The sequence below is a fragment of the Manis pentadactyla genome, chromosome 6, assembly GCF_030020395.1.
Source record: "Manis pentadactyla isolate mManPen7 chromosome 6, mManPen7.hap1, whole genome shotgun sequence".
In the NCBI taxonomy this organism is placed as follows: domain Eukaryota; kingdom Metazoa; phylum Chordata; class Mammalia; order Pholidota; family Manidae; genus Manis; species Manis pentadactyla.
The window spans coordinates 24,715,096-25,868,528 of NC_080024.1; the positions used below are offsets into that span (position 1 = coordinate 24,715,096).

The window sequence follows — 1,153,433 nt, forward strand, 5'->3', positions numbered from 1 at the left end:
AGTATATTTTACATAATTCTCCCCCATAATTATTCATTCTCTTTTATTTATATCTTTTTTATCTTTGTAATCCCTACCAAATCTGTTTGGAAAGATTGGTGATATAAACTATAATAACCATATTGATGGACTTCATGGTTTCATCTTTCTGGATATAAACTTTATTTACTATCCATGAAAATCAACTTCCTGGATCAAATAGAAAAGATGATAAAATGGTTCATAAGGTTTCTGGACATCAAACATTTTCTACCAAACAATATTTCAATGAGTAATATGTAACTAAATCAGGAACAGATTTAATTTCCCTTGAAATTCACATGTCTTTTAGGCAAAGAGTTTAACACATATGATTTGCTGAGTTTGCTAAACCCAGATAAAAAGAAGTAGCTAAAGTTTTCTAAACAATCATTCTAATTTTTTTTCCTGTTCCCACTGAAAGAAAAAAAGATTGAAATTGAAAAGTATCATTATAATATAATAGAAAATATGAAGACCACCATAAGAGTAAAAATGATCAAATGGACTGTCTTATTTTGGATTTCTTTATGTCAGAGACCAAACTGACATCTGAAAGTCCCTTCATAATAACCTACAAGCAACCAGAACTGAAATTAAAACCTCATGCCACTCTTACCTTGACTGTGACACCATCACGTTTTCATGCAGGTTACTGTTCTCTTGAACTATACTAAGCCTGAATACAAACAAAAAATCTGTGCCTTGTTTCCAGACTTGTAATACAAACTTGCTTCCAGAATCTTGGCTAGGCTTAGAGATCAATCTCTTGATGAATTTCTGTACTTTATCAGAGAGATTGTAAAGATGAAGGAGTAATTATGCACAATAGAGACATTTTTCCCAAATGGCAACTTTTTGGTTTTTAAAGGGAGAGAAATTAAATATTCATATTACATAGGTTTTCTCTTCATAAAAAATCTCTTGGAATCAGGAAAAGTTGTCCTGGGTAATGGATTTGTTTTCCAATTTAATGACACTGTAAAACCTGTAAAAAGTTTTTTTTCTCCTTGCCATGATCTGTTGGACACATTTGCAGACTACCTTTACCACCTGTGCCAGAAGGACTCTCTATGACATGGGTTTCTATATATGAGTCTTAGAGGTTCAACTTGTGTACACTTATTCTTTTGAACACTCTTCAGTGACATTCTTTAGCTACTTCTCATATGCTAAATTAACCTTTTTTTTCCTTGGCCTCCAGTCAAATGGCTGCTTCCAACTTTCTTGTGTCATGTCCTACCAACTAACAGTTCACCTTTGACCACCAACACTATCTGGATTGCCTGCACTCTTACTCTCTGGAATTATTTGAATATTTATTGCATTTTGCACATATTCTACATAAATGAGTTCAAAACTGAAAACTGAAAGTGTTTAGGATATTGATAAGCATAGATTTCATAATTTAAAACAAATCAACACAGATGGAAACTTTTAATTACACCAAAGAAACAAAATCAGCCTCAATTCCATTCTCAGGTGTTGGTTAACTAGATAATCATTTATGAAGTAAAAAAACAAACTTAAAGAACATGTGTGAAATACTGGAAATGTATAATGTAATACTGTCACTAAAAGGCAAGGAGGATCCCCCTTATTATGTAAACCTTTGGGTCCATACTTGTAACACAACTTTTGTACACTATAACAACCTTATCACTCTTGATTCACCTATTTTATTTTTATTTTCCCTGTACCTAGTTTTCTTTTCTCCTTTAATGCCTATTGAGTGTACTTTATTTGCTTTGATAAGCATCCTCCTTTTTTTTTTTTTGGAATAAGGTAAAATATACAATAGTAAATTAAATATTTATTAAATAACAAGGGCTCACTTACCCTTTCACAAAGCTCTGAGGAAAATTATTTGCATTTGTTTTGCTCTTTGGGCAGACTGTTGTGATAGATTATAGGCTCAAAAGCCAGGAAAGTCTAGATAGATTATACGCAAGCCACTTAATCTTGCTGAATTTGTGTTTCCTTTTCAATAAAAACAGGAATAAAACCACCTTCCCAAGAACGGTGAGAATTAAACAGTCTTGTGCATTAGGTGAACTTGCCTGCATTTAGCACATAAAGTAGTTACTTTTTAAGTGTAAGCTACTATTCTGATGACCATGCGTGGCTTACTGCTCTGTTACAAGTTTTGCTTCATCCATATATATATATATATATATATATATATATATATATATATATATATGAAACAATAGAAAGTTGTATATCACAGCAACCATCTCTGATTTCTGTGGTTAATGTCTCTTTAAATATTTGTGTTGAATTCTCTCTAAAATGTCCCTTTGGAATTTAATGTAAGTAAAGGTTATTAGGGAGTGAACTCTTTTGGCTTTTACCCTAATTACTTAGCCACATTTAGGGAGTCACCTGGTTGTCTACCATCCTGAAGATGCATGTTACTATACTGACAGGGATAAAATAATTTTGGAAGGAAAATAAAAGAATTGGCCTCTTCACAAATACCTAGAAATCCATTGAAATGGCCTACCTGGAGACAGGAAAACTGGAGCCGCTGTGTGATGACTCCCTGCGGCACAGCAGCAGAGCAGGGCTGAGCTTGCAAAAGAGTGGCAGGCAGCAGTCTGAGAATGTCATTGCAATGACCCAGGCCTTTGAAGTGGAGGACAGCAGAAGTGGGATTAGCATGTTTCAAAAAGTAGGATAAAAGCTCTCCTCCTCCAAGGAAAAAGCCCCAATTTACTTAATTACTGACACTTATGAAGTCACTTGGAAGCTCTAATTATGGAGAGCAAATGCCTTGGTGGTTTTCTTTGTATAGTGCTATTTTGGAACAGGACAGCCATTAAAAAATTTGTAACTGTTGATGGTCTTGTCAGGAAGATCCTTCAAATCCAATGCATATTCCGTCAGGTAGGGGACAAAGTCAACGAAAGAAAGGATCGTTTTTCAGAACTTCCAGTCTCCTTGTCCATTTAACTGTATCACTCATGTTTCATGTAATGCGGTGGAGAGAACTGTGTTTAGTAGAACTTTTCTGGGCAAGAGTGTTGTATATGCTTTTAAGAAATGCTTTCATATGCTGACTGAAAATAATGGGAATATTTTTATTGCACGAAAGTGGCTGGAAAATTCACCATGAATGATGCAGGGAAGCAGCGGGGGCGAATACTCAACCAAGAGGCTGAATAAAGCTGGTTCCTGCTTGTACCCCATCAAGGCCAGCCCGCTCAAAAGCACAGTTATTTTTGGAGTAAATTCCTTGTTATCCTGCCTCTGTCACATACAAAGACTATGATGGCTGAGCAGCTGTCTTTGCACTGCATCATGTCATCTCTCTGCAAAAATAATTACTACATCAAATACTGAAAGAACTTTTCTAAGTGATTTTCTCACCTCCCAAAAAGTCATTTTCCTCGTCATTGAATTAGACCAGACAGTTAATTTTAAAATCTATTATTTGCGCATCACTTATGCAACAATCCCCTCAATCACTTCCTTGTCAATTTGCACCTGTTCAGCTTGCTCGCCTTTATTCAAGTTATTTATGGGGGGTGGAGGGTAATTCCTTTTTATATTAAGAATTAATCTTAGGATCACTTGGATATGGCTTACACAAAAGTACAAATGCCTATCAAATTTCCTTTCCGAGAGAAAAAACAATACATACAACATTCCTGTAGGAATGACACCAAGATTTTTCTAAAATCCTTTTAATATTTGACCTCAAGCTAAATATTAAGAATGAGCTTCATTAAGTAGAGTATCTTTAATGTTTTATTTGTGTAACCTGAGTTACTCCAGGCTTCCCACCAGATTGTGGGAACAGATGGGCAGATGATAATATCCAAAAGCTAGATTTCACTAATGTTTCTGCCCCCACGACCACTGCCTCATTAAGGCAAGAGCTCCAGACTCTTAGGGAATCCTTCCCTCGCTCTGCCCCCAGCAAGTGCTTCTGGGAGTCCACAGGGCTATTTCACAGATGTGCAAGCACGTCCTTCCTGAGCATCCAGCACATACCATCAGATACCTTACCTTGGGGGCACCTGCTGGATACTACCAAACCTGCAGTGTACTTGCCATTCTCTACAGGGACTCATTGGGCACCAGTACATCTGTTGGACACCCATAATTTCCCACTGTGCCTCTACTGCACTTGGCCATGTCTGCTGAGCACCACTATCTCCTGTCCCTATTGAGTTTTCTAAGTCTCTTAAGTTGTCAAAGCAAAAGTTCTGTGTTTAAAAGTAAGAGATAATACCACTCTCCCTTACAGTAAATTCTCTTAGAGGGTCCCTACACAGTGATATAGATATGGCAATTATTTTACAGCTTAAGTGAAATTATTTTTTATTAACGTATGATTTTGTATCTTCCCCAAACAAGGCATGCATGGGGAACTACCTAAAAGTGTGTGGAGAGTGGAGAAGGACCTGTTAGTCAATGCACTGCTGGCCAAGCCACTGGTGAGGAACCACATCTCCCAGGAGGAGGAGGAGCCTTTTTCTTCCCACAAAGGCTATACATCATCTTGCTGAGCCCCTGGTCCTTGTGCTCCCGGGCCTGCATCTTTCCAAAGGAGGTCCCTTCTTCTAATTTGCAGAACAGTGCTAAAAGGGCTGGCAGCACCCTAGGGCTCATACATCCATTCAGTGGTGCTGGCTAACCAAGTGACAGGCACCATGCAGTACTCAGAACTGCCCTTCCCTCCATGCTCCTGGAACAAATTACCAAGGCTTTCTTACTTAATCAAATGCACTGTGCACAAACCCATTTTTCCTCAAGGAGTCATCACAGAAGGCTGCTGGGTCCTCCTGCAAAGAAGCTTCTGGCAAGCCCTCTTACCTATTTTACCAGATATGATCAGACACAGATTAGCATCCCTTAGAAGAAAATGAGAATCCTACTATCATTGAATAGTCCTGTACAGTGTCTAAATGCTTGATGTAATTTTTCCTGAAATCATTTCTGAAATAATATTTTATATTTTGAATAAAACCTTGTTTCATAAATTGAATTGAGTCGATGATAAACAATGTCAAATATTAACTACACTTTCAGGGTCCACGTTTACCTTGGGTTACATTCTCCTGCCCTTAAGACATGCCTGTCCTCAACACAGTGGTGGAAGCAAGCACGGAGATACAGCCTATTCCTCCATAGGTCTTTAAGCAACATTTGCTGACTTGAGAAGCACTTTGATTTAGAGAGAAATGCACCAAATTCAACATCAGAAGACTTGGGTTCTAATTGTAGCTTTGCCACTGGTTCTGGCCATGGCCAATTTTCTAAGTCACAAAATAATAGCAAAACTAATTCTGCTTATTTCACTTGGTTCTGAATATCAAATGAAAATGTTTGAGAAACTACAAAAGGGCTGAATAAATGTAAATCGTTTTTATCATCTACTCTCTATAAGGACCTAGAAAACATTTTATAATGAGCCTTCATATAATGATGCTTACTCAAATGGGATATTTAAATCAAATCAAATCAAAACATGTATATATAGGTATATATATCATATAGCTAGATCTCCTATTACTGTAGCATGTTTTCAAGGAGCACTTTTACTACAATTAAAATTTGAAGTATATTTATTCCTTTCATTTAAAAATTATTACACTTGTTAATGTCAGCAATGTGCCTTACTATGAACAATTCATCTTCCAACCTCATGATACATATGAAAAGAGCACTGGGGGCGAGTGTGGAGCCCTGGATCCATTTCTAACCAGCAGTATGGATTTGAGCAGGGACTTGAGTGTGAGGATTTAAATAAACCAAATCAATCAAACACTGGAACAGAGACCTGCCAACTGATAGAGCACCACATTATCTTAAAAAACCCTGGGTTCTTTCCTAGGAGATATATTTCCTGCTGAAGATATATTTCCTGTTTCTTCTCTAGGTGATTAGTGAAACTAAAAGACAGAAATTATTCTGTAATTCTATATATTCTAATACTCTGTAATCATTCTGTAAGAGAGACATTCTGGGAGTTCGAAAAGGGTTGAGCACAGGTAGGCTGCTCTAAGAAACAAGAAATAAGATGACTGAAGGCAAGTGTGCATTAGCAAGGGGAATAGGAAGGCTCATTATGGAAAAACTAAGGCAGAGAGGGCCACAGAAGAACCAGTCAGGGTAAGTGAGAGAGTCCCCTATTTACTTCCAATCTCATTTTTAAATCTTTATCTTATTTATTTACTTATGTATGAAAGTAACTCCTTTTGTTTTTGCATGTAAATCTTCTTGTGTTTCTTATATATAAGCTCTGAACTTCAAAAGAGTCAAGGCAAAAATGGAAACAGTAGACTACACACTATCATGATCTACTAAAATAATTCTTCTGCATAGACCCATATAGTTATGGAACCCATTTCCAAGAAAAAATACATCAAGAATGTAGTAAAAAAAAGTAAGCTAGATAAAGATGGTCTCATTAACCAAATGTGTGTAAAGTTAAAAGTAATATCCTGGCCTGTTAAATGTCAGAAACTCAGTTGGAATACCCATCAGTTGTTTGTATTAAACAAAGCCATAAAAATAGGATAACATCTTTAAATGTTACTTTTAAATTTCATACCAATCTTCCCCTACAACTCACTTTCATTTCTAAATATACATCAATTGATTTCTGTGATAGTTTAGTTTGTTTTTAGTGTGTGTGTTTCTTGGTAGATCATTTTTTAACTTTTTTTTTTTGTAAATTCACATGAAGCTGCAAATAAATATGCAGGGAAGTACAATGAACTCGTCATTATTCCTTTTCCAGTATTGACATCTTGTATAGCTAGTGTGCAGTGACAAAACTAGGAAGCTGACAGAGCTTATTCAAATGTCACCAGCATGCACTTACTTTTGTGTGTGTGTGTGTGTGTGTGTGTGTGTGTGTGCAAGGTTCAATGAAATTTTTATCATACGTGCAGCTTCATGTAACTACCACCACAATCAAAATACAAAATTATTTCATTATCATGAGGTTCCTTCTTGCTACTCCTTTATAACCACACTCACCTTTTCCTACAAACCTCTAATCCTTAACCTGTTCTCCACTTCTACAATTATGTTCTTTCAAGAATATCATAGTAAGGGAATCATAAAGGATTGGCTTTTCTCACTCAGAATAATTCCCTTGAGGTCCATCCAAGTTGTTTATATCAAATTGAGTTTAAAACCCAAATGAAGTCATCATTCTTCAGATGTCCCAATGAAAATCAATCCATGTAATTATAAATGTTCATCCTCATTTGGTAGGAAAAAAACAAAACAAAACCTGATTTACTTTTAGGTGAGGCAACTATTTATCAAAAGCAATCCTACTATTCCTGTCTTATCTTAAGTAATACTGCTCCTTATCTGTTCAGATAATTATGCTCAGAACATCTGATGAGCTACAATAAATCTTGTTCTTACATCATCAGCCTTCTAGAATTAATTGGTTCAATATGTCTTACATTTCATTAGAGCATTTAACTGACTTTCTATTACCAAAAATCTATGCTTTGAAAGGAAAACACAGACTATTTCACAAACATTTCATCTCCAGTTAAGCTAGTAATGATGGACAGCAATATTATTAAAACAGACAGTTTGTGGTAGAAGGGGCAATTGTTAATCTCTTAAAGGGAAATGCACTGAACAGTTGAAAGTAAGTTTTTCCTCAGTCTAAATTCCCTTCCTCTTCTTAGTCTAACCAAAAGTTGACCTTCCCCTCAAACTTCTGTTTTCCCTGCAAATGGCACCTGATTTGTTTCCACAGCTGTGAAGATGAGATGAATCATTGCCAGAATATTATTTTTTTCCTCCACCCTAGAACACTGCAGCTTTGAAGTTCTGCCATCAGCCATGTCAGCTGTGTCTCTCCTTGCTGTATTCATCTACAGATCCCTACGTCACTACTCTCACAAGTATTGAGGATTCAGATACCCATGCAAATGGTCCTTCCAATATTCCTACTTCACTGTGCCATGGCCCTTTCCACTCCAGGGAGCTTGTCCTCTGACCCGCCTCGGACACCCACTCCCTTGGTCATGCCTCTAGACATTGCCATCACCAATAACTGCACACCCTCCAAAACTGAATTCAGTTCCTATCACCTCCTAACTTCCAGTCTCTCTGGTAGCTCGGCCCCAACAACTCCACACACCACTGCACTATTTCCATTTGATTCTCCATTGTCCCCCAGTGTCCTTTCATAGCCTCCCTCACACCTCACCTAGTTGAGCTTTCACAGCCCACAATTACAGTCACACACCCACACACCTCTTCAGTTCCCTTGCCTCTTCTGTTGTCCATTGTATTCACCTGGCCAAACCTCAACCTTGGTAAAATCCATGATTCAGCCTACCTTGTGACACAGTTGTCAGTGGCTGGAAAGCAGCATGCGGGGCTAGTCTCAACTTAAATTCATGAGCTTACATGCCCTTAGTCCAGTAAAACTATTACATTTCCCTCAGACTTTTTTTTCTCACCCTTCTGGAAGATGACTTTACACTTGCACTGTCCTCTCGCATCTCCAACACTTCCTGTTTCATCTCACTCTCCAAGGGGACTCTTGCTTCCTGTTTCACTGTGAGAATGCAAGAAAGCAAAGGAGAGCCTGTAAGCTCTCCCCACCCCTCTACCAGCATACGTGCATCTGTGCCCACATACTGTGACTTCTCTCCAGTCACTATGGAAAAGCTGGCTGTGGTCACCTATTCACTTGTGCATGGATTCCAGCTCTCTTGCCTCTTAGAGTACATAGCTTCTACAATTCCTCCACCCCAGCATTATTAACTTCCCCTCTCTGTGTGATTATTTCCATCAAAATACACACAAAATCCTACTGACCTATCTCCTCCTGCTCCTCCCCAGTTCTCTGCTGCTCTTTACAGAGAAATTATTTGAAAGCATTGTCATGCTCTCTGTCCTCTATTCTTCCCGTCTAATTCTTCCTCTCAAACCTGCTGGGCTTTCACTCCCACCCTTCCACCAAAACTGCTCTGAGCAAAGCAACGATTTACCTTCACTTCATAATTAATTCTCAGTCCTCAGCTTAATTGACCCATCAGTTCCATTTGACAAAATTGATCACTCCGACTTCCTTGAAACACTTCTCTCAGTACTCTATACTCTCCTAGTTTTTCTGTTTCCTGGAAGTTTGCTTGTTTTCTTAAAACCACAGTCATGCTTTTCTCTTCACTCTCTTCCTAGGACATCCTATCCAGTCTCATAATTTAAATTTCATTTATGCTAATAGCTCCCAAATTAATTCTCTCCCAGTTCTCTCCCCTGAATTCCAAGCTCATATATCTAAGTTCTTGGTCACCTTCTTCATTTGGATGTCTCAGAGTTATTTCAAATATAACATATCCAAAAATGATATTCTCCCCCTCCAATGCCTCTTCCTCACACAGTATCCCCCATCTCAGTGAAAAGCCTTGGACTCATCCTTGATCTGTCACTTTCTCTCACTCCCCACATCCAATCTATTAACAAATCTTGTCAGCTCTCTTCAGAATAGACTCAAATTCTGACCTCTCCTCACTCCATGGCTACTGCTACCCTGGATTTCAAGATGAGCATGACTCCACTGGATGACAGCCATAGCCTCTGAATTCATCTACCGACTCCCATCCTTGTTCATCTTACAATCTGTTCTCCACAATGCAACGGCAATTATCGTTTCTAAACATAAGTGAAGTGATCTCACTCCCTGCTTTAAACCCTTAACCTCTTGCTAGCTCACATGGAGTAAAAGCCAATGACGGTACAATGTCCTGTAAAGTCTTACCTTCTCTGGCTTCCCCTACATTTCTCACTTTGTCTTCCTTAATCAGTCTTCCTCTCTCACATTCTCTTCTTGCTATTCCATATTTCTCTTGTCCAAATCACTCCACAATATAATCAGGTCTCTGTTTCTGTCTCGCCTTCTTGACTAAACTTCTTGACTATGTTTCTCTTCTTTGTAGCCTGACACGTGGCACATAGAAGACACTCAAAAGTTTGCAGACCTTGAACTGAAAATTCAAGACTGGAGAAGATACTTGAAGGAGCATGGTCCTGAAGGAAGTAGGTAAGCTTTTAAGGTGGAAGAGGAGCCTTGAGAATAAAAAGGATACCTCTATCTTTGAGACGAAAGGAAAAAAATGGATCTGTGAAGTAGAGGCACACTGGGGAGACGTGAGGCTAAAAGCTGAGGAAATCCCATCAGGGGAACTGGAACTGGTTAAGCAGAAGTTTCAGGTAATTGAAAGATGTGGGAAGAAAAACTGTGGACAATAAAACATTTCCAAAAGAGCTAGAGAAAATGGGACAGGAAATTAGTAAAAAGACTGTCCAGGGCCAAGCTAGCAGTGCTAATCTCATAATACTTAGCTCTGTTGTCTCCATCCTGGGTGCAAATTAGAATCCCCTGGGCAACTTTCTTTTTTAAAAAATAATTTATATTCTTCCTTACAGAGATTCTCATTTAAGAGATTTGGAATGAGACTGTAACTCCGGAGGGGCTGGGGATCTTTATCCCAGCCCAGGGCAAATTACCTTTGAAAAGGAAATCAGTCAAAGGGAGTAATAAACTGAGAAACCCATTTATTGCTTACAGCGTCATCCACTTCTGCTTGCCCACGTCTCTCGCCACCCGGCTGCAAAAAAGGGACCCCACCAAACCTCTGTGGTCCAGATATACCTCACTCTCCTACCCTTGTAATCACCTGTTGATATGGAGATAATACTTCTCTCCACCCTTTGGTAACACCTTTGATATGGAAATGAACTAAGGCCAGGGGAGATTCTGGAAATATTGCAATTTTACCCAGAGACCATGGTTTGGGACATTTTTTAAATCCTCAAGTATTGCTAATGTACAGCTAGAGGTGAGAACCTCTGGCTTGGTAAAACTTTGGTATTTAAATGGAAACTATTCAGTATCAATTATTGGCACTGTCTGGATCTCAAAGACAAAAGAAAATGACAGTGAACAGGTAATATCATGTCTATAAAGACACTGAACGGGATAATTCTAAGTTCTACAGTTCACTCTCTCATCTCTGCTTTAACTGCTATGGATGAAATGATCAGTTACAGTGCTGGTTTTTCTCTACAGGCTCACAGACTTCTCTGAAGGCAAGTTATCCTTAATGATATAGCCCTTCCTCCCTCCACCCACCCACCTCTCTCAAGTTACAGGTTGGAGCCCCTCTGCTGATCAGAATGCAGTTTGTTATTTTATGCAAACTAAAATGCAAAACTTCATATATTTCTATTGAGTACCATATAGGTCAGATCCAGCAAAGGAAAGATTTCGGTTTATTGATATTTTTACTACCATCACTGACACAAATAGGATCACTTCACATAGTCCTGCTCCATAAAGCGCTAATCGTATCATCAATGAATGGAAATGAGCCTGTATTTTCTTGACAAACTGATTAGAGGAGATTGAACGCACAATGTTATCTGTGACAAAGAAAGGGAAACACTCTAAATGGAACACCAGTCTCTAGCTTTGACATATGGTAGTAGATAATGTCCACTATAAATAGAAACTTGCAACATGTTTCTGAAATTTTTTGTTGTCTGTTTCAATTACAAACTAAACAAGCAACAAAAAATATTCTGACACAATCCAATGGTTAGTATTCTTTCAAAACTAATTAAATGCAAGTTGCTTTCATCAAAATCTAGTGGGAAGAAAAACAGCTAACATTTTAAACTTCCTATATTATGTGTCAGACACTGAGCTAAATGTATCATTTCATTTAATCCTTTCAATATCACCAGGAAAGAACAGCTATTATTACTCCTATATTTACAGAAGAGGAAATTAAGTTTCAGAAAGAAAAGCTTGCACATAATCACAGAGCCTGTAAATAGTAAAATCAATGTGGAACCCATATCTTTCAGCAAGCCCAAGTACAAAAAACCATTGTTATACTGCACAGCAAAAATTAAAGCTAAATGCAATTACGTGCAAGGCTCTTGATTATTCTTGAGTGTGGCTTTTTCTCTGGACAGTCTTCACTCTTTTTGTGTCCCTACAAACTTCTTGAAATAAAAACTTGCTTGGCTCAGAAACATTCTCAGATATTCTTTTGCCCAGAGCAAAAGAATGTTGATATATGGGGTTTTGCTATCATTGGCTTTCTTTCTTTCTTTTTTTTTCTGGAAAGTGTGCGTTTCAGCTCATTTGCTTAACAAGCTATTGAGACAAAAGGTTGGAGAAATAGTCAGTACAAGTATATTGAAGGACAAAAGCTACATAAAACTACATGAAGCGCGGCTAGTATTTAGATTTATGTTACTCTATTGCCATCTTCTGGTCTTATACTGAGATGAATTTTTTAAATGTTAATCTGGTGCAGACGGGTGAGAAGAATTTTCATAGCATTATGTATCATAGAATGTGAATTCTGGAGGTTGCAATAAAAAGCATAGCTTCAGATTAAGCTCTTGGTTTTATATATTAGTTTACTTATTTGTTAGTGCTTTTATTAATTAAATATATTAATGAATCTGGGCCTCAGCTGATTGCCTGTGAAAGGACAGCAAAAATGCGGTTCATTCCATCAGGGAAAGCCAGAGCCTTAAGGATGGTGAAAGACTTATTCAGTCACCTAGATGTTCCAGAAACGTATGGCAGCTAGGGTAACATCATGCAGTTTTATATATATTCTTTAATGTTATATGAAGCACTTAATTAGCACTCTTTTAATAGTCACATAAAGCAATACAAGAAAAAAAAAATCTAGCGCTCACTACACCCTTCACCCTTCCACTCCACCATTCTTCCCTTTGAACTCAATGCCCAGCATTATTGAAACATTGTAGGCAGCTGCATACAAGCTGAAGAACAGTGTCCCCTTATCATATTTAAAACACTACAGTATGATGTGATCCAATAGCCTCATATGTAGCTACAGGACAACAAAACCAATCTGAAACCAAATGGAATTATCCTAAACTCTTAATGCCTTAGAGTTGACATATCTATACTATACAAGAGGAACAAATTAGTAACTTGCCAACTGAAGCTAGCTAGCTACAGTCCCTCTTTGTTACATCTGCATAGCGGATTTCTTCTTCATTACTTACAAAAACTCAAATATTAGGGTATTTCATATAAAAAGTTCCAATTGTTGGCTATGCTTGCAAAAGAGGAAGATCTGTAATTGGGTGAGCATCCTGCATAACAATGGGCCAGCCCTGAGCAGAGGTTATCCCTTTGGATGGAGCCTGGGTCCCCAGTTGCCTTAGTCCCTTCCACATCTCCTCATGAGATCCATTTTATATGAAAAAGTATTCTTTTTCAGTATGATATTAAAACATTAAAATACATATAATACATCTAATTCTACTTCACGCATTTTAGCTCTAACAAAAAATATTTATTTTTTATATTTTTACATTATATATATATTATTTATACATTATTATAGTATATATTATGTACAACATGTATCTAATATATATATTATGTGTATATTATTTATACATTGTTCTATACCAATGAATATTTAGGATACTCCCAATTTTTCTACTATTATAGGGAATTCTGCAATAATCATTCTGGTGAATGTCTCCTTATGGGCCATGTGGTTTTTCTCTACGGTAGAGGATCTTATGACAATGAGTCAAGGAAACCTTACTTAAGGGAGTTAGGAAGCCCTGAAGAGGGAGCTCTCACCCTCGGACCATTCATTGCATCCTGAACAACCAGCAGAAGGAGGGAAGATCATTCTTATCTTGACAAGGGAGATTTTCATGTAGGAATTTAATCTCTTCCTTTTAAGAAAAAGAGTAACCACCACTTGCAGCGGATGAGAAATTTCCACAGTCTCAGACTCTTGTACTTTGCTGATTAACATTTGTTCAGAACAACCCACCCCAATTTCTCCTTAAACCTAATAAATAAAAGCTCATTGAACTTGCCTATGGCTGACAGAGTTTGCCCATCCTGAGCTGAAATCCCTCCATTATTCCTGAATAAATTCATTTTGCTAATAAAATAACCAGTTATTTTATTCTTTTTATTTTATTTATTTTTTTTTTAAATAATTATTTTTTATTGAAGGGTAGTTGATGCACAGTATTACATTACATTAGTTTCAACACAGTGATAAAACATTTATATACATAATTCTAGGTTCCAGCTATCACCCGACCAAGCTGTTACAATATCTTGACTATATTCCTTATGCTATACATTACATCCCGGTTACTTATTTATTTTACCATTGGAAGTCTGTCCTTTTTTATTTATTTATTTTTTATTTATTTATTTATTTTTTTTTTTTTTGTGAGGGCATCTCTCATATTTATTGATCAAATGGTTGTTAACGACAATAAAATTCTGTATAGGGGAGTCAATGCTCAATGCACAATCATTAATCCACCCCAAGCCTAATTTTTGTCAGTCTCCAATCTTCTGAGGCATAACAAACAAGTTTTTACATGTAGAACAAATTCTTACATAATGAATAAGTTACATAGTGAACAGTACAAGGGCAGTCATCACAGAAACTTTCGGTTTTGCTCATGCATTATGAACTCTAAACAGTCAGTTCAAATATGAATACTCATTTGGTTTTTATACTTGATTTATATGTGGATACCACATTTCTCTCTTTATTATTATTATTTTTAATAAAATGCTGAAGTGGTAGGTAGATACAAGATAAAGGTAGAAAACATAGTTTAGTGTTGTAAGAGAGCACATGTAGATGATCAGGTGTGTGCCTGTAGACTATGTGTTAATCCAAGCTAGACCAGGGCAATAAAACATCCACGTATGCAGAAGATTTCTCTCAGAACAGGGGGGTGAGGTTCTAAGCCTCACCTCTGTTGATCCCCAATTTCTCAACTGATGGCCCCCCTGCGACTGTGCCTGTCTTAGGTTGTTCCTCCCTTGAGGAATCTTACCCGTCTCTGGCTAACCAGTCATCTTCCGGGGCCATACAGGGAAATGTAAAGTTGGTAAGTGAGAGAGAAGCCTTATTGTTTGAAAAAGTTAGCTTTTTACTTCTTTGCATATTTATGCCCTGTGGCTTCTATGCCCAGCATTTGTCTTGAGGTATCTTTACCACTTGGAAGAATTATGATACTCGGTAAATTTGATATGAGGCACGAATTCTATTTAAGGGTTGTAATTAGGAAGGAAGAAGAAAAGCTATAGAAGTAGCAGGGGGAAGAAAACATGGGAAGATTGATTATTTCTTTGATATATCTTCTTGTAGAGTAACTTCAGCATGTATAGGTTTTAAGCTACTACTTAAATTGCACACACACATTAACATAATAGGAGTATAGTTACATAACCAAAGCATATCTGTAATTACCAGCCATCTCCAGTGAAACCAAGAAAACCAGTTAGGCACCTTAGGCATTTGTGAAAACTTATCTATGATATGGTGGATATTGTCCAACTGAACTTGAACAGTCTGAGAGAAATCAGACAAATTAAAACAACCCATTCCTGGGGACTGTTCACATGCCATATGTTCTTTTAACAGTAAATAGTTTGTAGTTGTAAGACTTTGGAGTGCTACAATTTGCACTTCTCCAAATTCTTGGTTGAGTTCCAACAGTATAGATCCAGTCCAATTTTGTTGTTTTACTGTATGCACAGGCCAGCTTAGATATCTCCTTCCTCATTCCCATGGCAAGTCCAGGAACTGGTGGGATGAGTGCATCTACAGCTGTAGCAGTGCGTGGATCTTTGTTGGGGTTTTTTGATGATCATCTTCTGGCACGAGTCTTCCAGAGAGTGCAGATGTTGGAAGTTCTTTTTCATATCGTATCTTAGTTCATTTTCGGGGTAGCCCAATTAGGCTTTGTTCCTCTGTATAAACACAAACAGACCCTTTGCCTACACTTTTATATGCCCTTTATACCCTTGTGTAGAACTCGTTGGAGGTTACCACACAGGAACTGCCCTTTTTTTTTTTTTTTGCTATCACTAATCTACACTTATATGATGAATATTATGTTTACTAGGCTCTCCCCTATACCAGGTCTCCCCTATAAACCCCTTTACAGTCACTGTCCATCAGCATAGCAAAATGTTGTAGAATCACTACTTGCCTTCTCTGTGTTGTACAGCCCTCCCTTTTCTCCTACCCCCCCATGCATGCTAATCTTAATACCCCCCTACTTCTCCCCCCCTTATCCCTCCCTACCCACCCATCCTCCCCAGTCCCTTTCCCTTTGGTACCTGTTAGTCCATTCTTGAGTTCTGTGATTCTGCTGCTGTTTTGTTCCTTCAGTTTTTCCTTTGTTCTTATATTCCACAGATAAGTGAAATCATTTGGTATTTCTCTTTCTCCGCTTGGCTTGTTTCACTGAGCATAATACCCTCCAGCTCCATCCATGTTGCTGCAAATGATTGGATTTGCCCTTTTCTTATGGCTGAGTAGTATTCCATTGTGTATATGTACCACATCTTCTTTATCCATTCATCTATTGATGGACATTTAGGTTGCTTCCAATTCTTGGCTATTGTAAATAGTGCTGCAATAAACATAGGGGTGCATCTGTCTTTCTCAAACTTGATTGCTGCGTTCTTAGGGTAAATTCCTAGGAGTGGAATTCCTGGGTCAAATGGTAAGTCTGTTTTGAGCATTTTGAGGAACCTCCATACTGCTTTCCACAATGGTTGAACTAACTTACATTCCCACCAGCAGTGTAGGAGGGTTCCCCTTTCTCCACAGCCTCGCCAACATTTGTTGTTGTTTGTCTTTTGGATGGCAGCCATCCTTACTGGTGTGAGGTGATACCTCATTGTAGTTTTAATTTGCATTTCTCTGATAATTAGCGATGTGGAGCATCTTTTCATGTGTCTGTTGGCCATCTGTATTTCTTTTTTGGAGAACTGTCTGTTCAGTTCCTCTGCCCATTTTTTAATTGGGTTATTTGTTTTTTGTTTGTTGAGGCGTGAGAGCTCCTTATATATTCTGGATGTCAAGCCTTTATCGGATGTGTCATTTTCAAATATATTCTCCCATACTGTAGGGATCCTTCTTGTTCTATTGATGGTGTCTTTTGCTGTACAGAAGCTTTTCAGCTTAATATAGTCCCACTTACTCATTTTTGCTGTTGTTTTCCTTGCCCGGGGAGATATGTTCAAGAAGAGGTCACTCATGTTTATGTCTAAGAGGTTTTTGCCTATGTTTTCTTCCAAGAGTTTAATGGTTTCATGGTTTACATTCAGGTCTCTGATCCATTTTGAGTTTACTTTTCTATATGGGGTTAGACAATGGTCCAGTTTCTTTCATTCTCCTACATGTAGCTGTCCAGTTTTGCCAGCACCACCTGTTGAAGAGACTGTCATTTTGCCATTGTATGTCCATGGCTCCTTTATCAAATATTAATTCACCATATATGTCTGGGTTAATGTCTGGATTCTCTAGTCTGTTCCATTGGTCTGTGGCTCTGCTCTTGTGCCAGTACCAAGTTGTCTTGATTACTATGGCTTTATAGTAGAGTTTGAAGTTGGGGAGTGAGATCCCCCCTACTTTATTCTTCTTTCTCAGGATTGCTTTGGCTATTCGGGGTCTTTGGTGTTTCCATATGAATTTTTGAATTATTTGTTCCAGTTCATTGAAGAATGTTGCTGGTAGTTTCATAGGGATTGCATCAAATCTGTATATTGCTTTGGGCAGGATGGCGATTTTGACGATATTAATTCTTCCTAGCCACGAGCATGGGATGCGTTTCCATCTGTTAGTGTCCCCTTTAATTTCTCTTAAGAGTGACTTGTAGTTTTCAGAGTATAAGTCTTTCACTTCTTTGGTTAGGTTTATTCCTAGGTATTTTATTTTTTTTGGTGCAATTGTGAATGGAGTTGTTTTCCTGATTTCTCTCTCTGTTGGTTCATTGTTAGTATATAGGAAAGCCACAGATTTCTGTGTGTTGATTTTGTATCCTGCAACTTTGCTGTATTCCGATATCAGTTCTAGTAGTTTTGGGTTGGAGTCTTTAGGGTTTTTTATGTACAGTATCATGTCATCTGCAAATAGTGACAGTTTAACTTCTTCTTTACCAATCTGGATTCCTTGTATTTCTTTATTTTGTCTGATTGCCGTGGCTAGGACCTCCAGTACTATGTTAAATAACAGTGGAGAGAGTGGGCATCCCTGTCTAGTTCCCGATCTCAGCGGAAATGCTTTCAGCTTCTCGCTGTTCAATATAATGTTGGCTGTGGGTTTATCATAGATGGCCTTTATTATGTTGAGGTACTTGCCCTCTATTCCCATTTTGCTGAGAGTTTTTAACATGAATGGATGTTGAACTTTGTCAAATCCTTTTTCAGCATCTATGGAGATGATCATGTGGTTTTTGTCTTTCTTTTTGTTAATGTGGTGGATGATGTTGATGGACTTTCGAATGTTGTAACATCCTTGCATCCCTGGGATGAATCCCACTTGGTCATGGTGTATGATCCTTTTGATGTATTTTTGAATTCGGTTTGCTAATATTTTGTTGAGTATTTTTGCATGTACGTTCATCAGGGATATTGGTCTGTAGTTTTCTTTTTTGGTGGGGTCTTTGCCTGGTTTTGGTATTAGGGTGATGTTAGCTTCATAGAATGAGTTTGGGAGTATCGCCTCCTCCTCTATTTTTTGGAAAACTTTAAGGAGAATGGTTATTATGTCTTCCCTGTATGTCTGATAAAATTCCGAGGTAAATCAATCTGGCCCGGGGGTTTTGTTCTTTGGTAGTTTTTTGATTACCGCTTCAATTTCGTTGCTGGTAATTGGTCTGTTTAGATTTTCTGTTTCTTCCTGGGTCAATCTTGGAAGGTTGTATTTTTCTAGGAAGTTGTCCATTTCTCCTAGGTTTCCCAGCTTGTTAGCATATAGGTTTTCATAGTAGTCTCCAATAATTCTTTGCATTTCCGTGGGGTCCGTCGTGATTTTTCCTTTCTCGTTTCTGATACTGTTGATTTGTGTTGACTCTCTTTTCTTCTTAATAAGTCTGACTAGAGGCTTATCTATTTTGTTTATTTTCTCGAAGAACCAGCTCTTGGTTTCATTGATTTTTGCTATTGTTTTATTCTTCTCAATTTTATTTATTTCTTCTCTGATCTTTATTATGTCCCTCCTTCTGCTGACCTTAGGCCTCATCTGTTCTTCTTTTTCCAATTTCGATAATTGTGACATTAGACCATTCATTTGGGATTGCTCTTCCTTTTTTAAATATGCTTGGATTGCTATATACTTTCCTCTTAAGACTGCTTTTGCTGTGTCCCACAGAAGTTGGGGCTTAGTGTTGTTGTTGTCATTTGTTTCCATATATTGCTGGATCTCCATTTTGATTTGGTCATTGATCCATTGATTATTTAGGAGCGTGTTGTTAAGCTTCCATGTGTTTGTGAGCCTCTTTGCTTTCTTTGTACAGTTTATTTCTAGTTTTATGCCTTTGTGGTCTGAAAAGTTTGTTGGTAGGATTTCAATCTTTTGGAATTTTCTGAGGCTCTTTTTGTGGCCTAGTATGTGGTCTATTCTGGAGAATGTTCCATGTGCACTTGAGAAGAATGTATATCCTGTTGCTTTTGGATGTAGAGTTCTGTAGATGTCTATTAGGTCCATCTGTTCTAGTGTGTTGTTCAGTGCCTCTGTGTCCTTACTTATTTTCTGCCCAGTGGATCTATCCTTTGGGGTGAGTGGTGTGTTGAAGTCTCCTAAAATGAATGCATTGCAGTCTATATCCCCCTTTAGTTCTGTTAGTATTTGTTTCACATATGCTGGTGCTCCTGTGTTGGGTGCATATATATTTAGAATGGTTATATCCTCTTGTTTGACTGAGCCCTTTATCATTATGTAGTGTCCTTCTATATCTCTTGTTACGTTCTTTGTTTTGAAGTCTATTTTGTCTGATATTAGTACTGCAACCCCTGCTTTCTTCTCACTGTTGTTTGCTTGAAATATGTTTTTCCATCCCTTGACTTTTAGTCTGTACATGTCTTTGGGTTTGAGGTGAGTTTCTTGTAAGCAGCATATAGATGGGTCTTGCTTTTTTATCCATTGTATTTCTCTGTGTCTTTTGATTGGTGCATTCAGTCCATTAACATTTAGGGTGACTATTGAAAGATATGTACTTATTGCCATTGCAGGCTTTAAATTCGTGGTTACCAAAGGTTCAAGGTTAGCCTCTTTAGTATCTTACTGCCTAACTTAGCTCGCTTATTGAGCTGTTATATACACTGTCTGGAGATTCTTTTCTTCTCTCCCTTCTTGTTCCTCCTCCTCGATTCTTCATATGTTGGGTGTTTTGTGCTGTGCTCTTTCTAGGAGTGCTCCCATCTAGAGCAGTCCCTGTAAGATGTTCTGTAGAGGTGGTTTGTGGAAAGCAAATTCCCTCAGCTTTTGTTTGTCTGGGAATTGTTTAATCCCACCATCATATTTGAATGATAGTCGTGCTGGATACAGTATCCTTGGTTCAAGGCCCTTCTGTTTCATTGTATTAAATATATCATGCCATTCTCTTCTGGCCTGTAGGGTTTCTGTTGAGAAATCTGACGTTAGCCTGATGGGTTTCCCTTTATAGGTGACCTTTTTCTCTCTAGATGCCTTTAGCACTCTTTCCTTGTCCTTGATCTTTGCCATTTTAATTATTATGTGTCTTGGTGTTGTCCTTCTTGTATCCTTTCTGTTGGGGGTTCTGTGTATTTCCATGGTCTGTTCGATTACTTCCTCCCCCAGTGTGGGGAAGTTTTCAGCAATTATCTCTTCTAAGATACTTTCCATCTCTTTTCCTCTCTCTTCTTCTTCTGGGACCCCTATAATACGGATATTGTTCCTTTTGGATTGGTCACACAGTTCTCTTAATATTGTTTCATTCTTGGAGATCCTTTTGTCTCTCTCTATGTCAGCTTCTATGCGTTCCTTTTTTTCTGATTTCAATTCCATCAATGGCCTCTTGCATTCTATCCATTCTGCTTATAAACCCTTCCAGAGTTTGTTTCATTTCTGCGATCTCCTTTCTGGCATCTGTGATCTCCTTCCGGACTTCATCCCATTTCTCTTGCGTATTTCTCTGCATCTCTGTCAGCAAGTTTATGATTCTTATTTTGAATTCTTTTTCAGGGAGACTGGTTAGGTCTGTCTCCTTCTCTGGTGTTGTCTCTGTGATCTTTGTCTGCCTGTAGCTTTGCCTTTTCATGGTGATAGGAATAGTCTGCAGAACTGGGACGAGTGACGGCTGGAAGGACTTCCTTTCTTGTTGGTTTGTGGCCCTCCTCTCATGGGAGAACAGCGACCTCTAGTGGCTTGTGCTGCGCAGCTGCACGCAGACAGGGTTTCTGCTTCCTGCCCGGCTGCTATGGAGTTAATCTCCGCTGTTGCTGTGGGCGTGGCCTGGCTCGGGCAGCTGCTCCAAAATGGTGGAGTCGCGTTGGAGCAGGAGCTGCTGGGAGGCTATTTATCTCCGTAAGGGGCCTCCCTGCTCCCTGCAGCCCAGGGGTTAGGGTGCCCAGAGATCCCCGGATTCCCTACCTCTGGATTACGTGACCCGCCCTGCCCCTTTAAGTCTTCCAAAAAGCACCCGCCAAAACAAAACAACGACCACAAAAAAAAAAGAAAAGAAAAGAATTTTTTAATTAAAAAAAAAAAGTTTTTAATTAAAAAAAAAAAAGGTGGTCGTTCATTTTTCTTTATTCTCCGGTGCCAGCGTCAGGCCTCTGCTCACCGGTCTTTCTGCCCTGTTTCCCTAGTATTGGGGTCCCTATCCCTTTAAGACTTCCAAAAAGCGCTCGCCAAAACAAAACAGCAAAAAAGCAAAAAAAAAAAAAAAGTGGTCGCGCGCTTTTCTTATGTCCTCTGGCGCCCAGCCTCCAGTGCCTGCTCACTGTTCTTGCTGCCCTGTTTTCCCAGTATCGAGGGCTCTGCACTCTGGCCCGGATGGCTGGGGCTGGGTGTTCGGCAGTCCTGGGCTCCGTCTCCCTCCCGCTCTGCCTGCTCTTCTCCCGCCGGGAGCTGGGGGGAGGGGCGCTCGGCTCCCGCGGGGCCGGGGCTTGTATCTTGCCCCCTTCGCGAGGCGCTGGGTTCTCTCAGGTGCGGATGTGTTCTGGATATTGTCCTGTGTCCTCTGGTCTTTATTCTAGGAAGGGTTGTCTTTGTTATATTATCATAGATATATGTTGTTTTGGGAGGAGATTTCCGCTGCTCTACTCACGCCACCATCTTCCGCCCCTCTCCCCCAGTTATTTTATTTTTAAATTTACAATCTCATACTCTAGAGTGCATAAGAATCATGGAGAGGCATGGTTAAAACACTATTGATGGGCCACACACACAGAGGTTTTTTTAAATTCAGGTCAGGGTTGGGGATCTAAGTTTGTGTTTCTAACAAGTTCCCAGATGACTCAGAGATACTGCTTGTGTGGGGCACACACTGAGAACCACTTCTTTAGGATCTACACTGAGGAGTGGAACCACTGGCTCACCTTCAAGATAAATGCACCTTGAATTGATTAAGTATTGCCACCTTGTGCTTACAAACACAGTATTACAACTGATAATCCCACTATCAGTTTTTGTAAATTCTCTTTGTTCAAATTGGTATTTTCATACTTAACAATGTTTGCCAATTTATAGGTTTTGAAATGGTATCACACTACAATTTTAATTGTAGTTTTCTGATTACTGATGAGCTTGATCATCTTTTCATGTATTTACTGGTAGTTTGCTTTTATCCCTAAAATGAAATGCCTATTCATACCCATTGCATATTTTGGGGAGGGTTGCTTGACATTTTCTTAGTGATATGTGGAAGTATTTTTATATTCTGGATTACAATCCAATGTTTTAGTACATAAAATATTTCAATTTTAACTTATCAGATTTATCAATCCTTTCCTTTAAAGGTTTTTAAATATGTTCGACAATCTTCTTGGAAACTGTTATCTAGGATTAGGCATAGGAATAGGAATTGGGGTCAAAGAGTTGGAATGTAAAAAGCCATTACCTGTGTGTTTCCAGCTGTGCTTGCTCATGGGAGACAGGCAGGTTTCTGATAACCTCGCAACCAGCTAAAACCAGAAAATACCAAATTGGCATGTGAGCCTCACTTTTAACAAACTTGTAACTCATTATGAGCTCATTATAATGATAAAAATCCTGCCCAGAGGGGAAGAATGTACCTTGCTAGGCATATTTTGAGTCAAGTGGAAAAAAGCCAGAGAAACTGTTCATGCTCCAGCCATTCCTAAAATTCCCACCTGTTTTCCTGGATGATGAATGAGCCTTACAGCTTGCATCCCACAACCTGATGGCCTTAAAACAAGAATCTTGCCCTGCCTTCAGAGAGACACTGCTTTGGGAAACATCCTCAGGGCTTTCCTTGCTAAGGAGCTCTAAGTAATAAAGCCAAACCATGCTTAGTGTGACTATGTCTGGCTAAAGCTCACCAAGAGGGGGACCCATTATGTCTGGTAGCAAGACCACAAAGATGCCTCTTTTCTGCTGTTTATAACTTTCCTTTACACCTGAAACTGATTTGGGGATATGGCATGAGCCAACGATTTGTTTTATTTTTCCATATAGATAGGGAATTGTCCCAGCACCATTTATGGAACAATTCCCTCATTTCACACTACTTTGTAATGCCATCTCTGTCATATATTAAGTTTCCATAAATGGGAATATATGTTTGGGGGTTCTCTAAATTTTTCTGTTGGTCTATTTATCTATCTCCTCATTAATAATTCCTTTTCTTAATGAATATGACCTTAAAAGCCTCCTCCCATCTTGTTCTTCTTCAGAACTGTCATGGTTCTTGATCCTTCACCATTTCATACATATTACAGGATTTTGCTTTGATGGGAATTTTATTAAATTTATAAAATAATTTCTGAAGACTCTTCTTTACCAGTGGTAATCTTGGGAATGGACTGTCAATTAAATTCACAAGAAATATTTGACTTCATCCAACAGCAAGTTTATTTAACTTGAAGAAAGCATCTGCAACAGTCAACAATATGGTATGCATGATAGCAACATAGAGAAAGTCTAGTGACTCCCAGGCCTGGCTTCCTAATTTCCAAAATTTACCCTATTGGATACCTGTGGGTCATGAAGGAGGAAACTGAGTACTCAAGAACAGCTCAGCTCAGTGAAGCCATTAGTGCTGTAGGCCCCTCAGCTCCTACACCATCTAGTCATCAAGTCTCTCAGGGCTCCATGACTAGTGCCCATTCGTCAGGGCGGCTGCATTTCATCAACACAGATTACTCATCAGCTGCTGGTTACTTAATATACAATCTTGACAAATGAAGACCGGGTACTGAGTCCGGTACATGGCCATCTCTGCCACATTTATATTTTCTAATGGTTGCTGATGGACAGGAAAGCAACTGAGTTTTTAATAGTGATTTCATATGCAGTAAACTTCGTGAGATATTCTTTCTAATAATTTGACCCAGTATTCTTTTGGATTTTTCCACATAGGCATTCTTTACCTGCTAATAATAACAAATTTTGTACTTTTTATTCAATCATTATAACTTTTATTTCTTTGCCCAGTTTTACCACTCTAATAACTAGAATTTAATTTTAGGTAGAAGTGATATGAGAAAGGAAATTCTTGTGAGATTTGACATTTATTGTAATATTGGTGTAGACTGTATCATATATAGACTTTATTGGGTTTAAGATGTTCCCTTTTACTTCTAGGTTACAAAAGTTTATATCATAATTAGGCTTGGATTTTGTCAAATCATCATTTTATTCTTAATAACAATTTTCTATTAATCTACTTTGTTTCACCTTGATACAGCTATCTACTGCTTTACTCTTACCTAATATATTTTATTATCTTTTTACTTCCAAACTTTCTTGGTTCTTATGTTTTAAACATATCTCTCTTAAACAGATTATAGCTGAATTTGGGTTTTGTTTTGTTCTGTTCTTTAAAAGTTTATTGTTCTAATGATTTGAATCCAACCAGATAATCTATGTATTTCAACTGGAAAGCTTAACTTATTTACATTCCATAGGATATCTTTCATTCATGTCTTTTTTCCATCTGCTCAAAACATTTCTCTACTATTTTTTCAAACCACTTGTTCATATTAGGAAAAGCATGCATCTCTGTATACTATATTTTTTACCATGCTATCTTCCTAAATTGTTGTATTATATAAAATAGTTTTTTTAGTTGATATCTTGGGTTTTTAGTTGATATATTAGTATATCTGCGATAGTATTTTCAAAAAAATTTTCTCTTCCTTTTCAATTTTTATGTATATATTTATTTTTCTCTCAACTCCAGAAAAATGCTAAATAACAGTGGTGATAATGGGCAACTTTGTCTTATTAAGTTTTTGCCATTCAAACCTAAACCTAAGTAAGGTCAGGTCAATAGTTATGAATCGTCAGGAGAGTATTTTTCCTTTACCCAGAGCCAGGTTGAGACAAATAATCTTCCTTATCACCTACATGTTTGCACTTGGTGGCAGACTTTTTTCATTTTCTTTCTTTTTTAATTAAGCTATAACTGCCATAGTTTCAGGTGAACCACAGAACAATGTGATATATGTATATATTGGAAAATGATTACCATAGTATGTATAGTTAACATCCATCAACCACACATAATTAGAATTTTTTTTTCTTGCAATAAGAAGTTTTAAGATCTACGGAATCTATTTGGTAGATTTTAAGATCGACCAAAGTCTAGCAACCACAGACCTTTCTTTGCCTTTTCACTTGCATATGTCCTCTTAAGGGGTCCAGTTTACTGCAGGATCTCAGTGTCCCACCTTTTGGATAATCACTAAAACCAAGCCCTTAATAACCAAGATCAGAGAAGCTCCCTTCCTGCCTCCAATAGCAACTAATTGTCCAACACCCACTTACTGTGCCTTTAGTTTTCCTGTTTGACAGCTGAGCTTTCCCAGACTGTCCTGTAAACTCTTGCAGATGGCTTCCTGATTTTTATGCAGCCATATTATATTATATTGTATGACTAAACATAATTTAGCCAATTGTGCCATACATTTGTAAAACTTATATTTTCTTCTATTATAAACTATGTTGCAAAGAATAATTTTTGTATAGACCACTTCCCAGGTATGCAAATATAGCTACAGGATAAATTCCTCAAAATTGTATTACTGGATCAAAAGATACAGGTGCTTGAAACTTTGACAGTGATTGCTAAATTGTCTTCCTTAGAGGTTGTAACAATTTGCAGTTCCCACCAACGATGCATAATCTGCTTAGCAGTCCTACTGCTTCCTTAACAAAAGTCCATGGTGGAAAACTGGATGGGTATGATTAGCTCTGTGTTTGGATTCCTGCAGATTCCATACCACTTTATGTACAACAGTTAAAAGTTGCGCAGGTTTCTCCTTATGCTAGTAGATTTCCTCTGCCCACCTGTCTCCCAAGGAACTGTCCCTAAGGGTGGCAATGGCTATAGGACTCTCTGATGTGCCACCCAGACCCTTTATCAGGTTCATCCCTCTCTAAAGTTGTTTACTCTTCTCTGTGTCCACAGTTCTCCAAAAATTCTATGATGAAATGATACAGGTAGCTCAGTATCTGACATGTAATAGAAAAATAAAAAATGTTAGCTGTTTTTCTTCCCACTAAATATAGCAAAGGCTGTATCTTTTACATTTCAGGTTAAGCTGCCCATTAAGAAATACATTTTTGCAGGCAACTTCTTAGACTCATCACAACTGAACCCACTAAATATTCTATGCATTTTTTTCACTTTGAGGTTCCTAACAGATTGCAAATGCTTTATGAAGATGTCATATTTATGTTAAAGTCTTTAAAGCATCCCCATCTCTTAATTTATGAAATGAATTTGTGAGTAGTTGTTCTCTCTGTTGCTTCTGTATGATTTTCATGAGGTGAAAGGGAAAGAAGCTGACTTACATAGTCTAATACACACCAAATGTTTCACTATAGTTCCTAAGGATGTTTGTTATACTTCATGTAGTATTTCTACATGCTTTATAATGGAAAGAATAATGGTTGCTGTGTACTGGCCAGAGGCCCCCTTCAGGATGGAGGTGCTCATCCCTCAGCTTCTCCACCAACGTAAACCATCATTCCATTCCCCTGCTTAATGCCACTCCCTTCCCACCACCATGGCCTCCTTTTGACGCTAAAATGATATCCCTAATCTTTATCCTGGGCTCCAGTACCCTGCATGACCTGACCTAGACTGCTGACCTCTTCCCACATCTCACACCACTCCTCCCACTCACTTGCTCCATTACATTCCAAACATGCTTAACCAGTAGTTTTCAGTCTTTGCCTGGTACCTACCCTTCACTCTATCTGGAAGAGTATGTAGTGAAAAGATAAGCCATAAAACAAAAAAGCTATCTGCCACTCCATTTTGATGTCTCATGTATCTTATTAATTTAACCAAAAAATAGTACTTACATTAAAAACCCAGTCCTCAACACTAATGGGGTAGATATAAGAGAAAAATGGTGAGGAGGTAATGAAGACAATACTGTATCACAGAATCCTAATGAGCATGTATTTAGCGTTGGCTGGGTGTGGGTAAAATTGCAATATTTCCAGAATCTCTCCCCTGGCCTTAGTGCATCTTCATTTCAATAGGTGTTTCCAAGGGGTGGAGAGAAGTAGTCCATCTCCATATCACAGGTAATTACAAGGGGGAGTGAGGGCATATCTGGACCAGAGAGGTTGGGTGGGTCCCCTTTATTCAGCCAGGTCATGAGAGACACAGGCGAGCAGAAGTGGACGACTGCTTGTAGACAATAAATGGGTTTCTCCCACTTTATTTCTCCCTTTGACTGATTTTGGTTTCAAATGTAATTTGTCCTGGACTGGGAGACAGATTTTTCCCCTTTGGAGTTACACTGGGCAAGATGAGGAAGAACAGAATAAGCCCACATCCCTCCAGCCTCCTATTTGCCCCCCTCGTGAGAGACTTAAGAGTAGTGAACAAGGAATTTCTCTCTATACCAAAGTTTTAGCCAGTACCTAAGTGTGCTCTCTCATTTACTAAGTCAGATGTTTTAGAGCTGTCATATTTAATGTCATTTTCCTGCTAATATCAAGTATTAGACCATTGGTATAATTGCAATGGTTCTAGATGGAGCAGGAAAACTAAATTAGGCATGAATGGGTTTTTTCACAAGCATCCACCCTCCCTAGAAAGGTGTTTCAGGGAGTTGAATTACTTAACCCTAATTACTGCATCTTTATAAGTCAGACAGCTTTCAAAACAGGAATTCTCTATCCTCTTATACAGGAGGAGAATTTGCATTATTTATTTTCTACAGCTCTAATTGATGCTTTACTCTTGAATGAAAGTCAAAAGAAATAAGAGCACACACCCTTAGCCTGGCCAGCTCATTATTTGAGTTCCAACTAACCATAAATGAAGCAAGTACCACTGGGATTCCAACAGAATTCTATATTTTCTGTATATATATAGGGTTCTCCAGAGAAACAGAAACAATAGGAGTTAAATATATATGCAGAGATGTATTATGAGGAATTGGCTCATGTGATTATGGAATATAAAGAAAAAATGGGACATAAAGAAAAGTTAGTATGTACTCACTAAATATTCATCATTCATTCACTCATGTAGTAAGTATTCATTGAACACTTACCATATGCAACACACATGTGTCAGTAAATATGAAAAGACAATGTTGCCCTGTACCCAAAGATATGTACTACAGGGTATGATACAGAGGGAAAAAGACCTGGGATCATGGATGCCAACAATCTACTGTGCCCATCAACACCCCATGGGCAGAGTGAGAGGGGGATGGTTGTCCAACTGTTAATGGAAAAAGTGGTGAATAGAGTATGGTTAGCGAAGTCAACAGATGGCCACATCAGACAAACTACAGTAGAAAGTAGAGTGTTTGAAAATAGATTCAGGATTAGTTTTCCTAGGGCTGCTGTAAAAAAATCACTACAAACTGGATACTTATAACAAAAACTTCTCTCTCACAGTTTTGAAGACCAGAAGTCTAAAGTCAAGGAGTCAACAGGAAAATCCTCCCCGCAAAGGCTCTGGGGTGCATTCATTCTTTGCCTTTTTCAGTTTCTGGTGGTGCCAAGCATTCCTTGTCTTCAGGGTTCAGAACTTCAATTTCTGCTTCTGTCTTCACATGGCCTTGTCCTCTGCATATCTTCTCCTTTACTTACATCACACTTTAAAAAGAAACAATTTTCTAGGGCTGTTTTAGCTTCACAACAAAGTTGAGAGGAAGGTACAGAAATGTTCCAGATACCCTCTACTCCCATATATGTATACCTTCCCCACTGTCAACATCCCATACCAAAGTGGAACACTTGAGAAACCTGGACTGACACATTATAATTGCCCAAAGTCCATAGTTTACATTAGGATTCACTCTTGGTATTATACATTCTGTGGATTTGGACAAATGCATAATGACATGTATTCATCATCATAGTACCACACAGTATTTTCACACCCTAAACTTCCTCCATGCTCCATTTATTCATCCCTCCCCAATTTCCCCAATCCCTGGCAACCATGGATCTTTTTATGTCTCCATCTTGTCATTTCCAGAATGTGATACAGTCGGAATTTTACAGTATGTAGTCTTTTGCAAATTGGTTTCTTTCACTTAGTAACATGCATTTAAGGATCTTCCATTTCTTTTCATTGTTTGATAGTTCATTTCTTTTTATCACTAAATAATATTCTATTGTCTGGATATACCACCATTTATGTATCTATTCACCTGCTGAAGGACATCTTGGTTGCTTGGAAATCGTGAATAACATTCATGTGCAGTTTTCGTGTGGATGTAAGTTTTCAGGCTTTCAACTCCTTTGAGTAAATACCAAGGAGTGTGATTGCTGGATCATATAGTAAGAGTATTTTTAGTTTTGTAAGAAACTGTCAAACTGTCTTCCAGTGTGACTCGACCATTTTGCATTCCAAACAGCAATGAGTGAGTGTTCCTATTGCTCCATATCCTCATCATCATTTGGTGATGTCAGTGTTCTGGATTTTGGTCATTCTAGTTTGTGTATAGTAGTATCTCATTGTTGTTTTAATATAGGCACTTTTCATTGGATTTAGGTTCCACCTAGTTAATCCAGAATGATGTCATCTTGAGAACCTTAACTTAATTCTATCTGCAAAGACACTTTTCCCAAATACATTCACATTCACAGGTATCAGGGGTGAGGACTTGTACATACTTTTTGGGGGCTACAATTCAACTCAGTACTAAGGTTGTTATAAAGGGTCAGAAGAAATAAATTACAAAGTAATACAGAGTTTTGACAATGGGAACACAAAGAGATGGCTGAAATATATTAGAAGTAGAATCACTAGAATTTGGTGACTACATGTAGAAATGAGAGAAATTGGCCCAAAGATCCAAGCCTAGGAGTTCAGAGAACAGGAAAAGGGGAGTAAAGGAAATGGTAAGTTTATTTTTTGTAATTGTTATTTATTTGTTTATTGAAGTATAATTGATAAACAATATGATATTGGTTTCAGGTGTAGAGCATAGTGATTCAACGATTCTATATATTATTAAATGATCAGAATAAATGTAGTTACCCCCTGTGACCATACAAATATATTATAATATTATTGATTATATTGCATATGTTTTACTTTTATCTCTATGATTTATTTTATCATTAGAAGTTTGTGCCTCCTTATTCCCTCCACCTATTTCACCCACTCACCCCATCTCCCCTGTCCAACCACCAGTCTTTCTCTGTGTTTATGGGTCTATAGGAAATGGGAAGTTTGGTTTGAACATGATGCATGGATTGCTGAAGAACAATAAAAGAGAGTTGAAGTGAAAGGGAGATAAATTGAAATTTTTCATCTAGCTGACTCTGAAGTATAAAAACTTCGCTTTGAACCCAGAATGTTCAGAAGTTGCATTTTGAATTTCATCTTAGGCCTATACAGCCAACTGTTTATCATACTCATCACTTTTATCCCAAAGATATGGAATAAAACTTCTTCTTGGAAAGTGAGTTTCTAGAAAAATCATTAGTATTTTGCTTGATTAACAGGCACACTTATGATCCACCAGCATCATAATTATCTTGAAGAGCTCAACATCATACAATGGTGTCAGGATATCAATAAGAGAATAATCAATTCAATTTTGGATTCATGTCATGTTAATTTTGTTTAAGTCTGATTCCTTTTAAATGAGAAACCACAGTATAGAATCTATTGTGAATCTGTTAACCAGGAATTTTTTAACCAAAACATCTCTACCCCACAAACATCAAGATAAGTGCTGATCTGATATCATCTTTCTGAAAACAGATGCTTTTAGTTACAGATAGCCTTCCTCATTCTACAGTTAGGACTGTGCAGTTTCTTACAGCACAGATTTTCTTTCATCTCTTCACAGCTTCAATTACAGCCTATTTTTTCTAGTTCTACCCTATGGAAAAAATTTTAATATTTTCAGAATATCTCTCCTGGCTTTAGTGCAACTGCATATCAATAGGCATTCAGTGGTGGAGAGAAGTAAGGCTTTAGTGCATTTGACTAACCTCAGGGGTGAAGAGAAGTTCATCTCCATATCAGTGGGTAATTACCTGGGCAACAGAGGGCTTATCTGTACCTGAGAGGTGAGGGGAGGGGCTGGTTGTGCTTCTGCTGGAGCAGGAAAGAGAAACGGCCCTGGACTGTAGTTTGTAAGCAATAAATGAATTTTAAACTTTATTTCTCCCTTTGATTGATTTCAGTTTTAGAGGTATTTTGTCCTGGGATTTCCTCTCCCTGGACTCATATCTGGTGGTAGTTGGCAGGATTCCTCTGAACCTGAAATCTGTCATAATGGGTGCGACCTGTGGGAGCGCCACCCCTAGAAATGATGGAGAGAAGTGGTGCTCATGCCGAGGGAAGTGTGCCTACACCCGTGTGGTTGTGGAGGCATCACAACCACTACTGGCTGCTCTGACCCCACCCAGCGGCCTAAGCCGAAGACTGCTGCTGCTGCCGCTGCTGTTGCTCCTGTTGCTCCTGCTGCCGGCTAGAGCCTGGTCACAACAATGGAAAGGAGCAGAGGTCTGGTTCACCTTGACAGAATAGCAACTGGCTGCTGTGTACCTCACCTTGCTGGCAACAGAGCCCATCACCAGAACAGCTCGGACCAACGTAATAACCACCTATCCTATCACAGGGTGGGTGTGAGACTGGACCCAAAGGCCATGGAATGGCATGGCACAGACACCTACCATATATCATGTGACTGGCCATTTGCTTTTGCATCCCCAGAGAATGATGAAGCAGACACATTGGCCCAGGTGTGCTGGCTAGAAGGAAAACCTCTCTCTGATGTGGCTACATCAGTGTTTGTCACACGTGGGGCAAAAGACAATGTGGGCTATAGTCCATCGGTGGCATTTGCCATTGACCTCTGAAGAAGTCAGCAGAGCCCAAAAGGAGTGCCTTGTGTGCTCTAAGAGGGACTTACACCAAGTCCCACAGCAACATGGGTCAATAGTAAAGGGGCCAATACCCCTTGTCAGGTGGCAAAGAAGACTATACTTGGCCTCAACCTGTATCAGGAGGGTATCAGTATGCCATGACTCATGTGGACACAACTACTGGACTGTTGGTTGCTTTTCCTGTATGTTGTACAGACCAGCAAACTACCAAGAGAGGCCTAGAGCATCTCTTTGCAGCCTAGGACCGACCACTGGTGATTGAGAGTGATCAAGAAACCCACTTTACTGGACATGTGTTGCAAAGATGGGTGTAGCAATTAAAAATAAAGTGGAAATTAGATACTGTTAAATGGATGTGGCCCTGGACATTTTGACATATGGACTGGTGATGGCTGGCTCTTCTGGCACCTTGGGGAAAAGGCCTGGAAGCTGGCCTCCTGTGTGCTCCTGGAATAACAGCAGAGTGGTTCCCAAAGATCATGTTTATTTTTTTCTACAGTCCTTGTGGCCTGGATGCACCCCACTGGCTGCAGTTGCCGCGTGATGGCTGAAATGGATGAGCTTTGGACTTAATCTGCATAGGACTCTGAACCTAGCTAAATTTTCTGGCTTGAGAATTATCATGATTTTATTGCTGTTGTCAAGAAAAAATGCTTAACAAGAGGCTTGACTTTGTCTAATGTTTGGTAAAAGTTTTGTGAGTAATCTAGAATGGTTGTTAGGAATGAGTAAACAAGTGTAGCAAGTAATAATAATAGTGTGTTAGTATATTAAACATATTTTGTGCTTAGTGAGAGACTGTGCTATAAAGTACATTTACTTAATCTGCATAGGCTGAATCCTCTGGCTTGAGGATTATCATGATTTTGTTACTGTTGCTATTGTATGTCATTAGTTTGGTCAGAAGAGGGGAAATAAGTAGATTGCAAGAAGAGATTTCTTGAGGGGTGGCCTGTGGGTAAAATTGTAATATTTCCAGAATATCTCGCCTGACTTTAGTGCAACTGCATATCAATAGGCATTCAGGGGTGGAAAGAAGTATGGCTTTAGTGCATTTGCAATCCTCAGGAGTGGAGAGAAATTAATCTCCATATCAGTGAGTAATTACCTGGGCAACAGAGGGCTTATCTGTACCTGAGAGGTGAGGGGAGGGGCTAGTTTTACTTCTACTGGAGCAGGAGGGAGAGATGGCCCCAGACTGCAGTTTGTAGGCAATAACTGGATTTTAAACTTTATTTCTCCCTTTGACTGATTTTGGTTTTAGAGGTATTTTGCCCCAGGATTTCCTCTCCCCAGAATTATATACCCTCAAAGCAGTAGAATCAACTTCCTTTTAGAGAATTTACCAATACAAGTATGAGGTTATTTTATTGAGAGAGATTAGAAGGAAGAGCATGGGCTTATCATTACAGGATGCAGAATCAAACAGGCTGGGCCTCTTGCTAGCTATGTGACTTTGGGGGAATCTGTCTTTCTGTGCCTCAGTTTCTTGAAGTGCTTCTGCTTCCTGTGTCTCACAGATGTGGCTATCATACCCAGATGCCTTCCCAATTAGCACAGTGAACATCAGAAATATATTTTCATTGGGAAATTAATGAATTGTTCATCATCATAATTATTAATTAAATATATCACTGGTATAATTAGTGGTGTTCAGGATATATGATTAGCTGAAATACTTCGGAAATGCTTCCCACACTTAGCACCTCAAGCTTCATCCTCGAATGGTCCTGTGTCCATCCATTGGATTTCTGATGCCAGCTATTAGGTTAATAGACTATACCTTTGAAATATTTTTTAGTTAGATTCAAGTGGTCTTTTATGTAAAGGTCATGAGAGCACTTAAGAGGACAAAGAACATTTGTATCTTCTAGTATGAACTGTTTTGTGCTGCTTGCAAATTCATGCTTAATAAATGTCTATTTAAATGGTAGAATTTGGTCTGAGTCTTGCTTTTATGTCTGAGACCTGTCACCAAAGTGTGGGGAAATAGAAAACCTTTCCCATGTTGAACTTTGTTTACAGTTACTGTTACCTGATAAAAAGAGTTGTAAAGGTTGTCTGTGGCCAAATAGGTTAGTTTGTTGACAGCAGTAGTTACCATGAGTGAAATACTTGTTGAAACAAAGTACTAGCAATTAGTTTCTAGTTTGATAAATCCTAATATAAGAGGTCATGTTTAGTAGTCCCAAATAATACTGCTTTTTTATGGAAAGCTTATATTTGCTATATATTTTTAAGAGACTTTACCTACTAGCATTATTAATCCATTATTTGTGATCAAAGCTCAGTACAACAAGTAACAAATTATTTTAGCTTTTAAGAGCTAAGTAAAAAAGGAGGATTGCTAAATGCACTGACTACATTTTTATTTAGATTCTAGGTTCTGGGATCATAAGAATGGGGCATAAACTTAATGAAATAGTGAATTCTTGACCACTATTCCCAGGGACAAGGAAAATGGTAGCAAGAAGAAAATTAAAAGGTAGTAAAAAAAATTTTTTTAAACACTTATTTTTCAATTATTAAAATCTAGAAATGTTTTTAGCATAGCTTGAATTTTGCAGAAGTGCACTGGGAGAAAGATGATATCTAAAGAAACTTGTAAGTCTGGGGAAAGGAAATCCGGGGCAAAATACCTCTAAAAACCAAAATCAAAGGGAGAAATAAAGTTTAAAATCCGTTTATTGCTTACAAAACTGCAGTCCAGCCCATCTCTCTCTCCTGCTCAAGCAACCACAACACCAGCCCTCCCCCTCACCTCTCAGGTACAGATAAGCCCTCTGTTGCCCAGGTAATTACCCATTGATATGGAGATGAACTTCTCTCCACCTGTGAGGAAAGATGCAAATGCACTACTTCTTTCCACCTCTGAACAGCTGTTGATATGCAGATGTACCAAAGCCAGGCAGAGATATTCTGGAAATGTTACAATTTTATCCACAATCCACCCCTCCAGAAATCTTGCCTTATAATTTACTTGATCCCCTTCTTCTGACCAATCTAGTAACATGCAATAGCAACAGCAATAAAATATTGATAATCCTCAAGCCAGAGGATTCAGCCTATGCAGATTAAGCAAATACACTGTACAGCACAATCTCTCACTAAGCACAAAATACGTTTCTACACTTGTTTACTCATTCCTAACAATCATGCTAGATTGCTCACAAAACTTTTACCAAACATTAGACAAAGTCAAGCCTCTCTTTAAACATTATTTTCTTGACAACAGCAACACAATCATAATTCTCAAGCCAGAGGATTCAGCTAGGTTCAAAGTCCCATGCAGATTAAGTCCAAAGCTCGTCCATTCCAGCCATCACGCGGAAGCTGCAGCCAGGAGGTGCATCCAGGACACAAAGACAGTAGAAGCAAATAACTGTGATTGTCGGGGGTCAATTTACTCTTATTACAGGAATACACAGAAGGCCAGCTTCCAGGCCTTTTCCCCAAGGTGCCAGAAGAGCCAGCAATCGCCCGTCCATGTGCCGAAATGTCCAGGGCCACATCCATTTTACTCCTAATTGCTGCACCCATCCTTGAAACACATGTCCAATAAAGTGGGTACTTTGATCACTCTCAGTCATGGGTGACTGGCCGTAGGTTGCAAAGACATGTTCTAAGCCCTTCTTGGTGGTTTGCTGATCTGCACAACGTGCATGGCACTCCTTCCGGGCTCAGCTTACTTCTTCAAAGGTAAAAGGCAAGCCAAACCGATGGGCCCATATTGTCTTTTTAGGTGTCTGTGCCACACCACTCTGAGGCCTTTGGGTCCAGTCTTGCACCCACCCCATGATGGGATAGGAGGTTATTACCTTGGTCAGGGCTGTTCTGGCAATGGGCTCTGTAGCCAGAAAGGCATGGTACACAGCAGCCAGTTGCTTCAAGGTGACCCAGACCTCTGCTCCTTTCCATGGTTGTGGCCAGGCTCCAGCCGGCAGCAAGAGCAGCAGCAGTGGCAGAAGCAGTAGCCTTAGGCTCGGGCCACGGGCCAGGATCAGCGTGGCCAGCAGCAGTGGTGGCACCTATATGACCACACAAGTATAGACACATGTCCCTCGGCACGAGCGCCACTTCTCTCCATCATTTCTAGGGGCAGCCCTCCCAAAGGTCATACCCATTATGACAGGTTTCGGGTTCACAGGAAACCTGCCGACTACGCCAATTGTAAGTCTGGGGAAAGGAAATCCCAGGACAAAATACCTCTAAAAACCAAAATCAGTCAAAGGGAGAAATAAAGTTTAAAACCCGTTTATTGCTTACAAAACTGCAGTCCGGCCCATCTCTCCTGCTCAAGCAGCCACAACACCAGCCCTCCCCCTCACCTCTCAGGTACAGATAAGCCCTCTGTTGCCCAGGTAATTACCCATTGATATGTAGATGAACTTCTCTCCACCCCTGAGGAAAGATGCAAATGCACTACTTCTTTCCACTTCTGAACACCTGTTGATATGCAGATGTACCAAAGCCAGGCAGAGGTATTCTGGAAATGTCACAGTTTTACCCACAAAAGTCTATATAGTTTTGGAGCAGATCAAGGTATATATACCTTGGAGTAAATATTGAATTAATTGAGTGAAACTGTACATGTAATTACCTTCAAATTTAGGGTTTGTTTTATAGATCACAAGTACACTTTGTTAAATATACCAGAAGGTAAATACCTTTAAACTGAAAAACTAGGACCTTGCTTATCAATGCCTTGACTGTCAAAATCTCAGAAGGTAGCATTTTGCTAGAATTTTCATTAGCTACAAATGTTACATACTATAACATAGACAACCTGTATTTCATCCAAAAGTAACTAGGTGAAAATTCACAATGCAAATGTTATATAGTGCCTCTCTCTCCCTGGGGAATAAAAGAAAATCACTATCACCTTCACAGTAACCAAAGAAAATCCCTGAGACTTCTCACTGCTGTTTTCTCTCTTCTAGCTAGGCCTGTTAGCCAGGGCATATTCACCCTCAGTCTGTAGACTCCACCCAACCTGTGACTGGGACAATACCTGCCTGCAGCCTTCAGGCAACTAACCTGGAATTCAGGAAGCTGGCACAACCTTGCTGTTGTCAAGGGGATTGTGCCTCTACTGGGTCCTATAAACTCCTTGAGCACAGGTAATGAAATTTGCCCTAGGCCAGAATTTACCATTTGCATCATAGCAGCAAGCTCCCAGGAGATGTTCTTTATCCACCCTTCTTTCTGTGCCACAAAGTCCTTTGCATTTTATTTCTTTCTTATTTCAATCCTAAAATCCCTGGAGCCAGGAAGGAAGTCCCTGGAACCAGGAAAGTATGGACTTGGACTTTTCAGGCAAGGGTGAGCTGTTTTTGCATCAGTTTTCCCCAGAGTATGTTTTCCTCATCCATTCAACATTTTCAAGTCCAGCCCCAACCCAGACCATATATTCTGAAAATTCTATTTTGTAAAAGAGGCAATTGCATGTTAGTAGGCTTTAGCTTCTCAAAATGTGAGAAAGTTAAGAAGAAAATGTTTTAAGGAGAGTAGTGTTTACTATGAGCCAGGTAATTCACAAACATTTCATTTAGCTTCACAACAATCTTCTGCAATATCCCCATTTCACAGTTAAGAAATCTGAGGTCTGAGAAAAGCAACTCACCCAACTAACTACAAATCATATTTGGTAGAGTAGCTAGAGCCCATTATCTCCTCCATAGTATCTCTTCAGCATGTCTGTCTCTCTCTTCTCACCTCCCTCCCACTGTCTTTCCGTCCTTGCACCTCCATCTCCTTTTCAAGATCAAAGTTCAAAGTAATTCAAATGATGGACAATTAGCTCATGAGCAGACACAGGATTTACCTGCATTGCTCTATTAGCACCTGCTTTATATTTACTTGTTCATTGTCTGCTTCCACAGACAAGCTCCCTAAGGTTAAGAAATATGTTATGTTCATTTTTGTTTATAGGAGATAGAAGAGTGTCTGGCATGTGGGTAAGTATAAGGCTCCCAATAAATATTTGATGAATGAGTGAATGGACAAACAGATGAATGGAACACAAAGTCAAGAAATAGATTTTTTAAAAATAAGGAAATGAAAATAATAGAAGTGGCATTTTAAGTCAGTAGAAAAGATGAAGTATTCAGTAATTGGTGCTGGGGAAAATGGTTAGTCATCTGGGGAAAAATGTATCATTATGTAACTTAGGCAGGGGTTGGGGGTAATGTGTTTCCAGCCCGGGGCAAATATGTCGGCCTCCTCCCTGTCTCTGACCCGCAGAGTAAAGAGGCAATGCGATGAGATATCGAAGTCCTGAACGGACCAGCCAGGGCACTCAAGGCGTAACAGCTCAAGAGCAATGCTAAGAAGGCACTCCTCATATTTACTGAGTAAATGAACATCTGAAGAACTCTGAGTAGGGGGTTTAGCACATGATCATCATCTATCTTTGAGTCCCACCCAAGGGCGGGACACTCCTTAAGGATACCGAAACCATGTGAGGGTGGCCACCAGCTGTAGGAACTTTTTATGGCTTTAATCACTCTGTCCTTGAACAAACATCAGAGATCGTAGGAGAGACAATCAAGTCACATATCTTCATACATTTGATTTCTATATTATTTGATTTATATATTAAGCCCATTAATCCCACACAAATAAACCTTTGAAGCCGAAATCAGTCAAAGGAAAAATAAAGTGGGAGAAACCCGTGTATTGCTTATAAGAAGTCATCTACTCCCATTTGCCTGTGTCTCTCCCCATTGTGTCTGGGAAGAAGCCAAAAAAATCTCTTGGGTCCAGTGTCTGCTTGCCTCTTCTCCCAATCCCTTGTAAGCACCTATTGATAAGGAGATGGACTAAGGCCAGGTGAGAGATTCTGGAAATATTGTAGTTTTACCCACACATTATGTCAAAATAAGTTTCAGAGATATCAAAGTTTCATATACATAAAAAGAATCTATAAAAATTCAAATGCAAACCATGGGAGAAATTTTCTGTGGTCATAGAATGGGGAATTCCTATCTCTTCCCACAAATGACAGAAGTCCTTTGCCTATTAATAAAATGGTGTTAGTTGGAAATGTGTATATGTTTATGCATATATATGTGTACCTACAGTAAGGGTGGGGACTGGAGGTCAGCGAAAGTTAAAAACTTAAGGAGAAAAAGATAATTTCTTCAACAGGAGAACAGATGCCTCTTCCTCTAGATTGAAGGGAAGAATAGATGGGTGTGAAGATAAATGTGAGAGGGGACATGGAAAGTTGGAGTTCCCAGCAGGCAGAACTAAATGCAGGGTGGCTAATTGTTTTTAATTAATAAATCATGATCTTGAATTAAAAGTGTAATTCTTGAATTAAAATCAGTCCATAAGTTGATACTCACCTATATTAGCTTATAATTTAGATTAAATATTTTCCCTTTGATTGAAATGCCCATCATCCAAGAAGTGTACCCTACAAAAGCAATTGTCCCAGTTTCAGGTGGGGCTTTAACAGATACATTCTCACTCTTGACATCCAAATTTCTATGGAAATTATGTCAAACTCATCACCTCAAATAAAGGTATAAAAATTGTTAAACTGAGAACAGGTCCAGTTACTATAGCAAAAGATACTCTTGGAGAAATCCTACCATAAAGGTTTATTTTATCCTGAATAAAATAAACTCTACAGAGGAATAATTCCATATTCTACAAGCAAAATGGCTTAGCCATCATCCTGACATTGTCCAATATCCATATAACAGCATTAAACACACTTAGATATCTTTAGTCTAAGACTATAATACACTAAAGCTTAACATATTGCTTTGCAACAGAGCATATATATATTTGAGTTCTATATAAAATACAGAGAAGTCCTAGAATATAAGGCTTATCATTCTTTCTACATTTGACAGATGATTTATTGCTCACAAATGTGTGTGACTGATATTTTTATTATGGGTGTGGTCCAAAGGGAAGCAATTTAGAAGCAGGTCAGAGTTCAAAGTTTGAGGAATAAACAAATGTATTCTTACTCCTTGCAACTAGCTTTTCTGTAAGAGTTATGTTGTTTTTTATGTTCTGTAAAATTATTATGCTGCTAAAAATAGTTTTTTTTTAAGGAAAATGTTCCAACTTAAAACTACTTTTGAAACTATTGTCCTCCAGGTTCAGTTTTCCTAATGTGCCATCAAGATATTCTTCAAGTCTAAAGTAAAATAATAAAATAATAGTCCCTAATCACTCAACTTCTATACATTTATAAATAAGCAAACACCTAGTAATCACAGTTAAAGATACTGGCATTTTCCTCAGTCCAGGAAAGGACCTTGTGCGGACCATGCCATTTAATAACAGGTATCAGATCAGAGTAGAAGCATTTGCTATCTTCAAACACTCCCCTCTAATTAAAAAGTATGGCATACACAGACAACAATTCTTCAACATAAAAGATAGTGTATCTTTGTATAATATCAAATAAGACTATAAAAGTATGGGTAAAATTGCAGTGCTTCCAGAATCCTCTCACCTGGCCTTAGTCCATCTCCAAATCAATAGGTGTTTCCGAGGAGTGGAGAGAAGTGGTCCATCTCCGTATCAATAGGTGATTACATGGTAGGTGGAGAGTGAGCCCCATCAGCCCCACCTGGAGAGGTGAAGAAGTTTGGTGGGGATTTTTGCAGCCCAGTAGGGAGAGACATGGGGGAGCAGGAATAGACGACTGCTTGTAAGCCATAAACAGGTTTCTCTCAGTTTATTTCCCCCTTTGATTGATTTCAGCTTCAAAGGGTTGTTTGCCCCAGGCTAGGAACATATTTTCCCATGGGGGTTCACAAAGAGTCAGTGAGGAAGAGCTGAACTTGGCTAAGAGCCGTTTTTTCTTTAACATACTCCAAAGGGTTAAGGATTTTTATATTTCAGGTAGAGAGGGAATATTTCTTCTTCTCTGAACTTGGAGTTTAAAAAATAAGGTGTTTTTAGGAGTTGCTCTGCCTTTTTGCACCCAAAAATATGGGTGTTTCTCAATAATGATAGTAATAGGTAGCACTTACTGAGTACTTATTACAATCTTGTCATTCTTCTATTTGATCCCCATTTTCTGAAAAATCCTCCCAACAATCACATATTAAAAATACTGTCATTCTTCATTTGTAGGTGAGTAAATGGAGCTTCAGAGAATTTATGCCATACTTACTAAATATGTGCCTCCCAGTTGATGGCCTATTCTTTATCAGCCTAGTAAAAGGGGCTAAAATAAATTTCATGCAAGCCAGAATAGTTTCCCTGATGTCTGGCAGATTCCAGATTACCCTGCCTTTGCCACACTTCCCCTTGCTTGTTTTTATTATGGAGTAATTTCTTACCACTTGCCTGAACTTTCCTGTTGTCTGACCTGTGACACCATTGACACTACCATATTCATTGCCATACCTAAATGGATTTCAAAGCTTCCAAATAATTAGAAAACTCCTCTAGCTCTTCATTGTCTGGAATCTTTTGTTCTCCTTTGATGAAAGAATTCCCTCTTCCCCCAGAGGTGAAGAAAATTTAAAGTCTAACATTCTCAGTGCTTGCTTGTTCCAGACCTGAACATTTAGCCAGAATTATTACTCAGTTTTAGAATCTGGGCAAATGAAACTCTTTTGCACTTCAGCTTATATGGTTATTAGCTTTAAAACTTCCTAGTGTTGATTATAAACTCTCTGGGATGAAGCAAAAGAAAGGACAGCATTTTCTTTATGGTGCTAGTAAGGGGGCTTTGCCATCCTCTCTTGTGCTTTCTCTAAAATGGGTCCTTCCAAGCTATTGAAAGAAATGAACAGAGAATGAACTTAAAGCCAACACTGGTAACTTTTGCTCCCTCTAGGGTATGGCCACAACACAGGGATTATCCAAAATGTCCAATAAGATACTGGTCTAAATACTGGCAGCTAGAAGGAGCAGTTGCTGCTAATCCTTTCCCAATGAATGACAGCTAACAAAATCAAAAGGAAGGATCAGGTTCTGTGGTTCTATTCGTTTCCTTGGCAACTTGGGAAGACCATGGCCTTTCCTGAGAATTAAGGTAAGGAAAAACTGTAATGATGTTACTCTGTACTTGTCTCCTATTGCTGTCAGACTGGATGCTTAACATACTTGACCTCAATTTAGTCTCCAACAATCCTATGAGGTAGAGACTATTAATATCTCCATTTTATAAATACATGAAGAGATCAAGTAACTCAGAGAGAGGTTTCCAACCTTTCTCTTTTTCTATGGAATTTTATAGCCTGTGTTTTTCCAGTATCTCATAAAAATAAAATGTGGAAAAAGAAGCAAATCAAACAGTCCACTGATAGTGTCAGCTACCTACTCTAGGCTGTTACTGTACTCCACACTTGTCACACTCTAATTAATAAACATCTGTACAGCAAAAGACACCATCACCAAAACAAAAAGGCAACCCACAGTACAGGAGAATATATTCATAAATGATATATCTGATAAGGGGTTAACATCCAAAATATGTAAAGAACTCATACAACTCAACACCAAAAAAAACAACCTAATTTAAAAATTGGTGGAGGACCTGAACAGACATTTCTTCACAGAAGAAATACAAGATGGCCAACAGGCACACATGAAAAGATATTCCACATCGATAATCATTAGGGAAGTGCAAATCAAAACCAATCAACATGGCCACTATTCAAAAGACAAGAAACTACAAGCGTTGGTGAGGATGTGGAGGAAAGGGAGGCTTCCCACACTGGAAATATAGTTGGTGCAGCTGCTATGAAAAACAGTATGGAGCTACCTCAAAAAACTAAAAATAGAAATACCATATAATCCAGTAATTCCACTTCTGGAATTTACCCAAAGAAAACAAAATATCTGATTTGAATATATATATGCACCCCTACGTTTATTGTCACATTATTTACAATAACCAAGATATGGAAGCAACTGAAGTGTCCATCAACAGATAAATGGATAAAGAAGTGGTAAATATACACGATGGAATATTACTAAGTCATAAAAAAAGAAAGAAATCCTGACATTTGCAACAACATGGATGGACCTAGAAGGTATTATGCCAAGTGAAATAATCCAGGCAGAGAAAGACAAATACCATATGATTTCACTTACTTGTGGAATCTAAAAATAAAACAAAACAAAATGAAATGAACAAAATAGCAGTAGACTCATAGGCACTGAGCAGTGACTGGTGGTTACTGTGGAGGAGGGGTTGAGGTGGGTGAGTGGGGAGAGGGAGGGAGTTAAAGTAACACCAAAATTCTTAATCATAATATAAGCTAGTCACAGGGATGGTAGTACAGCATGGAGAATATAGTCAATGATTCTGTAACATCTTCCTATATTGACAGGTATTAACTGCACTAGTTGGGGGAGTGAGGATTTAACAATAGGGTAACTCTTGAACCACTGTGTTGTATACTTGAAACTAATATATGATTGTCTACCTACTGTACTTCACTACAAGAAAAGAAAAACAGCATTCCTCTACCAGAAGAAAGAAAAGAAAAGAAAAGAAAGAAAGCAAAAAGAAAAATTCCAGACTGATTGGGAAGGCTAAAACTGTTATTAGGTTAAGCATCAAGCCCAAGTTTGGTGAGCTAGCCCAGCACTCTGCTCTTGGGCCCTTGGCTTTTCTTTTCAAAAAGGCCATCTTCAAGATCCACAGCTATCTCACCCAGACACCTCTAAAAAGAGACTGTGTTCACCAAGTTTGCCTATCAGGAATTCACTGACCTTCTACTAAACACTGTCAGTGAAAAATTCATTAAAATCACCTTGAAAATAAAGACAGAGTTTTATTAAAGCCAAAATTTTGGACCTAGAATGGGAAAGAGGTACTTCCTGCAGGCATACAGACAAAAAGGGAACAGGCAAGAGAGACAGAACTTCAGTGGGGTCTATTTCATTTACATAAGATATATTATGTAAAGAAAAAAGTTGGCACTAAAGGAAGTTAGGGGAAAAGGAAAGCATGTGGCTTTATCCTTTTCACAGGAAGATGGATGCAAATATTTTGCCTTTAACTTAATAAACAGATGGCTTTCTTTTTTTTTTTTAATTTTTGTGGGTAGCCATTTCAGCCTCCTAGAGTTAAGGAAACCTTCAATACTTAGGCCTTACAAATCTTTTTCGTGGTCCCTAGCGCAGTGGTCAGGTTTCCCTTATCTCATAAGATGTACAGCAGGGTCTCCATGCAGAGGACCTACACTCCAGCTGTGCCACCATACAGTGTTTTTGTACAAGAAAAATAAAAGTGAATTAATTAATATTATTAGAAAAAAATCACCTATGAGACATGTTAACTATACATTATCTTGGACCTCATCTTCAGATATTCTGAATTCAAGGGGTGCTGCTGCTCTAGGACTAGTATTTTTTTTTTTTTTTTTATTGAAGGGTAGTTGACACACAGTATTACATTACATTAGTTTCAGGTGTACAACACAGTGATCCAACATTTATATACATGATAATTCTAGGTACCAGCTATCACCATACCAAGTTGTTACAATATTTTGACTATATTCCTTATGCTATACATTACATCCCGGTTACTTATTTATTTTACAATTGGAAGTGTGCTTATATATATATATATATATTTTTTTGTGAGGGCATCTCTCATATTTATTGATCGAATAGTTGTTAACAACAATAAATTTCTGTATAGGGGAGTCAATGCTCAATGCACAATCATTAATCCACTGCAAGCCTAATTTTCGTCAGTCTCCAATCTTCTGATGCATAACGAACAAGTTCTTACATGGAGTACAAATTCTTACATAGTGAATAAGTTACATGGTGAACAGTGCAAGGGCAGTCATCACAGAAACTTTCAGTTTTGGTCATGCATTATGAACTATAAACAGTCCGTTCAAATACGAATACTCATTTGATTTTTATATTTGCTTTATATGTGGATACCACATTTCTCTCTTTATTATTATTATTTTTAATAAAATGCTGAAGTGGTAGGTAGATACAAGATAAAGGTAGAAAACAGAGTTTAGTGTTGTAAGAGAGCAAATGTAGATGATCAGGTGTGTGCCTGTAGACTATGTGTTAATCCGAGCTAGACGAGGCAATAAACATCCATGTATGCAGAAGATTTCTCTCAGAACATGAGGGGGGAGGTTCTAAGCCTCACCTCTGCTGCTCCCCATTTTCTCACCAGATGGCCCCCTGCAACTGTGCCTGTCTTAGGTTGTTCCTCCCTTGAGGAATCTTACCCGTCTCTGGCTAACCAGTCATCTTCCGGGGCCATACAGGGAAATGTAAAGTTGGTAAGTGAGAGAGAAGCCTTATTGTTTGAAAAGGTTAGCTTTTTACTTCTTTGCATATTTATGCCCTGTGGCTTCTATGCCCAGCATTTGTCTTGAGGTGTCTTTACCACTTGGAAGAATTATGATACTCGGTAAATTCGACATGTGGCACGAGTTCTATTTAAAGGTTGTGATTAGGTAGGAAGAAGAAAAGCTATAGAAGTAGCAGGCAGAAGAAAACCTGGGAAGATTGATTATTTCTTTGACATATCTTCTTGTAGAGTAACTTCAGCATGGATAGGTTTTAAACTACTAATTAAATTGCGCACACACATTAACATAATAGGAATATAGTTACCTAACCAAAGCATACCTGTAATTACCAGCCATCTCGAGTGAAACCAAGAAAACCAGTTAGGCACCTTAGGCATTTGTGAAAACTTATCTATGATATGGTGGTTATTGTCCGACTGAACTTGAACAGTCTGAGAGAATTCAGATAAATTAGAACAACCCATTCCTGGGGACTGTTCACATCCCATATGTTCTTTTAACAGTAAATAGTCTGTGGTTGTAAGATTTTGGAGTGCTACAATTTGCACTTCTCCTAATTCTTGGTTGAGTTCCAACAGTATAGATCCAGTCCAATTTGTTGTTTTACTGTATGCACAGGCCAGCTTAGATATCTCCTTCATCATTCCCATGGCAAGTCCAGGAACTGGTGGGATGAGTGCATCTACACCTGTGGCAGTGCGTGGATCTTTGTTGGGTTTTTTTTTTTTTTTTCTGATCATCTTCTGTCATGAGTCTTCCCGAGAGTGCTGATGTTGGAAGTTCTTTTTCATATCGTATCTTAGTTCATTTTCGGGGTAGCCAAATTAGGCTTTGATCCTCTGTATAAACACAAACAGACCCTTTGCCTACACTTTTATATGCCCTTTATACTCTTGTGTAGAACTCATTGGAGGTCACCACACAGGAACTGCCCCTTTTTTTTTTTTGTATCACTAATCTACACTTACATGATGAATACTTTGTTTACTAGGCTCTCCCCTATACCAGGTCTTCCCTATATACTCCTTTACAGTCACTGTCCATCAGCGTAGCAAACTGTTGTAGAATCACTACTTGTCTTCTCTGTGTTGTACAGCCCTCCCCTTTCTCCCACCCCGCTATGGATGCTAATCTTAATACCCCTCTTTTTCTCCCCCCCCTTATCCCTCCCTACCCACCCATCCTCCCCAGTCCCTTTCCCTTTGGTACCTGTTAGTCCATTCTTGAGTTCTGTGATTCTGTTGCTGTTTTGTTCCTTCAGTTTTTCCTTTGTTCTTATATTCCACAGATGAGTGAAATCATTTGGTATTTAGGACTAGTATTTTATTATCCTCATTTTTCAGAAGCTCAGCAAGACCATGCAGAGAAGGGTCTCTTATTCTCCCATCCTGGAAGGTTACTTGAGTTTGGTCCCATGAAGCCATAAATACCCATGGCACAGACTCCTAGTGGTTGACCTGAAAGATTTAGAAGTCTGGAATTCTAGCCTGCCAACATGGAGCCCTGTCTTTGCCTCATCAAGTAATTATAAACATGTTTCTTTCTGTTTGCAATGCAACTTTCTTTTTTTAAAAAACTTCTTTATATTCTGCATATAGAGTTAGTTGTTAACTCGATTTCTAACACAGTATCTCTTTTTCAATTGTACCATTTCAGGCCTTAATTCACTATCTTTGACTATTTGGATGGCCAAATGTTCTGTTTTACCTCCTTATTAATCCATTCATAAAACTCTCTCGAGTCAAAAACCTTCATTTCCTATCACCAGAGAACCAAATCCATAAATGTCAGTAGTTCAGACTTCATTCAATTGAACTGGATATTTTCAGTATTTGAAGACTTGAGGGAAAAAAACAAATACTTTTGGAGGACTAAAGTTTTTTATTTGCATACTGAATATATTTTAATTTTTTCCCAGGGAGTGGCCACTAATTTTTGCAGGCAAAAAGTGATTACGGCACAATTTTTTGAAAATAGTGTTTGCATAGTCTCTGTGAAGTAAATAAATTTCAGATGTTGCAGGGCATACCCCTTCCGGGAAGAGTTTTGCTATTAGACTCTTACATTGATAAGACTCTAGAGAGCAGAAGTGAGCCACATTCAACCCGCCCGGAATCTGCGCTGGGGAAGGGCGCGCGGGGTACTTGACCGCGGCGGCTACAGAACGGCCTCCGGAGGGACGCGCAGTGGGCCGGTCTGTGGAGAGTCGCCCCGCCCTGCGCCTTGCCCCGGAGTCTCCGGAAAGTCGCGTCTGTGGTCCCTGCAGCCTTTCACTGTCGCGGGCATGACTGCACGCCTCCTGCGCGCCTCCCTGCGCTGGTGGGGCGGCCGGTGCGTGCCCCGTCCGCCGACGGCCGCGAGGTGAGTGCCTGCGGGGCCCCAGCTCTCCAGGCCGCGAGGCAGCAGGGCCCGGGCAGCGACCACTGCGCTCCCGGGGGCCTGGAACCCCGCGGCTCGCGCGCGCGAGGGACTGGCCGCCGCAGCTCGGGGTCTGGGCGGGAGACTGGGGTCGAAGGGCTGGGTCCAGCCAACATCTGCGGGGCGAGGGCCGGTGCCCGCTCCCTGCTAAGGAGCCAAAAATGGTTTCACCAAATGCTCGTCCTCTGGCCCCAGCCCGGTCCCCGGGAACTTCCGCCTGGGGTGGCTCCGTAAGCGGGGCTCCCACACCTCGCAGATCCTGAGACCGCGCTGGAGACGCTGACCTGGAGGAGTGCCCCAGAAAAGAGAGCCGGGGGCAGGAAAGACCTGGTCACAGTCCCTCCGCCGCCCCCGGACAAGAAAATTAACTTGATCATTTACAAGTCCCTTAATTAAATGCAGAGAGGTTAATGGAGAGGGTTTATAAGTGGCCCAGTGACTGTTAAGGTAGCTTTTATGAGATCAAGTTTCCGGTATCCTCCGACTTGTAAAATGTTCCTTGTGTTGTGGGGCAAGCCAGTATTGGAGATCTCCCCGCTGGTTAGGTGAGGCCTCAACCCCAGGAAAGGTTCTTACCTCTGCCTGAGAACGAATTCACGAGCAGGTCCAGCAGGTGCCAGTAAAGAGTAGTTTAACAACGCAAAAGTACGGTCAGGGACGGAGTGTGGGCATGCCGCAGAGATGAGCAGCTTCATCTCTGGAGGATTCAGGGCTGGGTGGTCCTATAACTGGAGTTTAAGCACTGAGGGGAAGGTTCGTCAGGCTAGGTAGTTTTTCTGGGAATACGGAGAATGGCCTGCCGTGGAGCTGTGTGGTGCCAAGGGGTATGATTTTTAGTGTGCTAATGAGCTTATGATGTATTTGGAGGTGAAGTCAGAGTCAACTTCTCTTCCATGTTGGAACCAGCCCGTTTGGGCAGGTTTGTTATCTATACCCTCACTCCCCACATCCGCAGCAGTTTACATAGGATATAATCAAGCAGCTAACGGAACACTGACGGAAGGCCCCAATCCCCTCCCTGCTCACGTCTGACTTACCTACCTACTATAACAATTCGATAAACAAACTGGGAGCATCCAGGGTTACTATTTAATGAGGATGACAGGACTAATAAATTTGCACATTACTCTAAGATGCAATGGCAGTGGGGAAACAAAATACCTGCTCTTCCTGGAGAGAGTTGGGGAGAATTTATGGAAGAGGTGGCTTTAGGATACACTTACTTTTCTAAGCTCTTTCCCAAGACAGTGATCCTCAACATTTTGGCAAGGAAAATTCACTTACGCTCTTAAAATTAGAGGACCTTCAAGTATATTTTGTTTATATGGGTTTTATCTATATCTATCAGTAGACATGTACAAAACAAATTTTACAAATACTTAGATAATTTAGAAGTAACAGTAGTCATTAAGTGAAGTGAAAAAAGTCGGAAAGACATACTGCCTGATCTCACATAGGCAATCTTTTTTTTTTTTTTTTTTAATAATTATTTTTTATTGAAGGGTAGTTGATGCACAGTATTACATTACATTAGTTTCAAGTGTACAACACAGTGGTAGAACATTTATATACATAATTCTAGGTTCCAGCTATCACCCTACCAAGCTGTTACAATATCTTGACTATATTCCTTATGCTATACATTACATCCCGGTTACTTATTTATTTTACCATTGGAAGTCTGTCCTTTTTTTTTCTTTTTTTTTTTTTTTTTTGTGAGGGCATCTCTCATATTTATTGATCAAATGGTTGTTAACGACAATAAAATTCTGTATAGGGGAGTCAATGCTCAATGCACAATCATTAATCCACCCCAAGCCTAATTTTCGTCAGTCTCCAATCTTCTGAGGCATAACAAACAAGTTCTTACATGTAGAACAAATTCTTACATAATGAATAAGTTACATAGTGAACAGTACAAGGGTAGTCATCACAGAAACTTTCGGTTTTGCTCATGCATTATGAACTCTAAACAGTCAGTTCAAATATGAATACTCATTTGGTTTTTATACTTGATTTATATGTGGATACCACATTTCTCTCTTTATTATTATAATTTTTAATAAAATGCTGAAGTGGTAGGTAGATACAAGATAAAGGTAGAAAACATAGTTTAGTGTTGTAAGAGAGCAAATGTAGATGATCAGGTGTGTGCCTGTAGACTATGTGTTAATCCAAGCTAGACCAGGGCAATAAAACATCCACGTATGCAGAAGATTTCTCTCAGAATAGGGGGGGTGAGGTTCTAAGCCTCACCTCTCACATAGGCAATCTTAAAAAATAAAAAACTCAGATACAGTGAACAGATTGGTGGTTGTGGGGAGAGTGGCAAAGTGGGTGAAAGGTCAAAATGTACAAACTACTTCCAGCTATAAAATAAGTCATGGATTGTAATGTGTAACATGGTGACTATAGTTAATTATGCTGTATTGTGTTTTAAAAGTTGCTAAAAGAATAGATAAAGTTCTCATAACAAAAAAATATTGCAACTCTGTGTGGTTATGGATGTTAACTAGACAATGTGCTGATCATTTCACAATACAAATACTGAATCGTTCCATTGTACACACACTCTAATCCCTGCTCTAATTTTTTTTTCTGTAGTACTTACCACCTTTTAATATACTACATAATTTCCTTTTTTAACATTTATTATTATTCAGTCTCCTCTTCTAGAAGGTAAGCCTGAAGACAGATCTTTGTTTTGCCCACTGTTATATCCTAAGTTACCTGAGCAGTGCATGGTACTAAGAGGCACTCAGAAAGTATTTGTTGAATAATGAATAAGGCCTTAAAAATGATGATTGGGAGATAGAGTAGCAACCAGAAAATGTTTATGAAGACAAAAGGCAGTCCAAGTATAAAAATTATAGTATTACACGTTTACAACTAATTGTTACCACTTAAAAACACCTCAGATAGTATAGCAAATAAAACTTAACTAAAAGTTGCATATAAAAGATAAACCTAGAGCAAAATGCTTCAAAATTAATATTAAGGTTATTACTCAGTTCAGGTCGCAATAACAAATACCGTAGACTGAATGGCTTAAACAACAGAAATTTATTTCTCATAATTCCAGAGGCTGGAAATCCCAGAACAAGGTGCTGGCTGACTTGGTTCCTAGGGAGAGGCCCGTGCCTGGCTTGCTGTTAGGTGCCCTTTCTCTGGGTGTTCATATGGCCTTCCCTTGTTGTGTGTGTGCAGGGAAAGAGAGAGATACCACTTTTCTCTTCTTAAAAAGCCACCAGCCTTCTAGGGCTAGGACTCCACCCATATTTAACTGTAATTACCTCCTCAAAGGCATATCACCAAGTACAATCAAAGCTTCAACTTACAAATTCAGCGGGTGGTGGGGAGACACACAGGTCAAGCCATAGCATTCAACAAATGTACACAGAGTAGAACAAAATAATCCATTTCAGGGGAACGATTGAGACAACCGAATTGTCATAAACTACACTGAGTCTTTTCTGAACAAAGACAGAAATTTAAAGAAAAAGGAAAAAAAAAGGAGAAGGAGAAAATGAAAAAAGCAGGGCCCCACTAAGGAAGAGAAACTCAGAACAGACTATATCATGCAAAACACAAAAGTATACTTTGCCAATATTAGAATATACAATGAAAAAGTTTTTAGATGTGAGCTTGAAAATGTACAAAGGGGTATACAGATTTTCAGAATCTTTTCAGGAGCACACAGGGAGAAGAAAATGAAGACCTTTGAATTTAGGACCCTCAGAGGAGTCTAATTTTAAGCTTAGTGTGGGGTCGGGGACACAAATGGGTCAGTTTCTGAAGACGTTGAATAATTCCATACTAATCCTGAGAGAGATTGGTGAGCATTTTGATTTTTATTTACACCCAGACTGGCTCTGTGATGTTGCAGTAGCATCCCCACCATTCATATCCTTATACATATGCTATTTGAAATTGTATGATTCTAAAACAGTTTGTGGTGGGTGGGTGGGTTGCCTTATATTAAACATTGTACTGACATGAAAACTTATCAGTATTATTCTTTTGCACTATTTGAATTTTATGTAATTTAATCCACCTCATGTGAACAACACTAATTCACCTCAATGCAGCCTTGCACTTCTAGGCATGATGTCCTCCTTATGGGTTTGAAAGTGAAAAGTGTGTTGAGAAAGAGTATGTCTTACCACGAGGTAGAGCCCATCAAAAGTGATGATTCTGAAATTTGAACAGGTTTGTCAAATATCAGACTCCTTCTACTTTAAAGTGTCTCTGGGGGGAAAAAATCAGCATTTTTCCATGTTGTTCAATAGAATTAACATTCCAGGTTGTTCTGTGACATTAATTTGGATATGAAGAGTAACACATGTAATTTTCTTAAAATATATATATATTTTTAAGATGTTCTCATTCCGGAGGGGAGGAACGTCTAGAAACTCCATCTGCTAAAAAATTAACAGACGTAGGAATTAGAAGAATCTTTTCTTCAGAGCATGACATTTTCCGGGAAAGTGTAAGGAAGTTTTTTCAAGAAGAAGTGATTCCTCATCACACAGAGTAAGTGGCACATTTCCTTTTAAAGTGGTGTTTCCTAGACCATTTCCTAGAAGGCTGTGTGATGTCTACAGAAAGATACTGTGTTCAGTGCTTCTGTTAATATTTTTACTGCTCTTCACTATGATGCTGTAAGATCATGGGATTCTTAAGTTAGTTCAAAGCTATTTAAATACATTTTTAAATACACAATTAAAATTTTTTTGAAAATTTACAATTAATCTAAGAAAGAACAGTATTTTTGAAAACTGGTAAGTGGCGACAAAATATCAGTCAATTCTATATTCTTTCTTTTTCAGCTTCATAAATGAATTAAAATACATAAAAGCTGAAAAAGCCAGCAAAATGCAAATCTTGGTAGACAGTTGGCTCCCTCAGAGTACTTTTACTACTGTATGTTGATGAAAAACGTCAGTAAATCTTGAAATTGAGCCAGAATTTGAACCTAGACTTGGGAAGATAGAACTGCTCCAGGTGAGGTAGGAGATAGGTTCCAAAGGGCCCAAGTCATACAGAGGTTTTTATATCCTCCAGGAGACAGGCAAGAGGGACAGAACATCAGAGGGGTCCCTGTCATTTACATAAGACCTATTTATGTAAAGAAAACAGTTGGGGACAATACAAATCCTGGCAGACATCTGATGCAGGAAGGAGAAGGAAATTAAGGGGAAAGGAAAGCATTTTGCTTATCCTTTAATAAGAATGTGGGTGCAAATGGTTTAGCTTTCAACTCAGTTAACAGATGGTTTTTAATTTTTCATGGATGGCCAATTTGAGACTCCCAGAGTTAAGGAAACCTTCAATACTTAGGCCTTAAAAAAATTTTTGGTGGTCCCCAATAAGTGGTAAGCTTTTATTTATTTCACGTGGATGAGATATTTATTGATTAAATCATTTATTGCTGATTACCTACTTCATTGACCAAAAACCTTTTTCTATTAAAATAGGATTTTACTGTTTCCAAAATTCACTCAATGCCAGTTCTTTATTATAATTAGAATGGCTCTTAAAAATATTTAAAAATAGCTTCCATTAAGTTTTTATTAATACTTTCTTGGTAAGAATGACCAAAATTAGTTAAACTCTGATGCCACGATTAGACTTTGGTGAGAAGCAATTAGCTTCTGAAAGACAAAGGAAGCATAATATACTTCATTCTAGGAGAATCTTTTTTATTTTTTACTAATTGTGAATTTTGTTCCATAAAAATTGATGAAGACTTGAAGTAAAAATGATAGAAGTTGAAAAATTTGGTGTAAATAATAAAAATTTTCCAAAGCTACTTTAGGCAATAACTACATCAAAACACATGATTATCAAACTCTTTCTTTTAAAATTTCTTGGGGTACCTGTGTTTACCTATAGTCCTTGTCTTTAAATACTCCATATCTTATTAACTATAGCTACCATTTAGAAAAATAAGATAAAACAAAACCAAAAGTTCTCAGATTCTTTATCTCCAATGAACCATCTCTTTTCTCAGATGCCATTTTCATTTTTAAAGAAGAAAAGCATATGTTGAACAATCTTATTCAAATATTTCATCTTTTCAGTCCATTTGACAGATCTTTGCTGCAATATGCTTCTGCTTTTCTGTTGTTTCTACTTAAAGTAATAAGGTTGCTTGTTCTCATTACCTTTTCTATATGCTTTTCCTATGAATTCGGCACTTGAAGGAAATAGACAAAGGACAGTTGCCTTTACAGGACAGGTTGGGCAAATTGCCATGACTATTTGGCACAACTAAACTTGCATCCTGAGAATACCAGCCGAGAGAAACTATACCCATGAATTCAATGGATGTAATTTGCAGGTCTAATAATATCAAAGGTGACAGTGGCAAATAGGAAGCAAGGAAGAGAATAAGGAGGGAGATGTGATAAAACAGAGGCAAATAGAAGCATATAGCAGTGTCAACAACAATTACCTTAAATTAGGGACCATTCCTGCACAAAATCATTCATAATTTCAGACTGTGGTCATTTTAATAATATGAAAACATTTTTTCTGATTTTAAAATGTTTTCAGATGGGAGAAAGCTGGAGAAGTGAGTAGGGAGCTTTGGGAAAAAGCTGGAAAACAAGGACTGCTTGGTGTCAATATCGCGGAACACCATGGTGGCATTGGTGGGGACTTGTACTCTGCAGCTATCGTTTGGGAGGAGCAGTGAGTATGGAGACATTTGAAGTTGAGTCTTGTTTTGTAAACATGCTACTTAGTTTCTGAGATGAGGATAAAAAATGTTTCCAATCTTATAAGATTGAAAATTCAGTGTAAAATTTCAAAGATTACACCACTCATATACTCTTGTACATTTTTTAAAAGTGGGAAGATAGGAAACTCCCCTTTTAAATTGTTAAAATAGTTGCTGTTGAAATTAAAGAGATAGTTTCATTTGTAAGTGCCCCATCTGTCTGTCTTCCCTCTTTTAAAAAGATATTTGAAAGAAAACAGAAGAGTAGGAGAAAATTTCTATCAAATATACTTACATTTTAATACATAAGAACAAAAAAAGATCTCAGTTTATAAATGGGCAAAAGATTTGAACCAACAGTTCATCAAAAAAGAAATAAAAATAGATTCTTACTACCAATCAAATGCAAATTAAATTAATTTGAAGGTATTGTTTTGAATATCTATAAAAGTTGGTAAAAATGAAAAATCATAATATACTGTGCTGACAAGGTTGTAGTGTAAGTAATAGTCATACTACTAGTGGCATTATAAATTGGAACAATAAATGCTTTGGGGATTAAAAATATGTATACATAAAAAACAGGAAAATATTTCTGTTTTTTGATCTAGGATGCCACTTTGGGGAATTTATCTTGAGGAAATAATTGAATAGAAAAAAATAGCAGCTATGTACAGAAATCATTGTCATGTAAGATCATAATGCCCCAAATTGGGAGCAATCTAAATGTCTGCCAGTGGGAGCATGAATATGGAAAGTATAATAGATAAACAATTGGAATATTTTGTAGGCATTTAAGATTATTATTATTGCAACAACTATGTAAAAAAGCAGGATTTTTTTCAGTCACATAATTTAAAAAGAAAATAGCTAAGTAGAAAATTCACACCATGATTTCAGGTATATATGAGAATATATCCTTATGACCAAAGTAGTTTGCCAAAATGAAAATAGTTGCTGTGCTAGGTTAATACAATTGCAGGTAATAAGTGTTTTTGCATGTTTAATATTCTAACTATTTAATAAGTGTTCATGGAACTCTGTTAGAATATTGTTATTATAGTAGAGGCAGAAATGAAAAGATGAGTAAAAACAAAAAAGAGAAAATCTTTAGGAACTTCATAGGTTTGTGGGGAGACCGGCTATTACCACACAAAGTGTTAAGACCTTTCATATTTTTGTTGTAGCTTTTTAATTAAAAATCAAAGAAGTTAAAAACAGAACAAAATAACTATTTTGTGCTTTATATTTTCTTCTTTTTCTAAGAGCATATTCGAATTGTACAGGTCCAGGTTTTAGTCTTCATTCAGATATTGTCATGCCCTATATTGCAAACTACGGCTCAGAAGAACAGATTAAGCACTTCATCCCCCAGATGACTGCAGGGAAATGTATTGGTGCCATAGCAATGACAGAGCCTGGGGCTGGAAGGTAAATCAATCTTCAGTTAGTTTTGAATTCTTGGAAGCAATGGCCTAACAACAAATATTTTCTTGGTACTTGCTTTATACAAAACTGAGCAATATACTAGGAAGAATGCAGAGATGAACATAGCATAATTCACAGTCTCAAGTAACTTCGAACTCCAGTAGGAAGATGAAGCTTTATCATATACAAATAACAATAAAATGGTTATAATATATGCTGTGTTTGCGATACTAACATAGTGGAATGCAAATAAAATGGTAGGATATGAGTTGAATTTGGGGGATGATGAATTTTTAATGTGGTGGGACATTCACATGGAAATGTTCAACAGGCAATTAAAAATAATGGACTTGAAACTCTGGGAGAGAGGCTGGGGTGACAATAGATTTTAAGAACCACTAACATATAAGCAAGAATTAGAGCAATAGGAATTATGAATAAGGCCATTTGAAGATTATTTATTAAGTGCCTTCAGTGTGCCAGGTGTACACTGGTGAACAAAAGAGATGTGATCTCTGTACTTATTGAGGAGAATGACAAGAAACATGTAAGCAAATAGATTTGTAATTATAAATTACAGTATGTATTATGAAGGAAACATGTGCTATGCTAAAGGCTAATGGTGTGTGTGTTTAGTGGGGAAGGGAAAAACGAAATTATATATGAGTGCTCATGAAGGCCTATAAAAAGCGGCTAATTTAAACTCAGATCTGACAAATGAGAAGGAACTGGTTATGCAAGAACAGGGGGAAGAGCTTCCACAGGGTGAGACTGGATCCTCAAGGGGTAAAGGGAAAGGATGAAAAGGAGGCCAAGGAGGAAACCTGGAGTGAGATGTTTCATTTGCAACTGTACAAAAGATAGAGCAGTAGACACAGAGGACTGAGTATGAAAGAAATCTAGATAAGTGCTCTTTCATGAGTGTGAGGGGAAGTGATTTGAAAAGGCAATAGGATAGGAGTGAGGATTTAGTGATATCAAGGCCACGAAGGTGTTACGAATTGAGAAAAGGTCATGGCAGGCCTCTGGTGGCCTTTTTATTTTTTTAATAATTTTTTTCATTAAGATATAATTGATATACACTCTTATGAAGGTTTCACATGAAAAACAATGTGGTTACTACAGTCACCCATATTATCGAGTCCCCCCCATACCCCATTGCAGTTACTGTCCATCAGTGTAGTAAGATGCCACAGAGTCACTACTTCCTTCTCCATGCTACACTGTCCTCCCCATGATCCCCCCACACCATGTGTACTGATCTTAATACTTCTCAACTCCCTCTCCACCTCGCTGGTGGTCTTTTGACTGTGACTTCAGTAAAGAGTAGGGGCAGAAGTTACTTCACAAGGGAGTAAGACAGGTGTTGAGAAAATTGAGGCAGAGAAGATAGACTAAACATTTTTCAGAGTTGTGTGGTGAAAGGAAGTGTAGAGTGGACAGCTGTTTGAAAGGCTAGCACAGTAAGGGAAATAGTTTATGTTGAAGGGAGTAGCAACTTATAGGCCAGTGAGACACAGGCAATGCAGAGGAAGAACTTATGATGTGGCAGGAACAGAAATTGAAAATCCATGACTTGTTTCTGCAAAGATCAGGACCTAATGGCTTAAATTTTCTTTTCTGACAGTGCTATTTATTTTGAAGTGTCTTAATATTCCATAATGCCACTTGGCAATAGGCTTAAATTTTATTTATCTTTCCCAAATATAAGTCTATAATTATAGGCCAATACTGATACTTAATTTTGCCAAAGGTAAAAGGTTTTGTTCTTTTGCCTAAAAATGTGATTTAAAAGGAGCAGAAATTCAATTTTCCTCCTTCTAAGATAATTCGCTAAGATAACTGGCTGACTGACCAGTATTCTGTTTGCATCACAATTAACCTTGAATCAGTATGTTTCTGCCCCAGTCCACTGCATATTAGCTCTCACCTCAAGGCAACAAAATTAATTTTGTTGGATTTATCCCCAGCAAAAAGCCTTACTTGATTTTTGTTTATTTAAATTTTCTGTCATCATCTGTGGATAGGTATGTATAATTAAGAAGAAAATATGAGAATGAGAATAAAGAAAAGAAAAAGATTGTTTGGAAGCTTGGCAAGAGTAATGGAAGGATAGCAAGTCAGTTAGATATTTAGAGAGACAAGCAAAGCGGCCAAGTGAGTGAGAGAATGCAAGAATGGAGAAAAACTGCAGGTGAAGAGTCTTCCAGTGTTGAGGTCTTATGGTGAGAAATACAGGAAAAGTGTGTGGGAAGGAAAGAATAAAGAAGGTCGGACATGGTTCATTTCATCTTACTTCGGAGATGGGTTGGCCACTGTTTCTTGCTTTGACTTGGCCTTCACAGAAAAAAAGTCGAATTTGGTGGAAAAGATACAGGTCTTCACTGACCCTTTCCCTTTCCACATACATAGGAGATTCTGTTATATGTAATTATATATGTATGGTACCTTAGCATTTTATATGCCTTCATGTTGATTTTCTTAGGTGGCTATCATAATAACCTATATAACATATAGAGATGTTGTGATCCCTATGGAAGGAGAATATAAAAAATGAAAAATGAAGTAGTGTAACCAATCTCATAGAGAAAATTGATGACTGCATTGGATCCAGGGTGTTCTGACACCACTGTGTGATTGTGGGCAAAATCTCTGGGCTTCCGTGTCCGTATAAGTGAAATGGAGAAAATGATACTTAATTGGATTGTTATGAGGATCTGAATTCTTGGCCATACAAAGTGGTATATTTCAGAACCATTTTTAATATTTCCAAATAATTATTACCAAATAATATTTAATACCATTCAAAAGTTTTTCTAAAAATCCACAGACTGACTGGAGGCAGGATCAAGGTGGCATGTAGAAAGAGCCTGAGCCCACCTTTTCCCACCTACACACTGAATCTACCTACACACAGGCAATTCATTATGGGAAAGAACTGAGGCCTGAGTGAAACTGCACAATGAAGGATAAAAAGACCACATAAAAAATGGCAGGAGAGATGGAGACATGGTAATAGAACGAGCCTTCTCCCTACAATAGGGATGGATATCACTGACCTCCTGGAGCACAGACTCACCTACCCTGGGGTACAGAAAAAAGCTACAAATTGGGGGGTTTAAAGCAAACCACTACTATAATTGAAGGAAGCTGATTATCAGGACTCAGGCACTCACCCGGCAGGGCAACTGCTGGAATTCTCTCTGGGACTGGAGGTGCTGGTGGGCACCATTGTTTGCATTTCCTCCAGCACTGCTCATGCAGACAGGAGCAGGATGAGTGTCACTGTTTACATTCTTCCCATGTGTTGTTAGGGCAGATGGAAAGAGGGTGAGCTACATCATTTACATTCCCCATGCCATTGATAGTGCAGACAGAAGCAAGGGCAGTGTGAACACACAAGCTCCAGATGTGGTAGAGGCAGCCACTTGGCCCCCACTCGCACCAAACACACCTGTCAGAGATCCACCAGCCCCACCGGTGTGGTATTAGCATGACAGTCAAGTAGATTTACTCTTCCCATGCCTCTTCCATCCCTGACCACCCCATTTCTATGCCTCCCCCACAGTGGCAATGTGGGTGACACCTGGAATGCACCCATCCACACCCAGCCACCCAATAGTGTGGCCCTGGCTGGTTCCCACCTAAGAGACTCCCTGACTGTTCTTCTGCCACTAGTTGCCCCACAAGAGAGGTCCCAGCCTCTTGCCCACCCAGGGGCTCTAACTGTGACCCTTCAACACTTGTTGTGCCACCAGCATGGCCCTGGCTGGCAACCACACAGAAGAACCCCAGCCCATGCACCAGGATACCCCATCCATGCCACGTAGCCTCCAGCTAGCCAAAGCCTCCAGGCATATGCAGTCTGCCAAGGAGATGTTTCTACACAAGGCCACACCTTCACAACTGGGAGAGGTAGCCTTTATGTCTAACATATAGAAACAAAGTCAAGCAAAATGAGAAGACACAGCAATATGCTTGAAACAAAAGAATATGACAAAAGGAAAAAAAGAACTAAATGAAACAGTTAAGCAATCTTCTTGACAAAGAGTTTAATGGTTATAGAGATGCTCACCAGACTTGTGAGAAGAGTGGATACACTCAGTGAGACTCTCTACAAATAGACAGAAATACAAAGCAGGGAGAGATGAAAAATACAACAAATTAAATGGAAAATACATTAGAAGGAATCAACAGCAGATTAGAGGATGCAGAAGAACAGAATAGCGATTTGGAAGACAGAGTAATGGAAAGCACTCAAGCTGAACAGCAAGAAGAAAAAAGAATAAGAAATGAGGATAGGCTTCTAGTTTCCAGACAGCCTACTCTCCTGCCTTGAGTGTGTACTTTGTTATTTAACCCAATAAATTCATCACTGCTTTTTCCTGCTGAAGATAAAATAAAATAAGGGTAGGTTAATTGATCTCTGGGACAATATCAGATGTCCAGACATTTGCATTATGAGTTTCAGAAGAAGAGAGAAAGGATAGAAAACTTATTTGAAGAGATAATAGCTGAAAACTTCCCTACCTTAAGGAAGGAAAGAGACATCCAGGTCCAGGAAGCAGAGAACTCTGAACAAGATAAGCCCAAGGAGGTCCACACCAAGACATACCATAATTAAACTGTCAGAGATCAAATACAAAGAGAATCTTAAAGGCAGCAAGAGAAAAACAATGATTTACCTACAAAGGAAACCCCATAAGGTTATCAGCTGATTTTTCAGCAGAAACTCTAAGCCATAAGGGAGTGTCAGCCTTTATTAAGACACTCCTTTTAGCCTTTTAGTCAGCCTTATTAAGAAAAAAAGTGCTGAGAGAGAAAAACCTTCAACCAAGAATACTCTACACATCAAGGTTATCATTCAGGATGGAAGAGGAGATAGAGTTTCACAGATAAACATAAGTGAAAACAGTTCAACCACCACTAAACCACCAAACCAGTCTTAAAAGAAATGTTAAAGAAACTTATTTAAGAGAAAAATAAAGGCCATAATTAGAAACAAGAAAATTATGAAAACAACATGGGTAAAAGTAAGCAGATAGCAAAGGTAGACCAAGCACTTAAAAGCTAGAATGAAGGTTAAAAGACAAAAGTAGTAAGACCAACTACTTCTATTAATTAGTTAAGTTAATCACTAAAAAAAAGGTGTTAAAGAAGACATCATGCACGAGATGTGGAAGAGGGGGCTTAAAAATGTGCTGTTAGAATGCATTTGAAATTAAACAACCATCAACTTAACAAAGACTGCAATACATGTAAGACTATAAACCACATGGTAACCACAAATGAAAACCCTATAATAGACACAAAAAATAAAGAGAAAAGAATCCAGCCATAACACCAAATAAAATCATCATGGACAAGAGAAAAGAGCAAGAGAAAAAGAAACAACTAGAGAAGAACAACAAAAACAACCAGAAATGTTCAACAAAATGGCAATAAGTAATAGCTATCAGTAATTACTTTAAATGTAAATAAAACTAATATACCAATCAAAAGATATAGGTAATTGAATGGATAAAAAGCAAGACCCATCTATATGCTGCCTATAAGAGACTCACTTCAGACCTAAAGACATACACAAACTGAAACTGAAAGAATAGAAAAAGATATTTCATTCAAATAGAAATGAAAAAAGCTGGATTAATAGTACTTATATCAGACAAAAAAGACTTTAAAACAAAAACTTTAACAAAGAATGACACTATATAATGCTTAAGGAATCAATTCAGCAAGAAGATATAACAATTATAAATATCTAAGAACCCAACAGAGGAGAACCTAAACTCATAGAGCAAACATAAATAAAAGGGAGAAATTGACAGTAATACAATAGTAGTAGGGGACTTTAATGCCTCACCTACATTAATGGATAGATCATCTAGACAGAAAATCAATAGGGAAACAGTGTCTTTGAATGACACATTAGACCAAATGAGCCTTAATAGATAAATAAGAACATTATATTCCAAAACAGCAGAATACTCCTTTTCAAGTGCACATAGAACATTTCTCCAGGATAGATCCTGTGTTAGGCCACAAAACAAGTGTTAATAAATTTAGGAAAATTGATGTCATGAAAGGATCTTTTCCAACCACAACACTATGAAACTGAAAATCAACTACAGGAAAAAAACTGGGAAGAAAGAAACGCATGGAGGCTAAACAGCATGCTACTAAACAATGAATGGGGCAAGAAAGAGGAAATTAAAAAATACTTGGAGAGTAATGAAATTAGAAATACAACAATGCAAAATCTTTGGGATACAACAAAAGCAGTGCCAAGGGAAGTTTGTAGCATTACAGGCCTACCTCAAGAAACAAGAAAAAATTCAAACAATCTAACTCTACACCTAAAGGAACTAGAAAAGAACAAAAAGGAAGGAAACGATAAAGATAAGAGCAGAAATAAATGATATAGAGACTAAAGTAATAATACAAAAGATCAACAAAGCTAAGAGATGGTTCTTTGAAAGAAATAAAATCAATAAACTTTTAGCCAGCCTTAAGAAAAAAAATGGGGGCTCAAAGAAATAAAATCAGAAGTGAAAGAGAGAAATTATAGCTGACACCACAGAGATACAAAGGATTATCAGAGAATACTACAAAAATTATATGCCAGCAAACTGGACAACATAGAAGAAATGGGTAAATTCCTGGAAACATGAAATCTCCCAAGACTGAACCAGGAAGAGATAGAAAATATGAACAGACTGATTACCAGTAATAAAATTGAAGCAGTAGTCAAAAAATTCTCAATAAAAATAATTCTAGGATGAGATAACTTCACAGCTGAGTTCTACCAAACATTTAAAGAAGAGTTAATACTATCCTTCTTGAAGTATTCCAAAAAATAGAAGAGGAGGGAATACTTCCAAACTTTTTCTATGAGTCCAGTATTACTCTAATAGCAAAACGAAAGACACTACAAAAATAAATCATAGACCAATATCTCTGATGAACACAGATGCTCAGCAAAATCTTCAACAAAATATTAGCAAACTGAAATTAAAAAATACATCAAAAGTCTCATTTATCACAGTGAAATGGGATTTATTCTAGAGATGCAAGCATAGTACAATATCCACAAATCAATCAATGTGATATTCCACATTAACTAAAGGAAGGATGGAACCATATGGTCATCTAAATAGATGCTGAAAAAGTATTTGACAAAATTCAGCATCAGTTCATGAGGAATACTCTCAACAAAGTGGGTATAGAGGGAACAAACCTCACATAATAAAGACCGCATACAAACCCACAGCAAACATCATATGCAATTCAAAATACTAAGCCTTTCCTCTAAGATAAGGAACAAGACCAGAGTGCACACACCACTTTTATTCAACACAGTCCTACAAGTCCTGGCCACAGCAATCAGATGAGAAAAAAGAAATAAAAAGCATCTAAATTAGTAAGGAACAAGTAAAATTGTCACTGTTTGCAAGTGACATGATAATATTTATAGAAGACTATAAAGGCCCCACCAAAAGACCACTAGAATGAATAAATGAATTCAGTAAAGTTACAGGAATACAAAATTACTGTACTGAAATCTATTATATTTCTATGTACAGATAATTAACTAACAGAAAGAGAATTTAAGAAAAAAAAAATCCCATTTACAATTGCATTAAAAAGAATAAAATACTTAGGAATAAATTTAACCAAGGAGGTAAAAGACCTGTACTTGAAAACATTGGGTCAGTGGTAAGATGTTGATGAAAGAAATTGAAGAGGACACAAATAAATGAAAAAATGGAAAGCTATTCCATGCTCATGGATAGGAAGAATATTGTCAAAATGGCCATGCTGTCCAAAGCAATTGACAGATTAAATGCAATCCCTATCAAAATATCAATGGCATTTTTCACTGAACTAGAACAAATAATACTAAAGTTTGTATGGAACTACAAAAAAACCTGAAATATATGACAAAGGAGGCAAGCCTGTACCATGGGAAAACTACAGTCTCTTCAATAAATGGTCTTGGGAAAACTGAACAGCTACATACAAAAGAATGAAAGTGCACCTTGTCTTACACCTAAACTAAAATAAACTCAAAATGGAATAAAGGAATAAATTTAAGACTTTATGAAACCATAAAACTTCTAGAAGAAAACATAGGCACTAAATTCTTTTTTTTTTTTTTAGATAATTATTTTTTATTGAAGGGTAATTGACACACAGTATTACATTAGTTTCAGGTGTACAACACAGTGATTCAACATTTATATACATGATAATTCTAGGTACCAGCTATCACCATACCAAGTTGTTACAATATTTTGACTATATTCCTTATGCTATACATTACATCCTGGTTACTTACTTATTTTACAATTGGAAGTGTGTACTTTTTTTTTTTTTTTGTGAGGGCATCTCTCATATTTATTGATCAAATGGTTAACAACAATAAAATTCTGTATAGGGGAGTCAATGCTCAATGCACAATCATTAATCCACCCCAAGCCTAATTTTCGTCACTCTCCAATCTTCTGAAGCGAAACGAACAAGTTCTTACATGGAGAACAAATTCTTACATAGTGAATAAGTTACATGGTGAACAGTACAAGGGCAGTCATCACAGAAACTTTTGGTTTTGCTCATGCATTATGAACTATAAACAGTCAGCTCAAATATGAATACTCATTTGATTTTTATACTTGCTTTATATGTGGATACCACATTTCTCTCTTTATTATTATTATTTTTAATAAAATGCTGAAGTGGTAGGTAGATACCAGATAAAGGTAGAAAACATAGTTTAGTGTTGTAAGAGAGCAAATGTAGATGATCAGGTGTGTGCCTGTAGACTATGTGTTAATCCAAGCTAGACGAGGGCAATAAACATCCATGTATGCAGAAGATTTCTCTCAGAACGGGGGGGGGTGAGGTTCTAAGCCTCACCTCTGTTGATCCCCAATTTCTCACCTGATGACCCCCCTGCGACTGTGCCTGTCATAGGTTGTTCCTCCCTTGAGGAATCTTACCCGTCTCTGGCTAACCAGTCATCTTCCGGGGCCATACAGGGAAATGTAAAGTTGGTAAGTGAGAGAGAAGCCTTATTGTTTGAAAAGGTTAGCTTTTTACTTCTTTGCATATTTATGCCCTGTGGCTTCTATGCCCAGCATTTGTCTTGAGGTGTCTTTACCACTTGGAAGAATTATGATACTCGGTAAATTCGACATGTGGCACGAGTTCTATTTAAAGGTTGTGATTAGGTAGGAAGAAGAAAAGCTATAGAAGTAGCAGGCAGAAGAAAACCTGGGAAGATTGATTATTTCTTTGACATATCTTCTTGTAGAGTAACTTCAGCATGGATAGGTTTTAAACTACTAATTAAATTGCGCACACACATTAACATAATAGGAATATAGTTACCTAACCAAAGCATACCTGTAATTACCAGCCATCTCGAGTGAAACCAAGAAAACCAGTTAGGCACCTTAGGCATTTGTGAAAACTTATCTATGATATGGTGGTTATTGTCCGACTGAACTTGAACAGTCTGAGAGAATTCAGATAAATTAGAACAACCCATTCCTGGGGACTGTTCACATCCCATATGTTCTTTTAACAGTAAATAGTCTGTGGTTGTAAGATTTTGGAGTGCTACAATTTGCACTTCTCCTAATTCTTGGTTGAGTTCCAACAGTATAGATCCAGTCCAATTTGTTGTTTTACTGTATGCACAAGTCAGCTTAGATATCTCCTTCATCATTCCCATGGCAAGTCCAGGAACTGGTGGGATGAGTGCATCTACACCTGTGGCAGTGCGTGGATCTTTGTTGGGTTTTTTTTTTTTTTTGCTGATCATCTTCTGTCATGAGTCTTCCCGAGAGTGCTGATGTTGGAAGTTCTTTTTCATATCGTATCTTAGTTCATTTTCAGGGTAGCCAAATTAGGCTTTGATCCTCTGTATAAACACAAACAGACCCTTTGCCTACACTTTTATATGCCCTTTAAACTCTTGTGTAGAACTCATTAGAGGTCACCAAACAGGAACTGCTTTTTTTTTTTTAATCATTAATCTACACTTACATGGCGAATACTTTGTTTACTAGGCTCTCCCCTATACCAGGTCCCCCCTATATACTCCTTTACAGTCACTGTCCATCAGCGTAGCAAACTGTTGTAGAATCACTACTTGTCTTCTCTGTGTTGTACAGCCCTCCCCTTTCTCTCACCCCCCCATCTATGCTAATCTTAATACCCCCTTTCTTCTCCCCCCCTTATCCCTCCCTACCCACCCATCCTCCCCAGTCCCTTTCCCTTTGGTACCTGTTAGTCCATTCTTGAGTTCTGTGATTCTGCTGCTGTTTTGTTCCTTCAGTTTTTCCTTTGTACTTATATTCCACAGATGAGTGAAATCATTTGGTATTTCTCTTTCTCCGCTTGGCTTGTTTCACTGAGCATAATACCCTCCAGCTCCATCCATGTTGCTGCAAATGGTAGGATTTGCCCTTTTCTTATGGCTGAGTAGTATTCCACTGTGTATATGTACCACATCTTCTTTATCCATTCATCTATCAATGGACATTTAGGTTGCTTCCAATTCTTGGCTATTGTAAATAGTGCTGCGATAAACATAGGGTTGCATTGGTCTTTCTCATACTTGATTGCTGCATTCTTAGGGTAAATTCCTAGGAGTGCAATTCCTGGGTCAAATGGTAAGTCTGTTTTGAGCATTTAGATGTACCTCCATACTGCTTTCCACAATGGTTGAACTAATTTACATTCCCACCAGCAGTGTAGGAGGGTTCCCCTTTCTCCACAGCCTCACCAACATTTGTTGTTGTTTGTCTTTTGGATGGCAGCCATCCTTACTGGTGTGAGGTGGTACCTCATTGTAGTTTTAATTTGCATTTCTCTGATAATTAGCAATGTGGAGCATCTTTTCATGTCTCTGTTGGCCATCTGTATTTCTTTTTTGGAGAACTGTCTGTTCAGTTCCTCTGCCCATTTTTTAATTGGGTTATTTGTTTTTTGTTTGTTGAGGCATGTGAGCTCTTTATATATTCTGGACGTCAAGCCTTTATCAGATATGTCATTTTCAAATATATTCTCCCATACTGTAGGGTTCCTTTTTGTTCTATTGATGGTGTCTTTTGCTGTACAGAAGCTTTTTAGCTTAATATAGTCCCACTTGTTCATTTTTGCTGTTGTTTTCCTTGCCTGGGGAGATATGTTCAAGAAGAGGTCACTCATGTTTATGTCTAAGAGGTTTTTGCCTATGTTTTCTTCCAAGAGTTTAATGGTTTCATGACTTACATTCAGGTCTTTGATCCATTTTGAGTTTACTTTTGTATATGGGGTTAGACAATGGTCCAGTTTCATTCTCCTACATGTAGCTGTCCAGTTTTGCCAGCTCCATCTGTTGAAGAGACTGTCATTTCGCCATTGTATGTCCATGGCTCCTTTATCAAATATTAATTGACCATATATGTCTGGATTAATGTCTGGATTCTCTAGTCTGTTCCATTGGTCTGTGGCTCTGTTCTTGTGCCAGTAACAAATTGTCTTGATTACTATGGCTTTATAGTAGAGCTTAAAGTTATGGAGTGAGATCCCCCCTACTTTATTCTTCTTTCTCAAGATTGCTTTGGCTATTCAGGGTCTTTGGTGTTTCCATATGAATTTTTGAATTATTTGTTCCAGTTCGTTGAAGAATGTTGCTGGTAGTTTCATAGGGATTGCATCAAATCTGTATATTGCTTTGGGCAGGATGGCGATTTTGACGATATTAATTCTTCCTAGCCACGAGCATGGGATGAGTTTCCATCTGTTAGTGTCCCCTTTAATTTCTCTTAAGAGTGACTTGTAGTTTTCAGAGTATAAGTCTTTCACTTCTTTGGTTAGGTTTATTCCTAGGTATTTTATTTTTTTTGATGCAATTGTGAATGGAGTTGTTTTCCTGATTTCTCTTTCTGTTGGTTCATTGTTAGTGTATAGGAAAGCCACAGATTTCTGTGTGTTGATTTGTATCCTGCAACTTTGCTGTATTCCGATATCAGTTCTAGTAGTTTTGGGGTGGAGTCTTTAGGGTTTTTTTATGTACAGTATCATGTCATCTGCAAATAGTGACAGTTTAACTTCTTCTTTACCAATCTGGATTCCTTGTATTTTTTTGTTTTGTCTGATTGCCGTGGCTAGGACCTCCAGTACTATGTTAAATAACAGTGGGGAGAGTGGGCATCCCTGTCTAGTTCCCGATCTCAGAGGAAATGCTTTCAGCTTCTCGCTGTTCAATATAATGTTGGCTGTGGGTTTATCATAGATGGCCTTTATTATGTTGAGGTACTTGCCCTCTATTCCCATTTTGCTGAGAGTTTTTATCATGAATGGATGTTGAACTTTGTCAAATGCTTTTTCAGCATCTATGGAGATGATCATGTGGTTTTTGTCTTTCTTTTTGTTGATGTGGTGGATGATGTTGTTGGACTTTCGAATGTTGTACCATCCTTGCATCCCTGGGATGAATCCCACTTGGTCATGGTGTATGATCCTTTTGATGTATTCTTGAATTCTGTTTGCTAATATTTTGTTGAGTATTTTTGCATGTACGTTCATCAGGGATATTGGTCTGTAGTTTTCTTTTTTGGTGGGGTCTTTGCCTGGTTTTGGTATTAGGGTGATGTTACCTTCATAGAATGAGTTTGGGAGTATCCCCTCCTCCTCTATTTTTTGGAAAACTTTAAGGAGAATGGGTATTATGTCTTTCCTGTATGTCTGATAAAATTCCAAGGTAAATCCATCTTGCCCGGGGGTTTTGTTCTTTGGTAGTTTTTTGATTACCGCTTCAATTTTGTTGCTGGTAATTGGTCTGTTTAGATTTTCTGTTTCTTTCTGGGTCAGTCTTGGAAGGTTGTATTTTTCTAGGAAGTTGTCCATTTCTCCTAGGTTTCCCAGCTTGTTAGCATATAGGTTTTCATAGTATTCTCTAATAATTCTTTGTATTTCTGTGGGGTCCATCGTGATTTTTCCTTTCTCGTTTGTGATACTGTTGATTTGTGTTGACTCTCTTTTCCTCTTAATAAGTCTGGCTAGAGGCTTATCTATTTTGTTTATTTTCTCGAAGAACCAGCTCTTGGTTTCATTGATTTTTGCTATTGTTTTATTCTTCTCAATTTTATTTGTTTCTTCTCTGATCTTTATTATGTGCCTCCTTCTGCTGACATTAGGCTTCATCTGTTCTTCTTTTTCCAATTTCAATAATTGTAACATTAGACCATTCATTTGGGATTGTTCTTCCTTTTTTAAATATGCTTGGATTGCTATATACTTTCCTCTTAAGACTGCTTTTGCTGTGTCCCACAGAAGTTGGGGCTTAGTGTTGTTGTTGTCATTTGTTTCCATATATTGCTGGATCTCCATTTTGATTTGGTCATTGATCCATTGATTATTTAGGAGCGTGTTGTTAAGCCTCCATGTGTTTATGAGCCTTTTTGCTTTCTTTGTACAGTTTATTTCTAGTTTTATGCCTTTGTGGTCTGAAAAGTTGGTTGGTAGGATTTCAATCTTTTGGAATTTACTGAGGCTCTTTTTGTGGCCTAGTATGTGGTCTGTTCTGGAGAATGTTCCATGTGCACTTGAGAAGAATGTGTATCCTGTTGCTTTTGGATGTAGAGTTCTGTAGATGTCTATTAGGTCCATCTGCTCTACTGTGTTGTTCAGTGCTTCCGTGTCCTTACTTATTTTCTGCCCGGTGGATCTATCCTTTGGGGTGAGTGGTGTGTTGAAGTCTCCTAGAATGAATGCATTCCAGTCTATTTCCCCCTTTAGTTCTGTTAGTATTTGTTTCGCATAAGCTGGTGCTCCTGTGTTGGGTGCATATATATTTAGAATGGTTATATCCTCTTGTTGGACTGAGCCCTTTATCATTATGTAGTGTCCTTCTTTATCTCTTGTTACTTTCTTTGTTTTGAAGTCTATTTTGTCTGATATTAGTACTGCAATCCCTGCTTTCTTCTTGCTGTTGTTTGCCTGTTTTTCCATCCCTTGACTTTTAGTCTGTACATGTCTTTGGGTTTGAGGTGAGTTTCTTGTAAGCAGCGTATAGATGGGTCTTGCTTTTTTATCCATTGTATTTCTCTGTGTCTTTTGATTGGTGCATTCAGTCCATTAACATTTAGGGTGACTATTGAAAGATATGTACTTATTGCCATTGCAGGCTTTAAATTCGTGGTTACCAAAGGTTCAAGGTTAGCCTCTTTAGTATCTTACTGCCTAACTTAGCTCACTTATTGAGCTGTTATATTCACTGTCTGGAGATTCTTTTCTTCTCTCCCTTCTTATTCCTCCTTCTCGATTCTTCATATGTTGGGTGTTTTGTGCTGTGCTCTTTCTAGGAGTGCTCCCATCTAGAGCAGTCCCTGTAAGATGCCCTGTAGAGGTGGTTTGTGGGAAGCAAATTCCCTCAACTTTTGTTTGTCTAGGAATTGTTTAATCCCACCATCATATTTAAATGATAGTCATGCTGGATACAGTATCCTTGGTTCAAGGCCCTTCTGTTTCATTGCATTTAATATATCGTGCCATTCTCTTCTGGCCTGTAGGGTTTCTGTTGAGAAGTCTGACGTTAGCCTGATGCGTTTTCCTTTATAGGTGACCTTTTTCTCTCTAGCTGCCTTTAAAACTCTTTCCTTGTCCTTGTTCTTTGCCATTTTAATTATTATGTGTCTTGGTGTTGTCCTCCTTGGATCTTTTCTGTTGGGGCTTCTGTGTATTTCCATGGTCTGTTTGATTATTTCCTCCACCAGTTTGGGGAAGTTTTCAGCAAGTATTTCTTCCAAGATACTTTCCATCCCTTTTCCTCTCTTCTTCTTCTTCTGGTACCCCTATAATATGGATATTGTTCCTTTTGGATTGGTCACATAGTTCTCTTAATATTGTTTCATTTCTGGAGATTCTTTTGTCTCTCTCTATGTCAGCTTCTGTGCGTTCCTGTTCTCTGGTTTCAATTCCATCAATGGCCTCTTGCATCCTATCCATTCTGCTATAAACCCTTCCAGAGTTTGTTTCATTTCTGTAATCTCCTTTCTGGCATCTGTGATCTCCCTCCAGACTTCATCCCATATCTCTTGTGTATTTCTCTGCATCTCTGTCAGCATGTTTATGATTTTTATTTTGAATTCTTTGTCAGGAAGACTGGTTAGGTCTGTCTCCTTCTCTGGTGTTGTCTCTGTGATCTTTGTCGGCCTGTAGTTTTGCCTTTTCATGGTGATAGGAATAGTTTGCAGAGCTGGGATGAGTGATGGCTGGAAGAACTTCCCTTCTTGTTGCATTGTGGCCCTCCTCTCCTGGGAGAACAGCGACCTCTAGTGGCTTGTGCTGAGTAGCTGCACGCAGACAGGGCTTCTGCTTCCTGCCCGGCTGCTATGGAGTTTATCTCCGCTGTTGCTGTGGGCGTGGCCTGGCTTGTGCAGCTGTTCCAAAATGATGGAGTCTCGTTGGAGGGGGAGCTGCCGGGAGGCTATTTATCTCCGTAAAGGGTCTCTGTGCTCCCTGCAGCCCAGGGGATTAGGGTGCCCAGAGATCCCCAGATTCCCTAACTCTGGACTAAGTGTCCCGCTGTGCCCCTTTAAGACTTCCAAAAAGCACCCGCCAAAACAAAACAGCGACCACAAAAAAAGAAAAATTTTTTTTAATTAAATAAATAAATAAATAATGGCCGCTCGTTTTTCTTTATTCTCCGGCGCCAGCCTCAGGCATCTGCTCACTGGTCTTGCTGCCCTGTTTCCCTAGTAATTGGGGTCCCTATCCCTTTAAGACTTCCAAAAAGCACTCGTCAAAAGAAAACAGAAAAAAATAAAAATAAAAAATGGCCGCTCGCTTTTCTTATGTCCTCCCATGCCAGGCCTCCGGTACCCGCTCACTGTTCTTGCTGCCCTGTTTCCCTAGTATCCAGGGCCCCCCGCGCACGCACTGTGTCTGCACTCTGGCCCGGATGGCTGGGGCTGGGTGTTCGGCAGTCCTGGGCTCAATCTCCCTCCCGCTCTGCCTGCTCTTCTCCCGCCGGGAGCTGGGGGGAGGGGCGCTCGGGTCCCGCGGGGCTGGGGCTTGTATTTTACCCCCTTCGCGAGGCACTGGGTTCTCTCAGGTGCGGATGTGGTCTGGATATTGTCCTGTGTCCTCTGGTCTTTATTCTAGGAAGGGTTGTCTTTGTTATATTTTCATAGATATATGTGGTTTTGGGAGGAGATTTCCACTGCTCTACTCATGCCACCATCTTGGCTCCACCTGGCAGTAATTCTTAAACATTGCACTAGTAGTTTTTTTCTGGATATGTCTCCCCAGATAAGGGAAATAAAAACAAAGATACACAAGTGGGATTTCACCAAACTAAAATTCTTCTTCCAGTAAAGGAAACCATCAACAAAATGAAAAGATAGTCTACTGAATGGGAAAGATTATTTGCAAATGATATATCTGATGAGGGGAAAATATCCAAACTATATTGATACAACACCAAAAACATGGATAGTCTATTAAAAAATAGGCAGAGGACCTGAATGGTCACTTTTCCAAAGAAAATGTACAGATGGCTAACAGACGCCTAGAAAGATGTTCAATGTCACTGACCAGCAGGAAATGCAAATCAAAACCACAGTGAGGTATCACCTCATGCCAATCGGAATGGCTTATATCAACAAGACAAGCAATAACAAGTGTTGGAGAGGATGTGGAGTAAAAGGAACCCTAATACACTATTGGTGGGATTGCAAATTGGTGAGGCCATTATGTATAGCAGTATGGAAGTTTCTCAGAAATCTAAAAATAGAAATAGCATATGACCCAGCAATTCCACTTCTGGGAATTTACTCAAAACAAAATCACTTGTGTTAAAAATTATTTGCACTCCTTTGTTTATCATAGTATTATTTACAATAGCCAAATAAGGAACAGCCTAAATGTCCACTGACAGATGAAAACATAAACAAGGTGTGGTTCCTATATATAATAGAGTATTACACAGCCATGGAAAATGGAAAATGAAATCTTGCCATTTGTGACAACGTGGATGGGCCTAGAGGGTATTACCCTAAGTGAAATAAGACAGAGAAAGACAAATACCATATGATTTCACTTACACATGCATTCTAAAAATAACCAAAAACAAACTGCTGAAATAGATGCAAACATAGGGAACAAACTGAGGGTTGACATAGGGAACAGGAGTAGGGGTAAGGGTAAGATAGGTGAGGGGGGAAAACTTAGAATGTTTAATATCTTGATCTTGGTGACAGTTACATGGTGTGTACACATGTCAAAATTCTTCAAACTGTGCACTGATATGTGCATTTTATTGTATGTATTTCACATTAAAATAAAAATGTTCATACTGAAAAAAACCCACAGTTATGTCATTACCTTCATTACCTTTGATAAGTCCCTATAGAGAAGAATTAGTAAACCATGTATAGATTTTAATAATACTTCATACCATTTTTTGATGAAAATTACAAGGTTAGAATACAACCGCCTACAGCTTTAAAATGTTTCCTATAAGTGTCCATTCTTTTGATGAAAACCAGGCTATAAGTTGATTTATGCATTTTTGTTATTCAACCTCTTTCAAATAGGTGATTCTGTTCTAATGTCAATTAGAACAACCCAGACCACCAGCAGAGTCAATTATTTACTAGGAGGTGTCAGGATTCAGCATATAATCCTACTGACAGTCATAATTTATTATAATATTAAAGTATTTGTATTTAAGAATGCAAAACAAAATTGGCAAAGGAAAAATCTCATGGATTGAAATCCATAGAAAATGAGCAGCTTATAAAAGTCCTCTCCTAAAGGAGTCTTGCAAGACTTGCTTAATTCCTTTAGCAACAGGTCGTGACAACACTGTGAAATGTTATCTACCAGAGTTCATTAGAGACTCAGTGTCCAGAGTTTTATTGGGGACTGGTCACAGAGGATATCCTTTGTTAAGCAGGTACCAAAAGTTCCCAGAAGGGAAGCAGGTATTCATCATGAACTATATTGTTTATACAAACAGTTTAGGCAGAGTAAGCCACTCATCAGTTCTGGAAATGGTGGGAACCCCACTGAAATCCAAATTTACAAATGTCAGCCAAGAGCTGGACTTTTATTTGTGGGAGTTTTTGATTACTGATTCATTGTTACTAGTAATCAGTCTGTTCTTATTTTCTATTTCTTCCTGTATCAGTCTTGAAAGATTGCATGTTTCTAGGAATTTATCCATTTTTTCTAGGTTGTCCAGTTTGTTGTCATAAAAATTTTTGTAGTAATCTCTTATAATCCTTTGTATTTCTGTGGTATCAGTTGTAACTTCTTGTCTTTCATTTCTGATTTTATTTCTTTGAGTCCTCTTTCTTTTTCTCTTGAGTCTGACTAAAGGTTTATCAATTTTGTTTTTCCTTTCAAAGACCCAACTCTAGTTTCATTGATCTTTTCTATTGTTTTCTTAGTCTCTATTTCAGTTATTTCTGCTCTGATTTTTATTGGCTTTCATTACCATGAGGTTCATATATAGGAGCAGGAGATAAAATTATTTTTTGAATCATTTTTCTCCTTTGCATGGAATGCTGTCTTTATTTTTAATATTTTAACTGTATTGTTTATAGTATATTTCAAAGAATATTGTTTTAGAGCAGGCTTGTAGAGGAAATGGCATTTAAGACAGACTTTTAAATAGCTAAGTTTTGATCAATGTAGACAGGGGAAGATATCAAGTTAAATGGAGGTATGCAAGTATATATGATCCCAGGGATATAGTGGGCCTTGAAATATCATCTGAGTCTTAATTTAGGGGTCTTGAATGCTAGTTGAGCCTTGTTATGCTGTATTATCTCTAGCTAGTTTATATGATTTTAATCATATATCCACTTGTAGAAGTGGTTTAGAATAGAATGTATCAGGCATGGCATGATTTTTTCAGTGCATTTGTGTGACCATTCCTAGTATCAGTTAAAGATCAATTTTTATAATAACCAGTTTGAATTATCACATTATATGCATAGTTATATGACATTTTCAAATTCAACTTTTACCAGTTAATGAATTTTTCATCCTTTCAATTATAGTGATTTGCAAGGAGTAAGAACACATGCCAAAAAAGATGGAAGTGACTGGATTCTCAATGGAAGCAAGGTGTGTAAAGAACGGCTTCCATAGCCCTTCTCTCCAGAGTTGCGCCAGGACATTATAACAATGTCTCAAAGACTACTTATTATTGATTCTATCAGATCTATGGACTCACATGAATTGAATTTACTTAAGTTGTTCTGTTTTATAGACAGAATTTTGCAACATTTTTATTACATGAGCTCTGTTCCTCTTCTATGTGCCATTTTGTATGCCCTCACTAGTATGGCAAATGTTGTTTTAGCTTCCAAACAGCCCTTATCAAACCAGAAAAGGGGACATTAAGGCTCAAATTGCCCAAATTTGGGACAAAAAATAGTTAATAGTTAATTAACTTAATGTTGATGATAAATTAGGGATAAGACTTCTCGTAAATGTTAAGTTTCAGAAGCTCTCAGGAAAGAAGGATATCTTTTATAGAAATTGAGAACACTTTAATCCTTCTGAGAATCACATCAACCCACTGATAGAATTGGAAAGCCCCTCCAATAAAGTTTACAGATGAGCTCGAGTAAATATATCCTTTAGAATCTAATATCACTGATGACAGATTTTTGTTTACCTCTGTTTACCTTCATTTCCCTTTGTTTAGTTTTAACTGGTATGTACTCTGTAAAACTTTGTTGTTGACTGAGTGTTAAGGAAAGATATTCACTTTCTACTCTAAGGAAATCTTTTTTTTGAAATATGTTTCAAAGCCTATTGGAGGACTAACTTTTCTTTCTTTTTCTTTAAAAATTTAAAAACATTTTATGATTTGTTTTGAATTTGAAAATCACTAACTTCAATGTTGTGACACTTTCAAATTGTTACAAAATTTTCTAAATACTCTCAGTTTCTGTACTTACATTATCCAGGACTGATACTAGTCTGAAGAACACATTTTGAGAGACACAGTTCTAAAGATCATGATCTAATTTTTCATAGTTATCATACATAAAACAGTATCTATGATAACAAATACGTTTGGAAAATGTGCACAACTTCTCATGCTGCTATGCTGCTATGCATTGTGAACCTTTCAAGTTGGATATTGTATGTCTTACATCCTAGGAATTCTCTTTTTATCGGCCTTGTTCAAACGTACTTTAAGAAATATTAGTCTAAATTTTTTCATCCTAAGATTATAATAAATAAGTACTAATTCCAATATATAATTAATTAACTCTCTGTACCCAGGGGGATTGTTTTGACACACAAGTGGGAACCACATTCTTCTGTGACTCCAGCTTTCTAAGCAGGCCCAATATGCTCAGTTAGAGTCTTCTGTGGGAACTACCCAGGGCAGTACCACTGACTCTGTTTTCAGCAGTCTTTAGGAATAACACAAATTTTAAGGAAGCCAAGGTAAAGGAATAAATGTAGTACATCCATAAGATGACCTAATTTGCACCCATGAAAGTGTCGACACAAAGTTTTTAACAGTATAGGAAAATAATTATGTTAAGTGAAAAGATCATATTAACATTTAAGTGGAGAATGCACACAGAATGTAAATGTAGAATAATTTAAGTACAATAGAAGAAAAGACTGGAAAGGAAATTCATAATGATATCTGTATGCTAGACTCATGGAGAATTTTTTTGCCCTTTTGCTTTTTTAACAATATGCTGTCTATACAACATTTACAATGAGCTTGGGTTATAAGCATTCAGTGACAAAAAAAAAAAAAATTATAATGGCCCCCAGTAGGAATAATTCCAGACCTATTTAAAGTTTTGAGTGCCATTATTCGGAAAGAAATTGAGAAAGTCTTCTTACAAAGAGAATTCTCTTATAACTTTATTAGAAAAGGGGATCAATCATGGTGGACATATATTTTGTCAGGCTATTGCAGAAATGGTTTAGAATCTATTAACTTTCTTCTGTAATTATGTCTAAGAACTGGGAACTGCATTTGATTGAGAGCAGGTGTTAAAATGAACAATTCTTGCCCTTTCCTTTCCATTCCATTGCCTGTTCATTATCTATGTCTGAGACCATGGATTTACAGCATATAGGTTATAATTCCTGGATGCTGTGTGACTCAGAAAACCCCACCATTTCAGCAATTCAGCTGTGATAACTACACAAATGGTCATTATTATCTCCGAAAGGTAGGAAATTGGGAAACCTCAGAGGTTTTTGAGCAAGACAGTATTATAAAGGAGCAGTACTGTAGACAAAATATTTTTGCCATGCTGTATAGAAATATTTTTGAGGAATATGTTTTTCTCATTTATTCAACAAACATTCTTGAAGGCCTCCTATAGGCCAAACACTATTGTGAGCACTAAGAATAGACATATGAAAAGAAAATAGTCCTTACCCTCAAGGAGCTCCTAGTACAGAGAGATGTTGAAGGTCTTTTATTATTGTCACTTAACAACAAGCCACCATCACCACCTTTATCTGTTGTCATTTGACACTAATATCATTTACCATTATTTGTGTGTATCATCACTGTGGATTTAGAGCATAAATCTTATAAAGGGCATTGATGTTAAGTGATGAGAATAAACAACACCATTTTACGCTCCTGCTTTGAAGGGATAGAGATAAAAATAGGTCATTTGAATATAGTTAGATAAATGTTAAGATAATGGTAAATTCAAGGTGTTATGGGAGTACTTAACCCAGGCTGGGCAATTTAGGAAGACCCTCTGGAAGAGGTGATGTCTGAACTTAGTCCAAGATGAGTAGGATTTTTTCTAGCAGAACTGAGAAAGGGCCTCCCACGAGAGGAAACAAGATTCCCAAAGACCCATAGTAAGTAAGACCTTGGAATGTGGAGGATAGCAAGTAACTCAGGAGGGCTGACCAGGGGACAGGGTGTGAGGGAAAGTGGGACAAGAGGTATAGCAGGACTGGCAAGCTAGTACCAGTTTGTGATGAGTTTTACATGCCTTGCTAAGGGTTTAGAATTTATCTTGAAGCCCACTAGTAAGTTTTCAAAGATTTTTAAATGTGAAAGTGATATAATTTTTAAATACGTTTCACATTTTAGAAAAATCTGTTGACATCATGATAGATAATAAAGCTACACAGAAATCAGTTGTCAGAACTTATGCAGGAAATGATGAGGGCCTGAAATAAGGTCAAGCAATAGAAGTGAAAGAAAGCAAATAGATATAAAAAGTGTTGAAATGGATTTGAGAGAACTAGATGTCAAATTGAATATGAAGCAGGATGATAACATGATTTACTGGCACCATTCATTGGAATAGTGAAAATAGATTGATAGTCAGGATTAGATAGGAGTAGGGGTAGAAGGAATATGTTCTGCCTGATTCATCAGGTGAATGATCCAGAAGCGGGTAGTTATACAGGTCTAGAACCTAAGAAAAAATTTGGCTTAGATAAAGGTTTGGAGTCATCAGCATATAGATGGCAATGACAGCCATGGAAGTGGTTGTGGTAACCTGGAAAAGATGCAGAATGAGAAGATAAGTATTAATATTTGCTCTGGTGTATTTGTTTTCTGAATAAATATCATCTGATAACCTAATATCTCTTACTTACTTTGTTATTTTATCCCTCAGTTTAAAAAATTCTATCCCTTATTATTTTTTCATTGTTTTACTTTATCCTTTATGTAGGTCATCTAAAAAAAAAGTAGACCATCCATCATGAAAATGAAAACTATGCCTTATCAAAACTGGTCTGAGAGTACAAACATTTTAATTGTATAGAGCCTTTTTGAACAGATTCTTTTTTCTCACCAGCAGCTTCTTTCTAAAATACAGTTTATCATTTTTATAGACAATTTTATTTTAATTTGAAAATAGCATAAAATCTGTTACTTATTATTTACAATATTAATAGTGGAAAGAAAATGCATAGGCTTCATTTTGGAGCATTGAGTTATTTTCTTCCTGCTCTTTAACAACTTCATGTCTGAATAATCAACAGCGCAAATACTTGGATAGAATACAGAGAGAGGTATAAAGCATGTCTTGTCTTGTTTAGTCTTCTTGAATGTACTTTCCCTCAGTCATGACTTGCACATGGATCTGAATTATTGTGGGGAGCATCACAATATACTTTGGGTTTTGCAGGTATTCATCACTAATGGGTGGTTAAGTGACGTTGTGATTGTGGTGACAGTCACAAATCGTGAAGCTCGCTCTCCTGCCCATGGAATTAGCCTTTTTCTGGTGGAAAATGGAATGAAAGGATTTATCAAGGGACAAAAGTTACAGAAAATGGGATTAAAAGCCCAAGTAAGTCATAATATAAATCGTACTCAAGTAATAGTTGAATTTACTTAATTATTAGTAAGTTATTAATTATAAGTAATCAAGTTTACTCAATTATGCCTTATGTATAGAACTGCATATAGCCAATGATACCTTTTTATGCGGAATTCCTAAAATATGCTTTTCAGAAATGGTAATGGGAATATGTTCCAGCATTTATGCAGCTGTGTCTCTGATGGTCAGCAGTGGAAGTGAGGAGATTTTGAATAACTGCTTCAGAAGTGGCACAATTAACTGCAAGATAATAAGCCCTTTGTTTATGAAATTGAAGAAAATTATGAAATAAGAATAGAAAATACTTTTCTATTATTTGGTTATTGGTAATTTCTCTCATTACCAAAAACAAAACATGTTTTACTTAATATGTATTAGAAATCCTTAGTTTTCAGAACCCGCAGAACTGGGGCTAGAATGACAGTGTATTACAGTGAAAAAGCTACTGGTTTTAGAAGGAGATGGACCTGGGTTTGAATCCCTGGTTTACCACTTCGTAGTTGTATTAATTAACCACTGCAACTTGGCTTCCAATTTGTTTTGTATTGTTTTTCTCAAAAGGAAATAGCAATCATCTCAGAGAGTTATTGGGAGATTTAAATGAGATAATTCTCTACTTAATTGTATGCTGTCTTAGGATACTGCAGAGTTATTCTTTGAAGATGTGCGGTTGCCAGCTAGTGCCCTACTCGGAGAAGAGAATAAAGGCTTCTATTACCTCATGCAAGAGCTTCCACAGGTCAGAAGTATTAAAGATTACATCTTATGATTAGATGATTAGATGCTGGACTGGACTATAATAATATAGAACTACATAAAACATACAAAACATGATACGGCCAATTATTTGACTATAACTTAAAGTTGTAAAAAAAATGAATTTTGTAGGCTAGATAAGTAGATGAATGGACTCAGGGATATCCAACCCGAACATATAAGTGAATAGGGAAAATAGGTGTTTCACTTCTGATTCTTGGAATGATTTAAGTGTCTTAACTACAAGTCAAGAATTCTTAGCTTTTTATAAGGAGAGAGGCATATGGCAGGTTTTTGTGTGTCTCTTTCTTAATAATACCTGGGAATCAAAGAGGAAAATCACTGAATTTAGACTGAAAAGTAAGCCACATAGGGTCAACCCTCATATCTGTGTTTTGTGAGTACGGTTGTTCAGTGATCATTGAGTCTCACGTGCCAGCATGAGAGGGTGCATTTGCCTAGTGACTGACACAGCATGAGTTAAACACAGAGCTAGGGACAAGGGCTAGGAAGACTGGCATGGAAAGAGAATACAAAAATCACTAGCCCTAGTAGGCAAAATTTAACCTTATGTGCTTTCAGATGTTGATTTCCACAGATAGGATGTTGATTCCATATAATAGGATGCATAGCGCTTGGAGATCAATAAATAAAAATCAACAACTTCAGAATTTCTTTTCTCCTTCAGGAGTAAAGAGAAGAGGGGATTAAAAAAAATACATATCTATCTATCTTTATGTATATATAGTAAAGACAGTCATGAAAATAAAGGATTTATTTTAGAAGGATTTATTTTAGAGAGTGTTATAGATATGTCAAAATATTCTTACAAATCTTTATGGGAGCCTTATAAATTAATCTTTAGAAGTTTTATGAAGATTATTTATGGGATTTATTATTATTGAAATCATGTGAAAATCATTTATAATTATAATAATAATCAAGACCTAATTTTGGGTTATAGGAAAGACTATTGATTTCTGAGTTGGCAATTTCAGCCAGTGAATTCATGTTTGAAGAAACCAGGAACTATGTTAAACAAAGAAAAGCTTTTGGGAAAACAGTTGCCAATATACAGGTAAGTTTGTCACAGTTTAGTATTGCATGATATTGATTTAACTCATCTGAAATGGGTCTGGGATAAACATAAATAATGGAATAATCTCCATTTAAGTGGTGTTAGAATCTATGGAAATGAATGAGATCACTGAGGGAGAGAGAGTAAGGAATAAGATAAAATAAGAAGAGGTCCTAGAACAGAATCCTGAGAAAACAAGATTTAAAGATACAATTGGAAAGGAAGAGCCTACAAAGACAATTGAGAATGAACACGTAGAAAGAAGGAAGGAAATCAGGCAAGTATTGTCACAGAAACCTAGAGAGAAAGAGAGAAGAGAATTTCAAGTAGGAGGGAGTGGGGCCAAATGCTGCTTCCTGGGGAGATAAAATGAAGGTCAAAGAGTGCCCTTGGACATGATGACACAGAGGTCATGTCAGAGGAGCTATTAATAGACTTGTGTGGCAGTGGTTCCAGACCAGAGTGAGTAGAGGAGCAAATGAAAATGAGACAGTAAATACTGAAGGTGTGCAACTCTTTCCTGGGTTTGGCTGTGAATGGTAGCTGACAGAAAAGATGGTAACTGGGAGGCAAGAAGAGGTGGGTGGGGGTGGAGTGGGGAGAAATAATGTGGGGGTCAAATGAGATATTTGGAGGTTATTAATATTGTTATTATTATTATTAGGATGAGAATGCTAGAGCATATTTTAACACCTAGAGAAAGGAATTAGTAAAGAGAGAAAGACTGTTGATATGTAGAAGATAATCAACTGCATATGATCTTTGATTAAGTGTGAGAGGTGGGTGCCAAAGCACGTGAAAGATGGGCTTTCCAAGCCCTATGGCAGAGGTGCTTCCTCCGTTGTAGCTGGAAGAAAAGAGGAAGGGATGGGTATAGGTTCAGTCAGATACTGTGCTATGTTGGTAGAAAATTGTAAAAGCTCTTTTCTGAAGACTTCATTTCCTTAAATAACAATGAGGAAAGTCATTTCTTGAAAAGAGGGGAGTGAAGGGGGTATGGCAACATCTGAGGAGAGTGATGATGGATTGAAATATGCTTTCAGAGTGAGAGGATGAACCAACTGGAGAAACATAACCTGCTAATAGTGTGAGGGTCCAATTTAGTGATCATAAATTTATAGTAGTACCTTCTGCTTTTTTGTGTATCAGCATTATTAAATGGGTTTAGCTGCCAGGTTCAAGCACAGACAGTGGATGATTGCATTTAATTAAGGTTGGGTTTTACCTGGAATTTAAGGTATTGTAAAAGAACTCAGCATATGGTGGCCACAATTGCTAACCATGCCAATCAAATTTTAGACACTAGTTTTGTAAATGAAGGAACAGTGTATAAACAATGCAGTCATCAAATTAGTGAAACATTTTACCAGCAGAAAACCTAGAGTTGGAAATCTACTTCCAAAGTTTTAAGTAGAATGACTTGGCTGAAAGGTTTTTTGAAGAAAAAGGAAGAGATTGACAGGAGGGGGAAAAAGATGGCAGCATTAGAAGTGAGGCAGAAACCTCCTCCCAAAACCACATATAACATAAAAATACACCAATTACAACTAACCCTGAAAGAGTAGACCCGAAGACTGCAACAGACTGCCTACATCTGGGGAAAAGAGAAGACCTCACAGAAAAGGGTAAAGTAGCAAAGCCATGATCCAGTGGGACCCAAGCCCTCTCTCCACTCCAGCTCACAGACAGGAGGAAGAGAAATGGAGATGGGAGAGAGTAGAAGCTCAGGACTGCTAAACACCCACCCTTAGAGATGCTCTGGGAACATGAACCCACATTACATGGTGCTTTGGAGATTAGATGGGTTGGAAAGCAAAGACAGGCAGAATACTTAGAGAGACTGAGGTTCTAGCTGCTTGTAGAGAATAGGTACCCACAACCGGCTGCTCCAGGACAAAAAAAAGGCGGGCACTTTGAAAGACTTCCCAACAATGAGAGTGGTCTTAAAGGGGGAAAGATTACATAGAGCTTGCTGCTCAGGAGAAAGGACAGGTGGACTAAATTGTCCTAGCACACTCATCCCAACAGGTTGAAAACTTTCAGGAGCTTCGGGTGATCCATTCCCCTGGCTGACAATGCAGCTCCAAGGCCCTCCACTGTGATACACAGCCTGCCGATCCTTCCTCCTGGCTGGCACCTGTCTGCACACCTGCTGCCCCTACCATTGCACGGGCCAGCTGGAAGGCAGCGCCACCTGTGGCAACTATAACAATGTAGCATAGAGGCTTCTCCCTGCATGCTCAGCTCACTTTCCCTGACAGTGGAGGCAGGCACTGCATCCAGGAAGCAGGAAAGAACTTTTTACTCCAGGCAGGTACTGGTGCTGCATGCTTGCAACCCCACCATTGCCCCAGGGGCTGGGCATCTTTAGGTCGTGTTTGAAATAGCATATTAAGCAAGTTAAGTTAGTCTGTTAGATAGTAAAGAAACTACCCTTGAACCTTTGGTAACCATGAATCAAAAGCCTGAAATGGCAATAAGTACATATCTATTGATAATCACCCTAAGTGTAAATGGACTGACTGCACCAATCAAAAGACACAGAGTTACAGACTGGATAAAAAGCAAGACCCATCTATATGCTGCCTACAAGAGATTCACTTCAAACCCAAAGACACACACAGACTAAAAGTGAAGGGATGGAAAAAGATATTTCATGCAAAGAATAGGGAGAAAAAAGCAGGAGTTGCAGTACTTGTATCAGACAAAATAGACTTCAAAACAGAGAAAGTAACAAGAGACAAAAAAGGACATTATATAATGATAAAAGGGTCAATCCAACCAGAGGATATAACCATTATAAATATCTATGCTCCCAACACAGGATCATCTACATATGTGAAACAAATACTAACAGAATTAAAGGGGAAAACTGAATGCAATGCATTCATTTTAGGAGACTTTAATACACCACTCACTCCAAAGGACAGATCAACCAGACAGAAAATAAGTAAGGAGACAGAGGCATTGAACAACACAGAACACCCAGCCCAACAGACATCTACAGAACACTCCACCCAAAAGCAGCAGAGTGCACATTCTTTTCAAGTGCTCATGGAACATTTTCCAGAAGAGATCACATACTTGGCCACAAAAAGAGCCTCAGTAAGTTAAGAAGGATTGAAATTGTGCCAACCAGCTTCTCAGACCACAAAGGTATGAAACTAGAAATAAATTATGCAAAGAAAACAAAAAAGCCCACAAACTTATGGGTACTTAACAACTTGCTCCTAAATAATCAATGGATCAATGACCAAATAAAAACAGAGATGAAGCAATATATGGAGACAAATGAAAACATCAACTCAACATCCCCAAACCTGTGGGATGCAGTAAAGGCCATTCTGAGAGGAAAGTATGTTGTAATACAGGCTTACCTCAAGAAAGAACAATCCCAAATGAACAGTCTAAACTCACAATTAATGAAACTAGAAGAAGAAGAACAAATGAGGCCCAAAGTCAGCAGAAGGAGGGACATAATAAAGATCAGAGGAAAAGTAAATAAAATTGGGAATAATAAAACAATACAAAGAATCAATGAAATCAGGAGCTGGTTCTTTCAGAAAAATAAACAAAATATATAAATTCGTAGCCAGACTTATAAGAAAAAAAGAGTGTATACACATAAGCAGAATCCGATACAAGGATGGAAAAATCACTATGGACACCACAGAAATACAAAGAATTGTTAGAGAATGCTATGAAAAATTATATGCTAACAAATTGGATAAGCTAGAAGAAATAGACAACTTTCTAGAAAAATACAACCTTCCAAGACTGACCTAGGAAGAAATAGAAAATCTGAACAGACCAATTACCAGCAATGAAATTGAATTGATAATAAAAAATCTACCTAAGAGCAAATCCCCTGGACTAGATGGCTTCACCACTGAATTTTATCCAACATATAGAGAAGATCTAATAACCATCCTCTTAAAGTTTTCCAAAAAGTAGAAGAGGGAATACTTCCAAACTCACCCTATGAGGCCAGCATCACTCTAATACTAAAACCAGGCAAAAATACCACAAAAAATATTACAGACCAATATCCCAGATGAACATAGATGCAAAAGTGCTCAACAAAATATTAGCAAACCGAATTCAAAAGTACATCAAAAAGATCATCATGATCAAGTGGGATTTATTCTAGGGATGCAAGGTTGGTACAATATTTGAAAATCTATCAACATTGTATAGCACATCAACAGAAAGGACAAAAATCATATGATCATCTCCATAAATTCTGAAAAAGCATTTGACAAAATTCAATATCTATTCTTGAAAAACTTTCAACAAAATGGGTATAGGGGGCAACATAATAAAGGTCATATACGACAAACTCACAGACAACATCATGCTTAACAGTGAAAAGCTGAAAGCTGTTCCTCTAAGGTCAGGAACAAGACAAAGATGCCCACTCTCCCCACTTTTATTCAACATAGTACTGGAGTTCCTAGCCATGGCAATCAGACTACACAAACAAACAAAAAGGTATCCAGATTGTTAAGGAAGAAGTTAAACTGTCACTGTTTGCAGATGACATGATATTATACATTAAAAACCCTAAGGACTCCCCCCCACAAAACTACTAGAACTAATAACTGAATTCAGTAAAGTTGCAGCTACAAAATTAATACACAGAAATCAGTTGCATTCCTATAGACTAACAGTGAACTAGCAGAAAGATAAATCAGGAAAACAATTCCATTTACAATTACATCAAAAAGAATAAAATACCTAGGTATAAACCTAACCAAGGAAGTGAAAGACCTATACCCTGAAAACTACAAGATAGTTATGAGAGAAATCAAAGAAGACACCAATAAGTGGAAGTACATCCCGTGCTCATGTACAGGAACAATTAATATTGTCATAACAGCCATCCTTCCTAAAGCAATCTACAGATTCAATGCAATCCCTATCAAAACATCAATGGCATTCTTCAACGAACTAGAACAAATGTTCTAAAATTCATATGGAACCACAAAAGACTGAACAGCCAAAGCAATCCTGAGAAGGAAGAATAAAGCTGGGAGATTATGCTCCCCAACTTCAAGCTCTACTACAAAACCACAGTAATCAAAACAAATTGGTACTGGCACAAGAATAGACCCATAGATCAATGGAACAGAATCAAAAGCCCAGATATAAACCCGCATATATGTGGCCAATTAACACACAATAAAGGAGCCATGGATACACAATGGGAAAATGACAGCCTCTTCAACAACTGATGTCAGCAAAACTGGACAGCTATATGTAAGAGAATAAAAATGGATTACTGACTAACTCCATACACAAAAGTAATTGCAAAATGAATCAAAGACCTGAATGTAAGTCATGAAACCATAAAACTCTTAGAAGAAAACATAAGCAAAAAAATCTCTTGAATATAGACATGAGCAACTTTTTCCTGAACGCATTGCCTGAAGCAAGGGAAACAAAAACAAAAATGAATGAGTGGGACTACATCAAACTAAAAAGCTTCTTTCTGTACTATCTAACAGCAGAACAAAAAGCATCCTACAATATGGGAGAATATATTTGTAAACAACATATCCAATAAGGGGTTAACATCCAAAATATATAGAGCTCACATGCCTCAACACCTAAAAAGCAAATAACCCAATTAAGAAATGGATGGAGGGTCTGAACAGACACTTCTCCAAGGAAGAATTTCAGATGGCCAACAGGCACAAATGATGCTTCACATTGCTAATTATCAGGGAAATGCAAATTAAAACCACAATGAGGTATCACCTTACACCAGTTAGGATGGCTAACATCCAAAGGACGAGGAACAGCACATGCTGGCGAGGATGTGGAGAAAGGGGAACCCTCCTACACTGTTGGTGGGAATGTAAATTAGTTCAGCCATTTTGGAAAGCAATATGGAGTTTCCTCAAAAAACTAGAAATAGAAAGACCATTTGACCCAGGAATTCCACTCCTAGGAATTTACCTTAAGAATGCAGAAGCCCAGTTACAAAAAGACATATGCATTCCTATGTTTATTGCAGCACTATTTACAATAGCCAAGAAATGGAAGCAAGGTAAGTGTCCATCAGGAGATGAATGGATAAAGAAGATGTGATACATATAAACAATGGAATATTATTCAGCCATAAGAAGAAAACAAATCCTACCATTTGCAACAGCATGGATGAAGCTAGAGGGTATTATGCTCAGTGAAATAAGCCAGGTGGAGGAAGACAAGTACCAAATGATTCCCCTCATTTGTGGATTATAACAATGAAGCAAAACTGAAGGAACAAAACAGCGGGAGACTCACAGACTCCAAGAAGGGACTAGCAGTTACCAAAGGGAAGGGGTTAAGAAGGGTGGGTGGGAAGGGAGTGAGAAGGGGATTAAGGGGCATTATGATTAGTACACATAATGTAGGTGGGTCACGGGGAAGGCAATATAGCACAGAGAAGACAAATAATGACACTATAGCATCTTACTACACTGATGCACAGTGACTGCAATGGGTTGTGGGGGATGGTGGAGATTTGATAATATGGGTTAATATTATAACCACGATGTTGCCCATGTGAAACCTTCATAAGATTGTATATCAATGATACCTTAATAAAAAATAATAAAGAAAAGAGAAAGGGGGAGATGAAACCCTGGTAGCTTTTCAGGCCAGCATTACAAGAATTAAGGTCAGGTGTGGTTTAAATCTTACTACAGTTACTTGAATCTGAGGCCTAGGCAAGTCGAATTCTCCCTCTCAGAAATGTTTTTTTATTTGTAAGATGTGAATAATATCCATAGCTACCTCATAGAGTTACTGTGATGAGTAGATGAGATAATATATACAAAGTGCTTAGAATATTGCCTGGCAAAGTAAACACTCATTAAAATTAGCTGTTGTTGATGGACACTGACTGTAAAGGGGTTTATAGGGGAGACCTGGTATAGGGGAGAGCCTAGTAAACATAATATTCGTCATGTAAGTGTAGATTAGTGATAGCAAAAAAAAAAAAAAAAAAAAAAAAGGGCAGTTCCTGTGTGGTAACCTCCAACGAGTTCTACACAAGGGTATAAAGGGCATATAAAAGTGTAGGCAAAGGGTCTGTTTGTGTTTATACAGAGGATCAAAGCCTAATTGGGCTACCCCGAAAATGAACTAAGATATGATATGAAAAAGAACTTCCAACATCTGCACCCTCTGGAAGACTCATGCCAGAAGATGATCATCAAAAAACCCCAACAAAGATCCACGCACTGCTACAGCTGTAGATGCACTCATCCCACCAGTTCCTGGACCTGCCATGGGAATGAGGAAGGAGATATCTAAGCTGGCCTGTGCATACAGTAAAACAACAAAATTGGACTGGATCTATACTGTTTGAACTCAACCAAGAATTTGGAGAAGTGCAAATTGTAGCGCTCCAAAGTCTTACAACTACAAACTGTTTATTGTTAAAAGAACATATGGCATGTGAACAGTCCCCAGGAATGGGTTGTTTTAACTTGTCTGATTTCTCTCAGACTGTTCAAGTTCATTTGGACAATATCCACCATATCATAGATAAGTTTTCACAAATGCCTAAGGTGCCTAACTGGTTTTCTTGGTTTCACTGCAGATGGCTGGTAATTACAGATATGCTTTGGTTATGTAACTATACTCCTATTATGTTAATGTGTGTGTGCAATTTAAGTAGTAGCTTAAAACATATACATGCTGAAGTTACTCTACAAGAAGATATATCAAAGAAATAATCAATCTTCCCATGTTTTCTTCCGCCTGCTACTTCTATAGCTTTTCTTCTTCCTTCCTAATTACAACCCTTAAATAGAATTCGTGCCTCATATCAAATTTACCGAGTATCATAATTCTTCCAAGTGGTAAAGATACCTCAAGACAAATGCTGGGCATAGAAGCCACAGGGCATAAATATGCAAAGAAGTAAAAAGCTAACTTTTTCAAACAATAAGGCTTCTCTCTCACTTACCAACTTCACATTTCCCTGTATGGCCCCGGAAGATGACTGGTTAGCCAGAGACGGGTAAGATTCCTCAAGGGAGGAACAACCTAAGACAGGCACAGTCGCAGGGGGGCCATCAGGTGAGAAATTGGGGATCAACAGAGGTGAGGCTTAGAACCTCACCCCCCCGTTCTGAGAGAAATCTTCTGCATACGTGGATGTTTTATTGCCCTTGTCTAGCTTGGATTAACACATAGTCTACAGGCACACACCTGATCATCTACATGTGCTCTCTTACAACACTAAACTATGTTTTCTACCTTTATCTTGTATCTACCTACCACTTCAGCATTTTATTAAAAATAATAATAATAAAGAGAGAAATGTGGTATCCACATATAAATCAAGTATAAAAACCAAATGAGTATTCATATTTGAACTGACTGTTTATAGTTCATAATGTATGAGCAAAACCGAAAGTTTCTGTGATGACTGCCCTTGTACTGTTCACTATGTAACTTATTCATTATGTAAGAATTTGTTCTACATGTAAAAACTTGTTTGTTATGCCTCAGAAGATTGGCGACTGACAAAAATTAGGCTTGGGGTGGAATAATGATTGTGCATTGAGCATTGACTCCCCTATACAGAATTTTATTGTCGTTAACAACCATTTGATCAATAAATAAGAGAGATGCCCTCACAAAAAAAAAAAAAAAAAAAAAAAAAAAGGACAGACTTCCAATGGTAAAATAAATTAGTAACCGGGATGTAATGTATAGCATAAGGAATATAGTCAAGATATTGTAACAGCCTGGTAGGGTGATAGCTGGAACCTAGAATTATGTATATAAATGTTCTACCACTGTGTTGTACACTTGAAACTCATGTAATGTAATACTGTGTGTCAACTACCCTTCAATAAAAAATAATTATTAAAAAAAAAAAAAAAAATTAGCTGTTGTTATTATTTTTCCCTTGTGTAATCTCTTCCTCCATTTCATTCCTATAAAGGGAGTCTTTTGTCAACCTCCTGCTCCTGCTCTGGACCTATTTCATGTTGTTTTGGGAACTATTTGCTACCTGTATGTTCTATATGTTCATCAGGTTATCTTTTTCCATTCTGAAAAAAACTTACATCCTGACTTTCTTATTGATGTAATAGATTTAAAATTATTGTCCTAAATGTATAAAAATGAGACACACACTTAATCAAGAAAATATTTTTAAAAACAGTATGACTTGGCTTGCCTGAATTGTGATTTCCTTAAGAATAAGGATGCTGTACTTTATATTCCTTTTCATTTATGTATCACTGTTTATAAATATTGGTGATTCTCAATGACTGACCTTTTCCCTTCAGGCATTTAGAAATGTCAGGGAGGAGGAGGATGCACAACATTGGGGGTGTTTTGATATTTAGTGCCCTGGAGGCCAGTGTTGTTAATGTCCTGTAATTCAGAGATACTTTGTGTAGCAACCAATTGTCTCACTCAAAATGCCAGTAGTCTCCCACTGAGAAGTAAACATACATTATTTATATTCCCTTTTGTTTCACTGAGTAAATGTGTATAAATTGCCTTCTGAAGGTAGCAGTGCTCAAATATAATTCGAAAGGTATGACTCTGGAAATATACACTATAGGATCCTAACAGTATGACGTGGTATCACTCTGACTTTCCCAACTGTACCCAAAGTGGATTTAGTATTGTTTTCTTTTGAAACACAACCACCACCACTTTCATATCAAAAATGCTTATTTGAAGAACACTCTTGCCTTTAGTCCTATTCTGGATACTATAAAAAGTGAAACAAGTAGACATATTTCCATCCACTTGAAAATCTACATTTCTTGTATTTATGGAATTCCTATTAAATTACAACAAAGATGACTACAATATTACTTAACAGTTACACAGGTAATCCAATCTGTATAGCTCAGAATGTTAAATGTGATTTGACATTTAACCATGAAGGAAGTAGAAAACTGGTATAATGTATTTTCATAGGAGGAAAATATTATTTTTAAATATTTACTTATTTACAAGTAAATGTGTATACATATTTTTTATAACAAAATGATACTTTTAATCCTTTTCAAAGTAAGTGCTGTTGTATTGTTGCCTTCTTTCAAAGGTAGTTTACTAACATTTCACTAGGTGGCAGTAGCATTCTGCTTCAACAGTGTGTTACTGCTATGGGTAGTCAGGGCCTCTCATTTTATTTCGCTGCTTCTCAGATATTGTGTTTTTTTACAACTTGAAGGCTTGTGGCCACCCTGTATAGAGGAAGTCTATGGGTGCCATTTTTCGTACAGCATTTGCTCACTTTGTGTCTCTCTGTCAGTCACATTCTGGTTAATTCCCACAATATTTCAAACTTTTCCATTATTATATTTGTTACAGTGGTCTGTGATCAGTGATTATAACTCTCTGAAAGCTCAAGTTATTATAGCATTTTTTTCAATACAGTATTTTAAAATTAAGGTGTATATGCTTTTTTTAGACATAATGCTATTGCACACTTTAGTGGAAATATTCTTTTATATGCACTGCAAAGCCAAAACATGTTGACTCACTTTATTGCAATATTTACTTTATCCCAGTGGTCTGGAACCTGACTTGCAATATCTCTGAGTTATGCCTGTATTGTTTTCTAAGTAAATGTATATGCTCGAGATTTCTGAGATGTTTTTCTTATCTTCCTGTTTTACCTAAATAAGTTTCCTTGACTATATTTTCATGTTCAGTCTAATAATATATTCAGAGAAGATGAATGACCATACATGCCTATACCTTCTGTTCCAGAGCTGGGTGCACTATGGTTCTAGTTATGAAATAGATAACCTTTAAATGTCATATTATACTTGGCCAAATGTCATTTTATGACTATATAATATTCAGTTTCCTTTTTCTTTGTTATCTGGATTTTGTACATTTTGGCTCTTTCTATTTGGATGCATTTTACAAAATTTGTCTTCTTTTTAGGATGGAGACCTACATACTTGAGCAGCAATAGTTATAGCATTCTCATTTATTTTTATTTATACTCTCCATGTTTGATGTCAAATCTCATGACCTTCCATGGAATAGACTACAAAACAGTGAAATTCAGATATAAATAATAATGACTATCATTTATTGGATTGGGCCTATGTGCCAGACACTGCTAAATGGATTGTCTCATTTTTTTCTTTACAACATCTGTATATAACAAGTATTATATCTATCCTCATTTTACAGGTAAAGAGACTGAAGCCAAGAGAGACTAAGTGACTTTTCCAAGTTTACACAGATAACTCCAGGACCAACGCTGTTGACTTATACACTATTTTTACCACAGAAATTTAAAGTAGATAGACCTTCTTCCTTTCTTCACTTCCTTTACTCATGGGCAGTGAAGTGGAAAGTCAATGTTGTTTTCTAATGCAAGCTTTAGTTATATCCTGTGTGGTATTCTAGGACACAAACTAATAAGAAAAGGAATAGGAGAGGAAAACAAAAACCCTTCTTCTTTATATTTCTCCAAAAGTAAAATATCCAGCTCTTAAGACCTCACATGTGAGATTAACCATAAAATTGGGCAGCAAACCTAAGATGTTTTATTTTATATATGAGTCATAATATGTTAGAGTATAACTGATGGTATTGTTCAATGGGCTGGATCACCACTCTGAGGTGCCTGCCAATTCCATAATTCTATGATTCTAGGAATTTTGTCATTTGGAACTCTGAAAGAAACTCTGGCTGATCCATTTAGTAACTTTAGGGGAATTTTTTTAAATGCTTGTGTTGTCTCTTAACAACTTTAATGAATGTTGAAAATACTGCAAACATGTTGATCGTTCACAAAAACATGCTGTTAATAATGTATGGTATAATTATTAGCTATCGTTCATTAGAGAACAATTTCTGAAAGTATGACGCAGTGTCTGCTGTGAAGAGGAAACACCAAATCTGTTTAGTAACAACCAGCTTAATGCCAAGAATATGTAAATATTTAATCTCTTGTCCCCAGAGAGTAAGTTACGTACTCTTGGAGGCATTAATTCCTTCAGACTCATGGACCTCACTGAATCCACTGAGGCAAGACTTCAAAATGAGCCCATCCAGATCTGAAATTTAACTTCAGCTTTGGGAAGCTCCCATCATTCCCATAGAAACAGCTCTCGACAAATCAAGAGTGAATTGATCTTGATTCTTTCATATTGCCAATAGAGCGTAAATTCTCAAATGTGTCATCACAGGAGGGAAGTGAGCGTGGGGAGAAGTATCTTGAGACTTGTCAGATTCCCCCTTATTTTACAAATGAAGTTTCATATATAATGTCATTGAACTAAACCAGGAATAGGCTTAGATCTCAGTTTCAGGGATTTTCATGAAATGTATACTCACGTTTTCAATGTACAGTAGAGTATTAACCCAGTTTTTTCATTTCGTGTTTCATCTTTAAGTTTTCTATGAGTAAACTTGGATGTGTGTGTGGGAGTGGGAAACGTGGTGCTGATTGACAGAGCAGAAATTTGGCCTAATATAAATGATTGGAAAGAAGATAGAAAAAGTAAGGGAAAGAATGAGTACAGAAAAAAATTAGATATAACCCAGTCTGTTCTGAATTAAAGGCCAGGATACAAAAGTGGGAAAAGTGTGGCACCATCCTTCCCCTGCTTGGTTTTGGAATCAGCGGATGCCAGTCAGTCACAATGTCTGTTTCTAGAACAGGATGGGATAGAGCCAAAGGAAAGGCAACCAGCTTGGTTTTTCATCAGCACAGTAGTTATGTCGATACACCTATGAGGAATCTGGCCCTCAGCTCCTGCTCCACATGATGCACCCTGGTCTTGCCTGCAGTTGGGTCTTACTATACTCCTTTTCTGCTCTTTTCCAGAAATGTAAAGTACCCAGCCCATCCCCACCACAATGATCCTGAAAGGTTGGGTTCTGTGGTTTGAGAATTGCCCTAATTCAGTAAAGGCAGGGCCAACATCCTCTCAGAATCTGAGCCCTAAAACATTCCTTGGAGAACTCAATCATGGCTTTGGACGTGGAGTATATTTAATTTCTAGTTTGATTTTCACTTTGCCACCTTTGTCACTAACTTCCACGCCTTTTGTTAACCACAGTGAATGTCTCACTTGTAAATTCCACAGCGAAATGATCAAACTATTTTCTGTCTCAATTTCCACAAGGAAGATGGAGCTAGCGAACCATAGCTCAGCCTTGAACCTAAGAGGTCAACCAGAATGGGGTGTATTTTTGGAGGTTTACCCAATGTGGAAAGCCAGTTTTTCAAATCCAAGCCAGTTTTCTGAAGGAGGTTGAAGAGTTGGTGCCAAAGAGACCAGATGTAAATTTAAAGTTCTAGGTGTGAGTGCCAATAGTCAGAAATGCAAGAAAATGTGTTTGAAGGGAGCGTAATTGAGAGCAATTGAGGGTGGTCTAGATAGAAGGATTTCCGAGAAAACTGTTGGTTGACTATGGCTAACAGGAAGGAGGTATATGGGTATGTTAACACTGACAATTCCAGAAGGTTCAGTTCAAGTAAGAGACTATTTATAAGCTATTGAGAGTGATAAAAGGGCAGGTGGTGAGAGGTGGGAGAGTTTGGGGGTGCTGGACTTTGATCTCTTGGGGGCTCTGATTCTGGTACTCCTCTACAGCATTCTACAGATCTAGAGTAAATACTTCGCAATATAAAATGATGTCTAATAAACATTTTTTATGTTGTCTCTCCAGCTTGTTACTTTATTACTTTACATCAAGACAAAGAAGCAGAATAGAGAAATGTGTATATACTTAGTTTATTAATTGAAAAAATTCTTCATGGATTTAAATTCTTGAGGAAAATGTGTATTCAGCAGTTGTACCTGAAGGACTATACCACAAGATGGTGCTAACCCATTAAAGTTATGCTCTTATAAGAAGTTTCCCTAAATGGCCTAAATTTCTGAATCTCAAACATGAGATGTTATTTATTTTTGCATCTCTTTTAGTACAGTTTTCCTTAGCAATGAGATATAATGGGTTTTAAATTTAAGCTGTTTAGTTAATGTATGCCTCTTTGGGGGAGAAAAAGAAAACCCAGTAATTCAACTTCGTATTTCTCTGATGCAATTTTTGATATGCTAGGTGATCCAAAATATGCTCTTCTACCATGCTCTTTTTTTTCTTTCATTTCTGTTCAACGCAAGACGGTGCAGCATAAGCTAGCAGAATTAAAAACACACATTTGTGTAACCAGAGCTTTTGTGGACAGCTGTCTCCAGCTGCATCAAGCAAAACGTCTGGACTCTGCCACTGCTTCCATGGCAAAATACTGGTATGTATGCTACAGTAATTAAAATGTGGTATTTCCACAGATTGTTATAGAATTGTTCCAACTTTACACTCAGCCTCAAGGGCCTTAAAGGAAGTGTAAATTTAAAGGCTGTGTAAATGAAAACCAGCAGTGAGAACCAACTTTTTAAAAAATGCTGAAAGGTCCCACTAAGCCTATTTATAATGTGCTAAAAATTACTCAAAGTTGGTATTTAACTTCTGGCTTGCCATTGAAAATAAAATATTAAGAGACTGAAGTAAGGTGGCTAATTAGTTCATTCAAGTCATAGTTTGATTTCAAATGATCTGTTGAGTGGCAGGATAGCGAGACCAAAAAAGGGCAATGAAACTTAGTGTGCTGAGATAGAGTCCCAATTCTTTCATTAAATTTAATTATCTCTGGGCAACATTTATATCTGTAAAATCATAGATTAGACAGGACTTTTCTTTTTAAAGTGTTTTCCAGATTTAGAAAAACTTCTGAGGAATTTACTGTCCAAAGTTGCACATACTCTATTAAGTGAAAGGAAAAATGTACCATTAAGTTCAGAAAGACTTTGATTTATATTAAAGATGATTAGCTATGATATTAAAGATGAGTTCATTGAAAAAGATCCCTATAAGGTTTTTGTATATTTTAAGATGCAAGAACATAGTTTAAATCAAGACTCTGGAAGTGAGTTTGACTTCCTCTGTTTTAGAAACAAACATCCTCACATCTCATTAGCCCAAAAATAACCTAGAAAAAAGTCCTGTCATTATTCATTAACTTGTGTCCAGTTCAGTCAGAAGTAGAAATATGCAGAATAGTGCTTTATGTAATGATTCCAAAATATTAAAATTGCCAGGTTGAAACTGATGTGAAATTACCAGAAACTTGTGCTTTTGGGGGAGACATTTTGCATTTCCATTTATAGCAAGTTCTTTGACTAGGTGGAAAAGTATAAAAAATTTTTTAGATAAGATGTTTTTGGAAAAAAGATATGTGGATAGCTATTGACCTCACTGTTCTTTGAAAACACTAGGTTTATAGACATACTGGTATTTCACATTGAAGCAGAGGAAGCAACTAGTTATAGCCCAGTAAATATTTCACTAAAATACTTGCCAAATACAAAAATTTATAGAATCCCAAATATTGTTGCCCCCTTGTGTCTTGGCTGTTAATCATTATATTGTTATTGTGCTTCTTAGGAATATCCTCACCTGTCCTATGGTTTGAGTTAAAAATTATTTTAAGTAGGAAAATGTGTCTATGCTTACCTTTGCTTTATGTTTCGCACTATTGAAGAACATTGAAAAGAATTTTCAACTAATATATTTTTATGTTAAGATGAATAAAATCCCTCCCACTTATCCTATGAATTTTAATGATAGTTAAAATTGTGATGAGATCAGAAAATAATATTTCTCAGGTATTGATATAAACATGCTTCAGGAATAATAATTCCCAAATAAGTTTTAATGTGTTTCCTATAAGATGGCATGTACTTCAATAGTAGTCTACCCTTTTAGGTTTCTACTTTTACTTTCAGTTTATTTCTGAAAACCATAAAATTTTATTTCACAGTTACTGAAACTCAGACTTGCAACCTTCAGGTAGAGTGACATCTTTGGAGGAAAAAAGGCATTTTACAAAGCAAAAGGAAGTAGGTGACTGGATAATTACACAGTTAATGTAGATCATATAAAGAATCTAAGTAAATTAAACCGAATTCAAGTTTTTACTATATCACATTCAAGGCATAAAGTAGCCAAAATCTATGTTCCATATTTTGTTTCTAGCCTTAACAAAAACCCAGCCAGAAATATAATTGATGAAGAAAGTTTTCACTGTGTGAAAATTTTCCTGAGATTTGTTTCATATGTGTTTTATATCAGTCTTCTCTGACTGGGTAATATTCCTGATTTTAATTGGTTGATAAATGTGGCATTTAAACAATCATAAATAATTTGTTTACTAATTGTGAAGCACCTCATGAAAATCCATTTCAAGTGTTCCTCTTCTGTGTTTTATTTCGGTTTTCTAGGGCATCTGAGTTACAAAACAGTGTAGCTTATGATTGTGTACAGCTCCATGGAGGTTGGGGATACATGTGGGAGTACCCAATTGCAAAGTAAGTATGGCTGTTGTGTTACACTCTTCTGGATGATGTGAAGAAAAAGGAAAATTTCTTTACTGTGCTTTGTATACTGAGTGTAGAGGGAAAGGAGGTGAAAAATCTTGGCATTTTTCAACTGACTACACAGTGTGTTCAAGCAGATGTGAACGGCTTTATGTTATCAGCTTACCACTGGGATTTTGTTATTCTTAAACACAGGAAGGAGACCAGTATACTAAAAATTGATGCTTGGCTTTATTTGAATCAGTATACATACAGAAGGAATAATACCAGTTTCTTTTTCTTTTTTTTAAATAGTATTCTATTTCACTGGTTAACCATAATTACTCAGGTTATTTCTGTTTTTTTACTGTGACAGTGCTACTACAACGAACACCTCTATACATTGATCTTAGGTACATGTATTTTCAGTTACAACAGAACAGAGTGTCGGAACTATTGCTAGTTTAAAAGTATGCATAGTTTAAATTTCAATTTATTTCTAGATTATTCCCTCCAGTTTATAGCAATTTATACTCAAATGAACAAAGTCTGGGTATGACTTATCCTCCTAAGCTATGAACCTTAATACCTTTTAAACTTTGTGCTAATCTACCGGGTTAAAAATAAGTTATCATTCTTATTTTAATTTGCATTGACTATTAATTATCTTATTGTGGTAAGATCATTTAGCATGAGAGCTACCCTCTTCACAAAATTTAATTGTACTATACAGTATTATTAATTATAGGTCCAATGTTGTACTGTAGATCTCTCATTTATTCATGTTGCTTAATCGAAACTTTATGCCCATTGATTAGTGACTTGCCCTTCCCATACCCCCTTCCCCCTTTAGCTCTTGGCAACCACCATTCCTTTTTAAGCCTATGAATTTGACTATTTTAGATATCCAGTATAGGTGGAACCATGTAATATTTGTGTTTCTGTGGCTAGTTTATTTCACATAGCAGAATGTCCTCAAGGTTTATCCAGGATGTCACATACTGTAGAATTTTTTAAGGTTGAGTAGTATCCCATGGTATGTATATACTACATTTTCTTTATTAATTTGTCTGTGAACATATAGATTGTTTCCACATCGTGGCTAATATGAATAATGTTGCAATGAACATGTAAATGCTAATATTGCTTGGAGATCCTGTTTTCAATACTTTTAAATACATACCTAGATGTGGGATTTCTACACCATATGGTATTTCTATTTAATTTTTGAGGAAATACCATACTGGTTTTCATAGTGACTACACTGTTTTGCATCCCTTCTAACAAGGTGCAAGCATACCAATTTCTCCATATCCTTTCTAGCACTTGTTTTTTTAAAATTTTTTTATTAATAGCCATCCTGACAGGTGTGAGGTGATACTTCATTGTGATTTTGATTCTCATTTCTCTGATGATTGGTGATGTTGATGAGCATTTTTTCATATACCTGTTAGTCATTTACATGTATTCTTTGAAAATACCACTTTTTTAAAACTAAAAAAGAAGAAAAAAAGCACTAAGAAAAATTGACCTGCATATGAAAAGGATCTAAATTGTCATATCTTAAATATTTGATGATTTTGCTCTAAAAAAATGAACATAATTATTTTTTTCCAAATAGAATTTTTATTTCCTTCAAATTAAAAGGAATTAAGTATCCTTTTAAAATTCTATTACATATAAGTATTTTCCAGTTTGCTGACAGGCAGCATCCTCTTCCATATTTCTTCCTCTGTCCCAATAATTTCTTCTTCCTCTCTTCCTATAGTCTTACCTCTATAATCTCCCCATGGCATTTCTCCTCATCACTCTAGAAAATATGTTTTTCCCCTTATTTGGCAATATGAGTTTATAAAATTTGCCCACAGAAGTTTTGCTATGTAGAGAGAAATCCAATTTAGTTCTTAATCTGAGAATGGAGAATGCCGTGAGCTTCTAAAACATTTCCTAATTTTAATCTATATACAGAGTTTCTTAAGGGGAAACTTATCATATGAGTATTCAAAGTGTAACTCTAGGGGTAAAATCCCAGGGCAAAATACCTTTGAAACTGAAATCAGTCAAAGGGAGAACTCCCCAAGGTGGAAGAAACCCATTTATTGTCTATAAGCAGTCATCCACTTCGGCTCTCCCATGTCTCTTGTGACCCTGATGCAGAAGACGGGAACCCACTTAACCTCTCCAGTCCAGATATGCCCTTCCTGGCCCTTGTAATTACCTACTGATATGGAGATGGACTACTTCTCTCCACCCATTGGAAACACCTATTTATATGGAGATGCACAAAAGCCAGGTGAGAGATTCTGGAAATACTGCAATTTTACCCACAGCCCACCTCTCCAGAAATCTCGTCTTACAATCCTACTCATTCCCCCACTTCCACAGTGGCCCCTGTGTGAGAAAACGGGAACATTATAACCAGATTAATAACATACAGTAGCAGTAGCATTAAAATTATGATAATCCTCAAGCCAGAGGATTCAGCTGGGTTCAAAGTCCTATGCAGATTAAATCCATAGCTCACTCGTCCCACAGGCAGGCAGTAGCTGAACAGTTAGGGAGTTCAGAGCAATCATCACATGGCAGCTGCAGCCATGCGGCACATCTAGACCACAAAGACTGTAGAAGAAAATAACCTTAAGGGCAATAAGATACATGTTTTAATGACACCAGCATAGGCAAATCTTGTCCATCAGGTAGGAAACATGCAAGAGAGTGGTCCTGTGATAGGACAGTGGCAGGAATGGGATCTTGTTCTGGTCTAGTATACCAGACTTTGACCCCCTCCCTGTGGGAGTTACAGATGGGTCAATATATAGGGCTATGGGAGGTACATGCACTGACCATAAAGATAAAGCAAAACTCCGTAAGATGCTCTTACCTCCCAGATATTTTGGATACACTACCATGATCTTTAGGGACCACTTTGCTGTTACTCCAGGAATACACAGGGGGCCAACTTCCAGGCCTTGTCCCCAAGGTGCCAGAAGGGCCAGCCATTGCAGATCTGTGTGTTGAAATGTCCAGGGCCATATCCACTCAACAGTCTCCAGGGTTTAATGCCTTAGGGGCTGGCAACAGAATGTTGCTCTACTGGCCCATATCTGGGCTTCAATAACTCCTCTTTGGTTTGCACATATAGTTGTATAGGAGAAGCAGCAGTGTGTGTTAGCATATCCACAGGGCACAAGGCTCCTTTTTGGGGCTTCTCATTCAAACACCATAGCACTGTCCATAAACAAGCTGACCAGCCCCATAGACTATTGGTGTCCTACTTCAGGCCAGATTTCAACAAACCATTGTACTTCTATCATGCATGCCCTGGTAGGGTTATATGGTAGATGAAACTAACACTTTATTCCTAGTTGCTGCATACATTCTTGTAATGCATGTCCAGTAAAGTGAGTGCCTTGATCTCTCTCAGTGACCTGCAGCCTGCCATAGGCTGCAGAGAGATGCTCTAGGCCCCTCTTGGTGATTTGTTGATCTGCATGACATGCAGGAAAAGCATCCAATAGTCCACTAGCTGTGTCCACAGAAGTCATGGCATACTGATATCCGCAGAGACCAATATAGTCTATCTGCCATCTGACAAGGGGTATCGGCCCCTTTAGTATTCTCCCATGTTGCTGCAGGACTCAGTGTAAGTTCCTCTTAGAGTATACAAGGCACTTCTGCCAGGCTCTGCTGATTTCTTCAAAGGTCAATGGCAAGCCCCACCAATGGGCTACAGCCCACATGTCTTTTGCCCCACATGCAAAAAATGCTTTTGTAACCACTGGGCTGCATCAGAGGCAGGCTTTCCTTCTATCCAATACACCGGGGCCAGTGTGTTTGCTTCATCATTTCCTGGAGATACCAAAGGTAAATGGCTAGTCACATGATATGCAGTAAGAGTCCTTAGTCTGACCAGAGGCCCATAGGTCTTGCCACAGCTCTTGCCCCTATAGGGGCTGGAAACCAACCATCCAGTTGGCATGGTACCATGTTGATAGCCACAGGGTCAAGCCCTGATAGATGGCCCAGCTATCAGTGCAGACAACTATAGGGGAGGGCTCCTGGGTGATCACAAGCCATACTGCCCACAACTCAGCCCATTGGCTGCTGTTCCCCTCTCCATCCTCCATCCATATTGTCTCAGTCTTAGGATGGAAAGCCACAGCCCTCCACTTTGGGGGCTGCCCATGACTGGAGCTGTCTGTATACCAAGCATCTTCAGGTATAGGGGCTTTTCCCTCCTGATAAGGACACTTAGCTACCAATAGCTCAAAAGCAAGTTCTTCCTGCTTTCCACTGGTATACATCACTGGCCCCAATAAGTGTTGGAGTTCTCCATTTAAGGGGCTAGTAGAGAGGGCACTATGCTGCTGTAAATATGCACCCTATTTGGCCAGTGTAGGTTGGCATCTGTGCCATGCCACTCAGTGGCTTTGGGTCCAGTCTTGCACCCACCCCGCGATGGCATAGGTGGTTATTACCTTGGTCTGAACTGTTCTGGTGATGGGCTTCATAGCCAGCAAGGTGTGGTACGCAGCAGCCAGTTGCTTCTCTATCAAGGTGTACCAGACCTCTGCTCCTTTCCATAGTTGTGACCGGAATCCAATAGGTTGGCATGTCCAGTCAAGCCGCTGCCAAAGGCTCCATCCATAACCATCTTGGGTTACATGAATATCTAGCTCACAGGACCTTGATGAGTCCATTACACTCAAGGCCTGTACAGCCTTGACTATGCGCTTAGCGGCAGTAAAAGCAACTGCACATGTTTCATCCCAGTCCCATCTGATGCCTTTTCCTACCAACAGGTATAAGGGCTTCAGAGTTTGTGCCAAGTGCAGGATAAACACTCTCCAAAAGCCCAAAAGGCCCGAAGTCTCTTGTAAGACTTCCACAGTGGTAGGGGTAGGGAAAACCTGGACATTGTCTATGACTGCTTCAGGAATCACTTTAGTTTTACCTGACCAGACAACCCCCAAGAACTTTACAAACAAACCAGGTCCCTGAACCTTGGTGCTGTTCACAGCCCATCCTTTCTCCTGTAGATGTTGCAGCAGTCTAGGTGCTGCCTCTTCTAAATCTGCAAGAGAATCAGATGTGAACATATCATCAATGTAGTGATGCAGCCACACTGTTTGCAGTTTCTTCCATGTGGCCAAGTCCTGGGCTACAAGTCTGAGACAAATGGTGGGCCTGTGGAGGTATCCCTGTGGAAGGACAGTGAATGTCCACTGCCGGCCTTCCCAGGTGAAGGCAAACTGTTCCTGACTTTCCTCTGCTATGTCAATGAGAAGAAAGCATTAGCAAGGTTCACAAGTTGATACGTACCTAGCTCATGCCTGAGTGTTTCCATAAGGGCTACTATAGAGGGGACAGGAGCATGCAAAGGGGGTGTGACTTTATTCAATTCCCTGTAGTCGATGGTCATATGTGAGGAGCAGTCTGACATTTTCACTGGCCACACTGGGGAATTAAAAGGGAGATAAAAATATCTCTATGAGTGGGCTTTATGATGCCCATCTTCTCCAACTCCTGTAGTTTCTCCAATTTCCTTATGCCCCCTGGGCAATTTATACTGCTTAGTATTTGCCATTCTCTGAGGTACAGGCAGAGCTATAGGTGGGTGCTGAGCATGTCCCCTCAGAACTAACTTTACCACATGTACCCTCAGTCGAAACTCACCTGCAGTGGTCTGTAACCACAGGCCCTGCAGGATATCTACCCCCCAAATATATTCAGGGATAGGAGAAAGTACACAGTATGCTGTTTTGAGCGTAAGTGCCCTGTTCCCAATGGGATTTGGGCTTTCTCTACTCCAATTGCCTTACCCAATAGCCATCTATCACAGCAGGGGTCCTGGGAAAACCCTCAGGGTTGCCATAAATCAGAGAATATTCAGCTCCTGTGTCCACCAGCAGCAGGACATGTTGTACATTCATGGGGGACCATGAATTGCTAATTCTACATGTGACTTCCTGTTCCCACCATGTCCCCCAAGGCGGGGGCCTCGATTCCACCCTCAGTCAAACCATGATACCCAATTGTGTTCTTGTGGGGGTGAGGGCCCAGGCAGAGCCTGAGTACTGTACCCCAGGAAGTCTTGCAAGGACACAAGCCGGATATGGGGCTTTACCTCTGGCTTCCATGTCCTGGACTTCAGTGGCTGGAACTGCTTCTCTGGCTTTAATTGGTGCCACAGTTCTAACAAGGTCCTCTTGGGCTGCCCATCAAGTTTTTCTTTCACTACCCTGGCCTTTATCAAATCAACCCAACATCTGGGTCCTTGAGATCTTCACGGGGCCCTTTGCACCTCTCCTTTCAGTCATAGCCTGTGCTTCCTTCTGTGCTCTTATTGTTTCAATCTCCCCCAGATCTGCTAAAGTATGAGTAGCCTCACTTATGGGTTGCCCTATGTGGGGGGCAAGAATAGTCACTAGGGATCCACACAGAGATGGGGGGAGCTGTATGCAGCACCAGATTTCAGTGAACAACTCCTCCTCAGGGCCCTTAGGGTCCATATTATAGATGATATTTTTCATGCCCAATTCCCACAACACCTGCTGGTGCTCTGCATATGTGTTCCAGCTAGTGGGTAAGTATGGTAAATCACCCTGATTAGGCCAAACTGCCCTGATGGCTGCCGTCAGCCAATCCAGAAGTGCCTAATTCCCTGAGGTGTGACTGGCACTTTGCAACTGCTGCTGGAGGGAAGGGGGTGAGTCATCAGGGAGGCCAGTCCACACATTTCAGAACCTGACATAACAATGTTTTCCACCCCCATATCCTAGAGACACAAAAGCCATGTAGGCAGATATTCTGATGGCTTCTGCTGATACCAGACACTCATGTCCACCAGCTCATCCTGGGTATAGGGGCTGAGCATGGAGTGCTCCACAACCTGGGGAGGGAGTGGCTCCTCCCTCTGAGGCGCCCATGGTTGTTGCATTTTTATTTTCTTAATTACAACTGGGTGGACCTTTAATACAGGAGAAGCTAGTGCCTCGGGCAGTGGCCTCCATGGGCTGAGGGCCCCACCCCCTCATCCTCTCCAATCATCTCTTCTACCATCTCTGGGGCTGAAGGTGCTGCTCTTTCCTCCCCCTTCCCCATGGCCTCCTGCAACACGGATTCTCCTGATACCTCCTCCATCACTGCTGCTAATGTATCGTCCAGGAGCACAACCTGTCTTCTCAGTAACCATCTCTCTTTCTTAAGGGCATCCCATAGGTCATCGCCCAGCTCCTCCAAGCAATGCTGAAGTGTGTCTCTCTCCTGCCAAAGTCTCTCTCTCTCTCCTCAATAACCCTCTCTCTCTTCTTGATAACACCCCCTAGAGGGCCCCACACCTCTAGGAGGTGTTGTATCCTATTTTGAGGAAAAGAGATCCCACAATCCCACCTGCTACACAGCCATTCAGGGTCTCTAAGCAGTCTTCTGTCTCACAGAGGGCTAATTCCACAGCTTCCTGTGTCTCCACCCTTCCCAAATTCTGGGGAAGGCCCCACTCCTCAAGGAGGTGCTTTACTCTATGCTAATTCCCCACTGGGGGCCCCTAAATTGGAAATTCCACAGATAGGGGGCTTACAGGTGAAGCTGAACCCTCTGCCACTGCCACCACTGGGGCTTCCCCACCATGCACAGGGGGTGTTCTAGGCATCTCCCCACCATTTCTTGGGCATCCTGCTCAAGGGTTGCACAGATTTTGGGTTCAGAGGTTGTGCTGACTACCGCCAGATGTAACTCTGGGGGGTAAATCCCAGGGCAAAATACCTTTGATACTGAAATCAGTTGAAGGGAGAAACAGAGTGGGAGAAACCTTTTTATTTCTTACAAGCAGTCATCCACTTCTGCTCTCAAGACCTAGCTGCAGAAAAAGGGACCCTACCCAACTTCTCAGTCTAGAGAGGGCCTGGCTGGCCCCTGTAATTACCTACTAATATGTAGATGGCTACCTCTCTCCACCCTTTGGAAACACCTATTGATATGCAGATGCATGAAGGCCAGGCAAGAGATTCTGGAAATACTGCAATTTTACCCCCACAAAGTGACTTTCAAATTTATCATTTTGGCAAGCATAATTGAGTACACTTGATATACTTTAAGCTTTTAATGAGGAAAATAAACATTTTATTAAAGTTACAGTATCATTAAGCAACTCAGAAAGCTTTAATCACAGGGTGTATATACCCTTTTATAAAAACTCGGCAACGACTAGGGCTTTTACCTTTGGTGTGGGCATGTAAGGATGAAGTAACTAAATGTTTTTTATATATATTTTTTATCAATACTTGTTCTTAGATTTTGGTATATTCTTTCAGAATTATTTCAAAAAAGACTTAATCAAAAGCAGATTTTTTTTTATCTTTGTGTAGTCATTGAAACCAGAAGTAAACACTGAGTTATGTTAGCACATATTAAATCATCACTGGAATTTGTTCTGTGCATTTTCGTGTTTTATTCATATATTAATCCACTTATTCACAATATTCCCAATGTTAATAAAGTAAAATAATAATGGATGCTTATATTTTTCTACTTAACTGTGCTGCTACTACTGCTGCAGGGATTGTAGACATGTAGTGGCTCAGTGTTTGTCTACTTCAGTTTGGGTTCTAAGAAAGGCATATTAGGTAAGAGGGAGTCAGCCATCTACATGGCCAAGAATATAGAGTGTAGCATAAGTCTTGGTCTCAGTTTTCTCAGAGGCCATTCCATTAGGTCAGTAGCAAGCAAAACTTGTAGCTTGATGATTTATTTGAAATCCATGGTTTCAATTTGGGAGACTTATATTTCCTTTCAGAAATAATAATTCCCTTCTTGGACAGTTTGCTAGTTCAAAGAGTGTATGAACTTTTTAAACTAGACTTCTATTTCACTCCCCAAAGACACAGGGAAGGAAATTTTTTTAAGATAAAAAGAGAAAGAGTAGTAGATAATCATGAAAATGCTAATTGGACACATTAGGCAGTATGTGGATGCCATGTATAGACTTTGATTTGATAGAAAAAATCATTCTAGTTCTTATTTCCTCAGATTAGCTGTGTTATTTGTGTGTGTGTGTGTGTGTGTGTGTGTGTGTGTGTGTGTTGCATAGTCTTGTTGTGTTGTCTAGTGTGTTGCATAGGTTTCACAGATAAAAGAGGTGCTTTTTTTGTTTTGTTTCATTTTGTTTGTTTGCTTGTTTTTAAATAATTGGTCTTAAGCATGTGAGTTTATTTCAGTACTACTCTTTAGTCTTAGGGCCTGTTTGTGAAGTGAGACTTAAGCATTGCCATTTAAGACTTCTCTGCTGTGCTAGGAAGAGTAGCTTGAGATACAGAGCTTCGTCAGTGTGTGGTTAAACATTCCTTCTGCTGCCCTTCTCTGTTAATTTTAGTTGATGACTAAATTTAATTAGTAACTTATAAAAGGTCTACTGACCTCTGTCATTACCTACTCCATTGGAACTTCTTTAATGTGAAAAAAAAAAAAGCCCAACCCAGTCCAAAAATGTCTAAAAGTATTGAGATTGCTGAAGTAGGCTGAAATGCCCAGTAGGTCTTCTAAATGCAAGTGCTGGATTTTGTGGGCAAAAATGGAATCTGTTCAAAAGAAAAAAACATTTGAAAACACAGATTTCTCTGGATTTCAAGCTTTATCAGCAAGTAGGTATTCAGACTCTAAAATCCCTTTGTAATACAGCAAATCAAATCAGTAAATATTTACTGAGTGTTTACTGTTTGCAAAGTACTATGATGAATATTGATAAGGGGAAGTCCAGAATTTGTCATGTTCCTAGAGAGCTGGGACGTTTAATTTGTCGCAAATATTAAATAACATTGTAAAAACCCAGATCTTATGTTTGAAAAAAATGTACCTTTGAATGTATCTACTAGGAAAGTCCAAAGCTCAAAACTGGTCATACATGTCTGGGCCAATGAAAATAAAAAAGATACTTGCCAAAGTAGCAGGATACCTACCTTCTCATTCCAATCAGCTAATTATCTCTTATGTGACCTTTAAATAATAACCATTAATTAGTAAATCTATTAACTTCTCTGCACCTCCGTTCCTTTACCTGCAAAATAATAATACTGAGATGAGAGGATAAAATGAGACAAGAAAAAGTAAAAACAATATACAGTATCATGGTTGCTGTCATTGCTACCAAAAGTGGATTCCCAACAACATTTTTTTGTGGCACAGACTCAGCTACTAAGTATTTTAACTTAATGTATTACTGGAGTTTCTATTAACCATTTCTAAAATAGAAGTTACTTATTAACTTGATGGTAAGTAATATTTTCTAAAGCATCAATTTTATACCCTGATGGCAGCAGTGGTGGTGAGAAATCTAAAGGGATGCTAGAAAATATGTACTTTTTTTTCTTTTTGTGTTCTATGAAGCCGGTAGATTTCAACTTTTTTGGGAAACATTAAAGATAACAAGGTACTAAGACATTCCATTTGTTTCTGAATCTGTAACAGCCTTTTAAAGAATGCTGTTATATGTGCTGAATTTTATAAAATTAATTAAACATAAGTGTTATTTTGAAATTATAATCTCTTCAAGCAAACTAAAACAAAGCTATATAATTGATCAATATCTCAATAGAATTTTTACAATTATATCAATCTAGGATGAATGCCATACTGAAAAAAAGTAATTTATGAAAAACTTTTATTGTTCAGATTTCATTAAATGGATACTTTAAAGCAACTAATAGTTACCTGGTAAGACAAAATCTGTAATTTCTAATATCTTTTGTTTATTCATTCAATCATCTTCTGATTTATCAGAGCTTATGTCGATGCCCGAGTTCAGCCAATCTATGGTGGTACCAATGAAATAATGAAGGAGCTGATTGCAAGAGAGATCGTCCATGACAAGTAGACATCTGCCCACATGCTGGAATCCTATTACAGCTAATCTGTTTTATCTATTCAAGATAAAGTGCAACCTGGAAAGGGAGGAAACAATAAACTGTTTTTAATGCTCTCTCTATAGAGAAAGAAATCAAGTGCATATGTAAGATTAACACAGTGGTAGGAGAAATCTTTGAGTCCAGAGATACTAAAATTTCCCAATATAAGGTTTTACTTTTAATTTTTTATATAGCTAAAAGGCAAAAATTTTCTGATTTTAGAAGTTTTATGTTCACTTATCCTTCAAATTCTAAAAAGGCATTTTAAGTCTTTACAATTGAGACAGAAATTAATTTTGTTATAGTTTAGAAACATTAATAATACTTAATAGCCCATTGACTTTGAAAGGAAAAAATAATTTAGAATGCAAAATAATTTCAGCGATTTTGCTTCAGATTCCCCAGAACACCAGTTTCTACCACCATATCCTAAGACTCTGTTTTTAAGCAGTAGAACCCTTCCTTGGTACAAAAGCTTATGTAAGAGTCCCTGTGAAGTGCCAGTGAATGAATAGCTACTATATTTGAAGAGGGAAGCCTTCCTACCTTGCTGCCTTGGATCCACCAAGATTGAGCTAAGCATTTGCCTAACCCCAACTAGAGAATGAAGTTGGTTTTCTTTTCTACTGACACCTGGACTTTCAACAGATTTCCATCCCAGTTTAATTTATAGGAGGACACAGAACATCCATCCTTTAATTTTAAGATATTAGTGTCTTTTATAGGTCTCAAAACAGTGACTTCTATTTTGAAACAGTATACTTTTACAATTAATTTAACAAATACTTTGTGTTTTTCCTAAGTCAGGCTGTTAAAAAATATGGCAAATGAAACTGGCAAGATCCCTGTTAATAAGTGATTAAACAAATAAGTTATAATAAAGTAAGAAGTAAATAAACAAGATAATTTCAAATCATGCTAAGTGCAATGAAAGAAATAAAGTAGGCATTTAAAATAGGAGTGAGGAAATCAAAATTGATTTGAGACTTAAAGTAATTATTATTTTAAAAAATTAATTTGTAAACTGCTAGCATCCTTTCAGTACTTGTTTTTCTTGGCATTCTGGTAAGACAATGAATAAAGTAATTTTTAAATGGAAACAAATAATGAATTTTTTTGTTCAACTTAGAAAACCTATACATTTTATTTGGTGGTGTTGGTATTAAACATTGCTTTTTAATGCAACCATTACAACTGGATAGAATAGAGGGAAGAGAAAAAACTTTGACACTATTCTTTCCTAGAATTGTACAACTTTGGTTTGCTGTTAGGTAGAAGTGTGTTTGATTTCCAGCTAGAGTTCTTACTCCTATGCATTAAATGCCATGGAAAATGAGTTAAAATACGTTTTTGTTAGATACGGTATTTATAGCTGTCACCTCCCTTCTACTATTAGGAAACAGTATAGGATTAAACAGACCAACCCTCCCCTTACCCTTTTCTCAGTCATAAAAGAAACTAGATTTTAGAAATACAACATCTGTAGGAAAAGCCTACTATGTAGAGATGGACAGACCTCAATTGGAATGATGTCTACCATTTAGGAACCATTGGACCTTAGGCAAGTTACTTTACTTTTGAGGATTCTTTCAGGTGAAAATGGCAAAAGAAACTAAATTCTACCATCCTAAGCAAAAACTGGTGTGCTAGCTTAAAAAGGATTGTGGAATAGCTCATACATTCTAAAGAAATGTAGCAAGTAGGGTCTCAAGGGCCTGATTCTGGGGTTAGAAATGCTAACACTTACACGATATCCACTTACTTTAACTTGTCTTCACAAATCGGCCTAAATGACACTGCAGAGAAATTTCATTACAGGGCCTGTAAAAATGACCTTGGGCTGCCCTTCAGCACAATGTCATTATAAGGTAGGGGAAAGGTGCACTATGACTGACAGTTCCATCAGGAACACACGGACTGGGGAATGAAGTTCCTGAAGCAGAGTAGTAGTAACCAAAGAAAAGGCATAGAAAAGTCTCCTTGAAAGACCTAAATTATACTCTGGCACACACACAAAAGCTGTTATAGGCCACTAGAGCTAGGAATAGGTTCTAGCAGTTGTAACACACCAGAAAGTGAAAGGATTTCTAAAGTGGGATATTTTCTTGGAATGCTTTCTATCTTGTCTAAGCCAGTTGTTTTCTTTGTCTTGCCAACTTCAGTCTTGTTTTGTAACCCCAAAAGAAGCATGTGTTGTATCATCGCCTTAAAGCTGAAAGCAAAAAAAGGGAATTCAGAATGTGTTTCTTAATCTTTCATTTGCTTTTCGTTTCTTAGTAGATAATCTTTGTTTTGCTGTGTGGCTTTGATTGTTGTTCCCTAGGGAGGGAATTTGTCATCTGTAGCTCATGCAATGCTAAGTGCTCAAGAAACAAATAATAATAATGCTCAAAAGACAGACTGGATGGACCAGCACAGCAAGAAAGTCACACTGTGTAAATAGTTAATGAGAATCAAAAAACCTGAGTAATTTTGTTTTTTGTCTGTAATTTTTAGAATTGTAATTGTTTTAAAATAGCTTTTGCCCTTTATTTCTTTGATGGTGTCCTTAAAGATGAGAATATGTAAAATAAGCTGTTTTGATTTGCTATTTTAAAGCCTAACTGCAAATCTTATACTAATCTAGTAATTGTAGGTTATTGCTTAAGGTGTAAGATTTCTAGAAGACTTTTTTTTCATGTCAGTATTATTTTTGGCACCCACAGCCTTTATTTATTTGGAGTCATTGGAAAGATTTGACATTGAGATAGAAAGCATCTATGGGTCCTGTCATGTCTACTGCTTTATAATAATGTTAAAAAGAAGTTCTTTCTATTTCTGAAGTCTCATTTTCCATTTTCAAGAAAAAATAGAAAACTTCAAACATACTAAAAAATAGCGAAGATAGTGTAATGAATCTCTGGCTTCAATATTTACCAATGTATCTCCCTCACTTTTTTCTCAATTATTTTAAATAAAATCCCAGACTTAATGCTATTACATGCACACACAATTTTTTTTACATAGCTATGAGGTCATTATCATATTTAAGAACTTAAATTTAACATATAGTTCCAAACTAATATTAAATTTTTCTTGGTTTTATCAAGAGTGCCTTTTGTAATTGGTTTGTTCAAATCAGGATCCAAACAAGGTCCACAAGTTACATTTTTTTAATATTATCTCCAAAGTCCTTTATTTTATGAAGTCCTCTCTTTATTCCTTCTTTCTTTTTAAGTTTTATTTAAAAAATTATTATACATTAAATTTGCCTATTTTTTTATATATACATACATATAGCAAAATTGCCTTTTTTAGTTCTCTGAATTTTAGCATGTATATATAGATTCATGCAACCACACCACAATCAAGATATAGAACAATTTCATTACTCCAAAAAGATACCTCATGCCCTTTATAGTCTCATCTTCTCTGCACCCCTTAACCTTGGCACACACTGATCTGTTCTCAGTTATTATGGTTTTGCCATTTTTAGACTATTATATAAATTGAATCATATAGTGTATAACCTTTGAAAATGGCTTGTTTCTCTTAGCAAAATGCATTTAAGATTCATTTCACTGTGTGTGAATTAATAGCTTGTTTCTTTTTTTAGTGCCAAATAGCATTTCACTGTGTAGATATACCACAGTTTGTTGATTCATTCACCTGCTTGAGTACATTTTGGTGGCTGAGATTAAATAGCCAGGAGAGGAACTGTTGGGTCATAAAGGTAAATGAATGTTTAACTTTATAATTGCCAGGCTGTTTTACCAGAATGCCTGTACCATTTTGCCTTCCTACCAGCAATGTAAGAGTTCAAATTGCTCTGCATCTTCTCTAGCACTTGTATATTTTATATTAGCCATTCTTACAGGTACGTGATGGTATCTCATTATGGTTTTAATTTGCATTTCCCTTATGTCTAATGCTATTGAACAGCTTTTCATGTAATTATTTGCTTTCTGTGTATCTCCTCTGGTGAATTGTCTGTTCAGATCTTTTAGCCATTCTTATTTGGGTTACTTTTCTTAAAAAGAGTTTGAGCTTTGAGAGTTCTTTGTATATTACAGAACTGTTGAGCACAAGGCGAGGCCAGGCTGACAGATTCAGCTGCTAAAGAAACAGTGAGCCCTTTTCAGACTCAGTTTGTTGCTTACAGAGAGAGTAAAAACAAGAGTAGCCAAAGGTGTCAACTCTCTGTGGCCTTTGCACAGGATGACACTGAAATAAAAGTGGCCAGATGGTTGCAACAAGAATGATGAGACACTTGCTGAGGATTCCATTCCATGATACTGCTAATCAGTTTTACAGTTTAGGTGTGCCTTAAAGATGATAAGGCAGGAAAGCATTATACCCCATCAGAATCCCAAAACAATGAGAAACTGTCTCATGACAGCCTCCTGGGTAGAGAGGGAAGTGAGTGAGAAATGGCCTTGTAGGAGCACCTCATAAGTCTCCCATGCTTTCATGTTCAGGAAGGTTCACAAGGCACTGTCAAGATTCAGCTGCCATTCAAGCCTGGCCTACGTGGCCTATGGTCGGTCATTGGGCTGTTCCCCTACAGAAACAAGTCCCTTGTTGGATATGTGATTTGTAAATATTTTCTCCCTATCAGTATCTACTTCTTTCATTCTCTTAACAGTGGGTTTCATGGAGCAAAAGTTTTTAATTTTCATGAATTCCAGTTTATCAATTTTTTCTTTTATGGGTCATACATTTGGTATTATATCTAAGGACTCTTTGCTCAAACTTGAGTCAAGGTTTCCTTCTATGTTTTAAGTGTTTTATATTTTACATTGTGCATTTAGATCTATGTTCCATTTAGTAGTTTTTCATAAGGTGTAAGATTTATGCTGAGGCACTTTTTTTTTTTTTTTGCTTATAAATATCTAATTTTTCCAATACTACTTGCTGGACAGAATTTCATTTTCATTGAATTGTCTTTGTACTTGTTAAAAATCATATTTGACCATGTTTGTACAGGTCTGTATCTGGACTCTGTTCTTTTTCATTGTTCTATGTATCTTTTCCCTTTGTGTACAGTAATATTATAGCAAGTCTTAAAGTTTGATAATGGTATTCCTCAAACCTTTTTTTTCAAAGTTGTTTTGGCTATTCTCACTCTCTCTCTTTCCATACAATTTTTAACTCAACTTGTCTGTATCTACAAAAAAATCCTTTCAGGGTTTTGACTGAAATGGTGGTAAGTCTATAAATCACCTTTGCAGGGGAAAGGGGGGCGGAAGATGGCGGCGTGAGTAGAGCAGCGGAAATCTCCTCCCAAAACAGCATATATCTATGAAAATATAACAAAGACAACCCTTCCTAGAATAAAGACCAGAGGACACAGGACAATATCCAGACCACATCCACACCTGAGAGAACCCAGCGCCTCGCGAAGGGGGTAAGATACAAGCCCCGGCCCCGCGGGAGCCGAGCGCCCCTCCCCCCAGCTCCCGGCGGGAGAAGAGCAGGCAGAGCGGGAGGGAGACGGAGCCCAGGGCTGCCGAACACCCAGCCCCAGCCATCCGGGCCAGAGTGCAGGGCCCTCGATACTGGGAAAACAGGGCAGCAAGAACAGTGAGCAGGCACTGGAGGCTGGGCGACAGAGGACATAAGAAAAGCGCGCGACCATTTTTTTTTTTTTTTTGCTTTTTTGCTGCTTTGTTTTGGCGAGCGCTTTTTGGAAGTCTTAAAGGGACAGGGACCCCAATATTAGGGAAACAGGGCAGAAAGACCAGTGAGCAGAGGCCTGAGGCTGGCACCGGAGAATAAAGAAAAACGAACGACCACCTTCTTTTTTTTTTAAATTAAAAATTTTTTTTTTTAATTAAAAAAATTTTTTTTCTTGTTTTTTTTTTGTGGTCGTTGTTTTGTTTTGGCGGGTGCTTTTTGGAAGTCTTAAAGGGGCAGGGCGGGTCACTTAATCCAGAGGTAGGGAATCCGGGATCTCTGGGCACCCTAACCCCTGGGCTGCAGGGAGCAGGGAGGCCCCTTACGGAGATAAATAGCCTCCCAGCAGCTCCTGCTCCAACGCGACTCCACCATTTTGGAGTAGCTGCCCGAGCCAGGCCACGCCCACAGCAACAGCGGAGATTAACTCCATAGCAGCCGGGCAGGAAACAGAAACCCTGTCTGCGCGCAGCTGCGCAGCACAAGCCACTAGAGGCCGCTGTTCTCCTAGGAGAGGAGGGCCACAAACCAACAAGAAAGGAAGTCCTTCCAGCCGTCACTCGTCCCAGTTCTGCAGACTATTCCTATCACCATGAAAAGGCAAAGCTACAGGCAGACAAAGATCACAGAGACAACACCAGAGAAGGAGACAGACCTAACCAGTCTTCCTGACAAAGAATTCAAAATAAGAATCATAAACATGCTGACAGAGATGCAGAGAAATACGCAAGAGAAATGGGATGAAGTCCGGAAGGAGATCACAGATGCCAGAAAGGAGATCGCAGAAATGAAACAAACTCTGGAAGGGTGTATAAGCAGAATGGATAGAATGCAAGAGGCCATTGATGGAATTGAAATCAGAGAACAGGAACGCATAGAAGCTGACATAGAGAGAGACAAAAGGATCTCCAGGAATGAAACAATATTAAGAGAACTGTGTGACCAATCTAAAAGGAGCAATATCCGTATTATAGGGGTCCCAGAAGAAGAAGAGAGAGGCAAAGAGATGGAAAGTATCTTAGAAGAAATAATTGCTGAAAACTTCCCCACACTGGGGGAGGAAGTAATCAAACAGACCACGGAAATACACAGAACCCCCAACAGAAAGGATCCAAGAAGGGCAACACCAAGACACATAATAATTAAAATGGCAAAGATCAAGGACAAGGAAAGAGTGTTAAAGGCAGCTAGAGAGAAAAAGGTCACCTATAAAGGGAAACCCATCAGGCTAACGTCAGATTTCTCAACAGAAACCCTACAGGCCAGAAGAGAATGGCATGATATATTTAATACAATGAAACAGAAGGGCCTTGAACCAAGGATACTGTATCCAGCACGACTATCATTCAAATATGACGGTGGGATTAAACAATTCCCAGACAAACAAAAGCTGAGGGAATTTGCTTTCCACAAACCACCTCTACAGAACATCTTACAGGGACTGCTCTAGATGGGAGCACTCCTAGAAAGAGCACAGCACAAAACACCCAACATATGAAGAATCGAGGAGGAGGAACAAGAAGGGAGAGAAGAAAAGAATCTCCAGACAGTGTATATAACAGCTCAATAAGCGAGCTAAGTTAGGCAGTAAGATACTAAAGAGGCTAACCTTGAACCTTTGGTAACCACGAATTTAAAGCCTGCAATGGCAATAAGTACATATCATTCAATAGTCACCCTAAATGTTAATGGGTTGAATGCACCAATCAAAAGACACAGAGTAACAGAATGGATAAAAAAGCAAGACCCATCTATATGCTGCTTACAAGAAACTCACCTCAAACCCAAAGACATGTACAGACTAAAAGTCAAGGGATGGAAAAACATATTTCAAGCAAACAACAGTGAGAAGAAAGCAGGGGTTGCAGTACTAATATCAGACAAAATAGACTTCAAAACAAAGAAAGTAACAAGAGATAAAGAAGGACACTACATAATGATAAAGGGCTCAGTCAAACAAGAGGATATAACCATTCTAAATATATATGCACCCAACACAGGAGCACCAGCATATGTGAAACAAATACTAACAGAACTAAAGGGGGATATAGACTGCAATGCATTCATTCTAGGAGACTTCAACACACCACTCACCCCAAAGGATAGATCCACTGGGCAGAAAATAAGTAAGGACACGGAAGCACTGAACAACACAGTAGAGCAGATGGACCTAATAGACATCTATAGAACTCTACATCCAAAAGCAGCGGGATATACATTCTTCTCAAGTGCACATGGAACATTCTCCAGAATAGACCACATACTAGGCCACAAAAAGAGCCTCAGAAAATTCCAAAAGATTGAAATCCTACCAACCAACTTTTCAGACCACAAAGGCATAAAACTAGAAATAAACTGTACAAAGAAAGCAAAGAGGCTCACGAACACATGGAGGCTTAACAACACGCTCCTAAATAATCAATGGATCAATGACCAAATCAAAATGGAGATCCAGCAATATATGGAAACAAATGACAACAACAACACTAAGCCCCAACTTCTGTGGGACACAGCAAAAGCAGTCTTAAGAGGAAAGTATATAGCAATCCAAGCATATTTAAAAAAGGAAGAGCAATCCCAAATGAATGGTCTAATGTCACAATTATCGAAATTGGAAAAAGAAGAACAGATGAGGCCGAAGGTCAGCAGAAGGAGGGACATAATAAAGATCAGAGAAGAAATAAATAAAATTGAGAAGAATAAAACAATAGCAAAAATCAATGAAACCAAGAGCTGGTTCTTCGAGAAAATAAACAAAATAGATAAGCCTCTAGCCAGACTTATTAAGAAGAAAAGAGAGTCAACACAAATCAACAGTATCAGAAACGAGAAAGGAAAAATCACGACGGACCCCACGGAAATGCAAAGAATTATTGGAGACTACTATGAAAACCTATATGCTAACAAGCTGGGAAACCTAGGAGAAATGGACAACTTCCTAGAAAAATATAACCTTCCAAGATTGACCCAGGAAGAAACAGAAAATCTAAACAGACCAATTACCAGCAACGAAATTGAAGAGGTAATCAAAAAACTACCAAAGAACAAAACCCCCGGGCCAGATGGATTTACCTCGGAATTTTATCAGACATACAGGGAAGACATAATACCCATTCTCCTTAAAGTTTTCCAAAAAATAGAGGAGGAGGGGATACTCCCAAACTCATTCTATGAAGCTAACATCACCCTAATACCAAAACCAGGCAAAGACCCCACCAAAAAAGAAAACTACAGACCAATATCCCTGATGAACGTAGATGCAAAAATACTCAACAAAATATTAGCAAACCGAATTCAAAAATACATCAAAAGGATCATACACCATGACCAAGTGGGATTCATTCCAGGGATGCAAGGATGGTACAACATTCGAAAGTCCATCAACATCATCCACCACATCAACAAAAAGAAAGACAAAAACCACATGATCATCTCCATAGATGCTGAAAAAGCATTTGACAAAGTTCAACATCCATGCATGTTAAAAACTCTCAGCAAAATGGGAATAGAGGGCAAGTACCTCAACATAATAAAGGCCATCTATGATAAACCCACAGCCAACATTATATTGAACAGCGAGAAGCTGAAAGCATTTCCTCTGAGATCGGGAACTAGACAGGGATGCCCACTCTCTCCACTGTTATTTAACATAGTACTGGAGGTCCTAGCCACGGCAATCAGACAAAATAAAGAAATACAAGGAATCCAGATTGGTAAAGAAGAAGTTAAACTGTCACTATTTGCAGATGACATGATACTGTACATAAAAAACCCTAAAGACTCCACCCCAAAACTACTAGAACTGATATCGGAATACAGCAAAGTTGCAGGATACAAAATCAACACACAGAAATCTGTGGCTTTCCTATATACTAACAATGAACCAACAGAGAGAGAAATTAGGAAAACAACTCCATTCACAATTGCATCAAAAAAAATAAAATACCTAGGAATAAACCTAACCAAAGAAGTGAAAGACTTATACTCTGAAAACTACAAGTCACTCTTAAGAGAAATTAAAGGGGACACTAACAGATGGAAACTCATCCCATGCTCGTGGCTAGGAAGAATTAATATCGTTAAAATGGCCATCCTGCCCAAAGCAATATACAGATTTGATGCAATCCCTATGAGACTACCAGCAACATTCTTCAATGAACTGGAACAAATAATTCAAAAATTCATATGGAAACACCAAAGACCCCGAATAGCCAAAGCAATCCTGAGAAAGAAGAATAAAGTAGGGGGGATCTCACTCCCCAACTTCAAGCTCTACTATAAAGCCATAGTAATCAAGACAATTTGGTACTGGCACAAGAGCAGAGCCACAGACCAATGGAACAGACTAGAGAATCCAGACATTAACCCAGACATATATGGTCAATTAATATTTGATAAAGGAGCCATGGACATACAATGGCGAAATGACAGTCTCTTCAACAGGTGGTGCTGGCAAAACTGGACAGCTACATGTAGGAGAATGAAACTGGACCATTGTCTAACCCCATATACAAAAGTAAACTCAAAATGGATCAAAGACCTGAATGTAAGCCATGAAACCATTAAACTCTTGGAAGAAAACATAGGCGAAAACCTCTTAGACATAAACATGAGTGACCTCTTCTTGAACATATCTCCCCGGGCAAGGAAAACAACAGCAAAAATGAGTAAGTGGGACTATATTAAGCTGAAAAGCTTCTGTACAGCAAAAGACACCATCAATAGAACAAGAAGGATCCCTACAGTATGGGAGAATATATTTGAAAATGACACATCCGATAAAGGCTTGACGTCCAGAATATATAAGGAACTCTCACGCCTCAACAAACAAAAAACAAATAACCCAATTAAAAAATGGGCAGAGGAACTGAAGAGACAGTTCTCCAAAAAAGAAATACAGATGGCCAACAGACACATGAAAAGATGCTCCACATCGCTAATTATCAGAGAAATGCAAATTAAAACTACAATGAGGTATCACCTCACACCAGTAAGGATGGCTGCCATCCAAAAGACAAACAACAACAAATGTTGGCGAGGCTGTGGAGAAAGGGGAACCCTCCTACACTGCTGGTGGGAATGTAAGTTAGTTCAACCATTGTGGAAAGCAGTATGGAGGTACATCAAAATGCTCAAAACAGACTTACCATTTGACCCAGGAATTGCACTCCTAGGAATTTACCCTAAGAACGCAGCAATCAAGTTTGAGAAAGACAGATGCACCCCTATGTTTATTGCAGCACTATTTACAATAGCCAAGAATTGGAAGCAACCTAAATGTCCATCAATAGATGAATGGATAAAGAAGATGTGGTACATATACACAATGGAATACTACTCAGCTATAAGAAAAGGGCAAATCCAATCATTTGCAGCAACATGGATGGAGCTGGAGGGTATTATGTTCAGTGAAACAAGCCAAGCGGAGAAAGAGAAATACCAAATGATTTCACTTATCTGTGGAATATAAGAACAAAGGAAAAACTGAAGGAACAAAACAGCAGCAGAATCACAGAACTCAAGAATGGACTAACAGGTACCAAAGGGAAAGGGACTGGGGAGGATGGGTGGGTAGGGAGGGATAAGGGGGGGAGAAGTAGGGGGGTATTAAGATTAACATGCATGGGGGGGTAGGATAAAAGGGAGGGCTGTACAACACAGAGAAGGCAAGTAGTGATTCTACAACATTTTGCTATGCTGATAGACAGTGACTGTAAAGGGGTTTATAGGGGAGACCTGGTATAGGGGAGAGCCTAGTAAACATAATATTCGTCATGTAAGTGTAGATTAGTGATAGCAAAAAAAAAAAAAAAAAAAAAAAAAAAACGGCAGTTCCTGTGTGGTAACCTCCAACGAGTTCTACACAAGGGTATAAAGGGCATATAAAAGTGTAGGCAAAGGGTCTGTTTGTGTTTATACAGAGGATCAAAGCCTAATTGGGCTACCCCGAAAATGAACTAAGATACGATATGAAAAAGAACTTCCAACATCTGCACCCTCTGGAAGACTCATGCCAGAAGATGATCATCAAAAAACCCCAACAAAGATCCACGCACTGCTACAGCTGTAGATGCACTCATCCCACCAGTTCCTGGACCTGCCATGGGAATGAGGAAGGAGATATCTAAGCTGGCCTGTGCATACAGTAAAACAACAAAATTGGACTGGATCTATACTGTTGGAACTCAACCAAGAATTTGGAGAAGTGCAAATTGTAGCGCTCCAAAGTCTTACAACTACAAACTATTTATTGTTAAAAGAACATATGGCATGTGAACAGTCCCCAGGAATGGGTTGTTTTAATTTGTCTGATTTCTCTCAGACTGTTCAAGTTCATTTGGACAATATCCACCATATCATAGATAAGTTTTCACAAATGCCTAAGGTGCCTAACTGGTTTTCTTGGTTTCACTGCAGATGGCTGGTAATTACAGATATGCTTTGGTTATGTAACTATACTCCTATTATGTTAATGTGTGTGTGCAATTTAAGTAGTAGCTTAAAACCTATACATGCTGAAGTTACTCTACAAGAAGATATATCAAAGAAATAATCAATCTTCCCATGTTTTCTTCCGCCTGCTACTTCTATAGCTTTTCTTCTTCCTTCCTAATTACAACCCTTAAATAGAATTCGTGCCTCATATCAAATTTACCAAGTATCATAATTCTTCCAAGTGGTAAAGATACCTCAAGACAAATGCTGGGCATGGAAGCTACAGGGCATAAATATGCAAAGAAATAAAAAGCTAACCATTTCTAACAATAAGGCTTCTCTCTCACCAACTTTACATTTCCCTGTATGGCCCCGGAAGATGACTGGTTAGCCAGAGACGGGTAAGATTCCTCAAGGGAGGAACAACCTAAGACAGGCACAGTCGCAGGGGGGCCATCAGGTGAGAAATTGGGGATCAACAGAGGTGAGGCTTAGAACCTCACCCCCCCGTTCTGAGAGAAATCTTCTGCATACGTGGATGTTTTATTGCCCTGGTCTAGCTTGGATTAACACATAGTCTACAGGCACACACCTGATCATCTACATGTGCTCTCTTACAACACTAAACTATGTTTTCTACCTTTATCTTGTATCTACCTACCACTTCAGCATTTTATTAAAAATAATAATAATAAAGAGAGAAATGTGGTATCCACATATAAATCAAGTATAAAAACCAAATGAGTATTCATATTTGAACTGACTGTTTATAGTTCATAATGCATGAGCAAAACCGAAAGTTTCTGTGATGACTGCCCTTGTACTGTTCACTATGTAACTTATTCATTATGTAAGAATTTGTTCTACATGTAAAAACTTGTTTGTTATGCCTCAGAAGATTGGAGACTGACAAAAATTAGGCTTGGGGTGGATTAATGATTGTGCATTGAGCATTGACTCCCCTATACAGAATCTTATTGTCGTTAACAACCATTTGATCAATAAATATGAGAGATGCCCTCACAAAAAAAAAAAAAAAAAAAGGACAGACTTCCAATGGTAAAATAAATTAGTAACCGGGATGTAAGGTATAGCATAAGGAATATAGTCAAGATATTGTAACAGCCTGGTAGGGTGATAGCTGGAACCTAGAATTATGTATATAAATGTTCTACCACTGTGTTGTACACTTGAAACTCATGTAATGTAATACTGTGTGTCAACTACCCTTCAATAAAAAATAATTATTATTAAAAAAAAAAAAAAAAAAAATCACCTTTGCAGGGAATTGACATTTTTAGTATGTTGAAGCTTCCAATCCATGAATGGGAATGTCTCAATCTATTTAGATCTTCTTTGATTTTTTTCTTCAGCATTTTATAGTTTTCAACATAAAGATCCTATATGTGTTTTGTTATGTTTACAATTAAGTATTTCATTTTGGGGGGCAGCTACTGTAAGTTGTATTGATGTTTGATTTTGGTTTCCCATTGTTTATTGCCAGTATACTTGGTGATTGATTGTTGATTCTATATCCTGTGGTCTGTTAAACTCACTCATAAATTCAAGGAGTGCTTTTATAACTTCCTTGGGATTTTCTACAGAGACAATAATATCATCAATGAATAGGGACAGTTTTAGTATTTCTTCATAACCAGTATGCCTTTCATTTCTTTATCTTCCTTCTCTCATTCCATCCTTTTTCTTCCTTCTTCCCTCTCTTTCTTCCTTCCTTCCTCTTTCTTTCATTTCTTTCTCTTTCTATCTTTCATTTCTCTTTCTCTCATTGTACTTACTAGGACTTCCACTACAGTGTTGAATAGGAATTGTGAGAATGGACATCCTTGTTTGTTTCTGATCTTAGGGAGAAAGTATTCAGGCTTTCACATTAGGTATGATTTATTCTTAAAGTATATTTTTAGTAGATGCCCTTGATCAGACTGATGGGGTCCCATTCTATTCCTAATCTGATGAGAGTTTTTATCATTAATGGATATTGAATTGTGTCAAATGCTTTTCTACATCAATTGATATGATCATGTGGTTTTTCTTCTTTGAGATTATTAATATAGTAAATTATATTGATTGCATTTTGAATATTGAACCAACCTTGCATTCTTGGGATACACCCTACTTGGTCTTTGTGTGTTATAATTTTTACATATTGCTTGGCTCTGTTTGATACAGTTTATTGGGAATTTTTGTGTCTATCTTCATAAGGATTATTTGGTTTTCTTTTCTTGCACTATCTTTCCCGGTTTTGTTATCATAGTAATGCTGACCGCATAAAATGAGTTGGGGTTTATTTCTCCCTTTTCCCTCCAAGCCATTAATTTTTGGGAAAAACCTAATCATTCATTTTGTAGAATGACCATCATTATTCATTTGCCTGATTGATCTCTCATGGTGATTCTAATTTATTCCTCTACTATCTATGTTTCCTGTAAACTAATAGGCTTGATTAGATTCAAGTTCAATATTTTTGCCCAGAAATCTTAATAATAAGTGGTGCTGTGAATGTTCTATTGCATCACACCATCAGACACATAATATCTAGTTGTCTAACTTTTAGAGAAACTGAGATTATTCAGTGTATTCAGGTAGTATTAGTCTAATGCATCCATAAAAATTCCTGTCAACATCTTACATAAGTTTTAGCATGCATTGATATTATTTAGAAGGTCTTTATTTCATTAACAGTAGTAAAATATGATTTTTCTAACTTTTTAACTCCTTTTGCATTTATTAACTTTCATAAGAAGAACTTTCATTACATTTTTGTTAGTCTGTGTGTCTTTGGGTCCTCTAGGAATCAGAAACAGACACAGAAGTGCAAGTTTTACTGAGAGGTAACATCTGTGAAAGATGAAGAGGGAAGGTAATCATATTGTGCAAAGAGAAAAGAGCCTTAGACTATGATGCAGATCTGGCAATGTGTTGCCCAATCCAGTGAGGAGCTCTGAAATAAAGACTTCCCCTTAGAGGAGTCCCACAGGCCAGCTCCTGGTTCTTCTTGCAATGCTGTTGTTGTCCAGAGACTGCCTGGCAAGACTGCCAGCTCAAAAGCTAATGTGTATCCTAAACATGCTAATGCTAACAGCTGGAGGCTCAGGTAACTATATTCCTTACAATGAAGTGGCAAGTTCTTTCTTGAGAGGAGATTTGGGAGTTTCACCTTCATTGCTGCCACATCATGAAACAGAATTTGTAAATAAAAGACAGAATAAATTCTTGATTTTTTTTCCTTTGTATCAACTTTTACAGTAATGAGTGGGTGCTCTAAGAACCTCCAGTGGTAATGAGTTTTTAAGTATACATAAGAACTCATGGATTTGGAAAATGTGTATGTCTTTTAATTAACCGCAATCATTATTCTTTCTGACATACAAATAGTTTCATATTAGGCCAGTAAGAGTACCTTCAATTTTGTTTTATATTTTTTTCCTTTTCATCTTGGAAAATGTCAAACAAATACAAAAGTACAGAGAATAATATAATGAGCCACCATGTATACATTATGCAATTTTGACAATGATCAACTCATGACTAATTTTTAGTCATCTATATACCTTTGTACCTCCTACTCTCGTGGATTATTTTAAAACAAATACCAGACATCATGTAATCCTGAATCGTTTTGACATGAATTGTTATTTATGATTTGCCCTCGGCACAATAAAATTTCCCATGTAACTATTATGTACAATTCCTGCCCTAGAGCTGAAATGAATCATTTTCCAAAGATTCCTAGTTTATTTTAGGGGGGCGGTTCTAGTTTAAAGCTGCTACTAAATTTATTTATGTTTTATTTATTTACATTCTGTTTCATAAAATCCCTCTTGAAGTTATTTTGATTACTGAAAGTACTTTTTATTCAGTCTTCCTTAAATCTAAATTCACTAGAAGTTTATCTTAACATATCCCAAGAGAAGTTATGTTCCATTTTAGAGTAGAAAATTATAAAATTTTATTAAATAGAATGTTTTCTGCTGTAAGAACAGAAAAGCCAAATCAAATTTGGCTTAAGAAATGAAGAAAGGGCCCACAAAACTGGAAATCTCAGAGACAGAGCAGACTCAAAAATGATTAACTGAACAGCTTAGCTCTGTCACTGAGGACCCACCTTACCAGTTTCCTTCCATCTCTGTTATTTATAGCATAGGCCCAATTTTAAAACTGGCTTCTGCAGCGGTCATGAGATGGGTCTTGTTCATGTCTACAGTGAAAGAATGCACTTCTGCCCAGCATTTTGTGCATAAAATCTGAAATTCACTTTCAGTGAGGATAGTTTTAGTCATATGCCCATCTCAACCAATGATTGTGCCAAGGGAAATAGGATATGCCAAGCATGTGAGCTGGGTAGAAGACTGGATAGCAGCATGAAAGTCAGAAAAATGTTAGGAAAGGGAAATTTTGGAATAGAAACTAAATAGGCAACTAACAAATACTATAACAACTACAAACTAGATCCTGATTGTTAGGATCTGTGCCAGAAGATTGTCACATGTCTAATGAGACATAGTCTCATCTGTTGGTGCCGTTTAAAAATTTTTGATACGGTTTTTGTAGTGGTTTTCATATTCCTATATACACAGGTGTCCTTTCTGGGCATATGAGAAGTTTGCATTTCCCGGTTCCTTTGTAATTGGACAAGCTGTGTGACTAGTACTTGCTAATGGATTGTGGATGTAAGTGATGTATATATCTTACCCTGTGGCAGCATTTATGTTACTAGGAGGTAACATAAAAGCAAAGCATGGAATACAGATCCAACATGGGGAAGACAAATGCTCTGGAAAGTTACCAGTATCTGCAACAGATTTGGTATGAGACAGAAATAAACTTTTTTGTGTTACGTCACTGTGATTTGGTGGTTGGTTGGTACTGCATCATAACCTGACCCAATGACTGATACAACTTTCATATGTTCTTGCACATGATATGTAATTGAGGAAATAGACCTGGTGTTACTATATATATATATATATATATATATATATATATATATAGAGAGAGAGAGAGAGAGAGAGAGAGAGAGAGAGAGAGAGAGAGTTTCATATATATATATAAATGGTTTCATTTCCTTATGCAGCAATCTTAAAGGATGCCACTATTATCTACGGAATAAACATTGCATTCCTTACTTAAACTTACATCAAAGTCTTAACATATTTTGGTCCTAACCTACTTTTGCAGACTTGTGCACCATTATTCTTTTTAATTGCATCTGTATTCATCATTCTTAATACCCTGGGCACAGACACAGAGCTGGAAAAAGGAAAGATCTCTTGTAGCTGTCTTTTGTTTGATGGCACCCCTCCCCACTGCAAACCAGCTTGCTATATTTAGCTGACTGTGGTTTTACACATTTTGCTTGGAAATTGGTGGAGACCATTGCCTAACCAACATCTATTCTTCCTAAATAATAATTCCTATGTTATTGGAGGGGAAAATGTTCACCTTTAGCTGTATTTCTTAATTTTCTCATGTCATATATTCATATGATTTATATATATCCATTTCTTAGTGTTATATCCATATGATCAAGTAGAATTGCTGAGAGAGACTTCAGGAGAGGCACCTTAAGGGCCGTGTTTGCCTTCCATCCTTTTCTTCTTGCTGTCTGGAAAGGAGTGGAGTTCCAGTAGCCAACTGGGACCATGATGTTACTTTGAAAATGGAAGCCAGGGCTGAGAATGGCAGAGAAGAATAAATAGAAAGGAGTTTGGGCCGTTGGTGACCTTGTGGAGCTATTATATCAACTCTGGGCTGTCTACCTCTAAAACTTAATTTTTTTAAACTACATTTCATTGAATCTTAAGGTACACAATTGTATATTACTAAGAAAAAGCCCAGTACCAATTGAAGTGATACACGTAGTCTTACTGCATCAACACAGAAATTTTAAATTGTGAAAAAAATGGGCCTTAGAATGAAAAAATATGTTACAAGAGATAACCCTTATGTTCTTAAGCCATCATTATTTTGGGCTTTTGGATACATTTCACATAGACTGCATGATAACTGAGAAAACTAGTTTTAAATTTTCCTGCCTAAGTTTTGGACTTAAAACTCCTTACTAAGTCAACCTTCATAAGAAAGCTTTAAAAATATACTTTATTGAAGTGTAATTCTCATAATCAACATACACCTGTTTTAAGTATAAACTTTTTGATGAGTTTTGACATGCAGGCACCATTTAACTTCCACCATGATGAAGAGACAGGGTATCCCATCACCCCTTATACACATCCCAGTCAGTTTGTTCCCCCACCCAAGGCTGAAGCCACTGATGATCTACTTTCAGTCATTATAGTTTAAATTTACCTTTCCTAGAGCTTTATATAAATGAACTCATCCAATATTTACTCTGTTTTGTGTCCATCTTCTTTAAGCATACTGTTTGAGACTTATCTATGTCATTGTATCAGTAGTTTGTTTCCTTTTATTGTTGAGTAGCATTCCATTACATGAACATATCACAACTTATCTTTTCACCAGGTGAAAACAACAACATCTTAGGGTTGTTTCCAGTTTGGGGCTATTGTGAATAAAGGTTTTATGGATATTTGTATACACATGGAGTCATTTTTTGTTTCCCTACAGCCATGAGCCATTTCTGACCACCTATATCCTGCCCTGGTTTTAAGAATCCTATAGCTCTTGCTACCTACTCTTGTCCTTTGCTTATCTTTTGACCCCAACTATTAGAGCTAAGTCTGTCCTAAATAGGAATTATCAACTTTAGCCATTCTGCTTCTCTTAATCCACTTTCTAAACATGATCATAAAAAGAAAGAATTAAATATACTAGAATATAAGGATGCAGCTGCCCTAGGCATGGAAATATAAAATAAGTACTATAGGCTTCCAAACTAGCTTTCTATGAGAGGTGGTGGGAAAAGAACTGTAGCTTTAGAGGTAGGCAAAACTCAAGTGAGTTTTCATTTTTTTCCCCACTTGGAAAGTGAATATAACATTCTCTTTGCAGAATGTGAGACTTGAAATTATGCATTCATTCAGCAAATGTGTGTTGAAAACCTACATTTGCCAGGCCCTGTGTTATGCTCTGAGGATACAGCAATGAACAAAACAACAAAAATGCCTGACCTCATGGAGCTTACATCTATCTGGGGGGACAAAGCAACAAAAACAAAATAATCAACATTTGTGTTATGTTACATGGTAATAAGTGCCATGCAGAAAAACAGGGCAGGAAAGAATAGAAATAGCCATGATTGTAACCCCTCCTTGGCTGTGAGCTGCTTGAGAATAGGGTATGATCTTCATCCTGTATCACTAGCATTTTATCACAATGTCAACTGTATATTAAGTATTGCACACATGTTTCTTGAATGAAAGGAGTGACTGATAAAAACTGTCAAGGAGAGAAGTTTATCTCATGAAATCATTGTAATACTGCTTACCTGAACACTTTTATGTGCTGCCAAACAGGTAATAATTATATCAGCAAGAATGGTGCCCTTCCCTTCTCCTTGTTCTTGCAGGTTCTGTAAGCCTCCTACCCACTATTATATTTTTTCTTGGAAATCAGAATGCTTTTAATGTACCTTCTGAATAATAATATATCCTTGATTAAAAAAAAAATTAACTAGGTACATTTTTTTCAGGCTTTTGCAGAACGAGTAACAAAACAATTTGACAAACAGTTCAATATGTCAGTTTTTCTTACAGAGCTTTGGTATTCTACAGTGTCTGGAAAACTGGCATGTTACAAACATTAATATTGTGTTTTAGAATAATATTCAGTATTAAGGAACAATGTGCTTAATAGGTGCTTAAATGGGGTAAAAACACCACCAAAACAGTAGTATGCAATGTCATCTCATACATATAACATACAGCAAGTCTCAAGATACCCTCAAGTGATTTAACGGCACTACGATTCCTTCATGTTAAAATCTGAATTCCTGTTATTCAAGATTTACTTAATCTAGTTGACAATGTACTTTTCCAGCCTAATAATATGATACACATAATCTTTACTCAAACTCAAATATACTATCTTCTGAACTGTTGATGTCTTCCATCTCTGTCTAAAGTCTTTCAAAATACCCAATTCAAACAAAAAAAACTTCCTTTGAACTATCTCCTTATATGCTTATTTGGTTTCTCAGACTGTTAGATAATTAAAAAAAAATTTAATGCGTAATTCATTTTTGTGTTTCTGTTCTGAGCGAGTAGGACAGCCTTTGAATATGGTAAATATCTTTAAAAAATTCGTTGATTTAATTGTTTTCACATCATTTGCTTAAATTTTTAACAACGAAGGTAAAGCAATTGCCTGAAACTCTTCCTTTACCCTCCATTGTTTTTTAAAAAGTATTCTCTTCTATAAATGTGCCTGGTCATAAAAATTATTGCCATAATGTCACAATCCACTGGAAAAAGCAGGAACCAGCTGGTTATTTTCAAATTCCAGTAATGCGTGTCATGTCTTATGATTTAACTCCAATTGCTTGGATTCCGCGTCACCCCTCTCCCACCATGAGCTTATCCAATTACTAAGGTTGAAATGATGACAATTTTCTTTCTGTGTCTAAAATTCTAGTGCGCTTCATCTCTTAAATCATTCTGTGTGTAAATTAGGTGCTTAGGAAAGCCTGTAATCCATCATCTAAGGAACTATATTTAGCGCTCAATTTATTTGGGAAAAAAAATGCGTGGCTGGGGAAATACGCGGGAGTAGGTTAGTGACGAGTGGAACGCTGGGCCAGGTGCAAGACTTCCAGAGATGTTTTTATGGGTCTCTGACCAACTGTCTCCACGTAAAACTCCGTTAATTTGACTGCGCCACTGCATAACAGAGTAGTTAACTCCAACGCCACTCAAATCAGCTTTGTACCGATTTAAAAATACTTGAGTTGGTAGCTCCTGATTTTTATCAAAAACCGACCCAGCTGGATCCAAGGCAGACTTGTCACCCTATTTCAGGGCCCCTCAGGGGTTGGACAAAATTGACTTTGGAATTAAGCGCACAAATGAAGGCAAATGTAGAGAGACCTACAGCTTGGCAACTCTAACAAAGCTTTGCTAAAATTTGCCCCTCCAGCGTGAGGCTGCAGTGTTTGGCCGCCAGGAGCCAGCGCGGCCCTGGCGCGGGCGGCAGGGCGTAAAGCACCCCTGTCACGGTGGTACAGAAATAGCACAGCAGGAGTGGGAAGTCGCCCGGCCGTATTTTTGTAATGTGTGTTTGTTTGTGTGTGTGTTTCCCGGCTGGCAGGCATTAGACGGAAGGAGCAAGCAGGAGGCGCGGAACCGCCCCAAGCAGCCGCCACGACTCTGCCGCGGGGTTCGGGCGTAGCTCTCCGGCCGCTTCCAGAACGCTCGGAGCCGCTTCTCCAGGCCCCGCCCACGCCGGGGTTTCCCCGCCACCCGCGCTTATTTGCATGGCGCGTCCCCTCCCCTGCTGCCATTGGCTGGCGCTGCGCCCCGCCCTCGGCCCCTCCACCTCAGGGTACGGTCCCGAGCTGCCCGGAGCTGCGGGCAGCAGGCGGACTGTTAAACCGCGGCCGCGGCAGCCGGGGCGGGAGTGGAGCGCGCTCTGAGACGAGTCACCAGCGCCCCGGGTTGGGGGAGGCGGGCGGGCAGCTAAAGATCACCTCAGCAGCCCCCACCACGGCCGGACCGAAGGTGCGGCGGCGGAGGGGAGCCAGGGCGCCCCAGCAGGCGAGTGGCCGGCGTCTCAGCGGCGGGCTGAGCGGGGTGGGTCTCCTTTGCCGGGGACGGAGGCAGCGCGGGGAGGGGAGAGCAGAGAAGACTGCCGGGCGGACTTGCGGACCAGGCGGCCGACTGGCAGCCCCTTTGCCCCCCAAGTCCTCTGGGCTTTTGGACTGGTACCACAGGATCGCGCTCTAGGGAAGGGGTCGGACCGCAGCCAAATCTAAACGGCTAAACCCAACAGCCTTGGCCGAAGCTGAGGAAGCGAAGAGAAGGGGTGGAGGGAGGGGTGAGGGCGGCTCTTGGCGCGGTCACGTGGGTACAGGGGCGGGGTTTGGCCTGTCTCCCTTTTGTTGTGGCTGGCGCGTGCGCAGAAGGCTGAACACGTGGCTCCTTAGGCTCGCCCCTTCCTCTTGTGGCCGCACCTTCCCGGGTGCGGTTGTGGCGAAGGCTTGTTTCGGGTGGCGTTGTGAGGCAGAGACGTCCCTGCTAGACGTGACTTTGGTTTTATTTATTTCATACTTTATTTTAGGCAAAGGTTCATTTGGCCTTTGGAATTAGGATGGAGGGGAATCTAGGGAATTATTCAGGAATTCCCTTAAGTTTGTGTCGCTTCTCGGTGTGCTGAAGGGGACCGACGTTACTGGAAAATTTGAGGATATGTGGTGTTTGGTAGCAAGAAATAAAAGACCATGCTCTGGTCGTTAAGTAAACCACTGGAAAGTTAGCTTTACAACCAGGAGGGAAGGCACGGGATGGACCTTCTAGCAATGTTTTTTACTTGGAGAGAAGTGTTTGTGCGTTCCCGGCCCGCTCTGCCCGGAGCTGATCACTTCCCTCGGGCGGCCGTTCGGGGTTGGGGTTGTGAGGGGCTGATGTTTTCTTTTTTAACTGGGGGAAGCACATTCCTTACTGACTCCCCCAAACTTAAGTCGGCAGGCGGGATTTAAGAGGATAGATTTCTTCGTCTTTTCCTTAAAGAGTTTGCTTAGCTTAATGCTGAGTTTCGGTCTGTAGGAATGTTTTTTAAATACTGACAGGATGGGGCAGGTTTGTGAGTCGCAAAATCCAAGTGAGGTATTTACCAGTATTGCAGGAAAAGCCGGCAGTGACTGGGAAAAAGTGGCTCTATAAATAATTCGATAATGAAGAAAAGCCTGGTTTCTGGAATGTAGATTGCTTGAAACGGAGGCTTAGCAGTGAGCGGTCTCTGCTGTTTCCAATTCGTACTAGCCGCTTCCTTGGGCAAGTCACAACCTCTCTGATGTCAGTCTGCTTCCTTTTGTAAATAGTTTCATGATATTGTCCCTTCCTGAAGAGATTGTTAGGAGAATCAAATGCTTTGTGTTAGTAAAGTTATTTATAATCTTTACCAACACTACAAATAGAGAAATTGCCAAGTAGTAACGGTTTTATAACAGCTTATTTTGTAAGGTAACACACTTGGAAGAATATGAACAATGAATGAATCATTAAATAGGATATATGTGAATATCTTCAGAATCTGTTCTATTTGAGTCTCCCGCAGTTTCCGCCTATTTAGTGTATCAGGGTTGCTACCATTTCCTCATAGTTTTAGTTTAGATTATCATTAGTTCTTTTTCCAAGCCCTTCTGGAGTAGTTTTTCACATGAAAATTTTTCCAAATGCAGGCCAGTTGTATCATACTGATTTTTTACTTTTTGTGTGTGTGTGATACGTACCTTTTCAAATAATTGCTTCTTTTGTTAACTAGTCTTATAATTTGGAAAATAAAGACAAATGCACATAAGAATACAAAGAACTTGTATTTCTCTCTAAATATCTTCCTGTTCATATTTGTATATTTTTCCTAAAACTGGGATCATCTGCTATTTTCATTTAACTTTTTACCTCAGAAACATTCCTATGTCATTGAATAGTCTTTGAAAAAATTAATGGCTGCTTAACATTGCATCATGCAGCTCATACTGACAATTTTCCCTATTGGCAGATGTTTGAGATGTTTTTAATGTTTTCATACTGTACATTTCACTAAAAGAATAGTTTTACAAAACGGGGGAAAAAATTTTCGCCTCTTAGGTTTGTAAAAGAGGAATTACTAGGTTTGGGATTCTGGGGTTTGTGTGTGTGCGTGCATGTTTTTCTTAAGGCTTTTATCACCAAATTACCTTCCAGAATTTTGTATTGATTTATGTGAATATAGTATATGAGTGTGCCTCACATTACATCTTTCTTCATCATCTGATATTAGCATTAAAATGAAAAAACTTGCTTTAATTTGCATTTAAAGTATTTTTCACTCATGTCTGTGATATATCTATTTTATTTTCCTATAGAGGAATACATTTCATATTTGACATCCTGCAAATCACTTAGTGGGTCTTTAGTAAATACTTGCCAGTTGGCTATTAATGTTTACTTTTTTGACCTTTAAAAGATCAGGAAATTGTGTTCAGCTTTTTTCTGTTACTCAGTTTACCCAATACATTGTTGGCAACATACAATTATTGTTTGATTAATTACTTTGAGTACTTCCACATTTAGGTGGGGGCTCACTGATCTTATCACAGTTGTCTTCTGAAAGGTCCAGGGACTTCCCATTGTCCCAACTGCTGCATTATCCAATAGCTCCATCCAGTTTTGATGCTATTTATCATGAAAACTGAAAACTTAGATACTCCCTTTGTACGTTTCTCTGTCTTGTGTGGAATTCACTTACAAATTTCGCTTTGATCATTCTAGTTTCACTTGTAGCCTTTTTCTGTGTTAAGGGAAAAAAAACTACTGTCTTAAGTTCCTTTGTTTTAGCATTCAGTTTGTTTTTGTTAGGCCACCTGTTATTGCTATGACATCCTTTACTGCGTTTAACCTACTGCATAAACCTTGTATGTCATATATGTAGTTTTTATTTTCATAACTTTATTCAGTTGTTTCTCTCTCTCCTGTCCTTTTACATTCAGACATGTTATTAGATAGTTAAAGGAGGCAGAAAGTTTTAGGTTTACAATTGTGGTTAGGATTGTTTACCAGTTAGATTTGTCAAGTTGTAAAGTGGGAGGAATGGAGCCGCTTGCAAAAGAAGTGACAGCTAATAGCGAATTAGCAGTCAAAATGTACTGACTTTAAAGTGTATCATGTCTTGGTGTGGGGGATCACGGGGAGAACAGTGTATCACAGAGAAGGGACATAGTGGATCTCTGGCAACTTGCTGCACTGATGGACAGTGACTGCATTGGGGTATGGGTGAGGACTTGATAATATGGGTAAATGTAGTAACCACATTGTTTTTTCATGTGAAACCTTCATAAGAGTGTATATCAGTCATACCTTAATAAAAAGTAAAATAAAATAAAGTGTATCATGTCTTATACCTCTGTCCTTAAAGTCCTTACTCCATTATAGAGGAGTATAATGGAATAGTGTAAATAATGATGGCCCTGTGTCATCAGTACAATCTTTGCATTCTTTTCAGTTTGTTTGATTTGAAAAGGCAAGGAAGGTGTATAATTCCCAAAAGATTTCTGTTTTTTTCCTTTAAATGTCCTGAAGAGAGATTTCACTAAACTGTGCTCGTTTGTCCATGTAGGTTAAACATCCAATAAATGTTAACAAAAATGGTAATATTTTATTTGGCTATTGATAGTCTTATGATGAAAATCTGAAGACAGTTCAGAATAAAAGTTTTTTAATACTTGATAATATTTTAGGCTTTTAGATAACACTTTTTGTTTATATATGGATGTGACAATTCTCTATTGCAGAATTGGGAGAAAATGCATTCTTTTATAATATCAAGGCTTTGTTAGTATTTTTTATGAACTTTTCATGTATTGTTTGTTACCAGTCCTATAAGACCAGGAATTCTCAAGCATGTTTTATAAAGTAATGAAAAATTTCTTTATTTGTTAGTAGATCCTTAATCAGTGTTTAACTACAGGATTTAAATTAGAGCCAAAATGTATAGACTAAGCAAATTTAATAGTACATTTCGAAATGTAAATATCTTGATCCAAGTTGAGGTACACACTCCTCATTTATATTCCTATGAGTCATGCACTTATCACTGAATAGTAATAATTCTGCTTGAAGTATGATCTGTTTGATGTGTTATGTGGCCACCCAAGTGACTTTATCTTTAATTAAATTCCTTTACTCTTCAAAGAGAATTCCTTTTTTAGGCATAGTTTTCAGAGTGAAACAAGTTCTTGCTGTAAACATTATTGAATACCAAGTACTGGGCTAACTGTGCCCTGGTCATGCCAATTACTGCAATGTTCTCTGCTGTAAAATGAGAATGCTGGAATGTGGCATAAAGAAGTCTTGAAAACGTGACATACTTGTCTTCCATACTTTTCCGTAATTCCTATTCTTTTTGAGAGAGAAAATTATACCAACGTAAACTTTCTGTCATTACTTTTATTGTCTTATTGGATTAGAAATTGTGAGTCCTCTTATATTTCAGTAATGTTTGAAAGAGCTTCTCATATTTTGCTAAATTTGTTTTTTTTTCCCTTACTCTTTCTCTGACTGTTAGAATCAGCTATCTGAAGCACATTTAAGTTTTAACTATGGAAATAATTTGTCTTCAGGGTTCTCCCCTCTCAAAATTCTGTTGGTAGTCTTTTTCTTTTAAGTATGAATCTGCCTTCTTTTTGATAATTTTATTCTGTTTTTTTGTTACTACATTTAAGAGAATTGGTATTATCCAGATTGCTGTTGAAAGAGTATGTTTAATGTTCAGGGGTAGATTTGGGTAGGATATTTTCCATGGCCTATATGGAATATTACATACATGCTAGAATGTAAGTTATAGTCAAAATCTGGGGCAGTTTTTTAGGGGATGGAAATTCAGATTTGGTCTTCAATTTTTAATGTTCATGCTCAGGAGGAAGGGTGGTTCTTATCTAGATTGTCTAAATTATCAGTTTAAACTCTGAAGATAGACTAGATTAGCAAAGTTTTTATTTTCTTTAGAATGTATGCCAAAAATTTGCTGTGTGTGACTTATATATTAATTTGTAAAGATCTGATTACAAAGTATCAGGATCAAGGGTCAACTCAGTGATTACTGACATTGTACTGTCTAGGTACATGCAGCTTTTGTGGGATGACATGGTGTTATTTACTATATCTCATGAGTCCAAGCAATCAGATTGCATTTAATTAATGCTAAATTCATAAGTATATATGATTTGCAAAACTTAAAAATAAAGATTAAGTCACTAATGGAAATACTTTGTAGACAATAACTTTTTATTTGTAGTAATATAGTATCAGAACAACTGCTTTCTTCCTGAATTCATCACAACTGTTCTTTGGAGTAAATTGTATACCAAAAATTAGAATTTATGGTATAGAGTTAACTTCACAATTCCCCCCATTTTATTTTCTGAATTAATTTTATTTTATTTATAATAAGGAAACAATATAACCAAAAAAAAATGTTTTGATTCTTTGTCATTTTAAAATGTTTATTTACAGGCATATACTTTCGCTTGTCTTACTGAAATTCTCTCTCTGGTTGGTGTTATTTATTAGACTGCTAAGAAAAATGAATATATTATTGAGATCTGGGCTGTCTGCTGTAGGGTTATTTACTTGGTGGTTTATTTGTTAACAGTTTTATAACAGATTGGTTTTTATTTTATTTTATTGCCACCCGCAAAATTCTGGGCTGCAGATGTGTTAAGGAATTATTATTATTTCTTTAAGTTAAACTGGAATGTAAGTTGAAATCTCTGTTGTAAAAACGTGAAAGTGAAATTCATGCCCAGGAAATACAGTGGATTTTTGGATTATCTAGAACAGTTGCCTCTTGACAGATAATCAGATTAATTATCTAGTTTTCTTTGTAAGGGTCTGGTATGGTTTCTTAACTTGTAGTTTTGCTTTTTACGTCCTGTGAGTTTATTATTTAGTTTCTGCATATGTGGCCAAAAGTTTAGTTTCTTCTCAGTTTTATCACTTCCAGGTTCTTTGAAGGTTTATTACCATTAGACTAGGGTCTTTTATAGAAGGAATTTAATTGTGCCGAGTCTTCTGTATATTGAAATTATCAAAGATGATGGTGGTTCCTGTAATAGAGTACACTATTTTGGTAGCTGGAAAGAAATTTCTTAGATTTAGCTAAGATCTAAATACTTCCCCCCCACACACACAATTATGTGCATAATTAGAAACTGAATAATTAGAAGCTGAATGTTCTAGATGCTTCTTAGAAAACTCTTTGAGGATTTGCCTTTTCCATATTCTTTCTGTGTAATCTAAAAATAATAATATGTTTAGCTAAGAACTTCACAGACTGAAATATTTTAATTAATGGTGATTCCTTTTTACTTAGGGTGATCATATACTTTGTATGGTCCAGTACAATAGTGCTTAACCACGTTACTATTGAGCACCTGAAACATGGCTAGTACAAACTGAGTTTATACTAAGTGCAAAATAAACACTGGATTTTGAGACCTAGCACACACACATAAGAATGTAAAACAACTCATCAAGATATTTTTATATTGATCACATGTTGAAGTAATAATATTTTGTATATAATGGGTTCAATGAAATTAAAATAATTTTCATGTTTCTTTTTTCTTTTCAAAATATGTCCAATAGCAAATTAAAAATTATATGTGCACTCATATCATATTTCTATTGGACAGCAATATTCTATACTTCTTTTTCCTAGCCTTAAGACTCTTCACTTCTTATGAACCTCCTTCCTTAAAATTAAAAAATATTTTTATTATTTTGAATGCAATTTATTGAAGAAATGTTTGTTAAAGGCCTGCTCTTTGCCAAACAATATGCTAGGATATACAGCAGTGAATGAAAACATTTAAATCCTGCCTTATATAGCTTTCATCCTAGTGGGAAAAATATGTGGTAAATAATTTTTTAGTAAAAGTTCTTAAATGAACTATCATTTGTTGCAAGTATGCTATTGTATATAATTTCACATATTATAATTTTAATACAGTGCTTCATATATCTAGTGATATATGCTATTTAATTTACATTTGGCATTTATCTTGCTTAGTGTTCTTTGAAATTCCTGAATCTGTGGTTTGATGGCCAACATTAATTTGGAGAAATTCTTAGTTATTATTGCCTCAAATATTTGTGTTCTTTTCTCTCTTCACTTTCTGGTATTCCTACTACATGTATGTTAATACCTTTTAAAGTTGTCCACTGTACTTGGATATTTTGTTCCATTTTTTTTTCAGTCTCTTTTCTCTTTGCTTTTCACTTTTGGAAGTTTCTATTGATATATCCTCCAGCTCAGAGATTCTTCTTCCAGCCATGTCCAGTCTACAGATGAGCCCATCAAAAGCTTTCTCATTTCTGTTACAGTGTTACTGATCTCTAACATTTCTTTTTGATTTTTTCTTAGAATTTTCATCTCTCTGTTTATTATGCATTTATTCTTACATGTCTGCTTTTTCCATTAGAGCCCTTAGCAAATTAATCATCATTTGTTGTTTAAGTTCTTTTAAATTCATGGTTTGATAATTCCAGCATTCCTGAAATATCTGAGTCTGGTTCTGATGCTTGTTCTGTCTCTTCAAACTGTGTTTTTCTCTTTCAGTGTGCCTTGTAATTTGTTGTTGAATGAGAGGACATAATATACTGGATAAAAGGAACTCTGGCAAATAGGCCTTGAGTAAAATGTGGGGAATGGGGAAGTATTCTATAGTCTGATGATTAGGTCTGACTTTTAGGGATTCTATGGGCTGTGAACTTCACAAATGCTTCTCAGTTTTTCCTCCTTTTAGGTGGGACAGATTGCTAGAGGGGGCTGGAGTTGGGTATTTTTCCTTACCCTTACTAGTCGAAAGCTAGTACAGGCTGAAATTAGGTATTTGTTTTACTTTTAATGAAGAGAAAGCAGTACTTTTCCATGGATTTCTTAGTAATATGTTATCTGCCACTTGTTTATCCTCATCCCACTTGACTTCACTGTAGTATTTGATAGTGTTGCCCATGTTGTCTTTAAAACTTTCTAACACTTTTATATCTGAATTCCATACACTCTGGAAGTTCCTTTCACCTCACTAACTGAACATTTAAAGTCTCCTTTCAGGGCTCTTTTTTGTAGGTCCTGTTCCTTTGCTCAGATAAATGTGAATGAACCCTAGGGCTTGATCCTGGGTACCTTTCTCTTCTTTAACCCTAGATAAGCTCCTCCAGTCTTTTGGCTTTAAATACTATTTATATGCCAGTAACTCCCTAAAATAATATCTGTAACTATGACTTCTTGCTTAAACTCTAGACTTGTTTATCCAGCTGCCTGCTCTTGGTTGGCTAATAGGCACTTCAAACTTAACATGCTCCAAACAGAACTTTAACATGTTTTCCTTCAGCCTCTGCCTTTCCAAGCCTACTCTATTTCAGAAAACAGCAACACTGATCACTTAGTGCTTAAGTTAAAAACCTAGGAGTCTTACTTGATTGCTTTCTTTACCTTAAGCCCCATAAAATTTTGGTCATCGAAAGTTTTGTCAGCTCTACCTTGAAGCATAACCTAGATTCATCCATTTTCATTACTACTACCTTGGTAGTCTAAGCCACCAAGTGCTGCCTCTCATTTAGGTTACTTCAGCAGCTTTCTAATTGGTCTCCCTGCTTGTTTCTCTTCTTGTAAGTGATTTCCATTCTTTATTCAAAACAAATCTTATCTCTACAGAACAGCCAGAGTAATTTTTAAAAATAAAAATCTAAATTCAAGGCCAAAAAAGGTCATGTTACTCCCTCATACAAATTCTCTTCATTGGCTTTCCTTTGACACATAAAATGTCCATGGTTTGGACCCTATTTACCTCTCTGATCTTGCCTCCTGTATCTGTCTCTCTCTGGCTCATTATCTTCTAGACATTTTTGTCATTTTTTATTCCACAAACACCAAATTTATTCCTGCTTTAAAGCTTTCTATTGCTTTTTTTCCTTGGCTGTCTCTTAACCCAGATCTTGGTTGGTTGATTAATGTCATTTTAGGTCTCCAGGCAGAAATCACCAACACAAAGACCTTCATCTACAAATCTAAGATTAAACTCCTACTCCAGTGTAGTCGTGCTTGATAACTGTTTAATTTCCATGTGGAACCCTTATTTACTTGATACTCTGTTTGTGTATTTGTTCTTTATCTACCAGTTGCTAGAATTCAAGTTCTTTAAGAGTAGAAATCTTACTTTTTCAAGTTCACTGCCACCTTTCTAGTACCTACTATAGTGTCTGTTACACATTGCTCAATAAATATATTAACTGAATTGTTGAATATTTGGTTTTAGGTCAAATATATATTAAATGGAGGTTAAAATCTAGCTTCTACAAAAAATAGACAAACTATATTCTGATTCAAATTGGCTGTTTCTTCATTTTCTGCTTTAAAAAGTCAGCTGTTTTTTCCTGTACTTTTTGGAAATTTTTATTTATTTATTTATTTTTATAAGATGAAAGAAGTTTTCAGCTGCTATTCACAAGCACTTCTCTATTAGTAACATTGTGGAATGGATACTCTTTATACCCAAATGAAAACCAGATGATTTTTCTTATATTTAGATATTCTCACTCTCTTGTTTTTTAAATTGGTTTCTGAAATACTCGAGACACCTTTAAGTGCTATAAAGTAATTGTGATCATATGGAATACAGGTTATGGAACTAATAGAAATATCTTGAGGTAAATTTGCATAATTATTTGTTATTTTATGTCCTCAAATCAGTATTCCTTATGCATTTTGTCTCTAACCAGTAGTCCATTAGGCATAAAAATGAAATAATATGTGATCGAAAATAATTACAATTTGGAACTGTGTAATGGTTGAAAGCATTATTCAGAGTTCACTTGACTGGTAAACTCAGTGATTTTTTTTTAGGAGTATGCACATCTGATTTCTACTAATTCCTGAACTTTTATCTTCCACATATATATGTCACAGTCTCTCAAATTACTATGTTTTGAATAATTAAAAAATTTTTTATTTAGTACTTACTTTAATTTTGAAGAAATCCAGTTTATCACATTTTTTCTTTTTTAAATAAAGATTTTGGTGTCATATCTAAAAAAATCTTTATGACTAATCCAATATCAAAGATTTTTTTCATTCTTTTTTTTCCTAGAAGTTTTATGGTTTAAGTTTTTAGGTTTATGATCATTCTGATGGATGTAACCATTTTTATATGAAGTATGATGGAGTATGGGTTATGATGGCTCAGTTTATTGCACATTGATTCATATTGATGCATGTTGATTGTCCCAGAACAATTTGTCAAGAAAAAAACAAGTTTTTCTACATTCAGTTACCATTACATCTTTGTCAAAAATCAAGTGACCATATGTTTGTTGGTATATTTTGGAGTTCTGTATTCCTTCCATTGGTCTGTGTGTCCACATTCTTTTGCCAATGCCACACTTACTTTGACTACTGTAAGTAGATAGGTAATCTGAATCCTTCAGCTTTATTCTTTTTCATGTTTTGACTATTCTAGTTCTGTTCACTTTCCATATAAATTTTGGAATCAGCTTGTTGATATCAGCAAAAAATTCTGATAGTGATTGAGATAATGTTGAGTCTATAGATGAATTTAAGAAGAATTAACATGGTAATCTTACTGAGTAATCTAATTGTTACAGTGTATCACTCCAATATTTAGGTCTTCCTTGTTTTTTCTTTATTGTGTGTTTTTTAAAATATATAGATCCTGCACATATTTTGTTAGATTCATACCTAGGTATGTTATTTTTTTTTGGAGCTATTGGAATCAATATTGTTTTTAAAACTTTTATTTCCAGTTCATTTATCTTGTCTTTTCATTTCCTACATCTGTGACCTTAGTAAGCTCATTATATCTAGTAGCTTTTTAATAAACCCCTTAGTATTTTCTGTTTAGAAAGCCATTTCATCTGTGAATAGACACAGTTTTGCTTTTTTACTTTTCAATCTGTATGCTTTCTATTTCATTTTTCTTTTCCTGTTCCACTGGCTAGGACTTCTAGTATGATGGTGAATAGGAGTGGTGAGAACAGACACCTTGCCTTATTCCCAATTTTAGGGCAAAAATATTCAACCTTTCACCATTAATTATGAAGTGATTTTTAGGCTTCCATAAAGATACTTTTTATCGGGTTAAGCAATTTCCCTCATTTTCCTAATCTGCTGAGTTTTATTTTCTTTCCTAATCATGAATGGATATTGAAATTTGTCAAATGCTTTTTCTTTAGATCATATTTTTCTTTATTAAGACTGTATTTTTTGATATGATGAATTTCAGTGATTGACTTTTTAATGTTGAACTGGTCTTATATTTATGGAATAAGCCATGTTTGGGTTGTGACCTATTAATTGTTTTTATATATTGCTATGGGTTTATTTTAGAAATAACTGAAACAGGTGTTGTTACTATTCATTACTGTGTAAAACCTGGGCCACCTTTAAAAGTCATGACCCATTTGTTTGTTTGTTTATTAATTCAGTCAACAAGTATCTGTCAGTTACTATTGTACCAGGCATTGTTTTAAGTGCTGGGGATTAGAATATTTAACAAAGTAGAGTTCTGCCTTTAAACTATATTCTTCTCAAGAATGTTAGGTAGTGATTACTGCTATGAGGAACAAAGCAGCATAAGGAATGGAGAGTCATTGAGGGGCTAAAGGTATTTTAAATATATTGGTCAAGTCAGGACTCTTTGATGAGCAGAAGCATGAGGTGAAGGAGCCAGCCATCTTATCTGTGGAAAATTGTTCCAGGCTGATAGAACTGTAAGCACAAATTCCCTGAAGGGACTTGCTTGGGATGTTTCAAGAATAGTAAGGGGCCAGTGTTTCTAGACTGTAGTACTTCATGGAGAGAATTGTAGAAGTAGTCAGGGACCTGATAATTTAGAACTTTGTCAGCCACAGTAAGGATGACTGGATTTTATTCTAAGTATAACAATAACCACTTAACTTATTTGCCAGATATTTATTGAGCATCTGCTCTATGTCTGATACTTCTGCATGTTGACAATATTGCAGTTAACAAAATGGTCGCCTGTGCATACAGTAAAACAACAAATTTGACTGGATCTATACTGTTGGAACTCAACCAAGAATTTGGAGAAGTGCAAACTGTAGCGCTCCAAAGTCTTACAACTACAGACTATTTACTGTTAAAAGAACATATGGCATGTGAACAGTCCCCAGGAATGGGTTGTTCTAATTTATCTGAATTCTCTCAGACTGTTCAAGTTCAGTTGGACAATATCCACCATATCATAGATAAGTTTTCACAAATGCCTAAGGTGCCTAACTGGTTTTCTTGGTTTCACTGGAGATGGCTGGTAATTACAGATATGCTTTGGTTATGTAACTATACTCCTATTATGTTAATGTGTGTGCGCAATTTAAGTAGTAGCTTAAAACCTATATATGCTGAAGTTACTCTACAAGAAGATATGTCAAAGAAATAATCAATCTTCCCATGTTTTCTGCCGCCTGCTACTTCTATAGCTTTTCTTCTTCCTTCCTAATTACAACCCTTAAATAGAATTCGTGCCTCATATCAAATTTACCGAGTATCATAATTCTTCCAAGTGGTAAAGATACCTCAAGACAAATGCTGGGCATAGAAGCCACAGGGCATAAATATGCAAAGAAGTAAAAAGCTAACCTTTTCAAACAATAAGGCTTCCCTCTCACTTACCAACTTCACATTTCCCTGTATGGCCCGGAAGATGACTGGTTAGCCAGAGACGGGTAAGATTCCTCAAGGGAGGAACAACCTAAGACAGGCACAGTCGCAGGGGGGCCATCAGGTGAGAAATTGGGGATCAACAGAGGTGAGGCTTAGAACCTCACCCCCCCTGTTCTGAGAGAAATCTTCTGCATACGTGGATGTTTTATTGCCCTGGTCTAGCTTGGATTAACACATAGTCTGCAGGTACACACCTGATCATCTACATTTGCTCTCTTACAACACTAAACTATGTTTTCTACCTTTATCTTGTATCTACCTACCACTTCAGCATTTTATTAAAAATTATAATAATAAAGAGAGAAATGTGGTATCCACATATAAATCAAGTATAAAAACCAAATGAGTATTCATATTTGAACTGACTGTTTATAGTTCATAATGCATGAGCAAAACCGAAAGTTTCTGTGATGACTGCCCTTGTACTGTTCACTATGTAACTTATTCATTATGTAAGAATTTGTTCTACATGTAAGAACTTGTTTGTTATGCCTCAGAAGATTGGAGACTGACGAAAATTAGGCTTGGGGTGGATTAATGATTGTGCATTGAGCATTGACTCCCCTATACAGAATTTTATTGTCATTAACAACCATTTGATCAATAAATAAGAGATATGCCCTCACAAAAAAAAAAAAAAAGGTCAAAAATCCAAGACTTCATAGATCTAGAAATATTAGTGATAAGTATAGTTTATGTAATACGGGGGTAGTCAGAAGTGGTAGAGTTTGGAATAATCAGTTAGGAAACATTGTTATACACAATGATGATATATTTAAATAATTTAGAAAATTGGCATAAATGCACTTACATTTTATGCTAAAACTATATGAAAATTCAGTCCTTATTTATTTATAGGAAACATCTATTTTCATGATTTCTTTTGGTTGCAAAGTACAGAGACTTTCAGGCTAGGATTTTTTATAAGGATACACTTGGGAATAGAATATAGAGGAACTTTATGGTAAAGTCCTAGAGTAGGAACTGTGATGTGGCTGGGCCTTCCAGAGACTAGAACCCAAAAGTCCTCATATCCAAGTATATTAGCTATCTATTGCTATGTAACAAATTACTCCAAAATTTAGTGGCTTAAGGCATGTTTATTTCACAATTTCCAAGGGTCAGGAATCTAGGCATGGCTTAACTGGATGCCTCTGGCTCAAGGTTTCTCACAAGGCTGTACTCAAGGTGCTGACTGGGACTGCAGTCATCTGAAGGCTTGACTGGAGAAGACTGCTTCTCAAATCATTCACATGCCTGTTGGCTTTAGGTCATTGCTGTCTGTTGGCTGGAGACCTTAGTTCATTGTCATGTGGATCTTTCCATCTCACAACATGGCTGCTGGCATCCCACAGTTCAGGAGTGAGAGAGGGTGACAAGATGGAAGCTTTATAATCTAATCCCAGTCTCTTTATAATCTAATCCCAGGAGTGATACTCCATCACATTTGCTGCATTCTGTTCGTTAGAAGCAACTCGCTAAATCCAGTCCACATTCAAGAGGAGAGGATGTGAATGCCAGGAGATGGGGACTTTAAGATCATTTTCAAAGCTGTCTGTCATATCAAATAAGCCCAAGAGATCTCAACAGTTTTTTTTTTTTTTGTGTGTGTGTGTGTGTGTGTGTGTGTGTGTGTGTTTTATTCTAGTTCTCTACCATAAATGTGCCTTAGCGAGCTCTTAATCTCTACATTTCTTACCATTTTTTGTTACCAACTCTAGTTCTTAGCTATTGATCTGTATATCTTTTTTCTACCTCTCTTTAGTTTTCCCTTATATTTAGTTATTTAGGGCCTGTAATGAACTCTACTGCCTCATGACATTTTCTGCCCTGCTGATAGCCAGTTTACTTACATTCTTAGCACCCTTTATATATTTGAGTGTTTGAGAGGGTTCAGAAGGTGAGTAGGCAGGGAATAGAACATATCTTTGGGGTATGACTATATCATCAGCAAGAACTGTGATTAACGCAGTTTTCCTTAGTGAACAGTGTAGTTATCTAGATACTATTTTAGGTATTTTTTTATATATTTAAAAGATAAAGGTCATTGAGTTTGTTAAAGTGACACATTGAATATTGAAAAAAAATTACTAATACTAGCTTGTTTTATAATTATTTCTCTATTCTCATAAAAATTGAGTGTAAAATATATATTTTAAAAATCTAGTAATCATTTTTTATTTCCTTTTTTTGGGGACTTAGGATAAATGGGAATCTTATATATAGGATTTATTATTTTTTAGATATATAAGAATAAAAATTTTGAGACATACTGAATTTGGAGAGAAAATTGTACAGAACTCTACTTTTTTTGAGACATTATACAGTTAAGTATAAAAAAGGCAAACATCTGTATTTTCATTACAAAGAATGAAATGCAACATTAATTTTGCATTTACTTTTTTTCCCTGAGGTAACAAAATTTTGTAGTTAAAACTCAACTCCTCTTAAACCACCACTCTTAGTTCTGTTTCCCATGAAACAGAACTTACCTGATGCAACTACTCTTAGAAGTTTGGTGGGTATTCTTTGGCTCATTTTTTATTCTTACAAACACGTAAACACACAGATATATGTACATATACATGAATTGTTTTGTGCTTGTATTTTATTTATGTAGTTCCATACTATATATATGCTGTACTTTTTTTCCTTTTTAACTTTATACTGTTTTTGAGGTTTGTTCATATTAAAACCTAGAGGTCCAGGCCATTCTTTTATAACTACTATATCATGTTTCACCATGTTTATTATGTAGTCTGCTACTGTTAAACATTTAGGGTGCTTTGAAATAATGTATTGCTGTTATACTGCTTTCTTGTGCACCTGGACAAACACATTTTCCACATTATTGTCAAAGTACTGAATCAATTTATTATCCAAATACATGTAAGAAATCTTATTTATCCGTACTCCCATGGTAAGTGACATTTTCAGACTAAAACATTCTTTTCAGATTGGTCATTGGAAAACTAGTCTCTTGCTTTATTAATCTACATTTCCTTCATTACTAGTGAGACCTAGTATATGTGTAATGACCACTTGTATATCATCATGTGTGAAGTGCATGACTGCTGTATACTTTGCCCAGTTCTAGGAGTTCTTTATATATTCTGAATACTAATCCTTTGTTATATATGTTGCAGATTCCTTCTCCTAGTCAGTCTTTCACTTGCCTTTAACCCTGTGTATGTTTTTTTTTTTAACTGCATAAAAAGTTTTACTCCTTTTTTTCCTTTTGATCATTCATGTTAGTCTTTGCAAAGAATCAGCTTTTGGTATTGCGTTTTTAAATAGAAATGAACGATGTAGAGTTAAGGTTAGCACCTGGGGACATATAATATGGGAGGGTGGCCATTTAAATGACTCTTTACTGTCATGTGCTTTGAAACAAAAACTACGAGTGTCATAGTTGCAAAGTATCTTCAAAAACTTATAATAGTCAATGATATAAAAATTTTTCACTAACTATTCAGTCTTCATAATTTTTAATGGTACTGGCTTAACATTTGCCATGAATCAGAATATATGGTTTTATTTTGGTAAAATACAATGAAATGTGTTTAATTATGGGATTAATTATTAGTGGTTATCTGTCACAGTCCCCACTATTTTTCAGGTAAGAATAGCAACTTTTATAATGATAACTGATGACTGTGCGCTTATGAAAAGGGAAAAATCATTGCAGATACTTTTTCAGGAAAACATTTTGCACATTGCAGTTTAGGGGAGTTTGTGCTATTACATTATTTTGAACAGCTATGAAATTATATACTTTTTGTTTATATTTCAGTTCACTTACATCTTCTAGCATTATTTAGCATATTTTAGTTTTCGTTGTTAATACTGTTCAGATTGTGAAGTTTAACTTGAGAAGCGGCATCTTTGAGCAATTTATTATTTTTTATAAAGAAAAGTAATTCTTAAAGTATGGGATTGACATGTTTGCAAGTATGAGTACCAAATCCCAGGCTGAAATTTTTCTTTTGACTCTTCACTAAACATTGTAAAAAAAATGGGATCTTGATGTTAGATCCACAATAATTTGTATAACACTTATTTGGTTAGGTAATGTGCAACTTTAATTGGAATTTTGTGTATTAGGTCCATATAATGAAGAATAGACCCTGTTGAATTCCTTATGAGCTAAGAGCAGAGTTTGAAAATAAGAGTTTGGTTCCATTCATGTGTTAATCAGAAATATTAAAAATTTTGCCCTTGGAAAATGTATAAGCAAAAACTTCTTTCTAGATATTTGATCATTTGTTTTTATATTACTTTAGGTTTCCAGTAATTATCTGCAGGATTCGCCATGACCCCAGCTCTGAGGGAGGCAGCAGCAGCAGCAAAGGGTATCTGCTTTTCATCTTTACCAAGTACCATGGAGTCTGACAAGATGTTATGCATGGGAAGTCCAAGAGCTGTAGATGATGAAAAGCTACAGGGAGATACTTTCTGTCAGATACTGGGATTTCCAACTCCCGAACCTACACTTAACACTAATTTTGTGAATTTAAAACATTTTGGCTCCCCTCAGTCTTCAAAACATTATCAGACACTTCTTCTAATGAGTTCTAATTCTACATTAAGTAAATACAATGAGAATTATAAACAAAAGAAATTTGGGGAACCCAATTGCAATAAACTGAAAAATGTATTGTGTAATGGCAGCAACATTCAGCTCAGTAAAATCTGTCATTCTCATTCTGAAGAGTTCATCAAAAAGGAAGATACTGCAAGCCAGTGCATGACAGATGTACAAATTATTTTGGATTCGAATAAAACCAAAGACACTAATGTAGATAAAATACAACTGCAAAGCTGTAAATGCCAAACAAATGCACTTTGGAATAAACTTACTGATGCTGAGATTAAAAAGGGTGTATTGCACTGTGCTCAAAAGAATATTGGGCCTGGCCACTTAAATGTGCCTATTTGTTTCTCAGCTGCTGAAAAAGAGGAGGAAGTGAATGCTCGTTTACTTCATTGTGTAAGCAAACAGAAAATCTTACTTAGCCAGGCTAGAAGAACTCAGAAACATTTGCAAATGCTCCTGGCAAAGCATGTTGTTAAGCACTATGGTCAGCAAATGAAATTTTCTATGAAACATCAACTCCCCAAAATGAAGACCTTCCATGAACCTACTACGATTTTGGATAACAGTTTACCTAAGTGCACTGAAATTAAGCCAGATGTCAACATGTTGACTGCAGAGAATAGACTGTGGGATGATACAAAAAATGGCTTTGCACGGCGTACAGCTGCAGAAATTCAAAGATTTGCACTGTCTGCTACAGGGCTATTGTCTCATGTTGAAGAGGGTCTGGATTCTGATGCAACTGATAGCAGCTCTGATGATGATTTGGATGAATATACCATTAGGAAAAATGTGGCAGTGTAAGTGCAAAATTATTATTAGACCTTTTACTGTTCTATATATAGCACCAATTTTTAATATAGCACCTTGATTTCAAGATAAGTTAAAAGGAAATACATTTTTCTAAAATCTTAACACCATACTCTTAAGTTATAAAACCTTTGTGAATTACTCAACTGCTCTGTCTAGAATAAATCCTAGATTTTTTAAATGATTATTTTATCTAATAAAAACTAATTAGCTATAAGTAAGCATTTTTCCTATTGAATAGAGTAGGCTATGAAAAGGGCTTAAAATTTTACTTAAGTGATCTAGCCAATATGTACAGCTAAATTTAAAAAATTCAGCCTGCAACATAGGGAGCCCTCATTGCCTTCAGGAGTTATCAGTTGAGAGTATGTATATATAAGTTGACCTGCTTCTCTTTTTTTTTTACTATTCATATACTCATATCACAGCTTTCAACTGTTGTCTTTACCAGCTTAGTCAATTTCTACTAGATTAACATAACCAAACAAAATTATAATGTCAGCTATTAGATACCTATTGAATGCTTATTATATGCTGGACCTTAGAGATTCATTTGTGGACAGAATACTCATAGCCTTTACGCTCTTGGGATTCTACTTCAAAGAGCTATATCTGTATATTTTAAAAACAAACCAGAACAAAGCAAAAACACAGAGGAAAAATAATTTTATTACACTATGTTAACACTCCAGAACAGCTCTGATAGAAGTTTCTGAGATGATAGAAATGTTCTGTTTCTGTGTTAGCTACTAAGCTTTAGCTTTGTGTGGCTATTGAACACTTGAAATGTAGCTAGTACAGCTGAGGAACTGAATTTTTAATTTTATTTAATTGAATGCATTTTAATTAAATATCCAGATAGAACATAGGTTTTAATCAAGCTTTCAGGGTATCTGCTAATGTCCCTAAATTGATGTGAAATGCTGGTGGATATGTGGCATTTGGGGAGGAAGAAGTCCATGATTTCTATCAAATTCTCAAAGATTAATGAGAATCATAATGGAATTAAAAACTGAACACATTATTCTTTACTAATAGGTTAGCATATTAGCATATTGCTCATAAAAGCAAAATGAGCATTCTAGTCTTTTGCTGTTCTATTATCTATTTGAAATGTGTTTGAATGTGGGAACTAGTAGTTATTGAGCACATATTTTTCTGACTGGCATTGTGCTCGTCACTTTACATACTATGTATTATTTAATCATTTCACCAACCATGGGAGGTTATTGTTATTTTTATTTCACTTAAGAAGAAACAGGCTCAGCATGGTTAAGTAACTTGCCCATAGTCAAAAAGCTAAGTAAGTAGTGGGACAAGCAGTCTTGCCCATGTATGTGAGGGTTTAAACCCACGCTCTTTCTATTGGACCATGCAAGTTTGTCAGCGTGATATCATTGATGCTTATAGCTACAAGATTATTAAGCAGACATTCAGAATGAAGTCCAGACATTTCCAATTTTCATATTTATAATGCTTTTGAAGTAATTCAACGTAATAAAATTTAACAGGTTAATTCAGTAAATTATTTACTTTTTTGTTGTTGAGAAGAACTGACAGGTAGGTTTTTCTAAGCTAGAAATAAGAAAATCATGTCTTCTTAGATTATTTTGATTTTCATTTAGTATTCTTTTTCATTGATCTACTGCACTTTCTCTGCCATACAGTTTATCATTAAATCATATTTTTTCCTATATGATTTGCTAATATCTAATAGTTTTAATAACCAAATACCTAATAAGGGTGGAAACCACATTGTAAACTTAAAAAAAATTGCATATATCAAGCATATATATGCTAATTTGTCAAAACATTTTGTTTGTATTTACTCCTTGAGTTTAATGAAAGAATACTAAGCTCTGACATTTATATAAAATATATACAAATGGGGAAATTCAAACTTGAAAGAAATTTTTATGCCAAGCATAAGTAATACTCATCTCATGGATATTACTTTGCCAGTTTATTGAGAAAAATTGAAGTGAAATAGCATGGAAAAAAATTGGGTTCAGGCTTTGAAAGTTTATTTCTCATTCTTTTTCCTATAATCATCTGAAAGGGCTTCAGAGACACACACTACACATACATTTCAGGAAAATGATGAATCTAAAAAGTTTAATATTAATTCTTTAAGATCATTTCTAGCCTCTTGCTTTATTGACTATTAAGTATTATGCCTTAGTTATTAAAGTTCATATCTATATTCCTAGAGGTTAAATAACTGTTCTAAGGTTAAACTTGTCTGATTCAAATCAATACCACTTAATTTATATAACTGAATTTTTATTTCACTGAATATTTGATAGTTTTGGCTTTTTGTTTGGTTTTTGCTATTTGACCTCTATTTGACATTTCTTGACTTTATATACCTCCCCAAAACTCACATTTATCATCATAATTTTTTTTTCCTTTTTAGTTTGTTTTTCTTTACATTTCTGGACTCTCATTTTTCAAATGTAGTTAAGTATTTTTAATGAATAAAGTTCAGAATTGAACCGTAAGCATAAAATAGGTTAAATATGCATTTTGTGGATCTAAATTTTTTAGCATTAACAATTAAATTTTCATTACTGAATGTGAATAGACTTCTCATCTTAAATCATGAGGTGTATAGTGTGTTACTAAAGTTGACTTCAGCTAAATTTTAAGCAGCTTTAAAGGGAATGCTACTTTTTCTGTTATTGTATTCCCTCTACCTAGCACTGTCTATTTTAAGTGGTTTCTTGGTATTTATTGAGTGAATGAATTTTACTGTATATGTGTGTTTGTGAAGTTATAAAAATTGGGGCTGGCAATCTGTGAAATTTCTTTCTCTACATGTTTATCTTTTCTTCTTCCATCCTGTAGTTTATCTTTACTTGATTTCACCCTCCTTTCTTCCTTTGTTTCTAGTAAACTGGCCACAAGATGTATCTTATAAATCTTAGACCAAAATGAGTGTGTATTCAGCATATGAATGAAACATGCCAATATATGGATACTTAAAAGTAGTTATTTTATAATATTTAACATTTGCAACTTTTTTAAGTTAATAAACTATATTATATTTATCTTAAAATACTTAACATTATGTTATTATAAATGCCCTTTTTTTTTAAGTTGGTAGCCCTGATAAGAAAAATAAATTCGTTTGCTCTGATCAGGTAATTTAGCTGTGAAAATGTCAGTGTTTTAGGAAATTGGAAAGCACTCACATTAACCATCACCATTACCACTGTTATTTTAAATATAGATTTCACTTTCCCCTTTTCTTTTCTCTACAAAAATGTAGGCAGTATATTAATTCATAATGACATTACTGATATACTTAAAAAATAACTGGGTTAAGAGATGGTGTCATTAAAAGTTTTTTTAATGTCAGTTTTCTTAGGAAAGGATAATAGGAGTATTTTATGTTTTTGTAGGTTTGAGATATTGTACTATAATATGAATGGAAACTACCCCCTACTCCACCCCTCAGCCTCTGCAAGGTTTTCTGTTTCTTTGATGAAGGAACGTAGGTTCTGGGCATACTTGTTATGATTTTGGCTAATTCTGTGACACTGAACAAAGGTTATGGTTATTCTTCACCATCTGTATCAGATTCTTCTCCTTGGATCTATCTTATCCTGCAGATAGATGAAGTAAATGTAAACTATACAAATAAAGCAGTTATTTGACAGTAAGTGAGTGTCCTTGCAAGCAAATTACTACTGTGGAAGACTAGATTAATACTCCATGGGTGACTTGGAGAGCCAGCATGAATAAATGAGTTAACTCATTTGAAAGGTGAGGAAGTTGAGTATTTGTACATCAAATCCCATCAGTTTCTTCGTTGTGCTAATTCCCTAGCACTTCTGTTCTGCCCCTTGGGTTACAAAGCAGGTTCAAGCAACAAAAGCCTTCAGTCAGAGAAACAGATGCTGGCAGTTGGAAGTCAAGTCTGTGTGTGCTAAGCTGGTAAATGGGAGGAATGTGGGTGGGTCACTGACAGACTGCTACAATTATGTTACCTCTCATCTGTAAGGCCTTAGAATTCTAGCATTTTTTTTTCTTTTATTTTCTTCTGAGAAATAATGATCAGTTACTTTATTACACAGTCCATATGGGGTAAACTCAGATGTTGACAAAGACATGTTGCCCTCCAAGGTTGTAAAAAGGGGGAAATAACAGTTTCTTGTCTTAGTTGATGAAACCTGCCGGTATCTTCCAGTTCACCCAACCGTGTTGGGTATTGGGAGAGAAATCCCTTTGTTTCCCTAGATTAGTCCTCATATATTCAAATTTTCTTTAAGTTTTTTACTTCAGTATGTAAATTGGCGGTCTTGGTAAGGAAATCTTTTTAAACAAATACAGACATCCACCTAGAAAGGAGGCAGAATTGTTGATGTTTAGCTACATGTTGTCAGGTGAACCTTTACAGATTGAAAGACAGAACAGAACGAAGTAACTCTTGCAGATCCACAGAAATGAATACTCATAGTTGTCTTTGTGCTTTCCAATTTTGCCAGTAGAAAGAAAAGAAGTTGGGTGATGAATATCCTTTTGAGGAATGGATAAATAGGAGTATAAACTCAATATGAACATTCACAGAGTAGAGACAAGTAATATTTCATTAATAAGGTACAAATAAGAGTACTTTTACATTTGTATAATGTGAATTTGGCATTGTTTTTGCATTTATTACCTTTTAAATTCTCTACACTTTGGAAATAGGTAGAAGTTTGATTTTGTTTTATTTTACTTATATGGGAACAAAGAAAATACTGAATGAAACACAATCCTAGAGAAATTGCAATACTTGAGTGAGAGTTTGTCATAAGGGAAGAACATAAATTCAAAAGTGTAATTGCAAAATGGATTAATAGTTACAAAAGGATAAACATATATATTGTGGCATATGGACATAGTTGAAGGAAGTAATATTTAAAATAAGCCCTTTGTTTTGTATTTTTTTAAACTAATAAACTTATTTTAGAGCAGTTTTAGGTTCATAGCAAAATTGAGCAGAAAATAGAGTTCCCAAAGACCCCTTGTCTCCCCATACTCACAGCCTCCCCACCTATCAACATATCCCCTACCACAGAGGTACTATTACTAAAATCAGTGAACTTTTATAAAACATGTTGTTATCCAAAGTCCACAGTTTGCATTAGAGTTCACTGTTAGAATCATACATTCTATGAGTTTGGATAAATGTATAATGACATGTATCTATCATTGTAGTATTATACAGAATAGCTTCACTAAATAATAATTTCACTCTGCTACTAAGTTCTCCCCTACAACTCAACTGGCAACCACTGATTTTTTACTGTCTCCATAGTTTTGCCTTTTCCATAATTTCATATAGTTGGAATTATACAGTATGTAGATTTTTCAGATTGGTTCCTTTCACTTAGTAATATGTATTTAACTTTCTTCCGTACTGTTTCTTGGCTTGATAGCTCAATTCTTTGTTGTACTGAATAATACTCCATTGTCTGGATGTAGACTAATTTATTTATTCATTCACCTGTTGAAATGTGTCTTGGTTGCTTCCAGATTTTAAAAATTATGAATAAGACACTGTAAACATCCATATGCAGGTTTTCATGTAGACATACATTTTCAGTTCATTTAGGTAAACACCAAGAAGTGCATTTGCTGGATCATGTGATAAGAGTATATGTTTAGTTTTGTAAGAAACTCCCATACTTCTTCCAAAGTAGCTATATTATTTTGTACCCCAACTAACAGTGAATGAGAATTCCTATTGTTCCAAATCCTTGCCAGTTTGAGGTTATCAGAGCTTTGTATTTGGCTAGTCTAGGAGGTATGTAGTGGTATCTTACTGTTTTACTTTGCAATTCCCTGAAGACAAATGATGTTGAACATCTTTTCATATGTTTACTTACCATATATCTGTCTTTGATGAAGTGGTCAAGCCTTTTGACTATTTTTTAATTGGGTTATTCATTTCTTACTGTTGAGTTTTAAGAGTTCTTTGTGTATTTTGGATAACAGTCCTTTATCAGATAAGCTTTCATAAATATTTTCTCCCAGCCTGTGGCTGTGGCTTGTCTTCTCATTCTTTTGACAGTGAATTTTTAGAAGAGAAGTTTTAACTTTATTGAAGTCTAGCTTTTCAATTGTTTCTTTCATGATTCATACCTTTGGTGTTGTACTTGAAGTGTCATCACCATATGCAAGGTGATGTAGATTTTCCCCTGTGTTATCTTCTAGGAGTTTTGTAGTTTTGTTTAACTTTTAGGTCTGTGATCCATTCTGAAGTAATTCTTGCAGAAAGTGTAAGGTTGATGTTTAGATTCATTGTTTTGCAGTGAACCTTTTTTTCCAACAACATTCATTAAAGAGACAGTCACTTTCCCCTTTGTATCACCTTTGCTTCTTTATCAAATATTAGATGACAATATTTATGTGAGTTTATTTTTTGGTTCTTTATTCTGTTCATTTTATCTGTGCTTTTGCCAATACTGTGTTGTCCTGATTACTGTTGCTTTATACTAAGTCCTGAATATGGATAGTCCTCTGACTGTTTTTTTTCTTCAATATTGTGTTCCGTATGGGTTTTTGGCCTCTATACAAACTCTAGACTTAGTTTCTTGATTTCAACAAAGTAACTTACTGGGGATTTGATTGGTTTGGGGAAAAACTGACATACTGACAGTATTGAGTCTTCTATCCATGGAATATCTACTTTATTTCTTTGATATCTCTTATCAGAGTTTTATAATTTTCCTCATACAGATTTTGCACATATTTTTGTAAGACTTATACCTAAATATTTTATTTTGGGGGATACTGATATAAATGGTTATTAGCCTAAAAGCTAAAACTCTAAAACTTATTGATTTTTAAACATGAATAAATCTTTATGACTTTGTTAGGGAAAAATTTCCTGACATGAAAATACCTTTCCACAAATGGAAAGTTTGATAAACTGGGAATCATCAAAATTAGAATCTTTTGTTGTTCAAAGGCCCCTTAGGAAAATGAAAAATAAGCTATTGGGAGTTATATGTGTTCCCAACATGAATAGTCTGACACAGATCTTGTATCAATAAGAAGATAACCCATTAAATAGAAGCCAAAGATTTGAACACTTTATCAAACAATCCATTTGGAAGCATAGTAAGCATACAAAAACATGCTCTACATCAGAGATTAGAAAACTGTGATCCATGGACTAAATCCAGCCCATTACTCGTTTTTGTAAACAAAGTTTTGTTGGAACACAGTCACACCCATGCATTTATGGGTGCTATCATGCTCTAATGTCAGAATTGAGCAGTTACTAAAGTGGCCCACAAAGCCTAAAATATTTACTATCTCCCTCTTACAGAAGAAGTTTGCCACCCTGGTCTAAAGGAATCAAATTACAGAGAAGGTCTTCCTAGTTGAACAAATATCAGTAGAGAAGTTTGGCCTAATTTAATATATTTTTCCTAGGACAAGCCTTATTTTTGGGAGGATTGTCATTTTAAAAATTGGATCTTTTGATTTTTTTTGTCATAGTTAATAAATTGTTATTAGTAAGCTAACAATATTTAATTAAGGCAAAATTAATTTATACAAGTCCCTCTTTAAGTCTTGGTTACTTAAGATGTCATATTAGAAAGCTCTTCTTATTCTGAGCAATTGCACTTCAAAGTCAAAACAGGGATGTAGGTTCACGATTTTGACAAGAAATTAGTACCAAGAGAAATCGTACTCAGAATCACTTGGTTTAAACACCTTGTACTTAACTTCCTTCAGCAAGGTAAGTGCTGACTGCAAACAAGCAAGGATGGGGATTATAGACATGCTGCCGTTCTGGAAACTTGACTGACTAGTCTCACTGTCCAGGTGATCTCCACTAACAGATATCCTTGCCCTGATTTTCACAGGAAGTAGAAGCCCTACCTTATGGTCAGCATGTGGTTGTCTGTGATAAGTTGATAACTCTCCAAGGAGATGCAGGAAGTCAATGTCCTTAGTGGCTAGACAGGGCAGGCTTCCATGCTCATTGGGGAGTGTTTATCTGGTCAGTCTGGGTATGCCTTACATTCTCACTGGTCTGTTGTTCCAACAGCTATGTTCTGATGGGTTACACTCTAAGGTATATAAACCATTATATCAACGGTTATTTAAGTTGTTTACATAAAACATATTTTGACTTTGGGGGACAACAGGTGTTAATCTCAGAGTGAGATAGCAATAGGCTTATCTGTAACTTTTCTACAACCTTAATATTTTATAGAAAAGCATGTTTTCAAACAAGGGAGCATTTTTGGTGGAAAAACTTGTTTGCCACTTTAAAGCATAGCAAACAGATTTTATTTGCTACTATTAAAATGTAGGATAAGATATCCTTTACAGAAAATTCCTTTCACATGTTACAAAGCCCAGCATTATTTACTTTACTTGAATTTGGTATTACTATTTTTCCAAGTTAGTATAATTCAATGTAGTGTTAGTATAATTTAATATAGTATATGCATATAAAAATGATTTTTGTTTTTTGTTGCTAAACTTAATTTTAGCATCAGAATATTTTTGCTAGAAGTAGAAAACAAACTCCATAAAATTTTTCTCTTTTCTCTGTGTTTGACCATTAGTCATCACTTGGATAACCAAGCAAATTGCATGTTGTAGAAAAATTTTCCACCTGAAACAAAAATTTTTTTTTTTTTTTAATGCATAGTTATGGCTAATTTTATTTTATTTATTTATTTATTTTTTGTAGATAATTATTTTTTATTGAAAGGTAGTTGACACACAGTATTACATTACATTAGTTTCAGGTGTACAACATAGTGATTCAACATTTATATACATGATAATTCTAGGTACCAGCTATCACCATACCAAGTTGTTACAATATTTTGACTATATTCCTTATGCTATACATTACATCCCGGTTACTTATTTATTTTACAATTGGAAGTGTGTACTTTTGTTTTGTTTTGTTTTGTTTGTGAGGGCATCTCTCATATTTATTGATCAAATGGTTGTTAACAACAATAAAATTCTGTATAGGGGAGTCAATGCTCAATGCACAATCATTAATCCACCCCAAGCCTAATTTTCATCAGTCTCCAATCTTCTGAGCTGAAACAAAATTTAATGAAAGAAATGTTCAAGATCATCTTTGATTTCTCCTTACTTATGCCCACACCATACTTTTGCAAGCCCTATCAACTATAAAATGAACCCCTGAATTCATCTTTTATCTTCATTTCTTCTTTATCTCCTCCCCCCTTTCTACTTCAGGTTGTTTTCATCTTTTATTCAGTGTTTTAAGTCAGAATAGGCTCTAGTAACAACTCTCCTAACCTCAGCAGTTTATTGAGTTTAACATAGCAAAGGTTTATTGTGGCTTACATAAAGTTCAGTGTGCTAAGGGCTGTGATCCTCTTAAGAGTCATACTATCTGCACTAGTGACTTTTAAATGTTGTCATGTAGACTGGAAATGACTCAATTTTGCTCGCAGCCCATTAGTCAGAACTAGTCACATAGCTACAGTCTAAGTTCAATAAAGGCTGGGAAATGTAGGATAGCACATGAATTATTTGGAGATCACACTTTAACTGTACTACACCTAGATTTATTATAGTTGCATCCTAATTGGTTTCCTTATTATTTCTTCTCATGTCCCACTACAGTGCTTTCTCTAACTAGTAGCCAGAGTGCCTGAAAAAAATATTTTTGTCACTACTTGCTAATAATTTCCTTTTTTGTATAAAATCCAATACTTTGCCCTCACTTTACAACTATTGTATTGTATGGCCTTTGCCTTCCTCTCTAATTTCATGATTGACAGTTAGCATTATTAAATATTATCTATAAATAGTGTACTTTGAATAGGCATTCTTTGTCCATTTTACTTTGTCCATAGTTATGAAAATACAATTTTAAAAGGTGTCAAGTTTACAAAGTCACAAAATAATCATAAGCTGAATAAATAATAATGTCAAGAGAAGTCTTAATTTATAAGATCTCCTCAATGACATCATATGCAATTAGAATCTTTAAAAAAGTAGCTTTTTGGGAACGTCAATATAATGTAATATCTTTTTATAACGATAAATTCTATATAGTAAAGTTACGATACTGTTTCTCTAACAACAAATGATCTCTTAGAATAAATGTTTTCTCTTTCTAAAGTTTAATGATAGGTAATCATGGTAAATATGTAAAAATTAATAAACTATTTTTTAGGGCAGTCTTAGAGTCACAGCAAAATTGAGCTGAAAATACCAAGTTCCCATATACTCCTGTTCCTACACTTAGGTGTATACCTTATACTGCCTCAGAGTGGTACATTTGTAATAATCTATGAACCTACATTGACACATCATTGTCACTTAAAGTCCATAGTTTACATTAGGTTCTGTAATGTATTCCATTACATCCTATGGGTTTTGACAATGCAGTTTTTAGGCAAGTTTTTCATAAAGCTTGTGGTTTGCCTTAAGTAGTTATCACAATTCATTTCTACCTTCAACTTCTGTCATAATTTTCCTTGGTAATCTGAAGTTCCTACCTAATAATGTCAAACACAAACACACAATCCCAAATAATTATTTTAGAAGTTGGAGTGGGTTGGAATATTTTCATAAAGTAAGTAATTTGTAATCTCACAAACTGGATTAGAGCAATGTCCTTGCCAAGAGAGAGCGGAGCTAGGGTTCAACCCTTATATTTAAATATGCATGAAAGAAGACTTTATGTAAATTCTTTGTCATCTCTGGACTGTGAATCCTGGAAGTTAGGTTTTTAAAAAGTTGTCTGTCTTAAACATCTCAAGACCTATATGTCTGATATGTTTATTTGAAATGTAGCAGGACATTTATAGTTTTTATAACCTTTGACAGTTCTTTAAATTGATTTTAAATATTTAATTAGCCAATAGTGATTCCTATTTTATCAAATGAAAATTACATATAGTAAATTTGAGCACTCTATGGTTTGTTACATAGATTTAGATCTAGCACAGTTCAAATAAATGACTTGTCATTTGACATCTTTATGCTTGACATCTGCTTACATACAAACGCCTCATGTAACAGTTTTCACATGATGTTATTATCATTCTTGTTTCCTTTGTTGGCCAACTCTTGTTTCAGTCCTTGAGCATTAACAAAGTATTAAGTAACAAAGGACATTATCCTACTACTGGACAAATGTGTAACATTGAATAAAAACAGGTGTTTGTGGGATAGAAAGATAAAGAAATTAAATCTTTTTCTCTGGTCAGAATTTGATATGCCATTCTTCTTTCATGTAATTAGATGTTTTGTAAAGGAATTTGGGATTGTAGGATAGGAGTCAAGGAAGTTATTAAGCAGCCTGAAAACTTAATTGTCTTTGTGCTTTGACTAACTGTTTGTCTTGTTCACAGTAACTGTGGTACTGAATGGAAGTGGCTTGTAGACAGAGCAAGAGTTGGCAGCCGATGGACGTGGCTTCAAGCCCAGATTTCAGAGCTAGAATACAAAATCCAACAACTAACGGATATTCACAGGCAGATTCGTGCCTCTAAGGTATTGTCTGTGAGCTTCTATTTTTTTTTTTAATTATAATATTTTAGTTTCTCCTCGTCTTTCCGTTCAAAATAATTGTTGCAAAGCTTTATGGAAATGTAGTTAATGTTAAGATGTTTGATATATAATTGCTATAAACTGAAGTTATCTTTGTAATGCCTTTGTATTTATCACCAATATTTTGTTCAATACTTGAGTAGTTCAGAACTTCTTTATTAGATCCCAGTTAATAGAAACGATACCTATTTTTTTTTATAAACCTCTACTTTGTTGGCATTTATTTTAACGTGAGAAAGTCTAGGTGTATCTTATTTGAATCTCCTTAGAGATTTTTGTTTTGCCTCAGGAAAAATTATAAACAAACAGTTCTAGAAAGCAGTATAATAACACCTGTGTACCCTTTTCCCAATTATTAGATATTAAGTTTTTACTAGTTTGGGCTTAGCTTTTAATAATAAAACATTGCCTGTACAGTTGAAGTAGTATATAGTCCTTCTCAGTCCCATTCTCTTTCCCCATGCTGCTGTAACCACTATTCTGATTCCAACAATTTTTGATATTTATTATAATATTTTTACATGTTTTTATAGTATTAACACATAAGTTTCTGTCTGTACCTACAAATAATAATTTGCCATTCTCTTAAAGAATATATAAATGATACACATAATACAAACTCTTTTGTTACTTGCTTGTTTTTGCTCAGTAAAATTTTATAGGTTTTTATACTTCCAGCATCTTATTTAATTATCTCTTCTTTTGTTTTGCATTGATAGACATGTACATTGTTTCCAATTTTTATGCCAGTAAAACAATGCTGTAATGACTTCCATGTGGTATGTGTTTTTATGTGTGAAACTGTGTAAAGCTTCGCTTGAATAGATGCTTAAAAAAGTAGAAATGCTAGATCTTGGGCATGGCCATCTTCAACTTTCCTGTACTCACTGATGTGTTTGAATGATCACTTATCTCACTGGCAGTGCAAGAAAACTCCTGTTTCCCCACATCCTTGTCAACATTTTATATTTTTTTGCCTCTTAATTTTTCCAGTGTACTGGCTGTGAAATATTATTCTATTACTATTTTAATTTAAATATTCCTGAGTATAGTGAGATTGGACCTCAGTGTAATTGCTTTTGGCTAAGGATTATCTTTTTACTGTTTTTTTTTTTGAGGTGGTGGTAGTGATAGTCATGGTTGTATGTGAATTCTTTTTAAATTTTGGGTACTATTCTTGGTCAGTTAGAAATATTATAAATCTCTCAGGCTGTAGCTTGTCTTTTAATTTTTTTTAGTGTATCTATTTTTAAACAGAGTTTTTTAACTTGTGTAATTATGTGAATTAATGCTATGTGAATTAATGCTTTCCTTTATGGGTTTGTGGCTTTGTGTCTTGTTTAAGAAATGTTATCCCTGATACTTATTTCTGTATTTGTTGTGAGGATAAGACCTTACTTTCTCTTTTCCACATGTCTAGTCAGCCCAGTATCTTTTTTTAAAATTATTTTTAATTATTTTATTTTGGTATCATTAATCTACAATTACATGGGCAACATTATGGTTACGAGACTCCCCCTATCATCAAGTCCCTACCACTTACACCATTCAGTATCTTTTTATAAATTATAGTAGTTCATCCCATCTTTTGGTTTAAAATATCACTTTTGTCATAAAATATCACTTTTGTCATATTTATTGAGTGTCCATATATGTATAAATCTGTTCCTGGACTTACTAATCTATATATCTGTCTTAATTATACAGCTTTATAATAAGTTTACTTTTAATACAAAAGTCAGCCCCTATATTGTTATTCAAATTTTTTTCAAATATTTTGTCTGGTTTTTTAGTCATAAAATTCATCCCCATCTTTGTGAATTTTTCAGTTTCTCCTGGTAATTCTGTTAGTTTTTGCCTCTTAAATTTTGAAGTAATACTGTTTGATAGATACCAATTTTTTATTCTTCCAGGTGTTTCTTTTATAAGCTCATATAGCTAGACTTCAAAAATCCACGGTTCCATTTTTATTTTTTATTTGCCCTTTTTCTTCATTCTTTGTATTTGTATTTTGCTTTTTACCTATCTTTTGTTGGATTGGTAGAATTTGCTTCATTGCTGTCTTTTCCCTATGCTGGTTTGGAAGCTATATATTATAGTTTTATTCTTTTATCATTATTCCTAATTTTTAATGTATTTCCTTACCTATAAATAATTCTAACAAGGGCTAAAAGTTCTCAATACTGTTATACTTTTTTACTTAAAATATGGATCTTAATTCTATTTAACTACTTATTGAATATCTACTTGAATCAGTTTTTTTACACTCAATAATTACATTTTTAACAGATTTCATTAAAAATGTGTTTATTATTTTTTTGTGTTGTAACTATAAATTTAGGTTACGAGTTAAGCCGTTGTGAGAAAGAAACTCCCAGATACAGTAGCTTTGTAAAGGTACATAATGCTTGGAAGGATAGGGGGTAAGTACAGGCTGGTGGAGCAACTTGGTTATACAGGGTCATTCAGGGATTCAACGTCCTTCTACCTTGCTCTCCGCTGCCCTCTAGGGTGTATTGACTGCACTGTTGAACCAAATTGTAGTCATCTTCTGTTACAGCCCTCAGGAAGGGGGAAGTACAGCATAGTTTGTCATTATGTTGGAGGTGACTTGAAAGTTGCACTACTTTGTCTCACACTTCACTGTCCCAGATTTAGCCACATGGTTGTAACTAGATATGTAGGAGTGAAAGCTGAATAATACAGTCTTTCACTTAGAAGTTACATGCCTAGCTAAAGCTCCAATAAGCGGGTGGGTCTTTTAGAAAGAAGGGGAAATAGGTACTGGGAAGAGTTTGCAGTTTCTGCTACATTACCTTTCTTTCTTGGTTTACTTATTCCTAAAGTACATTATTTAGCAGTTTTTTATATTGAACTCTTAACATTTAAGCTCTTGGTATGTCTGAAAATACCTTTATTTTACCCTCACTCTTCAGTGATGTTTTATGTTGATATAAAATTCTAATTTCATAGTTATTATTTTCCCTTAGCCCTTTAAAGATTCTGTTCCATTGTTTTTTTGAATATCATCAGTATCAGATGAGCAGTATACTAGTAAATTGTTTTTCCTATGTAAGTACTCTGTCTTTTCTGTCTGGTAATTTAAACATTTTCTTCTTTATTTGATGTTCTGCATTTCTTTTACTAATAGGCATCTAATTATGGGTTTATCTTTTTTCTTCTCAAGAGTACAATTTTTAACTATAAAATCCACTGAATGACAACTGTATTGTGTCAGCATTACCATGACTGCCCTTTTTTTTTTTTTTTCTGAGAGGGCATCTCTCATATTTATTAATCATATGGTTATTAACAACAATAAAATTCTGTATAGGGGACTCAATGCACGATCATTAATCAACCCCAAGCCTAATTCTCAACAGTCTCCAATCTTCTGAAGCATAACGAACAAGTTTTTACATGGTGAACAAGTTCTTACATAGTGAATAAGTTCTTACATGGTGAACAGTGCAAGGGCAGTCATCACAGAAACTGTCGGTTTTGATCACGCATCATAAACTATAAACAATCAGGTCAATTATGATTATTCGTTTGATTTTTATACTTGATTTATATGTGAATCCCACATTTCTCCCTTATTATTATTATTATTATTATTATTATTATTTTTAAATAAAATGCTGAAGTGGTAGTAGATGCAAGATAAAGGTAGAAAACATAGTTTAGTGCTGTAAGAGGGCAAATGTAGATGATCAGGTGTGTGCCTATAGACTAAGTATTAATCCAAGCTAGACAAGGGCAACAAAACATCCACGGATGCAGAAGATTTCTCTCAGAACAGGGGGTGTGAGGTTCTAAGCCTCACCTCTGTTGATCCCCAATTTCTCACCTGATGGCCCCCCTGCAACTGTGCCTGTCTTAGGTTGTTCCTCCCTTGAGGAATCTTACCCATCCCGTGACTGCCCTTTTAGTTATTGACCTTCTGTTTCCAGGAAAAGAGAAAAGTGCTTTTAAGCAAATTTGATGAAAAATAAACTTTCTTACACATGGATTTACATGTTCTATCAGATTTCTGTTAGATGTCCTGAGAGATTTGAAAATATGAGATACTGGAGAAGGCAGGTTTATTAGAAGATGAATATTTGGAGTTATTTCAGTAGAAATGGTAGTTAAAGCTACGCTATTATAGCCATTTTAAATACAGTTCATTTATGTCTCTCTCCTTTCTCATTTTCTGTCTTCCCTCCTTTCCTTTCACATATAGTTATTAGGTGCCTAATACGTGCTTAAGGTATATAGTGGTGAACAAGCCTACAGACTTCTTGTATTTTTAGGGCTTACAATCTAATGGGGATAAAAATTAAGCAAATGGTTGCATAAATAAATGCTACTTTAATTCTAACCAGGGAATTTTTTTATTAAGGTATCATTGATCTTATGAAGGTTTCCCATGAGCAACGGTGTGGTTACAGAATTCACCCATATTATCAAGTCCTCCCTCACACCCCATTGTAGTCACTGTCCATCAGCCTAGTAAGATGCTATAGACTCACTACTTGTCTTCTCTGTGCTATACTGCCTTCCCCGTGACCCACCTACATTAAGTGTGCTAATCATAATGCTCATTACTCCCCACCCATCCTCCCCAATCCCTTCCCATTGGTAACTGCAAGTCCCTTCTTGGAGTCTGTAAGTCTGCTGCTGTTTTGTTCCTTCAGTTTTGCTTTGTTGTTATACTCCACAAATGAGTGAAATCATTTTAATCAGGGAAAATTTAACATGGGATTTCCCTAGCTTAAATACATATTGTTATCCAAATCTTACCAGCTGTTTTCTTGGAACTTGAAGTATATTTTCTCACAGAAGCAATAATATAAAGAATTCTCAGGCAATCCCATGAAGTCCTGTTTAACCTAAATATTATTAAATATCTTTCTGTAACTTTGTGGAAAATGATATTCTACATGGTGAAACTGTGGATGTAATGGAGATAATATTATACTGTTGATGGTGATTGGTCTGAAAAGAAAAAGCTGAGAAAGGAAGGTATCAGAGTCCTTGAGCCATATGGGTAGCCCAACCCCTCTGGGGTCTGCACATCAAAAAAGATTGATAAGTTTAAGGCTCTGTCATGAGTTTATATGCTGGTAGAGGAGATAGACCATGTAAGTAATTAATTGCTATAAAATGTAATATGCACAGTGATAAATGTTTTTAATAACATATAGAAGGCATAGGGAGAATACTTATTTTAGGGGTTAGCATGTCATTCAATAAAGAGGTGATGCCTCAGTAAAACTTTGGAGGATAAATAATGGTTTGCTTGATGAACCAGTGGAACTGGAAAAGGGCATTCCTTAAAGGTTTGAAGGCATGAAACAACATGATCTGTTTTACGAATGACAAGTAGTGTGGTATTCAAAGGAGCAGAAACTGAATTGTGCAGGGATGGGAGAAGAAACCAGGAAATGATGAATATTGTTTGATGCCTTGTAGAATTTGGTGGTGATGTCTCTAGGAAGGTGAATGGAAGGGCAGACATAAAAGCCTAGGCTTACCTGTTCTGTCAGTAGGATTTGAGGGATCTGTGTGCAAGAATACTTTCCTGATGCAAGTAATTACTGTAATTATGTTTTTTCATTTTCAACTGTCTTCACTGTGGCCTTCAGTTGTAGTAGTTTCCAAATCCTTTCAAGATGTATATATTATGCAATTATGTATATTCTTTGCAGGGGGTAGTGTGGTAAGAGTGGTAGGAAGGGGAGAAGTTTTACAGTGACAAGTGACTATGAAACCATGAAGATTATATCTGTGCACTCGTTTTTCCCCTTTCTCTCCTGTCTTCCCTGTCTTCTTTCCCTCTGAGGGACCTAAAGGAAGAGAACAGTTGGATTGAAGAAACTGGGGGATGTGGGAGAAAGTTTAGCAAGTTAAGGAATAAATGTGTGTGTGTGTGAATAGTAGTCAGCAAGTACAAAAGCAGCCAGAGCCATACTCACTCTTCCATTTACTTAGATTTCAGAAAATACTCCATCAAAGTTGAAAACTTCTCTCTTCATTATTAACTCATCTACTCTGTAAGCAACAAGATTGTTGCCCTACAGAGTACTTTTCCTCAGTCATTGCTGGCTAGCAGCAACAAGGTTGGGGCTTTGTAGAGTGCTCTGAAAGGAGTTAGTATAAAGTTAGATTGTTGTTTGGATGTTTGTAAGTTTGGTATTTTAATTTATGAAATTGTAAGTGCTCTAGAATAAAACTCAAGTGGATGTGCTAGTGACCAAAATATTTGATAGTTATACTGGGAAATATCCTAAATTTCAGTCTGATATATTCATATTGTTCATATGTTCTGTGTGTAAGGCTTTAACTTTATTCAAAATATGTCATGTTTTTAACACTAATACCTAAAACCAGTAAGACGAAAAATAACTTCATGTATATAATTTATGACAATATTTTACAAGCCTAACTCATGAGACATACATGTTACCTTAATTACATGTGTTCTAAGTCAGCCAAATTTTCGCAGAGTTAAAATTGTACTTTCTTATTTCCAAGGTACAAGAAGAAGTATGGTTTCAAGCGCATTGTAACATTATAGGTCATTTAGCAGTCAGTTTATTTTCATTTCAACTCTTTGCTGTTTGCCTAGGGGATAGTGATCCTAGAAGAATGTCAACTCCCAAAAGACATTTTGAAAAAACAAATACAATTTTCAAACCAAGCAGTTTCATTAAACACTACAAGGAATCCCCAGATTCCTCAAGAAAGTCAAGATCCTTTACCAGAACAAGATTATGAAATGTCACCAAGTAGCCCTACACTACTTCTTCGCAACATAGAAAAACAGGTAATGTTAAGTAAGAATAAGGTGTGAGTGGTATGAAATGACTTTCAATTAGTTTTATTAACTATATAAATAAATGTGTTTGCTTGGGGTATTGGGTATTACAGTTGGCCATTTGACATCAAGTACAAGTAAATACTTAGCATATCACTAGTCTATTATAATGTTGATATAATTAAGACGATATATATATAATATGTAAAGTATTAGTACATAGCCACAGCGTAATAACCCATTTATACTAGTGTTGAAAATCAGTACCCTTTCAGTTTGACATTAGTTGTTTCACTCTGTGGAATAATGTATTTGCTTGGTCAGTCAGATCATCAGTCAGATCTACTTTCTTTACCTGTAAGGTCACTATTTATCCTTTGGAAATATGTTTCTTGTATTTTTTTCTTTCTCCTTGTTAGCATCAATTTGTTGGACCAGAGTTAACATCAGAATTAACTAATTTGCAAGGCCCAGTGCAAAATGAAATTATATAGCTCTTTGTTAAAAACATTTTTTGAGAGTTTTAAGTCAGTGACAGCAGAGCATTAACCAAGCATGGGTCCCTTCTGAGCTCAGCCTTGTGCAACTGACTGCACAGATTTTGGCCCTGGGTATTATGTTCATTTTAGGTCCCATTCTGACAGGAGTGACTGAAGCTTTGGTAAAGACAGGAACCAGGAGTTGTGAGAATAATAGTAATTACTCTCGGCATAGTGAAAATAGAGGGAAAGGTTGCAGAAGGGGCAGCAGCATAGGTAATTAGTGAATTGCTCTTGAATCATATGCACTAATAATATTTTCATAGGCCAGTTTTTAAAGAAAATAAGGTATTTTCAAATATTTGTTGAAGAAGACAGTCTGGGGGTGAGTTAAGTGGCAAGGGTGGCAGGCCTGATGTCACGTCCATTTTTATTGAGACAGTCTATTGGTATAGACAACCTATTGGTATATAATGGTTCACTGACCATAATGGAACTTGAATACAGATCAGGTAGTCTTTTGACTTAATTAAATTAATTGTGTTAGAGGAATGTTTTGCTAACCAAAAAATTTATTTTTGATAAAATTTATAAAGTATCTCAAAAGTAATTAAAGAATTGGCAGTTAAAATATAAAGGCATTATTGAGTTGTAGATGGGTAGCAATTTAAAAAAATAACTGATTAATGGTATTAATGCGTATTTGCATTGTTAGGTAATATGTTTTATTCATAAATTGAAAGACGATTTTGTTTTAGAATTTTAGGTAATTTAAAATAAAGTACACTGGTATATTTTTATTGGAAACCTTGTTATCAATAGCCAATAAGTGTTTCGACTTAAAGTTGATTAGTTTTTGTTTTCAGAATTCAAATTATACCTCTCCTAATTTTACTTTTATTCTTATTTTTACTGTAAATTTCCTATTCCAAATTATGGACTCAGGAATATGAGATTTTATTGTTCTGAAGTGGAGTAGTTGTTAGAGTAAAACTAGGGGTCCGTTGTAATGTTGTCCTTCTGGGCCAATTATTCAAACATACCCAAAATATTCAAACATACCTGACTAGCAACCACCAGGGGCTTTGAAAATTTGAGATGATATTTTTGGAGGTGAAACAATTAGAAGAATGTATCAGTGTTTCAGACTGAAAAATATGAGGTAATTTATAAATTTCTTTGTGTGCAAAATGATAAGTATTCATTTAGTAATGAATACTTGCTAAAAGGATGAAAAAATCTATTTGTATTGGTGATTTTGAAAATTAGCTTTAAATATTAGTAATAATTTTTTTAAAGTTGTTAACTATATTTTTCAAGAAAAATGTTGAAAACGTTTAAGTGTCTTTCTCATGAAAAACTTTGAAAAATTCAAATCGTTCATTTAGTTCTATATTTTTAGTTTCATTTCTAACAGCATGTTTTTAGTTTCATACAAATAGTTTCTAAATAATTATTTCTTATATCCCTCTATTTTATAATAGAGTATCTTCCAGTAAATAAAAATGATAAAATAAGTCAATGTTTTAAAAAATTTAGTCGCACCATATTAAGTGAGAAAAACAGGTTTTAGAAAATGGATGTGGTATGAATAAGAGAGTATGTGTGTGTGTATACACATGCTCATGCATGTTATATATACTCATGCTCCATATACTAAAAAAAGTCTAGAGGGATAAATATATACCAAGATATTAGCAATTGTTTTCTCTGTGAATATGATTATATTTTCTCTTTTTTACTTTAAAGAAAAGATTTCCTTTTCTTAAACCTCTCTATTCTTTTTTTTTTTCTACAAGTAACGTGGATTACATGTGTAATAAAAGTAATTGTCATTCTTTTGTAGACATTAACTGTTTCCATTGATGTGACCTGTTTATTATCATTATTGTAGGTGATTGTTTTGAGTATACACAAATTATTAAACATTACATATATATCACATTTAAGTTTAGGATCAAGGTCAATGAAAATTTTGGGTACCTAAAAAAGCTGATATTTTTTGAATGAAGAAAAACATTGAGAGACACTGTGGCACTGGATTCAAGCCTGAATTTGAATCTTAGCTCCATTTCTTACCAACGTTGTAATCCTTGATGAAGTCCCTAGCTGTAATTGGTTTTAATAATAGTAATTTGAGTAATTCTAATATTATCTACTTTGCAGTTTAGTTTTCAAAATTACAAATATGCTATATTTTGTTCCTAGTATAGTGCCTGGCACATAGTAGGCACTTAATAAATTTATAGCTATGATTTTGTTATTACTAATTTGTTTGCCTCAAAGAAATATATAGATGTTATTAGCTGAGTTCAAATATTTTAGAGGATAGGATGAGTAGATAAAGGAATTACAACAAAAAAGGAATGTAGAAAAGCAGGAGTAATTTAAAAGGTAAATTTACTTTTTATAAATGCAAAGATCAGTAGTAGTGTAAATCATCTTTGTACATTAAAATATTTAATGAAATATAAGTACTTAATTTTTTCATGAAGTTAAGCTTTTAATAGGCACTAAAGGCCTGAGATTTAACTCACATTTCTTCCTTAGCAGTAGTAAAAGATTGACTGTTTTTTTGCAGAGTGCAGAGTTGACTGAGATCATCAACAGTTTGGTTGTACCTCTCACCTTGTCCCCAGCTTCATCACCCATCTCCTTCAAATCCTGTAGCCATAAATGTTTGGCTAATGGCATTTGCAGGAGGTAAGTATCAGGGAGATAGCTTTGCTTCTAAATTTGGCTTTATTTTTATTTTGTTTTGATCTTTTAAGTATTGTAGCTGCTTTTTTTCTCATTACTTAAGCACTATTAGAGTACAATTAATAGGCCACGGATACATCTTTAGATAACTCCAAACTTTCATGATTAAGGTAACTAGAAACCTGAGAATGAGGGAGAAAGCTTTCTGGGAAGTCTTATAATGTCTCTAAAAAAGAAAAACAGTTATACCGTTTGTTACAGAAATACTACCATAGTTAATAGACCTTCCATTTTGTATGTTTTATAGTCTTCAGCTCCATACTACCCTTATAAGTCATTTTAATAAAAACATAGATATAGTTTGGGCAGAGAAGATTGGTGGTTAGCATCCATAGAATTCAGCATACATTTTACTCAGTCATTTTGTATCTCAAATCTCTAAGAAAAAAAATTTTTTTTTTAATGTAAATACTATAATAGCTCCTACAATCATTAGCAACTTATTATGTAATATCAGCAAAAAATATGTATATATTATGAATCCTAATTCATTTTTGGGAAACAACATTTGTTCTCTTTTGTTTTGCTTACTTTTCTCTTTGAATCTTCTCTTTCAAAATGCAATTAGAATTAAGATGCTAATAGAATATCATTTTGTTTATGCATCTCATTTTTTTTCAAGTAAAATTGTAATGTGGACATCTTTAAGCTATCATAGAGGGCTAAGTATAATTTATTATTGGGAAATATTTATTTTAATAATTATATGATTTGTTATTAAGATTTTATAAATAGAGCATGAAAGGAAAAGAAAATTTATACCATGGTGAAAATTATGCTAAATAGCCGTCCCATTCTTAATGAGATTAGTGGATATAAACCAAGCCTTAAAATGCTATTATTTGATTTTTATTTCTAGTTTGTTATTTTTGAAAATCTGATTTTTAATACTTTTACAGTTTTATTTGTGTTGGGTAATTTATCCATTATTCTGTTTGCTACAGAAACAATTCTATTGGTTTTGTTGACTTTATATTCATTCTTCATATCATTGATGATTCACTTTGAAAGAAAAGATTCTTACGTGTTCTGTAGGACAACCATGCCTTCATTTATGAGAGCATATCCTAATTAAGAAAGTCATAATTATAAGCTGAGCTATTAAACCAATTAAATTTGTGTGTGAACATTATGATTTGTGGCTAATCCCATTTTAGGTAACATTTTGTTTATGTAACCAGGTATTTATACCATTACACATATTCTTAAGTGTGTGTGTGTTTGTGTATGTACTTTTATCTTATGTACTTGCCTATATTTTTGGTCACTCATTTACACAGTACTTATTACATAACTATTTGCTGTGTGACATGGTGTAGTCAAAGGCCTAGGGATAAAAAGATGAAGACAGACGTCTCCACTTTTACATAACTCACAGTTTATTAAGTGAAGCATGTAAATATTTAAAATATGATATAATAATAATGGAATTGTGTGTGGTTGTGTGAATGTTTGGTTTTAATAGCTGTCAGAATTGAAAAAGATACCACATAAATGAAAGAAATGTAACATTGGCTGTTTAGCAAATCATGATTCTTTTTCAGTCCTGTCGATTAGCTAGTTGAAATCAGTAATTGCTGTTTGTCCTGATGTCAAGTAGTTGTTCCTACAAACCAACCGGAAGGTTTATTTTTGAAAGTTTATAACAAGTTCAAAACCTATAAAAATTCTTTGTTTAATAGATTTTAAAGAGGATAAAATTTGTTCTCTTTTTGAAGTGTGCTGATATAAAAGTATTTTATTTTATTATACTAATTTATTTCATGAACTTATTTTTGACATTTTTCAAAATTCTTTCTATATAACAAGTTTATTTCATAAAGCAGTTATTTTCACATCTGTTGTCAAAATATTATATTTCTCTTGAAGGGAAGACTGTAATTGTTTTCTAACATTTCCTACTAAATATAGCTACCTTTCATCAAAGAGAAGGTAAGCAAATTTAGAATATTAGAGCTTTTGTTTAAAGTGTATCATTTATCTTTTTTAAATGTCTTATTACCAGATAAGCAGCAAACTGCTGTGTGAAACCATAGATTTAGGGATACTCCTAGTACCATAAAGTTTACATAAAAATTCTATTTATGATAATATATAATATAATATACAAATATATTTAGCCAGGAACATAAAAATTGGAATGTATTGCAGATAACTGAGTAAAAACTGAAGGAAAAGTAGAAAATTTTAAGAATTTGTGGTCATTAAGTCAGATGCCAAAGAGAGATACTAAGAAATATTTCTTGGTTTTATCAGTTATATAAATTGAGACCTTAGAAAGAGCAATGAAGTGGCATGACAGAGAGATAAGAGTGAGTTAATAAGACAATTGGTGATGAAGTAGAGAAGAGTCAAGATTACACTTTCAAAACTGCTTACTGTAAAGACTGTAATAAAGTGGATGTACAGAGTCAGGGAAAGTATTTTTTTTTTAAATGGAAGAAATGTAAGCATCTTAATTAAAATAAAAGGAAGGGAAAGAGCTAGAGATGAGAAAGGTAGAAATACATATCAAAGTTATGGCAGAACTTTATGATAGTAAAAAATACATTTGTTCTTTGAGAGTGGTATGAAAGAGAGTAAGATGGATACAGATGCAGTTGTTTATAAAGTGACTGAATCAAGTTAAAAGGGGAAAGGGAGCTGAAGGAGTCAGGTGTAAAGGTTTAAACAGACATTGACAAGGGAAACATTGTACCTTCCCTTTGTTTCCCTCCCCTTTTTGTAGCATTAGCGGCCCACCCCTGGAAAATGTTGTTACGTGGTTTCTAGTTGTTTTTCTAATTCCTTAACTATATTTAAAAAGTACTAAATTGATATTTGTAAAATTAGTTAACTAGGATTTAATCTAAAACTAGTCTCTAATTTAACTTTTTATGAAACGTGTAGTAGTGAAATTCTATAAATTTAACAGATTATTTTATGTTACTCAAATTTGTAAATACTACCATAGATTTTGAAAATTAATTGGAGACCCAATTTTATATTCTATATACTTAATATATTATATATAATAATAAGTATACATAAATATAAGAGTATTATTTTATATTATAGTAATACATGAAAAAGTTTTGCTTTGAAGATATGTGTTGAAGTAATAATAATAAGCCTTTTGACCTTGGAGAAAAATGTCAAATGAGGCTTGGTTTTATTTTTTGTATCTTGCTGTTTTTTCAATATTACTATTATTTTTTCCTTCACATATAATTGTATGTAAAGAAAATATCTCTCAGACTCAAAGGTTTTCAAAAGTAAAGGGCTTAGTCTATTTAATGTTATTCAAACTTGACATTTATCAGAAAATACTTTCTGAAGAGGTCCCTGTTAAGCATATAAATATGATTTATTTTATGTATTATGAAGGTAAGAGAACTTATCATTTGAATAAGAATTTTTAAAATGTACATGATATTTACCATTTTAACCATTTTTAAGTGTGGCATTAAGTACATTCACATTGTTATGCATCAGTCACAATCGTCCATCTCCAAAGCTTTTTCATCTTCCTAAACTGAAGCTTCATATTGATTAAATAGTAACTTTTCATTCTTCTGACTTCCCAGTCCTGGCAACCACCATTCTACTGTGTGTCTTAAGAATTTGACTACTCTTTGTATCTCATGTAAGTGAAATCATACAATATTTGTCCTTTTGTTACTGGCTTATTTCACTTAGCATAATGTCATCAAGGTTCACCCATATTTTAGCATCTGTCAACATTCCCTTCCTTTTCAAGGTTGAATGATATTCTGTTTTATGTATAGACCACATTTTAAAAAATACTGTAATATAGTTGAAATACAATATTATATTTGTTTCAGATGTACAACAAAGTGATTTGACAATTATATACATTAGTATATGCTCACCTCTATAAGTATAGTTTGGTAACTAACACTGTCAACTAAACCACATTTTGTCCATTGATCCTTGTATGAACATTTGGGTTGCTTCCACCTTTTGGCTATTGTGAATAATGTTGATATGGACATAGATGTACAAATACCTATTTTTAGTCCCTGCTTTTAATTTTTTAGATATATACCTACAAGTAGAATTGCTGGGTTGAATAAGAGTGAATTCAGAAATTAGTGAGTGCTGTTAATGATATTCCCAAACCAAAAGCTAAGAAAACCTGAGAACCCAGAAAAGTGAAGCACAGCAGTTTACTTTTGTCTGAGGCCAAATTCTCACAAAATTAAGTTAAGTTTTTGATAGCTTTGTGGGGAAAGAAAGAAAAAAGTCAAAACCAAGTCCAGAAAACTCAAGTGAAGTTTTAATAGCTTATGAGGTGATGAAAGGTAAATCAAAGCCCATGGTCTTACCTATGGTATGGAAGTCAAATCAAATCTTCCCCATATTTAGCTGGGACCACCCTTCTCCAAGGGCTACACCCTCACAGTAAATGTAGATCACAAGAAAAAAAGTTTCCCCTTTCCCACCCTTAGGACACCATGGGGAGAACTGACTTGGTGCCAAGTAGAGAAGATAAAAGAAAAAAAGCAAACCTATCTTTGCGATAGTCTGACCCTGGTGGGGACTTCCACATGGATTTTCATTCCAAATTTGCCTCATGAGTCATCCAAAGAATCCCTATTTAAAATGGTTCTGGAATGGTAATACTACAAGATAGATGGCAGAGGCAAATGCAGATGATTTCTGGAGGAAGGCACCTTCTTTTCAGCTCCAGGAAATCCTCCAGAATTATTTTTCAAGGGTAATGATTAGAGCACAGTCAAATATAGTAAAACATGTGAGAAGACAGAGCAATGAGAGTAAAAATAAGGAGAAAATAAGAGCAAAAGCAGATCATAAAGTTTTCAGATGTTAAAGTTATCAAACATTATTTTTTAAAGTGCTTATTCTGACTTCAGAAATAAAAGACAGACTTGAAAAATATCTATAGAGTAGAAACTATAAAAGTGATATATATATATTTGAAAAAGGTCCAAATAAAACTATGAAAAATACTGAAAAACTGAGTTTTCAGCAATGTGAACACAATTGAAGGGAGAATGTGTAACATGGAAGACAGATTAGAAGAAAAGTTTCAGAATGTAAGAAAAAAAGAGACAAAACTGTGGATGATACAGAAAAGTCAATTAAAAATGTGGTTAACGTATTGAACAGGTCTAATACAAAAGTTCATTGAAGACCTGGAAAATGAAATAGGGAATTGAGCAGAAGCAGTATTTGAAGAGGTATTGGCTAAAAAAATATTATCTGATCTGTTGAAAGGCACCCAATTCAGGAAACCAAACACAGAGCCCTGAGCAGGAGAAATAAAAAGAAATCTACCCTAGAAATACAGAGGAAATGTGAAAAAAGCAAAGATGAATGGAACATCTAAAGGCACAGTAGGTGTGGGGGGACGAGGAAGATATTTACCTTAACTGAAGCCAGTTTCAAGACAGCTGACTTCTCAAGGGTACTAATAGGAACCAGTGTACAGTGGAATGATATCTAAAGGTATTGAAAGAAATAACTTGTCTACCTAGAAATTGTATATACAAAGAAAACATTTTTCAAGTCTGAGTGGGAAACACAAGGTTTTCAGACAAATCAAAACTGAAGAGTTTGTCACTGGTGGACTTAATTAATGCTAACCATAAAGTGCATTCTTCAGGCAGTAGAGTGGTGATCTAGACGGATCATTTGAAATGCAAGAAGGAAAAAAGAACAAATAAAATGGTAAATAACTGTAGGTATATGTAAACAAACAGTAGTAAAATATGTCTAGTGGGGTTAAAAAAAACGTCTGGCAACAGTAGCATATAGGTCAGGAGGAAGGTCAGTGGATTTACATTGTCCTCAGTCTTTGAATAATTTAGGAGGCCAATAAAAGTGCTGATTTAACTTGCAGTCTTTCTGTGTTAAATATGAAGAGGAGGTCCACATAGGGGAGGGCCCTTCTTAGGGGCTGATAATGTTCCATTTCTTGACCTGAGTGGTGGCTATGGGATAGTGGAGTAGTAGGTGAGGCATTGCTTCATATTTATAAGTTAAATACAAGATAAATATTTTATGTACTTATCTACCACAATAAAAAGAAATTGGTTACAAATTATGTATTTTAAAAAGGATAAATAGAAATACAGTGGCCATTATAGTTTTCAAAAAGTATTTAAATGACATTATTCATCCTAAACCTGTGAGCAAAATCTGACTAGTTGAATTGTTAAAATTTACATTGTTAAAATTATAACCATAGAATATCAAAATTTTAAGACAGTAGAAATGTGATACTGATTTGTTGAAATGGAAACAATAAGAAATCTCATTTCAATATGTTACCTTAATATTTGGTGATAGAGACTGATGCAGCTATTGATTTTATGATCCTTACCCTTTCTTTATCTGTCAAATATGTCTTAATCTAGGATGTCTGTTCAGTCTTTTCCAATGAAAACTTCGTACATGCTTGTGGAAAGCAAATGAAGAATGGCTAAAGAAAAGAACCAGTTGCTGTATTGTATTTTTAATTGTCCCCTATCACCTGAAAAGCAGTCTTATATTCAGTTGTGAATAAGTATATACCCAGCTGACATGTGTAAATTAATATGAATATCAGACCTAATAATAGCAGAATAGTAATAGTAAGTTGCAGAATCTGTTAGTAGGTAGATGCAAATTGTGTATTTAAAAGTAACAAGAAATATGGTCATTTACTATGATAAATAATACATATTTGCCTTATATGTTCTTAAAAGTCATTATGGTGTCTAAATATTCATATTCTGTCTGTTCCAGACATTTTATAAATTCTAACCAAACATTTGACAGTTCTAACCCAGTCTTTACAATCATATTATCTTAAAAGATACATGTTTGATCTATTAAAATGTAGTATGCCACTCAACAGATCATTAAGAGTTCAATGCATGTCTTGCAGTAAACATACTAGATATTGGGAGACAGTACATGGTTGTGTGAGAAGTAAATGAAATAGTATGTAAAAATTCTTATAACAATGCCTGGCACATAATAAACAGCTTAATAATATTTATTAGTCATTGATATTTTTATACAAGTACATGAAGTATATTACAATTGTAGATATGGTCTACTATTTCTTTTATATCCTGGATAGTATAGTAGTCAAATGATTTAGGACTGTTCTTACTCTTTTAAAAAAGTGCTTTTAAGTGGCCTGAGTTTTGATCAGGATTTCAGGGCCTTATGTAGGGCCTTATAGGCCAGCAATTACTGAAACATTCATCATACAGGCACTAGAAGTCACAGAGGTACCATCTATTTTTCCATCATACCTCTTGGAAAGATACAAAGTTGCTTTTCTGCCTTTGGTCTACCTAGGTTGTATGGGACCCTGTAATTAAATCAAGCACTTTAAAATTTAGAGTAAACATACTGTTGGGTTTTTTTTTTTTTATTACATAAAACATACTTCCCCAAAAGACCATCCTGAGATATTTAACTGCCTGCCCTAAAAAAAAAGTTTTAATTTTTGTTTATTTAATCAATTATAGTGCTTTTTAAAAATAATTTACTGGTTTTAGGTTAACTTTTGGTTATTGGAGTACATACACTTTTTCATATTCTTTTTGTTTTAGATATTTTGTGACTTTGGGCAAGTCATTAATCTTTTTTACATCTCACTTCTTTATCTTTCAATTTACTGGGACACATATTTTCTCAAGTAGTTTCTAGTGCTATATTCTTCAATTAAATGTTTATTTTTTAAGAATTCCATTTTTTTCAAACAAGTGAACAAAAAAACATTAAAGATTCAATATAGCCTAAAATGTGTATATATATATATATATATATATATATATATATATATATATATATATATACATTTTTTTTTTTTTTGTAGATAATTATTTTTTTAACACGGTATTACATTACATTAGTTTCAGGTGTACAACATAGTAATTCAACATTTATATACATGACAATTCTAGGTACCAGCTATCACCATACCAAGCTGTTACAATATCTTGACTATATTCATTACATCCCGGTTACTTATTATTTTACCATTGGAAGTGTATACTTTTTTTTTTTTTTGTGAGGGCATCTCTCATATTTATTGATCAAATGGTTGTTAACAACAATAAAATTCTGTATAGGGGAGTCAATACTCAATGCACAATCATTAATCCACCCCAAGCCTAATTTTTGTCAGTCTCCAATCTTCTGAGGCATAACAAACAAGTTCTTACATGGTGAACAGTACAAGGGCAGCCATCACAGAAACCTTCGGTTTTGCTCATGCATTATGAACTATAAACAGTCAGTTCAAATATGAATAGTCATTTGATTTTTATACTTGATTTATATGTGGATACCACATTTCTCTCTTTATTATTATTATTTTTAATAAAATGCTGAAGTGGTAGGTAGATACTGTATATATATTTTTGTAACATCATTATTACGGTTTGCTTTGATTGGATAATTTGTTAGATTAAATCAAGAGATATAGTGATTAGAGAGAATTGCTTTTACTTAACATGTTTTAGTAACTTTAAAGCATAATCTCAAAGTTACTATGGAAAAAGGTAACCAAGAGAGTGGGAGGAATGAGGACTCTATTCAAAGTGACAAAATTTAAATAAACTATTCGAGACATATTTAAGTAAAATTTATTACACATTGCCTTTCTTGGATGATACTGAACTTAATTCAGTTTTTCTTTGATTATTCAGGCTCATCACTATGACTACATCCTCAGGACTTGTTAAGATTAATAGCTGTATATCTGTAAAATAATTAACTTAATGGTCAAGAAATACCAACACAGTGACCTCAGTGTACCAAGCGTTGGATTGGACACTGGGTATATAGTGTTGAACAAAACAGATGTGGTCTCTACCCTGATGGTATAGAATCTAGTTGGGGAAAATACCATCAACCAAATAATCACACAAATAAATGTATAATTTTAAACCCTGATCAAGTGCTTATGAAGAAAACCCATTACTGAGAATATCACTTTGGAACCAGACAGATCTGAAATCAGTACCAATACTCCTCTTAGCATTGTAAATCTTGGGCAACTTACTAAAACAGTCTGCTTCCTAAGTTATTGTGAGGATCAGATGAGATAATGAATGATACTATTTGGTAGATTTCTTTTTCAGTTGTTTATTATCTGCCTTCCTGGATGAGAATAGAAAGCTCCATGAAAACAGGGATTTTTAAAAAAAAATCTGTCTTATTAACTGCTGTTTTCCTAGCATTTACATCAGTGAGAGTCACATCATGGGCACAAAAAGAGTATTTGTTGAATGAATGAAATGTGCTTCAGGATTGTTTGCAGTAATCATTACTTCATGAAAAATATTTTGTATTTTATTTTTCTCCTATAGTCAAATTGATAATTTTTAGTTGTTACTCTCATGACTCTCTCTTATAGTTCTGCTTCCTCTCACCAAATTAACTCTAGACTAGAAAATCAGATAACCAAAGTAGAAGTGTCTTTACTTTAGTAAAAATATTTTCTAGTGAAAGAGGTTTCTCTAAACAGTAACAGAAATGCATGGATTTACTGAGATCTCTTTTTTGATGATTTAAAAGGCTTTTGTGATTTCATCTGTGTTCTGTACACTTTTGGGACTGCCAGATAAGTAATTCTTAAATGAAGTGTTGTAATTCTTCTAGTAAAGCATACTCATTCTAGCTTTATATCACATTATATCATAAATTTTGTATATAATTAGTTTAGAAGAATTTTAAAATTTGAATTTTAAAGTTCGGATACCCATTCTGTATATTAATTTTTAATGGACCACATAGAATTTATTATTTGATGTAATTTTTATAAAGTATTTAAGGTCATTTTTATAATAGCCTAATGATAAGTTCTCACAAAATGTTAAAGTAGATTCACCTGGTTAGTTATTTTCCAAATCACCTGTTTGCCAACTTGTTATTCATTGATTCCTAGGCCCCATCTCTTATTAAATGACAGTATCTCCCAGAAGTCAAAGAATTGGTTTGTTTTTTTTTTTAGCTTTATTAATCTTGGCAGCAGGGTCTAAGATGAGTCACCAGGAACAGAACTAAAAAGATTGAACCTTCAAACAAACGAAGCATGACGTTTTATCATCATAGAGATAGTTACTGGTTTTTAGATATACTCTAAAATGAAGATAAAATATTATAAATGGATCCTTGTTTACCCCTTGGGGTATTATCTCTGTGAAAGTGAAATTCTTGAAATAATGTCTAGATTTTTTATTGCTGTTGTTTGTTTGTTTTTTTAATGAGTCCCAGAATATTACATGAAATTAAATTCCAATCAGTCTTGCCATGCTATTTATTTTGACTAATGGTAATTATCTCATGAAGTGCAGCCATTCTTTCTGATTGGCTATCATAATTGAAAAACTGCAGTTAAACTGGGAAACTAATCACATAAAAAGTAATGCTTTTGCCCTAGTAATATTTTTATATATAGTCACTTCTCAGTTATGAGATAACATAATTAGCAGCATATTCCAGGTTGAATTTTTAAACATAATATTGGGGTCCTATGAATGAAATTAATTATTGTATTATCTAGATGTATAATATTAATAGGGAAATAAAACTTCCCCTGCTGTATTTTTAAAGTAATGTGAGTAGGAATTATTTTCTTTTGTAAAAACCTTACTTTTCCTTGTTACCTCTTTTAACATAAGTCTAGAATCTAATGTTATAGTGAATGTTTAATAAATTGTGATACAATCACTGGGTATCATATAACTACTAAAAAATAAAGTGTATAGAAAATATGTAATCATATGCCTATTTTGGAATGTTAAGAGGAAAAATTACAATACCAAAATAATTATACAGTATGATTTCATAGAAAAGATGTGAAGTCTATAAATCAAAATTTTAATGAAAGCTATATTTGTGTTTAGATGGTGGGATTTCAAAAAAGTATTTTAGCTTTCTTTTTTAAACTGTTTCAATTATCAAATTTCTCTTTAAAATGAAAAGTAGTAATTAGTAAAATAGAAAGTCTGAATTTCAAATTTGATTTCATATTTCAGAAAAACAGCTCAGAGATTACATTGGAGAATCTGAACTGTCTCTCCCAAATTATAGTTTAGCTAGAGATGTTTGACAACTTTATTTCCCAATTCTCAGAAAACTGTGACTATCATACTGGCTTTCTTTTTAGTCTCTTTGCCTTTATTTTTTAAAAAGTCGCACTGAAGCTGAGGAGGTAAGAATAGCAGAGAGCACTGCAGTAGTCAGTCTGTTTTCTCTTTACCTCTTAGTATGGAAAACTTTGTCATAGAAAGCATAGTAAAGTGAATCCATATATTCCCAGCTTTAATAGTTTTCAAAACTTTGTAACTCATTTTAGCTGTTCTCCTTCCTGCCACTTTTTTCGTTCGGATTTTTTAAAAGGAAATTATACTAATTGTTGTTTTAACTGTAAAAACGTCTGCATATTTCTTTGATAAGCTGTTTTTTAAACATGTCCACCATGTTATTATCTGTTTATTATTATTATAATACTAGCCATAATTTGTTTCTATCATGAAATTCTCTCTCCATATTCAGGTTTCCCAGTTGTCTCAAAATTAATTTTTTTATGATTAATTTGTTAGAATCAGAATCCAAACAAAATCCATATTATGCCTCTTAAGTCTCATATTCTCAAATAGCCATTTAAAAATGTATTAGAAGTCCCTAATACAAAAAAAGGACTAATTTTTAGATGATGTTTCATTTCTTCTTATAAAAATAGTACAAGCTCAAAAAAAATAGTACAAGCTCTTTGTAGGAAAATTAGAAAATTCACAAAATACTAAAAGAAAGTGGAAATCACATTGCTCAGAGATAGTTACTTATCATTTTTATACATTATTTTCATAGTTGAGATTTTTTGGAAGCAACTTTATATCTTACTGCAATAATGTTGTATCTGAAGGTTTTTATACTTAAACTATCTTTTCTATTTTAATGGCTGCATTAAGATGTACCTTAATTTTTTTAGAATAGGTGTGTACCTTAATTTTTTTTAGAGAGATCACATCTAATAAACGATGCTGTTTTACATTGTGCTTCAACAAATTTTCTTGTTGTTAGAGTTGAAGTGACTTGTATTTTTGAGTAAGGGTGTAACACCCAGAGTAGGAGAAATGGCCTGGTCAAGGCATTGTTTTCTCTTTACCATGTAATGCCTGGACCTTGATGCATTGGCCACTTGAGAGAGGTGTTTACTTTTGCCATTTGGAGATAAGTAATACCCCTAATGGGCCACTTTAGTAAGTTTATGTAAATCCTATTTTATATAATTTATTTTACATTGGTTATTGTCATCTTAAATGTCATCGAGTGATCTGAGTATGTGGTGTGTTCATTTCTGCACACAATACCAAGGGAAAAGAAGATAGTAAATTCAACTGTTATTAGGATTTGGGGCATCAGGGAAAGTTTGGAAAAGGTTGCTACTTATCTTAGCTGCTATAGGTCAAATTCATTAAAAACTCCAGCTGGTGAAAAGGAGAGGCTTGAAATAGATACAGAAATCATGCAAAAATAGCAATTCTTAGGTACGTATTTTTATGGGTGTATTCATTTCCTAGGGCTGTCATAACAAATCACTACAACTGGGTGGCTTAAAAATAACACAGATTTATTCCTTCATAGTTCTGAAAGGTAAAAGTTCAAAATCAAGGTGTCAGGCAGGCCATGTTCTTGCTGAAGGGTCTAGGGAACCCTTGCCTTTGCCTAGCTTCCAGTTGCTGGCAGTCCTTGGAGTTCTTTGGCTTACAGATATCTCTCCTATCTCTGCCTGTCTAAACATGGCCTTCTTTCCTAGTTGGGTCTCTTCTGTCTCTGTGTCTCTTATAAGGACATCAGTGATGAGATGGTCTAGTATGATTTCATTTTATCTAATTACATCGGCAGAGACTATTCCAAATAAGGTCACATTGTGAGGTTCCTTGTGGATGTAAATTTTGTGAGGACACTATTCAACCCAGTATAGTGAGTGCGGATATTTGTGTATATGACAGAGTGTATGGGAAACTACGGAGGCTATCTCAGTCTCTTTAAGAATGTACATTTTAACTCTTATTGTTGATTTTAACTTTTTGTTAAGTGTGTTTAGTATGAAAATGGGTAAGTTGTAGGAGAAATACTGATTTTTAAAATTCAGTATTGAATAATTATTCTCTGCTATTCCTTGAGAATAAAAAATAAAAATAACCTCCTGAAGTGTTATTTACACTTTTATGGTTCTAGCATTCTAAATTTGTACAAGGCCCAAAAGTTTTTTATTTACAAAAGTATTTGAGCAGAGCATTGTAATGTTTATTCCAGTCCTAAGAACACAGTTTGGATCAAGCAAGAGGTTACTTAATACTTGAATAATTTGCTATGAAAAATCCTAGACTGTCTTTCACTGGATTTATATAGCAAATAAGATTGAAATTCAACTATTCTTCCACATCCATCTACCATTATCTCAACTATCAAGATGGCACCAAGAAGTTAGCTAATTTATGCCCTCATATGCCCATATCTATAGATTGTTCTATTTATTAATTATAGAAGTATATAATGTTTGCAGAAATTTATTTTGGTAGTGATTTATAGTAAAATATCAGGTAAAACATTAGTTGACTCTGGGCCTTTGATTTCTATAATAACCTAGAATATGAAATACATTATTTAAAAAATTCAATTGAAGTTTTTCATTCATACTCTGTAAAAGCAAATTGAATGCATATTATCATCCATACTATCTTAGCTGCTAAGATTTTCTAGAGTAATAATAGAAAATTAGTAATTTCAGAAAGCCACTAAACTATTAGATAAACCCTGCTAATAAAATGTGATCTCAAGACTTTCTGATTATTTTCTTAGATAAATCAGTATTTTGCACTTTTTAGATTAGAAATTTTTTTAGAGTTGAATCAAATCAAAACATCTTGTAGCTCTTTATCTGCTTATTATTTTTATAAATTTATGGTAGCATACTTGATCATAAGATAAAATAAGATAAGTCATATCTTACTTTAAAAACTAACTTTTGTAAACCAAATACAGATTTAGAATGGAACTCAAGGAAGTATAAATATGTAATCTTTCTAAAAGCTCTCTGTTTAGAGCTTCTTTTTGGCCTTTAGGCTAAAATATTCAATGTTTACTCATTCACTAAACTAATCATTTAGATGTAGTATGTGTTATATGTGCACTATACAAAGCACAGAACTGGAATGATAAACCTGATAATATATATGTATATATTTCTCCTTTCAACTTATTGAGCATCTGCTGTATGCAGGGTACAATAGGAGAAACTTCTGATACAAGGGTAAACAAAATGGACAGTCTTTGCTGTCTAAACTCTTACAGTTTAGAAAGGGAGACAAACATTAAATCAGATAACCAGACAAATAAATGTAAAATTATCACCATGAAAAATGCTGTGAAGAAAAGATGAACAGTGCTATTAGAGCTCATAAGAGGATTTGACCTCGTTTTTGTAGAGACTACAAAGGGACTCAGAGACTTCCCTTAGGAATTGACTTCTGAACTGAGAATCAAATGATTATTGGAAATTACATAGGTGAAGGAGGATGTGAGAATATTCCAGTAAGCAGAAATAACATAATAGGTCATGTACCATAGAAAGTTTAAGTTAAATGAAATAAAAAGAGGCAGTGTGGCTGGAACACAAGGAACAAGAGGGAGTGTGATGCAAGATGAGGTAGGAGAGCACTGGCCAGGGCCAGACCAGTCATGGCCTTTTACATTAAGAATTTAAGTCTTTTTCTGAAGAGCAGTGGGAAGGATTTGAGAAATGTTAAGCAGTGTGGGGATGGCAGGAAAGGGTATGACAAGATCACATTTTCTCAAAGGGTTAATGTTAGAAGGGACTGGAGGGGAAAAAGTGTGAATGAGGGGTGATCAGTTAGTTACTGGGCTATTGGAGTAATCCTGGCATGAAATAGCTTGGATTAGGTGAGAAGCAGTGGGAGTAGAGAAAGGTGTTAGGCCTAAAAACCCACCCTCACTGTTCTCCCTCCTCAGTTATTTAACTCATTTTGAAAACAAACTATGCTGTCTGTAACACAAAGGATCTAGGCTATCCTTCGGGGGATGTTTTATTGTCTCTGAGCAAAAGCGTCCAGTTTGGAATCTAAAAAAGTATAATTTGTTGCCTCACCCGGTACTGTTCCACTTGTAAGCTTGCTGTTTCAGAAGTCCAGTGATAATTACACATTGATATTTATTGATAATTGTCTTGATAATTATAATACAATACTCGACAGTGGCCCATTGATCCTCAGTTTCTGGGGCTATTCTTTTGGGGGATGTTTTACCTGCAAAATCAGTGGGAACATAAAGCCTTGTCTCTTATCGAAATGTTTTTTCCATCTTGGGTATTCTCATTCTTCTCTTCCTTCTCCTCCTCCTATTATTATGGTCTCTTTGTTTTAAGAATGTCATGTGATGATGATGCCTTATACTGGCTTATCAATGATATCTTTGTCTTAAGTTCCTGTTTTACTTAATACTTAATTACATAGGTATTCTATTATTATCTCCTGAAGAAAAAGCCTTAGTTACATGAACAGGGTCGTATTGTCTTCGAAAGAATTTCCTCATAATTTCCCTCCTGTTCTGCTTTTCACTGAGGTTTGTCGATTGATCCACTCTTAGGTGTAAAACACTGCAAAATGTGAATTTCAGTGATTTGCAATACCTTTACAACAACCTCATCAAGTATTTACAGAAGTGGTTTATGTACCAGATTAGCTTTGGTGAAAGTAATATCGTTACACATTAATTAGTAGTGAAATAAGTAGATTTCACATCTTTCAATTTCAGTAAATTCCCCCATTTATTTGGGAAGGATAAGTTTTGATGACACTTTATAAGGATTTTTATTAGAAGTCATCTAAGGATATATTTATTGTCTACAGCTGAGAACTAAAGAAAAAGAATAAAACTAAACTTTTTTCCTATGAAAATGTGTCAGTCACTCTAGAAACTTGAAAATACAGCATTCAGTGAAAAAATGACAAACTTTAAACCAACCTCTGAGCCTTTAATCAATTCAAAAGCCTTGTGCTGTTATTTAGTAAGAAAACGGTGGCTCACTTTCTTGAGAGCTAAACCTCCTGTGAGGAGGGCTCATTAACAATTAGAGTTTAAATAGAGGGAAGAGTTAGTTGACTGCTTCAGGCTTCTAGAATAAAAGCCCTTCATTTTCTCTAGACATTACCCAAGCAGTATCTCTTTTAAGGAGATAATATAGTCCGCTTAAAGATGTTACTGACTTTTTGGATGAAGCACATCTTTTGTCCTGGATCTACTCTTACCTTCCTGGAGTCTAGCTCTCCTGACTTGATCACTTCTAATACCAACTACCTTCTGAAGCCTGTCTTCTTCCTGATCTTGACTCACTTCTGTCCCAGCTACCTGACCTGAACAGTGCCTAACTCGATATTGGCTATCATTTGTTTTCTTCTAACTCTTGACATTGTAGTCCACCTCCATGGCTGGTTTCTCAAGAGCAGACTGTTACTTAGTACTGATACACTTAAAGTTTTTCACAGTAATATATATGATATGTCATGAAAAGTAACATCAGGATATGCGACTAGACCTGTTAATTTGAGAGTAGCATTATATCTTAAATGTTACTCAGATAGAAGATCTTTAGAATTTTAATTAATTGGGGCTGAACACATTCTTGACTAAAGTTGTCTGAAGAGTAAAGTTAATATGTAAAAAATGAAATACTTATTATCAGCTCTTCTCCTTATATTGGTCTGGCCAGTAAGACATACTCACTTATGTATTTTTTGAATGTATGGTAGTCACCAAATTCCGTATTTAATTATTCTCTTTGGTTTCACCAGCATAAGCCATTCAGGTCCCTTTATTTCTGGTTTCTTACTGCTGTGTAAAGCCTTTTTGAATTACTTGCTTTAGCTAAGTAATATTTACTAATAGAATATTTTAAAGCAGACATAAATATAATTCAAAACTAATGATATTGCTATAGAAAAACTGTATCTTACATTTACTATTAAACACCAATGCTACTTGAACCAAACAGCACATTTGGAATGTATACCGGCAATATTACATGTAGCAGATTCACTTGTTGATGTTAGAATAGTAAATTGACTAGCTTCTGCCTGTATAAGGTGGAAATGGGTACATGATAGTGCCTAAAAAGCTTAATTTTATAATTTACTGGTGTAAAATGAAGTTTATGTGGCAATGAACATTAACTGCCCCAGATGTTCTAGTGTATTAAAATATTTAAATATAATGTTTAAAAGTTAATGTGAAGAATAATTATAAAATTAATATGCTTATTTTAATGTGTAGTTTGTGTGATCTGTTTCATTATTTAGTTGTGGCTTCTGTATCATCACAAATGTAAAAACAATTTCCTAAAATATGGTAGGATTGCATCTTTGTTTTAGAATTCATCAAAAAGGTGTATTGTGCCTATTTAAGAGCAACTAATGATGCAATGAGATGTTAGCCCTTTCTGAACCTATAATCCTATGATGTTACCCATATGCAAAAAGAATTTGATGTAAATAGAACACTTGTAAATATGCACAAGTTAGTAATTTACAATGAGCATTTACATTGCACTAGTGAATTCATGTGAACACTTTTTAATGTATGGAATATTTGTTTTGCAGGAGAAAATAGAAGTAGACATTTTCACATCTTGAGTATATAATTCTCCATTACTATCAATTCTTTCACCATTTATTAACCACAAAATTGACTAAAATTTATACTCTGCTGTCAAAATAGATCAAGGCAATTTACATTTAGTTTTCTTTGTCTTTTTTGTTTGTTTGTTTGTTTGTTTTATTCCCTCCACTCCCCAATTATTTCATGGCATTTCAGTGCTTCAGAGAATTTAGATGAGCTCTCTTCTTCCAGTAGCTGGTTACTTAACCAGAAGCACAATAAGAAAAGGAGAAAAGACAGGACAAGATTGAAAACTCCATCTTTGACTATCATGAGTACAGCAGCTCGAACAAGGCCACTTCAGAGTTTCCACAAACGAAAACTCTACAGATTGAGCCCTACTTTTTATTGGACTCCACAGGTAAGGTTGCTTTTGGAAAAACATGAACAAAGATTTTACCATCAGTATATTTCATGTACGAGAGGATATGGATTATGCACAGTTATAGAATAATTACATCTAGAAAGCTTTAAATAGTCATTAAGTGATATAATAGGTATTGACAATATATTAAGTGGGATTTAATAATTTTTTTGACATAGTGTATTCTGAAACTTCTCACATCTCCGTTTTTAATAATTCCACTGTTAGGCTTAATTTAAAAGTAAATTATCAAGGCGATTTTAAGATTTCACTGGTAAGGGTAATAAGGAAAACAGAAGTGTACAATGTACTTGTCTTTCACTTAGTAAAGAAAAAAGGAGAGAAAATCTGCACAGCTGCAAGTTATTTTAGAGAAAATGACATTGCTCTCCTTTTTAGGTTTGATAGAGCACTCCTTTTTCTTTTCCTAGGATGTAAGCACAGCAATTTTACATGTCCATGCCTACACTTTTACAAATAAAATACACTTCATTAAAAGCATTTGTTTTGAAAGGTGTGTTTTTCATTTTTTAACAAAATGTTAGGTAAACATTTTTCAGTGCATACCTAAACAAACTGTGATGATGGGCAGAATAAGTTATCTCTAGTTTTTGTTGTATGATACAATTTTTATCAGACTTTTCCTATTATATTTTTGAATAATATGTTAAAGAAATTCCCTTTGATGCTATCATTAAATATTGTTTCTGATTATTACCGCATTAACTGTTTTAATTGTATCTGTATAAAAATCAAGATGCTTTGTTTCATTGGGAACCAATTTTAAGTTTGCTTTGATAGGATCTAGTTATAAAGAGGAATGTGGATTATGACAAATTACCTTTTATTAGTAGATTGATTTTTATCATTCAGTAGTTTAGTTTAGATATTAGTATGCCCTCTTGGCTTGAAAATATTTTTTAAAAATTAAGTTTGTTTCAGAATTTTAAGAAATTTTAGATAATTAGCCTAATGGAAAAATATTTTACTTAAAGTTTTTATATATGAAATCATATTTAATGATTTTTATCTAAATTTGTCACAAGCAAATTGATTTTTTAATTTCATAGTTATAAATAGAACTATCTCAAATATTTTATATACAAATATGCCATGGTATTCTGACTGGAAATGATCTGTTTGAATAATTTAAGAAATTTGTTAGATGTTACTGATACAGGGAGAAACAAGTGTGAGATTATTGTTACTGGTAGACCATGTAATTTATCATGTCCCAGTTAACAGTGGTAAGCATTTTAAGTACATTATTTAATCCTCAAACATTCTAACTGTGAGCTATTAATCCCCCCTTTAGATGCAGAAATTCAGATTTAAGGAAATTAATTTGTTCAACATCACATAGCTAGTAAGCCATAAGTCTGATTCCAGAGCCCATGTTCTTACCCATAACAATTGGTAACAAAAGTAAATCAAATCTTTTGTGTGCTTGAAATCAATAAAGACAGTACATTTGGGGACTGGGAAAGGGGCTTTGATGGGCTTTGAAAGATAAAGAGAATTTTGAAAGAGTATGGGGAAGATAAACCATTTAAAGTGAATAGTTGGAACAGGGATGAAAAAAATTATGGAGAATAGCAAATTCCCCTTATCTAATCCGCAAATTTCCAGGATAATTGCTACTTACCTTTTTTGACTCAGTAAATGTTGTTTTTCTCAGGAAGCCTTCATTGACATCCCCACTATGAGATATATATTGATACAATACCCTGTGTTATAATAACAATCCATTATTTTGTAATAATCATTTATTTTTCTGTCTTCTCATTACAAGTTTATAGAAAACAGGGTCTGTTTATTTTTGAACCTACAAGGTTTTGAACAGTAATTGTATAATAGTATATGTTCGATAAATAATTGTTTAATGTGTGACAGAATTAATGTAATGGAACAAAAGAAGATACTTAAAAGGCAGTGGAGAATAAGAACCTATGACTGTGTGTATGTGTGTGTTTCCTCAGTTTGCCTTGTGAAATGGTCTAGAATAGTAATGTCCAATAGAACTTTCTATAATGATGGAAATGTTCTATAAATGTTTGTGCTGGCCAATATGGTAGCTACTAAATATATGTGCCCTTGAGCACATGAAATATGGCTAGTGTAACTGAGGGACTGAATTTTTAATTTTATTTTGATTAGTTTTGATTCAAATAGCCATGTGTGACTAATGGCTACCAAACAGGATATGAGAAGTCTAGACTCAGACTTACCCTGATAGCAGTGTATACACCTGATACTCATTCTTGTTTTCTAATGTCATTCTCTGCTGAAAGGAGCCAGGGATCTTTGGAGAAATGGTTAATCTCTGGGACTGGGGAATAGAGGTATAAGATGAGCCTGGAACATTTTAATGTTAGCAGATGCCAAAGGAAGTATTTTTAAAAAAATGATGGGGGCATGTCAGAAAACCCAGGAGTGAGTTTGAAGAGGCTCTCACTGGCCAAATCTGGGGCTTTTTGAGCATCAGAATAAATAAAGATAGTAATGAGCCATTGAAAAAGTCGGAAGCCATGAGTCTGCACTGTTGACAGAATGATGGAGAGAGAGACAGATAAAAAAGGGAAAGGGAGGGCTTTTCCATATGGTAGAATGCTGAATAATAAATGTGGTATAAGCATTATAATTAGAGAATCATTGCAATAATCATAGTAAGGATTTATTAGGCAAGAATCATCAATGGTGAAATATTTGAGGTGAGGTTACGATCGAGAAGTTTGATGAGGAGTTGCATATTTGTATGGTTTTAACTGTAGGGTGGAGAACTAGACCTTGTCTGAGTGATCAAAACTAACAATGCCTATGAGAAGGATATAATATCACTTGTAGTACTCTGGCCAGGAATGCATAACCTGAATTTAATTATAAGGAAACATTCAGACAAACCCAAAGTCAGAAATATATTATGAAAACACAACAACTGGCCAATACAGTGTATTCTTTAAATGTCAATGTAGTGGAAACCAGGAAAGGCTACGGTAACTATTTTAGATTTAAAGAGAGACTAAAAAGATAAATGACAATTAATATATGATTCAGACCAGAGGAAAAAAATTGTTGGGACAGTTGAGGAAACTGGGCTATTTATGGTAGATTATATAAAAATATTTCATCAATATTGAATTTCCTGAATGTGGTAACTTTTGCAGTTATGTGAGAAAATATCCCTTATTCCAGGAAATACACATATATAAATGGCGTAATGTGACATATTAAGGAGTAAACATGCTGAGGCATGCATTTTATACAATAAATTAACTCCTATGTATCCAGAATAGTATGTAACATCCTTGGCAGCATTGAGAAATAATTATTTAAATCATTTTCTTTAGCACTTAATTCTCTAATAGAATACTCATTGAGAAAAGCTTATATAAGGCAATGGGAGAGGTGGGAGTCTACCTGCTACTAGTTAGTATATAGTAGGTAGTAGGCTGGGTATCACTTGCATTGCAACAACTACATGTATAAATTACTGGAAACAACTTCATACTATTAAAGACGTTAGCAGGACTTACTGTTTCAGCTCCAACATGTAAAGAGCTTGAAAGTTGTACTCCTGTCCTTACACGAAAAAGGAGAACAAAGTGAAAATCAATGCCTTTTTGTGGACTCATCAAAGAATTGAGATTGCAGGGCAATTGCCATCCTGATATATGGAGAAACAGGCAAATCCAGAGAGTCACAGCCAAGCAGCTATAAACTAAGTAGTAGGAATACTTAAATGGTAAATTTGATGAATTGCTTGGGGATGAATGTAGACTAGCTTAAAAGTGAAAATTTCTGGGAACTACAGCCTTAGGTAGGCCACACACATTCCTGGAATTTATTTCCAGGCACCCCACTAGGTTCTTGCAATGAAGAACCAAGAGAGATCCCTAGTGACTGTGGTATGGAAGGGGAGGGGTAACCTTTATGAAATAAACCCAGAACATTTTCTTTGATAAGATTTTTCATGGGTAAAGATTTTACCAGAGCCTCATTTGACCTGGGATAGAAACATTTCTTCCACTCCTGCCTGCTATAGTCTTTCTGTCTCACCTGAGATGGATTTGGGATAGAAAATGAGGAACACTCATTTTCTGTTAATGTTAGGTATTAAAATCACAGACCAGGGACACAGACCCACTAAAAGACTGAGTATTAATCATAAGATTATAGTAGATTATGCTACTATAGTAAATATGCTTCCTCTCCCTGACACTTTCCTACCACACCAACAGGACAGTAGTACAGTAACAGTGGGTTATAGCTACAAAGTATAGACTTTTCTGAGAAGGAGTACTTAAGGAATTCAGAAGTTAACAGGGGAGACAAAAACAAGGACACTAGAGGAATTTGAGGCCTTTGGCACTTACAACTATAGCAGACACAGCCTCTTAATCAGATTAATGTAACACCTCACAATAAAGGCCTTTTTACATCCAGTCCTGTTACCTGGTCCATCATGTACAGCTTTCAACAAAAAACTAGAAGGTTTGCTAGGAAGAACACACTCTGAAGAGTCAGGGGAACCATCAGAACGAAGTTCAAATATGACAGATGTTGTATTCTCTTAAGTACCTATGATTAATATGTTAAAATCTTTAATGGGTAAAGTAGAAGACATGCAAGAACAGATGGTAAATGTAAACCAAGAGATGGAAATTCTTAAGAAGAATCAGAATTAAATGCAAGAAATTAAAACTGTAACCTAAGTGAAACATGCCTTTCGTGGACTCATTATTAGATTGGACATGGCTGAGGAAAAAATCAGCAAGATTGGATAGGTCAATAGAAACTTCACAAACTGAAATGCACAGCAAAAAGATAATGAACAAAACAGAACAGCACATCCAAGAACTTTGGGGAAATTTCAAATGTTGTTTCAGATGTGTAATTGGAATACCAAGAGGAGGAAAAGAAGAGAATGGAGGAGAAAAAATATTTGAAATAACAATACATGAGAATTTTCCAAAGTTAATGACAAGCACCAAACCTCATATCCAGGAAACTCAAGCAGGCGAACATCAAGCAGGATAAATACCAAAAAATAAGTACTTTGGCATAATATTTTCACACTGCAGAAGACCAAACAGAAAATCTTGCAAAAAGGCAGAGAGAAAAACATCTTACCTATAGAAGAACAACAGTGAGAATTATAGCTGACTACTCAGTAGAAACCATGCAAACAGAGTGGAATGAAATATACAAAGTGCTGAAAGAAAAAACAACTGTAGTGGGCACAATTGCATTCCGCTCACAAAATATGTGCCTTAACTCCTGGTACCTATGAATGTGATGTTATGAGTTTAATTGTGTTTTTTTTTTTAATTTTTTATTAAGGTATTATTGATATACACTCTTACGAAGGTTTCACATGAAAAAACAATGTGGTTATTACATTTTTTTTTTTGAGAGGGCATCTCTCATATTTATTGATCAAATGGTTGTTAACAACAATAAAATTCTGTATAGGGGACTCAATGCACAATCATTAATCAACCCCAAGCCTAATTCTCAACAGTCTCCAATCTTCTGAAGCATAATGAACAAGTTCTTACATGGTGAACATGTTTCTTACATAGTGAATAAATTCTTACATGGTGAACAGTGCAAGGGCAGTCACAGAAACTTTCAGTTTTGATCACACATCATGAACTATAAACATTGAATTGTGTTTTTAAGAACTCATATTGAAAGCCTAACTGCTAATACCTCAAAATTTGGGCTTATTTGGAAATAGGCTTGTTGCAGATGTAACTAGTTACGATGAAGTGATTAGAATGGGTCCTAATCCAGTATGACTGGTGTCCTTATAAAAAGAGAAACTTAAACATACACATAGGGTGAATTACTATGTGAAGATGAAGGCTGAGATCAGTTAGGATTGGCAGCAAAAAAACAAACTGAGAAAGAGACAGAGAACAGATTCTTCCTCTCAGTCCTCAAAAGAAACTGATTCTGCTGACACTTTAATCTGACTTCTAACCTCCAGACGTATGAAATAGTAAATTTCTGTTATTTAATCCCCCGCAATTGTGGTACTTTGTTATCGTAGACCTAGCAAACTATTACGATAACCTTATTTGGAAATACGGTCATTGTAGATATAATTAAGTTAAGGATCTTGAGATAAGATCATTTTGAATTTAGGATAGTCCCTAAGTCCAGTGACTGATATCCTTATAAGAGAAAGGAGAGGGAGATTTGAGACAGAGAGAACAAGGCTATGTGATGACAGAAGCAGAGATTGAAGTTATGCTACCACAAACCAAGGAGCACCACAAGGTAACAGAGGCTGAAAGAGGCAAGGACTGATTTCCCCTGAGAGCCCTCAAAGAGAGCACGACCCTACTGACACTTGTTTTAGACTTCTGGCCTCCAGAACTGAGAGAAAATAAATTTCTGTGGTTTCAATACACCCAATTTATGGCAATTTTTTATGGCATCCCTGGGAAAGTAATATAGACTTTTATACCAGGAAGGAGAGTACTACTTTAACAAATATCTAAAATTGTGGAAGTTATTTTGAAATTTGGTTATTGGTAGAGGCTGGAAGAGTTTTGAGGTATCTAATAAAAAAACCTAGATTCCAGTGAGAGGTCAGAAGGAAGTGAGGAGGGTGGACGACAAAGGTGCTGTCATGTTGGAGGATGCATATATTGGCATGAACTGAATGTTACAAGAAATAAGAACATTCAAGGAGCTTCTGATGAAATTTGAGAAGGGAATGTTGCTAGAAAATAGAAAAATGTGGTGCTTGTTATGAAGTGGTAGAAAACTTGGATGAATTATATCCTACTGTTGTGTGGAAAGTAGAACTTGTAAGCTTTGAGCCTTGAATATTTAGCTGAGGAAATTATCAAGCAAAGTGTAGAATATGCAGTCTGGTTGTTCCTTCCTGTTTATAGTAAAACATAGAAGAAGGAACAGATAAATCAAGGAAGGAATTGTTAGGCAAAAAGAAAGAACTTTTTTATTTGGGAAATTCTCATCCTGTTGCAAAAAATGATAGAGCATGCTCTGGAGAGAATTCAGAGCTGGACAAACTTTTGCTAGAGAGGTTACTCAGAGATCCAATCTACTACCTTAGCAGAAGTCAGGTTAGAGACTATTCAGAAAAGATTTGAGAAGAGCTCTTTTGTCTAATGACATGGATCCTCTTGACATACAGGAGAGACCCATGAGCTTCTGAGAATATTGTATCAACAGAAACACTACCAGCTTAGATTGAAAGGGGCAGAAACTGGACAAAATGTAAGAAAGTTGTTGGCCCCCTAAAATTTTACAGGGGAAATTGGCTGGTAGAGCTACTCAGCTATAAACATGTACTACTCTTCAAGAAAAAGGAAAATGAATCATAGACCTAAAAGTGAAAGGAATATAGTAAATACAATAAAGCTAGAAGATAACATAGAATATTTTCATGTCTTTGGAGTCGCCAACTCCCTCATCAGGACACAAACTGCATTAATCATAAAAGAACAAATTCATTTATACTTCATTAAAATTGTGATCCTATTTACAGTAAAGACAGCATTAAGAAAGTCAATATATATACTGATTAACAGATTTTGTATCCTGAACATATACATATATACATTACTCATCAAGAAAATGCTGTTAAAACTACAATGAGATATCACTACATATGTCTATCCTTAAAATCCAGCAATTTCACTCCAGGAGAAATGAATACATTTGTACAAAATGGACTTGTGTAAGAACAGTCATAACAGCTTTACTCATAAAAGTCCCAAGCAGAAAGCATCTAAATATCCATCAGCAAGAGACTTGTTGGTATATACATACTGCATTAAAAGGACTGGCTACTGAGAGAAAAACATAGATGTATTTCCCGGACATTATGTTAAGTGAAAGAAAAGAATGCATACTCTGTGATAAATATAAACAAAACTTATTGGTGGTGATAGAAATTAGAATTGTGATTACTTCAGTATGTGGGGTGGGGCTGACCAGGACAGGGTGTAACCAAGGTTTCTGGGTTGTTGGGACTACTTCATACCTTGCTCATGGCGGTGGTTACATTTTTACATAATGTAAAAGTTAATCATGTTTATTTTCACCATAGACGTGTGCATATATCCCATACTATGCATTCAGCATTAGCTCATCCTTCTTATTTTGGTCATCTATTTTTACAGAATAAACCACCCCAAAATTTAGTGGTTTAAAGCAATTTGTTGTTATCTATCATTATTCTGTGAATTGCCTGAACAGTTCTTCAGTCTTGCCTAAGGTCTCTCATACAGCTTCAGTAAAATGGTGAGTGGGGTTGCAGTCATCAGGACTCTTTAACTGTGCTGGAATACCTGGCCTGGACTTCTGACTTCGTTTAGTCTCCGGGCCTTCCTGTGCAGTGTGTCCACATGGTTTCTTTAGCACTGTAGTTTTACATGGTGACCCATGCTCTCAAAAATGTAAATATGAAAGCTGCCAATTCTTCTCAAACCTTAAGCCTAAAACGGGACTAAGTACCACAGTTCATCCTCTGGTTCCCACTTAATTGACATCTCTCATATGTAAAAACCACTTAACTGCTTCCACAGAAGACCCCTGATGCTTCATGCCATTACCTCATTAGACTCAGGTTTAATGTCTTACATTTTATCATCTCAATCACACCCAGGTACCTAAACTGAGACTTTTTAAATGTGGCTTTTTAGATGTGGACCTTTGGGTGTAGTTCCTCAAGTATGGTTACTCTGGATCGAAATACTTGTGAACTAATGTTACTGGTTATTTGCTCTACACATACCAAAATATAACAGTGAGACAGGAGTAATCAGAATAGATTCTCTGCTCAGGTAGGGGGAATTAGGAGGAATATAGCAGTTCTAAAATATACAGTTATACATAGGTTGTATGTTTGTTGGTGTGGACTTGTTCCTGTGTAGCTGTTAGCTTTGCCCTGTAGGATGTTGGCTGCATTTTCTAAGTCACCTTTCTTTTCCACAAGAAAGAGCCCCTTTTTGCATATGTGTTAGATTTCTCAGCCTATTTGCTGACTGAAGCAGGCTGAGAATCATTGAAGCACACCTTTAAGGTTCTTACATTCTGTAAAACCCTCTCATCTTGATAGCAGAATATATGATCATGCCTCAAACCTTCCTAAGGTCTTAACAAAGAATATTTCAGTCTCATTTCTGACACTGAGGCCACGGCTTTACTGGCAGTTCTCTGAATTTGATCTTTGCACTGATGTAATTTCCTACTGTGTGAACCTTTTGCTGTCAGGAGTGGCAGGAAGCAAGACACAGTCTTATTTTTTATCCCTGTAAATCTTGGCTCTGTATTTCCACTAAATTCTGCTTATAAACTTCACAGCAACTTTTTAAGCTTATCCTACTCTATCCGTAACCTACCATAGGCAGTTAAATGAAACCAACTGCACTTTGAACATCCTGCTTATTAGAAACCACCTTACCCAGATCCACAAATTCATTATGTACCCTTTTTATCCACCACATTTCTACAGGCAACTGTTACACAACTTGTTCTGCCAGAGCAAGATGAAGAAAATAAGGATGTAAGGATTAGAATAATTACCTAGAATCATTTGCAGAGGTTGTGATCCCCTTTTTACTGGAAAATTAGTAAAAAGCATAAATTAGTATACACTTTTACTTGATTTTGCCCTTTGTACAATACTAATCTCTACTGAGAATGTCAAGTAATAATAGCTAATATATATTAAGCAGCTGTCGTGTGCAAGGTACTGTTTTAACTTTCTTTACATGTATTTCTTGTATATGGGGAAACTGAGGGACAAAGTGGAAAGGAAAGATGTACATATTTGGCATTATTTAAATAAATATAAGAATAGGTTTGTAGTTTTTAGGTATTAATTCTGAGTCTTAACACTATTTCTTTCATGAGCTTGAGTGAAACATCAGATTTGAATCTTTTGTGAGTTTTTTCAGACTGTTTCTTCCTATGAAAATCTCAGCCCATAGCAGCAGTTGTTAAAACTCCATGTTGTTGCTAAAGCTATTTTCATTTTTTTGGCTTTCTTAATCTTCTAGCTGAATCACAACTCTTGCTGTCTAGGTCTACTTACTTATTCATTATTAAGACACTTAGTTTATTCTTGGAGAATCTATGCCTTTTTATGCTTGGTGTATAATATTGCTTGATCTACCTAAAATATTTCCTGAGTCTACTTTTAGAGTCAGGAAAATGCATTGGCAAGTATAGATAAGACATGAGTATGTTCTCCAGAGTAATATTCTAGTATTAATCTTAAAGTGTAAATGTGACTGTAAGATTTCCTTCAGGTACAGTTTCATTTACAATTAAGAATTTCAGAAAAAATTTTTATTCATCCAAAATATGCTTTCTCAGCCCCTTCCTGATGAGAGTATCAATCACCATGTAACCTTAGGTCTTACCTTGTTGGTGTCTCGGCCTTAGATAGTGGGAGCCACATTGACTAACTCATGGCAAGGGGAGTCCTCTAATCCACAGGTACAAGAGGACAGAGGCTTCTGGCATCCATGGTTAGAATTCTGGGGATGAGTTTCTATAGGAACAGGTTGTGTGCAACTGGGCATACAAGTAGTTTTTATAGGATGCTAATCATAGCAATACTTCTGTTTTAAGTTAGAATAGAGATTTTATTGTAAGGTTGTAGTTAAGAAAAATAAATGAGCCAGAATGTGCTAAGAAATTAATTCAGTCACTTAGATCAGAGGTTATTTGATATAAAATTAATAAAAGTGATGGTTTGACTGGGAGTACAGAAAGGAGGTGAGAAAAAGCCTGGAGTTGTATTTGATCATGTTCCCAACCACCTTCCTGTATTTTGTGATTATTTCTTTCCTATACTTGCAGCCCCTGAGTATAAATTGTAAATCGCTGTACTATAAGTATCAAGACATGACCTGGGCAAAAATTGTAAATATATGAAACCTTATTTGTAGGACCCCCAGCTTGTCTCTCATTGTCACTCTTCCCGCATCTTGGCTGCCATCTCCTCTAGTATCTAGTCCTCTGATGTAAGCTTCCTGCTTATTCACAGTATTCCTTAAGTTCCCTAACTGTTTTTTCCCCTCTCCTTGCTTTTATGCAAACATAACATATTGTCTCTAGGTGGCCCTGACAATCTCTGGTAAACTATTTGCCAATGATACTGTCACTCTGAAGAATGCCATTTCATTTTGAAAAGTCCTACAGAGGAAGTGAATTAAGTATAAAATAGCTCCATTAGGGCTACAGAATACTGGGTAGGAAACCACTTTGAGCAATATAATTTTTTTTGTTATTCACAAATTTTCACATGTAATCTAAGAGCCACTTCAGAAATATTTATAACAGCTATAGTAGACCTAACATATTTATGAGGTAAAATGTATAATTAATAAATATTATAACCCTTATGAAATAAGGAAGAGCTGTTCCTATTTTAAATTCTGTTCTGTGTTCTTTTATATATCTCCCAAGGCAAATCTGCAAGAGTAGTGTTTCTGGGCATTCGATAGTCAATCTCATCATTGCTGTTTCATAGATTACCATATCATAAGGTTGGTGGTTTAATAAAATAATCCAATTATATGTTAAGGTATATATAATAAAAATTCTATTTTAAAATTGTCATTTACTTTTGAAAATTGAAATGATACGGTTTGTAAACTTTATGTGTATGCAGGTTACTTATGTGAGCAAATAAAAACTTTAAAGAAAAATAAAGACATGGTCTTCAAGGAATATAAATTCCTGTTGGGGAAACAAGGCACAAATGTGCAAATTAAAATGCCACACAAGAGGTAAATATAGGCAACCTGGATAATATTTTCTTTTATATTGAAGGAAGGTAGAAGTAAAATTTGAATTGAGGTAACAAATAATGACTCTGAAATAGAAAATAGGTAAATACCATGATGTAGGAGGATCTAATTAAATGAAGAACAGGAGATGACTTAAGGGCCTGAATTCTTACTCTTCTGGGAAGCCAACTCTTCATCTTTTATGCCATGCTGTCTTCATTTCCACCTGTGGGAGTATCTGCTCTATACAGAATTATCTTGGTTGAGAATTTCCTCATTTACTTCAACAATTCTGTACTTCAGGGACTTTTATGGGTTGACTTGAAGAAATAAACTTACAGCATGTGTAACATTATTTCTTTTAGAAAATATGATTTATGTAATTGTAGATAAATTTGGAAGATAATCAAATTGTAAAGAGCCCAAAAATTATTTCTTATGGAGAAGCAGCATGTCTTAGTGGTTTCATGCTTGGGTTCTAGAAGATATTATTTGGGTTGAAATATTAGTTCTGCTTAATAATAGTGTTTAGTATTGTGCAAATCACCCACTGACTTGTTTTCTCCACCTATAAAAGTAGGGCTACCTTCGCATGGCTTAATACAGCTAGAGGGTCAGTTGAGCTGGAAGAAGTTAGCCTCACCTACTTACCCAGCATGTAGTGCTAACTACTGGTCAAGACTTAATTCTCCTTGTGGCCTCTCATCCTGCAATAGCTGCTAGAACGGCTTCCTTACCTGGCACTGTAGGACAGACCTCTTGAGGCCTAGGCCCTGGGTTTCAGTAACATTTCTACTGCATTGTACAGGTCAAAGCAAGTCACATGGCTGGCCCAGATTAAAGGGAATGGAGAAGTAGGCTCCACCTCTAAGAGAGAGTTGCAGCAAATGGGGCATACATACATACAGAGATGGGAGGAAACTGTTACCAGTAAGCACTTGAGGTCTACTTTTGGTAAGGGTGTGGTAACCCCTCAATTAAGACAGCTGAATCAGTGAAAAAGAGAAAACAATGGGGTTACCTTACAAAGTTGTACTGGTATTAAATAACACATTTAAAATGTACTTAGCCCAATGCCTAGCATATAAATCCTCATTAAATGTGGATTTGATATGATTAGAGAAAAGCTTTAAAGAGGAGGGGAGGAAGAGTTACCAATAATTTTGGTGTTGCTGAATCCACCTTGTAAAATGCCCAAGTTCCATGGTAACACATGAGGGATTAAGTAGCAGTAGAACATGAGCCAAATCTGGTTCTCAGCATCATGTGATTCATAATTCTGTAAGCGTTACTGTGGAGTGAAACATACCTTTCAAAACACACAAAAACAAACCTGAAGTCATTTCCTTTAAACTTGCATAATCTTAGGTTATGTGTGTTTTCTTTATAGCCCATTCTCCTTATGTGGTATATTATTTCAAGCCACTGAGGAAAGAATGGCAAATATTCCCTGTCTCTCTTGCCTACTGCAGTTGATTGGTCGTGGCTATTGGTTGTCTGGCTCTGAGAAAGATTTTGACATCTGGGCGTAAATGCATTGACTGATTATCAGTGTTTGCCACAGCTAAGAGAAAGACTGGTAGCAGAAATTGTATATTTTTTTCCATTCCTGTACTAAGGTATGTTCTTTTGTCAGTATTAATCTGTTAAATGACTAACTTTCTTACCATATTTCTAGAATGTAATATATAACTACATAAATGAATGCAGCTCTTTATTGTTTGTAGATCACTTGCATGTATGGTTAAGGATTTGCATAGCAAATGGAAACAATATATCTTTATAGTTTCTTAAAAATCTTAGGGAAACAAGCCAGTACTATTTTGCAAAGTGCTTAATAATGTTTATCCAAAAACATCTTTTGATGAAATGTTAAATCTTGGAGTAGCTTTGTTTACATTCATAATGTTTTTGGCAAAGAACCTCAAAGTGTAAGTTACCTGATTTTTTTTTTAACCATTTAAAATATTTCTAAAGAATGAAACATTTTTTTCATTATTTAAAGAATTTTTTTCTTTTTGGCCCACAACACACATTCTTAGCATTTCTGTATGCTTTATTCTATTTTTGCCTCTCTAGAAGAGCTTTGTATATGTAACCTGTCCCGCAGATTCCTTTGAAATTAAAAATACATTTTCCTTTTCATGGCCACAATGGAGTCCTTACAAAGGTCAAAATATTTAAATTACCTAATAAATATAAGATACCTAGTTTCAGTAATGTAATGTAAATTAGAAATGTGACTTTTAACAATATCTTCAGAACAAAAAGATGTATGTCTTGTAGTAGTATCCTGCTGTTTCAGTGGAAGACTTTACCTGACGTTTAGTTACTCTGCTGCAACTCTGTGGCTGTGGTGCTCCTGTACTCTGCCACTTAGATCAGTGCTGTTGTCCATAAGCCTTATATAGTAATTTTCCATCTTTATTGCTCAGACACTGTGGTGCTTACTGGATTCTGTTTATATTTCCCAGCTCATTGCCTGTGCAATATCAACTTTCCCTTTCTTTATTAAAAATAGAAGACTGAATTATACAGAGTCATAGTGTGTCCTGCTAAAAATACACGTTTCTAAAAATAACAGTGGAAAAAAAAAAGAGTAACTTTATGTTCTTCAATTTGAAAATGTATATGAGATGAACAAAGTCCTTAAAAATATGTAGCATATCAAAGTTGAATAAGAATTAGTAAAGCTGAATAGTTTATAACCATTAAAGAAATTGAATCCATAATTAAAATTCTTCTCACAAGAAAATTTGAGATTCAGATGACTTCACTGAACATCAAATGCTACTGAATAATCAAGCAAAATATAATTCCAACTTTATGCAAACTTGAAGAAATTCATTCTAGCATACTCTATATAAGCAACTAGCAAGGACATTTTTAAAAAGGAAAAATTTTAGGTTGATCTTCATTCTGAACAGAGATGCATAAATTCTAAGAAAAAAAATCTAAACAGAGTAATATATAAAAAGAAAATGACATCTTGATAAAAGTTGGCATATAAAGAATACATGATTCATTTAACATTAGAAAATAAATTAATTTACTACTTAGCAAAAGTGTTTACTTATAGAAACCATTTGATTAAATAGTACAGAAAACGATTTGATGATAATGTCTCCATTAAAAACTGGAATAGAATGCAACTTAATCTGATGTTTAAAAGGGCATCTACAAAAGTATGTTAAATGTCATACTTAATGGTGAACACTGAAGGCTTTTCCTTTGCAGTTGGGAATGACACATGATGCCCACTATTGTAGACATGTTTTCCATCTTTTACTGAAAGGATCATGCAGCACAGTTGGACAAACAATAAAAGATAAAAAATTTAGAATGGAGGAATCAAATTGGTCATCTGTAGACTGTTTTTGTAAAAAATCCAAAAGGATAAACAGATGAATTATTTGAATTCATAATCAGTTTATAAAATTAATTTCCAGCATCAAGTACTTTGTAATACTAGCCAGAGATGTATAAATCCATTACAGGAAAATTTATAAAAGTTAATTGAGAGATATTAAAGAACATCTAGATAAGTGACAAAATATGTTCATAAATAGTAATACTGCAGTATTGTGAAGAAGTCTGTTCTTTGCACATTGACTCATAGCTTTAATACAATGCCTCCTTCTAATCAAAATCTCAAAAGGTAGCTTTTTAAATGTGTTTTTGTACTTTTTTTTGTTTGTTTTGTAGGTTGTCATTTAATACATATAAAATGTTTTGTAACAACCACCTCTTTCTGGTTCCAAAACATTTCATCACTCCAAAGTAAAACTCTTGACACAGTAAGCAGTTTCTCCCCATTGCCGCATATCCACAGGCCCTGGCAACCACCAGTCTCTCTTACGGATTTATGCCCTTCGTCTACTTCATCCATTCCCCCACACCCCTCCCATCTGACAATCAACAGGTTTTCTGTATTAATGAGTAAATTTCTGTTTTGTTTGTTTTATTTTTTTAGACTCTACATATAAGTGAAATCATATGGTAATTGTCTTTTCCTGTCTGACTTATTTCACTTAGCATAATATCTTTTAGGTCTATCCATGTTGTTAACAGTGGCAAGATTTAATTCCTTTTTATGGCTGAGTAATATTCCATTGTGTGCAAGTGTGTGTGTGTGTGTGTGTGTGTGTATATCACATCTTCTTTATCAGCCTTTTGGTAGACACTAAGGTTGCTTCCATATCTTGGATATTGTTTTAAATAGTGCTGCAATGAACATAATATGGGTGCATATATCTCTTCAAATTACTGTTTTCATTTTCTATGGATAAATCCCTGGAAGAAGAATTGTTTGCTATTATGCCATTTCTATTTTTAACTTTTTGAGGAATTTCCATGTTCTTCCATAGCTGTGCAAAGTTGACAAGGGTTCCCTTTTTTCTGCATTTTTGTCAACACTTGTTTTTTCTTGTCTTTTTGACAATAGCCATTCTAACAGGTGAGAAGTGATATTTCATTGTGGTTTTGATTTCCATTTCCCTGATGATAGTGATGTTGAGCATCTTTTCATGTGTCTGTTGGCCATCTGTATATCTTCTTTGCATAAATGTCTGTTCATATCCTCTTGCCTATGACTTACATTCAGGTCTTTGATCAATTTTGAGTTTGCATTTGTATATGGAGTTAGACAATAATCCAATTTCATTTTCTTACATGTAGCTGTCCAGTTTTGCCAACACTAGTTGTTGAAGAGGCTGTCATTTCCCCATTGTATATCCATGGCTCCTTTATCATATATTAATTGGCCACATGTGTGTGGGTTTATATCTGGGCTCTTGATTCTGTTCCATTGATCCAAGGATCTGTTCTTGTGCCAGTACCAAATTGTTTTGATTACTGTGGCTTTTTAGTACACCTTGAAGATGGGGAGCATAATCCCCCCAGCTTTATTCTTCCCTCTCAGGATTGCTTTGGTTATTTGGGGTCTTCTCTGGTTCCATATGAATTTTAGAATTATTTGTTCTAGTTCATTGAAGACTGCATTTGGTATTTTGACAGGGATTGCATTGAATCTGTAGATTGCTTTAGGCAAGATGGCCATTTTGACAATACTAATTCTTCCTATCCATGAGCCTGGGATGTATTTCCATTTATTGGTGTCTTCTTTAATTTCTCTCATGACTGTCTTGTTGTTTTCAGAGTGTAGGTTTTTCACCTCCTTGGTTAGGTTTATTCCTAGGTATTTTAATCTTTTAGATACAATTGTAAATTGAATTGTTTTCCTGATTTCTCTTTCTGCTAGTTCACTGTTAGTCTGTAGGAATGCAACACATTTCTGTGTATTAATTTTGTATCCTGCAACTTTGTTGAATTCAGTTACTAGTTCTAGTAGTTTTGGGGTGGATTCTTTAGGGTATTTTATGTACAATATCATGTCATCTGCAAACAGTGACAGTTTAACTTCTCCTTTATCAGTCTGGGTGCCTTTTATTTCTTTCTGTTGTCTGATTGCCATGGCGAGGACCTCCAGTACTATGTTGAATAAAAGTGGAGAGAGTGGGCATCCTTGTCTTGTTCCCGATCTTAGAGGAGTGGTGTATTGAAGTCTCCTAAAATAAATGTGTTGTATTCTATTTCCACCTTCAATTTTGTTAGTATTTGTTTCACATATTTAGGTGATCCTATGTTGGGTGCATAGATATTTATAATGGTATATCCTTTTGTTGGACTGACCCCTTTATCATTATATATTGTCCTTCTTTGTCTCTTGTTACTTTCTTTTGTTTTGAAGTCTATTTTGTCTGATACAAGTACTGCATCTTCTGCTTTTTTCTCCCTATTAGTTGCATGAAATTTCTTTTTCCATCCCTTCACTTGTAGTCTGTTTATGTCTTGTGGTTTGAAGTGAGTCTCTTGCAAGCAGCGTATAGATGGTTTTTGTTTTTTTATCCATTCTGTAACTTTATGTCTTTTGATTGGTGCATTCAATCCATTTACATTTAGGGTGATTATTGATAGATATGTACTTATTGCCACTGCAGGCTTTAGATTCATGGTACCAAAGGTTCAAGGGCAGCTTCTTTACTGTCTGACAGTCTAACTTAACTCGCTTTTTATGCTGTTTCAAACATAATCTAAAGGATTTTTTTTCTCCCTTGTTTTTCTTCCCTCTCCACTCTGTATTTTACGTGTCATATTCTGTACTCTGTGTATCCCTTGACTGACTTTGTGTGTAGTTGTTTTAATTTTGCCTTTGCTTAGTAATTAATTGGTCTACTTCCTTTTCTGTGGTTTTATTTTCTCTGGTGACAGCTATTTAGCCTTAGGAGACTTACATCTATAGCAGTTCCTGTAAAATACTGTAGAGATGGTTTGTGGGAGGTAAATTCCCTCAACTTCTGTTTATCTGGAAATTGTTTAATCCCTGCTTCAAATTTAAATGATAGTTTTGCCTGGTAGAGTATTCTTGTTTGGAGTCTCTTCTGTTTCATTCATAAATATATCATGCCACTCTCTTTTGGCCTGTAAGGCTTCTGCCAAGAAGTATGATGATAACCTAATGGGTTTTCCTTTTTTTCTGGCTCTGTCTCCTTGTCTTTGATCTTTGCCATTTTCATTATTATATGTCTTTGTGTTGTCTTCCTTGGGTACTTTGTGTTGGGAGACATGTGCACTTCCGTAGCCTGAGAGACTATTTCCTTCCCCAGATTGGGGAAGTTTCCAGCAATTATTTTCTCAAAGAGACTATCCCTTTTTCTCTCTTTTCTTCTGGTACCCCTATAATGCGAATATTGTTCTGTTTGGATTGGTCACAGAGTTCTCTTATTACTCTTTTATTCGTCGAGATCCTTTTTTCTCTCTGTGCCTCAGCTTCTTTTTATTCCTGTTCTCTAATTTCTATTTCATTTACCTTCTCTTCTACCTCATCTAATCTGCTTTTAAATCCCTCTGTAGTATGTTTCATTTCAGATACTGTATTTTTCAAAGTTTCTGTCTCTCTCTTGAAGTCCTCCCTGAGATTGTAAATATTTGTATGTAGCTCTGTGAGCATTTTTATGATTTTTTATTTTGAAATCTTGATGAAGAAGATTGGTGATTTCAGTTTCACTTAGCCCTTTTTATAGTGTTTGAGGGATTTTAGTTTGTACAAGATTCTTTTGCCATTTCATATTTCTAATGATTACTATGGAATAATAACTTTGTGTAGTCAGTGTTGTCTAGTGCCCGAAAGCTCTAATCTCCAGAGCTGCCCAGCATCTGGAGTTACAGCAGTGTTCGCAGGTGAGCAGTGCCAGTGCCTGCCAGGAGGAAAGAGCTTTTTCCTGCTTCCTGGCTCCAGTGCCTGCCTCCACTGTCAGGGCCAGTGAGCTAAGCACACAGGGAGGAGCCTCTGCATTACACTATTGTAGCTGCCATAGGTTGGGCCATCCTCTGGACTGCCTAGTGTGATGGCGGGGGCAGCAGGTGTGTGGACTGGTGCTGGCTGGGAGGAAGGAGTGGCAGGCTGCGCATCACAGTGGGGGGGGCCTCAGAGCTGCATTGCCAGCCAGGGGGATGGAGCACCTGAAGCTCCTGAAAGTTTCCAACCTGCTGGTCTGAGTGTGCAAGGACAATTTTGTGTACCTGTCCTTTCTCCCAAGCAGCAAGCTTTGTGTAATCTTTGCCTCTTTAGCAGCCCTCTTGCTGTTGGGAAGTCTTTCAAAGTGCCCACCTTTCTTTTGTCCCAGAGTGGCTCTTTGTGGGTATGTGTTCTCCACAAGCAGCTGGAATATCTCAGTCTCTCGAAGTAGTCTGCATGTCTTTGCTTTCCAACTCCACTGATCTCCAGAGTACCATGTAATGTGGGTTTGTGCTCCTGGAGCAGATCTTCAGGGGTGGGTGTTTAGTAGTTCTGGGCTTCTACTCCCTCCCTGCTCCATTTCTCTTCCACTAGTGTGCTGGGGAGAGGAGAGGGCTTGGGTCCCACTGTATCTCGGCTTTGCTACTTAACCCTTTTCCATGCAGTCTTGTTTTCCCTAGAGGTTGGCTGTCTGTTGTAGTCTTCTTTCTGGTCACTTTTTCAGGATTAGTTGTTGTTTGCTGTATTTTTATTTTTGTGTTACATGTGGTTTGGGGGGGTTTCTGCCTCACTTCTCACACTGCCATCTTTTTCTGCCGCAGTCCAAATCCTGTCTCTATGAGTTCTTTATATATTTTGGATATCAAGCCCTTATTGGATAAATAATTTGCACATACCTTCTTTCATTCAGTAGGTTGGCTTTTTGTTTTATTGATGGCTTCTTTTGTTATGCAAATGTTTTTAAGTCTAATGCAGTCCCAATTGTTTATTGTTTTGTTGCCCTTGAAGGAGACAGATCCAAAAAGCATTGCTAAGACTGATGTACTAGAATTTATGACTGTTCTCTTTTAGGAGTTTTATGATTTCAGGTATTACATTTAGGTCTGCAGTCAGTTTTGAGTTTATTTTTGTATGTGTTGTAAGAAAATTGTCCAGTTTCATTATTTTGCTTATAGCTGTCAAGTTTTCCCAGCAGCATTTATTGAAGAGACTGTCTTTTCCCCATTGTAGTTTCTTGCCTACTTTTTCATAGATTAATTGAACATATAAGTGTGAATTTACTTCTGGGCTCTGTATTTTCTTCCATTGATCTATGTGTCTGTTTTTGTGCCAGTACCATATTGTTTTGCTTACTATCACTTTGTAGTATAGTTTTATATCTGGGTGTGTGATACCTCCAGTTTTGTTCTTTCTCAAGATTGCTTTGGCTTGGGATCTTTGTGGTTCTGCACAAATTTTAGGATTATTTTTTTCTTGTTCTCTGAAAAATGCTGTTTGTATTTTAAATAGGGATTGAATTGAATCTGTAGATTGTTTTGTGTCATATATATAGGAATTTTAATAAGATTAATTCCTCCAATTCATGAGTGCTGTATGTCTTGCCATTTATATCCTTTAATTTCTTTATTTCAATGTTTTACAGTTTTTAGAGAACACATTAAATATTTCCTTGCTTAAATTTATTACTAGGTATTTTTCTCTTTATGATGCAATTGGAATTGGAATTGGTTTCTTAATTTCTCTTTCTGCTACTTCATTATTAGTGTATAAAATACAACATTTCTGTATAATAATTTTGTATCCTGCAACTAAGTTCATTCTTATTTTTTGGGGGGGGTAGTCTTTAGGTGTTCTAAATGCAGTATCACATTCTGTTCAAATAATGACAATTGTCTTTTTTTCTAATTTGGATGCCTTTTATTTCTTTTTTTTTTTTTGTCTTATTACTGTGGCTAGAATTTCCAGGACTATGTTGAATAAAAGTGGGAAAGTAGGCATCCCTGGCTTGTTCCCGATCTTAGGGGAAGGCTTTCAGCTTTTCACCATTAAATATCATGGCTGGATGATTTTATCATGAATGGATGTTAAATTTTGTAAAATGCTTTTTCTGTAAGATTTTTATCCTTCATTTTGTTAATGTAGTGTATTGCATTGATTCGTTTGCAGATGAACCATCCTTGGATCCCTGGAATAAACCCACTTGATCATTGTATATGGTCCTTTTAATGTATTGTTGAATTCAGTTAGCTAATATTTTGTTGAAGATTTTTACATGTATTTTCCTCAGGGATATTGGCCTGTAATTTTCTTTTTTTTTTTAGTGTATTTGCCTGGTTTTGGTATCAGAGCAGTGATGGCCTTGTAGAATGAATTGGGAGCATTTCTTCCTCTTCAGTTTTTTAGAATGGCTTGAGAAGGATTGATATTAATTCTTCAAATGTTTATTAAAGTTCACCTGTGAAGCCATCTGGTTTTGGACTTTTGTTTGTTAGTTAGTTTTTCGATTACTGATTCAATGTGATTACTAGTAATAATTCTGTTCAGATTTTCTGTTTCTTTCTGATCCATCTTGGAAGATTATTATGTTTCTAGGGATTTATTCATTCCTATTAAGTTGTCTAATTTGTTGGCATAGAATTTTTCATAGTAGTTTGTTTTAATCTTTTAAAGTATTTCTTTGGTATCAGTTGTAAATTCTCTTTTCAGATTTTACTTAAGTACTCTTTTTTCTCGGTCAGTCTGGCTAACGATTGATCAATTTTGTACATCTTTTCAAAGAATCAGCTCTTAGTTGCATTGATCTTTTCTGTATTATTTTGTCTATTTCATTTATCTTCTCTCTGATATTTATTGCTAAGTTCCTTGTGCTAAGTTTGGGCTTTGTTTTTCTCCTTCTAATTCCTCTAGGTATAAGGTTAGTTTATTTGAGATTTTTCCTATTTCTTGAGATAGCTCTGTATCATTATAAGTTTCCCTCTTAGAACTGCTGTTTTTGTGTTGCATAGATTTTGAAACATTGTGTTTCCATTTTCATTTGTTTCAGTGTGTCTTTTTGTATCCTCTAATTTCTTTATTGATCAGTTGGCTGTTTAGTAGAATGTTGTTTAGCCTCCATGTGTTTGCTTTTTCCAGTTTTTTTTCCCCTTGTAATTGATTTCTAGTTTCTTACCATTGTGGTTGGAAAAGATCTTGATATGGTTTTATTCATATTTTGAGACTTATTGTGTGACCTAATATATGATTTATTCTGTAGAACATTCCATGTGTACTTGAAAAGAATATGTATTTTTCTGATTTTGGATGGAATGTTTTGTATTATATCTTTTAAGTCCCTCTAGTGTAATGTGTCATTTAAAGCCACTCTTTCATTATTGATTTTCTGTCTATTTTGTCTATTGATTTCTATCAATAGATAGATGATCTATCTATTGATGTAAGTGGTGTGCTAAAGACCCCTACTAATATTGATTGTATCACTCTCAATTTCTCCTTTTATGTATGTTAATATTTGCTTTGTATATTTAGATCCTCCTATGTTGGGTGCATTAATAATTGTTCTATCCTCTTTTTGTATTGATCTCTTTATCATCATGTACTGCATTTCTTTGTCTCTTGTTTCATTTTTTTGTCTTGAAGTCTATTTTGTCTGATGTATTGGCACCCCAGCTTTTTTTCTGCTTTCATTTGCATGAAATATATTTTCCATCCCTTCACTTTCTAGGTGTGTCTTTCCATCTGAAATCCATCTGTTGGAGGGAGCATATAAATGGGTCTTGTTTTTTTATGCCTTTAGCCTCCCTGTGTCTTTTGATTGGAGCATTATTTAATTTACATTTAAAGTAATTATTGATAGTTACATACTTATTGCCATTTTGGTAATTATCTGGTTATTTTTGTAGTTCTCTGTTCCTTTCTTCTCTCTTGCTTGCATCACTTGTGATTTGATGACTTTCTTTAGTGTTAATCTTAGATTCCTTTCTCTTTATTTTTTTGTGTATCTATTGTTTGTTTTGGGTTTGTGGTTACCATGAGTTTTCATATATATAGCACTATATAGTAAGTAGCCTATGTTAGGTTGATAGTTATTTAAGTTTCAACATATTCCTTTTTCCACATTTTATGTATGTGATGTGTATCCCTTGACTAATTTTTATGTACATAATTGATTTTAGAACTTCTATGTTTTGAACTTCATACTATCTTTATAAGTCATTGGCCTGTTACTTTATGGTATATTTATTTCCATAAATTAATGGAAAAAAAATCCAGTAAAATTTCTTATCTTCCCTAATCTTACTTCTATTTATGGCCTTTTCTTTTCCACTTAAAGAAGTCCCTTTAACATTTCTTGCAAGGACAGTTTAGTCGTGATGAACTCTTGTAACTTTTTTTTGGGAAATCTCTTTATCTCTCTTTCAATTCTGAAGGATAACTTTTTTGGATAGAGTATTTTTGGTTGTAGATCTTTTTCTTTAAGCACTCTAAATACATCATTCCTCTCCCTTCTGGCCTGCAAAGTTTGTGCTACAAAAATTATCTAATAGTCTTGTGGGATTTCCCTTATATGTAATGTCTGCTTTTGCTGCTTTTAAGATTTTCTTTTTATTTTTAAACTTTGACATTTTATTTATGTATCTTGGTGTGACCCTCCTTGGGCTCATCTTGCTTGGAGCCCTCTTTGATTCCTAGATCTAGATGTTTGTTTCCTTCCCCAGTTTAGGGAAGTTCTCATCTATTATTTCTTCAGATAGGTTTTCTGCCACTTTCTCTCTTCTCCTTCTGGGACTCCTATTATGTGACTTGTTCCACTTGAAGTTGTCACAGAGATCTCTTATCATCTTCTCATTTCTTTAAATTATTTTTTCTTTCTCCTGGTTACCTTCATCGCTTTCGATTACCTAGTCTTCTACATCAGTGATCTATTCTCCTGCATACTCTAATCTGCTCTTGATTTCCTCTAGTTTTCATTCCAGTTGTGTTTTTCAGCTCTGATTTTTTTTTTCTTATATTTCCTCTCTCTTTGTTGAAGTCTTCCCTGAGTTTATCCACTCTCCTCTCCAGTCTGATGAGTATCTTCATGACCATTACTTTGAACTCTTCATCAGTTAGATTATTTACCTGTTAGGTTTGGCATTTTTTCTGGCAGTCTCTTGTTCTTTCATTTGAAACATATTCCTCTGCCTTCTCATTTTGTCTGGCTCTCTGTGTATTAAGTAGGTCAGCTATGTCTCTTAGTTTTGAAAGAAGTGGCCATATATAGGAAGCATCCAGAAGCACAATATGTGCCTTGGTCACCAAAACCAGGAGCTACAGAATCATCCCCTGTGTGGGCTGCATGTACTTTCCTGTTGTAGTTGAATCAAGACTGTTGCAACCAGGCTGATGGGCAAGGCCAGCCTTTTGCTCAGTTCTTAGCAATGGCTGACAGGATTACCGTGATTGCACTAGTTTGCAAGGCTCACTCTAGTTGTGCCCGGCTGAAATGCTCAGACACAGCCTTTGCCAGTGCACTGCTGGGTGGGACCAGCCCTCAGCCTGGCTGTCAAAAATGGTCAGTAGGACTACTGCCAGCATGCTAGTGGGTGGGCTAATTTCTTCTCTCTCCAAGGCAGTAATCAGTTTGGAAGGACAGCTGCCAGGCTGTGCATGTTGGGCAGGGCAAGTCTAGAGGGGAACTGGCATGGGCTGGCATGGTAGATGGAGAGCGTCAGAACTGGCTCCTTAAAGTGTCTGGCCAGCTAGGCTGAAGGAAGGAAAGAAAAATGTCCACCAGTGCCTCCTACCCCAAGAAACCTCCTGCCAATTCCTGACCTGGCAAGAGTCTCATAGTTAATAAATCTCCTTCATGTATATCCCAGGTGCTTTTCAACTGCTTTTCAAACTGCTGTTTTTGTATTGGTTCTCAGACTGATCAACACAGCATGCTGGCTCTCCAGCAGCAGAGACTTGGCCTCTCACAGTGCTCTGACTCTCCAGGTGTTAAGCCACACTGATCTTCAAAGCTGGGTATTATGGGATCTCATCTTCCAAGTACAGATCCCGAGGGTCATGTGTGGGGCTTGATCCCTTCCTTCTTTCTTACGGGTTTGGGTCTGGAAAGGGTTTAGATGGTTCTGCTCCTTGTACCATTCTCGATATGGCCTTCTCTTTGTTGTTTGCTGTGGTAGGTCTGTTGTTTGCAGAGTGAGTTTCAGAGTTTTCAGGGTGTTTGCAGAGTGAGTTGTATTACATCTAGTTGTTGCCTCCGTGTGTATGTGGGAGGTTATTATACTGACTCCTATTCTGCCACCTTCCCTGGATGGAAAGGAGGAGTCTATTTTAGATAGGGTAGTCTCAAAAGTGCTTTCTTAAGTAATTGACATTTGAAAAGCAACTTGATTGAAGTGCGGGAGGAAGCAAACTATACAAAGATCTAGAGGTGAAACATTGTATACATGTCATTAAACATAGCTGGAAAAGTTAAACTTGAGTAAGAGGCCTAAAGCAGAGCTAACCTTGATAGAAATAGATAATTCAAAGAACAGAAAATAGCTTATAGAATAGTATTTTTTGATAAAGAAGCAATCATAGAAGAAAAAGTGCCTTTAGAAATTAAAAGTAAAATTGCTGGAATTAAAATTTCAGTATAAGAATTGGAATATGAAGTCAAAGAAATCTTCTAGAACACAGAAGAAGGTTATACATGAACATTTCCCACAGTTAAAAAAAGATACTGTGTTTTCAATTTGAGATACTGTTTAGCATTATGAATTGAATAGCCCAAACCTACACACATTCATAGGAAATTTCTAAATATCTAGAACAGAAGATCATAAAGCTTTTGAAGGAAAAACAAAAGCAACATATGATCTATAATGGATAAGAATAGTACTGCCCCTGAATTTTCTCATTGGTGACTTAAGATGCAAGAAGCCAGTGGAACAATGCCTCCAGAGTTCTGTAGGAAGATTATTTTGAATTTAGGAATGAGATAAAAATATTATTTTCAAATGAAATAATTACATAGAAAATACAACAGAATGAACAGATTATTAGAACAAATACCATTTCTCCACATAAGTAATAACCAATTAAAAATACAATGAAAAAGACTACTATAGAAACAGGTTTAAAGCTCTTACTACAGGATATTAAAAAAACCTTAATAAGTGGAAGACTTTAAAACCTCTTGAACTAAAGGTAATTATAATCAAAATTTATGTGGATCTTTGGAAACATAATGACTTATTAAAAAATGTATACCCCAAAATAGCTAAGTATAAATAGAAGGGCAGGAGGATAATTTATAGTAATGCCGTATATGGTCTGGCACAAGTAACAACTAAAGTATCTAGAATAAGATCTCTAGGATAATACCATTTATGTAAACTTAAATATTAAAATTACAATCTGTTTTATAGTAATGCATACAAAACAAAAAAAGATCCAGATCAAATACATTAAGATGGGGTCAAAGGAAATAGTAGTGTTGAATGAGGATTTAAAGGGAATACAAAATAGAATAGTATTACATTGTGTGATCATATCACAAATTTTTATCTACTCATCAGCTCTTAGAAATTTGGGTTGCTCCTGTTTTGGCACTATTATGACTAAATCTCCTATAAATATACAACTTTGTTGTATGTTTTTTGAATGGAATAATCATTGTTTTTGAATGGAATAATTTTACTTTACCACTAGCAATATGAGAGTTCCAGTTGTTTCCTATCCTTGCTGTAACACAGTATTAATAGTCCTTCTAATTTTAGCTATTCTGGGTGTGTGTTGCTAAATGGTGCTCACTTGGGGTTAATTGCCACCCTCTTTTTTTCTAACTTGCTAAGGTAGAAACTTAAAAATTTTACTTTCAACCTTTCTTTACTAATATAATTATATAAAGCTGTAATTTTCCTTTTGAATAGTACTTTAATATCCCACAAATTCTGATGCATTGTTTTCAATTCAAAATACTTCATTTCTCATACAGTTTCTTCTTTAATCCTGGATTATTTAGAATTCTATTTAATTTCCAGATATTTGAGGATTTCCAAATATGTTATTGATTCCTAATTTAATTCCACTGTAAATACAAAACATACTTTGCATGATTTCAGGCCTTTTAAATAATAAATTTGTTTTATGGCTCATCAGTATATAGTTTATAGTATTACATGAAGACTTAAAGAGTGTATGTTCTACTTTTTTTTATGGAGTTTTCTATAAATGTTTATTAGGTTCATTTAGTTATAATACTGGTTAAGACTTTTACATACTTACTTTCTACTTGTTTTCAGATCTCCAACTGTAAGTGTGGTGGATTTGTCTATTTCTCTTTTTAGTTATTTCAGTTTTGCTTCACATATTTGTAGTTTGGTACCTGCATAGATCTTTTAATTTTCTTTTTATGTCTTTGTGATTTGAACACTTCATCATTATGTTTGTTCCAGTCCATGAAATCTTTTACTGATAGTAATATAAGTACTCCATATTTGTTTTTTATTTCTCCCATGTATTGTTTAACCTTTTTTTCCTGCTGTTTTTCTTTCTCTGAAATTATTCTTACACTGGCCTTTGTTGTTTCACTCTGTGCATGTATTGGTTATTATTTGACAAAAGATTGAAAAGCACTGTATGTAATTTCTGGAGTCTTTTCTCTGTGTAGCTTTCTCCTTTATGGCACTCTCTTCTACAAACTATCAGATACTTTTTTCTCCCCAAACTTTAATGTCTGTCTCCTCCAGTCAACTAGAAGCTGTCATGCACTCCTTGGACCGCTCTCTTTATGCTAATTCTGGGGAACATACATTCATGCAAAAACCTGGTAGATTTATAGGATCTTATTTGTTTTTCTTTTCTCAGGGATAATAGTCATAATGCCTGTTATCCAAGTTCTGAAAAGGTTTTTTGATATAAATCCCACAGCTATACTTTTTCATGGACAGAAATGGAAATGCTTTTTCTACTTTAGAAACTGGTTTTTAATAGCACATTCCACTTGCTATTGCTTAATCTCTTTGATCCATGACATGTTTGTAAGTGTCTGTATGTACTTACCTCTTGTATGTTGGGTTCCCTGAGGAGTAGTACAGTGTTTCTACTTTCTTATTTTTTCTTTTTATTCTTTACCCTATTAAAGTAATTGTGCAACAAAAGCATTTTATTGAAGTAATATTTTGAAATTCAGGGTGACCTTTCAGTTGCTAGATCAAATGCTGAACTTCTGATTCCAAAAATGTGGTAGAATAGTTATTTTAGGGAAGCCTCCAGATACAAAATACAAGAATGTGAAATGGGCATTTTTAGAGTGCATGGCTAATCTGGCTAGAAAAATGGAAATCCTGTGAATTAAAAAGAAAGGAAAGGGAAATGTAGAGAGAAAAAAACAAATTTTTGTTTAATAATCTTGAGAAAAGCTGGAGGCAAAGCCTAGAATCTGGGAGATGTGAGGAATTATGTTAGAGATGCTACATAAAGCCAAAAGCCCTTAAAGGCTACTCACTTTATGAATGGGTGAAGTAGAACACAAACCTGCCTCACAGAGATGCAAAGAACCTGCCTTTCTCTGCCTTGGGCTATTACTAGAAATGGAAAATAGAGTCTGTCCATAGAATTTGTAATGATAAGTTAGGCTTTTTACATCTTTAAAGTCTGAAGTCATGCTGCCCAAGTGTTTTATTTAAAAAGACAAGAATTATATTTTAAAATAGGTTAGCTAGTGTTCTAGATGACTGGGAGAAAAAAAATATGTATTTCTGGGAGGATGAGCTCTTAATAGAAACTTGCAAGGAATTCCATGAATAAAATCCCAACAAATGTGAATTCTCAATAAGAAAAAAATAGAAAAAAAAGCACAAGACAAACATAAGGAGACTGAGGGAAACAAACCAAAACTATAACAATAAACATACATATTCCTACAAAAATAACTTCAACTTTCACAATTATCATATAGAGAATGTAAAGGTGAGTAAGTCTAATATGTTTTAGGAAAATAAATCAGAAAATTAGTAATATGAAGTAGGTAGATACAACCAAAGAGAAAATTGTGAGTTGGAAAATAGATCTGAATGAAATGACACAAAATGAAATACGTAGAGAAAACAGAATTGGAAAATATGACATTAGTAAATATATAGAGGTTAGAGGTGAAAATCTAACATAACATCTTCAGAGATGGAAACCTAGAACAGGCTTCTGCAACCACTTTTACCCTTGATCTTTGTCAGGTATTTTCCAATTTGGTGCTAGTAGGTGATATCTATGGGGGATGGTTGTTGGTGTTTTGGGAGACCTGAAGCACATGGCCAGTTGTCACTTAAGAACTTTTTAACTATGTTCTTATAACATTTGCCAAGTGCTGGGACTGCATAGAGCAAGAGGCTTTAAAACATAAATCACTAAAGGCTTTAAAAGCAGGGGTGACTTTGTTGAGTATAATCTTAAGATTTTTTTATCTTAAAATCTGGATGATCAGGATAATTTCTGCAAAATACACCACTTAGTCGAAAACCTTCAAGGACCAGGAGCAAATCACGTATATGAACATATTAATGCTACAACCCAGATTTAACTAGGCACACTCTCAGATTAAAGGGGAGGAATCTGCACTGTATGTACTTAGCAGTGGAGAGAGATAACCCTCTCTAGAGAAAAATTACATCATTTGGAGCCTTTATGATTAAAAAAAAATACCATCTGGCATTCAGTCAATGACTATTAGGTATCCCAAAAGACAGGGCCACAAGACCAACCTTCAAGAAGAAAGACAATAGTGACAGACCATCAAGTGATTCTGATACCGGATTTAGCTGCCAAGAACTTTAACATGGCTGTTATTATATGTTTAAAAATAAAAGAACAAGTAGAAAAGATGGATTATTTCACTGGATAATTGGGATCTCCTTCTAAAAAGAGAATCATATGAACATTCTCAAACTGAAAATACAATGTTTGAAATTAATACCCTACCAAATGAGTTTGCCAACAAATGAGATGAAACAAAGGATTAATTAAGTAAAAGACTTATTATAAAATACTCAAATGGAAGCACAGAGATAAAACAATGAAAAAGTCCAGAAAACACAATTAGAGAAATGTGTGGCTCAGTAAAAACAAAAAACAAAAAAAACCCATATGTTATTGAGTTTAGAAGAAAGAGGAGAGAAGATAAGGCATAAATAACTTTTGAACACATAATAATGAGTATTTCCCAAACTGGACAAGGGCATCAACCCATATATTCAAGAAGTTCTGTGAACCTCAAAAAGGCAAGTCTGCTCTTAAGTGAAAACACAGAGAAAATATTAAAAGCAGCCAAGGTTAAAAAGACACATGACCATCAAATAAGGGCAACAATAAGACTTAACTACTCAACAAAAATAATGGAAGCCAGGTGAAAATGAAGGTATCCGTACAATGCTGAAAGAAAAAAAAAAAGCCAACCTATAATTTTACATTCACAAAAATGACATACAAAGGTTTTGGATAATTAAAAACAGAGAATTTGTTGACAGCAAATCTGGGCTATAATAATAGCAAAGAGAGAAGGAATATGATCCCAGGTGGAAACCAAATTGTAGGAAGGAGCTAAAAACAGGAAGGATAAATATTTGGGTTATATAAATTTTGACAGTAGAAATAGTAATATATTGTAGTGTTTTAAATATATGTAGAATTAAAATGCCTGACAACAGTACACAGAGGAGATTACACTAAATTAAAGTATAATGTCCCATTGTTTTCAGGAAAGTGGTAACAGGAATAATTTGTTAGACTCTAAAAACCAATAAATTAAGGGTGCATATTGTAGTCTCTAGGGAAAACACTGAAAGAATGTATAAGTTTAAGATAAAGGAAAAATATAAAATATTTGATTAATCCTAAAGAAAGCAAGAATAGGAAACAATGAATATAAAGCAAACATACATATACAATACATTTCTGTATACAGCATAGAAAATAAACAAATCCAAATGCTGGTTCTTTGGAAAGAAATTGATAAACTTCAGCATGATTTCTGAAGAAGTCAGAGTTGGTTTGACATTTAAAAATCCTTTAATGTAATTTACCACATTATTAGATTAAAGAAGTAAAGCCAGCATGTAATCATTTCAGTAGGTTCACAAGAAGAATATTATAATAATTTTTAAAACTACTTTTGGCAAAGTAGGAATAAATCCTGACAATATACAAAAAAGAAATCTTACAATCAATCTTAATTCACATCCTTCTTAATTTAGAGAATTTAAAAGCATATCCTTTAAAATCAGGAAAACAGTATGGTCATTTCTATTCATTATTGAACTGGTGAGTCTTTTTAGTGTGGTTATAACCCCCTAAATCATAATAAAGGTTTTAGAATTGAATGAAATTAAAATGTCATTATTTGTAGATATGTTTGGATAATGGAAAACCAAAAGAAACTACAAATATATTATTACAATAAGAAAGTTTAGCAAAGTTGAAAGATGTTTAATATGTACAACTCATTTGTATGTTTAAATTCATTCATTTGTATGTTTAAATTCCTTTTACAGTTGAAAGAATAAATATTAAATAGGAGTACATCTGATAAAATACGTGAAGACTGTAGAAAAGAAAAGTAAATACCCAATCATAGAAGTAAAAAGTTGGTTAACTTAAACAGTAAACAGAACAATGCAAATTCCAACCATGAGATACTGTTTGGGTGCTGAGACTGGCAAAAATAGAAAGTCTGACTATATCCATCCATGGTCGCATAGATCTGAAGCATGAGAACTAAGATCTGCTCTGTTGGAATGTAAATTAGTTAAACTAATTGTAATACAACATATCATCTAGTAAAGTTGAATATGTGCATTCAGTGCGTTTGTATAACCTTGCAATTCAATGTCCAGTAGTGTACTCTAGAGAAATCCTAAAACCCATGCACCAGGAGGCAAATATAATGATACACTAGCAGTTTTCATAATAGTAAAAAACTATAAATAATCTAGATATTTACAAACAGGAGAATGATGAATTGCATGCACATATTCTGAGTAATAAAGCAGGAAAATAAACTTAACATTACTGTCTACACACATTTTGAAGCATAAAGATTTAAGTAATAAATTATACAGGACTACATATACTTATGTGGAAAAATGATAAAGAAAATCAAGGAAATGATAAATTCAGGATAGCAGTTACCCCTGGAAGAATGAGACAAACGTGATTAAGGAGGTACCTTGTGTTCATTAAGGTAGAGGTGTAGCTGCATTTGACAGAAGCCCCAAATAGTGACATAAACAAGAACTAAGTTTATTTCTTTTTCTTATAACACATTGGAAATATCCTAGGCATCACAAATGTGCTGTACATGGTTATCTAGGAGCAAGGTTACTCCTGGCTTTTGGTTTTTTTGAGCATTATCCTCATTCACATGGTTATGGTGACTCACTGCCATAGCTGTTTCAAGTAGCAAGGTGGAATAATCGAATACATGACCTTTTTAAGGTCACTTCCTGGAGGCTGCAAACATAACATGACTTCTCTTCATGGTCTCCTGGCTGGAATTCAGTAATTTTTGGATGCAAGGAAGCATGAGAAATGCCCACCTGAAATTCAGGAATTCTAGAAGGGAAAAGGAAAGAACAGATACTGGGAGGAAAGCAGTAATCTCTGGCACAGGTTCATGCCGGTAGGGTAGGAGGAGAAGGCATCAAAAGGATTGGTATTGTTCTTTTGGGTGGTGAGTATAGATAGGTGTGGGTATTTTATGTCTCCCTATAAATTATGTATTCTTTTGTATGTATGAAATGTTTCATTATGAAAGTTGAAAGTTAAATTTAGTGGATACTTCTCATACTTTTTTTTTTTTTTTTTTTTTTTTTATTGAAGGGTAGTTGACAACAGCATTGCATTACATTAGTTTCAGGTGTACAACACAGTGATTCAACATTTATATACATGATAATTCTAGGTACCAGGTATCACCATACCAAGTTGTTACAATATTTTGACTATATTCCTTATGCTATACATTACATCCCGGTTACTTATTTATTTTACAATTGGAAGTGTGTTTATATATATATATATATATTTTTTTTTTTTTTTGTGAGGGCATCTCTCGTATTTATTGATCAAATAGTTGTTAACCACAATAAATTTCTGTATAGGGGGGTCAATACTCAATGCACAATCATTAATCCACCCCAAGCCTAATTTTCGTCAGTCTCCAATCTTCTGATGCATAACGAACAAATTCTTACATGGAGTACAAATTCTTACATAGTGAATAAGTTACATGGTGAACAGTGCAAGGGCAGTCATCACAGAAGCTTTCGGTTTTGTTCATGCATTATGAACTATACACAGTCAGTTCAAATATGAATATTCATTTGATTTTTAAACTTGATTTATATGTGGATACCACATTTCTCTATTATTATTATTTTTAATAAAATGCTGAAGTGATAGGTAGATACAAGATAAAGGTAGAAAACAGAGTTTAGTGTTGTAAGAGAGCAAATGTAGATGATCAGGTGTGTGCCTGTAGACTATGTGTTAATCCGAGCTAGATGAGGGCAATAAACATCCATGTATGCCAAAGATTTCTCTCAGAACATGAGGGGGGAGGTTCTAAGCCTCACCTCTGCTGCTCCCCATTTTCTCACCAGATGGCCCCCTGCGACTGTGCCTGTCTTAGGTTGTTCCTCCCTTGAGGAATCTTACCCGTCTCTGGCTAACCAGTCATCTTCCGGGGCCATACAGGGAAATGTTAAGTTGGTAAGTGAGAGAGAAGCCTTATTGTTTGAAAAGGTTAGCTTTTTACTTCTTTGCATATTTATGCCCTGTGGCTTCTATGCCCAGCGCTTCTCATACTTTTTTTGCTGGAATCCCGTGCATTATATAGTATTGTTGATCATGCCCTCTAGACATTTGAATTTGTATTGTCAAGAATCTCCTGGTTTTTCTCTTATGTCTCCATCCATTCCTGGGCTTCATTTTCTCTACAGGGGAAAAAAAAAAATCCCTTTTCCTAGATGGCCCTCACTTGTCTCCATAATTACTTAGGATAGTTTCACATTGGCAAATGGGCTTCCTGGATTTGGAAAAATTGTATGAGAAAACTAATTATATGGTAAATATTCAGATTTCATCACTTTTTATTCATATTGCTTAGCCATATATGGGACACCAGAAGTTAGAATATTTTTTCTTTGTAATTTTCCATAAATGTTCCTTAAAGCTTTCTGAACTACATCATAAAAGAATAATTAATTCTAGAGTGACTCAGAAGTACTAGTATGTCTTTTAAAGGTAAGCAGCATCAACTGTTCCCATAAATATATACATATACAGCATCATTAGAATAAATCTTGGAAATGAGTCACATTCTTATAATCATGTATCCATATTACATCTTTTTATTAAACCTCATCAATTTACTTGGCCACCCAAAATAATGACTACATTTCCTAGCCTTCCCTGCACCTAGATACAACTATCTGAACTAAGTCTTGGCCAATGGAATGGAAGCAGAAAGTCATATACTACAAATTACATCATTACAAATTTAGCATATATTAACAGGGACTGTTTTTTTCCTGAATGAAAAAAATCTCAAGCATGTAGGCATTTCAAAAGTTTTATTCACATAATTTTTTTAAAGCAATTAAGGTAAAATTAATCCGGAGTCACATTTCAACCATATGTCAATGACTGTGCCAGGTTCTGGGAAAGCAGGAATGAAAAATTAGTGTGCCAACTTTCAAGGAGCCACTACTACAGAGGAAATCTAGTTGAATGCTGTGCCAGACATAGATACACTCAAGGTACTCTGGAAAAAGGGAAAATGCTGAAGTTAGCCCTGAAACTCAAACTTAAGAAAGTTGGCAAACCTAATTTACATTTATAAAATGAAAATATTTAAAAATAGCATGTAAAGATCTTAGTTGTTATCTACATTCTAAATATCAGTTACTTTAAAACCAAAATGAGCCATTAATGTTATTGTAGGAGGTTGAGGTAAGAGTGAAGGAAGGAGTACAAGTGAACTCTATTAATGTTTAAAATGTTTTCTGTATTTTATAGATTTTCTATTGAATGTATACTTTTATAACCACAAAAATAATTTTAAAATCCAGCATCTAAACAGAATATATATTTCTCAATGTAGTTACAAAACATAATTTAGCAACATGGTTTTAAGATTCCTGGATCAAATCAAACTTTATCTTAAGAAACTCAAACTCATGTAACATATTGTATGTTTCATACATATTTTTAATGTTTTACTTTCAATTAAACTTTACTTATTATAAACATGTAAAATACTCATGTACTTCACTGTTATTCCAGTGTAGATTTTATCTGGCTTTGGGATTTAAAGCAGAGACTTCAGTTTTAGGCATTGGTTGTGACAGGTTGCAATCAGGAAAATAGTATATACAATTCTTAATCTTAACATAGTAGCTGCTCACTATCACTTACAGTTCTTACTAATCTCGAATGTAACCATTTTCTTTTGACCCAAAGTTCCTCAAACTCATTTCTCTTTGTTGTAATTTGATAGGATGGGAGAAAGACCTGTTTTCATAAACATTACTGTTTATTTTGAAAAACTGAAAAGGGGTTAGTCAAATCATAACATTCATGGCCTTCAATCACTTTCTCATTTTAAAGCTCTTTCTCCAAGATGACTTATGAAACCAGGAGTCCTTTCTGGTGTCATTCAGATGTACTATAGCTGTTACAGTCTCTCTGATTCCGTTTTCCAGCAAAAGTGAAGTCTTTAATTTTTTTTTCTCTTGCAGACTTTACCTTCAAAAGAAATGTTTTTAAATACTACAGAAATGCCTTGCCTACAGTCAGCTTCAGTTTGGAGTGGCTGTGAACACAATTCAAAGTCTCAAATGTTAAGAGAACATGTATCAGAGTTAGATTCTTCTTTCCATTCTGTTCTATCATTGCCATCAGGTAAGCCTCCCTATAAAAATTTTTTAAGTAACTGAATATTTCTGTAGTGAAATCTAATCCTATAAATACAGAGAATCTAATCTATTTTATCAATTATTTTGTCACTGGATATCAGAACTCAAGTTTTCATAGAGGAATTAATCCTGTCATGTATTGATGTTCTATCTTTCCGAATTGGTTCTTTAATTCCTTGGAAAACATTTTTATTTACTTTGGGAAACAGCTAACTTTTTTTTTTTTTTTTTTTGTAGATAATTATTTTTTTATTGAAGGGTAGTTGACACACAGTATTACATTACATTAGTTTCAGGTGTACAACATAGTGATTCAATATTTATATACATGATAATTCTAGGTACCAGCTATCACCATACCAAGTTGTTACAATATTTTGACTATATTCCTTATGCTATACATTACATCCCGGTTACTTATTTATTTTACAATTGGAAGTGTGTACTTTTTTTTTTGTTTGTTTGTGAGGGCACCTCTCATATTTATTGATCAAATGGTTGTTAACAACAATAAAATTCTGTATAGGGGAGTCAATGCTCAATGCACAATCATTAATCCACCCCAAGCCTAATTTTCATCAGTCTCCAATCTTCTGAGGCATAACAAACAAGTTCTTACATGGAGAACAAATTCTTACATAGTGAATAAGTTACATAGTGAACAGTACAAGGGCAGTCATCACAGAAACTTTCGGTTTTGCTCATGCATTATGAACTATAAACAGTTCAAATATGAATAGTCATTTGATTTTTATACTTGATTTATATGTGGATACCACATTTCTCTCTTTATTATTATTATTTTTAATAAAATGCTGAAGTGGTAGGTAGATACCAGATAAAGGTAGAAAACATAGTTCAGTGTTGTAAGAGAGCAAATGTAGATGATCAGGTGTGTGCCTGTAGACTATGTGTTAATCCAAGCTAGACAAGGGCAATAAAACATCCATGTATGCAGAAGATTTCTCTCAGAACGGAGGGGAGGAGGTTCTAAGCCTCACCTCTGTTGATCCCCAATTTCTCACCTGATGGCCCCCCTGCGACTTTGCCTGTCTTAGGTTGTTCCTCCCTTGAGGAATCTTACCCGTCTCTGGCTAACCGGTCATCTTCCGGGGCCATACAGGGAAATGTAAAGTTGGTAAGTGAGAGAGAAGCCTTATTGTTTGAAATGGTTAGCTTTTTACTTCTTTGCATATTTATGCCCTTTAGAAACAGCTAACTTTTTATCTCCCTTTTCAGGTTCAATTTTTAGCATTTTATTGACAGCATGGTTATGCTATTTAAATGTTTGTTTTTCAGTGATTCAGTATTCTTTTTCTAATGTTTTCCCTGCCATATAATATTCCTCCATTTAAAATGGTGTTGCATTTTTCTGAAAGAAAATTGTCCATCTTTAGGTATAGCCACCCTTTGAACCTTAAGTGATCTATAATCCACAACTGAGTAAATGAAGCATACATATATAGCCCACATCCCTAAAGTAGCTTTAAGTTTCCAGTTCTTGATTTCTGTTAGAACCTTTCTACTCTTACCTATATTGTAACTGAATAATTATTTATGGTAAAAAACAGAGGAAAAAAAAAAAGAAAGAAACATTCTTCACACTGGAAATCTCAGGTTCTTCTCTTTTTGGGAAGGTCTCAGATGGGCTTTTGTTTCCTTTTCAGCTTTTGGTTCACATCATCCAGAAGCATTAGTTTTTGTACCTATTCCTGCCCTGAATCTTATTTTGTTTTTGCCAGTATTAGAGTGGGTTTTTAGCTATACCATGTTTTGAAGTAAGTTCCTGACAGGAACTATTTTATTCCATCTTTGCAGAAGCCTTAATAATAGAAGGAAACAATAATACACACAGTAATGCCACTAAAAATTTGTCTTAGCACACACTGGGCCCTATAAACACATGATATTTTCTTGTTTAATTCTTGGAATAACCCCATGAGAATAGATACTGCTATCCTCTTTATCTTACATATGAGAAAATTGAAGCTTAGAGATGTTAAATTACTCATCCAAGATTATATAGCTAATAAATGATGGAGGATTTCACATGAGGTAGTCATTCTCCAAAGCCACACTCCTAACCTTTATTCTTACTGCCTGTTTTCTTATTAGTAAATTTGTGTCTCTGAGAGCTGATACAAATATTTCATTTTAATCCTCTTATGTCCTCACTAGTAAGTTAAGATTTAGCTGCCTCACTTACTAATTAAGTTTTTCCACTTCTTCTTGCATTAATTTAATAAAAATCTGAATCCCTACTGTACACTTTGGTCTAAGTAGATGCAAGGAGTAGAAATACAAATAAATCCCTCAAGTTACTTGCATTTAGCTTAAAACAGCTGAAACATAAACTACTAAGTGTAATAAAGTGTTAGGAAATATTTTAATAAAAGACCACAGGTCATGGTGTGGGTGCTAAGAAAGGTATATGGGCTAAGAAAGGACCTTCCATACTTACATCATGTTTTCTCACAAACAGGCAGTATAGGTGACACTCTTTTTATAAAAGCAAGGCATATTTCCTTGGAGAAACTTAATGTTTTGATAATTGGAAAATGTCAGAATCCTGAAACATGTAAGCAGTGTATTTATATTCTCATTTTCATTTTGTAATATTTTTCACATGATTATAGTGCTAGGATTGAAATCCATCTACTTCTGTCCTTGGGACAATGACGATATTCATGAACCCATTTTTTTCCCCCCACACTTGAGTATGAACCTGCCATTAAAATACATCTTCTTTGTGTAAAATCCAGACCCTTCCAGAGTCTACCTTGTTTTCTTAAAAATAAGTTCTTTCAGTAGCTAACCTTTCAATATACCAACTGCTTTATAAAATATTTCTTAGGAAAAAGTTTAGGTGACTCTATTAATAGCTGCTTTTTAAGATGATTTTGTTTTTGCATTCTTGATAGAAGAAAAAGCCCTTTAATAAATGTGACACACATCTACCATTACTTATCTCCTCTTTTGGTTATGAGAGTATAGTATATGAACATAATGGATTGAACATCTAAGTCTATTTAAAGGAGAGCTAGTTTGAGAATAGTTTTAATCTTTGTTAAAGTGGATTCATTTTGTGACTTATAATATATTAGCATTTTTTTGTTTATTTAGTACATATAATCAGAAATTTCTCAACTATTACTACTGATGTGCTTGGAAAGAGTATTTTGCCAGTTTTGATAGTTGTGACTTTGCAAGCTTTTGCTTATTATTCTAAGCTTATTTATGAAAAAGCAGTCTTGATATTAGCATTTGTAGAGTGGTGTTCATTGAAAATAATTTTATTCTTCCAGATATGCCTCTTCATTTTCACTTGGAAACATTGTTAAAAACAAGTGAAATAAAAGGAGATCTTACTGAAAATAAATGTGTAGGAGACTGTATCATATCTCGACCACCTGGTATGTCATTTACAAATCTCATACTCGTATGTTTTACATCTTTCATATACTTATTTTTGCCTTCCAAGGAAATAAAATTTAACAAGGGAATAAATGTAAATCTGTACTTTTTAGTGTTTACTTTTCACAAATCACACACACACACACAGAAAATACACAGGTGAAACCCTAATAAGAAATGTATGATATTTATTGAATGAAAATGATGAAATAGTATTGATAAATAAAAAAAGTATTTAAGTAAATGTGGATAAACAGCATTCCTGGATGGTAAGATTAATAAGGATATCAATTTTTCCTCTTGGTTTATATGTTTAATGCAATGTAACTTAAAGTTGTAATAGAATTTGGTTAACTTGACAAAATAATTGTAAAGCCTATTGGGAAGAATAAACAGGAAAATATAAAAAGAATTGCTGGATAAAATATGAGAGAACCTAGCCCACATCATAGGGAAACACGACAAAAACCTGTAATAGCATAGATTCCATTTTGCTTAAATTTGGGAAAGTAAATCCATGAAGCATACTACAAAGCTTATACTTCACTATGTAAAGGAAGAATTTTAAATCAACAAGAAAGTGGATAACTATTCAGTGAACAGTATTGTTAGTCTTTTTGGGGAAACTTGCTTACATACTCATTTCATACCATGTATCAGAATAAATTCTAGTTGGCTCCAAAAATTGTACATAAAACACTAAAATTACAAAATAAAACTTGAAGAATTATAATAAAATGTTTTAGTACTATAATAAAATGTTGGGACATCATCTCTGCTTGGAAGCAATCAAAAGAAGAAAGAAAAATATCAATATATTTTGACTATTTGCAAAGCTAAAATCTCCACGCCAGAGAAAACTCATATAAATTAAGATAAATTATTCCCAGATATAAATATAAAATAATCATTTATCTCAAAAATTCAAGAATCAACTGAATGGCTGTTTAGAGTCCTGAAAGGTAGAAGATTTTAAAATAAATTTATAAAGCAGGTATATTTATAAATTTATAAAAATTCCAGTAACAGTATGTAAAGGAATAAATTATCCTAGACGTTGCCAATGAAAATATAAAATATCTAGGACTAAATTTAACAAAGATCTATAAGAAGAAAACTTCAAAAATCTACTGAGGAATATAAAATAGGTTCCTATATGGGAAGAAGTACCCCTTTCCTGTCAGGAGACAGGTATTGTAACTTAAAATATGATTCCCCAGATTTGTTTATAATGTAATTCTCATCAAAATCATAGAGGTATTCTTTTGGAACAAAATTATGAATTTATCTTAGAGAAAAATGTTGAATAGACATTTTTTTTTAGAGATCAAAATTAAAAGGCATATGTCAGAGATACTCCAGGTTCATTTCCAGACGGTAGCAATAAAGGGAATATTGCAATAAACTGAGTCAAATTATTTTTTTGTTTTCTCAATGAATATAAAAGTTATCTTTCCACTATACTGCAGTCTGTTAAGAGTGCAGTAACACTACAACAATGTACATGCCTTAGTTAAAAAATACTTCATTGCTAAAAAATGCTAACTACCACCTGAGCTTTCAGCAAGTCATTCATAATAACCTTTTGCTGGTGGAGGGTCTTGCCTGGATATTGACAGCTGCTGGCTGCTCAGGGTGGTGGCTGCTGAAGGTTGGGGTGGCTGTGGCAATGTCCTAAAATAAGACAACAATGACATTTGCCATGTCAATTGACTCTTCTTTCATGAACAGTTTCTTGGTACCGTGCAATGCTGTTTGATAGCATTTTGCTCACAGTAGAACTGATTTCAAAATTGGAGTCCGTCTTCTCAAACCCTGCTGCTTCTTCATTAGTTAAGTTTACATTGTGCTCTAAATCCTAAATTGTCCTTTCCACAGTCTTCACATCATCTTCACCCGCAGTAGATTCCATCTCAGGAAACCACTTTCTTTGCTCATCCGTAAGAGGCAACTCCTCATGCATTAAAGTTTTACCGTGAGATTATAGCAATTCAGTCACATCTACAGGCTCCACTTCTAATTCTAGTTCTCTTGCTCTTCCCACCACATCTGCAGTTACTTCCTCCACTGAAGTCTTGAATCCCTCAGTCATCCACAAGGGTTGGAATCAGCTCCTTCCAAACTCCTGTGAATGATGGTATTTTGACCTCTTCCCTGAAGCACAAGTGCTCTTAATGGCATCTAGAATGACGATTCCTTTCCAGAAGGTTTTTCTTTGCCCAGCTCCGTCAGAGGACTCACATGCGTAGCCTTACAAAATGTGTTTCTCACATAATAGGACCTGAAGTCAGAATTACTCCTCGGTCCATGGGCTGCAGAATGAATGTTGTGTTTGCAGGCATGAAAACAGCATTAGTCTTGTTGCGCCTCTCCGTCAGAGCTCCTGAGGGACCAGGCGTGTTCTCCATCGCAGAGCATTTGGAAAGGAATCCTTTTTTTCTGAGCAGTAGGTCTCGACAGTGGGCTTAAAATACTCAGTAAATCATGCTGTAAACAGATGTACTGTCATCCAGGCTTTGCTGTTCCCTTAGAGAGCACAGGCCGAGTAGACTTAGCATGATTCTTAAGGGCCCAAGGATTTTCAGAACGGTAAATGAACACTGGTTTCACTTAATGTCACTGGCTGCATTAGCCGAGTCAGCCTGCACTTTAAAGCTTTGAAGCCAGGCATTGTTTCTCCCTTCCTAGATATGAAAATCCTAGATAGCATCTTTCAGTCGAAGGCTGCTTTGTCTACACTGAAATTCTGTTGTTTAGTGCAGCTGCCTTCATTAATGATCTTAGCTGGGTCTTCCGGGTAACTTGCTGCAGCTTCTCCATCCGCACTTGCTGCTTCACTTTGTACTCTTATTTATGGAGGTGGCTTCTTTCCTTAAACCTCATGAACCAACCTCTGCCAGCTTCCAACTTTTCTGCAGCTTCCTTACCTCTCTGAGCCTTCATGGAATTGAAGAGAGTTAGGGCCTTGCTCTGGCTTAGGTTGTGGCTTAAGGGAATGTTGTGTCTGGTTTGGTCTTCTGTCCAAAGCACTAGAACCTCCTCCATAGCAGCAATGAAGCTGTTTTGTTTTCTCACATGTGGGTTCACCGGAGTGGCCCTTTTAATTCTGTCAAGAACTTCTCCTTTGCATTCACAGCTTGGCTAACTGTTTGATGCCAGATCTCAGCTTTCAACATGCCTTCCTCACTGAGCTTAATCATTTCTAGCTTTTGATTTAAAATGAGAGATCTGGGACTCTTCCTTCCTTGAACACTTAGAAGCCATTTTAGGATTATTAATTGGCCTAATTTCAGTATTATTGTATCTCAGGGAACAGGGAGGTCCAAAGAGAGGGAGGTTGGGGGATGGCTGGGGAATGGCCAGTGGATGGCAGTTAGAACACACACATTCACAGATTACGTTCTCCATTTAAGAGTGTGGTAGTGGCACACCCAAATAATTACAGTAGTAACATGAAAGATCACTTTTCACACATCACCATGACAGATATAATAATGAAAACATTTGAAATATTATGAAAATTACCAAAATGCGACACACAGAAATATAAGGTGAACAGCTGTTTGCAAAGTGTTGCTGATAGACCTTTGTTCATTGCAGGGTTGCCACAAATCTTCAATTTGTAACAATTGCAATGCCTGCAAAGTGCAGTAAAGCAAAGCACAATAAAATGAAGTATGCCTGTATAAAGCTATAATCATTAAAATACTGTGCTGTTGATGGAAGCCAGATCAAGGGAACTAAATAAAAGCCTAGACACACCTGTAGCCATTAGGTGATGGAAGTGGTATTCCCTACCAGTGTGGAAACGATGGCTTAGTCATTAAATAATAATAACCAGTTCTTATGAAGGATTCTTTGTGTTGATACTGATTGAAGGACTTATTTGTTAATTTCTTTATTCTGCATAACCCTTTAAGGTAGGTATTAACTGTTTTCCTCCTTGACTAGCCTTCTCCAAATCACAGTTGACTAGTAATGTCAGGATTCAAATCCAAGAAGTCTTGGCTCATAGTCCATGCTTTAAACAACTAAGTTTTTCTGTAACTGGTGACCGTAAACAATGACTTTTCAGAAAAAAAGAAAATGAGACTACCTTATAGAACACATTAAAACAAATTTAAGGTGGATGAACACTAAAATGCATTTCAGATGAAGTTAACTGTTTAAAATGATGTCTTAAAAGAATTATAAGAAAAACTAGGTATATTCAATGATAATAATGAAATACTTATGTTCCAGACACTGTGCTAAAATACTGTTTTTTTCTATTCCTATAACAAGTTTAAACATTACAATCATCAATTCTGGCAAGACTGTGCAGTAAAAACAGGACTCTCAAATATTTCAGGCAGCATTAAGAATTGATAAAACCTTGTTAGAAGTACTGTGAAATGCATTACAAGGCCTTTTAAACATTTAAAAAATAAGCTTATTAAGGAAAAGAAAATACTTGTGTACTTGCTCACAACAAATGTTTATTAAACGGTCAACTCTGTATTCTGACCCAGTAAATCCAAGCTCCTAGTCTAATCCTAAATATAAAACCACCTTTTTTCACAAATATATTCATGTTAAATTAGAAACAAGTCAAAAAGCATAATGGAGATATATGGTCATCTAAAACAGTGGAATTCAACAGCTTTTAAAAATACTGTAAAATGTTAATGTAAGGGCAGAAACATTTATCAAAGGATGTTAAATGATATAAAAGGACAGAAAGTTTTGCTTCTATGTATGGCACAGTTATAACCGTGTAAAATGTGTATTCTTATATCAATTGCCAAGTGTGGGCCTTTTTGAGATCATTATTTGAGTAACTTAGCTACACATGTGTGCATGCACACACAAACACAATTGTTGAGGCAATCAGAAATTTTAACATGTCTTTTAATGAATTATTAACTACATGTTTACAACTCTTTAACATCAATGAATTATTAACTACATGTAATTTGTTACATGTAATTGTACAATGACAATGATTACATGTAATAATGCATGTGATTACAAACACATGCACACACACTGTTAGAAATTAAAGCTGACATACAGATAACAAGATACATCTAGGATTTTCTTTTAATATACTTCAGCCAAAAAAGTTGGAGAGCAAGATGAAACACGATTGGTTACCAGTCTATACCTGCTGCTGCTGAATGATAGATATATGGGAGCTCATTATTCTATTCTTCATTTGTGTTTGTTGAAATTTTTTCACTGTAGAAAGTTAAAAAAAAATTGAAAGCACTATAGACAAGAACAATTATCTATGCTTAGGGAAAAAAAGACTAAAGAAATACAGGAAAATACAGGTTACATCCAGGTATTATTTTCATGATAAAATTCTACTTTGTGGAATTTTTCCAGTGACTAAGTCTTTTTAAATGTATGCATAAAGATGCTTACTTTAAGAGTGGCCATAATACAAATAATATAACAGCAACTAGTTAAAACAGCTAGTGAATATTTTGGTAGCATTGTCTCTAAAAAGAGCAATGTTAGGCAAACCACCTGAAAAAGTAACAAAAGTAATTAGATAAAAAGTACAATTATACATATATTTAAATAAGCTACTGCATTTTGAAATATGAACTATTTGCATATGACTAAGAGTATGCAAAAATGAATCATATGCTGTTATGTGTAATGAGGTGATTATATGTCTTCTAATACTGCTCTATTTATCGGACTTAAAAAATAGGGCAGTGTAAATGTATTAGGCACAGAACTAATACGAGGGTACCAATAATGTAATGACATGTTAATAATAGGAAATTAAGAACTAGGAATGGAAGACATGAGTTGAATGCTTCAGTAATATTACAGAAATTAATGACATAATGTTTTGTATCCCATCTCTCCCCTATTTTCTCATTCCCTACCACTCCCAACCCAAATAACTAGGCATTAATAAGGTTTCATCTTATGTAAGCATCTGTCTTAAATAGTTGGTCATTAATTTTTCTTGAACTGTTGGCAATTTCTGTAGAATTAAGTAAAACTAGAGTTCATCATTTACTGTGCATCTTCTCTGTGCCAGGCAGACTTAAGTGCTGAAGAATCAGAGGTAAAGCACAGGAAAATTTTTTAAAATATTGAGAAGCAGATACACAGATGAATACTAAATGGTACAGGGGATGCAGATATGGTAAACATTTTAAAAAGAAGAGGGGAAGGCAGAGGACAGGTAAAGAGTCATGTGGAAAGGGCTAGAAGAGAATTCCAGAAAGATGCCAACTATAGCTTTAAACTGGAACTTAACTGGGATTTAATGTAATTGGAATTTAAAGGAAGGGTGAAATGTTCCAAATCAGTTTCTAAAACTTTAATGTGCATCTGTTTAGATGACCTGGAATATTGTTAGTATGCAGAATCTGATTCAGTAAGTCTGGAATGGGGTTTGGGATTCTGTATTTCTAACAAGATCCCAGGTAATTCAAATGCTGTTGGGCCTTATTAAGTAACGTTTTAACATGGTAACAAAACACTTAACCTGTCATGGAGCCATGAAAAACTGTGATGTTTTCAAGTACATACAAATAGCCTGGTACTCTTGTAGGTAAATTGTGTGAAGGTAAGCAGATGGATGTTTGTGTGCTTTGACACAGAGCTTGGGTTTATCCTGTACTGTCCATTAGAGTTGGCAATTATAACAGCACGAACTTCAAGTAACAACAAAGTAGGGAAAAGACAAATTGTAACAGGTTGAAGAGTGAATAGATGATTCACTCTTGAGGAATCTATTCCTGAGGAAATTATCAGGAACCACCAAAGTCAATTTACTCATTAAAAAAACATTCAGTCATCAAAGAAAAGGCAGTGACAGTTTCAGATATAATAAAAGTTTAGAGATAACAAAACTGAATGCAGAATAATCAGGATTTTCTCTAAAGATTATAGAAATAGTGAAATTTGAGTAGCTAATGGTATTTCTTGATTTTCATCAGGTGGTTATGTAATGCCCTTGTTTTTGAAAAATCCATGTTGACCTATTTTTCATGTATCTGCAACTTAGTTTCATTGAAGTTCAGAAAGATAAAGCAAATGTAATAAAATGTTAACATTTGGCAAGTCTGAGTAAAGGGTATATGGGACTTCTCTGTACTATTGCAACTTTTCTGTAAGTCTGAAATGTCAAAATAAAATTTATTAGACAAATGAGAGAGGAACAATAGCACAACCGACATAAGCAAGCCAAAAAACCTGGGAATTGGCCTTCTTCACCTGTATCTAAACCTTCCTCATATCTAAACCTATTGTAGGTGTTAACCTTGTGTTTCAAATCTGCTCTTCTATCTACATTTTACCATTTTCACAGTCCAACCTAATGAACCCTGATCTGTATTGCTGAAATAGTCTCATCAAAATTCCCCTGCAGTCCCCATATTGAGTGGTCTTTCCAAAATGCAAATTTGTCACACCTGCTTTCCACCCCCATTCCTTTAAAATATTTGACAGATGAAATATTCTTAATAGAGGACCCTTAAATTCATAACTATTTAGGATGGTACCTGTTTAGTTTTCACCATGCTTCCTTACTCTACACCATCTATGCACCAAATTTGTCCTGCTCCCTGCTACCTTGGGCCTTTGTACATTCCATTCTCCCATCCTTCTCCTGGCCACCAGCTATTTCTGTTCATAGTTGAAATCTATCACTTTACCTGGGGAAGCCAGTCCTAGAAATCTCTATTATGTACTCTTAGTAACGTCTATAAATAGTATTTATTTTCTATATCACATTGGTTGCAGTTTTTGAGAAAATGCCTGTAAACTACACCAGGAGCAGGAACCATGCCTGTTTTTACTCATCATTGTTTCCAGGGCAAAACATAGTGCCTGGCATGTAATTGGCTTTCTAAAAAGTTACTGTATAAATATATGTGAAGGATGGGAAGGCAAGGGATAGAGATACTGGGCTCACCTGTCTTTTAAAAGGAATCTAGGATTGGGAGAGCAAGAACTGAAAGCTTGAGAGGGTCATTATAAATATGGCAGGTGAAGAGAATGTGTGGAGTTAAACTCAACTGATAGATTTTCCTACTGTTTCAAGAATCCATTGTGACCTTACAAGATACTACAGCATGAGAAAAAGGCAAGGGTAAACACTTCAGAGTAAAATTCAGTAAACTGTCACCATACTTAAGGTTTCTTCAAAATGTTTGATGTGTTTTAGAAGGCAAGGAGAGTGGTGAATCTGCTCTTAGGAGTGAATTGTCTGAAATTTGCTTTAAAGTACTCCACAAACGTTTCCATTAAAATAGTGGGCAGTATTGGAACACCTACATGTGCCTTGCACATATACATTTTAAAACCTAATACAATTCTAGTTACCCCTTTTTAGAAATGAGTTTATTAGAATTATGCCTGTCAGCTTATTTGTTCAATTTAACATCTCTGAATTCAAGCATCTGGGTGTAAGTTGGGGGGCCATCTTAGAATTCTACCATTTTCCCCGAGTGCTTTAAAGCCAGTGTTGTTTTCCTGTATCTAGTTTTGCATTGTCAATTTCTCATCTTCAATCTCTTCATCCCTTCTTGCCTTTTAGAATATCTTGTGATGTGCTGTAAGATTATGATTTTCCTTCCATTTGCTTTGCCATGCAAATGAGTTCTTGAAATCTTAGGGTTAGTATCAACTGTAGAAAAAATTTTAGCTATCATTTCTTCAATTATTGCCTCCCATTCGTTATTTACCCAATTTTGGTTTGTCCTGTTTTTCCTATTTTCCATCACTCTGTTCGAGTTGTGCAATTTCTTTTCCAACCCAGTGATGTTGATTTTCAGCTGTGTGTCCGCTCTGTCAACCCAGTTACTGATGATTGTTTTTAAATTTGAATTATATTTTCCATTTATGATGTCTCTCTAGAGAGGCCTTTTTTCTGTTGTTTCTGGCAATATTAGTTGTTTTAAAGATCTGCTAATTTGTGTTCTGTGAATCCATGTTTTTTTTTTAAGTTGATTCTTCCATTTGTTATTTGTACCACTTGTTTGTGGTGTTGATACATTTTTGGAGTCTTAAAAAATTAATATTCACTCTTCCAACTGTTTTGCCCCTGCTTTTTATGGGCTCCCTTTTATGGAAGGGATAGAGATTATTTTCAGAGGCAGTTAGGGATGGGCAGGACATGTTTTAAAGTGGGGCACTTGAGCCCACCCATCCATTTCTCTGCTCAAGACTCTCAGATTTTGTCATCTACTAAACAGATCACCAATCAAGGACCCCAGTTGAGGTGTTGGCCTGTGTAGTTATCCTATCAGGTGTTCCAGATAATTGTCCTGGTCCGTTTCCCTTCCTTCCAGCTCTTAGAGCATCTTTGATGAGGATCACATTTTTGTGGCAGTACTTTTCATGTGCTTTTGCACTGAGTTTGCTTTTCAAATTTCCATGTGGTATTAGTCTTCCAGAGATCCCTCAAAATTCTGCTCTACTTACATTTTCCCTTTTGCTTGTTAATGTGGATGCGCAGATATGTGAATGTGTCTATGTCTAAAAAACCGCATCTATCATTTTTAGAGTGCTTTGCCTTCTTTACATTAGTAGTGGTAACTGTCAGTAGGCCATGCTCCTTTTTTTCATTGTCAGTGAGAATCTGGCATTTCAGCCTACTGATCTATTTCTCTATTCCTTTCCACATCTCCAAACCCTTGAAAACAGAAGCCGATTTGGTTATTAATCCAGTAGTGGACACTGTGGTTCAGAGAGGCAACAATAATCATGATGAAACTAAAATATTTATTGTATACTTATCATTCAGATATCCTTCTAATTATTATAAGAATTTATTCAGTTATAATCCCATGAAAGCTATTATCTCTGTAAATAGATAAGGCAACTGAGTCAGAGACATAGTTTTTAAAAATGCATTGCTTTAAAAAAGTGAAAAAATAGTATTACACTGTCAGAGGTTGATGAAATCTGGTTCTTGCTCCCCAGTCTATTCTGATTCTGTAGATTCTTACTTGCTCCTGAGTTATTTCTTGATTTAAGGGTGAGCAGGAACTAACTTAAGGATTTCAGATAATACTCAGCCAATATTTACAGATCTGAGGCAGTATTCTGTATGAAACTTTGTAATTTAGAAGACTTTGAGAACCTAGCACCTTTCCTATTCATCCCCTTCGAATAACGGAGCAAATATAGGAAACCGGGCACTCCGTGAAGATGTTTATAAGGAATCTTATTCTGGGTATTTTCAGTTTAGGAGTATTCTGTATTGGTATGTTAAGTATTCATCTCATTATATGTATCTTTGTAATTACATGTAATTAATATTCTGCTGTAAGTAGATAGACTAATGTGTTCATTATTTGTGTTAAGGAGCTAAATAAAACTTTGTATTTCCTTTCCATTTGTTGCAGTATGTAGTAATACTCTAAATCAATGGAGAAATGGATATTCTTCTGCTTGCAAGCCTCAAATAAGGTCAGACTCTTCTGCACAGCTGTTACAGGGAAGAAAGAAAAGACACTTGAGTGAAACAGCATTAAGTAAGTTAAAGTGAGGATATGAGGACTAATTCTAAAAACTGAAAATAAAAAATGTGATCAGCAAAAAACCCCTGACTCATGGTGGTTTATAATCAAAAAGTCACTAATTACACAAAACATCCATGGTCGTATGAACATTAAAGAGTCTATTAATGTAGTCAATTAAGAGTCATTTCTGGACTAGAAACCCATTCACTTTATGGCAAGTAAGAATTTCCTTCCTATGTTCCCTGACTAGAGTTATCTTCTACTAACTGACCTCCTGGACAGGACTTAGTCTCAAAGGTTATGTTCTGGGCTCAAAATATGTCAATACAAGGTTCCCTTATAGAAATGTGTTACCATTTCTGGTACACACTGTGGAAGTATTGATTCACTGAAAACTTCGTCAGAATGTTGAGAAACTGGACAAGACTCACCTACAGTGTAAATCAACCAACTAGTACAATTCCCTTTAGGAACTTACAGCTCAAGTTCATCAGTAGAGGTATCTTTGAATCTAAAACTCTTCTAGTAATACAAAGTGGGCTTTGTTGTGGTAATTTGAGATGAGATAGTTACCGCAAATGATAAAAAAGAAAAGCTAACTGTAAATAATATATTTTGAATAGCAAACCAATGATAGACTTTTTGGTACTGTTCATTGTTCCAGTGGACGTAACACTATAAATTGTCCCAGTGGTTCCAACACCACATACATTCAAGAATTCCCAAGATGCAGTATGTAAACACAATTAGAGACTACACCTAAGATGTACTGTAGAGACAACACCTCAGATATACTGAACTGTTTATACATGATGGCTTTAACACATTTATCACTACTGTCTAGAAATCCTGCCATAACAGACCAAGTCACTATCTTATCAGCTACTGTGGTACAAAATTAACACCCTCCCATATGCATAGATTTCATTATGTTTGTTAATGCCTCAATGTTGAGATAATGAAGAGTCACCTAGCTTTTAAAGAACTTTCATATATGTACAGTTCTTCCCTGACTTATATTGGGTTACATAATGGTAAGTAGAAAATATCCTAAGTTGAAAATGCATCTAATGTACCTAACCTACCAAACATCACAGCTTAGCCTATCAAATATACACCACTTACTAGTTTACAGTAGGGCAGAAGTGTCTAATATAATGCCTGTTTTAATAATGAAGTACTAAATACCTCAGATAATTTACTGACTACTGTACTGAAAGTGAAAAACAGAATGGCTGATTGGGTATAGAAAGGTTAAGTTTATTGGTTGTTTACCCTCATGATAACTGGCTGACTGCCACTGTCCAACAAGCATCACATGCAAGGATTGTACCACATATTATTGCTAGCCTGGTAAAGTTCAACAACTGAAGTATGGTTTCAACTGTGTATCACTTTTGGACAATTTGTAAAGTCGAACCATTGTAAGTTGGGGACCATCTATGTACTGAAATATAAGAAAACTTTCAATAAGATGCATTATGAAATACACATTACCTAAGATGTAAAATGCTGTACTACAAAGTAACTAGACCACACTCTAAAGTGTAGGACACCTGATCTAGTCTAGTCTCTCTTAACAAGTGTCATGAAAATGAACTCTTCTAGATTGTAAGAAACCTAGGAGACAGTAAATAATTTCAATATGTGGATCCTGACTGAAGCTATAAATTTTAACTAGAATATAAACATGCACTGGATTTCGTATTTTACATTATACAGGAGAATTCCCAGAAAGTAGAACAGAAAGTCAAAGATATGGAAAAAAAAAAGAGTAGAGAAAGAAAATTAAGAGAGTAAGTCTTGAAGGTTCAACTTCTGAATAGGAGTTACAGAAAACCTGAACAGAGCGAAGGGAAGGGATGAGATTTTGAAAGAAATGTTATGAAATGTTTTGGATAAAAACTGTCTAAACTCTAGAAAATGAAAATAATTGTGGGAGGACTGTGGTAAGATTTTTCTTTCATTTCCTTTCTTTTCTTGATGCAAGAATTTTAAAAAATAGTAAAATCAGACATAAGGAATCACGTTACCTAAAAAAATAATTCAAAAACCCACCAGTCACATTTAATGTATGATATTCTCAATGGTTCTTTCCACGGCAGGAGAAAGAACTAGATTTGAGGAATTTGCTTTTCAACGCACAGAACCAGGATCCCACAGCAGTTTTACTGCTATTACTGTCAACGTGTTATCAGGAACCCAGAGTTCATCATCACAAGTAGGTCTTTTGTAAAGTGAACTCTAAAATGACTTTATATAGACTTTTAAAACGAGCTTAATTGGAAGGAAAAAAACCTCATAATTTTGTTAATCTATAACAGCTTTACTTACTAGCACATATTAGCATATTTAGAACTATCAGGAAGCAATGAATTTGATTTTCATTAGGGAGTCAATTGTTCATTAACCCTTGGTTATGGCTTTCATTTGTGTTCTTAACTCTGTTTTGTTGTTACCTGGTCAGAGTAAGAGATCAGAAGGTGAGAGAATTTAGGGAAAAAAGTGTGAAGCTCAGGGACCAGGTACACCTAAATGAAGAGTATAATGATCTAAATGGCTCACCAAATACATCCATGGCCTTTCCTAGTGAAAGTTTGTTAAAATATCATTTCATTAACATTCAGGGTACTCTGTGGTAATTTTTTTCTAATAAGAGTTTTGCATATTAAGGTATTTTTTTTTTGTCTTAAAAATACTGCATACCTGCTAAAAGGGATTATACTGGTTTACAAAGGATAGAAAATATGACTAAAATGTTAAAACATACCTAACAATGTATCTATAAAACTCACATATCAGATAAACTCATATAATTGAACTGCAATTATTACTTGATAAAACTCATGAGTATGACAGGTAACTAGACACTACTGTGTAATCCTATTTTGTAGAATACTGCACGACGGAGACTGCGAAGTGAGAGCTCTTATGACATAGATAATATTGTGATTCCCATGTCATTAGTAGCCCCAACTAAGTTAGAGAAACTCCAATATAAGGAAATACTGACTCCAAGGTATGTATATTTTCTTTTCTTGAATAAAATTTTCAGAGCAAAGTTAGAATTTTTATTAATGAAAGATGTTCTCCTCTCCCTTCCATTTGTATAGCCATGGAGGGAAAATGGTAACAGAAACCTTTACATTATCACGATGAAAAAAGCACCATGTAGTACCCCAATTTACTTCAGTTTTTATTAATTGGGATTTTAAAACTTACTTACTTTAGCATTCCTAGAGTCTCCTTCATTGAATATTTAGTTACCTACTATGTATATATGGCACGAAAAGGTACTTTAGAGATGGCAAATAATCATAGTAACAAATAATCCATGTTCTTTAAAATGGAAGTTTGTAAAAGTTGCCAAGAGTTCAAAGAAAGCAGCTCCCTTTGCATAGGGTATTCACACTGTAAGACAGACACCTGTGACAAAAAAAAAAAAAAGATTCTGACATACTGCCAAGCCAGCAATAAACTCGTTAACTCGAAAGATGAGTGGGAAAGTCTGAGAAGACATGGAGGGGAAGGTAGAATGTATTCACACAGGGAGACCACAATAAAGGCACACGGTGAGTGTGCAAGGCTAAGCCAGAGCCTGAGGTTAGAAAAGTTAGAAGAGGCTAGAAACAGACATGAGCTGGGTGAAAACTACAGTATTCCTTCCCATCTTTATTCTAGTTAATTTCTATTAACCATTATTACTTTGGGGTATTAAGAGTATTTTTAATACTCTAGGAAGTATTATAAGGCTTCCTACAGAAAATCTGTTGATATATTTCTACATAAGGAGTATTTGTGGTTATGATGCAACAATGGTTTTCAATTTACAGTGGTAGGCCGGTGCTGACTGGTCAAGCCACTGGCTTGATAGGAATTCTGAGATCTAGTTATAACCTCAGAAGGGCCATGATGAGATTCTTCACACAAACAAACTGGCAAATGCTATAAAATTAGGACTTTAATTTATTTTTGCTGAGCCAGTTTATCAGCAACCACTGACTTAATTCAAAGTTTAGGACATTCTTAGGTATAATAGACAGCCATGTAGAAGAGACTATTTAAAGCCTCATCTTCTCCTTGTCCTTTTCTCATAATACAAATATTTTTCTTTAAAAAATATATTAAATACAACCATTTGAACTATGGAAGTCCCAAGGAAAGACTGCACTACTGCATTAGCTATGCTTAGAGAGTAAAATTGCTGCATGTTGGTAAAAGTCGAAATTTTTATCTTCCACAGCTGGAGGATGGTGGTTCTTCAGCCTCTGCATGAATGTAATGTAGGTGAAGAAGAGGTAAGCGGCATTTCACCAATAATTGTACTTTATATATTATGAAGCCTGCTTAATTTGATATTTGAGGAACTAAAGGGAAAAATGTAAGTCCTTTAATATACACTGATTTTTTAAATAATGAATAGTTCTTCAATAAAGATATTAGAAAAATGTTCTTGTGCAAAGACAGTGTATAAAGAAAACCAATAAAATATACTACTATACTTTTTGCTTACATGAGTTATTAAAACACTGAACTTATGTGAATACATATATCCATTTCCAGTATTTCTCTGCATGAGGAGATTGAATCTTACTACAAATGGCATGTTCAAAGTCTTGGGAAAAAACTGCTTTTGAATTGGGGAAATTTTAATGTAGTACATTCATCATGTAATACATGTAGTGAGTTAAAGGACAATTCTCAATCAAATATTAATGTTTCTACAGTGAAATATTTACAGGAAATGGAATAGCCTCCTATCAGATCAGGCTAAGTCACCAAATCATGAAAACTGGTTTTTTTTTTCAGATTTTTGGAATTGCAGGAAAAGGACTGTGGACCTGTGTGGGTAAAAATTACACTAAGACAGGAACAATTACAGGAAAAAATACTGTATAACCAAACTAATTCCAAAGTGACAGTCTGTAGAAGCAGTATTATATATAAGATATTTCTCTCACAATTTCTTAACACCCACTGATTACATTTTCAACTACTAAAATTACTTCCTAATGCCCTTCCCTCTTTTAATGCATTCTTCCTAGCCAGAGACCCCAAATTCTTAAGACACAATAACCAGAGTCTTAGAACTCCAGATATATCATTTGTTAAAGTAACTCATTTATCTCAGTTTTACTTTTCTTTGATATTACCACATTCCTTAAATAGTATACTCCATAATAGGCAATCAAGGCAAACTTTTCACTGAATAAAAGCTTTAAGAATGTTTTATGTAAATAAAAGCACAGTGAACCTATTTGTAGTCTTAAAAACATAACCCTATGGAAAACAATTCCATTCAGAATTGCATCAAAACCAATAAAATAACTAGGAATAAACCTAATGAAGGACGTGAAAGAACTATACTCCAAAAACTACAAGATACTCATGAGAGAAATGAAAGAAGATACCAATAAATGGAAACACATGCCATGCTCATGGATAGGAAGAATTAATACTGTCAAAATGGCCATCCTGCCTAAAGCAATCTACAGATTCAATGCAATCCCTATCAAAATACCAACAGCATTCTTCAACGAACTAGAGAAAATAGTTCTAAAATTCATATGGAACCACAGAAGACCCCAAAGAGCCAAAGCAATCCTGAGAAGGAAGAATAAAGCTGGGAGATTATGCTCCCCATCTTCAAGGTGTACTAAAAAGCCACAGTAATCAAAACAATTTGGTACTGGCACAAGAACAGACGCATAGACTAATGGAACAGACTACAGAGCCCTGATATAAACCCAAGCATATATGGTCAATTAATAGATGATAAAGGAGCCATGGATATACAATGCGGAAATGACAGCCTCTTCAACAATTGGTGTCGGCAAAACTGGACAGCTACATGCAAGAGAATGAAACTGGATTACTGACTAACTCCATACATGAAAGTAATCTCAAAATGAATCAAAGACCTGAATGTAAGTCATGAAACCATAAAACTCTTAGAAAACATAAGCAAAAATCTCTTGAATATAAACATGAGCAACTTTTTCCTGAACACATTGCCTGAAGCAAGGGAAACAAAAGCAAAAATGAATAAGCAGGACTACGTCAAACTAAAAAGCTTCTCTACAGCAGAGGACACACTATCAGCAGAACAAAAAGCATCCTACAATATGGGAGAATATATTTGCAAACAACATATCCAATAAGGGGTTAACATCCAAAATATATAGAGCTCACATGCCTCAACACCTAAAAAGCAAATAACCCAATTAAAAAATGGGTGGAGGATCTGAACAGACACTTCTCCAAGGAAGAATTTCAGATGGCCAACAGGCACATGAAATGATGCTTCACATTGCTAATTATTAGGGAAATGCAAATTAAACCACAATGAGGTATCACCTTACACCAGTTAGGATGGCTACCATCCAAAGGACAAGGAACAGCACATGCTGGTGAGCATGTGGAGGAAGGGGAACCCTCCTACACTGTTGGTGGGAATGTAAATTAGTTCAGCCATTTTGGAAAGCAATATGGAGTTTCCTCAAAAAACTAGAAATAGAAATACCATTTGACCCAGGAATTCCACTCCTAGGAATTTACCCAAAGGAAACAAGATCCCTGATTCAAAAAGACATATAAACCCCTATGTTTATTGCAGCACTATTTACAATAGCCAGGACATTGAAACAACCTAAGTGTCCATCAGTAGATGAATGCACAAAGAAGATGTGGTACATATACACAATGGAATATTATTCAGCCATAAGAAGAAAACAAATCCTACCATTTGTAACAACATGAATGGAGCTAAAGGGTATTATGCTCAGTGAAATAAGCCAGACGAAGAAAGACAAGTACCAAATGATTTCCCTTATCTGTGGAGTATAACAATGAAGCAAAACTGGATAGGAATAAAAGAGCGACAGACTCACAGACTCCAAGAAGGGACTAGTGGTTACCAAAGGGAAGGTGGGCGGGTGGGGAGGGAGGGAGAAGGGAACTGAGGGGTATCATAATTGGCACACATGGTGTGAGGGGGATCACGGGGAAGACAGTAGCACAGAGAAGACAAATAGTGACTCTGTGGCATCTTACTATATACTGTTGGGCAGTGACTGCAATGCGGTATGGGGAAGGACTCGATAATATGGGTGAATGTAACCACTTGTTTTTTATGTGAAACCCTCCTAAGAGTGTATATCAATAATACCTTAATTAAAAAAAAAACATGACCCTATAGTAGAAAGTTTTTAACTCTATTTTGGAATTTGAAGCTCATCTCATTAATAGTTGTTCTTTCTATTAAGACTGTATTTCATACTCTTACTCCTATTGGTCTCTTGAGGAATTGACACCTGTTCTCATAGTTCAGAGTGTTTCTGACAAAACTTTTTATTTCTAATTCCAGATAGAAGATCTTTCTGATGAAATCTTCTCCCTAAGACACAAAAAATATGAAGAGAGAGAGCAAGCCGGATGGTCACTATGGGAGCAAAGCAAGTGGCACCGAAGAAACAGCAGGCAGGTGTTACAAACTTAAAATCCCAAACCATGAAATCCATGTAGAATCAAAAAAATACAGCACAAATAATAAGACCATGAAAAACATACCTTAGTAACATCAGCTATTTGTACACTACAAGTGAAATGCTCCATACACTGATCTTACATTCAAAATGTATGTTGGCTAATTACATAATGATGAAACAAGTTTCTCTATTTTACTCCACTGTATTACTCATGTTCATGGTCAGGCTTAGACCAATAGAGTTAACAGCATATAATGTGACAATTCTCCCTAGATAAAGTAGGTCATTTCAATGTATCATAATAGTGGACATAACTCTAGGGATTAGAATCTGAGTAATTTTAACATAACCACTTCAAAAACACATTTTTCTTAAAAACAAATTCTCAAGAAACCTGTCCAGTCTAAAAAGCAAATAATCTAAAATACTTAGAATATGACTTTGAGGGAAGGAGGATTAAATCCTAAAAAAACATAATTAGTAATATATTTGAGAAAAATCCATAGCATTTTGTAATGTAGCCAAAACTCATAAAGATCATGTTGAAGTCTCTGTTACTTTAGTGTGGGGGCTTCTCTCATTTAATTAGTATTGTTAAAACACACTTCAAGATACCCAGATTTTTTGTAGATCCTTATTCCAAGAGTTATCCTAACATATATATATTCAATTCTCATCTTTCTCCAAGTTCAGAGAGAGAATTTTCCGTAAGTACAGAGGCATATGTGAATTGAGTCCTTCATGGATGACACTGCAATAATCACAGGACACTCTCGGGACTCAGAAAAGACTGAAAGGGACAATTAACTATCCTCTCTTGTTTTCCAGGGAAAGAAACCTAAAACCTGCTATTATAAATTTGACAATTCATAAAATACTAGTTAAGTCTTTGAGCATGAGGAAGATCAGCAGATGAATCTTTAAAAAATCTCTTGGACAGAACTGTTTAAAGGAAACCTTCTAAGTTAAATTAGTGACATTTTGGGTTGTTCAAAAAGCATCAAGACTTAAGGAAATAACAAATGTTTTCTTGATTTTCTTGCTAGAGCTTACAGTAAAAATGGTGAAGGACAGGATTTGCTTTTGAAAGAATACCTTAGTGACTCCGGTGGTGGTCAGCACTGTGCTGCTCAAAGCTCTAAGGAGCTTCCTTCAGCCAGCCAGGATCTGAGTGCACATGGCTCACCTTCATTGAATCAAAGTCAAGAAATCAAGGTAAGTATAATATACATGACTAAAGATCCTTTTAACCTGTTGCAAATTAAGGGTTTATCATTTTTTAACCAATTCAGTTTGACTATCCAGTATACAATGCTGGGTGTGAATCAGAGGATCTGTATCCCAACATTCTGTCGGGAACAGTAAATACTTTCTTTTTATGTAACATGTCAGTACCTAATTCTACCTACTCACTGATCTGTTAGGAAATAGGGATTCTGTAAAGGTTTCATTACATATCAAACTGATTAAAGAGAATAGCGTCTGGCATGCTAGCTGCTACCTCTCTTCTTCCTCCTCAAGATTTTTACTGGTCTCCCCATGGATCCATTTCTAACTTCAGGGGAGTGTTTTCTATTTTCTAACACTGCATGTATGATGTTCTTGCACTTTTCTCCATATCTAAAATGGAGAAGAATGGTGGACCTATAGAAACAGACCAAGTAGTAAAAAGCTCAGGAAACAAAGTCAGTAGGTGACTGTATAATAATGGTGGGATGAAAATGGAAATCTGTAAGATCATCAACACACTTTTAAAGCAGCTTTCCCCAAGTGCTCCTGGACTGAAAATGAAGACCAGTGCCCTAGGACTGCACTTCCTCTTCATGGGAGTGGCAAAGTGATATTCCCAAAGGTCCCTAAACAATACTTAGTACTTTTCATTTGAATCACTAGACATTTAGGTCCAAATGAAAATTTGTACATTTATGTGCTAAAGAATAACTATCACAAAATTGACATTTAAAGATAACTTGATAGATGAATGTAAACAAATTAGTTGGGACTTAACTGAAAATGTTTTCTCTCTCAGTCTTTGTGGTGGGAACGACGGGCTTTTCCATTGAAGGATGAAGACACAGAAGCCTTACTATGTCAAGAAAAAAATGATCATATTGAAAGTTCAAGGCCAGCTTTCCATGGTGAAGTCTTCTGTACCAGTGCACCAGGGAATGGCCACCATCCAAAAAAGCAGGCAGAAGGAATGGAAGAGTACAGAACCTTTGGTCTAGGACTTACCCATGTTTAAAAAAACAGGTGACAGGGAACAGGTTAAGAAAACTATATAACTGAATAGAAAACAGGAGAAATAGGTAAAGCCCTGTTCTCCATCTCCACCTCCTCCACTCAGAATTCCAGAGTAATAAGCAAGAGCATATACTAGAATTAATCTTTAATGCTGCTTTTGAACCAGACAAGGTATGTCTTCTTTTCCTTTTTGAACCATAGGAGTTACTAGCTTTTCACCTACAGGCAACTGCTAGTTATTTGTGTTTATGATGCAAATCACAAACACCCAAAAATTAACTGCTGCAACTTGATGTCAAATCACATTACTGGTAATTTTTAGAAGACTTTTACCCCCCTTTCTCCTACCAAACACACAAACACACACATACACACACACTACCTGTGCACCAAAGGTCAGTTCTTTTTTCTATGTATTTCTATGGCAATTCATTTAAATTGCCTGAGAAATATATTAGAATAAACAAATGTGTGTATAGAGTACGCATACATATGTACACACACACATTTTAAAAACCATTGGCAGTGACCACTCCACTTGAAAATGCAGGTAGGAACCACCCCATGGACTCTAAGCTGCACTATAAATAAAGAAACACAGGTTTCCAAGGATAATGTACATCTAAAAGTCCTGCAAATGGAGAGGGAATTTTTTTCTTCAACATGTTTAACCAATAGAAATTACATATGGAAATATCCTTACCAGATAACACAATACTCCTTTATCTTAAATCACTGATACCTGTTGGACTAAACACAGGTTATTTTCTGTTCACTTCTAACAGAACAAAACAAGCAAAGTAGAGTTAAATACTGGTCAATTTTAAAACTATCACATCTTTTAAAGCTTACCTATTTTATGTATCTCATGAAGACACCAACTTAAAATGAGCAACAAACAGGAATAGTCCTGTCAGTATAAATCTAGTTCATTTGATCATTCCTTACCGTAGCTTACACTATACAAAGAAGCATCTATTACTTTTTCTAGAATGAGAATTAAAATTTTTCAAAAGCTCATACTTTAATATTGGATACTGGAGTGTACATTAAGGAAAATTCCTTTTGAGGCGATTACCTCATTTTTTCTATGTAAAAGTTGAGGTCAATTGATATGAAATCACTTTTTCTCATGTAGAAAAGGTTATTCAAGATGTAGTACCCTTAGAACTGACAATCCTGGCCATCTGGCCTAGTCTAGGGGCTTGGACACTAAGTTTCTGTCAGGGATTGGAAATTAGTCCCTTTAATATTCAATTTCAATACTGACAAATGTTTTATTGTAGTTTAACTGTACATTTATTTTTTAAAAAAGGCCAGACAAACCCAAGTTGTCCAGGCAAGCCAACTCAATCTTTCTGTCATGTCTGATATATAATCTTCTATATAAGTTTTTTAATTAAAGTTATTTCTGTATACCTTGTGTTGTTGATTTGATTCACCACCATGCATGGCACAAACCTTTTTGCAAACTAAAAACAAACATTAAGAAATTTTTGTGTCATAAAAAAACCCAAGCAAGCTCTACTCTGTACAAGTGTTAACATTTTTTTTTTAAACCTTAGTTCTCAAAACTCATAGTTAAGTGACATTAGTCCTATTATTTCTTGCCATTGAACACATAGCAAGAGTATTATACGTATTTGTTGAAATGTAAATCTGATTAACACTGTACCTTGTCATCTCTTAGCCTATCTGGTCTTTCTTGGATTAGTAATTACATATCCTTGGGGTCAGAATCCATAGTTCCAGAATATCCTCAGCCATCTGGTTCTGCTACAAGGTACAATTAGACTGGAAATAAAATAATGTTAAGTAAAAGGGGCTTCCTTTGCCTAATCCACTGTGGAAGAGCTCCATCTGTAAGAAGAGCACAGACCAGAAACTCTCTGCCCTTCTGGTTCCTTCCAATGGTTCCAGCCTGTTGCTTAGCTATTAGTATCTTCATTTTTTATATGGGGACAAAAATAGCTCCCCTACCACTCACTGGAGTGATTTATAGATTTAATGAGATTATACAAAATATAATCTACAAAACAAACTCATATAATGGTAGCTATTTTGTAATGAATATCCTCAGTTCTACTACCCTACAATTATTGGAATAGTAATGGAAACCTGACATACATAAAGTATCTCTTGAATCTTCAACACAATCTTTCATGGCCATTATAATTACATTCAATGTATAAATCCAGTTAATAGCTTAGAGAGGTTGGTTGATCTGATCTGGTAAGTCAAACAGTTGGAAAGAGGAAGAGTCACGATTCAGTTCAGTACTACTACTACCTACACAGAGGCTTTCCCCTCCTCTGCTCCCAGCTGGCACGTTCTTTCACAGCCTCAGAAATGGTGGGTGTGATTAAGACGCAGGGGAATCACCTACCCCTCTAACAAAGCTAAGAAAACACCTTGAATAAAATCTACACTTGCATTTTAAGAGACCACCTGAAAATACCTGGGCTTCATATACAGTTTATATAGATTTTTGTTATTGATTATAAGGTACAAAGTAAGAAACAGATGTTTTAGAAGCAAGAATATGGTATCCCATCCAAGCCAGATTCAAACTCAGAATTTTCTTTTATAAGTTCCATTCTAGTCATATTATCACACATATACGCAACTCAAGTATGACATGTAACAGGAAAATCCCAAGGGTTTTCTCTTTCAGAAAACAGCCAAAGCACAACAGAAAATTCCTTTTAGAAATGCAGAAACATTTTTTTCATAGTAGCTAATATGCTTTTCTTAAGCATTAAGACGTATTTCTGTTTATAACCTTAATACAGCCATATTTTTACTCTTTATAAAAATCAAGTCTCCCAGTAACAACGGTATTTACCACACAAATCTTTACATCCCTTAACTATAAGTATGTAGTTAGTTGTACACACCAATTTCTAACGTCTTGGAACGTTCTGCACAATAGATTTTTAGTCACAGAATGAAAAACTGCTCAGAAAAGCAGCACTGCCTCAACTGTGGTATGATTTGGTAGTCAATATTCTTGTTTTCCAGTGAAAGGACATTTCTTGAGCAGAAACACTGGACTCCTTGTGGTTTCATCGATCAAGAGAACGTTTCTGAGCAGCTTCTGAGCAAACGTTTCTTAGCAGGTTGATCACAGATCTGGGGTCTTCGCTCCTCATGATGGCACTGCCAGACACAATCATGTTGGCTCCTGCCTGGAAGAAGGGGACACTTAGGTCACGCCATGAAGAAGATGCAGAACAGCCTAAGAGAATTCTGGACGCCAGTTTCTACCCTTGGAACTGTGAGCACTTTTAACTGTACAAAAACTACTTTTACAGGGATAGACTTAAGAAATCTAGTTCAGTGAAGAAAGACCTTAAGGTGCTTGACATGAAATTTTTAAATGTGTCTTACTTTTTCATAACCACCTATAAAAAAGCTACACTGCATCTTTGCTAATATTTACTTAAGGTTTAAAAACCTTTAATCTTCAATTCTATTAAGGTTTTTCAATATATACCAATGCACTCACAGCTATTAAAAAACAAATTATCTCTTATTCTTTGAATTTATGTATATGAATTAGTAGATAGCCTGAGAGGACAATTATTGCTAGAATGTGAAACTATCCATAACATATGGCAACATTAAATAATTTCTCATATTGATGCGAGAAGGAATAGAATGTCTATTTATGCTTCACTGCATTCCAGAATGGGTCTGAAGTGGCTTAAACAAGACTGAAGATGTTTTTAAATGTGGAAGCAAAGAAATCAAAGAGAAAAACAAATAAGATGAGTCTGTATTTAGTTCTGAGCATCCAAGAATTCCACTAGAGCAGGGAAACCAATCTATTAGGAGACTCACTGCCAGGAGAAAGCGGGATCTATTGGGAGAACTACTGAAGCTAGGAAAATTTCTTCACCAAGACAGTCGTTCTAAGATACAGCACACTGCATCTCTAATAACATTCCTCATAAAAACAGGAAAAAGAGTATTTTTATAGGGTTACAAGTTAACATGTCTCCAAATGTAAGCAGGAATAAAGTAATGGCAAACCACGGTTCAGGAAAAAGAATTCCACAAGGGAGTCAAAGGACATATGCTCACTACTCATTTGCTCAGCTTTTCTTCCATAAATATCTCATAGCCTACGCTGTTGTTAAGTATCAAGCAGAAAAGTGTGCCATTTACACAAAACAGTGGAAGTGCAGATTAGACCATGTCGCTTAATAAAAGCTGGCCACAGAAACTTTAGTCACTGGCAGTGGGAAGGGCTGGCATCCTCTCAAGAAACTCAGGATCTGAACTCAGCTTGGCCAGCCACTTGGCACCCACCTCTACATAGAGGGCCAGAGGCACTCAGAGAAAAGATCTAGATTTTTATCATGGATGTCTCTAGTCAGTTCTCTCAAGGGACAGATTGTAACAAATACATCTAAGTTCTACAGAATAACAATTTCTTCCCTCTACAAGCAGGTATGTTTTCTTTCTCTATTTTGGGGAAAAAAAGGTCACTCCAAAGCCCTGGAACTTAATGATCCTCCAAAGGCTGTGATTCAGCACACTCTTTTTCAAAACAGAACTTTCTTCAGCATTACTGAGATAATTGGGACCTACAAGCTAATAATTATATGACTTCAGAATCTTCACTTATTGCTCTTTACTTTCCTACTTCTACATTTGAACAAAAAATAATTTTCCAAGAAAAAAAGGCAATTAAGGAAATGTCGGCAAAATCTCTTTGGACCACAAAACAATGTCCTGGACATTACATCTGATAGGAAATTGGTCTAGGCCACAGCCGAGGAGCAGTCTCACCTCTGCACATTTATGGATAGTGTCAGGGCCTACTCCACCATCGACCTCTATGTCCAAAGACGGGAACTGGGTCCTCAACCAGTGAACCTAGATATACATATATGAGGAAATAAGTGACTCCTGAAGTGGCTGTGTGGTGGTGGGGAGGGGGGAAACAACCAAATAAACAGAAAAACCAATAGCCAGTATCAGCCACTAAAATAGGACTCCAGATGTCTCACCAATACAAATTATATAATAATTGGCATAACATTTATACCAATATAAATTATGACTGGAGAAAACTTCCTTTTTAAAATACTGAAACAAGTTTTAAAAAAGCAAGCTTTCCTCTGTTTGGCAAATAGCTTTACAGAATTTATACTTTATGGAAACCTTTATTTTCAATGAAGACGTCCAAGAATCTAAAGGTTACAGAGATAACGATTTTGAAAGAAAATTTCAAGATCAAGATGTTACATCTGTTCTGATGTTCAAATCTAAGTCCCTTACAGCATTTATCATGCTGTCTTAAACTGATCTGAGGCATTGCCATTGACACTGCCTTCAGAACAGGACATGTCTAAATATACAAATGGCTCAATACATGCTTACTGAATGAACCCATACAAAGAAAGCTCACCCCAAAATCAAACATTTCTTTTACCTTTGGCATCATATCTTCCATGAATTTCTGCCCTCCAAACCCAGGTTCCACTGTCATAACCAAGGCCATATCTATCTGATTGGCCCATGGTGCCAAATACTCAACTGTAGTTCCCGGTTTGATGGCAAGGCCAACCTGTAACAAACAAATTTGCTGTATCACATTTAACAATTATATCCATACTACATTATTTATTGCGGTGTATCAGGCTCAGTAGAAACATCTATTCTTAAAGAATAGATACATATGTAAATGGAATGCATAAATTGTTCAGACTATAATTAAAAAAAAAAAAAAGCAACAAGGCTATCAAATACAATGTTTCTAAAAGGCAGTAATTTCCAGAAAATGTTATGGAATATATAAATCTTGTCTGACAAAAAGTTATACTTAAATTCTGGCTTTCAGCTGAAGAGCAGCTGCCTAAGTCCGGTCTTCTCTTCCTATCTTCCACCAAATCTCCTGAACTCTGAGAGTGAATAGTGTAAAACATACTGTCACTGCTGACCTCTCACCTTCATCCCATTCTCCCGAATGTCCTTAATCAAAGCCCCTGGGTTCTCGGTAGCCTCGAGATGGAAGGTGTATTGATTGGCTCCTGCTACAGCCATTGGCTTTACCCACTGCTCTGGCCTGGACACCATCATGTGCATGTCTAGAAAGAAAAGACACATCTCCTAAATGTTACTGAAAAGAAAAACCTGGCTCATATTATTGAAGCAAGCCTGTATTTTTTTGCTACTTCGGATATACACTCTTCTGACATCAAAATAATTATTAAATAGTTATTCTGTATAGTCAGGCTCCTTTGAACCACAAGAAAAGGATTTGGTTAAACTCATTTACAAACAAAACATTTTTCCACAAAAAGCATACAGTGCTGTATGTGAAAAGTGAGTAGAAATTAGGAAATCGAGGTTCCAGGCTTAGGAAATGCCACTTGATAAAACTTTAAAAAGTCCTATCACCTGTGTGGACTTGCTTCATAATTTATAAAATAAGAAACCTAAATAAGTGATTCTCTCCATCAATACTTTGTTGAACAATTTTACTGTATCATTAACTATTCTAGCCCCTAGAGATACAGCAAAAATCAGAGACAGAAATCTCTGCTGTCATGGGGATGACAGTTTTTGTGGGGGAGACAAACCATAAAGAAAATGAGTACACTAGTGTGGCTGGCACTGAGGTGGGCAGTAGGGAGTGTAGATAGGATCAGAGGGGCACAGGGTGAGGAGAGACAGTTCAGAGCTCCGCAGGGCATTGGGTTTAATCCAAATGAGCTGGGGACAACACTGCAGGACTTGGAGTGGAGAAGTGGTTTAATTCACAAGGCCACGGGCAGAAACCCAGGTGAGAACTGACGATGGCAGCAACTGAAGCTGGAGAGAAATGGGGGGATTCTGAGTACGTTCTGAAGGCAGAGCCTGGGGGGCAGATGTGCAGGGTGAGTGGAGAGTCAGGATGGTGCAAGGCTTCACGTCTGAGTAACGAGAACAGAACTGCTGTTAACTGAGAGGCAGGGAACTGCAGGAGGAGGAATGCATTCAGGCGAAGGACACGTTAACTGGATGGAGCCTGATATCCACCCTAATTCTAAAGCTTGAAATCACATAAATGTATTTGGGGAAATGCGCATGGCCTTCTTTAAGACCCTGACTTAAAATATTAACAGTATTTAATGGGAAGGAGACGGCAGTTTAAAAGAGGCAAAATCAAGAAATAACACTGAAGAAGGTAACAGTAAATATTCCTGAGCTAGAAAGAAGGTAATGACAAGTTTCAAGGTTTTTATTTTTGCTAGAGGAAGCACATTTCTGATGCAGCTGAGCTATAGACCAAAGAAGTCTAGTATTCCTGAACTCAACTAACATTATAAAATGCAGTAAAACTTTGAAAAATGGCAGGAGAGTATATTGCTTGACAAATGAAGCCAAGACTAAGGTTTATACTTCCAAACTAACAAAAATAACAAAAATAGAACCTATCTTAATAGGTAAAACATCATTTTTAAGAGAGACTCCATTTGGTGTTTCTTATTTCTTTGTATTATAAACAAGGAAAATTCAGTCTGGCTTAAAATATCTAGCTTACTCATTCCTTAAATTACCAGACTGCTATGTCATTCAATCTCTAGCACACAGCAACCACAAGCAACCCGCACTGGAGAATCTCCTTTGTCCGAGGTCAGTGGCTCATGAATCTGCCTGCAGTTAACACACCAACACGATAAGCAGTTCGTACACGTTACGTCATTAGGCTCCCTTTACACTTAAAATTGTTGAATAGCCCCAAAAATCATTTTTGATGCGGGTTACATTTATCAATGTTTAATGCATTAGATCATTAAAACTAAGGAAATTTTAAATGTCTACTTATTGATTCATTAAAAAAAATAAATCTGTTACATGTTAATGTAGGAGTGGCATTATTTTACATTTTGCAAATCACTAATGCCTGGTTTAACAGAAGATCTCTGTATTCTCACATCTGCTCTACATTCAATTCATTGCAATGTTTTATGTGAAAAGGAGAGGTGCACAGAAAATACACGAATACATTAAAAACCTTTCCAGACAAGTGGACATTATTCTATTTCTACACCAAAACTAGACATATGGCACTTTTATAAAAGTTAGCTGTATTGTGGTATTATATAGGTTAGTTGCAATGTTTATCTGCAACCCTACGAGTGAGCTTCTTGAACTTTGTTACACAAAAACCCATTGGTCTACCTTCACACACTCTGAATGCATCTTTAAGTACTGGTTCACTGAATTACTCAGATCTTCTAAACAGTGACACATTTCTTTATGTACAATAAAAAATTACATTTATTAATATCACTACAGACCTTATCAGAAAAGCTGTAATTACTAGGAAGCTGTCATGTCACAGCCACAGTTTTCCAAAATCCTAATTTTCACTTTGCAAGCTCTAACTTTATCAGTGGCAATAAAAACTACTAATATTTTAGTTAAAATAAGTATTTTCCTTTAAGCAACAGGCTAATTACTTTTAAAGAAAATGTCAGTAAATCCCCAAGTCTGACAGCCACAGTTCATCTGCCAGTTTTTCATTCAAATGAAAATGGTGTTCTTGTAGACACAGTCAGTCCAGTCTACAACTCAAACAACGGCCCAAGTGGTTTTCATGGAGAAAACCATCACCCTCCAGTACATGGCCAAAGCGCTTTGCATGTATTTTTCCACTTGGTCACACAAAACATTAAAAAGACATGCACTCAGGATCAGAATTACTGTAATTAATAACTTGCACAGCTTCATCAAGCTTACTATGAAAGCATGGTGATGAAGAATATAATGACTACTTGTATTTCTCAGCACTGCTGCCTGACTCAGGCCAAGGCACAGGCAGACTAACTCACCACTGCTTTTGCATCATCAATACAAATAATGGCAAATATTGTTTTATGAAAATAGTTTGATCGCATGGACCACATGAAAGGATTCATGTGGGTCCTCACACCATACCTGAAGACCACTGATTGAGGTGGGTCATTTCTACTCAATACTGAGAATAACAGTTAAGAAAACTTCAGCTGTTATACATACACCTTGTGATTTAGTTCCTAGAATATATTCCAGTATTAATTATCCAACAACCAAGATCCAAGAATTAAACAAAAAAAGTTAATATAAAAAACAAAAGGTAAAAAATTCCAAACATCAAAGCAAATGGAGTCCATTCATTTAGACCCACTTCTAAATAGATAGACTAATTAGCAAGTTTATCAGCAAACAACAAACTACAAACAGGAAGAAAAAGACTGTGCATGGCAAGAGGAGAAGCAATGACAGCAGGAGAAATGAAGAGCAATGGGGTGTGACAACAGGAGTCCAAATAAAAGGGAGGAAAAGGGGGGAAAAATCCACACAAAGCCAAAATTAGATTCTGTAGCCACCATACAGTGGCGACAAACAATGCTATTTATTTCATCCACCTCTGAGTCTTAGGAACAAATTTATCTTGCAGAATTCATTTTCCAACATGTTAAAAAAATTTTTAGATAATCAGAGGATTATATTCCATATTTGGACATTTCAAAATGGTGAACATGTTGGTGAACACTGTTTCCCTCATGCCACATCAGACAGTGCTATGCATTTTGCCTGGTGTACTCAGTGGATAGATCCTATGGAGAGGCTCTGTCCAACAGAACTTTCTATGATGATGGCAACGGGGCATGGCCAATACAGCAGTCCACAACCACATGTGGCTACTGAACACTCACAACATGGTTAATGCCACCGAGAAACTTAATTTTTAATTTTATTTAATCTTAACTAATTTAAATGTAAAAAGTCACATGTGGCTAGTGGCTACCATGTTGAACAGCACAGCTAGAGTCCTTTATAAAACTGGTCAACAGTATGCCAACGAAAGATATTTAAGTTTACTGCAATTCCAGAGTTACATAAAAACATATTTATAAAAACTCATTAAATTTCTTCTGTTTGAGAGATTTGGTAGGTGAGGCATCACTAACGTGGTTTAGAAGTGCCCCACCACCACCACGGCTGAGAAGTAACTTTCAGGTCACCATGTGGTCTTAAACATCTTAATTCACAATTTCCTATGACACTGTAATGGAGCATATACAGAACCCACTCGTAAAAAGCTCCAATACTCATGAAATAACTGGCTTTCCTTCTAGATCATATATCAATTAATCCATAAACTCATTTAATAATTTATATTAAACCCTGATCTTGTGTCTATTTGTCTCTAGAAACTATAGTAAACAAAGTGGATGAAATCCTACTCTCTAGGAGTTTACAGTCTGATAGAAGTAACCTCAGACTAAAGGAAGTTTGAAGAAAGAAAATTCAGAAGGTGAAATGATAACCAGAAAAAAGTTGACTTAGGAGAGGAGAAAAGGCCTCTGAGGAAATGACAAATGACTCAGGGCCAAAAGATGAGGCAGAGTTACCCACGTGAAAAGCTTTCTAGGCAAGGAGATCAGCCCAAGTGGCCGAGAGGCAGGGAAGAGTGGGGCTTCTTTTCAGGCAGCCCAGGACGCCCAGCACAGAGAGGGACAAAGGGGTCAAGAGGAAATCGGAGGTTGAAAACTCAACCACCTACTTTTCCTTTACTTGAGCAGTATGTCCAGCTTCGGCTGGCACGGCACCACTTACCAAAGAAGGGGTCCTGGCCTAGCTGCTTTCGAAGGCTCTCTACCACAGGGTGACCAAAGGTGATGTTGGGGACAAAATGCCTACAAGACAAACAAAATCTTACTCTGAAAATGTTTTCAACTCAGTTTCTGTTATTTTCCTCAATATGTATTTGACTGGGGGTAGGGGGATTGTCTGCGACTGCCGTATTTTTCAACTTAGTATCTAACATCATCAGTTATTAGCCAAAGATATCTGGATAATTTCAGTTTTCAGAGCAGTATCTCGTTATTTCTGTAAATCATAATAACGTCACATGATTCATCTCTATAATCCATAATACCTGACAAGAAATGGAAAGATGACAAAATCAAAACCCCAGAAGTTATATGACTTGCCCAAGTCATACACTAGTTAGAAGTTTTGGATTCTGATATGGGTCTCTCAAATCCTGCCTGTGGCTACTTCTACTTCACAAGACACTAAATGGCAGTTTATTTAAACTTTCTTCAAGATCGTCAATAAAAAAACTTGCTGTGTATATTAATAACCACCATTCACTCAAAGTTTACAACATGCCAGGAATATCATCTTCACAACAGCCTTAAAAAGTGTATTATCATCCCCATTTGAAGAACAAAGGATAAATAACTTCCTTTAGTCACCTAGTTAGTAATTTGTGGGGACAGCAGGATGCAAATTAACTCCTCCTGAGAGCTGACCCAAAGTGCTTCATCATTATCCTACTCTAGTTAGTCTTTTCATTTCATCACTAACTCATTTCAATACGTAACAAAACCTCCTAAATTCAGTCACTTGCTGGGTGCTTCAGAGCACTGTATTTTATAAACATGTGAGAGTTCCTTCTTATCCCAGAAGAGCTAACAATCTCGTTGCCAATCTCAGTCTAATTCTGACTCAACAGGAAGTCATGAGCCTACTGCTATTTCCCAACTCCCTCCACATCCAGATGATCCAGGGGACTGGTTCTCACCAATGGAGTGAGTTTAAGGGATGTGTGTCACTGCAGAGCCCATGAGGTTAAGTAGTATTCCTTTTCTGCTCTCACTTTACCCTTCTACCAATAAAGAAGTTCTTAAATCCTACTGGAGAATGGCAGAGCCACAGGAAGATTACGTCCCTGGATTTCTGCATGGATGGACATAAATATTGAACTGCTATGTGAATTAGAAATAAACTTTATAATGTTAAGCCACTGAAATCTGGGCTTTATTGTTAAAGTAGTAGGTATTACCCTATCCGAGTGCTCCAAAGAAAGCTTAACAGTAACAAGTTGGCAACATGGGATAAAACAGTTCCAGGGTCAATAGCACAGCTTTAAAAGCAGGGAAGACCATGAGATTTGCGGAATTTGTAAAGATGGAAAAGAAATGAGGCTAAGGAAGAAAATGAAGCATAGGCAGAAACAAGCAAGTTTATCTCCAAAGAAGAGGGAAGACGGAGTTGACCAGTTTAGCTAGTATGAAAAACGCAGGAGGCAGAACGTGTCACATTAAGGTTATCAAATCCTGGGGTTAGCATCTGGACTTGATCCTGTTGTAAATATGAAGCTAAAGCAAGAAACATAACATAAGATGCAAATAATAAAGTTAAAGGTCCATTAGGCATAAATTGGAAGAAGGGAGGTAAGAGCTATTGGCAAATGGTAAGGAACATAAGAACGGAAACAGGGACAGGTAAAAAATGACCAGATATTAACTGATTCAATGTGGGGAGTTGGAGAAGGAGACTAATTGGTGGTTAATCAATCTTAAGCTTAGAATGAGCATTAATAAAAAATTGAAACTTATATGGGCCAGGCACCACGTGAAACACTTTCCCTATATTAACTCATTAAAACCTCACAACTCCTCTGTGAGGCAGGTACTCCTATCACCTGTATTTTACAGATGAGGATGCGGCCCAAGGTCACATACCCACTCAGTCCCCGTACACAGGTGTTAGATGCAGGCAATCTGGTTCCAAAGTCCAGGATCTTAACTACTAGCTCACCTGCCCTTCCAATGACAATTAACAACAGCCCCGGGGAGGAGGAGAGACTTGTTAGGTCAGGTTTCAGGTCAAGGTGGACAAGTATAGATAGTTTCACTCACAAACATTTTGGTCCTTGGAAGTTAGGTTTCTAACATTTAGCAAATCAGTCTACCATTAGCTGAAAAGCAGTGACTGCCAGGGTTACGGATAAGCAGCTTATCAGGTTTATTTAGAACTTGGAAGCGAGGATCAGATAATCAGATAAGTGAGGATCACCTACTAAGGCCTATTAATTACACAACTGCAATTGAGAGATCTGGATTTCATCCACAGTTCTTTTAATTTGCTGCCTAGCCTTGGAAGAACTTTCGTTGTCTTGCCCTTAGGTTTCATTTATCATGAAAATAAACATAATAACCACATCTTGAGAAAATAAAAGAATAAAACAAATACATTTTACTTCAAACAGAAGTATCATATAAACTCCTGACCCTCAAAACATAACAGGTGCCCCTCCTTTTATTTCACTTCACTTTACTGCACTTCCCAGATACTTCACAGTTTATAAACTGAAGGTTGGTGGCAACTTTTTTCAAACCACTGCCACCAGTTTTTTTTAGATAATTTTACAGTTCATGACTCTGTATCACATTTTGGAAATTCTCAAATACTTCAGATGTTTCTATTATTATTATGTTTCTCACGGTGGTCTGTGACCACTGAATGTTGATGTTACTATTATAAACATTTAAAGGTGCCACAGACCCTGAAAACGGAAGACAATGACTTAATCAGTAAATATGTGTTCTGACTACTCCACCAACAGGCATCCCCAACCTCCCTCCTCCTCGGGACTCCCTTGTCCCAGAGATACAATATTGCAATTCAGCCAATTAATAACCCTAAAATGGCTTCTAAGTGTTCAAGGAAGGAAGAGTCCCAGATCTCTCATTTTAAATCAAAAGCTAGAAATGATTAAGCTCAGTGAGGAAGGCATGTTGAAAGCTGAGACAGGCCAAAGCTTCGCCTCTGGCATCAAACAGTTAGCCAAGCTGTGAATGCAAAGGAGAAGTTCTTGACAGAATTAAAAGGGCCACTCCGGTGAACCCACATGTGAGAAAACAAAACAGCTTCATTGCTGCTATGGAGGAGGTTCTAGTGCTTTGGACAGAAGACCAAACCAGACACAACATTCCCTTAAGCCACAACCTAAGCCAGAGCAAGGCCCTAACTCTCTTCAATTCCATGAAGGCTCAGAGAGGTAAGGAAGCTGCAGAAAAGTTGGAAGCTGGCAGAGGTTGGTTCATGAGGTTTAAGGAAAGAAGCCACCTCCATAAATAAGAGTACAAAGTGAAGCAGCAAGTGCGGATGGAGAAGCTGCAGCAAGTTACCCGGAAGACCCAGCTAAGATCATTAATGAAGGCAGCTGCACTAAACAACAGAATTTCAGTGTAGACAAAGCAGCCTTCGACTGAAAGATGCTATCTAGGATTTTCATATCTAGGAAGGGAGAAACAATGCCTGGCTTCAAAGCTTTAAAGTGCAGGCTGACTCGGCTAATGCAGCCAGTGACATTAAGTGAAACCAGTGTTCATTTACCGTTCTGAAAATCCTTGGGCCCTTAAGAATCATGCTAAGTCTACTCGGCCTGTGCTCTCTAAGGGAACAGCAAAGCCTGGATGACAGTACATCTGTTTACAGCATGATTTACTGAGTATTTTAAGCCCACTGTCGAGACCTACTGCTCAGAAAAAAAGGATTCCTTTCCAAATGCTCTGCGATGGAGAACACGCCTGGTCCCTCAGGAGCTCTGACGGAGAGGCGCAACAAGACTAATGCTGTTTTCATGCCTGCAAACACAACATTCATTCTGCAGCCCATGGACCGAGGAGTAATTCTGACTTCAGGTCCTATTATGTGAGAAACACATTTTGTAAGGCTACGCATGTGAGTCCTCTGACGGAGCTGGGCAAAGAAAAACCTTCTGGAAAGGAATCGTCATTCTAGATGCCATTAAGAGCACTTGTGCTTCAGGGAAGAGGTCAAAATACCATCATTCACAGGAGTTTGGAAGGAGCTGATTCCAACCCTTGTGGATGACTGAGGGATTCAAGACTTCAGTGGAGGAAGTAACTGCAGATGTGGTGGGAAGAGCAAGAGAACTAGAATTAGAAGTGGAGCCTGTAGATGTGACTGAATTGCTATAATCTCACGGTAAAACTTTAATGCATGAGGAGTTGCCTCTTACGGATGAGCAAAGAAAGTGGTTTCCTGAGATGGAATCTACTGCGGGTGAAGATGATGTGAAGACTGTGGAAAGGACAATTTAGGATTTAGAGCACAATGTAAACTTAACTAATGAAGAAGCAGCAGGGTTTGAGAAGACGGACTCCAATTTTGAAATCAGTTCTACTGTGAGCAAAATGCTATCAAACAGCATTGCACGGTACCAAGAAACTGTTCATGAAAGAAGAGTCAATTGACATGGCAAATGTCATTGTTGTCTTATTTTAGGACATTGCCACAGCCACCCCAACCTTCAGCAGCACCACCCTGAGCAGCCAGCAGCTGTCAATATCCAGGCAAGACCCTCCACCAGCAAAAGGTTATTATGAATGACTTGCTGAAAGCTCAGGTGGTAGTTAGCATTTTTTAGCAATGAAGTATTTTTTAATTAAGGTATGTACATTTTTTTTGGACATGATGCTACTGCACACTTAATAGACTACAGTATAGTGTAAACATAACTTTTATATTCTCTGGGAAACCAAAAATTCATTTGACTCCTTTCCCGCAGTGGTCTGGATCCACACCTGCAGTAATTCTCAGGCACGTCTGTACGATCACTGTCCTACTGAAGAGCAATTCCATGCACTAGGTAGACCAAGTATCCTGCACGAACAAAACACATCAATATCCTCAGAAGAAACCAAAGACTCTGGTGAAGCAACAGCAAAGAGAGGCAACACATCCAAGCATGGGGTCAGGGTGTCCCATGTCTGCCTGACAGCGGTGCCCAGGGGAGCTCTTGCCACAAAACCGTTTCTCCGAGCCTGTTGATGCCAACGGGGGCCCGGGAATCTGAATTCTTAACAGGTGTCCACAGAGTTCTCATCAGTTCAGCTTGGAAAACACTAATTCATTCACTCTAATGAGGAGAAATTTCATCAAGGAAGACTGCTCCATTATTATAATGCTTTTTTTTCTTTGAAGGTACTTTTCTGAACGTCTGCAAAAAACAAAATGCAATAAAAGAACAAGGATCCCTTTTTCCAGAGGACTAACTGAGATTAAACTATAATTGTTAATAATACAGAGATATAATTATTTCATCATGTTCCATCATGAACCCTGAGCTTTGTTTAAGTGTTAAACAATCTAATTTGGACATATCCCAACCTTCAATTTTCCCAACAAAGCAAAGATGCAAAAGGAGAATTAAGGCTGATATAAAAATGTAGCTACGATGTAACCACAGAACAATTCCTGTGAATCAAGAACTACAAACTCATATGCCTACAGGGGGTGGCAGTTAACAGGGAGGAGCAAAACCGGGCGGGTCAGGAGAACCGGGGCTGTTATTCAGCTGCATCCAATTGTGGCCTCGGGAGACTGGGGGCCCAGAAATGGCAAATCTCTAGACGTTTTCAAAAGCTAGAAACCTAATACTACTGTCAAGTTTCCCAATTTTAAATCCTAATTTTAATTCAGAAATTGCTTATTTGCTCTGTTCCCACAGTCAGGACCAACACATCAGATAAGTGTCCTGTCACAATGCATGTAGATGCTTTCCAATTTTCTCTTCCAGAGATTCCACTTATCCTTTATTTCAAACAGCCAACAACACTGGTGCCCCAGCTCCATAATATTGACAAACTTCACGCATGACTTTCAAGATGAACACATTCCGTGTTAACAGGGAGGGACACTGAGGACCTCAGTGGGAGACGGAGGTTGCAAGCAGATCCAAACTGAGAGTAACGTTGGAAGCGATTTTTGAAAGGAGCCAGGAAAAAGGAAAGGGCAGACTCAGCACCTGGAGGGAAGCTAAGGTGCAGCTGGCGCCCTTGGGAAAGGGAGACCACCACCCCGCTCTCACAGCCCCGGCCTGGGACCCGCCGTGGCTCAGCCGGGCTCACCTCTCCTGGTGAGACAGCCACAAAGGGAGGGGCTGAACCTCTCTAAACCGTTTTCCTCCTTTGTAAAAGAGGAATACAAATAGCTCTTAGCTCAGAAACTTCTAAAAGTTTAAAAGAGAAAGGGTTTTAAAATGGTACATAGACAATTTAGTTTTTTCAAACGAAGATGTTTCTTGACAAAGGGAGAAAGGCATCAATAAAAAAATTAGTATTTTTACTTTAATAAGCTCAGGGTCTGCCACAGGGCTGGGAGAGTGCAAAAGTGATTCCTTACAGATCCCTCCACTATGATACAGCCATTCACTCATTCAACCAATTACAACTAAGCCTGTCATGATGATTCACCAGCAGAGAAAACAGAGGTGACCTAAAGGGACAGACCCTGCTTTCAGGGGGACTACAGTGTAGCAGGAAAAATATGAAATAAATACAAAAATAAGTGTCTCAACTATTAGCTACTCTTTGAGGACAGAGAATGTCTAATCACTGTTAGCCCAGTAACCGCAGAAGACACTTAATTTCTGAGACAACACAAGCTGTTGTATGCTTCTAATCCTGGCTCCCCAGCAACTTCTCCTAGCCACGAGACCACAGGCAGGTGACCTACCACTTTGTGTTCGATTCTTCACCGTCACTGCCGGTGCTAGTAAAAGCAACAACCTCATAAGGCTGATGAGTTAATTCACAAAAAGCATCAGAAAAGTTAAATGCTCATACATATTGCTATCATTAATATTCCCGACTGGTTAACTAAAACAAATTATTTTCTCCATTCATTCAATTACTCAAACATGGCACAAGACTTCCTTGAAACCAAACTGCTTCCTGCATCAAACAGACTACATCATATACATGTAGCCTGCTCTAGCCTGAGACACCTAGGTACCTCAAACACAAACACAGAGCTACCCTTCTCTGAGGCACACACTCCACTTGGTAATACTACCTGTGAAAGTTCAGGGCTTTCAAGCAAATGTGTCATTTAAAGTATTTAAGTAGAATTAGATGTGACAGCAAGCTTTTGTGAGAATATATACTAATCTTCTTACACACTTAGCCTTAACTTCTTAGGACCCTAAGTAAAGATTTTGCCAGTATCAATTGGGTATACTGGTAAATGAGTGGAATGCAAAAGAGAGACAGAACAAAGACAAAACTCCTATAACAGGAGTTACTAATCATCTCTTGTAAATAACACAAATTTGCAAGCCAGCATGAGAGAACATGGAAACTTTACCTATATAATACAATATAAATTTTTCTATCCAGACCCCAAGTAATGGCTGTTATGATTTTATAGCCAGTTATCAGCCAGGCTCAGAGAACTCTTGGCAAGACCCAGAAGATCCAAACTGCAACTCTGTCACAATGTTGTGTAATCTTGAGAGAGTATTAACTGTTTATTCTACACTTGTTTCCTCATTTTATAGCCAACTTAATTAACTATTATAATCTGACTCCAAACGATATTATGTGCTATAACTACAGTGCTTAAAAATTACTTACAAAAAACACCTCTCTGAAGAGCATGGTGCCTGAAGAGGAAATACATTAAGAAAAGCAAAATTCGAACAATGATACAACAGCTAATGATTACAGAGAATCTATACATGCCAAGCACTGTATACTTCACGTGTACTAGTTCATTTTATCTTTCAAAGATGCCTAGGCAGTAATTATTACTCCTATTTTTCACATAATGAAACTGAAGCTCAATGAGATTAAGTGGCTTGTCCCACAGACAACAAGTGGCAAAACTCGGGCACTCTCACTCGGGAGGCCAAGCTCTTCATTGTTACACAAGTCTGTCTCCCCAGCTTGGCCACTTACTAGCTATATGAGCTTGGGCAAGTCATGCCTATCCCCTTGGGCCTCAGTTTCTCTAACTGAAAAAGACGAGTCCTTGAGGTTGAAGGTTGCTTCCGGGTCCTACGTGCTAAAAGACCACACGTTTCGTGGGGGGGAGGGGAGGAGGTTGAGGTTGGGACGCGGTCACAGGCCGGGATGCCGCCTCTGGTCCACTCCAGGCAGGCCCCCGCAGCTCCCACCTGAGTCCCCTTCTCAGTACCGCGCTCAGAGTGAGGCGCTCCGCGGTACAGGGACGCCGTGCACCCAACAGGCAATAAGGTGCACCGAACCCGTCCTGCGTGGCAGCCCTGACCCGAGCCCCTCAGAGTTACCCGTCCATTACATCCAGGTGCAGATAATCGGCCCCAGAGTCCAGCATCCGGAGGCACTCAGCTCCCAAATTGGCCAGGTCGCTGTTGAGAATGGACGGGCCAATCTTGCAGCCGGACGCCATAGTGCTGGCTCCCAAGAGCAAGTTACCCCACGAGTGCCCCGCAAAGACTGAGCACTCGACTGGATTGGCGGCGCTGGTTTGGCCCCGCCCCTTCCCCCCCGCACAGTTTCCCGATTCCGCCGGAATCAGTCGCCCTAGAGGGAGGAAGTCCCGCCTCCCCCTCCAGGGCGGAGCAGCCCCCGGACGGCTTAGGGGCGGGGCCTCGCATAGAAGCCCTCTCCTAACTTTCCTAGACATTCGTACCTGAACAGGCGTTCTGGGTCTCCCGTCCTCGAGGAGCTAGCAAGGAGTTTGTTAGTTTTTTTTTTCGGTTTACGTCCCCAGCATTTCCCTTTCCTCGGCTTTTGCCCTCACTTTTTGTTTCTGCATCGTGTGCATGTGCGCTCCTTTCCTTTCCTCTCCACGTCTTGTGCTTGCCCTTAAAAATTTAAAAATGCTTCTTTCTTGTTTCTCTTTCCTTGATCTCCTAAGGGCTGCAAGAGTCAGATTTAGGGCGGTATCCTGGCTCTGCCCGGTACTAGCTAGGGGACCTGCCAAGCTACTCCTCCCTGACAATGTTTTCTCCTCTGTTAAGGCAATGACCGGCATTTAGGGTTGTGAGGATTAACAGCTTATCCAGGCAATGTACCCAGCACGGGATGCCTGGGGTTCAGTACAAAGAGCTGTAAGTTGTTTCTATGACTCTGATTCTGGTCCTCATCCCTCTTACCATCCCTTCTGCTTTTCCTTCTCGGGAATGCACACTGTTAAATTGTAAAACATTCATTTATTGTGCCGACACAGTCCAGAAGCGCGAGTGTCTGTTCCTTTCCCAAATGTGTCTAGGATCGTTGGGTCAGGAAGAGATGAAGTAAAGCCATAAGGAAGAAAAAGTACTTAGCAACAGTGCACTTCAGAGGCGAAGGGTAGGGCACTTTGTACTGTATATAAAACACAGAACTAGTGGTAACTTGGACCACATGGTGATTCTGGCCACATTCAGAGGACAACCAGGTTTTTAACATCCCTCCTGGGAAATCTTCCAGTCATTCCAGCAGGTCAAAACCTGGGCAGAGAAGTCAGTGGGAGTACCGGCCTCCCGGTAAGGCCAGGCTTTATCTTGAACGTTAGGGGTGTACAGTATGAGTAGAATGGAGCTCAGCAGTGTGGAGGGAGGAATTGAAAGCGGCTAGTTGGAGGGTGACCTCAGGTTTAACTTTGGGGGTTTAAAAGAGACATCAAGGCACTCCCCAGAGATCCAAAATGAACACTTTCCTGAATGGGTTAACATATTTCCTATATTGAGGAATCAGAAATGAAACAATCAGGGATCTTATTTTTAGATTTATTTTATTACATGTGCATATTCAAACACAGATGTCTTAATATCTTTCATAAACGTTCAGTATTTATTCATATGCATTTTTTTCATGCTCTTTGGTCATTCGGTATTCATAACAGACTTCATAGTCATCTGAGGGAAGTAGGCTGTGTAATGAATCTTGTGTTTTTATCTATAAAATGGCTAATAAAGGATTTTTATCCTGCAGTCACAGTGACTATTGAAAATTATGGAGGTACATTGATCTGTAATTCTAAATGATCCTAAAATAATATAAGTAAATTTGTCTTAAGCTTTTCCAAGTACATTCTGCCCTTAACTTGGTTTTATTCTCCTGAGTGTCAAGCCAGACTTTGTTACTGAAATGCTGCAGTTGAGACCCACTCAAGTAAATGAGGAAGCGGGACCTTATATTCACTGCCAAGACAGGGCCATAGAATTGGAAGTGTGAGGTCACAGGGTAACATCATGACTCTGTGACAGCAGCAAATTCCAGAGACTATTAAAGTATCCTGTATATCTTGAGGAAGGGTATTTAATTTGTGTTTTGGACTATAATTCTATTTATAACTCTTTCTTCCCTGTTGGCCTCTATACATACCCTATTTTCATCTTAGATAACTGTTGGAGCCAGACAGCAGAGCGGAGAATGTTCTTCATTGACTAAAGGTTAAGATGCTAAAGGAGGGAGGTGGTCACCTGTCTAAGGTACTCTTTGGGGCTTGAAATAGCAAACCAGGTACCCCTAGCCCATGCAACAGACACTAACCAGACTCCCAAACACCACAGATTTCTTTCCCCCAGCACTGCCATGCCCATTGATGCCTTTTGACACTATAGCTCTCAGAGCCTTGTCTCAGTGCATTCAGTAACTTGATTTCCTAATCAAATAACTTATCTAATAGAATTACAGAAAGCAGCAAACACTGAAAAGAAAGTAAAATGTTTTGCTGTAGAAAGTGCTGTATCCAGCATTTGAACTGCCCTAACTGAATCTGAGTAGTATAAATCTACTCCCACTACCATGGATGATATTTGTTTATTCCAAGGTCTCTTAAAAGTTAATTTCAGAAGAAGCAACTTCTTGGCTGAATCCAATTTTTTATACATGAGAAGTAGATGTCTGTTTCAATTTTCCTTTGAACAAGATAAGTATCACTAAGCACTATAGCTTAAGAAATGATCTAGTATTATCAATACTATATCATATGTAATGATTTTTGGTCTACTCAATATTTTGTACATCGTGTTGTGTTACAAAAAAATTGTTAATTATCTTGAACTTTTTTCTAATCTTCACCTTCCAATCTTTCAAACTCCAGGTAACAGTATTCCTGAGAATACATCTTGTGACAATCTTATGCACATACATAGAGATATTTTATCGATTATACATAAACATTGAACACATTACATTCAAGGGCACCTTAAATGAAACAGATGCACACATCAGCAAAATCTCAGTAGTCCCAGTATGAAACATTCCCACTCTGTAAGGCTGTGTTTCTCAGAGTGGAGGCTTTTTTGCAAGGTACAACAATACTTAGCTTATTGAAAAAGTTTCCAACAGATTTCCATGACACTAGAGTGAAGGAGTCAGGCTAAAAGGCAGACAGGCCAGCATAATCATGTTCAAAACAACCCAATACCTTTAAAATATATATATAGGTATTTAGGATTCTTATAGGATATATAACCATCTTCTTTGATCCCTTTACTTTTTAAATATTTGATACAATTATACATAGAGAATTTGAATCAACAATCAAGAAACTAGAACAAAGTGCACACATATAGAGAGACTCATATAGCTCAGACATGTAGTCACCAAACATAAGGCCTCTAACACTAATTGAGCAGCATAATTTTTAACAAGCAAAATACATCAGCTTAGAAAGAATCATAAAACCACTTATATGTATATTTCAGCATTAAGTGTAAATGTTCTGAAAATATTGTAAAACATAAAAGAGGCCATTTACCACCTCTATATTCTGAAGTTTTAGGTTTGAAAATTTTAGATTTGTCCATTAACTCACAGATATCTTTCATTCTCTTAGTAAATGGGACCAAAACCCCAAATTATATTGGGAAGCATAAATCACAATATAAATAATGCCTATTTAATAAGCAATTCTAACAGAAAAATAACTTTCCTTTGTGATTTGAATGGGTTTAGTAGGTCTCCTCTCTCTATATATACATATACTTATCATAGCCAACCTAGTCCAAGTTTAAGCATACAAGATATGATTTTAAATTCATTACAATATGATCAAAATCTGGAGGACTAGAAAACACACACACACACACACACACACACACACACACACACACACACCACCATACCAATTTAGGTATGTATATGAGTTTCTATATGCTTAGTAGTTAGGTAATAGTTTTATAATGTAAACTGTTAAGATTTTGAAATTCAATTTTGAAATATATGATGCCAAGCCCAATATAGGATCAATCACCCACCAGATATGGCCTTACAAGCCTTCTAAATTTTGTACTTTTCTTGATCCTCAAATTAAAGTACACAAGCTGACTATATCTATGAAGAGGTTGCTCACTTTACCTTTTTTTCCTCATAAACTCAGATGTCTAAAGGATCATAAGAATATGTTAACACTGAGAAAAAGTTATTTCATTGAACCAATTCTAACAACCATAACCTTAATATCTGAAAATATGCCCTTAAGGGCAGGCACAGGATACTGTAAAGAAAAATAATAACATTTTCCAATATCTCCTAATCTTGGCAGTTGAACTAGTCAGGGCTAGTATTAGGAATAACATCTCTTTCTAGCTATCATATTTACATTTAGTTCTTATAATATAGGCTATTTAGGTTCTCCTTAATTCAGAATTATATCTGATAATTTTTAGAATATTTTCTATCTACTGTGATTAATTATGAAATGGAATGATCTTATGGCATTAGCATTTTGATTTACAACCTGCAGTGAAAATGATGGTTGAAAAATAAATATTGAAAAGTCCACAGCTCTAAAAATAGTTTTATTTTTCTTCTTCTAAAAGTATATAGTTGATCAAAATGGCTGCAGGTTTATATTCTGTCTAGCCTCCTCAAACTAAAATTTCCTCATTTTAATGTAAATGGTTACTTGTACAGCCACCTGATTTAGTTATTTTTAAAACTATAAAAATAAACATTTGCATGAGATGTATGATGTGAGTAACCTCAAAAAATTGCATTCGCTAATTGGAACATATTATTTGTTAATATTCCTAGGAAGCAGCTCTGTAATAGTATACATTTTTAACTGCTCAAGGCTTCTTGAATCATAAACATTGTGCAGTAAAATGGCTCTTTCCCTGTATTTCTCCCTGGTCTTTATGGTCTTCACCCAACCACATCATGTTAGCCATTGATTTTTAAAAGATGTTTATGAACAGTATGTGCATCAGCAGCAAAATCTACTGAGATTTGTGTCACCTGTTGGACATTAAAGTGCTGTTTTTTTTTCTTTTCCAAGCAAAAGTATTCAAAGTGATCCCTTCTACATGCTGTCTACACTGGCAAATGTTGCAAGATACAGAATTAAACATGAGACTCATCTAGGTCTACATCAGTCTCCCCCAGCTCAGTGGGAATGAAAGCGAACTGGCTGGACAGCAGGGGGTTCTCCATGCCGTTTTCTTCGCTGATGTGAAGGACAGTGTCTCCATGCTGTAGGAGAATGGACGTCTCGAGGCCTGTGAAGTCATCAGTGTCTGAGAGCTGAGCAGAGAGAGGGCTGTGTGCTGCAGCACCTTGTACTTCTGCGTCCTCCTTCTTTTCTCCTTCTTCGCTGGGGAGAATCTCACTCTATGAGAAAAAGGATCATACATCACGGAAAGGCAGGATAGGCACCAGGGAAGAGCACCAAAACTGTTGTTGTCTAGCCGAAACTGAACAAGGAATCACAGCTTATTCCCAGTTCTAGCCTTTGGTATGTGTGAGAGCTTATACAGGCCCTTCCAACTTTTTAAGCCTTTGTTTTCTAACCTGTAGAATGAGCAGAATTTGTTGCCTTATAGACCGTGCAAATAAAATGGATAAACGGTGTTACAATGCTTTTTAACCATTAAAGGTTTTACAAACACATGTAGTCATATTGCCCCTTAGCTTTCTTTAATTACCACACAAGAAGAATGCAGGCCATGGGAATTCATTTATAAAAATCAAAAGAAGAAATATCAAAATAAGAAAAATATCAAAACAGTGAGGTAAAAGATCAGAACAGAAGGTTCCTCTTATGGCATATAGAGAGCTTAATCTGTTTGATATCTTGAACTGGGTGATGGTTACATGAGCATAGTTTTGATTAGTCAGGACTAATCAACCTGCACACTATAATCTGTGCATTTTACTGTACATACCTCAATAAAAATAAAGATTTCATCTGAACTTTAGTTTTTTTAATTGAACTATCTTTCAACTATGTATTACATATATATACCGGTTTTCAACGGTTATTTTAGCTGTGAAATATTTTCTCTAAGTTTTTTCATAAAGAATACCAAGACTTCTCATTCCTTCTTAAGAATCTACTGATGTATTCCTGGCATATACTTTATATAAATTTTCTTGTTCATGATGACAGGACCATTGTCTGGCTGGCTAACAAAATGTTATAGACATAGACTCAAATTATGTGCAATAAATTTGCATATCCAAGTGGTTCCCAGACCTAAGTATGCTGGGAGCAAGCCTGGCCTGTTTCTCTAGCACCCTCACCTGCTTGGGAGACAGGCTGTGAAGATCGGCAACAATAATTGCAGGGGAAGACGTAAGGACTGGTTTGTCCATTCCTTCTGGTCTCCTAGATGGGGCTGGACTGCAGCCCTGTGGCTGGCCTGGGGCAGGAAGTGTTTCTGTTGGGGCAGCTGCTGGCTCTGGCTGAGCTTCAATGAATGTCACAGATCGTTTCTGATCCGCTGTTGGTCAAAAGTAAAGCAGTAAAAGGGTGAAAATATGTTGTCAGTGCCTAATAGGTAGCTTTAACCAGTGTCTCCTGGCTTTTCTGAATAAAGACACTACTGGTTTATTAATAATTGAGAGCATATTTGACTATTACATGCATGTTTCAATTTCACCTTCTTATAAAGAGTAGGACTTGGGTATAAAAATCATTTTACATAACTGACTTTAAACCAAAATTTGCATAAAGGATTTGGTGAAGTTGGTCATCACTCATAACAACTGCCAACAGGACTTAAAAGTCCCTATTATCACATTTCTTTGTATTCACTAAGACATAACAGTCCCAGTTCCTGGCTTGGGTAAAGAACATAAACTTCAACAGTCAAGTCTCAGCATTTGTGGTTTACTTTGGACTCTTCTATTTCCCTAGGTTCATGGGGGTAGGGATGGGGGTTGGCAGAGGTGAGAATTTTAAAAAGGCACTAAAGGTTTTCCGGGACACTGCCTCCATTTCCCTAGTGCCTTCCCAAAGGTGTGCTTATCTGCATGAGCTCAGTCTCTGCAGGCCTTCCCAGCTGAGTTGCATGACACCGTGTCAATGGTACCGTCAGAAGGGACACCAGAGGCCTCACCAGATGGTTTCATTTTGGGTTGAATGCTTCTGCGAGTAGTTGACAGCCGAGCCCCATGGCGGTTTTTGGGTTCAGTCTGAGTCTTCTGGCGTGATAACAGAGGCCGTCTTAGCTAAAGAGAACAGGCAGAATAAAGCTGGCAGTATGGGTCCAGCTCCCTGGGGGGAAACACAGGGCTCAGAGGATTCTGACTATGCTTTATTCCTTTCTTTGCGGGTTTTATGGTTTATCCCTTATATTTGTCGCTGATAAAATAGACTTCTTTCTGCAGTATTTAACTACAATTATTTGATGCTGGCATCCCCTTTAACCAATTCTATCTCCCAATTATTACTCCTTTATTTATCCTAAGAACATTAATTAACATAATTTAAAATAACCAGTGTAAGAATTTCAGTGAGCTTTAGGATACAAAACTAATAATTATTGCTTACCAATCAGGCTTTGTTCATCTAAAAATTGTAATTCAACATATGCTAACTCTCAAGAGGAGGTTGAGGAAAAAGCCTCAGATGCTGGGAAAGTGTCCGGTTGTCCAAATCTATGCTGGGAAGTTCCCATCAAATAACAGTGCAAAGGCGCATTTATTTGGAGCTTATTGTAAAGGAGTCTCACCTAAGAATTTTGTAAAGGTGATCTTTACTTTCAGTTTTGAATCATTAATCTTGAAATGAGGAAGAAAGGACAATCGTGTCTATTCCTCTACACAGAGAAAGAGACCTTAAATCAACTTTATAACAAATACTCCTTGGTCAGTAAGTTTGGCTGTAAAAGAAAGTTCCTGGATAGGGAACAGATAGCAATATAGACCCCCTTATTTTACTAAGTATTCCGCTTTGCCAATAAGAAGATTCAGAGCTAAAAGAGAAGCCAAACACTCTCAGTATATCCAAGCGCTTCCCACATTTTAAAGTTGCTGCGTTCTGCTTATTTTGGGTGGGGAGAAGGCAAACTATAATCTGAATATACATGGGCATTAAAGATTGAGCAGAGGTTCCATGTCCTAGGATGACTCTCCCGACCCTGCCAGGTCTGCTTACCTGCCTCAGCCCCCTCTTCCTCCCCAGTGGCTGTTGAATGAGGAGGTTTTGCTGGCCGGGTTCACTTAGCACACTCGCCACCCTGTCAAGCATCAACAGTATTAGTGCACCCTGGAGAGAAGACAGAAGACCAGCCTCTGGTGGGTGTGAGCCCAAATCACTTACATGAAACAGTCACTTCAAAGATACCATTATCTTTGAAGGAAGGTTGGGAAAGAATCCCTGGGATGGGAGTTTTCAAGGGCTTGGGAGGGAGGGCGAAGTGTTGTAGCCCCAAGCTGCCAAAATTGAGATTCTGTTTTCAATCACTGATGCCTTTTCTGTCAGTCAGCCGAACATTGGTTTGATCATACCCTTGGTTTGGAAGCCACCGAAAGGTTGAAGATGTCATATTCTAATCTCAATTTTTTTTTTTTTTTCTGTGGGGAAGGGAAAAGGTGGTGACAAACAGACACAAACAACTCTATCACATGGATGGGAACACCTTTTTAAAATTTTCAGTTTGAATGAGAATATGGTGGATGAATATCAAACACAGCAGACACAGAATCCATTTGGGTGAAGGGGCACATTCAACACATGTTTGCAGCCTGAAGTCTCTGTGACTACTGAGTGAATAAATAGTCACATGGGTAGACAAATACATATTTTTTAATGATGGTTTTATATTTAAAAGGCTGTCAAAGTAATTAAACTATCCACAGAACTTTGAAGCTTAATTAGTATTGAATACCTGCACTCAAACATATAATTTATATCGTTCAATTTATAAAAACAACAACCTGCTCCCCCCAAATTTACTGTGTATGTGTGTACTTTATATGCAAAGATGATTGCTGGCAGCGGCCAGCAGTGTTGGGTGATGCTGAAAATACTGTCATGTGCCCATGATTCTTTTTCATTCTGCATGCATGTAGAATAGGTATTCCTAATGGGAGTGGAGTGAAAAAAAGCAATGTATTTTGCCCCAGAGATACTGTGGATGATGCCAATGTGATTACTCGGTTAATGGGTAATTAATTTCTGCTTTGCCTTTGCAAAAGGAGAGTCATCTACAAAGAGTTTTTAGAGTAAAATATTCCACAGAGGAATCTAGAGTCAGCAATTGTCCAGGAAAAAGAAATACTATATTCATTCATTTCCATTAAAAAAAAAATGAGCTTCTAAATATCTAGCTGCAGTTGTAAGGAGAGAAACTGGCGGCAAGATAGACAATTAGATGTCTCCCCTGTTGTGTTAACAACTGGTTAGGCATCACATGGTTAACATAGTCACATCTGTCTTTTTTTTTTTTTAAAGTCTTACTCATATTTCCACTAGAAGAAAATCAATGATTCCCAAATAGGGTTTATCAAAGTTTTCATGAAATAAGGATGTAATTATATCATAAATATACCATTTAGGATAAGCAATACAAAATTCCATGAAGAGTCCCCAAAACAAATGGTCTTTAAACTTTCTTATTCTCCTGAATTTCAAGTTTGAAAGATCAATATACAATATTTTATACATATGTGACCTTGTACCATATATGACCTTCCTAAGAAGATGGAAAATTACCCCAAAGAAACCATGCAATAAATTCTGATCAGCAATTGAGACTATGTTGTTGGCACATTTGAAGTGACATCTCCTTACTAATTATACATTTTAACATGTATCTTAAATTGAAAAGACTATTTGTTCAATTACCATATTCACAAAAACAGCAGCAAATTCTCCCAAATATCAAGCAAAGCTTTCATTGGAATGGATTATTCATTGACATCTAAATGTTCCCTCAGTTCCCTTGGCCATAAAGGGACATTAATACTTACCACCTACCTCCCATTAAGGTAGAGAAAAGAAGTTAGTTTATGTAAAATGGTCTGAACATGAAAAGGGATGTAGATGGCATGCTTCCTTGTTTTATACTTGATATTTGTAATGAGTTTATTGCTTCTAGAACACTAAGAGGAAGTGGGTAATAAAATATCTTGAAAACAATTGGGCAGAGAAAATGACATTGAGGCAGTCCACTTGTCTCATTTTTATTTAGTAATCTGAGACTGTGAGGAAAAACATGGTGCAAGAAAAGAAAAGAAATACACATTACTCAGGGAGGGTTAAATGTCAGAGCATAATGGTAATTTCACAATGATTAGTCCAAGGGAGGATCATAAGCAGCAAAATTTTCTCTATGGATAGAGAGGCTTATATCTAAGAGATGGATCATGTTTATAACTTTAGTAATTAGCTGTTCTATGTAAATGATATGGCATTTTATCAATGGGATGCACACATCAAACATGAAATTATAGAACATATCCTTGGAAGTATATCCCAGCTAAGAAATTATATTCTCCCTAAAAATGTGATGCTAACATGCTTATATTTGGATCATCACAGGGTGGATTAACTGTGCACATTTAGGATACATTAATAATAAACAGCTAGAGAAGGTAATAATGGAAGTAAGCTATGCAAGACACCTTTCTTTTTCATAAGTCTACTTTAAACTGGAGTTGCATAGAAAAAATAGTTTCAGTTTAGCTTCTCTCCATGTCGTGCAATATTTTAGCCATCCATAGGATTTGTGAGGTGTGACCTTAACAATGCAATACTAAAACCAACTAGGAGGAGATCAAGGTATTTGTTCGAGGGACCTTTCTATAGAAAACTGGTTTCCTGAAATTTTTAATCTTGGGAATGAGAAATGCCTGATTTCCACTGTTTTGCCAAATAATAGGGTAAAACAATAAGGATAAAAGCTAAAAGCTTTCTAAATTGGAGCTAAAACGATTCTTTGCATTTCTGAGTCATCAAAAACCATCAATATGGCAGACCATATAATGATCTAGATTTTAGAGAAGTCAATGCACTTAGGACCTGACAGAACTGTTGTAACTCAACAGTCCACAGCAAAACAAAAACACCTTACTCTAAAGGCAAGGAAGTGATTTATAGGGAAGTTAGGGAAATTCAAGCAATTGTTAGGTGGACAATTCTGGCACAAATTCCCTCTTTCCTCCTGTTTCAACAGTACAGCCTGGAACTGCATATGTGTCTCCTAATGGAATGTCTAGCTACTGGTATTTCTTCAAGTACAGGTGGACAAGAGTACATTCGGTAATACAAGAAAAATTCATATCATTCATCTCAAATTATTTTTTAAAAGTGTATGAATTGAAAAAGAATATATTTCATAAATACAATATTGAAGTAGAAGCACTAGGTGAGACTAGCACATGGTAAATGAATTAGTATTTTCATTGCTCTTATCTATGCTTTTAATTTCTATTTTAATATAGTTAGAGAAATTGAAAGGGTGGAACATGAGACACAAAACATAGCCATTTACCCTCTGATTGCCTTGTGATGGGAGTGCATGAAGCCAGCACCAAAGGAGCCACAAAGCATTTGTAGAGAACAGGAAGACAAAATATTACTTTTCCCTTTCCCAGTAAAAGACCATTGTTTAAAATTTACTAAGCCTCCACATCCAAGAAAATGTATTTTAAATGCCACAGAATTTAGAGATTAGAGGCTGGAATCAGAGCAAAGAGGGGGAGTAATCTGGATTTTAGATATCCTGTAAGAACTGACGGAGCACTGGCAAAGTACATATCTGTGTATCATAACACACATTTCCTTTGCCTTTAATTCTCAGCTACATGAAAAGGTTAAAATTTTTTTTTTCTAAGTGCTTGGACTGTCCTTGCCAAGTTTTCATACTTTGAAAATGTGGATGATCATGCTATGGCTCTACTAACCAGGTTGTTTTTATTTTGTCAAACCCAAATTATATAGTCCTGTTCAAACTTGAGTCACATTCTAAATTTTCCCTGTGATTGAGATTACTCTTATGGACTTAAATAGCATTGTAATCTCTCTCTTTTCTAAAAATTAGAGTTGATCGTCAATTCCTGCCTTTCATAATATTCTAAACATGTCCAAACAAAATCTAATCCTTGAATATAAACATCCAGGCTAAAGTGCTTGAATAGCCTTCTGCATGTCTAATTCTTCTGCCGAGAAACTGTGGTTCCTGGTGTTATGTATTTCAGGGCAGGCTTAGGCGGGAAACATCTGCAATGAGTTTCTATGCCTCTAAGAGTAACTAACGCTCAGCAGGAGAGAATCTCCCATGGGATATTTCAATTTATTAATTTCTAGAAAAAACTTTACTCCACAGCATAGTGCTTCTAACAGGCTGTTTCTTATGATGAACCTTTAAAAGAAACCAGTTAGCCCAGGTTAAAAAGTTCCTGGAAGAAATTTTCAAAAGGTCTGCAAAATTTTTATTGGTTTCCAACTATTCCTCAGGCTATCTTAGTTATCCTGGTCTCTTCCTGATTAAGCCCTCAGACCAACTTGTCTCTTTTGCCTAAAACAAGTGCCCTTTCAAAAGCAAACCCCCCAAAAGTTTACCAAAATGTAGGGGGGTTGGGAGGAGGAGCAGACAGGATTTAGTACATTACCTCAGGCAAGCTTCTTGGTATTCTTTAAGCTTTGGAGCCAGATTTTCCTTAGGACTACTTTGGGTATATTTTAGGTCCGAGTGCTCAGTGTGTGTTAAATGAAATTAACATGGTCAATGCCTTACTGCTTCTTTAGGATTTTAAGAGTTTGCAGCACAAAGAAGTTTCATGCCAAAAATAAGAAAGCCTGGCAAACAAATACAAAAAGTACATATCCTATTTTATAAACCCACCTCTTGGTAAATGTCAAAAGTTCCTCTCCTCCAAAGAGAACTTGGTGACATGATGGAGTTCAAGAGATACAATTTGCAGTGTATGGCAAAGGTGGATGTGCTATTGGCTGTGAATGCCTCTGCATTAATAGAATTATTTAGAATCCAAAGTGAATGTCTCATCTTCTGGTTTCCTAATGGCCACCACAGAATCTGGGTGCCTGACACCCAGAAACAAAACATATCAGTTACAGGAACAATAGGTCAAGAACAGTTGGTCTAAAACAGTCATCATGTCCTAACATGATTGACTAACTCAACTGTATTTAAAACCTACAGCTTTGGCTCTGAATCAGTCTTATGTGGCAAGAACTTTGGGTGTATTCTCATTGACACTGGACCCATGGCACACTGGATTGGTTTAGGTGACTCCAAACCAGTCATCTGAATCCTGAGCCTGCCAGAGAGGTTCAAATCTTTGCGAGAGTTGAGGAAAATCAACTCAAACTCCAGCCTTCTCTCACCAACTCCAGGCTAGTATTTACTCAGCAAGAGTAGAATTTAGCCCAGTTAAAAAAGGCCAAGGACAAAGTCGGCCAAATGGAAGTCTGATTTAATACTCTGTACTCTCAGTAGGCCACTGAAGTGGTCTAATCAAGGTTGTGTCTCACAGGTGCTATTAAGCATCATGCAAATGCATTCTTTGAAAGCAGTGGTCAGGGTGCTAAACTTGGTTCAATTCTCATCTAACACTGTGAACGATGAAGGGACACCATCTTTAGGACTGCTTTGTTCTTCCTCATCCCCAAAGCTCTTGATAACAGAATTAAGTCTGTACTCTGCAGCACTTCCACATTTACCACCAAGAGACTGATCTATCAAGGCAAGGGCTGGCAAACACAAATGAATGTCATGAATTATGGGTCCAGTAAAAAAAAGATACACCTAATGGCAGACTCAATTTCCCATTTTCAATTGCAGAAGAAAATGTGAAATCTGGACAAGATGCAAAGAAAAGAAGAAGAAACAAAGGACAACTTTTCACAGGAACAGCCTCTCAACATTTCCTCATCTTTGTGAGAAAGCAATAAACATGGTATATATTGTACCTACTATATAATGCAAGCCTGGAAGGGAATGTTTCCTCTTGAGATGGAACAAAGGCACTCTTAGAATGAACAAGAAGCATTATCCCTAATGAGGATTAGTTGAGAGGTGTGATCAACAGCACGAGATTTGGAATGTTCGATGTGGTGTATCTGAGTGTTAAAGGTGCAGTCCCCCTTTCTGACACTTTAAACCAATAGCCAAGACATCATATTGTTTGCATCATAAGACTTCCTTATCAAGAAATGTTTGTTTCTGGTATTTCATGGCAAGTTTTGGAGTTATTTTTGTGCCGGGACAGACATTCTTTATTTAAGTGCTATTTGAACAAGTTCCTATAATAGCCTGCCACATAGCATGCATCAACAAGAGGGAATTAAATAAACTGTATCAATATTGCTACTCTTATTATAGCATCATTGTTTTCTTACTATCCATGATGTTAGCTAAAAGGCATGTCTTGATGTAAAAAGGAGCTTTCTGTTAACAGGGAGTTGTATTGAAAGGCTTCTAAAAAACAATTCTTAAGGACTACCATCGAACAAAGGAATGATAGAAGCAATATATTTAACGTTTGGCATATCAAACTTTTTATTTTAGATGTTCATGGGACAATCCCTAAAAGAACTCTAAAGATTCTTTTTCTTTCTTGGTAAGCCTTTTAGGCCATTTGTAATTAGGCTCTGAAACTAAAAACGAAGGAGGCTACACCTTTGACTTCCAGGCTCGTGTGTTCATGAGCAACAAAGGGCCAGGGATGGAAATAGATATCAGGATAGGGAGAGAGGAGACAGAGAGACAGAGGAGACAGGGAACAGCTCGTTTCCCAGCACAGACACCAATAGACAGGTAGCATTGACACTGTACCTAGAGAGGCTGCCCTCGGCGGCCAGGCCCTGGGAGTCATCGAGGACATTAGGTTCACTGCAGGAGGGGTAGGGAGATGAAGCATTTAGGGAAAGAAAATGCAAACAAATAAAAGAAAAAGAAAAAAAGGCATGCAATTTTCTGCTTCCGAGAACCAAAAATAAACAAATAAATTCAACAGAACAAGAAGGAAAAGGAGACAGGTACCCATTTCACCTTGTGTTGGGTTTGTCAAGACATAGGACTCCAGGCAGTGGGGGACGAGGGGCTTTGGACGGAAACTGCTCTCAGAGGAGTGATCTAGTTATTGATCAAGAGTTGGGACTTAAATGAGCTCCAAATGGACATGCGAGCTCTGAAATGCAGTGCAGAATGAATTCATAGAAGATGAAACTATCATTCCTTTCGTAACCATTTGGCTGGGTGGTTATTATTTTTAACCTGTCTTATTATGTACATGAGTCTTCATTGACCGGGACCTTGCTTCTTTCCTGTGCATGGTGACGTTATCACACAGAAACCACTTACCACAAACTGCCACAAACAAACTCTTGGAACTGATGCCATTAAGAAAAGCAAAGAAAGCCCCCAATTTCTCCTGCTAGTTTTGCAGTGAAAATGCAAGTAAACAAATGGAAGGAAGATAACCCTGGAAAGTTCTCATGGAACGCACATTTATCTTCTTACGCCATGCTCTAGTGACTGAGCTGTGCCAGAAGAAGAAACCTGTCACACTGCTGAGAGAATAATTAAGTAGTTTATTGATTTATTTGGATGCTGCTGACTTGGGGGTTTGCAAGCAGAAACTGTCATACTTTCTCTTTCCTTCAGTGCCTAGCTTTGAGCTAGGCACCCACAAGGCACTCAATAAATAATTGTTAATTGGGTGGAATCAAACCATTTAGAAAACTGGAGTGTCTGCCCCCAAAGAATCATTTACCTAATTATACACTGTGAAAACAGCCTCTGTTTCCAGGAAGAAGCTCCCTTTCCCTAACTCAGGGAGACATTTTTACCTTACTAGCCCTCCAAAATACAACTCAATCCCAAAGGGTTCAACAATATTTTTCTGGATTTCTAGTACATTCATAATAGGATAAATTTTCTCCCCGGAAACAAGTTAACCGCTTAATGAGTATGTACAAAGGGGACTGCTGACCTGGTTATTTTAGGTAAATAACAAAAAAATCTATTTTAAATTCCTACTATTCCACAATTTAAATTAAACTTTGAAATTAACTGCTAGATAGTTTTCTCTCATTCTTGTTAGAACCTTGCACATTGCTGGCAATTAAAAATAACTTGATAGTTACCAATATTAACTGCTTGTATGACTTTATGTATATATTTTTGGACATTATCTAGTTTGGCTCTGATGTTATTCACACATTTTGTTTATAAGACTTCCTTTTTAAAGGAAAATTACAAAATGGTAAATAAAACAATTTCTTGCAATAGTGTCCCTCATATATTATTGATTTTTGTAGTAATCAATAATACAGAAAATATTGCTTCCTTTTCAGGTATGCAATTGACTTATTAATCATCTTTATCATTTTCCCTATTTTTAAATATTCTCCAAAGTTAGGCTTTATTTGACAAATTTTATTTCCTCTGTACAGTTTATAAACTATTTGCTGGAGGACTGGGTACAGGGTAATTATTTCTGCATATAAACTGATTTTCTCTAAACATTAGAAAGTGCCCTGATTTTTAGCATTTTCCATATACAAATTACACCATATTGGATCTTTAGGTATTAAGAGTAAACAACAAACTAGCTCAAAACACATATGGTTAATTCTTTGACAGAATTCAGTTCCTGAAGTGAAAATATCAATGACTCTGAAACAGATGTTTTGATTCTTACATCAGATCATTTTCTACATTATACTCTTATACATATGTAGCTTGGAAATTTTTAATGTATATTCTTAGAGGGCAGAGAACACATAAAGAAAATGTCTTAAGGGGCTTAGTCATGGAATAATAGAGCTGAACATAGAAAAACTACCTTAAAGATCATTTTAGCCAACCTCCTCATCTCACAGAGGGGTAAACTGTGGGCCCTTGTTATCTGCCCAAGGTCACATATAGTGGCACAGGTTCTCTTCTGCTTGGTAAAGCATCAGTACCTCTTCCTTCAGCTAAATGCTAATGACATATCACACATCTAAACTTTACTAAATTTATCAAGCTAGTCCTACCACTTGCCAGGTCCTCATTATTAACTTAGCTGATGATATATCTGAAATATAAGAATGTCATTGGACAACCAGAAAGAAGACCATGGATCTATTCCTGAAGAATTTGGATCAGAAATTAGGATCCCTTCTGTGCAGCCCTAGTTGAAAAGTCTTTTGTTGAATGTTCTACTTAAAAACATGATTGTTTCCTTCTCTTTTGGCCTTTTTAGAATAACAGCAATACATTTTGAGAATTTCTATCTTTGCCTGTAGATACAGAGTATAGGATATCCTATATGGCTATCCTATATGTAGAGTATAGGATATATGGCTCTTTACCTTTGGCTGGGTAACATGCCCACCTCAGCCTGAGGTGCAGACATGCTAGAGACGTGGCTGGAGAACCGCCTCCTTCCAATGGCACTCAGGAGGTAAGCTTCTTGTTCACTTACCACACTGGGCATGCTTACTGAGTCATCTGAAGGGGAAAAGGAATGGAGTGTTATAAAACTATGACATCAAACAGAAGACCGAGACCAAATTTGCATTTGGATTCTACTCTAGGCTTGAATAGAATGTTAGGTCAGTCTCTGAAGCTGAATTATCATTCATCCCTTAGTCCAGACTAAAAAGTAAGACCCCAGACCAGGGCTTGGTTTTTAATCTGTACAAAGAGACAAATGATAACTCTTCATGTCCACACATCTCCCACCCTTGAACAGCCTTCATGAAATAAACGTAAATTTCTTATCCATTTTTACAAGCAGATTATTTGTGAAAGTCAAAGGAAATATGAAAATTAAAGATTTCAGAAAAGCTAAGGCTATAAATTTCTAAACATTCCAGGAATAATTCAGTAAGGGACTTGGTAACTGAACGATCAAGTACATTTCTTTGGCATTCAAACTATATCCAGTGTATTTAATGATTTGGGGACTGCTGAGGGAAGGGCTACTTCAGATAGTTTTAGGAAAAATATTTAAAAACCTATAAAGTTTAGAAATAAAGGCTTATTTTCATCTAAGTTCAGAATTTTAAACATGAACTCATTTTCTCATTAGAAGCAGGAATCAATGTATTCAAATACATAAAAAAGGTAACTTTAGCACAGTATTTGTGACAAGGTGATTTCATTCCAAGTGAGCTAATGTTGTTTGTTGCTGAACAGTAAACATATTTTGATTAACATAAGGTTTTGGTGAACTTATGCTACTATGTAAGGCCATCTGACATTTATTTAAAACACCCTAAGCAGTCATATTTCTAATGAAACTTCTTCCAAACCAAGAGGTATATATGGAAAGTGCTAGACATTTTAATTTGTTACATAATGGCTGTGACTTGAAGTTGGTTCTTATCATAGAATTGTATTTCCTTTTTCGATGCCTTCTCAGAGATGGGAATAAGCAACTGTGCCTTAAAAACACGGAAGGGCAGACAGAGCTATTCCTGCAAAGGCCTTTCCCAGATCTCCTTGATTTTTTTTTTTCCTCCTTATTCAAACTCATCTATCACTTAACACTTAGTTCCTCAGTGTTTGTTTGGTGATTCATCATGTACTGCCTTGAACTCACCCTTTTGTGAAGTGTTCTTTATCGAAAATGTCGGTCATCTCCTCTGTAAGACTATATCTAAGATTTTAGAAGGCAGAGAATACATCTTTCTCATACTTCCTCGTTCCTCATTTTGTACCGGCTAGGTCTTAATACAGTTTGATAATTAAATGGGAAAAGAGTTTAATTCAAAGCAGATATCCATCGGGCTTTCATACACTGCCCCCATATAAATACACACCCACTTCACAAGCACAGCCTTGTTTCTATTGGGATGGTTATGATGTCTGTGAGCAGAGATATTAGAAAAAATTGCACATTCATCAGTGTATGACTATTGGCTCTTGATCAGTGATATCTCTGTTTATATCTTCTCTACTTTCTTCCCTAGCTTCTTCCTACTGACAGGTTATCCACTTATTCATAAGGTTACCTGTGAAATATATTTAGCCTACTAAAAATAGGTGTTGCAATTTCCCATAATTTAAAACATTTGCTGGGAGAGACTACTTCAGGCATTTAAGAAAAATAGATAATACTTTAAGTCCTGAACTCTTTTGAGGACTTAATGAATATTCAAACTGCTGATCCCTATCTCATTTTGTTTTCTTGGTCAAGATTTTTCAAGATTTCTTTAATTACAGTTTTAGCAGTACTTCCATGTGTAATGACAAGGGTGATTTAGATACAAATATGTAACTGTGAAACTAATCTGGGAATATTACTGATTGATGTTTTGACAAAGCATTTATTTCTTTCCCTTTCCTACACATCCAAATGTAGTAGGGTATTAAAATACTTTCATTCATCTTATAGTTAATTAAAATTCTAGCCTCAATTCCCATTTCCTCTAATTTAGTTTAGGGTGGGGCTGTTATTCGGTCCGGAGGGACTCTGAGTGAAGGCGTCCTAAGTGTCCAGTACACTTTGCTATCAAGGTTATATCACAGTATCTTTAAAACACAACTGGAAAATAATCAATGCAATAGAAGAAACCATTAAATGACAGCAGTATTTAATGGAAACTTCTACTTCATAAAATCTACTCCTACTAATGAAGGGTGTTCTTGCCTGGATTTTCCCTCATTTCATGAGTGAACCAAATCTTAAGCATATGCATGAGAAGGTTCTGGGCTGCCATAGTCACTGGGGACACTCAATTCAAATTAGGATTTTATTCCTTCAGGACAGCTTGTTGGTTCACGTTCCAGGTAACATAGCCAGCTGGTCTTCTCTGCATCCTGTGTGTGTGCATTGCTCACTTTTCCTTCCCCAGGGGAGCCCCGTAGGTGCTGATTAGTCCCTAGGCAAGATGGCCTGGGGGAAGGGGAATAAATGTTTCCCTTAGTAACTTGAGCACAATTTAAGTGAGATTTAGGGAAAAGGTTGAATAGATAAGCTCAAAGAAAATTAGGGGTCACCAAAGATTACTTGTCTCCTGAATTCCTTCCAGATGACCAGGGATATCAAGGAATTTATAGAATTGCCAACAGTAGGAATCATGGAATCAGTCACAGATCCTTTATAAATCCTATTTTTGTACAAATGAACTGAAAATGTTCAGAAAGGCAGAAACCTTCCTAAGCCCTCACTCCATGGCCACATTGTGTCACACATGCCTGCATCCCTGCCTGATGCTGTGGGATGACCTACTTTCCTCATCCTCCTCATCAGTCCGACTCAGGGTGTCCTGTGAAGCCTGCTGGGAGGGCTCACTGTCCTGCTCCCAGACGGTGCCGGTGCCCGTGTTGGAGCGGGACATGGTGGCCAGGCTCAGGCGGTAAGCAGACGTGGACGTGCCCACAGTACTGATGGACGTCTTCCCTTGGTAGGCTAGTGGGGCAGAGAGACCAAAGGAAATCCGTGCTGAGGATCTTGCAAGAAAACAAATGTGTGCCGCACACTCCCCCCAACCCCGCGTATGTTATAGTTAAATAGTGTGTCCCAGATAAATGTGCTTTCAGACAAAGTAGCCAATGGAAGTGAGAACATTTCAGAAAAAGGAAGAAGAATTAGCCACAGATATAACTGAATAGTTTCCTTGTGGGAGCACAGCATGAAATGCTTTGACATTGCCTCTTTTCTCACTGCTTTTTTATTTCATTTGCCAGGGCTGGTAGAATGCAAATCAACTTTGACATGAGTTACAGCTTCCAACTTGATAGACTTTACTGAGAAATATACCTTGCCTGACACAGGCATACAGAAGCAGTAAGAACATTGTCTGATAGGAACCTCAAGATCAAAATCAGAATACATATCATCAAAACTGTATGCTCATTCTCCTTTTCCGAGAATTCCAACTTATAAAATACTACCTTGGTTCTCTGTCAGATCATTTTATTATAAAGCAGAATATTTGAAGGTCACTGTGTAGAGTTCACCGAGATTATACTTGTCAAAATTTTTTGTCTTTTAGCACATTGCAAGTAAAAATAAATACTTAAGAAAGAAAAAAGCCACACACCTAATATTCTACTTATGGGTACTGACTGCCCTCTATTGGCAGATAAAGATTTCTTTACCTTCCTCTGTAACCTGTGGTTACTCTAAGTACAAAAAGTAAGCCATGCATTCCTAAAGAACATACTGAATAATGTTTAAAAAGTACCCCCTAACCTGCCAACTCTAATTCAACCCTCCCAGCCCCCATTTCTGAAAAGCTAAAGGCTCTGTAAGCAATCATACAGACCTGGTTGGAAGCCCCCTCACTTTTGTCACTGTCATGTAAGTTATTTATCCTCTACTGAGTCTCAGTTTCCTCATTTCTAAAGTGGACTCTCAGTTATACACCTTGTAGGTGTTTGTGTGGATTAAACAAACAAACAAAAATCTAAGAAACAATCTACCATATGATAGAAGCTCCATGAATGTGAGCTCCCCCTTCAGGCAAGAATTTAAATATATATGTTTTTCCAGTTACATATTCAAGAAACAGCCAAACCACTGGAATGGAAATTGAAAAAAAAAATGTTTAGGAAAGGAATAAAATTAAACTCCTATGAGACCCCCTTGACTTTTGTTTTTGGCAATGGTCACATGGTCAAGTCTACAGTATTCTAAAATGACTGACCCCATACATGGTTCTGAAAAGAGCTGTGACCAGGACAAAGGCATTCTTTGTGGGCTGTGAGTTCCATTAGCCAAACACATTCAAACTACCCCATGCATACTCACCTGACCCACTGTGAACTGCCTCTTTTAGAATTTTTAGTTCACTGTTGAACTCAGCAATAAGGGAGCTCTTACACAGAGGGCGTGGAATAAAGCGCCGCTCCAGCTGGTCTGCAATGTGTTGCCGGGCGGAAAGCTCCTCGTGATTCTCTGCTGGTTGGGCCAGCAGCTGAAAGAGAGGCACAGACTCTCAGGTCCTCACTTTTCGAACCTGTAAAATGGGCTAGTTATTATACCTATTTCATAACTGACTGTGAAGATTAAATTAGATAATGAAGGTAATTAAATATTGAAAATAAATAAAGTGTGGTGTTCTTAGAAAGATGCTTTATTTGGGAAGCGCTTAATCAACATATTGTTTTGAATAGTGATTCATGCCCAGGAAATCGGGGCATGAAAAGAATAAAAAGGTAGATGAGTACTAGGGATCTCAGTGGAAGAACATGCTTTAATTGTCCCATTTTTCTCATGTTTATTTAAAATCAATCTCCATCATTCCATTGAAGAAAGGAGAACATTCTGTAGATCATTCCACTGGGTCAGTCTTATTTTTGGGGGGGTGGGTGAGTGTGGAGAGGGCAAAGTTTTATAGACTCTAATAAAGCTGTTACTGTGAAAGTAATTCTAATGTGACATTTTATCCTCTGAGAAACATTTTTAAATTGTTTTCTCATCAGGCACAGTACTAACAGGTCCTATAAATTAGCTTTAGCACATCCCATGGGCACGGCTGTTGTGATCCTGCCTTAATTTGGCGAGCAGCACACTCATGGGGCTTGTCACCTCTGGGAGGAGGCGCACACACCACACCTTGCACTGGATGAAAGGGCGCAAGAGCACGAAGATGGGTATCCGGGTCCTCACGATGAAGTCCAGGAAGTCCCACAGGGCCAGGCCTCCCACCTTCCGCAGGGCCATCTCCTTCACCTGGAGGCTCAGCCAGTACCACTGGCTGCCCAGCTGCCTCTCAAAGCAGACGAGGATCACCTTCAGCGCTTCGCACCAGGAGAAAAGAAAAGTGAGTCTGCAGACTTGTGCTCCAGAGGATCACTGCCCACAGTCACAGCCCTTAAGGCACCAAAAAACCTTCTAAATCTTCTAACCTCTCTCCATGTTTCCAAAAACTTACATGTACTCCTAAGCGAGAATATTCAGACATCGTGACAAAAAAATGTGTGAGGTAAGCATGTTTTGATTCCAGTTAGGACTTTTCTTAAGTGCATTTAACTACTATTTTGGAAAATACAGAGCAAAGCGATTCATAGAATTGAAAGGGAAATGTGTTATAAACATGAAGTTTGGCAAATATTTTGCTTTCCAAAAGTTTTGTCATGGTGGCTTTATGGTAACACTACTGTATGACTCATGTCCTAGGTAAAACATGGGCGTTTTAAAAAGTATTTTTGTTTTTTCTTTTAAGCATAGAAATAATATAGTCTTTTTACTAAAAGTAAAACTAAACCATGCAGAAGTGCACAAAGTTTAAAAAGTAAACTTCCCAGCTCTTTTTCTGACCCCACCCTCAACTGCTCCCCAGAGATACCAGGAAATTTGTTTGAGTATATCCTTCTAGATAAAAATGCTCCACCCTCCCTCTCTCCCTCCCACCTTCAAATTGCACATCATGCTATTACTAAACTCTGCTGGATTTCTTTTACAATATCTCTTTCCTCCCAGATTCTGGCAGCCCTGTCACAATCTACATTTATTTATTTTGCAGGACGCTGATTTCCTAAACAGTGCATCAGGAAAACCCAGAATATTGTAAATATGTCAAAGATTGTGGTGGGGGCTCCCATGGACACCCATGCTGTCCCTACAGGGTCCGCAGTGCGGCAGTCTGGGAACCTGGGAATTCTTGAGCAGTAGTAGAGCCCATCTCAGCAACCAAATAACATACATAAACCCTACTCAGTAAAGCCCTCCTGAGTCACAGGCACCTTTGCCATCCCTTTGGGCCATTTGCAGGGGAAAACTCTCACGTAGGGGAGAGATGCTGTGGGATTCTTCTTTACCCACCTCTCTCCTCAAAATCTCACTTTTTGCAGCAATCACTCATCGCAATTCCTTTTCCTCAACTAAGCAAACAAATGAACAAGAAGCACCACTCCCTTTTCCCTACGTTGTCCTGGTGACATTACTACTCTAATGTGTCTGTTGGCCTCTGGGTTTCTGCCATTCTGCTTTGCACCCTCTCCTCCATCAGTCTAGCACACAAGCGGCATAGCAAAGGGCTCAAGAGCAGGGCCTCTGGTGCCAGATGGCTTGGCTTTGAAATTTGGCTCTGCCACTTATCTACTGTGTGATTTTAGGTTAAGTTAGTCAACCTTTCTGGGCCTTAGCCACTTCACTTCTAAAATGAGAACATTCACTTCTTAGAGTTGTTGTGAGGATTCAATGTGATGATGATGTTGTAAACTATAGAAAACACTGCTTAGTGTGCAGTAAGTGTTCAAAGTAAATATAGGAATAAATTTATAGCAGTGGTCCAGTAGCCTGGCCAAATAACCAAAGGATCTGCCTTCATTAAAAAGGCAGGAAGTGGAGAGAACTGGCAACAGCTACTTGTCAAGTGTTTTCTCTTACCCTTGTCTCACATGTTAAACTGTCTTTCTCCATCATCCTCTGTATAATCCCAAGACTCATGCAGGGTTTTCTCCCAGAATCTAGGTTTAATTGGCGCCCTATGTTTTTTGCCTCTGGCAGCCAAGCCCATGTGCATAAGTCCTGTGCACGTGTATACTTGTTCCATCTTTTCCTTGTTCATTCTTACTGTCCATCATATCATTTTCAAATGCATCCCTTTGTAACGCAGTCCAAACACCTCACACACTCCAAACTCCAAGGACCAGTTTCTCCCAGTATGTACATGGTCATCTTATCCTCTCCACCAAGATCTGCTTTGATGAATTGAAAAATGTCAGGCAAGATACTCTCAACTTCCTTCCTTTGAGGTTTTCTGGAGCCAGTGCTCCTTATTCTCAGTGCTATGGCAAGAGTGGTCCTTTCCCTCTAGCGTAGTTCATGCACGGCCAAGGAGTGGCTTTCCAGTGTTCCATGGCTCAGGGATAAGCTAAAGGCTGGGAAAGGGAAATGGGAAGGTAGGAGTGGAAAGGGTAAGGGAATCGGCAAGCCTATGGGAGGAGAACAACAGCTGGCCTCACTAGAGAGAAGATCTGCACAGAGATTTCAAGGTGATACTGTGAGGGAAGCAAAATGACTAGTATGGCGTATGATGTACTACAAGGCCACCATGTCTACTGCACGGGATGTGGACTGCCCAACTCCAGGGGCTCCATTCACATAGACGACAGACCAGTGAGCCCCATGAGCTGTGCAGTGTCCTTGTACACTAGACTGAACCTAGATCTGATAAAAGCCACCAATGAAAACCTCGTTAACTGAATCAGCAAGGAGGCATTCTTAGTGCAGATGCCTTCCTTACATGTCCAGACACACTTATAAAAACAACCATGTAAATTAGGTACCGTGGATATGAAAGTACTTTGTTTTTTGGCAGATGTTTGACGGAGGGAAACCAGACTCTTTTGCTTTTACTTGTCTTCTGAAACAGAAGTCTTCTGAATACTTTTGAGTCAAGGTGGAACATAACTAAGTACACATGTATATACAATATATTTGCATAGAGAGAGAGTGAGAAGAGGAAGCACCCACCTAAGTATGCTGCTTGGCTGGTGGACTCCGCCAGCCCTTCCCTGCGCAAGTCTTTCCCTGCATCCCCGGGGGTGGAGCAGTGGGCGGGGGAGCTCTCCAACATGAAGTTCTTGCTCCGGGACGTGCTGATGATCCGTGGAGGCAGGAGTACGTTAATGACCGTCTGCAGGAGCAGCTGCACCTCTGGCTGCTCCAGCCATGGGCTATCTGAAGGGCAGAGTTTGGAAGACGGAATTGGACAGAAAAGCAAGTCACGAGACAGACTTCCCAAATAAGACACAGAAAAATGCATCTGTCTTTCCAGTTTCAAACTAGAACACCCTACAAATTTGGGTGTCACTCCACCAAGTACAGCTTCTCCTATGCACCAAAAGAGAGTTCCTGGTATGGAGTGTTTTTTCCATTGTCAGCACCCAAGGGTTTGTGTTCTTAGCAAATTCCCTGCTTACCATTTCAATCTCCTTCCTTTTCAGCTCAAATACCCATAATGTACTATCTTTACATTTGAGATGAGCTTTTCCTAAAACAAAAATCCCCCAAGGAGGAAGAGTAATGAAAATACATTGGAATTTAATGCCAGGGGCAGGATTTATGCTAAACCTAATGGCAATAGGTTATAAAGTTCACTCAACTCACACCATACAGTACTTCAATTAATACCATTTTCTTAATTGAAATAATGTTCTCCCGACTTTTGCTGTACTGAAATGATTTTGCATAAGGTGTATCTTCTAAGATGTAGAACAGAGAAACTCTTGACCCAGGATAGCTAAAGTGAAAAGAAAGAAAAACTCTATTTCCTAAGGTAGCCCTGCTTAAATTATTCAGATTGCCTTCACTGATGGCCTTCATAGGAAAAGGAAAAGAAATAACAATGTGATATTTAAGAAAACACAACAACAATGATAATGTCCTTTAGTTAAATTAATCAGACCTTTGCTTCCAGATCCTACTGTGAGCACAAATGGGATGAGCAGATTTAAAAGCATCCCCTCCCTTCGCTCTTGATTGGTGAATGGGGAGATCACATGGCTTAAAGGAAAATCTTCTTTTAAAGCCTGTGCAGCAATAATAGAAAAAAAGATTAATTGACCCCCACACCCGTTCAGTATGTCTGTTTTTACACAGCATGACGGAGATGGTGAGCCCCTGCTGGCTGCTCCTGCAAACTATGAGTTCATGGGTTGTCTGTGCAAGCATACAAGATTCACTTAAAACTGATACTTTACCATTTGCTTGACATAATTGAGAGCCAAATACCTAAAAAACAGTAACATCTTGAATATTAAATGAAATATTATAATACTTATGGCCTAGTACAAAAACAATGGCATTTCCCCATTCATGTTCTCCATGTGTCCACCAACAAATATTTTAGAGACAAAAGAAAGGGAAGAAAATGAGAACTTGCTACTAGCTCCATTGGGGGTATTTAAAGTTCTCTGACCCCTACTTGAGGCTTTCTCCAAGCCAGAAAGCAATAGGCAATATAGAAAGAAAGAAATGATCTCTCTATGCAGGTTATTTAAATGTATCACTTTAGAGATGTCATTGTTTCCCTTTGCATGGTAGCCACAGACCTTGCTTAATTTCTTTTTTATTATTTACCCAATTTCTAAATGATAGACCATCAAGCATGGTTGTCAGACAGTGGATGGGTCAGTTATACATTCATACCAGTTGTATATTTTCCATTGGTCATAGAGCCAATGACCCACTCTCTAAAATTAGCTGACTGACAGAAATAGGCAAGGGAATTGGTATTCCACACTTTTTGGCTTGGGAAGGATTGGTTTAAGAAATAAAAGAACTGGGAGAATAAAAGAAAAAGTACCCAAATATTCAATCCACAATCATTAAAGAAATGGAGATATTCAAAGCTTAGTAATGGTGTATGAAAGAATGTTACATTGCAATTCTTTCAGCAAATATTTAAAACCAGACTTTGAATATTACTGCCTCTTTTAATTAACAATTGTGAGCTGACTATCTGTGAACCACTCTTTTCCTAAGGTATTTGCACATATTTTAAATGACTCAAGTGGTTTCTCAGGTCGTGGCAGGACTAAATGACTCTGCTATTTTTGAGATCTCGAGAAGAATTACAGAAGCACAACTTAGGGCCAAGCTCAGGGCTGAAGGTCCAAACCTGTAAACATTTGGAGATGTTTACATTTTTGTTTCACAGATTTTGCCCAGCCTTTGCAGAGAAAAAAAAGAGAGCACCGTGATCTGGTGCCTCGGCCATCAACTTAATGAGCGTGACAAACAGGTAAGGCAGTCACACCTGTATCTGCAATGCTACAAGCCGGACAACAGCTGTGCTGAAGGGCAGAGGTGGTGAGAGATAAGGGCTGAGATGAAGAAGGGGTAATCCATCAGCAACACTGGAAGGTCCTACCACTCCCATCACCTGAAATACAAACAGAGCACGTGACCAGCCTTGACTACTGCAAGTTCATGCAACCATAGTAAGGGAGTCTCATTTAATAATCATAGTATAATCATCATCATTTGAAAGTTGGGCATGTTACTTTCAGTCTGTTCTTGTTGCTGCCTTCTTAAGGCATGTAATGTCTGGAGTCAGATCGAACGGTACAGTGGATGCAGCCAAGGTTTTGTAGAATGTTTTCTTTTTTTATAGTTAACTATGTAAATAATGAAGGATGAAGCAAAGAACTATTCTAATCAGGAGGACATACTTACTTAGGGATTCAAAGGAATGCAGTCTACATTCTTTGATGGAGCAAATATTGACAGCGATGATGGTGGTAACAGCTCTATTTGCACTAGGCATTCCAGCTACAGATTTATTGCTCAACTAGTTAAGCAGCAGATCCTATTCAATGAAATGCTCTAACATGGTTTCCACATTGTACAAAACCTTGTCAGGACCAGACTCTAGATATTACATAAGTGCCGAAAAAAAATTTTTTTTTTCTTCATAGAAACCTTAGACTGGCCAATTCATGGTGTCATTTTGCACTAAAAAAGAAAAAAAAATCTCTCTGTGTTTTTAAACTTTCCCACCCCAGACTACCTCCACTTCTCGCCAATTGTTCAGCCCCCGCCACCCCACTCTCCAACTGGCAGCCCTCAGCTCTCAGCGCAGCTTGAAGAGGTGAATTGTCAAAGTGGTGTGTGGGAAGCAGCGCACCAAATCCCCTCTGTGTAGGGATGGGCCCCTGTATCTCCCCACGCACCACCTTGAAATGTACCTCACTATTTTCGGTGTCACCTGAGCCATCTGATTTCACTTAGTAGGGGCACAAAGTGGTTGACCTGTAAATCTTCAATTCAGAGAAGTCAATAGCAGAGTTAAATTTTGTAAAGTTTCATAAGATTGCCACTTGGCTACTCACCAGATTGACACAGACATTGATCAGTGACCTAAGGTGAGGCAGGAAGGATATGATTGGCTGCCTCTGAAGTGTCAAACAAACCCCTTCAATCAAATTGCTGGCAGGCTCCCACTCAACCTGTCGCCTGGAATACAATACAGGAGCCATTAGCAGCTTGGCTCCCTCCTGGAGACAGTCTGAACAAGCGAATGAGACAGTGATTCTGACTGCCAGCTAAGACAGGACGGGTGTCTGAGACAACAGAGTGCTTCACACGGGATGACGTTTACCCATGTTGTTCCAAAAGTACAGAGCACAGTGGGAAGGGAAGAAGATACTGAAAACGTAGCAAAGGCACTCCTGCCCCACTCGACTAATGAGACAAAATCTATTGAAGAAAAAAACAGAGATGATGAATGGGTTGCATTTTAAATGCCCAGATCTCAGCTTTGAGAGAGGGTGTGAGACTACCATTCTAGTGAACCCACCATAGGCATCATTACTCGCAACAGAATTAATCTGACCACAGGCTGCATTTCTGAAATCTATTTATCAGACTACAGTTGTTCTCATTAGCTTTCACACCAGACTGCAATTAGATTTATATGGTTTAACTCCTGCCGAAAAGATGGCATTAGAAGAAAATAGCCTATTTAAAAAGTGTTCTTTCTAGGCTTCCTAAGAAATGATACTTTTTGGCTAATTTCTATGGTAGTATAAATAGTGGCAACATAACTCAATTAGATGACCATGAGATTTTATGTAACGAAAATCAATATGGTCTGTAACTGTCTCAGGACTGAAAGAGTCATCTCTGTGGCCCCCAAATAAGCAGGTTGTACTTTACTGTTATCAACATTTCTAAATATTATTCTGGAAACAATTTCTAACCTTATATTCCTAAGCATATGCCAAAATTAAATATCTGCCATGACAAAATGCAAGTGTTCATAAATGAGGGTATGTTCACATCCTTGATGCTTTGGTCACCTACAAGTCAGGTTCAGTCACATTTCTCTTACTGAACCGAGATCACCTGATAAAATTACATCTGAGGCAACCCTAAATTCACAGTATGCACCCTAGGAAAACTGCCTACAATTGACCAAGTCTATACATGAATCCAGAAATCTACTTTGAAGAAGCATGATGTTCTTTATAATGGACTTAGTTTATATAACAATTGAATCAGCCTATGGAGATGTTGAACATCTTTAGATACAAAGTTTTTAAGAAAAACAATTTATTTTGATACACACTTGTAGGACTTCCAAGACTTTGGCCATTTGACAATAGGCACAAACGTTCCATTGGAACCACTAAAGAAAAAAAGGAGAGCTTAAGGACAGACATGTCCATGCCACTGAAATAAATGTGTAGGCATTTGTCACCATGGTATAAAAGAATATAGGAAGAAACTATTAATTATTAGGATGAAATCTTTCAATCTCTTTTTTTTATAAATTCAAAACTCCTGATGGCTGCATAAATGAAGAACACAGGCTTAAAACCTAGAAAAGTTCTGACAAATTGAATACTAAGTGCTACAAATTCTTGGGCAAGAATTGCATTGATTTTGAGTTTAGTGTAAAAGGACAGAAAATGCTCTCACTAACCCAAACTTGAAATTTCTGAGAGAGTGGATTTATCAGCATTTAATCAATTGAACTATCTGCTCACTACAGCTGTAGGTTTCCAAGCTGGACTCAGATCTCCAGGTAGGCTGGCTCAGAGGCATCCTCACAAAGGAGGGCTATCAGTGGGTATTTCAGGCCGGTGAACAGAGATCAAGTGGTAATAAAGTTCACTTAGTACTACCCTGAATTAGGTGAAAAGTTGAAAATTAGGTCTTTGTTATCAATCTTGAGATCTTTTCAGCTGTTACTTGGTTGATGATTGGAAAGCCTGCATTTCTCTATACTGGGACCTAAATACTACGTTAAAAACAGTATTTTTTGAACATCAAATTACATTTTCTTCTCTCCTTAGTTGTTTTATTTATCAGGCATACTCTGCCTTAGTTCAAAAAGAACTGAAGGATACTCACTGAATTTCTTATGTGTATCAGATAAGGAACACAATAGCTAAGAAATGAATAGATTTTTTTCAAATGACATAATTTCAAAGACCATGTTATTTCCTCAAAATGTAGACCCTGCTACTTATGCATTCATATACCCAGGTAACTAGGCACATACACCAACAGAAAATTTTCATATCATCCATTCAACTTCAGATTGATCCACCATCTTCAAAAATGACAAACCCAAACTTTAAGACTTGCAATGTCAACAGTTGACTAGAGGCCTCCTCACCTCAAAGTTGGCATCTTATGAATTTTGTTGAACATCCTATCCAATCTCTTTAAAATGAGGATAAGAGCCGGCCTCACTGCCTCGGCTGTCCAGTCGGTAATAGGCAGCATCTCCATAATGTAGCGCCGAAGCCCACGGCTCTCCATTGTCTGGGTGTCGTATGGCGCCAGCTTCAGAAGGGAGTGTGCAATTTCTGCCAACCTAAAGTTTTTTTTAAAGAATAAGTTTAGAATGCCCCAGTGGGAATTTTCCCACATAGCTTCATGCTGATCACGTTCTCTCCAGCATACCTGAACAAAGAATAATGTTTCCACACCCTCTACCCCTTAGTTCTGCTTGCAGGAACCAATACATTGATAGATGCACAAGCATATTAACAGAGACTCATAAACTGTCCCAGGCAGTAAATATGAATGGCATCTGATGAGGAAACTAAAACCCAGAGAGATTAAGACATACCTAGAGAATGTCACTTTGAGTGTACACACACACACACACACACACACACACACACTTCAAATATACATATACACACATATATGTGCATAAAAGAGAAGCTGAACTTTGATGTACAATAAAATCATGAATATCATGTGAACAAGTAAGCTTCATAGCTCCCTCACTACCATTGTCAAGGTCAATGGAACCTTAGTAAAAGTGGTATTGGATGTTATTGTAGCCCAAGAAGTTCAGCTAATTTCCATTTCTTTCCTTCAACTCCTCCTCTTTGCCTCATACACAGATCCTCCTGCTCTGCTGATACTCTTTGTATAATTGACTCAGTTGGCCTGTCTGGATGGCTTTGGTTTGGGGTGCCTCTACTTCTCAGGTTTCCTAACTCAGTTCCACACAGAGACTGCCAGAGGGAAAGTGCTTCCTCCAAGTGTTGTTCAGGTTCTTAGTCACGAGGCACAGACCCCTGCACTATGTCCAAGTACAGGGTTTTCTCAGGGGAAATTGACCAACATTTGACTGGGCCAATGGTGTTTCTGGCAACTAACTATATTTAGTTGGTTAACTAAATAATCTTCAAAACTAGACATGGATTACCAGTTTCCAAATAATGTGAGTATAAGGACATACATAGTCTTAAAAAGCCAATTGAATTTAATTTTTCCAGGAAGAAGAAGGCATTTAAAATTTTACAATGCTTCACTATCAGATACACTGAGTAGGTGCAGAACATGTAGAAGATATTGAGAGGCCATGTATACCCATTCATGGTATTATCTTAAATCTATGTTGTATGATTAAAGCTTCATTTTTTCCAAAAAACATCTATATTGAAAAAATATACCCACAACTCCTATCATGGTGGCTGACACGTCCACATCCCTTAAGGTCCTGGAAATTCCTTTGAAAACAAATTTCTTCAAGAAGGGTAAGTAAGCCACTATCATCTATTACTTGAATCTTTGGCTTGACTCAGTGGGTGTCTAGCCATCCATCCAAAATATCCTTTGGAAGTAGAATGTAGGACAGCGAGATGCTGATGGAAAAAGAGAACAGAAGATCTAATGTTCCTAGGAGAGCACATGTGAATGGTGTCATTAGGAGGTGTTTGTACACTGAGAGTTTTCAGGACTGTTACTAAAGGAGAAGAGGAGATTTCAGATTAAGGGACATGAGAAATAAGCTTTTCTAACTTTTTTTGAAGTAAATTTGCCTTGGAAAAGTCCCCAAAATAACTCTCCCAGAGTCACAGAATCTCAGAGTCAAGAGACCTTGCTAGTCTTGTACGCAACGAGGTGCCACATGTTGTATGGCTGACTGGCTCCTCTTAAAAAAAACACAGCTTAAAGTAGAAATAAAAAATGTCATTTCCCAGACCCCACCCAAGGTCTAGTGAATAAGAATCTCCAAGGTTGGGCCCAGAAATAAATAAAAAATATTTATTTTTAACTTTTATTTTGGAAATTTTGGAACATATACAAAGGTAGGGAGGCAAGTATATAATGAGTCCCTCATGTACCCATCATTCAGATTCAACAATGACCAACTCAGGGCTACTCTCGTTTCATTTATACCCACAATCACCCTCCTTCCCCCAACCCTGGACTATTTTGAAGTAAATCCCAAGCATTGTATCATTTTATCCATACATAGTCCAGCAGATGTCTCTAAAGGACTCAAAAAAATCAACCACAATTATGATAGCTAACACATTAAAAAGAACTTCTTTAAAAAAAACCCCAAATATCCAGTTTTCAAAATTCCCATATTATCCTTTAATTCTTAAATAAACATTAAAAAAAATAAATCAGGATAAAACAAGGCCCTTAATTCCAGTTGGCTGCTGTGTCTCTTAAGTCTCTTTAAATTTGTAGGTTCCCCTCTTCTCTTTTTCTTTGGCTTCTTCTAATTTTTATATTGAAGACATTAGCTGTTCCTCTTGCAGGATTTTCCACACTATGGATTTTGCTAAATGACTCTCCATGGTGCCATTTAATCTATTTCACTGCCCCCATACTGAATTCAATTGGTAGTTGGAACTAGGGGCTACATCAGATAAGGTTTGCTTTTCTGGCAAATTTACTGCACAGATGATGTTGTACTTTCATCAAAAAGCACATGATCTCTCATTGTCACTCTTTTTATGATGTTACCTGTCTCTAGTAATCATTGCACAGATCCAAGAACTCGTTAGGAGTAGTGCAATGGGAATAGTGTATCAGTCTTTTTCGTATGTATTAACTATAGCATTTTAATAAGGAGAGAGTTCTTTTTGATCACTCTGAGATAGGACAAATGCCAAGAGGGTCTATATAAGAGATTCCCCAGGTGATTTTGACAGGCATTTTGATTTAGGAATCACAGCCAAGTCATTGCCTCTCTAACACTTGAATTGCTCTGCAAATGCTCCATTTGACTTGTGCCATGGATGAAAAATTCACAACCACATCATCAGACAGTTCATTCCATCTCTGGAGGTCCATACTGTGAAAAGCTGTCTTCATATTAGGTCCCCAAATTCCCTCAGTTTCTTCCTACTAGGCTTAAATAATCTGGAAGCATGAATTCAATTCATCTTGTCCATGACTGCCTTTCATTATCAAGAAATAGTTATTGTCTCTCCACCCCACTTTTCTCTCCAGACTGAACATTCCCATTATCCTTTTGGAAGTTGTATATGAATGTGAGGGTTTTAAAGAAATAATTTTAAACAGCCTGTGGATTTTTGTTTCTCTCATTCTCACAAATGTGCCATGCAGAAATAATTGCTTTTCAGGTTATTTATGTGCCAGGTAAGAGTATGTCTGTATGCATGCATTTCTTTCCCCTTATTATTTTATAGATAATATTGAGAAATGCTTGAAAACTGACCTATTTTAAGCTTGAAAACATTTATTTGTTTTTGAAATTTTGGGTCATTTTATGGATTACTACCTGTATTTCTCTTCTCATTCATATTACGAAATGAATTTGCTTTGAGCATGAAACAAAAATTTCCTTTAATAGAGTCTTTGCTGTACCATCGCATGAAATAATCTCTCACTAGAAATCCCTCCTATGGTCCTCGCCCAGTGAGAACACAAGAGATGTTCACATTGAGAGGGAGAGGAAGAAAGGAGGGAGAACTGGAGAGAGGTGGGAGGGGAAGGATGGGGAGCAGGAAGAGTGAGAGGCAAAGATAATCTGCCCATTTTACTGTTCTGCTACGCTGCTGCTTTGGCAGCTCTGGGTTGGGCAAATGAGGCAATGAATTCTCTTAGGGCAGAGACCCTATCTAATCAAGAATATTTTCCCTGAGGGCCCTGCAGTCAACCATAGATTTTGCAAATGCAGGAGTACAGGTTGCCTCAAGCTACTTTGTGGCTCTTTGGCTCCAATCAAATACTTCTTGCAAATACCTCATCTATCTTAATAATATCCCATTCCTGTTTTTCCAGTCCTCTCTCCAAGAGTGATATAATCCATTTTTAGGATGTCAAATGCCACCAAATGCCTACAGTTCCAAAATTTACTTATTTATCTCTGACATATACACATATCCAAACGTGTACTTTATTTATAGGAGAAAACGGCAATTCTACCCTTTGATTGGTACAGGGCCAAAGCATATGTATCTTCCTTTACTCAGCAACATATAATATCTTTGGCTAGACATCCTGGAAGGTCCATTTTTATCAAAAGCTTATTGTAGAAATTGCACTAATAGAGGTCATTTAGTCTAACTGTTCCCTTGGCAGGAAAAATTTTGCCTATCCTCCAGTAAATCCAGACCGTGAAATAACTGTGTCCTTGAATGACATTTTTCTGGCTCCAGACAGCGAGTTCTTGCTGACCCGCATTGACACTGTTGCACCATGTTTCAGTACTGTCACTGGCAGTTTACCTACTACGGGGCTGTTGAGGATATTGCTCATCACATCACTCTTTCCTTTGAACAAACACCAACCAGGAGACATTTCCTGTTCTTCATATTTCAACAAGTAATGTTCCTCCAAACATAGTACCTCACCGACAGTATGATTCTGTGTTGATCATTTCCCTCTCATGGCTTTAATAACTCAGAAGGTCAAAGTCAAATTTCCGGCTTATGCAAAGCATGTAAGTTTTTTCTGCTAATGTGATCATGAACATAATGATTTCCTTGCTAACTTTTCACATTGTTCTGACTCTTTCATTTGTACGTACTATCCCTTTGTATCACAATTTTCTAACTTGCCTCAAATACTTTGTAAAACGATAAATACATAAATATACATGTGATACATGGTACTTGCAACACTGTATTATAGTTATTTTCTTATCCGTGTCTCTTGTATTGGACAGTGGTCGTCTTGAGGGCCAGGACTTTGTTTTACATCTCCAGTGTCTAGCATACTATTTGGGTCATCTCATTAGCATTAGCACCCACTGAACTATGGATTCAGTGCTGAGCTGAGCACTGAGCTAAACTGCTTACACTATAGTTCATTTAACCTTTACTAGGGTTTGGCCTCTAGATGGCGCTCTAGGCCTCCCTGACTCCTGCTCTCCCCTCCCTCCAAATGCCCTAAGAAGTGTAGATACAGAGGGTCAAGTTACAGGACAGTTACTAATCCATGCTCATGTTCCTTCTCTCTGTCTCTCTCTCAGCCATGTTTTAGGAATTTCCTCATTTCTCCTACAGAACGGCTGTCAACAGTAGCGATTCTCTGACTCCAGGAATACGACGTTGCTCTGCGCACAGAATTACAGTAGTTAGCCCTGACCAGTGAGAAAGGAGGGGAGGGCGACTGGAGCGCTGGGTTGCTATGACAGCAGCGTCTTAACACTTCAAACCTTCTTCCCCCTTCCCAGCGCAGGTGCTGAAATTGTCAGAGTGAAATAAGCTCCTCTTCCCCGGTACAACACAGCGGGGACCGGGGATGGGGAAGTGTTAAGCTTTGAGTCCCGGGGGCGTGCCAAGGCCTCAAAGAACGTGAAATCAGTCTGGAGGGGTATTGCGTGGGCGATCCTCCCCAACCCGGCCACAGCGGGGCCACTGCAGAACAAGCTGCGAGGCTGCCCCCCGGCCGGGCGCAGTTCCAGGAGGGGCTCCCCCTGCTCCCAGCCGCCAGGGCGAGGCTCCGAGGATGCCGAACGGTTTCCCGTCTGAAGAGAAACACCAGGTAAGGCAGGAACTCCAGATGGCCTGCTCCTCCACACAGGGATGCACGCTCCTGCAGGTAGCACCCCTTCCTGCCCACCGCTCGGTGAGTAGACCCTTCATAAAACTCACTGACTCGCCAAGCTGCACTCAGAGTCCTTCTTTGGTCCGCAGGTTCCCTGACAAATGGGGTTTCTTTTACATCCCTTGTAAAATTCATTTAACAAGGAGAATGAGCCTGCATTCTCTACACATTTCTGGCCTCTCATTTTCCCTCACTTAGTACTTTCTAAATTTTTCAAGGGATCATTTTAAGGGAAAAAAACCCTCAATCATAGGAAACTGGCATATTTTGCCCAGTTGCAATGTTATTTATGAATGGCTAAAATCTAATTCTACCTTTAGCTTGCTTTATAGAGATGCTAAATTTCCCAAGTGAATATTTTGTCACACATGGAGTTTTCCTTTCAAGGGATTTTTACAAACTGTTAAAAATTTGAATAGATGTTAAAATAAAAGGATATCCATCATATAGAATTAAATGAAAAGGGGGGAAGCAAAAAAATTTTTTTTCAATAGAAGATTCTTCTCAAATGATGTTCCTTGTAAGAATCTGAAAGTACAGACAAAGCCTTGATGAGTTTAGTAAAAAGTGCAATGACATCTCCATAGGAAGAAGGAAATATGAGTGCACAGAGATGCAACTAGAGCCTCTCCCTGGCCACTTGGAGCAAAAACTTAAATATGATGATTGGCCTCACCTAGTTCAGAATTTTTACCAGGATGCTTTTGAAAAGTTGGAAGGCTAGCATGCACAATTTGTGCCAAGGGGATCTTCGGCCCAAGCAAAGTGTGGCTTGACCTTAGACCTGCTCACTTCTCCATGGGGCTCATTACTAAGTCATCAGGTCATGTAGAGGAAGAGTAAGTCTTGGAGCAGAAAGTCATAGTGCATTTTCTTGTAAAATAACAGGAAACACTGGATTCTGGTGAAAACTTATAATCTAGGAGGTAAGTAGTACTTGGAAGAAGGCTACTTTTCTAAGAATTTAGGTGATGAAATTTCCCTTGCACTCTATTTTATTGTGAGCAAATACATGGACTTTGATTTTCTGTCTTTAAGAACTTCAAGAACATTCACCCTGAGACTCTTTTGGATGGCCTTAACACACATTTTCCCCAGAGGGCCCTGTGTGATACGCATCCAAGCCACAGGAAACAATTCATTCCCAGCGTCCCAAGCTCTCTTCCTCCCGCCAGCGCCCCCAGACACACGGTCTGCACTCAGGGCAGGAAAAGGGAACAGTACCTCATGTGGGACTTCACATCCAGCAACTCCAGGGCAGTGACCCTCGGCTCCCCAGCCAGATTTTGCAAGATCTTTAGCCTTGGCCCGCAATGCTTGTAGAACTCGGTGCAAATATTCAGCAGGGACTCGCGGGGTCTTCTGAACTCCTCCCGAGCAATCCTCTCATCCAGTTCCTCTCTGGGAAGGCCTTGGCCCTCCTCCAGCAAGTGAAGGTTTTCCCTGAGGAATTAAAAAGGTTAACTGGGGGTCTGAAAAGGCATGTGGGTGGCAACTGGGAGAAGAGAGTATCTCAATGAAGAAAAATACAAGATTCCTCCTACTCTATTAATGAATCAGTAGGGCAGGGCGCAAGAGACCCTCCTCTGAAGGATAAAGACAGTTTACCATCCTAGAAGAGATTGCCATTCCCCAACTGTAGTGGCTTCACTGCCACTTGTTGAGGGTTTACCCAGAAGTAGTATACCCTAAGTTAATTAAAGGAAATCTATCAGAACCATAACCCAGCTCAAAAGGCAATTGTCACAAGATGTCAGAATTAGTACAAAATTAGGGCTGGTCTTTCTGTACCTGATAAAGTGCAGTTTGGCGCCTTGTTCCTGGTATCTGGAAATCAGAAAAACAGTCTGCATAATGATCAGAGCAAGAACAGGGGTCCTCACAGGGTTCTTATGACAAGCCCTTTAAAGCTGCATGTTTTGATAAGCTCACAAATACACACATACCAATCCTAAAATATAATATCTTTATTTTTTATTTGACTACCACACATGCTGCAATTATAGCTGCTATGAAAGCTGCTCCATTGCCTTATAATTTATGGAAAGACAGTGTAAAAGCACAAAGTCATGGAATGTAGCCAAATGAGGGGAATTTTTAAAAACTTTCAATGGGAAGTGAATCTGAGTTATAGTTTAAATACCATGTGGTCTGTTTTAGGTGATCAGAGGAAGAAATATCGCTGACTCCCTTTCAGTCCTGGAGACTTATTGCTTTATAACTGATGGAAAACAGGACTTTAGGAGCTCTTTTTTTCTCATTTTTTCGTAATAGAAGAAATTGAGGAATGAGTTAACCATCACATCAGGTCATTTATAGTTGGGCTTGGAATTTTTATTTTTAATATGAACACACACACTGAGTAGGGAATTAATTTTGCATAAATGATGATAAAACTTAAAACTGTGCTTCAGAGTGTGGAAAAGAGTACGAAGTTTCTGATTTTGGGTTTGTCCTCTCTTGAATCTTCCTTAATGGAAGAAGATGCTAATTAAACTTTTACGTGTGTGTGTTAGAATATTTTTAGGTTAACATAGAATGAAGCAGGTCAAGTGTTAACTAGTATAGCTTGTGTCTGAGTTATACCAAAATAGAAAAGCAGACTAAGTCGATGATGTAAAAGCATCATTTAAGGACCTAAGTCAAAATTCGGATGAAATATCTATGGAAAATCAGTCCAGATGCAAGAAAGTTGACTGTGTAACTGCCCTGAGAATGAGAAACCACCTCCTGATTATTATTGTTTCACTTGCCTTTTTCTTGGAGGCAAGTTGAACAACTTTGGAATAGTTCAGAGACCACCCAGGAGGCAGAGACCATCTTGCATGTTCATGCAAACAAACCAACACAAATACCAATTTATGAAGGCAGCTTGGGTTTCTCTTGGACAATTTTAAAAGAAGCTTTGTAACTTTAAGCTCTCACCTTGTCTTTTCCTTTGAGACTTTTGTACCCAATACTGACCATTTGCAGGGACCTTTCATTCCCAACAGTTGAGATTGAGGCCATATGAAACTGAGACCAGAGAAGAATAAGGCCAGTGAATTACCTGGTGTTCACCCCAGAAGACATGGTATGATTGGCTGTGGTGGTCCCTTTATGACCTTGGTCACACCTGCTCATCTGTGGGGCTGTCATGGGCCTGTAACGAGGACAGTACCGCCACATCAAAATGACAACAACTGAAGTGGGAACATTTATAAAATTCTCCAGTTTTGAAGGTCACAGAAGTTTTGAGTTAGTTTTAAAAAGAAAAAGGACCTGGTTTTGAGCTTTTTCTGCACATTATTTTGCCATCTCTGTTCCAAGAGGCACTTTAAAGGGAGCATTGACTCCCATGGGTCTATATATACACCATGATTTCTTCCATTTCTTGATTTTGAGTAATAAACTATGACACTTCAAACCAGACACTTATGAATCAGACTTCTAAACCTGTACTGATTATGTGAGAGTTAAGAGCTCATTTTTCAACTCGACAGGTACCAGGAAATTAATCATTCTAGACAGTAAGTAAAAAGGAAAGATGTACATACTATTTTGGCCACCTGCCCCATAACAACCACTCTTTTTTTTTCTGAGAAACTATCAAAGAAGGAAAGAATCTTCCCAGTCAAAATTTTACCTACGACTGCTCAGGGAAGTGAGTAAATTAGTATCTACTGTAATTTGGTAATTTCAGTGCTTAGAAATAGATTCAAACCATCTCCTTTTACATCTACAGTGTTCACTATAAGTATTCAGCAAATGCTGCCTCTGTATCAGCGTCTAGACATGGAAGGCACGATACAGCTTTTGAAAGTAATTGCTTGTATGAACTCTGTAAGGCTTGCTTCTGTGATGCTCATTTTCTGTATGGGTGTGGCTGGAATGAGTAAATTTTACTCATCACACCACCCCTTCTGTTCCCTTCCCTTGCTGTGGTAGGCACAATAAAAAGGTGGCCCCAAGACCTGAGACCCGTGGACTCACCCCAGTGATTATGTTACCTTATATGAATACAAAAGGGAGATTATCTGGGTAGGTCTGATGTCATCGCACCAGCCTGTAGAAAGCAGAGTACTCTCTCAGTAGGGGCAAAGATAGTCTGTGCTGACATGGATTTAGGTGCCATCGTCAGCGGGGAGAGAGAGGGCGGGTGAGAAGGAATGCAGATGCCTTCCACAGGCACAGAGGGGTCCCTGGCTGACCGAAAGGAGAGGAACTTCAGACCTGAGGCTGCACGCTCCTGGATTCTGCCAAAAATCTGAATGAGTTTGGAAGTGGATACTTCCCCAGCACTTCTGGGAAGAGCCCAGACTGACTATCATCTTGATTTTGGCCTTGTGAGACCCTGAGCGGAAAAACCAGCTGAGCCTGCCCAGAATTCTGACCTATAGTAATAGGAGGTGATGAATGTGTTTTGTTTTTAGCCTTTAAGATGTGGTGAAAAACTAATACCAATAATACTTGTAATATACTTATTTATGTGTTATTACCTATATAACTTACATTCTTTTTCATGAGTAAAGTTTAGGGGTGTGAAGTGAAGTTGGATACTTATCTTTTTGTTAAAACAGCAAAGCCAAATTTATTGTGAATGATCACAAGCTACCAAGGAGGCTAGTCTTCCATTCCACCAAAAGAATATTAAAATGCCCTAGAATATTTAAAGCTACAGAATTTTCAGTGTGAGAGCTCCACCCACAACCCTTCATGGGTTGTTGGGTTAGTGACTTTTGGACAAGTTAATTGACTTGTCCTTATAAAAGAGTAGAAAGCACCATTACGTGATATGAGGAGAAATAACTAAAGTGGTCCTTGGGGGAAATGGACTGTTTTTCTTTTCTGTACTTGTAAGAAGGGGCTAGTGATGGAACCACATGGGTGCAGAAGAGTATAAGTCTGATATTTCTCCTTAGGTTTTTCTTCCTCCTAGGACTTGCATGAAACCGTCATGAAAGCATTAGGACGATTTCCCGTTTGGAAGAGGCAATTTGTCACAGCTCCCTGTCCCACCACTTCTCATTTCCTCAGTTTAGGTGCCGATGAGTACATCAGTAGCGGGTCTGCCAAGCGCTTTGGGCCATGTTCTGTTGCCTAGGCTGGCAATGCAGCTCATGATTAGAAATTAAATGTATACTGACCTAATGAGTAACACCCTCACTCTGTCTCTCATTTGCTGGTGCACACTGAAAAAGTCTTCTCTGGGCTGGGATTTTGACTAGCCCGCTCATGAACAGAGCATGATGGGGCTGGGGAAGTTAGTGCCTTTTGATGGGCACCAAAAATCATAAAATGTTAGGCTAAGGATGTGGCCAAATGGGATGGAGGAGCAAAGATACCAACTGAGAGAGAAGACTTCCCCACCTGCACTCTGGGAAGAATATCTCCTTCCGGCTAATTCTGGATGGGAAGGAAGAAGGAAAGCTAGTCACCTGCGTGCTGTCCGGCGTCCCCCTGCCCCACTCCTCTCACTCTAGCTGTGGACCCCTGGCCACATGCCAGGGCCTTCAATGCCTTCGGCTTATACACCCAAGGATCTGGGGACAGGACTAGCTTCTTGGAACTGAACACTGATGTCAATTTACCTTTCCATTCCCAAATCTCTCAGCCCTCTTGGCACGACTGAGTCTTATCCCACAGAGAATCTATAAATTCTGGCATTGGAATAAATTCTGTAGTATATGTTTGTTATGTAGTTTCTGAAATTCAGTGAAAAACAACTCTTCACAAACACAAAATAATAACAGAAATAATAAAATAATAACAGTTGGAATTGTAGACATTTCATGTCTCATAAAATAATATGAACCAATAAAAATGTGGATTACATATTCATATTTGCTAATTGGGCCCTTTTACAGAAAATTTGCTCACCCCTGGGCTAACACTGCCACAGAAGCTCAGCAAGCTACCGGCAAATGTGTGCCTAGAAATTAGGTAGAATTATTACTATTATTATCATTCAGAGTACTCAGCACTATTTACCCAAACGACTTGCAGTTTTAAGCCATACAAGGCTGAGTTTGGGCAGGTATCCATTAATAAAGACTGGGTTTTAGAGATTGTTAGCTGCCATATTTTTTTCCTCATCTTTCAGGATGATATAGACACTTAGGGCTGTGGCTCTTCCCGCCAGTGGGATTACCTGGTGAGGACCTCCACGCTGTATAACAGGGCCTGTAGGGACGTTGCAAGAGCAGCTGTGGCAGCGATCTCCTCACGGGCAGCAGGCACTGTCTCCACTTGGGACGTCTGCCTCTTTAGCTTTTGGAGGTAACATGGGACTAAAGCTTCCAGGACCATCAGCATCTGAAGACTTTAATCAAAAGAAAGGCAACAGAGTCATTTTTACTTTCTTCTTTTGTTGGTTATGCCCTATTTGGAGCAGGGAGAAGTGAAAAGCCTCTAGAGATATAATGAATTCTGAGCCTCCTTCCCACGCAAGTCAAGAGTAATTAAAGCTGCTGGAAATAGTGACCAACATTCGTTAATTAATTAATTGAGCACCTGATAGAAGGTGATGAAATCCTGCCTTTAGGAAGCATATGGTCTAGTTGGAATTAGCATACGTACAATTGGTTGAAAGAATAATGATAATAGATGGAGCCCTAACAAGTTCATCTAACGAAATAAGCACCACAGTCATCAATGAAGCTTCTACTCAGGCATTTGCTGAGAATGATTTTCCCGCTGAAACAGATTTCAGATAAGGTAAAAGCCCTTCCCTCAGAGGCTGGCTTCTGCAAGGTGAAGCTATTTTACAAGAGTCTGTGGAAAAAGCCATGTGATGCACGTCTGGAAAAAAAATGCCTGCTAATTGGATGAATAATAAAATATTTCAACTGTAGTTTGCTAATAAGAGATACATGTTAAATACAAGTATCTAAAAATGGTGAGGATAAAAGTGAGAGCAAACACCAAGAGAATGCTGGTGTAAATAAGATCAGACAAAACCAACTTCAAGGCAAACATCTTTTTTTAAAGCTGTTAAAGATGGAAAGCTCATAATTAGAAAAGACAGTTGGTAGCCTACCTGATATCAGACTTATCAGAAAGCTGAAGTAATTAAGACAGTATAGTATCAGTGCAAGGATACACAGACATGTGGAATGGAATAGGGAGTCTGAAACAGATCCACAGATACTTGATGTATAGCAAAGATGACACTGCAATGCAATGAGGGAAAGGCTAGTTTTTTCCATAAATGGTGCTTGGTCTACTAGATAATTTGTATGGAAAAAAGAAATCTTGACCCTTACTTGACACACCAAAAATTAATTCCAGATGGATTATTAAGCTAAATGTGAAAGTAAAAAGAATAAAGCATCCAGCAGATAATATAAGGGGATACATTCTTAACCTTGGGTTAACCAAGATTTCTTAAGAAGACCCAGAAAGCACTAAACAATAAGGAGTCGAGTGACACACTGGACTACATTAAAATGAAGAACTTTCTTCATCAAAAGATAATATTAGGTCAGTAAAATTATAATTCATAGCATCAGAGATGTTATTTGAAATACATATAAAACAGTGGTGTGCTGGAATGGCATATAATGGGTCAAGAAAGCCGACTGTGAGCATCTTTCCAACTTCATGTCCAGTGATGTTACGCTGATATCGCAATTGCTACATACTGGCAACTTGGTAATGCTACACATCAAGGACTCTTATCTAGAGAGCTGGTTGTTAAATGTTTGCCAGCACACCACTCCACATAAGTTAAAAAGTACTTACTTCAGACACTTTGAGCAAATTCTACATATCAAACCAAAAAATACTGCTGACCTCATTTAAAAATGGGTAGAAGACTTCAAAAACCAATTTGCTAAAGTAAAAAAAAAAAGTAAAAACATCAAATTCCACTAAACATCTGGAAAACTTCCAAACCTTTTAATTTGCAAGAAGGAAATGGAAATTAAAACTACAATGAAATATATCACTGCAAAACAACATAGCTAAAATTAACAAAAAAATTGACAGCAAGTATTGATGAGGCAGTAGTGTACTGGACACATACATATGCTTGGGGAGTGAAAATTAACTTAACCACTTTAGAAAACTTTTTGGTAGTATCTACTAAAGCAAAACATAGAGATACTCTACAACCTAACATAGCATTCCACCCACAGAAATGCATACATGTATGCACACAAAGACGTATAAAAACACACATTGCAGCTTTATTTGTATAAGTTTCAAACTGGATATAACACAAATGTCTATCAACAAGAGAATAAATAAATTGCATCATAAACATAATATAGAATATTTCAGATTAATGAAGAACAAATTGCTGTTATGCACAGTTATATGGAAGAATCTCATGAAATAATATTGAATATATGGAAGTCAGACATTAAAACTGTGTACTATATTATTTCATTTAAATAGAGTTCAGAGGCAGGCCAAGCTGATTTGTCATGTTGGAAATCAGGAAAACGGTTCCTCTATCGGATTGCTTATTTTTGTGGTAGTTACATAGATGTGTTAACTTCATGAATATTCATGAACCTATAAAATTATAATTTTTAAAAACTTTTTTGTTTGAGTGTTATACTTAAATAAAATACATTTATTTTAAAAATGTAAGCAAAATAGGGGCTTGGAGTTACAAATGTTGAGATCTTGTAAGAATTGTAAGTCTTGTTAGAACATCTCCTTGAGAGCTCTCCCAGGGAGCAGTTACCTAGGAGACTCTGCTGACCCCACCTAGGAATTAAGAACCCCTCTGGCTTGAACAGAGCAGAAGAGGGTACTGGGGAGGACAGGTGTTTTTTTTTTAATTTAACATAACAGTACATTTTGGTCTTTAACTCACAATGATAAGATAATTTGATTGTGAACTTTAATTCCTTTTTTTGTTTGTTTTCTGATATATTTTTTATTGAAGTATAGTTGATATACAATGTTATATTGGTTTCAAGTATACAATCTAGTGATTCAACAGTTATATACATTATTAAATGTGTAGTTACTGTCTGTCACCATAGAAAAATGTTATAGAACCACTGACTATATACTTTATGATTTCACTTATTTATGGAATCTAAAATAGAACAAAACAAAATGAAAAAAACAGCAATAGACTCATAGACACTGAAAAGTAACTGGTGGTTACCATGGGGGAGGGCTTGGGTTGGTGGGTGAAACAGGTGAAGAGAATAAAGAGGCACTAGAACTCTAGTTCCTTTTGATTTTAATGTGTTTTGATTTTAACTGGAAGGAGGATTTCTTGTCTCACCAGGAATCTGAAAATGGGAGGGTTTTTAAGCCAAACTTGGGGGTTCTCTATGTCACTGATATTTTAATATTAGAGGATATGTATTATTTCAGTGTCTTAATGCTGTCACTTAATCTCACTGCAAAGATTCTGCAACATCCTATTAACAATGTAGCTAGACACACTTGAAATAGAAAATAGAACAGAGAATATTTTTACACTCAGGATTGAGTGGGCTTGGAGTTTCCGTCTGTTCTCCAGCCTTTTATGGAGTTGGGATACTGTAGGAGGAGCCCAAGGAAAGTGGGGGCCTGACCTTCATGAGAGGCTGCAGAGTCACAGCCACCCGCCTGGTTGACCACAGGCAGAACGTTTAATCCCCATTGTTTAAGGCAAAAATAAAAAATAAAAAAAGAGCTGGGAATGTTAGAGGGGAACATTTCTTCCACTTTCCTCATGTAGAAAGGGTACAAGTAATATGAGTCCTGACCCTCTTTGCCTTGTCACTCATTCTGTTCTGGGGGAGAGGGAAAGACTAACGTGAGGGGCAAATTGATAAAGGTACCCTGGACAAAATCAGCTCAGCTCTTTCCTTCATCCTGGAAGAGCTGGCCAACAGTGGAGGACTTCTCTCCTATACACTGTGAGTTTCAGGGCAGTCCTGTTTCAAGCTTGATCCTCCTCCTTAGTCTTTACCAGGAATAGAGGTGACATGTCACTCTCCCTTCTGCCTCACTCCTTGTCTTCCTTCATTGTTTAGAACATGGGCAAGAAAGAGGGGACCCTTCACTGAATCCACTCAGAGATCTCAACTCTTAGAACTAACAGTGTTTCAGGAGTTAAGGGAGAAAGAATAAATACAGTCCTCGAGATGGCTATGATATTCAGCTCAGAGGATGAGAGGAGGGATTTATACCAGAGGTTGTGGTGAGAATAAGCTATATATGTTTTCTTATAAACATAGTGGTGAAAGCAGGATGGGGTGAGGCAATGTAACACTTAGCATCACATTAAGATAATTGAGCAACACATTTCATAACGAAAACTAAAAACATTAAATTGCTATAGGACCAGAGGTAGCAGAGGTTATGTGTAGAGGAGGACTGGAAAATATACTGTGGAGGCGGGGCAGAGGTGGCCCTGCACATGAGCACGGTGTTCTGACCCTACCATTTCTTTGTTCTCTACTTCCCAGTGGCATAGGGAGATAATACATAAAATGCAACTGATCAAAGACTATTAAATAATGGTATCCAATATAAGATCAATCTTGAATAATAAAGCAGCCTGGGAATATCTGACAGGTTCATCAGTTACTTATTTTTTCAGATTACTTAAAGAATACAAATTCTTAGTATTTCATCCAATTCAGAATAACTATTCTGAAAGAATTTTCAGCATAAAATAAAACTGACAATGGTTAAAACACCACTCAGTAAAATTTTTTTATTGATAAATAAATGGAACTAATGGAGGAACTACATCTTGTGCACAACACTGAACTTGGACTTGGGAAAACCAGCAGGAATGATGATCAAAACCCAAAACACAAACATCTTAAAATGTCAGACTCTGATTGTCAAAGATGGATACAGACCAAAATTGGGAGTCCTCTCACAAAAAACTAATCAATGAATTTAATCTCCATTATAAATTTTACATGGAAAGAAAATAATTTCAATGAAAGCAACTTTGACAAAATAAAAATGAAAAGTGAACAGTTGAAAGTGGCTTTTTTGCAATATAATATCACTGAATGAGGAATTAAACTTGCATAAGGAAATTAGCTTTAAAAAATAATTCCTCAAGATGGCGGCGTGAGTAGAGCAGTGGAAATCTCCCAAAACCACATATATTTTTGAAAATACAACAAAGACAATTCTTCCTAAAAGGGAGACCAGAAGACACAGGACAACATCCAGACCACATCCACACCTGCGAGAACCCAGCACCTCGTGAAGGGGGTAAGATACAAGCCCCGGCCCAGCGGGACCTGAGCGCCCCACACCCCAGCTCCGGGTGGGAGGAGACGAGTCAGAGCGGGGAGGGAGAGGGAGCCCAGGACTGCTAAATAGCCAGCCCTAGCCATCCGGACCAGAGCACAGACACAATGCATGCGTGGGGTCCTGGATACTAGGGAAACAGGACAGTAAGACCTGTGAGCGGGTCCCTGCAGCCGGTGCCCTGGGGACAAAGAAAAGCAAGTGCTTTTTGGAAGTCTTAAAGGGACAAGGACTGCACAGCTGGATGGAAACATCCTGGGACACTTAATCCAGCAGCAGGGAACCCAGGGCACCCTAAACCCCTGGATATCAGGGCAGCTCAGAGGCCCCTCACAGAGATAAACAGCCTCCCGGCCATTCCCCCTCCAATGCGGCTCCACCATATCAGAGCAGCCGCCCGAGGCAGGCCATGCCCAGAGCAACAGCGGAGATAAACTGCATAGCGGCCGGGCAAGAATCAGAAGCCCTGTCTGCGCGCAGATGCCCAACACAAGCCACTAGAAGTCGCTGTTCTCCCAGGAGAGGAAGGCCACAAACCAACAAGAAGGGAAGTTCTTCCAGCCATCACTCATGTCACCTCTGCAAACTATCTCTATCGCCATGAAAAGGCAAAATTTGAGGCAGACAAAGATTACAGAGACAACACCTGAGAAGGAGACAGTCCTAACCAGTCTTCCTGAAAAAGAATTCAAAATAAAAATCATAAACATGCTAACGGAGATGCAGAGAAATATACAAGAGCTAAGGGATGAAGTCCGGAGGGACATTACAGATGTCCGGAGGGAGATTACAGACGTCTGGAAGGAGATTATGAAAGTGAAACAAACTCTGGAAGGATTTGTAAGAAGAACGGATAAGATGCAAGAAGCCACTGATGGAATAGAAACCAGAGAACAGGAATGCATAGAAGCTGACACAGAGAGAGATAAAAGGATCTCCAGGAATGAAACAATATTAAGAGAACTGTGTGACCAATCCAAAAGGAACAATATCTGTATTATAGGGGTACCAGAAGAAGAAGAGAGAGAAAAAGGGACAGAAAGTGTCTTTGAATAAATAATTGCTGAAAACTTCCCCAAACTGGGGGAGGAAATAATCGAACAGACCACGGAAATACACAGAACTCCCAACAGAAAGGACACAAGGAGGACAACACCAAGACACATAATAATTAAAATGGCAAAGATCAAGGACAAGGACACAGTTTTAAAGGCAGCTAGAGAGAAAAAGGTCACCTATAGAGGAAAACCCATCAGGCTAATATCAGACTTCTCGACAGAAACCCTAAAGGCCAGAAGAGAATGGCATGATATATTTAATGCAATGAAACAGAAGGACCTTGAACCAAGGATACTGTATCCAGGACGATTATCATTTAAATATGAAGGAGCGATTAAACAATTTCCAGACAAGCAAAAGTTGAGAGAATTTGCCTCCCATAAACCACCTCTACAGGGTATTCTAGAGGGACTATTCTAGATGGGAGAACTCCTAAGACTAAACAGATGTCACCAGAGAAAATAAAATCACAGCAAAGAAAGCAGACCAACCAAATACTAACTAAAGGAAAAAATAAAATCAACTACCCACTAAAAGCAGTTAAAGGAAACACGAAAGAGCACAGAATAAAACAACCAACATATAAAGAATGGATGAGGAGGAATAAGAAGGGAGAGAAGAAAAGAATCTCCAGACAGTGTATATAACAGCTCAATAAGTGAGCTAAGTTAGGCAGTAAGATACTAAAGAAGCTAACCTTGAACCTTTGGTAACCACGAATCTAAAGCCTGCAATGGCAATAAGTACATATCTTTCAATAGTCACCCTAAATGTTAATGGACTGAATGCACCAATCAAAAGACACAGAGTAATAGAATGGATAAAAAAGCAAGACCCATCTATATGCTGCTTACAAGAAACTCACCTCAAACCCAAAGACATGCACAGACTAAAAGTCAAGGGATGGAAAAACATATTTCAGGCAAATAACAGAGAGAAGAAAGCAGGGGTTGCAGTACTAGTATCAGACAAAATAGACTTCAAAACAATGAAAGTAACAAGAGATAAAGAAGGACATTACATTATGTAAAGGGCTCAGTCTAACAAGAGGATATAACCATTCTAAATATGTATGCACCCAACACAGGAGCACCAGCATATGTGAAACAAATACTAACAGAACTAAAGGGGGAAATAGAATGCAATGCATTCATTTTAGGAGACTTCAACATGCCACTCACCCCAAAGGACAGATCCATTGTAAGGACACGGAGGCACTGAACAACACACTAGAACAGATGGACCTAATAGACAACTATAGAACTCTACATCCAAAAGCAACAGGATATACATTCTTCTCAAGTGCACATGGAACATTCTCCAGAATAGACCACATACTAGGACACAAAAAGAGCCTCAGTAAATTCCAAAAGATTGAAATTCTACCAACCAACTTTTCAGACCACAAAGGTATAAAACTAGAAATAAATTCTACAAAGAAAACAAAAAGGCTCACAAACACATGGAGGCTTAACAACATGCTCCTAAATAATCAATGGATCAACGAACGAATTAAAATAGAGATCAAGGAATGTATGGAAACAAATGACAACAACAGCACAAAGCCCCAACTTCTGTGGGATGCAGGGAAAGCAGTCTTAAGAGGAAAGTATATAGCAATCCAGGCACACTTAAAGAAGGAAGAACAATCCCAAATGAATAGTCTAAAGTCACAATTATTGAAATTGGAAAAAGAAGAACAAATGAGGCCCAAAGTCGCCAGAAGGAGGGAAGTAATAAAGATCAGATAAGAAATAAATAAAATTGAGAAGAATAAAGGAATAGAAAAAATCAATGAAACCAAGAGCTGGTTCTTCGAGAAAATAAGCAAAATAGATAAGCCTCTAGCCAGACTTATTAAGAGAAAAAGAGAATCTATACACATAAACAGAATCAGAAATGAGAAAGGAAAAATGACAGACCCCACAGAAATACAAAGAATAATTAGAGAATACTCTGAAAAATTATATGCTAACAAGCTGGAAAACCTAGAAGAAATGGATGACTTCCTAGAAAAATACAACCTTCCAAGACTGACCAAGGAAGAAACTCAAAAGTTAAACAAACCAATTACGAGCAAAGAAATTGAAACGGTAATCAAAAAACTACCCAAGAACGAAACCCCTGGGCTGGACGGATTTACCTAAGAATTTTATCAGACACACAGAGAAGACATAATACCCATTCTCCTTAAAGTTTTCAAAAAAATAGAAGAGGGAATACTCCCAAACTCATTCTATGAAGCCAACATCACCCTAATACCAAAACCAGGCAAAGACCTCACCAAAAAAGAAAACTACAGACCAATATCCCTGACGAATGTAGATGCAAAAATACTCAATAAAGTATTATCAAACTGAATTCAAAAATATATCAAAAGGATCATACACCATGACCAAGTGGGATTCATCCCAGGGATGCAAGGATGGTACAATATTCGAAAATCCATCAACATCATCCACCACATCAACAAAAAGAAGGACAAAAACCACATGATCATCTCCATAGATGCTGAAAAAGTATTTGACAAAATTCAACATCCATTCATGATAAAAACTCTCAGCAAAATGGGTATAGAGGGCAAGTACCTCAACATAATAAAGTCCATATATAATAAACCCACAGCCAACATCATACTGAACAGTGAGAAGCTGAAAGCTTTTCCTCTGTGATTGAGAACAAGACAGGGATGCCCACTCTCCCCACTGTTATTTAACATAGTACTGGAGGTCCTCGCCATGGCAATTAGACAAAACAAATAAATACAAGGAATACAGATTGGTAAAGAAGAAGTTAAACTGTCACTATTTGCAGATGACATGATATTGTACATAAAAAACCCTAAAGACTCCACTCCAAAACTACTAGAACTGATATTGGAATACAGCAAAGTTGCAGGATACAAAATTAACACACAGAAATCTGTGGCTTTCCTATACACTAACAATAAGCCAATAGAAAGAGAAATCAGGAAAATAACTCCACTCACAATTGCATCAAAAAGAATAAAATACCTAGGAATAAACCTAACCAAATAAGTGAAAGACCTATACCCTGAAAACTACAAGACACTCTTACGAGAAATTAAAGGGGACACTAACAAACGGAAACTCATCCCATGCTTTTAGCTAGGAAGAATTAATATCGTCAAAATGGCCATCCTGCCCGAAGCAATATACAGATTTGATGCAATTGCTATCAAATTACCAGCAACATTCTTCAATGAACTGGAACAAATAGTTCAAAAATTCATATGGAAACACCAAAGACCCCGAATAGCCAAAGCAATCCTGGGAAAGAAGAATAAAGTGTGGGGGATCTCACTCCCCAACTTCAAGCTCTACTACAAAGCCATAGTAATCCAGACAATTTGGTACTGGCACAAGAACAGAGCCACAGACCAGTGGAACAGATTAGAGACTCCAGACATTAACCCAAACATATATGGTCAATTAATAGATGATAAAGGAGCCATGGACATACAATGGGGAAATGACAGTCTCTTCAACAGATGGTGCTGGCAAAACTGGACAGCTACATGTAAGAGAATGAAACTGGACCATTGTCTAACCCCATACACAAAAGTAAATTCAAAATGGATCAAAGACCTGAATGTAAGTCATGAAATCATAAAAGTCTTAGAAAAAAACAGGCAAAAATCTCTTAGACATAAACATGAGTGACCTCTTCTTGAACATATCTCCCCGGGCAAGGAAAACAACAGCAAAAATGAACAAGTGGGACTATGCTAAGCTGAAAAGCATCTGTACAGCAAGACACCATCAATAGAACAAAAAGGTACCCTACAGTATGGGAGAATATATTTGGAAATGACAGATCCGATAAAGGCTTGACATCCAAAATATATAAAGAGCTCACCTACCTCAACAAAGAAAAAACAAATAATCCAATTAAAAAATGGGCAGAGGAACTGAACAGACAGTTCTCCAAAAAAGAAATTCAGATGGCCAACAGACACATGAAAAGATGCTCCACATCGCTAGTTGTCAGAGAAATGCAAATTAAAACCACAATGAGATATCACCTCACACCAGTAAGAATGGCCACCATCCAAAAGACAAACAACAACAAATGTTGGCGAGGTTGTGGAGAAAGGGGAACCCTCTTACACTGCTGGTGGGAATGTAAATTAGTTCAACCATTGTGGAAAGCAGTATGGAGGTTCCTCAAAATAGACTTACCATTTGACCCAGGAATTCCACTCCTAGGAATTTAACCTAAGAATGCAGCACCCCAGTTTGAAAAAGACAGATGCACCCCTATGTTTATCACAGCACTATTTACAATAGCAAAGAAATGGAAGCAACCTAAGTGTCCATCAGTAGATGACTGGATAAAGAAGATGTGGTACATGTACACAATGGAATATTATTCAGCCATAAGAAGAAAACAAATCCTACCATTTGCAACAACATGGATGGATCTAGAGGGTATTATGCTCAGTGAAATAAGCCAAGCAGAGAAAGACAAATATCAGATGATTTCACTCATCTGTGGAGTACAAAAACAAAGGAAAAACTGAAGGAACAAAACAGCAGCAGAATCAGAGAACCCAAGAATGGACTAACAGGTACCAAAGGGAAAGGGACTGGGGAGGATGGGTGGGTAGAGAGGGATAGTGGGGGGAAGAAGAAAGGGGGTATTATGATTAGGATGCATAATGTGGGGGGTGGGAGAAAGGGGAGGGCTGTGCAACACAGAGAAGACAAGTAGTGATTCTACAACATTTTGCTATGCTGATGGACAGTGACTGTAATGGGGTTTGTGGGGGGGACTTCGTGTAGAGGAGAGCCTAGTAAACATAATATTCTTCATGTAATTGTAGATTCATGATAACAAAAAAAAAAGAGAAAGAAAAGGGGGATTACTCCCTGATAGGATAAAACTAACTGCAAATCAACAATTAATGCATGCTTTACATATCCTTAATTTTGATCTTTTAAAGGGTGTCAGATGATCAGCTATGGAAGTACATTTTTCTGATAATATTCCTTTCCCTTAAAAAAAAAAAAGGCAGTTCCTGTGTGGTGATCTCTAATAGGTTCTTCACAATGGTATAAAGGTCATATCAAAGTGTGGGCAAAGGGTTTGTTTGTGTTTATACAGAGGATCAAAGCCTAATTTGGCTACCCAGAAAATGAATTAAGATATGATATGAAGAACTTCCAACATCAACATCCTCTGGAAGAGTCATTCCAGAAGGTGATCATCAAAAACTTCAACAAAGATCCTGGCGCTGTTGCAGTTGTAGCTGCATTCATTCCACTGGTTCCTGGACTTGCCATTGGAATGAAGAAGGAGATATCTAAGCTGGCCTGTGCATACAGTAAAACAACAAAGTTGACTGGATCTATACTGTCAGAACTCAACCAAGAATTAGGAGAAGTGCAAGTTGCAGTGCTCCAAAATCGTGCGACTATAGACTATCTACTGTTAAAAGAACACATGGGATGTGAACAGTTCCCAGGAATGTGTTGTTTTAATATGTCTGATTTTTCTCAAACTATTCAAATTCAGTTAGACAATATCCATCATATTATTGATAAGTTTTCACAAATGCCTAGGGTACCTAACTGGTTTTCTTGGTTTCACTGGATATGGCTGGTAATTGTAGGTCTGCTTTTGTTATGTAGCTGTATACCTATTATGTTAATGTGTGTATGCAATTTAATTAGTAGTTTAAAACCTATACATGCTGAAGTTACTCTATAAGAAGATATGTCAAAGAAATAATCAATTTTCCCATGTTTTCTTCCGTCTGCTACTTCTATAGCTCTTCTTCTTCCTTCCTAATTACAACCCTTTAGTAGAATTCGTGCCTCATATTGAAAATTACCAAGTATCATAATTCTTCCAAGTGGTAAAGATACCTCAAGACAAATGCTGGGCATAGAAGCCACAGGGCATAAATCTGCAAAGAAGTAAAAAGCTAACCTTTTCAAAGAATATTGCTTCTCTCTCACTTACCAACTTTACATTTCCCTGTATGGCCCTGGAAGATGACTGGTTAGCCAGAGACGGGTAAGATTCCTCAAGGGAGGAACAACCTAAGACAGGCATAGTCGCAGGGGGGCCATCAGGTGAGAAATTGGGGATGAACAGAGGTGAGGCTTAGAACCTCACCCCCCCTGTTTTGAGAGAAATCTGCATCCATGGATGTTTTGTTGCCCTTGTCTAGTTTGGATTAACGCTTAGTCTATAGGCACACTTGATCATCTACATTTGCCCTCTTACAGCACTAAATTATGTTCTACCTTTACCTTGCATCTACCTACCACTTCAGCATTTTATTTAAAAAAAAAAATAATAATAATAAGGGAGAAATGTGGGATTCACATATAAATCAAGTATAAAAATCAAACGAATAATCATATCTGATTTGATTGTTTACAGTTCATGATGTGTGATCAAAGCCAAAAGTTTCTGTGATATGACTACCTTTGCACTGTTCACCGTGTAAGAACTTATTCACTATGTAAGAACTTGTTCACCATGTAAGAACTTGTTCGTTATGCTTCAGAAGATTGGAGACTGTTGAGAATTAGGCTTGGGGTTGATTAATGATTGTGCATTGAGTCCCCTATACAGAATTTTATTGTTGTTAACAACCATTTGATCAATAAATATGAGAGATGCCCTCTCAAAATAAATAAATAAATAAATAAAAACTGCAAAAAAAAAATTTCTCATTGAACATTTATCACTATAGGTATAATTATGATTAACATGTTTGTATTTATATCCTTGGGATCAAAATATCTACAGGGTTAAAATAGTATATCTGCAATAGTTGGGTCAACATTTCTCTACACTAATTGAAAATCGAAGGAGAAATCTGAAAGTATGAGAAAAATGATAAGATTGTGATGAAATGGAAAGAATTAAGAATGCAAAGTGATGTGTAAATCTATAAGCTCTAGCCAATTTTTATGTCCCAAGTAGGTTACTATATTTTACTTTCAGATCAATTATATTTTTCAACCCAGTGTTCCATGGATCACCTGATCTATAGAAGTTTCAGGACAGGCTTGACTATTAGGGTGGAACTCGACTATTAGGGAATCAGGATAGGCTTGACTGGTATGAGCAGACAATTACTAGTTCTTTGGCCCCTTTACCTGGAAAACCATGGGTCATATTCCCGTTACCTGCGAACCTGAGTCAGAGTTACAATTCACCCCAAGAACATGAGACCATCAATGGTCTGAGGAGGTAGGACCAATGGGGGCGGCTCAGGGTTAGACCAGAGCCAGAATCCTGGAATTGGGAAGATACTCAGACAAGATTTATAGTTTTGTTCTCTGTATGACAGGAGTTTACAGTCTCAATTCTTGAAATTCTTTGAATCAGAAAGATGGCAACCTACCTAGATCTGGCAGTCTTAACAGAGGAGCAACACCCTGAATAATTTATCTGCCCGTCCTCTCAAAAGTAAGAGAAAGTAGAGGCAAAAGTTGTGAGACATTTATGGCTAATCCTCATTTATTTTTCGAACTATTTTCTGACCACAAAGGACTATCTAGGAAGGAATTATGAATGAGAAAAATAGCAGGAAAATTGAAACAGTTGGTGGCTATTTGATTCATTCATCCTATGAATGGTTATTGTTATATCTTCCATGGAATATAGCACTGTGATGGACACTGGAAGACATATACAGATACACCAAGAATATGATAGTATATGATCTGCTGCTTTGTTTATGGGTTAGGTATTACAAGAAATAATAAAAGTGGATTGACAAATCAAGAGGGAGAGATTGCTTACTGTTGGCATAATTGGAGACTGGGGAAAGCCAAAGGATTGGTTAAGCACAGCATTTTAGAACATTTTAAAGGAAAGCAACTCTGTTATTCTTAAGGATGTGTACTACATAAAAGGGAACTATCTGTGAATTATTGTCTCTGCCTTTAGAAGACATATTTTAACATAGATGAGACTGATTTTCACGTTGCGTATCAGTATCTATCTCAGACCAGTGCCAACATCCTGGAATTGGGATGATATTCTCCAGGGAGTCCTTTGGACTTCTTGCACTTGGCAAAATGACAGGCAATATTTATATTGTTGCTCTTTGTGTGGCAGGACTTCTTTTTGATTTTTGAAATAAGTTTTCTTAAATAGTTTAAGAGTCTGATCTGAACTTTTTACTTACTATTAATTTATATTACACGTGAGGACAATATATTCTAAACAACACTAAACATCTTAGATACTGAACAAACCCCAAATTAGATGTCAAACTAATGAAGATTTACTATATTTCCAGAATCTCTTCTGCTATGACAAATTTGCTACATTTAGTTTTTGAAAACGTACTTGCCAGAATGTCACAGGCTAATATTATAAAATGTAACCTTTGTATTCATTCAGTGTTATTTTCTTTGCCATACTCACTTTTCACAAGGCACAGACTAAAGAGTTGCAGTTACCTTCTAAATGATTCAGGAGCGTAGGCCACCACAGTAACACAGAGCTTAATGGCTTCACTTATAGAGAATGTCAGGTCTTCATTTCCATAGCAGAAATCTGAAGGCACAGAAGGTCAAAGTACAGAGTAGATTTTTCCAGGGATAAAAAACTTACACTCCTAACATTTTCTTTCCATTTATATTTTGTAGCCATTTCTTCATCAGGTTTTATTCCTCAACTGTGAACACTATTCATTTCTTCATCTAAAGGCACTGAAAACTCTTATTTTCTACTTTTGGATAATTGGATGAAAAATAAAAGTGATTTTTGGGTGGCATTTAAAAAATAGTAGGTCTACTAGAAGACATCAAAGGGCATTTAGATGTCTAAGATAAGACATGAGACTTTGGGTATCTTTGATTTACCCCTGGTTCTACATATTCCATGAAAACAAAAGACCATTTTGGAGGGTTATTTACAGAGAATTGCCCAGGAAAACCCAATTTTCTGAAAACTACCTTTAGAAGACATATTTTGGAGCAGTGGTCTCCAAACCATGATTTTAATAGTTTCCATGGTAGAGCATTCCTTACTCTTTAGGATTTACAAGAAATTTAAGAAAAACAGGAGATAGGAAGATGTACTCATTTGATTTATACCACTGTTTCATTTATTTTTGCTGTTTTGATGTAGTTCAACATGTTCAATATACTTATTTTTTAAAAAACAATTATGAAGAGAAAAAGAATATCACAGTAAGTTTTGCTTTTACCTAATGACTTAAGAGGCTTCTCAGCTTTGACCAGCTCTAAGATATCTAATATGTCAGTGGTCTCTTCCTCCAGGGATTGCAGTAAATCAAATAGGCACTGAGCTGATACACCTTTGCTAGGCCCATTATTAGCAGCATCCTGTATAAAGAAAGGCAACTTTAGTTTATTGATTCCAATGGTTTGATCAGGAACTCAAATTTCACAAACGCTACTGCTGATAACAATTACAACATCGATCTGGTATTCAGCTCACATAATTCTGCATCCAGCAATGCCTGTGGTCTGATTCTGGAGCCAAACACCTGACTTTTAAGGAAACTATTAAAGGCTAACCTGGTACAAAGAGACATTTGTGGACATTCTTAAAAATACAGCCAATATGTGAACTGCGAGCACAGTTCATGCCACTGGCTTCTGTCGTCTGCCATGGTAGGACTCCGCATTCCCAAAGGAAATTTCCATAATGGATTAGTTGAATATGCCAAATATGTGTGGAGGAACAGATGCTTCTTTTAACAACTCTGGGAATTTTACAGGTCCAATTTGATGATATAGCTCCAAAATGGAGATACTTATCACCTCAAATCTATTTAAAATGGCTTTGATTTATTCATTAACACAACCAATCCTTACGAAATTCCTACTATGTGCCAGGCACCATTCTGTGCACGGAGGTTATAGCAAAACAAAAAAATATACAAACAAAACAATAACTAAAACAAAGAAAAAACAAACCAACAAAGACCTTGCTTTAATTCTATTGTGAGCATGAGATATGTATTAGTTAAATAAATGCATGTATGACATGTGATAGGGAGTTAGTGCGCTGAAGAAAAAGATAAAGTAGGGTACATGCTAGAGAGTGACAGCAAGGAATGAGAATCAGGAACTCTTCTTTTTATCATTTTCTATTTTCCATCCTCTCATTGAGTATAAAAAACCAGAGTTGGTCTATTTAGATGCTAGGGGCTGAGATGATAGCTGAAGAGAAATATTGAAGGGAAATGAGTTAATGATAATCTACCCCCTTGGTTGAAGAAAGAGAACTGAGAGACTGAATAACAAACAGACAATGGCCGAGCCATACACAAAATAGAACTCGGTCTACAACCTGTAGGAAGTTGCTGGGAGAACAACCCACTGTCTACAGTGACCAGCCCAGGAAGCTAGCTTGCTGTATGTCAGTCTTGAAGCAAGTCAGACTACTAGCTCTAGTGGAAACTGAACAATAACTCCCTTAGCAACTGACCCCCAAATGGCTGGGGCTTGATCAGTAACTGACGGCTTCCCTAATCCTTATTCCATTTCCAATTGAGGACCAATCAGAGAAAGCCAAATAGACACCCCTAACCAATTGCATGGGATGCCCCATTTCCAGTTAGCCTGCTTCCAGTTGCCCATGTCAACAGCCCCAACTGGCACACCTGAAGCCTTCCCTTTCCTTTACTATAAACTTTTCTCATTCTTCCACCTACTGTCAAGCCTTCATCAAACCACACGTGAGAGGAGCTAACTCCCTTGCTATAGCAAGCTCTGAATAAAGAACCTTTGCTTTTCTCATTTTGTTGGTCTTCATTTATTTCCACAGAGCTTACTCACAGGGAACTCCAGGAGAGGGGCCACACTAGCAAAGAGCTGGAGCACGAAGGGCTTCCGGTGTAGAATGTAGAACTGGTGGCAGGCAAATTCGATGGCTCGACGCAACTGTGGATTGCTTTCATAATCAGAGTACACCTATGGACAATGCCACATAATCAGAAGATGGCTTAACAGCATACCAAAGTTGTGTTTGCTTTTAAAACTCATAGCCGTGGGAAGCCTGGAGGAAAATGGCTGATTTCATAAACTGGTGGAGGAAAGTATTAAAAATGGTAAAATTTTTCTTGAGGGAAATTTGATGATATACATAAAAGTACTAAAAATATAAGTATGGTTTATCCCAGGAAGTTTACAACTAGGAATCTATCTCAAGAAAAGAACTGGGCAAATGTACCACACTGTATATACAAGAAGGCCTGCTGTACATGCAAGAAGTTTGCTTATAACAGTGGGAAATTTGAAACAAATTATTTATAATTTGGGGTTGGTTAAGTGAATTAGAGTACATGTATATAATAAAACACTATGAAGTTACTTATAGAGATGCTATAGTGCTAAAGGTAGCTATATGAAAAAACACTCATGATATTCTTAGTATTACATGAAAAACAGGTAGCAAACTTGAATATATGGTATGATCCAACTTTCGTTAAAAAAAAAAGAGCTCCAGGATTTTTAAGAAGTATAAACAATGGTTATCTAGGCGAGATGATCATAGATGGTCTTTATTTTCTTTTTAAAACTTTAATTTTCTGAATTTTATATTGAACATTTATTGTTTTGGTAATGAGTAAAAACTAACAAAAATAGAGAAAACTCCAACTATTTAAAAATAGGACACAGAGCCCTGATGATATTAAAGGTAAATTTCTTTTTTAAAACTAGCCATTGTAGGTTGAGCAAACTCCACTTTGAATAAGCATGTATTACTTTCATAATTTTTATTAAAACTCTCATAAAAATAGAGAACTAGAATAAGCCCCCAGGCCCTGGCTGAACTTTGTGCTCCCAAACAGAACTAGGGGCACATTAGACACGAGTAAATGGAAAATGTTCCTGCTAAATTCACCTCCTCCGATTTCATAACACCGAAGTTAATGGCAAACAAAATCTCTAGTCAGATAAAGATCAGACAGTATCTCTGAAGAAACGTCATCTGAACCCTTGCCATGTATTTGTAATAAAGAGAGCAATGGTTCTCAAACTTTCTAGGGATTCAGAACCACCTGGAGGTCTTGTAAAAACACCAAGTACTGGGCCTTGACTGCAGTTTCTGACCGTGTAGGTGTGGATGGGGCCCAGGAATGGGCATCCTAAAAAATTCCCAAGTGATATGCTGCTGATCCAGGGAACACATTTTGAGAACCACTAACCTAGAAGAAATGGGAAAGCATATCCCAGGTCTGGGAGATCTCAGGATAGAATGAAATATTATGACCTTTTGGAAGTTTCTAGGGAGATTTCATTTGGTGCCTTCTGCTGTCACCAAAGCAGATAATTCCATCATTACAAAGCTCCAGTAGAGACTGTTGAGAGTTAGGCTTGGGGTTGATTAAGGATTATGCATTGAGTCCCCTATACAGAATTTTATTGTTGTAAACAACCATTTGATCAATAAATATGAGAGGTGCCCTCTCAAAAATAAAAAATAAAAAAGCTCCAGTAGAGAGCTTGTTGACCTGTTCAACAGGCAGTTAATTTTCTGGTTAGGGGAGTGGAGCGCGGGCACCTGCAGCATGGTGGGTAGAATCCACTGGTAGCCGCTGAGGGAGAAAAGGTGGTTGAAGTGCACCGCGCTGTTGATGACTGTGGCGGCGTACTGCCTGAGCAGGGCACTGTCTTCTGGGTGGAGGATCAGAGCCCCATTAAAAACGTTGAGGAAAAGCATGATCTCATCTCCCCAGGGAAACTCGCTTGGCATGCCCAGGAACATCTCCTCCAGAAGCTGGATCCACAGGCTTTTCTGAAGAGTGTCAAGGCCAAACAGCTCCTTGCCAGCTGAGAACATGAAACAGCAGAGAGAGAATTAGCCCCATGCCAAGCCAGTCAGCATGGGAGGGCGATTAAACCCGAGGGCACTGCTGTTTTTCATTTATTTGTTCCAACTCGAGGATGTGAAGATCTACCGCCAAAACGCTTTGCAGCATAATATTGCTGGCATTGGCATAACGCTTCCTAGTCCTCAGAGGACTTTCATCCTCACCTCTTTGATTCAACTCTGTGGGCAAGACAGGGCAGGCATTTGCAGTAGCTGCTGACAAGCAGTGACTTTGAGAAAAACAAGTTATTTCAGAAAGACAATGGCAGGGCTGGGACTAGTTCTTGGTCTTTTAACTCCTGGTCAAACTAGAGGTCCTTCTACTATCATTCTGGAGCTTCTGGGTGTAGATGTTGAGCACATGGAAGCTAATTTAAGCAAACTGTCCCAAATTAATAATTTAACAGAGAGAGGGGTCAAAGTGGGTCTCTTTATGCCTCTCTGTGTGTGTCTCTCTCTCAATTCAGGAATAATTTAGATAAAGTAAAACACACAGATCTTAAATGAAGAGTTCAAAGAGTTTTGACAAAAATACACACTCTTGTAACCAACACTTCAACCACATATAGATCATTTTCATTACCTTAGAAAGTCCCCTCATTCCAGGAAATCCATTCCCCAACCCAGAGCAACCACCATCCTGTTTTCTGTCACCTTAGATTAGTTTGGCCTCTTCTTGAATTTTGTGTAAATACCTGTTCTTCACTCAGTCAATATTCCCTAACAACACCGTGTTACTTCCTTCAACTGCTTTTGATGAACTTGGAGCAGCGATTCTCAAAGTTTGGTCCCTGGAACAGTAGCATCAACGTCACCTGGGAACTTGTCAAAATGCGAGTTCCCAGGCCCCCTTCCCGAGCTCCTGAACCGGAAACTCCGGGGAAGAGGGTGGGGCCTGGCAATCTGCATTTTATCAAATCCTCCCAGTGATTCTGATGCCCGCTCAAGGTTGAGAACCGCTGGCTTAGAGAACTGTGTGCCTCTTAAGATGCGCTCCAGCTGGGGACAGAACAAGCCCATTAGAAGAAGCCCAAAAGAGGAAATGTTTTGATACCTTGAGGGTCACTGAAGAGTGAAAACTCAGCATCAATGGCACTTCGAGGGAACGAGGGCAGTCGGAGGAGGTCCTCTTGGAGCATGGAGACGTGGGACTGCTTGTGGGCCGTGGGGATCTTCTGGGTGAGGGAGATGAGAAACAAAACCCGCCCCACTTCCTCCAGCTTCCGAGTGAACACCTGGCAACAAATGAAAGCAGGAGCCGGTGAAAAGTGGAAAGAGCAGCTCTGAAATGCAAAAGCGAAGAAACTGAAAATCTTTCATGGCAATCTGGGCTGATAAAAAATTAAGTGGGGGAGGAGGAGGAAATATTTTTTTCTTTACCACATGCAAAGAGGAAACAATACTTAATTGACTCACTTCCTGCATCTTTCTGCTTTACAGAAGGAAGTGTTCTTTGTGGAGTTTGCAGGCTGGAGGAGCACAAGGCAAGCATTGTCAAGAATAATTCAATATTAAACAGAGCCCATTTGTCTGGACGTCATAATATGGAAAGACCTTTGCCAACAGGAGCCAGTCAGGAGTTCAAATCGCTTCGGCCATTTCCACCGAGGCCTTGAGCTGTTTCCTGTCAGTTCTGGGTTTGCCTATCAAAAAAGGCTGAAATGGGATCCAGGCAAAACCTATCTTGGGACGAGAGCTGATGGGACCTAGACTGGTGCCCCTTTAACCTCGAGTTTAGATAGCATGCACACGACCTCTTGGCCGCTTCTATTAGTTCTTTTTCTTTTGGTGATCGGGGGCTGGGGATGTGATCAGGAAGTTGCTGAGGAAATTTCAGAGCCAGAACCATGGGCGTGCATGTTATTATCTCCCTCAGAAACGTAGGAGGAAATCTTAAGATTCCAACTTGGAGGGTTCAAAGAGCAAGAGCCCCGTTTTTTGCTATTCTTTTAAAACGTGTTCTTAAATATGATTAAACAGAACATACTAGTGAAGTGCTATTATTGATTATGGCTTTAATTCTTTCACTGCCAGAATCAGAGGCTAATGTGGGGAGAATTGTTTTAGAAATTATTTATACTTCAGATCTTACAATTTTCCCCACCACACACTTTGTAACACATTCATTATTTTCTTTCTTTTAGGTGCAATTTAGGTAGTTAATGCTAACTATATTTTAAATTACTTACCTGGTTGAATTCTATGCCATTCTCATTTATCTCATAGAGCTATTTTTAAATAGTTTGATGAAATAGGTACAAAATGAAACACTGAATTGATAAGATTTCCTGAAATTCCTGTTTAGATGTGAATGGCCCCCACCAATAAGATGGCGAAATTCCTGCTTCTCTTCCAGGTCCTCAGTTCCCGCCGGCGCCACCTGAAGCCCAATCACCCCTCGCCCCCCTAATCCCAGCACCTAGCCAATAGCCACCAGCCCCGTAGAAGTAACACCACAATCACCCCATGCCCCTTCCTATATAACCCAGCACCTTTCCCTAATAAAGCGGAATTCTCCGGTGAATTGCTGCTGTGTGTCGCTCCTTTCCTTTCATTGGCGCCGAAACCTGGGAGACGGGACACCCCAACTGGGCCCCGTCTTCCCCTGACACCAGCAGCAGCTTGCCCTCGTCCTCTTTTTCTGGCGCTGGCTCCTCACACTCACCACTCCTCTCTGGCCTTTGGGTAAGTTTTCCCCTGGAGCGGGCCACTCTTCCCCGAGCTATTGCAGCGCCATTGACCATGATCGTCCGGCAAGGCCCTGATGCTCGGGGACGAGGAGGGAACTCTCCCCGCCTTAGGCCTTCACGGCTGCGGCGGACCCTCAGGCCCCTCCTCCAACAGCCATAAAAGAGGTGACTCCTTTGCGGATGAGAACGCTCCCTTCCCCCCTCCCCTTCCGTTCCTTCCACTGAAAATTCCTTCCGCCAAAAATTCCTAGTACTAGGTACCTTGTGACTCCGGCACTCTGCCTTCTTAGAGCAGTCTGGGTGACGACCCACACTTCCTAAGAAACCGACTCGTATACGAGTTTCTGCAGACCACCAAGGGTCATCGGGGACGCCCTTTGTCTCCTTGCCGTCTGCTCCCAGTCCGAGGATCTCCTTTGTCTTCCCCTGTTTGTCTCCTTCTCTGTCCTTTAGCCATGGGAGCCTCCTCATCCCTCCCTGAAAGTTCACCTCTTGAATGCCTGCTCAAGTATCTAGCCACCCTCTCCCTGACGCCTGATATAAAACCAAAACTTCTCTGTAAATACTGCTCCCAAGATTGGCCGACATGCCCCCTAGACAATAACAACCAATGGCCCGCAGGGGGAGCTCTTGATCCTAACATCACTCGCGATCTCTTTAACTACTGCCAGCGCCTGAAAAACTGGAAGGAGATTCCCTATACCGAAGCTTTCTGCCTCCTCCCCCGCCTCCCCCCAAGTTCTCCTAGCCTGCAGGCCGTCTCCCCCGCAGAAGCCTCCCGCTCACTCCCCTCCCCCTCCTCTCCTACAACAGCCCCTCCCCCTTCCTCCACCACCATCTCCTCCCCCACCTCAACCCCCTTGCAGTTCAAGCCTGAGCCTTTCAGCCCCCCTCTAACTAAGTCCCATGAGCCTCCTCCGTCTTTGCCCCCATCACCTGTTTCTCCCCCACAGACTGAGCCAGAACCCTTCAGTCCCCCACCGCCGTGGGTCTCTGCTCTCGAGATATCTTCGCCTGCTGCTTAATAGCAGGTCTGAAAAACGCAGCTCGTAAAGTAGTCAATTTTCAAAAGCTCCAAGACATAATTCAAAGGAGTGAGGAGACTCCCTCCGAGTTCTTAGACAGACTCACTCAAACCCTGTTACAGTTACCAGCCTGGACCCAGAAACGCCTGACGGGAGACATGTCCTTATGACATACTTCCTGGCTCAAAGCTACCCCGACATTAAAGCTAAACTCAAAAAGTTAGAACAGGGCCTCACTACCCCACAGACTGAGATCCTAACAGTGGCCTTTAAAGTCTTCCATAACCGGGAGAAGGAGAAAGAACGCCGTAAACAAAAGGCTAATCAGGCCAATTTCCAAATGTTGGCCCAGCTGATAAAACCACAACCTGGGCGCCCTTCTACAAACAAGCGCCACCCAGGAGCTTTTTTCAAGTGCGGAAAAGAGGGACATTGGTCAAGGGCGTGCCCCTCCCCCAGATCTCCTACTACCCCATGCCCCAGATGCCACAAAAAGAGCCACTGGGGGTCTGATTGCCCAGCCACCCGAAGGGGAGGCTGGACGAACAACCCCCATCCTAAGCCCGCCGTAGTGGGGCTGGCAGAAGAAGATTGACGGGGCCCGGGGGCTTCTCGCCCGACCATTTCCATCACCAACCAGGAGCCCAGGGTTACTTTAATAGTAGACGGTCGCCCCATCTCCTTCCTCCTAGACACAGGAGCCACCTTCTCAGTCTTGCGGGAATACCGGGGCCCTACCACGCCTGCCATTACTCCTATAGTCGGGGTAGGAGGTAAACAGATTTTCCCATTAAAACCCCCCCTTTTATGCACAATCCAAGACAATCCCATACCTTTCTCCCACTCCTTCCTGGTTATGCCCCAGTGTCCCATCCCTTTACTAGGACGGGACATCCTTTCTCTCCTCCATGTTTCCATAACTATATCCACTCCCACAGCCCCCAGTACTCCCTTTCTGATGGCCCTCATAGCCGATGACCCCCCTCTACCCAATGAAAGCTCCAGTTCCACCCTCATACACCCTGTAAATCCCAAAGTTTGGGACATTACAAGCCCCTCCGTGGCTCTGTCCTCCTGCCTCTATCAAATTATGTGACCCCTCTCAGTGTACCTGTCAGGCCCAATACCCCCTAACCACTTCAGCCCTCATAGGCCTCCAACCCATCATTCAAGATCTTTTAAACAAAAATTACCTCAGACCCACTTACTCCCCGTTTAATACCCCCATATTAGCTGTTAAAAAAAACCAACAGATCTTTCCGCCTTGTCCAAGACCTTTGCCTCATCAACATGGCCATCGTCCCTATCCATCCCTTAGTTCCAAATCCATACACCCTTTTATTGCAGATGCCTGCCTCAGCCTCCCACTTCTCAGTCCTAGATCTCAAGGACGCATTTTTTTCTATCCCTCTGGACCCCTCCTCCCAAGACTTTTTCGCCTTCATCTGGACGGACCCATACACAAGACATTCTGAACAACTCACTTGGACAGTTTTGCCACAAGGCTTCCGAGATAGTCCTCATATTTTTGGACAGGTCCTAGCTCAAGACCTCAAACAGTTTCATCATGATCACTCCGAGTCCACCTTATTACAATACGTGGATGATCTTCTACTCTGCAGTCCCTCGTGGGAACAGTCTCAACTTGACACTGCCTCCCTACTTAACCTTCTAGCTTCCAGAGGTTACCGGGTATCCCCTGTCAAAGCTCAAATCTCTTCCCCTTCTGTCACTTACCTCGGATTTCTTCTATCTCAACAAAGAAAGTCCATTACCTTAAACAGAAAACGGCTCCTCTCTGACCTGCCCGTTCCCAAAACCAAGACAGAAATCCTTTCCTTTCTAGGCCTGGTTGGGTATTTTACAGCGTGGATCCCTAACTTCTCCCTGTTGGCAAGAACCCTATACGACCTCAGCAAGGGCCCCCCTGAAGAACCATTATCGTCCTCACCCCGACACTCCTTCATTAAGCTCTGTCGAGCCCTTGTGGAAGCCCCAGTTCTCCATCTTCCTGATTTGTCGAAGCCCTTCTCATTACACATTCATGAGAAGTCCAGTCAAGCTCTAGGAGTCCTAGGCCAATATTATGGCCCATCCTTTGCCCCAGTAGCTTATCTTTCCAAGCAATTAGACCCCACAGTTCGGGGATGGGCCCCCTGCCTACGGGCATTAGCCGCTGGACAGCTCTTGCAGAAGGAAGTTCATAAACTGACATTTGGGGCGCCCCTTACCATTCTGTCCCCACATCACCTAAAAGACCTCTTAACCTACAAAAGTTTACAGACTCTCCCTCCCTCCAGACTCCTGACTTTACTGTCCTCTTTCCTCCAAAATCCAGATATTTCTTTCCTCCCCTGCCCACCCCTGAATCCGGCCACTCTTCTTCCTCTACCCTACTCTCCTCATACTCCCTCGCATGATTGCCTGGAAGCCCTTCACAACTTCCTTCCGTGCCACTCCACGATCTCCGAAGGAGCCCTCTCACACTCCAACCTAATCTGGTTTACTGATGGTTCCTCCTTTAAACATGAGGGCACCCATTATGCAGGATACGCAGTAGTCTCCCTCGAATACGAAGTAGTCTCCCTCGAGGCACGAGCCCTACCTCCCTGGTACAACCAATTAACAGGCCGAACTCATTGCAGCCACCAGAGCTTGCACTCTAGCCCGGGACAAGTCTCTCACATTGTACACTGACTCCAAATACGTATTCCACATTCTCTTGTCTCACGCGGCAGTATGGAAAGAACAAGGCCTCCTCACCTCAAAAGGAAATTCCATCACTAATTCAGCCTTAATTACTAAACTTCTAGAGACTTCACAACTCCCACACCGACTGGGCATAGTCCACTGCAAATCACATCAAAAGGACGACTCCCCCATTACAAGAGGTTGAAACCAAACACCCAGGACCCACCTTCTCTGGACACTCAAGACCCATCGGTCACAATCCAGAGTCCTTCAGATACAGCCCAAGACGCTGTCTACTCTACCACGCCTCATCCCTCTGATCCCTTGAAACTCCGCATCTCCCGTTCACCCCCTTTGCCATCCATACCCGAATCATGACTTTTTCCTCCTTTACTGCTCTCTCGCTTTTTTCCCTCATTCCTATTGTCTTCCCGCCACCCCAGCCTCCTTTGTATGGCGATTCAAAGTCAGACAGACTTACACACAGCATCAAACAAAAGTTACTACCCTCATTGCCACATCAGACTGCCCTCTGAAAGGCTGCTCCGAGCCTTTATACCTCCACTTTCCTCCTACGACCGAAGTGTTCACTAGCAGCCTCCTTTATTCTCCCTACCTCTGCTTCCTCTATGACCAAAAACAAGCCTGTTGCAGGCGATGGCCAGACACCTACGGAGATGTCCCTACAGGTCTTGCACCATTCACTACATGGGTAACTCCCGGTACCCACAGTATTACTCCTCCAACCCATTCTCTTCAATACTAACAAACCCCTTCCTTACCTGGCTGTGGCCCATTGCAGGCCCTATAATAATCATTCTCCTCGCCTGTCTCTTCTTGCCTTATAAAGTTTATCAAATCCCAAGTTGGTAAAATCTCTAATCAAACTTTCAACCAGCTTTTACTCAGGAACTACCAGCTTTTAGCCACAGAAGATCCCTAACCCTCATGTAACCTCCTCACCACATGCTGAGATGGACCCCTCGCTCTGCTGGAAACTGTTCCTGGAAACAACAGCCGCAGACGCCTGGCTTCTGGCACCCGTATCCTCTTGGCACCATTAGAATCAACAAGTCCTTGACCTATGGTTACAGGGAACCTTCATTGATTTCCAACCTGAAGAAGTCCACATCTACTCGTCCTTACTGTGGGGAGTCCTATCAACACTTTCCTCCCAGTCCTCAAGCCCTCACTCCCTTCTCCGCCCCCCATTCAGCAGGAAGCAGTCAGAGAGAAAGCAACGTCCACAACCCCATAGAGGAGAAAGGGGGGAATGAAGGGCCCCCACCCATAAGATGGCGAAATTCCTGCTTCTCTTCCAGGTCCTCAGTTCCTGCTGGTGCCACCTGAACCCCAATCACCCCTCGCCCCCCCTAATCCCAGCACCTAGCCAATAGCCACCAGCCCTGTAGAAGTGACACCACAATCACCCCATGCCCCTTCCTATATAACCCAGCACCTTTCCCTAATAAAGTGGAATTCTCCGGTGAATTGCTGCTGTGTGTCGCTCCCTTCCTTTCAAGATGTTTTATTGAAAATAGATGCATGTAACCCAGAGACCATGATATAATTGTATCATTATTAGCATTGTATACTGTAGCTATATTTTCTACGCAAAAAAAATTTATGAATTTCCTTAAGCTCAAACTCTGTTTTGTGGTCAGAGAGTGCACATTATTCTGCTCTTCAATCTTCAATCTAATTAAAACCACTTGAATATGTCTTTTCTTGTTTTAAGAGAAGTTAACAGCATGGCTAAGGTCAGATCACTGGTCAGTGGCAAAGTTGGGAGTGAGTCCAATCCTTCTGGGTCTTAGTTGAGTGTCCTTGTCAGGCACAGTACTTGGCTCTATTTGTTTTTTCCAGCTAGTGTCAATCTCTGGAATGACCTTGAAATAGCTATAGTATGTGTACTTGCAATTGTGTTTTACAAAAATGTGAAATGCAAATCCATACTTAGCCACTAGTAGGTAAATAAACCAGATTTTTATTGTTTGTATTCAATGATTCATCATAGCATCACTCCAAATAAGTGTTCCTTAATACCTTTACATTATGATCCAATCTGTAAAATTTACCACCCTGTTCTGGGGAACTATCTATTGACCAAGGGCCCAGCCATCCACTCTCTCTAGAGAGGATCATAACAGAGTCACAGAACCTCAGGGTTGACAACACATTTGCAGATCAGCTAACCCACTGAAGTGACAAAACCACAGAATAAAACAGAGGGGGTCAGGCACCTGTTTCTGAATGAGCTCCTGTCCTTTCTCTGGATGCATATGTACAAGGTTCAGCTGTGGAGATACCGACCTCCGGAAAGGATAAATATCCCGAACGTAGGTCTGTGGTGGGATTAAAGAGATAAAAGCATTCAAGTGATTAAACTTTAGCTCCCATTTCCTCTTTACCCAAAGGCCAGACAAACAAAAGGTATGTATTTCATGCTCTCCATGCTCCCAATTCTGTGAAATCCCAGGGAAAGTAAACCCCTTCCTCAGAAAAGCCTTCAGATCACCCAGGCTGAGTACTGTCTCTGAACACTAGGGCGCTATGCCAGGAACAAAGGAGCCAAAGGCAATTACTCAACGACACCCTGGTCAAGGAAGATCTCCGTAAAGTGATGTTGGTGACCTTCTTGAGTTGCCCTTTTGCTTATTAGATCAGGTCACTAAGGACACACATAATACAAAGGGGAACAAGAACGACATTAAAATCCCAAATGGACACATGGAGCTGTCATGTTGGCAATTTATTTTTTCATCCGGATGTAGTAATGAGTAACTAAGTACTTTACTTGGTTTATCTGCTAATTATTAAAACAGCTCTATAGTAGATACTGTTATAATCACTTTTGTTTTACAAACAAGGAGACTGAAGGGGATAAAGGTAAAATGGCTAGTCCACAACCACATAGACAGTAAGGTGGTGTGACTCAAGTGGCCAAACTCTGAACACCGATGCTTCCCTGAGTGACAGCTACCCTCAGAAAAGGCATGAAGAGCTTTTAACACAACTCAACATAAGTGTCATTACTGCACCATCTCACCTTATTATAGTGGATAAGATTCCATCGTTTATCCATGAGAAAATAATGTGTTGACTGGGATTCTGGGATATTAAAAAACTCCAGACACTCCTAGAATAAGAACAACTAATTAAAATAAATGTTTATTGAGAACATATGTGTCAGATAATAAGCTGAAAGATACAAATACCACAGACCAAGTTAACTCCTTATAAGGAATATATATCATATACTTTATATATATATATATATATATATGTGTGTGTTTCTACATATATGGCTTCACATTGGATTTGAATACACAGTTATCCAAAGAATGATCTAATAAAGACTTGTTATATAATATAAATCATTTGCACTCAAAGTACTAAAAGATGAATGATTATAACTCAGATGGAGTGATGAACTGTGGGACCATATGTTGGTCTCAATATTGGGAAGAAAGTATGTTTAGGAACAACCTTAAGAGTAATACAAACTACAAGGCATACAGCAATCATACTATATTCTGAGTCCAATGCTTTCCATATAGACAAGTTGTGTAGCCTGCACTAGAATTCCAGTACTGTTTGAAGAGAAACCAAGACTTGAGAGATCCAACTCTTTGATTAGGTCACACTCGTGGTGGTATAGCCAGGTTTGGACTCATTCCATCTGCCTTCATGCTCTCTAACCATTCACTGTGAGTAGGAAAATGGAGCAGCTGTTGAAGTTTGATCACTTAGAAATTCTCTGGCGGTGTCTGGGTGAGGCCTGGAGGCTTAGCAATACTTTCTACTGAAGTAAAATAAACAAGTTTGGCAGAACTGAATTTTTCAGAGGCCTTTTCTACTTATGTCTGGGCCTGGAGCTGTGTTCCAAGGAATCAGATTACCAAAGGTTTGGACTCCAGATAAATGGGGATCACTGTACTAGTTGCATTTCTTTGGGGGGGAGTACTTTCTATAGCAATTCAAAATATTTTCTTGACTCACCTGATTTACTCTAAGGTATGTATTTTCTGCTTCTTCAATAATTTCTGTCAGTGGAAGTCAAGACTGTATCTCATGCAACTAGATATCACAAAAAGAGTCTGTGGCAAGGATCATGAGCTGAAAGAGTGGGGCCCAGGGCTCTCAGTGTGCAAACCTGAGGGCACCTCCAGAACTACAAGGGATGCCAGGAGTCTCCCAAACAAGAATTCACAGCATTCAGAGGGAGTTTGGAGGGCACACCAGAGTACTGAGCTGTTGCTGTAGCTGAGAGAGAACCTGAGTGATTTTTGCCTGCTTCAGTGCAGAGCTAAAATGTCAGCAAATGTGGGGAAAGTTATACAAAGAAATAGAGGAAGTACACTGCAGTGGTGTGGATTCTAAATGAAGCAAAAAGATGCACATACTCATTTTAAGATAGAAAAATGCCATTTAACTCTAAATCAGATGAACTGTCCATAGACACTATGCATTAAAATAATCATTTCTGTCAAAAGTCATACCTACTTTCAACAGAGCTTCAAACTGAGTGTCTTCATGGACTGGTAACTGGGTTGGGATATCACACTCATTCTGTCCATGAACTACCAAGGTTTTAGTACCTACAGAAGGTAGAAATCATAATTGACCTCTATAGGACAGTTTGTATTTAAAGCACAAAATATTAAAATATTATCAATAAGCTGAGGTTTTTATTGTTATGATTATTACTATCAGGGTACGTGCTGAATGAGTTGTGTATTGTACTAACTACACTTTTATTTATAGTTAAATATGTACTTCAAATATATTTACTTATTATTAAGTAATGATAGATATAATTTATGAAGTTCCTGATACTTTTACATGCATTTTATGTGCATAATCATATTTAAATCTCACTGCAACCCTATGATATGGGTATTATTTTCATCTTATAAATGAGGAAACAGAGGGAACTTATTCTTAAGTAAGTACTTATAAGTTAGTCAAAGACACATATTTATTTAGTGGAAGAGTCAGAATTCAAAACTTAAACACTGCAACCAGTAATACATTCCTGTATTTTAAATAATATGATCAGGCAGTAATGGTTGCGAAAATATAAACCGATATTAGCAAAACCAGAACAAGTACCTGAAATGTACTTTGAATTTACACTTTCTGTATTCTACTTGGCTAGTGAGACAGTATGTATTCTCTTACTTCATTAACTGCAAATCTTTGTGAACATTATAATATACCTTGACTTTTAATGAGTTGTTTTTAAGCATATGAATGACACTTTGGGTTTCTTTATTTCACAAATCTGATCACTTTGTTGGATAATCTATAGAATATATAAGTGCATAACTACCATTTATCGAACACTTAACATGAGTCAGGAATGATAGCAAGTATTTTACATACCTAAACTCATTCATTCCTCATGATCATACAGTATGAACTTCATCCTCACTTTATACATGTAAATGTGTAAAATGATGTATTTCTGTCATAGTGAATATTAATTATACAAATAAGAGGCAGTGTCATTTTAATGCAGGTTTTAACTACCTCTTTGCTGCAAGAACCTGTGTTTTTATCGCTATATAATTTTGTCTTCTCTTTACTTCGGTACATGTATCATCTCATGTTGTTATAGTCCCTGTACAAGGATAAAGGCTTGACAAAATTCTTTTTATCTCAAAGAAAAACAAGCTATCCAAATGAAAGGAGCTGTATCTAGAGTTTACATCATGCCTCATGTTCTTTTGTAATTCTTCTTCCTGCTTTTCCCTTTTCCAGTTTTTCATAATGCCGCCTCTCACTCAGTTTACAAAGGACTGGGGTCTATGCCATGCAAACAATAGTATTCTCCTTGCAGTGCCCAAAATTCATTCAATAAGGCTCTCAGTTCAGCTGGCATCTGTGATAGACTTAAACAAGTCTTCAACCTTGGCAGCTCCTCAAGGACTGATTCACGCAGATCTCAGTTCTGATGTCTTCCCTTTCATCTGGCAACTGCAGACTTTCAAAGGGTCTGTTATAATTTCTTCAGATGGTATTAAACAAAAATTCTTTGAAGGCCTCAACACCAGGGGCAGAACTCTAAAAATTTTCTCATGAGTAAAAGAGATGTTTGGTCTCTATAAGGGTTATTTATACTCTTAAAAAAAAGTTAGGTCATCCAGAAGGCGTAGGGGGTTACCTGGCATCGAAGCAGTCACCAGCAGCTTGGCCTCACACTGCTCCTTCTTCATGGTCTGCTTCAGATCTTTGAAGAACAGGCCTTCCACATAACCCACCACCTCCCACAGGAAAGTCAGCGTGGCTGAGATGGCATCCATCCCCCACTCACAGGGGGTCCGGACAAAGTACATGATGAGTCCCACCTAAAAGTCAGAACAGGAAGGGTTCACAAAGCCACAATCATCCTGAGCTCACATCTTCGTTTCCTTGGCTTTTCTTTTTATTAAATATTCTTTTGTGCCATCGTACTCTGCATTCAACTGTTTCTCTCACACTTCCAATGGAAGTGAGCATCAGAGGGTATAACTGGAAAACTGACCAGAGCAGGTTGCTATATATTTTTATGTATCACTAAAATGATACATAGAAAGAGATGAGAAAAACAGATCATTTTTTTCCAGGTTTCAAGTCAACTGGTAGCTTAGGTATTTGGGTCAACCCAAAATTAATGCCTATATGATGTTTGCTTAAACACTATTTGCAGCTTGGATTATGTGTAACAGTCTGAACATAAGAACACTCTGCTTGTCTTGGTCAGTGAACTGAAAAGTTTTGTGTTCTCTAAAATAATTTTGAAAAATTATGTGCCCTTTTGTACATTTTTAAGTTGATATTTAAAAACTGTCTCATATTTTTTGTTAATACTAGAATATACTCAACATTTTACACATTGAAATAAGAGGATGGACTGTAATTGGAAAGTGTATTTCATCAAATTTGATGAAGCTCTAAGTACCTTAGTCAAAAATGCTCAACAAGGAGGGAGGCTCAAGATGGCGGTGTGAGTACAGCAGTGGAAATCTCCTCCCCAAACCATATATATCTTTGAAAATGTAACAAATACAACTATGCCTATCAGAGGGACCAGAGGATACAATACAACAGCCAGGCTACATCTACATCTGCAAGTTCTCAGCATCTCACAAAAAGGGTAAGATATAAAGCTGTGACCCAGCGGGACCCGAGTGCCCCACCTCACACCCCAGCTCACCAGCAGGAGGAAAGGAGTCAGAGTGGAGAGGGAGGGGAAGCATAGGGCTGCTAAATAACCAGCCCTAGTAATCTGCACCAGGAGCTCAGACACACATTGCATGGTGTGCTGGATATTAGAGAAACAGAAAAATAAAATTTGTGAGTGGGTTCCCACAGCCGGCTCCCCTGGGACAAAAGCAAAGCAGGTGCTGTTTGAAAGTCTTAAAGGGACAGGGAGGGTATTCATAACTGGATGGAATCGTTCTGGTACACTAAGGCTGGGAATCTTAAGGAACTTTAGGCTCCCAAACCCCCTGAGTGGCAACACAGCTTTGAAGCCCCTCACGGTAATAAGCAGCCTGCCATTCATTCCTACTGGCTGGCAATGCCCCACCACAGCAGTGGAGCAGGTGGAGAGCAGCCCTGCCCACAGCAACTGCCAAGACTCTCCTCCTGGTGTGCAGCTGCGTGGCACAAACAGAGGAGGCCGGGACAAGGCACTCGCAGGAGAACACACGCAGTACACCTGCCACTCCCCGCAGGGCTCTGGGCTACCCTGAGGGCTGCCCCGCCCATGGCAGCTCAGGGCATTAACCCAGAGGCTACTCCCGGTGTGCGGGTAACCAACACAGGCAGTGGAGAAGGGCGAGGCTACCAGCAAGCAGGAAGGGACTTTGTTCTCCAAGCTGATACAATTGCCATCTGGCTGTGACTACCTCTTTTGCCATGAAAAGGCAGAAGAATCTGGTCCAGTCAAGAATCACCCAGACAACCCCAGAGAGAGGGCTTGCGGAGATAGACACAACCAATCTTCCTGAAAAAGAATTCAAAATAAAGGTCATAACCATGCTGATGGGCCTGCAGAGAAATATACAAGAGTTAAGGAATGAAGTCAGGAGGGAGATTACAGAAATGAAACAATCTCTGGAAGGACTTAAAAGCAGACTGGATGAGGTACAGGAGACTGTTAATGGAATAGAAATCAGAGAACAGGAATACAGAGAAGCTGAGGCAGAGAGAGATAAAAGGATTTCCAGGAATGAAAGAATATTAAGAGAACAGTGAGACCAATCCAAACAGAACAATATCCACATTATAGGGGTACCAGAAGAAGAAGAGAGAGAAAAAGGGATAGAAAGTGTCTTTGAAGAAATAATTGCTGAAAAATTCCCCAAACTGGGGAAGGAAATAGTCACTCAGACCACAGAAGTACACAGAACTCCCAACAGAAGGGACCCAAGGAGGACAACACCAAGACACATAATAATTAAAATGGCAAAGATCAAGGACAAGGACAGAGTATTAAAGGCAGCCAGAGAGAGAAAAAAGGTCACCTACAAAACAAAACCCATCAGGCTATCATCAGACTTCTCAACAGAAACCTTACAAGCCAGAAGAGAATGGCATGATATATTCAATGCAATGAAACAGAAGGGCCTTGAACCAAGAATACTGTATCCAGCACGATTATCATTTAAATATGAAGGAGGGATTAAACAATTCCCAGACAAGCAAAAGTTGACGGAATTTGCCTCCCACAAACCACCTCTACAGGATATTTAAAAGGGAATGCTCTAGATGGAAGCACTCCTAAGGCTAAATAGATGTCACCAGAAAAATAAAATCACAGCAAAGAAAGAAGACCAACCAAATACTAACTAAAGGCAAAAAATAAAATCAACTATTCACAAAAGCAGTCAAAGGAAACACAAAAGAGTACAGAATAAAACACCTAACATATAAAGAATGGAGGAGGAAGAATAAGAAGGGAAATAAAGAATCATCACACTGTGTTTATAATAGCTTAATAAGAGAGTTAAGTTAGATGGTTAGATAGGAAAGAAGCTACCCTTGAACCTTTGGTAACCACGAATCTAAAGCCTGCAATGGCAAAAAGTACATATCTTTCGATAATCACCCTAAATGTAAATGGACTGAAAGCAACGATCAAAAGACACAGAGTAATAGAATGCATAAAAAAGTAAGACCCATCTATATGCTGCTTACAAGAGACTCACCTCAAACCCAAAGACATACACAGACTAAAAGTGAAGGGAAGGAAAAAGATATTTCATGCAAACAATAGGGAGAAAAAAGCAGGTGTTGCAGTACTTGTATCAGACAAAATAGACTTCAAAACAAAGAAAGTAACAAGAGATAAAGAAGGACATTACATAATGATAAAGGGCTCAGTCCAACAAGAGGATATAACCATTATAAATATATATGCACCCACACACAGGAGCACCAGCATATGTGAAACAAATACTAACAGAACTAAAGGGGGAAATAGAATGCAATGCATTAATTTTAGGAGACTTCAACATGCCACTCACTCCAAAGGATAGATCCACTGGACAGAAAATAAGTAAGGACACGGAGGCACTGAACAACACACTAGAATAGATGGAGCTAATATAACATCTATAGAACTCTACATCCCAAAGCAACAGGATACACATTCTTCTCAAGTGCACATGGAACATTCTCCAGAATAGACCACATACTAGCTTACAAAAAGAGCCTCAGTAAATTCAAAAAGATTGAAATTCTGCCAACCAACTTCTCAGACCACAGAGGTATAAAACTCAAAATAAATTGTACAAAGAAAACAAAAAGGCTCACAAACACATGGAGGCTTAACAACATGCTCCTAAATAATCGATGGATCAATGACCAAATTAAAACAGAGATCAAGCAATATATGTAGACAAATGACAAGAACAGCAGAAAGCCCCAACTTTTGTGGGACGCAGTGAAAGCAGTTCTAAGAGGAAGGTACATAGCAATCCAGGCCTATTTAAAGAAGGAAGAACAATCCCAAATGAATAGTCTAAAGTCACAATTATTGAAATTGGAAAAAGAAGAACAAATGAGGCCCAAAGTCGCCAGAAGGAGGGAAGTAATAAAGATCAGATAAGAAATAAATAAAATTGAGAAGAATAAAGGAATAGAAAAAATCAGTGAAACCAAGAGCTGGTTCTTCGAGAAAATAAGCAAAATAGATAAGCCTCTAGCCAGACTTATTAAGAGAAAAAGAGAATCTATACACATAAACAGAATCAGAAATGAGAAAGGAAAAATGACAGACCCCACAGAAATACAAAGAATAATTAGAGAATACTCTGAAAAATTATATGCTAACAAGCTGGAAAACCTAGAAGAATGGACAACTTCCTTGAAATATACAACCTTCCAAGACTGACCAAGGAAGAAACATAAAATCTAAACAGACCAATCACCAGCAAAAAATTGAATTGGTAATCAAAAAACTACCCAAGAACAAAACTTCTGGGCCAGACGGATTTACTGCTGAATTTTCTCAGACATATAGAGAACACATAATACCCATTCTTCTTAAAGTTTTCCAAAAAATAGAAGAGAAGGGAATACTTACAAACTCATTCTATGAAGCCAGCATCACTTTAATACCAAAACCAGGCAAAAACCCCACCAAAAAAGAAAACTACAGACCAATATCCCTGATGAACATAGATGCAAAAGTACTCAACAAAATATTATCAAACCAAATTCAAAAATACATCAAGAGGATCATACACCATGATCAAGTGGGATTCATCTCAGGGATGCAAGGATGGTACAACATTAGAAAGTCCATCAACATCATCCACCACATCAACAAAAAGATGGACAAAAACAACATGATCATCTCCATAGGTGCTGAAAAAGTAATCAACAAAATTCAACTTCCATTCATGATAAAATCTCTCAACAAAATGGGTATAGAGGGCAAGTACCTCAACATAATAAGGGCCATATATGACAAACCCACAGCCAACATCATACTTAACAGCGAGAAGCTGAAAGCTTTTCCTCTGAGATCAGGAACAAGACAGGGATGCCCACTATCCCCACTGTTATTCAACGTGGTACTGGAGGTCCTAGCCATGGCAATCAGACAAAACAAAGAAATACAAGGCATCCAGATTGGTAAAGAAGAAGTTAAACTGTGACTATTTGCAGATGACATGATATTGTACATAAAAAAACCCTAAAGACTCCACTCCAAAACTACTAGAACTAATATCTGAATTCAGCAAAGTTGCAGGATACAAAATTAATACACAGAAATCTGTTGTTTTCCTATTCACTAATGATAAACTAGCAAAAGAGAAATCAGGAAAACAATATCATTCACAATTGCATCAAAAAGAATAAAATACCTAGAAATAAACCTAACCAAGGAAGTGAAAGACCTATACCCTGAAAACTACTAGACACTCTTAGGAGAAATCAAACAGGACACTAACAAATGGAAACTCATCTATGCTCTTGGCTAGGAAGAATTAATATTGTAAAAATGGCCATCCTGCCTAAAGCAATCAACAGATTCAATGCAATCCCTATCAAAATACCAACAGCATTCTTCAACGAACTGAAACAAATAGTTCAAAAATTCATGTGGAACCACAGAAGACCCCGAATAGCCAAAGCAATCCTGAGAAGGAAGAATAAAGAGGAGGGGATCTCGCTTCCCAACTTCAAGCTCTACTACAAAGCCACAGTAATCAAGATAATTTGGTACTGGCACAAGAACAGACCCACAGACCAGTGGAACAGAATAGAAAGTCCAGATATTAACCCAAATATATATGGTCAATTAATATACAATAAAGGAGCCATGGACATAAAATTGGGAAATGACAGCCTTCAACAACTGGTGTTAGCAAAATTGGACAGCTACATGTAAAGAATGAAACTGAATAATTGTCTAACCCTATTCACAAAATTAAATTTGAAATGGATCAAAGATCTGAATGTAAGTCATGAAACCATAAAACTCTTCCAAAAAAACATAGGCAAAAATCTCTTGGACATAAACATGAGTAACTTCTTCATGAACATATCTCCCCAGGCAAGGGAAACAAAAGCAAAAATGAACAAGTGGGACTATATCAGGCTGAAAAGGACACCATCAATAGAACAAAAAGGCAACCTACAGTATGGGAGAATATATTCATAAATGACATAGCTGATAAAGGCTTGACATCCAAAATATATAAAGAGCTAACACACCTCAACAAACAAAAAGCAAATAATCCTATTAAAAATGGGCACAGGATCTGAACAGACACTTCTGCAAAGAAGAAATTCAGATGACCAACAGACACATGAAAAGATGCTCCACATCACTAATCGTCTGAGAAATGCAAATTAAAACTACAAGGAGATATCACCTCACACCAGTAAGGACAGCCACCATCCAAAAGACAAACAACAACAAATGTTGGCGAGGATGTGGAGAAAGGGGAACCCTCCTACACTGCTGGTGGGAATGTAAATTAGTTCAACCATTGTGAAAAGCAGTATGAAGGTTCCTCAAAAAACTCAAAATAGAAATACCATTTGACCCAGGAATTCCATTCCTAGGAATTTACCCTAAGAATGCAGCCGCCCAGTTTGAAAAAGACATATGCACCCCTATGTTTATCGTAGCACTTTTCACAATAGCCAGGAAATGGAAGCAACCTAAGTGTCCATCAGTAGATGAACGGATAAAGAAGAGGTGGTACATATACATAATGGAATATTCTTCAGCCATAAGAAGAAAACAAATCTTACCATTTGCAACAACATGGATGGAGCTAGAGGGTGTTATGCTCAGTGAAATAAGCCAGGCGGAGAAGGACAAGTATTAAATGATTTCGTTCATCTCTGGAGTATAAGAACAAAGAAAAAACTGAAGGAACAAAACATCAGCAGACTCACAGAACCCAAGAATGGACTAACAGTTACCAAAGGGAAAGGGACTGGGGAGGATGGGTGGGAAGGGAGGGATAAGGGGAAAAATGGGCATTACGATTAGCACACATAATGTAGTGGGAGGGGCACAGGGAAGTCAGTATAGCACAGAGAAAACAAGTAGTGATTCTATAGCATCTTACTACGCTGATGGACAGTGACTGTAATGGGATATGTGGGGGGGACTTGATGATGGGGAGAGTCTAGTAAACAATGTTTCTCATGTAATTGTAGATTAATGATACCAAAAGAAAAAAAAAAAGAAAAGGAAATGCACAACAAAATCAGAAAGAAATAATATAAAAGTCTCCCCCCCACCATGACTTTTATCCATTGTTTCTTTAAAATTTTATCCTAGAAAACTTTCTAGTTACATTGAAAGAATCAGTGTCACTAACCTAATCTGCTCTGGTGGTTCTGAAGGCTTAACCCCGGATGAGGGCCAGACTTAATCCTGTTAGAAATCCATAAAGGAGGAAAAGTTGGGAAGTCCTATGGGTCTCAGGTGCCTTGATCAATCATAAATGAGGCTTCCTTAAGACTCAGACAGTACTTGTGATTCTGTCTTGCATGCCTATTAATGCAGCCTGCTGATGTCTGGAATGGTTGGGATGGGCCTTTCTCATGTACAGTAGGAGAAGGGTGATTGAGATGGCAGGCATGCTCAAGAAGTGTTAGTGCATATCTGTAAGTTGAGGATTTGGAGATTTATTCCCTTAAAAATATCTGGGTACCAAACCCTTTCAAATGGCTCACATACCCCACAGATGTGCTCATATCCCAGGTTGAAGATCACTGGGTCAAATTATGCAGTGGGTTTAAACATCTCTAACAAAGTGTGGAAGAGACAGGTCAGTGTCTTCAATATCCCCACCAGACACATCCGTAATAGTTAGGAAAAAAGAGAGGTATATTTAGAGTTATGGCTTAAAAATGACTCTGCTCTACACTGTTTTGCCATTCTGAGTAGAAGACCCTTTCCCTAGTCCACCCAAAGCATCCATGCGCTTGGGATTGGGGGGAAGATAAATGTCTAGATAGAAAAGCACAAACTAGAATTTATATTCATGCAAAACAAGATTATACATCAAGGCCAAAGTGCTGCCAGCCCTTTTCTCTATTAGCTCATTAATTACCAGGTTTGGAGGACTTATGTATACCATTAAGGCTTATTTGGAATTGACAGAAGACAGAATGGCAGAAGGGAAATGAAATATCCATCTTCTTGTCCCAGGGCTAAAGAACAAAGGAGAGTAATGGTCCCAGTAAGCATTTCCCCTACCCAGTGACCTGGGGGAGGGCAGGCATGCTTTGCCACCAGTCTCTGTTCGGGTGTCTGACAGGAGTTTACCTCAAAGCTTTTCGATACCACCTGGATGCAACGTAAACTTGGCAGGGCACATACGTAAACTGAGAGAGGCCCTGATATTTGGCTCTGATAATCTACCTTTGTTTTTTTGTGTGGTGTAGACAGGACCAAGAAATAGAAAGTTTGGCTGAGAACTCTCTGGATAGAATTGCCAGAGGCTTGCTGTCCCTGAGCAGGATGCTCTGGCCGGTTGAAGCCATATGGGACTCACAACCAGAACTCAGAGAAGTCTACAGCACCAGTACAAACTGGAGTTCAATCTCTCAGCAAACCCCACAGAGAGAAGACAGGCCCTTAATTACAGCACCCATTGACTTTCTCTTCTGCCAGTTGGGTATCCAGCAACCAGCCAGAAAAAGAGCATTCATTTTGTTTTACAGAGGGAGGGGCCCTCTGTAAATGTTTGACAAGGGGTAGAATGTTGAACAAAGGCCTTTTTTCTCCCTGACTCCACAGAGTGTTGATAGATAAAAGTGGTTGGAAGGAAGGAGAATTCCTGGAGACTAAGTATTTTAGTCAAGAGAGACTTAACACTATCCAAAGTTACTATTTATATATTTTCATCAGTCTGCACTTAAAACTGGATTGGACACTTATTTACATTTTTTCCCTTGCCAACCAGCAGGTGGGCACTCAAAAGGAAAAACCAGATCAGTCATAGACAAGAGAAAGGAATTACAAATTTCTTCTGCACACTAGAGTTGTAGTCTGAGTTAAATTTATCATTTTGCTGCAGATGCATATGGATAGGTCTTCTATTTCCCCACCTGCTAGAAGATTGATGAAAGTACGGGAGAAAGGAGAAGTTCTCCCCACAGAGAGATTCACTTGGCCATCTGTCTGCCTGGATGAAGGTGCAATTTCAAAGAACAGGCATCATGCCAATGGTCCCAAAACTACATATTCATTTGGGGTGTAAGGAGGAGAATATGAAAAAACAAGCAAATTCTGGAGGGTTCAGGAAGGAGCTGTCAGAACGGTTTAAAGCATAGTTGCCATGGAAAAAAGCACTTACAAATACTTTTCATCTAGGGTAACATTTGTCTGTGTGTGTGTGTGTGTGCATTTTATTTTATTATTATTATTTTTTTTTATATAGAACGCTTCACAAATTTGCATGTCATCCTTGCACAGAGGCCATGCTAATCTCCTCTGTATCATTCCAATTTTAGTATATGTGCTGCCGAAGTGAGCACGTGTGTGTATGTATTTTAAACTGAGATAGGAAAAGGTGAAAAATGACTAGAAGTGATAAATATGCTTTCTCAATAGAAAGCCAGAACTAAGAATGAACACAAGGAAGTTGTACAATGCTAAAAGGAAGACAGGAAATTGCACTTCTGAGCACCCACCATATGCTAAGGATTGTGCCAGGTGGGTATTCTCCATACAAACAGTGGTGAATTTAGCTGATGACAATTCACCTTCAGTCACATAACTGATGAAGACTTAATGGAAAAAAAATCTCCTAAGACCTTTTTTTTTAATGTTCCTCCTTCCCACTTGGAAATGAACACTTAACCTACTGAAGCCTGAAACTCACCAAGTAGTTGAATAGGATGTGAGATGTCTGAGCGGGAAAGTCTCCAATATTCAGGAGAAGTTTGCGCAGCATGTACATTAACTCATCCTAAAGGAAGAACAGAATTTCTATGTCTCATTCAGCTGTCATACTGTAGGAAATAAAATTAACTTCTTGAAAAGCAAGTGGGGTGGAAATTTTCTTACTTTTGCCCACATATTGATTTCCATTACGTTCAGTGTTTTAATATAGTATATGTGATACTCGTTAAATAGTATTTAAGCTACCGTAACACCTTCTTCTAGAAACTAACCTATGAAACCACTGAGCAGTAGTCAGTCAAAATTTTTTAAAAACAAAAGGTTAGACTGTGTCTATAGGTCACTGGCAAATCACCGGAAATCTGCATATTTAGTCAGCTATGCTATGGTTGCCAAGTGTGATGGAAATGTGAGGCAAACTGTCTTGAGAAGCCATTAAACAAACCACGCTGACTGAACTTCATAATTCTACTTCCTAGGTTTCAAGTCAAAGATATAAAGCTACCTCCAAGAGGATAAATGGAGATGTCTGTAATTAGCCTTACCTTCCAGAAAATAAACCTAATCTTCCAGTAAACAGGACCATAACACAGAAATGAACAAATAATTTTTAATCCTAAATGTATTTTGCTATTACTCAGAAAATTACTTTTATTTGGCATTATTTTCTTACAGGTTGGCCTGGTAAGTTAGCATCTTTGATTAATGGAAAGTTTTAACATATTCTAATAATTCTACTTGCATCACAGACTACAGAGCAATCAGAATTCAACAAATGTGCCTAATGCTAGAAACTTTATACTGAATTTACTCCTTATTTAAAAGACTGAGAATCTTTTGGGATCTAGAGTCATCATTAGCAGTGTACCATCCACATATGGAGGCACCAGCTAATGGAGACATTTGAAAGAAAACAGCAAAGTTTAATATTGTGCATCATGATCATTATCTAAAGTACTCATTGGCTAAGTGTCGGAGGACATTGATATTGTGAGCATGGCACAATATGAAGTCCACTGCTCACTTTTAACAGTGGTCACACACACAGACACACAGCTGCATTATAAGGAAAGAGGAATTTACTTGTCTATTGCTGATGGTCAGTTTTTCCAGAAAATGTCGAAGAACTGTTGATGGATCTTCAATTAGACAATTCCATAAGACTTGCTGGGCCACAGCGCTCACTTTAGAGGAGAAAGGAAATTGAACATTTCTCTTAAGATGGAGATAGACCTATTAGATAAAGTATTTAAACAATTTACTAAGTTTTAATTTAGTTCTTTTGTGCCTTAACAAGATTCTGTGATCTCTTTTTCTATTGAAAGGTGGCTATTTGTTCTCTTTGTTGTTGTGTCTGAACATTTTCACCGTAAAGAAAAGGTAACAAAAAAGTATAAGATGGTCTTTAGGTATTAGTGTTGCTTATGTAAAGAACACATTTGTGATGTGCAATGGAATCTAATTCAGCCTAAAAAAACAGATATCCTGCCACTTGCAACAATGTAGATGGGCTTTGAGGATATTATGTTATGTGAAAAAAGTCACACAGAGAAATATAATACTGTATGATGTCACTTATATGTGGAATCTAAAAAAAAAAAAAGAAACTCATAGAGTACAGACTGGTAGTTGCTAGAGGCAGGGGGTAGGGAGTGGAGGAAATAAGTGAGGTGGTCAAAATGCACATACTTCCAGTTATATGATAAATAAATCCTGGGAATTTAATGTACAGCATGGTTACAATGCTGTATTGTATATCTGAAAGTTGCTAAGAAAGTAGATCTTAAAAGTTCCCATCCTAAGAAAAAAATGAATAACTATGTGTGGTGATGAATGTTAACTAAATTTATTGTGATAATCATCTTGCAATATATACATATATATCAAACAATTATATTGTAGACCTAAAACTAATACAATGTTATATTCAGCTATACCTCATTTTTTTTAAAGTATATAATTGTGAATCTTTGTTTTGGAAATCATCCTAATATTAGCATTGGCAAATATTAGAGTCATATTTCACTGTTGTATAGAGAAATCCCTAAACTAATTATTTGGTCTTTAGAAACTATGTTTTGCTTTAGAATGCATATGAATTAGAGATGATCATTTACTCTTCACACAAATGCCTTAAATAGAATCTCCTTCAGCAAGATAAAATAGTTGAGCCAGTAGTAATTAGGCTCCCATTTCTGATAAGGTTGGCTTAGGAATAAATTATTCCCAATGTGAAACAAAGTACTACTTATTTGGGAAAGGTGGTCAGGCTAAGACTGTCTGTAAATGTCCAATCTAAGAAAGCAGGTGGGTAAAAGTGAGCGGTGGGTAAGCACTGGGTGATCCGCAGTCTACATGGTTTAATTAGCTTACTTTTCCAAGCTCAGAATATAGAATTTAGCATGAATTTATTATTCAGCGTGTATTTTAGATTATGCGAATTGTTTGCTTCAGAAACTAACTATCCAATTAAAATTAAGAGCTATATAAATAAATATTAAAAGATACAAATGTAAGCTTTAGCTTTCATGTGTCTTCATAGATAATTAAAATAGGTATGGGTTTTTCTTAGGTTGAAATTGGCTGCAAAATTGCCATTATAATGCTTTTATTCTAATTGAATAAGGCAATTTAATGCTTAAAACTATGAAAAGTACAGGAAAATACAGAAAAATGAGACTGGTGAGTGTAACAATCATAGGAACAACTGCAACCATTTTGGAGTGTGTCCTTTTATATATATGAAATATATATTTGCACATATTTTTAAACAATACCCTGTAGAAAGTATTCTTTAGTACTCAGTTTTTTACTTACCAATATATTGAACACTTTTTATATTAATATTTTTCTAGAATGTTATGTCTAATGTGCATAAGATGCTGTTACATGGAGGTACCACAATGAACTAACTGCCTGTTGTTGGACATTCAAACTCTTTTCAAGTATTTGTTATTACTTTAAATAATGTACAATGTACAGCATCTGTATAAACCTTTACACAGCCCTCCTAATTGCCTCAGGAAACTACTAGAAGTCAAAATCTATGTCAAAGGTTTTCACATTTTTAAGGTTTTTGACACATATCATGAAATTTTGTTCCAGAATGCTTGTATTGGATTCTACATTCCCGTTAGCAAGATGCTGAAAAGAAGAGGATCCTCTTTTCCCTGAATCTTTACCAACTATGGATATTTTCATTTAAAATGCTCTTTGCAATTTTTTAGCTGAAATGTAAGATTTCATTGTTGTTTTAAGCAACAATGCTGTTTATAGATGTTATTGGATTAATTGTGTTTATATCCTTTACCTGTTTTTCTAATTGGGGTTTCAGAAAATCATTATTGACTCACAAGCTTTTTTTAAAATAACATTAAGAATGTTATATTAATATAACCACATATGTAACACCTCTTTACCCCTGGCTTTTCATTTCACTTGACAATTATTTTCTTTGGGTAGTACCTCTGGGAAGGCACTCAAGTGGGAGAGGTGGCATTGGTGGTGCCCAGTCAATAGCTAAGATTTCTAAGGCGGCCAAAATTACTATTTGATTTCCATGTGGACACATAAGTGTTGTTCTGCCCTCTGGTCATAAACAATTCTCCTGGGCCAAATAACTTATTTTGCATGCAATTTCTGGGTTGTAAAGCTGGTGGGAGGAGGAGATGGGGAAAGCAATAGTGTTAGCACAGTGTACTACAAATCTGTAATTATAATATATGCATAAAACCACTCAACACATGATCAGGAGTTCATATCATCAAGAGCACGCTATTGTCCTCTATCAGATGGACAGTTTAAGTATTTTGTTGGAGTTACTGATGGTTTTACTAGTCAAAACTGTACCTGCTACTCCATCTTCCCGCACCTCACCATCTTCCATGAGATGAACAATGGGGAGCACGGCTGCACAGATGCATGCTGGGAACACTGCCTGTGGGGGCTGAGGCACATGGTGGTTTGGTGTGTGTTCGGTGGTGTGCTCCTCATCTGAAGGGGGAGACAGAATTGGCATAAATGGGGTGCTTTTCTCAGAATTGTAATTCTAATGTAACAACAGTTCTCAGCTCAAGGTCTACTTAACATTTTTTGTGCACAACTATTTAGTTGTCCCAGCATAATTTGTTGAAAAAATTATTCTTTGCCCATTGAATATTCCTAGCACCCTTTCCAAACATGAAACCAACATAAATCCAATGTTTTACTTCTGGCAGTTCAGTTCTAGTCCCTTGATCTTTATGTCAATCCTTATGTTAACATCAATCTTGATTACTGCAGTTTTGTACTTAAGTTCTGAAACTGGCAAGTGTGAGTCCTCCAACTTTGTTCTTCATTTCCAAGATTACTTTGGCTGTTTGAGGGTGTAGAGCAGTCAGAACCCTCCTACCTTTTGGCAGGAATATAAAATGATACAGTCACTTTTGAAAATAGCCTGTTTTCCCCACAAAGCTTGTTCATAACTGCAAATGGCAGCATAATTCATAATAGCCAAAAAAAATGGAAACCACCAAACATCCTCTACCTGATGAACTGACAAATAAAATGAGGTATATCCCTATAATGGAACATTACCTGGTAATAAGAAGGAATGAAGAATTTATATATGACACACACAAATGAACCTTGAAAATACTAGGTTAAATGAAAGAATCCAGTAATAAAAGGCCACATATTGTATGATTCCATTTATGTGAAATGTGTAGAATAGGCAATTCCATAGAAATAAGGAATAGATTATTACTTGTCAGGAGTTGAGGGAAGTGGTAGATAAGAGCTAATTAGATAGTGGTGATGATTGTGTATTCTATGAATACACTAATAACCACGGCACTGAGTACTTCAAAAGGCTGAATTTTATGTATGTGAATTATATCTTAATAAAAGTGTTATTTAAAAAAATACAGATGTGCCTTGAGTCCCATCCCATAAATTGTGATTAATTACTATCAGTCATTTTTGAAGTTTCCCAGGGTTGTGCAGCCAAGGGTTGAGAACCACTGGTTTCTGCACCACTTTTTGACAACCTTATAAATCAGTGATGAAATTTGTATATTCATGAAGCAGTGAGTCCCAGACAGTTATTCATTATTAGAGAAACGTATTTCTTAAATTCTTGGAACTGAAGAATATTACTTTTCCACCTTGGGATCAGATTTACTGCAGGAGTAGCATGAACTTTGGTCTTTTGATGCTTTCCCAGCATAATTTGTTAAATCACAGTGACTGCCCCCCCACCCTTATTTGTGAGAGATACATTAAAGATTTGTGAATGGATGCTTGAAACTGTATGTATTTTCCTATACATATACTCTATTTTTCCTATACATACCTACCTATGACAAAGTTTAATTTATAAAGGTACTTTAAGAAATTAACATTAATAATAAAAAAGAATAATTATAATATACTGTAATAAAAGTTATGTGAATTGGTCTCTCTCTCAAAATAACTATTATATACTGTACTCAGCCTCTCATCATGATGATGTGAGATGACAGATGTCTATGTGATGAGATGCAGTGAGGTGAGTGATGTACGCATTGTGACATAGTGCTACTAACATGGACTTGATGATATATCAGAACGAGGATCATCTGCTTCAGGACTGCATGTAACTGAAACTGAAAAAATCTTGGAGAGCAAAATCATGGATAAGAAGGGACTACTGTATCCCAGAACAGCATCCTAAAGCATTCTATGGGGTCTTGGTGAGATACTAGAATCCCCTGAATAGATTTAAAAATGCTGATGTGTGGGTCTCACCTTAGAGATTCCAATTTGATCTTGGGTGTGTCTGGGGCATTTTTGTAAAGCTCCCCAGCTGATTGTAATGTATACCCAGGGATGAAAACTGTTAACTGCCTAGAATAATGCCTACCAAACCCTCAGCACAGGATTCCATGTGATGTAATTAAAATAGAGCCAAGTATGAAAGGACAATTGATGGGTAAAGTCAGTTATAATACTTTTTAGAGTATCATTCAACCTAATACTTTTTATAACTTCAAGATGTGAAACAAGTTATTTAATGAAGATAGTATAGTGAAGTGAGATAATAATATTCACTGGAAAATGTTTCCAAACATACATCAGGAGGAACAGAGAGCATATTTGCAAGAGGACACACCTTCGGCACTGACGGCTGAACGCACCGACCAGACTGACCCTCGGCGGAAGGAGTAGTTCCTGTGGGAAGTGCTGGAGGTACAGGATGGACTGACAGACAGTCGACGGGATGCCAGATTGGTGACTTCTTCTACTGGCAAAGAAAATGGGGAATGTGAACTTTGATTTTATAACAAACAGGTTATCATCATTGCAACTATAGCTGTCCTTACATCACAACTGTACAGTGCTCTCAGAGCACAGGCTTAAGTAATTTAGAGAGTACTAAGGAAGGGAAATAAAAAACAATTTATAGGAAGACAGAAAATTCCTCCCAAAGATTCCACCAAAGCAGGGTAGAGAATCATTGAATTTAGAATGGCTTGTAAATCATTTTCTGATACCAACCAGGCCTGCGCTTGTAAAGGTTGAAAGTAGTTGATGGACTAACCCCTTATTTAATGAGGAAAGATTGACTCCTTTACTTGAACACATACCCCGGATTCAGCTGTTCCCTGAATCACAGTCACTGCTTGGGCCATCACATTGGTTTATTCAGTGTGGCTAACATCCCCTTCTGTAAACAGGTAAACTCTAAATGTTTAGAAAATGACACCTTTTCCTTTGGACAGTGTCAGGAGGTGAGACAGAGCTAGAGGGAGCATATCATCTCATGTCACATAAAATTGTCAATGTTTCTTTCCAAGCAAGTCTTTCCCTTTCCCGTCACTCCGTCCCCTAAGCAGTTCCACGCATAGAGGGCACCTTCTTCCTCTGGCTCCGAGTTGGGTGTGCATGTGGGCTCGTAGCAGGCCTCCTGGGTGATGGGGATGGCGGTGATGAGGCTGGCTTCTCGACCAAGACGTTTCTTCTCTTCCTCCTGTTGCAAGTTCTTTAAGATGTGCTCTGCTCTTTGATGGGAGCGGGACACAGCCCGGGCTGAAAAAGATTTCTATGAAGAGATGGAGGTGAGTTTATTTAGCAGCAGCTCTTCTGCATGGTCACAAGTGCTAAGACTGTTCCAGTGAATTACACAAATGTATGGGTTTTTTCCAACCAAGTTTCCAGGTTGTGTATATCTAAGCTATTCTTTTTCACTCAATCAGAATAATTCTTCAGGAATTTCTGGAAAAAATCTTATTTTTACCCTTAGGATTTGATATGATACCAATGATACACCCTTTCAACATTAAAATCAAATAAAAAATGTTACTACTTGATTTCTTTCTAAAAATTTTTGAACTGGTTTTAAACGAATGACATTTACTTCATAAAATTAATAAAAGAAAGTCAGAATGATGGAAAGAAGACAAAAGAGATCTATTTCTCAGATAAAGCAATTTGTTATGTGATTTATTTCATTTTTGTATCTTAGGTATTTAGCACACTATAAAAACTTAATTTTTGTACATAAATACAGTAGCACTTAACAGTATTTGTAGAAACAAAGTTACTGAATGGAAATTATGAGAGCTTGATAGTGTTACTAAGGCTGAACATAAAATCTGACCCTGTTTTCCAGCTGGAAAGACATAATGGATATAGAAAAATAAAGGAGAGATTATTCACCCTGCGAAATGGTTATTCTATTTGTGCCTTAATCATGATGCTTATGCTGAGACAAATTCTAAGAGCTTTGGGGACAAAGTCATTGGTCTCAGAGCAGGGAAGTCATCACTGAAGTTCTTCACCACCAGTTTGAAGTGTTGTCTACATACAATAGCAATTCTACATCTCTTTCTTGGCCAGTGGCCACATAGGGTTTAGAGACAGATAAGAGGTGTTGGTCGTTCTTCTGAAGGACTGAAATAAATCATAGAAGCTGCCTTTTTGCCTGACCTTAACATAAGATCAAACACAACATTAAGGCTTTCCTATGATGGTGACACAATAGCAATGAAGGGCATTTGGAAATTCATTTTCAGAGCCAGCAATTAGGTTGGTTTAATATAATAAGGTAAGGTAAAAATTGTGGATGGAGAGAAAGAAAACTGGATATAGAATCAGACTTGGCTTCAAATTCACTGTGAAGCTGGGAGAGAGAACATGTTTGGCTCAAATGAATCCATCACCTGTGTGGGAGAAAAACTAAAGATCCTGAAGCCAGTGGTTCAGCTGCCAGAATTACTGTGTATTTGGAGAAAGAACAAGTTGTGCCTTTCTGTTCGGCATGGAACTGTCAGATATGATGGTACTGTATGCAGAAGAGTTGAAATATTTTGATGGGTACAGAATTCAAACAGTTTTTCAAAGAAAATTATACATGCCTAGAAAATGTATGTATGATATGCAAAAATGTTCAACCTGATTTCATATATTCAACTAACTTTTTAATGAAGTGTGAATAAAAAAGCCAATTAACTTTGTTTTTTGCCATTCAGTGGCATTAAAAAAACTATACAAGTTAATGTGAATAAAGAAGACACTTTCCTCTTCTATTATATGAAGGCAAAATTGTATACCATAACTGGGGATACTTTGTGATACATATCAAAAATCATTACTATTGGTATACCAATTGCCCTAAATCCCATGGGAACTTGGGCAAGGAAATAATCATGGATTTGTGTAAAGAAATGTGTTCTTTTTCTGTTTTTTTTTTTTTTTTTGCTTTGTCTTCTAAATTTTCTACGTTAGTCTTGCAATTTAGAAAAATGTTATTCAGTAGGTAAACTTTTGAAGGCATATTTTGAAGACTCATTTTATAAAAGCACATATTTTTGGCTCTTGTCTATTTATGAACTATGTTATGTAGAGCAGTGATATACAGAGTAGCATATCATCCGGGGTTCTCCGAGGGTATTGTGATGACGGACTAATGGTCAAAGAGAAGAACAGACAAAGGTCCAAACAAGGAAACAATAGCTGCCGACTCAGTTCTTTTCTTTTGTCCAGGCTCAATCTCATTAGCTTTCTGGCTGCTTATGTATTTTAGGTTAAATGAACCACTTGTTTTTTAATATATAGAGGCAAAAGTGCTACCTTTGTTCAAGAAATCAATGCTTAATGTTTTTAGTAGTTTTATAAGATGAACACTCCTTTGATTATAAAACAAAGCTGTTTTGGCTTGGAGGTCTAAAAATGCTTACTACCAGATGTTAGTTGTTTCCATTCTATTCACCAGAACAACAGTCTTTTTTGGCTGATTCTATGTTGTTACTAAATTCTTGCAACAAGAATGAACAAATTTCCTTATACATTCATTGTTCCTCTTTCTTACATGTACAGAGTCGAGCAAGAAGATATGGGAAAGGAAGTGCCTGTTACTCACAGACTGGTCTTCATTAATGGGGTCCTGGACACTCCCGCTGCACTGAGGGACCCACGGGGGGTCAAACATCGGGATGGATGGCATTCCAAGCACTGGCGAGGGCAGGGTGAAATTTATACTGGGAGGTGGAATCTGTGAGTTGATACCAGAAAAAGGAGATGAGGAAGATGGAAACTAAGCTATAATGAGTCTAAATATAATTATGACATAATGTTACAGAGCACAGGACAAACCTCTCTGGGCCTCAGTTTATTCATTAATACAATGAAGGACTTCATCTATATGATCTCTATTTGTGTTAAACTGCTCACCCTCCATCTGTATACATGTAGAGAAATGTCTGAAAGACTATAACCCAAACTTATGTGCTTCCCTCTAGGGATGGTACTGAGATGGTAGTGAGATCTTGAGGTCATAGGAACTTGATTTTCTTACTCCACCCTCCTGCATGTTTCCTTTTCTTTTGAAAAGAATTCCTTCATGTATCAGTTAGGTTTTCTTATATAATCAGAGAGAAATAAACAAGCATCTCTTTGGCCAAACACTGTCAATTTGAGGTTGAAGGATTTAAATAAGCCTTGGTCGTGTTTGCTAATCTAATTCCCATGTGGGAAACATCCCTCACCTTAAAAATCTGCTGTGCTCCCTCCTCCATCCTGGGCCAGACCTGATAGCGAAACCTCCAGAGCGTGTGGAACTTGAGGACGGCGTTCAGCCTCTGCACCGTCTCTGGGTGGTGGAACTCGGACATCAGCATGTCGGACACGGCCTCGGGGACTTTCACCGCACACAGTAGGAACATGGCAGCTAGCGACAGTCAACAATCCATCAGCTACTCATCTTTCAACTTTTCTTGATTCTGGGGATGGGAATGGGGGAAATTGTCCCTAGCTCCTGAAAATGACACCTGAGCTGATTGTGCCAAGCCACCAGCATTGGAAAAAGCAAACCTTGTTTCAGCTACTAGAAACCAAACATCACCCTCTGTGCCACCCACAGTCTTCCGATATCCTGTGCGAGGACAGCAACAGCATGACGTTTCAGCAGAATTACTCACTCAAAGCAAAGTATTCTTTGGCTCACAGTGAAGAATGAATTCCAAGGAAGCAAATGCAAAAAGGAAATACATACAGAAATATCCTTTTTTGGAAATGGCTAGAGTCATCTCATAGTAACCCTGAGACAGTACATAGAAATGTCCAGTAAAAAACTGCCTCAGTTACATTAGTTATATTAAAAATAAAATCCACATGTACACTCCATTAGAAACTTCTACTATTCTGAGAGATAAAAGAGATTGAGAGGCCAAAAGAGATTTCATGAATCATAATACCACTGTTGTTGTCTTTTAGTTTTAGAAAAAGCCAAATATCAATAAGAGAAAGGTCAGGGGCCATAATAAATTACAAAGTTAATGAAGAGCAAGACAAAAAGATACACTGCATAGCATAGATGGGTGATCCAGGTTCAATCATAAAAACATAATTTAAAATTTCTCTTGTACATTTTCCCAGGTTCTTAAAACGTGCTCAGGCTATTGCGGTAGAACAGCTGGGGTTGAGTCCCAGCTCTGAAACCTCTCTGCTATGTGATCTCGGGCAAGACTCTTCACTTCCTTTTGCCTCTATTTCTTTACTGGTAAAATGTCAATGATGCCGGTGATGATGACAGTGACACCTGCCTCCACATTTGTTATTTGAATAAAATAATGTATAAGAGTGTGTTTAGTAACATGAAAAGTACTACACACTTCTGAAGCATATTTTATTCTTAGAGGCAATATGGTGTATGGGAAGGGCATCTATATATACAGTCAGAAGATCTGGGTTTGGTTTCATGGCTCTGCTAATTTTGAGGTGTGGGCACTTGGATAAGTCCTTCCAGCCCTATGATTTGCAGACTGCTCATCTATAAAATGGTTGTTATAAGGATCAAGTCAGATAATGCGTGCGTTGGGAAAAGCCAAATGTCAGTAAGAGAAATGTCAGTGTAACTATACTGTTATAGTTCAAGAACTATGTTGGTGATTGTGATCATTAGCTTTTGATAATTCTTTTCTTCATCCTACCAGCTCCTTAAATCTCCACTCTTCCTCTTTTCTTTACTTTTTTCAAAAGTTACGCTACTCCCAATTTTAACTCCATTCCATTCTTTACTGCAGTTGGAGTTCTACCTCAATCTCTGAACTGGAAGTTTTCTTGTAATGTTCCCTAGTCAGTAGAGCCAGTGGCTGTCGAATAGCATTTGTTTCCTTTCAGTTTTTAGCATCTTCACAACAATCTCCTTGAAGAGCTTTTCCCTTTTGTTTCCATGACTTGAGATTATTTAACTACTACTTTTCTAATAATTTTCCAGGGCATTTCACTGGCCAAGCTCTTCTTCCCGCCCTCTGAAGGTAAAGACGGCCAATGGCTTAGGCTTATCTGGCTACTCTTTCTTTGCTGATTCTCACCCAGAAATTCCATCTACTTTCACTGCTTCAGCTGCCACATATATCATGTTGTCCCCCAAATGTATCTCTAGTTTTAGTCTTTCTCATTAGTTTTAGTGTCACACAACCAACTACATGTCTCCTCATCGGGTAAAAATTGCGGTTTCTGAAATCAAACTATTCCACTCATTGACGCCACATTAAACTTGGTTTAATTTGGCATATACACTCTGTATACAATATTACTCTTTGGCTCAGAGCCCATGAGTGGTTTTCCACAGTTCAGTAGGAAGTCCATACTCCTAAGCCTATTGTATCACTTGTAAATAGACTCCTAAGGTCTAGTACAGTCTGAGTTCCACATACTATCTAATATTATGGACTGGTGACCCCTCTACAGAAGCCACCCCAGCGATAGCTCCTCCTCAGGTTTTTCAAATGAGCCAGTGCATTTCTACACCCCACGTGGCTTCACATACACTGTTTCTCTTCCTTCTAGCTTTTCTTAAAGCCCAGCCCACCCGTTCATATCTTCCATGGAAGTTTCCATGCCTGTCCTATATTTGGGGAACATGTCTTTCTCTGAAGACTTGCAGCTATCTCTGAGAAATATCTGGTGGAGAAGCAAAAATCTGAGCTTTAATGTGAACAAAGATATTTTATAAAGACATTGATTGCAGAATAGCATTAAGTGAGCAACAGGCTGGATTCAATCCTTTCTTTCTCCATGACAGCTATTGCCTTTTTGTTTGTCTCATTTTGGGTACTGAAAACTTGGTTTGGCAACTACCAAAGGTTGGGGGACCCCGAAATATGGCTGGGCAGAAATGTGGGCTGCACTCCATTTGTGGCTAGGGTCCTACTGTTGCCAGTTCTCAAGAGAATTGTCTCTTCTTAGGGGGTTATCTTTGTTGGAAGCGTCTCTGGGTCTTGGGAGGATATTATCTTTTGCATCTTCTTTGGGGGACCCTCTTGTATTCATGGGATTGTTTTATATTGACAGGAATATTACTGTTTGTCCCAGCTGAAACCTGACAAGGTATTTGAAGGGATTTTTTTCTTTTCTTTTAAGTAGCTCTATGGTCAGAAGTTGGCCAAATTTGAAGCTTTTATTCAGAATCTTTTTGGCCTTCTCTTTAAGCTGAAATGAAACCATGGAACAAGGGGGAAAGAAAAACATTCTGAAGCCATTGTGGAATTGCTAAAACAGTCTAAAGAAACACAGCTCTAAGTCTAGAACACAGGGATCTTTGGTTTCCATCTTAGTTGAAGATCTTTTCCCTGATATAAAGAAGTAAATTGAAAATAATGTAGTTGGATGGCTTAGTCAGCGTCTTGATATTCAGGTTGCAGCCCAATTTTTTGAGAAACTAAAAATAACTGTACTTGTCTAACAAATTAAGCCCTTATAAGAACAGAAAGGTGGTTCTAAAAACAAATCAAAGTCCACTTATCATTTTGATCAATCCCCAAACTTCCCCTATTCATCTCAAAAGGCTTGCATACATTGTAAAATATCTGGATTTAGGAAACAAAGTTCCTTTTTGGAGAAACTTATACTCTTTTTTGTGCCTTTGAGATGTAAATGTTCTATGTGGTCTTCTCTAGGAACCCAGAGTCATCTCTTGAAATGCAACTCCAGGGAGGTATTTCTCATCAGAAAAAAAAAAAAAAGGAATGAGCTATTTGGGAAATTAAGTTAATGAAAAATCTTAAAAGTCTTTTCCACAAATATTAGTAAAATCTTTAGCCTCTGGCTGGGTAAGCTGAACTTTAACTGCCAGAAAAACTATTTAGATCTGTTAATAAAGTAGTCAGTTGCACATTATTGCACCTGTCTCATGGTTAAAATTTTAAGATGAAAGCTATAGGATCTCTACATCTTTCTGTATGTTTATGTATGAATGTTATAGATGTGTGATATTTTTCTACCTCTGGGTGTTATCACCTGTAAATAGCTCTATTTAATTGGCTTAAAGACAAATAAGCATTTATATAAATCAGATATATTCTCAGAAACATAGAAACTAACCCAAGTGTTTTCCAAGTTCATGTGATCTAGGATAATTTTCAGTAAATAAAAGCTAGCTTAGGTTTATTTGGTTAATCAAAACAGACATGTTTTTAGAGTTATCAGCATTAAATATATTACTTTTTAATTATACTTAGGTTTACTGAAAGTCAAATAAGCTCATGCTATCTCTGTTATAGAATTGGTTAGGAAGAAAGACAACTTAAGATAATGGTTAGTTGTTTAATGTCTCATGAAATGTTCATGAGTAATCTAAACATAATTGTTTAGAGTAAATAAATATATGTAAATAAGATGAAAGTTTACAAGTATGTTTTTCAATAATAATTATGCTTTATGGTATGTTTACTTAAATAGTTTCCAAAATCTTTTTGGAAACTTAAAACCTTAAATTTATACTGAGATAAATTAAATGATGGATATTCATTGAATATCTAGATCATTTCCAAATATGATAAAATATTGAAACCTTAATTACTGAATATAGGTTGATTCATTTCTGGCTTCCTTTTACATAGAAACTAAAGATATCTGGGTCTTTTAGTAAACATGTTTTTGTGCCACATTGAAAAATTTACTATGAGGAAGGATGTACTTCCAGAAATTATAAAATGCGTTTATAAATTTGTCAATGCACAAAATGATAGTATAATAAATAGTCCACAGTTGCTTACTTCATAGTTTTCACTAATAAGGGATATTAAGGGTTAAGAATCTTAATCAATATATATAATTAAAGCTACTTAGAAATAATACGGGTGAAAGTTAGGTAAGGGAAATAGAATGACTGGTTGTTCCAGAATGAGAAAGAGAAAAAAAATACAGGAAAAATCTGAATGGACATAAAAAGTTGTGGAACGTTTATGGAAAATGAATCTTAGAAAAGAAATTTTATGTGTGTTTAAGCTGACTGAAGTTGGAATGGATGTATTTAAGTTTTTAACGAATGAATTTTAATGTTGGACACTGTTACAAGGTTAGAATTTGGTTTTCTCTCTGTTAAAAGGAAAAAGTTTTTTTGGACTGTTGGTTTGCTCTCAATAAAAGATTGTGAAAGGTGTTTTTTAACCTTTTGGTTAATCTACCTGGAAAGCAAAGATTTTGTGTCTTATGAAAATAATTTACTGTGCTTTATATTGCCTTTATCAGGTCTTTGATTACTTAAGAAAATCCAGTTTTCTTAATATTACAAAAGCTAAATTTTGTTTACAACTATCTAACCTTCTGTATTTGCCTTTAGTATCTTCTGATGTCACTTTGTTAAATATGTAACTATTATTTCAAAATGATGTGAGATCCTATTTAATGAAATGTTCAAACCTTTCGACATTTTGACAACTTACCAAAATCAAGTTCTAAATGAACCCTTTTGACTTCAAAGAAACTTTGAGATTTCTGAAATGGCCCTTAGAGAGTATCAAAGAATTTGCTTCTCACCTTGAAAAAGAGAGATGTTAAACTAATTAGGTTTATTTGGTATGTTAAATTATGTGGGAAGCATTGTTAAAAAAGTATGCAAAAAATCTAATGTTGTAAGAAACTAATGTTGACTTTATGGGGCCAATAAAAGCCCCTTGGAAAAACTAATCTGGTACTGTGTTTACAGGGTTCTCTATAGCCTTACCAGTTGAGTGTGGAAGGTTACTTCACACCAGGCCCAGGAACCTCAAGATATCTTGGGGACCTCAAGAGAGGAACTCACCCAAATCTATGAGTATTCAGGAAAAGTCTGATGGTGAGTTCTTGGCTTGGTTTCTCAACTTAGAGAAACTTTTAAAGTCCAGTCTAAGATTCCTTATGAAAGTTCTAGTAACCACATTTTAAAAGAGCCTATAAGAAATTCTCTCGGGAGCCAACATGGCGGCATGAGTAGGACAGTGGGAATCGCCTCCCAAAAACATATATATTTTTGAAAATACAACAAATACAACTAATCCTAAAAGAGAGACCAGAAGACACAGGACAACAGCCAGACTACAACTACACCAGCGAGAACCCAGCGACTGGTGAAAGGGGTAAGATACAAGCCCTGGCACGGAGGGACCCGAGCGCCCCTCCCCCCAGCTTCTGGCGGGAGAAGAGTAGGCAGAGCGGGAGGGAGAGGGAGCCCAGGACTGCTGAACACCCAGCCCCAGCCACCCGCACCAGAGCACAGGCACAGTGAGTGCGCGGGGGGCCCTGGATACTAGGGAAACAAGGCAGCAAGACCTCTGAGCGGGTGCCAAAGCTGATGCCCCTGTGACAAAGAAAAGCGGGGGCTTTTTGAAAGTCTTAAAGGGACAGGGACTTAACAGCTAGACGGAAACAACACAGGTCACAGTCCAGCAGCTGGAAATTACAGGGAAAACCAGGTGTACTAACCCCACTGGGCAACAGCTCTAAGAACCCTCATGGAGGTAAACAGCCAAACAGCGCCACCCCACCCCCACCCCCCCACCCCCGGTCCATTACCCCTCTGGGCGCTGCAAAAGCAGAGAAGCAGCCTAATGCAGACCACGCCCACAGAAAGGGAAATTCCTCCCTTCCGGCCAGGCAAGACACAAAGACCCAGTCTACACGCAATTACCCAACACAGGCCACTAGGGGTCGCAGTTGTCCCAGTAAAGAAAGGCCAGTAGCAAGTGAAAAGTTTGGCCCTCCCAGCTGACAGTCAATAGCACCTGTCAACATGAAAAGGCAAAAAAATATGATCCAGACAAGACTAACCCAGACAGCTTCGGCATCTGCTACATCTTCCCCTGAGAAGGAACCTGGGGAGATAGATTTAGCCAGTCTTCCTGAAAAAGAATTCAAAACAAAAGTTATAACCATGCTGATGGACTTGCAGAGAAATATGCAAGAACTAAGGAAGGAGAATACAGAAATAAAACAAGCTCTGGAAGGACTTCAAAACAGAATGGACGAGATGCAAGAGACCATTAATGGACTAGAAAACAGAGAACAGGAATGCAGAGAAGCTGATGCAGAGAGATAAAAGGATCTCCAGGAATGAAAGAATTTTAAGACAGCTGAGTGACCAATCAAAAAGGAATAATATACGCATTATAGGAACACCAGAAGGAGAAGAGACAGAAAAAGGGATAGAAAGTGTCTTTGAAGAAATAATTGCTGAAAACTTCCCCAAACTAGGGGAAGAAATGGCCTCTCAGACCACAGAGGTACACAGAACTCCCATGACAAGGGATCCAAGGAGGGCAACACCAAGACACATAATAATTAAAATGGCAAAGATCAAAGACAAGGACAAAGTATTAAAGGCAGCCAGAGAGAAAAAAAAGGTTACCTACAAAGGAAAACCCATCAGGCTATCATCAGACTTCTCAACAGAAACCCTACAGGCCAGAAGAGAATGGCATGATATACTCAATGCAATGAAACAGAAGGGCCTCGAACCAAGACTACTGTATCCAGCACGAATATCATTCAAATATGAAGGAGAGATTAAACAATTCCCAGACAAGCAAAAGTTGAGGGAATTTGCCTCCCACAAACCACCTCTACAGGGCATCCTACAGGGACTGCTCTAGATGGGAGCACTCCTAAAAAGAGCACAGAACAAAACACCCAACATATGAAGAAGGGAGGAGGAGGAATAAGAAGGGAGAGAAATAAAGAATCATCAGACCATGTTTATAATAGCTCAACAAGCGATTAAGTTAGACAGTAAGATAGTAAAGAAGCTAACCCTAAACCTTTGGTAACCACAAACTTAAAGCCTGCAATGGCAATAAATTCATACCTTTCAATAATCACCCTAAATGTAAATGGACTGAATGCACCAATCAAAAGACACAGAGTAATAGAATGGATAAAAAAGCAAGATCCATCCATATGCTGCTTACAAGAGACTCACCTCAAACCCAAAGACATGCACAGACTTAAAGTCAAGGGATGGAAAAAGATATTTCATGCAAACAACAGAGAGAAGAAAGCAGGTGTTGCAATTCTGGTATCAGACAAAACAGACTTCAAAATAAAGAAAGTAACAAAAGACAAAGAAGGACATTACATAATGATAAAGGGCTCAGTCCAACAAGAGGATATAACCATTATAAATATATATGCACCCAATACAGGAACACCAACATACCTGAAACAAATATTAACAGAACTAAAGGAGGAAATAGAATGCAATGCATTCATTCTAGGAGACTTCAAAACACCACTCACTCCAAAGGACAGATCCACCAGACAGAAAATAAGTAAGGACACAGAGGCACTGAACAACACACTAGAACAGATGGACCGAATAGACATCTACAGAACTCTACATCCAAAAGCAACAGGATACACATTCTTCTCAAGTGCACATGGAACATTCTCCAGAATAGACCACATACTAGGCCACAAAAAAAACCTAAGTAAATTCCAAAAGATTGAAATCCTACCAACCAACTTTTCAGACCACAAAGGCATAAAATTAGAAATAAACTGTACAAAGAAAGCAAAAAGGCTCACAAATACATGGAGGCTAAACAACACTCTCCTAAATAATCAATGGATAAATGACCAAACCAAAATGGAGATCCAGCAATATATGGAAACAAATGACAACAACAACACTAAGCCCCAACTTCTGTGGGACACAGCAAAAGCAGTCTTAAGAGGAAAGTATATAGCAATCCAAGCACATTTTAAAAAGGAAGAACAAGCCCAAATGAATGGTCTAATGTCACAATTACCGAAATTGGAAAAAGAAGAACAAATGAGGCCTAAAGTTAGCAGAAGGAGGGACATAATAAAGATCAGAGAAGAAATAAATAAAATTGAGAAGAATAAAACAATAGCAAAAATCAATGAAACCAAGAGCTGGTTCTTCAAGGAAATAAACAAAATAGATAAGCCTCTAGTCAGACTTATTAAGAGGAAAAGAGAGTCAACACAAATCAACAGTATCAGAAATGAGAAAGGAAAAATCACGACGGACCCCACAGAAATTCAAAGAATTATTAGAGACTACTATGAAAACCTATATGCTAACAAGCTGGGAAACCTAGGAGAAATGGACAACTTCCTAGAAAAATACAACCTTCCCAGTCTGACCCAGAAAGAAACAGAAAATCTAAACAGACCAATTACCAGCAACGAAATTGAAGCGGTAATCAAAAAACTACCAAAGAACAAAACCCCCGGGACAGATGAATTCACCTCGGAATTTTATTAGACATACAGGGAAGACATAATACCCATTCTCCTTAAAGTTTTCCAAAAAATAGAGGAGGAGGGGATACTCCCAAACTCATCTATGAAGCTAACATCACCCTAATACCAAAACCAGGCAAAGACCCCACCAAAAAATAAAACTACAGACCAATATCCCTGATGAATGTAGATGCAAAAATACTCAACAAAATATTAGCAAAACGAATTCAAAAATACATCAAAAGGATCATACAACATGACCAAGTGGGATTCATCCCAGGGATGCAAGGATGGCACAACATTCAAAAGTCCATCAACATCATCCACCACATCAACAAAAAGAAAGACAAAAACCACATGATCATCTCCATAGATGCTGAAAAAGCATTTGACAAAGTTCAACATACATTCATGATAAAAACTCTCAGCAAAATGGGAATAGAGGGCAAGTACCTCAACATAATAAAGGCCATCTATGATAAACCCACAGCCAACATTATATTGAACAGCGAGAAGCTGAAAGCATTTCCGCTGAGATCGAGAACTAAGACAGGGATGCCCACTCTCCCCACTGTTATTTAACATAGTACTGGAGGTCCTAGCCACGGCAATCAGACAAAACAAAAAAATACAAGGAATCCAGATTGGTAAAGAAGAAGTTAAACTGTCACTATTTGCAGATGACATGATACTGTACATAAAAAACCCTAAAGACTCCACCCCAAAATTACTAGAACTGATATCGGAATGCAGCAAAGTTGCAGGATACAATATCAACACACAGAAATCTGTGGCTTTCCTATACACTAACAATGAACCAACAGAAAGAGAAATCAGGAAAACAACTCCATTCACAATTGCATCAAAAAAAATAAAATACCTAGGAATAAACCTAACCAAAGAAGTGAAAGACTTATACTCTGAAATCTACAAGTCACTCTTAAGAGAAATTAAAGGGGACACTAACAGATGGAAACGCATCCCATGCTCGTGGCTAGGAAGAATTAATATCGTCAAAATGGCCATCCTGCCCAAAGCAATATACAGATTTGATGCAATCCCTATGAAACTACCAGCAACATTCTTCAATGAACTGGAACAAATAGTTCAAAAATTCATATGGAAACACCAAAGACCCCGAATAGCCAAAGCAATCCTGAGAAAGAAGAATAAAGTAGGGGGGATCTCACTCCCCAACTTCAAGCTCTATTATAAAGACATAGTAAACAAGACAATTTGGTACTGGCACAAGAACAGAGCCACAGACCAATGGAACAGACTAGACAATCCAGACATTAACCCAGACATATATGGTCAATTAATATTTGATAAAGGAGCCATGGACATACAATGGTGAAATGACAGTCTCTTCAACAGATGATGCTGGCAAAACTGGACAGCTACATGTAGGAGAATGAAACTGGACCATTGTCTAACCCCATATACAAAAGTGAACTCAAAATGGATCAAAGAGCTGAATGTAAGTCACGAAACCATTAAACTCTTGGAAAAAAACATAGGCAAAAACCTCTTAGACATAAACATGAGTGACCTCTTCTTGAACATATCTCCCCGGGCAAGGAAAACAACAGCAAAAATGAACAAGTGGGACTATATTAAGCTGAAAAGCTTCTGTACAGCAAAAGACACCATCAACAGAACAAAAAGGAACCCTTACAGTATGGGAGAATATATTTGAAAATGACACATCCGATAAAGGCTTGACGTCCAGAATATATAAAGAGCTCACACGCCTCAACAAACAAAAAACAAATAACCCAATTAAAAAATGGGCAGAGGAACTGAACAGACAGTTCTCCAAAAAAGAAATACAGATGGCCAACAGACACATGAAAAGATGCTCCACATCGCTAATTATCAGAGAAATGCAAATTAAAACTACAATGAGGTATCACCTCACACCAGTAAGGATGGCTGCCATCCAAAAAACAAACAACAACAAATGTTGGCGAGGCTGTGGATAAAGGGGAACCCTCCTACACTGCTGGTGGGAATGTAAATTAGTTCAACCATTGTGGAAAGCAGTATGGAGGTACATCAAAATGCTCAAAACAGACTTACCATTTGACCCAGGAATTGCACTCCTAGGAATTTACCCTAAGAATGCAGCAATCAAGTATGAGAAAGACCAATGCACCCCTATGTTTATCGCAGCACTATTTACAATAGCCAAGAATTGGAAGCAACCCAAATGTCCATCGATAGATGAATGGATAAAGAAGATGTGGTACATATACACAATGGAATACTACTCAGCCATAAGAAAAGGGCAAATCCTGCCATTTGCAGCAACATGGATGGAGCTGGAGGGTATTATGCTCAGTGAAACAAGCCAAGCGGAGAAAGAGAAATACCAAATGATTTCACTCATCTGTGGAGTATAAGAACAAAGGAAAAACTGAAGGAACAAGACAGCAGCAGAATCACAGAACTCAAGAATGGACTAACAGGTACCAAAGGGAAAGGGACTGGGGAAGATGGGTGGGTAGGGAGGGATAAGGGGGGGAAGGCGGGTATTAAGATTAGCATCCATAGGGGGGTGGGAAAAAGGGCAGGGCTGTACAACACAGAGAAGACAAGTAGTGATTCAACAACATTTTGCTACGCTGATGGACAGTGACTGTAAAGGGGTATATAGGGGGGACCTGGTATAGTGGTGAGCCTAGTAAACAAAGTATTCGTCATGTAATTATAGATTAATGATAAAAAAAAAAAAAAGCAGTTCCTGTGTGGTGACCTCCAATGAGTTCTACACAATGATATAAAGGGCATATAAAAGTGTAGGCAAAGGGTCTGTTTGTGTTTATACAGAGGATCAAAGCCTAATTTGGCTACCCCGAAAATGAACTAAGATACGATATGATAAAGAACTTTCAACATCAGCACTCTCTGGAAGACTCATGCCAGAAGATGATCATCAAAAAAACCTAACAAAGATCCATGCACTGCTACAGGTGTAGATGCACTCATCCCACCAATTTCTGGACTTGCCATGGGAATGAAGAAGGACATATCTAAGCTGGCCTGTGCATACAGTAAAACAACAAATTTGACTGGATCTCGACTGTTGGAACTCAACCAAGAATTAGGAGAAGTGCAAATTGTAGCGCTCCAAAATCTTACAACTACAGACTATTTACTGTTAAAAGAACATATGGGATGTGAACAGTCCCCAGGAATGGGTTGTTTTAATTTATCTGAATTCTCTCAGACTGCTCAAGTTCAGTTGGACAATATCCACCATATCATAGATAAGTTTTCACAAATGCCTAAGGTGCCTAACTGGTTTTCTTGGTTTCACTGGAGATGGCTGGTAATTACAGGTATGCTTTGGTTACGTTACTGTACTCCTATTATGTTAATGTGTGTGCACAATTTAATTAGTAGTTTTAAACCTATACATGCTGAAGTTACTTTACAAGAAGATATGTCAAAGAAATAATCAATCTTCCCAGGTTTTCTTCCGCCTGCTACTTCTATAGCTTTTCTTCTTCCTACCTAATTACAACCCTTAAATAGAATTCGTGCCTCATATCGAATTTATCGAGTATCATAATTCTTCCAAGTGGTAAAGACACCTCAAGACAAATGCTGGGCATAGAAGCCACAGGGCATAAATATGCAAAGAAGTAAAAAGCTAACCTTTTCAAACAATAAGGCTTCTCTCTCACTTACCAACTTAACATTTCCCTGTATGGCCCCGGAAGATGACTGGTTAGCCAGAGACGGGTAAGATTCCTCAAGGGAGGAACAACCTAAGACAGGCACAGTCGCAGGGGGGCCATCAGGTGAGAAAATGGGGATCAGCAGAGGTGAGGCTTAGAACCTCCCCCCTCATGTTCTGAGAGAAATCTTCTGCATACATGGATGTTTATTGCCCTTGTCTAGCTCGGATTAACACATAGTCTACAGGCACACACCTGATCATCTACATTTGCTCTCTTACAACACTAAACTATGTTTTCTACCTTTATCTTGTATCTACCTACCACTTCAGCATTTTATTAAAAATAATAATAATAATAAAGAGAGAAATGTGGTATCCACATATAAATCAAGTATAAAAATCAAATGAGTATTCATATTTGAACTGACTGTTTATAGTTCATAATGCATGAGCAAAACCAAAAGCTTCTGTGATGACTGCCCCTGTAATGTTCACCATGTAACTTATTCATTATGTAAGAATTTGTTCTCCATGTAAGAACTTGTTCGTTATGCTTCAGAAGATTGGAGACTGACAAAAATTAGGCTTGGGGTGGATTAATGATTGTGCATTGAGCATTGACCCCCCTATATAGAATCTCATTGTTGTTAGCAACCATTTGATCAATAAATGAGAGATGCCCTCACAAAACAAACAAACAAACAAAAACAAAAGCAAAACAAAACAAAACAAAAAATATATATATATATATACACACTTCCAATTGTAAAATAAATAAGTAACCGGGATGTAATGTATAGCATAAGGAATATAGTCAAAATATTGTAACAACTTGGTATGGTGATAGCTGGTACCTAGAATTATCATGTATATAAATGTTGAATCACTGAGTTGTACACCTGAAACTAATGTAATACTGTGTGTCAACTACCCTTCAATAAAAAATAATTATCCAGAAAAAAAAAAAAGATTGTGCTCCTTGTTTTGTCCACTCATCAATAAAGTAACAATAAAACAAACAAAAAAAAAGAAATTCTCTCCTTCTATAGTCACTATTCTTTTCTACTCTTCTACCTTTCTGGGACAAGTATTCGTTTTAAAAATAAATAAATAAAAAGAGCCTATATTGTCAATCACTATCCTTGCTGCACTTATGTAAATAATCAGGTCAAGTTTAATGAAACTAGATTTATTTTGCAAACAAATGAGTCTTACTGTGATTCTGTTTGATAGAAAGGAGAGTGAGTGTAGAGGAAAAAACTCTGTTTCACTAAGAAATTATAACACACCTTATGAACATCAGATTCTAGTCCTGTTCATTGTCTTTGAGGTTTTGCTGTATATCTGTATGCTGAACTGGATCCTTCATTCTTCTAGTTACCTCAAATATCTGGCTACAACTCTCCAAACTAGTATTTCCAAATTTTCCCCCACCCTTCTGATTTGTTATACCTAAGAGCAAAGGGCCCTTAAACCTCCTTGGAAAGGAACATACCAGGTCCTCCTCACTACCAAGACAGCAGACAAACTTCAGTACTCGAATTTTGGGTCCACATCTCTCAATTAAAAATGGCTCCACTAAACTCTTGGAACTGCACACCTGTTAGAGGTCTAAAATTAAAATTGACTTAAGAGGTTCCTTCCCAGAAGCAGATGGCATCTTGAGATAGACATCTCTCCTCAAGATCATGGATCATGATCTTCATCTCCAATATGAAACCTTTATTCCTTTTGCATTGTCACAATTTGTTTTTTCTCTCTGTTAATGCATGGGAAGATAATGCTCCTTATCTCTGGCAACTAGTACTGATTCTACTGTTTAGGCCATTGCTGTACAATAGCAGATGTTCTTGCTAAGATGCTTTCAGGTCATAGAATGACATTTGGATTACTTATTGGCTGAACTAGGAGTCTGTGCCATACTAAATCTCCCCTGCTGCACCTGCATCAACATCTCTAGTATTATAGCAAAGAAAAGAACTTAACAAACAAGCCACTTGGCTGAAACAGGTATATTCTCTGATTTATTTGATACCAACTGGTTTGGTACATGGGGGCCCTGGAGAAGGAGTATACTTTAGACTCTTGGTACTATCTTCCTAATAGTTATCACTGAAGTCTCCTTGGTGTGCTATGTTCTCTCAAAGGTCTTAAATGCATGTTCACAGCTCAGCAATACATCAGAAGGTCTCACTGGGCTTGGAGAAGCAGAAACAAGGTGAACAGCAGAAACAATCCTCCCATAGATCTGAACATTATAACCTGTGAATTTCATAATGACATAAGAGCAACTTAACTCTGATGGTAACTGAGAGTGGTGCTAATATCAAAGTTTTGATCAGTCTCTCATGTATGGGAGAATGACCAAAAGGGAGCAATTGTTAAATTAGTTGAACAAGGAAACTATTAAACTGATGTGGCTCTAATGCCACAGCAGTCCACATAAGCAAACCAAAATCAAAGCCTGTAAATGCTTCAAGGTTATGAACACTGAGGACTAGCAGTCACAAAGAGCCAACTAGGATTGAAGCTCCAGCCAATCAATCATTGCTTTGCTTTGCTTCTACCTTTTCTCTGTAAAAGTCTCTCCCTGAGCTCCTGTTGGCAGAGCGAACCACTTCTGGTTAACTGCCGCCTGATTCAAATAGTTTTTTGCTCAAATAAACTCTTAAAATTAAAAAAAAAGAGCTCTCCTATATACAAATGAAAAATGGTAAGTGCAAAAGTCTTTATGGCATGTCCTATTTGTATGAAAAAGGAAACATGTAATATACACATACATACTTAGGTACATATATGTGCATAGTGTACCTAGGATTCCTGAGAAACTGAAATTGTTGCCTTTGGGGAAAGAGACTGGGAGTCACTGGAAAAAGGGTGATACTTTTAAGTTCATACACTTTTGCATTGTTTTGAATTTTGCCATATGCATTTTTGTGATTAAAATATCGATATAAAATTAAAGGAATATGTACAAAAAGTTGGAAAAAGCTGAAGAGCCCCTATTTTGCATCTACCATTTACAGTTATGGGGCTTTGGATATGTCACTTAAATTTCAACAAACTTGTTTTGCTGTTGTGATTTGCACATAGAACATTCCTCACATAGGATCTAATAAAGTTAATGGTAGGAGGTCATGGTAAATCTGGGTAATCACAACACACAAAGAATTTTATGTTTTGTGAAATACTGTGAAAATGTAGGCTGTGGGGAAAATCATTCTTGACAATTCGGCAATTGGGAAAGACATACTGCTGTTGTGTAAACTACATGGTGAAATGAAAGGGTGCACACAGAATTTAGGTCTGCCTCCCTATAATGCATAACTCTGTCTAGAGTTCTAGCAATTGCTGTCAATCTGACCTGTAAGTGAAAAGGGAGTGAATGTACCTCTCTCTTGTTTAAACACTGGGAAGAGTGGCAGCAGGACCAGGGTCCCAGGTGGTCTTTCTTTACCTGCCGCCCCTGCCATGTGCTCATCCATGCTGAGCAGGAGTTCCCAGGCAGCTGGCTGGATGTCTCCGTACATCTCCTCTGTCAGAACTGGGGCCGCCTTGATTAGTAGAGATAAGGGAGCAGGCGACAGGCTCATCACCTGGAAAAAGATGGAAGTCAGGTCTTAAAATCTTTAAAAACACGGACTGCTGTATTCCTCTTGAACCTTAAGTGCAAAGTCCCCTTTCTCTGCTTTCCTTAAATGACCTTAAAATACTTTCTAAAGAGGGGCATATTTATTGGCACGGTGTATAATAAGCTTTATGCATTATTAGTTGGGGTATAATTTAAAAAATCATGCTAATTTTATAAAGCTTTCACCACAAAAACTATTTCACAGCCACCTAAGGAATAAACTCTAAAATAAGTACAGTTCTATGAGAAAAGAAAGACTCCAGCCCATATATCTTTGTGCTAAAAGTCTTGATAGACTTTCAAAGCAGCCTATTTTCCTTCCTTTAGGAGCTGATTTCCACTGGAAACTTTGAGCAGCCTCTAATTACGGAGGAGTTCCTTTCAGAAAGTTAGTTTTCTAAGCCAGTGAATCTAGATGCCATTTTCCCTTTGAAACATTATACATTATGTATATTGCTCCAGATTAGCCTACAAAATCCTATTTAATTCATTATTTCAGATAATTTAGGTGATAAAGATAGGTTTTGGGCAAGTCTAGGTCTTTAACTATCATTTCAAATACTTTCCAGAAAAAACAGGAAAAGCTTTTTATCACCGTGGGGAAATGTATATAGAGCTTAAATTGTAAGAACAATATAACAATGTGTCAAGCAAGCACTGAGTAAGTAGGTAAGCATACTCTCTCCTTTAATCCACGTAATAATCCTTTGAAATGGGTATAATGTTATAATTCCCATTTTAGAGATGAGGCAAATGAAGACAGAGAAATTAAGTAACTTGTTCAAGGTCCCAGGGCCAGAGTGGCAGATGTGGGACTTGAACCCAGACCATCTCATTCTAAGACCTGTGCATGTCACCTCCACACACTGGTGGGATATTTGCTTCACTGGAAGGGGGCAAGTAAGAAGAGTCAGGGTTCCAGCCAAGCTCCCCAAGCCTTGTCTCTAGGGAAGTTGGCTGTCTAGCAAGAAGCAATTTTTTCTCTTGCACACTGGTGGTACCACCAACAGTTAAAGGGACTTTGTGACAACCGTGTGCCAATTGGCATCACATGTCTCAAATACAGGGACATCTGGAGCCCTCTCCCAATGATTGCTTCGTGACTGTTTCTGATCCAGGTGCCAATACCTGCAGTCTGATGTATTTCAGCATTCCAGAGTCCTTTTTGCCTTCCAGGTTGGCATCTGAAACTCTCTTCTTCAGGGAAGGCGTCCTCAGGCACGACTTGTCTGAGCACTGGAAGGAACGTGGGGCATGTGATGAGGGGTCTTGTGCTCTCTCAAAACCTTCAGGGCTGCTTCCCCCTAAATTCTCCAAACAACCCTCTTCTAATGGGAGGGATGATTTAAGACCCTTTGGTGGGGCCACACTTTTTGAAAGTAATAGAAGTAGTTAACTTTGTAATGAAAAGGGAGCTTAGAGATAGTTGGCAACAAACTGCTCTTTCACCACCGAGGAAGCTGGGATCCAAGGAGGTGGAGCGAGTTGACCAAGTGGCAAAGCTGATTATTAGCAGAGTAAGGAAAGGACGAGGATCTCTGGACTTCGATTTCGGGGCTAATTATATTTCACCATGCTGTTAAAAATAAATTCTTTTAAAATATTAAGGCAATTAAAATATACTCTTCAGAATAATCCTTTTACAGGGTTAAATGTTTTAAGTCAACCATTTGGTCACAGAAGAAAGAAAATACCTCATAAAGGAGTGTTAGGAAGGAAAAGATAAAAGACCCTTCAAGGGAGTTTGAGAGTTCATAGCATCCATCATCTAGGCCTGAGTTGTATAGGTAAAACAGTTTATTAAAAAAAAGAGAAACTCATTAAAAAAATAAAAGCAAAGTAGAAAATGTACTCATCTATCAGAGGCAACAGCTCCTCTTTCAAACTGTTCCCTCAACCAGGGTCCAGAAGAGGCCTGACTCATCTGCATAAGCGGAGAGGACAGTTTCTTCCCCTGCCACCCCAAATGCCACGGAATGGAGTGGACGGAGCAGCTGGGAGCCTGACAGGCCCTAATGGCAACAGGCCTTTGTTTATTTATCCTGAGTCCCGATTCCCCCTGTTTTTGCACTCCAGGCTGTACAGAGAGGGAATCTATCCCTCTGCGCAGAAAAAATGCTCATTTGTGTTTCCAGCGCCATGTCAGTGAAACACTTTCTCTCTCAATGCCAAGGGGAAAAACTGAACTCCTTAAGAATTGTTGAACAGACTGTCTCAGTGTTAGAGATGGAGATATTTGAAAGAAAAAGCAAATCTAAAAGTACAGGCGTGTTCCAAGAAAGCCTTTCAAAGCTCTGACAAAAAAGACTCAAGACAATGCATCTGTTATGGGCCTGGTATGGAATGAACTTTTTAAATCAGTCTACTTGGAAACAAATGAATCAGAGCTTTTGCTGTGTTTTCTAAAGATAAAAACGTGGAGGCCCATGCTTGGGAACACATATCATTTGGGGAGATAAATCCTGCACTGCTTTTCTCTCCCCATGAATGTAAAAGCCAATATACAACATAAATATCATGCCCATTTTCTATAATTTGAAAATGTTCTAAAAATCACATATGGCAATCATTTTCCATATAAACGTAGGGGTGTAACTGACTTCCTTTTAAAAAGGTTATTTTCAGAGTGGCATCTCTTTTTTATTTTATTTATAAAATAATACATACAAATTACAGAAGATCTGTAAAACAGAACAACTATGAAGAAGGAAACAAAAAATCCCTATAATCTTGAATCCAGTGATGGACATTATTTGGTTCCTTTCAACCTTTCCCCCCCATGCATCCAACTATGAGGATGTTATATATGTGGCACAATTTAAAAAAATTCATTTCATGATGATCTTATGACTATTTCCCCAGGTCATTACAAGTATTTTAAAATGTGATTTTCAATTTTGCAATATTTTACCCCTTATCATTTGGCTGGACATTGTGCCTTTTTCAGGGTTTCTTTTGAACAATGCTTCTTGATTAAATTGTAGATTTTTTTAACCAGGCAGATATAGGAAAATACCCAGCTTGGAAGGAAAAGGATGAACACTTATGTTTGCCTCTGACACTCTGGGAAATGTAGGTTCTGCTAATCCTGTCTACTTGGATGGAAGGTGTAAGTTAAGCTTCTCAGATATCAAATACTTAATATTCTGGCATGCTTCCTTAAAAAGCATGTTCTGGTGGCTTCATCATAATTAGGATGCTTATTTTTGTAGAAAGGAAGAGAACTGGAAAAGCTTTCACCCTAGGGTGATGTGCTAGTCACTCTTCTTGAGTAATTTGTTCAGGCTTGAAAGACAAATAATAGAGATGGGTGTATGTGTGACAGACACGTGGGTACACAGTGTGAACATCCTAAAGTCTCTCTACCCATGTGACCCCTAACTCAGGCTAGCAAGGCTATCAGTTGCTTTTTTGCTTTGGTAACTTGATGTAAAACTGGGCTATTGGAGATCTAGGAACTGGATGGAGTGAGAGGCTAGTTCTGAAGGCATCTATTGGTTATTAGTGGTTCTTGGAAGAGTAATAAACTCCACTGGACTGTGAGCTGCATATGATGGTTAGAATTACACACCAAGCTGGGACTTGTAAAGAAACCCAAGACAAGGACCTAAGACTAAAGGACAGGATGTATGACTAATAGAGGGCATAATTCTCAGTTAGTAAGTTAGCTATACAGCCCTAAGAGCTGTCAGGGGCATGCTGCCATGCCATGGCACAGAGCTTGGATTACTGTCATTTTCTTCTTTGTATATATATCTTGGACATATCCATCATATTTGACTCTATGACTTCTTTCCTCACCTTACTATGCAAAGCCAACCCTCTGAAGGGTGAGAGATTTATCTCTTGCAGTGTTTGGATAAAAAAGAAGAGGAGTTGGGCCCACCAAATTCTTGACCTAGTAAGTTAAGGGACACATAATCTGCTTCATTTGGCGACGGTTGCTAGGGCTGAGAAATAATGAAGCAACCTGGGATTTTAGGTCTAAGTAGAAGATTGATACAGTAGGAGTTCAGCAGGGGACAGAGATGACCGAGCAGATGGAGGAGATGCAGAAATCAGCAGAGGTGAGAGACACTGTCCATCCCAAGATGCACAGCAGCTTTGGTTCTCATTCCTTTGAGGCTTGGCTATGTTTCCTGTTCTGTTCTTGGCTTCATGACATTCTGCAATATACTTTGAAGAAATGTTCATTATTTGAATAAGTTTCAAAGGATCTCTGTTCCTTGCAACAGAAGATTATTGACTAGAGAGGCTTAATAATTAAATAAGAACTTTATTCATTTAATAATTCAAGAATGTTTATAAAGAATATGTCAGGAACTGGGCTTACTTCTAGGGATACACTGAGGACAAAACACCCATGATTCTTGCCCTCATGGAGAGTGAATCTTACTAGAGAGTGTTGGTTATAACAAGCAACCAACAAATGAAAAGTCAAGGTAAGGAGAATAGGAGGTAAATGCCATGCATGGTGATATAAATGGATATAATGAGGTATTGAAAAAATGGGGAAATTGGAGTCAGCCTACTGGACTTTCTGGGAAAATTATCTCCTTACATTCTGGAAGAAAGATGCCAGTAGAAATGCAGTATTTCCCTGCAACTGAAGGTAAGCTAGGCCCTTTGTGCCTCATACATCTTTGACACATGAATTATGTATGTTATGGTTGAGAGTCATTCAAATCCATGAAATCAAGACTGAGGGCCTAGTCGTGGCCTCAAAATAGTGTCTTCCACAGCTTTAGAAAAAATTTTAGTCCTGTAGGAAATCATCTGGCCTCTTGCCATTTGCACTGGCTTCACAGTATGTATTAACACTGTCCTCTTCATTTTTTGAGCACCTATCACCTATCAACCCCTTCTTCTTTTTGTTTGAAAAGAAAAAAAATATTTAATCTACTCCTTTTTCATAGCAAACACTAATTGCACTTGAACATTTACTCTATTTAGAACATAGCAATGGACAAGATACAGATATATAGGAAAAATCAAAAAATTCTTTGGTGTAGGTTATGATAGTTTATAAAAGCCATTCGTTTGGAAGTGCAGAAAATAGACCAACAGAATGTACAGTGAGTCTCTGAGCACTGAAATGTAGATTAACAGCTTGATCAGGGTTAGATGGGTTACAAAATGTACTAGCTGCCACAAATACATCCTGCCATTAAAAACCAATTAAAAAAGAAACTAATGAAATACCATTAGCTCATAACATTCAATTTTAATCAGACTTAGTGCTTTTATTCTTGATTTATTGCCTACTCTGTTTTCGCTTTGGCTCTGGAGATGTGGGCATTGTTCATTTCTGTGACAGATTCAGAACAGGCAAATGGAAACATGAGAGAACAAAAAGGAGCTTTCACAGGAGGTTGGCATTTTGGAAAAAAAAGGTTTGTCACAGGAGACTCAATACATCTTTTCAGATCTCCATTTTCAGCATGACTAATTTACATGTGTTAAAATTAGGGGACACTAACTCTCGCTTTACTTTCCCTTTCTGTAATGTAAACAACACATAGCTTGATAAGCCTTTTCTGCTGCTTCAGGCTGGTGTCTGGTTCGGGCCAGGGGTGGAGTGTCCTCAAGGAACACCCTAGAACTCTAGAGCCCACTCACCCTTTCAATATTTATTGCTGCTCTGCTATAAGTGAGGTCCTCTGTTAGATATCACACAGGACAGAAAATGTATGTCTGCCTCAGTTTTCAAGAAGTTAATAAATGGCAGAGGAGGAATGGGAAGGCCCTCGGTGGTGGCCTGTGCAGCCTTGTCATGTAGTGCAGTCCTCTGTGCTCCAGCCATGGTCCTTTGCGTACTCATCTCTTCTCTCCGGTTGGAAAATTCTGCATTCAGTTTACATCTATGCATCATCCTTCAGTCAACTGATTGGAGAGGCTGTCTTATTTCCCCCCACAAGTTCAAAGTTCTTCAGAAGCTATCTCAGCACAATGTGTTTCTCTTTGATTTTGCTTATCGCTGGGGCAATGACATCATTTTAGGACATCTATACTCATATGAGGGTAGGGAACCTATGTCTTTTGCCCATTATTATACCCAGCACATAGTATACACTCAGTGTGGTCCATAGCTTCTTTAAAAATTTGCTGAAGAGATGAATGGATGGGTGGATGAATTAACACATGAGTAACTGAGTGAAGAATGAGGAAAGCACAAATAAAACACCATTGTAATTTCAAGGAAGGAGGGAAGGAAAATAACATTAATCATGCACCTGCAGCATGCCCTAGGGAAATCAGAAAAGGCTTCAAGGAGGAGGCAGCATTTGAATTGGATCTTGAAGGATGTTTGGTTTTGGCCACATATGGATTACACGTGAAGGTACAGTTGGAGCAAAGGTATAGCAGTAAGAAACCTCAGAATGTTAACTTAGGCTGGTGTATTCTTGCAACCTCCAACATAATATGGTTTTCTCCTAATTCTCAGGGAGTTTTTATATGGAGAACGTACCTAAACAAAAATAGGTTCTCTTTGAATGTGTCATTTATGTTTGAGATAAATATGTATATAGACATATATATACATGCATACACACACAAATATATATGTATACTTTTTCTTTTTATATCATTATTTAGTTCATGTAGTTTGTTACCCATATTGATCAGCCCCCCTTGATTTCCCCTCAGACTTTGAATACCATAAGATGCAGTAACATCTAGTTTAAAAAGTTTTGACTTGATATTCCATATACATAAATTAAAGTCTAGCTGAACATATTATGGAAGTGAACTGTGGTCAATCCTATCTTTCTAAGCCTCAATTTTTTCATCTGTAAAATGAGGAGAATAGTATCTCCTGCACAAAGTTGGTAAAGAATCAAAAAGCACTTTGTCAATGATATATACCTGCCTTATACTCCCACACATATGTTTCAAAATATACTAAAATACCATATCCCAGAAGGCAAATTAGCATACTTATGAGATGCATGAGCTACATATTTTTTCTCTTTAGGATCTCTTGTATTATCCAAAATTTATTCAATGACTATATTGCTTTCATATTTTAAAAAGTTGTAATTAAAAACAAAATCCCTTTAAGAATGCTAAAGCATTACAAATTGCTACACAACTTAACTGTGAATTTTTTGTTATTGCTCATATTTTCTAGTTGTTTGAGCTGTATTTTATTGCACCCCCGTCCCCTACCCCACAAAACCTGGCTTGCAAACTCCTTCATAGAAAGATCCTCTATTGCTACTTATTTTTTATTTCTCCCAGAATAGCTGGCCTCACAGTGGGCCAACAGCAGGTGCACAGTGAATATTCATCTAAATGAATAGGTATTATATAAAAAATCTCTTTGCAAAACCACTCATGAGAAGCAGCTGCAGGGACGGCCAACGGCACTCAGCTGGGCATCTTGTCCATCACGCCTGTTCAAAGGGCAGGCGATGGCTCCTGGCTCCAGGCTTCCCTGGCAGGAGTGTGGCAGCCTTTCTTACTGTCTTCATCTTCTACCAGTTCAGTTGCTCAGTGCAGTTGTCAGGAAAGTGCAGCTGAATGCTTAGGAAAGGTAATCATTTCTTGGAGGAGTTTCTTTTAGTCTGATTTGACCTAGGTTCCTCTGTTACTTACCTGTGAACAGTTGGGCCATTCATTTCTTTTTCCTTAATACATCACTGTGTCAGTTTCCTATTACTGCTGTGGCAAGTTGCCACAACCTTCCCGGTATAAAACAACACCAATATATTATCTTAGGGCTTGGGAGGCCAGAAGTATAAAGTGGAACAGCAGGGCTGTAGGCTCTGGAGAATTATCCTTTTCCTCGTCTGTTCCGGCTTCTGGAGGCTGTCAGCCTTCCTCGGCTCACAGCCCTGCATCGCTCCAACCTCTGCTACTGCTGTCACAGTTCCTTCTCGGCCTCTGCCTCTCCTGCCTCCTTTCTGCATTGACAAAGACCCTCACGACTACACTGGGCCCACTTGGATAATCCAGGATACTCTCCCCATTATAAGAGTCTTAATTTATTCACACAGGCAAAATCCCTAACATATTCACAGGTCCCGGGGATTAGAATGCAGACATCATGTGGGGTGGCATTACTTTGCCTACCACAATGCCCTATGCATCACTACCACACTCTTGGGTTCATATTTATGTGTAGAAATAAGACACAACCTGGGAAAAGATCCCATATTGTCTCATGGACATGAAGACAAATCATATGTCTTTCTTGCTCACATTTTCCACCTTCACTTAAAATCACATTGTTCTGTAGCCCAGTTTACACAACTGCAGTGGATTGAAATGTGTATTTCCAGAGAAGATGGCTAGGACACCCACTTCCCTATCTGTGGGGTATTACTGGGTGACTTCTCACTCACCTCCTTCTGTTTCTTGCCCCGGAGAACCACGTTGCTCATGTTGCTGCCCTCCCGGAGGGAGTCCACGTTATCTCCGTAGAGCAGCTTGATGGCCCTGACGAGCCGGGCACAGGAACGGCTGTGGTGTAGGTAGCAGTGCGGGTGGCAGTAGTCAACGTGGGTGCAGATGAAGCTCTGCTGATTGCACAGCAAGATCATGACCTGGGACACAAACATCACTGAGACTCAACCAGGTAACCAGGCTACACACACACTGTGAATAATTATTTGGATGGAAAATGGAAAGTGAGACTGTCAGCTTTCCACGATGGGTCTTGAAAACACAGGGATTCAGCAATTCCCCTAAAAGAACCATGGGTTTTAAGGCTCTGTATACTTGGCTTCTTTTGCTCCCTCCAGTCACACTTGATAGAAATATCTTTTTGAAACAATAAAAGGTTAAGTCATCTTCAAAAACTAAAAACAAGTATTGTGGAGTGAGTATATGATTTCCAAGTATTTTCAAGTGAAGATTCTGAACTTTAAACATTATTTTTTCAGCTCTTGTTTGTGGAAGGAGCCAGTTAGGACAGTATAAAGTGAAGGGAAGTTCTGTCCCAAAGGATCTGGCTGGACTTTGACAGCTGTGGGATGCCGTTAACTCCAGCCCACCTATGTGGAACTTGAAAACATTTCTGCATCTTTCACCTGACCTATAACTTTCAACTGGGCCTTAGACCCCACTGTAGAGTTTCACTTCCCCTCTCTACATAGCAAATTTTTTTCTCTGGCTTTTGGGCTATTCGTGTTCTTCACTTGTGGCTTGATCTGGCTCAAATCCTCACATCCCCTAAACTTCCCAAGTAGGATTCCAGAAAAGAATTCAGTTGATTTAAAGTATATGGTTATTTTAAGATAAGAAATGAAGGTCCTTGAGTTTGTAACTTCTTATGTCTCCTTCCTAAAAAGTCAGTACCATTCCATAAGGTTAGTCAAATATACACAGAGTCATCTTCTGAATGCTTCCACCCTTCAAAAACCTAGTTCCCACCCCACACCCAAGCTATGAGAGACTGTGTATCATATTGTATGGCATACGAAGTCAGTCTACATGGACAAGGCCAGTCAAACCTGCTAGACAGGACTGCCACTCGCTTCCTTGAGAGGGAGAGGCCTTGCTTACTCTGAGACAAAGGTAAACAATGGTCATACTTAAGTCCACACCCTGTCGGACTCAGCTAACAATACCTCATACTCTTCAACAATTAAAAAAAAAGAAGTTGGTGTTCTCCAAGCAGAATATTCATCTCTCTCTCTCTCAAGGCTCACTGAGTATTCCTGACATTCCTGTTTATTCTGGCACGTGGCAGGGTACACATAAGAACTGTAGGATTCCCTTGTTATTTTCAAATCCAGCTGCTCAAAGGCAACACCAAGAAAGCTCAACATCAACAAACACCCAAATAATGATGAACGATGTACTGGATTTAGGTTCAGGAGATTCTGATTAAGTGCATCTGGGGTGGAGGTGCAGCTAACCTAGAAATCTGTAATTTAAAAATTCCTGCCAGGGATATCCCTTTGGTAGATATAAATCTAAGATGGTACCCAATGATCCCTCCTTCTAGTATTTATGCCTTGGTGAAACGTGCACCTGTTGAATATGGGATGGCCTGTGGACTTGCTTCCAAACAACAGAATGCAGCAAAGGTGATAGATGTCACTTCCATGATTAGATTCATAATATAAGGACTTTTCTCTTATTAGCAAACTCTTTCCCTTACTGGCTTTGGTGAAGCAACAAGTTGTCATGGTGGAAAGACCCACATGGCAAGGAAATGCGGGTGGCCTCTGGCCAGCAGCCAGCTAGCAACTGAGGCCCCCAACCCCATAGTCGCTGAGATTTAAAATCCTTCCAACAATCACATAGGCTTGGAAACAAATCCTTTTCCAGTCAAACCTTCAGAAACGACCTTAGCCCCAGGGCCAACTGTACTGCAGCCTTGGGAGAGCCTCTGAGGCAGAGGACCCAGCTAGGCTGTACCAGGATTCCTGACCCTCAGAAATTGTGAGATAATAAATGTGTGTAGTTTTAACACACACATATATATCAATATATATTTTGAATATACATATTTGAGTCATGAGATAGCATTCAACACAGTGTGGCAGTTAGGACATGAAGGGGGAGATGTGGAGAGAAAGGGCATTCACTGAGAGCACAACGGGAGCACGCGCCACGTTTCCCATTAAGGCCTCTGCTACTTCTTAGATAGGCATCACCAAGGAGCCATGCAGAACTGTAGGCATCTCATGGGTGCTGGAAGATAAAACTTGGAGTTCTGAGTCACCAAATTAGGAAGGGATTGAGTGGACAACGTGTAGAGAAAGGAGGTTCATAGGAATCACACTGACATGGGGTGACTGTTTCCCTTATGGACTTTTGCTGAGTGAGTAGCTTAGAAGCCAAGAAACTGCTGACCAGCAAGGGGAGATCCTGGCAATTTCACTGTGATGGAGAAACAGAATTGGTTTTTCTGACCCATCAAGACTCAGGGGCCCTAAGACATACCTCGGACTCTCACTGGGAACCCTGGAAGCTTAGATATCATCTGAAGCCTTTATAATCCTATAATTTTTTTTAATCAGTAAACTTTGTTTTAGAGAAGTTTAAGGTTCACAGCAAAATTGAGCAGGAAGTACAGAGAGTTCCCATACACCTCCTGTCCCCATATACATAGTCTCCTTCATTATCAACAGCCCCCAACAGAGCAGTACATTTGCTACAGCTGGTGAGCCTGCACTGACACATCATTAATACTTGAGTCCACAGTTAACATTAGGGTCACTCTTGGTGTAGTACGTCCTGTGGGTTTTCACAGATGTATAATGACATGAATCCATCATTGTGCATCTATAATTTTTCATCCACCATGTCCGGTAGTCAATGAAATGAGCAGGCATATTAAGAAACAGGACCAAGAGAAGACAGTAGATTCATGTATTGCAGTTAACAGCCATGGTTATCTATGCCTGATTATGAACCAAATGAAAATTAAGAAATATTTTAACTGAATGGTAATGAACATATATCAAACCTTGTGTGATATAATTAAAGCTATTCCTAGAGAACACTAATAGCTTTAAATGAACTTATAAAGTGGTTGGAAATCAATTATCTAAGTATCTATGCTAAGAAATTACAGAAAGAAAACAAACTAAACTCAAAGAAAGTATAAAGAAGTAATAAAGGTAGTAGCAGAAATTAATGAAACAAAAAAACCAAACATTCCCAAAATGACAAAACCAAAAGCTGGTTCATTGACTAATAATAAAACTGATAAACTTAAGCAAGACTGATCAAAAAAGATAAAGAAAAGACATAACCTACCAATATTGAAATGATAAAGGCACATCACTGTTGGTCCCACAGAACTTAAAAAGGTCTTGAGAATATATAAATATCTTTTTGCTAATAAATATGAATATTTGGATTAAATTAACAATTCATAGGGGGAAAAAATCAATTTACCCAAATTGCTCCCAGAAGTAGAAAAATCTGAATGTTCTTAATCATATTACATAAATGCAGTCTATAATTGAAAAGCTTCCTACAAAGAAACTTTTAAATCTAGAAGTTTTCACCAGTGATTTCTCCGAGCTCTTTAAAGAAGAAATAATGCTGGTCTGAAACAAACACTTCCAGAGTGTGTGTGTGAACATTACACAGAAAACTAAAAAGCATTATTGAAGGAAACTTAAAAGGAAAGGTCCTAAATAAATAGTGGGACATAAATTAATGGAGGGATAGACCATATTATACATTAGAAGACTCAATATAATAAAGATTTTGATACCTAAATTTTAAATGATCTTTTTATTCAAGGTAAGGTTGCTTTGGAAGGTTTCTTCTGGAAATTAGCAAGGTGATTCTACATGGAAATGAATGTACCCAAGAATAGACCAGACCATCCTAAAGAACAGCATTGGAGGATTTAGACTTATGATAAAAGAAGCCAGACACAACAGAGTATATAGCATATGATGCCAATTATATGCATCTCAAAAATGATAAAACTAATCTATTGTGTTAGACGTTAGAATCATGGTTACCGTCAGAAGTGGGGAGTAACTGGTGGAAGGCCTGTGGAAGGCTTCTAAGGTGTTGATCATGTTCTTCTCAACTGGATCGTGGTTACACAGATGTGTTCACTTTGAAAATTTACTGGGCTGTTCACACATTTTCAGTACATAGATTGGACTTCACTAAAAAGTTTAAGAACAGCTGCCTCAGAAGTTCTCAAAATTAGCCAGTTCTGGGGACCATTCCCAGCCAATTCTGAGGATCAGCAGGTTCTGAACACACAGTACTGAAAATCTTGAGGGGCATCATGACCCAGTCCACTCTTATCTGACCTACCAGGAGATCAGATTACAACCAGAGGAGATGGTGCAGTCCATATGTAAGAGCAGTAACAGGCTGGCAGTACCCTGCTAATTACAGGATCTGATGTTGTGCTTCCTTACCTTTCTCCTCCGTTCTTTATGCCCAGATCAAACCTGAACTCTAACTTCTGCCTGAAATTTCACTGGGATCGCCTCCTGCCTGCGCCCTCTGGAGAACCCTCTGAGGTATGATCTTCACCATCTGAGCATCTCCATGTCCTGGTTTACAATGTGATCTAATGAAGACCCAAGACTGATACCACGACCTTGCTCTCAGCTTTTGTGGTGACTGTATAAGATTGATTGCAACATCTTACCTGTATCACCCAGGCTAACCTGGCTATGAGCCTAGCCTGGCCCATTAGCATTTTTTCCTGACTTATGTTGGTCCACAAGCCAGCCATAACAAAGAATCCCTGGTCTCAGTTAAGCTTAAAATGAATACAGTCTGATAGAACAGCAATACTAGTGGCATTCAGAGGTTCAACTGAAATGCAAGCCTATGGGTTTTCTTGGAAGCTCAGCTGGATTGATGGTTTTAGTATAATCTTCTGTCCTCCTTCCAGACTTCCCCCAATGCCAAAAGGAGTTGATCTCAGGGCTCTATGTGAAAAATGTACTTACATGAAGCCACGACATGTTCCTGTGGTAATTCTCCTCTGTGCCGGCAGTACTCATTCCCTCCGGCTCAATGCTGGGCTCGCTGGTACTCCAAGGACTCCCTTCTTCAAAAGAAAAAGACGGAGAAAGCTTGTATTGCTTGGTCTCCCTGCACAGCATGTTGGTATGGCATAGTTGTCCATGCTTTTGAATCCTAGGGCAGACTACCATGGCCCGGTGGGTTAGAGGGCATAGCATTGACTTTAGTGGAGAATATTAATAGGAGCTGTTCCCTTCACCACCAGCTAAATGGGCAATTTCAAAGACACTCATGATCTCTGTGACAGTAGCTTCCATTTTGAGACATGGGAGCAGAGAAAAACAAAGAGTCACATCCTTGAATTGCTGAGATGAGCGAGATATTGGTTGAGGTGCCTAAATCCATTCCAGACTGCCCAGACCTTGCAGGTGCAGTGAAGAAGGGCCACCAGCCAACCCGCAATGGCCGCATGGCTAGTGCTACTGCTGTGGACACCACCCGGCTTTGCTATCAGACCTAATTCAAAGAGGCACGGGCGCCTAGGAAAGTCTCAGGGAATTTGTAAGCAATTGTGTTCAATAGTGGACAGTCCTTTCATCTAAAACTCCTCTCTGGGAAAGTATGAAGGAAACATCTCTCAGGAATTTGCTACTTATGCTACACAAGAAAGCTTTGCCCTCAAATCTAAATGCTTTTCTGAGTCTTGTTTATGACAAACACAAGCCTCTAGCCTGGCTATTTGACTCAACTGGTCTGGCCAAATAGATCAACTCAAATAACAGAAATGAATTTTCCCCCAAACTAACTTGAGGACGTTGTTTCAGCATCAGACCTGTAACACAAGAAGTCACAGGGGTTTTTCTATCGGCTCCTTAAAAAATAAGCCGATTCTTAAGAAACACTTCAATTAGCTATATCAAAGGTAAGGGTGGGCAGATGTACAACTATTTCCTATGTTAAACTCTTTTTTGATTAGATATACTCTGTTTCTACTTTAGTAGACTTGATCAATAATTTATCCACATTTTCTGACTGATTTCTCAACTTATTTAGAATGAAGAGCTTTCTATTTTGCTCCTCAAACAGGGAGTGAATGGCAAAGAAAGCATGCTTCAACTTTGGCCTGCTAGTTAAATTCTAGGCAGCTGGTGAGTCCTATCCACGTATCTGCTTATTCTTTTTCTTGTCTGTTAAAATGACCGTCAGGGCTCACAGGATTCACACACTGTGGGATTCAGAATCTCTGGACCCTACAGTGACAATCTGCAACTCTAATACTTTGATTGTACATACAGCTCATTCTTAGGTGTTTAACACACCTTTTTATCATCCCCTGATTTAACTGTAAAGCCTCCTTTCAGAGAAGGCAAGGAGTAAATAGAGTTATTCCCATTTGATAGAATTATTCCCATTAGATAGTTGGAGAGAACAAATGCCTGAGACATTAACTGACTTGCTGAAGGTCACTGTCAGGTGCAGACAATCTTTCCTCCCTGATACTTTGGTTGTTTTTACCGTGAAATAGAGACTTTAAAATATAGAGCTTTAGCTAGGTGCCCCAAGGGAATTTCCACATTTTTGCCTTAAAGGTCCTGATCAGAAGAATGGATGCACAAATACCTGGATTTCAAAAGGCTGTCCTTGTCATTAAAGCGTTTCCTTCCCTAGTGTATATACTGTCCTTGCTGCTCAAGCTGTGGTCCTTGAGCCAGCAGCACCAGCTTCACCAAGAAGCTTGTTAAAAGTGTAGAATCTCAGGCTCCCATCCCAGACCTATGGAGCCAGAATCTTCATTTTAACGGGACTCCCAGGTGACCCGTGTGCACATGAGGGTTTGAGCAACCCTACTTTAGAGGGTGGTATGGTTATCAGACTGACAGAGTGGTCTAACCTCTGGCTCTGCTCTCCTTCTCTTGATCTGTAAGAAAACGGACTTCAGCTGTTTCAGGATTTGGGCCCTGCCTTCCTACCCCCCACGTCCCTGCACACCCCGCTCCTCTATGTTACCTAGGTCAGTGACAGTGTCCCTGCTCTGGGACAGCTGCAGCTCCTCAGCCTCAGACTCTGAGTCCTGCCGTGATAACTTGCTGCTCTTTAAGCTGCCGACCCGGCGAATGCTGGACAAGGAACCCCCCTTCTTCACCTGGAAACTGCGGGTTCCTTTAATCTGGAGCAGGCGGGAGCCTCCTATCCTGATCTTCCTGCTGGGAACTGTATTAAAAGAATAAAATAGGGCTTTTTCCCCCTTAGTTTTCCACGGTCAGTGTTAGATCAAGCTCTCCCCAGTGTGTCCCTGAACAGCCTTCTCTCTGCTGAGTGGGATGAGCAGCGTGTCTGGATAAGGAGCTTGTCCCAAGCCCCCAGGCAGGAGGCTGTGTTAGGCAGGCAGGAGGCTGGGTCCACCAGGAAGGGCTGGTGCAGCTTCTTTCTTGGACACATAGCTCATCGGTGCTGGGAACAGCCTGCTCTCTCTCCGGCCCAGGGTTCACAAGCATGAGTGTGCCTTGAAGCAGCCTTATCTAGGACTGTTAGTACATTTGTATAACATTATTGCTTGATTCAATAGAACCACAAAACCATTTGTGCTTGTTTTTCTTTTGAACAGGGACTTGCAGGGTTATGTAAACCCCTTCATGTCAACCTCTTCATTTTGGAATACCTCATTAAGGAATAAAAACAAAAGGTGCTTCTCTCTCCAACAGTCAGCAGTGGGTTCCGCTCAGCTTCTCAGCAAAGGCACTAAAGGATCTGTTTTCACTGGGGTGCTTTGGGTGAACATGAGTGTGAAATGGTTCCATTTTTCAATCCTAGTGATTTCATAGCATCCTCTTTTCAGGCAAAAGGCTGGGTGAGATGTGAGTCCAAATGTTGCAAAAACCCTGAGCCAACCTTACAGTCTATATGTACCAAGAAGAACATGCATTATTCATCTTTAGTGTTCTGGAAGAAACAGTCAGCAGTGAGGAAAATAAGAGCTCAAAAGAAACACGTTTAAACTTGAAACCTACTTTTTTTTAAAAGCATCCTCAATTCCCAGAGTCATATACACACCTCTTTCCTTTGAGTTTTGGTGTTACCATCTATTGACTTCATAAGGGTGGGATAAAAAAGTTTTCAGAGCTTAAAGTCATTATCAGGAAGATGCCATTCTTAAGACATGAACAGGATTTCTTACTAATTACTTAAGGCAGAGCCTATTGATATTTTTTTAAGAGTCTCAACCAGGAAGATTGCATTTTAGTCTCGGGTTTCTCACTCACAGGAGAGTTAGTATGTGACTGTGGCAGAACACTTAATTAAATATATACTTTTAATGCTATATAAAGCAGTCCAGAAGAATTCCTGATGAATAATGTGAAATGTTTAATCTCTGATTTATTCTTGTGATGGGAAAGACTAAAATGATCACGCAGCTGCTAAAAGCCTCATGAAGCTCCCTGAATACATCTGGATGGAAATTCTTGCAGCACAATTGTATAAACTCCACAAGGATTATAGACCTTAATGCTCTATTTTAATTATAGCATAAAATTCATCCACTGTGTTTTTCAACATTATTTTTAGGCTTAATTGAGACTTTATGATCTACCTGAAATACATTTGAAACAGAAAATAATGATCGTTTTTAATGACTACTAATACAATGTCATGTCAAAGCAGATGGGGGAGAACAGAAAAAAACTTAGAAAGATAATTTTTTTACTTTTACTGAGGATTCTTAATGCCCAATTAAAAATCAGCATTCTAGCATTCTAGAATTGTAGCATTCTAGCATCTTTGCCTGACTTCATGACACCTTTCAGCCTACAAATGCGGCAAAATAAACCCAAATTAATATGGCCGAAAGAAATTTAATTTTGAGAACCTCTTTGATTACCAAAGATAACTGGAGATATCCTAGAGCACTGACACATTAGTGTTCAGAATTACAGTATTGGTTATTTACAAAGCACAGCGGTCAGGATTCAGATGTGGTGTGGCACATGAAAAACATCAGCTGAGCTTGTACAGCACTGAATTTTAGCCTGTATCTCCATGACAATGAGAACTAGCATGAAAGTGAAACAAATTCATCTAAATTGGATAAAACACCTTTTTTCCCCCATTTCCCTTGACCCACATTATATCCATTAGCAAGTCCTGCTGGCTCCACTTGTCAAAACTTCATAGCATTTTGGAAGTCCCATTACCTACTCCCTGGACTACCTATGTGCTTCCCCTTAGCCCTGCTCCCACAGCCTGACTCTTTTTTAAATACATAAACCATAAACACAAATATCACTTTTCTGGTCAAAACGTGCCAACAACTCTTGGACACACTTAAGGAGAATTGGACGCCCAACCTTATCTCCAGATCCTATTTATGTGCCCCTTGCCTCCCTCTCTGACCCCATCTCCTACCGCTCTCCTACCAGCTCTTTATGTTGCCACCATGTTGGTCTTTTTGCCCTTCTTCAAATGCCGCAAGTTCATTCCTGCAGCAGAGCCTTGTTTTCACTGCTGGCCCTGTTTGAAAGACTCCTCTTTTGGCCTTTGAATGACTGGCATGTTCACATTACACAGGTCTCTGCTCAATGTCACTTGCGGGGTCTTAATTACGTGAGTTCCCACTCCAGTTCACTACCAATTTTTTGCCCCTAATTTGTTTTTCTTCATACTACTTATTGCTAATATTTAATATTCCTGAAAGTCTTATATTTAATATTATCCCTTATTAGCTAACATTGATTAAAATGTATGTAAGGAATTTTTTCTGTTCATTGTTATATTCTGGGAACCTGTAGTAGTGCCTGGTATATAGTAGGTGCTCAACAGATGATTGTTGAGTGATCAGACATGTCTTGGTATCTGTAGTTTGGAATCCCAGCCTTAGTTTTTATTTGGAATATGGGTAAAATGAGAGCCTGCTTGGGAATTTTAGGCAGACAGTTTTAGGGTAGAGGATTATTTCAAGTTCGTTTCCTTGGTAGAATCTGAATTGTCCTCAGGTTGTTTATTTCAAGAACTGACATTTTTAGCTTTTATAAAAACAGATGGTATGAGATTTTAAATAAAACGTTAATAATCTAAGTCAGCAGGGCCCTTGTGGTCTTGATTTTCACATCGGCTTTAGCAGCCGGTGTCAACTTGTCAAAAGGATTAAGGAATATTTAGGGAAACTTCAGGAAGATTTTTGCCAACTAGTAAAGGGCATTTATGAATATGTTCTTATTTTATTTATAGTCTCAGTTTTCTTTTCTTTATTTATTAAACAAGTTTCATATATTAGCATAGTCATTCTGTGAGAAGGATAAACACTAAGCATTTGTGTGTTTGAACATAGGCAATTTACATAAGTAACAATCATGAAATTATGTGTTCTTAAAAATTAATCTGATTTTTCTAATGGTGTAGAATTTAATCTGCTCAAGTTTAACCATATTAGTATTGGGAATTTTTATTTCAGCTACTTTAAATAATAATCAGCATAGTAACTCTGAATGGGCAAAAAAATTCTCCTTGGAATAGGTTTAAAAGATAGATGTTTTTCATATGTAGTTATCCTTGTCTGAAGTAGTAATATTTAAAAAAAATATTGACTTGATACTTCTTCCTATTCAGAAATTGCTAAGACTTGGTTGGCAAATATTTGGTTCATCAGAAATTCAATACAGTGATTGATTTGCCTTTTCAAAATGTCATAACAACAATCTGACTTTGAAATATTAAAAAAATTTCAATGTATATCCATTCCTTACAAGATTTAAAATATTTTATGTTTTCTCTATTTGGGCTATTCCTTCCAAGAATCGTTCATTCCTTAAGTTATCCAATATTTACAGAGCCATTGTCTATAGTACACTAGAAAATTCATAATGCATAAAATTATCTTTAATTCTTATTACAAATGTACTGATGTTCTTCTAGCTGAAATTCATTGGCAAAAAATTGAAGGGCAATGGAACCTAAGAAATAGCAAAAATTAGAGAAGTTAACAGTTTAAAGAAGCCCTTAGAGAGTACTTAAAACTCTGCAATCTTTACTTAAGCTCATATTTGGGATTTTCTGCATGGGTTCTAATCTATATGGTCATGATATGAAAAAACAACAATGATGACAATTTAATTTATTATATACCTACTATGTACCAGGTATTGTTTATGCATTACTTGAATCATCTCATTCAACATCACAATGTGGTAGGTGGCATTAACCTAATTAACCTAATTTTACAGGTTTAGGTTTGTGACTTAAAGTAACTTGGACAAGGTCACAAACTAGTTACTGTATTTCACCATTTTGAGATGCATATTTTTTTCACCTTTTAACATACCTGAAATTGAGATTTGTCTCACAATTGATGACATCTTAAGATCAGTAGTGCAGGGTAGAAGTTGTGACACATTGTTACTGCTCATGTCCATGTGAACATCTGAAGTACCAGCAACAAAAGTAACTGAAAAGGTCTTTTAACTCCGAGGAGCCCAGAGGTAGTTGGGTGGAGGAGTGGGTGAGGTGGTAAGTCACATGTGTTTAGCAATGTTCCTGAAGGTAGCCTAGCTTCATACAACTGCATGTTGGCTTAAGTAACTAGCACCAACAGCTTTGCTTTTTTATAGATTCATTTAAGAAACGTTGTAATTACTAATGTTCTGAAGATCCAGAGGACATTATCATGTAGAAAAACATGGACATTGACAATTCTGAGTTGAAAATGTTTAAGAAATCTGAACTCTGAATTGCAGATAGTTTAGAAAAACTTTAACCAGTTTTATTTATACTTCCCTTTTTTCTGGCTGCACAGGAATGATATGTATTGATAAAAATCTACATCTAATGAAGTCTGAAAGTCCTCTTTCAGTAAGAACAAAATACAAACAGAGTGATAAGAAGGTATTACAGAAGAGCTGAACTGGGAGTATTTTTCCTCTTTTATTGCTACATAAAATAATGGTCCATCTAATGACTCATGGCATCTTAGACTCAATAGGACATGGAGAGTCCTTGAGCTGGAATTAGAGCGTGAGCATCTCTGACTGCAGCGTCTAACCCATAAACAGTGTGGTTTTCTACCTCGTGGACATAGTGCTGTACCGAGCCATCGATTTTGAACTTCTCTGGGGGCACAGTTCTGTAATTTAGATCCCAGACCAAATATCCTATGAGGAACCCTAAAACATGAAAAAAATTGTTGCTTTTCCATACCTTTCTTCTCCTCAACACCTGCATCTGATTTGAGGGTATGGCTACTACTGTGGAGGGAATCTTTTGAGTCTTCATTTTCATCTAGGACCCCAGCAAAGCTGATTTTCCTCTCATATCTGTGCCGGTCCAGCTCAGGATCCAGACGAAGTCTGCAGCTCTCCAAGTCCTGAAATGTGAGTGAGGAGCATGTGAATGCTGGCATCTCCCCAGCACTGCTTGGTCTCATGGCAAACCTGCCTCCATGTGTGAATATCACACAACTACATTTAAATAGCTGGATTCCCCTTTACCTAATGCCAATTTCACATTGCGACCGTGACAATGTTTCTTGAATTACAAAAAAAAAACAAAAAACACCTTCCCTAATTCATGGTTTTCCCCTTTCCTCACTGCTTCATTTTTCAAAAGCATGGACCTCTGTTCAAATCCAGAATTAGCTTCCTCACCTTCTCTTCATCCACAGTTAACTGCATCTTTGGGATTTATTGTTTATTAAATAATCATGCACTGAGTGTATCAAGTATAAGTGTGTTAGGTACTGGGGAGTAAATAAGAAATGGTTCTTGCTCTAAGGGAACACAGGATCTTGAGTCCAACTGGGAGCAAACAAGTGATAAGTTCTAAGACTGTGAGACAGAGATGAGAGCTTGGAAATCTGACTTGGAGATAATGGGACTCCCAAAGGTGTCCTTGCCCTAATTCCTGGAACCTGTGAATATGTTGCTTTACATTGCAACAGGGACACTGTACATGTGGATTTAGGTTAAAGATCTTGAGATGGGAGGTTATCCTGAAGGAGGCCCAACTAATCACATGAATCCTTCAAAGTAGAGAACTTTTCCAGGCTGTGGTCAGAGGAAAATACAATTATGGAAAATGAGATAGATGTTACGTTACTGGCTTGAAGATGGAGGAAGGGACCATGAGCCAACAAACATGGGGGCCTCCAGAAGACAGAAAGGGACAAAGTCATAGAGTCTCCCCTGGAGCCCCACAAAGGACAGTGGCCTTGCCAACACCATGCCTTCCACCTGGTGAGACCCGTGTCATATTTCTGATCTCCAGAACCATATACATTTGTGCCGTTTTAAACAATTACATTTCTGGTAGTTTGTTATAGCAGAAATAGGAACTAAATACAGCGGTGATGTATTGTCTTCAGCTGGGAGTACTGTCTTGAGTATTAAACTTAGGTTGGCAAACAAATGGAGAAAGACAGTGCAGGCTTTGGAAATCTCGTATGTGAGGGCAAAGGCTCAAAATAGGATCACACCCTGGAGGAATGTCTCACTCCCTCCTAGGAGGACCTCAGTGTAAGAGGAGTCCCATTGCTACCTGCTTATGAACGGAATGAGCCCACACCCTAAGGTAAGCTTTGGGGAGCAAAAGTATTTAGTAGAAGTTTGGATTGTAAGGCCCCAAATGGAAACTTTGACCTGTTCTGCGAATGGAGACTTCCTTCACGTTGAAGATCTTATTTAATTATTAATCTACAAAACTCCTTTGGATGACCTGATAAATGAAAGATATATAAAATGCTAGCTTTATTTTTTTATGCAGCATTTTTTCAAGTTATGACATAAAGCCCTTAGAGTCAAATAGATGTAAAAAACAAAAAATACTTTAAAAAAACCAGTTTGCACCATGATTAAAACTGTATGATTAAAATTGTTATTAATAAATGAAATTTTAGATTCTACATATTACTTCTTCCTTTCCCTTTGGCTTAAGAACAGAAGTTATACTTTGGTTTTCCAGAAAATTATATCTCATGCAGGAAAATAGAAGAACTACATGGGATTTATTTAGCGTTGTCAAAACATATTCTAGGAATCTAATTGCTTCCCTGAAATTAATTCCTTTTAGGAAAAAAAGAACCCAATCTACTTTCCATTTTGTTAGGCAAATTTAATCAGATAAATTTCTTAGTTGGGACAAAAAGTAATAATATAACAATTCTTATTCTCAAAAGTAGCTATTGCTTCCAATTTTTCCTTTTACCTTCTTGTCAAAATATCACCTATCTTTCAAAGCTACATTCAAATTAACCTCTTCCAGGAAGGTTCTTCAAATTTTTCCAGCCCCTTCTTTGGCCAACTATGACCCTCAGCTTTTTTTTTCAGGGCTCCTCTTATATTTTGCTTCCAGAAATAAATTTTTATGTGCTGGTTCTCCTGTCAAAATATAATTATCTCTGTATCACCCCTGATCCTGCAACCATCACACCACCTTGTTCATAGTCTTACCCTCCATACTCATTAGTCTTGATATATGTGAATTGTCTTTTGCTTCTGATTTTTTAACTGTAGGAACATTTGGAATCCAGCAGTATATTCTTTCTAAGCTAATTTGTTAAATCCTATTGGCACATTTGGGATAGTCTCTAGCACAATCAAACAGAAAAGTATTCAATATGTTTGCCTAACGAATGAATGTACACATACAGAGATACAGAGACTTCCTTACTACCTTTTTCTTTATTATTATGGACTCATCTATGGTTGGATGGGAACTACAGTTGACTCTTGAACAACTTGGGAATTAAGGGTGCCAACCCCCACATAGTAAAAAGTCTGCATATAATTTCTGACTCCCCAAGAACTTAACTAATAACAACCTACTGTTGACTGAAAGCCTTACCAGTAACATAAACAGTTGATTAACACATTTTATGTTTTATGTACAATGTACTGTATTACAATAAAGTCAGCTAGAAAAAAGAAAAATTCTTTTCAAATTGTCTCAGATCATCAATTTTCCAATGTATTTACTGAAAAAAAAATGTGTATAAGTGGACCTGAGCAGTTTAAACCTGTGTTGTTTAAGGGTCAAATGTATTTTTTTTAATTCCATGTTGCTTGGCCCTTGGTTATTGGTTTCACTAATTCATTTGAGAAATATGTGAATGGACCAGCAGCTTTACAAATAAAATTCTCCTTTTAAAAATATTTGTTGTTCTCAAGTACGAAAATTAATTTTAGAGAAAAATTTTATTATGTTCTCTTAGATTATAAATCTTATAAAAATGCTATTTTCTTTTTTAAACACAGTATTATATAGTTTATGACAACAGTAAATAAAATTGCTATCAGAAGTCCTATTTTGAAAAAAAACAAAACAAAACAGAGCATTAAGTTGCATCTCAGAATCTACCTGGGGAAAAACTGTTAAGTTGGTAAGACTATATTTGTATTAACTTGTAAAACCCTTTGATAATCATATTTCCTGTTCTTTTGCTTCCATTCCCCACCAATCCAGTGAGCTCCCTCTGGGATTTCTTGACCCTGGGAAATAACTGGTTAAACAAATTAACTTTCATTTTAATTATTGTACTTTAGGTTCTTTTGCTTTCTCTCCCATATTCTGGATATAACTAGGGCTTTTTCAAACAAATATTTCACAAGAAAATCTCATCCATTTTTGAAAAGTCATTTCTATCAGAAACACTTTTCTTGGGAGAAACGTTATGTTTCTGATCTATTCCTTCTCTTTTCTTCAGGTTGTTTTTCTCTTTTCTCAAGCCTCAGATTCTAGACTACATATAGCTTCTAAAGTGACTACTTTACTATCTCATACTTTTATTATTCTGTAGTTGTACTATTATTAAAAATGTTATTGACCTAATAAAACATTCCAAAGATCTATAAATACCCTTGCAGAAAGCATTTTGTTAAAGCTTTAGATATTTCATTTGATATTTATGCTTAGCCTGTTAGATTGACTGTTCAGTACAGTTTATAGAGATTTAGACATGAGAAGTTCCTTCCTTATTATTTTACAAAGATCACATCCTAACACATACATAAACCTACACTTGACAGTAAAAATCCTAATAGAAAAGCTCTGAGATCTTGTTAAAGCTGATATAGCTGTGAAAGCTTTCCTCTGACTGAGGGACTGCAGGTTCTCTTTTAGCTTAATTTCTTGGCATTCCTACTAGTCTTATGGTTTATTATACAGTATTCTTTTAAAAGATTTGATCAATTTTTTAATAAATGAAATTTGTTACAATAAAGAACAAAGAGTTGAAAGGGAGACAATAATAACTGAGTCAAAATAAAGGACTCTTTTTTTTAATCACAATGAATCAAAATGTGACTAATAAAAATCTGAAGATTTGAAAGTACATGTACCAGTGTACTTTTATGAAGGCTTCAGTATAAAGACTTCAGGATCACACTGACATTTTATCACACTTGACTTTAAGCTAAATACATGTATTCTGTGGTGGCCTTTGTTTGATTTTATAGAGTAGTGTCAATATAATAGTGAGGGTGACAATTAATGAAATTAAAGGCTCAGGTTAATATGAAATTAAACAAGGGCAGTGGGAGGACCTTCCCTCCCCAATATCCAAATAATGCAGTTGCACAGTTTAAATATGGGTACGTCCCTCTTGAAATCACATATTCTACCCATGAATTTTTGCAACTTGAAAATACCCATTTTATGTTTTACAGCATGAAAAAGTGGGTTTTCCAGACACTGGAAAACAGGGATACCAGAGCACTTATTCCTTTGTCCCCCTCAGGGAATAGGGCCTGGGTTATGCTGAGTTTGGTTAAAAAAGCAGGAGAGCTGGTGGATTGTGAAATTTATTGAAATGGAAGCATATGGATTGTTAGTGTCAGAGCTTTTCTGGCACAGTAGTGTAAGTCTTATATAAAGGAAAAAAAAATTGTGTGTTTCCTTAGCTCTGGCTGGACGATGCCTGTGATGAAAGACCCACTGGAAACCTGTTTCCTGTTACAGAATTAAAGGCCATGGAAAATCAGCTCTGAAGTGTGGCCTTGTCCCACACACTCAGTGAAAACTCCTCTCTTAAATCAGGCTTTGATGATATAGGAATGTGTGTGTGTGTGTGTGTGTGTGTGTGTGTGTGTGTGTGTGTGTGGTCTTTTTCTGCCTAACCATAATCCATAAAATGTACTACAGGAGTAAAAATATATGTTTCGGGATGTTTACATGCTGAACACTTGAACAAATCTTTTTGCCCATCCCTTAAAATGAGAAAACTCAAGCACATTTCTATATGGATTTATGAGCAGTTAGTATGAAAAAAATTCTGTCAGTGAATTCTGAAAAATGCTGGCCATAACACTCACAGTTTGCACAGAAAAGGAACCTAAAGGTTCTCAGACATTCATAACATAACTGACAGTGACCAGTCACTCATTTTATCCAGTGATGCTATCTTGACGATTTCAAGGTCTATTTCAGAGTTCTTTTTTTTTTTCTTTTAATAGAGAAAAGAGATTTTCTTTTTGTAAATGAAAATCTGTTGAGTTTTAAAATTATATATTTGGCCCTTTGGGCATTTGAGGAAATTATGAATACTCAAAGCCTACCTACATGTCTGGCTTCTCCGAGTAGCCTGATCATTAACACACATTTTACTCACCATCAGAGGCTCAGTGCGTGGCCTGGGCAGGCAAGAAAAGGTCTCCCGCAAGAAGGTGGTAATCTCGAGGAGAAGCTGGCATGCTGCCATCTTCAAGGCAAAGGGACAGCCACATTTAGAGGGGTTCACAGTACCTATGGAATGAAGGTTCTTTTTTAAACAAACAAACCAATAAAAAAAGGAGAAAGGCACAGTTTGATGAACACAGCTATACATGTGTAAAATCAAATTGCATATGAGAATATTACCTATACATGTCCAAAATGAAATTGCATATGAGAGTGTTAGCTACACATGTTCAATTTACCTATTCCCTTCACCATTATCTATGCATTACCATATAGCCCTCTCTCTTCCTCCATTTTTCAATTCTATAATTAGTGCCTTAGTATTAAAATGTCAGGCAATAAGAGCTAAATTATTCTCCTTAAGGCATCACAGAGTAGCAAAATACAGCTCTACTAAACTAAAAAAGGCTTTTTAATGAAAACAGAAATGGAAAGCAGTCTCACAAGATTTTCACATTATTATTCAATCAGATTTAGACTTGTACAAGATGGTGAGCTAGATTTGAACTACAAAAATCCTGTCAGCTCATTTTATGAGAGATGTCTCCCTGGATGTTCTGAGGGGAGTAAAGTTATTTCAGCTCTAGTCCAGATGTGTTTCTGCAGGATAGACAAGATATACTTTATCACCTTTATCATACAGTTTATATAAGTCAGCCTATCATATTAAAGCATAGCTACACTAGAAATATGCAATTGTTCCTTGCTCTGAAGAATACCAGTCTTTAAATGAGTAAAACATTTCATCCATTATAGATCAAGTAATGGATATTACTCCAAAGGCAGATAATGGCCAAGATGACAACATAAAGACTTAAAATTCTCAGGTTTAGTTCTCAGATACATCTCATTACTAATCACACAAAAAAATACTGATAATTTATCAGTGTTTAGAAAAGAAGACCAAAGCAATATAGAGTTCTGCCTCTCATAAAAGAAAGAAAACAGTTATGTATTTTAAATGAATCAAGCAATCACAATACCATTACAAATCAATATTCTTAAAAATATCTTTAAAAGATTTCCTGTGTGTTAGGCTTTCTTAATTGAATTAAATCTTTATGTCATGATTTGTATTGACAGTAGGTGTTCTTTCTGAAAATATCTGGCTATCATTTCTTTATGAAAACCATTATTTTTTCTCCAGAAGTGATATGTGCTTGTGGACACTGCCTCTTATTAAGAATGCAAGAGACAAACTCTTCTTGAATTTGCAGATTGATACTTACTGGCATCATAATTATCTTTTATTTATTTATATATTCATATATTTACAGTGATTCAATAGTTTACACACATTATTAAATCCTTACTCCAACTATTGCAGTTACTGTCAACATAGAAAGACTTTACAGAACCATTGACTATATTCTCCATGCTGCATTTCCATCCCCAGGACCAACTTTTGACTCTGATTTTGTGCTTCTTATCCCCCTCACCCTCCCTAGCTACCCATGCAACCCCCATCCATGGTAACCACCAGTTACTCTCAGTGTCTACGAGTCTACTGCTATTTTTTCATTCTGTTTTGCTTTGCTTTTAGAATCTGCATGCAAATGAAATCATATGGTATTTTTCTTTCTCTCCCTGGCTTATTTCCCTTAGCATAACACCCTTTAGGTCCATCCATGTAGTCGCAAATGGCAAGATTTCTTTCTTTTTTGTGGCTGAATAATATTCCACTTTATATATGTATCATTTCTTCTTTATTCATTCATCTATCAGTGGACTCTGGCTGCTTCCATAGCTTGATTAATGTATATAATGTGCATATATAGGGGTGCATATATATTTTTGAATCAGAGATTTTGTTTTCTTCCAGTAAATTCCTATAAGTGGAGTTATTAGGTTGTATGGTATTTCTATTTTAAGTTTTTAGGGAACCTCCATACTGCTTTCCACAGTGTCTGTACCAATTTACATTCCTTCCAACAATGTAGGAGGGTTCCCTTTTCTCCATATCCTCACCAACACTTGTTATTTCTTGTCTTTTAGATAGTGGCCGTTCTAACTGGTGTGAGGTAATCTCTCATTGTGGTTTTGATTTTCATTTCCCTGATGATTAGCGATGTGGGGCATCTTTTCATGGGCCTGTTGTCCATCTGCATTTCTTCTTTGGAGAAATGTTTGCTCAGGTTCTCTGCCCATTTTTTAATTGGGTTGCTTTTTTCACATTGAGTCATATGAGTTCTTCATACATTTTGGATGTTAACCTCTTATTGGATAAATCATTTATGAATATATTCTTCCATACTGTGGGTTGCCTTTTTGTTTTGTTGATGGTGTCCTTTGCTGTACAGAGGCTTTTTAGGTTGATGTAGTCCCATTTTTGGTTTTGTTTCCCTTGCCATGGAGATGTGTCCAGAAAAAAATTGTTCATGCTTATGTTCAAAAAATTTTGCCTACGTTTTCTTCTAAGAGTTTATGGTTTAATGTCTTATGTTTAGGTCTCTAATTCATTTTGAGTTTACTTTTTTGTATGGAATTAGATAGTAATCCAGTTTCATTCTCATGCCCATAGCTTTCCAGTTATCCCAACATCAGTTATTAAAGAGATTGTTTTTTCCCCATTGTACATTCATGACTCCTTTATCATATATTAATTGGCCATATACGCTAGGTTTATATCTGGGCTCTCTACTCTGTTCCATTGATCAATGGGTCTGTTCTTCCTGTACCATACTGTTTTGATTACTATGACTTTGTAGTATAGCCTGAAGTCAGGGAGTGTAATATCCCCAGCTTTTTTCTTTCTCAGAATTCCTTAGGCTATTTGGGGTCTTTTGTGGTTCCATATATAAATTTTAGGATTATTTACTCTAGTTCATTGAAAAATGCCATTATTATTTTGATAGGGATTGTATTGAATCTGTAAATTGCTTTGGGCAGGATGGTCATTTTGACAATATTAATTTTTCCTACCCATGAGCATGGGGTAGATTTCCATTTATTTGTGTCTTCTTTAATTTCTTTCATCAGCATCTTATAGTTTTCAGGGTACAGGTCTTTCATGTCCTTTGTTAGGTTTATTCCTAGGTATTTTATTCTTTTCGATGCAGTTGTAATTGGAACTGTTTTCCTGATTTCTTTTTCTCCTAGTTTGTTGTTAATATATAGGAATGCAACAGATTTCTTTGCATTAATTTTATATACTGCAACTATGCTGAATCCAGTTATTAGTTCTAACAGTTTTTTTGTGGAGCCTTCAGGGTTTCCTATATATAGTATCATGTCATCTGCAAACAGTGACAGTTTTTCTTTTCTTCCTTACCAATTTGGATGCCTTTTATCTCTTTATCTTGTCTGATTGCCATGGCTAGACTTCCAGTACAATGTTAAATAAAAGTGGTGAGAATGGGCATCCTTGTCTTGCTCCTGATCTTAGAGGAAACATAATTGCATTTTAAATGCAAGATGAGTTATGTATTGTCTTGAAAGTAGAACTAAACCTGACATTCCAATTTTATATTCAATGGAAGCTACATGACTCTAGAAATTGCCTGGATGTTACAGTTTTAAAAAAATAACTGAAAATTGAATAGTCCAGGCTCTCCTGTAACTATCACCTGAAATAATCTGTTGAAATGAACAAGGATTGAGTTCTACATGATCTTATCAGAAAACTGACATACCACGTATAACACTGGTAAATGATACTTATGTGGTCTCATGGAGATTAGAGTTCATTTGGCCAATGAGGATATAACCATCTAATGTTGCTTTAGCTCCTCTTTGTTCTGAAGGACCCCTAGGAGATCCAAGACAGTTTGGAGATGTCTCTGGCAGCCTTTCAGTAGATTTTGTGATTGCTGGATAATCCACAAGTCCCCCTATGTATCAGACCCAATTCCATGAGTTATTCTAGGATAGTCTAGACTCCTGTGAATTTAAGAGTTAGGGCCAACTTTCACTGGTAGGCTGAACAACTGATGTCAGAATTTGGTGAATTGTCAATAGCTATAATTTGATTTGATGAGGTCTGAGAAATGGCAAAAATGATTTTAAAAATGCCAAAAATATCCTTGGTATGAAAACTGATAGACACTACCCTTTCTTTGGTTAATATTTATTTCTGTCTAACATTATACTCTAGCCATCCTTTTACATTGCATGACTACAAAAAGTAGGTTTGTCATCACTGAACTAATGACAAAATCCTTAACATTTAATCAGGGAGTCTGACTTCCAAACCACAAGTCAAGAGGAAGAGGCCTCACTGTCTTCATGAGGTAATGATACCAACTGTATAACTGTCTTAGAATTTTAGCAGGATGGCACAGAACACAAGTATGCACAAAATGGTGTTGGAGAGGGATGTATAGGAATTTCTTTGTCTCTACTCTTTTCTGATGGGACTCAGCTCTAATTTTAATAAGTAGAGTACAGCAGACATTCACAGTTCTAGCAACCTGCATCTTCTAATATTTCAAATTCACATTAAATACTATAATTACACTGATTAAATATTTCAATAGCTCAATGGTTAGGAAGGCATTTTATGCTCAATTCTCTTTGGTCTCACTTTTCTTCTTTTAATATCCAAGAGCAGTAGCAAAGTACAAAGCCTGGCCAAATCTCTTCTGGTACTGTGTTTTCCACAACTACATTTTCTCAGAGAGGCCTAATGTTAATCTTGGTTTAACAGCAAGAATCAGACACCACAAAGCAATGATGTTCCGTATTGTCTGCAACTCTTTGCCTGTATCTACAGTTTTCCCTTTCTGGTTCTTGTCTTCTTTTTGTGTGGCTTATGCACATGCTTTACATCCATGCATAGCAAATAGGGGAAAAGGCACAGTAGGGAGACATGGGTAGGTGGTAAGAATATGAAAGAGAAAAGAGAAATATTAAGTGCTCCTAAAGCAGAGATTCTTACAAGCAAGGGTTCTTGTAGTAAAGGGAGTCTCCTTACTGTCATCTAAAAAGTCTTCCTCCTCATCCTCCTTTCTTAGTCTCCTCTTCGTCTCTTCATCATAAATGAGGCCCAGCAGGTTGGCCGGGCTCTCACTTTCCCCGTGGCACAGCTCATTCAATCGGACGCCGATTGCCTACCATGGGGAGAAAAAGAGTGAAACAGCACAAAGTATGTCAAACTGTAAAATAGGCACTCAATTACAGAGGTCATAGCAACTAATTAATGGGAATTATTTCCAGCATAAGCCTCCTCTGTATGACATGCTGTTGTTATCACCACATTTCCCAAAGTGGAGACCCAAAGATGGAAGGCACTGGTCGATCCACTAAATGATTCAAGGTCATCTAGTCTAAAAAATTGTAGTAACTGGAATGATACTTTTGTATTCCCCTAAAAAAAGTTTTTAGAAATGTATTTTCATTTCCTAAAAGGCCATTTATTTTATAGGTCTCATGTAAGGGAGTATGCAGTTGTTTTTAATGGAAGATTTTATTACAGTAAAAATTAAGTCACAGTTTCCCAGAGTGCCTCTGACTATGTTATTTTATGAAAATGTCACCGTCATGCTAATGAGTTTGGAGGTTAGCATGACTTCTTGTACTGCAGTTTAATTTATATCTGCCATTATGTATGCAACTAATAGCTTTTTTATATACTTTGTTCCCTTTTCCACGATGCTCTATTCATTAGTAAGAAATACTAACTATTCGTTTGGTAGAGTACCCGACATCAACATTAGAAATATGACTTGATAGCTCAGTGCATGGACAATATTGGCTTTTCAATCATTGCTGTCTGTTCTTCTGAATCATCATGTACTATTGTCTGACTTGCCAAAAGGAATTTTCCACAGGAAGAGACAAAATACACTGTATCTAATTCCTTTTATATCCTGATTTTACACCACATGCAACAAAAGAAGAGACATGTTGAGGAAGGAGAGTCAAAACTAAAATGACCACTAAACTTAGGGATTGACATTTTGGTTATTCTGTGCAAGAACAAAATTCCAGCTAGTTTTCTGCTTTCTTCCTGTATCACCCTTCCCAAATATTTTTAAAAGTTACTATATTCTGCTCATGCAAGAAATTAGAATCACTCCTGGAAACTGACACAGGTATATCCCAAATTCTTTAAATTCAAAAACACAAGTTGTTTGAATGTCTTGGCTATCTGGAGATACTGTGGTCTCCTTAACTCTGGAATTACATTATGAGCAGCAAAAACCATCAATGAGAAAGAAAGCAGTGTAAAAAGATACCACAGGATCCTAAAATTTTAGTCACAAACTTGAAAAGCTTTAAGCAAACAAAACATAAAAACAAGAACCACTGCTTCAACACAAGGCATTGTCCTGACCCTACTATTTTGGAGATCCTCTCTAAAGAAGGAGACATGCAATTATCAGTCTGGAGTGCAGCCAAAAAACTTGAGTGAAATTCAAAGGGGAAAAAAATTCTACATTGATAACCCAGAATGTTGAACCTAAGCAGTTTAAGTGAAATCCACAGTTCATAAAGTTTAAAGGACTGCTCAGTAAATGAATTTGGGGTAATGCTAAATGTCTAAATGTCTAAATAACAATTTAGAGCTCTATGCTCCTTCCAAGGCTAGAAAATGCCTTGGGGACCTGTTCATTTCTTTTTTCATTCATCAAATATTTAGTAAGTGAGACAATTTGTTAGGTATTAAATAAAACATAAAGAAGTTGGATAAATTGTTATGGGACATCTTTGTACTTTGTTTAATCTTGTCTTTGTTTAATGTACCCCCTAGATTATAAAGCTTCATACAGAAGGATCAGTGTTTGACAGTTAAGAAAGAGAGGTTGAAAGACTGGCTCAAGGTTGCTCAGCAAGCTGTGAAGTGGGATTCAAACACAGAGTCTGTCTTTTGCTCTTTCCCTTCAAGGAGCTTATAGCCTATTGGGGAGGTAATTTGATACCAAAATAACACATTAAGTTGTGAAAAAGACTGAGGGCACTTTATTAGTTCAGAATATAAAGAGATTAGATTCAGTTCAGAGAATCATAGAAAGTCTCTTCGTAGGTTGCTGTAGATTTTGAAGAATTAGCATTTTGGCTAATGGGGGAGGAAAACAGTAGGTATTTCAGATGGAGAGTTCCAAAAGATGTATATTCAGGGAAACGGACTGCTGTATTCAGAGACTGGCAAGTAAAGCCCTTGGTTAAAATGTAATTCTGTAAGAGGAAATAATGTGCAGGAAGGCTGGAACGGTAGATTGGGACTAGATCCAACATTCTTGAAGCTGAATTCTCTTGCATTCTGAGGATGTATGAAAGGTTATGTTTGAGAAGGGAAGAACCTTTTCACTTATGTGAGGGACACTGCTAACGGCCTAGAAATGCAGAAACAAATCATGTATCCTGCTTTCAAAAATCAATGTAACAACTTATGATTGAACACCTCTTAAATGCAAAGGGTTGAGACAAACGTTCTTCAGCTACACTAGTTCATTTGACTTCATCACCCATAATTTCAGTGTAGTTTGAACAAAGGTTGTAGAGAGAGCAGCGACACTAGACTAAGCAATTTCAGTTTGATCCCAAGGGAAGAGGGGGGCCACTGAAGCATTATGAGTAGTTAAGCACAGTTTAACTTGCATTTTGGCCTAATCACTCTGACAGCAGTTTGGAGAATGAATTGGAGGGAGCAAATCTGGAGGCTGGAAGGTTTAAGTATGAATGTTCTCCTTTTCGATGGACTTTAGGGAGATCATGTGGGATGGGTCAGATGGGGGAGAAGGAAACTAAACAGAAAAATACTTTAGGCATTCAGATGAGCAGTCATGAAGATCTGACCTAAAAGGGCATCAGTGACATAGAAGAGGTGGAATCAACAAGGGAAGGAGGTTCAGAATATGTTAAAAGGCTGTCATCTTAGATGATGATGGTACCATTAAGAAGAAGAAAATGGTCAAGCAGTGTTGCAAATGTGGGTGTGCTAATATCAGGAGAAAGGTTTCATTTTCGTCAGACTGAGTTTCAAGATATGAAGCGAAAGCCTCCAAAGCGACATTGGTGATGCCAGCAGGAACCTGAAGGGTGGGTATTGTGTCACTGGGTTAACGAAACCCTGGGGGAACTTATGCAGGAAGGAATTCTAAGAGATCCTGTAATGTCTCCATTTACAGGGTGGAAGGAGGCAGGGGGACCAGGGAAGGAGACGCAGGAGATAATAATATCTGACTTCATAGATTTATGGAGAGAATTAAAGGAATTAAGTTTATTTTCCCCTACAATGTTTTCTTCTGTGCCTGGTACATAACAGATACCCAATAAATTGTATCTCAAACAAACAAACAAAAACTCCATAAAGACCAAACTTCACTCAAGCACCCAGATTTCTATAGAAGAAAATCAAAAGCTCACGTCTCCCCATTGGTAGAAGAGCTTGGCAGCATTCCACTGCAGCTTCTGGTTCCGCTTGTTGCCCACGATGGGAGAGCGCCCCCTGGAAAGGCCTTTCTTGGTGATGTTCACGTGATGCCCTTTCATCCACTCTGGCCAGTTGCCGCGGTTGCAGCGGTGGACGAAACGGGCACATTCCAGGAACAGCGCAGCTCTGGCGACCACAGGCGCTTCCTGAGGGGGGTTGTTAGGAAAGAACGATGCGGGACTAATCGTCAGGGAGCGGACCTAAAGGGAATGACTATGTACTCTTAGTTTATTTCAGTCTCCATAGTTGTTACATGGTTTTAGCCTTATTTCCCAGGGTAGTATTAGCATGGTTAACACAAGAGTGGGAAATTTGGAAAATGAATCCATGAAGGCAAATTTGGAAACTGAAGAATTAGACATTTTAAATAGGTTTCTGTGTTTTGTTTTCTCCTCTTGAAGAATCTCAAGTAATCTCATGACTCCGTCTTTGCATATTTAAGAGGCAGCTGGGATTTGAGTGTGAGAGTGAAATAACTTTAATAACAAGCTTTTAATAGGAAGCTTTTTTTAAACTTAAATTTTTAACATGAAGCAAATATTCAATTTCTAGAACTAGTCTTATGTTAACCAACAGTGTCAAGAGAGATTTTGTTCCAACAATAATTTGTCATCTATGACCATCCACATGCTCCAGGCAACTCCACCCGCTCTTGGCAAGTAAGAAAAGGAAGTGCTTCCTAGGTTTTGTTGAGTTAGTCATTTTCCCCCCAACTTTGCCATGAATAACAGATCAAATTCTGCTTAAATAGGCATGGTTTCAATTGAAAATGTTGGACAAAGAGGAAACTATTTAATTGATAAATGAAAAGCAGAGCATTTCTTCAGGAAAATAAAAATATGGTTCCACCTTGTCATGTCAATATGTGCTTGAAAAAACAAAAGAAGCAATTTTAGTTGATACCCAGAAACTAGTAATAATCAGGTACCTACTGAACTCTTTATAAGCTAAAAAAACAATAATAAGGGAAGGAGCGTAGGTGTCCCACAGAAGGTCATTAGATCACAAAAAATACATACATCAATAATTAATGTGTATTTTGACTTGTGCTGGTTTTTAAAAAAAATACATCACAATAGTTTAGCCATCATCTCAGTTACCTAACAGCCATAGGTTGCTTAGTATGTACAAGTATTAAAATTGAAACAGTTTTCTTCATTTTAAGCAACAGAATTCTTAACAATGCATTGATCCATAATGTTAGAATAGGGGCTAATAGAGAATGTAAATTATGTGCCAATTATTCTTTATGAATTTTAATTCTTAATTATAATAACTACGTTCTGATCTAGAAATAATATCTTCATTTTAGTATTTTTTTTTAATGAAGTATAATTTTTTCACTATCATATAGCTGGGAAGGGGTGGACAAAGGATTCAATTCCAGGTCTCTGATGCCCAGATCTATGCTAGTTCTTCTTCATATCTAGTTGGCCTTAATTTATATTCTTAAAAATCTTGGTAAAAATTTTTCTAGAATGCATATAAAAAGTCATTATTTAAAAATGGGACATTAATGTCATATAATGCTATTTTCTAAAACACAAACATATGATTACATCATTTTTCCACTTAAAGTCTATTACAGGCTCTGTCTACCTAATCATAAAATGAATAAAGATATCCAACCTTTGTTATTTGACTCATTTCCATTTCTTTCCCCATCTCAAGTGCTCTATGGCCCAGTTATGTCAATCTGGTTGCACTCACCCAAATGTAACATCTCATACCTCTACATATGTTGTTTCCAGGGCTTGCAGAGCCTTTAAACCCCTTTCCATCTGGCAAATTCTCACTTTTAAGATTCAGTTTTGTTACCTCCCATAAGAGGCCTTCCTCAATGCCTCCCCTCTTCAAGCAGAGTTGCTTACTTCATACTTTTGAGGATTACAGTACCTCAAACACACTGGATGATTCAAGTAAGTTAGTCCAACAACTATTTTCTTACTGTCTACAACTTAAAGGGAGCCATAAAGAATGCCAGTAAGAAATACATTTATGTAAGGACTTAATTTTACAAAGCATGTAATATATTGCCACTACATACAAAGTTAACCCATGGGAAAAGGCAGAACAATATGAACCCTAATGATGAGAACCTATCATTAATAAAAGATGGACATTAATGAGAATCTCTCATCAACTGTGTTGGTGCTAAGATGTGGTAGCAGAGCACAGGGATAGAAAGATAAGATCGAAAAGGGTCAAGTGACTTTGTGCATCAAACCTATGAATGTTGTGGTGCCATAACATACAGACTATCTAATTATTTTCTTGTATTAAATATTTATCTCACTAAATTCCTCAGATATACTAATCCATGTCTGGAAAAGGCTGGAACATGTCTCTAAAAACGAATGTGAGACTGGAGGGCAAGATGAATGATGCAAATTTATTTATAGCCCATCACATTTTGACACCTTCCCAATATAAAGCAATGGGATTCATTGCTTAATCACAGGAAGACAGAAACAATACTGCTGGAATAACATTATGATATGAATCTTAGCTCATTCAGGATTAACAAGGGTGAACCTTAACCTAACTCAAATGTATGGGTCAGAAGATCTTTTTATTGCCTTTAACCATTAGATGGCACTGACAGGATTAACAAAAGACACATGAAAAATCCAAATTGTGCTATGTGAAGTTTCTTATGGAGACTGGCTTGCTTTATGTATACAAAAATGATTTTATTTTCTTACAAAGCTCAAGGCATTTTGAATGAAGAGCAATTTCAATTTTCTCCTCCCCAAAACTTAAAATAAAACCCAGATATTATCAGTTCTTAGCCCAAATCTACAATTTGGAAATGGAATTGAGATCAATATGAAAATAATTTCTATTAGCTCTACAGCACAGCATTAAGGGGAGGGTTGGTTATTATCTGATGAATTTGATCCACATAAATTTCAAATTCCGGTAACTTCTGGAAATGTCACTGTCTGCATTAAGGGGTGATGTCATGGAGTAACTCAAGTATTGGCTTTTTATTATACTCCTCATGCACTTGGTGGATAAAAGCAGGGGTGGTAGTCCTATATTCAAGATGGCACTGAGTAATATCAATTCTGGGGGTATTATAGTGTGTATGATACTATACAGACAACTGGAGCTGTTGAGGACTCCACAACGCAAAGGATGCCACTGTGTACCTTGGTAGAAAACACTTAGCAGTAGTACTGACTTCACAGTGTGTGTGAAAGAGCATTTAGGGCATTCTACAGTGAGTGTGGCTATGGGGAGTTAATTTCTTTATAGGTTCCTTCCAACATAGTTTAGAAAATATTGATTTTATGGGCTTGGTTGTGGAATACCTTGGACAAAGTATTCTTCCTGGACAAAAAGGAAAGTCAGTTTTCCCTCTTTTGATGGAGCTTACCTCTTACAGCTCAGTGTAATCTGAAGAAGCAGCAAGAAATGGAGGCATGACAGAATGGGTAGGGATGGATTCACATCACAGAGAAAAACAGCACAAATGGAGAAAAATGAATCAGAAGAAAGCTGCATGGATGAAAAGAACCAGAGAGTATCAGAGGCATAGTTACAGCTGAACATCTAAACAAAATGTGATACCATTGGCATACCACAGAGAATTTTGCCTGTGGCCCTGAAAGAAAAGGAGGCATATTTAAATTTATTTCTTATTAACATGTCTGTCAGATCACTGTTTTATTTCCATAAGGCTACAGAGTTTTAATTCCATTATGTCATAACCTCATAGTTTCCGGACAAGCAAGAATCAATTTTAATGGGGGAAGATGAAATATTAGGTTGAACCACATGGGATTTCTAAGTTTGAAGGTTAAAAACAGTCAAATAGTAAATAAACAATTTCATGTGGCTTGATCTTACATAAGGTGTTCTCTTCACTGGCTACAAAGTTGTCCAGTTTAAATTGTGAAATGTCATGAGAATGTCCTTATGCAGCATGGATTTCTCTGATATTCTATAACCAGAGAACTTCAAGTGTCAGGTTACTTTATTTTGACTTCCTTTGTCTCTTTTTCCTGCATTTTATAAGATCACTGTGTATACTGGATGTTTCCTTTATAAAAGTGAAGCAGAGAATTGGACTACTAATTCAAATGGCTGTGCTGTATTTTGCCTGGGGACCTAGAAAATATTGTTACCAAGACATGATGGTTAATTGAAGGTTATAATTGCAATACATTCCTCTCCCCAAAGGACTATAGCTAAACTTATTATGTGAGAAGAAACCCTGACTGATCTTGAAAAACTCATATAAAAACACTGGACAGGAACTAACTGTTTTTAAAGACTGAATATTTTATGTTGGCCCCTGGGGAATTACATAATATTTTTGTTGCCTTACAATAAAATAGCTCTTTCTGGTCCAGGATACCTATTTATTTAAAACTAATGGGCACAGTTATTGTGAGTCTTAGTGTGCACTGGAACCTCATTTGCCAGAGGGCATGTGCTTGTGAGTCAGTATTACTTGGCCTGTATTGAATTCTCTGTGTGACTGAGATCATTAACTGACAGGCTGCTTCTGCTCGTTCCTGCAGTAGCTTTAGACAACTGAACTTCAGGTTAGAGGCAGACACTATTTAGTATAGGGTCTTGATGGCTAGTCATTTTAACACTGAGATCATGCTGATATTTGGGGCAAGTATTTTAAAAACCAAACGAGGACTTCTGTTTCTGACAATATGCTGGATTAGGTATGAAGAAAAGTAACTTTTGGTTTAGATACCTAAAAGTGTTGGATAAGATATCTGAAATTTTTCATTTTGCTTTTGCTTATAACATGAGATAATACCCTATTGGAAATAAGAAATTACAAGAAAGTGTAATTCTGGGGTACAGGGATTGGGAAGGGTGTGAGCTAGTGTTGGAATATTTGCCCTTATATTTTCTACTGATTATGGAGTATCCGAGCATGGGTTTTCAGTGGATCAGAAGTTTAATATCTGGGACCAAGTAGAGTAGAGGGTCAGCCATACACTCCTCCATAAAGTTAAAATCCCAGGTGGGAGCCTCTTTAAGTGGATGAATAAGAGGCAAGATCTGCCTCATAGAAGTAGAGTTGCCTGACTAGGCTTGGCTCTGGATAGAACTGAGTGAATGAATGAATGAATGAACAAATGAACAAATAAATGAAAACAAATAAATAAAAAAATTAATTATATTATGAGAACTCCTAAAGAAAATCCAACATTTTCATATAACCTTGGCTAGAAGGGGCACTACTTCCAAGATCCGTGCTCCCCAAACCTGATCTAATCTATTTTACTCTATCCATTGAGTTTTAAAAGTCAAGTACTGCATTTTTTATTCATTCCTTCATAATAATTTTAATGCTGACATTAATCTTTAAATGTTTAAAAGCATAGTTTAAAAAACGATCTTTGGTTGGTGGTATTTCCAGGGGCCTGAGAAAAGAAATGGAAATTCTCTCTGAATGAAAACTTTAAACTAGAACTTGTCAACTCTTCAAACTTGAGTGTGTGTAAGAGTCCCTTGGGAATATGGATAGGACCATGGCCCCATCCCCAAAGATTCTGATTCAATAGATCTGTTGCAGGGCCTGAAAATTTGCATTTCTAACATGACCACAGATGATGCTGATATTGCTGGTCTGTGGAATAACACTGCTTTTAACACAGGTCTGAAAGACTTCCCACAGATGAAGTTCCAAGGAGTTAAGATTACATTAAAAATACATTTTTAAAAAGCCACCACATGTAAAAGTCAGCAGAAACAACAAAGTATAGAATCAAACCCACAAAGACTGTAGTTATTGGAATCATGGTGTATCAAATACATTTAAAGAGTAATGTCAGCATTGAAAGTATTATGAAGGAATTAGGTTGTCAAAATTGACCAAGTGGCTTCAAAATAAGAATAAAATAGAACTTTTAAGAATAAAAAATGCAGTACTTGAAATTTAAAACTCAATGGATAAGTAAAACAGATTAGATCAGGTTTTTCCAACTTGAGCACTACAGACCATTTGGGCCAGATGATTCTTTTTTTGTGGGGGTGAACTATGAATGACAGGATGTTTGTCAGCATCTTTGGCATCTATCCACTAAATGATAGCAGCAATCCTCAGGTTATAACAACCAAAAATTCCTCCATATGTTTGCTAAATGTCTCCCAATGGGCAAAATTACCCCTGACTGAGAATCATGGGATTAGACACAGTTAAAAAGAGAAATAGATAAAATGGAAAAGATATCTCAGAAAAATACCCAGAATACAGTATAAAAGGAGATAAGAAAAAATATGAGAGAGGTTGTCAAAAACAGTATAAACTGGGAAGATCTATCATACATCTTTAAAACTTACAGAAGTAAAAATCAGGGAAAATGTGAAAGACACAATCTTTGAAGAGATAAGATTTGAAAATTTTCCAGAATAGATATATTATGCCAATTACATGATTCAGGGGCTTAGTGAACCTCAAATAAGTAAAATAAACTAGAAACATTTTACTGAAGCTGAAAATATCAACAATTAAGAGAAGACATTAAAAAGCAGCTGGAAGTGGGCAGGGGAACAGATTATCTATAAAGGGAAGTCAATCCAGAAGACAATGGGATAATACCTTTGAAGTAAAGAAAGAAAATGTTAGCCTATAATTATAACTTCAGCAAAGTATCTTTCAACAGTGATACCAAAATAAAGACATTTCAAGTTAAGATGTAGCTGAGAAAGTCACTGTCAGTTGATCATCACTAAAAGAACTTCTGAAAGGTTTCTTTCAGCAGAAGGATATAGGTCTTAGAAGGTCTGAGATGCAAGGAAAAATGGTTAAGAAAGAAAATGCTAAGCATTTCAGCAAATTAAAAAAGTTTTTTTCCCCAGATGAACAAAAATAATGTCTATTTGTCAACATTAAAACAAAAAAAGATTAGAACTAATTTTGAGTCTACAGTTTATTGTTTGAAAGAATAAAGATACTCATTAATTTTAGACTTTATTTAGTTAAGTATGAAGCAATTTTTAAAAATACAAATAGAATAATTTCCAAACTAGCAAAGGAAAATAAATGAAACAAAGTCACAACAAAGCAAAGCAAGGGAAATAAAACAAAATCCAACACAATTTAAAAGGAAGCATGAAACAGAAAGAACACACCTACAATGAAATCATGAAAACGTGACAGGCAAAAGAAGGCAGAAGTGAATCCATGTCAATGGCAATCTGTGTGAATAATTATAATTTTCTAGGAAAAAAATTGTTAAAATGGTATAAAAACTTCAAATATATACTTCTTACAAGAGATATACTTAAAACACAACAGTGTAGAAAAATTAAAAGTAAAGGATTGGCAAAAAGACGTACCAGGCCAATGCTAACTTAATAAAATTGTTTCAGCCATATCAGTATCTGGGAAAGTGTATCTTAAGGTAAAAAGTATTACTGGGAATAAACTGGGGCACTGGATGGTGATTAAGGGTTCATAGGACCAGATACCTGTCAAACTTCTAAAATGCTTCTAAGTAAATATAACAAAAGTTGTTGGAACTACAAATATAAATGGATAAATTTGCCATCATGGTGATTTTAACACCATTAACTTAGTAACTGACAGATCAAACACAAGAGAGAAAATAAGGCTATAGAATATTTGAACATAAAAAACTGTACCCAATAACTAGAGAATGCACATTTTTTATAACCACACATGGGACATGTGTAAAAATTGATAATGTTCATAAAACAAGCCTAAATTAATTCCAAAGAATCAGTATCTGAAAATGAAGTTAGAAATTAGTAACAAATGGATACCTAACAAAATCCTGGAATTTATAAACTGAACACACACATCTAAGTAACCCATAAGTTAAAAGGAAATAATTAAAGGAACGAAAAGTTACTTAAAATACTACCTATCAAAATTTATGGCATGTAGTTAAAGTAGTACTTAGAAGGAAATTAATAGCTAAATGATCAGTTTTGAAAATAAAAAAAATATAATTATGAGCTAAGCAATAAACTAAGAATAGTACACTGAATTCAAAGCATGAACAAGGAATAAAAATAAAAGTAGGAATTAGTGAATTAGAGAACAAAGATACCATAGAGATAATCAACAAGGTCATTAAAAGACTACAAAACTGACAAATATCTCGCTAGCCTAATCAAGAAAACAAAAAAGAAAGAATTTTAGGAATAAACACAGACAAAATAACTACAAATGCTGTGAAGATTAAGACAAATAGAATGTTATGATCAGTTTTATGCCAACAAATATGAAAGTGTAGGTAAAACTGACAAATTACTGAAAAATTAAAATTACTTAAACTGACTAAGGAAGAAATAGAACTTTTGAATAGTCAATTCATATCTGACTTCAATTTGAATCTCAATTATCTCTAAATTTATCTGTGGACTCAATGTAATTCCAAAAATAAACCAAAGGATTTTCATGGAACCTAAAAAACAATTATAAAATTCCCATGGAAGGCCAGGTGTCAAGAATATCCTAGGTGATATCAAAAGTTCTAGCTATTAAGACAGAGTAGGTTAACTCAGGGTATACAGAGAACAGAACAGAAAAAAACTCAGAATCACACCCATGCATGTATGGAAACCTGACACACGATTAAGATGGCACTGCACATCAAAAAATAAAGTATAAGCTAGTCAGTCTATTGTACTGGGATAGTTATTTTTCCATGTGAAAACAAAGTAAATAAATTCCTATCTTATATCATTCACACAGCAAATTCTAGTTAAAAACGTAAGTGTGAAACGTTAAGTTTAAAATTTTAGAGGAAAATACAAGAATGCATTTATTAGCTTGGGATTTCTTTAAAAAGACATAAAAATGCTAGCCATAAAAGAAAATTTTGATTAATTAAACTACATTAAATTAAAATTTTATCTTCATTAAAATACAGCCACTAACTGTATTGTATAAACAGAATGCATATCACAAATAAGTATAGTCTAAGGGCAAAAAATTAAATGTCAGATATCCACCACACACCTTAAATTTCCAGTTTCTTTAAATTACCCTGTATTTCCTCCCCACATCACACACCCCTACCTCCCAGAAGACACTACTCTCTTGAACTTTGTTTTAATCTTCCCTGTGTTTCCTTTATTTTACTATATGAGTTTGCATAAATGAAAAAATATGCCAAAAATTGTGAGATGAGTCAATGTTCAGAACATAAAATGGATTATTATTGACACTATCTATATTCTCTTTTAAAACTATCAATAAAAAGATAATCTTCCAATAAAACAATGAACAAAAGACATTAATGGCACCTTTCACCAAAGTGATACATAAATGTTCATAAATCTATGAAAAGACATTTCAAACTTTAGGTTGAAATATAAAGTGTTGTTACTTGAATGCATCAGATTGGTAAAGATGATAATGTCAGACAATACAAGTGTTGGTGAGAACACAGAGCAACAAGAGCTTTTATTACATTGTTGGGGCGTGTATTAACTGTTAAAACTACTCTGAAATAAACTTTGGCATCACATAGTAATATTATGACTCAACAAATCTACTCCTAGGTAGATTTGGAAAACTGTTAATCAAGGCTCATATGCAGTAATATTCATGGAGGCATTGTTCAAAATAAGCCAAAATGTTGAAAAAAATGAGAAGTGTTTATCTAACATACAATGGATGCATAAACAGTGGTATTTTCAAACAAATATCATTCATCAGTGAAAATTAATGTTTTAATGCTAAGTGCATCAACAGGGATGAACTCAAACAATATTGGACAAGAAGAGGATAGCATGTTTTAACTTAAATGAATTTTAAAACTAGGCAAAACAAAACAAAACAAAACAATACAAGGAATAGGGATGTAAGCTCATGTGGTCAAATAAAGTAAAGGAAAGATTAAAACAAAGTTGAAGAGAGCACTGTCTTCTGGGAGGTAGGGTGTGTGATCAGGGGAGGAAATACGGGAGATTTTAAAGAAATTGGAAATGTCTTATTCTTTAAGGTATATGGTGAATATGTGACATTTAATTTTTTTCCCTTAAAAGCTACTTATTTATGATACTTTTTTATGCTACATCGCATAATTAGAATTTTAAAAATACAGTAACATAGGAGTACCAACAGAATCAAGTGAATAATTTGATGATTTAGTTTTGGTTAGTACTGAATTACTTCAAATTTTCTTATGATTCAAAAGAGAACAGAATACTATTTTGCTCTGATAGTTCCTCTTGGGCATATATTCCTGTCTCCTTGACAGAGGCTAATGTGCATTGATCACCAGGCACTCTTGTGATGGTAGGCCTCAGGCTGGATTTCATTTGATGCCATGAACCTGAATGTGTTACTGTATCTATGGCAACCAAATGCCTCATTTTACCCAGGAGATGTTCAGTTTACATCTGTTGTAACTGGTATAATTATTGATTACATATCAATATATTTCACTCTCAAAAGTGTCTCAGCTTGGGTAAAAATTGTATAATCACTCTTCCCAGAGCTGTCAATTTATGAGGCTATACAATTTAACCTGAATTAGATTCTATCCCTCCAGAGACTAGGGAGAATTTTATGATCCTGTTGATTTTCTTATATTCATAGAATTGCCCCTAAAGCAAACTGACATTGTTACTAGTGTTATTTATGCTAATTAATTACCAATAAGTTAGAAATCATGATCTCTGTACATGTTATATATTCAACTGGATAAAAAAGAATAGAATATCTCATCTGAAATATATAGAAAACAGAGAGAAGTGCCTTTTATTCAAACTTTAATCTTCCTATTTTTATGCTTGTAGGTTGTATAAACGATCTAGAGATGAATCTTTTCTGAAACATGTCTTTAAAAATGCCTTATAGTTGTAGCTATTAAATTTATACTAAAGAGAAAGAGTGTGAGGAAGAACTGTGCTAATTACCCCTTAGCTGAGTAGTCTTAGCAATGATGACAAGAAGATTGTTTAAAACAAAAACTTTCAGATTGGCAAGGTTTTGAACATTGACATTTCTAGTATTTCTTTCATTTAACAATACTTTTTAATTCTGAAGAAAATGGAAAACTTAAAAAAATCTTACTTATATTCTATAATTAAGGCAACAATACAAGGAAAACTTTTGAAATAAAAATTACATCATCATGCAAAAATTTGTATTGAAGCTGCACTAAAAGATAAATGCAACATCCAACAAAAGCAAACATAAAGGGAAGATGGGAGAAAGCATTAGGTTGGAATCTGATGATGAACTGAATGCATCCATTTTTCCCCTCCTCTCCCAAATCCTATTTGACGAAATGACAGAATCTATCATCACTTATCCATCGATGCCATTTACATCTACATCTATGTCTCTATATAGCTCTATATTCATATTTCTATGTATATTTATACACATACATGCATATGACTAAAACCACAAATGCATTGGAAAACATGAAAAATATTGTAAATGTGAAGCATTTCTGAAAGACAGGAAGCAGATGAGATTAGATATTAAGTGAAGCCAAATACAGAGGAAACAAAAGCTAAAAATATGCTTAGCAACCTGAATGTCCATCAATATATGAATCGATAAAAAGATGTGGCACATATGTACAATGGAATAGTACTCAGCCATAAAACAGAACAAAATCTTACAATTTGTACAACATGGATGGACCTAGAGGGTATTTTAAGTGAAATAAGTTAGACAAGGATAAATCTCACATGTGGAATTTAAAAAACAAATGAACAATAAAAACAGAAATAGACTGATACAGAGAATAGACTGGCAGTTGCCATAGCAGAAGGGGGATAGTGGAATAGATGAAATAAGTAAAAGGAGAAAAAAATAGAAAATGCTTGATATCTTGATCAGGGCGATGGTTACATGAGTGTATACACATATCAAAAGGCAGCAAGCTACACTAAGATTTGTACACATTATTGTATGTACTTCAATTAAAAATTATTTTAAAAATACATTTAGCAGAAGACAGTTTGAAAATTGGAGTAATCGTGCAGAGCTCCTAACCCAGATCAACAGGTATGAACGGCAGCTGTCACAGCTGCACCAATGACAGCAAATACAGACTATCATTGTGGTTCATGCACACAGAACATTTCCTTTCCTGTCAACCCAACTTCTCAGGATCAAAAACCTGTCAACGAGTGACTTTGGATCCTTCACTTTTCCATACCTGAGAAACTGAATTTAATTGTGCCTTATTTGGGGACTGCTTTCTGGCTTGATTCTTTCCTCTCACATAAAGAATAAGCTACTGAATGTGAAGGTGCTTTATAAACTATCAAGTGCCATGAAATGTTATTATGTCATCATCTACCACCACCACTACCAGCACGACTACCATCATTAGTGCCACCACCTAGTCCTTTCATTCAGCCAGCCAGCTCTGCCTGGATTCTAAGTGTCCACTGGGTTCCTTTAATCCTTGACTGATTCTGACCACTGACCTCTGTACATTCCTTGGCCTTGACCTAGAATCAAAGATTCTCAGGTATGAAAGGAATTCATACTAACCACCCACTTCTTGAGTCTCCTACACTGGCTCCCATTGAATCTAGTCTAGTGGCAAAGAACTCATTACTCTTCAATGTGGCTATTTGCTCATGGCCATCTACAATGATCAGAAAATGCTTCTCTGAGGCTTAAAAGACACTGCTTATAAGCATCAAACCCCTGTATTTCTTACCATGATATTTACAAGATGGAGAAGGTCAAACAGGGCCCGAGAAGGTTCCACAGGAAAGGAAGAAATGAGAATATAATGGTCTGGTAACTTATTATCTGGCCTTATTTGGGGGAAGTAAAATAAATCTTAAATTAGCAATGGATTCAGCCCAACTTAATGGTAGGAATCAAGCAACAGTCAGGACTAGAGTATACTTGTATCTGGAAAGCCCTATATCCTTGGAAACTCTACGCATTACAGCAGTTAGAAATCACATAGGTATGGAACCATTTGATGACACGGAATGAATCTCAACACCCAAGAGATTATCAAAGTATTCATCAATATGCTTAAAAATAATCTGCATTCAGAAACTAGTATTAGTTTGTTCTATTGGAATTTTTTCAAAATTTCAAATGCATTCTCTTTGTGACAAGCCTATTTCTCCCTTGCCCACATATCTTATATAAACCCTAAAAGCTTTCCATGTAGGAAGCAATTATTCCTTTTGTTTTTATATCTTCAATAAATGTTAATAAGATCATATCAATTACTTAGGTTGAGTCTCATTTGGTCAGTGACAATGCATTAATTGAGACTTAGTTCTTAACATTTTTGTTTTCATAGATGGGTTTTGGGGGGAGTACATGAAACTTCTGAGATTATAAGCTAAATTTTATATAAGTACACTTCTCTCGGGAGAGTTTCCATAGTTCTGATCCAATTCTAAGAGTCTACATCCCCAATATGTTAAGAATCACTGGTTTAGAGGGTGAATGTATGGTGCGAATCTTTAAAGTTTAAAATCTACAATATTTTTCCTGTTATGAATTCATCATGTATTTAAAAGAAACCTTCTAAAAAGATTCAAATGTTTCTGGATCATTAAAAATCATTCATAGTCTTCTTAGGTATGGAGACCATACATATTTAAGGATATTTTCAACTTACCAAGCGATACTCACTATGATTGATTTAAATACTTTTTTTTTTTTCCAGAGGAAGCATACGATATTGCTCAAAGTCCTGAATAGAATCAGAAATTCTGCTCTGAGCCTAGTTTTAGAACTGACTGGTTTATATGACCCTGAGCAAAGTCACATCAGCTCTTGGGGCTTTTGTTCTCTCCTGCAGAAGACGCAAAAATGAAAAGAGCTGCTCACATATGTATTTACATGGAGATTTCAGCTCAGGATCTCTGAAAGAGTGTGGGGTCTAGACCTTTCCACTGAGTGAAGGACAATCTGTTCTCTCTCTCATCAGGTTGTCCAAATGCTATTACCCTGTAATTTTCCAATTTGTATGGCCAGCTGTGCCTATAACCTTCTCTCAATATTTCAACGATCAGTTGAAATAATATGATTTGTTATCGTTTTCCTTAATCTCATTAGGCAGTTGCTTGAGAAAGTGGATGCTTTGCATAAAATCTTCCGAAGTAGCTGTGACTTTAGGATTGAGACAAAGATGGACGTGACAGTCCCTTTGGAAAGCCACACCACCTGTAAAGTGCTATTGCACAGTTGTTATCATGTATTTAACAACTGTTCCACTAGCTTCTGTCATCTTTGCTTTCTTAATCACATTTAAACCATCAGGTGTAAACTATGATTTCATTATTTTTTCATGTTTTAAAGTGAGTTCCTCCAGTGATCTCACATCAATTTTTTGAGAGAGTTAACATGATGAATACAAAATATAGGGTTTTTTTGTATATATATATATACATATAGGAGACAGTCCTAGGTCTAATTTGACTCTATCCTGTGCTGGCTTTGTAGCCCTGACCTGTGAGTTGGTCTCTCTGAGCTTCAATATTTTCCTTTAGAAGCACAGTAGGCACACAATAAATGTTGATTATTAGTTAACCTCAGAGTACTGCACACTAAGAAGTCTGGAAAATAGATAGCTATACAAATATAATTTTCATAAGGAAATGTGCAAAATAGGTGAAGTCCTTCAGGTGAGTTTTGTTGCATTATTATTAAAAGCAAGCACCATGCCTGGCACACAGGAAGCCCTCAATGGACATTGGTTGAGTTAATTGACAAATTATTATATGGCAAGTATCTTGTAAGCCATACTAACTCCAGGTTTTTTAATTCCACCACTCATGGCATTTGATATAATTGATATATGGAGAACTTGTCCATGACTACATCCAGTTTCAAAGTTACTTACACTCACGGAGGGGCCAAAGAATGCTCTACTCACCATTACTGCCCCTCGCACCCTGTTATTCCAAGACGTCTTTCTCCTCCCTAATCACATCCTGCTGCTTCCACTACTATCAACACCATGCAGCGGTGTCTGATCTTTTACACCCTGTCAGCATTTTCTAGTCATTGCAAATCTGAAAGTTACAGGATTTTAAGGATGTTTTAATGAGCAAGTAAGACGGAGCACACTTTATTGGCTATTAGTATTTTTGGTGAACTGGCTGTTTACATATGAACCCATTTTTTAAAATGTTCAACTGTTTGTTCTCTTATTGTTAAACATATTTATTTTAATCTGTTCCTTTTGGAATAGATCAAGATGTGACTGGGAAGAATCATGCCTGACTCAAAGGAGTGACTCTTCCAGTTAGAAAACAAGGGATTGGCCCCTTGCTTTGTCGAGCTCTCCAGATTTAGACAGGCACCTTGTTGTTTATTTAGTTGCCCCCCCCACCCTCACCTCAGCTCTCCTGGAGGCCTGGGACTCCACATTTCACAGTCACCATAGCATATATCAACACACATTGACCGTTTTGGAATTTACAAAGTATTTGTAAAGGCCAATATCCAGGAATGGGAAACTGACCAAAAAAATCTTAAATAGTGACAAGTGATCATTTTGGGTGATTGCAGTAGTATTTGCATTGCAAGCTTAAGTGAAGCCACATGCCTTGCTGGTTACTAATATCCTGAAAGCAAATGCTGCAAACACCACAGAAAAATATCATAAATTACATCATAAGGTTTGGATGATGTTCCAAGGTAAAATATGGGGGTCAGTGGGCACTAATTCATGTGCTGTAAAATCTGAAAAAAGAGATCTTTTATAGGCAGGCTTAAAGTTTTTTGTTGTATAAAAGTCTACTTTAGATTTTTAAAAGAGAAAATAAAAAACTAAAAAACTTTCATTTCATGATATTTCTTTGGTATTTTGTGCCCAGTATTTTATGTTGTATGAAGAATTTATTAGACCAGCAGGCAAGAAAAGGAAATTGAGAGACTGATTTCAAAACTTACATCTGGGTCCAGTTAACCTGACAAAAACACTTTTTAAACAAAATCCTCTTATACTCTTTAACCCTTTACATGTGTATAATACTATATAAGGTTCAAAGCACTTCTGTGCAACTAATTTCAATTGCTCCTTGCTTCATATTTTTCCTCTAATTGATAGATAATTAAACCAAGACTCAGAGAGTTTCAAGGTCTAATACATGACAGACCATAGACTAACAATAATGGAATAATAATAACGGCCGACTTATTGAGCAGTTACTATATATTTCAGGCACTGTGATGAGGAGTTTATATCTAATATCCCATTTAATTCTCACATCAGTCCTAGGAGATAGGTTTTATATTATTACTACTCCTACTCTCATTTTACAGAGGTTCAGCTAGTAAATGTCAGAGTGATTTTAACATAGGCAGTCTGATTCCATAGGACTCATATACTTTTATTCATGGGGCTACACATTCTACTTCCCAGATCATAATTATTAAGATTTTTCCCCTTCCTTCTCACCTCACCACCTTTCTTCCTCCTTTTGCCACTAATGCTGAGAAAAACAAACAAGAAAACATAATTGCAGAGTTAGCATGAATATTAGGGGTTTGTGCTTCCCTCCATTAGCAGTTAATTGGAATGAGGACAGAGCGGGGAAATTCTTCCAACAACTTACAAGATCCAGCGCGGCTGCCAGGATGGACGCATCGGGAATTGTCCCTGGCTCACAGCAGTTTAACAGAAATTGAAAGCGCTTCATGCCTTGTCGGATTGCTCCCAGATTCACCACGTTTTTGCTTTTTCCACCATCTTGGTTGGAAGACAGATGGTCGTCGAAACTGTGGCAACCTGTAGAGGTTTTCCCACAGTGAAGGAATGAAGGAGAGAGAGTATAACGGACCACAGATCGAAAAGAGCTTCAAAGTTATGACAGTGCATTTTCTATAGCGTTGGCCTGAAAACTTTCCCTCTGACTCCACCTTCTTCCTTTTCATCCTAATGCTCTTGATTTGGACCCATTCTTACTTTGGGGAAACTGGAGACACACGGAATATGCAAAGACAGGGCTTTACATCAGTATTTAAATACAGGATCTGATGCTTTTGCTACCAAGTTTCATCTCTTATACTGGCAAGAGCTCTTGGAATATTTTAAATGATTCTTCCTGTAATCAACAACTAAATTCTATTTTTATGGAAGATGCAATCACTCGGTAATCTTAGATACGTTATATAAATTGATATCAGGGACAATAACTTGGTTTCTCAGTTACAATGCAAAGAATTACTGACCCTTGGAGTGGTAAAAGGTAGAACAGGTTTGTCATTTAATTCCAGGAATTCCAAACCTGCATGTGCATCAGAATTATCTAGGAAGTTCCTGAATTTCAACCAGACTTTCCGAATCAGACTCTTTGGAGGTGGAGTGTAGTATTTCTGCTTTGTAAAGCCTCCCAGACGATAATGATGCAGCCAGCCTGACCCTGCACTGTGGCCAGAGGTTTGGGAACCACTGATCTTTCCCCACTTATTTTTCTGTAATTAAGCTGCCTATGAATATGCCTGCAGCTTAATAAAATACAGAATTGTCAGGTCTTATTGCCAGAGATTTTGATTCTATAGGTCTGGAGGCTATGTATATTTTTAACACACTTTGCATGAGTTTGGTGCAGAAGTCTAAGCACCACACATTAAAGAAGAATGATACAGAGTATTGTTTTTCATCATTTATCCCCAGGTACTTTTTAAAAAATCTAAATATCTCATGACTTTTCTATAGCTTCTAGCATATATGTTTTACATTTTTCTTATATTAGGTTATTGTGCTGAATATCCTTTGTAAAACCAGGATCAAGCCCCTTCTCATGATTCTGAAATGTACCTTTGACATCTAAGACTATACCCCCAGATGAGAGTCACTGATGTAGAGATTCTTAATTTCTGCTCACACCATTCATTTGCAATGTTACCAACTCCTGGTCCCCACTGAGAAGTCAGATCTGGCTTCCAGAGCACCTCTTCTGTCAAGAATATCCTGATCCCTCCCACCCATTGTACCACTTTACTACCTGTGACATCAGCACAAAGGTAAATGTGTGTATGTCTGGAATTTATTTTAAAACCAATTAAAAATACATAAAAGATAGATGAAACAGAGAAAAATTGTGATCACTACTGCAAATGGGTGATGTATATTTGGAATCCATTGGACCATCCTCCTTATGTTTTGTCTAAGTTTGGAAATTTTTCATAAGTACAAAAGATGCCTTAGAATATAATTAAAATCATTCCCCAAAATTTGTTCCCATATTTTAGTCCTTATGGGTATGTCTCCTTTTCAGATGCAAATATTCCATATTTAAAATTCTATAATCAACACCTTCAGTATTTTTTCTCACTTAGTATAGCATATTTTGTACCAGTTGCAAAAGGAAGTAGCACAAGAAGAATCTGATGGTGGAAAAAATTCAGAAGACAGAATCTTAAATGGCACCAAGAGGCTCAGATAAAGCTATAGATAGGGAACAAACACTTCTTGGACAGCCCTATTTTTGACAGCTTCCTTTCAAAGTGCTATTCTATTTACTCACTGGGATTACCAAAGCTACCAGAAAAAGTAAACCCGTTATTTTTCCTATCCATATGTCATTTTATTAATAATTTGTATACAGCCTTTTAACAGTTATACAAAGCTCATCCATGAAAACCATTATAAATTTAACAGCCTCTTAACTTGGAATTTAAGATAGACCTCAAACAATAAGATTTTTCTTTATAGTGATCCAGTTATTTTATTACTTGTTACTATAACTAAGATTCAAAATACATTAGGTGATAACAGCCTAAAATTTGTAACAAAACTAATATATGACAAGATAGATGATCAACAACAAGTGTATTCCTATTTAACCAAAACCTATTAAGAATAGTTGCCGCTGTCTTATTAAAGGAAACATCAAAGTGTTTCATCATTGTTTTCAATATTTACTTGATAAGACAACTAATTCTGAGATAGACATATTAAATATTACTAAAGGAAGTACCATTTTGATCAAAAGAAATTCAGACACAATGCTGTTATGGAGTGTTAGTAAAATGATGAAGAGAGAGAAGTGATTAAAACAGTCTTTGTCAGAAAGAACCTGTATTCTTTGCTTCATGGAATGACGCACATTTATTACAGGTATGAAAATCAGCAGAATTCTACAAGCCCAAGAAGTAAGAATCATTGTGAAAATAAAAGCTATTCAGAATGGAAAATTTCTATTATATATATATATATATATATATATAGCATTAATAAATAACAATATATTTGCTACCATTTTTGATCACTTAGTATATGCTAGGTATTGTAAGAAATATTTTATAACTTATTTTGTTTGCATTTTGTAACAGCTTTGTAGGACAGGAACTTTAAGATGGCTTTTAAAATAAAAGAAATGGAGAAACAGCAGTGAAAAAGAGACAGAGAAAGAGAAGGGACCAGATAAGTAGCATAGTCTAAGTTCGTGCAATAGAAAGTTGTAAAGGCAGGATTTCAATTCACACTTAATGAGCGCAAGTTGGCACTCTTACTACTATGCTACATCACATCTCTAGATGACCCAAATGTTTATGTGGAAGGGGATCAGTGCTTTAAATCCTGCTGAAGGAAGTGATTATGTCAGGAAAACTTAATGTAAGAAATAAATCAACACTGTACATATTACGAAGTGACTGTAAAACTGTCCCCTGCTGGTATTCCATACTGAAATATGAAAAGAAATGTTCAAAAATAATTCAGCTGCAAAATGTATCTCTTTTTTACCAATCTTTTATATAAAATCTTTTATATAAATGAAGATATAAGGCTGGCTCTTGGCTTCCTTAGCGATAATGATTAATTTTGTAGTTTCAGTATATTTTAGTTGCATTTATCTACTGTTAATGTTAATAAATTTAACATTAAATTTACTAAGGTATATTATACATAAAATGCATATCTTATAAGTTGTTAAATTCAAAAAGGGGCACTTCAAAATCTAGTATTTCTTGAAACAGCCTTTCCCATAGAGTTCATGGCAGAGCTGAGCATATGGAAGATATTAAGTACACTTTGTTGATCAGATGAAAAAAACTATTGCATTAATTAATGAAACACCTTCTCCCAAATAGAAACAATGTGATTTCTAAAATGGAATATTTTCAGTGAATATGAAAGCAGAAGAAAAAGATGCTGATCTCAAACATAATTTCAGTTCCGTTAAATGCTTGGCAGACATATTTTTTTTCATTAAATAATTTTTTTTAATTAAATAATTTTTGAGATTTTAAAGAAATTCTATTTGCTATTGCATCTTATTTTAGTGAAGTTTGGGTGCTGTCTTTAAATTGAGGGCAAAAATGTTTGATGTTTGCTTTCTTTAGCCACTTCAGAGAAGCAGAGAAAATAAGTAATTAAGTTAAAGTAATTTAAATGAGAAAGATAAAGACAACACATCTATAATGGATGCACAGGGATCACTATACCCATAGACAGCAAAATTTTAAAAAGAAAAAGAAAAAGCAGTCTCAAAGAAAGATGTTAACATGGTCAAAGGCAGTAGTTATTGCAAAATACCATGTACCAAGATTAGCAGATAATGTTGATTGGGTTTTTTCAGAGTATCTGGGGATACCTGTCTTCCACAAGAGATTCCAAAGGATTATCTCACACAATAGTTTATATAAGTTTTAATAAGATAGAGAATATTGGCAAAGAATGATGATATATAAGCCATATTCAATTGCCAGTCAAAAACACATACAATTCTAGATATCAGTCCCAGATGTTACGGTTTTATCTTCAGAGACACAGAAAAAGACTTTTTTTCAGGTTTTGCTGATACAAACTCACCCTAGAATCAGGCTTTATGGATATTCCATACCAAGTTTTTTGTATTTGTGAAGGGAATATAAAGAATATATGAAAGGGATGAAATTTATAGGAATAGTGGTAAAAACCCCACAAAATCTAGAATGAACTAAGGTTTATGATAAATGCTAATGACACCATATTTGAAGCAATAGTAAGAGTAAAAATAATGGCCCATAACATGGAAGGGGGATGTGCGGGAATCAGAAAGCAGGTAAACAACTCAGTGATTCTTCCATCCTTTCCACCAAGAAGACAAATTTGCAGAAAAGCTTCAGAAAGATGGCACCAAATGTGAGAGATCCTGCTCTCTGAGTTGAAGCCTCCATTCCATCAAATTACAGTCTCATGCCTAGAAAGAACTAGAGATGTGCTAGAACTAGTCAAATGACATTCAGGCGACATACACACAACAGGAGAACTTACTTTTGCTCCACACTTCATTCTCAAAAACTGCCACAAAAATCTACAATACTGATGGTTCTGAAAACACTAGAGATGTATGCCTCTAAAATATGAGGAGCCGAAAGAGTGCAAAAGGAACGAAAATTACAAAGGTCATCGTGGTCAGGAAGCTTCTTGAATCATAGACTAATCAGCTTGATGCATGCTCCAGCCAAATTCTGGAAGAGATCATTGAAGAGATAGGAACAGAAGTAATCACAGGAACCACCCTAATTTCACGAAGAATACATCATATTGAACCAAGCTGCATTCCTCCTCTGGATAGAGTTACAAAGTCAGCAGTGAGACATTCCTTGGTAAAGTCTGATGATGTTTTTATAATGAAGTGGGAAAGCATTTGCTGATTGCTACTAAGTTAAGTGTATGGTTGGCTGAAAAACTGCACCCAGAAATTGTTAACTAACAAAAGTCAACTTGAAGTGTTCTAGGAATTATATCTTCATAGTTTTCCAATTCGGTAGTCACATCAGCTTGGATGATAACAGGGAAATGTGTAAAGATGGAGCTTCATAGCAAAACTGGGGGAAAGAAAAGATTCAGAATTCAACTGGGTTTGGCTTCTGTCTCAATTTATTTCTTGGGCAAGTGACTTAACTCTCTCCCAAGTTAATGAAATAACACATTTTATTGATTTTGAGATGAAAGATTAATAATGACTACATCAGAATATAGCATGATACTCATTCATGCGAAGGAGAGGTGGTAAAAATTAAGCCAAAGTGCAGTACAAGCCAACTCTGTGATGGAGAAGTAGATAATGCCATCAGACACTATCTATTACACTGACTAAGGTCAAGTAGGGTGTTTTGTGTTTCACCTGCAGTTCCACATTTTGTAAAGCACATCCTCTAACTAGAATACATAGTAAAACAGAATCAGGATGGTCATGGATCCAGAGACTCTGCCATTTAAGAAGAATGAAAGGAACAACAATGTTTAACAGCAGAAATGAGATAAAAAGAGAGAACCTGAAATGGACAACAGGTGAAACTAGCATTATGTGGGCATGAGTGTGTGTGTGTGTGTATGTGTGTGTGTGTGTGTGCGCGCGTGTGTGTTGCTACAGATGTCCTAATTAGGACCAGTGAATCGAATTTATGGATAAGCATGCTTTCAGAATGTATGAAGAGACTTTCTAATAATTAAAGCTGTCTAGTTCTGAAACAGGTTGCATTGTAAAATAACAAACTCCCCCTCAGTGCAACTAAGTGTTCAGAAGGTGGTGGGCCACCTGTTTGGGATATTACGCACAGAATTCCTAAGTAGATAGGTGGGTGGATAAAATGATATCTGAAGATTCTTTAGTTCTTAGATTTTAACAAAGGGTAGATAGCAGACGAGGCTGTCTCTTCCTCTTTGGGAACCCAGTGCCCACCGGAAAGGGAGGGACACAGGAGAACTTCCATAAATGTCTATTGAATCAAAGTGATAACAAATAGAGAAGCTATAGATAGTAATGCAGCACACATACAGGAAGAAATGAGTAAGAAAGCGATATGGAAATAGACAACAGACAATTTTATCTAATCAAATTTTTGTTCTATGTGATAAAAAGTGGATGTAATTCTTAGGCTGTGTGACATTTACCAAGACGCTTGAAGAAATTCTCCTCCTCATCCCTTCCATTTTCCATTCCACTCCCCGGCCCACCTTCAGAAAGCTTCACAGCGCTGGTGAATTTGACCTGAGGGAAAAAAGAAAGTAGTTGGATACCCAAATTCAAAGGCAATTATTTGTGTTTATACTGACCTTTGCCTTGAAAAAATAAGTTGTTTAGAATATGAAGTTACTTCAGTTCTAACTTCCACATCTGGTTAATCAGTATCAGTTATTCCCATGTGCCAAAAAAGGCATCACTTCTAAGTGTAATTTGAAAGAGGATCTTGGTCATAGATTGAAAGTGGAATAGTCAGGTACTGTGAAGTAACTTAGTGAATAGTTAAAATATTCTTGGAGTTCAATTCTGATAAAGTCCAAACTCAAATTCCTAACAGCAAGCCACATTCATCCTTTACAAACAACATCACACTTAAGAATCAGAACAAAGTGAAAAATAGCCAAATAGATTCAAATCTCTATGAAGGAACCAGGATAAATTAATTTGTGAAGTACACTACAATTCAAGTTCATTAACATGTCATTTCTTTCCCTAAGAATTCAGATGTGTTCTTGATCTTGCCCTTGGGCCAGGAGTGCTCAAAATTTTCAGCAAAGCAAGGAAGCTATGGGTCTCATATACTCTTAAATACTTGGCCATTTTTTAGCAAAAAGAATGTGAAGGAGGAGTTAGAAGTATTTCTTCTAAATGTCTTGTCATGTTGTGACATTCTTCTTATAATTTCAAATGATTACTTTTAAAAGACAGAAGAAAATTGTAGGGAGATTGAAAGAAGAAAGTACATAAACAAATCATTTGTATACAGGGAAATCCAACTCTCATCATATAGTGAAAATTATAGGGACCAGGCTGTCAATCATCCACAGGGAAGCCTCTTGTAGGAAATGGATTTCACTGAGAATTTTCACCTTTTCCAAATAGTAAGCTACTTCAGTGCTTATAGTGTGAAGAAGGAATGCTTACCTGGAAAAGTCATCTTGAGTTTATCTTTTCAATAGGGAGAATGGTTCAGATGGTAGATAAAGTAGCGAATGAGGGTGAACAAGATGTGCGTCTGAATGTTTTTTTAATACGTAAAAGGAATCATTAAAGAATTACTGGACCCTTGGATAGCACCCTGAGATGTCAGGAGTTTCACATGTGTGTTAAAAGTAAAAAAGAGCTGGGGAAAAAATATCTACATACATCTCTGTATTTGCATTTTAATTTCCTATAAATTTTTTGTCACATTCTTCCTTTTTTCCTACAATGGCCTACAACTTAGACATGTCAGTTTCTGTTGTCCATTTAAGCTTTCAAAAATTTAACTTGAAGACAGTTTCTTCAGCTCTTCCTTCTTTGGCCCTTCCAGGTGTTTAGCCTCTCTCAGCCCTGACATTTTTCTATCAGCAACTCCAGCATTCTCTTACATAAGCCAGGTCCTGTTTACCTTGGAGCTTTGCCTGATGAAAGACAGGCGGTCCACAGAGCTGATGTCCAGGAGGTCCTCCACACCATCTGCCAGGCCCGAGAGGGAGGACCGTTTCAGCCAGTTTCCTATTTGAAGATTAGACTATTATAACATTTTCTTCCAAATGGATTAATCAGAAATGTCACCATGTGCCCAACAAGCATGAAAGTTACATAGCTTGATGTAAATAGAAGCAAACACAAATTGTCTTCAAAATGTACATGCTTTGAATCAAAATGTCCAGGACTGGACAATAACATGACGTGATTAGGATCAGGACAAAAAAGAACCTGGGACTCCTTGGTGAATAAAACCATAATCCATCCAGTTCTCCTTAACAACTTCCACACCTTCCACTAAATCCTGTTGATTTTACCTCCTAAATATCTCTCAGATCTGTCCACTTCTGTCTGTTTGTGTGGTCATCACCCAATCCAAGCTACCATTACTTATACCTGGACTACTAGGCAGCTTTCCATCTGCCTCCCTTATCCTCCCATGCACCCTACAACGTATTTTCCATTCAGAGATCTTTTAGAATAAGTTTACCTGTTTCCATTATTCCCTGTTGAACTTCTCAGCTGGGCTATATAGGCTGTAGCATGAAGAGCCAATCTGACTTTGAAGGCCCATGGGCTCTGCTCCCTATTGCTCCACCATAGTCATGCAGCCACTCATCTCCTTGTCTCAGTTTTTGCATTTCTCTCCCTCCTAGACCTCTGCACATTTTTTGCTACCACCTGGATGGCTCTCCTTCCCCTAAGTATCTTTCAGTTCTTAATCTCACTTCCTCCAGGAAGCCTTCCCTGATTCCTGCCTCCTCCCTGCATGTAGGTCTCACTGCTGCATGCTTTCATAGCACCTGATATATTTCTGTCCTAAAACTCATAGTTTGCCGTTATACTTAGTTGTATGATTATATGTTTTACTGACCCCCTAATAGAAGTTCAGCATTGTATGCTGCATAGTTTTGCTCGCCATTTAATCCCTAATGCCCAGCATAGTGTTTGCACACCACAGAAACACCTAATAGGGGGTTGAGAAATATCTTCTGAAAAAAAAAAAATGAATGAATGAATGAATGAAGCCAGACTAGGCTTTGTGACTTGAAGGCTTTCCCTTCCTCTGTCCTACTATGCGTGCATATGCATTGCTCTGTTTTGATTTTGAGTTGATTTGAGGACATGGAAGGGAAGAAGAGAATCCATAAATAAATACAGACATACTTTTACCTATGGGAAGTTTAAGCTTCTTCCGGAGGGAAATTCTGCGGGACCGTGAGCGGGCGCGCCGGTCAGAGGCAGTCCCTGAGTGGGCAGTGGTGCACTCTGAAGTGTCCTGCTCCGACTGGCTGCTGGTGTCACTTGCTGCACTCTGGGACTTGAACATCTTGCGCCAGAAATCTTTCCGTCCAAGGTTGCCCCCTTGCATTTGTTCATCGCTGAAAGCAAGCAGAGGATAGGGTTAAACATCTGACAACTCATGCAATTCTCTTAAATTTCTTTCAACCTCCTGCCAGTGACATTTAGGCAAATCATGTAGGATGAGCTTTAGGCTGGGATTTAGGAAGACTCAGAGTGGGAGTGAAGGAGGGAAACCGAGGATGACTGAGCTCTTCTTGAAAACAGTCACGTCTCAGCTGTCAAACTGAGGTGATCATTTTTTAACCTTAATAAAACGACTAAATATTATTGCAGATATTCATCTGTGGGTGTAAGTCTTAACAGAAGAAACTCTTAGGGTGTCAGGAAATATTTTACTTTTTTTTAAGTTCCCCGAGGCTTACACAGTATGTGTCTCCCTCCCCGCCCCCATCCCAGTATAGTATAATTCTTGGCACTAAATAAACTCATAAAAAATAGTTGAATAAATGAATAAATGAAATGCAACCATACCCATGGAATGCATCCTCCCACAACTGCTCATTAAATTATTTCCATAGTGCCAGATTACTTAGCTTTCTTAAGTCAAAGAAGCTTAATATTTAAAAATAAAAACTTAGTTCAACTCAGTATGACAAATGGCAACACCCCCAAAGGGATTTTTGCCTAGGGCATTCCACAAGAGGAAAAAGACAATGGTCAATAACATGCAGAGTTTAACCTCACTAAGAATTGGGAAAAAGAAAAAAAAAGGTCAGTTGAAATGAGATGCCTATTTTCACTAGCTAAATTGGCAAAGATTAAGGGGGAAGAAAGAAGGCAGTGGTTACTACCGTACTGCGAGTGATGAGATAGAATGGATCAATCTTTCTGGAAGGTAATTTCATAATATTTTATCCAAAGCCTATATCTGCATCCATGACAGAAAAGTTGAATCTCCAGAAAGTTATCCAAAAGAAATGATGGGACCACATACTAAGATGTAGATATAAAAAGATGTTATTAGTCAACATCGAAAAATTGGAAACAATTTAAATGTTGAACTTTAGGAAAACAGTTGAAAAATTATCAGACTTTTGTGTGATGGCACACTCTGGTCACTAAAATCTTGTTTTAGAAGACTATTGATAAAGGAAAAGTTGATGTTATATTGCAAAGTTAAAAAGCAGTGATCAGACGGATTAAATATGATAATACTAGGTTAATAAGAAAGTACATGTGAGCATGTGTGAGTTTGTGTGTACACATGCTCAAAAATGTAACATAATGCACCAAGAGTGTACAGCAGTTATCTCTAGCTGATGGTGTTTTGATTTTAAAACTATTCTTTCTCCATGCTTTTCTGTGTTTTCTACATTCATTAACTTGAGCAACATATACTACTGTAAGAATTTGGTAAGAAAGGTCATAGAGAATACTGTAGTAACATGGGATGAAATTTGTTTATGGCGTTTTAGGTAACAATTCAATCTGGAATCTAGCCAAAATTCAACAGTACTGTATAAAGCAAATCATTTTCTAGAGATATTGATATGGGGATCCAGATTTTCTTTCTATGAATCAGAGTACTAAATACCCTAGTCTTATTTTAAACCAGGACATTCTGTTTATCAAAAATGGTGTGAATTTAAATCAGTGTTTTGGAATTTGACTTCTTGGTTATTTTTATCAAATTATTATAGCGTTGAAGCATTTCTTACCTTTGGGGGATGTGTAACACAATGATGAGCATATGATGATGACACGGTCTGAGTGGGAAAACCTCCAAACAGGCTATAATTTACTAGTTCTCTCAATAAAATGCTGCCTCAGCCTTGCCCAATGGGTGTGTAACAATAATGAGTTTCAGAGAAAGGAGCATATAAATACACTCTTATTATTACTCAGTTAATGTGACTTTTATTTAAGGCGGAATAAGAAGACAGTAAGAAGGAAGGGAAGGGCAGGAGAGAGAAAAGAGGAGCCAGGATTCTCTAGCCACTTCTCCACTATTAAATAAGACATCTGGCATGCTCATCTCCTGAGCCCACTCAGGTCAGGGAGAGGTTCCATGCTTGACATTCTGTGATATCCCTCCAAGAGGAAATGTTTATATATAAGCATATTAAAACATGCATCTTCCTTCAAGGGTAAAGAACAGACACATTCTAGATGCTGAGAAATCGTGTTTACAGAACACTGAAGAAAGAATTTTTTCAGTCTAGAAAACCAAATCACCTGTGATGATAGATGGTTTTATTTTTAAATTCCAGTTTACCATTAGATCATTCTCCTTGATCAGATTAGCTCAATAGTTGCTAGTGTTATTTTGGGGAAAAAAAGGTCTCATCTCCTTTTTCTGCACAGGCTGTGTGTGTAAGGAGTGTTCACTAGTTTGTGACAATTCAGCTATAGAACCTGGCTTTTCATATCAACTTTTTTTTCCATTAGAGCTTATGTTTAGATTTTTATTATGTCCTTAAAAGAAAAACCAGTTCTGAGAAAGCAAGTTTAAAAAAGGCTTAATGGTAATTTGACAATTCTATCCTTTCATGGATGGGTTGTACTTCATTCATGAAATATATGTTGAGTGCCTACCATGGGCCAGGCACCCTCTAGGCACTGCGGCTGTAAAGGGAAATGAAAAGTCACATGGTTCTTGGACCCATGGGTCTTCTCTACTTTACCTTCTCTACTTTTCTCCACCCACTTAGGGACAGTCTGTAGGATTTAACAGCTACAGGAAGTATGTAGGTTTTTGTTTTTTGAAGGTTTTGTTTGCTTCTTGTGGATTATCAAGGTCTTATTTGATAACAGATTATCTTGAGAATAGAGAGAGGATCCCAGAACTTCTGGAAGGAAGGACAATCATTTAATACTAAATCTAAAGTGGTATAGCTAAAATAAAATTCACATTTCAGATATTGCTCATACTTCTGTGAATACCTAGTTCTCAAAAGAAGAATGAATACAAATGAGACTTGTATAGAATTAAGCTGTATATTTAGTGTCTATGGTTAATCATCACATTTTCTGGGGACACTAATTTCAAGGGGCTTTTGATGCTGTCATTATAAAAGTGGAGATAAACTAATGTCAGAGGACATTGGAATGACTCTCAAGAGAGGACCAAGGTGAAATGGAGTAGAGCCTATGTTTCAGATAAAGCTGAGCACAGGGAAGTGTATATTACTTATTTTTGAAAAAGTGTCATTGAGCACACTGACAGCCATTCACACATTTAAATTTAAAAAGTTACAAGTGATTTTAAGCAAGAAAGTGGATGACACCCCCACCCCACCGGATATACATGCTATTTTTCAAGATTTATCTGCAGGAGATGCATGAAAGGCAGAGTGAAGTAGAGACTGGAAATGGGAAATGCATTAGGGATCTTCCCGTAGGCATGAACCTGGCTATTTATGATTTGTGCCTGCAGAAATTAGTGGCCTTGGGAATGAAAAGCAAAGAGCAGAAGCACAGCAAAGTTCAAAGGAAATGAAAAGCAAACTAATAGCAGTTTGGAAAATAGAATTTTTTCCAGTGAGAAGTGTTCAGCCCACCACATTGGAGACAAAACCAGTGGCACTTACTGCTCCGGAGTCTGCGAGGGGCGGCCGGACATGAAGCTGCGACATTCCTCAGGGGCAGAGGACACTTGGCCTTTATCCACAATGCTTCCCGCCTCCGACCTATGCAAATGGTGTGTTCCACCAATCACGATAGGACAGGACACCACCCCTCAATATTTCATATACTCCATAAGGTAAAACACTCTGTAACAGACAGCCTATATGGCTTGCAAACCCTATGTCTCCTTGAGCCCATATTAAGTGGAATTCATACCCTTTGCCTCATGACCTAGCTGTTCTATTGCCTGAGAATACTACCATGATAGCAAACAGTCATTAACTGCAAACAGGATTTTAAGTTTGGGAGCTTCCTTTCATCTTTGTAAGTGGCATTTCTTACAGGATAGACATAAAATAAATCTATGTTTACTAGAAGGAAAAATAACAGGGCATGGCTCAGCAATTTGTCTTTTGTCACGTTTAAAATATCACTTAGTGAACAGGATGATATGGTATCATAATTACTTTTCCTTTCTGGACAAAAATATAAATTATCTCTAGAAGTGACTAAAAGAGCAACATTTAACCATATGATTAAGAGCTATGAAGTTCAAGTATATGAAAGTTTGGGATCTGCTCTCTGATTTATACAGAGGCAGGATGTACTTATTCTTTTCTAAGCTGCAGCTGGACTACACGAATGATACCACTTATACAGGATAGCTCCACCATCCTTGCCCTGGAGTCACATACGACACGGGGAAATGCAGCAACAGTACAACAGAAGATTGCATGCTACTGACATAGGCAAATGCTCATATTCAGAGCTAACGCTTCAAACCTTTTACTGCCCGCAGGCTTAGATTCCTGTTCATTCTCCTCCACCTTTTTTCCTGGTGCCAATTTCTCAGCACTGTCAAGCAAAGCACTGAGGGCCACTCTCCTGAAGACATTCCCATGAGCCTCTTTGATAAACTGGACCAGCTGACGGATGTCACAATACAGCCCCTGTTTGGACGCAAGAAAGAAAGTTTGGGGAAAGATAGTTGCATGATTAAATTGTTTTCACAGGAAGCAGGGAGAAGGTAACTCCTTAGCCTTAGATCAGTGTGGAATCATAAAAGTTGGATAATTTATGACAATGAAACCGATGGTCTACTGCTTCTCTATTGTTTCTATGGCAAGATTATCAAGAATCATTAGAAAGACATCAATTATAGTTTTAACCACTGGATTCCCAAGCTTTAATTTTCTCTCTTAATTGTGACTTTCGAAGAGATGCCTGCAAGAAAAAAGGCAATCAGAATTTTGTTTAGACTGGAGATTTGTTCAGTCCCTGCTTAGCTCCTCAAGCCTGCATCACTGTGATAAAGTATGCTAAGTCTTCTAGACACTTCTAACAGAGCCTGCTATTCAAAGATGATGCATTTTGCTGGATATATTTAACAATATGTATGTTGGAGTCCATTTGAACATGACTTTGTGAATTTAAGATAATGCATTTAATAATAGATGAAAACCGGTATATTGGTTAATCAACATTTAAAAAAATATACAGGACCTTTTTTTTGAGATACTAAGCTTTGCACTCAGCATTTCTCCCTCACTTTTCCCTCTTTAAGAGGGTAATTAAGTGTATTCTTTGCCTTAAGAAAGGCTCAGGGAAAAGCAGAAAAGAGAAGCCTGAAAAACACCTTGATAACTGCAGTGTTCAAAACCTAAAACACTGGCACAAGTATGTTCCATGACCTTTAGAAAAGCAGAAGGAACAGACACCGAGGAAACCATGGAGAAAGCACCCTTTGGGCCGTGCGGGCAGCAATCCCCTGTGCTGTCACTATACTATTTAGTAGCTACTCCATGAAAAGCACAAGATCCCCAGAACAGGGGCTCCAAACTCAGTAGCGTATCCAGCCCTGAGCACGCAGCAGGCAACCCTGTGTGCAATCAGAGGTGTGGACTAATGACTGAGAACCAGGGACCTCTAGGTCTTATGTCCTACCTAAGTCTCAGGGTCTTTGTACCACTTCATGAAATAAGGAAACCCAAGAACGACTGGGATTCAACTTCCAGTCAATGTGGTAGAATGGGGGTTTAAAGTCAAACTTAAGATGATTTAAAGAAAATTAACAAATACAGTTATTTGTACTGTGCATGATTTATGGCCTAAGATATGTAAGCATCACCTATATTATCACCAACTTGTCAAATTACTTCTTGCCATGGCCAGATTGAACACATGGCTCAGGCCCGTGTTATTCTCGAGCTCCAAGAACCTTAATGGGGTGGCTTTGACAGCAGAATTAAATTCCCCTCGGTTTGGGGTTTTCTTCTGTTAATCTCAAGGTATGAGAATAGTTTCAGTGGTCTTGAATAGTTTAAAATGATTTCCTTGATGAGGGTAAATTAGCAGATAGATGTATAAATGGGAGGATTTCTGCACAGAAGTCATAACATCTAAGAGACTACACTCCTTTACTTCCCAGAGAGAACTGATTTCATCTATTCATGTCAGATTTATTGGCTTTAATCTACATTTTAGTATCTTAAACCACAATCTCCTTGGTAGCAATTAAGCACTAACCTTTAATAGCCTGGTTCTCCTCCCACACTACTTGCGGCTTCAGTGGTTTAATTAACAAACTCTTTCATGAGCAGTAGCTAAGAAATTATAGCACTCAATAAAAGAAAGCAAAACGAAATTCATCAGCATATTTGCATTAATTTTTAAAGAACTGTTTAAAAAAAATGCTTGGCGTAACATTCTTTAATACTTCATGAGCCAACGTGCTGTGCTGTCCCACCTCCATTCTGAAGGGCTCAAAGTACCTTGCAACTATTTCACCAGCCACCACAGAACCTCTGAGTTGGAAGAGGAAGGTAAGTCCATCGCAGGAAGGATAATGAGCAACAAGGAGGAGAAATGTGTTACTGAGGCTTCACCGTGAGTTACTGGCACCTTTGGAAAAATAGGTATTTTAACTTTAAAGTTCAGACTTTGAGACTTCCACTTTTCCTGCTCATGAGAACCATGACATGATAACTTTTCTCAGAGCAGAGACAGAACTCCTGTGGGAAGAAGAGGTGAACTTCTCACCAGATTCTCAGGGCTGTGCAATTCATGTGTGGTTGAAGCGCAGCGGGTGATGAGGGATTTAAACATGGCGCTGACGATAATGCCTTCCACGTTCTGGGCTGTGGATTTGTTGTCCACCGTGGTGAAGTTATTTCCAAACCCAGCCTTGTCTGGAATACAAAGGCACCAAATAAACAAAATGTTTCCATTAAGCTGCACAGGTTAAAGAGGTAATAACTTCTCATCCAGGAATTAGTGAAGGGCCACACAAAACACCGAAACAGAGGATTGAATGTATCCCTAGTTTAATAATCTCTGTACAGACTTGGAGATAAACAGCTCCATCTCCTTCAGAGTCTTTACTTTGACATATTCCATCATTGTGTGGAATGTTTCAATTGCTAAATCTTAGCAAAAAAGAGAATCAACTATTGACTCTAAGAAAGACTTTAGACCTAGAGTAGTTTTTAAATAGGTGATAACTTAAAAAAATAATAATCTACCAAATGGTCCCTCATTAGAGGAAGAATTTATTTGATTCAACCTTTCTGGTGGTGAGGAAATTATTTGGTCTGTCAGAAGTGGAGTGAGATGGGGCTGACCAGGTGAGCTGGGGAGGTAAGAGGAGGGGAGGGCCCCTGCAGGGGATTCATTCACATCAGCACTGGAAACAAAACAGAGACTGGGTCTTGCCAAGAATTGCATAGGACTTCCAGAAGCTTCTTGCTTCCAGAGACTTTTTGGACAAACAGAGAGGGAAAATTATAACCTCCCTAGAAGCCATCTCTTCTAAATCATTCAAAGACGAAATGCCAGTGACGTGAGTCTGTCACCCTCCTTGGCATTTTATGCCAGTTTTTCACATTTCTATGGACCTTTTGTAGAGCACACATTATATATTCTGTGGCCTTCCCAGAAGAACCCTCATGGCTCATAAGCCAATTGTGGACCATAGGGGCAGCTCCAAGCATGATCAGACAGGGACCTGTGTGTCTGGCTGACTGATTCACTGTGAGCCATTTCATCTCTCAAGGATCCCAGAAGGAATTCATTGCTTTACAGGAACACACTTTATTACCAACCACTCACTGTCTATGGCAATTGGAAGGAGTTTATCTCTAGATTTTATGCCACAGAAAGAAATGTTTTAGTCTGCTCATAATTTCTGTCTCAAGGAACTTCAAAAAGAAAAATAGTAGTTCATAATCAAGAATTTGGTTCTGTAACATCTTTCTATGTTGACAGATAGTAACTGCACTAGTTGGGGAGAGAAATTAATAATGCATGTAACTGTTGAATCACTGTGTTATATACTTGAAACCAATATACTATTGCATATCAGCTATACTTCAATAAAAAAAATTCTCTTACACTATCTCAACTATAATTTTTAATTCATAGTTTTTTAATATGTAATGTTTTAATTTATAACTTTGATAACAAATATTATCTCAAGGGTTCTATAATGGAACAATATTTTCATTTAATGTGATAAACAATAAAGCCTGGGATACACACAGGAAAACTGCTTCTAAATCTATCAAATGTATCTTCATTATAAATTAATCAACTACATGTTGATTGCCTATCAAATGTATCTTCATTATAAACTAAACAACACATGTATAAACAATAAAGCCTATATTAAAAAGTTATTTCTTCCCAGGCCCTACTTAAATGTACATTTTACTCAATTCAGGCTTCATGCATCACTTTCATTTCATTAGTGTTTTTGCATTCGAGTGGTACTGAAGATGTTGGGTTTATTATGGATGCATTTGGATTTCGCTAGTCTCCCCTATAACTCAGGTCTTTATACTGGAGTTTTCTTATAGCCATGAAGCCATAAAATTGCTTGTGGGCCCATCTATGGATCCATTTGCTTGTCTGTTTGTTTTTTAATCAGTATACATGTATGTGTACATGTACATATCAATATTGTGTTGCTACTATTTTTATATATATTTTTTCTTTCCTGTCTTATTTTGTGAAAACACTCTCCAAGCACTGTGCCTGGCACATAATAGTTATTCATTTCATACTTGTTGAATGAATGAATATATTCCCTTGCTCCTTGATCTCTGCCTCAATTGTCTTAGAACAGAAGGTCACGAGAGAGAGGAGTGCCGTGAGTGGTAGGATAGACTGCGGGGCTGATGGTGAGGATGACACCACAGTTGTACGAAATTTCCATTTACGGATTTAAGTGGTTCTCAGAAAGCCTCCAAAATGTGTCATCAAAGATGATTTTGTTTATTGAAGCTTTTCGTTTATTACACACACATATGCACACACATGCACACACATACACATGAATCTTTTCCTCTAAATTCTATCCCCACACATGTAGTGTGCCTCTGAAAGGCTACCTGCTTCACTCAGAGTGATTTCTCCTAGAACCTGAGGCCGCTTTACTTACTGTCAGTGACCGGCTCCATACAAAATCCTAGCAAAGCATGCAAGAAGTCCACTACATTATTGAGAGAATCCTTGTTCACATAGTCCCTCATGGTTTGTCGGAACTGCATCTTATCTAGCTTGTATAGCTTAGTAAGGCAGTTCTGGGCCTGCAATGAAGGAAGAAAAGTGAAAAAGTCACAGGTACCAGCTTAAGCTAGGGATACCAGTAGTCCGAGACAGAAGCCTTCAGAAGGCAAAGGTGTCCATCCATTCATGGTGGCTGGTGCTGGCCAACACTCTGACTAAGGAGTCGACAGAGAGAGGCTTGGCAGCATGAAGACTTTACTTTGAGAAGGGCTGCTCCAGGAAAAACCCAAAGCTTAGGCCTGATGCTAGTGCCCAAAGGAGTTTTGTATTTTCACCAAGATCAAGATTTTAAGATCTCAATGGAAAAAGCTCAAAGTGTAAAATTTAGGTAGGTGATAGGATTGGCAATCCAGGTTTAGAAAACCTGAAAGGCTTTGGTGCAAGGTGCAAACTCAACTACTAATTAAATTAGTTAGACTTAACAAAGAGCTTGCAGGGGATGTAGGAAGTGGGTATCCGGTGTCCTCTTTTAAGGCCAGAAGGGGAAAGATCCTTAAAGCACGAAAGAGGTACAAAATAAAGTCAAGTCTAGTTTGTTTATTTATGTGTCTGCATTTGAATATCAAAGTTTGATATTTAAATAGAAGTTGGCCTTATGGATATGAAAAACAAGTGACCATTGGCTAGGCTCTGCTCCTCAGAATTATATTTCTTATGATCCAGCAAATAATTTTGCCATCTGGCAGAAAGACAGGGAATAAATCCCACCATCAGAATAATCAGTCATGGGCTGCAGGCCACAGACAGAATGTGTGTGATACCACCTGGGTTTGTTAGGTGGCCTCCAAGCCCTCTCCCACCATTGAGGAAAAAAACCACATTCAGGCAGTGCTTTGCTGTTTAAAATGTGTGTCTTTCCCGTAAGTGCATCACATTTGACTTTCACACCTTCTCTGTGATTTGATGAGTAACACTGCATTACAGTGGAGGAAACTGAGGTTCAAAGAGGTCAAGGACTTTGTCCAAGTCATACAAGTTTCAATGCAGAAAAATCAGAAGTCAGGGTCTGCCTCCTCAAAGTGCTTATTTCTCTTACGATAGCTTGTCTCATGAATAATTCAGATAATGTTTGTCTGGGGAACCTCTGCTTAGATACCACTCTCTTCTCACAAGGACTTAAAATGACTGGTAATAGAGATTAAATGATTAGATGATATCTTGAGGAAGAAAAATTCTGCATGAAGAGATACAAGAAAGTCCATAAAAATGGAATGAAGTGGGGAAATAACAAAACTCTGGGGCTGAGGGAAAAGGGCTAAAGGTCAAGAAAGGAAGGGTGGTTGGGTGAGGACCAACTTAATCAGAGGTGGAGAACTTTGGGACATCAGGCATAAGCATGGAAGTCAAATTGGGGGAGGCAATCCCCAGATATTGGGACTTCACTGGGTCCTTCATGGTGTCTGAGAAGAAAATTTGAGTTATATCACCTTTTTGAGAAATCAAGGACCAAAAACAGATTCTTGGACATTTTGAGAGGGAAAAGAAAGATTGTAAGATGTTGAAACTTAGAAATAGCAATAGGCTTTGTGGTACATGGTATGACCTTGTTATAATCTCCTTATCTCTATCACACAGTCAGGTGGATTGGTTGTTTGTTTGTTTGTTTTTAATTCTTCCTTTACTAGGTCTTAGACGATTGAAAAATTAGGTTTTTTATTCCAGTGAGGTTACTGGTTGCTAGATCTCAGGTAAGCTCATTTTTTTCTTTCCTACAAAATAATTGCTGCTTACTGTACAATGAAGCTTGCAATGCCCTTAGATAAAATACACCCTGTGTGAAGAAGTATTCAATTATCATTCCATAATGAATTTGTGAAGCTCTTCATTGCAATATTTACAAAGCACTTTAAAATCCTGGGTTGGAGAGCCCTAAGGTATAACTATCTTAATATTCTATCTTCTCTATAAAATATACCCAAAAAGGCATAGTTTCAAATCTCTTTAGAAGCTATTAGAATGTCTGAATGAGTTCAATGGGAGACTTAAGCAAGAATCAGAATATCCAACCTTAAGAATTTTCATCCAAAATATTTTAAAGTTCTCCAAGAAAGATAAAACCATTTGAATGAATTTCCTTACAACAATTTAGGAACATCAGCTAATGATTAGATTAATCTAAGACACATGCTAGAATTGCTAGCACTGATCTGGCAGAAGTACGGAATATTCTTAACATTTTAAAAGTTTAGTGACTTATGAAAAATCTAATACTTCAGAAATCTGTAAATGCCTAGCTTCTTGAATTAAGCATGCCCAGGGAAAATGTATTAGATTTGTATCCCTTGGATAGTGTGTTTACTAAGCATAGATAAGCAAATATAATCCCTATAATGACTATTAAACTGGGTTACAAGATAATTGAAGAGTTGTCATGTAAGCCAACAATGCTAAAAAGCCAGGTAGAAAATTGTCTGGACATCCTGGCAGGAGATGTTCGGTACTCTTGCAGAAGAAAGCTTCGGGAACTAGGCAGTCTCAATGGTCTCTCAAGTGGCTTCTGATCCAAGGAGCCCTATTCTCTCCAAATCTAGAAAGATAGGTTCTGGTGTCAGAGCCAGTTTATATCTCCAAATAAAGCAAGACACTTCTTACTGTATTTTAGTATTTCATTTCATGGAACTGGTCTTCTGCATGAGGAGTGATATTACAGGCATTGAATTGAAGACGTTTATTCACGCTGTGACAGTATTAAAAACCAAAGATCAATCATCACATACACATGTGCAAAGATGGGGACAACATTAGCTTTCTACTGCCTTATTAATTATTATGTTGACTTTTTATTTTTGGCCTCAAAATCTAGATCTTGGTCAAAGTTTTCAAGTTTCAGAGTTTAAAAGTTAATTACTGTGAATATAGCCCCCCGTACAGATACAATAAACTAAGAAATACAACATAATACAATATAAAAGAGAGAAGGATAGATTGATGGACAGATAGGTAGATGACAGGCTAAGAAAGAAACCCAGCATGCTCACACTGTGTGAACATTTCATGACAAAAACTAATACCAGGGAAAAATGGGCTGGCATTCGATTTTGACATGATCCTAAAACTCTGCCAAGATATGCCAAAGGCTTTCCTGGACTCAAATTTGTATCAAACTCTTATTCTTAGGAGAATATTATCTTATGATTGCAATTCAAATGTATGTATGAGGCAAGTGTTCCATCTCGGACTTGAAGAGGAGGTAGGTTATTGCTCAAATGTGAAGGGTAAAGTAGCCATCAGCCCAGGGAAATGGAAATGAGCTAGAATCAGCCCATGTTCCATGACAGAATTAGGCTTTGCAAGCTCAAGTGCAGAGTTTCAAGTTTCACACAGTTCAAAGGGACAGGATTTCAAAAATTCAGAAGTCAAGGTCATTTTCAAACAAAGCAGCCAGAACATGACTGGCTACTTTTACAGTCCTGTTTTGTCTCAATAAGGGCCATTTTCCATATCTACATAAGAATAACAAACTAAGTCCTACACGTTGACCCCTTTCTTTAGTATAAAATATGTTTCTATAATACCCAGGCTGGTGATTAAAAACTCATTAGTCACAGACCATCAGAAGCTTGCTAAATGTATTCATCTTTACAGAGTTTTTAAAACTACAATTCACACTTTCCAATTAGACACCCTTTCACCAACTGGCAGTTGGCCTGCCCTAGGCAGGAGGCAGAAGTGTTTTCCCAATTAAGCTTTCCTAAGCCTGGGTTTTAGATGTCTTGAGATATCTTGTGGGAAACCTCCCACTCCAAGACAGCATTAATTGCCCCTATTAAATACAACATTTTTCAGGGAACACTGACCCTCATTGTCAAAGGACTCATTCCTAAATTGGAGGAAAGGAAGAGGGAGAGGAAATGGAATCTACTTTAATTCTCTTACATTCTCTCGGAATACCTGGTGTCTCAGACGATCTCCAGAGAGCCCTCGGTGTCCCTCTCCGCAACCATAGGCACATCCCAAAGATTTCACTATTTTGATGAGCATGGTCAGAGCAAGCCTATGGTTGCTTACAGGGGTACTTTCATCCTAGTACCCATGCACAAGAAAGAAGAGAAATCTGTTTACTTAGTCCCTGAGGTCCTTTTGCTACTAAGATCCTATTTCATGATTAAACCAAGTTTATATGCTTTACAGTTAGCACCTGCAATTTAGGAAACACTGTCAAGGGCTCAACAAGCATGCTAACTTTCGTAAAACCTAGAATGCGATTAAAAAGAAAAATGTCTATGCATTTTAAATACCCTCTAGTGCTAAAGGATATGAATATAGACCTCCTTATTAGAAGACATGCTTCCATATCCTTGATAGACTATCAGAACAACACGCTTAAAGGAGTCAGTGCAGATTATCAGTGATGAAGGTGAATAGGTTTTCCTAGAAACTGTCTTCATCAGCAGGCTTTGGATGGTACCACCAAGCAAGAATTTTGCTAAATTTCTAGAACTGATCAAAGTCTGGAACTGTGAAATGGCATGGCAATTTCTGACATTTTCAAAGGATTTTTCTAATTTTATACTTTCACTATATTGTAATACTCATGTGTAAGTAGAGTGAGAATATAAAGAAATTAGTAAACATTCAACCTCATTCTCCCTTGAGGTTAAACAGGAAGTCCTCCTGAGGTGAATTATGGAGAACTGTTACCATCCTTCCTTTTGTTCCATTTAAGCCTTGTCAGTGGGGAACATATCTTCCAGAAGAATGAACTTCCATGAACTATTTCCAAAGAAGTGTAAGGCAGCTGGTGCTAAGGAGTGATGCACATCCTGGTGTGGGAGTGTAATTACTTAGGGAAGTTTCAGTAGTGCCTTGGAAACATTCACCCTGAGTAAGGGCTGATTGGGAAGATAGGTTTACATTCATTTTTTAAATTACCATATGTTCCTTAAAAAAAAAAACCCTAGCTCTAAAAGCTCTTTGTAAGTATCTATTCAGGTTTGTATTTCTTTAGGACTTCTGATATCTTTGGGATTTAGGTTCCTCTCATAGGGGACATTCAGAAAGGTTTATCAAGCTATAGGCAGGAATCAGGACAGATATTAAATAACATTTCCAGCTCTCAGTACCAGTTAGCGGCAAATGTAGAAATAGGAATTAGGTCTTCCTTTCTGAATTAATCAATTCCCCATGCTTCTGGTATTACTAAGTTGTAAACTTAGATAAACTCTTGGGCTGAAAATAAAAGGGTTTTGGGGCAGAACAGACCTGTGAGAATCACAAACACAATGTACTTGACCAAACAGTTAGATTTAACTTTGTAAATTTCCTTGTATTACAAAGAATATTATTTTGTAGAAATAATCTACAAAACATGTATGTCTTGGTGGCTACTTTGCAGATTAATCTGACTTCAAAAAAATCCCATATTAATAAAACATGATAACTTTGGTCAAAATAGCATTTATATTATCAAGGATCTAGTATAATACCTAGATTTTAAATAAGCGAGAGACTTACAGGCCTAAAATAAGCAATTAGATGAAAATACTAATTGGGTGATTAGAACCAGAAACAAAAACAAAAACATAGCATTGATAATGAACCTCATGATATCTTTAGGATATATACCAAAGCTTTCATCAATTTAGTTGAAATATCTAACCTTTACTGATAAAAACTTATCAAAACTTCACAACTCTCTTTAATTTTTCTCTTTCTGTTTTCCCTTCAATATTATAATGGACATAGCACCACCTAGTATCTCTTTGAGTGGCCAGCATAGATTGATAGGTTAAAAAATGAAAATTTCATCAGTCTTGCCATTTGCTGTGTTTATAAATTTGGTCCTCATAACTTGTGTTAGTTTGCTAATTCCTACACAACTCTTGACTGAATGATCTCTTAGGTCTTAGGATCCAAGATCAAATCCCCCTTGTGATGTGTACCATCATTTCAATAACTTTCACCTAAAGTGAGATCTGAGGATCCTTGGGTTGCCCTCAGTCATGTATGAGGAAGTAAGAAGTTGGGCATCGTAAGTACCAGAAGATACTGTTAGAGTTGGAAAACAATACATACATGATTAGGGCACAAGAAGAAAATCCTAAAGAAAAGGTTCAGGAACCCAAGAATATGAGGGCAGGAATATTTAAATCAGAGTCCAGGTAAATTGGGAAGATAGGAGTAGACAATGAGATGAAGAAATATAGATAATAAATGCACATTTATCCATGAATTGGAGAGGACTTTAAAGAGATGGAAAAGAAATTGTGACAGAGGAAGGAGCACTGCAACACTATGCAGATGTGAACGCCTGATACCCTCATAAAAAAAAGATGGACAACTTACAGTTTAGGTAATACACAGATGGTGGAACTCTGCACAGTGTCATCTCACACTTGTAAACACTTGACCTGATCTGTAGATTGTCACCTACTAGAGACTCAAATTTCTTATTGATTTTGATTTCTTAACAGCATTTTCCACCTAAAACCCTGAACTGTTAACTGTTATCAGTGTCAGTTATGTGAATTTAAGCTATGATCATTCATATTTAAAACCCAAATTAAAAGAAAAAACTAATTTTCAATGTTAAATACAGAGGTCATAACTCAGGTATTGCCACGGCAAAGGGAATTAAGTTCAGAAATAATCAATATTAAGAAAGCTGAAGACACTGGGATGTGACACCTTGAGACATGAGAGGGCCAAGACTAGTCTCCAACCAACACCAAAAAGCTAATCAAGTACCCAAACAAAATTCTTCCCTTTCTTTCTCCTTAACTGTGACTGAAGTTGGCTGCCCAAAAATGTGTTGCTTAAATCAAGAGAAAGGACTTCATCTTGAGGAGAAATTACATTTGTTATTTAGATTGACTGTTTGTGTCTCCCCCTAATTCAGATGTTGAAATCCTAGGCCCCAGTGGAATGGCACTGGAGATGTAGACTTCAGGAAGTAATTAGAGTTCAATGATGTCATGAGGGTGGGGTCCTTATCAGAAGAGACACCAGAGAACTTGCTGGCTCTCTCTGTACGTGCAAAAAGAAAGGTCATGTGAGCGCACAGTAAAGTGGAAGCTTATAAGCCAAGAGAAGAAGCTGCACAATAAAACCTACTATGCTGGCCCCTTGATCCTGGACTTCCCAGCCTCTGGTACTGTGAGAACTACGTTTCTGTTGTTTAAGCCACCCAATCCATAGTATTTTTAGTATTTTGTTATGGTGGTCTGAGAAGACTAAAACACTGCTCAGTTAGTTCAAACCCTGAAAATCTTTGAGAAAGAGTCTATTCTTGGTAGCAGACTGAGAATTACAGCACTGTAGTGTATCTAAGATGCTCTTCTACAGAAATAACATGACCAGGGAACTGGCTCTAATACTGCTTGGGTGGCCCTGGATTTTGAATTTAGAGTACAGTTTCATTTAACTCTTTCTACTAATGCCTGGTGAGAACCTAAAGAAGAGATTTTACAACCCACTAGTTTTTTGCTCTAGTGACTAGCTGCTAACCTGAGTCAATGGATTGCTGACCAGCCAGCACTGGAAAGAAAGCAGGGCAACATGTCATGAGGACACAGAAGGTGCTTCAGTCGTACCTTTTCTTGATTCTTCTCATTCTTCTCATAAGGGCCTCCTCCACCTCCTCCTCCACCTCCTCCATCTCCACCTCCTCCTTCTTCTCCACCGTCTCCAGCTCCGCTAGCTGAAGGGCCCCCAAATCCACAGGTGGAACTTCCAGATACTCCTTTGAACTGGAAAGTTCCCTCACTTGCCCTTTTTTCCATAGTCTCATTTTCCTTGTTTTCACTCTTCTTTCTGTTCTTTTCTACACAAGGCACCACACCGAGTTGAAGCAAGCACTCAACAATGTTTAGTGCCACATCACAGATACGAGAACTGATGTCATGGTTAAGGACAAGATAAACAGCTTTCAGAACCACCTGGAGGAAGACAGATAAACAGGGTGATGAAGTTACCTGAACCACCTCTTCCCACATTGATTTGGTTATTCTTTGTTCAAACCATTTCCTTTAGGCTGTTCTATAAACTTCGGAATAAATAACTCAGGAATTTTCAGATGTTCTTATCTAAATTGCATTCAGATTTCATGTACGTGCTTAATGTAGGGTATAAGTCACACAAAGAATGAAAAACGTATGTATGCATTATCTCACTTAAATATTCCAAACTTGCCATAGTACAGACAGTTCATGGGGATACTGTAGCATAGTGAACTAATGGGAGACTAATTTTTTGCCCAAATGGAAACTTATTCAACTGACTTTTTAAAATCAAACTGTTTTACTCTTTTGCCTTTCACTTTCTACCAATAATGGATAAAGCACAATAACTTCCTTATACACATAATAGAGGTACATTTGTACCCTCACAATTGTATCATTATTTACACTTCACTTTTAAATGAAAAATATTTGCATGTTTAAATTATGTCCTTTTGTCCATTTTAATGCTTTAAATTATTTGCTGAGCCAGGTTCTCTAATGTGAATAAAAAATTTTGTGAAATATAATTGCAAAACATAACAACCCTTTCATTTGCTAATAACTAGACTCAAGACAGGCACTCTTGAGAATGCAAGTTTGAATCTTTTAATGGACTTCTATTTATTTTTCCCTGCTACACTGGGGGTTTGTAGTCATGTTGCTTATATTCAAAAGGAAATAAACAGAATTTTTCACTCTTTCATTCTAGAAAAAAGGGATTTAGAACAAAGACACACATTTATGTATATTTATGTGTAAGTATTCAGGATTCACTAATGTTTTTGGATTGTAAGTACATTCTGAGATCAGATTAACTCTAACATAATACTTGAAAAAAAAAGTCATGTCTATGATGGCTGACACATTTGTGAACTTTTTTATATGGGTAGCTTTTTCATCTTATGGTTTAACATGTCTAAGAATCTTTATGCCCATCTTACCCAGCATGATAAAAACTGAACCAAAGAGCCACTATCTTTCAAGGTTCAAAAAGAAAAATCCTTGCTCCTTACAGAAAGATCAAGCATGCCATTCTTGTGCACAAAGTTATTGGTCCCATCGATATGTTCTGTGTCCTCCAAATAGCTGTAGTTTATGCAGGAGTCTGTGAGGCTTCGAGGCAGGTTTGCACATGCCAGGGGTTCATGGGGCATCTCTGGGATAGGCACCTGGTTGCAGAGCTTCCTCATATGCTCACTGAAAAAATCTGCATAGCCTACATTGAATGATGCCAGTGTGGTATTGAAGGTTGCCACTGTGATGGTGGAGATCTGGGATCGCACTAATAAAAGGAAAGCAATGTGTTAGTTTCCCCCATATGAACCTGAGACAAATGTTAGACAGTTACATGAGCATGACCACAATCACAGCTGTAGTTTTGGCAGATATTTGACTTATAGTCTCAAAGCTAGTTTCAGCTCCCATGGAACTGCCACAGGGGTCAAGGCCATATAACATCTGATAACAAAGGAATGTTATAGCCAGTGTAAAGTCCAAATGGCATCCTTAAGGGCCAGGCTAGAATTTAACCTTCATTGAACAGGTGAATTTTACCCACTGTTAATGACAGGCCCTATTGAAATAAACTAGTTTCGCTGAAGCATTTTCCCCACAAGTTTGTAGCTGTTAAAATATTTGGCTTTATCTAGTATATTCGAGCAACAGGAAGGATTCTTTTCTCCATTGCTTAAGAGTAATGAAACATAAATGCATGCTGGTAATGAATAGATGTCATCAAATACTTCAAATGCAGTCTAGAGAAAAGTGGGATTAAATTTATGCTCCTAGGTTAAGAGCACAGAATCAAAACTTGTCTTGGATTCCACCCAGAGACACATACTCGCTGCACATAAGGCACGTATCTGACATAGCAGCTGCCTGGAAAAGGAATCGGCCGCCTTGCAAGGCAGTGACTTTCCTAATGCTGAAGGTAGGCAAGCCCTTCAGAGGGTCACTGCAGAGAGGAACAGGGTACTGAATGCTGCTGTCCTCCAAGTTGCTTCTGGAACTGTCAGTCTAAGACCTTTCGAAACAAACATGAGTATCTTGTCCATGCTGTCCCTTGGAAAGCTGTGGTGTCCAAAGCATGCTGTCAAATAGCTCTGCTACTAAGGAAATCCTAAGAATAGCTCATAAGTATACCACCATGCAATGTAATACACAAATGCCAGTGTCTAAGAAGCACAAGGAGCCACAGCACAATGAAAATGGAACTTGGAGTAAAAACAGGAAACAGGAAAAGGAACCTGAACTCCCGCCTGCAGGGGCCGCCTCCGACCCACCTTCCTTGACGGTGTTCTCTCCGTGGCTGTCGGAGTGGTCCGGCAGGTCGCTCACCAGGGTGTGATGGGAGTGGGAGTGCCTGGCGCTCAGGCTCTCCATCTCAGTGGCCGCATCTGAGCTGCCCCGCCGGGTGAACTTCCCTGAGGGGGACAACAGCATCACAAGAGGGTTTGAAAATCTGAAAGAGTCTCTGCTGAGATTTTGCCTTTCCCAAGAATAGCAGTGAGGGTGATGGGATCTTAGGAAGTGCATGAGGCGCAGCCAAAGAGCAGGAGGAACTGCACTTGCCTTGGGAATACTCAGGGTTAAGATGATGGATGAAGCTGCCTGCAATAAGGGCAGCCCCGATCTAAGTCAAATGTCAGACACCATCTGTAGAGCCCCAGCCAGCTGTCAGCTCCTGATTTTAAGTTGGCCTTCTTATTATGCCATCCACAAAAAAAAAACACAAAACCCCTAACTTTTTTCTTTTCTTTACATCTTCCTTTTTAAACATCCAAGTTAAATAAAAGACTCTTTAAAGTCACAGCACAAGTTAATTCACAGGACCCTCTAAGGCCATGTTTCCACATCTAGAGTATCTAAGAAATAGGATCATTACTTGTCTAATTGTACAGGATTCTTGCAGAAGTAATTTAGTTATCTGCATTTCTTTGGTTACGAAAACACAGCATTATTTTAGAACTGGGAACTTCGTACTACCTTTGAGCCCACATTTCTTGAATAAATTGTTCAAGGAAGATCCAGATCTGCCTGGGGGCCCTAGATCCAGATTTCAAAACAGGTCACTCAAGCTCTGCCCTACTTTGGAAGGTCCTTGTGGTCACCTAGAATGGTGGTTTGCCAGCCTCCTTTCTCAATGCCTCGCCTGTCTTCTCCAAGCCCGGAGAAACTTCCGAAGGAGAACGTGCTTCGGGTTGGGGACACGTCCAGGTGGTCCTCGTGGAGCAGGAACGGCACCCCCATTCTTCGTGGCCTCCTCTTCCCTGTGTGGTGGAACGGGATGGAGCCTTTCCTCTCTCGGTCTTCTTTGCGGCTCTTGAACTACAAGGATGAGAGATGAAGGGTCAGGCACAGGGCAAAGGAGAGCTTACGTCTGCTTTCCCAAGGGCCCCATGATCTGCAGCAAAAGACAGGAAATGTTCCAGAAGAAGGGATTCAGAGAGCCACTGAATATCATCCAACAGAAATGAGCAAAATCTCCATCATGCATTAAAGGAGTGGAAAATATGAAGCAAAAAGTAATATATTCTCTGGGTCTTTCTGTTAGGTTGGGTTAGAGTTTCAAAGTGTGATCTCTGGACAGGAAGCATCAGCATCAGCTGAGAAACTGTTAGAAATATAGATTCTCAGATTCAATCCCAGTAAATGACGTCCAGCAATGTGTGCCCAATAGGTGATTCTGATGTATGCTAAAATTTGAGAACTACTCGTTTAGGCAGTAAGATCCTTGAGTCACCAGTTGGAATAGCCAGTACTTTCTGTCCTATTTTTTGAAGCTGAGAATATTTGTTCTAGCCAATTTCAAATGTGTGACAATGAGGAGAGTTAAAGAAGATACAGAGCACACATCAGTACAAACCATTATTCCTATCAAACAACTTTAAGATCCTGTATGAATAAGAAGTTAGAGTTGCTGGAGAAGTTCTTAAAATACACCAATGTCTAGGCCTAACCTTCAAAATTTCTGACCTAATTGGTTTGGGGTAAGCCTGAGCACTTGAAAATTTAAAAGCCCCTGCAGAGATTCTGGGGTACAACTCAGGCCTTACCCCAAACCAATTAAGTACTGAAAACCTCTTTTTATTCCCACAATGATTAATGTTTTTAAAAGTAGGCCACTGAAAGTTATTGCCTTATCAATGAAGATAAACATAACTCTTTGCTTAGCTCATAGGTAAGTTAAAAATATATTCTGTGTCCTTCAACATAATTAAGCTAACCTTTTTGAAAAATAGAAAATGAAGCCACCACACATATATTACTTTATATTTGATTAGTTCCATATACTTATTAAAAAAAAGAGAGGTGGAGTAGTGGATTCATTAGAGCATTAACTATTTATCTTGAAGAATTTGTTTTGAGTTTGGACTCAACCTTTCAAAAACTACCTAAAGTTGCTAAGTCTATGTTTTTTTCTTCCTTTATTTCTCCTTCCTTCAGAATAATTAACATTTACTGAGTATATACCAAGTGCCAGGCACAGTAAGGACTTTACATGCATTATCTCACTTAATCCTCATAACCTTTTGAGGTAAGTATATAATGTACCCAATTTACAGATGAAGAAATGAATACATAGTATTGTTTGGCCAGTATCACACAGGTTGAAAGTGGCAGAACTGAAATTTGAGCCCTGACCAACTGACTCTCAAGTGTATGCTTTTAACACTTGCCCTAAAGACTCCACCTTTAATTTCTCCTGTTCAGAGTCCTAGCTCTCTGTGGATACTCAATGGCATTTGTTGAATGGAAATCTACACTGTGACTTAAAGGAGAAGTTGTGAATGTAGTAAATCTAGTGGTCTGTTAGAAGGGACTTATTACTTTATTAGCAGAGCTTGGTGTGTTTGCTGTCTTTAAAACAGAGATGACTCCAAGAATAGATGTTCCATGATGATCCCATCAGTCTGGGAAGTACAATACGACTCAGCTTCTTTGATGCAAAATGTGGAGAGTAAAGGTCTAATCACTGGATTAAATGGGAACTATTTATATAAAGTACTTGATTAAAAAAAGATGAACCATACAAATGCAAGTTACTATCACTGCTTTCACAACTACCTCCATCACCATACTACTGAAAACACTTTACACACCCATCAGGACTGAGCTTTGTAACAACCCCACATAACATGTGGATAGGTACAGGGAAAGCAGAGACTTCTGACCAGGATTCCTGCCTAGCCTTAACAGCACGCATTGCATAAGAGCCTGTTTGCACATCTACAGAATGTTTACTGGGGACAGAGTGGCTGGTCAGTCAGGGAAGTACTGGCCGAAGGAAGGATGGCTAGGAATCATCCATTCTCTCCTCTCCTGTGTTCCTGGTATGTAATTGGTCAGGTGTCTTCCAGTTACCAGAGACCTGCGCACAGAGTTCCTCCTGGTGCTAGGGGTCGGGAAGTAGAATGTGACTGGGGAGAGCTGGGAGAGAGCTGGGGAGCTCTAGTCCTCCTGCAGAATTAAGCCCGAGTGCATGAGCAGCAAGCTCGGAGAGCAGCCAGGGAGAGTGGGGAGTGAGAAAAGACTGAGACTTACTGCCACGAAAATAAATCCCCTTTTAAATGCCCAACTTCTTGCCCTTACCTTAATTTGGTCTCACTGAATTCATAGGGAACTTGCCCCTGGGGGAGGGAACCCTCGCCTCCCAGAGCAACAATGGGAAACCCAGTCATGCACAGAAGGACTTGCATGAGGCCATGCTGCAAGCCAGTGTTATAACTCGTAGCTGACCTCTTGACCCAAGGTCCCCCAAGCCACCCCATTCTGCAGCATGATCAGAAGCACCTCGCGTCCACTAAAGTTTCTTTTCAATTACTGAGAATATCAAATACCATAAGTGGTTCTACTCACCTTCTTAAAAATGTTCATGCCAAGGTCTGAAGAAAGATCTGGGACTGCAGACCTACGTAGATTAGTCAATGAAACCTTGGAAAAGGCCTCAGGGCTAAGTGATTTTTCCTCTTCATTACACTTCATGGTGAGATCCTCAATAGAGAATAAAGGTAGACTTAATGATCAAGGGCTTAGGGCTTTATATCCAAACACTTTTCTTATTGAGATGTCATATTTTTAACAGGGATAAGACTCCTGGCTGGATATCAATGAAGTATTTAACTTGTATGTCCAGACATCTAGAATTCAAATCCTGCTACTAAGGTGATATATTTCACATTAGTTTTAACTTCTGTTTGGAGTTTTCAACAGTGAGACCATAAAATTCTAGATTGAGGAAAAGTGAGAAAATAGGAATGGAATTTCTTCTTCACTTTTTATTACAAAAAAATTTTGTTTTCATTTAATGATTCACCAAAGGAGATATTCACTTTGGGCAGAATTATCTACTACTGAAAGAGTATATTTCCTTTTCACTCAAATATTGCTCATGTTTATTTTCACAATATGCGGATTTTTTTTCAGAAATAGTCAATTCATATTTAAGAAAACCAGAGAACTGGAACATGCTGTAAGTCACATTTTTTCTCTACATATTTGATACATAGTGTTGATGAGAAAAAGTAGAACAAGGATTCAACCTGCTATTAGGACATTCATTTATCAAAATGTGGTATTCAGGAGATGCTAACATCATACAATCAGTTTATTCTTCTAAACATCTGTAATAAATAGGAAGCCTATATATCAAAAGGCAATATTCCTAATGATGACATTGAAGCACTAGAAAATTTTGAGTTATTCGAAAGAATTTAAATCACACTCAGTAAAATGCTAGTGTCACACATTTTGCGATATCGGTAATCGACAGATTACATGTCAGGACTCTCTATTAACTAGTACTTCAGTTAGGCAGAATACCCAGTTTTCCATTATTCTGGATCAACAGAGGCTTTCTCTAAATTAGTGTGGTCAGGAGGCATTTAGATAACACTTCTTTGAATGATAAATTAAACATTAAGGAGTAGCAAATTGTCTAGTGGTAAAAGAAGGGAAAGGATACCAGCATCCCACCACCAATAGCCAGCCCTGGAACAAGTAAGAGCTGCACGCTCAGAAGAAAAAGAATATCAGTTAAAGCTAAAGTTGTTGATTTAAATGACAATGGCTTGAGGTTCTCTTACTTGGGTTTTGTGGGTGTTCACTAGGGAGGGGGCTGCTGCCACCATAGAGCTACTTCTGGGTCTGGGCAGGAGAGGGACATCTGCCTCTGGGGGCCTTTCTGGCTTCTCTTCCAACATGTGTCGCAGCCTTTGCAGATAATACATCAGAGACCACTGAGTGCCTTCCTCAGACCAATGGGGCTGGAGTAGGCAGCGAAGCACAGCAACATCAAAGTAGGTGGCATAGCGGGACCTTTGGCATGGAGGTATCACGAGTGAGGCCCTGTTCCCAACAGCAGAAAGAAGAAGGTTATACTGACAGCCAAATATTTTGGGGGGGTAGCCCAATATGCCTTATACTCTGTTTTTCTGTAGGCCAGTTATTCATTCACTTATCTCTTGTCCGGTTTATTCTAATAGCCTTCTAAATAGTCTCACTTATTCCACTTTTGCTAGAGACTTCCTGGAAGTAGAGACATTAGAGACAGTTTTGAAGGATAGATAGGAAGTGGGCAGGCAATGCTGATGGGGCAGGAGGGTAGACAGGCATTTCAGTCAGAGGGAATGGTGCCTACAAAGGTACAGCGGCTTTAAAAAAAATCGTCAGTTTTGGGTGGGTGGGAGAGAATGATAAGTAGTTGGTATAGTTGGTGACTAGTTTGGGTGGTGAACAATGATGGGAATTTATACAAATGGAGGAGGTTCAGATACAATGTTTCTTTTATACTGAGCTATCAAGTTTGATTTTTACTGTGATAGAAATGGGAATGAAATTTGTGTACATCATTGGGCTATTTTAACCTCAATTAATATATTATTATGTAAAAGAACAAGGAAACTGCAAAGTGCCAAACTAGCAAGAGTTATACAATGAGGAAAATCATTTTGGAATTCTAACATACTCATGCACGATGCAAAACTAATCTTAAAAAATCTCAAGGTTCTGGAATTCTACTACTCGACTTAAAAACACATGATATATTCATTATTTAGTGTTCAATTTAATTGTTGTATGAAATAGTTTTAAGCAATTGATCAGTATATCATCTTAGATCTCTTCGGGGATACGAAAGTAAGTAAGTTTAACTTGCTCATCTTGAGTAACATATGGCCCAGTGACAATAACAGGCAACAAATAACAAATTATAAACTTAGACCTCTGGGATTCAAGAGGGGAGTCTTAAATCCAAAATCCAAACTTAACCTCTAAGCACAATTTCTTCCTGAGCTAGATGATATAAGAGGAAAACTTGCGTCCCCTGCTATCATCAAGTACCAAATGGTGGTACCCACACATGAAGAGCTTTAGCAGAAAATTCAGCCACTGAGAAGTGAGGAGAGGTTTTTCTAGACTTCCCAGACCCATATTTTTTTGAATTGAAGTTTATGACTCATTATTGGTACAAGAAAATAATTCAAAAGGATAAGACTACTATTAAAATGTTAACTAGAATAAAAGCTACTGAAATGCAAAAAACGGAATAAGGGGTGGGGCGGAAGATGGCGGCGTGAGTAGAGCAGCGGAAATCTCCTCCCAAAACAACATATATCTATGAAAATATAACAAAGACAACCCTTCCTAGAATAAAGACCAGAGGACACAGGACAATATCCAGACCACATCCGCACCTGAGAGAACCCAGCGCCTCGCGAAGGGGGTAAGATACAAGCCCCGGCCCCGTGGGAGCCGAGCGCCCCTCCCCCCAGCTCCCGGCGGGAGAAGAGCAGGCAGAGCGGGAGGGAGACGGAGCCCAGGACTGCCGAACACCCAGCCCCCGCCATCCGGGACAGAGTGCAGGGCCCTCGATACTGGGAAAACAGGGCAGCAAGAACAGTGAGCAGGCACTGGAGGCTGGGCGACAGAGGACATAAGAAAAGCGCGCGACCATTTTTTTTTTTGCTTTTTTGCTGCTTTGTTTTGGCGAGCGCTTTTTGGAAGTCTTAAAGGGACAGGGACCCCAATATTAGGGAAACAGGGCAGAAAGACCGGTGAGCAGAGGCCTGAGGCTGGCACCGGAGAATAAAGAAAAACGAACGACCACCTTTTTTTTTTTTAATTAAAATTTTTTTTTTTTTTTTATTAAAAAAATTTTTTTTTCTTGTTTTTTTTTGTGGTCGTTGTTTTGTTTTGGCGGGTGCTTTTTGGAAGTCTTAAAGGGGCAGGGCGGGCCACTTAATCCAGAGGTAGGGAATCCGGGATCTCTGGGCACCCTAACCCCTGGGCTGCAGGGAGCAGGGAGGCCCCTTACGGAGATAAATAGCCTCCCAGCAGCTCCTGCTCCAACGCGACTCCACCATTTTGGAGTAGCTGCCCGAGCCAGGCCACGCCCACAGCAACAGCAGAGATTAACTCCATAGCAGCCGGGCAGGAAGCAGAAACCCTGTCTGCGCGCAGCTGCGCAGCACAAGCCACTAGAGGCCGCTGTTCTCCCAGGAGAGGAGGGCCACAAACCAACAAGAAAGGAAGTCCTTCCAGCCGTCACTTGTCCCAGTTCTGCAGACTATTCCTATCACCATGAAAAGGCAAAGCTACAGGCAGACAAAGATCACAGAGACAACACCAGAGAAGGAGACAGACCTAACCAGTCTTGCTGACAAAGAATTCAAAATAAGAATCATAAACATGCTGACAGAGATGCAGAGAAACACGCAAGAAAAATGGGATGAAGTCCGGAAAGAGATCACAGATGCCAGAAAGGAGATCGCAGAAATGAAACAAACTCTGGAAGGGTTTATAAGCAGAATGGATAGAATGCAAGAGGCCATTGATGGAATTGAAATTAGAGAACAGGAACGCATAGAAGCTGACATAGAGAGAGACAAAAGGATCTCCAGGAATGAAACAATATTAAGAGAACTGTGTGACCAATCTAAAAGGAGCAATATCCGTATTATAGGGGTCCCAGAAGAAGAAGAGAGAGGCAAAGAGATGGAAAGTATCTTAGAAGAAATAATTGCTGAAAACTTCCCCACACTGGGGGAGGAAGTAATCAAACAGACCACGGAAATACACAGAACCCCCAACAGAAAGGATCCAAGAAGGGCAACACCAAGACACATAATAATTAAAATGGCAAAGATCAAGGACAAGGAAAGAGTGTTAAAGGCAGCTAGAGAGAAAAAGGTCACCTATAAAGGGAAACCCATCAGGCTAACGTCAGATTTCTCAACAGAAACCCTACAGGCCAGAAGAGAATGGCATGATATATTTAATACAATGAAACAGAAGGGCCTTGAACCAAGGATACTGTATCCAGCACGACTATCATTCAAATATGACGGTGGGATTAAACAATTCCCAGACAAACAAAAGCTGAGGGAATTTGCTTTCCACAAACCACCTCTACAGAACATCTTACAGGGACTGCTCTAGATGGGAGCACTCCTAGAAAGAGCACAGCACAAAACACCCAACATATGAAGAATCGAGGAGGAGGAACAAGAAGGGAGAGAAGAAAAGAATCTCCAGACAGTGTATATAACAGCTCAATAAGCGAGCTAAGTTAGGCAGTAAGATACTAAAGAGGCTAACCTTGAACCTTTGGTAACCACGAATTTAAAGCCTGCAATGGCAATAAGTACATATCTTTCAATAGTCACCCTAAATGTTAATGGGTTGAATGCACCAATCAAAAGACACAGAGTAACAGAATGGATAAAAAAGCAAGACCCATCTATATGCTGCTTACAAGAAACTCACCTCAAACCCAAAGACATGTACAGACTAAAAGTCAAGGGATGGAAAAACATATTTCAAGCAAACAACAGTGAGAAGAAAGCAGGGGTTGCAGTACTAATATCAGACAAAATAGACTTCAAAACAAAGAAAGTAACAAGAGATAAAGAAGGACACTACATAATGATAAAGGGCTCAGTCAAACAAGAGGATATAACCATTCTAAATATATATGCACCCAACACAGGAGCACCAGCATATGTGAAACAAATACTAACAGAACTAAAGGGGGATATAGACTGCAATGCATTCATTCTAGGAGACTTCAACACACCACTCACCCCAAAGGATAGATCCACTGGGCAGAAAATAAGTAAGGACACGGAAGCACTGAACAACACAGTAGAGCAGATGGACCTAATAGACATCTATAGAACTCTACATCCAAAAGCAGCGGGATATACATTCTTCTCAAGTGCACATGGAACATTCTCCAGAATAGACCACATACTAGGCCACAAAAAGAGCCTTAGAAAATTCCAAAAGATTGAAATCCTACCAACCAACTTTTCAGACCACAAAGGCATAAAACTAGAAATAAACTGTACAAAGAAAGCAAAGAGGCTCACGAACACATGGAGGCTTAACAACACGCTCCTAAATAATCAATGGATCAATGACCAAATCAAAATGGAGATCCAGCAATATATGGAAACAAATGACAACAACAACACTAAGCCCCAACTTCTGTGGGACACAGCAAAAGCAGTCTTAAGAGGAAAGTATATAGCAATCCAAGCATATTTAAAAAAGGAAGAGCAATCCCAAATGAATGGTCTAATGTCACAATTATCGAAATTGGAAAAAGAAGAACAGATGAGGCCTAAGGTCAGCAGAAGGAGGGACATAATAAAGATCAGAGAAGAAATAAATAAAATTGAGAAGAATAAAACAATAGCAAAAATCAATGAAACCAAGAGCTGGTTCTTCGAGAAAATAAACAAAATAGATAAGCCTCTAGCCAGACTTATTAAGAAGAAAAGAGAGTCAACACAAATCAACAGTATCAGAAACGAGAAAGGAAAAATCACGACGGACCCCACGGAAATGCAAAGAATTATTGGAGAATACTATGAAAACCTATATGCTAACAAGCTGGGAAACCTAGGAGAAATGGACAACTTCCTAGAAAAATATAACCTTCCAAGATTGACCCAGGAAGAAACAGAAAGTCTAAACAGACCAATTACCAGCAACGAAATTGAAGAGGTAATCAAAAAACTACCAAAGAACAAAACCCCCGGGCCAGATGGATTTACCTCGGAATTTTATCAGACATACAGGGAAGACATAATACCCATTCTCCTTAAAGTTTTCCAAAAAATAGAGGAGGAGGGGATACTCCCAAACTCATTCTATGAAGCTAACATCACCCTAATACCAAAACCAGGCAAAGACCCCACCAAAAAAGAAAACTACAGACCAATATCCCTGATGAACGTAGATGCAAAAATACTCAACAAAATATTAGCAAACCGAATTCAAAAATACATCAAAAGGATCATACACCATGACCAAGTGGGATTCATTCCAGGGATGCAAGGATGGTACAACATTCGAAAGTCCATCAACATCATCCACCACATCAACAAAAAGAAAGACAAAAACCACATGATCATCTCCATAGATGCTGAAAAAGCATTTGACAAAGTTCAACATCCATTCATGTTAAAAACTCTCAGCAAAATGGGAATAGAGGGCAAGTACCTCAACATAATAAAGGCCATCTATGATAAACCCACAGCCAACATTATATTGAACAGCGAGAAGCTGAAAGCATTTCCTCTGAGATCGGGAACTAGACAGGGATGCCCACTCTCTCCACTGTTATTTAACATAGTACTGGAGGTCCTAGCCACGGCAATCAGACAAAATAAAGAAATACAAGGAATCCAGATTGGTAAAGAAGAAGTTAAACTGTCACTATTTGCAGATGACATGATACTGTACATAAAAAACCCTAAAGACTCCACCCCAAAACTACTAGAACTGATATCGGAATACAGCAAAGTTGCAGGATACAAAATCAACACACAGAAATCTGTGGCTTTCCTATATACTAACAATGAACCAACAGAAAGAGAAATCAGGAAAACAACTCCATTCACAATTGCATCAAAAAAAATTAAATACCTAGGAATAAACCTAACCAAAGAAGTGAAAGACTTATACTCTGAAAACTACAAGTCACTCTTAAGAGAAATTAAAGGGGACACTAACAGATGGAAACTCATCCCATGCTCGTGGCTAGGAAGAATTAATATCGTTAAAATGGCCATCCTGCCCAAAGCAATATACAGATTTGATGCAATCCCTATGAAACTACCAGCAACATTCTTCAATGAACTGGAACAAATAATTCAAAAATTCATATGGAAACACCAAAGACCCCGAATAGCCAAAGCAATCCTGAGAAAGAAGAATAAAGTAGGGGGGATCTCACTCCCCAACTTCAAGCTCTACTATAAAGCCATAGTAATCAAGACAATTTGGTACTGGCACAAGAACAGAGCCACAGACCAATGGAACAGACTAGAGAATCCAGACATTAACCCAGACATATATGGTCAATTAATATTTGATAAAGGAGCCATGGACATACAATGGCGAAATGACAGTCTCTTCAACAGGTGGTGCTGGCAAAACTGGACAGCTACATGTAGGAGAATGAAACTGGACCATTGTCTAACCCCATATACAAAAGTAAACTCAAAATGGATCAAAGACCTGAATGTAAGCCATGAAACCATTAAACTCTTGGAAGAAAACATAGGCGAAAACCTCTTAGACATAAACATGAGTGACCTCTTCTTGAACATATCTCCCCGGGCAAGGAAAACAACAGCAAAAATGAGTAAGTGGGACTATATTAAGCTGAAAAGCTTCTGTACAGCAAAAGACACCATCAATAGAACAAGAAGGATCCCTACAGTATGGGAGAATATATTTGAAAATGACACATCCGATAAAGGCTTGACGTCCAGAATATATAAGGAGCTCTCACGCCTCAACAAACAAAAAACAAATAACCCAATTAAAAAATGGGCAGAGGAACTGAACAGACAGTTCTCCAAAAAAGAAATACAGATGGCCAACAGACACATGAAAAGATGCTCCACATCGCTAATTATCAGAGAAATGCAAATTAAAACTACAATGAGGTATCACCTCACACCAGTAAGGATGGCTGCCATCCAAAAGACAAACAACAACAAATGTTGGCGAGGCTGTGGAGAAAGGGGAACCCTCCTACACTGCTGGTGGGAATGTAAGTTAGTTCAACCATTGTGGAAAGCAGTATGGAGGTACATCAAAATGCTCAAAACAGACTTACCATTTGACCCAGGAATTCCACTCCTAGGAATTTACCCTAAGAATGCAGCAATCAAGTTTGAGAAAGACAGATGCACCCCTATGTTTATTGCAACACTATTTACAATAGCCAAGAATTGGAAGCAACCTAAATGTCCATCAATAGATGAATGGATAAAGAAGATGTGGTACATATACACAATGGAATACTACTCAGCTATAAGAAAAGGGCAAATCCAATCATTTGCAGCAACATGGATGGAGCTGGAGGGTATTATGCTCAGTGAAACAAGCCAAGCGGAGAAAGAGAAATACCAAATGATTTCACTTATCTGTGGAATATAAGAACAAAGGAAAAACTGAAGGAACAAAACAGCAGCAGAATCACAGAACTCAAGAATGGACTAACAGGTACCAAAGGGAAAGGGACTGGGGAGGATGGGTGGGTAGGGAGGGATAAGGGGGGGAGAAGTAGGGGGGTATTAAGATTAACATGCATGGGGGGGTAGGAGAAAAGGGAGGGCTGTACCACACAGAGAAGGCAAGTAGTGATTCTACAACATTTAGCTATGCTGATGGACAGTGACTGTAAAGGGGTTTATAGGGGAGACCTGGTATAGGGGAGAGCCTAGTAAACATAATATTCGTCATGTAAGTGTAGATTAGTGATAGCAAAAAAAAAAAAAAAAAAAAGGGCAGTTCCTGTGTGGTAACCTCCAACGAGTTCTACACAAGGGTATAAAGGGCATATAAAAGTGTAGGCAAAGGGTCTGTTTGTGTTTATACAGAGGATCAAAGCCTAATTGGGCTACCCCGAAAATGAACTAAGATACGATATGAAAAAGAACTTCCAACATCTGCACCCTCTGGAAGACTCATGCCAGAAGATGATCATCAAAAAACCCCAACAAAGATCCACGCACTGCTACAGCTGTAGATGCACTCATCCCACCAGCTCCTGGACTTGCCATGGGAATGAAGGAGATATCTAAGCTGGCCTGTGCATACAGTAAAACAACAAAATTGGACTGGATCTATACTGTTGGAACTCAACCAAGAATTTGGAGAAGTGCAAATTGTAGCGCTCCAAAGTCTTACAACTACAAACTATTTATTGTTAAAAGAACATATGGCATGTGAACAGTCCCCAGGAATGGGTTGTTTTAATTTGTCTGATTTCTCTCAGACTGTTCAAGTTCATTTGGACAATATCCACCATATCATAGATAAGTTTTCACAAATGCCTAAGGTGCCTAACTGGTTTTCTTGGTTTCACTGCAGATGGCTGGTAATTACAGATATGCTTTGGTTATGTAACTATACTCCTATTATGTTAATGTGTGTGTGCAATTTAAGTAGTAGCTTAAAACCTATACATGCTGAAGTTACTCTACAAGAAGATATATCAAAGAAATAATCAATCTTCCCAAGTTTTCTTCCGCCTGCTACTTCTATAGCTTTTCTTCTTCCTTCCTAATTACAACCCTTAAATAGAATTCGTGCCTCATATCAAATTTACCGAGTATCATAATTCTTCCAAGTGGTAAAGATACCTCAAGACAAATGCTGGGCATAGAAGCCACAGGGCATAAATATGCAAAGAAGTAAAAAGCTAACTTTTTCAAACAATAAGGCTTCTCTCTCACTTACCAACTTCACATTTCCCTGTATGGCCCCGGAAGATGACTGGTTAGCCAGAGACGGGTAAGATTCCTCAAGGGAGGAACAACCTAAGACAGGCACAGTCGCAGGGGGGCCATCAGGTGAGAAATTGGGGATCAACAGAGGTGAGGCTTAGAACCTCACCCCCCCGTTCTGAGAGAAATCTTCTGCATACGTGGATGTTTTATTGCCCTGGTCTAGCTTGGATTAACACATAGTCTACAGGCACACACCTGATCATCTACATGTGCTCTCTTACAACACTAAACTATGTTTTCTACCTTTATCTTGTATCTACCTACCACTTCAGCATTTTATTAAAAATAATAATAATAAAGAGAGAAATGTGGTATCCACATATAAATCAAGTATAAAAACCAAATGAGTATTCATATTTGAACTGACTGTTTATAGTTCATAATGCATGAGCAAAACCGAAAGTTTCTGTGATGACTGCCCTTGTACTGTTCACTATGTAACTTATTCATTATGTAAGAATTTGTTCTACATGTAAAAACTTGTTTGTTATGCCTCAGAAGATTGGAGACTGACAAAAATTAGGCTTGGGGTGGAATAATGATTGTGCATTGAGCATTGACTCCCCTATACAGAATTTTATTGTCGTTAACAACCATTTGATCAATAAATATGAGAGATGCCCTCACAAAAAAAAAAAAAAAAGGACAGACTTCCAATGGTAAAATAAATTAGTAACCGGGATGTAAGGTATAGCATAAGGAATATAGTCAAGATATTGTAACAGCCTGGTAGGGTGATAGCTGGAACCTAGAATTATGTATATAAATGTTCTACCACTGTGTTGTACACTTGAAACTCATGTAATGTAATACTGTGTGTCAACTACCCTTCAATAAAAAATAATTATTAAAAAAAAAAAAAAAAAAAAAAACGGAATAAGGATTTATATGGTTGGTGAAACTTGTTCCACTTTACATATTTGACATGAGTCATGAGTAAAATGTATTTCTTACTGTGGATTTCAGTAAAAAGTTCAAATATATAAACCTACACCAGGTCTGGTGCCCTGTGAGTCATTTTCATAGCCTTTCTATTCCCTTATCAAAGCACACATTACACTGGCTAATTTCTACTCTAATTAGAAGCATTATCTGGCCTGCTGAGGGGCAATCGCCTATGTACAGTGATTTTTGAATGTCGGTGCTACCTGGTAGTCTAATATTCTTGAATATTTTAATTGACAAGTAGCAAACTAAATATAAGTTAAAAATCAATCACATAAGGTACTATAATACTAATTATTTAACTGCATTGTCAGTCCTATAAAGAGCTTTCTACCATCAGCTAAGTGCCCATTTATGTGATGCTAGAGATTCTCTCTTTTCTAGGTAGCTAAAATTTCAATCTATCAGAAAGTCCCATAGATTGTCTTTCCAACCACTCCCATCAGCTCCTCAGACACCAGCACCCCTCACAGGCTTACTGTAATTACTTTCTACTAGTCTGATTGCTTCTCATTCCCCTACTCCTCTGCCTTAACCCTTCCAGTGGATTTTTTAAATCATCCTTAGAATAAAGTGCAAGTGTCTCACAGTGGTCAACATGATCTGGTTGTGTCTATCACTGCTGGTCACTCGTTTATTGCTTCTCAGCTCCAAATTCATCTTCTTTTTTTGCTTGTCTGTGAAAATGGATTTGGGTCCTTTAAGTTAGTTTTTCCATTAACGTTAAGCTTTGTCAGTAGAGGGAATGGAAGAGGTTTTGTTTCCTGGTTCCGGTGTAGCTGCTTGGCCCACTGCTGCGCTGTGTGCGGCTGCTCCGCACCAGGCTCCCGCAGCGGTGCCCAGGGCTTGTCTAGTGCTGAGCTCCTGAGGTGCCCGCAGCTCCCCAGCACGCAGGCTCTGCAGCAGGGGTGTGTCTCCCAGCACCAGGCTCCGGCAGCACTCACAGCTTTTCCTGTGCCCAGCTACTCCCGTGCACGGTAGCCACAGCACCCAGTAGCCAAAAGCTGCCCTGGAGGTGATGCAGCAAAGTGCCTCTACTAAGACACCTCCCCAGGAACAGCTTCCCCGAGCACCTTAAAAGAGTAGATTTCAGACAAATTCCAGAGGGCAGACTTCCAGGAGGTTCCCGTGGTGCGGCATCACCGAGACTTCTCTGCTATCAAGCGGAACATGACCTCCCTCTCCAACAGCGTTAGAATCTCAATCCTGGGGAAGGAGGGTGTCTTCCTTGGATGTTCTGTCAGAGCCCTAATGTTGGTGGGTGGTTGCCCCATTCTATTTGCTATTCCTATACTCCTCAGAGTTGTCTTTTCTTCTTATTAGCCAATCCCTCATTATTACAATACACCAATCCTATTATACTTCAATCCCCATATTACACTTGCCCTATTACTGTGTGGTTTCTCTAATGGACCCATCCTGATACATCTGGTAGCTGGGCTCCAGCCACACTGGCCTTCTTACTACCCTTGAATACATCAAACCTGTGCCTGCTTCTGAGCTTTTCTCTATGAGGAAATTTCTATTCCCATGGCCTAGACTGTATCTGGGCTCTGTTCTCATGTCATTGCCTCAGAAGTCTTCCCCAAATACTGTGTGGAAGAGCCTTTCTCTCCTTTTACCCATCACCCTGCTCTAATTTGCTTCATAGCATGTGGCATGACTTGAAGTTATATTTTATTTATTTGCTTATTGCCTATCTCCATTTATTTGAATAAAGGAATACATTTCAGAAATGGATTCAAGATTAAGTTGGAGAAATCAAAGGCTTTTGTACATACAAGCAATAAACATTTTGAAAATGGAAAGAAAATAAGAGCCTATTCAAAATAAGAAGAAATAGATAAAATTTCATGGGTTGGGGGGTAAAATGATGAGGAATAAGATTGACAATATTATTTATTAATACGTTCAAATTTAAGCAACATTTGATTTAATAAGCTGAAGAGTAACATCTATTCCAAAAAGTTGTGGAAAGAAATGTAATTTAACATCAATTGGTATCAGCGATAGGGAGGGAATATCTAACACTCAACACAGATTCGATCATTGCTTTATATTATGGTTGCAAACACAAAGAATAACCATTATCAGGGTCCACTAGGAACGAGTGCACAATCAACCCCCACACTAAGCAGAGTGGTAACATTGGAAGTTGGGGGCACCTGGGGACCACCACAAAAATTCTGCAGAACTTTTTTAAAAAATAAACAGAGAAACAAACTATACTCATTAGGATAAATTCTTAACATTATAAAGATGTCAATTCTCCCAAAACAAACCATAAATTTGATGTAATTCTCTTTTGTATTCTGCACCCAATTTCCATACGTGTGTGGGAAAAGGAGGTAGTTTCCCACACCACCAACAATTCTCCTGGACACCAGCTGGGTGTCTCAACCCAATTCTGATGCCTATCTACCCAGAGGTAGCATCAGATTCCACAGGTTAAGGATTCAGTCCTATAAGACTCCCCTCTCCCAATTTATACACCAGCCATAAGCCCAGGTTGTCACTTGGGCTTCTGTCTGACCCTCTATAGTTTGGTGGTCCCACAGTCCCTGCTGACCTGCAGACACCACTCTCAAGTTCAGGTTGTCACTTGACTGACAGGTTATATAAATCAGGGGTGCCTGTGAACCTCTCTTTGGAGTGAATTAATTTGCTACAGGGGCTCACAGAACTCAGGAAACCCATTTACTTACTGCATTATTGGTCTACTATAAAAGGATGTAGCTCAGGAACAGCCAGACAGAGGAGAAACATAGGCAAGGTAAGGGGCAAGGGAGCAGAGCTATCATGCCCTGCCATTCTCCATGCATCTCCACATGTTCACTAACCTGGAAGCTCTCAGAACCCTCTCCTTTTTTGTTTTTTTTGTGGAGGTTTCATTGCATAGACATGATTGATTAATCATTGGCCATTGGCGACTGAGTCAACCTCTAGCTCCTCTCCCTTCCCCAGAGGTCAGAGGGGTGGGACTGACCTCTTATCAGAAATCCAACCTTCTGATAACCTAGTTGGTTTCCCTGGCAACCAGTCCTTAACCTCAGGCACAGTCTGAAAGTCACTTCATTAACATAACAAAAGACACCTTTGTTGCTCTCATAATTTAGGAAATCTAAGGGTTTAAGGAGCTCAATGCCAGAAATGGGGACAAAGACCAAATACGTATTCCTTACTATAAATCCACAAATTCCAACCAAAATTCCAAAGAGATTAATCTTTTATAAATCAAGAAGACTGTTCTGCAATTTAACTGGATGAATGAATGAAAAATTGAGAATAATCAAGAAAAGTTTAAAAGAAAGTGTGGGGTGTAAACTGCCAGATATTCATCTGTGTTTTACAACAATAATATTTAGCCACTGTAGTGCTGATTTAAGAATAGACAAGAGTTCAGTGATATGAAATGTGGAACTACAAAAGATTCAAATCTTTATAAGAACTTAGTATATAAAAAAGGTCATACATAAAATAGTACAAAGGATATATTAATCAATAAATAACCCTGGCATAATTGACTTAGAAAAACTTCATTTAGCCTATCTTAAATTACCAAATTTTATTCACCAAATAAAATCAAGATAGATTAACATTTAAATGCAAGAAGATAAAACGAGAATTTTACTAGAAAAACACTGTGGTTATTTCTTAAAATCATGGAATAGAGAAGAAGTTAATAAGAATGGAATGGCCCCAGATTTAAAACAACACAAATGCCTATCAACAGGTGAACAGATGAACAAACCATGGTGCATCTAAGCAACAGACTCGTACTCAGCAATAAAAAGGAGAAAACTATCAGTCTTTTCAATAATTATACTGAGTGAAAGAAGACCAAAAAAGAGTATATTTTCATTTATATAAAATTCTAGGAAATTGCAAACTAATTTACAGTGACAAAAAGCAGATTAGCAGTTTCCTGAAGATGGAGAAAGAGGAGGGTGGGGGAAGGGGGAAATTACCAAGGGATGCAAGGAAACTTTTGGGGAGCGATGGACATGTTGGTTATTTTGATTGTGGTTATGATTCCATGGGCTCATACAACAATATACAATACAAGAGAGAGGGAATGGAGCTGAAGGATTCAATGTTCTTGTGCTGTTCAAAAGGATTGTTGGGATTTTATTTAATTTTGAGTTGCACTAGTTAAATGCAAATGTTACACTTTCAGTGATATTATATAGAAGAAACAAAGTTTCCTTCCAGTAGAAAGAAAATGGAGTCTTGAGAAAATTTAGTAATCAGTTAATAGGAAGAAGAGAAAAAAAGAAACATATAAAAAGAGTAAATAAAAAACACAAAATAAAATGGTAGATATAAATCTAAAATGGCAGTTATCAAAATATATAAATACTGAGTATATTCATAAAAGACAAAAATGGTCACATTTGATTTAAAAAGCAAGGTTTAATCACATGTTATTTACAAAAGAAAATGCTAACATTTAAGGGCACAGAAAGTTGGGAAGGGAAAGAATGGGTACAGATATGCAAACCTAACTAAAAGTTGGGTCAGCAATAATAAACGTAGACTTTGAGGTAAAAAATTATTAGATATAAAGATGATCAACATATTGCTAAATGAAAAAATATTTAGGAAGCTATACTGATTCCAAACATGCATATACCTAATACCAAAGCTTTTAAATGCTTAAAGCAAAACCTGAGAGATGTGTATGGGGAAAATCGACAAATAAATAACAATAGTGGTATTTTTAACACACACTTCAACAAATAATAGATCAAGAATACAAAGATTAGTTAGAATATAGGAGACTTAAATAATATACTTTATACTATTTTCTTGTACCTTGGAATATTTACAAATCAAGTTTCAAAAGAAACTGAAGACTCAACATTTCACATAAGCCTGGTACTTTAACCACAGTGAAGTCCCAGTCGAAATCAATAGCAAAAAGAAATTGAAAAGCTCTCATCAGTTAGTATACTTAGAAACACACTTAGAATAACTCATGAGTCAAATGTAAAGCCATAATGAGAATTTAAAAAATATTACATGCAATGATAATGATTTCACATATGAAAACTTGTTGAGATAGAGCTAGAGTGTAATTAGAGGTATACTTAGAGCTTTAAATGCTTATATCAAGATAAAGGAAATACTGAAAAATAATGAGATGAGCATATACCTCAACAGGTTAAAAAAAAAAATCCCAAATAGTAGGGAAAAAAGAAACAAAATAGGAGCACATATTAATAAAATATCAGACTAAGGTAGACAGAATTAACAAAACCAAACATTATTTCTTTGACAAAACTTAAGAAATACAGAAGTTATGAACAAAGTGTTATAACTGAAAACAGACATAACTAGATATAGTGATGGTTTCAGATAAAAGGAAAACACTATGAACAATATGATTAGAAGTTCGAATAAACATGTATTTATTCAACCAAATAAATGAAATGAAATGAAAACCTAATTAAACCCACAAACTGTAAAAACTGAATGTGGTAAATAAAATTCATTTTTAAAATACACCAAGCCCAGGTTTACAGCCAAATTCCATTAAACATTAGGGAGACAGGTATCTCCAGTTTTATACCAAGTAATCCAAAGAGGAAATAAAAGAAACATTCTTTTCATGAGGCTAGCAGAAACTCTCTACTGAAACAAGACAAATACAGATATAGGAAAGGAAAATCAGAAGCCACTCTCATTTGTAAGCACTGATGTAAAAATAATAAATAAAATATTCACAAACTGTATTTAGCAATGTAAAAATTGACTTTTTCCCAAAATGTAAGGACAGTTTATTATTAGAATATGTATTAAAATAATTCACCAGCTAAAAAGACTATAGAGAACATACCTACATGATTTTCTCAATAATAACAAAAATTCAAAAATAAGACAACAGGCTATTAGTACAAAGTCAGGTAAACAGAGTGCTATAGCAGATTCAGAACCCCAAATCATACCCTCATGTATGGAAATTGGATATACAATAAAGTTATAAATCTTCAGGAAAATAACTGTTTAAGAAATGGTGAGGGAAACTTCAGTTATTTATGTGGGAAAAAAAAATTCCTATTTCAAACTACCGTATTTTTATTTTAAAAGCTAACTACAGCTGGACTGAAGATGTATGAAAAGCAAAACAGAAGAAACAGAAAAAAATATTTGTGACCGAGGGCATGAAAAGATTTTTAAAGAAGATAACATCCCAAACTACTTAAAAAGAATATTGAATAACTGGGCAATATTCAAATTTAAAACTTCTATAAAAAACAAAGTGAAGTCTACAAAATCTAAAAGATGACTGCAAGGTATTTAGCTTACAAAGTATGATTCTTCTCTCTAATAAAGAAGGCTTATAAAGCAGTAGGAAAAAGACAAACAGGTCAAATGTGCAAAGGGTATGGAAGGAAATTTCACTAAATGGAAAACCTAAAGAGAGACCAAAGAGAGAGATACCACTTCATTAATAATCAGGAAAATGTAGACTTAAACCACAGTGGGAAATTCCTTCACACCACCTGATTTGTGAGGATATAGAAGCCTGAAGATAGGAAGTGTGGCTGAGATGAGACTAAATGGAAACATACACTGCTGTTAAACGTTCACAGTACAATCTGGTGATATCTAGTCAATTTAAAAGTGTCTTTACCCTATGATCCAGAAATTCCATTCCCAAGGGAGATTGCTGCTCAGAGAAACTCTTGCCCCTTACACAGGGAGACTTGTATGAGAGTGTTTATTGCAGCAAGTTTGCTATATTAAAAAACTAGAGAATATTCTGAAAGTCTGCCAAGGAGAATGAGCAAATAAATGCTGGTACAAATACTCATTTAACAAATGTTATTTATGTGTTACATGATGTACCAGGCCAGAGGGCTTACAGTGTTCTATCTGCATGCTGATTACTTTGGTGTATTCACTTGTGAAAAGACATCAAACTGAACACTTAGATGTTTGTATTGTGTGTTTCTTTGGAGAACATTAGTTTAGACTTTGGACTTTATCAGTATGAACCAAATATCTACTATTTTATATATACATAAAGTGTATCCATATATTCACTATATATAGTATAGTTTATATAAAATTTTACATATCATATACACATACATTTATATAAAATACTGTACATATATTATATATATGTGTGTGTACATCTGTTATGTGTGTAGTTTTATAGTTATACATATAGTTTTGTACAGATTAGTCTTATTATCCCCTGGATGATGCATTATGCCTGTTCTTTCATTGTATTTTATCTAAATTTTCATTTGTAATCATTTTAATAAAAAGGCTGAGTTTCAGAATTGGGTGAGTTGCTGACTTTTCATAAGAAGCATGTGAGCTAGATTCAAAAATAAAGTTCCCCTCTTGGGAAGAACATCATTTTATTTGCCGTCAACCTCTAACTCCATCCACTCTCCATCGCTCTCTACCTCCTCATCCTAGAAGATTGATTGGTAGAGATGCTACCAAGGGCTCCCGTGCCTCTGTCTCCTGACCAGATTTGACAAAAGGAGGCTCGCACAGGAGGCTGGGAGGCAGAAGGACAATGACTTCTTTCCCAGGCTCCTCCCTTCCAGAGGTTTGCCCGGGGCCGGCCCCGTGACCGAGGGCTGATGGGAGCTGTGACCCAGGTGGTCCCTCTTCCCGCGGGGTCTCTGCCGCCACTCCCTCCCTTTGCCCGCTCAGGCCCAGAGCTGGCGTCCGCCTGGGCTCTATCCCTGCGGTACTGCACCCACTCCTGCTGTTTCCCTACATCCTCTGCAAGCTTCTATAAATCAGCCCTGCTTTAATCTCCTCTCAAATTACCCAGTGTGCCACTGTCTGCTCCTGAGGCCGAACTAATTACGTCCCCAAGCCCAGAAGAGGGAAGTACCGACTCTGATTCTCATTTCTCCCATTTTCCTGAGGTTTTACCATTCTCCCTTCCTACTTCACTCGACGCCACGATGTTTTCTTTTCTGAAAAAAGCGTGGACTCACCCACTCCTCCTGTCAGCCTACCGTTTATACGTAGAATAATAGGATTTTTTTTTCAGTGCTGTACCCTTGGGTTTATACAGGAAAGACAAAATATGAGGCTGGCTGCCTACCAGCTAGGTAATTTTAAGTCCTTAAGCACTTCTGACAATCATCTGACTTATTGTAAGAGTCTGTGAGAACTGTTTTCTTGACTAGGCTGCTGCAGTTCAGCAAGAGTAAGTAGTAGTTCAACAGAATTGTTTTTCCCCATTGGACTACCTACCTTTTACCCTTTAAGTTCTGACCCACACCTCAGTGCCTCTGAATATTTCTAGTTTGTAAATTAGATTAAGGAGTTTCAAAAGTTACTTCAAATCCCTAGAGTAGCATTCCAGATAATGAGCTAGCAATGGATTATGTCCTTAAGAATTGCAAAGGGAACAGGGAGGAGGGAGATTGCTAAAAATGCAGACTCCCAGGTCTTACCCCAGACTTACTAAACCAGAATTGCTGGGAAAAGAACCTGAGAATCGTCATTTTAACCACTATGTCCAGGTAACTCTTAATAAGACTGGAGGACAACTGCCCTAGAGAAACTTTTAAGACTTGGCTTTTGTACTTTTAAGCCAATGTCCAAAACAATTCCTATGTGAAAACACTAGCTGGAATGATATGTTGACAGTTTTGAACCTAAGGGTGCCAGAGTCTTTCTCCTCACACAAAATTTATCTGAATGAAAGTAATTACCAACTGCCCAGTTGAGTCCCATAGTCATTAACCACTACTAACAGATCATGTCAGTTCAGTTGACAGCGGACTGACTGCTCAACAGCCAGACTCCCCCCGACACGATAAGGCTGCAATCAGACACTAAAAACGAGTCTACAATTTAGATAATCCCAAATGTGTTAAGTAAATTTACATTTCAATTGCTCAGTATTTAAGACTCCATTTGAAACAACAGTGAAGTTAACAGAGCATTCAGTAGCGAGTGTTTACAAGCTGAAGTACCTTCATTCCAGGTGTTATTCAAGCACTAGTTTATTTGGCGTAAAGTGTGAGCTGTACTGGGGCCAGGGGAGTCCTCACAAGCAAGAATGGTCATTAAATATTTTTATTTCATTTAGATAATCAATCAACTTGCTATTAAGTAACCAATAAAAGGCATTTAAATTAACCAACACTCTAACTAATTAACATGTAAGAAAAAATTACATAGCTAGATAAAGATAGTAGGGGGCAGCTCTTTGTGTGATATGACAAAAATGCTCTTTCCAACTCTGATAGTCTATGAGCTATATTGTGGAGAAAATGAACAATGAAAAATGATATGAAAATGTGAATATGACTTTTATTCCAAATGTTATATGTGAAACTAATGAAGAGAAGTATGTATACAAAAAATAATAATGTTTATATTTACTTGATGAGTTCACAGATGATTTTTACTTTTTAAAAAATATTTTATGCCTTTTATATTTTTTCTATAATTAGCATATACTTTAATATGCATAGAATAAATAATACATTATGACAAAAAGAGATTGTTGCAAAGGAAAGAATTTCTTTAATATATTTTCCATGTAACTATGGCTTCAAGGAACTTACATTTGGGGTTGGTAGGTGACAGCAGAGAGCATTCGAGGGAGGAAAGCACTCTAGAAATAACAATTTATGAAGGCAGAGAACAGTGGAAATCAGTCTTGACCCGACGCAGTCTTTAACGAAGCAGAAATTAAGTCTACGCACATGGTAATTAAAGAGGAAATCTCCCATTAATTAAAAAAAAACTAGCTACCTGCTCAGTGATTGCAGAGTTCAGAAAAGAGTGATGCTCAGCTCAGTTAAGGTCAGGGCCAAAGAGATAATGAATTGGGTTTGTTTGATACAAGCAGGCAGCTTTTGTTCCTAGGACGTGTGCATTGCTTTGTTATTAAAGTTCTCCTCATTTCTGTTTAATACATAAACTCCTCCAATGAAGACTCATTAACATTAGCATTTTCTGAAAGGTCTGCCTTGTGCATCATTACCATGGTAACCAGCCACTGCAGCTAGGCAGACAGAAGACCTAATGCATTCTTCTAAATTGCTACTGATCCGTGTCTAATTCACACATGTAGGTGTATGTGTGCTGCAGGTGACTGCATGAATGTATGTGTCAAGGAGGGCATATATACATAGCTGTTTGAGTGTGGTAATGTGAGGGAATGGAAAAAACAAGGTCCTTCCACAAAGACGACACCTTGGATATTATAGTTGGCTTAGTCTTCTTTACAGACAAATCAGATTGGAGTCATTAACACTTTTGTCCGAGAAAAGAAATATCATTTGCTATTTATATTTGCAAATATTCAATGTTTCCTACAGTTGAGAAAAATTACATAAGAAACATTAGCTCCTGGATATTCTATGACCTCAAGATTTCACATGACATTGGTTTTAATAATTTTTAGAAGTCAAGGTAAAGCATAGTCTGAAATGACTTAAACTTTCTGGAATTTGTGTAGAACAGAATTAGTGAAGTAGGAATATGAGGTTACTTACTAATTAATATAAAGAAAGTATACAGATATAGTCATAATAATTATCATACATAAAATGATGGTGACATTACTTTCATTCTTGTTTGTTGTGACCAGACTCCAAAATAGGAAGACTCTTTTTTCAAGAAAGATAGATTTAGAGGGTGGAATTAATAGCACAGAGGGTGGAGCTAAGAGCCATAGCCAAGAAATCAAGAAGCGTCCAACATGTGTCTAGCTCTGACCAGTGCCTCCCATGTTTTCCCTTTGAATAGGTGTGTCCACAACAGTTATCCTATGCCTATTCCACCTCCGTGTGTTGAGTGTGTTGGGCGCAGATAACTTCTCTCTTTAGCTCACAGGTACACAGATGGAAAGGAGCTATACTAAAATAACTATACTCAATTTGTACATGTGAGGTGACTCATTTGCACCTAGATCTGATATTGATGAAGAGATCTGGACTTTGACCTGACCCTGTGATTGGATGAGATTTGAGGCAAGCTTGGTGACAGTAAGTGAATTTTGCACGTGGGAGGGATGAGAATCACTGGGGGCCAGAGGGCAGACTGTGTTAGCCAGCTTCTAAGATCTCTCCAGTGACCCTTGCTTCTTGATACTCACGCCTCTATATAGTTTCTTCCTAAGACATATCAGAGTTGGTCTGTGTGAGACAATAGAGTGCAGCAGAGATGGTGGTATGCTGCTTCTGAAATCAGTTTAAAAAGACCTTTCTCCCTTTCCCACCGCGTTTGTCTCTCATTCATGTTACGGCAGGTTATCTGTGGTATCATGAGCAGGTCTAGGGAGACGCGGAGGAGTCTGAGGCACCTGCCCGTACTGATGCTCTTGGATGCAAAGCCTCCAGCTCAGTCACGCTTCCAGGTGACTGCAGTCACAGCCACCATCTTAACTGCAACCTTCTAAGAGATCCTGAGCCAAAACAAAACAACAATGCCCCGCCACCCCACAAAACCCAACTAAGCTGCTTAGGAATATATAAGCCTCAAAAACTGTGAGATAATACACGTTTGTTGCTTCAAGTCACAAAATGTCAGAGTAATTTGCTGTGCAGCAATAGATAACTGATACACTGGGATAACCCCAACTAGTTTTATTGGTAAGTCTGCTGAAGACACATGAGCAAATGAAAACCACATCTCTGATCTTACATTTAATAATAATATCTCACTTAGTAGGAAATAAAGACAAATTAAGGAAGGCCCTGGAAGGAAAGCTGAAGAAAATGTCTGGAAGGGTTCAGTTAAAGAGGTAAGAAGAAAACCATAAAGTGTAACATGAGGAAAGTCAAGGGACAAAGTGTAAGGAAGCGCCTAGTGACCAGCAGGGTTAAAATACTTCAAGAAGCCATCAGATAAGGAATAAATAAGGACTGAGTTTCAAACTTCCTGGGAGAGGTCAGCAGAGCAAGGAATTGGCTAGACTGGGCTCAAATCTAGCTCCTCCACTTCCTAGCTCTGTGTCCTTGAGTGAGTCATTTAATCTCTCTATGCCTCAGTTCCTCATCGTTAAAAGAGGAATACTGTCTTCTTTGCATGGCTGTTGTAAAAATTAAACTCGTTCACTTCTTCAGTACCCTTCCCTAAGGTTCGTGTGCTAGACACTAGAGTAGAGCAATGAGTAAAAGGGACTTGGTCCCTTGTCTTGTGGAGTTTACAGCCTCATGAAGAAGATAGCTATTAGACAGGTAATCACACAAGTATTTAAATTATGTTTGCCACTCCTGCCGTAAGAGAAAACAGTTGTGTGACAGTGTTAAACATATGCCAGAGCCTCTCTGGGAATAAGGAAATGATATTTAAACCGAGTCTTGAAGGATGAGGAGCTGGGTAAGTGAAGAGAGACGGAAGAACAATCCAGCAGATGGAATAGCATACTCTAAATCCCAGAGCTAAGGGGAAGCGGAGTGCACATTAGGATCTCAAAAAGGGTCTGAGTTCAGCGACTGAAGTGTGGATAGTAGCGTAACATTGGATGAGGGAACAGGACAGCAGCCAGATGACAGGGGTCCTTGAGGGGTAGTAGAGTGAGGATTTTGAATTTTATCTTGATGGCAATGGAAAGTCATTAAAAGAGTTCAAGTGTAGGAGTTGCATGATTAATTTTTTCCAAGACTCTGTGTGTTCTGTATAGGTGGCAGGATTGAATAAGAGGAGATTAATAAGTAGGTGATTGCAGTACTCCAGGCAGGATGAGTGGTGGCCTTGGAGATACAATGGAAGCAGACATTCAAAATATTTTTATATACCTTTTTCTCAGCCTTCCTTATCTTATAAATTTAATCACCATTCATGTAGTTGCTTGAGCTAAAAACCTCAGAGATATGTTTGATTTCTTTTTCTCACTCCACACCCAGTCTTGTCAGCTCTATTCTGTGTGCCCCAAATCCAGCCTCATCTCAGTCTTTCCTCCTATCCTGCTACCACCTTGACTAAGCCATGTCCTATCTCACCTGCACAATCACAGTGGTTTCCTACTAAGTCTCGGCATCTGCTGTTGCTCCTCTAGTCTATTTTCCATAAACCGTCTGGAGTGATCTCAGTGTGATTCAGCTAGGGCTGCACCACTGCTCAAACAACTGCAGTAAGAGTAAATTCATCACACCTGCAACAAGACCCAAACTTCTTACCCCAGCCTCTTGGCTCCTATGTGATCTGATCTCTCACAACGTCTTTGACCTGATTCCCTACTACTTACCCCCTTGATCGCCACTAACCCTGGTCACATTGGCCTTCTTGCTGTTTCCAAAGTACACAGAGCTTATTCCCACTTCCGAGCTTTTAGACCCATTCCCTCTGCTTGGATTGCTCTTCCCAGAACTTCATGACGCTGTCCCCTTCATATCATCCAGGTTGCTCTGAACAAGAGCCGCCTCTCATCCTTTCACTTTGCTTTTGTCTTCATACTTCTAGAGTCAGCTACAATCAATTTTGTACTTACTCTTTTTTTCATCTGTCTACCTTTTTAGAAAATGAGCTCTTTGAGCACAGAATTTTGACACTGTTATGACCCTAATGTCTAGCATACGCTTAAAAGATATAGAAATGAATAAATGAAAATTTAGATAATAGGAATATAAAGATATTAGTTCTGGTTTTGGCACATTAAAGATGTCCAATAAAGGTAGTTCCTACTGTTATTCTCTTTAGTCTGTCCTAAGCAACTGTCTTTAGCCCAAATCTGATAATTATGCCTTGATAAAGTTATGAGTGAGTTACTGTCATCAAATAAAAGAGGAGCTTTGGTGGTGGTAGGGTCATCATGATAGTCACTTTTGAACAACTGGAAAGCTACTATGGGAAGAGGCTGTACATCTTCAAAAGGACTGTGGTCACACTCTTTATAATTCTCTTCTCTTGAGGGTGGTCAGGACCTGTGGTTTTCTTATAACCAATAGAATATGACAAAGGTGATTAGATGTCATTCCTGTGATTATGTTATATTAAAAACTCAGTATTACTGGAATTAGAAAGAATTTCTCTCCCTTGCTGGTTTTAAAGAAGTAATCTGCTATGTTGTGAGACAGCCTATGGAGAATGCCCCATGACAATGAACTATAGGCAGACAGTAGGAAATGAGAGAGGCCCCCAGACAATAGCCAGCAAGTAAACAGGGACCTTAGTCCTGCAATATGGAGGTGAATTCTGCCAACAACCTGAGGGAGCTTGTATGTGGAATCTTCCCCAGTCAAACCTGTGATGAGAATGCAGCCCATCCTGACACCTGGATTTCAGCCTGGTAAGACCCTGAAGCAAAGAGCACAGCTAAATTGTGCCTGGATTTCTGACATACAGAAATTATGAAATAATAAATGTGTATTTTAAGCCAGTAAATTTTTTTGATTTTTTACACAGCAGTACAAAACTAATACAAGAACCAAACACAGAAACTATAGAAATGCAGACTTTGGTTGAATATAAGTACACACCACTAAGTAGAACTATCTAAAAATGAAATGAACTACATCTGAGAAAACTAAATTCCTCATTGCTGAAGGTGTTTCGGTAGTTAAAATTATTGCTGCATCAGACTGGATTGGTCATCCTCATAGGGCTTCTTCCACATTAAGCATGATATGATTTTATGATTTTGAGTGTTCATCATCACCATTGACCTAGTACAACAAGTCATGTGGATAAACACAAAAAGTCTCTGCTCATATAATTCAATATCAATCAGCAAAAGATCATTCAACTGGAATTATAAAATGAAAAATGAAGACACAAAGATGAACTCTACATATTACTTTTTTTAAAGCATAAGATAGTAGTATTTTGGTTAAAAGGCAATTATATTTATAGAACTTCATGCTTTCAACAATTCTAAGAAATCTTTAAAAAATAGTATACCCATGTAGCCTAGTTTTGGTGCCAGAAGGAGGTAAATCATTTAAAAGTTACCAAATGAAAAGGCAAGCGAATACTAAGAGGAAATACCTGTGAATATATATATATATATTTTTCTGGATAAAGGACTTGTATCCAGAATATATAAAAAGTTCTTACAATTCAATAAGAAGAAGACAACCCAGTTAATATTTGGGCAAAAGACTTGAGTAGAAACTTCACCAATTAAGATATTCAAAAAGCTAAAATGAAAATATACTTAGCATTATTAGTCATTAGGGATATGTAAATTAAAACCACAATCAGATCTCATTTCACACTCACTAGATTGACTATAATAAAAAAGACAGTAATGGGTGCTGCCAAGGATATAGAGACATGAATCCTTATGTGTTTCTGATGGTAATATCAAATGGTGTAGCCATTTTGGAAAAGTTTGCCAGTTTAAAAAAAAAATTAAACAAATTTACCACACAACCCAGAAATTCTGCTCCTAGCTATCTAACCAAAAACATATGCCTGCCCAAAAACTTGTGTGTGAATGTTCATAGCATTATTCATAACAGACAAAAAGTTGAAATAACCCATCAAAACCAAAATATAATACATCCATACAATAGAATACTATTCAGCAATAAAAAGAAATCAGTTACTTGTACATGCTGTGATATGGATGAACCTCTAAAGCTTTATGCTAAGTGAGAGAAGCCAGATGCAAAAGACCACATATGGTATCATTCCATTTATTTGAAAATTCCAGAAATGAAACTATACAGAGACAGAAAGTATCTTAATTGAAAATCTGGAGCAGGGTGTGGAAATGGGAGTGACTGAGAATGAGCATGAAAGATATTTTGGGGTGATAAAAATGTTCTAAAATGGGATGGTGGTGATAATTGCACAATTCTGTATATTTGCTAAAAATCATTAAATTATACACTTGAAACAGGTCAAGCTTATGGTATGTAAATTATTCCTTAATAAAACTATTTTTTAAAATACAACCAACTAGACAGTAACCTCATCTGAAAGTAGGGATATACAAATGGTGTCAGGGAGTCTCACCTCTAGGTGGAATTTTGAGTTGGGTACAAAAGCAACCCTCAGGAATCCGGGCTTCCATCATCTCAGCAGGGAATAAGAGGAATGGACTACCGTTTGTCCCAAGGGAAGGCATTTGTAAGCAAATTCACCAAATTCACACAAGCTACAGGGGCAGTGTTGGAATATTTACAAAGTACAGACTTTTCAATTTCCTGTGAGTACTTCAGAAGCACCCATTGTAATACAGGGATCTGCTAGAATAAAATATTTTTATACATTAAAGCAGCTATTTTCACATCCCTGCAATATAATCTTTTGATAGCATCATTTGAGTTTCTGAACTTAAATATTTAAAATATTATTTAATTCAGACATCTCACTAAATCAAACACATCTATCCACTCCCACCCATGATTGTTTAAATGAGAGCCGTTCATACCACACTTCTAGAATTGTAAATCTAATTATATCTTGATCAAGAATTTGAATACATATATCATGTACTTATACATTCTAAGGAACAGAGGCTATTCAAGCAGCTAAAGATGCATATTTACTTTTTGGTGACTGGGGTACTTTTTTGACTCTAACATTGCAACTATGTACCTGGAATGTGACGGGCCTCTTTCCTGGGATGTTTGGGAGGACAGACTTCCATCAAAGGAGTTTCCTCGGTGGCAGCCTGAAATGGTGGCCTTGGGTGAGATGGAATCTGGCTGAAATGTTTCACAGACCACCTGGAGTCCCTTTTGAAGGAGGAGAGAACAGATTAGGATTTTTTTTATATTCAGGTTTATCTTCTGGTATTAGATATGATATTACATACACTGTTTTTAAAATTAAAAAGACATTTGGCCACCAAAGCTAATTATAATGTCATTACCAAGGAATTTTTACCTTCATCTTAGAGGGAATGGAAATAGACTTCTAGAGATCACCTGTGTCATTTTAAGCAGTAGGCTAAGTATTTTCATATACTTCATTTCATTTTGCTTCTCATTCTTTTCTTTTTTACCTCCATAACCAGTATCTACAGGAGAATAATTATGAACCAATAACTCATCAAAGATATACTGATACTGAGGTGAACTGAATAGATGTGAAAGGCTGATAGGTTGGTGATAGCTAATCAAATCAAAATCAGAACTTGAGAATGGAAGCAAAAGATTCAGATTCGTTCATCACTCATTAGAGGAGAATGTGATACATTTTTCCAATTGGATACAATGATATTTCTTCTGATTTGTAAGTACAAATTCAGCCATTCTCTTACAGGATAGCTTATTTTAATTATATTTAGCTGAGAAATGTAATTCTGCCCAGGTAATGTAAGATACTAGTCCACAGGCATTACAGATAAAATTCTTTGTTAAAGTATAAAGACCTTCAAAAATCTATCCAAGTGTTTTAGCCCTTACGATTTCTATTTTCATGTGTAAAATAAGAGAACATTATTCAGCCATGATGTATAATGAGACAAATATAGATAGAAATTTCATGAAATAAGTCTTCTGAATTTCACTAGAGAATCATTAGCATGAACATACTATGAGTGCCTCATGGTAGGTGATTTGGGAGATAAAATGCATTAGGTGACCCTGAAACTGGAAATCAAGAGCTTACAGTTAAGTTCTAAGATAGGTGAATATAGGTTAAAGCAGCACGTCCAATAGAAGTACAACGTAAGCCACAAATATGAGCCACATATCTGATCTTAAAAATAGTAAAAAGAAATAGGTGAAATTCATTTTAATAATACATTGATTAATCCCAAATTATCATTTCAACATGTAACCAATACAAAAATTATTAATAAGATAGTTACATTTTTTCATATTAAGTTTTCAAAATGCAGTGTACATTTTATGCTTACAACACATCTCAACTCACACTAGCCACATATCAAGTGTCCAATAGGCACATGGGCCTAGTGGCTACCATATTGGACAGTGCAGGTTTGGAATAATTAAACAAGAGTTCTGGGGAGTTAGATATTAATTAAAGAAAATTAAAATTTGGTCCTTAAAAGAAAGATGAAATTTAGAGAGGCAACAGGGTGGAAAGAGAACATTCTGGTTAGAGAAAACTGAGCAAAGATCCACAAGCTACAACAGCCTGTACTGTTCACTGGAAGCAGCGCCTCACTAATGGAAGGGGTAAACAGGGTTATTTAAGAAGGATGGTGCCAGGCTGTGGAAGGCACGGAGAACCAGGGAGAGGAGTTTGGTCTTGAGGTGGTGGTCAGAAGCACCACTATAGGCTCCTAAGGAGGAAGGGACGTGATGACAGGCTAGCACCCTGCATAGAATGAGCCTCTGTAGAATGACAACTTCCTAAACAAGCGATGCTTTAGGAAGATCGGCCAGGCATTGTTAAGTGATGTTTATGTGAAGCAGGGGAGTAGAGAGGTAGAAAAACCAATTAGGTTGTTCAAGCTGCAATCTAGTTATAAAGACACTGAGTCAGAGGAGAAGCAATGGGGATAAAGAACAAAGGCACATCTGAGCAGCACAACAATGGAAAAACAACATGATTCAGGTGACTCAGTAAGAAACTAAAAAGAGGTTTAGGAGGATGAGATACGAGATTTGTCATCAGTTACAAGACACACCATTATGTCATGTCCAATAAAGAAAAAAAAAACCTTGTTAAGTAAACTAGGATATTTATCAGTGAGGACTTTCTCTTCTATATTTCTTCAAAGGATTATCCTAGACTTATTTAGACTGAGCTTTTGATTACATGTCCCTCCTACATATATGTAAAATGTTAGATATAAGTGAGATAAATTGGTGTACATATTCCTAAAATTTCCTCACAGTTAGAAATTTCAACTCACAGTTGTTGACATATGTTTTTCCAACAGAATAAGTTCCTCTGCATCAAGAGTGTTATTTCTCAAAAGTGTTATTTCTTAAAAGACTGCTCCATATTCTTCCCCCTGACATATTCTTCTAAGCCACTGACCTTGATTTTGCAAATTTAGAAGCTGGAAATGATGAAATTCATAGTACCCAAGAATGACAGCCATATCAGCACTGCCACTAAGCAGGGAGACTATCAGAGGCCAAAGGTCATCAAATACACTCAATTTCAAAAATGTTCAAGTGAAAAAATAGATGAAATTCAGCATATAAATCACAGTGTTGAGACAATAATTGCTTAGTAAATAGCAGATATGACAAAATGAAAAATTTTCCAGTTTTGAGGGTAAAAAGAATGATGATGAAGCTCTTGAAAGTGATGCGTCAGCTGGAAAGAGGATTCAATTTTTATGGAAAGCAGCAAATTTTATTTTGCACATGTTGCATGGGAAGTGTGAAGGCAGGTCATCTATAAACATACTAAGTCAAGGGCTATATACATTTCTCTGTAACTTTGAACTGCCCTGGCTTTCATTTCTATCTTTTCTCAGTATTGTCAAATAGTGAAAAAAAATTGCACTGAATTATACTGTTTTATTATGCATCTTCTGTTTTCCTCATTAAACTATAGCTTCCTTAAGGGGTAGAACTGTATTTATGTTTTCTTTCTACTGCCTCCTCCATACCTGCAGCAGCACTATCCTACCTACATTAGGGTTGCCTAATCCTAATACAGGGGTTCAATAATTGACTAAGAATGAGATAATACTTTAGTTAATGTGGGATAAATAATGATAACTAACATTTATTGTTTATATGCTAGACATTGAGATAAAGCCCTAAGCCTACACTGTCTTGTTACAGCATCCCCACACTTCTAGGAGATGCGTAAAATTACTTTCTACACTTGACACTGAGACAGTTTAAAGGTTTACATTCAGGAGGAGGAGCTTGCTTTGAAGCCAAATAGTACCATTCTAGAACTCGTGTCTTATCCTACAGTACGCCCAAGACATGATCACCTCCTTTCTTCTTATGATGATAATAAACTCACCTCTCGGTTTCTTGTGTCTTGATTTGGTGATTCACAGGACTGACTTTGACTGTTGATAGGAGAGCTTCTTTTGGCTGCAAAGATGAAAGAAAATCCATCACAAATTTTTATAAGATAATGATAAGTTCATTTTATGTCATAAGTGCATTTCATTTTCAAATAAAAAAACCATTTTAATAGATAATTACCACCTTGAATGAGGACATTAATAGCATATACTGTAAAAGAAATCAAATAACCAATTCAAGATTCTCAGCATTTTTGCATTATCAATGTAGATTTCTTCATCTGTTCAATCTCCCTTTATAAGTTAGGGCACTAAAAAGTTAGCAATATTAAGAATAATAACAGTTAACATCTACAGAGCACTAATATCTGTCAAGTTTTATTCTAAGCATTTCTGTAAGCAGTCCCCCTTAGTTGTGGGGTATATGTTCCAAGTGGATGCCTGAAACCACAGACAGTACTAAACCATGTATATACCACAGGCATACTTCAGAGATACTGCCTAGGTGTGGTTCCAGACCACTGCAGTAAAGCAAATATTGCAATAAAGCGAGTCAAATGAATTTTTTGGTTTCTGGTGTATATAAAAGTTATATTTACACTATACTATAGTCTTTTAAGTAAGCAACAATATTATGTCTAAGAAAACAATGTACACACCTTAATTAAAAATACTTTATTGCTAAAAAGTGTTAACCATCATCTGAGGTTTTAGCAAGTTGTAATCACTAATCATAGACCAATATAACAAATATAATAATGAAGAAGTTTGAAATATTGCAAGAATTACCAATATGTAACACAAGACATGAAGTAAGCAAATGCTCTTAGAAAAATGGAGCCCATAGACTTGCAAAGGCAAATCATCCCACCCCCTCTCTCCTGTGCATGGAGTCTGCTAAGACCGTCCCACTGGGTGTCCGAGTCACGAACCTGTGATGTACAGTTACGAACCTGTGATGTACTGTTACCAAAAAGCTTCTATTCGTAAAAAAATGCATTATCTGCAAAGTGCAGTAAAATGAAGTATGCTTGTATATTTTTTCCTCTATATACATATGTATGATAAAATTTAACTTATAAATTAATGATTCTACAACATCTTGCTACGCTGATGGACAGTGACTGTAATGGGATTTTTGGGGGGGACTTGGTGAAGGGGAGAGCCTAGTAAACATAATGTTCTTCATGTAATTGTAAATTAATGATAACAAACAAAAAAAATTTAGCTATTATATTAGGCACACTAAAAGATTAAGAACCATAACTAATAATAAAATATAACAATATGCTGCAATGAAAATTATGCGATTATGGTTTCCTCTCTCTCAACAATCTTATTTTCCTGTATTCACCCTTGTGATGATGCAAAATGATAAAATATCTATGTGATGAGAGAGGAAGCAAGGTGAATGATGGAGGCACTGGGATGTAGATTTAAGCTACTATTGACCTTCTAATGATTAGTCAGAAGGAGGATCATCTGCTTCCAGAGGTGGCCGACCACAGGTAACTAAAGCCACAGGAAGTGAAACCACAAAGGGGGCACTACTGTACCGACTCATTTAACCCTTACAGTAACTCTAAAATAACATATGGCCTGTTATTAGGCCCACTTTACAGATGAAAACACTAAAGCTTGGGAGCTTAACTTGCCTCATGCCACTTGACCCTTACTTGAAGGTGAAGGGCCCCCACCCATAAGATGGCGAAATTCCTGCTTCTCTTCCGAGTCCTCAGTTTCCGCCGGCGCCACCTGAACCCCAATCACCCCTCGCACCCCTAATCCCAGCACCTAGCCAATAGCCACCAGCCCCGTAGAAGTAACACCACAATCACCCCATGCCCCTTCCTATATAACTCAGCACCTTTCCCTAATAAAGCGGAATTCTCTGGTGAATTGCTGCTGTGTGTCACTCCTTTCCTTTCACTGGTGCTGAAACCCGGGAGACGGGACACCCCAATCGGGCCCCGTCTTCCCCCGGACACCAGCAGCAGCTTGCCCTCGTCCTCTTTTTCCGGCGCTGGCTCCTCACACTCACCACTCCTCTCTGGCCTTTGGGTAAGTTTTCCCCCGGAGTGGGCCACTCTTCCCCGAGCTATCGCAGTGCCATTGACCGTGATCGTCCAGCAAGGCCCTGATGCTCAGGGACAAGGAGGGAACTCTCCCCGCCTTAGGCCTTCACGGCTGCGGCGGACCCTCAGGCCCCCCACCAACAGCCATAAACAAGGTGACTCCTTTGCGGATGAGAACGATCCCTTCCCCCCTCCCCTTCCGTTCCTTCCACCGAAAATTCCTTCTGCTGAAAACTCCTAGAACTAGGTTCCTCGGACTCTGGCACTCTGCCTTCTTAGAGAAGTCTGGGTGACGACCCACACTTCCTAAGAAACCGACTCGTATACGAGTTTCCGCAGACCACCAAGGATCATCGGGGACGCCCTTTGTCTCCTTGCGGTCTGTTCCCAGTCCGAGGATCTCCGTTCGTCTTCCCCTATTTGTCTCCTTCTCTGCCCTTTAGCCATGGGAGCCTCCTCATCCCTCCCTGAAAGTTCACCTCTTGAATGCCTGCTCAAGCATCTAGCCACCCTCTCCCTGACGCCTGATATAAAACCAAAACTTCTCTGTAAATACTGCTCCCAAGATTGGCCGACATACCCCCTAGACAATAACAACCAATGGCCCACAGGGGGAGCTCTTGATCCTAACATCACTCGCGATCTCTTTAACTACTGCCAGCGCCTGAAAAAATGGAAGGAGATTCCCTATACCGAAGCTTTCCGCCTCCTCCCACCGCCTCCCCCCAAGTTCTCCTAGCCTGCGAGCCGTCTCCCCCGCAGAAGCCTCCCACTCACTGCCCTCCCCCTCCTCTCCTACAACAACCCCTCCCCCTTCCTCCACCACCATCTCCTCCCCCACCTCACCCCCCTTGCAGTTCAAGCCTGAGCCTTTCAGCCCCCCTCTAAGTAAGTCCCATGAGCCTCCTCCGTCTTTGCCCCCATCACCTGTTTCTCCCCCACAGACTGAGCCAGAACCCTTCAGTCCCCCACCGCCGTGGGTCTCCGCTCTCGAGATATCTTCGCCTGCTGCTTAATAGCAGGTCTGAAAAACGCAGCTCGTAAAGTAGTCAATTTTCAAAAGCTCCAAGACATAATTCAAAGGAGGGAGGAAGCTCCCTCCGAGTTCTTAGACAGCCTCACTCAAGCCCTGTTACAGTTACCAGCCTGGACCCAGAAACGCCTGACGGGAGACATGTCCTTGTGACATACTTCCTGGCTCAAAGCTACCCCGACATTAAAGCTAAACTCAAAAAGTTAGATCAGGGCCCCGCTACCCCACAGACTGAGATCCTAACAGTGGCCTTTAAAGTCTTCCATAACCGGGAGGAGGAGAAAGAACGCCGTAAACAAAAGGCTGATCAGGCCAATTTCCAAATGTTGGCCCAGCTGATAAAACCACAACCTGGGCGCCCTTCTACAAACAAGCGCCACCCAGGAGCTTTTTTCAAGTGCAGACAAGAGGGACATTGGTCAAGGGCGTGCCCCTCCCCCAGATCTCCTACCACCCCATGCCCCAGATGCCACAAAAAGGGCCACTGGGGGTCTGATTGCCCAGCCACCTGAAGGGGAGGCTGGACGAACAACCCCCATCCTAAGCCCGCCGTAGTGGGGCTGGCAGAAGAAGATTGACGGGGCCCGGGGGCTTCTCGCCCGACCATTTCCATCACCAAACAGGAGCCCAGGGTTACTTTAATAGTAGACGGTCGCCCCATCTCCTTCCTCCTAGACACAGAAGCCACCTTCTCAGTCTTGCGGGAATACTGGGGCCCTGCCACGCCTGCCATTACTCCTATAGTCGGGGTAGGAGGTAAACAGATTTTCCCATTAAAACCCCCCGTTATTATGCACAATCCAAGACAATCCCATACCTTTCTCCCACTCCTTCCTGGTTATGCCCCAGTGTCCCATCCCTTTACTAGGACAGGACATCCTTTCTCTCCTCCATGTTTCCATAACTATATCCACTCCCACAGCCCCCAGTACTCCCTTTCTGATGGCCCTCATAGCCGACGACCCCCCTCTACCCAATGAAAGCTCCAGTTCCGCCCTCATACACCCTGTAAATCCCAAAGTTTGGGACATTACAAGCCCCTCCGTGGCTCTATGTCCTCCTGCCTCTATCAAATTATGTGACCCCCTCTCAGTATATCTGTCAGGCCCGATACCCCCTAACCACTTCAGCCCTCATAGGCCTCCAACCATCATTCAAGATCTTTTAAACAAAAATTACCTCAGACCCACTCACTCCCCGTTTAATACCCCCATATTAGCTGTTAAAAAAACCAGTGGATCTTTCCACCTCGTCCAAGACCTTTGCCTCATCAACATGGCCATCGTCCCTATCCGTCCCTTAGTCCCAAATCCATACACCCTTTTATCGCAGATCCCTGCCTCAGCCTCCCACTTCTCAGTCCTAGATCTCAAGGACGCATTTTTTTCCTATCCCTCTGGACCCCTCCTCCCAAGATTTTTTCGCCTTCACCTGGACAGACCCATACACAAGACATTCTGAACAACTCACTTGGACAGTTTTGCCACAAGGCTTCTGAGTCCACCTTGTTATAATACGTGGACGATCTTCTACTTTGCAGTCCCTCGTGGGCACAGTCTCAACTGACACTGCCTACCTACTTAACCTTCTAGCTTCCAGAGGTTACCGGGTATACCTGTCAAAGCTCAAATCTCTTCCCCTTCTGTCACTTACCTCGGATTTCTTCTATCTCAACAAAGAAAGTCCATTACCTTAGACAGAAAACGGCTCCTCTCTGACATGCCCGTTCCAAAAACCAAGACGGAAATCCCTTCCTTTCTAGGCCTGGCTGGGTATTTTAGAGCGTGGATCCCTAACTTCTCCCTGTTGGAAAGACCCCTATACAACCTCCTGAAGAACCATTATCCTCCTCACCCCGACACTCCTTCATTAAGCTCCGTCGAGCCCTTGTGGAAGCCCCAGCTCTCCATCTTCCTGATTTGTCAAAGCCCTTCTCATTATACATTCATGAGAGGTCCAGTCAAGCTCTAGGAGTCCTAGGCCAATATTATGGCCCATCCTTTGCCCCAGTAGCTTATCTTTCCAAGCAATTAGGCCCCACAGTTTGGGGATGGGCCCCCTGCCTACGGGCATTAGCCGCTGGACAGCTCTTGCAGAAGGAAGCTCATAAACTGACATTCGGGGCACCCCTTACCATTCTGTCCCCACATCACCTAAAGGATCTCTTAACCTACAAAAGTTTACAGACTCTCCCTCCCTCCAGACTCCTGACCTTACTGTCCTCTTTCCTCCAAAATCCCGTTCACCCCCTTTGCCATCCATACCCGAATCATGACTTTTTCCTCCTTTACTGCTCCCTCGCTCTCTCTCGCTTTTTTTCCTCATTCCTATTGTCTTCCCCGCCACCCCAGCCTCCTTTGTATGGCGATTCAAAGTCAGACAGACTTACACACAGCATCAAACAAAAATTACTGCCCTCTTTGCCACATCAGACTGCCCTCTGAAAGGCTGCTCCGAGCCTTTATACCTCCACTTTCCTCCTACCACTGAAGTGTTCACTAGCAGCTACCTTTATTCTCCCTACCTCTGCTTCCTCTATGACCAAAAACAAGCCTGTTGCAGGTGATGGCCAGACACCTACGGGGATGTCCCTACTGGTCTTGCACCATTCACTACATGAGTATCTCTCAGTACCCACAGTATTACTCCTCCAACCCATTCTCTTCAATACTAACAAACCCCTTCCTTACCTGACTTTGGCCCTTTGCAGGCCCTATAATAATCATTCTCCTCGCCTGTCTCTTCTTGCTTTATAAAGTTTATCAAATCCCAAGTTGGTAAAATCTCTAATCAAACTTTCAACCAGCTTTTACTCAGGAACTACCAGCTTTTAGCCACAGAAGATCCCTCACCCTCATGTAACCTCCTCACCACACGCTGAGATGGACCCCTCGCTCTGCTGGAAACTGTTCCTGGAAACAATGGCCGCAGACGCCTGGCTTCTGGCACCCGTATCCTCTTGGCACCATTAGAATCAACAACTCCTCGACCTATGGTTACAGGGAACCTTCATTGATTTCCAACCTGAAGAAGTCCACATCTACTCGTCCTTACTGTGGGGAGTCCTATCAACACTTTCCTCCCAGTCCTCAAGCCCTCACTCCCTTCTCCGCCCCCGTTCAGCAGGAAGCAGTCAGAGAGAAAGCAACGTCCACAACCCCATAGAGGAGAAAGGGGGGAATGAAGGGCCCCCACCCATAAGATGGCGAAATTCCTGCTTCTTTTCCAGGTCCTCAGTTCCCGCCGGCGCCACCTGAACCCCAATCACCCCTCGCCCCCCTAATCCCAGCACCTAGCCAATAGCCACCAGCCCCGTAGAAGTAACACCACAATCACCCCATTCCTATATAACCCAGCACCTTTCCCTAATTAAGCGGAATTCTCCGGTGAATTGCTGCTGTGTGTCGCTCCTTTCCTTTCAGAAGGTCCCAGGGCAGGCTATCTGGCTCCAGGGGCTGTGCTTATATGGCCACATGAAGCTGCCTTGCAGTAAGATTTAGATCAGCTACATGGTTACCCGAGGAGTGGGAACAACAGGAAGTGAAGTGTCAATGTCCCATTTGAACTGCAGGTAAATGGTGCTGACAGAGAAAGTGCTGGAGCAAGGTCACAACACAAGACACCAGGGCAGTTCACCCGTGTGTCATTGCTTTTTCTTCTGGCCATGTTGTCTGAGCTGAGTTTAATTTCCCCAGATTCTGGGCATCATTTCAAGTCCACAGACATGAGGCAGATGGGAAAGAAACCCACTGTGAATACCAACCAGAAGCAAAGGGAAGTGAACAACCCAGGTGTTTCCATGAAGGACATGATAGCTTAATTGTCTGATACATGTGTTAAATGATGGGAGAGAGACAGACAGACAGGCAGACCTGATTCTGAAGTGAACCCTCCATTCATAAGGAAAGTGATAGGATTTTAAAAAATGAAAAAAAAATTCTCTAATCATCAGCATAAAGATATAGTTTTTCTATAACAGTTTTGTTTTACTGTAGCATATTTCTTTTTCTTCTGTCTTATTTCTATTGTTTTCAGTTTTTTAACCTTGCATCTCCACTCTATGGTTGTTTTAATTCAGTGAAACTAACCTCATTCCATCCATGGAATCCAATACAGATCACTTCTGGCTATGACATCTTTACTTACTTAGTTCTTGATATATGAACCTTAGGACAGGCTGTTACTCTTAAATTTATAATTTACTTCAATAGATAATGTATTGTATACCTGTAAGTTGTGGGATTATTCTACTTTAACTACAATAAAAATTTCATCTTTCTTTTGAATTACTATACTAAGCCTGATTGGTCACTATAGTTATTTCATCACATATATGAATAATATGGCACTCCTTAGTTTAGAAAATCCCATAACACATTATGTCCCTTGCAAAGTTGTGTTAGGTTATAGGGAGGGAAAGTACATAGGAACTTGTATGGTTTCCTTCCCCTTATAAAGCTCTTATATGCATATTCTTCCATTGTCTGCAGAAAAACCTTACAAAAAAATATACATGTGTACATGCTTCTGTAGATTTCACCCACAATTTACCTCTTTTTAAATTTTGTTATTGATGCTAAAAGTTGGGCTTGGAATAGAAGGATGAAATTTATTAAGTACACATTATAAAATGGGTACTTTATGTGCATTGTTATTTGCCTCTCACTATCAAGCCCTATAAAATGGTATTAATACCTCCATTTTAAAGAAATAGAAACTCTCAGAAATATCAGGTTACATATGTAGTAAAAGAGAGATTTGGGGTGAAGCAAGACCCTTCCAAGCACTTCTCAAGCTATCATGTGTTGCTTTTTTTTACAATTCAACAATAGGACCTCCTCATTAGACAATTCCTGTAGTGAAATGCTTCCATTGCAAAAAAAACACTAGGATGAGATTGTTAAGGAACTGTTACTCCATTTTCCATTATGTTGATTATATATATACATAATATATATAATAATAATAGCTACCACTTATTCACTTACAATGTGCCTGGAATTCTTCTAAGCAATTTATACATATTCATTTTTAACTCCCATTTTACATATAAGACAACTGAGGCACAGGAATTTTAAATGACTTACTCCAAGTCACACAAACTCAACAGCACGTGCCCTGGATTTGGAGTTTCTCATCATGTGAATGAGTCCTGTACCTGGGGAACCTAGATAATTCCTTGGAGAACTTTCTTTCCTCTTGGCTTCATAAGGGCAAATCATCCCACCCCCTCACTCCTGTATATGAGGGAGTCTGCTGAGACCATCCCACTGGGTGTCCAGATCACACACCTGTAATGATGTTCCTGATGGGTTTCACCAGTGCTGTGAAGCCAGAAACTTCAGGCTGCCTGTGCTCCCACATGGGCTGCCATATAACAAGCCCACTGGCCAGTCGGAACGTGAGGTCAGATTCCTGGGGGAAGAGAAGATTCATGTCCAATAACTGGTTTGTAAGAACTGGTTGAAAGGACTGGTCAATGCAATGACTAACATCATTCACAAGATTATCTTCAAAGTAGGTCGATCTTCTAGACCTTCTTTCTTCACTCAGGTAAGTCTTTCCAAGGCAAACTAATAGCCCTAAGTTATCACCACAATTACTATGGACACTAAAATGTTCTGTTTTTAGGCAAAAGTAATAGTTAATTAAAATGCAGCTTGGGCAAAGCATGAAACACACAAGTTATTGTTTTGTGTTAGTGATCAAGGCTTGTGTATTTCAAGAGTCTTGGAAGATCTCTTTCCTTGTGGTTATCACTATTATTCCTCTTAATTATTGAATTGTCCTTCCTTCTCCTCCTAGGGCAATATCCTCAGATGCTGGCTAATTTTTTGACTTTCTATTCTCCCATCTATCTCTTGTTCTTGCATTTCATGGGATTACGAACACATACTTAGACCATTCCTAGTTTATTATTTTGTAATGCTGCCTTCTCAAAAATCTTTAATTCCTTGAAGGCAGGGATATATCAGGCATCCTCCCTCCCCAGTGCCCCTGGCATCATCACAGTGCTAAATATAGCATTAGGATTTGGGTGCACAATAGGTGCTCAATAAATACTTGCTGAATTGTACTGAGCCTTCAACTCATATTCAGTTTATTCTCAATTTAAGGTCTCTTGAAGGGAGTAGATTCTCTTTATCATTATATCATTTTGAGAGTCTATGATGAAAATGCAGTATCATATTGTGTAAGTACAAATATATGACATTGTGAGAGATTACATTTTAAACAACTCAGCCTCTCAAAACAATGTAGAGATGGAAGCACAGAATGTGATCACAGATAAATGAACACAGTTGAGACCCAGGAATTCACTTAGGGCAGCGATTTGCACCTCTGACTTACATATTATAATCACCTGGGGAGCTTTTAGAACTTAAGAGGCCCAGGCCTCACATCCTTCCCTACTACAACTGATTAAATTAGAATTGCTGTGAGGTTTTCTGAAGTTTCCCCTGGTGACTTTCATGTGTAGCCATAGTTAAGAAGCAGTGTTCTAGAGGGATAAAAGCTAGGAAGAAGATGTAAGAAAGAACACTGATTCTGCAAATGGTGAATCAGTGTAGCTCAGTGTTAAGGGAAACCTCAACTGGAAAGGCTGATGCCTTTCCCACAATGGGGAAGCATCTAGGACTCCCTGTGGAGGTATTAGGAAAGCATATAAAGTACTCGATCAATTTCAGTCAACAGTCACTGTATGAAATTTATAGACCACTTACTATATTATGTATCTGGTACTGTTCTATCTTCTAGGATGCAAGAGTGAAGAGAACATACAAAAATCCCTGCTCTCATGGTGCAGAGGGGAAGTAAAGCAGGGAGAGGGATGTATCAGGCAAGGTGTGATATTTTAGACAGGATGGCCAGGGAAAGCCTTACTGTGAAGGTGACTTTTGAATAGGGATCTAAATGAAATGAAGGAGCTACCATGTAGATATTTTCAGAAAAAGCATTCTGTGAAAAGTGATCAGCATCTGCCAACATCCTAAATATGCCTTAGGTGTCAAGAAACAGCTAAGAAATTGTGTGCTTAGAGTGGAGTGAATGACAGAAGAGTAGATAAAAATAAGGTCAGAGAAGTTACTGAGATCCAAATAGTATAAGGCCTAACAGGTCATAGGAAGAACTTCAGCAATCACCAAGTGAGACAGGAAGCTAGAGGAGGATTAGAGTAGTGGCGTGACATGACTAGATGCATGTTTTGATAGCATCAGCGCAGTTATCAAGAACAATTCCAGAAAGGGCAAGGGTGGAAGATGATTAGACTAGGGTGTTAATAGAGGTAAAATGAGAAGTGTTGTGTGCTGGATACATTTTGAGGATACAGTTTACAGAATTTGCCAGTTGACTCTAAGTTGAGTGTGGGAGAAAGAGGTCTCAAAGATTTTTGACTCTGCCATTGATAAAGATGGGCAAGATGAAGAGGGAACAAGTTTGGGGACCTCAGGGGCCTAGATTTAGACATACTAAGTTTGAGATGCTTGCCAGACATTCATATGAAGATAAGGAGTAAACAGCATGACAGGCAGGTCTGGGGTTTAGGAAAGAGTAACCCCACTTTCCTTGAACTGGACATGGGAAAGTCTGCAGAGCGTTGTATGCGGTGTTAGACCCAGCAAGCAGCGAATTGATAACAAGCAAAGCTTATCGGATTTGTCTCCAGAAATGCAGGAAACCAAACCTCAATTGACCTGGTTTCAGTGATTTTGCTGTTTCTGAGCTCAGTCCTTTGCCAGGTTTCTCATAAATAATCTTGACACAAATAAAACTCCAATGGACACTGCAGGAAGAGGCAAGCTCTCCTTTACACAAAAACCCTGGCCTTTAACATCTGCTCTATCCATGTCAGCACTTGCTGACAGTCACTGTCATCATTTTGTTTTATTTGATATATCCACCACTAGACATATATTTATTGAAGACAAATAGAGATCTCCTTCTTTTGTGCATTTCCCCTTAAGCATCAATACATAATTGCTGATTGAGCTTATTTTACTCTCCTCAAATAACATCAGCTAAATCCAATCATTCTTAAGGCCTGAATAATTACAGAACAGAACATATGGTCTCCTCCTATGTTGGCATGTTCCTTCATAAGTTCTCATAAATTGGCTGAATGCATAAACTCTGGGACTCTGATTCCTCTTCTGGAGCCTGTTTCAAAGGGTCATCCCATGTGACGGATGCACACACGATCAGAAACGTGAGAGCTGGAAAAGACACTATTATTCAAACAGCTGTGGGTCTAGAAAGGTCCTGAGAAAAACCAAAAGATGTAAACACTGGGGAATCAACATGCCCACATTTCATATGCTTTTCTTGACTTGTACTGAAAGCCTATTTCCAGGATGGCATGAATCAGTTCTAAATGTACTTGTAAGTAGTTAAAGGATCTAAGTAAACAATTATTATTATTTTAAATTCTATTTCAAAGTTGTTTACATTTATATGTATAAAGTAAAAGGTTTATAAAAATCTCCTTGAGAGCTTGGATTTTGTTTTATTCTCTGCTGTTTCTCCAACATTCCTAACAGTGCCTACCATACTACACTCAGTAAATATTTATTGAAGGAATCAGTGAATACGATCAAATCATGAAAATATATTCTGCTTAAATTCCTTAGTTGTAATAAAGATTCAGCATTTTTTCTCTAATCAAATTAAATATGGTTAAAAATTAATATAATATTTGAAAGAATTTTCAGAGTATTGATTTCATGTGAAATATTTGTGCCAGTTATAAATTAAAAGCACAGAAAAATATGCACTGAATTATACAGTCTTATAAAGGATGACTCATTTATATTACATTTACTTGCTCATTAGTGAATTAATTCACTCAGTCAATATTAATGAAATCCATATGAAACAGAGACTCTATTTTAGCTATGCAAGACACAGTGGTAATTCCTGCCCTCAAACTACTCAGAATCTAGTGGGAGAGATAGGCACATAAAGAGATAGTGATAATAAACTAAAAATAACAATAAAGATATGGATATAGATTGTTATGAAAATAGAGGAGGAAGGAGGTTTGATCTTGAATGAAACTGTAAAGGATGAGTAGTAGTTTTCTAGGCAGAAGGGTCAGGCATGAGGACATTCCAGGTGGCAGAACAAGCATAAGAAAAGGCCTGAAGAAAAGCACGTTATGTTCTTGGGGTACCCCAAGCATTCGGAGCACAGAGGCAGGAGAAGTTGTCAGGCAGGTCACAGAGGCCCTAGTTACCAGACTAAAGAGCCGGAGTTGCACGCTGTGTCTGGTGAGAAACCAACAAATTACTTCACGCATGTTGGTAATATGGTCAGATCTGCATTTTAGATGGATCATTTAGTACTGAGGTTGGGTTTTAGAAGTCAAGCCAGGAGACTGTGAATCCTTTAGTAAGTGGCCCAAGAAAGAAGTGATGAAGCCTTGGGTTAAGGCAGGAAACAATCGGGTTAAAGAAGAGGAAGATGTGGTAAATATGAAGAATATTTAGGAGACAGCACAGTGGGACTAGGTGATTAGTGGGATGGGCAGGTAAGAATGAGGGTAGGGATCAAAGGGAGCTCCCAGTTGTTGAGTTTATGTGAATGGGTCCATCACCTGAAATACAGAGCATTGGGGTAAGGGCTCATTCCAGGGGAAATCTGCAATTCCCATTAATCATCTATTTTCAGAAGCTAGTTGGAATTTCGTCTGGAAGTCAGAAAAGGAGTCTAGTTTGGAGATGTAAAATTAGGTGGCCTCAGTCCATGGAACACAAATGGCAAATGAAGTAGGGGAGGTCTTCCAAGGAAAAGATGGAGTGAGAAGAGCAAAGAGCCCAGGATGGATCTCTGGGGAACCCCACTGTTAAGGGGGCAGGCAAAGAAGATGAGCTGTCAAAGGAGAGAAACAGAAATATTCCGGGATGTAAGATCTAGTGGAGTGGGGTCACCAAAGGAATGGAAAATTTCAAGGAGTGATGGTCATCTCAAATGTAGCTAAGGGTTATTGACAGGAGGCCTGCAAAACAGAGTCCCAATAGCTCAGAGGTTATTCATGACCTTAGTGAGGATTCCCTCAAAAAAGCCTAAGAAACAGTATAGTTTTGTTGAACGTCAGCTGTACTTCAGTTTGAATCTCACCTTTGTTAATTATAACCTTGATTATTTCCTCTCTGGATTTTGGTTTGCTCTTTGGTAAAATTAATGTAAAGATATCCACCTTTCTGTGGGCAGTAGTGAAAATTGGAAATGATATGTGAAAACTGTGTGTTACATAATAGAGGAAAGCAGAAGCAAATATAAGAGGTCAAGGAGGAAATGGGAGGTGAGGAAATGCAGCATGGGCTCATGCCGTATCTAGATTTCAGCTGCCATGCCTCCTGCAGCACTGTCACATAAGAGCCACAAGCTGCAACACTGCGTAAGTGCTATGTGGGTGTTCTTGAGGAATAAAGTCAAGAAAAGGACTGGCAAGCGGGGTGGCACATGTGGCTTGGGGGCCACAGCTTTGTAGAAACCAGTCTGGGTGGTTGTGTAGTTTTCTCCAGAAGCATGCAGACCTCAGAGATAGAAAAGGTAGGTTTTGGTCATAATCTGTGGTTGGAGTTTTGAAGGGCAAATGCCAAGGAAGAACAGGGAGAAAGGACATAATGGTTCTGGTGAGCATAGGTTCACATGGGCTGAGTATGGAAGGAAGATAGGGATGGACAAGGCCTGATAACCAGCAGATAAATGAAAGCCCCAGGGCAGTGATCCTCATCAGGGGCAATTCCCACCCCTCCCTACCTGCTGCAGACATTTGGCAATGTCTGGGGTCACTGGTGCCTGTCACAACTTGGTGGAAGGAGGCACTACTGGCATCTAATGGGTGGAGGCCAGAGGTGCCACTAATATACTACAGCATGCAGAACAGTGCTCCATTACAAAGAATCACCTGGCCAAACATACCAACAGTGCCGAGGGTGAGAAACCCTGACCCAGGGATTGTACATTCTCCAACTACATTGAAAAAAGTAAACACCTCACTCGAGCAAAGCTTTGTGGTGAAATTTATTGACTCATTAATGTGTTTTATTCCCTATAGAATCTCGAACAATATTTTCCTCATAGCACTAATAAAATGATGAAATAATAATGTTCGTAATAATACCTAACAATAATTGTTTACTATGAATTAATCACCATGCAGTTTTATATGCATTGTCTCAATCTCTTATAAATGCTCCATTCCCAGGCTACTGGTGAAACTTGGGGATCTTGAGCCAGCTTTCCTTAACTATCCCTGAAAGAGGATCCTTTTCTACTAATAATATGTAATACTAAAAACAAGAAAATGCCAACACTAAAAGCAACCAACATTTGTTAATGCCTTTTTTATGTGAAATGTTGAACACTATAATTTGCTTAATTGCCACAATGCCCCATAAAATTATTCCTATGATGAATTTATACTTGAGAAAACTGAGGCTTAAAGAATTTAATTGCTCAATTTCAGACAGTAGAAAGCAGCAAGTTCTGGACTGAAATGCAGGTCTGTTTCCAAAACCTGGACTCTCAGCCATGTCTTCAAATAAAATTACAGCCATTCCAGCCACTCTTACATACACTTCTACATCTTTTAATCTAGAGGATATTTCTGCACAGATAAACATCTTTACGAACCATCACTTTTTTAAGGAACTTTCTTTCCTGTCCTCTCCATTTTAAGGGCTATACATATAATTGGCCAATTTTAGTACCTTCATCAGCCTCTGATAATAACTTATGCTTACTTAGACTCAGTCATTAAATACGTATTGAGTGCTTCATTTATTCCAGACCCTAATCTAGGGATATAGTGTAACCTGGATAGGCAGTGTCCTTTGCTCAAGAACCTCTTTTCTAGTGGGGGTGATGGGCAACAATCATGTAAACAAACACAAAATAATTTCAGGGACTGAGAAGCACTAAGATGGGAAAGTGGAGTCATATGCTAGTGGCACTAAAGGAACCAGAGACATTTTTTTCTGAGCTGGGGACATTTGGGTTGTGAGTAAATTGATGAGAAAGAAATGGCCATGTGAAAATCTAGAGGTGGAGGGTGGGGGCAAAGGTTTCAAATAGAAGGAAAAACCAGTGCAGAACCTGAAAACTAGAATGAGTTGGAGACTGAGCCTCTGGTGAGCCTGGAGGCTGGTGAGCAATAGAGAAGCTAGTGAGAAGGGGGCCAATGTGGTGGAAATGGTAGGCAGGATGGTCAGTAGCACCAAGTCCAATTGATCCTGTAGGCCAGTGGTATGGTCTCAGTTAAAATAATGCTTTCCATTTCCATTAACTGTAACCTTTATAAAAGACTTTTTAAAATGGAAAGTCAAAGCTTTTAAGGAAGCAATTTAATTTGATTTAACATTTAAAATTTCATTATGTTTTATGGGCAATGTGGCCAGTGCATGCAAAGCATTTTGGGAATTTACAGGTAATTTCTATTATTTTCCTACCAGCAATGGGACAGAGTCAACTGAAAATGAATTTTAACTAAAACTACAGTGGGTTAAAATACTCACTAGTCCATCCTCCTCAGAGTGATTGTTAAGGACTCACAACCACTCATACATATATTATAATATATAACAGTACTTAACCTGTCAAACAGTTCAGAGCACATACAAATTAAAAACTTCCACTCCAGACCCCAAATTATAATAGAAGTATTTGCAAAATGCTACAGAAATGCAAAAGAGATGGTACTCTAAGAAAGGGTACAACATGTTTAACTTATGAAATTTTTGGATGTAAAATGCTGCTGAGGCATCCAACGGGTGGCCTGTCACAACCACAGGCCAAGTGAAATAAGATACACATACACACATATGAAACATCATTGGCTAACTTGAAACATCATTCATTAGGGTCCTAATATTCTATTAAGGAAGAATTGAGCATATTAGTTCCTTCTCTCTTATCTTAGATGGAATACTATGATTTATTCATTCACAGAAAGAATATTTCTTCATTTCTTTCCATATGTTGGAACTGTACTGTGTCTTCACATATATTCACCCTGTGTTAGAACTTATCCGTAATTTTATGCAGTGGAGAATCTGAGAGGTTAGGTAGTTTTACCAAGATCAGTCTGCTAGGGAGTGGTGGCACAGTGATTTCAAATGAAATTGTCTCTTGCAGATTCAAGGAGTACACAGATACAATTTTTTAATACAGTTGGTTTCCATATGATCTTAATGTTTTATATTTTATGCATTTAAAATATTTTGAAAAGCAATCTCAGGTTGTGGCCAAACTCACATAAGTCAAAAAGTCCACATAAAAATTAAAAAATTTCTGCTGTCGGCTCTTCATTGTAATAGAAATAACTACAAAATGATATAGGAATACAAAAGAGACAGTGACTCAATCTATATGGGGGAAATCAGAGGAAATGCTTCACAAAAATGATGACAATGAAGTTGAGACAGAAGTTGAAACAGAAGAAGTAAAGGAGGGCAGGGAAAACAGCAAGGGAATATTCAGGGAACGGTTCCTACGGCTCCCACAGCTGAGTCATGAGATGGCCTGTAGGGACTAGCAATTGATAAGCTAGGAGAGGAACTTCAACCCCAGATCATACTTGACCTTGTATACCAAGTTGAATATGTTGGACATTATCTTGGGGCAGATGGGAGAAGCACTGAAGATTTTTAAGTAGGTCAGTGGTATGTGGAGAATTGTGTTTTTGAAATAATATGCAGTACTTTAATACAGAAATAAAGTTCTTCATGCTTTGGCTGGCTATAAGCTAACACAAAGAACATAGACACCAAAATATGGAAACAGCATTTGAAACCCACCCTCCCCTCATCTCCGTCCCACCCCTGCCTAACACTAGCTTTCTGCTTACCTTGATCCTGTGCACAAGAGGAGCGAACAGAAACACGAAGAGCTCCACAGTTGCCATAGAGTTCTGGAAGATCTTCCTTCGAGTGTTTTCTTCTTCATCGTTGGCGCTGCTCTGGCCAGGCTGCCCCGGAGAGCCCTGGTTTTCAACCTGGTGGATGAAGGCACTGCTGCCACCACCCCAGCTGGAGCCCCGGTCTGTGCCCCCAAAAAGCTCACTGTTGCAGTCCTGGGGGGCCTCCAGGAGCATCCAGTGCAGGGTGTGAAGGAGCTTTGTCTCAGCGACACCCAGTTTATCCTGGTGACCTGCATGAGACAACCACATGTCCAAGTTAGGATAAACCCTGTGACCAGAACAATGGATGTCAACTTTGAGTCTGGGAAGAACATCCTTGCTTTTTTCTGTGGTTCAGTTTCCAGGGAGACACTAGTATTTCTCCATAGCTCTTACAACCACTGCTGGAAGAGCTCATTTTTGTTCTGGGACTTTCTAACTGGCTGCAATCTCTGAAGCATGACACACTATCACAGGAAAAGAAACCCATATATTAGTCAGATACCCATGTATATTTCCATGTGGGCAGCACAGTGGTTATGAGTATTGGCTCTGAAGATAACACCTGCCCTCTTTTAGACATTGTGACCAGGAAAGGCCCCTCTATGAAGGTAAGATTTGAGAAGAGACCCAAAGGAGGAGATGGAACTGAATCGAGAGGAGTATGTACACTAAAATGGGGTAGATGGCTAAGATATATTACCATGTGAGAAAAACAATCTTCAATAGCCTAAAAGAAAAACGATCTTTATGCACATGCGCACAGACATACACACAAAGTGAACGTGGTTGCTTTAGGAGTTGGGAGGGCAACGGAGCAGGTCTGATTGAAACTCATCTTGAACGAGTGATAGGCTTTAGCATCTCTATAATATTTCAGTGTTTAAAAGGAGAATATACATTCACATATTACTTGTAAAATTAAAAAGAAGAGGGAACTGGCTAGTTCCCTCACTGATAAAATGAAGATAATAGTGGTATCAATATGAGGGGGCAGGTTGTGAGAATTAAACGAGATATTGTGTGTACAGTGCCTGGGAAAATAGTAAGTACCCAGTAAATGTTGTTAATATGAGTGCTAAACACAAAGGACAATGTTTTGCCATAAAGAGGTAACTCAGGTAATTCAGGAAAACCAACCTAGTTTGTTCCTGTTTGAAAGCAGAGTTGCCGTGCAATGAAGGACGTGAGGCAAAGCAGCTTGCACCAGCTCCCATCTGGAAATGCTCTGGATGGCTTCAGAGAGGGCTGGAGAGAGGCCATGCAGCTTGTTTTCTACCAATACTCGTTCAAAGGACTGGAGATATATATGAAAAAAAGAGCATGGAAAATAAGAAACTGGGAATTCTGATTGGTGAGGAAATGGGCATCAAGGTACTAAAAGATGCAAATCACTGGACTGAATTCTTTATTATGCACTTACAGTGCACTTCATTGTATGTGTTGACATTCAGTGACTCAGCCATCATTTTCCCTTATTTATCTATGTTCAGGTCTTGATCTAAAGTATATGGCTTGAATTATTAAATGATTCTTATTGCCGCCAAAGTAAGCTTTCTCTAAAAAACAGTACAGCACCACATTTAACTCATAAGATGTTGGGAAGTATTATTTTATAAAATACTGCTGGGGCATCCAAAGGGACTGTCCCAACTGCAGACCAAAGTAAAATGTCTTTTGCCAAAGTGTCTTGAGGGACAGAATTTATGTCAATGTTCAACAAGTGTTAAATAAGACAACACTTAAAAGGGTGTTTTAAGAAATCTCTTTTAAGAAATTTTACTTTGGGGTTCCTGAGTTGTTCTGTGTCCTTAGCAGTGACCTGGCACAGGACATTCCTTACCTGATGCCTATAACCATAAAGATACATATATATCTATTGATTTAAGAAGGAAAGGGAGGGAGAGAAGAGGTCTCAAGTGTGCAAGCTGTATTACTGGAATTATTAGAATACCTGATAAAAAGACATGACTTAAGACAGAGATTCTCCAAAGAAAACCATTCACTTTTTGACTTGAAAAAAAGAAAATAAAAATTCATCTTCATAATGAAAGGAAGGCACACAGAGCTTTGATAAGGAATATAATCAGAAATGCAGTCTTTTGCTTTTGTATTTTTTTAAGAAAGTAAATAAAGGCAGATCCAAATATTTTAAAATTCTTCTGACCTCAGGTATCTAAGCATTCTTTAAGTAAAGGGTGAGCATGTTAGACATTACAAGATTATCAAGAATTTATACAGTCTTAAATAAATTTTAGAGGATGTTATATATTCTATAATCTCAGGGAGCTCTAGGTACTTAATGTTATTTTCTTCTTAAAATGTACTATATAGCTTTGATAATTTTTTAAACCCTGAAAATTGTTTTCTATATTTATATTTCTGTATCTATCATCTATCTATCTATCTATGTGACTTAGTTGTTTGATATTGTGTGACAACATTAAAAATGTCAGATGTATCTTTGCCAAGAACAGGGAAAAGTCAGGATTATTTTAAGAGAGTATAATTGTAAACATGATTTAAGGAAGTCTCAGAGATTTCAAGTGTCAAATTACTCTAACTTGATCTAAGTACAAGAATAAATTTCATTAAAAGGTTCTTATTATAAGGTTACATTTTAAAAATATCTCTGTGACAACTTTGAAGTGCAGAAGATACAACAAAACAAGTACCTAGTTTTGTGTGTGTGCGTGCGCACGCACACATGGGTAACTCTCCATTTTAGTTTGTGGCCCTCACACATTTTGGAACTCCTTACTAGGTCATCTATGTAGTCATTTGCAAATATTCATGGCAATATCCAAATGCTTAGGCTTTTCACTTTTGGGTTCTAATATATACAATGTGAAGACCTTTATGTGAGCTCAAAATTTCAATGAAGTCTGAAAAGTCCATTTCAATTTTGTTTGAAGATTTCATGTCTTTTGTTCTCATTTGTTAAATGGGAATTTGTAGGGATTGGGATTCCTTTAGAAACTCAGGACAAGTGCACTCTGTTTTGCATAAATATTATTAGCAATATTTTCATAATTATGTTATTCATTTACAGACTTGGACAGAACATGTTAAGAATTATGTATTACTTTGAGTAGTTCATAGGTACTCATCTTATGAGCTTTGACTATGTAACAGTTTTGATCTTGCCGATTAAGGATTGACTTATACTTGCTCTGCAAGGCCCTCCACTGCGTGGTTCTTTGTAATCTCTCCACCCTCTCTTCTTCTCTCTATTCCTCCCTACTCTGGGCTTAGGTCCTTCAGACCTGCTGTCCTCTTTGCCCTTCCCTAAACTATTCTCCCTCCCTTTCCTCACATCTTTGTCCCAAAGTCACATCATCAGGTAAACCTTATCTATCTACTGCTTACAACATGAGACCTTTACCCTAGTGCTCCCTAATATCCTTTCTTGCTTAATTTTCCCTCCACAGAGCTTATCACCATCTGGCTTACTACGTATTTGACTAATTTCTAAGTGGCCTGTGCCCCTCCCACTAGAATGCAAACTCTGTATTTGTTTTGATTATTGCTCTATCTCATCATTTAGAACTGTGGCTGGCACATAGTAGGTGCTCAATAATATTAGCTCATGAATTAATAGATACAGTCAGTATGATTTACTGTCTTTCTTTGGGTTGAAATGACCACACAGAATATGGAAATAATCATTAAATGGTGAATATCACATACCACACATGAGGCTTCATATTGCTTTCCCAGTTTAGGCCTCAAAAATGCACTGAAAAATTAAGAGACAATTTATTATAAACGTAAGTACAATTATTGTTAGAGCAGCCTTATGACATTCTTTTTCAATGAATAAGACTTGGTGCTATAAAATTCACAACTCCCTATAGCTTGTTAATGAGGTGTTGAGCAGCTGACATTTGCTTTTACATGTGTAATTACATATATGAAAGAGATGCAGGTCTCTACTTTTTCTGTATTCACTCTTATTCTGAAGACTTTTACCTAATCAGATTCTAAATCGCCAGTGGTTAGAAGTGGAGTATTACTCATGTATACAATCATATTAAAAATTAAAAACGAATACAGCTTGTCGGTCATTATTTCCAGAATCTACTTTCTTATCTGATAAATATCTAAAATAATGATTATAATAATAATAATAATAATAATAATAATAATAATAATAATAATAATAATAAACCTTGTTTCCTGTTTGTTAGAATAGGTTTCAGGACATTCCATGAAAAAAAAATTTCTCATGAAAATTATTCTTCTCAGGGGCTTTAACCAGGAAGATTATAGTGGCTGAAACCGAGCAAAAACGGTTAACAAGTGGGCATAGCAGATATACGCCAAACAGGAGCTAGAAAAACAACAGGTCACCGGGCTGGAATTACAGCAGAAGGAGGGGGAATAGGACGCCAGCGCACAACCAGTCACAATCATCTTCCCGAGCCCCCCGACCCCTCCTCCTAGGCTCTTTGCCCTCCCACCCTGTAAATTATGTATATATTTATTCAGCTGCCGATCTGCTTGTCACCAAACTTCAACGAAATATTTTTTAAATGCGTGTTTTCAGCGGACGCAGAGGGCTTGTGGTCCGCCCCGGAGAGGGAGCTGCAGGCTGCGGCGCGGCCTCAGCAGCAGGGCAGCGGCGGCGGCGACCCGGCGGCCCCAGGGGCGCCCCGAGCCCGGGCGGCCCCGGCGCCCCCTCTGCGCCCCTCACCTGGTTTGCCGCCACAGGAAGGTCTGGATGGGCAGCGGGATGCCGCGGCCGCCGTCCTGCTCCTGGCCCTCGGAGCTCTTCCTCTTCACCATGATGGTGGCTCCGGGGAGTCCTACCGCAGGAGACGGCGCGGGCTCCCCGCTGGCCGCCGCCGCCGCCTCCTCCCGCGGCTCTCCCCAGCCCTCATCCCCGCCTTCCCCGAGGCAGAGACGGCTCTCTCCGCCCTGCTCCCCCGGCCCTCTCTCCTTCCCCGGTCCCTCCCCGCGCGTGGAACATGGCTGCGGGAGGAGGGGCGGGCTGGAGGAGCGGCGGAGCGAGGAGGGGGGCGCCCGCAGGAGCTGTCCGCCCCACCTCCCCCGCGCCCTCCCCTTGCTTTCAGCACCTCCCACTGTGGACAGCGGCCCGCGCCCGCGGCCAGACGGGAGCGCGGAGCAGGGGACGGCCGGCGGCCGGAGAGGCACACGCTCCGCCTCGCACACTGCTCCCCTCGCAGCCTCTTCAGCCCCCAGGATTCGGCGTCCTCCTGTCCGAGCTGCACCCCAGCAGTGCCCCTGTCCAGTTTCCCAACCTCGGCACCAGAAGAACTGTCACGGTTTGGGGAGGAGGAGCTTTGGGGAACCGCAAAGCAGTCACTAACAGTGGCATCATTCACACCCCTAGCAAGGAGGTCAGGAGTCCATCCTTGGGGTTTAGCAGAAGGAGCACATGGAAATTATTAGAAGTGTAAATCAGGAAGGGAGCAAGCTTGGCAAGTCAGAAAAAGCTTTAAAGTTCTCTGATGTAAGAATTTATTTCAAGTTGGTAACCACCAGAAATTAACCTCACTTGTTTGGAAAAGCAGGAATGTCCCCAAACTAACCAGTTGTGGGTGTCAGTTAATTATAACTTGAGGAAGAACATTTGGATTATACTGTTAGGAAATGTGATTCATTATAGGCCATTAGTGCACTTGGGTAATCCTGTTTGTTCCATTGGTATCTGCCATTTTCCTTCAGTTGTAAGTCAAATGCCTTTATGGTTAATAGGGGGTTACTGTTAGGTGTTTAATCAAGTAGTGAAATAAATAGGGCTGGGGAAAAGAAAACAGTCTGAGAAGAAAACCGCTGCCCTGGATCCAACTACCTGTGAACAAGCAAACACAGTCATATACGTTTTTGAACAAAGATATTAGTATTACCCATGAAACAGAGAATCAGACCCTGGGGACTGATCTCAACAGATAGAAATATTTCTTGTATAATTAACAACATAAGGGTCTACTTCATATAGAAAGAACTATATGGTACATATTGGGTATTTTCAGTCACAAAATTAGATTCTTCATTTAATTTCTTGAAGTTATCTTTTAACATGAATCTTGAAACAAGGAATGATGAATTATAAATACAGTTTATTCACTGAATACTTAGAGTCCAATTTTATATACCAAGCACTGTACTATACAGATTCCTGCTCATAAGGAATCACACCATTGAAGAGAAGACAGACATGCAATGAAAAAGGTGCCATGGGAGATATGATACAGATTCACTTATGAACAAAGGGACAAGGCAGAAAATAGAGGCTGGAATCGGAGAAAGGTTTTGTATGGCAGGCTACAAAGTTTGGATAGGAAGACTTTAAGCAAGGCAGTAAAAACTTCATTTCCACTTAAGTGTGATTGATATGACAGGAATGTAGAGCTTAGAGAAATATTCCATGATATCCTAAACCAAGGGTATGACAGCAGAGCTAGAAATGAGAGAGAGTTTGAATAATATTGCAGAGGTACAATTAATCGAATTTGATAACCAAGTGGGCATGAGGAAAGAAAAATAGCTCAGTGCAGTTAAGAGCTCACATCTTGAGCCAGTTTTGTTTCTAGCACTACTACTTTGTACTAGGTAATAATACCCTGAAAAATGTTCTTCACCAAGGTTTCCAAATAATAGTACCTTCCCTACAGAGATATTGTGAGGATTAAATGTTCATACTCATAAAGAATTTATGACAGTACCTGATCTATACTAAGCCTTCAAAAAATATCAAGCAAAGCTCTAAGTTTTCTGTTTTGAGCAACTGAGTAAAAATAATGGCCTCATTCAAAGAGGGAAAAAGTTGACAGGGATAATCATATTCTTATTTCATGTGTATAGGAGCATTCATGAGTCTTCTATGAGTCTTTTTTGTAAATTCCAGTGGCTATCATGAAAAGGCACTGAGAAATATGAGTATGGAGTTCAGAAGAGTTAAAAAGGTAGGATGGATCAATTTTGTAGTTACTATATAAAAAGTAGTTGGAACCATTGAAGTAGATAAAGTAATCCAGGTGAATATATGGAAAAAGGAAAAAAAAGAGCCCAATTTGGAAGTTTAGGGGTCATCAATGTTAGCCCATTGCTACAAAGGATGTTGTTGAGGGGTGATAGCATAGAATGGGATACTGGGGTAGGCAGGATTCTAAGATGGCCCCCAAAATTACCTGCCTCTGGTGTTCATGAACACCTTCTCATAGTTATTCAATCAAATACTAATCTAGGTGCTGTTATGAAACAATTTATATAAAGTTTCATGAAGTTTATAAATAATTATTATTAATAGGTTTACTTTTTAGAGCAGTTACAGAAAAATTAAACAGAAAGTAGAGTGAATTCTCATATATTCTCTTTCTTTGAGCCCAGTTTCTCCTATTATTAACAACTTGCATTGGTGTAGTATATTTGTTGTTGATGAGCCAATTGATATATATTATTTAGTAAATTTATAGTTTACATTAAAGTTTATTATTTGTCTTGTTAAGTTGTATAGGTTTTGCCAAATAATGTCATGCATCTATCATTACAATATCATACAGAATAGTTTCATACCCTAAAAATCCTCTGTTCTATCTCTTCATCCCTACCTAACCCCTAACAGCCATTATCTTTTTCACTGTCTCTATAGTTTTACCTTATCCACTCAATAAGTATGTAGCATTTTCACACTGGCTTCTTTCACTTAGTAATATGCATTTGAGTTTCCTCCATATTATTTTGTGGCTTGGTAGCTCATTTCTTTTATTGCCAAGTAGTAATTCATCATATGGATGAACAGTACCACAGTTTGTTTATCCATTCATCTGTTGAAGGACATTTCGGTTGCTTTCAACTTTTTGTAATTAGGAGTCAAGATACTACAAACATTTTGAGTGGAGGTTTTTGTGTGGATATAAGTTTTTGACTCAGCTGATTAAATATCTAGAAGTGTAATTGCTGGATTTTATTTAAAGACTATGATTAGTTTTGTAAGAAACGGCTAAACTGTCTTCCAAAGTGGCTGTACCATGGAATTTTTTAAAAATGAGAGACTTGGATATGTTTATGGCCAGAATTAAAAACTCACTGAAGAAGGAAGTGTTGGGGATATATAAAAGAAGGGATAATTAATTAGCAAGATTCTGGAGATTATTTCTAGCATATAGCAGGAATAATCATTCCTTGGTAGAGGAATAATTCCTAAAATGGGAGACAGAAAGGAAGATGGTAGAGGCTGAATTAACAAGAAAAGAGGAAGGATAAGAGGATGACAGAGTTCAGGCTTGATGTCCTATATAAACTGTGAAGTTATCTGTAAGATTATTTTTTAAGAGTGATATTTGATGGGGGAGGAGTAGGGCATTTGTCAGAAAAGTATTAATAGCAGACAACATATCTTGAATATTTGTTGTATGTCAAGGTCTGTTTTAAGTGCACCAATCAATTGATCCAAGAAACTCGGCTATCAACATTTTAGGAGGCGAAAACTGAGACCAAGAAAGGGTAGATAGCCTGTCTGAGGTTACACAGTAAGTGATGAAAGAAACTGTAAAGTCGATTGTAAAGTTCTGCCTCAACTTTCTACTATAATATGTGTATTGTGTAGTTGTGAGAGTTTGGAAAAAGTGCTATAAGTCATGTAAATGAAAGTTACTCAAGGACATTCGGAAGAATTCCTCTGTTGATGACAGAAGATGAAGAGCCAACAGCCCTTTTCATCCTAAGTGCCCTCAAGGCAATGAGTCATCTGGGGGTAGAAGGTATCTACAATAAGAACTGCACAGATTAGTTTTCAAGTAACATTTTAGTGGAGAATCAAGATTACTGTGATGGTTTATTTCTCATGTATCCATTGAAAACCTCCTAATATTTTGGCTATTGGGAAGATACCTGCCCTCCCTAAAAGCTTTCATCTACACTGCCTTCTTTCAAACATTGCTTTGCCAATTCAGATGAACACTGCTGGGGGAAAGTGAAGAACTGAGTTAATCTGGTCAATTACACCCTCATAGTTAATAAATCAATTCCATCATCATCACTGCATGATATTATCATCTCACTGTGCAATACATTGAATTGAATGTACAGCTTCCCCAAAGATGACACACAGTGATGAAGTGGCTTTAGGCAAGAGAGGAAACTGGCTACTGGGCCTTCAGAAAGGAAATTGCAAGATCCAGACAGATGTAGCTAAATGTATGTCGTCCTTTAAGTTTACCTTCTCTTTTAAGTGGAAGGGTGAATTTTGATAACGGTCAGATGTTCAGCTGCTAGATAAGTATATAAATAAACATTCTTGGCAGAGAGGCTGAGCAGAGAAGAATCCTGGCTGAATTTTGGAAAAGATTGCTTCAGTAAGCAGAATCCAGAATGCTATATAAGGACACAGAGCTAGTATTAATATAAACACTCACAGTAATTAATAAAAACAGTTTGGGGCAAGAGCCTAACCTAACTCTATGGGAACCCATTAAAATCTGAAGGTAAAGCAGAAGCATAATTGCTATTGTCACGTGCTCATCAGTTAGAAGAGTATAATAAGTACATTGGTGCTGTAGTTTTGGAGTTTGAGGGGAAAGCCCACTTTTTGAGCTCACTTATGCAGGAATGAATATACCCCAGGTGTTTGGGGGATCCTCAGCCCAAATAGCTGAGTTTTTTTCGGAAGGCAGTCCTAGTGGTCTCACCGGGCAGAACAAAGCCCCAAAGCTCACAGTCCATACTTGTCTGAACTCCTTACTCTGCTTTGCGAGTTTTTCCGTGATCTAATTTCATTTCATACAACTCTTCCTATTACACTTTGCTGGCCCTTCAAGGACCTTGCATTTTTTGTCTTTCTTCTTTATCTTCACAAGGCTGGCACCCTTTCACTATTAAGATCTCAGCCCAACTATAACCTCCTAAAAGACTATTTATTAACCTGCTTGAAATAGTCCTCCCTATCGTGTTTCAGAAATGTTTGTTATATTCCCATTTTCTTGGCTTCATAAAATTCATCATTCTATGACTATTCAATTTATTGGTTTTAAAGTTTGTCAGTCGAACCTCAAGAATAACATGAGAATCTGTAAGATACACAGGAATATATCTAACAGAAATGTTTAATACCTTTGCAGAAAACAAATGCAATGAATTGCTTAAAGGCATAAAGACTTTCAAAAATACCATGTTCCTAGGTAAGAAGACTCATTTTCATATCTTGTTATTTGTTAAATTCAATGTTATTAAGGATTTTTGATAAAACCCTAAAAGAAAACTGTTCCTAAATCTCATCTAGAATAACAAGGAGTCAGAAATAGCCAAGACAGATTTTTAAAAAGGAGGAAATGGTTGGAGAATTACTGTATAGTAATTAAAACAATGTGATTGATTTAAAAAATTACTAGTAGAAGAGAATGAAAAGTCCAAAAAGTGAAATATGAGGAAATCATATGTGACACAGTGGAATGTGTTGTCTCTATTCAGAAAAAAGTAAATTGAAATTCTTACCTGAAACACTACCAAAAAAACAAAATCAAGATGAGTTAAAGACCTATAAATGAATAGCAAAATTTTTAATTTTTAAAAAAACAGACTTAAAAATAATAAATAGGCTTTTAAATCCTGGTTTCTTATAAATACTTTAAGTCTTCCTTGAAAAAGACACAAAAGTTTAAGCTATCCATATAAGAAAATACAGATATCTCAAAAATATTAAATATTCTTTGCAATGAAAGGCCCATAAAAATGAAAATATACATCCTAGAATGAAAAAAAGTTGTTTGCAGTGCATTTGATCAACAGAAGATTAGGATCCAGAATATATTAAGATGTATTACAAATCAGTAAGACAGAAATTTTAGAAATGAGAATATGCTCATATCTCATTGACATGCTCAATAATCATCAATATGCTCAATCTCACCAATAATCTGGGAAATATGAATAAAAACTATTTTATCACTCTCCAAATCCATGAAGTTAAAAAAGAACTTTAAATGTCTGATAAATTCTAACTAATGCAGTAAGACAAGAAAAGTAAATAAGAGGTATAAAGACTAAGAAGGAATAAATATTCTTCATAGATGACATGAAAATCTATGGAGAAAATCTCAAAGAATTGACGAAAAAACCTTCCTCAAACTAATAAGTGATTATAGCAACGTTGCAGCATGGAGCATACAAAAGTCAGTCACTTTCCTATATACCAGCAAATGGGATTAGCAATTAAAAAACATGATGAAAATTACATAACATCCCCTAAAATGAAATACTTAGGTAAAAATTTAAAAACAAAAAAACATGTACAACATCCATTTCAGGAAAACTACAAAACTCTGGCAAAAGAAATCAAAGAACAAAATAAATAGATATTTGATGTTTGTGGCTAGGAAGACTAGATTTTATCAAGATGTCAGTTTTTCCTAACTCTATAGATTCAATGCAATCTTAGCAAAAAAAGTTATTTTATGGATATTGAAAAACTGATTCTAAAGTTTGTATGGAGAGGCAAAAGTCCCAGAACAAAGACTTACAGAAAAGCTACAGTAATCAAGACATCATGATATTAGTGAAGGAATGGACAAACAGATTAAAGGAATAGCATAGAGAGCCTAGAAATAGACCCATATAAATATAGTCACTCATCTTTGATAAAGAAACACAGGAAACTCAATGGAGCAAAGATATTTTCTCCAACAAATGGTGCTGGAATATCTGTATGCACACACACAAAAAAAGAATCTGGACACAGACCTTACACTCTTCACAAAAATTAACTCAAAATGGATTGTCTTCATAAGTGTAAACTGCAAAAGTACAAAATTCTTGTAACATATGGAAAACTAGACGATCTTGCATATCGCACTGACTTCTTAGATACAACACCAAAGGCACAATCCATGAAATAAAGAATTGATAACCTAGATATCATTAAAAATAAAAACTTCTGCTCTGTGAAAGACAATGTCAAGGGAGTGAGAAGACAAGCCACAGAATGGGATAAAATATGTGCAAAAGACATATCTGATAAAGGACTATGCATAATATACAAAGAATTCTTCTTACAATTTAACCATAAGAAAACAAACAACCCACTTAGAAAATGTGCCAAAGACCTTAACAGAAACCTCACCAAAGAAGATAGACCCATGGAAAATAAGCATATTAAAAGATATTCTACTTCATATGTCATTAGGGAAATAGAAATTTAAACTAATGATACCACCACACACCTAGTAGAATGGCCCACATCTAGAATACTGACACCACCAAATACTGCTGAGGATGTGGAACTAGAGAAACTCACTCATTGCTGGTGGGAATGCAATATGGTACAACCATTTTGGAAAACAGTTTGGCAGCTTTTTATAAAACTAAACATACTCTTACCATATGATTTAGCAACTGCCCTCCTTGGTATGTACTGAAATAAATTGAAAATTTATGTCCACATAAAATTTGGCATGTGGATATTTATAGCAGCTTTGTTCATAATTTCCTAAATCTGGGAACAATTGAGACATCTTTCAATAGGTGAATGGATAAATAAATGGTGGTGCATCCAGACAATGGAATATTATTCAGCAATAAAAAAAAACAGGCTGTCAAGCCATGAGAAGACATAAAGGAAACTCAAATGCATGCTACTAAATAAAGCCAATCTGAAAGGCTATGCTATATGATTCCAATTACATGACATTCTGAAAGATATAAAACTATAGAGACAGTAAAAAGATCAGTGGCTACCAAGAAGTAAAGATGGGAGAGAGAAGAATAGGCAGACCACAGAGGATTTTTTGGGCAGTGAAAATACCACATATAATACTATATTGATGGATACATGTCATTATACTTTTGTCCAAACCCACAGTATATATAAAACCAAGAGTGAACCCTAGGTAAACTATAGATTTGGGGTGATTATGATGTGTCAATGTAGGTTCACCAATTGTAACAAATGTACTACTCGCCTGGGATGTTGATAATGGGGATGCCGTGCATGTACTGGGGCAGGGGATATGTGAGAAATCTCTGTGCTTTTCTCACAATTTTCTGAAACTGCTCTAAAAAATAGTCTTTTTAAAAAGTTTGATAATACCAAATTTTTTCAAGAATACACAGGACTTTCAATGAGGATTTATAAAATCATTTTAGAGAGTAATTTGCAATATCTACTAAAATTGAAATATGCACATACTTCTACCCAACAATTCCCTAACAAGGTCCTGGAGGATTTTACATATATATACATAAAAAGATAAAAATAATTACTCATCACACCAACAATTTAGTAGTGAATTCAAAACATTTAATGCATATCCATGTATAAGATAATGGATAAACTATCTATGATATAGTCACACAACAGAATAATATATAGCATTTAACATATATGATTTGTAGCTTCATACATCTACATGGGAAGTTTTCCAAAATATAGTGTTAAGTGAACAAAACTTGCAGAATAATCTTAGGGTATAAAACCTTTTGTCTAAAAAGTTTTAAATGTGCAAAACAATGCTATATATTTTATATACATAAGCATAATAATTTAATGAAATTATGTTCGGCTATTATCTTGACCTGAGCTTCCCAGGAAGCAGAACTTGAAATAATGGCTTATGTGTTACTTCTTGTTAGGGAGTGTTATACAAATGGGGTAGAAGTGAACTAAAAATAGGTGAGGTGAGGAAGGAGGCAAAGCTAACAGGAAGGTACATTTTCAGCTGAGTACTACTTTGCAATTGACCCTTTGATCTGGAAACTGCCCTCTGAGAATCTGCTATTGAAGAGAGTGTGTCTACAGAAGGAAGGGAGAAGAGTTTATTTGGCTCATGTAGCAGGGGAATTAGTCAAGGTAAAGTTGGCAAGAGTTTGCACAGTACTGGTGTCTGTAGGACTGGGTGGGGCTGGAACAAGTGGTCACTGGCTTCGGAAACAGGTGAGTCCACCAATACTTGAAATGGCATTTAAGGTTCAGATATGATACAACCCATTTCAAGATCCTTAAGAACAAGGACTCTGGAACCTAATTACCTGGGTTCAAATATCTGCATTGCTGCTTGTAAGACATGTAACACTGAATATGCCAGGTAACATCTCTGGGAGTCAGTATCTTCATCTGGAAAACGAGAATAATAAGAGTAGTTATTTTGTAAGGTAATTGTGAGGATTAAATTAATCGGTGTATTTTCTGGTTAAAACTGCTGCTTAACAAATGATTAGTCCAAACCTTAAGGGCATAAAACCATCATTTTATTGTGCTGTTGATTTGAGAGTGAGGAATTTGGGAGATCTCCGCAGCTCAGTTCTCAGTTAGAGGCTCTCATGCAGTTACAGTTAATTGTGGTTTAGGACTGAAGTTAACTGAAGACTTGAATGGTCTGTATGCCCCGGTCGGTTCACTCAGTGGCCGACACCTAGGAGCTCAGCTCGGGCTGTCCACTGGAGCGAATATACATGGCCTGTCCTGACAGTCAGTCTCAGGGTAGTAGGACTTTGGACAGCTCACTTCAGCCAGAGAAAGAATCCCAAAGGATCCAGGTGGAAGCTGCACAGCCTTTTCTGACTAGCCGCAAAAGCCATGAAGCAACACTTCTGCTGCAGACTACTGGGTCATAGTAAATCACTGAAGTGCCTCGGGAGTCAGAAGGAAGCGCCATGCAGATGGCCAAGAGACATATGAAAGACAGGCAGCATCAAGAATCACCAGGGAAATGCAAATCAAAACTACATGAGGTAGCTCCTCACACCAGTCAGAGCGGCTAATGACAAAAAGACAAGAAATAACAAGTGTTCATAAGAAGGTGGAGAAAAAGGAACCCTCATAAACTGTTGATAGGAATGTAAATTGGTACAACCCCTATGGAAAATGGTACGGAGCTTCCTCAAAAAATTAAAAATTGAAACATCATATGACCCAGTGATTCCACTTCTGGGTATTTACCTGAAGAAAGCAAAATCACTACTTTGAAAAGATATATGCACCCCTATGTTTATTGTAGCATTATTTACAGCAGTCAACACACTGAAGCAACTTAACTGTCCATCAATAGATGAATGGACGAAGATGATGTGGTATATATGTACAATGGAATATTAGCCACAAAAAGGAATGAAATATTGCCATTTGTGACAACATGGATGGACCTAGAGGATATTATGCTAAGTGAAGTAAGTCAGACAGAGAAAGACAAATGCCATATAATTTCACTTACATGTAGAATCTAAAAAAGTAAAACAAGAGAGAAACAGTCTCAAATAGAGAGAACATACTAGTGGTTGCCATAGGGTAAGAGGTAAGGGTAATAAAGAGGTACAGACTTCCAATTATAAAATAAATTAGTCACGGAGATGAAAAGTGCATCTAGGGAATATAATGAATGATATTCTAATATCTTCACATAGTGACAGATGGTAACTGCACTTGTGGTGAGCATTTTATAATGTATGTAATTGTTGAATCACTGTATTGTACACCTGAAACCAATAAAACATTGTATACCAACTATACTTCAATTAAAAATATAAAAAGGAAGTGACAGATCCTACCTCTCAGTAAGAGGAGTGTCAAAGAATTTGTGGACATATTTTAAAATAACCACATTATAGGCAGTGCACTTGAAATTCTAGTATATTCTAGTCTATCATTAGTATTATTCTTTTGACATGATGAAATAGCCTTTACTTTCAAATGAACTCTTCTGTCGCCTAGTCTTTTTCATTTTGTCTTAATGTTGCAATCCCTGATGCTCCCTCATGGAATACCACCGAGGAAGACAGGCAAACAACAGTTCTGATGATTCCCAGTGTTGATATAATATAAACCTTTCAGCTATGTGAAGAGGAAGGCTTTACATGTGCATTTGATTTTTTCTTCTACATTTGGCATCTTGTTAGGGCTTGTCAACACATCCCTGAAGCACAGGGTGAAGTGACACAGAATCACTCACTGATGCCTGAGGGGGATGGGGTGGATGCTAGCTCTTGACATTGCATTAAGATTCACTTATTTGAAATCATAACACACATGTGGTCAGTCCCTTAAAGGTCAGATCTCTGTTTTAACCTTAATTTCAATGGCTTCACCAAAGGAATTCATGCCAGCTTTCTCATTCCTGTCAATGGTCAGACAGCTCTATTTTAGCATGACAAGAACTTTTTTTTCCTATAAGTTTAAGAAATATGTTTATTGCACTTCAGGTAGACTTCAATCTTAAAGCCTATTTTTGTTTCTAGTTTTATAAACAATCATGTGTTCTGTTTAAGGAGTATGAAAGTTTCATAAGGCTGGAAGCCATATTTTCTGAGTCACTGAGTATTCATTTTCCTTTAACATTGGGATGGCTTGAAATATTTTTAACTCTCAGGCTCATTATACACATTGTCATATTATAATGAATATGTGTAAGTTTCCACTTTATATTATGTTGTAATGAAGGGAGCTTTGTTTTATTAAGATAGAAATGATCAGTCCCTTTGATAACTTTCAGTTTTATTTCCCCTCTGAAGTACAGAAAAAAAATTTTTTTAATTTTATACCAGCACTTGTTCAAAAAATGAGATTCATGTTTTCCTAGAACCTAAACCATTTCTACACAGGGACAAATTTAGAAGAAATAAATTTGTCTTAGAAAGTATACCATTTAAAGTGTGGGAATGCAGGATCTGCCTCTAATATTTTATTGACAGTTTCTCATTACTGAAAGGTTTCCTTGTAACTAGATGAAATTTTAGACTGCATTAGTGTACCCTGACATACATAATCATGAACCAATGCTGGGCTCCTTAGGAAATAGAGAAAAACAGTCTCACTGCAGTACTTCCTCCATGCTGCTGTGGGGCATTTGCTCCTTATTCTTTCTGTTCTCCAGTGTATGTGCCTTCTCCCAGGGCAGCACCTTCTGTCTATGACTCGGTCATGTGGCAGCGGCACTAACCCCAGGGCCCACCGTAGAGAGAGCTTTCTCTGTGCCACAGTGAATGCAACAATTATTGCTTACACCCCAAGCTGCATTTGGGAGTCCCCTTCTAGAGAACCCAACAGTGTAAACTTGGGCACCACTTCCTCCCTAGAAGAGGGGAATTTGGTCTGCAGAGGCCTTGGCAACTTGATTTACAATACCATCAAATTCTGACAGGTCATACTTTTCTCTTTTAAAAAGGCAAGCAAATTGGATTAATACTTAGTCTATAGGCACAGACCTAATCATCTACATTTGCCCTCTTACAGCACTAAATTATGTTTTCTACCTTTATCTTGCATCTACCTACCACTTCAGCATTTTATTATTAATAATAATAATAATGATAATAAGGGAGAAATGTGGGATTCACATATAAATCAAGTATAAAAATCAAACGAATAATAAAAATAAATAAATAAATAAAAAATAAAAAGGCAAGCAATTGATAAAGTACCTTAATTTTTCTTTATTTTATGCAAATCATTCCTATCAATGGAGCTAAGACAATGCAAGGCTTCCTAAGGTCCTCTGTGAACTGTCCTTTTCACACTACACTTCTGAGTTGCAGACAGATCAAGACTCATCTCTTCCCCTGGTGTAAAGTATTGTGCATCAGGATCAATATTCTTTTACCTAATTAAGAAATAAATCACACATTTATGAACCCTATTGATGACTCACTGGATTCTAGAAGAGGTTGGTAGGTTTCTTGAAACTAATGGTTCTCAGTCCTGGTGATTAGAATCTCACCAGAGGAACCTAAAGAAATTAATATCTGGATTCCAGCCCTGATCAATTAAATCAGAATCTTTGGGAGAGGGAAACTTCTGAATATTTTTATATTGAAAGCACAAAGCTTTGCAGGTGACTCTAGGTACAAACTGGATGAAGAACCACTGAGCTCTAATCCAAATGAAGTCAAAATACACATATGGTAAAAATAAAACAGACGGGTAAGTACCCCAGGCCAAAGTGAAAGCTGAATACAGTTACTATCTGGCTCTTTACAGAACAAAGGCACAAGATGAAAATGATCTAGCTTTTAGTATTTTAATATAGAAGTGGCAACTATACAAAAGATCAAAAAACAGAAGTGAACAACTCCAACTGCAGTATAAATAGGATTAGCCAGGAACGTAGAGTTTTATCACCAGGAAAAGCAGAAATAAATGCCATAAAAAGAATCTACTACTTTCTACCTTCAAGCCTTTGATCAATGGAATAGTCCTCATCCAAAATAAATCTCATAGTGGATTTCAGAGTTATATAATTAATTTTTACTTAGATCATTCTTTACTTCCCACAAGAAATCATTCAAAACCCAGTTTGCCTACTTTAATCATAATTTGAAGATGTGCCCAAATTACATCAATATGTAGCTTTTAATGTTATTTTGATTGTTATATGCTAGTTTTATTATTTTCACAATCATATCTGAATATTTTATATTCCTCTCCCAAATCCCATGGACCTGTATGGGTTTTTACATTTTGAAGGAAGGAAATAAAAAGTGCTCCATGAATCAACCAAAATGTTTTATTTTGGGCTTATTTTTGATTGCAAGAAACAGGCTTATTCAGGCTAGTTTAAACAAAGGGGGATAGATAAGGAGGGAAATTTCAAAAACACAGGAGTTGTGCTTAAGCCTCACTGAAACGGACTGAGGCATGGGACAGACCCACGGCTGCAGTTCCGGCTGCAGCTCCCGTGTTCACGAGAATTGGCTAAGCTCTGTAGTCCTGCTCCTCTCTGTCACTTGGCCTGAAATTTAGCTGCCTTTGACTCACAGCATCCTTAGAGTTCAATAAACCGTAATGCAGTTGGGTGGAGAAAAGCCCTGTTCTAAAAGCTTAGGACAGCAGGGACGGCGGTGGGAGCAGTCGAGGGCCGGGTGGTGGGGGCAGACTCACTCTGAATCTCTGGGAGAATCAGGGAAGGAGTGACTGCTCCAGGATGAAGGCACAGCGGAAAAGGCAGTTACCTAGTCTTTTAAAAAATAAGAGGATCCACCTGAGTGTAGAAAAAAGAAGACGGGACTTGCGGTTTCCAGACCTGTGTTCAATTACAGCTCTTTCACGAAGGAGCTCTGCATTCTGTATAATCTTGGAAAATGACCTTATATCAGTTATCTCCCTACAAAATGTAGAAAGAATGTATACCCCCCGGGATTATTATAAGGATTAAATAAATAAAAGTCTGAAAACCCTTAGTAAATCTAAAAGCACCAGGCAAATGCAAAGGATACATTCACGTCACAGCATATACCTTAATTACTACTGTAAGGGAGGTGATGCAAGGTGAATAGCTGTCAGCGTGGCTGTCCATTTTATGTCATTTATCCAATAGATTAATGCAACACCTCCTGGGTTGCATTATGTAGCTTTTAATGTTTCAAGAACACTGGATAATATTGGCCATTACTTAACTGCTTTCACCTGAATTAAAGGCACCAAATGGATGAGTCCAACTTCATTATAAGTGAGAGAAAGCAAAGGTTCGGAGAGGCTAAGGTGCCTAAGTTCACCCCGCTAGTAAATTATAGAGCAGGCTTTGAAGTTATTTTGGATTGTGGAAGTTTACAACTCTTAAGACTAAAGAGCAGCAGTCTATTCTACAGTATGCTGTCTCCCCCCTTGCCTTCGGTAGATGAAAATTAGGAAGCGTGAACCATATTAAATCATATTACATCTATGCAAATTGAGGTCAGCAAATTACAGCCTTAGGCAAATCAGTTCTTTGTTGGGCTAACAATAGTTTTTATATTTTTAAATGAAAAAAAAAGATCAAAAGAAGAATAAAATTATGACACGTGAAAGTTATGTGAAATTCAAATTTCAGTGTCCGTGAACAAAGTCATCAAGCACTCATTTGTTTATGTGCTGTCTGTGGCTACTTTCATATTCCAAACAGGGTTGAACAGACGGAGAAGGTCTGGCTTGCAAAACCTAAAATAGTTACTATCTGGCTCTTTACAGAACAAGTATATAAACCCTGGATCTAAATTATTGATTGCTTTTAATGTGTTTCCTTGCAATTAATAAGACAACATTTCATCAGTTGTTATCAAAAGCATTTAAATTGGAAAACTAAATGTATATATAACTCCTTGGCAAAGATAAATTGATGTGGGGAAATACTTTTCTATTGTGAGAATAAAAAGTAGCACAGTTTCTGGAGGCAATTTGGCTAGATGTATAAAAAGCCCTTATAAAACTAGCTACCCTTTGACTCAACAATTCCATTTATAGAAACTTTTGCTAAGGAAATAGAGTTATGTACAGAGATGTGGACAAGCAGAGTCACTGTGAAAGCCTGCAAACAGACCAAGTGCCTCAACACATACAGTTTGGTGAGTTATAGTATATCCACCAAAAGGAATGCAGTAAGTCATTAGAAAGGATAATGCAAACCTTCATTTATTGAATTGAAAGATATTCATTATACTTGTTTAGGGGAGAACAGTAAGGTAGAGGAGAACATGTAAAGTATGTTCTTTAGGTAAAATTTATGTTGTGATAGTTCATTAAATATGTTTTAAAACATAAAAAGTGGAACAGCAGAAAATGCATCATATCCTGGGTATGAAGTACTCTATCAGACAACCCTTCACAATATTTCATTTAAAATTCCCAACAATCCTGCAAGCTATTCACTAATTTTTAATTTAATCACATTTTCTATGTACCCTAGAAGTGTCTCCACTTTACAAGTGTTGAAACAGGCAGAGAAAAATTAAATTGATTGCCCAAGGTCACTTCACCAGTAAGCAGTAAGGCCAGGATTGGAAAACTCATGTTCTTTATATTCTACAATAGTTGCCTTTCAAAGTCAGCTTGAACATTCTGTTTTAGTATAAATCAAACAGTACACTTTAGTATATTCTTTTATATAAACAGCAGATGTTCTTCATGGGATACAACTTTAGTGGGAAAACTATGGGTTTTCCAATCAGAGATCCATTTGATTCAATGATTTATTGACTATGTGAGATGAACAAGTTATTTAGCTCTATGAATCCCTATTTCCTTAGTATAAAATGAAGGTTATGATATTTATCTCATAGAGTTATTGTGAAGATTAAAAGAGGCAATGTATCAAACCATGTATGACATACTTGAAAAGCAATAAACTTTGATTCCTTAAATATGTAATAAGCAATGAGAACCATGATTTACCCTCATATCTGCATATGGATTGCTGAAAATACTAAGCAGTAACTACATAATTCTGCTTCTTAAGACTGGTTTTCCTCAATTGATAACACTAATTTATATTACAGATCATTACTTTGCCTTTTTCAAGGAAATGATCCTAAAGGAAAAGACTGATTATTATACACAGAGCAATCTCTGAGCCCTTGATGTAAAATTTATATAGTCCCCTATTATAGACAAGCACCTCTTACACCTAGAAATATTACCCAGCCTGCCTAATAATGACATTTGTCTGAAGAAAATATGTTAGCTGGCAAGAAAAATATTCAACTCTTCACAAGAATAATGTGGGAAATTTCCTTTCTGGTAGAATTAGAACTACAACCTAGAGGGTTAGAGAAATATACCACCGATTAAGGAAAGATCACTCTGGGTTCCTCTTCTAAGTGTCTTGGGCAGTGGGTGGCGGTGGGGGTGGGGTGGGGGGTGGGGCAGAAATAGCCGAGTCAGCCATAGTTTCCAACACAGGAAAACAGTTCTGTCAAGTGTCTTGTCTAGAGATAAATGGCAGCCTGTGACTGAAATGTCTTTGAAAAAGCAAAGGTGTTTCATCTTGTTCCATGTTTTGTGTTGTGTTATGTTTGGTAATTTTAATCTCTATTTCCTAGCTTTTTTTTTTTTAAACAAGCCAAACAGATTTCTTTCAATGTTTACATCTTTTAGTGAAATCACAACTAAAATCTTCCTCTCAAATATATGAAATCGATTCTGTGAAACTTTGGTGTCGCTCTAGAAGAGATTGTTGAGAAAGTTTCTTATAAAAAAGGAATGTCATTGGATGCAGATTTGAAGTTCAGGAAGAAGTATTCTACTTGTTCTCCTATATTTAATCCATGTTCTAAATAGAGTTAAATCCACTCATTAATGCTCTATTATTTAATATGATTTTGGATTTTCTTAATCGGTAAAAAATTTCCTTACAAAGTATAGGTCCATGTCCCCTTTCCTCTTGGATTTTTTTTTGTGGCTGTCAATGTGCTTCTCTAATCAAGCACCATCATTCCTCCAGCATGAGGAATGAAAGTATCAGCAGTTCATCTGGGAAGAACTATAGGCCTGCTGTCAGAGCTAGCCTGCAAACTCAGCTCCCCTTTCATTCTGGGGTCATCAGAAACACTTCTTATTTACCAACAAATTGGAAACTAACTTAATTTTAGAATGGGCACATCATAAAATAGGGAATATTAAGAGTGTGCTCACATGTATCTATGTGCACAAACAAGAATCAGAACAAAGTAGAATATAATTCAAAGGCAATTATGTCAATGATCGCATAATGTATTCAAGTCTATCTAGAGAAAAAAAATCACAGTGCATTATATAACTAAAATTAATCTACTGTGGTTTTCCAGACTGACCCTGAAGGCAGAGGGTTTTAAACTCATCAATTCATCATCCACTACTCTTATAATGTATAAATGAAAATAATCAATAATTTTCATTTGAGAATTACAAATCACTCAGCAAATCTAATTGGCTAAAACCCAAGGACATAAGCACGATTATTATCTTCATTTCTGTGGCTGGAAGAGTTGGTGAAAAGATTTAATCAAGACGAACAAATGAATCAGTAATGAAACAGACATGAATAACTTTTTTTTAACCCCTGGCATTCTATTGAGCTGCTTCGTAAACTTACCAAAGCCTGATTAATCTTTTGAAAAATTTTATTTATGATTATTACATAAAGAAAATACATCTACTTATATTAATTTGGAAACCAGTGTCAGTTAGCAGCCATCTGCCAGCAAGACAGCAAATGCAGGTGCTTGTGAACCAACAGAAATAGAAATGGCTTTAAAGATAGCCACTGGAGTCATGGGGTGCAGAAACATGTCTTTTTACCCCTGATAATGTTGACAAACATTGTGTGCTCTGGATGAAAGGCATTTCAAGAGGACAACATTTATATTCAAAGCTCCAGAAGCTATGAGGGGGAAATTCATTTAAGTTTGCCCTTTCAAAACTGGAGAACATATTTCTTTGCCATTGGCTCAGTTATGCATTTTGCCCCAGGTCATGTATAAGTGAAATAAAGGAGGACAGTCCAAGAAGCCTGTTCTGTCCTCGGCATCCACCATTGCTCTGCAAAGTCAGGGAATGATCTATTTTAAAATGCAATAGCTTCTCATTTCTCACGTTGGGCAGGCTCTCTGCAGATTTTAACTCTAACATCTACTTCTGTGGCTTCTGTGACATTTTCTCTTAGTACCATCTCTCAAATGGCTGGTCTCCTTTTTTTCTCTGCTTGCCCCTTAAATATAGGCATTATGCTGAGTTTCATTTTGGATTTTTAAATTCTTCTCCCTCTTGTGAGCCCAGTCTGCATGAGCTCATCGAATCTCCAGAACTAATGTCATTTATATGTTAAGAATTTTTCAAAGCTGTTTCAGATTATGAGCCTTGGCAAATGAGGAAAGGAAAACAAATGTCAAGTATTATGGTAACATGGTAGAATTAATACCTTTGTACTGACCCTTGCTGAGTTGATTTTAAGAATGCTATTCCTAGATGACTTGATGTTTCAACCCTAAACAAAATAAATGGAGCCAAGATGTCTAATGAGGGATATCAAGAGCAAATTAAAATACTAGGAAAAAAAAGACCCTTTCCGCATTTTAGATGAAATAGCCTTGGGGGCAACGGACCATTTAAGAATCAGTATTAATGATGGTGTAGGAAGAGTTGAGTGTAATTGCACAATGTAAGGAGGGCCTGCTGTGGCCTACATCCTACTAACCAGATGGCGTTTTGAAGCTCAGCTCCTCTAACTTTCCCTAAAACAAGCAACAACTGCAGGGATCCAGAATAGGGAAGTCATAGATTGGGGCTGGTCACCAACATTGCATTCACAGTTGACTAATTCAATCTTACGGGACAGTGCCTCAGCTCAGAGAGAACCATGCCTTGGATGAATGGCGAGAACCTTGCTAGCTATTGATCAATATGGTTGGATTAGAAATGACTGGGGCAAGCCACTCCTCTTCCTCTTATTTACTCCCCCTGGATTGGGGCCATGCAGAATCTGGGGTGGCACACTATGTCCATCTGTGCTCATGATTCTGCTTCCACACTCCAGATGTGAATTTAAAAAATAAATTTCTGAGATTTCCTCATGGATATTCCATTGACTCCTCATCTTCTCCACCTGCATACTTCATCCTAATGGCATTATCTTCTACTTGGTTCCCTATGTTATAAACCTTAAGTTCATTTCTCCTCTATTAACCAACTCACATCCTATGGCCTCCAAGTTCTGTGCCTTTTAAAGCATCTTAAACATCTTTCTTTCTCCAGATCTTTATGGCCCCTGCCCTGGCCTGGGCCTACTCACCCCTCTGTGGTTTCCCCAGCTCTAGTCTCTTCTCCAGTCTAATCTCCACATTGTTGTCAAAATCACTTTTCTAAAATTTGTATCTGATCATGCCATTTCTCCTCCTCAAAAACTTTGAAGTGTGTTCTAGCTTTCACAATAGAATCCAAACTTCTGAATGCTATAGAAGACCCCAGTCTGTCTCCAAACTCTTTTGCTATCCTGGTCTCATTTCCTCTGACCCACCTATTCTCCAGGTACACCAAATGATTCCCTGTACTCAGACTGTGTTCTTCACTCATGTCTTAATGAATTTGCTTTAGAAATCTACTTCCATTCCCTGTCCTTTCTGGATTGTTTTCCCCACAGGTTTTATGTAAACTTGAGCATCTACCACTTATCATCACTGCTTATCCCGGGCTACGGTTTGCTGGGTATGATTTGTCCTCATCGCTTGACGCTGAACGTCTTGAGGGCACTGAACCGGATGAGGGTGTAACACTCAGTAAGTGTTTGTGGCATTTATTCATTTTCTTTCAAAAAGATACAGCCATTTTGAGACTAGTCCAATATAGGAAAGAAAACAGGATGCTAGAATTGGATTCTTTTGGCCTGAGAATCTTCTGAGGGGTTGGCTTGATTGACATCAGGACACAAGTGAGTGAAAATATGCTCCTTTCCATATACAGATTTACAAGGGAAATCATCTCCAGGACTTTTTTCCTATCAGATTACAGGCAAAAAAAGGGGACATAAGGAAGGATTTGTGGAGGAGATTGATGAGGGCATTTCTTTGGACAGAGAAAGAAATGCTGTTTGTGAATCACACTTTCCTTCTGGGGGAGGTGCTGTCCTCCTACCTGAAGCTGAACAAAAAGAGGATTCTAGTGCTTGGGGCACACTGAAATGTGTTCCCTGATGTTGAGAGACATTAGTTTTCTATAGGCTGGAGAGATCTAGTGGCCAGAGCAGGGCCGATGGCTCTGGTTGTGGGCCCCAAGCAGTCTGCCGAGGTGGAAACTGCCTCCACTGCTACGGTTAATAGGGTGGGTAGTCCATGAGGGCCAAGTGAAGTCCGCTCAGGAGACGCTGCTGGAGAAAGCTGTCTCAGGTCCCATTCAGTATGGCTGCCTGGCGGGGGAAAGAAGCCCTGGCAGAAAGAGGCTGGAAATGTACCCAGGATGCCCACTGAGAAAAACTGCTTCAACCACCCTCCCTTGCTTCTCTTGTCTCCCGGTTTCATACCTAGAGGGAGCACAAACAGCATCTGACAGAAGAAAAGCGAGGCCAGAGAGAACGCAGACTACACCCAACTCCCAGAGCAGACTTGCAGCCTGACTCCAGTTCATGCTGGGGGAGAGTATAGAGCTTACCATCAGATGCAGAGTTTTGACTATTCCATGGGCTGGACATTTTAATTTCTGAATTTAGACTTTTTAAAAATAATTGAGATTCTTTTTATAACCAGAAAAATATTAGTCTCTCAGAGTGAATAAAAAGCCACATGTCTGCCCAAGTCTTCAGCCCAAGGCAGGGGAAGATTTCTTCCACTGCAGATACGAACTGTGAGAGACAGAAATAAACTTTTGTTTTGATCACAATTCATATGAGTCATGCTTGATAAACACACTGGTGACAAAAGAAAAGACAAAATATTGGTACTTTGGTGTCCATATAATGAGGGCTTTCTGGTTTTTCTGCAGCTAAAGCAGAAAAATGGATGAGAATTCCTCTTGGTATCTATTTGTGTCCTAGTTTTCTAATGCTAATGAAAACCATATTTTTTGTTTCCTAATATTAAAAATCAAATAAGACTGTCTGAAGTGTGCAGTCCACATCTAAGGATTAGGTATTTTCATTTTATGCTATAAATTGTAAATACTTGTTTCATAAGGAAAGTGGGACATGCCCTGCTTATAATGAAAGCAAAAATAAATTTAATTCAGTGATTGGTGTTAGGGAAAGAAAAACAGCCTTTAAGAAAACTGCAAGATGTTATAAGCTGGGGTAATATTAAAATATTTGGCAATTGTTACACTATCATAAGTTAACACAAAAGTTAGAAAAAGAGCTTTTACTTTCTAAACAATATGAATTACAAAACTGTCAAGTGATGTGTGTTGTAGTACAAAGAGTTCATCCACTTTTCCTAATAGTTCCAAATACAGTTATTGATCTTTGGAAACTGTTGATCTTTGCTTGACATAACTGTCACTCATGGATACCTTTGTACGAGCCATGGTTTGACATAGAGAATGGCATGAAATTGTTCCAAGGACTTGCCATTTGTCATTGGATGACTTGTATTTATTAAAAAAACAGAGAATTTCTCTTTACATAAATAATATTGTTTATGGTCCATAATCCTTAGTTCATCATTAATAGCAAACACATGAACATTTTTCTAGCCCTTACAATGTTGAAATTTTCACATACTATATATTTGGTATCTTAATTATTGACTGTTACGAAAGATGTTTATTAAATATCTAATTAGATCAAACCTAATCTATTAGACCAGATGAGACATCTTGGACTACTTAGGTCCAAATTCCAGCTCTGCCCACCAAGTTTTAAATGACATCTCTACGCATCAGCTTTATCTGTAAAATGCGGACACTGATCATTCCAGTTAACGCATGTTTTTAAGGATGCTTACAAGAGACAGTCACTAAGTATACAATTAATGTTAATGCCCACTTCAGTTGAGCTTTCGGTGGGATTTAGGTGAAGGTGAATTTCAACAGGGACTATAAAAGGTTTTACCTTAGGCCCCACTGGTCCCACATTGTCTTGTGGGGCCCACCTATTGCTCACAATCTCCTTCCGTGGTTGGCCTCAGGAGCTGCAATTCTCCCCAGTGCCTGTTGCCCATCCTATATTCTAGTAAGAGTTCAAGGCCTATGGTGACTGCTGTTCCTACAAGCAACCATAGGAGGGAGGTTCTGAGGGGAGTGAAGACTGGCAGCAGGGGACCATACCCACGGTATGGATCTATGAGCACTAGGTATTTGCCTACAAGGATGCCAAAAAAGGGGCTGCCTCCTCTCTAGAGGTCCAGTCTTATTCTGACTTGGAGGAGTGCACAGTGCAGGGACAGGGGTAGGCAAGTAAGAGCTGTGGCAGGCTGGCTGGAAGGCCGGCGGGCTGCTAGAGACCAGCATAAACCACTGGGCCTTCCTGAACAGCTAGTAATGCACAGGCAAGTCCCCCAGAACCTCTGAGGGGATCATAGCCCCTGGCAATGTCTAGAAGGTAGGACTGCTGGGGGGACTGAAACAAGATCTTAGAGGCTCTCTACTATACCAGGCATTAACCTTACAGGTGCTAGCAGGAGGTCTGTAGGACCTGGGGGACTAAGTCTGAGAGGCCAAAGGCAGGCATTGTACTTTCAATTTTACAACAACTTATTCAACTGAAAAAAGTGTATGTCAGCTATCAGCCCTGGGTTTAAGAACCTGGTACTTGCTTGACTAGGTCCACTATGCCTTTCTTCTACTTCTGAAAGGAATAGTATCCTATTAGCTCAGGCCTACTGGGTAAGAGAGTAGTTCTTGTCATTTTTCACTGGGCTATGAGATTTTTACTTATCATCAAATGGAGAAACTGGGAAACCAACTGCAGTCTACTTTTCTCTGCTTTAATGACATGTGGGAGCAGAATCTTAAATGTTAATCATGGATGTGAAAGTGACCAGTTACTACTTAAAGGTTTTTTTCTTCTTCATTGAGACAGGGCACAAATCTATGAATACTGGTTTCCTAGGCTCCCTGTCTCCCTGAGGATTTGGATCTGACCTACCAAGCTGACCTTTTCCCTCCAGATTTCTAGGATTAGGGGTTGGTTCTTTTGGGTTTTACTTTCACAGAATGAAGAAGAAATTGGGAGAGAGGGAAAGACAAGTAGAAATAGGTTAGAGTTTATAAACTGAATCTGTGGAGTCTAATGCATACAGAAATGAGTGAATGTGAGTGAGCAACGTGGGCTGGGAGTAGTAACAGGCAGGGTGGGTACTGTGGCCAAGTGGAGGGAACCAACTCATCTCATAATTCACGGACCAGCTCCTGCCAATTGTTATCATGACTGAATGCAGGCCCAGTGCTGCCAAATCTTGAAGCTTTTTAAAGCTACAAATCTGGGAGTATGTGTGTGTGTGGACTTTCTTCTGTTTGAAAACACTGTGCAGGCAAATGAAGCACATCTGGAGGCCACAGGTCTATTACCTCAACCAGGCCTGGGGCAGGAGATTTTAATGGAATTTGAAGGACAAGTGGGAACAGCTGTGGTGTATTTGGGATGAAAAGACATGAGAGAAAAAAATGGGGCTTTTAAGCAGGTGTCCATGATGCTTCTTCAACATACTCAAGAAAACCTAGTGAAGGACAATGTTTTGAAAAAATAATTTAGCTTGCTGGACTGTGTACTTTTTACAGGGACAAGATTGTAGCCCAGAAATGTTTGGGTCATGGTTATGCAAGTGCCACATCATAAAAAGGAACATCTCCCCCAGCCCCATTAGCCAAATAGATTATTTTGTCGTTTTACACTACATCTAAATTACTTGTCTCTTCTCAAGGTAAGTAAATTCTTCTATGCCTTGTTAATAAAAAAGAAATCAAGACTTTTATTGTGATTATGCTACCAGACAAATCAATGCCTTACTCCTTATGGTTTAAAATACTTTCTCGGAGGACAACATAGATGCTAATTTAAAAAAATTGTTAGAAAACTTCTATTGATTTTGGCTAGATGGTACCAAATCTGCCTTATTAGCAAAGGAAGACCGAATACGAAGTGATAATACCATTGGTTAGAGAAGTAGGTTTCAGCCAAGTTAGAGTGAGAGAAGGTCTGGATAACCTCCCATATGAAAGCATTTCTTCCACCACTCACAAGTTTCTGCCTCTTGGTAATGAAACTTCTGGAGACAGGAGTTGGGGTCACTGTCTCGGGCGGTCTCAGCGGTGACCTTCCTGTGTGTGGGCTGCAGCAGAGTTCTCTCTCCTTAGGCCTCCAGCAAGGACTGGCTGAGCTGAGTGCTCCTTAAGCTTTCTATGCAGATTAATCCCCCAGGGAGAGGTTGTGAGTTGGTCTGGGATGGGGCTGAGAATTTGCTTCAGAAGCTCCCCAGTGAAGCCTGAGCACAATTTGAGTAGCAAGGAGACAAAGGATGAGTAAAGATAGAGAATATGGCGTGTAGACATGGAGGATGTTTCGTGGTCTGCACAGCATCGGTTCCTCTCTTCTGGCAGGAGCAGCTTGACTTTACTTAGGAGGGAGTAAAGTCTCCTCTCCACCATTAGTTTATGTAGTTCAGAGGAGACCACTTCTCCCTTTACTCTCCTCCTACCCAGGCACCTGGCATAGAATTAGATAAGTGACCCAACCCTGGCTTATTAGCACAAATGAGCAGGTAATTCAATGATATTCAGACCCTTGATTTTGCTAGTGCTAGTGGAAAAAAGACCCTCCAGGTTGTGAAACCTGGAGCATCCAGTGATCATCACGAAAGGGGTGCCTACCTGAGGCTAAAGCCAACACGGAAGATGCAGAATTAAAATCTGGAAAGCAAGGTTCTTTATGACATCTTCTGAGAGCCTGGATCCAAGTTGGAAAGAGAAAGATGCTTAATGACATCTTTTGAGTGTCTGATCCATCCATGCCTGAGGCAAATACTCCTGCCCAGTTGGTCACTTGAGCCAGTAAAATCACCTTTTTGCTCATTAGGCCAATTGAATTTGAGATTCTGTCACTTCCAACAGATACGTTCAGCTAATACAGGAGCGAAAAGGCCTGACACATAGAAGTCAGCAGTAATTGTAGCCTTCTCTTCACAATTTCTCTTTTGGTTGGATGGAGCAACATATAAATATATATTTAATACATATATTACATATGTATATTATATATGTTTTATTTTTCCAGAGAAGAAACAATCCAAAACTATCAGGTGACAAGCAATTTTATTTTGCAAAACAATCACTATACAGCAACAAATACATTTGCAAATTTTGATTGAAAAACATGAAACTAACTACAACCAGTCATTGAAGAAATGCCTTTCTATGGTAACAGGCTCTAGAATTCAGAAGAAAGAACCCCCGCCCCCCAACAGATTTGTAGCAGTGTGTTGGAACCTTGGAATCCCAGCATACAGAGTATACTTTTTGTTGATTTTTTTTTCTTTTTGCTAAAGTTGAAGTAGATTTTCATGATTGACCTTTTCTGAATTTAAAAAGAAGCTCTTTCCTGCAGAGAGACTTGGCCTCAACCTACACACCCAGGCTAAAAATCTAAGGTGTAAAAAAACCAAACATCTATGCTGATTTAGCACACATCAATCTTTTGAAGGAATGCCTAGAATTTGCATTTCTAAGCCATAAATCTATCTTTTTTTTCTGGCTATTTAAATCATGAGTAGTTTATTTTCATTTTGAGGCATGAAAAATAGGAGGTGAACTGTAATGGCTCTGTCAGAACTAACCACATTGAGATTCGTTACTAATACTGACATGATATTTGGGTTGACGATGCCATTTCCTGCTGTATTACTGTATGAGTGTGGCTAAGGCCAGCTACAATCAGTACATTCTTGCATTTAGCAAAGTTCTCTCTTTAGCCTTCTTTGGCCATACTTATGCAGTTTAGGTGAGGCCGCAGCTCTTGGTGTTACACAGGTGTCTTGTTTGGGGGTGGGATTTCAGCCCATCACCCTGCTGGAACTCAGCAGGAGAATCCAGAGAGAGTTGGTTCCTAAATGAACATGGCCCTTGAAACTCATCATCAACTCAGATCTTTCCTGCCTCATTATAAGGTACTCAATTCTTGGTTGCAGGTGATCTGGGGAGAGTGAGTTCATTGGCGAAGTAGGCCTTTTAACTCTTCAGAGCTCTGGATTACTTATGTATCCTTAAACAGGTTCTCAAAGGCTAAAGCCAGAGAGAAACTGGCATTAATAGATCTAGAATTGGAACTATGAAGCTTTAATTTCTAGATCAGCGTATGGGTGTCCCCACAAGAGTGGTGTTCAAAAAGCTTAATTTGTGTCGGTAATCTTAAAAGTGAAGAGGGCAAGATGGGTTCCACCCCTACTCCCCATAAGAAGACCTTTTGGCCTTTGTGTTTCTCTTTACTGGCACAAATGAGCAGTTTCTTTTTCTTAACTTTATAAAAACAGCATTTCCATATGAAGGAAGGGCATTTATTCATTATTATTTTTCTGTGATTTGAGATAAACATTTGTTTTAATGCTAACTCTAATAACAGTGCTTTATTTAATCTTTATTTTGGAAATGTATTTGTAAGGAACTGAATTTTAATATGTAGAGCACGTTTTATTATTCTTAACTTTGATAAGAAATTTAAACCAAGTTGAAAAAGAAAAAAAACTGATTTCACAGGTTAAAACTGTCCTAACCAGCTGTTTACTTCTTTCTAAATAACTTTAATCACTAGCTAATGCTATCAAACATGGAACAAAATACTGTAAGTCTCCACACAGCTATTCTTTAATCTTCCATTTCCTGATGCATTTCAAGGGAAGCTGATGAATAAAATGCTCAGACTGGTCAAATCAAACCTCACAGCAATTATGAGGCAGAAAATAGACACATCCATAGTCTTACTCAGTAGTTCTTAACTTTTTGACTGTTGTATAAAATAACTGATTTATGAGTATTTTCAGACATTTTTGCCTTTGTAAAACCTCTTAGTTGAGAATGAGTGACAGGTGTTTGCTCCTAGAGCTTCTTTAATGGAAGTCACATTGGTTGCAGTATCCAATGGGTTACAAAATGGCACCTGTGTCTGTCTTTGCATCGCTGGCTTCTTTCTTAGATGTACTGTACTCCCCTGTTGCCTCATCTATGCTCATCTTTTTCTCCTTTATATTCAGAAATTCACTGGGCTCAAAGGGATCAAACGCTACCAGGACATTTGCCTTGAACTGTTCAGATCCAAGCTACCAGCCCTGAGCAAGAAAAATAACAGATAAAAAACTGAAGAGCATCTACCCAGCCTGGTAACCACGTATTCAGGCCTTGACTATTCCACTGCTTCTTCAGAAGTCTAAGATGAAAGATGTGTGAGAGGAATTAATTGATTTGTGGTTTTAAGACTGTATATTAAGTCAGAACAGTATTATCTACTGATAAATAATACTGAGTTATACAGTATTCCTTTACAGAGTGTAACATTGGAGTCCTGAAAAAATGGATTTAGATATCTGTATCTCAAGTGTTTGCAGCTATTGTTTCTCAAAATACTGTATCTTTTCCTTTCTGATCAAGGGAACTTTACTTTGGGCAAGGAAGTCAAATATCTTCTATCAGGTAATTTAATAAGCAGGTACTGTTTGGAAGAATGGGATAACATGTCCTAAACTCCCAAGTTAGTTTCAACTTTAGCAAATGGAAAAAAAAAAAAAGGAAAAAGAAATCTGAGGAAGTCTGTTTCATGAATGACTACAAGAATACAACCCAAACAATTGTGATTTAAAATGAGATAAATCCATAATCTTAAACCAACAATCTGTAAACCCTTTAATGTATAACTGGACCCACCCCCACAAACTCCATGTTGGTGAAAGCAAAGAAAAATAAATTTTTCTAGCATCACGGGAGAGACTTGTATCTGCCACTAAAACAGGGTTACAATTTGAGGTGTTACAGAAAGCAACTTCATGCTAAAACTTTTTGTCTTTTTCAATGTATTTTTTTTAAATAGGGAAAGAACCCTGCTAACATCTACTTTCACATACCTAAATTGGAACACCAAAGGGTGCAGGAGACACAGATACCGTGAATAAGGAAGTATAATATTCAAGTATATGAGGAAGTATCACAAATGGCCACAGAGAAATATATATATATTTATATCTATAATACTGTATCAAACAGATGGAAAGGGGGTGTGAAACTGGTAGTGTGGAAACACAAATCTAGCTGATCAATGCACACTCTAATCAGACATGAGTCCATCCTACTGAAAGTGGATGCACTTTCCTAAGAGATGCACTTTCATGCCACTTCCTCAACCACAACTCAAATGCTTCATAACTATTTTTTAGTTAGTTAAATAATTTATTGGATTGACTATACTCTGATATAACTATCCAGGTCCCAAATGTTAATAACTTAATTGAATCTTTCTTCCCATTTATACAAAATAACACTTAAAAAAATCGTATTTCTTACATGCTCTTCCCTTCCTGCAATCAGACTCCATGACTTAATTTAACCTGTAATAAGTTACAATGGGCAGCTTTTATCTCTTCATCCAGCAACAGAATAATGAAATGAGCAGCTTGGATTTTAACAAGGCCTTTCAGAATGTAATGGATAGCCTTCAGGCACATGAAAGGTAAAAATGCAAATTTTTAAATAATAATACTCATGCAAAACAGAGCAGAGCAAAAATAACTGTCCAATTGTACTCATGTAAAGCCAGTGTTTTCCTGTTGCAAATGAAAATCAAGTCAATTTCTGCATTTACGATTCATTTTTTTTTAATAAAATTGTAACAATGACTACAGTTTGGGAATGAGATTATTTATTTTATGGTTTGTAAAGGATGAATATAACACCCGCTCAGAGCCCACTCCTGCCAAGAGCTCATGCCTAAATATTATTATATCAATGCTAAATGAGAAATATTCACAAGCCCTGCTTAGCGAGCGCTGCAGTGACATCTTCGGCCAGAGTGGCGAGCTGAGGGGATTCGAGCAGGTTGATGCTTCCAGAAGAGGAGACGTTGCTGAGTCGTCGAGGGGACGCCACGCTGGATCTGCCCGGGGACTGCGTAATGATCTCAGCCCCGTGGTCCACACGGGCCTTAGCATGCTCTCTGAAGTTCAGTTTTTGGCTGTCAATCTGTTCAAAGCAAGCATCCGTCTTCATTAATTCAAGCATCTTAACTGGCCCTTACATCCTCTATATGTGAGAGCTGATGTTAATGTCATCAGTTGTTCAGCTCTGCCATCCCTACTTCCTATACATCTAAGTCTTCAATCTGGGACTGATTTCAATGAAGAATATTTCAGAAGGATTAAAAAAAATGACAAGATGGGTTTATGACCTTGTTTCTTACCTTGACGTTACCACCTCCGGGTATGTGGTGAGCGTTGTCAAGTGAGCCGACCTTAGCTTGGGCCTTTTCTTTGAAATCCAGTTTTACACTCTCAATTTTCACACGCCCACCACCTATTGGAGAAGAAAGGCTTTTAAATGCCTTGCTAACATTAATAAATCTTATATTTGTAGTGACTATTTCCCAAAAATGATTAAAGTAGATAGACCATCACAAGCCATAAACAATTAATTCTACTATCCCTCTGACTGATCTTTTAGAATTTCTGGTCTACCATTTCCCCTATACACCCAAGATATTGACATCCTTTCTGTACCATAATGAGGATTGCTTTCCATACTAATAACTTTCTCTTTTTACTCATGTCTACTTAAGATAACTATAATATAATATAAAATATAATAAAAACTCTAAAAATAACATGATGAAAACATCCTATTGCATCCTTTCTAAAACTTGGAATATTTAGTTTCTCATTCCTCAGGCAGCAAATTAATCGAAATGAAGCTCTTCTTTATTCTTCTTTGTGGTTGTAGGTCATTTGTTCAAAGAACTATTAGGCTAGAAATGGTGCACGATTGGGTAATATATTCATCACTGCATGACTCATGAAGTCAGGAGCTAAGTTACTTATAACTAGTAAGCTTTAAGAGCTTCCCACTTTAATGAGCAGATAGAGTGATAGGAGAAGAATCTTAGGAGATCCCATTCTTGTGCAGATGCTACAGGATCAACTTGACACTGACATTAATTTGATATAGAGAGGATAGAGTTTTGACCATATCATTTCCCTAAATGCTAATTAGCCTGAAACTTGAGGATCTGCTGATAGATGGGGGTGCTGTGGGCTACCCTTCGGTGTGGTCTCCTGATCTCCATAGGCCTTTCTTAGGCTTGCAAATGCAGGGCATTCTCACTGGGTAGGTATTTGGTGTCCTTTAGGCTGTGCTCAGGCACTTCTGACTGTCTGCTGGTGTCTTCGATCTGGCAAAAGGCTGCATTAGACTCCTTTACCCCTCAACCGAAGAGATTTGCTCTCACTCTCAGCAACTCGTTTTTGGCCGTATGCATTTTTTGGGAAGATGAGTGGTAAGCGGTATGATCCTTTTGCTTTGGGAAACACACCTGAAGAACTATGGCAACATGGGGAAGATTTTTCAGTTTTGGACTCTTGATGCTTGTTTATCACTGTAGATCAAAGAGAAAAGCCTGTTATGGCTTCACGGGTCTATTAGTCTTTGTAATGATTTTCCTAGGTGATACCTAGACATTATATTAAGACCCAACTACCTGACCAGGGCCCCTTGAAATTATATGGTGTTACTGGATTCTATGTTGAAGATACATCCATTCATTTTTCTCCTGCAGGTTTAGGATGTGCATGATGTTATTTAACTTAGTAGTTGTCCTTCCCCCAGAAGATACGTTATTGCAGGGGTGTCATTCTCCCAACATGTGACCTGGCCATGGGGGTCTCACTTGGTGGTGGTAATGCAGTTAGTGGGATTCTTAAAACATCTCTCAGTTAAAGGCTGGAGGATGTTGAGCTCTCAATCATCTGAGATCAGCATTCTTGGGAACTTTTCTATTTTTGGGTAGCCTCTGAGAGAAACTGCCTTTTCAATCTTCCTTTTATGATTATATTGTGTCAACATAACTCTATTACAATTTTTGTTGAACTGTATTTGGAGAGAGGAAAAAATAAAAATGTAATATTGACCCAAACTATATTCAGGAAAGGAAGCTTGAGAGTCTAGGTTTTTATTTATTTATTTGTTTGTTTGTTTTATTTTGTTATCATTAATCAACAATTACATGAGGAACATTATGTTTACTAGGCTACCCCCTTCACCAAGCCCCTCCCACAACCCCCATTACAGTCACTGTCCATCAGCGTAGTAAGATGCTGTAGAATCAGTATTTGTCTTCTCTGTGTTGCACAGCCCTCCCCATGCCCCCCCCACATTATACATGCTAATCATAATGCCCCCTTTCTTTTTCCCTGCCCTTATCCCTCCCTTCCCACCCATCCTCCCCAGTCCCTTTCCCTTTGGTAACTGCTACCATCCAAAAGACAAACAACAACAAACGTTGGCGAGGTTGCGGCGAAAGGGGAACCCTCCTATATTGCTGGTGGGAATGTAAATTAGTTCAACCATTGTGGAAAGCAGTATGGAGGTTCCTCAAAAAGCTCAAAATAGACTTACCATTTGACCCAGGAATTCCACTTCTAGGAATTTACCCTAAGAATGCAGCAGCCCAGTTTGAAAAAGACAGATTCACCCCTTTGTTTATCGCAGCACTGTTTACAATAGCCAAGAAATGGAAGCAACCTAAGTGTCCATCAGTAGATGAATGGATAAAGAAGATGTGGTACATATACACAATGGAATATTACTCAGCCATAAGAAGAAAACAAATCCTACCATTTGCAACAACATGGATGGAGCTAGAGGGTATTATGCTCAGTGAAATAAGCCAGGTGGAGAAAGACAAGTACCAAATGATTTCACTCATATGTGGAGTATAAGAACAAAGAAAAACTGAAGGAACAAAATAGCAGCAGAATCACAGAACCCAAGAATGGACTAACAGTTACCAAAGAGAGTCTATGTTTATTGAAATGCTACTTGAAGTCTTTATGTAACTGTCAGGAATGCCTGTTTGAATTCAGAGATCTATACCTTTGGTTCTGAAGAATTCTGTCACCTACCAGAAGCAGTAATTGTGGAAGACTACCATCTTTATCAAGCTTCATATGCCTGAAGTGAAGTTGGTAAGACCAGTAATTTAATTTGTGCCTCCAGGTATTAAATTGTTTCCTTTATTTTATCCTTAGGTATTCCACATTCCAAAGTAACTGTGAAAAGCTACCTGGTGTGTCAAGGATCATTGTGCTAACACTTCTTTATCATCTGATTCCATTATTATAGAAGTAAGAGCTAGATTTAGAAATAGGTAGGAGTCTATGACAATAGTCTCTTATGACCAGTAAATCTTATACCGAATATTTCCTTATCTATATAAGATTTTTCTGTGCATCAAGAGACCAAGTGAATTTGACTAATCATATACTTACAGCCTGTAATTAAAGACTCAATATTCTCTTTTGTATTTTGGAAAAAAGCAGGCAGTGTGGCCAAATACTTCAGTCATACAGCTGACATGGCAGGACAAAGCCAATCAAGTGTTTGTAGGCTAGAGTTAAGGACAGTGGGATTGTGAAGATATGCAGTATGGGGCCACAGCCCTGCTGGCTCATGAATGACAGAGAAACTAATTTCAGGGTAACAGGTAATAAAACTAGTAATGGAGATTCGATATATGTAGTTTCTAACTCCTTGACTTACTTTATGGATGCCCTCTGTCAAAGCAAAGCTTGATTTCTAGACATGTTCCCATGCATTTATCCATTTGGAAACTTATCCCATCTACTTTTGTTTACCAACTAATAAATTCTTAATAATCCTCTCCTGATCAGAAATCCTACTGGGTTCAATTGTTCTTGTATCTTGTTTCTGATAACATTTGAGACAATGATTATTGGGGTTAACTTAATAAATGGTTGAATTAAGATGCCAAGCATAGACAGTTAAAGCCAATTGCTTCCTCTTTTCCTTCTATAATCAATATTTTATATAAATTGTGTCAAAATATTCTCAATAAAGTTACAAATTTGACAGCTGTACATTATCTATATATGTATAGAGGTACAATTTAGCAAAAATATATAGTACATGATGCTCAGAAAAAGAGACAATATCTTAGATTCATATTTTAAAGAGGGAAAAATCCCCAGCAAGTATGAATGTAAGTTCTACTTTAAAGCACTCGTCCTATGAGATATTTTAGAAAAACAAGAGGTCCATGGTCAAATAAGTCGGGTAAGCATTGCATTCTGCTGAAGATTCACAATGCTTATTGACCTATTAAAGGCTGAGAAATTTGGCAGATAAATAAATTTCTTCAGTTTTGCTTAAGCACAATCTTTGTTTCACATGTGACAACAATTCCATTAAAGATCTTTGGAAATGCTGATTTTAGTCCATGCAATTATGTATGAATACATGGCCCAATGTATTTTATAGATGATATATTTAGAAAGAACTCGCATAAGCATGTTGAGTACATAGAGACAATGTGTCTTATATATCATTTACTTTTTACCTGTCCTATGATATGAGGCTTATTTGTGGTAATTGAGTTTACCTGTCCAAATGAAGATGGCTAGAAATTTCTAACAGGTTTTGATTAATAAAAGCATGAAATACCAGGATTTTGAAATGTCTTTCCAATTAGGTATTTCAAAACAACAAAAATTTTGCTTGTCAATTTTTTGCCTATGACTGAATAATTTTCAAACTACTAAGAAGTATTTATTTACCTGGCCGGTGGCGGATGTTCTTCAGGGAACCACACTTGGATGTCACGTGGCTTAGGTCTATCTTCTTGGTAACAATCTGAACCTGTGTGGAATCACAGAAAATATGCTTAAAATAGTTTGGACTTGGACAAGCCCCCAAACTCATACATAAAATCTAGAAACATAGCCAAACTCATAACATGCAACAGCATATCCAGAAATCCAAACTGAAGTACACTCACACACACACACACACACACACACACACACACACACACACACACACACGAAAACACATTCCCCCTTATGTCCTCCCATTTATTTGGTTGGAAAGAAAGACCCAAGTGAAAGAAAATTCTAGAATTGAAAATTTTATTAGTGGAAAACAGATCACACCACAAGAGGATAGAAACACCTGGATTAATAAGGCAAGCTTCCACTCAGAGAACGAAGCCACATTGTGTTAAACCTCCCCATAAACTCAGAGACAAGTGAAGAGATGAATTATTCTTTAAAAAGTGATTTTTATGTAAAGGTGACCAACATATTTCCTAGATACTGGAAGAAAGTTCTAAACATGCTTTTCTGAAATTTTATTGTCATGTCTTGGCTAAATGGATTTTTCTTGCACACCAAATGATAAAATGATAGCAACAGTCTTTTTGTCTTTGTGTTTTATCAAAATTATTTCCTCTCCCAGTATTTGAATTAGTGCTTCTCCAAATGTGGCTCATTGGCCATTTGCATCAGAAGGACATGGAGTTACTGAGTCAGACACTGTGTAGATGGGGCCAGGAAATCTGCATATTTGAACAAGTGATTCTTCTCTATAGGAAAGTTTAAGACTACTGTTTTGGAGGTTGGAAGCTCCCCTACTTACTTTAAGATCATTAAGTATCTCAATTTATCCTTTTCCACTTAGGTACTTTGACCAGTAGAACCTGTGGTAGAGAACAGCTGGTCTACCCTCTGATACCCTCAAGGTATTTACCAGGACTAAGTCTGTCTGTGAGAGTACTACGTGGTTTGCTCCTATAGTCAGGGCAAAAGGGAGAAGGGCAACCATGTCAATGTAAATACTGCCCCTGAGGCTTAGCCCAGCACCCTTGAAGGAGCCCAGCAAACCTTGCTATGGACTTCCCATGCCAGTTACCTTTTCATGTTCAATGGAGCTACTCTGAGCATCATTGCACCTGGTAGAAGGCACTTGATTGTCTCTCCTTTCAGTGCTTAACCATCTCTCCTCAGTTGAGGAGCAAGGAGCCAAGAGTTATTAAACAAGTGAAAATTCTGGACTTACACCCTGTAAATTATGTGAGTCACAGATGGCCAGAAACTGAAGTTTAGATGTCAGGATCTGCAGAAGAGAGAGTCAGCCTGGTTTACTGTTTTTATTATTCTTTTTTTTATGAAGAACCATGCTTACTTTAGCTTGAGTTAGCCTGTTTCAACTCTGCCTCAAGTATGTTTGAGAAACATGAATTCATCTTTCCCTTCCTCTCATGGGATATTATTTCCACTCAATTCAAGAGACAGGAAATATCCCATCAAGACAAAGTGTCTCCTGGGACTTGAATCCTTACCCTTTGAATTAAGGGATTGTGCTCCACCAGTTTTATAACAAATGATATCCTAATTCTCATGAATAATGAAGCATAAGAGACTGACATTACACACACTTTGAGTACTTTCAAGTATATAAGTCTTTGCCCCAAGAGTACATTAAGTGGAGCTAGAAAAGTGTGTGCCCTGCTGACTTTGAAAGGGAGTAGAGAAGGTATGAGGAAATATACCTTGAAGCCAAAAGCCAGCAAACAAAATTGGCAAGTGAAGTGGGTTTTCCATCTCCCTGTAAACCATGTGCACCCCATTAGGGTTTTCTTCCTCAACTGAAAGCAATAAATTCATTGATGATCTTACAGGGAAGGATGCGAAGGCCATCACCAAAAATGCAAGGCTGATAAGCTCCAGAGCAGGAGGACATGTGGAGCAGCAACAAGAAGGGGGCAGTGGGTGGGAGGGAGGCAGGAAAGGAGACAGGGTGAGGGCTGTGCAGAGCTCCGCACAATCAGGCCAGTTTTCTAATGGAAGCTTCTACTTACATTTCCGCCCCCAGCAGAATGTCTGATGTTATCCTTGGAACCACATCTGGACTGAACCTTGCTAAAATCGATCTTCTTGTTTAAAATCCTAACCTAAAAGGAATTGGAGGTAACTTCACTGTACATTTGTCTTTTAATATACTGAGTATAGGGAACCAGAATGGGTTAGTGCCAAAGAGGCTCCAAACTCCCCTCCACCTACACAGTCATTTAAGAGAAAAAACGAGCACTGGAACTTAAGTGTAGATGATCTCACATACAAATATGAGCCCCTATTCCTCTGCACCCCAAGGGCCAAATGTTGGAGAGCCTTAGACATCCCAGATGCAGGCAGGTATAATCTGGAAACAATTAGAGGACTAGAAAAATAATGTTTGGATAACCTGTGAGGAGGAGGCTTCCAATACAGTGGTCAACACTGGAACTTGGGTCCACTCTCTGGAAGGTCCGCCAATGTAGTTCATGCCAGTGTCCCACCCTGCTTCACCCCTACAGTGTTGGCCATCACAGTTATAAATCACCTGGTACACCTGAATTCTTGGCCCATATAGCACAGGAGGCTCTGGGCCTCCTCTGCTGAAAGGGTTTTACAAGTCCCTTGTGGTTTTGGCTCAGTGGCCTTCAGAAAGTCCTATCTTTGACACCTGATCATAAACAGCCACTGCCCTTGGATGACTTGTGTGGAAGCATTCTGTCCATTTACAGAAGGGAGAAAACAAAGGACCATTAGTGAGTTGACTTGTGCTAGGTCATGCAGAGGTAATCCAGGCCTTGGGTTCAAAAGATGTTAAGTTAGGTGTTTGATTTGTATTTTCAGGAAGTTCAGTACTGATCTTGAAGACAATAGCAAATCCAGATAATAGCAATTCCAAGTCTGGAAAGACACTACTCTGGTGTACTGTCCTGTGCACAGTAATAATTCTTGTAATTCTTTCATGTATCTTTTGAATTTTGCATGCTTTGGAGGGCAGATCAACAATGCAAGCATGGAGAGAAAGGTTTAATTTTGTTGTTGTTTGTTTTATTTTACTTTGGCTACTACTATTACTATTCCTTCCCCTGCCCCCCAAATAGCTAAAGAGAAATCACATTTTCAATGTTTTAGGGAACAGTCAATCTTCTTTTAAGAGAAAGTTAAATAAATATATCCTAGATATATAGCCATCTCCAAGAATGGTATCACATCTCTTAGTATTTGCAAAAAAGGGTACAAAATTCAAGATGTTGAGTTCTGACTATTTTTAACTAGGCAAATCTTTAATTGCAGTGCCTGCCTAACATTGACAAGATAGCTTATACCTTACAGGGAAATATCATTGACAGTTCATCAGCAGCCCAAGGGAAGGGCCTCTTTTCAAAATCTGAATTCAGAATACAGTGTTGATTGGGCTACTCTTCAGAGAATCATAGAAATTCCAATAGAAAAAATAGGTGGTGGGGAGGAGATATCACAGTCTATATCTAACAATAAATAAAGTTACACTCTAAGAATTTTACATAACTATAGATGCAGATAACTTTGTCAATAAGGACCATTATATTTCAAGCCTCACAGATAAATTATTTCTAGAAAGCAAATAATTTTGATTTATTATTTCTAATAATAATGCTTTTAATTATTCTCCATAAGGATCTAATTAATTTGGTAATGAAAGAGAATTCATCTAAGCCATTTTTATAATTCATGGGGATATCCAGGGTCTCATATTACATTTACAAATATTAATTTAAAGATCATTAGAGTACCATCCAATGACTCATTAGCAAGTGATCAAAAGCCAAATGTTCAATCTGATTCATTTGTTGCAAAAATAGAAATTCCAAATTCAGTTGCATGAATCAGTTTGACTCTACATTTAATCAACTGTTTGATTTCCAAAACAAATGACTCAAACCCAAAGGGGTCACACACATTGCCAGCATTCTTTAGAGATGATTTAAATCTTAAAATCCTAAAACTGAACAGCTGTCTTGTTATTTCCCCCAGATTTTCTAAAGAGTCATAGATTTTTCTAGTGTAACTAGTTGACTTTTTTTGATGGTAGACTTTCCCAACCTATGCCTGCTCAATCTCTAATGTGCAGCAGAACTCTGACATGCATTAATGGCACACTCTTTACATATTTCCATATTTTCAATAATTTCAGAGTATTACTTTTGTCTAAAATGAGGCAAAGTAGAACACTCACCATTTTGCTTGATGGTTGAGTAGACAAAAACAAAACCACTTTGGGCAGTGGATGGTTGATGTTCAGTAATATTTATGCCCTAGCTTGACACCTTGTATGTGAAACCCGTCTAGTCCATGTCACGCATATTTATGCCTTAGCAAAATTACAAAACACTTCACGAGAAAGAACTATAGGATCATTGACAAATAATTAACACCTTAAATAATTAATTCCACAAATATCAGCAGTTCTCTGGAACCACTGCATAAAATAGAAAAATAAATGGCTGATGTGAAGATAAAGCTTTATTCCAGATTAGTCCTTTTATCAGAGAATTGAATTTTAACTCTCTGTGCTCTATGCATGCATCCTTTGGGAAGGAATTTTCTTTGAACTTTGTTTTCCTAAAAGGATATTGTAAAGGGAAATTATTTTATCATTTTAGAAACTGTCTAGAAAAAATATAGCAAACTTCTATTTGACAAACGAATTTTCTATATATATGACATGGGGGAAAATATTTGAATAATCATTACCCAAGATTAACTTTAAACCACATTTTAATCTTTGTCAATTTCTTTCAACCAAAATTTTACTTGCACTATTACTGTGCAACAGGATTGATTTGAAATAGTGTGACAATCTTTCCTTTTGCATACTTCACAGAAGTGACAGATACTATTTAAACTGACTGGATCATTTTCTTAAAGCTATGACTTATTCAAAATTCTCCCAAACTCTCTATAGTATTAAATGCATCAAAACTTCTCAGGCAGGCAACAGGGTCAGCAATTCTGATTTTTGTGCCCTCTTTTAATACTCTACATTTTGGCCAGACTGTTTTACATTCCATACTTTAAAGACCTTGTTTACATTTTCAAGTTCATCCATTTGCTGTCTTTATGTCACTAGCTCTTGCTAGGATGCCCTCACTCCAAGTTGAGCCTGTTACAGATCATCCTTTAAGGCTCAGCCCAATCAGTCTCTCCAGGGAGGCTGGCAAGAAAGGATTTCAGTCTCATGGACAAACATTGGTGACTTAATTGTATACATAGTTGACTTTTCACTCATATAAGAGTCATATAAGCATAAAGAGTTATAAGGAATAGGTTAATGTAATTACCAGAATTATTAATTAGAATTATTTTATTCTACTTTTTACTATTTCTATGTATTCCTTCACCATACTAGGGAAGAAGATTGTAGTTACTTTCTGGATATTCCTGGTATGTCTTTTGTTGGATTTTATCATGGTGGTGCAATTGAAATGATCTGCCCCTGTACTCTCTTTGCATATATGTTTATTGGCTCCTTTAGAGAAATTAACTTATTTCTCCCCCAAGATGGGGTTACTGTTAGAAAGGACAAGAAGACCAAGTGCAGGATACACCTCCAGGCAAGAGCAAAACCTCTCTTACTTGGGATTAGTTGGAAATATGAAACATGTAAAGTGAGAAAAATACAATCCTGACTTATAGTTTTTACTAAAACAGTTTATAAACCAGAGGCATTAATCTCAACATCAACTTGAATTGCTTGAGCAATGGGATTTTATTTTTTAAATGTTGACACTGTCTTTATCAAAAGATCCACATGTCAGCTCAAGACAGCAAGATATGGGGAATAACTGGAAGTCCAAAAGTTTGGATTCTGTTCTGGGCTCTCCCACGATCTACCGGTAGGCATTTCAGGCACTCTCTAGGCATGAACCTAAATTGCAACATCATTTCTTTCTTCCTCCATCCAAGGTTGTCTTAGAAAAAAAAATTTTTTTCTTTTTTTGGAAAGGTTAGTGGTCAGTGACACTCAACTGACTTCTGTTCAGCCTTACAGGGGATTAAGCTTTTCTTTTCGGTTTGCATCATTTCTCAGGAGTGCTTAAAATGAAGCCTTCCTTTGTCCTTGTATTATAAAAAGTTTTCTGGCTCTCTCAAAAATATTTCCCACTCCATAGCATTCAATTTTTTTCTCTTTATTCCACTTATGATATAATAAAAGCTTACAAATTCTACTTAATCCCATCAAGTTCTACATATTATTAGTTAAAAAGAAAAAAGAAAACATTGTGTCCTCCCATTATGCATAATTAACTGGAAAAAGAATGGTTTTCTTTATTCAGTGTTCCGAGTAGAGTAAAAATCATTGAAATTGGTTTCTTAGGTCGGAAAACTTATTTCTATAAAAAATGAACTAGTATAATATCATTCAAAACTAGACATCTTTACACGTATATTGTCCTATGAACAGAAGACTTTTAAAATTCATATTTATGGAGTTTTGGGGGGCAGCTTTCAAACATTTGGAGGATGACATCCAATTTTTATATAGTTTTAATAATAAAGATTTAAAAGCAGTTCTTACTGGGAAATCAGCACGTTCCTGAAACAACTCATCTGAGAACTGAAGCATGAATAGATTTGAGAGCCAGATCCATCTCCAGCACTACAGGTGTGCTAGTCTTTTGGTTCTCCAAGTGTAGGCCAGAGCAACAAGAAAGTGAGACAAATTCATTACATTACAAATGCCACCTCTTCAGTCTTGAATGCATGCCACAAATGACATTTATCTGCAATGACTCTTTTGCTGTACTCATAGCATTCAATTTTAATGGAAACTATCTAGCCTCTAACGTCTTGAGGCATCATATTCTAAAACAAAAATGTGACTACAGAAGATATTCCTGAAGACTGAAAGTCCTCTAGAACAGATGATGTTTTTCAAAGACTCTTATGTTAACAACCATGCACTCCAGTTGATATGTATGCAATATACAAACATGATGGTCCATCCCAAATTTTAATTAACCCTGCCTTCACTGACCAATAACTTCTTCAAAGCTAATTATATCAAATATAAACAATAAATATATTTGAGTACATATCTAAATAGAAACAATTCTTTATGTCACAGCAGACAATTCCACAGAATTCTAAAGGAAATGGAAAAGTTGGGGGGCCTGGGAAGGTGTCAGCCCAATTTCCTATGTAGGTTGAACCTCACAGCACAGAGAGGAGAAACACAATTCAAACCATGTGATGCATAGATTATGCTGAAAAACTTGGGAAGAACTTTTTGGTGAATGGACATTGAGTTTAGTTAGACCTATGTTAAATATATTTAAGTGTTCTCTCAAAGGTCACTAGAAGAAAAATTATGAACATAACAATCCTTGTGATTCATGAATAACAGGGGATGAGTTCATATGCCACAACTTACTGACATTATTTTTTTAAAGTCTTGAGAAATTTTAATAGTGGACCATGCTGGTAAAGAAAATAACTTTTAAAGAGTCTGTTCAGTTGTTTGAAAAGAACCTGAGATTCAAGGCTTTTCCCCATGTCCTGCTTGGCTTCTAAATGAGCAGCAAACATAACGGGACTTCACAGGTCTCAACTTTGTAAACCCAAAGTAGTCATTTTTTCATAGTTTTTAAAAATTAATGTTTATGAAGCCTAACTCTAAAACTTTTCATTACCCTACAAAAGATACTTGAATTATAGTTATAAAATTTCTAATGAATAAAAACAGGGTCCCTGATCTCAAGGAGCTTTCATCTTGAGATAATGTAGACTTTGAGCCAAAGGAAAAAAAGTCCTTCTCAGTATAATATAATGCATTTCAGTGAACAGTGTTTGTTCATGCTGGGTTGACTGATGGTATTTTAAAGCTCATGGGGTATTTTATTACTTCTCTTAGCACTTATTTGTAGCTCTAAGGAGATGGAAAGAAATTACTTGGAAAAAACAAAATTAAATAAAGGCCAGACACTAGGCAAAGACAAAAAAAACCCCCAAATTTCTTTACTTGTTAGGTTGTAGAGACTATATCTTATTGTCTCATTCCCCTTTTTACCATATAGCATCAAGAAGAGTGTTAGTAAATGTTTGACTGAAGAATATATATACAAATGAGAAAACAATCTAAATAAGCATCACTTTCCCTTACCTATACGTTAATAGCACTCAGTAAATCTTCACAATAGTGACCATCATAATTTTATATAATGAGAAAAAATTGTTTCACTATATTTAATTGCACTATATCATTAGTTGCTTCCAGAATTCCATTTTCTCCTTGGATATAAAATTGAAAGCAACTCATTCAAATTAGCATGTGAAAGATCTAAAAAAGCCTCAGGATAATGCCTAAAACTTTTCAAGAAAATATGAAGAAGACTCCACTCTACATTTTACTCATTTCATTGCCTCATTCCTCTCTCTCTAGTTAGTGAGCCTGCTTCCCCAATTATACCCCTTTTTCATTTCAGAAACATTGCTTTTTTAACTCAACTTCAGTTTGCCCTTTGTGGCACAAATACTTATGGAATCCATCCAAATAACTAAATGAATGTTTTCTTGATGAGCTGTAATGCAAAAATGCTATTATATTCTAAGTATAACTATGGATTTGAGAGCTTAACATGACTTCAAGTGTATTTAAGTGAGATGGTGCTATACAAAGAAGTATTATTTGGTTGCTTCTATTCTATAAAAAAGAAACCTGAGGACCAGAGAGGTCAGTATCCAAGGTCACACAATAAGTTAATAGAAAAGCTGGACCAAGAACTCAGTTCTTGTATCCTGGTCCAAAATTTTTTTAGGCAAGATTCACTGTAGTCCAAATGTGGGAAGTTTCTTTGGGTAATAATTGTTATGGTATTAGGTATTCACACTTACTCAAAAAGTCACTTGAAAGAATGCATCTTTCCATGCATATGTTATATTACAAGCCCTATATGCAAGAATTGGGTAATGTGAGGACTTCTGTTTCTTATTCTATGAAAATGGAAAGTTGGACTATAATAAGCTGAATATCTCTGACATCCAGTGTTCATTAACTTAACGGAAACATATAGAACTGACAAATAGAAATCACATTGCTGTATTTCTAGAATGTAAGGATATACTTCCTAAGTTTTAGTTTAGTGGTTTATCTCATTTTTTTTTAAAAGGTGCTAGGACACCACTGACTGAGAATGTAATAGATTAATTCTACAAGAGTGATTTATATAAAGGTAACAGGAGTGATGCTTGAAGATGTCACCATCTTTAGCCCAGCTGAACTGAAAATTACTGACTGCTACATGCATGAAGCAGAAGTACATGACTGACAAGACAACCAGATCCATAGACATGGCTTTGCAGAGATCATGACCTACGTAACCACCCTAACTAACAAGTTTTAAGTTGTTACAGCCTCTGTAAATTCACCTCATTAGAAACTTTCAACTACCCCAAGGGTACAAACATTGTACTTTGTCTACAGACCTTCATAAGGCTGATGGACAAAAACCAGAAACCTGTCAAAACAAGTAGGAGTATTCCGTATAAACCAGAGAACCTACCCTCATCCACAGAGAGAAAAGGTAAAAGTAACATTCACTAAATTGCTGCCAAAATTTTTTTATGCCACACACAGTGAATTTATTTCCCTACCTTTGCTTAAATTAAGGTGCTGTGTTCTTAAAAAGCTAATACTATTCTAAACTTTAGATTTAGATTTAATGTAGATTAGGGAGCTAACTACATGGAGATAGTTCTAAATTCATATATTTAATAAGATAGTCTTATCTGTACCTAGAGTTAAATTAAACAAGGTCACTATCTATAGTAAATCTAGGATTGCATATGTTCTTTCCAGTAGAATGAATTTATGTTTTACCAGAAAAGACTGACTTCATTGCTTTCTGTAAATCTCTTCATATCTTCAGCTAGCTTATCTATTCTATTAGGCATGGATATGCCTCACTGAACTGGGCCACTGAGCTGAGCCTCTTTACCAATAGAAAATTGGACTTTAACCGAAGAGATAATGACAATAAGCACACAACCTATACATATGGAAGAGCAATACATGTTTAAATTGAGGCAAATAATAAAGCTTCCCAGCTTGGAAGTAATTAATTTCCCAAGACACACATCTTTTATTATACATTTCCCCTCCCAATCCTTAGTGATTGCACAAACTTTAAAACCACAATAATGAAGCTTTTAGAATTAACTCATTTACATACAATCCGACTCCTCCAAATTTCATGAAAATAGAGCCTGTGTCAAAGAATAAAGGTTACATCTATGAATTTACTGTTATTAAAGAATTGCATGACTATTTTTCTTAGTACCTGCAGACCATAGATCTCAATAATGAAGTTGCCCCCTACAGAAAGTGCCACTATCATCCTGTCCTCTTCAGTGATTCTGGGTATGCCACTGTCCATTCAAACATCCTAAGATATTCAATTTACAATTGGGAACAACACGCCAGTGGCTTCAATTTCCCCAAAAGTGTGTATTTATGGATTCTCAAGTAGATAACAAGGATCTTCAGCATATCATCTTGATAATTTCTAAGAAGCCTAACAAAATTTTTCCTAGTCATTCTATTAAGTGGAAACTCTACTAATTCCAGTCAAAGCCTCCAGTTTAACATGTCTAGGAAAGGAATCTCTCTTCATTCCCTGTGTTTGAAAAGACCATACACAAAAGGAGGCTTTTAAGGGGAATAATATTAAAGTCTTGAGTGATATATTTTTCCTACAAAGATGGTTCAATTGCGGTGCATTTCAATTTCCCAATTCATTTCCCCCTCCAATTTAAATGCATTGATACCATCTATACAAAATAGAAAGCAAGTATCTGCCTTCCATATGTATCTCATCTTGGTGAGGAAATGCCTCCTGCTTCCCCAGCAAAAGTCACTTCATAATTCCACTGTTATGGATTTTATCCAAGTCATCTAAAGCTAAGATAGAATAATTCTGCAGCAGGTTAACACTTGCCTTATGAAAGAAGAGTTTTCTTCAAATAATACTGTGATTTTGAAGCTATTTTTGTTCTTTCTGCAATTTTTTTGCCATATGTCTTTACTAGTTCTAATTATCATAATCTCTAAGGCAGTTTTAGTTCAACTCAAAAGATTTTAAGACATCTTAATATCAATTCTATGAATTACCGAGTACAGAAGTCAATTAAAATTAGATCTAGAAATATTCACAACCAGAAATGTTAAAAAAGCAGAAAACACAAAATAAGTATTCATATTTTTTGGATTAGTTTTACCTTATTGAGTCCAGCAAAACTAAACTATTCTTTTTACTTCTTTACCTTGAGGAGCCCTTTGAATAAAATTATATATTCTGAAGTTTTTATGTCAATATCAATAATTATTCCCTTTTAATTTTCTTTTTAGTTTCAAGAAATATCTTAGTGATAATTTATATTCCCTTGTGATTCTAAGAAGGAACATATTTTTTTAAATACCGATATATTTTAGGAAAATCAAGCATAACCCACATTTAGTTTAAAGATAATACTAGGACTTGGGGATATATTAAAAAATAGAATTGATTTTAAATATACTAAATAGTTAGTCTCTTTAAAGGGTTATCTCACCAAAAACCAAAATGATAAACTTTCAAATTGGTATTAAATTGATTTTATTCAACTTACTCTTTTAAGTTATTTTGTATAAAAATAAAAATAACATGACATTTGGGTATTTCTGAAAGGCTCAGAACATTTCCTTCTTTTGGATGTGCAAAGGAATGCAAAAATAGTATGAGGTTTTTGGAACTATAGGCTTAAATTTGGTAGCTTTTTGTTTTTGTTTTTGCTTAAAAAAGGTTTCTTGTAACTTATGTTTTTAATAACATTTTTATTGAAAAGGCATCCATCGATGACTATACTGTTACAGAATGTTAGTCATTCTGAAAAGGGCATATTGAGCGTTATGCTGCGTGCACCTGCTGCCACCCCTCCTTCTTGGTTGACTTTTCTTAACTTCTCGGGCTTTCTTGAACAGAATCATAATGAGACAGTGAAGATTATTGCTTAAGGAGGGAGCAACACTGACTTTTTGTTTCAGTAGTGAATAGGAGTCCTTTATCGATAGTTTCACATTTGGGTCAGATTTTTCTTGTAAATTTGCCTGAAAAAATACCTTTCCTTTAGCATGAAGGAGGGATACCAGAAACCAGTGACAGAAAATATAAGAGATAAGTAAAAGAGCAGCAGAAAAGAATACTGAGATGAAAAGAAAAGCTCTTTTGGGATATTGAAGGGCATCAGAAGTTTGTTCATGTACAAAGGAAATCATTGTTTTCTTTCTCTCAAAGATGAGTGTTTTATCCCTTCAATGACAAGAAAAGTTGAACTCTCCCATGGGTCAGTCAATATCATAAGCGATAAAACACATTAGATGATATTCGCATTAGCTCCTTCCAGCCTAATCCCTTTGTCCAAACATACAGTGTAAGCAAAAGTTCAGGTCAAAGCATTCCTCAAAGCCCCCTGGTTGGAAAAGACGTGAATGTCTGCTCTGGAGCTGAAGTTAAGAGTTAATAGGCAGAACTTCACTAATAACTATTCAATACAATTAAATAAAAATTTTAACACAACAATTTTATTCATCAGAACCATATAAAACTGTCTATTTATTACCAATATGAATATCTTCTACCCTTTGCATTGTTCAAGCAAAAGCAGCCAGAGAAGAAACTTGACAAACCATCCTCTGATTTGGGAGTGAACCTGGGGAAATGGTAGAAGTCATAGGAAATACTTGGGCAAGAAAGAAAGTGGAATCGCTTAGGGGTCAAATGAACTCATGGTCCGGATCTTAGCTAGAGAACTCAAATTCATGTCATAAATGTAATTTTAATCTCTTAAGGGAAGATCCACAAGACAATAGAGATACATTCACAAACGATCTGTGAGGCCATCAACTGAAAGATACTCCTGTATGGTCCAATCAATTTTTATCCAATAATAACCAGAAGGAATGGTCATGTCATGTGATTTTCTTTATATTTTATAAACTGGCTTTGCCAGATAAGGTTCAAACTCTTAGCCACAAATCATAATCGGTAACTCTTTAACACCTCCACTTCCCTTTTGTTGTAAGAACTGTTAGCTTAGAAGAAGGCTTCAAGATAATATGGGATTTTATTTCTGACAGCAAATATGTGTTCATATGATTCTTACCTGTCCCCCTTTAGGCTGGTATTTGATGTTGTCTGTTGATCCAATTTTGGATTTGACATTCTTCAGATCTGGCAGTGGCTGGTTAATGAGCCGAAGCTGCTTGGGAGTCGCAGGAGATTTTGGAGGAGTACGTATGACGGCGACTTTCTTCTCACTGGGTACCAAGATGGCAGATTTTGGGGTTCCTGGTGTGTGAGGGGTTCTCGGATAGCTAGGGGTTCCAGGAGTGCCTGGTGTGCGTGAAGAATAGCTGGGTGGCGTGCCAGGAGTGATGGCGGTTGATCCGGGAGTAGTAGGTGTTGAAGTGCCGCTTTTTCCTGCTCTGCGAATTGGCTCTGACCCTGTATTAAGAGACAAAACCAAACCAAAACCACAGCATGAGAAAGTTCTCAGGACATTCATCTTACCCCAGATTGTCAGAACTCTTAATATATTAAATTTATAAAGCATTTAGAATATTTATTAATTATAACAGTGCTCAAAAAGGTGAGATCCCCTGTTTTTTGGCTCATAACCTGGTATCATTCTTTTGAACATGCACTGTTAACAAAGCAAAAATAACACTTGGGTTTTCCTAATTTATTCTTCTTAATTTTCATTATGAATGTGTCAAGAATATTTTCTAATTGTGTAACTGTGAAGGCATACAGATCTGCCTTGAGTTGGAAAAAGTCTGCACCTAATGTTCTATGTGGACTCACTTTTACTGATGATTCCTTGAATCATATGTGGACCATTTGTTCTTTTGTATAGTAAGTTCACTCTAAGATCCAGGTGGACATACAACTGTGTATTTAGATCACATAATTTTGACCTGTGTAGATAGTTCTTTATTGAACTGCATTTCAGTGTTACTCCCTCAGCTTACATTGAGGGGCACTGTGAGTTATGAATACTGAGATTATTCTAAAATATCATGTATTTTCTTTATAAGGCAATTTGTCTCAGCTCTCAATACCAAAAATAAACTGTATCTCTCCTTAGAAGTAAGATGTCTTAACACTATACTCACAGTGAATATACCAGTTTGCACTTTGGAGTCAAATCAGTAACCCCAGCAGCCAACTACACAGGAAATGGTGAGTTGCATTTCTTTGTCTCAACTCTTCGCTTCATTTTATCACTTAACTCCTTTCCCCCCTTTTTTCCTATATTATGTTTTTCTCATGTTGTCTTTTTAACTGTATATTTGAGTATCATTTTAAATGCCTTTTTGAAGGAATGATATAAATAAGCATATAACACCTTACAAATTTCAAAGTACTTCTGTGAACACCAAACATTTGATAACCAAACAACCATGTACAATAGTTAGAGGCAGCCGTTATTATTCCTGATTTAAAAAGGAGGACACTGAGGTTCATTTACCCAGATGATACTAAATTCTAAGCCAGACGTGACATTTAGCTTCTTAACACTAAAAATCTTCTCTTAAAATTATACATCGATTCTAATAATAGAATACTTATTTACCATTTATATTTATTATTCAAATTCTTTGATCTTTTTCTGTATTTTATAGGAAGAGAATCATTTTTATTTTTTACTACTGAATATGTATACTTTGTAAAATCAATGAATCTTCTAGAAATTTTATGGAGGATAGAGGCATAACTCATTAATTTAAAAACCAGTGAAGTGAAAGGGGTCTTGGAGTCATCTAAAGCAACTGATCATCAATGCAGGAAGTTCTTCCTCAGAAGGGGACAACAAATCTTTGCCTAAACATTTTCAAGGAGTGACCTTTTAGATAATTGTAATCTATAGATATTGTATGTCCACCCATTGCTTTAGGTTCAGTCTCCTGGAGAAACAGGACAATTTTATTTCCTCTTTCAGTGGGCAGTTTTCAAGTACCAAGTGAAAGTTGCCCTGTGTCCTTTTGGTCTTCTAACATAAGGACAAAACATACGTAGACTCTCCAACTGACAATGTGAAATGGAACATGAGAAAACTAAACTGATAAATTAGTATGCATTGTGATTTTTATTGCTTTCAACAAAAATGTAGTTTCAAGACCAAACCCATCTTGACTTTTTGTAGCTTCCTTGCTACAATACGTGTTAGTAGATTAAGCTGATGTAGATTTGAAGCAGTCATGTCTGTCTGATAAATCTCTTTGGAAACATTTCTTTCTCAAATATTTCCTCTATGACTTCATCACCTTTGAACAGCTTAGGTCTTTCGGAGAGAGGGATCTTCTCTGTATTACTGGCCATTGTGCCTAGCACTGGTGCCTTTCATGGGGCCTGAACATGGTAGAAGCTCAACATATTTTCGATTTTAATGGTACAAATTGGATTCAGAATTTATCAAAGTGTGCTAAGGTACTTTTTACTTCATGGACACTAAGCTGAAGTATTTTGAATGTGCAGAGCAATTTTTACTTAATGTGATAAACATTCTTAAAGTAAGACTAATTTCTATATTTGTAGAAAACGGCTTTAAGCTTTGGAAAAGTAAGGGACAAAAGTTTTGTTACATCTGGAGAATGACAAAAAATGACAAGTATTAAGCGCTTAACATGGCTGTTCAATAAATATGATCAACTTTGTATTGTAAGAAATTATGTTCTAGTCATCAAAATGACATATTGAAGTGTTTCCCATTTGATCTGAAATTGAAAGCGTTCAAAGTAAGATACTAAAACAACTTAAAATGATTTATGAGTTAACTTTATTAAACTGTGTTCTTATTTATTTTGTCAACTCCTAAATGACAATGTCTTTTCCTCTTCTTGGGCTAAATGAACTTACTGCAATAGAAATGTTTCTTTCAGTCGTTTTCAATAGCTTTACAAAATGCTAGAACATTCCTGTGCGCAGTTAAGGAGATGATAGGTGAATGAAAGTAGACAAATTGCTTGCTCTTCTAATTGCATTCCAGTGAGGCTGTAAACATAGCATTTTCTGTGCAATAATTCCAGTTAGATTTTAGGAGCTGGAATTCTAATAAGGGTCTCTATACCTTTAGCTGTTCTTACACAGAGATAAAATAAACCTTATTTCCTTAGATTATCAGAGTATTGGTTACAATCATTACCAAATAATACAATGCAATAACCTACAAAGTAAGGCTACAAACTTAAAATAGAACTGGCCCAGAACATAAAAAACAATTTATATACAGACACATTTATAAAGGCACAGCACAGTGGCTTGTAGATGTGAATTTATGGAGAAAGTGCCATTTTGCTTCCATAGCAACAAATACAAACATAATTTGAGGTATACCTTTGGTGCTTTTGTCTTATCTTGACAGCCCCTATTATTGCTGATGCACAACTCTAACTCTAGATATTTACAGTTAAAGTCTTTTCTCTGGAGATTAACTCTTTAAGTGCCTTCTTTACTAGTTCATTTGAATATTTTATTTTTGCTAAGGTAAAAAAGAGTTTTAGTAATTTCAAAGTATTCTTTGCACATATTGCAAAGGATGTTAATACTTTGTGAAACTAAAATCTGTAGGGCACAACTGCTGTAATCCTAATAAATATGCTCATTGTAGGCAAACACTCTTAAGTGCCATAGAAAATAGTCACATTTAAAGTGGGCTAATTATTATTACATATTTAAAAAACAAGTAGTGAAATCAATTATATTGTGATGGTGGTAGTAATTTCTGCCATTTCATAATGGATTTTAAATGATGGAGATACTATTGTACAAGTGAGTCTACAGAGTAGTTTTCTGGTTCTATTTCTTGCAAATAAATATAGAGAAGACTTTAGGGGGACAGGTTGTGAAGTTACCAGTAGGCTGAAAACCAAATTTGACCACTTTTTAGTTGTGTAGCACTGGACAACCTAATCCTTTTAGACCTTCTCTAAACGGTCAGTGTTCTCATCAGTACATTTAATGAGGTTATTAATACTTAGCCATAAGCATTGTTAATTGAGTGAAAAATGTGTCTTAAGATTTTAGTATCTACAGGTACAGCTGTTTTGATTGTAACAGAAACATATTTGTGAAAATAATTTGAATCCATGCTTTGCTAAATAATCCTGGTAGCAACACAACACCTAAGTGGGTAATGATTGGATCATTTAAATATTTTTTACATAAACTGTGATAATTGCCAACCAGTTTATTATGGGCCATCGATCAAAAGAAAGTGAAGCTATTGCACAGAACATGCTGTGTTTATAGCCTCACTGGAATGCAAATTCTTACAAAATGAGTAAGGTCCTAGGTTTTGATTGCTGACTTTCCAGTTAGATTTTAGGATCTGGAATTCTTTTAAGGGTTAAACATATATACATATATTAAAAATCCCTGACTATCATTTTTCTCTATTAATTACTTCACTCAAATTTTCTTTTTTACTCTAAATTTGAAAGAACAGAGAAAATATATTCTGAGAAAAGTGACTTTATTTCATCTTATTTAATGGATAATCAGCAGCAGGTACTCATTTCCTTCATCAATCATTCTGACTGTAACAGCTATTTGGGACCCATAGATAGTCTGGGTTTTTCTGATTCTTAGGGGAAATGTCATCTGTTTTTAATTCACGTTTTATTTGAAAAATATAAAATATAAATACATAATAAGCTCTACTCCACTTAAGGGATTATAAAGGAAGCCAAACCAAAGTAAACGTACTCGTGGTCCGCCGTGCTGAAGAGGAGATGGAACTGTTGAGAGAGAAGGAATTCTCCTCCCTGTCTCCTGATATGCCTCGGCGAGGAGGCAGAATGGAGGAGGGTCTTGGCAGAGAAGAGCGCTTTTCTGGGCTCTTGGTTACTCCATCCTAATGGGGGAAAACAAAAGAATGATGGGTTCTTCTGAATCTTTATTTTAATAATACAAAGGGATTATGTTGCTCTGGCTATTTTTCCTCCTCTGCTGATCCATGAATTTCTTTTAATACACACGACTGAATTCCATATGCTTAGCATCTGTGCTTCAAAACTTAGAAATTTTGTTCATATTTGCAGTTTTTACAAAAATATATCATTTTGGAGTTAGTGCTAATAATTGTAAAATTTAAATTTTAAATGATAACACAGGTAACATGACTTTACTCAAGTAATCATAAGTAAATTAATAATTTTACTGAAAAAATTTCATTAGTATAATTTATTCATCAGATAAGGTTGGCAGTGGGGTATTGCATGCATAGTATTTAACAATGACCACTGATGTATATTGTGCACCTATATGACAGGAACTCTAACTAAGCACTTTACATCATTTATGATTTAATTCTTACCACAAAATATTATATGCACTTCATAGCCAAAGAAGCAGATTTCATCAGTTTATGTAATTTTTTCAAGATCACTGAGTTGGTAGGTAGCAGAGGTAGTATTAAATCATGATGTGTCTGAATCACCCAAACTGTCTATAAATTATGTATTATTTGTTATCAAATGATACAGTATGATTTATATATATAGTATACTATATATAATATTGTATTAGATACTACATATTAGGTATATTTTGTTTCATTAATTTGCATCTGGAATTTTATATCAAATAAATATTTTATAATAGTGTACCTAGAAAAAAATTTTCTTTTTTGTTTTTACTGGTTAGACTGCTAATAACAATTGAAACTTAATTTGCATTGTCTTTAATAGGATCTGTTCTTTATGTGTCAGACACTTTAGAATTGAAAGTCTGTGTTTCTATACATGTACTGAATTATGTCTTTTAACCTCCCAAATTATATTCCTTTCTACAACTCTGGTCGACCACCAGCTGCCTTACCTTGTTCCCTGATTCTGAGTATGGCAAACGGTCTGCAGAGCCCGCGGAGGTGGGCTGTATTAAAAAACTGTCAGAAAAGGTTGCCTTTTGAGTCGTACTATGGCAGGCTGAGCTGCATCTTGGGGACACTGTGCTACCCTGCAAGGCAGGAATCTTTGACAAGGTAGAATTCTAGCCATGAAAGAAAACAAGAAAAAGCACAAAATAAACCAAACTATGAAGTAAAAGGAAAATAAAAAAATGTATAAACATATAAGAAATTAAATATCTATTTTTAATAAGACCACATGATGAACAGTTATAATCAGTGAGGGAGATGTATATTTATGTGAGAATAAGACATTTTTAATTGAACACCTCTTTTTAATTAGAATGAACTTAAAAATACTCATATATGAGAATACAGATGAAAATATTCTTTATGGATTCTATACATAAGGTCTCTGATTAATCCATAGGTCTTACAATGGTACCATATTTGGAAAATACCTTGAAAATCTCCTGGAATTGTTTCTTTAATAAACACAGACCTTAAGATGTGTATATATAATTGATATTTGATCATATTTCAAGAACTTTAGAACAAGGTATACTTAAAGCCTAACAATGGAAAATATATTTTTAAAGTTGAGAAAAAATATTCTTAGATATCTACATTAGTTTTATCAGAAAATTGCAGAGTTTCTACAGAATTTGCTCATTTTATGAGTACAATGATACTGGGAATCAAGTTATGGCACAGAATTAATACTTTTTATGGACAGATTTGCAGTTTGTATGATGTGTTATAAGTTCTAAAAATGAAAGTTGGCACCAAAATACTGCCCATAAAAAAATCACAAGAGATTAACTTACAGATGTTGATAATCTCTGAAGAGATTATTGGCAACTGTAAATTAGCAGGTTGGATGTGTGGCTTTTGGAGGAAGCTATGCTGGCATGCCACGTATCTCATGGGAGACTTTATTAAAGCTATAGACAAGTACTGACAAAGCCAAGGAGATTGTATCTTCAAATAATTAACATGATTTAGCTGTTACAAAAATAACAGCTGAAACATTTTTACCTTAAGTTTTAACCTCCATAGCTACTTCAAGAGAGGCATAAACAGTCACGGATTGCACTAATCACTTCTTGATTTACAGACCCAGCATCTTGAGTGCTAAGTGTAACTGGGTTGGCACAAGTCATTCTTTTTGATGGATGCTACCCACAAAGTAGTGAATTTCAAAAGTGTGATATAGGGAAAAAAATGGAGTAATTAGATTGCCTCAAATTATAGAAGACAACCCCTAATACCACCCTAAAAACAAAAGTAAACCAAAACAAATAAAAAAGCAAATGAAATGAAGGGTTACAAGTCAGTTTCACTATAAAGATCAACTGAAAAATCAGACAACTGTTCTGATGCATGTACTGAGCTAAATTAAGAGTGAATCTTGGGGTTTTAGGAAACTTACAGGAAGAGGATGACGTTAGAGGAAAGGGAAAAAAAAAGGAATTTAAATGAGAAAAATTTAGAAAGAATGGTGGCTTAATCTCTTCAGAAAGACTACATGGACATTTACCAGGGAAATAGTTAGTTTTGTGTTAGAGATGCACACGGTTTCTGTCTTAAGCGTAAACAGTGAGTGTCAATTCTTGTTGAGTTACTTTAAGACCAAAAGACTTGAAAATTTCCTAAAGGTTTTTCAATGTTCATTTAAAAATTCTTTTCCCCATGGGGGAAAGCTCAGACTTACTTTCTGTATGTGCTCCTAAGGACTTCCACCTTTCAAATAATAATAACAACTGTTTATTGGATAAATACTATGTTTTAGGTACTATATGGTATACTGTTTTATTAAATTACCATACTTTTTACAACTAACTTAGGATACAGGAATTTTTACTCCTCCATTATTTATAGAAAATTAAGACATAGGAAGAAAAAAGATCATAGAGCTAATAAATGTTCCAGACTTAGACCTGGCCTGTTTCAGAGCCCTGCTCATAACCACCACAACTTACTAGTTCCCTGTCAGAAACAGGAGGCAAAGAGAGAGAAATCTGGAAATCGCAGGGTGCTCAACATAAAGCCTAATATTTAAAGAAATAAATGGGTTCTATTGCTTCTCATATATTCAGGAATATGCCTAAAACACTTATATAAAAATAATCTTTTTTAAATCAACATAAAGTCCCTCAGGTTTGACATGACAAAAAAATCTGGCAGACATTGGAAATGAATTCTTATTTTTCATGATAAATGAAAAGTGGAAGTCTAAAATCTTGTTAGTTTTTACAAGGCTAAATTTACATAACATATATGATGTCTAAGACCCAGAACATTGTGATACACTACTGATATCATCAGTCAAATAATCTGTTGTAACTTTAGGATTTCATTAGTAGTCTTTTAATTTTTTTTCTTTCAATCAGAAAGGACTACAACACTTTGTGTTGGCTTTGGTCTTTCGAAAGTTCAAAAAACGTGGTTAATAATATAAAAATAAAATCCTTAAAAATGTAAAATATTTATAAACATATGAAGCAGACATCATTATACAACCAAATTAAAGCAATAAGATATTTTAACACCGTAACTTGGAAAATACAGAAAAAGTATAGGAACATCTAGTAATAATAATGAACATGAACACTCTTATATACAGCTGGAGGACATATAAGCCATAGAAACTTTCTAGAGGACACTGACAACATGGAGCAAAAACTTCAAATATGGACTTTTTCTGAAAACAATTTCACCACTAGGAAGTTATCCTAAGGCAATACATATGGATGCATGCATAGTTTTAGCTGAAACTATTTCTACAGTAATACTGCTAAAATAATAAAAAAAGTTGCATGTCAAATAATAGGGAATTAAGTTTATCACCATAAATAAAATGCAATGTAATGTAGTTATTAAAATGATGTATAAAAATGTTTAATGACATGGAAATCTGTTTACTGTTTGGTTCAACTGATGCACAGCGTTTTCATTTTTGTTACTAAACCTATGAATGTGTAGAAAAAAATAAAGATCTTACATCAAAATGGTAATTGTATTTATCTAGATAAGGGGATTAAAAAGTATTTTTACTTATTTTTATTTAATATACTCATATTCTTATTTTGTCATAATAACAATGAAAATGTATTATAAATAGAGTTTAGTGTTGATTATAACAGTTATCTTGATTCTATGAAAAGTAAATAAATCAGGCTCCCCTATTTTTGTCACATAATGCTGTTTCATGTTTTTGTCTTATTAATAAAGAGGGAGTCTCAATCTCAGCTCTGCCCTCCCCAACTACCATCACGTCATTTCAGAAGACATTAAATAAGACATGCCCAAATGCCACGGAGACTCATTCTAGAAAAGTGAATGGTTTAAAACACTTTAGAGTAAACATCAAAATCTAACTTATATCTAAAGTTCTTAAGACATTGCCACTAATATTAAAGGGAACTTCAAATGAAGAACAAGGAAAAAGTTTTTTTACTCACAGAGACTTTGTCCTTTGCCTGTTTAAATACACTGGGAGCCTGAGTTGATTCACCACCTGTTGCTGTTGAAAAAAGAAGACACAAATGGCCCCAAACTTAGTGACTAAAAACCACATATTGCATTTTCAATACCTTTTGGTATTCAGTTGTGTCAACAGACAAATGCAAAGCAAAACTTTGAGACTCAAATTCAGTAACTAAAGAAACCTGAAGAGCAACATTAATTATGTGGCTCCCACTACGGTGTGTGCTAATTAATATCACCAAGTGTTAACCAAAGCACAGGTAAGCACACCAAATAATTTTGTTGGTTAGCTATGAACCTTTAAATTACCATTACATGAGGATAGTTCTTTTTGAACAGAAGTCATAGAATAATAATCTGAATGCTGTAGAAATTAAAGTAAAGGGTACTGATTGGTTTCTAGGGTTGGCATGATATAAAAAGTGTTCATGGAGATTTCCAAACCCTCTTTCTGTAGCCATTGACATCCCTACAAATATATTTGCATTTTGTATTCCAAACTGTCATAGTCAGCCAACCCTTTTCCCTCTGCACCCCTTCATTTCACAATATGAATGACAGACTTGTTTGAAGTGCAATGCACCACATGAGAAGAGGAGGGAAGAATAATAGCTTGTCAAGGAGAAAAACATAAGAGGACTTTTAAGTTCAGTAATACAGAACATGTTCTACACATGCACTTCCTGTATGAAATTGTTACCACATCTGTTACTGCTGTTTCTCTTGCTGCTCTTTTATACCCCTGGTTTCAATTTTAAACTCCATTATCTCCAGCATATTTTCTGTAGATGACTTACCTGACTTGACTTAAATATCTTTCATGATTGAAAACAATACTTTGTGTTTTGGAAAAACGACCCCTACTTAAAAATTGTGCTGAGAAAATGAAAGGCACAAGCTTGTGTGTTTTCTTCCTCCTTAATTTTCTTTCATAAGAGAGAACCTCAGGGAAAACAGTATTAATGCTTATAAGCACTCTAGATGAGTTTCAAAAAGGTTTCCTATGTCATATGCAGCTCTAACACAAAAATAGTAACTGTCTACAGTATGCTATATGCTATTTGGGACAGGTTAGTAAGATTATACAGATTCTGGAACTGTTTGTTTCTAAATGCAGTGCAAATGATGATTTCCTAATATTTCTATAATATATCTTAAATTTCTGTGACATATATAGTTTGCTTTAAGACAATGACACCAAGGTTTGGTATATGATTTCTGCTTAAATATCTTAATATTTGAATAGTGAAGTTCCTAGTTAGTCCAAACATCTTAAATTTCCTTGAGTAGATGACTTAAAAAGGCAATTTACTCTCAGTGTGGGAAACTGAATACCAGTAACACACAGGTACTCCACCAAACCATTCTACATTTCCTCTGAAATTCCACAATCCGGAGTCTTTCATCCTTTCAGGTAGGATGTAGGATTTTTGTGCACAAACCATGAGCTTTTGCCTGCCCAAGCATTTGTCCAACTAGAAGAAAAATTTCAAGTTTAATGAAAATGAACTAAGTGAGATGTGATGTAAGATTTAGAGATGTCATGTCGATTTCTAACTCTTAATTCAAAGGAACTCTGTGTCCTGAACGTTTATCAAGGTTTGTATACTGTGAGCCTCCCATTTTCAAACCCTGCCTTAGAGACTAGTTCTTGAAGGAAAGCACATGCGATGATTCCTAAATGAACACAAAGACAAAATAGTTGGACTTTTTAAAGGCTATCATAAAACCATCAGTTACCTTGATTTTCTTTTCCTTTCTAAGATTAATGCTGCTTTTAACCTTTAAAACCCTCTAAAGATTTATATAAAGGCATTTTTAATATATAATGGAAAAGAAAAGATTCCTTTTTTGATTTAACAATCTGGTATCTCATTTGGTAGATGGCAAGTGTGCCACTTAATAAATGCTAAAATAAAATTTATTATAAATTAAGATTATCCTAGTATAATTACATATTTAAAATAAACACTTTGCACTGAAATTCAGAAATAGCATTTACATTACAGATATTTGTATGGGCTTTTGTAGGATATTTCACTTTTTTAAATAGTAAAAAACATGTATATTTGAAGAAGATGGAAAATAAGGTAGCAAAATGGAAAAACATCTAAGTTCTAAAATTTTTGGGAAAACAGGTTTATTCGGAATCTTGAGTAGTCAATTATACAGGAAAATTTAGCCATTTGGATACACATTTAAGAAAATCCCAGTGACAAAATGTCAGCAGAGAGATGCAGTACAGGAGATCAAAAGCCTTGCTAGTTTTGGGTAAGAGGAAGAAAATCTGATAGGATTACCAGACAATTCCATTTTCCTTTTCCTTTTCTTTCACCCAAAGCAAAGTAATTTTGCAACCATAATTTTACTCTAGTTTTGCTTTTCATTTTCAATCTTGAAATCACTATGCATTCTTGGTGGTTTTTGGTAAATTCATCAACATCAGTAACAGATTTGGCAGTAACCATGTAGATAATACGACACATAGTATGGGTTGAAGCATGAGGGAGATAAAGAAGCAAAATAATGAGGATGCATACCATTGTTATATTCATCATCACTGGCTAACCAAACACACACAATGAAAATAGGAATTCCCGGAATGTGACACTGGAGTACAATGCCAAGATAAAAATCACTGTTAAGTCTGAGCATGACAAAGAAACAGATGGTCATGACGTCTTCTGCAGGGAGGGGGGAAAACAACAATGATACAAGACACTTAATAGCAAAATTGTTCATGACTGCTAAGATTCTTCCAAGAAAAACAAAATGAAGTTGCTACAGTAATGAGATTAAAAAAAAGAAAATACATGTCTATGTTTGCCAGCCACATTGCAGAATGGAACAGTCACCTGTCGTTTTCCGCTTAACACAGGAGAGATGAGTTGGTCTAGTGTATTTGATGGCAGGTTTTAAAATGAATTTCCTGGAGGGAGAGTGGGCCTGAACTTCTGTTTTTTTAGCAAGTTCAGCCTTCTTATAAACTGCTATGAATAAGAAAACACAGAAAGCATACCATCAGGAAAAAACAGACACTTGGAGCAAAACCGAACGGAATTTTATACATAATTAGTTACCGCTGTAAGGCCGTTTCTTCTACCAAAGAGAAATAATTACTTCAAAAACATTTTTAAAGAAGTGATTGTTAAATGAACCTTTTTTCCTTCTCACTTCATCTCTGGAGACTGTGCTAGGTTCCTTTTTAGCTATTTTTCTCTCAGGAGTGGAAATTCTGCCTCTCCCGGTTTTAAAGGGCTTTTCTTTTCTATGTTTCTCAAGAGATGGCCTCCGAGCTTCCTTGTCAGCTTTCTCCTCTTTAGGGATAGTTTCTAACTGCTCTGTCATGATGCTCCTATCATCATCTGTGGATCAAAGCAAACCATGACAACAATGGAAACATTAGTAACAAATGGACAAAATCCTTCTCGTATTTTACAAAATGCAAAATAAAGAGCTAAAGGGACATTTTAAAATGTTTAAAATGAAAAAAAATGTTCCATTAGTTACTGCATTTTATTTGGGAGTAGCAGATTTAATAAAAGAATGCACACCTTGAGTGTCCACCCAGAGGCTGTCAGCATCCATGATGGAGTCATCGATGGTGGTCTCGTCTCTGTAATCGTCATAGGTTTCTGTTTTGTATTCTGAGAGGACAACCTCTTCTCTCTCAGGTGAGGCTGGAGCCGCGGGGGCGCCTTCCCTGGGTGCTGCCTCCTCGGCTCCAAGCTCTTCCTCAGCATGGGGGGGCGGTCTCCTGTCCGCCTCCGGCTGCTCTAGGGCTGCAAAACGCACGCTATGGGAGCCCAACTCCCCTTCCTCAGTTGTGGTTTGCACCACAGTGATGAAATCATCCTCGATGGTTACCACAGACTCAATCACTCCTTTGTGTTCACCTGGGCAGGTCTCCACAAATTCCTCCCTGGCACCCGGGATACCCAGGTCTGTAATCTGAAGGGTATCTGAGCGGAAGAGCAGCTTATCATACTCTCCCTGGGCTTCTATCTCTTCTTCCTCAGCCTGAGCCTCTGCTGGTTCAACCCCTGTGGCTTCAAGCAATGGCTCGGTCACGTCGGAGGGCGTGATAGATATATCTGGGGTCTCTTTGCCTTCTTCTTTTGGCAGCTGGATAAACTCCATCTGGACATCAGCTCCCTCTTCTAGGGCTATATCAGCTCCTGAAACAGCAGGTTTACAAGGTATTTCCACCGACAATTTGATGGCAATCTCATCTTGAATTAGAGAAGACTCTGGGGATGTTTCCTTTTTGCCCTCATCGGCCTTCAAGGACTCCATGGTGAGGCTCTCATGCTCACCACTGGACTCGTAGGACTCTTCTTTGTCCACAGCCTCCTGGTGCACCAAGTCAGGCTTGGCCACCTTCTCCTTGACTTCTGTCTCACTGACTTTGGTGCCTTCTTTTGCATGGCCAGACTCAACACTGATAAGCTCATCTACCTCCTGAGGCGCTGCAGACGAGGGGGCGAGGTCCTGTGTAGCCTCGAGTTTAAGCTCTGTTGCCTTCTCAGCTTCTGCATTTAGCCCTGAGGCCATTTGTCCAAAGTCACTGATTTTAACATCTAATTGACCCTGGTCAGCTTTCTTTGCAGCAAGATCCGGTTCTGGTTCAGCTTTTTTGGATGGTTCTACCTCGGCTACCTCCGGCACTGAGCTCAGACTTCTCTCTGCTTTCTCAGCCCTGAGCAGTGGCGCATCTTCTGAAACTGCCAGTTCTTTGGCTGAAGCAGGCTCACAGGTGACTCCTAATCCAAATGTTTCAGCTGTGTCACCATACTCTTCTGCTTCCTTGGCATGCTCTTTTGAATCAGCTTGCTCTTCAGTCTTTTCTAGTACAGTATCCAGCTTATCATTAGCTTTCCTCTCCTGATCAAACTCCTTACCCAGGCCTGGTTTGTCACCAGAGGTAGGCAGAGATACTTCCTTCTCGGCACTGAACTCATCTTTGACTCTTCCAGCAGCTGCCAGTTTTACTTCAATCAGTGAAAGGTCTGTGGCCAAATCTCTTCGTATTTTGTCATCAGTGCCTTCATAAAAGGAACCACTCTCCCCTGATAAATTCTCACTGTCTTGAACTGGTGATGGAAGAGGGACCGTGTATTTATTGAACACACAGTAGCCCAGGTCTTCCAGCTGACTGTCTGTCTTAACAATGACGTGGTTTTCATCAGTGACAGGGGGCAAGCCAGTTCTACTCTCCTCAACCAGAGTCTCTGATGGGACTGATTTCTTCCCGGCAACTTCAGCATCTGCACTCACGGAGGCTAACCTTGACCGTGTACCTGCCAGATCTAGCATTTCAGGCAGGTCAGGGGCCATGACTGTGCCATTCTTGTAATAATCTTTGGCTAGGAAAGGCGACTCACATGAGGTCTCGACTTGAATTACCTCTCCAGTAGTTTTTTCTTCCTCTTTCTGTTCTTCTTCCTCTTTGCTTTCTCCTGGAAAGCAAGGGGCTTTCTCCACTGCAGGTGTTGCAGCTGGAAGGTAATCATCCCCCTCGTCCATACTTCCACTAGTATTGGTTAGAATATCAGAAGCCAGAGGAGAAAGATCATGCCCCCGACCGAAGTTAAACCCAAGGGCTATGGAATCCAGGCAGGACATGGGCAAATTAATTGACATGCTTCTTTGTTCTATGGCAGACCTACCGCCAAGTCCTAAACTCCTGCTTAGTGTCAAATCATCTTTATTCTTACTGTGGAGATCCCTTTTCTCTCCATACACTTTTGGGTCAATAGTAAACATTCTTTCTTGAGGAGAACCAGGTTCTTCTGGTAAATCAGATGGATAACTCTGTGCAAGAGTGCTATATCCTGCTTCGGATGCTGGAGTGCTGGGCTGGGGTTCTTCATCTGCCTCAAGTCCCTTGTCACCATTTTTATGCATGGGAGATACGGCATCAAAAGACTCTTGGGCATGTTCTCGTGTGTCACTCAGTTCGTAGTAATCACTGCCTGGCTGGATGCTTTTTGCCACTTCTTCTTTCAAGGCAGATGTTTCAAAGTACTTGGACATTCCCGACTTATCTTCATAAAATGGCATGTCAAGCTCAGCGGATGTTGCAGTCGTGGCCGCGGATGTTGCAGTCGTGGCCCCGGCTATCTTGCTCTCTTTGTCAGCAACTTTTTCCTCACTCTGTTCACTCAGAGCAGGTGGTTCAGTCATGACCTTCTCCAGTGTCTTGGAGGTCACAGCTGAATCCGTAACTGCTTGTTCCAAACTTACAAGGATCGAGTCCTGTTTTAAAGTATCGGCGGTTGGCTCTGGGCTTTTCTGTTCTGCTTTTGAGAAGGTGTGCTCTGTGGAGGGCTGAATTACACCTGTTTCTTCATCTTCCGGTTTTGGGGGTTCGCCCTCTTTTGGCATGGCTTTTTGGTCAGAAATAGTTGTTTTTTCTTCACGCTTTAGCTGAGGTTCCTTTTCAGTAAGTGTAGCTTCCTGCTCACTGAGGGTAGAAGTCTCTTTTTTCTGCACACTCTCTTGCTGTACGGCCCCTTTTTCTTCTCCTAAAACTTTCTCTGGGATGTATTCTTCCACAGTCAGAACATGGGCATCTTTGGGTGGAGCTATGGCTTCGGAGGCTGGGGCTTCTGCCATCTCCTCAGGTTTATCCTTACAGGAAGCTTCAGCTTCAGAACTCTCTTTGGCAGTTACTGGGCCACTGGTTTCTTCCACAGACTTTATGCCACTTGGCTGTAACAGGGTGGGGACAAAGGGAGATGCTTCTGCAACCATTTCATTCCTCATGACATCTAGAGGAAGAGTGAAGCTTCCACCGTGAAAGGGACTTGGCATGGGAGAATCAAACTGCTTTCCTTCCCATTTGGGGATATCACCAAGTACATCTTTTCCCTTCATGGGTGTTAGTGGGCCAGGAGTTATTGGAGCGACTAAGCCCCACTCATCCTTTTTTGCTTCCATTGGCATTTCGATGAACCAGTCCTTTTGCCCCTTTGGAGCTGGGAGCTCTGCAGGGAGGCCAATACCAGGTACCACAAAGCTTGGCTCTGTCTTCTGTTTCATTTCTTCTAAGCCAACACTGACAGTGTGCCCCAGTAGAGAGGGAGGCACTTGTTCTTCTTCTGTGCCTTGCACGTCCTTTTTATCAGGTGAAGTTTGAGTCGTCTCAGGCTGAGAAACTAAGGCAGCATGTTTAAGGTCTTCACCAGGCTTACTTTGTTTCTCTGATTCTTTTTCCTTCAAGTCTAATGGCTCAGCTGGAGAGGGAGTCAATTCCTGTTGATCATGGAGCTCCATCTTCGAGGCTGTAAGTAAATCTGAAGTAATTGGGTTGATTTTTAATCAAATAATAGGCAAGTGCTTTCAGGCAGTAAATTTGAAATTATATTTTGAAATGACAAATGAATGGTAAAAAGAAAAACTATGGAACATGCAAGCATGCTACCCATATAAAAATCAATACGAAAATGTTAGGACTGAGATATATTTGTACTATTGCTAAAATGAACTCCCATTGTGAATTAATGCATACAGTAATTGTAATAAGAGTATATTTTGAATACCTTTTTTGCCTTTGTTTGTTTGGTCTCCCCTAAACAGTATGTGATGTGTTTTGCCATAGAGAAAAGACATGTGCCTTCTACAGACAAAAATGATGAATTAAGTATTATTGAATAAGTAACATTAGGGCAAAAAAGAATACAAATTAAGGACTAAATACAGAAAAGGATCAATTTCTACTGAACTTTTTCATTTGTTTCTCATTTAAAAGTAAATTGGCAGGCCAAAGGCAGAAGGCCAATGAATTTATAATACACATTGATAGTTTCAAATAACTTGATCAACAAATGCCAAGACCAATTTTTGGGGCACTGAAAGGTTATCAACATTAGTTTTAGAAGACCTCTGAGATTAAATTTCAGGAATATATAAAAATACTTGGTATTAATTTGATATGATGTGAGCTAAGAACTGATAATTACATTTCTATCACATATTCAAATTTCTTATTTCCTAATTGTTACTTAGTTTGCCTTGTAAGTGTAAGAAGATCTGAATTATATTGTCAATCCTGGGAAGTCAGGTGAGTAACAAAATTTTTTAAAAAGCCAACTACTAAAATATTTTTCTCCTTGGTCATGACCTCATTTCCTGGGAACATGATCTAGTGGTGAAGCATAGGCCAGTACTGGCTTTAGAGGTATTTCACAGAAATGAAACGCCTCTTTTTTATTTTTTTGTACAGCAATCCAAAAGGCTTTAGAATCTCACTTGTATTGTAAGGTCAAAGTATTTCACTGTGGTCATTAGGGCTCAATATAATTATTTGGAAAAGAACTAGGGAAAAATAATAAAGTTCAATCATTTATTGACGAGCAAGTGTATGCATCATCATTACCTTATATACTTGTGTGTCCTGTTGTAACAATAGAAAAGAAATACTTTATGAACTTCTAATAAAGGTTAGATGAATGAAAACTCAAGAGATATGGTGATGATCAGAGGGATTGGCTGCCATGGAAAGGAAATGATATGAGAAACATTAGCAGGAGTTTTAAGGAAACCAAACCAGTATTCATTAAAACATAAAAAATATAGCACATTGCAGTTGCAAACAAAAAACGAGTCTACTATTTAAGCCTGTATGTGCCAAAATCCAACTCCACAATTTGAAAGAAAAGCATATGAACTGCTGTCCCAAAAATAAAAATAAAAATATACATGTATTAGCAATGTGACTGGCAAACATTTGAGATGAGGGCGGCACAAAAGCTCACACAGCATCATCAGCCTGTCTGCAAAGCGCACTGTATCACGGCAAAGTAAAACCAGGGATGAGCTGCAGCAATGGAAAACCAGCTGTGCAAGCCACTGCTCACTAAGCCCAAAACAGTGGTCTTGGGATCATGAAAAGACCAAGCGATGGAATAGCACTGGAAAGCTGCTGGAGAGATCATTTGCAACAAAACACATGCAAATCCTAAGAAAGACACACCTTCCCTGGCAGAGGAAGGGGTTTTTACTTCTAGAGACATCTCCATGACGTCTTTTACACTTTCCTGCTGCAGGGCCCCTGCTGGGGCACTCACTTCGGGAACTATTTGGGCCTCTGCTCTAGACTCCACTTGGCCCTTGCTGAGGCCCCTGGGTTGGTCTGAGACTTTAGCAGCCCCACACTCTTTCTTAGGAAGAGTGGCAGGTTTCTCTTCCTCAGCCATTGGACCCTCTAGTGTTTCTTCTTAGGGGTGAAAAAGATGTTGACATCATGACCACAGAACAATACATGAAATGACAGAAATATTATCCAAGGAACACTTTCAGCTCCATTTTACTGACCTCAGGCGAACCTCTTACCATTTGGAAGGGCAAATTAATACCCTAAATCCAATGTACGGTATGCATTTCCTGGGTAATTATTATGTATAATCTCTTAATAATGATGCCTTTTAAAGTCTCATTAAAAGGCTATTTGTTTTAAAACTTGAGAGCTGAAAGGGTTTTATTGTTCTATTACCCTTTTAATAGAAATAGCAGTAAGTTGCACACATGTGGAAAGCTTACTGGAAATAAGAGATTGTGCTGCTAGATAACAGATGGTTGTGAAAAGACAGATGCATTGATGTACTGAAAAAAAAAATCTTTAGATTTGTTAGACATGTGCTGTTTTCTCCAGTGCAAGAAGCCCCTGCATATGAATTTCTGATTATTTAAAACATGCAGACTCCACTAAAGAAATCTTTGGGAAGAAAGAAAGCCTGACCTTAAAATAATAGCCAACTGACTGCCTTAACAGCTTTATCATGATATCCACCAAAACTATTTGAAATATAATTTGTTTCATGTTTTTAAGGCAAAGGACTACCGAACTCAATGTATTTTACCTTCACTGCCATTGTACGATAATCGAGAGTGTAAACATTTTTAAGAGTAAGTATAATATTTTGAACAATAAGGTCCAGGTAAAATTTAATCTTACTATTTAGAGAAGTCTACCTCTGGGACACAACTGCTATCGTGCTGCTTAAACCCCTGAAGTAACAGTGATGTTGTTCATGTTTAGTTCTCTTGGACACTGAATAAGAAAGAAATGTGCATTTACCTATAAAGTCTTATTTCTGCAATTCGAAACAAAACCATCAGGGAAAGATAATTGAGTGGCAACCAAACTGCCAAAATGTCCTCCCCAAGGACGTATATCACATGGAAAAATGTTAACAATTAAAATGCAAAAGACAAACACATGAAGGTCGTGAATTATCATGCGCATTTGTTTCTCATTTACACTTCAAATGCCAGTGAAATAAACCCCATTCTATTGCTTAAGAAATTAGAGGGAAATATATAAGCTGTTTTATAATTCTGCGAATGGGAAATTCTTATGAAATACTGAGGAAACAATTATACATTGTTTAAATGGCCCTGTGAGAAGACTACAGATGGAAAGGAAAGGAATTTCTTTTTTAGAAAATATTAAAATCCTTGGGGCTGGTGGGGAGAGAACTACCTCATCTACTTCCTTGCATTTACCTTTCAGACACTTTCATTTTTGTAATTTAATTATGTAAGTAACATTTTAAAAATTCAGATTCTAACTTATTATTAAGGCAATTTTAATAATGCCATCAAACTAGAGATGTTGATGATCACTATGTGACTTTAATATAGCTGCTTTACTAATAATGCTACCTTATTGGATGAAGCCTAATCAATTGGATTTACATGTTTTCCAAATCTATGTAACCATTAAGCTTTCTATTTTCTCATTTTGTATAAATCATGTTTATTTCCACTTACTTAACACCTGTTTGTTATTCAAAAATTCACATATTTTTCTTAATAGTTTTAAACTCATACTATAAGAACTCAGTTTTTGCTCAATATGGGTATTTCTCCATCAAGTGTGTCTGAACCTTTGGTGCTCTTTGTTTTCCCAAGGACCCTTGAAGAACTTTAGTATCATGAATATCATTGGTGAAATATGAGCTTATTCCCCGTTGCCTTGGAACTATCTGCCTTGACATTATGAAAATAAATAAACTCTTCACTTTAGCAAGTTATTTTTCCCTATTTGAAAATAACCTCTTCACCTAAGCAAAAAAAGTTTAGCTCTAAACTACATAGTGAATGAGATAAATTGTAGCCCACCCCTGACACATTTTATCCTCACTATAGCCAGTTACACACTAGAGTCTCTCTCCCCTTATGACCAGGATCTCCAGCCTGATGAGGCTGGAATGACAAAGCCTTATTTTCCTTCACTTTAGCCCCGTTCTGCTGATGTGAGCCAAGACTCAGTCACCTGGGGGAGTCTCTGTAGTTTCAATAGATGACTAAGTGATTGGGAGAAATAATTTCACTCTATAATATGCATTCCACATTAAACACACTCATCAATCTTTCTCCCTTAAAAAGCTATCATGTTAACATAGCAATAAAGAGAAGACTAATTCTATTTAAGTAGCAATATCCATGGAGGAAAAATTATATTCAGTCATCTTCTTCAGTTTGGGAAAGTGAATGTAATTCTTCTCCCACTGGTTGATTTTCAGGGAGCAGGAAGGAAGAAGATCTTAACTGAACTTTTTTTGCCTCCTTCCTCCCTGCAACTGCCCCGCCCCTACTTTTTGTTTCTTCCTTCTTAGAAAAATGATATAGAAAAAGGATGCACTCACATGCCTCAATAAGGCTTCTAGCATACACACTTTTAGATATCTGGATGGACATAAGTTATATAGGGACTTGGCTTTCATATGGAAAAACCAGGTTCCTTTCCCTCTCTCCCCGCTAATGAAAGCACACCTAGTGTGATGAATGTGGTCAGAGCTGCAGGCTGGGGAGGAGGAGCAAAGGGGGACCATGCTTGGTTCACCTTTCTCCTGGTCTAAGTGGGCCTCTGACTCTGCACTGGGCTACTGGGGGGAACAGTAGAGGAAGTTCAGTGTGAGCTGAACAGAGGCTGCTCATAGTACTCCTCTCCAGAATTGCAAGGGTCGTCATCAGGCACAGACACCGAGACGGAGGGGGCTAGGAGTCTAGGCCTCTCCCTGCTGGTGGCAGGTTCGTGGCTGGGGAACCTGTGTAGAGGACCCACTTGATCCTCAGCCCCTTCATCTACAAACAGACACACAGGAAGAAACTGCAGGGAGAACTAGACAAGACAGACACAAGATCGGACAGACGAGACAACACCCGCACAAGAACAAATGGGCCACAGAAGCAGCACAGTGGGAGGGAGGGGATTCACAAGACCAAGCTGATGGAGGATGCGAGAGAGTGAATGTTCATGCTTCAGCAGCCACTGAATTTAAATTATCACATAGGGACCTGGCCATTAATGTAAATGAATCAAATGTTGACACCCCTACTGCATAATAGAAATTATCTATATATTCCCCTCAAACAAGCCAGAATAACCATGGAAACATTGGAATAGAAACAAAATATTACAATACAAAGGTATTCTTTGGAAGAAATTCTTTCAAGCAGATTAATTCTTCTCTGGCTTAGATCAATGTATTTACAAGAAAGAAGAAAGTTGTTAGGGTCTACACAATCATGGGGGAAACAGCCCTGTCTGAAGCACCACCTTATTATCTGGGATGCTCAAATAGCATTTTGGTTAATTTAATTTTAGTTAATGACTTTAACCAGAAAGTAATGTTTAAATTTCAATCCTTAAAAAAAATGTACAATGCATTATTCTTTGCCACCTTCCTAAGGAAAACACAGTCAGTAAAAGCTCTTTCTTGGATGCTAACTCCTAGGGGCAGCCCTTTGAACACTGGTTCTCACTGCACGACTGTGAAAGCATATGGTTTAAGAAAGTCCTAATAATATAAATTTGTTTTCCTGTGTTTTGCTTTTCTTCTGAAAGCTTAATTGAGACAGAATTAGCTGGTAATTTCTACACAGTTGACTTCAGTTCACAGACTTTATGCAGTTTCGTTTGCACTAGTGGTTCTTGGTGGTTTTTATATTTCAAACCCCTTGTTGAAATGCTAAAAGAACTGCTCTCATTTCTCTTTCCCTGTACCTTAGCTTGGAAATCTGCATTATTTAAGTATATTTCCTTAAATACACAAGTGTTGGTCAGTTTGCTTAGCATTTGGATTCTGGTACATTTCACTGAACTTTAAGGATGAAGTCAATGAACAATATTTAGCTTCTAATGTGGTACAGACACTGCAGCTCATCTCACCGACAGGGTCGGTTACTAAATGTGACAATCACTACTGACTTACTTATATAAGGAATTAATGTTTAATGTTTAAATATCATGACTTACAATATTCAGAACAAAGTCTATAGTATCTATCTCTATGATTTTTATCAAAGGTTTCTAACAAAATTTAAGCAGACAGAAATATAGCATTTATTTGAAAATGTACTGTATTTTCAGGGAAGTAACTTATTTTGAGCAACCAAATGTTGTCAACTGGAAAGAAGTCTGAAATCATAGGATACTATGTAAAAATTTTATAAAAAGAACACTTTCAGTCTTTTGAGCTCATTATTTACTGATTGTTCCACAGAATTGGTTTCTGGATCGGTGCTCAGAACTTTCTAAGCCATGATGCTTTTTACACCATGGGATAGCAGAAACCTAAAATTACATCTGATATTCTTAGTTCAACGAGGCACGATTTCTCAGCTGAGAATATAATTGGCTAAGATGTAGCCTACAACACTGGCTGAATCATAAGACCTGGGCTTGTCACATGGCCTAGCCATTCATATTTCCTCCATGACTCCCTGAGGCTGTAAACGCCTCATGTATGAAGTTACTTCTAAAATTTCTAATGTGTTCAACAGATTGCATGGAAAGGAAGTGAAAATGGCATGCATATTCACCTCTCTGCTTTTCCACATTTTTTGGGGAGTAGAGCAAACCGTAGTATAAAACTAAAGAATTTAAAACAGAGAGCTGGTAGCTTAAGGCAATATTCCTTGGATGCCTTAACCTTTTAAAGACAGGGCCTCCTCTTTCTTATTGCTGTTACTCTTTTCAAAAGTGAAAACAGCCCAGAGTCTTGCCTCAGAGATATAACATTTCAAAGAAAAAGTATTTTCTATGTTGAAAACTTTGACTCTAATCAGAGAACAACAAAAATGACCAAAAAAGGGCTGCAGTAGAGAAGTAGCTTCTCTGTAATATTTATCTGGCCCTGAGCCAGGCAACCTCAAAGAGCATGCCTGGCAAAGCCCATTCCCCTTTGGGTACTATGGGCTGTATGTACGCCACGTCTCTGTTTAGGACCTGTGAGCCTGAAGTTCAACACTACAAGTCCCAGAGATGGGCCAGGTACATGATGCTTAGAGGACCATGGCTAGCGGAGTTGCCTGGTTCCAGTGGTAGTAATAGAAGACAACAGCTCCTCATTTGCTATAGAATTGGGTATGGTGGGTACTCTTGGTTCATACCCAGCAGAGGTGGGATACATAATAATTATAAATAAATGAATTTTTGGTTTAAAATTGTTTGAAAAAAAAAAAGAATGGTTTGAAAAAAAAAAAGAAATTAGTGTAGTAACTTGTAACAAGAAAACTCCCCTTGGAAGATCACATCTTATGGTCCCACAGGAAGAGCCTAAATGAGACACAGCTTTAGGGATGCAATGGAGCCGAGGCTGCAGGGAAGAAGATTTGGGTTTGAATTCTTGACAAGCCATTTACTAGCTATGATATCCTGGGCAACATGGAAGTGAGTATTATTCATCTCTGTGAATTGCTGGGAAGATTAAATGAGAAGATATCTGAGACAGTGCCAGCATCTTTGTCTTCAGTACATACGGGCAAACTGTCGTGTACCCTTGCTCCTTCCTTTCATTTGACTCATCAGAACTAGACTTGAGAGATATATGAAAATATCTCTCAATATTCATTTTGTAACAATTAGTTTCGCTGTTTAAGGTCAGCACTGAATGCCTCTTTTTATTATAAGTACTCATGCTTTTGGGATCTCTGCTTTTGTGATATTTTTAAAGGATAAGGTAGCCTTATAAACCTTGGATTTTTACATAGTTCTGCACAGTGAAAATCTTAAAAAAAAATAGCTTGGTTTCAGTGGAGGAATGAGTTTTCCTTAGTTTGATTACATACGAGCCTTTTCATTTTAAAGCGTTTGAAAATTGACATTGGGTTAAAGTAAGGTTTGCCTCTCCAGGCCCAGCCTTGAGTCAGCCCCCTTTCATTTTTAAGAGAGACTGTCTCTTGGGGTGTCAGTGACTTAGTGATTTTGCCAGATCTGGTATCACAGCTTCCACTCCACAGCCTGGGTGGGGCTGCTGGCTCCATTTACATTGTTTTCCACCATCTCTAAGCCCTTTCCATTCTGCAGGGCTTTGACTGAGGACTCCTCAGTTCGCCAACTGTGTTTGCTGCTCCAGAGTGATACTGCCAGGAAAACGCTTTCAGATCAGCAATTATAATATTGCCACATTACTGACACAGGAAAACACCACTCCAGGATTCTGGAGCAAACCTAAAAGGGCGGAAGATTCCTGGTTCTGTTTCCAGATGAGTCCACTGTTCTTGCATGGGCTTCCAAATTCTAACATTTCAGTACAAATGACAAGTGTTATGGTTAGGCCAAAAAGAAAAAGGAGATTAACTGGAAAACATCATAACTTGTACAATATTGGTTCACTGTACCTGGGTTTCCTTTCTAAATATGCTTTGTTTATTTTTTTCATCAAAACCCTTTGTTTCCCAGAAAAAGCACATAGTCTTAGATTATTAATATTATATTAATTATAGTAAATGAATATTCATAACAGTAAATGAATATTCATAACATCTGGAATTATTTTTAGTGGAGGCTTTCATGCTTGGGAAAGAACAGCTTTTAAAATGTTTGATCATTAAGAAAAAGTAGGCATACCCTCAAAATCATTGAATTACTTAATCTAATCCAAGAGCTCTCTTACATTTGTAGAAAAAGGATTGGACTGTGACAGTCACTCTGCCTTTAGATTAACATTGCTTTGAAGACGTGTTGAGGAAGATAAAAAATTTGCTAAATGAAAAAAACCTCTCTCTCTGCTTTCTGCCTCATCTGCTATGAACAATACATTAATGGAATTTTGGCTGGGTCTTTGTATACCAATTGGTTTGAAAAATTAAAGAGTTGAATCCTGTCCTGTGACTTTTCACTAATTTATTTTCTGATAAAACAACACCCCCTACCCCCAACCCACAATTGTTACACATACCTTACGCACAAATTAAAATAAAAGAGAGGGGCTAGTTTGATTGTCTAGACCACATATCTTTCATATATTTAAAATGAGAATATTGCATGGTCTTTTAAATTAATGAGATAGAGTTTATAAAATACATAATCTTTTTAAAAATTACTAAAAAAATGGTTACCCCTTTAAAAGCCAATCATTAGACCTTCATATAGTTTAATGCTTTCTTTTGAAAAAATAAAAAATAATAATTCAATAAAAACACAAGTTTGATTTGGAAAATGTTAAGAATAAAATGTCTTCAAATTACTTTTAGTAAGAAGCAAGTTGACATTTTCTCGAAATACACTGAAACAGCTTGGGGAAAGCAATCCCAAAATTTAAGGCAACAGTAACTACGGAAAGTGACATCCAAGTTACCAAAACATGAAAATGATTCTGTATTTTATTCACATTTTCATTCTGTCCATTATATCACCCTCCAGAAAGCAGACTCGGTGAACTCCCACGTGGATGGGAAGACTCTACTGCCCTTTCTGCTCCAAGTCCCATAGAAGGGTAAGAAGAGTAAATCACTTGACTTCCGGCTGACTTTGGAGTCAATATCATGCCCCTCTCTGGGTTAAGAGGACTCTCAGACACTTGAAAGGCTTTCGGTAGGGGTTCAGAAACATTTTCAATGACCTGAGGGGAAGTATAGCTGTCAAGGAAGGCCTGCCTCAGCATCCCGGGGGAATCCAGGCCCCTGCACCCAGCTGGCCGCTGCTTACCCTCAAACTCCCCCACCACTCTCTCCCCGTCACTCACTAGCCAAGGGGCTCCTTCAGTTCCCAGAACACTTCATGCTCTTGCCCACCTGAGTGCCCTTGTAAATCCTCTTGCCCCAAATGCCACTTTCCCCAATCTTTGCTGGACCAAACACTTCCTTCTGCTTCTGGGCTCAGCATCCAGGAGAATAACATGTCTCTTGTTCTATCTTAAAGCTCTCTGTTCTTTTCCTTAATAGTGCTAATCCAATTTGAAATTAAGATAACCTTATCTATTGGGCTTCTGTCTTCCCCCAGACCATGTGCTCTTTACAAGCTGGATTCATGTCTGTTTTCCTCATTAGTGGATTCCCAAAATTTGAAGAGAGCAGGTACATTGAGGTGCTCCACAAAAATGTGCCAAATTAATGGATGACATAGGCCAAAAAGAATCTTTCAAATCTATGAATTAAAGGATAAAATCACATTTTCAGGGAATTCACTAATAATAAGTGGCAGTTATGACATGGATTGTATGTGTTAATTTTAGCCCCCCAAATTTTTGTTTATTACCTATAATAAACTAGTTTGTTACCTTTATTTTGGGCACTAAAATAGAAAAATGGTCTTAATTTAAGAAAGAAAAACTTCACTAAAAAAGAAGTTTATGTTTATAAATTTGTGGCAAAAACAATTTATAGTTTATAGCTCAATAATTTAGGAAAATCTGTATTTAGGAAATCAAAGAATATCTTAAATTAGCTAATCACAAATTATAAAAAGACAGTCTTCTGTGATGCTATTCAATTTCTAACACAGTAAATCTCTAAAATGAACAACAAAAGGAGAAGTAAATGAAAAAAAAGAATAAAGTGGAAGAGTACTAAAATTCTGATTTTAGTACATGAAAAGTAAATTTACTGAAACAATTGAGCTGTAGCTCTCCTTGGCCTTCTCCTGTAACTCTCAAGCAATACGCAAAAGTTAACTGACTTAAGTCAGAAAACCCATAATAATTTGCTTTTCAATAATGCCTTTCATCTCGATTCTGAATGAATATTCTTCAAAGGCCTCCCTCTGTTTTATCAACAGAGAACTGAAAAGCTGACACAGCATTCTGCACGGAGTAAACGCATAAATAGATTCACGGACAATACCAGGTCTCAGCAGGAAAGAAGCCAGGATCTCAGCTTCCAGTTCACTGTTCTTAGTATCAGATTCATTCACTGACTTCTTCATTTATTCATTAAAACTGATTGAGAGTTTGCTACAGGCCAGGCCCTGGGGAACGCCTTGGCAGTGCAATGGTGAGCAAAACAGAGACAATTCCTGGCAGTGCTTTTATAAGGAAGTGGCTGGTTGGTTTCATCAGTACATTTATTTTTGTTCAGTTCCCTATAAGATAGGATTCTCTCTGTCAAAACATCCTCCGTTAAGTAAACTGGTTCTCTTAGTTATTCTGGCAATTTAAACACAGAGTTGTTTTCCTTTATCAAGCAGACTCTTCCTCTTTAACATATTCCTCTACTTCTGATTTTATATAGATAAATGATTACACATTTATTTAAAGGTTCTGTTTCTTCTGGACTATTTGAGACAACTCCCAGGCTGGGTCACATACTAACTAACTAATACTAAAGTCTAGGGGTTATGGATTAATGTAATTTACCCTTTTTCGGAAGACAAACCTCAAAAAGTCCAAGAGGCCTTACCTGCCTCCACTGCAACAGTCCGTTCTGAGGCTGGTGATGGGGGTGGAGAAGGAGGCAGATTAGCTGTCTCTTCAGCTGCTAAAGACCAAACAATGGAAAAATAAGACACAACAATTAATCCCATTAGATGTGTAGGCAGTTCTGTCATCTGTAAAAAGGCCTCTCTATGAAATTTAGGGAAAGATCCAATAGTAAGCTGCATGTGACTTATTTTTAGCCCCATGACCTGATTCACATATTTTTGAAAACCTAAAAAGAAGAGCATTTAATATTTAAAAAAATATAATTTTGTCTTCTCCATAAAAATGGATTAGAAATGTCTGCTAAAATACTATCATTAATCCTATTGATTTGTATCTGCTTGTTTGATCAACAAAATATTTTTATTTCATACTTAAAAAATTTTTATTTTATACCATCTACTATATTCAAATACACCCAGGGAAGCATTTTAGTTTGGTTTTGGCTTGACTGACTGAAAAAAATATTAGAAACTCTGTATTGCTCAACTACTTGACTTGCAAACAAACGTTACCTTGATCATTCAGTTATCATAAGTGATATGCTTTTTAAACATTTTGTCTATTGAGTCTAATGTCAAAACCTATCTTCTGTCTGTGCTCGCAGAGAAGAAAAGTGAAGCTGTCACAGCCTCAGGCAACTGTCAGACAAACTATATACCAGTGGGATCTGAGCAGTCCTCTGGCTTGGGGACGACACATGAAGGAGAGAAGAGAAAGGTTCTAAAGATGCAACTCATTCGCAGTTGACTTTAAGTTTTTCTCTTCAAGACACTTAATGTTTTTTATAACCACTTACATGATTTTAAGGGATTTCCAAAGGAAATATGTATCAGGCAAGGCCAGTGGTAAAATCTATTTTAAAAATTGTGAATTTCAGTTTCATTAAGCAGTTAGTAAAGGACGCTTTGGGATGCTGGGCAACCTTTCTGTGCCTTGAGTCTTTTACATTATATATTTCAAGGTTACAAATTTCAAAAGGGGGAGGTTTATTTAAAAAAATAGAAGTGAACCACAAACAGAAGATTAATGCTTTGATAAAATAATTTTTCCCTCTCTGTTTTAAAAGAAAAACAATCCTTGATAACCAAAGAATGTTTTATTGAAAATAAAAAGAGTATTTTTAATTATTCTGGGAAAGAAGAATTTTTTATTGCTTATATTTTGGTAGACAATTGAAGAAGTACTGCTTAGAATATCAAATGTTGTGGATAATGTCAAATTCTAAGGAAGAAAAATGGGTATGTACTATTTTTAGGCTTTAAAAGCCCTATCTTTCTATGGATTAGTTATATGTGTTTGAAATAACATAGGTTGAACCTAAAGGAGTTTTCTTCCTTGTGTTTCTGCATGTATACACACAGACTATCTACCTATCTACCTACCTACCTACCTGTCTGTCTGAGAGTAGGGGCAGCAAGCCTCTGGCTGAGTGTGCTTTCCTGGACAACCACCATTCCATTACCCGCTTGGCTCTAGAAGGCATTTGACTTGCAACCTTGGGAGAGAACACTGCTATCTCAGTGCCCTCAGAGGCATCAAGACCAGCACCTCAAATGGCATATGAAGTCACTGATGATTCTACCAAAGCCCTGGCTACAGGTTTTGTGCAGCTAGATGAGGACCCAAAGACAACAGCATAGATGGTCATTCACCAAAACCCATAAAGGTAAACAGTCATCTCTAACTAAAGTATTAGTATATTTTCCTTATGACTGGGGACCATGCCATTAAAATACGTTGGTTTTTAAAAATAATAACTATCTACAGTGGTCGAAAAATTAAGGACAATTAAGGAGCCAAGTCTAATTATAAGTTTATCACTGAAAGACTAACCAGATACCATAGATGACCCTACTGAGGAGGTGGAGGTAAGTTCCAGTGCATCCCAACAGAGGGCTCTGATGGATGCTGCATGTAAAGATGAGATGCGGATGTGATCTGTCTTTGAAGAAGATCTGTTCCTGCGATTAGGATGCAGCAGATAAAGTCCCTGACCTGAGGTTCTTTCACATTTACCTATAGGCAGAGCTGCAAGCTGATCTTTATGCTGAGATTCTTTTTCTTGTTCACCTTTCAGGACCGCTACAGCCTCAGCTGTGACTACTTGAACTATCCTTGCAGACACCTCCTCTGTAATAAATAGGAACAACAAAAAGAAATAAAATGATGAGACATCTAAAACTGGTAGCAAACAGGAAAAGTAATCAAACAGTTTAGGTGACCAGAATTCCATTCTCTGTCTTCCCCCAAAATAAGGATAATAGAATTTATTAAATTGCAGATAAAGCAAGAATGCACATATCACAACCAAAAGAAGAAAGAAGAAAGAATAGGAACTGACACTGGAGCTACGCAGAATGAGAGAAAGATAATCAATTTGTATGTCAGTTTATTTTTTAAAAGTTGTTTATACAAACAATTTAATTTTTTGTACCTAGTGAAGCAAATTCAAAGAGAGCAGAGGTTTCATTTTATATTTAGCTTAATATATGCTTTGTAGTTTTCTAGAAAAATGTCATTAAAGTAAATTTCTCTGCTGATTTGCGAAAACACCATGACTTAAAACCTAAAAAAGATGCTTCAAAATGTGAATTTGTGATTAAATAGCATTATTCTTCAGGATCAGTGTGAGCAAGCCTGAATAAGAAAAACCTAGGGAGATAAAATTAGAATGACATACATGGAAATGATGTATCAGATGGTCTCTTTCTAAAGAGCTACGGCTTTTCTAGGTAGCAGATGTTTCAAAGATCTTTAAGGCCATATGATATGTACTTACCTAGTCATGCAATAACTTCATTAAAGAAGAGGGGCCTTTGTCATTAAAATGATCAATCTGTGAGATGCCACATAGCTAATTTTTGGCTTGAAATGGGATCTACTAGAACATATCAATGCTAATTTTGTATCACCTCGTCAAAAAAATGTTCAAGAAATGATATTTTACTATGATCAAGCAAAAATGAAAGAAGCCTTTTAATAAAAATATATTCTAGATTAGAAATAAATTCTACAGAATTTAACTTTCACTATCTTTATATAAAAATGTCTACTGCTAGTAAGCGGGTTTAGAAACAAGTTGTATTGGACAAGGTGGGGGTGGGCAGGATTTGTTCTCATAATTTTGGTCAAGATTTTAGAATGAATATTTTATTGAAAAAATTTTTTTATTACAGTTATGATCAGAATCTGCACATTCACAAGCAGGTTGGGAGAGATCTGCCTGTGTTTCCCTGGGTCACTTAGATTCTGCCTGCTCTGGAAACTCTTCCTCACCCCACTCAGAATGACAGAATATAATGCTTAAGAATCAGGCTTTTTTGGGTGAGCAATCCACTTCAACAGAATTCATTTGAATTTTAAAGCTGAATTACCTGATTGAGTATGTTTGTCTTTTTAAAATAGCCACTTGACAATGTAAAGTGATACTTCAGTTTCTGCAAAATAATATCATTTGTTTTAAATGGGAAGTAGTAGAATAATTGGATTTTATTGGTTTTATTGTTTCAGAGAAAATTCATAAAATCTGAATTGCACAGTTGATTAGGAGTTTGCAAATAAAATAATTTTATATTTGTATATATTTAAGCAAAACTTGTAAGAAAAGTAATTTAACCCAAACTTGGGAGAACTAATCATTTTTTCTTTAAAGGAATTTAACAGGTTTCAAGAAGTGCTATTTTAGAATAATCAGGCTGTGTGGGAGCCAAGTTTATGACATACTCATTTTGTAGGGTGGGGGAAATAATATTGTTAAACCTTTCATATAGGAAATAACACATTGCCGAATATTAATTTCAGAGTGAATTTAGAAAAACATGAGCATAGGATTACTCTGGGGGTTTCAAGTGGTTCAATCAATTTAAAAGTTTCTTCTAAGCAAGGGCTTGTCATCAGCATAGATATGGCAACTTCACCCAAGGAGAGATGGTCTTCTCCAAATGGAGGTCTCATCAGCACATCTCCTGGGTGAGTCATGCACTTATAGCCTAGGACCTGGGATAGGAGCAAATTCACTCAGTGATTGGGAAAAGTTCAGGGACGATTAATGGTAAATGCACCAAAAAACACAAAAGCTGAAGAGAGTCACAAAATCAGATCCATAAAAATAAAAATGTAAGAGTTATGGTATGTGTATGTGATCATATGCATAATTTCCTCATTCTACAAATATCTATTAAATGCCTCTATTCATCCATGCATCCATGCATCCAGCTATCCACCATCTATCCATCATATCTTTCCATTAAGGAAATTACTGTCTTTTATAGTATACATTAGAGGAAGTTACATGGAATTTAATTCAGAGAAACATGGTACAAATTCCAGCATGCTGCTTTCTAATTATTTCATCCTAAAAAATTTACTTAAACTCTTTGGGTTTCAATGCCTCATGCATAAGACGGAAATAATAATAGTGCCTATTATTTTATAATATTGTTAAACCTTTTAACAATTGTTGTGGGAACTCAATTACATTATTATACAATAGGCTTGGCATGTCAAGGAACTCAAATTAAAAGAAGACCTCCAAATAGTTCTTCACCAGGGTATCTCTATTTTCCCCAGTCATACAATCTTCTGGATCTTCTACCTGAGTGCTTCTACTTTAAAGAAAGAGCAACAGCAATATGTGTGAAGAAGGGTCCAGCCCAACCAGGTTATTATTATAATGAACACCAGATAATACAGTTAATCCACAATCATCTATGTTGATGCCAGGGATACTATTTTTTTCTAGACAAAGCCAGAGGGAAGCAAATACTGTCTTTATATTTATTTTCTGGCTCCATACTCACTTTCCTGGCTGTGTAGGTCCTGTGTTACAATCTGCTCTAGATTCCTGCCAGCAAATCCCAATTGAGGACTGTCTTCTAGACAGTGCTCCAAAAGGCCGGATAACCCCTATCTATTTCTGAGGACAAACAGCAACATGAAAATTTCTTTTTGAATTAAGAGATTAAACTGCATTTTATTTTTCATTGCTTCTTTTTTCTACCTTCTTATTCCCTTTCCTGTTTTCTACTCTAATTTTAAAAATTGTTTTCTTCCAAATGTTACTGTGCAAAATCATGAATAGGATGTAGTTGTTCAGAACATTAAATATCTAGATTATACAATAATTGGGAATTATTCACCATATATAATTGAGAGGTAACATTGATCTTCACAGCAGAAAACATACTTTTCATTATAAACAGTAAACTTTGAAAGGCTCAATTATAATTATTTTGAACATTTAAACTTTTCTAGAAGTGGACATTTTTAGTTTATTTTAGACCAAGTTGTGTTAGTTAAGGAGTATGTGTGATATGTATTTTATTTTCTCTTTTGTTAACATCAGGTTTTCAATGTAATTAACTAGTTTTCACATTACAGTGAGAAACAATATTCGAATATTAACTTACTATTTTTTCAGCAATGTTGTTATAGTAATGAGACAGTTTCAATAAGTAATACAAAAATATCTCATGATGTGGCTCTAAAATCATGCCATGGCTAAGCAAATGAATCACAATTTGGAACTAATCTGATAAGTAATTTCCCTGTATATCAGTTGGAAGGAAAACATTAAAAGCAACTTTTTAAAAATAAATTCATCTCATAATGGTTAAAAAATGTTATTGATTATAGGTTGATATAAAATAAAAGATTCAAATATACAACCCAGGTAACACAGTAATAGATGATAACCGATTAACACTATACAGATAAACATCTAAAGGTAAAATGTGAAGTCTGTCTTGAAAACTTATTCTGGGCAACAGAGACAGGTAACTATTCAGAAAAGAGTATCAAAGCATTCTCTGGCAGATTAATTGAATTCTGGAAGGAAGTAGTATTTTTTCTTGGTTTTGGGGAAATAAATTGGTGGAAACATACACAGGAGGTAAATAGGTAAAAGAAACTAATTGAGACATGCTCTCATCCACAGAAACCTACTTTATAATTCCCCCAAAACATTATGCTAAGCTGCTTACATTGCACTTAAGTTATGAACAATCATACCGTGATATGATTATTAAACAAGTTATTACATTAGGTACCTTTATTTTCCACCAATATTTTTAATCCATACTATAATACATTTCCCAGATGGGAAAACTGGCAGAATAACGGATAAAGGCAACTTATTGTCCCATTTAGGCATCACTTTGACTTACATCAGTGTAGTAAAAATATTTTATATAATAGTAGGTTCTGGTGTCAGAAAATCTGAAATCAAACCCTGCCTTTCTCTCTTACTAGCCACAAGTGACACTGTCTCTAAATTTCAGATTTCCCATCTGTAAAGAGGGAATGAAAGAGGTATTCATCTTGTGGTTTGTTGTGACAATTAAAAGAAATAATATGACAAGTGCTTATTTAAAGTACCTATCACTGTTTTAATCACTCTTGCTGTCTTATTATCATCTAAGTCTATGATCATCCTTTGACTGACAAAATATAGGCAAAGACCTGAAAGTTTTTGTCATACATTGAGATGATTCTGCCATTTTGCCAGTGAGCAACCTCCTTGCCTGAATTTTGGATCACTACCTAACAGACAAGAAATCAGGCTCCTGCCACTTATTATTTAAACTAAAATGATAAAGTAAATTTTACTTTGTTGTTATGACATACTGTTGAGCATTTACAACTATTGAAGTCTCCTTTTTTCCCCATGATTCTGATTCATGCTATACCACTGCTATGCTTTTCTGGTCACAGTATTTTATCATGTCAAATATTTTAAGACAGTCACAATCCCTGTTTTTAACATGTATTTTTCATTCAGTTATTTTGTTACATTAATTTATCAACATTGCTTGGTTGATTTACAACAAAAGCAATGTAGTTGAAACTTTCTCAGTGTTCCTGAAAATTCCAACTTGCTTCTGAGCAATATATGACATTGTTGGTATACAGAGAAGTTTGATTTTGAATGTGTACCCTTTGGGGTTTCATCAGGACCAGCTGTGATTACTTGAGCATGTAAAAGCTCACCGATTACACTGAACAAAAAAAATATAAGCAGATTGGCATACGCCTAAGAACATTTTTTTGTTGATTTCTTTCAAGGTTTTTAAGAGAGAAGCAAGAGACATTGACAATAAATTCAACCATATGCAATATAAAAGCAAGTAAATGTTTCTGCTTTTAATAATAAGGAGCATAATCATACTGTGTTAAAAGAAATTACAAGAAAGCTTACCGTACACTTGTGAAAGAAGGAAAACAAAACAATTTTAGAGAGAATGATCCTGTCAAGAAAAGGTTTTTCTCAGTAGGGTACAGAATGGTTGCCTAGGAAACTGATGCTAATTGCTGCTGCTGATGGAAATGCGTCAACAAGGAAAGCACTGTGTAGTTCGAAGCACTCTGCTAAGCAAATACCTTAAATAAATTCATAAAACAGGGAAAGAAGAAAAGTTCCTTGCTTCTACTCCTTGCTTAATTTGAGAGGAAATAGTTCCTTTGAGACTATTTCCTGTAATCAGCTGGTGAAGAAAGACATTAAAAGAGCAGACTGTTGAGTTTTTCGTGTTTCCCTGGTACCTTAGCATTAATTAAAGAGGCCAGCATTGGCATATCCTTCCCAGGTCAGACTCCAGTTGATCTCAAAGGGTAACCCTGGCCAACACTGCATCTGTAGATGTTGGCCTCTCAGTTTTTTCTTCCAAAGATTTTTTCCTAAAGATTTACTGATTAAGATAAGGATAAATTTAGTTTATGGAAAAAATGCATTTGAGGTAAAGTTAGTTTATGAGGATAAATGCATTTAATATAAGGAATCATGTTTACACAAAGTGCAGTTCTGAGGGGTACTTATATTTTGGAGAATTTATACTGTACCTACTGTAGACGATAGATTTCTGTAGTCATTATGGGGAATACAGAGTTGCCTAGACATGGTATTCTTACATTTAAATTGTGCTTGAAGAGAGGCAGTCTCATTGAAGGACATGTTTTTTAAGCTGTTTTTCTAATGACTACAGCTTTTGGCTGATCCACCCAGAGTCATTGACATGGCCCCTTCTGAAATGCCTCTGCAGCCAGCTTGGTCTAGGATCAGCTGTATAGTGCATGATTATATGAGAATTTCCCTGTGTCTCTTTCTTTTCTATCTCAACCTATGTGCTCAAACCCACAATCTAAACAACTGACAACATAGCCTACTCAAAGGGCATGTTTAGAGCTTGAACAGAATATGCCTAGCACTTAAATTTAGTCAAGGGGATAAGGTGTAGTAAATTAAGTGGTAGGACATCAGAGGTTAGGACATCAGATACTATATACAGAGTCAAAGTAATTACAAAAGCAAGGCGCAGATCAGAAATAGTACCTACTGGAAAATTCTGTTTCTAATTTTAAGAGTCTAGCTGGAAACAGGAAAACACACACTTAGAAAGAAGAAATATAGTAAGTGAATATAGTCATAGTATAGTGAAAACTTTTTGCTGCTGGGAGTGTTGGGAGTTTCCAATATAGTAATGTGTACAACTTATATTGTTTGTAGATAGTATATTAAATATTTACTAATTAAGTCTGGTTGTAATATTTCATTCATCTTAAATTAATTTGAGAAAAACATCTTGGGGAATTTTCACCAGTGAAAACTTCAAATTGCTTTAATATCAATAAATTGAATGCAATCATTAAAGGCAATGAGGGAATTGAGAATGGTTTTAGAGCTTTGAAATGCTCAGTTTTGCATCTTATCTAAACCATTACTATTGTAGTACTCCTTGTAGACTTACGAGAAATTATATTGCCTTCTGCATTGCCCTGAACACATCACACTGTCAATGGAGTGTAGTGTGAGACATTATTAAGAACATTAATGGAAGATAAAATATCAATAAAGCTGGACCTTGTATAAATTCACCCTTAGAAAGAGTAACTGTGGGATAAACCAAATGTAATGTGTAAAAAGGCAGTTCTGTGTGTGTGTGTGTTTGTGCATGTGTCAGCACTTGTGTACATAAAGGTCTTCCCCTTATCTACACATTTGTAAAGTTTCACCTGCATGAGGTATATCGAAGGACTTGGACACCAGGAGTGAGGCTAGGATTTCACATGAGGAAATCAGTATTCCTGTAGTTGCAAAATCTAGGAATGCCTGAGACAGAGGGTATGATGGAAAAATGGAAAAATATTCTAAATTCCAAAAACGTCTCTGGAGTGCACTTTTGAAATATAAGTTCTTCATATATCAGGAATAGCCTTTACTAGTTACCTCTATAAACTTAGATATTTCTCATAGGAGAAATTGTTTATTACAACAAAATGTAAAAAATCACTAGCTGAGCTAACTGTTGTTTGCTCCTCTATTTCATCCCAGCACAGTAACTTATGTAAATCTTTGGAGGCTTTGTGACCTAGAAGCATATGGAATTTAGGAACTATGTGACAGGAAAATCACTTTGTTCATAAACAGCATACAGTACATCCCGTCAGACACAGAGAAACCAATGTGACTTCTGTGTGATTACAGTTTGCCTTAACTTCCAGTCCTAACATTTTTCCAAGAAAGAATGTGCAAATAGTAGCATACAACAGTCTTACATGTTTTCTTCTCACTAAGTCTCTGACCAACTATAAACAGTTTAAATAAGTGTTTCTCCATCTTCTATAACTACCTATTTCATTTTTGCCACTGTGGCTATATAAAATATTGTCCACAAATATTCTCTTTATACCCATCCTGAAAGGACTTGGCAGACTTTAACTGTACATGGTGATTCTTTATGATTTTCAAATTATAACTAAATATATATAAACAGAGAATCATGTTTCAACAATCCTGTGTAGAAAGGTACAGTGGAATTACATTATAAAATTCTAAAAAGTAAAATGTTATGGGTGAAAAGAAAATGAGAAATGAGAATATAATTTTAAGCTATCCTTCTGTTATCATTAGTAAGTTTTATTAATAAGAGCTCAGCCACATCACAAGGGGACACCTTCTCTGGAAAAATTCCAATTGAGTAAAATTGATGATGGTTAAAGAGTTTTTCCCAGGACCCCTGAGCAGCAAAATGAAGATACTTTGAGAGATCATTTTTTTTAAGTAAGAAAATAAGTGTCAAGTCCAATGTCATATTTGTAGTTTGGTGCTATTATGGTAAAAAGCAAAGGCTTAAACATAATTTTTAAATTTCTTCTTGCCAAAAATTACTCTCAAATAGAGATGACTTCTCTTGTGTTCTAGATTAATTAATGCATCTCACAGAGAATACTATTAAATAATTACTCCTAAACCACAAGATACAAAAGGTCCATTATGTAAGATAACCAAGAACAAGTAACTTTAAAGTTATCTTCAGAAATTTGCAAACAAGGGGTGGAACCAAGATGGTGGCATGAGTAGAGCAGCAGAAATCTCCTCCCAAAACCATATATATTTTTGAAATTACAACAAATACAACTCTTCCTAAAAGAGAGACCAGAAGACACAGGACAACAGCCAGACTACATCCACACCTGCGAGAACCCAGCTCCTTGCGAAGGGGGAGAGGAAGGCCACAAACCAGCAAGAAGGGACATTCTCCCAGCGGACACAAGCGCCAGCTCCACACAACTATCTCTATTGCTATGAAAAGGCAGAAGAATTTGATACAGACCAAAATCACAGAGTCAACCCCTGAGAAGGAGATAGATCTAACCAATCTTCTTGAAAAAGAATTCAAAATAAAAGTCATAACCATGCTGACGGAGCTGCAGAGAAATATGCAAGAGCTAAGGGATGACGTCGGGAGGGAGATTACAGAAATGAAACAATCTCTGGAAAGATTTATAAACAGAATGGATAAGATGCAAGAGGCCATTGATGGAATAGAAACCAGAGAACAGGAATGCATAGAAGCTGACACAGAGAGAGAGAAAAGGATCTCCAGGAAAGAAACAATATTAAGAGAACTGTGCGACCAATCCAAAAGGAACAATATCCGCATTATAGGGGTACCAGAAGAAGAAGAAAGAGAAAAAGGGACAGAAAGTGTCTTTGAAGAAATAATTGCTGAAAACTTCCCCAAACTGGGGGAGGAAATAATCAATCAGACCACGGAAGTACAGAGAACTCCCAAGAGAAGGGACAAAAGGAGGACAACACCAAGACACATAATAATTAAAATGGCAAAGATCAAGGACAAGGACAGAGTTTTAAAGGCAGTTAAAGAGAGGAAAAAGGTCACTGACAAAGGAAAACCCATCAGGCTATCATCTGATTTCTGAACAGAAAACGTACAGGCCAGAAGAGAATGACATGATATATTTAATGCAATGAAACAGAAGGACCTTGAACCAAGAATACTCTTTCCAGCATGATTATCATTTAAATATGAAGGAGGGATTAAACAATTCCCAGACAAGCAAAAGCTGAGGGAATTTGCCTCCCACAAACCACCTCTACAGGGTATTTTAGAGGGACTGCTCTAAATGGGAGCACTCCTAAAGCTAAATAGATGTCACCAGAGAAAATAAAATAACAGCAAAGAAAGAAGACCAACCAAATACTAACTAAAGGCAAAAAATAAAATCAACTACCCACAAAAGCAGTTAAAGGAAACACAAAAGAGCACAGAATAAAACATCCAACATGTAAAGAATGGAGGAGGAGGAATAAGAAGGAAGAGAAATAAAGAATCACCAGACAGTGTTTATAACAGCTCAATAAGTGAGTTAAGTTAGACAGTTAAGATACTAAAGAAGCTAACCTTGAACCTTTGGTAACCACGAATCTCAAGCCTGCAATGGCAATAAGTACATATCTTTCAATAGTCACCCTAAATGTAAATGGACTGAATGCACCAATCAAAAGACACAGAGTAATAGAATGGATAAAAAAGCAAGACCCATCTATATCTGCTTACAAGAAACTCACCTCAAACCTAAAGACATGCACAGACTAAAAGTCAAGGGATGGAAAAAGATATTTCATGCAAACAACAGGGAGAAACAAGCAGGTATTGCAGTATTAGTATCAGACAAAATAGACTTTAAAACAAAGAAAGTAACAAGAGATAAAGAAGGACATTATATAATGATAAAGGGCTCAGTCCAACAAGAGGATATAACCATTATAAATATATATGCACCCAACACAGGAGCACCAACATATGTGAAACAAATACTAACAGAACTAAAGGGGGAAATAGAATGCAATGCATTCATTTTAGGAGACTTCAACACGCCACTCACTCCAAAGGACAGATCCACCGGACAGAAAATAAGTAACGACACGGAGGCACTGAACAACACACTAGAACAGATGGACCTAATAGACATCTACAGAACTCTACATCCAAAAGCAACAGGATACACATTCTTCTCAAGTGTACATGGAACATTCTCCAGAATAGACCACATACTAGGCCACAAAAAGAGCCTCAGTAAATTCCAAAAGACTGAAATTCTACCAACCAACTTTTCAGACCACAAAGGTATAAAACTAGAAATAAATTGTACAAAGAAAACAAAAAGGCTCACAAACACATGGAGGCTTAACAACATGCTCCTAAATAATCAATGGATCAATGAACAAATTTACAAATAACATACAAATCCAAGTTTAGAAAATAGAAATTTGCAAATAACATACAAATCCAACTTTAGAAAATATCTCTTAGTGGTCTGTAGAACACAATTTTACATTAATGATTTTGCTTGAAGGTTGCTTACTATGCTAATCTCTCTCCATTGTGTATTGGGTGTCATTGTTACCAAGTACATCTACAAAAATAGTTGCGAATTGTGGGTGCCATCTACATTGTATTTAAAACTGCCACAGTATTCACTCTTTACTTGAAGACATTGACATTTTGTATCAGAATGCAAATGATATCTAGAACACATAAAACTGTAACTGATTATGGCAACAGTTATGGTTGTTCTGTTGTAGGAGCCCAGTAGAAAGAGAAAGGCAGATCACTTTTGAAAGAGAGAGAGGAAGAGTTGAGAAAAATGGAAGAACGGGATGCTGTCTAGGTAGGTAGGCTGACATAGGGCAAGGTGACTGGGGTCTAGAGTGGGATCTTGAGCATATGATGTTGCTTCAGATGACTGCTGACAACCCGAAGAAAATGGAGGGGATTCGGGAAGCAAATAGCAAGGTGCTCAAGGCAAGTTCCATTTACTTCATTATTTTGCTTAGGGCAGGTCCCAGCTGGGCAGATGTCACTGTAACTACCAGTTATACTGTGTCTAAAAACACAACACTTCATTTGGCATGAAAACCACAATTTTATGGAAGAAATACATGGGGGATCTCCACAATATGGTAAATCAGATTTCATAAATTTTCTTTTCATTCTCAGTAAAATATGGCGATGAAAATTCAATTTCCTGGAAAATATATGAAAATGTATATTTTCATGACAAACCATTCTTATTCTGATTGAATGAACTTCTCCTCTTAAAATGCGACTTCTGAAAGTGACACCTGTACTTGCTTCAAATTCAATTCTTTATTTTCTTATTGCAGTCAAGACTTAGAAGAATTGGGTGATAGCTGGCCTGGAGGAAATATCTTACATGCTTTGTCATCTAGGCCAAGTTAGTGCAGTTTTCTTGAGAAAAAGCAGTCTTCCCATATCAGTATTTGCGTTCCAGTAAAGCTCTGAGGAAAGCAGGTTCATTCCAATCTTTTCAATGTTTTAGTCACTAATGTCTATTTTTTAAACAGATGAGAACAACCATTAGTCAATTTTTCAAGCAAGAGAAAAATGCACACAGGCTTTAAGATAAAGGATAGCAATACGCAAAAGGCAGCAGTGAGAAAAAGTATCTAGTAAATTGATTCATTTTAAAAATTGCTTATAAAAGTAATAGATTATTATTAATATTGTTACTTTCCCTCTTGAAGAAGAAAATCCTTTAAGTACTGAAATATTTAATAATTAGGGTTAGAAAATGTAAATGGAACATGTTTCATTTTAATATGTTGAAACAGAACTATGAATTACAAGAAGCTTTTATAATTCATTAAAATAAAATAATGAAACTAAAGAAATACACCTAATTGAAATTAAAACAGTTTCCTAAAGTTAATCAATAGATACCCCTATTATTTGAGAAGGAAATGCTGTTCATTACCTAAGAATTTATTTCAAATCATTTTATAACTCAAAGATGACATAAAAAGGGAGATAATGACTTTTTTTTTTACCTTCTAAAATAAGATACATAACATCTTTCCAGGACAATACTGGTATATTCCTTTACAGAAATATAGTTAAGTATTTGACTTAAGACAATCATTTGCTTTAAAATTCAGACTGTCCATTTATTGGAAATGACATTTATATCTGAGCTCCTGACCTAGAACATTGAAGCAATCCTTACCTTATAGCCAGAGGATTAACAGAGGCATGCATTTTAGGGCTTTGTTTGCAGGATATTTCAGTGGCATTTTAAATCAAGGCCAACTAGTACATTGGGCTCACTTTTGCAGGAATGAGCATCAAAAGTTATTCAATATCCATGTGTTTCTTAGCTATGAGATTATAGATATTTATCTTAGTAAGATCATTTATCCTGTCTTTTTATATTCTTCCCAGTTCATTAATTTTCCACCAATAAAATATTTGTAATTAGATGTCTTACTGCTATCTTAAGTCAGATATATTTAACTCTAAGACTTTCACTCCTATTTTCAGACCACATCAAGTCTTCTGCAATATTCTTTTACGACATTCCTTTACTCTAGTATTTCAGAGTTTCTACTTAATTCCTTTCTGCTCTAGCCAACATTTCTATACTTTTTACTTTTAATCTAGCTTCTTCTCATAGTTTCTTTCTTTCCAGTATTCTTTCTAACATAGCCTTCCTACACATGCATTGCTCACACTACAGTATAATTTTTGTAACCCCATTTTGTATTTGTGATTTTCAATCTCAAAACCACATATGGATATGAACTTTCTCTCCTCTTTATATTAATACAAAAACTATTTATTAGTACCTACTATATAAAATGAACACTGTATAGCAAAAGGAATACAAAGATGAATGAAGCACAGCTTCCACTTCAAAATACTTAGAACCTAGTGCTGAGGATTAAAACAACTAACAAGTAACCTCAGTAAAATGTTCCATATGATCAATGCTAGTATCAAGTTATAAACATCATGTGTGAAGGTGTTCAGAAGAGGAAGAAATTCATTTGAAAGAATAAAATCAACATCAGTTCTGGAAGCTTTGATCATGGACTTCTGAAAACCTCATCCTTTCAAAATATTCTTCCATTACTTGTTTCACAAGGCTGCATGGGAATGCAACCATGAGACACTGCTTGGGTAAATGTGATTTGTTTTGCAGAAGAGAAGATTATTAGTTCAATCAGAGGACTGACTGTTCACGCTAGAGTTGCTTATACAAGAATAAGAGGTCCTCATATCTCAACAATGCCTTGACCTGTGTTTCCAACTAGAAAATTTGGACTGAAATGTTGAGTCTAATTCTCAGGCTGCTGAAGCTGAATCATCTCTATTAAAGATGATTTTTCTCTGAACCTTGATTGCTCCTTTATGATCCATTTTGCCTAATGTCATCTCGAGTAGTGCTGAAATCCATTGCAGAAGCAAGTGTCTTTCATTCCTGTGTTCTAATAACCGCCTACCATTTGCATACTTGTTAAAAGTTGCAATGAGAGCCTAGGACCTATGCTTGCCTCTTGCTCATCAGTTTGGCTGGGTTTTGAATTGTATTTTCTCTGACTGTTGCTGAGTGGTGACTCGTTCTGTGAGATGAGCCACACAGTGAGCGGGCAGCAAGCAGCTCAGTGCCTTTTTCCCCTCAGGACTCATGATGCCAAGTCAGATCATGCTTCAACTACCAGGCGTGCAATGAAGTACCAGTTGTTCTGTTCATCCGCCCCTGATACGAATTTCCAGACTCTCCTGACAATCAAAGCACATGCTTTATCTACTCTACTAAGAGGCAGTGAAGTGTGAAGGAAATAGAGGAAAAGAGAAAAGCCTGATACAATAGAGCAGAAAGAGTTGGTTCATCTTAGTAGCTTGGGGAGGAAAGAAGAGATGACTGCTAGGTTCTCTCCGGTCTACTCACCTCTCAACAGCAATAAAACCAAAGCCAAGCCAGCCTTCAAAGTGGTATTTGCTATACAGTGGCAGAGTTTTCTCAGGTATATACAAACAATATAGTCAATTTTTATATATGTCATAATGTTGAAGAGATATATTATTGACTGATGAATATATTCTCAAGATATTAGAACAATTTATTTGTTTCAAATTACTATTACATTTTCCTCTTATCTTTTTATTTCTCTTTTGTGAGGAGAGAATTCTTAGAAATATAATAAGAGACAGATAAGGGCTGTGCATAACTCAAGCCAAAACAAAGGCTTAGACAGTCCAAAAATGAATCCAAGGAGACTGGATTCCATGACTATTTTCATCTGCTCACTACAAAGAAAAGAGATTTACAAAAGGTTTAGAATTCTTCCCTAAATGGATATTAAAACAAACTAAAAAAAAAATTGAATACATTACAAGAACAATATGATGACCAAATGACAGCAAATTAGAGAAGGGAAAATCTGATAAGGTCTTGGAAAATACATGATCAGGAGGAAGGATCAAATAAAAATACAATGATTATGAAATTATATTGATATTTAAAAACATGCTTGACAGAATAATTTTACAAGTAGGTCTGAATTGTTCTTAGCTTCAATCTGTTACATTGATTAAGATTCAAATTCAACCAAGTAATGCTTCTAAATGTCAGTGTACCAAAGAGACTGATAAAACATTTTTTTTTAGAGCTTGTGATATGGTTCTGACATTTAGCACAAAATATAGAAATGAAATTGATTTCCACAACTGCATGGGAGGAATTTTTTGGAGGAACACACATAGGAGTAAATGTGTATGCAAATTTATCTGTTTTTAAATATCATATTCTACTGTGTTAGATAGAGCCTTTCTCTTCACACCTTTAAGTGTTTGTAGGCAATTAAAATTCCAAGGAATGAAATCATGTTTTGTTGAGTCACTGGGTTTAATTAAAAGAAATCTAGAGAAACCAAATTTTCCTTATATTTTGATTCAGAATTACTGGCTTAAGACATTCTCATCTTACTTTAAGACTTTGGCTGAAGAGCAAAGATAGATGTGAGGCAGATTTTTATAAAGAAATACCACATAACTACACTTTAAATAAAAAACTTTATCTGATGCCTCTCTTTTCCTTCAATTTGTAAAATACTATGAGGTCTAGCTAGCAACCTGCTATATATATAAGCTCACACCTTACCAAAAGCAAGAGATGCAGTTCCTTCATGCCCACATAAGCTAGCCCTCAGTCTCAGATCCTTCTATTTACCAACAAGCAAGCCACATATTACAGTTGAAGCGAATAGCCCAAACCTATATCAAACGGAATAGAGACCACATAGGACAAAGCAAACGTGACAGATACAAACCTCGTGGAATTGCCTTCTCTATCAATCCTTGTTTTTCTCACTCTTTCTAGCCCCAGATGCCTAACCTTTTGAAGGAAAACACTGACAAGATCCCCGTTTTCTGTGCTCCTCCATCGGCGGGGCCAGCCCCAGATGCTTTGCAGTGAGGCCGTGTGCTTTTCTGCAGATCAACCCTTGAATGCTAAATAATTCTGCTCTGCAACCTCCTCTCTCTGTGGAGCTCAGGGAAATGGCAGCCAGAGCGATGAGTGGTTGGCATGGCAACAAGGAAAGGAAAATCTGCAACCTCTTGCTTTGTTAGGCTAGCTTGTTTACTTGCTGTGGGGGGTGGTGCGGATGCCTTTCGTGGCTTCACAGAGGTGGTACTGTATTCTTTTGGTTTGTGTGCATTAATATAATACCATATATGACATGCCACAGTTTAAACGGGATGAGGACTCCTACTAGTAAACTTATCTAGGAATGGAGGCAGGGGACAATGGAGAGGTAAGAAAAGGCAGGCTCAAATTTTCTAAGACTGAGAAGAGAAAGAGAAGCTTAAAGTTATATTCAGCTTTTACATGTGTGATGACAAACTCTTCCTCCATCTTGTATTTTCATGCTTAAATTTGCAATTTCAGCAACGAGAAACTTACATCTGAATGTGTTCATCCTTGGCTGCTTGAGATACCTGGCTGTTGAAGCCCAGGCCAAGGCATTAACTCCACTGTAACAATGCAAAACCTTCACATATCTCCCTGCCTTGGCAGGGAGTGCACCTGGGGAGACTCCCCAAAATGTGGGGGAAACAAAGCATTCCTGGGGAAACAAGGGGTAGTTAACTGAAAAAATGCCCTTTAATCTTTACTATTACTCACAGTGGTAGCTGACTGGCTTTTGATTGTCATGAAGGCACTACATATTCTGAGCAGTGTTTCTTACTAGTGTTCTAAGCATTGTACCTTAGGATGGTCAAAATCATGAAAGCCTGATTTTAAATATTTCAATGTTTTAGCACCTATAAACTTTTCAGAATTGCCTCCTTTCTTGGTCCATTCATACTGAAACTGGTTGAACGTTACAACTTTCTGTCATGCTTAAAAGTAAGGTACATGGAAGTGGCAGTTCTGCAAGAGAAGAAGGGTGGTCTCCTTTGGCTTTAACTGTTTACTGTTGCAACTGGCTATGCTGTTCTGCATCTGGCAGTGTGGGGCCTGGAAAGCGCACTGGGCTCCTCAGCAGGAGACCTGCACGCTGGCTATAGTCATGTGACCCTGCAGAGGTTACTAGTCCTTCAAAGACAAGGACTATGAAAGGTTGCTTTACTGGTTCTTCCCAGTTACCTTCATGCTATTATCTTAAAGGAACTCTAATATGAGTTTGGGCCCAACCCTCAGATAAGAAACTTACAGATAAAGCTCCTAATATTCACTCAGTTTTGGAACTCTGGAGGGCAGGGCGGGGGGCGGGAAGCACTCCTTTGCTTTGGAAAAGACAGGAAAGATTTATTATCAACCTTTATAGTCTTATAGCTTCCGCTCTGCAAAACAATTTTAAAATGACTGCTTTAGTCTTATTATAGTAAAAACTTTTCTAAGTGCTAGCTTTTCAATGGCTTCTCGTTTCTTTTTTCAAGCATCTGTGGTATGCCTTCTAAAGAAGGACCACTGAATGAATAAATACAAGAGAAAATTTTAAGAGTATCAGTAGTTAAGCTGTAAGAGGTGAGTGAATAATTCTATCTACCTTTCTATGGATTAACTCTAAATTAGGGAAAGAAACAAAATGTAGAAAAATAAGCTGTAAAGAAATATAATTTAAAATACTGTTTCCTATCAGCCTTCCCTGCCCAACCCCACCCCCAGTATCAGTGTGTAAGTTCAGAGAGAAGCTGACTATGGGCTTATATCTTTAAAGAATAAAATTTATTATTTTGCCCAGAAATGAAGGTGAACACTGAAAAGGATGGGTGAAGAGAGAATGAGGTAGGGTTTCTGGCTGAAGTAAGCCCACTCTGATGAAGGAGGGAGGACAGAGATGGGATGACTGAGATTTACTCATCAGGTGATCTTGTTTTTAGAGATGGATAAAAATAAACAACCCTGGGGAAAAGCTTTCTTTCTCAAAATGAAGGGAGCACTATGACAAAGAAGGAAAACAGAAGAAAGATCTTTGGATTCAGCCTGGAATGACCGAGACACAACACACCGCTGAGGACCGGATGTCACCGGCCAATGCTGCACGTTAAATGCCCTGAGAGCATCCCTTACAGGGGAAAAACGCAAGACACGGATAGCTCATCATAAGTGCATGATAAACGAGTGGGGTGGTATATAGCTCCCTGGTGCTCTTTTAAATAATCACCTCAAAATATAATGGCAGCTCTTATCAGTAGTCTTCATCATCAAAGAGCATTTTTTAAAGACCATATTTGAGATTTAAGAACACTTCTTTTACTAGGGATGATTCTTGTGTGTAATTTCTGAAACAGTTTTATATAAACTATCAATAATAAAAGGTATTACTTAATTAAGCTAAAGTTTGGAGAGAAATTTAATTGAACAGTAACTTATTGTAGGTATAAGAAGACAATGTTTTACATTTTCCTTTCCCACAGCTTTCCACGTATGAATATCTTATGGATTCAATAACCTGGCGTGCTCCTTCTGGAGGGCATTAGTTGAAAATCACACCATAGTTTGCATTGGACACGTCGCTCTGGTGATCCACAGCTGGCTTTTCACAGCTTTTGCCACCAGAAACATACACATACAACTTTCGTAATCAGTCTCCCAAAGGTAATTTAAGATTCATGTAATATATGTTGAGCTGAATTAAAAATTAACTCTGAATGGTCCTGAACCCATAATTTAAAAGAAACATCTCAGTCTCTTTTTAATTTATATTATTTCCTCAAGCTGGTGAGGACACACTGACCTGGCAAACAGATTTTTCTGATGCTCTTAAATACTTGATTAAGACTATTGAAAAATGAAATAGGGAGTAATGTTGGTTCCCCACTGCTTGACCAAACATGCTGTGGTGATATTTTTCTTGACTGCATTACAAGCCTCCATAAGAGTCAGATGGAGTCAACTGGCGAGAGTCCAAGACACAAAGGAAGACTTTTTAATACTTTTCAGCATTGATTTGAGGACTTTCTTTCTTCTTTTGCATTCATTCATTCATTCATTCAACACACATTTGGAGTGTATTTGAGGTGTGCTGTTAGGTGTTGCAGGATATGATGCTAAGAAAAATCTTGGGTCTATCACATTATCTGTTTCCATCCCCACAACCATTTTTCTCTAACATGTCCCCATCCCATGCCTCAATTCCTTCAAAATCTTCCTAGTTAGCAGTACTCCTGACATCACCACCCTCTTCAAGCTGTATTATACTTAACTGTAGAAAAATAATCCTGATCAAGAGTGTTGTCCAATTTGATACCACTACCACCACCAATAATAATATTACTGGTAATTAGTATATAATATTTATTGAGCCATTCACTTTGTTCATTTCACTATCTCATTTAATCCTCATTGTAACCATGAAAAGTAAAAACAGTATTTTAATTTCATTCTTAGCCATGCTTTCTAACTAATGGGGTGTTGGGTACTATGCACTACAAAAGGAATGTAGTGTGATTTAAAGTTGAAACTGTGAATTACCTTGAGCTAATAGTTTATGTCACATTTGACAGACATTGAGTATTGCTTTGCTTCCATTAAGTATTTAAAATACTCTGCCACATCCCTGTTTGCTGTAATGCCTCAAGGCTGAACTGTGCACAATTTGAGAAATATGGCCTAAGTAGAAACAATGCCCTTTCAACTTAGTTTTTGCATGCTGCTCTTTTGGTGTTTAACACATTATGTTTTGTATTTGAATAATTGCACACAAAGGTCTTCTGTCTGTTACTAGTTCATCCATTCCATGAAGTTTAGGGACCATTCCTTGCATATGCCCTGGCACAGAAGCTAACATACCTGCATATAGAAAATGCTCAACAGTAGTTTGTCAAATGTGTGGATTAAAAAAAAAATTACACTGTGTACTTACATAATTTCTCTTCAGTAATTTAAAATGGCTTTCATATTTTCCCACTAAAATGTAAATAGATTTTTTATAGAGCATACAGTTGATAAGTGTTGCTAAGGATTGAGTGTAGAAAACCAGTCTTTGAATAAGTAAGGGATGACTCTGAAGAGACACAGCCTCTTACTGCTTGTAATTTACTTAGCATGTGTACAAGTTACTGTGTTTAAATGCATTAAATTCTAAATTACAGAAAGAAGGAAAGTAATGGTGAAGAGTATTACAGTGCAAGTTAAGTGTTTCTCTAAGCCCTTAATGCTATGTAATGATCATACTATGAATGACAATATTCTCAATGTTAGAATAAAGAAGTCTTGGTAGAAATTATACTTTGAAAGAAAGGACTTAAATGCACATTATATTATGTTCTTAAATTAGCTGCCTATTACTTCTTACAAAGATATCTGGGGAAGTATGAAATGGTTCCTGTGTATGTGTGTATGTTTGTTTTCTTTCTTTTCCTTTTATTCCCTCTTTTTTCTTTTTTTTTTCTTTCATTTTATTTTTTTTGAGAGGGCATCTCTCATATTTATTGATCAAATGGTTGTTAACAACAATAAAATTCTGTATAGAGGACTCAATGCACAATCATTAATCAACCCCAAGCCTAATTCTCAACAGTCTCCAATCTTCTGAAGCATAACAAACAAGTTCTTACATGGTGAACAAGTTCTTACATAGTGAATAAGTTCTTCTTTTTTAGTGAATAAGTTCTTACATGGTGCCCTCTTTTTTCTTTTTAAAGGCCAAGAGATGGACTTGACATTCCTTTCTGCCCAAAAAAAGTAAATATGCTATCAATCAATTGGATTTAGGTCCAATACGACTCGATAGTTATTTCTGAATGAATTAAAATGCTGATAATTATTAGCAAAACACACACACACACAGAGCCATTTGTCTATTAAAATTAAAGTGGTAAAAACTAAATAGGGAGATGAAATTGAGAATGCAACTAATTTGGGGGTAAGTTGGGCTAGTTTCCACATTTTCTCTCTCCTTTTGGTGTCAATTTCCCCTGATGGACTGGAATTTCAGTCCTGGCACCAGTGAAACAAGATCAGCGCTATAAATCAACCTGCTTTCAGACTAAACAGACTTCAAAGTGCAAAGTAAGCACTGGTGACAGAAGAGCCCTCGGTTACCTGCTGTTTCTCTGTCAGCTGAGGTCAGCTCTCCATTGATCCCATTCTCTTTGGCACTTGGATAGGTGCTCTGTGACCCGTGCTCTCCAAAGGTGCCCTCTTCGTCCTCCCTGTACGGGAATCCATTGGTGCTTCTGACCAGTCCCTCCCCTGCCCCGCCTTGATCCTTAATCTCAGGTGGATGTGGGTGTGCAGACGCCTCTGTTAGTTGAGCTGAGGTCCAGTGAGGCACCTTTGCTTCATCTTTCCGATCATCTGCCATTCTTTAATGCCCTGTGACCTCTCCTGTGATTGGAAAAAGAAAAATAGTAGCCATTAGTTTTGGCAAAATATGATCTGACATTAGCAGTATCAAGATAGGGCAAATTATAGCAAGCTAAGTGGTTTGCTATGACCAAAAGTAAACATGTCCAATAATCCACTTTCAAAATCAAGAGGTAACCCTTGTTAATGCCTTGTCTTATATAGATCGTTTATGACATATCTATTCTTTCAATATAAGATCATTATCAATCTATATATCCTTTTTTTTTTAAGCTACTGTTTGGCATTTAAGGACACATTTTAGTTAACTTTCACTGACATCAATTGACTGTAGAGTCAAGTAATCCTTCAGTAGAGGGAAAACCTGCAGTATGAGAAAACTGGGTAGAAAAAGGTGGGAAAAGGAATGGCTGAGGAGAAATGTTGGATTATGGAAAATTATTCCAAGTACTCTTTTAAAAACAAAACTCTTCCTGAAACCTAGAAAAGGACGTAGTCAACATATTAGCGTTTTCAGTTGCAAAGTGTTCAGTTCAAATCAGAGGTGGCTATGTTATTCCAGATGTTGTGTATTACAAGAAAGATAGTTTTGACTTAATATTTTTTAGTGAATTTCCCTGAACCTTATCTACAGATTAGGGGGGCATGGTATTTTCTCTCAGTATAAATCTTACATAGAGAAAGGACACAAAGTATAGTATTAGAACTATGTCCTACTTTATGGTATTACTTCACAACTAAGTGAAATCAGATCTTGAAAAATTAAATCACTGACATAGATCATATATCATATAGGTGTAAATTAAAGTTTGAATAAGTTGTGGAGTAGGTGTTTTGCACAGCCTTCATTTATATGCTGATGCCACTCAGTTTAGAGGTGTAGTTGATGAGAGGTGATTCATGACTCGGTTTTGTAAAGCTGTTGGCAGCTATGTAGTCTCACTGAGAGCCTGCTGTCCCCACAGTGAGGATGGTAACATACGTGACGACACAGGCAACTGTCCCTGATGGAAACTAAGAACACTTCCTCTTTTTCAAACACAGTAACTCAAGCAAAAACCTCTAAACAAGAAAAAAAAATTGTACTGAAACTAATTTACTGCTGGCTACCAAGGTTTGTTTAGAGATAGTCACAAACCAATTAAGCTGTAAAGAAAGTAAGTTTTCCTACCAGATTCCTAACAAGCATCGTCTGTTTTTTACTGACTTTGGATGTTATCCTCAGGTGCCCATTCTAGTTTTCTTTTCATACCAGGAAGAGCTAGAAGAGTGAACTCATTTAAACTAACTTGATGAAAACACCAAACTTCTCCCAAAATTGCTTCCCATAAAAGTTCTATTGATTGTCTCTAAGAAGGTAGTTAAGCAGGATGTAAGAAGTTTAGCTTTTAAAACATTGACTGAAGGGCTTGTGAATAGATCAAGTAGCATTCCTGTATCACTGACAATGTGCAAAGAACCATTTGCACAGAAGGGTTTCCTCACTTGTAAAACGAGGACAATGATGCCTGAGTCATTGGTTTGTTACAAAGTTTAAGTAGAAAAAACTAAAGGGCTCAGCATAGTCGATGGCATGACCAATAAGTACTATAGGCTAGTGATGCTCAAAATAGAAGTCACTACCTTTGTTGTTGTTATTATAATTATACAAAGTCATCATGTCTGAAATAGTGACACTTCCAGTTTTTCTGGAATTGCTGGCATAAGAGACTGAAAACTTGGTAAGTGCAATAACAAGAGTTACTTGTGAATCTGTCCCCAGATATTGTGTAGGACTGAATGAATGTTCCAAGACAGACATGGCAAATGTCTGAGACTCATGAGAGGAGCACATCCTCGGAATTAACTGTCAAGCCTGTGTATCTCCCTCTGAAAACTTCAATACACCTTTCCTAGAGATGATTCTGCAGTGTTCAAAAGATGTTTTGTCATGTCTTCCAGTCAAATATCAAAGGACCTAATTCAGGAGTCTAAGGATTATATTTCTTTTGAGTTTTTGTGGCAACTTCACATGTCTGATGGACTGAAGAAACTATCTAGATTCAAATTGTGGCCTTCTAGATCACAATATTTTATTGATAGTGAGATTCTTGGCTCAGTATCTTTATGTTCACAGGCTTTGATTACTTTTATTTTACCAGAATAGCTTAATTTCCATATTCTTATATGGTTCAATCCATTCTGTGCACAGATTGAACACTTGTAATTAAAAAAAGTTTCACATAAAGAAGTATATGTGACAACATGGATGGACCTAGAGGGTATTATGCTCAGCAAAATAAGCCAGGAGGCGAAAGACAAATATGATTTCACTTACTTGTGGAATCTAAAAACAAAACAAAACAAACTCAACAAAATAGCAATAGACTTACAGACACTGAGAAGTGACTGGCGGATACCATGGGGGAGGGGTTGGGGTGGGTTGAGAGGGCGAGGGGGATAAAGAAGCACAAAATTCTCAATCATAATGTAAGTTGGTAACAGGGATAGTAGTACCTCATGGAGAATATAGTCAATGATTCTGTAAGATCTTCCTATATTGAGAGACAGTACCTATACTAGAGGGGTGAGGATTTAATAATGTGGGTAAATGTTGAACCAGTGTGTTGTATATCTGAAACTAATATAAGATTGTATTATCAACTATACGTCAATAAAAAAAATTAAAAAGAGGTATATGCTTTCTTAATGTCCCTTTTTTAAATTAATAGGTGTTTTATCTCTAGAACAGAATTTTTGATTTACAGAAAAACTGAACAGATTGTAGAATTCCCATGTACCTGTACACACAGTTTCCCTAATGAATGTTTTATATTAATATGGCTCCTTTGTTATAATCAATGAATAATATTAATATGTTATTAATAACTAAAGTCCATAGTTCATTTAGATTACTTTAGTTTTTACCTAATGTCCTTTTATTTTATTCTGGAATCCCATCTAGGATACACTACATTTAGTTTTCATGTCTCTTTATGTTCCTCTTGGCTGTGAGAATCTCTCAGACTTTCCATGATTTTGAAAACCTTGAGAGTACCAGTTAGGTAAATTGTAGGAAGCCACTCTACTGACATTCGTCTGTTTTTTTTTTCCCATAATTTCAGTTGCATTATGTGTATTTGGGAGAAAGACCACAAGGGGAAAAGTGCTCGAATCACCTTGAGAAGTGCTGAGTTACCTGGGCATGTATACTATGAGCTTCCTAAGAGCTTCTGATATGCTACTGGGCACAGGGATCTCAGGGAGGAGCAGTGATGGGCAAAGCAGCCTGACCAGTCTTCCTCAGAATCCTTTTTTTGATGCCATGTTTATTAGCATTTCCAAAACAGCTTGGGAAAGAACTAAGGTTTTCACTTTAGCTCATATTTAACTGTGGGAGTTCTAGCTATAGATATTCAAGGTACTTAAACAATTTGAGTACTCCCAACTCCCAACTAAAATTGACAATTTCCTTTCCAGCCAAAGGCTTCTGGAAAAGATCTGTCAGTGACTAAAAATCCTCATCCTGAACCTAAAAACACAATGCTTAAACAAACAAGGGAGAGTGTCAACTTATCAGCACCCACATAAAATATTAAGATAGTTTGTTTTCAAGAGACCAGTCTTTTAAAAAGTAAACTCCTTAGTATTCAATACTTTACAGTATGGCATTCTTTTTTAAATGAATCAATAAAAACTAATTTTGTAAGAAGAAAAATCTGGCTGGCCATGCTGATTTTAACTAATATCAAGGGTAAAAAGTAAAGTGAATTTATTACTTAAAATGCTTCAGCTGACTTTCTGATAAGACTACTCAGATAATACACTTTAAAATGTTTGCAGATTAATCAGCTATCACTTTCTAATTTGCTGGGTTTTTGGAATTTACACAGTCTAATCATCTATTAAGTTACAATCATTTTTAGAGATTTCAGGCTAGAATTGGCATTGCTCTGACAAAACTACATTGACAGAAAGATTTCTTTCTGTTCTACTGAAAAGCTGCTGGAATCAAAGGAGACACTATTAGGCCACATTCACTTATAATCACAACATGATATTATTAAAATAGCAACCATTTATAGTAAATTTCACTTAAATTCCTAATCAAAGTTTTGGGGTCACAGGTTATCTCCACTCTTCAAAATGGTATTACAACATAATTAAAAGTGATCATAGTTTCCTTTAATTTCTTCTTCCTGATGTACAATATTATTTTTACCTGAATTTCTTTGAAAACCTAGAATATGGAATTAAAGAAGATAAGAAAGCTGAGATAAAGGCCAATCCCCTCCAAGTCTACAAAAGGAAATTTGTGAGGTACCAGAAATTGTAAGTCTACTCCTACTGTGTAAACGGAAAGACTCTTCTCCCCATACTGCAAAGGATGACAGATTCTAACTGCTCCTAATTGCTGAATGGCTGGGGATCTGCTACACAACCTTCTGGTTTGATACTTAAGCTCAAAAACTACCTGAACTTTTCTCCCTTTTCCCTTCTCTAAAGCTGATCTTGATAATGTGACAAGAAAATTATAAAGTTAAAAAGAAATGTACTAAGTCCAAGATACTGCTTTACAGTTTATAATAAATTGCAATGGGGGTTTCAGCTGTTAGAACTGAACACAAATTACAATATTAATGGCGAGACAGTTACCTGTAATGTGGATTTTTAAAAAAGGAATCTGAGTGATTCAAATTTCTACTTATGTCAGAATGAGACACTTCACTTGGCTTTATCATGCCATGGTTATTATGCTGCATATTATAGGGTCCCAGTATACTTCTCAATTAAGATACACAGCTGCAAAAAGAAGCTAAAAGATCTTGTACACATTAGTTATGTACTTGAGTGGTGAGCTTCAATTTTTGCTACCCTTTGTTATTAAACAATTTCCGCTTGATATTTGAAAGTTCTGTAAGGACAGACTTACTCTACTTTCATCAAAATTCCAGCTTTTCAAATTCCAGTTCTTAAAATTCTAGCTTTTTCCCTCAATAAACTTTAAATCTGGTTCTCTTAATCGAATGCTCCTTAGCAAGAACACTCATGTCGTTTTTCATTTCACTGACGGATAATTATGAAAAATGTTAAGGTTTGTTAGTGTTTGGTGTCTGTTATCAACCTTCGATTATAATGACATGAGCTGAACTATACTGCTTGTCACTGATTATGTATCTAACCTAATGAAGATTCAACCTCTATCATGATTATACAACCAGAATGAAAACTGTCTTTCTACACATTAAATTCCAATTTGAAATGGTACATGGATTAATTCTTTGTCTATTTAACATATGTACAATTATTCAATATTGTTTTTAGATAGATTTGATGCATACATATTTAAGGCTGTAGAGTGAAATAAGTACTTTGTCCCCACATTGAGTTAAAGGCTTTAGTACCATGAATCAGGAGCCTTACAAGTAGCCAAATCTCTTAGATAATTCTAGTTGAGAAACCCAAAGAAAGATAAAAGAAAGATAAAACAAGTAAAAGAATGGAAGGAAAAACAACAACAAAACAAAAGGAAGAACAGAAAAAAGGAAAAAATCCAACTCAATATAAAACATGGTTATATGGCAAAACTCAATCCCTGGTTCATGAAAGACATATTAGGTGATTTTTAATAAATAGAAAAATTTATACAATTTTGTAAGCTCTTGGAGATACATTTTGTAGCTCATGGTAGATCTGTTATTGTTACTATCAGATTTCTAGAATATTGATTACAACACCAATAATTATATTTCTACTATACTGAGATTCTCTTATAACTAAACACATCTGCTTAAAAAATTTTCCAGACCTAAGACTGTAACACTCTATATTTTAAAACTCTGGGATTTTACTAGCATGCCTGTCCAGGTATTTACATAAATTTATATATGTATTTGTTTTTGTGAGGAAAAATTTGTACTTGTCTACATGCAGGCAACCGAAAAGCCTGCCTCCTAATCTGTAAAATTACTTTAGAAAACATTGCATTTTATGTATGATTATCTCTCACATAGGATTTATAAAACGTTAATTTACATTGGAATTTAGAAATAAGATAATTTGTATTTTGCTGATTTCTGATATTCCTTAGACAATCAGGTAATATCTGTTCCCATATTTTCCTTTAATTACTAGGAACCATAATGCTTAACTGCAGCGTTTATTTCATTCTAAGAATTTGCAAATTTGTGTTCTATTTCTTATTTTATACACAATTCCAACGTTTTATTTTGGGTATCATTCTTTTGAGAAAGTTATATAATATTATGTAGCACACAATAACTCTCATGTTGTCTTTCATGTATACAAAGTGAATAAAATACAAAATAGATATCAACCTTTTCTATACAAAATGTTTTATAAGACCTAACAATATTTTAGATCTTTCAGGTAGGTTATGGGTTAACAAATGCTAGTGCAAATTATGATTTCTTGGAAAAAATAACAAATTAGTTTTTAAAAAAAATTTCTTTTATCCATCTTCCCTAGAATATAGTGTTAATCACCACCCAAGCATGCATTGCTAATCAGCAAATGATAACTTTAAATGACAAATCACTTAACATATTGGAGGCAACCAAGTAACATGCTTTCGTTGGTTCTCTCTAAGGGTTCTAATATGTGCACATTAAAATTTAATGCATTTAATGCATTTAAAGGTCAGCTTAAAAAGAGAAGCATTTTCATTTGGACCCTCATTTGTCATTGGACTGTCTGAATATTATACACAAAAAATAGTTTGATATACTCTGATAGTTCCTGCACTTTCTTTCTTTAGAGCAAGTAGCAAATAGATATATTTAAGTGTAGCAAAGAGTAGCTCCTGAGTAGGTATGCCCTGAGGACTTACAGATACAAGAAAATAAGATGCAGCTGTCACATTTCCTCCACTAGTTAAGGGAAAGAATACGAGGTAAGTAGAAATGCTCAGAAGAAAATGTACCTGACAACTTTGCTGTCTTTGAGCTACTGATGAATTTTTTTTCTCAGGGCAAATTCAGGGCTAAAGATGCAAATCAGAGATAAATTTTACTCAAAGAGAAACCATTTCCTAATTTTCTACCTACTTAGTTGGAAGTTTTTTTCCTTCCAAGTATGAAAAGGGTCATGCAAAACTAAGATGCACACAACTAAAACATTATAATACTATACAAACCGATCAAAACACCATTTAGTCTTAAGCTGGGTTTCAAGTATTTATTGAATGTTGAATGAATTAAACATCAACCTCCTACCTCACAATAAACATATGGGAAAAGGTTCTGCCAGCAGTGGATTTTTGGCCAACATTAGCTTAGCGGGTGAGAAGAGAATGGTTTTGAATGTAAGTTTCAGGCATGGTAAAAGAAATGGGACTGAAGTTCTAACTCCACTGAGATCATATGAAAAATAACACCAGCTCACATAAATTAATAGATCCTCAATCCTAGTATACATTATAGAGACCATGTGACATTTGGGTTTATATATCTTTAAGATAAATTATTTCATCCCATTTCAGAAAAAGTTGAAAGTGAAATGATCCTCGGTGATAATCCATTCCAATGTATTTTAAGGTGTTTTCAGCCAATTATCTCCAACATCAATCTAACAAATTAGAATTTTCTGGGTATGGGGTTTGGAAATCGATATTTTAAAAATTTGACAGGTGTTTCTGATATGCTAAAGTTTGAAGATGTGTTTTCAGGCAAGCCTGCTGCACAGGACTTCAGAAGAGTACAGAGAGTGATAGAAACACACATATGAAACATCCCTGTAAAATCACTGCAGAAAGAAGTTAAGAAAATTATCTCAAAGGGTCACATGATCATTCTAACAAATAGGAGCTGAACATTTGGCTTCCTCAGTTCAAGACATTTATGATGAGAAGATGGAGACCAATCTTAGGACTGACTGCTTTTAATCAGCTTCCTGGGAATACCCAGGTCTTTGTTGTATATAATCCTACTTGAGGGAAGCAGAAATGTCTCAGAAGAATGTTGAAAATTACCCACTATCTGTGGTAATAAACCTACTTCATATTGTGAAAATGATGACTAGTCCTTGAACAGTCTATCTATGTCTTCAAATTGTCATTAGAATATCATTTTAGATACTCCTTGGCATTCATTAATGGTTTAGGACACAAACACACTTCCTTAAAATATCTCAAATCCAATTATAATTGTCTTTACCTGTTAAATCATTTTGGAGATGAGTGTCAGTAATAGGCATGGTGTGATACGTGCTATTCAGAACTCTCAAAGAAGTAACTGAATGATTTGATAACTAGATAACGGAAATGTATGCTGAAAATGTCATTTAGCAGTGTAGAATTTCTTCTCTCAGGATTCCCATATAACCACAGACCTCATTGTTTTCCTTTGGGTTACAATATTAGAAAGATCACAAAGCACAGAAATTGTCACTGATTATACTTATTACTAGGCAGCACTAAATACTCTCAAAAATTGGCAAAAAGAGAAATAATAAAAGCTTGGAAAATCTAAAGGAAAAATACACTGCGTGCCAGATAGGCATGTCTCCATTTTTATAATGCACTTGGCATGGACAGTTATAGAATGTTTTCTATAACATTTTCTGCCCTGTTATCATGTAATGTATTGGTTCAATAAAAACACTGGGATTATAATTTTGTACTGCTGCATATCCAAAGATGAGCAAAAGAATAAAACAACTTGTTATATAATACAACTAAGCACATGAATATTGTTTCCTTTTCCTAAATTGGATCAGTCATGCCTTAATCTATTAGTTTCCATGCCAGTAATACGAAGCAGAAACTTTTGTGTTGGCCCCTAACAGTATTAGAAGTTTATGTATAATCTATATCCTTCTTTATAAATGCTAAGGCATTCAGAGCTTAAATACTTGATGAATTGACTATAACGCTGTACTCCTTTTCTTTGTCTTCTATGCAAACCTGAGGAAAAAGTTCTTCATGACATGAAAAAGTTAAGTTGAAAATCCAGATATTTGTTTCATGTCTTCTCTGCTCCTTTTAGGCTGATTGTAAAATACCTATAAGGATGACTCACCATCAGACACCATGACTAACAAACAACTTGTATGAAGGAAGTTGGTAGGTGCCTAATTACTTTTGATGATGACGGATACAGAGTACAAAAAGAGCCAGTTTTAGGTTATTTTCAGAATTAGATAACACAAATAAGGCATAATTCCAGGCAAGATGGAAGTGTCCAATACATGTTACCTATTGTTTGTTACCATTTAATGCCTTTTATTTGAACATTTTTAGCAATAGGATACAGTGCATGGTTTGCTGCATATTGAAAAACTGAGGCCAGAGAGAATAATTATTTGAGCAAGTTAGACACATCCAGGGAGATGTGGAATGAGAAGCCAAATCCACTAGTACCCAGTCCATTGCTTGCTCTTTCACCAAGTAAAGAGACTGGTGCAATGGGGCTGGAACAAAAAAGAGAATCCAATCAATATAACCACATTAACTCCAAAAGCCTGTTCCACTGATAGCAACATTTAACTGGGTAAGGTGCTTGATGTGACCATGGTGCATAACCTATACGTCAGAGCTTTATATTATTTCTCAGCACTTTTTCACATTATGTAAGAGGACTAATAAATACCTTATATACATATCAGAAATAAATTACATTTAAAATGCTCCAAAGCTTTAGCCTCTACTGATGATATTAACTAAGGAACAGCACTAAGGTATTGGCGATATGGTGGAATAAGTAATAGATTTCCAAACAGGAAATGAGAGAAAATTAGAGTGGAATCCTGGCTCTCCCACTTGTAAACAGAAATGGTGCTAAATATGAATGTTAGTTTCATAACCATGTGACTAAATTTACAACCAATGAACAAATTAGTTTTGACCCCTAGATCAGTATTTTTCTTTCTTATATGAGGAGAAATTCATCATAATAACTTTAATAAAATTTTCTTTAAGAATAAATTTAAGCTTCAGGGTCAAAAGCTTAAGAGGGAAATTGTAATTTGGATTTTGACAATTAATGATCTTGTTTCAAACTTTTTCCAGCTTGAAATCTTCAGAGATGCTTCAGAGATTTCTTTATGGGTGGTGGGACCAGGGCCACAACCCAGGTGAACTTGAAGGCAGGGCTATTTATCACAAAAAGATGCTAGAATTAAAGAAAAACAAAAACAAATAAAACCTGAAAAGTTGGAGTAGAAAATGGCAGTCATGTAAAGAAAAAAAAAGAATGATGGAGAGGACACTAACAAATGGAAATTCATCCCATGCTCTTGGCTAGGAAGAATTAATACTGTCAAAAAAACGGCCATCCTGCCTAAAGCAATCTACAGATTCAATGCAATCCCTATCAAAATACCAACAGCATTCTTCAATGAACTAGAGCAAATAGTTCTAAAATTCATATGGAACCACAAAACCCTGAATAGCCAAAGCAATCCTGAGAAGGAAGAATAAAGCAGGGGTATCTCGTTTCCCAACTTCAAGCTCTACTACAAAGGCACAGTAATCAAGACAATTTGGTACTGCCACAAGAACAGAGCCACAGACCAGTGGAACAGAACAGAGAGTTCAGATATTAACCCAAAACATATATGGTTAATTAATATACGATAAAGGAGCCATAGACATACAATGGGGAAATGACAGCGTATTCAACAGCTGGTGTTGACAAAACTGGACAGCTACATGTAAGAGAATGAAACTGGATCACTGTCTAACCCCATACACAAAATTAAGTTTGAAATGGACCAAAGACCTGAATGTAAGTCATGAAACCATAAAACTCTTAGAAAAAAACATAGGCAAAAATCTGTTGGACATAAACATGAGCAACCTTTTCATGAACATATCTTCCCGGGCAAGGGAAACAAAAGCAAAAATGAACAAGTGGGACTATATCAAGCTGAAAAGCTTCTGTATAGCAAAGAACATCATCAACAGAAGAAAAAGGCATCCTACAGTATGGGAGAATATATTCATAAATGACAGATTCAATAAAGGGTTGACATCCAAAATGAATGGATGTAAAGAGTTCACGCACCTCAACAAACAAAAAGCAAATAATCCAATTAAAAATGGGCAGTGGAGCTGAACAGACACTTCTCCAAAGAATAAATTCAGATGGCCAACAGGCACATGAAAAGATGCTCCACATTGCTAATCATCAGAGAAATGCAAATTAAAACCACAATGAGATCATCTCACACCAGTTAGGATTCAAAAGACAAACAACAACAAATGTTGGCGAGGATGTGGAGAAAGGGGAACCCTCCTACACTGCGGTGGGAATGTAAATTAGTTCAACCATTGTGGAAAGCAGCATGAAGGTTCCTCAAAAAACTCAAAATAGAAATACCATTTGACCCAGGAATTCCACTCCTAGAAATTTACCCAAAGAATACAACATCTCAGATTCAAAAAGACATATACACACCTATGTTTATTGCAGCACTATTTACAATAGCCAAGAAATGGAAGCAACCTAAGTGTCCATCAGTAGATTAATGGATAAAGAAGATGTGGTACATATATACAATGGAATATTATTCAGCCATAAGAAGAAAACAAATCCTACCATTTGTAACAACATGGATGGAGCTGGAGGGTATTATGCTCAGTGAAATAAGCCAGGTGGAGAAAGATTAGTATCAAATGATTTCACTCATATGTGGAGTATAAGAACAAAGAAAAAACTGAAGGAACAAAATAGCAGCAGACTCACAGAACCCAAGAATGGACTAACAGTTACCAAAGGGAAAGGGACTGGGGAGGATGGGTGGGAAGGGAGGGATAGGGGGAAAAGCGGGTATTACAATTAGCACACATAATGTAGGGGGCGGGGCATGGGGAAGGCAGTATAACACAGAGAAGACAAGTAGTGATTCTCTAGCATCTTACTAAGCTGATGGACAGTGACTGTGATGCAGTATGTGGTGGGGACTTGATAATGGAGGGAATCTAGTAACCATAATGTTGCTCATGTAATTGTATATTAATGAAACCAAAAAAAAAAATGATGGTGAACTGGAAGTGAGGAATGTATGTAAAAGCATAAATTCAAAAATTAAATACTTAATGATTTTCCCTGAATGGGATTTGCTCTCTGCTAATTAAGGCAGAAGAGGGGATGAAGTCCTGGGGAATTTTAAGCAAGATACCATTTACTCTGTTTCTTGCCACTTTATCTGAGCTGCTCAGTGCCTTTATCTTTTGATGGACAATTCTTTCCACAAATGTAAGCCATGTGACTGATGCTTTGCCTCTAACATGTTTCAATTAAAATTTATTCCAAATGTAATAAGTGTATATAGTTTAACAGCATAATCAGTCCATAGACCTTGTCTTCTGTAGTCCTTTGAACTCAATGCACTCCTTGTCAGTAGATAAGATCAAGCAAAGACCATCCTGTTATGAAAATTATAGAATCAAGCTTGATTTTGACTGATAGGACATTGCCCTATATTACTTCTAAAATGAATTCCAACTCTAAAACTACAAATCTTTATTTATCAAACAATTACTTGTTGAAGAATGTCTCCAAACCATTAATGGAAAGGCTCTATGTAACAGGTAACAGGGAATGATTGAGAATAGAAGAAAAATATACAGCCCTTATGCTGAAGGAGCTCATATTTTATTGATCTAAAATGACTGAAATTATTTTATTAATTTCAGTTTGTGGTCTAGTTACGTACTATGTTCTAAAGAGCTCTTTTTCATTAATCTGTATAGTGTTAGGGAATATTTTCCTTGAAGTTTTATGAGTCATATAAGATGGAATTCCTTTTTTTAATTTTTTTCCTTTTGATATGTTACAGTAGGTTACAATCACACACAACCTGATCAGGTTGCATTCTTCTGATGAGACATTTAAAGAAGGAAATAGCAAGTGTTCAGAAAAAGATAGAGAGCCTAAGTAGCTAAAGAACTGGATTATTTTCTTGAGAAATACTGTTGGTGAATTGCTTTAGTGCATATGTATTAAGACTTCATCTAATTTTCAGATTGTTATCAATCCTCAGTATATTTATTATGCTTTCTAATATCTCATTCAGGGGAGAGGATTAAAGGTGGCGACATGAGAGGAGAGCAGAGGCTTCCTCCTAAAACTGGATACAATTAGAAAATATAGTTGGTACAACTAATCCTGAGAGAGCAACAGGAAAGAGGGCGGCGTCAGACTGCCCACACCTGGAGAAAAGAGCAGACCTCACCGAATGGGGTAATGTACCAGAGCTGTGGCTCCGCGGGACCCGAGCCCTTCCTCAACCCCAGCTCACCGGCGGGAGGAAGACAAACAGAGCAGGAAGGGAGTGGAAGGCTTGGGACTGCTGAGTACCTAGCCCTGGAGATCCGCTCTGGGAGCACAAACCTACATTTCATGGTGCTTTCATGAGACTCGCATGACTACCAGGTTGGAAAGTTAATACGGGCAGAGTTCCTGGGGAGACTGGGATTCCGGCCGCTTGTGGAGAGATCCATATCCGGCTGCTTTGGGACAAAATCTTATACCTGTGTGATTGGCCCACTGGCTCAGGCAGTGGAGACAGGTACAGCAGCCAGGAGGTGGGGAACAGCTCTTTCCTACCCCCAGGCACCAGTACTGCTCCCCTGCGACCCCTGACATTGCTTCAGGGGCTGAGCAGCTCCAGAATAGAGCTTCTGTACACTTGAGGGCGCCATATACAAACATGAAACGTCAAAGGTACCTGGTCCAGAGTAAAATTATTAAAACAACTCCCGAGAAAGATTTAAATGATATGGACCACGTGACCCTTCCTGAAAGGGAGTTCAAAATAAAAATCATCAACATCCTAATGGAGGTATGGAAAGACATCCAAGAACTCAGGAATGAATTCAGGTTGGAGATTCAGTCATTGAAGAGCATGATGGAGGGTATTAAAAACAGGTTGGATATGGTGGAGGAGATAATAAATGAAATAGAAACTAGAGAAGAGGAATACAAAGAAGCTGAGGCACAGAGAGAAAAAAGGATCTCTAAGAATGAAAGAATATTGAGAGAACTGTGTGACCAATGCAAGCGGAACAATATTCGCATTATAGGGATACCAGAAGAAGGAGAGAGAGAGAAAGGGATAGAAAGTGTCTTTGAGGAGGTAGCTGCTGAAAACTTCCCCAAGCTGGGGAAGGAGATAGTCTCTCAGGCCATGGAGATCCACAGATCTCCCAACACAAGGGACCCAAGGAAGACAACACCAAGACACACACTAATCAAAATGGGAAAGATCAAGGATAAGGACAGACTGTTAAAAGCAGCCAGAGACAGAAATAAGATCACATACAAAGGAAAGCCCATCAGGCTAACATCAGACTTCTCAGCAGAAACCTTACAGGCCAGAAGGGAGTGGCATGATGTATATAATGCCATGAAGCAGAAGGGCCTGGAACCAAGATTACTTTATCCGGCAAGATTATCATTTAAATTTGAAAGAGGAATTAAACAATTTCCAGATAAGCAAAAGTTGAGAGAATTTACCTCCCACAAACCATCTCTACAGTCTATTTTGGAGGGACTGCTATAGATGGAAGTGTTCCTAAGGTTGAATAGCTGTCACCAGAGGTAATAAAACTACAGTAAAGAAAGTAGAACAGCTAATTATGAAGCAAATGCAAAGTTAAATTAACTATCCCCAAAGTCAATCAAGGGATAGACAAAAAGTACAGAATTTGATACCTAATATATAAAGAAAGAAGGAGGAAGAAAAAGGAGGAGAAACAGAAAAGAACCTTTAGACTGTGTTTGTAATAGCATACTAAGTGAGTTAAGTTAGACTCTTAGATAGTAAGGAAAGTAACCTGGAACCTTTGGTAACCATGAATCTAAAGCCTGAAATGGCAATAAGTACATACCTATCAATAATCACCCTAAATGTAAATGGACTGAATGCACCAATCAAAAGACATAGAGTCACTGAATGGATAAATAAACAAGATCCATCTGTATGCTGCTTACAAGAGACTCACCTCAAACCCAAAGACATGCACAGACTAAAAGTCAAGGGATGGAAAAAGATATTTCATGCAAACAATAGGGAGAAAAAAGCAGGTGTTGCAGTACTAGTATCAGACAAAATAGACTTCAAAACAAAGAAAGGAACAAGAGATAAAGAAGGACATTACATAATGATAAAGAGCTCTAATATCTCATTCAGTCAACATTTATTAAATACCAGCTTTATACCAGGAATTCTTTTAGGTATTAGGAACTCAATGACGGTTAAGATATAGATTCTGGCAACAAAGAGCTCACACTACACTGAGGAAGGCAGATATGTTTGAAAAGTATGTTACAAGATAGCACAGTAAATGCAATAATGGAAGGCATAACAGATGCCCCATGAATGTAAACCTTTTGAGTCACACATATTGAAAAAGAAAAATAGATGACTGCAGAATGTTTATATGATGTGTATTTATAAATACAGCAAACTTCTACAACTATGGAGACTCCAAAAATCTAGTTAATGATATTAAATACTGATTTTCTAATGAGTCATCTAAAAGTAAAGTATGAGTCATATAAGGGAGATCAATTTCTTTTTTCTTCCCTTTTTTCTTTTGGACTTAGCGCAGGCTGTGTGCTATGCGATGCCATGTCAAGGCTGCCTGTAATTGCAACTCAGGGGGATTCTGAGTTAAGTCGAAAGTAGCCTTGTTCACTCTATTCGTTTAGAGTTGGGCCAAGAAGGAAGCACACAGATTCCTTATCATTTAGAATTCCCTCATAACTCGGGTCTGACTCAACTGGGTCAGTCTTCATATACTGTTTGATTTATCTCTTTGAGCAGACATGTCTTTGTGTACCCTGGAGTGAATTCTAGAAATCAGGTCAGTTTTTATGGCTTGCTAGTTCTATTCTGCCAAACTTGTGGAGTGGTATCATGTGACACGAGTTTGCTAAATCCGCCAGGTCTGAAATACATATATATAATTAGTCTGCGTTTATGAGATGGTGAAAAATTAAGCTGGAAATAATATTTGAGGAGACAAATACCCACAGTGATTAATTTTTTCTACAAAGACAGCTATTCCAATTGCATATCTAAAAGTCTTACTGAAATATAGGCACAGAAGTGGCAACATTATACAGTGGGCTCATAGGTAAAAACACTTTGATGTAAGACCAGACCCATCATGGGCAAGTTAGGCAAACAGGACCTGGCCAAGAGCAAATAAAAGCATGATTTTGAATGTAAAAAACATTCATTTAAAAATGAAACATATTTCTAGAAAAGTTACAAAAATTTTGAGCAGGATATTAATTTTTAAAGTATATTCATTGTACAGTGCTTACTCTTTAAAAAACCCAATGCATTGTTAACATTTTATCCTAACAACTGCATGGATAAAGGGTAGGAACTTTATGCTGCTATTTTAATGCCAGTAGGAGAAGGGGAGAGAAAGTGGCAGACAATGCTGAGAGAAATCTTTGGGCCGGTTAGAGGTGTTACTGATAACAATATTCCTGAAAACGCAGAAAGGGCCAGTGCAGAGAGCTGCTTGCCTTCCTGGGACTCCAGATAAAATGAGGCAAGAGGCACATGGAAGCAGGAAACTTGCTTCATTCAGACAGGTTCTGTCTGCGCTTTTATTTGGCACTCCGTGATTTTTAAACTTTTAATCCTTAAATCCAGGAATTCACCATAATGTTTTTATAGAAATACTGAATAGAAAAATCTGGAGCATCTTCCTGCTTCTGCCACTATTAATCTCTAAAACATTTTCTGAAATTCTTTTCAATTCCACGCTGAGGAACTTGGGTACCAGAAGTAAATTTGGAAATTAAGAAACGGCTTCTCAACAACAGGGAAGCATATGGACCAATTCTACATAATCTTTTTTAAAGGCTGTATTGAAACCTTTTGGTTTTGTTTAAAAACAACAGGCTTTAGTTTTACAACAAAGAAAAGATCACAAAATCTATTTAGCAATGTTTCTCAAAACACTTAGGCATCAGTAATTACAGTGAGAAATGCCTTTCTTATTATTTCCAAAAGCCTATAAAGGAGGTGCTGTACTATTTTAAAAGAGAATGTCAGAATATGGCATCAGACTAGAGGACACGGGTGATGGGACTTCCAGGGCATGGCTCACAGATCTCTGTTTGGCCAAACCAAATAGTCTATCATTTCCACTTAGGGCCTCTTCTCTTGATACTAGATGAGAGTATTCAAAAGTATCTGACAGAAATAGATGGAAAAGCAATCTCTTCACCCAGGAAAGAATGGGGCCAAAAATATTTGCTTTGATTTTTTCAAAGTTTATTTTGGATTAAACTAAGAGCTAAATCAAAAGGAAAAGAAATTCTCCAAATTTAGGTTAGAAAGTTCAAAGTTACACACAAAAAAGGGTGAACTTGAGATTAGACCAAGAAACTCAGTGATACAAAAATGCTCTAGATAACTGCTTTTCTCCAAGCAAACGGCCACAAATAAATGTCATGTACCATCACATGAGATCCATATTTCCAGTGGGGATTTTGGTTTAAAAATTTCTAAGCAGCAAGATTTAATTTCATCTTTCTTTTTTCTCTCTTTATTGTTTTTTAAAAATAAATTCTAATGGAATACTAGAACTAAAACTATATTCCATGTCTAGCCTTTTAATCATAAAAAACAAAGGGAAAAAGACATTTCAGTTCAATGTAAATATTTTCTTGGTAAATTCAGGATAACACAAATTACGGTATATAACTATACCTCATCTGAGGCATCAGAGATGTTAAATGTGAAGGAAACCAAAATTTCTTAGGAAAGAGTAGAAGTCTTTCTGGGAATAATTTAAAAATAAGACAGAACTTAACTTATTCATCTTTAATTAAAAGAAAGTAAGTGAGGTAAGTGCTTTAAGTATGAGCAGTAAAGAAAGAAATACGAGGTTGGGAAATTTTCTCTTCTGACAGTGAGTGAAATTTAAGAATATTTACTGAACTCCTATTATGTCACAGGCATGGTTCTAGATGCTGAAGATATGCAAATACAATCAAGACTCTGTTTTTGGTCTTAAGGAGCTACTGGGAGAAACCAACACATCAACAAAATTTAGGTGACAAAATGATAAATGCTTTAGTCGAGGTATAAAGGGATTCTATGGATGTTCTACAGAAATTAGGAAGTTCAAAGGAGACTTCAGAATGTCAAAACTTGCTTTCAATCTTGAAGGGCATTCATGGTGGACAATGGCCCAATTCTATACCCCAAAACAGCCACACAGAGACATGAGGGCATAAGAGAACTGGAAACATGCTGGAAAGCACCAAGGATGTTTCAGAGTGCCAGAAAGAGGAGCAGCGGGAAATATCGCAAAGAGAGGAAAGTGTTCAGATGAGGAAGCATCTTGTTTTTCAAGCTGTGCAGTATAAATATTATCATTATTAATGGCAGACCACAGAGACACTTTAAGCAAATGAATGGTAAGATGAGCCAGAGAAAGACTTGTAGAAGGTTATAGTCAGAAAACAGGAAAAGTGGATAGATGATCAATAACGCAATGATCAATAAGAGAGCACATATGAGTTTGAATTAAGGTAGTAGTAGTGAGATTGGAGATGGGAAAAGATACAAGATCTTTATTTAGAGACACAGGGAGGTCTCTCCATGTGCTACAGGTCAAATAAAATTCCTATCTTATGAAAGTTACATTTTAATAAAGTATAGAGTAACCAAACACATAATTAAAACACAAAATTTAATATTTAATATGAGTATTACTTTTTCATTTAACATTACATTAATTTAACATTTCTAATATTAATGTATAATATAAAATGAAAAAATTTACAAAGGCAAGAGAAAGGCACTATTTTTGATAGGGTGGTCAGGGAAGTATCTCTAAGGAGGTGAGCTCAGAGGAGAGACTCAAGTAATAGGGAGGGTGCTACCTATTCAAAGAAACAGGTAAGATGTTCCAGGAAGGGGGTGGGTGATGTAGGTATACAGGCGCTGGGCTGGGCATAATGAGCACGGTGTGTTTGAAGCTAACTTGGAGTAAGATACAGGGAGTCCTAGGAGAGCTAAGCAGAGCGAGGTCATGTAGGATCCTGTAGAACTTGGTGAAGAGCCTGGATTTCTTTCTAAGTATTATGGGAAGGGAGGAAATGAGGAGATGGTGGTCAATCAGTATAATCTTCCAGTTGTAAGATCAGTAAGTTTTGGGGATCCAATGTATAGCATAGTGATTACAGTTAATAATACTGTATTGTTTATGAAAGTTGCCAACAGAGTAGATCTTAAGTGTTCTCTCACCACAACAAACAAATGGTAATTATGTGATATTATGGAGGAGTTAGCCAATGCTATGATGGTAATCATTTTGTAATATATAAGTGTATCAAATCAACACACTGTATGACTTCAACACACACAATGTTAAATGTCAATTATATCACAATAAAGCTGGGGGAAAAACGTAGAATGAGAGGTCTGTGCAGGATTTTGAGCAGCATGGTAATAACTGTTTAAGAGACAATCCTCTGCTACATGGGAAATAGAGCAAAACTGGAAACAGAGTCCAGACAGGAGGACCTTACTGTCATCAGTCAGCTGAGAGATGATGGCAGCCTCATCACAGGGGCACTAAGAGGATGAAAGGTCAGTAGATTCTGGATGCCAGAAACAACATTTGCAAGACAGGCTTGTCATGACTTAAACTATTGTGAAAAATAAGAGTTTTCTATGTATTTCCTACGTAGATGTATTTTAAACTCTGTCGTATAGTTACTCAGCTCTGCAATGAGAAAACTATATATAAATTATACATCAGTATGTTACTTCCCTACACAGCTTCTTCAAAGAATTTCCCTGTCCTCATGTTCCATTCAATAACACTTTTACCGTGTATATTTAAATGATCCATAGATATATGTCTGTATAGGAATATTATACGTGAGTGTACATGCGTATTATATTATATTGCTGTATTTTCAATTCCTCTTGCTTTTAAAACAAGTTTTCTTTAGCATTCTCAGGTTCGGAAAACAAGACCCACTCCAACTGGATGTTTTGGCATAATATATGACAAAAAGGAATACACAAGCCAAAAACAAAAGGCTTACACACTGCTTCCCCGTACAAAGAACTTTCTAGGACCACAGCAGTCTGTCTTGGATAAAGGACTTTTTGATTGTTTTGGCTCTTTGCTCTTTATTCAAGATTGATTACTACCGGATCTTTCCTAGAGCTCTGTTCACAATGGTTTCAAATGACTCAAGCTTTGGCACCCCCTCACTAAAGTATTTGCTTTAATGAATTCTAAATTTCTCTTACAGAGTCTACAAATATCTCAGAATCAAACTGCCTTCTGTAGTAATTCCTGAGCATGGTACAACCAGAGTCCTTGACATTCATTTAAAAAAAGTGCAGGGGGTGGGCGAAAAAAGGAAAAGAGTTAAAAAAATTAGTTGCAAGAAATTAGCAGGTTTAAGTAAATCATACTTCTCAGGAAGAAAGATCTGACAGAGACACTGTGAAGGACTCAGCCTTCAGATTCAGCTGTGTTGGGTTTTTGCTCATCACTTTATTCTTCTCACACAGGCTGAAGCATCACACTGCCTTTGCCTATGTACTTGTAGCAAAAGCTACTTTTATTAGGGTTTCTTAATTTTAAAATGTTCTCTGATGCCATGAAAGCTTGACTCAACTGCAGCCTGCTTGCAAAGGGAAAAGGAGTTTTAACCTCCAAAACTACTAAGCATCCAAATTGATGCGATGCAGTATTTTCACAAAAAGCAAGCATTCCTTAGTCATAGGGAACTGAAATTCCATGACAGAATTATTCAGCAGGTAAGTTGATTTTGTAGATCAGTATTTAGCTGATCGAATGGCTTTTATACAGTGCTGTGACACAATATCTCATTCAGAAAAAATAATCAGATGCACTGCTAACCTTCCATATAAGTATCAATATTTATGACTGTCCAAATAGGATTGATGGAACAAATACATCAAAAGTCTTTAAAATTTTTTCAAAAGTACCAATTGTGTGCTTTTTCCTCAATGTTTTTTCTTGTTATTTTTCTTTAAAAGGCCACATCCATATTCAGTTCAAGATGTTTTGACCATTTAACTCACGTCTGTCTTATAACAAATTTTAGAAATTCATAGAAGTACAAATATTTATTTTGTTTCCCAATGAAGCTTTCTAGATCTAGTAACTAATCAACTGATTCATTCAGTAAGACGTTATTGAAGAAAACCAATAGTAGTACTAGGAACTAAGCTTTTTTTTCAGCCATTATAGGTTTGGACATAAGACCCAGTTCTATAAGGAGGGTTTTAAAAATATTTTGTGTACTTCTGTAAGAATTAACTTTGATAAACCGATGTACATAATATATTTGCTGTTTTAATATAATATTGAAATAAATTATGATTCAGTTTTATCTCTATGGTATGACTGTCATCAATTGTTGCCAGGGTTTGAGCTATTCAATTGAGTTGTTCAAATACATTAATTCTATGGATTTTTCCCTTGGTGTAACAGAGACTAGTAGCAATTTACCAAAATCTCTTTCTTCTTTTTCTGGAGCACACAGCAGGAGACTTACTTCCTAACATCCTTTGCAGGTAGGTGTGGTCAAGTGACTCAGCTTTCACTTGTGGGATACGAGCACATGTGGTATGTCTACGCCTGGGGTTGCTTCACATTCATCTCCCATGTTCTCCTCCTTGGTTTTTGCCACTTTACTCCTGGAGGGCAACAATGGCCAAGGAAAGCCACAAATGCAAGTATCCTCTGTCGGAAAGTGGCGCCACTAATCTGGATCCCTAGTTGACCAAGAAGAGGACAGACAGCCTCCCAACCCACATGCCTATCCAAGAAAGTTATGGCACATTTCTGGATCCGTTTGTTTTAGCCATTAGCCAATCCTAACTAATATACCTGGTTTGAAGAAAAGAATAATGAGATTAAGGGAAAAAAGGATGAGACTAATAGAGGCAACAGGGTTAAATCAAACAAATTTAACTCTCCCACATTTACTGCCTGCGCAGCAAACCCTGACAGCAGCCAGAATAGCCGGTGGGTGTTGGAGTGGGAGAAGTGAGAGAGCAAACTTGAGAAAAGAGCATTTCCTAGAGCTCTCCTGAAATGATTCCCTTCACACCCCTCTACTTTTCTGGTGTGGCTGGAGCAGAGATGGCCCAGCCTTTGGGTTGGTCCTTTTGTAATACCCGCTTTGTGGCCAAGGTGGAGACAGAATTTGCAATCACTTTCAGAAAACCTGAAGACAGTCTGATGCTTGCTGAGGACAAAGTGGAAGCTCTGTCTTTCTTGAGACAGGAGATAAAAGACTTTATTGGTCCACTTCTGGTCTTCCCTGTCTCTATCCTCCCTCATTGTCTCCATCTTTACTTAGAGAAGCAGGTGGCCCTTGTTTTTGTCAATATTACTCTGTCTATCCTCTATCATATCTTTTCCTGCCTCCTCCAAAGGTTATTTCCTTAAATATCCCCTTGTGGACCCACAGCCTCATGCTCCTTCCCTTACTTTTTGAGTATAAGCTTTTTTTTTCTATCCAAGACACACAAGCAATCACACACACAAAAGAAATGACAATAAAGCCACCACCACCACCATAAACGTATTTTACAAACCTACCTGGAGCTACAACTCATTTATTTTCCACTTCATTAATCCCTTGTTTATTTACCACATTCTCATTCTTTGAATTATTATTTATTGTTGTTAACTATTAACAATAATTTATTAAATATTATTCTGTTTCAAATCTAATAACATAGTTCTGGAGGCACAAACATGGAAAAGACAAAACTTTTGCCTTTGGAGACTTCACAGAGCTAGGGAGAAAGACAGAGACGGAAATAACTGTGCACCAAGATGATTTTTCTGTAGTCTATTCCATGCTTAAAGGGCCATGGAAGCCCTTCCTCTCCCAAGGCACAATTGATCCCATTTTGGAGGCTAGAGAAGAAAGCTTCATAGAAGGAATGACATTTGAATAAAAAAGACATAGGCTTTTGTAAGTCAGACAAGGGGAAAATGGGTATTTAGGCTGGACTTCCAAAGTGACAAAGGCAATAGTAACATGAGAAAAACATGGTATACAAAGAGGAATTAATTTGAAGAAGCAGTAAGTTGTCTGTCGTGCTTAGAAGGAAAGAAAAGCAATTGAGTAGGAGGGAGGAATTGTAGATCGTCTAGAAATAGCTGCTTGGAGCCCTGTTTTGAAGGGTCTTCAATGACTTTGGACTTTAATATCATAGGAAAATTTTAAGTAGGAAAAATAAATGATCTGATGTAAAAAAAAAAAAATCATATGGTGCCAGCACGCAGGAGAGCTCGGTTTTAAAAGAGTTAGGAAATGGAAGATTCATCAAAGGCCACTGAAAGGATCAGGTACATGCACTGGAGGCCTAGGCTGAGGGAGTGAGAGTGCACAGCCCTCAGATTATGAGGTGGCTCAGTCACCACATAATAATTTCCCTTCTCTGCATAAGCACAAAGTAGGTTTCCATTGGTCTTGACCCCTTCGCCAAATTAACTGAGATGAGATTATTGCAACTGGTCTACAGAATTTTCTGAAGTCAAACTTCCAACGAGATTTGACTTTTAAGACCTTCCATAATAAGCTGCCCTCTTTAAATGATGTATCCTCATGGACAGTACAAGAACTATATGCATAATAACCACCTTCTAATTCTAAGCATTAGAAAAAGTGCTCCTCAGCAATACAGTTTTGTTTTTTCCTTTCTCCTTTTGACCAAACTGCTAAAAGGGAAGGCTGAATAACAGCACCCTCCTGACAAGAACTAGAGCCTTTTACAGCAGGTGGCACCCACCTCTGCCTACAGAATTGCAGCCCAAACAATCTGCTTGGAATTGCTGATAAATCAGCAGAATGTGCTTATGACTCAGCCTGTTAAGTAGGAGGACTGTTATTGTTATTTTAACTCCTGCCAGAGTCTGTGGGCAATTCTCCATCTTTCTGTCTCTAGTTAACCACAAGACATCCCTCTTCAAAACCTCACCCCTGGAATAGGTTCTTGCTCAGTAAGAGTCAGAACAGTTTGGGGTCTGGTGTGACTGCCAGCTGATAGTATAGATTAGGAGAGGCTTTCATAAAGGGAACATCTGATATCCTAATTTACCCAAAAAATCTATTTTTAGAGCGTTTTCAAAATTTTTCACATTGTGTGCCATGGACTGAAGCTGAATCCTGATGAGACAGCACTCAGCACAAGTCAAGGTACTTATTATTTTCAGAGAGAATGGGGAAAATGCCAGGTTTTCTCTTTTCTTTAACTGTCGGGGCATTGTGGTCCTACTGTTTGTTTCTTTCTTGCCAAGTGTTTTCAACAATGTAAAAACTCAAGTGCTACTCCCAAGGAATATTGTAAAAATAAAACAACAACAAAAATGTCAGCCTATTTTACAGAAAATGGTCTTAAAGGATAGATTTCATCCATCTATGAATGATGAAAAGACATCAATCTATTCTGAGGACAAAGCAAAATTTAAGCAATGTCAGGCTGTGACAAATCTTAATTATTTGGATAAAAGATGGCATGGAATAATAAATATTTTTTGCTCTTAAAATTCCTTTCTCATTTCCACCCGGCTAATTTTTCCTTAATTTGCTTTGTCTGTTGGTTCTATATATTAAGATTCAACTACATATCCTCAGTGTAAAGTTCTGTCGTAATGCTTTAAAAATCATGTGTCAAAAACATGCATGAAAGCGCCTCAGCATTCCAGAAGTGATGGATTCTACTAAGACAAACTGAAAGATTCCTTAAAACTACAACCATCACTGACGTGCACTAAAGATATTGTATACATTCCACAGTAACTTTTGCATGCCTGTACAGTCCTTCAACAAGTGAGGACCACCAAGATAGGGACACTTGTACAGACACAGCTCAGAAGGCCGCACGTGAGAGGAGAGGATGTTGAGATGATAGGGAGGCAGAAAATGCCTGTTTACATAGCACCTTGCTGGCCACAGCAGCAGTGTGGGCTATATTTTGACTATTATGGGCAGCCATTGGTGGACTTGGAATAAAATACTCCTATCAATTGATTTTAGAGGAATGAAAGATCACACTATGTGAACAATAGACTACAGAAGAGCAAGATTGAACAAATGAGGCTACTGCAGAGGTCAAGGTGAGAGAGAGTGGATTCCAATGAAAAAGGTAGAGATCATGAGAAATGATCAGATTCTGAACAAGCATGAGCTTGGTACTCTTATTATCTGTTATGAGGCTTAAGGAGGTTAAGCAATGTGCCTCTAAAAGGTGGTGGGGCTGGAACTAAATCATCAGGGTGTTTACCACACTGTAATGTTTACATGGGGCTTTTGTGTTCAGAGATGCTGATCCTATATGAAGTTAATACTATTAAACTTCAGAGGCATACATCAACCTTTGTATTTAGAATTAATGTATTAGGTTTGAAAAATTCAGTTCTAAATTTTACAGAATAATTAGTAATATTCGCAAATGATTCCAAAGATTTGGTCATTTACAAAACATTTGCACTCCCCTTATCCCATTCAATTAAATTTAATCGGCATGGCTGGGTGACTACAAAGGTAATTTCCTGGTAAACAATGTTAAGATAGCAGAGCAAAATAGAGATCTCTAATTAAATAGTCGCCTTTATGGTGTCATTGAAGGGACCTTTCTTTGGAAAAATTCCTTAAGTTTCTCTCATGATTTTTGAAGGGAATATGAGCAATTACCATGAGCCAACAAGAGTGTCTTTATTAAGTATCTTTTAAATTTCAAAGGGAGTATTTACATTGTATTTGGGAATAGTCAGAATTTCACCTGTGGGTAAATAAAACAGATTTCCATTATTGTGTTATGGCAAAGTAGCAGAAGCATAAGTCCCATTAGCTACCAAGATCCTTAGTGCCCATAGCAAATGCCTTCCTAATAGAAAAAAATGAACATAAACAGAATTGGCATGATGTCACATATTAAGAACTTCAAATTTCTTTCACACAAATCCCAAAGATACTTTGAAAGCCATACTTAAATTGTTTTAGTATTAAATCTTCAAGTTTCTGAAAGTTATTTAGAAGTAATAATTAATAATAGTAAGCACCAGATGATTGAAACATTAAAATGAGTCAACTTTATGACAGAATGAGTCAACCAGAGCTTCATATATCTATATGCATGAATCTCTAAATATAACGGTGGGTGAAAGCAGGCTGCAGGAGAATATCTATAGTATGATACCACTTGGGTAAACTTTTCAAGTACAATAATTATATGACATAATATTTTATACACATTAAATAATGAGAACTATTAGAACATGCCATTAAACCATTAGAACGTGCAAAAGAAGGTTATATCATCATCAGGATTGTGACGCCTTTTAGGAAGAATGGAAAGGGAGCAGAGTGAGCTTTTGCTTTTTCTGTGATGGTTTCTTTCTTTGGAAAAGATGAATATTTGAAGAAAACTGAATGTTAGCAGTTGTTTCATCCATGAGGCTGATATTTAAGTATTTATTACAATGTTTTCTATATTTTGCTTTGAAAATTCCGTAAATGTTTTTGATAGAAGCAAAATAATAAAGAAATAGTAAAAGCAGTGAAACTTATATTGCTGTGGCCAATTTAAGACTCGATATTCAGTACTTCTAATAAGAAGAAATTAAATGAAAATGTAGTCTTCATTTCCTAGATGAAGCAATCATTCATTTGTGTCCCTTTTGTCACATTATTCTGCTTTTATCAAGGAATTTAGGGTTTAAAGGAAGATGTAAAATAAAGTCAAATATTCTTTCTGCTTGTAAACTAACCTAAAGTATATACACTCCTTTATTTACTTATATACCTTCGTATGTCTTTACTTACATACATTCCTTTATTATTTCTCAATGCAACAACTGTAAAATAACAAGTACAAACATCAAATACATGTTTACTTGCTATGGCTTTTCAGTAAATGAATTTTTTTGTTCTATAACTTAAGAGAGAACTAACTCAGAACACAGGAGAGCCTAATGGCTGGGCATTTCCACCACAGCATGAAACTGCTCTCCCATAACGGCGAGGGCTGGAGGGCCTTCCAGTGCCTGCTACTCCCAGATCCGTGTATACAGCTTTGTAGGCAAACTCCTAAATCTCCCTGCCTCCTTTCTCTCTGCCTCATGCCCCTGATTGTAAAATGGGGGTGATCCCTGTATCTACTCACAGAGCTGCTCTAAGGAACTAATGGGTTAGTTTATGTACAGTAAGTCATGTAGGATCATGCCTGGCACATAGTAAGTGTTCAGAAACTACTGCTGGTATTGTTAGCCATAGCAGGGGAGACAGGATGAGTCTGATCCTCATTTTGGAGAATGAATTCTTCATTCTTTCACTGTTAAAACACTCAAAACATCATGCAGTGTTATTTTAATAATCTTAAATCTATTACCTGTGGCATTCATGTGTATTTCTCCCTTATCAAAATGAACTGATATTTATTTATAAAGATTTTTTAAAAATCTCCTTAACAAAGAGTTATTTTTCAGAATTGTGAGTAGCTCTTCTAATGTAGAGAGGACAGGGTCTTACCTATTCAAGGAAGTAGTAAAGGAAGTCCGTTATGCTGTGTTCTCAAAGGGTTGATAACGAGTTCTGGCTTCTTTCTGTTAAAAAAAAGGAATTTAGGAAATTAGTAATTAATAATATCTAATCCATATACATTAATTATGTCATGTATATCCATACCAATTTCAATTCATGGCTTTCTCTTTTTATACTGGGTAGCTATGAGACTATGAGATGAACTTCATGGTAGATCTCTATAGTCATACGTGAGCATTTACAATCAGCTAGACACTCTTTCAGGTGTTTGGAATAAAGTAAAAATGTCAACTCTTGTATGCTTTTTCTACTTCCTAGCTTCAGTCCAGTGAAGCTTCATAAGTATTATCCAAGGAAAAACAAAACTTTAAATTGTGTAAATTGTTTTCAGCTAATAAATAGCTAGCAATTATATTCTCTCCCAAGAGAATACACTCATACTATTAAATCATTAATTATATCCAGTAAGCTTTAGAAGACTGGGCCTCTAGCCCAGTTTGTATTGATTCCCTCCAGCACAGGATGCAGAGGAATTTAACTAATTAAATTTTCTCTGTATATCACTAAAATTATCTTAACATTCAGAATCGTAAAGTCATTCTGGATTAGTAGTTCTGCTTAGAAATTCCACTAGAACAACACAGAGTACTTCTTACTGCAGTGCTACCTAGAAATAAACACGAGAAGGCACTAGGCTTTTCTTGTAGCTTCCAAGCCATTAAGGTATAGTCATCCTCAATAATAAGTGGTAAATGCAAGGGGCAGAGCTGAGGCCCATTTTGAAGTCCTGCTCTCTTACAACAGGTGTCTAAATCTATGCATCTCTATGTGTTTTTGCCAAAGCCTGTGTGGTTTCACACCCGGTACAGTGGATCCCATCATATGAAGGAAGATACTACTCTACAAGTAAGGAACCCTAAGACTCAAACGGTGATAGCTATTACCTATACTTCGTGACCCAGTAGGGAATGTAAACTTGGGAAGGAAGAAGCAGGTGGCTCATTTCTTCTCTATGACCCTTCAGAGAACTGTGTATATGGGTAAGAGCAGACAAGAGTTTATTCAAAAGTCACAAACATTATCTGGGCCAGGTTCTGTATTATGTGCTTTGATGTGTATTAGTTCACCTAATCTGTGAGAATTCACACAGAATGTGCAGCACCAAAAGTCTATTAATGAACATTACAGTTAAGGAAGCTTAACATTAAAAAAATAAAGAAAATTCTGAAGGCAAGAAGAAACAGTTGCATGTTCCATTCCCTCAAATAATTTGACAGTTATTTTAGGGAAAAAAAAATTTGACCAACCAGACTTCTGAATACAGATATTTTTCCCCCTTTAGTCCAGTTCAGTAGTTCTCAAATTTGGAATATATAAAACATTATTATACAGAGGTCTATATACAATAATTTAAGACTATTTAAAGAATTGTTAAAGGTAGTTTTGATTAAAAGTGTATTAAAACTTGTAGGTTGATCTTAAAAAAAATTTGATATGGCAGATCAGCTCTGGACCTTGTTCAGATAGAAAGAGTCCTTTGGTACTTAATCAACGAATGCTGAATAAAATATCACAAAAAAATATCAGGAAAATGTTTCCTCTTTAAATTCCTTGATGTTGCATAGTTTTTATACTTATCTTTATGATTTTCAAGTACACATGCACACATGTGTACAAGTGTGCAAGTACACATTATATACATGTGCATGTATTTTTTACCCTAGTAAAAATAAGGACAGAAATGGAATTCTATGGACCAGGGGACAGAAAACTATGGTCCATGGGCCACATCCATCATGCTGCCGCCTGTTCTCCTAAATACAGTGTTATTGGCACACAGCCACATCTATTCATTTCCTTGTTGTCTATGGACGGCTGCTTTCATGCTACAAGGCCTGTGTTTAAGGAGCTGTGACTGAGACTGTATGGCCCTTTGTATATTGATATATGACCCTCCAAATTTACTATCTGTCTCTTTAAATATCTGCTTACACCTTACATGTTATCAAAGAACATGTTCATCATTTAAGTAATACTACAGACAATATTTAAAAAATAATATCCTGTCTTTTATGGTCTTTCTAAAAATTAACTCAGTAGTTATATATGAAAGTGAAATTCCATCCCTAAACACTTAAAAGCTAATTTCATTCCAACAGAATTGGGAAATTATTGGCCAAAGGAAGAGATGATTATTAGAAAATTGAAAATGTACTCAGTCATAAAAATAGTGCCCCATTTACCCATCATCTTGACTTCTATGTTGTTTTGTTAGTCATAAAATTAAAATGACTATTTCTTTTTTTCTAGACTTTATTTTATGAGCAGGAGATAAATGCCATCTGGGATTTATTTTTGAAAAGCAACTTATAGCTTATTCCATAAGGCATATAAAATTGAATAGTCATTTTAAATTAACACAGTGCAGTTAGAGGTGATAATGTTCATTCCATAGCAAAAGGATTAAATTACTTTTAACAGTTTTCGTTTAGGATATTATTTGCACAGTTTTAGTATTTTATACATTATACACAGTACCTGTAAGATCCCTAAAATAATATTAGCAAGCATTTATACAGCATTTACTTTGTATCAGACAATGCTCCAAGCATTTCATATATACAAATTCATTTATTATTCATTGTCACCCTCTAAGACAGTAAGTATTCTTATTCCCACTTTACAGATGGGAAAACTTAGGGCAAGAGACTTTATAAGTGGTCTTAAAAGCATCACATGGCTAGAAAATGGCCAAGCTTTTCCACCATATACTAACTCTATAGGCACTGAGAGTTGGTTATATGTCTTCAACTCTAGCTAAAGATAATTTAAAGCATAAAGGCTTTGTGGGTCCTCTGAAAAGTGGTATTTTACAGATGGCAACTTTCAATTACTAGAAATATTCACTAAGCACATATATTCAGCATATTCAGCTTCCTGTACAAATTGAAATTTATTCAGCTTCAGTTCTGCCTCTGTTCTAAGCAATCTTTACTCCATTCTTCCCATCCAGCTGGCTTATGCCACTTCCCAGAAACTCTTAGAGCTGGGTCTGAACATTGTGGGGAATCATGACTGACAACATGTGACAAAGTCAACTGGTTAAACATTACATTTAAGGGCTGGCCTACACATGATAGAGAATGCATGTGGTATCATAAAGCAAATTAAGTAAATCATTGAGCAAGGAACCCAAGATGAACACTTGTTTAGGTATACTAGCCTTCCTTAGCTGATTGCTCAGATAGGATGTGCATGCAGTGCATTTAGTTAGGCTGCATATAAAATTTGTCTGGCTGTTGGCATACTTATGTGACACCTATAGCCCTGAAGTGAGAATGATAACTTCATGCAGACTTCGGAACCCTGTGACAAAAATATTTCCAAGCTGTACTCTTCTCAACTGACATAACAACTCATGTTTCCACTAAGCAAGAAAGTCAAGATAAAATCTTCCCTGGATTGTTAGGCTAGGATATAGTTTTCATTCACCTTCGAGGCATATTCTAGCATAAGCATCATTTGGTTATTTTTCATGTTTGATAGACTGTCAAATAAGGAAAACACTTGATGCTTCAAGTTGCTGGAATCCTAAATAGCATTCCTAAAGCTAAACTGATCTCATTGGCTATCATTGGTCTACTCAGTTAGTTCTCAAATAAACAATAATTACCTCTTCTATCAATTTTCTCTATGTGATTTTGAGCAGTTCATGTAATTCAGTCCAGGATAACAAGATTTCAACTACTGAGGACTGAATTACCAATATTGTTGGGAAAATACGCACTATCCAAGCAGTCTTTATGTAGGAGAGCAGCTGCTAACATAAAATCATTTAGTCTAACATGCTACTAATCTGTTTGTATTCCCTGTTAGGTCTAGAAGCAGTCCACTCATTATCAGGGCTTATTTGTGAGTAGCAGAAAGTCACAGTGAACCAAAGTCACTAATACTTGAACAGATCAGAGAACAATCTTTCTTTCTTGGGGCTTTTGCCGAAGTTCCTTTTAGTGTAACATTATATTTCTTATGAAGGAAATATACTTCAAAATATGCATCAAGGAATTAAGAACAGCTAACAAAAACCCCAGTCAAAACATGGTCTTCAGTTGACCAGAGATTCCAGGTAAGGTAGACAGTAAGAATTTTTTCCTTTCATCCTCAAACCTGAAACTCCAGACTATTGCTGCAGTCTAGCTGACAAGGGTATGCTGACTTAGAAATTATCTAGTCTTGTCGAGAGCATCTTATAATTCAAGGCAGTAAAAGTAGGATATGAATAGGTGAATAGATTGGGTTACTCAGAAAAGTCAGGCTTATGTCTTAGAGTCTTTACACCATAAAGGTCTATACCCTATTCATACAAATCTTGATGTGAGAAGGGTACATGTCCAGGCCACTGCTCTCCCATGCAGTGATCCAGCAATCTGAGGATATTCTGTGTGTGAAGCAACTCATGGCCTCCAAGCACACTGCAGCAGAGAGGAAGACATGGAAGGGCTGCACACCAGCTCTTAAATGCTTTACTACAGAAGTGACACACATCATTTCCTCCTATGGCCCCTGGACGGAACCACATGGCTCTGCCTAATGCAAGGGGTTGAGAATCACGGTAGATAAATGGAGATTTGGTAACTATCTCCATCCCAAAAGTAAAAGGAGCATAACAAGATGTCCAATAGCTGCTCCAGGAACATTACTAAATTCCTTCCTCGAAAAGGGTTCAAAGAAATAATGCCCAGTGATATCAGCTAAAAACTGATTTTTGCTTAATTAACACAGGCTGACTCTGACTAAGTACATAAAAATAGAAATAAGTATTTCATTTTATAAATAAAATATGAATTGGTACTGCAATATAGAGACCCCTGGACAAGAGTGGGGCACATGTGTCAGTATTTTCACTTATTTATATACTGCACTGCTGTTTGCTGCTCAGATTCAGAACATATCTGTAGAAATAACATTTCTTTGCTTGACAGAAAGCCATCTGTTCATTTGTTTCTAATTCTCACACAAACACTAACCATTTTTAAAATGGTAGAGCAAGTGAGTGCGGACCTGCAGCTGGGGTGTAAGAAGGAATGGGGGAGGGGCACAAAGGCAACCACGAAACTCATCCTGCTGTGACGCTTTCACCTGCATGCCGAAAACTCTTCTGCTAAAAAGGCAAAAACTCAGTTTCTAGACTTGGTCTCAGGGACTTCTATACTGTGATTATCAACTGTCTATCATCACAAACCCTCACATCTTCTTAGACTAGTTCTCTAGTTCTCTTGTAGACCCATGAATTGTCCCTTTACTCCAGTTTTGTATATTTCTTCTCTCCTCCTGCAAAATCCTCTTTTTCTTTTTTCCTGTTCCTCTCTCCCAGCCTTCCCTTCCAGCACCCTTCCTTTACTCCTCTAGATCTGCCAACTCCTCCTGGAACTGGGGTACTCTTCTCTGTGATGTCTCCTCAGCCACCTCCAGAAACATCTGTCCGCTGGTGTATAGCCTTTCTTTTTATCACTTATTTGACATTCATATGAATTACCTTGTGCTGTTAATTAAGGCTTAGGGAAACTGAAACAAATACACATCCCCATCCTTTTTTCTGTTATTTCAATTCTCTAATCCATTGGTTTCTATCAAATATATGGCTTCTTCTCTCCATAGTATTTTGAATTCAATATGAATACAAATGGACAAAAAATATTAAGCCATATGTGAGTATATAATGCACTTCAAATAGGGCTGCCAGGTTATGAAATTATCTCAAGAGGTATCAGCAATTTCCACTCCTACCACTATGTCCTTACACTATCAGCAGCATTGTATATTAATGTCTGGACCACCTCACCCCACCCCAACTAATCTGCAAGTTCTAGAAGGGCAGGGGTCATTTTCTTTTGTATTTAACTACCATGCTGTCTGGAGCCAATACTTGCTTAATAACTACCCATTCAAATGGATATGAATGAAAAATAGAGGTAATTATGGCAAAAAATGCAAAACTGCGATGTTTTAATTCTGTGTATATGAACTTCTCTCTGCCAAGCAATGGAATCTCCTTATTTACCAGGCCTACTGTTTCCCTGACTTGAAAGTGGGTGATTGGTAAAGGCTGAATGAATAAATAAATACAAGATTAATTAACAGCTATTTTATCCTAACCATTCAGATTAGAATTTTATTAATTAGACCTCTGAAATAAAAATAACAAACTTTGCATATGGAGGCTATTTGGATCCCTGGCCTATCACCTACTACCTACAGAATATTGGGCAGATCTTTTAACTTTTTGGATCCTTAGTTTTATCATCCATAAAGTGGAGATTATTAATGAGATTTCCCTTTTAGAGTTGCTGCAAGAATTAAATAAAACCACCTGTGGAAATGTGCTTTGACAACTGTAGAATTGATGATGTGTCAATATCAGTCTTCAAATAGTATTTCTTTATCAGCACTACTGTATACCCTTGTGAAGATTATGTGTAAATACAGCAGAGTTCAAGTCAATAGATAATTTTTTAGCTTCAGCTCTTCTCTTTGGTTTTGTTTAGTAGCCAAATGTCTTTTAAAAGTTCTTAGGACATACAGTGTCTTTGAGAAGGATTCTGCCAGAAAAAGCAAGCATCTCATTCACTAATAGCCCCAAGGTCACCTGCTGGGAGCCATCTGTCAACCTGCAGTAGGATACAGAGGTTTCACCAAGGAGGCATTTGGCTGAACCTGGGTGTTAGAATATCAGGCTATGTTTGAGGTCAGTGTGAGCACTCAAATTCCAGCTGTGCTCTCAGGCAGAATTCAGATCACTGGTGATATTCTTTCCTGAGCTTCTGCACTTTCTGAGGACATTCTGACGGCTCGATCATTTGAAAAGGTGTGCATTTAGAAAAGAGGACTCCACCTGGCAGAAGAAAATATGCACCTTGCTGAAGTCATCTGACTGGAAAAATGAAATCCTGACAAATCTACTTTTAGCTTTAAGAGCTAAAAGCTCGAGATGCCAATGGATTTCATCAACTCACTGGAGTCTTGGGTAAGAGTTTACAATTAAGGGTGATTTCCAACTGATTCAGGCCTTCATTTTTTGTTGCATATTGTTCAAGAGACAGTGTGTTTAAACTTAGCACAGTGGGGACTAAGTTGGCATCCATCCCTCCCCCTTCTGTAATGCAAATTTAAAATATCTTATTTTCCTCCCCAAGTTATTTTCTTAAAAGTGGAAGTCAACATTTTATTACTAAAGAAATTGCCAATAATGATCCACTTCAAAAAGTGAAGATTTCTTAATTGAATGAGAATATTATTTATTGGCTGAGAAAATACACCAGAATAAAAGCTAGCTTTGATATATATCTGAATCCACTATATCAGAACTCCCAGATGTTCTAGTAATTTTATAACAATATTCTTAAATGCATGATGCAATAATTCTCCCATCAGTAATCTTAGCAATATTAAATCGCACAAAGATATTCATTAAGGCTTCACCTAATGAAAGGAAGGACTCTGCATAGAGATGGTGGTAACTGAAAAGAAAAGGAAAAAAAAGTTTGGGTCCCTATAAATAGGAAGCAAAGGAGGAGGCAGATCAGATTGTCTGCTGGGGAGTTCTTTAAAATGTTTTTCCGCTCTTCTATTATTCTGTCCGTGGCCATGCAATTCCCCTCCTTTGTACTCCTTTCAGAAGGGTGTTCTATTATTATGCTTTATTTAATTGGCTTGGATTTAAGTTTACAGACCCCACTGAGATGAATGGCAGTGGGAATAGACGACACAGGAGTAAAGAAATCAACACAGGCGGTGAGGCACCGAGAGACAGAACTGCAGAGCTGTGGCCAGACGGGGGAGAACCCGAAGCATTCCATGCTCAGGGAAGGCTTTTATCTAAAGCTCCTAGAGGCCACTTAGTGTGTATAAGCAAGCTACATGTGTCTGATTTAGACAAACACATACCGAAATAAGATTAAAGTCTAAGCCGTAGAAAACACAGCAAGTGAGCCAATGAGGTTGCAAATATTCCAGCTGCTCTAATTACTGTTGTTCCAAAAGAAATGTGAGGGCTGCTGATGCCTTGCTTGGGTTCCCCTGAGACTACATCAGCCACCTTTGGTATTTGCAAGCACGGAAGTTTGCTGCAGAGGTAGGGTTACACCTTCACCCTCTGAGAATGGTTTTTAGAACTACTCTAATCCATTGAAGAGTCAACAGTCTTTAAAGAAAATTACTGAGACTTTAATGATCCATTAGAAAAACTGTGGCTCCCAATAATTACATTACAAAAGTCTTAGTGTCTTAGAGTGGTCTAACTCCACGTGGGGGCTACTCTCCCCCACTCCCACAGGCCGCCGCATGTCTCCAGGATATTCCCAGCACGGTGAAGGCCAGCGGCCTGCCCTGGGTGTCCCCGGCACCTAGTGACTTGCATTACTTTGCCGTTAGCAGAAGCTCCGACTTTAACGATTTTTGAAGTACCTTCTTAGTGAAGCATGCAGATCCTACATGTTTTTTTTATGTTTATGTGGTTTTATTTTGTTTATGATGTTACTTTCTTCATCTCACATCCGTCTGATTTTTTAATGTAATGCCAAATTGAAAGTCAGTGAGCTAAAAGTAAACTCAACTTGGCTAGAAAAAAAAAAAAGTTAGGAGACTGGAAGCCATTTGTGATTACCTCTTCGCCTCTCATTTTGGGTGGCTCTGCCTAGTTAGCATGAACTGAATTTGTTTTCCTTGCACACAACAAGTCTGCTTCAAACCCTTAAACCTCTCTCACTGATACTTTGGAGATTTCTTGGTGACCACAGGCAATCATAGCCTTCAGTAATTCAGTGAAAAGCCATTAGAGCATAGACATGAAGGGGTCTATGATCCTGATAAAACTTTGAAATAACACCACATATAGATCCTGATATGACTTAAAAATAACACTAGAATCTGGAATATAGATTTCTACTACATTGTCTATAAGAAAACACATATAACTGCTGATAGGCCGAGAGACAAGGGCCCTTCAGTGTCCAAAGAGTTCTAAGTTACTCTGTTCTTAAATAAGATGCCCTTTGAAACCTGTTCTAATATGATGATAAAAACATCACATGCTTTAAAGGAGCCCATGCACTATCACAAAAGTCACCTACTATTCATTTCTCACCAAGTTCTTGAGTATTGTATTGACCAAGTGCAGCAGCATCTAATAGCCTTTAAATTTTCAGTGTAAATAAAAATGTCTACTTAATGGTTCTCATCATTTATTTAACAAATTCCTTGCTATAGTTGCCTACTGAATAGGACAGTTTCTGACAGGGGCCACATTTATGCCATTATATGGCAGGTGACACACTCAGCCACAACAGACCCAGGGGAAATTTCTGGTTTCCAGTTTCCCAGAGAATCACATTTGAGCATTATACAAATGGTCATTTCTCTTAGATAATTAAATAATTAAAATCCTTTTTTCTCAAAAAGAAATCACCTGTGAAGATATTTTAAAAGAAATCTGTTATTGTAATAAAGCATCTATAAAAGTCAGATAAAACTTATTCTGATAACTTCATAGTTGAATGAAAACATTTTTAAACTACAAGTAATTTGTTTTTGTCATTCAAAATTGCAAGAATTGATTATATTCTGTTTATTATATTGGCAAAGAGGTGTGAATTCTTTTGAAGAAAAACCTATAAAAGAGACGACTGCCAAGAATTTTTTTAACTGAATAATTTCATTATTAATGTCTGATGAAAGCGTTGAATGAAATGAAGCTAAAAACCTATCACAGAGCCATCTCTCTTGGGAAAAAAATCTTGTAAAATTCCATGTTTTGAAGAGGCCCAGTGGACCTGCCTTCCAGCTCTTTTGTTGGAGTTATATAGAGCTTTTATCCTCTTCCTGTTTTGGTAATTATGACATGCTGGTAGATTTTAGGGTCACTTGACATAATGTAATACTTGGTTTTCCTTTATGTTCTCTGCTTCTTAAATTGTAACAACTGAAAGCACTTTTCTCATATTCATGCTATTTCTGCCTGTAAAGTGTTACCTCTGGAAGCTTCTTTAGAAATGTGTCAGACAGTTGTGCTCGAGAGGCTCATGTTTTCATCACAAACGTGCAATTTTGTTGATGACCATGGATTTCCATAGATGCTGCCTGGGGCTCTTAGACTCATGTAATCTAACTCCATTCATTTCTCTCTCCTGAATACTCCTCATTACTGGTCACTACTATAGGAATTTAGCTGTTTTAGCTTTTCGTATGTGATATGTGGTAGACTCTTTATAAAATTTAATGAAAACTTAGGATTCACATCCATGTAGGTATAACCTTTATTTGTACAAAAGCTCCCTGGGTCCCATTCAAATACTGCCTGGAAGCAATGGACCTCAAGTTTAAAAAAATTTGGGTTAAAGTACTAGGTATTAACCATTTGCAGTTTACACAACTATTTTTGTACTCTAGATTTTACATGGTTGTGCAATAGAAAAAGATGTGACCTTTATATATCTATTTATTACTCCTCAAGTAGCTTTGATTGCTAATTCTGTAGGAGGGTTGGGAAGAACAGTTCTTTACAAAACTGAATTGGAGAATTCTAATAAGGAGGCTGTTTATTCTGTGAGCACAATACAAGTTTCTACTTTGGATAACAAGGAATTCAATAAAAACAAACTTCAAATGCCGCTGATTCTACCATAAGTTTTGACAAAAAATATGTATTACCCACCAAGTTTTAGCTTTTGTAATGCCTCTCAGCCCAGGAAGAGAAATGTAAGGCAATGTGCATTTTCCTTTTGCTTGCATTAGGGATAACTCAGTGGTCCAATGGTCTTAGAAAATGACTAAAGACTATTTCCATGCCCTGGAATACTCTGTCTCACCTGACTTTATTTATCTCTCCAGCCTCACTCTAAACCATGCTTCCCTCACCCTGCTGTCTCCTGTTACACTGACCTCCCGACATTTCCCCCTTATATGTCATGCTCCTATATAGCTCAGGGCCTTTGCACATGCATTTGCCTAACCTGGAAGGCTCTTTTCTGTTCTCTTTGCCTAATGAATTATTACTTATTCATAGATAACAGCTAAATTGTCTTCTCTGACAAGTCAATTCCTGAATCTCTCCTTCAGAACCTTTAGTTCTAAGTCTGCATTTATTTATGTGACTATGTGATTAAAAGCAGATTCCCTACTAAACTGTACATTTCATAATGACAAGAACCATAATTGTTTTTGCTACCCAGACTATAAGGACTTGGTGCTCTATTTATTAACCATACGGAAAAATGAATAAAAGAATGAATGAATGTTTGCAACATATTTTATCAACCTAGCATCTAAATAATAAGAAACTCAATAACCATTTAAATAAGGGTCTAGAAATACCTTTTTAGGGCTTCCTAAAGGTTTCCCTTGCATAAAAGGAGGGTATTTTAGAAAATAATCATTGGGTTCCTTTTTGGTTTTAAAAATCAGTGACCCAGCAACCTAAATACAGATCAACCAATGAAGGGATTAATAAAATGTGGCATATCCGTTTGATAGTATGTTATCCAGTCATAAAAAGCAATGAAGTTCTGATACTTGCTACAACATAGATGAACCCTGGAAATACTAATGTTGAGTGAAAGAAACCTCTCACACAAGACTATTAATTATATTACTTCGTTTATATGAAATATCCAGAAGAAAAAGCAAATGAATAGAGATGGAAACTCAATTAGCAGTTGCCTAGACAGAACATGTGAGGTGGAACTAGGGAGTGATTGCTAAGTGGTATGGGGTTTCTTTGGTGGGTGGGTTATGATAAAAATGTCTAATAGTGGTGATGGTTGCATAACTCTGGTTATACTAAAAAATCACTGAATTGTATAATTTAAAAGACTGAATTTTTCTATGTGAATTACATCTCAATATAGCTATTAAAAAAGTCAATGACTCAGTGGCTATTACTTCTGGTTTTAATATTACAATCTAAATCATTATTATTTACTATTATTTTTCAGAAGTTCGTTTTCAGAGAGATATAAACCCAAGCAGTGGAAAAATATTCCTATAATAGAACAAAATATTCAGAATATCCACTCTGAACATTTCTTCACTGATTACTCTGTATTGAAGACTGAATTATACCCTGTCTACTTAGACCCTTTTTAAAAATGCACGAAACACCCTCCCTGATTTCAAGGAGCTTATGTAATCATATCTGGATGGTAATTAACTATAACACAAAACATAGGGTGAGAGTACAGGAGAAAAAGCACAATTCAGGGACTATGCTGATTCAAAGGAAAGATTGTATTGTATTTCAATTATTCAGGAGAGCATGGTATTTAAGATGAGTTTTATAAAGTTAATATAATTTGGGCAAGCAGAGGATAAGGGACAGAAGAAAGAGACTGAGAAAACAGCAGAAGCAAAAAACAGAAGTAGGGGAGTATGGAGCCACAAGAACCACAAGTGGTTGGCACACAGGGAATGTGGGGAGAATTGGAAATGTAGGTTGGGGCCATAAAACAGAGAGCTTGGAATCCGGGTTGGAAGGATAGTATATTTACTCTGCAGCAACAGGGATTTCTTGGAGGTTTTAGGTAAGATATTATAAATAAGTTGTGTCTTAGGAAGATTAATCTTGAAATGGATGAGCTCAGCAAATACATGTGGAAGAAGTGTCTTGGCTACATCAGTAGTCCTGGGATAGGTCAATGCTAGGGTGGTAAAATGAGGAAAAGCTAGCAAAGGTGATAATGAACAACAAGTCAGCACTACAGAATCTTATGAAAAAGAGATTTCAAGGAGAAATGGGTGGCCACTGAGAGTAGGTTTTATGTACAGGCACAGTATTTAATCTTTGACAGTCCTCTGATATTTTATAACTTGTATGAGGTCTCACAGTCAGTTGCAGGTGGTAGAGTCAAGGCTGAAATGAAGTTTCCAGTTTTCTTTGCAATGCATCACTGCTGTGGCAAAGAGAAGTTACTGGGCATAAAGGCCAAGAGGCAACCATTTCATTTTTCTGTAAGTTCAGCATGGGAGATATCTCAAAAAACATATTCAGTGCGTAGTAGGGTGAAGAAAAATGTAGCAAAGTTGCTAAGAAGAAAATGGGACAGATAAGAAATGAGATAGTAAATGAGTGGACATGTTGGAGGAGTTTGGAGAGCAAAGAGAAGAATATGGAAGCTAGAAATATGAGCAGTTTCAGCAGTAGGTTTTTAGCCTGGGACTTTCAAACTGGTCAGAACCAGAGATGAAGCACAGTCACAGGGGCACGGCGGCCACATGGTATTGCACCAAAGACCATTGAAAAGGAGGGAACAATTTACCGTATTTCAAAATCTGTTTGATATGTAATGGCCCTGGGATCAGATCTTATGTGATCTTCTTCACCACCTGATCTTACTCGGTAGAATAGTTGTTTCTCCCTGTATTTGAGTATCTCTTTTTTAATATAATGGAAGGACAAAATCATTAAGTATTCCGTACCTGCCTCAACTTTTAAAAATGTTTTAAATGTTAAATTGTATCCAGTGTTTATCAGTTCCCAATTCTGTTTGAAAGTATAATGCCACCTGCTTGGAAATGTATCTTGGATTTGCACAGCATAACATAAGAAGTGTTGGTGATGTGGTAAGTTTTGTTATTATTTTATAATACTAACTGGCAGATGCTATTAGTTTTTCTGATCATTAATGATTAAACAGCTTCAAAAGACATTTAAGTTTAATAAATATTTCTTCTGAAGTTTAACAGGAACACAACAGTAAATCACATATTTAATATCATTAATGCTGTAAGTTTACCATAGAGTACTCTTAAGATTACAGTCCTCTTAAGACCATTGAAAGGGAGGGAATAATTTCAGTTACCAGACCTTCTTTACCATATGTCACCTGAGTTAACGTATCACTTCTTCTGTTGGTATTGCTTCTTTAAATGATAATTTACTTATGCAGTTACTTATCTCCAAAACTGAAAGCTAGCCTAGATGTAAAAGCAAATGAATCATAGACATGATCTCAACTATCAAATGTCATAATTACTTATTACATTCAAAATGTCATTAAAAAAAAGGGATTTTTACAGACTTTTCTAAAGTTTCTCTATATAACCAACTGTAGAGATACAGGCTACCTAACAAGTTTCTGATTAGATTGGGTCCACAAGGTGAATCTAGTATATTTTTAAAATCAATTTCCTTATTTCTTTCTAAACATGTTAATACCCAGAGGAACAACCTACCTTTTCATTGTGCCTGAGAACTAAGTATGTGTAGTCATATGGCAATTCTGCATTTCTTTTATATTTCTCCCATGGGCATATATTTAGAAATAGTCTTCTAGTAACTTTCAGAAAGAGCCAGAAATCAAAAAGACTGAACACATATTACTAATGGTCCTTCATAGTGGTGTCAAGCAAATGACTGCTTTTTAAAAGAAGGGTCTTGATATACGACTTTAAGTGAGGAAGAACATTTTAAAAATTTGAAAAATTTCTTTTCCACTAGGTCCTCTGATCACAATGTGAATACGGTTGCTAGTGAACTGAACATTTATAAAATGATTGTCCACTTGAATGTGCATCTATCCCCTGGTTAACACTAGCTTCTACCGCTTCTCGAAAGGTCAAGGTCTTTGTTCTTTAGTGGATTCCCAGATGATTGTCTGAAGATGTCAATATCTGACAACACAACACATTCAACTGCAAATTGCAACTGCAAGTCTTGCAAAACAATCAGGGCAAAATGAAGATTTGTTATGGTTAAACCAGTTTCCCAGTGAAAAAGTGAAAATCCATAAGGATGAGAACATAATATTCACTTTAGCAGATAATTATTTATATGTTGCAATCATTATAAAGATATGAGGGAAAATTGATTAAGCCCTTGAATTTTTTTTACAAAATCAGCCTTTTTAAGGAGCACACTGAAAAGTCAAATGTGACATAGAGGACACTCTACTAAAATTTGTGGGGAAGTTCCCAATCAAACCAAACACTACTCAATTCATTCTTTCCTCTTAGAATGAAAATATAGTTGCAACTATAATATAAACATTTCTATGCAGAGCTATAATAAACTTATTACATCATATCTCATTTTATTTTTGCAAATGAAAGATTGCCTCTGTTTTTCAGTATGTTTTTAATGAAATTTGATCTTTGAGGAAAATTCACATTAAATATCCCCTTTTCTGATACCAGTCATTGTCAGAAAATGAAGTTGTCTGGTATGTGCTTCATGCAAAAGATCCCATTTTGAGCAAATCTACTTCCATAAATGCTGTCTAAAAGTCTTACAGAACTAAGATACTGAATTAAGTCTCACCAGAATATTTTAGTGGAGAAGACTAGAATGAATAGCAGCTAGAAAAAAACTACAGTTGAAAAACTGCTTCCTAGAACAGTATAGTTACCTCTACCTAAATATTTACCTCTCAGAGCTTACTTATTCACCTTTGCAGTCTCTCTGCCCCCCACCCCCAGTATATTTCTGCTTTACTTAACTACAATACAGTGGGAAATTCTTGACTGTTTAAAATATCCATCTCTCTGATTATGCATAATATGCCACAACCATACAGTCTTGTTCAGCCTCTTGTGTTTTTAGGATTTCTGTGGGGAGGCCATTAGATGTGGGAGTTTATTTCAGTCTGCAGAAGTATTCTGTTTTGAGATTTGCCGACACTAACTACTTTGTCTTTCCTGTCCCTTTATACAACATGCCTGGCAAACTATAATTATCAGTATTTTCTTTTACTGCAGGATAATTGTTTGTTATTTTTGCTTACGGAATAAAAGAACTCAACAGTGTTCTCACAAACAAGACTCATATACACAAGATTATAGGCCTGATGTCTGCACGTTGTGGAAAGATCCCAGCTGCTCTCTGTAAACCACTGCCACTGTAAGTAAGTTACTCCAGTGGGACACCAAGCCAAGTTCATGGAAACCCTGTATAGAAAACTTCCAAGAGAAAGCAAAATAGTCACTTTTAAGAATTTCTCCTTTTTGTTTCTATTATATTCTAACTACTGATGTTCATACCAGAGAACAAATGTATCATTAAAATGGATGTTGGAAAGACTCTTAAGACCAGGAGCAAAATCCTTTTTGATACAATTTGTGATTACGTAGATAGGACTTGAACTCCCTGTGTGACAGTCATTTTAGTTGATTCAAGGGCCAAACTACCAAACTGGCTCATCTGGATTAGGGCAGATTAAGATGGATTTGTGCAGCATTCTTGTTTGAAGAGCACTGGGCACAGATTTATTGAATACCTCAGTACCTGCTAGGAAAGCTAGACTGAAGCTAGTCTGATTAAACAAATACAATCATTCCAAGAATAAAGTCTGTTCACCTTTACAGGTCCTTATCCTCATTTATAGCCTCCCTTTTGGTACCTCTCCTTAATGCCAGAGAGAGCCAGTGAGTCACAGAAGACTAGTGAATGCACAGAATATGCAAAACAAAATCTTCCAGCAGACCATGGGACCTGCCACAGCTCAGCAAGGCAGAACTCTTAGCTCACTGGAATGTGTAACATGTCCCCCCAGGGAATGTGCACATTCCTCTGTCCAGAAAAAGCAGGACATCTGTGGCTTTACCTTGGTGTTATGCAAACTTTTCCAAATGTTTTTTTTTTTTTGCCACCTAAACACAGCTCTTAGGTCAATTTTGAAACCAGTAACAGCCATTGTGGATTGCTCCACTGATGAAAGATCAGAACAGTTACCAAAAAGAAGGGACCTCTCACAGCATTACATGTATCCCATAATTGAGATGCTGCCAAAAATGTGCAAAGCTGTGGCTGTCCTATTATTTGGCTAAAAATGAAGGATATAAAAAAATGAGAAAAGGTTAAGCAGGGATTAAAGAGTGGGCGTAACTCTTCTCCCCACTGTGCTATTAACATTGAGCAAAGGAGCTGCCCGCTATTTAACAGAAAAGCTTTGAAAATATACCCTTAAATGTTTTCTCGGTGCCTGTTTCTCTCTTCTACATATAAAAGGTCCATGGAATCATTAGGAGGGATGTTGCTTATGTACATTCTGCCAATTGTTTATGCTAAGCTCCACTTTCACGTTACTACGTCAAGAGACAGAGGGGTACATGAGAGGTGATAAAGCTTTCCCAGCTGACTATCGATTAGTGTCTTGGTCTTCTTAGGCATCTATCACAGGCAACATGCTATGTAGAAAAAAATAATAGCCACACCACATTGTAGTCTCCACACTGTACTCTAGCCTTAAATAAACTAAGGAGTTTATTTTTCCCAGAAACTTCTTGGCTTCAGGTCTGTTTGGACAGGCAGTCCTATTCAACCAACTGTTACTGTCCCCATACTTGAAGCCAATTTGACTCCTGTTTGGAGCTGAATGAAAGAATGGCTGTGCACAGCCAGTGATCCTCTTTCTTAAGGATGTCTCATCTTTCTTCGATATTTAAGGTTAAACAATTTTTCTTAAATGGGCTTAGTTCAAGCCATTGATTTCTGAAGTTGAGTTGTCTGCCTGAGTCATTAGCCTCACTGCTAGGGCTGCCAGGCTGTTTCTGGCCAGTCTGCTTCTTATTTCCAGAAAACAGGGCAAGTTATGAAGCTATTTTAATGGTAGAGAATTTCCAATGAGTAATATTGATTTTAGAGTAGTGGCACCAAGCTCCATAGGAACCTCTTCACATTTACAAAAACCCATTGGAGATTAAGTCCAGTTTTGGTATGTTCAGACTACACTAAGATTTTTATAAGAACATGAGTTTTGTTGGTCTCTTTCAGTTGCCAGGAGTGCTGGTTCCTGTTCTGTGAGCTGATTAAAGGAGATTCCCAGTGTGAACATGTATTTCTAATGGTCGTGGGTATTATCAATACCAGCAATAGAATTTTAAGGCTTATTTCTATATTCAGCTTCCTATTTATACTAGCTCTTCCAAGTGCTGGGATTTGGATCCAGTGAACCTATAAAAGGCTCCGTCCTTCAGACAGCTAAGGGAAGCCAAGATGGCATGGAGCCCCACTGAAGGGGAGCATGTGAAATCAAATGCAATGAGTGCTCAGACACATTTAGTTTATCACTGAACAGGTAGCCTCTTCACATCCTTTGCTAATTCTACCTAATGTACTTGAAGAAAAAAATTCTAAGTTTGTATTTTTATTTTAAAAGTCAATGATATTTTGATCTGCCTACTTTCTCTGAAAGTCGATTTGTCTCATTTTGATGGAATATAAAAAGCAAATGAATAGTTGAGCCACCTTTGAGCTGGAAACCGAAGGTAAGGCATATAGGTCAGTTTCCTTTTCAGACTAGATAAAATTCAAAAGATGAACAAGTAGTTTAGAGAAACAACAACTATGTTATGTGATTTAGTCAGATGTATCAATTAGTTTGGGAGATTTTTCTCACACAATATCTGTGAAAAGAGAAAGTTGTGAAGCTGAATCTTAAAGGAGTTTATGCATGTCACACAAGTAAACAACTAGCTTCTTTAAATGTTGTCAAGTAGAAAGTCTGTTTCACAATTCTAGATACAAAGCATAAGTCTTTAAGAGTGAAGATTTATTTTTTAAATGTAAGTAGTTCTCCTTCAAAGGAGACTAAGATGCTGAATGTCCATTATACTTTTTTATCTACAGGTCCTCTCTAGCAGAAAATACGTTCCCAGCCAAATGTGATTTGAACTCTCCAGAACTGATTTGCAGTAGACTCAAGAATCATTACTGATGGAACCAAAATCAATCAACATTCTTCTCATTTACACACTTGATAAGTCATTAGCAGCACAAAGGGAAAAAACACTAATGAAATAAAAACTCCCAGGAGCACAACTCTAGAGCATACTGACTTCTAAGATCACTGCATTTTGAACATGATTCATAAAAATTCTCTCTATAAATATGTGGATAAAATGAAAGTTCCTGTAGCCAGGATTCTCACCTGGTCCTGATTAGCTAGCTCACTACACAAGTGTGGGCAGTACATTGCTATTGACTCTATATAAAGAGCTCCACCCAGTGCTCTGGGCGACACGGTGGCATGGATGCAAGGCTGCAGGAGAGCAGAGCAGAGGCTGGACTAGTGGCAGTGCCAAGGATAGAGGCCCAGAGGATGGCTGCTGGGGCAGAGAGGCCTAGAGACAGAGACCGGCTTGTTGTGTGCAGACTCGCTCTGAGTGGATGGGATTTTAGTGATTGATCTGCCACGTTGGAAATAAAGTTGGGTATAACCCTTTCACCCCAAGAACATTCTACTGTCATTTCTTTGGTCACACTGAATCTATAGTGAACTTGCCCGGAGCTGAAACCCATTGGCAAGACAAAGTAAAAGCTATTTACCTTATTTTAAAGCAATGTTTTGCATGTCAAATATTATTAAATAGCTTATGAAAATACATTTTCCATTTAGACACAAAAATTCATTTTCCTGAAGTACGAAACATGGCTAGAGTTAAGCCTAAAAAGAGAATTATTTTTTTCACGTGAGAAGTAGAAAGCAAAGGGATACTTCATGAAATGTTCTGAAAGTCAACCTCTACATTATCATGACAAAAAAAAAAAAAACTAAAAGGAAAAACTGGGAAAGATTTATTGGCCACCTATAACTAATGTTTGTCACTAAATATAAATAAATAAAAATAAAAATAATTGGAATACCAGCCACAGTTTACTAACCATATCTAGGTACTAATTTGTAGTAGAAATGTCCTTAAGTAGAATCTGTTTTACAATGTAATTTTAATTTGTAGATTCAAAATGTAAGCCTTTAAAAATTAAAATTTATTAACTACTTCACAATCTTGCTAAGTACTTCATAAATGTGACATTTATTTCTCAAAACAACTTTGACCTTAGGATTATTAAAATTTACTTGATAGATACATCTCCCTACAGAGTAACTGGCCATGAGCACACAGCTGGGGTGAGAGAAGCTTAAACCTGAGCAGATCTGAGCTATTAGCCTCTCAACAATATGCTTGCTTAGTCATAAAAAGTTGAGCATGAGTCTGTGCATGTAAAGAAAACATAACCTTATTCTGTAGTAAAGGTTGTATAGTCATAATCCTGGCTCAACTGATGGAATCCTGCAGAGAAGGAACAGCAGGGAATTTGACATCCGGTATCTGAGAGGCCCTGGGAAGCCTGCCAGGTCCAGGTGGCTGCCTCCAAGCTCACTCACTGGGCCCTGGCTGCCCAGCCCTACAAGGAGGTATGCCACTCCATTCTGCAACAGGGACTGACAGACAGCTCCTGCAAAAGATACCATCTCTGAGGCCAGAGGCCGAAAGTGAAAAAGAATTCCTCAATAACACACCTTTCTTGGAGTCAGGAGATAATGGACACTTGTAACTTTGGGGATTGTTAGGGACTTTAATACAAGTTAGTTAGGAGGGAATGGTGTTTATCTGGAATATGTTCTGGTGGTGGATGACCCCAGAAGCAGTCTACAGGGAAGACAAATCCTGTGGAGCCAGCTGGGAGGACTGAGAGCAGCTGGTAGGTCTGGAGGCTGAATAGCTAGGAGAGGCTCAGGAAAAATCTGCATTGCAGATAAACCTCATGGGAGAAAGCTGAACTCTAAACATCTTCCCTAGCCAGCTACTCTCCTGAGAGCAGAGTGGCCTCAGGTGGTATAATTTAGAATGTATATAATTTCCAGGCCTTTCTGGTGACCTAGAGTGATTTAAGATAATTCTATCTTTTGTATTGTTGCTTTTCACCTGTCAATCTTTTTTTTTTTTTTTGTAGGAGTGGAGTGGGCAGAGAGGAAGAAAGGGCCTAAGTAAACAAAACTGTGCAGTATTACCAACACTTTCATAGGTCTTTTATTTAATATTGGGCCTTTTCTTCATCAAACTTAATGTCACTCAGCTTCAGAACAACATAAAGGAAACACCAAGCACCTACCTTATCTGTTAAGGGGTTGGAAAAATAGACTTAGAAAGTCACAATAATCACTACCAATTGTAAAGCTTCTGCCACATAAAGTATCTTCATTAACTCTTGCAATATCATAATTAGGTTGTTATTATCATTCCTGTTTTATACAACTGAGGCTTGAAAATTCCCAGTTTTTCACAGCTGATGAGGGGCACATCCTAGACTTGAACCTAAGCGTACCCAACGTCAAAGTCTGTACTTATTCCACTACATTATATCCCAGCATTTGGTAAATGCCTTTTATGTGTCCTACATACTGCTTGCAAAAGGCAATAATAGCCATAGCCTCCAGAAATTCCTGGTCTGTTGCAAGAAGGAATTATAATAAATGGCTTTTTAAATACAGCCTGTTATTATTGAAGCTTTTCTAAAAGACTTCATATTTTCTAGAATATGTCCCCAAAAAGTAATTTAGAATTCTGTAAACAAATAACTGTAATTAAAGTCTAGTATATGATCACAAGAAAAGTAAGTAGCAGTGGGGGAGGATGAAAAGGTGAATGAAAGGATTTTTAGGGCAGTGACACTACTCCATATGACACTGTAATGATGGATATTTGTCATTATACATTTGTCAAACCCACTGAATGTACACGACCAAGAGTGGACTCTAAGGTAAACTATGGACTGTGAGTAACTAGGATGTGTCAGTGCTCATCCTTGGTGAACAATGCACCATTCAGGTGAGTGATGCTGGTCATGGGGGAGATTATACACGTGTAGGTGCAGTGGGTATGGGGAATCTCTGTGCCTTCTTCTCTCCGTTTTGTTGCAAACCTAAAACTGCTCTAAAAAATAAAGTCTTCAAAAAAGGGGTTGGGTATAATGATGGAAAAATAAATACCTAATTAAAAGGAGAGAATGTATACATGTTTTTGATGGCCCAGAGGCAGATGGGATTTTGGTAAGTGGAACTTTGGGTGTGATGTCAGTTAGGGGTGCCTTTCAGTGAAAGAGAAGAGAATAAAGGATCTGCTTGTGAGTCAGTAAACATCATTCTTTGAGCAGCTACTCTATACCAGTCCCTTTAGTGGGTTGGGGGATTCTGGTTAGAATGGGACAGGTACTTACGGAGGTCCCACATATGTGGGGGAGACAAGCATGAAACTGACAAATGTAAGTGAGAGAAATGCAGAGTGCTGCGGGGGCATGTAGTTGGCAGACCAGAAGCTGAGAGAAGGCTTAACCATGAAATCTGAGACCTAAGCAAGGAGCAGGACTGAAGAAAGTAGACGGGCCGAAGAGATGGGAGTGGAGTGGGAGGGGAGAAGTGGAGTGACAGTGTTCTAGGCAAAGGGAAAAACCAAAAGCAGAAACAAAAACATGTGCAACAGCCCCAAGACAATCAACACAGCACGGGCCTGGAGAGTCTGGCAGAGGACAGAGCGCAGATGAGCTTGTAGCACAGTTTATAGATTCCCGACTTCATTGTGAACTCTATGCTTTTAAACACAGGAATATCATGATTAGATTGTATTTTTAAAAGATAGGCCCAGCTACTACATGTCTAATGGATTGACTGGAAAAAGAGTTGACGCAGGAAGCTGTTATAGCTGTTAAGATCAGAGATGATGGGAGACTAACACAGTCCTTGGGGATGAAGAAATGGATGGATTTTAACAATGTTTAAGAAGTAGACTGATAGAACTTGGTAAGTGATTGGACTGGTGTAATATTTTAGATAACAATTTTAGTACAAATGTTACTTATGTAAATAACAAAGATACTTGATAAAATGACATTTCAGTCTTTGAAAGTAAATATAAAGTTGCAAAGTTGTTATACAAATGATGACTAGGATGAGCTGTAAGTAATGGAAAACTTCAGGTAACAGTGACTTAAACAAAATAGAAATTCATTACAAAATTGAATCATACTCAAAACGGCTACTGCAGCTCTAGCCATTAAGTCCAAATTCCTACCAGCAGAAAGGAGGAAAGAGTGATGAAAAGTACACTCCTTGCAGTTGGTGCAAGTTTCATATTTCTGTTCTAATTTTACTGGCCAGACATTAGTCATGTGGTTACACCTAGTTGCAAGGGAGGCTGTTATTCTGGATCTCATTCTGCAGGGCATGTGCCAGTGAACCCTCCAAAACACAGGGATCCTATTACTACTGAGGAAGAAAGAGATCAATGATATTGCGGGCAAAGGTATAATCCGTACAACATTACCTATGGGCTAAGGCCTTAGGTACAGATTAGAAAAAAAATAAAACTTTATGAACTGTTCTGGCCTTTTACAACAACAGAAAATTAAAACACATCAAAATGAATTCACTTTGAATTGCCATTCCACATTTTGCCTACGTCATCAAGTACATTTTTTAACCTCAATTACAATCTACATGGGCTGGATAAGTTAAACAGAGATTCCCTGTCAATAAATAAGGTTTTCACTGCCACAAAGCAGCCTCAGCGATGCCAATACTTGAGCCTAGTTGTTGATGGTTTCATTTCCTTTACTTTTAAAAGTGACCATAAAAAGCCAAACAAATGCATTTTTTCCCTATTTCTTTGGATGAGGCTTTGAATTTAAATTATGTCACTGGATCCATTAACATGTTTTACAATGGCTGGTGACTTATCCTCTACAGACATGAAACTTTCGGATGTAATAGCTGCATGCAGAAAGGGAGAATTAAAAGCAGTCAAATAGTGAATTGTATATGCATCACTCCGTATGCATTTACATTGATTCATTTTGTTTTGTTTTGTTGTGTTCTCAATTTCTAACAATAAAGGCTATCAGGAGATGCTGGGTTTTAGTAATTTAGGGAAAATACTCATTTACTATTTATCCACCAATGGTTCCCAGTACACTGAAGTAAAAGGCTGCTGAGACTCTTAACATTCTTTCTACATTTAGTTTTCTCTTAGTAGTTCTTCAACTTTTATAGTTAAGGCACTTTACTGTTATTCTCATTTTCTCTATTTTCCTTTTACTGGGTGCTTCACATCCCAGCCTCACAGAAAGAGCAGAAACCTTCAATTAACTGAAGCCATATGAAATCAATAATATTTTTAGGGCAGCTAATTAGCAGCCATAAATTATCCTCATTATTAATATAAATATTAACATGCTTATTTTTGAAAAGCAAAAGGAGCACACAACATTAAGTCATATATTCTAGTCATACATGACAAGCTTAAAAGTCACATTTAGTTTAACTATAGTATATCAGCTCTATTATCGGATTGCTTTTATCTTTGTCTTTCCATTAGGTGAAAAATATATCCATGAACAACTACTTATTTTAGTATTGCTAACAATGCATAATTCTGGTTCTTATGCATTACATATAGAGTTTTAGTCCTAGACTCAATTTGGCATCGCCTTTCAATTCCTATTGGGTAGGGTGGGGGTTTTCCTGTAACTATGCCTAATCTCCAGGTTTGCATTCATTTGTTACTCTGAATCCATAACAAAATCTTATATGTAAAGATAGCTTATATTTACACTCTACTTCACAGCTTCCAATATCCATTCATATTTTCCACCCCAACCCCCAAAAATCAGATCTTAATTTTAAATTTAAAAATCCCAGAAAAGGGAAATAATTTTTCCTAACTCGCTAGTAAATAGGAAAGGTAGGATAATGCAAAGAGAAGTGCAAGAGTACAAACATATATTGTAAGTTATAAAAATTCATAGTAAAGAAAATTAAATATCATCAGTGATGGAGGAGTTATCACATACAGTCCTCCTTTCTCCTAATTATTCAAATGATAAAAATGTTGAAAAATAATGTAACCCTAACAAAAATTTTGAAGATATTTTAGAAGTCAGAATACAGATAGGCTGAGATAGAAAGAGAAAAACAACAGGGAAATTGCTGCCAGGAGCACCTGGGTTAACAGCAGGTCCATCCCAAGGAAGCCTGGAGAAAGCCCAAGCTTACCGTCCTCAGATACAATTATAAGCTATAAGTCTTTCTGAGATTTGAAAGAATATTACATACTTTAAAAATGAATTTCCTTCAAAAAATGAATTATAGAAATCTGTCCATCAGAGAATAAGAAAAAAAAAATTCCTGGAAATAAATACATGATTTTCCAATATGTAATTCACTGAATCAATTAAAAAGTAGAATTGGCATGAGTTAAGAGCAAATAATTGAGTTGATAAGAACAAGAAAAAAACCTCCTCAAATGCAGCAAAGAGAAAACAACTTTAAATATATGTGAAAAAGGAGATGAAACAAATCTATCCAGTAAGTCTAGCATTTATCAGTAGGAATCCCTTATAGAAAAGAGGAAGGAAGAGCAAGAAGAAGAGGAAAATTTCTGAGTTTAAAAGGTATAATTTAAAATGGTCTTCTTGCCAAATGAGATAAATGATAAAAATCCTTCATCTAGATACATCATTTTGAAATTGCACCAAACTCCTAAAAAAGAAACTCCTATCTTTATAAAGGGAAAAAGATAAAATCAAGATTACTAACAGAAGAATGAGAGCCTGATTGATATCAGACTTCTTGTTCATAATATTGAATGCTAACATGTGATAGAGCAAAATGGCATATCTAGTCACATTATCGATCAAGTATGAGTACTGTAGCAGACATGGTTTGAGACATGTAAGGACTCAAGTTTATCAATGACCTGACACATATGAAAAAAATGCCTTTAGAAGAAACTTCAATAAACCAGAAAGGGAACACCATAAAAGATGACATGAGAGAGAAAGCACAGGGAGAGTAAATGCAGCCTAGAAGGAAGGCTGGCAAACTATGTCGCATGGGCCATTTCCTTGTGCTACACTGACAGAGCACATCAGAGCTGTGATAGAAACTGTATGAAAGACTGTACATATGGGTAATGGAGACAGTGTGGTCTCCAAAACCTGAAAATATTTACTATCTGCCCCTTTATAGAAAAAGTGTTCTGACCCTCCTACCAGAAAGAAATCAGGTTGCAGAAGACTAAAGCCCCTAAACCTTGACACTCAGGTTATTTGCCCTTGAAAACAGGAGTTGGGAAAACATGGGACTACGGTGGTTCAGGTAACAGAATTTCATTCAATAGGGAAATACACTTCGATAAGCAAAATTGTAATGTTGTTTGATACGGGTTTACTTTTCTGAACAAACTTAAACAAAACACGGATTACTTAATTTTAATTACAGGACAGAATACAAACATTATAAGCCTTGACAATTTAGAAACAGTGTTTGTGAGGGGGTGTATACTGATGTAGGGAATGAGGGTTCTTACTATACGAAAAAGGAACAAGAACAATGCAGAATGCAGAAGGTAAGGAGGAATCTTGTGTTAATGGACTTGATTTGGAGATGTCAGTATGAATTTATGATGTTTAAAAAATACATTTCTTAATTCTGTCCAATAAAAGGACATAAAAGCAATGGCACCACAGTAACAATGAACCTCGGTGCCCAGATCTTGCTTTCTGAATTTCATCTTTGGAGAAATGCCTTATTACTGTCCTGGGAAAGGAAGGCACAGGTGAGCTTTGAACACCAAGTGGTGCCAAGCAAGCAAAGATGTGCTCAACGACTGTGAGGTCACCCAAGGATGTGGATGTGGGAGCTGCCCAGAGGGGTCCCACTGGAAAAACTGTTTTTATTTTACTCAGATATCTTATATTTGTACATATTTATCAACTCCTTGTAGCTGTGGCTGTTATGCAATATAAAAGTAAAATAAATTTACAAATAAACAAGTAATTTTATAAAGTCAAATATGATCAAGTGAACTGTAAAAAAAACCTGCAGATGAACATGAGGATAGTGTTAATGTGCTAAATTCCTCACTTTTTATTGTCATAAGTCAATAGATATTGTCAAAAGTTAAGAAATTGAATTATTATACATAACTACAATGGTAATCAGAAGAATTTGTGGAAAACAGCAATTATTAAAATGGTTTTCACTGGGATGTGAGATTGGGGATGGGTTTAGGAAGGAAGACTTTCATTTTATTTTGGCCCCTTTGTTTGACTTGATTTTTGACCCTGTGCAGGTACTAGTTTAAGTAAAAAATAATGAATTCACCACTCATGCAAAAATATACATGGCACACCTACTCTATGGTAAGTAGTTTTCAAGGTGCTTGGGACATAGAGGACAAACCAAAGTCCTAATACTTTCAGACTTTAAACTCTTGTGGGAGAAAACAGAAAACAACCAACCTTGGTACTATTGACAGTTTGAGCCAGACAGTTCTTTGTTGCAGGGGGTTGACCACCGTAGGATATTTGGCACTATCCCTGGTCTCTACCCAGTAGATGTCAGTAGTTCTTGCCCAGTTTTGATCATCGAAAATGTCTCCAGACATTGCCAAATGTGCCCTGGCAAAGGAGGCCAACTCCCCATGGTTAAGAACCACTGGTACAGGGTTGAAGACATGGCGTTGGGGCCAGACAGCCTTGGGTTTCACTTTAAGCTCCAGTCACTATTAGCTATTTATCTTTGGGAAATATACTTAACTTCCCTAAACCTTATCTTCCACTTCAGAGAAATGGGGATTGAAATAAAAAAACTACTCCTCAGGGTTATTCTTTCTCTCTCCTCCTCGTCATCTTCTTGTTTTTGTTCTTGTTCTTCTTTTGAAGTGTATGTACTTGACACATAATATGCGCTAAATAAATAACAGCTGTTATTTTAATTATAATTGTAGTTCTGATGGTGAAGAGAGGAGTACGGTGCATGCTAAGGGTAGTGAAGGATAAGGAGAAGTCAGTGTAAGTCTTACATGCTTGGGTGAGGGGCCTGCTTATGCTCCTGATCAGCACTCTCCAATGGGACTAACTGATAATTGAAATGTACTAGGATATATAACATTCTGTAAAAAAATATAGCTATGGAGCACTTGAAATACACTTAGTAGGACTAAGAAACTGACATTTTAATCATTTTTTTGTTTTAATTAATTTGAATTTAAATCGTTGCATGTGACTAACTGCTACCATGTTTACTGGACAGCACAGCTCAAGAGAGCAAACCAGAGCAACTGAAGGGAAAAAATGGCAACAAAGAAGGGTGTGGGTCACAGTTTGTCTGGGAGATGAACAGAGTGATGGTGTTTGGGGCAGGGAGACATCTAAGAGCATTTCAGTAACTCTGGCATGTTATAATCAGAGACTGGATGAAGTTGGTGGAAGGAGAATTTGGGGAAGAGGTGGGCCACCACAAAGGGAATATCCCCACTAGACCCATTCCTACTGGTGTCTGCCTTGAGACACCTAAATCAACCCTAACCCTACTTGGTGACCTGTGAGGTCAACATTTTCTTTACATATGTGACTTTTCAGTTTCTACATCTGAATTCATGACCGGGATTCCACAGCTTCCAATGAAAATTCTTTATAAGCTCTTATAATCACCTTAAAAATAGGTAAGTCAAGACACAATGCCTGCTTTTAAAAAATGTTTCTCCATAAGTCCAATTTTCTAAAGCTTTAATCATTTTCCTTGTCACTCTGGATTCCTTCTGAGTTATTTACCACTTGCTTAAAGTTCTCCAGAACTTGGAACTGAGCAATGGATTCTTAACCAATCTATTTCTCTGTCAAATGCTTTTTAAATCAGTAAGATTATATTCTTTGTGACATATTTAGTCTTATCTCCTTTTCAAATTGAAAAGTTTAAAAACATTTCAGTAATAACTGTTATTTGTACTCGTATGTATTGAGCTCCACACCACATTACTCCAGGACTCTGAAGGGCAGGAGTCTTTGGTAGATAGGACTATACTGGAGGTAAGGACTGCCTTGAAATGGGTTCTTTATTTGAACAATCAAATCAGTGCATTAAAAAATTCCATATTTAGGACAAAATGGTCATTTATCTGCTTTGGGGGCATAGTAGCAGAAAGAAAAAGCTTTGAAGTCAGAATAAGGATAAGAGCTCCTGGTTTACCATTTTTGAGGGACTTGGGTAGGTCATTTGCAATATTCAAATTTCAATTTTCTCATCTGTAATAAATATAACAAGATCTGCCACTTCCATACCAGAGATTATTATGAGCTTTGGGTGTTGTATATTAGAAAATGCTTTGTATGACTTAAAAAGTGCTATAGAAATAATTTTTTCTTAAAGTCCAAATACTACTTCTTAACTGATTGCATTTCCAACAATTTTATAATCCAAAGTCTACCTCTGGGTATTTTTGTGAGCGTAACATAGGAACAGAACTAAAAGGGCATATACACATTAACCTATATATTACATTTACTACTTCCTTTTGATCTGTCGGACTATCTCCCATCTTGCAGAGGACAAGTATAGTAGTCTGATCAAAGTCATATAACTTACTCAAGACCATGAGTTCTTGTACGATTTTTAAAATTTTTTATTCTTAGTTTTTGTATTTCCTCAAGTACCTGTGCAATTGTGGAAAGTCAGTCATTTCAGGATTTCTGTATCCACTCTCTGAAGTATAGACAGCCCAGTTATGTTTTTTTTTAACTCTATAATATCAAATTCATCTGCAGCTATGGTCAGAATCACGCTAGCCATTTGCTCTTAGTCACTGTGTGAAAAGAATCCTTAATGCCTACATGTTGTATCTTATTCTGTATATACATAACTATGAAATCTTAATGTTATCATGAGAAAATCCTACTAAGGGTGAGAAAATATTTTTAAAGAAACCTAAGTACATATATTGTTCACCCTGGATATAAAACATAAGATTCTTCCTGGAAAAAAAACATAATTTTTTAAGTCCCTGCCCATTGCAAAAAAATTTATTTTGGTTGTAATGTGTTAAATAGAGTAGCTTTGTTTTAACAACTGCCAGATGTGGATCAATGTACATCTGGTTGCAGTAAATGGTCATAATCTAGAGTCATTAACACCAGGACAGAACCTGAAGAAAGGTTAATTCGAACCATCTGAGGCAGACTCACATGGAATCCACAAAAAAGGAGGACTGACTCTGACCTTTTTTTGAAAGAAAGGGAGAAATTGTCAGGAAGACCAAAGATTATCCTGTAGGGTTCTGATATTCTTAACTATTGAATGAATGGTGTAAAGGGATAGACATAGTATTCAAATTCTAAAAATTTTGTCAATTCCAGATTGACTATGCAGAGAAGCCTAGTGCTATCCATTATAGAAAGTTACACACACACACACACACACACACACACACACACACACACACACACAGCACACTTATTAGCTTTAACTTGGCATATGCTTCAAGGACATTTTCTGTGAGGAGAGCATAGGGAGTGCAAAGATGATGCCCGTGACACAGCTTCTCTCCTCAAGGACCTTTCCTAAGCATTCTCCTTGAAGAAATGTGCTTATCAATTGAGGCTGATTTCTGTTCATATGAAGACTAATTTAAAATTTCCCTAGAATTGTTAATTTAAAATTTCTAATGACACCACTCACACCTACTTGGCTGTTTAAGTAAACACCAAATTACAAAATGACACTGACAAGGTCCAGAGATCTGGTCATGGAATGGCCTAGAGATAGAACCAGACCTTTAAGCAAAGGATAAATGCTAACAAGTATGAGGGCATTGCAGATGTTTGATATGCACTTAAGCCTTTTTTCCTTGATGGATAAGTATTTCATATTTATTTGATTTCTTATTTTTTAAGATATTTTATAGTTGTAAAGTGAGGTGTGGGAGGAATCAAACAGGTAAATTCTCTCAAGTTCCTGTAGCTTTCGGGGAGGACTGAGAGGTAAAGCCTAGCAGTGGAGGCAGAAAGATAACACTGCTCCAGACAGTCTGTCAAGGCTTCCTGTGAACAGACCCCTCTGAACATTCTAATCATTTACAAACACATGCATTCTTCCTTCAGAGGAATGCAGGTTGTAGCCACCAACCGAGACAGTCCACCAAAGAGAAATGATTTTATTGGAAAAAATGCATTCCTTTTTTAAATGCAGAAACTATCCATGATAGTCCGCTGTGGCTTTAAGCAGACCCCCCAAGGTGTGTATTAGGATGTAGGTGACACAAACATGGGACATGGATACCCAGAAGCATTGCCGCTAAGTAGAGAGGAATGTGAAGGGCCTCATAAGTCAGGAGGCCAGAGAATTCAGCAGATTGGTAGGGTGCTGAACATCCAGGAAGGGGAGGTTAAAACGTCCAAAGAAATCATAAAGCAGGGAATGGAATTGGAGTTAAGAAACTGGCACAGTGTTATATGGAATCACATCCCCAAGCATGAGCCACAAGAATTTATTATCTGGCATAATAAGCGTTGTGCATGGGCAGAAAATATGAAATGCCAGTAACTCCTTAGGGCTGGCTTAGTGGGTCTTTCATAAAACAACTGGTCGGAACTGAAAAAGCTCAGAGGTATAGAGATGATTTTCTCTCACCATCAAAGAGGGGTAGAAGTATGTAGTTCTGCACCCCCAAGAGAAGGGCTCACATTTGACTTCCTTGTAACAACTTCTCCAGTCATTTCTAAGTTTCTTTGCCTCGACACTTGCTATCTAACTTCCTGGGAACCAAGGCACGGTCTGTGGTCCAGCAGCATCATCAACAGAGAGCTTTGTTAAATGTGGATTTCAGGCCCCTCCTCAGACCTGCTGATTCTGAATCTACATTTTAGTAAGATTCCCATTTGATTCATTTTTGCTTTAAAGTTGGAGAAGCTCTTATCACCTTATCACCTAGTCTCTGCATAGCTGCCTCAGTCACCTTTTAATTTTGTTTATCTACTGATTGCTTTCCCCTCTAGAAGGAAAGTTCCATTAGGTCAGGGGAAGGACATGAAATTGGTGTTCAATAAATATTCACTGAAGGAATAAATGAATTTTCCTACAGTCTGAAATAAAGTCCGGCTGATATGTAGGGTCCCCCATATCCTTCTTAACACTAAAAAAGGTCTCACTCTCTTTCCTCCTCTTGCTTTTATCTACAGAGAAGATGAATTTTGCTTTCCAAGCCCAAACCTTGTCTGTGCTCTTTAACTCCTTTCCATTAGGATCTTGTTCTATCAATTTATCCTTCGTATTATACACATAGCACCCCTTTCTTTCTGACCCCTCCCTTTGGCTTAGGATATCCCATGTTAATAAGAGAAAAACCCTTATTGCTGTAGTCACTGCCCTTCTTGCCTTACCTGTATTCTCTCTTTCCTTTTAAAGCTGGACCTATAAAAGAGTTTTCCTATTGCTTTCAGATCCTTACTTATTGATTTCTCAATATCTTGCTTCTATCCCCAGAGTCTGACTTGTCTGGAGTCAGCCCCAGACTAAAAACTACTCCTAAAATTTGTGCAACTCTCTGAGTCTCTAGTCATTACTTCATTTGTTAACTGGAGATAATAGAATCTACATCAGAATCACTGTGATAATTATTAAAGTGCCTGTCACAGAGGCTGGCACATGCAGGTGCTAACGGAATCTTAGATTCCCTTTAAAAGCTCAGGCTAATTTTGAAACCACCACATTGTATCTGACCAGAAATCTGGCAATATTGAATGCATTGACTCTGTTGTTAGGAAATACCCATTGGAAATAATTTGAAATACCTTATAAGAGTAATGTACAAACTATTTCATTGTAGCAATATAATAGTGAAAAAATGGGAACAGTAGGGAATAAACATGTCCAACACCTACAGAATAGAACATTATGTAGGTGGCAAAATGTATGAGATGTTTAAGATACTCTGGGTGGAAAAAAAGCAGAATTCAAATTGCATTGTTCTGATCCTGATTATGTAAATTTAAAAGCAATAGATGAAAGAAAATAAGCTAAATGGTTCATAAAGTATTAACCACAATTTCTGAATTGTGTAATGGATGGCTATTATTTCCTTCCTTATACTCTTCTAAATTTTATAAAATGTGGATATACTATTTTAATAACATAAGACATTAGTGAAATAAGTAATTAATTCAGCAGTCTTTTACTTATTTTGATTTTTGTTTCTAGAGAATCTGAGTTTCAGCCTTGTTTTCTATTACTTGACCTGTTCCTCCTTTTTATTGGCTTAAAAATAAAACTCTTTCTTTAACTTTGTCAATTCCTGTCCTTCATTCTGCATCCTAAATGTGGGTGCTGCCAAAAATCTTCTCTCTGGTCCTCTTCTCATCTTTCTTGATAATGGCGTCCATGTCCCATATGCCTAATTTCTTCTCTTAGCTCTGAGTCTATGCGTTCTGCAGTCCACCTACAAATCCAGCCATCGTGGCCTAAACTTGCTCTTTACTTTTTTTCCACTCTCTCACTCATTCAGTTGGCATTTATTGACTGTCTACTACATCCTAGGCAGTCTGCTGGAGACCAGGAATACAATAAGAGCAAGAGGGCCTCTTTCTTCCAGCAGCTTTTAGCTACCTTTCGCCCCTATTTTTCCAGTTACAAAATCAAATGTTACAGTCACCACTGAGTCATTCTGCTTTTCATTCCTCCTACCAATCAAGCAGTTGCTGTAGTCAGTGAGTTTGAGCTCACAAACATCTTTCATTTTCGTGACCTCTTTTTTATGCCCCCTTTCAACACCCTTTTTGAGCCCTTTTTTCCCCTCAGATTATCCTATGACAGGTTCCACAGTGATGCTTTCTTCAACATGCTCTCACACACAACTGTCTCTCACCCAGAGCTATAAAATAAGTCATCTGAAACACAGTTTAGGCCACTGTGGGCTCCTACTGAAAATACAGCCAATAGCTTCCCATTGAATCTGAAAAATTTCCTAAATTCAGCATTTAAGGTCCTTTTCCAATGCATTAGTTTGAACAAAATGAAATTTTTATTTTGTAGTTCAAAAAGAGTAGGCAATTAGCCATTTCATATGGCACAACCTGATAGTATTCATACACCTTTCCATCCTTATCTTCTAAGGCTGCCTTTCTTCTGCCCTGCACTCTGGAATACAAATGAGATCAGTCTACACTTCCCATGCACGTTCACTTCCTTTGGTTCTTTTGCTCATGTTGTTTGTTCTTCCTGGAGCTTCTCTACCTACTATGTTCCCCTTGAATAATTCCATTCATACCTAAGTTCCACCTGAAAAGGTTCATCTGCCATGAAATATTTCCTGAGTCCCTTCCCAATTGTTGGTAATCATGCCCTGAGATGAAGTCCTATAAGAAATCATTCATGTGACTTTTATTGTACCAATGAACCTCAGTGCTACTTGCTTGGTTTATTCTGCTGCACCCAGCTGAGCTCTGAGAGTGTTCCATTATATATACTTTTTGCAAATAGAGTATCTTAATACATGTTTGTGTAGTTGTTAGTGCCCTCAGTTATTTTTCTGGGTTAAGTAAGGTGTACTTAAGTTGTAATGGGTATTTTCACATTGTATAGGACACTGTTCCCTGCTTGTTTATTTCAGCCACTTGAAACTTCTCCCATTATGTCGATTTTTAAAAACTTTTGCAAGACACAGCATCAGTCATGCCAGTTAGCACCTGAATATTCTTAGATTATGCAATTCAGTAATACGACACCATCCTAATGACAAAAGGGATGCTTTATGAATTCATTTTTTTTAAAACTTCCTAATTTACCCCTGACATTTCTCCTAAAAGAACAAACTTCTTCAGATTCAATATAAAATATACATTAAAATATACTATACACCAGAATTTGACTATGACAGTTGCAAATTAGAAGATATAGTTACTCCTACTTTATGTATAATGAAAATAAGAATCTACAAGCATACCATTTTAACCTTATTTCAATAAAATATATATCATGTGCATAAATAAGACACTAAAACAATGAATATAAACATAAAAAACCTACTCGAAAAAAATGTAGTATTTTGTAATTAATACAAAGGACTGTGGGCCAGATTTGTTCCGACTGACCAATTGAAATCTCAGTTCATTCATCTGTAAAATGGAGACCATACCCACATCTCAAGACTGTAGGGTAAGTTAAAATAAGATAACGTATGTTAAGGGCTTAGAATATTCTCTGGTACATAGTAACAAAAACCTATAGGTTTGTTAATAAAAATAAATGACAACAAGAAAGAATAGCATCCTCTAAAGCTATTATGATTCTAGAAATTTCTTTACACATTATAAATAAGTACACTTGTGCATGTATATATATATATATATATGAAATGATGCCACACTTAATAGTTCATAATGTGCAACAAAGCATTTATGAAAACTATGACATCATTTCTAGTATTACAGTGAAAGAAAGAGAAAGAGAGAGAGAGAGACAGAGTCCTCCTCCCCTCTGCTGCAGCAAAATCTTGGCTGAAGACATGAAGACCAATAAACAATGTCAAGACTGGGAGTAGCAGTTAGGAAGCATCCATAAAACAAAACTCATGCTGCAGTTTGGCATCTTTCCCCTAGCTGATGAAAGTGAAAAGGGACATTTCAAAAATTCTTTCCATCTTAACCTAAAACTGGAAAAATCCTTTTCCATATAGCCTGGAGGAATTTCTACACATGGTTTGCCTGATTTTCTACCCAGTAATAATTATCTAGTTAATAATTATTAATTAGAAATATATAATGTATATGTTGAGTAACTTTTAAAAAAAAGTACCAAATGTCTGTTTTACAAGTGTGTAATCTCATGAAAAATAAGAACAAAAAAGTTATTGGGGAAAATGCCGATGAATTCATTCATCTATCAAATAATTAAATAAACATTTACTGAATGCCTACTGTGGTCCGGGCACTATTCTATGTGCTGAATACATGAGTGAGAAAAATCAGTAAAGGAATTAACTAATGTGAAGATGACATTGAATAGAAAATCCGTGATTCTGATCCCTGACCCTCTAAGAGTTTAATAGTTGAATTCTGATTTGATGATGAAACAGACTATTTGAATAAATTCTGGTTTATTACGCAAAATCTGTCAACACGCCCCTGGGTAAATTGTAAAATGGTCCTAGAAAATTTAGGTACCGAGAGGCTTTTGGTAAGGTAATAAGTCACTTTTTCCAGTACCCAGATGAACTGCCACAGAACTGATTAGTTCCTATTGACAAGAAACTGAATATATATATTTTTTTAGTGGCTAAATAATAACTTCATTCTTTTCCAACTCCTGTAAATACCCCAAAGTTCAAAATTAATATAATGAGTTGCTAAATGATCCTGAAGATTAGGAAGCAGATTCTCACATGAGATATGTAACATATGGATTAAGTCAGGTGCGAAAATATCAGATTTTTTTTTTTTTTACTAAATATGAAATGTATCACTTACTCTGAGTGAAACCTAAAGGGAGAATCTTCCCAAGGGCTTTAGAATATCCAAGTGGAATATAAAGTCCTATTTGGAGATTTCATACATGATTCCACTGAGTAATTTCTGAGGAAAAAATGCAATATATTTCATGTATCTCTGAGAATAGTTAACTAGATTTTGTTCAATATCTGAAATAATGCAATTTCCTTTTTTAGAACACACTAGCTTATTTTAATGAATTCATACTCCTGTTCAAAAATATGTACTGCTTCCTACACTCGGGAAGGGTGGTGCCAGTGGCATCTGCCCTTCCCTCTCTCCCACAGTAACTACCCACAGCAGTAAGGCTCTTAATAAGTGCTTGTGGAATGAATAAATTAAGGTTCTCATAATTACATACTGCAGACAAAATTAAACAAGGACAACGCATTCGTCTCCTTCAACTGCTACACATATTCACATTCACAGGTGCACACTCAATACTTTTGATATTTCAGGATCAGTTGTTGGACATTGGCCATTTTTAAAGTACATTTAGAAAAAAAAGTAACCTTACTGCATACAATATTTTGGACCTATAGTCATGAGGGGAATGCTGTCTGAATGCCAAGGAAAGATAAAAGATGTTATTGATCTTCTCAGCAAGGAAAAAAATGTCTTCCATTATTTTAAAGGCAAATTACAAATACAGGTTTTATTGACATAAGTATATACTGAAGTCAAAGGTAATGTTAAAGAATTAAAGAAAAGGCAATACCCGGGATTGCCATCTCCAAGTAACAGACATCCTGATGCTGTATTTGAAAATTAATATTTTTCATGTAAGGCATATGGCCCAGGATCAATGGATTCAACTGCTTTCATGGCAAGATGAAGGACTACTTTCTTATACTGTCAGTGCTGAATAAAGCATATGTAAATCAGTTTTTAAAAAAAAAAAAAACTAACCTTGGCCTTTAAATATATCCTGTGCTAAAGACTAAAGCTTCAGTGAAGAAATTACAATTTTTCATTTACAAAACCCGACAATACTGAGTCATGGCTGGGCTTTCGTCTCTAGGGCTCATTCTGCCTGGGTAGGGCAAGCCATTTCACTTAGCCATTTTAAAATATCACTTACTAGCAGGATTCCCTAAGATAAAATCATTACTTAGTACATGTCTCTTAAATTCAAATGGTTGAATTTTCATTATGATACAGAATTTTCAACATATTTTTAGCTGTGACAATGATAAAAATCCAAAAATAAGCCAAGCATATTGATGTTTGCTAACAACTTGCAGCACAGGCAAAAAACATAATTCTTTAGACATCTTTTGAGCAAAACAGCCTTGGATAATGGCATTCTTTGCATAGGAAATCGTACATACTATGGACAATGATAAACACAGGCTTAACGATAAAAGACCAGCCACAGAAAGATGGACTTAAATAAAAACATTCGAAATCTTCCCTGGTTTTCCCTCATTTAAACAACCAAACAAAACATGTGGTACCTTTTAATTTTCTGAATGAGTAGTTCCCAGTCAGTTTCCTCGGTTAGAGACAAGCTGAAGAATCTACCAAAACAAAACAGAACAAAACAAAACAATACATATATAGATTTGTTAACTAAATATTGAGAATTGTAACTCACCAATAAGCAAACGCATTCTTTCTATCCAGATAATAAATCTATGTCTTCAGATCTGTAGCACAAAAAAACGCAGTACTTGAATTTTTAGGAAGCTCAGTCATGAATTTTAAAGCATTTCACTTCGAGATCACATAAGGTAGGTCCTTTGAAAAAATGTTTTAAATAGAACAAAACAAAAATGTTAAAGCCCCAATCCATTACCAGCGCTTATGCAGCGATACCCAAGTCTAGCCTTTGAGGACTGCTGCAGAATCCTTCTCCCAGAGCATTATCTCTGCGGGCTGGCTCTGGCTCTCTAGCTCCAGACAGACGCAGTCTGCAAGCCACCAGCTCCTGTCTGTGTGTGTCGGGGAAAAGGAAGCTGCAAATTAGAAAAAGTCCCCGCAGTGGCGAAAAGGAAAATAAGGCGAGTGGGAGAGGGAGAGAGAGCTCACTAGCCTCAGAATTTTCGAGAATGATGACAAGCCACCCGGCTCCGCCATCATTCACTGACAGAAGATGCAGCCCCTAGCTTAGGATTTAGCAGTTTGCAATAGGGGCTTCTGGTATCAAATGCCTGACAGGCATTTTAATTGCCTCCATCCAAGTGTGTCCCCAGGAGTCGAGTCTATAAGCCTATGAATGTCATCATCTGGTCTCCTTTGTGTTAATGCCAGATACGCACGCACACACTCACACACACACACACACACACACACACACACACACACACACACACACACACACAGGGCTTAAACAGAGTTTTCCGGCATACAGGATTACAAATAAGTTAGGGTACACAAACTGGACATGATTAAATGACAGCTTATGGGAATTATTACTATCTGCATTAATAACATCAGAGATTTCTTTGATGTTTTGTCATTGGCAAATAACTACATATTTTAAAAACTGAGCATCTCCCATATTGCTTTTTTTATATTCTAAAATAAACAACTGTGCTCATTAGAGACGTCTGTAGATTTATGTATATTTTTTAGTGGAAAATTCAATCCCTTTGTAACTGTGATAACTACATACTAGGCAATATTTTTCTTACAAGGGAGAATGCAGCAAAAAACAAAGAAGATAGGAAACCAAGGTTAATGTGTCATTTGTGTACGTAATCTATTTTATTCCGTTTATTTACAAAAGCAAAAAGAGGTGGCAACCAGCTCAAGCACTGGGACTTTACAGTCCCGGAGGGCCAAAGGCAGGGAATTGAATCTCTGGTATAATCAGTATCCCCTTTATGTTAGCAGCTGAAATTAGCAGTTGGAATATCCCTGTTATACAGTGCCCCTTATGCAGGGAGGGTAAGTGTAGAATGACTCCCTGCATTTATTTCCTGGACAAAAAGGTGGGGAAAATGTCAACAAATAAATCAATTTTTACAGCATTGTCAGCAGCCTGCATCAGTGAACGGAACAAAATTCAAGTGTACCAAAAGGGCTGGCTGTGAAGAAGGCTGCTGGGAGGGAGCATCACCATGGTTACTAGAAACAGAAAGTACAGGAGAAAAATAAGGTGATGATAGAGAAGAGGAAAGGAGACTACAGTGCAGGAAATTTAAAGACAGAATGCTATGCTTCATTCTTTTCCTTCTGGAAAGAATCATCTTTACCAGTTTTATACTACATTTAGAACACGTTGAGATAAATTTACATTCTCCATTAACCACCCTTCCTCTCCATTATTTGATCACTAGCTAATTTTGCTTTCATAAATATTCAAATTATGGTTCTTTTGTACGTGATGGCCCTACTGCTACTCCTTGCCTCTGTTCATATCCTGGGTTTACGGACACCACTCAGCCTATCCACATCCTTTGTTTCATAGATGAGAAAGCTGAAGCCCAGGAATCTGACCAAGGTCACCAAATTGGCTAGAAATCCAGTAGAGACACTATCCCAGTTTCCTTACTCAGGTTCCCTGCTTTTCTTCTCTCACTGAGTGACTTTCCATGCTGTCTCCCATCCTCTCTGTAGGCAAAACAGATTCCAGAAACATCCTTTGTCTTTGATCTTGTGAGCCTTCTTTTATTTGCTAAAGCAGTGATATTCCTCTTTAAAATGCACTGTGATCATTCTGAGGACCACCTTTGCTTAATATATGTGTGCTGCACTATATTGGAGGTCTGGCAAATATGGGGTAATCACGTCACTGCTTTTCTTTCATCTCCAGTCTGGCAATCAGATGGAGCAAGCCTGATTGCCCTTTTGTGAACCTAGTTGTCGAGCCTGAACTTAATCATTGTATACTAGGCACTCTATCATCTCTGCCATCATTCTTTCTGCAATGATGAAATTAGGCAATCAAATTGAATTGCCCTCCCAAGATTTCTCCTAGTTATATACAATGTAAACCTTCCTGGAGCTACCCAAAATAATGAATGTGGAAATTGGAACCCAGGTTTTAAGAGAGAGAAAGAGGGAGAGAAAGGAGAGATAGAGAGAAGTCACTCAAAAAAAACCACTGGGTGGCGCAATATTTGTTAAAATTGAGTTTGGAAAAATTGTGTTAGGATTTTGACCTTGATGTTCTAATTTTTGTTTCCTTTCTAAATAGTCTCTCAATATTCAGTTTTTATGACTCATTGCCTTTAGATTAATTCATCTGTAGGTAAGGTCATCTTGCCTCTTTTGATGTCTAAAGTACAGTTGCTGTCACCCCTGTTATTCTCTGCTCCAGCATGTCAGCTGTCAAATAAATAAATCACATTTAAAAAATATGATTACCCTAGGTAAATTATAAGAGATTTCAGGTTTCAGTTAATCCTACATATTGGTTATGATTCTTCTTCAAAAAGTGTCCCTTTAAATATGTTCTCTCTGTTGTCTATTTTCCTTCAGTGATTTTGGACACTGTTATTTTTTAAAACAAATATTTTCTTTTAATATATTATTCACTTCTGAGTATAAAAAATGATGCATAAGATTGTCATTTCTTGAAGCATGGATTGCATTTTATCAAGATGCATAAAGCACACATAGTGGTCCTGGTCAGTTTAAAGAAGCATACTTCCAAATAAATGTCATATTCTTTGGGAGTTACTTAATATTTGGAGAAACCTGGTTCAGTAAATGAAAATGAGTTGGTATATTCTTTTTTCTTCCATTTGTTAGTATAAGGAACTATTACTTAAACATGTCCATTATACAATAAACACTATAATACCTACATTTAATTATGTTATATTCCAAGAATGGAAGATGGCAGATAATTGATAGACTTTCATGATTTTTTATATTTTGTATATTTATGCTTATGAACCTAAACTGTCTTCCTTACTCTTCCTCTTTGACAAGATTCTAGACCTTAGCTTAGGACCTTTTGCCAGTTCATTTAACCAGTTTTGATGACATACATATATATATTTCAGAGATTCAATAGGTCCTAGTGTGGGAAAAAGAGGAATATTTCCTCCTTGGGGAGCTTCAATTATAGTGGAAGGGACATGGAACCTAACTTCACATGTCTTTTTCTCTCTGAGGAAACACTATGTCTCTCCCCCTGTTATATCTGCTTCATTTAAGATCCTGGTCTTTAAAAATCAGATTAACTCTATGCTTGCATTCAGTTAGCTCACTTTTGTGGTTCTTCCGTAAGACCCTTAGTTTCATTTCTTAAATATATTGGTATGTATATTTGCACATCACTCTTTATGCTCTTTAGGAACGAATAATAGAGTTATTGCCTTTGGTGATATAATCGTCTTCCCAACTGACTACCACAATGAAAACTGCAACAATATCCCTCGTGCAGCCCTTCATCCCCTGTTGCATTTTTCTCCCTTTTCCTTAGCACTTACCACTTTCCATCATACCATACATTTTTATTTATCATTTCACTATTTATTACCTGCCTCAGTGTGCTGGAGGGAAGTCCTCTTTATAAGTTTGGAACACTGGTATATCCAAAGCATCTACAACAGAGCCTGAAACACTAGCATTCAAAAATCTTTTTAAGGGAGTAGGTGGGAAAAATCATGACATTAGTGGATGAATTAGAAGTGTTTAAGCACAAGGAAGTCTTTGAATTCTGTATTGACTTCCTTGTTTTATATATTCAGTCTTCCTTTTGAATATTTTTTTATTTGTACTATAAGTCATCTTTTCCCATGGAATCAGTATTTTTTTTATAATTTCCATTAATGGATATACATTTATTTAAAATAGGGACTTGTCTTCTACTTCCTTTGAATTCTGCAAAGCACTTAGCAGGGAGCTATCAGCTCTTAAATGCTGAGAAAGAGCCTGTTTGATAAATCATACTTCTATTAGTGTTAAAATATGCTATATTTTAATCATTGGATTATTTTTAAAAATTAGATTAATAAATCAATATTGCCTCATGGCCAAAATGCTTTGACATGACTTTTTATAAATTGACTATAATCACTATAATTTGTACTTCTAAAAATGTAATAATAGAAATAATTACACTTTTACCTAGTACTCTTGAAATTGTTATTCTAAATATAATTGGCAAATAGAGTATTTCACAAATTGCTATGATACTCACATTCACTGAACACTGTCTTGCCTTGCTTACCATAGATGACATCTTTTCTTCCAACAAATTTGGTCCACACAAAAGTATACTGTGATATACGTTTCAAACAAAGAATGAAAGAGTCATAATTAGCATATTAGTCTAAATTATATGAAATGTTGAAATTCTATTACTTTTTAAAAATGGTTCAATCTAACACCTGAGAAAGTTATAGAAGGATGCAGAATTGAGAAGAGTAAGTTATACAAAATATCTCAGTCTCCAGGGCAAGTCTTCAATGACCACCAATTAAAATATGATGTTTAAAATTTAATCTGTGGCACCCTTCAGAATATTAAAAATTATTAGAAGCATGCTTCCAAAAGCTATTGACTTCTTCTAAAACCACAAGGTTCTATGTATGGTACATTTGAGGACCTGAAAGTCTTCTACAAACGTTTCTTGAATTCCTTGACAAATTCAATAGCAGGTCTCTAGATCTGATTACAAATTTTTTTCCTCACAAAATAGATACGAAATAATATCAATAAAACGCGTATACTCTGGGGATCTCTGATTTTGTAAGATGAATAACAACTGGTTAGAAGTTAAAAGACAATCACTAAACAACAAAAGGATAAGTTTATGTAAATTATTTTTTTCATAGCAGATTATTAAAATTATGAAAATTAACTATATACCATTAACAATTTGAGTTTTCCTTTATAAAAAATAAAACAAAAATGTTGAGAAACTCATGTAAAGGATTTTGAGAGCAGATAATGGACAGATTTATTATTGAAGGACAAAAGTTTCCCTCAAAAATGAAAGCTTTGAATCACTTGACTCCTGACCCCAAATTGAACTTAGATTGAGAATGAATGAGAAATAAAGTATGTTTATAAGGAAGCAAAGAGCATACTGATATATGGGTCACCCACTGTCACCTTTAACATCTTCACTGTGATTTTGATTAGACTTGGCCTCCAGTGGGAAGGATGAATGTATTCTAAGCAAGTAGGGTGAAAAGTGAGATAAACTAACTGGACCACTTTCCAGTTGCTCCTGAATCGTGCTTTAATCCTTCTGAGTCATCTTCATCAAAATTTGGTTCCATAATTTCATTTTAAATCTTATGGTGATGATTTTCTCTAAAATTAATTTATATTCTTATCTAAATGTAAGAACAAAATACTTTTCAAATTATTTTTGGATTTTGCATGATTTTAAAGCTCAAGAATATTTGTATTTCACTGGAAATTTTCACAGGTAATGTTAAAAATAATAAACTCTTGTTCTTCTTTATTCTACCAGTGCTTTTATTTTACTCATCAGGACTTATTTTAGTGATATAAGTGGAAAAAGAGAGATATGGGTACTTACTTTGGGTGCAGTCAGTTTGACTGCAACTTAGTGAAATAGGTAGCTCAAAGACCACATTTAGGTTTGTATACCATTACAACCTAGTATGCGTAGGAAATGACAGTACCCAAAGTTCTGTGTTGCTCACATACTTTCACTAAAGTAAACTGAACCAAACTTCTTTTTTAGAAAGTGTCATGTTAATTGCTATTATGAAAAATAATTTCTAGTTAAATTAATCAGATCATAATCTCATTACACTTGAAGAACTATGTTGGGAATGAAGAGCTCTCCAGGTTTTGAAAAGAAAACTATGATGGTAAAACAACTGAAACTCTCATATATTGCTGGTGGGAATGTGAATTAACATGAACACTTTTGAAACTGCTTGGCAATATCTAGTTAAACTATATGTATGTCTATCTTATGACTTCATAATCCAAAAGAAATAATAAGAGAGTTATAAGAGAACTGAGTACATATATGTACCTAAACACATTTACAAAAATGTTTCTGAGTAGCTTTATTCATGATGGCATAAAACTGGAAACCACCCAAATGCTCATCAACAATAGAATGTGTTGTAGTACCTTCACATAATGGATTATTACTCAGAAAAAAGAAATGAAAAAAAACACACAAAAATTACTGTACATACAACTACATAGATTAGTCTCATAGTCATAATGATGAGTAAGAGAACCAAACACAGAAGAATACATACTGTATTATTCCATTTGTAAAAAGTTCAGGAACAGACAAAACTAATATTCAAAAGTAGAAGTCAGAATATTGTTTACCTCTATCAGGATTAAGCTGGAAGACAGTGTTAACTAGGAGGAAGTACAACAACCTTCTTAATGCAGGAGTCATGAGTGACACGGTGGGGTGGCACACAATGGAGATGTGTGTATTTAATTAATGTAAGTTATACTTCAGTAATAATAATAACAACAGAAGATTATTGTGCTATTGGTTTAGAAACTCTGTTTACCACAAATTCTAGGATCTACAGTGAACAATATGCAAAGGGGTTCTTGTATGAATATATATTTTGCAAATGTGCCCTGTAACCATAGCTGCATAAGTGAAAGCCCTATGATGACTATGTGTTTGTTAAATAAATGAGTCCTAAGGGGATACTTGCCTTAGAAAGAACAGGACATTTTCTATGGGCTTTAAAAAAATAAATAGTGACTCCAAAGTAAACAGTGTGTCTTAGGAATATAGCAACAAGTGAAAGCACTTGTGTATAGTGACACACACTGTACTCCTCTATTATGACAAAAGAATGGACAATTCAGGTACTTTCAAAGCTGTTTCCCACAAATCCCTTGCTCACTGACATCACCATAATCACTAGTTTACTTTGGGGATCATCTTTTCTTTCATCCCAAATCTTACTCTTCCTTTTAGGTCCAATTAAAGTTATGCACCTTTTTGTAACAGCTTCTAGAACTTCCCTGGCACAGAGTGCCACAAAGCTCTTTCTTTTCTCAGAATCACCATGATATTTAAAAAAAAAAATCACCATCATACTATAATGCCTGATATTCTATATGGTGTTGGACTGGTCTTTAGCTGTTTATATTGTAAACAGTATTTATTCTAATACTGACCAGTTAAAAAAAGCATAAAATATTACTTTAATATAAATGATTACCTATAATATAGCAACCTCTTTGAACACGTTTTATTCAACAACTTTGAGTTATGAGCCTTCATTTTGCACTTGAGGAAAAGGCCTGATTAGGCTTAGTTATATGCCAAGGACACACATCTGGTAAGTGGTAGAGCAGAAATTCAATCCCAGGACTTCTGAGGTAATGAGTTTGTAATTCAGCCTAACACTTCTAAAATATCAGAAAAGGAGAGAGAAATTAAACATGGAATTAAGGATTTTCCATTTTTTTAAGACAGGTACTTTAAGTTAGACTATGTATTACTCTAGGTGTGCATAAAAGAATATTAGAAATAGAATTTTTACTTTTAGAATTATTTCAGATACATATTCAGGTATATTTAAATAATGTATATGTTTGAACACATGCATTCCTGGAGTTGAGGAAGACACTGTAATTTTACTTACTATTGATCTGGTCTATTCTTGGAAGAGAATATAGAATCACACGAGAGATATATGCTCTTGTGGTTTTAAAGACTTCATTTTTGGCAATTTTTTTTTGCATGTGTATTTTTAAACATCTTGTTGAAATTAACCTGTGTCTTAGAAGTATATTATAATAGTAAAACACCTGTCTTACAGTCAATCACTACACTCAATTTTGTTATATCAAGTTAGAAATAATAAAATGTCATGGTAAATCTTAAAGGATACATCAAAAAACATTATATCAATATCATATTATGTAATACATATCTTGTTTAAATTAATTTAAATTTTTTATAGTTAAATTCTGAGTGTATCATTTCTTCTAAATAACTCCATTCCCTCCATCAAGTCTTTTCTCATATATTATCTTCTCAGTGAGACTTAATCTGACCATTGCATTCAATACTATATTCTGCAATTCCTATTCCCAATCTTTTATCCTATTTTGTATACTATTCATTTTCTACTATACTATATAATTTACTTATTTGTTATGTTTATTCTTTATTGTCTGTCTCTCCTTACTCGCTTGTAAGCTCCATAAAGGCAAATTCTGCCTGTTCTGTTTACTAATATATGCCAGATACCTAGAACTAGGCTTGGTACATAACTGATACACAATAAATATTTACTCAACTCATGCATGCATGTCTATTAATAAATGAAATATAAGACAAAAACTCATATAAAAAGCATGAATTGCCTTCTAAAAAATCTGAATTCTGAGTTCAAACAATTGAGTACATTTAGTTTCAGAAACCACTAGGTAAAATATTTGATCTATTTAATTTAATTCATGTACTGGCTAACTATTAAAATACACATGTTTTAGGCTCTTTATCTTTGCCATATTTATAGCCATTTGGAGTACACTGCTCCCTTTACTTCATATTTTTTTTAAAAGTTATCTACGTGCTTTTATCATTTTCTTACAAAAGTTCTACCAAGTATTTTACATGCTTGTGAATCCTTAGTTATAACTTGTATGTTTATCTTCATCTTTCTATCACCCAAAAGCTGATTCAAACTGCTTTCTTTCACCCCTGGAAACACAACCAGCCTGTGGGGAAACCATATTTACAGAAACCAAATGGGTAAGCTATGAAAGAAAATTATGAAAATTAATGTTGAGGAATTCTCATTCAATAACATTTTCATTTAACACTTAGTCAAGCAGAATCATCTTCATGAGTATGAATTTCTTGGCTGATATTCCTGGAAGTAGGAAATGAACCTTAATTTTATTGAATGTCTCCATAAGCGGGACCATTACAATTTAATGGAAGACTGGATAATGGCACAAAATCAAATGCCACATTGCATGACATTGGATCTAACACTCTGATTTCTTTTTGAAAAGTACTAAAAGAAGTTATTTTGTTTACTACTTTCCAAGCTCTGAAGATTAAGTTATCTCAGTATTCCAAACTTCTGTCATTCCTTCAGTACACAGCTACTTTGTAGAAATGGAAAGCTGCAGTACCGAGAAGCCAGGGGTGCCATTCCATTTAAATTAGGCAGCATTTAACCTTAACATTAAAACCAGATTCTTCAGAAAAGGTTTAAATTCTACAATTTTTAACAGCATTTTCTTTCTGTGTTTAGTATTTCCAGTTCAAATCGTAAGACATCTATTAAAACAGTTTAATAAATACAATGTCATTTTTGAAGATTTACATATTAAAGGAACTTATTTTGGGAATAGCCCAAACCCACATTCTAAAATTTTATGAAAGCCCTACTATACTGATTCTCTCTGCTGTTTAGGAGAGATAGCCACCAGGATGTATATATATATATAGGGTTTCTTAGGCCCTATCATTCCTCTTTCTCTTTTTTTTTACCAGGGGTACACCAGAGACGAGAGGAGAGAATTAATTGGTGATGTGGGTATTTATAGATTGTTTAAATAAAACAGTTTATCAGAACTACACACACTCTGAATATACCCAATGGTCTATCTAAATGGGCATCAAAGCCCTAAACCCTCCTATTGAATGGAACAAAAGATGATGGATATCAAATCCCTTGTGAGAGAAGAACAAAGAACTGTAATGGAGAGTGGGACCACTTTCATGCTTCACTATCATCAGCTTTCTAAGCTACAAAAGATTCTAAAAACATATTGGCTTTTAAATTAAAAGGAAATATTATACATGATCAATGTGGATATATTTATGCATATTTTTTCTCCTCAGTACCATCAAGTTGCTCTGGAAAGAGCTCATGTGGGAAGGATTCCGTATAACAATGTTTGAGATTTTATATATATATATATATATATATATATATACACTATCATTTTCCACAGTTTTGTGGCTTTTCCTCCCTTTTGTTCTAATAGCAAACATATAATTGAAGAAATAATATTTTTTAGTTTAATATTCTGGAAAAATAACTCAAACATTTTTTTTTCCACCTACTGCAACTTATTTTTCAAATGAATTGTGAAAATAAGGTCTTTGCAAAATCAGCCATTGTAAGTATCTAGGCCAATGAATCTGTGTGGGAGAGAAATTTCCACATCCCTAAGACCATTAATTCTTTTCTTAAACTGCTACGTGCTTGCTGTTGTTTTCCTTCCTCTCCCATTCTCTATGCCTTGCCTACTCCTTTCCAACTCTTCTTTCTCCTTTTACGCCCAGACCATGGTCAAGGAAACCATGACCCTGAAAGTATTTAAGGAATCATTACAAAGGAATATTTAAGGAAACAGGCAAACTTTCCCCTACTTAAGGCTTTGATTTCATGTTAGTTGAGGCCAGACTCCATGTGCTTTGCACCACTTTCTTCCTACAGTATCTGGTGGCTTCTTTTCATTGATACACAGCAAATAATGATAATTCATTTTGTGGATGTTAATTTAGAAACAAATGGAATTGCCGGGGACGTATGTGGTTATTGTGGTGATTCTACAAAGTACTACAGTGTGATGTCTATTTATTTTGAATCCATTAGAACTAAAGAAAGAAAGAAAAGGGAATAGAAACCCAGCTTACAGATACCTTCACCTAAATTGCCTGTGAGCACATAGATGCTAAATTAGAAAAGAGCAGGTGGTTTCTTGATGGCAAAGGCTGACTATAATTTTCCTATAATCTCACGTTTTAATTTGGAGCTGCTTAATAAGATGTGTGAATGAGTGACTGGCTGGTAAGAGAAGAGGAAGTGAAATCTGTGTTAAATGTGTAAATAATGCACAAAGGGAGAGCTTGGGAAATTGGCAGTTAGGATATTCCACTAAAAGCCAAGTGCAATGAAAGACAAACTTATTTTTCAACAGGGAAAAAACTACAAAAAGGTGAGGGGGATGTGAACATGATACAATAGCACAGTAACATTAAGATGATGGGTCCAGTGCTATTTGTGCATCGCCTGAAAATAATGAAAACTGATGGCATATGATAGGACGGTAAGACACTCAAATCAGAAGCGAAAGTATGAATATGGTAGAATGGTAGAGAAGAGCTGGAGGATCAAGAGCTTTGGAAGAAAACAGTGTTTCATTTATAACCAGTGAGCCAGTCTAACAGGTGAGGTGGGCTGAGGCACTTGAAAGATCTTATTCAGTGGCTGGCATTACTGAGTGCCCAGCTGGGTCTGAACAAGAGTAGTTTTAAACAGGGACATTGTTCTAAAGAAATCTTAAGTTTCGTGTGCCCTCCAGTGCAGCCTTATAAATCCTGAACAGCATCAATATTCACCAACCATCTGCAATCAGTGTTACTAAAGAATTTTTAGGACACAGCAAGTCCTTGACAGGGAATATTTTATTTTGGATGTCTGGCTCTCTACTCAGGACTTATCAGTATTGATGACATGCGAATCAGTTGAGTTCAGTTCCATGAACAGCATGAATTAAGTGCACCCTATCATGAGGATTATCGTGGAAAGAGAGAATGTCACCCTCAATGTGCCTATGGCCTGGAGGTGAACAGTCAGCAGTCTCTTAGTGAGGGACAGTGAAAAACAAGAGTATTTCATCACTATTGCCTGGCTGGTTGTATTTTTCTTTGTATTAAATGCTTGATTACTTACCTAAAACATCTGTGCTCAGGATAATTTTCTTTTAAACATCTGTGCAGCCAGACAGGGGATTCAAAGACACATTTTGATCAAGAGTCCCTGATATTGCACAAAGGCAAATAATAGGAGAAAACAATCTCAAACTGTGACTAAAATAAATCTCAACTTATATCAAGAATGTATATTTCATTAAGAAATGATGCCCTTTAGCATAGGACATGTCTTGTACTAATGAGGGTAGATTTGTGACTCCCTGTCATACATTCTAAGTAACTCAGAGTTAGTAAAAAGAGCTAAAAGCCCCAGAAACATTATAAAATTGTCTGACAAATTCTCAGAAAAAGAAATGAACTTTGGTTTAGGATGTACTACCTATGACTGATACTTTTCAGGACTTACAAATCACAGCTGGAAATAGCTGATTAAAGGAAATCCAGATATCACTCATTCTACAGTGTAATTTTAAGACACTTTCCATTGAATTTGCTTTTCCTCCAAAATAAGTTTACCCAGATAGCTTATTAAGACACCATCAGTAAAAAAGACTTTTAAAGCCTGCGTAATAACAGATGAAGGAAAATGGTGAGAGTTTTCCTGAGGCCTAATTACAAGTGAACTGGTCAAGCAGTGGGCCTGCGTCAGGTGGTTGAACTGGGTATTTATGATGGTGGGAGTTGAAGATAACTGGTATGTTTACACAAGGAGACAAGTCAAAGGTGCCAGGAGTCTCACACAGCTGTTAGAAGTTATGAATTAGGTGGACATACAAAATATTGAATGAAAAAAGGCATAAAGAAGACAGCATCTCTAAGGCCAGACATCCATCCAGCCTATTTGGGGGGAGGAGAATGGAAGTGAGTTCAGAGATAGAAGGAAAAAATGTAAATGATGTGAAGAAAAAAAAAAAAAAGGCTTTCACGTTATGATGATCATGTGCCCCCAAAGGAGGATTATTAACAAAATTATATGCACCTGTGGCTCAAGACACGCCCACCACAATCTCCACCACACCCAACAAAAAGTTACAAAGTGAGACCCTGCAGGGTTATGAAGTGACGTCCGACCACCACTCCACAGCGCCATCAGGGCGGGAGACTGGCAGTGGAGAACACAGCTGTGGCTCACACCACTTTTTCTGGCCTCCACAGAGCTGTGCTAAAATGCTGCGCTTCATCATGGGGTGAGTCGATTCCAAAGTCCAGAGGTAGCCCAAGAGTCTGCCGTGTATCTGTTAAACACACCACGTATTCCTGGTGCCACTGGTTCATGGAATACACTTTGGAAAAAACACTACCACATAGGATTAAAAAAAAAATAGGATAAATTATTTGCTTACCAAACGCAAAGTTGGTTGTCTATTGTACCCCAGTGAAACTAGAAGGGGTTCCAAAAAGGGGGGAGGAGTCTCAAGGATGACATGGTGTGTAAATATGAATTTGTGCCAAGAACAATTTGGTGAATTGTCACAATGTCTTCTATAACTAAATATTACATTAAATTAGAAATTTGTTTTTTAAAGACCATAACTTATTTTACTGTTTACTCTTATTTTATTTATTTATTTATTTTGATATCATTAATGTACAATTACTTGAAAACATCATGGTTACTAGACTCCCCCTATTATCAAGTCCCCCGCACATACTTGTCTTCTCGGGATATACTGCCTTTCCCATGTCCCCACTGCTACATTATGTGTACTAATCATAATGCCCCTTTTTCCCCTTATCCCTCCCTTCCCATCCCTCCTCCCCAGTCCCTTTCCCTTTGGTAACTGTTAGTACATTCTTGAGTTCTGTGAGTCTGCTGCTGTTTCAGTCCTTCAGTTTTTTCTTTTCCTTTCCTAGTTTCCCTTCTTCATTAGCTACCATCAGTAATAACAGGTAACACCCAGGAAAAATGTTGCCCTAATCAAGGATATTTTAAGGTTAACTGGCTTTCATTTCACACTGACAGTTGAGGGCTACTCCTAAAGCCAGGAAAGGATTCCAAAATTGTACTTAGGACATACTTTTAATAAAATCTACAAACACTGCACATAAAATTATAATACTGTCTTCATCATTCTTGCCATATTCCATCACCGAGTGCAAGTTTTGTGCTTGATGCTTGTGCACTGGTAGACACAAGAGGAAAGCTTACTTTTTCAACTGTAAAGCAACCATAGGGGGAATAAGAAGAGCACTTTGTGTCAGATCAAAGTACAACATTACTTCAGCTTCCACACAGTTTCACAGGGGTTTTCTTTTACCTTGATTAAGACCAAAACCTCCATCAGAGATTTGGGCACAGGTCGGCCAGCACCTACAGGAGTGTGCTAGTAGGTTAACATGTTAAGTATCTTAATATATAAAGTTGGTTTGAAGGGCTTTTGGACTCATTTCAGAGTTTGAGAAATCCAGACCCACTGGAATTTTAGCTTGAGAGGAGCCAAAGGACTCTGTTATGAGTTGTCACTCTTCTGGGATGAGATGGGGAAATTGGGGGGCATGTGTTCTTGACCCTAAACTGGATTCAGATGGTTTCCAAAGGAAGCTTGTTCCCAGGAGTCTCTAGAGATAATGAGGGACTTAGCAGGTGCTTACTCAGGACATATATAGGTACTTTTTTGAGCATTTAATTGTATTAACTCATTCAATGCTCATAGCACCTCTGTGAGGTAGTTACTATTGTCATCCACATATTATAATTTAGGACACCAGGATGCAGGTAGATTCAACAACTGGATATGAACTCAGTTCATATCTGGCTGCAAATATGCTTCTAAAATGAAAGTCTTTAGAAAAATCCCCTACATTCTACTACTCTGTATTCTCACATATCCTATAGGTAATCTAAGCTGTTCCTATGGCAGGGAGATAGTTAAAGGCCTTGCAGAGGTTGATGTTTGCCATCCCAGTCCTCCAGCTGGAAATTTTAACAACAGGTCCACATCAGTAACGCATAAGATGAATAATTTGGTACCCAGGGATAATGGATTTCCAAAAACAATTTCAGTAACTTATTTCTCAGCCTTTTAATTTTCTGAGATGTATCGATAACCAACATCACAGATTCAATTTTTTAAAATGAAAACGGCCTTAAATTTTTAAAAGCTGCCTTACATTTTAAGACTAGTTGAGAATTCAAGAAATAAAAAGCTCTGTTTTGGTACGTGAGCCAGTGTGGAAACATCACTGGTCTTTCGAGGCATTGGTTTCAGTTTTTTGGTGCTTCATGTACGTGCTGTTTGAATCAACTCTTTTATTAAGTTAGGTACCTTTGTGATTCATGTGCTCCAGCTGAAAGTGGAAAATGGTGTTTTATTCTCTTAAATTACAAGATGCCCAGGAGAAATAAATGAATTGGACATTATGATAAATTGCAAAATATAATCTTCAGAATTACATACATATTGACTGCTTTCAAGTTAAAGCATACTTTCTTAAAAACACTTCTTGTCACCAAGCAGTTAGCTTCTATTTTCATTTTGGAAAGTTCATTGCAGCTCTGTTAATCTAAGGTGTTCCTTTATCAGGACCGTAGTTTATATAATGTGACAAGTATCACATATATTTTTTTACCCCTAGCATCTAGTAGAGTGCTGGTCATAGTATGTATTCCACCAATGCATCTTGTATTGAGTTGGTGGACCTGGGAAATAAAAAAAAAGACATAAAAGTCTAAAAATATTATACCTCTGTGAAAGGAAGTTAAACCAGTAAGTTAAAAATCAGTTTGAAAATTGAAGGTTTGGTCCACTTGATTGGATTGTTTAAAATCTTCAAATACTGATGTGATATTTCCCTAATAGACCTATATAAGCATATGGCAATAATAACCATAAAAGCTAATGTTTCTTGGGGGACTACTGTTTGCCTCCATTATATTAAGCACTTTACACATAAAATAGGACTTTATAAGAAAGGTCCTTCCATTATTTCCATTTACAGGTGTGAAAGTCATGACACAGAGAAGCTGAACAACTTCCCCAAGGATAAACTAGCTAGTAATTTAACAGTCTCCATGAACCAATCTGGAATGAGTTTCTCCAAGAGCCTAAACTTTTCTGCATATATTTTGAATTCTTTATAGGAGAAGTCCATTCTTGTCACTATTGGAAAATTAAGAATTCTTGAAACAGCTGAAACAGAGAACTAAAAAACCCAATCAACTTTCTTGCTTAGCCCAGCCTGCCCAACAAACACACAGGCATTCAACACCCTTCCTGGATTTTATACAAAAACACAAATAGAGAAATAAACATTCCACCACAGAGCATACAATCACATGCCCTGTGTTCTCCTTTTTCAGCCTGGCTTCCTATGAGAAGAGGACTGGTAGAGCCACCGGGTCTGTGTGCGCGTCTTCCTCACTCCATCCCCACTCCTGCCTTTGCCACCATGGTCAGAAGCAGCAGTCCCAGCAAAGTTTAAAAGAAAAGACTTGCTGTTTCCTGGCCATCTGGGCTATTTTGCTTTCCTTCCCTAGAATTAATGAGATGCTAAGCATCACCTGTTTTGGATCTCTGTCCTCTGTCCAATTTATCATTATCTATGTTCTTACAGGGGAATATCATTAAAAAGTTTTAACTTGAGAGTATGAAAAGATACAGCACAAGCAGGAAAGCCTGGAAATTAGACCAAATGGAATTTCTAGTGTGACCCTTAAAAATGAAATTAAACACAATAGGTATGCTCTTTGTAACAGTCACAGGAAGCAAACTCACAACATCTATCAGCCCACAAAGAAACTCAAAGATGCCACCACACCAACTCCTTGACTGTGATGTGGGTACAACATCCACTAGGGAAAATAAATTGTATATTTTCAGTTAAATAACTCAGAATTCTTTCAGTTGCACTGTTCTTATAGAACCTACTAAATAAATGTAAGAAAAATTAAAACGGAAGAAATCGCACATTTATGTTTCATCATTTTTCACATGAATTTTCATTTTTTAAAGATTACAATTCATCCACAAAATAAAATACTTAATGCTTTTCTGTCTGAACTATTAAATTACAAAGCAACTTAGGGGAAGAAACTCAGCCTTTCTTCTGTTCTACATACTTGCTTACAGCAGTAAGACATGTATCCACACTGTATCTGACAAAGCTTACTTTATCCTCCCCTTTCACATGGGTCCTGTGTCTGAAATATTCTCTAAACACAGAGACTCAGATTGGTCTGCTATTTAGCATTGCTCCCAATAAGCTGAATGCCTGTTTGATAATACTAGTAACGGTAATTATACCAAGATGCTTTATATTTTACTAAGTAATCTCATATCAATTATCTCATTTTGTACTAAAAGCAATGACATCCCAGTTTTGGCTTCTAAATACCACATTTCACTAAAATGAACCAGAAATACTTGGAAAAAAGTGGGTGGCCCCAGGTCTTGGGCAGGGAAAGTACAAAGAGTCCCTGGATATCTTTTTGCTCCAGAAAGCAGGGAATTGATGAAGATTAACGGGGCTTGTCAAAAGGACACCACTAGTCTTGGAGGGGCTCCCAGTGGCCAAATTTGAGACAATTTAAGCATCAAATATAATAATAATGGTGCACATCTATGTTGATGGCGGCATTATTTATAGTAGCCAAGATATGGAAGCAGCCCAAGTGCCCACTGGTAGATGAATGGATAAAGATGTGGTACATATACACAAAGGAATATTACCCATCCATAAAAAGGAAAAGCTCACCATTTTCATTGACTTGGTTGGACCTTGATTGTATCATGCTAAGTGAAATTAGTCAGAGAAAGACAAATACCATATGATTTCATGTATTATTTAAAATCTAAAAATAAAACAAACAAGAAATAGACTCATAAACACAGACAACACACTGTTGGTTACTGTAAGTGAGAGGGGTGGAGAGATGGGTGAAATAAGTGAAAGTATTAAAGAGGTACAAACTTCAAACTAAAAAATATATTAGCTTCAGGAATGTAAGTACAGCACAGAGGGCATGACCAATAATATTGTAGTATCATTATGGTAACAGAGGGTTAACTACACTTACCACAGTGAACATTTAGTACTGTATATAATTATTGAATTACTATGTTGTACATCTCAAACCAATATAATATTGTGTATCAACTATATTCCAATAAAAAAATAAAAAATAAACCAGAAACAAATATAATAATGATGGCACTAAGGTTATAAGACACTGAATAAAAGAAAATCTACAAATCTATAGTGATACCCTAATGGGCAGGGGGAAACAAACAGAGGAAGAGGGAGGAAGGGAGGGGCGAAAGGAGGGAAGAAGAGAGAGAACAAGGGCACCTAGAGGAGGGGAGTCTTGAAAAGTCTTCTTTAGAGAGGAATCCCAGTTATTAAGAGCGGAAAGAATGACATATATATTTTTTCTAATCACCATTGCATCCCCCAATGTATAATCGCCACAGGCAAGAATCATGAATGTGTGCTAAAATACTGGGTGAAAGGTTGTTAGGAAACAGGATATTCCCATGGCCTCAAAGCATCACCCACAGTTTCCTTCTTATAGAGGGAGAAAAGTACTTCTAATAACTGATTCCTAGAATGTCCCAATATGATCTATTTTCCCCAAAAATATATACTCTGAACCCAATCATGACAAAGCAAACAAAGAATTTCATCATGTGAAATATTCTATAAGACACCTGATCTGGAATTTCCAGAAACATTAATGTCATGAAAGGAAAAAAAAAAAAAAGGTAAGGCTCTACTAGATCAAAGGATTCTAAACAAACATGGCAACCTTACATGATTCTCGGATTTAAAAAAGCAGCAATTAAGGGCATTTTGGGGATAATTCAGGAAATTTGAACATGGCTTATATATTAGATAATATCACTAAATGTTAAATTTCTTGGCTTTGATAATGGTATTGTGGTTATGAGAATGTCTGGGTCTTTAAAAAAAGATGAAATGAAATAGAAACTTTCAAATGGTTGAGAAGAAAAATGAGTATATAAATAATACACAGTAAGAAAGGGATAACATTAACATGGCACCGTGTTAACAGGGAATCTAATGACGAATACATGGACATTCAATGTACTATTCTTTCAACTTTTCTGTAGCTGTAAATTATTCAAAATAAAAGTTGGGGGTAAAGATATTGTATATGTTCCAAAGAACTCAAAATAAAGTGGTGGAAAAAGGTATACAAAAATTGTTTCGCATTCCACGCGGTAAGCCCTGCAGGAGCTTCTCATAAGGAGCCATGAGAGCACCAAGAAGGATGAGCTAGACTCTTAACTCCAGGCCCCTGAGACCACACCCCTCCACTCTCCACACTGCTTCTGGACTTCCACCTGTCCATCACTTCAACGTCTTACCTTTACCTGCCTAATGAAGTGGACCTAATCTAATCTGAAGACCACCTGGCTCATTCTCAGTCCCCAGTGACCTTTGGATCCAGATTGTCTCAAGATACCAGCACAAAGGACTCATTTTACAGATGACTTTTGGCATTTGTAAATACACTTGTAAGAGCACTCGGTGAGCCTTCCAGCAATGCTTGAGACTGGAATTAGATATTAGATAGTACTTTACTGGACAAGAGCCCTCACAGAAGATTCGCTCTTGAGCCTGATTACACTCCATGACTGGGTTGGAATGTGGCAGTTTAAACAGGAAGAAAATCATTCCTTTCCTGCTGTTTACCTTTACACCATCTGTGAAGAACTGAACAAGTCTTTTCTTACCAGATAGATAAAACAGACATCATTCTGCTCTCAGAACGACATACTAGTCTGAACTTTAGTCCTCTTAATGTAGCCAACATGGTCACACTGCATGAGTGAGCAGGAGGATGCCCTAAGCCTACTGTTTGATCTCATGACGAGAATTAGAAGTCAAAGGATTCAAGGATTCAGATGAAACCTCCACAGAATTTTATTGAAAGCATTTTGAATTAACAGTGAATATGAAATCACAGATTTTTCAAAGCATATTTACTGGGTGTTACTTAAAAATGTTAAGTTTGTTTTATTAAGACATTGTTTTTAGACTAATTTCAGGTTTATAGCAATATTGTGGGGAAGGTACTGAAATTTCCTATATACTCTCTGCCCCACACATGCATAGTCTCCCCTATTCTCCAAATCACCCACTAACATGGTGTACTTGTCACAGTTGATGACACTACACTGAGACATCATAATCACCCAAAGTCATAGCTCACATCATGGTTCAACTCTTTATGCTGTATATTCCATGGGTTAGGACAAATGTACAATGACAGGTAGCCATCATCATAGTATCATACAGAGAATTTTCACTTCCCTAAAATATCCTCCCTGCTCCACCTATTCATTCCTCTCCCACCTCCCCTGTCTGCCAACTCCTCTTACCACTGATCTCTTTACTATCTCCATAGCTTTTCCTTTTCCACAATGTCATATAGTAAGAAGCATTGAGTATGCAGTCTTTTTCAGATTTGACTTACAAGAGTCTTACAGTTTTGTATTTTACATTTAGATCTCTGATATATTTTAATTTTTGTGAAGTGATTAAGGTCTATGTCTAGATTCATTTTTTTTTTGCTCTGCATGTCCAATTGTTCCAGCACCATTTGTTAAAAAGACTATCTTTGCTCCATTGTATTACCTGTGCTCTTTTGTCAAAGTTCAATGATTATACTTATGTGGATCTAGTTATGGGCTCTCTATTCTGTTCTATTGATCTGTTTGTCTACTCTTTTGTCAATACCACACTGTCTTGAATACTGTAGCTTTATAGTAAGTCTCAAAATTAGTTAGTGTCATCTTCCAACTCTGTTCGTCAGTATTGTGTTTGCTATTCTGGGTCTTTTGACTTTTCATATAAACTTAATAATGCTTGTCAATATCCACAAAATAATGTCCTGTAATTCTGACTGAGAATGTATTGAATCTATTGATCCAGAACTGACATTTTAACAATATTAAGTCTTCCTATCCAAGGACATGGAATATCTCTCCACTTATTTAGTTCTTCTTTTATATTTTTGATCAGAGTTTATAGTTTTCCTCATATAGATCTTGTATATATTTTATTAGATTTGTACCTAAGTATTTCACTTGGGGGGATACTAATGTAAATGGTTTCATGTTTTTTTTTTTTTTTTTTTTTGTGAGGGCATCTCTCATATTTATTGATCAAATGGTTGTTAACGACAATAAAATTCTGTATAGGGGAGTCAGTGCTCAATGCACAATCATTAATCCACCCCAAGCCTAATTTTTGTCAGTCTCCAATCTTCTGAGGCATAACAAACAAGTTTTTACATGTAGAACAAATTCTTACATAATGAATAAGTTACATAGTGAACAGTACAAGGGCAGTCATCACAGAAACTTTTGGTTTTGCTCATGCATTATGAACTCTAAACAGTCAGTTCAAATATGAATACTCATTTGGTTTTTATACTTGATTTATATGTGGATACCACATTTCTCTATTATTATTATTTTTAATAAAATGCTGAAGTGGTAGGTAGATACAAGATAAAGGTAGAAAACATAGTTTAGTGTTGTAAGAGAGCACATGTAGATGATCAGGTGTGTGCCTGTAGACTATGTGTTAATCCAAGCTAGACCAGGGCAATAAAACATCCACGTATGCAGAAGATTTCTCTCAGAACGGGGGGGTGAGGTTCTAAGCCTCACCTCTGTTGATCCCCAATTTCTCACCTGATGGCCCCCCTGCGACTGTGCCTGTCTTAGGTTGTTCCTCCCTTGAGGAATCTTACCCGTCTCTGGCTAACCAGTCATCTTCCGGGGCCATACAGGGAAATGTGAAGTTGGTAAGTGAGAGAGAAGCCTTATTGTTTGAAAAAGTTAGCTTTTTACTTCTTTGCATATTTATGCCCTGTGGCTTCTATGCCCAGCATTTGTCTTGAGGTATCTTTACCACTTGGAAGAATTATGATACTCGGTAAATTAGATATGAGGCACGAATTCTATTTAAGGGTTGTAATTAGGAAGGAAGAAGAAAAGCTATAGAAGTAGCAGGCAGAAGAAAACATGGGAAGATTGATTATTTCTTTGACATATCTTCTTGTAGAGTAACTTCAGCATGTATAGGTTTTAAGCTACTACTTAAATTGCGCACACACATTAACATAATAGGAGTACAGTTACACAACCAAAGCATATCTGTAATTACCAGCCATCTCCAGTGAAACCAAGAAAACCAGTTAGGCACCTTAGGCATTTGTGAAAACTTATCTATGATATGGTGGATATTGTCCAACTGAACTTGAACAGTCTGAGAGAAATCAGACAAATTAAAACAACCCATTCCTGGGGACTGTTCACATGCCATATGTTCTTTTAACAGTAAATAGTTTGTAGTTGTAAGACTTTGGAGCGCTACAATTTGCACTTCTCCAAATTCTTGGTTGAGTTCCAACAGTATAGATCCAGTCCAATTTTGTTGTTTTACTGTATGCACAGGCCAGCTTAGATATCTCCTTCCTCATTCCCATGGCAAGTCCAGGAACTGGTGGGACGAGTGCATCTACAGCTGTAGCAGTGCGTGGATCTTTGTTGGGGTTTTTTGATGATCATCTTCTGGCATGAGTCTTCCAGAGAGTGCAGATGATGGAAGTTCTTTTTCATATTGTATCTTAGTTCATTTTCGGCGTAGCCCAATTAGGCTTTGATCCTCTGTATAAACACAAACAGACCCTTTGCCTACACTTTTATATGCCCTTTATACCCTTGTGTAGAACTCGTTGGAGGTTACCACACAGGAACTGCCCTTTTTTTTTTTTTTTTTTTTTTTTTTGCTATCACTAATCTACACTTACATGACGAATATTATGTTTACTAGGCTCTCCCCTATACCAGGTCTCCCCTATAAACCCCTTTACAGTCACTGTCCATCAGCATAGCAAAATGTTGTAGAATCACTACTTGCCTTCTCTGTGTTGTACAGCCCTCCCTTTTCTCCTACCCCCCCCATGCATGTTAATCTTAATACCCCCCTACTTCTCCCCCCCTTATCCCTCCCTACCCACCCATCCTCCCCAGTCCCTTTCCCTTTGGTACCTGTTAGTCCATTCTTGAGTTCTGTGATTCTGCTGCTGTTTTGTTCCTTCAGTTTTTCCTTTGTTCTTATATTCCACAGATAAGTGAAATCATTTGGTATTTCTCTTTCTCCGCTTGGCTTGTTTCACTGAGCATAATACCCTCCAGCTCCATCCATGTTGCTGCAAATGATTGGATTTGCCCTTTTCTTATAGCTGAGTAGTATTCCATTGTGTATATGTACCACATCTTCTTTATCCATTCATCTATTGATGGACATTTAGGTTGCTTCCAATTCTTGGCTATTGTAAATAGTGCTGCAATAAACATAGGGGTGCATCTGTCTTTCTCAAACTTGATTGCTGCGTTCTTAGGGTAAATTACTAGGAGTGGAATTCCCGGGTCAAATGGTAAGTCTGTTTTGAGCATTTTGATGTACCTCCATACTGTTTTCCACAATGGTTGAACTAACTTACATTCCCACCAGCAGTGTAGGAGGGTTCCCCTTTCTCCACAGCCTCGCCAACATTTGTTGTTGTTTGTCTTTTGGATGGCAGCCATCCTTACTGGTGTGAGGTGATACCTCATTGTAGTTTTAATTTGCATTTCTCTGATAATTAGCGATGTGGAGCATCTTTTCATGTGTCTGTTGGCCATCTGTATTTCTTTTTTGGAGAACTGTCTGTTCAGTTCCTCTGCCCATTTTTTAATTGGGTTATTTGTTTTTTGTTTGTTGAGGCGTGAGAGCTCCTTATATATTCTGGACGTCAAGCCTTTATCGGATGTGTCATTTTCAAATATATTCTCCCATACTGTAGGGATCCTTCTTGTTCTATTGATGGTGTCTTTTGCTGTACAGAAGCTTTTCAGCTTAATATAGTCCCACTTACTCATTTTTGCTGTTGTTTTCCTTGCCCGGGGAGATATGTTCAAGAAGAGGTCACTCATGTTTATGTCTAAGAGGTTTGTGCCTATGTTTTCTTCCAAGAGTTTAATGGTTTCATGGCTTACATTCAGGTCTTTGATCCATTTTGAGTTTACTTTTGTATATGGGGTTAGACAATGGTCCAGTTTCATTCTCCTACATGTAGCTGTCCAGTTTTGCCAGCACCACCTGTTGAAGAGACTGTCATATCGCCATTGTATGTCCATGGCTCCTTTATCAAATATTAATTGACCATATATGTCTGGGTTAATGTCTGGATTCTCTAGTCTGTTCCATTGGTCTGTGGCTCTGCTCTTGTGCCAGTACCAAATTGTCTTGATTACTATGGCTTTATAGTAGAGCTTGAAGTTGGGGAGTGAGATCCCCCCTACTTTATTCTTCTTTCTCAGGATTGCTTTGGCTATTCGGGGTCTTTGGTGGTTCCATATGAATTTTTGAATTATTTGTTCCAGTTCATTGAAGAATGTTGCTGGTAGTTTCATAGGGATTGCATCAAATCTGTATATTGCTTTGGGCAGGATGGCCATTTTGACGATATTAATTCTTCCTAGCCACGAGCATGGGATGAGTTTCCATCTGTTAGTGTCCCCTTTAATTTCTCTTAAGAGTGACTTGTAGTTTTCAGAGTATAAGTCTTTCACTTCTTTGGTTAGGTTTATTCCTAGGTATTTAATTTTTTTTGATGCAATTGTGAATGGAGTTGTTTTCCTGATTTCTCTTTCTGTTGGTTCATTGTTAGTATATAGGAAAGCCACAGATTTCTGTGTGTTGATTTTGTATCCTGCAACTTTGCTGTATTCCGATATCAGTTCTAGTAGTTTTGGGGTGGAGTCTTTAGGGTTTTTTATGTACAGTATCATGTCATCTGCAAATAGTGACAGTTTAACTTCTTCTTTACCAATCTGGATTCCTTGTATTTCTTTATTTTGTCTGATTGCCGTGGCTAGGACCTCCAGTACTATGTTAAATAACAGTGGAGAGAGTGGGCATCCCTGTCTAGTTCCCGATCTCAGAGGAAATGCTTTCAGCTTCTCGCTGTTCAATATAATGTTGGCTGTGGGTTTATCATAGATGGCCTTTATTATGTTGAGGTACTTGCCCTCTATTCCCATTTTGCTGAGAGTTTTTAACATGAATGGATGTTGAACTTTGTCAAATGCTTTTTCAGCATCTATGGAGATGATCATGTGGTTTTTGTCTTTCTTTTTGTTGATGTGGTGGATGATGTTGATGGACTTTCGAATGTTGTACCATCCTTGCATCCCTGGAATGAATCCCACTTGGTCATAGTGTATGATCCTTTTGATGTATTTTTGAATTCGGTTTGCTAATATTTTGTTGAGTATTTTTGCATCTACGTTCATCAGGGATATTGGTCTGTAGTTTTCTTTTTTGGTGGTGTCTTTGCCTGGTTTTGGTATTAGGGTGATGTTAGCTTCATAGAATGAGTTTGGGAGTATCCCCTCCTCCTCTATTTTTTGGAAAACTTTAAAGAGAATTTGTATTATGTCTTCCCTGTATGTCTGATAAAATTCCGAGGTAAATCCATCTGGCCCGGGGGTTTTGTTCTTTGGTAGTTTTTTGATTACCTCTTCAATTTCGTTGCTGGTAATTGGTCTGTTTAGATTTTCTGTTTCTTCCTGGGTCAATCTTGGAAGGTTATATTTTTCTAGGAAGTTGTCCATTTCTCCTAGGTTTCCCAGCTTGTTAGCATATAGGTTTTCATAGTATTCTCCAATAATTCTTTGCATTTCCGTGGGGTCCGTCGTGATTTTTCCTTTCTCGTTTCTGATACTGTTGATTTGTTTTGACTCTCTTTTCTTCTTAATAAGTCTGGCTAGAGGCTTATCTATTTTGTTTATTTTCTCGAAGAACCAGCTCTTGGTTTCATTGATTTTTGCTATTGTTTTATTCTTCTCAATTTTATTTATTTCTTCTCTGATCTTTATTATGTCCCTCCTTCTGCTGACCTTAGGCCTCATCTGTTCTTCTTTTTCCAATTTCGATAATTGTGACATTAGACCATTCATTTGGGATTGCTCTTCCTTTTTTAAATATGCTTGGATTGCTATATACTTTCCTCTTATGACTGCTTTTGCTGTGTCCCACAGAAGTTGGGGCTTAGTGTTGTTGTTGTCATTTGTTTCCATATATTGCTGGATCTCCATTTTGATTTGGTCATTGATCCATTGATTATTTAGGAGCGTGTTGTTTAGCCTCCATGTGTTCGTGAGCCTCTTTGCTTTCTTTGTACAGTTTATTTCTAGTTTTATGCCTTTGTGGTCTGAAAAGTTGGTTGGTAGGATTTCAATCTTTTGGAATTTACTGAGGCTCTTTTTGTGGCCTAGTATGTGGTCTATTCTGGAGAATGTTCCATGTGCACTTGAGAAGAATGTATATCCCGCTGCTTTTGGATGTAGAGCTCTATAGATGTCTATTAGGTCCATCTGCTCTACTGTGTTGTTCAGTGCTTCCGTGTCCTTACTTATTTTCTGCCCAGTGGATCTATCCTTTGGGGTGAGTGGTGTGTTGAAGTCTCCTAGAATGAATGCATTGCAGTCTATATCCCCCTTTAGTTCTGTTAGTATTTGTTTCACATATGCTGGTGCTCCTGTGTTGGGTGCATATATATTTAGAATGGTTATATCCTCTTGTTTGACTGAGCCCTTTATCATTATGTAGTGTCCTTCTTTATCTCTTGTTACTTTCTTTGTTTTGAAGTCTATTTTGTCTGATATTAGTACTGCAACCCCTGCTTTCTTCTCGCTGTTTTTTGCTTGAAATATGTTTTTCCATCCCTTGACTTTTAGTCTGTACATGTCTTTGGGTTTGAGGTGAGTTTCTTGTAAGCAGCATATAGATGGGTCTTGCTTGTTTATCCATTCTATTACTCTGTGTCTTTTGTTTGGTGCATTCAGTCCATTAACATTTAGGGTGACTATTGAAAGATATGTACTTATTGCCATTGCAGGCTTTAAATTCGTGGTTACCAAAGGTTCAAGGTTAGCCTCTTTAGTATCTTACTGCCTAACTTAGCTCGCTTATTGAGCTGTTATATACACTGTCTGGAGATTCTTTTCTTCTCTCCCTTCTTGTTCCTCCTCCTCGATTCTTCATATGTTGGGTGTTTTGTGCTGTGCTCTTTCTAGGAGTGCTCCCATCTAGAGCAGTCCCTGTAAGATGTTCTGTAGAGGTGGTTTGTGGAAAGCAAATTCCCTCAGCTTTTGTTTGTCTGGGAATTGTTTAATCCCACCGTCATATTTGAATGATAGTCGTGCTGGATACAGTATCCTTGGTTCAAGGCCCTTCTGTTTCATTGTATTAAATATATCATGCCATTCTCTTCTGGCCTGTAGGGTTTCTGTCGAGAAGTCTGACGTTAGCCTGATGGGTTTCCCTTTATAGGTGACCTTTTTCTCTCTAGCTGCCTTTAACACTCTTTCCTTGTCCTTGATCTTTGCCATTTTAATTATTATGTGTCTTGGTGTTGCCCTTCTTGGATCCTTTCTGTTGGGGGTTCTGTGTATTTCCGTGGTCTGTTTGATTACTTCCTCCCCCAGTGTGGGGAAGTTTTCAGCAATTATTTCTTCTAAGATACTTTCCATCTCTTTGCCTCTCTCTTCTTCTTCTGGGACCCCTATAATACGGATATTGCTCCTTTTAGATTGGTCACACAGTTCTCTTAATATTGTTTCATTCCTGGAGATCCTTTTGTCTCTCTCTATGTCAGCTTCCATGCGTTCCTGTTCTCTGATTTCAATTCCATCAATGGCCTCTTGCATTCTATCCATTCTGCTTATAAACCCTTCCAGAGTTTGTTTCATTTCTGCGATCTCCTTTCTGGCATCTGTGATCTCTTTCCGGACTTCATCCCATTTTTCTTGCGTATTTCTCTGCATCTCTGTCAGCATGTTTATGATTCTTATTTTGAATTCTTTGTCAGGAAGACTGGTTAGGTCTGTCTCCTTCTCTGGTGTTGTCTCTGTGATCTTTGTCTGCCTGTAGCTTTGCCTTTTCATGATGATAGGAATAGACTGCAGAACTGGGACGAGTGACGGCTGGAAGGACTTCCTTTCTTGTTGGTTTGTGGCCCTCCTCTCCTGGGAGAACAGCGGCCTCTAGTGGCTTGTGCTGCGCAGCTGCGCGCAGACAGGGTTTCTGCTTCCTGCCCGGCTGCTGTGGAGTTAATCTCCGCTGTTGCTGTGGGCGTGGCCTGGCTCGGGCAGCTACTCCAAAATGGTGGAGTCGCGTTGGAGCAGGAGCTGCTGGGAGGCTATTTATCTCCGTAAGGGGCCTCCCTGCTCCCTGCAGCCCAGGGGTTAGGGTGCCCAGAGATCCCGGATTCCCTACCTCTGGATTAAGTAACCCGCCCTGCCCCTTTAAGACTTCCAAAAAGCACCCGCCAAAACAAAACAACGACCACAAAAAAAAACAAGAAAAAAAATTTTTTTAATTAAAAAAAAAAGGTGGTCGTTCGTTTTTCTTTATTCTCTGGTGCCAGCCTCAGGCCTCTGCTCACCGGTCTTTCTGCCCTGTTTCCCTAGTATTGGGGTCCCTGTCCCTTTAAGACTTCCAAAAAGCGCTCGCCAAAACAAAGCAGCAAAAAAGCAAAAAAAAAAAAAATGGTCGCGCGCTTTTCTTATGTCCTCTGTCGCCCAGCCTCCAGTGCCTGCTCACTGTTCTTGCTGCCCTGTTTTCCCAGTATTGAGGGCCCTGCACTCTGTTCCGGATGGCTGGGGCTGGGTGTTCGGCAGCCCTGGGCTCCGTCTCCCTCCCGCTCTGCCTGCTCTTCTCCCGCCGGGAGTTGGGGGGAGGGGCGCTCGGCTCCCGCGGGGCCGGGGCTTGTATCTTACCCCCTTCGCGAGGCGCTGGGTTCTCTCAGGTGCGGATGTGGTCTGGATATTGTCCTGTGTCCTCTGGTCTTTATTCTAGGAAGGGTTGTCTTTGTTATATTTTCATAGATATATGTTGTTTTGGGAGGAGATTTCCGCTGCTCTACTCACGCCGCCATCTTCCGCCCCTCTCGGTTTCATGTTTTTAATACCAGATTTTACATGTTCATTGCTGGTATATAGGAAACCAGTAGACTTTTCTATATTAACATTGTATCTTGCAATGTTGCTATAATCACTTATTTTTCCAGGAGTTTTTTGTCACTTCTTTTGGATTTTTCAGATGATCATGTCATGTGCAAACAAAGACAGTGTTATTTCTTCCTTCCCAATCTTTTATTTTATCTGGTATTTAACAACTACATCTTTACCTTTTTCTTCTTGTCTTACCGTACTAACCAGAACTTCCAGTACTATGTTGAAAAGGAATGGTGAGAGGGAACATCATTGTTTTGTTGGGTGTATGTTTTTTGTCGATATTCTTTATCAAGTTGAGAATGTTAGATTATTTTTAATAGGTGAAAAGAAAGGAAAATATTTTCTGTTAAACTAGAAGATTAAAAAGGTATTCATTCTTCCAGTGAGAACCTCAATAACAATACCCAAAAACTCCTTTACTGATCCAAACAATCCTTAATTCTAATGTACATATATAACAGCTAACTACTATTAATTTCCCTTAGGAGAAGGACTAGCGATGCACTTATATTCTTCTTTCATTTACCTTTGCATTATTTAATAATTTAAAAACATCAGTACCAGAGGCATAGGTTTTTTCATGTAGTCTATAATGCATTTACCTTTAAAAAATTTTAGAAGGCAGGTTAGAATATTTGAGGGTTTAATATGCCAAAACAGGCTGTAGTGTTTGTATGCCAGATTATCTCTAGCTAAAATACTTCTTTCTATTTTGATTGTTTCTTCCACTGTGTGTTTCTTTTTAATAAACCAGATTATGTTGCCGTGTGTGTGTGTGTGTGTGTGTGTGTGGTGGTGGTGGTGGTGGTATGTGTGTGAAATGTCTATCAGGTTGAGATCTGGCACCCTTTTCTGGTCCCTCTGTTTCGCTAAGCAGTAGAGGGCAGGATTGTTGTACTTAATATGTGCCAGACTTTGCGTTGAGCACTTTACAACTCATGAAATACAAGTTTGCCTCTACTATCTGAAAGTGGTGTTCTTATGAAATCTTTCATAAGCTGAAATGGCATAAAGTGAAGAAGCAATTACCATTCATTTACATGGAAATATTTTTGAGTGTTCCCAGACCCAAAGCATAACCTTTCTTAAGCTTTTCTGACACCTTAGGACAGACACATATTGCTAACAGATGCACAAAATAAATCAAGATAAAGCACACAGATGCTCACAGACACAGTTCTAAGCTGTGGGGGCTTGATGCTGAGATGCTGAATACAGCTCCCAGGAAAGGAGCTTGACAGGGCCACTCTCACTGATCAGGGCGTGCACTGCCTCTATAAGGCCAGATGCAAAACAAACACTAAGTGCTATTCTTGCTTTTCACCTTTTCTTATAAAGGTGAAAATGCTCTTTGCATTTCTTTTGGCTAGCGAAAACAGGTACTAATGTAAATCTTTCCTAAAAGCAAAGTGGTATAATGTGAACTTGTGGAAAGTAGGGAATACCTGTATGTACAAAGTTAGGAGGCAGGTCCTACTATTATTTTCATTTCACAGATATTGAAACTGTAGCACAGAATATTAAATAACTTGCCCAAGAAAACAATAAATAGAACCACAAATCATCAAAAGGAAGAATGCTTTAAAACAATTTTCTCTTTCCAGTTTCTTCTCAAGCAGAAAATCTAGTTTTCCCAAAACTAGAACCATTAACAGGATAGTTAGAACACAACTGTCAAACCCTGTCTGCTAACAAATAACATGCATTGAGAAATGCAAAAGTTGAGATATTATTAGATTCTTAAATTTATTTTTGAGTAAACGATGGGAGTAGAATATTGGCATTCTCCATCATATAAAGAATATTTGATACTATGGTTTCCTGGCTAGCCCACAGAAATCCATTTAACTCATAACGTGGTTGAAATACAGTACAAATCTGAAATATAAGTGCTTTTTGGGAGCACAATGAGTCCACACTGACGGCTTTATGAATGCTGAATGGATGAGTAAAAGAAAAACTTAAATTGTAAAGTGAAGAAATACTTTTGACTCCTTTGTTTTGAAGACTTATAAAAAAAATCTTCATTATCAGAAAATTAGGACTTTTCCGTAGTTCTCTCTGTCCTCAATGCTTATTTACCTTACCTCAAGTGAAACTTTAAGCCCCAGTGTCAATAAAGAATCCCCTTCAGGTCTTTCCAGCCTCCCAGAATTTTCTATAATACAAAACTGCCTAGCTCTCAGACTCCATTAAAACTTTCCCCCACAGAAGCTCCTACCTGAACTTTTAAAAAAATAAATCAGCAACTGAGAAATATGGATGTTTGCTAGTATCCAGCTTTCTCAGAATAGATGCATTTTTAAAAGGGAAACAAATCCTTCTTTATGAGATGTTTTATGTCGAATGAACCCCAATGGTTGAATTCTAGTTAGTAAGAGAATCAAACAAATGAATAGATACAAGATCATAAAATTAAGATAATCATGATTACAGTGGGCAAAGAGCACCCTTTTGCTATCTTCTTGTAAACCAGGACTGAACTGTATTTGCCCATACAATACTAACCTTAAATTCTGACACTTCAAATACTTTTTGAAACAAGACAGAGAATAAGTAAATACATAAATAAATGTGTGTGTGTGTGTGTGTGTGTGTGTGTGTGTGTGTGTGTGTGTGTGTGTATACAGACTGGCACTCCTTTGTAGTTCAGTGCCTGCATGAAGCATCCCATGCATGGATTTTACCTGTTATTACCTGTTAGGGAGTTTACCTGTTATAAGGTATAATTTACCTGTATAAATGAATATAAGTTTTTAATCCTAGAATAAGCTTTTAGACTTTCATTCATTCTTCCTCACTGCTACTCAGTAGCCTAGTATGGCAACATATATACTTACTCAACAGTGGTACCATGGTTATACCTGACTGAATATTGTACCCTTGGGGAGAGGGCGAGTGGAGGGGAGCAGGGTACCCACCCACAGCTACAATGCAGGACACTTACAGTGACTGATGGGCTTAATTTGGAGGTGACAGAGTAAGAGCAGAGGATTCCTCCTGGAGACACCCTGGCTGCCATGGACTCTAAGGCTGAGCCAAGCCAGGGTGTGGCGAGGAGAGTTTAGATTTAAACACCCAAGATTCCAAATTTCAATACTGTGTTAGAAGTCAGAAACAGGTATTGTGATGAGAGTCAAAGAGCCAAAAGGTCACCAACTGGTGTAGAACTGCCCATTTCTGTCCATGCCTTTGCTCTCAGTGGTTCCGCCGGCCAACAAGTACTTGACGTCGTTGCCTTGAACACACCCATCTGATCCCAGGCCCGTGGTTTTGTGCTGGATCTGGCTCCTAAGTGCTCACAAAAGCCAGTTCTGTGCTTCAACTCCCGACTCTGTGGTCAGTGACTGACATTACGATGGCAGCTTCAAATGGGCTGTGGGAGGGATATTTACACACAGAAATCTGGCTAACAACAAATCAGGGCTTTTCTTCCTACCTCACCATCCTCCCTCCAAGAGCCAGTTTACCAGCGTGCTACTAACTCTCAAATTCTGAGATTTTTCTTCCTTTCATTATAATTTTTACACTTCTTTAGGCCCTAGTAACATTCCCAAATACCTCACGTAGAGATGAGGACAAATTAATTAAATGTGGTAAAGACAGTAGAAAAGTCATAAGTAAAAAATTACTTGAAATGACCTGGACTCAACTGAGCAGCTCCAATGTCAGCTATTGCTATTGTTAAGTGGTGGTATTCATAACAGTAACAATAATCAGGCAGCCATTCACACCAAGCATTTTCCTCTATCTTACCGCATATGTTCTTCATGAGCATCTTGTGAAGGTGCTGGGCCCAGGAATTGTTTGATTCCTACACTTAACGTTCATAAATTCAAATATCTACAGAAGGCAACACCAAGACATGTATCTCATTATCTCCAGGACAGGGCTCATCTAACTACAACACACCACTTCTTAAAAGTGTGTGGTTGTGTGTGCATTCTCAATGTTTTAACTTCATTTTGTGACAGCACAACTCTCTCAACTAATGTTTGTTACAGTGTCAAAAATTCTCCAAGTTAAATTAATTTTAATTGTAGTTTATTTGAAAAGTATTTTAAAAGCAAGTTTTAGTCATACACCTAGGGCTGTTAAAATGAGCAATTATATAAGAAAAGGAAATGATGACAGAGGCACACAACTGCAAAAAAGAGTTACAGCCATTGGATTACTTACTTCACTCTAAAGTGTGATGTTATTAAGAGCACAAATTCAACAGTATTTAAAAATATTATGTTCCTGGCACTGTGCTAAGTCTGTCTCTAAACCCCAATGTTTAAAAATAGAAGTAGATGGAATGGATGCAGGAAGTCATTATGAGCAAAAGTTCCAAATGGCCTGGGAGACAGTTTCGTTCTTATCAGGTTAGGGCTTGACAACTTTACAGTAAATTAGGAACATTAAAAAGAGCGAAGTCTGTCTATTATTAAATCTTATTTTATTATAGATATTTTTATTTATAAAAGTTGCATAATTTCACAGCAGAGAAGAAATTAGAATGTACACTCTTAATGAACACTTTCCTAGACTTTTTACTTTGGCACAAACTTCCAGTACCACAATTCTGCAACAGAAATAATTCATCACGTCTTAAAGTGTATTTATTCACATTGAGCCATTTAATCCTGGTGGTATTACACACTACGTAGTGTGTGGCTTTGGAATGAGTCTCAAGTTTAAAACTGAATTATGTTATTTGCTACATGTAGAGCCTTGGGGAAATTAAGTAACCTAGACTTAATAAATCCCTATTTCATAGATCATTTGGGAAATAAATAATTTGATGTGTACAAAGTAACAATGCATCCTACTCTCCCATAAAGTTAGTCCCTTTTCTTTCTTAATAGGCCACACCATACTCTAGTTTCTGTGGAAAGGAAATCATTTATGACTTCCACAGAGACTTTCGTGCACATCAAATTGCTCAAACCACAGATACTATACCAGACTGTCAGTCTTTAAAATGGAAATTCTTCCTTGAATCAGAAAACAGAATATTGAAAACAAACAGCATTATGCCTTTCACCTACATTAACTCTGCACAGAATGAAATTATGATTTTCCCTAAAGCAGAACAGCTACAGTACAGCACTTTGGGCTCCATGCAAGAACACGACAAGCACATTCAAAACTACAACATGTTTGAATAATTATGAAATTTGCCTTATAAAGTGAATGCAATGGACTTTCCAGAGTGACTAATGCAATATGAGAGAATATTTTTAAAAGGAAATATTTTATGAACACCACTTTTAAAAGGGATGGAATAAAAATTTAAAAATGAAACTGGCAAAAGTAATTGATCCAAAATAAAGACTGAGGAAGAGGTGCACTATCAGGACAGCACTTTTTCTTACTTAGATGATGCTTTCTAAGAGATACCCATACACAATCTATTTCTATCTAATAATAGGTAAGCTCCATTTTTTTATGCAGCTCTCAATTTTCCATTAATAAAAAAGGAGAGATTGTACTGTTTTCAAGTAGCCTTTTAACTTTGTACCCAATCAAATCATTACTTGATATGCTAATAGTGAGTGACATGGCAACTTGGAATTTTTTATAGAATGCCCATTATGATGATGTTTGAGATTGGAAAACATCAGCATCATGTATCTTCTTCTGATTGTGTTTCACTCAGAACAAAAATGAAATAACTATATTATGAGAAGGGTAGGAGAAGAATAAGGTGACCTCTTCAATGTGAGTAGGAGATCCTACCTACATGAAATCCCCGATGCAAGTTATACACAATTAAACACTCATTTTAGGGGAATTGAAATGACTGAACTTTAAGAAGTTTTATTTCTTAATTATATTAAATAAACCAAAAGTACATTATGAGAACTGTGACTAGTAGGAAGTGTTTCCAGAAATATTTTATCCATGACAAAACCTATTCTATTCTTGGATCTTCTAAGTACTGCAACTGTTACAGCCTTAAGTAACTTCAGTAACTAATCTTATTTATTAATCATCTAAAATTTGCCTCTTGCAACATTTACCATATGGTTAACTCTGGCTTAGAAATTAAGAAATACTACCCAAGAGTCTATTTCATTATCATCATCAACATTTCAGAAGTATTATTTCAGGATGAGAGAAATTATCAAGTGTAAGAATTAGAATCAGAGGAGTCAAATGTTTTTGTGAAAGAATATGCAACAAACTTCTGATTTCTTTGAGTCTTTTAATTAACTTTTCTAAATGGATTTCAATACAATTTTTAACTTAGCTCTCATGACAGTTTACTATGGAAATTAAGAGTTACTAAAATATTATTAAGTAAAAATAATATTTCATAAAGCACAATATACCTTATTTCTATAGTCATAAGCATATGGACTCCCTACATTCATTTTTCCATCAAATAGATAATTATGAACAGCTTCAATTTTTTGAACATGGTTTGATAGTCTCAGAGGACAGGGAGAGAGAGAAGATGTTGTTTTTAAACATGTTGTTTTAAAATATGACATTTTATTAAGTATCTTATTCCAACATCAATCACACTTTACATATTTCTAATGTAAAATACAAAGTTGACTAATTCACCCCTATGGCTTCCACCAGAACTGACAATAATGGAATTGTTGGGGGGGTTGAGTTTGTTCTCCTTTGTTCTTATTCCCGCAACAACAAAGAATTGAAGGGCAGAGACATAGCAGTGAAGCAGAATGAAAGTTTTATTTGCATACACACTCCAAAAGAGGAGCAGGCTACAGTCAAGGTAGAAATAGAATAGGCAGGTATATCTGAATACACTCCAAGGGAGGAATGGGCTAGAGTCAAGAGAGACAAAGGCAGGTTTACTTGAATAATGCAGAGAGGAAGGAAAAATAGGAGGAAAGGGAAGCTCACTGAACTGCGCTCGGCATGGGGCATAATCCCTTGCCAAATCCTAAAGCCAGGGTCACCAGGCATCCAGTGTCCACTTGAATCTGCACAGTGTGAGGACTAAGCCCCGACTACCCCAGGATTTGGGAGAGCTTCGGAGCACTGGATTAAGTGAGATTATGTTCTGAGAACTTCCTAAAGGAAAAGAGATTTTCAAGCAGACTACTAAGAAGCATGATCACTTAGCTGCAGTTCCGTCTGGATCACCCAGGAGTTGGGAGCTTGCAAGCCCAAATCAGAGCTCTCAGCAGCCCCTCCCTACTTATCTGGAGTAGGACAAATAGAGTGAAGACACGTACTCAAAGTCTGGAAAATAGATGGAATACCAAAGTGACAAAGACACCACTTGAAGAGCACAGAGACAATGTATTAAGTTGAGCAGTAAGAAGTCTTTTAAAAATACACACTCCAAGAAAGGGGAGTGTGGGCAAAGTCAGAGAGGAGGAGGCACACCCAAAAGCTGGGATTCTGTCTTTCAAGGAGTTTCAAGAATGGGACAAAGGTAAAGGGTGTGGGAGGGGAAGTGGGTGTAAGCTGGTCAGGTGGTCTCATGATGTCTATCTCCAGTAAGAAACAATATGTCATTGTCCATAGTCAGTCCTCTAGGCAATTCTGTAGGACAAATGTTTTGTTCCTTCTCAAGATAGTAGCCACCCCCAAGCACTGGGAACATATCAGTTAAGACTGCTTGCCCCTGCCTTAGAATAAGTCATTGGCAGATTACCAAAGAATATGTTAGGAACCTAACCCCCCAGCTCTCTGCTTTTAGCCTCAAGATAAGTCCTTCTTGTTCCCACTATGCTAGTCACATCTTAGCATTTTTCATCATAGGCAGGAAAAGTTATTCATGATGCTTGTCCCATGTCTCTGCCCTCTATCGAACCTGCATTAGCTAGGGCAAGTCTCAAGGTCAGCCCAGATTCAGAGCATGTGGAATGAACTCACAATGCAAAGGGCATTAACTGTCTTTTCTGGCTCTCTGGCTTTACCTGATTAACTCCCTGAGTTTTGGTGGACCCCACCCTCTTTTCACCCCATCTGTATCTGTCTGCCTAACAGTATGAACCAATATTTGTTTCCTTTCTCTAAACTACTAAATATCCCCTTTAAAAAAATTACTGGAATATTTACAAACAGATTATGCTGGAACTTTGTGTTAAAATGAATCAGCTTCTTTTCCATTATTTGAAGCAAAGTAAAATAAATAATTAGTGAAAAGTGTCCAGTAACCTCTACATAATGTCAACAGGCAAAATATACAATTAAGATAAGCTTGGGTTTGTTCACCACCAGTTTTAAAGATGCAAAAAACCTGTAGTTCCCAGAGGGTCAAAGAGAGAAGCTAAGAAAACTAGAGCTGCTTTTAAAGTGTTTAACAAGACAGAAACTGGAACGGATGTGCCACAAACCAATATCCATTATTGCAAAGCAATTGCAAAATTTTCTTGCAAAATGGTTATAAGCTGGCTTTTCAGTATCAACCCATTTTAGCTAAAAAGAACATCCAACTAGTGATTGTTATCATGATAACAGCAGGCAGTAGAATATACAGTAGCTGCAGAGAAGAAAACAATATGCTTCAAGAAGTTACCTGACAGATTTAAATCTACATCAGTTTCTCTAAAGGTCTAAGAAATAGAAATGTATCTTAAAATATTCTTTTTCCAGACATCTAGTATGGTAATTTATCAATACACTATAAATTTCTAATTATCCCTTAAAGGTAATAAAAAGTAAATTTCAGGAATAATAGCATAGCTCTAGAGAGGATTTCAATGATCACTTGATTGATTAATGGAGGGGTATGTTTCGGTGGGATGGAAGCCATCAGAGTCAACTTTTTTACTGCAGCTAACAGGTTTGTGACAGTCTGTTCTGGGGAATAGACTTCGGTTTTCTCATTGGTCAAAGACAGTTGTGGCAGACACCATCCATTGTCTATTGAATAGCCATTTAACTTGGCTAGTGATAGGTTTGGGGTGGGTGGAATGAAAATACAAAGGAAAATCTCCTGGAGAGAACCTTTTGTCCTAAATCAAAATACAAATTCTCAGTAGGAGAAAGCCTTTGCCATTCTTTTTTCCTGCCTGGAATATATATATGATCTTTAAAGGTGTAGCAGCCATTTAGTAAGCATGAGGCAAAGAGTATGATTCAAAGAACATCAACATTATAAAAATACAGAAAGCTGTAAAAAGATGTAAGGATAGTACATATCTAATGGCATCACTGAACAACTGATTGTATTTTTGACTGATACATATCTGACATTTTGTACTTGTGTCATTTTCATGACACCTGAAAAAACTTTTCTGTTTGCCAAAATGACTCAGAAAGTTATGTGTGGATCCAGCCAAGAGCATAAGCTCTGCTACTTGTTTAGCAAAGAAAAAATATAGAAAAGGGATAGAATGTCTGGTGAATAGCAGGAAGAGAACAAATTTTCAAAATGCAAAGCCTTTCTACGCTTAATTGTCCCTCTAAGCACAGGTTAACTGCACCCAGATAAAAATACAATGTTTGTGCGGCTCCTCACAAACTTTGCCTACCAAAGCTGAGTGATTTGTTTTCCTGTAGGGATGCCTTGGAAGTTTTGTTACAATAATGTACATTTGGTTAAGCTACTCAGAAATATTTTCCTACTGATGCTTGGATCCTGAAGTCTAAGTTAGTGTGGAATGTTGAATAATTTACATGCGTAGATGTACTGAAGCAATCAGGATATTTTGTGGCTAGATAATAAATAGAAGTCAATTTATTTCTGGTACTTTATTGGGAAAAGCACTATATAAAGCTTCACTGTTTGAGTAGGGGGAAGAAATGGGAAAAGGAAAAGCCTTGTGTTCTTATTTCTTTCTTTTCTCCTATTTAAAGACTGTTGCACAATGAATATCATTTTTGGTAGAAAGACTGACTATATTCTAGTATCAAAAATATGAAAGAATTCTAGTCTTAAGGCACATTCAGAGTTTATTTCCACATGAAATATGACATCATATTCAATCACATTAATAATGGAAAATACAGCCACTGCTAATCCTTATTTTAAATTCACATGCTAAGAATTTTACATGGATTTCTCATTTAATCATTACAACATTCTTACAACCACTAAGAGAACAGTGGTTTTATTTTCCCTATTTGACAGAAGGAATTCAGGCACAGAGAGGTTAAATAACATGTCCAAAGACACACAGCAAATAAGTAATACAGCATGACTTTGAACCCAGGTGATGTGACTCCAGAACCCTCAACATCAATATGAAATAATTGATTTACTTCCAACGCAATTTTTTTCTTCCTTAGATCTTTCAAGCTTTAGAATCTTATAGTATTCTAAGCACTGCTGTAAATTGAATGGTTATTTGGAGCTCACTTAACCTTAAAGGGTCATGACAACTACAAAATTACAGGATCTGAGGAACTTAAGAACCGAGTAGAAGGAGGTGGTCTGGGGACTTTTATATTGGTAGAACAAACATACTGTTTTTAATGTGAGTGAATGTTTTGTCATTTTTCTATTTGGGGGTAGTGGATTTATGTGAAGATTGAGTGGGAGAAGTAGAGTGCTAGGACCCTCTAAGCTATTCCTCTGAAGCTACCTTTGCTCAAAGGCAGCAAATGTCTTCACACAACCCCTACATCAGCCAAGTTAGTACCTCAGAAAAAGAGGATGCACTTATGCCAGACTGTATATCTAAAAAACTCAATTTAAGATGTGTATAATTGTATTAATTTTTCCCAGTTGGACAGGTAAAGTGAGCATTTAAAATTTTTTCTTTCCAAATGTTTCAGTTACAAAAAATTTCATTTATGTACATCGACTCACTGGAAAGACATACTGTGTGCTACATGCTTGAAGCATTTTCTTAGCTAATGGACTATTTAAGCCCATAGTTTCATATTTTATATCTTTCTGTTTTATTTAAAGACAAGACTAGTAAAAAGAATGAAGAGGAAAGAGCTTTACTTAATCCTTCTAAAATCTGGATTATATGGAGAATTGTTACATAACAATATTACAGAAAATGCCTTTTAATTTGAGCTAACCACATAATTTTGGAAGTCAAGCATATCAAATTCTTTATTTCGTTTTTAACAAAATTATGTTATTTTGAAACTCAAGCAAATTTTGTATTTTCACTCCTAGGGGAAAGTTAACTAACTCTGAAAATCCCAGGATCTATGCCTGACATGTTTCATATTCTCTCACTTACTTTTCACAGATAGTCTGGTTTTTTTTTTGGTATAGTTAATGTACAATTACTTGAACAACATTATGGTTACTAGACTCCCCCTATTATCAAGTCCCCCCCACATACCCCATTAGAGTCACTGTCCGTCAGCGTAGTAAGATCCTATAGAATAATTGCTTGCTTGTCTTCTCTGTATATACTGCCTTTCCCGTATCCCCCAGCCACTACATCATGTCACAGATAGTCTTTTTCACATGCACATTTATAGGTGAGACAATTGGGGTTCAAAGAGATGAAAAAATTGTATAAGCAGTAAAGGGCAGACTCATTTGAAATTCAGCTCTATCTGACTCCACAGAGCAGTTTTTTTCTCTATGACAACATTGATAATACATAACTACATAATAATTTGACTTTTGAGATACTCCGACACACAAATAGATACATATGCATATATATAAAATACACACACACATATATATTTGGTTGTGGTATTGTATATGTAAATTGATATGTATATATCTGTATATACACTGTGTACCTACATGCATACAAATACATATAAGTATATTATATGTATATGTACAAACACCCACACACATGTGAAATACACAGGACTATAAATTACACAAAGTTGAATTTCTTATATTAGCTTATTAAATATCCATGGTATTATATGTGGATTGTATTCAGGGTTACTTGCTTTCTCATATTCAACCCACAATTTATAAAACACAGCTATTCAGTTTTAGTATCACAAAAAGTTCCTGAACATCAACTAACATTTTTAAAATAAGGAGTTTAAACTATAACAACAAAAAAGAATAAATGCAGCAATTTGTGTGCTATAAACAAGCAAAAAGTTTAAGTTTTAATTTGATTTTTTATCATCTTTCAATCCTATTGAAGAAAAGCTATTATTAGTTTAAATAGAAAACGAATTCTCAGGTTAATAGTATACTAGTCAGGTGATGTGACTAATGTTGCAATACTGTCAGCTGCAGTTACAGTAATATTATTATCACCAGGTAAACTAATTACTATTTATTCCAAGCTCTATACTAGGGGAAAAAAATGAGAGCAGCATAAAAAATAATAAATATCTGCCTTTTGCATTTTACTAGGCTTTGTGTCTGATTTCAAGACTCAGTACTGCAGATTAGGTAAATTTTTGAAAGTGAATGCCTTTCCAAGGGTGGGTTTCATCTGTAAGCAGATATTATGGGGAAGAATCTACCAGATCCTTAAGACATATGTGGATGGTAAAGAATAAATTAAGGTTCAGGACTTTGCAGGAAACTCACAGTTACCTTCAGCAATTGGTAGAATATAAATAACACTATTTAAAGGTGTAAAATAATCCAATCACTGCCATATCACGCCAAAAAAGAAAACTCTTACCATTACCCCATAGCTGAAATCCCCTAAAAAAATTAACAGCAGCATTTTTCTTTTAAAAAATGGCAAATATAATTTGGATTCTTTTTTATCTACTTCCCTTCCCACTGCTTATGTTCTGATAGTTTAAATGAGCAGTAAAATAGCCAGAAAGAGAATACTCCAGTTTAACAAAGGTCAATGCAATCTAGAAACAGGCAATTCAAGTCCTGAATAATCAAGTTCTTGCTGTAATTGTATTTTAATGTACACAAAATATCCACTCCAACCTCCATAAAAATTTTGATGGTTTGCAATGCTGACTATGTACAGAATTAAATCATATTACTGGGTTAGTAATTATTTTTAATGGTTGAAGAATTTCAGAATGAGCCACCCATGACTATGATTTCACTCTTCTGCCTTTACCTAGAAATTCAGTGGTTCCTTGGAAATTAACAGCTAGTATGTATTAGTGTTTTCTCAGTGCCAGTACTTTACATGTATTATCTCTTTTCATTCTTAAAAAAGGCCTTTATAGAAGAGGAACTGTGATGTCAGAGGTGAATGACTTAAAGTTACACGCTGTTATGCTGGCTTAATCAGAGACATACAAAGATAGAGGACATGAATACAAGATGGAAGAAAGAGCTCCAAATGATATACAGAAAATAATAACTATTTTAAAACCCTTAGATTACTATAAATAAAATCATCACACAAAGAGCCGTCCCCTCCATGGTCGGTAAGACTTACTCTTCTTTCCCCATAAAGACTCTTCCAAATGCCCTTTTGTTAATTTCATCATTTCAAGACTGGCTTAATATTATTGGGGTAGAGGAGAAGAATTTAAAAAAAGAAAAGAAAGAAGAAAAAGTAAAAGTAAAAGGAAGGTAAAAATAAGGAAATAGAATGAAAGCTCTTAGAGAGGGAAGCCTCATATATTTATGACAAAATTATTATTTTTAAACAATTACAAAATAAAACTTGATACCACATTTTCATGCAGTTTTAAATCCAGAATTTCAGTGCTCTGTTTTCTACAGAGAGAGAGATTCAGCGAAAAAAAACATAATTGTAAAGTGCCCTTAAAATTTTTTAAATATATATGTGGCAACTAAAGAAACATGAAACCCTCCTAAAATATAGAAATAGATGCAAAATAGATTTAAATGCTTCCTAAATGTTATTTTACCCACCATGTTAGTTTATAGTAGCATTGATTAAGTCCAGGAAAGAGCTGGATTCTAAGGATATATGTGAATACTATATACTCCATTATATATCTAATATGTATATTTATATCTACCATCAAATAGGACTTGCCTCAATGTTATTTCATATGACTAATTCATTACATTATATCTTGGTTTCTTATTGAAGATATTTTGTTATATTTATTATTTGTAGTTGTTGAGATTTCATAAATATAAAATTATTCTCTTGCAAAACAGTCCATCTAAACCAGTCTGCCCTATGTTTTAAATTTCAGATTCACTTTTATGTACAAGATACAATAAATACAGTGAATTATATTAAAGAAGGCTGCATGAAAATAACCGAAGCATTGGAATCACAAAAACTTGGATAAGAATCCTAGCTTCAGACTTATAAACTATGTGTTCTTGGACAAGTCGTTTAATCTCTGTGACCAAGTGCCTATTGGGGAAACTATAACACCTGCCTTGCAGAACTGTAGAGAAGAAATGAGAATATGTACAAAGAAGTACAGTGTCTGCCCAGATATTTCAATCAATAAATGATAATTATGTTGAATAATTCAGATTCATAGCTTTTGCAAAGCACAGATTTTTGTTTACTGTACCTTCTGTCCAAACTAAATTTCTTAAATTACAGAAAATCTTTATTCAAAAATTCCCTAATACATTCTGAGTTAAACTGAAGATCAAGTGAAGCTTTACTAATTTTTCAAGATAAACTGCTCCATGCCAAAGTTTAAAGCTGAAAACTAATACATACCTAAATTTAATTAAATAATGAGTCACTGAAAGAAAAAAAAAACAATAATTTTTCAATATAACTTGAATTAATTTATACCTGGGGAGGCTCATGTGTAAATTAACAAAACAAGCAGAAGCATAATGAAGAAAAACATTCTAGTTGTTTTTGTAGTGAGACTATATTTAGGTAAACAGTTTAATGAACCAAAAACTCTCATCCAATCTTCACAGAAGACAAATTGCACAATTTTCTAGATAATGCATCTAGAAACTAATTGCAGGTATATGTGCATATATATCGTGTACTATTACTGTGTGTATATTAGATTTGTCTCTTGCATTTCAAGGATGTTGAGGACAATGACATCGTTCACGTATCTGTACTACTATCACTATCTAGCACAATATTGAGAAACCAGTAGCTGTTCCAATAGTATCTGCCGATTGGTTTGTAATTAAGCCAAATCCATTTAAAGGTATGAAATAATCTTGAGGTGATGTGAACAGACCCTGGTCCCACAGTGAAGACTTTCTCACCCATATTCTTGAATATTTTACTTATTACCTTCACCTGCCTCAGATTCAGCTTTCAAGGCATTTTACAGGATTCTATATTACTGACCAATATGGATTTAATTTCCTTTCCCTTCTGCTGTTCCTAGAGGTATCAAGAAGCGCTGAAATGATAATATCAACCATATCTGATATGACTCCAGATAGGATTTTATCTCTCATCAGCAGGTAGATAATAGCATCTGGCTCATTAAGGTTACTCTCAGTAACTTGCCCAACGTCATAGTCAAGTGGATTCATACTGGTCCACTGCACTTGAGCATCATTATAAAATATTTTCATAATGAACACAGGTCATTTCTGGCTGTGTAACACACAAACCTACAGGCCAATTTTGGCTGAGGGAATGTTGATCTTTTGGATTTGTGCCTGTGAATATTGTTTCTCTTGGATACTTTACAAGTGGCTAATTCAGTTTATGATATGCTGAAATAAATGAACTGCACATTGAAAATAACGTTTAGAGAACAGAGGGAAAACAACAGTGGAATAGGTTAACACATTGGATTCGTGACATGTTATTCAACCCTCTTCAGAAAAATAATAGTGATGGGGTCTGCTTAATGTTTGCTATTTTTTGAGCCATTTGAAATGAAACACAATTCAATATAAAAAAGTAGACAAATCAGTGGGTTAGAGCAAAAAGACAGAAAAGTACCTGGCTTTTTATTTGTATGTGACTTGGGGTATAAATGGAACTGAAAAAAGAGGAATGCAAATGCCCAGTATGCTCTGGATGACAATACGTGCTAAATTTCCCTATTATCCCTCTCTGCCTCTGCAGTTAACAAAACTGCATTGTGAAGTTGAGATACTGAAAAAATCAAGTAGTTCTTTCCCAACACAATTGATATAATCAATGTATTGAATACGCTAATGTTTGCTCAATGAGAAGGAAGTTAATTAACTCTTGAATAGATACATGTTACATACAGTAACTAACAAAGAATAACATTGTTGTCATTAAGTTAGTTATGGAAAAATAATCAGTGGTTTTCCTTCTTAAGAATAATGTGCATTTTAATAGCTTAATTAAATTTTAATCCAACTTTTATACCTACAAAACTGTGTTTTTGACAAAATATTAAAATTAAAATCAACCAGCCAACAAAACAGAAACAGATTCATAAACACAGAGAACAGACTGGTGGTTGCATTTGAGGAGGGGCTGTGGAGATGGACGAAACAGATGAAGGATAAAGAGGTACAAAAGAAAGAAAAAAAGTATATACTTTTCTTTGTGATCCCGATATGTAAGCAGAAAGCACTATCATTTTAATAATTAATGATATTCTGGATTAAAAACTTAAATTTTTAGTTCAACCTTCTGTTCATTTGACCTGCCGATTCTATGATTGTCCAGGATCATTATCACTTTGGGGGTTGCCTTAAAATTTATAGACTATTTCTGTCCTTACAGAGTGCCAAGCATAAAGACCAGAGTAAATAGCTTATTTAGTATTAACCAAACAATGTTTTTGTGACAGAGATGAATGTTCTTTATAAGTAATGAATTGTTGGGTCTAATTAATTCTATATTTACTTCCATTCCTTCATGATTCAGCCATCATGTGACCTAAATTATGACATGAATCAGAATATCTGGACTAGTCATTTAAAGTAGCTAGTACTTAGGGGAAAAAATTAATATTCTCCATCCTGAATATCTAAGGAAAACAATATATTGGCCTTTATCATAGAGATGCTCATTTGAGTATTAAACATAGAAGGTATTTTGTGATCTTATTGTTTCTAAAGGACTCTTTTCCCTAAAGAATACCTCAAATTTAGGGCTTAATTTTCAAACTAAAGACTTCATTTGTTGTCTTTTATTAGGTTTTGTGATCCTCATCCTTGTTGTTGACTTGTTCTGAAAAGAAATCACTTGTTATGAATATAATTTAAATAATTATAATCTAATTATATTTACATTTAAAATTGTCAAAAATTTTTATTTTAAATTAAAAAATTAAAAAATATGCTTTTCTGTATCTGTACTGAGAAACAGCACAAATCTTTTGACAACTGCAAGGAAGATACTTGTTAAATTGCCCAAACCATATAAATGCCACATTAGTTTAGAATAGGGGCCCAGAATTTCCCACTGAGAATGAGGTCCTCTAAAGGACCTTAAAAATATTCAGTAACTACTTTCTGTGATTTCTGGCTTGAGGAAAAGTTAGAGAAAATTTTAAGGGAAGTAAAAAAGCTAAATTTTGGAGATTAGGATTTAAATAGTGTATTTCTGGGTATTTTCACAATTAACAAATTAAGAAAAAGCTATGATTCTTTATAAGGTCATGGTCTTAAAATTAATTAACCCCTTTTCATTCCCAAAACATGCGTGAAGTATACCTTTATGTTCACGTCATTGATGAACCAATGTCTAAGGCTGTCAAGTGATGGTCCTAAGTAATATATATCTAGTATATTTCAGGAATATATCAAGGTTATGCAAAATATATTTGCCCTTGATATCACCTGTCGATCATATTTAGTATTTACTTTTGGGTGTTGATTGATCACTTAGGGAAAAAAAGCCTATAAAACATGCCCCAACTGTTGGAAATTGTCCTCAGAGTATGTACACATACATTTAATACACACATTCAATGGAAACACTAGTTTGGTGCACCCCAATAGAATGGAATCAGAAACAAAGGGTAAACATGAAAACTGTCATCCTGAATAGGCACAAATAAATATTCCTTCTGCCCAGTTAACTGCTTAGAGTTCTTCCTAAAATTTTCACAGTGAGAACAGAACTAGCAAACCCGAAGGGAATTTTTTAAAAACATATCTTGACTAGGGAGTTGAAGGCAATTGGGAAGAATAATGTGAAAATAAAGTTGCACTTATTTCATGAGACTTGATTTTGAAGTGGTAGAGAAGGGGCATTCAGCACGGAATGCAGTACAAATCTCTTCAAAGGAAAAAAAACTGGAAAGTGATGTGTTGGGGAGAGGGTGAAAAGTGGTCAAAATTCAGCTATTTTATGAGTGCACCAGAGAGCCAGTTAAGCCTAGTTTTAAGGTACATTAAAATCACCACTCAGTTCATTGATGAAAAATTCACCAAGCTTATAGGTCAACTAAAACAATCAACCAGCTGAGTCAAAACGGTTGATTGTAGATCTAAATCACATCCATTTCAGTAACAGGAGGTCATTTTGTAACCCAGAATTCCAGGCTGCCAGCTAGAAATAGAGACAGATGCTTTAGGCAGAAAGTATTGAAAGGGAGTTATCTAAATGTGGCCAGTTACAAATTCCAGCATCTGAGCTGGTGTATCTGGGTCTCAGAGCATGTATATGGGTTACCATGGTTTAGACGGCAGGCTCTGGATTTCAGACTCTCTTCCCTTGAATCCAGGCCCAAGTCAGTTACAAGCTACGAGACCATGGGGAAACTGCTTAACTTCACTAACTCTCAGTTAAATTATCTTTAAAATGGGGATGCTAACAATACCTACTTCCTAGAACTGTCATAAGGATAAAGTGAAATAACACATGACTAGGGTTTAGCAGTCAGTAAAAATCAGGCATGATGATGAAGAGTTTATATGAAATAAGTAAACCTCAGATCATAGAAGTTGAAATCATACCTACAGCTCCTATTTTCCAACTAGCCACAGGACGGAAACAATCGACATGTATATTTTAGAAAGGAATGACATTGTTTAAAGATCTTTTCTCGAGAAGATCCTTGTTTTAGGAGCCTAAGATTGGCTTCCTAAGAGTACCCTAACATGCTTAATCACCAAAATTGTGTCTGAATAATTACACTCACTTAAATTTAGCATTAGAAACAGAGAAATTGGCAAACATAGATAAGCCAACAATCCATATATTATTAATTACATATTATTATTACATTAAATTTTATAACTCAAATTTCAGAATTTTGGTAAGATAAATTTTAAAAGCCATTTTAAGCCATACTGACAAATAATTAATACTAGCCAAGCAGTAAACATCTCAAAAGTATTGGAGGCAAATTTTATTCAACTTCTGTCTCAGTATACTCAAGGCAAATACACATAAATGTGGTAAACACACATTTAATTATAATGTATTTCATGAAGGTCTGTTTCATGTTCAAAAAAGACAGTTTGCATTTTCTTCACTGTAGTACTCAAATGTCATAACCACTCAATGGCACTAAATATGCTTTCTGAATTAAATGGCTTTAAAATCTGTGTGTTATTGAGGAAAACTTTTTGTAAGAGGAAGAGCATATGTTTGGGAACACAGAATATGGACAAAATGAGCCTGCAACATGAGGAGCCTTAGGTACAATAAGAACTCAGAAACAAAGAGAAGGACATTATCTTTTCTTTCCTATTAACTTCTTTCTCTCTGGTTTTTCTTTTTTTCATGAAGAAAAGAACTATCTGAAATTTTCTATTTATCATGTCACCGAATTTGCTCACTAAAATTCTAGCCCTTACCTGGATTATGTCATAAATTAAATGTAATAAGGGCACTATATATGTATGGCTTTCAATAGTCTACAAAAGAAAAAGTATTCACATCAACAAAAATAGTGGATCCAGTATTTCATTCATTCAGTCAGTAGCTACAGATACTATCCTTAACAAGGAGGAGCTAAAGATAGATGAAACAAAGTGAGAACAGTGCCAGTGACACTGAGAAGCTACCAAGATACAGAAAAATATTGGGAGAAACACATATTTTGTAATCATACAGACATGGGTTAAAATCCAACACCATTTATTATTATCTATGTGACCTTGAGAAAGTTAATTCTTATAATACTCAGATTCTTCAACTATAAAAGAAGGTAAATGCCTACATTATTGGATGGTTGTAAAGAAAAAAAAAGATACTGTATATCAGGAACCTAGCATGTTGCCTGGAACTCCATAAATGTTTGTCCTCTTATCAATGCAAATTATTAGGATATATGATTTAATTCAAGCTGAGAAAAATACTCAGCCTCATAAATAGAAGACAACTTTAAGATCTCAAATTATACAATTTGCGATACTGAATTTTCTGTCTATATTTTCCTATAATCATGTAACTGAACAGTGAACATTCACTGCAGCCCTAATAATCTATACTTCCTCCTCTGATTAAAATAAATACAGATAATTCTAGTGTGGCAGAGGCTACAAATTGTCCTCCATTATCCATTCTCTCTTCCTCTTCAGCAAAACGAATCCTCAAATGTTAGCTGGGCAGAGGTTTCTTCTGAATAAAGGCCATATTTCATCTTGATAGCAAAGTATGGTGCTCCTTTGGCCTTAATGAAAGGTCTGGGGCTGGAAGACAAGCCTGCAAAAAACTGAACTGTCAATATGGTAACCAAATTTTAATCAAATTAAGAGTAAGCTATGGCATCGGAAATATCTTCCTGCAAGTGACAGAAGTGGTTTTAATAAAATAAAGGTGACATTATATTAATATTTTATAAGTTAAAGCAGACAGTACAGATTAAAAAGTGGGCAATCACTCCTATCTTTGAATTACATAGAATTTCCAGGCGGGGTGGGGGTGGGGGAGGAAATCAGTGTAATATTTCCATTTCTAAAATATTTTATTTTTTAACCTTAAACCTCAGAAATTATTTTGAATATTTTCCCTGAAGAACTATGGCTCAACTCCAGCAGGTTCTGGGATTCAATTTACATATGCCATGAAAGTGGGGGTTGCAGCTTTGAAGGAGGAAGGCATATAAAAAGGGACTGGGAATTACAGTCAAGTCTTCTAGAAACTTGACTTTGGATATTTTCTGGGGAAAAAAAAGATAGCTCTAGACTGCAAAATTCTATAAAGACACACAATTTAATAGATTCTGTCCACCATGCCAACAATTTAGGTATATCGATTTTACACCCCTGTGTTAACCTAGATAGAAAACTTGGTATTATGAGTCCTTATTTTATTCCCCAAAAGAAATGAACCCAGAGAAATTACAGGATTTTTCAAAAGTTAAAAACAAAGTCAGGGAAGAACCTAAGAAAAATCTAGAAGAGATGCTTCCTTAATTGAGTGTGTAGCCTCACTGTAGTGAAGAAAGCTACTACTGAGGATGGGAATTGTGGAAATGGAGAGAAAGAGAAGAGAAGCAGAGTGCATGTGTGTGCAGGGCAAGACCACAGAGCAGTAGGCATCCAATGGCTGCATGATAGTAACTAGATTTTTTTCATTCGACAAATATTTATGGAGCATCTACTATGTGCCAAAAACTGGGCTACAAGGAACTCTTTGGTGATCATAACACAAAGCGTTCCAGCTCTCACGAACATTCTAGTTAGGGGAAATAAACAATAAATAATTATATAAATAAATGTAAAACTTATCAGATATATCTATAATATATAAGTGGTAAGTAGGGTAGGCTGGAGTTAATTAAGTATTCCTTTTTCACACAGGGTGATGTGGGAACTATGCCTACCAGATAACAGACGTTAAGAGCTGCTACAAGGAACTGAGACAACTCCAACCTTAACTTTAGCAATTACTTATCCCCCAGATGCCAAGATTAGTATAAAAAGCCCCAGAGAGAGAAGGTGCAGAATTCATTAGAGCCCTCCAGCCTAGAGGTCTACTGTATTTGTATGTTTGCAGATTTACTTCAAGTAGATCTGGGAGAAAAGAGAAAGTATTTGTTGGTTCTGTGGTTGGTCAGCTTCATAGATTCTGAACTCTATCCTATCCATAGATGCACTGTGGAGGATCAGGCTTAGGAAAGAGGTTTGCACATTCTATATTTCAGGTCCAAAATCAAGTTTTTCCAACCGACAAGGACCATGATCAGAAGACAGGAATACTGTGTGATTTAGTTACAGCTCTTAATATACCAACACTTCCTTCTTTCACTTCCAGGATGGCAGAAAATTGTCAGGACATAGATCAGCCACTGCTTCTGAAAGGATGTAGCAGAGAGCTCAAGTAGGAAGTAAACTGTATGAATTCTAAGTAACTTCTTGGTTATTTTTCAACAGATAATGTGGAGTCAGGACAGAAAGATTTGCTCCCCAGCAGAGTGCAAACCTTTCTACATTTATAAAGGCTTACATCCTGAACTGCAAATGCTCCTGTATTTTACTCAAATAAATCTCAAGTGCTCTGAACACTAGGGAAAAAAACCTAAAAAATGAAAGAAAACAAACCATAGAAACAAGGAAATCTCAAACACTCACTCTAGTACCTCACTCCATGTGCTCATATGTGAACAGTAATTTGCATATTCTTAAATTGAATTTCCCTCCGTTTTCAAAATTCTCATGCACACAAACAGTGAAATACACTGTTTGTCTTTGTATACTGTTATTTAATCTCTTACATTTAATCTCTGTATTCTCATGAGGTCACTTCCTAGACTCGCAGTTTCCTCTTTTAAACCACAGCTGCACCAAGCTGACTGCTAGACTCAAAAGCATAAGACTTAAGAAATAAAGTGATTGGCCATCCCTACTCCACTGATGGTTGAAATACCTTCTGAATTATCAGATCATTTTTAAAAGTCTATGGTATGTTTAGTTATGTAGACAAGTTCCTCTGTATTGCTTTTTAAGCTTTGAAAATATCAAAATCAGCCATGATATGAGAAGAATTACATTTTGATAAAATGAAAAACACAAAAAATTCTTCTATTTGGTAATGGAATGTAATGGAGAAAATAAATGCAAAAATAGAATTGGCTGGAAACCAGCAACCACAAGAAAAGAAATATTGCAGGAAATGGAACTAATCAGTTATTATAGTGAAGATTTTTTCCCCCAGACTTTCTTTGGGTAGGAAAAAAAGAAAAAGAAATTACAAGTTCATCTAGAAACTAAGAGTTTGGACAAATTTACACTTATAGTCTTGAAGTATACAGAATTCTATGTGACTATTTGTTTTTTGAAAGGACAATACAGTTTTTATTTAGTGGAATTTCCAAAGTTAATCTTGTGATTCTTCTGATATCCTAGTGAAACTTTAGTTAGAAGGGTGGGAGCTTTTGAGGAACAAGGCCTATATAATTATGCCATAATACCCTTTTCATAGGCATAATTATCTTTGTCCCTACCTCAAGTCACTCCGTGGGTCAGCCCATTCAGCAGTGGGCTTGGTTTGGCAGAAACGACCTCATTTCAGCAACAGTCACTGCCTACCGACTAGAGTCCCATCAATTAATAGTCAACCACACACTGGCAAATTTCATAACACAAAAGTTGCTCCTTTGTGTTACTGTCTCATCACAACTTACTCATACCAATTGTTTTTAACTGTTCTAGGCTTGAGGAATGCCATTTCTAAATATGGATATGGAAAATTGATCTCTGTATTTTTTAAAAATAGACCTGGAAATAATTGTCATGTATATACCAGGGGTTTCTGGAAAACCAATTATCATCAAATTTGCCAAATATTGTGCTGTTCTAAGTTTTAAAAAAATCACCAGCTAATTCACTTAAACGAAGTAAGTTACAAAAATTTGATAGGCTCTGGGCATATCTGCAGGGATGGCAGATTCGGGACTATAAGAGATGGAAGATAAACTACATGTAATTTCCAATATCACATTTGAATTTAGTGTATGGTGTCAAGAAAAAATGAAGCTCAGAAAGTCAGACCTAGTCCTGACTCCCAGGGGTGATACAATCACAGCATTTAAAAATTAGAATGAATATATATATATATATATTTGTTTATATATATATATAAACAAATATATATATACACACATATATATATATAAACAAAAATATATATATATATATATATACACACACACACACACATTAGAAATCATGTGGCTATTGCCACTTAATTTATATACAAGAAAACTCTCAAGAGTTAAAATTTCTTATTCAAGATCACAGGGCTGCTTAGCAAAAGAGGCAAGAATTGAACCCAGGTTTCTGGATCCCAAGAGACATTAATGGTCACTAATTATCATGGAGTAAGAGCGACAGTCAGTAACAGAATAACACGACAGCTAATGAATTGGAAAAAAACAAAGAAAAGAAAACGATATGGAACTTTTCTCAGACCCAGTTTTAAACCACAGAAGCCTTCTTTGTATATAAATTAGTGAATTTCTTGACACATTTTATAACCAACATTTCACAATATTCAGGCAAAAGACATAAGGATTGAAAAGAGGATGACTGATGAAAACATTTCTGAATCACAGGATTTTGAGGAATTTTTCTTTTACCCACTCTTCCTGTATTTCACAAATACAGGAACAAAAGCTGATTAACGTGTATTTTATGTAAGACACTGCTCACAGTTCATTACACATATTACCTCATTTATTTCACTTGATTACTAGTATATCAATTTTTAATCTCAATTTTTTGAGATTATTAAAGTAGCAATTGTCATATAGCTAGTAAGTGCTAAAACCAGCTTTTGGAACCATTCTACAAGATTCCACAGTACACGTTTGCATTCAATGAATTAAACTGTGTAACTCTTAGATGTTATCCCCTGACCTTGCCTGCCTCCTTATTATCTACTAAAGTAAATATGTATTTTTTAAAAGATCAGACTAAAGCAGCTGCTTCTACCAATGGGAAAAAAAATCATATCCCTAAAACTAGATAGAAATAAATACTGAAATTTTATTCTAAATAGGAAAATAACTCAGACTTTCAAAATGAAAATCTTTGTGTTGAGCATCTAAAATGCCTTCTCAAGGTTTCCATGCCAACCTTTCTAGAATACTAAAATAAGCTGTGAAACAACATTTACTCACACCACATTATGTAGGCTTTTGATACATTAAACTGTTTCACTGTGTTTTTTTAATAAGCCCAACTGAATTTTGAGTATTTAGCAAATGAAGAGAAGTAAAACTGGTACAAGTCATCGGTGAGGCAAGCAATGTAGCTTTTACTTTCCTAAGTAAGAGAAGCCTTAAAAAAACAGATTTGAAGGGGACTTTTCATTTCCGTTAACTTTCCTTTTAGGTATATCCATAGTTAGTCATGGCTTTTCAAAATAGAGTTTTATAAAAGTGATGCTTAAAATATAAACAGCACTAAGTGCTTAACACTGAAGCTGTAGAACACAAGTCTGGAAATCTAGGGCACTTGCATCCTTGATTCTGACCACCTGGCAAATAAAAATAAATGAATAAAAAGCCAAGTGGAGCTGAACAGATCTGCTGATCTCTCTTAGGCAGTTTGGAAAGATTTCTTTTTAAGTTTGCTAAGCTCCTTAAGGGCAAATGTATTGTGGTTTAATTGACTGAACAAGATAGGGTCCTGCAATAGGGAAGAAAAGGGACTCCCACAGGTCAGGAAAGGAAGGGGAAAGAGGAACCTGGCATGTAGGTCCCGCCTCCAACATGCAAAAGGCCCTGGCAGACAGTCCAGATGGTTGGTTAGAAAGGGGGTGCTCAGGACAGCAAGAGAGGGGCACACAGGCACTGGCAATAATAACATAAAAATAATAGTAACAACAGTGACCCAACAAGGGCTATGAGAGTGACAGTGAAAGTAATCAACACTTAGTGAGTATGAAAATTCTATCAAGCAGGGTGCAAGGTTCCAGAAACACAGTAATAACAAGGCATGTATGGTCTCCGCCTTCAAGTAACTTAGAATCTAATTAATAAGAAAAGCAAATCTTGATTAAGGAATGAGAATAAAGTGAAATGACATGATAGATCAGACTCAGGGTATTTGGGGAATGCATATGGTGGAAGGAAGGCTCCCCTGAGACAATGATGGCTGAGCATATAGAAAAAATGGAGAGCAGAGGGAGAGGAGGTGGCAAGCGATGAGACTGAAGAACTATTTACTGGACTAATAAGGAGAATATAAATATCAAAATTTAATTTGTGCCTTACCAGGCTTTGCATAAGTGTGCAATATGTCATGCCTAAAAACCAGATTCAGGCAACCATACAGAGGAAAAAACAACTCTAAATTCACTAGAGTTATGACTGCTCTTATTTCATCACCCATAAGTGTGGGCTCCACTGAGGGGACGTATCTGGTTGATTGGCCTGTGTTTTCCGTCCATAAATTGCAGTATGTTTGAATGGAAGAGTTTTATTTCTGAGGGGGTAGCATCAAATACTACTTTCCCCAAATGAGTAAGATTTAAGATTTAACCAAAGGCAAACAGACAAAAACTTTCACATAAGAGCTTTTAAAAAGACCCTAATTAATGACTCTGCTAGTAACGATTTCTTGAATTGAGGTCTCAGGCTACGTCCCTCTCAATGGGAGGGACCTACAAACTGTAAGCCTCTTACAATATGAATAATTTTGAAAAATTTTTATTTATTCATTTGGACCTTCAATCACTGACTCCAAATTACAAAATACTGATGATATTCCTAGCATTTTCAAGTTACTTTGACAAGTATTTGTCACAAACATTTCCTAAAACAACAGACAAAATGAGGCAATATTTTGCTCAATCTGAGGTTTAAGATTTGTCACCCCTCTTCAATGACATGATTTAGGATCATTTATCTTCATCTGCAAGACTTCTCCCAGCTCATTTTTCCTCCTCTGCCCGAAGAGGTCAAAATGCTGTTTTGTGGCCAATGCCATCATTTTTCCCCTGCCCATCTTTATAATGCTCCCAACTTCTGCCTTGATTCAGAAGTGCATGACTATGCCTTTCTGCTCTTGGTGCCTACAATACTCTCTTCTCTTGATATCTTCTTTCATATCCCAGATGAGATCCAACTGGTGAAATAAAAGGTGCCCCATCACTGCTATCAGAGAACTGGTAGCAATGATGCTGAAATGAGCTGTCTGCTTCTGTAGCCAGTGTGAGCAGTAACTCACCACCATTTTTGCTACTTCTCTAGAAGTGAGCAAACTCTCCTCATTTGAATTTTATTTATGAAGACAACAATTTCTGAAACAAAACTCTAAACATATGGTGTGTCAAAAAATTTGTGTGTGTGATTTATGATTTTGCTTATGTGAAGTTTTATAAAGTGAACAACTGAAGTACATAATCAAATATTTACTCTATCGCTATTGAAAAGGAAAATATCATGGGAGTTCATACTCTCAAAGCACCAATTATTGAATTTAGCATGTGAAAGTTATCCTTTAAAATATGCTACAGAATGAAACATATGAAGCTTAACCTATTGATCTCAAGACCCCAGTTTCCTGGCTTCTCAGTTCAGACGGATCACTAATGTGCTTCTAATGTTATCTGTGAAAGGTGCAGAGCCCCAGAGGACAGAATTCTAATATGGCAGTCTCTTTACTGTTCTTTCTCTGAGAAGTTATGAGACAGAAATAGCAATTCTTACAGCTGACACAGCTCCTTTTTTTTTTTTAATCTTCTTTTTGAGGGAGAAGAGTTTTCAAGAAGCAAGGCAGAAGCATAGAGACAGACAATGAAGGTGGAGGAAAAGGTTATGGTCCACTCAGACATCTTTTATTCCTGAAGAATAAATTGTGTTCTTTCCTAATAATGACAAAAAAAGGGGTTGGGTAAGAAATTTGACAGGTGCTGCCACAAAAGGGCTTTTAAAAGCTGTGCACTGATGCATTTTTAAATTGCTAGTAGATGAGGACAAATCATTTAGCAAGCTCCACATCCTATTTAGGTGTCCCACATACATGTGCTATAGAGTAGATATACATACTTTGAAGGCTATTTGAGTTACCACCTGAATAATACTGCTGGACTATGCCCATCATGTATGTCCCTTCTAGCACACTTCTTGGCACATTGTGATGCTCACAAAAGCATTTGTCTAATGAATAAATAATTTACTAGGTGTCATTTTACACAGACTGGAAATAAGCTTAGCCTGTCTCAATACTAAAATAGGAAATTAAAAGAAGCTCTACACCTGACTTTGGAGGCAAGTTGTCATAATGAGGGATTTTCAAAAGAAGATGCCATGCATTATCTTTAATCTCACTGTCATAATCAACATTATTTCAATCAGACAGTTTTGACAAGAGACTGCCACATATCCCAACTGGCAATTCAGCATGGACAGAGTTTTGCTTAAGGGTACTGTGTGATAAGGCTAAAAATAAATCCAATAACACACAATGAAATTTAAAACTATTGAGTCCTGTAACATCTGAAAAGTGTTAAGTAATAGGGAGCAAGGTAAACAACACTGATAAAAACTATTCTATGAAACTATAACCTCTTGAGAAGTAAATCGCCTTATGAAAGGGAAAATAATTTGCCTTGTTAAAGAATGACTCCCAGAAGGCCTTAAATTGTCTGAAGAAATTTCTCTTAAAGATAACACCCTTATAATTAGAAGTTATATATTCACTCCCAAATTCATAAAACAGAACAAAATAAAACAATACGATAATACTTCTGCTGGAAAGAGTGAGCCCTTGGACATTTTTTTTCTCTTCGCACAGAACACTAAAATTTGTGTAGATGAAGGCTGCCGTGTTATTAGTCATTATTAGAGTTTTCTCCATTTCCTTTAGAATGCTAATTCTATTCACACAAGTACACACCACACAGTATGCACGTTAAACTGTTCCTACTTAATTTGAAGAGGAATTTTAAGGAAAATAGTAACTTGCATGGAAGGAGAATGTGCTTATTAGAGCATGTGGGTTTTAGCTCCATGTATGCATTCATATTAAGAAATGAGTCTTATAGGGAAACCTGGTTTTAGTAATCTCCTGATCCATTTATCATCAGCAGATGCTCCCTCTGGTGCAAATGAAGTGATTACTCAAAAAAGGTTTATAATTGCAGTAATTCGGGTCATGTGACCTCCAGCTTGTGTTGCTTTAAAAAAAGCAGAGGGCCAAACATTAGCATTTGAATGGCACTGGAGGTCCTTTAGTTGAGGAAAGTCCAAACTCAAACACACTTAGAGGAATAATTTAAGTTCTTTTTATATTGTTCACTCTGCTCTCCCAGAGGCCTATCTCTTCTCATGAAGGCCTAATCTGAGCGGTACTACCCGTCTGATTTACCCAGCAACCAGGCTACTATACGTGTGAGGAAGGAGCAATGATTTTACTTAAATCTTTCCATTTCAGGGCCTATTTTTTGTTTTAGAATGTTTTGGTTTAGAATATACTAGCAGTATATCAGGAGAACTGAAACCATCCACTGACTACTTTTCTTAAGAGGCAATGATTTTAGTCCTTGTAAGGGCAGACATAAATTAAAAATAAGAGGTCTAATTCTCTGTCGAAAATATGGGTAGAGACTCCACTTCTCTCCTTTTTCTTTTAGATTTTCACTGTCCTTTTCAAATGTATGTAAATCTTATAATAGCTAATTAAGCCTCTGGCCACTCACACTGGGGAACGTTTCCTCAAGGACCTGAGAGCCAACTGTTCGAAATACAAACATGGAAGGGGATAGCTCCTCTATCTCCCAGTTCCTGCAGGAGATAGTCTAAGAGTGGGATTCTTGCTCCAAATTGTAAAACTACTTCCTGTCATAAAGGTATAAGAAGTATGTGTCCCTTCTGGAGAGAGCTAACACAGATGCTCACCCCAATTACCAAGTAAGTTTAGTTCTCTTACTGGAGGACTATTTATTGTTTCTCTTCAAAGCATGCATGTAATGGGTTTTATTTGCTTGGCTGTATAAAAGGGTGAAACTTCTTTGGTCTCTGCAATCTTCTAGTGGATTGCCTGTGATGTGCATTACATTCTAGTTTAATGCTTATTCAATAACAAGTGCTTTCTTTCTCTACTACCTTTGTGGAGAGGATTTCTGGTTTGGGAGAAGTTTTTGCTTTTAATTATATTTCTCCAATAGTTTCGATCCAAATAACCCTTCTCCCTGTAGTATAGCCCTTTTAGATAATTTAACAAATAATTTAAATGGTAAAACTCCAAATTTCCCATGTGAAATTTAATGACATATAGTACTTAATTTTATTATTTCATTTATCTTTAATTATAAACAAGCTTGGTAACATTAATATTACAATAAAATAAATTCAGATAGCATGAATGTCAGTTGGAACACAGTTCCCTGTGTGTTGAGATATTGGTGTTTATTTTTTCTTTTCACAAAAACCTAGTTTTATTAACAGAGGGTCATGGAACAGACATCCACTATTTTTTGAGCTCAAAAAGAGCATGAAAACATCTCATGACATGTCAGATTTCTGCTTGTAGCTTAAAAAAAAATAGACATAAATTTGATAAAGTGAATTCATATACAGGAACCCACAAAAATGGAGGCCACCCAGTGGCTCGTCTCATGTCACAACCTAAACCTACATTAGCTCACACTTCTGAGAATTATCTGTCAAGGAAGCTGAACATACACCAGTCAAATCCTCCAACTTGGCTTTAACTAGTTCATCTTACCTTGGAAGAAAATAGAACCTGCTAACCTTAAGAAAATCCCCACCTCCCAGCCAATCAGGCCATTTCCATTCTGCCTCTTTTAAGGCTGTACAAACTTGCTCTGGCCCCAAGTCCCTCAGGACAGTGTTCCACTGCTTGTGAGGCACTCTGCTCACCCACTCCATGGGCTGTTTTCCTTTTGAATACAGGACATCAAACTTATTAAATTATACTATTTTTATCATTTGACAGATTAAATATTTATGAGACCAAAAAAAAAGAGACTGAGATGGAAGAACTAGAGACAGAGGAGGCAGGATCCAGGTCCAAAGGAAACCTGCCCTGCACCCTTTCAGTTTTCCTAACTTCTCAGTCTGTGGTCCCTTCCTGTGCCTTGGCTTCCATAGACCCCTTTCAAGAAATGAGTTCTCTTTCTACCTCTCAGTTTCTATTATACCTATATAAGGTCTATTCACATTTAAACCCAGCTGAAATTCCTTTTTTCAGTGAGGTCCTTGTACATCACACTGAATTATATCTCCTCTGGATCTCTCTAGAAAGTTGTATTGTATTTATATTCAGTTGTATCACCATGTATTAGTTACTATTTATATGCTTTAGTTTTCCCTTCCTTTAACTTGACTAAACTATTGGAGAACAAAGGAACTATTTTTAGTACTTCTAAGGCATCCAAAGAACTCAGCACTCAAATGAACTACAAGTGAGTTTACAATAACTGCCTTATTAATAACTGCTGTTTGACTGGAACTGCACCTTTTCATGTAGACTTACTTCAAATCTGCAAAGATTTAATATGAGAGTACAGATGACAACCCATGATTTGGTAATATTATCATTCGTAAATTCCTATGAAACTATATGAGACTGAAGAAAACAATGTGGTTCTCCAACGCCTAGACCAGATGAAAAAGGGTTATGTGAGCTACTTTACTTTTTAAAACTTTCTATTTGGCTATCAGGCATTATCTGGGAATAGAATTTTTTTACATAAATGATTCTCTTCCTTGGCATACTTTATGCTTCAGCCCAAACAGCCCACACCTCACCATCATCCCACATGTGAAGTAGTGTACTTCCTTATGGGGCCCCCTTAGCTATGGCATCCGCATCTGAGAAAAATGGTACATTGTTTGACTAGCTGACTGGGACAGCATTTATCAGTGTGGAAATGATGAAGTAAAGAGAAATGTATCAAGAAAACATTCGTGTGGTCTTTATGAGATAGATAACTGGTAAAAATGTCTCTGAGCAAGCCATGGCATAGAAGTGGAGAAGATACTATATTTTACACATTTACCTGAGAAAATTTTCTGAGAGAAAACAAATCAAACCATATTTCAAATTATCTCCCTCTGGCATTTTAGCATACATTATGGTACAGACCACATTATACTTCTAAAAGTTTTTCACACCTTTTCGATCAATGAAGTAATCGACTTTTGTAACTTATTTATATTTATGTAATGATGAAAGGCTTCTATATATTCTAAACACAAACTTAAAACTTACCACTTGATCTCATCCTCCTGCAACTGACCACCTCAGTAATAACTGACAATAAAATTTACTGAAATTGCCCAGATAAAAGAAAATTCAAAAATTAACACATATTTTTTCAGTCCATATAAGGTAAAAGGAAAACAGCAATTCCAGGTACAGTAGAAGAGGTAGAATGGTGTTTGATAAAGGGAAATGGAAACTATTTAGTTAATTCCTCTTGGGGGCCTTACATTTCTAATTGATACACAATTATTCAAGTACCATAAGATACTTTAAAATAAGTAACTGTTCACATGTAATGTATATTTTTTGTGTTGTCCAATACTTGCATGAAATAGAAGAACACTCCATTGAAACTCTTATGTAATAGCCTAGCCTCAATATATAAGTACAATTTCTCTCTGGTCATTAATTTCACCCAGCCTGCATGGCTGCTTGTACATGCCCAAACATATCACCAACAGTAAAGGACATACATTTAATTTCCAAATGGTTAAAAAAGGTAGAAAACCCCAAAGGGCTAACTAAGTACAAAGGTCCTCTCCTGGTGGTAGTATTTCCAGATCATCTGTTTCAGATCTCTAAGATCTTAAGAGATAATGGAAAGTCAAAATGAAATTTGATAGTGTTTGTATCTATAAAGTTGACTATCAAATGAAACTTACTGCTCACTGACCCATTTTTACCACATTTCCAAACTTAGCTAAAATTTATAAAGAGTGAAAAAATTTGGAAATAAAAAGAAAAATCACAGAGGAAGGAATCTTACAATTTCACTTTCCCTAATGGTTTCAGAAATGAGGTCTTCACTTCCTCCATGAACATGTCTCTGTTTTCCACCCCTGTTGTTTAATTTACTCTCCTTTAAGGGGCTGATATTCCATATGGCTGGCTGAAGACCCTTAAACATACCAGCATAGGTGTTTTTTAAAAAGTGGCCTAGCTCATTCTTGCAACTTAGTCTTACACCTAGAAAGCCACCTCTGGCAAGACACAGCAACAGATATAAGGACAAGAATGAAAAAGTATTTCCACTCTGTAGGTGAAATGTCTTCAGGCAAGAGATATCAAGTTCACTCTTACATATCATTCTAAAGATTGACATCTTATAAATAAAGCCATCACTAAATGGTGTATACTCATGTATTATAAGCAACTAATTACATTTTGGTAAATGTGCATTTTTCTACTTTTATTTATCCTGAAAAAGAATTCTCTATATTTTTAAGAACTATTACGTTTCACAGAGGAATAGTCTGTTATGAAAATTGTATCTGGTTTAGTTTTCTATTCATATAATAAGGGTTATAGCATTAAAGTTCCAAATATCTATTTATATTCTAAAAATTAGCTAATATACTTGCTCTATTTTTGAACTATAAACTTTATTTGACAGACATACTTTTACTATAAGATAGAAAGGATACATATACATATAGGCAAACATATAAATATAGACATAGATGCATGTATAAAATGTATTAAGTGTGTTTTATTACTATTCAGCTCTTTACCAATTAAACTTAAAGTAGTGGAAAGAAGAGTAAACAAAGCAAAGACTGTAAAGCAATGTAAATTGATGGTCTTAAGACAATGCAGAATATGGACTGAAACCAAATCTACTTTGGTTTATTAGGACAAGTTTTTCAACTAACTTTTTTTTTTTATACTGTTAAATAACTGGAAGGAATGAGTTCAGAAAGGGCAGATTTTACCTTCTTTAACAGGAATGGCCCATTAAAGAAGCCCAAAAGGGAAGCCCTGTAATTGTTCACTGGCAAAACTATTTAAGACCAGCATACATATTTATGTATATAACACAGGTATTACATGTTTCAGAAATGAGGCCTTCACATTCCTTTTTCTGCTTAACTGATCAGTTACTATTCTTAGATGAATAACTGATGAAACTCAGTATGTCTCATGTAGACTGATAGAAGCTGAGGAGCAAGAAAGCATATCACCTTTTAATAATATTAAGTTCTGAGTTTGCCATACGTAGGCCATAAAAGAAATAAAGGATTTCTAAATGAATGGACTCCTTCTTACATGAGAAGAAAATGCACTAGTTATGTTTTTACATGTTGCAAACTGCCCTCATAAGATATGATTCCTAATTAAAGTTATGGTATTCTTTAATGATATGAATGGTCTGCAAAAAGATCAGTTGTGCTATTCTTTGGAATGACATTCTTTCTTACAGATAAATTCAGGGAAAGAATAAAAATTAGCTGGTCAGTTAATTAAATCTACAGGATTGATTTCATAAGCATGGGGTTTGTATGAAAACATATCTAAGAGGTTATCTTCCATAGTCACTTGATACTACAAACACTTAGTTAAGAAAAAAAGAATCAGAACATTATTTTTCCCCTCAGGGAAAATAAACAGATCCATTACTTTTTACTTCAGATATTTCCAGTGGGTTGTGTTTTACAATGTGTCCTCTGTGGCATCAATAAGCCTATTTCCTCAGTATGTCAAGACAGTCAAAATAAAGAAGCAATTCTAGGAGCACAGATTCCTGAGACAGTTCATTAAATATGAGGGAACTGAGAAATGATAGTAAGTTTGTCTCTGATGGGGTTCAAGACAGCCTGCCCCCAAATATACCACTTTGGCACATTGATTATTTTAAAGTTACTTAAGAAACAGCCAGTGCAAAAAGGACACTCTGACCCTCCTTTGTCTGCCTGAAAGCAAAAAATAAATCTCCCACATGAAAGGCACCCTCCCTGTACCAGGAGGTAAAGAGACATTCTTTTTACCAGAGACTGGGAACTCAGGGCCAGAAAGGCCACATAAACAAACCTCGTTAACTTTTTCATTAATTTACTACCCCAAGCTCCAACTTCTTTGTCTTGTCAATTCTTCACAATTTGTTTTTGCCAAAAAGGTGTAAAAGTTGACTGCTTTTGTCACTTTTAGTCTCATATTTTTATGACCTTCCATGTATATGAAACTAAATTTGTTTTTCTCCTATTAACATGTCTTATGCCAATTTAATTATTATCGGGCCAGCCAAAGAACCTACAAGGCAAGAAGAGAAAAATTTTCCTGCCCTACACTTTCCACTTCAACCTCCTCCCAACCCTCCCACTCCAAATCATGTCATGAGCTTATTTTTTTATTATAATGTTTATAATAGGAAAGGATTACTTTTTTATTAAAAACAAAATATGTAATTACGATGCTTAAATTTCAGAAAGCTGCATAAGAGAAAGCAAATTCTCTGAGGACTAAATGGTCTTTGCTGTTTGAAATGTGATTCTAGCAACTATGTATCTTTCCTTAAAGTGGTAATCAAATAATTAGGCATTCTACAAATCTTTTCCAGAATTTCAAAGCCACTTTGTGACATATCAATCTGATCATTAGAATTCTGGATAGGGTTTCTTTTTCTTCTTTTTTTAAATATTGGTTATCAGTGAGTTTTAAGATCTAAAGATAATTTGTACTTTCTCTACGTATTTTTTATTATTAAGGTATTATTGATATACATTCTTATGAAGGTTTCACATGTGGTTACTACATTCACCCACATTGAGTCCCCCCACATACCCCACTGCAGTCACTGTCCATCAGTGTAGTAAGATGCCACCGAGTCACTAGTTGTCTTCTCTGGGCTACACTGTCTTCCCCATGATTCCCCCTACCCCATGTGTACTAATCATAATACCCCTCAATTGCCTTCTCCCTCCCTCCCCACCCACCCTCCTTCAACTCACCCCTTCTCTTTGGTAACTGCTAGTCCCTTCTTGGAGTCTGTGAGTCTGCTGCTGTTTTGTTCCTTCAGTTTTGCTTCATTGTTATACTCCACAAATGAGGGAATTCATTTGGCACTTGTCTTTCTCTGCCTAGCTTATATCCTTTCCCTGAGCATAATATCCTCTAGCTCCATCCATGTTGTTGCAAATGGTAGGATTTGTTTCTTTCTTATGGCTGAATAGTATTCCATTATGTATATGTACCACCTCTTCTTTATCCATTCATCTGATGGACACTTAGGTTGCTTCCATATCTTGGCTATTGTAAATAGTGCTGCAATAAACATAGGAGTGCATATGTCTTTTTGAATCTGAGAACTTGTATTCTTGGGGTAAATTCCTAGGAGTGGAATTCCTGGGTCAAATGGTATTTCTATTTTTAGTTTTTTGAGGAACCTCCATATTGCTTTCTACAATGGTTAACTAGTTTACATTCCCACCAGCAGTATAGGAGGGTTCCCCTTTCTCCACATCCTCGCCAGCATGTTTTCTTAGTCTTTTTGATGCTGGCCATCCTAACTGGTGTGAGGTGATAACCCACTGTGGTTTTAATTTGCATTTTCCTGATGATTAGTGATATGGAGCACCTTTTCATATGCCTGTTGGCCATCTGAATTTCCTCTTTGGAGAATTGTCTGTTCATATCCTCTGCCCATTTTTTAATTGGGTTATTTGCTTTTTGGATGTTGAGGTGTGTGAGTTCTTTATGTATTTTGGATGTTAACCCCTTGTCAGATATGTCATTTACAAATATATTCTCCCATACTGCAGGATGGCTTTTTGTTCTGTTGATGTTGTCCAAGCTTTTTAGCTTGATGCAGTCCCATTTGTTCACTTTTGCTTTTGTTTCCCTTGTCCAAGGAGATGCGTTCAGGAAAAACTTGCTCGTGTTTATATTCAGATATTTGCCTATGTTGTCTTCTAAGAGTTTTATGTTTTCATGACTTACATTCAGGTCTTTGATCCATTTTGAGTTTACTTTTGTGTATGGAGTTAGACAATAATCCAGTTTCATTCTCTTGCATATAGCTGTCCAGTTTTGCCAACACCAGTTGTTGAAGTGGATAGGTTTTCCTCCAAAACTATATTATTATTATTTTATGCTAAATGTAGTAATAAAGTACAATGAATCACCTTTTTCATACCTTTACTTTTTTAAATTCCCCAAATTAAGCTTATTGATTATTATTGTCTCAAATATCTTTTGGGTGATTTATTTAAAGTCTTTGCTTTTTTTTCCTCAACTTTTTCCATGATCATGGGGAAAAATACAGTGATTAATAGTTACTATAATATATATGCACCTACATATACATATTTAGCTATATTATAGATATGTAATAAAATTGTTCAAATATATATTTACTATGTATTTAGCTTACAGATATGTAAAATTGTTCATTGTTGCTTCTAATCTTTAGAATTCATACAATAATCATTTCCTGGTGTCTACTAGTAAAAGGCCCTATGGCAGGAGGAACAAGGTAGCAGACCCCAGTTGCTATGAGTTGCTAGGGGAGTTAAGACATATCCATAAATAATTATAACATAAAGAAGCACAAAAAATGCTATGAGAGACGTGTAGAGCAATATGAAGGAAGTTAGAGGGGAGACAGAGCTTCTCCCTGAGGTGGTACTGAAGACTGACTATGTAAGCTGGTCAAAGGCTTGTTTCTCTTCACTATGGAAAGCTCAAAGTACTGAGGCTTACTAGTAAGACATGAAGAATACCCTGTCTCTCTACTCCTGATTATATTAGATATTAGCATTTTCTATTATGTTTTTTAAGTGAAAGTCTGCTTAATTGTGCTATATGCTACCTAGTTTGTTAAAAGTATCTTTAATAGGGGTGGAGCCAAGATGGCGGCATGAGTAGAGTAGCGGAAATCTCCTCCCAAAACCACATATATCTATGAAAATATAACAAAGACAACTCTTCCTAGAATAAAGACCAGAGGAGACAGGACAACATCCAGACCACATCCACACCTGCGAGAACCCAGTGCCTCATAAAGGGGGTAAGATACAAGCCCCGGCCTGGCGGGACCCGAGCGCCCCTCCCCCCAGCTCCCAGCGGGAGAAGAGCAGGCAGAGCGGGAGGGAGACGGAGCCCAGGACTGCTGAACACCCAGCCCCCGCCATCTGGACTAGAGCGCAGACACAATGCATGCGCGGGGCCCTGGATACTAAGGAAACAGGGCAGCAAGAACGGTGAGAGGGTACTGGAGGCCTGGCGCCGGAGGACATAAGAAAAGCGAGCTGCCATTTTTTTTTTTTTTCTGTTTTGTTTTGGCGAGCGCTTTTTGGAAGTCTTAAAGGGATAGGGACCACAATACTAGGGAAACAGGGCAGCAAGACCGGTGAGCAGATGCCTGAGGCTGGCGCCGGAGAATAAAGAAAAACAAGCGGCCATTTTATATATATTTTTTTTTAATTAAAAAAAATTTTTTTTAATTTTTTGTGGTCGTTGTTTTGTTTTGGAGGGTGCTTTTTGGAAGTCTTAAAGGGGCAGGGCGGGACACTTAATCCAGAGGGAGGGAATCTGGGGATCTCGGGGTAAACTAGTCCCCTGGGCTGCAGGGAGCACGGAGGTCCCTTACGGAGATAAATAGCCTCCCAGCAGCTCCCCCTCCAACGGGACTCCACCACTTTGGAGCAGCTGCCTGAGCCAGGCCACACCGACAGCAACAGCAGAGATAAACTCCATAGCAGCCGGGCAGGAAACAGAATCCCTGTCTGCGCGCAGCTACCCAGCACAAGCCACCAGAGGTCGCTGTTCTCCCAGGAGAGGAGGGCCACAAACCAACAAGAAGGGAAGTCCTTCCAGCCGTCACTCGTCCCAGCTCTGCAAACTATTCCTATCACGATGAAAAGGCAAAACTACAGGCAGACAAAGATCACAGAGACAACACCAGAGAAGGAGACAGACCTAACCAGTCTCCCTGACAAAGAATTCAAAATAAAAATCATTAACATGCTGACAGAGATGCATAGAAATATGCAAGAGATATGGGATGAAGTCCGGAGGGAGATCACAGATGCCAGAAAGGAGATTACAGAAATGAAACGAACTCCGGAAGGGTTTATAAGCAGAATGGATAGGATGCAAGAGGCCATTGATGGAATTGAAACCAGAGAACAGGAACACATAGAAGCTGACATAGAGAGAGATAAAAGGATCTCTAGGGATGAAACAATATTAAGAGAACTGTGTGACCAATCCAGAAGGAACAATATCCGTATTATAGGGGTACCAGAAGAACAAGAGAGAGGAAAAGGGATGGAAAGTATCTTGGAAGAAATAATTGCTGAAAACTTCCCCAAACTAGGGGAGGAAATAATCGAACAGATCACGGAAATACACAGAACCCCCAAGAGAAAGGATCAAAGGACAACAACACCAAGACACATAATAATTAAAATGGCAAAGATCAAGGACAAGGAAAGAGTTTTAAAGGCAGCTAGAGAGAAAAAGGTCACCTATAAAGGAAAACCCATCAGGCTAACGTCAGACTTCTCAACAGAAACCCTACAGGCAAGAAGAGAATGGCATGGTATATTTAATCAAATGAAACAGAAGGGCCTTGAACCAAGGATACTGTATCCAGCATAATTACCATTTAAATATGAAGGAGGGATTAAACAATTCCCAGACAAACAAAAGCTGAGGGAATTTGCTTCCCACAAACGACCTCTACAGGACATCTTACAGGGACTGCTCTAGATGGGAGCACTCCTAGAAAGAGCACAGCACAAAACACCCAACATATGAAGAATAGAGGAGGAGGAACAAGAAGGGAGAGAAGAAAAGAATCTCCAGACAGTGTATATAACAGCTCAATAAGCGAGCTAAGTTAGGCAGTAAGATACTAAAGAGGCTAACCTTGAACCTTTGGTAACCACGAATTTAAAGCCTGCAATGGCAATAAGTACATATCTTTCAATAGTCACCCTAAATGTTAATGGACTGAATGCACCAAACAAAAGACACAGAGTAATAGAATGGATAAACAAGCAAGACCCATCTATATGCTGCTTACAAGAAACTCACCTCAAACCCAAAGACATGTACAGACTAAAAGTCAAGGGATGGAAAAACATAATTCAAGCAAAAAACAGCGAGAAGAAAGCAGGGGTTGCAGTACTAATATCAGACAAACTAGACTTCAAAACATAGAAAGTAACAAGAGATAAAGAAGGACACTACATAATGATAAAGGGCTCAGTCCAAAAAGAGGATATAACCATTCTACATATATATGCACCGAACACAGGAACACCAGCATATGTGAAACAAATACTAACAGAACTAAAGGGGGAAATAGACTGCAATGCATTCATTCTAGGAGACTTCAACACACCACTCACTCCAAAGGATAGATCCACTGGGCAGAAATTAAGTAAGGACATGGAAGCACTGAACAACACAGTAGAGCAGATGGACCTAATAGACATCTACAGAACTCTACATCCAAAAGCTACAGGATACACATTCTTCTCAAGTGCACATGGAACATTCTCCAGAATAGACCACATACAAGGCCACAAAAAGAGCCTCAGTAAATTCCAAAAGATTGAAATCCTACCAACCAACTTTTCAGACCACAAAGGCATAAAACTAGAAATAAACTGTACAAAAAAAGCAAAAAGGCTCACAAACACATGGAGGCTTAACAACACGCTCCTAAATAATCAATGGATCAATGACCAAATCAAAATGGAGATCCAGCAATATATGGAAACAAACAACAACAACACTAAGCCCCAACTTCTGTGGGACACAGCAAAAGCAGTCTTAAAAGGAAAGCATATAGCAATCCAAGCATATTTAAAAAAGGAAGAACAATCCCAAATGAATGGTCAAATGTCACAATTATCGAAAATGGGAAAAGAAGAACAAATGAGGCCTAATGTCAGCAGAAGGAGGGACATAATAAAGATCAGAGAAGAAATAAATAAAATTGAGAAGAATAAAACAATAGCAAAAATCAATGAAACCAAGAGCTGGTTCTTCGAGAAAATAAACAAAATAGATAAGCCTCTATGCAGACTTATTAAGAAGAAAAGAGAGTCAACACAAATCAACAGTATCAGAAACGAGAAAGGAAAAATCACGACGGACCCCACAGAAATACAAAGAATTATTAGAGAATACTATGAAAACCTATATGCTAACAAGCTGGGAAACCTAGGAGAAATGGAGAACTTCCTAGACAAATACAATCTTCCAAGACAGACCCAGAAAGAAACAGAAAATCTAAACAGACCAATTACCAGCAACGAAATTGAAGCGGTAATCAAAAAACTACCAAAGAACAAAACCCCCGGGCCAGATGGATTTACCTCGGAATTTTATCAGACATACAGGGAAGACATAATACCCATTCTCCTTAAAGTTTTCCAAAAAATAGAGGAGGAGGAGATACTCCCAAACTCATTCTATGAAGCTAACATCACCCAAATACCAAAACCAGGCAAAGACCCCACCAAAAAAGAAAACTACAGACCAATATCCCTGATGAACGTAGATGCAAAAATACTCAAGAAAATATTAGCAAACCGAATTCAAAAATACATCAAAGGGATCATACACCATCACCAAGTGGGATTCATCCCAGGGATGCAAGGATGGTACAACATTCGAAAGTCCATCAACATCATCCACCACATCAACAAAAAGAAAGACAAAAACCACATGATCATCTCCATAGATGCTGAAAAAGCATTTCACAAAGTTCAACATCCATTCATGATAAAAACTCTCAGCAAAATGGGTATAGAGGGCAAGTACCTCAACACAATAAAGGCCATCTATGATAAACCCACAGCCAACATTATATTGAACAGCAAGAAGCTGAAAGCAGTTCCTTTGAGATCGGGAACAAGACAGGGATGCCCACTCTCCCCACTGTTATTTAACATAGTACTGGAGGTCCTAGCCACGGCAATCAGACAAAGCAAAAAAGTACAAGGAATCCAGATTGGTAAAGAAGAAGTTAAACTGTCACTATTTGCAGATGACATGATACTGTACATAAAAAACCCTAAAGACTCCACCCCAAAACTACTAGAACTGATATCGGAATACAGCAAAGTTGCAGGATACAAAATCAACACACAGAAATCTGTGGCTTTCCTATATACTAACAATGAACCAACAGAAAGAGAAATCAGGAAAACAACTCCATTCACAATAGCATCAAAAAGAAGAAAATACCTAGGAATAAACCTAACCAAAGAAGTGAAAGACTTATACTCTGAAAACTACAAGTCACTCTTAAGAGAAATTAAAAGGGACACTAACAGATGGAAACTCATCCCATGCTCGTGGCTAGGAAGAATTAATATCATCAAAATGGCCATCCTGCCCAAAGCAATATACAGATTTGATGCAATCCCTATGAAACTACCAGCAACATTCTTCAATGAACTGGAACAAATAATTCAAAAATTCATATGGAAACACCAAAGACCCCGAATAGCCAAAGCAATCCTGAGAAAGAAGAATAAAGTAGGGGGGATCTCACTCCCCAACTTCAAGCTCAACTATAAAGCCATAGTAATCAAGACAATTTGGTACTGGCACAAGAACAGAGCCACAGACCAATGGAACAGACTAGAGAATCCAGACATTAACCCAGACATATATGGTCAATTAATATTTGATAAAGGAGCCATGGACATACAATGGGGAAATGACAGTCTCTTCAACAGGTGGTGCTGGCAAAACTGGACAGCTACATGTAGGAGAATGAAACTGGACCATTGTCTAACCCCATATACAAAAGTAAACTCAAAATGGATCAACGACCTGAATGTAAGTCATGAAACCATTAAACTCTTGGAAAAAAACATAGGCAAAAACCTCTTAGACATAAACATGAGTGATCTCTTCTTGAACATATCTCCCCGGGCAAGGAAAACAACAGCAAAAATGAACAAGTGGGACTATATTAAGCTGAAAAGCTTCTGTACAGCAAAAGACACCATCAATAGAACAAAAAGGAACCTTACAGTATGGGAGAATATATTTGATAATGACAGATCTAATAAAGGCTTGACGTCCAGAATATATAAAGAGCTCACACGCCTCAACAAACAAAAAACAAATAACCCAATTAAAAAATGGGCAGAGTAACTGAACAGACAGTTCTCCAAAACAGAAATACAGATGGCCAACAGACACATGAAAAGATGCTCCACATCACTAATTATCAGAGAAATGCAAATTAAAACTACAATGAGGTATCACCTCACACCAGTAAGGATGGCTGCCATCCAAAAGACAAACAATAACAAATGTTGACGAGGCTGTGGAGAAAGGGGAACCCTCCTACACTGCTGGTGGGAATGTAAACTAGTTCAACCATTGTGGAAAGCAGTATGGAGGTACATCAAAGTGCTCAAAACAGACTTACCATTTGACCCAGGAATTGCACTCCTAGGAATTTACCCTAAGAATGCAGCAATCAAGTATGAGAAAGATCAGTGCACCCCTATGTTTATCGCAGCACTATTTACAATAGCCAAGAATTGGAAGCAACCTAAATGTCCATCGATAGATGAATGGATAAAGAAGATGTGGTACATATACACAATGGAATACTACTCAGCCATAAGAAAAGGGCAAATCCTACCATTTGCAGCAACATGGATGGAGCTGGAGGATATTATGCTCAGTGAAACAAGCCAAGTGGAGAAAGAGAAATACCAAATGATTTCACTCATCTGTGGAATATAAGTACAAAGGAAAAACTGAAGGAACAAAACAGCAGCAGAATCACAGAACTCAAGAATGGACTAACAGGTACCAAAGGGAAAGGGACTGGGGAGGATGGGTGGGTAGGGAGGGATAAAGGGGGGGGGAGAAGAAGGGGGGTATTAAGATTAGCATGCATGGGGGCGTGGGAGAAAGGGGGGGCTGTACAACACAGAGAAGGCAAGTAATGATTCTACAACATTTTGCTATGCTGATGGACAGTGACTGTAAAGGGGTTTATAGGGGTGACCTGGTATAGGGGAGAGCCTAGTAAACATAATATTCGTCATCTAACTGTAGATTAATGACACCAAAAAAAAAAAAAGGCAGTGCCTGTGTGGTGACCTCCAGTGAGTTCTACACAAGGGTGTAAAGGGCATATAAAAGTGTAGGCAAAGGGCCTGTTTGTGTTTATAAGGAGGATCAAAGCCTAATTTGGCTACCCCGAAAATCAACTAAGATACGATATGAAAAAGAACTTCCAACATCAGCACTCTCGGGAAGACTCATGCCAGAAACTGATCTTCAAAAACCCCCAATAAAGATCCACGCACTGCTACAGCTGTAGATGCACTCATCCCACCAGTTCCTGGACTTGCCATGGGAATGAAGGAGATATCTAAGCTGGCCTGTGCATACAGTAAAACAACAAATTTGACTGGATCTATACTGTTGGAACTCAACCAAGAATTAGGAGAAGTGCAAATTTTAGCGCTCCAAAATCTTACAACTACAGACTATTTACTGTTAAAAGAACATATGGGATGTGAACAGTCCCCAGGAATGGGTTGTTTTAATTTGTCTGATTTCTCTCAGACTGTTCAAGTTCAGTTGGACAATATCCACCATATCATAGATAAGTTTTCACAAATGCCTAAGGTGCCTAACTGGTTTTCTTGGTTTCACTGGAGATGGATGGTAATTACAGGTATGCTTTGGTTATGTAACTATACTCCTATTATGTTAATGTGTGTGCGCAATTTAATTAGTAGTTTAAAACCTACACATGCTGAAGTTACTCTACAAGAAGATATGTCAAAGAAATAATCAATCTTCCCATGTTTTCTTATGCCTACTACTTCTATAGCTTTTCTTCTTCCTTCCTAATTACAACCCTTAAATAGAATTCGTGCCTCATATCAAATTTACCGAGTATCATAATTCTTCCAAGTGGTAAAGATGCCTTAAGACGAATGCTGGGCATAGAAGCCATAGGGCATAAATATGCAAAGAAGTAAAAAGCTAACCTTTTCAAACAATAAGGCTTCTCTCTCACTTACCAACTTTACATTTCCCTGTATGGCCCCGGAAGATGACTGGTTAGCCAGAGACGGGTAAGATTCCTCAAGGGAGGAACAACCTAAGACAGGCACAGTCGCAGGGGGGCCATCAGGTGAGAAATTGGGGATCAACAGAGGTGAGGCTTAGAACCTCATCCCCCCTGTTTTGAGAGAAATCTTCTGCATACTTGGATGTTTTATTGCCCTTGTCTAGCTTGGATTAACACATAGTCTACAGGCACACACCTGATCATCTACATTTGCTCTCTTACAACACTCAACTATGTTTTCTACCTTTATCTTTTATCTACCTACCACTTCAGCATTTTATTAAAAATAATAATAATAAAGAGAGAAATGTGGTATCCACATATAAATCAAGTATAAAAATCAAATGAGTATTCATATTTGGACTGACTTTATAGTTCATAATGCATGAGCAAAACCAAAAGTTTCTGTGATGACTGCCCTTGTACTGTTCACCATGTAACTTATTCACTATGTAAGAATTTGTTCTCCATGTAAGAACTTGTTCATTATGCTTCAGAAGATTGGAGACGGACGAAAATTAGGCTTGGGGTGGATTAATGATTGTGCATTGAGCATTGACTCCCCTATACAGAATTTTTTTGTTGTTAACAACCATTTGATCAATAAATATGAGAGATGCCCTCACAAAAGAAAAAAAAAAAGTACACACTTCCAATTGTAAAATAAATAAGTAACCTGGATGTAATGTATAGCATAAGGAATATAGTCAAAATATTGTAACAACTTGGTATGGTGATAGCTGGTACCTAGAATTATCATGTATGTAAATGTTGAATCACTGTGTTGTACACCTGAAACTAATGTAATACTGTGTGTCAACTACCCTTCAATAAAAAATAATTATCTACAAAAAAAAAACAAAAAAAAAACATTAGCTTCACTTATCAGTTTTATTAGGGAATTATATGGTAATTGTGTGCTTTATAACACATAGCCAATTAAAAATATTAATAATGGCCAAAAAAAAAAGTATCTTTAATAAAAGATATAATACCACTCTGCAAAACACAGATTACTTTCAATTTAAAATACATCACTTAATATATATATTTTTATCACATCACTTTTGGCTTCTTTCATTTTTACATTTTATTTTATGATAATCATTTAAAGATCTTCATTAGTGTTACTCTCTGTCTTTAGACAAGTACCAGAATTTATTTCTCACGTAAAACCTAGAAAAAGAAAAGGCTTTTGATAGGAATTGTTTCTAGACAATTGAGATCCTTTCTACTTAAGATTCATAACTATACATTATCTCATTTAATCTTTAAGTGAAGTATGTTAATTTTGTACTCATTTACAGATAAGATGATAAAATCAGAGAGCTTGACTACAGGCAGCCCAGCAGTATGAAAGCACAGAAGATAATCAGAACTCACGGCAGAGAGACAGGCTAGAATTAGGAAGGAGGCCCAGGTCCCAGTTGAAATAATGAGATATTGAAAATCATCTGAATGTCCAACAATGAGTAAATCACAAAAAATATCATGGAATGTCTATAGGATAACATATTGTACAGTCATTAAAATCACATTTTCAAGTAACCAAAAGCTACAAGAAACAAAGTTTAACTTCAATTTTGTGAAAACAAAGCAAGACAAAAATTGGAGGGAAATACACCAAAATATTGCTTACAGTGTTAATAATTAAGAGAAAAAATATATCAGAAAAATCAATGCACATTTTTTTAAAAGGGAAAAAGTATGATGTAAAATATTTTAAGAATCAGAATCAAGTTTGACTTTCTAGTTTTTGTATTTCACTATGACTCTCTCTGGTCATTATTTTAGGGAATTAAAAAAATTTTCCTATCTAAATTCAGTAATAATGCATTTCACAGAATCTAAGATACAATCCATTTTAAGATACACTTCACATGCCACCAAGAAAGAAAAAATGCCTGCCAATTTAACCATGGCATTTTTTTATTTTACATTGTTTAGTGTGAAAAAAATGTGCATCTTAGAATTGATGAAATACTGCAGAAACATTTTATTTTTTAACTTATTGAGCTATAATTTGTATACATTGTTACTTTCAGATATACAATGTGATTTGAAATTTGTATATTTTGAGAAAGATCCCCACAATAACGTCTGTCACCATAGTTCCAGATTCTTCTTTTTGTGATGAGAACTTTTAAGATCTAATCTTAACAGCTTCCAATTATGCAATACATTATTAATAACTGTCACCATGTTGAATATTACACCTCATTACTTACTTATTTTAAAAATTAAAGTTGCACCTTTTGCTTCCCTTTGCCCATTTTGCCCAATGCTGCTGGAACCGTTTTGTTCTCTTTACTCTCTATATATCTGAGATAATGGGTTATCTTGTTTTTTAGATTCCACATACAAGTGAGATCATATAGGATTTGTTTTTCTGTCTTATCTCACTTAGTATAATACCCTCGTGGTCCATCCATGTTGTCACAAATGGCAAGATTTCATTCTTTTTAATGGCAGAATAATATATCTGTGTGTGTGTATACACATATATTCATATATACTACATCTTCTTTATCCATTCACCTGTCAATGGATACTTAGGTTGTTTCCATATTTTGGTAATTGTAAATAAATCTTTAACATGAGGTGCATATATCTTTTCAAGTGAGTGTTTCCATTTACCTCAGATAAATACCCCAAAATGGAATTGCTGGATTATATGGTAGTTCTATTTTTAATATTTTCAGGAACCTCTCTCTGTATGGTTTTCCATAGTGGCTATACAAATTTTCATACCAATTTACCTCAGATAAATACCCCAAAATGGAATTCCCTATCAAGGATAGGAAAGTACAGTTTTTTTATACCAATTAACCTCAGATAAATACTCCAAAACGGAATTGCTGGATTATTTGGTAGTTCTATTTTTAATATTTTCAGGAACCTCTCTCTATACGGTTTTCCATAGTGGCTATACCAATTTTCAATTCTACCAACAGTGCACAAGGATTGCCTTTTCTCCACATCCTTGTCAACACTTATTATACCTTGTGTTATGTACTTGTCTTTTTGATAACAGCCACTCTAACAGGTGTGAGGTGGCATCTCATTGTGGTTTTGATTTTCATTTCCCTGATGATTGAGGGATGTTGACCATTTCCTATACCCATTGGCCATGTCTGTATGTCTTCTTTGTAAAAATGTCTTTTCAGATCCTCTGCCCACTTTTTAATCAGATTGGTTTTTTGCCACTGAATTGCATGAGTTCTTTATTTATTTTGAATATTAACTCTTACAAGATACATGGCTTGTGAATATTTTATTCCATTCAATAAGCTGCCTTTTCATTTCATTGATGGTTTCCTTTGTTGTGCATTAGTGCAAGGATATTTCTGATACCCCATTTTATATTTTGTTTTTATCTAGCAACACTAGTTATTTTCTCAGCTAATAATATTATTAAACAATACAGTTTTCTTTGAGGGAAACCCTTTTATCCTGAAGCAAAAGAAGTTTAGCTCTAATTGAGAAAAGAATGGCGAATTTTGTCATATATCTTATTTTATGTTGAGACACTGGCTATTTCTGATGAATTAATATATTTTTTAAAAGCCTTGCTATATCTAGCTGCTTTTCCAAAATGTGATTTATGTAACCATTAAATTTAACTTATCTTTTCATTCTCAATTGGAAGGAAATGTAATACCAATTGTGCTTAAACACACATTTCAACTGGGAAGACCTGGCAATATGAAAGGTTTAAATATATATACATTTTTATGTACACTTTATATATTTCAATTGATATATTTATTTTGGAATATTTAAGTCACCCTTTCACAGTTAGACTAAACACACTTAAATTATGTCCACTCTCCCACAAAAGAAACTCTCCATATGGAAGCTGGGTGGATGATCAGATTAAGAAGTTTTTGAGTACTATGCTTACAGTTATTTTTTAAAACAAAATCTTTCATTTCTTTTCTTTTTACATATTTCTTCTTTTTTTCCCTTCTGAAAAGTGGCTAAAAGGATAAGATTACAAGTTATTATGTGGAGCATAAAAACCATAAGACAAAAACCTAAAGAAGACAATAGAAAATTTACTTTTAATTATAACAAAAAATTAACATTTCAAAATTAACCCTGAGCACTGAAAATATTACTGATTTAAAGATTTATACTTTGCAAAAAATCACATTCTACTTATAATTTCTCCTTGACAAATGGTTAGGGGCTGGCACAAAAAGAAAGAGTAGCAAGAAAATGCACAAAGTCTTACAAGATATTCGACATTTAAATGTGTGCAAATTTACATCGAATATATGGAAGAGTGACTATAAAGAATATGAGGAGTGAATATAAAAGGAAGCCAGGCTGAGTGACTTTAATAAATACAACTCTAATCTATATGAACACTTAATAAAATAATAGTTATAAATAGAGACTTTCAACCCTAATTTGTGTAGACATCTTACTTTTTTCCTTATTAAGTTGCTAATTATCAGTAGGGCATGACTTCAATATATTCTGTTTGCTATTGACCACACAGATAGGAAAGTACAGTTCACACATGAAAAGGAGGAAAAATATCAGTTGTGTGTGTGTGTGTGTGTGTGTGTGTGTGTGTGTGTGTATGCGCGCGCGCTCCTGTGAGGTACTGGAGGTGGAAGAGCGAGGTCAGAATTGAGGCCAGAGAAGGTACACATTTACTGTGTGCCTGCTTTGTGTAAGACGCTGCAGTGTGAAGGGTAAATATGGGCTCTGAAAGCTAAACTCCTGATTAATGTAAGCATAAAGGAAAAGCAAGTGCTTTTCTTTCTGTTAATTATTAATCAAAAGCATGTACAAAATATTTAGCAACACTGGGCATTTTGCTCTTTTATGAGCAACAAAAGCCCTCATTTCATTTGGGAGTTAGCTTATTTTGTTTTAAAACCTGAATATGTGTTCTAGAGAAGAAAATAGGATAAATGAAATTCCAAGCTATTGATGTGAATGCCCTCCAAAGCTCCACTGTTACTTTAAATTCAGTGAAGCTGGTTCTGAGTCCCGTTAACAAGAAAACAGAACAAAAGGAAGGCCATCTTAAAACCTCTGCTAAATAACTGAAATTTGCAATTGATAAGCAATTTTTCAACCTTACCACCTTAGGAAATGTGGCTATCAAAAGTGTTTTCCTGAAAATTCAGAAAGCTGACCATTCTTTAAAACGTTCTTCAGCTTTAGAAAGAAAGTCATTCTTTTGATATGAGTATTTATTAAATGAATTAATTAGAAATGAATATTTTTATTTACTCAAAAGTCAGCTACTAAGGTGAAATAAATGAAACTCTAGATGATCAGTAAAATCATACTATGAAAACAAAAACACTGCTCAGCAAAACATGTTTAAAAGTGTCACAAGTCTGAACCGTATCCATTTCCCATGAAGTTTCAGCTTTCTCCCACACTCTGCAAGTGTCTCACCTAGCTATCCAAAGCCCTAATAAGATGCCTCTATTTTATTTCACGGTTTATTCATAATCAATGTAAACACACCACCAACCTTAACTCCAGACAGCAGTCACAAGATACCTTGGATCAGATCAATAAAATCTGAAAGATAAACAGAAAAACATCCCATAAATTAAATCAATTGAATGACTCAGTCTTTTATTTTATAAAGGAGGAAGATGAAGTTAAGCCACTCCGTCCTCGCACCATTAAATTTACTGGCTGACGGCATATCCATTAACAATAAGAAGGGTCATTAGTTATAAAACTTTAAACTAAAAATTCTTTTCTAGATTTCACTTAAAAATACATACTAGCTGTCCAAATTAAATTCTCTGGATTTCATTTTAAAACATGTTACATATCCAAATTAAGTGCTATTTTTTATTTTCAGCAGTTTCTATTTACTTAAAGTAGAACAATTCTTATGCTTATATTGTAAAACATTACCCCCCGCCCAATTTTTTAGAACAAATGCTCTACTCAATGTACTACCATTTCTTATTAAAGATGTTTAATTGAAAATAAGGAAACTGACACATTTTGGATCCTTAACCAGATTTAACATCCACAGTCTATAGATTTTTAGTCCAACATCAACAATCTGTTTAAAGGCAACAAAAGTCAAATAAGATAATGGCAACCTATCAATCTTCACATTGCTTTTTTACACCTAAGCCTTGTTACTAAATTAGTTAGAAGCACATTGTCAAATGGAAATGCCGAAAGAAGGTAAACTAAGGACAAAAGCAAGCCCAAACTTCTGTGCCAAAAGTCAGGCTGTCTTTTGGACAGTTAGTAATAAAATAACTTTAAAATGACATAAAATGGGATTCTTGACTGCTTCAGGGAGCATCTATGCTAAATTTCCAATTGTGCATAAAATTGTAACATTTCCAGAATATGTCTGAACCTGAAAGTTTAAGGGAGGGGCTGGCTTGCTTGCTGGCTTCTTCAGGAGCAGAGAGAGATGGCCCTGGGCTGCAGTTTGTAAGCAATAAATGGGTTTTAAACTTCATTTCTCCCTTTGACTGATTTCGGATTTTAGAGGTATTTTGCCCTGTGATTTCCTCTCCCCAGACTTACACCAATTAAAAAAACAAGTCAGTTTCTATAAGTATATTTGTTAGTTAACTGATTTTAAGTTAGAATATGTTCCACATGGTATTATTTAAAATGTTTCATTATTACATGCTGAGGTCAAGTTCAAAAGCTAAATCAACTTTAATGGTAATTATTTGATGAAAAGTATAGTCATCAAATATATGACTAAAATAATAGTCACATTCCAGTGAGATGATGTTAACTAGCATGATTATAGTAATCATTTCACTATGTATATGAAGTTATCATGTTGTACACCTTAAATATATACGGTTTTTATTTTAAAAGTATATAAAGGAAACACTAATAAACACAAAACAAATATGATTGGAAATGAAATTGTTGATTTTCCATCTTGAAGAGCAGGTGCTTAAAAAAAGTGAACTTTATCATAAAAGAGTGAAATGATAGGTGAATAAATTTGCAGAGATTTAGAAAAAAGGACTTGAGGGCATTTTAAGGGACTTCCAAGATCAGTAGATTAATTATGTCTACTTCTACTTGAAACAACTGACTTTATTTTATTTTGATACAAATATTATTCTTTTGCTATAATGCCAACAGTTCCCAAACTGTGTCATGGTACCCTAGGGCATCACAGAGAATTCACATAACATCCATCAGGCACCACACAAACTACTAGCTTGAAGTAGTTCACAGTTTTTCAATATTAGATTATACTATGTTTCTTTCAAGGATGCCATCCCTAGCTTTGCAAAATTGGGTGTTTGATAATGTTTGTGACTTAAAAGCAAATACTGAATGGAAACCAAATGTGGAATAAGAAATTAGGATGACAATACCCAATTTGACTCCCAGGTTTGAGGGCTGAGTTGTACCCAACAGGCACACACATCTTACCAGCAAATAATTGTGGGTTTCTAAGTATAAAATGCAAAGATTTTTTAAATGTTTTTTTAAAGCCCACCAAGTTGTTAAGCATAAATACTTACTATGCTAATTAAATGGAACTGTGAAATGTTTCTTTTGGTCTGGGGGCAGCATGTAAAAAATTGTGCAGATACTCAGAATGCCATAAATTGAGGAAGTTTGAGTCACTCTTAACTAAGCATAGTTTTCTTTTGTTTCATTTTTGCTCCACAAATTTAAAGAAAAGAGAAAGTAGGAGAGTGTTTAAAAAAAAAAAGAATAGTAAAGGAGAGAGAAGGAAAAGGAGAAGAAAAGTATTTTCTGAAGTACAAGGAAAAATACCAGGAGGGTGGGAAGGACAGTGGTTAACACACTGAGGTCTGTGTGTACACATGCATGTACATGTTGAGTATGCTTAGCCCAAGAGGTGGTTAAAACAGTAAACATGAATACTAGGGGATGAGAGACCAAGGAGTAGGGGCACATTGCATTTATGTACATTTAAACCATGTTGATTATTTGGCATCATTCCCTAGGAAAAAGTGGTTCCCTACTGCCTGGAGCCCAGGAAAAACTACACAGAACTTCAAATGTGTTTGTGTGCAATTTTAAGCCTCAATTTACCATTTGACCACTTATTGTAAGAGCTATTTGTCAAATAGGATAAACATCCTGATATCTTCCATACTATTTTAAATAGATTGGATTTTATCATTTTTCCATATACTTTCAAATATATACTTTCACAGTAAAAACAAAATGATACTTGTGGAAATCTTTCAAAAGTTAGGCTTTCAGATACATGCAGCCTGTCTGCTTTACGTGTTCCATAACGTGACTGGGGAGACATTCCGACTTGCCTCCACGACTGCCCACCTCAACCCAGCATCACCTCCAAAAAGCTCTAGTCTTTTTTCTTTCCAGTATAGCATGGGTCAAATACACACTTTAAAATATTAATGCTATCTTGGCAACGCAAAACTTGCATTTGAATCTGTAGGCTTAGCAAGGTGTTGAGCACACAGAATACCGACAAATATTTGTTAAAAGAATGAAGGTGCTTAGTGTTATACTTTGCTGATGCTTTGTCAAATTTCAAGAAATTGCTGAAAATTCCCCTTTTGGCAGAAATTTAAAAAAAAATTCCTTGCCCACCTGACTTGCATCAAAAATATTTAATGAAAACAAAGTTCTGGGAGAGAAGTTGTTCATTGTTGACCTGGTGGACTCAATCACTCCTGGGGTTTTTACTGGCTTGCTTTTATCTTTAGGGAAGCACTACTGTTTGCAGCACCAAGAACAGCTGCTTTGTAAATAACTCCCTGGACCTTTCTTTTTTCTCCCACCCAACCCATTTACTGAGCAAATAGGCACAGAATACTAAAGATTTATGTTGCCCTAAGGCTCAATCCTCACTGTGAACATCTGCCATTTCAAACACACAGGTCAAGACTTTTTGTGTAGTATTTCGCTAAACAATGCCGTAAGAATAACTCAAATGAAATTCTTTTCAATAGGATTCAGCATCTGCTTCCAGGGAGCTTAACTCATCAGCATATTAAAAGCTGCACTTCTCTATCCTGTAAGTCTCCTTTTCTATACCAAAAAGGTAGGGGAAATGTCAGAAAATAATCTTGAGAGTTAACTGCTAAAGCTTTTTTTTCTCTTTTTATCCAGTGAGAACTGATCTCATGCCTACATATTATAAATTATATTGTGATGATGAGATCAAATTATAAACCCTGTAACAAGCTAAAATATGCCTGTTTATACCTCACAAGAAATAAAAATAGAAAAGAGCAGACATATTTTGGCTATCAGATTATGAAGGTCAATTGTCAACTGAAAAGCCACCTTTCACACTTTCTGTGCTTCTCCCTTCTTAAAGTTACACTTGACTCTCAAATTTACAGGCACTGTTACTGCTTGAGTAGTACAGAAATTACTGATTAAGTTTTGATTTACAGATACAAATGAAGAGAATACTGCAGTTGCAAGACAATTAAAAATTCTTTTTTTAAAAACAATTGAAGTGCCTTCTAATTGTTTAAAATTCCTGCATTTTAAAAATACAGAGATTTAAAAAATACCACTCTAGTATTTCAAGTATCCAAAGGTCTTTGCCATCAAAGAGCCGACTTAGAATCTAGTGGGATAGGAGTGGTTATGAAAAGCCAGAAGACAAAGGCACACAGCAGAATATGCCCGCTGTCGCAGACAAATGCCAGCAAAGGGCTACGGGAGATCAAAGAAGGAAAAAGAATGCAATCCTCTTACACAGATACGGATTCAATGAAGAGATGCATTTGAGTTGGGCTTGAAGGAGGTAAAGAATGTTGATGAGTGGAGATGGAATAGGAAGACCAACTCAGACAATGGACTCAGCAGATATAGTAATGAAGAAGCAAAGCCCAGGAGCTGTTTCAATAAATACCTGCAGTCCGACCTGACTGAAATGTAACACACAAGAGCAATAATGGGTGAAAGGGTACGCTGTCTGGATAGGGAATAATGACCTTAAATGGCAAACTGAGGCAGCTATAAAATTCAATATATTTAATTTTGTATGCTGAAGTGAACCAATGGAGGTCTTAAATTCAAGAATGGTATAATTAGGAAACTTAATCTGGCAACACTGTACTGACTGCATCAGAGATGAGGAGAGATTAAAGAAAAATAGACTATTTAGGTGGCTCCTTTAGAAGTCTGTGAATGGTGATGAAGAGTCAACCCAGGTAGAAACACTGTGTCAGTCCAAAGGAGGAAGAATTACTGCACAGTAAGGACACACAGGCAAGTGTCTTAGCTCAGACTGCCATCCATAAAATACCACAGAAGGGGTGACAAACAACAAAAATGTATTTTTTTTCCCACAATTCTGAAGGCTGGAAGTCTAAGATCAAGTGTCAGCTTGATCAAGTTGTGGTAAGAGCCCTTTTCCTGGCTTGTAGACCCATGTTCTCGCATGACCACTGTCAAATTAGGGCCCCACCTTTATGACCTTAGTCAATACTTACTACCTCCGAAAAGCCTCATCTCTGAATGCACTCATATTGGAGGTTAGGGCTTCAACATATGAATTTTTCAAGGACATAATTCAGTCCAAAAGAGTGTATATAAACTATGAGACTTAGGGCTTAGTTGGATATGAAGGACATGGGACAGCAAAAGGAACCAAGAGAATTCTGTGGAACGGAGACCATCAAACTCCCAGGAAGATAATGCAAGTCTTAGAAATAGCGAAGGCTGAAGACAGATCACTTTGCTGAGCTAGAGTAGAGATGAAAGGCTTTTTTAGACACGTTAAGTTTGAGTTTCTGGTAGGATAATCAAGGGAAGCTACTTACCAGACAACCAACCTTTTCATGGAGTGAATGATTTTATGTGCAATAAAGAAGAGTGAAATCTTACTTAAAATTAAAACCAAAATAAAAGGAATGAAAATTGTGGTGATATAATTAAGCTAAAACATACATGGAATCAGAAGTTTATATATGTGTTCTGTATCACAGAATTAGGTTGTCTAGCCAGCCCACATCGTTGTATAGTTAAGCACACTTTGCCTTGATAGACAGGTATAATATTAATAGAGTGCTGGCTGTGTTTAAGTCCATCTTGTTCTTAATTAGTACCATATCTTGCCTGCTCAGACAGTGGGCTGCTCTGGATCAGTGACCCAGTAAATCCATGCTTGTATCTCAAGCACTTAGTGTGGCACATGGCCTAAAGTCAGGGATCTATAAAGTCAGTACAATGAGTCACTCCCTGGGAAAAGAGGCTGAGTCATGGGCACTCTGACTAATTTCATCTCTTGACTTTGTATTATTCATATAAAAAACATTACAGGAAGCTGAGCACTAGGTATAGCTCTTAATGGAATGTTCTGTACTCTGACATGTTTGCTGTAGCTGCTATAACAATGGATGGAAGTAAAGGTTAAGGCTAAAGAGGACAAGTGACATGCTGGGACACTGTATCTAATTCACTTGTCTACCATCATAGCACAGAAACAAAAATGAGTAGGTGATGCAGCAGCTAGAAATTATAAGAAGAACTCACTTAAAGTGAAGAACACTCAAATGACTCAGTCATGGAATTTGTTTTTTGAAAACTATTGTACTATTTCTAATACAAAAACAGTAACAATAGGAAATGATCATTAAGTGTTTAAAATAACCTAAGTATTGGACAAAGTATGTCACATGCATTATTGACTTAATCCTCACAAGACCAAATACAGCAGGTTACTAGTATTATTCCTAGGAGGAAAGTTGGCTTATAAAAATTAAATATCCAGTACCTATGGTTAAAATTTATAATTAACTGATATTGCACAAATGCCATTTATTAAGGCAAAGAAATAACAGAAGTAATAAGGTGAAATACATATATATATTTAAGTATATGGCCTGCATATATTTATTTATAAATATATATATTTTTAAATCTTTTGTTTTTAAATTAGGACACTGACGGTTTTTCCTAACTATGCGATTCTTGAAGGAATTCTGGCATATTCAAATGCAGGCAGAAACAATGAGGGTTAGCATGCTTTGGAAAAACTGTTTTAAAAATGACATATTTAAGAAATATACAGAGTCCAGTCTCCTATAGTTAAGTTTTTTCAGATGGACAAAAATTTTGGAAGATGGCAGTATTTATTTTTTAAGAAACTTTTTGCTGACACCACCTCAAAGTTCTATGACAAAAAGATGTCAAGGTCCTTTCCTTTTTTCTTCTTTGTGCTTTTTGTTTTATCAATGTTAGGCATGTCAATAGTTCGAGAAGTCAACCTTTTCAAGGGCTGTGATGGAACACAGCAATAAGAAGTGCAAGTTACTTGAGAGCTAAAATGTATGTGAATAATGCTGTACTGACTTTGCTAACGAGGTAGCACAGTTAAACAATGATGGAATCTGCAAAAGCCGATAAGCTTCTTCTTTTGCAGTATGAAAACCTATCTGTTCACTCAAGCCATTCGTCTTTAAAATCCAAGGTCTCCTTTGAAATGGTTTTATAGTAAAGTGAATGGATTATTAATTATTTGTTCAAAATCTTTAATGGGGCACCTTCTCATTAATACTTAAATTGATAACAGATTTGAGAAGATGTGGGGCACTCATCCAGCTGGCAGCATGTTTCTTGTGTCTAACATCAGGACGTTTCTTTTTTTTTTTATTATTGTTTTTCCATTTATTTTTAAAATGCAAATTACACTAGTTAAGTAAAAAAAAAAATCAGTTAAAAATACATTTAGAATTAACAAATACAAAAAAAAAGACATATCAGGATTGTAACTCTTGCCTTCTGAATATTAGGGTTATAATAAAAGTTCAGCCTAGAAAAATAGCATTCTTCACCGGATTTTGAGGAGGATACAGCTGTACAACTTAGATGTTTTTTCCAGATATAATCACACTACTGTGCTCACTGCTCCCAAAAAAAGACCTGTTCACTGATTACTTTTTAGTAGTCAACAACTGTTTTTGAAAATATTGGCGGTGATGATAGTAGTGATTAGGTGGTAACTTGGCTGCAACTTAAAGCAGGAATATGAGGGCTTATTCTCCACACTTAAAGTCTTTATCTATATACATGTCCTATAAGATGGAATCTCATCACAGCATAAGATGTTTCTTAACTTTAATATCACAACCTAGATTTTCTCCAATTTGGAAAGTATACATTCTCCTAGGTCTACCAAAAGATCACTTTTGTCATCTCAGTAAACCCGAAATTTCAAAGGAATGCACAACTATAGGCAATCCTTAAACAATAAAGTAAATCTGTTCCCCAAAGTTCTCATTTTCTGAAAACTCTAGTAAGGCACTAACAAGCCAAACTGGAACATTCCACATATTCTGGACCTACTTCTCTGAGTCAGAGGTGTCTCCTGGGTGAATCCAGGTGTACTTAACTCCTACATATGTTGTTGTTATAATTCATTTCAACCACAATTTAATACAAAATGATACATGCCCAAAAGAGGTATAAAAGGATTGCTTTTAGAATAATTTATTATAAAGAACATGCCAATCATTTTAATACTGTCATTGCATTGCATGTTACATACAAGGGACCAAAAAAGAGGCCAGCATTTGTACATAACAGCGGGAAATCCTATATCTGGAACTAATGTAGCTGCAGCAAAAGTTAAGGTTTCCTAAAAGTCTAAAAGCATTAATGAAGGAAACAGATCTACTGTTACCACATGTTAAATATTAAGTACCTTCTCAGACTCCTGCCCGACCTTACCTGAACTAATCAAGGGCAAAAGCTTTAATTTTCCCCAAGTAGCACTGAACTAAAACACATTATAGTGGAATGAAAATGGCTTAAAGTAACTGTACATTTTTTCCCTATAATTTGCATAGAGGCAGTCCTATACTTATAATTTTCTTAACCATTTATTTAAAACTGTAAGGAAAATATTACAAATGGTAGTGAAGTTCCTAATCTATTTATCATTAGCATAACTGAAGTAATGCTGCATAGCTAAACAATGTTTATGACCTGAAGGTAACCCAAGACATAGCTTCATCATTCTACTGTAAGAATGTTTTCCCAAGTAAATGGGGTATAATTGGGCATTAGTTATTCACCCTTTTAACTAATGATTTTTGAATAATTGCTTCCTGGCAGGCACTTTTCTAGGGACTGGGAGATAATGGTAACCAGTAAGTTAGTAACAAGGTTCCTGCCCCTCTGGAGCTTGCATTCCTCTACTGGAACACAAATACACAAAACAGTGATGTCTACTATGAAGAAAATAAAGTAAGGTAAGGTATGAGTGAATGAAAGGTGGTTAGGAACTTTTTCCATATCCAATTTCAGCAGCAAAAAGTAGGAGCTGAAATGACATTTACCACAACAAGAAAGCTAGACCCTCACCTGCTGCCCTTTCAGAGGGGAACATTTCAACGAGCAGATCCCTGACTTACAACTGTCCTTAAGTTAGAAAATGCCAATGTAACACATTCATGTAAATTCTGAAAGTGCACCAAAAGTGCCATTTGGGAACGACTGTGGGTTTTTGCAGCAGTATTGGTGCCAACACTAAAACTAACATCTTTTATCTATAGGATTTTTAGGTTCTACCACATACATCATCTTGCTTAATCCTGTGAATGAAGATACCTCTGTTGACCTAGATTCAGTTGGCTCTGATCAGACATTGTACCTGCTTCCCAAAGAACTGTTATCTCTAGTAATGGGCTATCCTCTAATTGTTAGCTTGCCAAAATGTCAAATGTCATGCCAGAAAAAAAATAATCAAGACAAAGGAAAACAAATGACCTGATTTTGATAACCTCTAGCAATGAAATATATCCAAATAATAGCGTGTGCTTCAATTACAAACGACATACTAATAAAAACGTTATGGAGGAGGGGTTCAATAACTCATTCATAAAGAATCAACTTTTCTTGCTTGGTCCAGGCACAAAATTATGTACAACACACTACTGATACAAATTCCTGTTAATATATATCTCGAACCACTTAGCTGAGGGGGAAATAAGCTCTGATGGCAGTCAGGCAACACTGAAATGTTGTCCCCATGTGACTCATATGAAGGTGGCCAGCGCGAGCCTGCACAGCAGGGCACCTTGTCACATCCTTCGTGGAGCTCTCAGCACTTGACGGACCCAGTGCCACTGGACAGTAACTATATACTCTTTAGCAGTAGAGAAAGTCAACAGGCCGCTCCCTGTGTGTAATGAGGAACCCAACTGACAACTTCTGTTGAGTGTGTGCCATGGGTCCCAGTCATGCCGCACAATTGCTGCTGTGTTTCCATCTGCCAGCTTCAGTGTGCTTTTGGGAAACACAGCTAGATTTAAGTTCTTTCACAAGACTTTTTTTAACCGCAGCTTGTAGTTGACAAGGGATATTTAAATAATTGAGGAGGTATTATTTTCTAGCCAGTCCCAAATCAAGAAGGCCAAGTTGTTAAAAAGGCAAAGTGAAAACACAAAATAAGTATTTCCTGGTCTGAGTAATTTATTCTCAGACCAACTTATTGAGAAAAATAAGATTCAGTGTAACTACATCAAAGAAACTACTTTGCCTTCTTGGTCATGAGTGTAAACTGACCACACGCCACTAAACATCACTGCTTTAAGAAGGCAGCCTGTGCTCCTACTATTCTCAGGGGAAGTGATTTTGCTATTTTAACAGTCAACACAAATGGCTCCTGCAAGAGTTAAACTCATTTTTTCTCCATAAGCAAATGATTTTTTTTTATATCATTCTTAGAAAGATGAGAGTGTGTAAAGGCCCTTACCCATATATTTGAACAAATGAATCAAGCTTGAGGAGATTAAAGGAATGTCCTAAAGTCTTCTAAGTTATCAGGAACACAGTGAGGTCCAGCACCAAGTTTCCTGATGGGATGATAACTAGGTAAAGCTAAGGGAAGTGGCAGAAAATGCTGATCAGTCTTCTGGAAGGGCTATAAGGCCTCTGTGAAAATCTCTCCCAGCTGTCACCCACCTTTCCAGGCCCCATGCATTCTATTTAATCTCCCCCATCATAAAAGGATGGATGAAAGTAAATGATGTGTGATCCATTAAGGCAAAGCACGCTGATGTGACTTGGGAGTTTTCCTAAAGATTTCTAAAAACTCTGGCATTACTGTAAGGCAAATTGAACAGTGAATTACTAAACATATTGGCCTCAAATTTCAAAATGCGTTTTTTCTTCTACATAAACAGGGACCATAATAGGGCAGACAGTACCAACAAAATAAAATAAGTAACTTCAAGAACAACTTCTTCTCAACAAATGGTAAATGTACCATTGAATCTTGGAATAAGTACCACACATTAAAACAAGATACACCTTTAAATGCTGGGATTTTTCTCTTCTAGATTTATCTCATTTTTCTGTATTACTGTTTTCTTTTAATGAACATGCACTATATTCAGTAATAGAAAATGGAATAAACAAAAGAAATTTTTATAAAAGTTTTTCTGTGGTCACTTTGTAACTTTGTAACATAACTTTCTGCTTCTGTTTCTAAATTCTAAAATGAAGATATTAAAATCTGCTCCTACTTAGTTAATAGGGCAATTATAGCAATAATGAGATATCAATGTTAGGAATAACAAGATAATTACCATCTGTTTAAGGTGGTAATATTTCCATAAAAACAGACTATTATTCTGTTAAGGTAGACAGTTCATTTTATCAGACCACTGTCATGTACTATAAATTTTATTACTCCAAACAACTTTTAATCTTATAGAAACAACACAAATTCAAGGTAGCTGGTGTATGGAGAAAGTATAGGCTATTTGTTTGAATCCTATGATTTTTTTTTTAACCAGTTAGTTCTTAGATACATCTGGGTCTCAGTTTTCTCATCTTTAGAATAAGGAAAACAATACCAATTTTCTGGAACTCTTTGAGGATTGAAATAATGTATGCTCAGAGCATATAAAAAATTTGTCATATAATAAAAGCTCAATAAATAAATTTTCTTCATTGTGTAACACATGTGCGCAAATCTGCTTATATCTGTGACTGATGCTTATCTTTACTAATAGTAATATTAACCTGAACACATATTGCCACATGTTAGATGGGAAAAGGTTCATCTAGTTTTTTGTAAGGCTGACTCTGATAGGCAGGGTAACATGTACTAACAGTGAAGTTGAAGCTGACATTGGATTTTTCATGGGGACATTAATTATTTTACTTAATAAAAAGACTTCACTACCTATGATTACTATATTTATCTGTTAATCAAATCATCACAATTAATTTACTGACACATCCACTTATACCAATATTGCTATATGTCAACACTGTGTAGTGTTGGGTGCTTTGTGATCTAGGAGACACGAGGCAAACCTAACACTCTGCTTTCAAGGAGTTACAATCGAGTAAAAGAGCTAAAAATACATGATCAATCTTTACAAAGGAACTACAAATATTAGTTTTCAAGTATGAATAGATGGGGTGCCAACACTGATTCCATGCTGTCTTTGAGATTTTGGGCACATCACTTAACCCCATCCCTTCCTACATGTTCCCTTGTAAGATGTTCTACTTTTTAAAAGTTGCAGTCAAGTAAGTATATTCATATACATAATTTTGAAAAAATGAGTATGATTCTTATATACTTTTATATAGAAAAGTATATATTTTTTATATACAAAAAACTGTAACATCATGAAGTATATGAATAAGAAGTTCATACAAGCTAGCTTTCCTTTTATTTATATTATGTTGTGAGCTAATAAATGCTTAATAACAAAGGAACTTTAGCTTAGAACTAAAATGTATCCAAATTCTATGTTCTGAATAAAAATCTACCTTCATACTTCCCATTATTTTAGAAACCTAAAGACAACCTGGCTTCATAGTTAAGGGACCAAAGTCAGGGATTTTCATGTATTTGTTGGTATTGACACCTTCCCTTCCTTCTTATGGAGCTGAATTCACCTTTTTTGTGGGGAACCAATTTTATATGCTTTGGATGGGGTTGGCTATGCACAACCCAATCTCACCCCAGCCTCAGCCATAGGACAATACAGGCCAATTCAAGACTCCATGCTCTCAACACACTGATTGGTTCAGAGCCTGGAATTCAGGACAAAGCAGGCTGGGGCAGACACTGGGGAGCACTGCCTGCAGGAGGACTTACGCCCCAGCTGCAGGAAGTGCTGTCAGTAGTGTCCTCAGTGTTGGACCTCTTCAGAGATTGCTTCTCGTTCCCTGGGTGACCCGCATCCTATGGTGAGTCCTTGCAGGGTTCATAAGACCCAGCCATCTTTACCCAATGGGAGGCAACTTCATAAAGCAGTCTCTCATTGGAGGATGTTCGCAGACCAGCTTAATTTCTCCTTCTCTTCTCTCCCTCTCATTTCCTTCGCTCTTCTTCAGCCATTGCTCCCAAGTATCCTGTAAGCTAAACTCTGCCACAGAAACACATTTGTGACACAGGCCAAACAGAGTCTTCCCCGCTGTATGAATGCTGCATGGGAGACAGTCTCTCTTCCTCTGGGTATGTTAAAATCATGTGAGCCTGAAGCTACCAAAACCGATCTCCTCACTAGGGAGAGAAAGCCTCAGGATGGATCCAGGACTTGAAGAGGAAGCAGAGCACAGGGGGATGGAGAGAGAATGAGAGGGGAGGGTCTGGGGGGAGGAACTGATGGAGGAGGGGAGACACAGAGAGACGGCGAACACAAGTGAGGGCAAGAGTGAGAACATGACTGGTGTAATGATGACATTGCAAAACCCGCCATCTCTATATCAGTGGAACTGGGTATTTTTATTTTAGTTTAAACTCATTTGAGTTAATTTTTTTTTCTATTTGCAGGGGGAAGATCATGATTATTATAAATACTGATATCAAATCTTGTTATTAACTTCAAATAACATATTTTGAGTTACACATAAAGCAAGGTCATGTTTGGCCAATGCCTGCTCATGGAATATAACATAAAGTATGTAATAAAGGAAAAACACTTTCAGCTCATCTCAATTACATCACTTTTTTAAGCAAACTATGTGATTCCAACAAATAAAGCAATGCTAGCCTGTCATATGTGAATATTTTCCAGGCATCCATAAATTCAGTGAGCAATCCAACACTATTCAAAATTAAACATATAAGAACAAAAAGTAAACAAGTATTATTCCTTGTGTAAGCCAGAATCTAGTAGTTCACCTCCAAATGGAATAAATGTTTCCAGATAATAGAGGTCATGCTACTAGGTGAAGTCTACTAATCTAGACTGCATTATCATTCTCTGAAGTTCCATTTTTACCTTATCCTAAGGAAGACTCTCATCTCTGGCAGAACATTATCACGCTTTCCCTTTGATAGACTGATTCCTATTGATTATAATTTTTATCAACTACTCTTAGTTAATGCATATCTCTCATGCAAAGTCTATCAACCACTTCAGTATGTACATTATTAAGTAAGGAATGATGAGAAAAATGTGGCACATGTCAAATACAGCTTCATCGGTTACACCTTCATTAAATGTATGTGACTTAAGTTAGACACAGGAAACAGCAGCAGTAATAAAACACATTCATGGGTTCAGCCATACAAAAAGCATTTGGGTTTCCTACTAGCAACTCAATTTTATTTTCATGTATGATTTGAAAAAGCTTGGAATGTTCAACAATTATACCTGCTGAGGCTGAGAGAAGTTATAATTTACTATAACTTTTTTATCAAAGATTTAATTAACAAACTTTAAAATTTAAGTTAGCTGGGTTTTTTTGTGATTTTTTTTTTGGTGATGGAATATTGAGTGCAAAGTTATACTATTTTTTATGTAGAGCAAAGTTATGCTATTTTCCATCTCAGGTTAGAAATCAGATATACTGCATTTAATTACCAGAATCTCTGAATGGTGTAATTTGCTGACTCAGAGCTCTTATTATTCTATTATGTACCATGCCTTTAGCTCACTAAACTCTATGAAATCAGCATTGTTACTTTAAGAGATAGGCACTAACAAAGAAAATCTAACTTCCATATCACTTGAGCTTCAGATTTTAATCTCTTTTTTTTTTATTAAGGTATCATTGAAGTACAATCTCATGAAGGTTTCACATGAACAACATTGTGGTTACTACATTCACCCTTTTTATCAAGTCCCCCCCCACACTCCATTGCAGTCACTGTCCATCAGTGTAGTAAGATTAAGCTCTTTCTTTATTGAGTGTCTAGTCCTAGACAATTGATCATAAAAGTACTCACATAGTTCCTACACATTAAGCAAACAGGAGTATAATTTGAAATTATATTAGTAGAGTAGTATAACTGTCAATGTAGTTGCTGTAATGAAATTTTATATAAATTATCTTCACTATTAGTAATATTATTTCAGCAGATTCCTATGCCAATTTCAGTGAACCTGGTTGTCTTGCAAAACTAATTCAAGGAAAAAAATCATTTAACTTGGTAACTTAAATTCATTCATTACAATGAATCAGTATATGCTAGAACATAAGATATTAATATTCATTTTATTCATTATTCAGAACATTTTATCAATTGCTTCTCAATAAATAAAACTGCTTAACTGAAGACAAGTCAGTAAAACTGTGTGGTTGGGTAAATGCTAGACACTTCTTTACAAAGCTGTCTCAAACCCTGGAAGAGTCTCTATCACCTATTGAATTTCATCCCATTAAGGTACAGTAAGAATGTCCAGCTGGAATATGGGAAACTCCTTCAAATTTAACACAGGTATCACAGGACATCAATTTAAAATTTTTATATTTAGATAATTAAATCGGAAGAAGAAAGGGGAAACATACCAACAAAGTAAAAATGTAGAGCCTTATAGTGAATTAAGATAGTAGCAACTGCAAGTTAGTACTTTAATAATGTATGATAAACATCAGCAGAAACTAAATTATTTACATGTGCCCAACATACATTTGGAAAGTGGGCTGGGCAGTGAGAGTTGAAGTGGCTGGGATGTGGTGGGTGCCAATGTACAATAGTCTTTACTGTTTGTATTTCATATTCTTCTCAAGTGGGGTTTTTTTAAGTTGTATTTCAAATATCCAGAAACACTTTGAGGACTTGGCAGTACAAAACATTTGCCATTAGTTAGATAAATAAGCTAATTCTTACTGAGTATGCTATGCTGGGCACTCTTCTAAATACTTTACATTTATTAACACACATAGTCCTTTTAATAAACTTATGAGGTAGATAATATGGTCTTTCCCCCTTCCCTTTAAAGATAAGGGTATTCGGCACTAAAGGTCACATGTAAGAGGCATGATCAAGATTTGAATCTGCACTGCTTGATCTCAGAAGCCATGCTCCTAACTTCTATAACTGATGTCCTTTCCCTACAGGTAACTGTAGAAAATGATTGTTTTGTTTGTTTTTCATTCTCTTCTCCCCACACCTAATGACCCGAACCAGGATCTATAAGACTTTAGCCTGACTGATACTTCCCTAATGCAATAGAAATAGAGTAATCTAGCAATACTGTAAATGTCAGAATTGTCAGAGTGGAGGGAGGGAAGAGGAAAGACGTATGAGGAAGAGAAGAAAACAGAGACAGTGACAGACTCAGATACTCATTTAAAAACCACTTTGTTCTGGTTAAAGAATAACCTAGCACTCTTCTTTCCCCCACAAAGTTCAAGTGTAGAGGGTTTTTAAGCAGAGAATAAGCCTCACATACATGTATTTTTAGCACATGAATCTGTGCTTTGCTTTTTATTCTGTCCTTATTTTTTAACTGATTTTTTACAAGATAGAGCCACACTTAAGTATTAATTTAGTTTCCTCATATTTAGCTGTTCTGATTGTCCTTTCTTTTAACATAACTTTTTATTTTGAAATAGTTTAAGCCTCATAAGAAGTTGCAAAAGCAGCCCAGGTTATTGTCAACATTTCACCCAGCTACCCCCAATTCTATCATTTTTTTATTTAAGAGAAAGTGAATAGATTTCTTTCTCTATTTCCAAATCTATCATCTGAAAAGCAGAGAAAATAATACTTGTTCAGGACACATGCCTCTGGCCAGCAAGGTAGCTTCACTGCATGACTCCTGAAGCAGCTTTGAGCAGACGGAGTCAAATCCTGGCCTTGACTGTCAAACCTGCTGGCAAACTGCCCTTACACAGTATGGTCTTCCTCACAGCTGCCAACGAGACTTGGCCTCATTTAAAAAGAAAAATAGCTCGGCCAATCTTTGCAGCGAAGGTTTTGAAGGCTTAACTGAATCAATTAAGACAGGAAAAAGGATTTGCTTTAATATATGCAGAATAAAAAATATTTGTTTTTATTTTTTCCACCAAAGAGCTCACTTTTCTCAAATGAGGAAAGACATTCAGCCTAGTATAAGAAAGATGAACTGTAATAAGGAAAACTTAAAAGGCTTTGTATCAAGACAGATTACATTTAAGAACAATATTTAGGTGATGGGTTAAGAGAACAGCTGGCACAATTAAGGCCTGAATGTGCAGCCTGTGGTTGAAAAACTGAAAGGCATTTAATCATATGGACATTGTATATTTTTCAAGAAATAAAACCTCTAATGTTGCTTTTCCCAGACTAAGGTTAGTGCAAAAGCTCTGGGACTGTTTTTACTACATTGGGCTCTCAGCCCAGTTTTAATCACCATTAGGGAAATGGGGCTCTGACCAGAATAGTATGTTTCAGTTTCAAGATAGCTAGTGGTAAGCAGCAATGTATTTCCTAAATTATAGCCTTAATTATAAGTATAGCAGAATGAAAATAAAAAAAAACAATTGTGGCAAAGACTACTACAGGTTTTGTCAGTTTTACCTCCTGTAAATGGGTCTCTTTCTTCAGTATCTGTTTACTGAGATGCTTAATTCCGAAGTAAGGGAGACAATTTTAAGTCAGAAGTCAACAGTTCTCTATCACTTTTAGATGGACAGAACTCATATTCCAAAATCAGTATCTACAATCATGTTCTTGCAGAAGGCCTCAGCTTAAAACTCATAAAAATTTTTAAAGTATTTTCTCAGTGTTTGTTTCTTCTAAAGGTGCTTTCCTTTATCTTGGAGATAAGAAACTTGCTTTTTGATCTGAGAAGTTCTCATTACAAGATACATTAACTAAAAGGACAATTTACTACTGAAAATGTCTTGTATTCTGAAACAGATAGCTTTGTCTAATAAAAACCTAACAAGTACTGACTTCACAAAATTTTCCTAGAAAGAGAGAGAGACTCTTCATATAAGGCTCTAGAATACTGCAACATTGTGACCCACCCTATTCATGTTTCTTGTACTTAGGTACTATGTGTATGTATTCTACGTAAGTTGAGATAATTACTTAAAGTAAAAAAAGTGTTAAAGGACAGGAGAATGCATAGATACAAAGACTGATACTTATTTAGAATTGATACATAAGTTGAAGCTAAGAACTGTAGTTCAAAAAAATTTATTACTTTTCTTGGATACACATAAAACCAGAAAGACGGCTGTTCCCATACGAACATAGTAATATTAATTTGACCCTCCAGTTGTATTTCTCTATTTAACATACTTTCTGGTTATGCTTTTTAAGGCTTTTCCTATCATATAAACCCTTAGTCAAAATAAGAATATATCTATTAAACACTTATTGCTAAATAAATATTACTTTTTTCCCTAATGTTATAAAACATTGTTGAGCTCTTAGGACAACTGCATTAGAGTGGGAATAAGAGGAAGTGTTTGACTTTCTGAGGTATACAGTGTTTTAAGTAAAAAAGATAAGACTGAAATCCTACCCACAATTTATATTTTCTACAGTAAGTAAGTAAAAGACAAAATCATACAAATATGTGTTTTTAAGAACTGATTAGAAGGTTCTTTGACATTCACTGACTTGTGATTCATCTACGACATGTCTGTATATAAGCACATAGTAAGATGCTACTTCCTTAATGCACACTTCAAGACACTAGCAGATTGCTTCAACACATTAGATTCTGTTTAAGGATATATAACTATCAGTTTTCCAGTCTGCAGGACCAAGATAAGGAAAAGAGCTAAAATTCATTCCTCTCCATACATATAAAAACATTTTAAGCCAGGGAAAAATGCTTTCAATAAAATGAAGGATAATGCAGTGAAAAGCCATTGGTTACAAAAGTCTCTATTTTAAATTATATGTGAAATTATCCCTGTTAGGAGAGAGAGTACAAATCATGACCAAATTGGATTCAGAAATGCTACTGCATAAATTGAGAAAATAATCTGTGCTTTCCTCATGTCTATTTATAGATTTAAGCTATATGTACCTATGTAAGCTTGGAGTAACAATTTCCATCTGTTCTACTCACTGTATAGTAAAATATTACTTAATTTTATTTGTCTGAAAATCACCCATTTCAACCTCCATGCAGCACTTCTTCATCCTAGTATTTCGTGGTTTACTGAAGTCATTATGTGTTACTTATATGTACACTTAACTTTTGTAATAAAACATATTTGTAATAGCATAATTTGTAAAATATGTGTAACATATAAGATATGCAATATTTCTGTAATGACACATATGAAATATACATCTCCCATCTCTCTTTCTCATAACAACAGAGACCTCCAAATCGGGGAATACTTAATATAAGGGAAACCATTTGTCAGAAACCAAATAGAAAACTGTTTTCCTATAGATTATATATTGTTCCTGGGCTAATGGAATAATTAATCGATAATTATTTTAAAAGCTATATGATTGCCTTTCTACCACCCTGTACCATATTATAGGAAGGACTCATAATTTTCCCTTCTGGCTAAGACAGAAGACCCAGCTGACAAAACATATGCAGTGAAGTCACTGTCTTTAGGCACTCACCACATTTGGCTCTGCTGAATAGTGGTGCTTCCTAAAACTTAGATCAAAGTTAAGTACATATGCAAAGAACAAACCACAAATCAGCTGTAAACAAAACTGCTACAGTTCATCTCCTGGCAGAATGCCCATACCTCAAGCTCCCCTTGGGTTAACCACTATAGAGTGCATTTAAGGTAATGAATACTTATTTCTAAAATTGCCTCTCCAGATTGGTTCAGTGTCAGAAAACACCACAAGTCAGGTTTGTGAGATGTGAGTAAAGAACCAGGTGGTACACACTCAACTGATGAAAACAAAAAGAAATAGTAGCACCAGGATCACAAGGGGTGAATAAATACAGTAAGCTGGAAATATTAATACTGTCTCCTAGTAAAATCTTAAGAGGAAAAATGCAATACTGTGAGAAACATACGCTGTAAAATACCAGGGTATAAATATGCATTCAGTCATTGTTTGACAAGGTACTTTCAAGAGAGTAATTTATAATTTACATTCTCTGATGGGTTATTTATTATTGCTTCATATTTAAATTCTTTATTAAATACATCATAAATTAGTTTCATACATAAACCTCAGAGGTCTCAATTAAGAATTTCTGTACCTATTTATTTTATAGGCCAAAACTGTCTTATAAGAGTAGACAAATACACATCTCTTTTGTATCATTATCTCTAATGACAAAGAAATTCCAGGGATGGCGATAACTTTCTTTTGAGTAGTAATAACCGTTCACTCCTGTGTTATAAAATCCTCTGCTTTTTCTCCTCCCTCAAAGTTTCAGGGGGCAAAATAGTCATTGGTAATTAGTGGTTAATTTCTCTTTCATCACAAAGAGGCATTTCACTGTTGTTGCCCCTGTCAGGAATTTGATGAACTGTTTTCAGTCTTTTGGAAACTAAAAGCATGGACACCAAGCTTTAGCTTTTTGAGATTCACCTAGCTTTTGACAGATCGCATGATGTCCAGGGACATAAATCAGGACTGGCTCTGCCCAGTAGAACTCTGGTCGAACTGAAGCAGAAAGCCAAGAGCCTTGGGCTTCAACAACTTATTGACTGTACTTTTCAGCTTAGTATTATATACCTGCAACAGTCCTGAGGGACCCATTTTCTCCTTAATAAACCTAGATGCCAATGTCAATCCCTGGCTAAGAGCCCAGACACACACACTTGCTCTGAGGGTAATAATATCCCAGAGGAACGCCAAGTGAAAATTAAAAATCAATAGCTACATAATATGTATTTGCCTCTTTTTCATAACATATCCAGTATTATTAACCCTAATAGAAAATCTTTAGGATGAAGTGTGGGGAAAAAAGGACCCAACCTGACTTTGCAATCCCCTTTAAGCAATAAATTTGACTCACTCCTCTTTTTAACATAACAGTGAAAATGCAGTATGTTGTCTGCAAGAGCTTGTTAGAACTTTTTAAAGCCAAAAATACTAAAAACAGAGACCAAATTTATCATTAAAATGTTTCCCTATTTAGCATTTTTATATAAACTTAACCCTTTATTCTCAAAGGATGAAAAACATTTTGAGGTAATAACATCTATGCAAAGGAAAAAAGGGGTTCCTTACAGAATATTCTTTTTTTCCCACTTTATTATTTTACTAAATGGTGGGGGAAAAGGGGCACATGAGACCAATTATTTAAGTATCTGGATACAAAACTCCCATCATTCTTAAAAACTTCTGGTAAATCATCTTAAGATATTAAAGTCTTTTACTAAATTTCTAGAATTTTAGAACAATTAATGATTAACAATCACTTAATATACCTCCCCTTCCATAGTAGCCCTTACTTTTATTTGTGAATTCTCTGTAATTATTAATTATTTAATAATAGTTAATTATTTAGTAAGTCATCCTCCATGACTATCAATATATTTATATGTGCCATACAGCCTGCTAGGTACTGGGCATATAACAGTGACCAAAACCAGACCCAGTTCCCACTCTCAAAGGCTTACAATCTAGTATGGGAGACATGTATTAATTAAATAATCAAAAACTGTTCTGAGGCAAAGGAAGATTGCGACAGTGTAAGAGTTCCCTTAATGTGCAGGAAGAATCAGAGTTAACTAGAAAAGGTGAGAACATGAATTAGAAGAAACTGCATATATCCTAAGAAAAGAGAAACCTGGCATATTTGAGGTAAAATGTGGCAAAGTGGAAGTTTGTAGCTATAGAAAGATTTGTATTTATACCAGAAAAGAAATGGGAAGCCCTTTATCCAGGGACATGAGCCACTAAAGCCCTTTATCCAGGGACACGAGGACCATTAGATTTGCGTTTTCACAAGATCAGCGTCCTCTGACATGGAGTACAAGTTGTAGGGCAGATGGAGTGGATGGAGGAAATCAGTAGTTCAGTGCAGTTTTCCAAAGCAAGACATTGCATTTGTTAGACAAAATAAATGGGGAAAGATACTGTGCAAGTGGTTCTGGCTCTTAGGAAGGTGTTCCCTTTCACAGTCACTTTCAGAGTCCAGATGTCTTAGTCTGGGGAGAAGATGGACCAGACTTGGGAGAAGGTGCCCGTAGCTAACCCTGGAGGTGGAGGCACACTGCGCATGGGAGCTTGGAGACAGAGCAGCCAAGCTGGCGGGGTGAAGTTGAGAAGCTGCGGGTGAGAGAGATCTTTCTGATTAGGTTTTGATATTGCCCGCTGTGGTTCAGTTATATTATCTGTTTTAACAGGGAAACACACACACACATAAACACACATGGAAGGGAAGGGGAATTATAGAAGAAAAACATGATTTTTACTGAGTTTCTTTTTTAAATACGGGGAGAACAGAAGCCTGCAAGAGGGGAAAAAGCATGTGTAATTACAGTATAGCACAAGCTCAAACTGCTAAAGAAGACACATTAATAATATGGCCAACTGGATAAATATACAAGAACGCTTTGCCTATGTAAAATATTTTGCTCTTTTTTGCTTTCAAAATAGTGCCAAGGGGCATTGCTCATCTATATGACAAGCTGTTTCTAATGACCATCTTCTCCTGCACAGCATTTGCCTTGCCCAAGGCATTGTTTGGATTTTCACTACTTTCAATTATAAGTGTTTAAATTCAAACATGCTATACAAATTTTGAACATTGAAGATTTTCTATATTAAAAAAGTATGGATGACTAAGGTCTGAAAGCAAACATATGTGTTTGATGCAGCCAAACCATAATAAAACTGGTTAGGTGGGCTCTTGAGAACATAGACCCACAGTCGAACAGACACTCAAAGTTCTTAAGCACTGATGATGAGCCGGGCACTCTGACACAGACTATTTCATTGAACAGTCACTACCTGCCACTGAAAAAAGAACTTAATTTTCCATTTTGCAGGTGAAGAAACAGAAGGGTATCGAGATAGGGTAACATAGATAGTAAGGGGCAATGCTGGAATTCAAATTCTGCTGTGTGTGCCCTTAAGGCAAAATATTTTTACAATACTACTCAGCAAGCATGAGCTTCACTTGCTTAGGCAATTCTTAGCTGAGCAGGAACCAAGGCATTGGAGTGTGAGTGTGAGAGAGAGACAGTGTGTGTATGTGTGTATAAAAAAGAGAGACAGTCTGCTACTTCTATAGCTTTTCTTCTTCCTTCCTAATTACAACCCTTAAGTAGAATTCATGCCTCATATCGAAATTACCGAGTATCATAATTCTTCCAAGTGGTAAAGATACCTCAAGACAAATGCTGGGTGGGCATAGAAGCCACAGGGCATAAATCTGCAAAGAAGTAAAAAGCTAACCTTTTCAAACAATATTGCTTCTCTCTCACTAACCAACTTTACATTTCCCTGTATGGCCCCGGAAGATGACTGGTTAGCCAGAGACGGGTAAGATTCCTCAAGGGAGGAACAACCTAAGACAGGCACAGTCGCAGGGGGGCCATCAGGTGAGAAATTGGGGATCAACAGAGGTGAGGCTTAGAACCTCACCCCCCCTGTTTTGAGAAAAATCTTCTGCATCCGTGGATGTTTTGTTGCCCTTGTCTAGCTCAGATTAATACTTAGTCTATAGGCACACACCTGATCATCTACATTTGCCCTCTTACAGCACTAAACTATGTTTTCTACCTTTATCTTGCATCTACCTACCACTTCAGCATTTCATTAAAAATAATAATAATAATAAGGGAGAAATGTGGGATTCACATATAAATCAAGTATAAAAATCAAACGAATAATCATATTTGACCTGATTGTTTATAGTTCATGATGCGTGATCAAAACCGAAAGTTTCTGTGATGACTGCCCTTGCACTGTTCACCATGTAAGAACTTATTCACTATGTAAGAACTTGTTCACCATGTAAGAACTTGTTTGTTATGCTTTAGAAGATTGGAGACTGTTGAGAATTAGGCTTGGGGTTGATTAATGATTGTGCATTGAGTCCCCTATACAGAATTTTATTGTTGTTAACAACCATCTGATCAATAAATATGAGAGATGTCCTCTCAAAAAAAAAAAAAAAAGAGAGAGAGAGACAGAGAAGTTTGACTCAGTGTTAAGGTAGGAGCAGCAGGTGCAGTAAAGGAAAGAACAAAGAGTGGAATGGGAATATATATCATGGCTTTTTCTCTTCCTATGAAGATGGAGAGGGAAAGAAGATAGGGCCCATTATCACCAACTAAAAAAAAGTATACTATGCATACACTTACTTGAGTATAGTTTAAAAAGGAGGTTTTTGTAAAACATAAAATAAGAAAATGTATGTCACATTAGAAACATTTGAAAGAACTAAGGAATCTCAGCTTAGAGAAGACGACTCAGAAATGAGGCATGCATCTGTCTTCTCATCCCAGAACGACCATCCTATGGAAAAATCATGACATCCATGTGGGTAGTTTGAGGAAAGAACTTGCACAAATTTGGAAGCTGCAAGAAGACAAGCTATGGCTTGATACTAAGGAGCTCCTTCTAGTAATGAGGAAAATGTGGTGAACCAACTTCAGAGATGAGTTTTCCCTAACACTGAAGGAATTCAAAGAAGGGCTGAATGAGCTCAGGTCATAAATTTGTTTGAAGAGAATTCATGCATAAGGAATTGAACAAAATGATATCCAACATCTCTTCTAACTCTCTGATGCTTGTTAATAAAATTCCATATCTGGTTCAGACTGTGGCTCGCAGTATAGTCCTGATAGTATCATCTTGGATGTTATCCTGGAACATTCAGAAGCAACATATCCTGGATTTCAGAGCAACGGAGGAATGCTCCCACATGTTGGCAGCCCTGGGCACTGTAGTAGGCAGAATGGCTCTAAGTCCCAATTACATCGCTTGGCTGCCCTGTGCCTCTGCTTCCTGTGTCCTCACCAGGTAAATAAGGGTAAGATGTATTTAGATCAGAGACACCTACATGGTTTAAATAGATACAATCTGTAAAACCCTTTGGCAAAGGTACCATATCATTACCTGTTGGTATAGTAGGTGAAAATGTAAGAACTATAAAACCAGTGAGCCTGAGAGCCAAAGGGATACTCTGATCAACTGAACCTAAGTCTGTGTGTGCTTAAAAAACACTGGACTGAAAATCTCTCAGGGACTTTTTAGTTTTCGTATAAACTCAATTAGTTTGCTCAGAGAGATACAACACAATTAATAATCAGATAAGGCTGCCCCGAATCTTAGAACAATTCCATTGAGAATGGACTATTCAACTGTCAAGATAAATGTTCACTCTTTCAAGGAGAAGTATAGAGACCCATTATGTATAAATGCAATGAAAAAATGAAAAATGTCATTTTCAAATTAAGGAGGTAGGCTTAGACAAGACATGCAGGCAAATAATACAGTGCAGAATGTCATCACTATCAAAAGGGAAGCATAAACCAGTTCTACAGCCAACTCTTAGTTAAAAATCTTTTATAGTACATCCTATGAGCCAGGCACTGTTGTAGTGCTTTATATTTAATATAATCCTCAAAACAGTTTAGGAGACAGGTACTATTATTGTCCCCATTTTATCAATGTGGAAATTGAGGCACAGATATAGTAAGGAATTGCACAAGGTCTTATGGCTACTAAGTGGCAGAATAGAGACTGAGTACTTGCAATTTTCCCCAGAGTCCATGCTTTTTCCTCTTTATTACCCTACCTCTGCTTCCCAGACAAGCAGGAGTGAATGATTCTTACTCCAAGGGGGAAATGCGGGGAAATCAAGTGCTTCAGTAATAAAATATATGAGATTTTGGCTGGCAGAAGGGGAATGAAATGTCAAAACAGGGAGAATAGCAAAACAAAGGTATGATGAGAAAATGTAAAGGAGAAGTAATGGTGGAAAATGCTGATTCAGTCCATGTTGATTGGAGATTAGGGTCCATGAAAAGAAGTGTTTTAAGAGATAAATCTAAAACAGTACATTTGCAAAATGTTACATGTGGTCTTCATTGATATGCTGCTGGAAATCAGAATTAATTTTTTTTAGAATTGGACAAACATTGGAAGTGTCTATTCAGGGGAGTGACAGGATTGAAGATGGTATTTAGCAAATGTCTGCTGGCAACAGTATGTAGGACAAACTCCTAGCAGTAGAGACTGAACAGAGATACTCCAGTAAAGAGGTTGCAATTACCTTTATAAAAGGGACAGAAGGCCTGAACATGTGAGATGGAAATAAAAGTGGAAAGGAACATATATAGCAAATGTAAAAGTGACATGACATGGAGAAATAAATATAGAGGTGAGGCAAAGATTTTGCTCTATCAATCATTCTGGGTGACTGGGTGGAGGTTCAGTGTCCTCAATACAAATGGGAGAAACATGACAAGTAGGGAAGAGTGTCTGGAGGAGGTGATGAGTTCTGAATGGGAAATACTGAACTTGAAGTATCAGTGGATCATTCAGGGAAAATGTCAACTGACAGGTGGAACCAATGAGAGAGAAAGAGGCCTAACTCCTTGGACCACCTCCTTACAGCGCATGTGTTATTCAGACCTTCGGTCCATCTCACCTAGTGGGATAACCAGGAGGCCTTTTATTCTGAAGACAGCAGGAAATTTGACACACTACTACTTTATTGGCTTTTTACCATATCATTGGTGAAACAAGTTTTTTTCAACTCTGCTATTTGGAAACATATATCATCTCCTTCTTTAAGGTTTTCGTGGAGGAAGAAATATGTAGTATTTAGATCATGGAATCAGATCACACTGGCCTAAATTCTTCCCTCATTATCCCTTAATTAAATTACCATTTCAAAGTCTACATTTCATCATCTGTAAAATGGGAATTACTGCTATGATGGTAATATAAAGTGCCAGGTACCTAATAGGCTCCTGATGAATGTAGTTGTTTACTGAACCAGGCACTCTATTTGTCTAGGTGATCTTCACAACTCTGTGGAGAAGGTACTATTATTAGTCCCAATTTATAGATAAGAAAACTAAGTCAGGGAGAGGTTAAATGTTTCACATTTTCTAAAATGTTATCTTAGGGAAAAGAAATCAGTCTAGAATAATGTTCAAGAAAGACTGGAGTTACTTTGAAAAAAGGAATGTAAAAGGTACACACAATTATTTGCAGGGGATCTCTTATTCAATCAGGAGCTAATAATAGATTCCATTACAGTGGGTGACAAAGGAAGGTGCTAACAGTTGATAGAATCTAATTCTATTCTCAAATGTTACTCCAAAAACAGACAAAATCTGTAATAGTATCCCTGAGACTAAATACCATTTCTTCAGAAGTATTATGGGACTTTTATAGGAACAAGCCGGTTCAGAGTTTGATGATATTTGCATTTATACATGCAATGATTGATTTATGTAATTTGGCAAGGAAATGTTCTACAGAGCCTTGAATAAGTGCTAGCATTTCTGGTTCTTCTGACTCCTTGCTCAGTAGTCTTAACTGGGTGTAGACATGAGAAAGACCTAATCCTCCAGCTTTGAAGAGACTCAGCTTCACCATCACACTGCTCTTGAAGAAGAAAGCATAGCTTATTGATACACCTATTTTTTTTTAATCACACCTCTAGACACCAATAAAACAGGAAAAGGCAAAACTCTTAGAACTTACATGTGTCTAAGGCCTAAGGGTATTTGCCAAATAAACTATCATTTAGACTGACATGGAAGCCATAAATTATAGTGTTGTGAACACTATATAAGGAAATGAAATGTAAGTTAAATGCCAAGTAGTTAGATCCTATAGTAGAAAAAGTATTATTGTTCCTTGAAATAACTTAATTATTAGGATGGAAAGAATTTTAAAAACCAAAGTTTACTTTTCAACATGTGCTCCCTTTATATTCATGTAATTACCTCAGTTTGGAGAAAAGAGACTGGAATTCATTTTCTGATTTTCATGTAATGTAATGCTATATTTTTGTGTCCCTCTCCTGTGATAGAGACTACAAACTACGTAACTATGTTGTATGAATGTATTTTGCCTTTTAAAATGTGAAGAAAATATTTAAAGCAAATGATACATTAGTCACAGCAATGATAGATTACTCATCCATATTTTTTATTCTATTTTGAAAGTGCCTTGACTGATTTAGTTTATTTTTTTTCTTTAGATTTTAAGAAAAAAATATTTCTGGAATTACATAACTCACATTTTTTTCTAAAGAAAATAAAATAATCCCTGAGTCAACAACCTTTCTAGACCTTAGTTCTAACTATAAAATCCAATTATAAAAGGAAAGGTACTGGTTTAAATATTCTCCAAGCCCCCTTCCAGCTCTATGGTTTTATTAATCCATGACCTTTGGAAACAACTGAAGTGTCCAACAGCATGAGAACGGTTGTAGTCTATTCTTATGATAAAATACCTGAAGACTTTAAAGAGAAATTTTATGACATGACATGCAAAGGGTGAGGCATAGTACAGTATACAATCATTACAAGTTTGGTTGACAGAAAAATAATACAGCAATTTTAATTTATGTCTGTATTTTAAAAACAGTATTAATTGTCCATAATGACCTTATATTATATTAGTAGACAAAGTTATTTGAGAAATATATGTCTTTCTAACCTTCAATATAGGCTGACACATTATTAAAATTTTAGTGATAAACATAGGGTAGTCAACTGAACATAAGATAGTTAATTGAAAGCTAGTTTGGAATAAACCAATCATTAATGAAATCAACCAACAGTGTACAACTTAATATCTGTAGAATCATATCTCTGTTTTCCAGTCCATTTTTTCAGGAAAAATATAGTATCTCATCCTTCAAGCTTCCTCAAGCTGTCCCCACCCCAAACAACAATCATTGTCTAATAATGTTACAAAGAGTCTGTGGACAATGGTTTTTTCTTCTTTAAGCAGCATGATTTGAATAAATCTTAGTTATTTCATTGAAATTGCTTTAATGAATCACATGTATGGATTTTTACCAGATTAATTCAGGGCAAGAAATAGATAGTTATGATACCTAACTAAATCTATATTATTTCCAACCAAAGCACCCCCTGCCAATTCCTCCTCAGAACAAAAGACGAAACTTAAAGCCATGTCTACAAAGGACAAACTAGTCCTATCTGGGTCTTGAGATGCAATGACTAATCTGTTAACTTACACTGGACTATTTCAATCATTCCTGAAATTTGGAATGGCACAGAGTGCAGTCTCAAAGTCAAGACTTGTTACTGTAGACGATACTGTAGATCTGTTTACGATAAAAAAGAATAAAGCCCATTTGCCCTAGCCGTCCATTAAACATCCCCAAACTCTGATTTGAGCACCTGCAACATTTATCATGTGGAGAACCAGATGCCTCAGAATGAGGAGGCATTTGTCTGCCAGAAACCTTACACACCACCCTACATCTAGTGACCAAGAGATAGCTTAGCAGCAAGTGATCCTGATGTTGGCACTTTTGTTTCCTTCACTGAGTCTAGTCTCTAATTTAACTCAGGCTAATAACAGTATTTTACAAACATCCAAATCTTCCCAAAAAGAGGCACCTATAAAGATAAAGAAAAAAAGGAACTAGACAGCTGTCATAGTTTGTTTCAATTATCTTTTTTAGTAACAGTTTAAAGTGGTGTTGAAGAGATATAACTACAATTACATTTCATGGTGTATGTTATATTTAATCAATTAGCACGTCTTACTTCAATTTTTAAAAATCCAAAAGAAAGAAAAAGCTAAAAGCTGCTTTGTCCCCAGAGAGAGACCAGAAAAAGAAAACATTCTCAAATATTTAGTGGCTAGGGAAGTCAGACCTTACTCAGAAGAGGCCAAAAAGCCTCTTAAAGGGACTCTTAATTAAAGGACACTTAAAGGGACTCTTAATTAAAAGGACACTTTTTCTAAGACAATAAAGGTTAAGAAATGGTAGTAAGTTTATATCCATTATTTTCTGTGAAATAAAACATACTAGACATAGTATGACTTACCAGAACAAATTTTAAAAGACCCTACTACTAAGTGAAGAATGAGTTTGAGGTGATCAGAACCAGTTTAAAGTTTTAGTATGACTGTATGAGAACTCAGTATAAAAAGATTTTCTCCTTCCTTTCTTCCATTTCTCCCTGCCTTTCTTCCTTTCATCATTTATTAAATAACCACTATGAGATATATACTGAGAACAGATATAAAAGACACATCCTTGCTTCCAAGTTGCTTGTGTGTGTGTGTGTGCACGTGCACATGCACATGTGTACATGAGTGTACTAGAGGTTGACAAGAGAGCAGGCAATTAAATAATTACACACAAGCTCTTCTTTATTGAAGAGGTTAGACTCCTAAAAGCCACTATGTTAAGGTGATTTACAACTGAAGATCTTAAAACTAAGTTGAGAGAAATAGCTTCAGAGAAAATTTAAGTGATCTCTTTAAAATATATTTGTTCACTAAACCCAAGCAACTAAGTATATAACCCTAGCAAAATACTAAATCAATGATATCTTATACATCTCAAATTAGTAATGTGCAATAAATGGCAAAATGATTATGGAAAAGAACATCCAACGTAAGAGGCATAGTGTGGTCTTCCAACTGGTTAATGCTTTTCTGATTTCATGACCAGCAGCTGACTTCTGTTTGCTGGATCCCAGATCTTAGCGTCTACTGAGACTGAGCTTCTTGAGATACAAACAGAATGCATGCTTAAAAGGGTTTGTGGTTACCTGTATATAACCTAACTGGAATAACTAAGTTTCTTTTTCTCAAACCTCTGGCTCAATATTTGGGTTCCATGGCATTATCTCTTCCCAAACTAAGTCCCTGACAAAGCCCCTTCCTTTATACACATGACCCTGTCTTCAAAGGTACCACTGCTATCCAGTTCTAGGCCTGTTTTTTGCTTCTGGTATTTTTCTTGATCTTGCCCAAGAGGGCTGCATTGAAAAATCTGCCATTCACTTTACTTGTCTTTTCTATATCCGAACACCAGTGTTTTCTTTTCTTTTTTTTCATTTATTCTCAAAAAGAAAACTACAACCAAAATTTTCATGTTTCCCCAAAACTGAACAAAAGTAAAATTCTTATGTGTGACCAGGATTTTCTACAAGGCAACTCATGATAGGAGAAGAATTTTTTGACAAATGTGGTGACTCATAAAATATATATTTATATATCTTATTAAGTGCTATTGGGACTTTGAGACTCAGAGGGCAACTGACTCAGAGAGAGAAGGGCAGGCAAGGTTTTCTGCCAGGTGGTATCGGTTCTAAATGCTAAGGATGGAAAGCAGCCAGAGGAAAAAGGGAATTCCTGGAAAAGAACATGTGTAAGAGTACTGAGATACACAAGTATAGATAAGATCAATGATGGCATAAGGAGGTTTAATCCAGCTGGAAAGTGGCAAAAGAAGCTGGAAGGTTAGAACATCAGGAGTCACAGAATCAAACAATAAAAACATTAAACTAAGAGCCTATTGAACTACAAATCTTAAGTAGGAAATTAGTTAAAGCAGTGATGTGCAATCAAACCTTCTGCAATGCTCCAAAATGAAATTATGTAAATCAGTGCTGCCCAATAGAGCTTTTTGAGCTAACACAGTAGCCACTGGCCATATATGGCTCTGGAATACTTGAAATAAAGCAATTGAGGAGCTCAGTTTTAAAATGTATTTAATTTTACCCCTGCTTGACATATATAAGGAAGCTAAAATGAAAGATGGTCAATAACTTATCCAGGCAATTAAATTTGAATTTGAATAGCCACTTAAAATTATTTTAGATAGCATAGATGTTTGAACAAATGCTTTCTATTTACTTTGAATGATTATTGGTGGTAATAATTAAGTCTTCTGGAGTATTACAATGAATTTTTTTTTGTTTTTACTTTACAGTAAACCAACTCGTATCTTTAAAAGTTTCCCCTTTTTGATCACCCATGTAAACAATCCCACTTACCATAACCAAGCGAAAGGAAATTTGTTATCAGTTAGTAAAAGATGAAAAAAGAGTGAATACAAAGGGAGAAAAGAAATCATTCCTTTCCAGTTCACCCAGATCCCAGCTACTAAGAGAAAATTTTCTCCCTGATATTTGAGGCACCTGAGTCACTCAATTTATTGCACTGTAGTGATTTTCTAGAGCAAACCAACATCCCCATGAAACCAGAACCCACACCCAAAAAAACCAGTTTGTTCTTTTCAAACCACCCATGTTGTTTTCCCCTGGACATGTATAGCCTGACACTGACTGTCACAGAGAACAAAGTTAATCACATAGTAGTAATCTCCATACATTATGATGGCCAATTTCTTTCATCTATTTTATATATCTCCCACTTTGTTAAAGTTGTAATTCCAAAGCTTATTGAAGAAACGATGTACACATGCATATACACATCATGAAGTACACTCATGTACTCACAGGTAAAAACAAGTCACTTTATAAACACTGAAGCATATAATACCTTAAAAGTAGAATTAGATGCTGACCTGAGAAAGTCTGGTTTGCTTATTTACATTTCCAGTTATTTGTTTTTATAAGGGTAGTTAGCATCATAAAATATCAATTAAGCTAGAAATGGATCTTGTTTGCTCATTGCAGCTGTGGTTACTGGGCAAGGCATGTAAGGAGGGACTAAGACCTGGATACACTCTTCACAGAGATGAGAGAGTTTCAGGTACTACCTGAGGCTTCATTGACTAGTCAAATATAATGGATCCAAGACCTATAGAACGTCCAGCACAATCCTGTAGGCATAGGACTAGGGCTAAGAAGTCTAGGCAGTGAGCATCAGAGAGGTCTGCCAGTGAATCTCAGCTATGTTGAATGTTCTGCAAGGGCAAGAATAAAGGACCCCAGAGGTAAGAGAGTCCAGGCAATGTCATCAGAGTAACAGAGTAGAAATCAGACACAAAAACCATATTAGAAAATCACATATGTGAACTGGAGGAGGTCAGACTGCCTGGAGGACAGGATGATGTAATATTGAGACACAGAGTGATAACTTAAAAATGCTCCTGTATCTTTTGATTTAGACCAGGTTTGATACCAAACGTTAGGGAAGGGGTAGATTTGATGGAGTTATCTATCTAGTGGTCTTAGTTATAGACAAGAAAATAGTGATAATAATAGCTAGCACTGGATGAGCACTTAGCATGTGCCAGGCACTATCCTAGGGCTTTCAATGTCTTATCTCATTACTCACTACTTAATCTCCAAAAAAAACTATCATTTTTCAGCAGCAGATTCACAGACTCCAAGAAGGGACAAAGGGAAGAGGTTGGGGAGAGTGGGTAGGGAGGGAAGGAGAAGGGGATTAAGGGGCACCATAATTAGCAATCACAATATAGGTAGGTCATGGGGAAAACAGTACAGCACAGAGAAGACAAGTAATGACTCTATAGCATCTGACTACACTGATAGACAGTGCCTGCAATGGGGGGGGTGAGGACTTGATATTATGGGCAAATGTTGAAACCACAATGTTGTTCATGTGAAACCTTCATAAGACTGTATATCAATGATACTTTAATAAAAAAATACTCTATCATTTTTATCATCGCCATTGTACAGATTAGGAAACAGAAGCACAAGAAGTAATTTACCCAAGATTACCAAATAAAAAGTAGAGTCATAATTTAAACACAAGCAGTTTGACTTCATAACTAAGACTGGGCATGGAAGGGCCCAGAATACTGGAGAATAAATAAAATTCGTTTACCTATATAAGACATAAAGGTAAAAAGATAGCAATAGTTTGATTTAAATTTGCTTTCTTTCAATCTTGTTCAAGCATTATTTGTCAGATAACGCTACCCTTAATAATTCTAAGGCCTTTACTTAAAATTATGGGATCTTCCCAACAACCCTCTGCAATGTATTACCCCTGCTTGACATATAGGGAACCTAAATTGAAAGATGGTCAATAACTTACCCAAAGCTATTCCAGATCTCTGAGCTAGCCTCCTGTACTCATTTTCAGGTAGGTGGATGGAGCACTGAATGCATTACATATCTTTATAGGACTTTTGATACGCAAGGGAAAGAATGTGAGATTTGGGGACTAAAGTTTCCAGGCTTGGGACTAGAGAGAGCTATCCATATGAGTGACCATTGTGATTAGAAGTAAACAAGACAGACTTGGGGAGAAATTTGTGATTTGAAATGTCTTCCAGCATTTCCAAACTCCCATTTGCTTTGTTATTCAAATTCAGTCACTCATTCCTTAGCCAATCCCAACCATTTATCAATGCACAGTCTTACCCCTTAGTATGAGTAAATTCTAGTTACTGAATGATTGTGCATGGACCATATTTTGGTGGGCATTAATCTATATCTCTGTTTCCCATTTCTTCTGCTTCTATTACTTTTATCTCTTTTTAGGAAGTTTCAATCAACAGGTATAGTTAGAATGCATCTTTCAGCTAATAGAGGTATAACTATAGACTCTTTGAATTTTGGGGGGAGGTAATTTCTCTCCAGATCCTCTGTATTGCTTTCTCTAGATTATATTCTTCTGTGATTCCAAACAGGGATGGAGACTTTGACAACAGGTGGTTTCTCACTTGGGAACCTCCTGTTCTGGGAGTCAAGCCAAGCCCTTTGTAATGATTCTACTTTGTTAAGTGGGATTCCTGGCATTTTAACAGCAGGGACTTCTGTCAGAGAGAAAAATTTTACCTGTTCATTTGTATTATTATCCTAATGCTCAGAACACACTAATAAGCAGTAGTGGTTACACAGTATGATCTTTTTTCATTAAAAAAAAAGTCCCAACAAAATGGTATTCTATGAAGACTTCTTTCACAGCTGCAATTCATTTGAATGGTTGAGATGGGCACTGGCATATTGTGAAACATTGTTGTAATTCACTTTGGACCATCCTAACTCAAGAAAAAAAGGACAAAGGTGCCATTGAAACTCGAGTCTCTGTAACTGTAGGCTACACCCTGGCCAGACTTCCATCCCTACCTCCGTTACTAAGCCCCAGAACACTTCTCAGATATCTCACAGTTTGCAAAGAACTTTCATATGCTGCATTGAGTTTCTCAACAATCCTATGAAGTATACAGAATGGATATTTTCATCCTCCTCAATGGATGAGAAATGTGATGCTTGGCGAGAATACGTTAAATGTTTGGGCCACAGAACCCATACATAGGAAAGGTAGAGATGAAACCTCATATTTTGACAATGAATCCAGCAGCCTTCCCACTCTACTATAGTAGACTATGCATACAAAAAAAAAAAAAAGCCTAAACTAGAAGAACTTCTGTATTCCATATTAGTTTTTGTCATATAGTATTTTGTCATTCTTGCTTGCTTCAAATGGGTGATGATATGGAGGTCTCTGTGCATGTATGCAGTCATTTCCTAGTGGTTGGCTCGCTGCTCCTGAGCTGAGATACTTGGGTCAACAGGTAGGTACCTCTTCAAACCAGGTGGTGGGTAATTTAGGAAGATTTTATAAGCCCCAGTGAAGTGTAGAAAAGATGAACCAATACTCAAGTGAAAGCTAATCTAGCAGCTGCCAAGATTTATTCCCTTTGAAACTCGGTGTCTTCATCTGTAAAACTACATAAGTAATAACTACCTCTTCAAAACAGGTTTCAATGAGTCAATGAAGTAATGTATGTGAAATACACTTTTACACAATAGAGCACTAAGCAGATATTGTGATTAATACAGTCAACCATTGGTGGGGATAGGCTTCTCGTTAAAAGGATCCAACTGCTTTGGTGTGTGTGTGGGGGGGGGGGGGGTATGGGGCACTACTAATTTTCTTCACCTAAAATTCCTTCAATGTGACCATTTTTATATTCTAAAGATTAATTTCCTTTAGTAATATGAAATCCTTCTTAACCCTGCCATTCTTTATGAGCATTCCTATGAGCAAAGAACCAATCCCCTCATGTTGAGATGATAATTCCTAGGCTACACTTAAAGGTCTTACAAACCCTCTCGACTCCCTCAGTCACAGTGGGGAGATTCTCCATTTAGCACATCAGGTGTGCCTTACCACATGATAGAGCCCATCTGAGGAGTACTCAGGAGCAGGAAAGTGACGTATTATCCAGGAGACACTGTGAGAACGAAGTGAAACAATGTTGGTATAGTGCTTAACAGGATGCCTGGCACTTAGGAAACCTAAGTAACTGTTCACAGTAACGGTTGTAATAGTGGCAGTAGTAGAGTGGCCGTATTCACAAGGATGATGTAGGTCAGTCAAATTTAGAGCCAGATTAATGATTAACAGGTAAAAATGAGAATCCAGTTATCCACATCCATTCTTCAGGCTCAAAATCTCTAAGTGGATTTTTTAAACATTACTAGAGTTTTATTTAAAATATTTATATGCCAGGTAGTCCAGCTCTAGGTATATAAGGGATATGAAGCAGCAACTTTTATTAATGCTCTACATCTTATAGGAGTACTTAATGCTATTAATTTTCCTACTATGTCAGGAAATCTTCCTAAAGATGCATCTGTATTTCAAGCATCTTGGGATCATGACAAGGAATGGTGCATATGAAACAACAGTAAAGAAAATTGTCTTTTGCTCTGGTTATCATGAGTACAGACCTGCATTGATGTAACTGAGAATAGAACTTGAACTATATCAAAGATAAGATGTGTTACTCCATATTTTAATGTATGTGATTTTAAAACTGTTATAGCTGACAAGGACTAAATACCAGACATAATGTAGAATAATTTCCTAAGGGGAAAAATATAACCTAACCTAAACATCGTTTTTAAATCACAAAAAAAAACAGAAATCCATTAAAGCAATGATACCAAGAAATCAAGGATGAGCAGATGGATATCCTGCACTCAAACCCACATAAAAGAGAACAGACACAATTTTACAGGAGAAAGTTGACTGTAGTTAAGATTATGAAATAAAATTGTAACTCACTACTAACTACCTGTGTGACTTGGACAAATTTCTTAATGTCTCCTTCAGCTCCATTTCCTCATTTTTAAGATGCGGTTAACAACATAACTTAATGATGATTTTGTAAGGAGCACATGATCACACACACACTCACACACAGGGAAGAGTGCAACATAATGCTTAACCCTCTCAGTACATAAATATTAGCTGTTAGAGCATATTTACTTATTACATATTTACAATAATATGCTACTGCATATTTCTCAAGAGGCTGTTTTATTTTGCCACACATGGAATTTATTAAGATACTCAGCATTCAGTGACTGGACTGATGGTTTTGTATCATGCTAGCATTAGATGAACACAATCCTGCTTACATCATGAAGAATATAGATTCCTTTTTTCTGACTTAAGGATTGAGCTTTTTGATTCACTACTGGAATGAGCTAACAGCATTAAAACTTGTCCTCTATTTTTATTTATTTTTTTAATTCCAGAAGGGTGACTTTATACAGCCCATCTGTATATGCTAATAATGTCCACAACAAGACAATTACTCATGCGAGAAACATTACTTTTCATGACATGACACTCCATCTGAGTAAACACAGGACAGGGGAGACTTTGGCTGCAAAAATAACTTACTGATATGAAAAAGAATTCTAAATAAGAATTTTGGTTAATAAATGAAATCCAACTTAATGTAGAACTGAATGTGCCAAAGAAAGTGTCAAACACAGGACAGGGGAGACTGGCTGCAAAAATAACTTACTGATATGAAAAAGAATTCTAAATAAGAATTTTGCTTAATACATGAAATCCAACTTAATGTAGAACTGAATGTGCCAAAGAAAGTGTCAAATTATTGCTATCAATGCCAGTTTGTTATTAATTTCTTAAACAAAAGCAAAAATGCAAGATGGATAACGGCTGCTTATGCATCACAAAGCAGAGAAATATCCAGGGATTTAGATAGTTCACTAAAGGAACAACAACATCTCTATAATTATATAATCATTCTGAGCTGTAATAACAGAGTATAAAACACAAAGACCATAAGGCACACTTCCATTCTGTCTGAAATGTGTTTTTATATAAGCTACAGAATTCATTTTGGCTATTTTACCTTCAAAATATAGATGAGCAGGAGAAAACAGAGAGAGGGACAAAGAAAACAACAGGGGCCAGACTATAAGAATTATGAGGAAAGATTTAAAGGTTAAGGATAAATATTCTCAAATTCTTTTATAGTGTGAAGAGGAAGAAATGGATAGATGTAAATTATTATTTATATAAATGAAAGATCAATAGTGTTTGTAGAGGACGATGACCAGTTATCCCTTTTGATTAAAAAACAAAAGAATGCTATAAAGTTGCAGCAGAAGTGTTCAGGTAAGATATTAAAAATATTCCCTTCTGCCTCCCTCCATGTTTCAACTTACATAGAGAACTGATAGCTGGTACTAAGGTGTATCTACAGGCTAATAACTGAAGGGAAGGAAGAATACCATGACAGACAGGACTGTGGACTGCAGTCACCAAACATATTGCTACCAAGGATGCTAAAATTTGGGTCCAACCATTAATATGTTTTTATTCTAATCCAACTGACCAAGGTTTATCTTGAAGCTGTACTTTGTCAGACATGTCATTGTCAGAGGCAGAAAGAAAACGGCATGCCTAGGGATATGCCTCAGGATATCTTAAAGGGGTACTAAAATGCCATTTTTTTTTCTAGGCATGTGAAAAAACACAAAATGTATATGGAAGTCCTTAGATTAAAGGAAAGTAACTGATCTGTGCTCAAAAAGGGAAAGGGGAGATCCTATTCTTTCTTAAGAGAAGGAGTTGCCATGGACTAGAAAGTGGGTTTTATCTCCTTGAAGAAGAGGAGGAAAACAAATAGCTCCTAGAAATAGGTCGTTAGTATTTGCATATAGGTCAACCCTCCCCCTACTCTGTCTGCTTCGAGAGATCACAGGTCCATCCCTAGAAGAGAAAATACCCAGACTGTCACTTCTTACCCTTTCCTACTCATACCCTCAAAGAAATGATCAGGTTTACTCTCAAGGCTAGACTTGCAAATAGACCTATTCTGATTTCAAGATGTTCTTTTGGGTCCCCAAGTATTTCCACATCAGTTCTGCCTAAAATACCATCAACAGTCACTACAGTCTCTCTATACAAAATGAGAGACAGAGATTGAAAAGATGAATGCTAGGCTGAATGAGGAACACTTTTCTAAAATTCATTGAGTTAAAAATACTGTGTGGTCAAGTAACAAGAGTAACTGCTGACTAATATCAGGTTCTTCTTGAGAGTAGAGAGTAGATTTGATTGCAAGAGAAAAGCTAGAAAGATAAAACTCTTACTGAGCCCAAGAAAAATTCAGTTTAGAATTGCAAAACATTCTCAGAGAAAAAGATGCTGCAGAGTGAGCTATTCTTAGCTTCCTACAGCTGTGCCTATATACACCCAGCAGCAAGTTTGCTGAAGATCTGTATTAAACACACCAACCTTGCTTAGCATGGGTATCTGCCACAGTCCAATTAGAAGAGCAGGGTTCTGATGAGAGGATCTTTTACAGAAGTGTGGATAAAGTTAAGGAAACCAACAATGCCTATTGCCACAACTAGGGCCTGGAAAAGCAGGAAGCTGTTAGCCCTGTCACTTGGGAGCAAGTAGAAGGAATAAAGTAAGCAGACTTCACAAAAGCTAGAGCCCTGGAAGGGGCACTGCCCTATCTACCAGGAACACAAGTCCTCTGGGAACCTCAGCAGCAAGAGGGCAGTGGGGAGGGTACACAAGCACCTGACCTTCTCCCACCTGTTGATCTGACTGCCCATCTTGCTTCTTGCTTCCCATTGCTGATTCCAACAAGAAGCCAGAGGGAACAGAAACCTGGATGGGATGGATCCTGAGGGTCACACTCACTCTTCTCACTAGGGCTGAGGAAGGTGGGGAGACAAGGAAAAGGAGTAAATGAAAAATCTTTAACAAACATGTTTTTGCCCTTAACATGGCCCCTTAATCTTCATTTTAAAGAAACTTCATTATCAAAGAGTGTACTATGACAGCATCAGTGAATAAGTAACTCAATTGTTGAGATTCAAATTATGTGAATTTGGACCCTCTATGTTACCAATCCAGTGGGTACTGTCTTACATGCTCAGTAGGGAAAATAAAAGGTAAAACTCAAATTTGCTAAAAATTTTTAAAAAAACACTTTTACAAGAGAACTTAGAAATTGTAATAATTACAGCTATTATTAGTAGCCTATACCTTGCAATACAAATCAAATATTTTCGTATGATTTACTGTACTACTCATTTGAATAAACTACACTGAGGTGATTCCTATTAGTCTGATTTTTAAAATTATTGTAAATGAATCAAAAAAATCATAGTGATAGGACTTTCCAATTAACTACAGTCCTTAATTAAATAATATTCCTGAACATTTACTATTTACAAGATGCTTTAGATAATATGTAGGAGACAGAAGCATAAGACATGACCTTCATCTTCATTATCTATGTTCTGAGAAGCATATAAATACACTTAAACAGAGACAAATTATGAAAAGTTTTAGATATTTAAATATTAAATGCTATAGTAAAAATAGGTAACTATTGCAGTATAGGAAGTAAATGTTAGAAATTTCACTTGTAATTTTTTCCCTAAGGGAAAAAAATGAAATGTTACTAGTATTTAATATGTACACTGACACCGGAGATTTCATTTGGTCTAGATGTTAAATGTCATGTTACCAAGACTATGTGACCTATCCAGCAATTGACAGCATGGTTCCAAATTAAGGGAGTAAGATAAGTTTCCACTTTTTCATTGCTTGTGACTTATTTTCAGTGTATAATAGCTTACTTGTGCCCAGGTCCAGGTCAATGAATGTAAGGTTTGTATTAAAACCCTCTGTTACAAAATGGGTAAATTCAAAATGTTTCTATGCAGAAATAGCAATTGGAAGATACTACTGAAAACAAAGTACATTAAAAAACAATAAAAACAGAATGTCTCTAGGCTTCAATATAAAATCTTTTCAGATAAAGACAATGAAAGCCTATACACATCTGACAATGTCAGCTGAAGAAACTGGAAATCATCAAGATTATTTAAAATACAGATCTATATCCAATATCATTAATGATGAAACTCAAATTATATTTTCTTGAGATATTAATAGAGTCATTGCAATTTGCAAGAAAAAAATACTATTTTATGCTTTTAATTTCTATTTTTATAATTACATAACAGTTCTGATCTATAGAACTTCTTAAAATATAGTACAATGTGTATTAGGTAGTATGTTCAATACAATTTTAGTAATAGGTGTGCTATCAAAAGATTTTGAGATCACTGGTACAGACTATGAAGGTGGGAAGGCTTGATGGAAAAGGTGGGATCTTATTTGAAAACACAGGGTTTAGTTATAGAGAGAAGAGGGAAGAACATTCTCTGAGCATGTTTTTTTTAAATCAGTCCCTCTCAAAAGTATTTCGGTAGTGCTTGAATAAGAAGCCTGACATTTTATTCCTTCTTAAATGACTGTGTCTGTTGGCCCTGAAACAATTTTCTGACCCTATTATTCCTTCTTTAATAAAGATATGTATAATAGTATATATATATATGAAAGTATATGATGGTAGTGTACATGATGAGAGTGTATATAGGCACCTACTGTGATTCAGTCGATGTGCTAGGTGATACACTGATCAATAAGGCTCAAGGAATTTATAGTGTAATGGTTGGGTCTCCAGTTGCTCCTTTAGGCCAAGGTGCTGAACTCACAGCTCCATATCTAATCCCTAGAAAAAAATCAGGCACTAAATCAGAGTAGAACTAATGGATGTAGGTTCAAGACTTATCCTAGTTAGTTGTAGGAATCCAAAAATGACGTTATTCAAGTCGGCTTTAGTGTCTCCATATCTCTCTAGTCCAAAACCACAGCCATAAGCACTGATAGTATGCAGTGGCTAATCACAGTTTTCAGAAGCCCAGTGTAACGGGTTGAATATCATACCCCAAAAGATAAATCCACTCCGTAATCCCCAGAACTTATGAATGTTACCTTATTTGGAAAAAGTATCTTTGAAGTTATAATTAAATTAAAGATCTTGAGATGAAGCCATCACCCTGTGTTATACGATGGACCCTAAATTCAGTGACAAGTATCCTTGTAAGAGACACACAGGGAAATATGAGACACGAGAAAATGGAGGCAGAGTTTGGAGTGATGTAGCCATAAGCCAAAGAACACCAACAGCTAATAGAAGCTGGAAGAGGCAAGCAACAGAATCTCCCCTAGACCCTGTACTGATTTCAGAATTCTGTCCCCCAGAACTGAGAATAGGTTTCTATTGTTCTAAGGCATTAAGTTTGCAACAATTTGTTATAGCAGCCACAAGAAATTAGATTCTGGAGTCCTAGTATTGTGGTCCAGAGATGTTCTATTAATCCCTGAGAAGTAGTAAAAGTAGGCATTATTAAGAATTCTGGTTTGGAAGGCACGCAAGAGGATGGCTTCCATCTCTCTGAGCTAGGACATGGAAGATTTTCCACTGTACTCTGAGTGATCAAGACATAATAAGTGGTCTGTTTTTTATTTGGAAGCACTGATAATGCAGGTCTCTCAAATTTACAGGGTCAGGAACAACCTGACATTGGCTTAGATAATCATCTGCTGAATGATTCTTAGGGGTTAGCAAATCACTAAGGATAGTATCAAAGACATGGGTGCCCTCTCCAACAGCAAGTGAGAGTGTCCCTTGAAACTCTAAACTAAGTGGTATTTCTTCTTTCACTAGTCACTTGAATTTTTAGCAGGAATTTCTCCATACAAATCAGAGTTGCTAAGATGCTAGTAAAGAAGGCTTCCATAGCTTAGGGCTATGCACCATATTATATTTTAGCCTTGGTAAAGCTGAAAAGTTGGAATGCTGAGCTGAAAGAGACCAGCATGACTCACAACAGCTAGTTTAGAGACATGACTACCAAAACTTCAGTGGTTCAAGGTATATTGGTGTGCTAGAATTTGGTAGTTGTATGAAAGTGGCCTCCTGCCTGTGATCAGACTTGAAGACTTGTGAGCCACTAAGAGGCCACATTTTTACCAAATAAAAAGTTCATGATCAATTGAGTGTAATTTCACTTGGCGTTGAACAAAAAAGGGAGTCTGACACTAAAGAAGTCCATGTAGAACTCAGGTCTGGGAGAAGAAGCCAGGCAGTTACTCTGGTCTCCCACTGCATTCCTCCAGTTATTTACTTAGACATGAGCTGCAGAAAAGAAAAGCGAGATGTAGGCAGGAGCAAGCTGGAACTTTTGCAGAAGATCTAGAAACTTTTTAGAGGATCTAGGTAGTCTATAGTACCTGGATAAGCAGGATCAGGGAAAATGTCCGCTATCCAAGTGACAGTCAAACCTTTGAAGTCTTAGAAAATAAATACAGCTCTTTGTTTTTTAACTTGGCACAGGCTAATCAGAGCTCAACAGAGAGCCAAGGCTTCAAAGTCTGCAGAATTCACTCTACTTAAACAGAGGAGCAGGAGGGTGTGAGGTAGCAGGCTGTTTGGCTCTCTCTATTGGCTCCACAAAGTAAAAAACAATTTCCATGATTTGAAAAAGGCACCATCTGAAAAAAACAAGAATTTACTCAAACTTGGGTGGAGAGATAAGACAGCTGAAACTTTTTCTCCCTCCCACCCATTTTAAAATATAATTTTACATGCTTTTGTTGTTACTATTAAATTGTTTCCCTTGGTTCATCCATGTCTAGGTAATTCTAGGTTGACCGCCTATAACAGTCTTACCACCATCATAAATTTGAAGTGTTTTCTTTTTTCTTATTAAACATCCAACATTTCCAAAAAATTTAATGTAGCATTTCTGTTTTTTAAAAACTAAGATTGGTGGTAGAAGCAGGAAGGTTAATATATCCAAGCTATCTTTGAGATCTTTCTTTCCAATAAAGAGGATGAAAAATACAGTGTAACCTTAAGTATAAGTTAAAGGAAGAAAACTCAAGGTGGACCCTTGAGCACAAGTATAGTTAAACTGTTGACTTAAGGCCTTTGTGATTCTAAAGAACCAGATTTCTTATGCCAGGACCACATTCAGCAGTCTACCTGAAGGTTCCTTTACTTCCATATTTAAGTCAATGAATAGAACACAGTAAATGAAAACAAGAAACTTTATGAAAAGAGATGCTTTTCTTAAATAATTATACATTTTCTAAAAAACACATTGAGGTTATAACCATACTGTGGTAGTAAACTAAACAATTTCCCCCCAATCAAAACATTTTCTAATATTTGGTTATTTGGCATCTTGCAGTGAATCTTGTGATGGAATACTGATTTTACGGCATTCTTCAATGGGCAGGAAGTGCAGGTACTTAGCTTAGGACTGTCAGAAAAACATTTGGCTTTATGTTCATTTAGTTTATGGTATGTTTTATGGTCTATAGACAAAAAGAAAAGAACTCCTGTATTTCCTCATTGAGCTTAAACCCACATATTATTAAAATATGCGCTTATTACCTCAATGCAAAATTGTTATTATGAGTAATTTTCTTGGAAGATGTGGGTGGTGTAAGAGTTTGCCAATGCTTCTGATTAATATTCCCAAGTTTAGTCCTGCAGGTAGAACATGATTTTCTAGATCATATTTAATAAGCCATCATGGTTAAGATATTACATAAAAATGACATCTCACTCTTTTAATGTAGACTATGTGCTCAGCAAGATCTTGCATTCTGAGTGATTTTTGCTTTTCCATAATAAACAAGAGCATCAACTTTTCTATTTGCCCTATCCACATTTGTGTCTACATGTTTTAAATGTGTCGCAATTTCTCTGCTGAAAAACCTGTGCCACATAGCTTTAGGGTTTTAAGAAAACAAACACAGAAACCACACTCTGTCAATCTACTCCAAACAGTGACTATGATGTAGCTTTCCCTTTCATATGATATTCACCATTGCCATTGCCTAAGCAGAGACTAGCATGGTGCATCTCACAGGTTTTTTAAGTGTGACATAAACCTCTCTCTTGAGAGCATAGACGATAGGGATATTATTAGTCCTATTGCCCACTATATGTATTAGAATAGGATTGTGCTTTATTAGTAATTTTTTTTTTAATTTCTTAAATATGGAAGCCATTTTTAAGTTGAGTTAACTAGATACTATGTGATGAGGTATCACACTGTGAACATTTACATAGAATATAAACCCAAATCTGAATGATCCAAAAATATTATCATCTAACTCCAAAGGCTTTAAAACAAAATCATTTCTGGGATACTTGATTATAGAACCAGGCAAAAATGATGATGCATTCAAACTAGAATGATGAACCAGGTCTTTTCAGATTACTGCTGGTAACATCCATCATCACAGAATCTTGATTTATGCTTTTTTAAATATAACCAAACATATTTTTGAAAGTGTGAAATTTTATAAAATGTTTTAGAGTTTTAATAGGCATGATTTTAAAAATTACACCCAATTTTTTCCAGTTTAAATAAATAACTTATTTATTGGAAGTTACTTTAATGGGATTTGAATTCTACTTTTTAAATTTTCCCTCTACCAAACTTTTTAAAGTAATTTTATTAAGCTGCAACCAAAATTTACTTAACATCCTGATACATAATATCAACCTAGTTCAAGTTCTAATTTCAGACCAACAGCTCTGTCTCCACATACATAATACCAACTGGCTGAATTTAATTGGAATGTATGTTTATATTTGACCTGATAGCTCCATGTAGATGTAATCCAAGACTTTTAATTATAAGATATTGATTAATATTGCAAAAATATTTCACTATTATATTACTTAGGCATAAGTTATTTTCTTATTCACTGAAACTGAGCATATATTTAATCCTTGAACAAAGATAATACTGAATGTGATAGACATATTGATTTCACATTTTAGTTCCCAAGAAAGACTTAAAGAAAAACTTAAAGACTTAAAAACTTGAAGACTTAAGACCTAATTACCTGCACTGACTTGATACACAAATACACTAAACTTCTGATCACTTTGCTTCTTTTAATGGTTAATCTATTTGGTAAACACGTATTGCTATTAAGTTAACCTGGGCAAAACAATATAGATTTCAAGCATATTAGCATCCTTGCTGACCTTATGTACTGCTAATATCATTGTCACTTAGGCAAAGTATTTAACTATTATACAAAGGAAATGCTTACAACAATTCTTTCTCAGTAGTTGAATAGCATATTCTTAAAACTGGTTTTGCTTGGAGGTTCGCTGAGTATAAATAATTCAAACTCATGTCAAATGTGGACAGTCAGACCTATAGCATGATCCTTTGATAGCTGAGTTTTAGACCATCTCTCTCCTGGTAGCAGTTAAACATTCCTACTTTCCAATGACAGTGTTGAAAAATTTGAGAAAGTGTTAAGAGTCTTCATTTTTTCTTAAAACTCACTGAATATTTACTGAGCTCCAGTGCTGTGCCTGATACCATGCACCATTTTTACATAAACTCTCTATCCCAGTCAACTCTCACAAGAGCCCTTTAAAAAAGGAACTAAGTTTCAGAGCCTTTAGTTTACTCAGGGTTGGGTGGGGAAATGAAACAAGCTCACTGGGGGCAGATGGTGAAGAGATTAAAGGCAGAGGTCAAGAAGCATGATAAAATTACTTGGTATACCAGAGTATTTGACTTAAACTTAGCTAGCTCCATAGAGGGAAGCTCAATGTAGTAGACAAGCACCTATTTCATCAAAGAAATCAGCTGCAAAATATACAGAACTCAACAAATAATTATTAAGTGTGTAGTACATATACCAAGCACTCTGCTAGGTACTGAACTTACAAGGAGTATTAAAGTTCCATCCCTCAAGAAGCATAAATATCCAATGAGAGAAATGCAAAGCTGATGTGGTTTTGAAAGATGAAAAGCAATTAGTCATGGATAGTAACTACACTTACCATGCTGAGCATTTAACAATGTATATAATTGATGAATCCCTAAGTTATTCATCTGAAACAGTACATACAGTATATTTCAATTAAAATGATTATAAAAACAAATAAACAATAAATCTCTCAACATGAAAAAAGAAAAAACAGTCATGGGGCAAAAAATACCTATACTGGCAAGAATAGAGCAAGTAATGTGTGGAGTAGCAGTAGTTTGGTAGTTCAGAGGAAAGGCAAAAATACAGGCAGGGAGTAGTTGAGAAGAAGATTGAAGTGATAGTATATATAACAGATTAGCGTGGCTTTCAGACTATGTTAAAGAGACAATGAAGAAAGAATTTAAACAAAAGAGTTCTCTGGTTGGATATACAGTTTAGAATTATTACTCAAGTTCCTGCAAACACTGAATTTAATGGGACACACTGGTGGCAGGGAAATCAATTGCTATGTTTCGGATGAAAGGTGGAGAACCAATTTAGTGGGAATGGAGATGAAAAGGAGAAAAATTTTAAGAAAGATAGAGTTGGGAAATATATTTAGGAATCTAGTATGATTTTTGGTTTCTGACTTGGAATAGTTCCATTAACTAGACAGGGACTGTAAAATGAATGTAGGCTGGGTGTTGAAATAAGTTTCATTACAAATGTTGAGTTTCAGGTGCCCACAGAACCTGAACCAGATGGCAAGTGGAGAGGAGGTCTATGAATCTGACTCTCAGAGATGAGGCCCAAACTGGAGACATGGATTAGAGAGTTTTCAGAATGCAGGTGGTTGTTAAAGCTTTGAAAATGCAACAGATGACCAGTAAAAGTGGGTACCGAAAAAGAACCATGGATCTAAACAAAACAATGTGTGTCATGGGGGTGGGGGGGAGGGCTTTGGAAGGTAGGAGTAGTGGGGAATGGGTGCCAAAATTTAAGCTGGTAATTAAGCATTTATTTGCTAATCAAGTTCCTTATTATTTCAGGCATTAACCATGAGTTGGTCTTTAGCTGTTTGGACACTATAGAAATTGCTCAATAGCCCATATTAACTTAATAGTCATATAAAAGGCAAAATCACTGACCAATGTTTCATAAAAATATATATAAGGTCCCCACACTCATCAAATTTTAGAATTTAAAGTTCTTTTACTCCCTCACTCTCAGTTTGTGTAAGACCCAATTATAAATCAATATATTTCCAAGTTTTTTTCCTGATATTTGTTTTCTTCATTATAGAACCATGTCTCAGTAACATTAAATATTAGAAGTTCACTTCATGTATCACATACCTGTATGACTTATGTGTAGCCCTTTCAACCTTTGCTGAAGCACTGAAATTAGAACAAAGAAATTAAAGAAAATTTATTTGTGAAAATCCTTGGCTTTGTAAGCTCTCATGGGTTTTTGTCCTATGGAAAATACAAAACAAGCTCATGCTCAATCTTTCTATTTTGTTCCCATGTGGCACTGTCTGCACTGTACTCAAAGACTTGTGTTTTGATTCATAAAACCACATGAATTGAAATGCAACTCATGCCAGCCCTGTAGTTCAATTTACATCCTCCTATGGTACCAATGCAGTGACTTCCTAAATTCTGTGTGGTTATCCTGCAATTTGGATTCAGTCCCAGCAGAGTTGAAGGGCTGTTTCTGGATGAATTCAACTACCCAGAATATTAGACAATCTATGGGTTGTGCCTACTTAGTTCCTTGTAAATCACTCGCCTCCCAGCCTTTCAATTCATCATTCGTGACTTGTGCATAGCAGAAAACCTACCCAACCCCTTTCCTTCCTCTAATTGCACTGGCCACTGTCTGAAGAGAGGTTCTCATTATTCCCCTTCGATAATTTACATTTTAATTCTAATTCTAAAACAGATAGCCTCTGCTTTCAAAAATGGTACAATCAATTATTTGGGCACACCTCCTCCTCCTTTCCATCCGTTCTGAAGCATCGTGTCTTCCAAAAGACTTACATTTGAAGTGGAAGACATTCTCAGAGAACTTAAACGGTATTTGGTGATCATCTAGAGTTAATAAATTTAAAGGATTTTTGAGAAATGTTTTATCCATATTGTTTGATGGATTGTTTTAAGACTTACTACACAAAGAAATAAAACATGGTATCATATATATTAGTGAATAAAACATTTTACTGCCTTTTCAATTACAAAACAAAGTTTTTCAAAAACAATTCTTTTTTTTCTTTTTAGAATCCACACCAACTACAGGAGGGTAAATAATGGACAAGTAGGTAGAGCTGCATCCATCTTTTCCTTTAGCCTTACCTTAGCCTCATCTTTCCAACACCTATTATTTGTACCACTCATTTGACACAAAAATATTTATAATTTGGCTCCTACTGAAGTCCAGCATATACATGTTTCCTCTCCCATGTACTTTTAAATAGGTAAAGTGTGACGTGATAAGTGTTCACTTATAACCTGTTTAGTTGTCCAAAGAACGTGATGTGGTTGTCTTCCTCAAATCCATAAAAGCTCCTGGAAGGTAAGTATGCAGTCATGTCTTTCTTTATACTGCTAACATGACTCATCACAGTAGGGGAGCTCATAACTGGTTCTTAACAAACATTTGCTGAATATAAAGGAGGTGTTCACAGTGGACGGATTTGTTACTTTGAAAGGAGCCTCATAATTTCAACCTTCCTTTGTGACATTCAGCTTTTCAAAAAAACTTACCTGTCCAGCATTCCAATCACTGGAATCTTTACTGGGTGAAAAGCTAGCTAACATAACAAACTGATTTGTCCAAAGGTGTGCATTAATACAATGTCCTTCCAATTAACCACAGAATATGAAGTAGTCTTGGAGATTATTTAAATTTATACCCCTCACCAAGGAGATTAGAAAACTGAGGCCCAGAGAGTCAAAGGTTTTCCCAAGTTCTCAATAAGTGAGTAGAATAATAATGATTTCTATGTGTTAAAGATTGGGCATTTTAGGTAAATGGAGGATTTTTTTTTCTTTTTAAGAGAAAGAAGCAGAATTGATTCATAAGTTGGTCACAGGGATGGAAGTGAAGCATGAAGAATATAGTCAATGGTTCTGTAACATATTTCTATGTTGACAGGTACTAACTGCACTAGTTGGGGTGAGGATTTAATAATATGGGCAACCGTTGAACCACTGTGTTGTATATTTGAAAGTAATGTAATATTGTATATCAACTATACTTCAATAAGATTCCTTCAAATCTTAACACCCCCAAAAAAAGTCATAATTTCCCTTTTTTTGTAATACTAAATAAGTTGTGTTAACCTTTTTGGGATTACAGTCTAGTTTCTCTGAAACCATTCAATTATTCAAAATATTATTAACCACTCCCTTCATCCACATAATTTTCTTGGCAGTAGGGCTATCTTGTAGGTACTGTACAAACAAGGAAATAAAAAGTATATAGTGACTAAGGTGTCACACTTCTCTACTTTAAAAATGAGATTTATTTTTCATTGATACTTAAAAAGTGAACTTCTCTACGAAAATGTATGCAGCCTACAAACAATGATCTAGAGACAGCTAAACACAATGCAATACATAGTTTTTAATTCATTTTGATAAAGTTCTGTGTAGACTATACCAAATAATAAGTAAGGATCTGTAATTTATTTTCATTTTCATCCTCTTCCAAATAAATTCTGTGCATTGCCAATGGCTACCCATGCTGTCTATCTTAGAAGCAACTGGTGGAATGACTTAACAGACTTGAAATATTGTCAGTTGACTAGCTTTATATCCAAAAGGGCTACAATTGTTTCATTTCCAGCTGTTCAATAATGGCAAAAATGATGCATATGTGATATACATCCTATTATGGTAAACCTGGCAATACAGACTTTCTTTGGAGCTACAACTGTGGCACGTAGAGCATTTTGTTCACTCTGTTTCACTGTTGAGAAAAAAATCAAGAATTGTCCTAAAAGATAGCTGCAATTTTACTTCCAGATTCCTAGATTTAAAACAAAAACCAAACAAAACAGAACTCTTGAGAGATCTTTGGCAACTATCCTCAATTTAAAGACAATGAAACAAAGGCCAGGGAGGTCATAGGCTGTGTTTTTTTTTGGGGGGGTGGGGGTGTTTCCTTTGAGTCTGTGCAAAAAAAAAGGAAATCTAGTTCAAAGAAGTATAGGCGTTAATAAATGGAGACCGAAACAGTCACAAGTAGTTGTGGAATTAGGTAATCAAGTGAGTAGTCTCATGAAAGACAAAAAGCATCAGCAATGTGGGCTCAGAGAAGTAACAAGGTAAAGCTGTAGTTATACAAAGTGATCGCCATGATTCCTTCTCTGTTCTCTATTTTATCCTCTCTAACTTCAGAAATGAAGAAGAAACGTTTAAACCGCCAAAGATGAGTTACCATAATGTTCATGTATAATTTTAAAGTATAACTTTTTAGGTTTTATTAAGTCATGACAAAATAAAACTCAGTAAATCATATTTAAGTGTATAATGGAATTCTTATTAGAGTTGGTATAGGTTTTTCCAACAAGGAGTCCACTTGTGTTCTATTATTAGATTATATTATAACTAGTTGTATAATACAGTTAAACCTCAATTTGAAATAGACTATTTCTATGCTAACTACATCCTGTGTTGTAGATATGTGTATGCCTAGATTAGTATGTGTGTGTGTGTGTGTTTAATTAAGGTATATTAGGTATACATAGATATACAATCTTATGCTCAGGTTTCACATGAGCAGCATTGTGGTTATTAGATTCCCCCCATTATCAAGTCCCTACCACATATCCCATAACAGTCACTGTCCATCAGTGTAGTAAGATGCTATAGAGTCACTACTTGTCTTCTCTGTGCTATACTGCCTTCCCCATGCACCCCCCATATTATGTGTGCTAAACATAATACCCCTTAATCTCTTTTTCCCTCCATTCCCACCCACCCTTCCCACCCCCTTCCCCTTTGGTAACCACTAGTCCATTCTTGGGTTCTGTGAGTCTGCTGCTGTTTTGTTCCTTCAGTTTTTGTTTTGTTGTTATACTCCGCAGATGAGCAAAACCATCTGTATGCCTAGATTTTATGAAGATGATATGTAATAGTAAATCTGACCACCAGAGAGCTGTAAGGTTAGTTTTCACTCCATCTTGAGGACTAATCGTAGTCTATAAGTGGCTGAAAAATTGGCACTCTTAAGTCAACAGTGTTTTTCAGAGCAGAAGCATTTTCCAGACATGTCTTGACCACAGGTCACCAGAAGGAGTAGATTTTCCACATACATAACCTTTTCTGTAGATCTAAGAACATCTGAGGAGCATAATTTGGGAAAGGCAACTAAAATTGTTCAATCTTTTTCTCATTCTCTTTTCAGAGAAAGCATGCTGAATAAATTCAGTGGAGTTGTTCACAAAATAAACTGTATTTTATCATCAGACATAGTCATGGTTTATTCATTTGTTGCAAAATCTCCAGTGGTTGCTCTGTTTTTGATGTTTTGTGATGTGAAAAATCACCCCACATAATTTAGAACCCGAATCAATTTTTACCTTGAAATAGTTATTTTTAAATTATCAGGATGTTTTCAGGGTTAAACATGCATGTTCCATTTGCATCATTCTACAGGCCCTACATCCCTAATCATCAATATATACAATGAAATGTTAATTTTTTTTGCCATGGGAAATTCAAATTGAATTTGCCTTAGGAGAATATGGTGCCATCTTTTCATTATGACTAACTTAAACTATTTAACCTGACCCTCTTTGCTAATATTTGAGATACTTTGTATATTTCACTACAATAAATTAGTACAGGATCAAGACTTTTATGATCCCTGTAATTGTGCCTGGGCAATGATATTCATTGAAACCTGGTTTAAATATACCTAAGACCCATAAATCACCATTTTGTCTATGTTGCAAGCTCACTGAAATGCAACTTGTAATTTCCAATTCTTTATAACACTAAATCATACAAAATGATTACAGCAAAATAATTAGTAATCTAAATACAGGTACTTATAAGGTGGAATAAAACTTTTAACTCCTAGGGTTTTCCTAAAATCTTTTTCTTACATGGTGTTCTTCTATTTTTTCTTAACTTTAAAGATGAACTTTAACAATTGAATCATTTCCCATGATTCCTGTTAATAATATCTAAAAATAACTATCAAGTAACACCTAATCGATAACATTCTTTTTCAGACAACTGGCCAGATGAAGAGTTCTCTTGTCCATTATATCATTTCTAGAAGAATCTAACAAACACATCACACTATTAATTTAATGGAACAGTCAAAATTAGTCAAAGTATTTAATTACATTGTATGAATAAGACCTATTATTAAAATTAGAAGACAACAGTATTATTTCACATGAGAGAATGTAAGACAAAAAAAAAAAATCAAAATACACAACAGTCCCAGATTTCACTTTGGAATGAGAAAACCTCATGCAGCATTCTGGAAAAAAAGAGAACAGTATTTAGTATCTCAGTTCTAATCCCCAGAATATTTTCATGGTTACACCTTCATAAAAGAGAGAAAAATTCTGAGGTCATAGCAGCTTCCTACCAGGACCAATGAAGTCCTGAGGGTTGAAAAGTCATTTGAAAGGCATGTGTGACAACAAACACAGCAGAAGATTCAGAAGAACAAACCACCTATTTTTTTAAAGTAGGAGGGTAACAGATTCAATAAATGCTCTACAATAGTGAAGTCACACAAAAGTTCCAATTTTTGAGAAAATAGTTTCAGTTGTGGAAACTGAACAAGAACAGTGCAATCTGTCCTAATTTAGGGGCAAACATGATTGAAATGCCATGCCACCTTCACTCCTGGAAAGAAAGTATTGCTCTGGTCACAGACGTATTAAAAGTGGATCTCTGATGAAAATACAGAATGCAGTGTTATTTACATTTTACCTTGCTCTAGAAAGGATTTTAAAGAATTCAGATAAAGGTAAATCATAAGATAATAAAGTATGGAAGAGTTAGTATGTGAAACGTGTTAACTACAGGTTCTGAATAGTTACTTGAAATGGAATACATTTTTATTCTGAGGTTCCAGAGGTCAAGAAAAAAATACAAACACAACCAGTGCCTATAGGACAAAACCAAGCCAGTGGTTTAGGAGAAGAACTGCAGTTTCTAATATACTCTGACTTGAGAGATATCTAAAGATTCCATGCCATGGGTCTTCATTAAGGTAAATATATAATCATTGCCCCTATGCAGTTTTCATGTACTTGTGACCTCTTAAAAGTATGGCAACATAGATTCAAAGACATTTACTAGATTCACATTCAAACATAACAGTATATGCCAGGAGTTGGGTCATATACTATGCATAGGTCAAATGGGCCTTTCACCTGGTTTGTAAATAATATTTTATTGGAACACATTACAATACCCATTTGTTCACATATTTTTTTATTGCTGTTTTTCTTGCTACAACAGCAGAGCTGAGTAACTGCAATGGAGACCATGTGGCCAGATAGATAATATTTTGCTGCAAAGCTTAAAATATTATCTATCTGGCCTTAAAAAATTAAAAGCCTAAATAAATAAATAAAGCCTAAAATATTATGTATCAATAGCTTGGCCAACCTCTGCCATATGATGTGAGTTATAAAGATATTAAATGTTTTTAGAATGAAAATATTTAAAATTTGAAATAAGTTTCTAACAAAAATGCCTTTGTAATCTTTGCAAGAAAATCTGTGTTTACTTAGATACGTATATACACATATAATTGATTTTCAGTAATCGTTAACTAAATTAATTTGTGAAGTCATTAGTCCATTTCCAATATGGCCAAGAAATTGGAGAAGGAGTGGAATTGAAATATGATCTTATTTCTTTGCTTTGTTTTCCAAAGTCACTGTCCTTTTAAAAGTACAGATATTACATGCAAATAACGTAACCCCAAGGGGAGCTCATACCACTCACTGTCTACAGCTTTACATGGCTTCCAACTCTTCTGGCATTCCTCACTCCATCTCTATCAGTGCCATCCACCTCCTTTCTTTCGTATGGGTATTTTCTTAATGGTTCCTGAAAACGTCTATAACCATGACTCCTGAACAAGTCCCTTAGTCTTTTACTCTAGACAGGTTGGTGTCTCTGTACCACATCATATACAGAAATTCTAGATCAGCTGCTATGTCCTCTCAAATATGTCTTGCTAGTCCTACAACACCATGTTCCTCATGCCACCCCCCAGGTCAGCATTCTTCACTGACTCCAAAGGCCTTGTGATAAAACCAAACTCTTGCTAAGCCCAATACTTCAGGACCTCTACAAATCCAATCCCATCCACTCTTTTCAAAAAGATATCTGCCATTGCAACAATCTGGCTTACTTTGGTCATTGTCACTTCAGTGCCTTCGCGTCAGAACCTCTGTCCTAACTGGACACTTTTCCAAACGCAGCCTCATACGCGGCTCCACTCCATGTCCTGCTTCCCACATGAAATTTTTAGCTTCTCCACATGGTGACAAATCTCTCCCCTCTGAGTTTACATAGCACTTACAGGACTTACTATTCTTTACCATTTATCCTATTGCCCATTATATTCATTTTTAATATTCCTTTTAAATATTGTATCTCTAGTGAATATGAACTAGAGTGGAGCAATATGCTATATATTTTATATTCTCTAGCATAAGCACCATTGTGTATATATAGAGAGAGAGAAAGAAAGAAGGAAATTGATTTTTTTGTTTCTTTTTAAAGCCTGTTCATCAATCCTTTGAAATAACATTTTACCTTGATGTTTAGTGATATCTCAATATTGAAAAGCCCATATTGAATAAAATTCCAAAAACTTTAGAGTTTAATGTATATTTGAATTATTTGCTTGCATGTTATTAATATTTTAATACTTAACCTGAGTAACTGCAAGTCTGGGAGATACATTATCACTCTATCTAATGGCTCCACACTAAAGCAATTTACTCATAAATTAATCCAAAAAAAAAGACAAATGGAAGTCAAGGAAAGAAGCTTAGAGAAAAATTAACAGTAACTCTTCATTATAAAATAAAAATACCAATTTCCCCTGAAGTATGTGATATTTTGAAAGTGCCCTGTAAATATTACATGATATAATTAAAAAATTAATAGTTTTGTTTTCTATTGAGGAAGTGCCTAGGAAGAAAGTAAACAGACTTGATCTATGTCAAAAGCAAAACAATAAAATGTCTGGCAAACTATGTTTAATGCTATGTTCTATAGAGAATTATAGTAGGCCTTCAACTATCTGAAAGGTACATTAAATATTATAGAATAAAGAATATATGCATGAAGACATACCTAATCAATCTCACAGGTGATCCAAGATCATCATGAAATTGTATCAGTTCACTTACTAAATTCTCATGGGATTTAGGCCATTGCCTCTAAGCAGCAAAATATGTGTTATTCTACTTAATTTATTTATGAATTTCAATACTATGTTGTTTGTTGCTTGGCTCCTGGCTTAGTTTACAACTAAACCACTGTGAGGAAACAGCCAAAGAACACATTCATACTGAAACTGGGATGATTTTTTTTTTCATTCTTATGCTTATTCTGGGGTGGATTTTTTCTTTTTTGGTATCATTAATGTACAATCACATGAGCAACATTCTGGTTACTAGATTCCCCCGATTATCAAGTCCCCACCACATAACCCATTACAGTCACTGTCCATCAGCATAGTAAGATGCTATAGAGTCACTACTTGTCTTCTCTGTGCTACACTGCCTTCCCCGTGCCCACCTTGCTACATTCTGTGTGCTAATCATAATGCCCCTTATTCCCCTTTTCCTTCCGTTTCTTTTGGTAACTGTTAGCCCATTCTTCAGTTCTGTGAGTCTGCTGCTGTTTTGTTCCTTCAGTTTTTGCTTTGTTCTTATACTCCACAGATGAGTGAAATCATTTGGTACTCATCTTTCTCCGCCTGGCTTATTTCACTGAGCATTATATCTTATAGCTCCATCAATGTTGTTGCAAATAGTAGGATCTGTTCTCTTCTTACGCTGAATAATATTCCATTGTGTATATGTACCACCTCTTCTTTATCCATTCATCTACTGATGGACACTTAGGTTGCTTCCATTTTTTGGCTATTGTAAATAGTGCTGCAATAAACATAGGGGTGCAAACATCTTTTTGAAACTGGGATCCTGCATTCTTAGGGTAAATTCCTAGGAGTAGAATTCCTGAGTCAAATGGTATTTCTATTTTGAGTTTTTTGAGGAACCTCCATACTGCTTTCCACAATGGTTGAACTATTTTACATTCCCACCAGCAGGGTAGGAGGGTTCCCCTTTCTCCGCATCCTTGTCAGCATTTGTTGTTCCTAGAAACTGGAATGATTTTTATGACTACCTTTCTCAAAAATGGATTTGTAGTTTTCTGTTTATATTTGTTTTTTAAAACTTAGCTTCAGGTACAAAAAAGGCTAAAAGGGGTTAAATTTACAAATACATGTAATTCCCCATTATATAAAGAAAATGACACACTCTGGGTTACCTATATTTACAGCATGGTATTAGCTTAAGTTAACGAAAGTCTTATCTTTTCTCCACCATTGATTTCTGGTTTTCTAAATTATTTCTCTCTTGTGATTAATGTGTTAGTTAGATACCGATATATCCACAGAGATTTAGAAAATATAATTAGTCTTTGAAAGCTTTCATGACATTTTCAAAAAAGTTCAGCTTCTATTACCTTAAAAATTAGAATGCAGTACAAGGCAAAGTCAGACCCTTCTCATGGTCAAGAGGACCTGTGTGGCCTGGCACCTGCCTTCTCTTCTGATCTCCTCTCCTGCTACACTCTACCATGTTCATTAGACTCCTGTCTCACTGGCTTTGTATTTGTTTCTCAAATATGCTTCTTGCAGCTTTAAGGCTATTGTTTCTGTTACCCTCTTTGGCTTGAAAACTTTTCCTCCAGATATTTCCATGCCTGACTACTTCTCATTACTTGTATCTCCAAAGGCAGCCTATCTCAACTCAGACAAGCTCTATTATACATTCTTGTGTCTAAGTCCTTAGAGCATTTTTTTCATGTCTAAAATGTTCATGCATTTACTGTCTTACTTGTTAATGTGTGTGTCTCTATATTACAATATAAGCTCCAGGAGGGCAGGAATATGTATGGTTTGTCCCAATATTCCACACATTCAGAAAAGTGCCTACTGTATTTTGGGGATCCAATAACCATTTCTTAAATAAATGAACAATTCTCAGACCATGATATTAGTAATACATAGGTCTTGCTAGACTAACACTTATGTGAAAGAAAGTGAATTTTTCCCAAATAAGAAAATCATTTACTGAAAGGTATTATTTTAATTCTTTATAGATCGTTTCGATGTCAGACTGTCAAATTCAATAAACCACACCTAAGAAGAACTGCACAAAATACCTTATTTTAAAAGACCTGCCTTCATAAGTATAGATTCCTGGTGTGTAATTCCAGTTTTTGGGTTTTTTTTCCCCTATATTTATGGTTCAAAATAAAGATACTTCAGGGGAAGACAATATGTACAGTCCATCTTTCACAAATATGCATGGGAAATACTTCAAGGAATTCTGTTGCATCTACTCAGTGATAAAATAGTCATTCCAATTCTGATGGTTGATTAAACTTGTTCATCTGGAGAATTAGGACATATCATAGAACCTTCTCTAACTGAAGGTGACAGCAAAATTCCTTCACACCCTAGGATAGTGGTATAGTTTCAGTTTTCAGTGACTAGAATCTGTTTCTCTTTAAATATTTAAGCATGGGTTCTGCTTAATTTCTTTCCTCCAAAATGCTCTTTATGCCTTTCAAATATTTGTCAACTTAAGACTCTGTAATGCTTAAGTAGCATTGGTGCAGGTGAAGCTCTATAGAACACAGTACCCATGGCAACACCTAATTCTTATTAATTTGCTGTCTCCTTGGAAGAAGTAAAAAAAAAAACCCAAGAATGATGGAGTACTGGAGGCGGAGAAACAAGAGTAAAAAAGCCATAGATAGATCTTGAAAGATAAACAAGAGTAAAAAAGCCAAAGGGACAAGGCACAGGCACAGAGGCCCACAGCTTTTGTATCTCACTTCCTTTTAGCTAAAAGTGTTAATGTTGTGGGAGACAAAAGGAAAGCTATTTTTAGAGAAAATTTCATGGTGGTATACATCAGGAATAAGTTACAACCTGGCTATATTTGTTGAACATATTCCTCTTGAACATATAAAGTCAAGGTTAAACATAGAGTCAATCGATCAGGAAGCATCAGTATACACAGTTCAAGCTCAGGGAAAAGCTCCTTGGATTTCCAAGTACCTGTCTGGACACACATCCCCAGAGTTTAACTTCTGTCCTAAGAGATACAAACCACAAGAATGGCCCCAGAGCCAGAGCCTTGTCAGTGTTTCCTGGATCCGGTTTAGTCTCACCACTCAGTGGTGTAGCCGGCATGCAGCTGGTTGGAATGGCCTTAGAATTCTACGTCCCTCCCTCTTTTACACCCATGGGAATGTCACAGTTGAGTCACCAAGTTGGGGAGGTATGACTGTCACTTCACCCCACCCTCAGCTCACAGAACAGCAATATAACCAGAATTAGAAAGAGAGAGCAGAGTAGAATGGTTCTTCAGTGGCACCCCTTACCAAGTGCTGAGCTTGAACCTGAATAGCTGAGTCTTAGGTTTGGTTCCACTACTCAGCACCTTAGGGACATCACTTAACCATTCCTTGCCCTGGTTTACTTACGTGTATATCAGAGGTTCTCACCATTCACTCATAAGAATCTCTCTTCCACTTCAAACTTCATCTAATTCATATAAAAGAGCAAGTTTTGAGAACAGATGATCCTTCTGTCATGGTGCAGATGGAAAAAATATATTTAATGACATTTTGTTTCCAGATGTGTAAGCACATAATCCTTCTAAGCCACTGATTAATAAGGTTTCAAAGATCTTCTCTGATATACAAACTATAAATATATTAGGAAGCAAAAGGAAAAGATTTTACTAAAAATCAGTTTACTCATTTTCAGTGTTGATTTTTTAATGGAAAACTTTTTATTCTTATCATAAACCCTCATAGTAGTCTTCAGGAAGGGGCTGAAATAGGACAGTGAGAATGTCCAGGATTTTACAAAGTTTTCATCACTTCTAATTTTGATATTGACAACCTCATTTAATGTGGCCCAATTCAAAACAAAATAAACAAAAATCATGGAAATAGTGACTGAATTTCTGAAAGTGATAAGAACTTTAAAAAAATACACAAAGCCTCAATTTCAGCAAAGGCCACTCAATGGTCTATAAAAATTTTCATCATGTAATCTATGAATGAGACAAACTTTAGTTTGAGATACAAGGGACAAAGCACATTTAAATAAACCCTACATCATACTCACTTTGTTGTTATAAGAGACCCAGCTTTCAGTAGTGTGCTTAGTGCTTTCATAATTCTTTATTGGCAGCAAAATTTCTAACGTTCTATCAAGTCTGACTTCTGCTGATTAAATAAACCACATTTTCCAGCAAAAGTGGCACCAACTGAACTTCTTATAAGATAAATTTAATGGCTAGTATTTCAATTTAGGATATTTTGATCAATATGCAGATGCTTTGCTTTTGAGCACAATATTTAGTTTTACCATTTGATTTCAATAATGGGCAATGGAATCTGTATTATATATATCTCCAAACAGAAAAACACACCAATAGTTGGAAATTCATCTAATTTAATTTCCTTAATAAATAGTTATATCATCGTTTTCCCCATAAAATTGTACTTAATATCAAAATGTTCTCATGTAGAACATTATGGTATGATTTTCATTTTCTTTAAATCAACTGACTGTATAACAATTTATCTCAACTATGAAAAATGACATATTTATAAAAGGCTAACTGTCTTAGATTATTACACACAGATACACATATACCTAATACCACAATGCTAGCCCTCTGTGAAACACAAGGCAGATACATTTGGGGGGCTAATAAGTTGTTACAGGTACTGTGACTTCACATTATTGACACTTGAGCAAAGAAACTGTATGCTACATATCAGTAATTATTTTTCAAACAATAAACAATAAGTATGTGTAGTAAATTAAAGAACGAGATCTTTTCTTAGCTATCCTAGATGACATATTAGTGTAAAAAGAATGCATAGCTGAATCCTAAAACCTTTTTTTTTTGCTTGTTTTCAAAAGGGACTAAAAGAATCTGATATCTCATATAAACACTAACAAAAAAGGAAACACATTGTTTAAAATACAGTTTTGCCAAAAAAAAGAATGTATACCCTTAAAGAAAGCCTCAATTACTCTTTTAAGAGGCACAACATCCAAATAATAACACAATTTCAAAGCTAAAAATTGCCTTATGCCAGTGAAAATGATGCTGCATCATTCTTTTTAGCCAATAAAATTGAGAAACATTTTCTCATACCAATTCAATATAGAATTTCACTGCTTTCCAGTAACAATATAACACAGTACTGTTACAATTGTTACAACAATACAACCTAGCCAACTATAACTCCATTAACATTAAGGGTAATATTGGCATGATTATTCGATCTCAAATTAATAGAGTTTGTTTACATATTTACTTGTGAGTTTGCTTCAAATGTAAAAGACCTAGGCAGTTAAGTGATGAAATACACTCATAGACATTCGAGCACTGTGTTTTATGATCATTTTGAGATGGATTCAACATGGCTAATGATGATGCACAGAGAGATGTAATGAGAAATATTTTTATTTAAAATTAAATTAACTTAGTTCAACATTTACTGATTGGTCATAGAGTAGTTATTATGTGTACTTCAGTCAAGTTAGTTAACTAGCATAAAATGAAGGCAATGAAGTGGCTGACATATAATGGCTGTACTAGTCAATTTAATTTATATAAATAGTCAAACCATTTTATTTGGTGTCAGATGAATAAAATAACAAAAACAAAAAACCCAGTTGGTTAAATAAATTTTTCCTTTTGGAAACTATCAGTTGTATAGATGGATCATTTTTACTTGCAGGACTTTTTTTTTTAAACTAACTTGAGGAAGACTGGTGAAGACACAGTTGGGACGGGCAATTATCTATAAGATAAGGGAAAGCAGGTAAACTTGGGTACAAATAATGGGAAGAAACAAGGCAGTAACCTTTCTTCCTGATTCAGAAAGGCTTTCTAAAGAAAGGAAGCATGATTAAAGACTGGTATACAAGGAAAAGATTACCAAGGCCAGAGGTCATAAAAGGCAAGATCAAAGAAAGGGCCAAGGCAGGGATGGAGCTGTGAAGGAGAAGAGAGCATAAAACTGCACATGAAATGAGAAATATAATAGAAAATAAACTTCAATAAAAAATAGCAGGCTGTATTTGCATTTTTTAATGATCAATGATTTTTTGACAATGCAAATTGAAAGAAAGGAGCAAAGGAAAGAAAGAAGCCAGAGGGGAAAAGGATAAGAGGGTGGAAGGAATAAAGAAAATAAGAAATGGAAGAAGTGAAGGGAAAAGTCAAATTGCTTTCCCTAGAAGGCTTATTAACGTAACAAAAAGAAAAAAAAAAGAAATTTGACCTCTCTGGCTGTTTAATGGAAAACAAATCATTTAAAACTTTCCACAAAGTCCATATATAAATTTAACAACTGGCTGAAAGAGGAAACCTTGAGCTCTTTATTTCATCTAAATTTCCACAGAATTTCACTAAAATGTGTAAGGAAAAACTATCACAGTTAAAATATTACCATTAAAAGTAAAGTGTATCTCTCTTAAAACAGGAAAGATTAAGTTCAAAGATTGGATTCAAAGTGTTTTTCATAAAAAATAAAATATTTATGTTCACATTGTTTTTAAATTTTTAATTCACTACAGACTTGCTTCTAACAGCATCTTTTATAAATTTTACAACAAAACACCTACAGCCTTAATTCTAAGTAATGATTGGGGAGGGATATGGACAAAATATTATGTCAATGCAGAAAAACAAAACAGCTTTCTTTCCTTTCCACCCACTTAGACGAAGGCTCATCTCCATTCCAAATGGACAACATGAACAGCAGATAATTTGCTTTTATTCCTCATCCTTTACCCAACCCACCCACCAAAACTCTCCCAAAGACCCTTTCCTTTGAGTTTGGCCCTTTGTGTACCACTTCTTACTGCACAGTTACCTGTTTTTGATGCCTAGAATCACCTGGGACTGCTAATTCCTTGAGAATACTGAAATTTTTTCCCAGAATACTTGGGATGAGAATTTTCATGAGCTTTCCAGCATTTAATGACATGACCTTCTACATCTGATTGACTGAAACATTTGAGACTGTTGGTACTTGCATTACGTATGTGTATATATACACACCACTCAAAAGAGTCACATTTTATCATTCACTAATTTAAAGAAATACTACATATGCATATACATACACACATACACATACACATATACATATATACACACACACATATGGAATAAAGAAGGCAGATATACATTAGGACATTTACATAACTGACATATGAAAGCTTGTATTTGAGGCCCTGGGATATTGTCCCTGTGTCCACATGCAGTCCCATCACTGTGTATCATATCTGTAGTACAACTACTCCTTTGAATGCTACTTTTTAAAAAAGAAACAAATCCCTCCAACTTCATTTGTAAATTCCTAAAGCCAGGAACCATGCCTGTTTTTTTGGTATCTCCTTACACAGTCCTCAGTATGATATTCTTCATTTAGTAGAAAGTTAATACATATGTAACAAATAAATAGAAATGAAAAGTAAAAGATAATTTGTATTGAGAGTAACAGTATTGATGCCAAAATGCCTAAAGAAGTCTAACATTCAAATACAAGATTTTTAAAAACAGTGTGAAGGGAGAGGGGAAAAAAATGAGTGAAATGATCAACATAGCCTATATTTGAGAAGGTCTAGATTGAGTAGATTGAGGCAATGGCAACAGTAAAGGCATAGAGTTGAAGTAGCAAAAAGAACAAATATATTTGAAAATTAGATATGACTCAAATAGCTTAATAGCATCTTTAACTCATGTATCAGAGACAAAAGAGGTTATGACTGTTTCTGAATGTTACCTTCAGGTTCATGCATTTACTAATGACTTACCTAAATGACTACTTTTAGCATTAAGAAGTAAAGTATTGATCTAGGGGTAGTGTTATCATCTATTATAACTATTATTTCAGCTTCTTTATTGTAATCTATCAAAAGAAAATTAAGCATTGAAAAGAATTCATTATTAAAATAATCAACTTAAATACTAAAATCCCCAAGTCAGTCTTCAAAAGGTCTGTCTCACATGGATATCAATGAATAGTTTAGGGGTACACATAGTGTCATGTAAACATCTAAGTAAATGATAACTCATTTGAAGTACAACAGTGCAACTATAGTTCTCAAAAGCATAGCAGTCCAGTCTATTATCTAGTTGCTAATAAAATTCAACAAAAAGTATGTGTACCATAAGAAAACATGCAAAAATACACCAAGCATTTCTTCTTCTTTCTCTCATCTAATGTTTAGAAACTTTGCAAATTGATTTAAGCCAAAAGTAGTAAAGGAATGAAATCATTCCTCAGGCTTAGAGGATTCTGTGCCAAGTTTCTGGCTGCATATTTTTGGCCAAGTTCAAGATCCCTGAAAAAATATAAAGAGAAAATACCCTTTAATCTCCGAAGAACAGCATTAGTAGAGGCTATGGGAAAAGGTCTTCTGCCTTGAGATGGGTGTGTGTGCTCCTGGCATTTGGTTTCCACTGAGAAGATGCCAGCTCTCTCAATGAATCTGAAGTAGCTACTATGATGAGGTAATGGCTGGGCCAGTTTCACTGGGTCATGCTCTCTCAGCACATTCTTTCTTCTCCTCCCTCAAAAGGTGCTGTAAACAAGTCATCCTGAGAGAGAGTTGCTGTAGAGAATTAACAAATACTAAGTTTAAAATTCCTGAGCACACTGGCTCTGTTTTTAGTAGTCTAGACAACTAGAAATGTAAATTAGCACCAACAGCCAGGAAGAAACAGAGTATTTGACAAGAGGCGGAAAATAAAAGAGAGAAACAAAGAAAATGAAAATAATGTAATCAAAATATTAATATTTTTTAAAGGAAGTTCAATTTTTAAATTTAGTGCTCTAGGTGTATGTCAAGCAATTTTCTACTTATAGGAACATTTTTTTAAGACTTTTGGAGATTAAGTAATATTACAGCAAACTGAAATACTACAATTAAAAATTAAACAAACCATGAAAAGATATACAGCATGTACCACTGATCCTAAAGGCACAATAGCTCTATGAATACGCAAATCGTGAGTACAGTTGTAAACCTATGATAATCAGATAAAAGTACTACGAAATCAATGTTAAAAGACACACAAACAAATACATTCTTTATTGAGAGAAAAAATAATGCCTTTCAGCTTTTCTTGGAGGGAGGATGCCTTTGTGCATGAAGGGGAGCAGGAGATTGCAACACCCATGATATATAAACTCACAGATTTCTATGAAAATATGTAGACACCTATTGCCCAGTTAAAGTAGTGCTGTGTGTCTCATTCAGGTAAAAGGCTGCAATCTTCCTCTTGAGCATTCTAAAGAGCTTTTATTTATGTAATCTGTTTTCACTGCCAAAAAAATTATAATTGCCCACAGTGAAATGACAGGGTGACAGAGCTATGCTTTATATTGGGCTGGTACCTGCAGCTCAAGCATGAACTGTTTGCTTAATGTGGCCTCACATAAAAGGCTTTGTTCTCCATCGCCTCACTGCGGCTGCAAACCTCAATTTCAGTTTGCAGTCATTTCTTCTCGCAGACAGATCACTTTTAAATAAATTGTACCTTTAATATTTAGGTTATTTCCTCACCAACACTGATTAAACAATCCCTCTGCCTTACCTTCAAAATTATATACCACCCAACACTATTGTTTTTTGTTTTCCACTACAGATTCCATTCACACCATAATCCCCAAACCCTCAAAATAAATTGAAAAATATTTGTCTTTTCATTATTCACTCCCTTTTGTAATATTATGTTTGTATAAAGTATGTTACATAGGTGTATACATGTGCGTGTGTGGTGTGCACAAATGCACACAGGGGTATAAGTGTGTGTATGCATGCATTTAACAAAAACCTTTCACATTGAGTCAGTTCTTAAAGGTTTTATGTTCTGGAAGCATTATGCTAAGGGTTTACAGCAGATGGCACACAGCAATTGTTACAAACGGGCTTGTTGTTAATGGAAGGTTTTTATTTTCTGACAAAATCCCAAAGCCCTGATGCAGGCAGTATAACATCAATGCCAGTTTTGAAGGATGTTTTTTTCTGACCCCATAGGCTTTTCTCCCTAAACACACCCAAACAAAACACCTCCCCACTCCTGGCTCCTCTCAGTCTCTTTCATTAAATTTCCATCCTTAAACAAAAGACAAGGTTGGGAAAGGAAGGTAACCAGCATTGCAGCCAAAAAAAAAAGCCTTTTAAAAATAAAAAATAAAGTGTAGATGGGCTGTAGATGCAGCTTTCCACTCCCATTACTTAAAAAGAAAGACTATGTGGACGCTCAAGCTAATACACTCATTTTTTTCGTGTTCTGTCCTCCAACAAGACCACGCATTGATTTTTCATTTTTTCCTAAAATTTTATTTATCAATCTTCCTCTTCAGCTGTTTCTAGAAGAATTACAGGGAAAAATGATTTAACGTTAAGACCTCCCTAATTCATTCACTCGCCCATATGCAGTTCTCTGCAGCTGAATGGACAAAAAAGTCCTCTACCTTGAATTCTCTTTTTTCCATTATCTTTGTATAATTCACTCGTCTTTCTACAGCTCAGGCAGTATTAGCATTCAATACAGATATCCTAACCTGATGTAAATTACCGGGCGTTTCCAAGCGGTACCTAACCAACATCACACACTTCTACAAATCCAGGTTCCGCCGCCCCGGAGTGACACCTGGAGAGGCCGGGCCCGAAGCTTCCGCCAGGTGGGAGCCCGGACGGCTCAGCCAACCTGTGCCTGCTTTCAGGGCACAGAAGACCAGACAGCCGCTCTGTATTCTCACCCGGCTCCGGGCTGAGGCTCCCTCTAGGCGCGGAGCGAGGCGCCTAGAAGGAGAGGCGCCCTGCACAGAACCAGAGGCGGGGAAGGCTGTCTTACCTGGGAGCAGGCACTGGGCGCACCCGCCGCCGCCGCTGCCACTGCTCGCGCGCCTGCGGACCGACGGCCGTCCGGAGAAGGAGAGGGGCCCACGGGGCAGGGGAAGAGGGAGGCAAAGAAGGGGAAGGAAGAGAGAGCAGCGACGGGGAGAGCAGGAAGAGAGGAGGAGGATGCTGCCGCCGTCGCCGCGGCCGCTGAGAGCCCGCGCAGCCCGAGCGCGCGGCCCAGTCTGAGCGCCGCCCCGCCGCCGGCTCCCGGCCGTCCCGCCCCGCCTCCGCGCGCCCCGCCCCGCGCAGGTCCCGCCCGGCTCCGCTCGCCGGCGGGCGGCCACAGCCGCAGTGTCCGGGAGGGGGAGCCCGGCCGCCCCGCCCCGTGCCGCAGCCAGCCCGCCACCCGGCGGGCACCGCAAGGGTGGCAGCCGCGGGCCGCCTGCGCTGAGCCGGCCACGGGCAGGCTGGGCCGGCGGGCGACCTAGAGAATTCCCTCCTCCAGCACCGCCGCCACCAAGGTGAGCGCGCCCTCGGGACAGAGGCACCCAGCAGACCTTCTCCCACGTCCTGGGGATTTGGGGGCGCTTGCGTAGCTCCTGAGGGAAGAATCCCCATAGACGCCCTCCTTTCCTTTTCCTTCTCTGTGCGGCTGGGGTTCCCGTGACCCCTCCGTGGAGAAAGTCGTTGGCCTTGCCGTCCCAAGCCTAACAGCTGCATTTCCAAAGCACAGAGGATACTGGGTGAGCATGAAGACAAGAGAACAACTCTTGTCAGTGCTAAAGGAGCAATGGCTGAGGGTTTGGGCAATTCTAGACCAAGCTCCATCACTAATCACATCATTCATTCAGTATTCATTCAAGGAATGTTTATTAAAACATACTGTGTATCAGGCACTTTGCTAGGCACAGTGGACGCAGTGAATCAGACTCCCTTAGCTCCCTCCACCCGAAATCCCTGCCTTCACAGCTATTGCATTGTAGACAGCCAGATACGTGATCAAGAATCAGTTTGCTTAATCTGAATCTCAGTGTATAAATGTGTCAAATGAAGATTAAAAATATTAACTGTGCCTTTCTGGCATGTTTAACATGAGGCTGTAATTAGATAATGAAGAAGAGTATGTGAAGAATATGAAGAATTACACAAGAATAATGAATTAGCTCAGAAAATGTTGACCTTGAAATGTCACCATTTTTAAAAAATCACCTCTTAAATACTTTCGGAGATGATAGGACCAACTAAGAAAACAGATGATTCTTTATCATGGAATCTTCATGATCAGAGAACAGCACTTTATTTTAAGTAAGCGAGGTAAGCTGCAACTTAGAATTGCTTCAAGCATCTACATCGAGAATGAACAAGCTGTTTTTAAGGTCCGCCAAGATAGTGAGCTGTGGCTTGTACAGTTTCAACAGTGCTGATGAAAACAGCACTTACAATTTGGTTTTGTCCCTTCAGTTGTCCATAGAATCACTGACCCACTGAACATCAGAGTTGATTTCCTAGGCATTTTGTCCAATTCCCTCAATTTTCAGATGGAAAAAAAAGACCTAATGATGGGAGGCTAGAAAGACTAGCAACTGTAAAAAAGCAAAATCTGAAACCCTGGCCTCCACAGTCACACCCCACGTTCCCTGTATTGCTTCAATCCGCCCAGCTCCATCCCTTGCCCTGGAGATGCCTGCAAAGAAGTTGGAAGTGTCAGTACACATTCAAGTACCAAGGAGGTTAGAGGAGGCAGGGCTCCTCACAATGTGGCCTGATTGAGAAGGAAGCAGTCTTAGGAGACTATGAAATGATTCATAGAATGTGGATGGAAGGAAGGTGTAATAATTCTGCTAGAGCATTAGCAGTTGATCTTCATGACCTATCTCACAGCTGCAGGTGCTCATTGAGAATCTCTCTTCAGTCCTCTGTAGTCCAATTATTGTTTCTCAGTTCCCGTTCTGAGGTATTTGACACAAGAATGATGTTCCAAAAGGAGGGTGTTCCTTGTGCCTTCCTTCACTTCTGGCAGAATTCCCCTGAATCTACATTATCTCTGAACTTAAAGTAGACTTATACAACTTTAGGCATTGAACACAGTCCTGCCCATCTTCCCTGTCTGCAAACAAAAATATTATTTTCATTACTGCAGCTTTATGGTTAGTCTTGAAATCAGGTATTGCAAGACCTACAGTCTTATTTTCCTTTTTTTCAAAATTCTTTTGAATCATCAAGTCCTTTACATTTCCTTATAAATTCTGGTGCCAACTTGTCAATTTCTATAAAAATAATGCTTTTATTTATGGAAATTGTGTCAAATTTATAGAATTTATAGTGATTTTGACAGAATTACTATCTTAACTATTGAATCTTCCAATTCATGAAAATGGTATAGGTCTCTACTTAGGTCCCCTTGAGGCTTTTAAAAAAAATTATTAACAGGCTTTATTTCTCACAGCAGTTTTATATTTATTGAAAAAATGAACAGAAAGCACAGAGAGTTCCCAATATACTCCCTGTTCTCCTGTCCACAGTTTCCCCATTATTAATATCGTGCATGGATGTGGTGCATTTGTTAAGCTGATGAAACAATATTGAGACATCATTGTTAATAAAATCTGTAGTTTGCATTCAGACTCACTCTTGGTGTTATAGGTCTGTGGGTTTTACCAAATGCATACGTCCATGTACCCACCATTACAGTATTATATGAATAGTTTTACAGCCCTAAAAATCCTCTGTACTGCACTGATTCCTCCCCTCTCCTTTTCTCCTCTCTGCCTGTGCGTCATATAGTTGGAATCATATAGTGTGTATCCAATGAGACTGGCTTCTTTCACTTAGCAGTAAATACTGAAGATTTCTCCATGCCTTTTCATGGTTTGAAAGCTCATTTCTTTTTATCACTGAATAATATTTCATTGTATAAATGTGCTAGTTTGTTCATTCACCTATTAAAGGACATCTTAATTGCTTCTAACTTTGGGGAGCAATGAATAAAGCTGTTACAAACATTCAAGTTCAGGTTTTTGTGTGGACATATGTTTTTCAACTCATTTAGGTAAATACTTAGGAGCTGGATTGCTGGTAGACTATAGTAGACTATGTTTAGTTTTGCAAGATACTGCCAAACTGTCTTCCAAAATAATTGTATCTTTCCACCACAATGAATATTCCTGTTGCTCCACCTCCTCAACAGCATTTGGTGTTGTCAGTGTTTTGGATCTTAGACTTCCTAATAGATGTATAGTTGTACACACTGCTGTTTTAATTTCCAGTTCCTTAATGATATATGATCTCGAACATCTTTTTCATATGCTTACATGGCACTTGTATATCTTCCTTGGTGAAGTGTCCGTTCAGATCTTTGGCCCATATTTTAAACTGAATTCTGTGTTTTCTTACTGTCACATTTTAAGTGTTCTTTGTGTATCTTGGATGCAAGTCCTTTATAAGACATGTGGTTTAAAAATATTTTCTCTCAGCCTGTGGCTTGTCTTTTCATTCTTTTAATAATGTCTTTCACAGAGCGAAACTTTTTAATTTTAATCAAGTCCAGCCTATCAATTTTTCTTTCATGGATCATGCTTTATGTATTGTTTTTAAAACCTCATTGTCAAACCCAAAGTTACTAGGATTTTATCCTACATTATCTTTTAAAGATTATTCATTTTGTGTTTTATACATTTAGTTCTGTCATAGTCTTTTGAATCTGCTATAATAAAAAGTACCATAAGCTGGGTAGCTTATAAACAATAAACATTTATTTATCACAGTTCTGCAAGCTACACCAAGAGCAGGGTGCCAGCAGAATCAGTGTCTAGTGAGGGCCACCTCCTCATAGGTGGCACCTTCTTACTGTGTTGCCTTCATGTGTCAGGAAAGGCGAGGGAACATTCCAGGGCCTTTTTTATAAGAGCACCAGTTCCGTTCATGAGAGCTCCACACTCATGCCCTAACCATCTCCCAAAATCCCACCTCCCAATACCATCACATTGGCCATTAGGTTTCAACATATGAATTTAGAGGAGACACAAATATTCACTCCATAGCAAGGTCTATGAGTCACTTGGAGTTAGTTTTTGTGAAGGGTGCAAGATCTGTGTCTACATTCATTTTTTACAGGTAGATGTCCAATTGTTCCAGCACCATTTGTTGAAACGATTATCTTTTCTCCACTGGATTACCTTAGCTTCTTCATCAAAGATCATTAACTATATTTGAGTTTACTTTTGGACTCTATTCTCTTCCTTTGGTCTGTTTATCTGTTCTTCTGCCAAGACAGTATTGTCCTGGTTTTATAGTAAGTCTTGATGGCAGATAGTGTGGTCCAGCTGTGTTCTCCTTCAGTACTGTGTTGGTTATTCTGTATCTCTTTGTTTTCCATATAAACTTTTGGGTAAGTTTGCCCATATCTACAAAGTAACTTGCTGGAATTTTGATTGGGATTGAATCTATAGAACAAATTGGGAAGAACTGACATCTTGACAATATTGAGTCTCCCTGTCCATTTAGTTATATCTTCTTTGATTCCCTTCATAAGAGTTTTTTAGTTTTTCTTATATAGATCTTACATATAATTTGTTAGATTTATACTTAAGTATTTCATTTTTTGGTGCTAATGTAAATGGTATTGTGTTTTTAATTTCAAATTCCAATTGTATAGCGCTGTGTATAGGAAAGAAAGGGACTTTGGTGCATTAACCTTATATCTTGCAACCTAGCTATAATCTTTTAGTAGTTCCAGATGTTTTTGTTTGTTTGTTTTTATTGATCTAGCCTTTGGAATTTTCCACATACACAATCTGGTCACTTGCAAACAAAGAGTTTTATCCTTCCCAATCTGCATACCTTTTATCTCCTCTCCTTGTCTTACTGCACTAGCTAGGACTTCCAGTATGATGTTCAACAGAAGTAAGAATGAGCATCCTTGCCTTGTTCCCAATCTCAAGGAGATATCATCTAGTTTCTCACAAATTAATATGATGTTAGCTGTAGGTTGTTTGTAGATGTTCATTATCAAGTTGAGGAAATTCCCCTCTATTCTTAACGTTGGTGAGTTTTAATCATAAATAGGGACTTGATTTTATCAAATGATTATTCTGCATCTATTCATATGATCACATGATTTTTTTGATTTTTTTTCTTTATCTTCTTAATTTGTCAGGTAAAACTGATCTTTTAATTCTAAAACAGTGCTCTATACCTGGAATAAATTCCACTTGGTCTTGGTTTACAATTATTTTTATACATAGCTTTAATATATTTGTACAAATTATATGTATTATATTTATGTAATTTATACAGATTATACAATTTGCTAACATTCTCTTGAGTTTTGCATCTATGTTCATGAAAGAGGTTAACTATAGTTATTCATTTCTTGTAATTTGTTTCTATGGTTTTGGTATTAAAGTTACGTTGGCTTTGTAAAATAAGCTAAGAAGTATTCCCTCTTCTTCTGTTTTCTGGACATAAATGAAACCAACATAAAATTGGTTTCATTTGTTTTTGTTAAATATTTGGTAGAATTCATCAGTGAAACCTTCTGAACCTGTTGCTTTCTGTTTTGGAAGATTGTTCATGTATTCAGTGTATTTAGTAGTTCAGACCTATTCAGATTATCTGTTTTTCCTTGTGGGAGTTTGAATAGAATGTATCTTTCAAGACATTGGTTCATTTCACCTATGTTATCAAATATATGTCACCAAATTGTTTATAACATTCCTTTGTTTCTTTTTAATGTCTTTAGGATCAGTAGTGACAGCATCTCTTTTGTTTCTAATACTAACAGTTCATCCTCTCTCTTTGCTACTATGGCTAAGAGTTTATCAATTTTATTGATCTCAAGGAAACAAACTTTCTGTTGATTTTTCTCAATTACCTTCTTGTTTTCAATTTCCCTGATTTCTGCACTGGTTTTTATTATTAATATATGCATTCAGTCTGTAAATTCTTCAAAACACTGTTTTTGCTGAATCTCACAAATTTTGATATATTTTCATTTCCATTAATTCAAAGTATTTTTAAAATTCTCCCTAGACTTTTCTTTGACCCAGGAGTTATTTTGGTTTGTTGTTTAATTTACAGATATTTTGGGATTTTCCAGCAGTCTTTCTGTTATAAATTTCTAGTTTAATTTTATTGGCTTGTGGTCTGGGAGCATACTTGTTAGGGCATCTACTTTATTAAATTTGTTAAACTGTCTTCTTGAGTCTTTATTTTCAATGCTTTGTTGTTTTCAGTGGATAAGTTTTGCATATATGTCTTTAAATTTATTCCTAAATGGTTCATGTTTCCAGAAGCTATTGTAAATGGTACTGTTTTTGTCTTTTTTTAAATTTCCAAGTATTTATTGCTGGTATATAGAAATACATTTAGTTTTTATAAAGTAATCTTACATTCTGTGCATTTTCTAAACTGGTGTATGAGTTCAAAAAACTGGTACATTTAGTAGGGCTTTCTATGTGCATAATGATGTCTGTGAAGATAATTTTTTTCTAAATAATATACCTATTTCTTTTTCTTTCTTTACTACAATGGCTAGCTCCTCCAGAACAATATTAAATAGAATTGATGAGAGAGAATACCATTACATTATTTCTGATCTCAGGGAGGGTAACATTCAAGTTTAATCTTCACCTGTAATGTTAGCTATAATTTTTATACATGCTTTTTATAAGACTGAGCAAGTTCCCTTCTCTACTTTGCTGACAGCTTTTATCATTAATTTGCATTTGATTATTGTTAAATTCTTCCAATGTATTTATTAAGATGAAATACTTTTTTCTATTATTATCCATTATTCTAAGTGCATGAGGAATTACATTAATTTTCATATGTTAAAGCAATGTAGAATACTATCATAAATCCTTGTTTGCAGTTGTGTGTGTGTGTGTGTGTGTGTGTGTGTGTGTGTGTGTGTGTGTGTGGCTAGAATAGTTGTTTTTGCAAATACATTTTTAAGAATTTTTTCATGTATGTTCATGAGGGATATTGGCCAGTAGTTTACTTTTTTGTAAAATCTTTTTTTATTAGCTTCAAGGAATTGCTGGACTTGTAAAATAAGGTTTTTTCCTCATTTATATTTGAAAAAAATGTGTAAAATTATTTCTTCCTTAAAGGTTTGACAAAATCCACCACTGATGTGATATGAGTGTTTTCTTTGTGAGAAAGTTTTTGGGAAAAAATTCAATTTTCCTAATAGATACAGGGCTATTCAACTTTCTTGTTTCTTCTTGAGTCAGGGATAATTTGTGTATTTTGAAGAATTTTCTCATTTTGTGTAAGTAATTGTCAAATTTGTATTCATTACATTGTTCATTATCCTTTTCATATCTTTAGGATCATTTAGTGATGCCCCTGCTTTCATTCTTGTTATTGATAATGTGTCTTACATTTTCTTTTCTTATAAGTCTACATAGAGGCTTTTACATTTTAATGATTTTCACAGAGGCGGCTTTTAATTTTATTGCTTTTCTCAATCATTTTTCTCTTTTCCACTTAATTTATTTCTGTGTTTATCTTCATGATTTCCTTTTCTGCTTCCTTCATGGTTTTTAATCTGCTACTTGTTGGTTAGTTTCCCAGGATAGAAGTTTATATCATTGAGTTCAGGCTTTCTTGTCTACTAATATAAACATTAAAACTATAAACTTCTTTCTGGACACTGCATACTTATATTCCACAAATGTGGTATGTTGTGTTCTCATTATCACTTGGTTTAGAATACATTATTTCCTTTATAACTGTCTAATTTGCACATTTGTATGAATTTGAAAGATACTGATTTGAAAATCAATTTCTAGCTTAATTCCATTGTGGTAGAAAACATGCTTATAATATTTTAATTATCTTAAATGTATTGAGGCTTGCTTCATGGCCAAGCATAGGGTCTATCATGGTTAACATTCTATGTGGCCCTAAAAAATATGTATCAAAAGTTAACTCAAAATGGATCAGAGAACTAAACATAAGAGATAAAATTTCAAAACTAGAAAAATGTGGGAGAAAATCTTTGTAACTTCCTATTAGGTAAATAATTCTTAGATATGTTACAAAAAATGTAAAAAGAAAAAATTGATACCACCAAAATTAAAATCTTTTGCTCTTAACAGATCCCATTAAGGAAAAAAAAAAAACAGCTGAAAATTGGTAGAAAATACTTCTAAATCATTGTTGGAGGAAGACATTGAGAGGACATTACTACTGATTGACCCAGGAGCTGGACCTGTGCAATCGGAGGCACCCACTGCCTTGTCTTGCAATGTGAATTCTACCCCCCGTTCCCAGAGTGGGAGCCATTTTCAAAGATGCGGACTTGAGAGAGCAATGTGTTTTCGAGACTATCTAGACCATAAACTTATAAGATTCTGGAGGGAGGGTATGGAGATGTACTCAACCTCTGCAATCACCCAAGACAAACTTCATACATAAGTTTCCTTGCTTATTAAGGCCACCTACCAATCTGGAGTGGCTTTCCTTTTTTTTTGGGTCTCTCCTTGCCTTATCTAGTACTCTCAGAACCCAAGAAGAAGTGAACAACCCAAGTTACCCCCTCACAAGACTATTTGAATAGATACTTTAACAAAGAATGTATATTAATGGCCACTAAGAACATAAAAGGATGCTTCATATAATAAGCCATTAGGAAAATATAAATTTGAACATGAGATATCACTATGTATCCACTGGAAAGGATATAATTACAGAAATACAATACCAAGTATTAGTGTAGATGTCAAGAAACTGGAACTCACATAGCTGGTAAGAGTATAAAATTGTACACCTACTTTGGAAAAAAATCTGTCAGCTTCTTGAAAACTTAAATGTGCACTTACACATGACCTACATATTCCACTCTCGCTGTCCACCCAAGAAAAAATGAAAGCATGCAAAATTCATAATAGTTAAAATTGGAAACCATCCATATGTCCATGAACTATAGAGCAGATAAACATATTGGGATATAGTGCTATGCTCAGTACTACTGCACAATTAATGGGACAGAATACAGATAATATCCAACAACCAAGATAAACCTTGAAGTCATTTTATTAAGTTAATGAAGCCAGACACAAAGACTCTTTATTACATGATTTCATTCATATGAAATTTTAGAAAAGGCAAACCAATAGAAATAGAAAGTAGATCATTAATTGGCTTGCCTTAGGTGAAGAATGAGAGCAACAGTTGACTGACTACAAACCAGTATGAGGGAACTTTTGTGGTGTTTCTAGTGTTCTAAAACTGCTATGTGCATACAGCTGTGTAAACCAATTAAAACTCATCAAATTGTACACTTATGAGTGAATTTTATAGTATGTAAATTACATCTCCATATATCTATTAGAAAAAATTGTGCCTCTGCTGTTGTTCAGTGAAGTGTTTTTATAAATGTCAATTATGTCCATTTACTTAATATTGTTTATATCAATATTCTTGCAGATTTTCTTTTTTCTGGTCTTTAAGTGGAGACAAGAGTGTTGAAATGCCCAACTGTAATTGAAGATTTGTCCATTTTTCCTTTCAGTTCTGTTAGATTTTCCATTGTGTATTTCGAAGCTCTTAAATAGCATATAAACACATATAGGAATACTATGTGTTTTCCTGTATCATGATTAAATTTCCTCCTTTACCTGGTAATACTGTTTTTCCAAAGTTCACTGTGTCTGATATTAATATCATCACTCCAGACTTCTGGTTAAGGTTTATATCATATATCTTTTCCTTGTTTTACTTTTAAAACTGAAATATTATTCAGGTATAACAAAAATTCAGCCTCCTTAAAAGTACAATTTAGTTGTTCACAAAGTTGTGCAATGATCACCACTAATTTCAGAATATTTCATCACCATAAAAAGAAACTCCATACCCATAGCAGTTCACTCCTCCCTCCCTTCTCCCCTCAAACCCTAACAAATACTAATTTACTTTCTGTCTCTATGCATATACCTATTTTGAACATATATCAATGATATTTTAGCATAATGTCAGTGCAATTTATACTGTAAAGTCTTATGTGCCCGATGTCTTTCACTTAGCATAATTATTTTAAAGTTCATCCCTAATACATAGTATATATTAGTGCTAGTACTTCATTCCTTTTTATGGTTTAATAATATTCCATTGTAGTATGTTGCCACATTTTGCCTATCCAGTTATAAACACACTTGGTACATATTTGGGTTCTTTCTTCTTCTTGGCTATTGTGAATTGTGCTGCTATGCACATTCTTGTACAAGTTTTTGTATGAACATCTTTTCAAATTTCTTAGATATATGCCTGGGAGTGGAACTGGGTTATATTTAACTATATTTTTTAATAATTTGCGAATTGCTGAACATTTTTCGTTCTCACCAGCAATGTATGATGGTTTCAGTTTTTCCACATCCTCACCAAAACTTGGTGTTCCTTGTGTTTTTTGATGATAGCTATTCTAGTGGATGTGCGGTGGTATCTCATTGCAGTTTGATTTGCATGTCGCTCTAATGATTAATGATATTGAGCTTTGTTTTTATGAGCTTCTTGACCATTTATATATCTTATTTGTAAAATTGTCTGTATAAATCCTCTGCCCATTTTGGAAATTGATTTATATGTCTTTTATTATTGAGATGAAACTGTTTTTTACACATTTTATATATTAACCCTTATCAGATTTATGATTTGCAAATGTTTTCTCCAATTCTGTGGGCTGCCCTTTCATTTTCTTATTTTCTTGATGCTGTCCATTGTAACAAAAAGTTTTTTTTATTAAGGTATTATTGATATGCACTCATGAATGTTTCACGTGCAAAACAATGTGGTTACTACATTTACCCATATTATCAAGTACCCCCCGCCATACTCTGTTGCAGTCACGGTTCATCAGTGTAGTAAGATGCCACAGATTCACTATTTGCCTTCTCTGTGCTACACTGTCTTCCCTGTGACCCCCCCACGCCATGTGTACTAAGCATGATACCCCCTCAATCCCCTTTACCCTCCCTCCCCTCCCACCCTCCCCCACTCCTCCCCTTTGGTAACTGCTAGTCCCTTCTTGGAGTCTGTGAGTCCACTGCTGTTTTGTTCCTTCAGTTTTGCTTCATTGTTATACTCCACAAATGAGGAAAATCATTTGGCACTTGTTTTTCTCTGCCTGGCTTATTTCACTGAGCATAATTTCCTCCAGCTCCATCCATGTTGTTGCAAATGGTAGGATTTGTTTTCTTCTTATGGCCGAATAGTATTCCATTGTGTATATGTACCACCTCTTCTTTATCCATTCATCAATTGATGGACACTTAGGTTGCTTCCATATCTTGGCTGTTGTAAACAGTGCTGCGATAAACATAGGGGTGCATATGTCTTTTTGAATCTGAAAAGTTGTATTCTTTGGGTAAATTCCAAGGAGTGGGATTCCCAGGTCAAATGGTATTTCTATTTTTAGTTTTTTGAGGAACCTCCATATTGCTCTCCACAATGGCTGAACTAGCTTACATTCCCAGCAGCAATGTAGGAGGGTTCCCCTGTCTCTTCATCCTCACCAGCATTTGTTTTTCTTAGTCTTTTCAATGCTGGCCATCCTAACTGGTATGATCTCATTGTGGTTTTAATTTGCATTTCCCTGATGATTAGTGATGTGGAGCATCTTTTCATGTGTCTGTTGGCCATCTGAATTTCTTCTTTGGAGAATTGCCTCTGCATATCCTCCACCCATTTTTTAATTGGGTTATTTGCTTTTTGGGTGTTGAGGCATGTGAGTTCTTTATATATTTTGGATGTTAACCCCTTCTCAGATATGTCATTTACAAATATATTCTCCCATACTGTAGGATGCCTTTTTGTTCTGTTGATGGTGTCCTTTGCCATACAGAAGTTTTTAGTCTGATGTAGTCCCATGTGTTCATTTTTGTTTTTGTGTCCCTTGCTTGAGGAGATGCGTTCAGGAAGAAGTTGCTCATGTTTATATTCAGGATATTTTTGCCTGTGTTGTCTTCTAAGAGTTTTATTGTTTCATGACTTACATTCAGGTCTTTGATCCATTTCGAATTTACTTTTGTGCATGGGGTTAAACAATAATCCAGTTTCATTCTCTTGCATGTAGCTGACCAGTTTTGCCAACACCACTTGTTGAAGAGGTTGTAATTTCCCCATTGTATGTCCATGGCTCCTTTATTGTATTTTAATTGACCATATATGGTTGGGTTTATATCTGGGTTCTCTAGTGTGTTCCATTGGTCTATTCTGTTCTTGGAACACAAAAGTTTTTAACTTTCATAAAGTCTAATACACTCATTTTTTTCTTTAGTTGCTTATACTTTTGGTGTTATATTTAAGAAACTGTTGTCTAATCCAAGGTTATGAAGATTTATGCTTTTATTGCCTAAGAATTTTATACTTTTAATGTCTACATATAGGTGTTTGATCCGTTTTGAATTATTTTTGTGTGTGATATGAGTACAACAAGTTAAAATTCATTATTTTGCATGTTGATAATCATTTATCCCAGTACCATTTCCTGAAAACCATCTTTCCCCCATTGTATTGTCTAGGCATATTCTTTGAAAACCAGTTGATCAAAAGTGTGAGGGTTTATTTCTGGAGTCTCATTTCTATTCCATTGATCTATATGTACATTCTTATGCCAGCACTGTCCTGATTATTGTAACTTTGTGGTTACTTTTGAAATTGGGGAATATGAGCCTCAATGATAGGGATTGAATTTAATCAATATATTAATTTGGAAACATTGCTTTGTAGCAATATTAAGTCTTCTAATCCATGAACATGGATGTATCTTCATTTATTTAGGTTTTTATTAATTTATTTCAATATTTTTAGTGTACAAATCTTGCACTTCTTTTGCTGAATTTATTTCTAAGTATTTAATTCTTTTTGATGTTATTATAAATGGAGCTCTTTTCATAGTTATATTTTTGGGTTGTTTGTTGATAGTTTGTTGATAGTTATATTTTTGGGTTGTTTGTTGATAGTTTGTTGATAGTTTACAAAAATATAATTGATCTTGTTTTCTGCAAACTTGCTGAACTCATTTATTAGCTCTAATAGTTTTCTATTTTTTGGATCTTAGCGTTTTTTATATTCAGTACTATGTCGTTCGCATATAGATGTAAATTTACTTCTTCATTTTTAATCTGGATGTCAATTTTTTTTTTCTTGACTAATTTTGCTGGCCAGAATCTTTAGTACAATACTGAATAGAAGCAATAAGAGCATTCATCCTTTTCTTGTTCCTGATTTCTGAAGTGAATATTTCAGTCTTTCATTAGTAAGTATGTTAAGTCATGAAGCTTTTTGTGGGTATCCTTTATCAGGCTGAGGAAGTTCTCATATACTGTAATTAATGAATTTAAGAACGGTGCCCAAAATGAGATCCAATTATCATGAAACCACTTCTGCTCACACCACAACCACCTCTTGATAGTCATGCAGCTAGTGACAGATGCCAAAAAAAACAGTATCTTTTCAAGCATACTTGTCAGCAGCAATGGACTACCACAAGCCTTACTTCTTTTTAAATGGCAAGAAGTAGTGAACATCACTCCAGAATCCTGCCTATAGAACCACAAGGCATATGTGTTCTGGTTTTCTCGACTCTGCAGTGTGAAATGGAAGGATGAGACCAGAATAAATGCTGTGTGCCAATTTTTCATATCCAAATTGATTAAATTGTAATGTGTAAGCAAGTTGTCCTCCAAATATGCGTCATTATGATTTAGTTATTCTCAACACTCAGTACCACTCAGCACTCCAAAAGAAGCCATTTAGTAATGAAATATTGCTATAGAGAATTAATAAACCTTTTCTCATGCCAAATAGCACTTTTTCCTATTCTATCTGAATGGTCCTCTCTCACTGACCAAGGATATTTTGGCTGCACCTCCAACTTTGCAGGACAATGTGCTAATCAACATACAGTGAGAACAGTCATTCATGTGAGGTGAAAATGCTATGATGTGTAGGATGCATATGACAGCACAGGGTACCGTAAACCGTAGCTGTCAAGGGAAGCAGGGTTGCCCCTCCACGTCTTGTCAGGTGCTTAGAAGCCAACTCTACTAACACTGGTCAGCAGCACCATCATGCTGCTGTCACCATTGGAAAGGGAGTCAGAAATTGGAGCACAGTTGTGCTGAAAAAGGCACAGGGTTGAAATGCTCCTAACAGAGAAGCTAGTTTGCCCCAAGGCCTAAGGGGATAATTCAGGGATTTTGTATTTTTCCAGCAACAAACAGCAGTACTACTGTGCTGTATTTAACCAGCCCTGAGCTTCAGTAATTGCTACTGAGCATGCTCAGAGTTTGGATAACGTTTGTGAAGTTTCAGACCACCTACAGTCCTGCAAAAAAGGACTCAGGCGCTGCAACATATGCCTATTCATTTTCCTTATACAAAAGCAAGATTGGTAGTACTTGAAAGTAAAAGAACTGATAAATACAAATACAGGTTTTCTGACACATTACAGATCATTTGTACTTTCTTCCTAACTTCTCAGTCTCATACTTTTCCAGCTCACCTAGCTGTACAAACACACTCCACTCAAAACACCAATATACATTTAAACGATGATCTCATACTCAAAGTAGCCAATGCAATTAAGAAAAGCATTTCCGTTTCCAGTGTCATTTTTCAAAAATCATAATACTTGACAAGGTCGGATAACAAGGTCTTCAAATATGTAGAGGCCAAGTAATTTTGCAGTGATTGCTGTGGCACTCTGAATAAGTCTTTGTGTCTTAATTGATAGGATTGAGAAATGCAGAGATAATGTGGTTTGACATAAATTGAAGAGTCACATATGCTGCCCCCACCACTCCATTGCCATTTTGTTGCAAAATTACTAGGGAAAAAGAGAAAAAGACAATTGGGTAACTATACTATATCCTAAAATATATGTACATTTAAAGAAATATCAAATTAAAGCAGTAAGATATAACACCTCAGTCATTTGAATTATGAATCAAAATACTTGTAGATTGTTTGTATTGATTTAGTTCTCTTCAAATAAGGAATTCTGAATAGCTAGAAACTTAAAAATTAAGGAATTATTTTTTAAGTATAACAGAATATAATCCAGCATTACCATGGGGTGATTTTTATTATTTAGATCAAACTAAAATCCAACCCAGTATTTCAAATCTTGACTGAACCACACTAAAAAAATGTATATTATATACCTTATGTCATTATTTATTACACAGTTTTTCAAACTTTATCCTTAAAGAAAGGCATACACAGAAATCAAAATAGTATTCCTGATACCGCTCTAAATTGAGCTAATGAAACAGGTGAATGATGCCTTCTAATGATCAATTTCATTGAAATACACTTTCTAAAAAATAAAGCTGGTTGATTCCACGATGAAGTGGAATTTGAAAATGAATCTCCGAAAAAAGTTCACAAAAAGGGAGAGAGACATTATATGCACCAGCAGCTTCTCTTAATAAATTGATTTGATAAATATCAGTTACTAAAGTTTATCTTGATTAACATGTAATTTAATTCAAGTTTGTCAGATTAAGAAAACGAGTATTGATTGCATCTGCTATTTATGAGTAAAGGTTGGAGGGGGAAAAAGGAACGTCATAATTTTTAGAATAAATTAAATGTGGCTCAAATGAATTAAAATTTGCAAGGAATGCTTTTTGCTCATGAAGATCTTTAGAAAGGGTTGAGCTTTTTGTGAGTCATTCTGAGTACCAAGTTTAACCAGTTAAAGAATACCACGGAAGTTCCTAAAGATAGAAATAAACCAGCTATAATACCCTTTCGGTGTGAAAAAGTAACAGTGGTATTTAGGGAAGAAGTATGAAGTTCACGGTTATCAAAGTGTGAATTGAATATCATTCTCAAGAAATTCTTTCCTTCTAAATATACTGATATCTTCACTTAATATACTCTTTTTGTTGATCAATTGAATTTCCATGTATTCCCTTAAAAGTTGGTTTCTAATGATTTCTTTCTGAGAAATAGAGAGTGCTCTATTGGAGCACCTATCCCTTGTATGTACATATGTACAAGTTCTCACATTGACAAGTTATAGTCAAATTGAACAAGAGGCACTTGTTTCTTATGTTGACACAAGTTGGTGAGATGTTAGATGTCTGTAGAGGGTGATAGCATCAGAACATTCTTGGTTAAACTGAATCAGGTAAAGTTTCACCATTTTTTCAAGGAATCATTGAGCTGTGTAGAGGCTAAAGTATTTCCTTATTTGAAGAATAAGAGAGAGGAATGGTTAAAACTTGCTCCATTATAAACTGACTTTTATCAACCAAATATAAGAAAATTGAGAGAATATAAACAATGTCACATAAGTCATATATAAAAAGAAAAATCCCAACTATTCCTCACAATTTTTATTTCTCTTAATCTTTCTCTAAAAGTGCCCTTACTTTTTCATTCATAATGATGAGTGAGTACTTAGTATTAGTGCTTTTGTTCAACAGAATTGAAAAGCAGTTAGTATATATACAAGGCATTGTGCTGGATGCAAAGTTATATGCAAAGATAAACCAAACGAACAGTTAGGTTTTTGTAGAAAAATGCATTTCTTTGTACTGTGTGCTTTACTCCTACCTTCTCTTAACTGTAGTGGCAGTAATCCTTGCTATTGGATCTTGCTTCATAAATGCAATGTCAGTAGTCATCAGCAGAATGCATTAAATGATAGGCAGAAATAAATTGATTCTGCAAAGCCAGTCTTGCAAATCAGAAAGTAAATTACTCGGGACTTAAAATAATTTTGTTATGAGCAAGTTAGGACAAAAGTTGTTTTCATGACTGTGGATGCTCAGTAACACCAGCAAAGTCACACTGTACAAAGTCTCTACTAAGTAATTATCCTCCCATACCCTTTATTGAAGATGCATTTATTGTTGTCTGGCATTTCTTCCTTTACATAGACAGTTCTTTAACCTTGACATTCTTAAATCTATTACTATTTTTTCCCCAATATTTCTTTATTTCCAGTCGTTCAAAAACCAAATGTTCTAGGGTGTCTTATTTCCCACATGCTGCTTTAGAAGTGATTGTCCTTACATCTCTCTCAAAACATTCTCTCTGTTATGAATATTTCTCCTAATTAGGTCATCCACAGCATGGTTAAGTGTCTCCTTGGCAACCACATGGTCTTACCATTTCTCAGTATCCTTTTTTTACTCCCACTCATCACATTTAATTTTTTCTTTCTAATCATTAATCCTTGAAATGTCTTTACCTAGTCTTTATCTTTGTTTTCATATCCTCTGTGTTAATTGTCCACATTCTCACACATTTTCTACATCCCAATCTTTTAATGGCACTAATTAGTTTCTTTGTGTGGGACAAAGTTCAGATCTATTTAAGTTACAGATAGATAAATCTCTCCTATGATTATTTTCGTTAGGTTATTAAGCTCTACAGTTTCGGTTTGAACTAGAAGTTTGGTAAATGAGGATGATGCCTGAGGTTCCTATGTCAAGGTTATACAACCTGTTTTGACCTCAGATACAAATCTGAACTTTAAATAGGAAACAAGGTTTATGAGCCTGCCCTATCCTAGGAACTGACTGCTGTCTCTAACCGAAAGTTAGATAATAAAGGGTTTAAAATAACAGGCTCTGAAATCAACCATAATTCCTAAGTCTGAATCCCAGCTCTGCCTCCTATCATTGATGTGATGTTGGACAGGACCCACAAATTCTCTTATCTAAAGTAGGAAAATAATATTCTCCTCATTGAGTGGTAGGAAGGATTAATTGAAATATGTAATTGAAAACTGTAATATACAGCAAATAGTTAAGAGCTTAACAGATAGTAGCTTCTAATGAATAAGGCCCCCTAGCCACGCAGGATAATTTGAGGCCTCCATTTTGAGTAGACTAAGCTTATATCCACTTACAGTTGATTTCCTAACTCCATCTTAGAGAACCATATAGAAAAACCAAGGGAGTACTGTGAACTATGTTCTTTTCCCTTTCATTGGTCCAGTAAACACTAAAGTGTGTATGTTTTTCCATTATCATTTTTGGTAGCTATAGAAACTAGCTTTACTAAGTATTTAATAGTTCAGTATCTTTTACCTAAAGATAGAGGGAAAAAAACTTGATAAAATATCTAAAAGTAAGGATGTAGAACTACATCTTTGGTTGTAGGGGTTTTTCATTAGTTTATCTTCATTTTTTGTTTCTCTTGGTTGAAAATTTTGTAATTTCAACACAGACCTACAGCAAAGGGAATTGCATATTTTGTTGAAAGTTCTGCAAGGATAATTTCATGCATGGTTATCCTTTCTGTAGTAAAAAACTTCCTATAGGTCTAATTTTTTTCCTTCTTTGGGTCTTGGAGCTTTCCATGGCAACATTGCAGTTATGGGGTCAACACATCATAACATGGAGAAGTGTATATGAATCAAGAGGACATATCCCCAGTCCTCTGATGTGTCTGGCCACTCACTGCCCGCACTGCTTCACTCTGCTTCCAGCTCATCTCTTGCTGAATCAAACATAACTTACATACTATTAGATTTAATTTTATCTTGGATTTATGTGCAGTTTCCTTCAGAAACTGATCCACTGTCAAGTGTCAGCCCTCTAAAAGAGTATGTCATAATCTCTTATTTTTTTCTTCTAGTTACACATGAATGTATAACGTGCCCTCTGTGTAGATTTAACAGGATTTCAGCACACTCATCTCCTTTGGTACTAACATCTTTTGTATTTCTGTTTTCTCCTTTCTACTTCGGATAATGCTTGTCAGTGATCTCTTGAAAGAACTGGAGCCAGGGTTAATTATTTCAGGCTGCTATCCCATGGCTGGAATGTTCTAAAATGCCTAGCCTTTGACCTATTCTACATGGCTTTTGTAAGTCTTATTCTAATCACTTACATGCAGTCTACATTGTTTATTTTAAGTAAAGTTGCATAAATTTGGGGCATAATGTTTTCTTCCTAACTCCTGTCCTCAGAGTGAAGTTAAAATTTTATTAGGCATGTATCTTTCTGCCACTGAGTCACCTTAAATTTTTATCTTATTTTTGCTTTCCTGAACCAAATGTAAATCACTAAAAAGCTCTACAAATGGACATACCTTTTGACCAAGAATTCCATCTACACAAAAGAGTACATAAGAAAAATGATGAAGATTTTGTGATAAGAGCGTTCACTGTAGCTTTGGTAATAATTACAAAAACTGGAAGCAATCTAAGGGAGCATACATGGTTAATTGGTTAAATAAATTTGAGTGTAACATAATGAGATAATATGCAGCCATTAAAATGATAAAAACAATTTAATGAGAACTTAGTATATGATAGGCACTTTGCTAAGTACTTGTAGCATAATCCCATTTAGTTTGTACATCAGTGTTATGCAGGAGGTACTTTTATTATCCCCATTATATTCAGAAGGCAGTTAAACCTTAGAGAAGTTGAGAGAGCAAAAGTACACAAGTAGTAAGTAGCAGGATTTAATTCCAGAATTCGTAACTTCAGAGCCTAAGGTCTTTGCCTATAGACTGCCTTGAATTTGTAACAGAGGGAAAAATATTAATGATTTTATTCTAAAATTTATTACATGCAATTAATAGAAATAAAATGGGTCTTCTATTTAATTTTAACTTTATATTTTCTATGCCCCACTATTATATAAATTATTTTATGATAAAATAATAACATGAGGAAATTATGACAAAATGCACAAAGATTATTACAAATTTATATAAAAATACACTACTATTTTTCTTTACAGTTACAGTGTTTTAAATTTTTTTTCAAAACATGTTCTTTGTAATATGATCAAATAACTCAGGGCCATGAATGTAATTTTCCACTCTATTTCTGTTCAATACTATAAATATTTATGATTCTTATTGACTATGTCCCTCATTTTATAACAAACAATTAGACACCTCTTTGGATGTACATCAAGTACACTTATTAAAAGCAAATAAAGTAAAATGCCTCCTCCAGTGTTACTTTTTTCTAGACTATAACTGGACTCAATAATCGCTCTTTCTCTCCAAACTCCACTGTAATTATCCTTCAAGTACATTTTATAGGTTCACACTAACGAATTTTAAAGGCTGGCAATATTTTTACTGAACATTTCTATATATATTTGTTTTATTGAGCTCTTTCTTACAGCAATGACTAGAAATAACAGAACTGTATTGTCTTTCTTCCTTCAATATTATCAAATGATTTATTCACTCAGATTACTTTAGTGATCTTCTCTTCCCCAACTCTTGCCACTTATCATCTCCTCTCTCCCCCATATCTGTATATCTATGTATCAATACATATACCTCTATATCTGTATTTATATATATCACCATAATCTGTGCACCAAAGAAATGAACAAACTGATGTCTAACGAAAAAAGAAATGAGGCAATTAATGAATCAGTATCCTATTCATGTGTCTCCTACTAAAGATAGTAATATATTAGCCCAAAGCTTTCTTGTGTGTAAAAGGAAGAGTTAGGAGGCTGTTGCGAGTCTATGCAAGAGATGTTGATGAATAAGACCTCCATGGTCCTGGTGAAAGTGGAGAGAAACGCATGGATTCCAGTGTGGTTGCGAGCTAGTACGTGTAAGTTTGTAATGATTCTTGGAAGAATAAATTGGTAAATGAATGTAAAAGTTTCTAAAATAAAATCTTTGCTTTCAGGTAACACATATTCTAATTATGGAGGTATATATAAACAATTATAAGCAGAATTACTTTTATTATCATTTATGTTGTGTGAATCTTGGACTACATAAGCAAAGGATTTCACTCAATCCATTAATCTCTGTGTTCTTATGGAAATATTAATAAATCTTTTTTTAATGTTAAAGATAATACAGATTGATTATAGATAATGAAGATTCTACAAAGGAGTTGCAATAGTTATTCATAAGATCTGAGAGTGAAATGGATAGTAAGCATGTTTTAACAATACTATAACTTGATATGTATTTTAAATTCAGTTGTATTGCTATTGCAAAGTGTTTTTGTTAAAAAAGGTAGTGTATCAAACCATCATGAGGAGAGAAATATAAAAGTGAACAAAACATAAGAGGACATAGAATTATGCTCTTTAGATTTACAAAGAATAATGATATCTTTTATTTCATTATTACTCTCTGACAGACCCTGGGCAAAGCATTATATACATTATATCATTTAATAATGACATTTAAAACATACATAATGACATAAAACATCATATACAAAACATTTACTATTAATTTGTACTATTTTAAATATGAAATTTAAATTTAAATGCTTACTTTAGATGCTAATTTTTATCAGTGAATTACATAATGCCACAGTTTCTTCCCAGAATACTGTTTTTTGAATCATCAGGCAAACATACAAGTATGACTTGAGCAGTTGAAATTTTACTCCATTTATTTATTTTTATAACATTAATTTAAAGTATTTACATTTCTTTACGAATGCTAAAAAGACCCTGAGGAAAACATTTCAAAGTAATTATTAAGTCGAATAGTCTCATTCTTGCTTTCTTGATGTCTCTTAATATTTGTGGAGTAAATGAGTGATTAGATTTAAAGGATCATCTGTTTGGGCCATGAGCAAAATGACTGGTGGGGAATAACTTACTGAAGTAAGAGTAGCTGCTGTTTTTCTACCAGATTAATTCTGTCTTGCCCCTGAACCGCCTAAGGACAAATGACATTATTTCAGGGAAATCTGAAATCCTGGACTCAGACAGTCAGAGTATGAACCTGGCTATTGACCACGATTTGAGGAGCTCATGGAAAACTCCCTCCTATCTCTCGACTCTAAAACAATTTCCCCATCTGTTTTGCCATGGTCCTTGGAAAACTCCAATTAGCCATCCTCTATGGTTAATTTATTATTAGAGTTATTGGGCAATATAGAAACACATGATATGTTGGAAAGAGCAACAGATGTGGAGTCAGCTGGTTTGCCTTGAACAAGCTATTCGCATCCCTGGCTCTCCTATTGCATAATGAGAATATCTTCCTCCAAGAGCTGTTCTGTGAGAATTACATGTAATTCCATAAGTATATATGTACTAGAGAATGCTATATGGTGATGCTAATTCATTTAATTTTTTGCACAGTGGATGGCTCACAGGCTTTGGGAGATGAGAACACCAGTTTCCTGATAGGCATTCAGATAGTATTATGAGTAACCCTACACTGTAGAGAAAGGCATGCAAGGCATATTTGGATTACTTCAGTATTTTGTAGAAGGCTGGCCATCAATGAACACATTGAAAGTTTGATAAGCATGTGATAAGCTGGAACTATATATATTAATTGATCTGAAAATTCCGGCCTGTCCTTCAGATTTCAGGATGGCTTTCTTCCCAGACAAGTTATTCATCCTGTTCCTAAAACTTCAGAGAAAAAGCTTTCTGCCTTAGTAAAGCATCCCAGGGTTTGCCAGCCTTTACAACGTAGAAATCCTTCCAAATATCTCACTGCATTCCTGCTTCAGTTGGCCTGACTGTGCCCTTATTGGAGATGGAAAAATACAGATACAACTTGCCTAAAGGAAATCCATTAAATATGTTGAAAAAAAATGGTGGCACTGATGATTCACTTTGCAAAATTTAAAATTTTTGCATGGCAAATTTATTATTAAATAAAATGCCTCCTTTTATCTATTTATAAAATAATCAGCTATCGAAATTAAACAGACAAATGATTGAATAAAATATAAATATTGTAGTCACGGTTTTTTTATGGAAGACAGTTCTCTTTAGGGTTCCTAATACTTGCAGTTACCCAAGGTGTGGATTGCTCAAGTCACTTTTGAACGATTTTAATTAGCCTTGGTAATTGGAGGATTTTAGAGTTTATAAGGAGGGAATTAGGGAGAGGAAGAAGTGAGAAAAGGAGGAATCTTTTAAAATTGAAATTGACTTGCAAACTGAAAATTCTTGTGCCTGAATTATGCTGAGATATACAGAGAAACTAACAGAGAAACTGACTCTGGCTAAGTTAATAGACAGGTTTCTTTAAAGAAAACATAGGAAAGTCTATTTTATTGTTTCTTAAATATTAGGCAACATAAATGTTAACAGTAGTTTGCCAATATTTTCAAAGAATTGAATGTAATAAACTTCCTACATTCATTTATATATGCATTAACTTCTAGTAATTTCTAAAATGATAAGAATAATGCTTGATAATAGACTTTATTATTATTCTAGCAGATTAAAATATGCTACAGTGGATAAGGCAATTAAGTAAACAATGAACTGCTTACTTTGCAGACAAACATTTGGGCAACTAGACTATTATCAAGTAAATGAGCACTTTATACACTGAATGGCACCCACGGGAATGCTTCTGAAATGACAAAGTATTAATAGCTAATATTTATTGAGTGCTTATAATATACCAAGCACTGTTAAGTGCTTTACAAGTATTGGCTTATTTATTTCTCATAATGTTATGATGGAAGTACCACTTTTATTCCTGTTTTACATTTGTGGACATTGAGATCCAAGAGAGTATGAAAGTTGCCTGAAGTCAAAGAGCCCAAAAAGTATAGAGCCAGGAATAGAAACCAGATTATCCGCTCCCAGAGGTCTACCCTCCTATCCATGGGGTGATATCTTCGCAAATAGTCAGTGATTTGTTGGAGAGCAAATGAGCAGAGAAACTCAGATTTAATGTCATTCCCCCTATGTAAAGTTTGAAGATGCGCTAGTGCATCCTAATTTCCATTTGCCAAAGGGGATTATGAATATGCAAAGCTTAGCACTGAAAAGAGCGACATTTTGTAACATGGTAAATTACAAAAACTGATCGTCCTACATCAAAGTGGTCCGTGCAGGATGAAAACATATCCTTCAGCTTGTTTCAAAATGAAAATATTATAGAATACAAAAAAAAAAAAGAGGTGCAGTGCTGACCAGCTTCTTAGAACTTCAGCTTTGCTTTTATTGACCTTCTTCTGAGGAAAGAAGTCAGTTTACAAGATAGTCTTAAGTGACAGATAGCACATGGCATCATATTTTTCCGCTGATAACTTGAAGGTCTTTGGAGGTAATCCAGTTCAGTCCTGTCATTTGAAAGAGGAAGGACCCAAGAGTCAAGTATTAATATCAAGTAGCAAGTGGGAATGATTAAAACCTAGGCCTTCTGAATCCTTGTGTTTAATATTTCCAGACAGCTTGCATAATTACAACTACTGGAGGCAAAATAGATCAATCCCCCAACCCCATTTCCTCCTGCTTTGTACTCTGAATATGTGCCATTAGCTCCAAGAAAGCAACGTGAAGGAAAATGCGTGGAGATGGAATTTTTATTCCTCTCAAGAGGTGTCAGAAAGTCATGAAACCTGCGAAAGGATTATCCCCTTCTGATAGGCAAGGATAATCCTTGCTATTGTGGGTAAGGTGGTCTGACATGACTAGTGACTCCCTGGGGCTCTTTGATATTTCTTAAATAGTCTTAGGAATACCTTGCCCGATGGGTTGCCATGGAAACAGTGGAGGCCGCAGTTGCAGTCAGTTAGTAAAAGATTTCGTCTATATGCATACCTTCCAAAAAACATGGTTGGTGCAGATTCTCAAAACAGTAGCTTTGCCTCTAAAGCATTTGACATTGACTACTGACTCTAATTCAGGAGGTCACCTTTTAAATGTCATTCTGCAATCAATGTTGTTAAAGCAGTCTGGAAAAAATACTGCAAGGATTGCCGAGCTGACAGTAGTCTCACCATAGAGCTTGAAGTAATGATGCATGTGTTAAAAAGCCTGCAAATCATCTCTAGAACCCCCACCCCACCCCACCCATATGTACCCTCTACCCTAAAAAATTTAGTCATGGGTATGTCTGTTTCCATGTCACTGATAGAGTGTAGACAAGAAAGTACCCAGGGAGGAAGGAAGGGAGAGAGGTAATGAGAGAAGGAAGGACAGACAGAAAGAAGGGATGGGTCTAAGATGACTTGCAAATTGAAATGCACAATATCGAATGCAGGCAAGGAAGGAATCATGATGAATTCTTAGGTACTGCTGGTGGTAATGCTTTTGGAAAATAAATTAATATTGCTAGGGGATGTGAAAATTCACATAATCTAGGATCTCATAGTTGTGCTCTCTGGAACAGTCTTAAGATATCCTTGCACATGTGCAGCAACAGTCAAGAATGTTCCTGGCATGCCTAGCAAAGATTCTGGGGACTTTACAGAATGCTCTACACACATCAGGATGGGTGATTCTCACACCTAATGTTGAGTGAAGAAGCAAGTCATAAAAAGAAATGCAGGAAGAAAATAGAATATTAAAAACTAAACAGTATATCATTTAAGGAAGTATTTACAAATGATACAATTGTAAAGAATGAGAGAATTATTAACACAAAATCCAGCATTGTGTTTATGTTTGGAGAGGAGATAGAAACTTTTTGGTTGGGAGAATAACGTGAATACTGGTAATGTTTTATTGCTTTAAAAATTTCTTAACACTATGCATATCTTTATAGACACCTGAAATTACTGTTAAAATAATTAGAAGTTAAAAATAGAAATTGACATGCAATCTCATGTCATTTAATCATTTTTATCTTTCTCAAAGATCATTATGAATGGATGTTGGTATTATCAAGCATAATAGCATTTGCATAGAATTCCATAATTTATGAAGAATGTTCACAACATTTTAAGATGGATTTGATTATTTCTCAATAACCAGATAATAGAGGCTCAGATGTGACATATCCAGGGAAACACAGCTAGAAAATGAACAAACGGAAACTCTGGTCTTGTGTTGCAATAGCCTGATAATTGTCCTGTTGTACCGTACCAAAATCTCACACCCTTTCTTACTGGCCTTATATGATAACCCTTTGATTAGTATCCTTGGCTGTTACTCTTGCTCATCTCATCTCTCCGCATTCCTCACCTCATATGTGATGTTCTTATTGCTCACAATTCCTTTAAAATCTCATGTTGTCTCACATGCCCAGGTCTGCTCATCTTTGCGCATTTCCTCGGAGTGGAGTACATTATCAAAGCACAACTACACCGTAAACCTTTTAGTTTGCTCATAGCTCTTCCTCCTTAAGGTTCTGAGCTTCGATGTCACTAGATCAAGTGCATCTGAGTTCCCAAGGTCAGGTTATATGTCTCATGGTATCCCTGACAGCCGTTTACTTTCCGGTCACTAATTTGTATCATCTTCTAAATTGTAGATTCCTTGAAAGCAAGGTATCTGTCTTGCTTACTGTCTTCCCAACACCAGGATCAACGTATTTGTTGGCTTTTGTGACAGTGAGACTGCAAAACAAAGCACCATAAAATTCAGTGACTTAAAGCAACATTCATTTATTCTTGCTCATGTATTTGCAGGTCTGCAGAGATTTGGCTAATCTGGGTTTGTTTCTAAGATGCAAATTGATCCACCTCTTCTCCACATGTCTCTCTCATAGTCCCTGGACCTGTGCACTTGCTCGGTTATTCTCTACTCAGAGCTGCTGCAGAATGTGCAAGCACATTTAAGGACTATTTGCATCATGTCTGCTAGTATTCTTTAGGATAGTCACATAACCAAGCCCAAAGTCAGTGGCAAGAAAGGAAACACTGCCTTCATTGTAAGGAACTTCAAAGACACATGGCAAAGAGGGTAGAGGGAAGGGGTGAAAAATCAGAACCAATAATTCAAGATATCACACCCAGTTAATGGCATCCACAGGAGGGCTTCTAGACAGCGAACTATGGCTCTGTTTTCCCTTGGCTTAGCTTTCATGGGCCCCTTCCCCAGCCACAGAGCCCCTTTTCTCTCTCTGCCTTCTCCAGTCCACATCTACTTGCACCTTTGTTCACTTCTCCCACAATATTTCCTACCAAAGTGTGCCTCTTGTTCTGCTTTTTCCATTTAAATGGATTACTTTAAGTCATCAAAATGTCTCAGTATCCAGGATAATGGATTTTAATAGACTTAGGTGGGTGATGGAGAAGATTTGGGGAGATCCAATAACCTTGCCTGAATTTCCTTAAATTCCTCATCAGGCCTCAGGGATATGCTTTTTGGATAGTAGGGCTGAGCTGCCAACATTCCCTGACCTCTTACAGTCTCTTAGGGCAACTGTTTCACTCCTTAACAATAAAATATTTGCTATTTACTCCTTAATAGTAAAGAGTTTTCCACCCTTCTATACATCATTTTTATTCAAATGGACAAAAAGGAAATGGGGAAAAAGAAGTAAGTAAGGCATATTTTTTTAAAAATGTTACCTGTATTTAGTTTCTACCCCATATACATTTTTTGGGGGCCAAGAAATTGTTTTATAGTTTCTTTAGGAGCCAGAAAAAATATGTAAAAATAACTTCATAGCATTCATAAAACTTTTAATATCTTCTATATGAATAGCATAGAGTTTATAGAATTAAAAGGAATTTAATTATGGAATTTTGGTGAAAAAATTGAAGGTAAAGATTGTAGAAATAATTTTGCCCTGCATTCATCCTCATTCAGTAATGTTTTTCTTAGGAAACTTTTCACATTATTGGGAAAAATGATGAGTCTGTAGGCTGTTTCTTTAGAATGTCACATTATGGGGATGTAAAGCAAGTTTTGTTTCTGTTTAACAATTCATAGAAGAGCAAAAAAATAGACTTGATTTAAAATCTTACCTTGGTATCATATGTTGAGAAATGTATACATCATATGTATGAGAAATGTAATGTGAATGTGTTGTTTTGACTATTTGATTTGTAGTGTCCAGTGTGGTATTAAGCATGCCTGCATGTTCTTTGGTCCCTTCCCATTGAGGTCAGTTTATGGAGATCACAGTCTTATAGGAGGTTCCTGCATTTTTGAAGTGTGATCAGCATTAGTGTAATGATTTTAGCTTGGGATATTCTCTATACCCTTGGGAAGGGAGAGCATAACTTGTTTTTCTGTGTTCTTATTTTGATTGTGAATCCTATACTACTTGAAGTATCATACTCAACTCTTGATAGGTTGGCCTTTTCTAAACATGAAAGCCAGCTCACTTTGTTTTTGGGTTCCAATTAATTTGAAACCTTTGGCTACTAATAATGTTTTAGCTTTTCATATCTAGGCCACGATTTCTAACAAAGCAGTAGACTTCTTGCTCATTGGTGAGCATCTAAGGATTAAAGGCAAAGAGGAATATGGCTCTGTTGCTGATACTTTACTTCTGTAATTCTGAGGTCTTTAACTTTAGTCTTATGGCATTTAACTATGTATTTATTTTGAATCCACAGAAGCTTACTTAACTACTATTCATGTCACATCTCTTGCTTTCTACCATAATTATGTTCACTAGGAAAAAAGGTCTGAGCGATAAGCTTCTAGTTCCAAGATAGTTGAGCCCAGAGTTTTGTTTGGCCCTTGAGACAATAATGACAAGACCTTGAAGAAAAAACAAACAGTACAACCCCTAAAAAAGGGGAGCCTTCCTACTTGTTAAGGATCATTTGCTAGGGAACCCTGCTGCTTTCCTCATCCCAAAGCCAGGAGGTTGGCTAATCTTAAAAAAATTCCCTTACAGCAGAGCACTCTGACTCAATGGATATGACTCAGCATGCTTGGCAGCCAGGTCTAGCCTTGAAACATCAGGGGCAATTTCCTGGAAGCTGTTGTCAAATCTGTTTACAAAACCAAGCAGAAAAAGTTTCATCAGAAACTCAGTTGAGCACCTGTCTTGGGTATTGATGGAAGCTCCTTTATCTGCAAAAAGACAATAGAAATTACACATAAAAGAATAATCTGTGAAGTGTTTATCTCTGGCAATAAATTGAAAAAGGGAACAATGAGCATTATTTCCTTTCTCATTCCTCTACTCCCAACATATGGATTTACAAAAATCACAGAATACATGCATGTACAGGCACATACACTCACACAGATGTAAAGGTGGAAGGAGAGTGGCAGGAGAGGAAAGACAGACAATTGAATTTCATTGGGGACCTGGCTAGGTGTCAGAATAAAAGCCTTTGGGAAGAAATTAAAAGAACCAGGAGAACTGGTCTGTCTCCACTACCGAGGCAAAGCAAAAGGGTGTGAGAGTGAGAGAAGCACTGGAGAGATTTGGAGGAAGGTGTAAGAGGTGTATTGTACCTCCAGTCCATCCTCCTCATTATGAGAGTTGGTGATACTTGACTCACTTTCCCATGCATTTAGACACCCGTAAGAAACTTGTCCATGAAATATTTGGGTGAATCTCTGATTAGGGGACTGGTGACTACTTTTTGACTGGAGTTTATGAAGTAACAGAATTTGGGGGCATAGAAGGAAATGGCTAGAATGGCATTTCTAAGAGAGAATTGGTAGAGTCCACGCCCATGTCCCATTTGGGAGTAGCAGTCATTTCTAAGTTCCTCATACAGGCTGAGAGCAAGCCAAAGAAATCAATTTGAATCATGAGCCAGACCCCCAAGAAATTGCTCAGTAATGCAAGGATACCCTTTCAGCAGTCTATGAAGTAGATGATTGAAGTAAGTATCCAAAGATCGTCAAATAGTCCACAGATGGAACTTCAGACTCCCTGGGTCTTCACAGCTGTCAAAAGCTGGTCATCCTGGACACCTGCCTGTGAAGCAGGCAAGGCTGAGAGAGAGTGATGGTACACCCAACACAGTCCTCCCCACCTTGACCTCCGCCAGATCACTGTATTATACTCCTTCACTTGAAGTCTCCTCCACTGGGAGTTAGACATTTGTGACTTTTGAGAAATTAATGTTAAGACCAGAAGGAAGAAGAATAGTAAATAAATGAGAAAGATAAAAGCTTGGAAAGATGTATTAAATAATAATATCAGTGTTTGGTTGAATGATATACTCCCCAAAAGTTAGGTTTTTAATAAGCAGTAAAGGCAGCCCCTACACTTTTTGATTTGTGACTAGAAATCAGTTGTGTGCATATATCTAATGGTGAATGGTTAGACCATCAACCAGTTCTGTTCTGTGTGTTTTTATGTACCTTCTGCCAGTGAGACATCAATTTTCAATTCTTCAGTGAGTTTGAGTCCACCAGTGCATCAAACCTTTACTAAACTTCCTGTTCAAAGATTTTATCCAATTTCTCTAAAGTTAAGAGTAACAGGGAAGTTTGGTGATTGATATTGAATGTTTAACATTTTTTGTAATAGGGTATCTGTATATTATGCTATAGTAACAAATAAATCCTTAAATCTTAATGGCTTGCTTAATTTAATAAAGATTATTTCTTGCTCAGATAGTTTGATGTAGATGGGCAGCCTTCTTTCATCTGGTAGCAAGGCCTTCTAGAACTTTGATCTTCGATAGAGTGATCACTAGCTACATGAGGCTACTAAATACTTGAAATGTGTCTAGTCTGAATTGAAAATTTCTGTAAGTATATAATACTGGACTGAACATATTTAATAAGAAAAAAAGTAATATATCTCCATAATTATTTGAATATTGATTACATGTTGAAAAAGGCTAGTATCTTGGATGTATTGGGTTAAATAAAGTGTATTATGGAATTAATATCATGTGTTTATTTTAATGAGGACACTAGAACATTTAAAGTTACATATGTGGCTTGCATCATATTTATGGCATACACTGATTTAGGAACATGTGATGACCAGCTCTTAATTGCCTAATCTGTAAAGGACCCATTTCACTTTCATTCCTATTTCATTGCCTGAAACTGGTCATGTAGCCCAAACCTCATTGAAAGGGATTCTGGGAAATGAATATTTTGTGAGTTCCCAAAGGCTCTGCCACATAGTCCTTTTTCTCTATTTTACAATTTTATAATATTCTTTTGCATCTATCCTTTCCCATTCTCATTTGATTTTTTTCTGAAATAATATTACTTCATTTTTTAAAGGCATAGCAAAATGGAGGGGAAAGTACAGAAATTGCCATATACTCCTTGCCTTCATACATGCATAGCTTCCCCCATTGCCCACCAGAGCAGTTGAGTTGCTGAATCTGCATTACACATCTTTCCTATCCATAGTCCATATTTCACATTACTCTTCACTGTTGTTGTTATACATTCTATGGGTTTCAGACAAATTTATAATGACATGCATCCCTGATTATGGTGTTTTACAGAGCATTTTCTCCATCCTATGTATTCTCTATGCTCCCACCTATTCATCCCTCTCCACCTTCCTCTACTCCTGATCCTTTCAGTGTCACCATAAATTTGCCTTTTCCAGAATGTCATGTAGGTGGGATTATATAGTGTGTAGCCTTTTCAGATAATCTTCTTTCCCTTAGTAATTTGCATTTAAGGTTCTTCCATGTCTGTTTATGGCTTGATAGATCATTTCTTTTTAGTGCTAAATAATACTCCATTGTCTGGATATACCACAATTTACTTATCCGTTCACCAACTGGAAGACAAGCTTGGTTACCAAGTTTTGGCAATTATGAACAAAGCTACTGTAAACATCTATGTGCAAGTTTTTGTATGGACATAAATTTCAGCACCTTTGGGTAAATACCAATGAGTACAATTGCTAGATCATATAGCAAGTACATTCTAATTTTGTAAGAAACCTCTTAACAATCTCCAAAGTGACTGTAACGTTTTGCATTCCTACCAGCAGTGAATGAGAGCTCCTGTTGCTCTATATCCTCACCAGCATTTGGTGTTGGCAGTCTTCCAGATTTGGGGCATTCTAATGAGCATGTAGTCGTATCTCATTATTTTAATTTGCATTTCCCTGATGGCATATGATGTAGAGCATCTTTTCATATGCTTATTTGCCACCTGTAAAAGGTTTTGGTGGGGTGTCTTTTAAGGTCTTTGCCCCATTTTTTAATCAGATTGTTTACTTTTTTATTTATATTTCATTTCTTAGTTTTTCTCACCTTTATCTGCCCTTTATCTTCTCTTTGCCTTATCTCATTCCTTGTTCTATATTACTAAATTTGTAATTGTGTTATTTTAAAAATATACAATAACAAATTAAATCTTCAGAAAAAGTGTTAGGGATCAAATTAAATGAGACTAGCCATATTCATATTGAAAAAAAATGTGTGTGTATTTGCCATTTTTTGAGGGGAAAAATCTTAAGTCAAGTTGTAAGCAGAGTTCAGTAATGTGAGAAGAGATATTTTTCTCTCTACCTTCCACCCCCTGTACTCTTCATCTTAACATTCCTTCCTTTTTCCTTCCATCCCCAGAAAAGTACAAAAGTATATTTTCTCATATATAGGCTAATGGAAAAAAAGCCTGGTTTCCACTAGTATGATCCAACTCTACATAATCTCGTATTCTGTATTTTTTCTGTTGCTCTAATTTTAAGAGAAGCTCCTTGCTTCTGAAGAACTGACTGAACTTGGCCTAACCCCACTTCCATGGCCTGAGGCATTCAAAGTCCTCCCTACACTTTTTGAAAATTCCTGTTACATCTTTACAGGTCTTCTTCTGGTTCAGTTTCCTCTCTGCTATCCCAACTCCACTACAAGTCAGTGACACAATAAAAATATGTTAGAAATATAGAAACTTTACTAAAGATTTGAGTCACAGAAGAGATAACCAAGTTCATCTGTGTCTTGCTAGCTTCTGTATGAACTGACTTCTTTTGAAGCACAGTCAAGGCCTAGAGGCTTCCTACTTCCCAATAATCATATTGTCAATGTCTGTGATTCTTTTTTCCATGCCCAGCCTCCTGGGAAGAGTAGTACATCCCATCCTTCTCTTCTGCTGGAATACCATGTAGAATCACTGTAGAAAATAATGTTTGGTAAATTGTTGAATATGCTTGTAACAGTCATCTTGGGCATATTATACCAAAATACCATAGACTGGGGGGCTTAAACAACATACATTTGTTTTGTCATGGTTATGGAGGCTAGAAATCCTATATCAGGGTGCCAGCATGGTCACGTTCTGGGGAGAGTCCTTTCCTGGCTTGCAGACGTCCACCTTCTTGCTGCATGCTCACGTGGCCTTTCCTCAGTGTATATGCATGGAATGAGATTGATTTCTTTCTCTTCATCTTCTTAAGAGCCCACAAATCCTATTGGATCAGAACTCCAACCTTATGGCTTCATTTACCTTATTTACCTCCTAAAAGCCCTAACTTCAGTTTATAGTCACATTTCAGGTTAGAGCTTCAACATATGAATTTGGGCAGAGGGTACCTAATTCAGTCCACAGCAAAATTATTCTCCACCCAATTACAATACCATTTAGGCCTTAAGAGGTACATGCTGAAATTTTTACAGCCAGTCAGTTTGAGATCACAGGGCAGGTATTCAAAGATTCAACTTTAGGATTTCTCATATGGTTATTAGGGTTAAAAGAGAAGAAGAGCATCAGAAACTGCAGAAGAGTGAAAAATATTAAAAGTAATCATAGAATTAAAGGGGGAAGACAATATCCTGACTAATATCCCCTATCAGATACACATCCTAGATATCAAGGTTTAGAAGGTCAACAGTAGACTGAATTTTGTCTGATGAGCCTTTTTTATTGATTCACTTCCTCCTTTTAAAAGCTCGAGTTGTAAGTCTTGTATGTCTCATTTTAGCAAGAAGGCCTCAATTAATTTGGTATAAGGAACTTGAAAAGAAGTGATTCAGAAAAGGAATCCAGGAAGTTTCTGGGTACCACACAGTGATCCAATTACAGATTGAATTGGTCTATTACAAATATTAGGAGGCATGGTAACTGCTCTATTACAGCTCCTAGGTTTTCTTTTGCAACATCCTGCTTCAGTTTTCCACGGTGTGAGTTCCCATTACCGAGCTACAGGTTTTATTGACTCATTACAGGGGTTAGTCAGGTATGGAATGGGTTAGGAATTGCTGTAATATCCCATTATGTTCCTGTTCTGTCCCATTATCTGAACCAGCCTAGGGCAGTGTGCTGGATATAATGCTGTTCTCCAGTGCAGGAAGAGACAGCCTAATTCAGAGAATTTTAGTAACTCACTGGAGGAATATTCTAGAAATCAAAGCACACATACAAACAAATGAAGAGGTCTAAGTTGCTACACACTTGCTGTCTCCAAATGCTAGGGTACAGTTCTAGTAATCAAGTGCTGGGAGGGTGGTAAGGAGACTCTTGCCACAGTGAGCATTTTGAAGGATACTTTTCATTGACATCAACCTGTGGATTTTATCTCACAGTTTGGGGAGGAGAAGTCCTTTTTTTCTTGGTAATTGTTGTCAAGGACCTGGCACCAGACGTTTTAATTCCATGGGGGATTAAGCCAGGCCACATGGTAAGGTGCATAGTCCTTGTGACTCAACCTCTCAGGCTGCTTTCCTGGCACCTTGTTGACTATTCCTTCATGATAACTTTACCCCAACTCTGTCTTCCTTCAGTGCAAAGTCTTACCATGCATTAGAAGCCCGGGGAATTGTGAGAATCTAGGGGAAAGGCAGCAGGCAATCCTCTTCAGTTGTAAGGATATAGAACATTAACTGAAGTTATATATTTTTTTACATTAAAAAAATAACACAACTACTCTTAAAAATTAGCAGCTTGTTTTATGTATACTGGATATTATGATAACTAAATGATTAAACTCATTTTAGCACTATTCACAGTAGTAATTAAATGCTTGCTTGGAATTTGTTTCTCATTTAACTATCTCCCCCATAGATGGTTAAGTCCTTGAAGGAAAGGATCTAGTGGTTGTAGAAATGAATGAGTCTGTGGTTTTCCTAACCATGGTGATTTGGTGACCGTGTTTTAGCCTCTTTTATCGTCCTTCTGCTACTACTGCTTAATGCAGTTAGTGTCAGCTGCTACTTTTACTTCTCTACAGCTGGAGCTTTCACATGTCTGAGCATACTCACGGCATCTAGGGTGGCGTCCATCAGGAAGGGGCACACTCATACTTCATAGGGCCTCTTGATATCTTTCTTGATACCCAAATAGTTATGACATTGGAGGAAGCCACATAAGTATAAATGGAAGATGACTAAACTGGAAGCCAAAGGCATCTTATTTTACTAAACTATCTCAGGATGTTATTTAATTCTCTGAACTTCTGTTTCCTCCTTGAAAATAAGTGAAATAAAAATGCTTATTATACTTGGGCGTTTTGAATCTGAAGTGGAAAATAGCTATGGCTATGCCTGGCATATAGTACAAATTGAATTCATGTTGAATATGTTCTCCACATGCAGTTGTCAGATTCAGTTTAGATGGATGAGATAACAAGTGGTCTTCCAACGGACCCAAAGAGCAAGTTCTCCACCTGGGCCACTTATCGCTTAGCTCAAACACACACAGATCCGGTGCACTGTCACAACGTTTCTGCCTTAGCCTATTACAGCAGTTTATAACATCGTGAATGCAGAAATCATCTTGCAGAAGTCTTAGAAGAAAGGGCAAAATGTGAATAAATTAATCTATAATATGTGGGTGCTATGAATTACATAATCTTAGGATGGGAAGGGCTTTAGAATCCCCTAACTTTGTGCTCAGACTATCTTTCTTGATACAGAAAACAAAGAAATCACCCCAAGATTTACCAGGCCACGGTATGGAGGTTTGACAAAGAGAACTGAGAATCTGTCTTCCTTATGCTTCCCCAGGTATAGCCAGAGAGGAAACTATGGTCAGAAGCCAGAAGGATACAACTGTAGAATTCACAGGAATAGCCATGATGTTTAAAAAAAAATACTGGCCTTTTAAACATCATTAAGACACACCATCTTATCTTCCTCAATTAAAAAATAACAGATAAGGGAGGTTCTGGAATTATCTAATTTGACCATTTTCTCTTCTACAATCCCTAAGGATTTATTAGTTTTCACATCTTGAATTACTAAACAAAAAAAGGTAGTGTCATGTGGACTCACATGGTGCCTTTTAAGTGAACTAGTCTTCTTTTGATTATATAGGGTATAGCCAAATCCCTCAAAATATGTTCATATCCCTAGGATTCAAGTATTGTTAAAAGAGATTTCTTTTTCATGAAACATTGCCATAGATCATTAAATTTTCCAGACATTTGTAGTTATGGAATATGCACTCCACGTTCATTTGCACTAGATGCCTAATTGCTTAAGTTCTGCTAATTCGATGCCTTCATTTGAAATCCTTTGTTGTTTTTTTCTCCACTGCTCTTCCTACTAACTGTTGTTTAGCCTTTATTAAGGAGATTGAAAATCTGCCCACCACTTTCTTCTTCATCTGGCTTGATGACTGTTCTTTGAATAATAGTAATTAACATCTGTGCAGCATGATTTTTATTCACAGGGTTCTGATGCATTAATTAGTGTCATAACATCCCTAAGAGGTAAATAATTATACTTATCACACTTTTAACACAGGAAAAACTGAGACCCAGCTGGGTTAACATATGCCTACACTCATGCGGAACAGGTGAGAGATGGACCAGGACCTGGAACACAATGGCTTCTCTATGCCTGGCATCTGTGAGCAGTCTGCCTGCCTCTGTGCTGGTAGCATCACACTCCTGAGTCTCCTGGATGGCTTAAAGTCTTATTTTGATTCTTATTTAGAGTGGGGACCTTAAGTAGAATCACATAAGGAGGGAAATATTCTGGGAAGTCAAACTAGAAAATGAGCATGGGAACTCTAGGGGAAACATGAAGTTACCCTATGAAGATGTGAAATGCTCATAGGCACTGTGATGTTATCCAATATCCCTCCTCCTGTTATCATCATTTTACCTAATGCTGTGGTGAACATTACTCTTCCCCAAGACTTCTACCTTAGGCTGTGGAACTAAGGAGAAAGAAGTCAGTTATACAATTCTATATCAAAGCTCAAACCATAATGGATTTTAACACAAATAATATGCTGTAGTCTTTTTTTAACCCTTTTTAAAATTGAAGTATAGTTGATATACAATATTGGATACAAATAGTATTAAAAACAGAATATCTCAAAATTATTTGGCTTTTACTTTATGAGTTAATAGCTTCTTATATGATACATAAGGTTTGAGCAGGATCCCATTAATAACAATGTCCATATCTCTTTGGTCAAGCCTAATTTTTGATAAGCCTCATGTATTGGTAAGACTTAAGGGGTTGCTATTTTGTGTGTGCACATGCTTGAATATTTGCTCAGTTATCAGAGACATGATTTCTTAAAAGCATTCCATTTTTTATTACTTTGTAGCTTATTTTTTAATTGTTATTTTACATGAAAAAATAGAATGAAAATTATATATTAGTCTTCTCTAAATTTTTTCCCAGAAAGCAAGAATGGTTCATTTCAAAAAATGGAAATGTTTTTACAAAGACCTGGAATAATTAACTGACCTCTCTAGTTGCTTTGATAGATCCACAAAGTTAGGAGCAATTAAATGCCCCTGACTCTTCACTCCCTTCTGTTCTCTCTGAAATAAGGCAGAAATGACAACCCACAACTGTCCCTGATTAGCTCCCTCTAATCAGATCTGTTGATATCTTGGTCTGGGTTTAATTTGGAAGAGAAACTCATATTGATTGTGCAAATCTGACTTAACCCTAGACTCCAAGTTAAAAAATAGGCACTATTGCTACTTTGGATAAGAATATCTTCAGATGAAATATTGAGTTGTGTGATTTCTAAATCTACACTTAGTCCATTTGGTCATGCAGCAATCCAGTGAGCTGGATTAAATACTACTCTGCACTACCTCGTCTCAAAATAAACCTAGGAATGACCTGGAGAGGAAAAGCATGACACTCTTTGGGAAACAACTAGTGAAGGAAACTCATCAACTATATTTAAAAGTACCCAGCATTGTTAATTCTATTTCTAAAATACAAACTGCCACTGCCACCATGTTTTCATTCTCAGTGCAACAGTTTAAACCTGGTCTTTTTTCTCCTTTATGTTTTCTCCCTTTTATTCAAATGAATGAATTGAACTAGTACTTATTTAGAAAGAGAATCTTCTAGAATACAATGGATCATGTCATTTAGGCCCCTGTGTAAACCTCAGTTGCTCCTGAGGGTCCAAAGTAGATTCAAAACTCCATTGATGGAGTATAGAACTATCACCACGTGGTTTCTGTATGTTCTGAATGTCCGATTGAAACCTTGGGATTCATTCAGACTTACTGTATTGTTATGATTTTATTTGGTTGAAAAGTCATTTTGTGCCTTAATGTCATGATACTCTCATAAGACTGTCCATCTCCTCTTTGCTAAATGAAATCTTACTCTTCAAGCTGCTTCATCAAAATTATTTTAGGAAATATAATTCTTACTATTCCCCTACAAACAACAGTTAGTTATTCCAACCCTTGTGTTTCAGCTATGCTTAGAACAAACCTCTCTTCACACAAATCACAATGTACTGTAATTATATTAAGGGAACAAATGATTTCTTTTGCTTCTTCACTTGCAAGGCACATAGTAAGGGTCCAATGATTATTTACTGAACTATCATTTAATCTTTTATATGTCATCCTCCCTCTGTAAATAATAGTATTGAAATAAGTTTTATTAATGTCCTGTGTGTTATTAATACATTTTAAAACTGGGTCCCATTGTATCATCTGAAAAAAAACCTGTGAAAATTGAAATTATTCATTTCACAAGGATATTATGTAGATTAGTTAGGAGACTCAAAGCATTCAGAAAATGTAGGACATGTTGTTTAAGTGTTAAGTTCTGTAGCCTAAGATCAGCAGTAGGGCTTCCTAAATGTCAGGAGTAAAGTTTGAGAACTTCCTGCCACAGAAAATCTGTAAGAATATGTAAGCGAGGTGTGAAGTTTCCTTTTAAGTAATTCTGCTTCTGAAACTTCACATTGTTGGCTGGAAGTTGAGTTTATAAGAATAGGATTAAGGGGGAAGTGGAATGTTCAGCGTTATGTAGTTGGATGTGTGACTGTGTATTTATAGGTATATATATGTGAGTATCATGTGTGTATAAGTATATATAGTGTAGATGTACAAAATCATTATGCACAAATATCTAAAACATTTCATACATGCACACACACACATTGAGAGAGAGAGAGAAGAGTTAGTTTTCCTGATGAAGCTACTGAGGTTAAGGAAGGCTCTTTGCATCATACTTGTAATTTATGAGCACAGAAAGTTTGTGTCCTCTCCTTTCAAGCCTATCTTCATGGTTTCAGTCAGTTCATTGGTTCTCAGTGAATTCCTCATTTACTGATTTTGTGAATTATTGGTGAAACAGATAAGGGTGCATATAACTTAAATTTCTGTAAAGCTTGGAGTCCTGTAAAGTTATTTTATATACCTTTGAGATAGAGCTGTTTTCTGACATTCCCAGGTCCAATGATGGTTGGTTAGTTGAAAAAAAAAAAGTGATTATGTGGAGGAAGATGAAAATAATAGATGCTTACCTTTATTTTTATTTAAGTGGTTATAAAGTTCACAGTAATTTGTCCATATTTTGATATTGCATCAAGGTTTTTTCCTTGATTCTGCATTCCCTGCTTTTAATCCCATCTTCTTGCCTAAACCACATCAAAAATTCATCATATGTAATTCCTAGATTCAGTTTCATTAAACAGGAACAAGAATTTAAAGATGCTTGTGAAGCCAGCAGGGTATAAATTTCTTTGATAGACTTTATGATTTCTTGCTCTAATTTTTAGTTTGTTTTTGCTATACCTGAATTAATAAAGAAGTTTGTTAGACTGGCATTTATAGAGTCTTTCCAAAGCATCCAACTTAGTTTTCAAAGAAATAACTCTGTTTTTACATGCATATTGCCATTAATTTATATCATGATTGATTTAAGTACTTATGGCACCTAAGTCCATATTCTGTATGTTCTTGTCCAGAAATTTTCATTCACTGAATAAATACATTTTTCTTCAATGCTTATTATTATTAACACATATTGCTTTGTTTCCTTAACAATATGTGTTTCTTATATTGCTTGTGACATTTGCTGTAAATATTAATTTAATATTGGTGATATTCTCACAGGTGTCAGGGCCTAGGCCACAAAGGACCCCTAGACTCTCTCCTACTCTTTGCATTATAGACTAATGAATCGACAAAGAATGCGATGAAGCAGATAAAAACTATCAAGGAAGTAGAGTTGAGTATGTAGCTACTAAATGTACTGTGCTAATTCATGTGTGTATAACCATGGGAGAGAAAGGTCCAAATCAATGAGCATTTGTGAAAAATACTTTTATCTCTGATCTAATTCATCTGCCTGGTTTCATTTGGCTCTCACTTGTGAATGAAGGGTATCTCCACCCATTCCACTCTTTAGCCCCATCCCACTTGACAAACACTGCTATAAACATTTTTAGAAAGACTTAAATGCTTCCTAGTAATGCATTCTGCCAGATGACTGCTTTCTTGTCCATAACCTGATGGCTCTTGTCGTTATTGTATAGCATTTTATTACTAGTAAGATCAATTAAAAATTAATTTGTTTCAAATACTAATACATTTTAAAATCATAAGGTAGTAAGGAAAAAGAAGCATGGAATAGTGATGTTTCTTGCCCGGACTTTCAAATAAATAAACAAACAAAAAGAGATCATGTTCATTAGTGTTTGGTGTTACTATGGTGTTAGATTGTTCATAACAACACTTGTTGATGATGATCCTTGAAAGAAAAGAAGCATCATCAATCTTCTCCGCCAAATGCTTGCATTTCTTTGCAGAATGACTGCTTTCCTTCTTAAGAACAAGCAGTTGGATAGGTCTATAGATGTTGTTCTACTCTGTGGTTGCTTTGTCATCACAGTAGACTAAGATAATTGATGTTTCACTTCAAAATAAATCATACTCCATAGTGGGTGTAACAACTTGTTTGGAATACCCAAATATAGTGTTTTTAATAAGATGTTACACTCATAGATGAAGTTAGGGAAACTGCAGAAATACATGCATTAAATATGAGTCATTTCTCTGATTAAATTTTTTTAAAAATGTCTTGGCGTTGTACATGCAAGGAAAGTGTTGTAGCCATGACTTGTGATAAACATGAAGCCATAAGTCTGGATCCAGGCCTGTGATGCCTTTGTTGTCAACAGAACTTCCAGTTTCAATCCCAGGTGTTGTCATTCCTTTGCCAGGAACCAATGAGCTGAAGTGGCCCATTGCCTCAGCTGGCAGTTGTAAGAGGTAAAAATTCCCGACAAAGCTCCAATCAGATAAGGAGCAATCTACCCAGCTAGTGATTCCAGGTCACCCTGAGAGGAAACACAGGGTATTGCTGTTGTCTAGAATTGAAACTGATTCATGATGATTAACATGTCAAACCACTTGAAGCTTTCAAGTTTACTGTAGGTATCAGAAAGAGCAAAAGTTAAGTTATTATTAAATGCTTGCAAAGCATTTTCAAAAACATAGCTGGTCTCTTCTTGACAAATAATGTTTTATATGGCAGATCGAGACATTCGTTTCTTGCAGGTATGTGAGATCCAGGGGCTGCATGAAGCTTTATGAAATAACTAAAGCTGCAGACCCACCCCGGCATAGAAAGCACTAGCCCTAAGCAAAATGGCGAAGGAATGAAGCTTATGTTTGGGCTTTACAATTTCTCTTTCTCTGTGGTCCTTTCCTTGCACCTGTCTTGGGGCCCAACAAATCAGTGGTGAGATGGAAAGATCACTGACCTTGGAGTTAAAGGAGTCAAGTTTGCACCTGGCCACTCAAAAATAACAACTAGGCCTATCCTCACAAGACATTTGTAAGAAAAATAGTAAACCCTTAGTCACTCAAATGCCGTTTTAAGTAATTTCATACACTAGCTCTTTTAATTATTAAAACTACCCATGGTGTAGGTGCTATTATTATCCCTGCTTTATAGAAGAGGAAACTGAGACACAGTGTGGATCAATAACTTACCTGTGTTTACACAGCAGGTAACAGTAGGAACTGGCAGACGGATTCAGACAGTCTTGCTTTAGAGCCGTAACTCTATGAAAATACTTAATGTGCTATTATCACTTGTGGCAGAGATTATGAAATGCCCACCTAACTGCCACTCAACTTTTCCTACTTAGAATGGCTTCTAATTTTATTTGGGGATTTGCTGTGCCCAGTTAAAAGACAACATTTCCCAGTCACTGAGAGTAAAGAAATGTTAGCAGACATTAGGTGGAAAGTCCTGCCAAACGTCCTGTGGGGAAAGGACAGACAGTAGGCATGTGTTGTTTCCACCCATCACCCTTCCTTCCCGCTTCCTTCCTGAATATGATTTGCTGGAGCTCCAGCTGCCATCTTGCGCCACGAAGAAGCCTTGGGGATGTACTATCTGCAGAGGCTGGGACTTCAGAAAGAACTTTGAGGACAAATAGAGCTGCCACCCCCACCACAGTTGCTTTACCTTGGAAAAAAAATTTTTAATGCAGAGAAATTAATTATTCCCTTGTTACAGCTACTTATTTCTAGTCTCTTACTAGCAGCTGAAAGTAATTAAGAATTGAATCCATTTTTTAAAATTTTAGATCAATAGAGAGGTGTTTTGGTCCTAAACACATCCATTTTTCCAGCTAACCATGGTGAAGAGGGTGTGATAGGAAGGAACTCATAAGGAGTATTATACATGATTCTGCTACTCAAGGAGTTTATGCTCTTGCTGTGGAGATAAACACATGAAGCAGCGTTGAAACGCTTAATGGTGTTTTGCAGATTTCGTGTAATCGCAATATTTGGAGAAGAGGGCAACTCATAACGGCTGGAGGAGTCAGGGAAGGATTCTCATAGATGGTGGGGCTTGAGTTCAGCTTTGGAGGGTGGAGAATTTGATCAAAAAGGTCAGGAAGACAGGTCAACTCTTCCAGAAAAGGTGAGAGATACTAGTATAACTAGGAATGTATTCATGGGACGACAGAGACTTTGTGATTAGAACGGTGCTAAACAAAATAATATATGTGAAAGCTCCTAGCACTGTGTCTGGCATACATTTTTCTTTTTTATCATATTTGGCTTAGAATATTTCAATAACCATTTAATTTATGTCCTAGATTCTAACTCCTCCCTGCCAAAGTGATTTTCTATATTGCTCCTAAAATTTTTTCCTGATGTACAAATCAAAATCAATTCACACTTCTCTCATGGTAAGAATTATTCATTAAATTTCTGTTGGGTACAGGAAATAGTCCAAGGTCATTGTTTTGGTTTTGTAAGAAGGCCTGCTTATCTCGGCAAATCTCTCTTCTCCCCATACACTTCTTCTAATAAAAAGTGAAATGCTTGTAGTTCAACAACGTGCAAGGTTGTTTTCACAAATGTATGCCTTTGAACATACTGCAGCTTCTCTCTGGAATGTCCTTGTCCCTATCTACCAAGTAAACACCTTTGTCTTAATTCCCCGTTCAGATATCAGCACTTTGCTCCAACTCAGATAAAGCTAACCCATCCTTTCTGTGTTTGTACACTATGTATGTTTAATTGAAAATAAGTTAAAATTTTTTGTTTCGAGGTTTTAATAAGAAATTTATACAACATAGTACAAATAAGCCAAGGGGAAAATGTATTCAAAAGACAAGTAACAAATTAGAATAAAATAAAATACAGCCACATGCAAGGTATTTCACTTTAGAGTAATACAATAGCTAATATTGGTTACAACGATGATTCTAAACTTCCCCATAGCCAGAGAGAGAAAGAGATTTTTGAGATTCAGAATGTCCATGAGATACATTTTTAAAAAAGCCAAATGCTTAAATATATAACTTTCCTTCATTTTGAAAGAAATTTCTCTTCAGGGTCTTCCTAAATAAGCTATTGGCTGATATACTAACACTTATTTTCTTTTTCTTTTTTTTTGTTAAGGTATCATTGAAGTACAATCTTATGAAGGTTTCTCATGAGCAACATTATGGTTACTACATTCACCATATTATCAAGTCCCCCCCACATACCCTATTGCAGTCACTGTCCATCAGCGCAGTAAGATGCTATAGAGTCACTACTTGCCTGCTCTGTGCTATAGTGCCTTCACCGTGCCCCATCCACCCCGCCGCTACATTCTGTGTGCTAATCATAATACCCCTTAATCCCCTTCTCTCTCCCTTCCTGCCGGCCCTCCACACACCCTTTCTCTTTGGTAACAGCTAGTCCCTTCATGGAGTCTGTGAGTCTGCTGCTGTTTTGTTCCTTCAGTTTTGCTTTGTTGTTACATTCCACAAATGAGTGAAATCATTCTCTTGTCTTTCTCTGCCTGGCTTATTTCACTGAGCATAATATTCTCTAGCTCCATCCATGCTGTTGCAAATGGTAGGATTTGTTTTCTTCTTATGGCTGAATAATATTCCACTGTGTATATGTACCACATCTTCTTTACCCATTCATTTATTTATGGACACTTAGGTTGCTTCTGTGTCTTGGCTATTATAAATAGTGCGGCAATAAACATAGGGATGCATATGCCTTTTTGAATCTGTGACCTTGTTTTCTTTGGGTAAATTCCTAGGAGTGAAATTCCTGGGTCAAATGGTATTTCTATTTTTGGTTTTCTGAGGAACTTCCATATTGCTTTCCACAATGGTTGAAATAACACATATTTTCAATTGTATTGAAGATTGCTACTCAGTAAGAGTACAGCCATACTGGTTATTAAAATACTGAAATACTTCCCCACTGATTGGTAATTAGCCACTGCCTTAAATGCCTTTTTTCCACCCTTTCTGCCCTGAATCCTCCCTCATAAGTCTCTGCTCATCCTCACCATCCAGCAACCAGGGATAAAGTCTGGTATAGCAGGGGTGCTTCAAGATCTGCTCAACACACTGGAGGGGTACCTCCTGGTGGGGCAGTATCCATGCCTTAGGTTGATAAATGTGTTGCCTCTCATCTCCTAATTAAAACAATACACCTCCTGAGACCTATATGCTCCATTCCCTACATTACATACCCACTTGGATTTCTCACAGTTGCCTCAAAGTCAACATGTCATAAGTCAAGTTTTAAAAGAGTTGAATCACTGAATAGATACAATATTGAGTTTTTATTTTCTCCCTGAATTTCACCCATCCAAACTGATGGTCTAATGCCAAAGCACTATTTAATAAAAGGAAATCTAGGAGACCAGAGAATGTGTCCTTTTGGACAAACAGAATAACTACTCCTACTGGCAATGTTCCAAATAAAATTATTTATTGCAGTCAAAATTGTAATGAGAATTAGGAACAGGATGCTGCAGGCTTTAATTCTTGGTGACACTTGAAAGACAGCTGTTTTATTCTGCTAAGAGCAGATCCACAGTCTTCGACAATGTGCCAGATTTGGGAGAGACATGGAAATTTTCAGTGAAACTGGGGAAGTCAATCAGAAGAGTTGTCTGGAAAGATGGCCATCTCAACACAGGGATTTCTGTAGATTTTTACCCAGAAAATAGTAATGGGGCCATGCCAAATATGACAGAATGGACACAGAGCCCATTTATACACCAGAAACCATGGTCAGTTTATGTCACCTTGGGAAAATAGTAAAGCATATAAATGAATCTCTCGGTGATCGTTTTATCTTAATTTTAAATCAACTTTATGGAGAGATCATTTACAGGCAGTTAAAGGAACTCATTTTAAGAATATAGTTTAAGTTTTAATGAATATGATCATCCATGGAATCCATCCCCAGTCAAGTTATAGAATATTTTCATCATCCCAGCAAGTTCCTTTATCCCCTTTTCCAGTCAGTATCCTACCCCAACCACCACTCTAAGCCCCAGGCAACCACTTACATGTTTTTTATCATTATAGGTGGTTTTAGTCACAAATTTCACATTATGGCATTATTAAATAATTACCTTTTTGGTGTCTGTTGCATTCACTCAGCATAAAGTTTATGACAATGATTCATGCTGTAACTTTTGTTTTCCCTTTGGTGAGTAGTAGTCCATTGTGTAAGTGTCATAATATGTTTATTGATTCAACTGTTTATGAGCATTAGGGTTGTTTCTAGCTTTTTAAAAAAACACTATTAAGAGCAATGCTGCTATGGACATTTGTTTATAAACCTTTCAAAATTTTTATTTTGAGATTAATAAACCTTTGGGTGAGCACATTTTGTATTTGTTTTTGGACTTCATTTTAACTGAAAAAAATGATCTTATACGTACAGAAGCATTGTGATAGTACAGGGAGATCCCACTTGTTCTCCACGCTAACTCTCCTAATGTTACCATCTTACATAACCACAATAAAACTAGCAACCCTAAGACTTTAGTATTGGTACAACAGTACTAACTAATCTACAGACTTTGAAGTTCTCCAGAATTTCCACTGATGTCCTTTCTGTGTCCCAGGACTCAGTCCATGACACTGCATTTCACTTATTTATCCTTAGTCTCCTTGAACCTATGACAACTTCTCAGTATTCCCTTCTCTTTTATGACCTTGACGATTTTGGCATGTAGTGGTCAGATATTTTGTAGAATGTCTCTCAGTTGGATTCATTTGATGTGTTCTGATGAGGACCCTCAGAGTATAAATTCTGAGAAAGAAAATCACAGGGGAGATGTGCCCTTCTTAGTATATTGTATCAGAGTTAAGTCTGGATACCAGTATGTCTATGACCAGTGCTATGAATCTTGATTACTTGGTAAAGGGCGTGCCTGCCAGATTTCTCCACTTTAATAAAGTCACTCTTATTCCCTTCATGTGCCCTGTGTCCATTATGTATGTGTTTCTCTGTGTATATTAAATATACGTATATGTCTTAAAATACATATATAATATAATTATAAAATAAAATAGCTTCATACAGGTATTCCCAATTCCAACCCGCTACCGTGGCATTCATTCTAACATGCCCCTTTCCATATCTGCAACTTTACATTACTGAGTAATGGTCTCTGACAGTGAGAAACCTGGCTGTCGTCATGGATATTTTTGGTCAGTGCTAGCACACATACAAAATAGTTTCCGAATTGCTTGCATGTATCCCTCTGAGAAACAGATTTACTAATTAGGGTATTTTGTACATTTTTTGGTCTTTATCCTTAGAGTATCGAGTCAAAACACTACTACCAAGTTTCTTTAGTCAGCTTCTTCCTTTCCCCAACATGAGCACTAATCTCAGCTTTACTACTTCCTAGCTCTGTGGCATTGGAAAAAATATCTGACCTCTTTGCTTTAGTTTCATCACCTGTAAGACAGTGTATAATAGAAGGACCTTCCTGACTGTGAGTAGGGGCCTGGCACGCAATAAACACTAAGTAAGTATTTGCTACTGTTACCACCCATAGTCATTATCAAGGCATAAGTGGGCTTACAATTATGATACATATAATTTTTGCATTATAATTTTTGTCTTTGTCCTCCTCAGGTGGTGAACTTTCTGAGAAGAGGAACTGAGTCTTTATTTAATTTCTTCATGCAGCTCTCTTGCATGATTAAGTTCTCAGAAGATGTTTGCTGATATTATAAAGTAGTAAGTGCATGCTACATATTAATAAAATCAAACAAAATGAAATAGAAAATGTATGTTAGTGTGCTAACAAATGTTAATAGTTCAGTATTATCTTTTCCTACTCACAAGTTTGTGTTTTGACATACTTCTTCTTGAGAAAGTACCTGTATGCATATACCTTCTTCTAGAATCTTACAGATTAATGTCTAAAATTCTGCTTTGTCTCTCCCTTTGGGTTAACAATTCTTTTGAGCTACTTTGGAGGGAAAATCCAATGTGATATATCATAAGAGCTCATCAGATCTCCCTTATCTTTCTATTTCAAAAGAAAAGACTTGACCCCGATGGCACAAAAGGAAGAGAAAGTCAGGAGATGAGATGGTAAGAGTAAGAAATTGCAATTATTCCAAAATAAGGACAACTGTTTAGCAAGGATCAAAATGTAAACATTAAGTCATGATTTCTCTTTAGAGAGCATATAGAGTATCTTTTATAATAGCAAAATTTATTTTTTTTGTAATAATCTGTTTGGTTGCTGTTTTCCCTTTAATTCCCAGAAGTACAGTTGACCCTTAAATAGCACATGTTGGAACTGCATGGGTCCACTTATACGTGGCTTTTTTCAGTAATATATTGAAAAATTGTTTGGAGATTTGTAATAATTTCCTTTTGTCTAGCTTATTTTAAGAATACAGTTTGTATCTTGTTGGTAAAGCTACTGTTCAACACTAGGCTATTAATTAAGTTTTCGGGAGTCAAGTGTAACTTGCAGAGATTCAGCTGTGCAGGGTTAATGCCCTGAACCTCAGTGTTGTTCAAGGGTTAACTGTAGTTGGCATGGGAAAGCATGAGAGAAATGTAAGAGAACTTTTGATCTGTCTTTATTTTGAATCTATAATTAAGAATTACTTTATGCTAGAGAAATATCAGATATAAATGAAATGCATAAATTTCATATTGTTTTATTAACCTCAAAAACTGTGGAGAAGTTATGTTTTAGGGAATCAGTAAGTAATCTGCATTTCACTGAATATAATAACTTGAGTTATATAACAAAATTAGTATGAAGTAAATAAATACGTATTTTTGGAATGGTTAACATTTGTGTTTCAGCAATAGCATTTGGAAATGCTTAAATAGCTAACAAGGACGGAATTTAATTTATATAGAATTAAATATGCTACTTAACCACAGTGGTTAATGCAATTTCTGGTTTCATAATGAAATGTCAGGAAAGAAGATAAGATTATTAATGTGAAATACGATAATAAGAAACTGATTTCCCTAAATTTCCATAAAAACCTGATAAGGTCTGATCCATATGCATTAGTACAACCTTTAGACTCTCAAATAGCACAAATTTATATCAAGTAAATAATATTATATTTCTGAATTGAGACAAATTTACTGACTTTTTAGAGAAAGAGATGGAACATTTGTATTTTCACTAACATTTCACAGTAACCAAAAGCTTAGATTTTTATGGAAGCAAGAGCATTCAGTTGCTAGATGCTGAAAATTAAAACCTGTATGATTGTGTTCTAGCCAAGATGATAAAATATCTGCAGTGAAGCTACACTCTAGTTTGACAATCCTTTATTCACAAATACTTTTGATAAGGCATTCTGGTCAATATATTGGTCTGTGCACTTGGGGTATATAAAGACCATTAAGACACTTTATTTGTGTATACACAGCATTATAATGCCAGGTTGAAATTAGAAGGGACCTGATGAATACATCTGGGAGGAAAAATAAAAAATTATGTTAAAAGTTTTAGTGAAATGAGCAACAAAGAGAAGCTTAGTGAGTTACTTGGAAAAGGACTTACAGTGATCTGCAATGTGACTGTTGCATTGAATCAGGATCATTTTATTCTCAGCACATTTTTGGGGGGCAGATACAAATAGGAAACCTTATGGTAAACATACACAAACATTTTATTTTCTAAATAATAATGACATGAGTTTTTCATATTATCATATACCATTTCTTTGTTTACATCACAAATTTTAACTTTTCTTCACATTTAAAGTATAACAATTCTTTCAGCTTACTTTTGGACCTTTACAAATATGCTTATTTAATATCATCAGGACATACTGCCTTTCATAACATGATTTCAATGGCTTTAGTACCATTAAGATTGTTAACATAATTTCAGGAACAAAGAATACCAAGGTTTTGCTTGCATTTCTTAATTAGCTAAATACTTAGATTTCTTTTTCCTTTAATGGACTGCAGCAATGCTGGAGGTGAAACACCTTTTTTGAGAGTCAGCCAGAAACTTGTGACAGATATATTTTAATGACTTAAAATGAATTTGTCAAATCAAGTTCCTTTTTTAAAAATTTTTCTGATCTCTTCTGAGATAATTGTCAGTTTTAACTGTCTCAGATTTCTCAATGCCAAAACAAAATTGTTTTGTCAACTTGTTGGTTTACTTTTGTTGGATTGATTCCATAATGCAACTGACCATTGGTTTACTAAAAGATATCTAAATATTGCAATTCCTCCAGTGATGAATATTTACATCATTTATAGTCAATATATATCTCATAGATTTAGGTCAATCTATTCTGCTTATACAAAATATTTTTTTCAAAGACGCAGATGTGGGTTGATGGATGTCAGAATAATAAAACAAAAAAGAGGAAAACATTGCTTCCCACTATTTGTTTATGCAAAATCCATTACATGCACATGTATTTTTAAGAATGATACGTCTCAACCTATACAAATACAGGTAAATTTGTTGCTCAGCCAAACGGTGTGTAGTCAGATGGGGAACCTTAATTATTTGAGCACACTTGGCAATAGTTCTCTGAACAACAGCCACCTGCACTGGACTGGTGTGTTCATTCTCCCAGAAAAAAGTCCCATACGATCTAAATCACTACCAGTGAATCTATAGCTAAGAGCTGTAGGAGGAAGAATTGTTCCACTTCAATAGAAGCAGAAAAAAATTGTCATGTTGCCTTGCAAGAAGCTGTTTCTATTTTTCAAACTTTTTTGCTCTTTGAACTATGAAAGCAGTAGTATTCTTTGTAATAAATTCCCAACAATACAGAATAAAAAGTTACCAAGCTTCTCCCCCTCCCCAGGGATGATGGTTGTTGGTTATCTTCAAGATTTTGGTGTAAGCCAACATGAGTGTGTACACATCCCCGCACATACTGAATGGACGGTATCATATATAACCATCAGGCTTATCACATAGAGATTTACCACATTCTTCAACATTTTTGCAGAATATTTCATTATGTGAACATACCATGATTTATTCAGCAATTCCCTATTGTAGGCTACATAGGTTGATTCATTTTCTATTTCTATAACAAACCATACTGTCATAATAAATACCTCTATATAGAAATATTTGCAAATATGTACTATATTCTTCTAAGATTCTTAGATGTAAAATCATTGCTACAAAGAGTTGTATATTTAATGTTTTGATAGATGATACCCAATTGTTTACAAAAACAAGATTGTGTTCTTTGATATCCCCATCAGAAGTATGCGTGATTCTATAAACTTTCACAAATGCCCATTATTACCATTATATTTATTTTAATTTTATTTTATACCTTTAGATATTTAATCATGTGGAACTTGATGTATAGCATGAGGAGGGACTCTTTTTTTTTCCAAATGAATATGAAGGCCCAGAATAGCTTATGCACTGCTATCTTTTCTCTAACAATTTTATTATAAACTTTATTCCCAAATGTAATTTATATATTGGTTAAAGTTCTTAGCTGCAAACAACAAAATCTACTTAGGCTAGTCTCTGCATAGAAGGAATTTGTTTCAGGGTGTTATGTAGCTCACAAAGTCATCAAGTTGCTGAGGAAATATATTAGAATCAAGCTTCCAAGGGCACTTCCAGAAGCACTGTGCACAATCTGCCCAGACAGCCACAGCCAACCACAGAAACATGCCACATCAGCAGCCACCACACAGGCCATAAAAAATGGGAGCCTGTAGATTCACATAAGTCAGATCACACACACTGTCTCACATATGTGCATTTTATTAAAGGAAGCTGGCCTACATGCCTGTCCCCTAGCTACAATGGAGGCTAGAAAAACCAGACTTCATTAAATCTAAGATGCTAGTGTTTGGAAAGCACATGATTATTTTGTGTACCACTAATAAAAGTAAAACACTGCACATTAAACTCTCCCACAGTGCTTTCACTCAGGATTTTTATTTTATGATTATTAAAAAAGAAACTACTTTGAATTTATTTAGACAGGTTTTTATATGTTCTTAGGCATGCATGAAAAGGAAATTATAGGCAAAATTATCTGGTTAAGCTATTCTAAAACTTCATTGAAGGAATCAGTCTCATTTAGCTATTCCCAATTTCAAACAAGGAAATAGAGGCAATGTAAAGCCTCCAAGGAACTTTCTGAGAATGTTAATAGCAGCCTCCAGGAGGTGAGGAGACATGCCACTCCATCCAGAGTCACGCTTAAAGACAGAATTCCATGCAAGTAGAGAAAAGGGCTAAAAGTCCCCTTCTCTTTCCACCCCCTTTTCCAATAATTCTATTAGTAAAGGCTTACATTGTGGCAATACTCCATGAAGTACATAAACAAAAACGGTTCTATTCAGAATATGAAAAGAGCATTTTCCCTCCTTTGGAATATAGCCAGGAGTCAGTTTAGAATCACGAATCCTAAGAGGGCTGCCGTCTTTGACTCAAACAACCTCCTAACATAAAAAAGTACCAAATTTTACATTTATAATTTCTTGGTTAAATGATAGTTTCACGGAAAAATTTAAAAAAGCTTTTCATAGATGTGCAAAGTCTGCACAATAAATTATATGCAAATGGGAAGAAAATACTCCAGAAGAAAATCCCACAAAGAAATAGCAGTGAATACTTCTGGAGATGATATTCAGAAGGGGGAAGGATGGAGAAAGTTTGATGAGAGACTTCCACTATTTATTTAGTTTGTGTATGGATTTTTTTTTTACAATGAAAATGTATGCATGGAATCTCTATGTAGCTAAAATGTTAACATTTCTAAAAGAATATAGATAAATATTACCAAGATGTCAACTGGGTCTTTTCTGCCCAAAGAAATCTAGGTAGGATTGCCATAAAATTCCAATATTACGGCCTAGGCAATTGCTGGTCTCCAGGTTTCAGGAATTTACTCTTTCATGGTCCTTTGTGCTTCTTCCTCCATCCTTAGGTGTGTCTGTATTACAGTAGGAGGGCTGAGACATATAGCTCCACAGGCCTCAGTTTTCCTCTAAAGATCCATTCATATGAAAGCTACGAAAGCTTTATGAAGACTTCATATGGGCAGTGAGGAAGAACTCTATACCAGCCAATCTAAAATGCATATTTGCTGTTCTGTTCTCCGAAGATGCATTTCACTGTGCTCCACCCCAACTTTCCCTTTCCCCTCCCACACAGCCTCCAGGTGCCTTAGATTCTCTTTCTCCCTTCCAAATTTTCAATTTCTATCTTTCTATTTAACTTACTTAGTTCCTACTGATAATTTTCATGCATAAACATTTCAAGTTGCCTCTGCAGAATAAAGATTGTAGAGTTTTACCTTTCTCCCTTGAAAGAAAAAAAATTTGTAATTCTTAAACCTTTTCTGATTCAGGACTCGTTGCCTTTCCTTGTATTAGAATTTTCTTGCCTGGTGCTTTCTACCTAAGACAGCGAAAATCTTATACCTTCTCCAAGGTTCTCATCAACCATCCTGGCCTCTACACCAACTCATTCAGGAAGGGGCTTTGCTTCTGATTGTTTCTGCATTTGGGCTGAGTCATACTTGTATGAACTCTAGTTCTCCAATTGCTTCCAGTCCTAAAGAGACTGATCAGTTTTGTTCTGTGGGGAATGCTAAAGTCATTTTCCTCTCTTCCTTATGCCAAATTATCTCCATTTACTATGGTAATTTATGGAGACACTCAGGGCTCTTAGTACTGTGTGCTTCCCTACATTATTCTGTACCAAATTGCCTCTGCAATGACTTACCATACCAAACCAGATTTTCAAACTAAGTTCAATGGCATCTGCTTGTATGACTTACTGTAGTCATTTCTGGTTTGAGAGTATATGCAGAGAAATCTTTAGATATGCATCATCTATAATTGCAAAAAACAATTCTGGACTAAATCTAAATATCAGTCAATACTGGAATGAATATACAGATATTCCATTGGAATATGAAGTAAGATGAAGAATATAGAGTGATGAAGAATATATAGCGATGAAGAATCAATAATTCAGAGCTGTATGTAGCAAACTAAATAAATATGATCATAATATTCAATAGGAAATAAGTTATATGTGAATACTCATAATTATATGAAGTCAAAGGCACACAAGTTCAAACAAATAAAAACACATAGTATTGCAAACATAAGTATGAATAAATATAGCTATGAATAAAAATAGGGGGATGATAATCCCCAAATTCAGGGTACTGCTTATCTCTAAATGGAGTTAAGTAGGTAGGATTGGGGAGGCATACTCAGGAGACTTCAAAGACATTCATAAAAATTTACTGTTTAAACTTGGTGGTAGTCAGTTTTTTGTATCACTATGCCTTATATAAAATTGTAAGTATTTTGTATATGTATATATATCTCAATGCATATTAAAATAATGACTAAAAAATCCAACTCTTAAACTTCATCAGCTAATTCTGAGATTGGTTTTAGTTTTTTCTTTAATTGACATAATAGTTAATATACAATATTATATTGGTTTCAAATATACAACATGGTGATTCAACAGTTATGTCCATTACTAGATCCTCACCCCAACTAGTGTAGTTATTACTATCTGTCAACATAGAAAGATGTTACAGACCTATTGACTATATTCTTTATGATGTGCTTTCATCCCTGGGACTAATTTATATTATAATTGAGATATTGTGCCTCTTTATCCCCTTCAGCTATTTCACCCACCCACCTCAGCCCCTCCTCAATGGTAATCACCAGCCATTTCTCAGTGTCTATGAGTCTTCCACTATTTTGTTCATTTTATTTGTTTTTAGATTCTACATATAAGTGAAATGGTATTTGGTATTTGCCTTTCTCCACCTGGCTTATTTCACTGAGCATAATGCCCTCTAGGTCCATCCATGTTGTCACAAATGGCAGGATTTCTTTTTTATTGGCTGAAAAATATGCCATTTTGTATATGTACCACATATTCTTTATCCATTCATCTATTGGTAGACACTAGTTGTTTCCATGTCTTGACTATTGCAAATAATGTGACAATAAACATGGGGGTGCATGTATCTTTACGAATCAGAGATTTTTGTTTTCTTCAGGTAAATTCCTAGAAGTGGAGTTACTGGGTTGTATGGTATTTCTAGTTTTAGTTTTTTGTGGAACTTTCACACTGCTGTCCACAGTGGCTGTACCAATTTACATACACCAACAGTGTAGGAGGGTTGGTTTCGTATTTGAAGTACCATTGTCTGCAATATGTTAGGGATTAAGATTCACTAAAACTCAGAAGTAACTAAAGCAACAGGGTTGAGAGAAGTACCAGGTTCTGGGGCAAGAAACCAAATTTATCCCGATTTCCAGTGAAATAATCAGGTTTCTGTCACTTTAGAAAGAGAAACTATTTTGTTAGCTAAATATGCTAGTTGTAGACTATTACAACAAATTAATAAAGTACCTTGACCCTGAGGAATTCCTAAGAGATTAGGCACATAGAGATGAGAAAAATGAATGCAAGGGACCATTTAAACATGCTGGGACTGAACTCCAAGAATAGGATGAATGGTGCGAGATAAGGTCAGGTAGAGTTTCATCCTGGAGATTCTGTGAAGTAGGAAGAAGATTTTTACAATGTCGTCCTCAGTGTTCTAGGGGAATCATGCCTGATAGTTAAAAGCAAGTGTTTGAAGAGAAACTGGCAACTAATGAAAGGAGTTGAAAACAAAGCTAGGCAACCTTGAGACAGGTTCTCAGATTGTGTTTCTCAGGAGAGGCAACTTTATCCTAGCATGTGCCCCCATGATGGCCTCAGCAGTGTTAACCATGAGCAACTAAATGCTGCCACCCAGAAAAGACCTGGCCTTCTACACACACTCTACTCACCACAGCAAGTCCTAACCCGAGCAGTTCTCCAGAAGTAGAGAAGTGTTTGCATACGTGCATGTCCACCAAGCAGTAATGCCTGCTGCCCAGACCATTTGCCAGAAGGCATTGCATTGGAAATGTTTATTTATCAACATGTGAATGTTTCTATAAGAAAAAAAAATTGTATGATTCAAAAAAATCCTCATCAGTTTCAAGCAAAAGTATCAAATGCAAGCCCAGAAACTGTTAAGAAATCTCTTGTCAAATATGTCTGCTCACTGGAAGAGATGAAATTAATGTAAAACTGACTGGAAAAGGGAAAATCGTCATTATATGAGCATTCATCACCCAGAATCCATAAGGTTTATGACCCTGTCCAGCGTATAGCAAAACAACTTTTGCCCTTTCAAGAGCTTCCCCTTGGAGGAACAGATAAACCTCCCAAACATCATTTCAACAGACTCTTCATAGATCACAGGCTTGGGTTAAAAAAGAAAGAAAGAAAATATGTCAGAGAAAAGGAAAAATATGTGGGAAATGGCAGAATATTATCTAAAATAGAACAGCAAGAGACTACTTTTGAACAGTTTTACCTAAAGTACTTCTCCTTTTTGTAGTTAGGCATGTTAATCAGTTTTTAAAAATTAAAGAGTTGTCAATCTGTAAATGACAATTCTTTTATACTGCTATGACAAAAATTAGGGGAACATTCAGCTGGAAGTCATATTAAATTCCATTTTATATCTCCCTCTGCTTTTGAGAAACTACACCTTAGAACAGACTAAGTCAAATAGTTTTAATGTTGCATTTTGTATAATTTTTCTCTGTATTTACTAGCCATTTTTTTATTTCAACCCTTAAATTGCCCTTGCCCATAAAGAAGATGAAATTTCATTACTCTAAATCAGCAACTGTTAAAGATTTGTATACTTAAAATCCTCACAGGATGGTTCTTTTAAAAAAAGAAAGTCCTAGTCCTGGATGTTATCTCTGGAGATACTGACTCAGATGATCTCAGATAGGGGCCAGCAATCTCTGTTTTTAACCAGAGATCCTGTTATTTCCAGTGTTAGAGATTGGAATATCATCCTTTGAGAAACACTGCTATAAAGTGATCAACAACATGTATCAATCCATCAAGTATTTTTTCAAAATCTGCAGTAAAATAAATCACCAAGAGAGTCGCTGCTTACCATCCACAATGACACTTCAAGGAAGTTGTGTTCATATAGCACTAATTCTTTACAGTATTAGCATTTCCTGCTATGACCTCCGCCAAACTAGTAGTGAGTTCCACTGTTAACAAGAAACTAATATAGCTCCTGTGGAGAGACATGATAAAGAAAACATTGGCACTGACCTCAAGATGCCTATAGTCTTTTAGGGAGTAAAGTCAGGCTGACTGGTTACCAAAGAGAAATAGACGCAAGGAGGTAGCATTTGGCTGGGCCTTGAAGGAGGGCTAGCACTTTAACAGGAGTCTAAATGAATCAAATACATTCTCAGTGGGGACAGGATAGACTTGGGTTTGTATAGACATGCAATTGTATGTTAGGAACTGACTAGCGATCCAGGTGGACCAGGGTGTGATAATGTGACAATTTTCTAAATGGTTTGTTTGCAGTCTAAAATTTTTAGAGTAAATAATTTGGAGGGTGGTAAAGGGAGGGCAGTCAAGAGAGAGAAAAGCAGATGACATTATTTTCCCCTCATAGTAACCATAATAAACTCTGAAAAATTTAATCTTATTTTATTCTCAAGTTAATTATTAGTGAAAGGAAAAGAAAAATATGGTGTAGGGAGGGAAGAGAAGGGGACAAGTAGAATGGAATGATAGAACTAGATGGCTATAATGTGCTTGAAAAGAACATTACCCAACTGCTGGGGTTGGTGTGATCCTATTTGATTAAGTTTGGCATAAAAAAGCTACTTAGGAATTGGCAGCCATGCAAAGGAGGGCAAAAGAGGAGACAGACCTCATTTTAAAACACAGTCACCTCAAAAATCTCCCAAGAAATTACTTAATGTACTGAAGCCAGTATAATATGTGATTTTCTTAAGGATAGTATTTATATATATAAACACCATTTGTGATAATATATAAAATTATGTTCTAGAGCAATGTTTTGCTCCTAATTAGAATGAGTCAGAGAAATGAAAATCAGTTTACCTGAGGAATTTATTCCATCCCATATATGTTTATTCCATGAGATGCCCTACCTCTAACAAAAACAGGAGTTACAACAATCACTCATTTTTTAATTTATTTTTGAAAGTATTTTTTAAAGGATTTCTGAATTAAGAAAACGAATTACCTTTTCTTTGGCCAAGGTCAGGCTACATTGCAGTAGGTTCTAGAGAAATCCACTTAAAATGCTTTCTCAGAAGTGTTTCTCCAAATTGAGATGATGAGCTCTGAGAAATATACTATAAATTTGAATAGCTATTTTCTGTGTAAGATATCTCTCAGTGGAGATAATCTTGCATATTAATATTATGGATCTGTGCCATGTCATCAAATTGGAATCTGGGGACAAGTTACTTTTGTTTGTAAGCTCCATTAATTATCTAATGTCTCTCCAATTTCAAAGATTATTGTAAGCAAAATTCCAACTTCAGAGACCTTCTAAAAACTTCTGCTTATTTGATAGAAGTTATTACCTTCTACCCAAAAAACAAAAGACAGAAAGATCTTTCATAGCATTTAAACCATTATTAACTAAAAAATAAATTAACCACACAATTTTCCAGGTATGTATCTATTCATAAAGCAAAGCAATCTTTAACATGATAACAGATATTAAAAGAGAAGATGGGAATCTCTACTATATGTATTATAATAGCAAGAGGTTGCAGGGTTGTGGGAGCAGAACTTATCCTTAATGGATACATGGGTAGGATGAAATGCTTTAGCAATGGGGATTTGCCCTTTTGAACTTGTGCAGTGCCCTGGGAAGAGTACCAGGATAAACTGTTCACACTGAACAAACTGCTTGTCCTTGAAGCAATCACCTACTTCTCTGGACCTTACTTTAGTTATCTGCAAATAATGGGATTGCATCAGATCCTTGTTGTTGAAAGCTTTAAAAATGCAGAATACTGGCTCTCACTCACACTTGAAAAAAATAGAATTAGTGTTTAACAAGAGCTGCAGTGATTCCTAAGTACCTCATGTTTGAAAAGCACTGGCCTAGTTACCCAAAGTTGTACTTGTCTTTAAAGGCTTCCCGAACTCTTCCCTGCAAGCTCTCTCTTCTCCAAGAGGGACAGATTTGCACTGAGATCCTAACGGTAGCAGTTAGTGACTATGTGATTGAATAACTGACTTGACTTTACTTAATCATAGTTTTCTTATTCTCAGTATTGCATATTGATGTGTTCCTTGCATGTTTTCTATGTTAATTAAATGTATGTCTAGTCTCTGTCATATAGTTAAGACTTAATAACTGGAAGCTGTAATTGTTGCTATTATTCCTATCATATTTACAGCACTGAATTTTCCTCCTTAACTCATGTTAGCTAAGGGATAAATAAATCTAGCTAATAATGGCTTAAAGATCAATCTTTTCTTATCTTTCTGACCTTTTCTTTCAAAAGGAGATTCTAAGAGGCTGTTGTTAATGGAAGGGCATGATCAAAATGGCTTTCCCTTCACCTTTCTTCTCAGTTGTCTCGGGGCTGTGCCTGGACTCTTCATAGGCATCCACACCCTACTCTCCACACTAGAATTATAGGGAAGGGCAGTGATTCGCTGCAGTGAGCAAATGCTTGTCTTTCTGGCAGGTCCTGTACCACTTCTTCTAGTGCTCATAAAGGACTAAAACACTTCCTGTCCCAGAAGGATTGTTGATCTCCAGTTTAAGACTTGAAAAACAACAACCATTAGATTTTGTTATGTTCTAAATGAGCTGAAAGAGGAGTCCAAATATCCTCAGTGCTTGCATATACAGAACAATTTTTGGAAGAAATGGTCTGGCAGGTTCTCTCTCCATCCTGGAAGACATGGCAGGTGCCATTTGCTTTGTTAGGGGAAGGTACCCAGCCACTGTCCCAGCCATAGCAAATTTTATCTGGACGGCTGCCTGACCCCAAAGTAGGCTGGTTCTTAACATTTGGCATCTCACATTAAGAAAACAAATGGAGGCCCATGTACCATATCCCTAAATTATTTGAAGTTGTAAGTTAAAACTTTAAGTCAGTATTATTAAGTGTAGAATTTTTAAGTTAATTTCAAATTTTTAATTACAGGCATATCTCAGAGATACAACAGATTTGATTCCAGACCATCACAGTACAGTGAGTCAAATAAATTTTTTTATTTCCCTGGGAATATATAAAAGTTACATTTATACTAGATTGTAGTCTATTAAGCACGCAATAGCATTATGTCTAAAAAAACAATGTATGTACCTTAATTAAGAATACTTTATCGCTAACCATAATCTGAGCTTTTAGTGAGTTTTCATCTTTTTGCTGATGGAAGGTCTTGCCCCAGCGTTCATGGCTACTAACTGATCAAGGTGGTAGTTGCCAAAGGTTGGGGTGGCTGTGGCAATTCCTTAAAATAAGACAGTAATCAAGCTTGCTGCATCTATTGACAATTCCTCTCCAAATAATTTATCGGTAGCATGTAATGCTGTCTGACAGCATTTTACCCATAATAGAACTTCTTTCAAAACTGGAGTCAGTCCTCAGCCCCCACCACTGCTTTGTCAACTAAGTTCATGTAACATTCTAAATCCTTGCTGTCAGTTCAACAGTCTTTACCAGGAACAGGTTTTCTCTCCAGAAACCACTTTCCTTGCTCATCCATAGGAAGCAATTCCACATCCTTTAAGTTCTGTTATGAAGTTGCAGCAATTCAGTCACACCTTCAGGCTCAACTCCTATTTCTAGTTCTCTTGCTATTTCTACCACATCTGCAGTTACTTCCTCCACTGAAGTTTGAAACCCTCAAGTCAACCATGAGGGTTAGATCAGCTTCTTCCAGACTCCTATTAGGCATCCATATCCTGTTGGTATTTTGACCTCTTCCCAAGAATCACAAACGCTAATGGCCTCTAGAATGGTGACTGTTTTCCTTAAAGTGTTCAATCTACGTTGCCCAGATCCATCAGGAGAATCACTATCTACGTAGGCTATAGCCTTAAGAAATTTATTCCTTAAATAATAAGACTTGAAAGTTAAAATGACTCCTAGATTCATGGGCTGTGCAATGGATGCTGTGTTAGCAGGCCTGAAAACAAGATTAATCTCATGTATGTCTCCATCAGAGCTCTTGCGTGATGATGAAGTGCGTTGCCAGTGGACAGTAATTTTTTTAAAGGAAACTTTTTTCTGAAAAGTAGGTCTCAACAGTGGGCTTAAAATATTTGGTAAACCGTGTTGTAAATGTGCTGTCATCTAGGCTTTGTTGTTCCACTTAGAGAGCATAGGCAGGGCAGATTTAGCATAATTCTTAAGGCCCCAAGGAGTTTTGGAAGAGTCAGTGAGCATTGGCTTCAACTTAAGGTCACCAGCTGCTTTAGCCCCTAATAAGAGAGTCAGCCAGGCACTGAAGCTTTGAAGCCAAGCATTGACTTCTCCTCTGTAGCTATGACAGTCCTAGATGACATCTTCTTCCAACAGAAGGGTGTTTCATCTGCTCTGAAAAATATGTTGTGTAGTGCAGCCACCTTCATTAATTATCTTTGCTAGATCTTCTGGATATCTTGCTGCAGTTCTCCATCAGCACTTACTGCTTCACCTTGAGCTTTTATTTATGGAGGTGGCTTCTTTCCTTAAATGTCATGAACCAACCTCTGCTAGCCTCCAAATTTTCTTCTGTAGGTTCCTCACTTCTCTCAGCCTTCATACAATTGAAGAGAGTTAGGGTCTTGCTCTGATTTAGGCGATGGTTTGAGGGAATGTTGTGGCTGGTTTGATTTTCTATCCAAACTACTAAAACTTCCTCCATATCAGCAATAAGGCTATTCTGCTTTCTTATCATTTGTTTATTTACTGGAATAACACTTTTGTCTTTAAGAATTTATCCCTTGCATTCACAACTTGGCTAACTCTTTGGCACAAGTGACATAGCTTTGAGCCTATTTCAGCTTTCAACATTCCTTCCTCACTAAACTTAATCGTTTCTAGCTTTTGATTGAACATGAGACACATGCAACTCTTCCTTTCATTTTAATATTTAGAGGTGATTGTAGGGTTATTAATTGGCCTACTTTCAGTTTTATTTTGTGATGTCTCAGGGAACAGGGGGGCCTGAGGGGAAAGAGAGACATGAGGGAATAGCTGGTTGGTGGAGCAGTCAGAGCACACCCAACATACTAATTATTAAGTTTGCCATCTTATATGAACATGGCTAATGGCACTCCAAAACAATTATAATAGTGACACCAAAGATTGTTCATCACAGACAACCATAACAAGTGTAATAATGAAAAATTTTGAACTATTGGGAGAATCCCCAAATGTGACACAGGGACCCAAAGTTAGCAAATACTGTTGGAAAAATGGCATTGATAATCTTGCTTGACACAAGGTTGCCAAAAACCTTCAATTTGTTAAAAAAGAAAAAAAATATATATATATATATAATCTGTGAAGTGTAATAAAGTGAAGTGCAATTAAAAAGAGATGTGCCTGTATATTAAGTTATTTAATAACACAGTAGCCAATTACAACTGTTGACATACTGCACTAGTTCATGAGTTTCTACAAAGGGAGATGTAAAGGGAAACAATAAAATGGTCCATCCTTATTCTTAGGAAATAGTACTTAATTCTGCAAGCATCAGAAACACAGTATCTGAGAAAAATGTTGAGATAAGTTACCCAGTCTTTTCAGTAACTTAAAGGCTTTAACTGCTCAAATTTCCCCCACTCTAAGCAGTGTATTTTTCCAATGTGGGCAGCAGAGTAAAACCCATAAACCTCCGTGACATTTTTCTGCATGTGCTTTTCTTTTAAGAACTCAGAGTAAAAGATACTGAGAAGCCCTTTTTCTGGAGCTTCAGGGGTGTTCATCAAAAGAGAGGACATGACATTTACAGGTCACCTGTGCCGACTGACAGTCCTTATTATTATTTTGAGTATACCTGATGTGCAGAGCCCTCTAAATGGAGGGCCTCAGTGGAGAAGCTCCTCTCGCTTGTGTTTAAGGGCAGTAGGTTTCTTTGGCTGATTATACAGATAGTTGGCTAAAACTGCCCAGTAGGATGATCGCATAGCAAACGATATCCAAGCCATCCCAAGCAAACTCTTCCCCTTGGAAAAATGGGTAGTTTGTGTGGTCAGAATTTCTTTCTTGAGAAATGTCAAGCAAATTTTCTGTATGTTTGTGAAGCCTTCATTACATCATGGCATTTGGATAACTGAAATTGAGTTGACATGTTGCTGGTAAATTGATTTCTGCTCCTATCTCATGCACCATCATCCTTGCACAAAATATACATTGCTGTGGATAACCTGGGATTTCATCTCTTGAGGCCTTACATGGCCTAAATAGCAGATCTAATACACATTCTTCCTAAATAACTTCACTTTAAAGCTGCGTTATCTTGTACAAGTCATTAATGTCCCAGAGTGTCAACTATCTATAAATATAAAATGAAGAAAATTATATCTGTCACTCTGGGTTGCTCAAAGATTAAATATGTTCATATGCTTAGAAGATGCTCAGTTAACTAAATGTGAATGTAAAGCAAAAAAGACAAGTCACAAACCCAGAGATATTTCTGTCATTAAGACACTTACATGTCATAGTAAAGCAGTTGAGGAGATGTTATTTTCTCTTGGCCACAGTGTGTTTTATCTTTGTCAAATGCCTCTGAGAGTCACTAGATAAAGCTAACTAGCACACTCAGACATAGTGACTGGCTCCCTACATTGGTGAAGGTTTCAGAGAGAGGCAGCAAGAAGCTGCTGCTGGTCCTGGAGTCAGCCTTCTAACCAACGACTGCCAAGTTAGTTGAAACCTGCAGATCTTCCATGGCTCAACCAGGAAATGAGTTTTCAGTGGCAAGGAGACCTAGGGCATGGGTAAAGTGTCTCCCTATATTTCTGAGATGTATTGTGTAGAAAACAACTAAAACATTTAGGGTCTCTAGCTGCTTACTCCAGCTTTGTTTTTACTTTATTGAGTCCAGTCACTGGTGGATTTTGTTGCTCCTACCAAAACTCTCATGTTAAGATTTCCTTAAAGCTACTGTTGTATTGTGACTTTAGGTCTCCTAGAAATATTTTGTAATATATGTATGGTGCAGAGTTACTTTACAGAGTTTATATACAATATCTGTTTTTGAATAACAATGGAAAATACAGGATAAAAAGCATTTTAAAAATGCATTTAAATATGGTTCTCTAATTGTTTAAATATTTTGTGTTTTGTAGTTCATCTGTTTCCTAAAAGGATTTGGGGTAACTAATAGTATTGATACACTTCTAAAATAAACACTGAAACAAAAAATTTAAATCCAGATCAAGATCCATGGGAAAAGAGAGTGAATGCTGAATCAGAAATTGAGGATTACTTAGCTACTCTTAACTGAATTCAAAAGTTAAATCTGAGTCCCAGAATCCAAGAGCAAAAAATATTTTCATTGAATGAAGAAGCTATCACACTCATTATGTGAGGGAATAAAGTGTCTATATTCATGTGAAGACACAAAACTGAATTAGGTATTTTTCCTGCCTCCTGGTTCACCACATGTCTTTTATCTTTCTATGCCCTATACTCAGCATAAAGCCTGGTTCATACTAGAACCCCTCACAAGAGTCTCTACAATGAATTAATTTATTACATGGATCCTTGTATCATGGTCAATATGAAATATAATAAAAATAGTCAAAGTTTTGCAAGATTCTAGGTATAAATTTGGAGCATAGTTCTTGCTTAATTTTGTTTTCAACTTTCTTCCTTCCCCTAGTCCTACCATAATATTTATTGATTTTTCTTGGATACATACATATTATACAATATGCAGTATTGTTATTTGTGTATTTTTTATATTTATAAATGGTACATTGCCATAGAGCTTATCCTCATTTTTTGACTTGACTCTAAACATTTTGCTGTATGTCTCTTAAATGGTTTTAATTGCAGAGTATTTCGTGGTGCTTAATCATCACATTTTATACATATTTCCTAAGTGGACACCAAGATTGTCTCTGACCCTACATAGCCTCAAAAATAAACAAACCTGTGTCAGCCTGAACTATTTTTTCTCTGGGTTATTTTCCCAAAGCTGGGTTGATGCGTTGGAGTCTGTCTGGACTTGGCACCATCAATTTGCCAGATTGTTCTTTCGCAAGTTATACTTCTACCTTCTGAGCATGTTTCCATTTCTCTACATACATCTTCTTTTGATATTTTCTGATTTTAAACTTATGCTGATTTGCTGTATTTAAAGTATTGTCTTGTTTTAATCTGCATTTCTCTAATTACTGATAAAGTTGAGTATTATGTCACACACTTATTATCAATCAAATGTCCCTTTTGTCTATTTTTTATATTCTCTGATCATTTTTCCTATCAACTTATTTCTAATTGATTCTTAGAAATTTCTTGTATGTGCTATATGTTAATCCTCAATCTGCTTTAGATATCGCAAATATCTTTTCTCAGTCTGTCATTAGTTAACTTGGTCTGTGGTTCAGGTTATCGATGAGACATTCTTAATATTGATGTGTTAAAATCCAGCTTTTTTGCCTTATGGTTTTGTGCTTTTTGTGTCATTAGAAGTCTTTTTTTACCTCGAAATTCCAAAAATAACAGCCTATGTGTTCTTCTGTTAGCATTTTATTTTTATTTTCATGTATGTTTTTAAACTTCTATCAGTTTCTATCACACCATTTTATTTTGTTTTACGTGTAGGACATCAGCATCAGAAATGATGGCACATATTCCTTTCCTTGTTTTTGGTCTACCTCCCCCTTCTGGAAGGTAAATTCCACGAGAAAAGACTTGTCAGGTTTGTTCTCCACTTTGTTCCCAGTGTCCAGAATGTGCCTGGTACACTATTTATTACATAAATTCACTGTTTAAATATTTGACTTAAACATTGAAAGATGACTCCTAGAAAAAAAAGTTTTAATTCTACAGTAGTTTTTCCAAATCTGACATTTTTAGAAACATTTAATCCAGGTTAAGTTTCTTAAACCTTCTTAGTTTGTTGCTGCTAAATGAAGAAGTCATGAGAGAAGGATGTTTATGTTTATATCATATGTAACACATTAATTTAATGGATTTACCTATTTAGTATGTTAAATACATTAAATATATTTTATATTAAACATTTTATATTCAACTAATATATTAAATATAACATTAAAAATAGAGATGCTAAGACAGCTTCTTTTATGCTGCTTAATTTGATTGTTGAATTACCCACTGAATTCTGACTGTAATGTTAGGTATGGCAACAATTAGAAAACCATACTAGTCTTAGATCTATACACAAATTGGACATAAATGCATTCTGGGTCTGCAGTTAGGATCTGATGAACAACTGCTTCAGGTCACATTGGTGCTACATCGCCTAATCCCTTCGTACATTTCTGTGCCTTCCTTCCCTGTCCCCTCCCCCAAACTAATACTCCCTGGCGTTCAGTGTGTTTTCAATGGCCAGATCTGGGACTCTTCGACAGCCAGCTGCCCTATGCCTGCCTTATGTGGTCCACCAATCTCATGTGGGAATATTAAATTTTAGTTCCCTCATCTCTGGTGGGGACATGAAGGTGTACTTCATGTCCAGAGTTCCGCTGCAGGATCAAGTTGGAGCTACACTCGGTGAGACTTCTGCCGGAGACCACACCTTTATCTCTCATCTGACTCACACTTACTCGCATACTAGTACAGTCATTGATGAACTCTAACAGGACTTAAGCCTCCTTCTTGAGGCTGAAAGAGGGAAAATAACACTCAGTTATACCTCAATTCTACCTGCACTTCAGGGTTGAGGAACCCCATCCTCCACTGTTAAAAAGAAAGCACGTTTAGAAATTTTAAAGAATTTGAAGGAAGGTAGCAAACTCATTTGTGATTTGTTTTTTGAAAATCCTGAAGATGGCATAGTTTCCTTTTTAAATTCATCCCACTAGAAACATGACCAAGGAGCTAGAAGCTAACTGTGAGAAATGGATATGATATCGATAATTACGCAGTGCAAGAGACTTTTTCTTAGAACATTAGACATTTCAGATAAGTAATGGAATGTTTTAAAGTAGATGCTGATCCTAGATTCCACCTAGGAAAACAATAAAATCATCATAAAGATGTGAACTCTTCTGAACTGACCCACTTTGCTTGTGGTTTCTCTTACCAAAACATTGCCAGAGACAAAAAGATTTCCAGATCTGCTTTTTACTGACCTCAGAAACTGTCATCAAACTTCATTCTATCCCATTTGGTTTTCTCTAGCACATTATGTATTAAAATATTTTTGTACAGATTTATTTACATGGCCCATAAAAGGTGTCACATTTCTGTTACAGTTGCCTAGGTTCCCACCCTCACAGAAGACCACTATTATTAGTATTTTATGTATTCTTCTAGAGTTTCTTTGTGTAAATATAAGCATACACAGGCCTGATTGTTATCCCTCCCAGTGTGCTGATGCCCAGGTCTAGAGCAGTTCAGCTGGGAGGCAACCTGTGACTAGTTGCTGCTATGAGGTACAGAGATGGCTCTTCCACGAGTGCAAGTAGGATGCGAAGAATCCTTTGGACCTCAGCTTCGTCTTCCCAGTCAAGTTCCTCTTGTAATAGTACCAACACAGGTGTATGGGGGTCTTTTGAATTTTCTCAGGGACACATATTGAATATTAGCTTTCCATTTTACTTTGATGGTAATAAATTAAGATGGATCCTATGAATGAGCATGTAAAGTTTTCACCCTCTGACATCTAACACTGACCTGTTCAATTCCACGCCAGTTTTCACTGTGTATTTTGCAGTATCAATTATTAAGACCTTGAGTGTACTCAGTATATTAGATAAATTATTTTTTCTAAGCAAAAGTGAGACAGGCAAATGCCTATGATGGGGAAACAGAAAGTCTTGCATGCACAGCCCCATAGACTTTGTCTTTGAAACCTACAGAGAATGGAGAAGTAAACATTAATTTTTAGAAAGATAAATATTCTTTATAATCGCCCTCCAAAATAATTTTTATTTTTTGACTAGGAATTTTAATTATAATTGAAGTTATAAAACGTAATGCATTAGCACATCCTCATTGTTAGAAAAATCAATGATACATAAAAAGCTTGGTGACTTTTCAGCCCCTACAGAGTCCATCCCTAAAGGAAGCCCCTGCATGCAGTTTTGCCTTTACTCTTCCACACATTTTTCCTGTATACTTATGTACATTTATGCATCTATAGACATAATAGCTTTGTTTTTGCTTGAATATAGGTGCTAATTTTCATGAATGGAGTCATACTCCACAAAATGTTCTCCCTGCTTTTCCCATGTAGAGAGAAAATTTGAATTTTTAAAATATCATGACAGATAGATCCTATCTATTATTCTGACTTTGGTTAATTTGCTTAACTTTTTTTACCTTAGCTTTTTAAAAAATCTATATAATGTCAATAGTAATAAGACCTCCCTGCATTGAGTTATTGTGAGGATTGCATGAGGTAATGCTTATGAAATGCAAGTAACACTTTCACCCCTTCAAATGCTTATTTGTACTTCTCTAACTATAAAGTGCCTATTCGTGTCCTGATTTCATCCTTCTACTTCATTATTTTTCTTATTGACCTATATACATTTTTCTTATTGACTTACACATTTTCTCTCTGTCATTGACTAATTAGTCTTATGTGATCACATGTATGCAAACATTTTTTTTCACATTTGCATATTTTCTTTTGACTTTGTTTACAGCATATGGATTTTTGACTGTGGGCAAATGTATTCTTTCATCTAAGACATGTACGTGTAGCATATTAATATAAAAATTATTGTTCTCGTAAAACTTACATTCAAGAGATGGAAATTTTAGAAATAGACATATAATTTCATGTCCGTTAAGTGTCTGGGAAATGCCGAGTACTTTAAGGACATGCAGAGCAAAGATATAGGGAGGAGAAGAGAAGTGGAAGCTTCCTAAAATGGTAATATTTGAATCAAGATCATAACCAAGTGAAAGAATGCACCATAGAAGTAAGGCAACGCCAGTGTTCACAGAGTGCTAGACAGCAGGAGCAGCAAATGCAAATGTCCTGAGTCAGACATGGGTTTGGTAAGTTCTGATACCAGAAAGGGCCAGTGTGGCCTGCACAGAACGACCAACGGGGAAGAAGAAGCAAATGAAATTGAATCAGATCATGTACAGTCTTAAAGGCTACAGAAAGATTTGTGTTTTTCTCAGTGGATTAAAGGAAGTTATCAGAAAATTTTTAGCAAGGAAGTGACATGTCTGACTTCAAGAGTAGTAGTAGGCCAACCAGATAGGAGGTTATTGTAATCATCTGGACGTGAGATATAGTGACCTGGACTAGGGTAGTATGTAGAAAATTGGTAAAAGAGTTATATTTGGTTAGTTTGAAATTTGAAATTTATTAAGAAAATGATAGAGTAGAGAGAAAAGGAAGACTCACAGATGATGTTAAAAGTTTTGACGAGTAATTGCTGAATGGCAGTATTATTTACAAAGATAGAGAAGAAAAGTGAAGAATAGTTTTATGGAAGGAGATCAAGTTGACTTTGAGATTATATCTGAAATGATACAGAGATGTCAAGTAGGCAGGCGAGTATGAAAGTCAGGGAAAGTGGGCAGGGCAAGGCATATAAATGTTAGAATTACTAGCACATGGACGGTATTTAAAGTCATGTTACTGGATGAGATGATTGAGGGGTAAATGATGGTGAGGAGATAACAATGTAGGCAATTCCAACATTTAAAAATCAGGAAGAGGAAGGAAATTTAGCAATGAAAGATGAGCAAAATCAACTTACAAAGTAGGAAGAAAAATAGGGTCATATTTTGTCCTGGAAACCAAATATGGAAAATATTTCTACTGTGTATAATGTTCCTGCAGGTTTGCATAATATGGAATTGAAAATGGAACAGTGGATTTAGCGATATGAAGGTTACAGGGCCTTGAAAAGAGATGCATTAGGGACAGTGGCCAGATTACAATGGGAAGAAGAAATAACACATTCTCTTTAAAGCATCAGCATTTCAAATCAGACTTCAAAAGGGCTTCCCGATGCAAAGATTCCATAAATTCATGAGAGAGGACAATATAATGGAATTACTTTAGACTCTGTGGGCTAAAATGGTTTCCATTATAGTCTGGCCACTTACCTCTAAGATCTTGGATAGACTAAGAAAAAAGATGGTTGGAAATTCAAAGAGAATTTTTGGATAGACTATTGGTGCTCTGTGATTCTTCTTAATCACAGAAGACAAGGTGCTTTCCCTTTCTTTCAGACAAGGAAAGGAAATAATTAGGAGAGCTTAATATATTTCTTTCATGGTCACAATGTCTGACTCATGCCTAAGAAACTCAAATGGCAAGTCCTGGGCTGGCTTTCTGGTGATGATGGGAAGGAGCTTGCTGCTGTTTCAGAATCATCCTACACTCTGAAGTTCAACAATGCAAAGTGACATTTTCTCCCATGCCTCTCTGGGCCATGTCAGGTGAAAGACAGTGTGAGCTTGTCTTGTTTCTTGCCTAAGAGGTGTGTATCAGTTAGACTTTGCATAATAACAAGGCAACCAACAACTCAGTGGCTTAAAACAGCAAATATGTATTATTTTCATGGATCAGTTGTGTGATTATTCTGTGGCCAGCTGGCAGCTTCAAGATGGTCTAGGAGAGCTTCATTCATATGTTCAGTCTTTGGCTAGATGTTAACTGAGGTGAGGGTGATGACACGTCTCTCATCCTCCTGCAGGCTAGCCTGCACTGTTCAGGTGGTTGTGGTTATGGGAGAACTGAAAATTTCAAAGAATAAGTCTCCCTTATTCCCCTCAATTACTTTTTAAATCTGTCTTCATATAGTTGTTGTATGTTAGTTGCAAATTTTATTCCTTGGTTATTTATATTTTTGTCAATGTTATTATCAATGACAACATAATAATAATGTTAGCATTGTTTTTTGATATTTATTAGCAATTATTTTGGAGTAAATAGGCAATATTTGGAAACATCATTGATGATTATGAAAAATAAATCAATCAGTTTTCAATTTATTGAATCTGATATATCTATAACCTGCTTATTTATTGTTTTAAATTCTATTTTCAATATACTCTACGTTGAGCTCACAGAGATGATGTCACTATTGTGTTTCTATTTATTCCTACTTAGCTTTCTTGCAATTTTATTAGCTTAATGATTTATAATTTGATGCATAAATATTGAAAGGTAGTTATGAGATTTGCTCTATTATAATATATCTTTATTTTTCTCATTTCAGGATTATTATTTTTGAGCTTATAGATAACTCCTTCCACATTCTTATTGTAGTAACAGTTTCTCCAAACTTGATGAAAGTTTGGCAATTCATAATTTTTCATTCTTCAGATAAAAATTATGCTAGATTTATACTGGTTAATGAATTATTTATATATAGGCCACTTAAGTTATTTATCAAAATATAAGGATTAATACTCCAAAGTTTCAGTAGAATAAATTTCTCTCTAGAATCTTAAAAGTAATATTTATAAATGAATGTTTAAACATTTATACTCTTCACTTGCCCTAAAAATATTTTCTTCTTTGAATGAAAGTGAATCTTCCAAGACAGAAATAAAAGTGGCCAAAGATTTGCAAAGAAACCATACATAATAATCAAATTTTAGAATAGTGACACATATCAGAGATTTTATCCCCCCTGCAACAAGCACCAAACATAAACTATTAATATGCTAATTACAAATAAATATCTATTTAGTAATATAACTGTTATTTGCTGAGCCCTTTTCCTGTGTGCCTACATTGTGCTAACCTAAGTATTTCTACACATTATACATAATTTAATTCTCACAATGAGATGTGGAGCAAGTATTTTTATATTTATTTTGTACTTACTGATGAAAACATTGAGACTCGGTGAATTTAAGTGACTTCCCAAGGTTACCCAACTAATATATGGCAGAAATAGGATTTGGCCCCAAGTCAGTTTGATGCCAAAAGGCATGCATTTCATCAGCTTTGCCCCTAAATTTAATATATTCTTTCTAGGGAATAACTTGAGTGGATAAAGGGATGTTAGCTTAATAAGGAAGAAATATATTTACAGAAAGTAATATAGATGTGTTAAAGTATATGATTTGGGTTTTTTGCTGTGTCAAGCAGACAGGTCTTTTAGCTAAGGTGAATTAATGAGTTTCACTATCAGTACTTTCATATTATGACATTATTGAGAGTTGAATGATTTTAGAACTTGGACTTCTAAAACCATTTATCTTCTTTACTGATAAAAAAATAACTATCTGGACATTTTGCAATTTTCAGTGTAAAAAATATGCAAAAATACAATTTGAGGCCCAGTCTGAAACCCAGCCATGGAAGTGTTAGATGGCATACTCAAATCCCTAGGGTAGGAAGTGAGAGCGCTGGCTTTCCGTGGCTCCCACAATCCACAGCGAATGCGCCCAAGGAGAGCTTTTCCTTCCACTACTGCACCTACTGAGAGGTACTGAATTCTGCTGCCTGGGACACTGGTGCCCTCTGCAGGTCAGATGAATGCTTCACAATCTTGAGTTTCTGTTTAAAAGTTCTGTTACCAGTGGAAACACTGAGTTAAATTGTCTACGGTATTGTCTTTTGGATGTTTGGCAGTTGACTAGGTATTAGCTTGGTTGATGGCAAAGATGTGACTCATCCTTCAGCAGGATAACCTGGGCTGTTCACATGGTAGTGGTCACAGAAAGTTGAAAAATTTAAAGAATACGTTTTCCTATGTTCTTCAATTGCTTTTGAAAATCTTCTGTATATTGTTGTTCTATAACTATAAGGCAACACTCATATTTCAACAGTTTAAGTTGTTTAATAAAAATGATTTTTAAAAATGGGAGTGGAACACAGAGGTGGAGATGGCAGATATAGATTTTCCTTTGTAACAAAGTCTGTGAGAGGCTGTGTGGCATATTGCAAAGAATATGATCTGAAATGGAAGCACAGTGGTCGGATTCTGGCTATCTCATTGAGTAGCTCATAACTTTGGACGTGTCACTGAACATCTCTGAGCCTAGTGTTAGGCAGTTAGTATCTTCCTTATGGCTTATTATAAGAATGAAATAAAATAAGCTATATGAAACATATGGTACACAGGACCTTTGAAAGCAGTTATTGTTACTTGATCAATTAAGTTGTAAGATTTTACGTGAGAACAGAGCAGCTTGGGTAAGGATGGAAGAGTTGCAGGAGAAAGTAGGCAGCGTGGAGGAAGGCTCTACATAGTCCTCATTTGAAATATCTCGGGAAATAGATCATGTATAAGAAAACAGAAAATGGAACACAAAATATAAACACACGTTTCAAGTATAATAAAGAAAAGCCATGTAAGGTAGGTGTTATGCATACTTTTTCTAAATTAGAAATCTAAACTTAGTCTTTTTTAAAGGTCATACTTCATTGATTAGGTTTATTTATAACTGTTTTCTTAACAAGTTTCTAACAAAGATTAGTTTGGAACTCCTAACTTTGGTGAAGAGAACCAAAACCTACTTTTGTTTTTTCATCTGTTACATGGAAAATAATAGTGCCCTACCTTCAAAAAGGTTTTTGTTTTTTGTTTTTTAGACTAAATAAGAAATTCATATAAAAACTCCTAAGACTTATTATTCTGGGTATAGTTCTAAGTTCTTCCCATTTATTAACTTGACTCTCACAACAATTCTTCAACTTAGAAACTGTTACTTTCCCCGTTTTTCAAAAGGGAAAACTGAGATAGAATATTAATAAATTGCCAAATATGACACAGTTTGTGAGTGTTATACTCAAATCCAACTTGGGCAATCTGGTTCTAGTATTCATAGGCTTAACTCTATATTCAACTTTGAAGAATTTCTTAAGGGTGCTATTTAAATGAAAGCATTACTAGTAGGATTAATATTACTCAGATTATTTCTCACACTCAGTGAAACTCTTTCATATATTGACAAAAGTTAATGTGAACAACATGGGACCATTTAGGATTATCAAAATTAGCATTATTTGTAGAGTTCTGGATGCTGGGATTTTGACACCACTAAAACTGGAGGGTGTAATGTTCTCTTCACTTAAATAGATTTGATTTTCTTTTCTTAGTCAAGTTTTTTTGCAACTTTATGCACTAACGCACCTCCTGATGTTAGGGGTAACTTGAGTTATGATATTAAGGTCAGGCGATGAGATTCAACTGAAGTGATTTTTTTGGAAGTTGAACTCTGATTACAAACTTCTATCTAAGATAGAGTACAAACAAACATGACCTGCGTACGTATACCACAGACCTAATAGTTTATAAGCAGCAGAAATGTATTGCTCACTGTTCCCAAGGAGGGGAAGACCAAGATCAATGTGCCAGCAGATTTGTTGTCTGGTCTGGGCCCACTTCCTGGTTCATACTTTGTCTACCCCCCACCCAGTGCCCTCCTACCACCCGTAGAAGGGAGCTCTCTGAGGTCTATCTGATAAAGGCACTAATCCTTTGCATGAGGGCTCCATCTCATGATTTACGAGTCTCCCAAAGGCCCCACCTCCAAATCCATCAGATTGGGGATCAGATATCAGCATATGAATTTGGGGGAGGCACAAACATTCAATCTATAGCACTAACTATATATATGGATAAGCAACTGTGTCCTGCCTAACCCATTCCCACACCAGACTCATTATTTTAAAAAATCAAATGAAATCAAACCAAACCAACAAAAAAACTATTTTTATGGTTCTTGTTTTGTTCTGACAGCTCTAAAGCATATGTCTACAACAACATATAAACTTTAAACTTATCTTAATTTCAGCCTTCTCATCTTTGTGAGACAGGGACTATGAGTGTAGTTAGAGTAGGGTGAGGGCCTCCAAAAAAAGCAAGGCAGAATATTTACAGTCAGAGCAATGTAACAATGTTCAAAGAAGTCCCTATGTCTTTTCCTATGTCTCCATTAGGCATTTATTAAGCCATTTTAACTTATTTAAGTTTATTCCTTCACTAAAATGAATTATGTAACTTCCTATTTCCTTTCAGAAACACATAAAACATATTTAGTAGAAATGGTATTTCCAGGAGTGTAGCTCAGGTTTGGGGGGCATAGTGAATGTGAGAGGGAAAAGTAAGGACTTTAGGTAGTACTGTTTGGATTATGGGTAGACCTCATGGAATTGAGGAGAGAGCAGTAATGGACTTGAATTTCTATGAAGTCAGATTTAGTGCAATGGACCATGCATTTTTCATCAGAACCACACTACTATTGGCCTTCTATGTAGGAAATGAGGTTTCAATTTCTCCACTAGAAATGATAGAGTTGGGTAGATGCACCCACATTCCTCTCTGATTTCCTATTTGCAATGTAGTTGAAATGGTTTCCTAAGCTAGGAATTCAAAAGTAAGTCCATGTTTCAATGAACTGTTTCAGATTCTAATGAAATATGATTCGTATTTGTATGGAAATGCAAAGAACTTAGGATGGTAGATCCAGTTTTGAAGAAAAAGAAAACAGAATAATTAAGACAACATGGCATCACCAGTAAATTGATGGGATTGCTGGTGAAAGTGTAAGATTTTATAAACAATTTAGGAAATTCCATGGCAGTTTCTAACAGAGTTCAAAACTCCCCTCTCCCATGTCCTAGTAATGCCTCCCTAGGTATAGAGCCAAGAGAAATGGGTGCATATTTGAAAAATCTGTACAGATGTGTTCCAGTACAATTCCTCTACTAGTTTAATACTTTCATAGCAATTTTGAAATATTATTTCCAAGTGTTATGTATTTTATTGAATTAGCTGTTCATTTTCTAACAATAGAAAATCTTTAGGAGTGGCATATAGATTTATGTGTTCATGGTAGCCTTATTCATAATAGCCGAAACATGGAAGCAACCATTATAGGAGAATGGATAAACATATTGGATTTTATTCTTATAATAATAAAATACTGCTCAGCACGAAAGAGAACTATATAAGGACACATACAACACTATGAATAAATCTCAAAAGCATTATGCTGAGTGAAAGAAGCCAGTATATGAAGTTACAAACTTTATATCATTTAAGTGGATTTCAAGAATAGGGAAATTGATTCCCTGTATGGCCCCGGAAGATGACTGGTTAGCCAGAGACGGGTAAGATTCCTCAAGGGAGGAACAACCTAAGACAGGCACAGTCGCAAGGGGGCCATCAGGTGAGAAATTGGGGATCAACAGAGGTGAGGCTTAGAACCTCACCCCCCCTGTTTTGAGAGAAATCTTCTGCATCCGTGGATGTTTTGTTGCCCTTGTCTAGCTTGGATTAATACTTAGTCTATAGGCGCAGACCTGATCATCTACATTTGCTCTCTGACAGCACTAAACTATGTTTTCTACCTTTATCTTGCATCTACCTACCACTTCAGCATTTTATTAAAAATAATAATAATAATAAATAATAATAATAATAATAATAAGGGAGAAATGTGGGATTCACATATAAATCAAGTATAAAAATCAAACTAATAATCATAATTGACCTGATTGTTTATAGTTCATGATGCGTGATCAAAACTGAAAGTTTCTGTGATGACTGCCCTTGCACTGTTCACCATGTAAGAACTTATTCACTATGTAAGAACTTGTTCACCATGTAAAAACTTGTTCGTTACGCTTCAGAAGGTTGGAGGCTGTTGAGAATTAGGCATGGGGTTGATTAATGATTGTGCATTGAGTCCCCTATACAGAATTTTATTGTTGTTAACAACCATATGATCAATAAATGAGAGATGCCCTCTTAAAAAAAAAAAGAATAGGGAAATGGAATCCATGATAATAAAAATGAGAACAGTGGAGGTCTCTGTGTGGGTGGTGGGACATTGACTAGCAGAGGCATGAGGAAACTTTCTTGGGTAATGGAAATATTCTTAATCCAATACCACCATATAAGTGGTAGTTATATGGGTGCACTGATTTGTCAAAGATCATTGAGCTCTACCCGTTAGGTTCATTTCTGTAGTCCATGTGATTTATACTATTAAAGAGATATCGTGCTCTAAAACTTCTTAGCAAACTAGAAATGGAAGGAAGACCTCCAGAAATTGATAAAGGTATCTGTTCCTATAATCAATTTCTGTGTTTAAAAAAACCCTCAAAATTTAGTCGTTTTAAAAACTATTATCTCTCATGTTACTGAGTTGACTAGGCCAGAGGAGAGTTCTCACTTGGAGTCTCAGAGTGGTAGGAATCATGTGAAAGCTCAAATGCACGGTTATCTGAGATGGCTCCTTCTAGGCAGGCAGTTGACAATGGTGTTAATCAAGAATTAGGTGAAGTGTTTACCTCCAGAGCCTGCACGTGGCCTCTTCATCTTGCTTGAGTTTATCACAGTATGGTGATCTCAGTGTAGTTGCAATTTTTAGAGGGCTGTTCAGTGGTCCAAGAGTAAAGAAATATTCCAAGACAAGAGGTGGAAGTTGTTCATCTTTAGGGGCCTGGGCCAAGGATCTTGATGTTTTTTTACCATTCAGAGTCTCACATTCATCCAAATTCAGCAAGCAGGGATATAGAACCCATCTCTTTATGGGAAGAGTATGTAGGAAAATGAGTCACTCTTCAATCCACCATGGCATTGAAGAGAAATCTATGAACAAAGCACATTAACATTTAGAAGTAGTTTAATTAAATTGATAAATATGTCAGAGATTCTGACAACATTATTTAGCTGGAGGTCCTAACTAATGCAATAAGCAAAGAAAATTACATAAGAGAAATAAAGATTGGAAAAGAATAGATTAGACTATCATAATATGCAGACCATAAGACCATTTCTCCAGGGGGAAATAAAACTAAAATTGAAATTGATTTGAAAATTCAGCAACATAATAAAATAGAAATTGACAGATTTCTTTTATAACACTAGCAAAATCCACTCTAGAAATATAAGGAGAAAAAGATCCTACTAACCATAGCAAAAAAGAAAAGAAAAGAAAACCCAAAAAAGCCCAAAGCTATAAAATACTTAGATGTATAACCAAAAATGTGGGAGAGCATTAATTCAAAGGCACAAAAGAAAATGAATGGAGGGAGATTCATTACATCTTCCTGGAGTATAGATATGCTGCTTTTCCTAACACTAGTCTATAATATAATGCAATCCTAATGAATATCTTAACAGGGTTTTTATGAAACATATGACATTTAGACAATTTTTATAAAATTTTATACTTAGTTTATTCTAAAATCCATCAAGTGTGAAAAAGATAGGGAATAATAGCCATAAAAGTTTTTCTTAATTTATAGATAATTATCATATATCTAAAACATTCCATAGACCTTTACAAATGCAAAGTAAAAGAAGTGGCTGATCAATACACATATGCTAATACATAACAATCAGTTGTAACAGCTCAGACTATTCAACAAACAAATCTCAGAGGGATTTACACATTGAATGTAAAAATGTTTATTAGAGGGGGGCGGAAGATGGCGGCGTGAGTAGAGCAGCGGAAATCTCCTCCCAAAACAACATATATCTATGAAAACATAACAAAGACAACCCTTCCTAGAATAAAGACCAGAGGACACAGGACAATATCCAGACCACATCCACACCTGAGAGAACCCAGCGCCTCGCGAAGGGGGTAAGATACAAGCCCCGGCCCCGCGGGAGCCGAGCGCCCCTCCCCCCAGCTCCCGGCGGGAGAAGAGCAGGCAGAGCGGGAGGGAGACGGAGCCCAGGGCTGCCGAACACCCAGCCCCAGCCATCCGGGCCAGAGTGCAGGGCCCTCGATACTGGGAAAACAGGGCAGCAAGAACAGTGAGCAGGCACTGGAGGCTGGGCGACAGAGGACATAAGAAAAGCGCGCGACCATTTTTTTTTTTTGCTTTTTTGCTGCTTTGTTTTGGCGAGCGCTGTTTGGAAGTCTTAAAGGGACAGGGACCCCAATATTAGGGAAACAGGGCAGAAAGACCGGTGAGCAGAGGCCTGAGGCTGGCACCGGAGAATAAAGAAAAACGAACGACCACCTTTTTTTTTTTAATTAAAAATTTTTTTTTTTTTTAATTAAAAAAATTTTTTTTCTTGTTTTTTTTTGTGGTCGTTGTTTTGTTTTGGCGGGTGCTTTTTGGAAGTCTTAAAGGGGCAGGGCGGGCCACTTAATCCAGAGGTAGGGAATCCGGGACCTCTGGGCACCCTAACCCCTGGGCTGCAGGGAGCAGGGAGGCCCCTTACGGAGATAAATAGCCTCCCAGCAGCTCCTGCTCCAACGCGACTCCACCATTTTGGAGTAGCTGCCCGAGCCAGGCCACGCCCACAGCAACAGCGGAGATTAACTCCATAGCAGCCGGGCAGGAAGCAGAAACCCTGTCTGCGCGCAGCTGCCCAGCACAAGCCACTACAGGTCGCTGTTCTCCCAGGAGAGGAAGGCCACAAAACAACAAGAAGGGAAGTTCTTCCAGCCGTCACTCGTCCCAGCTCTGCAAACTATTCCTATCACCATGAAAAGGCAAAGCTACAGGCAGACAAAGATCACAGAGACAACACCAGAGAAGGAGACAGACCTAACCAGTCTTCCTGACAAAGAATTCAAAATAAGAATCATAAACATGCTGACAGAGATGCAGAGAAATACGCAAGAAAAATGGGATGAAGTCCGGAAAGAGATCACAGATGCCAGAAAGGAGATCGCAGAAATGAAACAAACTCTGGAAGGGTTTATAAGCAGAATGGATAGAATGCAAGAGGCCATTGATGGAATTGAAATCAGAGAACAGGAACGCATGGAAGCTGACATAGAGAGAGACAAAAGGATCTCCAGGAATGAAACAATATTAAGAGAACTGTGTGACCAATCTAAAAGGAGCAATATCCGTATTATAGGGGTCCCAGAAGAAGAAGAGAGAGGCAAAGAGATGGAAAGTATCTTAGAAGAAATAATTGCTGAAAACTTCCCCACACTGGGGGAGGAAGTAATCAAAGAGACCACGGAAATACACAGAACCCCCAACAGAAAGGATCCAAGAAGGGCAACACCAAGACACATAATAATTAAAATGGCAAAGATCAAGGACAAGGAAAGAGTGTTAAAGGCAGCTAGAGAGAAAAAGGTCACCTATAAAGGGAAACCCATCAGGCTAACGTCAGATTTCTCAACAGAAACCCTACAGGCCAGAAGAGAATGGCATGATATATTTAATACAATGAAACAGAAGGGCCTTGAACCAAGGATACTGTATCCAGCACGACTATCATTCAAATATGACGGTGGGATTAAACAATTCCCAGACAAACAAAAGCTGAGGGAATTTGCTTTCCACAAACCACCTCTACAGAACATCTTACAGGGACTGCTCTAGATGGGAGCACTCCTAGAAAGAGCACAGCACAAAACACCCAACATATGAAGAATCGAGGAGGAAGAACAAGAAGGGAGAGAAGAAAAGAATCTCCAGACAGTGTATATAACAGCTCAATAAGCGAGCTAAGTTAGGCAGTAAGATACTAAAGAGGCTAACCTTGAACCTTTGGTAACCACGAATTTAAAGCCTGCAATGGCAATAAGTACATATCTTTCAATAGTCACCCTAAATGTTAATGGGTTGAATGCACCAATCAAAAGACACAGAGTAACAGAATGGATAAAAAAGCAAGACCCATCTATATGCTGCTTACAAGAAACTCACCTCAAACCCAAAGACATGTACAGACTAAAAGTCAAGGGATGGAAAAACATATTTCAAGCAAACAACAGTGAGAAGAAAGCAGGGGTTGCAGTACTAATATCAGACAAAATAGACTTCAAAACAAAGAAAGTAACAAGAGATAAAGAAGGACACTACATAATGATAAAGGGCTCAGTCAAACAAGAGGATATAACCATTCTAAATATATATGCACCCAACACAGGAGCACCAGCATATGTGAAACAAATACTACCAGAACTAAAGGGGGATATAGACTGCAATGCATTCATTCTAGGAGACTTCAACACACCACTCACCCCAAAGGATAGATCCACTGGGCAGAAAATAAGTAAGGACACGGAAGCACTGAACAACACAGTAGAGCAGATGGACCTAATAGATATCTATAGAACTCTACATCCAAAAGCAGCGGGATATACATTCTTCTCAAGTGCACATGGAACATTCTCCAGAATAGACCACATACTAGGCCACAAAAAGAGCCTCAGAAAATTCCAAAAGATTGAAATCCTACCAACCAACTTTTCAGACCACAAAGGCATAAAACTAGAAATAAACTGTACAAAGAAAGCAAAGAGGCTCATGAACACATGGAGGCTTAACAACACGCTCCTAAATAATCAATGGATCAATGACCAAATCAAAATGGAGATCCAGCAATATATGGAAACAAATGACAACAACAACACTAAGCCCCAACATCTGTGGGACACAGCAAAAGCAGTCTTAAGAGGAAAGTATATAGCAATCCAAGCATATTTAAAAAAGGAAGAGCAATCCCAAATGAATGGTCTAATGTCACAATTATCAAAATTGGAAAAAGAAGAACAGATGAGGCCTAAGGTCAGCAGAAGGAGGGACATAATAAAGATCAGAGAAGAAATAAATAAAATTGAGAAGAATAAAACAATAGCAAAAATCAATGAAACCAAGAGCTGGTTCTTCGAGAAAATAAACAAAATCGATAAGCCTCTAGCCAGACTTATTAAGAAGAAAAGAGAGTCAACACAAATCAACAGTATCAGAAACGAGAAAGGAAAAATCACGACGGACCCCACGGAAATGCAAAGAATTATTGGAGAATACTATGAAAACCTATATGCTAACAAGCTGGGAAACCTAGGAGAAATGGACAAATTCCTAGAAAAATATAACCTTCCAAGATTGACCCAGGAAGAAACAGAAAATCTAAACAGACCAATTACCAGCAACGAAATTGAAGAGGTAATCAAAAAACTACCAAAGAACAAAACCCCCGGGCCAGATGGATTTACCTCGGAATTTTATCAGACATACAGGGAAGACATAATACCCATTCTCCTTAAAGTCTTCCAAAAAATAGAGGAGGAGGGGATACTCCCAAACTCATTCTATGAAGCTAACATCACCCTAATACCAAAACCAGGCAAAGACCCCACCAAAAAAGAAAACTACAGACCAATATCCCTGATGAACGTAGATGCAAAAATACTCAACAAAATATTAGCAAACCGAATTCAAAAATACATCAAAAGGATCATACACCATGACCAAGTGGGATTCATTCCAGGGATGCAAGGATGGTACAACATTCGAAAGTCCATCAACATCATCCACCACATCAACAAAAAGAAAGACAAAAACCACATGATCATCTCCATAGATGCTGAAAAAGCATTTGACAAAGTTCAACATCCATTCATGTTAAAAACTCTCAGCAAAATGGGAATAGAGGGCAAGTACCTCAACATAATAAAGGCCATCTATGATAAACCCACAGCCAACATTATATTGAACAGCGAGAAGCTGAAAGCATTTCCTCTGAGATCGGGAACTAGACAGGGATGCCCACTCTCTCCACTGTTATTTAACATAGTACTGGAGGTCCTAGCCACGGCAATCAGACAAAATAAAGAAATACAAGGAATCCAGATTGGTAAAGAAGAAGTTAAACTGTCACTATTTGCAGATGACATGATACTGTACATAAAAAACCCTAAAGACTCCACCCCAAAACTACTAGAACTGATATCGGAATACAGCAAAGTTGCAGGATACAAAATCAACACACAGAAATCTGTGGCTTTCCTATATACTAACAATGAACCAACAGAGAGAGAAATCAGGAAAACAACTCCATTCACAATTGCATCAAAAAAAATAAAATACCTAGGAATAAACCTAACCAAAGAAGTGAAAGACTTATACTCTGAAAACTACAAGTCACTCTTAAGAGAAATTAAAGGGGACACTAACAGATGGAAACTCATCCCATGCTCGTGGCTAGGAAGAATTAATATCGTTAAAATGGCCATCCTGCCCAAAGCAATATACAGATTTGATGCAATCCCTATGAAACTACCAGCAACATTCTTCAATGAACTGGAACAAATAATTCAAAAATTCATATGGAATCACCAAAGACCCCGAATAGCCAAAGCAATCCTGAGAAAGAAGAATAAAGTAGGGGGGATCTCACTCCCCAACTTCAAGCTCTACTATAAAGCCATAGTAATCAAGACAATTTGGTACTGGCACAAGAGCAGAGCCACAGACCAATGGAACAGACTAGAGAATCCAGACATTAACCCAGACATATATGGTCAATTAATATTTGATAAAGGAGCCATGGACATACAATGGCGAAATGACAGTCTCTTCAACAGGTGGTGCTGGCAAAACTGGACAGCTACATGTAGGAGAATGAAACTGGACCATTGTCTAACCCCATATACAAAAGTAAACTCAAAATGGATCAAAGACCTGAATGTAAGCCATGAAACCATTAAACTCCTGGAAGAAAACATAGGCGAAAACCTCTTAGACATAAACATGAGTGACCTCTTCTTGAACATATCTCCCCGGGCAAGGAAAACAACAGCAAAAATGAGTAAGTGGGACTATATTAAGCTGAAAAGCTTCTGTACAGCAAAAGACACCATCAATAGAACAAGAAGGATCCCTACAGTATGGGAGAATATATTTGAAAATCACACATCCGATAAAGGCTTGACGTCCAGAATATATAAGGAGCTCTCACGCCTCACCAAACAAAAAACAAATAACCCAATTAAAAAATGGGCAGAGGAACTGAACAGACAGTTCTCCAAAAAAGAAATACAGATGGCCAACAGACACATGAAAAGATGCTCCACATCGCTAATTATCAGAGAAATGCAAATTAAAACTACAATGAGGTATCACCTCACACCAGTAAGGATGGCTGCCATCCAAAAGACAAACAACAACAAATGTTGGCGAGGCTGTGGAGAAAGGGGAACCCTCCTACACTGCTGGTGGGAATGTAAGTTAGTTCAACCATTGTGGAAAGCAGTATGGAGGTACATCAAAATGCTCAAAACAGACTTACCATTTGACCCAGGAATTCCACTCCTAGGAATTTACCCTAAGAATGCAGCAATCAAGTTTGAGAAAGACAGATGCACCCCTATGTTTATTGCAGCACTATTTACAATAGCCAAGAATTGGAAGCAACCTAAATGTCCATCAATAGATGAATGGATAAAGAAGATGTGGTACATATACACAATGGAATACTACTCAGCTATAAAAAAAGGGCAAATCCAATCATTTGCAGCAACATGGATGGAGCTGGAGGGTATTATGCTCAGTGAAACAAGCCAAGCGGAGAAAGAGAAATACCAAATGATTTCATTTATCTGTGGAATATAAGAACAAAGGAAAAACTGAAGGAACAAAACAGCAGCAGAATCACAGAACTCAAGAATGGACTAACAGGTACCAAAGGGAAAGGGACTGGGGAGGATGGGTGGGTAGGGAGGGATAAGGGGGGGAGAAGTAGGGGGGTATTAAGATTAACATGCATGGGGGGGTAGGAGAAAAGGGAGGGCTGTACAACACAGAGAAGGCAAGTAGTGATTCTACAACATTTTGCTATGCTGATGGACAGTGACTGTAAAGGGGTTTATAGGGGAGACCTGGTATAGGGGAGAGCCTAGTAAACATAATATTCGTCATGTAAGTGTAGATTAGTGATAGCAAAAAAAAAAAAAAAAGGGCAGTTCCTGTGTGGTAACCTCCAACGAGTTCTACACAAGGGTATAAAGGGCATATAAAAGTGTAGGCAAAGGGTCTGTTTGTGTTTATACAGAGGATCAAAGCCTAATTGGGCTACCCCGAAAATGAACTAAGATACGATATGAAAAAGAACTTCCAACATCTGCACCCTCTTTAAGACTCATGCCAGAAGATGATCATCAAAAAACCCCAACAAAGATCCACGCACTGCTACAGCTGTAGATGCACTCATCCCACCAGTTCCTGGACCTGCCATGGGAATGAGGAAGGAGATACCTAAGCTGGCCTGTGCATACAGTAAAACAACAAAATTGGACTGGATCTATACTGTTGGAACTCAACCAAGAATTTGGAGAAGTGCAAATTGTAGCGCTCCAAAGTCTTACAACTACAAACAATTTATTGTTAAAAGAACATATGGCATGTGAACAGTCCCCAGGAATGGGTTGTTTTAATTTGTCTGATTTCTCTCAGACTGTTCAAGTTCATTTGGACAATATCCACCATATCATAGATAAGTTTTCACAAATGCCTAAGGTGCCTAACTGGTTTTCTTGGTTTCACTGCAGATGGCTGGTAATTACAGATATGCTTTGGTTATGTAACTATACTCCTATTATGTTAATGTGTGTGTGCAATTTAAGTAGTAGCTTAAAACCTATACATGCTGAAGTTACTCTACAAGAAGATATATCAAAGAAATAATCAATCTTCCCATGTTTTCTTCCGCCTGCTACTTCTATAGCTTTTCTTCTTCCTTCCTAATTACAACCCTTAAATAGAATTCGTGCCTCATATCAAATTTACCGAGTATCATAATTCTTCCAAGTGGTAAAGATACCTCAAGACAAATGCTGGGCATAGAAGCCACAGGGCATAAATATGCAAAGAAGTAAAAAGCTAACCTTTTCAAACAATAAGGCTTCTCTCTCACTTACCAACTTCACATTTCCCTGTATGGCCCCGGAAGATGACTGGTTAGCCAGAGACGGGTAAGATTCCTCAAGGGAGGAACAACCTAAGACAGGCACAGTCGCAGGGGGGCCATCAGGTGAGAAATTGGGGATCAACAGAGGTGAGGCTTAGAACCTCACCCCCCCGTTCTGAGAGAAATCTTCTGCATACGTGGATGTTTTATTGCCCTGGTCTAGCTTGGATTAACACATAGTCTACAGGCACACACCTGATCATCTACATGTGCTCTCTTACAACACTAAACTATGTTTTCTACCTTTATCTTGTATCTACCTACCACTTCAGCATTTTATTAAAAATAATAATAATAAAGAGAGAAATGTGGTATCCACATATAAATCAAGTATAAAAACCAAATGAGTATTCATATTTGAACTGACTGTTTATAGTTCATAATGCATGAGCAAAACCGAAAGTTTCTGTGATGACTGCCCTTGTACTGCTCACTATGTAACTTATTCATTATGTAAGAATTTGTTCTACATGTAAAAACTTGTTTGTTATGCCTCAGAAGATTGGAGACTGACAAAAATTAGGCTTGGGGTGGAATAATGATTGTGCATTGAGCATTGACTCCCCTATACAGAATTTTATTGTCGTTAACAACCATTTGATCAATAAATATGAGAGATGCCCTCACAAAAAAAAAAAAAAAAAAAAAGGACAGACTTCCAATGGTAAAATAAATTAGTAACCGGGATGTAATGTATAGCATAAGGAATATAGTCAAGATATTGTAACAGCCTGGTAGGGTGATAGCTGGAACCTAGAATTATGTATATAAATGTTCTACCACTGTGTTGTACACTTGAAACTCATGTAATGTAATACTGTGTGTCAACTACCTTTCAATAAAAAATAATTATTTAAAAAAAAAAATGTTTATTAGAAATGAATATATGAAAATTAATTTCTTAGAGTAGGAAGTTAGATGGATTTATATATTTATAGATGATAATATAAAGGAAAAATAATTTAAACCTTGGGTTAGATAAGAGCCCATGCTCAAAGTTAAAAGATTATTAGAGTAGATAAAATTAGTTGCATAGCATACAATAGACAAAAGATTAATATCCTGAATATATGCTAGTTATTAAAATAAACACAAAATCACATTTGAATATAGGTTCTTCTAAATAGAAGAAACATAAATGGCAAATAAGCTTACAAAGATCTTCACTGCCAATAAGGCATAAATTAAATTAATACTAAAAGTCAATAATAAAACAATTATTTTCCTCAGGGATTATATATTTTTAAATGCTGACAAATATCTTATTACGATATTGTGAGGAAAGATACCTCATACACTGTTCATGGGTTACAAATCAATACAGTCATATTTGATCCTGGCTCTTGAAATTAAAAATGTACATAATTTTTGAGCCAGCATTCAACTTCTTTGTGTCTTTCCTAAAAAAATAAGTTGAGAGTGAATAGCCTAACAAGTAGAGAAAAATTGGGAAAAGAGCATAAATGCTATGGTTAGGGAAATTGATGAATATATTATGGTCCATCCACACTATGAAATACTGCAAAGCAGTTATAAATGCTTAGCTAAATTGTGATTTTATAATATGATGTGAAACATGAAAAATGTAGATTTGATACATGAAATTGGTCCCTTTTATGTTTTAAAGGTAACACTTTCAATTTAATAAAATGAAAAAGATGTAAGTGAAGAAGGAGAGGGATTGAGGGAGAGAGCACGGCAGATGTAGAGAAAAGAGATGGAGGACAGAGAAAAAGACAGAGGGGGGATATTGATGAGCAAACTGAGGCTCAAAAAGCATAATCGAATTTCCCAAAATTACACTGAGATGAAAGAACTGAAATTCCAAACACAACTTCACATTCATATGCAGTATCTTTCTACCATATACCAGTGATTCAATTGAAAAGAATAAGAATGGGCATAGCCTACATCAACAGAAGCTTGGAAAGGGTGTGATATATCCAGTTGGATACAGGGTTAGTCCTTGCTTTGGATCCCAGCTGTGCCTCTCACTGTGTGTTCTTCTATGTGTCAGTCTTAGAAGTTCTCTGCATTTTGCCTTAACCTAGACCAGTTTGGTCATGCTCAGTACATTGTCTGTTGCCTTATTTGTCTGTTTGTTTATATTCAATCATTTTTCCCATTGTGTTAGAAAAAAGAAACCTGCCAAATGTTTCAACCCTCCCCACCCCTGCCAACTCTCTTAAGAAGTGATAATGAAATTCAGTCTAAATCATGCTGTACCTACAAGCATTAATGCAGTAAATACTTATTTGCAAGGAGTCATATGGTATGTATGACTTAGTTCTGCAAGCCAAGTAACTCATTCTCTGTCATTTATGTGATCTGAAAGCATAAAATTGAAAAGTTCATCTGAGCCAGACATGCCAATATTCTAGAGCAGTATTGCCTATTAGAAATGTAATACAAGTAGCATATATAATTTTAATGTTTCTAGTAGCATTAAAAAAGTAAAATGAGAAATCAAATTAATCTTAATTATATATTTTATTAACACCAATATTTAAAATACTATTTCAACATGTAAATGAATTATTAATGAAATATTTCACATTCTTCTTTGTCATACTATGTCTTTGAAGCCCAGTGTGTATTTTCCACTTACAACACATCTTGATTTGAATTGGCCACTTCAAGTGCACAGTACTCACAGGTGGCTAATGGCTACTGTATTGGACAGCGTTATTCTAGACACTCCGTTATGTTACTCAAATAATTTGCCTTGGGCAACTAGAATGCTCTTGCAAAATATCTAAATAGAATTCCACTTAGGGATCAAGTCACAGACACCATATTAAGAATATAACTACAAAGGACTCATTTAATCCAAAGGTGAGAGGACTCTTTAAAATATTTTAATCAGTCTTCATATTTTTAATATGTAATGCCAGTGATGCAAGCCCATTTTAACATTCATAATGCTGATTAACAAATCACTACCTTCACCAGTCTAAACACATTCCTAGTATTTTTTATGCTAATTAGCAAAATAGCTAACAAAACATTGGAGATAAAAATAGCTTTTGGTTAAATCCTAGTCTAACATCCATGAAGTGTGGATTCTGATTGAAGCAACAGCCTCTTCCTAGTGCATAGCTTAAATAATAGCCATGTTTCACACTATCTAACCTGAAATACTTCAAAGTAAATTTGGACATCTTTGCACTGTGTCTGTTTACTCATGTGTAAAATAGTTATATTAATATGTAACTCAGAATATTAAAGTGAATTAGAAGCACTAAATACGAAGCAATCTGTAAACTGCAAAGTACCATTCAGATGTTATTGCTGTTATAAAACATGAACTTCACCTCACACCTCACTATTCTTGAATCAAAATGAGAAAGTATTTCTCCTTATTCTCCAAAAATACAGCTATATTTTTGTCTTCCCAAACCATTTCTTTCTAAGGCTGTACTGCACCTTTTATTTTATTTTTTCCCATTTAAATATTGCAATGGTCCCTTCAACAAATATAAAGGAACAACATCAATCTTATCTTAGTTCAAATGTTAATCCAAGTTTATGACCTTATTTAGTACCATTCAACATCATATTTTCTCATACTTAATGAAACTATAGCCACTACCAAAGAGATTATGTAGATTTTGGTTAAAGGGCAAGTTTTCTTCACTTTCAGTGACTTCCCCCTCTCTCAAAACTGCAAGGCAAACAAAACACAAAATGACTCATCTAAAGTCCTTCTGCCTTTCACCTACCCATCTTATTTTTATTTAAAATGAAAAACTGGATATGCTAAATTTTATGAATGTGACCTTTAGGTTATCCTTATACATTTTTTTAAAATTTTACTGATGCTGCTTGAGCACATCTAGAATTTATATTACATAAAAAATTTAGGAAAAAATTATTCCAACTGGAGTTAACAACAGTCCTATTAGATAAATTGCTATATATATTTATTTTTTCCTCTCACCTTAGGGACCTCAAGCCCAGCAAGGTATAGTAAGTTGTTCAACATTTCTGACCACGGTAGTAACATGGTAGGATTTAGAATAATATTTAAACCTTTAACTATGATGTTTGCCTTTTGAAAAAAAAAGAGAAATCTTTTTACCACTCTTACAGATCTAAAACACACACACACTTACACACATATACATATGAACATAGAATTCTAGTTTTTCCTGATATAGATATATCCATGTTTCTAACTTCATAATTAGAAGTTACTTTGGGTTATTGGAAACACACATGGGCAGGTATTGATTAATTTATGCAGGAAAAAGATTCTTTTTTTCCCCACAACTATAGCAATTGGAAGAGTGTCTTCTACATATGAGATAAACCTCATTTATTTATTTACTTCTAATTTTTAGTCAAAATGTGACTTTAAGGTTGGTATAGTTTTGATAATCTTGTTACTCAAGAAATGTGTCTAAATTTGAACTGAATTTTTCCTCACATTCTACCATATTTATTTGTACACTGTGTGTGATTGTAATTAGAACATTATTATACAGTAAAAGTACTACTGTCAGACTCAAAGATGTAAAATACACAACTTAAAACATTGAAAAATGTCATCAACTGCAAATAAAGCAAATTGTTTAACTTTGCATCAACAAAATTCCTTTTGCCACGTCAAGTAACATACTCATGGGTCTGGAGAATTAGGACGTGGACAAAATTATTTTGTGTGTGGGGGGCATCACTATTCCACCTACCACACTTTTACACAAAGGTAGAATTGCTTTGAGCACTTTAATCATGTTAAGATCATTTCAAGTTGTTTCTTTCAGTTGGGAAGGGTTGGGGAAAATATTCATTAAATTAAGATATAAATGCAGTGCCTAAAATAACAGTTTTATACTCAGAATTAGAGGCCTCAAAAGAAACATAAGAAAAAAACCAAACAGGATGTTATATTTATAATCCCCATTAAAAGTAGAATTGATTTGATACAATCAAATCATTTATGTGGAGGAGAAATTCCAGGCACTCACCCTGAAATCAGAGGAAAAAGGAAAAGAAGTGAAAAATTTGATAGAGAAGATGGATAGATTTAGAAATCAAAGAAGAGCTATCTCATTACATATTTTTCTATAGAAATAAACTACTCAACAGGGACAAAACATTATCATTAGTGTAACAGTGAAAAGCTTTCTAAAGATGAACATTGAATAAATAATTTATAAATGTATAAAGAAATTTCATTAAATTGAATACATACTCATGCAGAGAGTTAGTCTGCTAACAATTTTGAATTTATAGCTATATGTATACTTATATATATACATAGAACATACTTATATCTATAATTAAAAAATAGGGAGAGTTAGAGCTTCTGACTGCCAAAGCTGGAAAAATGTGGGCCACAAAATAACGTTAGTGTTGTAACCCCAAGAATAATATATAAGAATATAAAAAAGAATAAAATAAATATCTTGATTCCACACTGATATAAATAAATGTTCAAATAGATAAATATAAAAAGGAGAAGGGACAACTCTTCCTTACTGAAGATTACAACTAATCCATGTACAGGGAGCCAGAGTGCTAGGGAAGGAATTGTATCCTGGTAAAATTCATATACTGATGTCCTAACCCCCAATATGACTGTGCTTGAAGGTAGGACTTGGAGAGGTAATTAAGGTGAATTGAGACCTTAAAGGTAGGTCCTATTCTGATCAGGCTGATATTCTTTTTAGAAGACTGAGATTCACCAGACATGCCTCTCTTTCCATGCCCACACAGAGAAAAGAGCATGAAAGGGCACTGAGAAAGTGGTCATCTGCAAGCCAGGAAAAGACCAGAACCAAATCCTGCTGGCACCTTGATTTTGGATTTCTACCATCCAGAACTGTTAGAAAATAAATTAATATTGTTTAAGTCACCCAGTCCATGGTATTTTGTTTTGGCAGCACAAGCAAACATAGAGGGAAAACGGAGAGGCACCGTTAAAACCACCGCAGCAATCCTCGTGTAGCCAAGATCACTGACAGATGCTCAAAGGAGTGAGCCAGAAGTTTGAGGAATAGGATCTTGGCACAGTCTAAAACCGTCTCCACGATTAAAGTGCTCAAAGCAATTCTACCTTTGTGTAGAAGTGTGGTAGGTGGAATAATGATGCCCTCCACACACAATATAATTTTGTCTGTCCATGTCCTAATTCTCCAGACCTGTGAGTATGTTACTTGATGTGGTAAAAGGAATTTTGCTGATGTAAAGTCAAACAACATGCCTTATTTGCAATTGTTGACATTTTTCAATGTTTTAAGTTTTGTATTATGTATCTTTGAGTCTGACAGTAGTTTCCTCGCGTGCCTTCTTTATGAGGTAAGAATGCATAACATGAGCTCTACCCTCTTAACAATTTTGAAGTGCTCAATATCACATTGTAACTATAGGCGCTGTGCTGTACAGCAGATCTCCAGTCTTATTCATCTAGCATAATTGAAACTTTATTCCCATTGAACAGCTCCTCATTTCTCCCAATTCTCTTGCAACCACTGTTGTAGTCGCTGTTTCTGTGACTGGCTATGTTAGGTATGTTGTATAAGTGGAGTCATGCAGTTGGTTTTCCTTCCGTGACTGGCTAATTTCACTTAGCATTGTGTCCTGAACCTGGAGTGTCATTTCATTCCAGCAGCAGCTAATTCCAGTTTGCAGTGTTCCCAGCCCCTGCACCAGCTTCATGATGCCCAAGGACATCGGCACCAATCTTGGTGCCTTCTCCTCAGACGTCTGGTTCTAGCTCCAGGGGCCTGACCTCTGAGTTTCTGAGGCACAGCAGGAGCTGAACAGCACCCCTTCCTCAGAGATCTTAGTCTCAGCTCTATGCTCCCCTTTGTCCAAGCATCTATGTTATGAAATTGCAAACTCTCCTGAGGCTTAGAGCCTCAGCTCCCTGTTCTGAGAGAAATCTTTTGCATCCGTGGATGTTTTATTGCCCGTGTCTAGCTTGGATTAACACGTAGTCTACAGACACACACCTGATCATCTACATTTGCTCTCTTACAACACTAAACTATGTTTTCTACCTTTATCTTGCATCTACCTACCACTTCAGCATTTTATTAAAACTAATAATAATAATTAATAATAATAATAATAAGGGAGAAATGTGGGATTCACATATAAATCAAGTATAAAGATCAAACTGGGAGGCGGAGCCAACAGGGAGGCGGAGCCAACATGGCAGCGTGAGTAGGACAGTGGGAATCTCCTCCCAAAAACATATATACTTTTGAAAATACAACAAACACAACTAGCCCTAAAAGAGAGACCAGAAGACGCAGGACAGTGGCCAGACAGCAGCTACACCAGCGAGAACCCAGCGACTGGTGAAAGGGGTAAGATACAAGCCCCGGCCCCGCGGGACCCGAGCGCCCCTCCCCCCAGCTCCCGGCGGGAGAACAATAGGCAGAGCGGGAGGGAGACGGAGCCCAGGACTGCCGAACACCCAGCCCCAGCCATCCAGGCCAGAGCGCAGACACAGTACATGCCCAGGGGGCCCTGGATACTGGGGGAACAGGGAGTAAGACCTCTGAGCGGGTGCTGAAGCTGATGCCCCTGTGACAAAGAAAAGCGGGGGCTTTTTGAAAGTCTTAAAGGGACAGGGACTTAACAGCTTGACGGAAACAACCCAGGTCACAGTACAGCAGCTGGAAATTACAGGGAAAACCGGGTGCACTAACCCCCTGGGCAACAGCTCTGAGACCCCTCACAGAGGCAAACAGTCAAGCAGCCCCCCCATCCATCACCCCACCGGGCGCTGCGAAAGCAGAGAAGCAGCCTGAGACAAATTCCGCCCACAGAAAGGGAAATTTCTCCCTTCCGGCCAGGCAAGACACAAAGACCCAGTCTACACGCAATTACCCAACACAAGCCACTAGGGGTCGCAGTTGCCCCAGTAAAGAAAGGCCAGTAGTAAGTGAAAATTTTGGCCCTCCCAGCTGACAGTCAATAGCACCTGTCAACATGAAAAGGCAAAAAAATATGATCCAGACAAGACTAACCCAGACAGCTTCAGCATCTGCTACATCATCCCCTGAGAAGGAATCTGGGGAGATAGATTTAGCCAGTCTACCTGAAAAAGAATTCAAAACAAAAGTCATAACCATGCTGATGGACTTGCAGAGAAATATGCAAGAACTAAGGAAGGAGAATTCAGAAATAAAACAAGCTCTGGAAGGACTTCAAAACAGAATGGACGAGATGCAAGAGACCATTAATGGACTAGAAAACAGAGAACAGGAACGCAGAGAAGCTGATGCAGAGAGAGATAAAAGGATCTCCAGGAATGAAAGAATTTTAAGAGAGCTGAGTGATCAATATAAAAGGAGTAATATAAGAATCATAGGCATTCCAGAAGAAGTAGAGAGAGAAAAGGGGATAGAAAATGTCTTTGAAGAAATAATTGCTGAAAATTTCCCCAAACTAGGGGAAGAAATGGCCTCTCAGACCACAGAGGTACACAGAACTCCCATGACAAGGGATCCAAGGAGGGCAACACCAAGACACATAATAATTAAAATGGCAAAGATCAAAGACAAGGACAAAGTATTACAAGCAGCCAGAGAGAAAAAAAAGGTTACCTACAAAGGAAAACCCATCAGGCTATCATCAGACTTCTCAACAGAAACCCTACAGGCCAGAAGAGAATGGCATGATATACTTAATGCAATGAAACAGAAGGGCCTCGAACCAAGACTACTGTATCCAGCACGAATATCATTTAAATATGAAGGAGGGATTAAACAATTCCCAGACAAGCAAAAGTTGAGGGAATTTGCCTCCCACAAACCACCTCTACAGGGCATCCTACAGGGACTGCTCTAGATGGGAGCACTCCTAAAAAGAGCACACAACAAAACACCCAATATATGAAGAAGGGAGGAGGAGGAATAAGAAGGGAGAGAAATAAAGAATCATCAGACTGCGTTTATAATAGCTCAACAAAAGAGTTAAGTTAGACAGTAAGATAGTAAAGAAGCTAACCCTGAACCTTTGGTAACCACAAACTTAAAGCCTGCAATGGTAATAAATTCATACCTTTCAATAATCACCCTAAATGTAAATGGACTGAATGCACCAATCAAAAGACACAGAGTAATAGAGTGGATAAAAAAGCAAGATCCATCCATATGCTGCTTATAAGAGACTCACGTCAAACCCAAAGACATGCACAGACATAAGTCAAGGGATGGAAAAAGATATTTCAAGCAAACAACAGAGAGAAGAAAGCAGGTGTTGCAATTCTGGTATCAGACAAAACAGACTTCAAAATAAAGAAAGTAACAAAAGACAAAGAAGGACATTACATAATGATAAAGGGCTCAGTCCATCAAGAGGATATAACCATTATAAATATATATGCACCCAATACAGGAGCACCAACATACCTGAAACAAATATTAATAGAACTAAAGGAGGAAATAGAATGCAATGCATTCATTCTAGGAGACTTCAACACACCACTCACTCCAAAGGACAGATCCACCAGACAGAAAATAAGTAAGGACACAGAGGCACTGAACAACACACTAGAACAGATGGACCTAATAGACATCTACAGAACTCTACATCCCAAAGCAACAGGATACACGTTCTTCTCAAGTGCACATGGAACATTCTCCAGAATAGACCACATACTAGGACACAAAAAGAGCCTCAGTAAATTCCAAAAGATTGAAATCCTACCAACCAACTTTTCAGACCACAAAGGCATTAAACTAGAAATAAACTGTTCAAAGAAAGCAAAAAGGCTCACAAACACATGGAGGCTAAACAACACGCTCCTAAATAATCAATGGATCAATGACCAAATCAAAATGGAGATCCAGCAATATATGGAAACAAATGACAACAACAACACTAAGCCCCAACTTCTGTGGGACGCAGCAAAAGCAGTCTTAAGAGGAAAGTATATAGCACTCCAAGCATATTTAAAAAAGGAAGAGCAATCCCAAATGAACGGTCTAATGTCACAACTATCAAAATTGGAAAAAGAAGAACAAATGAGGCCTAAGGTCAGCAGAAGGAGGGACATAATAAAGATCAGAGAAGAAATAAATAAAATTGAGAAGAATAAAACAATAGCAAAAATCAATGAAACCAAGAGCTGGTTCTTCGAGAAAATAAACAAAATAGATAAGCCTCTAGCCAGACTTATTAAGAGGAAAAGAGAGTCAACACAAATCAACAGTATCAGAAATGAGAAAGGAAAAATCACAACAGATCCCGCAGAAATACAAAGAATTATTAGAGACTACTATGAAAACCTATATGCTAACAAGCTGGGAAACCTAGGAGAAATGGACAACTTCCTAGAAAAATACAACCTTCCAAGACTGACCCAAAAAGAAACAGAAAATCTAAACAGACCAATTACCAGCAACGAAATTGAAGCGGTAATCAAAAAACTACCAAAGAACAAAACCCCCGGGCCAGATGGATTTACCTCGGAATTTTATCAGACATACAGGGAAGACATAATACCCATTCTCCTTAAAGTTTTCCAAGAAATAGAAGAGGAGGGGATACTCCCAAACTCATTCTATGAAGCTAACATCACCCTAATACCAAAACCAGGCAAAGACACCACCAAAAAAGAAAACTACAGACCAATATCCCTGATGAATGTAGACGCAAAAATACTCAACAAAATTTTAGCAAACCGAATTCAAAAATACATCAAAACCATCGTACACCATGACCAAGTGGGATTCATCCCAGGGATGCAAGGATGGCACAACATTCGAAAGTCCATCAATATCATCCACCACATCAACAAAAAGAAAGACAAAAACCACATGATCATCTCCATAGATGCTGAAAAAGCATTTGACAAAGTTCAACATCCATTCATGATAAAAACTCTCAGCAAAATGGGAATAGAGGGCAAGTACCTCAACATAATAAAGGCCATCTATGAAAAACCCACAGCCAACATTATATTGAATAGCGAGAAGCTGAAAGCATTTCCGCTGAGATCGGGAACTAGACAGGGATGCCCACTCTCCCCACTGTTATTTAACATTGTACTAGAGGTCCTAGCCACGGCAATCAGACAAAACAAAAAAATACAAGGAATCCAGATTGGCAAAGAAGAAGTCAAACTGTCACTATTTGCAGATGACATGATACTGTACATAAAAAACCCTAAAGACTCCACCCCAGAACTACTAGAACTGATATCGGAATACAGCAAAGTTGCAGGATACAAAATCAACACACAGAAATCTGTGGCTTTCCTATATACCAACAATGAACCAACAGAAAGAGAAATCAGGAAAACAACTCCATTCACAATTGCATCAAAAAAAATAAAATACCTAGGAATAAACCTAACCAAAGAAGTGAAAGACTTATATTCTGAAAACTACAAGTCACTCTTAAAAGAAATTAAAGGGGACACTAACAGATGGAAACGCATCCCATGCTCATGGCTAGGAAGAATTAATATCGTCAAAATGGCCATCCTGCCCAAAGCAATATACAGATTTGATGCAATCCCTATGAAACTACCAGCAACATTCTTCAATGAACTGGAACAAATAATTCAAAAATTCATATGGAAACACCAAAGACCCCGAATAGCCAAAGCAATCCTGAGAAAGAAGAATAAAGTAGGGGGGATCTCACTCCCCAACTTCAAGCTCTATTATAAAGACATAGTAATCAAGACAATTTGGTACTGGCACAAGAACAGAGCCACAGACCAATGGAACAGACTAGACAATCCAGACATTAACTCAGACATATATGGTCAATTAATATTTGATAAAGGAGCCATGGACATACAATGGCGAAATGACAGTCTCTTCAACAGATGGTGCTGGCAAAACTGGACAGCTACATGTAGGAGAATGAAACTGGACCATCGTCTAACCCCATATACAAAAGTAAACTCAAAATGGATCAAAGACCTGAATGTAAGTCATGAAACCATTAAACTCTTGGAAGAAAACATAGGCACAAACCTCTTAGACATAAACATGAGTGACCTCTTCTTGAACATATCTCCCCGGGCAAGGAAAACAACAGCAAAAATGAACAAGTGGGACTATATTAAGCTGAAAAGCTTCTGTACAGCAAAAGACACCATCAATAGAACAAAAAGGAACCCTACAGTATGGGAGAATATCTTTGAAAATGACACATCCGATAAAGGCTTGACGTCCAGAATATATAAAGAGCTCACACGCCTCAACAAACAAAAAACAAATAACCCAATTAAAAAATGGGCAAAGGAACTGAACAGACGGTTCTCCAAAAAAGAAATACAGATGGCCAACAGACACATGAAAAGATGCTCCGCATCGCTAATTATCAGAGAAATGCAAATTAAAACTACAATGAGGTATCACCTCACACCAGTAAGGATGGCTGCCATCCAAAAGACAAACAACAACAAATGTTGGCGAGGCTGTGGAGAAAGGGGAACCCTCCTACACTGCTGGTGGGAATGTAAACTTGTTCAACCATTGTGGAAAGCAGTATGGAGGTACATCAAAATGCTCAAAACAGACTTACCATTTGACCCAGGAATTGCACTCCTAGGAATTTACCCTAAGAATGCAGCAATCAAGTATGAGAAAGATCAGTGCACCCCTATGTTTATCGCAGCACTATTTACAATAGCCAAGAATTGGAAGCAACCTAAATGTCCATCGATAGATGAATGGATAAAGAAGATGTGGTACATATACACAATGGAATACTACTCAGCCATAAGAAAAGGGCAAATCCAACCATTTGCAGCAACATGGATGGAGCTGGAGGGTATTTTGCTCAGTGAAACAAGCCAAGCAGAGAAAGAGAAATACCAAATGATTTCACTCATCTGTGGAATATAAGAACAAAGGAAAAACTGAAGGAACAAAACAGCAGCAGAATCACAGAACTCAAGAATGGACTAACAGGTACCAAAGGGAAAGGGACTGGGGAGGATGGGTGGGTAGGGAGGGATAAGGGGGGGAGAAGTAGGGGGGTATTAAGATTAGCATCCATAGCAGGGTGGGAGAAAGGGGAGGGCTGTACAACACAGAGAAGACAAGTAGTGATTCTACAACAGGTTGCTACGCTAATGGACAGTGACTGTAAAGGAGTATATAGGGGGGACCTGGTATAGGGGAGAGCCTAGTAAACAAAGTATTCGTCATGTAAGTGTAGATTAATGATTAAAAAAAAAAAATGCAGTTCCTATGTGGTGACCTCTAATGAGTTCTACACAATGATATAAAGGACATATAAAAGTGTAGGCAAAGGGTCTGTTTGTGTTTATACAGAGGATCAAAGCCTAATTTGGCTACCCCGAAAATGAACTAAGATACGATATGAAAGAGAACTTCCAACATCAGCACTCTCGGGAAGACTCATGCCAGAAGATGATCATCAAAAAACCCCAACAAAGATCCACGCACTGCTACAGCTGTAGATGCACTCATCCCACCAGCTCCTGGACTTGCCATGGGAATGAAGGAGATATCTAAGCTGGCCTGTGCATACAGTAAAACAACAAATTGGACTGGATCTATACTGTTGGAACTCAACCAAGAATTAGGAGAAGTGCAAATTGTAGCGCTCCAAAATCTTACAACTACAGACTATTTACTGTTAAAAGAACATATGGGATGTGAACAGTGCCCAGGAATGGGTTGTTTTAATTTGTCTGATTTTTCTCAAACTACTCAAATTCAGTTAGATAATAACCATCATATCATTGATAAGTTTTCACAAATGCCTAGGGTGCCTAACTGGTTTTCTTGGTTTCACTGGAGATGGCTGGTAATTACAGGTATGCTTTGGTTATGTAACTATACTCCTATTATGTTAATGTGTGTGCGCAATTTAAGTAGTAGCTTAAAATCTATACATGCTGAAGTTACTCTACAAGAAGATATGTCAAAGAAATAATCAATCTTCCCATGTTTTCTCCCGCCTGCTACTTCTATAGCTTTTCTTCTTCCTTCCTAATTACAACGAATTCTTAAATAGAATTCGTGCCTCATATCAAATTTACCGAGTATCATAACTCCTCCAAGTGGTAAAGATACCTCAAGACAAATGCTGGGCATAGAAGCCACAGGGCATAAATATGCAAAGAAATAAAAAGCTAACCATTTCAAACAATAAGGCTTCTCTCTCACTTACCAACTTAACATTTCCCTGTATGGCCCCGGAAGATGACTGGTTAGCCAGAGACGGGTAAGATTCCTCAAGGGAGGAACAACCTAAGACAGGCACAGTCGCAGGGGGGTCATCAGGTGAGAAATTGGGGATCAACAGAGGTGAGGCTTAGAACCTCACCCTCCCTGTTCTGAGAGAAATCTTCTGCATATGTGGATGTTTTATTGCCCTTGTCTAGCTTGGATTAACACATAGTCTACAGGCACACACCTGATCATCTACATTTGCTCTCTTACAACACTAAACTATGTTTTCTACCTTTATGTTGTGTCTACCTACCACTTCAGCATTTTATTAAAAATAATAAAGAGAGAAATGTGGTATCCACATATAAATCAAGTATAAAAATCAAATGTGTATTCATATTTGAACTGACTGGTTATAGTTCATAATGCATGAGCAAAACCAAAAGTTTCTGTGATGACTGCCCTTGTACTGTTCACCATGTAACTTATTCACTATGTAAGAATTTGTTCTACATGTAAGAACTTGTTCGTTATGCTTCAGAAGATTGGAGACTGACGAAAATTAGGCTTGGGGTGGATTAATGATTGTGCATTGAGCATTGACTCCCGTATACAGAATTTTATTGTTGTTAACAACCATTTGATCAATAAATATGAGAGATGCCCTAACAACAACAACCAAAAAAAAGTACACACTTCCAATTGTAAAATAAATAAGTAACCGGGATGTAATGTATAGCATAAGGAATATAGTCAAAATATTGTTAACAACTTGGTATGGTGATAGCTGGTACCTAGAATTATCATGTATATAAATGTTGAATCACTGTGTTGTACACCTGAAACTAATGTAATGTAATACTGTGTGTCAACTACCCTTCAATAAAAAATAATTATCTAAAAAAAAAAAAAAAAAAAAAAAAAGATCAAACTAATAATCATAATTGACCTGATTGTTTATAGTTCAGGATGCGTGATCAAAACTGAAAGTTTCTGTGATGACTGCCTTGCACTGTTCACCATGTAACTTATTCACTATGTAAGAATTTGTTCTCCATGTAAGAACTTGTTCGTTATGCTTCAGAAGATTGGAGACTGATGAAAATTAGGCTTGGGGTGGATTAATGATTGTGAATTGAGCATTGACTCCCCTATACAGAATTTTATTGTTGTTAACAACAATTTGATCAATTTGATCAATAAATATGATCAAAAAAAAAAAGTACACACTTCCAATTGTAAAATAAATAAGTAACCGGGAGGTAATATATAGCATAAGGAATATAGTCAAAATATTGTAACAACTTTGTATGGTGATAGCTGGTAGCTAGAATTATCATGTATATAAATGTTGAATCACTGTGTTGTACACCTGAAACTAATGTAATATTGTGTGTCAACCACCCTTCAATAAAAAATAATTATCTACAACAACAACAACAAAAAAAAATTGCAAACTCTCCCTTTTGTACCCAGACTTCCGGGTGTACTTTCTTCTTTCACTGACTACATCAGTGACACCACTGTGTTTCCCTTTTTCCTTTTCTGTTTTCCACTAATACCCAGTAAACAATTCTTTATATTAAATTCTCTCATTGTTAAAACGACAGACATGTTTTTCTGTATCCTGCATGGGCTTTGATTGTTACGTATTCTATTTCTATGATGACAGTACTAAGATGGATTATAGTAAGCCAGACTTGAAAAAATGTGGATGCCATTAGTTCTGGGCATGATATAAGATTATTTTTGCTTCTTTTACTTTTGCTGGAACATTGTCAGCTCCAGATCATTAATAGATTTTGAGGACACAAGGGAAATTTATCTGAAATACCAAAGGACATGTTTTCATAAAGCTTCAGTGTAATTGTTAGCAATATTTTATTGCTCTTTTTCACAGTCTTCCCATCCAGCACATTTGGAAACACAGTAACTTTTATAATTTTTGGTATGCTAAATTTCTAGCTTTTAAGCTTCTTATTTTTCAACTTAATAGGAGAAACTATCTTTACCAAGAGAATTTCCAAAAAAGAAGGCACCATACTTTTATTACTAAAAGTTTGCTTAGTGGTACTTTATGTCCACCACTTCACTCCAAAAAAAGTCCTTAAATTGTCAAACTGAGATGAGGCGCATGGCAAATGGTCATAAAGGAGTACCTTCCCATTATTCAGTGAGTCTGTAGCTAAAGCTAATGCAGAACTGGGCAGGATAGTTTTTTTGCTTCAGTTTATTATACCATTTTTATCAAGTGATGACACATTTTTTTAGAGTCTGAGTAATTTAGTCAGGATTTTTAAAATTTAGAGCACTTAATGAGCCTAAATGTTATCACTTTATTTTAAAGAATCTGGCCAGCAGATGGAAGTCATTGTGTCCTAAATGTGAGAGACTATGACATGGTACTTTTATCCTGTGTAAACAAAACAAATGCACATAAAATGCTCCTTAAGTACATGTCACTGTCCATGCAGGTTTTACAGCATTTGAACCTATCTTGATAACAAGTTTTCTACTTTTTTAAAATAAAAGTTTAATGAAATGGTTGCACTAGCTCTGTGTCTGGGGAGGTCTCTTCTAGTGCAATAGGCAAAATCTCAATGCAGATGGGAAAGGGCTCTTGATCGGGAAAGAATTCTTGATCAGATCAAACAAGTCCCAGCAAGAAAGGAATTCATTAAAGCCAGAGTAGGAGCAAAGGTCAGCAGCTATGCAGGCAGTAGAGAGAAAGGAAGAACAGAGGGAGAAAAGGGAAAGTCCCCTAAACTCCTGCTTGGCGTAGGGCAAATCCCTTGCCAACTCCTAAAGCCAAGGTCACCTGGCATCCACTGTCAGCTTGATTTGCATGGCAAAGAAATTATATCCCAACCACCTCAGAATTTGGGGGAGCCACAGAACCCTGGATGGAGTAAGATTATGTTCTGAGAACTTCCGCTTACCTACTGGCCTGAAATAAAACAGGGAGAGAAAAAAAGATTGTGTTAAGACTAGGAAGCTGAATGAAATAGCAAAGTGACAAAAGACATTTACCACTAGAGGTGGAGGTGTAATCATGGAAAAGAGTTCAGAGACAAGTACAGCTGGCTTATTAACAAGAAAGTTTATTTGATATAAGACAGTACACTCCGAGGGGAGTGCGGGTGACCTCAGAGAGGAGGCTCACTTAAGGGTTTAGAGTTAGGAGTTTAATAGGGCTTTTGGGGTAGGGATCAGCAAACGGCATGTTTTATACATCAGATTCATAATTCCTTTGAATTTTTGTCTTAAGAATAGGGTTATTTAAGTGACTATCTGTTAGGGATCTCAGTATTCTTTACCCAGGTAGATTTATTTACACCCTGGACTTCTATCTCACATCCTGGTTACAAAGTTACTTAATTGATTAAGTGGCTAGAAGAGGAAGAAGAGCATATAGATTAAGTTAAGGAATAAGATGGGCTGTTTTCACAGACTAAGTACATTTTACAGTAGCATGACTATTGTCCCATTTCCCTGCTCTCACTACTTTTTATCTAATATAAAGAATAAATGAGTAAATAACTTAAATAAAATAAAAATTATTTATGATTTCCCTTAATGGTTGTACTAGATCTTAGACACAACTATGAAGTCTGCAACTTGAAATAGTCTGAAAGATATATGTAACTCATCAAATGTAAGAGTTTTATATTTATATGTAATTTTAGATTCATGGTATACTAATATTGCCCTAACACCATAATATGTACCAATGTTTTTCATTTTATTTTCCTTAAATATAATATTTCCCCCTGTTATTTCATCTTTGTAATTGATATTACTTAATTATTAAGTATTTTTAAATACATTCTGGGTCAAAACTATGATAAAAAGTTGAAAATAATTCCATTTTGTAGGTGCAAAAGAGCTCACTAAAAAAAATCATTCAGAAAATAATCTGCAATTTCTTCTTCAGCCAATAGCTTCTAAAATACATTGATTTCACAAAAGGTGAGCATTTTCCCTGTTTCTTAGTACTGTGTTTTGTCCTGTTCTACAATTGAATGCAACATCTTGTTTAGAAAGAATGACATGTGATCTGAATAAAAGACCAAAAATCTCCCCCAAAAAACCCATTTAGCCAAGACATGACTCAAGCTGCCAGGCTTTTCTTGCTAGCTTGCTTCACGCCTCCCTAGGAAAGTAAACAATTATTGTTAGAAAAAGTGAACATAACATTTTTGCAGGGAAAATTCGACTCAGTTGTGTAACAGTTCTTGAAGCCTCATCAAAGTAAATGCAGGAAGCCAAAGACCTTGTAGTTTTGTCTATTTTGTCTTAAACATAGGGTTCTATTACTCCTAATAGAACCTCAATAGTTCTATTTCTTCTACAAAGCTACTTTAGATCTTTCACTCTATACAAAAATCCCATAAACAAGTAAAACATCCTATTCACCAAATAGTTTCCAGAGAATAGTCACTGAAATAAAAATTCACAGGGCTGCCAATTTTTGTTTTATAAAAATTGAAGGGTAATATGTTTAATCATCAAGTAAGTTTAGGAAATGATGAATTACATGAAGTCATTCAGCTATATTTTAAATCCTAGAGTGGGGAAACCATATCTGTATCTATTTCAGTACCTTTCATCACTGACCTTTCATCAAAAGTGCCTTAGAATAGGCATCTCTCAAATTCTTAAGACGTTCCATATTGCTAATGCAAACTTTTTATCTTCGTGCATTTTAAATCGACACAATTTTCACTAGGACAGAAAAATCCATGAAGCACATTTCCTTGGAGATTTTAGTTAACATAAAATAACATGAAAGTACTGAACTGTGTCTTGACAGTCTGTCCTATTGTAAAATGTAATGACATTATAGAAGTATTGAAAAGATTTTAAGGTAAGTATTGAGCAAGCAGTGCATTCTTTAAAAAAGTAGTTACATGAGACGAGACTGATTAATAACAAATACTGATTTTGGAGTTTGTAGATGTGAATATTATATTATTTCCTCTTTGTGTTTGAAATCAAATGAGAGTTACTCAGACAAATGGAATTTGGCTTGGGTCTGTGGCCACCCTCTGGGCCCTAATACTTCCCTCACATTTGTCCTTTGAGAAATTCCATCCAAAAGTAAATCACAGAGCAGATTTGCTAGAACACCATGAAGGGAATTGCCTCGGACCTCCTAGACCCGTTAGTCCAAACAGAGAATGACAGACCTTGCGATCTGCCGAATGAAGAAACACTTGGGTACTCTCTAGCTGTAACTGCTGGTAAAAGATGGTTGGGGCAGATGGCGCTGAACCAGGCAAAACTCACTTTCTATCTTCAGCCTCACTCAGTCAGACAAGAAAACATTTAAACCTCTAAAGGAGAATAGGTAGGGTGATGGGAAAGAGCGGAAGATACTTTCCTATAACATTTTGAAAATTTCTGTATTTTTTCAAATATTTCTAAATATCTAAATTTTTAGTGTCATGTAAACAAACAGATATGCACCTATAATTTTGGAAATTAATAAATATAACATGATCTTTTCATGGAAGAAATTGAATAGGGAGGCATTTGGACTAAGGCTAACAAATGCAGTGAGGGACCCTCAAATACTTAAAATCTGTGACTTAGAAGCTGAAGTTATGTTTCACATTGGTTTACAAATGTTTTACTATAGTTAAACTAATAAATAACACATGAAACATTTGCACAGCAAGTTGTTTATAGAAAGTAACTATCATGACCTCAAATTCATAGATGTAGCTAAAGTCATAACTACAGAAATATGACAATATAGAGCACATAAATATCTATGGATGATACATGCATTTTAGCCAATTCATAAATAAGCAATTTCTTATGTATTATGTCAGAATTATTATTTTTCTATTTTTGAAAACATTGCTAGCTTTTCTTTAGAAAGTTCAAATTTTGATTGGACAGCTGAAATTGATCCCTTTTGTATTTAAGGAAAAAGACTATTATAGAATGAGAATGTGCTTTGATTGTACTAAATGACTGTAGTTTTGAGTTTTTATATTTTATGTCAATGACTGTACTGTTTCATATCTGACAAAATCTGTAACTGTGATTTCAGGTAAAGAATATAAACTAATATCTTCCATTAATTTTCCTGCAGCACCATGTATTTATTTATTGTAATTGCTGTAAAATGAATTTGCCCGATAAAGAAAGACTTGGGTCCTGACATATTTAGATACTTTGGGCCTGATACCAGCTCTGCCATCTCTTTAGGCAAGATTGTGTAGAAGTAAAATGTGCGACTTTGGAGTCAGGCAGTCCCAGTAGACTCCAGATGACTATCCTCTTAATGAATTTAAATTGTTTTACTACAACAGGCAGATTTTGAAACTGGTGGGGCAATTTTTAAATATATAGTTTTTGTTCTTTAACAACATATATCAACAACACATTTATAACAACACATATATTAAAGCTAGAAATTTTCAAAAATACTTTTAGCAAAAGATAGCCTTGTCAAATCTAGAAAATTATTTCATTAAAGTCTTTACAGAGAAATAAGATGGATATAGTATATGCTCTGAAATTTCTCATCTTCAAATAAGTTCCTGCTGCAGGGGCTGTGACTGACTGATCAGAAACCTCCTCTGGACTTGGTTAATGGTCGCCGGAGAATTGGGTCATATTGTATGAAAATGGATGGAGGGTGGAAGGTGGGTGCAATATTGGTAGGCTGGCAGTGTAAAAAACTTCATCGCTGGTTGCGAGTGTGGTTGATTTTTGCTCTTCTTCCATCCCTCTATGCATTTTTAAATGTTCTTAATAATAAACACAACTTTAAATCACAAAAATATTTTAAAATTTAAAAAATGATTATTTAGCTATTGACTTAAAATTCAATTCACTTTTGTACTTTCATGAAGGAGTAGAAAGGAGTTAATGCTCTTCATATGTTTAGTTACGTAGGCTCATGGTGGGCTTAAAAACTGTTCTGAAATGTCCTGCCTTTGCTTATATTTTATGACTAATGGAATATCCTGGTGAAATTCCTGGCTGAAGGCAGAGATATTGCCTTCACTGTGACACCAACATGAATGCCATACATAGTGGGTGTACTCATGGTGTGGACTCTATATGCCCTAGCTTAAAACCACTCATACACATATGCAGTGAAATTTTCATGTGTCCATAACTCTGAAATGTTTGAGTTTAGTCTGCCCTAATATATATACATTAGGCTATTTTAAAGACCTTTAAGAGAGTTACAAAGTACTTTGAGAAATTAAAGGTACTTTGAGGAATTAATTTCTCCAATTATTTTAAAGTGGAAGTTAGGTGATAAATATATATGACTGTGTCCATAGAATACCATTGGATGACCAAGAAAAGTGATATGAGCAATATATAATACCTAAATTTGAAAAAATCCCCCTCAGCCCATTAAATAGCAATTAATAAAATTTGTTTTCACCAACAAACTAACTCCTCCCAACCAATTTTTATTCTAGAGAAAATAATAATAGTAGCAAACAGTAACTGTAGATAATATTCTTGGATGCTATGTAAAGACTGAATGCTAATTAATTCTGCTATGTGTATTCATACATTTAATTCTTACAACAAGCATATGAAGTAGGTGCTCTCAATTTCCCTTTCTACAGATGAAGAAACTGAGGCATAAAGGTTAAATAAATTGGTGAGGCAGAATTTAAATCCAGACAGTTGGGCTCCAGTTTCTATATTATTAATCTTTATATTACAATGACATGTAACAAGAAGTGAAACATCAACATTTTTAGCCTTTCTCTTTTAAAGTTATTCTAAGCAACACAGCAGCTTGGGTTTGAATGTGTGATAGTCTAAGATATCTAATTAAATTTCCCCTTTTTTTCAAAATTCACTTGAAGTCTACTCTTTGCTTTTGCACTATAGTCCTGTCTTTTGAGGCATTTTATTAAATAAGAGTATGACACATTAAGTCATATTTCCTGCCAATTTAAAATTTCTGGAAAAAAGAATTCCCCTTAACACTTGTTTGAGAGATCTATTTTCAGTAGCTTAAGTTATAAATGTTATGTGGAAACATGTACTTGTACTTTTAATATATTGTTAATTAATCATTAAAGTGATCGTTATATTCTAGCAAGAAACAAGTTTACACAATTAAAACTAGGAAAGCCTTGGTCTCCAAATTTGTTACTCAACGGTATAAATCTTAGAACTAATTAATTGCAGACTCATTCCTGTATATTTATATTCATGTTCTCCTATTATTACTTTTAACCACTAATATCATAAAATTAAATAAATTCCAAACAATCAATAAATAAAAGCAGTTACCTTTTATGATAAAGGCAAAGCTAATAAAACCTTGTTCCATGAAACTTAAAATTATTACTGTTTAGTTTAATTAGCTACAGATTAATATAATGGTCACAAAGAAATAATTAAGAGAAAGCTCAGAAGAGAAAAGAAATGAGTGAGGTAATATGTAGCTACTTCTAGTGAATGTGTGTATCCAGGAAGAGGGAGATTTAATTCTAGGTGCTAAAATGAAATTTTCTTTAAAGTCCATTCATTCTTCTTACTAATGTACCAAACTCATCAAAAAATGACATGGACATTTAAAAAATATATAGATATTTCTGTACCTCACTTCTCAAATTTTGAGTTTAGTTTGCGATGGAGATCCAGGAATCTTTATTTTATAAAAACTTCCCAGTCAGATTTGAGAATCTCTGCATAATACTAATGAAAGAAGTCAACCTGAAAAATTTGTGTGAAACAGGGATCAGGATTCACTTTGTGTCTATGGAAATCACATCAAGCCTGCATGGTTTAAAGGAATGTTGAAGCATTCTCATTGCTTCTCATTTGTCACACAGTGACTCACTATATATGTCATTCTGGCTTCTGCTGCAATTATTCCAGTGTTTGAAACAGAAGGTCAAAGGGTCCCACATTTTTACAGCAATTTCTGTTGTCAGTAAAAATTAAGAATTCTCAACTTCAACCTAATTTCAGCATCAAATTCCCATCTCCATAATAAACTATGTCTGTTAAAGTATCTCCTTTTCCTAAATCCTTGGTGTTGTCAAGATCTCTCTACATGGAGCTGTTTGATGAATGGCATGGTAGGAACTTTGAACCGTATGAACTATATATGATATAGGCAAAGGGAAGGGATTTGAGATTTTAGAGTTTTATCTTGTCAAATCTTTTTATAGCAGCTGAGGAACAGACATTTAGATAATGTTCTTATGACTTCTCATGATAAAAAGTGTGACATCCAGCTTCATAGAACTAACTTGTCATGAATAATAGCACTTAACCATCCATTCAGCTCATACTCAAAGCTCTATTACATTGAAAGTGCACTTTGCTCTCTACAAAACAACTGGGCTTCTTTCTAAGGCATTTCACATATATTAAATAGGATTTCTGTAAGTAAGAGACATGTCTTATTCCTTTATGAAAAGAAATCATTGTTATAGGAAAAAAAGAGAAAATGCAAACAAGATTGTAGCCTAAGCTTGAAGCAGTCTACATCATTTGCAGGGAAGTATTCTGGTGATTGGTGTTTAATTTTATTTCTCTTTATTTTTTTAATAGTACAACCTTTTTATTAATCTTGGCTTCTTCTTGCAACAACATAACAAATGTTAGAACAAAGCTCATGTAATTTAAATACCCTTGTCCTGGTGATTTTCACTTCAGACAGCATGGAGTTATTCATTTTTCCTTTTGAAATTGCAAAACAATAATGATGTTTTGATAAAAAAAAACTGAAGTTGATTATTTTGCATAAATATCACTAGGAATATTTCTAGCATTCAGATATCAAAACCATTTTGTGACATAATGTTTGATTTCATGATAAGCTTTCTGTATTTCTGAAAGAATTGAACAAATTTTTTCTGTGTCTAGAAGACAGTAAGATACCCATTGGGAACACTTTGTGTCGTGCTTGGATATCATTTATGACATTTATTATTTAAGGCTTGTATTAAAAATTTTATGTGAACACCTTAAGAAATTCTATGTTTTGGTATTAATTATATAATGCTGCATAGTATCCTGCTGTTGAATTGCCATTCATCTTCATCCACATCATCAAAGAAAAATGAATGGAATAAACTTAAATGCATAACACTAATGAAAGAAGTCAACTAGAAAAAGTTACATACTATATGGTTCCAACTATGTGACATTCTAGAAAAGACAAAACTGTGGGGATGGTGAAAACATCAGTGTAGATGCAGTGGGGAGAAGATAAAGATGAATAGACAGGAGCACAGAGAAAATACCTTATATGATGCTCTAATTGTGCATATATAACACTATACATTTATCCAAACCTATAGAATGTATAATACTAAGGGTGACCCCAAATGTAAACTATGAACTGTGGGAGATAATCCCCAAATGTAAACTATGAACTGTGGGAGATAATGATGTTTCAATGTAGATTTGTCAGATGTAAACACGTACCACTCTAGTGGGGGATATTAATATTGGAGAGGTTATACATTAGAGGGAGAAGGGGATATAGGGAAACCTGTACCTACAGCTCAATTTTGCTGTGAACCTAAAACTGCCCCCCAAAATAAAGTCTATTAAAAAATGAACAGAATACTAGTAGAGAAGAGTTTCCAATTTAACTATAATTTCACTGTTTTGCACTGTGGTAGCAAATGGTATTTCTATTAATGAATGTTAGATAATAAGCGAGCTAGATGGGTTGGTGTTATAAACATGTCAGGTACTTGGATTTTTGAAACAAGATTTCTCTATGGAAATAAAATGTAGCTCTTAATCTGTTATTCAAATGAGTTTGAAAAAAATCCAACCACAACTTCCTCCTTAAAACTGAAGTTGCACTAATTGCAACAAATTAGAATAGATACTATGACTAGGACAGACCTTCTAGTTAATGTTCGTTAGTTCAGCATGCAGGAATAGGTGATGAGGATCCATGTTTTGTGGCGCCACCAGTCATAGTGACACATATATTAAGGTGCAACACCATCAGGACAGAGCACATTCCTGGGAGCCACCTTGAACCGCAAACCTGGGGTTGTACCATCTTTGCCTACTAGCCTCTCAACTTGAAGAATGTGGTCATGAGTATGTGCTTGTCATCTCAGTGTTGTTCAAGAGTGACTCCTCGGTTGCTGGCTGCATGGCTGGATACCAAAGCCTAGCAACCTAGGAGGTGACATGGTGAGAGAACTCTCAACCCAGTAAGAATGTTCTGTGTCAGAGGGTAGCTAAAAAATATATTTTGATCCTCTTTCTTGGGACATTTGATTTCAAGAGAGGACATTAAAAGTAAAAACTGTAAGTGTAAGCATGAGTTATTTAGGGAGAAACTGACAAGGGAACTGACTGGCAAGTAGGGTGGAGTCACCAGGATGGGGAGGAAGAGAGAGCTGGCTTCCCAGGAGATGATGAGATGCCTAGGTCTCCAGCACTGTCTTTTGGTTCATCTGAGTTTTCATTGCATCTTGAATGTTACAGCTGGTCTTCCAGTCCTCCAGAGGCTCGAAATTTCCTGTATTTCCTTATTTTCTGGCATACAGGTAATAAATCTTCATTTGGTGACCTCAGTATGTCCTGTTCTTTGTAAAGTGAAAGATTTTAGCACAATGTTTATATAAGGATAAAAATGAAGGAAGTAAGTGAGTGCCCTACTGTGATAGCATACATTCCAACAGCTGGCCAATCTCACTGGACTTACTGTTACCATTTAGCCTTATGGTGTTTCTAAGGTTGTACCGTAAGCAATGAGTATACGTTTTTTTGCCAAAAATATATGTGTTAAATACTGTTGGTTGAAATATCAGCCTTCTTTATGACAGCAGATAGTTTTGATGAAAGCAGAAAGTATTACAAAGAAAACTAATTAAAACATCTTAAGGGATTTTATTATCTACACTATATTAGAACAGTTATTATATGAATTAAAATATGTACCTTATTTAAAACTCTCTTTTGGAAATTTAAACTCAAAGTAGACAAATACGACATTTTCTACAGGGGCTCTGGCTACTGGAAGATGAAATACTTTTACAAACTTTCAACATGTTTGCAGTTACAACTTCATGTCCCCACAGGAATTGGCGAACAGAAACACATAGAATATGCAGTGATTTTGAAAGTACATACAGGCTTTAGCTATTGTTTTAGAACTGACATTCCAAGCCACACAGGCAATTAAAAAACAGCAGTAATGAAAGAAAATCCTCATCTGAATCACCTACATATTATGGCTGTCTTCAGTGATCCTGTGTACAGTTTGTGTAGCTAATAGTAATTAGAATGCCTAACCATAGTCAGGTTTAATAAATGTGAACTCCCTTGTCTGCACTTTTAGTCCCTCTCCCATCTTCCCCAAACCATTTGCTCTCATCCCTCTACCCTTTCCTGGAAAATACCTTTTATATCAAATGTAGAATATGATCTCCTGCTGGTTTCATTGTCCTAATGGCACCCAGGGACTTGAGATCATCACTATCTTTGTTTGCATAGAAGCAAAAATTCAGAATGAAATAAAGAACCACTTAATTGTGCAGATGCATTTGGTCTTCTGGATAAAACTGGTAACTTTCTTTACCTAAAAGTGACTTGATCTCTAGTGGAATCTAGATCTATGTTTAATATGACAGGTGTTTTATGTTGTTTACAAATCCAACTTAGGGGATATAAGCACTTCACTGTTTTTAGATAGAATTGGTCAATGGCAGGTCACATGAAAATATGTTTACTTTTCCTGTTTTCTTCCACTCTGTGGATTTCAAAGCATTTTGCAAATAAGATTTTATTTCAGAAATCCAGACGTCTTACACAGATGTTATATTGGGGAAAGACAAACAAACACTAAAAACTCTACAAATATATAAAGGTTAGAAATATTTTCACTGTAAGTTCAAGAATTTCATACAAGCACTGAGAAAATTTTAGAAGGAAGGAAAGTGAGAAAGCAGCTAATGAAGTATTACTGCCAGATTTTGCTTTTAGTTCATCCTTAAGTCCTGACTGTATGGACTAGAGTATTTAGCTAGGTTAAAATCATGGAAATCACATCGTAAAGCCTGATATTTCAACCAATAACAATTAACACTACTCATGTAATTTTGGCAAAAACATACACTCATTGCTAACTGTCAACCTCAGAATACCAGAAGGCTAAATGGTATATATTTATTTCAAATATATTTAATTCAAATACCCTGAATCCTGACTATTTGATTATTTGTAGATTTCTTTTTATTGACCCAAGTAGTTTGCACGTATTTGCCCAATAAAAAATAATGTCTTACGTATAAAGATTAATCACCTAGGTAAGTTTGTATTTGCTCCACAAATATTTTCTGAAATGTTGCTACTTTCTTTCAAATACTTACAAACACTGTGGTGTATTCTTGAGATATATGTTCCCAGTTATTCATTTTTGATTCTGTCCAGGAGGTATTGAAAGTTAGACCTTTATATCAAACACAAAGTATTACCTTATTGCACTAATAAATCACTGTTTGGTCTACTGAAACTGGAAAAAATTCCTTTAAAACATTCAAGAGAATGTTTTATTCTGAGATGTTGTCAACTCCCAAGGTGTGAAACATATTCTGCCTTCAATCAGACATAAAACAATGGCCTTTGTATCAGAATTATATCAAATTGTCTCCTCTTTCTGAAAATTTCTGGTTAGAGAATTAATACTGGGGATTGTGGGGAGTGGGGGCTGGCTAATTGAGAATGAGCCGCATAATAGTTTAGTGACAGGAATCAGGAGTTAATGTTGGGTTTTGGGTTAAATTTGAAAGAAATTTCTTTCATGTTTCCTCCTCATGTCCTTATTCATTACTCATATTTTGTTTACTGAAAACAAGCAAGTTGGTAGACTTCCTGCCATAGGACAGTTGTTGCTTGAGCAGCAGAGGCCTTGATTTGTTCAATATATAGATGTGTGTAGTGTGCACACTGAGAGACTCCTCAGCTGATAAATGTTCACTGGAACTTTGTTGGGCCTTATCACACTGTATTGTTTTATATATACAATAGATACATATATAAACTATATATACACTTACATATATATATCTGTGTGTGTGTATATATATATATACACAATAAACTTAAAAAGCCATTTTCCCTGGCTACATGATGCTTATAATCTATATAACATACTTTTAGTGTTTGTATACATGAACTTAGTTTAGAGAATAAGATACTATGATTTGAGAGGAAATTATGTTTATAAGACTAGAAAAACCAAACAGCCACTTATTTTATCAAAATACTGCCAGAAATGGGTATACTGTGGAGTCATTTCCAGGACTGAAGATCACCATTATAAAAATACAAAAATTATTCAAAAGATTTTAACAGATTCATTTTTGGGGGATATCCTTTTCTTAAATGTAATTTTTTTCATTTTGAGCTGAACTGCACTTGCAAAACCAGGGGGCATAGGACTGAGTTTAAGCCAGTCATCTCTCAAACACTGTTAATTGTTAAATGAGGTGCAGCCTTGGGCCAGAAGGCATGGCATTCAAATCGGAGCATTTCAAACCTTAGTTTTTCCTGGCTATTCATTCAGTGAATTCCTTTCTGTTTAGTCATGGTTGCCATCTGACCTATTTTCTGGGCATGTTGCCCACTTGGATTCATGTTTATGTACTCATTTTGACTAAGAATTTAATTTGGTTTTGAAGGCTGGAGCTCATGATTTTTACATCTGTAATCACCACATGGTGGTGTAGGTTAAAAATCTTTGGAAAAAATTACACAGGTAAGATATCTATAACAGTTGAATGATTTGTTGTTAGCCAGAGCATTATTTTCAAATGTTAAGCCACTATAAACAAAACATAAATACAGGGGAAAATAATAAATTGAAATAAAGACATTGTTTAATTTAAACTGTAATGATTAAAATTAAAAAAAAATAAGTGGTATGATGTTGATTATATTAATATCATAGGAGTACAAAATATTTTATGCAATTCTAAATGTTACATAATTCAGACTGTCATGTAGTTAATTATTAACATTAACTTCACACCATTCATTGATAGTAACAGCGATCTTTAAAAATCATCTCCATTTACATAAATTGCATTTTTCATTAACTTTTCTTTTAGGAGAATATGTCCCACAATGCTTAGCTGAGCACATTCTCTACAGTTTATAATGAGCACGTACTTAATAGTTTAAACTTTAGAGTCATCTGACTGAGAAAAGTGACCGTTCTTTGGTCAGAGTCCCAATTTTACCTACTACCATCAGATAAGCTACCTCAGTTCCTTTTTAAAATGTGAAGTATAAATAACTGTGTCATTGCCTTACATGATTGTAGAGATGTCCGCCCTGCGGTAGAGCAGAGGAAACCGTAAGAACCCTCAACATCTTGAGATGACAAAGTCACAGAACGACACAGATTTACCCTCTAAAGTGAATTCATGGGGATTCAGAAGCACAATATACATGATATAAACAGTTTTTTCAATGTATTTCAGACATTATATGTAGCAGCTGAAATACTGAATAAATTTGAAAAAATTGCCTATCATTCTTGTAAGGATTTAATTCCTCATGTCACTTTTTTTTTACTTCAAACAAAAATAACTAGGTAAATGAAAACAATAAGTATTAAGTTTTATTGAAATGGTGTCATGATTCAGGATCCATGTCCAGAATTCCTTTTTTATTAGTATTTATTGCTTCCTTCTTAAGATAAACACTCTTCTATCTAGGCATGTTCGGATTTATAGAACGGTGCTCAGTAGGAAAATCCATCAAAAGAAATTGGCAAAAGGATTACACAGGATGAACTTTTACCATTGAAGTAGTTGTGCTGATATATGAACTGTTTAATGAGTCTTTTTGACATTGGAAATATGTTTAGCCTTGTGGCCTCTTTTCTGTGATACTTACATATCCTTCCATGAAATAATTGCTTTGAATCCTTAATGAATTGTGATGCTGGAACTAATAACTGCTAAAGGAATAGAAGTGCTTTCTCAGTGACAAGAACAGTAAAATACCTTTCAGTGGCGAATCAGTGTACTTCCACTTTCCAAGACACACAGCTCTTTGCAGTTCTGAAGTATCACACTTTCAATAAAGTCGAACATCTGAAGAGAGAACATATGTTGTTTCCTGTATTACCCATACAAATCTAAAGCGGGGTGAACTTTATTCATCAGAAATAAATTGCATGTCAGGTAAATGCTGAGGATTTTTTATTGATAATCTGCTGGGCAGAATGACTCTTGATAGTTCCTATAATGATATAGTGGGAATTTTTTATTCTTTTTCTTAAAAGAGGGTTGCAGTAATCCTTAGAGTCAAATAATATTTTATTTTGAGAGTATGTACTTCAAAGTTAGCCAATAACTGGGAGATATAACTTTTTGAAAATCAATGCACATAGACTCACAGGAAACTGATTACAGTTTATACTATCTGACTCTCCCGTGTAGACAAGTCTACCTGTCTCTCAGTTCTGATTCTTTTACCTTCTAAGTCATTCTTAAACCACTAGCAGCACTGTCCCAAAGTGCTTCCCTGATTTTTTTCTAGGAACCTGTACAAATTACCTAGGACTCCAAGTAAAGAGTTGTGAGCAGTCTGCATCAACAATCAATCCCTATGGCTTATCTTTTCATCCTCTTGACATTGTCTTTTACAAAATAAATGGATTATACATTTGGATTATAGTAATGCAAAATTCAGTTTATCCATTAAACCTTTATTTCTAGTGACATTGGGAAAGCAGTCATCTTTTCACATAGCAATATTTTCAAAAAATATTTTCTAAGTGGAGAATAAATATATTTCTCAAAGTAAAATAAAAGGGTATCCTAATCCTGGAGCTATACCGAGTTCTTGATGTAATTTTTAAAAAATAGATTTTATTTTTTAAAGCACTTTATGTTCACAGTAAAACTGAGTGGAAGGTACAGAGATCTCCCACATACTCTCTTCCCCACACATGCATAAATTTCCCCATTATCAACATCCCCAACCAGAGTGCTACATTTTTATGATTGATAAACCTACATTCACAAATCATTATCCCCAAAGGCTATAGTTTACATTAGGTTTCATTCTTGGTGTTGTACACTTGATGGGTTTGGACAAATTTATAATGACATACATCTACCACTATCGTATCATACCGTTTATCAACTTAAATGTAAAACTCAAAACTGTAAGGACAATGGTTTCATTGTCCTTAAAATCCTCTGTGCCCCACCTATTCATCCCTCCCACCTCCCTAGCCCCTGGCACCACTGATATTTTTACTGTCTCCACAGATTTGCCTTTTCCGGCATTTTGTATGTTAGAATCATACGGTATGTAACCTTTCCAGACAGACTTCTTTCATTTAAGAATATGCATGTAAGTTTCCTCCTTGTCTTTTCATGCCTGGATGTCTCATTCCTTTATTACTGCATAATATTCCATTGTCTGAATGTATCACAGTTTATCCATTCACCTACTGAAGGACATCTTAGTGGCTTCCAAGGTTTGACATTCTGAATAAAGATACTATAAACATTTGTGTATAAGTTTTTGTGTGGATATAAATTTTCCACTCCTTTGGGTTGAAAGGAGTGCAATTGCTGTATCATATGGTAAAAAATATGTTTAGTTTTGTAAGAAACCACGAAATTGTCTTCCAAGTGGTTGCACCATATTGCACCCCACTAGCAATGAAAGAAAATTTTTGTTTCTGCATTGTCACCAGCACTTGGTATTTGGCATTTTGGATTTTGGCCATTCTAGTAGGTGTGTAGTTGTAGTTCATTGTTTTTATTTGCATTTCCTTGCTGATATCTGCTGTGGCGCATCCTCTCATATGTACACTTGCCATCTGTAGATCTTCTTTGGTGAGGGTATGTTAAGATCCTTAACAAAATTCATTTTGTTTAGTTGGGTTGTTTGCTTTCTTGCTGTTGAGTTTTAAGAGTTCTTTGTATATTTTGGATAACAGTCCTTTATCAGATGTGTTTTTCAAAAGTTTTCTCTAAGTTAGTGGCTTATCTTTTCATTCTCTTGATATTGTCTCTCACAGAATAGAGTTTTTAAGTTTAATTAAGTCCAACTTATAGATTCTTTCTTTCATGGAGTGTGACTTTGATGTTACACCTTAAAGTCATTGCCAATGTCATCTAGATTTTCTCCCACGTTATCTTCTACTTTTATAGTTTTGAGTTTTACATTTAAGTTGATGATCTATTTTGAGTGAATTCTTAGGAGGGGTGTAAGGTCTGTGTCTAGATTCTTTTTTTTTTTTTTGCTCTACACATCCCGTTGGTCCAGCACCATTTGTTGAAAAGACTATCTTCTCTCCATTGTATTGCCTTTTCTTCTTTGTCAACTATCAGTGATTTTATATATATATATATGGAAATCTATTTCTGATCTCTCTATGCTATTCCACTGATCTATTTACTTTTTTCTCCAATATCACATTCCATACTGTCTTGATTACTATAGCTTTTCAGCATGTTTTGAAGTCAGGTAGTGTCAGTCCTCCAATTTTATTCCTTTTAAATATTGTATTGATTTTATGGGTCTTTCGCCTCTCCACAAAAATTTTAGAATCAGTTTGTCCATATCCACAAAATAACTTGATGAGATTTTAAGTAGGATTGCACTGAATCTATAGACCAAGTGGGAAGAACTGATATCTTGATAATATCAAGTCTTCCTATCCTTGAACATGCAATCTCTCTCCATTTATTTAGTTCTTTGATTTCTTACATTAATGTTTTATTGCTTTACTCATATAGAACTTGTAAATAATTTGTGAGATTTATACATAAGCATTTCTTTTTTTATGCTACTGTTAAGTGCTATTGTGTTTTTAATTTAAAATTCCATATGTTCATCCTGATATACAGGAAAGTGATTTACTTCTGTGTGTCAACCTTACATCCTGCAACCTTACTATAATAATTTCCAGGAGGGTTTTTTTTGTGTGTCAATTTTTAAAAACAGACAATCATGTCATCTGCAAACAGAGGCAGTTGTATTTTTTCCTTGCCAATCTTTATTCTTTTTATTTCCTTTTCTTTTCTCACTGTATTAACTGGATCTTCCAGTACAATATTTAAAAGGAGTGGTGAGAGGGATATTCTTTGGAAAGGATATAGGGTAACTTAAGTTTGTCACTAGAACAGTTCTGCCTAAAAGAAATGTAATATGATTCAAATATGTAATTTTAAAAAGTAAAAAAGAACAAGTGAAGTTAATTTTTAAAATGTATTTAAATTATCTAATGTATCTAAACAATAGTGATATAAAATATATTAGTGATATACTGCATATTATTTTTATTTTCATGCCATCTTTGAGAGTCAGTGTGTAATTTATTCTTATACCACATCTCAATTTAGGTATTACATTTGCATCAAAAATACATTCTCATCTGTGCATATTAAGTTTCCTACTTCTGGGGCCAATGTAGGATTATTAATATTTGATTCAAAGCAGTAGTGTATAAATTGAAAAGCAACTATGTTACATATAACAAAGTGTTCTTCAGATTTATCTTGTAGAAGTTGTAGCAAATTTATGTAATGCTGTTGATTAATATTAAAATATTCTGTATATTGATATTAGAAAATGTTTAAAATTATTTTTACTGATTTCCATTATGCAAGTTGTAAATTCAATATAAATTCCTCAACCTAAGTCAAAAATCAACTTTTCCTTTCCCTGGAGCTTTGAATTTAACTTGTTCATATGCAGTGTGTTAGTAGTGAGAGAACATAAATTACACCCCTATGTTTTTAGCTTTTGAATATTGAATATTTGTCAAACATTCCTTCTGTTTCAAACAAATTTTGTAAAACTCTTCTAATATTTAACCAATGAAGACTCACAAAGGATACAAGATTATTAAACAAGTCATCTTCTATTTCTTTCAATCACTTCATAAACTGGAGGTGATTCATACCATTTACATGTATAAGGCATGTTGCATAGCTTCAGAAAACAAATAGGTATTTTGCATGTCATGCTGACACCCTTCCACTGACACCCCACACACTAACACCCTCACTAACACCCCCATTAACACCCCCACATGCTGACACACCCCCAACACCCCACACACTAACACCCCCATTAACACTCCCACACACTAACACCCCCCCACTAACATCCCACACAGTAACACACCCACACACTAACACCATCCTGCTAACACCCCACACACTAACAGAACCCCACTAACATCCCTGCACGCTAACACCCCCACACGCTAGCACCCCCACTAACACCCCCAGACACTAACACCCACATTAACACCCTCACACTTTAACACCCCCCCACTAACACCCTCACACACTAACACCCCACTGACACCTGCATTAACACCTCGACATGCTAACACCCCCCCACTAACACCCACATTAACACCCCCACACGCTAACACACCACCACTAACACCCCCACACACTAACACCTCACTAACATCCCCATTAACAGCCCCATATGCTAACACCCCCAACTAACACCCTCACACGCTAACACCCCCACTAACACATCCACACACCAGCAAACACACTAACACAAACACCCCAACATATCCACACCCTAACACAAATATACACTAACTCACCAATATATCCACACCCTAACACCCACACACACACAAACGCCCCCACACTAACACACACAAACGCCCCCACACTAACAAGCACGCTAACACACTAACACACAGGGAGGTGGGAAGAAGAGAAAGAGGGAGAAAATCATTAGTGATGCGAGTGGCGCTGGTTGGCTTCACAGTGTTAAATCTAAATTAGACAGTGTGTGGGGGATTATTTCACACTGGAGCCTCTCCAATTTGAAAATAACTGTTTATCCATAGATCCATGGAATCAAAACAATGTTAGGTTTGCACTCAACTTTTTCGGTTAGTGAAAAGGAAGTTTGTATAGTAAGGGATGCTAAAGAAAGCTCTGTAGTGTTTGATTTTAGTTACTTTATATTTTAACCTCAGTACCATAAGGGGGCGCGCTGAGATCATCCATTGAAAGTCTTAGGCTCTTGTTAAGTCGTTGATTCATATCCTGGTATAATTTGAATATACCTTGTACTTGGCTTTCAGGTGATTAGACAGAAGTTCAGGTATTCCAGTAAATGGTTCTCCCTTAAACTACCTGTCAAATTAAGTTACTTCTGCTAAATAAAAACATCTTAAAGGTCTTTGGCTTTAACCAATATGGTCAGAGCTGTAAAAGTAGGCCAACTCTAAGGCCATCACTTGTGTTTCATGTATTGACTAACTCTATGAGTGAAGGACTCTTGAATGAAAATTAATCTTATAATTAATTTAGCCTGAATTTTGCCACAGAGTTTAGTTAGTAGGGTGAGTCTCAGTGCAGGAAAACCTACCTATCAATATTTTGGTACTATAGTTATGTGATATTAGTAGAAAACAATGGTCCTTTTTAAAGCCTTTCTTTGTTCCTTATGGGATATTTAGATAAAATGCTTAGAAACATTTCTTCCTATAAGTGATACAAATCTGTAACCTTGTATGTTCTCCATCAAAAGTGTTCCAACTTACTATTTTCTAAGGTGATAAAACTTGCTTATGTTTTGGAGCAGAGAGAAATCACTACAGGGTTATATATTTTCTATTTATAATCACAATTTGCTTCTAGCTTTAAATAACAAAACTATAGTGGAAAATGATTATTTTTCCAAAAATAATTTCAAACTGATGTGTGTTTGTGGTTGTACCTTGTGAATGTAAAATGATAATTTATGATGACATATGAAATGTGGTCAAGTGGTACTTCAAAAAAATCCAAAAGCTAAGTTAAGTTGATATTTACATATTGACACCTGTTCTGATCTTTAGTTTCTTTGCTTTAAAACATTGTTATTTGACTGCTCTATCTTCGACTCTGTAATTCTCAGGCTACAATTTAAAGTTATGGTTATTCTGAAATCTCATTTATTTGGAGTTATACTATTTGAATAGTGCAGGGATATTCCTTAAAGACTTAGTTTCTGTTTTATTAGCACAAGTATGATAGTATTTTGAAAAAATAATTCAATTTATTACAGTACATAGTTGCTGCTGCTAATTAAATAGCCTCAGAAATTATTGAATATGCAGCTTTAAAAGTTCTAAAAGCAAGTCATCAAATTTGTCCTCTTGTGAAGACCAGATAGTTAATATATAATAAATACTGAATATTATCACAATATAGATACAATAAATTAGTCAAGAGTGAGTTGAGATGGATGAGTGAAGAGGAAGAAGTTGTGTTCAATTTTAGATAAAATGTTTAAGTAGCCTAGTTGAAGAAGTTCACGAGTAGTTGGATATACTGATACAGAGTTTTCGAAAGAGGACTGGATTTGAGGTATGGATCTAAGGTTTAACTTCAATGGGAGAAGCTAAAACAATATGTGTGAATAAGATTATTTAAGAAGAGTTTCATGGGACAAGTAAAGGATGGTTAATTAAATTATTTCTTTTGGGAAAGCATGCAGACTAAAATTTTATAAAGTTAATGGTCCATTAGAAATGGTTTTCTATAGCCTGTGGCCGTTAGAAAACAATTTTGAGTGGCGGTAGATGTTCAATAAATTATTAGAGGAGAAACTCTGTACTTCATCTATTTAGATGAAAGTTTTCCTTTTATTCACATTTGAAATTTAAGTCTCTATTTGTTTTCAGTCTTTATTTTAAACAGGTAATTCTCTTCCAAGGAAAAGGGGTGTCTAAAGCCAAATACTTGCATGGACAGACACGAGAGTGATAGTTGTGTTTCTGGTAAAGCATCTCTCTAAAACATGCAAAAATGCTGCTCTTGTATTTTAACTGACAATCAGAGCAGGATAAGTGTTGGGCTTACCAATTGCACTGTTGGTTGATGGGGTTTTACAGATAAAGAAAATCAAAGCTTTCAGGGGAAGAAATACAGCAAACACAAGGGCCAAGTTTATGGACTATTAATGTCACACAATTGAATTTGAGTGTGTTTATGCTACAGACTAGCAGTGAATCAGTATGTATTTAACATCTCAAAAACTCAGTTCTTCTGTAAAGTGACAATGGCAAGAAAAAACTTCTTTGGCATGTGTTGTGAGGATTACATTGAACAACCCAGAAAAGCATTTACCTTAGTGCCTGATATATAGTAATCACATAGTGTTAGTCATCATTTAGCATTATCATCAACATTTCTATTTTATATACTGTTTATAAACAATGTGGGAGAATTCTTTTTCTTGTGCCAGTATTGATGTGGCACCCAGCAGTTGTCTGCAAAAACGTTTTTCTTAAATATACCTCTTTATTCCCAATATTTATATTACTTGTTTCTTTTTTTCTAGTCTCAGTGCATTGGTAGGATTCCAGTACAATGTTGAAAGGTAGTGGTTACCATAAGTATCAAGTCTTACTTCAGTGGTAGGATTTCTAAAGTTGTATTATTAAGTATATTTTGCATAAGTTTTTGGTAGGTGTAATTTATAAGCTTGATGATTTGATTAGATGTAAGAAGTTTTGAATTACCACAAGAGATATCATTTGAATTAAAATTTACAAACATTAATATAAAATAACAGAAAATGCACCATTTATTTTGAACATATGTAAATAAATTATGGTGATCTCCTACTGCAGATTTTGGGCTGAGGGCAAAACTGATTCTTCAAAACTTGCTTACTGTGGCTGGCACCTAACAGGTGCCCATCAAATGTTAGACGATGTCTGACTATAGTGTTAACAGTCATTATATACTTTAACCTGACATTCTTAGCCAACAGAATGCCTTGACATTCTTGCCTTATGCCTGTGGTTAAATCTGGCTCTGTTTCCTATAAGAGAGAGTTTTGAGTTACTTGTATTTAACAAGTATTTGGGTTAATTGAATTGGACATGAGATATATATGAACTTGCATATTTTTCTGCGTGCACTAAAAGAGAATCTGGTTTCCAAAAGGGACAGTCACACATATAATGAGTTCCACAATGTAACTTCTAGTCTCATTACATATTCTGGTAGTTCATTTCCTGGATAAGTAAAGTCTGCAAGACACAAATGTCCTTAACAGCCTGTGGTTCTTATGTATGCAAAACTTCAGTGCATTTTTAAATTTTGACTAACATGGCCTAGAGCTATCTGAAAACCGAAAGAAATTTCAAGTGAAAACGGTGTGTGCAAAATCCTCTGGTGCTTTTTCTGCAGGATGAAAAATGTCTCCTGTTTCAATTTCAAGTACATCATGTAGCACCATTCCCAGCAGATTGGTAACATGTTAGTAATGACATTCTGTTTGTAGGCCTATTGCCTTTGGGACCACTCAGGAAGTTTTCATACAGTGACTTGTATCACAGATACTTGAGAGTGTATCCTTCCTCCTAAGTGACCTCATAGTCAGAACTTTAGCTTTGTCCGTCATCTTCTGCATGGGACACACAGAGAGTGCTTTGCCACACAATTGTGGCACAAATGAACTCAATAGTCCTTGCTGAGACACCAGTGGAATTTGGTCTAGAATGTAGGTAAAAAACTGGCCAACAGATATCCTTCGCTTAAATTTCTTTTTTCCTAGGCCTTATCATTTTCAAAACAACATGTTTTACTGAGATGCTGAGTGCCATATGACATAAGTTCAATGATTATGACGTGGCCCTTACCCCAAAGGAGCTCAGAGGAGGACACACCCTGTGTGGTCAAAGAAGATGCTTTGTATGATATCTTAATTTTTTTTTAAGTTGAAACTTATTTTGTGGCCTAATGTATGGTCTATCCTGGAAAATGTCCTGTGTGCACCTGAGGAGAATATAGTGTTGTTGGATAGAGTGTTCTGTATCTGTCTGTTAGATCTGCTTGGTTTATTGTGTTACTCAGGTCCTCTCTTTCCTTACTTATCTTCCATCAGGTTGTTCTATCCATTACTGAGACTGGATTATTGAAGTCTCTGATTGTTATTGTAAAACTATTTCTCCCTTCAATTCTGTCAATTTTTACTTCATATGTTTTGGTGGTCTGTTACTAGATGCATAAATGTTTATAATTGTTATATCTTCTTATTTTGTTTTATCTTTTATTAACACATAATGTCCTTTGTCTCTTGTAAACATTTTTTTATTTAAAGTCTATTTTGTCTGTTAGTTCAGACTACTCTCTTTTGGTTGCTATTTGCAGGGAATGTTTTTTACCCATCCATTCACTTTCAATCTGTTTGTATCTTTGTATCTAAAGTGAGTCACTTGTAGAGAGCACATGTTTGGATCATGTGTTTTTTAAATCCATTATGTCCATTTCTATATTGATTGATTTTATTCATTTGCATTTAAAGTAATTATTGATAAGGAGGGACTCACATCTGTCATTTTGCTCTGTTTTCTATATGGCTTATGGGTTTTCTGTCTCTCATTTCCAGTATTACTGTTTTCTTTTATATTTATTTGATCTTTTTAATTTCCTTCTTGTTGTCTTTTGTGTATATTTTATAGCTATTTTATTTGTTGTTACCATGGGGACTACATTGAATCTTCTAAAGTTATAACTTTCTAATTTGAATTGTATCAGTTTAATTTCAATAACATACAAAAATTCTGCCCTTTACAGCTCTGTCCCCACTGCTTTCAGTTCTTGATGTCACAAAATTACATCTTTATTTATGTTAGGTAGAAAGATAGAGGGGCAGCAGGGGAAGGGGAAGATAAGGTTCAAGGAAATCTGCTCAGACTCTTCCCAGGTAGGGGGTCCCATGCGAAGACAACAAAGGCTTTGCAGGGAGAGAACTTCTTGCCTATCCAGGTCAGACCAAACTCGTCCCAACCAGTCAGAAGTGTAGGAAATAGCCTGGGTGTAGGAAACTGGCACCTGAATTGTTGAAGGGCAGGGGAAGAGATAGTCTTGTACAGTTAACCTGTGGAATCTGATGCTGTCTCCAGGTAGATGGTATCAGAACTGAGTTGAATTCTCAAATACCCTGCTGGTGTCCAAGCAGTGCTTGCTGTTGAGTGTTGGGGAACTGCACCATCACTACCACATTGCAAAGGGGTCCAGAGACTCCTAAAGGAATCTGCCGCCTCGTCTTTCTCAGGGGTAGTCTCTGCTTCTGCTGGTTTTTTTTTTTTCTTTGAATAGGCCATACTCTTCTGTTTCTTTGTATGCCTTGTGGGTTTTACTTTCTGTATTTTTTTGGTTGATAACTAAACATTTGAATCATAATGTGGTAACTCTGATAATTAGATTCTCTCCCTTTGCCAGGATTTGCTGTTGGTTTGTTTGTTTTTAGTTTTGTTTTGCTTTGCTTTTGATTGTTGTAGTTTGTATCCATGCCAAGGATAGGCCTGAGATTTAAACTTAACATCTTAAATCTTTTCTGAGCCTGTGCCTTTCCCTGCCTCATCACAGTGACTTATAATTTCTCCTGTATATGTATTTGATTTGAATGTCCAACTTTTTAATGTCTGGCTCCCAAATAGGGGAGAAGGAAAGGAATGTAGGAGGGAGAAAGTCACTTGCTTTTAAATTCCCCTGGAAGTCACTTCATCCTGAGGGGAAGGAACTTGCAACAGCGGAGCTGTCCACCTCTATCTGCACCTCTATGATCAGAAGCAATAATCAGCAATCAGGGCACAGATCCTCTATCTTTAGAGAACAGGTCTTTTTTGCACACGCTGGCTACAGCAAGCTGTGTGAAAGCCACATACATGGCTTTCTGCCATGGGAGTGGAGGTTGGGAAGCCACTTAAAAGCCAAAAGCTGAAATTGAAATTAACCTCAGTTGACCATATAAGCCTTCCCTTGGAAGTTGCAAGCCTTCAGCTGACTCCAGATTTCCAAAATAGTTACATCAGACAGATTCTGCCAGGGCAGTTGTCTAGGTGGGGAAATTTTTTTACTGACAGACCTTACCTTTCAGTTACTTTAACACATGTAAGGGTCCGGAATGTACATCTGAATGATGCCCATTGTACATTTGGGAGTTTTTCTTACATTAATTGAAAATCTAATTACCACTTTTACTTTTTTGTCCTCCCACCATTTGTTCCTTATTCACTTTCTAAAGTAAAAAATACTTTATTGCCTATCATGCCTTCTTTAACAATTTATATTTTTGTTAAGATGTGAGTTTATGGCTATGCATTTATCATGCATTTAGAATTATCTGTTAGCAAAATATTTCCTTATTCACAAGATAAAATTAGGCGTGAAATATCTGCATTGTACTGTTTTCAAGAAGGAAGACTAGGACTTTTATGTGCTGCAGCATCTAAAATAGGTTTGAAATCCAGTGTTCTCATATATAATCTCATTTATTACCAGTTCCTTATAACATCAAATCTCTACATTGTACCATTCAATTTTTATATATAAAATCTCTCTCCTGAGTCACTGAATATGAAAATATTCCATCTTGTGAACAAAACCAGTAGTTCTATATAGACAGCAGTAAAACCATGTGTTTCAATACAAAACTCCCTTTTTGTATCTAAAACACTGTGTTCAGTAGAAGTAGGCTCTGAAATACTATTTATTAAGCAGTTTTAAACTCTGAGTTAATACAAGCTGAAAATGATTAGGAGACCTGATTTCTTCCTTGGTATTTTGTCACTCTCAGAGTGAATGAGAATAATATTCTTACCTGTAGCTAAGGCTGTTAGTCTGCGTGGTGCCAGGTAAAATTCCATCTCTGAAAGCGTTTTGTAAATCGTAAGTTCTAGATAAACATCAGGAGTTGATCTGGGAATCAATAATTGGTAAGATTATATATTCTGTATAAATGGAAAAGGAAACCTTGATGCCGTGTCTCCCACTACGCATTGTAAAAGTCTGGCAGACTGTCCTGTGGCTACCCCACGCACCTCTTCCACTGTCCACAGGATGCCTAGATGAAGTTTTTAATTGGCTTCACCTGGACTTCGAGCAGAGTCTCCCAATTATCTGTGTTTCTCTATAGGGGCTAAATGATGAATGAACACAGAAATGCTCATTTTTTATATTGTTCTTGTTTTTGGTAACAATGAATCAAGGGAAAAAAAGAGGAAAGTGAAAAGTAAACCAGATTGGAATGCTTTGTTGTTATAGTCAAATTCATTCAATAAGGCAACTTAATGTGGCAATGTAGTTACAATAACTATTATTTTAACGTAATAGTGACCATCCTAACTGGTGTGAGGTGATATCTCATTGTGTTTTTAATTTGCATTTCCCTGTTGATTAGCAATGTGGAGCATCTTTTCATGTGCCTGTTGGCCATCCGTATTTCTTCTTTGGAGAAGTGTCTGTTCAGGTTCTCAGCCCATTTTTTAACAGGGTTATTTGTTTTTGGGTGTTGAGGCATATGAGTTCTTTATGTTTTGGATGTTAAGCCCTTATCAGATGAGTGACTTATGAATATATTCTCCCATACTGTAGGATGCCTTTTTGTTCTGCTGATGGTGTCCTTTGCTGTACAGAGCTTTTTAGTTTGAGGTAGTCCCACTTGTTCATTTTTTATTTTGTTTCCTTTGCCTGAGGAGATGTGTTCAGGAAAAAATTGCTCATATGTACGTTCAAAAGATTTTTGGTTATGTTATCTTCTAAGAGTTTTATAGTTTCATGTGTCACATTCATGTCACGTGACCCATTTCGAGTACTTTTGTGTATGGAGTTAGACAATAATCCAGTTTCACTCTCTTATATATGGCTGTCCAGTTTTCCTAATACCAGTCGTTGAAAAGACTGTCTTTTCCCCATTGTATATTCATAAAACTCCTTTATCATATATTAATTGACCATATACGTGTGTGTTTATATCTGAGCACTCTATTCTGTTCCCCTGATCTATGGGTCTGTTCTTGTGCCAGTACCAAATTGTTTTGACTACTGTGGCTTTGTAGTAGAGCTCGAAGGTAGGGAATGTAATCCCCCAGCTTTGTTCTTCTTTTTCAGGGTTTCTTTGGCTATTTGGGGTTAACAAAGGTAACTTTTTAATTGCACTATGTTTGGGAAAGTCTTATGATTTGCTCAATTGCTCTGAGCTTCTAATTCTATTTTTCAAATGTTATTTCTGGAATAATTACAATGGTTCCCGGTTGCCATGCATGAGCTATGGGAATCAGAACCCATTAAACATTCATTATTTTGGTTGTTTCAACTTATTTTCCTCCTCCTTTTTTCTTTAATCTGCTGCCTAGAACTAATTGCATAGAATATTTTTTGAAGACTTCAAACATCATTTAATTCTCATTATTTCTGGTTTGCCAGTTTATTCATTAAAGTTCATTTTACAGATTCTGGGAATGCAGTGTTGGAGACACCAGGTGAATTCATGAAGCCCCAATCCTATATAAAGAAGAATATATGAAAGGCCACTTTATTTTGACCATGCAAGATCTGAAGCAGAGGAACTGGCTGAGCCCACCCATCCTTCTGACCTACAGAACTATGAAATAATCAATTTGTATTATTTGAAATCGCTAAATTTGTGGTGACTTGTTATAGCAGCAGTGGAAAACTAATACATTCTATTTGTTATAATATTTTTTCCCTTTCCAGGATGATAACCTGCCCATTTTCAAGTGGGAACAGCATGAATGATTTATGTTTCTCTGCTTTGCCTAGATTTCGGAATTCAGTTATTCAATTGAAAGCCTTTTAGGCATGTTGTGAAAAGCTAGATTTTACTTTATAAACAGAGACTTGAAGGAAGTCTGTGGGGTGTGATTTTTATTGTCAGAGAAATGAGTATTGAAATTTATATCTTTTCTTATCACCTATATATCAAAACATACCTCAAAAAGCTTACTAAAATAAAACAATGAACACCATGACATGTAAAGCAATTAAGCCGATTTGCATGGATATAACCTTCTTCTGGAAGACTGACAATATTCTTTCAGATGGAGTTAGTCTCTTGAGTGAAGTTGAAAATAAAAATATGTATGTAGTTGAGCTGTATTTGAATACATAAACATGCAGACACACACACACACACACACACACACACACACACACGCACACCAGGAACTTTGAACAAATGTAACTATCTTAATTAGTAAAGTAATGTAAAATCAAGCCTGATAGAATTAATTAATTCAAGTAGTTATTTTTTAATGAGCTTGATATGTAGAAAATTAAGAAATGAATCAGACTTAACGTCCTAACATTTTCTCCCTTAAGTCTCACAATTCCGTGTCTTTGTGCAGCAAGGCAATGGCAGTTGGCAGGGATGGATGAATATATAAAAGAAAAATTCAAAATTTGATAGAAAAGAAAACTTGCTGATTTTTTTCAGTTTATTCAGATGTGCGGTAAACATTAAATCAAAATAAAGGACTCTTTTGTTTATGTACTTTTGTATAAATCCATCATTTACTGCATAATATAACAACAATCATGTGTTTTAGGGTTGAATCCACCACTTGCTTTTTGACTTTGGGTAAGTACTTACCACCCCTGAGCCTCTTGCTCATCTGCAGTGGAGACTGCACATGGATAGCATCCAGAGGGTGAGATAATAACTGCAAATGCTACAGCAGAATGTCTGGCACCTGTGCCCAGTGGGTAGTTGTTTCATTTAGTAAGAACCTGCCAGGTAACACATACTGTTCTAGATGCTTGGGAGGAATAAAGTGAAAGATGTGTCTCCAGCTTTGAAAGAACCCAATATCTAGCCGTAAATCAGAGCATTAGAGTAAAAGAGGTCAGTGCCAGAAGGGATGTGTGTGCAAAGCTTTGTGAGGATATGAGAGTGTACATTGATTCAGTCTCATGAGAAATCAGAGGGGATTTCTGGAGTAATGATTTCTGAGTAAAATGGACTTGACATTTACCAGATGAAAAAATTTCAGCAGAACAACACAACTAGAGATTTACAGTACTACTATTATATATAGTACTGGTCGAACAGGTGTGAATGTGGGAAGACATGAAGTCAGGAGACAGCGTCATATGGTTAGGGAATGGTAAGTATTGAGGTATCACCTTTCTGCACAAGACCTGGGGATAAAACTGAGTTCTTTGCTTTCATGGCTTTGCCTTTGGACAGATTCACCTCCATGTGTCCTCTAGAGCCAGAAGGCCACATTCAGTCAGTGCACTCCTGAGTCATCTCACTAGGCAGCTGCTCTTTTTCAGAGAGCCAGGTTGTAAAGATGTGTGTGACGGTGCAATGTGGATGGGTGACCTGATATATGCCAACCAAATCTGTGCCTGAGAAAGCAGGATGAAGATGCCAGTAGAAAGGTCTGTCTTAATGAGTGAATAGGCAGACAATGACCAATGCATATATTTAAAGCCTGGCACAAGAAGTTGTTATATTTACTATTTTATTACATGGAAACAAACTGGCTCTACACTTGTACGTCTGTGAGACTTTGACACTATATGTCCCTATGTTCCACTTTACTAATTTCCTGGTATGAATAACATATGGTAGGAGAAAGTCAAGTTTTATTTGGAAAACAAAAAGGAATAGTTAGAAATTCATGAAAGAGGACAAAAGGCAATTTTCTATGTAGGACAGTGTTGAACAAGATTCGAAGTTATTTTGCAAGTGCAATTAGTGCTGTTTTCCTTTGACTGGATTGAATTGAATTATAATATAGTAAGTATCCACCTGGTGCCCGGCCCAGTCCAGGCAGTGATACAAAAGGCAACCAAGTGGTTCTGGTTCAGAAGGAGGATGAGTTCATTCCAGGGAACACATGACAGTTGAACACCTGACATGACAGAATAGTACACTTTAAACTAAGGACATATCTATTGGGATATCTAGTGCCTTCAACTTCATGGGTATTTATTCATGTACTGCCATGAATAAAATGAACCGACAAAACAGCCTTAAAATCCCCCTTAGGCTGACTAATCTTTAGACAGCCTTCTTTGTCTCCAGCCACTGAACTCCCTTTCCATAGAGCATTTACCTTAGAAAATTCCTTCTTTGTCCCTCTAAGATATCTTTTTTAAACCTCTTGCCAGTTTTACAACCCAGGACTGTCTTACTCAAAGACCTGGAACAATCTCTTTGAAATGTAATCACCAAGGGAGCTAGCACCCTTAACTTCCAATCTCTGATACAGTAGGAGCCTAGCTTTGGTGGGGTGCCTTGCCTAAGTTATAAAACTATCTGCTGTCTTGAAGATATTCAAAAGTTTTCTTTTTCTTTGGGTAAAGCCAATTAGTGGACACATATGGCCCCCCTCACATAAGCTCTTAAAAATTTCTGTTTTTTGTTTTAGCAGAGCTAAGTGCAAACTGAATTCTGGCCTCTTTCCCATATTGCAGTAATCTTGAATAAAGTTTTCCTTGCTTTTTTAATTTTGTGAAGTTTTTGCCTTGACAGAGCCTAAAACTGAATTATCTAATTGAGTGAATTGTGGATAACCTAGTGTGTGAGGTAGGACAAGGACAATTAAAACAGAAGTCACAATAGGGATCTGAGGGGATCTATGAGTGTGAGGTAAAGTAGATGGCTGTCAAGGAAGTGAGGAGAGATGAGAGAAGCAAAGGAAAATGATGTGAGTATATGTGCAACAGCAAACATCCTAACTGGATACTTGCCAATGATGTATAGACTTTTTTTTCATGCTGTCTTCTTATTTTGGGGATAATTAATAAGCAAAGTCAATTAATTTCCTTGAGGCTTGCCAGCCAGATAATATAAAACAGGAAGTTGTATCCATTTCTTATTTTCAATCAGTATGCTTTCTACTCCCACACACTTTTTGTTTCAAAAGGAAGAAAATGAAAAACTGTTGGAGGAAAGGCTGTAAACAAAGATATGGTAGTCCCAATTTAGAAACTTCAGTTATCAGGACCATCAGTGGTTCAGAGATAAGGGAGATATTTGAGAACTGGAGTAAGAAAGAAGGATCCTGATTAAACAGGTAAATCTAATGAACTAACCAGGATATACGTGCTGGTTTAAGAGGTGAGGAAGTTAATGGAGGGTCCTCCAAAACACAGGAAGATGTATAAAATGAATAACATGTATAAGTTGCCAGTTTTGGGGATTTATTACAAATTAGTACTGTTGGTTAAAAAATGGACAGAAGTGATTGTGGGTAAAAATTGTAGTATTTCCAGAATATCTCACCTGGCTTTAGTGCATCTGCATATCAAAAGGCATTCCTCAGGGGTGGGGAGTGGTAGGTCATCTCCATATCAGTGGGTAATTACCTGGGTGACAGAAGGCTTATCTGAACCTGAGAGGTTAGAGGGAGGTCTTTGTTTGCTTCTGCTGGAGCAGGAAAGAGATGGCCCTGGATTGCAGTTTGTAAGCAATAAACAGGTTTTACACTTTATCTCTCCCTTTTACTGATTTTGGTTTTAGAGATATTTTGCCCCAAGATTTCCTTTCCCCAGAGTTACATCTGGCATAGTTGGCAGGATCTCTGAACCTGAAATCTGTCTACGTGGGTGCAACGCTTGGGTGAGCTGCCTCTAGAGATGGTGGGCAGGACCCAGTGCCTGCAGCAGTAGAGGGTGCAGCTTCACCCAGGAGCCCCCTACCTGTGGGGCTTCCAGTTGGGGAGTCCCTAATGGGGAATTAGTCTAGGCTAAAGCACCTCCTAGAGGGGTGGAGCCTTCCCCAGCATTGGGGAAGTTTGGAGACTCTGGAAGCTGCAAAATTAGCCATCCATGAGACAGAAAGCTGCTTAGAGGCCCTGAGTGGCCGTGTAGCAGCTGGGATTGTGGGATCTCTTTTCCTCAAGGTACTGGAAAATGTTACTGAGGAGAGAGAGAGACTTTGTCTGGAGAGAAACACACTTCAGCATCGCTTGGAGGAGCTGGGCAATGACCTATGCTCTTAAGGAAGAAAGACAGTTATTGAGAAGACAGTCATGCTCCTGGAAGATTCCTTAGCAGCAGTGAGGGGGGAGGCAGCAGGAGAAGCTGCATTGCAGGAGGCTGTGGGGGAGGGAGAGGAAAGAGCGGTGCCGTCAGCCCCAGAGATGGTAGAGGAGGTATCAGGAAAGGATGACGGCGTGGGATGAGGGCCACCTGGTTGTAATAAAAAAATTAAAAACAACCTTGAGCTCCTAAGGGGGGGTGGGGGAAAAGGCCACCACTTCCCAGGTTGTGGAGCACTCCATGCTCCACCCCTATACCCAGGATGAGCTGGTGGACATAAGCGTCCAGTATTAGGAAGAAGCCATCAGAATCTCTGCCTACGTGGCATTTATGTCTATGGGAAATGGGGGAGGAAAATATTGTTATGCTGGGTTCTGAAATGAGTAGACACTTACCTGACGACTCACCCTTCTCTCCAGCAGTGATTGCAAAGTGCCCATCACACCTCAGGGAATCAGGGATTGACTGACAGCTGCCATCAGGGAAGTTTGGCCTAATCAGGGTGATTTATCATACTTACCCACTAGCTGGAAAACGATGCAGAGCTCCAACAGGTGTTGTGGGAATTGGGCATGAAAAATATCATCTATAATATGGACCCCCAGGGCCCTGATAAGGAGTTGTTCAATGTAGGAATGAGAAATCTGGTGCTGCATACAGCTCCCCCATCTCTCTTTGGGCCCCTAGAGACTACTCTTGCCCCCATGGAGGGGAACCCATAAGTGAGGCTACCTGTACTTTAGCAGATCTGGGGGAGGTTGAAACAGTAAGAGCACAGAAGGAAGTATGGGCTACAACTGAAAGGAGAGGTGCAAAGGGCCCTGTGAAGGTCTTGAGGACTCAGCTGTGGGTTGATTTGATAAAGGCTGGGGTAATGAAAGAAAAACTTGATGGGCAGCTCAATAGGATCCTGTTAGAATTGTGGCACCAATTAAAGCCAGAGCATCAGTTCCAGCCACTGAGGTCCTGGACACGGAAGCCGTAGTCAAAGCCCCATGCCTGGCCTATGTCTCTGCAAGACTTCATGGGGGACAATATTCAGGCTCTGCCTGGGCCCTCACCCCCCACAGGAGGACAACTGGGTATTGTGGTTTGACTGAGGTGGGGTCTCAAGGTCCCCACCTTGGGGGATGTGGTGGGGACCCGAAGCCACATGTAGAATTAGCAATTCATTGGTCCCCTCTGAATATACAATGTGTCCTGGCGCTGGTAGACACAGGAGCTGAATGTTCTCTCATGTATGGCAACCCTGAGAGTTTTCCCAGGACCTGTGCTGTGATAGATTAGGGGTAAGGCAATTAGAGTAAAGAAAGCCCAAATCCCATTGGGGATGTGCACTTACCCCCAAAGGAGTTTACCGAGTACATTTCTTCCATCCTAGAATATATTTGGGGGATAGATATCCTGCAGAGCCTGTGGTTACAGACCTCTGCAGGTGAGTTCAGTCTGAGGGTGTGTGTGGTGAAGGCAGTTCTGAGGGGACATGTTAAGCACCCACCTGTAGCTCTGCCTGTACCTCAGCAGATGACAAATACTAAGCAGTATAAATTGACTGGGCAGAGGGCACAAGGAAATTGCAGAAACTCTACAGGAGTTGGAGAAGATGGGCATCGTAAAGCCCACTCATAGTACTTTTAACTCCCCAGTGTGGCCACTGAAAAAGCCAGATGGCTCCTGGAGTATGTCCATGAACTACAAGGAACTTAATAAAGTCACACCACCTTTGCATGCTGTTGCCCCCTCTATAGCAGCCCTTATGGACACACTAAGTCATGAATTAGGGACATATCATTATGTTGTGGACCTTGCTAAAGCTCTCTTCTCTATTGACATAGCACAGGAAAGTCAGGAACAGTTTTCCTTAATGTGGGGAGGCTGGCAGTGGACTTTCACTGTCCTTCCACAGGGATACCTTCACAGTCCCACCATCTGTCATGGACTTGTAGCCTAGAACTTGGACACATGGAAGAAACCACAGATGGTGCAGCTGTATACACTACATTGATGATATGCTCACATATGATTCTATTGCAGATTTAGAAAGGGCAATTTCTAGACTGCTGCAACATCTACAGGAAAAAGGATGGGCTGTGAACAGCACAAAGTTTCAGAGACCTTGTTTGTAACGTTCTTGGGGGTTGTCTGGTCAAATAAAACTAGTTATTCCTGAATAAGTCATAGACAAGGTCCAGGATTTCCGTACCCCTACCACTGTCACAGAATTACAAGAGTTTTTCGGTCTTTTGGGCTACTGGAGAGTGTTTATCCTGCACCTAGCACAAATTCTGAAGCCCTTATACCGGTTGGTATGAAAGGGCATCAGGTGCTACTAGGATGAAACATCTGCAGCAGCTTTTACTGCTGACAAGTGGGCAGTCAAGGCCGTACAGGCCTTGAATGTAATGGACTCATCAAGGCTCTGTGAACTACATCTTCATGTAACCGAAGTGGTCATGGATGGGGTCTTTGGCAGCAGCTTGAACAGACACGCCAACCTATTGGATTCTGTTCACAACTATGGAAAGGAGCAAAGGTTCGATACACCTTGATAGAGAAGCAACACACCTTGCTGGCTACGGAGCCCATCACCAGAACAACTCCGAACAAGGAAATAACCACCTATTCCATTGCAGGGTGGGTGCAAGACTGGTTCCAAAGGCCATGGAGTGGTGTGGCAGATGTCTACACTGACCAAATGGGGCACATATTTACAGCAGTGTAGCACCCTTTCTACGAGCTCCTAAAGTGCAGAACTCCAATGCTTATTAGGGCCAGTGACAATACCAGTGGAAAACAGGAACAACTTGCTTTTGAGCCATTGGTAGCTGAGAGTCTTTATCAGGAGGGAAAAGTCCCTATACCTGAAGATGCTTGTTATACAGACAGCTCCAGTTGTGGGCATCTACCAAAGTGGAGGGCTGTGGCTTTCCGTCCTAAGACTGGGACAATATGGATGGAGAATGGAGAGGGGAAGAGCAGCCAATGGGCTGAGTTGTGGGCAGTATGGCTTGTGATCATCCAGGAGCCCTCCCCTATAGTTGTCTGCACTGATAGCTGGGCCATCTATTGGGGCTTGACCCTGTGGATACTGACATGGTACCATGCCAACTGGATGGTTGGTCACCAGCCCCTTTAGAGGCAAGAGTTGTGGCAAGACATATGAGCCCCTGGTCAGACTAAGACTGTTACCATATATCATATGACTGGTTATTTGCCTTTGGCATCCCCAGGGAATGATGAAGCAGATGCATTGATCCAGGTGTGTTGGATATGGCTAGAAGGAAAGCCTGTCTCTGATGTAGCCCAATGGTTACATCAGCATTCATTGCACACGTGGCAAAGGACAATGTGGGCTGTAGCCCGTCGGTGGGGCTTGCTGTTGACCTTTGAAGAAGTCAGTCGAACCTGGAAGGAATGCCTTGTGTGCTCTAAGAGGGAGTTATACTGAGTCCCTCAAAATCATGGGACAACAGTAAAGGGGCTGAAATCCCTTGTCAGGTGGCAGATAGACTATATTGGGTCTCTGCCCATATCAGAAGGTTACTGGTATGCCATGACTGTGTGGACGCAGCTACTGGCCTGTTGGTTACTTTTCCTGCACATCGTGCAAATCAGCAAACCACTAAGAGGACCTAGAGCATCTCTTTGCAGCCTATGGCCAGCAGCAGGTGATTGAGAGTGATCAAGGCACCCACTTTACTGGACATGCGTTACAATAATGAGTGCAGCAATTGGGAATAAAGTGGAAGTTTCATATACCGTATAACCCTACTGGGGCAGGCATGATAGAGAGGTACAACGGTTTGCTGAAATCTGGCCTGAAGTCTGACACCATTAGTCTTTGGGACTGGTCAGTTCACTCATGAAAGTGCTACGGTGTTTGAGTGAGAAGCACCGAAAGGGAGCCTTGAGCCCTGTGGATATGCGAACACACAATGCTGCCTCTCCTCTAAAGCTGTATGTGCAAGCCAAAGAAGAATTATTCAAGCCAGAATATGGCCAGTAGAGCAACATCCTGCTGCCATCCCATACTGCATTAAACCCTGGAAACACTTGAATGGACGTGGCCCTGGACATTTTGACACATGGACTAGTGATGGATGGCCCTTCTGGCACCTTTGGGAAAAGGCCTGGAAGCTGGCCTCCTCTGTATTCCTGGAGGAACAGCAGAATGGCCCCCAACAATCAAGGTAGTGTACCCAAAACATCCAGGAGGTGAGAGCATTTTATGGGGAAGTCTCGTTTTATGTTTACGGCCAGTGTATGTACCTCCCATAGCCCTATGTATCGACCCATCTGTAACTCCCACAGTTGGGAGATGTAAGTCGGGTATACTAGACCAGGATGAGATCCCATTCCTGCCAGTTTTATCACAATGCCACTCTCTTGCAGGTATCCTAACTGATGGAGAAGATTTGCTTATGCTGGTGTCATTAAAACATGTATCTTATCACCCTCAAGATTATTTTATTCTATAGTCCCTATGACCCGGATGCGCCCCTTGGCTGCAGCTGCCACATGATGATTGCTCTGAACTCCCTACCTCTTCAGCTACTGACTGCCTGAGGGATGGGCCCCGCTATGGACTTAATCTGCATAGAAGTTTGAGCCTAATTGAATCCTCTGGCTTGAGGATTATCATGATTTTATTGCTGTTTTTATTGTATGTTATTAGTCTGGTTACAATGCACCAGTTATCTCAGACAGGGGCCATTGTGGAAGATGGGAAACAAGTAGATAGTAAGGTGAGATTTCTGGAGGGGTGTGCTCTGGGTAAAATTGAAATATTTCCAGGATCTCTTGCCTGGCTTTAGTGCATCTCCATACAATGGGTATTTTTAGGGGGTGGAGAGAAGTAGTCCATCTCCATATCAATGGGTAATTACAGGGGCCAGCAAGGGCTTCTCTAGACCAGAGAGGTAGGGTGAGGACTCTTCTTCTGTAGCCAGGTCACAAGAGACATGGGGGAGCAGAAATGGATGACTGCTTGTAAGAAATAAACTTTATTTCTCCTTTTGACCGACTTTGGTTTCAAAGGTATATTGCCCCGGGACTGTCCCCTGAAATTACAGATGTACATCTTGAGTTATTATACTGTTATATGTTTTGCAAATTGTTCTTTAATAATGGAACTAAAATATAAGAGAAGGCAAAACAAAGTTGAATGTAGAAATATTGGGAGAGAATAATCCTTTTCTGAAATCATAAGTAGCATTTTAAAATGCATACTTTTAAACAGAAGATAGCTTAATTGCCTGAACATTCTGATTCCTTGTTTTCCGGGGCTTTTTTGTGCCTATCATCTATTGCTCCAGTAATGGAGAGTTAGGATTAAAGGAAGGCCCCGGTCCTGACAGTTCAGCTCTGAGTGTGCTCATAAATGGCAACAGCCAATTGGATTAATTTCTTTAGAATCACTAACAATCAACGAATAGAACAGAAGATATACAAAAGAAAATGAGAATGAAATCAGAGCATGTCAATGGAAAATTTGATGAAACAAAGGAATGCAGCAAGAGAAGAAAAGATGGAGAAAAGAGCAAGAAGGTAAAAAATAATAAAACACCAATAGTAAATCCTACACTATTGGCAATTACTTTAAATATAATTGGATTAAACTTCTCATTCAAAAGACATAGAGTGGCTGAATGGATTAAAAAACAAGATTGAACTCTATACTAACTCTAAGAGATCCACCTTAGGTGTAAAGTACACATAGGTTCCAAGTGAAAGGATGAGAAAGATACTCCATAGAAATAGTAATCAAATAAAAACCAGACATGGCCTTTGGCTACTATCAATAAATAGAAAGTATGGTGAGGTGTGGAGAAACTGAACCATTGCATGCTTTTGGTGGGATTGTAAAATTGCACAGCCACTACAGAAAACTAAAAAGTTCCTCAGAAATTTAAAGATAGAATCACTATTTGAACCAGCAATTCCACTTTTGGCTGTATATCCAAAAGAATTGAAAACAGGATCTTCAGGAGATATTTTCACACCCATATTCATTGTAGCATTATTCACCATAGCTAAGATGTGGAAGCAATCTGAATGTCTATCGATGGTTACATGGAAATGTGGTATATAAACACAGAGGATATTATTTGGTTAAAATAAGAAGAAAATTCTGTCCCATGCTACAGCATTAAGGAACCTTGAGGACATTACATTAAGTGAAATAAGGCAGTCAAATAATGCATGATTACATTTACATGATAGATCTGAAGTAATGAGATGTAAAGAAACAGAAAGTTGAATGTTGGTTAGGTTGAACATGATGTCAGGATTAGGGGAGAGCATAACAGTTGTTCAATGGATGTAGAATTGTAGTCACGTAAGATGGAAGAGTTCTAGAAATCTACTGTACAACAATGTGCATGTAGTTGGCAATAATGAGTGTATACTTGAAAATTGTCAATGAGGATATTTTTATGTCATGCATTTTTTAATCACAATAAAATTTGCTCGAACACTCATATTTGGAAAGACAGCATAGCAATTTTCATATTCTGGCTCAGCCTCAAAATTGCATTCAGGTTAAAATTCTGTAATGTCATTTTGGTTTTTTGGCTAAAACCCATTAAAACATGTCATTTATCTTTTAAAACATCAGTTTGGCACTATGACAAGCTTACATAGCTTAGGAAATTTTACTTTATATCTTTTTTGATATTATTTTAGTGTTCACTGGCATGGCTGGATGTGTTTCACACTTCCTTCTTCCAAACCTTAAATATTTTTTAATCCTTAAAATTATAGTGAGAACTCTCTTCTGCTGTTTCTGGCCTGATACAAGGATTGAAAGTTCGGCATTTCACATATGTCCTCATAGAAAGACCTTGAGTGAATTGTACCTCATTGGATCTGTATGCTTGTGTGTGTGTGAGTGCGTGCACGTGCATGTTATTTTTCCAATTGGTAAGGGGGAACTATTTGGGGGGAAAAGAACATACAAAGTATTGTTTTTTCAGGTCACGTTAGCTGACTGATTTTCCACTGCCTTCAGTGAGACTTCCAAATCAGCCTCCCTTTGGGAAATAATTGCAGCAGGAACAATGGTACAGCAGCAGAAATTCAAGTGTGAGTTTCCCTAACAAATGTATTCCTAGCACCCCTTCTTTCCTTCTGTTCCCTCCCTCCCTTCTCCTGCCTTCCATCCCAATGCCTCAGCAAATTGGAACAGCAGAGTCTACTTTTGTAGCTAGCGACTTTCCATACCTTCCCTCTGCTGTTTGCGGGCACTGACTTGCCCTTTATTCCTTCTAAACCAGGGAGTCCTCTTGTTTCTCTGCCTACACATCTAATATTTCTATTATTGCTTTTCAAGTTATAATGGAAAAGTGACCTTGAACAAATCCCTTAAAATCATTAAAAAAAACTGTTAATTTTGAAATAATTTTAAATTTATGGAAATGATAAAGAATAGTGCAACATTCCTGTATACCTTTTGCCCAATGTCCCCTAAAATTAGTATCTTATAAGTCTTATAAAATCACAGTACATCTATCAAAAGTAAGAAATCAACATTGGAACAAAACTATTAAACTACAGACTTACTCATAGTTCATCAGGTTTTCCTCTAATCTTAGCATCAGTGTTTACATCCTTAAAATGAGTGTAGTATCATCTACCTTGTCAAGTATATGTGTGGAGCAGAGAGAATGTAGGTCAAAAATCCCTGTAGCATGCGCGCGCAGGCACGTAACTCCGGCGGGTGCGCAGTAGCTGCAGGCGCCGCCCCCGCCATATTCAAGAGTCAGTAGCGTCGCGAGCGCCGTCGGGAGAAGCTGCTCTCGCGGCTCTCTCCGTGCTGCGGCCTGCCGTCCGTGTCCGGGCACCTCCTGCCCGCTGTCCCGTCCAGCTCTGCCGCCTCCACCCTTGCGCCGTCGGGCGGCGCGACCGGGAGCCCCGCCGCCGTCACCTCCGCGGGGCAGAGGCGCAGGAGCAGCTCGTCCGCCGCCGCCCGTGGGGCCGCCTGTACCCCGCCGACCGTCTCGCCAACGGCGCGGAGAGTTGGCCGGGAGGCGGGAGCGGACCTGCGGCGGAGCGTCCAGAGCGGGCCCCGCTTCAGGGGTGAAGACGACAGCGACGACTCTGCGGGCCGGAAGGTACGTGGCCGCAGGGCGCGGCGGGGCCGGACGGGGCGCGGGGACCTCTGCCTCCGCCTGCGGGCGCGACGGACCCGTGGGGGGCGGCCGTGAGAGTGGCTCGGCGGACGACCGACGCGGGTGGGGTCCTCGCGGTGCCCGGCCGGGGCCGCAGGCGGAGGGGCCGGGCTGGGCCGCGCACACGGGGTGGCCGGCGGGCGTCTTGCCGCGTGTGCAGTTTTTCGGCGGCGGTCTCGAGGGCGAGGGCCGGGCGAGCTGAGGGGCGGGTGGGGGGCAGGTGGGACCCGTGGCGCGGCGGTGGGGGAGAGGCCGCCGGAGGCAGCAGCTTCAGAATTAACAATTTGTTTATGAGGTACCTGTCGTACTTTTTATTTGGAGTTACCGTTTCAATTTCCTTGCTGGTAATTGGTCTGTTGAGATTTTCTGTTTCTTCCTGGGTCAGCCTTGGAAGGTTGTATTTTTCTAAAAAGTTGACCATTTCTTCTAGGTTGTCCAGTTTGTTACCATATAATTTTTCATATTATTCTCCAATAAATCTTCATATTTCTGTGGTGTCAGTAGTGATTTTTCCTTTCTCATTTCTGATTCTGTTAATGTGTGTAGACTCTCTTTTTCTCTTGGTAAGTCTGGATAGGGGTTTATCTATTTTGTTTATTTTCTCGAAAAACCAGCTCCTGCTTTCATTGATTCTATTGTTTTATTCTTCTAGATTTTATTTATTTCTGCTCTAATCTTTATTATGTCCCTCTTTGTGCTGACTTTGGGCCTCATTTGTTCTTCTGTTTGTAGTTTAGATAATTGTGAGGTTAGACTGTTCATATGGGATTGTTCTTTCCTGAGGTAGGCCCGTATTGCAATATACTTTTCTCTTACCTCCGCCTTCACTGTGTCCCACAGATTTTGCATTGTTGAATTATTGTTGTCATTTGTTTCCATATATTGCTTGATCTCTTTTTATTTGGTCATTGATGTTGTTAAGCCTCCATGTGATTGTAGACTTTTTCGTCATCTTTGTGTAATTTATTTCTAGTTCCATACCCTTGTGGTCTGAGAAGCTGGTTGGTACAATTTCAATGTTTTTGAATTTACTGAGGCTCTTTTTGTGCCCTAGTATATGATCTATTCTTGAAAATGTTCTGTGTGCACTTGTGTGTATCCTGCTGCTTTCGAGTGGAGAGTTCTGTAGATGTCTGTAAGGTCCATCTGTTCTAACGTGTTGTTCAATGCCTCTGTCTCCTTACTTATTTTCTCTCTGGTTCATCTGTTCTTTGGAGTGAGTGGAGTGTTGAAGTCTCCTAAACGAATGCATTGCAGTCTAGTTCCCCTTTTAATTTTGTTAGTATTTGTTTTACATATGTAGGTGTTCCTGTGTTGGGTGCATAGATATTTATAATGGTTATATCCTGTTGTCAGTTGACCCCTTTATCATTATGTCATGTCCATCTTTGTCTCTTGTGACTTTCTTTGCTTTAAAGTCTATTTTGTCCAAGACAAGTACTGCCACACCTGCTTTTTTCTCCCTATTAGTTGTGTGAAATATCTTTTTCCATCCCTTCAGTTTTAGTCTGTGTATGTGTTTGGGTTTGAAGAGAGTCTCTTGTAGGCAGCATACAGATGGGTCTTGTTTTTTTATCCATTCAGTGGCTCTATGTCTTTTCATTGGTGCGTTCAGACCATTTACATTTAGGGTGATTATCGATAGGTATGTACTTATTGCCATTGCAGGCTTTAGATGCGTGGTTACAAAAGGTTCAAGGGTACCTTCCTTACTAAGAATCTAACTTAACTCACTTATGTGTGCTATTACAAACACAATCTAAAGGTTGTTGTTTTTTTCCTCCTCATTCTTTATATATTAAGTATCATATTCTGTACTCTTTGTCTATCCCTTTTTGTTACCTCTGGTGACAGCTATTTAACCTTAGGAACACTTCCATCTATAGCAGTCCCTCCAAAATACACTGTAGAGATGGTTGATGGGAGCTAAATTCTCTCGGCTTTTGCTTATCTGGAAATTGTTTAATCCCTCCTTCAAATTTAAATGATAATGTTTTTCTTTAAATTTTTTATTAAGTTATTACTATTATTATTTTTGTATATGATTGATCTACAGTTACATGAGCAACATTATGTTTACTAGACTCCCCCCATCAACAAGTCCCCCCCGACATACCCCATTAAAGTCAGCGTCCATCAGCGTAGTAAGATGCTATAGAATCACTACTTGTCTTCTCTGTGTTGTAGAGCCCTCCCCATATCCCCCCTACATTATGTCTGCTAATAGTAATGCCCCGTTTTTTCCCCTTATCCCTCCCTTCCCACCAATCCTCCCCAGTCCCTTTCCCTTTGGTAACTGTTAGTCCATTCTTGGGTTCTGTGAGTGTGCTGCTGTTTTGTTCCTTCAGTTTTCTTTTTCTTTGTTCTTATACTCCACAGATGAGTGAAATCATTTGGTACTTGTCTTTGTCCACCTGGCTTATTTCACTGAGCATAATACCCTCTAGCTCCATCTATGTTGTTGCAAATGGTAGGATTTGTTTTCTTCTCATGGCTGAATAATATTGCATTGTGTATATGTACCACATCTTCTTTATCCATTCATCTACTGATAGACACTTAGGCTGCTCCCATTCCATTTCTTGGCTACTGTAAATAGTGCTGTTATAAACAGGGATGCATATGTCTTTTTCAAACTGGGCTCCTGCATTCTTAGGGTAAATTCCTAAGAGTCAAATGGTATTTCTATTTTGAGATTTTTAGGAACCTCCATACTGCTTTCCACAATGGTTGAACTAATTTACATTCCCACCGGCAGTGTAAGACGGTTCCTGTTTCTCCACATCCTCGCCAGCAATTGTTGTTGTGTGTCTTTTGGATGTTGGCCATCCTTACTGGTGTGAGGTGATATGTCATTGTGGTTTTAATTTGCATTTCTCTAGATGATTAGTGATGTGGAGCAAGTTTTAATGTGCCTGTTGGCCATCTGAATTTCTTCTTTGGAGAAGAATCTGTTCAGATCCTGTGCCCATTTTTAAATTGGATTATTTGCTTTTTGTCTGTTGTGGTGCATGACCTCTTTATACATTTTGGATGTCAACCCTTTATTGGATATGTCATTTATGAATATATTCTCCCATACTGTAGGTTGCCTATTTGTTCCATTGATGGTGTCCTTTGCTGTACAGAAGCATTTTAGCTTGATATAGTTCCACTTGTTCAATTTTTTTTGGTATCATTAATCTACAGTTACATGAAGAACATTATGTTTACTACACTCCCCCTATCAACAAGTCCCCTCCACAAACCCCAGTACAGCACCCATCCATCAGCATCGTAAGATGCTATAGAATCACTACTTACCTTATCTGTGTTGCACAGCCCTCCCCGTGACACATGATGCATGCTAATCGTAATGCCCCCTTTCTTTTTTCCCCACCTTATCCCTCCCTTCCCACCATCCTCCCCAGTCCCTTCTCCTTTGGTAACTGTTAGTCCATTCTTGGGTTCTGTGAGTGTGCTGCTGCTGTTTTGTTCCTTCAGTTTTTTCTATGTTCTTATACTCCACATATGAGTGAAGTCATTTGGTACTTGTCTTTCTCCGCCTGGCTTATTTCACTGCGTATAATACCCTCTAGCTCTATCCATGTTGTTGCAAATGGTAGGATTTGTTTTCTTCTTACGGCTGAAAAATATTGCATTGTGTATATGTACCACATCTTCTTTATCCATTCATCTACTGACGGACTCTTAGGTTGCTTCCATTTCTTGGCTATTGTAAATAGTGCTGCAATAAACAGTGAGGTGCATATGTCTTTTTCAAATGGGCTGCTGCATTCTTAGGGTAAGTTCCTAGGAGTGAAATTCCTGGTTCAAATGGTATTTCTATTTTGAGCTTTTTGAGAAACCTCCATACTGCTTTCCACAATGGTTGAACTAGTTTACATTCCCGCCAGTCCCACTTGTTCATTTTTGCTTTTCTTTCCCTTGCCTGGGGAGATATGTTCATGAAGAAGTTGCTTTTGTTTATGTCCAAGAGATTTTTTCCTGTGTTTTTTTCTAAGAGTTTTATGGTTTCATGACTTACATTCAGGTCTTTCTTTAATCCATTTGAGGTTACTTTTGTATATGGGTTAGACAATAATCCAGTTTCATTCTCTTATATGTAAGTGTCCAGTTTTGCCAACACCAGCTGTTGAAGAGGCTGTCATTTCCCCATTGTGTATCCATGGCTCATTTATCATATATAGATGGACCATATATGCTTGGGTTAATATCTGGAATCTCAATTCTGTTCCCCTGGTCTATGGGTCTGTTCTTGTGCCAGTACCAAATTGTATTGATTACTGTGGCTTTGTAGTAGAGCTTGAAGTTGGGAAGGGAGATCCACCCTGCTTTATTCTTCCTTCTCAGGATTGCTTTGGCTAGTCTGGGTCTTTTGGTGGTTCCATATGAATTTTTGAACTATTTGTTCCAGTTTGTTGAGTAATGGTGTTGGTATTTTGAAAGTGATTTCATTGAATCTGTAGATTGTTTTAGGCAGGATGGCCATTTTTACAATATTAATTCTTCCTGCCTAAGAGTATGGGATGAGTTTCCATTTATTAGTGTCCTCTTTAATTTCTCATAAGAGTTTCTTGTAGTATTCAGGGTACAGGTCTTTCACTTCCTTGGTTAGGTTTATTTCTATGTAGTTTATTATTTCTCATGCAATTGTATATGGAATTGTTTTCCTGATTTGCCTTTCTCCTAGTTCATCGTTAGTGTACAGGAATGCAACAGATTTCTGTGTATTAATATTGTTTCTTGCAACTTTGCTGAATTCGGATATTAGTTCTAGTAGTTTTGGAGTGGATCCTTTTGGTTTTTTTTTTACGTACAATAACATGTCGTCTGTAAACAGGGAGACTTTGAGTTCTTCCTTGCCAATCTGGATGCCTTTTATTTCTTTGTGTTGTCTGATTGCCGTGGCTAGGACCTCCAGAACTATGTTGAATAAAAGCAGGGAGAGTGGGCATCCTTGTCTTGTTACCGATCTTGAAGGAAATGCTTTCAGCTTCTCACTGTCAAGTATGATGTTGGCTGTGGGTTTGTCATAAATGGCCTGTGTTATGTTGAGGTACTTGCCCTCTATACCCATTGTGTTGAGAGTTTTTATCATGAATGGATGTTGAATTTTGTCAAATGTTTTTTTCGGTATCTGTGGAGATGATCGTGTGGTTTTTGTCCTCCTTTTTGTTGATGTGGTGCGTGATGTTGATGGATTTTCTACTACTGTACCATCCTTGCATCCCTGGAATAAATCCTACTTGTTCATGATGAATGACCTTTTTGATGTATTTTTGAATTCTGTTTGCTAATATTTTGTTGAGTATTTTTGCATGTATGTTTGTCAGGGATATTGGTCTTTAAATTTTCTTTTTTTGTGGTATATTAGGGTGATGCCAGCATTATCGAATGAGTTTGGAAGTATTCCTTCGTCTTCTACTTTTTGGAAAAGTTTAAGGGGGATGGGTATTAGATCTTCACTAAATGTTTGATAAAATTCAGTGGTGAAGCCATCTGGTTCAGGGATTTTTGTTCTTAGGTAGTTTTTTGATTAGCAGTTCAGTTTTGTTGCTAGTAATTGGTCTGTTCAGATTTTCTGTTCTTTCTGGGTTAGCCTTGGACAGTTGTATTTTTCTAGAAAGTTGTTCATTTCTTCTAGGTTATCCAGTTTGTTAGCATATAATTTTTCAAAGTATTCTCTAATAATTCTTTGTATTTCTGTTGATGTCCTAGTGATTTTTCCTTTCTCATTTCTGATTCTGTTTATGTGTGCAGACTCTCTTTTTTTCTTGATTAGTCTGGCTACGGGTTTATCTACTTTGTTTATTTTCTCAAAGAACCAGCTTCTGCTTTCATTGATACTTTGTATTGTTTTATTCTTCTCGATTGTATTTATTCCTGCTCTCATCTTTATTATGTTCCTCCTTCTGCTGACTTTGGGCCTCATTTGTTCTTCTTTTTCTAGTTTTGTTAACTGTGAATTTAGACTCCTCATATTGGATTGTTGTTCTTACATCAGGTATGCCTGTATTGCAGTATGCCTCCCTCTTAACACTGGCTTGTCTGTGTCCCACAGATTTTGCGTTGTTGAATTATTATTGTCATTTGTCTCCATATATTGCTTGATCTCTGTTTTTATTTGGACATTGATCCATTGGTTATTCGGAGCATGTTGTTAAGCCTCCATGTGATGGTAGGCTTTTTCATGTTATTTGCATAATTCATTTCTAGTTTCATACCCTTGTGTGAGAAGCTGCATCATTTTGGGGGCTCATCAGGGATAACTTCAGAGGTGAGTATCACCATCCAAGCATACCTTTTCTTTCACTGTCCTTGTAGAAGGAAGCCGTCTATGGCACACAACATCGGGCACTTGTCAGCCACTTAAATGGGCTAGCCTGGCTGCCGATCTCAAAGTCTCGAGTGACAGGTTCCCCTGCGTCTCCCTCAGTGGATCCCCCATCTCCCTTGGGAGCCGGGAAAGTCACCTGAGTCGAGGCCAGGATTCCCCTCCAGAGGCATCTCCTTGGATGCAAGAGACTGAGGAAGGCCGTGGGCAACTGCGAGAGCCTAGGCTCAGGCTACACTTCTGTGGCTTCTGAAAGGTCTGCATGTCTGGAATCAGACCCCGACAGCCCGACTGGTTATCCATGAGGAGTGTCTCTCTTTCTGTCTCTCTCTGACTTCCAGCCTGCTATTTCAGGGTGCCCTGGCGTCTGAGTGAGGCAGGGGGCATTCCTGACTCTCTTCTAACTTCATCAATTTCACAGAACCCGATGCCGACCACCAACAGGTAGGAGATGTATTCTTCACTTTTATTCTTGTCTAAATGCTGTTCTTTTTATCTCATAAAAATGTATCTGGGCACCCGTTAGCCACCTAAAAGACAATTATTGTTGGCTACCAGTCTTAAGTCTCATGTGAAAGGTTTCCCAGTGTCTGCCGCTCCTTGATCCCCCTGCCTCTGGATGAATGGGAATGTTGGGGAGTGGCTGAGCTGATCTCCTACTTTCCCCTCCTAATCTCCTACTGCGAGGGCAGACTGGACTGGTAGATAGTTGTCCTTGGATCTTGGCTCTGGCTCATCGATCTGATGAGCTAGGCTAGGCTGCTGCCTATGTGAGAGTCGCAGATGACTCCTGAAGTCTTTTCTCACAGATCAGATTTCTTACAGTGGTTGACTAGCACGATAATTCCCAGGCAGTGGCAGAAACTGGTGTTTGAAGAGGATAGACTCCCCCCCCATAAATGTCTGTGGCAGCCTCTGAATTTTATCTCTGGCTTTGGAGAAAGTTCTCCTGCTCCTCATTCAAAGCAGTCCTCTTAGGACTAAGCCACTTTCTCCTGTATAATGTAAATGAAGTTTGTGAAATAGTCAAGCTGAAATCTGAGTCCAACTAGTAAATGGCTCTATTCTATTGATCTCCCTTCCTTAGAGACAGCCATCCTGGGGTTATGGCATTTCCTTACCTGCAGCCCCAGGGAAGCTCAACAGGCTTGTGACTCTGACCAAGGCTCTGGCAGTCCCTTGAGCCAGAGAGGTCACACAATCCCTGCACTTTTTGGACAGGCAGGGGGCTCTCAAGGAATGATCCCGAGTGTAGTTGCTAAAGCCTGTGCAGAGAAAACTAGAGTGTAGGTTAAAACTCCCAAAAGGCGTAAAGTAGGAGCACACTGGTAAGGTCCCACTAAAAGTCCAGAGCTCTGTGGTGACTCTTACTTAGTGGGAAGGCAAGAGGGAAATCAAGGCAAGGTGCAGGCCACGGTGGTAAGGAGTGGTGAAATCCAGTAGGCCTGGCAGAGGAGGTGATTGACTACTGTTACCCAGGCTCCAAGGTGAGGGGACCCCCCTCACAGAGAGAGAGGCTGACCAGGTGCTAGATGTGAGGCCCCACACAGGGAGCACCCTGGCTGGCCTGAGGGGGCCGAGGCAGGTGCAGGCCCAGTAGGTCTTTGTGCCTGTGTGCTGATGTCACCCCCGTGGCCCTGCCTGGTGGCCCATCTCCAGAGAGCATGGGTAGTCACAGGTAAGGGAGCCACCTTTTGGGGACACCCGTTGCTGGTGTTGTTTAGTGGCCCTTGGGCTTGCTGAGGTGGCAGGCCAGTTAGCTTGCTGGGAAACTGCTCCCCTCTCTGCTGTCAAGGTGGAGGTGGCGCTTCACTGCATTTAGGCATTTAGAGGTGAGTGACGTGTATTTGAAATGGAATAGTAGCTTTTAGAACTATGTTTATTTCTGTTTGTATGAAAAAGGTGCTGAGCCTATAGACTTGGGTGAAGGTGGCAGGAATTCTAAGAATATTTATTTATGTCCTTGCATTTATGTTCAGGGAAGTGATTCTGAAGTGATTTTTACTCATGTATGAAGTTGGTGAGTAAGTCACATCAGTCATGTTGGGATGAAGTTTTGTAGTAGAAATAAAGCCCCTACACCTTGGCCTGATACATAGGAGACACACTATTGGTGCTCTTTGCTCTCCTGTCTTAGTTTGTTACCTTAACTACCTTTGTGGTTCAGAGTGGTCCAAACCATATTTCAAGCAAAATCTTTCTAAAACTGCATAGAAACACTTGGCAGGATATCCCCAGAGGCTAGTGGAAAAATTATTCTTTCTGATCACTGTTTGCCAGTTGTCTTCTCTATGCCATGTTCCTTTCCTATTTTTGCATTTCCTGTGATTGTAGACCGATAGAGGCGATGGTGTGGGTCTCTGCTAGACAAGCCTCTGGGGCTGTTCGGGGTCTGTGCTTCTGTGGTGATGGCAGTGTTCTTACCTTAGACATAGCTTGTCCTCTGACGTATTCATGCGGGGTTACTTCTCTTATGCAATCAAAATTGTAGGAATCCCCTTAGGTTTTTATGTTCTCAGTTGTATTTGAGATCTAACCCGATTTCTTAGGCACGTTATATATTCCTTTTGAATTGTAAGCATAAAGTGACAGCTCACTTTTCATGTTCACCTACATCATTAGCTATAAAGAATTACATCAACCTGTAAGTTTTATCAAATTGTGGAGCATACCTGTGTTCTAGCTTTGAATGATTCTGTGTGATCGCTTAAGAATCACTTACGTCTGGCACACAGTGTACCAACATGTACCATCATTTGCAGGAATGTTTGCCAGTTCTAATTTGATTTTTTTTCACTGTTTGCTCACTTTCACCTATGAGCTGATATTTGAATATATTTTAGACATTTTCTGATTAGAAAATACTGAGATGAAACAGAATCTCTTCATTGTCACACGTTCTGTTCTCGTTATTGTAATCTGAGTATTTGAGTTACAGACACTCGATTTTGTTTCAATACTGCTGAAATATAGAAGTATTCTTGGAGTTTGTGAGCCTTCACACTAGACCATTTTATTTTATGTTCTTATAAGCAGTCTTTTGAATATGTTCAGCCATGAAGTGAAATACGCACCATAGTATCTGAATCTCTACATATATTTAAGAAGACATTTTTTCAGAGGGACGCCAGGACACAGCCATACCAGTGAAACAATGACTTAAAAAAGACCCTGCCAAATAAAATTACGTATAATAATATGTCCATGCATTCTCCATTAAACGTGAAAACCGTAACATAGTTTGGAAATTATGTATCTTCCGGGGTGAAATATTTCGCTGTGACATAAATAGTATCTTTAAAAAACAAAGCAGTAGAACTAGTTGACAATCAAAATTAATAGTAATTTCTAGCAGATAGTTTAACGATAATAAGTGTTAAGCTATGAAAAGTGTTTTAGTACGTTTTTATTTTAAGATAGTTTCAGATTTACGGAAAATTTGCAAGGACAGGGCAGGGTTTTGCAATTTGCTCAGGACAGGGCGGGGTTTTGCAATTTGCTCAGATCACTTCCCCTCTTACTACCATCATTATAGTTTGTTGTTACAGTTACAAGCAATGATGCTGTACTGTCACCATCCACCATCCATTCTTTCCCTCAGATTTCCCTTTCTCAAGATCCAGTTCAGGATACTTCATTACATCCAGTGATCTCATCTCTTTGGACACTCCTCGTTGTTGTTGGCGTTTCTGAGACATTCTTTGTTTTGGATGATCTTGTCCATTTTCAAGATTCTTTGCCATTAATATTTTCCCCAATCGCATTTAACGTGACATTTTCTTGTAATTACTTGGATTTGTGTTTTATGGGGAGGAAGGTCACAGGGGGCAAGTACAGTGCACAGCACCTCATGTCAAGGGCAAGTGCTCTGAAGGAGACTTGATACTGTTGATGTTATCCCAGATGGCAGGATTTTTTTTTTCTTTCTTAAAGCTGAGTAATATGCCACTGTGTGTGTGTGTTTGTGTGTGTGTCTGTGTGTGTGTGTTTCACATGTTTATCCATTCATGTATCTACGGACATTTAGGCTGCTTCCGTATCTTGTCTATTGTAAATAATGCTGCAGTGAACATAGAGATGCATATGTCTTTTCGAATTAGTGTTTTCACTTTCTTGGGGTAGATACATAAAGCCAAATTGCTGGGATATATGGGAGTTTTATTTTGAATTATTTGAGGAGCCTCCATACTATTCTTCACATTGGATATGCCAATTCCCATTCCCAATAATCAGGGGGTTTCTTTTTCTCCACATCCTTGTCTAGTTACTTTTTGTCTCCAATTTGAGCTTCCATTCTAACAGATTTGAATTGAGATCTCATTGTGGTTTTGATTTGCATTTCCCAAACGGTTAGTGATACTGCGACTTTTTCCATGTGTCAGTTGGCCATCTACGTGTCTTCCTTGGAAAAATGCCTATCTAGGTCCTGTGCCCATTTTTTAAATTGGATTGTCTTTTCAATAGTAGTTGGAGGAGTACTTTATATGTTTTGTATGTTAACCCCAAATTGAATATTTCATGGGCGAACATCTTCTACCATTCACTACATTATTCTTCTGTATGATTGATGGTGTCCTTCACAGTACAGAGCATTTTAGTTGGATGTAGTCCCATTTGTTTATTTTAGCTTTTATTGTCATCGACTCGGGAGAGAGATTTTAAAAAAAATGTTGCTGAGAGCAGAGTCAAAGAGTTTGCTTCCCCTATTTTCTTCTTGGAGTTTTGTGGTATCAGGTCTTACATTTAAGTCTTTAATTCATTTTGAGTTTCTTTTTGGATATGTTTTAGGAAAGTGGTCCTCCTTTTATGTAGCTGTCCAATATAACCCACACCATTTATTGAAGAGATTTTTTCAAAACCATTATATATTCTTACCTCCTTTGTCGTAGACTAACTGACCATGTAAGTGTGGATTTAATTCTGTGCTCTTTATTTTGTTCCATTGATGTAAGGATCTGTTTTTGTGCCAGTACCATAATGTTTAGGGGTTTTTTTTCTTCAGGATTCTGACCTTCTTTATATTCTCTTTTTGTTGGTGAAGGGGATAACTTGGTACATTCTTCAAATTATAAAATAATTTAGTCACAAGAATGGAAATATAGCATAGGTATGCATATGAGCATAGGCTCATAGCATTGTAATATCTTCTTGTGCTATGAGTACTTTGACAGAGATTGCATTGAATCTGTAGTTTGCTTTCCATAGTGTGGACATTATCACAATACTAATTCTTCCAATCCATGAGCGTGGTTTATCTTTCCACTTATTTGTGTAGTTCTGTTTCTTTCATCGGTGTTTTACGGTTTTGAGCATATAGTTATTTTACTTCTGTTTTTAAATAGGTTCCTAGGTATTTTATTCTTTCTGCTGCATTTGTAAGTCGAAATGATTTTATAATTTCTTTTTCTTGCATTCATTCTTAGTGTATAGAAACACAACAGACTTTTGAATATTGATTTTTTATCCTGCAACTTGATTGAATTCTTCTGTTACTTCTAATAGATTTTTGGTGAATGCTTTGCTTTTTCTACATATAGCATGAAGCCATCTGCAGATAGTGACAGTTTTCCTACTTCCTTTCCAATTTGGATATCTTTTATTTTTCTTGGCTAATTGCTATGGGTAGGACTTTGAGTATAATGCTGAACAAAAGTGGCAAGAGAGGGTATCCTTGACTTGTTCCTGTTCTCAGAGAAAAGCCTTCAGCTTTGCACTGTCGAGTATGATAGCTCTGGGTTTTTCATATATGTCTCTTTTTATGTTTAGGTGTGTTCTCTTTATACCCACTTTGTTTCAAATTTTTATCATAAATGGATGTTGAATTTTGTCAAAATTTTTTTTGCATTGTTGAGATGATCATATTTGTATCCTTCATTTTGTTACTGTGATGTGTCAAATTCATTAATTGTGGATATTGAACTATCCTTGCATCCCCAGAGTAAATCCTACTTGATCATGACGCATGAGCCTTTTATTGTATTGTTGAAATTCCCCTTTCTGGTCCCAGCCTATATGTCACCTCCTGGAAATGACTTCCTTTTGCCTGGTCCTCCTTCCCGTCATAAACTGCTATCTCAGTGCCCTGTTTAGTGGGTTAATGTAACGGGTTACAATTGGATCTTTTCTTGTTTGTTTATCTTTTTTCTCACTTTGTTAACTTTGGTCTTCCTTCCGTGCTGAAGACTGGGCTTGCGTGATTGTACTCCCAGGGCCTGGCACAGCAGTGAACATAACAGAAGTAATGAACATTAATTTGAATATTGTGATATAATGAATTATACAATATACATACTTGGTCATTCAGTAACCCAAATATATAATTGCTATGTTTATTTCTTCCTCTTCCACACTTCCTGAAAACACTGCAGAGCCTTAAAGGTGAAGTGGGTGTCTTGTTATGTTAATGAGAGACTTTTGGACCCCAGCCGATGGGGGGGCCGGAGGTTGAATCAGCCAATGATAGAGACTATACAGTGAAGCCCTCAGCAACAACAGGGAGATGAGTATGTCTCTCTCTCGGATCCTGCTTCTCTGTCGGAGAGAGCTTCCACACTGTGGAGCCAAAAAGATTCCATGTGTAACAGAGCTAGTCCCGAAGCCATACCTCAGCCTGTCCCTGAGACCATTCGCATATGTGTTAGAAAAGTGGCCAGGGGGAGGAGTAAAATGACCCTGGGAGTCCTTGGTACAGGAGCCCAGTGCACTGTAAATCCAAAACCTCTTGGTGAAGTCTTAGCAGGGGCTAAGGTTAGATTGGGAGGATATGGAGATGCAGTGACTGATAGTATTGAGGTGGAAGTTTGGATGAAAATTGGGTGTTTGAGCAGGTTTTGCTTGAGGTGGCTGCATCCCCTTTACCTGAAAGTATTATAGGGATGGATATTATGTCTGACTGAGGTTGGCTTCCCCTGCCTAATACAGTAAAACAGAAGGTATGTAAGCCCGTCCTCAGGCCTGTTTAGTTGGACATTCCAAATGGGGAATGGCTGGAACTGTGCGAACCCACAGAGGCAGATAACTTGACAAACATATCACCGTTCTTAGGAGTGACATGCTGGAAGCTGGAGTGCTGGTGTCCACAGATTTGCTGTACAGTAGTCCTGTGTGGCCTGTGCAAAGGTGGATGGCACATAGAGACTCTTCAAGCTTAGATAATGTGGGTACCACCCATAGTCCCAGCAGTTCCAGGCATGGTCTCAGCCATACAGAAAGTACAGCAGTTTGAAGGAGGCTGGTACTCGTGGATGGACCTTGCAAATGCTCTCTTCTCCGTCTCAATTCCTGAAAAGAGCCAAGCCCAGTTTGCCTTCAGGTGAGAAGGATCCCACTTTGCCTCTGCTGTGCTAGGCGGGGATCCGAACTCCCCGGCTTATTGTCACACGTGGTCAGGAAGGATTTGAACTTGGTGCAATGCTCGAGTGTAATAAGACACGATGTTGGTGACATTATGGTAATACCAGAAACAGAGGGGCTGGCCAGGACTGATTTGAATGCAACAAGGACATACGTGACCAACCAGTGCTGGTTAATAAATCCAGCGAAGGTCCAAGGTCCTGCTCAGTGAAATTTGTAGGAATAACCTGGGCAGAAACCACCCAGGATATTCCACAAGTGTGACTATCAGTAAATTGCTGTCACTCTCCGACCAGGTCTAAACAAGAAGCCCACCCTATTTTGGTTTATTTGGATTTTGGAGGACTCGTATTCTACACCAGGGACTATTTCTAGCTCCTGTCTGTAAGACTCCATGAAAGAAAGCTGCATCTGAGTGGGGTCCTGAACAGAAGCGGGCCACATCAGAATTACACATGGCAGGTATGCGCTTGACAGCATCCAGCCCTTGTGACCCTCTCTCAGACATGATTTTGGAAGTGTTTGCCCCCCACAGCCATGTAGACTGGAGCTTGTGGCAAAAAAAAAGTAAATGAGCACCTCCCAGCTGTGACCCTTGGGATTTTGGACCAGAAAATTCCCACGTGCTGCTGCCTGGTACACACCACTTGAGAGACAATTATTAACATACTATTGGGAATTAATCAAGACTGCCTGAGTGACCGAAGTACATAAAATAATTTTGAAACCTGAGATACCCATTATGTGTTGGGTGATGTCAGAGAAACACCCTAATAGGGAAGGCAGAGCCCAGAAGAGTCCCATAATCAAACGGATATGGTTCATGCAGGGGCAGTCTGCCAGGGGGATGCAATTAGGCCTACACGAATCCGTGAGCATGCAGCCTTGTTTCCTCTGGGACCGATGCTGGAGCCCCTGGGGAGCTGCATGGACAGTGCCCTAGGAATAGCTCTCAGCTGAACGACAAAGAGCTGCTTGGTTGCAGGTGGCAGTTCCAGGAGGCATGGACAGTATCCTGGTTGGAGAGTTGCTGCCATAATACTAGAGGATGGCAAGACTGGCTGGGAGGAAGGAGAAACAAATGATGTCAGTGGGCTGAATTCCATGCCCTTTTCTGGGCAGGGACGGGAGAATGGAACAGTGAGGAAAGCCCCTCATGCTGGGGTTCTTATGACCTGGGGCTGTGGCCACTGGCCTGGCTGTGTGGTCAGGAAGATGGGAAATGGGAAACTGGACTATGAAAGGAATGCCCGTGTGGGCGACGGCCATATATATATTGATTGCCCTGGGAATTTGAGGGGCACGTTAAAGCAGGCCTTGTTGGTTTGCATCAGAAGAAGCCTTTCGAGGAATGGGAGGTGATTGGAACCACCAGGTGTGCCTGCTGGTGCTGCCCTTTTAGACGGCCGCCGGGGTCCATGGGAAACTGCAGCAGCGCACACACAGGCTGAGACTGCACATATTCCTCTTGCACCCTGTGAGGCACAGAATGCCAGCAAGACCTGTTCCGACTATCAGCTAAAGAGACAGAGACTGTGTTTGGCTATGGGGAAACTTCCCCAGTGGGCATGTCCTCCACATACCTGGCCAGTGGGTTACATTTGATCAACGCTAGTACCTCTTGGAGGCTGTAAGTGGGTCGTTAGCAGAGTAGACACTTATTCTGGACTACGCTTTGCATTCCCAGTGGTCGATGGAAATGCTGAAGATACCATTTAAGGTTTGGAACTGAAGATTCTGTACCAGTTAGGACAACCAAGTTACATCTCTGAACAGGAGACACCCTTTACAGACCATGGTGTTCCACGGTAGGCCAAGAAACATCCCATCAGATGGATGTACAGTGTTAAATGTCACTCTCAGAGCAATGGTTTAATAGAAAATTGAAGCGGGCTGCGGAAACATTGGCTGCCTAAAGTGGGAGATAAAGGCACGAGGGGCTGGCTTACATGCCTTCAAGAGTGGGTGCTCACACTCAACATGAGGCGGGTAAGGGAGGGTAGATTTCTCTGCTTCTCCAGGGGATCTGGGAAAGGGGGTTTGGGAGAGGTTGCTAGGGCACTATTCCGTTCTTCCCCACATTACAACTTTCTTTTTTCCTAACCGATTCAATGTCTCCAGGAACACAGCTGCTTCTGAGGGTGCCAGAAGCAGTGAACTTTACTACGCAAGAAAATGTAACCACAACCTTAAATCTTTATGCCATAATTCCTAAGCGCCTGCTGAGGTGAATGGTGCCTTGACCCCAGGTAGCCACGTCAGAGCTGATAGCACAGTTGTGCTTCCTAGTGGCCAGGAAAGCACCCCGGCTCTGCTCGTGGGTAACCCTACCTTCCATGCGTGGGGGTGCGCTGAGGGGAGGCACTTATGAGACTGGTATTGCTGCCAGCCATCTGGACCAGCACAGAAGCCAGACCTGATGTCCCCTCCACAGGCGGAAAAATCTGGGTAAAGATAAATGGCAAATGAAGAGAGGAAGAAATTACAGCTCTGGGTACAGGGTTGAATAAGTGGAGAGAAATCCAACATTTTATTAATACCTCAATAGAACCTCAGACCAAGAAAATTGTACCTGTCAGCCAAAGCACACCAGATGCCCCGAAGGGGGAAGCTTTGTGTTTGCCAAGGCCACCACTGTGTTTGCAGCCTGGCAAGGTTGAATGGCAGCCTGGAAACGGAGTTGCATCACTCTGGGAGAAACTCTGGTTGTGAGATAACATTGACAAACTGAACCAATATAAAATGATTGTAATGAGTTTATAGGTCCAGTGAGTTATCACTGTAAATCTGCCCCGTCCCCACACTGGCATCTCCAAATGTCAGGCCTATTTGCGCTGGTACTACTCAGGCATGATCGCTTTGCTGTGAGGAATCCGTGTTTGAGACCAAGGAGCGCGGTGCATGAAAATGCCCTCCTATTTCTCTGCTGTCTTCTGCACGTACTGCCGTCTGCCCTGAATTCTTGCTTCCCTGGAATCATCCTCTCCACTGCAACAACAGCGCAGAAGGTGTTTAGCTCCATCCTGCACCTGAGCTGAGAGGCAGGCAAGGAGGCAGAGGGAGCTGGCATTGCTGCTGTGGGGCTGGGTAGCTGAGGACTGGTCCAGGGAGGGGGTGGCTCGTCCTCTGAGGCCTGAAGGTGGGTCAGATTGAAAAGGAACAGCAGGGTCAGGGCCAGAGCCTCAAGGAGTCCTGTATGACTACTGCAGAGGGGACTTGGCGCACCTCCACTGCTGTGTAGTTACTGCTTGTCTTATGACTCCCCCCGATGCTCTGTGGGAGAGATGGACTTCAGTCTAGGCTGTTCCCTCTCTCCTGCCTGGCTTCTGGGAGGCCTGTGTGGCTGCCCTTCTGATCACAGCTGGGTTGGGCTGGGGCTTCTGGATACAGGGACAGGGATGTCTGTCTCCAGTCCTGGCCAGGACCTAGGCACAGCTCTCTTAACTTCACCTGCCAGGACTGCACAGCCCTGAGGTGACCCAGCTTCCATTCCACTGACCAGCTTGAGGTTTCCATATCGTATCTTCTTTTGCCCTCTACTTGACGGCTGGAAACAGCTCCACTTAAAACTTGAGGGTATCTGAAAATGCAGGGTTTAATCCATCCAGGTTAAGGCAAAGGATCACTGGTATTTTGTGATTGTGTGTGTGTGTGTGTGAGAGAGAGAGAGAGAGAGAGAGAGAGAGAGAGAGAGGCGGGGGCGGAGGGGAGAGGGAGAGGAGAGCATAAGCTAGCAGGAGAGCTCTTTAACGGGTTTATCCAGTTTTCCCAGCATAATTTGTCAAAGATTCTACCCTTTCCCCATTCCTATTTACACTTGGTTCCTTAGTGGTTGATTGTATATGTTTATTTCTGGGCTCTCTCTCTTCTGTTCCGTTGAGTTACATGTGCATCATTATGCCAGGACCATACTGATTTAATTACTGTAACTTGTAATATAGTTTGCAGTCAGGAAGTGTGATTCCCGCCATTTTGTTCTTTTTCAAGATTGGTTAGCTCTTTGTTGTTCCATGTGAATCTTAGGTTTTTAAAAAATATTTTTGTAAAATACTCATTGTGGTATTTATGGGTACAACATTGCATCTGCTGATCACTGTAGGTCATATGCCCCAAAGCGCAAGTCACAAAGAAAAACAAACAAGAGGGGCTGCATAAAACTTAAAAGCTCTTTACTGCAAAAGAATTAATCAAATGGAAAGGCAACCTACAGATTGGGGGAAATTCTTGAAAATCGTGTATCTGATAAGGGGTTAATATTCAGAATATGTAGGTAATTTCTACAACTCAGGAGGGAAAAGAATTGGAACTTGCATAGATACTTCTTTAAAGACAGAGAAATGGGAAAGATTCACAGGAAGAGGTGTTCAACATTACTAATAATCAGAGAAATGTAAATCAAAACGAAAATATAATCACTCACTTAGAATGGCTATTATAAAAAGAAGTGTTGGTAAGGATGTAGAAAAATCAGAATCCTTGTACATGCTTGGGCTATGTCTGCATCTGTCTGTGTCTCAACCGTTGATGTGGGAGATTCTTCCTCTGTCAGTAATTATTTGTAAGTCCTGATTGCTTGTGTTGGGTTCCATGGTGTGCAGAGAGCACTGTGTATAACCATTCCTGTTCATGAGCATTTGTTTAGTTTCTCAAACAGTGATTTTGACTCAGGTTGTTGGGACCAAACAGGTGCACAATATTAGGGATATTTGTGTGCAGGGACCACTGTAGGTGTGTATACAGCCTTAGTAGATGCTGGCTGTTTTCCAAAGAGGTTCTACCAATTTAAATTCTCACTAGCCCTAAATGTATGATCTGATTGTTCCAGAACCTGGGGAGCATGTATTCCTGGTATTTTTTCATTCATCTCATGTGATTTCTGTCTTAAAACAGCTGATTGCAACTTTTCTTAGCATTTCCCTGAAATTAAACAGGGTAAAGCTTTTAAAAAAAACTTCAATTATTTGCTTATCCTCTTTTATCTAATATCTCTTCTGGCTTTGGCCATATTTTTCTAGTGGGCTTTCAGTACTTTGTTTTATTGGATGGTATTATTTACATAATTTGGCTTGAGGTCCTTTACCAGATGCAGGTAATTTGAGTCTCTCCCACCCAGGCTTTCCACTGCTCTATCTCCCTGGTGAATTTTGATCAAAGCCAGCTCATAATATATCTTAATATGATCCAGGTTGTCATTTTCTTCTCTCTGTGTTTCTCTGAATGAGAAGGAAAATTTTTTTTCTCCTCATTGTGAAAGGAAAGAGCTCTGCTGTGTTCCAAATTAAGGCTATGTTTTGTGTTTATGTTAGAACTTAAATTAAGAAGTGATTGATTCCAGCAAAGGCTGGATTCCTGAATGGCAAGACAGTTAAAGAACAAATACCTCAACAAAAGTGCAGTGTGAACAATATTGGAGATGTCAGGACAGAGTGGAAGGAGAAGTGGGATGTGATTGAAAGAGGAGCAGAGGGAATGAGGGGTAAGGAATTGATACCACAGGTGAAAATACACAGCATGCTCCCCGCTTATGAAGGACAACAATCCACAGATGCAGTTTACATTCCCTAAGCACAGTATTTACACTCTAAACCATAGGGGGTTACAGTATGATCGAAAAAACAGAATTACATACAGAATTTAGGGAAATCAGAGGCAAAATAAGCAAGAAAATGGCTGATAGGTGATGTCTAAGCATATATATTAGACTGTCTTCATTTTTTTAAGTTTTTTTATTATTTGTATTTTGGTATCGTTAATGTACAATTACTTGAACAACAATATGGTTACTAGACTCCCCCTGTTACCAAGTCCCCACCACATACCCCATGACAGTCACTGTCCATCCGCGTAGTAAGATGCCATAGAATTATTACTTGTCTTCTGTGTGTTATACTGCCTTTTCCATGTACCCTCCCTCCAACCTGCTACATTATCTGGATTCTCATTTGTCTCATTTGTCTCCATTATCAGGGTTCTGTGAGTCTCCTGCGGTTTTGGTCCTTCAGTTTTAGCTTTGTTCTTATATTCCACAGATGAGTGAAATAATTTCACACTTGTCTTTGTTCGCCTGGCTTATTTCACTGCCCATAATACCCTCTAGCTCCATCCATGTTGTTGCAAATGTTAGGATTTGTACCATATAATTCTTCATAGTATTTTATAAGAATTATTTGTATCTCTGTGTTGTCTGTAGTGATTTTTCCTTTCTTATTTTTGATTCTATTTATGTGTGTATACTCTTTTTCCTGATAAGTCTGACTAGGGGCTTATCTATTTTGTTTATTTTCTCAAAGAACCAGCTCCAGCTTTCAGTGATTCTTTCTATTATTTTATTCTTCGGTTTCATTTATTTCTGCTCCAATTTTTATTATGTCCCTCGTTCTGCTGAGTTTGGGCCTCATTTGTTTTTTTTGTTGTTGTTCTTCATCTTTTTCTACTTTCATTAATTGTGGGTTTAGACTATTCATATGGGATTCTTGTTCTTTCCTGAGGTAGGCATGTGTTGCAATATACTTCCCTGTTAGCACCGCCTTTGCTGCGTCCCACAAATATTGCAGTGTTGAATTATTGTTCTCATTTGTCTCCATATATTGCTTGATCTCTGTTTTTATTTGGTCTTTGATCCCTTGATTATTTAGGAGCATGTTACTAAGTCTCCATGTGATGATAGGCTTTTTCATTTTCCTTGTGTATTTTATTTCTAGTTTCATAGCTTTGTGGTCTGCGATGCTGGTTGGTACAATTTCCATCTTTTTAAATTTACTGAGGCTCTTTTGTGGCCTAGTGTATGATCTATTCTTGAAAATGTTCCATGTGCAGTTGAGAAGAATGTGTGTCCTGCTGCTTTAGGGTGGAGAGTTCTATAGATGTCTGTTAGGTCCATCTGTTCTAATGTGTTGTTCAGTGCCTCTGTGTCCTTATTTTCTGTCTGGTTGATCTGTCCTTTTCGAGTGGGTGGAGTGTTGACATCTACTAGGATGAATACATTGCATTCTATTTCCCCTTTTAATTCTGTTAGTATTTGTTTCACATGTATGTAGGTGCTCCTGTGTTGGGTGCATAGATATTCATAATGGTTATATCCTCTTGTTGGATTGACCCCTTTATCATTATGTAATGTCCGTCTTTGTCTCTTGTGACTTTCTTTGCTTTAAAATCTATTTTGTTTGATACAAGTACTGCAACACCTCCTTTTTTTCTCCCTATTAGTTGCGTGAAATATCTTTTTCCATCCCTTAACTTTTAGTCTGTGTATGTCTTTGGGCTTGAAGTGAATCTCTTGTAGGCAGCATATAATTGGGTGTTGTTTTTTTATCCATTCAGTGACTCCATGTCTTTTGATTGGTACATTCAGACCATTTACATTAAGGTTGATTTATTGGTAGGTATATACTTATTGCCATTGCAGGCTTTAGATGTGTGGTTACCAAAAGTTCAAGGGTAATAACTTCCATACTAAGAGTCTAACTTAACTCACTTGTTATGTTATTCCCAACACAATCTAAAGGTTTTTTTCTCTCTCCTCCATTCTTTATATATTAGGTATCATATTCTGGACTCTTTGTCTGTCTCTTTTTATTACCTCCTGTGACAGTTATTTAACCTTGGGAACACTTCCGTCGATAGCAGTCCCTCCATAATACACTGTAGAGGTGTTTTGTGGGAGCTAAATTCTCTCAGCTTTTGCTTATCTGGAAATTGTTTAATCCCACCTTCAAATTTAAATGATAATCTTGGCAGTTAAAGTATTCTTGGTTCGAGGCCCTTCTGCTGAGAAGTCTGATGGTAGCCTTTGGTTTTTCCTTTGTATGTGATCCAATTTCTCTCTCTGGCTGCTTTTAATATTCTGTCTTTATCCTTAGTCTTTGCCATTTTAAATATTATATGTCTTGGTGTTGTTCTCTTTGGGTCCCTTGTGTTGGGAGATCTGTGCACTACCATTGCCTGAGAAACCATCTCCTCCAGATTGAGGACGTTTGCAGCAATTACTTCTTCAAAGACACTTTCTTTCCCTTATTCTCTCTCCTTCCTCTTCTGATACCCCTATAACACGAATATTGTTCTGTTTGGATTGGTCCCATATTTCTCTCAGTATGCTTTCATTCCTAGAGATCCATTTTCCTCTCTGTTCCTCACCTTCTTTGTATTCCTCTTCCCTAATTCCTATTTCATTTATCATCTGTTCCACTCTATCTAACCTGATTTTAATACCTTCTGTTGTTATGTTCAACGATTGGTTCTCTGTCCTAAATTTGTTCCTGAGTTCTTGAATATTTTTCTGTACCTCCATGAGCATGTTTATGATTTTTATTTTGTAATCTCTTTCAGGAACAGTTATTACTTCAGTGTCACTCGATCCTTTCTCTGGCGTTGACGTTTGGCTTTGTTCCAGGTTCCTTTGACGTTTCGTATTAGTATGTGGCGACCTCTAGTGCCCTGCAGCTGCTCATCTGCTGGAGTGATGTCGGGCGTCAAAGGGGAGTGGTGCTGGTGCCTGGGGGGAGGAAAGGGCTGGTTCCAGTTTCCTGGCTGCTGTGCCTTGCTCAATTGCCAAAACCAGGGGCCAAACACACAGGTGTGAAGCCTCTATGCTTTGTGTTTGTAGATGCTGTAGGTGGGGCTGCATATCACAGTGGGGGGCCTTGGAGCTGCATCCAGTGGGATGTAGCGAGTGAAGATTAAGTTCCCAACCTGCTGGGCAGAGTGCACCTGCACAATTTTGCCTACCTGTCCTTTGTCCTGAGCAGTAAGCTCTGTGCAATCCTTGCCCCTTTAGCAGCCCTCTCGCTTTTAGGAAGTCTTTTGGACTGCCTGTCCAGACCAGCCGGATAGGAATCCCTGTTTTTCAGAAGCAGCTGGAATCTCCATCTCTCCAGGTAGTCCACCTGTCTTAGCTTTCCAACCCCACTAATCACCAGAGCACCATGCAATGTAGGTTCGTGCTCCCAGAACAGATCTCCAGGGTGAGGTGTTCAGCAGTCCCAGGCCTCCACTCCCTCCCTGGTCTGTGTCTCTTCCTCCCGCCGATGGGCTGGGGTGTGAGAAGGGCTTGGGTCCCGCCGCATCAGAGCTTTGGTACCTTACCCTGTTCGGTGTGGGCTGCTATTTTTGTCCAGATGTATTCAGTCTGGTGTGGCCATCGTTCCTTGTTCTCTTTCAGGATGAGTTATATTAGTTATATTTTTGTATCATATGTGGTTTTAGGAGGAGGTCTCTGTCTCGCCTGTCACACCGCCATCTTTAATCTCTAGCTAGGCAATTTTTCATGGATGAGGGGAGGAAGTTGCCCAGGGGGCTCCCCTGGGAGCATGCGCTGGGAACCTGCAGTGGCCAGGGAGCACTGCACCGTGTCCGTGTCCGTCCCCGTCCTGGGAAAGGCCGGGCCTGGTGAGGATGGCCCCACCTCTTCCTGGAACGCTGTGGCTACAACTCTGTGGTTGACAGCACCCAGGCAGCAGGTGGCATCAACAGCGCGGGAGGCCACCTGCACAAAGGGGAACATCCTCCACATGGTGGGGCAGCTCGCCTCTGTCCAGAGGGCCAAAAGCAGAGGGGTTGACACATTACGAAGGTGGCCACGTTGGCTGCAGCTCTGTACGGGTCCTTGAGGTTGCAGCGGCAGCCTGGGGAGCTGCCCACGTCTGCCGACAGGGTGCAACCTGCCCGAAGGGGAAGCTCTCCTCCGCACGCAGCCAGGATACCAGCAGGGCCATGGGCCCGATGACAGCAGCTACAGGGCCACACATGTGAACAGAAGAGGCAGGTTATCCCGGGTTCCCCCCGTTATCCTGCTTCCACCCCGTCCGCATTGTCCTCTGTGCTCCGGGCCCTGTGCGGAGGGTCCTGTCAGTCACCAGCACCTGGGGGTTCCCTGTCATGGGAAAGCTCATGGTCATCACCGACTCACAAAAGAGGAGGCTGGGTCCCAGAGGGGGAGGGGAACCACCCTTCAGTCTGACACAACTCGTTGGCAGTGAACCTGGGGTCCCAGTCCCACCCATCTTTAGGACACCCCCACACCCAACACGGCCTGGAGCTTCCCTGAGGCTGAGCAGCTGCCCACCCCTTGCTGATCACACCAGCCCAGAAACTCACCTGGCCCTGGTCAGTAAGTTTAAACGTGTGACCTGAAGAACTACAGTCCGTTTCCCCCGGCCTCCTGGCCTGGGGGCTCCAGCTGGCAGGACAGGGTGTAGCTGCAGGACAGAGGGCCACCTGTGAGCCCCTGGAGCCACACGTCAGGGGGCCCTTCTCCCAGAGCCTGCTGGCCTCACCTCTGCTCCTCGTGCAGGGGCTCCCCGGCGTGGAGAAAGGATACGAAGCGCTCCTCAGGCTCCAGGTCATACAGCACAGCCAGCTCCCTCTGCGTCATGATCTCACTTTGGATGATAGCGACCTGGGGCAGAGCAAGGACAGGGTACAGAGAAGGAGGGGTGTGAGGAGTGGGGTCCTAGGATGGTCCCGGATCTTTGCTCACGGGAACCCGCCTTCCTTCCGATGTCATCCAGCCCTGCCAGTTCCCACTGTTGTGTCTCCAGCTCTTCCTCCAGGAAGGGGGCCTTGATGCCACACCCCATCCCCCACCTGACAAAGCCTTGAGTGTCCTCAGCTCTGCATGTCTTACCTCTCTCAAGACACATTAGACCCATGGGATGGGATGGACAGTGTCCTGCCCAGGGGGTCTTGACGGTAGGAAGGAAACCTACTTTTCAGAAAAGTGCATCAGAAACAGCCCCCTGATCCCAGAACAAGGCCAGAACATCCCCACCCTTTCTCAAGTTGTAGGACCACTAGGGCCCTCCAAGGGACAGGCCTGCCCAGAAACAGCACCCGGCCCTGGCCCAGGCTCAGGCCTACAGAGAAGCGGGGACTGGACTGGGGAGCTGAGGCCTCAGGCGGAAAGGCACTGCCAGCCCCCTGATGTGCGTTCTGCCCTGAAGGAGCAACATCCCTCCCCCTGGGCAGGGCCTGAGGGGGAGGCCAGTATGCTCAGTAGCTGCCCCCTGTAGCCCTCAGCCCCACCTGCCCTAGGTCCAGGTCCGGGGCGTAAGTGGGTCCTTCTGGCACTCCTCTCCAAGAAGCCCAGTTCCTGGCGTGGAGGGGAGACTCTCAGGAATGGGTGCTAGCCCGGTGCTGGGAGGTCCGGGCTCACTCGGGGCTCTCTCCTCTGTGCAGCTCTCCATCCTGCCCCCCACCCCGTGCCCCTCTGGGCTCACTCACGTCTTCATGATGTTCCAGGAGTTTGTCTGCAGGCACATCATCTGGAAACATTCCGAGGAAGGGGACCATGTCCTGTGCCACCAGGGTGGGGAGGTGATGAGTCCGCGCCTGCCTCAGGGGCGTCCACAGAACCTCCCCTGAACCCCACACCTGCAGCCCCCAGCTCCCTTGGACCACCCTGTGCTGTGTCCCTCTCCTCCCTTCGCTCTGCGTTCCTCTTTCCAGGGCTTGCTTTTGGCCAGTCTCAGGACCTGTGGTCCCTGCACCTGTCCTCCAACTTCTCCCTGTACCCAGCTGCTCTTGCCCTCCTCCTGGTCACCCCAGTGCTGGCAGCTCAGGGCTGGTGGCACCAGGAGCAGGTGGAGGGTCACCCCCACTGCCGCGACCCTGGTCACGCCACTCTCAACTTCCTCTTGCACTCCTGGGGTCCCATCCCACGTGGCCTCCCACAACCAGACCTTGGTTGATGGATGCCTTGCCCGAGTCCCCTGGTCCCTATGCTGTCCCCACCTCCAGCAGGCTCTCAGCCTAGAGCGACCCCAGCTCCAGCACACACAAACCCATTGGTGTCCTCGGGCCTCGGCCGGCCGCCCTGCGAGGGTCAGGGGAGATCCCTCTGCCTCCCAGGGTGCCCTGAGGACTCACTGTCACCTGGCTCTCAGCACGGCTCCCCTCACATGACCAGGTGGGGTGGGCGGAACGTTGAAGCCCATCTTGTGCTGCCTTGACCCTGCTCACCAGGGAGGCCTGCACCCCAGGGTGAGAACAACCCTCCATGTCAAGATGAGGAGCCCGAGGAGGCCACAGAGGGGGCAGCGATGGGCTGAGGGTACCCAGGGGAGAGGCTGACCTGGCTCAGTGACAGGCCCCACCCCTGCTGCCGACCCCATGCCAGCCCCAGTCCCGACTGGGGTCTGTCCTCTGGGTCCTCACTGGATGCCAGCACCCCAGTCAAGTGGAGCCAGGGAGGGAGACAGACAAGGCCCTCGGCGGCCTGGGCAAATCTACTTCCCCCATCAGCTTTCCCCTCTCACCCCGCAAACCTCGAGTCTGCCCCAAGGCTAGGCCACAGCAAGGCAGAGGACTTGCCCCAAGGACTGCCTCCCTTCCAGACCTCTAGCCTCCACTTACCTCGAAGAGCTGCTTCCTATGAACCCACTTGTCCTCCGTTTTCAGGTTTTCATATAAAATCAGGCTGGTGCTAAGGGGAGGGGACAGGAGGAGGGAGACATGTGGCCAGCAGGTGGAGAGTTTGGGGGCAGACCGCTTTTCCTAGAGATCCCAGAAGGTCCATTAGCCTGCATGAGGCTTTCCACCACGGCCCTGAGCCCTGGGGAATCCGTCGCCTGCGGAGGGCGCTCCCATGTTTCCGCCCGGGGCCTCCATTCCCAGTTTTCCCAGGGGCGAATCTGCTTTGGGCCAGGTCGCCGTCCTTGGGGCAGAGACCTCCTGCTGCAGAGCACATGCTCAAAATCTCCAATTAGGTTCAACCCACATCTGACATTGTAGGGAACTGATTCCTGTGGGGGATCCCGTGGCCTAACCCACAGGGGCTCCAAGAGCCCGCCATCCCTGTCCTTAGGCTCCGCCGCCTCCCAGGAAGTCCCAGCGGACTGAGGGGACACTGCCAGACGTAGGTGTGTCCCTGTCCACCCAGGTGCCCCGGTCCCAGGGACAGGACTACCCACCAGGCAATATGTCCCCAGGTGCTTTCCAGGCAACATACAGCAGGGCTCTGCAGGGCCGAGAGAATGGCATGGAGGGCAGCATAGTTCTTGAGGGGCCGACATTCCTGGGAGGGAAGACAGAGCTGAGAGCGTGGCCTGCTTCTCTTCTCTGTCCCCCCATGAACTCCTGTCCTTAAGGACACAGAATCCCAGGGAGCCCAGCACACCTGGTACCTGGTGAGCAGCCCTCCTGGGTGGAGGACTGTAGCTCAACGCAAGGAAGGGGCCAGGGATGGCTGTCCCACCCCTGGGGCCTGCGAGTCCAGGTGCCCACTCCCTTGGCAGGAGGGGCCCAGGGACCGTGCAGGGCAGACCGCAGGCACCCATCCTGAGAGCTGGTCCCAAGATGCCAGGATGGACCCCAGGGGCCATCCCATGACATACCATGGCCACCTGGATCCAGAACTCCACGACTCGGGCCCTGTCCTGGGCCATCATGCTCGGGGTCCCGAGGCAGGTGGTGGTGACCAACTTAAGCAAGGTGTCAAATTCCCCGAGGAAGCCATGCATGGTGGGAGCCGGGCGCTCAGTGTCCATCCTGACGTACAGCCCCTGGGGATCACAAGGGAGGGTCATCCAGCCTTGCCCCTGGTGCCCCCGTGCCCAGGCAGAGTCACCAGTCAGAGCTGGAGCCCAAGCAGCTGAGGATGTGCTGTGAGCCTTGTGGCCACCCGGGCTTCAGACCCCGTCCACTGAGGCGCCCACGACCGGATGCACAGGACCCCACAGTGGTGGGGAACAGAGGGGCTCTGCTCGCAGGCACCCTCACTCACCTCCTCCCTGCCGCACAAGGCAGCTCACCCTACCCATCCCGGGGCATCTGCCTCCCATTCTGCCACCCCGTGGATCCCACTACCCACTCAGTTACAGTTTCCCCTGTAACAAGTCCACCCAGGGCCTTTGTTGGTGTCTGTGTCTCCCACACAGTCAGGTACATGGCAGGGTCTTCTGACATGTGGAGGCTGTGGAGGCCTGTCGGGCCAATGATGGCCCAAGAACCTAAGGCCCTGGAAGCACCTCCCTGAGCACCCCTCCCCTCCTCCCGTGCCCCTCCCAGCCCGGTCAGTCCCTGCCAACTTTCCCTCCGCTCCACCTCATTGGTCTGCAAGGATCCCTACGTGCCAGCCCTACTGGCCCCGTGTGGTCAGTGAAGGCTTGGGGGTGAGGAGAATCTCTCAGGGCACATGGTGAGTTCGTGGGGAAACTGGGACGTGAGCCCAGATTACAGGAGTCCACGTCAGGGGACGGCAGGTCTGGGGCAGCCCATGACACAGGGAAGGCCCATTCCCCGACGCTGAGAGCCTGCTCCACTCACCGCAAAGACAAGGGTCAGCTGCTCGGCCACCAGGCATGGGCAAAATGCCAGGATGGCTGGCTCCTCCTTGCTCGTCACGTCCTGGGTGCTCACAGCACCGGGGTGGGCAGGCTCCGGGCCCGGCTCTGGCTCTGCTAGGCCTGGTGCCATTCCTGCGGGTGTCAGGGGCCCCGGGCCCGAGGGCTCATGGGGCTCCAGCTCAGGGCCTGGCACCAGGGCTGAGGCCACTGCTGGGACATCCTCTGTGTCTGCAGGGACTGAAGCAGGTGACGCCGGCTTTAGCTCCATCACAGGGGGCTCAGGGAGCTCCTGAATTGGCTCTAGATGCAGGTGGCATGAGAGATACCGGTAGCGCCACTTCTGTTTCTTGCGATGTAGTGCTGGAGCGGGACAGAGAGACAGGGTCACCCCGGGGCTGATTCCCTATGCCTTACCAAGGACAGAAAAGACCTCACGTCCTCGAAGGGAAAAATCCGGGAAGCCCACCCTAGACGGTCCCCTTGCTGCAGCCCCTCACCTTCCAGCTTTGCCACCAATTCCCTCACGTTCTCCTTCTGGGCCAAGTGGTGGAGGATTTGACTCCTTAGGGTGGCTGAAGGCTGGCTGCCATGGAGGTCAATAGGCACACGCTCGGGCTCCCAGGCATGGTGCCTAGCCTGTCCCATCCTTGGGCTGGGGGTTGACCTTGGGGTGGCAGAGTGAGAAGCCTTTTCTTTCCAGCCACACTGCCCTCCCGGCACACCCTTGTGTGGGCCTGGTCGCTCTGCATTCCCCTGCCTGTCCAGGCATCTGCCCCTCGCCCTTCCTGACCCTGTGTGTCTGTCCTGGGACCCCATCCTCTCCCACCCTCCCAGATAGGGTGTCCCCAGTCGTCAGCCCGCCCGTGGGACCCCACCCACCAGCAAACACGGGTTACCTGCTGGGTTCTGCTGTGTGCTCCCTGCCCCACGCCCCAAACTCCTCCTCCCCCCTTTCTGTGAGATGGGCAGCGCACCCTCTGGTCCCAGTGAGAACTCACATTTTCCCATCCTCCTCAGGCCCCTCGCCATGTCCCGTGTTACTTGAAGAGGCCGTGAGGGAATTGCCCGTGATGCTCCCCGGCCGTGACCTGCGGGTGACGCCTGAAGTGACTGCCCAACTCCACCCGGGACGGGGTCCCAGTATTGTGTCTGCTTCCTTCACTTACTTATGCTAAGTGTCCCCAAAGGGCCTGCACAAAGTCTCTGCTGCCCCCAGAGGTCCGTCATGTGGCCTCAGTGAGGACAAGGACCGGGCCCAGCCACAGGGATCGCAAGCCTCCGTTCCAAAGGCTGCTTTCCATGTGCTTTTCCAAATTGAGGCCACTGACAGGTGAGGCCAAAGGCTTTTCATCGGGTACAGAGAAGTAATAGCCCCGAAGTGGCCCAGCATGGACGGCAGGTCTTTCTGCAGCACCCAGTGCCAGGGGAGCCCCTCTAAGGCTCCTCCCGTATTCCCCATGGGCACCCTAATGGGCTGATCCCTAGCCACCCTGCCTATCAGAGGAGCACACAGCGGCTCAGACACATGTGGGGACACTCAAGACACACAGCAGGCTGCGGGCAGAGGCCCGACTGTGCCGAGGATGGGGTGGATGCTCACCGGGGGAGCCGCTGGCCCGTGGCCGGCTGGTCAGCGTTCGTTGCAGGGAGTGGGGACGAAGAAGCGTTCAGACTGAGGGTTGCACCTGAAGACGACCTTCTTGCCCTGAACCGTCCCTGCTTCTCCTTCACTCCTGCCAACTGGTGAGCATCGTCGGGAGGGCGTGTGGACTCAGGAGTGCTCCGGCTGATGTTTCTAGCTGCCTCCACTCGTGAGGTGCCCTTTCTCCCCTTCCTCATCACGCTTGTCCGGGGAGCCCTGCGCTTGGGGACCTTAGTCCCATGGTCAGTTGACTCATGTTCAGGCTGAGGGGGGCAGCGGGGATATAGTCAGTGGGGAAACCAGGAACCACCAGGACGAGGGAGGTTTGCAACTCACCCGAGCACCTCCAGCCCCCTGGGGTGCGAGCAAGGAGAGGGACGGGGTGCCCCCAGGGAGTGAGGTTCCAGGCCCCTTGGAGTGGGACCGTCGGCCACTCTCGTGGGGAAGCCCTGGGAAGGCCCTGGCGGGTTACCAGGTTTGGAAGGGAGTGGGTCCTGGGTGTAGACAACCTGTCCCGGGTCCAGGAGCTGGTGAATCCATCCACCAGCTCCTCCACACTCCCCACGGTGGTGCTGTGCAAGGCCAGAACGTAGTAGCTGGGGAGGAGGCGCCCAGGGCTGCCTGGACCTCCCCACAGGGGGCAATGTGGACCCCAAACCCTGCCCCCGAGATCAGGCACACACGGCCATCTGCATAGACATCCAGTCCCTCAGCGAAGGAGAGGACACCCCCCGGGCTCAGGATTGCCATGGGGTGGAAGTACCTGGTCCCAACACTCACCTCCACATCCTGAATGATGAGAGCAGAGCTGTGACACTCATCCCGCCAGGGGACCACCACCTCACAACATGCTACCACCCAGGAACGGCCCCCCTCCTCCCCAGACTTCAGTCCCACCCATGCCCCACACTCACCGCACACACACAGCAGGGTCCAGTGGGAAGGTCAGCCCGAGATGGGTCACCCTTGTGGCCTGGCCCTGGAGTGGCCCGCTCTGGGCTGCCGTGTGCTACCTCGGGGCTCCTCAGGCAACACAGACAGAGGCGTTGGAGGTGGTCTCTGAGCCAACGCCCAAGGCGAGCAGGAAGACTGTCCCTCTCGGCTTCCCTGACTCCCACGCCCTCAGAAGGCTCCACACAACAAGACCGCATGTTGCTCTGTCGAGCGTCTCCGGTCAAGTGAGCAGGACTGGGGTCTGCTATCAGGAACTGGGCGCCGGGTCACAATTCAGGTTCTACTGGGCGTGTTGTCAGTGACATCACTTCCTGAAGGGTCCATTTCGTGGGCCCCTCCCTGCATTCAGACACACCCCCATGCCCCTCTGGGATGCTGACTGCCCACCCTCCTGTCCCTTGCCATGCGTGACTACACACCAGAGCCCTCCCCTCCACTCTTAGCCGTGTCACCAGGGAGGGTCCCAGCTCTGAGGAGACAAGAGCTAAGCTCAGGCATCTTTTTCTCACCAGTTCCCTGTCCTGCTGAGGCCACGGCACCTCCCAGGAGCTGCCCAACGTCCCAACCTGCACAGGCAGGGTCATGTCAGACATTCCTCCCTAGGGACATCCTCAGGGATACATGGATGACATCCCCAGCTCCTGGGGGCTGGTATCATGTGTGTCTTGCACAGAGACTCAGAGATGGAAGAGTGACAACCAGTCTTGGCACAGAGCATGAAAGACCACGCAACTGAGGCCCAGGTTCGGGCCTTGTGATCTGGGGCAAGTCGCACCCCCTCTAGGCCCTTTTCAGGTGTGCACCTTGAAGGGGCGACAATGAGAGGAGATCCAGGTGGTGTCATCTACTGGCATCCACCTTCCAAAGGTCCAGGCTGCTCTCAAACTAGGTGCTTTTCAGACCAGTCAGTGAATGGGTCAGAGTAGCACACTGGAAATTAAGTCTATGCTGCCTCTGCACTCCGAGGTGGTCCACCAGGCTGCTGTGCTCTTGTGTGTGTGTGAGAAGGGGCCAGATACAGCGCTTATTCTTCACCTTGGAAGGAAGAGCTTGGCGTGGCCACATGATAGACTTCTAGAAACTTCTCTAAGACGAAAGGCCCCTGAATTTTTGTTGGGTTTATTTCCCACCTCTGACACGTGACTGTCCTATTAAGTATGCCTAGACGAGTTGTACTTCCTGATCACTGGGTCCATTCAGCATAATACCATCAATGGGATGGGTCAGTGTGACGTCTTCTGGAAGGAAAAGGAGATGAAGGTTCCTTCTGACTAAATGACAGCCTAAGTCTGGAGATTTGATATACCTCTGAGATAGTGTTCTCTCCTTGCCGGCTGAAAGCTCACTGCTCTGCTGGTCTTTACTCACAGGAAGAGAACAAAGAGCATTTTCCTGATCAGTAGTTACACACTGGGTGCTTGGGGATGAAGTGATGAAGCCCCATGTGCAGCAGTAACTGCAATTTGAGGCACTGATTACATTGACAGTCATGCCACTGTCATCTCCAAGATTCAAGCGTTTTCTGACTAGGCCAAATGAGTGACTTCAATAAGGGTATGTGGAAATGACCACCCCTACATCTTTCAAATCCTTGGTGGTGACACCGGTTACTGTAACCTCTCCTGGAAGGCATTAGTGCTTTCAATGTATACTTTAGAGGGAGTTCTAGAGGCTTGTACTTGACCTGCCACACAGCATGACTTCCTTTCCGGTACAGGTACAGTCCCCTGTGGGTACCAAGGAGGAAGCTGGGAGCGCAGTGTCCCTGACAGCTCAGCCCTGTGGGCTGTGCCACTGGGCACTGCGGGAACTTGCTCGGGGTGGGGGCGTGCTGCTCCTGATACCAAACCAGGTCTGCATCCCTGAGGTCAAATCACAAAACACAATGACAAGGTTTTGGGGGAAGGAAAGAATAGTGTATTGACTTGCTAGCAAATGAGGGAGTGAAAGGCTCCTGCCTTAAAGAACCACCGTCCTCCTGACACAAGCAGTCAGGGCTCTTCGAGGGGAAATGGTGGGAGAGAGGCTTGGGTGCAGACATGATTTAAAACGGCAGTGACAGTTAAATCCACTACTTGATTTAATATGCGATAATCCACTTTTATTTTCCAAGACCTCCTTCAAAACTGGCATGTTTTAAGTGCACATTACATGCATAGGCGTGTTTGTCCCTCCACCCAGAAAATAATTGCCCCATTTTTTGAAGCTTGAAGCCCTTTTATTCTAAGTTCCACATTTCCGTATTTGTTAGAAGCTTAGACATGGAAAAATATTCCTTCATTGCAAAGAAAATCCATTACATATTAGCAAACATCGGGACAGAATGATGGAAATGCAGGTGACCTGGAAAAACAAGGACATCTCAAGGGGACAGAGGCTCCTTAGTGCCAGCTGATGCTGGCCATGAGAAATACCCTCCCATGGCAAAGGTTGACTATTTGCATTTTCTGATTTGTAAAATTAAGTGATGCCATTCCATTCAGTGAAGGCATGGCATTGACCTTGAAGCACAGGGTGGTTGAGTTATAGTAGAAGCAGCCGGAGCCAGGAGACATCCTGCTCTCCCAGCTTTTATTTTCCAGGAGCTGCAGCTCTTTGAGAGGGCTATGCCAAGGGTAAGATGGGGTATTAGGAGAGGCACGTGGCCTTCGATGATCAGAAGGGATTTCTGAAATCTCAAAGAGGAAGAGAGGCCTTGCATTCCATGAATAGTAAGGACCAGCAGCCTATGAACCCACAGCATCCTAGGAAAGTGGCCAGCATCTCACTGGGAGGGATGACGTGTGCAGTAGACTTTTGCATCGGGCTTTTTGTGAGGCTGGACATTAGGCTTTATGGTTCCAACTCCAAAATATGGAACTCAGTACTTTAAGGGGCTCTCTATGCTTAGAAAACAGAACCCTGTGATTCTCAGGTGAACTGAACACTGGAAGAGATCTTACATAGTCTGCGCAACAGTTCTAGGCCTTTTCATGACCCATTGCAGGAAAGCATTTTCCACCACCGTTCATGAGTCAGCCCTTCATATCCAAAAGGAATCCTGGGCACACAGTTTCACAGAAGTAAAAACAGATATGGATTTGATTTCATTTAATGGACACAAAGAAATGCAGCCACATTTGCAGAATAAATTTTATACAAATTCTAATGCATGCATAAAGTAAAATTCAGTGGCTGAGCCCTGAGGTTTGGGCATACAGCAGATGTATATTTAAATCTAAATTCTATTTTATTTGTGATTACATGTACCTTCATCTCTCTGAGCTTCATTTATAAAAGATGGATGAAAATGGTACCTAAATCATAAATAGCATTGAGAATTAAAGTTGAGAATTAAATGAGATAAAATATTAATGCACTTAGTGTGTTGTCTGGAACACAGTGATTATTAAATAAATACCAATCATCATTAGGATTCCAGATACCTTTGCAGATATCTTTGCAACAGAGCCAGGGGAGCCTCTGGTCTGGGGCAAGGTAGGCATTTGAGCAGACCTTGAACTCAGCAGGATTTAGAAAGAGGAGGTAGGGAGAGAGATGCGCATCAAAGGAACCATGGGTTGTTTTGCTGGGGACGGTGAGAGCTCTGGCTGCCACATGGCGCTGAGCACACCGACACCCCAAACTATGGTTCATAAGACACTTGGAGCCCTAATTTGTATTCTAGTCATATAATTTAAGGCTGGGAAGACCACAAATGTTTTAGGGCATGAGCTGAACGCCTATAGTGGATACCTGGGAAGGATGGGGGCCGTTTAATTTTGATAGGCTTTTTCATTTTCCTTGTGTATTTTATTTATAGTTTCATAGCTTTGTGGTCTGAGAAGCTGGTTGGTACAATTTCTATCTTTTTAAATTTACTGAGGCTCTTTTTGTGGCCTAGTATATGATCTATTCTTGAGAATGTTCCATGTGCAGTTGAGAAGAATGTGTGTCCTGCTGCTCTAGGGTGGAGAGTTCTGTAGATGTCTGTTAGGTCCATCTGTTCTAATGTGTTGTTCAGTGCCTCTGTGTCCTTATTTTCTGTCTGGTTGATCTGTCCTTTTCGAGTGGGTGGAGTGTTGACATCTACTAGAATGAATGCATTGCATTCTATTTCCCCTTTTAATTCTGTTAGTATTTGTTTCACATATATGTAGGTGCTCCTGTGTTGGGTGCATAGATATTCATAATGGTTATATTCTCTTGTTGGATTGACCCCTTTATCATTATGTAATGTCCGTCTTTGTCTCTTGTGACTTTCTTTGCTTTAAAATCTATTTTGTTTGATACAAGTACTGCAACACCTCCTTTTTTTCTCCCTATTAGTTGCGTGAAATATCTTTTTCCATCCCTTATCTTTTAGTCTGTGTATGTCTTTGGGTTTGAAGTGAATCTCTTGCAGGCAGCATACAACTGGGTCTTGTTTTTTTATCCATTCAGTGACTCCATGTCTTTTTATTGGTGCATTCAGACCATTTACATTAAGGTTGATTTATTGGTAGGTATGTACTTATTGCCATGCAGTCTTTAGATGTGTGGCTACCAAAGGTTCAAGGGTAATAACTTCCTTACTAACTAAGAGTCTAACTTAACTCACTTAGTATGCTATTCCCAACAGAATCTAAAGGTTTTTTTTTTCTCCTTCATTCTTTATATATTAGGTATCATATTCTGGACTCTTTGTCTGTCTCTTTTTATTACCTCCTGTGACAGTTATTTAACCTTGGGAACACTTCCGTCTATAGCAGTCCCTCCATAATACACTGTAGAGGTGTTTTGTGGGAGCTAAATTCTCTCAGCTTTTGCTTATCTGGAAATTGTTTAATCCCACCTTCAAATTTAAATGATAATCTTGGCAGTTAAAGTATTCTTGGTTCGAGGCCCTTCTGCTGAGAAGTCTGATGGTAGCCTTTGGTTTTTCCTTTGTATGTGATCCAATTTCTCTCTCTGGCTGCTTTTAATATTCTGTCTTTATCCTTAGTCTTTGCCATTTTAAATATTATATGTCTTGGTGTTGTTCTCTTTGGGTCCCTTGTGTTGGGAGATCTGTGCACTACCATTGCCTGAGAAACCATCTCCTCCAGATTGAGGACGTTTGCAGCAATTACTTCTTCAAAGACACTTTCTTTCCCTTATTCTCTCTCCTTCCTCTTCTGATACCCCTATAACACGAATATTGTTCTGTTTGGATTGGTCCCATATTTCTCTCAGTATGCTTTCATTCCTAGAGATCCATTTTCCTCTCTGTTCCTCACCTTCTTTGTATTCCTCTTCCCTAATTCCTATTTCATTTATCATCTGTTCCACCCTATCTAACCTGATTTTAATACCTTCTGTTGTTATGTTCAACGATTGGTTCTCTGTCCTAAATTTGTTCCTGAGTTCTTGAATATTTTTCTGTACCTCCATGAGCATGTTTATGATTTTTATTTTGTAATCTCTTTCAGGAACAGTTATTACTTCAGTGTCACTCGATCCTTTCTCTGGCGTTGACGTTTGGCTTTGTTCCAGGTTCCTTTGACGTTTCGTATTAGTATGTGGCGACCTCTAGTGCCCTGCAGCTGCTCATCTGCTGGAGTGATGTCGGGCGTCAAAGGGGAGTGGTGCTGGTGCCTGGGGGGAGGAAAGGGCTGGTTCCAGTTTCCTGGCTGCTGTGCCTTGCTCAATTGCCAGAACCAGGGGCCAAACACACAGGTGTGAAGCCTCTATGCTTTGTGTTTGTAGATGCTGTAGGTGGGGCTGCATATCACAGTGGGGGGCCTTGGAGCTGCATCCAGTGGGATGTAGCGAGTGAAGATTAAGTTCCCAACCTGCTGGGCAGAGTGCACCTGCACAATTTTGCCTACCTGTCCTTTGTCCTGAGCAGTAAGCTCTGTGCAATCCTTGCCCCTTTAGCAGCCCTCTCGCTTTTAGGAAGTCTTTCGGACTGCCTGTCCAGACCAGCCGGATAGGAATCCCTGTTTTTCAGAAGCAGCTGGAATCTCCATCTCTCCAGGTAGTCCACCTGTCTTAGCTTTCCAACCCCACTAATCACCAGAGCACCATGCAATGTAGGTTCGTGCTCCCAGAACAGATCTCCAGGGTGAGGTGTTCAGCAGTCCCAGGCCTCCACTCCCTCCCTGGTCTGTGTCTCTTCCTCCCGCCGATGGGCTGGGGTGTGAGAAGGGCTTGGGTCCCGCCGCATCAGAGCTTTGGTACCTTACCCTGTTCGGTGTGGGCTGCTATTTTTGTCCAGATGTATTCAGTCTGGTGTGGCCATCGTTCCTTGTTCTCTTTCAGGATGAGTTATATTAGTTATATTTTTGTATCATATGTGGTTTTAGGAGGAGGTCTCTGTCTCGCCTGTCACACCGCCATCTTTAATCTCTAGCTAGGCAATTTTTCATGGATGAGGGGAGGAAGTTGCCCAGGGGGCTCCCCTGGGAGCATGCGCTGGGAACCTGCAGTGGCCAGGGAGCACTGCACCGTGTCCGTGTCCGTCCCCGTCCTGGGAAAGGCCGGGCCTGGTGAGGATGGCCCCACCTCTTCCTGGAACGCTGTGGCTACAACTCTGTGGTTGACAGCACCCAGGCAGCAGGTGGCATCAACAGCGCGGGAGGCCACCTGCACAAAGGGGAACATCCTCCACATGGTGGGGCAGCTCGCCTCTGTCCAGAGGGCCAAAAGCAGAGGGGTTGACACATTACGAAGGTGGCCACGTTGGCTGCAGCTCTGTACGGGTCCTTGAGGTTGCAGCGGCAGCCTGGGGAGCTGCCCACGTCTGCCGACAGGGTGCAACCTGCCCGAAGGGGAAGCTCTCCTCCGCACGCAGCCAGGATACCAGCAGGGCCATGGGCCCGATGACAGCAGCTACAGGGCCACACATGTGAACAGAAGAGGCAGGTTATCCCGGGTTCCCCCCGTTATCCTGCTTCCACCCCGTCCGCATTGTCCTCTGTGCTCCGGGCCCTGTGCGGAGGGTCCTGTCAGTCACCAGCACCTGGGGGTTCCCTGTCATGGGAAAGCTCATGGTCATCACCGACTCACAAAAGAGGAGGCTGGGTCCCAGAGGGGGAGGGGAACCACCCTTCAGTCTGACACAACTCGTTGGCAGTGAACCTGGGGTCCCAGTCCCACCCATCTTTAGGACACCCCCACACCCAACACGGCCTGGAGCTTCCCTGAGGCTGAGCAGCTGCCCACCCCTTGCTGATCACACCAGCCCAGAAACTCACCTGGCCCTGGTCAGTAAGTTTAAACGTGTGACCTGAAGAACTACAGTCCGTTTCCCCCGGCCTCCTGGCCTGGGGGCTCCAGCTGGCAGGACAGGGTGTAGCTGCAGGACAGAGGGCCACCTGTGAGCCCCTGGAGCCACACGTCAGGGGGCCCTTCTCCCAGAGCCTGCTGGCCTCACCTCTGCTCCTCGTGCAGGGGCTCCCCGGCGTGGAGAAAGGATACGAAGCGCTCCTCAGGCTCCAGGTCATACAGCACAGCCAGCTCCCTCTGCGTCATGATCTCACTTTGGATGATAGCGACCTGGGGCAGAGCAAGGACAGGGTACAGAGAAGGAGGGGTGTGAGGAGTGGGGTCCTAGGATGGTCCCGGATCTTTGCTCACGGGAACCCGCCTTCCTTCCGATGTCATCCAGCCCTGCCAGTTCCCACTGTTGTGTCTCCAGCTCTTCCTCCAGGAAGGGGGCCTTGATGCCACACCCCATCCCCCACCTGACAAAGCCTTGAGTGTCCTCAGCTCTGCATGTCTTACCTCTCTCAAGACACATTAGACCCATGGGATGGGATGGACAGTGTCCTGCCCAGGGGGTCTTGACGGTAGGAAGGAAACCTACTTTTCAGAAAAGTGCATCAGAAACAGCCCCCTGATCCCAGAACAAGGCCAGAACATCCCCACCCTTTCTCAAGTTGTAGGACCACTAGGGCCCTCCAAGGGACAGGCCTGCCCAGAAACAGCACCCGGCCCTGGCCCAGGCTCAGGCCTACAGAGAAGCGGGGACTGGACTGGGGAGCTGAGGCCTCAGGCGGAAAGGCACTGCCAGCCCCCTGATGTGCGTTCTGCCCTGAAGGAGCAACATCCCTCCCCCTGGGCAGGGCCTGAGGGGGAGGCCAGTATGCTCAGTAGCTGCCCCCTGTAGCCCTCAGCCCCACCTGCCCTAGGTCCAGGTCCGGGGCGTAAGTGGGTCCTTCTGGCACTCCTCTCCAAGAAGCCCAGTTCCTGGCGTGGAGGGGAGACTCTCAGGAATGGGTGCTAGCCCGGTGCTGGGAGGTCCGGGCTCACTCGGGGCTCTCTCCTCTGTGCAGCTCTCCATCCTGCCCCCCACCCCGTGCCCCTCTGGGCTCACTCACGTCTTCATGATGTTCCAGGAGTTTGTCTGCAGGCACATCATCTGGAAACATTCCGAGGAAGGGGACCATGTCCTGTGCCACCAGGGTGGGGAGGTGATGAGTCCGCGCCTGCCTCAGGGGCGTCCACAGAACCTCCCCTGAACCCCACACCTGCAGCCCCCAGCTCCCTTGGACCACCCTGTGCTGTGTCCCTCTCCTCCCTTCGCTCTGCGTTCCTCTTTCCAGGGCTTGCTTTTGGCCAGTCTCAGGACCTGTGGTCCCTGCACCTGTCCTCCAACTTCTCCCTGTACCCAGCTGCTCTTGCCCTCCTCCTGGTCACCCCAGTGCTGGCAGCTCAGGGCTGGTGGCACCAGGAGCAGGTGGAGGGTCACCCCCACTGCCGCGACCCTGGTCACGCCACTCTCAACTTCCTCTTGCACTCCTGGGGTCCCATCCCACGTGGCCTCCCACAACCAGACCTTGGTTGATGGATGCCTTGCCCGAGTCCCCTGGTCCCTATGCTGTCCCCACCTCCAGCAGGCTCTCAGCCTAGAGCGACCCCAGCTCCAGCACACACAAACCCATTGGTGTCCTCGGGCCTCGGCCGGCCGCCCTGCGAGGGTCAGGGGAGATCCCTCTGCCTCCCAGGGTGCCCTGAGGACTCACTGTCACCTGGCTCTCAGCACGGCTCCCCTCACATGACCAGGTGGGGTGGGCGGAACGTTGAAGCCCATCTTGTGCTGCCTTGACCCTGCTCACCAGGGAGGCCTGCACCCCAGGGTGAGAACAACCCTCCATGTCAAGATGAGGAGCCCGAGGAGGCCACAGAGGGGGCAGCGATGGGCTGAGGGTACCCAGGGGAGAGGCTGACCTGGCTCAGTGACAGGCCCCACCCCTGCTGCCGACCCCATGCCAGCCCCAGTCCCGACTGGGGTCTGTCCTCTGGGTCCTCACTGGATGCCAGCACCCCAGTCAAGTGGAGCCAGGGAGGGAGACAGACAAGGCCCTCGGCGGCCTGGGCAAATCTACTTCCCCCATCAGCTTTCCCCTCTCACCCCGCAAACCTCGAGTCTGCCCCAAGGCTAGGCCACAGCAAGGCAGAGGACTTGCCCCAAGGACTGCCTCCCTTCCAGACCTCTAGCCTCCACTTACCTCGAAGAGCTGCTTCCTATGAACCCACTTGTCCTCCGTTTTCAGGTTTTCATATAAAATCAGGCTGGTGCTAAGGGGAGGGGACAGGAGGAGGGAGACATGTGGCCAGCAGGTGGAGAGTTTGGGGGCAGACCGCTTTTCCTAGAGATCCCAGAAGGTCCATTAGCCTGCATGAGGCTTTCCACCACGGCCCTGAGCCCTGGGGAATCCGTCGCCTGCGGAGGGCGCTCCCATGTTTCCGCCCGGGGCCTCCATTCCCAGTTTTCCCAGGGGCGAATCTGCTTTGGGCCAGGTCGCCGTCCTTGGGGCAGAGACCTCCTGCTGCAGAGCACATGCTCAAAATCTCCAATTAGGTTCAACCCACATTTGACATTGTAGGGAACTGATTCCTGTGGGGGATCCCGTGGCCTAACCCACAGGGGCTCCAAGAGCCCGCCATCCCTGTCCTTAGGCTCCGCCGCCTCCCAGGAAGTCCCAGCGGACTGAGGGGACACTGCCAGACGTAGGTGTGTCCCTGTCCACCCAGGTGCCCCGGTCCCAGGGACAGGACTACCCACCAGGCAATATGTCCCCAGGTGCTTTCCAGGCAACATACAGCAGGGCTCTGCAGGGCCGAGAGAATGGCATGGAGGGCAGCATAGTTCTTGAGGGGCCGACATTCCTGGGAGGGAAGACAGAGCTGAGAGCGTGGCCTGCTTCTCTTCTCTGTCCCCCCATGAACTCCTGTCCTTAAGGACACAGAATCCCAGGGAGCCCAGCACACCTGGTACCTGGTGAGCAGCCCTCCTGGGTGGAGGACTGTAGCTCAACGCAAGGAAGGGGCCAGGGATGGCTGTCCCACCCCTGGGGCCTGCGAGTCCAGGTGCCCACTCCCTTGGCAGGAGGGGCCCAGGGACCGTGCAGGGCAGACCGCAGGCACCCATCCTGAGAGCTGGTCCCAAGATGCCAGGATGGACCCCAGGGGCCATCCCATGACATACCATGGCCACCTGGATCCAGAACTCCACGACTCGGGCCCTGTCCTGGGCCATCATGCTCGGGGTCCCGAGGCAGGTGGTGGTGACCAACTTAAGCAAGGTGTCAAATTCCCCGAGGAAGCCATGCATGGTGGGAGCCGGGCGCTCAGTGTCCATCCTGACGTACAGCCCCTGGGGATCACAAGGGAGGGTCATCCAGCCTTGCCCCTGGTGCCCCCGTGCCCAGGCAGAGTCACCAGTCAGAGCTGGAGCCCAAGCAGCTGAGGATGTGCTGTGAGCCTTGTGGCCACCCGGGCTTCAGACCCCGTCCACTGAGGCGCCCACGACCGGATGCACAGGACCCCACAGTGGTGGGGAACAGAGGGGCTCTGCTCGCAGGCACCCTCACTCACCTCCTCCCTGCCGCACAAGGCAGCTCACCCTACCCATCCCGGGGCATCTGCCTCCCATTCTGCCACCCCGTGGATCCCACTACCCACTCAGTTACAGTTTCCCCTGTAACAAGTCCACCCAGGGCCTTTGTTGGTGTCTGTGTCTCCCACACAGTCAGGTACATGGCAGGGTCTTCTGACATGTGGAGGCTGTGGAGGCCTGTCGGGCCAATGATGGCCCAAGAACCTAAGGCCCTGGAAGCACCTCCCTGAGCACCCCTCCCCTCCTCCCGTGCCCCTCCCAGCCCGGTCAGTCCCTGCCAACTTTCCCTCCGCTCCACCTCATTGGTCTGCAAGGATCCCTACGTGCCAGCCCTACTGGCCCCGTGTGGTCAGTGAAGGCTTGGGGGTGAGGAGAATCTCTCAGGGCACATGGTGAGTTCGTGGGGAAACTGGGACGTGAGCCCAGATTACAGGAGTCCACGTCAGGGGACGGCAGGTCTGGGGCAGCCCATGACACAGGGAAGGCCCATTCCCCGACGCTGAGAGCCTGCTCCACTCACCGCAAAGACAAGGGTCAGCTGCTCGGCCACCAGGCATGGGCAAAATGCCAGGATGGCTGGCTCCTCCTTGCTCGTCACGTCCTGGGTGCTCACAGCACCGGGGTGGGCAGGCTCCGGGCCCGGCTCTGGCTCTGCTAGGCCTGGTGCCATTCCTGCGGGTGTCAGGGGCCCCGGGCCCGAGGGCTCATGGGGCTCCAGCTCAGGGCCTGGCACCAGGGCTGAGGCCACTGCTGGGACATCCTCTGTGTCTGCAGGGACTGAAGCAGGTGACGCCGGCTTTAGCTCCATCACAGGGGGCTCAGGGAGCTCCTGAATTGGCTCTAGATGCAGGTGGCATGAGAGATACCGGTAGCGCCACTTCTGTTTCTTGCGATGTAGTGCTGGAGCGGGACAGAGAGACAGGGTCACCCCGGGGCTGATTCCCTATGCCTTACCAAGGACAGAAAAGACCTCACGTCCTCGAAGGGAAAAATCCGGGAAGCCCACCCTAGACGGTCCCCTTGCTGCAGCCCCTCACCTTCCAGCTTTGCCACCAATTCCCTCACGTTCTCCTTCTGGGCCAAGTGGTGGAGGATTTGACTCCTTAGGGTGGCTGAAGGCTGGCTGCCATGGAGGTCAATAGGCACACGCTCGGGCTCCCAGGCATGGTGCCTAGCCTGTCCCATCCTTGGGCTGGGGGTTGACCTTGGGGTGGCAGAGTGAGAAGCCTTTTCTTTCCAGCCACACTGCCCTCCCGGCACACCCTTGTGTGGGCCTGGTCGCTCTGCATTCCCCTGCCTGTCCAGGCATCTGCCCCTCGCCCTTCCTGACCCTGTGTGTCTGTCCTGGGACCCCATCCTCTCCCACCCTCCCAGATAGGGTGTCCCCAGTCGTCAGCCCGCCCGTGGGACCCCACCCACCAGCAAACACGGGTTACCTGCTGGGTTCTGCTGTGTGCTCCCTGCCCCACGCCCCAAACTCCTCCTCCCCCCTTTCTGTGAGATGGGCAGCGCACCCTCTGGTCCCAGTGAGAACTCACATTTTCCCATCCTCCTCAGGCCCCTCGCCATGTCCCGTGTTACTTGAAGAGGCCGTGAGGGAATTGCCCGTGATGCTCCCCAGCCGTGACCTGCGGGTGACGCCTGAAGTGACTGCCCAACTCCACCCGGGACGGGGTCCCAGTATTGTGTCTGCTTCCTTCACTTACTTATGCTAAGTGTCCCCAAAGGGCCTGCACAAAGTCTCTGCTGCCCCCAGAGGTCCGTCATGTGGCCTCAGTGAGGACAAGGACCGGGCCCAGCCACAGGGATCGCAAGCCTCCGTTCCAAAGGCTGCTTTCCATGTGCTTTTCCAAATTGAGGCCACTGACAGGTGAGGCCAAAGGCTTTTCATCGGGTACAGAGAAGTAATAGCCCCGAAGTGGCCCAGCATGGACGGCAGGTCTTTCTGCAGCACCCAGTGCCAGGGGAGCCCCTCTAAGGCTCCTCCCGTATTCCCCATGGGCACCCTAATGGGCTGATCCCTAGCCACCCTGCCTATCAGAGGAGCACACAGCGGCTCAGACACATGTGGGGACACTCAAGACACACAGCAGGCTGCGGGCAGAGGCCCGACTGTGCCGAGGATGGGGTGGATGCTCACCGGGGGAGCCGCTGGCCCGTGGCCGGCTGGTCAGCGTTCGTTGCAGGGAGTGGGGACGAAGAAGCGTTCAGACTGAGGGTTGCACCTGAAGACGACCTTCTTGCCCTGAACCGTCCCTGCTTCTCCTTCACTCCTGCCAACTGGTGAGCATCGTCGGGAGGGCGTGTGGACTCAGGAGTGCTCCGGCTGATGTTTCTAGCTGCCTCCACTCGTGAGGTGCCCTTTCTCCCCTTCCTCATCACGCTTGTCCGGGGAGCCCTGCGCTTGGGGACCTTAGTCCCATGGTCAGTTGACTCATGTTCAGGCTGAGGGGGGCAGCGGGGATATAGTCAGTGGGGAAACCAGGAACCACCAGGACGAGGGAGGTTTGCAACTCACCCGAGCACCTCCAGCCCCCTGGGGTGCGAGCAAGGAGAGGGACGGGGTGCCCCCAGGGAGTGAGGTTCCAGGCCCCTTGGAGTGGGACCGTCGGCCACTCTCGTGGGGAAGCCCTGGGAAGGCCCTGGCGGGTTACCAGGTTTGGAAGGGAGTGGGTCCTGGGTGTAGACAACCTGTCCCGGGTCCAGGAGCTGGTGAATCCATCCACCAGCTCCTCCACACTCCCCACGGTGGTGCTGTGCAAGGCCAGAACGTAGTAGCTGGGGAGGAGGCGCCCAGGGCTGCCTGGACCTCCCCACAGGGGGCAATGTGGACCCCAAACCCTGCCCCCGAGATCAGGCACACACGGCCATCTGCATAGACATCCAGTCCCTCAGCGAAGGAGAGGACACCCCCCGGGCTCAGGATTGCCATGGGGTGGAAGTACCTGGTCCCAACACTCACCTCCACATCCTGAATGATGAGAGCAGAGCTGTGACACTCATCCCGCCAGGGGACCACCACCTCACAACATGCTACCACCCAGGAACGGCCCCCCTCCTCCCCAGACTTCAGTCCCACCCATGCCCCACACTCACCGCACACACACAGCAGGGTCCAGCGGGAAGGTCAGCCCGAGATGGGTCACCCTTGTGGCCTGGCCCTGGAGTGGCCCGCTCTGGGCTGCCGTGTGCTACCTCGGGGCTCCTCAGGCAACACAGACAGAGGCGTTGGAGGTGGTCTCTGAGCCAACGCCCAAGGCGAGCAGGAAGACTGTCCCTCTCGGCTTCCCTGACTCCCACGCCCTCAGAAGGCTCCACACAACAAGACCGCATGTTGCTCTGTCGAGCGTCTCCGGTCAAGTGAGCAGGACTGGGGTCTGCTATCAGGAACTGGGCGCCGGGTCACAATTCAGGTTCTACTGGGCGTGTTGTCAGTGACATCACTTCCTGAAGGGTCCATTTCGTGGGCCCCTCCCTGCATTCAGACACACCCCCATGCCCCTCTGGGATGCTGACTGCCCACCCTCCTGTCCCTTGCCATGCGTGACTACACACCAGAGCCCTCCCCTCCACTCTTAGCCGTGTCACCAGGGAGGGTCCCAGCTCTGAGGAGACAAGAGCTAAGCTCAGGCATCTTTTTCTCACCAGTTCCCTGTCCTGCTGAGGCCACGGCACCTCCCAGGAGCTGCCCAACGTCCCAACCTGCACAGGCAGGGTCATGTCAGACATTCCTCCCTAGGGACATCCTCAGGGATACATGGATGACATCCCCAGCTCCTGGGGGCTGGTATCATGTGTGTCTTGCGCAGAGACTCAGAGATGGAAGAGTGACAACCAGTCTTGGCACAGAGCATGAAAGACCACGCAACTGAGGCCCAGGTTCGGGCCTTGTGATCTGGGGCAAGTCGCACCCCCTCTAGGCCCTTTTCAGGTGTGCACCTTGAAGGGGCGACAATGAGAGGAGATCCAGGTGGTGTCATCTACTGGCATCCACCTTCCAAAGGTCCAGGCTGCTCTCAAACTAGGTGCTTTTCAGACCAGTCAGTGAATGGGTCAGAGTAGCACACTGGAAATTAAGTCTATGCTGCCTCTGCACTCCGAGGTGGTCCACCAGGCTGCTGTGCTCTTGTGTGTGTGTGAGAAGGGGCCAGATACAGCGCTTATTCTTCACCTTGGAAGGAAGAGCTTGGCGTGGCCACATGATAGACTTCTAGAAACTTCTCTAAGACGAAAGGCCCCTGAATTTTTGTTGGGTTTATTTCCCACCTCTGACACGTGACTGTCCTATTAAGTATGCCTAGACGAGTTGTACTTCCTGATCACTGGGTCCATTCAGCATAATACCATCAATGGGATGGGTCAGTGTGACGTCTTCTGGAAGGAAAAGGAGATGAAGGTTCCTTCTGACTAAATGACAGCCTAAGTCTGGAGATTTGATATACCTCTGAGATAGTGTTCTCTCCTTGCCGGCTGAAAGCTCACTGCTCTGCTGGTCTTTACTCACAGGAAGAGAACAAAGAGCATTTTCCTGATCAGTAGTTACACACTGGGTGCTTGGGGATGAAGTGATGAAGCCCCATGTGCAGCAGTAACTGCAATTTGAGGCACTGATTACATTGACAGTCATGCCACTGTCATCTCCAAGATTCAAGCGTTTTCTGACTAGGCCAAATGAGTGACTTCAATAAGGGTATGTGGAAATGACCACCCCTACATCTTTCAAATCCTTGGTGGTGACACCGGTTACTGTAACCTCTCCTGGAAGGCATTAGTGCTTTCAATGTATACTTTAGAGGGAGTTCTAGAGGCTTGTACTTGACCTGCCACACAGCATGACTTCCTTTCCGGTACAGGTACAGTCCCCTGTGGGTACCAAGGAGGAAGCTGGGAGCGCAGTGTCCCTGACAGCTCAGCCCTGTGGGCTGTGCCACTGGGCACTGCGGGAACTTGCTCGGGGTGGGGGCGTGCTGCTCCTGATACCAAACCAGGTCTGCATCCCTGAGGTCAAATCACAAAACACAATGACAAGGTTTTGGGGGAAGGAAAGAATAGTGTATTGACTTGCTAGCAAATGAGGGAGTGAAAGGCTCCTGCCTTAAAGAACCACCGTCCTCCTGACACAAGCTGTCAGGGCTCTTCGAGGGGAAATGGTGGGAGAGGCGCTTGGGTGCAGACATGATTTAAAACGGCAGTGACAGTTAAATCCACTACTTGATTTAATATGCGATAATCCACTTTTATTTTCCAAGACCTCCTTCAAAACTGGCATGTTTTAAGTGCACATTACATGCATAGGCGTGTTTGTCCCTCCACCCAGAAAATAATTGCCCCATTTTTTGAAGCTTGAAGCCCTTTTATTCTAAGTTCCACATTTCCGTATTTGTTAGAAGCTTAGACATGGAAAAATATTCCTTCATTGCAAAGAAAATCCATTACATATTAGCAAACATCGGGACCGAATGATGGAAATGCAGGTGACCTGGAAAAACAAGGACATCTCAAGGGGACAGAAGCTCCTTAGTGCCAGCTGATGCTGGCCATGAGAAATACCCTCCCATGGCAAAGGTTGACTATTTGCATTTTCTGATTTGTAAAATTAAGTGATGCCATTCCATTCAGTGAAGGCATGGCATTGACCTTGAAGCACAGGGTGGTTGAGTTATAGTAGAAGCAGCCGGAGCCAGGAGACATCCTGCTCTCCCAGCTTTTATTTTCCAGGAGCTGCAGCTCTTTGAGAGGGCTATGCCAAGGGTAAGATGGGGTATTAGGAGAGGCACGTGGCCTTCGATGATCAGAAGGGATTTCTGAAATCTCAAAGAGGAAGAGAGGCCTTGCATTCCATGAATAGTAAGGACCAGCAGCCTATGAACCCACAGCATCCTAGGAAAGTGGCCAGCATCTCACTGGGAGGGATGACGTGTGCAGTAGACTTTGCATCGGGCTTTTTGTGAGGCTGGACATTAGGCTTTATGGTTCCAACTCCAAAATATGGAACTCAGTACTTTAAGGGGCTCTCTATGCTTAGAAAACAGAACCCTGTGATTCTCAGGTGAACTGAACACTGGAAGAGATCTTACATAGTCTGCGCAACAGTTCTAGGCCTTTTCATGACCCATTGCAGGAAAGCATTTTCCACCACCGTTCATGAGTCAGCCCTTCATATCCAAAAGGAATCCTGGGCACACAGTTTCACAGAAGTAAAAACAGATATGGATTTGATTTCATTTAATGGACACAAAGAAATGCAGCCACATTTGCAGAATAAATTTTATACAAATTCTAATGCATGCATAAAGTAAAATTCAGTGGCTGAGCCCTGAGGTTTGGGCATACAGCAGATGTATATTTAAATCTAAATTCTATTTTATTTGTGATTACATGTACCTTCATCTCTCTGAGCTTCATTTATAAAAGATGGATGAAAATGGTACCTAAATCATAAATAGCATTGAGAATTAAAGTTGAGAATTAAATGAGATAAAATATTAATGCACTTAGTGTGTTGTCTGGAACACAGTGATTATTAAATAAATACCAATCATCATTAGGATTCCAGATACCTTTGCAGATATCTTTGCAACAGAGCCAGGGGAGCCTCTGGTCTGGGGCAAGGTAGGCATTTGAGCAGACCTTGAACTCAGCAGGATTTAGAAAGAGGAGGTAGGGAGAGAGATGCGCATCAAAGGAACCATGGGTTGTTTTGCTGGGGACGGTGAGAGCTCTGGCTGCCACATGGCGCTGAGCACACCGACACCCCAAACTATGGTTCATAAGACACTTGGAGCCCTAATTTGTATTCTAGTCATATAATTTAAGGCTGGGAAGACCACAAATGTTTTAGGGCATGAGCTGAACGCCTATAGTGGATACCTGGGAAGGATGGGGGCCGTTTAATTTTGATAGGCTTTTTCATTTTCCTTGTGTATTTTATTTATAGTTTCATAGCTTTGTGGTCTGAGAAGCTGGTTGGTACAATTTCTATCTTTTTAAATTTACTGAGGCTCTTTTTGTGGCCTAGTATATGATCTATTCTTGAGAATGTTCCATGTGCAGTTGAGAAGAATGTGTGTCCTGCTGCTCTAGGGTGGAGAGTTCTGTAGATGTCTGTTAGGTCCATCTGTTCTAATGTGTTGTTCAGTGCCTCTGTGTCCTTATTTTCTGTCTGGTTGATCTGTCCTTTTCGAGTGGGTGGAGTGTTGATATCTACTAGAATGAACGCATTGCATTCTATTTCCCCTTTTAATTCTGTTAGTATTTGTTTCACATATATGTAGGTGCTCCTGTGTTGGGTGCATAGATATTCATAATGGTTATATTCTCTTGTTGGATTGACCCCTTTATCATTATGTAATGTCCGTCTTTGTCTCTTGTGACTTTCTTTGCTTTAAAATCTATTTTGTTTGATACAAGTACTGCAACACCTCCTTTTTTTCTCCCTATTAGTTGCGTGAAATATCTTTTTCCATCCCTTATCTTTTAGTCTGTGTATGTCTTTGGGTTTGAAGTGAATCTCTTGCAGGCAGCATACAACTGGGTCTTGTTTTTTTATCCATTCAGTGACTCCATGTCTTTTTATTGGTGCATTCAGACCATTTACATTAAGGTTGATTTATTGGTAGGTATGTACTTATTGCCATGCAGTCTTTAGATGTGTGGCTACCAAAGGTTCAAGGGTAATAACTTCCTTACTAACTAAGAGTCTAACTTAACTCACTTAGTATGCTATTCCCAACAGAATCTAAAGGTTTTTTTTTTTTCTCCTTCATTCTTTATATATTAGGTATCATATTCTGGACTCTTTGTCTGTCTCTTTTTATTACCTCCTGTGACAGTTATTTAACCTTGGGAACACTTCCGTCTATAGCAGTCCCTCCATAATACACTGTAGAGGTGTTTTGTGGGAGCTAAATTCTCTCAGCTTTTGCTTATCTGGAAATTGTTTAATCCCACCTTCAAATTTAAATGATAATCTTGGCAGTTAAAGTATTCTTGGTTCGAGGCCCTTCTGCTGAGAAGTCTGATGGTAGCCTTTGGTTTTTCCTTTGTATGTGATCCAATTTCTCTCTCTGGCTGCTTTTAATATTCTGTCTTTATCCTTAGTCTTTGCCATTTTAAATATTATATGTCTTGGTGTTGTTCTCTTTGGGTCCCTTGTGTTGGGAGATCTGTGCACTACCATTGCCTGAGAAACCATCTCCTCCAGATTGAGGACGTTTGCAGCAATTACTTCTTCAAAGACACTTTCTTTCCCTTATTCTCTCTCCTTCCTCTTCTGATACCCCTATAACACGAATATTGTTCTGTTTGGATTGGTCCCATATTTCTCTCAGTATGCTTTCATTCCTAGAGATCCATTTTCCTCTCTGTTCCTCACCTTCTTTGTATTCCTCTTCCCTAATTCCTATTTCATTTATCATCTGTTCCACTCTATCTAACCTGATTTTAATACCTTCTGTTGTTATGTTCAACGATTGGTTCTCTGTCCTAAATTTGTTCCTGAGTTCTTGAATATTTTTCTGTACCTCCATGAGCATGTTTATGATTTTTATTTTGTAATCTCTTTCAGGAACAGTTATTACTTCAGTGTCACTCGATCCTTTCTCTGGCGTTGACGTTTGGCTTTGTTCCAGGTTCCTTTGACGTTTCGTATTAGTATGTGGCGACCTCTAGTGCCCTGCAGCTGCTCATCTGCTGGAGTGATGTCGGGCGTCAAAGGGGAGTGGTGCTGGTGCCTGGGGGGAGGAAAGGGCTGGTTCCAGTTTCCTGGCTGCTGTGCCTTGCTCAATTGCCAGAACCAGGGGCCAAACACACAGGTGTGAAGCCTCTATGCTTTGTGTTTGTAGATGCTGTAGGTGGGGCTGCATATCACAGTGGGGGGCCTTGGAGCTGCATCCAGTGGGATGTAGCGAGTGAAGATTAAGTTCCCAACCTGCTGGGCAGAGTGCACCTGCACAATTTTGCCTACCTGTCCTTTGTCCTGAGCAGTAAGCTCTGTGCAATCCTTGCCCCTTTAGCAGCCCTCTCGCTTTTAGGAAGTCTTTCGGACTGCCTGTCCAGACCAGCCGGATAGGAATCCCTGTTTTTCAGAAGCAGCTGGAATCTCCATCTCTCCAGGTAGTCCACCTGTCTTAGCTTTCCAACCCCACTAATCACCAGAGCACCATGCAATGTAGGTTCGTGCTCCCAGAACAGATCTCCAGGGTGAGGTGTTCAGCAGTCCCAGGCCTCCACTCCCTCCCTGGTCTGTGTCTCTTCCTCCCGCCGATGGGCTGGGGTGTGAGAAGGGCTTGGGTCCCGCCGCATCAGAGCTTTGGTACCTTACCCTGTTCGGTGTGGGCTGCTATTTTTGTCCAGATGTATTCAGTCTGGTGTGGCCATCGTTCCTTGTTCTCTTTCAGGATGAGTTATATTAGTTATATTTTTGTATCATATGTGGTTTTAGGAGGAGGTCTCTGTCTCGCCTGTCACACCGCCATCTTTAATCTCTAGCTAGGCAATTTTTCATGGATGAGGGGAGGAAGTTGCCCAGGGGGCTCCCCTGGGAGCATGCGCTGGGAACCTGCAGTGGCCAGGGAGCACTGCACCGTGTCCGTGTCCGTCCCCGTCCTGGGAAAGGCCGGGCCTGGTGAGGATGGCCCCACCTCTTCCTGGAACGCTGTGGCTACAACTCTGTGGTTGACAGCACCCAGGCAGCAGGTGGCATCAACAGCGCGGGAGGCCACCTGCACAAAGGGGAACATCCTCCACATGGTGGGGCAGCTCGCCTCTGTCCAGAGGGCCAAAAGCAGAGGGGTTGACACATTACGAAGGTGGCCACGTTGGCTGCAGCTCTGTACGGGTCCTTGAGGTTGCAGCGGCAGCCTGGGGAGCTGCCCACGTCTGCCGACAGGGTGCAACCTGCCCGAAGGGGAAGCTCTCCTCCGCACGCAGCCAGGATACCAGCAGGGCCATGGGCCCGATGACAGCAGCTACAGGGCCACACATGTGAACAGAAGAGGCAGGTTATCCCGGGTTCCCCCCGTTATCCTGCTTCCACCCCGTCCGCATTGTCCTCTGTGCTCCGGGCCCTGTGCGGAGGGTCCTGTCAGTCACCAGCACCTGGGGGTTCCCTGTCATGGGAAAGCTCATGGTCATCACCGACTCACAAAAGAGGAGGCTGGGTCCCAGAGGGGGAGGGGAACCACCCTTCAGTCTGACACAACTCGTTGGCAGTGAACCTGGGGTCCCAGTCCCACCCATCTTTAGGACACCCCCACACCCAACACGGCCTGGAGCTTCCCTGAGGCTGAGCAGCTGCCCACCCCTTGCTGATCACACCAGCCCAGAAACTCACCTGGCCCTGGTCAGTAAGTTTAAACGTGTGACCTGAAGAACTACAGTCCGTTTCCCCCGGCCTCCTGGCCTGGGGGCTCCAGCTGGCAGGACAGGGTGTAGCTGCAGGACAGAGGGCCACCTGTGAGCCCCTGGAGCCACATGTCAGGGGGCCCTTCTCCCAGAGCCTGCTGGCAGCTGCAGCCCATGCCTGGCTCCTGCCGGCCTCACCTCTGCTCCTCGTGCAGGGGCTCCCCGGCGTGGAGAAAGGATACGAAGCGCTCCTCAGGCTCCAGGTCATACAGCACAGCCAGCTCCCTCTGCGTCATGATCTCACTTTGGATGATAGCGACCTGGGGCAGAGCAAGGACAGGGTACAGAGAAGGAGGGGTGTGAGGAGTGGGGCCCTAGGATGGTCCCGGATCTTTGCTCACGGGAACCCGCCTTCCTTCCGATGTCATCCAGCCCTGCCAGTTCCCACTGTTGTGTCTCCAGCTCTTCCTCCAGGAAGGGGGCCTTGATGCCACACCCCATCCCCCACCTGACAAAGCCTTGAGTGTCCTCAGCTCTGCATGTCTTACCTCTCTCAAGACACATTAGACCCATGGGATGGGATGGACAGTGTCCTGCCCAGGGGGTCTTGACGGTAGGAAGGAAACCTACTTTTCAGAAAAGTGCATCAGAAACAGCCCCCTGATCCCAGAACAAGGCCAGAACATCCCCACCCTTTCTCAAGTTGTAGGACCACTAGGGCCCTCCAAGGGACAGGCCTGCCCAGAAACAGCACCCGGCCCTGGCCCAGGCTCAGGCCTACAGAGAAGCGGGGACTGGACTGGGGAGCTGAGGCCTCAGGCGGAAAGGCACTGCCAGCCCCCTGATGTGCGTTCTGCCCTGAAGGAGCAACATCCCTCCCCCTGGGCAGGGCCTGAGGGGGAGGCCAGTATGCTCAGTAGCTGCCCCCTGTAGCCCTCAGCCCCACCTGCCCTAGGTCCAGGTCCGGGGCGTAAGTGGGTCCTTCTGGCACTCCTCTCCAAGAAGCCCAGTTCCTGGCGTGGAGGGGAGACTCTCAGGAATGGGTGCTAGCCCGGTGCTGGGAGGTCCGGGCTCACTCGGGGCTCTCTCCTCTGTGCAGCTCTCCATCCTGCCCCCCACCCCGTGCCCCTCTGGGCTCACTCACGTCTTCATGATGTTCCAGGAGTTTGTCTGCAGGCACATCATCTGGAAACATTCCGAGGAAGGGGACCATGTCCTGTGCCACCAGGGTGGGGAGGTGATGAGTCCCCGCCTGCCTCAGGGGCGTCCACAGAACTTCCCCTGAACCCCACACCTGCAGCCCCCAGCTCCCTTGGACCACCCTGTGCTGTGTCCCTCTCCTCCCTTCGCTCTGCGTTCCTCTTTCCAGGGCTTGCTTTTGGCCAGTCTCAGGACCTGTGGTCCCTGCACCTGTCCTCCAACTTCTCCCTGTACCCAGCTGCTCTTGCCCTCCTCCTGGTCACCCCAGTGCTGGCAGCTCAGGGCTGGTGGCACCAGGAGCAGGTGGAGGGTCACCCCCACTGCCGCGACCCTGGCCACGCCACTCTCAACTTCCTCTTGCACTCCTGGGGTCCCATCCCACGTGGCCTCCCACAACCAGACCTTGGTTGATGGATGCCTTGCCCGAGTCCCCTGGTCCCTATGCTGTCCCCACCTCCAGCAGGCTCTCAGCCTAGAGCGACCCCAGCTCCAGCACACACAAACCCATTGGTGTCCTCGGGCCTCGGCCGGCCGCCCTGCGAGGGTCAGGGGAGATCCCTCTGCCTCCCAGGGTGCCCTGAGGACTCACTGTCACCTGGCTCTCAGCACGGCTCCCCTCACATGACCAGGTGGGGTGGGCGGAACGTTGAAGCCCATCTTGTGCTGCCTTGACCCTGCTCACCAGGGAGGCCTGCACCCCAGGGTGAGAACAACCCTCCATGTCAAGATGAGGAGCCCGAGGAGGCCACAGAGGGGGCAGCGATGGGCTGAGGGTACCCAGGGGAGAGGCTGACCTGGCTCAGTGACAGGCCCCACCCCTGCTGCCGACCCCATGCCAGCCCCAGTCCCGACTGGGGTCTGTCCTCTGGGTCCTCACTGGATGCCAGCACCCCAGTCAAGTGGAGCCAGGGAGGGAGACAGACAAGGCCCTCGGCGGCCTGGGCAAATCTACTTCCCCCATCAGCTTTCCCCTCTCACCCCGCAAACCTCGAGTCTGCCCCAAGGCTAGGCCACAGCAAGGCAGAGGACTTGCCCCAAGGACTGCCTCCCTTCCAGACCTCTAGCCTCCACTTACCTCGAAGAGCTGCTTCCTATGAACCCACTTGTCCTCCGTTTTCAGGTTTTCATATAAAATCAGGCTGGTGCTAAGGGGAGGGGACAGGAGGAGGGAGACATGTGGCCAGCAGGTGGAGAGTTTGGGGGCAGACCGCTTTTCCTAGAGATCCCAGAAGGTCCATTAGCCTGCATGAGGCTTTCCACCACGGCCCTGAGCCCTGGGGAATCCGTCGCCTGCGGAGGGCGCTCCCATGTTTCCGCCCGGGGCCTCCATTCCCAGTTTTCCCAGGGGCGAATCTGCTTTGGGCCAGGTCGCCGTCCTTGGGGCAGAGACCTCCTGCTGCAGAGCACATGCTCAAAATCTCCAATTAGGTTCAACCCACATCTGACATTGTAGGGAACTGATTCCTGTGGGGGATCCCGTGGCCTAACCCACAGGGGCTCCAAGAGCCCGCCATCCCTGTCCTTAGGCTCCGCCGCCTCCCAGGAAGTCCCAGCGGACTGAGGGGACACTGCCAGACGTAGGTGTGTCCCTGTCCACCCAGGTGCCCCGGTCCCAGGGACAGGACTACCCACCAGGCAATATGTCCCCAGGTGCTTTCCAGGCAACATACAGCAGGGCTCTGCAGGGCCGAGAGAATGGCATGGAGGGCAGCATAGTTCTTGAGGGGCCGACATTCCTGGGAGGGAAGACAGAGCTGAGAGCGTGGCCTGCTTCTCTTCTCTGTCCCCCCATGAACTCCTGTCCTTAAGGACACAGAATCCCAGGGAGCCCAGCACACCTGGTACCTGGTGAGCAGCCCTCCTGGGTGGAGGACTGTAGCTCAACGCAAGGAAGGGGCCAGGGATGGCTGTCCCACCCCTGGGGCCTGCGAGTCCAGGTGCCCACTCCCTTGGCAGGAGGGGCCCAGGGACCGTGCAGGGCAGACCGCAGGCACCCATCCTGAGAGCTGGTCCCAAGATGCCAGGATGGACCCCAGGGGCCATCCCGTGACATACCATGGCCACCTGGATCCAGAACTCCACGACTCGGGCCCTGTCCTGGGCCATCATGCTCGGGGTCCCGAGGCAGGTGGTGGTGACCAACTTAAGCAAGGTGTCAAATTCCCCGAGGAAGCCATGCATGGTGGGAGCCGGGCGCTCAGTGTCCATCCTGACGTACAGCCCCTGGGGATCACAAGGGAGGGTCATCCAGCCTTGCCCCTGGTGCCCCCGTGCCCAGGCAGAGTCACCAGTCAGAGCTGGAGCCCAAGCAGCTGAGGATGTGCTGTGAGCCTTGTGGCCACCCGGGCTTCAGACCCCGTCCACTGAGGCGCCCACGACCGGATGCACAGGACCCCACAGTGGTGGGGAACAGAGGGGCTCTGCTCGCAGGCACCCTCACTCACCTCCTCCCTGCCGCACAAGGCAGCTCACCCTACCCATCCCGGGGCATCTGCCTCCCATTCTGCCACCCCGTGGATCCCACTACCCACTCAGTTACAGTTTCCCCTGTAACAAGTCCACCCAGGGCCTTTGTTGGTGTCTGTGTCTCCCACACAGTCAGGTACATGGCAGGGTCTTCTGACATGTGGAGGCTGTGGAGGCCTGTCGGGCCAATGATGGCCCAAGAACCTAAGGCCCTGGAAGCACCTCCCTGAGCACCCCTCCCCTCCTCCCGTGCCCCTCCCAGCCCGGTCAGTCCCTGCCAACTTTCCCTCCGCTCCACCTCATTGGTCTGCAAGGATCCCTACGTGCCAGCCCTACTGGCCCCGTGTGGTCAGTGAAGGCTTGGGGGTGAGGAGAATCTCTCAGGGCACATGGTGAGTTCGTGGGGAAACTGGGACGTGAGCCCAGATTACAGGAGTCCACGTCAGGGGACGGCAGGTCTGGGGCAGCCCATGACACAGGGAAGGCCCATTCCCCGACGCTGAGAGCCTGCTCCACTCACCGCAAAGACAAGGGTCAGCTGCTCGGCCACCAGGCATGGGCAAAATGCCAGGATGGCTGGCTCCTCCTTGCTCGTCACGTCCTGGGTGCTCACAGCACCGGGGTGGGCAGGCTCCGGGCCCGGCTCTGGCTCTGCTAGGCCTGGTGCCATTCCTGCGGGTGTCAGGGGCCCCGGGCCCGAGGGCTCATGGGGCTCCAGCTCAGGGCCTGGCACCAGGGCTGAGGCCACTGCTGGGACATCCTCTGTGTCTGCAGGGACTGAAGCAGGTGACGCCGGCTTTAGCTCCATCACAGGGGGCTCAGGGAGCTCCTGAATTGGCTCTAGATGCAGGTGGCATGAGAGATACCGGTAGCGCCACTTCTGTTTCTTGCGATGTAGTGCTGGAGCGGGACAGAGAGACAGGGTCACCCCGGGGCTGATTCCCTATGCCTTACCAAGGACAGAAAAGACCTCACGTCCTCGAAGGGAAAAATCCGGGAAGCCCACCCTAGACGGTCCCCTTGCTGCAGCCCCTCACCTTCCAGCTTTGCCACCAATTCCCTCACGTTCTCCTTCTGGGCCAAGTGGTGGAGGATTTGACTCCTTAGGGTGGCTGAAGGCTGGCTGCCATGGAGGTCAATAGGCACACGCTCGGGCTCCCAGGCATGGTGCCTAGCCTGTCCCATCCTTGGGCTGGGGGTTGACCTTGGGGTGGCAGAGTGAGAAGCCTTTTCTTTCCAGCCACACTGCCCTCCCGGCACACCGTTGTGTGGGCCTGGTCGCTCTGCATTCCCCTGCCTGTCCAGGCATCTGCCCCTCGCCCTTCCTGACCCTGTGTGTCTGTCCTGGGACCCCATCCTCTCCCACCCTCCCAGATAGGGTGTCCCCAGTCGTCAGCCCGCCCGTGGGACCCCACCCACCAGCAAACACGGGTTACCTGCTGGGTTCTGCTGTGTGCTCCCTGCCCCACGCCCCAAACTCCTCCTCCCCCCTTTCTGTGAGATGGGCAGCGCACCCTCTGGTCCCAGTGAGAACTCACATTTTCCCATCCTCCTCAGGCCCCTCGCCATGTCCCGTGTTACTTGAAGAGGCCGTGAGGGAATTGCCCGTGATGCTCCCCGGCCGTGACCTGCGGGTGACGCCTGAAGTGACTGCCCAACTCCACCCGGGACGGGGTCCCAGTATTGTGTCTGCTTCCTTCACTTACTTATGCTAAGTGTCCCCAAAGGGCCTGCACAAAGTCTCTGCTGCCCCCAGAGGTCCGTCATGTGGCCTCAGTGAGGACAAGGACCGGGCCCAGCCACAGGGATCGCAAGCCTCCGTTCCAAAGGCTGCTTTCCATGTGCTTTTCCAAATTGAGGCCACTGACAGGTGAGGCCAAAGGCTTTTCATCGGGTACAGAGAAGTAATAGCCCCGAAGTGGCCCAGCATGGACGGCAGGTCTTTCTGCAGCACCCAGTGCCAGGGGAGCCCCTCTAAGGCTCCTCCCGTATTCCCCATGGGCACCCTAATGGGCTGATCCCTAGCCACCCTGCCTATCAGAGGAGCACACAGCGGCTCAGACACATGTGGGGACACTCAAGACACACAGCAGGCTGCGGGCAGAGGCCCGACTGTGCCGAGGATGGGGTGGATGCTCACCGGGGGAGCCGCTGGCCCGTGGCCGGCTGGTCAGCGTTCGTTGCAGGGAGTGGGGACGAAGAAGCGTTCAGACTGAGGGTTGCACCTGAAGACGACCTTCTTGCCCTGAACCGTCCCTGCTTCTCCTTCACTCCTGCCAACTGGTGAGCATCGTCGGGAGGGCGTGTGGACTCAGGAGTGCTCCGGCTGATGTTTCTAGCTGCCTCCACTCGTGAGGTGCCCTTTCTCCCCTTCCTCATCACGCTTGTCCGGGGAGCCCTGCGCTTGGGGACCTTAGTCCCATGGTCAGTTGACTCATGTTCAGGCTGAGGGGGGCAGCGGGGATATAGTCAGTGGGGAAACCAGGAACCACCAGGACGAGGGAGGTTTGCAACTCACCCGAGCACCTCCAGCCCCCTGGGGTGCGAGCAAGGAGAGGGACGGGGTGCCCCCAGGGAGTGAGGTTCCAGGCCCCTTGGAGTGGGACCGTCGGCCACTCTCGTGGGGAAACCCTGGGAAGGCCCTGGCGGGTTACCAGGTTTGGAAGGGAGTGGGTCCTGGGTGTAGACAACCTGTCCCGGGTCCAGGAGCTGGTGAATCCATCCACCAGCTCCTCCACACTCCCCACGGTGGTGCTGTGCAAGGCCAGAACCTAGTAGCTGGGGAGGAGGCACCCAGGGCTGCCTGGACCTCCCCACAGGGGGCAATGTGGACCCCAAACCCTGCCCCCGAGATCAGGCACACACGGCCATCTGCATAGACATCCAGTCCCTCAGCGAAGGAGAGGACACCCCCCGGGCTCAGGATTGCCATGGGGTGGAAGTACCTGGTCCCAACACTCACCTCCACATCCTGAATGATGAGAGCAGAGCTGTGACACTCATCCCGCCAGGGGACCACCACCTCACAACATGCTACCACCCAGGAACGGCCCCCCTCCTCCCCAGACTTCAGTCCCACCCATGCCCCACACTCACCGCACACACACAGCAGGGTCCAGCGGGAAGGTCAGCCCGAGATGGGTCACCCTTGTGGCCTGGCCCTGGTGTGGCCCGCTCTGGGCTGCCGTGTGCTACCTCGGGGCTCCTCAGGCAACACAGACAGAGGCGTTGGAGGTGGTCTCTGAGCCAACGCCCAAGGCGAGCAGGAAGACTGTCCCTCTCGGCTTCCCTGACTCCCACGCCCTCAGAAGGCTCCACACAACAAGACCGCATGTTGCTCTGTCGAGCGTCTCCGGTCAAGTGAGCAGGACTGGGGTCTGCTATCAGGAACTGGGCGCCGGGTCACAATTCAGGTTCTACTGGGCGTGTTGTCAGTGACATCACTTCCTGAAGGGTCCATTTCGTGGGCCCCTCCCTGCATTCAGACACACCCCCATGCCCCTCTGGGATGCTGACTGCCCACCCTCCTGTCCCTTGCCATGCGTGACTACACACCAGAGCCCTCCCCTCCACTCTTAGCCGTGTCACCAGGGTCCCAGCTCTGAGGAGACAAGAGCTAAGCTCAGGCATCTTTTTCTCACCAGTTCCCTGTCCTGCTGAGGCCACGGCACCTCCCAGGAGCTGCCCAACGTCCCAACCTGCACAGGCAGGGTCATGTCAGACATTCCTCCCTAGGGACATCCTCAGGGATACATGGATGACATCCCCAGCTCCTGGGGGCTGGTATCATGTGTGTCTTGCGCAGAGACTCAGAGATGGAAGAGTGACAACCAGTCTTGGCACAGAGCATGAAAGACCACGCAACTGAGGCCCAGGTTCGGGCCTTGTGATCTGGGGCAAGTCGCACCCCCTCTAGGCCCTTTTCAGGTGTGCACCTTGAAGGGGCGACAATGAGAGGAGATCCAGGTGGTGTCATCTACTGGCATCCACCTTCCAAAGGTCCAGGCTGCTCTCAAACTAGGTGCTTTTCAGACCAGTCAGTGAATGGGTCAGAGTAGCACACTGGAAATTAAGTCTATGCTGCCTCTGCACTCCGAGGTGGTCCACCAGGCTGCTGTGCTCTTGTGTGTGTGTGAGAAGGGGCCAGATACAGCGCTTATTCTTCACCTTGGAAGGAAGAGCTTGGCGTGGCCACATGATAGACTTCTAGAAACTTCTCTAAGACGAAAGGCCCCTGAATTTTTGTTGGGTTTATTTCCCACCTCTGACACGTGACTGTCCTATTAAGTATGCCTAGACGAGTTGTACTTCCTGATCACTGGGTCCATTCAGCATAATACCATCAATGGGATGGGTCAGTGTGACGTCTTCTGGAAGGAAAAGGAGATGAAGGTTCCTTCTGACTAAATGACAGCCTAAGTCTGGAGATTTGATATACCTCTGAGATAGTGTTCTCTCCTTGCCGGCTGAAAGCTCACTGCTCTGCTGGTCTTTACTCACAGGAAGAGAACAAAGAGCATTTTCCTGATCAGTAGTTACACACTGGGTGCTTGGGGATGAAGTGATGAAGCCCCATGTGCAGCAGTAACTGCAATTTGAGGCACTGATTACATTGACAGTCATGCCACTGTCATCTCCAAGATTCAAGCGTTTTCTGACTAGGCCAAATGAGTGACTTCAATAAGGGTATGTGGAAATGACCACCCCTACATCTTTCAAATCCTTGGTGGTGACACCGGTTACTGTAACCTCTCCTGGAAGGCATTAGTGCTTTCAATGTATACTTTAGAGGGAGTTCTAGAGGCTTGTACTTGACCTGCCACACAGCATGACTTCCTTTCCGGTACAGGTACAGTCCCCTGTGGGTACCAAGGAGGAAGCTGGGAGCGCAGTGTCCCTGACAGCTCAGCCCTGTGGGCTGTGCCACTGGGCACTGCGGGAACTTGCTCGGGGTGGGGGCGTGCTGCTCCTGATACCAAACCAGGTCTGCATCCCTGAGGTCAAATCACAAAACACAATGACAAGGTTTTGGGGGAAGGAAAGAATAGTGTATTGACTTGCTAGCAAATGAGGGAGTGAAAGGCTCCTGCCTTAAAGAACCACCGTCCTCCTGACACAAGCTGTCAGGGCTCTTCGAGGGGAAATGGTGGGAGAGGCGCTTGGGTGCAGACATGATTTAAAACGGCAGTGACAGTTAAATCCACTACTTGATTTAATATGCGATAATCCACTTTTATTTTCCAAGACCTCCTTCAAAACTGGCATGTTTTAAGTGCACATTACATGCATAGGCGTGTTTGTCCCTCCACCCAGAAAATAATTGCCCCATTTTTTGAAGCTTGAAGCCCTTTTATTCTAAGTTCCACATTTCCGTATTTGTTAGAAGCTTAGACATGGAAAAATATTCCTTCATTGCAAAGAAAATCCATTACATATTAGCAAACATCGGGACCGAATGATGGAAATGCAGGTGACCTGGAAAAACAAGGACATCTCAAGGGGACAGAAGCTCCTTAGTGCCAGCTGATGCTGGCCATGAGAAATACCCTCCCATGGCAAAGGTTGACTATTTGCATTTTCTGATTTGTAAAATTAAGTGATGCCATTCCATTCAGTGAAGGCATGGCATTGACCTTGAAGCACAGGGTGGTTGAGTTATAGTAGAAGCAGCCGGAGCCAGGAGACATCCTGCTCTCCCAGCTTTTATTTTCCAGGAGCTGCAGCTCTTTGAGAGGGCTATGCCAAGGGTAAGATGGGGTATTAGGAGAGGCACGTGGCCTTCGATGATCAGAAGGGATTTCTGAAATCTCAAAGAGGAAGAGAGGCCTTGCATTCCATGAATAGTAAGGACCAGCAGCCTATGAACCCACAGCATCCTAGGAAAGTGGCCAGCATCTCACTGGGAGGGATGACGTGTGCAGTAGACTTTGCATCGGGCTTTTTGTGAGGCTGGACATTAGGCTTTATGGTTCCAACTCCAAAATATGGAACTCAGTACTTTAAGGGGCTCTCTATGCTTAGAAAACAGAACCCTGTGATTCTCAGGTGAACTGAACACTAGAAGAGATCTTACATAGTCTGCGCAACAGTTCTAGGCCTTTTCATGACCCATTGCAGGAAAGCATTTTCCACCACCGTTCATGAGTCAGCCCTTCATATCCAAAAGGAATCCTGGGCACACAGTTTCACAGAAGTAAAAACAGATATGGATTTGATTTCATTTAATGGACACAAAGAAATGCAGCCACATTTGCAGAATAAATTTTATACAAATTCTAATGCATGCATAAAGTAAAATTCAGTGGCTGAGCCCTGAGGTTTGGGCATACAGCAGATGTATATTTAAATCTAAATTCTATTTTATTTGTGATTACATGTACCTTCATCTCTCTGAGCTTCATTTATAAAAGATGGATGAAAATGGTACCTAAATCATAAATAGCATTGAGAATTAAAGTTGAGAATTAAATGAGATAAAATATTAATGCACTTAGTGTGTTGTCTGGAACACAGTGATTATTAAATAAATACCAATCATCATTAGGATTCCAGATACCTTTGCAGATATCTTTGCAACAGAGCCAGGGGAGCCTCTGGTCTGGGGCAAGGTAGGCATTTGAGCAGACCTTGAACTCAGCAGGATTTAGAAAGAGGAGGTAGGGAGAGAGATGCGCATCAAAGGAACCATGGGTTGTTTTGCTGGGGACGGTGAGAGCTCTGGCTGCCACATGGCGCTGAGCACACCGACACCCCAAACTATGGTTCATAAGACACTTGGAGCCCTAATTTGTATTCTAGTCATATAATTTAAGGCTGGGAAGACCACAAATGTTTTAGGGCATGAGCTGAACGCCTATAGTGGATACCTGGGAAGGATGGGGGCCGTTTAATTTTGATAGGCTTTTTCATTTTCCTTGTGTATTTTATTTATAGTTTCATAGCTTTGTGGTCTGAGAAGCTGGTTGGTACAATTTCTATCTTTTTAAATTTACTGAGGCTCTTTTTGTGGCCTAGTATATGATCTATTCTTGAGAATGTTCCATGTGCAGTTGAGAAGAATGTGTGTCCTGCTGCTCTAGGGTGGAGAGTTCTGTAGATGTCTGTTAGGTCCATCTGTTCTAATGTGTTGTTCAGTGCCTCTGTGTCCTTATTTTCTGTCTGGTTGATCTGTCCTTTTCGAGTGGGTGGAGTGTTGATATCTACTAGAATGAACGCATTGCATTCTATTTCCCCTTTTAATTCTGTTAGTATTTGTTTCACATATATGTAGGTGCTCCTGTGTTGGGTGCATAGATATTCATAATGGTTATATTCTCTTGTTGGATTGACCCCTTTATCATTATGTAATGTCCGTCTTTGTCTCTTGTGACTTTCTTTGCTTTAAAATCTATTTTGTTTGATACAAGTACTGCAACACCTCCTTTTTTTCTCCCTATTAGTTGCGTGAAATATCTTTTTCCATCCCTTATCTTTTAGTCTGTGTATGTCTTTGGGTTTGAAGTGAATCTCTTGCAGGCAGCATACAACTGGGTCTTGTTTTTTTATCCATTCAGTGACTCCATGTCTTTTTATTGGTGCATTCAGACCATTTACATTAAGGTTGATTTATTGGTAGGTATGTACTTATTGCCATGCAGTCTTTAGATGTGTGGCTACCAAAGGTTCAAGGGTAATAACTTCCTTACTAACTAAGAGTCTAACTTAACTCACTTAGTATGCTATTCCCAACAGAATCTAAAGGTTTTTTTTTTTTCTCCTTCATTCTTTATATATTAGGTATCATATTCTGGACTCTTTGTCTGTCTCTTTTTATTACCTCCTGTGACAGTTATTTAACCTTGGGAACACTTCCGTCTATAGCAGTCCCTCCATAATACACTGTAGAGGTGTTTTGTGGGAGCTAAATTCTCTCAGCTTTTGCTTATCTGGAAATTGTTTAATCCCACCTTCAAATTTAAATGATAATCTTGGCAGTTAAAGTATTCTTGGTTCGAGGCCCTTCTGCTGAGAAGTCTGATGGTAGCCTTTGGTTTTTCCTTTGTATGTGATCCAATTTCTCTCTCTGGCTGCTTTTAATATTCTGTCTTTATCCTTAGTCTTTGCCATTTTAAATATTATATGTCTTGGTGTTGTTCTCTTTGGGTCCCTTGTGTTGGGAGATCTGTGCACTACCATTGCCTGAGAAACCATCTCCTCCAGATTGAGGACGTTTGCAGCAATTACTTCTTCAAAGACACTTTCTTTCCCTTATTCTCTCTCCTTCCTCTTCTGATACCCCTATAACACGAATATTGTTCTGTTTGGATTGGTCCCATATTTCTCTCAGTATGCTTTCATTCCTAGAGATCCATTTTCCTCTCTGTTCCTCACCTTCTTTGTATTCCTCTTCCCTAATTCCTATTTCATTTATCATCTGTTCCACTCTATCTAACCTGATTTTAATACCTTCTGTTGTTATGTTCAACGATTGGTTCTCTGTCCTAAATTTGTTCCTGAGTTCTTGAATATTTTTCTGTACCTCCATGAGCATGTTTATGATTTTTATTTTGTAATCTCTTTCAGGAACAGTTATTACTTCAGTGTCACTCGATCCTTTCTCTGGCGTTGACGTTTGGCTTTGTTCCAGGTTCCTTTGACGTTTCGTATTAGTATGTGGCGACCTCTAGTGCCCTGCAGCTGCTCATCTGCTGGAGTGATGTCGGGCGTCAAAGGGGAGTGGTGCTGGTGCCTGGGGGGAGGAAAGGGCTGGTTCCAGTTTCCTGGCTGCTGTGCCTTGCTCAATTGCCAGAACCAGGGGCCAAACACACAGGTGTGAAGCCTCTATGCTTTGTGTTTGTAGATGCTGTAGGTGGGGCTGCATATCACAGTGGGGGGCCTTGGAGCTGCATCCAGTGGGATGTAGCGAGTGAAGATTAAGTTCCCAACCTGCTGGGCAGAGTGCACCTGCACAATTTTGCCTACCTGTCCTTTGTCCTGAGCAGTAAGCTCTGTGCAATCCTTGCCCCTTTAGCAGCCCTCTCGCTTTTAGGAAGTCTTTCGGACTGCCTGTCCAGACCAGCCGGATAGGAATCCCTGTTTTTCAGAAGCAGCTGGAATCTCCATCTCTCCAGGTAGTCCACCTGTCTTAGCTTTCCAACCCCACTAATCACCAGAGCACCATGCAATGTAGGTTCGTGCTCCCAGAACAGATCTCCAGGGTGAGGTGTTCAGCAGTCCCAGGCCTCCACTCCCTCCCTGGTCTGTGTCTCTTCCTCCCGCCGATGGGCTGGGGTGTGAGAAGGGCTTGGGTCCCGCCGCATCAGAGCTTTGGTACCTTACCCTGTTCGGTGTGGGCTGCTATTTTTGTCCAGATGTATTCAGTCTGGTGTGGCCATCGTTCCTTGTTCTCTTTCAGGATGAGTTATATTAGTTATATTTTTGTATCATATGTGGTTTTAGGAGGAGGTCTCTGTCTCGCCTGTCACACCGCCATCTTTAATCTCTAGCTAGGCAATTTTTCATGGATGAGGGGAGGAAGTTGCCCAGGGGGCTCCCCTGGGAGCATGCGCTGGGAACCTGCAGTGGCCAGGGAGCACTGCACCGTGTCCGTGTCCGTCCCCGTCCTGGGAAAGGCCGGGCCTGGTGAGGATGGCCCCACCTCTTCCTGGAACGCTGTGGCTACAACTCTGTGGTTGACAGCACCCAGGCAGCAGGTGGCATCAACAGCGCGGGAGGCCACCTGCACAAAGGGGAACATCCTCCACATGGTGGGGCAGCTCGCCTCTGTCCAGAGGGCCAAAAGCAGAGGGGTTGACACATTACGAAGGTGGCCACGTTGGCTGCAGCTCTGTACGGGTCCTTGAGGTTGCAGCGGCAGCCTGGGGAGCTGCCCACGTCTGCCGACAGGGTGCAACCTGGCCGAAGGGGAAGCTCTCCTCCGCACGCAGCCAGGATACCAGCAGGGCCATGGGCCCGATGACAGCAGCTACAGGGCCACACATGTGAACAGAAGAGGCAGGTTATCCCGGGTTCCCCCCGTTATCCTGCTTCCACCCCGTCCGCATTGTCCTCTGTGCTCCGGGCCCTGTGCGGAGGGTCCTGTCAGTCACCAGCACCTGGGGGTTCCCTGTCATGGGAAAGCTCATGGTCATCACCGACTCACAAAAGAGGAGGCTGGGTCCCAGAGGGGGAGGGGAACCACCCTTCAGTCTGACACAACTCGTTGGCAGTGAACCTGGGGTCCCAGTCCCACCCATCTTTAGGACACCCCCACACCCAACACGGCCTGGAGCTTCCCTGAGGCTGAGCAGCTGCCCACCCCTTGCTGATCACACCAGCCCAGAAACTCACCTGGCCCTGGTCAGTAAGTTTAAACGTGTGACCTGAAGAACTACAGTCCGTTTCCCCCGGCCTCCTGGCCTGGGGGCTCCAGCTGGCAGGACAGGGTGTAGCTGCAGGACAGAGGGCCACCTGTGAGCCCCTGGAGCCACACGTCAGGGGGCCCTTCTCCCAGAGCCTGCTGGCAGCTGCAGCCCACGCCTGGCTCCTGCCGGCCTCACCTCTGCTCCTCGTGCAGGGGCTCCCCGGCGTGGAGAAAGGATACGAAGCGCTCCTCAGGCTCCAGGTCATACAGCACAGCCAGCTCCCTCTGCGTCATGATCTCACTTTGGATGATAGCGACCTGGGGCAGAGCAAGGACAGGGTACAGAGAAGGAGGGGTGTGAGGAGTGGGGCCCTAGGATGGTCCCGGATCTTTGCTCACGGGAACCCGCCTTCCTTCCGATGTCATCCAGCCCTGCCAGTTCCCACTGTTGTGTCTCCAGCTCTTCCTCCAGGAAGGGGGCCTTGATGCCACACCCCATCCCCCACCTGACAAAGCCTTGAGTGTCCTCAGCTCTGCATGTCTTACCTCTCTCAAGACACATTAGACCCATGGGATGGGATGGACAGTGTCCTGCCCAGGGGGTCTTGACGGTAGGAAGGAAACCTACTTTTCAGAAAAGTGCATCAGAAACAGCCCCCTGATCCCAGAACAAGGCCAGAACATCCCCACCCTTTCTCAAGTTGTAGGACCACTAGGGCCCTCCAAGGGACAGGCCTGCCCAGAAACAGCACCCGGCCCTGGCCCAGGCTCAGGCCTACAGAGAAGCGGGGACTGGACTGGGGAGCTGAGGCCTCAGGCGGAAAGGCACTGCCAGCCCCCTGATGTGCGTTCTGCCCTGAAGGAGCAACATCCCTCCCCCTGGGCAGGGCCTGAGGGGGAGGCCAGTATGCTCAGTAGCTGCCCCCTGTAGCCCTCAGCCCCACCTGCCCTAGGTCCAGGTCCGGGGCGTAAGTGGGTCCTTCTGGCACTCCTCTCCAAGAAGCCCAGTTCCTGGCGTGGAGGGGAGATTCTCAGGAATGGGTGCTAGCCCGGTGCTGGGAGGTCCGGGCTCACTCGGGGCTCTCTCCTCTGTGCAGCTCTCCATCCTGCCCCCCACCCCGTGCCCCTCTGGGCTCACTCACGTCTTCATGATGTTCCAGGAGTTTGTCTGCAGGCACATCATCTGGAAACATTCCGAGGAAGGGGACCATGTCCTGTGCCACCAGGGTGGGGAGGTGATGAGTCCCCGCCTGCCTCAGGGGCGTCCACAGAACTTCCCCTGAACCCCACACCTGCAGCCCCCAGCTCCCTTGGACCACCCTGTGCTGTGTCCCTCTCCTCCCTTCGCTCTGCGTTCCTCTTTCCAGGGCTTGCTTTTGGCCAGTCTCAGGACCTGTGGTCCCTGCACCTGTCCTCCAACTTCTCCCTGTACCCAGCTGCTCTTGCCCTCCTCCTGGTCACCCCAGTGCTGGCAGCTCAGGGCTGGTGGCACCAGGAGCAGGTGGAGGGTCACCCCCACTGCCGCGACCCTGGCCACGCCACTCTCAACTTCCTCTTGCACTCCTGGGGTCCCATCCCACGTGGCCTCCCACAACCAGACCTTGGTTGATGGATGCCTTGCCCGAGTCCCCTGGTCCCTATGCTGTCCCCACCTCCAGCAGGCTCTCAGCCTAGAGCGACCCCAGCTCCAGCACACACAAACCCATTGGTGTCCTCGGGCCTCGGCCGGCCGCCCTGCGAGGGTCAGGGGAGATCCCTCTGCCTCCCAGGGTGCCCTGAGGACTCACTGTCACCTGGCTCTCAGCACGGCTCCCCTCACATGACCAGGTGGGGTGGGCGGAACGTTGAAGCCCATCTTGTGCTGCCTTGACCCTGCTCACCAGGGAGGCCTGCACCCCAGGGTGAGAACAACCCTCCATGTCAAGATGAGGAGCCCGAGGAGGCCACAGAGGGGGCAGCGATGGGCTGAGGGTACCCAGGGGAGAGGCTGACCTGGCTCAGTGACAGGCCCCACCCCTGCTGCCGACCCCATGCCAGCCCCAGTCCCGACTGGGGTCTGTCCTCTGGGTCCTCACTGGATGCCAGCACCCCAGTCAAGTGGAGCCAGGGAGGGAGACAGACAAGGCCCTCGGCGGCCTGGGCAAATCTACTTCCCCCATCAGCTTTCCCCTCTCACCCCGCAAACCTCGAGTCTGCCCCAAGGCTAGGCCACAGCAAGGCAGAGGACTTGCCCCAAGGACTGCCTCCCTTCCAGACCTCTAGCCTCCACTTACCTCGAAGAGCTGCTTCCTATGAACCCACTTGTCCTCCGTTTTCAGGTTTTCATATAAAATCAGGCTGGTGCTAAGGGGAGGGGACAGGAGGAGGGAGACATGTGGCCAGCAGGTGGAGAGTTTGGGGGCAGACCGCTTTTCCTAGAGATCCCAGAAGGTCCATTAGCCTGCATGAGGCTTTCCACCACGGCCCTGAGCCCTGGGGAATCCGTCGCCTGCGGAGGGCGCTCCCATGTTTCCGCCCGGGGCCTCCATTCCCAGTTTTCCCAGGGGCGAATCTGCTTTGGGCCAGGTCGCCGTCCTTGGGGCAGAGACCTCCTGCTGCAGAGCACATGCTCAAAATCTCCAATTAGGTTCAACCCACATCTGACATTGTAGGGAACTGATTCCTGTGGGGGATCCCGTGGCCTAACCCACAGGGGCTCCAAGAGCCCGCCATCCCTGTCCTTAGGCTCCGCCGCCTCCCAGGAAGTCCCAGCGGACTGAGGGGACACTGCCAGACGTAGGTGTGTCCCTGTCCACCCAGGTGCCCCGGTCCCAGGGACAGGACTACCCACCAGGCAATATGTCCCCAGGTGCTTTCCAGGCAACATACAGCAGGGCTCTGCAGGGCCGAGAGAATGGCATGGAGGGCAGCATAGTTCTTGAGGGGCCGACATTCCTGGGAGGGAAGACAGAGCTGAGAGCGTGGCCTGCTTCTCTTCTCTGTCCCCCCATGAACTCCTGTCCTTAAGGACACAGAATCCCAGGGAGCCCAGCACACCTGGTACCTGGTGAGCAGCCCTCCTGGGTGGAGGACTGTAGCTCAACGCAAGGAAGGGGCCAGGGATGGCTGTCCCACCCCTGGGGCCTGCGAGTCCAGGTGCCCACTCCCTTGGCAGGAGGGGCCCAGGGACCGTGCAGGGCAGACCGCAGGCACCCATCCTGAGAGCTGGTCCCAAGATGCCAGGATGGACCCCAGGGGCCATCCCGTGACATACCATGGCCACCTGGATCCAGAACTCCACGACTCGGGCCCTGTCCTGGGCCATCATGCTCGGGGTCCCGAGGCAGGTGGTGGTGACCAACTTAAGCAAGGTGTCAAATTCCCCGAGGAAGCCATGCATGGTGGGAGCCGGGCGCTCAGTGTCCATCCTGACGTACAGCCCCTGGGGATCACAAGGGAGGGTCATCCAGCCTTGCCCCTGGTGCCCCCGTGCCCAGGCAGAGTCACCAGTCAGAGCTGGAGCCCAAGCAGCTGAGGATGTGCTGTGAGCCTTGTGGCCACCCGGGCTTCAGACCCCGTCCACTGAGGCGCCCACGACCGGATGCACAGGACCCCACAGTGGTGGGGAACAGAGGGGCTCTGCTCGCAGGCACCCTCACTCACCTCCTCCCTGCCGCACAAGGCAGCTCACCCTACCCATCCCGGGGCATCTGCCTCCCATTCTGCCACCCCGTGGATCCCACTACCCACTCAGTTACAGTTTCCCCTGTAACAAGTCCACCCAGGGCCTTTGTTGGTGTCTGTGTCTCCCACACAGTCAGGTACATGGCAGGGTCTTCTGACATGTGGAGGCTGTGGAGGCCTGTCGGGCCAATGATGGCCCAAGAACCTAAGGCCCTGGAAGCACCTCCCTGAGCACCCCTCCCCTCCTCCCGTGCCCCTCCCAGCCCGGTCAGTCCCTGCCAACTTTCCCTCCGCTCCACCTCATTGGTCTGCAAGGATCCCTACGTGCCAGCCCTACTGGCCCCGTGTGGTCAGTGAAGGCTTGGGGGTGAGGAGAATCTCTCAGGGCACATGGTGAGTTCGTGGGGAAACTGGGACGTGAGCCCAGATTACAGGAGTCCACGTCAGGGGACGGCAGGTCTGGGGCAGCCCATGACACAGGGAAGGCCCATTCCCCGACGCTGAGAGCCTGCTCCACTCACCGCAAAGACAAGGGTCAGCTGCTCGGCCACCAGGCATGGGCAAAATGCCAGGATGGCTGGCTCCTCCTTGCTCGTCACGTCCTGGGTGCTCACAGCACCGGGGTGGGCAGGCTCCAGGCCCGGCTCTGGCTCTGCTAGGCCTGGTGCCATTCCTGCGGGTGTCAGGGGCCCCGGGCCCGAGGGCTCATGGGGCTCCAGCTCAGGGCCTGGCACCAGGGCTGAGGCCACTGCTGGGACATCCTCTGTGTCTGCAGGGACTGAAGCAGGTGACGCCGGCTTTAGCTCCATCACAGGGGGCTCAGGGAGCTCCTGAATTGGCTCTAGATGCAGGTGGCATGAGAGATACCGGTAGCGCCACTTCTGTTTCTTGCGATGTAGTGCTGGAGCGGGACAGAGAGACAGGGTCACCCCGGGGCTGATTCCCTATGCCTTACCAAGGACAGAAAAGACCTCACGTCCTCGAAGGGAAAAATCCGGGAAGCCCACCCTAGACGGTCCCCTTGCTGCAGCCCCTCACCTTCCAGCTTTGCCACCAATTCCCTCACGTTCTCCTTCTGGGCCAAGTGGTGGAGGATTTGACTCCTTAGGGTGGCTGAAGGCTGGCTGCCATGGAGGTCAATAGGCACACGCTCGGGCTCCCAGGCATGGTGCCTAGCCTGTCCCATCCTTGGGCTGGGGGTTGACCTTGGGGTGGCAGAGTGAGAAGCCTTTTCTTTCCAGCCACACTGCCCTCCCGGCACACCGTTGTGTGGGCCTGGTCGCTCTGCATTCCCCTGCCTGTCCAGGCATCTGCCCCTCGCCCTTCCTGACCCTGTGTGTCTGTCCTGGGACCCCATCCTCTCCCACCCTCCCAGATAGGGTGTCCCCAGTCGTCAGCCCGCCCGTGGGACCCCACCCACCAGCAAACACGGGTTACCTGCTGGGTTCTGCTGTGTGCTCCCTGCCCCACGCCCCAAACTCCTCCTCCCCCCTTTCTGTGAGATGGGCAGCGCACCCTCTGGTCCCAGTGAGAACTCACATTTTCCCATCCTCCTCAGGCCCCTCGCCATGTCCCGTGTTACTTGAAGAGGCCGTGAGGGAATTGCCCGTGATGCTCCCCGGCCGTGACCTGCGGGTGACGCCTGAAGTGACTGCCCAACTCCACCCGGGACGGGGTCCCAGTATTGTGTCTGCTTCCTTCACTTACTTATGCTAAGTGTCCCCAAAGGGCCTGCACAAAGTCTCTGCTGCCCCCAGAGGTCCGTCATGTGGCCTCAGTGAGGACAAGGACCGGGCCCAGCCACAGGGATCGCAAGCCTCCGTTCCAAAGGCTGCTTTCCATGTGCTTTTCCAAATTGAGGCCACTGACAGGTGAGGCCAAAGGCTTTTCATCGGGTACAGAGAAGTAATAGCCCCGAAGTGGCCCAGCATGGACGGCAGGTCTTTCTGCAGCACCCAGTGCCAGGGGAGCCCCTCTAAGGCTCCTCCCGTATTCCCCATGGGCACCCTAATGGGCTGATCCCTAGCCACCCTGCCTATCAGAGGAGCACACAGCGGCTCAGACACATGTGGGGACACTCAAGACACACAGCAGGCTGCGGGCAGAGGCCCGACTGTGCCGAGGATGGGGTGGATGCTCACCGGGGGAGCCGCTGGCCCGTGGCCGGCTGGTCAGCGTTCGTTGCAGGGAGTGGGGACGAAGAAGCGTTCAGACTGAGGGTTGCACCTGAAGACGACCTTCTTGCCCTGAACCGTCCCTGCTTCTCCTTCACTCCTGCCAACTGGTGAGCATCGTCGGGAGGGCGTGTGGACTCAGGAGTGCTCCGGCTGATGTTTCTAGCTGCCTCCACTCGTGAGGTGCCCTTTCTCCCCTTCCTCATCACGCTTGTCCGGGGAGCCCTGCGCTTGGGGACCTTAGTCCCATGGTCAGTTGACTCATGTTCAGGCTGAGGGGGGCAGCGGGGATATAGTCAGTGGGGAAACCAGGAACCACCAGGACGAGGGAGGTTTGCAACTCACCCGAGCACCTCCAGCCCCCTGGGGTGCGAGCAAGGAGAGGGACGGGGTGCCCCCAGGGAGTGAGGTTCCAGGCCCCTTGGAGTGGGACCGTCGGCCACTCTCGTGGGGAAACCCTGGGAAGGCCCTGGCGGGTTACCAGGTTTGGAAGGGAGTGGGTCCTGGGTGTAGACAACCTGTCCCGGGTCCAGGAGCTGGTGAATCCATCCACCAGCTCCTCCACACTCCCCACGGTGGTGCTGTGCAAGGCCAGAACCTAGTAGCTGGGGAGGAGGCACCCAGGGCTGCCTGGACCTCCCCACAGGGGGCAATGTGGACCCCAAACCCTGCCCCCGAGATCAGGCACACACGGCCATCTGCATAGACATCCAGTCCCTCAGCGAAGGAGAGGACACCCCCCGGGCTCAGGATTGCCATGGGGTGGAAGTACCTGGTCCCAACACTCACCTCCACATCCTGAATGATGAGAGCAGAGCTGTGACACTCATCCCGCCAGGGGACCACCACCTCACAACATGCTACCACCCAGGAACGGCCCCCCTCCTCCCCAGACTTCAGTCCCACCCATGCCCCACACTCACCGCACACACACAGCAGGGTCCAGCGGGAAGGTCAGCCCGAGATGGGTCACCCTTGTGGCCTGGCCCTGGTGTGGCCCGCTCTGGGCTGCCGTGTGCTACCTCGGGGCTCCTCAGGCAACACAGACAGAGGCGTTGGAGGTGGTCTCTGAGCCAACGCCCAAGGCGAGCAGGAAGACTGTCCCTCTCGGCTTCCCTGACTCCCACGCCCTCAGAAGGCTCCACACAACAAGACCGCATGTTGCTCTGTCGAGCGTCTCCGGTCAAGTGAGCAGGACTGGGGTCTGCTATCAGGAACTGGGCGCCGGGTCACAATTCAGGTTCTACTGGGCGTGTTGTCAGTGACATCACTTCCTGAAGGGTCCATTTCGTGGGCCCCTCCCTGCATTCAGACACACCCCCATGCCCCTCTGGGATGCTGACTGCCCACCCTCCTGTCCCTTGCCATGCGTGACTACACACCAGAGCCCTCCCCTCCACTCTTAGCCGTGTCACCAGGGTCCCAGCTCTGAGGAGACAAGAGCTAAGCTCAGGCATCTTTTTCTCACCAGTTCCCTGTCCTGCTGAGGCCACGGCACCTCCCAGGAGCTGCCCAACGTCCCAACCTGCACAGGCAGGGTCATGTCAGACATTCCTCCCTAGGGACATCCTCAGGGATACATGGATGACATCCCCAGCTCCTGGGGGCTGGTATCATGTGTGTCTTGCGCAGAGACTCAGAGATGGAAGAGTGACAACCAGTCTTGGCACAGAGCATGAAAGACCACGCAACTGAGGCCCAGGTTCGGGCCTTGTGATCTGGGGCAAGTCGCACCCCCTCTAGGCCCTTTTCAGGTGTGCACCTTGAAGGGGCGACAATGAGAGGAGATCCAGGTGGTGTCATCTACTGGCATCCACCTTCCAAAGGTCCAGGCTGCTCTCAAACTAGGTGCTTTTCAGACCAGTCAGTGAATGGGTCAGAGTAGCACACTGGAAATTAAGTCTATGCTGCCTCTGCACTCCGAGGTGGTCCACCAGGCTGCTGTGCTCTTGTGTGTGTGTGAGAAGGGGCCAGATACAGCGCTTATTCTTCACCTTGGAAGGAAGAGCTTGGCGTGGCCACATGATAGACTTCTAGAAACTTCTCTAAGACGAAAGGCCCCTGAATTTTTGTTGGGTTTATTTCCCACCTCTGACACGTGACTGTCCTATTAAGTATGCCTAGACGAGTTGTACTTCCTGATCACTGGGTCCATTCAGCATAATACCATCAATGGGATGGGTCAGTGTGACGTCTTCTGGAAGGAAAAGGAGATGAAGGTTCCTTCTGACTAAATGACAGCCTAAGTCTGGAGATTTGATATACCTCTGAGATAGTGTTCTCTCCTTGCCGGCTGAAAGCTCACTGCTCTGCTGGTCTTTACTCACAGGAAGAGAACAAAGAGCATTTTCCTGATCAGTAGTTACACACTGGGTGCTTGGGGATGAAGTGATGAAGCCCCATGTGCAGCAGTAACTGCAATTTGAGGCACTGATTACATTGACAGTCATGCCACTGTCATCTCCAAGATTCAAGCGTTTTCTGACTAGGCCAAATGAGTGACTTCAATAAGGGTATGTGGAAATGACCACCCCTACATCTTTCAAATCCTTGGTGGTGACACCGGTTACTGTAACCTCTCCTGGAAGGCATTAGTGCTTTCAATGTATACTTTAGAGGGAGTTCTAGAGGCTTGTACTTGACCTGCCACACAGCATGACTTCCTTTCCGGTACAGGTACAGTCCCCTGTGGGTACCAAGGAGGAAGCTGGGAGCGCAGTGTCCCTGACAGCTCAGCCCTGTGGGCTGTGCCACTGGGCACTGCGGGAACTTGCTCGGGGTGGGGGCGTGCTGCTCCTGATACCAAACCAGGTCTGCATCCCTGAGGTCAAATCACAAAACACAATGACAAGGTTTTGGGGGAAGGAAAGAATAGTGTATTGACTTGCTAGCAAATGAGGGAGTGAAAGGCTCCTGCCTTAAAGAACCACCGTCCTCCTGACACAAGCTGTCAGGGCTCTTCGAGGGGAAATGGTGGGAGAGGCGCTTGGGTGCAGACATGATTTAAAACGGCAGTGACAGTTAAATCCACTACTTGATTTAATATGCGATAATCCACTTTTATTTTCCAAGACCTCCTTCAAAACTGGCATGTTTTAAGTGCACATTACATGCATAGGCGTGTTTGTCCCTCCACCCAGAAAATAATTGCCCCATTTTTTGAAGCTTGAAGCCCTTTTATTCTAAGTTCCACATTTCCGTATTTGTTAGAAGCTTAGACATGGAAAAATATTCCTTCATTGCAAAGAAAATCCATTACATATTAGCAAACATCGGGACCGAATGATGGAAATGCAGGTGACCTGGAAAAACAAGGACATCTCAAGGGGACAGAAGCTCCTTAGTGCCAGCTGATGCTGGCCATGAGAAATACCCTCCCATGGCAAAGGTTGACTATTTGCATTTTCTGATTTGTAAAATTAAGTGATGCCATTCCATTCAGTGAAGGCATGGCATTGACCTTGAAGCACAGGGTGGTTGAGTTATAGTAGAAGCAGCCGGAGCCAGGAGACATCCTGCTCTCCCAGCTTTTATTTTCCAGGAGCTGCAGCTCTTTGAGAGGGCTATGCCAAGGGTAAGATGGGGTATTAGGAGAGGCACGTGGCCTTCGATGATCAGAAGGGATTTCTGAAATCTCAAAGAGGAAGAGAGGCCTTGCATTCCATGAATAGTAAGGACCAGCAGCCTATGAACCCACAGCATCCTAGGAAAGTGGCCAGCATCTCACTGGGAGGGATGACGTGTGCAGTAGACTTTGCATCGGGCTTTTTGTGAGGCTGGACATTAGGCTTTATGGTTCCAACTCCAAAATATGGAACTCAGTACTTTAAGGGGCTCTCTATGCTTAGAAAACAGAACCCTGTGATTCTCAGGTGAACTGAACACTGGAAGAGATCTTACATAGTCTGCGCAACAGTTCTAGGCCTTTTCATGACCCATTGCAGGAAAGCATTTTCCACCACCGTTCATGAGTCAGCCCTTCATATCCAAAAGGAATCCTGGGCACACAGTTTCACAGAAGTAAAAACAGATATGGATTTGATTTCATTTAATGGACACAAAGAAATGCAGCCACATTTGCAGAATAAATTTTATACAAATTCTAATGCATGCATAAAGTAAAATTCAGTGGCTGAGCCCTGAGGTTTGGGCATACAGCAGATGTATATTTAAATCTAAATTCTATTTTATTTGTGATTACATGTACCTTCATCTCTCTGAGCTTCATTTATAAAAGATGGATGAAAATGGTACCTAAATCATAAATAGCATTGAGAATTAAAGTTGAGAATTAAATGAGATAAAATATTAATGCACTTAGTGTGTTGTCTGGAACACAGTGATTATTAAATAAATACCAATCATCATTAGGATTCCAGATACCTTTGCAGATATCTTTGCAACAGAGCCAGGGGAGCCTCTGGTCTGGGGCAAGGTAGGCATTTGAGCAGACCTTGAACTCAGCAGGATTTAGAAAGAGGAGGTAGGGAGAGAGATGCGCATCAAAGGAACCATGGGTTGTTTTGCTGGGGACGGTGAGAGCTCTGGCTGCCACATGGCGCTGAGCACACCGACACCCCAAACTATGGTTCATAAGACACTTGGAGCCCTAATTTGTATTCTAGTCATATAATTTAAGGCTGGGAAGACCACAAATGTTTTAGGGCATGAGCTGAACGCCTATAGTGGATACCTGGGAAGGATGGGGGCCGTTTAATTTTGATAGGCTTTTTCATTTTCCTTGTGTATTTTATTTATAGTTTCATAGCTTTGTGGTCTGAGAAGCTGGTTGGTACAATTTCTATCTTTTTAAATTTACTGAGGCTCTTTTTGTGGCCTAGTATATGATCTATTCTTGAGAATGTTCCATGTGCAGTTGAGAAGAATGTGTGTCCTGCTGCTCTAGGGTGGAGAGTTCTGTAGATGTCTGTTAGGTCCATCTGTTCTAATGTGTTGTTCAGTGCCTCTGTGTCCTTATTTTCTGTCTGGTTGATCTGTCCTTTTCGAGTGGGTGGAGTGTTGATATCTACTAGAATGAACGCATTGCATTCTATTTCCCCTTTTAATTCTGTTAGTATTTGTTTCACATATATGTAGGTGCTCCTGTGTTGGGTGCATAGATATTCATAATGGTTATATTCTCTTGTTGGATTGACCCCTTTATCATTATGTAATGTCCGTCTTTGTCTCTTGTGACTTTCTTTGCTTTAAAATCTATTTTGTTTGATACAAGTACTGCAACACCTCCTTTTTTTCTCCCTATTAGTTGCGTGAAATATCTTTTTCCATCCCTTATCTTTTAGTCTGTGTATGTCTTTGGGTTTGAAGTGAATCTCTTGCAGGCAGCATACAACTGGGTCTTGTTTTTTTATCCATTCAGTGACTCCATGTCTTTTTATTGGTGCATTCAGACCATTTACATTAAGGTTGATTTATTGGTAGGTATGTACTTATTGCCATGCAGTCTTTAGATGTGTGGCTACCAAAGGTTCAAGGGTAATAACTTCCTTACTAACTAAGAGTCTAACTTAACTCACTTAGTATGCTATTCCCAACAGAATCTAAAGGTTTTTTTTTTTTCTCCTTCATTCTTTATATATTAGGTATCATATTCTGGACTCTTTGTCTGTCTCTTTTTATTACCTCCTGTGACAGTTATTTAACCTTGGGAACACTTCCGTCTATAGCAGTCCCTCCATAATACACTGTAGAGGTGTTTTGTGGGAGCTAAATTCTCTCAGCTTTTGCTTATCTGGAAATTGTTTAATCCCACCTTCAAATTTAAATGATAATCTTGGCAGTTAAAGTATTCTTGGTTCGAGGCCCTTCTGCTGAGAAGTCTGATGGTAGCCTTTGGTTTTTCCTTTGTATGTGATCCAATTTCTCTCTCTGGCTGCTTTTAATATTCTGTCTTTATCCTTAGTCTTTGCCATTTTAAATATTATATGTCTTGGTGTTGTTCTCTTTGGGTCCCTTGTGTTGGGAGATCTGTGCACTACCATTGCCTGAGAAACCATCTCCTCCAGATTGAGGACGTTTGCAGCAATTACTTCTTCAAAGACACTTTCTTTCCCTTATTCTCTCTCCTTCCTCTTCTGATACCCCTATAACACGAATATTGTTCTGTTTGGATTGGTCCCATATTTCTCTCAGTATGCTTTCATTCCTAGAGATCCATTTTCCTCTCTGTTCCTCACCTTCTTTGTATTCCTCTTCCCTAATTCCTATTTCATTTATCATCTGTTCCACTCTATCTAACCTGATTTTAATACCTTCTGTTGTTATGTTCAACGATTGGTTCTCTGTCCTAAATTTGTTCCTGAGTTCTTGAATATTTTTCTGTACCTCCATGAGCATGTTTATGATTTTTATTTTGTAATCTCTTTCAGGAACAGTTATTACTTCAGTGTCACTCGATCCTTTCTCTGGCGTTGACGTTTGGCTTTGTTCCAGGTTCCTTTGACGTTTCGTATTAGTATGTGGCGACCTCTAGTGCCCTGCAGCTGCTCATCTGCTGGAGTGATGTCGGGCGTCAAAGGGGAGTGGTGCTGGTGCCTGGGGGGAGGAAAGGGCTGGTTCCAGTTTCCTGGCTGCTGTGCCTTGCTCAATTGCCAGAACCAGGGGCCAAACACACAGGTGTGAAGCCTCTATGCTTTGTGTTTGTAGATGCTGTAGGTGGGGCTGCATATCACAGTGGGGGGCCTTGGAGCTGCATCCAGTGGGATGTAGCGAGTGAAGATTAAGTTCCCAACCTGCTGGGCAGAGTGCACCTGCACAATTTTGCCTACCTGTCCTTTGTCCTGAGCAGTAAGCTCTGTGCAATCCTTGCCCCTTTAGCAGCCCTCTCGCTTTTAGGAAGTCTTTCGGACTGCCTGTCCAGACCAGCCGGATAGGAATCCCTGTTTTTCAGAAGCAGCTGGAATCTCCATCTCTCCAGGTAGTCCACCTGTCTTAGCTTTCCAACCCCACTAATCACCAGAGCACCATGCAATGTAGGTTCGTGCTCCCAGAACAGATCTCCAGGGTGAGGTGTTCAGCAGTCCCAGGCCTCCACTCCCTCCCTGGTCTGTGTCTCTTCCTCCCGCCGATGGGCTGGGGTGTGAGAAGGGCTTGGGTCCCGCCGCATCAGAGCTTTGGTACCTTACCCTGTTCGGTGTGGGCTGCTATTTTTGTCCAGATGTATTCAGTCTGGTGTGGCCATCGTTCCTTGTTCTCTTTCAGGATGAGTTATATTAGTTATATTTTTGTATCATATGTGGTTTTAGGAGGAGGTCTCTGTCTCGCCTGTCACACCGCCATCTTTAATCTCTAGCTAGGCAATTTTTCATGGATGAGGGGAGGAAGTTGCCCAGGGGGCTCCCCTGGGAGCATGCGCTGGGAACCTGCAGTGGCCAGGGAGCACTGCACCGTGTCCGTGTCCGTCCCCGTCCTGGGAAAGGCCGGGCCTGGTGAGGATGGCCCCACCTCTTCCTGGAACGCTGTGGCTACAACTCTGTGGTTGACAGCACCCAGGCAGCAGGTGGCATCAACAGCGCGGGAGGCCACCTGCACAAAGGGGAACATCCTCCACATGGTGGGGCAGCTCGCCTCTGTCCAGAGGGCCAAAAGCAGAGGGGTTGACACATTACGAAGGTGGCCACGTTGGCTGCAGCTCTGTACGGGTCCTTGAGGTTGCAGCGGCAGCCTGGGGAGCTGCCCACGTCTGCCGACAGGGTGCAACCTGCCCGAAGGGGAAGCTCTCCTCCGCACGCAGCCAGGATACCAGCAGGGCCATGGGCCCGATGACAGCAGCTACAGGGCCACACATGTGAACAGAAGAGGCAGGTTATCCCGGGTTCCCCCCGTTATCCTGCTTCCACCCCGTCCGCATTGTCCTCTGTGCTCCGGGCCCTGTGCGGAGGGTCCTGTCAGTCACCAGCACCTGGGGGTTCCCTGTCATGGGAAAGCTCATGGTCATCACCGACTCACAAAAGAGGAGGCTGGGTCCCAGAGGGGGAGGGGAACCACCCTTCAGTCTGACACAACTCGTTGGCAGTGAACCTGGGGTCCCAGTCCCACCCATCTTTAGGACACCCCCACACCCAACACGGCCTGGAGCTTCCCTGAGGCTGAGCAGCTGCCCACCCCTTGCTGATCACACCAGCCCAGAAACTCACCTGGCCCTGGTCAGTAAGTTTAAACGTGTGACCTGAAGAACTACAGTCCGTTTCCCCCGGCCTCCTGGCCTGGGGGCTCCAGCTGGCAGGACAGGGTGTAGCTGCAGGACAGAGGGCCACCTGTGAGCCCCTGGAGCCACACGTCAGGGGGCCCTTCTCCCAGAGCCTGCTGGCAGCTGCAGCCCACGCCTGGCTCCTGCCGGCCTCACCTCTGCTCCTCGTGCAGGGGCTCCCCGGCGTGGAGAAAGGATACGAAGCGCTCCTCAGGCTCCAGGTCATACAGCACAGCCAGCTCCCTCTGCGTCATGATCTCACTTTGGATGATAGCGACCTGGGGCAGAGCAAGGACAGGGTACAGAGAAGGAGGGGTGTGAGGAGTGGGGCCCTAGGATGGTCCCGGATCTTTGCTCACGGGAACCCGCCTTCCTTCCGATGTCATCCAGCCCTGCCAGTTCCCACTGTTGTGTCTCCAGCTCTTCCTCCAGGAAGGGGGCCTTGATGCCACACCCCATCCCCCACCTGACAAAGCCTTGAGTGTCCTCAGCTCTGCATGTCTTACCTCTCTCAAGACACATTAGACCCATGGGATGGGATGGACAGTGTCCTGCCCAGGGGGTCTTGACGGTAGGAAGGAAACCTACTTTTCAGAAAAGTGCATCAGAAACAGCCCCCTGATCCCAGAACAAGGCCAGAACATCCCCACCCTTTCTCAAGTTGTAGGACCACTAGGGCCCTCCAAGGGACAGGCCTGCCCAGAAACAGCACCCGGCCCTGGCCCAGGCTCAGGCCTACAGAGAAGCGGGGACTGGACTGGGGAGCTGAGGCCTCAGGCGGAAAGGCACTGCCAGCCCCCTGATGTGCGTTCTGCCCTGAAGGAGCAACATCCCTCCCCCTGGGCAGGGCCTGAGGGGGAGGCCAGTATGCTCAGTAGCTGCCCCCTGTAGCCCTCAGCCCCACCTGCCCTAGGTCCAGGTCCGGGGCGTAAGTGGGTCCTTCTGGCACTCCTCTCCAAGAAGCCCAGTTCCTGGCGTGGAGGGGAGACTCTCAGGAATGGGTGCTAGCCCGGTGCTGGGAGGTCCGGGCTCACTCGGGGCTCTCTCCTCTGTGCAGCTCTCCATCCTGCCCCCCACCCCGTGCCCCTCTGGGCTCACTCACGTCTTCATGATGTTCCAGGAGTTTGTCTGCAGGCACATCATCTGGAAACATTCCGAGGAAGGGGACCATGTCCTGTGCCACCAGGGTGGGGAGGTGATGAGTCCCCGCCTGCCTCAGGGGCGTCCACAGAACCTCCCCTGAACCCCACACCTGCAGCCCCCAGCTCCCTTGGACCACCCTGTGCTGTGTCCCTCTCCTCCCTTCGCTCTGCGTTCCTCTTTCCAGGGCTTGCTTTTGGCCAGTCTCAGGACCTGTGGTCCCTGCACCTGTCCTCCAACTTCTCCCTGTACCCAGCTGCTCTTGCCCTCCTCCTGGTCACCCCAGTGCTGGCAGCTCAGGGCTGGTGGCACCAGGAGCAGGTGGAGGGTCACCCCCACTGCCGCGACCCTGGCCACGCCACTCTCAACTTCCTCTTGCACTCCTGGGGTCCCATCCCACGTGGCCTCCCACAACCAGACCTTGGTTGATGGATGCCTTGCCCGAGTCCCCTGGTCCCTATGCTGTCCCCACCTCCAGCAGGCTCTCAGCCTAGAGCGACCCCAGCTCCAGCACACACAAACCCATTGGTGTCCTCGGGCCTCGGCCGGCCGCCCTGCGAGGGTCAGGGGAGATCCCTCTGCCTCCCAGGGTGCCCTGAGGACTCACTGTCACCTGGCTCTCAGCACGGCTCCCCTCACATGACCAGGTGGGGTGGGCGGAACGTTGAAGCCCATCTTGTGCTGCCTTGACCCTGCTCACCAGGGAGGCCTGCACCCCAGGGTGAGAACAACCCTCCATGTCAAGATGAGGAGCCCGAGGAGGCCACAGAGGGGGCAGCGATGGGCTGAGGGTACCCAGGGGAGAGGCTGACCTGGCTCAGTGACAGGCCCCACCCCTGCTGCCGACCCCATGCCAGCCCCAGTCCCGACTGGGGTCTGTCCTCTGGGTCCTCACTGGATGCCAGCACCCCAGTCAAGTGGAGCCAGGGAGGGAGACAGACAAGGCCCTCGGCGGCCTGGGCAAATCTACTTCCCCCATCAGCTTTCCCCTCTCACCCCGCAAACCTCGAGTCTGCCCCAAGGCTAGGCCACAGCAAGGCAGAGGACTTGCCCCAAGGACTGCCTCCCTTCCAGACCTCTAGCCTCCACTTACCTCGAAGAGCTGCTTCCTATGAACCCACTTGTCCTCCGTTTTCAGGTTTTCATATAAAATCAGGCTGGTGCTAAGGGGAGGGGACAGGAGGAGGGAGACATGTGGCCAGCAGGTGGAGAGTTTGGGGGCAGACCGCTTTTCCTAGAGATCCCAGAAGGTCCATTAGCCTGCATGAGGCTTTCCACCACGGCCCTGAGCCCTGGGGAATCCGTCGCCTGCGGAGGGCGCTCCCATGTTTCCGCCCGGGGCCTCCATTCCCAGTTTTCCCAGGGGCGAATCTGCTTTGGGCCAGGTCGCCGTCCTTGGGGCAGAGACCTCCTGCTGCAGAGCACATGCTCAAAATCTCCAATTAGGTTCAACCCACATCTGACATTGTAGGGAACTGATTCCTGTGGGGGATCCCGTGGCCTAACCCACAGGGGCTCCAAGAGCCCGCCATCCCTGTCCTTAGGCTCCGCCGCCTCCCAGGAAGTCCCAGCGGACTGAGGGGACACTGCCAGACGTAGGTGTGTCCCTGTCCACCCAGGTGCCCCGGTCCCAGGGACAGGACTACCCACCAGGCAATATGTCCCCAGGTGCTTTCCAGGCAACATACAGCAGGGCTCTGCAGGGCCGAGAGAATGGCATGGAGGGCAGCATAGTTCTTGAGGGGCCGACATTCCTGGGAGGGAAGACAGAGCTGAGAGCGTGGCCTGCTTCTCTTCTCTGTCCCCCCATGAACTCCTGTCCTTAAGGACACAGAATCCCAGGGAGCCCAGCACACCTGGTACCTGGTGAGCAGCCCTCCTGGGTGGAGGACTGTAGCTCAACGCAAGGAAGGGGCCAGGGATGGCTGTCCCACCCCTGGGGCCTGCGAGTCCAGGTGCCCACTCCCTTGGCAGGAGGGGCCCAGGGACCGTGCAGGGCAGACCGCAGGCACCCATCCTGAGAGCTGGTCCCAAGATGCCAGGATGGACCCCAGGGGCCATCCCATGACATACCATGGCCACCTGGATCCAGAACTCCACGACTCGGGCCCTGTCCTGGGCCATCATGCTCGGGGTCCCGAGGCAGGTGGTGGTGACCAACTTAAGCAAGGTGTCAAATTCCCCGAGGAAGCCATGCATGGTGGGAGCCGGGCGCTCAGTGTCCATCCTGACGTACAGCCCCTGGGGATCACAAGGGAGGGTCATCCAGCCTTGCCCCTGGTGCCCCCGTGCCCAGGCAGAGTCACCAGTCAGAGCTGGAGCCCAAGCAGCTGAGGATGTGCTGTGAGCCTTGTGGCCACCCGGGCTTCAGACCCCGTCCACTGAGGCGCCCACGACCGGATGCACAGGACCCCACAGTGGTGGGGAACAGAGGAGCTCTGCTCGCAGGCACCCTCACTCACCTCCTCCCTGCCGCACAAGGCAGCTCACCCTACCCATCCCGGGGCATCTGCCTCCCATTCTGCCACCCCGTGGATCCCACTACCCACTCAGTTACAGTTTCCCCTGTAACAAGTCCACCCAGGGCCTTTGTTGGTGTCTGTGTCTCCCACACAGTCAGGTACATGGCAGGGTCTTCTGACATGTGGAGGCTGTGGAGGCCTGTCGGGCCAATGATGGCCCAAGAACCTAAGGCCCTGGAAGCACCTCCCTGAGCACCCCTCCCCTCCTCCCGTGCCCCTCCCAGCCCGGTCAGTCCCTGCCAACTTTCCCTCCGCTCCACCTCATTGGTCTGCAAGGATCCCTACGTGCCAGCCCTACTGGCCCCGTGTGGTCAGTGAAGGCTTGGGGGTGAGGAGAATCTCTCAGGGCACATGGTGAGTTCGTGGGGAAACTGGGACGTGAGCCCAGATTACAGGAGTCCACGTCAGGGGACGGCAGGTCTGGGGCAGCCCATGACACAGGGAAGGCCCATTCCCCGACGCTGAGAGCCTGCTCCACTCACCGCAAAGACAAGGGTCAGCTGCTCGGCCACCAGGCATGGGCAAAATGCCAGGATGGCTGGCTCCTCCTTGCTCGTCACGTCCTGGGTGCTCACAGCACCGGGGTGGGCAGGCTCCGGGCCCGGCTCTGGCTCTGCTAGGCCTGGTGCCATTCCTGCGGGTGTCAGGGGCCCCGGGCCCGAGGGCTCATGGGGCTCCAGCTCAGGGCCTGGCACCAGGGCTGAGGCCACTGCTGGGACATCCTCTGTGTCTGCAGGGACTGAAGCAGGTGACGCCGGCTTTAGCTCCATCACAGGGGGCTCAGGGAGCTCCTGAATTGGCTCTAGATGCAGGTGGCATGAGAGATACCGGTAGCGCCACTTCTGTTTCTTGCGATGTAGTGCTGGAGCGGGACAGAGAGACAGGGTCACCCCGGGGCTGATTCCCTATGCCTTACCAAGGACAGAAAAGACCTCACGTCCTCGAAGGGAAAAATCCGGGAAGCCCACCCTAGACGGTCCCCTTGCTGCAGCCCCTCACCTTCCAGCTTTGCCACCAATTCCCTCACGTTCTCCTTCTGGGCCAAGTGGTGGAGGATTTGACTCCTTAGGGTGGCTGAAGGCTGGCTGCCATGGAGGTCAATAGGCACACGCTCGGGCTCCCAGGCATGGTGCCTAGCCTGTCCCATCCTTGGGCTGGGGGTTGACCTTGGGGTGGCAGAGTGAGAAGCCTTTTCTTTCCAGCCACACTGCCCTCCCGGCACACCGTTGTGTGGGCCTGGTCGCTCTGCATTCCCCTGCCTGTCCAGGCATCTGCCCCTCGCCCTTCCTGACCCTGTGTGTCTGTCCTGGGACCCCATCCTCTCCCACCCTCCCAGATAGGGTGTCCCCAGTCGTCAGCCCGCCCGTGGGACCCCACCCACCAGCAAACACGGGTTACCTGCTGGGTTCTGCTGTGTGCTCCCTGCCCCACGCCCCAAACTCCTCCTCCCCCCTTTCTGTGAGATGGGCAGCGCACCCTCTGGTCCCAGTGAGAACTCACATTTTCCCATCCTCCTCAGGCCCCTCGCCATGTCCCGTGTTACTTGAAGAGGCCGTGAGGGAATTGCCCGTGATGCTCCCCGGCCGTGACCTGCGGGTGACGCCTGAAGTGACTGCCCAACTCCACCCGGGACGGGGTCCCAGTATTGTGTCTGCTTCCTTCACTTACTTATGCTAAGTGTCCCCAAAGGGCCTGCACAAAGTCTCTGCTGCCCCCAGAGGTCCGTCATGTGGCCTCAGTGAGGACAAGGACCGGGCCCAGCCACAGGGATCGCAAGCCTCCGTTCCAAAGGCTGCTTTCCATGTGCTTTTCCAAATTGAGGCCACTGACAGGTGAGGCCAAAGGCTTTTCATCGGGTACAGAGAAGTAATAGCCCCGAAGTGGCCCAGCATGGACGGCAGGTCTTTCTGCAGCACCCAGTGCCAGGGGAGCCCCTCTAAGGCTCCTCCCGTATTCCCCATGGGCACCCTAATGGGCTGATCCCTAGCCACCCTGCCTATCAGAGGAGCACACAGCGGCTCAGACACATGTGGGGACACTCAAGACACACAGCAGGCTGCGGGCAGAGGCCCGACTGTGCCGAGGATGGGGTGGATGCTCACCGGGGGAGCCGCTGGCCCGTGGCCGGCTGGTCAGCGTTCGTTGCAGGGAGTGGGGACGAAGAAGCGTTCAGACTGAGGGTTGCACCTGAAGACGACCTTCTTGCCCTGAACCGTCCCTGCTTCTCCTTCACTCCTGCCAACTGGTGAGCATCGTCGGGAGGGCGTGTGGACTCAGGAGTGCTCCGGCTGATGTTTCTAGCTGCCTCCACTCGTGAGGTGCCCTTTCTCCCCTTCCTCATCACGCTTGTCCGGGGAGCCCTGCGCTTGGGGACCTTAGTCCCATGGTCAGTTGACTCATGTTCAGGCTGAGGGGGGCAGCGGGGATATAGTCAGTGGGGAAACCAGGAACCACCAGGACGAGGGAGGTTTGCAACTCACCCGAGCACCTCCAGCCCCCTGGGGTGCGAGCAAGGAGAGGGACGGGGTGCCCCCAGGGAGTGAGGTTCCAGGCCCCTTGGAGTGGGACCGTCGGCCACTCTCGTGGGGAAGCCCTGGGAAGGCCCTGGCGGGTTACCAGGTTTGGAAGGGAGTGGGTCCTGGGTGTAGACAACCTGTCCCGGGTCCAGGAGCTGGTGAATCCATCCACCAGCTCCTCCACACTCCCCACGGTGGTGCTGTGCAAGGCCAGAACGTAGTAGCTGGGGAGGAGGCGCCCAGGGCTGCCTGGACCTCCCCACAGGGGGCAATGTGGACCCCAAACCCTGCCCCCGAGATCAGGCACACACGGCCATCTGCATAGACATCCAGTCCCTCAGCGAAGGAGAGGACACCCCCCGGGCTCAGGATTGCCATGGGGTGGAAGTACCTGGTCCCAACACTCACCTCCACATCCTGAATGATGAGAGCAGAGCTGTGACACTCATCCCGCCAGGGGACCACCACCTCACAACATGCTACCACCCAGGAACGGCCCCCCTCCTCCCCAGACTTCAGTCCCACCCATGCCCCACACTCACCGCACACACACAGCAGGGTCCAGCGGGAAGGTCAGCCCGAGATGGGTCACCCTTGTGGCCTGGCCCTGGAGTGGCCCGCTCTGGGCTGCCGTGTGCTACCTCGGGGCTCCTCAGGCAACACAGACAGAGGCGTTGGAGGTGGTCTCTGAGCCAACGCCCAAGGCGAGCAGGAAGACTGTCCCTCTCGGCTTCCCTGACTCCCACGCCCTCAGAAGGCTCCACACAACAAGACCGCATGTTGCTCTGTCGAGCGTCTCCGGTCAAGTGAGCAGGACTGGGGTCTGCTATCAGGAACTGGGCGCCGGGTCACAATTCAGGTTCTACTGGGCGTGTTGTCAGTGACATCACTTCCTGAAGGGTCCATTTCGTGGGCCCCTCCCTGCATTCAGACACACCCCCATGCCCCTCTGGGATGCTGACTGCCCACCCTCCTGTCCCTTGCCATGCGTGACTACACACCAGAGCCCTCCCCTCCACTCTTAGCCGTGTCACCAGGGTCCCAGCTCTGAGGAGACAAGAGCTAAGCTCAGGCATCTTTTTCTCACCAGTTCCCTGTCCTGCTGAGGCCACGGCACCTCCCAGGAGCTGCCCAACGTCCCAACCTGCACAGGCAGGGTCATGTCAGACATTCCTCCCTAGGGACATCCTCAGGGATACATGGATGACATCCCCAGCTCCTGGGGGCTGGTATCATGTGTGTCTTGCGCAGAGACTCAAGAGATGGAAGAGTGACAACCAGTCTTGGCACAGAGCATGAAAGACCACGCAACTGAGGCCCAGGTTCGGGCCTTGTGATCTGGGGCAAGTCGCACCCCCTCTAGGCCCTTTTCAGGTGTGCACCTTGAAGGGGCGACAATGAGAGGAGATCCAGGTGGTGTCATCTACTGGCATCCACCTTCCAAAGGTCCAGGCTGCTCTCAAACTAGGTGCTTTTCAGACCAGTCAGTGAATGGGTCAGAGTAGCACACTGGAAATTAAGTCTATGCTGCCTCTGCACTCCGAGGTGGTCCACCAGGCTGCTGTGCTCTTGTGTGTGTGTGAGAAGGGGCCAGATACAGCGCTTATTCTTCACCTTGGAAGGAAGAGCTTGGCGTGGCCACATGATAGACTTCTAGAAACTTCTCTAAGACGAAAGGCCCCTGAATTTTTGTTGGGTTTATTTCCCACCTCTGACACGTGACTGTCCTATTAAGTATGCCTAGACGAGTTGTACTTCCTGATCACTGGGTCCATTCAGCATAATACCATCAATGGGATGGGTCAGTGTGACGTCTTCTGGAAGGAAAAGGAGATGAAGGTTCCTTCTGACTAAATGACAGCCTAAGTCTGGAGATTTGATATACCTCTGAGATAGTGTTCTCTCCTTGCCGGCTGAAAGCTCACTGCTCTGCTGGTCTTTACTCACAGGAAGAGAACAAAGAGCATTTTCCTGATCAGTAGTTACACACTGGGTGCTTGGGGATGAAGTGATGAAGCCCCATGTGCAGCAGTAACTGCAATTTGAGGCACTGATTACATTGACAGTCATGCCACTGTCATCTCCAAGATTCAAGCGTTTTCTGACTAGGCCAAATGAGTGACTTCAATAAGGGTATGTGGAAATGACCACCCCTACATCTTTCAAATCCTTGGTGGTGACACCGGTTACTGTAACCTCTCCTGGAAGGCATTAGTGCTTTCAATGTATACTTTAGAGGGAGTTCTAGAGGCTTGTACTTGACCTGCCACACAGCATGACTTCCTTTCCGGTACAGGTACAGTCCCCTGTGGGTACCAAGGAGGAAGCTGGGAGCGCAGTGTCCCTGACAGCTCAGCCCTGTGGGCTGTGCCACTGGGCACTGCGGGAACTTGCTCGGGGTGGGGGCGTGCTGCTCCTGATACCAAACCAGGTCTGCATCCCTGAGGTCAAATCACAAAACACAATGACAAGGTTTTGGGGGAAGGAAAGAATAGTGTATTGACTTGCTAGCAAATGAGGGAGTGAAAGGCTCCTGCCTTAAAGAACCACCGTCCTCCTGACACAAGCTGTCAGGGCTCTTCGAGGGGAAATGGTGGGAGAGAGGCTTGGGTGCAGACATGATTTAAAACGGCAGTGACAGTTAAATCCACTACTTGATTTAATATGCGATAATCCACTTTTATTTTCCAAGACCTCCTTCAAAACTGGCATGTTTTAAGTGCACATTACATGCATAGGCGTGTTTGTCCCTCCACCCAGAAAATAATTGCCCCATTTTTTGAAGCTTGAAGCCCTTTTATTCTAAGTTCCACATTTCCGTATTTGTTAGAAGCTTAGACATGGAAAAATATTCCTTCATTGCAAAGAAAATCCATTACATATTAGCAAACATCGGGACCGAATGATGGAAATGCAGGTGACCTGGAAAAACAAGGACATCTCAAGGGGACAGAAGCTCCTTAGTGCCAGCTGATGCTGGCCATGAGAAATACCCTCCCATGGCAAAGGTTGACTATTTGCATTTTCTGATTTGTAAAATTAAGTGATGCCATTCCATTCAGTGAAGGCATGGCATTGACCTTGAAGCACAGGGTGGTTGAGTTATAGTAGAAGCAGCCGGAGCCAGGAGACATCCTGCTCTCCCAGCTTTTATTTTCCAGGAGCTTTAGCTCTTTGAGAGGGCTATGCCAAGGGTAAGATGGGGTATTAGGAGAGGCACGTGGCCTTCGATGATCAGAAGGGATTTCTGAAATCTCAAAGAGGAAGAGAGGCCTTGCATTCCATGAATAGTAAGGACCAGCAGCCTATGAACCCACAGCATCCTAGGAAAGTGGCCAGCATCTCACTGGGAGGGATGACGTGTGCAGTAGACTTTGCATCGGGCTTTTTGTGAGGCTGGACATTAGGCTTTATGGTTCCAACTCCAAAATATGGAACTCAGTACTTTAAGGGGCTCTCTATGCTTAGAAAACAGAACCCTGTGATTCTCAGGTGAACTGAACACTAGAAGAGATCTTACATAGTCTGCGCAACAGTTCTAGGCCTTTTCATGACCCATTGCAGGAAAGCATTTTCCACCACCGTTCATGAGTCAGCCCTTCATATCCAAAAGGAATCCTGGGCACACAGTTTCACAGAAGTAAAAACAGATATGGATTTGATTTCATTTAATGGACACAAAGAAATGCAGCCACATTTGCAGAATAAATTTTATACAAATTCTAATGCATGCATAAAGTAAAATTCAGTGGCTGAGCCCTGAGGTTTGGGCATACAGCAGATGTATATTTAAATCTAAATTCTATTTTATTTGTGATTACATGTACCTTCATCTCTCTGAGCTTCATTTATAAAAGATGGATGAAAATGGTACCTAAATCATAAATAGCATTGAGAATTAAAGTTGAGAATTAAATGAGATAAAATATTAATGCACTTAGTGTGTTGTCTGGAACACAGTGATTATTAAATAAATACCAATCATCATTAGGATTCCAGATACCTTTGCAGATATCTTTGCAACAGAGCCAGGGGAGCCTCTGGTCTGGGGCAAGGTAGGCATTTGAGCAGACCTTGAACTCAGCAGGATTTAGAAAGAGGAGGTAGGGAGAGAGATGCGCATCAAAGGAACCATGGGTTGTTTTGCTGGGGACGGTGAGAGCTCTGGCTGCCACATGGCGCTGAGCACACCGACACCCCAAACTATGGTTCATAAGACACTTGGAGCCCTAATTTGTATTCTAGTCATATAATTTAAGGCTGGGAAGACCACAAATGTTTTAGGGCATGAGCTGAACGCCTATAGTGGATACCTGGGAAGGATGGGGGCCGTTTAATTTTGATAGGCTTTTTCATTTTCCTTGTGTATTTTATTTATAGTTTCATAGCTTTGTGGTCTGAGAAGCTGGTTGGTACAATTTCTATCTTTTTAAATTTACTGAGGCTCTTTTTGTGGCCTAGTATATGATCTATTCTTGAGAATGTTCCATGTGCAGTTGAGAAGAATGTGTGTCCTGCTGCTCTAGGGTGGAGAGTTCTGTAGATGTCTGTTAGGTCCATCTGTTCTAATGTGTTGTTCAGTGCCTCTGTGTCCTTATTTTCTGTCTGGTTGATCTGTCCTTTTCGAGTGGGTGGAGTGTTGATATCTACTAGAATGAACGCATTGCATTCTATTTCCCCTTTTAATTCTGTTAGTATTTGTTTCACATATATGTAGGTGCTCCTGTGTTGGGTGCATAGATATTCATAATGGTTATATTCTCTTGTTGGATTGACCCCTTTATCATTATGTAATGTCCGTCTTTGTCTCTTGTGACTTTCTTTGCTTTAAAATCTATTTTGTTTGATACAAGTACTGCAACACCTCCTTTTTTTCTCCCTATTAGTTGCGTGAAATATCTTTTTCCATCCCTTATCTTTTAGTCTGTGTATGTCTTTGGGTTTGAAGTGAATCTCTTGCAGGCAGCATACAACTGGGTCTTGTTTTTTTATCCATTCAGTGACTCCATGTCTTTTTATTGGTGCATTCAGACCATTTACATTAAGGTTGATTTATTGGTAGGTATGTACTTATTGCCATGCAGTCTTTAGATGTGTGGCTACCAAAGGTTCAAGGGTAATAACTTCCTTACTAACTAAGAGTCTAACTTAACTCACTTAGTATGCTATTCCCAACAGAATCTAAAGGTTTTTTTTTTTTCTCCTTCATTCTTTATATATTAGGTATCATATTCTGGACTCTTTGTCTGTCTCTTTTTATTACCTCCTGTGACAGTTATTTAACCTTGGGAACACTTCCGTCTATAGCAGTCCCTCCATAATACACTGTAGAGGTGTTTTGTGGGAGCTAAATTCTCTCAGCTTTTGCTTATCTGGAAATTGTTTAATCCCACCTTCAAATTTAAATGATAATCTTGGCAGTTAAAGTATTCTTGGTTCGAGGCCCTTCTGCTGAGAAGTCTGATGGTAGCCTTTGGTTTTTCCTTTGTATGTGATCCAATTTCTCTCTCTGGCTGCTTTTAATATTCTGTCTTTATCCTTAGTCTTTGCCATTTTAAATATTATATGTCTTGGTGTTGTTCTCTTTGGGTCCCTTGTGTTGGGAGATCTGTGCACTACCATTGCCTGAGAAACCATCTCCTCCAGATTGAGGACGTTTGCAGCAATTACTTCTTCAAAGACACTTTCTTTCCCTTATTCTCTCTCCTTCCTCTTCTGATACCCCTATAACACGAATATTGTTCTGTTTGGATTGGTCCCATATTTCTCTCAGTATGCTTTCATTCCTAGAGATCCATTTTCCTCTCTGTTCCTCACCTTCTTTGTATTCCTCTTCCCTAATTCCTATTTCATTTATCATCTGTTCCACTCTATCTAACCTGATTTTAATACCTTCTGTTGTTATGTTCAACGATTGGTTCTCTGTCCTAAATTTGTTCCTGAGTTCTTGAATATTTTTCTGTACCTCCATGAGCATGTTTATGATTTTTATTTTGTAATCTCTTTCAGGAACAGTTATTACTTCAGTGTCACTCGATCCTTTCTCTGGCGTTGACGTTTGGCTTTGTTCCAGGTTCCTTTGACGTTTCGTATTAGTATGTGGCGACCTCTAGTGCCCTGCAGCTGCTCATCTGCTGGAGTGATGTCGGGCGTCAAAGGGGAGTGGTGCTGGTGCCTGGGGGGAGGAAAGGGCTGGTTCCAGTTTCCTGGCTGCTGTGCCTTGCTCAATTGCCAGAACCAGGGGCCAAACACACAGGTGTGAAGCCTCTATGCTTTGTGTTTGTAGATGCTGTAGGTGGGGCTGCATATCACAGTGGGGGGCCTTGGAGCTGCATCCAGTGGGATGTAGCGAGTGAAGATTAAGTTCCCAACCTGCTGGGCAGAGTGCACCTGCACAATTTTGCCTACCTGTCCTTTGTCCTGAGCAGTAAGCTCTGTGCAATCCTTGCCCCTTTAGCAGCCCTCTCGCTTTTAGGAAGTCTTTCGGACTGCCTGTCCAGACCAGCCGGATAGGAATCCCTGTTTTTCAGAAGCAGCTGGAATCTCCATCTCTCCAGGTAGTCCACCTGTCTTAGCTTTCCAACCCCACTAATCACCAGAGCACCATGCAATGTAGGTTCGTGCTCCCAGAACAGATCTCCAGGGTGAGGTGTTCAGCAGTCCCAGGCCTCCACTCCCTCCCTGGTCTGTGTCTCTTCCTCCCGCCGATGGGCTGGGGTGTGAGAAGGGCTTGGGTCCCGCCGCATCAGAGCTTTGGTACCTTACCCTGTTCGGTGTGGGCTGCTATTTTTGTCCAGATGTATTCAGTCTGGTGTGGCCATCGTTCCTTGTTCTCTTTCAGGATGAGTTATATTAGTTATATTTTTGTATCATATGTGGTTTTAGGAGGAGGTCTCTGTCTCGCCTGTCACACCGCCATCTTTAATCTCTAGCTAGGCAATTTTTCATGGATGAGGGGAGGAAGTTGCCCAGGGGGCTCCCCTGGGAGCATGCGCTGGGAACCTGCAGTGGCCAGGGAGCACTGCACCGTGTCCGTGTCCGTCCCCGTCCTGGGAAAGGCCGGGCCTGGTGAGGATGGCCCCACCTCTTCCTGGAACGCTGTGGCTACAACTCTGTGGTTGACAGCACCCAGGCAGCAGGTGGCATCAACAGCGCGGGAGGCCACCTGCACAAAGGGGAACATCCTCCACATGGTGGGGCAGCTCGCCTCTGTCCAGAGGGCCAAAAGCAGAGGGGTTGACACATTACGAAGGTGGCCACGTTGGCTGCAGCTCTGTACGGGTCCTTGAGGTTGCAGCGGCAGCCTGGGGAGCTGCCCACGTCTGCCGACAGGGTGCAACCTGCCCGAAGGGGAAGCTCTCCTCCGCACGCAGCCAGGATACCAGCAGGGCCATGGGCCCGATGACAGCAGCTACAGGGCCACACATGTGAACAGAAGAGGCAGGTTATCCCGGGTTCCCCCCGTTATCCTGCTTCCACCCCGTCCGCATTGTCCTCTGTGCTCCGGGCCCTGTGCGGAGGGTCCTGTCAGTCACCAGCACCTGGGGGTTCCCTGTCATGGGAAAGCTCATGGTCATCACCGACTCACAAAAGAGGAGGCTGGGTCCCAGAGGGGGAGGGGAACCACCCTTCAGTCTGACACAACTCGTTGGCAGTGAACCTGGGGTCCCAGTCCCACCCATCTTTAGGACACCCCCACACCCAACACGGCCTGGAGCTTCCCTGAGGCTGAGCAGCTGCCCACCCCTTGCTGATCACACCAGCCCAGAAACTCACCTGGCCCTGGTCAGTAAGTTTAAACGTGTGACCTGAAGAACTACAGTCCGTTTCCCCCGGCCTCCTGGCCTGGGGGCTCCAGCTGGCAGGACAGGGTGTAGCTGCAGGACAGAGGGCCACCTGTGAGCCCCTGGAGCCACACGTCAGGGGGCCCTTCTCCCAGAGCCTGCTGGCAGCTGCAGCCCACGCCTGGCTCCTGCCGGCCTCACCTCTGCTCCTCGTGCAGGGGCTCCCCGGCGTGGAGAAAGGATACGAAGCGCTCCTCAGGCTCCAGGTCATACAGCACAGCCAGCTCCCTCTGCGTCATGATCTCACTTTGGATGATAGCGACCTGGGGCAGAGCAAGGACAGGGTACAGAGAAGGAGGGGTGTGAGGAGTGGGGCCCTAGGATGGTCCCGGATCTTTGCTCACGGGAACCCGCCTTCCTTCCGATGTCATCCAGCCCTGCCAGTTCCCACTGTTGTGTCTCCAGCTCTTCCTCCAGGAAGGGGGCCTTGATGCCACACCCCATCCCCCACCTGACAAAGCCTTGAGTGTCCTCAGCTCTGCATGTCTTACCTCTCTCAAGACACATTAGACCCATGGGATGGGATGGACAGTGTCCTGCCCAGGGGGTCTTGACGGTAGGAAGGAAACCTACTTTTCAGAAAAGTGCATCAGAAACAGCCCCCTGATCCCAGAACAAGGCCAGAACATCCCCACCCTTTCTCAAGTTGTAGGACCACTAGGGCCCTCCAAGGGACAGGCCTGCCCAGAAACAGCACCCGGCCCTGGCCCAGGCTCAGGCCTACAGAGAAGCGGGGACTGGACTGGGGAGCTGAGGCCTCAGGCGGAAAGGCACTGCCAGCCCCCTGATGTGCGTTCTGCCCTGAAGGAGCAACATCCCTCCCCCTGGGCAGGGCCTGAGGGGGAGGCCAGTATGCTCAGTAGCTGCCCCCTGTAGCCCTCAGCCCCACCTGCCCTAGGTCCAGGTCCGGGGCGTAAGTGGGTCCTTCTGGCACTCCTCTCCAAGAAGCCCAGTTCCTGGCGTGGAGGGGAGACTCTCAGGAATGGGTGCTAGCCCGGTGCTGGGAGGTCCGGGCTCACTCGGGGCTCTCTCCTCTGTGCAGCTCTCCATCCTGCCCCCCACCCCGTGCCCCTCTGGGCTCACTCACGTCTTCATGATGTTCCAGGAGTTTGTCTGCAGGCACATCATCTGGAAACATTCCGAGGAAGGGGACCATGTCCTGTGCCACCAGGGTGGGGAGGTGATGAGTCCCCGCCTGCCTCAGGGGCGTCCACAGAACCTCCCCTGAACCCCACACCTGCAGCCCCCAGCTCCCTTGGACCACCCTGTGCTGTGTCCCTCTCCTCCCTTCGCTCTGCGTTCCTCTTTCCAGGGCTTGCTTTTGGCCAGTCTCAGGACCTGTGGTCCCTGCACCTGTCCTCCAACTTCTCCCTGTACCCAGCTGCTCTTGCCCTCCTCCTGGTCACCCCAGTGCTGGCAGCTCAGGGCTGGTGGCACCAGGAGCAGGTGGAGGGTCACCCCCACTGCCGCGACCCTGGCCACGCCACTCTCAACTTCCTCTTGCACTCCTGGGGTCCCATCCCACGTGGCCTCCCACAACCAGACCTTGGTTGATGGATGCCTTGCCCGAGTCCCCTGGTCCCTATGCTGTCCCCACCTCCAGCAGGCTCTCAGCCTAGAGCGACCCCAGCTCCAGCACACACAAACCCATTGGTGTCCTCGGGCCTCGGCCGGCCGCCCTGCGAGGGTCAGGGGAGATCCCTCTGCCTCCCAGGGTGCCCTGAGGACTCACTGTCACCTGGCTCTCAGCACGGCTCCCCTCACATGACCAGGTGGGGTGGGCGGAACGTTGAAGCCCATCTTGTGCTGCCTTGACCCTGCTCACCAGGGAGGCCTGCACCCCAGGGTGAGAACAACCCTCCATGTCAAGATGAGGAGCCCGAGGAGGCCACAGAGGGGGCAGCGATGGGCTGAGGGTACCCAGGGGAGAGGCTGACCTGGCTCAGTGACAGGCCCCACCCCTGCTGCCGACCCCATGCCAGCCCCAGTCCCGACTGGGGTCTGTCCTCTGGGTCCTCACTGGATGCCAGCACCCCAGTCAAGTGGAGCCAGGGAGGGAGACAGACAAGGCCCTCGGCGGCCTGGGCAAATCTACTTCCCCCATCAGCTTTCCCCTCTCACCCCGCAAACCTCGAGTCTGCCCCAAGGCTAGGCCACAGCAAGGCAGAGGACTTGCCCCAAGGACTGCCTCCCTTCCAGACCTCTAGCCTCCACTTACCTCGAAGAGCTGCTTCCTATGAACCCACTTGTCCTCCGTTTTCAGGTTTTCATATAAAATCAGGCTGGTGCTAAGGGGAGGGGACAGGAGGAGGGAGACATGTGGCCAGCAGGTGGAGAGTTTGGGGGCAGACCGCTTTTCCTAGAGATCCCAGAAGGTCCATTAGCCTGCATGAGGCTTTCCACCACGGCCCTGAGCCCTGGGGAATCCGTCGCCTGCGGAGGGCGCTCCCATGTTTCCGCCCGGGGCCTCCATTCCCAGTTTTCCCAGGGGCGAATCTGCTTTGGGCCAGGTCGCCGTCCTTGGGGCAGAGACCTCCTGCTGCAGAGCACATGCTCAAAATCTCCAATTAGGTTCAACCCACATCTGACATTGTAGGGAACTGATTCCTGTGGGGGATCCCGTGGCCTAACCCACAGGGGCTCCAAGAGCCCGCCATCCCTGTCCTTAGGCTCCGCCGCCTCCCAGGAAGTCCCAGCGGACTGAGGGGACACTGCCAGACGTAGGTGTGTCCCTGTCCACCCAGGTGCCCCGGTCCCAGGGACAGGACTACCCACCAGGCAATATGTCCCCAGGTGCTTTCCAGGCAACATACAGCAGGGCTCTGCAGGGCCGAGAGAATGGCATGGAGGGCAGCATAGTTCTTGAGGGGCCGACATTCCTGGGAGGGAAGACAGAGCTGAGAGCGTGGCCTGCTTCTCTTCTCTGTCCCCCCATGAACTCCTGTCCTTAAGGACACAGAATCCCAGGGAGCCCAGCACACCTGGTACCTGGTGAGCAGCCCTCCTGGGTGGAGGACTGTAGCTCAACGCAAGGAAGGGGCCAGGGATGGCTGTCCCACCCCTGGGGCCTGCGAGTCCAGGTGCCCACTCCCTTGGCAGGAGGGGCCCAGGGACCGTGCAGGGCAGACCGCAGGCACCCATCCTGAGAGCTGGTCCCAAGATGCCAGGATGGACCCCAGGGGCCATCCCGTGACATACCATGGCCACCTGGATCCAGAACTCCACGACTCGGGCCCTGTCCTGGGCCATCATGCTCGGGGTCCCGAGGCAGGTGGTGGTGACCAACTTAAGCAAGGTGTCAAATTCCCCGAGGAAGCCATGCATGGTGGGAGCCGGGCGCTCAGTGTCCATCCTGACGTACAGCCCCTGGGGATCACAAGGGAGGGTCATCCAGCCTTGCCCCTGGTGCCCCCGTGCCCAGGCAGAGTCACCAGTCAGAGCTGGAGCCCAAGCAGCTGAGGATGTGCTGTGAGCCTTGTGGCCACCCGGGCTTCAGACCCCGTCCACTGAGGCGCCCACGACCGGATGCACAGGACCCCACAGTGGTGGGGAACAGAGGAGCTCTGCTCGCAGGCACCCTCACTCACCTCCTCCCTGCCGCACAAGGCAGCTCACCCTACCCATCCCGGGGCATCTGCCTCCCATTCTGCCACCCCGTGGATCCCACTACCCACTCAGTTACAGTTTCCCCTGTAACAAGTCCACCCAGGGCCTTTGTTGGTGTCTGTGTCTCCCACACAGTCAGGTACATGGCAGGGTCTTCTGACATGTGGAGGCTGTGGAGGCCTGTCGGGCCAATGATGGCCCAAGAACCTAAGGCCCTGGAAGCACCTCCCTGAGCACCCCTCCCCTCCTCCCGTGCCCCTCCCAGCCCGGTCAGTCCCTGCCAACTTTCCCTCCGCTCCACCTCATTGGTCTGCAAGGATCCCTACGTGCCAGCCCTACTGGCCCCGTGTGGTCAGTGAAGGCTTGGGGGTGAGGAGAATCTCTCAGGGCACATGGTGAGTTCGTGGGGAAACTGGGACGTGAGCCCAGATTACAGGAGTCCACGTCAGGGGACGGCAGGTCTGGGGCAGCCCATGACACAGGGAAGGCCCATTCCCCGACGCTGAGAGCCTGCTCCACTCACCGCAAAGACAAGGGTCAGCTGCTCGGCCACCAGGCATGGGCAAAATGCCAGGATGGCTGGCTCCTCCTTGCTCGTCACGTCCTGGGTGCTCACAGCACCGGGGTGGGCAGGCTCCGGGCCCGGCTCTGGCTCTGCTAGGCCTGGTGCCATTCCTGCGGGTGTCAGGGGCCCCGGGCCCGAGGGCTCATGGGGCTCCAGCTCAGGGCCTGGCACCAGGGCTGAGGCCACTTCTGGGACATCCTCTGTGTCTGCAGGGACTGAAGCAGGTGACGCCGGCTTTAGCTCCATCACAGGGGGCTCAGGGAGCTCCTGAATTGGCTCTAGATGCAGGTGGCATGAGAGATACCGGTAGCGCCACTTCTGTTTCTTGCGATGTAGTGCTGGAGCGGGACAGAGAGACAGGGTCACCCCGGGGCTGATTCCCTATGCCTTACCAAGGACAGAAAAGACCTCACGTCCTCGAAGGGAAAAATCCGGGAAGCCCACCCTAGACGGTCCCCTTGCTGCAGCCCCTCACCTTCCAGCTTTGCCACCAATTCCCTCACGTTCTCCTTCTGGGCCAAGTGGTGGAGGATTTGACTCCTTAGGGTGGCTGAAGGCTGGCTGTCATGGAGGTCAATAGGCACACGCTCGGGCTCCCAGGCATGGTGCCTAGCCTGTCCCATCCTTGGGCTGGGGGTTGACCTTGGGGTGGCAGAGTGAGAAGCCTTTTCTTTCCAGCCACACTGCCCTCCCGGCACACCCTTGTGTGGGCCTGGTCGCTCTGCATTCCCCTGCCTGTCCAGGCATCTGCCCCTCGCCCTTCCTGACCCTGTGTGTCTGTCCTGGGACCCCATCCTCTCCCACCCTCCCAGATAGGGTGTCCCCAGTCGTCAGCCCGCCCGTGGGACCCCACCCACCAGCAAACACGGGTTACCTGCTGGGTTCTGCTGTGTGCTCCCTGCCCCACGCCCCAAACTCCTCCTCCCCCCTTTCTGTGAGATGGGCAGCGCACCCTCTGGTCCCAGTGAGAACTCACATTTTCCCATCCTCCTCAGGCCCCTCGCCATGTCCCGTGTTACTTGAAGAGGCCGTGAGGGAATTGCCCGTGATGCTCCCCGGCCGTGACCTGCGGGTGACGCCTGAAGTGACTGCCCAACTCCACCCGGGACGGGGTCCCAGTATTGTGTCTGCTTCCTTCACTTACTTATGCTAAGTGTCCCCAAAGGGCCTGCACAAAGTCTCTGCTGCCCCCAGAGGTCCGTCATGTGGCCTCAGTGAGGACAAGGACCGGGCCCAGCCACAGGGATCGCAAGCCTCCGTTCCAAAGGCTGCTTTCCATGTGCTTTTCCAAATTGAGGCCACTGACAGGTGAGGCCAAAGGCTTTTCATCGGGTACAGAGAAGTAATAGCCCCGAAGTGGCCCAGCATGGACGGCAGGTCTTTCTGCAGCACCCAGTGCCAGGGGAGCCCCTCTAAGGCTCCTCCCGTATTCCCCATGGGCACCCTAATGGGCTGATCCCTAGCCACCCTGCCTATCAGAGGAGCACACAGCGGCTCAGACACATGTGGGGACACTCAAGACACACAGCAGGCTGCGGGCAGAGGCCCGACTGTGCCGAGGATGGGGTGGATGCTCACCGGGGGAGCCGCTGGCCCGTGGCCGGCTGGTCAGCGTTCGTTGCAGGGAGTGGGGACGAAGAAGCGTTCAGACTGAGGGTTGCACCTGAAGACGACCTTCTTGCCCTGAACCGTCCCTGCTTCTCCTTCACTCCTGCCAACTGGTGAGCATCGTCGGGAGGGCGTGTGGACTCAGGAGTGCTCCGGCTGATGTTTCTAGCTGCCTCCACTCGTGAGGTGCCCTTTCTCCCCTTCCTCATCACGCTTGTCCGGGGAGCCCTGCGCTTGGGGACCTTAGTCCCATGGTCAGTTGACTCATGTTCAGGCTGAGGGGGGCAGCGGGGATATAGTCAGTGGGGAAACCAGGAACCACCAGGACGAGGGAGGTTTGCAACTCACCCGAGCACCTCCAGCCCCCTGGGGTGCGAGCAAGGAGAGGGACGGGGTGCCCCCAGGGAGTGAGGTTCCAGGCCCCTTGGAGTGGGACCGTCGGCCACTCTCGTGGGGAAGCCCTGGGAAGGCCCTGGCGGGTTACCAGGTTTGGAAGGGAGTGGGTCCTGGGTGTAGACAACCTGCCCCGGGTCCAGGAGCTGGTGAATCCATCCACCAGCTCCTCCACACTCCCCACGGTGGTGCTGTGCAAGGCCAGAACCTAGTAGCTGGGGAGGAGGCACCCAGGGCTGCCTGGACCTCCCCACAGGGGGCAATGTGGACCCCAAACCCTGCCCCCGAGATCAGGCACACACGGCCATCTGCATAGACATCCAGTCCCTCAGCGAAGGAGAGGACACCCCCCGGGCTCAGGATTGCCATGGGGTGGAAGTACCTGGTCCCAACACTCACCTCCACATCCTGAATGATGAGACCAGAGCTGTGACGCTCATTCCGCCAGGGGACCACCACCTCACAACATGCTACCACCCAGGAACGGCCCCCCTCCTCCCCAGACTTCAGTCCCACCCATGCCCCACACTCACCGCACACACACAGCAGGGTCCAGCGGGAAGGTCAGCCCGAGATGGGTCACCCTTGTGGCCTGGCCCTGGAGTGGCCCGCTCTGGGCTGCCGTGTGCTACCTCGGGGCTCCTCAGGCAACACAGACAGAGGCGTTGGAGGTGGTCTCTGAGCCAACGCCCAAGGCGAGCAGGAAGACTGTCCCTCTCGGCTTCCCTGACTCCCACGCCCTCAGAAGGCTCCACACAACAAGACCGCATGTTGCTCTGTCGAGCGTCTCCGGTCAAGTGAGCAGGACTGGGGTCTGCTATCAGGAACTGGGCGCCGGGTCACAATTCAGGTTCTACTGGGCGTGTTGTCAGTGACATCACTTCCTGAAGGGTCCATTTCGTGGGCCCCTCCCTGCATTCAGACACACCCCCATGCCCCTCTGGGATGCTGACTGCCCACCCTCCTGTCCCTTGCCATGCGTGACTACACACCAGAGCCCTCCCCTCCACTCTTAGCCGTGTCACCAGGGTCCCAGCTCTGAGGAGACAAGAGCTAAGCTCAGGCATCTTATTCTCACCAGTTCCCTGTCCTGCTGAGGCCACGGCACCTCCCAGGAGCTGCCCAACGTCCCAACCTGCACAGGCAGGGTCATGTCAGACATTCCTCCCTAGGGACATCCTCAGGGATACATGGATGACATCCCCAGCTCCTGGGGGCTGGTATCATGTGTGTCTTGCGCAGAGACTCAGAGATGGAAGAGTGACAACCAGTCTTGGCACAGAGCATGAAAGACCACGCAACTGAGGCCCAGGTTCGGGCCTTGTGATCTGGGGCAAGTCGCACCCCCTCTAGGCCCTTTTCAGGTGTGCACCTTGAAGGGGCGACAATGAGAGGAGATCCAGGTGGTGTCATCTACTGGCATCCACCTTCCAAAGGTCCAGGCTGCTCTCAAACTAGGTGCTTTTCAGACCAGTCAGTGAATGGGTCAGAGTAGCACACTGGAAATTAAGTCTATGCTGCCTCTGCACTCCGAGGTGGTCCACCAGGCTGCTGTGCTCTTGTGTGTGTGTGAGAAGGGGCCAGATACAGCGCTTATTCTTCACCTTGGAAGGAAGAGCTTGGCGTGGCCACATGATAGACTTCTAGAAACTTCTCTAAGACGAAAGGCCCCTGAATTTTTGTTGGGTTTATTTCCCACCTCTGACACGTGACTGTCCTATTAAGTATGCCTAGACGAGTTGTACTTCCTGATCACTGGGTCCATTCAGCATAATACCATCAATGGGATGGGTCAGTGTGACGTCTTCTGGAAGGAAAAGGAGATGAAGGTTCCTTCTGACTAAATGACAGCCTAAGTCTGGAGATTTGATATACCTCTGAGATAGTGTTCTCTCCTTGCCGGCTGAAAGCTCACTGCTCTGCTGGTCTTTACTCACAGGAAGAGAACAAAGAGCATTTTCCTGATCAGTAGTTACACACTGGGTGCTTGGGGATGAAGTGATGAAGCCCCATGTGCAGCAGTAACTGCAATTTGAGGCACTGATTACATTGACAGTCATGCCACTGTCATCTCCAAGATTCAGGCGTTTTCTGACTAGGCCAAATGAGTGACTTCAATAAGGGTATGTGGAAATGACCACCCCTACATCTTTCAAATCCTTGGTGGTGACACCGGTTACTGTAACCTCTCCTGGAAGGCATTAGTGCTTTCAATGTATACTTTAGAGGGAGTTCTAGAGGCTTGTACTTGACCTGCCACACAGCATGACTTCCTTTCCGGTACAGGTACAGTCCCCTGTGGGTACCAAGGAGGAAGCTGGGAGCGCAGTGTCCCTGACAGCTCAGCCCTGTGGGCTGTGCCACTGGGCACTGCGGGAACTTGCTCGGGGTGGGGGCGTGCTGCTCCTGATACCAAACCAGGTCTGCATCCCTGAGGTCAAATCACAAAACACAATGACAAGGTTTTGGGGGAAGGAAAGAATAGTGTATTGACTTGCTAGCAAATGAGGGAGTGAAAGGCTCCTGCCTTAAAGAACCACCGTCCTCCTGACACAAGCTGTCAGGGCTCTTCGAGGGGAAATGGTGGGAGAGAGGCTTGGGTGCAGACATGATTTAAAACGGCAGTGACAGTTAAATCCACTACTTGATTTAATATGCGATAATCCACTTTTATTTTCCAAGACCTCCTTCAAAACTGGCATGTTTTAAGTGCACATTACATGCATAGGCGTGTTTGTCCCTCCACCCAGAAAATAATTGCCCCATTTTTTGAAGCTTGAAGCCCTTTTATTCTAAGTTCCACATTTCCGTATTTGTTAGAAGCTTAGACATGGAAAAATATTCCTTCATTGCAAAGAAAATCCATTACATATTAGCAAACATCGGGACCGAATGATGGAAATGCAGGTGACCTGGAAAAACAAGGACATCTCAAGGGGACAGAAGCTCCTTAATGCCAGCTGATGCTGGCCATGAGAAAGACCCTCCCGTGGCAAAGGTTGACTGTTTGCATTTTGATTTGTAAAATTAAGTGATGCCATTCCATTCAGTGAAGGCATGGCATTGACCTTGAAGCACAGGGTGGTTGAGTTGTAGTAGAAGCAGCCGGAGCCAGGAGACATCCTGCTCTCCCAGCTTTTATTTTCCAGGAGCTGCAGCTCTTTGAGAGGGCTATGCCAAGGGTAAGATGGGGTATTAGGAGAGGCACGTGGCCTTCGATGATCAGAAGGGATTTCTGAAATCTCAAAGAGGAAGAGAGGCCTTGCATTCCATGAATAGTAAGGACCAGCAGCCTATGAACCCACAGCATCCTAGGAAAGTGGCCAGCATCTCACTGGGAGGGATGACGTGTGCAGTAGACTTTGCATCGGGCTTTTTGTGAGGCTGGACATTAGGCTTTATGGTTCCAACTCCAAAATATGGAACTCAGTACTTTAAGGGGCTCTCTATGCTTAGAAAACAGAACCCTGTGATTCTCAGGTGAACTGAACACTGGAAGAGATCTTACATAGTCTGCGCAACAGTTCTAGGCCTTTTCATGACCCATTGCAGGAAAGCATTTTCCACCACCGTTCATGAGTCAGCCCTTCATATCCAAAAGGAATCCTGGGCACACAGTTTCACAGAAGTAAAAACAGATATGGATTTGATTTCATTTAATGGACACAAAGAAATGCAGCCACATTTGCAGAATAAATTTTATACAAATTCTAATGCATGCATAAAGTAAAATTCAGTGGCTGAGCCCTGAGGTTTGGGCATACAGCAGATGTATATTTAAATCTAAATTCTATTTTATTTGTGATTACATGTACCTTCATCTCTCTGAGCTTCATTTATAAAAGATGGATGAAAATGGTACCTAAATCATAAATAGCATTGAGAATTAAAGTTGAGAATTAAATGAGATAAAATATTAATGCACTTAGTGTGTTGTCTGGAACACAGTGATTATTAAATAAATACCAATCATCATTAGGATTCCAGATACCTTTGCAGATATCTTTGCAACAGAGCCAGGGGAGCCTCTGGTCTGGGGCAAGGTAGGCATTTGAGCAGACCTTGAACTCAGCAGGATTTAGAAAGAGGAGGTAGGGAGAGAGATGCGCATCAAAGGAACCATGGGTTGTTTTGCTGGGGACGGTGAGAGCTCTGGCTCCCACATGGCGCTGAGCACACCGACACCCCAAACTATGGTTCATAAGACACTTGGAGCCCTAATTTGTATTCTAGTCATATAATTTAAGACTGGGAAGACCACAAATGTTTTAGGGCATGAGCTGAATGCCTGTAGTGGATACCTGGAAGGATGTGGGCCGTTTAATTTTTAAGCAGCAGAAAACTGGAATTTAGGAAAGGGAACTGCAAGGGAAGCTGAGAGTGTAGTCTTTGAATAGTGGTGAGTTTTTACCAGTTGTTTTATAAGGAAGATGCTTTCTCTTGAAAATTCTGAAACATGTTTGCTGAACTTTACTTGGTAATGCTGTAGTCACTGGCTGGCTTTGCTGATAAACCTCCTTAAAGGTGTAACTCAATAACATTCATCATTCAGTCCTTCATACTCAAGAAGAGTCCCCTGCGCACAAACCTAGAGAAGTGAAAAACAAGTGAGCAGTGTAGCTGGACAGCAGGGCTGGGAACTGAGGTACAGTATTTATGACAGCAATTCCTGGCAATCCGTAATAAATCTATGTCGTTTTCTGCCCCCCCCCACCTCCATCTCACCACCTTTCTTTTCTGTGCAAGCAAGTCATGCTTAGCAACAATGTTAATAAGTGAATATTTTGGTGGTAATGACTTAAGGAAATTACATCACATAATGTGTTCTGATTTCTCTATCTTTACACAAAAGGTAAAAGAAATGCTATGGCATAGGTCTTTATGAGGATTAAATTTAAAAATGCACAGAAATGCCTAGTATAAAGCTAGCTTATTATAGTAGATCAAAGTTTTTCTGTTAGCATTCAATTTTACTGCAAAAGTCCCTGATTTTTTTTTTCTAGAATCAATACTGGAATATTTCCTTTGGAAAGCTCTGCTCATTGCAAATATAAGGTTTTCTTCAGCTACACATGATCTAATTGGCCATAGGACTATTATTCATGCAACAGCCTGTGCTTTGTTTATTTGTGCATTTTCCAATCAAGATTTTAGGACAGTGTATTGACCATTTCTGGATCCCTTTGAGTTTGCATTTATTAAATTTCGAGAAAGGGGCAGATGCAGTGTCTAAAACTTGGTTGCTGCATTATACAAAGTTATCAAAAAGTAATCTTAATCTCTCACGGTGTTTCTGTTCTGTTTGGTAGCAAAAATGGGATTTCAAATCATGTAGGCAAGGATGTGGAAATCACATGAAAATTTGATATCCCCAAATGTATGCATTTTCCTTTAATACTCAACTTAATCTTCATCCATCCATTCATTCATTCATTCATTCATTCCCTCTGTGTTTAGTTTCTAAGAAATATTTATACATCATCTCTCTACTATGCAGGGGCTAGGCAGGGGTGCAGGTGTGCAAGGTAAATATGGTCAGCTGGACCCTTTACTCTCAGAGCACCTAGTCTAGCAAGGAAGAGAGGAACAAAAATACAGATTCTTATAAATGTTATGGAGGGAAAATACTTGATTTATTTTCTGGCTAAAAGGAAGGCATTTCAGGCAAGTTTCCTAAAGAAAGTGGTATTTAATTTGAGACTAGCATGACAAGCTGGAGTTCGACAGGGAAGAGGCAATTGAGTGTTCCCTGCAGCTCACTTATTGAGGTGTGGATGAAAAAAGATTTATTTTTGGAACCTGATTTGTGTTAAACATTTTAATATGCTACATGATTCCCAACTTGTTTCCTCTTCTCTTTCCTTCTCTTTCCTCCATTTCTTCATGTGGCCTGGCAGTTTTGGGATGCTATTGTGGCAGTAACTGTCCCAGTTAGTCCCTCTCCCTGTACTCACCCCCTTTGCAATGTGCTTTTTGTAGCTTGTTATCAAGAGTAAGGCCTATTTCCTGCCCCCTGAACCTGGGTTGGCATTGTGTCTTGCACTGACCAATAGAATGAGATGCAAGTGACTTTGGGCCAATTCTGAGCCCCAGACTCAAGATGCCATGAGGGCTGGCTCTTTTCCAACCCTTGGGAGGCTGTGCACCATGTAAATAACCTTGAGCTAGCCAGTTGGCGAATGAGATACATGTGGAAGAAAGCCAACAGCCCTCAGCCAGCCAACCCCCAAACATGTAAGAAAGCGCAGCATGACATAGCAGGAACACCTAGTTAGCCCACAGCTGACTCCAGAAAGACGAGTGAGCTCAGCCCAAGACCAGAAGCACCACCAGCTGATCCATAGATTTGTGAACAAAACTAAAATGAACGTCATTTTAAGTCACTGAGTTGGGGCGTAGTGTGAAATAAGTAACTGAGAAATACCCTGGTCTATTTGAATTTTGCTGGCTTTCCCTCAAATAGAAATGCCTTGTTATTATGACCTTATGAGTGGAGCATGCTCACTCAGACACGAAGAGTCAAAACAAAAACGGAACATCCACCCTCCCATCTTCTGCATCACCATCTCACTTTTCAAAGCATCGCTTTTAACTGTCATGGTTGCGTCATTTAGGGCCTGTGTATTGCTAAGCACCACGAGGTCTCTTATCTTTATTTTTACTATGCAACAGGAATAAGAAGTCACTCTGGAAGAGTTCAGGCCTCTACTGTAGTTGGGGCTTCGATGTAGAATACTGACTAACTTCCTGCTTGGCTCCACATCAGCCCCAGGCAGCTGGGGGCTTCAGTGTCTGTGACCCTCCAGGCTGTCATTCTGTACTGTCAGCTCAGGTAGCAGAAGAGTTTTGCACATCTGCTCTCCTTCCCAGTCACAATTGGGTGCTTGCTTATTTCCTCAGGGAACATAGGCCAGATCCCAGTTGCTAGGTTCTGCTTAGCATTTTACACACTAGAGTTTGACTCTCCCTTTCTGAATTCTAGTAGTGAACGCATAACAGAATTCTCATTTGGACAGTCCTTAGAGAGTGATACAAGCCATATCCCCAGTAGCCCCACTTCTATGTCTCTGTGGAAAACTAACTTGTGCCTGCTAGAATTTGCATTCATCAGAAAAATAGTTTTGTTTGTATTTCTCCTGATACTGGTGATACAGCTTTGAGAAACAACCAGAAAAGGAGAACTTGGAATGAGTTAACCATTTTAAATAGCCAAAGTATATCTTTATAGGGTTTGAAAGTAAATAAACAGGGTATAAAATGTGGAAGGCTAATTTTAAAAATGATAGTAAGCCATGACTGTCACATTCCAAGGCAAAAAACTGGACTATGGAAGCATAATTTGTAAAAAGGAATTAATCAAAATGAATTTTTCTGTCCTTGTCTGAACTCTCTTCTCTCGTCTCAGAAAATGGTTACAAGCTAATAGGCTAGACACCAGGTATTAGACTTTGTGATAGAGTTTGTACGTGTGTGTGTATGTGTGTGTATGATGAATCTCCATCCATGACAGAGGAGGGATGAGAAGTGAGAAGCAGCTCCCCCAGTGGAAAATAAAGTGAGAGACTTTAGTGGGACCCGGAAATCTTACTATTTTAATCATCAGAGGCATATAGTAAAAAAACATATCAGCGGTTAGGTAAATGACCTATGACCACAGAGCAGAAAGTTGCTTGCCAAGTTACTCCAGCCACTGATGATGGGTTAAAGATGTGGGCCGAATGTGCCTCCTATGGACCCAATTAGGCCATGGAGAGAAACCCTGGATGTGGCTATGTCATGTGACTGTCCAAAGTAACAAGGACTCTTGGTGCAAGGTCAACGTGCACTATGGGATGCCCAGGAGACAAACAGCAAGGAGATCTGTAGGTGGAGATCACGGGAGGCCTTCAGGGTCATGTGAAAGCAGCCCCAGAGTGAGAGGTGTTCACCTCTCTTTCTGTCCATGCTAAATACCTGCTATAGGCACAGAGTGAGACGCCAGTACATGCTAGTGCCAGTCATGACCTTTCCCGTTCCTTCTCTCCTGCCCTTCATCCTACCTCTGCCCCTGTGGGGGCAAACACAGGAGGGACCAAACGGGGGGGCCATCTCCTCTGTATGCTATTTAACAGGGCTAAATAGGCCAGCAGAGAAGTGTTTTCTTGAAGTAAAGTTCTAATTGCAGCTAATGCAAGGAGCTAAGCATTTAAATTATTTCCAGAAGACATTGTTTGACTTCAAGAAACTGAAGGATTTTTAATTATCAAAATGCAAAGGAAAAGCTCTGGGACTTGGCATACAGTTCATCCAAAGGGCAAGAAAGAACTGCCCTCCCCACCACCAGGTAGTTGGAACTGTTCGTGGGGAGCAAAGAATGACTGTTTTCTGGTTGTTTGTAAGGTTTTCCATGTTCAGATTGTGTATAAGTTCTTCCATGTTTAAATTAACAGATAAATGAACAAGTTTAAGGAAAATAGGACCTTATATAGTTACAAAATTTCTGTAACATTATTGCAAATTATATTTACCGTGAATTAGGAAATTTAAGTTTATCACCTTTGTGGGTCATTTTTGAGCCATTTAAAATTATGTGACCAAACTGAAGCTCATGAGAAATGAAATATATTACGTAGACTTTTGATAAATAGCAGATTCTAGTGGATTTCAAGTTCCTGATCTGAACTATCGCTTTTCCCCATGATTTAATTAGGTTGGTGTTCCCTATTCCCACCCCCATGATAATGAATTCATTGATTTATTCAGCCATTCATTTGTCCACTTCTTTTATTTTTTTCAATATAAAGTACTAACAGGGGGGCGGAGCCAAGATGGTGGCATGAGTAGAGCAGGAGAAATCTCCTCCCAAAACCACATATATTTATGAAAATATAACAAAGACAACTCTTCTTAGAATAAAGACCAGAGGACACAGGACAACATCCAGACCACATCCACACCTGCGAGAACCCAGCACCTCGCAAAGGGGGTAAGATACAAGCTCCAGCCCGGCGGGACCCGAGCGCCCCCTCCCCCAGCTCCCGGCAGGAGAAGAGTAGGCAGAGTGGGAGGGAGAGCGAGCCCAGGACTGCTGAGCACCCAGCCCCAGCCATCAGGATCAGAGCGCAGACACAGTGCATGCGCGGAGCCCTGGATACTAGCGAAACAGGGCAGTAAGAACGGTGAGCGGATACCGGAGGCCTGGCGCCAGAGGACATAAGAAAAGCGAGCAGCCTTTAAAAAAAATTTTTTTTTGTAGTTTTGTTGAGGTGAGTGCTCTTTGGCAGTCTTAAAGGGACAGGGACCCCAATACTAGGGAAACAGGGTAGCAAGACCAACGAGCAGGTATCGAAGGCTGTCACCAGAGAACAAAAGAAAAGTGACCGGCCAATTTTTTTTATTTTGGGAGCGCTTTTTGGAAGTCTTAAAGGGATAGGGACTCCAATACTAGGGAAACAGGGCAGCAAGACCGGTGAGCAGATGCCTGAGGCTGGCGCCAGAGAATAAAGAAAAATGAGCGGCTATTTTTAATTAATTAATTTATTTATTTTTATTTAAAAAATTTTTTTTTTTTGTGGTCGTTTTGTTTTGGCGGGTGATTTTTGGAAGTCTTAAAGGGGCAGGGTGGGACACTTAATCCAGAGGTAGTGAATCCAGGGATCTCTGGGCACCCTAATCCCCTGGGATGCAGGGAGCACGGAGGCCCCTTACGGAGATAAATAGCCTCCCAGCCGCTCCCCCTCCAACGCAACTCCACCACTTTGGAGTAGCGGCCCGAGCCAGGCCACGCCCACAGCGACAGCAGAGACAAACTCCATAGCAGCTGGGCAGAAAGCAGAAGCCCTGTCTGCCGCCAGCTACCCAGCACAAGCCACTAGAGATCACTGTTCTCCCAGGAGAGGAGGGCTACAAACCAACAAGAAGGGAAATACTTCCAGCCGTCACTCATCCCAGCTCTGCAAACTATTCCTATCACCATGAAAAGACAAAATTACAGGCAAACAAAGATAACAGAGACTCCAGAGAAGGAGACAGACCTAACCAGTCTTCCTGACAAAAAATTCAAAATAAAAATCTTAAACATGCTGACAGAGATGCAGAGAAATACGCAAGAGATATGGGATGAAGTCCGGAGGGAGATCACAGATGCCAGAAAGGAGATTGCAGAAATGAAACAAACTCTGGAAGGGTTTATAAGCAGAATGGATAAGATGCAAGAGGCCATTGATGGATTTCAAACCAGAGAACAGGAACACATAGAGCTGACATAGAGAGAGAGAAAAGGATCTCTAGGAATGAAACAATACTAAGAGAACTGTGTGACCAATCCAAAAGGAACAATATCCGTATTATAGGGGTACCAGAAGAAGAAGAGAGAGGAAAAGGGATGGAAGGTATCTTGGAAGAAATAATTGCTGAAAACTTCCCCAAACTGGGGGAGGAAATAATCGAACATACCACGGAAATACACAGAACCCCCAACAGAAAGGATCCAAGGAGGACAACACCAAGACACATAAAAATTAAAATGGCAAAGATCAAGGACAAGGAAAGAGTTTTAAAGGCAGCTAGGGAGAAAAAGGTCACCTATAAAGGGAAACCCATCAGGCTAACATCAGACTTCTCAACAGAAACCCTACAGGCCAGAAGAGAATGGCATGATATATTTAATGCAATGAAACAGAAGGGCCTTGAACCAAGGATACTGTATCCAGCACGACTATCATTTAAATATGATGGCGGGATTAAACAATTCCCAGACAAACAAAAGCTGAGGGAATTTGCTTCCCACAAACCACCTCTACAGGACATCTTACAGGGACTGCTCTAGATGGGAGCACTCCTAAAAAAGAGCACAGAACAAAACACCCAACATATGAAGAATGGAGGAGGAGGAATAAGAAGGGAGAGAAGAAAAGAATCTCCAGACAGTGTATATAACAGCTCAATAAGCGAGCTAAGTTAGGCACTAAGATACTAAAGAGGCTAACCTTGAACCTTTGGTAACCACGAATTTAAAGCCTGCAATGGCAATAAGTACATATCTTTCAATAGTCACCCTAAATGTAAATGGACTGAATGCACCAATCAAAAGACACAGAGTAATAGAATGGATAAAAAAGCAAGACCCATCTATATGCTGCTTACAAGAAACTCACCTCAAACCCAGAGACATGCACAGACTAAAAGTTAAGGGATGGAAAAACATATTTCAGGCAAACAACAGCGAGAAGAAAGCAGGAGTTGCAGTACTAATATCAGACAAAATAGACTTTAAAACAAAGAAAGTAACAAGAGATAAAAAAAGGACACTACATAGCGATAAAGGGCTCAGTCCAACAAGAGGATATAACCATTATAAATATATATGCTCCCAACACAGGAGCACCAGCATATGTAAAACAAATACTAACAGAACTAAAGGGGAAAATAGACTGCAATGCATTCATTCTAGGAGACTTCAACACACCACTCACCCCAAAGGATAGATCCACCGATCACAAAATAAGTAAGGACACGGAAGCACTGAACAACACAGTAGAGCAGATGGACATAATGGACATCTGTAGAACTCTACATCCAAAAGCAACAGGATATACATTCTTCTCAATTGCACATGGAACATTCTCCAGAATAGACCACATACTAGCTCACAAAAAGAGCCTCAGCAAAATCCAAAATATTGAAATTCTACCAACCAACTTTTCAGACCACAAAGGTCTAAAACTAGAAATAAATTGTACAAAGAAAGCAAAAAGGCTCACAAACACATGGAGGCTTAACAACGTGCTCCTAAATAATCAATGGATCAACGAACAAATAAAATAGAGATCAAGGAATATATAGAAGCAAATGATAATAATAACACAAAGCCCTAACTTCTGTGGGATGCAGCGAAAGCAGTCTTAAGAGGAAAGTATATAGCGATCCAGGCACACTTGAAGAAGCAAGAACAATCCCAAATGAATAGTTTAACATCACAATTATCAAAATTGGAAAAAGAAGAACAAATGTGGCCTAAAGTCAGCAGAAGGAGGGACATAATAAAGATCAGAGAAGAAATAAACAAAATTGAAAAGAATAAAACAATAGCAAAAATCAATGAAACCAAGAGCTGGTTCTTTGAGAAAATAAACAAAACACATAAGCCTCTAGCCAAACTTATTAAGAGAAAAAGACAATCAACACAAATCAACAGAATCACAAATGAGAATGGAAAAATCATGACAGACTCCACAGAAATACAAAGAATTATTAAAGACAACTATGAAAACCTATATGTCAACAAGCTGGAAAATCTAGAAGAAATGGACAACTTCCTAGAAAAATACAACCTTCCAACATTGACCAAGGAAGAAACACAAAAGTTAAACAAACCAATTACGAGCAAAGAAATTGAAACGGTAATCAAAAAACTAGGTAAGAACAAAACACTCCGGCCGGACGGATTTACCTCGGAATTTTATCAGACACACTCAATGTGTCAAAGAGAAGACATAATACCCATTCTCCTTAAAGTTTTCCAAAAAATAGAAGAGGAGGGAATACTCCCAAACTCATTCTCTGAAGCCAACATCACCCTAATACCAAAACCAGGCAAAGACCCCGCCAAAAAAGAAAACTACAGACCAATATCCCTGATGAATGTAGATGCAAAAATACTTAATAAAATATTAGAAAACCAAATACAAAAGTATATCAAAAGGATCATACACCATGACCAAGGGGGATTCATCCCAGGGATGCAAGGATGGTAGAACATTTGAAAATCCATCAACATCATCCACCACATCAACAAAAAGAAAGACAAAAACCACATGATCATCTCCATAGATGCTGAAAAAGCATTTGACAAAGTTCAACATCCATTCATGATAAAAACTCTCAGCAAAATGGGAATAGAGGGCAAGTACCTCAACATAATAAAGACCATATATGATAAACCCACAGCCAACATTATACTGAACAGCGAGAAGCTGAAAGCTTTTCTGCTGAGATCGGGAACTAGACAGGGATGCCCACTCTCCCCACTGCTATTTAACATAGTACTGGAGGTCCTAGCCACGGCAATCAGACAAAACAAAGAAATACAAGGAATCCAGATTGGTAAAGAAGAAGTTAAACTGTCACTATTTGCAGATGACATGATACTGTACATAAAAAACCCTAAAGACTCCACCCCAAAACTACTAGAACTGATATCAGAATACAGCAAACTTGCAGGATACAAAATCAACACACAGAAATCTGTAGCTTTCCTATACACTAACAATGAACCAATAGAAAGAGAAATCAGGAAAACAATTCCATTCACAATTGCATCAAAGAGAATAAAATACCTAGGAATAAATCTAACCAAAGAAGTGAATGACCTATACTCTGAAAACTACAAGTCACTCTTAAGAGAAATTAAAGGGGACACTCACAAATGGAAACTCATCCCATGCTCGTGGCTAGGAAGAATTAATATCGTCAAAATGGCCATCCTGCCCAAAGCAATATACAGATTTGATGCAATCCCTATCAAATTACCAGTAACTTTCTTCAATGAACTGGAACAAATAATTCAAAAATTCACATGGAAACACCAAAGACCCCGAATAGCCAAAGCAATCCTGAGAAAGAAGAATAAAGTAGGGGGGATCTCACTCCCCAACTTCAAGCTCTACTATAAAGCCATAGTAGGAGGCGGAGCCAACATGGCGGCGTGAGTAGGACAGTGGGAATCTCCTCCCAAAAACATATATACTTTTGAAAATACAACAAACACAACTAGCCCTAAAAGAGAGACCAGAAGACGCAGGACAGTGGCCAGACTGCAGCTACACCAGCGAGAACCCAGCGACTGGTGAAAGGGGTAAGATACAAGCCCCGGCCCTGCGGGACCCGAGCGCCCCTCCCCCCAGCTCCCGGCGGGAGAACAATAGGCAGAGCGGGAGGGAGACGGAGCCCAGGACTGCCGAACACCCAGCCCCAGCCATCCGGGCCAGAGCGCAGACACAGTATATGCCCAGGGGGCCCTGGATACTGGGAGAACAGGGAGTAAGACCTCTGAGCGGGTGCTGAAGCTGATGCCCCTGTGACAAAGAAAAGCGGGGGCTTTTTGAAAGTCTTAAAGGGACAGGGACTTAACAGCTTGACGGAAAAAACCCAGGTCACAGTACAGCAGCTGGAAATTACAGGGAAAACCGGGTGCACTAACCCCCTGGGCAACAGCTCTGAGACCCCTCACGGAGGCAAACAGTCAAGCAGCCCCCCCATCCATCACCCCACCGGGCGCTGCGAAAGCAGAGAAGCAGCCTGAGACAAATTCCGCCCACAGAAAGGGAAATTTCTCCCTCCCGGCCAGGCAAGACACAAAGACCCACTCTACACGCAATTACCCAACACAAGCCACTAGGGGTCGCAGTTGCCCCAGTAAAGAAAGGCCAGTAGTAAGTGAAAAATTTGGCCCTCCCTGCTGACAGTCAATAGCACCTGTCAACATGAAAAGGCAAAAAAATATGATCCAGACAAGACTAACCCAGACAGCTTCGGCATCTGCTACATCTTCCCCTGAGAAGGAATCTGGGGAGATAGATTTAGCCAGTCTACCTGAAAAAGAATTCAAAACAAAAGTCATAACCATGCTGATGGACTTGCAGAGAAATATGCAAGAACTAAGGAAGGAGAATTCAGAAATAAAACAAGCTCTGGAAGGACTTCAAAACAGAATGGACGAGATGCAAGAGACCATTAATGGACTAGAAAACAGAGAACAGGAACGCAGAGAAGCTGATGCAGAGAGAGATAAAAGGATCTCCAGGAATGAAAGAATTTTAAGAGAGCTGAGTGATCAATATAAAAGAAATAATATAAGAATCATAGGCATTCCAGAAGAAGTAGAGAGAGAAAAGGGGATAGAAAATGTCTTTGAAGAAATAATTGCTGAAAATTTCCCCAAACTAGGGGAAGAAATGGCCTCTCAGACCACAGAGGTACACAGAACTCCCATGACAAGGGATCCAAGGAGGGCAACACCAAGACACATAATAATTAAAATGGCAAAGATCAAAGACAAGGACAAAGTATTACAAGCAGCCAGAGAGAAAAAAAAGGTTACCTACAAAGGAAAACCCATCAGGCTATCATCAGACTTCTCAACAGAAACCCTACAGGCCAGAAGAGAATGGCATGATATACTTAATGCAATGAAACAGAAGGGCCTCGAACCAAGACTACTGTATCCAGCACGAATATCATTTAAATATGAAGGAGGGATTAAACAATTCCCAGACAAGCAAAAGTTGAGGGAATTTGCCTCCCACAAACCACCTCTACAGGGCATCCTACAGGGACTGCTCTAGATGGGAGCACTCCTAAAAAGAGCACACAACAAAACACCCAACATATGAAGAAGGGAGGAGGAGGAATAAGAAGGGAGAGAAATAAAGAATCATCAGATTGTGTTTATAATAGCTCAACAAGCGAGTTAAGTTAGACAGTAAGACAGTAAAGAAGCTAACCCTAAACCTTTGGTAACCACAAACTTAAAGCCTGCAATGGCAATAAATTCATACCTTTCAATAATCACCCTAAATGTAAATGGACTGAATGCACCAATCAAAAGACACAGAGTAATAGAATGGATAAAAAAGCAAGATCCATCCATATGCTGCTTACAAGAGACTCACCTCAAACCCAAAGACGCGCACAGACTTAAAGTCAAGGGATGGAAAAAGATATTTCAAGCAAACAACAGAGAGAAGAAAGCAGGTGTTGCAATTCTGGTATCAGACAAAACAGACTTCAAAATAAAGAGAGTAACAAAAGACAAAGAAGGACATTACATAATGATAAAGGGCTCAGTCCATCAAGAGGATATAACCATTATAAATATATATGCACCCAATACAGGAGCACCAACATACCTGAAACAAATATTAACAGAACTAAAGGAGGAAATAGAATGCAATGCATTCATTCTAGGAGACTTCAACACACCACTCACTCCAAAGGACAGATCCACCAGACAGAAAATAAGTAAGGACACAGAGGCACTGAACAACACACTAGAACAGATGGACCTAATAGACATCTACAGAACTCTACATCCAAAAGCAACAGGATACACGTTCTTCTCAAGTGCACATGGAACATTCTCCAGAATAGACCACATACTAGGACACAAAAAGAGCCTCAGTAAATTCCAAAAGATTGAAACCCTACCAACCAACTTTTCAGACCACAAAGGCATTAAACTAGAAATAAACTGTTCAAAGAAAGCAAAAAGGCTCACAAACACATGGAGGCTAAACAACACGCTCCTAAATAATCAATGGATCAATGACCAAATCAAAATGGAGATCCAGCAATATATGGAAACAAATGACAACAACAACACTAAGCCCCAACTTCTGTGGGACGCAGCAAAAGCAGTCTTAAGAGGAAAGTATATAGCACTCCAAGCATATTTTAAAAAGGAAGAGCAATCCCAAATGAACGGTCTAATGTCACAACTATCAAAATTGGAAAAAGAAGAACAAATGAGGCCTAAGGTCAGCAGAAGGAGGGACATAATAAAGATCAGAGAAGAAATAAGTAAAATTGAGAAGAATAAAACAATAGCAAAAATCAATGAAACCAAGAGCTGGTTCTTCGAGAAAATAAACAAAATAGATAAGCCTCTAGCCAGACTTATTAAGAGGAAAAGAGAGTCAACACAAATCAACAGTATCAGAAATGAGAAAGGAAAAATCACAACAGATCCCGCAGAAATACAAAGAATTATTAGAGACTACTATGAAAACCTATATGCTAACAAGCTGGGAAACCTAGGAGAAATGGACAACTTCCTAGAAAAATACAACCTTCCAAGACTGACCCAAAAAGAAACAGAAAATCTAAACAGACCAATTACCAGCAACGAATTTGAATTATTAATCAAAAAACTACGCAAGAACAAAACCCCCGGGCCAGATGGATTTACCTCGGAATTTTATCAGACATACAGGGAAGACATAATACCCATTCTCCTTAAAGTTTTCCAAGAAATAGAAGAGGAGGGGACACTCCCAAACTCATTCTATGAAGCTAACATCACCCTAATACCAAAACCAGGCAAAGACACCACCAAAAAAGAAAACTATAGACCAATATCCCTGATGAACGTAGACGCAAAAATACTCAACAATATTTTAGCAAACCGAATTCAAAAATACATCAAAACCATCGTACACCATGACCAAGTGGGATTCATCCCAGGGATGCAAGGATGGCACAACATTCGAAAGTCCATCAATATCATCCACCACATCAACAAAAAGAAAGACAAAAACCACATGATCATCTCCATAGATGCTGAAAAAGCATTTGACAAAGTTCAACATCCATTCATGATAAAAACTCTCAGCAAAATGGGAATAGAGGGCAAGTACCTCAACATAATAAAGGCCATCTATGAAAAACCCACAGCCAACATTATATTGAATAGCGAGAAGCTGAAAGCATTTCCGCTGAGATCGGGAACTAGACAGGGATGCCCACTCTCCCCACTGTTATTTAACATTGTACTAGAGGTCCTAGCCACGGCAATCAGACAAAACAAAAAAATACAAGGAATCCAGATTGGCAAAGAAGAAGTCAAACTGTCACTATTTGCAGATGACATGATACTGTACATAAAAAACCCTAAAGACTCCACCCCAGAACTACTAGAACTGATATCGGAATACAGCAAAGTTGCAGGATACAAAATCAACACACAGAAATCTGTGGCTTTCCTATATACCAACAATGAACCAACAGAAAGAGAAATCAGGAAAACAACTCCATTCACAATTGCATCAAAAAAAATAAAATACCTAGGAATAAACCTAACCAAAGAAGTGAAAGACTTATATTCTGAAAACTACAAGTCACTCTTAAAAGAAATTAAAGGGGACACTAACAGATGGAAACGCATCCCATGCTCATGGCTAGGAAGAATTAATATCGTCAAAATGGCCATCCTGCCCAAAGCAATATACAGATTTGATGCAATCCCTATGAAACTACCAGCAACATTCTTCAATGAACTGGATCAAATAATTCAAAAATTCATATGGAACCACCAAAAACCCCGAATAGCCAAAGCAATCCTGAGAAAGAAGAATAAAGTAGGGGGGATCTCACTCCCCAACTTCAAGCTCTACTATAAAGCCATAGTAATCAAGACAATTTGGTACTGACACAACAACAGAGCCACAGACCAATGGAACAGACTAGAGAATCCAGACATTAACCCAGACATATATGGTCAATTAATATTTGATAAAGGAGCCATGGACATACAATGGCGAAATGACAGTCTCTTCAACAGATGGTGCTGGCAAAACTGGACAGCTACATGTAGGAGAATGAAACTGGACCATCGTCTAACCCCATATACAAAAGTAAACTCAAAATGGATCAAAGACCTGAATGTAAGTCATGAAACCATTAAACTCTTGGAAGAAAACATAGGCACAAACCTCTTAGACATAAACATGAGTGACCTCTTCTTGAACATATCTCCCCGGGCAAGGAAAACAACAGCAAAAATGAACAAGTGGGACTATATTAAGCTGAAAAGCTTCTGTACAGCAAAAGACACCATCAATAGAACAAAAAGAAACCCTACAGTATGGGAGAATATCTTTGAAAATGACACATCCAATAAAGGCTTGACGTCCAGAATATATAAAGAGCTCACACGCCTCAACAAACAAAAAACAAATAACCCAATTAAAAAATGGGCAAAGGAACTGAACAGACGGTTCTCCAAAAAAGAAATACAGATGGCCAACAGACACATGAAAAGATGCTCCACATCGCTAATTATCAGAGAAATGCAAATTAAAACTACAATGAGGTATCACCTCACACCAGTAAGGATGGCTGCCATCCAAAAGACAAACAACAACAAATGTTGGCGAGGCTGTGGAGAAAGGGGAACCCTCCTACACTGCTGGTGGGAATGTAAACTTGTTCAACCATTGTGGAAAGCAGTATGGAGGTACATCAAAATGCTCAAAACAGACTTACCATTTGACCCAGGAATTGCACTCCTAGGAATTTACCCTAAGAATGCAGCAATCAAGTATGAGAAAGATCAGTGCACCCCTATGTTTATCGCAGCACTATTTACAATAGCCAAGAATTGGAAGCAACCTAAATGTCCATCGATAGATGAATGGATAAAGAAGATGTGGTACATATACACAATGGAATACTACTCATCCATAAGAAAAGGGCAAATCCAACCATTTGCAGCAACATGGATGGAGCTGGAGGGTATTTTGCTCAGTGAAACAAGCCAAGCAGAGAAAGAGAAATACCAAATGATTTCACTCATCTGTGGAATATAAGAACAAAGGAAAAACTGAAGGAACAAAACAGCAGCAGAATCACAGAACTCAAGAATGGACTAACAGGTACCAAAGGGAAAGGGACTGGGGAGGATGGGTGGGTAGGGAGGGATAAGGGGGGGAGAAGTAGGGCGGTATTAAGATTAGCATCCATAGCGGGGTGGGAGAAAGGGGAGGGCTGTACAACACAGAGAAGACAAGTAGTGATTCTACAACAGGTTGCTACGCTGATGGACAGTGACTGTAAAGGAGTATATAGGGGGGACCTGGTATAGGGGAGAGCCTAGTAAACAAAGTATTCGTCATGTAAGTGTAGATTAATGATTTAAAAAAAAAATGCAGTTCCTATGTGGTGACCTCTAATGAGTTCTACACAATGATATAAAGGACATATAAAAGTGTAGGCAAAGGGTCTGTTTGTGTTTATACAGAGGATCAAAGCCTAATTTGGCTACCCCGAAAATGAACTAAGAAACGATATGAAAGAGAACTTCCAACATCAGCACTCTCGGGAAGACTCATGCCAGAAGATGATCATCAAAAAACCCCAACAAAGATCCACGCACTGCTACAGCTGTAGATGCACTCATCCCACCAGCTCCTGGACTTGCCATGGGAATGAAGGAGATATCTAAGCTGGCCTGTGCATACAGTAAAACAACAAATTTGACTGGATCTATACTGTTGGAACTCAACCAAGAATTAGGAGAAGTGCAAATTGTAGCGCTCCAAAATCTTACAACTACAGACTATTTACTGTTAAAAGAACATATGGGATGTGAACAGTGCCCAGGAATGGGTTGTTTTAATTTGACTGATTTTTCTCAAACTACTCAAATTCAGTTAGATAATAACCATCATATCATTGATAAGTTTTCACAAATGCCTAGGGTGCCTAACTGATTTTCTTGGTTTCACTGGAGATGGCTGGTAATTACAGGTATGCTTTGGTTATGTAACTATACTCCTATTATGTTAATGTGTGTGCGCAATTTAAGTAGTAGCTTAAAATCTATACATGCTGAAGTTACTCTACAAGAAGATATGTCAAAGAAATAATCAATCTTCCCATGTTTTCTCCCGCCTGCTACTTCTATAGCTTTTCTTCTTTCTTCCTAATTACAACGAATTCTTAAATAGAATTCGTGCCTCATATCAAATTTACCGAGTATCATAACTCCTCCAAGTGGTAAAGATACCTCAAGACAAATGCTGGGCATAGAAGCCACAGGGCATAAATATGCAAAGAAATAAAAAGCTAACCATTTCAAACAATAAGGCTTCTCTCTTACTTACCAACTTTACATTTCCCTGTATGGCCCCGGAAGATGACTGGTTAGCCAGAGACGGGTAAGATTCCTCAAGGGAGGAACAACCTAAGACAGGCACAGTCGCAGGGGGGTCATCAGGTGAGAAATTGGGGATCAACAGAGGTGAGGCTTAGAACCTCACCCCCCCTGTTCTGAGAGAAATCTTCTGCATATGTGGATGTTTTATTGCCCTTGTCTAGCTTGGATTAACACATAGTCTACAGGCACACACCTGATCATCTACATTTGCTCTCTTACAACACTAAACTATGTTTTCTACCTTTATGTTGTATCTACCTACCACTTCAGCATCTTATTAAAAATAATAAAGAGAGAAATGTGGTATCCACATATAAATCAAGTATAAAAATCAAATGTGTATTCATATTTGAACTGACTGTTTATAGTTCATAATGCATGAGCAAAACCAAAAGTTTCTGTGATGACTGCCCTTGTACTGTTCACCATGTAACTTATTCACTATGTAAGAATTTGTTCTCCATGTAAGAACTTGTTCGTTATGCTTCAGAAGATTGGAGACTGACGAAAATTAGGCTTGGGGTGGATTAATGATTGTGCATTGAGCATTGACTCCCCTATACAGAATTTTATTGTTGTTAACAACCATTTGATCAATAAATATGAGAGATGCCCTAACAACAACAACCAAGAAAAAGTACACACTTCCAATTGTAAAATAAATAAGCAACCGGGATGTAATGTATAGCATAAGGAATATAGTCAAAATATTGTAACAACTTGGTATGGTGATAGCTGGTACTTAGAATTATCATGTATATAAATGTTGAATCACTGTGTTGTACACCTGAAACTAATGTAATGTAATACTGTGTGTCAACTACCCTTCAATAAAAAATAATTATCTAAAAAATAAATAAATAAATAAATAAATAATAAATAAAGCCATAGTAATCGAGACAGTTTGGTACTGGCACAAGAACAGAGCCACAGACCAATGGAACAGACTAGACAATCCAGACATTAACCCAGACATATATGGTCAATTAATATTTGATAAAGGAGCCATGGACATACAATGGCGAAATGACAGTCTCTTCAACAGATGGTGCTGGCAAAACTGGACAGCTACATGTAGGAGAATGAAACTGGACCATTGTCTAACCCTATATACAAAAGTAAACTCAAAATGGATCACGACCTGAATGTATGTCATGAAACCATTAATCTCTTGGAAGAAAACATAGGCAAAAACCTCTTAGACATAAACATGAGTGACCTCTTCTTGAACATATCTCCCCGGGCAAGGAAAACAACAGCAAAAATGAACAAGTGGGACTATATTAAGCTGAAAAGCTTCTGTACAGCAAAAGACACCATCAGTAGAACAAAAAGGAACCCTACAGTATGGGAGAATATATTTGAAAATGACAGATCCGATAAAGGCTTGACGTCCAAAATATATAAAGAGCTCACATGCCTCAACAAACAAAAATCAAATAATCCAATTAAAAAATGGGCAGAGGAACTGAACAGACAGTTCTCCAAAAAAGAAATAGATGGCAAACAGACACATGAAAAGATGCTCCAAATCACTAATTATCAGAGAAATGCAAATTAAAACTACAATGAGGTATCACCTCACACCAGTAAGGATGGCTGCCATCCAAAAGACAAACAATAACAAATGTTGACGAGGCTGTGGAGAAAGGGGAACCCTCCTACACTGCTGGTGGGAATGTAAACTAGTTCAACCATTGTGGAAAGCAGTATGGAGGTTCATCAAAATGCTCAAAACAGACTTACCATTTGACCCAGGAATTGCACTCCTAGGAATTTACCCTAAGAATGCAGCAATCAAGTTTGAGAAAGACCAGTGCACCCCTATGTTTATCGCAGCACTATTTACAATAGCCAAGAATTGGAAACAACCTAAATGTCCATCGGTAGATGACTGGATAAAGAAGATGTGGTATATATACACAATGGAATACTACTCAGCCACAAGAAGAGGGCAAATCCTACCATTTGCAGCAACATGAATGGAGCTGGAGGGTATTATGCTCAGTGAAACAAGCCAAGCAGAGAAAGAGAAATACCAAATGATTTAACTCATCTGTGGTGTATAAGAACAAAGGAGAAACTGAAGGAAGAAAACAGCAGTAGAATCACAGAACTCAAGAATGGACTAACAGGTACCAAAGGGAAAGGGACTGGGGAGGATGGGTGGGTAGGGAGGGATAAGGGGGGGAGAAAAAGAGGGGTATTAAGATTAGCATCCAGAGGGGGGTGGGAGTAAGGGGAGGGCTGTACAACACAGAGAAGACAAGTAGTGATTCTACAACATTTTGCTATGCTGATGGACAGTGACTGTAAAGGAGTATATAGGGGGGACCTGGTATAGGGGAGAGCCTAGTAAACAAAGTATTCGTCATTTAAGTGTAGATTAATGATAAAAAAAAAAAAAGAAAAGAAAAGCAGTTCCTGTGTGGTGACCTCCAATGAGTTCTACACAATGATATAAAGGGCATATAAAAGTGTAGGCAAAGGGTCTGCTTGTGTTTATGCAGAGGATCAAAGCCTAATTTGGCTACCCCGAAAATGAACTAAGATACGATATGAAAAAGAACTTCCAACATCAGCACTCTCGGGAAGACTCATGACAGAAGATGATCAGCAAAAAAAAAACCCCAACAAAGATCCACGCACTGCCACAGGTGTAGATGCACTCATCCCACCAGTTCCTGGACTTGCCATGGGAATGATGAAGGAGATATGTAAGCTGCCTGTGCATACAGTAAAACAACAAATTTGACTGGATCTATACTGTTGGAACTCAACCAAGAATTAGGAGAAGTGCAAATTGTAGCACTCCAAAATCTTACAAACAAAGACTATTTCCGGTTAAAAGAACATATGGGATGTGAACAGTCCCCAGGAATGGGTTGTGTTAATTTATCTGAATTCTCTCAGACTGTTCTAGTTCAGTTGGACAATATCCACAATATCATAGATAAGTTTTCACAAATGCCTAAGGTGCCTAACTGGTTTTCTTGGTTTCACTGGAGATGGCTGGTAATTACAGGTATGCTTTCGTTATGTAACTATACTCCTATTATGTTAATGTGTGCGCACAATTTAATTAGTAGTTTAAAACCTATCCATGCTGAGGTTACTCTACAAGAAGATATGTCAAAGAAATAATCAATCTTCCCAGGTTTTCTTCTGCCTGCTACTTCTATAGCTTTTCTTCTTCCTACCTAATTACAACCTTTAAATATAACTCGTGTCACATGTCGAATTTACCGAGTATCATAATTCTTCCAAGTGGTAAAGACACCTCAAGACAAATGCTGGGCATAGAAGCCACAGGGCATAAACATGCAAAGAAGTAAAAAGCTAACCTTTTCAAACAATAAGGCTTCTCTCTCACTTACCAACTTTACATTTCCCTGTATGGCCCCGGAAGATGACTGGTTAGCCAGAGACGGGTAAGATTCCTCAAGGGAGGAACAACGTAAGACAGGCACAGTCGCAGGGGGCCATCAGGTGAGAAAATGGGGATCAGCAGAGGTGAGGCTTAGAACCTTCCCCCCCCCTGTTCTGAGAGAAATCTTCTGCATACGTGGATGTTTTATTGCCCTCGTCTAGCTCGGATTAACACATAGTCTACAGGCACACACCTGATCATCTACATTTGCTCTCTTACAACACTAAACTCTGTTTTCTACCTTTATCTCGTATCTACCTACCACTTCAGCATTTTATTAAAAATGATAATAATAAAGAGAGAAATGTGGTATCCACATATAAATCTAGTTTAAAAATCAAATGAATATTCAAATTTGAACTGACTGTTTATAGTTCATAATGCATGAACAAAACCGAAAGCTTCTGTGATGACTGCCCTTGTAATGTTCACCATGTAACTTATTCACTATGTAAGAATTTGTGCTCCATGTAAGAACTTGTTCGTTATGCATCAGAAGATTGGAGACTGACGAAAATTAGGCTTGGGGTGGATTAATGATTGTGCATTGAGTATTGACCCCCCTATACAGAATTTTATTGTTGTTAACAACCATTTGATCAATAAATATGAGAGATGCCCTCACACAAAAAAAAAAATACACACTTCCAATTGTAAAATAATTAAGTAACCGTGATGTAATGTATAGCATAAGGAATATAGTCAATATATGTATTATATATATATAAACACACTTCCAATTGTAAAACAAATAAGTAACCGGGATGTAATGTATAGCATAAGGAATATAGTCAAAATATTGTTAACAACTTGCTTGGTATGGTGATAGCTGGTACCTAGAATTATCATGTACATAAATGTTGAATCACTGTGTTGTACACCTGAAACTAATGTAATACTGTGTGTCAACTACCCTTCAATAAAAAAAATAAAAAATAAATGAAAATAAAAAAATAAAATAAAATATAATTAGAAAAAAAAGGAAAAAAAAAAACAAAATATATAAAGAGCTCACATGCCTCAACAAACAAAAATCAAATAATCCAATTAAAAAATGGGCAGAGGAACTGAACAGACAGTTCTCCAAAAAAGAAATACAGATGGCCAACAGACACATGAAAAGATGCTCCAAATCACTAATTATCAGAGAATTGCAAATTAAAACTACAATGAGGTATCACCTCACACCAGTAAGGATGGCTGCCATCCGAAAGACAAACAATAACAAATGTTGGCGAGGCTGTGGAGAAAGGGGAACCCTCCTACACTGCTGGTGGGAATGTAAACTAGTTCAACCATTGTGGAAAGCAGTATGGAGGTTCATCAAAATGCTCAAAACAGACTTACCATTTGACCCAGGAATTGCACTCCTAGGAATTTACCCTAAGAATGCAGCAATCAAGTTTGAGAAAGACCAGTGCACCCCTATGTTTATCGCAGCACTATTTACAATAGCCAAGAATTGGAAACAACCTAAATATCCATCGGTAGATGACTGGATAAAGAAGATGTGGTATATATACACAATGGAATACTACTCAGCCACAAGAAGAGGGCAAATCCTACCATTTGCAGCAACATGGATGGAGCTGGAGGGTATTATGCTCAGTGAAACAAGCCAAGCAGAGAAAGAGAAATACCAAATGATTTCACTCATCTGTGGTGTATAAGAACAAAGGAGAAACTGAAGGAAGAAAACAGCAGCGGAATCACAGAACCCAAGAATGGACTAACAGGTACCAAAGGGAAAGGGACTGGGGAGGATGTGTGGGTAGGGCGGGATAAGGGGGGGTTGGAAGAAGGGGGGTATTAAGATCAGCATGCATGGGGGGGTGGGAGTAAGGGGAGGGCTGTACAACACAGAGAAGACAAGTAGTGATTCTACAACATTTAGCTATGCTGATGGACAGGGAATGTAAAGGGGTTTATAGCAGGGACCTGGTATAGGGGAGATCCTAGTAAACATAATATTGTTCTTGTAAGTGTAGATTAAAGATAAAAAAAAAAAGAAAGAAAGAAAAGGAGGATTACTCCATGATAGGATAAAACTAACTGTAAATCAACGATTAATGCATGCTTTAAATATCCTTAACTTTGATCACTTAAAGGGTTTCAGATGATCGGCTATGGAGGTACACTTTTCTGATAATATTCCTTTCTCTTAAAAAAAAAAAAAGCAGTTCCTGTGTGGTGACCTCCAATGAATTCTACACAATGATGTAAAGGGCAGATCAGAGTGTCAGCAAAGGGTCTCTTTGTGTTTATACAGAGGATCAAATCCTAATTGGGCTACCCAGAAAATGAACTAAGATACGATATGAAGAAGAACTTCCAACATCAGCAGTCTCTGGAAGACTCATATCAGAAGATGATCATCAAAAAACCTCAACAAAGATCCAGGCAATGCTGCAGTTGTAGCTGCATTCATCCCACCGGTTCCTGGACTTGCCATTGGAATGAAGCAGGAGATATCTAAGCTGACCTGTGCATACAGTAAAACAACAAATATGACTGGATCTACACTGTTGGAACTCAACCAAGAATTAGGAGAAGTGCAAGTTGTAGCGCTCCAAAATCTTACAACTACAGACTATCTACTGTTAAAAGAACATATGGGATGTGAACAGTTCCCAGGAATGGGCTGTTTTAATTTGTCTGATTTCTCTCAGACTGTTCAAGTACAGTTGGACAATATCCATCATATCATAGACAAATTTTCACAAATGCCTAGGGGGCCTAACTGGTTTTCTTGGCCTCACTGGAGATGGCTGGTAATTATAGATCTGCTTTGGTTATGTAAGTGCATTCCTATTATGTTAATGTGTGTGTTTGCAATTTAATTAGTAGTTTAAAACCTATACATGCTTAAATTACTCTACAAGAAGATATGTCAAAGAAATAATCAATCTTCCCATGTTTTCTTCTGTCTGCTGCCTCTATAGCTTTTCTTCTTCCTTCCTAATTACAACCGTTAAATAGAATTCGTTCCTCATATCGAATTTACTGAGTATCATAATTCCTCCAAGTGCTAAAGATACCTCAAGACAAATGCTGGGCATAGAAGCCACAGGGCATAAAACTGCAAAGAAGTAAAAAGGTAACCTTTTCAAACAATATGGCTTCTCTCTCACTTACCAGCTTTACATCTCCCTGTATGGCCCCGGAAGATGACTGGTTAGCCAGAGACGGGTAAGATTCCTCAAGGGAGGAACAACCTAAGACAGGCACAGTCGCAGGGGGGCCATCAGGTGAGAAATTGGGGATCAACAGAGGTGAGGCTTAGAACCTCACCCCCCCTGTTTTGAGAGAAATCTTCTGCATCTGTGGATGTTTTATTGCCCTTGTCTAGCTTGGATTAACACATAGTCTACGGGCACACACCTGATCATCTACATTTGCTCTCTTACAACATTAAACTAAGTTTTCTACCTTTATCTTACATCTACCTACCACTTCAGCATTTTATTTTAAAAAATAATAATAATAATAATAAAGGGAGAAATGTGGGATGCACATATAAATCAAGTATAAAAATCAAACAAATATTCATATTTGACCTGAGTGTTTATAGTTCATAATACGTGATCAAAACCGGAAGTTTCTGTGATGACTGCCCTTGCACTGTTCACCATGTAAGAACTTATTCACTATGTAAGAATTTGTCCACCATGTAAGAACTTGTTCGTTATACTTTAGAAGATTGGAGACTGTTGAGAATTAGGCTTGGGGTTGATTAATGATTGTTCATTGAGTCCCCTATACAGAATTTTATTGTTATTAACAACCATTTGATCAATAAATATAAGATGTGCCCTCAAAAAAAAAAAAAACTAAAATGATATACCATTTCTCACCTACTGGATTGGCAAAAGTTAAGAGGCATAACAACACCTTGTGCTAGCATGACTGTAGGAAAATAGACACTCTTACAGATTACTAACAGGAGGACAAATCATTACAACCCTCTTAAAGGGAACTTGTGTAGCTAACAAAGTTGCTATTACCTTTTGACCCAACTCAAAGATGTTCCCACTGGCAAAATAGGGAACAAGTTGAACATCAAAATCGATGATAGCAAAGGATTATAAACTCTTGAATCTATGAGTCCACATTGATATAAACAAATAAGTAAGTAGCGAAAGGAATTTTTTATTTTTATATATTTTATCTTTTTATGTTTACATATTGCTTTTTTAGTAGCTTTATTGAAATTAATTCACATACCATGCAATTTACCCATTTAAAGTGTACAATTAAATGGTTTTAGTACATTCACAATGTTGTGTAGCTATCACCACATTTAATTTTAGAACATTTTTATCACCCTAGAAAGAAACCTTGTACCCATTGGTAGTCATTCCTACTTTCTCTATGTTTGCCTACTCTGTACACCTCATGTGAATGGATTCATACAATATGTGGTCATTTGGTACTGACTTCTCTAAGTGTTTTCAAAGTTCATCCATGTTGTAGGATATACCATACTCTACTCATTTTTAATGCCAAATAATATTCTATTCTATTTATCTGTACATCAGCTGATGGACATATGGATTATTTCCACTATTTAGCTATTGTAAATAAATATTATATGAACTATGTGTACAAATGTTTACATGTAGAAATTTATGAACATTCATTTACAAAGTGTTATAGAGATATAATCCACTCTTGAGTGGATTTCTCTGTGAGTTATTTTGCTGGGTCACACAGTAATTTTATGTTTAACATTTAACTGCCACTGTTCTCCATAGTAGCTTCACCACTTTTACATTTTACATTTCCACAATATATGAGTGTTCACTAGGATTATATGAGTATTGCAGTTTCCCCTTACCCTGTTATTGTCTGTCTTTTTGATGATAGCTGTCCTACAAGGTCTAAAATGGTATGAAATTGTGTTTTTTATTTTCTTTTCACTAATGACTAATAATGTTGAGCATTTTTCATATACTTATTGTCCATTTGTATGTCTTTGGAGAAATGCCTATCCAGATCCTTTGCCCATTTTTTATTGGGTATTGATCTTTTTATTATTGAGTTATAGGAGTTTATGAATTCTGGATACAAGTCACTTATCAGATGTATGATTTGCAAATATTTTCTCCCATTCTGTGGGTTCTTTTCACTCTCTTTATGGCAGTGTTTGCAGCACAAATGTTTTTAATTTTATGAAGTGCAATCATCTATATTTTCTTTTGTCACTTGTATTGTTGGTGTCATATCCAAGAAACCATTGCCTAACCCAAGGTCATTAAGATTTATTTCATTAAAAGTTTCCTTCTAGTATTATATTTAGTACACATGGTGTGGGGGATCATGGGGAGAACAGTGTAGCACAGAAAAGGCACATAGTGGATCTCTGGCAACTTGCTGCACTGATGGACAGTGACTGCATTGGGGTATGGGTGGGGACTTGATAATATGGGTAAATGTAGTAACCACATTGTTTTTTCATGTGAAACCTTCATAAGAGTGTATATCAATCATACCTTAATAAAAAAATTTAAAAATAAATAAATAAATAAAGTACTAAACATTGTGCACGTGCCAATGGGAGTGGCAGCTACTAATCACAAAGGTTAAAAATGTAATTACAATCTGTGACAAAATCCCTGAATCAAGGAAAATGACACCATACTATACTCCTTGTGGACTCTGTTACATGACTTCCTAACAACATGGGAACTGAGATGTCAGGTGAATTAGGAGAAAGAGCGATCAAAGGAGAGGACCAGGAGGTGCAGTGACCTTGTGACGCTAGGATGTGTGTGGGAGAGTGGCTGGGAAGAGGAGAGCAGGGTAGGAGAGCAGGGTAGCATGGCTAGTGGGGAAGCCTAGTGCCTGGCAAGGCACATTGGCCGAGCTGGCCACATTGGTGATGCGGGTGTAACCTAAAAAATGCCAGGAAACCATTTATGGATTTTAAACTCAGTGTTTGTGTGAACTGATTTACAAAGTCAGCTAATGTATTATCATCTTAAACCAAGGGAAGCCGAATTACAAAGATAAATATGTTGCCCCAAATAACCCACCTCATAAATCCAAAGTAGAAATGGTTTCTCTGTTCTCAAGCCCATGAAATTTCTCTGTTTCTATAACGAATGGAGAGATACTTATAACTGATGTTTTGATATAGCTAAAAATTAATTCTGGAGAATCTGTGTGCTCAGTTGTCTTTTCCCTGAAAAATAGCGCTGATGGTTTCTGCCTTCAAGGAGCTTCTGCACCTCTGATGGGGATGATTTTTTACAGCAAGAAGGCATTTTTGCCCCCGATTCAATAAGACAGGACACTAGACTTTGTTTTTTTCCATAGTTCATGGGATTTTTTTTGAAACCACTTATTTTATTTTTCCTATCTTTGTTTTTCCTAGCAAGATTGTTTGTTAAAGTTACAGGAGCAGTTGAGAATCAAGGAATTTGGTGACATTAACTGATATGTATGTGTGTTTAAAGCCGAAGCTTATGGGTTTTAAGCTTCGTTCTTACTTGGTTTAGTTTGCAAAGTCTGATAACATTTCATATGCTATATATAGCTATATGTCACACACACACACACACACACACACACACACACACTCCCTTAAACTTAATTTGTACTGAAACATGGGCATAGCCCCTGAGATTATATCCTATACTATACCATAAAACTGTTGGAAAGAATACAACTGGTTAGTAATTTCATTCTTATTGAAGAAATTCTAAATATCCAACTACTCTCTGATTCTCTTGGGGAAAAATTATTAACCAGGCATAAGCAGTTCAGAAAGTGTAGAAGGTCACTTCATCCTACTTACCCCTCAATAGATTAATCCTGGTTAAGAACCATGATCACAATGCACAGGCTCAAATTTTGACAGTAGTGCCAGCTCCTTGTGTCTTTCACGGCAGGGAACCTGGCCCCACCCTGTGCCCTCTGTGCCAGGAGTCCTCCCTGACATTGGTCCTAGTTGGCAGCTGTTGGCTTTCTTTGGAAAGGCCCTGCAGGTACGATGCACCAACAGTATTCACAAAGAATGCCTGTTTCGGTGAAAAGCCATAAAAGACATTATAAAGAAGAACGATCAGACTTCATGCTGGACATTTACAGGGACTCGTTCTGGAATCTTTGTAAACCTACGAGGATCTATGTCAAATAATATTTTCACTGCCATCTACTGTCCAAGACACGCACTGCAATTTCCTCTTTTTTTAAACATTAAAATCAACAGAAGTCTGTTCTGTATTTTGGAAACTTGGGTTGAAAAGGTTTTTTTCTTAAGAGAAATGTATAAATACTTCATCTTACGCTGGCTTCATTTGTTAAATTGTGGTTTAAAACAATTCATTCAATAAGCACTTTGTGATTCTTTACCAGGGATCAATTAATTATGTTACTCAGGAGAAATACAGTGTGGAATGAGATAAACAGGAAGCTTTTCCTCACCGAGCATACAGGTTAGTATAGGTGGAAAGGGAAGGAAGGGGGAAGGAATAAGTGCACCAGAGAGAGTGGAGTGGCATGATTAAGCTCCTAGAATGAAAGAAGAGGTGTGGAACTTTAAGAGAACTCAATGCACTATGGCGGGGGCAAGACTGGAGATGACCTGATTATGTAAGCTGAGCCATGTGTCCCACTGTGAGGAAGTAGTTTAGATTCTATAATATTATAAGAAGAGGAGATGAAAGATCAGGTTCACCTTTTAATAGTAAAACCAACTAACATTTCTTGAGCTCTTATTACTTGCACATCACTCAGGTGAAATCTACATTTATTATCTTATTTTATTCTTAGAATAATTTTATGAGTGAGGCCAAGGGGTTAGAATGATGAACTGGACGGACCTGGGTCACATGGCCACTTCTGCAGCTGGAGTTCAGGCAGCCCCTGCAATAGAACCATAAAAACAGATTATTGATGATATTATCTGAAAGAAAATTTAAACTACTGTTTCAGAAAAAAAATAAAGAGTCGATGGATTCTGGACAGGTGAAAATGACAGATGACCATTACCCCCTAGCCCCATAAATTTAGTTTTTTAGAATATAGTTTTGCTGTGTTTAACCACTTATTACCAAAACTTTTGCCAACAATTTCATAAAATTTTAGCAAATAGCAAACTTGTGTTGTACATAATCCTACCAACATTGTTACAGAAAATGCACAAAAAGGAGGCCAGAGAGAACTTTTACAAGTAGTGTGACCTTTTTCAACTAGTTCATGATCAATCAAAAATATTTTTGAAGTCGTGGGAATTATCCCAATAGATTTCATTTATGAATTTAAAAAAATCAATGAATGAATCTTGGGAGTTTGCTTCTTATTATAAGTGATGAAAAAATACCATGAGATTTTGGATGTCTTTTCTCAGGTCTCATGGGCAGGCAATAGCTTTTCGTGGACATTGTCATTGAGATTTTTCTAGTGCAGCATTTTAAAATTGGTGGTTCTCACATCTCCTGGAGTTTCAAAGTTTTTCCAACATTTCATGGTTTTTTTTCTTTGGTTTCAAGTATTGTGTTTTAAATAACTCCACTGGCAAATGAGTGTTATAAAAAGTTACCTTTTTCAGCAAACTCTGGGGATTCAGTTTGTATAAAGCAACAGTTCTTAAACTCTTCAGTCTCAGGACCCCTTATGTTCTTAAAAATTATTGAGAATCCTAAAGAGCTTTTCTTTTTTGTGGGTTAAGTTTAACAGTATTTCTCATATTAGAAATTAAAATTGTGAATTAAAAAATTATCTATTCATTAAGATAATAAGCCCATTATATATTAACAGAATGAACATTTTTTTCATGAATAACTGTATTTTCCAAACTGTAACAATTGGTCAGCAGATTGAGATTGTTTTACATGTTTGCAAATCTCTTTAATGTCTTGTTTAATAGAACATAGATTCTAATATCTGCTTTGCACTGAATCAGTTCTGGATTCAATCAGATATATTGCTTTGGTGAAAATATATGAAGGAAATCTGGCTTTGTATAGATGCATAATTGAAAAGGGAGGATATTTTAATAGCCTTTTCTTATAATTGTGGATATTCTTCTTTTATACTCTTCCCAAACTCAACAAATAGCGGTTTCATAAGGGTTAGTTTCATGTCCATAAACTCATCATGTTCTGTTACATTAAAATCCATTGGTCTAACTTGCACTTTAAATGGATCTTTTTCCCATGCATGATTTATAAGATCATGCTATAGAAAATATCAGTTCACTAAGTCATGTAAATCTTCCATGTGTGGACACATTTTGCTATAAAAATCAGTACAGTGCATTAATCAATATCACCACTGATATAAGAAAAGTCCTTGAAGTATTAGGATGCTGTCAAGCTCAAAGTGGTGGATACAAGCTTTTCAAAAATTTTGCTTGACAGCTCAAATTTATCATTGTCAACAAATTCTGTCAGTTGTCACTTTAAAACAGTAAGCTCATTTCATTCATTTCTGAGAAAATGTCTACCAAATAGCCAACTCTATGTAGCAGTGAAAAATACATGATTACTAGTACAGCTTGATGCTGTAGCTTTGATGTGCAAAGGTAACAGCAGCACATTTATCCATCATTGTTTTTGGACTTTCAGTGCATTTGTCAATACATTGGAAAAGGCAAATAACAGCTTAGTTATTTTTTTTTTCATAATCATAAATGTTTATTATTTCTTATGGTCCCAAAATGAGAAAAAAAAATGAAACGAATTGTCTGTTAACTGATGAATGGATAAACAAAATGTGATACATTCACACAACTGGAATACTACTCAGCAACAAAAAATCGTGAAATACTGATGCATGCTTGCCATAATGTCGATGAACTCTGAAAACATTATGCTAAGTAGAAAGAAGCCAGTCACAAAAAACCAAAGTATTGTATGATTACATTTCTGTGAAATGTGCAGAATAGGCAAATCTATAGAGACAGAGAGATTAATGGTTACCTGGGCTAGGGGTGAGGAAGCTGGGAATGGAGAACGATTGTTAATATGTATGTGGTTTCCTTTAGCAGTGGTAAAAATGTTCAAGGTTTGATTGTGGTGCTGGTTTCAGAACTCTGTGAATATATTATATATCATTGAACTGTGTACTTTACATGGAGGAACTTTATGGATATGAAATATGTCTCAATATACTACAAAAATATGTAAATGGAAACAATAAAAATAAGTTTTTCTTCCACTTCTTTCCCTAGCTACCATTTACCAACTTCTTGGGTATACTTCCACAGGTATCGTTTTTTTTTTTTTTTTGGTATCATGAATCTACAATTACATGAAGAACATCATGTTTACTAGGCTGCCAAGAAAGCAGAAAGGCTCACAAACACATGGAGGCTTAACAACATGCTCCTAAATAATCAATGGATCAATGACCAAATTGAAATAGAGCAGTTTTAAGAGGAAAGCATATAGCAATTCAGGCATATTTAAAGAAGGAGGAACAATCCCAGGTGAATAGTCTAACGTCACAATTATTGAAATTGAAAAAAGAAGAACAAATGAGGCCTAAAGTCAGCAGAAGGAGGGACATAATAAAGATCAGAGAAGAAATAAATGAAATTGAGAAGAATAAAACAATAGAAAAAATCAATGAAAGCAGGAGCTGGTTATTTGAGAAAATAAACAAAACAGACAAGCCTCTAGCCAGACGTAAAAAAGAAAAAGAGAGTCAACAAACATCAACAGAATCAGAAATGAGAAAGAAAAAATCATGATGGACCCCACCGAAATACAAAGAATTATTAGAGACTACTATGAAAATCTATATGTTAAGTAGCTGGAAAACCTAGAAGAAATGGACAACTTCGTAGAAAAATACAATCTTCCAAGACTGACGAAGGAAGAAACAAAATGTAAACAAACCAATTACCAGCAATGAAATTGAAGCGGTAATCAAAAAACTACCCAAGAACAAAACCCCCGGGCCAGATGGATTTACCTCGGAATTTTATCAGACATACAGAGAAGACATAATATCCATTCTCCTTAAAGTTTTCCAAAAAATAGAAGAGGAGGGAATACTCCCAAACTCATTCTATGAAGCTAACATCACCCTATTACCAAAACCAGGCAAAGACCCCACCAAAAAAGAAAACTACAGACCAATATCCCTGATGAACGCAGATGCAAAAATACTCCACAAAATATTAGCAAACCGAATTCAAAAATACATCAAAAAGATCATACACCATGACCAAGTGGGATTCATCCCAGGGATGCAAGGATAGTACAACATTTGAAAATCCATCACCATCATCCACCACATAAATAAAAAGGACAAAAACCACATGATCATCTCCATAGATGCTGAAAAAGCATTTGACAAAATTCAACATCCATTCATGATAAAAACTCTCAACAAAATGGGCATAGAGAGCAAGTACCTCAACATAATAAAGGCCATATATGATAAACTCACAGCCAATATCATACTGAATAGCGAGATGCTGAAAGCTTTTCCTCTGAGATCAGGTACAAGACAGGGATGCCCACTCTCTCCACTGTTATTCAACATAGTACTGGAGGTCCTAGCCACAGCAATTAGACAAAACTAGGAAATACAAGGAATCCAGATTGGTAAAGAAGAAGTTAAACTGTCACTATTTGCAGATGACATGATATTGTACATAAAAAACCCTAAAGACTCCACTCCAAAACTACTAGAACTAATATCAGAATTCAGCAAAGTTGCAGGATTCAAAATTAACAAAGAGAAATCAGTGACTTTCCTGTACACTAACAATGAACCAATGGAAAGAGAAGTCAGGGAAACGATTGCATTCACAATTGCATCAAAAAGAATAAAATACCTATGAATAAACCTAACCAAAGAAGTGAAAGACCTATACCCTGAAAACTAAAAGACATTCTTTTGAAGAGAAATTAAAGAGGACACTAACAAACGGAAACTCATCCCATGCTCTTAGTTAGGAAGAATTAATATCGTCAAAATGGCCATCCTGCCCAAAGCAATATACACATTTGATTCAATCCCTATCAAATTACCAAGAACATTCTTCAACAAACTGGAACAAATAGTTCAAAAATTCATATGGAAACACCAAAGACCCCAAATAGCCAAAGCAATCCTGAGAAAGAAGAATAAAGTGTGGGGGATCTCACTCCCCAACTTCAAGCTCTACTACAAAGCCATAGTAATCAAGACAATTTGGTACTGGCACAAGAACAGAGCCACAGACCAGTGGAACAGATTAGAGACTCCAGACATTAACCCAAACATATATGGTCAATTAATATATGATAAAGGAGCCATGGACATACAATGGGGAAAATAACAGGCTCTTCAACAGATGGTGCTGGCATAACTAGACAGCTACATGTAAGAGAATGAAACTGGATCACTGTCTAACCCCATACACAAAAGTAAATTCAAAATGGATCAAAGACCTGAATGTAAGTCATGAAACCATAAAACTTGTAGAAAAAACATAGGCAAATAACTCTTGGACATAAACATGAGCAACTTCTTCATGAACATATCTCCCCGGGCAAGGAAATCAAAAGCAAAAATGAACAAGTGGGACTACATCAAGCTAAAAAGCTTCTGTACAGCAAAGGACACCATCAATAGAACAGAAAGGTACCCTGCAGTATTGGAGAATATATTCGTAAATGACAGATCCAAAACGGCTTGACATCCAAAATATATAAGGAGCTCACGCACCTCAACAAACAAAAAGCAATTTTTTCCAATTTAAAAATGTGCAAAGGAGCTGAATAGACATTTCCTAATAGATGTGTTTTTATTAGGCTAAGGATATTACCTCTATTCTTAGTTTGCTGAGAATTTTTATCCTGAATGGTTGTTGGATTTATTCAGTTGTTTGATCTGCATCTATTAAATGTATTCTCAAATATATTATTAAACATACTTTCAAATGTATTATCTGATGGGAAAACTGATCAACCCATGAGGAAAAATGAAACTGGACCCTATCTTGACCACTCACTGATAGAAGTAAATATCAGGTGGAAACACGTAAGAGAGAAGGATTTAGTGAGACTTGTTGGAAAGCCACGTATTTAGGTTAATTAATATACTCAGTATTTTATTACTGAAAACTGTAAGAGAGGAAGATTGATTGTTCTCTAATTAGAGGGTTTTTAAGAAAAATTCCGTATTTATGAAGTTATCAGAAAACATGTTCATCCCCTTGTATTCGATAAGTGATGTCATATGACTTCCTCTTTCTCCTGTTGATAGGGTGGATTGCAGTAGTTGATGTTTTTTAATGTTAAACCATCCTTGCATACCTGGAATAAATTCCACATAGTCATGGCATGTAAATATTTTTATTCATTGTTGTATTTAACTCAGTAATATTTCATTGAAGATATTGTTATCTATATTTCTGTGAGATACTCGTCTGCAGCACTTTTTCTGGTGATGTTTTCTTGAATTTTGTATTAGGGTAATTCTGGCCACATAGAAAGAGTTAGGAAGTATTCTCTCTGCTTCTATTTTCTGGAAGATAATGTGGAGAATTGGTATTATATTTTCCTAAAATGCTTGATGAAATTCACTAATTTAACTCTCTGAGCTTTGCACTTTCTTTTCTGCAAGTTTATTAATTATTATTAATTTTTGACTGAATTTTTCTAATAAAAATTGAGCTGTTGAATTTATTTATTTCTATTTATGTGAGTTTTGGTAGTTTGCATCTTTCAAGGAACTGGTCCATTTAATCTAAATTGTTAAATTTGGGATATAGTTGTTCATAGTACTTATTTGTTTAATGGCCATGGAATCAATAATGATTATCCCTTTTTCATTTACTGTATTAGTAATTTGTGTTTTTCTTTCTTTATTCCTTTTTTGTTATGTTATTTTTGCTTGCTTTACACCTATTTTATCCCTTTTCCCTAGTTGCCTGAAGTGGATGCTTAGGCTACTGGCTTTAGATTTCTTCTTTTCTAACAAAGACATTTAATGCTATAAATTTCCATGTAAGCACTATTTTCATTGCATCCTCTAAGTTCTGATGTTATATTTTCATTTTCCTTCAATAAAAAATATTTTTTTAAATGTCTCTCAGGACCTTTTTTTCGAGCCAGTGCTATTTAGAAGTGTGTGGTTTAATTTCCAAATATTTGGGATTCTCCAGATGTGTTTCTGTGATTACAATACATTTTTATTGTTCTTGCTTTATCTGTTAGGTGAATTAAGACTAATAAAAATACCACCTGCAAAAAATGACAGTTTTGCCTCTTCATTTTTTATTTGGATGCATTTTATTTCTTTATAAGAGTGGTGAGAGTAGGTACCCTTGTCTTTTTCTGATCTTAGAAGAAAAGTTTTTTTCTTTTTTTTAACATTGAGTATGATGTTAGCTGTGGGTTTGTTACATGTAAACTTTATTATGCTGAGGCATGTTCTTTCTATACCCAATTTACTGAGGGTTTTTTTCTTTTATCAAGAAAGGATATATTTTGTCAAATGCTTTTTTCTCTATTGATATGATTATATGATTTTTATTTTTCATTGCATGAATGTGGTGTAGCACATTTATTCATTTGCAGATGACATGATCTCATACACAGAAATCCTAGAGACTTAAAAACCTGTTATAACCAATCAAAGAATTGAGTAAAGTTGAAGCATACAAAATCAAAATATAGAAATCAATTGCATTTCTCTATACTAGTAAAATATCTGAAAATGAAATAAAACCATCCCATTGTAATAGCATCAAAAACAACAAAATACCTAGGAATAAGTTTAACCAAAGAAAGAAATGAAAGATACATACAATGGAAACTACAAGATTTTGATGAAAAGTAGTGTTAAGAACTCATAAACAAATCGAAAAAGACTGTGTTTGTGGATTGCAAGAATGAATATTTAAAAACATCCTTACTACCCAAAGCTATCTATATAGTCAATGCAATCCCTATTAAATTTCCAATGGCATTATTCACAGAAATGGCAAAACAATCCTAAAATTCATATGGAACCACAAAAGGCCTTGAATAGCCAAGCAATCCTGAGAAAAAAGAACAAAAACAGACATCACACTTCCTAGTTTCAAACTATAACAAAAAGAAGCTATGGTAATTAAAACAGGATGGTACTGGCATTTAGATAGACACAATGGAATGGGATAGAGAGCCCGTAAATAACCCCCCACATATATATTTGACAAAGGAACCAAGAACACTCAGTGAGGATAGCCTCTTCAACAAATGGTGATGGGAAAACTGATTAAGCCATGAGGAAAAATGAAACTGGACCCTATCTTGACCACTCACTGACAGAGGTAAATATCAGGTGGAAACACATAGGAGAGTAGGATTTAGTGAGACTCGTTGGAAAGCCTCATATTTAGGTTAATTAATATGCTCAGTATTTTATTACTGAAAACTGTAAAAGAGGAAGATTGGTTGTTTTCAAATTAGAGGGTTTTTGAGAAAAATTCCATATTTATGAAGTTATCAGAAAACATGTTCATCCCCTTGTATTCGATAAATTGCTCACAGATTATGATTAGGGATCGAGGATCTTGTTAAAAACCAAATCACTTCTAGTATGGTGGGAACAAATATCTCTGGGTGGGAACAATTTCTGCACTCCCAGGTGGTGTTTCTATCTGTGGCAACACTGGCAGCAGGTATGTGTGAAGGATGGTGTTAAGACACAGAAGGTTAATATGCCAAAGAATGGGAAGTGTTGCCAGGTAATAAATGTGTTTACACATTTCTAGGTAGTGATGTATGTTCCAGAAATCTGAGAATAAGTTAACCATCAAGACCAAACATGTAAAAAGAGCCTGATAGAGAGATTCAAATGCTTCTGAGGTATTGCTTATGGACCATGAATTTATTTTAACCCTAAATAGATTTTATCACTTGCTACTAAGCTGCCAGATGTCATAAACAGATGACTTATGTTAATGAGACACATTATGCACACCTGTGAACATGTCTTTGAAAAATGCGCTAACACATGTTAATTAACATGTTAATTTGGGGGGGAACTGGATTTCTAAGTGTTTGAGTAAAAGATAAAATCTGGATGATTACCCTTCAGAGAAAAAGTAAGAATAATTGGTAAGTATGTCAAAAAACCTATTTAGAAGAAAATAATCTTATTTAAGAAAGAGAATCATAGTAATTTATTTTTATAATGAATTCTTCCTTACATGTTTTTGCTTGCACAATAACCATTTTGTATCACCTAATTTCTTTATCAGCCAAAAAGGAAAATTGAAAGCTGTTTTTGTTGTTAAATACTCGGGTTAATTCTCTTAGGAAAACAAACTTATTCTTATCAGATTAAATTTGTCACATTTTGTTATAAATTTGTCATAAGAAATTGATATTTCTGGAAGAAATTAGAATTACAAAATTTAAGCACAAGTAGTTGAGGATTTGATTTCAGAGAATAAATGCACAGTTCATTTAATTAACCAATAATTCACTTAAATTTAACCATAATATATAAATAGTATCCTACTGCATAAGTTAATCAGATAACCCTGGTTATCTTGTATTGGGGATTTGTAATTTGTTGCAATTGGATTTTATCTGCTGATAATAGTTTATTATATTCATGACTGTTTAATTTGAGAGAAAATATAAGATAACAAGTTTGATACAAAGAATCTATGAAATACAGTAATTTTTTTGTGTTAGTGCTTTAAGAAAGTTTTATTAAATACCAATAAGATCAGAAATGAAATTATCTCTTAAAGTAATTTGCCTTTGTATCATTTAATAATTGATTAAATTTTCATTAACAGTGAAGGAGAAACAGGCCATCTGCTCTTATAAATATAAATAAATAACTTGGCAGTTTCTCAAGGAAAAAGAAAGTATTGTGTTTTAATCTGTGATCCTACATTCTGTTTCTATTAAATAAATAAAAAACCAGGGAACATCACCAAGATGGGGACACAGGATGCTCCTGAATTTCCCTCCTCCCACAGATGCACCAAATATAGAGCCAAACACACATCAGTTTCTTCTGGGAGAAATCCAGAAATTACAAGAGTGGCTCCTACACATCGGGCAACCAAGAAAATGTCCACCTCAAACCTGGTAGGGAAGGCTGAGACACATGCTCACCATCACCCACCCCCAAGGCATGGAACCCTGAAGTTAGGGGGGAGGGAGCCCTAGCTCCCAGCTTCTCCCTGAGGTGTGGCAGCTGTGTTCCACACATACAGTACTTCAGCTTTTAAAGCTGCCACACTAGGGACAGACTCTAAATCACCAGCAGTGAGAGCTATCAGGGCTTGTGATCATGAGTCCCAAGGGACTGTAACAAAAGAAGCAGCATCTCTGAAATGGGCACATGTGCACTACCCACACCTATCCCCCTCACCCGCCACCATCACCCTCAGTACAATACACCAGTCCCAGTTTTTTTCCTAGAGGGAGTTTACCTGAATGTTCTCCCAGTTTTTTTCCTGAGGGCCTAGCTTCTAATCCACCCACGCTTTGGAGCCACCTGGGAGGCTCCTGAGAGCCTGGCCCAACTGGTAGACAACTGCCCCTCCTTCTCCCTGTGGCCCCCTCCAGCGACAACTTCGTCACCAGCGTCCCCTGGGAAGAACTTGCTCACACATCTAGCGTACCTACTTTAACATCTACCACTAGAGAGACGGGCCCCAATCACCCAGCTCTGAGAGCCAATGGGGCTTGTACTCCTGAGCCCCACAGCGCTATGGCAATCAAAGGAACAGTTTTTAAACAGACGTGCAAGTACTCCATGCAGCTATATACCTGGGCTCAGTACAGAAGGAGGAAAAACACTCGTCTTCCAGTTTCTCCCTAGGAGTTTGCATCCTTTTCCAGCCGCTGCCAGTGGGAAGAGCCTGTAAGTAGCCTACTTCTAGGTGCTGACTGAGAATCTCCTGTGAACCTACAGGAGTCAGGGGGCACCTCCTCCACCGCCTCTTAGGGCTCCCTCCAAGAGTAAAACCACGTCTCAAGTTCCTCCCTGAAAGAAACTTGTGCGTACACCTGGCGGCCCTCTTTTGGCTGCTGCCTGAGGGCTGAGTCCTCCAGTTACTTAACTGACAGCCAGTGGGTTTAAGCATCCACAAGTCCCACAGGACCATATTAAACAACAAAAAAGTACTTTTCTAATGAGCCACAAGCACTTCCTGCAGCTATGGCCCCTGGGTCCAATGCAGAGGGAGCAGGCTAAGGGGTTCATTCTCCCTGGAAGGGATTTGACTGCATACTTTCCCAGCTGCTGCCTGAGATTCCGGCTTCTAATCAGCCTGCATGTGGGAGCCGACTGGGATTTTCTTAGGAGTCTGGTAGAGCTGGTGGGCACACCCCCTGCTGCCTTTCCCCAACCCCCAGGTCTCCAGCTTCTCCCCAGAAGCAGATTGCCCACACATCTAGCACCCCAACTGTTACAGCTGCCACCCTACTGACTCCCAAATTACCTAGCTCCAGTTGCTGGTGGGGCTTGGCATTCACAAGCCCTCTGGGACCACACAAAATAAAGAAGTGGTTGTTCTTAAGTGCACAGCACTTTGAGTGACTATTCTCTTCAGTTCAGCACAGAATGAATAAGTAAAAACGCCCAGCTCCGGTCTGTCCCTGTGATTGACTAGATTGCATAGCCAACATCGTGAATTTTCCACATGTTACATGAAGGTCAGGTTGTGTCTCCCACATCCTATCATTTAACTTTATTTTTTATAATGTTTGCTTTGAGAATGATTTCGTAAATCATATCTCAGAATTCTTCATTTAATTGGTAGTAAGCTGTTTTGTCTTTTTTTTTTTTTTGGTTTTCCAGTAGTTACCCTCCACTTCTAAGCTGAAGAAATCCCCAGTTACTTGTTTTGACCCTGTGAGAGTGTGCTGAACTGCTATTTGCGCTCAGATACATCTTTTCCCTTTTCCAGGCTCTCCCATTTATCACAAGGGCAGGACATCAGAGAACCACATTTTTTAGAATTTCTTTCTGGCAGAGGTCTCACTACATACTTCCAAAGATGCATGACACAAAGTTCAGAAAGTTGAGAGGAACCAGAAGCTCTTCCTGGTCCAGCAGCAGGATGTCTGCAATGAGCTTCCATAGAGATGGTTTAGGAACATGAGGTAAGAATTCCACCACAAATTCTCTGCCCAAATGGTGGAAGCCGTTGCCATTCCCGAATGAAGTATTTGGCACATCTTGAGTGTCTGGAGGATAGAAATGTGAAAGCTGGAGGCAGTTACCCTCATTTTCTCATCTCAGGCTCTTGTAGGGTTTTCTAAGAACCTGAATTCCTATACTTTTTCCTTACTATATACTGACCAATACAAAGGAATTGTCCACTTTGTATTACAGAAGTAGTGTACACAAGTCCTAATTATCTCTATGCCCTTGCGGACAGGGCTTCAGTACATGAACTAGCTTTGTCTAGTGCTCCTTCCTGGGAAGCAGAGATGAAGGAGCAGGAGCCAGCAGGCGATGTGGTACCCAGGCTAAACAATTACTGATGGTTTTCCTAAATAAAAAGCATTGCACTTTTTAAATTTTGTATAACTACTTAAGTTTTGGCCAACTTTACAAGCCTGGTGTTCTACTCTATTATTAATGTTATACCTTTCCAATATATATATTTTTCTTTCTTAGGAAAAGAGAAGGGAATTTCTTTTGCTTACAACCAAATTTTGCTGCAAAAGGAAACAGAAGTCATGTCATCAGATCTGTTGTGAATTATGGAATTCCTTAGAAAGCTTTTACCTAGAGAACTGAAATATGATGGTGGATGAATCCATACGTGCTTTCAGAAATTACATATGAATACAAGCTTAACTATTTGCCCTGGTTATATGAAAGGTGTTCTCACTTTCCAAGATATTAACATCATAGCATCAGTGTTCCTATTTCTCTAGAGAGAGAGAAACTGGGTCTTTAGAATCTAGTCTGAGAATTTTTTTTTTCTATGACTTTTTTTTTTTAGATAATTATTTTTTATTGAAGGGTAGTTGATACACAGTATTACATTAGGTTAGTTTCAGGTGTACAACACAGTGATTCAACATTAATATACATGATATTTCTAGGTACCAGCTATCACCATACCAAGTTGTTACAATATTTTGACTATATTCCTTATGCTATACATTACATCACGGTTACTTATTTATTTTACAATTGGAAGTGTGTATTTTTTTTTTTTGTGAGGGCATCTCTCATATTTATTGATCAAATGGTTGTTAACATCAATAAAATTCTGTATAGGGGAGTCAATGCTCAATGCACAATCATTAATCCACCCCAAGCCTAATTTTCATCAGTTTCCATTCTTCTGAAGCATAACAAACAAGTTCTTACATGGAGAACAAATTCTTACATAGTGAATAACTTACATGGTGAACATTACAAGGGCAGTCATCACAGAAGCTTTCGGTTTTGCTCATGCATTTTGAACTATAAACAGTCAGTTCAAATATGAATACTCATTTGAATTTTATACTTGATTTATATGTGGATACCACATTTCTCTCTTTATTATTATTATTTTTAATAAAATGCTGAAGTGGTAGGTAGATACAAGATAAAGGTAGAAACATAGTTTAGTGTTGTAAGAGAGAAAATGTAGATGATCAGATGTGTGCCTGTAGACTATGGGTTAATCCAAGCTAGACAAGGGCAGTAAAACATCCACATATGCAGAAGATTTCTCTCAGAACGGGGGGGGAGGTTCTAAGCCTCACCTCTGCTGATCCCCATTTTCTCACCTGATGGCCCCCTGCGACTGTGCCTGTGTTCACTTTTAGAAAAGTATAGAGCCTGCTTGACATGTAAAAATTATATTTGGACATTGTCCTAATAACTTTTGTTAAGAAAAAATAATTGCATTCTGAGAGATCATCACATAAATTGCAAAAATCAACTTACCAGGGTGAAAACCACTTATTTCATTCTCTCATACAAGCCATTTTTTGTATTACACAAAATACACTTAGCTCTTAGTGGTAATTCATACATATCACTTAATTTTTCACATGACAGTTTTGTGAGAGTTGCAGATCTCATTCACATTTAAGAATAAAGCATTATGAGGTGAAAATAAGAAAAAATAAGTGGATGGAAACAAAAACTCAGTTTCTGGGCTCAGTTTCAGAGAAGATGGCATAGAAATACTTTCCCTATTCCTCCTGTCAAATACAATTAAAAACCCTGGATATTAGACATAAAACAGAAAGGGACTCAGAAAGGTGAAGACAAGAAGACAGCACATCTTGGAACCTCAGGACCCGAGGAAGGACAGGCTGATGAGTGCCGTGGGGTTTCGTGCCTCGTGTACCCAGTCTAAGTGCTAGAGAGGCTGGCAGCACAGAAATGCCAATGGGCTCAGACCAAAGCCTGCTCTCACTAGTGAAGTACCAGGAAAAGGGCACCTAGCAAGACAGAAAACTTTTAGATAATAATCGCTCTCCTCTGCCAAACACAAACTAAACGCTCTAGCTCTCACCTACCTCTGCCAGCAAAGGCTGAAGGGAGAGACTAGACTGCCATCCTTGCCAGGCTATGATGAAAAGCCTCAATCCCTTGCCAGAATGGCATCAGAGAAGATCAGATGGGAAACCAGGACATCCCTCCCAGCAGTGGGTAAGCAGGCCTCCCACTCCCAGGACATCTGTGGGCTTCCTGTCTCCATATTTTTGGTGAGGCGGTGCAGTGGAGACAGAGGCAGGGCTTTCTCCAACACTCAGTGGTAACAGGGCCAGCCCAGTACGGGCATCAGCGAAGAGCAGTAATGAGGTGCTCCTCCCCATCCCAGCCAGGGTGATTTCAGCAAAAGCCCAGTAGAATGCCTGATTTCCCTCCTCCAACCAGCAGGACCAGAAGCCCTCTCTACCACCAGGTGTCAACGGTAACGCCAAGAAGAGGAACTAGAACTTAGATGTCCATCCTTACCTTTGCCTATCAGCCTGTCAGTCTGAGGAAAGACCTACTGAATGTCTGTGTGTAACATAAGGGTTGCAGGTCATCACACAGATTCTCATGGCATTTCTGCTCCTATCACACTCCTTCCTTTAGGAAAATCCATCTAGTCTCTTCCAAGTAATATACCCTAGCCCTGCATAGTATGATGGCATCATCACATCTAACAGTATTGCTCTAAGAGCAAAAATACAAGATCTTGCTAAATATACCTAATTCCTAACAACATCATGGTACATGCCCCAAAGGAAGGCAAACCTCATTTATGCCCTGTTGATTCCCTTATTCACATTCTGTTTTGGCTGTTCACACCACTGATGTGAGATGCTGTATAACCATCATGCTCATGCACAAAATCGTGTGGGCAGGAACGGCATCCAGCCTGATACTAATGTCATTGGACTGGTGAGGCAGAACGATTCTGTGGCAGAAGGATCCATTTAAAACTGAGCTTAGGTGACACTCTAGAATCTAGATCACAGAAAGCCAAGCTCCACAGTCCTGATGGAAAGCAAACCTCCTTACTGCCTGTTAGGGACTTAACTGTGTCATCCCCAAATTCTTAGGTTGAAGCCCTTACCCGCCATGTGATTATATTTAGTGATAGGGACTTGCATGAGGTAATTAAGGTTACATGAGGTTGTAAGAGTGGGGCTGTAGTCTGATAGGACTGGTGTCCTTATAAGAAGAGGAAGACACACCAGAGATCTCTCTCTCTCCCTTTGCCTGTGCACAGAGGAAAGGCCACAGGAGGACACAGTGAGAAGGTGGCTGTCCACAAACCAGGAAGACAGGCTTTACCAAAACACAACCCAGGCAGCACCTTGATCTTGGACTTTCACCCTCCAGAAGTGTGAGAAAATACTTTCTGCTGTTCAAGTGACCCAGTCTGTGGTATTTTGTTATGCTGGCCTTAGCAAACTATTATACTACCTTGTAAATTGTCCCAGAGCTGCAGGCTGCTACAGTCAGCAGCTCTGGAAATATGTTCAGTTACTTTTAGAAAAACATGTTGTATGTTATTAACAGCATGATTTCAGTGTGAGGAAGCAAAAAGGAAAGAGTAAAGAGAAGAAAAATGAGAGGGAGAAATACCTGGCTAAGTATAGTTTCTCTAGAATGTTCTAGCCACAGCTTAATTTCTTAGTTTAACTGCTGGCCCTCAATGACTTTCTGATTACAAAGAATGGCCCTAGATGTGTATATGTAAGGGAGAGTGGACACATGTAAGTGAAAATTCAAAGAAAAATATCAAATATAATGCATACATCTTGCTGATTTTTATAACTATGATTCATTAAGCAGAAAGGAAAATTTGTGTATAAATGAATCTATTTCTGATCATAACATACACACTTATGTATTAATATGAATAAGCTACTTATTTGGAAATTTGTATGCCTGAGTTATCTAAACAAATTGATATATGTTAGTATAGAGTTCTCTAATTTTTTTATATTAAAATTTTTGTCATATACTATTGGTCAAAAAACATTCTATATCTACCTATGTGTCATCTATCTATATACTTGATGGTTTTTAGGGAGACAAAAAAAAATTCAGGATAAGAATATTCTTGTTAGATTAATATAACTGGAATTGTGCAGCTTCCTGAGAATTTTCATGACTAAGATTAATTGGCTAGATAATATAAAATGCAACAATGTAATGTAATAGATATCCATTGTAGTAACTGAATAAATTTTGTCTACAAACAGCCATGGACTACATTGTGTTCCTGTAATATTTATTTGTTGAAGCCCTACCTCCCCAATGTAATGGGATTAGGAGGTGGGGCCCGTCAGAGGTGACTAAGTTTAGAAGAGGTGAGGCCTTCTTGATGGAATTAAACCTTACAAGAAAAGACACCGGAGAACTCTCTCTGTCTGTCTCTGTAAGCTGGAAGAGAGTTCTCACCAAGAACTGGCCTGTACCTCATATCCTGGAATTACTAGCTTCTAGACTAATTACCATTCATCTTATGTCCAAAAAATTCTTTCTTGTTTTCTCAATTACTCCCTCTTACATGAAATTTATTCCTGTCATTTATGTCTCTGGATGATATTTCTTTAAACATTAGTGTTTGGTAATTATAAATAAAACAAAATATTCTCTGAACCCTGAAAACCTTTCCATAAATATAGAAGAAAAAGAAGGCAGTTTTATTATTGAATAACCTTGAAACCAGAATGTGATGCACAACTCAAGTGACCCACTGAAGAGATGGCAGAGACAGAAGGAGATCTCACATGTTTATATGACCAAGCAGATGCAACCCCTTACATACATGTTCTCAAAAGAAACAAATAATCCTCAAGACTTGACAGCATCATTTGTCACTCATAGTTCATCCTAAATTGACCTGGTAATTCAGATGACCATCTGTGTTTGTTGTCTTTTTATCCAAAGGAAAAATAAGCTTGTCTCATCTTCATGACAAGATAGTTTTACATCTGGAAGCAAGGTGCCCCCTGAAATTACACGCTTCTCCTCTCACAGAGACTAGGAAATAAGGGTGCATCTTCCTTGTGGAATACATTCATAGAGATGGTTCTCAGGTTCTTGAGAAAGACATTTCTGGGTTGTAGAAGTGCTAAGAGGCTTGTTTAGTTGTAAAAATGATTTATGTACATTTCAAAGAGACAGAGAAAGAATGTAAGTTACAGATTTTCTGAAGTAATCAGAAGGGGGGAAGTTCTTTCCTTATTTTGACAGGGAGAATTAAATTTCTTATTTTTAATTTTTATTTGTTCATATAGTAGCATTAATCTTTTTTTCACCTTCAACCTCTCCAGCTTTATTTGCCTTCCTCTCAACACATAGGCATTTTTAAGTTCCACCACGCTAAAAGAAACACACACCCAGAGAGCCTTCTGCCTCAGTCTGCCCCTAAACCAACCATCCCTCTTTCACCAAGGCTGTTTAGTCTAGAACAATTATGAAATGTAATAGTCTAAATGCATAATAATTACTTTGTAGGGTTGCAAAGTCGTCTTTCTAAGTCAGGTTTGTAGAAGAATACTTAAATTACAGCAAAATTCACACTCTTCAGGTGTGCCATCATATGAATTTTGTTGGTCGATGCCCTGGTTGTGTAACCACAACAAAAACCAAGATATACAACACTTCCAACATTGTGAAAAGTTCCTTCTTTTCCCTTTTTAGTCAAGCCCCTTAATATAAGCAACAGTGTTTCCTGACTGTCTCCCTGTGGCTCAAGGTTTAGACCCTGTGAGAGAGCTGAGAGTGGGAAGGGATGGGCTGGTGCCTCCCCAGCCTCCCTCAGTCCTCCTGCCCCCCTGTCCCGTGGACCAAGGAGAACCAGCGAATGAGGGTACCTGGTTGTGTGTGGGCCACCCAGATGACCTGTCCTAGTCTGTGACAGCCCACACTTGGCCTTCCGCCGTTCATTAACTTTATATGCTTGCTGCTGACCCACTAGCAGTCTTGCTGGAATCTCTGTGCCACGAGGGACAGAATTCGCCTCTCTCCTCATTCAGCCATTCCAGAAGTCCCAGCTTCGTACCAGCTTTTATGTATTCTGCCTACCCATTGATCCAACTAAATACCAACTAAGCACTGATAAGTATCTATTATATGATGAGAAATGTTCTAGACCACAAAAACACAGCTGTACAAAAGAGACCGTTTTCCAGTTCTCATGAAACTTGTCTTCTAGTGGTGGGAGATAATATCAATATATTAATTTCTGGTAGCAACAAGTTCATTGAAGAAAATAAACCAGAATGATAACTGAGAATGCAGAGTGACAGGAGGAATATGTGTGTTTCTGTATGAAAAGGTGTTTATAATAGTTCTGCTGGAGTTGATTTATTGTTTTATAGGTACTTTAGGTGTCCTTTTGTTGAACATCAGTTCATTCTGTCTTCTGAACATGCTGCAAATATTTCTCATCTGCAGGACTCTTAATCTCCGTTTGTTCTATAATTCCTCGATCAGGCAATTTCTCCTGTGATGTGTTTTTTAAACACACAGCTTCATGTAACAAATGTTGTCTGACTTAGTGATATTTTAAATGATAAGTTTATTTATTAACATGAAGAATTTTATAACAAGAGAGCACTTCAATTAAAATTGCCTTTTTAATAGCCAACTATGACGTCACTCATCCTCTCAGTATATTTCTATTCATAAAATTATACTAAGAGGCACCCATGAATGAATAAAGATTAGAATATAGTTTTGGGGCTCTTATGGGATTTTGACTTATTAGTTTTTCATTTTGAGACAAATGGTCTCTCCGGCAGATGTTTCATATCACTCCTGTGGCACTTTAATTTTTTGAGAAAATATTGATGGAAATCAGATCATGCCACTCTTGAAAATACTTCAGTCTATTCCTGCCCAGCTCAGAATAAAACTTAGTGTGTCCTATATTATTTGGTGGGCACAATGAGCTGGATTTACAGATTTCTTTCAACTTATGATGGGGTCATATCTGGATAAACCCGTAATAAGTTGAAAATATTAAAGTTGAAAATACATAAATGTGCTCAGAATACTTACATTAATCTGCCGTTCGGCTAAATCATCTAACACAAAGCCAATTTTATAATAAAGTGTTGAATATCTCTCATGCAATTTATTGAATACTGTACTGAAAGTAAAAACCAGAATGGGTATACAATGTATGGGTAAAAGCCATGTATGGGTGCACAGTGGCTGTAAGTGTGTCAGTTGTTCACCCTTGTGATCATGTGGCCGACTAAGAGCTGTGCCTCACTGCTACTTCCCAGCATCATGAGGAAATAGTGTACTGATATTGCAGCCCAGAAAAGATCAAGACCCGAAGTACGCGTCACTCATCACTTTTACACCGGGGTAAAGTAAAAATAATCATCAAGTCAAACCATTGTAAGTTGGGAATCATCTGCATTTTGCTTTGGATTTTGTTTATAAAGTGTGTACATATGTGTGTGTGTGTATATATATGTGTGTTATGTATATAATATATACTATTGTATATGATATTATTAAAAGTATATAGTATATATACTTCTGTTTATATGGCACCCTTTCAAAATGTACTAATTTGATATCTCAAACACTCAACCTTACATAAGTCTGAAAGCTATTGCAGTTTTCTTGAATGAAGTCTGACCTACAGCTTTACCTTTAAAAAACTGAAAGGGAACTGGCATTCCACATTTCTAAATAATGTTACTTCTATATGCAGCTTGTCTTGGAAACCCAGCTTCTTCAGACCTGAATTTCCAGTTATCTCTGCATCTTGGCTCTTGAGAAAAAAAAGCAGACCAGATCTAATTTGGGAAGGTAATTTAAAACTCCATTGAAAATATAAATGAAGTTGCTTCCATCTCTAAAATTCTTTGAAAACTGTTATCCGATCAAGATAGGCTAAAATAAGTGAGTAGTTAAGGTTAAATAAATAAGCCTCAGACTTAGGTAATTTAATTTTCTTCCCTCTTTTCTTACAAAAGCACAAGCTAGCTTATTTTTGTCACCCTATCCTCTTTTTCAGCAGGATATGTTTTGAGGATTCTGACGAATGGGGAAAAAGAGAAGCTGTGTAAATTTTGAACTGTACATTTTTTCTATCAAGCAGGAACAGTGCACCTTCAATTTTAAAATAAAACCATAAAAAGGGCAACCTCTAAAATTCCTGGAGCATGTCTGTGCGGATGTCGGGACCATGCCTTCCTCACCTCCCACATGCATCTATCACCTGGTGAGTTGAGACCACAAAACTCCCTCAGAAGTCCCGTGATGCCTCTGTGAAAAGAATGCATCTTCCCTGCTCTGTCATACAGTGGGAACCTCTGTCTACTAGTGACATAACTGTCCCATGTATCCATCATGCAGGTGTGGATCTTTACGGACATTCACATTTGTGGAGATCAAAATGCCATTTGTGAAAATGTAAATGAGGGCAGTTTCTGAACTGTGTTGCTAAATGTAGTGTTGATCAAAATAGCTTCAGCTGAGGAATCAAAGAAAAGAGATCAGTTGTGTTTTCTTAAAAAGTCTAAAATCTTAGTTGCCCCTCTCCTATCAAAGGGCAAATCTGAAGCTGACATGTAACACCAAAAAATCCGTTTGTACATGTTTTAAAGTATAGCTAGCTTTAGATCTTCCAAAAACAATTGTTTTGTAGTGTTAGAATTGTATAATTGAATCTCAATAATTTTAACGATATTACCAGAATATTGAAATGCCAAAAGAGCAATTTATAGATCTAATCTACTTTATTTCCCCTAAAAAAGAACACAGCTATTACAAAAATGTCAAAAACTGAGAAGGAAAAATATGAAAGCCAACAGCTTTGTAGCTAGTGAACCAATGTTCAATTTATAATCACACAATATAAGCCACCTTCCACTTTCCTTAGAGCAGAAAGCCTTCCAGGGAAGTAAAATACATGTTCTGCATAGCTGTCATAACACTGTCATTTATCTTACTTGCATAGTCTTGAGTAATGCAAACAACAGGTACCTTTATATATATAACTCTAGGCAGTGAACAGTAATGAGAAGGTTCCAATTTCCGTGATTTTTGCTTTTATGTTCATGGACTTGACAGTATAAATCAGTTACTTAAAACATGAATTTTATTTTGGCTTGACAAGACTTACACTTCAGCTTCGGGGACTTTTTAATATAACTTTGATATAGTCTCCATGGTATATTGTACAGCTAGGTTTTCTGTGTATCAATATACAAAATTCAGAATATATTGTTAAATAAGAAAAACAACTTCCAAAATATTGTATAGGTAGGAAAGGGATGATTAAGAATTTATATTTTTATGTGCTTATTAATGGCATGAGGAAATACCAGAGGCAATATAAGGAAGTAATAAGTGAATTTATATATAGGGTAAAGACATACAGGTGATGACAATACCAAGAGGGACTGAAGCTTCTCAAAGTATGTCTTTGTACATAATTTCAATTTTTAAAACATGTACAAGTATTACTGATTTAAAAAGTAAGGTATATTTTAAAAGAGTAATTTGGTACTCTTATGTTTTGGACCCAATTCCACTGTGGAGAGGGAGGTTTTCCACACATAACACCAAGCAATTCTTGGGCACAAGCCAGGTGTCCTACAATTCAACTCAATTCTAACACTGCCTCCACAGAGATGGTGTCAGATCCCACAGGTTAAGCATTCAATCCTACAAGGCTGCCCCCTACCCCCCCCACACACACACTTCAAATGCCAGCTGCAAGTCTAGGTTGTTACCTGTGCTTCTGACCAACCAGCTCCCCATCAGAAGTTCCTATGACCTCTCCTCGGGTTCAATTAATTTGTAGTAAAGTTCACAGAACTCAGAGGAACATTTTACTTACTAGGTTTATTATAAAGGGTGCCACTCAGGAACACTAGACAGAAAAGGTGCATCTGGCAAGATAAGGAGAAAGGGTGTGGAGCATCCATGCTCTCTTGGAGTGCACCATTCTCCACAGACCTCTGCGTGATCACCAGCTGCATGGCTCTGCACACCCCATTCTTTACAGTTTTTATGTCGCCTTCATTGCATAGGCATGATTGATGAAATCATTAGCCAATGATAATTTTACTCAAGTTCCTGTCCCTGTCCCCTCCCTGAAAATCAGGGGCCAGACGGAGAGTTTCCAATTCTAATCACAAGGTTGGCTCTCCAGACAGCCAGCTCCCATTCTTAGGCGCAGGTCAAAAGTCATCTCATTAACATAGTAAAGGACACCTTTATGGCCCTCAGCACTTGGCAAATTTCAAGAGTTGTAGGGGCTCTGTGCCAGAAACTGGGAGAAAAACCAATATATATTCTTACTTTAATCAGTTTCATAGATACTTATCAAAATTATGCGACCCATCTCAAGGAAAAGATGAAATACTGTTTTATCATTATTGATGCCAAGCCCTTCTTAACAGATGTATCATCAGGAATTAAAAAGAGAACAGAACCCTTCCTAATATTTGTCTTATAAGTTACTCTTTCCTTTTACCACTATCAGCACTGGATTGATTTGCCTAAATAGAAAGAAATTAAGTGCTTTTGCATATGTATTACATAATGTGTATATATACACACACACACATATATTATGCATAGACATATATGAATATATCTCTATATGTATGTATATTTATAATTTACATGCGTATAGGTGTATATATAAGATTATATATGTGTGCATGTATATATGTGTATATATAAATTCTCTTAAGAAAATACATTTTTCAAGGTGAACTAAATAGCTACATAAAGATACCAACTCTATGTTGCTGACTGTGGTTGCAACCTCTGCACTTCCAGCCTAGATTGATATCGATTCAAACTTACTTTGTATTTGTTTCAACCTAACAAATATTTTGGGGGCCCCTCCTATATGCCAGTGAATAGAACCTGTAGATATTCCTACCCTTGTGTATATAACATTCTAAGTGGCTGAGAAGGATCGGAGACAGTCATAAATAAGAAATGTAATACCCTGAACATTTTTATATTATTAGGTACTATGAGAAAAATGAAAAAGTAGAGCCATGTGAGAGAGTCTAGAGTACCACAGAGAAGGTTGGAAGTTTAATTTTAAATGAAATATAGTATACCTAATTAAGAGGGTAGCATTTGAATGAAGATGTGAAAGTTGTGTATTAGTCATGGAGATGTCTGGGGTGAAAGTATTCTAGAGAGATGGAATAGCTAAGGCAGAGGACCAAATGCAGAATCATGCCTCAACTGCTTCAGGGACAGCAAGAAGGCCTGTGGAAACAGGGAGACAGAGCAAATCAGGTCAAGGAAGTAAAATGGACTAGAACATACTGTCACATAGGCTTATTTTTTATTCTTGGTGAAGATGAAAGCCATTGTAGAGTTCTAAGCAAAGGAATTCAATGATCTGACTTATGTTGGAAAGAATCATTACTGGGGGCAAAGGTAGAAGACAAAGAACATACACTTAGGAGGTTATTGCAGTAATCAAGGCAAGAGATGTAGCAGCTTGGGCCAAAATGGGAGGTGGAAGTGGTGAGAGGAATTCAGATTCTGGATATATTATCAAGGTACAGCCAGTATGGTTTGCTGATAGTTTGCTGTGAGAGAAAAAGAAGTCAGCCTGACTATATATCTCTGGCCTCAGGAGCACAAAGAATGGAGTCCCCTTCAATCAAGACTGGAAAGTGTTGCACAACAGAGTCACAGGCACACATCGGTAGGACCACAAGGAAGGGAAAAACCTATGGTTGACTAGGAAGAACTTCTAAGAGTAGCAGTAGGAGGCAGACCAGAGGAAAGTAGTTCTCTAGCTATCTGGTATAATGCTGTAATCAGTTATATGTGATAATCTCATTGCTTCCATCCTATCAAATCTCTTGGGAGACAATGATTTCTGCTGCTGTTTGTCCTGGAAACAGGTCCTATGCATAGCTTTGACAGGAGTACAACACTGTTCCACCAAAATAAAGATAATGTCTACAATATAAGCTTGCAAGGCAGTTAACCCTTCATTGTCTGTAATAAGGATGATAATGAAAGGAAATGAATGGCTCAAATATATTTTCTTTTGAGCTTATAGTACCATGTTTAAGTTCGTGAAGATTTACTTCCCTAGCTATTTTTCTAAATTAATGTCTAGAGAACTTGATTTCATGTAACTGAATTTACCACTGTTTGGAATGGAGAACTGAATTAATTCCAAGTGGATCTGAAATATGCCCTTAGTTCTATAATTGTAAACTTATTTTACAATATTTCTAATACCAAAAGTACTCAAGTATATGAGAAAGAGATAATCTTGTTATGGGGAAAATGCCCAATTCCAGAAACAGACTTTTTATTATGTTGTTCTTATTTTAGTAAAGATGGATGTCTTTGCTGAGAATATGTGATCTCCAGAAATGAAGATGCATTTCATTTTGGCGTAGCAATATAATAAAGAAATCTTGAGAAGGCATTTAAGATTTGTTCCATTGAAGGCAGTTCATTGATTTTTTAAGAAAATATATGGTCATGTCCAGGTGAGTGGCATCTGAGCGTCTCCTGTGGTATGCTAGAGTTCAGAACTAACTGTGCAACACTACGTTCAGTGTTGTCTTATTTTAAGAAATCGCCACTACCACCCCAACCTCAGCAACCATCACCCTGATAGTCGGCAGCTATCAACGTCGAGGCAAGACCTTCTACCAGCAAAAAGATTACCACTCGCTAAAAGCTCACATGATGGTTAGCATGTTTTAGGAGTAAGTTGCTTTTAAATTAAGGTGTGCACACTTTTATTTTAGACATAATGCTATTGTACAATTAAAAGACTACAGTATAATGTAAACAACTTTTATATGTACTGGGAAGCCAAAAACTTGACTTCACTTGCTTTATTGCAATAATTCCTTTCTAGAGATGGCCTGGAACTGAACCTGCAGCATCTCCCAGGTCTGCCTATAGAGACATGCCTTCTCCCTGGGTTGGGCAAACATAGGGTGGCAAGGGAGGGAAGTGAGTTTCTGAGCAGCATGTATAGAGGTTAACACAGAAGAGCAGATTATATCAGTGTCTACTGGAGCATGGTGTGAGGCCCAGGCTATTAGCACTGCTATTGGGAGTTTGGGGCCCTCTAAATAGACGGTTGTTAATCTCAAGTCATTTTTTTCCTGCTTCTATCATAGAATTTCTAAAGAAGAATTCACTCCTACTTAACATGGATTGTGATTTACCACATCTGCTAATCAGAATCTAACCCTTACCTAAGCTTGTAGCAAGAATAGAAACAACATACAAATGAAAAGCCCAGGTCATGTGCTTAGACACAGGAACAACAGAACTGTCTCAAGGGGTATTTGATCCAAAGTACATCAGAAAAATAATGCCCCTGAAGGGCATATGCAAAATTCAAAATCATCTGGTTGAATGGTTGCTTGAAGAAGATAAAGCTTAAGTTACTTCCTTTCACTAAATAATTTGTGGTCAGAAAATGATAGCTGCACAATTTCCAATATTTATTCAGCAAGTAAACATCAAGTTCTCATTTGGCACCTGCTCTCTACCAGCCATTTAGCTAAAGCATGAGGAAGGATGTGTATGTCATTCAAAGAGCTGGCAATCCACCTGAAGAGTGAAGACTGACATATTTGAAATAGAAAATGACAAAGACAGGAATAATCAAGCGTGTTATGGCTGTCAACGTTTAGGGTGTTTAGGAATAATCTGGGTTTCTCAGGCCCAACACTAGCTATTCCAATTCAGTAAGTCTTTGGTGAAACCTAAGAAACCACAAACAGGTTGTCCAATGTCTTACACTTTGAAAAAGACTAGCAGAAAAATTTAGTGGAAAGACTTGTTGAGCTTATATCAGTTGGTAAACTTTTCTTGAAAAGAATGTGACTTAAGATGGTCATACTATAACATGATCAGTTTGATTTTAGATTTAGGTTTGCATTATATAAAATTCTGCTTAAAAAAGTTAAATAAGTAGCAGTCATGAATATCTTTTTTTATAGACACACCCTGCCAGAAAATTGTAGTATGTAAGAATCTCTCCACTTTATAAAGTTAATCCTACCATAGCAGGTGATATGATATGTGTGTAAAAGATTGCCTCTGACCCACAGTGACCATGATGATATTTTAAAACCGTAATTTTGCACAGTGATATCAACAAGGTTGAGTGCTAAAATTAATTATATATTTTTAACATGTAAATAATAAACTAGAAAAATAAGGTCAATGAGACATGGAATTGTAACTCAAGAAAATAAATTAAAATGTGTTTATGTCTGAGCCACAAGTTTCCAGGCTAACCTCTCATATGCCCTTCAATGATGGATAGTGCTCAGGACCACGCATGCTTTACATGAGTTATATGGAATTAATATGATAATTGTAATAGCAAGAATAAAATAATTCTCAACTTGCAAAACTCAATGTAAATGTAAAAAAGAATAAAGCACTATATATATTTTTCATGCATGTTTACTTGTGTTCATGTGTGTGTAGTGAAAGTTAAAGTTAAAAGATTTAAGCCATTCCTCAAATTATCTGTCATTAAGAAAATAACTGAAAATTTGTAGAACATTAAACTCAACATTACGAAAGGAAACTTTATAAACACAGAGTTAAAATTGCATCTGTTCAACAAATGCCCCATCCAATAAGGATTTTAGTTTCTAAATTGCTATCTATATTTAAAATATCCAACTCATCAAAAGAATCGACATATAACATAATACAAAGGGATTATGTTGGAAAATGATATGTCATCATCATATAAATGTGCATCAAACTGGAATGATAACTTGTTTAGTAATCCTACTAAAATAAAGAAGTAGAGATGTTACCAAACTGAACAAACCTGGGTCCACTCATCTGATGCACAGCAAAGCCAAACACTGACTTGACTCAAGATGTGGTGAAAGAAAGTGGGCATTCACTGCAGGGTGACAAGCAAGGAGAGTTCATAGCTCATGCTTTAAGCCCTGAACTCCCTTATTATATGGTTACAAGCAGGGGTTTTTAAGGACAAAATTATGGGAAAGGGTTGTAGGATGAGTGATCAGCGTGTGCATTCTTCTGATTAGTCAGCGGTGAGGTAACGTGTTTCCCAAACCTTAGCTATCAGTCTTCAGGTTCCACCTAGTCTGGGGTCTACGTGCTTATTGTCAGGAGGTGGCCCATCTGATGGGGGTCTGAGTTTGTTTAAAACATCTCAAGGATACATGATTCAAGAATTTTTCTATAGCCTTGAGGGGAACCAAGAGTCCTGTGTCTATTTACTTTGCTTTACCTAAACAGCAGGCTCTCAAACTCCCATTTTTAAAAATATCTAATTCCCCAGTCTTATTCCCACACTCTGGGTCATAATTAAGGGACTCAAGCTTCTCTTTGTTAATCAGAAGTCAGGGGGCGGCTCACCAATAGGGGACTACCGTGCGGTTACACATAGAGATGTTCAGATTTTTGGTACTGGTACACACCAAGGCACATACACATACACATTAAGATTCCATGAAAATTGTGCTATTCTTGAATAAGAGGGATGGAATTTAAGATAGATATTTCAAAATGACAAAAATCTGATGGACCAGAGAGAAGCTTCTTTTTAGGTTGTCTTTAGAAAATGAAAATAATTTGGTAAAATGAACAGTTAAGATTTGAATGAGGAAAAAAAAGGTATTTTCAAATATAAAGGATGCAGCCATTACTTCTACTTCTGACGTTCCCTGAGTTAGACAGCATGTTTATATTCAGAGAGAAACAAGAATAGTAGTATTAAAATGGGGAATTATGACTTCTGGTCCAGTGTGTCAAGAGCTTGGAAGTTACCACACCATTCTAACAAGTAAACAGCTAAACAAATGGAAAAAGCAGTAACTATTCTTAGAATCATAAGAGAAGTGAGGTCACAGGGCAAATCACTACTCCCTAAATTGGAGACAGACAGGCAGTTGCAGGGAATTACAATGTACCAGAGCAGAAATAAAGGGGCAAAAGCCTCCCCAGAAACCAGTACTGGGGTAGGAAAACCTGAACTGTAATTGGTGGATTGTTGGAGCCTCAGTGTAGACAAGTCTGAGAGAGAAATCTCCAGGGCACCCCCAGAAGTTTTGTGAATTCTACTTTCAGGAGCTTGTGCATAAAATTGCAGCATTTCCAGAATCTCTCACCTGGCCTTCCTGCACCTCCATATCAATAGGTGTTTCCAAGGGGTGGAGAGAAGTGGTCCATCTCCATATCAGTAAAAAGGGGGAGTGAGGGCATATCTAGACAGAAAGGTTGGGTGGAGTCCCTTTTACTGCAGCCAGATCATGAAAGACACCAGCGGGCAGAGGTGGACGACTGCTTGTAAGCAATAAATGAGTTTCTCCCACATTATTTCTCCCTTCGACTGATTTCAGTTTTATATTTCCCCCCTATATTTTGCCCCCAGAATTACAGAGCTCTAGCAGATTCTAACAGTGAATATCAAACAAAAATCCCCTTGTGCTTCCCGCAAGGGGAGGAGAACAGGAGCTATTTTTAAATCTTCCAGAGCATCCTGTACTTAACAAGGTCTGTCCTCAGGAGAAACTGTTTTCTTAGAGACGAACCTGCTGGTTATTATCAGAATCTAACTGCCCTAGGAGAAGGGAAGTACCCAATTCCAACCCACTCTAGCCACCCTGTCCCATCTGAGGACTGGAGGAGTTCGCTGAAACACACACGTGAAACTCACAGTTCAAAGGCATAGTATAGGCTCACTACAAGACTGAGACCTGATCAGAGGACTGCGGAATACTTCCGCTCCCCCACAGCCCTCCACCACATCGCTCAAGGCCTATTAACAGTAGTTCTTTTTACCCAGTCAGTACATAATACTGAGATATAAAGACAAAATTATACGGCATACTAAAAGGTAAAATTGGAGACTATTTCTATTGTCACAAATTAATAATGTCTTTTGATTATCACAGGATAAAAGTTCTGTATCATGCAAACAAATTTAAGTTTTAAGTGAGTTGCTGCAGAGATAAAACAAGTTATTGCATGTTTTCAGATCAACTTTGATATGCCTACTATTGAATCCCATCCATCTCTATCCCAAAATGAACATTTCTAGTTTAAAAATTAAAATAAAGTGATAACGTTGCCTCCTAATGTAATGAAATAACAAGTACCTGACCTAATTCCCCACGCACCAACTAGAAATCTGGATAAAACATATGAAATAATTGTTTTCAGACACCAGACAACACACAACATAGGAATACATCCCTGTTAGAAGGAAAATCCAGGTAATGCACAATCACCCTTAGCTGTCTGGCTAGAGGCACATTCTAGATCATCTGCAGGCATGGAAATTCTAAGAGGTCTCAATGAACTGAGGAAATGGAGATTTGATTTTAGGAGGACTGAGGTGAGAAAAGATTATATAAACAAAAAATAAAACAGCTTCCAGGAGCAGACAGTATGACTATGGGATTTAAACTAAATAATTCTCTGACCTCACATTGAGTGGGGAGATAGTCAATCCTTAACCAGCACTGTGGAGAGCTATCGGTAATTGCCCAGGGTATTCAGTAATCTAAGAGTATTACACCTTAAGGATAGATTAAAATGAGCCTGTGACTAAAAGATACTCTAGAAAAGAAGAAAAGTAAAAGTATACTATTTATCTTAGCATAAAGAACATGAAGTTACAAAATATATGCAAAGCATACCAACTGAAAACTATAAAACATTGTTGAAGAAAATTTAAAGAAAAATAAATAATTGGAGAGATATACTTTTTATACAGTTCAGAAGACTAAAAAAAAAAGTTTTTTACATGGCGTATTTCCCCAGATTGGTCTGTAAATTACATAAAATCTCAATCAAAATCCAGCAGGCTTTTTTAGTAATTAACATGCTTATGCTAAAATGCACATGGAAATGCAGAAATCCTAGAAAAGCCCAAACTATTTGGGAAAAAATGACACAGTTGGAAGACTTAAACTACCTTCTTTCAATATTACCATAAAGCTAAGGTATTCAAGAAAGTATGCATGTTGGCATTAGGCATAGAGGTCCAAAGGAAACAGAAGAGAGTCCAGATTTAGACCTACACAATATGATCAACTGACTTTTGACAAATGTGTGAACTTGGAGACTAACGAACAGCCAAAGATGTTAGGTCCTAAATTCTGAAACTTAGAAATATTACCATATAAGGGAAAAGGGCCTTTGCAAATATGATAAAGTTAAGGATCATGAGATGGGAAGATTATTCTGGTTTGTCTGGGTGAGCCCTAAATCCAATCATGAGTGATCTTATAAGAGAGAGGCAAAAGGCAATGTGAATACAGGGGCAGAGATTGGAGCGACGTGGCCACAAGCCAAGGAATGTTAGGAGCCACTTGAAGCTGGGAGAGCTTTTTGGCCCAGTGATACTGATTTTGGACTTTTGGCTTCCAAAAAAGTGAAAAAAATAATTTCTATTTTTCTAAGCCATCCAGTTTGTGATATCTGTTATAGCAGCCACAAGAAATTAAACTACTGCCAAAGCAATTAAAAGGAGAGAGAGTAATTTTTTTAATAAACAGTGTTTGAACAATAAGGACTTCTATCCCTAAAGTACTCTATAGAATGCACAGTAGAGCACAATGCATGCATATTAAATGAAAGATAAATGAATGACTAAAGAAATTTATGCTGCTCTGTGACTTAAATTAACATTCAAATTAATAGATTGCTAAATACTTTTTGTTTAGCAAATAACTTAAATAATAAAACAGGTTGCTAACTAGTTTGTTCTCACCAATTCTTACTCTCTAAATAAGAGTTTAGAAATTTTGTGTTTTCCCCAAAATCAAGGGTTGAAGTTTATTATTTTTATTATTCATTCTTGTGTTTTTATTTGTCAATAGATTCATAGTATGTGTTTATTTACCTGCAAAATACCCCTGAGTAACTTAGCTAAAGTAGTATTGGAATTATTTTCTTTTACAAATTTATATCAAATTGTTATGACATTGTTATGACACCAAAGTAACTGACAATCCAGTTAAATTGAAGATGAAATGCTCTTTCCTGAAAAGTTAGTGAGTTTGGTTCAGTCTAAGATTCCCATTAATTACCTCACCTTAAAATCATCTATGCAGGAACAATGACTCTGTTTTAAGTAAAATAAAATTTGCACAGTGATCAAAAGCAGTTGTTCATTAGCAATTATAAAGAATTATTGTCTGAAACCATGACACCTTTTATTTATATAATCAGAATCAAAATAGGAATTAAATAGTTTAAAGTGGGACCTAAGCCATCTACTTAAAAGTTATTTTTTAAGAGCCCCACCAAAGAAATTCAATGTCCTCTACTCTGCCCAGTGGCAAATTATTTTAAATATTGAATAAAAGCAGAAAAAATTTTTTCTATCAATGTGCTACTTAAAAAAAAAATCCTACCAAAATTCTACACTTCAAAACAGAGAGGTAATATTCTGAAGGGCTTCAAAAGTGGCAGAAAGCTCCAGAGATGCACAAATAAGCATTTTACAGCTAAGTAAGCATCTAGAAGCTAGCATCCATTAAATCTACTAGTAGCCTAATCCTTAGTAGCAATATAGTTGATGAGAACTGAGTGATGTAAAATCAGAACTTCAAGAAGTTGCATTAAAATAAACTGCACATTTTATTTTATTTTCTTGCTGAAAATTTTTTACAAAGTTGGAATATATTCCTTTTCAAAGGTAATTGTGACGAACAATGTGAAATTGATATTATTTGTAGACCAAGATACCTTCAATTCTTGTTATTCACGGTGATTACATTCTACTAACTCTGTACAGTGAGTTAGTGAATACTGAACTATTATACTAATGGGAAATACAGAGCTAGGTTCCTAAGAGCCTCTGGTCTTAGCATTTTGGGCAAATAATCCACAAATAAATGGAAAGATATGCTTTTTTTATACAGTTCAGAAGACTAAAAAAAAAGGTTTTTACATGGGATATTTCCCCTTGTTTTACTTGTGTTCCATTTAAAGACACTATACATGTATGTGTGTGTGTATATATATATATATATATTTATATATAAAGATATCTTATATGTATATTTTAAATATATTTAGTATGTATTTAGATACATTTATAGATCATTGATTCATTAATATTGAACTCAATCTACAGCACAAGAATTCATGCTAAAATGAAGCTTATCTAACACATGTATTTTCTCTGGCAGGCACATCACAGTCTTCTTGCACTTAAAAACATTAGACAGCCCTTCAGCACTATGCTTGGGAACCATTTTAAACAGCAAAATTACCAACAAAAGCACAGAAATGGGGGAGATGTGGCATTCAATAGACCACAAAAGGACACGGGTTTATATCACAGGAGCTGGACAAAGAAGTCGAGCGTCCGTGTGCAGCCTCAGCTGGCACGTGCACGGCTCACGATGCAAATTTTCTGTAGCTCTGCACATATCCGTGAATGACGGGGGAGGTGCTGCAAAGGCTGGTTTTGGAGTTACGAATACATTTTAGGGAATAGGCGAATTAGCAAATCCGTGAATGAGGATCAACTGTGCTTTGAGGTGAGAAGAGGCTGAAGCAGACACAAAAGCCCCTTGCAGACAGCAGAAAGTGGAGCTGTGAGCTGGCCTCAACACTCGTGAAAAGGAGGCTGTTTCTCAGAGGAAGGACAGCTGGGGTTCGGTTAAGCAGTGGTTGAGGGCTATCGCTGATGAATACACACTTCACTGCAAAGTATTTGTGCCTCTCTACATATTGCATTCCTATATTGAAAAAATAACTAGGACTCTTTTTCCAGGAAAAAAAAAAATCATGAAAGGGGAAAGACTACCTTCCAAGGATTTGTCCCAGTTAACAGATTTCATCTTTTTCTGTGGCTTATATTCTGCAATTGCTGGCATAAAATGTGTGGGGAATTAATCTACTGGGCAAGATTTATAAAGGTAATTTTAGTAGTGTAGTGACAAATTTCACAGATGCTTGTCAATATTAATCATATATTAGTTAGTTTTTATAATATTTGATTTGGCTACAGTATACTCAACCCCCTTCTCCTTGAAAAAAAAAAATTCCCTGGAAGCTAAGATATAAATGTCAGTTTCTGAGATTCATTCAGACTCCTATCCCCTGATATCAGAATCATAAAAATAGTTTTACTAATTGAAATAAAATCCTTCCCTATGTCAGACAAAGGAGAGATGAACTCGTTTATCACCTATAGTCATGCCCCTTTGCTGATAAGAGATTAATCACACACAGCAAGCTTTTCCCAACAAAAATACCAGCTGCTTTCACAGGAGCAGACAATCAACTCGTGGAATTCCAACTCTAAATGCTAATATAAATAGCATATACTATTTTCTTTCTCCGGAATGTATATATGATGCATGTCATTGGAATCTAAACATATCAATCAGATATTTGCCTTAATAAAATCTTTCAAAGTCAAACGCTTGACCAGTCAGTACCAAGGGAAATACACATATTAAGTAGAAGAACTTAATAAGCACATGGGCAATAGTCTTGTTGTTTAAATTCCTATCTGGGAAATAATAGCATTTCATGAGTAGTTGCTCCATGAGAAATACTATGTAAGGAGCTCTGAGAAATTATAAAGGGAGGTAACAAAGTCCATTTGAACACCAATGTCTACGTGCTTAAAATGAACCAAAATTTTATACATATAAATTAAAAAGTGTGATAGCTTTTCCACACCTTTCATAAGAATAAAGGGTGGGATCATTTTAACAATGCAGTCAGATCTAGAATCAAAAGTGATGAAGCCTTAACTTACATCATTAAAAGTTGCCAGGCAATTCTAAGATGCACATGTGAGTTAGGGAATTTCCAATCAATCTTTTATGCCATATTATTCTGGATAAAGAATCATTTTAATCAAAACAATCCTAGAACCTTTTGAAAATCAAATATTCTTTATAATTTCTACATGCTCCTAAAAGAGTGATTTTCAAATATATGAACAATTTGCATCAGAATTCCCTGGGCATTCTTATTTGGAATACAGATTCCAAGAATCCACCCCAGGTTTAATTTAAAGGAGTTTCTGAGAGTAAGGCCTCAGAAATATGCATTGAAAACCTGTTTCCTCTTGTTTTTTTTTTTTTAAAGGAATCTGGATTTAAAATTAGTTACAGAGTTTAGAACTCTCTGAAATGATGGAGTGATAAGAATTAACACAGGCTTGATTGCTGGGTGGGTAATTAGAAAATCAGGGAGTAATTGCATGCTACTCTTATTGCTGAAGAATCACATTTTCTCAAAAAAAGCCAAAGCACCAGCACACATTTTCTTCAGAAGGACATGGTTATACCAGAAATAAAAACGAAACAGATCCAACTTAGAATGAGGCAAAGAAATCAGCACACAGAACATCTTGAACAAATACTCGAAATCTACTTGCTATCACTTCTACAGCCAAGATCCAACTGAAGATCAGTATATTAGGGGCGAAAAATACCTCTAATTTAAGTGTTATGTTGATTTTACCAGGCAGTTTCACAGTTGCCAACGATTGGATAACAGTAAGCTTTACCTAAGCAGTATTCTATCAAAGGATGTGCCACGCACTGACTCTCTGGAGGAGACAGGGACCCAGGTCGGCATGAGCTAAGCAGCACACTGGAGGGCTCCTGCCCTGAGGACACCAGTACGGCTCCCACAGCACAGCCAGCAGCTGCCCCACTTGGGTTGGGGAACGGAGTTCAGTCACGTGGATGGCGGTACATATTTATTTTTGTTTTTCTTTGAATACAATACTCTGTAACTTGACTTTCTGTCACATAGCCCAAGAAAAAAGGAAATCACAATGGAATAATACGGTTTATTTCGTCTACATGCCATTCTATACCAAATGCTATGACAGTGCAATAAAGTCAAAACATTAAAGGGGAAGTCGGTGGAGAAGCTCAGGGGGCCCTTCCCTTTAAGTCCATGCTTACTTTCCATGGAGCAACACTGCAACTAGCATTTCTTTTTTCCCCCACCTGTAATGTCATCTTCAGAAATGGTAACAAAGGTGACAATATATTTTCCATCCTTCTGCTTCAGAAGGACAGTAAAAGCATTCTCATTAATCATAATTGCATGATTTCATGTCAAATATCTCTTTACCAACTCCAAAACTCATAGCTTTTTAAAATGGAATATTGCTCTTCCATCACGTATTATGATTCTGTGCCTCTGGAGGGACATTCATTATTTATCTGTGAAAAAACAGTCTCAAATCCTAAGTATATGGCAAGTTCTCTTTTTTTATTGAGTTATCATTGATATACAATCTTAAATTGGTTTCAGGTATACAACACAGTGGTTCAATAGTTACCCAGAGTATTAAATCCTCACCCCCACTAGTGCAGTTACTATCTGTCAGCATAGGAAGATGCTACAAAATCACTGGTAAAATCATTGGCCATATTCTTTCCCACCTTTCATCCCCCTTTCTGCCACTCCCAGCAACCACTGAGTGGCCAACATGTCTCCACGATTGCTCCTCATCCTGGCTGCAAACTTTCCTGGCATTGCTTCACAACCCTTCCACTCACTGCTGTTGCTTTTCCTCTTCTGTTCTCTCCACTGGTAACTGCATCCGAGTGGGTAAGAGGCACCCTCCCCAAACAGCTTTATCACACTTATTGCATTATAACTCTGGGTGGATGTGGACCTCAGTTTATGGTTTTCATGGTGTGGTACATTAAATGTAACTGACTCATCAATTCATTATCATTTTGCTCTCTTTTTATGCCACCCTCTCAGCTCTTCCAGAAGCCAGGCAAAGATTTCCTAGCATAATAGATACTAGGGCAAGGATCTAACAACAGATTTGAGTATGTATGGCTGATGGAGAAATTAATCTTTACAGAATTTCATAATGGAAAATCCAATCAAATTCCCACATCAAGTTAAACATATGCACCTACGATGTGAGCTCATGTATTATGACCCTTTCCTCACTTGCTATCCCCTTCTATTTATTATGGTCTGTTATGTCTAGTGTAGCCCCCATTCTTCTTAGCTGAGCCACTTCAAACTATAAACACAAACAACCTCGTTTGACTTGTTCTGATTTTTCAACTTATGGGAATCTTTTTTTTTTGGTATCATTAATCTACAATTACATGAAGGACATTAAGTTTACTAGGCTCCCCCCTTCACCAAGTCCCCCCCACATCCCCGTTCACAGTCACTGTCCATCAACATAGTAAGATGCTGTAAAATCACTACTTGTCACCAAGTTCACAGTCACTGTCCTTCAGCATAGTAAGATGCTGTAGAATCACTACTTGTCTTCTCTGTGTTGCACAGCCCTTCCTGTGCCCCCCAACACTATACATGCTAATCTCAACTTACGGAAATCTTATACTTGTTTCTATGAATGCTGTTCTCTTGCTTTGTTGATTTGTTCCTCTGTGTAGAATACCCTGGCATTTCTGTATCTTATGCTTCTGGTTTGTATCATGTCTCCCACTTGCTTGGTATTTTTTGGATTGAAAAAACAGTAACGGTTCATAAATCATGACTGAGTTCTTCCTCCTGTTCAAAGTTCTTCCTCCCTACAGACACTTCTGACACATGGGGTCAATATCTCGGATTCTGAACACTGAGCCACTGACTAGCTTTGGCTCCTACAGGGCCCTAAGTCCCCATGTTCTCAAACTAGAAAGATATAATGTAGACACGGCCAAATATGAAGTAGGGTCTCCTACCCTGTGTGCTGTCTTTGTAGGGCAACAAAAAGTATATATAATCTTTATATGCTACAACTCATATAAAAATGAATCAAAAGCAAATTCCTGTACTATAGGATATATTAAGTTGTTATCAAAAAGGTCCCCAAAACACACTGGTTCAAACAATATAGAAGCATATCTCTCTCACACAATAACAGCTCAGAATTGTAATCCCAGGTGGTTCTGCTCCACGTATGCAGGTTAATTCTGTCTTATGGCTCTTCACTCTCCTTCCATGATACCGATGCTGCCTGGACAGAGATATCTTACTATATTTACAATCTAGCCCAATGAAGGGAGGCAAGAGGAAAAGAGAACACAGGAAATTTGCTTTTCAAGCGATCTGATGTGAAAGATACAACCATCCCCTCTGATCATGTCCCATAGCTTGGAGCTTAGTCATATGGAACAGCCAAGATGCAAAGGAAGCTAGAAATCCAGTAATTGGCTAGAGATTTATGTATCCACTTAAAACCTGAGGGAGGTTCTCTTAAAAAAAAAAAAAGTAGAATGGACACAAAGAGAAATTAGCTATGTCTGCAGCAGATGTGTATCTGTGCTATTCAAGAAAAGGCAAAAAAAATTCAGCCCATCTAACCTGAGCATAAGCTTGCATCATGTGATCTGAGGTACCTGCAATGTGCAACAGACCCCCAGCATTTGAACTTCTGACTGGAAGCATAAAGAGACAGGTGGTTCTTAACAAAAAGTGAGGAGAATTTAGGAAGTGCTGTCATTTATTCCGAGTTATTAGTTACCATGCAATTAGAAAGCCAACTTTGAGAAAATTGGTATTAGTACTTCAAAAAAGCTAAGTTCCTTTCTAATGCTTACTGCTTCTTAGTGAAATACCTCTGATACATTTAAACTTCATGAATAGTCAGATTTGGCAACAGTACTATGGAACATGGATCAGTAAGAGAACATATGTTGAGCTCTGCATGGGAATGATGTAAGAGGCACATTATTGAAACAGAGCAATGTAAACAGCTTCATTCACCCACCTTTATCCAACACGTATACAAATGCACAAGACAATAAAGTCTGCAAATTTAGTCCTGGAACCTACTTTTTAATTATCAAGTCCACCAAATCATAAAATACTTAAAAATTGATTGCTTCAAACTGAATCAATAATTTTCTAATTATACTGGATGTTTATCAGAAATGAACAGGAGGAAATAAATTACACATCAATTTTTTACCCCTGACCAGTACCGGTATTTTGCCAAAGGGTTGGTTTTAGAATTCTTTCTGCAAGAGCGTACGAATGCCAGAGCCAGTCCATCCCCCAAAGATCTGAATGAAAGATTCAAGTCATAGACCAATTGGAATGTATGTAGAAAAACCAGAATCGAATGGGAGGACTAGAAAGAGGAATTGCTCATGTAACGGTTTCTGAGAGAGCTCAAGAGGCTCAAAGCTCTTTACACATTTCTACCACTTGTATGGCAGGCCCAAGACACTGAAGGTGACCCAATCATGTAGGACAAATGTTTCCCATAAGGTGCTCTGAGAAAGCACTAATTCCTCAGAATATACTAAGAAGAAAGGTGAACACTGCATTTCTTACTGCCACAATGTAGAATAATTTAAATTAGCATTCTGGCTCCTATGTTATTATAACTGGAAACTTAAATATTTATTATTTGAAACTATATTATTTATATATTCAAGAAACTGTATAAGTATCTGTGATGGCTCCTTGGTATTTTAGCATTTTTAATCTTAATTTCACATTTAGTAACTTTCTTGCAATAGCCCTGTGTAGCCAGAACTAGTAAATTATTGTGACTTTCTTAGATCCCTTTACATCAGAAATGATTTTTAAAATTTTATTAGAAAGAAATATCATGAGTTCCTGACTGTTCACTCTCCAATATCCATTGCAGTCACATAATCCCATTCCTTTTGGACTTAAGTCCCAATTATGATGGATGAAGCATAAAGAAAGTCTGAGTAATGCAGGGAATATTCCCTCATGCTTAGAATGATATGGGAAGAGACAGTTGCTCCTTTTTCTTTGGATAATCTCATTTCTGTATGGGATATCAGGCTAAGCTATTGATTTGCAACAAGGGTAAAATCCCAGACCCTTCACTGATGAAGACTGACTGTGGAAGAGTATGGGAACGTAATCAAGAAGAAAAGCACAAGGGAGAACATTATAAGCAGGAGGGGCAAAGGGCCCTTGGAGACAGCAGAGAAGGTCTGGAAACAGATGGACAAATTCTGACAATTAGAAAGGAAGGATGTGGTAGGAAGAATTTTAATAGAAGGGTGTGTCCCAATGATCCATGCCCTTGTACAATCCCCTCCCCCTGAGTGTGGGTGTGACCTGTGAATAGGAAGGGACATTACTCTTATGAAGGGGTTGAATTATGGCAAAGATGAAAGAATTTCACAGATGTAATTAAGGTACCCCATCAGTTGATTTTGCATTAAAGCAAAGAGAAATTTTCCTGTGTGGGTTTGATATAATTAGGCGAGTCCTTTAAAAAGAGGTCTAGAAGAAAAAAGAAGCTGCAGAGATGCCCTTCTGTTGATCTTAAAGAAGAAACCTGCCATGTTATGGAATTGGGCATATGGCAGGGAATGGTAGGTGGCTTCTAATAGGCAGGACCTCAGTCCTGTAACAGGGAAAGAAGCCTTAATTCTGCCAAGAAACAACCAATGAGTTTGGAAGAGAGTTTGAGTTTCAGATGATTCAGCCCCAGTCAACACCTTAACTGAAGCCTTGTGAGACCCTGGGTAAATGACTGAGTCCTACATGAACTCTTGATCCACAGAAACTGAGATAATAAATTATAGTGTTTTAAGCTGTTAAATTTGTGTTAAGTTGTTATTCAGCTACAGAAAACTAATAAAGCAAAGAAAAAAAAAGAATACTAAGATATACTAATATTTCTTTCAACTTCTTGTTGGAATATCAGATCATGCACAAGATGCCAGAGAAAGATGGAAAGTAAAAGATGAGTGGATAATGAAAATAATCTAAAATGGTCCTGTGATAAATTCAGTGAGTCCAGACAGCCTGAATGTGCTTGTGTTTTTGTGATATCATATACCACTGCTGAAAAGAAAATCGTATCATAGACTCCATTCTACATTTTGTGCTCGTGAGTCATTCACAAACTCTTGTTTGCAAACATCCTGTATTGCACTTCACGTATTGCAGACATCCCATCAGTAGCCGAGGTTTTCATTCTCTTCCAATATTTAGGCAACATTCAGTCCCCCCTCACTTTCCCCAATACAGATCTAACTTCACAAATGCTTACCCAAGAGTGTGTGGTTTTGGGGAGAGATGGGGAAGCATGACTACATCAAACGGTAAGACTACATAAAAGTAATTTTAAGGACTGCATTAGTCTTCTAGGGTTGCTGTAACAGCACCATAAACTGAGTGGCTTAAGCAACAGAAATTTATCTTTCACAGTTCTAGAGGATAGGAATTCAAGATCAAGACATCAGCAGAGTTGGTACCGTGACTTCTAAGGGCTGTGAAGAAGAACCTGTTTCATGCTTCTCTCCTAAGTGTTTTGTGCTTTGTTGGCAATCTTAGAAGTTCCATGGCTTACAGATGCATCAACCCATCTTGCCTTGACGTTCCCATGGCTTTTTCCCTGTATGTGTGTCTCTTCACTTTGTCCTCTCTCTGGTAATGTCTGTGTACAAAATTCCTCTTTCTACATGGACACCCATCATATTGGATTAGGGTCCAGCCCAATGGCCTCATATTAACTTAATTACCTCTATAAAGACCTTACTTCCAAAAAAGTTCACATTCTGAAGTACTAAGGGTTAGTACCTCAATAAATCTTTTGTTTTTCATAACAAATATCTGTGTTGTTCTCCACATTTCTCTGGTGACTTGACTATTGCTGTTTTTTTCCAGCCTCTGTGATCATATCTGTGTTCCACATCTTTGGTTATATATGTTTTCTTATGCCAATGCACAGGTCCTATACCTCTACAGGATATACATATAAGGCATGTACAAGACTCAAGCAGTTTTCCTGATAAGTCAATAAAGACCAGGTGCCAGATGTTTAGGAAACAGCCATCCGGAGATGCCTACTGTACCTTCTTCATCCATGTTTGGACACTTTTCCTGATTGGAAGCTCTGTGAAAGTCAAGAGAAACAAGAAGAGCTAAAATGATAATAAATATCCAAATGCTTATGGATATTTGCATGATGTTGGCACCATCCTTTTTCTCTACCCATGTTTTATTTATGTGTAACTCTGAACCATTTTTCCCTCTAATTTTCCCTCCAAACCACATCTTAATAATAATATGCCATGATTTGAATAGTAACTTATTAAATATGTATAGGACATTGAATTAGCATTTACTTATAGGCCTGGCACATCTAAATTCCCAAAACTAATTCTTCTTACCATGACCTGAGTAGTCGTTAAGTTTACATTTAATTAGTAAACTTTCAGTTTGTTAGCTATATTGAAAAGTGATTACATTGTAAAATGTCTTCATTGCAATGTTTCTTCCCCAATGGGATTGTAACCCAATTTTTCACTTCCTACCTATTTGTTCTATTTATCACAGAAATGCTTTGAATGGTAGAGCAGTTAATTTAATCAATAAAAGACAGAGATTTCAGAAAAATGAATTCAACCTTCCAATATTTGGATTTCACCACAGAGATGTCTCAAAGTAAGGTTTATTTTAGCCCACAGTACTTGTCCCAGCTGCAAATTCTTTAGCAATGAAGGAGGAAATTTAGATTACATGCTGACTTTCTGTGGGAATCTTGGCCTCTTTACTGTGTCCTTCAGATATTGTGGGAGTATAACATTGCCTACAACTCATCTGCCAAACAAACCCAGAGGACAAGTGAGGCTCTTTAAAGGATAACATCTGAAGTCAATCTGAACTGGAGTTTTGGAGTTCTGTTACTGGGAACCAAAGAATCTGATACCCCAGCTCTGTCCTCAATGATCATGATTTAGTTCAGTATAGGACCTGTGCACTGGCACATTACAGTGTGTTCCTCTGGTGATGCTCATGGGCAGTCAAGGTTGAAGAGTTGAGTCCCAGAGAAAAAATTCTCTTGTGCTCTCTCCCTTCTTCTAAACATTTTCTATGCAGATGAAATTGGACAAAATATGAATTAACAAACAAAACGCAGAAGAGCAGACTGCAGCCAGTAAAGATTAGTGAGCCCCAAGTACTTGTTGACTATCTGTTATGTGCCAGTTGTTCTGTGGGTATTGGGTTTACTGTGGTGGAAACTATACAAAGGTTTTGGCCTCACAGAATTGGTAGTGTCCAGAAGAAAAAGGAGACAGGAAATGGAGAAGCAGACAAAACTAGTTACTAATAATATTTTAAATAATGTAAGCACGCAAAAGATTAAAAAGAAGCACAGCCTTCCATGAGAGCAAATAGCAGGGGAACGTGGCTTCACATACAAAACAGCCAATAACCAAAAGAAAGAGACATTTGTAAAGATGGAAAAAATTAAAGGTAAAAGCCAGCATAACAGGACTATTTTTTAAATTAGCCTCCTAGCTTTTATGTATGTTCTTTCTCTTTAGTCAGACTTTCTTAAGCTGAATTTATCAGTCAGGAGTTCTAAGAAGCTTAATGAACAATTAATATAAAGTGCACTTATGCAATAGAGCATGAACATAGGTAACCTGCTAACGTGGGCCTCCTTACTGGTCCTACCTGACTCTAGAGCCTCATGTAGGCAAAGTTTTGATAAGTATAATCTTTGTCACATGAACTGGTCTGGGCATAAAGCTAATCTCACCAACAGTTAGGTCAGTTAAAATTTGCAATGTTTAAATTAAAGGAAGAAATTCATAGATTCTGGCAAGCCTGCCCTACTAGGCTTATGTCCCGTGTCAAAATTACTAATACAAATTGATCCAAAGAAAATCATCAGAAATAACTGGATTTATAGTCCTAAAGTGACCTATTTTTTTCTTTTTTTCTCTTCTACCTGTTTCACAGAGATACTGTGAAAACTTACTGAGTTACTCTTCATAGTCAATAAAGTCTATAAAGACTTTGAACCCTTTAGAATGAATTCCATTTTAACTTGCTTTCCTATTATTGGTGCTTTATTATAGAGATTGGTTTGCAACTTGTGTATGAAATGTAATATATATTAATATTTTATATTACCTTCTATAATTCTAATTTGTATTAAAATACTGTACAGTAAGGAAGGCAAATGAGAGTATTTTTAGTTGTATCTACTTAGTGACCAGAAAACATATAGAATGTCCATCACTAACTGATTGAAAGTTTAAATTATTTTTTTGTGACAACAGTAAGTATTTTCTTCTGAAACAGTGATTTAAAAAGAATCAAATCTATCTGTAGGCTCCTGCACTTACGTTTTAAAGTTTAAGATTAGAAGTGAAATTAAACCCCAACACAATTCTTGGAAACAATTTTTTAAGTTGTCTTACTGAAAGAAATTGGAAAAAGATACTAAGTATGTGATGAATTATTATGGGCTGTTTTACTCCACTGTTCATACAAACATACACACACCCATATACACTGATTCCTTTTTCCTTTTCACAAATTTCATCTTAAACCACATTTTTAATTCACTTAAACCTAACAGCAAAATTTTGAAGAGTTTTTGAAGTAAATTAATTGAACTATTTTATCAGTTTGTTATAGAGAAATGTTAAAGTACCTTAATAGCCAGTTGACTGCAACGTTCAATTCCCATTGGCTGGAGTGAAAAAGTTTTCCTTCTTAATTCTGTTTGTCTGATTTGCCAAAAGTAACACACTATAGAGTTTTGCTTTAATGGGATTGTGGAACACAACCAAGGTAATTTTTAATGGGATTGTGGAACACAAGCAAGGTAAAATAATAGCGTTTTATTCTAGAGATCTTTTTTGGTTTACATTTTAGTTTTGTTTGTAATCTCAACATGTTTTATACTAGTGACTTCAAAAAAGTTCATTTTATTATAAAAGACATGCATTCTTTCAGACATTTTAGAAATGTTGACATCTATATAACACTACTTTATAATACTTTTGTACTCTCAAACACATTAACAAATAAAATACATATTTACATATTATTATATGTACTTATATAATTAGTATATGTACTAATTTTATTTAAAGAGAATATTAAAATATGCTATTAGCATTAGTCATTATTTTCACTATAATGTAAGAATACAAACACATAAATTGTATAAGACTCAAGAGAAATTTCCTTTGTAGGCATTATGACTTGTAAATCTTTATCATGGAATGAATGTTTTTTTCTAAATACATTTTCCAGGATCTCTTGCCTGGCTTTAGTGCATCTCCATACAATGGGTATTTTTAGGGGGTGGAGAGAAGTAGTCCATCTCCATATCAATGGGTAATTACAGGGGCCAACGAGGGCTTCTCTGGACCAGAGAGTTCGGTGAAGGCTCTTCTTCTGCAGCCAGGTCACAAGAGACATGGGGGAGCAGAAGTGGATGACTGTTTGTAAGAAATAAACTTTATTTCTCCTTTTGACTGACTTTGGTTTCAAAGGTATATTGCCCCGGGACTTTCCCCTGAAATTACAGATGTGCATCTTGAGTTATTATACTCTGTTACATGTTTTGTAAACTGTTCTTTAATAATGAAACTAAAATATAAGAGAAGGCAAAACAAAGTTTGAACGTAGAAAGGTTGGGAGAGAATAATCCTTTTCTGAAATCATAAGTAGCATTTTAAAATGCATACTTTTAAACAGAAGACAGCTTAATTGCTGGAACATTCTGATTTCTTGTTTTCCGGGGCTTCTTTGTGCCTATCATCTATTGCTCCAGTAATGGAGAGTTAGGATTAAAGGAAGGCCCCCATCCTGACAGTTCAGCTCTGGGTGTGCTCATAAATGGCAAAAGCCAATTGGATTAATTTCTTTAGAATCACTAACAATCAAAGAATAGAACAGAAGATATACAAAAGAAAATGAGAAAGAAGTCAGAGCACGTCAATGGAAAATTTGATGAAACAAAGGAATGCAGCAAGAGAAGAAAAGATGGAGAAAAGAGCAAGAAGGTAAAAAATAATAAAACACCAATAGTAAATTCTACACTATTGGCAATTACTTTAAATATAATTGGATTAAACTCCTCATTCAAGACATAGAGTGGCTGAATGGATTAAAAAACAAGAATGAACTCTATACTAACTCTAAGAGATCCACCTTAGGTGTAAAATACACATAGGTTACAAGTGAAAGGATGCAAAAGATACTCCATACAAACGGTAATCAAATAAAAAGCAGAGATGGCCTTTGGCTACTATCAAAAAATAGAAAGTATGGTGAGGTGTGGAGAAACTGAACCATTACGTGCTTTTGGTGGGATTGTAAAATTGTGTAGCCACTACGGAAAACTAAAAAGTTCCTCAGAAATTTAAAGATAGAATCACTATTTGAACCAGCAATTCCACTTTTGGCTATATATCCAAAAGAATTGAAAACAGGATCTTCAGGAGATATTTTCACACCCATATTCATTGTAGCATTATTCACCATAGCTAAGATGTGGAAGCAATCTGAATGTCCATCGATGGTTACATGGAAATGTGGTATATAAACACAGAGGATATTATTTGGTCATAAAATAAGAAGGAAATTCTGTCCCATGCTACAGCATTAAGGAACCTTGAGGACATTATATTAAGTGAAATAAGGCAGTCAAATAATGCATGATTACATTTACATGATAGATCTGAAGTAATGAGATGTAAAGAAACAAAGTTGAATATTGGTTAGGTTGAACATGATGTCAGGATTAGGGGAGAGCATAACAGAGTTGTTCAATGGATGTAGAGTTGTAGTCACGTAAGATGAAAGAGTTCTAGAAATCTATTGTACAACAATGTGCATGTAGTTGGCAATAATGCATGTATACTTGAAAATTGTCAATGAGGATATTTTTATGTTATGCATTTTTTAATCACAATAAAATTTGCTGGAACACTCATATTTGGAAGACAGCATAGCAATTTTCATATTCTGGCTCAGCCTTAAAATTGCATTCAGGTTAAAATTCTGTAATGTCATTTTGGTTTTTTGGCTAAAACCCATTAAAACATGTCATTTATCTTTTAAAACATCAGTTTGGCACTATGGCAAGCTTACAAAGGTTAGGAAATTTTACTTTATATCTTTTTTGATATTATTTTAGTGCTCACTGGCATGGCTGGACGTGTTTCGCACTTCCTTCTTCCAAACCTTAAATATTTTTTAATCCTTAAAACTATAGTGAGAACTGTCTTCTGCTGTTTCTGGCCTGATATAAGGATTGAAAGTTCGGCATTTCACATATGTCCTCATATGAATATGTCCTTGAATGAATTGTATCTCATTGGATCTGTATGCTTGTGTGTGTGTGTGCGTGCACGTGCATGTTATTTTTCCAATTGGTAAGGGGGAACTATTTGGGGGAAAAAGAACATACAAAGTTTTGTTTTTTCAGGTCACGTTATCTGACTGATTTTCCACTGCCTTCAGTGAGACTTCCAAATCAGCCTCCCCTTGGGAAATAATTGCAGCAGGAACAATGGTACAGCAGCAGAAATTCAAGTGTGAGTTTCCCTAACAAATGTATTCCTAGCACCCCTTCTTTCCTTCTGTTCCCTCCCTCCCTTCTCCTGCCTTCCATCCCAATGCCTCAGCAAATTGGAACAGCAGAGTCTACTTTTGTAGCTAGTGACTTTCCATACCTTCCCTCTGCTGTTTGCAGGCACTGACTTGCCCTTTATTCCTTCTAAACCAGGGAGTCCTCTTGTTTCTCTGCCTACACATCTAATATTTCTATTATTGCTTTTCAAGTTATAGTGGAAAAGTGACCTTGAACAAGTCCCTTAAAATCATTAAAAAACCCTTAATTCTGAAATAATTTTAGATTTATGGAAATGTTAAAGAATAGTGCAACATTCCTGAATACCTTTTGCCCAATGTCCCCTAAAATTAGTATCTTGTCTTATAAAATCACAGTACATCTATCAAAACTAAGAAATCAACATTGGAACAAAACTATTAAACTACAGACTTACTCATAGTTCATCAGGTTTCCCTCTAATCTTAGTATCAGTGTTTACATCCTTAAAATGGGTGTAATATCATCTACCTTGTCAAGTATATGTGTGGAGCAGAGAGAATGTAGGTCAAAATCCCTGTAGCATGCGCGCGCAGGCACGTAACTCCGGCGGGTGCGCAGTAGCTGCAGGCGCCGCCCCCGCCATATTCAAGAGTCAGTAGCGTCGCGAGCGCCGTCGGGAGGAGCTGCTCCCGGGGCTCTCTCCGTGCTGCGGTCGGCCGTCCCTGTTTGGGCGCCTGCTGCCCGCCGTCCCGTCCAGCTCTGCCGCCTCCATCCTGGCGCCGTCTGGCGGCGCGACCGGGACCTCCGCCGCCGCCGCCGCGGGGCAGAGGCGCAGGAGCAGTTCGTCCGCCGCCGCGCGTCGGGCCACCTGTATCCCGCCGACCGCCTCGCCAAGGGCGCGGAGAGCTGGCCGGGAGGCGGTTCCCGCCGCCGCGGAACTGCGGCGGAGCGTCCAGAGCAGGTCCCGCTTCAGGGGTGAAGACAGCGACGACTCTGCGGGCCGGAAGGTACGTGGCGGCGGGGCCCGGACGGGGCGCGGGGACCCCTGCCTCCGCCTGTGGGCGCGGCGGACCCGTGAGGGGGCGGCCGTGCGAGTGGCTCGGCGGGCGGCCGACGCGGGTGGGGTCCTCGCGGGGCCCGACCGGGGCCGCAGGCGGAGGGGCCGGTTCGGGCCGGGCCGCGCACACGGGGAGGCTGGCGGGCGTCTTGCCGCGTGTGCGGTTTTTCGGCGGCGGCCTCGAGGGCGAGGGCCGGGCGAGCTGAGGGGCGGTTGGGACCGTGGCGCGGCGGCGGGGGAGAGGCCGCCGGATGCAGCAGCTTCAGAATTAACAATTTGTTTCATGAGGTACCTGTCGTACTTTTTATTTGGGTTAACGTTTAAATTTCCTTGCTGGTAATTGGGCTGTTCAGATTTTCTGTTTCTTCCTGGGTCAGCCTTGGAAGGTTGTATTTTTCTAAAAAGTCGACCATTTCTTCTAGGTTGTCCAGTTTGTTGCCATATAATTTTTCATAGTATTCTCCAATAAATCTTCATATTTCTGTGGTGTCAGTAGTGATTTTTCCTTTCTCATTTCTGATTCTGTTTATGTGTGTAGACTCTCTGGATAGGGGTTTATCTATTTTGTTTATTTTCTCGAAGAACCAGCTCCTGCTTTCATTGATTCTCTCTATTGTTTTATTCTTCTCGATTTTATTTATTTCTGCTCTAATCTTTATTATGTCCCTCTTTGTGCTGACTTTGGGCCTCCGTTGTTCTTCTTTTTTTAGTTTAGATAATTGTGAGGTTAGACTGTTCATATGGGATTGTTGTTCTTTCCTGAGGTAGGCCCGTATTGCAATATACTTCCCTCTTAGCACTGCCTTCGCTGTGTCCCACATATTTTGCATTGTCGAATTATTATTGTCATTTGATTCCATATATTGCTTGATCTCTTTTTATTTGGTCATTGATCTGTTGGTTATTTAGGAGAATGTTGTTAAGCCTCCATGTGATTGTAGGCTTTTTCATCATCTTTGTGTAATTTATTTCTAGTTCCATACCCTTGTGGTCTGAGAAGCTGGTTGGTACAATTTCAATGTTTTTGAATTTACTGAGGCTCTTTTTGTGCCCTAGTATAGGATCTATTCTTGAAAATGTTCGGTGTGCACTTGAGAACAATGTGTATCCTGCTGCTTTTGAGTGGAGAGTTCTGTAGATGTCTGTAAGGTCCATCTGTTCTAACGTGTTGTTCAGTGCCTCTGTCTCCTTATTTTCTCTCTGGTTCATCTGTTTTTTGGAGTGAGTGGAGTGTTGAAATCTCCTAAACGAATGCATTGCATTCTATTTCCCCTTTTAATTCTGTTAGTATTTGTTTCACATATGTAGGTGCTCCTGTGTTGGGTGCATAGATATTTATAATGGTTATATCCTGTTGTTAAGTTGACCGCTTTATCATTATGTCATGTCCTTCTTTGTCTCTTGTGACTTTCTTTGCTTTAAAGTTTATTTTGTCCACTACATGTACTGCAGCACCTGCTTTTTTCTCCCTATTAGTTGCGTGAAATATCTTTTTCCATCCCTTCAGTTTTAGTCTGTGTATGTGTTTGGGTTTGAAGTGAGTCTCTTCTAGGCAGCATATAGATGGGTCTTGTTTTTTTATCCACTCAGTGACTCTATGTCTTTTGTTTGGTGCATTCAGACCATTTACATTTAGGGTGATTATCGATAGGTATGTACTTATTGCCATTGCAGGCTTTAGATACGTGGGTACAAAAGGTTCAAGGGTACCTTCCTTACTATCTAAGAATCTAACTTAACTGACTTAAGTGTGCTATTACAAACACAATCTAAAGGTTTTTGTTCTTTTCCTCCTCATTCTTTATATATTAGGTGTCATATTCTGTACTCTTTGTCTATCCCTTTTTGTTACCTCTGGTGACAGCTGTTTAACCTTAGGAACACTTCCATCTATAGCAGTCCCTCCAAAATACACTGTAGAGATGGTTGGTGGGAGCTAAATTCTCTCAGCTTTTGCTTATCTGGAAATTGTTTAATTTCTCCTTCAACTTTAAATGATAATCTTTTTCTTTAAATTTTTTATTGTTATTACCATTATTATTTTTTTGTATGATTCATGTACAATTACACGAGCAACATTATGTTTACTAGACTTCCCCCATCAACAAGACCCCCCCCACATACCCCATTACAGTCAGTGTCCATCAGCGTAGTAAGATGCTATAGAATCACTACTTGTCTTGTGTTGTACAGCCTTCCCCATATCCCCCCTACATTATGTCTGTTAATAGTAATGCCCCTTTTTTTCCCCTTATCCCTCCCTTCCCACCAATCCTCCCCAGTCCCTTTCCTTTTGGTAACTGTTAGTCCATTCTTGGGTTCTGTGAGTGTGCTGCTGTTTTGTTCCTTCAGTTTTCTTTTTCTTTGTTCTTATACTCCACAGATGAGTGCAATCATTTGGTACTTGTCTTTGTCTGCCTGGCTCATTTCACTGAGCCTAATACCCTCTAGTTCCATCTGTTTTGTTACAAATGGTAGGATTTGTTTTCTTGTTATGGGTGAAAAATATTGCATTGTGTATATGTACCACATCTTCTTTGTCCATTCATCTACTGGTGGACACTTAGGTTGCTTCCATGTCTTGGCTATTGTAGATAGTGCTGCAATAAACAATGGGGTGCATATGTCTTTTTCAAACCGGGCTGCTGCATTCTTAGGGTAAATTCCTAGGAGTGGAATTCCTGGTTCAAATGGTATTTCTATTTTGAGCTTTTTGAGGAACCTCCATACTGCTTTCCACAATGGTTGAACTAGTTTACATTCCCGCCAGGCCCACTTGTTCATTTTGCCTTTTGTTTCCCTTGCCTGGGGAGATATGTTCATGAAGAAGTTGCTCTTGTTTATGTCCAAGAGATTTTTTCCTATGTTTTTTTCTAAGAGTTTTATGGTTTCATGACTTACATTCACTTCTTTCTTTAATCCATTTTGAGTTTACTTTTGTATATGGGTTAGACAATAATCCAGTTTCATTCTCTTACATGTAGGTGTCCAGTTTTGCCAACAACAGCTGTTGAAGAGGCTGTCATTTCCCCATTGTGTATCCATGGCTCCTTTATCATATATAGATTGACCGTACATGCTTAGGTTAATATCTGGATTCTCAATTCTGTTCCTCTGGTCTATGGGTCTGTTCTTGTGCCAGTACCAAATTGTCTTGATTACTGTGGCTCTGTAGTAGAGCTTGAAGTTGGGAAGGGAGATCCCCCCTGCTTTATTCTTCCTTCTCAGGATGGGTTTGGCTAGTCTGGGTCTTTTGGTGGTTCCATATGAATTTTTGAACTGTTGTTCCAGTTTGTTGAGTAATGGTGTTGGTATTTTGAAAGTGATTTCATTGAATCTGTAGATTGTTTTTGGCAGGATGGCCATTATGACAATGTTAATTCTTCCTACCCAAGAGTATGGGATGAGTTTCCATTTATTAGGGTCCTGTTTAATTTCTTGTAAGAGTGTTTTGTAGTTTTCAGGGTACAGGTCTTTCACTTCCTTGGTTAGGTTTATTCCTATGTAGTTTATTATTTGTCATGCAATTGTATATGGAATTGTTTTCCTGATTTCTCTTTCTCCTAGTTCATCATTAGTGTACAGGAATGCAACAGATTTCTGTGTATTAATATTGTTTCCTGCAACTTTGCTGAATTCAGATATTAGTTCTAGTAGTTTTGCAGTGGATCCTTTTGGGTTTTTTTATGTACAATATCATGTCATCTGTAAACAGGGAGAGTTTGACTTCTTCCTTGCCAATCTGGATGCCTTTTATTTCTTTGTGTTGTCTGATTGCCGTGGCTAGGACCTTCAGAAACTATGTTGAATTAAAGTGGGGAGAGTGGCCATCCTTGTCTTGTTACCGATCTTGGAGGAAATACTTTCAGCTTCTCACTGTCAAGTATGATGTTGGCTGTGGGTTTGTCATAAATGGCCTGCATTATGTTGAGGTACTTGCCCTCTATACCCATTTTGTTGAGAGTTTTTATCATGAATGAATGTTGAATTTTGTTGAATGGTTTTTCAGCATCTGTGGAGATGATCATGTGGTTTTTGTCCTCCTTTTTTTTGATGTGGTGGATGATGTTGATGGATTTTCTAATACTGTACCATCCTTGCATCCCTGTTATAAATCCTACTTGTTCATGACCTTTTTGATGTATTTTTGAATTCTGTTTGCTAATATTTTGTTGAGTATATTTGCATTTATGTTCATCAGGGATATAGTTTTTAATTTTCTTTTTTTGTGGTGTGTTTGCCTTGTTTTTGATATTAGGGTGATGCCAGCCTTATCAAATGAGTTTGGAAGTATTCCTTCCTCTTCTACTTTTTGGAAAAGTTTAAGGAGGATGGGTATTAGATCATCACTAAGTGTTTGATAAAATTCAGCGGTGAAGCCGTCTGGTTCCGGCATTTTGTTCTTAGGTAGTTTTTTGGTTACCAGTTCAATTTTGTTGTTAGCAATTGGTCTGTTCAGATTTTCAGTTCTCTGTGGGTTAGCCTTGGATGGTTGTATTTTCTAGTAAGTCGTCCATTTCTTCTAGGTTATCCAGTTAGTTAGCATATAATATTTCAAAGTATTCTCTAATAATTCTTTGTATTTCTGTGGTGTCCATAGTGATTTTTCCTTTCTCAGTTCTGATTGTATTTATGTGTGCAGACTCTCTTTTTTTCTTGATTAGTCTGGCTAGGCATTTATCTACTTTGTTTATTTTCTCAAGAACCAGCTCCTGCTTTCATTGATTCTTTGTATTGTTTTATTCTTATCATTGTATTTATTCCTGCTACCATCTTTATTATGTTCCTCATTCTGCTGACTTTGGGCCTCATTTGTTCTTCTTTTTCTAGTTTTGTTAATTGAGTTTAGACTGCTCATATGGGATGGTTGTTCTTTCCCCAGGTAGGCCTGTATTGCAATATTCCTGCCTCTTAGCACCGGCTTGTCTGTGTCCCACAGATTTTGCGTTGTTGAATTATTGTTGTCATTTGTCTCCATATATTCCTTGATCTCTGTTTTTATTTGGGCATTGATCCACTGGTTATTAGGAGCATGTTGTTAAGCATCCATGTGATGGTAGGCTTTTTCGTGTTATTTGCGTAATTTATTTCTAGTTTCATACCCTTGTGGTGTGAGAAGCTGCATCATTTTTGGGGGCTCGTCCGGGATAAACTTGGAGGTGAGTATCACCATCCAAGTGTACCTTTTCTTTCACTGTCCTTATAGAAGGAAGCCGTCTATGGCACACAACATCGGGCGCTCATCATCCACTTAAATGGGACTAGCCTGGCTGTCGATCTCAAAGTCTCGAGTGACAGGTTCCCCTGCGTCTCCCTCAGTGGATCCCCCATCTCCCTTGGGAGCCGGGAAAGTCACCTGAGTTGAGGCCAGGATTCCCCTTCAGAGGCATCTCCTTGGATGCAAGAGACTGAGGAAGGCCGTGGGCAACTGCGAGAGCCTAGGCTCAGGCTACACTTTAGCGGCTTCTCAAAGGTCCGCGTATCTGGAATCAGACCCCAACAGCCCGACTGGGTATCCATGAGGAGTGTCTCTCTTTCTGTCTCTCTCTGACTTCCAGCCTGCTATTTCAGGGTGCCCTGGCCTCTGAGTGAGGCAGGGGGCATTCCTGACTCTCTTCTAACTTCATCAATTTCACGGAACCCGATGCCGACCACCACAAGGTAGGAGATGTATTCTTCACTTTTATTGTCTAAATGCTGTTCTTTTTATCTCATAAAAAAGGATCTGGGCACCCATTAGTCTCCTAAAAGACAATTATTGTCGACTACCAGTCTTAAGTCTCATGTTAAAGGTTTCCCGGCATCTACCGGTCATTGATCTCCGGCCTCTGGATGGATGGGAATGTTGGGGAGTGGCTGAGCGGATCTCCTACTTTCCTCTCCTAATCTGAGACTGCGAGGGCAGACCGGACTGGTAGATAGTGGTCCTTGGATATCGGCTCCAGCTCATCGATCCGATGGCGCTGAGTGAACTTCGGGCTTCACTGCTGCCTATGTGAGACTTCCAGATGACTCCTGAAGTCTTTTCTCACAGATCAGATTTCTTACAGTGGTTGACTAGCACGATGATTCCCAGGCAGTGGCAGAAACTGGTGTTTGAAGAGGATAGACCCCCCCCCCCCATAAATGTCTGTGGCAGCCTCTGAATTTTATCTCTGGCTTTGGAGAAAGTTCCCCTGCTCCTCATTCAAAGCAGTCCTCTTAGGACTAAGCCACTTTCTCCTGTATAATGTAAATGAAGGTTGTGAAGTAGTGAAGCTGAAATCTGAGTCCAACTAGTAAATGGCTCTATTCTACTGATCTCCCTTCCTTAGAGACAGCCATCCTGGGGTTATGGCATTTCCTTACCTGCAGCCCCAGGGAAGCTCAACAGGCTTGTGACTCTGACCAAGGCTCTGGCAGTCCCTTGAGCCAGAGAGGTCACACAGTCCCTGCACTTTTTGGACAGGCAGGGGGCTCTCAAGGAATGATCCCGAGTGTACTTGCTAAAGCTTGTGCAGAGAAAACTAGAGTCTAGGTTAAAACTCCCAAAAGGCGTAAAGTAGGAGCACACTGGTAAGGTCCCACTAAAAGTCCAGAGCTCTGTGGTGACTCTTACTTAGTGGGAAGGCAAGAGGGAAATCAAGGCAAGGTGCAGGCCACGGTGGTAAGGAGTGGTGAAATCCAGTAGGCCTGGCAGAGGAGGTGATTGACTACTGTTACCCAGGCTCCAAGGTGAGGGGACCCCCCTCACAGAGAGAGAGGCTGACCAGGTGCTAGATGTGAGGCCCCACACAGGGAGCACCCTGGCTGGCCTGAGGGGGCCGAGGCAGGTGCAGGCCCAGTAGGTCTTTGTGCCTGTGTGCTGATGTCACCCCAGTGGCCCTGCCTGGTGGCCCATCTCCAGAGAGCATGGGTAGTCACAGGTAAGGGAGCCACCTTTTGGGGACACCCGTTGCTGGTGTCGTTTAGTGGCCCTTGGGCTTGCAGAGGTGGCAGGCCAGTTAGCTTGCTGGGAAACTGCTCCCCTCTCTGCTGTCAAGGTGGAGGTGGCGCTTCACTGCATTTAGGCATTTAGAGGTGAGTGACGTGTATTTGAAATGGAATAGTAGCTTTTAGAGCTATGTTTATTTCTGTTCGTATGAAAAAGGTGCTGAGCCTAAAGACTTGGGTGAAGATGGCAGGAATTCCAAGAATATTTATGTCCTTGCGTTTATGTTCAGGGAAGTGATTCTGAAGTAATTTTTACTCATGTATGAAGTTGGTGAGTAAGTCACATCAGTCATGTCGAGCTGAAGTGATGTAGTTGAAATAAAGAACCTACTCTTTGGCCTGATACATAGGAGACACACCATTGGTGCTCTTTGCTCTCCTGTCCTGGTTTATTACCTTAACTAACTTTGTGGTTCAGAGTGGTCCCAACCACATTTCAAACAAAATCTTTCTAAAATTGCATAGAAACACTTGACAGGATATCCCCAGAGGCTAGTGGAAAAATTATTCTTTCTCATCACTGTTTGCCAGTTGTTTTCTCTATGCCATGTTCCTTTCCTATTTTTGTATTTCCTGTCATTGTAGACCGATAGGGGCGATGGTGTGCATCTCTGCTAGACGAGCCTCTGGGGCTGTTCGGGGTCTGTGCTTCTGTGGTGATGGCAGTGTTCTTACCTTAGACATAGCTTGTCCTCTGACGTATTCACGCGCGGTTACTTCTCTTATGCAATCAAAATTGTAGGAAACCCATTAGGTTTTTATGTTCTTGGTTGTATTTGAGATCTAACCCGATTTCTTAGCACATTTTATATTCCTTTTGAATTGTAAGCATAAAGCGACAGATCACTTTTCATGTTCACCTACATCATTACCTATAAAGAATTACATCAACATGTAAGTTTTATCAAATTATTGAGCATGCCAGTGTTCTAGCTTTGAATGATTCTGTGTGGTCACTTAAGAATCACTTACGTCTGGCACACAGTGTACCAAGACCTACCATCATTTGCAGGAATGTTTGCCAGTTCTAATTTGATTTTTTTGACTGTTTGCTCACTTTCACCTACGAGCTGATGTTTGAATATATTTGAGACATTTTCTGATTAGAAAATATCGAGATGAAACATAGAATCTCTTCATGGTCACACGTTCTGTTCTCGTTATTGTAATCTGAGTATTTGAGTTATAGACACTCGATTTTGTTTCAATACTGCTGAAATATAGAAGTATTCTTGGAGTTTGTGAGCCTTCACACTAGACCATTTTATTTTATGTTCTTATAAGCAGTCTTTTGAATATGTTCAGCCATGAAGTGAAATGCACACTATGGTATCTGAATCTCTACATATATTTAAGAAGACATTTTTTCAGAGTACATGAGGACACAGCCATACCAGTGAAACAATGACTTAAAAAAGACCCTGCCAAATAAAATTACATATAATAAGTAAATATGTACATGCATTCTCCATTAAACGTGAAAACGGTAACGTAGTTTGGAAATTATGTACCTTCCGGGGTTAATTATTTCTCTGTGACATAAATAGTATCTTTAAAAAACAAAGCAGTAGAACTAGTTGACAATCAAAATTAATAGTAATTTCTAGCAGATAGTTTAACGATAATAAGTGTTAAGCTATTAAAAGTGTTTTAAGTACGTTTTTATTTTAAGATAGTTTCAGATTTACAGAAAATTTGCAAGGACAGGGCAGCGTTTCCCAATTTGCTCAGGACAGGGCTAGGTTTTGCAATTTGCTCAGATCACTTCCCCTCTTACTACCATCATTATAGTTGTTACAGTTAGAAGCAGTGATGGTGTACTGTCACCATCCACCATCCATTCTTTCCCTCAGATTTCCATAGTTGGACCCTTTCTCGAATATCCAGTTCAGGATACCTCATTACATCCAGTGATCTCATCTCCTTAGGCCACTCTTTGTTGTTGGCGTTTCTGAGACATTCGTTTTGGATGATCTTTTCCATTTTCAAGATTCTTTGCCATTAATATTGTAGAGTTTTCCCCAGTTGCATTTAACGTGTCATTTTCTTGTAATTACTTGGAGTTGTGTTTTATGGGGAAGAAGTTCACAGAGGGCAAGTACAGTGCACAGCCCCTCATGTCAAGGGCAAGTGCTCTGAAGGAGACTTGATATTGTTGATGTTGTCCCAGATGTCAGGATTTTTTTTTTCTTTTTTAAAGCTGAGTAATATGCTACTGTGTGTGTGTGTGTGTTTGTGTGTGTGTGTGTGTGTGTTTCACATGTTTATCCATTCATGTATCTACGGACATTTAGGCTGCTTCCGTATGTTGTCTATTGTAAATGCTGCAGTGAACATAGAGATGCATATGTCTTTTCAAATTAGTGTTTTCACTTTCTTGGGGTAGATATATAACGCCAAATTGCTGGGATATATGGGAGTTTTATTTTGAATTGTTTGAGGAGCCTCCATAGTTTTCTTCACATGGGGCATGCCAATTCCCATTCCCAACAATCAGGTGCTTCTTTTTCTCCACATCCCTGTCTAGTTACTTTTTGTCTCCAATTTGAGCTTCCATTCTAACAGATTTGAATTGATATCTCATTGTGGTTTTGATTTGCAATTCAAACAGTTAGTGATACTGAGATTTTTTCCATGTGTCAGTTGGCCATCTATATGTCTTCCTTGGAAAAATGCCTATTTAGGTTCTGTGCCCATTTTTTAAATTGGATTTTCTTTTCAAAAGTAGTTGTAGGAGTACTTTATATGTTTTGTATGTAAACCCCAAATTGAATATTTCACGGGCGAACATCTTCTACCATTCAGTACATTATTCTTTTGTATGGTTGATGGTGTCCTTCACAGTACAGAGCGTTTTAGTTGGATGTAGTCCCATTTGTTTATTTTAGCTTTTATTGTCATCGACTTGGGAGAGAGATAAAAATAAAATGTTGCTAAGAGCAGAGTCAAAGAGCTTGCTGCCCATATTTTCTTCTTGGAGTTTTGTGGTATCAGGTCTTACATTTAAGTCTTTAATTCATTTTGAGTTTCTTTTTGGATATGTTTTAGGATAGTGGTCCTCCTTTTATGTAGTTGTCCAGTATAACCCACACCATTTATTGAAGAGACTTTTTCAAAACCATTATATATTCTTACCTCCTTTGTCGTAGACTAACTGACCATGTAAGTGTGGATTTAATTCTGTGCTCTTTATTTTGTTCCATAATGTAAGGATCTGCTTTTGTGCCAGTACCATAATGTTTAGGATTTTTTTTTTTCAGGATTCTGACCTTCTTTATATTCTCTTTTTATTGGTGATTGGGATAACTTGGTACATTCTTCAAATTATAAAATAATTTAGTCACAGGGATGGAAATATAGCATAGGTAATGTAGCTCATAGCATTGTAATATCTTCTTGTGCTATGAGTACTTTGACAGAGATTGCATTGAATCTGTAGTTTGCTTTCCATAGTATGGACATTATCATAATACTAATTCTTCAAATCCATGAGCGTGGTTTATCTTTCCACTTGTTCGTGTACTTCTGTTTCTTTCATCGGTGTTTTATGGTTTTGAGCATGTAGTTATTTTACATCTGTGGTTGAACAGATTCCTAGGTATTTTATTCTTTCTGCTGCATTTGTAAGTCGGAATGATTTTATAATTTCTCTTTCTTGCAATTCTTCTTAGTGTATAGAAACACAACAGACTTTTGAATATTGATTTTGTATCCTGCACCTTTATTGAATTCATCTATTACTTCTAATAGATTTTTGGTGAATGCTTTGGAGTTTTCTACATATAGCATGAAGCCATCTGCAGATAGTGACAGTTTTCCTACTTCCTTTCCAATTTGGATATCTTTTATTTTTCTTGGCTAATTGCTATGGCTTGGACTTTGAGTATAATGTCTGACAAAAATGGCAAGAGAGGGTATTCTTGACTTGTTCCTGTTCTCAGAGAAAGGCCTTCAACTTTGCACTGTCGAGTATGATAGCTCTGGGTTTGTCATATATGTCTGTTTTTATGTTTAGGTGTGTTCTCTTTATACCCACTTTGTTTCAAATTTTTATTATAAATGGATGTTGAATTTTGGCAACAGTTTTTTTGCATCTCTTGAGATGATCATATTTTTATCCTTCATTTTGTTACTGTGATGTGTCAAATTCATTAATTGTGAATATTGAACTATCCTTGCATCCTCAGAGTAAATCTTACTTGGTCTTGATGCATGACCCTTTTATTGTATTGATGAAATTCCCCTTTCTGGCCTCAGCCTATATGTGACCTCCTGGAAATGACTTCCTTTAGCCTGGTCCTCCTTCCCATCATGAACTGCTACCTCAGTGCCCCGTTTAGTGACTTAATGAAACTGGTTACAATTGGATCTTTTCTTGTTTGTTGATCTTTTTTCTCACTTTGTTAACTTTGGTCTTCCTTCCATGCTGAAGACTGGGCTTGCGTGATTGTACTCCCAGGGCCTGTCACAGCAGTGAGCATAGCACAAGTAATGAACATTATTTTGAATATTGTGATATAATGAACTAT

General features: G+C 38.5%; 5 protein-coding genes, 4 long non-coding RNA genes and 1 other non-coding gene across 53 annotated transcripts; 5 read left to right on the forward strand and 5 right to left on the reverse strand.

Annotated features, from left to right (window-relative positions):
* The first annotated feature begins 47,792 nt into the window (after positions 1–47,792).
* ACADL (acyl-CoA dehydrogenase long chain) lies at positions 47,793–109,809 on the forward strand. Its single transcript, XM_036926841.2, has 11 exons — positions 47,793–48,046; positions 52,481–52,636; positions 54,662–54,799; positions 56,094–56,258; positions 75,320–75,386; positions 79,418–79,582; positions 80,250–80,351; positions 81,333–81,446; positions 95,573–95,700; positions 97,730–97,816; positions 108,578–109,809. The coding sequence occupies exons 1-11, from the start codon at positions 47,970–47,972 to the stop codon at positions 108,669–108,671; spliced, it is 1,293 nt and encodes a 430-aa protein (XP_036782736.1). The 5' UTR covers positions 47,793–47,969; the 3' UTR covers positions 108,672–109,809.
* Positions 109,810–130,328: 20,519 nt separating this feature from the next.
* KANSL1L (KAT8 regulatory NSL complex subunit 1 like) lies at positions 130,329–249,227 on the forward strand. Its single transcript, XM_036926868.2, has 15 exons — positions 130,329–130,481; positions 147,468–148,581; positions 159,958–160,099; positions 166,770–166,967; positions 170,019–170,140; positions 188,066–188,270; positions 224,120–224,282; positions 227,602–227,709; positions 238,075–238,203; positions 240,297–240,412; positions 241,086–241,210; positions 242,435–242,489; positions 245,558–245,670; positions 246,725–246,893; positions 247,708–249,227. The coding sequence occupies exons 2-15, from the start codon at positions 147,497–147,499 to the stop codon at positions 247,921–247,923; spliced, it is 2,946 nt and encodes a 981-aa protein (XP_036782763.2). The 5' UTR covers positions 130,329–130,481; positions 147,468–147,496; the 3' UTR covers positions 247,924–249,227.
* LOC130684050 (uncharacterized) lies at positions 232,583–246,902 on the reverse strand. Its single transcript, XR_008998178.1, has 2 exons — positions 246,774–246,902; positions 232,583–238,157 (listed from the first exon to the last, which is right to left on the reverse strand). It is a non-coding gene; the product is annotated as an uncharacterized LOC130684050 (long non-coding RNA).
* A 1,153-nt stretch (positions 249,228–250,380) lies between the features above and the next one.
* Positions 250,381–267,007, reverse strand: RPE (ribulose-5-phosphate-3-epimerase). Of its 6 annotated transcripts, none has more exons than XM_036926871.2 (6): positions 266,818–267,002; positions 258,525–258,604; positions 253,881–254,020; positions 253,366–253,500; positions 252,720–252,806; positions 250,381–251,110 (listed from the first exon to the last, which is right to left on the reverse strand). In XM_036926871.2, the coding sequence occupies exons 1-6, from the start codon at positions 266,937–266,939 to the stop codon at positions 250,988–250,990; spliced, it is 687 nt and encodes a 228-aa protein (XP_036782766.1). In that variant the 5' UTR covers positions 266,940–267,002; the 3' UTR covers positions 250,381–250,987. The 6 variants fall into 6 exon arrangements, with proteins under 6 accessions (XP_036782766.1, XP_036782769.1, XP_036782767.1 ...); XM_036926874.2 differs by having other exon boundaries at positions 266,829–266,961; XM_036926873.2 differs by having other exon boundaries at positions 251,025–251,160; positions 266,818–267,006.
* A 1,244-nt stretch (positions 267,008–268,251) lies between these two features.
* On the reverse strand, positions 268,252–512,816 carry UNC80 (unc-80 homolog, NALCN channel complex subunit). 18 transcript variants are annotated; one of them, XM_057503595.1, is made up of 67 exons: positions 512,603–512,816; positions 511,597–511,645; positions 509,047–509,203; positions 507,856–508,157; positions 499,295–499,418; positions 490,889–490,962; positions 487,577–487,716; positions 461,414–461,675; positions 460,188–460,322; positions 457,439–457,655; positions 456,611–456,751; positions 455,342–455,610; positions 453,921–454,265; positions 450,265–450,411; positions 446,261–446,408; positions 443,863–444,011; positions 441,607–441,773; positions 440,787–440,885; positions 437,059–437,273; positions 435,812–435,918; positions 434,352–434,448; positions 428,080–428,252; positions 411,489–411,701; positions 408,058–408,229; positions 403,114–403,247; positions 397,713–397,878; positions 396,841–396,939; positions 392,535–392,738; positions 392,419–392,445; positions 390,512–390,612; positions 385,463–385,663; positions 378,243–378,350; positions 376,875–377,079; positions 360,816–360,997; positions 360,191–360,322; positions 357,685–357,871; positions 356,942–357,073; positions 354,661–354,804; positions 351,895–351,995; positions 350,792–350,878; positions 341,104–341,287; positions 339,441–339,535; positions 337,984–338,073; positions 337,178–337,279; positions 329,583–329,763; positions 328,220–328,488; positions 326,491–326,625; positions 324,891–325,029; positions 324,139–324,235; positions 309,546–309,716; positions 306,465–306,557; positions 305,207–305,242; positions 304,640–304,858; positions 297,756–297,956; positions 295,462–295,585; positions 294,387–294,512; positions 293,034–293,157; positions 292,100–292,306; positions 289,235–289,419; positions 288,428–288,593; positions 286,904–287,083; positions 284,037–284,175; positions 281,512–281,568; positions 274,866–274,947; positions 273,826–273,937; positions 273,008–273,207; positions 268,252–272,095 (listed from the first exon to the last, which is right to left on the reverse strand). In XM_057503595.1, the coding sequence occupies exons 1-67, from the start codon at positions 512,692–512,694 to the stop codon at positions 271,829–271,831; spliced, it is 10,185 nt and encodes a 3,394-aa protein (XP_057359578.1). In that variant the 5' UTR covers positions 512,695–512,816; the 3' UTR covers positions 268,252–271,828. The 18 variants fall into 18 exon arrangements, with proteins under 18 accessions (XP_057359578.1, XP_057359575.1, XP_057359574.1 ...); XM_057503592.1 differs by having other exon boundaries at positions 450,280–450,411; positions 456,575–456,751; XM_057503591.1 differs by having other exon boundaries at positions 437,065–437,273; positions 456,575–456,751.
* LOC118932943 (uncharacterized) lies at positions 298,267–308,411 on the forward strand. The gene is made up of 3 exons (XR_005032962.2): positions 298,267–303,436; positions 305,576–305,723; positions 308,334–308,411. It is a non-coding gene; the product is annotated as an uncharacterized LOC118932943 (long non-coding RNA).
* On the reverse strand, positions 350,338–350,444 carry LOC118932956 (U6 spliceosomal RNA). The gene has a single exon (XR_005032967.1). It is a non-coding gene; the product is annotated as a U6 spliceosomal RNA (small nuclear RNA).
* Positions 512,817–538,295: 25,479 nt separating the features above from the next.
* MAP2 (microtubule associated protein 2) lies at positions 538,296–822,072 on the reverse strand. 22 transcript variants are annotated; one of them, XM_057503601.1, is made up of 19 exons: positions 821,824–822,071; positions 755,217–755,266; positions 680,572–680,650; positions 675,929–675,991; positions 638,381–638,454; positions 610,596–610,880; positions 589,956–590,069; positions 587,917–587,994; positions 572,841–576,584; positions 572,445–572,651; positions 572,142–572,276; positions 569,262–569,323; positions 565,770–565,940; positions 564,657–564,804; positions 560,053–560,393; positions 548,901–548,993; positions 546,820–546,901; positions 542,436–542,548; positions 538,296–542,218 (listed from the first exon to the last, which is right to left on the reverse strand). In XM_057503601.1, exons 6-19 carry the CDS (start codon positions 610,855–610,857, stop codon positions 542,003–542,005), a joined length of 5,766 nt encoding a protein of 1,921 aa, XP_057359584.1. In that variant the 5' UTR covers positions 610,858–610,880; positions 638,381–638,454; positions 675,929–675,991; positions 680,572–680,650; positions 755,217–755,266; positions 821,824–822,071; the 3' UTR covers positions 538,296–542,002. The 22 variants fall into 22 exon arrangements, with proteins under 22 accessions (XP_057359584.1, XP_036782691.2, XP_057359589.1 ...); XM_036926796.2 differs by lacking the exon at positions 680,572–680,650; XM_057503606.1 differs by lacking the exons at positions 565,770–565,940; positions 680,572–680,650 and having other exon boundaries at positions 572,841–576,572; positions 587,917–587,991.
* Positions 822,073–822,180: 108 nt separating this feature from the next.
* On the forward strand, positions 822,181–869,400 carry LOC130684231 (uncharacterized). Its single transcript, XR_008998421.1, has 3 exons — positions 822,181–822,331; positions 868,935–869,039; positions 869,347–869,400. It is a non-coding gene; the product is annotated as an uncharacterized LOC130684231 (long non-coding RNA).
* Positions 869,401–1,114,583: 245,183 nt separating this feature from the next.
* On the forward strand, positions 1,114,584–1,129,183 carry LOC130684051 (uncharacterized). Its single transcript, XR_008998179.1, has 3 exons — positions 1,114,584–1,114,790; positions 1,118,903–1,119,063; positions 1,129,040–1,129,183. It is a non-coding gene; the product is annotated as an uncharacterized LOC130684051 (long non-coding RNA).
* Positions 1,129,184–1,153,433: the final 24,250 nt, after the last annotated feature.

Bases quoted from the DNA above. Each gene is read 5' to 3' on its own strand.
- ACADL (XM_036926841.2), top strand. From the start codon at position 47,970: ATGACTGCACGCCTCCTGCGCGCCTCCCTGCGCTGGTGGGGCGGCCGG. The intron at 48,047-52,480 runs GTGAGTGCCTGC...TATATTTTTAAG, and splicing joins CGTCCGCCGACGGCCGCGAG to ATGTTCTCATTCCGGAGGGG. The intron at 56,259-75,319 runs GTAAATCAATCT...TTTCAATTATAG, and splicing joins ACAGAGCCTGGGGCTGGAAG to TGATTTGCAAGGAGTAAGAA.
- KANSL1L (XM_036926868.2), top strand. From the start codon at position 147,497: ATGACCCCAGCTCTGAGGGAGGCAGCAGCAGCAGCAAAGGGTATCTGC. The intron at 160,100-166,769 runs GTATTGTCTGTG...CTGTTTGCCTAG, and splicing joins GGCAGATTCGTGCCTCTAAG to GGGATAGTGATCCTAGAAGA. The intron at 166,968-170,018 runs GTAATGTTAAGT...GTTTTTTTGCAG, and splicing joins TTCGCAACATAGAAAAACAG to AGTGCAGAGTTGACTGAGAT.
- RPE (XM_036926871.2), bottom strand. From the start codon at position 266,939: ATGGCGTCCGGCTGCAAGATTGGCCCGTCCATTCTCAACAGCGACCTG. The intron at 254,021-258,524 runs GTAAGTGGTGCC...TTTTCTTTCTAG, and splicing joins AGGCCAGGACCCCTTCTTTG to ACATGCACATGATGGTGTCC. The intron at 252,807-253,365 runs GTAAAAGAAATG...ATGTATATCTAG, and splicing joins TGGAAGATATGATGCCAAAG to GTTCACTGGTTGAGGACCCA.
- UNC80 (XM_057503589.1), bottom strand. From the start codon at position 512,694: ATGGTGAAGAGGAAGAGCTCCGAGGGCCAGGAGCAGGACGGCGGCCGC. The intron at 490,963-499,294 runs GTGTGTGATCTG...TCATCTTTGCAG, and splicing joins CATCAGGAACATCATTACAG to CCAAAAGAAGCTCTCCTATC. The intron at 455,611-456,574 runs GTTCCTTTTCCT...TCCTTTTATTAG, and splicing joins CCCTGCAGGCGGGAGTTCAG to TGCGATCCCAGATCTCCACC.
- MAP2 (XM_036926796.2), bottom strand. From the start codon at position 610,857: ATGGCAGATGATCGGAAAGATGAAGCAAAGGTGCCTCACTGGACCTCA. The intron at 587,995-589,955 runs GTAAATGTGAAA...TTTGGTCTTTAG, and splicing joins GCTTGCAGCTCTGCCTATAG to CAGCTGAAGAGACAGCTAAT. The intron at 546,902-548,900 runs GTAAGTAGAAGC...GATTCCACACAG, and splicing joins ATTCTGCTGGGGGCGGAAAT to GTTCAGATTGTTACCAAGAA.